General features: G+C 44.0%; 19 protein-coding genes, 2 long non-coding RNA genes and 2 pseudogenes across 76 annotated transcripts; 13 read left to right on the top strand and 10 right to left on the bottom strand.

Annotated features, from left to right (window-relative positions):
- Window positions 1-74582: 74582 nt before the first annotated feature.
- LOC143832828 (melanin-concentrating hormone receptor 1-like) lies at window positions 74583-91297 on the top strand. Its single transcript, XM_077327827.1, has 2 exons — window positions 74583-74658; window positions 87562-91297. The coding sequence occupies exons 1-2, from the start codon at window positions 74586-74588 to the stop codon at window positions 88602-88604; spliced, it is 1116 nt and encodes a 371-aa protein (XP_077183942.1). The 5' UTR covers window positions 74583-74585; the 3' UTR covers window positions 88605-91297.
- A 59487-nt stretch (window positions 91298-150784) lies between these two features.
- TSEN54 (tRNA splicing endonuclease subunit 54) lies at window positions 150785-167097 on the top strand. 4 transcript variants are annotated; one of them, XM_077327823.1, is made up of 11 exons: window positions 150785-150942; window positions 151830-151994; window positions 152654-152717; window positions 153895-153978; window positions 157711-157809; window positions 159047-159099; window positions 159492-159590; window positions 163432-164069; window positions 165276-165336; window positions 166104-166220; window positions 166407-167097. In XM_077327823.1, exons 1-11 carry the CDS (start codon window positions 150800-150802, stop codon window positions 166555-166557), a joined length of 1674 nt encoding a protein of 557 aa, XP_077183938.1. In that variant the 5' UTR covers window positions 150785-150799; the 3' UTR covers window positions 166558-167097. The 4 variants fall into 4 exon arrangements, with proteins under 4 accessions (XP_077183938.1, XP_077183939.1, XP_077183941.1 ...); XM_077327825.1 differs by lacking the exon at window positions 150785-150942 and adding an exon at window positions 150965-151152; XM_077327824.1 differs by lacking the exon at window positions 166104-166220.
- A 7080-nt stretch (window positions 167098-174177) lies between these two features.
- Window positions 174178-256230, top strand: LLGL2 (LLGL scribble cell polarity complex component 2). Of its 7 annotated transcripts, none has more exons than XM_077327822.1 (26): window positions 174179-174327; window positions 194074-194177; window positions 210181-210278; window positions 211136-211217; window positions 215174-215292; window positions 218283-218441; window positions 220768-220930; window positions 221286-221418; window positions 222652-222706; window positions 223195-223349; window positions 226974-227191; window positions 229729-229796; window positions 233968-234121; window positions 234244-234348; window positions 237003-237295; window positions 242472-242610; window positions 243999-244149; window positions 245841-245957; window positions 246931-247097; window positions 247656-247917; window positions 248405-248558; window positions 250338-250378; window positions 251282-251329; window positions 252302-252344; window positions 253630-253691; window positions 255514-256230. In XM_077327822.1, the coding sequence occupies exons 2-26, from the start codon at window positions 194103-194105 to the stop codon at window positions 255516-255518; spliced, it is 3066 nt and encodes a 1021-aa protein (XP_077183937.1). In that variant the 5' UTR covers window positions 174179-174327; window positions 194074-194102; the 3' UTR covers window positions 255519-256230. The 7 variants fall into 7 exon arrangements, with proteins under 7 accessions (XP_077183929.1, XP_077183937.1, XP_077183935.1 ...); XM_077327820.1 differs by having other exon boundaries at window positions 248405-248588; XM_077327814.1 differs by lacking the exon at window positions 255514-256230 and having other exon boundaries at window positions 174178-174327; window positions 248405-248588; window positions 253630-253699.
- A 17998-nt stretch (window positions 256231-274228) lies between these two features.
- Window positions 274229-298680, top strand: LOC143831204 (uncharacterized). The gene is made up of 11 exons (XM_077324268.1): window positions 274229-274777; window positions 286562-289195; window positions 291217-291539; window positions 291650-291708; window positions 292722-292785; window positions 293048-293157; window positions 294129-294203; window positions 295371-295467; window positions 296160-296263; window positions 296822-296885; window positions 298555-298680. The coding sequence occupies exons 1-11, from the start codon at window positions 274753-274755 to the stop codon at window positions 298678-298680; spliced, it is 3681 nt and encodes a 1226-aa protein (XP_077180383.1). The 5' UTR covers window positions 274229-274752.
- A 2643-nt stretch (window positions 298681-301323) lies between these two features.
- MYO15B (myosin XVB) lies at window positions 301324-413170 on the top strand. 6 transcript variants are annotated; one of them, XM_077327770.1, is made up of 56 exons: window positions 301324-301475; window positions 323376-323489; window positions 325267-325325; window positions 325427-325550; window positions 327536-327631; window positions 328365-328496; window positions 331846-331971; window positions 332831-332908; window positions 333579-333727; window positions 334399-334444; window positions 336818-336942; window positions 338129-338246; window positions 340150-340325; window positions 340526-340619; window positions 352582-352656; window positions 354517-354574; window positions 357327-357457; window positions 357777-357872; window positions 360133-360368; window positions 360453-360631; window positions 363737-363809; window positions 366742-366939; window positions 367033-367118; window positions 368356-368459; window positions 369200-369287; window positions 370667-370780; window positions 373417-373514; window positions 374311-374793; window positions 375555-375651; window positions 376258-376374; window positions 377372-377513; window positions 378539-378626; window positions 379444-379690; window positions 381100-381218; window positions 382251-382310; window positions 383405-383480; window positions 384490-384608; window positions 386185-386303; window positions 388152-388293; window positions 389462-389573; window positions 391514-391674; window positions 393785-393906; window positions 395698-395761; window positions 396009-396081; window positions 396478-396554; window positions 396879-396955; window positions 398276-398406; window positions 401254-401348; window positions 402441-402518; window positions 403556-403652; window positions 404154-404302; window positions 404645-404766; window positions 405540-405673; window positions 408366-408499; window positions 411643-411783; window positions 412943-413170. In XM_077327770.1, the coding sequence occupies exons 4-56, from the start codon at window positions 325476-325478 to the stop codon at window positions 413042-413044; spliced, it is 6429 nt and encodes a 2142-aa protein (XP_077183885.1). In that variant the 5' UTR covers window positions 301324-301475; window positions 323376-323489; window positions 325267-325325; window positions 325427-325475; the 3' UTR covers window positions 413045-413170. The 6 variants fall into 6 exon arrangements, with proteins under 6 accessions (XP_077183885.1, XP_077183888.1, XP_077183882.1 ...); XM_077327773.1 differs by lacking the exon at window positions 301324-301475 and adding an exon at window positions 303886-303952; XM_077327767.1 differs by lacking the exon at window positions 301324-301475 and adding an exon at window positions 315312-315767.
- Window positions 413171-414966: 1796 nt separating this feature from the next.
- Window positions 414967-478724, bottom strand: RECQL5 (RecQ like helicase 5). 3 transcript variants are annotated; one of them, XM_077327795.1, is made up of 20 exons: window positions 478543-478724; window positions 477679-477813; window positions 476244-476365; window positions 475239-475757; window positions 473962-474067; window positions 473414-473525; window positions 472807-472969; window positions 469532-469614; window positions 431977-432195; window positions 429421-429517; window positions 429034-429070; window positions 427486-427544; window positions 427132-427205; window positions 424429-424522; window positions 422494-422634; window positions 421165-421811; window positions 419988-420066; window positions 418721-418972; window positions 417491-417563; window positions 414967-417005 (listed from the first exon to the last, which is right to left on the bottom strand). In XM_077327795.1, exons 2-20 carry the CDS (start codon window positions 477797-477799, stop codon window positions 416905-416907), a joined length of 3099 nt encoding a protein of 1032 aa, XP_077183910.1. In that variant the 5' UTR covers window positions 477800-477813; window positions 478543-478724; the 3' UTR covers window positions 414967-416904. The 3 variants fall into 3 exon arrangements, with proteins under 3 accessions (XP_077183910.1, XP_077183911.1, XP_077183912.1); XM_077327796.1 differs by lacking the exon at window positions 476244-476365 and having other exon boundaries at window positions 478543-478632; XM_077327797.1 differs by lacking the exons at window positions 414967-417005; window positions 417491-417563; window positions 418721-418972; ... (7 more) ...; window positions 429421-429517; window positions 431977-432195 and adding an exon at window positions 436095-436254.
- SMIM5 (small integral membrane protein 5) lies at window positions 439399-457052 on the top strand. 4 transcript variants are annotated; one of them, XM_077327765.1, is made up of 4 exons: window positions 439399-439615; window positions 440030-440138; window positions 454617-454767; window positions 456116-457052. In XM_077327765.1, exons 2-4 carry the CDS (start codon window positions 440091-440093, stop codon window positions 456223-456225), a joined length of 309 nt encoding a protein of 102 aa, XP_077183880.1. In that variant the 5' UTR covers window positions 439399-439615; window positions 440030-440090; the 3' UTR covers window positions 456226-457052. The 4 variants fall into 4 exon arrangements, 3 of the variants coding, with proteins under 3 accessions (XP_077183880.1, XP_077183881.1, XP_077183879.1); XM_077327766.1 differs by lacking the exon at window positions 439399-439615 and adding an exon at window positions 445628-445861; XM_077327764.1 differs by lacking the exons at window positions 439399-439615; window positions 440030-440138 and adding an exon at window positions 454270-454418.
- Window positions 459654-465678, top strand: LOC143832814 (uncharacterized). The gene is made up of 2 exons (XR_013229412.1): window positions 459654-462387; window positions 464605-465678. It is a non-coding gene; the product is annotated as an uncharacterized LOC143832814 (long non-coding RNA).
- Window positions 478725-478736: 12 nt separating the features above from the next.
- Window positions 478737-518528, top strand: SAP30BP (SAP30 binding protein). Of its 2 annotated transcripts, none has more exons than XM_077327812.1 (11): window positions 478737-478940; window positions 479968-480077; window positions 483692-483739; window positions 502901-502943; window positions 508489-508577; window positions 511998-512089; window positions 513221-513281; window positions 513798-513849; window positions 514156-514214; window positions 516022-516103; window positions 517530-518528. In XM_077327812.1, the coding sequence occupies exons 1-11, from the start codon at window positions 478832-478834 to the stop codon at window positions 517709-517711; spliced, it is 927 nt and encodes a 308-aa protein (XP_077183927.1). In that variant the 5' UTR covers window positions 478737-478831; the 3' UTR covers window positions 517712-518528. The 2 variants fall into 2 exon arrangements, with proteins under 2 accessions (XP_077183927.1, XP_077183926.1); XM_077327811.1 differs by having other exon boundaries at window positions 478809-479068.
- A 4220-nt stretch (window positions 518529-522748) lies between these two features.
- ITGB4 (integrin subunit beta 4) lies at window positions 522749-624899 on the top strand. 8 transcript variants are annotated; one of them, XM_077327774.1, is made up of 43 exons: window positions 522749-524277; window positions 547378-547475; window positions 549040-549131; window positions 549494-549576; window positions 551505-551606; window positions 552305-552509; window positions 553330-553426; window positions 556454-556625; window positions 559562-559822; window positions 562090-562179; window positions 562492-562611; window positions 563518-563685; window positions 563832-563908; window positions 564697-564908; window positions 566367-566470; window positions 567288-567386; window positions 569444-569573; window positions 572684-572803; window positions 573908-574014; window positions 574724-574757; window positions 576049-576234; window positions 578575-578678; window positions 579709-579767; window positions 580123-580146; window positions 581208-581356; window positions 583187-583366; window positions 584751-584899; window positions 587174-587378; window positions 588276-588436; window positions 591637-591817; window positions 593404-593541; window positions 595736-595918; window positions 596399-596530; window positions 602996-603217; window positions 604357-604521; window positions 607715-607807; window positions 609698-609817; window positions 610200-610349; window positions 611799-611987; window positions 614298-614453; window positions 615609-615773; window positions 617715-617831; window positions 621533-624899. In XM_077327774.1, exons 3-43 carry the CDS (start codon window positions 549047-549049, stop codon window positions 621676-621678), a joined length of 5640 nt encoding a protein of 1879 aa, XP_077183889.1. In that variant the 5' UTR covers window positions 522749-524277; window positions 547378-547475; window positions 549040-549046; the 3' UTR covers window positions 621679-624899. The 8 variants fall into 8 exon arrangements, with proteins under 8 accessions (XP_077183889.1, XP_077183892.1, XP_077183893.1 ...); XM_077327776.1 differs by having other exon boundaries at window positions 523939-523995; XM_077327775.1 differs by lacking the exon at window positions 522749-524277 and adding an exon at window positions 524284-524530.
- Window positions 624900-626980: 2081 nt separating this feature from the next.
- Window positions 626981-638527, bottom strand: GALK1 (galactokinase 1). The gene is made up of 8 exons (XM_077327804.1): window positions 638191-638527; window positions 635963-636152; window positions 633324-633443; window positions 632559-632694; window positions 631453-631634; window positions 630735-630885; window positions 629360-629522; window positions 626981-627219 (listed from the first exon to the last, which is right to left on the bottom strand). The coding sequence occupies exons 1-8, from the start codon at window positions 638524-638526 to the stop codon at window positions 627145-627147; spliced, it is 1353 nt and encodes a 450-aa protein (XP_077183919.1). The 5' UTR covers window position 638527; the 3' UTR covers window positions 626981-627144.
- Window positions 638528-642889: 4362 nt separating this feature from the next.
- Window positions 642890-666895, top strand: LOC143832822 (uncharacterized). Of its 5 annotated transcripts, none has more exons than XM_077327807.1 (16): window positions 642890-643036; window positions 647824-647931; window positions 648645-648720; window positions 649362-649518; window positions 649945-649990; window positions 653608-653666; window positions 653958-653993; window positions 655810-655862; window positions 657217-657349; window positions 659548-659744; window positions 660732-660777; window positions 660869-660934; window positions 663764-663823; window positions 665341-665398; window positions 665932-666026; window positions 666466-666895. In XM_077327807.1, exons 1-16 carry the CDS (start codon window positions 643000-643002, stop codon window positions 666562-666564), a joined length of 1326 nt encoding a protein of 441 aa, XP_077183922.1. In that variant the 5' UTR covers window positions 642890-642999; the 3' UTR covers window positions 666565-666895. The 5 variants fall into 5 exon arrangements, with proteins under 5 accessions (XP_077183922.1, XP_077183923.1, XP_077183921.1 ...); XM_077327808.1 differs by having other exon boundaries at window positions 665313-665398; XM_077327806.1 differs by having other exon boundaries at window positions 665316-665398; window positions 665932-666895.
- Window positions 657498-672853, bottom strand: LOC143832825 (uncharacterized). 2 transcript variants are annotated; one of them, XR_013229414.1, is made up of 4 exons: window positions 672540-672853; window positions 661475-661614; window positions 659650-659877; window positions 657498-658768 (listed from the first exon to the last, which is right to left on the bottom strand). It is a non-coding gene; the product is annotated as an uncharacterized LOC143832825 (long non-coding RNA). The 2 variants fall into 2 exon arrangements; XR_013229413.1 differs by lacking the exon at window positions 657498-658768 and having other exon boundaries at window positions 659319-659877.
- Window positions 667202-669104, bottom strand: H3-3B (H3.3 histone B). The gene is made up of 4 exons (XM_077327813.1): window positions 668901-669104; window positions 668326-668481; window positions 668021-668174; window positions 667202-667904 (listed from the first exon to the last, which is right to left on the bottom strand). The coding sequence occupies exons 2-4, from the start codon at window positions 668451-668453 to the stop codon at window positions 667776-667778; spliced, it is 411 nt and encodes a 136-aa protein (XP_077183928.1). The 5' UTR covers window positions 668454-668481; window positions 668901-669104; the 3' UTR covers window positions 667202-667775.
- Window positions 672854-672902: 49 nt separating the features above from the next.
- UNK (unk zinc finger) lies at window positions 672903-761760 on the top strand. 5 transcript variants are annotated; one of them, XM_077327798.1, is made up of 17 exons: window positions 672903-673055; window positions 722687-722896; window positions 723354-723530; window positions 725505-725635; window positions 725756-725891; window positions 726986-727103; window positions 730404-730488; window positions 734494-734636; window positions 735567-735614; window positions 737399-737599; window positions 742005-742073; window positions 742496-742670; window positions 744409-744510; window positions 746842-747030; window positions 750178-750359; window positions 753179-753436; window positions 754505-761760. In XM_077327798.1, the coding sequence occupies exons 1-17, from the start codon at window positions 672958-672960 to the stop codon at window positions 754658-754660; spliced, it is 2478 nt and encodes an 825-aa protein (XP_077183913.1). In that variant the 5' UTR covers window positions 672903-672957; the 3' UTR covers window positions 754661-761760. The 5 variants fall into 5 exon arrangements, with proteins under 5 accessions (XP_077183913.1, XP_077183915.1, XP_077183918.1 ...); XM_077327800.1 differs by having other exon boundaries at window positions 753179-753446; XM_077327803.1 differs by lacking the exon at window positions 737399-737599.
- Window positions 712918-713040, top strand: LOC143834591 (U5 spliceosomal RNA; annotated as a pseudogene).
- Window positions 761761-762255: 495 nt separating the features above from the next.
- On the bottom strand, window positions 762256-843018 carry UNC13D (unc-13 homolog D). 11 transcript variants are annotated; one of them, XM_077327786.1, is made up of 34 exons: window positions 842908-843018; window positions 833389-833447; window positions 828417-828576; window positions 820132-820164; window positions 816132-816239; window positions 814043-814102; window positions 811700-811766; window positions 810776-810959; window positions 809172-809216; window positions 808589-808657; window positions 808333-808402; window positions 803424-803528; window positions 802086-802178; window positions 801133-801236; window positions 799819-799936; window positions 799258-799382; window positions 798444-798534; window positions 797639-797695; window positions 795209-795306; window positions 792354-792405; window positions 790184-790314; window positions 789667-789787; window positions 788247-788390; window positions 786336-786437; window positions 783909-784115; window positions 782180-782248; window positions 781129-781208; window positions 778583-778688; window positions 776947-777018; window positions 775504-775587; window positions 774946-775066; window positions 771084-771207; window positions 770662-770867; window positions 762256-766433 (listed from the first exon to the last, which is right to left on the bottom strand). In XM_077327786.1, the coding sequence occupies exons 3-34, from the start codon at window positions 828486-828488 to the stop codon at window positions 766327-766329; spliced, it is 3225 nt and encodes a 1074-aa protein (XP_077183901.1). In that variant the 5' UTR covers window positions 828489-828576; window positions 833389-833447; window positions 842908-843018; the 3' UTR covers window positions 762256-766326. The 11 variants fall into 11 exon arrangements, with proteins under 11 accessions (XP_077183901.1, XP_077183908.1, XP_077183900.1 ...); XM_077327793.1 differs by having other exon boundaries at window positions 828531-828576; XM_077327785.1 differs by lacking the exon at window positions 842908-843018 and adding an exon at window positions 838634-839095.
- A 1258-nt stretch (window positions 843019-844276) lies between these two features.
- On the bottom strand, window positions 844277-859856 carry WBP2 (WW domain binding protein 2). 2 transcript variants are annotated; one of them, XM_077327762.1, is made up of 8 exons: window positions 859685-859856; window positions 857042-857150; window positions 856052-856187; window positions 853298-853390; window positions 850998-851135; window positions 850753-850875; window positions 848238-848314; window positions 844277-846381 (listed from the first exon to the last, which is right to left on the bottom strand). In XM_077327762.1, the coding sequence occupies exons 1-8, from the start codon at window positions 859741-859743 to the stop codon at window positions 846328-846330; spliced, it is 789 nt and encodes a 262-aa protein (XP_077183877.1). In that variant the 5' UTR covers window positions 859744-859856; the 3' UTR covers window positions 844277-846327. The 2 variants fall into 2 exon arrangements, with proteins under 2 accessions (XP_077183877.1, XP_077183878.1); XM_077327763.1 differs by having other exon boundaries at window positions 850753-850872.
- A 5292-nt stretch (window positions 859857-865148) lies between these two features.
- On the top strand, window positions 865149-865365 carry LOC143834579 (U2 spliceosomal RNA; annotated as a pseudogene).
- Window positions 865328-896751, bottom strand: TRIM47 (tripartite motif containing 47). Its single transcript, XM_077327756.1, has 6 exons — window positions 895778-896751; window positions 882733-882828; window positions 876762-876992; window positions 873535-873730; window positions 871014-871088; window positions 865328-869107 (listed from the first exon to the last, which is right to left on the bottom strand). Exons 1-6 carry the CDS (start codon window positions 896486-896488, stop codon window positions 868482-868484), a joined length of 1935 nt encoding a protein of 644 aa, XP_077183871.1. The 5' UTR covers window positions 896489-896751; the 3' UTR covers window positions 865328-868481.
- A 3639-nt stretch (window positions 896752-900390) lies between these two features.
- TRIM65 (tripartite motif containing 65) lies at window positions 900391-920476 on the bottom strand. 2 transcript variants are annotated; one of them, XM_077327758.1, is made up of 7 exons: window positions 918772-920476; window positions 915458-915921; window positions 913306-913401; window positions 912786-913019; window positions 909606-909771; window positions 907129-907209; window positions 900391-902219 (listed from the first exon to the last, which is right to left on the bottom strand). In XM_077327758.1, the coding sequence occupies exons 2-7, from the start codon at window positions 915899-915901 to the stop codon at window positions 901618-901620; spliced, it is 1623 nt and encodes a 540-aa protein (XP_077183873.1). In that variant the 5' UTR covers window positions 915902-915921; window positions 918772-920476; the 3' UTR covers window positions 900391-901617. The 2 variants fall into 2 exon arrangements, with proteins under 2 accessions (XP_077183873.1, XP_077183872.1); XM_077327757.1 differs by having other exon boundaries at window positions 915458-920476.
- A 203-nt stretch (window positions 920477-920679) lies between these two features.
- MRPL38 (mitochondrial ribosomal protein L38) lies at window positions 920680-933009 on the bottom strand. Of its 2 annotated transcripts, none has more exons than XM_077327759.1 (9): window positions 932877-933009; window positions 929308-929487; window positions 927628-927762; window positions 927327-927535; window positions 926445-926517; window positions 925852-925897; window positions 924925-925083; window positions 923819-923955; window positions 920680-921247 (listed from the first exon to the last, which is right to left on the bottom strand). In XM_077327759.1, the coding sequence occupies exons 1-9, from the start codon at window positions 932941-932943 to the stop codon at window positions 921111-921113; spliced, it is 1143 nt and encodes a 380-aa protein (XP_077183874.1). In that variant the 5' UTR covers window positions 932944-933009; the 3' UTR covers window positions 920680-921110. The 2 variants fall into 2 exon arrangements, with proteins under 2 accessions (XP_077183874.1, XP_077183876.1); XM_077327761.1 differs by lacking the exon at window positions 932877-933009 and adding an exon at window positions 929834-929979.
- A 4610-nt stretch (window positions 933010-937619) lies between these two features.
- On the bottom strand, window positions 937620-985010 carry FBF1 (Fas binding factor 1). 7 transcript variants are annotated; one of them, XM_077327748.1, is made up of 31 exons: window positions 984906-984973; window positions 984393-984553; window positions 980372-980506; window positions 977101-977128; window positions 975918-975950; window positions 974982-975069; window positions 974380-974440; window positions 973619-973669; window positions 973355-973499; window positions 971366-971446; window positions 967150-967269; window positions 965959-966112; window positions 964498-964631; window positions 962937-963036; window positions 962435-962854; window positions 961360-961437; window positions 960559-960656; window positions 956577-956635; window positions 955432-955581; window positions 955084-955184; window positions 953259-953465; window positions 952604-952711; window positions 949509-949648; window positions 948802-948920; window positions 947259-947381; window positions 944525-944710; window positions 944127-944303; window positions 940178-940315; window positions 939422-939560; window positions 938705-938826; window positions 937620-937858 (listed from the first exon to the last, which is right to left on the bottom strand). In XM_077327748.1, exons 3-31 carry the CDS (start codon window positions 980372-980374, stop codon window positions 937775-937777), a joined length of 3447 nt encoding a protein of 1148 aa, XP_077183863.1. In that variant the 5' UTR covers window positions 980375-980506; window positions 984393-984553; window positions 984906-984973; the 3' UTR covers window positions 937620-937774. The 7 variants fall into 7 exon arrangements, with proteins under 7 accessions (XP_077183863.1, XP_077183868.1, XP_077183865.1 ...); XM_077327753.1 differs by having other exon boundaries at window positions 960559-960599; XM_077327750.1 differs by having other exon boundaries at window positions 984415-984553.
- Window positions 985011-985824: the final 814 nt, after the last annotated feature.

Genomic DNA, 985824 nt, shown 5'->3' with positions numbered 1-985824 from the left:
CCTGGACGCGGCAGGGACTTGGCTGGCGGAAGACGATGCCGACATCGATCCAGGGCCCTGGCGGGGGTTAGGACGACTCCCAGCTTTCTGCGAGCCCCCGCTCCGCCAAGACTCCCGACGTTCGCGGGGAGGGGACTCACCATCACGTTCCCAGCCGCGGGCCCCGGACACCGGGACATTTCTATTGGGCCCGTGGGAAGAGCCGCACACTCGAACCCCCATTCCCCCGGCTCCACCTCAACAGGCGGCGACGGGACCGTGGGGAGCCTATGCGCACCCGGGGGGGCCCTCTCCCATGGGGGTGGAACCCCTACGTGGCCCCCCCGATGGGAGGCTTCCCAATGATTCCAGCAGGGATGCCCTATGCCCCTCCTGCGCTGGGCGCGTCGCCCCAACAGATGCCGCAGCCGCCGCCCCCCTCCCGCAGCCGGCGACAATTCCCGCCACTCCTCCACCCTCCCCAGATCGCCAACATACACCGCCTGCCAGGACGATGGAGCTGCCAGAGTGGACCGCCACGAGCACCTGGGGGGACGGAAGTTAAAGGCGAGATTCGATGGGTCACCAGAGAGACTCACCTATTTCTTAATTATGGTGGATGGGTTCTTAGTGGAGTGGGGGGACACCTTCCGGAATGAGGTGGACTTGGTACGCACCCTGGGCTGCAACCTAGATGGCACGGTAATGGACTGGTGGGTCGACCAACACGAGAATGGAACGGTGGCAGCCACCTCCTTAGCATCCTTCAGGGAAGAACTCCAGGAGGCTTTTCGCGACCCTTTTTGCGAATGGAAAGCGAGGGACGCCCTGGCCGAACTTAAGCAAAGGGGGAGACCCCTGATGGACTATGTCATAGACTTCCGTTCACTCCTGGCCAAGATCCCCACCATGAACGAAGTGCAGATCGTAACGGCGTTCGTGGATGGGCTTAACCACCCCATCACCAACGGAATCTACAACCAGGGACCCCCCATTGTGGGGACTCTGCAACAATGGATCGACGCCACAGGGGTGATTGAAACAACCCTGGTGGACTTCAAGGCCTACCACCGCCGCCAAGAGGCGGCCCGCCCCCTGAAGAACTCCTGGGTGGACAAGCTTCCCGTGGCCCCCAAACCCCTGACCACCCCGCCCGCCCCGGCGGCTGCCCCGGACTGGGAGAAATGCCGGCAGCTGGGTTTGTGCCACGAGTGCGGAGGCAAGGGACATTTCGCTTCAGTCTCCCCCCCCCCGCCTGGTCAAGACCAAAACCGCTCCCCAGCAGGACAGGAACAAGCCGCACCCTCCCTCCAACAGGGCCCATCCAGCCAACAAGCCGAGCGGCAAGCCAGGAGGCCGTCGGGCGCTCCTCGCCCCCGTCAGAACGCTGGAAGACACCAACCGCTCCGCCCGAACCAGCCCCAAGTCTTCGCTCTCGGATAGCTCGGGAAACGAGGACGGTCCGTCATGTCGGGCGCCCATTGGCGGACCCTCCCCATCGGCACGCCGGCACCCCCCAGATGAGTCCTACCCCCCACCCTCCTCCCCGCAATACTGATCAACGAGGAGGCCGACACCCGGATCGAGGTCCAGGTGTGCGTGGACTCCGGCTGCTCGACGTCCCTGGTGAAGCTAGCCCGGGCCCTGGGAGCAGCGTTGGAGGAATTAGACAAACCGATCATCATGAGGCAAGTGGACGGGGCCCCGGTGGGGGGTGGAGCGATCCGCCCTGAACCTCGGCCCTCACTGGGAGTGCCTCTCCCTCACCATCACCCCTGTCGCGGGCTTCTCGATCCTCTTGGGGATGGACTGGATGAACCTCCACCGCCCCGAGATAGACTGGGACGAGAAGCGTCTGATTTTTTCCCACCCGAACTGCAAACTTCACTTCTGGTACTGGGACCGGCCCGATGCTCCCCCCGCTGCGGTGATGGACACGGTGGTCCCCTGGTCAGCCAGTCCAGCGATCCTCAACCCCTTGCTCCAGGCCCTGGGTTTCTACTCGGGTGGGGAGGAGGAGATTCCCGCCTGCTACCGGGACCTGGCCGATGCGTTCTCCGAGGAGGAGTGCAACCAACTCCCCCCGCAACACCCCACGGACTGCGCCATTGAACTGCTCCCCGGGGCGAAGCTTCCCAAAGCAAAACTGTACAACATGAGCCCGGTGGAACTCCGAGAGCTCCATTCCTTTGTGGACAAGAACCTGGCCCAGGGATTTATCCGGCCAGCTAGCTCACCCATGGCTGCCCCTGTTCTGTTCGCAAAAAAGAAGGACGGTTCTCTCCGGCTTTGCACAGACTACAGGGCCATCAACGCCTACCCTCTGCCCCTGATCAAAGACCTGCTCAGCCAGCTGGGGGAGGGTCAGATTTTCACCAAACTGGACTTATGGGATGCCTATTTCAGGGTCCGAATCACAGAAGGGGATGAAAGGAAGACCGCGTTTAACACCCCCCTGGGATAGTTTGAATACCTCGTCATGCTGTTCGGTTTAAGCGGCTCTCCGGGCATTTTCATGAATGTAATCAATGAGGTGTTGCATGATCTGTTGTACCGGGGGGGGGGGGGGTTTACCTGGATGACGTATTGATTTATTCCCGGGAGGAGGAGGAGCACATTGCCCTGGTGCCGGAAGTCCTCCGCCGCCTCGTGGACCACAAACTGTACGCCAAACTTTCCAAGTGCGAATTCCACAAGAGTCAGGTAGACTTTCTGGGCTACCGGGTGTCCGGGGAGGGAATTGGGATGGACCCGGCAAAGGTCCAGGCGGTGTTGGACTGGGAGGTCCCCCGTACTCGTCGCCAGCTCCAATCCTTCCTCGGGTTCGCCAATTTCTACCAGGATTTCCTCCCGGGGTTTTCTAAGGTAGCCTTGCCGCTAACTGACCTCCTCAAAACCAAGGGGAAGGGCGCTCGGGACGGCCGACCGGGGCCCCCACTACCGTGGACTCCGGACTGCACGAGCACCTTTGAGCATCTCAAACGCCTTTTCACTTCTGAGCCCATCCTCGCACACCCCGAAACCGACAAACCCTTAGTGGTTCAGGTCGATGCCTCGAACGAGGCCATCGAGGGGGTCCTCCTACAGAGAGGGGAGTCGGGACAGCTGAGGCCCTGCGCCTACCTCTCCCGCAAGTTCTCCCCGGCCGAAAGAAACTGGGCGATCTGGGAGAAGGTGGTGGCAGAGGTAAAGGCCGCCCTCACCACCTGGCGCCATTTCCTAGAAGGGTCCAAAGTGCCGTTCGAGGTCTGGACTGACCACAAGAATCTGGAGGCTCTGCGCAAGCCGCGCACCCTCAACGCCAAACAGATTCGCTGGGCCGACTTCTTTTCCAAGTTCAACTTTACATTAGTGCACATCCCAGGGCGGAAGAACTTCATGGCGGATGCTCTATCCCGTATGCACCCGGGCGAGGGTAAAGCCACCCGGGTGGATACAGTTTTCACCCCTGAGCAACTGGGACTCTTAGTGCAGACCCGCAGCCAAACCCGAAAGGGGGGGGACAGGGATCGGCTCCCCAGCAGGCACCTCCTCAAGCCGCACCTCCCGTCCCACTCTTGGAATTCAGAACGGCCCTAGAGCCCGACCCACAACTGGCCAGCCTCCGATCGCAGCTCCATGCCCACGAGGGGGTCTGGTACAGGGGGGACCGCTTGTACATCCCTGCATCCCTCCGTAGACAGGTTCTCGAGTTGTGCCAAGACAGCAAGGCGGCGGGGCACTTTGGGTTCCTGAAGACGTGGGGTTTGGTACGGCGCCAGTTTTGGTGGCCGAAGGCCCGCCGCGACATAGGAAAGTACGTGGCGGGATGCCCCGTCTGCTTGACTCACAAGCGCGGGAGTGGGAAGCCCCAGGGCTTGTTGAAGACCCTGGAGGTCCCAGAGCGCCCCTGGGAGATCATCTCCGTGGATTTTATCATGGACTTACCCCTTAACCAGGGGAAGACGGTGATCTGGGTCGTAGTTGACCAGTTTTCAAAACAGGCACATTTCGTGCCATGTCCGGGCCTGCCCATGGCGCAGCGCCTGGCAGAACTGTTCGTTTCCCACGTCATGAGACTCCATGGGTTCCCCCGCAAGATAATCAGCAATCGGGGGGCCCAGTTCGTTGCCAAGTTCTGGGGGGCCCTAATGCACCTGGCAGGCGTATCTCGAGGGCTCAGCTCCGCCTACCACCCCGCCACCAACAGCCAGACCGAAAGGGTAAACCAGGTGCTGGAATAATACTTGCGTTGCTTCCTGAACTACCACCAGGACGATTGGGTTTCCCTCCTGCCCCTGGCCAAATATGGCTACAACAACGCCCCACACTCTAGCACGGGAAAATCCCCGTTCGAGGTGGTGCACGGGTACGCCTCCCCTCCATTTCCCACTTTGGCGAGGCATCCGGGGGACCCCACCGCCATCCCCCCGGGGGTTGATTAGTGGGCCGCCAGGGTCCGGGATGCCTGGGGGGAGGTGACTGATGCCTTATCTAAGGCAAAGGCCGATTTTAAAAAATGGGCCAACCATAAGCGGCAAGCCCCCCCTGCCTACGCGGTTGGGGACGAAGTGTACATTTCCACAAAACATTTGAAAAACCAGAGGCCCTAAAAGAAGCTCAGCTACCAATATGTGGGCCCCTTCAAGGTAATAGCAGTATTGAATGAGGTAACTGTAAAGGTAGAGCTACCTAGAGCCTACCAAAAGGTGCACCCCGTGTTCCATGTCAGTTTGGTAAAGAAGGCTCCCCTGCCCGATGCCTGTCACCCCAAATCCCGTCCTCCGCCCCCCGTCATGGTGGGCGAGGACACTCACTACGAGCTTGTGGACATAGTGGACTCTAGGTTCTTCCGCAAGCAGCTCCAGTACTTGGTGTCCTGGAAGGGCTTCCCCGACTCCGACAACGAGTGGGTGGACGCCGAGGACATCGCCGCCCCCCTCCTCCTTCGCAAATTCCACTCCCGCTTCCCGGACAAGCCGGGCCTAGCCCCGGTTGCGGCGGGGGGTTGAACGGGTGGGGGAGGGACCTTAAGGGGAGGCGAGTGTCATGAACCCCGATTCATGCCATCCAGGGCTCCATCCGATGCTGCATTCCTCACACTTCTCTGATCTTCCCGGCCAGCTCTGGCCAAGGCTGTAAAGCAATAAACCTGTCCTCTCGGATCCTCACTCCCTTCCTTTCCCAGCGGGAGAGGCTCCATGCAAATGTATCAGTCTTACTGTAAGTGTCCTTGCGGAGACAACTCAAAGTCTCAACAAAGTGCCAACCATTTGATAAGGTTCCGGGCCATCTGGCGGCTTGGGAACCGGCTCTCTTCTGATACCTTTCTGCTCTCCCGCCGAAATACCTTCGGCCCCCCTCTCCTATTTGGTGGGCTCTATAACTGCCCTGCTTGTTTCCCCTGTACATTGTTATTATAAAGATCTTTGCTTAGGAAGATCTTGGCATGCCTTAGCTTTCTGTCGACTTTGCCTAATAAAGCTCTATCTTGAAATTTGCAACCGGCTGTTGGATTTCGAATGTGCTTTTACCTGGGACTCCACAGGCTGGGCTCAGCCTGATTCCTGACATCAGCTTTGTCTATAAACTGTTTTCTCCAGGTACATATTTTGCACAGAGCCATTCCTCCATAATTAGTAGTACCTTCTGCTTCCAATAGTCTGCTACTCAGATTGTAGCTGGTATTAGCAAATTCTTTATAAACTCCTTATTGTTTCTAACATATTAAGAACTGTATCAGAACTGTAACTGGATTACATGCGATCTCACAATTAATAATTTATTTTAGAATCTGATCTATTTCTTACCAAAACATTTTGACCAAACCTATCAAATATGGATAAAAATACCAACATGCTTTTTAACATCTCCAGCCACTGAAAAGGATGTCAATACCATTTTCAGCATTCTTGGTAGGTTATAAACCATCTGGACATCATCTTATTGATATTTAATGAAGGCTTAAAAAAAATCAGCATATCACAGTAGATAAATAGTTTCTGTCATTGTCATCTCCAAGTCAATTTAATCTTTCCTTTTTCCTTTCTCTGTATCTACTAAAAGCATAGATTTTTTGGGTGAGTAGGTCCATTTGATCGATAGATTCAATATAGTTATTTGATGTTGTAGAGACAAAAGGGTATATTGAAGCATTAGATCTGGTGTTCATCCTATTTTAATTGTGACTTCTGGAAGAGTTAATAGGATAGACTGCTAGGGATGCCAGGCCCCAGGCTGGACCTGGAAATCCCTGGAAATCCTGGAGATCGGTGCTTCTGGAAGACATGGCTGCTTTAGAAGGTGGATTCCGTAGCATTATCCTCCACTTAGGTCAATCCCCACCCTAAATCCCACCCACATCCATCTCCACCACCAAAGTCTCCAGGTACCACCCAACCCACAGCTGGCAACTCTACTGAAAGCTCATGTATAACATCGTTTAATTGTCCAGCCGAGTAAAAACCCCTAAGGCTCTGGCTACTGTGATATACAAGCATTATCTCATTAAAATAGAACATTGTACTTACACGAATGCAAGCAAGCACATACATTTTGTGAAATCTCTGCAGTGTAAATGTTTTTTTTTCTTTTTTAATCTTAGGTCAGGGTTAACCCTCTTAAGGTGTATGCAGTTTGCTCCCAAGTAAGCGCATTGAGGCCTACAAGTACGGTAAATCAGTTTAATAGTGATCTCTGCTGGCTACTTAAAATTTGCCTCCTAATTCAGCATCTCTGAGATGTACACAGGTAAGACTCCTTAGCAGGCAGAAGGGCTTAGATCCAGGCTAGATATTTCTGCAAGTACAAGAGTTTCTACCCATGAAATTTGATTTCACCATCTCCCCCCCTAACAGCAACTCAAAATGCTCTCCAATATTCTATTGCTGAAGGTCCCCTTTCCTCCTGGAATAGTACTGTAGGATGCCACAGGGGGGAGGGAGGTTGCCTGGGCCCCTCAGGCCACCAGCAGGGTAAGGGGGGGGGGGTAGGCCTGCCAGATTCAGGCTGGGAAACACCAGGAGATTTGGGGATGGAGCCTGGGGAGGACAGGGACTTCAATGGGGTACAATACCATTGAGTCCACCCACAAAAGTATCCATTTTCTCAATGAACTGCTCTCTGTGTTTCAGAGATGAGGTGTAATTCCAGGGATCACCAGGCTCCACCTGGAGCCTGGTATCCATAGCCACAGAGTGTAGGGAAGGTAGGGAAATGATTATGCAAGTAAAAATCCTGCTGCATTAGCCTGGATCCAACCTAGTATAAGGAGTTGTCTTCTACAAAACTGGGCCTCTTCTGCGTGGTGGAAAAGGATCTCAGCCTCCCATACCCCACAGGGTGTCTGTTGTGGGGACAATTTATTTCAGAGGTGTATTTTTAATCACATGTTTAATAGAAGCAACACTAAAACTTTATTACAGATCATGTAAATACTAGGGGCAAAGCCCGTTGTATCCAAGAATACAACGGGCGCTAAAGCTTGGCAGTGGGAAGAGAAAGGGGAGGAGTCGTCCAGTCTGTAAGGGCATGGGGTTGAATGTGTGTGTTGTGTGGGAGGTTGTGGTGGCATGGTGGCAAATGAGGGCATGGGTGTGGAGATATGGGTGTCAAGAACCTGTGGTGTGAAATGTTCACTGAGTATGGGAGAGGACGGACCTTTGGGAATTGTGGCATGGTAGTTACAGATGAGCTTTTCAGAACCATGTTTTCAGATATGTGAAGGGAAAATCAGACTTCAGTTTCTTCTTAGGGGAAGAATACATGGCAACCAATTCCCCCCAGTTCTGCATCACTTCCCTTCCCTGTGTACTGCCACAGTACACAGGTGTCCACCCTGTTCCTTCTTTTCCATTTTTTCACTGTTGATACAATGTTATGTGCCCACATTCTTCTTTCATGGTTGCTCCTTAGAAGAACGGGTTTTTGTACCCTGTTGTTTACTACCCAAAGGAGTCTTAAAGTGGTTTACAAACACCTTTTCCATTCGTTTCCCCACAATAGTCAACGTGTGAGTTATGTGGGGCTGTGAGAGGTCTGAGAGAATTGGGAATGGGCTGCAGTGACCCAGCAGGCCTCAGGTGTCTCAAAGCATTTTCCAATCGTCTTCACTTTCTCTCCCCATAGCAGACTCCCCATGAGGGAGGTAGGGTAGCGAGCCTCACAGGGAAGCTGGCAATCCTAAGAGGAAGACTCTCTGTGCACAGCAGTCTTGACCTTAGTAAGGTTTTTTTATACTGGTTTTTTATTTGCCAGGCCAAGTTTGGAAAAAGTCAAGTCAGTTCCCATGTGTGTCCAGCCATTAATTGTTCACTATTTAGTTTCAGGCTGTAAATATTTATTTAGATCTTCCTGCACTTTCCAGACTCACAGGACTGATACTGGTCTGCCTGTCTGTGCCCCAGAATACAAACAGTTGCTGATAAGGGCTGGCCATAACCCATAGGCCAGGAGGGACACTCCTGCACCACTCCCTACCAACTTCAGGCAAAAATGGCTCCTTTGAAGGCTGGACTCTGAGGCATTGCATGATTTTGAAGTCCCACCTCCAAACCTCCAGGAATATTTCCAACCCAGGGGTAGCCAACCTCCAGGTGGGGCCTGGAGAGCTCCTGGAAATACAGCTGACCTGAAGAGTATAAAGATCAGCTCCCCAGGCAGAAAGGGCTACTTTGGACTGGGTTGTGGTAGAGAAGAAACGTTTAAGGCCTCCCACACAGGTTGTTGTTAAATTGAAAGACTTGAGGCCTACTGCACAGGGTTGTTGTGCAGATGAAACAGGAGACAAAAGAACCAGTTTCGTCTGCAGAATAATGCTGTGCAGTGGCCTCAAATCTGCAGAGAGTTGCAAAGAAGAAAGAAACATGGCTTGGCTGTGTCTAACCCCCGGCCAGAGCAGTTTTTTAAGTGAGAAGGGGCTTTTCTGTGGCCTCCCTGTCAGGCAACTGTTTGGCAGAAGGGGAAAATTCCCCCCCACTCAAAAGGAAGGCCCTCAGTCTCCCCTGCATTGCTCTTGGAAAGGCCTCCTTCCCTCAGTTGGGGGCTGTCAGAGGCTCCTTCTCAGCAGGCCTGAAGGGGGGCGGGGGAGAGAGCACTCTGCAGCCTCCGGCCAGCTCTGTCAGGGTTCTGAGGCAATTTGCAGTTGACAGTTAGGACAGCCTTGGGCTGAAAAGGGCTGATGCAGCCTCTGTTCTCACCCCCCTTGGCAGCCATGCTGACCTCCTCTCCCTGTGGTGGTCAGGAGCAGACTGGCAGCCATGTCTCCAGATTGCCCTGGAACTCTGGTCTCTCCTGGTGAGGGGCCAATTGGAAGGCGCTTCCCGCCTTCCAATTGGCCCCTCCTCTTGTCAGTCAGATCCATAACTTGAGAGAGATTAGTCATTCTCTTCTTCAGCTTCTTCACCTTCACCATCCCCCACTCCATGATAGGCAATGAAATACATAAGTAAATCCATGCAGGAGGATGCAGCAGAAGAATGCCGAGATGGTATATTGGACTGTACTATTTCAAACTGCAGGGGATTGGTGCTTCTGGATGACATCCAGAATTGTCCAGCTAAGTCTTAAATGAATTTAAAATGACCATATGAGTAAGACTAATATACATACTGATTAGTTCATTTTCAATTGAGACTTGCATTTATCCTGTGCCTCTGTCAAGGCTTCTGGAGGACGATTCTCTTTTGTCTTAGAGTGGTGCTTTTTGTTTATATCTATCCCAAACAAGAGTGGGATGTCTCTATGAACTTGTTGGAGTGTGAACCCCCAGCCCCAAGTACAACAGCTTGGTGTAGTCGTTAGGAGTGCAAACTTCTAATCTAGTGAGCCGGGTTTGATTCTGCCCTCCCCGAGCAGTAATATCAGAGCTCTCTCAGACTCACCTACCCCACAGGGTGCCTGTTGTGGGGAGAGGAAAGGGAAGGTGATTGTAAGCCGCTTTTAGACTCCTTCGGGGAGAGAAAAGTGGCATATAAGAACCAACTCTCTTCAGTAATATCAGGTCCTGATGATGAAAAAGCTGATGAAAACTCACTAAATACATCGTTGTTTTTCTGATCTCTGCACAAGAGAGTGAATTTACTCTGCAAAACTTGTTGCTCTGCATGGTGAACTGCCTCTTTGGTGCTTTAAGCGTCTTTTAAGTGTTGTTTCTGAAAGATGCTTTTCACCAATACATTTCTCTCCTGCCTGCTTCAGACACTCTATTAGTCATGCAGAGAAGCTCCTGGCCTAATGATCCAGCTGGTTCAGTATTGTCAATCTCAATTTCAGACAGCTCTCCAAGTTCTAAATCAGCTGTTCTCAGCTTTTTTATCATTGAGAAACCCCTGAAACATTCTTCAGACTTGAAGAAGTGGTGTGATCGTGCAGAATATGGTTGGGAAGCATAGCTGTGTACATGCCTACCCTGGTCCCCTCCCATTCCCACTATCTCCAGTTCCATCCTTGGCCTTTTTTTTTTGGGGGGGGGGGAAGTCAAGGTGACCATATATCACCCAATATCAATATCACCCAATAAATGTTTAACAAATTTCAAAAATATATAACAAATTAATTAACTCCCACTCATTCCAGGGCTGTCAAGAAACCCCAGGGTTTGATGAAACCCTGGTTAAGAAAGTCTAGTAGCACCTTAGTGGGGGGAAAGAGATTTCATAGGTGTGGACTTTTGAGACTCAAGAGTTGAAGTTCCCTTTGTCAGATACAAGCAGGAGTGGAGACCCCTGAGTCCTTATATCCCAGTCTGAATGTGAGAGGGGTATTGCAAAGAAAGGAGTCAGGATGCAGAGGTACAATGCAAAATGTAATCAGCTTGATTAGAGCAGGGGGAAATGTTTGGGATTAGAGAAAACCACCATTTGTAATGAAAAAACAATTTGATTCCCTGTTTAGCACTTGGATGAGGAGTCCATCAAATTTGTGAATGAACTCAGGTTCAGTTGTCTCATATTGTAATCTCTTCTTGAAGATTCTTTCCTTGAAGTTTCTCTCAAGTCTGCCATTCTTAGGTCAACAATGGAAAGTCCTGGGAGATTTAAATGTTCTTCCTTTAGTTTTAGAATGTTGTGATTTTTTATGTCAAATTCATGCCCATTTATTCTTTTATGCAGGGACTGACCTGTTGGCCCCCTCCATTCTCTATATCATCGAATCATAGAGTTGGAAGGGGCCATGCAGGCCATCTAGTCCAATCCCCTGCACAGTGCAAGATCATTGTTGACATTCGTTGGCTTAGATAACTCTGGAAGGCAAACAAGATGAACAAGTGAATGAACCTGAGACAGTCTGGCTGGTGTCCAGTGTCTTTGTTGCCAGAGTAAAGACAGAAGAAGAGCTGGCATCTCAGTTTATTGCAGGGCCTTGTCCCCAGTCTGTCTCCATGTTAGGGAGGGGTCTTTCTCAGACTCGCTGAAAAGGCAGAACACTGAATTCAGTGACTCCAGGTCAGATTTTGCTCTTGTGGATTTACAGTTTTTTCTATAGAGTGTCTCTAGCTAGTTTTTTCCTAACAAAGCTGAGCAATTTTCATCATGGATTATCAACAGCTAATCAGAGAACTCACCGGCATTCATGGATGTAATGTAACCTGATTTATAACACAGAGATGCCTTGTATCCACATCTTCCTCTGACACCTATTGGAGCTGTAAGCAGTTTTCTCTCTAAATCAGAGTATTGTTATGAAATTACTCCTAACCTCTACGGCTTGGGGAGAACACTGAAGTATAAGATGAAATAGATGGGGGTGAGGCAGGCAGGCAGATAACACTTTCTGAGTCGGATCCTTCTCCTTCTCATTTTTCATAAAAAGATTATTAAACACATTTGATTATAAATGAGCATTTTTATTTTGAAAGGCTTTATCTACAAGTCTGCCTGCTGGGAAACATGGCAAAGTTAAAGGTCTTGTTATTCATTATCTGACTTTGCCAGAACTTGTAAAGTGCACTGACATTTATAATGATTCTCTGGATTTATGTGGCACCTTTTGTCCTTCTAAGTATCTTAATCAAGCTTTGCAAGTCCCTGGGGAGTAGATAAGCCCGTTTTGAAGAGGCACAGAAATGTAATACTCCCAAATCAAGGCCAGCTATCTATTAAAACCAGGACATCACAAACGAGACACCTTGATAATTGGCCTGGTTTGCGGAGACCATAGCTTTCCAATGATAGCCTCAAGTGTCGTGAATATGATCCTGAAATCCAGGTGGGATATTGGTTTATTTATATTATACATATTCTATTAATATTTTTGTTTGTAATGTGCCGTCAGTGTGCAAGTGTGCTTCGCATGAAGAAATGTTCCTGCCCCAGACAGTGTGCAATCTGAAATTTCCCATCTGAAAATGAGGAGGGTAGAAGTGGAGAGAACCGGGGTGGGGGGTAAGGATGCCAGTCCCCAGGGGAGACCTGGAGATCCCCCAATAACAGATCATTTCCAGATCAGAGATCAGTTTCTTGGAGAAAATGGCCCCATGGAGAGTAGATTCCATAGCATTATACAATACTGAGGTTCTTCCCACCCCAAATCACACCCACTCCCAGCGCCACCCCCAAAGACTCCAGGTCAGAGCTGCCAACTCTAGGAGCAGAAGATATGGGCTTGTTAAATTTACATGAACATAGGCTTAAATTCAAGGGGAGGGGAAATAAGGGGTTGTGTCAAAGGTTTCACCAAAAGTAAGATACAGTTAATTCCGTTTACAATTTTCCAGGCTAGAACCTCTCAGACAAAGAAAATAGTCTTAAACTAGAAATTAAGCTCCTGATTGGGCCCTTCAAGTTTTTATTCCGGACAGGGCCCACCCTAACTCCTCCCCAACAGCCTTTACCCTTTTATTTAATTCGCTCTGCAGGAGCGGTTAAAGATAAGGCAAATCTCAGATCAGAATTTCACACTGGAAATACACCTGGCTGGAAGAAGAAGCGGTTAGGAAGAGAACTGGAAGGTAGGCGATCTGGTGGGTGAGTGAAAGGTTTACCACTCCCTCCTGACTACCGATTCTCATTTTCAACACTGTACTCAGGCACCATATAAGTAGCACATGGGAAATATGGGTCTGTGCACCCCATGTATGCTGGTTAATACATAAATCTGTTTTTAGTCCCTGAGAACTGGCACGTAGCACAAGCAGACTGACCTTTGGAGGCTAAGACCCTAATTCTAGCTAGTGAAGTGCCAGATCCCCCCCCCCCTTTATGTTTTCAGTAATAAATGATAAAATCTTCCCATGAATACTGCAGTTCTGGGTTAACCAACCAGCACCACTAATGGCACAGGGGGACAAGACAAGGCAGCTCTGCATTTGGCAAAAAAAAATGCATTTGGTGGCATGCTTTAAGGCGAGGACAGAAGAGGCTGCTGAGGATCAGAACACAGGCTGCACTGGGCAGTTCTATAGCATTATCTTGGCACAAAAATGAGTAGAACAATGCCAATATTTGTACAAGGTATTTTTCAGACCCCTTATGTTTTGAAGTAGATGCATGAAAATATAATATATGCAACTCCCCCTTTTTATGCCATCAAGTCACAGCCAAAGTATGGTGACCAGTTTAGATTTTCAAGGTAAGAGACATTCAAAGGTAATTTGCCAGCCTCTGTGCAAGAACCCTGGACTCCCTCAGTGGTCTCCTGACCAAGTAATAATCAAGACTCACCCTTCCAAGAGCTGATGAGATGAGGCTGCCCTGAGCTATCCAGGTCAAGGCATACAAATACCCTTCACTTCACTATCACCATCACTGTCATCACCAACATAATAAAGAGGAAGCTGTAAAAGGACAACACGTTCCCAACCTGATTGGTCCTCCATGGCGTGGCCTTCCAATTCACACCATTACAGAGGGCCAATGGTGGGTCTGCTCCACCCCTCGCCACCTCTCCCTCCTTCCACCTGGAAGATGATCTGGCGTGCTCTGCTGGCCCACCTCCTAAAGGTAAGCCTGGTAGTGAGTGGGCTGGGAGGGAGATGCTGGGCAACAGGACAGCCCCAGGGTCTCTAAGGCTGGCCATCCATCAGAAATCCTGGGGGTGGGGGCAGGAAGCTCAGAAATGGCCGCCTGCCAGCAGGATGGGACCCACAGCTGCCTGGGAAGGCCTCTGCGTGGCCGGCCCGGCTGCCTGGCCATGCAAACACCCCCTGCCAGCTCAAGTGGTCCTGCTGAGGCCTCCAGAGGTTTCGGCCCCACCCATCTGGGTCCAGGGGACCCAGGAAGGCGCTTTAAACACCCTCTGCCAGTCCAAATGGGTCTACCATGGCCTGCAGAAGCCTCAGTGCTGCCAGGCCCAGCCTGGGGGGGGGGGTAGGAAGGACATGCACCCCTACCCCTGCTGGCCCAACCTGGCCTCCACAGGCCTCAGTGTGGCCTGTCTGTTTCTGGAGGGACCAGGAAAGGCCTGCAAATGCCCCTACCAGCCTGCTCAGGCATGCTGCAGCCTGCAGAGGCCTCATAACCACCCGTCTGGGTCCAGGGGGTCAGGAAGGCCAGGAACACCCCACCCCACCCCCCAGCCTGCACAGGCCTTTGCATGGCCTGCTCTAGTTTGGGGGAAGAAGCAGGAAAGACCGCCCCATAGGGCTCAGGGCACCCTTGGGGTGTTCTTCTGTCCTAAAAAGAGGGGGCAGGGGAGAGACTTCCTTCTTTTCTCCAATTTTCATGAGCCAGCTTGGTATAAAGGTTAAGAGTGGTGGCTTCTAACCTGGCGAGCTGGGTTTGATTCCATGCTCCTCCACATGCAGCCAGCTGGGTGTCCTTGAGCTTGTCACACCACTGATAAAGCTGTTCTGACCAAGCAGTAATATCAGGGCTCTCTCAGTCTCACCTACTTCACAGGGTGTCTGTTGTGGGGAGAGGAAAGGGAAGGCGAATGTAAACTGCTTTGAGAAAAGCGGCATATAAAAGCCAATCCTTCTTCTCTCCTTCCCTCCCCCTCTCTTTCTTTCTCCCTTTTCTCCCTTCCTTCCTTCCCTTCCCCTCTTTCTTTCTCTTCATTCCTTTCCTACCTTCTGTCCTTCCTACCTACCTACCTCTTTTTCTCTGTTTCTCTTTTTCTTTTCAGCTTTCCTTCATCCTCTTTTCTTTCTTCCAGCTGTTTTCTCCAGAGGAACTAGTGCATGGATATTTCCAGGCCCCAACTGGAGGCTGGTGACCAAGCTGCCTGGACATGGAGGGGGCATGGGGGATGAGACCAGACTCTTGAGATTGGAGTCTGCTACTTTTTAACCACTTCATGCCGCTGGATCTCAAGATAGAGCAGGGGAGGAGAAACAGCACACAGGAAGGACACAGGGCAAGCCTGCATCCTAGTGCATTTCCTGGGTGCCAAGGGCTTTGCCCCTTATCTGTACACCGCCCGTGGCGCCACGGGCGCCACGGACTAAATAAAGCAGTAAGCCCTCCTGGGGCGGGCTGTGTCCGGGATGAGGAAGGGTCCGGATTGGACCCTTCCTCATGACAGACAATAGGATTCCCAGGTGCAGCCCGCCCCAGGAGAGGCTTCGCGCCTCTCGCCGCGTCAGGCCGCCCCACGAGGGAGCCCCCGGCAGTTGAGCGGAGCGCGGCTGCCGGGGGCTCCCTGCCCGTCAAGCCGCCCTGCCCGTCAAGCCGCCGCCCGACGGAGTCCCTGCCAGCGGCGCGCAGGCCGGCTGGCGGGGGCTCCCTGCCCGGCGGTATGATGCGGCGAGAGGCGCGAAGCGCCTCTTGCCGTGTCAGACCGCCGGGCAGGGAGCCCCCGCCAGCCGGCCTGCGCGCCGCTGGCAGGGACTCCCCTTTTAAAATCTTCGGAAGACCTTTGGCGCCTTCGGAACATGGACGCCAACAGCCCGCAGAGCGCCCGAGGATGCCCCGCCGCCGCCCGCCCTCTCTAAGGTGAGCTTCCTTGCCCCGCGCTGCCCTGTCCCTCCCTATCCCCCAGATTCTAGCGCCCATTGTATTATCGTTACAATGGGCTCTTTTACTAGTTTATTAATAATACATCAGTGACCTGTACCAGGAAGTCAAGATTGGCATTGCTTCCCTGTGGAAAATAGATGTCTGTTGCTGCATCAAGTTGCTCAAGAAAGTGGCCCTTCTTGAAACCTGGAGAGCTACAAGGTAGGGATAAATGGCATGGAACGTAGCATGTTCTTATCCTTCCTTCTGCTTTTGTGCTATTTCCTGTTGGGTGCATCCTGAGAAGTGCCAGAGATGAGATACGGAGTTAGCTCAGAGAGATGGTTCACAAGACCTAGCATGTTGTTACGCTGGAGGGGTGGTGGTGGTGCTGATGAGCAACTCTGCTCATTTGGCAGGTTTGCGGTTTGGCCTTGAATAATACAGGAGTCCAGTGGCACCTTAGATTAGAACAGTGGTTCTCAACCTGGGGGCTGGGACCCGTTTGGGGATCGAATTACCCTTTCACAGGGATCGCAACAGGGCAAGCAGCTTGGCTCAGGGTGGGGGCGCCATCCACACAACAGCCTTGTGGGGTAGATCGAGATAGAGTGTTTGTCTGTCTGGAGCAGTGGAAAAGAGTGGCACCCTGAAAATTAATTTGATTATTAAAAGCTCATGCTAGAATAAATGTAGTTATGTAATCTTTCAGGTACAACAAAGCTCCTGTTTTAGTTTGCCACTATAGATCTGGCAACCAGAAAAATACTGCTTCTAAAGATGCCTCTTTACATAATCAGGAGTAAGATTCTTCTTATCTTGTTCTAATCCTTTTGTCTTATTCAATGGCAAAGATATCTAGGATTTAGTGTGTGCAAGGAGCTCACATGGAACTATTTGGACAGTGCACAAGCATCTGGATATGGCACAGGGGATCACAAAATCATCCATGGCATAGGAGCTAGAAAGGTAGTTCTGAGCAGCCACTTCTGTTTTTCTTTTCTCTCCCAAACACTGATAAACGTAGGACTTCCTTTACTGATGCAAGGTTCAGTTCTTGTTACGGGCTTCTGGAGCTGTGGATATTTGGCACCTTACTGAAAATGAGACTCAAATGCTATCTGGCAAAATAGGCATTTCATGGCAATTGGACACAAGACAGCATATGCTGATGTATATGTTACCCACCCACATCTGTGAGGCAAAAGTGTCATATGCAAAGTGACTCTGTGATGCCAAAAGTGAAATGCTTCCTTGATAAGTCGATGTTGCCATCTAGGGGTATGTTAACAGCAATACTGGATCGCTTCCAGATGCTGCAAATGATCAGAAGGCTCTCCAAAAAAGCACCAGGCACCTGATGCTTGACACCACTGGCCTGAACAATTCCCAGCCCATGGGCATCTTGCTGGAGGATTAAGTATGAAGATGAGACAACGATAGTATACCAACAGGAATGGAGGGGGGAAATGTTATTTATCTGCATGCCATGCTAAGCTTCAGCTACCACACAGTAACGGATATGACATTTTTCTCCATCCCTGCTGGGAACCTGACCTGGATAGCCCGGCAAGCCCAATCCCGTCAGATCTCTGAAGCTCAGGAGGGTCGGCCTTGGCTAGCACTCGGAAGGGTGACCTCCAAGGAGCACCAGGGTTGTGACACGGGGGCAGGCAATGGCAAACCACCTGGCAGCCAGACAATCTTAAGATCTCCTGGAGACATTGCACACAGGCCATATGATGAATGAATGAATGAATGAATGAATGAATGAATGAATGAATGAATGAATGAATGAATGAATGAATGAATCTAGACAGAGACAGGGGACAGGAGGTGAGGAAGAAGAGGAAGAAGAGTTTGTTCTTATATGCTGCTTTTCTCTACCCCAAGGAGTCTCAAAGTGGCTTACAGGACTATCCCAGAAAGACGAAAACACTGCAGGAGCTCTAAGAAGCATATTTGGATGAACAGAGAACTTCATGAGGAACTAAGAAAGAAATGGGAAATGGAGGGAAGGACAGAGCTCTAAAGAAGAAAGGCCAAAGCTGAGAGTGAGCTAAGATTGGCCAGGGAAGCCCACTGTAACAAGAAAAGATTTTTCAGTTATTTTTCAGTTATGTGAGGAGCAAACATAAAGTAAAGGAGGCAATAGGCCTACTGATGGGTGTGGATGGACAAACTGTAACGTGGGGATGCAGAGAAAGTAGAAAGGCTCAGTGCCTATTTTACATCTGTTTTTTCCCAAAGGTCAAAGAGTTTAGGCACATCTAGAGATGGCAGTAGCCAAGAGATAGTGTCTGGGTGGCAGGTTGACATGGACAGAGAGGTTGTCGAGAAGCATTTAGCTGCACTGGATGAGTTCCTGGGCCGGATGAAATGCACCCGAGAGTGCTCAAAGAACCCTTGTCCATCATCTTCAGGACCTCTTTAAGAACTGGAGATGTCCCGGAGGACTGGAAGAGAGCAAACGTTATTCTGATCTTCAAGAAAGGGAGGAAGGATGACCCGGGAAACTACAGACCAGTGGGTCTGACCTCTGTTGTGGGTAAGATACTGAAGCAGATATTAAAGGGAGCGATCTGCAAACATCTGGAGGACAAATTGGTGATCCAAAAAAGTCAGCATGGATTTGTCTCCAACAGGTCCTGTCAGACCAACCTGGGTTTGCTGGATCGTGGAAATTCGGTTGATGTCGTTTACTTGGATTTTAGTAAAGCTTTTGATAAGGTTCCCCATGATGTTCTGATGGATAAATTGAAATACTGTAATCTGGATTTTCAGACAGTTAGGTGGATAGGGAATTGGTTAGAGAACCGCACTCAAAGAGTTGTTGTCAATGGTGTTTCATCAGACTGGAGGGGGGTGAGTAGCGGGGTACCTTAGGGCTCGGGGCTCGGTCTGGTACATATTAACATATTTATTAATGATCTAGATGAGGGGGTGGAGGGACTACTCATCAAGTTTGCAGATGACACCAAATTGGGAGGACTGGCAAATACTCCGGAAGATAGAGACAGAGTTCAACGAGATCTGAACACAATGGAAAAATGGGCAAATGAGAACAAGATGCAATTTAATAAAGATAAGTGTAAAGTTCTGCATCTGGGTCAGAAAAATGAAAAGCATACCTACTGGATGAGGGATATGCTTCTAGGTAACACTGTGTGAACGAGACCTTGGGGTACTTGTGGATTGTAAACTAAACATGAGCAGGCAGTGTGATGCAGCGGTAAAAAAGGCAAATGCCATTTTGGGCTGTATCAACAGGGGCATCACATCAAAATCACAAGATGTCATAGTCCCATTGTATACGGCACTGGTCAGACCACCCCTGGAGTACTGTGTGCATTTCTGGAGGCCTCACTTCAAGAAGGACGTAGATAAAATTGAAAGGGTACAGAGGAGAGCGAAGAGGATGATCTGGGGCCAAGGGACCAAGCCCTATGAAGATAGGTTGAGGGACTTGGGAATGTTCAGCCTGGAGAAAAGGAGGTTGAGAGGGGACATGATAGCCCTCTTTAAGTATTTGAAAGGTTGTCACTTGGAGGGGGGCAGGATGCTGTTCCCATTGGCTGCAGAGAAAAGGACCCGCAGTAATGGGTTTAGACTACAAGTACAACGATATAGGCTAGATATCAGGAAAACGTTTTCACAGAGTAGTTCAGCAGTGGAATAGGCTGCCTAAGGAGGTGGTGAGCTCCCCCTCACTGGCAGTCTTCAAGCAAAAGTTGGATACACACTTTTCTTGGATGCTTTAGGATGCTTAGGGCTAATCCTGCGTTGAGCAGGGGGTTGGACTAGATGGCCTGTATGGCCCCTTCCAACTCTATGATTCTATGATTCTATGAATTACTCATAGTTACATTAATATTAGTAGACCCCTACAACTTTGAATTTATGTGACCAGTTTGGGATTGAATTATATACCCAAGAAATTATAAGAGATTATTAGAAATTACAAACATTATTAGAGAAGATTGAGTTATTACAATATTTAGAATTCACTGATGAAGGAAGCGAAAACGGACTATACCTGGGAATCCGTTTTGAACTTGTTTTGAACATTGTGATATTTTGAACATTAAATCACTTCGCCATCACCAGCTCGAGACTTCTTTCTTCTATTTGGTCACAATTAAATAGCAGCTTTTCCTAATTAACAACAACGCTACTAGTTGTTTTTGTTTTTATAATCGAGTAATGAATCTTTTCAAGCAACATCCCGCGTATGAGAGAGGATTTCTGTGAAGTCAGAGGGACTTTTGCGCCCCCTAGAGGTTAAAGAAGGCTGGTAAATTAGCGAATGGCGATTGTAACAGGCCGTTCTAAGTAAGGTCTGTTAAGCTCTATTATAAGAGAGTGGGCAAGAGAGGCCGGGGTGGAGGTGCTGCTGCTGAGGTGCACCAGACAGAGCCGTCTGTGGGGTTTAGTGTGCCAGGCTATGGTGTGGGCTCCAGTCTTCACCTGGCCATGAAGCTCACTGGTTGACTTTGGGCCAGTAACCTTCTCTCAGTGTCACCCACCTCGCGGGTTCATTTGGGGGGTCAAAATGGAGGGAAGGACCATAGGCACTGCCCCAAGTTCCTTGAAGGAAGGGTGGGATAAAAATTCAATAGTTAGAGGTGGGAGCTGAGCGCATGAAGGCAACTCTCTAATAAGGGCCACAATTCATGATTCAATTCCTTTTTATCTGTTTCCCAAAAGGTTTGTCTCATTTACCCCCAAAATTCTTCCATGCTAGACCTGACCTGGGTAGCCCAGGCAAGCCTGGTCTTGGAAGATTTCAGAAGCTAAGCAGGGCTGACCCTGGCTAGTTTTTGGAAAGGTGACTTCCAATGAACAGGACACAAAGGTAGGTAATGGCAAACCACCTCTGAACGTCCCTTAAATGGCTGCCAGACAGCCCTTGGATTTCTTGCCTATACTAAACACACACTATACAAAAAAGAGTCCTCCTCCTCATCGTCCTCTTTTCCCTGTTGTCTATCCCCTGCATGGTCTAAAGAATTCATTCTGCTTTACAGACAGAAGTAGTGTCTCCTGGCTAAACTGCAATTTGCTCTCAGCCCTTTCTTAGTAATATGTTATCTATGGCATTTCCATGTACTGCATTTGCTCAGTGTTAGAACTGCAACCTTTTTTCTTTTTTCTTTTTTTAAGCTTTACTCTGTACACCAAAACTAAGTGATTACTTCTTTTCTTGGGGCAGAGAACAAAGGATGGGGAAAGCGTCACCTGCTGGTCACAGTCAAAGGATCAGTAGCTGAGTCAGCCAGGAAGAAAAGCAGCCCACCATCTCTAACGGCGTGCTACCAGTTTCTCAAAATAGCCCACGTGGACCAAATATGACAATTGCCTCCTGAAGCCCTGTTGTGTATGCAGTAATGAACTAAACGCACTCACCAGGAATGTTGGGAAATTTCAGGTGTGGAAATTGTGTGTGTGGAATATGTAAAAACTCTCATGCTGTGCACTGGTATCCTAGTCCTAATCAGGCCCATGCATGCCAAGGAAATGCAGAACTTTGGGAGATGTTTCTTCTCTGCCCTCCCCAGGGACAGGCTTGTGGACAATGTGATGTAGTTAAGCCTCAGCCCTCAGCCTGGATATCTCATCATTCCTGGATGCACTTCAGGATTCGTCTCTGATATCCTTGGGGTGCCAGGTAAAAACTGTTTCATTTACCAAGTCTTTGGTAGGCTGCAATTTTGCATAATTGCTTTCAGACATCACAAATGAACTTCATTTGTTCACACAATCCAAAGTTCTTCCAGGCCTCTTTGCATCATAAAGAAATTCAGGTCTCTTGGCAATGTTTCCAATCCCCCCCCCCCCGATATATTACAGATTTTAAATTCTGACATAAGCTGTCTTGAAAACACACACACATATAACTACATCAAAGTTTGCTACTTAGCCCAACTCACTCCCTCGGCACCTCAACTGGATGCTGTGAACCAGGAAGGCATGAGCTGCATTGGAAAAAGGGCCAAGGATGTATTAAATAAAAACCTGCTTTTTAATGACTATAACCAGAAGTGCAGCTCAGCAATTTGACATATAAGAGCCTTGGCTGGAAATGCTGGTTCTCTCCCCAGTCGGTGCTGTGAAGATGACTCTGTGTCAGATAATACACACCCCGTCGAAAACTTGTGGCTACATCATGAAATTGAACAAAGGCAAGGAGCAGGGCTACAGAGAGAATTCTGGGTGGGTGCTCCCCACAAGTGCAGTCCAGCTCCATGACAAATTCAGTGTGGGGTTTTGTCACTTCCACAAAATGTCCATAATGGTGTCTTTTTTTTAAGTGGTCAATTTCTTGTAACCAGAAAGAATTGGTCCATCATGGAAATGAACAAACTAGCATTTCGTTTGGTTTAGCTCAAAATGTCTGCTATTTAGTCTTAGATATGTAGCCTTTTTAGGCTTGCTGCCAAGAGCTACATATCCAAGGTTACCAACCTGGAATTCTCCCTTAGTTACAACTGATCAGACAACAGAAATCAGTTCCCCTGGAAGAAAATGGCAGCTTGGTGGGCAGGTCCTATGGCACATAACCCTAGTGTGGCCCCTCTCCAGAAATTTCATGCAGACAGAGTTGGCAACCTTCCCACAGAGTAGTGAAGTTGTTGAGCTGGTCTTTCAGAGCCAGATTTTGAGATGCTTCCAAACCTAGTCTCTTAACAAGCCATGCATAAGTGTTTCAGAGTCTTTAAAAATGTCCCTTATGGCTTCCAATATAGCTCCCTTATGGCTTCCAGTATAGCTCAGTTAAAGTCTAGTGGACAAGAAAAAAAACAGTAAAAGAATCTTCCATTTTCACATAAGTTGCATAAAAATATTGCATGCTTAAAGTGCAAAATTCAACACCAAAAAATCAAGCCTGGGGGGGAATTCACTTTGGTGGACTGAGGAGGCTTTTACATTGCGCTGTTAATCTGGGCAATACCTAGGCCCATTCCACACAGATTCATTGTAGCAGGAGTGTGGCAAATTGTAATCGCTACTAAAATGCAGTTATGCACAACGTTGTACACAATCTGCCACACTCCTGAAACTGACCAGCAAAAAGCACTTTGTTGTAGCGCTTCCAGGGAAATCCCAAAAAGTGGATTCACCCTCTGGAAAGCGCTACATTCTTGCAACCAATCTGCAACACTAGCGGAAAAGTTCTGTGCGTTACCATTGTTGCCGTTTCTGCAAACTCCCTCCCCCTGGCTCTCTCCTCTGATCTTCCAGCAAAGCGATCGCCATTTTTTTTTCTCAGAGCGAGCGGAGACCAACGAACCAGTGAGCCTTCATTCACCCAGCGAGGCTTCCCTGGCTGCAGTCCCTCCACAGAGCTGTTTTAAGTCACCAAGTACCACACAGCCCCGTTTACTGGCTCCCTTTATTTTAGGCCGAAAATCGCGGCCGTGCATGGGGGGGGGGTTCACTCGGGGGAGCGTGCCAACGATGAAATGGTAGCCCACACGCCGCCTGCCAGCTAGATGGGTCTCTCCGTTGCAACGAATCAACGCAGATTCGTTGCAACGTGGGTTTTTTTTTAACCTGCCTTAAAGGGAAAGGGGCTTTTCGGGAGCATGATAACAGCTGCCCATTGGCTGCTTGTTTGATTGACGGTTAGGGGCGGGACAAAGCTCGGCAAATATCGCTTCCTGGATAGCGATTTTTGCTGAGACCGGAAACCTGTGAGAAACGATAGAAACGCAACTGGATTCCACTACAAAGGCAGGTATGCATAACGACGAATTCCACTATTTAAAATTGCGTTTTTTCTTTCCGAAACCAATTTGCCACATTGATCCTGGTGCGGAATGGGCAACTCAGTTGTAGTGAGAATGTAAACAGTGCAGCCGGCACTTCTGTTCCCACTGTTCTCTCTGGCCCGCCTTGTTCAACGCCAACTAGCTGTAGCATTTCACAGGAGGTAAGAGAGAAGAATGGGTGATGGGACCATAGGAGCAGTGGGACGAGAAGCACCGTAGCTGCATGTCCTCGCCTAGTTCTGTTGGGTATCATGCAATGTCTCCCAGCTGGGACCTGCCAACCCTACTGCTTTCCCTCCCTGTATTACTCTGCAGTTCATCCTAACAGCTAAAAAGAGAAGACCTTGGCAATTCATGCCCCAGGTTCCGGTGGTTGGACTCACACAGCTGAATTATTGGTTGCATACAAATTATCAAAAGCCCCCAGCAGCAGCAGAAGAAGAAGAAGAAACAAAAGAAAGAACACCTTCCTTTGGAAGACAGAAAACAGAGGTAACGGAAAGCTGTTGATGCCAGTGACCACTTTGCCACGCTTTCACACTCTTGTACTCCTTACCATTCGTGGTTGAGAGAGCTCTGTGCTCTTCTGCCATCTAGAAGTGAGCTCCAAAGCATGTCTACTGGTTGTTGGGAGCTGATACCCTGGACTTGGAGTAGTGGTTAAGAGTGGCAGCTTCTAATTAAGAGAGCCGGGTTTGATTCCCCCGCTTCCCCACTTGCAGCCAGCTGGGTGACCTTGGGCCAGTCACAGTCATGTTAGAGCTATTCTCACAGAGCTATTCTCACAGTTCTGTCAGAACTCTCTCAGCCCCACCTACCCCACAGGGTGTCTGTTGTGGGAAAGAAAGGCAAAGGTAAGCTTTGGGTAGTGAAAGTGGCATATATAAAAAACTGACTCTTCTTTTCTCTTCACTATCACTATCCACTACAGAAAATTCATTTTGAGTGAAGCTAAGCTCTAAAAGGAAAAAAAATGGAGCCATTTCATCATGAGGATCAGGCCCCCAAAGTACCATCACTTACCTTCCCATCCGCTGTGGACTCAACCATTCCTGTCTCCTCCTTTCCTCTGATCAGATTCCTTCTCCTGCCACTCATGTGTCAATGTATCTGTGCTGAAAGCCACTTCCTTTTTCCATCAAGTCTCTAATTTTTCATTTTCTGCCTCCTTTGCTCACTTTCTCAGGAAATTAAAGATAATCCCCCCTTTTGCCGCCAAATTCCCTGTTTAACATTCTTTGCATGCACCAGTAGTGATTCACAACAGGATTAGGCATTCTGTTGCTTTGATGTCAGTTGGGCTTTGCATTTGAAGTGGGGGTGGGGGTGGAGAACTGTCTGCTAATAAGGCTCGCAGGTTCCACAATCCACTTCCACCAATTGTCAAAGCAAAGGTCTGAGCATTTACCAGAAACGTGACTAATAACTGGCAAATTTTTCATTTTGTTACCTGTATGTCTATTGGGGGCTCAGCAATCCCCCAATCTCGACCTCTTGACATGGTGCTTGAGCTCCAAAATGGTTACTATTCAGTAAGTGACCATGCCACATCTCTTCTTCCCCTCCCCTCCCCTCCCCTCCCCATGAGGCACTTTGAAGGCTTGTCCCTTGGCTCCTGTTTAAAAGAGTAATTAATCTTCTGGAAAAAAGCAAGATCCGTGTGACTGTCTGCAGATATTATAACCTACAAGCAGTTACACAGCAGGGAGTGAACTTGCTATACTCCTGTCAGATTCAAAAGGCTGTACATGTCTTTGGAATTCCTGAGGGGAACAGCGACCTGAACTTATCCTAGCTGGGCTGACTGCTTAGGGCAAAATGGAAATGCTATTTTGTTAGGGGGACATGAGTAATGAACACATTATCACTCATTATAGATTTTTCCTGCTCAAAATGCCATTTTTCAAGAGCCCCAAAATTTGTCGTGCATATGCTGTCTCTTGCTACCACACAATTGCATGTATATTTCCTGGGATTTCCCACAATATCTAACTGGAAAGAAATGTAGGGGGGAATACCATTCACATGTATTGAATCGCCTTAGCTTTCTTCTCACTCACACAGTTCCTGAATCATTACATTTATAATGTAGACACATTTTAAGAGACACAAGACACATTCTGAAATATTCTGGGCCATTTCGCACAGAGCTCAAAGTGGCTATTTGGTTGCTGTTTGTGAAATCGCTACTTTAACTAGCAAAATGTAACTAGCTGTGCCCGTAACGCACAGCTGCGGTTTTTGCGGAATTTGGCACTTTCACTTCTCGTCACTTTCGTAACCCACAGGCTTCCGGTCTCCGTCTTATCGCTACAAAGGAGGTCCCTTTTTAGCGCTTCTGGCCTCCCGCGCCCGTCAATCAAACTGCAGGGACACCTTTGACCTCAACCCAGAAGCCGAAATTGGTGGGGTTCCCCTTTTTTTAAAAAAAAACCCTGAAAACCCCGTAGTAACGCTTCATCGTCAAATCATTGGCGCCCTCGGAATGGGTTTTATATTGTTTTCTATGAACCAGAGGTTGATGCAGTGATATGTTTGATTGGTTAATCCCCGCCCACAGTACACGCCCACAGATTACCTGCTTATATGCACCTAGGCAGACACGTGGTCGGCCTCACTCTTTTGTTTGCATAGCCTACTGGCCGCAGCACAGGTTAACGTTGCAATGGAGAGGATTATTTATCAATTGTTGGATCAAATGCTTGCGGTAGTCCAGCGTATCCATACCACCGTGTCGCAGAGGAGGGCTGCTATCGAGGACTACCGACAACGTATGGCCAGAATGACGACCACCAGTAGAAGACGTTCTCTAAGGGCAACCATGGCGGCTAAGAAACGCTGGCAAGCTCTGGCAGAGGTCCGGTTCCCCAGACAGTTCTGGGGAAAGATCAGTTCTGACAGAAAGATCCTCTGACTGGTGGGAAAATTTTGTGTGGTCTCGCTGGGATGATGACCACTGGATTGCCAACTTCAGAATGTCGAGGGGAACATTTTTTGAACTCGTGGAGGCTCTCCGTGGCCGCATGGAAAGGCAAGTGACTGTCATGCGGCGCCCTGTTCCAGTGGAAAAAAGGGTGGCAGCCGCCTTGTGGTACTTGGCCACCCCGCAGTACTTCAGGACAGTAGCCCAGCCATTCGGATTAGGAGTCACAACGGTTGGCGAGATCCTGCTGGAGTTCTGCCTCGCCATGGAGGCTGAATTGTACAGCAAAGTGGTGTGCCTCGGAGACCGGCTTGGAGCGGTGAGTGTCATTCTATCCCCTTTGCCCTTTAAATTTTTTTTCTTGTTTGACAGGTGAGCAACGAATACGCGATGCACCCCACGCTGACATGCCATGGTTTATATTCTTTTCTTTCCCTTATTCCAGAGTATGGACGGGTTTGCCAGGCTTGGATTCCCACATTGTTTTGCGGCCATCGATGGAAGCCACATCCCTATCCGTGCACCCGGGGGAAGCATAAAGGAGTACGGGAACAGGAAGGACTTTTGTTCTGTTCTCCTGCAAGGAACTGTGGACTTCTCCGGAAGGTTTATAGATGCCGAGGTGGGGTGGAGTGGGAGGAGGCATGATGCCCTTGTTTTCAGGGAATCGAACCTCAGGAAAACCATGGACGAAGGGGTCTTTGTTCCAGGAAACCCCACCGCCACCATTGAGGGCGTGCGTGTACCGGCGTTGGTGCTCGGGGATGGAGCCTACCCATTACGCCCCTGGCTCATGACTCCCTATAAGCGGCCAAGGACAGACGTGCAGAGCTACTACAACCTCAGTCACTCCCGGGCAAGGAATGTCGTGGAGCGTGCCTTTGGACGTTTGAAGTCTCGGTTCCGTTGCTTGATGTCACGACTCCATGTGCACATAGACAATGTCACTCCTTTGGTCATCGCATGTGTCATTTTGCACAACATCTGCGAGGACAAGGGACATAACATCCCCTTCCCTGTGGCTGAACCAGAACCTCTAGTCCTTGAGGATACAGCAGACATCCCTGAAGCCAGGAGAAAAAGGATCTATGCGGAGGGGTGCAAGGTTCGGGACGCTATAGCCACTCACCTATACAGAAATAGGAGACGTGTTTGATCGTGTTTTATACTCTGGTGTTAAATAAAGTTTTATGTTCTTTGTTTAACCTTGTCTTGTGCGGTTTGTCTTTTTAGCCAGCAAAAAAATGGGGATTCTCTGGTCCAAAAGCACTTTGACAGACCTAAATGCTAACTCCCCGCTGAAATTGACAAACACAATACGGAAGCGCTGAACAGGGAAAGGTTGGGGAGGCGTGTAGCCAGGAAGTATTGGCGACCCCTGTCAAACAGGAGGATCAATCCACTTATGTTCCAAGGACTAATTTCATTGGTGGGCACCTTTGATACATTTAAAATTGGGGTGGCCGATCGGAGCAACACAGATTCGTTGCCCAACCGTCATTCCAACGATGCCGAAGCAACGGAAGGGCTCCTTCTGGCAGCGCGCCGAGCCTGAGGCACTTTTGGAGCTGGTTCTCCAGTCCAAAAGCGTTGTCCGCCTTATGGCCAGCACCCACTGCCACACCAAGGGTGCTTACATGGTGTTGGCAGCGAGGATGAAGGAGAGGGGCTACGTCCGGACCTGGGAGCAGGTCCGGACAAAATTCAAACGTATAAAGCTCGACTTCCTGAACAGCATAGAGCAGTGGGGGGGGGGGGGTTCCGCAGCCCAGTGGAAGAACGGTCTTCCACGATCTGATGGTCCAGATCTGGGAGAAGGCTGGGAAGCCCCCCCTGGAGATGAGGCGACATATGGGTGAGTGCTACCCTTGTTATGTTTCACCCTAAAGCATGCATTGAATGTCTAGATGCCTCTTTCCCCGACTGTTTCCGTTATATTTGAGAAAGCATTAAGATGCTGTCAACTCCTGCTGACATAGCCAGCCAGTACTGTCAAACCACTTTTGCTATGCACTTTGGCTCTGATTGTGGTGTGGCCATCAGCTGTGTATTATGTTTGGTTTGCGTGCTTTTACTTATGAATTCTCTTTTACTTTGCCCAGCCACACAATCTCCTGTCAAGCTCGCAGTGGCCAAAGCAGCTGAGCGTGAGGGAGAGGAGGAAGAGGGGCCTTCCACCTCATCACAGGCTGCAGGTGAGAGTTAAAATTCTATAAGGGAGGCCCATGTGTGTGTACCCCCATGAAGCCATAAGGGAGCCTGCTGTGAAGCTTTTATTAGAAGTGTGATTGAATTCCTTTTATTTGACTTCTATAGCAGAAACAATGGAGGCCAGGATGCGAAGCATGGAGGCCAGGCTGGCATCCTTGGAGGGGCTCGTAGAGCAACAACGGAGGGACTGTGAGTACTGCACCTCTGCTTGGGTGTGGGTTGTGTCACTTTAGCCTATATATATGGCTTACCATTTGTTTTTAACCCATTTGCAGGGCAGGCAGAAGTGGCTGAAGTTAGAGGCGAGCTGGAGAGGCAGAGGCAGCAGAGGGAGGAGGAAGAAGGTAGGTTATGTCCCCCACCGCCCAACTCTCTGCATACTGTGGCTAAGGGCACTAAAAACTGCATCCATGTAAACTCCAGATTAAAAAATATCTGTGGCACTAATGTGTACCTGTTTTTCCTTCCCAAACAGTGAAGAAGAAGGAGGAGGAAGACCTCTTCAAACGAAAAGTCAGGGGCACAGTGACCCGGTTGAGCAAGAGGATGAGGGAGATGGCAGAGGGCGGAGGGAAAGGTGCTGGCGAGGGGAGCAGTGGGACTTGAGTTTTGTTTTGTGTGTGTATGTGTGGGGGGGGGTGGTGGGTCTCCAAGTTACATTCCCTACTGTTTTTCCCCTGTTAAATACATCTATTTTTAAAAACAAAGTTGGATTTCTTGGGGGGGGGTCTCCAAGTTACATTTCCTACTGTTTTTCCCCTGTTAAAAGTTTTTTGAAAATAAAATGTTATTACTACTTTTCTGAAAAAGACTCCAGTGTGACTCCTTACACTCGCACACCTTTCACCCCACACTCCAAAAACTCCAACCTACAACCCACACAACAGATCCAGAATAAACACAGTCACTAGAGAGGCCGCTTTCGGCCTTCCAAATTCCAGATTAGGGTACACAGAGGCAGAGTCAAAAATATAAACTTTATTTGGCAAACAACAACAAACACAGATAAACTCACGAAGACAAACTGGCCCGAACTAAGAGGGGGAGAACTTGTCCGCCGGTTTTATTATTCTCTTACTGAGAACAGTCCTCCTTCGTGTTTGTGTGGAGGCATTCTGAGACGGGGTTGGTGGGGTGGGTGCTGGAGGTGGTGGAGTTGGTGTGGGGGGGGCGTGGACGGTTATTTGTGGAGGGTTGGCCGTCTCCATGACCGCGACCGCCCTCTCCATAAGTCTGCGAATTTGTCTAACCTCCTCCACGCTTTTACGTAGGGATTGGTTAGAGTCCCTGATGAGTGCCCTCAATTTTTTCCCCTCCTGAGCCTGGAGGGCGAGCATGGCTTGGTCGGCGGCTGCAGCACGCCGTGTCTCCTCCTGGCAGTGTTCCAGGAGGCTCTGTCCCACGCTCGTCAAGAGGGAGACGCGCCTGAGCCTGGCGCGTTCCCTCATGAGTCTCTCCTCTGCCGGGAGCGCGCCTCTAGGTGGAGGGCTGGCAGGACCCGGGGGTGGTTCCTCATCTTCCGAAAGAACCTCTGTTGGTAAAAATGAGAAACAGAACTGTTAGTACCATTGATACAACCAACACCGACCATGGTGCCCATGGTGGGCTTTTTTGTTTGCCTGTTTTCACAGCAAGACTCTGAACAATGGCCAGGGAGCACATGGTTAGTGGTTTGTGACATTGTCCTGCAGTTATGGTTAGAAGGGAACAGTTCATGCATGCTCACCCTCTTGAATATCTAGCCGCCTGCGTTGGGCAGGAGGTCCAGGCACCCCACGCTCCTCCTCCTCCTGCGTGCCGGGTATGAAATCTGCAAAAAAGAAAAAAACATGATTTAGGACCGAATGGTGGCAAAACAAGCTTCAAAACCTACACCAGCAACGTAGAGGGACTCTCTTCTTTCTCCTAGCAGGGCTACTGCCCCCTGCACAAACAGAAAAGCAAAAAGCAGTTTACACAGCACACCCCCCCCCCATGATTGTCACAAATACTTACCAAGGTTTGTAGATGCCCCCGAATCGCTCTCCACATCCTTTGCTGCTGGAGACTCGCGGGGCTCCGTCCCTGGCATCTGTGTCTCTGTGGACAACAGCATACAATAGTTAAAAATGGAGCAAGCATACAACCTGAACCACACAGCATGCTCCCAAAGTAGTGGCTAAAGTACTGCAGAAGGCCTATGGCTGAGGCATGCTGCAAAACTTTTTGGGTTGTTGGTTAAACAAAACCGTTTTGAAAAGCCACCATAGCAAGCAGTCCACAAACAGGCTAGCATATTATGCGTTGCAACGAACACACAGCATACAATAGTGAAAAAGGAGCAAGCATACAACCTGAACCACACAGCATGCTCCCAAAGTAGTGGCTAAAGTACTGCAGAAGGCCTATGGCTGAGGCATGCTGCAAAACTTTTTGGGTTGTTGGTTAAACATAACCGTTTTGAAAAGCCACCATAGCAAGCAGTCTACAAACAGGCTAGCATATTATGCGTTGCAACGAATACATGAGAAAACGATTCCTAACCGTCAGAACACACATTTGAACAAAATCAAGTGCTTACCGGAGGCAAGGGGCGTCTGCGGCGACATGTCTTCTTGCTCCCCATGTGCAAGGGCAAGTAGGTCCAGCGTAACGAGGTCCTCACCGCGTTGCTGGACCTGGGGTGGAGGCCGGACGGTGGACGAGGTGCCCTCTCCGGGATCCTCCGCAGCGGGTGGTTCCTCCACTGGAGCAGCCGGCTTACGGACGACCTTCAGGCTCCTCCCGACGCGCTTTGGCCGGCCGTCTCCGTCCCCCTCTCCGTACAGTGCCCACTGCTGCTCGAAATACGGGCAGGTTACTTTTTTGTTGCCGGAACCCTTGTTGTGGTTCACGGCCCGCATGTACTCTGCCCGCATGGTTTTTGTTTTGGACCGGCATTCAAGGCCGGTCCTGTGGTGGCCCAGGGCATGCATCCTAATGGCCACCTGCTCGAAGACCTCCCGATTCCGATGTGAGGATCGGAAGGCGTCCTGGATTTTCTCTTCGGCGAAAATCGCCATCAGGTCCCGTATCTCGTCGTCCCTCCATGTTGGTCCCCTGCCGGTTGCCTGGACGGACGACGACTGTGAACCGGATTCCATACTGCCTTCGCTAGTGGCTAAGCAAAATGGAGGTGCGAGGTGCAGGGTGCAACGGATCATATACCTTCCCGCACACAAAGACAAAGGGACTAGCCGGCTCCTGATTGGTGGTGGGCAGTCGGGGACACGTTCATTGGCCACACGAGGTCACATGTCACGTTCAAAACTCCTCGGGCGGGAACAGGATCTGCCCCTACTGGCCAGATTGGCGCTCTTATTGTTTGACTTCTCGCATGCGCTGATGCGTTTACACGCGGGAAGAGCAGTACGGACATGCAGCAGGAGCCATTTTACTGAAATGTCCGCCATTACACAAACGCATGCCTGTGTCCACCCAGAGCAAGTTCAGCAGTACTCGAAAGTTCCCCAACAATATTCGCCAGCCAAAGCTTAAATCAACCAAACATGACATTTGACTGGCGAAAATTCGTTGGCACGCTCAGGGGAAAGTTTTTTAAAATGAACGTGGGACGGCGACTCTGCTAGCCGGAGGTCTAGCCGCCGATGGAAGGGGTTGTCCGCACCCAAGCACAACCACGCACCCGGAACCACACAAACACCCACTACACATAAACCGCCCCTCATGATATCGCATCGCATCATATCTATTGAACCCCTCAAAGCCGTACAGGACTGCGGTCGGCGAATGTTCGTTGCCACGCTCAGGGGAAAGTTTTTTAAAATGCTCCCTGTACGTTGACTCCGCTAGGTCTGGCCGATGGTTGACGGGGTTTTAAGCTTTGGGGCATGTTTTGCATGACGGTGTGTGCTACTGTGCTTTTGAAATGCTATTGTGCTGTCCGGGCAAAATTCCCGATAGTGATCGTGCTGGAAAGCCGGGCGCCGTCTCGTTGCCTCGTTGATCTGTGCTCGGTTCGAGAAAAAAAAATGGCGAACAGTTCGCCGGAAGTTTGGAGGACAGGCTCAGGAGGAGGGACTTTGAAGAAACCGCAACAATGTTAACGCACAGGTCTTTAGCGCTAGTGTTGCAGATTGGTTGCAGGAGTGTAGCGCTATCCGGAGGGTGAATCCACTTTTTGCGATTCCCCTAAAAGCGCTACAACGAAGCGCTTTTTGCAGATTGTATACGACGTCGTGCGTTATGGCAAATCAATAGTGTTACCAATTGGCAACCATTGTGCGATTTTGAAGCCGTGCAAAAAGCCCCTCTTTGTAGCAAACTCTTATAGCAGGCTTAGGTAGGGATGCCAGTCTCCAGGTAGGACCTGCGGATCCCCTGGAATTGCAGCTCATCTTGGATACTACAGAGATCAGTTCTGTAATATATTGTATTGAAACATTACATTATGTGTTAGTACACAGAGAGTGAATGATCAGAAGAGCTGTTCCCGCATGCAGGAACTTTGGGTGGGAAGACTGCCCATATATAGACCTACCTCCTTTGCTTGTAGTTGGTTGTTGTAGAATGTTGACTGTGTAAAGTTGTTGAGTTGGGCTGGTTTCCCTCGTGCTATTTTTCACTGGCAACAAGGATGAGATGGCGGCCCAGGGCCATGTTGAGGAATTTGACTCCTTTAAACCCAGTAAAAGGAGAATTTTGTGAGTCACTTCGAGTTTTATGCAACTGCAAACAGCATCACCAACCCAACCCAGAAGTGAGCAGTATACCTAAGTGTATGCGGAGCCTGCATGTTAGCCTTGGCTGAGGCATTACTGGCTCCCACCCAGCTTAACACAAGACCAATTGTGGACATACTGACAGCGCTGATGAACCATTTTGCACCCAGACCATCTGAGGTGGTGCAGTGACACACGTTCTACGAGAGGAATCAAAAGCCAGGAAAAAGCATTGCCTTGTTTGTGGCAGAACTGAGACAGTTGGCACAACAGTACAACTTCCCCAATATGGAAGACTTGCTTAAGGAAAGATTGGTGTGCTAACTTCCTCCTTCTCCAACACGCCACAGGCCATAGCCCAGCTGAACTTTTAATGCATCAATGGCCAATGACATTAATGGACCACCCTCATCTGGACTTTGTGGATGAGAGTGCAGTTGACTGGGACTTGGGCGTGGGCCAGCTGCAGGCATTTAAACCATCAAATTTGGTGTCTATCTGGAACTATGGGTCAGGGCCCCGAGGCTCCCAGCCAGTATTGTTGAGCTAGCTGGTCCTGTCTCTTACAGGACCACTACCCGGGATGGACAAATTTTCTGGAGACATGTCGACCAAGTGCACAAACGCACCCATTTCCAGCAGTGCAGGACTGCATACCCCAAGGCACCAGAGTCAAATGGCAATAATTGGAGTTGGGGGTGTCTGTGTGTGACTGAACAGCCTGTGTCATTGGCTCCAGAGGAATCACATGGAAACAGTGGCCATGGAAGTTGTCCAGCAGAGCCTCCCAGTGACCAGATTCTGATGCCAGCAGCTGAAGTCACAGTTTGGCGGTGGAATGAGCTCCTGGAAGATCTAAGGGCCCTGACAGGGTTATCTCAGTTCTTCAGGGCCTGCAAGACAGAGCTCTACCGCTGGGTGTTTGGTTGAGGCCAGGATGCAGTTACCATTTAATGGCCATTCCTCTTTACATCAGCAACCCCTGCTACAAAAATCAGATGCTGCTGCTGGAGAGGCTGATATATATTTTACTAGTATAAGCAACCAGTTTTTTTAATTGTTGATGTAAATTGAAGCTTTATTAGAATTGTTTTCTTGGAACTGTACTGATTTCATGGTTGTGAGCCATTGCAAGCCAGCTGTGCCAGGAGCGACAGGATAGAGAGCCAATAAATAAAAAATCTGTAAACAGCCCGTGGCGCCACGGGCGCCACGGACTGTATAAAGGAGTAAGGGGTAGTGGGGAGGAGTTAGGGCGGGACCGGTCCGGGATAAAAACTCGGGGGGGGGCCAATCAGGAGCCGCGAAGCGGCTCCTGATTGGCCCCTCCGAGTGTCAATCCCGCCCCAAGCAGACAATGGGGAGCCGCGCGAAGCGCGGCTCCCCATTGCCTGCTTCACTCGCTCGGAAAATGGCGGCCCGCCTGGTGAGAGCCTCGGCTGGGGGGTGGGCCGGGAAGCCTTCTCTCGGCCGGCGGAGCGGCCTCGCAGCGTTGTGGACGCTGCGAGCCCGCTCCGCCGGCCGAGAGAAGCCTCCAGAGAGCCTCGGGGGGGGGGCGGATGGGGGGGGGGAAGGGAAGCCTTCTGCCGCCGGCCGCAGCAGGCTCACAGCGTCGTAGACGCTGTGAGCCCGCTGCGGCCGGCGGCAGAAGGCTCCAGAGAGCCTCGGGGGGGGGGATGGGGGGGGGGGGGAAGGGAAGCCTTCTGCCGCCCCAAGGAAGCCCCCGCCGCAAACACAACACAAGACTCCAGCCGCCGAGAAGCTGCAGAGAAAAAAGAAACACCCCCCGGAGGAGCCTTTCGCCGCTAGCGCGACGAGAGGCAGCAGAAAAAAAAACCCCTGTAGGAGCTCCAAGCCGGCGCGCCGACGAGAGGCAGCAGAAAAAAAAACCCTGTAGGAGCCTTTCGCAGATCCAAGCAGCAGAAAAAAAAACCCTGAAGGAGCCTTTCCCAGCTCCAAGCAGCAGAAAAAAAAACCCCTGTAGGAGCTCCAAGCCGGCGCGCCGACGAGAGGCAGCAGAAAAAAATTAACTCTGTAGGAGCCTTTCGCAGATCCAAGCAGCAGAAAAAAAAACCCCTGTAGGAGCTCCAAGCCGGCACGCCCACGAGAGGCAGCAGAAAAAAAAAACCCTGTAGGAGCCTTTCCCAGCTCCACGCAGCAGAAAAAAAAAACCCTGTAGGAGCCTTTCCCAGCTCCACGCAGCAGAAAAGAAAAACCCTGTAGGAGCCTTTCCCAGCTCCACGCAGCAGAAAAGAAAAACCCTGTAGGAGCCTTTCCCAGCTCCAAGCAGCAGAAAAAAAAACCCTGTAGGAGCCTTTCCCAGCTCCAAGCAGCAGAAAAAAAAAACCCTGTAGGAGCCTTTCCCAGCTCCACGCAGCAGAAAAAAAAAACCCTGTAGGAGCCTTTCCCAGCTCCACGCAGCAGAAAAGAAAAACCCTGTAGGAGCCTTTCCCAGCTCCAAGCAGCAGAAAAAAAAACCCTGTAGGAGCCTTTCCCAGCTCCAAGCAGCAGAAAAAAAAAACCCTGTAGGAGCCTTTCCCAGCTCCACGCAGCAGAAAAAAAAAACCCTGTAGGAGCCTTTCCCAGCTCCACGCAGCAGAAAAGAAAAACCCTGTAGGAGCCTTTCCCAGCTCCACGCAGCAGAAAAGAAAAACCCTGTAGGAGCCTTTCCCAGCTCCACGCAGCAGAAAAAAAAAACCCTGTAGGAGCCTTTCCCAGCTCCACGCAGCAGAAAAAAAAAACCCTGTAGGAGCCTTTCCCAGCTCCACGCAGCAGAAAAAAAAAACCCTGTAGGAGCCTTTCCCAGCTCCAAGCAGCAGAAAAAAAAACCCTGTAGGAGCCTTTCCCAGCTCCACGCAGCAGAAAAAAAAAACCCTGTAGGAGCCTTTCGCAGCTCCACGCAGCAGAAAAAAAAACCCTGTAGGAGCCTTTCCCAGCTCCACGCAGCAGAAAAAAAAACCCTGTAGGAGCCTTTCGCAGATCCAAGCAGCAGAAAAAAAACCCTGCAGGAGCCTTTCCCAGCTCCAAGCAGCAGAAAAAAAAAACCCTGTAGGAGCCTTTCACAGCTCCACGCAGCAGAAAAAAAAAGCACCTCCTGGTGTCCCCTGGGTCCTAGCGCCCATTGCATTCCTGGTTGCAATGGGCTTTCTTGCTAGTAAATAAATAAATCTGGATCTGGCAACCTTGACTCACAACTCCATCCCCTGCCAGTAGCTAGAGGGGAACCTGGCAACACTAGGCTTAGAGCAGGGGTAGTCAAACTGCGGCCCTCCAGATCTCCATGGACTACAATTCCCATGAGCCCCTGCCAGCGCTTGCTGGCAGGGGCTCATGGGAATTGTAGTCCATGGACATCTGGAGGGCCGCAGTTTGACTACCCCTGGCTTAGAGTATGGAGGAAGTTCAGCTGGAGACTGAGATTCAGCCACCCTTGCTTCACACTGAAGAGCTGGACTAATACTAGATGGCAGCATTTGAGGATATCAAGATAAACCCATATATATGCACTCTGTTAGAGAATGAACCCACATATATGCACTGCCAGATGGAGGGCCTGGTAAAACAACCCTCATACTTTTCAGGAAGAATTTGGGGGAAATAAGGACCTATTTTAGGAAAGTGAAACTCACAAACCGTGTCTCAGAAATGCACTGGAGAAGGAGCACGGTGCTTGTTTGAGACGGCTTACATTTAACACAACATAACATTATAAAAACAAGACAGTGAATATAAATGGCATAACAATGTCAATAAAACAGATACAGACCATTTAAAAAGCTGGTAAGATAAAACTTCTAGTTAAGGCTGAGTAAAAAGATGTGTTTTGGTACCTAAAAGAAAGTAAAATAGGCACCAAGTGAGCCTTAGGGAGGAGGGCACTCCAGAAGTGAGGTGTCACCACAGAAAATGCCCTGTCTGTAGTCATCACCAACCTCCCCTCTGAGAGCAGAGGAACAAAAAGCATGGCTTGAGAGGAAAATCTTAACGTGGGCTAGAGCAGTGGTCCCCAACCCCCGGTCCGGGGACCGGTAAGGGTCCATGTATCAGTCAGTACTGGGCCGCAGCTCCTTCTCTCCCTCCTCATCAGCTGCTGCCTCAGAGGCTGCTCTGTCTCTCTGCCGGCTCACCTTTGGTGCTCTCCAGCGGCTGACATGGCTGTGGCTCCCCCTCGGTGTGGCACTGCACAGCTGCTGCTGGCAGCGCCCCCCAGCAAACGGTGGGAAGTCAGGGGCGCCGGCGGGAAAGCAAGTGGAGCAGGGGCTCAGGTGGCGGCGATGTCCCTCGGCAAAACACTACCCCCCCCCAGTCCTCAGTAAAATTGTCAAGCGTTGACCAGTCCCCGGTGATAAAAAGGTTGAGGACCACTGGGCAAGAGGGTTCTGGAGATGGGCCTTCATGTATTGCCTCTAAGGAAATGGATTCCATTTAGTTATCAAGGCTAATAGCCATAGGTGTCTTTTCTTCATGAACTTCTCTAATCATTTTCAAATCCAAAGTTGACCTTGTTGATATCAGAAGAAGTGTGCATGCACACAACAGCTTATACCTTGAATGATGCTTACCCCTTGAATGAAACTTTGTTGGTTATAAAGGTACACCCGATCTCCAACTTTGTTCTACATCTTGGTGAGTAATTCTTTAAATTCAGTTAACAATGTCATTTTCGTGTACTGAGATCTTTTTGTGGGGTGATCGTAAAAGAGACTTTTTGCATCCTTTGTGGGAAAGACAGGAATGTGCTGCTAATGCTGAGTTGCTGTCATTCAACATTCATGACAGGACCATCTTCACCTTCCAGCATGGCACCACCCTATCTCCACCTGACTTTAACTACCTGAAGACTCTGCCCTGGCTCTGCATTCCCTTAATGCCATGTTGCCAAACGCAACCATAACTGTCTGGCTAACAAGAACACGATGTAGCCCAAAGCCAACTGCAGCTCGCTGGCGTGAGTCCACTGAGACAAGGGAGAGACGCATTTAGGGTAGCCAATCTCCAGATGCAACCTTCTGGAATGACAACATTTCCAGACTATAGAGATCAGTCTCCCTTGAGGAAAACACAGCTTCATTGTTCAGACTTTTGTGGTATATCATAGAATTTAGGAAACATTGAAGTCACACTTCCTCTGAACTTCTCTCCTCCCCCCCCCCAACCCTCTCATCCCCAGGCACTGCCTCAAACCTCCAGGAATTTCCCAAACCACAATTTGCAACTTTAGACACTTTTATGGTGCTGAGTGCTGCAAAGTTCCATGTACACTCAATCCTTGCTGGCTATGTGAAATGGGGAATGTTTCAAAGCTGCTCTGTCGACTTGAGCCGAAGGAAATTTAATACGAGGCCTAGCAGCTCCTGGTGTTCCCTTTCAGGGCTCATATCCAGCCTAGACCTGCTCCAGCTTTAAAAGGAATCATAGTACCGAGAACTGACGTAAGGGTTTCTCTTGATGTGGCAATTAATTTTTATTGAGGGAATTGGCTCTGCTGTGAAATGTGAGCTGACACTCAACCTTTGCAATGGTCTCAAGGCATGGTAGTGGCGACTACTCAAAACCAAGTGACTTTCCCAGTCAGCTCATGGGATGGGGGTATCCAAGACGTAGCTGACTAATTTCACGTGTGCAGATGCCAGCAATGGTTGAAATTACAGGCATTTTTGCTCTTGATCATAGGGCTGGCTTCCAGCTGTCATCAGGCCTGCTCTCTGCCTTCCTATACATTGATCAGCAATCCCCCCTCCCCAAATGGGAAACATTTCTGTTCTATCTATGTATGTGTACTGACTACCAGAAGAGCCTCAGTCAATTTATACTCCGGAAGGTCATCACATATATTGATTGCAGTCACTGGTGATCTCTTTTAGAATGAAGTAACACATGTCCATTAGAGCTACCTTAGCCAAGGGCATCCAAGCACAGCACAGGATTTCTTGGGCCAAGTTCCCTCACATTTAGTGGCCAAAAGCTACCAAGTGCAATTCATAGCTGAGTGGGGATCTGAACCTGGGTCACCCTAGTCCAATATTCTAACCATATGCTATATTTACCATACTTGGGTTCCTGACTCATTATAGGCCCATGAGATATCCCCTGTTTCTGCCTGTATTCAATGGGTTAGATCCTATCAGATTGCTCCATTGGCACTGGAGCAATTCTCTAGTACAAGCAGCATTCTCACAGGCTCTTGGATCAGTAGCACAATCCTTGTGCTGGAGGAATGTGTTGCTACTAGTGGAGAATCTAATCCAACATAAGCCTAACCAGGTCACCATTAGGTATTTGCATAGTCTTGCCTCTTCTTGGGGCAGCTATGTAGAGCCTATAAACATTGGACCAACCATTTCTTTTGCACACCTCCCCCTCTTGCATGCAGAATTTTGGTCTGTGTGGACACTAATCCATCTGCCGCGCAATAGGGACTAGGGTGCCAGCTCTGGGTTGGGAAACACTTGGAGACTTCATGGGTAGGATTTGGGGCAGGGAGGGACCTCAGTGGAGTATAATGCCATGGAGTCCACCCTCCAAAGCTACCATTGTCTCAGAGGTTAAAAAAGATTTTAAAAAATGGGAGACTCTCAATTTAACTTTTATGGGTAGAATATCCGCCATAAAGATGAATAGCTTGCCAAAAATGTTGTATTTGTTTCAGAATATTCCAATTATTAAATCGGATAAGCCATTCAGAATTTGGCAGAGGGATTTGGCAAGTTTTGTTTGGAGAGGGAGAAAACCTAGAATAAAAATGAAAATTCTTTGTGATGCTAAAAAGAGGGGAGGACTGGCATTACCAAATTTAAGGATGTATTTTGATGCATGTAGTTTGGTTTGGATAAAGGAATTGATAGTTTTAAGAGAACAGAGATTATTAACATTAGAAGGTGCAGGTTTGAGGTTTGGCTGGCACACATATTTATGGTACGAAAAAGAGAAAACAAACAAACAATGTTTACATCATGTTATAAGATTTGCTTTATTTAAGGTTTGGAATAAGTATAAAAGAAATTTTTATTCTAAAATTCCTTTATGATTGTCACCACAGGAAGCTCTGTTCAGAGGGCAAGCTACAACAGAAACCAAATGGTTAAATTATAAGGATATAATTCAGACTTTTACCCAAGAAGGGATAATGCAGTTTAGAATTAAATCTCACAAGAAATTAGTGCAAGAATATAAATATGTAGACAGGTGGCTATATAGACAGATTAAGGACAGATATGAAAGGGATAGGAAGCTATGGGAATTTGAAGTAGAAAAATCACAATTAGAGTTATATTTATGTAAAGATGATAATCATTTAATCAAGAAGATGTATGAATTATGTTTATTACTGTATACGGAGGATGAGGTGGTCAAAGATTTTATGATTGTTTGGGCAAGGAATCTTGGTCATAACATTCCATTGGAAACCTGGCAAAAATGTGGAGTAAAGATCTGAAATTTACAAATAATAATAATAATAATAAATAGTTATTATATAAAGGAAAACTATTACAAAATGCATTATTGTTGGTACATGACTCCGCACAAATTATCAAAAATGAATAAAAGCCTATCAGACAAATGTTGGAAATGCGGGGAAGTGAGAGGGACAATGTTTCATATGTGGTGGACCTGCAAGAGCAAGACACTTTGGGCAGGATATCCACAAAGAAATCTCAAAAATCTTTAAGGACTCCATAGCTCTAAATCCTGAAGCTTATCTTTTAGATTTTCTGATAAATTAAAAAGATAAAAATATGGAGAGCTATTTAGGTATTTCACAACAGCGGCAAGGATAGTCTGGGCAAAAAAATGGAAGTTAAAAGAGACGCCCACCATATTTGATTGGCAGTTGAAAACATTGGAAATCGCTCAGATGGCAAAACTGACAACTTATGTCGAAGATAAACAAATAGTGGACTTTAAGACAAAATGGAATTTATGGATAGAATATATTAGAAAAAAGTATAGTTGTGGATTTATGACTATTGGTTATGATTTATAATTTATAAGGGGAAATGAGAATGGATTGAAATTTTGAACAGGAGAATTAATGTTTTTTTCCCCATATATTCTTCAACAAATACAGCTGGAAGTTATTATTTATAAATGTAATATAATCTATTAACATGTAATTTTGGAGACGGCTAAATGTATTTTTTTGGTAATGGATTATAAATAAAATTTGAAATTATAAAAAAAAATAAACAAAGCTACCATTGTCTCCAGGGAAACTGCTCCCTGTTGCCTGGAGATTCCAGGGGATTCCCCAGTTCCCACCTGGGGACTAGATAACAAAAGAAGTAGGAATACACAGTGTAGAGAGCTCATATTAAGAAGACATTATACTTTATAAAGTGCAATGGAAAGTTAAACAAATAATTGTTGACTAAGTATATTTCTCTGTCAATTAAGTATTTATTTTTCAAGATGAAATAGCCTATAGAATGTGTAGTAAACGTTTCAGGAGAAAAGCCTTCTTCAGTTCAAATCAAGCAATTCTGTCAATATACAAAATTAACATTTTTTAAATATAAAAGCAGTAATAAAATATAGAAATAAGAACATGCTCACCAATAAAGAGCCATATGAATGGTGTGTAAGGAAGACTAAACTCTATTTCTGTAATATGTTCAAGAGAAAGAAAGCACAGGATTAGTCAACAATTGCTTGTCTTACTTTTTGTTGTACTTTACACAGTATAAATTCTTCGTTATTTGAACCCACCTGGGGACTGGCATTCCTCAGGACAGACCGTGTGGTTTGAGATGTTTGCACTTCAGGTCCTTATTTCTGTCTTTGTCTTTTGTATCAGCGCTGATTCTCTTTTTTTCCTCCTCCTTTGATTTGCTCAACTAATTAAATAAAAAAATCTAAGACAGTTATTAATACTATCCATTAATAAATTTGCTAACATTTAAATTGTTATTCAGACCAAGCTATAAATGATCAGTCAACCAATTCAAGTCATAAACAAAACCTTAATACTCAAAATTTTTAAAAAGCCAGCCTGGTGTAGTGGTTAAGAGTGGCAGCCTCTAATCTGAAGAACCAGGTTTGATTCCCCTCTCCTCTTCCACATCAGCCAGCGAGGTGACTTTGGGCCAGTCACAATTCTCTCAGAGCTCCCTCAGCCACACTTACCTCATAGGGTGTCTCTTATGGGGAGTGGAGGGGTAGGTGATTGTTAGCCGCTTTGAGACTCCTTTGGGTAGTAGAAAGCAGGGTATAAAAAAAACAGCTCTTCTTTGTCTTAACAAGACTTAAGAAAAAAAGAAAGTAGAACACCAAATGCACATTCTAGTCAACATGATTTTTATATTCTGTGTAGGACTGCTTAACATTTCCCCCCCAAGACATTCCAGTTTCAATTAAGTATGAACAAAGCATATCAGAACAGTTCTTGGTTACAAAAAGGTCAAAGCTGCAATCATCACATTAGCAAAAATCACCATCCAAACTATCCATTAACAAAATTGTACAGGTGGAGTCTCCCCTCCCAGGCCTTTGAGAAGAGGAGAATACAAACTGTGCTAGTGGCAAGCACAGATGCTTTCTGGGTCGTTGTTGCAGACATTAACAATACAATCCTAAGCAACTACAGCCTTCTAGACACATTGAGATCAGTGTAACGCTGGTTAGGACTGGACAGTAAGATATGTTTACAATTTTATTCTCTATCCAAAGTGATAAGAAATGCAAAACATTGTCTAAGGCTGCTGTTCTACACATACTTGCAGAAGAATAAACCTCAATGAACTCAGAGGGACCCAAGTAAACCTATTTAGGTTCGCAACTGCACATCATGTCACCTCATATAATTGGCTTCAGAGTGTATCGTGGAAAAAAAGGGCTAATGGTGTTTCCTGTACACATATGTTCTGATATAGCAGTTGCTTCTTGGGGGGGCTACTCCATTTCTTCCAGACAGTATATGGAGACTAGATTAGGTTTTAAAATGGGCCCGATCCATCATCTTAGAGCAAAGCAGATTACCCACAATGACTCATTATGCACCGGGGAAATAGCGCACATTCGGGGTGGAATGGCGGCGACTAAAATCACCGATGACGCACGGAGCCAGCTGCAACCGGCCACAGATTCGGTGCATGCTGCCAAAAAAGCCGCGTTAGCAAAATGCGGAAGAAAGCGCAGCTTCGGGGTGACCAGGGCGCAACCAGAAGTGGCGTCGGGGTTGCCGTGTGCATAATCAGTTACTCTGGGTTTTGCCGCCGTTGTGTCCTGTCCCGTGCATAAGCGGGTCACTTCGCTTCTTCCCCCTTCGCGTTTTCCATGTGACCCGAAATCGCCGTTTCGGTGGCCGTGCATAATGGGCCTAAGAGACACATGGGGCCTCTTTTCCTAGGCCTCAAGATTAATTGAGCAGTCTCCTTTATCTACCAGGTAGGGCCTGAATTATGTGGAAGGGTTAATAAAAGCAAGGGAGATTTTTTTGTTTGTTTCAGGAAAAGAGAAGCTGGCAAGTAAGAGGTAGGGAATCAGGCTTCTCATACATACTGCTGGCATGCTCATTAGGGCTACGTAGAGTTTTGGGACTTTCTGAAACAAAATTCCCCAAATAATGAATTTATACTCAAATCATTTTACTTAGGAAAATGCAATACTTCCCAAAGTTAGCCCTTTCATTGTTAGCACAAACACTATGTTTTTGTTATTATAGAAAAACAATATGAAAATGCAATATATGCTCAGTCCAGATATTAAAAATTCCATCTCAAAAAGATATAAAAGAATGTAAAAACCAATAATGATAGTTAAAGAATCTTATACTTTAAAAAAAGTGTTGTTTTTAAAAAGTCATGCAATTTGATATTCTTCTGTTTTTGTCTAATCTTCATTCATTGTTGCCAATCTGTTTGTATCTGCACCAGTTTAGCATGCATTTGCTGCACAGCCACACGGGAATCACACAGTTTTCTATCCTCCTGGCATCATTCGTTTATCTGACTGAACCACATTGCTGGGAGAAAACAGACTTTATTTACTTTGCTGGTGTAAATGCAGCCACTGTATCGCCACAGATGCTGCACAGTGTGGCGCTTGCGTAAGGAGGGGTACACCAAAGGCAAGCAAAGCCAAGCTGAAGCTCTGTTCATTAGTGATTGAGGCTGTGAATGACATGCACCCCCTAAATGAATGTTAAGGTGAAATTGCTGGTCTCCTAACTAATATATATATATCTGATCATTAAAATAGCTTTTCTTACCACTGGAAAGTAGCCTGTCTCGTGAAGATTTTAAAAAGAGATCCAAGGAGTTACCTAAAATAGACATGTCAGCTGAATATATAATAGAGGAATTAACAGTTCTGGGAGATGCACTAAGTGAGAGGGGTAATAAGCAAGATTTTCTACCAGTATATTTGGAGGGGGGGAGGGAAGTATCCTACCCAAAAATCTCAGGCAGAGGCAAACTTGGAAATTGACCAAAAAGTTATTGAAAAACAAAATTAAGTCCCTAACACACTTTCACACTGTTTAAACTAAGCAGGCATACAAGAAGAAAGTAAAGGGTTGATATGATGTTATAGAGGAAGAATATTTTGGATCAGAAAAAGTGCAATAGCTATATTACGCAACATGGAGAAGTCTGTGAAAAGAGAATCGGCAAGCATGCAAGCAGGGTGCATATTGTGGATCCAGGAAAAGGAAACAGAATACTGGCTCCAGTGCAGCATTTAAATATCCTGAAGTATGTCCTTAAATGGACTCCGGGGAATGGTAGAGGACAGGAAGTTAAAGGGAAACCTCCAGAGTGAGCCTTCCCATGACTGAAAAAAAAATTGATCTCCCACAGTTGTTGTTATTTTATTATAAATGTTCCCATAGATTATTAAGACGATTATTGAAAATTACACAATGTATTGAACTGTTATAATATTTTATTGAAAGTTGTATGATGTTACAGACTGTGTAATGTTCCATGTAAAGTTCCATCACAAGATGTCATAGTCCCATTGTATACGGCACAGGTCAGACAACACCTGGAGTACTGTGTGCAGTTCTGGAGGCCTCACTTCAAGAAGGACGTAGATAAAATTGAAAGGGTACAGAGGAGAGCGACGAAGATGATCTGGGCCCAAGGGACCAAGCCCTATGAAGATAGGTTGAGGGACTTGGGAATGTTCAGCCTGGAGAAAAGGAGGTTGAGAGGGGACATGATAGCCCTCTTTAAGTGTTTGAAAGGTTGTCACTTGGAGGAGGGCAGTATGCTGTTTCTGTTGGCTGCAGAGGAAAGGACATGCAATAATGGGTTTAAACTTCAAGTACAATGATATAGGCTAGATATCAGGATGAAAATTTTCACAGTCCGAGTAGTTCAGCAGGGGAATAGGCTGCCTAAGGAGGTGGTGAGCTCCCCCTCACTGGCAGTCTTCAAGCAAAGGTTGGATACACACTTTTCTTGGATGCTTTAGGATGCTTAGGGCTGATCCTGCGTAGAGCAGGGGATTGGACTAGATGGCCTGTATGGCCCCTTCCAACTCTATGATTCTATGATTCTAAGTTATACAATGTTCACTGTAAACCGCACCCACAAATCAGATCCCATAAATCCAATTCTGGCCAAACTTGGGGGATAGGTAAAGGAGGGTCAGCTGGAGAACACCTGTGATTTTGGTGTCTCTAGCACACTAAGGAGTGTTCTGCCATATCATAAACTTCATGTTAAGTTTAGTATATATGAAGCCTTTTTCATTTGTGATGGTTTGTAGTTTGGTTTGTGAGTCCACCATGAAGTATACTGAACTACATTTTCCTGTTTGTGCCAATCCTTAGTTTCTAGGGTTGCAAACTCCAGCTTGAAGAAAGGGTCCTCACTGGGGTTGTGATACCATGGAGCAGGCTTTTATGGAACCCTGGGGTTTCTTGATGGCCCTGGAAGGGTTTCCTGAATGGGTGGGAGTTAATTTATAACTATATATATTTTAAATTTGTTAAATATTTATCTGGTGAGCTGATCATATATAGTCATGTTGACCCCCCTCCAAAATGGCCAGTGATGGGCCTGGAGGGGGTGGGAAGGAGAGGGGCCCCCCGTAGGCATGTATACAGCTATGCTTCCCGACCCTGTTCGGCATGATCGTTCCACTTCTGGGGTTTCTCAAAGCCTGAAAAATGTTTCAGGGATTTCTCAACAGAAAAATAGTTCTGAAGCTGCAGTTTCCTCCAGGGGAACTAATCTATGTAGTCTGGTGACCAGTTGTAATCCTGCAATGATTCTAGGCCCCATCTGGAAACTGGAAACCCTAGATGTGGAAGGGGCATAGGCTGCCAGAATCAGGACCCGTATTTCTTTTGGTTCTAATTCTGTATCCTAAAAAAATATGCCATAATCATAACACACCCCAGAGGGCAAACGGCCACATTACTCTACACTCAGGACAAAGAACATCAAACAAGTGATTAGGCTGCTTGTGACAACTGGTGCATTTTCTATGCAAGCTTGATGAGGAGTATGGTTATTATATCCTAGGGAAGAGAAGAGAAATCTACCAGTCAGCTGGTAATTTGTTTTCTTAATGACCTTCAGTTCTCATACTTCTCGGGAAGTGACCAAACAGATTGGCTTATTTCTATTTATTTATATATTTGTATTGTTCACTGCATGAAGCATCTTATATTGCTTCTTGGATTTTAGCACTGTTTGGGACTGTATCTGTCTGTTAGGTGCTTCATGCATGCCCGGGTAGTCAAACTGCGGCCCTCCAGATGTCCATGGCCGCAGTTTGACTACCCCTGCATTAAAGGATGAAAATATGTGAATAAATAAATACTTATTGAACCCATAAACATTTATTTAAATATTTCTGTCCTGCAATATGAACCACCTAACAAATACATAAATTGAAAACAGCACTAAAACCCAAGAAGCACCACGGAATAAAATATAAAAAAATATATATATATATATATAAACTAGTAAAAAGGATCATGTTACAACACAAACCCAAGAAGCATATCATTATCCCAATTTAGCTTCAGTATGTCAGCCTCATAACTTGAAGAACAACAGCCTCCACCTCAGACCTTCAGTGGAAACAAAACCAGCTACAAACCACGAGTCTGTCATGCAGTCTAGCGTCAGCCAGTTTCCATTTCCAAAGGCCCTTGGCAGTCTTATGTGGCTTCATGAGTCTTGCCAGAGAAGGCATAAAGAAAGAGTATCTACAGAGAAAGCTGAGGCCCAACAGAGGACAGCCCTAGCGTTCAGAATGAGGAAGATACAGCAACAGGTTTCTGCATGAATTGTTAGCAGCCAGACCCCTCCTCACATTGAGAGGTAGTTTATAGACACACAGAAACACCTCTCTTTAACCCTGCATCAAATATTAATGTGTAACAAGAGCATTGGTATTATTATATGGATTATATTAATAAGTGGTATCTTTATGATATGTGTTAGATAAGTGGAAACAATTGATAACAAAAAGTAGAATTGGTATGGATTGTTCATTATTTTTCTATAACTTCTGTCTCTTTTCTTATATTTTCTTGAAATACCAATAAAGTAATTTAAAAAAAGAAGTAGCCAGGAAGGAGTGTCCAAGGTTGGCATCGTAAATTCAATCTGGGAACTGACAGGCAGTACAAAGCAGACGTAGTCATAAAGTCTGGTGTAAGGGCAAAAGCCCGAAGACTTTAGCAAGCTAAATTTTGGACAGAATTGAGCAAAGAGGGTGGGCAAAAGTAGTCCAGAAGTATAGGGTCTAAAGTCTGAAGACTTTAGCAAGCTAAATTTCAGACAGAATTGGCCAAAGAGGGTGGGCAAACGTAGTCATGAAGTATGGTATAAGGTCAAAAGTCTGAAGACTTGCTAAAGCTAAATTTTGGACAGAATTGGGCAAAGAGGGTGTCATGTTCCCAGCACAATGCTCAGTTGTCTCCACGTAGTCTTTCTCTCAGACCTGGCTTAATTGTAACCTGCAGACTGTCTAGGCATTGGTTCTGTGCTACTCATTGTCAAATATCTGTAGCTGCTTCTGAGCTAGTCTTGCAGATCTCCTCTCATGCAAGACCTCTTTAAGTCTTTTCCTGCAGTGCTGGATCATGGAGGGTGAGCATTCCAAATCCTCTAAGTCAGGGGTAGTCAACCTGTGGTCCTCCAGATGTTCATGGACTACAATTTCCATGAGCCTCTGCCAGCAAAACTTTTCCTGGATGCTTTAGGATGCTTTGGGCTGATTTTGCGTCGAGCAGGGGGTTGGACTAGATGGCCTTTGTGGCCCCTTCCAACTCTATGATTCTATGATTCTATGAATTGTTGTCCATGGACATCTGGAGGACCACAGGTTGACTACCCCTGCTCTAAGCCACTGGTCTGCTCCTCTGTTTACTGTCCCCACTTGCAAGTGTTTTGACTACTGATTAGATGCTGCCTAGCTGGTCTGAGCTCTTTCTTCCAGCTATTCAGAAGAGCTGCCAGGAGTGACATAGGGAGCCTTGACACACCCAGATAATTGTCCATCCCCAGACAAAGCCATCACATGTCTCTTACAGTCATTGTTAGATATAGGAAAATATCATCAGTATGTTGTTTAAGGGGGCTAACACATCAGCATAGCCTGGGGTATCATTTAACCTCATAAAATAGAATACCTAGCACCAATCTCTCTCTCTCTCTCTCTGTTCTCTGAGTGCTTTGCACACACCACCTACTTGAATGCAGGCTCTTTTCCCTTCCCTTTCCATGAAGTGCTGGCCATTTCATTGAATCTACAGACTTCCCTCTTCACATTGTGATAGTAAATATTGTCTCCCCCCCCCCAAAAAAAACCACACTATTCCCTTTCACCCCTGCTTTCCTTAGATAATCTTTGTGTGTGTTTGTGTGTGTGTATTTCATGTGCTTTTTGGTGCGTGACTGTACTGCTTTAATTCTCTTTAATAAAAGCACATTTCATCCTTGGTGAGTATAGTGTTTCTTAAGGGGGTATCCTGGTATAAACAGATGGCGATCCTGTAGTTACCCCCTCTCTCTAACTATTCAATTAATTCACTAATTCCCCCACCTAAATGTGGGTAACAAAAGAGCTTTGTTGCATGCTTAGCAATAGAATCATGGGCAGGAGGATTTTAATGATCTCTGATCACATAATAATAATAATGATAATGATAATATTTAGTCCGTCCTGTCAGTGTTGCGCAGGGTAAGTAACAACTTTGTTAAACTAACCCTGTTTGGCCAGAGACCATGCCACCCTAATCGCAGTTAAAGTCCATTGAAGTCAATGAGCTTAGAAGAAAGTAACTCTGCTTAGAATGGCAGAGTGAAGTCTTTCCTTTATCTTTGGGTCTTAGTGTTATTCTAGGATTTAGTTTTGCCACACAGTGTCACTGAACTGGGACCTGAAGATAACAGTTTTGCCTCAGGCACTGGCTGTGCCCTCAGTAAACATGGATGAAGGGGATCCTTCAGACTAACAAGGCCCCTTAGAACGGGTCCAGACATCATTCTGACTTTGCCTATAGAGGGAGACTTCATTCAACCAACCCCCTCTCCTATTTTTTCCCCAACTAAGTATGGATTTTGCAACAACCAAGTTGCTGGAAATAATTCTTTTTTTTTCCTTCTTATCAAGATGACACCCATAAAAAGATAGATAGGGGAAGAAAAACACAAGGAAAGCCAAATTAGGCACAAGAGTGTTTCTCAAAGCAGAGTCCCAAGGTGCTTTTTTCTAGGAGCTGGATTTAATTACCTACATTCACACTTAGTTGTAAAATTATTCTTTGTAACAGTATATGATCTTAATCTGCACAGACAGATTCCTTAGCCTTCTAATTCCTTTGTGTATCATATAAGATTTCTTTCATGTACAATGTGAGAATTCTAGTTTTACAGTCAGCAGATGGAAGTCATTTTTCTCTGTTGCCTCCTGGAAGAAAAAGGGCAGGGCACTAGATTTCGCATGCCCACACTGCTTTGCGAGCCAGACTGAGAGCCACAGGAAGTCACTAGGCATCAGTGCTGACCAGAAACAAGTTCAGCATAAACAGAGTTTTGCCTAAAGTCCAAGAACAAAGTAAAGCAATCAGCAGAAACAGGAAATGGCCATCTGCTTCTATCAGCAACTTTCCCCTTACCCCCTACTGCCCCAAGCTCTCTTGCTCTCCCTGAGCCAAACTAGAAATTATATGGCAGGCAGTCTCCCAGCATACTGTATCTTTCCCCACTGGGCCAGAAAAAAAGCTGGGGCAAAGCAGTTCCTCGATTGAGGGGTCAGGGTATAATAGCTCCACTTCTATTGCAGCCTCCGTTTGAATACCTAGAACCCCTTCCCATTTTCCCAATTTCCTCCCATCTTGTAGATTTTTCCTCCTACCCCATGGTTTTTGGGAAGCCTTTGGTTTAGCCCTCTATTCTCTACTCAGCCTTCTTGGTAAAGCATCAGTTTTGCACACCTCCACTGTCCAGTTTTATCCTTGGGGAATTTGGGAGTGTCCTGCCATACAAGTATTATGGGTTCAAGTAGTAAAGATGATTGGGAGATGACATTATGAATTTACATTAGATCTAAGGTTGATTTTGTTATGCCTTAGAGTGGTTTACTAATAATGTAGATATGGAAATTATTTCAAACTTTATTTATCAGCATTTTGTATGTCTAGGGCAGGCTTTGTAGTAAAAAGTGGATTCTCCAATAAGTTCTGATGAGTTGCACCTTATAGGAAGACCGGATTCTTGATTAAACTGACACTTTATGAAAAAAGTTAGCAAGATAGGAACATCCACGTGGAAAAGTTTATTGAAAGAAAAGCCTTCTGTTATGTATTGGAACAGTAAACTCCATGATGGAATCCGATCATATGTAATTCTTAAAACACTGTAATTCATTTTAAAATTATCTTTATTAATTTTTTTCTTAGTTGTATGGTTGACTCTGTATTTCATTTATTATTTAAGCAATCAATCCATCTGCTGTCTCTGGAGCTATTTCACCGTACACGTTTATGTTCTTCCTAATGGAAAAGCCAAATTCCATTCCATTTGGTTATATGATATCTTTGCACAGTAGGATATTTTTGGTCAAATGGTTCTTTGGCATATTCTGAGGTTTGCTGAGCAAATATCTGTCTCCAGTGACTTTACTAAAACAATTACAACAATGTTGGCAGGCCAGAAAATTCATTCAGTTGTATGGAATGGTGGTGGTTAAACTTTACTCCTCTTAAAATTTTTATTCTCTTTCTGGTGAGATGGAATGTGGTAAAAATAATAGCAGAAAATAGCAAAATAATTTATTTGGAACAGGGTAAACCTTTTCAGATGTTATAAAACAAAACAATATAATGGTAACCTGGACATTCCAAATAGAAAGCTCAGATGCAGAGTTTCTAGGCAAGGCTTGAAAAAATTAGGTCTTTGGAAATCATTTTAGCAGCAAAGCTCAAATTGCCTGATAAATAAATAAATGCATGCACATATACTTTTTAAAATACTTTACCAACATATTATGTAATATCTTGTAGTTCAATGACCAATGATTTCAATACAAACCCACCAGACGTATGCAGGTATTTTAATAAGGATATAAGAGAGGGGATCTGATATTTAAGATCTTGGAGGCAGCTCTGTGATAGGGTGTAGACTATAAAACAGACTAGTTTCAGATTAAAGATAGCCAGACAGGCCGTGCTGAGGGAATGCTTGACAACGATTTGCAGACTGCATGTGCATAGGTTCATAACAGAAGAGGTAGCTCTTAAAATATGTGGGCTCCATGTCAAGAATAATTTTAAGGAAACAACAAAGCGTAATGAACTTGGCAGGGGTGGCCTGCCCACTAGGCTGCCCTAGGCTATTCCCTAGGATGCCAGAAGGTAGGGAGTGACAGAAGTGGCCCTGTCCCCAGTACTGCTGGCCACAGTGTCAGACTGGCCAGTGGTTCAGGGCATGCTTGCCTCTGACAGCTAACTGGCTGGCATCTTGGTGGGCCCCAGGCTGCAGCTTGAGGTGTTTCCAGGCTGGCTGTCCTAAGCTGCAGCTCCAGGTACACCCGTTCAGGCTGGCTGAACTGTCTCTCTGTCTGTCTGTCTGCCAGCTGGGTGTAGTCGTTAAGAGAGGCGGCTTCTCATCTGGTGAGCTGGGTTTGATTCCCTGCTCCTGTATATGCAGCCTGCTGGGTGACCTTGGGCTTATCATGGCCATGATGAAGGTGCTCTGACTGAGCAGGAATATCAGGGCTCTCTCAGCCTCACCTACCTCACAGGGTAGCTGTTGTGGGGAGAGGAAAGGGAAGGCAATTGTAAGCCACTTTGAGACTCCTGGTTGAGAAAAGTGGCATATAAAAAACTTCTTCTATATAGAGGTGGGCACAAACCAGGAAAACTTGATTTGGGTTTGGAATAGTTCCCCAGATCTGAACTCAGTCGCCCTCTGAACTGAACCAATATAGGAAGTTCAGGATGCCATGGGCTGGCCGCCAGAATCCTAGAGACTCCAAAATCACCAGCCATCTCCAACACACCAAAAGTACTCCAAGGGAATCAGGTTGACAAGCAGAGATCACCCCCACAAGGAGAAACCGGTCAGTGGGAGAGTTGGGAGTGAAGAGCAAGCCAAAAGGGATGGCATGGCCTTGGGATGACTAGGAGATAGACCTGCTGCCAGCTGACCTGAGTTCTGGGGGAAAAGATCAGGCAGCCAGCAAGTAACCATCTTGGCAGCATCAGGAGCAAAGGCTGATGGGTATGGAGTCCTGCACATACCCCACCAATGAAATAGCATCTTCTAGCCTGCTCCAGAACAAGGCCATTGCCCTCTCTTGGTCCAGCAAGCAGCACCTTCATAGCTGAATGAGAGATGGAATGGCTGAATGCACCATGCTAGTGAGGAACAGGAAAGGGGTGGCCCTCTCAGATGAGAAGGGAAGCCACTGAGCACTGAAGCAAGCACTGTGCATTGATGTGCTGTCTTGAAAACCCTGAGCCATTGCAGGTGAGCTGGATGTGCAGTATGCAACAGCCACAGATGTTTCATTATGCTACTGCAAAGTGCGCGCCACATGTTCTTGCCAGCAATCCCTCATCTTGCTGCAACCCAAAATGTGAGTGTGTGTGAAATGAAGGGAAAAGAGAAAGGAAATGAAACCACCATGGATGCAGGCAGCTGAGAAACCCTGCTAAACAAAAATGCTTGTTATGTGAAAGAAGAATTCCCAATTTTTCTACCCTTTGCAGCAACACACAAACAAACAAAGCCTGAATGGCTACACAGAGAAACCCAGGGCAAAGCCAAGCCCCCTAGCCTCTGACTGATTAAGCTAGCTAAACCAATCTTCCCACCATACCCAGCAGCAAAGGACTTTCATGAGTACACCCTCTCCATCCAAAACCACAATTCCATCAAAGGGAATACACACTCATCCTACATAGATCCTATATAGATCTCAGTCCCATTGCAATGAATAGGAACTCTATTGTTGGCAGGCAGCAGTGCCTGTCGAGCTTTGAAGGGTCCCTATTTGTGTTTCCAAGGTTGAAAAAACACCACCCACGCGCCATTGCCTAGTATTTTTGCAGCAGAGTTTCTGGGTGGGTTTCATTTTCTAAGCTGCTCTGAACTGTGCCCAAAAGCTTTGAGATTTCTTCTGAGTACATGCTTGCTGAACACTGCTCCCTGAGCCCCAATCCAGCCAGAATTTGGCCTGAGTTTTGGCTGGAAGATGATCATTAAGATTTAAAAGAATGATTGCTTAAAGTCTGGCAGCTCATCCGACTGAAAAAATTTACAACAAATTAGAAAAAGAGGTTGGGGGACGTGATCAACTGGGATTTGTAGTCTACTGTGCCTCAGTATATTTCAATAGGTATTTCCCTGGATCTGATTTTAAATTTTTTTAAAATTTGTGCAATATAATATTTTTTATTTTTAAAAAATCCAAAAGGTGGCAACCTGTTAATTCAAGAATAATGGTTTTGTGATCAAGAGGAGTGCTTCCATTCTTCCTTGTTTTGTTTTGTTTTTTGCCTGCTGTTTTGAAAACAAAGCCATGGGAGGCCTTTCTCTTGGCCTTTGGCTTGCTCTACTGAACAGGAGGGAAGTGAAGAGAAAGAGAAAAGCCTCAAAATGATCAACTGGAGACAAATTAGCCATGAGATGCTAAGTCAGCTCTCATCACTCTGCGTTCCAGGCTGATGCCACGGGGCTGGTGGCTGTCAAGAGAGGAGAGGTAATTATCTGGGTCCAGCTTGAATGTACCATTAGGGTTCATTAACCAGACATCCAGCTCTGATAATGAGAGGTTTTAGAGGATTATTTTGCTAGATTGTGTGTGTGTAAAGAGATACCGTTGCATCGTCAGCCCTGCTACATCTCACTCATGAGCCAAGAGAAGCTGAATTAATTCACCTTTAGGCACGCATTGAGTAGGATTCAAGCAGGAGTGTCAAACACATGGCCTGGAGCCAGAACTGGTCTGTCTAGGTCAGTTATCCAGTACCTGAACAAGGAAGAGCAAAGTGCCTTTAATACATGATGGTAACATTGGTATAACTAGTTTAAGGAAATGTCCTATGAACTTCTAAGTACCCCCAATTTCATTAATAAATTGGGCCAACTGAAATATGTTGATGTCAATGTTCTTTTAGTAACTCTGGATATGGTCTCCATGACAAGAAGCACTGTCAGTTATAGAAAATATATTGATGAAGATACAAGATCACCATCCACCTTGTGGCACTGGCCAACCTAAAATTAACCAATGAAAAAATTCATGAGATTGGGGGGGGGGGGCAGATTCAAGGTATTGCCATAGGCTCCTGTATTGTTCCAGGAATTGTTAACATTTATCGAGGTCAATTTGAAGAGAAATGTGTGTACTCAGAGAGGAATCCTTTTCAGAAATTTATGTCTATATGGTGGCAATATATTGATGATACTTTTTTAATATGGAAAGGCAGTTGTATTCATTTGCAAGTATTTCACAGGTGGCTTGACATTCGGGATAATAACATCAAATGTGAAATAAATTTAAGTGAACATCATATTAGTTTTCTGGTTGTCATGATCAATAAAAATGGCTATAGTATATCGGCAAGTGTATGTCTGTATGTCTGTATGTAAAACTATAGATAGATAGACAGACAGACAGACAGACTAAACTATAGATAGAGTTTCCTTTTTAAGGTTTGATAATTTTTAACTTGCATAAAAACCATTTACCATACAGCCAATTGAGAGTTAGGAAAAGCTGGACTAATATCAAAGATTATCAAAGTAAGGCAAGAAACCTAAAACAAGATTGTTCCACCAGGGGTAACATGGATCATATCGTAAAAACAGCATTTGATAAGGTTACAGGTTGCAGAAGAGAAGATCTGTTACATAACAACAAAAACAAGTCGTAGAATAAAAAAATATTTGAAAATATGGCTTTTTGAGCAGTTCACTATCAGTGAACTCTGGAACCTAGCAGGGGTCGATTTGCAGCTGCAATCGGCAGAAAGGGGCGAGGTGCGCAAACCTCCCCAATTTTCTACTCAGGAAGTTCTTGGGAACTCGTGGGGCCAATTCTGATCCTTAGGGAGATTTATCTCCGTGGATATCAAGCTGTTTGTGTTCCGGGCCATGAAGAAGCTATTCGCCATGTTTGAATGTTTCTATCTTATATTATTTTTTTTAAGAATGTTTTTTTTCTATCACTCCCTGAACTGCCTGGAAGAGTCTTCAGAATTTCCACGGAGATTAATTTCTGACTACAAATGTCTAAGAGGGGAAGGTGAGATATACTAATAATACTGAAAAACAAGAAAGCATTAAACCAGTCTGTTTATTACTTCGCGGAGATTTCCTTGATAAGGCATTCGCGCGACACCTTTCCTGAAGCTCTGTGACTTTTCTAAGCAACATCGTCAAAACCCTTTGAGGGAGGACCTCTCCTGGCTATTTGCAATATTGTCTGAGCTCGGCTGGTGACTTATAAGCCTAAAATATGTCTATGTTAAAAAGAATGGCCCATCTAATAGAGAAACAAACCCAAGATTTCAAAGCATTTACAGAAGGTTTGCCGTTCCAAGACGGCAAGGAAGAAGTTTTTAACAGGATTGATAGACTAAAAACAGTGGTTGATGACAGCACTAAACAGGGTTGGAAATCATCAGCAGAAGAGAAATCTGTAATTTTGGAGATGGAAAAGGGGGTGTTGGAGCCTCTCAAAAAACATGACTCCCCAGATAAGGACACCCTTTAAAAAAAAAAGGCATACAGCTATTTCAAAGCAACAGTACACAAGAATCAGCCAAAAGATAAATGGATCTGTTTTGAAAGTAATCGATTTAAAGAAGCTTCTCAGGAAAAAAAATCATACTGATACATTGGCAATTGGAGTCCAGGAGGTGCAACTACTTCAAGATTCATCGGTGAATATTCTATGGAAAGAGTACAACTGCACTTTCTACCCCGAAGTTTAACTGGACAGAATATAAATCTATGGGAACAACAAGGTGCAGCAAGCCTCGATATGAGACCCCCTTAAGAAGATTGGGGAAGGGAAAGGAGAAGTAAAGGAAAGGGGGAACAACGTGTTTGAAATCTTTTCTTTATTCTTTTTCTGTACACTTTTAAGGTAATATAATTGTAAGTGCTGGAAATGTCATGATAAAGTGTGTGGGGGGGGTTCCCCCCCTCTCTTTTTAAATCAGTGTATAGTTATAGGGCCAAAGTTCACACTGTTCTACAAGAAATGTTCAATGTTAAGTATCTAATTTAAACCAGGAAATATGGTGTTGAATATTTGTCAGGAAGGCTCTTCGATTGTGTTAAAAACCTAATTTTCTATGCAATCACTGCAACAAGGTTACATCTATAGCCATCAGAAAATTAGCTGAAGAATCTCAAGAACTGTGGAATTCTTATGTGAGAAAATTTATAAATTTTGGGCTAAGGTCAAGACATCATCTTGGAGAAAGAGTGGGCTTTTCCTTTTTTCCTTTAAAAAAAATAAATACTGGGTTAAAGTATAAAAATGATCTGAATCGAAGAATTCAGGAGCTGGAAATGTCATAATGAAGTGGGTTTTTCCTTTTTTCATTTTTTAAATAAATACTGGGTTAAAGTTCATATTGTTTTATAAGAAACATTTAATGTTAAGTACATAAAATATGTTATTGTGAACAAGTGCAGGAGCCAGTTGATTTCCTAGCTTAAGGATAGGCCATGGTTCAAGTTTAAGGGTAATTTTTGTAATACCCAAGGTTGATTGTAAGTGCTGGAAATGTTTTTAAAAGTGGGCTTTTTTTGTTGTTGCCTTGTTTTTATATTTACAGGCAACAGAAATATTTGGAATATCTGGGAAAACGAAATTTCAAGCAAATGGGGACTTTGGGGGGGTAGAGGGAGGGGTGATATTGTAATTCAATATATTATGTCTTTGTTCTTTTCTGTATCTATATAAAAAGAAAAAGAAAAAAATAACAATTAGCTTGACTTATAACCATATCAGTAAATAATTTAAAAAGAGCATATATATGAAACTTGGAATATGCTATCTGATGTTCCACTTTGTAATTAAAAAAAAAACAAGTATCGCTTTTAAAAGAACATCTAATTAAAAAGTTAAATTGGTCCCTAACATCTTTATACCTATGAGCCCAAAGGCCATTTTAAACATGGACATTGCAAGTGTTGTAACATAACTACAAATATGAAAATGTTTATCAATACTTTTGACAAAAAAAGAACATGTTCTGAACAGCTTTACAATATGCAACTGAGAAATTGCTGTATATGCCATAAGATGTTCTCATTGTAAGATATATGTAGCGAAGACTCTAGAAAATTAAAAACCCATATAACAGACCATAGAAGCAACATACTTTGCAAAATAGTTGGGGCACTTTTGGTACAGAATTTTATGTGAAAACAACATGGACCCACTGATTTCAGTTTTGGTGGCTTATATGAATCTAAAGGCCAGACTATATGCTTGGGTCTTTTAACAATTTGGGTCTGGGTTCTGTGAACCAACTCAGGTGCCTTGCAGTTGCACCACAAACACAGGGAATGTTTTATTGAAAAATAAAGGAGTGCTTAAATGGAAAATGTTATAAAATAGTTGGTTAATCCAGAATGCAAACACTGTCAAGGGGACAGCGAGCTGTTGCTGGACAATGATTTTTAAAATCTGTAAATATGGGAGCCGGTATTATCATTGTATTAAATGGGGCTCCTTGCCTACTTAAACTTTCTTTTGGTAAAAAATAAAGTATTGGGCTTAAGTATTTGGTCTCCTTTAATGGAATAATGGATGATACTATATTAATTTAAGTTAGTAATGGTTAAAAATGAAAATAATTTCCATTATTATATTTTAAATAAAAAGATAAAATAGAGGCAAGAAAACTATAGCAATATTTTTTCTAGTGTATTGGCCTAGGTTAGCCTGATCGTGTCAGATCTCTGAATTTATGCAAAGTCAGCCCTGGTTAGTATTTGGATGGGAGATCAGCAAGAGTCACTATAGGGAGTAATGCAATGGTCAACCATCTATGAACGTCTCTTGCCTCGAAAATCCTGTAGGATTGCCGTAAATCATCTGTAATTTGGCAACACAATACATAAACAGACATTATACTCAAAATAAAGTGAAAACATTGACGTGGGGCAGCTGTTACCAGGAGATTAATGATCTCCTATAGGAAGGTTAGTTTGTTGCCTGAGGCTTCTTAAGTGCATGCCAGTATCTTCTGAACCAGGCGTGACCAGAGTCATCCAGAACAGGAGTAGCCAACCTGTGGTCCTCCAGATGTCCATGGACTACAATTCCCATGAGCCCCTGCCAGCATTTGCTGGAAGGGGCTCATGGGAATTGTAGTCCATGGACATCTGGAGGACCACAGGTTGATTACCCCTGATCCAGAACACCAAGCGGGGCCCATCATCTTTGACACCATCTTTTTAAATAGTCAAACCGGACCCCTCTTCCCTTTTTCAGCAAGAGGATCCAGCCCACTATCTACACTGTAGATATAAAGGAGTTTAATAGTCATTTCCTCTTCCCAGGGAATTTGGCACATGTAATCCTGAGACCCCCCTTCAAGGATCGCTGCCTTGTTGTGGCAAGGGGGCTTGCGTAGTTCAGTGAAGCTATGAGCTATACCGTGCAGGGCCACCCAAGACGGACAGGTCATAGCTGAGAGCTCTGACAAAAGGTGATCCACTGGAGAAGGAAATGGCAAACCACTCCAGTATCTTTGCCATGAAAACTCTATGGACAGTTCCAATAGGCATAACGATATGACGCCGGAAGATGAGCCCCTCAGGTCGGAAGGTGTCCAATATGCTACTGGGGATGAGCAGACGGCTAGTACGAGTAGCGCCAGAATGAATGAAGCGACTGGGCCAAAGCCGAAAGGACGCTCAGTTGTGGAAGTAACTGGTGGCGAAAAGACAGTCCGATGCTGTAAAGATTTTTATTCCATAGGAACCTGGAACGTCAGATCCATGAATCAAGGTAAGCTGGACGTGGTCAAACAAGAAATGAGAAGACTGAACATCGACATTTTAGGAATCAGTGAACTAAAATGGACAGGAATGGGTGAATTTAATTCAGATGACCATCAGGTATACTACTGTGGACAAGAATCTCGCAGAAGAAATGGAGTAGCCTTCATAATCAATAAGAGAGTAGGAAAAGCAGTCTTGGGATACAATCCCCAAAATGACAGAATGATCTCAGTTCGAATCCAAGGCAAACCATTCAACATCACAGTGATCCAGGTCTATGCCCCAACCACTGCTGCTGAAGAGGATGAAGTTGATCAGTTCTATGAAGCCCTACAACACCTTCTAGAAGCAACGCCAAAAAATGATGTACTTATCATCATGGGGGATTGGAATGCTAAAGTAGGAAGCCAAAAGATAACCGGGATAACAGGCAAGTTTGGCCTTGGAGTACAAAATGAAGCAGGGCACAGGCTGGTAGAATTTTGTCAAGAGAATACAATGGTCATAGCAAACACTCTATTCCAACAACCCAAGAGACGACTCTACACATGGACATCACCAGACGGTCAACACAGAAATCAGATTGACTATGTGCTCTGCAGCCAAAGATGGAAAAGTTCTATCCAGTCAATAAAAACAAGACCAGGAGCTGATTGTGGTTCAGATCATGAGCTTCTTGTTGCAAAATTTAGGCTTAAATTGAAGAAAGTAGGGAAAAGCACTAGGCCACTCAGGTATGAACTAAATCATATCCCCAACGAATACACAGTAGAGGTGACAAATAGATTTAAGGAATTAGATCTGATAGACAGAGTGCCTGAAGAACTATGGATGGAGGTTCGCAACATTGTACAAGAGGTAGCAACTAAAACCATCCCAAAGAAAAAGAAATGCAAGAAATCAAAATGGCTGTCTGAGGAAGCTTTACAAATAGCTAAGGAGAGAAGGGAAGTGAAAGGCAAGGGAGAAAGAGAAAGATACACCCAATTGAATGCAAAATTCCAGAGAAAAGCTAGAAGAGATAAGAATGCCTTCTTAAATGAACAGTGCAAACAAATAGAAGAAAACAATAGAATGGGGAGGACCAGAGATCTTTTCAAGAAAATTGGAGATATGAAGAGAACGTTTCATGCAAAGATGGGTATAATAAGGGACCAAAATGGTAGGGACCTCACAGAAGCAGAAGAGATTAAACAAAGGTGGCAAAATTATACAGAAGAACTATACAAGAGTGAGCTTAACATCCCTGATGACCACAATGGGGTAGTTACTGACCTGGAGCCAGACATCCTGGAATGTGAAGTCAAATGGGCCTTAGGAAGTCTGAGCAACAATAAAGCTAGTGGTGGTGACAGCATTCCAGTTGAACTATTCAAAATCTTAAAGGACGATGCGGTAAAAGTGCTACACTCAATATGCCAGCAAATTTGGAAAACTCAACAATGGCCACAGGATTGGAAAAGGTCAGTTTACATTCCAATCCCAAAGAAGGGCAATGCCAAAGAATGTTCAAACTACCGCACCATTGCACTAATTTCTCATGCTAGTAAAGTTATGCTGAAAATCCTACAAGCTAGGCTCCAGCAATATGTGGACCGAGAACTTCCAGAAGTACAGGCAGGATTTCGAAGAGGCAGAGGAACTAGAGATCAAATTGCCAACATACGCTGGATCATGGAGAAAGCTAGGGAGTACCAGAAGAATGTCTACTTCTGCTTCATTGACTATGCTAAAGCCTTTGATTGTGTGGAGCACAACAAATTGTGGCAAGTTCTTAAAGAGATGGGAATACCAGAGCATCTTATTTGTCTCTTGAGGAATTTATATGTAGGTCAAGAAGCAACAGTGAGAACTGAACATGGAATCACTAACTGGTTCAAAATTGAGAAAGGAGTTCGGCAAGGCTGTATACTGTCGCCTTGCCTATTTAACTTGTATGCAGAGCACATCATGAGAAATGCGGGATTAGAGGAGTCACAAATTGGGATCAAGATTGCAGGGAGAAATATCAACAACCTCAGATATGCAGATGATACCACTCTAATGGCAGAAAGTGAAGAGGAACTAAAGAGCCTGTTGATGCGGGTGAAGGAGGAGAGTGCAAAAGTTGGCTTGAAACTCAACATCAAGAAAACGAAGATCATGGCATCCGGCCCTCTCAATTCATGGCAAATAGATGGGGAAGAAATGGAGATAGTGACAGATTTTATTTTCCTGGGCTCCAAGATCACTGCAGATGGGGATTGCAGCAAAGAAATTAAAAGACGCTTGCTCCTGGGGAGGAAAGCTATGGCAAATCTAGACAGCATCCTAAAAAGCAGAGACATCACCCTGCCAACAAAAGTGCGTTTAGTCAAGGCTATGGTATTCCCAGTTGCAATGTATGGCTGCGAAAGTTGGACCATAAGGAAGGCCGAGCGTCAAAGAATTGAGGCTTTTGAACTCTGGTGCTGGAGAAGACTCTTGCGAGTCCCTTGGACTGCAAGGCGAACAAACCGATCAGTCCTAGAGGAGATCAACCCTGACTGCTCTTTAGAAGGCCAGATCCTGAAGATGAAACTCAAATACTTTGGCCACCTCATGAGAAGGAAGGACTCCCTGGAGAAGAGCCTAATGCTGGGAGCGATCGAGGGCAAAAGAAGAAGGGGACGACAGAGAATGAGGTGGCTGGATGGAGTCACTGAAGCAGTAGGTGCAAACTTAAATGGACTCCGGGGAATGGTAGAGGACAGGAAGGCCTGGAGGATCATTGTCCATGGAGTCGCGATGGGTCGGACACGACTTCGCACATAACAACAATAACAACAATCCTGAGACTCTTGGGGGGATCCATAACAGTTATAATGTTGATTGAGATATCCCCTGTGAAAGTTCTTGCTGTTAATGCTTTTGCATAGTTTATCATCTTCTGCAGTGATTGTGAATGCTGGCATTCTCTCTGATCTACCCCTGACATTGGGTTATCAAATAGAATCTCCAGTCTGGGTACATGGAATGCAGTTGGCCATTGGAATATAAGCAAAGGCAAGACAATCTTTGTAGTCAAACTAAACAGATTTGTTTGCCAATGTAGAAATTGCTTTGTATCATTTCTAGAAGTCTCTACCTTTCCTTCTTGCATTCAATGCAATTAATTCATTTCACTTTCTTCCTCTGTCATCAGTTTTGTGTTCTTTATCCTACTTCATTAGAATGTCAAGACAGCAGCCTTCTGCTCAACTGTGAATTATTACATCTGTTCTTTTAGTCCAAGTTCTTAGTGCAGTTAATCAATCAATTTTCTTTGTAATTAGGAGAGGTGGTCATGCACATTTCAATTTACCTTTAGGGAGCCGTTGCTAGAACTTTCATTGTAAGGTTTTTACTTCTACAAGACTGGGAAAAATCAGAGCTCATTGATAAATGGGGTATACCACCCAACAACAGCTCTGACCTCATAACCATAACTGGTAAGACAGCAATTGCGGTGGTTAGTTCTATTGACTAGCCGTGGCTTCGATATAAAGTCTAATTGGAGAAGTCCCTCCCATAAATACCACCTCTGATTCCCAGGAGATTCCTTCATTACCCTCATATATACCAGAGCATAACTTGAGCTGGAGCTCTCTGAAGACGGACCTGGTTTTGGTACCTTAAATCCCAGGGGGCTTTTTGCACGCCTTCAAAATAGCACAATGGTTGCCAATTGAAAACGCTACTGATTGCTATTATGCACAACGTCGTCGACAATCTGCCACACACCTGAAACCAATCTGCAAAAAGCGCTTCCTTGTAGCGCTTTCAGGGAAATCCCCAAAAGTGGATTCACCCTCCGGAAAGCGATACACTCCTGCAACCAATCTGCAACACTAGCGAAAAAGACCTGTGCCTTAACATTGTTGCGGTTTCTACAAAGTCCCTCCCCCTGGCTCTCTTCTCTGATCTTCCGGCGAAGTGATCGCCATTTTTTTTTTCTCCGAGCGAGCGGGGATAAACGCACCAGCGAGCCTCTTTCAGTTTAGAGGCTTCCCCGGCTTCAGTCCCTCCCCTTCAGTCACTAAGCACAAAGAACAGAGAAGCCCGTTTGCTGATGTATTTTCACTTTATTTTTTACACATTCATTCAGCCGAAAATCGGGCCCGTGAGAGGGGGGGGGATTTTTTTTTTCACTCGGAGGGAGCGTGGCAACGATCAAACGATAGCTCAAACACACAAGTAGCTAGATGGGTCTCTCCGTTGCAACGAATTAACACAGATTCGTTGCAATGGGTCTGTTTTTTTTTTTTAAAAACCTTTCTTAAAGGGAAAGGGGCTGTTTGGGAGCATGCTAATGGCTGCCCATTGGCTGCTTGACGGCCAGGGGCGGGACGAGCTTGGCAATAGCGCTTCCTTTCTAGCGATTTTTGCCGAGACCGGAAGCCTGTGGGAAACGCTACAAAACGCAACTGGATTCCACTACAAAGGCAGGTATGCATAACAACGAATTCCACTATTTTAAATGGCGATTTTTCATTCAGTGACCAATTTGCTACAAAGATCCCGGTGCGTAAAGCCCCCAGGAATTGCTGTTTTTTGTCAGAGCATTATCTGGGTCATTTATCTGCCCTAGTAGATAGTCTCAAGACGAGCGTGTCTCTGAGATTATGTAGAAAATTCTTCCCTGTAACTTCCCAACTAATTTATTACAGTTCATCCCATTTTCTGGGTTAATGGGCTAGTTGGGAAATGATTTCTAGATGGCATGCTGTATCCTACTGCTTTCTTTTTTTTGTCAGTGATTCTAGCCCTGATTTGCTAATTGTGATCTGCTACTGTGGGCCATGGAGTACAAAATGAAGCAGGGCACAGGCTGGTAGAATTTTGTCAAGAGAATACAATGGTCATAGCACACACTTTTTTCCAACAACCCAAGAGGACTCTACACATGGACATCACCAGACGGTCAACACAGAAATCAGATTGACTATGTGCTCTGCAGCCAAAGATGAAGTTCTATACAGTCAGTAGAAACAAGACCAGGAGCTGATTGTGGTTCAGATCATCAGCTTCTTGTTGCAAAATTTAGGCTTAAATTGAAGAAAGTAGGGAAAAGTACTAGACCACTCAGGTATGAACTAAATCATATTCCCGACGAATATACAGTAGAGGTGACAAATAGATTTAAGGAATTAGATCTGATAGACAGAGTGCCTGAAGAACTATGGATGGAGGTTCGCAACATTGTACAAGAGGTAGCAACTAAAACCATCCCAAAGAAAAAGAAATGCAAGAAATCAAAATGGCTATCTGAGGAAGCTTTACAAATAGCTAAGGAGAGAAGGGAAGTGAAAGGCAAGGGAGAAAGAGAAAGATACACCCAACTGAATGCAGAATTCCAGAGAGAAGCTAGAAGAGATAAGAATGCCTTCTTAAATGAACAGTGCAAACAAATAGAAGAAAACAATTGAATGGGGAGGACCAGAGATCTTTTCAAGAAATTTGGAGATATGAAGAGAATGTTTCATGCAAAGATGGGTATGATAAGGGACCAAAATGGCAGGGACCTCACAGAAGCAGAAGAGATTTTAAAAAGGTGGCAAAATTATACAGAAGAACTATACAAGAGCGAGCTTAACATCCCTGATAACCACAATGGGGTAGTTACTGACCTGGAGCCAGACATCCTGGAATGTGAAGTCAAATGGGCCTTAGGAAGTCTGAGCAACAATAAAGCTAGTGGTGGTGACAGCATTCCAGTTGAACTATTTAAAATCTTAAAAGACGATGCAGTAAAAGTGCTACACTCAATATGCCAGCAAATTTGGAAAACTCAACAATGGGCACAGGATTGGAAAAGGTCAGTTTACATTCCAATTCCAAAGAAGGGCAATGCCAAAGAATGTTCAAACTACCGCACCATTGCACTCATTTCTCATGCTAGCAAAGTTATGCTCAAAATCCTACAAGCTAGTCTCCAGCAATATGTGGACCGAGAACTTCCAGAAGTACAGGCAGGATTTTGAAGAGGCAGAGGAACTAGAGATCAAATTGCCAACATACGCTGGGTTATGGAGAAAGCTAGGGATTTCCAGAAGAACATCTACTTCTGCTCGATTGACTATGCTAAAGCCTTTGATTGTGTGGAGCACAATAAATTGTGGCAAGTTCTTAAAGAGATGGGAATACCAGAGCATCTTATTTGTCTCTTGAGAAACTTATATGCAGGTCAAGAAGCAACAGTGAGAACTGAACAGTGAGAACTGATTGGTTCAAAATTGATAAAGGAGTTTGGGAAGGCTGTATACTGTCGCCTTGCCTATTTAACTTGTATGCAGAGCACATGAGAAAGGCTGGATTAGAGGAGTCACAAATCAGGATCAAGATTGCTGGGAGAAATATCCAGCCTCAGATATGCAGATGATACCACTCTAATGGCAGAAAGTGGAACTAAAGAGCCTGTTGATGCGGGGGAAGGAGGAGAGTCCAAAAGTTGGCTTGAAACTCAACATCAAGAAAACAAAGATCATGGCATCTGGCCCTCTCAATTCCTGGCGAATAGATGGGGAAGAAATGGAGATAGTGACAGATTTTATTTTCCTGGGCTCCAAGATCATTGCAGATGAGGACTGCAGCAAAGAAATTAAAAGACGCTTGCTCCTGGGGAGGAAAGCTATGGCAAATCTAGACAGCATCCTAAAAAGCAGAGACATCACCCTGCCAACAAAAGTGTGTTTAGTCAAGGCTATGGTCTTCCCAGTTGCAATGTATGGCTGCGAAAGTTGGACCATAAGGAAGGCTGAGCATCAAAGAATTGAGGCTTTTGAACTCTGGTGCTGAAGAAGACTCTTGCGAGTCCCTTGGACTGCAAGGCGAACAAACAGGTCAGTCCTAGAGGAGATCAGCCCTGACTGCTCCTTAGAAGGCCAGATCCTGAAGATGAAACTCAAATACTTTGGCCACCTCATGAGAAGGAAGGACTCTCTGGAGAAGAGCCTAATGCTGGGAGCGATTGCGGGCAAAAGAAGAAGGGGATGACAGAGAATGAGGTGGCTGGATGGAGTCACTGAAGCAGTAGGTGCAAACTTAAATGGACTCCGGGGAATGGTAGAGGACAGGAAGGCCTGGAGGATCATTGTCCATGGGGTTGCGATGGGTCGGACACGACTTCACACCTAGCAACAACTGTGGGCCATACAATGCTGTCTAGGGATGGGTGATTCGGGTTGGATACAACTGAAAAGTACCCAAATCAGCATTGATTCAGGTACTTTTCGGCTTATCCCATCAGATAAACCATCCGAATCAAAGGAGTTCAGGCACAATCCAGCTGATTGGGCCAATACAGTGGCAGCTTTATATATCTCCCCAGCAGAAGCTGTGGAGAGCAGGCATGGCCCAAGCAGAACAGCTGGCTGTCAGGCTCTGGGGGGTGATTTGAAGGCTCTGCTGGGAGGGAGCCGCCAAACAGCTGATCAGTTGTCTGGTGCTTGTTTTGGCCAATTGGCTTCGGCACTGAATCAATTTGGTCAAATCCAAAGCATCCAAATCTGATACCAAACAGGTGAGTTGAGCCAAATCTATTGGGACCAAATCCCAAAAAAGGACTTTTTTCCCCCTGTGCAAAGCCCGAGTGCTATCTTTTTCTTTGTGTGATATGAGCCTATGTGATGTAGTAATTAAATTGTCAGTCTAGAATATGGAGGACCCACATTAAAACTCCCACTTTGCCATGGAAGTCCACTGGTTGACCTTGGATTAATCCTGCTCTCTTAGCTAAACCTACCTCATGGGCTGATTGTTGCAGGGACAAAATGGTGGTAATGAGGGTAGTTGTGGGGAAACTGCTGTAAACCTGTCCTCGCCAATGGTGACCAAGAGAGGTCACCATATAAATCTAATCTAAATCAAATAATAAATGGTAAATAAAATAATAAATGGTCATTTCACTGCTGCTCATCAGTATATTATTGTTCCTATTTTAAGTATTTGTTCAAGTACTATGCTTGTCTGTTTTTATTCCTGTCTTAACCCCTCTCTTTTATGTCAGCTGATTTCTTACATCTATCTGCTCTTTAAGCAGGCCTGTTGACAAGGGTCTATTCTTTTTCCATATGTTTGCTCTTTATGAATGGCTGTTCTGCCAGTGTAGCAGAACTTCCTTCTCATAGAGTTGCCAGGCTACAATCCAGAGATTTTCTGCCCTGATCTTTCTTGTCTCACCACCTCTTTTTAATTTGCTGTGGGACAAAACTGAAGCAACAGCAGATGGGAGAGGAGAGAGGATTACAAGACCTGGAAAAGAATAGGCAGATGGCTAAGATGGGGGCATTCTCACTTTCTGTTTTGTAAAGCCATAAAGAATAGGCGGTATAAAAATCCTAATAAATCAGTAAATAAATAAATGTTAAAGGTGCACTCTCTATAGAGGTTGCAACCTTGCAGCCCTGCCTAGATCAGGACTACAATAAAAAAACTGAGAGCTTCTAATCAGTCAGCAGCATCCAGGTCTTGGAGTGCAGATTCTATAACTTGACCTCTTGACAGCTGAATTAAAAATCCTGCTGAATCATAAATACCAAACTTCTACCCATCCCCAATTTAGTATCTGGTTTTGTTTTTTGTTTTAAATTAATTTCCCCCTCCTCCAGGGTAAAGTGACTAAAACATTGTAACTGAGTCAGGATTTTTGAAAGGCTATTTTAAAAACATAGCTTCTTGCTGAAGAAATGCCATTTTCCCTTTGGTTGATTGGTCAAGGTTGAATTTGAGCTGTATTAGTCACAGTTCCATAAGTATTAAGAAGAAGAAGAGCTGTTTTGTATACCACACTTTTCACTACCCAAAGAAGTCCCAAAGTGGCTAACAAACACCTTTCCCTTCCTGTCCCCATAATAGATACCCTGTGAGATCGTTGAGGCTGAAAGAGCTGTAAGAGAAATACTTTGTAAGAAAGCTCTAAGAGAACTGTGACTGGCACAAGGTCACCCATCTGGCTGTATGTGGAGGAGCAGGGAAACAAACCCAGTTCTCCAGATTAGAGTCCACTACTCCAAACTACAATACCATTCTGGTGCTCAGGACCTAGCCCACTATAATATAGGCCTAGAAGAGAAGGTGACACTGTTATCATAGCTCCCAGATAGTGTTGATGATGATAATGATAAACTGTGATTAAGCCACAACCAAGTTATGGTGACCCCTCAATAGGTTCTCAAGGCAAGAGGTGAACAGAGGTGATTTCCTATTGTCTTCCTTTGCATGGCAACCTATTCAACTACTAACCATGGCCAACCCAACTTGGCTTCTTCCTTTACTATTCATGCTGCTACAGCTTCCAGCTACAGCCACTTAAATGTGTAATGCATGAGCTACAGCCCATTACTCAAACTGATTATTTCTCACAGCCCTTAATTGTGGCCAAGGTGATTAGGACAGCTGTAATTTAAAAGGTGTTCTGCCTAGCAGCAGTGGGCCACCTAATAATCCACCTGTTCTACCATGACATTCTCCAGGTTATGATGGACCATTCCCTGTCTCTCAGCCTAATATATTTCATTGTATTTATTCATTCTTAGACTTTTATCCCGCCACTCTTGAAAGAGTCATGGTGGCTTACAGATATAAAGTCTCACAAAATCCCATAAAACCCCCATAAAGCCCGAAGGCAAACCATAAGATTGGTGGCCAAATTCCCCCTAACCCTGAGCAGACCAACCTAGGGGTGGGGTATACAGATGTAATACCTAGTCTGAGGAGGAGCCATATTAATCTTAGCCCTCGTCTCAACCAAAGACCTAGCAGAAGAGCTCCATTTTACCTCCAACAGATTAGCAAAGGGCTCTCTGGGGAGCATAAGGAGACAAGTAGTCCCACAGGTAAGTTGGATTTAAGCCACAAATGGCCTTAAAAGTCAATACCAAAACCTTGAACCTGATCTGGGCCAGAACTGGCAACCAGTGCAGCTGCCTCAACACAGGCTGCATATGGGCCCTCCAAGATGTCTTACTAAGGACCCTAGCAGCTGCATTCTGTACCAGATGAAGTTTCTGGGTCAAGGTCAAGGGTAGGCCTGGGTACAGTGAATTACAGAAAACCAATCTAGAGGTGACTATTGCATGGATCACTGTGGCCAAACAGTTTAGGGACAGGTAGGGTGCTAGTAGCTTCGCCTGACACAGGTGGAAAAACAGGGTTGTTGGGAGAACAGAAAGGGTGGGATTTATTTTAAAGGTGCAGATAAAGCAGCTCCCAGCAGGAAGGCCTTACTTGTGCATCTCAAAGCCCAGGAAGGTTACTATGTGCTGAGACATCCTTAAGGTATTTTGAACCGTAGGGATTTAAAGATTAAAAGGAGCACCTTGAATTGGACTCGGAAATAAACTTGAAGATGGCACTACATTTATTTTATTAAACAGCATTTATAGTTTGCCCTCCCTTTGTTCTTTTTTAAAAAACAAAACAAAACCAAGGAAGATTTATATGTTTATTGTGACAATCTTAGTTAAAACCCTAATGTACAACTTGTCCATTTTGTAGTTTCTGGAGTGACTCCCTAAGTGGCCCCAGGAGAGTGTATTACTAGTGTCTAACAAGTACTAATAGAATGACGTTTGTGCCAGTGTCCAGGTCCACTCTTTCCAGGGCACCTACAGTTTGCAGACCCTCTTGAAGTGATGGAGATGTCTAGAAACATCTATTGTCTGTTCATCTAATGAAGGGGTCTAGAATTACCACCTAAACCAGCTCAGGAAGAAAAATTAAACAGATTAAATTTAAATTCCAGTACTCAGAAACCAGTGCAGAAGCATTTCTGTCTTCCAAGAAACTCTATTGGTGACATAAAAGTCACCATTCATCATCAAAGACATTGCCCATTATCTCTTCCCCAAGCTTGAACATGGGACTTGGGGTTTCTTACTTATAGTTATTAACAGTCATAGTAGGTTTGATATTTCCGACCTATTCCAGGTTTTAACTATCTCAATTTAACTAATGAATGGACTTTGTATTTTTCTTGATCAGATCAGAGTAGGAAAGGGCCATACAGGCCATCTAGTTCAACCCCCTGCTTAATGAAGGATCAGCCTAAAGATCAGCCCTGCAGGATCTACCAGCTTTCCGCAGGGCCTGTAAGACGGAGCTCTTCCGCCAGGCATATGGTTGAGGCCAGGGCAGCTCTCCCACTAATCCAGCAGAGGATCCCCTCCAATACTGAGATCTCTAACACCGAGATCATGGTTAGATGTATTGTATTGGTGCCACCCTCTTCTGAACATTATTCTCTCCACCAGGCTGAACTAAGATCAGAATTGTGACCACCGCTGCTATATGTTATATGTAACTTTTAATTGGGGTTTTTATGGGGGTTTTATTGTGTTTTAACTATTTATGTTGTAAACCGCCCTGAGACCTATTGGGAGAAGGGCGGTCTAAAAATTAAATAATAATAATAATAATAATAATAATAATAATAAAGCAGGTGTAGTCAACCTGTGGTCTTCCACCCCTGCTTTAGGCTGATCCTTCAGCGTTTGCTGTCAGGGGCTCATGGGAATTGTAGTCCATGAACATCTGGAGGACCACAAGTTGACTACCCCTGGCCTAAAGCATACAGGAAAAGTATCTGTCCAGCTGCTGCTTGAAAACCACCAGTGAGGGGGAACTCACCACTTCCTTATGCACCTCCTGCTTATTCCTCCATACACACGTTCTATATAAATTAACTGAAAAAGCAAGATCCACTCAATGCTTTTGGGCTTTCAAGAAGTGCTCTTTAATCCATGAATGCTAATAGTATTTTTTTTTTTTGTTCCCCTAAGACTTCTGGTTATTTTCACTTATTAGAAAAAACAGATACCAAACATCAATTAATAAGGCATGCATGGAGCCCCTGTATTATTGTGGGATGAGGCTCAATTGGCCTCCCTTGATGTGTGTGAGGATATTGGACTGTAAAGAATCTCTGGCTGAGCAGCCTCCCAAACAGCATGGTTCCAGATTCCGACTGCCATCCAAAGGAGGCTTTGGAAGCTGACGGCTCCTATTCCCTCCTCCTATGAGCTAGCTCCCACTCTTCACGTCTGCCTCACCCGACTCTGCACCAACTGTTGGGAAAGGGGGCGCCTTCGTTTTGTTTCAGTAGTAAAGGACTGTGTCAGAGGGGAACGTCAGCTGTAACATCAGGCATCCACGTTAGACTGCTGACAATTGTCTACAGATTGGACCAGGCACAGAGGATGAGTCAGAGGGCTGAAGGTAAACGTGCAGAGAAAGCCCGCATGTGTACAATTTTTAATGGATCATTTGTTTGCTGCCCTGACATCACAGCATGTTCTTTTGCAGTCTCATCAATGGGTTTACACCAAGCATGTGTGCACACATCAAAGCAATCCAGAGAGTAATGTGTTGCAGTCCAATGAAGTGACTGATCTGATGGGCTTTTTTTCTCCTGTAAAGGATGAGCAAATGACTCATTAAAGCAAAGGTGATGCGGAATTTGCTCCCTTTTCTACAGGAGATTGGTCTGATCTATACCTGCTGATATCCAGGTTTGGGAATGATTTTGCCTCCTCTGCAGGAGATTTTATTTATTTTTTTGTGCTGAGGTCTGAACAATTAAGCTGAAGACTTCACAGAGGAAGGTGGGGTTTGGGAAAGGTTTGGTGGGAAGAGAGGTGGTGCAGCAGAGGCATTCTCTGTGTGTCTCCCAGGCATCAAGGGTGGCTAAGGAGCTCAAGGCAAAGTCATCTGAGGAAACCTTTGAACAGAAGGTGGTGGAGCTGGAAGAGTGAGTGCGATGGGCAGGGAGAGGAATCAGCAGCGCTCCCTCCAGTAGGTTCACAGTTGTAGGGGAGGCCTTAGAACAGCTGGAGAAATTGCACAGAATGAAATAAAACAATTGCAAAGTGAGAAATTCTCTTCAGCCTTTAGGCCAATCATTTTAAAGGAGGACTCACAGGTTCCAGGGAACAATACGTCCCTAAAGCTCTGCAGCAAACAGACCAGTATAAATAGGAGGGGAAAAAATTCAAGTGAATAATCGTGCCATACTGAATAGTTGTCAACTTGATAGCTGATGAAATATACATGCACATCTGCCTAGTAGAATCCTGGAGTTTTGATCAGCCTGGAGACAGGAATCACTTTATGGATATGTATCATCTTTGACTGCTTTGAAAAGTTGACTGTTTTACTTCTTGACATGATTGCTCCTATCGTGAACATATCTTGATGCTGCTTACTGATTTGTCTGGGGCGATGGGTTGAGAGCAGTCCTGCATTTTTCAGAAAAGCCTTGGGGGTTTGTTTATCCAAGGCTGAGGATAGGGCAATGTGAAATGGAGCAGTCAGACATGGGAATTTCTTAGAGATCAAAGCTTATGTTAAAAAGCAATTTAAAAAACAGTTGCTCATAGCCAGCAAACATCTAGCACAGTAAAAAGCTGCATTTGGCACATTTAAGTGTGCTTAAGCCCACAGAATTAGGTATTTCCAGACCCAGGGCTTGGAAATAAATCACCACGGCCCCTGCAGGGCATTTCAACCAGCAGCAACCCAAGACAGGTGGTTTGAGAGGGGTGGTTTATAAAATAAATAAATCATCCAAAGCTCTTTTGCAGACTGAATAGGGTACATCCGATTTCAGCTGGTGTCCCTGCCTGATCCCACCCTAGTCCAAGATGACCAAACTGTGGCTCTCCAAATGCCCATGGGCTACAATTACCCTGCATCCTGGCAGGGGCTTATGGCAATTGTAGTCCACAGACATCTGGAGAGCCAGTTTGGCCACCTCTGTTACAGAGTTGACAGTTCTCTCTCCTCCAACAGTATGCAGAACCAGGCAAACAATGTTATATTTTAAAATATTTTTGTACAGTATTAGATAAAGTGTGTGTGTATATACATGTGTGTGTGTATAATGTAAGATTTTCTATGTACATTTTATGGATTATTAAATTGTATATTCTTTTTATTATAACTAGCCCTGAGCCCACTGGGAAAGATGGGCTAAATATATCTATCTATCTGAAAATAAACAAATGATTTCAGCATTGGCAGCCCTGTGAGGTAGGCCGGTGTCACTCCTGCAGCAGAGCTGTCGGAAGAGTGGGCTGGATCCAGCGCTCTCCAGTGAAATCCTTCTGGCCGCAGTGAGAGGGGAGACGGAGAGTTCGCCCCGCTTCCTCTTCGCGGCCAAGCTCCAGCTGCTCTCCGCAGTTTGAGCAAGGGGGGCAGGGGCTGCCCTGCAAAGACGACCCACCGTTTGCCCTCCAGGGGCGTTGGCTTTAGCATTAGGACCCCCCCCCCCCCATCTGCGCCTCAGCTCTGGGGCCTGACAGCCCTCGCCTCCCCCCTCCCACCGCGGCCGGAGCGGCTCCGGCGGGCTTCGCGGACTCGGAGGGCTCGGCTGCCCCTTGCGGAAGGGCCGCGCGCCGCACCCTCCTCCCGGCCCCCTCCCGCAGAGGAAGCCAGGCAGCCCGGGGAGCTCCGGCTCTGACTCACTCCGCCTCTGCCCGGGGACTGTCGCTGGCCTCTGCGGAAGAGCGAGCGAGCGAGCGAGGCAGGCAGGCAGGCAGCCGAGGGACCGGCGCTCCCGCCCAAGTTGCTGGGCTTCGCGGGGGCGCCTCTGCCGCGGGGCCCTCCCGCCCAAGGGCCATGCCGGCCGCCCAGTAGCGCTCCCGGTCCGATCGCGGGCGGGCGGGCTGGGGGAGGGGGGTTGGAGGTTCTTGGGGGGCTCGGCAGAAATGGCTCCAGAGAACGGCTCCGGATTTGCTTGGCCCAGGAATGCCTCGGACTTCCCCGCGAGGAATGGGTCCCGTAAGTGCCGGGGCTGGGCGACGGGACGGGACGGGACGAGGACGTTCGGACACGGGCTGGTGTTCCCCCCAGAAAGGTTGAGGGAGCTTTGGGGGGTGTTTGTCCGGGCGGAGGGAGCTGTAGAGGATGCAAAGGCTCGTGATTTTGTGACTTCTACCCAAACTCAGCATCCCTGCTTTCCAGCCCCCCTTCCAACTTAGTGAGTTTTTTAAAAATGGATTTATAAAAAGACAGAGACTATCCAGCATGATATCGTGCCCTGTAAGGTCAGGATTTCCCCCCCCCTCCTGAAACGCGCCTTTTGGAAATAAGGTGTGGTCTCCGCATCAAACTCCCCCCCCCCATCCACTATACAAGCGCAACAGCTGGTGGGGATGGGTTCTTTCAGCACCAACAAAGTGGACAGCTCTGGGGACGTCTCTTGGCCTCCTTGGCAAGAGGGTGCAGAAGTTAGGGGGTGGGATGGAGGAGTCGCTTGGCCAGGGGAAAAGGAACTTGTGGAGACATAGGCTGTAGACACCAGTCCCGAAGAAAGGGAGAGCAACTAGAAATGAGTCCTTGTCCGCTAAAAGACAAGATTAAGGAAAGACATCTATGCCCTTAAAGCAGCTTCTTTTCATTCATACTTTTGGCCTGGTAGTGGTCATTTTTTAAAATTAGCAATGATTTCAATAGATTGAAGGCTTCTAATACATTTACTGGCTTGCTTTCAGTGTAAACTCATGAAATCTAATAGAGTCCTGCCACACAGGTAATCAAATTTTGAGGATATTAAGCAAAGAAAGCTATTAATTCCAACGGTATTACATCAACGGCTCATTTGTTGTTTGGAAAAGCGTCTTGAACATCCTGCCTAGCCTAGAAGTGTTTGTAGATCATCTGCAACAAAGTAACATGGTTCAATCATATTTTCAGGGGACCAGAGTGGAGGTGGGGTGTCACATTGAACAGGTGATTAAGGAATTAAATGATGATTCACATTAATCTCAGCAAAGTTTTGAGATTTCAGTACAGGAATTCTCTGTTCTTATAATAATAACAATAATGATTCTGTTCAAGATAATATCTTTCAAGTGTTCAAGTGACATCTTTCATCTGTCGCTGAAAAGATGCTGAATGTTATGTCTGATTGATGAATGGGGATCCTGGGATCCTAATGCTGCAGCCCTAAAATCATTTACCTGGAATGAGTCCCATTTATGTCAGCGGGGCATATTTCTCAGTAATGCCAGGGCCCCCACTGCACAGGGGACTTGGAAAAGTCTGTAGAGCAAGACTGTGTCAAAGCTACAATCAAACCCTTTAAAAATCTTTAAGACTTGAAAAAAGTAGTTTCGTAGATTGGATTAGAGCAAGACTGGAGAGACTATCCATTCATGTTTGAGAATCTGCTTAGCAATTAAGCTTGCTAAACGATCTTGGACCAGCAGCTCCCTTGCACACTCTCTCTCTCTCTCTCTCTCTCTCTCTCTCTCTCTCTCTCTCTCTCTCTCTCTCTCTCTCTCTCTCTCTCTCTCTCTCTCTCTCTCTCTCAACTGTGAGCATAAGAGAAGAGACCATGTATGGGGTGAAGAGTACAGAAGAGAGAATTTCCCTTAGTTACATATGAAACATTCCCCCACACTTACACTGGACATAGTCAATATTATTGAATATGGCGATGGCATGGGGGGAGAGGACATTTGTTTTTCTAGGCGTCACTTTTCAAAATTCTGTATACCACTTCCTAATGATGAAACTAGTCACAGAACAGCTTTTTGTTTATTACCTTCTCCCTTCAAATCATATGAGATGGAAGAATACAAGGAATTATTTATCATTATCTCTCCAGACTCTAAAGGGGAGAAGGGAGCAATCCCTCATAAGACGAACAGAGTAGTTTGGTGGTCATTCATTTTGCCAGTGCCACCTGCAGCAATCCCACTAATCCATTTGGACAAACAGATTTCCGCCTAGGGTTTGGACATCTAGCATTCATGATCCACCTGTTCCAGGACAAGAAAGGGGTGGGGGGAACCTTCCTCCACTTGGAAACATGCTATGTCTCCTTGCACACTTCCTCATATTCTTATTTGATAAACCATGTTTTGTCTTCTTGGTGATATTTCCACCCTCAAATGTTGCATATTTGAGTTAGCAAACTTACCAACAGAGGAAATGATTTAGATTTTATTAGGATGCTAGGCATTTAACAGCACCTTCAGAGTCTGGGTATGTAAAAGGAAGAAGGAGGCCACTTTCCCTACAAGTCTAGATCCCACACTTAGTGCCTACTTACTCACCTAATGCAAATGCACAATTCTCCTCCCACAACTCCCTTGTTACCCTTTCCTTTGCTGCCACTTGGGTCTGAGCCCAGCCCGACCACTGTTTGTGCTCAGCATACTCTCTGAAATCCAGATGGCCCTGAGGGAGGCTGAAGAAGTGCTGCAACAATCCAGAGCTTTGACTCGTGTTGTTGGATGAGACTCATCAGTGTGCACATGGGGAGCTGATGCACTGTCTCTGGTAACAAGCTGTCACCAATGAGCCATGTACAGTTTTAACTTCTTCCTACAGAGGGCTCTGATGCCTCCAGCATCTGTCTGACATGCAGACCTTTAGCCAGGTGAAAGTCTTCCCAACATGGAAATGAAACCATCAGCTTCGTCATGAGGGTGGGCTCCCGCCTTCTGAAGTTAGGCTGCTGAGCACCAGAGACACAGTTTTCTTTATTAAGGTGTATTCAGAAGTTTTACCTGCTGCAAAGCCAAGCATAAGTGTCAGTTTTTAAAAAGAAAAACCCATAATGTCCAAAAGTGTTTTGACCTGTCTGTTGGTTGTTTCAATCCTGGCATTTTTTTTTTGGGGGGGGGGGTATTTTTTATGGTGGATTTCATTCATTTTTCTGTTTTGTTATTTAATACTAGAATCTGCCTTGTGTGCAGTTACACTGAAAACCAGAGTATAAAGAATCCAAATGCATGAACAACAACAGCAAAAAATACAATGTTGAACAGGATATATAGCCAGATCTCTCTAGCCCAAATTCAACACATCTGAGCAGGAGCAGTTCTTCTCAAGGAAAAATGGAATTACACAATGCCAGATCCAACCAAATATTAAAACATAAAGAACCTGTTCTCCTTCACACTCAGTCATCCTTTCCCAGCTGCAACTCCTTTAAAGAGAGGGAGGAGAGGAAATGCAAGAATACCTTGTGAAAAGGAACTTGGGGAGAGGGAAGATCTTTGCACTCATTTTGCACCTGGAGTTTGAGTATCTCACTGTTGTATCTTTTCATACATTACACTGGAAGTACTTGTGACAAGGTGATTGTGGCCCTTAATGGATACTAACCTGTATGAAGTCATTCAAAAGCATCCTTGGACGTGTAACTGTAAAGAAAAGAAAAGAAAAGCCTAAGGTATAATTATACCTCTATACTGCTCTGAGCCTTCGGGGAGGGTGGTATTAAAATATGAATAAAATAAAATAATAATAATAATTATTATTATCATTCGATTTATTCCCCGCCACCCCCTTGCGGCTCGTGGCGGGTTACAACATCCTAAAACCCCATTAAAATCCATTAAAACCACGACTACAATTCGACATTATTAGTTAACTAACTAGCATGGCAAGATCAGCTAATCACTTCCCCTCCCACTACTGACAGGTGGAGGGGGGGATAGCAGTCCCAATCCCGATCCCGGGGGGTATAGGTGTTAGCCTTGGCCTCAACCGTAGACCTGGAGGAAGAGTGCCGTCTTGCAGGCCCTGCGGAACGATGGAAGATCCCGCAGGGCCCGCAGCTCTCCCGGGAGCTCATTCCACCAGGCAGGGGCCAGGACCGAAAAAGCCCTGGCCCTGGTCGAGGCCAGGCATGCTTCCCTAGGGCCGGGAACGACCAACAGATTTTCACCCGCAGAACGTAAGGCTCTGCGGGGGGCATAGGGCGATAGGCGGTCCCTCAGGTATGTGGGTCCCAACTCGCGTAAAGCCTTGAAGGTTAGAACCAAAAACTTGAACCGGATCCGGGCAGCAATTGGCAACCAGTGCAGCTGCCTCAGCACTGGCTGGATGTGGGCCCTCCAAGGTGTACCAGTTAGGACCCTAGCAGCTGCATTTTGCACTAGCTGAAGTTTCCGGATCAAGGACAAGGAAAGGCCCGCGTAGAGCGAGTTACAGAAATCTATTCTGGAGGTGACCGTTGCATGGATCACTGTGGCTAAGTGTTCGGAGAACAGGTAGGGCGCTAGTAGTCGGGCCTGGCGGAGGTGGAAAAATGCCTGGCCCGCTACTTTTTTGACCTGCGCCTCCAAAGTCAGGGAGGCGTCAATGATCACACCCAGGTTCCTGGCCTGGGACGCGATGGTAAGGTGCGTCCCTCCCAGGGTGGGTAAGCGCGCTTCCTGCTCCCGCCCCCTACGTCCCAGCCACAGGACCTCCGACTTGGAGGGGTTGAGTTTCAGGCGACTCTGCTCGAACCATTCTGTCACCGCTTCCAAACATCTGGCAAATGGTTCCGGGGGAGAGTCCGGGTGGCCGTCCATGAGGAGATAGAGCTGGGTGTCATCAGCGTACTGGTGGCAACCCAGCCCAAAACTCCGCACCAGCTGGGCCAGAGGGCGCATGAAGACGTTAAATAGTGTGGGGGAGAGGACCGCGCCCTGTGGGACTCTGCAAGGAAGTCCGTAGGTGCGCGAGAGCTCATCCCCCACTGCTACCCGCTGGGTCCGGTCCTGGAGAAAGGAGCGTATCCAGCGTAAAGCTGTGCCTTGTATCCCCGTGCCGGCGAGGCGGTGGACCAACAGTTCGTGGTCCACGGTGTCAAAAGCGGCCGACAGGTTCAGAAGAACCAGCACTGCCGACCCGCCCCTATCCAGCTGGCACCAGAGGTCATCCAACAGGGCGACCAACACCGTCTCCACCCCATGGCCAGGTCGGAAGCCAGACTGATATGGATCGAGCGCCGAAGTTTCTTCCAAGAATGCCAGAAGCTGGTCTGCCGCGGCCCTTTCAATCACCTTGCCCAGGAACGCTAAATGCGACACCGGGCGGTAGCTGTCTGGGTCCCGTGTGGATCTTTTCAGGAGAGGGTGAACCACGGCCCCCTTCAGCTGCTCCGGGAACTCCCCGGAATCCAGGGAGAGGTTGATGATGTCCCGGAGCTGGCCTCCTATCCTCTGGCCACCTTCCTTGAGGAGCCATGACGGACAGGGATCAAGAGGGCAAGTGGTCGCCCTAACCGAACCTAGCAACTTGTCCACTTCGCGTAAAGAGAGCCATCTGAAGCCATCGAACGTCGCCCCCAAAGGTGGCCAACAAAAAAAGGCGGCCAAAAAAAAATAATTAGAGGCAAGAATGGCTATTTGCACCTAATAGATATAATCAGAAGGCACCAAGATCTATACTTTCCCCCCCCCCTGATACCAGCCTACTCAGGATTAGTGGTAGTCACTCCTTAGCTCACACATGATTACCATATGTTCCATGCATCACCATCAAAAACACATATTCAGTGTTCAGTTATAACAATGACTATCAATACTACATACGCAACCATGACCTTTTCAATTAGCAGTACATCTCTTTCTTTCTCCCCAACACTCTTGAACCTGAGCCAGCCCCTGTGTATCTGGAGAGTGAGGGTCTCCCTCTCTGCCTTTATCATGAGGCATAGCAGGTCAGGGGAGATAGGGAGATTGCCAAGGTGGAGAGGAAGCCAGGGGTGAAGAATGATAGATAGAACCACGAGCATCCTAGCTTGCTCTTTTCATTGGGCTCCACTGTATTGTTGTTGGTGGTGGTTTTCCCTCTCTGTGGCCAACTTGCTTGTTCCCCAGCAGTTGCCTGAGTGCTCAGCTGAGAGTGGTGAGGCTGCAGATGGGGAGTTGATAGAGAGGATGGGGAGTTGGTAGAGGATAGGCCACAGCTCAGGTAGGCTTACCCATATTCCATTCCCCCTTTCAGCAGCTGTTTCATTGTTTGACCCACCTTACTGCTGAAGATCAACCAGTAAGAATGGTCCAAGAGTGCTAGAGGGTTTCTTTGACCACCCCTTCAATGCATACCTAACTCTGATGTGTATCATCTTTCTAGCAGGCTCCTGTGCTCTTAAAAGCCACACCAGACATGGAACTTCATTGTTCAACTTTCCTCTACACAGAGCTGTGGGGAAGACAAATGTTTGATCAATGTATTCAAGGCGTAGGCACCCTACTTGGAAAAGATATAACAATGCCTTATTATTGCTTTCCAAGTAGATCTCCTAGAAGGAGGTTGGAAGTATTCCCCAAATAGCAATTTTCTCATCAGACCATGTTCAGATTGAAGACTTCGTGCACATTGAATAGAAATGCACTAATTTCACTTACTTATGTCTATCCAGGTGCAAACTGTCTTGAACATTCTCAAGTCTTTGTCTCCTGAGCTTCTAATGGCCACAGTATTTCAGAACATTTGCAAGTGGGGCCTTCCATCACAATTCTTTTGTGCTCCTCCTTTCATGCAACAACATATGCATAGAGGAAGATATATTGTGAGGGATGGCAGCCTTCGTTTGGCAAAGATGCTGTATCTGATTGGCAGAAAATCAACAGAGGAAGGCTTTCCTCTAGTATGGAGAGGGACTGGTGGTTGTGGGAAGCTTTACCCACTGGATTTCTGTCTTAAAACAGTTAACAGCCAAGGAGGTAAAGGTAGCTGTGGTTAATTGTTTTGGCATATAAGTCAAGATTCTTTAGGAGATAAAATAGGAGGTTTGTGGTGCCTTAAAGCAGTGGTCCCCAACCTTTTTATCACCAGGGACCTGTTAACACTTGACAATTTTACTGAGTCGTGTGGGGGGTAGTCTTTTGCCGAGGGACGTTGCCACTGCCGCCTGAGCCCCTGCTCCACTTACTTTCCCACCGGTGCCCTTGACTTCCTGCCACCTGCTGGGGAGGTGCTGCCAGCAGCAGCTGCGCAGTGCCACGCCGAGGGGGAGCCCCAGCCATGGTGGCCGCTGGAGAGCACCAAAGGTGAGCTGGCGGCAGAGTGCCACGGCAGCCCCCGAGACAGCAGCCGGGGAGGAGGACGAGGAGGACGAGGAGGAGTCGTGTCCTGGTACCGACTGATCCACGGACCGGGACCGGTCCCTGGACCGGGGGTTGAGGAGCACTGCCTTAAAGAAGAACACAATTTTATTCTGGCATAAGCTTTCCTTCACTAAATTTCACTTTCACACATGCAATGAGTGGATTCTCTCTATGCAGACATTTTAAACAAGAAGTATTTCTTAAAAATGAAACAGTAAAATGCAACAAGTACAGAGGAAAATCACCAGCAATACTAAGCTAGTTAACATCTGCAGTAGGGGAGGGGGATGTGAAAGAACAATCATGTAAAATTCAAATATGATCAAGAAAAATACAGCCCTTTCACTAATTATGGGGCTAGAACTGAAGACAGATTAAGCATAGCGACAGGTTCTCTTTTAATTACTCCCAGATTCTGCAACTGGAAAAGCATCTGTCCAGTAATCTTTAAGCTTTACATTTTTGTTACTTTCACCCAGAACTGAACCCAAATGAAAGATGACCTTATTAACCTAGTTGTTTATTTCTATAAGGCCTGTGAATCTGGTAAACGTCTTCATCTGACAGGAATTTGGGAGTGATTTTTGATGCCTCACTTTTTATGGATGATCAGGTCATAATTGTCATTTTACCACCTCTGCCAAGCGAAGTTACTAGCACCCTATCTGGCCCTGGAAGACCTAGCTACAGTGATCCATGTGACAGCCACCTCCAGACTGGACTACTGTAACTCACTCTATGTGGGCCTACTCCTGGGTTTCATGGGGAAGTTACAAATGTGGCTGTGTGGGTCCTTATGAGGACCCAATGGAAGATGTATATTCAACCTGACCTACATCAGCTACACTGGTTACCACTGGAATTCCATATCAAATTCAATGTTAACCTTCAAGGCCTTATGTGGTCTGGGTTCTGCATACCTGCAGGACCACCTTTCCCAGTATACCTCCAGAAGAGCATTATGTTCTGCCAATACCAACTTGTTGGAGAGCCCTGGTCCCAGAGAAATCTGACAGGCCTCAACCAGAACCAGCACATTTTAGGTCCCATCTCCCATCTGGTGGAATGAGTAGCCAGTAGAGACCCAGGCCCTGACAGAACTGATGAAGTTCCACATGGCCTATAGAATAGCGATCTTCCGCCAGATCTATGGTTGAGGCGAGTACAAAAAGAACAACTACTGGCCTACCTCTCTGACTCCCCCTTTTTTCATGCCCTTCTCCCATGTCAGTTCCCCCATGCCTGGGGATTTCTATCATGCCTGTAGACAAGACAATTAGAAGGCACAGGGGCTATGGAAACGGTAAGTGGTATGTTAAGAATTTTAAATTGTTTTATATTTTAAGATGATATTAATGTATTATATGTTGTGAGCCACCTCAAGCCCACTTGTAGGGAGGGGTGGCCTAGAAATCAATCAATCAATTTATTTATTTTATTAGATTTTTATACTGCCCTTTCCATATGGCCCAGGGCGATTTACATGGAATGTTGTGGGAGTCATAGAACATCATATATATTAAATAATAGTCACAACATAATATATCAGTAACAGTTCTAACAATAAATATAAGTTTAACAGATTATTATAATTAATTCATTTAACAATTTCAGTAGAACAACCCCTAGGGAGGTCGGAATCCTTCAGTTTATGGAGGTTATGGCTTGAGGGGGACCACCAGATGTTTTTTGGTCAGCTGTTTTGAGGTTGGATTAACCTCAGTCAAATGCCGGATGAAGGAGCTCCCTTTTCCAGGTCCTGCAGAATTTTGGAAGTTTGACCAGGGCCCTGATCTCTTCAGGAAGCTTGTTCCACCAGGTGGGGGCCAGGACAGAGAAGGCTCTGGTCTTTGTTGAGGTCCAACGTACTTCTTTGGGGCCAGGGATTACTAGACAGTTGGTGGTGGCAGAGCGTAGTGCTGTTTTGGGGGTATAGGTAGAAAGATGGTCTCTCAGGTACACTGGGCCCAGACCATGTATGGCCTTGAATATAATTACCAGAACCTTAAACCTAATCCTGAAATCAATTGGGAGCCAGTTGAGTTGTTGGAGTACTGGCCGGGTGTGGGATCTCCATTGTGTATTTGTGAGGATCATGGCTGCGGCATTCTGAACCAATTGTAGTTTCTGGATTGAGGATAAGGGTAGGCCTGCATAGAGCGAGTTGCAGAAATCCAGTCTAGAGGTGACCATCACGTGGCTCGGTGTTCTGGGGCCAAGCAGAGCACTAGTAACTTGGCTTGGCATAAGTGGTAAAAGGCCTGCCGCGCTACTCTCATGATCTGTGCCTCCATAGAGAGGGAGGCATCGAGGATCTGGCAGAATGGGCTACTGCTAGTCGCACTCCGTCCCGGTTGGGTAAGCATGCTTCCTCACTTGGTCCATTCTTACCCAGCCACAGGACCTTCATTTTTGAAGAGTTGAGATTCAGACAACTCTGCTTGAGCCACTTTGTCACTGCTTCCAAGCATTTCACTAAGGATTCTGGAGGAGAGTCAGGGCAGTCATCCATTAGGAGGAAGAGCTGGGTGTCATCCGCATATTGGTGGCAACCCAGCCCAAACCTCCGTACCAGCTGAGCAAGAGGGCACATGAAGATGTTAAATAAGATAGGAGAGAGGACTGCTCCTTGTGGGACTCCACATGTGAGCTGGTAGCAATTAAATTCTCTCTCTCCTGTTTCTACCCTCTGTCCTCAAATCCGAAGGAAGATCAGCCATTTGAGGGCTGTCCCCCATATCCCGGCAACAGTGAGGTGGTGAGCTAAGAGCTCATGATCAACTGTGTCAAACGCTGCTGATATATCTAATAGTATAAGCATCACTGACACACCTTGTTTCAGATGGCGGTGGAGGTCCATCAGGGAGACTAACATTGTCTCTACCCCATGGCCAAGGGCTGAAATGGGTCAAGGGCTGAAGTTTCCTCCAGGAATGTTGCTATCTGGTCCACAGCAGCCCTTTCAACCAACTTCCCCAGTGCGAGATGAGGTGGTAGCTGTCAAGCTTCTGTGGATCCAGAGATGTTTTTTTTGAGCAGCAGGTGTACCACTGCCTCTTTTCATCCCTCTGGGAATTCTCCTGTTGAGAGGAAGAGGCTGATTATTTCCTGGAGGGGGGGGGGACATGTCTGTTGTTTTAGGTGCCACGATGGGCACGGAGTGAGCAGGCAAGTGGTTGGCCTTGTTGCTTTTAGCATCCTGTCTGCTTCAGCTAATGAAAGTTGTCTGAAGTAACTCAGTGTTCTCTCCAAAGACGGCCAAGGGGCTTCTAGTTCATATTCTGTGTATAAAGCTGGAGGGAGGTTGTGATGGAGAGTCAAGTTTTTATCTGCAAAATGGCTCGCAAATGCCACACAGCTAATTTTCAGTTTGGCTGTTGTTTTGGTGCCCTTCATCAAGGGCTGTGAAGGATTGAACTATCCTGAATAATTGAGATGGGTGTCAGTGCGCAGACACGATGCAAGTTGATTAAAAGTTGCAGTTCACTGACTTCACCACCATCTCAAAGGCTCTCACTTGCATTCTAAAAGATGTTCTCAACTCTTCATCATGAGACTTCTTCCAAACTTGTTCTATTCGTCTCAATTCCCATTTCTTCCCACGGAGCTCCTTGGTATACCTTGAGGCTCACCTGAGATGGGGGCTGAGAGAACGTCTGGGAGCTAGCTCATCGATGGTGGCCAACATTCTGTCATGCCAGTCGTTGACCAGTCCGTCTAGAGAAGTGCCAGGAGGCATTGGGTCCCACAGAGCATTCATCCACTTGGATCAATAAGACTCTGTGGGCAAGCTGAAATCTGCTTGACACCCAGCTGAGCAGGAGGTGGCAACCTTAGCCAGGTCTTCAGGGCACAGTGGTCTGACCATGGTATGGCAGTAGCTGTGACTGGGTCCATATCCAACCTTGCACCAAAAGTGAGGTCCAGGGTGTGGCCTGCCTGGTGGGAAGGGTCAACAACAACAAATTGTGAGAAATCAATCAATCAATCAATCAATCAATCAATCAATCAATCATGCTGTGTACTAAACAATGACTGACTTCCTCCTTACATATGTGATCTGGTAATTTCCCTTTCATTGTCTGACAAGATGTGCATGCAGGTGAAATCTTACAACTTGAATAAAACTTTGTTGGTCTTATAGATGCCATTGGACTCAAAATTTCTTCTGCTTAGCAGCTTGTTACATGTTGAATGGGAAGGAATCTCACTGGGAAGAGAGCCCCTTAATGTTACTTTTTCAGGGCTTTGAACAGGAACCAAAGATTGCATAGAATTGTGTTCCTAAAGTCATTGAGATTTACAAGCTTGTTAGAATCTTCCTATTAATCTGTAGGGTTTGTAGAAATCCAGGGAGGGGAAGAAAAGCACCCATACTGGCATCCACTGAATAGGCAATCTATATGGCCAGGATGAGAACAAGGGGACTGAGCCTTCAGGCATTGAGAAGACCAGCAGGGGGTGGGGGTAGGAATGGCTTGATGTTGGATTATGTAGGCATGAACTCTGCTGGCTATGGAACAACAGGGTTCTTTCCATTTACTTGCTATGAGAGAGAGTTGATCAAACCATTATAGTCAGCCCTGAGGCGCTTCTACTGCATTGATAAAAGGCTGGTGTGTGTGATACTAGATCAAACCAAAAGGAACGGTGTGACCATTCAGGTCAGGGAGGTAATTACTCCCTCTAGAAAAGTCTGTAAACAAAGTTTTCATTTGTGTATAAACTGGACTCGGCAAGGGAGGAAAATGTCCACAGGCAGATTTATTTTATTCTGTAAATGGCTGGATTCCTGGAAACAGCTATTAAAAATAATCTCTTGTACATCAGTTAGACAGCCCTTGCACAGGATTTCCAGTTACATTTGTCTCCCACCCTTTCTCCAAAGTACAGCCCAGTGAGGGAGAGTGACTGGCTCAAGGCACCCCGTTAACTTCATGATTGAGGGGAATTTTGAAGCCAGATCTCCATTAAATGTTTTGCCAGTCATACTCTCTCAGTAGCTTGAGAGCCCTGACCTGGGCCTATTCTGCACACAATAGATAACACACTTTCAATGCACTTCCAAAGTAGATTTTCCTGTTCCGCACAGGAAAATCCAGCTGCCAAAGCACATTGAAAGTGCATTATCCTATGTGTGCAGAATGGGCACTGGATAGCCCAGGCAAGCCCAATCCCATCAGATATCAGTAGCTCAGCAGGGCTGACCTTGGTTAGTATTTGGGTGGGAGACCTCTAAGGATTTGGGTGGTAGTTCCTCCAATGAACACTAGGGGTCATGATGCAGAGACAGAAAGCAGCAAACCACCTCCAAATTACAAATCTACATATACCATACAATAACTAAATAAATAGTGGCTTGGGAGCCACATGGCTCTTCTGAGCACAGTTCCCCAACATGGCATGTGACCTGTGTTTCAATAAAGTGAACAAGTTGCTTGCCTGGTATGGCTGGCAGGTGGTTCTCACCTTGAAACAACTGCTACTAGAGGAACAGGTATACTATGAGCCTCTCTAAAGTGCAGACCTTGTGCCAGGAATGGAAGTAAATGGGGCTTGTTTGGGTGATCGTACTTGCAAATATGGCTCTCTGCAAGCTGTGGAGTGAGTGCCACCTAGATATTTCTTGTTGTTAGCATTGGCAGCTGGGAAAGGGGAAATCCAATCAGGTGCATGTTTTTTCTTCAGTGGCAGTGATGAAATGAAGAATAAATTTGACCTCAGACTTGAGACTCCAGTGATCCTTCCTATCTTAAAATATATGCTAGCCAAGCATAGATAAATTCGGTGGAATATACAGACACTCACAATTATCTCTTTTGCTTGTTTTTTTTTTTGGTAGTGGTGGAAAGGCCAGCTCCCTACACCAATGTGATCATGCCTAGCCTGTTTGGCATCATCTGTTTCCTTGGCACTGTTGGGAACCTTATTGTGATCTATACCATCATCAAGAAGAAGAAGCTGAGGTGCAAGCAGACCGTACCGGATATCTTCATTTTCAATCTCTCCATCGTGGACCTGCTCTTCCTGCTGGGAATGCCCTTCCTCATCCATCAACTCCTTGGCAATGGGGCCTGGTATTTTGGAGCTCCATTATGTACCATCATCACTGCTTTGGACACCAACAGCCAGATCACCAGCACCAATATCCTGACAGTTATGACCCTCGACCGTTATTTGGCAACAGTCTATCCCTTGAAGTCCACTTACGTCCGTACTCCGTGTGTGGCAGCCTTGGTGATCGGCCTGGTATGGCTTCTTTCCTTCCTGACCATCATCCCTGTATGGATGTATGCAGGGCTGATGCCTCTCGAGGATGGGACAGTCCGCTGTGCTCTTTTGCTGCCCAACCCTGAGACTGATATCTATTGGTTCACCCTTTATCAGTTCATGCTAGCTTTTGCCATTCCGTTGTTCATCATCTGTGTGGTCTACTTTAAGATTCTCCAGCATATGGCTACCGCTGTTGTGCCCTTACCCCAAAGGAGTCTCCGGGTACGTACCAAGAAGGTCACTCGAATGGCTGTTGCCATCTGCTCTGCCTTTTTCATTTGCTGGGCACCCTTCTATATCCTTCAGCTGGTGCATCTTGGAATAGACAAGCCTTCTGTTGCCTTCTTCTATGCCTACAACTTTGCCATTAGCTTGGGCTACGCCAACAGTTGTCTCAATCCTTTCCTGTACATTGCTCTGAGTGAGACCTTCAAGCGGCAGTTCATGGTGGCCATCCGTCCAGCCAAGGAGCAGTGTCGTGTCAACAACAATAACAACAGTACAACAGAAGCCAGCGTCTGCCTGAAGCTTGCACCAGAATCCACCCAGCAGACTCAGTTTCTGGAGGACTTTTCTCCTCATTCAATGCCTGTGACTGTTGCGGCTCACTAGCTTCCATTCCCCAAGGGCCTTATTGTCATGCCATTACAAGACCAAGAACAGATTTCCTTGAGATATTGCACTGGATAGTGGATAATCAGAATGATTCAGGTCAGTTTTACCGCTAGGCAGAGTGAGGTATCAATAGAGGTCAATAGTACATAAATGCTAGATCATTGCTTCTGCTGAAGCATAGTAGAAGGATGCAGGTTATGGCTAAGAATACAAAGTAGTTTGCAAACTCAAGCAGTGTAGTTATCTCAGAATGCCAACAATGAGTCACAATGAAGCTACCTTGAAACTATTATATATCTCTCAAACAGGCAAAAGGGTATACATGACAAGAAAACAGTGGGCAGGGATAGCTTCTAGGATTTTGCTGAATTAAGCCACCATTATTTAAGACATACCTGGCAAAAAATATTCCCCCTGTGCTGGGATTAACAAACCAAGCACAGAATAAAACCAATGAAGCTTATGAAAGCTGGTTTCATCCGTTGTGCCTATGGCAACATGGACCACAAGCAAATCAGTATTCTCTGCAATATCCATAATTTGAAAAGGTGCCATTGCATTTGCAAAAATATAGGACACCATACAGAAAAATGTTGTCCACCAAGATACAGTGAAAAGAGATATTAAGACTTTAGAGGCAGCATCAATAGCTTCTCGAATCACTCACTAGATTGTGTGGACAACAGGTCTCTAATGAAGTGTCTTATTATGATTTGCTGAAACTTATAATTAACATTTGGACTGTTGGGGCTGCCACTTGATTTCTGCTGCTTTTTGTGGCATGGAAATTACATGATGGGGGAATGGAATTTCTGCTTGTTGTTTAACAAACACCTGCAAAGCTTCTGTCCATTAAATAAGCAGTAACCCTCCTACTTTCTGTGTATATGGATAGAGAGACATTGCCAGGGGTAATACAGCAGGGTAGCCAACCTTTCAGTGTTATCGCTCCTGTTACTTTAACAGTTGAGTAGAAGAGGGCAGAGTCACATGGCAGTTGCTGCAGAGGCTTGGAAAGATATACCTGCCAAAATGACCATAGTTACAAGCAGCCCAGTGTTACAGATTAGAATGTGTACAAAAACATAATTGAGGGATTAAGAAAAGAGGCACATTAGCCTAACAGCTATGGATTTTGTCATAGGCAGAAGCGTGGGTGAAACCAGTCTTAGCTCTGCCTACAGAGGGTCATGAAATCAAACGGAGAAGATGCACTTTGGTGCTTGGTGAAAACATGCAGTTTCAGAAAGAAGATGGGGAGCATAACATGTTGTGAGTCTACTCACCTGACTGCACTGCCCATGTTTCAGTCAGCAGCTGTTGATGTGCATGAATTAGCCAGTGTAGCTTTTTGCCATGTATAAACAATTATCTCTGTTAATGGGGCAGAAGGAGATAGCAGAGGAGGACCATTGCTTTCTTGTCCTTCTTATTTGGTTTTTTGGGGACATCTGGCTGGCCAATGTGCTAAGAGCAGGATGCTGGGTGAGAGGGATCTTTGCTGTGATCCAGCTGAACTGCAACCTTATAAAAATCCTATCTGGCTACTTAGGAAAGAAACTATCTATTCTAAAAAATTATTTGTACTTTATAATTGCTCCTAATGGATTTTACTGCTTTTTAAAGGGTCACTAATTGGGCACCCCAAGAAAAACGCAGCAATTCCCCCTAGGAAGGAAACAATCTATGAAACACCAACCAGCTGCCAGCCACCCAGGGCACTCCCCCAAAGGTGGCAACCGAGGAAAAGTGGCCCTGCAAGGCCCAAACTGCCAAACCAAGCCTAGCCTAGGCCAACCAAACAGCTTCTACAAACAAACAACCTGCAGCCACCCAGGGCAGTCCCCCAAAGGTGGCTACCAAGAAAAACTTGCCCCGCAGGGCCCTAACCAAACAAGCTAACTCTACCTAGGCTAACCAAAGAAACAGCTTCAACCAACAAGCAGCAGCCACCCAGGGCACTCCCCCAAAGGTGGCTGGCAATGTAGAAAAACTGGCCCTGCAAGGCCCTAAGCTAAACCAACCTAAGAACAAACACAACCCCCCCACCAAAAAACACCTACAACTATCAAACAACCAGCTGCCACCCAGGGCACGAAGCCCAAAGGTGGCAACTGAGGAAACCTGGGGAAAAAAAACCAAAACAATCAAACAACCCCCCCCCCAAAACAACCAAAACCAGAACAACTTCAAAAGCCCCAACCCCCACCCCCAAAATACTTTAAAAGAAAAACAGCAAACAGTAAACTTAAATACAATAAAAAGCAAATACAATTCCCCAACCCCCCCCCCAGGCCCCCACCCACAGAAACCCAAAGGCAAACAACTTTGGAAAAGAGGAGGGAGAGAGAGGGAGAAGAGGGAGGGGGAAAAAGAGAAAAATAGGAAAGGAGAAGAAAAAAAACCCTAAAACAAACTATTCACTGTCTTCTCCAGCGATGTCCACCAGGCCAGGTCCAACTCCAGGAGGTCCACGGTCCAGGATGCAGGCAGGCAGGCCGCTCAACCAGGCAGAGAGCTTGGGAGCAGCACAGCCAGCCAGAGAGCTCAAGTGAGCTCCAGCAAGCAGCCCCTTGCTTTAAGTAGCCTCCTCCTGGGCAGGCTTAAAGCAAGGGGATTTAAAAAATAAAAACCCTTCTGTGAGTGGCCAGAATATCTAAGCTGAAAAGCTACAGGCATTCTGGTTGGCTACTCACTCCCCTCCCCCCCCCCCGCTGCCATTTTAGGCGGCAAAAAAATCAAGTAAAAAAAAAAAAAAAGGGCAGCCAGAGGCTTCAGGCAACGGCTGTCTGAAGCCTCCGACTCAACCGACTCGATTCAGGCCGAATCGATTCGGCCATCCGAATCACCGAATCTAGATAATTTGGACCGCTAGAGGCTGCTAGAGGGCCAATTCGGACCGTTTCTGGCTCGGTTTCTTTTGATTGCTATTGAATGGTAGGAACCATGGTATGTCTGCAGTATCCAGAAAAGTTAGGGGAGTGCTTAATTAAGCCACTGTGCATAGCATATAAACCGAAAACAACAAAGAAAGCCCATACTCTAGTTGTGCTAAACTGATATAACAACTATTTATTAGAGAAGCCCATTCTAGACAAGAAAGTTAGAAGTCTCTAATATGGGTGTAAACTGCACAGAGTTTTTATTCCAATCCCAGGTCGATTCAGTCCCTGCCCTCTACACAGAATGCGATTTCCGTTTGAATTTTGGGCGATTTAAATTTTCCTCCTGCAGCAAGAAGGATTGATCCGGAGTGACCCTACCTTTATTGTGCAATACCTTAGAGTGCTTTTAATGCTCAATATCCGTATTGGGAAAGAAAGCTCCGTGGTAGAGAACCTCTGATAGGCCACACCTGGTCATGTGACAAATTTGCCTTAAAGGAGAAGCCCCTAATTTCTCTCAACTTCTGTTGGTCCTGAATTTTTCCTCCCTCCTCTGCCTTTTTCAATCTTCTCTCCCCCCCCCCACTCCAAAAAAAGAAAGAGGCTCCCTGCCTAGCTCCTCTCCCCCCCCCTTCAAGAAAAGAAAGAAAGAGGCTTGGCTTCCCCCCCCCCTTCTGAACTACCCTAACCACGTGCAAAAGACTTTCCTGTTTCAATGGGGAGGGGGGGAAGAGGAAGATCTGAGTTCAAAGCAATCTGAATTCAACAGAATTGACAATGAAATAAACAAAGTAAGTGCAGACTCTGCCCTAATCTACCAGCAAGATGGAGTGGGACCATTTCTACACAATGAGCAAAGGCTGGGCCGGCATTCTACTGGTTCTGGGACTAATCCCCGCTTCCACATGATGTCTATGCTGCCCTGGCCCTGGCCTGAGGCAAATCAGGTCCTCAGTTGCACAGATAGCTCTGTGTTCCCTTTTTTGCCCCAGGAGCCTATGGGCCTAGGTTGGGGCAGGCCCGTGTGGAAGGGGAAGATTCGAGCCTTCCAGGTCTGGCTCCTCCCCCACTTACAGCATCCCAGAAAGGATTAAAAAATGCCCCACTTGGCTTTGTGGTGCTTCGTGGCAGTGCAGAGCCGACTGGGGCATTTGTTTTTATTTTCACGAAGGTGGGATTGTATTGTAATGCTATCTCACTTTCTTGAAAATAACCCCCCCCCCCCAATTGCCAAGTGTAACTGAACCTCTCCGGCCTGGCTACCTTGTCTGGAGGCAGTAATCCGGGGTGGATTGGAACCAGCAGTGAAAACGCTCCCTTGTCTGAACCCAGGAAGAGGCAGGGGAAACTGCCTCCTTGCAAAGAACCAGCGGCAGCCCAGTGCGGTACAGGCTAGGTAAGAGAGGTTTCTGAAGAAGAAACAGGAAACAAGAAGCTGTCCCTAAGAAAGTCTAGCCTTAAAGGGAAAGCATCAGAGAGATCAGAAAGGTGAGTGGTCAGTGTTCCTGTTTCTCACTGACTCTATGGTAAGGAATCTTCCCCTGCTGCAGGGTGAAGCATCACACAGGGCACAACTTCCAACATCTTTTTTGCCTGGACAAAGTCCAGGATCCTAAATGAGAAGAGGTGAACGGAATTAATATGAGAAACTAATGTGTAGTCATGTGAACATGTGGTGTTAAATATTGCTTGCTGAAGTAACAGTGAAAATGGTTACTGGAGTTATATATGTTTTGAATATGCTAAGAATAAAGTTATTTAGAATTTGTTTTCTTATTATAAAATCCCTATTTCCCTTTTGTGGCCCCTCCCCCCAACATTTGCTACTGAATAAATTTTCTTTTACCATTTCATAGGCTGTGATTGTTTCAGTATTAACCACATGAAAACTTGGCCAGGATATTCTATTTACTACCTGTCAAGTTGTTGACATGAAAATGCATCGTTACATGATACATCTCCTTCAGACAGGATGTTGATGAGTTCAATAAATGTGATGTGGACCATATTTCTCCTTCTCCTCAATCATGGAAATGACACTAGGATGTAAAATTGGGGAGGGGGAAGCCTTATCAACACTTGCCCAGTACTGTAATACTCTTTATTTGATGATGATGGTGTTAGCCATTCAGTCACAGGCAACTCTTGGCAATCCTATAGTCAACTTTATTTAAGAATATATATATGCCACTTTTCTCCTCAGTATGGACTGAACCTGGTTTAAAACATCATTGTCCCCTTATATACCTTTCTCGTTACAGCAACACTTGTAAGGTGGGTTAGGCTGATGAGATGGGTCTGCTCATTTGCCTCACAATCCCATGGCAGCTGTGTGGAGCACAGTCTGTGGGGGCCTGATGGGGCTTAGGACTCCAGCATGGGAGAGTACAGGCTTCTGTCTACCCCCATGTCATTTTCCCGAGTTGAAACAGCACTGGGAGAAGTTGTGTGCTTTAAAATGTGGCAGGTAACTTCCCCTGGGGGATCTCACTTCTCCATACTGCATACTCCATGCCTCAGCTGCTGTGCCTTGACTCATAACTGTATTGTTTGGTCCTAAGAGACAGGATAAGGTCACTCAGTAGTCTTCCATAACAGAGGGGGATTCAAGTCTCAGACTAGAACAGGATACCAGCCAAGTCTCCCCAAGGGGAGACAGGTGGTAAGACCAAAGCAATGAAATTGGCATTTATCAAGGTGATTTCATAAATGAACTATAGGTAAGGATATGGTGGGCTCATGTTATGTCCTAACTGAACTTCTGGAGTATGGCCAAGAAGGCAGATACCAGCAGAGTTTCCAAAAGGGGGGTATACTAAGTATTTGGCTGAGCTGTGGTCTAATTATAAACTGAATCCTCATGTGATAATTTCACATGGACCCCATGTTGTGAGCCCATGTCCTATTTGTGAGGACTCCTCAGAAGAAGAGTCTTCCCAGGAGCTCCCAGGTTCAGCCAAGCCAAATGAAAGTTGAAGAAGTTGGCTTTTATACCCTGAATTTCACTACCCAAAGGAGTTTCAAAGTGGCTTACAATTGTTTTCCCTTCCTCTCCTCTCAACAGATACCCTGTGAAGTAGGTGGGGCTGAGAGAGCTCTGACAGAACTGCTTTGTGAGAACAGCTCTAACAGGGCTGTGACCAGCCCAAGGTCATCCAGTTGGCTGCATGTGGCGGAAAGGGGACCCAAACTTGGTTCTCCGGATTAGAAGCCACCACACTTAATCACTACACCAAGTTGTAGCCCAGCCAAATGTTCATCAGGCAGAGAGCTCTGACCAGCAGAAGGAAATGGAACTGCAGACAAACCCAGGGCTTAGACTCCAAAGTTGTTATAGAAGCTCCTCATTCTCATTACAGAAGCTCCTACAACTCCCTGTCTTGTCAGTTCACCTGAGCTAATGCAAGCTAAGTGCCTGAAGAGAACTCCTGCTTAAACGGCACCACATCAAGTTAGCAAGGCAGTTGCTGATTGCAGAAGCCTGTAAGTCATCACAGAGTGGGGACTGAGAGCCTGCTGACATCCTATATTAACTTGGGGCTAGGAGGCCTCTGCTGTTGAGGACACAACTTTCCAGCTGCCTGTTCCTTCTGCTAGCAACCCTGAACAGTTCATTGCCTCACTGGACTACCTGACCTTGAATTCTGTGTGTCCCTTTGACATTCATTCTTCAAGTACTAACTTTCCCTGCCTTCCTGTCAGCTTGTCTGTGCTTCCTTCCAGCAGAGAACTGAAACCTGAGACCAGCACACGCTCGTACAGATCAGATTAAGGTACATTTGTGAGGGCCAGTTACTGAGAAAGTCTGAGTGGTCATGATATAACTCCTCACATTAAAACTCAGAGAGACAATCACATGACTGCTTTTCATGATATGATGAATTATACACTAAACTTGCATTTCAGCTTCCTTTTGGCAACCACAGATTTAACCCTGAACTTGTTTTCCAGTGAGCTCATTCTGTCACCATCAATTCTACCTCCTCTATGCCTTTGGACTTCTGTACATCTTTAACCACTCCTGCAGTTCAATAAAAGGGTAAGGCCACCTGGGGAGGAGTTAGGGCGGGCCCTGTCCAGGATAAAAACTCAGAGGGCCCTTTGAGTGTCCATCCAGGGCCAAGCAGCCAATGGGGAGGCATGTGAAGCACCTTCCTATTGGCCCTTCACCAGGACAGACCAAAATTCCATTCACCCAGCCCAGTCTGGCTGCCAGTCTGCTCCTGACCACCGCAAGGAGAGGAGGTCAGTAGGGCTGCCAAGGGGGATGAGAACACAGGCTGTGCCAGCCCTTTTTGCCCCAAGGCTGTCCTAACTGTCATGTCCAACTGTCACTTTGCCTCAGAATCCTGACAGAGCTGGCAGGAGGCTGGAGAGTGTGCTCCCTCTCCCCCCCCCTTCAGGCCTGCTGTGAAGGAGCCTCTGACAGCCCCTGACTGAGGGGAGGGAGGCCTTTCCAAGAGCAACGCAGGGGAGCCTGAGGGCATGGGGGTAGGCATTCCTTTTGGGGGGGGGGATTTCTCCTTCTGCCAAACGGATGACAGGGAGGCCACAGAAAAGCCCCTTCTCACTTAAAATACTGCTCTGGCCAGGGGTTAGACACAGCCAAGCCATGTGTCTTTCTTCTTTGCAACTCACTGCAGGTTTGAGGCCACTGCACAGCATTATTCTGCAGATAAAACTGTTTTTTTTTGTCTCCTGTTTCATCTGCACAACAACCCTGTGCAGTAGGCCTCAACATTCAACCCCATGCCCTTACAGACTGGACAACTCCTCCCCTTCCTCTACCCACTGCCAAGGTCTAGCGCCTGTTGTATTCTTGGAGACAACGGGCTTTGCCCCTAGTTTTCTATAACAGAATATAGGCATCACTCAATAAGCTTGAATGGGCAATCGATTCAGAGAGGACAAAGAAAAAGCACCGAATTATACAACACACTATTAACATATGCCATTTGTTAATAGAAGAAGCAGTAATGGCCTCTGATGGCTAATTTTTATGAGTTTCCTCTTCCTGTTGCTGACCTCAGCCTTGTCCTTCATGCTTTTCTTGAGGTCTCCCTGACCCAAGGAGCAGCATTTTACAGCAATCAATGGGACAGTGTGGGAACAGGGAAAGTTCTGTCTGTTGGCAGAATTTAAATATGCAAGAGAGGAGTAAAACATGAGGCAGCTTAAAAGAATAAAATGGTTTTATTGTGAAGAGAAACAAACTTTGTATAGAAATAGAAGAGGTTTTAACTGTCTAATTCATGAAACCCTGGGGTTTCTTGACAGCCCTGGAAAGGTTTTCTGAATGGGTGGAAGTTAATTAATTTATATATATATGTATTTAAAATTAAATATCAGGTCATATGACCATATATGGTCATGTCAACCTACCCACCCCTCCAAAAATGGCCAGTGATTGACCTGGAGGGGGTGGGAAGGGAAGGGGCCCTGGGTGGACATGTACAAAGCTATGCTTCCAACCATATTCTGCATGATCACTCCAATTCTGCCTGAAGAATGTTTCAGGGGATTCTCAGTGGTAAAAAAGTTGAGAAAGGCTGGTCTAACTGTTCAGTGTCCACTCTTTCTGTTCTGGAGGCAAGCAGAGAGGAAGTTTGCTCAAAGGAGAAGGAACTCTCCAATTGAGACAAACAGGATGCTGCAGGAAATAAGCTGAAAAACATCAGGAAGTTCCTATTCCAACTATGCTAACTATACATCTCCTCCAATGCCCCCTGTAGAATGTCCTTCATATGCTTTTGAATCATAGAATCATAGAATCATAGAGTTGGAAGGGGCCATACAGGCCATCTAGTCCAACCCCCTGCTCGACGCAGGATTAGCCCTAAGCATCCTAAAGTATCCAAGAAAAGTGTGTATCCAACCTTTGCTTGAAGACTTCCAGTGAGGGGGAGCTCACCACCTCCTTAGGCAGCCTATTCCACTGCTGAACTACTCTGACTGTGAAAAACTTTTTCCTGATATCTAGCCTATATCGTTGTACTTGAAGTTTAAACCCATTACTGTGTGTCCTCTCCTCTGCAGCCAATAGAAACAGCATCCTGCCCTCCTCCAAGTGACAACCTTTCAAATACTTAAAGAGGGCTATCATGTCCCCTCTCAACCTCCTTTTCTCCAAGCTGAACATTCACAAGTCCCTCAACCTATCTTCATAGGGCTTGGTCTCTTGGCCCCAGATCATCCTCGTCGCTCTCCTCTGTACCCTTTCAATTTTATCTACGTCCTTCTTGAAGTGAGGCCTCCAAAACTGCACACAGTACTCCAAGTGTGGTCTGACCAGTGCCTCATGCACACTCCAGATCTTGCATATTCCAACACTGCCCATTGGCAGAAGTGCCTTGCAGGAGTGGAAAGTTTAACTTGTATCCAACCCACTGGCTACCTGGCAATATGTCCCTGGCAGCCAAATGTGGGGAGTGAAGAACAGGGCTGACTGCCTCTCCTCTTACTCTGCTTATTGGTTTCTTGAGAGTGGTTGGCTGGTCACTGTTGAAGGAATAGGTGGACCTTTGGTCTGATGAGTTGTTCTTAGTTTGTTTGAATGGCATCAAGGAAATGCACCTTTTAAAAAATCCCGTATTCATATAGATACAATGGCAGAAAGTACTTCTTTGACAGGAAGCGCCTGCTTTACAAGCACTGCCATCAGATTAGGCACTCTCAGCACAGTGCTTATAAGACAGTCTCACTTAATGAAAAGACCAAAGAAGAGAGAGCACAGCTCAGCCTGTGACAATCGATTATATTCTTCAGCTGCAGCATAAGAACCCCCAAGGGACAACTTCAAAAAGACTAAAGCAGCTTGTTAAACAAGCATCTGTTGATGAGGCCAATGGATTTTCTGTACAGGAATATTAATGTCTCATATCATCCTTGCGCCTGTCACAGTCCGCAGTCGTTGCCGCTACTTATTTTCTTGGAGGCGCAAACAAAGCAGCTGCTTTGTCTCTCTGCTTGCTTCTTTGGGGGGCCAACTTGACAAGTGTATTCCTCCGAGCTTGCTCTGGAACACTGCCTACTTCTGCGGGTGGCAATGGGGGCAAAGCTTTCTCCAGTCTTTCTAAATTGGCAGCCAGGATCCCTTGGGTGAAAGGTCAGTCCCAGAGAATTTCATTCCTCTGGTATATGTTTTCTCTTGTACTAGGTAGTCTATTGAAACCAATATGGTCTGAAAACAAATTATGTCGTGGCTCCCTGAAAAACTTTGGTCTATGGAACCTAGAGCCACAGGAAGTGGGCTCCACAGCCTAGGACAGCCTGGGCAGTGCTGGGAAAGAAAGCATAGACAGTGCAAAGGTGCAGGATCCATGTCAAAATAATTGTCAGCCTTTGATTTCCATCAAACATGCCAAATCACTGCTGCATTAGTGATTTTTATTTGGTAGTCCTACTGTAAAGCTTCGGTCGATTAAATGTACCAGCATACTATTAGGTTGATATGGAAAAGTCATATTATTAGACAGCTGGCAAATGAAGGCAAGAAAATTTAAATGGTCTTGATGAAATCTTTCCTTTTCTATTTTCTCACATGTAACCCCCCCCCCCCATTCTAGCACAAAAGTATCCATAATAGACTGTTTGTTTGGGGGGTTTGGCTGGGTGAATATACAGAACCTTGATGTTGCCTTTGTTCTGTGCAAAATACCTTTTTGTGATTTGCCTTGAAAATACAGAAGAGTGCCTCTTGTTAAAAGCCAATTTCTGTAACTCCATTGTTGGGGGAAAGGGAATAGTCTATGTTGGCTGAGCATCTCACAGGTTCTTCAGAGAGGATCAGGGGGAAAGGCATGGGCATGAAGAGAAAGAAAGAGACAATGGAGTTCTTTATGAGAACAGAAGGAAATATAGTATGTGCATCCCAAATTATCCTCAAAATTATCCTCTGCAAACATTGGTGGCAAGTATTCCCCAACAATTCTCTTAATATCTGTGTATGGTATATTGGCTGCCAACATTTGGCATATGGAACGTTTGAAGCAGTTGGTTGGTATGTAGCACCCAACAGTTGTCAGTGTCTGGAAACATCCCATCAGCACTCAGCACCTACAGCATTTGACATGGAGCAGTCATGTGTTAAACATTAAAAAGACAAAAATAATGACCACTGCAAAAAATAGACATGCCACAATAGCAATGGAGAGTGAAGAGATCAAATGCCTTCAAAAATTCATTTTTCTTGAAGCACAAATGGATCAGAGCGGTGGTTGCAGTACGGAAATTAAATGTTGAATTTCTCTGGGTTACTCAGCAAGGATAAGCTTGAACCAAGCATGGAAAAGGAAGGACATAAGCCTGATTGCCAAATGTAGACTGGTCTGATCTGTCATATTTCCAGTAGCCATTTATGGCTGTGAAAGTTGGATGATGAAGAAATCGGACAGGAGGAGAGTTGATTTGTTTGAAATCCGGTGCTGGAGAAGGCTTCTGTGGATTCCATGGACAGCAAAAGTTGCAAACAAGGAAATACTCCTTCCCACAAAGCCTGATAGGCAAGGAAGGCAAAATCACCTCCTGTGTGTTGAACCTAAAAATATCCTAAGTAACAATTCTAACCACTATTATCGCATTATGGCTCTCAGGCTTTTGTGAATTCTTGCTAATATTTCAAAACTTATTGTGTCGGTATTGTGGTTTCCATATTGAGGGCTAGAGACTGAGAATGTTTTGCATAAAGCCACCTATTAAGTTCATGGAGATGAGAAAAGAATTCTCTATTTGTGATGCTGAGAGTTCTGGGGCTCCTAAGAGTCTTTTTTCCTTTCTAAATAGCGGTTGTATAGGTGCGCCCTTTGGATCAGGGCTCTATCATGGGACAGAGAGGAGGTTTAGCCCTTTACCTTATCCCATGTTTACCTGACAACTCACCAAGCCATTAATTCTACACTAGCTCTGGGATTACATAACACCTTTCAGGTCTGGATTATTTGTTTCTTGTATGGCATGTGTGTAAATATAGCCGGGAGATCCCGAGATTGTCTGGCTGCCAGACAAGAGTCATTTGGAGGTGGTTTGCCACTGCCCCCCGCATCATGACCCCAGTGTTCTTTGGAGGTCACCCTTCCAAAGCTAGCTAGGGCTGACTGTGCTGAGCTCTCGGCTTGCCTGGGCTGTCCAGGTTGAGTAGCACACTGGAACAGAGAGTTAGCTGCCTACAGGCTACTGGTCCCTGGACTACATGATTGTTCAGTAGGCTGGGCTCATCAAGTATTAGCATTAGCACCAGCCATGAACAACAAAAGTTGGAGAACTCCAGAGCTACAGCACAAAAACAACTTGGTTATTTATTTAGATACTTATACCCTTCATTTCTCCACCAGTGTGGACCCAAAGTGAGTTGCAACATCATTTTCTCCTTCTCTGTTTTCCAGCAATACCCCTGTGAAGGAGGCTGGACTGAGAGAAACTAACTACTAGATGAAGGTCACCCCACAAGCTTCAGTGGCAGAGAAGGGATTCAAATCTGGGTCTCCCAGATCCTAATCCAACACAGTTTAACACAGAACACGTCTTATTTTAGTGCAATTTTGCACTCTAGGGACCAAGCCCGTTGTATTTGTAAATTCAACGGGCGCTAGGTGTGCTTTTGGGGCCGGGGGGGAAGGTTTCCTCCCCCCCCCGGGCCCAGAAGTACATCCGCGGCCTCCTCAAAGGCATTGTACGATTTTGAAGTCTCACCTCCAAAACTCGAGGAATATTTCCAACCCAGAGGTAACCAACCGCCAGGTGGGGACTGGAGAGCTCCTGGAATTACGGCTCATCTTCATAGGATAAAGATCAGCCCCCCAGGCAGAAAGGGTTACTTTGGACAGGGTTGTGGTAGAGAAGAAAAATTTAAGGTCTCCCACACAGGTTATTGTTGAATGGAAAGACTTGAGGCCTACTGCACAGGCCTACTGCACAGACCTCCTCTCCCTGCGGTGGTCAGGAGCAGACTGGCAGCAATGTCTCCAGATTGCCCTCTGGTCTGTCCTCACCCGACAGGCTGGAATTCTTGTCAGTCTAGGGCCAAAGGGCCAATCGTTGGCCCCTGTTTCCTAAACTGGACTCTGCCCACCCCCGTTAGCCTTACTGTTTTATTTATACCGCTCCCCGAGCGGTTTACTGATGTTCACACAGGTACATTAGTACCAATGTTTATAGAATGCCTCTGAGGACTAAGAAAACATCACCTGCAACTGTTATTATTAGATTCAAACAGTCTTCTAACAAACAAAATAGCTAGGTTTGACTGTTTATGCACTAGAGGTTTCATGCTGGGCTACAAGCTGGAGTTTTAGTCATTGCGGGTTCCTCCACCTCTTCCTGCACCCACACGGGGGAGCATTTGGCCCAGTGTGCTTCATCCGTCCCCGATTTGTGTTCCTGCACGAGAGCTGGGCAGTGAAGTTCCCAGTGTGTAAACGGTCTTTGCTTGGCTAGCTTCTAGAATAAGGAAACGTTGGGTTACTACTGCATAGCTATTCTAAGTCTAGCAATAGGTTTGTAAAGTGTTCATATCTATTTATGCTATTTAGGCTAGTGGCTTTTATGGTGTGTCTCTTAACCTTGTATTTAGTCTATGTATTTGAAGTGTTTTACAGCTATTATGTTTCATTTTACTTTTGTATTTTATTGGTCTATGATCATGAAATAAACTGTATTTTATTCAGGATTTTAAAATACAACATAGATAAGAAAAAACTTTATGGATTATCGAATAAGAAAAGTAAGAGAGAGAAAAAAGAAAAGTGAAGAAGCTTCCAATTTTATCCATGACAGTTATAATTCAAGTTGTTATCTGTTACATGATGATAGTATATAAAAGAATTTAAAACCGCTCTTTTCCCTGTACTTTCATATTTTTTTCTCCCTGCGTCCTCAAAGCCATAAACCATTGTTTCATTTTTGTTTGTGTCATGCAGAAAGTCCATAAAAGGTGTCCAAATAGCTACAAATACTGTAGTTGTCTTTTCTTTAATTAAAGCAGGGAATCTGGCCATTGCAGCCAACTCTACCAGCTGTATCAGCCATTCTTCAATCACGTGCGGTAATGAACTTTCCCATTTTTCAGCACATAACAGAAACTGCTTTGTGTACGATGCAGCCCCTGAGAAGCTGCTGTCCTCACCTAATCCTGTGTTTTGGCCTTTGTCCGTTGCCCTGCATTTGTCATTGATTTAAAAGGCAAAGCAGGTTCTGGGGACTCTATCCTCTGAAATATATGAATATTGTACGCTCCAGAATGCTGAGAAAGGTCTGGGCATAGGCAGGCATAAGTAGCCACGTGAGCTTGCAGCAGCTAGCAGACAAGAGCAGGTTGTAGCATGGGGGACACACGTTTGCTAGCAAACCTCTTCCTTACTTCAACAAATCCACGGTTTGTTCCAATCCAAAAGAATACACATATGTATGTTCGGCACTCGATGACAGCCTAAATGTTTGGAATGGCTCTGACGGATAAAATACTACAGAACACTTTCATATCATATTAAATGCTACAGGTTTCAAGGAAGATATTCCTTAACGGAATGTTATGTGCAAACAAAGCAAAAGACTGCATTGCTACAGTCTATCCTGGCACCTCTCAGCTTGGCAGGTCAGGGATGTCGTCCCTGGTGCTTCTATACCGCCATTGCAAAAATAGTTGTCCTCTACTGTTTGCATTTCTTTCCAATCTTGGCAGGAGATACAAAAAAAAATCAAGCTTGTTCAGTATAGAAACAAGATACAGACAATCCTGAATAGGGGCTGAATAAAGTATAGTAAGACCATTTCTGCACTGGAAACTTTGCTACCCCAGCTCTCGTGGGGAGTATAAATCTTGGGCAGATGAGGTGCACTGGGCCAAATGCTCCCAGTTGTGGGAACATGAAATGTGGGGGTGGGGGCAATCTGCCCTGGCTCAAACTCCAGCCTGAAGCCCGGCGCAAAGCCTCCAGTGTGGAAACAGTCTAAATGTAACTAGTATACAAAGTAAAAAAAAGGTGATGCTTGTCTGTTTTCCCCCCAATTTATTTGTAGTCTTCCCCTAACCGCTGTCTGGAAACAACTGCTTTCAAAATATTTTCCTCAGGGGCAGAGACATCACAAGAGGTCTAAAAGACCCTGGAGTAAATTTCAAAAAGGAAACACAAACTTCTCAAAGGTGGTACCAAGTAAAATACATACAAACCATAAGTTGTAATATTTTTCAAAAGTCTATTCCCAGGGGGGACCTGCTTTCAGGCATTCTGAATACAAAATAAATTGGAAAATACTTATACAAATAAATGGGGGGGGGGTGGAGAAAAAGAGACAACCATCACCTTTTCCTATTTGCATACTATATGAGTATACCAGAATTGATATGGACGGGGGATCCTGCATAGGTGGGGTCTAGAGATCTCCCAGAATTAGATATCTAGAATACAGTGAGTAGTTCTTCTAGAGAAAATGGCTGTTTTGGAGGGTGGATTCTATGGCATACTCTGCTGAGGCCCCTCCCCATCCAAAACCAGCCCTCTCCAGACTCCACCTTTAAATCTCCAGGAATTTCCCTATCCCTCCTATCGTTGACTACACTATAAGTGAGAAGATTTTTTTTAAACGGCAGTGTTTTGAATGGCATTAGTGCTTTCAATCCCATGTGCTATTTCTTTCTTGATCTAGCAAGACTCAAGCTGTTTGTAAGATATGGATGGATCTGAAGCAGAATTATCGTCCAATGTTCGGGGGGGGGGGGAGAAAAACTGCCATAATGAACCACCTGCTGGGTCTTCTTGAACCACTGACTATATGTTTCCGTGAACTCCACAGGTTGTGTGCCATTCCGGTCACAATAATTCCATCAGATTACTGGCTGTGAACAAACATTTCTGGATTTGTGGCAGGGGTGTTTTATACAAAGGAAGAGGCATGTGTCATTTTCCTGTTGCTGCTGTAGTTGCTAATAGAGCTATAAAGCTGCCACATGATCAGGATCCCCAAAATCTTCTCCCTGGTGCCTGGCAGTGGCCATTTCCCTGTCCCTGTGCCACCATGGTTTTCTCAGCTGTTGTACAAAAATCTGCAGTTGATTATCATTGTGTTCATATAATGTTCCAACAATCTGTGTACCAGAATATCTAAAATTCTGAGCTGGGAATTCTCAGAAAACAGAGATTATAACATTATATCTAGAGTGGTCAACTCTGGGTGAGTTGGGAAATACTTGGACATTTTGGGGGTGGAGCTAGGAGTGGGTGGGATTTGGAGCAGAGAGGGACCTTAATGTTATAGCAGTCATTAGCTTTTATTGTATTGGCCACAGGCCTTCACAGAGACACAGTAAGTATATATCTGATAAAACAAAATTCCATAAATGGTTTAGAGTACAATAACTATTCCATAGTTTAGAGTACAATGTCTAGGTAGCAGGGGGGGAATCCAAATTTTCATGTACATACACTTTTGTCAAAACTTTGGAGCAAAGAGGGTTTGGAAAAGAGTGGAGGAAAAGCCAGTGGAAAAAGCAGGGACTCCCGCCCCTCCCCGCCCTCTGCAACAACATCAATCATAGGACACATAACCTGTATGGAGATGGACAAAGTAAGACCTATTCAAAGGAAGAGCATCCCATCTTTCCTTTGTATCTATCACAATATCAAATCAAATAATGGTCACAGTCTCACAGTACTGTTTTCAGGATGAGGTCTTTGGTTACAGTTTTCAATGGTGTGTGTTTTGAGCAGGTCCCTCCAAGACCCTGTCAGAATGGTAACTCTCCAGGCTATCACCTTTCACCTTTCATGCAGAAGTGTTCCTGGCAAAAAAAAAAAAAAACTTCATAAAAGGGCATTTAAAATCCCCACAGAGAGGCTTCTGTAGTCTAGCCATCAATGGCATGATGGCCCATTTGCTTGCAGAGATTGTGAATGAGCAAGAGTGCTCACATTGATATAATAATATGCCTTTTTGCTGATTGTTTTGTCTTTTTGCGAGGTTGGAGGTGTCAGTTCCAGCAAAATACATCACACCTCCTTCTGGTGAGATGGCAATAAGACAAATTCTTCTCCCTTCATCCTGTTGATTTCAGAGGGTATGCGGAGAATATTGTTGGGATTGTAGGACTTAGGTGGGTCCTGAGTCCCTCCAGAAAAATAGGGCTACAGAGTAACAGAACATTTGAAAGTATGCAGTCATTAGTTACCTTTGTGGATGAGGCACAGATGCAGGCTCACAGCACTTTGAGGTTTAAAAGAAAGAATACATTTTTACTGGAAAAATTATTTACAGTAACATATCACATTCACTTGCTTCATTGGTAAAGTTTGGAAAAGAAAATTCAGTCTTGGCAATACATTCATTTTTATTGTTGCCATTCTTGCAGACCAAGAAAAGTTTACTTTCCACCATTATTGCAAGTCTTTAACTATTTTTTCCATATAAAATCATAGTTATTTTGAACCATACTATTTAAGTCTTTGTCTGTATAAACTCCAAGGTATTTAACCTTATTTGGATTAACTTCACAATATGAAATGTTTGCAGTCTCATTCTTCACTTTTTCAGATTCACCTTGGGATGGATGGAGTTGGGGCTAAATGTGAATCTGCTGTAGAGATGCTGCAGATCACAAACTGAAGTCCACTCTGAGAGAGAATACTCTGTAGGCTACCCATAGGTGAAGTTACAATGTCTAAGACTAGATGTTCAAACATCTTAAACCACCATGGTACAGGTTCTGGGTACATCTTGATTAGATTACTACGACATACTGTAAGTGAGACTGCCTTTGAATGGCAGTGGCGAGGGGGGGAAGGGCAGCGCTGGTGTGCCAGTTGGAGCATGCACACAGGCACAGAGCTTTGCACCTGCATGTGGGCACTGGGTTGCATACCACCACCGACGCTTCCCCTCCCCCCGTACTGCAGTGCTGGCCGCCTAGGGCCTGAATGGCTGCCAAATTGTGCCAAAGCACACAAGCCTAGTTTGTGGTTAACCACTTCAAAGGCTGCCAACAGATCTAACATTACGAGAATGGCCAATCTGTCCCAATCCTGTTGGTGTCGGAGGTCATCCATCAGGGAAACAAACACTGTCTCCACCCCATGGCCAGGATGGAAGCTTGATTGGTATGGGTCAAAATCTGAAGTTTCTTCCAAGAATGCTGATCCATAACAGCCCTTTCAAATACCTTACTCAGAATCGCAAGATGTGTGACTGGGCGGTAGCTGGCCAGGTCCATGATGGTTTTTTAAGGAGAGGGCGGACCACTGCCCCATTCAGCACCTCAGGGTGTTAGCAAAGTAAATAAGGCAGTAAGGTTGCACACCCTGATTTAAGAATTGGTAAATATTTATTAAGGAATTACCATACTTGATAGTGCTGAGGAGAGACAGAGACAGAGACAGAGACAGACAGAGACAGGAGCTGACTACATGCCTAACTAAGAGAGAGAGACTGGAACTGTGGCTTCCAAGAAGAAGCAGGAAATGGCCCCTAAGAGTAGCGATCTGGAGACAGACAAGGAATGACACTTAACAGGAGAGAAGGTCCTGATCTCACTATCCTAACCGCTTCTCAAGGTCTAGTGTACAAAGCCCACAAGGTTCATTTTCTTACATAGATTTTGAAACTTTTCTCTAGGGCGTGGCTTGGTGAGTGCATCTGCAATCATATAATTTGTAGGACAGCAGTCCAACTCAACAAGCCCATCTTCCTTCATATTCCTTACAAGGTGATGCTTCACATTAATATGTTTAGTTCTCAAGTTGATCCTCTCTGTTAGTGCAATCAATTGCCTAAGGAGGTGGTGAGCTTCAAGTAGGGCTGGACAGATACTTATCCTGGATGTTTTAGGCTGATCCTGCACTTAGCAGGGGTGGAACTAGATGGCCCGTATGGCCCTTTTCATCTCTATTCTTCTGTGATTCTATAAGTTTCTCCTGGCCAAATTTCCTGAAAATGCTCAGTGGATGCCAGAAAAGGTTTTCATGGGTGCCTTGGCTCCCTCAGACTATATGTTGGGGACTCCTGCTCTACAGCATTGCTAGGAAGTTTGGATAGTGAGATATAGAGCTAGGTGTGTCAGCATATTGATAGCATCTATTTATAAAACTATGAATGCCACTTAAAGAGCTTATCTACCGACTGAACAGGATGGGGGATAAGACTATACCTACAGAAGAAAGCCCATACTGATAACTTGTCTCTAATGGTAACCTCACAATTCTTGTCCCAAAAAAACAATCTAAACCAATCCAGACTCCAATTCCTGATATCCACTTCTGCCTCTAATATCAAATTAGGAGACCTACTGTACCAAAGGCTGCAGACAGACTGAGTAGCAGCAGCAAATAAGCATATTCAGACAAACCATCAGCATTGTCTCTGTCCCATAGCTTCCAGAGTGGGAATTTCAACCATGGGTTTCCAGATCCTGCTTTGAGACTCTGACCAACCTCTTCCACTACATTCAGCATTATTTGTGTTATTTGTGTCTTTTTTTTTAAGTTATGGGAAAGGTTGGGGAAATTATTTTTTTTTTAATTAAGTGGATTCCCTGCTGCAATTTGGGCTTCAGGGTGTGTTTGTAATCTGGCAGAGCAGAAGTCCTTGAGCTTCATTATTCTTCCAGTCTGGCTTTGTACTAAAATATGGTATGAGGATGTTTTTGTTACATCAATGAGCACTTAACAGAAATGGAAGAGGAGCTACAGCTGGTGCCTGAATAGAATGTTGTATTTGAAGTTAGCAGTACTGAATGTACACCAGCTACGTGGAGACCTCTAGTTCAAACAAATGCAGCCCTAAATGGGTAAGGTAACTGAAAGGAGTGACAGAGTATTATTTTAATCCTTTGTTCCTTTGTAAATACTTGGCATAGGAACAAGAACAGGAGGCAGTATAAACTTCGAAACCAGTGTGTAAGAAGAAAGCAAGAAGGAAAGGTTCCTGGAAGTTTCTTGGAAAAGGTGATCATTAAAAGATACATACTCAAGAAGATTTCTCAGATATTAAGGCCAAAAAGGGGGAGGGGACATTTTGGTTAATATTGTATTCAGCTTAAGCAAAAAGAAAACCTTTAAAAACTGATATTGGGAGGTTTCAGTATGATGAAAGAAAAAACAAGCATGTTAAATATATATGTAAATTGGAAGAACTTCAAAAGATATTGCAAAGCAACGAAAAAGCAATTCACGGATGAAAAAAAGAAAGTAGAACAGCAGTATTTAGAGACAAAGTGCATCAAAGCAGAGGCAAGGCAAGACGAAGAAAACATTTTATTGTCAATTGCTCAGTAATACACATAATGCTTATTTGGGCTTGTTCCCTCAATTCATGACTAGAATAAGACATGAGATATACAGAGTAGCACCAATGCGCACCTTCTAATTGTTCTGGTAGATTTCAACATTTCTATTAAATGCTGCTTGCCAAGGCCAACTCATGATTTTATAGCTTCTTTGGCTGCTGTATGCCTCTCAAATCATGCCAGGCCCAACCCCTCAAAGAGTTCATACTGTTAAATCCGTGGATTCGAACAAAGCCAGGATATTGGTCATATAAACAGTTCATTTTTATTGAGATCTTAGCATGGTACAAACTGAGCACAATCTGAACTAAACCCATATTGTAGGCAAAAGGATCTTCCTGCCAGAGTGTGCTATAGGTCAGTTTCAGGTTTGAACCGATTGGATCTGATAGAGGGGATCCAGCAGCACATTGGCCAGTTACATGCCTGCATGGATCCTGCCTCGGACCTCAAGCCCGGTCCTCAGCAGATCTGCAGACACAACACACACCTTGGATTAAATCTTCCACATTGAACCCTTGATGGGAGGGAATGATTTAGAGCTAGAGATTTGTTGAACTATGATCTGACTACAGTCTACTCAAGGTAAAAGTGGGAGGATGGGCATGGTGATTGGGAGGCGGAGGAGCAGAGCCAGGGGAGCAGGAAGGCATAGTGTGGGAGGGGGTGCAAAATTCCACCTCCCCCAGGAGTTTCTCTCAGGTCCCTGTGGAGGGAGACCACACCAAAGATTCAATGGGACTAATTCCCAAGGAAGCATTCTGAAGATTGCAGCCCAAAGAGGGTTGGGAGGTGACATGTGGATCCTTGCTGGAAATTTTCTGCTGAGTCTGACAGATCACACTATAGAGCCCAGCAGAAAGCATTGGTGCTTGCCGGAGCACACAACCCTAATATGAAGTGGTAGCAATAGTAATGAACAAGAGATGTATCATCAGGTCAGCTGAAATGGATCCAGCACAATGATTTAGAAATTTTAGAGTAATTCAGTATTTGTTGGCTTCAAATGAGGAGTCTGAGAGTAATGAGAAATGGATTATTAGTGGTGATGTTTTCTGTGAGCGTCTGTGCTCATAAAAATCTCTCCAAGCCACTCACTCCGATCAAGTAGTAGAAGTGTCTGAATCTCTGTTTGGTCCCTTTTCTATGGACAATTTCAGACTGCTGTTTTCAGATGATTGTGACAGAACCCTGGGAGCTATAAGGATTGCCGAGCTGCAGTCTTGCTGAGATAAGGTCAGAAGCCTATGATGAATATCAATATAATGAATTCTTCCATACCAGCAGGGGAGTTCCCTGGACCATTAAAGTGGACGGAGAGCCACTGCTAGCCCTAGCAGACAACATTAGGTAGCCCAATGGTTTGACGTAGTATAAGGCAGGTTCATATGATTAGTCTGGAAAATTTTAGATATTGCTTGAATAGCAGTCATCAAGAAGTAGGGACTTGGACAACATCAGTCCTGTGTTGAACTAAAGAAAGAACTAAGCATCCATTTAAAGCTACTTAAAGCTACTTATGGCAGTAGATTTTCTTTTTCATTGCTTTGAACAATTACTGTGCCTTTTTTCCCCCTGAGGAGGGAAAAATCAAAGTTCATTTAAAACCTTTCAAGCACCTTTGAAAACCGAATGATTTGCTAATTAAAACCAGAGGGAATGTTTTCAAAAATCCACTGAATTGTGATTTGTTACCTTGCCAGTCAGCTTAAGGCTAAGGGCAGTGGAGGTGCAGTTTAAATCAATACATTTTTATATGGCTCCCTGCCTGAGCAAGAACATGCACTATCTAATCGCTAAGAGGCCTGGGGGAGGGGCCTTTTGTGACCTGAGACCCACATACCTGAAGAACTAAGCATCCCTCCCAAGTAGTAATGTTCCCTCTAAGCTGTATTGTGAGCAAGAACTCTACAATGGACCGATTATGCACAGCAGTGGCCACACTGGGCCACCAGCAGTTTCTTGCAGTGGAGCAGCATGCCCCACCACTTCTCATGCTTGAACGAGGGAAGATTTCCCTTGCCAGGCACGATGTACACACACCAGCCAGGGTGGAAGGGCTCTACTGTGCTTCTCTGCAGCACGGAGTGCGGGGACACTTTCACAACACAATCCCACCTTTGTGGAAGTGACAAAAATACCCCATTTGGCTCAGCAGGGCCTTGAAGCGCCACAGAGCCCAACAGGATGTTTTCTGTCCCTGCTGGGACACCATAGGCAGGAGAAAGGCCCAGTTCTTCCCTGTGTGCACAGGCCAGACCGACCTGCCTGCTGATGGTGCTTGCAGTGAAAATGGGAAGGCAGAAACTATCCGCGTTCCCTTAACACTGGGCACTGGAGGCCCTAATGTGAGCTGGGGCTGGGAGGGGGCCAGGCTAGTGCTGATGTTATGCATAAGCAGGGATTAAGAAAAGAAAAACAAAAACCAAAGTGGGGGGGGGGGTTTGACCAGAGCTGGAACCATAAAAAACAGTTAGGACCTACAAAGATTGAATGTCTGTATTGTTGTTAAAATTATATTACTTTTATTGTGCACAATTTTTAAAAACAAATTTAGGTATTAAAAACATATGTCCAGCCCATAGGCAAACCAGTATGCTATGCAGTATGTGAACTAATAGACTGATGCGTTTCAGCCCTTGTAGGACCTTCTTCAAAAGTCTGGTTTTAACACACACCAGTTCATAACACATATAAAATATGTATAGCAGCCAATAAAAGCTCCAAAGTGAGAGCTATAAAGTATCAGACTCACTTAATGAAAGAAGATATCTAGTTATCAGTCATTAGCTCTCTTCTAAAGACTGCCCAAAATTTGTAATGATGTTTTTCCTTATTGCAATGAGTGAAGCAGGGATTAGCTCCACTGCCATGCGAGTGCCGGCCCAGCCTTTCCTCCCGTGTATAAGTGGTCAAAAGAGCTACTAGCATTACAGTGGTGAGCAAGCCAACATCTAACTATCATGTCAATTAGTTTTACTTCAGAAGATGATTACCATAACCTTGTAAAAATCTCAGAATGAATTCTTTTAAACTATATTTAAGGATGATTTAAACATTATAAGTGAAATCAGATTCAAGTTAAAATTTCATTACAGAACATGTTTTAACTTAACTTCTCTCTTCTTCCTTTATATGTTTTCCAGAATTTGTAAATACTGCCAATATTAATATTATTCTCATTAGACATGTGCAGTTTAAGCTTGGTGTAGTGGTTAGGAGCACCAACTTCTAATATGATGAGCTTGGTTTGATTCCCTGCTCCTACTCCACATGCAGCCAGCTGGGTGTCCTTGGGCTCGAAACAACACTGATAAAGCTGTTCTGACTGAGCAGTAATATCAGGGCTCTCTCAGTCTCACCTACCTCACAGGGTGTCTGTTGTGGGGAGAGGAAAAGGAAGGGTTCTTCACTCAAGGCTTGACAAGTTCTACAAATATCTTGACGATTTAGTTCATTGAATTGTTCTTGTAGTCATGTAAATGTTGGTAGGTCCTGAAAAGTTTTCATTACTCCAGCTTTTAATTTGATTAATTTGAAGTCTGAATATGCTTTATGAAGTTCTTTATCATGATTGTCCCTTTTTCTGGAACCAAATGCAGTAACATTGGCATTGGTATTTACTGTAGAGTTGTAAGCCGAAATTAAATCTTGTACTGTTTCATTGAAATGCTCTGTCTCCCAGATGCTGAGATCTCATTTTCCTGATTTTGGCTCTGGTGCACTGAAATCCTTCCACACAGGTCAAAGAGCTCTTCTGAAGAATTTTGCCAAGCTCTGTTAAATCATTGAGTACATCATAAAGACTAAATAATGCTGCCTTGTATTGTGGTTTACTTCATTTTTCAAAGCAGTATTTGTTCATTGAGTCATTATTTTCTACTTGTTCTTTGCAATATTCATTTCAAATGTCATAATGCTTGGCCAAGGCACTTTTAGCAAAGTTTCGAATAAACCTGTCAGTCCTAGAGGAGACCAGCCCTGACTGTTCTTTAGAAGGCCAGATCCTGAAGATGAAACTCAAATATTTTGGCCACCTCATGAGAAGGAAGGACTCCCTGGAGAAGAGCCTAATGCTGGGAGCAATTGAGGGCAAAAGAAGAAGGGGATGACAGAGAATGAGGTGGCTGGATGGAGTCACTGAAGCAGTAGGTGTGAGCTTAAATGGACTCTGGGGAATGATACAGGGAGGCCTGGAGGATCATTGTCCATGGGGTCGCGATGGGTCGGACACGACTTCGCAACTAATAACAACAACTAGACTCTAGAGAGCCACTTACTTTATTGAATTATTCAAGTCAAATTGAAACTTTGTCTCTGTCTGTCACAGGGGCAATTTCCTTCAGTTTGGCATTTTGTACTCTTGATCCACTGAAGAATGTATAAACAGTGCGTATTAGAGTTAAAACCTCTTGTTTACCGTGCCTCATCTATTCCTAAATCTTCTGGATGAACTACATGGCGCTGCTGTAGCAGATGAGGAATTGCTTCACACAGAATGCAGCAACATCGTTATGCCGTCCAAGCATGATGGAGGTACCATCTGATGTAAATAGAACCATGCAATTCATGCCCAAAGGATCTTTGTTATAATCCATTATAGAACCAGCTATTGCAGTACCCTTGCAAGCAGCCAATTTTATAATGCCAGCAAAAATGGTTTTATGAGGATCACTGTCAACTCTTCTGAATTTGATGTACACGATAAGCATATTTGACTCAATAATGTCAGTTCTTTCATCAATTTTGAGGAGATTCTCAGATTTAATTTAAAATTTCACTTATAACAACATCATTTATGCATTCAGTGAATTCAAAGACCCAGTTTTTGCTTCTCCAGATATAGGAATTCATATTTTGCCATGTAGTTGTGAATTTTCTGCACAGATAATGTGGATGCATTCAATTTAACTGCAAATAGCATATTGTCAATTAAAATCTTAACCGCTTCTAGATTTGACCTATCTTGATTTGTATATTCAATTCTGGTGTTCTGATCTTCAAGGGTTTCTCATGAGAAATTCAGAATTCTGATTCTGAATTTTTGTTACCACATCAAAGTGTCATTTGTTATTCGTGTGACACTTAACCTATTTTTGGTCCTGGGGGCAGAGATAAGAAAGAAGAGGAAGTGTCTTTAAAGTCTGTGGTTTAACAGTTGCGCATGAACTTGCATTTCTATTGTTACAGTGGCCCAAGTAAGGAAGCGTCTAGGCAGGGACAAGTCTTAGCAGCAGGGCACTAAAGGGGCATTAAGATCCACCCAGGGTCTGACTCAGGAGTGGATTGACGCCTCCATAGCAGATGTGGAGGAGCTGAAACTGCCATTCAAAGTGCACCAGTCTACAAGAACCTTTCATTCAGTTTAACTTCCACCACACATGTGCTGAATCCATGTGGCTCCATGTTTGCTCACTCCCCCCCATCAGATTCCTGTATCCTGTAAATTCTCTCCTCATGTTCCCTCCCTAACATGGCTTCAGGCTGGATAGCATCTCTGGACAGGCCAGTACCAGCCTGTGTGCCATATAATTGATACCTCTAGAATTTTGTCCCTTGCACTGTGCCAAATATTTGTGTTCTAAGGACTAAAAATGTGAGTGCTAACACAGTCCAAGGGACAAAATGGATGGATCAGGAAGAGTTGCCTAAAACTCAACCTCTCCAAAACAGAGGTCCTTTGGCTGGAGAGAAGGGAGCAGGATCTGGAAGCCCGATTACCCTGCCTGGATGGGGTGCGACTGACATAGGCCCCACTGGCTAGGAATTTGGGAGTTCAACTGCATTGGTTGCCAGTCTGTTTCCAGATCAAGTTCAAGATTCTGGTTTTGACCTTTAAGGTTATATGTGGCTTGGGTCCTACTTATCTGCAGGACCGCTTATCTCCCTATGCCCCCCGCAGGGCACTTCGCTGATGAATTTGCTGATGGTCCCAGGGCCCCAGAAGCGCACCTGGCCTCAGTTAGGGCCTTTTTGGTCCTGGCCCTTACCTGGTGGAATAAGCATCCAGAAGAGCTGTGGACCCTGCCGGAACTCTCTGGGTCCTGCAAGGCCTGCAAGATGGAGCTCTTCTGCCAGGCAGAAGGTTGAGGCCGGGCGCAATGAGTACCGGGGAAATCAGGTCCCATCCTCCCACCCCGGTTCCTAGGTTAGCTATTAGACCGGCCTGGAACCACTGTTTGAGCCACCCTTGGTTTTTCTTTCCATCTCCAGTCATTCCAGCCCATTGGTTCAACCACATGAGAGGTTAGGAGATTTTGTAGTTTATAGCCACTATCTTGATGTTATTAATTGGGAATTGTTGTAATTTGAAGATATTTTATTGTTGTAGCGATGTTTTATTATATATGTATGTATGCATGCTGTGAACCATCATGAGCCAGCTTGCTAGGAATGGTAGTATACGAATTAATTGATTAATTAATTAATAGATGAAACGAAAGACCTCGACTTGATATTCTGGAGAGCTGTTGCCAATCTAAGCAGACATTACTGACCAATGGTTTGATTCAATATAAAGCAGCTTTAAGTGTGTTCATGTTGCAGGTCTGTGATTGAATTGAATTCCTTGACATGTAGTTAAGCCTTAAAAATGAACTGCATTTTTAATGCTCCATTTAGTTACATGGTGTTTATTCAGTTGTAATGATCCTGGTTAATTCTAGAAAGATACTTCCTGAAGAGGACCTAACAAGAACAACCTCTGAGGAAAATAAACTACAAAACGGGCCTACATATAGATGCTTATTGCTTATTGTTGTCAGCTTGTCTAGTTGGCTTGTCTACAGGATTACTAAACCGGCAGGACGCTTGACTGCTTGGCTTCAGCTCATTAAATAAGGTGTTCTGCAGTATCATTAGGACTTTCTTAAGTTTATGTTACAGGATCACATTGACTGTTGTGATATTGTCATCATTTGTGTAATTTAACATGTAAGGATCATATATAATTTATTTGCAATTATTATAAAACATGTTATAAAACATAGGAGTCACAGTGATTGTTTGTTTCCAGTTTATTAGATGGTGATCCCATGTTGTTGGATGCCACAACTTGGTTAGGAGTGCGGAGTTCTAATCTGGCAAGCTGGGTTTGATTGCGTGCTCCCACACATGCAACCAGCTGGATGACCTTGAGCTCCCCACAGCACTGATAAAGGAACAGCTGAGCAGGAATATCAGGGCTCTCTCAGCCTCACCTACCTCACAGGGTATCTGTTGTGGGGAGAGGAAAGGGAAAGCAATTGTAAGCTGCTTTGAGACTCAGGTAGAGGAAAGTGGCATATAAGAACCAACTCTTCTCTTCTACAAGTGTACAGGGATTCTCATTGGTAACAGAACAGCAACATGGAAGCATTATGTGCGTTTTCTTCAGCCAGCCAACATTCTCCCTGCATTTCTCCCTGAATATTAGTTTGGTAATTACTATTTAGTGATTGCTATTTGGTAATTTGCCATTTCGTAATTGCTTTGCAAAACAGCACAATGATATATTGATCTATTGCTATGATCTGCCAGTTCCTCTGAATTCCCAGCTTTCATTTTTTTAAGTAAATCCTTTTAATTTCAGAAACCCAACATCAAAGGGTAGAGATTTATTTTAAAAAACTGAAAGCAGGAAATTCAGAGGAACTAGTAGATCATGCAATAGAATGTTATTTCACATAGTGTTTCACTATGCATAGAAAAGCCCTCCAGTAGTATAGACTGGAAAACAGTGACTGCGAGAACCTTTGATAATGCATACCTGCCCATCCAGACAGCTTGGACTAAATCCCCCCCTCCCCCAGAAGGACTGTACCAAACCAGCAGGTTTCAGAAAGAATGGACAACCAAAGGGATAGTTTGGAAAGTGGACAATTCTAGGACAATGTTGTGTGGATCCTTCCCCTCCTCAAAAATTGCCGTTCAGCAGCCAAAGTAGAGAAAAGCCTGCATGTGGATGTATCCTGATCACTTTCCCCATTCCTCCACTGGAGTTGCTCAGCTCTTGCATGTCCCTGTTGTGCGCTGAAGTCGGGCTCCTCTCTATGTTACTGACCAGTTTCAGACAATGTGGGGAAATTCCATGATCATTACAAACACACACACCCCACCCTGCTCACTGACAATTAGCTGATTTTACATATTTTTCTCTTAGATCGATTGCTGTTTGCTGAAAATCCATTTGCAATTTGCTTTCCTTGCTTTTGCTTTTGAATTTGAAAATACACGAATCGAGTGGAGCAATTACATTCTCCAGGCATACAGAAAAAGAGGACACAGCAGTGTTGAAATGGCTAGTCAGATGGAGAAGAGTTTTCAGGGACTCAGGGTCAGTCATGGCAGAAGTCAAAGCAGATGCTTCAGTGGGAGATAAGGGTTATGCAGTGAGGATTTAATCTAGCTAACAAAAGAAAAGCACAGTCCAGTTGCTAGAAGTGGAATGAGAACGAGATCGAGCCCATTAAGAAAGAAAGCGAGCATATGTTACTGTGTAGATAATTTGTTCTTTCAGTAACTGTCATAGGATTGGGGGGGGGGAGGCTCCAGAAGATTAAGAGGAGGCATAAAGAATTTATCTTAAACTAGTAATCAAGCCCGCTGCAGCTAAATGCAGCGGGCGCTAGGACTCACCGACGGCGGCGGCAGGCTGGTTGGCGGCGGCGTCGGTGGCGGCGGCAGCAGGCTTCTTTGGGCAGCAGGCAGGCAGGCTCCGTCGGGCGGCGGGCTGACGCGGCGAGAGGCGCTTCGCGCCTCTCACTGCGTCAGTCCGCCAGGCAGGGAACCCCCGGCAGCCGCGCTTCGCGCGACTGCTGGGGGCTCCCTCGGGCGGCGGGCTGACGCAGCGAGAGGCGCTTCGCCGCGTCAGTCCGCCAGGCAGGGAACCCAGGCGGGCTGGTCGCCAGGCGGGCTGGTCGGCGTCGTCGTCGGTGGCGGCGGCAACAGGCTTCTTGGGGCAGCAGGCAGGCAGGCTCCGTCGGGCAGCGGGCTGACGCGGCGAGAGGCGCTTCGCGCCTCTCCCGCGTCAGTCCGCCAGGCAGGGAACCCCCGGCAGCCGCGCTTCGCGCCTCTCGCCGCGTCAGTCCGCCAGGCAGGGAACCCCCGGCAGCCGCGCTTCGCGCCTCTCGCCGCATCAGTCCGCCAGGCAGGGAACCCCCGGCAGCCGCGCTTCGCGCCTCTCGCCGCGTCAGTCCGCCAGGCAGGGAACCCCCGGCAGCCGCGCTTCGCGCCTCTCGCCGCGTCAGTCCGCCAGGCAGGGAACCCCCGACAGCCGCGCTTCGCGCGACTGCCGGGGGCTCCCTGGGGCGGCGGGCTGACGCGGCAAGAGGCGCAAAGCGCCTCTCGCCGCATCAGGCTGGGAGCAACTGCGAGCCGCGCTGCGCGCGGCTCGCAGTTGCTCAGGCTGGGAATCGGAGGGACCAATCCCTTTCTCATCATGGACAAAGCCCACCTCAAAGGGGCTTAACGAATTATTTAGTCCGTGGCGCCCGTGGCGCCACGGGCTATTTAAAGATGGGAACCACTGCAGTGCAGGGGATATGAGTTTGTACTCTTGCACACAGAGACAAAACTGCCATGAGGCCAGGTAAAGTGCTTGTGTTGGACAATAGCTTTTTGTGGGGGTGGGGGTGGGGGCAGTAACCTGTTATCTCCTCCTCCATCCCTTTGCCAAACCATACTTGCCTTCTCTCTTTTGAAAAATAAACAGCACTGCATACCCTGTGGGGTTCCTCCAAGGGCTTTTAGGCTTCTTCAACGTACTCTGGATTTTCTTGGGAGTCAATCCATAAACCCTCGGAATCAGTGTGGGCCTCGTTCTTCCACATGTCTGCCCTCCTGCATTGCGTCCCTTTATGTTCTTCCATATCTCCCACAATGAATTAGGATTTTCAAGATGGAGGGATGGTGTTGTCAGTGGGGGCATCATCAGTGATGTCACAACACTCTCCTTTTAATTTTTTGTGCATGCTTATGTTAATAGATCGAGATCATGGCTGCATTTTTAAAAAGGCACTAGAAATAACAATACTACCACACTGCTGTAAATCTCTACAAGGGAATATATATCTCTACAAGGGAATAGGCTAGAGATTTTCTTTAAAAAAACCCAAACTGGGAATTCAGAGAACCTGCTTGGGAGGAGTTTTTTTTTAAACTGTTTTATGTTTTATTGTTATATTCAATGTTTTATTTTATTGTTTATCTTGCTGTGAATCGCTGCGGGCCAGTAGTGCTGGGAGCAGCGGCATACAAGTCTAACAAACAAACAATAAATTGACCTGTGTATTGATATAGAGCTATTTTAGTGCTGTTATTCTTAAAAAATTAAAAATGAAACCACTGGTCTCTGGAAGGAGGGGGAGGAAAGTGAGTGATTTGATGATGATGATGACAGTCCAGTCACTGAAAATCAAACATGGGCGGGAGTGGATGGACAAAGAAAATTGACAGAAACATTATGAATGATGAAAAAGAAAACTCAAAATTGGCTTCCAGAAAAGGATGGTTAGTAGCTCTGTCTGATTGAGGAAGTGCTGTCCAACAGACTGATGAGAGCTTGGCACAGGCAAGCACACAACTCCTCCACCATCACTGGGCCACCCAGATGTGGAGCGCTGATAGCAAGTGGCTATGGGGGGGGAACCCTAGCATGGGGAGCAGGGGCAGAAGGAGGCACTATCCTGCAAATTGCTGGCCAGACTCCTTGGAAAGAGGAAGCAGCATGAACCCTGATAAAGGCCACTGTTCTGTGTGGCTGGCATCCTGCTCCCCCCTCTCTCAGCAGCTTGGTTCCCCCTGCCTGTTGCATCCTTGCCTGTTGCCTGTCTGTGACCCCCTCCTGTCTGATGATTGTCATGGCAGGAGCATTGGGAGGCAGAATGGGAAGGTGAGATCTGTGTCTTTCCACAGTAGGTGGAAAGCCCACCTTTGCATTCCCTGTGTGTGGGTAGCATGGATGCTCTAATGTCAGATGGTGGGGAAAGCCACCGCCAGCCTTACTGGACCAAGGCTGAGAAGGCACTGCTTTATGGGTTTATGGTAGAGCACGCAAGCATAGCCTTTGTCACTGCCTTCTGGCACATTATGGTGGGATGGGTGTTTGTCTTGGGACATGCCATTCAGAAGCACTGTGAAGCACTGGAATGATTCCTTTGGTTCCGCTCAGAAGCACATCCAGGCCCCCATAGCCAAAGGTGTCCCTTACAAGCAGGTGGTTCAAGAGGGTCTATTGAGATGGGAGGCGGCCTTGAGGGTGCTAATCCCCCTTGTAGTGGTAAGTGGCCATGGTGCTGGCATGCTGTGGGGCCCCAGCTGTGGGACTCAGCACTCACTGCCTTCTACTGCCCTGTGGTGTCTGACTGATTTCCCCACACTCTGCAGGAAACTCGCAGGTGACAATGCTGTCGTGGTGCCATCCAATGTGGTTGCTGAGGTGGACCAAGGATCTGAAAGAGACCCTGGAAAGCTGATAAAACTGACCTCGATTGACCAGTGGTCTGACTCAGGCAGTTCTTGTGTATGTGTGACTAACCTACAAGGAGAGGAGAAGGTAGCACAAAACCCCAAGGATTTCAGGCTCATCATTCACAATGGAAGGAAAATTGTAGTTTGTTCTTGACACTGGAGTACAGAAAGTATAAGCCAAAAAAAAATTTGCCTGGCCATTATAACAAATTTTGTATTCCTAATATGCCGCAGTTTAAATAGTCAGGATTTTTGCATTAATCAAAATACTTATTTATCCAAGAAATGTTTCATCCTGTTCTGACACATTGAGAATAATAGTGAGGGCTTGTGCCATACCCGAGAAAAGGTTAAATCCCCTAAAAGCTCTGACTTTCTCATTCAGAAGCTTGAGCACTGACCTCAACTCAAGTTTCTGTTGTATGCTAATGCTGTGATGCATTTGTATCTGAGCTGGGGTTTATTTTGTTCTGTAGAAAAATATGGGATCTTTAAAACAGCATGATTTTTCAAGTACCACCCATTATGCAGCATAGATTGATTTCCCATTGTTTTGGGCTGCTTTCAAGATTGTATAGATGCTTACAGTGGGTATTCATAGGGCTTTATGCTCGAACCTTGCATTTCACTATAATTGATTGACTGTCACAGCCTTCCTTTCTCCTCTCTCCCCAGTCTAGGTTGTCTTAAAAATCCTGAAGTGAGACTTCTCGTCCCTCACCAGCTCCCTATTGCTCCCTAGAACTCCTGCACTTGGTTTGCCCTCTAGACCCTATCTCAACTTCCTCCCCCTCTTACAATCAATCTCCTTGACACAATATTAATATTTTGCAAATGCTGGCAGTGGCTCATGGGAATTGTAGTCCACGGACATCTGGAGGGCTGCAGTTTGACTACCGCTGGTCTATAGGTTGGCTCTGAGATGCCAACCTTGTCTAACACATAGAGGTGAGTTTCAGGTTCTTGTCAGTTCCTATGTGTGGGGTGCCCATGCCCAACTCAGACAGGAGCCACATTATGTATGAAGAAGGGGCTTCAGTTTCTCTTTGGCTCTGCTTTTCCAACCTGATATGATCCCAGGGGAACTGCTTGTCCCCCCTTCTTTCCAGTCTCTAGCAGTCCATTTCTCATTAGTGGTTTTTGTTATCTTTTATTTGCAGAGCATGGATGGCTTTGGAAGGCTGGACTTCCTGCATTGTTTCGTGGTGGTGGATGGTAGCCACATCCCCATCAGAGCTCCAGAGGGTATCATAAAAGAGTTTGGCAACAGAAAGGACTTTTGCTCAGTGCTTCTACATGGGACAGTAGACCACTCTGGATGTTTTATTGATGCAGAGGTGGGCTGGAGTGGAAGTAGGCACAACACTCTTGTCTTCCAAAAGTCCAACTTGCGGACTGCCATGGATGCTGGGGTCTTTGTCCCAGGGAACCCCATGGTGAACATTGAGGGAGTTCAGGTCCCAGCCCTGATATTGGGGGATGATACCCCCTGAGAAGGTGGCTCGTGACACCATACAAATTACCAAGGACTAATGTGCAGAGCACTACAACCTCAGGCATTCTCATACTAGGAACGTAGTTGAGCATGCCTTTGGCCATCTGAGGAGTCATTGGTGTTGTCTTTCCTCAAGACCACATCTGCACATTGATCATGTAACTCCCCTGGTTATAGCCTGTGTGATCTTACACAATATCTTTGAAGAGAAAGGCCATGAGATTCTGGTCCCACAGGAGGACCCAGAAGGAATGGTGGTGGATGACGAGCCACCAATCACCAACAGGAGGAAAAAAAGGATCTATGAGGAGGGGTGCTGCGTTAGAGATGCCATAGCAAGGTACCTGTACAGGCACAGCCAAAGAATGTGACCAGTTTCCCCCCCCCTTGTTCTATTGTTTCAATAAAGTTTGCCTTTGTTTAAATGTCTGCCTTCTGTGTTAAGTGGGAGCTTCTACTTGGAAGGAGTACCATGGACCGGAAGACATCCCTTGCTAGTCTTCCCTTGTCCATTGTAGTCTCCAGCTCCTGGTCACTGCATTCATGCTCAAAGAGCAGCATGGATTCTGCTATGTTCCGGGACTGTCACATACCAAACTCTGCCTGCTCAAGGAGCCATTGTCCCACATTTGTGAGCAAGGAGACATGTCTCTGTCTCCTTTGCTCACATGTCAGTCTCTCCTCTGCTGACAAGACTCCTCTGGGCACCTTTTCTGGGTTGGGCCTCTGTCGTGCAAGCTCATCTTCCCCTCCTTCCCTGAGGGCTCATCTGGAGAGTAAAAGGGGAATACTTAGTGCTCCTGGTTTGTGTGGGTGGCTGGTCTCCACACAGCAACCCTCCATGTTGACCATCCTTGCATCCTTGCATCAGTCACAGCACATGATTTCCCCTCTTCCCTGTAGAGAGATTTGGCTCTCACATGGAGGGAGAGAGCCATGTACAATCCTACCCCCCCCCCCAATCAACCCAACACACCTACCTGTTGAAAGTTAAAAAAAAAACTCAAGGTTTGTGCTCACCTACCAGCTGCTCCAGTGCCACTGCGGCAATATTCCAGCAATTAGGATCTGGCTGTACTCCCTGGGAGGATTTGATGAAGTCTGAGGAAATGAGATTTAGTTACTTTTTGAGCATTACAACAGAGAGACTAATAAGGCCCTTGCCAAGTTAACCGTGCAGAAGGCAACCCTTGTTCTTTTGGGTTTTCTGGGGATTCCTTTGCTGCAGGGCAAGTTAGGGGGCAATTTGTGTCTGTGCCCAAAGAGGCAAATTTCAGCGCAGAAACAACCAAAAAAATGCAGCCCTTAAAAATGTAAATCTGAGTGATATCTCTAGTGCTGGTGTGGAAACAGTCCTAGACAAACCCTTAGATTTTTAAATGCTTTGTTTTATTTTGTATTTCTTGTATTAATAAAAGTATACCAACAATAGCCAAAAAAAAATTATTAGCGCAACTTCTTCTATGTTTGTCATTCCCTGAATAAAACATTTCGAAATTTTCTGACCCAAAGTGTCTTAATCCCATTCACTTTAGTTCAGTCACTCCCGAGATTCATGAAATCCTGGGTGAGAAAGCCTGGCCTGGAGTCTCAGCTGTGGCCTGTCTGCATTCTTTAACTGTCCCCCAGAAAGGCCATACATCCTCCTTATTGTATCTATTTGGAATAGAGAATTAAATAGTAGATTGTAATATAATGTAACAAATAGTAGAATGTAATATAAATTGGAATGGCGGACTGGTATGTCTTTCTCTGGTCTGGGGACAGGGGAAAGGTCTCCGCACACCCAGTCACTCCACGTCCAGGAAGAAGATGAAAGAAGAAGAAGAAGAAGAAGAGTTGGTTCTTATATGCCGCTTTTCCCTACCCGAAGGAGGCTCAAAGCGGCTTACAGTCGCCTTCCCATTCCTCTCCCCACAACAGACACCCTGTGGGGTGGGTGAGGCTGAGAGAGCCCTGATATCACTGCCCGGTCAGAACAGTTTTATCAGTGCTGTGGCGAGCCCAAGGTCACCCAGCTGGTTGCATGTGGGGGAGTGCAGAATCGAACCCGGCATGCCAGATTAGAAGTCCGCACTCCTAACCACTACACCAAACTGGCTCGAAAAGCTCTGAAAAGGCCTCCAAGCTTGAGAGGAGACGGAGGGTGACAGGATCTCAGTTAATTATTCTCAGCAGTTCCACATTTAAAACACATCTGTTCATTAAGCTCCAATTTTGACATATACATTTCCTTCACTATGTTTTCCCTCAGAATTAAATCCAAACCAGTTATAACCTTATGGACTTTGGTTGTTATTCCTGTTTGGTTCTTGAATCTGTTAAACATCATCAGCATCATTCTGTATGATAATTTACTGCTCACTTGTATGTATGGCCTGGTAATTCCCATTTCACTGTGTCAGAGGAAGTGCATGTGCGCATGAAAGCTTATGCCCCTTAAGGCACTGCTTTCCACTCCTTACCTGAGACATAATTACAGCCTTGGCCTACCAGATTCCCAAACAGGATACCGTTAGGGAGCACCCTGCTTACACAATATCAGCTTCTTAATCAAGGATTTTGTCCCCCCTTTTATTTGACTGTGGAATGCTGTGGTTTACACAATCCATAGGAGAGGCCAGCGTGGGGGTTGGACATCCTTCAGTGTAGACAGCAGCAGCCTCCGAGTGTCGCCCATCCACAAGAAGAAGAAGAAGAGTTGGTTCTTAAGAGCGGCCGCGGCTCGGCGCGGCCGCCATTGACGCAGCGGGGGTGCCCAGCTGGCGACGCGGCTCCCGATGTCGTCATCGGGCCGCGCCAGCGCGCGGCAGGCGAAGGGCGGGGCGCGCGGCCTTAAATAGGCTGGACGCACACGCACCGCCCTCTTCGCATCTGGCCGCCGCAGGAACAGACACCCTCCCTCCTCTCCCTGTTTTGAATGTTAATGTCGCAGCCGCGGTTATGCTAGGCAGGGAGCCTGTTGGCAGGGAGCCCGCCTGCGTGCGGGACTCCCTGAGGTGGGGGTCTCCTTAAAGAGACCGGCAGTACCCGGGCGCGGCCTACCCGGCTGGGAGGCCAGGGGCCCGGGGCCAAGCGGCAGGGGGACCCAATGGAGGCGGACGCCCTTTGGGTCTCTTGTGGCCGCTTCCTTGGATTCCGCGGCGGAAGGCGTCCCATCCTCCCGGCTGGGAGTGAGGCGTGGAGCCGGAGCGCCGCGGATTAAAGTGGTGCAGCCGGACGGCTGCTGGGGTATCAGGCTCCCTTTACCTGCATAAGGCCAACCCCATGTTGGGGGGGGTTGCTTGTTAATAAAAGGCTGCGGCCAAATTATTTGCCAAGAAAATCGGAGTCGTGTCGTTGCTGGAAAGTCGCCACCTGCCAGTCAATATGCTGCTTTTCCCTACCCGAAGGAGGCTCAAAGCGGCTTACAGTCGCCTTCCCATTCCTCTCCCCACAACAGACACCCTGTGGGGTGGGTGAGGCTGAGAGAGCCTTGATATCACTGCCCGGTCAGAGCAGTTTTATCAGTGCCGTGGCGAGCCCAAGGTCACCCAGCTGGTTGCATGTGGGGGAGTGCAGAATCGAACCTGGCATGCCAGATTAGAAGTCGGCACTCCTAACCACTACACCCAACTGGCTCTCCAACACCAACTGAGCATCTCTTGGCTTGTTAGGGTTTGTTTGTTTGCTTTTTATATTGTGTATATAAGATAAGATTGTTTAAAAGAGTATTATTGTAAGCCTTCTTGGGTCCCCCATCAGGGAGAAAAGTAGATAAAAATATATACAAAATAATGTGGCTTCAGCAGATCAGTAGATCTGCACAGAAAGAGGAGATATTTTTTACAAACTCAGAGAAAACCTCACATTTGCATAAGCAATAGTATGGGGGGGGGCGAAACCCACCCGCCTAAAAAACAGAACTTAATTTTTCTTTAACTGTAACCTTGCAAGATCATGATTGACATTATAGTGTTGCCAAGTAACAGTATACCATCAGGCATTTCAAATCTATCAGGGTGAGTAAGTAGTGAATGGGATAAAAGAAAAATGTCCGTTTTTTAAATATAGATGTAAATTCTTTTCCCATTGTAATTATGATAAAAAATACCGCTTTTCTTTAGAAAATGATTTCTGTTGTACTCTCTTTGGTCTCAAGCTGTGCTTGTATTTTATTCCATACTTTTTCAGTCTGGTTTTGTATTTATGGAAATCATTTACTTTTGCATTATTCTGCAATCTGTGTTGTTGGAGTTGTTAAAAAAAAAAACAGTTCCCACTGATGAGTGGAACTTGATTTTGCTTCCAGAGGTTCAGAAGAATTGCTGAGTGTTTTGGCACTTTGTACTCATTGATACATTTTGTGTGATGGAGAATTTTACTTCCATAGCTCGGGATTTTAGGGAAAAACCATGAGACATGAGATAAATAATTAGAGTAGATAAAAGAATGCCCACCTCTGTAAAGTCAGTAAATTGCCTGGAAAACTTTATTATTTGGTTGCTTCTTATTCTGGTTTGTTTTCTGAACAATTAGAACAGCCTCATTTAAAACATGTATTATGTCTACCTTTTACTTACATGGCTCCTTTCTCTGAACATTAAACGCTAGAGTTCATCATTTATGTAGGAAGCAAATTTATCCTTAGAACTTTTTGACAGAGTTTATCCATCTTCCACAGCTTTTGATACAAGTAATGAACTTTCCTCAACCAGTTCCCTGCTCCCATTCTCCCACCTTTTCCTCAATCCCCAAATTGTCAGGCTGAGATGATCCCACAAGTGTGGCTCTGGGAGCCATACTTTTTAGCCTGAATAACTGTGCTCGGGAAAAAGACAGATAGCAGTTTGGAGGGTATAATCTGTATTATCTCTAGGCCATTAGCCTAGTGAGTCGAGTATAGACGATTCAGCACCCTAAAGCAAATTAAAGCAAAACATCTGTGCAAGAAATAGATTCTTTTCCTGAAGAACGATCAAATGTCCTTGTTTTCAGAATGATTTCTTCATTGCTATTCCCTAGTTTGTTTGTTTATTCATTATGGGGACACTGCAGTTAGAACATTGTCTGAAGTAGATGATTGTATTGATATTTCTGATGGAGGAGGAACAGATTGCCTTTAGGGTATTACCTGTCTTCCCTTTATTGTTGATGATTAGTTTCAAGAGAAATCTCCAGCTGTAGTATAAACTAGGTATTCCTGAGGGTTTTAGTGACTTATTTCATTCATTGATTTAAAGCCTCTGGGAAGATATTTAAAGCCTCTGGGAAGCCTCTGAGCCCTTGGGTGAGGGCGGTATATAAATATAATAATAATAAATATATTCAGAGCAATCCTTATACAGGAGGGAGTGAATTTTTATTTTTCTTCAGCCATAATTATTTCTTTAACTTTGTGGTCTATTCATTTGACAATCAAATCTCATTTGGGATAACCAAACGGCAATAAATTTTAAGGGTCCAAAGAGCTCCTAAAATCTGAGGTTTTCCATATTTTTGATTATTAAATTTAGTTGTTCTTCTGACCATTGTAGAGCTTGTATCACTCCTTTAAAAGCAGCCTCCCCCGCTTCATGGTCATATTAGTGATGGATGCATATAAAAACATAAGAAATGCCCTGCTCTAGTGCAGCAGCAAGGTTGTACACTCGGTTTGGACAGTCATCCCATATAACTGTGTCTACAAAACCTGAGCTGTGCCCTAGGACTCCCTCTGATGTCTAACAGACAGTTCCATACTTGACTTCAGCTAAGGATAACGACATAGCAACTCAAGAGGAGCCCTGCTAGATCAGGCCAGAACTCCATCTTGTCCATCATTCTGTCTCCCACAGAGGTTCCTCTAAAGCAGCCCTTCTCAAATTTGTTTTACTGTTGAGAAACCCCAGAAATATTCTTCAGGTTTCGAGAAGCCCCAGAAGTGGTATGAACATGCAGAATATGCATAGCTGTGAACATACCCAGGGCCCCTCCCCTTTCCACCCCCACCCCCAGGCCCATCACGAGCTATTTGGGTAGGGGGCCTGTGAGTCAACATGACCATCTATGGTCATATCGCCTGATAAATGTTTTTAAAAATTAAAAATATGCAAACAAATTAATTAACTCCCACCCATTCAGGAAACCCTTCGAGGGCAATCTAGTAACCCCAGTGTTTCATGAAACTGTGGCTGAGAAAGCCTGCTCTAGAGGGACAACTACAGCTACTCCCTGGGCTTCCTGGATGTTAATGCAACAGGCTACCACCCACACCACCCATCTCATGCCAGACTTCTTGTCCTTTGCTTCCAGTGTCCTAACCCAGAGGCTGCTGCCAGAAAGAAAGACATCTAAGTGAGTCATATCTGTGAGTCAGAAAGGTTCTCATTTGCTGGACTGCCTTCATTGATTTCTAGAGGTTGCCTGTTTTAGACACATAAAAGCTTCTCATTGTTAAATGAAAATGCTCATTTTATCCCATATATGAAAGGCATGAATGGCATCTGCCCAACTCATCTATTGCTTATTATCCTGAAGGCAGGGGGATGCAGGAGGGGGAAAGAATTTTCCCTTCCATTCAGTCAGAAACAGAAGCAGAATCTTCCCACTGATTTGTTTACTGTAGCTTTTATATAATAAAAGGTTCCATCAACACACATGCATAGATACGGTGCTGAGTAAATCATGTATAGCAAGGAGTTCTATCAAGAGTAAAGCTTATTTTTTATTGTTGATATAAACTTATATTCCTAGCACGCTGGGACACATTAGCTCTCATCACTCTGATCTCAAGTGCTGGAAGAATAAAGTGGAATCTGTTCTAGAAATGGAAGAACTAAGTTGGACAAAAGCTCTTTCTTTCTTGGAGGTCAGCAGCTGAGGCATTGCTTCGATTCAACCTAATACAACTTGGGAAGCTATGTCTGGAGTCTGGGAAGTTATACCTAGCTTTCATGAGTAGAAATCTTTGCTAGATGCTAACCTGTTAAATCACTATTATTGTCAGAGGTCACTATTGAACTGAGAGTTTTTACTCCACCCCTTCCTTCTTTGGGACCTCTGCTAAACCACTCACTGCACAGGAGAATCTGTACGGATAACATCATCATCATCATCAACCTTCTGCCAATCAGTCTGAAAAAATGCGAGGTATCCACTAGGAGCACTGTTTTCATGTTCTGCCTTTCATTGAAGGTAAAGGTAAAGGTATCCCCTGTGCAAGCACCGGGTCATGTCTGACCCGTGGGGTGACGCCCTCTAGCGTTTTCATGGCAGACTCAATACGGGGTGGTTTGCCAGTGCCTTCCCCAGTCATTACCATTTACCCCCCAGCAAGCTGGGTACTCATTTTACCGACCTTGGAAGGATGGAAGGCTGAGTCAACCTTGAGCCGGCTGCTGGGATTGAACTCCCAGCCTCATGGGCAGAGCTTTCAGACTGCATGTCTGATGCCTTACCACTCTGCGCCGCAAGAGGCTCTATCTGCCTTTCATTAGGAGCAGCATTAATGGGCATTGAGCCAAGGACATTGGCCACTAGCAGTCAGCATGATGTAGTGCTAAGAGCGATGGCTTCTAATCTGGCAAGCTGGGTTTGATTCCCTCACATGCAGCCAGCTGGGTGACCTTGGGTTTGTCACTGCCCTGATAGAATTGTTCTGACAGAGCAGTAATATCAGGGCTCTCTCAGCCTCACCCACCTCACAGGGTGTCTGTTGTGGGGAGAGGAAAGGGAAGGCAAATGTAAGCCACTTTGACACTCCTTTGGTGTCCAGCACTCCCTGGTCTTTTGGCTAGGAGCCCGGACTTGCCACCCCATCCCTACCCACTGCCGGAAGACCAAGCTTTGCCATGCTGCTCCTGTCAGCAGCCATGAAATCCATGACCCACCTGTATGCTGACCCCTGAGTAGCCAGAGCTTGGCTGCAAAGGTAACAAGACATCAGCTATGTCAGGGAATTGGTGGCCCATCTCTGATAGGACACCATGAAGGCTAGCAGGTACACCGTGGAGGTCACATCAGCCCTGCAGCACTGAGGACAGCAAGGGCAGTGGCAGCATGTCTCCTGGGGCTCGCCTGGCAAAGCTGTCTGACAGGGCCTGGGAGAGGCAATGTGGGCCACGTTCGCCCTCTCCATGAGAAAGCTGGGAGGATGCCAACTCCCAGGGTGGGGTTATTCAAAGTGGGGGGAAAAGCAGGAGGAGCCCAGAACAGGAGGAGGAGAAGCAAAGTTAGGCATCAGATGCTTGGAGGAGGAGATAGCGAGTGGATAACTATCAGAGAGGAGAGAGAGGAGAGTGAGAGACACAGAATGAAAAAGCCACGGAGCCAGCAGAAGGGACAGAGAGCAATGGGAAAGAGGGAGTGTAGCTTCAGGAGAACCCAAAGGATCAAAGCAGCGCAACCTGGCCAGGTGGTGGGGCAGCACCTCAGTCACCCAAGGACAGAGAGGAGGGTGAAGACTCAGAAGAGGACAGCCCATCCCCTCCACCCATCTGGTGACCGCTGACAGGAGGTTCCCCAAAAGGTCCCTGGGATCAGTCAGGTTGGGTCTCCCATGGGTAAGGTAGAGCACCCCCACATTTGGACTGTGAAAAGCAGGGTATAGAAACAGAGACCTGTATTGACATACAAGAAAAGATTACAGAAAAAAATATATTATAAAGCTTTAATTGTACTGCAGTTACAGGACCTCAAAGCCGGCTGTACAAACTGGGCAACTGAATCAATAACTTGAGAATTTTTGTTTCCTAAAAGGAAAATGAACCAACTCTTCTTCTTTTTCTTCATTCCTATGTAAAGTGTAATGCTCCGTCTCCTATGAGCAGCCTTGCACATCATAATATACTACACCTGGGGAAAACCCTTACATGTATTTCTGCTTGTGTGGTATCTTTTTCTCTTTTAATTAAATATATTTGTTCTTCATGATTAAGGTATGAGAGTGGGAAGCTACACTCAACATCTGAATGAAGTCCTGGGCAGTAAAGCCTAGTTGTGCTAAAGATCACCCTTGCATCATGACTGAGAGCCAACTTGGTGTAGTGGTTAAGAGTGGAAACCTCTGATCTGGAGAGCTGGACTTGATTCCCCGCTCCTCCATATGCAGCCAGTTGGGTGACCTTGAGCCAGTCACAGCTCTCTCAGCCTCACTTATCTCACAGGGTGTCTGCTGTGGGGAGGGGGAGGGTAGATGATTGTAAGCCACTTTGAGACTCCTTTGGAGTACAAGAAACCCAGCTCTTCTTTTTCTTCTTCTCCTCAAGCTTTGCCCTACCAGATACAACATGGAACCACTGATAACCACATAGGGCTGTTTCTCCTATTGCAGTGCTACAGCAGACACAGGTTAGGTAACGAGTGAAGTTATATTTGGCAGATTTTTCATTCAATGGGATTAAGAGCATCTGAATGGCACAGGGAGAGTGCTGGTTTCAGGATCCCTTCCATGCAAACGATGCATAAAGTCAAGTCAATATGCCAGGTGTGTCATTGCTCTGATTCTCTGTGAGAGCCCTGTCCTTGTAGCCCAAAATGCAATTAAAAGTTAGAACAAAGAAAATCTTTTTCTCATCTTTGATATTAATCCATCCTAGTTATGACTCCTAAAAATAGTTTTTGCTCTCTTAGCCAATGTTTACACATGGTTCACCATCACAGTATCAGACTTTATTTTAACGGAAGTATGAATCCACTTTAAATATGAGACTGACCTTATTTTTTTCAATTTTATTTGCTGCTGCAATTATTATGCACTTTTGAATATGCACACTAAATGCCTATGCCACTAATTAGCCCATAATTAGTGTAATTATTAGACAAGAAGAGCTAGTAATAAAACTGGTTTGGAGTGAAATTGCTTGGAACGGGTATTATATACAGACCAGAGAGGTGTCTTTACTGAACAAACAGAGGAACCCAATAGCCTGTTCCTAATCTTGGAGTCACATCATGTTTCACTGTCCAAGAATGGAGCATCACAAAAGCATGGAAACCTCAAAATAAAAGCCAAAAATAGATCAAAGCATCCACTGATCTTCAAGAACCAGTTTTTAAGAAGTGTCTTCAGGTTCCCCCGCCTCAAAAAAAAATTGTTTTTGGAATGGCGTTTCACATGAATTTGGGAGAGATTGGAATGGGACTGCAATAATTTCCAGGTGGGTTTGAAGTAAGGTCATTTTACCACAGAGTGCACCATGCACTAAGGAAGTGTAGCAGTGGACGTCATACATAAATGAGGGAAGTTTCTAGCAAAGGGAAATAATCACTAGAGTCTCCTAGTTCTCCCCAGTTTTATTTCTTTATTTATTTGTATCTGTATTTATATTTATAGTCCACCCCTCTTGAACCAGTCATCTTGGGGCGAGTTACTACAGTGTAAACCATAAAACCATATAATAAATACTGCATTTAAAGCTACTATGAAATACATTCAACATTAGTTAAAACTGCCTTCCAGTTGATATGTGAAGAGTCAATTATCAGTCAAAGCCATCCATTTCAGAGGGAGGGAAAGTATCGAAGAAGCCAAGCTGACAGGGGAGGCCCTGTGGCGTTCCAGATCTTCTATATGTGCTGACCTCAAAAGTAAGCCTGGCAGTAGAGCTCTTTCTTGCAGGCCCTGCAGAACTGTGCTAGTTCTGTCAGGGCCCTGATGTTTTCTGGGAGCCACCAGGCAAGGGCTAGGGCTAGGGCCAAGAAGGCCCTGGCCCTGGTTGAGGCCAGTCATACCTCTTTGCGGCTGGGGATTACCAGTCAGTTCACTTTAGCTGACCTAAACGTTCTCTGAGGAACATATTCAGAAAGACAGTCCCTCAGATATGCAGGTCCCAGACAGCGAATGGCCTTAAAGGTTAACACCAAAATGTTGAACTGAATCTGGAACTCAACTGAGAGCCAATGTAACTGCTCCAATGTGTTATATGGGTCCTCCCTGGTGTCCTGGTTTGGACCAGTTGTAACTTTTGGATTAGAGCCAAGGTTAGGCCTGCATAGAGCAAATTATAGTAATCCAGTCTAGAGGTGACCGTCACGTAGATCACTGTGGCCAGGTGCTCTGATAACAGTAGTAGCTTGGTTTGTCAAAGATGGGAACATGCCAGCTTCGCTACCCTCTTGGCTTGAGCCTCCATTGACAAGGAGGGGTCAAAAATCATACCCAAATTCCTGTCCGAATGTGCATGTTACTAGCTACATTCCATGCAGGAGAGAGAGATTCGCTTCCTGTGCTTCCTTTCCTCCCTAGCCACAGGACCTCTGTCTTTGAAGGTTCAGCTTCAGACAACTACCCCTGAGCCACCTCACCATGGCCTCAAAACATCCAGCTGCAAGTGGGGGGGGGAGGCATCTGGTCCATTGTCCATCAGGAAATATAGCTGGGTGTCATCCATATATTGGTGACACCTCAGCTCATAGCTCTAGCTGAGATGGGCGAGAGGGCGCATAAATAATGTTGGGGAGAGAACCACTCCCTGAAGAACTCCGCATAGGAGTTGGCAGAGCTTTGGTTAGTTCTTCCTGATTACAGTCCTTTGTCCTCAACCATGGAGAAAGGAGGTAACCCACTGACGGGGTATTCCCTATATCAGTGGTCCCCAACCCTCGATCTGAGGACCGGTACCGGTCCGTGGATCAGTCGGTACCAGGCCGTGGCTTCTCCTTGTCCTCCTCCCTGGCTGCTGCCTCGGGGGCTGCCCTGCCACTCTGCCGCCGGCTGACCCTTGGTGCTCTCCAGTGGCCCCCATGGCTGGGGCTCCCCCTCAGCGTGGCACTGCGCAGCTGCTGCTGGCAGCGCCCTCCAGTGGGCGGCGGGAAGTCAGGGGCACCGGCAGGAAAGCAAGTGGAGCAGGGGCTCAGGCAGCGGCATCCCTCGGCAAAAGACTACCCCCCAGGCCTCAGTAAAATTGTCAAGTGTTGACTGGTCCCCAGTGATAAAAAGGTTGGGAACCACTGCTCTATATCACCACATTGATCTGGCTGTGAGCAAGTAGTTCATGGTCTACCAAATCCAACACTGCCTTAAGATCTAATAATTCGAGCAGCCCTGACCCACCCTGGTCCAGCTGTCCCTGGAGATCATCCATCAAGGTAACCAGAGCTTTCTCTACTCCATGGCTAGGATGCAAGCTGGATTGATGTGGGTCAAAGACTGATGCTTCATCCAGGTATGCTATCAACAGGTCCGCTGCTGCAAGCTCAACGACCTTCCCTAGGAACATGAGGCCTTCCCCCAGGCCCTCCTTCCTGCCTCCCCATGGTACTGAGGCTGGGGCTCACTTCCCCACCCTCCCAGTCCCCAATCACTGGCTGGGCAACTGACCCCCCCCCCCCCGATCCCAGTCCCTGGGCCCCTTCTCTCCTTCCCAGCTCATGCTCACTGGCTGGCTTACCTATCACTGTCAGTGCAGTAGAACGAGTTGGCACTTTTTCCAGGTGAAAGAAGCTGGAAGTGGATGCAGTCAGGGGCAGGCTAGCCTATTTGATTGGCCAGTTGTTGGATGAATGACCAATCAGGTAGGTGATGGGTCCCAACTCCTCCTACCATCCCTGTCTGGCTTTATTTCTCTTACAGATAATTCATTTAAATCCTATGGATCTGCCTTTAAATTCACTCTCAGAAACAGACAATCCATCAACGTGTACAGAGGTGCACACATTACTAAATCCACCATTTCAGAGACTGCCAAATACAAATTCACATACAGATTAGACATCTGTCGGCATCTTTGAACAGCTTACCCGTACCGGTTTCCAGCTCACGGGGAGCGGGTAACTTGAAACATCAGCCTGAGAATTTGCAGGGCCAGAAGCCAAGTCTCAATATTCTATTTGCTGACAGTTTTCTCTTCCAGAACACTGACTTTGTTGATAACTTTATATTTTATCCCCATCATGGAAGCATAGGCTATTGTGGGCAGGCTCCAGAACTATCTAATGAGTTCTTTGAGTCCAAGATGGTTCCAGAAGTTCTTAGCAATAGTCATCACCAATGCAGCTAGACAAATTGCTGCTTCCTTTAAAATAAAGGTTTTGATACAGCATGGCATTTAGCTGTTTGGCCCAGGTTAGTACAACCTACTTCATTATGCATTAGCATTTTAACAACTGCCATGAGCTACCAGCTTTTTTGAATCCCGATAAGCTAGCAGAATGCATTTCTAGTGTAGCATGACATCACTTTCAGGTTTTGACCAGGGTGTGTGTGATATAATACCATTGAGCCAGTGGCATCACCACTTGTTCCTTTTCCCTGAACTCCTGCCAGTTGCCGCCTACTCAGACCAAAAAAACATTTTCCTTTAGCTCATTAATATTCAGGATTTTAAAAAAACCCTGCCTGTCTTGTCATATAAAAGCCAAAAACAGTTTCTATGATGCAATGAAATTAATTGAGGGGAGATTCCAGAACTCCAGGCAGTGCCTAGAGGTTGGCAACCCCTCGGTCAATGTTGTCCCTCGTTAGCACTCTTAAAATCTGGTCAAATTAGCCTACTGACTAATTACTATAATGTGTGCATAAATCCAACTATGCGTTACTGCTTTGTTAGAAAAGGATATAGTGAAACAGCCACAAATTGATCAACCAACAAATCGTCCATCTAAAAGCAGCTTCCTGCTCACTGCTGTTGAACAGGATGTGAGCAAAACTAGTAGATCGCTTCTATCTGCCACCCTTTTGTATTAAATAAGCCTTAAAATTCAACAAATGAAACTTTTCTTGGCAGATAAAAGCCGTAATGGGGAAAATGCCCTCTGCTGACTTTCTGCCTAAGATAAATATGAAGCTCTGGCAGGAAACCATGGAAACCCTGCTAATTTCCAGGGATTTGGGAAGGGTAGGCTGCCTGTCCATGATCTATATCTTGCTCAGCTCATTTCTTCTCCTTTAGCCTTCCTCGATCCCCTCCCTCTAGGATTTATATTCTTTGCTTCTGTTCTCTTTTTAGGGTAAGCTAACTTTGCCAAAAATCTCAAACGACCTGTTAAACTCTCTCTATTTCTTTTGCATCTTTGAAGGACTTTTCCCTACTGCCACAGTGTGGTTGTTTTTAATAGGCTACTGTTGAAAAATCAACTATTCAGCCATGGGCCACCTTTGCAACCCGAAATGACCCAGAACTCAGCAGTTTAATTGCAGCTTGCAAGAGCCAATCGCTGGCTGGCTGGGACAGCTCTAATTACTGAAGTTCTAATTTATTGAGCCTGGCTAACACAGACTGACACACCACGGCTGAGCTACAAATCTCTGCAGCAAATGCAGAAGGAGGGGGAATTATTTGCCACAAGTTACTACTAGAACAAAACAGATTTATACCTTTAATTTCCTTGTAAGTTCAAATCAGCCAAACAGGCAGGAAAAGTTACATTTACAGCCTTTCAAACTAGCTGTGAAGCAAATTCAGCCTTATAAATCCTTTTAAGAGAACATGTCCTCTTACAGATTAAAAATTGATTAAACAACAAAGAGCAATGCTCTCCAATTTGAGGGAAGGAGTGGAGTCCCACAAGGACTGGCGTTGGGGCAGGTGCTATTCAATTTGTTCATAAATTATTTAGAATATATGGATAAGCAGTGGCCAAGTCTGTAGATGACAAATTATTGAGCATGGTGAATCTCACAGATGACTGTGAAGAGCTCTAGGAAGCCCTCCACAAATTGGGTGAGGGAACAACAGTGTGTCAAACAGAAGTTCAGTGTAGGTTAGTCTAACATGATGGGCATTGGAACATGTGGCAGAACGGGTCTGCTTGACATTTGTACATAAAGACTGCATGGAGAAATAAAGGAATCAATCCAAAGACAAGCAACTCGTGTGTAAGCCGCAAAAGTGCATATATGGACTGAAACAGGCTGCGAGATGTTGGAATGAGAAACTTCATCAAATGCTAGCCATGGAAGGAGTTGAGCAAAGCAAGGCAGGTAATGATGCCTATACTCAATATAGAGACCACAAATAGACTTATGTGAATGACCTGCTTTTATGCTATTAAAACAAGAAGCACTGTGATGAAATAGTTCAACACCTGAATCAAGAAGAAGTGAAATAATTTGAAAACATCAAGTAAAATGAGTGGAAACTAGAAGTTATCTTCTCAATCTTCTCAACACCTGAATCAAGAAGAAGTGAAATAATTTGAAAACATCAAGTAAAATGAGTGGAAACTAGAAGTTATCTTCTCAATCTAAAGCAGAAAACCCTAAAATTTCTGGACTACATGACTATGAAAGGAGCTAAACCAGCAAGCACTCCTATGGGATCAAACTACCTAAACCAGCAAGAAGTAGAGGACTTCTGCCTGACAATAAGCAATACAGAGAGGCAATTGGGAGACTGCTGTACATAAGCACATTGACACATCCAGGGATCATCACAGGTGTGGGAATGTTATTGAGAAAGATGGAATTGCCAAGCAAAAAGGACTGGATGCCATCAAAAGACCTGCAAAGTACCTGCATGGCACTGCACATCTGAGACTAAAGTTGCCAATAAGTGACAATCTCAGATTATTGGGATACATGGATGCAGACTGGGCAGGAGATACTACAGACAGAATGGGCATTTATTCTTCTATGGCAGCAATGCAGTCATCTGGAGCAGCAGAAAACAAGAAACTGTAGCGGTGTCCTCAGCTGAAGATGAGTATGTATCTGAAGCAGAAGCATGCAGACAACTGAAATGAATACTGCAACTAATGCAAGGCTTCAGGATAGAGGATCCAAAACTAGTACAACTCTTCGAAGACAACCAAGGGTGCATAAAACATGTGCAGATAGAATCATAGAATCATAGAATCATAGAGTTGGAAGGGGCCATACAGGCCATCTAGTCCAACCTCCTGCTCAACGCAGGATTAGCCCTAAGCAGATGGAGAAGATCAACAAAACACATGGAACTGAAGCAAAAAGAAGGGCTTGTTGAGTTGTAATCCTGTCCTACAGAGGTAGCAGATGTACTCACCAAACCCCTTTCTCAAGAAAAGTTTGAAAATCTAGTGGACTTTGCACACTAGACCTTGAGAAGGGGTGTTGGAAAAGGCAATGTCTGGGATACAGAGAAGAAAAGGCCCTGCAGGGGGCAGCAAGAAGGCAGGCAGGATGCTGAGATCAGCACTTTCCTGTTAAATGTCATTCCTCTTGTCTTTCTCCAGACTGCTACTCTTAGGGTCATTTTCTCCTCCTTCTCAGAAGTGCCACATTCAGTCTTACCTTCTTTTTCAGTTAGGAACTTATCTCAATCTCGCCTCTTTTCTATCAAGTTATATTAATTCCCAAATAAACCTTTATCTACTCATTAATCAGGTTGCGTGCCGTTGCTGTATCAATTGCTTTGCCAACAGGTTTTTCATTAAAGCACTATAATGAAATATTGCTTCAATCCTTGAATAAAGTAAAAAATTCAAGTTTCTAGGCCAAGCACAGTCACTAAGAACAGTGTTAGACCCAGAGCTTAGATCAAAAACCTTGCAATTCTTTGCAGTTGGGGACCCAAATGTATGTATGTATGTATGTATGTATGTATGTATGTATGTATGTATGTATGTATGTATGTATGTATGTATGTATGTATGTATGAGCTTCTTGTGGCGCAGAGTGATAAGGAAGCTGTCTGAAAGCTTTGTCCATGAGGCTGGGAGTTCGATCTCAGCAGCCGGCTCAAGGTTGACTCAGCCTTCCATCCTTCCGAGGTCGGTAAAATGAGTACCCAGCTTGCTGGGGGGTAAACGGTTATGACTGGGGAAGGCACTGGCAAACCAACCCGTATTGAGTCTGCCATGAAAACGCTAGAAGGCATCACCCCAAGGGTCAGATAAGACTTGGTGCTTGCACAGGGGATACCTTTACCTATTTATTTATTTATTCATTCATTCATTCATTTATTCATTTATTTATTTATTTGGGTTTTTATGCCGCCCTTCCCTACAGCTTTGGGAGGTATAAAAAGCAAAGTATTGTTTTTCCTTTTCCATTTTATCTTAACAAAACCCCTATAGAGTCGGTTAAGCTCAGAAAGAGTATTTTCTCAGCACAAAATCCTTACCAGATTGTAATGAACTAGCCCTACCACTCTAGCAATGATGAAATTATGTTTTGCTTTGTAATAGATAAGTCATGTAGATAACTCATGACACTACATTTACCCGCATTCATTCACAATCTGACCACCCCACCAGCTGTCACCCTTGGCTTAGCATGGGCTCACTCGGTTCCCTGGCTCCCATTCCAGGACTAGGGCTGCCAAAGTTGTGGGGGGAGGGGGAAGTCTGCCTTGGCACCTTCAATGCTCTCGTGGTGCCAGAGAGCAGAGGCACATGCAAGGCAGTAGGAGAGTAGATGTCTGAGGCGGCTGAGATGGAGTCGCATGGGTGGTCTTCAACATTCTATCATGTCCTATGACTGCGCATTGAGGTGGATGAGAAAACCAAGCCAAAGTAATCTGGGGATCCAAATCAAAGTGTTTACTACAAATCCATACGAGAATATAGGAAGGGTTAAACATGATCAGATGTTATGTCCAAGACAAAGAGCAAGGCTATTATACTACACTTTATAACATAGCAAGCTCCACCTAGGAGCAGGGTCAATTGACCAGAGAACACGTCAGAGTTACATCAAGAGTAAGGTGTGGCGAAAGGTCTTTGTACCAAATATGCAGATGAGTGTGACCTGAGCATTCTGACATCAAAGCCTTCTCATACTTTGTAAAACAATGGTCCATAAGACATCACAAGCCCTGCAAACCATGGCAGAGACTTTATCATATCAAAGACTATCTTAGTTTCAAAGCAAGTGGGCAGCTGGCAATTCTAGGATTAATACAAGACTGAAGCAAAGGATTCCAACCATAATAAAAAGATTAACAACTTATGCATAATGACAGTACAATCAATAGACCCTTACTTAAAGGCCATGAGAAATAAAAGACATTTCAAAGATTTAGCTACAATGTCTAGTCCAGGAGATCTCCAGGGGAAACCTGGAGATTCCAAGATCTCTTAGTCTCAATCCTAGAAGAGGTTTTCTCTATTCATAGGTTAAACAGACAAACATGCTCCCTTGCCTTAGGGCAAGATTTACAACTTGCAAACAGTTTTTTTCAGGAGGGCAATTAGCACATCAAGCAGAATACACTTCAAAGACCAAAACCAACAGGCAGTTCTCAGAATCAGGTGTGAGAACTAAATTGCACCGGAAATACTTCAGGAGCACATTGTCAAGGATATCACAGTGCAATATGGCCTTGCACATACCGATATACAGATAACCACTAAACAAAACATTGGTCCAGATGGGGAAGGAGGTAGGGGCTCCCCTGAAGGGAGCTTCGGTCAGGCTCCAGGATTACTTCTAACACCTTTGATCATCCATACACAAAACTGAATCAGACCAGAGGATCCCAGCAAAAACTAGTCCCAGAACTGGGCTGGGGCGGAGAGATATTGTCATCACATGACACAGCCTCTACAATAGACAAACAGGCCAGTCCCTGTGGCAAAGAACAAATGGGCAGAATGTTGATACTCAGATCCATCCCTCACTCGGAGGGGAAGTCTGCCTGTAAACAATCTTCATTCAGCAGGCCTCCACCCTGGAATAGCTTGGCCACCATTGCTCCAGACTGAAAATGTACTAAAAAGTGTCAGTTTCAGCCCAAGAAACTGAACACAATAAAAGGTACACTCCAGCCAGACTCCATCTTGTTCAGCATGTAGCCGCCTGAGAAGGAGCCCCTAATTGCTAATTCTTTCCTTTCCCAACACAGCAACAAGGCATTATTTACAAGATTATGGCCTGTCCCAGATCCCACCTTCGAAGTAATTTTTCCTTCCTGCTACATCCAAAGCCCCCCTTAAAGTCCTACTGTATTCCTAAACCTGGTGAGGGGGTGAACTGCAGAGGTCAAAGCCCGCAAGCCAATTACAGAGGCATGAGGAAAGACCTGGAAACACACCCTGTCTTTCTTGCCCAGAAAATTCTATGGAAAGTACGTCAACTATGGTATGGAGTGGTAGGCCCCCCAGGCCACGAAGTACTGAACAAGCACCTGGAGAAGGGCAACAGCTCTCTACCGTAACCTGGGCATTTATGAAGCGGCTGGGAGAAACCCTCTGGGACACCTAGCTGCCGATGTAGCCCATGGAGAACACAGAGGCCTGAGCCGAAAGAAAATCAGAAAGATTGCAACATGGAAAGTACATGGAATGTCACAAGGAAAATTGGATATTGTGAAATCAGAAGTGACCTGACTCAACATCAGTTTGCTCGGCGTCAGTGAACTACACTGGACAGACAATGGCCACTTTCCATCTGAAGACTTCACAGACTACTATTCTGGCCTTTATTGCGGATAAGATGACTGCTTGTGCTGTGGGAAGTTACACAGCAGTAAATGACTGAATTATGCCCATTCGAATTCGGGGAAAGCCAATGAACACAACTGTTGTACAAGTGTATGCACCAACCACAGCTGCTGAGGAAAATGAAATTGAAGATTTCTATGCGAAAGTGCATGAAACAATGAAACAGCTGCCTCAAAAGCACATGATATACGTTATTGGGGATTTCAATGCCAAAGTTGGAAATCAACCAGAACAGGGCATCTGCTGTAGATTCGGACTAGGTGAGCGAAATGACTTATCCACTTCTGTCAAGAAAACAAATTGACTATCACTAACACCCTCTATGAACAACCGAAATGCCGTTTATACACCTGGACATCTCCAGATGGCATACACAGTAATCAGATTGATTTTATCCTTTGCAGTCAGAGATGGTGGAGCTCCATTCTAGCAGTAAAACCATTTCTGGGAGCAGATTGTAGCTCTGATCATGAACTGCTGGTGGCCAAGTTGAAAGTCAGATTACGTAATATCAAGAAAATGTACTCCCAAAGAAGTTTGATGTCGCCAAGATTCCACCAGCATATACCACAGAAGTGAAGAACAAATTCAGACTGCTTGATACTACTGAGAAGCTACCTGAGGAATTGTGGCAAGAATTTCAGTCTAATGTCATAGAAGCTGCTTTAGAACATATATACCATATAAAAGCTGGAAAGAAGAGGCAACATCTGACACCATCAAACGTGCTGAAAAATGAAGAGCAGCAAAAGCTGCTGGCAAGAGAGACAAATTCAGGAGGCTAAATGCAGATTTTCAACGTGTTGCCAGACAAGATAAGGAAGCATATTGGAAGCAACGATGCAAATGACTGGAAGAGGAAGGTACTAGAGGCCACACCAGAAGCCTCTTTGCTCAAGTGAAACAAGTTCAGAGCATCTTCACTGCTCGTAAAGTGACCATCAAAGACAAGACTGGAAAAGACTTGACTGACCAAACCAATGTTAAGGATTGATGGCGACAATATGCTGAAGAATTATATGCAAACGCCAAGGTGCCTCAGTCACCAGCCAAAAACACCTGACACAAATTGGAACCACCTAAACTAGAAGAAGAAGTGATCTGGGCTCTGAAACAGCTCCTAAATAATAAGGCTCCTGGCATAGATAACATCCCAGTGGAACTACTCAGATCTGTTCCACCAGCAGCAATCACAGCATTATGCCAAAAAGTCTGGGAAACTGGCACATGGCCAATAGACTGGAAAAGGTCCGTTTTTATCCCATCTTTAAACCGCTCCGCAGGAGTGGTAGAAATAAAGCCCTAAGGGCCCTTGAGGTGGGCCCTGTCTGGGATGGGGAAGGGTTGCCATTGGCTCCTTCCCCCTGGATTGACAACCGGAGGGCCCAATCGCCAGGTTGTCAGTCTGCCGCCAGGGGGCCAATCGGTCCCTTGCCCCTGACTGAATCTACAATCAGAGTCAAAATTGGTGGTCGTAACATCAATAATCTCTGCTATGCATATGATACAACACTCCTTACTGAGGGTGATCTGAAGAATATGATAAAGAGACTAAAAGAAGAAATTGAAAAGATGGGACTATACCTAAATATAAAAAAGACCAAGATCATAACAACTAACGACAGTAGCACCAAAATCACGATTTACAATACGAACATGGAATGTTCACTCAACATTTGAGGGTATCACTCAAAGGGGTGGATGCAGCTGTGAAATCAAACTTCGGAAAGCACTGGGCCAGAACACAATGTTAAACATGAACCGAATATGCAACAGTAAAGATATCAGCCTTAATATAAAGCGCTGGCTAGTCAACGCCATTGTCTTCCCCATAACAACCTATGGATGTGAAAGCTGGACCCTGAAGAAGGAAGACAGGAGGAAAATAGATGCTTTCAAATTATGGTGTTGGAGACTAATGCTGCAAATACTATGGACAGCCAAAATTACCAACAAGATAGTTTTAGGGAGGAGCAAACCAACAATGTCATTAGAAGGGAAGATATTACAGCTAAAGCTCACTTACTTTGGACACATCATGCAATCAAACTCGCTAGAAAAATCATTAATGCTCAGTGGCATGGTCAGCGGCAAAAGGAAATGTGGTCACCAAAGGATCCGCTGGCGCGACATGATCAAAGCTGATACAGGGATGACCATGAACCAGCAAAAAGAAGCAGTCATTGACAGAAACCAATGACGAAAACTTTCCAAAAGAATTGCCGAGGGTCGGACATGACTGAATGGATAACATCATCACACCCAAAGCAATCACTGCCCCCCCTTCCACCCCACCCAAACTCTCATCCACATCTAACCCAGGAATGTAAAGTACCTATTTGAAATTAAGCATCTAGAGCCAGTTTGGTGTAGTGGTTAGGAGTGCGGGCTTCTAATCTGGCATGCCAGATTCGATTCTGCACTCCCCCACATGCAGACAGCTGGGTGACCTTGGGTTTGCCATGGTACTGATAAAACTGTTCTGACCGAGCAGTGATATCAGGGCTCTCTCAGTCTCACCTCCCTCACAGGGTGTCTGTTATGGGGAGAGGAATGGGAAGGCGATTGTAAGCTGCTTTGAGCCTTGTTTGGGTAGAGAAAAGTGGCATATAAGAACCAACTCCAGCCTTCCCCAGTCATCATCGTTTAAGGTAGCGACATGCTGTCTGAGCTTTCAGACAGCATGTCGCTACCTTACCACTCTGCGCCACAAGAGGCTCATCTAAATTCCCCATAAATCCTCTCAGATAAAAATAAGTCTGATGTTAGAAACAACAATAGTCAAAAATCAATGGGGGAACATTTTAACCTTCCAAGATATTCAGTTGCTGACCTAAGAGTAGCAGTTCTCTTACAAAATAATTTCAAAGGGAGATTAGAGAGATGCCAAATTGCAGCTGATAATGAAGTTTAAAACAATGCATCCTCCAGGACTGAATAAAGATCTAGGTTTCTTGTCTCATTATCAATGCTGATTTCTCCATGCCTATTATCCCTCTGCATAACAAAATTAATCAAATCATTTGCCTGCTATTGTCATTTGGCACCTGAAATCGCTCCACTCTCCAAGATGTAAGGACAGATGGCCTCAAATTCCAGCCTTATCTAAAGAGGTGGGCAGTGACTCATGAATGCTCCTATCCTGCCACAAATGTTAGTCTTTAAGGTGATATTGGATCTTCTTATTATGGCATGAGGGTATTTCTTGGAGACACTCCCCCTTTATTCAGGAGCTTTTCCAATATTTGACAATCCAGACTATATTTATTGTATCTGAAGTAATCTGCTTATTCTATGAAAGTTTATAAGTAACTTTGACATTCCTAAAACAGAATACTGTAAATTAAATATACAAATATATCAAAATATAATATAGATATATTGGAGATATACATCTTGTTAAAATGTCCTGGGTAGCCCTATGGTTTTGGCCCCCTGGTGGTGTTTGGGAGGGATAGGATTTTTTGTACTAGTGTGGGAAGGATAGAAGGAAAGAAGAAATGAGACATTTTCTGAGAGGACAGGAGAATAAAGTTTTCTGAGAAGAAGGGACAGGGTTTTTTGTGTGTGCTTGGTGGTGCTACTCACAGATACTGAGTACTGGCACCTTTGGGAGTGGGGCCCTCCCAAGTTAAGGGTGTTGGACTAGTACCAGGGAATCCCAGGTTTGAATCCCTACTTGTGCAATGGAAGCTCACATGGACCGTTTATGCACTGGGAACTTCAGTGCCCCAGCTCCTGTGCAGGAGCACAAATTGGGGGCAGATGAGGTGCACCGGGCCAAATGCTCCCCCATGTGGATGCAGGAAGAGGTGGAGCAATCTGCCACGACTAAAACTCCAGCCTGCAGCCCAGCATGAAACCTCCAGTGCGTAAACGGTCATGGTGACCCTGGGCCAGTCACATGCTCTCAGTCTAACCTCCCTCACAGAGTTGTTGTGAAGATAAAATGGAAGAGAGGAGAAAGAGAGAAGAAAGAAGACAGGAGGAAAATAGAAGCTTTAGAATTATGGTGTTGGAGACAAATGCTGCGACCCTCCTTGGGTCCCCACTGGGGAGAAAGATATAGTATAAATGAATAAAATAAATAAATAAGTCGTAAGGGTGGGGGGGGCAGTTATATATGAGTAACTTTCCCTTTAAAAAACAAGAAAGCACCAAGAAGGTGTATCCTGTGGTGAGCCTGAGAAGAAAATCAAGACAACTACAGGAAAGTCTATCAAATATTGCAGGAGATCCAAGGGAGCAAACAAGTGTCTTAATTCTGTTGTTTCATTTGTGTCACACACATTTTTAATATGAGTACTTCCCATTCCTCTTTGATTAATAAACTATTATTGTATTTTGATTTCTATTTCTGGTTGAGTTGCCATTCCCCAGGTGATGACTGGAGATCTCCTGGAATGACCATTGGTCTCCAGTAAAATCAGAGTCCAGTAGCACCTTTAAGACCAACAAAGATTTATTCAAGGTATGAGCTTTCGAGTGAGCTCACGCCTTGAATAAATCTGTGTTGGTCTTAAAGGTGCTACTGGACTCTGATTTTATTGTGCTACTTCAGACCAACACAGCTACTCATTTGAACTGGTCTCCAAGTTATAGTTACTAGTTCTCCAGGAGAAAAAGTCTGCTTTGGAAGGTGAACTCAATGGCATTATACCCCACTGGGGACCCACTCGAGCTTCCATCCCCCTCAATTTTCAGAAATTTCCTAACACATAATTGATAATCCTAATTAGTGGAGGGTAAAAGGTGAATATGGGGCCTGGGGGGGGGGTCCTTTGAATCTGTATTTTCCTTTACATGTTATGATCTACCTTCAGTCTCAATGAAAAAGGTGAACTCTGAAAAATATCAAATAAATTCTGTCCCCAAGTTCCCTATAAAGACCCTCTTTCCACACACAAAGATTGTTTCTAATCAAGCAGTCTGTTATTCATAGCTGTAATAATGCAATTACTATATGGCACCAAGATAGGAATCCTTTGTAGAAACTTTTCTTATTAATATACCATTGTATGTTTTCCCTCTCTTGTATCTCTGAAAATGCACTTCATGTACGGTGTGTACTTATCCGAACTCAATTGTGTTCATTGTTCCACATTTCCTACAGATTAAAGGCAAATATGATTCTTGAACTCTACTGGGACAAAAGCAGTGAACATGTATTTGTGTCCTTCTCTGCTACATTCTAGACAAGACATAAAGATAGTTTATTAAGAAGAAAAGGCAATCATTTCTAAAGTAGGACGCTGACCTGTGGTAAAATCCCCTTCTAGTTTTTCAGTGGAGTCGGATTTTTCTTTTGTATGTGATCAGAATACAGAACAGACTACACTGGTAAAAAAAAAAAAACTAGGGCTGAGGAATTCCTTGTCCTTATTTAATATCCTAGGTAAGGACTTATCTTAAATATCTGCTTGGCTTTAGCTGCAATCTTGAGTGATCAAATATAGAGTGAAACAAAAGCTTGTAGAATCTAGCTAATGTTAACTTTAGATTTCTATACCACCTTCCCATAAGGCTCAGGGTGGTTTATATAAAACATAGGGGAGTACATTATAACCATCATAACAATAATCATAACATGAATGGTAAGAACCACTATTGATCTGAATGGTACAAAGGTTGAGAAAGGCTGTTATATGCCAGTGCTAGAAATCCTTGAGCCAAGATGGGAGAGCTGGACGGCTTGGTGCTAAATTTCTATTTAGATATGACCATTATCTCAGAAACATGGTGGAATGGGTAAACATGTGCTCAGGTCATTGCTGTAGAAATGAGATTCCTAGATAACATAAATGAATGTGTGCTGGAACAGTTAGTCACAGAACTAATGAGAAGGTGTAGTGATCTTGGACTTGGTTCCGAGCGGGGCTCAAGACCTGAGGAGAATTAGAAATGGCTGCATCAACTGGGAATAATGACCACAATGCTATTAAGTTACAGCAATTACTTTGGCCACATCTACTCCTAAGCCCAAGTCAAGGTGTTGTTTTGATTCTTAAAGCCCTACATGGCTTGGGATGAAGGTCTGTGAAGGACCATCTTTTCTCATGTTTCTGCCCAGAAATTAAGATAAAAAGGGAGAGGCCCTTCTGATTGTCCCATCAATCAAAGATGCTCATTTGGTAGAGAAGGCCTTTCCTGAGGCAGCCACCTGATTATAGAACAACCTCCCCTTTCATTTCAATAGTTAGGAGGCAGCTGAAGACTGTTTTATTTATGACTGACTTTAAGTTCAGTTTTATGTTTTTTATTGTTTTCTTAATATTGTAATTTGTCTTGAGCTCCACAGGAAGAAAGGCAGCTAATACATCTGTTCCACTTAATATTTCTGGTAAGGCCTTGGAGGATAAGCATGTCTCATGGCTTAAGTGCCACTCAGCGCTTAACACCCAGTCAGGGCGTACCCCACCCCTGACCACTTCCTCCTCCTTCCACTCCCCTCCAAGGCTCAGAGGCTGCAGATCCCTGCTGCATGAGAGTTGCCCCTGCCGGTGAGTTTCCTGCCCGGGGGCCTCCAACCTTTCCAGGTCCAGTACCTTTTAACATTGAAAGAAATTATACATATATAAATAAAGCTATACTCTACCTCACTTGTAAGTATAATGGTAATCCGGATACTTCAACACCTGAAAAGGATGTGATCCTAAAATCATTAAATGTCCTACCTTATAATGTAATAGAATGCTCGTTGATCTTGTACATATCTTATCTCTATTAAATCTATTACATCGTAAAGTATGCACCAGCTTTTGGGTCTGCACTGTAGGGATGCTAGCAATCCAACTGCTCCCAACCACACCCTATCACTCTAGCTGATTTATACATTCACTAGAATTGCAGTCCATTGTAGCTGATACAGCAGGCACTAGCAGGGAGGGGGAAAATAGCAAAGAGAGGGGAAGGTAGAAAACAAGAGAGTGATTAAGATAAAGACAGCTTGGCATTGGGGAGAGGGTTTGTAAGGGCATGAGGTTGAATATGTGTGTTGTGGAGGGGGGTTGTGGTGACAAATGAGGGTGTGGGTGTGGAGAGATGGGTGTCAAGAACCTGTGGTGTGGAATGTTCGTTGAGTGTGGGAGAGGACTGACCTTTCAGAATTGTGGCCTAGTGGTTACAGATGAGGTTTCTAGAGCTATGTCTGCAGATATGTGAAGGGAAAATCAGACTGGAGACTCTTCTTAGGGGGAGATTACATGGCAACCAATTCCTTCCAGTCTGCTTTCATCCTCATTTCCCTTCTTGTGTGAATTAGGCCACAGACACCAAAATGTCCCCCTGTCCTAATCTACATGGGATTCTCTAGCAGAACTGCTTTCTCTAGCAGAACTGCTCCCTGAGCTGTGATTCTGGGGGATCCCCAGCCCCCCACCCCACCCCGGAGGCTGGCATCCTGAGAAAGCAGTCCTTTTCCCCGGGCCTGGGCCTTTTCGGTCCTGGCCCCAAACTGGTGGAATGAGCTCCCAGAAGAGCCGAGGGCCCTGCTGGAATTGTTAGCTTTCCGCAGGGTCTTACAAAATGGAGCTCTTCCACTAGGGATTGGGAGTTAGGAATGTTTTTTATGAATGGATTGCCATCTATCTATTGCTGTAAGGACTGTTTTATGGGATTTTATTGTATCTTATTGATTTTATGCTGTTGCGAACTGCCATGAGAACATTGGAAGAGCAATGGTATAAAAGTTAAATAAATAATCATAACAATAAAAGTGGGGGGACAGGTTGGATGGGTTTGTGCTGTCCTGGGAAGGCATTAATAAAATTGTGAGAGTTTGCATTTTCTTTTTATTCTTTGAATGGGATTAAACAAACAAAAGTACTGCAAAAAACAGGGAGATGCATTACAGACACTTAAGGAGAATGTTTTAGAATTGAAAAATCCACAAGCAGTTAATTTGTCCAGTAGTCATCTTTTTGATGTAGAAATTTTGGATCTCAAGAAAGGCTGTTCTTTTGTTCCTACACCAAAACTCATAGGTGAGATACGTCTTTTCCGGAAAATTAGACCGGCTTAATTTTTCAAAGTTAAAGATGATACTGAGAATAAATTAAAAACAAAATCAGCCAGCAAAGGAAGAACAGTTGCTTGGGAGAATCATGATTATATCATTGACGTACAGAGGCAATTAAATAATAATAATCACTACTATGCCATAGCAGAGAACCCCATTTAGAAAATTTAAAAAGTCTTCGATGAAGTCTTATTGATGGGGCTTCTCAATAGATGTTACAACAATCCAAGAATAGAACACCCAGTTCTATCTGTTACCTAGGATTCATAAGAATGTGACCCCTGTAATAGGTAGACCTATAACCTCAGGCTGTGGCTGCATCTTGGAACCTTTGGCTATGTATCTTGATGAATTCCTTAAACCCTTTATCCCTAAAGCTGACACCATGGGTTTTTTGGGTCACATAAACCAGATCAATCTGGAATTGGAAGACATGATTTTTTTTCACGCTGGATGTGGTTTCTTTATACAGCAACATACCATAGGACCCGGGTCTTTTAGCATTACAAGAGACATTGGACAGGAGGAAGGATGTAACCAACCCCTCCCCCCAGTTATTTTTTGTGCCAAGTAGCAGAACTATGTCTGAACAAGAACTATTTCCAGTTCCAAGAAAAACTTTTTTGGCAGTTCTTGGGAACTGACGCAAATTCGCCCCAGAGCTCACTACTTTGTCCATGAGCAAGCTTGAGAATCAAACAATATTGGACTCAACCACTAAGTATAAAAATAATATCATTCTATACAACAGATTTTTGGATGATGTCTTTATTCTTTGGAAAGCACCTCCCGGAAACCTCAGGTTGGAATGCAGCCATTTAACTGTGGAGTAGTTTCTTCCCTTCCCACCATTCTGGAGGCATTTGGGCCTGGAAAAGGTTAATCAGTGCACAATATTTCTGTGTTTTGATTTCAAAAATATTGTTCTGGAGTGCCTGGTTTAATGCATCCCACATTTTTTAAGGCTCTATGGTTTATTTAATGCCCATTCCGGGCCTGTTCTTGGGTATTCCAGAGGCAATTTGGGTTAGGGTTAATGAAGGTGCAAGAGTTCCACCTTTTCATTTCTAAAATATTGTCTGTCTGTAATGCATCCTACTGTCTTGCAGGCTCTGCAGAACTGTGACAGCACCATCAGGGTCTTCAACTCTCCCAGGAGCTCATTCCACCAGATCGAGTTTTGGTACTGATCCTGGTACTGTCGTTTGTTTAATGCCCGTTCCAGCCTATTCCAGGGGCATTTTGGCCTGGAACAGGTAAATAAAGGGCTGAGAGTTATGCTTCTTCATTTCTAAAAATATTGTTCCCAAGTGTCTGTAATGCATCCCACTTTTTTGTGTAGTACTCTTGTTTGTTTTATGCCAGTTCCGGGGGCGGGGGGGGGGGAGTTCTGGAGGCTTTTTGGCCTGGCAAGGGTTAATAAAGCATCAGGATTGCCACCTTTTCTTTTCTAAAATGTTATTCCCAGGTGTCTGTAATGCATCCCACTGTTTGTTTGTTTTTTTTTTGTGGTTTGTTTAACGCCCAATCCGTGCTGCTCCGGCTTTTACTCTTTCCCTTCTCTAACTATTAGAAGCACTAAAGTGACCTTTTTGTTGAAACTTTCAGAATCTGGTCTACACAGCAAGAATAGGTAGATGTTGACCGAGAAGCAAAATTTCACCAGCAGTTTGAATCTCCGGGTCTCACGGAGCTGTGACGGACGGGGGAACTAGCGAACGAGTAGAGGGAGGACGCTAGAGGGAGGGCGCTAGGACCCCGATGAAACCTGCTTTGTACCGGATTTCGCCAGCCCTAGGACCCAGAGGGAAAGTAGGAAGTCGCTGCGTTTCAGGTGCGCGGAAGCAGCGCGTGCTCCCTATGGAGTCTGAGTTCCAGCCTCGCGCTAGCGGACTCCGGCTCAGGTAACTTCAGTGTGGGGAAGCGGGATTGCTTAAAGGGCCCCACGGGCTCTGTGGGAGGTTTTCATCCCGCTCCGCCCCCTCCTGCCGCGCGGGCCCAGAACAAGGCCGGCCGTGGTCCTTCGAAGCACGCCCTGCCGCTGAGGATTTGGTTAGGTGTGGGCGGGGCTTCCGTTCTACTTTGTGCACGTGTTGTGCGATGCACAGGGCATTGTAAGTTGCACCTGATATTACCGTTGCACGCTGCCGGTCACGTACTCCGGGGGCAGTCTGACGCTGTGTGGTATGTTGCTGCACAAGGAAATCCACCTTGGCAGAACTGTCAAGCCTATCATTATGTTGTTCTGGAACTGTGTGGGTCAGCCTAAGAAGCCGGGTAATAGGCCGTTATGTACAGACTGTAAAGCCTTTCCCTACTACTAGTAACCTTGGCATACACCCGTGCAGTTGCAGTGTGCCAAGAAGCAGTACACCTTTCATTTCCCCTTGACACTTTTTGAGCCTGAGAACCAGTGTACAGATTAGTGTGTCAGAAAAGAAAATGGAGGTACCCAGGTTTGAATCTCCGTAGTGCTATGCAGCATTTTGGTTGTTCTAGGGCAGCCTTTCTCAACTTTTGTACAGTTGAGAACCCCGTGAAACATTCTTCAAGCTTTGAGAAACCTCAGAAGTGGTGTGATGGTGCAGAAAGCCTGATCTAGGGCTGGTCATCCTCTTGTAGCCTGATCTACCTCACAAGGTTGTTATGAGGATAAAATGAAAAAGGAAAAGTGTTTCTTTGAGCTCTTTAGAGAGGGCACGATATAAATGTACTCATTAGGCTTTCGGGGGGTGGGTGGATTAAGGTGGGTTTTAAATTCTTGTGTTTCTCCCCACCTCCCACCCACAAGTCCAGCAGAGCTACTAGCAGTTCGCACCCGTGATCACAAGATTCCTCAGCGATCACATGGCCAGAAAGATTTTATCCCTGATGGCTCAGAAGAACAAGAGGAGAGGCTGCGCCAGTGCCGGGATGAACACTGGCAGCTTTTGCGGGAGGAGCGCGTGGAGAGATTGTATGTATTATTATTTATAAAAGGGCTGTATCTCAGTACTAGTAAAACACAGGCATTATATGCAGAAGGTTCCTGGTTCAGTCTCTAACATCTCTGGTACCATGGATCAGACAGCAGGTATGCAAAAGACCCCTGCTGAGACCCTGAGGAGCCACTGCTAGTTAAAGTAGATAACGGGACTAATTTAGCTGATAGTTTCATTTTTGATAAGGCAGTATTAATCCAATTGTGTGATTTTGATTATTTACTATCTTTGTTCAGTGAGAGACTGAGGCACATTCAGGATGTAATAATTCGCTCTGTATAAAATTCAGATCCATGCTGTAGATGAGAAAAGAATCTTATTCCAGCATAAATGAACTATTTCTTAGTAGTTCTATAAACTCACGCTGTCTCTCTTTAATCCTTTCTTTATACTTTTCCCTTTTTCATGTGTGGTAGTCTGGGCTGGATGAAGAAGTAATAGCAATTTACCTCAGGGTTTTACATATTAGAATTCTGTTTTGCGGGTGTGTGTATCTATTTTTAGCAATGTTTGTGCTCCCAATTAAGAATAAGATGGGTTCTTAGCCCCCTTTCAGTTAAGTGAATAGGGTGTGATGGATGGTTGAGGGTGTGATCATTAAAGAATATAGATTCCTTTTACATTTCTTTTGCAGGGGAAGTCTGGTGAAAGCTGAGTGGAAGCCTCAGGAGGGTATTATAGAGCTAAAATCCCCTGCTGTATGTGTGCCTCCCTTTTTGATACTGTCCTTGATTTTTGTTTGTGTAGTTTTTTAATGTTTTGTTGTAAATTCAAAGTATATGCTGGGGATACTCAAGATCTACTACCAAATCTGAATGCAATTTATAATATGTAGTTTGGGTGCATAATTCTTAATAACATAGGCTTGTCATGTGTGAGTAATGTTAAATTTTCTGTAGCATTGTTCCTTGTGCACATTTATCTCCATAGCCATTATGTTACATCGTACTACTTAGAGCTACTGCTTCTGGAGGAGCAGGCCTCTTTCTGGGACACATTTTCTTAAATGCAGGCCTAATCCCAGAGAAGAAGCTATGACCGTACCATGAAGTGGGTTGCAGTCAGTGAAAGATATGACAGATTCAAAAGGCCTTTAAGGTTTATAGACATGTCATGAGACCATTTCTGAAGGGCCAGAATGAAAATATTGTACACAACTTATCATCTCACTAGACTTCTGCAACTTGCTCCACGCAGGACTGCCCTTGAGACTGCTCCAGAAACACCAGCTGATACAAAATGCAGTGGCACTAGTCTTGACAGGTACTCAGTGGAGGGCACATATAACACCTGTGCTTGTCCAGCTGCATTGGCTACAGATTGGAAACTGAAACAAGTTCAAAGTTTTGGTGTTAGCCTTTAAAGCCCTAAACAGTCTGGAATGGCCATATCTACAGGTCCGTCTTTTCCCTTGTATTCCCCAAGAGCACTAAGATCTATGGAACAGCGTCTGCTCAGGATCCCTAGCCCAATAGAGGTGAGACTGGCCTTAGCCAGAGCTTTTTCAACTGTGGTCCCAGCCTGGTTGAATGCGCTCCCAAGGGAGATCAGGGCCCTGTGGGTCCCTAATCAGTTACACAGGGCCTGTAAGAATTATTCCACCAGGCTTATGCTTGGGGCCTATAATAACAACCACCAATTAAGGCTGACCTCACCACTGGGAAGACTGAAGATCAACTCCTAATGCTAAACTCCCTGCCTGGGATATTAGTTGGGGCCATTTAGACATGTAATGTTTTTAGATGAATAATTCCTTTTAGTCTATTGTATATGATGTTTTTACAAAATGTTCTTACCCACCCTGAGCACACCTGGAAGGTGGGCTAAAAATAAATTGTTGTTATTGTTGTTATATTACTAATATTTTCTATCCAGGGGAAATTCTGGCATACTATGGGGTCCTCAGAGCATGGAAAACAATACTTGCTGCCGGAGGAAGCCCTGTATCTCCTGGAATGTGTAAGTAGACTATCTTGGGCTTGGAAGTATTTTGGATTTTTTTTGTGTATGTGTATATTTTGGATGTATTGTATAAGACTTTATTGTTTCCAGCCATAGGCCATTACAATGTTAGCAATATAATAGCAGTTGATATCAAAAAAGCAATAAAACAATTAAAACAATATATGCAGTGGTCCATAGATAATGAAAGACAATAAGAATTCAGGTCTCTAGCTCTCTGGTGATGTAAATTTGGCTCGAATTTTCCTTGCTGCTAGTGCAAATAATGAGACATAACTGATTAGGGGGTTGGTATCCAATAATAAAAATACCATTTTGTCTAAATTCGCAGGGAAGTTCTGGCCATTCAAAAAATTCTTAATATATTTGGTTCTTGGCTCCAGATATAGTGGACAATCCAAAATATAATGATAGAGTTCTTCAACAGCAGGTTCTCCACAAATACATAGGCAAAGGACAAAAGGTACACCAGAAAAACGGCCTGAGAGTAGGAAGGAATGCAGGGAATGCAGAATCTGTGTGTTCTAATAACTTGTACTACAGCAATCTCCCATTCTAGTCTGTTTCTGAAATTCCTTTGCAATAAAACAGCTACTTTGAAATCCCTCATTGAATATCCTGGGAGGCCTGTTTTACAGGTTTCTCACTACTGTGATTCTTGATGTCTATGCAAGAAATACATTTTCTGGAGGCTACTATAAAACACACAATGGACACACAGAAACCACCTTATATTGGGAATCTACTGACAAATGTGTGCATGCCTCCAGCTGCCACCCTAAACAGACCAAGCAATCCATTGTATGTAGCTATGCTCTACGCCAGTGGTCCCCAACCAGGCCGCAGCCCCTTCTCCCCTCCCCCCCGCAGTAAGAAACTTCCCAGGCCGCAAGCAAATCGGCTGCAAAAGCGGCCGATTAACTTGTGGCCCGGCAAGATTCGTTTGGGGGGGGGGGAAGCAGGGTTGCGCATGCACATTTGCGCCATGCGTGGCCACAAACGCACATGCATGGCAGTTTCGTGCATGCACGTTTGTGGTCGCGCATGGCACAAACACGCATGCGTGGACCTGCCGCGCACATGCGGCATGCGCGGCCACGCGATCTCCCTCCCCACCACTGCCGGTCCGCAGCCTTAGAAAGGTTACGGACCACTGCTCTACGCTACAGCCATATATTTACCAGTCCTACAGACAGAGAGCCTCTTGTGGCGCAGAGTGGTAAGGCAGCGATATGCTGTCTGTAGCTGTCTGCCCATGAGGTTGGGAGTTCAATCCCAGCAGCCGGCTCAAGGTTGACTCAGCCTTCCATCCTTCCGAGGTCGGTAAAATGAGTACCCAGCTTGCTGGGGGGTAAACGGTCATGACTGGGGAAGGCACTGGCAAACCACCCCGTATTGAGTCTGCCATGAAAACGCTAGAGGGCGTCACCCCAAGGGTCAGACATGACTCGGTGCTTGCACAGGGGATACCTTTACCTTTACAGACAGATGTTCACCAGAGGGATCTACAACAAACCCTTTTGGAACTAAAATATCCACTTGATGAAGTCAAGAAACAGATTAACAAAATCAGAATGGTGCCCAGAGAAAACCTGTTGCAAGACAGGCCCCAAAGAGACACAATAGAACACTAGTGGTCACATATAACTCTCAACTGAAAAGAGTTTAATGCATCATCAGTGACTTACAAGCTCTACTGGGTAATGGCAGTTCTCTTCCACAAGGACTTGAAGGGACCTTTCCTTGCCCACAGATAGCCCCACAATCTTAATCAACTTCTCACCCACAGTAATACAATATCTAATTTGAACATGGACACATGGAATCCCCCCTGACAAAGCTGAACATGAAAAAATTACAGGTTATTCAGCCATTAAAGATTATTTTCTTTTCTTTATCTTCAATATGTCATTAAATGCTAACAATGTCCTTCAGTTCAGTTCTCTACAAAGGACAAAAAGGTCAAACCATAAATCTCACATTAAGAATCAGAACACTGAGAAACATGTAAGACAGTGGTCCCCAACCTGCGGGCTGCGGCCCGGTGCCGGGCCGCGAAGGCCATGGCGCCGGGCCGCGGCTCCCTCTCCCCGCCCCCCCCCCCGCAGTAAAAAACTTCCCAGGCCGCAAGCTTGCGGCCCGGGAAGCTTCTTACTGCGGGAGGGCAGTTCTACCAGTGAATGACAGCAACTATTCTGGTACACAAAATATAAATAAACCAATTATATTAACACTAGCAAGAAAGCCCATTGCAAGCAGGAATGCAATGGGTGCTAGGACCCAGGGGACACCAGGACGTGCAGATCTCTCTCTCTCTCTCTCTCTCTCTCGCTGCGTGTCTCAGCATGCCTCGAAGCAGGAGGCATAGCAGGTAATTAGGGCTGGTTTGTAGGAGGGAAGCAGGGCTGGTGTGCAGTTTGGGGCAGCTCCGTCTGTCTCTCTCTCCTTCCGTCGCAGCAAGGGCAGCTCTCTCTGTGTCGCTGTCAGCAGCTTGAGGCAGCTCTCTCTGTGTCTCTCTCTGCCTCCCTCACAGCAGGAGCAATAGGAGGAAATGAGGGCTCTTGGTCAGTCTGGCAGGACTCTGTGTGTCTTTCTCTGACTCTGGCATGTCTGAGAGGAACGTGGCTAGTGTCCAGGGAGGGAGGGCGGGAGCTGTAGGGGCAGGGCCAATCATGGTGCAGCCAGCATTGCTGGCTGCACCTTGATTGGCCCTATTCCAACTCGGACAACCGGACATGTTCCATCCCCCCAAGCTGTTTCACGTATATATAGAGGAACCATGGATAAGGATTTATTGTGTGTGACAAAGTTAAAAGCATAGATAAAGCCCATAGACTAATTGAAATAACATAATATGCACCATACAATGAAACCTAACATGTTTCAACCCCAAAATGAGTCTTCCTCAAGTCTAATCCTGAACACACATGTAATATAACAGAGAATGTAGATAGCAGCTAGTGAGATTTTTTAAAAAAATCAGGTCATTCTATATGAACAACAAGATCAAATGGAACTGATAGAAGATGTCCATTTATCAAGTGTAAGTCTCCTTCTCCAAAGTTGCTAAAAAGTTCTGGTGTGTGTCAGTAGCTTCTGCGCATGTATGAAAGCAAATGAGGTGTATGTCTAAGTGTCACAGTTGGAACAAGGCCCTCCAGTTAGCATTTGAGGGGTATATATGTGGGATTTTTTGAACTTTGTATTTGCTGCAAGAAGCATTGAACTCAGAAGAAAAAAAAGGAATCACAAGGCAAAATAATGTAATAGTCCTCTCTGTATTACTAATAATAACTAATAATAATAAATTTACTAATAATAATTATTCTGTATTACTAATAATACAGAGAGGACTATTACATGATCTTGCCTTGTGATTCCTTTTTCTTCTTCGTTCATATTGAGGAATCTACGGTTCTATACTTGATTGCAAGAAGCATTGAAGCATTTATAGTGTAAAGTATGCAGCTTTGTCTTTTGGGGCTAAGGAGTTCTGCTTGTGCTGGATGTTCATTTCCACCACACCCTGCAGTACCTGTTAATCTGTGCTGACTTTATAAACCCAAGAGAGCAAGTTTAAGATGGAAACTCACAATGTATGGAGCTTCTAAGCAAAAATGAGCTGGCACAGGCAGTCTCCTGAGGCGACAGAGAAGGATGGGGTGTGGTGCCTACTGAGCTGGTTTTGTGCAAGTTGAAATTTGTAAACATTAAGCTTCTGTCTTACAGGGCTCTATTCAACTTTTTTACAATGACTTGCCCTTGTCAGTCCAGGAAGCCTATGAGACTCTGCTGTCTCAGATGTCAATGAGTCTGCTGAAATACCAGGTGTGTCTCAGAATTTGAGTTTAGCTGTAATTATTGAAGCAGGTACAACCAAAGAGAAATCCCTGTCTCACGTGTCTTGGCAGTGAATATTCCCTCAGAAACTAGAGAATCAGGTATATTAACCCTGCCATTATGGATAGAAGTGAAAAATGAATCTGGTAACTAGAAAATTTCCCCTGATTCCACAGTGATTGGGAATTGCCTGTTATTCCGAAGCAAGGCTTAGCAGGGATACACAACCTGACTGCACCAAATTAGTTACCACAATGTAATTACTTAATGCAATCATTCTGACTTAGAAGGATACGTGTAAATATGCTACTGGAATCTGGAGCTTGGCTGTACATTAAATGAAGTTGATCACCTATAATTCGCTGCAGCTGAAGTGCTTTAATTTTGCCAGATCAGGCTTATTACTATAATGAATAGAATGACTGCACCTGGATTCTGGTATCCTGGTATTCTGTAAAGGGTGGAACATACCAGATGGGTATGGAAGGAGTCAGTGCAATCCTGGAGGGTGTCACTCTTGATGTTTGCCAGCTAGCCTTGGTTATAGGACACCATGAATGGTGACTTGCTGTGTGAGTCACCCTGCATTCGATGGTACCATCCTGCCCCAGTTATTGTCCAGTGAATGATCTATCCATACAACTTGCACCAGGGATTCCACTGATTCAGTTTTTGGTTTGTCAGTGGATTTGCTGAGTGATATACGACAAGTTCCATAGATGTAAGATAGGAGTAATGAGTATCATTGTCACTGTACTGGCAAGAGATGGAGACAGATTGCCAAGTGTTCTGCATATTCAAATGTTGTATACATCTAAATAATATTGTTTGTATAGATGGCAGACTGCTATCTAGAGCTTGAGCAACAAAAACCACTTAAGGTCTGTCACCTCAGAGCAAGTTTGAACAAAAAGTGATGTGCTTGCGTGACAAATGTGCATGCAGCAATTTTAATGATCATGATTGCCAAGTAATTCCACCACTTACATCCAGGAAAATAATACATGTGTATTTAGTCATTAGATCCAATACAGGTACGTTTTCCAGAGTGATGGGGTCCATTGTGGTGCAGCAAGGAGTGGAAAATGGGAACTGACCATCCCTTACATAGGAAATAGTACTTTGTCAGTCACTGTAAAATACTTAATGCACATATTCTTTTCAAAGTGTACAACACTACATTGTTTCAGAGATCATCACCTGGCTTTCTGTTCTATTTTAAAAGGTATTCAGCCACTTGAAGAGACTTGGGTACATTGTGCTGAGATTCCATTCGAGGTAATTATCCAACGGTGGACTTCCCCACCCCTTCTTTAAAACATCCCCTTTGGCATCACTTTAGTAGGCTTCTTCAGACCTGTAATAAAATTTCATATAATTAAAATGTGAGCTTTGCCATTTCTGTAAATTTTAGCCATAATTGGCCCATTACACTTGGACAAATCATATTGTGGTTGTGACAATTCTCTCAAACTTCTGAAGCTAATCTGTATCGTTCCCCATCCTTTAGGTCAGCAGTAAGGTCCATACATGTCAGCCCATTTGAAAACATTCACCTGAGTGGGAGGAAGGGCAGGGTGCGTCTTTGGGTGTTTCAGCTAAGAATGTTTGCATCTAGTTTTGAACAGGATTGTTCCCAATGATTTTAATTTTCTCTATTTCTCCCGAAGTGCTATTACAACACCTTATGAGAGGCAGCTGAATCTGGGCAGCCACTGTCAAAATGCAAAGAAGCACCACCACAAGAGGAAAAGGAGCTCTAGCCCTCGGTAAACATTTATGGAAGCCAGGAGAGAGCCTTAACAGGCTACCTCTAGGAGTGCACGTTGTTATACTGAGCGAGGATGTCAGATATCCCCCCCATTATTAAGATTTGTTTCCAATAATTATCATAGGTAATTCTGAACTTGGTTCTATTACTATTATTTATTTATTTGCCTGTCTTTCTCACTGAGACTCAAGACAAATTGCAAAGTAAAGATAAAGGGAAACTGTGACAACATTCAATGAGCGATGCAACAGGACTAGGAAAACAAATTGAATGACAGTGTGAACAGCAAAGTATCTATGGAAAGTTGTAGTATAAGCAGTGCAGAAAATAAGATCACAAAAGTATATGACCATGTAATACAAGCAAGATACTATTTACAATGATGATACCTATAGCAACCAGTGTAGCTGACTACAGAACGGTTACCCTATGAAGGTGTCCTTCTGAACTCTTTCATCTTACTACCTTTTGAATTCCATTATAAGAATGCCCTGCCTGAGCATTTCCATTTTGAAGACGATGATAATACTGTGAGAGCCTTCCTAATTTCTTCAGGCAGGTCATTCCATGAGGTGGAAATCACCCTAAAAAATGCTAATGAACAGGTAGTGTCTGATCTCACCCCATTACAGGGAAGGACCTTCAGAAGAATTTGCTCAGATGAGCAAAGCTGTTATGGTGGGGCATATAATAGGAGAAACAGTTCTGCAGGAATATAGATCCTAGGCCTTGAATTCAACTTAGTTACTGATTGGTAGTGAATGAAGCACCTGCAGGATGGGCGTGGCAAGCTTGTTCCATCCAACACCCGATAGTAATTGGGCTGCTGTGTTTTGTACCAGCTACAAATTTCTGCCTTGACTTTTAAGAGTGGCCCATGTAGAATGCACTACTGTAGTATAGCCTCAACATAACCATAGCATGGATTTGCGTGGCTATATTGGCCAAATCAAGGAAGGGGACCCTCTTCCTGTCTAACTGAAGGTGGTAGAATGCTTTTTTGCTGCTGCTGCTTTAACTTGCTTCTCTAGTAGTAATGATGGGTCCAGTATAAGCCCTTGGCTTTTCACTGAGGCACAAAGTGTCAGCTGAACCCCACTGATAGCAGGGAGCACAGTGTTTTGAAGGCCTCAGCCTTCCCAAACAAGATGCAGTTTCAGCTTGTTCACCTTTAACCAATTAACTACAGCACTGAGGCACTAGTCCAGGACCCAGAGACTCCCTTAGTGATTTGGATAAAGAAACTGAGCCAAGTGTCATCAGTGTATTGCCAACATCCTACTCCAAAGCTGCAAATTATTTCTCTTGAGATCTTTACATAGAAATTGAACAACGTGAGGGGATAATTGTGAGCCTTAGGGAGCCCCACAAGACAAGTCCCACGTTAGCATCCCTCTGAGTTCTGCCTACACTTTAATCCCTTCTTCTACCTCTCAATGAGATGGTATTATCCACACTGTCAAATCCTGCTGATATATCCATTAAGAGCAGTAGAGGCACAATTTTCCTCTGCACTCAGGTCATCAACTAAAGCTCTCAATGTCCTTTTTGTTCCATCACCTGGCCTGAAGCCAGACTGAAAGGGTTTTAGGGCAGATCAGCTGTCCAGGAAGACCTACTTACTGCCCCCTTGATTAATCTTACCCAGAAAGGGCGAATTGGAAGAGACCAGGCTAGAGTTGGTCACATCATGCTTCTCTGGTGATGTATTAAGAAGGGGATAGATGACTGCCTGTTTAAATGTGCCCTAAAGTATGGATTGAAAGATCCACAAGTTGCTGTGGCAACCTCTTGGGAATCTGCAGATTTACAGACAAATCCAAAAACTTTTTCAAATCTTTTTTAGACTTAGTCAAACCAGAGAACCAGTGAGTTGAATGCCATTACTGGTCAGATGAAGGCATTGATGGTGGTGGGTTTTTCTTGAGTTCTCCTTTCGCAGCAGTCTGTTATAACTCCAGGGAAGATTATTCACATGACTGCAGGACCTGTGTGGCCTAATAGTGGATTGACAGCCTCTGGTGGGCAGGGGGAAGTGAACAAAATCACTTTCTCATTTAACTTCTGTCACCGGTGAAAGCAAGAGGGCAGTTTTGCCCCTTTTCCTCTGCAATCTCCCAGTGCCCAAAGAATAAACATTCCAAGGGTCAGAGAAGGGTAATATGATTCTTGTATACACAGGTCTCGAGAAAAACATGCCTCCAATTGGGGGGGTCGTCCTATATGCAGGGTGCACTTCTGTTGGGATAGACATAGCCGCCCATAGTGGCCTCCCAGTGCCCACCTGGTGCCCATAGTGTCCTCCCGATGCCCGCCCACCTCATTCTACATACCATCCAGTATCGTGCGGTATCCAGTGTGGCCGCTGCGGATTATCAGCGTGGCAGCGGTGAGCTTCAGCAGCGAGACAGGGATGCCAGCCTTTTCGGCGTGACCAGCCCATTCTGCTCGGCAGGAAGCAGCGGCACTTCAGCCCGCCCCTTGTCTACGTAGAGCTTGCACATGTGCACTTGCATACTAGTGCCGGTCACAGGGAGATGCAGGTATATAACAAACTCTATATTTTGAGTGGAAATGTTGGGGGGTTGTCTTATACGCCAGCAAATACCGTAATAAAACACACAAACAGGGAGCAGTGATAAGAAGAGTGAACAGAACAAAAAGGGCTTCACCTGCTGACAGAAGATGATAATAGAGACATGCATAATATGAATCTCCCTGGGGAGGGAGTTCTACAGTTTCAGCAGTACAGCTGAGAAGGCCTTTTCTTGAGTTGCTCCGTTGAGCCTCAGATGTCAGGGGCACCTGAACCAGGGCCTCTTGATGATGGAGTGGTCAGGGAGGTTCATAGAGTAACAGATGGTCCATAAGATATGGTGCCCCAAGTTGTACAGAATTTGCTTCTGGGTCAATACGGCCATCTTGAATTTGGCTCAGAAGCAAATTGGGAGCCAGTGTAGATTGAACAAGGCTAGAATTGTATGACGCCTACTCCTGTCAACATTCTGGCCCTGGCATTCTGTACCAAATGCAGCAACCAGATAGTTTTCAAGGGCTCCCTGACATAGAGCTCATTGTAGTAATCTAATTTAGATGTTACCAGGGCCTGCACCAGAGTGGCCCATAAAAAGCCTCACCTGGCCAATGCTGCCATCTGTTTATCCAACAGGAGGCTTAAGTCCAGCAGGACCCCCAAGCTATGGACTTGCACCTTTAGGGGGAATGTAACCCCATTCTTAACAGGAGATATCAGAATTCCTGGAACAAAGCACCTCCTCACTAGTAGCACCTCCATTTAGTCAGGATTAACTTTCTGTTGTTAGCTCTCATCTGCCCCAAAAACTGCCACCAACCACCAGTTTCCTCACCCTCCCTGGGGTTTACTGTAAGGATGAGATAAAACTGAGTATATTCTCAGCTCAAATTGCAGAATGACCTCTCTCATTGGCTTCAGGTAGATGTTGAAAAGCATTGGAGATGCAGTGGACCCTTGTGGGATCTTGTAGACCAAAGGGCCAAGCAGCATAGCTAACATCTAAACTGACCTTACTCCTACATTGCACCTTACTCAGTGTCCTGGGGTTCTAACTTTTAGATTTTCTGTTTTTAGTATTTTTAGCATGATTTTAACATGATTTGCTATATTGCAGTGTATATGTTGTCCACTACCCTGAGTCCACCTTTGGCGTAGACAGTGGGTTATAAATTCAAATAAATAAACATTTTCCCAGCACCAAACTCCGAAATCTACCTAGTCCGTATGATAATTCTGTGAAGAGAAATGTGATGAATAATGCCTATGTTTAAAGGCCCTTTCCTCTTGGTTGGATTCATGACAGAAAGGCCAAAATATCTGACAAAACTCACGAGTACAAGCAGCCACCAAAAAAGGCTGGGAGACATCATGAGGATTCCAGCCACCCAGGGACAGATGGAGGAAGCGTATCTGGGGAGAAGGTGAAAGCATCTGATCCTGAAGTTGCAGTTCTGGAGACCACCCCATCTTCCAGTGACGTAGTACAGTTGTATCAATCTCCAGTTTGTATCGGAAACCACCATGTGATATCTACTGTAGCATCTTGGGAATGTCAGGGTAACGAATGTCAGTCACGATGGAATTTCACCACCATTACTTTCCCCAACATGGGTGCGGATTGCCCACAAACCCTCTTGTCACAACCTGATAAAAGATTCCTCCCCAAGAATGTACCTGCACGGATGGTTGATGCAACCAGGTGGCGCAGAAAGCTCAACCAGAAACATGAGAAATTGTCTCACAAGGAGCGGGAGCATCTCGCGTGGGAGAGAAGGTACAAAAGCAGTATCAATGAGGATAAGGAGGTCAGGCAGTGCTCCACCTGGCAGGAGTACAAAGCTCTTCTAGAAAAGAGGAGACAACAGAGGGAGAAGTATCCAGCAAATCTCTGGCAGCAGACTGTCACCCCACTTGTGAAGCCAGATCAGGATCTATCAACAGGTATTGTGTGTGTGTGTGTATTGCTTGTATATGTATATACATATTTTGCTGTCAAGTTGCACCCAATTTATGCTGACCTCATAGGGCTTTCGAGGCAAAAGGTGGTCTGTCACTTTGGTGAAACCTTAGATTTCCTTGGTGGTTTCCCATAGCTGACCTTGCTTAGCATCCAAAATTTAATGAGACTGGGGCAGTCTTATTCAAGTGAATAGCCTTGTTGGTCTGAAGTAGTACAACAAAATTTGAGTCCAATGGCACCTTTAAGACCAACAAAGATTTATTCAAGGCGTGCGCTTTTGTATACAGGCACACTTCCTCAGACAGTGGATCACAAGACTACAGATATAAGGAGAAAGTAAATTAGTAGCAAATTAGTAAACAGCATCATAAGTCCAAATATGCAGTATGATAATTCTTTGCTAGAAAAGCCAATCAGTCCTATGGATTTAATTGTCCTTTACAATAACTGTTGAGCAATAAAAATGTAAAGTTAGTGATTAATGGCAGACACTTTCCCAGTTGTGAAAAGAAGTAATTAAAAGCGGCTTCTTGTTAGCTCCATCCATCTCCACCCAAGCATGGAGGAATCCCCACAAGTGGCAAGCTGTGCCAAATATGTTATCCTGTCCTGAGAATAGAGAATTAGATTCTAAATAGCATTACATACAGGATGTGAATCAATCACTGTGAAATTTACATGGTGGAGTAGGCAGAACTGATTATGTTGCACACATACAAACCAGGGTAGTACAGAAATGAATACATTTTGTTAAGTTTGCCCTTTTAAGTTAAACATGTACTTAGTCCTTAAGGTTGTAGAAAAATTAAGAAGCATTGAACACCCCCAATTTAGGGCTCATAAATCCAGTTCATGATTTCCAGTCTCTCCTCCTTGTCCTTTTTTCCCATGTTCCAAATATTTTGTAACCATTATATACCTTCAGCAAATTGATAAGCATTTTCCTGACTTCTTTCTGTGTGCAGTATCTGCAGTGTTGTTGCCACAGAGTATTGGCTGTGCTTACACAGAATTATGAATTGGGTGCATTTTCATTAGGAAGTTCTTTTGGCCGAGAAGGCCAAGAGCACCTTCTTCTTAAAGACAAGATCATACAGCCTGAATAGCTGACTAGTCAGTGCAGGTATGCAACATTCCCCTAACCCAAATTTCTTTCATGGTTCTCCCCCCCCCCCTCTACTTACCAGCTGATGTCCTTCAGCAGATCAGTGTACTTCAGCCCTCCCACATCCTGGATGGAGCAGCCCAGTAAGTGTTGTGGCATATACATTTTTGTAAATAAATATGTTTCAGATATCTCCTTATGTAAGGCTTAACATTTAAATTGAGTCTCTCAAGAGTCTGTGTAGGGGAATGGACCCAACCAGTTGCAAATCAAATTTCAGTTTCCAGTGCTTCTCTTACAGTCGTTTTAATCACCCTTATGGGTAAACTCCTGAGTACCTAAGTGAATTTTTCATCCCTGCTTTCTCTTTTCTCCTTGGAATTCAGATAATCTGTTGGGTATTTAGATGGGCCTATGCTTTATTTCCAGTCCCTACAATCTCTTTGAGGTTCTTGGGAACTCAAGTTGATGGAGATGCCTGAGATCTCAGAAATCTACCTCTTTGATTTTGTTGGCTCTGTTTCTAAGGGGGAAATTTTGCATTGTACTGTGTATGACTGTGCAAATCCAGGTGCTTCCTTTATCATTGCAGACATGCAATGTAGAGTTTGGGGGTGTGGCGATCGGGAACCTTAAGGAAACCCACCCTTAAAAAGCAAATGTCTAGGCTACATGGTTGCCGAAGTAAGCCAGTTTAATGTTCACTTTCTTTCGCACCTGTCCAAGTTCTCCATTGGTGATGACCAACTCAAATCCTTCTTCTGTCATATAACTGCTATGTCCCAGATGGAGTACTTTGCCATAGCTGAAGATTTCTCCTCCCTATGGGGCACTTGAAGGAGTGGTAGACAGGAGAACTTTGCAGTGGTTTTTCCCCCCACTTTGTACTGATGACTGACCTCCTTAACAGGCTGCTGAACGATTCCGGAGGCATGAAGATAGATTTTGATGTGTATCCAGCAGACACAGCTTCTAACTTTAAGAAGAATAAACCTGGGAAGCCTTTTGTCCGGATGTGTGTTCGAAGGTATTGGGTGGTAATCATTTTAACTCTTAAGTGAACTGCCCGGAAGACAACGTACAAGAATTAAATAATTTAAGAGCAGTTTCTGATAAACTAAAAATGATGCTAAAACATCCCAAATGCATTGTACTTTAAAAACTTGATAGATTAAAATTGTCCTAACAAAACTTTTTTTTTTTTACTTTGCAGCTTTGATGAACGGATCCCAACCCTGAGGGCAGTGAAACAGCTTGCTTACCAAAGTGGCGATGTCCCCGTGGCCTTTGCACTAGTAGACAATGGCGACATTGCTTTCTATTCTTTTAAGGAGTTCAAACTGCCTGTTGATGTATACCCCTGACTGGCACTGCTGTGGAGAGACATCTTTGGGACTGGGCTTGCTTTTGTACACATGTATGAAATGGACTCAGGGGTTTGCTCAGCTTGATATTGTGTAGAAACTTGGACTGCCAATATTCTGCCATCCACTCGTAAAGAAAACTGCTCATTCATGAAACCCAAAGGGAATTCAAACATGTTCTTCCTTTATTGCATCATCTCAGTACTTCTCAAACAGAGATGCACAAGTTAGTCATATTCTTTTAATGCTCCAGTTAATATTGTTAGAATGATATTACCTTTGATTTCATTGTTGCACATGCAGAATAGGCTGTGGTTGACTGAGAACCATTGTACTAAAGCAGTACTGAATGGTACGCAGAAATCTTGCTGTACATTCAATAATCCAGTTGGGTGTTTGGTGGTTTCTAATAACTGTGGCACCAGCAGTTGTCCAATTCAATCCTTCAAAGTTTGGGGGTGGGGAGGCTCCAGACCAGGATTCGGGCATCTGATGGATCCTTTAGCATTTATTTAGCAATAAAATATCTTCTTCCTGTTCCATGGTGTTGTTCAGTTTCTTGAAGAGTGTGCTTCCCTGGGTAATATGTTTTTGAGTCAAATACTTTGGAGCTTTCTTCCCACTTGGTGGCGATTCACTAGTGATGACTTACATTTTGCTACTGCAAGCATTTGCTGACAAATGAGTTCCGAAGTGATATCTCTAAATTCCCTACACTTTCTTCTGCAACACCAAGAGGCCAGCTATGTGCTGCTCTTCTAGGTGATCATGGAGGAACAGACAAATCTGAGTAATATGGTTTCAGCAGGCTGTCTGGCATTATCCAAAGGAGGCTAAGGCTAACAACTATTTCCATTGTGCATGCTGTATTTTTAACAAGCGTCATCATTATGAAATGACCAAGATACCATGGTAGTCTTATAGGAAGTGCCAACGTGAGTTAACAGTTTGTGTATGGTTTTGGGGAAATTTTCCCTTTTTTTTGCTCCTCCTGGCATAACTGCATGTCATTGGTTCCTACTGCTCTCTGAATGTGGCTAGCACATTGTCTGGATGATGTGAATTAACCTGTTAGTAGTGGAGCATTCTGTACTGCTTTGGGTTAGGTGATGTTCTGATCCCTTCTAGCCTGGCTTGTCAGTGTGGTGTATGAAAGCATTATTACAGCTTAATCTAAACCACATTGTCAAAAAACTGGCCTGATCTAGAGGTTTCTTGGCCTGCCAAAGTTTGGCCCAAGCTTTTGGGCTTGGTCAAATTACTAAAGGAAATTCATGTCACAATGACTTGCAGTTTCAAGAGATAAGAAATCAGATGGAGTCAGTCACAGGTGCAAGTGAGATCATGGACCTGGGAGCTCCAAGGCTACAGGGGAAGATTTGCACTCAAACTTCACGTTCCATCTCATTAGCACAAGGGTAAGCTGCCTGTGGATACGTACTTGCTGCAGAAGTATGTGGTCATGTGTCTTAGCAACAGACCTGACGGGCCAAACAGGATCCGGCTAGCTGCAGGCAGTGCAGCCTAAAGCAAAACTATTCCTTCTAGTTTGATCTTTTCCCTTGATTCTTTGAACTTTCAAATTATACTCCTGTGGTGTTATTTGGTTTGAGGGCTTCAATCTAAATCAAGAACCTTGCCCTATTTTGGCTACAGCTACTGAATAGCTGTTTTTTGGAATTTAGGTTGCCAGGCTAACTACTACTTTTTTTTTTATAAATGTATTTACTAGCTGAGGGCCAGTTTGGTGTCATGGTTAGGAGTGTGGACTTCTAATCTGGCATGCCAGGTTCGATTCTGCGCTCCTCCACATGCAGCCAAGCTGGGTGACCTTGGGCTCGCCATGGCACTGATAAAACTGTTCTGACCGAGCAGTGATATCAGGGCTCTCTCAGCCTCACCCACCCCACAGGGTGTCTGTTGTGGGGAGAGGAATGGGAAGGCGACTGTAAGCCACTTTGAGCCTCCTTCGGGTAGGGAAAAGCGGCATGTAAGAACCAACTCTTCTTCTCTTATTTATTGAACATTGAAATGAAAAAACCAAAAAATAGAAATAAAAGAATAATACAATAACAGTTCTCTTTTCAAATTCTTCACTGGACTAATACATATTATAGATCTATTTGTCCATATAGTCCACATAGAAGTACCAATGATCTTGGAATTCTTCAGGAGGTCTTCTATCTATTTAATAAACTCGTCAACTTATCCACCTTACAGAGTTCTTCCAGTCTGTCAAGGCAATCCATCACCCTTGGTAACTCTGTGCTTCCAATACTGAGCAATAGTAATTCTTGCTGCCGTAGTAGCTTAAAACTTCTTTAGCATTGCAAGGAAGATTCTCTAGGGTAAAACTTAACAACATATATTCAGAGTTCATAAAGGTAAAGGTATCCCCTGTGCAAGCACCGAGTCATGTCTGCCCCTTGGGGTGACGCCTTCTAGCGTTTTCATGGCAGACTCAATACGGGGTGGTTTGCCAGTGCCTTCCCCAGTCATTACCGTTTACCCCCCAGCAAGCTGGGTACTCATTTTACCGACCTCGGAAGGATGGAAGGCTGAGTCAACCTTGAGCCGGCTGCTGGGATTGAACTCCCAGCTTTATGGGCAAAGCTTTCAGACGGCTGCCTTACCACTCTGCACCACAAGAGGCTCAGAGTTCATAGGAAACTCAATATTCAATATTTTGCTAATTTTTCTGCCTACCTTACAATTTCACCACGTATGATAAAAACCAACTTTTTCATAACATCTCCAACATTTATCATGTTTTTTAGACATCTTACTGATCACTTTTGGTATTCTATACTAGTGGTCCCCAACCACCGGGCCGCGGCTCCCTCTCCCCGCCCCCCCCGCAGTAAAAAACTTCCCAGGCCGCAAGCTTCTTACTGTGGGAGGGGGGAGAGGGCTGTGGGAGGGCTGGGCCGCGCATGCGCTATGCGCAGCTGAAAACGCACATGTGCGATTTTGGCCACGCATGGTGCATGTGCGGGTGGCCGCACATGCACATTGTGCAATTTCGGCCGCGCCTGCGAGGCCGGGCAATCGCCCTCCCTGCTGCCGCCGGTCCCCAGCCTGAAAAAGGTTGGGGACCACTGTTCTATACCATCTGCAAAACATTTTGCACCAATTTTCTCTCAACAATTGATATTTCGTAAGTCTTATATTTCCCCCAAAAAGTTGTTCACATTGATCTAAAGTAACATGATTAAAATTCTGCATCCACTTGTCCATGCAATTCTTAACCTGTTCAGCCTCTGTCCCTCAGGAGTTTATATAATATAGTTGACCTTGCATATGGGGTTTGGCTTGAAATAATGTTTTAAATTCCGTCATGTCAACCATAAAGTTTGTCTGTTACTTAAACTCAAATTTGAGCTTTTCTGTTAGTTGCAAATATTCAAACCATCTGATGATTTTCCCTTCTTTTTTGAGTACACCCCAGGTTCAAAGCTTCCCCATATTGGTTAGTAAATCACTATTTCAAACAATCAGTTCTCTTCTGTTGAGATTTATTTAAATATGCTTCAATTGGAGATTTCAGCCTAGAAAACTCTGTGCTTATCCTTGGTTTGTATCTCTACCATCTCTTTAATGAAGTCGTTCCCCGAGGATAAATGTAAATTTTTATCCAAGTCAAGTTTATCCAATTGCGTTGAGCAGGGAGTTGGACTAGATGGCCTGTATGGCCCCTTCCATCTCTATGATTCTATGATTCTAATTTTTTTCTTAGGATGTCAAAGAGGATACAGTAGACTATGAAAACCTTCATCTAGCCCAATCTTCTCAAAAACTAAATCTTTTGATAATGGGTCCATAATCCAGTCTGCTACCCATGTGAATGCTGCAACGTGGTAATATACTTTTGTATTAGGCCCTCCTCTTATTTTGTCATCTTGAAGAACTTTGAAAGCTATCCTGGGTCTTTCCAGGCTAACTTCTTGAGTAACACCCAGTTGGGCTGGAGACTTGGTCCCTTAAGTGAGAGTTACCTTAGGTGGGGCTGATGATGGTTTGTTACCCAGGGCAGTGAGGATTCACTCCCTAGTATTGTGTGTTTTGCCCTTGACCTTCACCCCAAATACTTCTTGTTGGGGACTTTCACATATGTCAAACTGGAAATCACTCTGAAGTAAATGACACTTGATCCCAAGGAACTGCAGCCATAGTCTGAGTTTCCATAATCAATTGGCAGTTCGGACTGAAGGGAACCACATTGGTCCACAGAAAAAAGTCACATAATACCTCACATAGGACCATACCATAAGACAGCAGCAAACGTCTTGGGTCTCCAGACTTTTTCATCAGCCTGCTTGTTCAGAACTAAAACAAAGGGTGGATCAGTCCTACAATTCTGTCACCTCTATTCACTGTTAATTTTATTTAGCAGTATAATTTACAGAGAGCCTCTTGTGGCGCAGAGTGGTAAGGCAGCGATATGCTGTTTGAAGCTGTCTGCCCATGAGGTTGGGAGTTCGATCCCAGCAGCCGGCTCAAGGTTGACTCAGCCTTCCATCCTTCCGAGGTCGGTGAAATGAGTACCCAGCTTGCTGGGGGGTAAACGGTAATGACTGGGGAAGGCACTGGCAAACCACCCCGTATTGAGTCTGCCAAGAAAACGCTGGAGGGCGTCACCCCAAGGGTCAGACATGACTCGGTGCTTGCACAGGGGATACCTTTACCTTTACCTTTATAATTTACAGGGAAAATCTGGGAAGTTGATAGCAGCCAGAAGGAAGCAGAGACTTCTGCATCTAACTTTGCCAGTGCTGCAGGGATGACTCCAGTGAGACCTGGCCAGTAATGCATATTGGCAATAGTGCAGGAGGCAACAATGAATAAACTGGCATATTGGGGGTGCTGCTGTCTAGACTGGAACTAAGAGGCCCTTGAACCATGCTGGTTTCAAACTCCCCTGGGAGCCACTCAGCCTGGTTTATTCCTAAACTGGTTTTAATTCCCAGTCTACCCCTGATCATGGATCAGTTTCCTAGCTGTATTGGAAGCAAACATGATTCCAACTCAAAATTCCATTTCATTCATTCATTCATTCATTCATTCTTCATTCTATATACCACCCTCCCAAGAGGCTCAGGGTGGTTTACATGGAACATAAGAACAATACATGAAATATTAATAACTAATAGTTATAACAATATAACGGTATAAACAATGCCACAGTGCATTGCAACAGTGCAAAACAGGACCAGAGCATTCTGGTGGAGTTCTGAGAGGGAGGGGGGAGCAGGGGTCCTTCATTCGCTGTTGGTTATGCCTTGTCTCAACCAAATGCCTGGTGGAAGAATTCCTTTTTGCAGGCCCTGCGGAACTGTTTAAGTTCCATCAGGGCCCTGATCTCCTCCGGGAGCTCATTCCACCAGGTGGGAGCCAGGACAGAGAATGCTCTGGCCCTGGTTGAGACCAGGTGGACCTCTTTAGGGCCAGGGATCCTTAGCTAGTTGTTGGCAGTGGAGTGCAGGGCTCTTTGGGGAGCATAGGCAGGGAGGCAGTCCCTCAGGTACACTGGGCCCTGACCACGTATGGCCTTGAAGGTAATTACCAGAACCTTTAGTCTGATCTGGAATTCAACTGGCAACCACTGCAGTTGTAATTTTAAGATTACAGCTGAATGCTACCTCTTCTTTAGAGTTAGTCAGGCAAAGAGTTACTAATAACTTAATACCATGCCACAATGAGCCCTTATCATGCTTCAGTGTAGTTATATTGGCATTTAAAGGACATGTTCCACGTTCTGATGAAAGCAGAAAAAGAAAATAGCAATTCTGGAGCTTCCAATTATGGGCTGTTTAATGTGTTGAGGATGGCTCAGTTTTGCTATATTACCAGAAAGAGAAAGAGAGAAGGTCATTTCCTGGGCCTAGTTTCAGTCTTCCTTCTAACAAATCAGATCTCACTGTACTAGAGCTGTCTGCTGGGGGAAAAATGCTAAATGAGGCAGAAAATCCCCTGGAGTTAAATTCACAATCTCTGTCATTCAGCTGAAACTAAATCTGTTGGCTCATTTTTCTTTCCCTGCTTTGCCCAGGTCTCTGCTCTCAGTCTCTGACTCATGACATCATTACTTAATCACAAACCAATTGGCTTTGTGCAGTTCAGAACAATCAACAAAAGCAACCTGTTTGCAACAGTAGAGTCTTGGAACACCACATGAGAATAATTCAGCGAAACTTTACTAAAAGGTACTCCATTGTCAAAAAACGGGTTTATTATTTTTCAACAAGATACACATTATTTGAGAGTTTGTAATGTTCATACCTGCCAATGCATTTTTAAAAGCTTACAATTAACAAACGTCACACAAATCAAAAATAATGAAACTGCAGCCATTTAAAAGTTGGGGATTTGGTTGGTTTCTGCGATGTGTGACCTTAAAACATCTTACTCAAAAAAGTTCCACTTCGTTCAATGTAATTTACTTTTAGGTACTTATTTTGGTATGCCATGCATTCCTATGTAAGTTTTCTGAAAGGGAGTTCTGTATTTGTTGGTGCACAGAATTGCCTTGAGGTATGCACTCTACTGCTTTTATTGATTTTTCAGTTTCTAGATTTAGTTTCTCGGAGCTTTCTCTGTACATACTGTGAATGAGATAGCAGAACTCATAAAGATTCTTTGATTATCTCTCCCATTAACATTACCAAACCCTCATATTTTATTTGTTATATTAACTTGGAAGGGTGACCTTCAAGGAATAGCAGGCCAATGGCAAACTCCCTCATAACGTTTCTTGCCTGGCAGCTAAACAGTCTCAAGATCTGGTTATATCACACACACACACCAGACGATAAACATAAATATTATACATAAAGGAAAGCATTGCAGGTAAAACAGTGATTTACCCAAGGCCACGGAACCATGCCCCAGTTGTTCTTACAGTTATCTGTATTGTTCCTGTTCTGTTCTGTGAAGCACCCTGAGCCTTCGGGGAGGGTGGTATATAATTAAATAATATACTGAATTGTGTATTGAGCACCAGGATATCTTTAAAAAGAAACAGTGCTCATTATAGCCCTTGTATTCCAGGTTCGTTTTTCAATCCACAGATAAATTCAGGATGGAGAAAATGTAATTTGATAACCATGTACGGTAGAGGGTTTTTTATCCTTTACTTTTGTTCTTGTTGCCACCCAAGCTCAAGGAACACCAACAGCAGATTCATACCTCGAATAAAACTTTGTGACTCTTAAAGATGCCACAGGACTCTAAATTTCTCCCGCCGTTCAGACCAACACGGCTCCCCACCTGAACAGATTTTAGCCGAGTCGAATACATCGAGAGTGAGTTCGTTTACATGAATAATAAAGCCTCAGAATGGCATGCGGAGTTCTTTGTACTCGTCTCGGCCGCACCTTCTCTCAACTGCCGGAAAAGGTAGGTATCCTTAGAATTCGGATGTGGGGCGTAACGGAGCCTCCCTCAACCTAACCGCATAGCAATTACCATACTTTGATCTCCCCCCCTTACCTTTTCTATTGGCTGGAAGAAATGAGAAAGGGGGAGAGAGAGGGAATGCTGGGCGAAGTTCGCCGATTGGCTCGGAAGACAGCGGAGACTGCGATGAATTATTCATGAGCACGGTATACATGTCCGCTCGGCGGCGTGATTGAAGGAAAGGCGCCGCTCTGGCACGCCCCTCCCGATTTGCATATCCGGGGGCCACGCCCCCTCCCGGAGGTATCCAGGAAGGAGAGTCAAGCGCGGCTCAAGGAGGAGCAGAGGCGCGTCGGGGGACCTTGCCTGGGGAAGGTAGCCTGTCTGCCTGCGCGAGGCCTGTGCGGGGAAAGGGGCGCGTGCACCGAAGGGCGGGGGCGCACGGGGCAGGTGAGGGGGCTCGGCCGCCCGGCGTGGGAAGGGAGAGGCCGGCAGCTGGACTTGGAGGCGGGGCGGAGCTCCGAGGCTGCGCTGAGCGGGCGCGGTGAGGCCGGGGGGGTGGGTCGCTCCGGTGCGGGAGTTCTGCGCGGGGCTTTGTTCGAGGTCGGGGGGGGGGGCGGGAGGAGAGCGGCGCCAGACGGGTGTGTAGCCGGGGAGGAAGGGGCGCTTTGGCAGGCTCTGGGGCCCTCCGAAGAGAGGGAGGCTTTCCAGTCTGCCGTGTGCCATGGAGGGGACCGGGTGGGCAGCAGATCGGGCGTTCTCGAAAACTTGCGGGCAAAGTTGGTCGGGCGCTCGGTTAGGTCCGCGGGGGGCGGGGTGGGAGGAGTGGCGCGCCCTGGTAGCTTGGGGCTGCTATTTGGTCATGGGTTGGTCCTCCTGAGGCGTAGCGTGGCTTCAGTTTCGGAGGGGGTCTCTTGTGGAGGTGAGGGGTGTTTAGGGCGCAGAGGCTGGCTGAGGGGCGCGCCGCGGAGATTTTGAGGCTCTGTCAAGAGTCCTAGCAAGGGTAGCTCAGGCTTGTCAGATCTGGGAAGCTGAGCGGGGTCTGCTCTGGCCAGGATTTAGAGACTAGGGGCTTGCTGGGCAGTGGCAGACCACCTCCGAACGCCTCTTGCCTTGGGAACCCTATGAGGGTTGCCATGCCTCAGGTGGGACTTGAGGGCACTTTCCACTCGCAGGAGTAGAGGTGGGGGAGGGCGGTCTGCAAGGGCTAGAGCAGCTGAAGATTTTGGGCTTGACAGCTCTGTGAAGGAAGCAAGTGAACACTGTTTGCATTTCTGCAGCCTTTGATGGTGAGGGAAGAGCTGCCTTGTGAGGTAGATTGCAGCAGAAGGAATCTCTGGAGGCTTTGCTTCTTGTTTCAGTGAGACAGTGTATGTGCAGGGGCTCTGAAGTATGCAGTGGTGAACCCCCTACCCTATTGCTACTGTTAAGTCCGGCTGCCTATTTAGTAGGCTGTTTCTTTTGGTACCTTGTTTAGTTTGTGAGGTATTTGTGATATTTGCTTTTGTTTTTCTAGGAAGTTTGGATGGTGCTGGACTGGAGTGCAGTGAGAGAACAGGTGTATTCTAAGCTGGAGTTCAGTGGCATAAAACTGCTTAGGGGCAAAAGGAAACAATGTCTTTATAGGCCAGAATTAGCCCTCTGGTAAAACTAATTGGTAGCAGGGTCTTTGGTACACAGCGAGGTTTAAATTTTGATATGATTACAGGGGTTTGCAGGAGTGTGTAACCTTGATTAAGTGTGGTTATCCGTTAGTTTGTTCTTCAGATGATGAACAGCTGCCCCATGGTAACGTTGGACACATTTTATTTGGGTTGCAGGAATGCTCTCATGAGCTGAATCAAAAGTAGCTGTCACTGAAACTATGTTTAATTGATTTAATAGTTCTAACAAATTTGGGGGTTGATAAATTTGAGCTTTACTTGAGCTTGAGCAATATAAATTGATGCAGCTAGCCAGCAAATAAAGGTGCCTGTCTTCTGGAATACTAACTTGCTGCGTGCCCCATGCCCTAGTAATGGGCAAGTGGGAATAATGAATCGCTTAACAAATAGTGTGCTACAACTGAAGACTTGTTGTTGAGAATGCTTTCTGCACCCTGTTTCCCTGTGGTTTAATTCAGCAGCTTGGTTTAACTAAGGAGTATTGGCCAAAGGGAGAATAAATTTAGGACAAGCAGCAGTTGAATCATAAGATGTTTCTACTTGTGGCAGCTGAATTTGTAACTGTGGCGGAGGCTAGGAAAACTTATTAGATCTCATTAAAGATGGGTTGTTGTGGCAGAAACTTGAAATCCATTCAAATATTTCATTTGATTGTTGAATCTCTTTGAGGCTGTGTTATTAATGGTCTTTCAGCGGGTTTTAATTCCAGTAAAACAATGGTGTATTGTAGACTCGTTATCTTCATTCCCTTTGCCCTGCTCTCTGGAGTGGGTGGGATTTGGGGCAGGAAGGGACCTCAATGGAGTGGCATGAGAGTCTGTCTCTCTAACAAAATGCCAACATTTCACTGGTTGTAGTCTATTTCAGATGTTAGGATTCTTGCTTAATCTGGATGGGGGGAAAAAGTGTCTTCAGGATTAAAGGTGCCACTGGACTCAAACATTGTTCAGGTACCCAGATGGCTTATTTACAATTAGAAGCTAAGTCTTTTATTTACTGAGAAGACCAGTAATATTTTAGTAACCCTTAGCCTGCAGTTCAGAGAACACACTTTAAAGAAGTGTATTGTATTTACATCCTTTGTCTTTGTTTACTGCTCTTACATACAGCCTCCAGTGGTCTCCTGTAGAAGCTTGCCATTCAGATCTGCACCTGCTTCACATTAGTTTTGCTGCAGCATCATGTGTTCCCAGATTATTCACTGAATCCCTTGAGCATACATAATTAAGTGTAATTGGGTTGACTTTTGAACAAACATATTTTATATTAGCGTGCTCTTCTAGAAAGGTGTTCTCTGACTGCATTAGACTTATATTCTGCTTTTCCCATTGACCAAGGTAGCTCAGAATAAAGTTTATAATTTCATTAATCCTTTAAAACATAAAACCAAGTATGGTCATTAACCATTAAAAGAACCATAGGAAGGATTAGTAAAGCCCACTTAACGAAACAAAGGCTTCACCAAAAAATTGAGAAACTGAAATTATTTTGTCTGCATTTCAAAGTAAAATGGACAGAAGTTTTAGGTACACTATCTTGGATAAATTGTTACAAAGTTCCGCTGGAGTTCTCTGACTGGAAAGGCCACCAAAAGTAGTGGAAAGTAGTTACATATCAATTCTTGGTGGTATGTGAGCATTGTGATGGCAATGAAATTGCTCTCCCATGTGCCAAGGCAATTAAAATCGCCTTGATTGTTGGCTATATAAGAGCGCTGTATTCCTTTACACGAGTATGAAAATGTAATACTAATCTGTGTCTCTAAGCCTGGATTAGTTAACATGGAACACTTGAACGTTTGATTATGTTTCTGTTTGTTCGTTCTTTAAATAGAAATGCTCATATGAGTGTTCCCTTTAGCTGTTTATAGATGTTGATGCACCGTTTGTTAAGATTTCCATTTATTTTTTTCTGTAGAAGTTCATGTGTAATAGCTTCCTTGGTATAAACGTGTCATATAGAATTATTTCACACACACCTTATATTGTTGTCTTGTACATATCAGCTATGAATATTGTTACTTGTTAGAAGTCCTCTAGCAATGGAATGATCTAGGCATCATGTGGGAGAAGCTGTAATAGGTGGTTCAGTTTCCCAGGGCACTAATCACTATTAACTTTATTACTGTTCTCCTGCTTATAGATGTCTTAAATGTTATAGGTAATAGAAGCGGAGTTCTGGTTTTCAGGCTAATGTTGTTTCTTCAGTGAATACAAATAGCAAATAATTAAATGATTTCTTGAGGTGTTGGACTCTGTTGCTTATGTGTGTATTGGTATGTAATTTGAATGAATTAAATTTGAACAAACTATTGGTCTTGATCTGTTTTGAGGTCTAGGATCAGTCAGTTATTCATGACATGGACTTGGATAAATTGTGCTCTCATTCTCCCATGTATAAAATTCTCCCAAGTAAAAAATGGGAGTATTAATGACCAACTAGGTGTTTGTGGGGATAAAGGATTACAAAGCCTTTTGTATCAGTGAAAGGTAACATTCATAATTTTCTTAACCTGTCTGGTTGAAGGTTTCCTACATCTAACTGCTTATGCTTAGTTAATTTTTAAAGATTCATGGTCTATGTATCCTGCTGACTGCCTTGATTTCTAGCTGCTGAAGTCTAGCTGATTTCTAGCCATCTTGGACCTAAGTGATGGAATGATCCGTCAGATTGATTTTATCATGAAACTGGTATCTTAATCCAAAGCAGAAATGATTATGAGTATTGGACATATTAGCCATGCAGAATACAAATGTCAACCAGTGGTAATTGTGAATCTTCACCAAACTCTATTGACAGTCCATGACTATTCTCAGTGCGAAGTCCATGTATTTCCTGTATGGTTGATTAGCAACATTAGAAAACAGGATAATTATTTGATTATGCTGTTTTAAAAATATGCTTTAGAGATATAAAATATACATCTTAATTTTATGTGTGGTAAAGTTCCCTGTCTGAGGAAATTAGCCTTCTCTTGACTCTTAGAAACAATATGAAGTTTGAATCTTGCAAAAAGTTTTGCAAATCCCACCTATCTAACTTTATGTTTCATATTTGAATGTAAGTGGTAATGTTGCTTTTCACTAGATCCAGTTTTTAAAGGTGGTCTGCATATGAAGTGATTCAGTGCTTGGTATTGAACTTATTGATACTCTAGGCCTAGTTGGTCCTGGACTTCAGAGTTTTAGTTTTTACCTTGCAATACTAACTAATAATGTGTTGACACGTTTTTTGCTTTGTTCTGTAAAATTTTCCTTCTCTGCAAGTTAGTTACTGGATTTTCAATATATAATCCCAACTTTCTTGACAAGTTGGTTTGGTACATTAGCTTGGATCCCACCTTGAATCTCCAGGAGCACAGGAGGCGGGGTCATCACCTGCAGCACTGCAATACAAAATGCCTGCCCCTTGAAATGCTACTTCTGTAATACCTTGGGAAAGGAGAGTAGCATAAGCCTTCCATGGGAGGAAAGAACCATTGAATACCCCCTGCTAGGTTTCTACCTCCTGGTTGGCAAATACCTAGAGACATTGAAGGTAGAGCTGGGAATGGGTGGGATTTGGGGTAGGGAGGGACCTCAGTGGGGTATAATGCTATGGAGTCCATCCTCCAAAGTTGCCATTTTCTCCAGGGGAACTGATCTCTGTCGCCTGGAAATGAGCTGTAAAACCAGAGGATCCCCAGGTCCCATCTGGGTAATGGCATCCCTGTGTCTCCTATGGATATTCTAGCTGAGATCCAAGCCAACTTGAACTTCAAAGCAATAGATATGTGAACATTAGTGGGTAATAAGAACTGAAACAGGATTTTTGGAAACATATTTGAAACTTTGATTCAAAATTCAGCTCAAAACTTAATCAGATGTAAATGGTGACCTATGTGTGAGTGTTTATTTTAATTTCAGTATTTAAATATGCTCCTTTTGTGGTTAAAACAGGAGTTTCAGCTCAAACTGGTAGCATTTGAAACTTGGGTTATTCTTGTGATCCAGCAAAACTGGTTTGCGTATGGCATGGATTTTCTGTTGTCTGCTAGGAAAAAGCCCTGTGTGATGACACACCTTTCAGCATAATCTGAAGTAGACTAGCTAAGCAGAAGTAAATCCTGTTGAATTTAGAAGAAGTTACTTCTGGTTGGGGTGTTTAAGTTGCAGCCTTACTTTTCTGTAACTGTAAAGTTGAACCTGTTTTTGTCCTCTGAATCGCAAACCAAATATGCCCAGGTAGTATTAGTTTGAGTGTTATTTTCAAATCTACTGCTCAAAAGCTGTACACTCTCACCTTAGCAACTTTCCCTATCTCCCATATACAATACATAACTGGACCATAGTTTTCTTTGCTCTACAAGGGGGAGGGAGGGTGGGAAAAAGGGGGAGCTACAAGGGAGAGGGAAAAAAGGGGGAGCTACAAGGGAGAGTAGGAAAAATGAAAATGGGGGGTATTTGTGTGTATCTGGGGGAAGGAGAAGGAAGCAAGAGAAGGCATGGAAAGAAAATATTAGGGGAGGGAAGTGTGCAAGTCCTTGTGGGTCCTGCACATGTATAATTATTTTTTAAATTTAGTTTGAGTATTTGGATAAGAGTAGGCAAATATGTAATTGGATATTTTAACAGGGATACAGGGGCTTGGAAGAGCCTTTTAACTGATATCATGTTGATTTTTGTTCTGGCGTGAATAGATTCTTACCAACAATCTCCAACAATCTTTGGAATAACATCTACAAATCTGCTTTTTGTTTCACTGCTGAGGAAGATAAGATTGCACGGGGAGATGATTTGAACTGGGCAGTCATAAACATGCAATATGCCTTTCCATTCAAGCGAGTACAAACCTCTTCCCAAGTGAAGAATCTGAAATAGTTATTGCTGGTAAATGTAATACTGGAGATAAGCTATATTTAACAATCCGTTGTCAAGCCTTTTATTTTATGGAGCTATTAAAATCATATGGTTAAATCTGCACAGCTTAGAGAAGACCAATTAGTTTGGTGAAGGACAGAGAATGGTCCTTTATGTATGCTGTGTTGCTGCTAGCAGTTGGGTTCCTTAATGTGTAGTGTTGCCCTCTTCCAGCCTATTAGGAATAAACTTGTTATTGCAGTAATAATGTAGGCCAGCCTTTCTCAACTTTTTTTTACCGTTCTGATACCCCTGAAACTTTCGTCAGGCTTTGAGAAACCCCAGAAATGGTGTGAGTGTGCAGAATATGGTTGGGAAGCCCCCTCCCTTTTCCACCACCTCCAGGCCGACCATTGGCCATTTTGGGAAGGGGGGGAGTCAACATGACCATATAGGGTCATATCACCTGATAAATGTTTAACAACATTCAGGTAATCCTTCCAGGGCCATCAAGGAACCCCGGCGTTTCACAAAACTCTGGTTGAATAGGCCATGACTTTCTCACTTCCTCTGAAAAGCAGCCACTGAAGCCCTTACAAATTAAAAGAGCAGGGGTGGTGGTTAAAGGGAAGGACAAGTGGGCAGGACAACTAGTCTGGAGCAATTTTGGAGCAGACAAATGGCTGACAATGGAAGGCTTAAGTAGCCCTACCCTATATACTACTTTCCTAGCAATCTCTGATGTTGATGGGGAGGGGTTAAGATATGGTGAGGAATGCACACCTGCAGATAACCAGTGTTTTCACCCCAGGAAACCAGAAAGGGTAGGACTAAACAAGTACCATTTCTTTTGCAGGTACTGAATGATCCATTAAAGTACTTATTCACTGATGTACTTATTCACTGATGAATTTATCTGGAAAAGTGATTTATCATCAGACTTTAAAAAACACAAATTTGAGGTAGGGTTGTTGACTGTCACTGTCATTTGCTTTATTCCTAATTAAGAGAAGTTGGGGCTGGTCCATCATAGCAGTCGTCCCTTCCATTAAAGAATTAGAATATACTTAATCACCATCCTTGATGTTCCAAAACTCTTTAATCAAAGTAATCTTGAAATAGTGGTATATTTACATCCTGTAACCTGTTAAGAGGCATTGTGGGAATGCACTTGATCATACTTGTTCAGTGATGGTGTAGCTCTTGTCCAGCCCTTTGAGTCAGCAGGATGAAATTACACATTTCTCATAATGAATGGCTACTTCAGCTCTACACTTGTATTTAGCAAGTGCTTGGCATTTTATCATACTTTAGCTGCCCAAAACACTGTGTACAAAATGTGGCGTTTTCTTGCATACCTCTCAATTCCTCCAGCTCCTGAAAAATCATTCCTATGGTTGTGCAATCCAAAAGGTGGAATAGCCCGATAGGTTGGGACTCCACAGTAAGAAAGGATAAGAAGTTGAAATCATTGCTCTTGCTTCTTCAGGTACAGCTCTGGCAAAGAAAGGGGCCATTGTCATAATCTTGGACCTCTTTAGCCTACTGACCCTCACAACTGTTCTTCCAAATGGGATCTGCAATCCCAGCATTGATCTTGGAAAGGGAAGTAGGAACAGAGAGAAATATGGGAAAACTCATATGTGCGCTTCCCTACACGTATTGCTGGATTCATACCACTGTACAAATTGCTATGAAGATGTTCCTGTGATCTCTTGCTTTATGGAAGAAACCTGAGAAATGTAAAAGCATCCAGAATAATAACTATACATATGCAACCTGCTAATTGACATGGCTAGTTTAAAATATATTGGCCTAATAGAAATTCCAGAAGGCAGCTGTATTTGTCAGTTGGAGCAGAAATGATTGTGACATACATTTTTATGGGCAAGGAATAATTTTGTCATAGTTTTGTCAGATATATTTCATGTAGTGACAGTTAGCACATAATAGTCTCATTTAGGTAACTTTTGCTTTTAAGAACATCCCATGAGATTTGCACTTTGTACAAAAAAAAGGAGTCCTTTTGTTTAGATATTTAAAACTATCACTTGGCTTATGTTATCCCTGCAGGGAATATGCAAGGATGGCCTATCTCATAGGTATGTATATACTTAAGGATAGCAGTATCAGTATAACTATTACCAATGCAGATTGAAACTGTTCTAGTAGCTATTAGCATATCTTTAAAGAATGGAAAGAGTAAGAGTCCAGTAGCACCTCTTAAAGACTAACAAAATTTGTGGCAGGGTCTTCTATGGGTCACTGTTCATGAAAGCTTATACCAGGACACATTTTTTTAGTCTTTAAAGTACTACTGGGTTCTTGCTCTTTTCTGCTGCTACAAACAGACATGGTTCCGCATCTTGAAAGAATGGGAATCCTTTTTGTTATGCATACACTACCTTGATCTTTATGAAGAAAAGGATGGTCAATGCATCTTGTGCAAACCCCCAAAGGCAGGAGTGTCAGTTTTCAATTTGAATCCTATTGGCTTGGGCCAGCAATTTGATTTAAAATTATGATTCCAAATTCTAGTTCAAATGAATCACTTTTAATGGTTTTCCGGCAGATGAGTATTCAGTCAAGAAGTCATTACTCTTTTTTTTCCTTCATGATAAATTGTGAAAGGCAGCTTACCTTTTTGAATCAAGAACAGCAAAGAGTATGGTAGACTTGCAAACTTTCTTGTCTAATCTGTGAAGTATCACAATTTGCAGAGCAATGTATATGTTATAAATAGCAGAACAGGAGAATGGGAATGTTATCACAACATGAGTACAGAAGACCCCTGCCAACTAGGATAGGTACGTTGCATAATGCATGGCACAAATAAAACCAAGATTCAGTCCAAGCAGTAAAAATGCAATCACTGTGGGTATAGACTACTTCAGCCTGGTAAATTAGCACAATAAGACAAATAATGGAAGTTAATGTCTAAAGAGCAACAACTGTAGTAAACAAAACAATTTTATGGCACCTAATAAGTTGGGAGAGCCAAAACCTATCATATATAAGAAGTCTTTCTGCGATAGGTTAGCTACTCCCACTTTCAATTGAAATACATAATAGTGTCGAATCTGCATATGAATTCTAACTTTTGGAATCCCTTCAAACAATTTTTGTTGTTGTTGAAGTATGGTAACTTACTCAGCTTCCAGGGCAAGGGTAGGCATTGAGATTTTCCTTTACTGATTTGTTTTCATTTTCAAAATGTTAATGTTGAACTTGTGCCCATTCTTCTGCATAGGAACAGTCTGATTTGTTCATTGGAAAGTGGCAGAAAGGCACATGATATTGTATCTCATTAATATATGTACAAATAAATAGTAGAATTAGATGTTATGACAATGTTTGCTGTGAGTATATTTGATGACTAAATACTAGATAGTGACTCTTTGTTCTTCATGATGAATTTTGAGGATTATCAGGAGAAATAGTCCAGGGGATCTCCAGATCCCATCTGGGAATTGGCATCCCTACTCAAAACTAACATTTTGAATTGTGCTTTAAACCTAAAGGAAATGATGAAAATGAGTGGATAAATGTTTAACTTACTATATATTTTTTTAAAAACCATGTAGTTTGAATAGTGGCTCACTTTTATATTAATGTTTTTATGGTCATAGCAAAAAATCAGTTGTGCTTTTGGATTGGGAAATTTTGGTATAAAACAATAGTTTAAATTGTCTGCTGCTTGTTAATTAAAGCCATGACTTGGTTATTTAAGTTAATTTTTGTTGAATGAATCCACACTTGTTAAATCCAGTGCATTGGGTCTGCTGCTGAAACCTGTATCAAAGTAGTTTACAATCTTGGCTTTAACTCCTTTGGGCTCCATTGCATGTCAATTCTGCAAGTGAACAAGAAGAATATTTATGACGTTGTGTCATCGTGCTGCAGAGAAATGCATGTCATGTCTGGAATTTAGGCGTGTATTATAAGCTGGATGGAATGGAATTGAAAGAAAAATCAAGAGTAGTCACCTGCATGTGCATCAAGTTTCATAGCAGTTCTCTATTTCATAAGATCAGCCTGGGGGATCTTCCTGTACTGGTTTAGTGGTGTTTTTTTTTTTTTTTTAAAGCTTATTTGATAATACTACATAGTTATGACTCTCTTACTGAATTTACTACTTCCTTTTCTTGATTTTGTTTTTCTTGTATGGATTTCTGTTACAGATGTTGGGCATATTTCCCCTCATACCTGTTCTTGTTAACTGCTTGTCAGCAGTTGTATGGTCAAGGTCTGATCAGTTATGGGTAATATTTGCTGTTGTTAGGTGCGAAGTCGTGTCCGACTGGAATGGTAGAGGACAGGAAGGCCTGGAGGATCATTGTCCTTGGGGTCATGATGGGTAATATATCTTCCTCAATTTTAACCACTGCAGTGGTGACTGCCTTGTTCCTTAGACTGAGACAATTTAAGGCTTTAACCCACTTGCTTCTCTATGAACCTATGTGCTAGTTCTGACAAAGGGAGCGTTGACACTCAAAGGTTCATACCCTAGAAATCTTATTGGTCTCTCAGGTGCTACTGGACTCCAATCTAGCTCTTCTGTGTACTTGTTCTGCTGTCAAGGCCCCTCTCTGTGTACTTGAAGCAGGGTGCATGCCTATCAGACATACCTTATTTTTTTATTGGTACCTGGACTATATGATGCCCTCTCTACAGCCATTCACCTGATAATTAACTTGGGACTTAGCTGCTAGGCAAGATAATTTTAGCTTGTTTTATTGTGTCTGTTTATTGCATGCCTTTATTCTCTCTCTGTTCCTTCTGTTCCTGGATTAAGAGTAGCACAAGATATACGGACTAAAAAATTACCCAGTTGCAGAATTGTAATGATTAAAGGTTATAATGAAATGCTATAATGAAAATGTTATAAGTTCCAATGTTTTGTATGTTATATAATGTTCATGATGCCTTCTTTGTACTGTAGTACAAATCTTTCACTGTAAATAGCTCTGAGCCACAGTGGAGGATGATATATATGTGTAATAAAATAAAAATAGATAAATATTTTTTAAAATCCTGTTGAGAGTATTTAGTCACTATTCCTTTATTGTGTTCAACTAGATTTTTCTTGGCTACCTCCACTAGGGATAGATAGCAGTTTATTTTTAAACTAGGGGCAAAGCCCGTTGTCTCCAAGAACACAACGGGCGCTAGAGCTTGGCAGTGGGAAGAGGAAGGGGAGGAGTTGTCCAGTCTGTAAGGGCATGGGGTTGTCATGTGTATTGTGTGGGAGGTTGTGGTGGCATGGTGGCAAATGAGGCCATGGGTGTGGAGATATGGCTCATTTGAAGGCTGGACTCTGAGGCATTGTACAATTTTGAAGTCCCACCTCCAAACCTCCAGGAATATTTCCAACCCAGGGGTTGCTAACCTCCAGGTGAGGCCTGGTGAGCTCCTGAAATTACAGCTCACCTGCAGAGTATAAAGATCAGCTCCCCAGGCAGAAAGGGCTACTTTGGAGAGAGTTGTGGTAGAGAAGAAATATTTAAGGCCTCCCACGCAGGTTGTTGTTGAATTGAAAGACTTGAGGCCTACTGCACAGGGTTGTTGTGCAGATGAAATAGGAGACAAAAGAACCAGTTTTGTCTGCAGAATAACGCTGTGCAGTGGCCTCAAATCTGCAGAGAGTTGCAAAGAAAAAAGACATATGGCTTGGCTGTGTCTAACCCCCAGCCAGAGCAGTATTTTAAGTGAGAAGGGGCTTTTCTGTAGCCTCCCTGTCAGCCAACCGTTTGGCAGTAGGGGCAAGTCCCCCCCCCAAAAAAAGGAAGGCCCTCAGGCTCCCCTGCATTGCTTTCTGAAGGAAAAGGCCTCCCTTCCCTCAGTCAGGGCCTGTCAGAGGCTCCTTCGCAGCAGGCCTGAAGGGGGGGGAGGGGGAGCATTCTGCAGCCTCCTGCCAGCTCTGTCAGGGTTCTGAGGCAATTTACAGTTGGACATGACAGTTAGGACAGCCTTGGGGCAAAAACGGCCTGTCCAAGCCTCTGTTCTCATCCCCCTTGGCAGCCCTGCTAACCTCCTCTCCCTTTAGTGGTCAGGAGCAGACTGGCAGCCAGACTGGGCTGGGTGAATGGAATTTTGGTCTGTCCTGGTGAGGGGCCAATAGGAAGGCACTATGCGCGCCTCCCCATTGGCTGCTTGGCCCTGGATGGACACTCGGAGGGCCCAATCAGGAGCCGCTTTGCGGCTCCTGATTGGGCCCTCTGAGTTTTTATCCTGGACAGGGCCCACCCTAACTCCTCCCCAGGTGGCCTTACTCTTTTATTTAATAGGACCCTGTCCTATTTAAAGATATGACTCTTGTCAGTAATTCAATATTGGAAGAGATTATGAAGCTACAAAATCACACGTGAAGTCTGAAGGAACCTGTTCAGTGACTAATGGGTCTGCTTGCTAATATGGGAAAGCTCTGTAACTCTCATGTTGAATCAAAGGAAGTAGCAGATGAAAAACATTCTTGGAAAATAGACCATACTCTTCCATTAGAACATTCCTGGGTAGCTTCATTTTCCCTATCGATTCCCATACTTTAGTAGATGACATGTAAGCTAAATCATTGTTCCTGAAACTTGAATGCCATATTGAGAGTGTAACATACTTTCGGATAGTGGCAACTGCTAGTAAGATCATCATGGGTGGCATAGTGTCAAAACAGACGCAATGCCAAATTTCCATTCCAGTAGCACTTTTTTTTGAGGCTCTTCCTATGTTGGTGAACTGGTCGCTGAAGGAGCTGCCCCCTGGAATTAGTTCACTGTGTGTATAATATGTTCTTGACATTTCATTGCTTAAGCATGCAAGTGGCTGTGCCATCTTCTGAACTGTTAATGCTTGCAACATTGGTGCATACGCAAAAGCTTATCCAAAGCTTTTTGTATTAGGACCACTTAAAGTTCTTCAGGCACAATAACATTAGAATGTTGCAGTATTTTTCCCCATAGGATTGTGAGTTAATGGCGTTGAATTAAAGAAACGAGTTCCTTGAATCCTTTTAGAGAGTTGTTGAAACATCAGCACAGCTCCATAGCATAAAATTGTACATGGACAGATGAGGTGAATTGTAGTTCAGAAAGGAGAATAGATTGCTGGTACGCTTGCGTTTCACCTGTAGGTGGCCTGCTGGCTGGGGTGATAAAAAATTTGTTGGTTCATGGGGTTTTGTGAGAAAGCTGTTGGTCTGTTAGGAGAGCTTAACATGTGATGGAGTTTCCTATATATGACTTTACTTACAGTCATTTTGACCGGTACAATAAATGCTGGGATATCAAAATACAAGGTAAAATGTTGAATGCAATTAAAATTATTATTAATAAACATAAAACCACAATTAAACGGTAATCTATATTAAAATTTGCAAACATGGCTTTAAAAAATGCACAGTTTTATTTTCCTATGAATTTTTAAATAAAATCAGAATCCAATAGCACCTTTTTCTGTGCATCTTAATGACAGCAGCACAGAACTGGGCAGTACATTGGGTGTTTTGGGGGTTCTCATCATTTAGAAGTTTCTTTACCTTTTCTTTTGCTGCTAGGCCTGAGTACCTCTCTAATATAATCTATATTGTTTTGTCACATAGCATATCATATATAGGCAGTGGAATAGAAAATGTTCCCTTGTTTCAACTTGATTTCTGGGGCAGGGGCATAGTCTCTGATGGAGGAGATTTTAAAAAAAATATCTGTTCTCTAGTACTGCTGTAGTACTGTAGTACTGCTGTAGGCAAGGCTGAGCATCTGGCAAGTATTATATATCAGTTTTCTTCATGTAAGGGGACATGCTGCTAAATGTAGGGAATATTCAAATACAAATTTTCCAAATTAAAGCAAAATTAACACTTGCTTTCAGTTGGTGGTGTACATCTTCAGTGCATAGCATGTTCAATACACTGCTGGCTTGTGCAGGAACAAACTCAGATGTGAAGTAACCATGAGGGTTTTTTTTGTTTTTTTACAGAGACCATTTCTGCACTGGGAACTTTTCTGCTCCAGCTCCCATGTGGGAGTACAAATCCAGGGTGGATGAGGTACATTGGGCCAAATGCTCCCCCTTGCGGGAGCAGGAAAAAATTGGACATCTTGCCATGACTCAAAATCCAGCCTGCCACCCAGCGCAAAACCTCTGGTGCAGAAATGGTCTAGAGTCACACGCCTATCTTTTGAGGGTAGGAGGCATAGTTGTATTTGCAACAGGACAAACACTGAACTAGTTGACATCTTTTGCATAGCCCTAAATTACACCAGGGTTTCTCACTCTGCTCTGACATGGGGACAAGATGTATCTAGTTCAGTCTCCAACTTGCTGACCTTGTCAGTTATGTCTCTTTAATTTGATTAACTCTTCAGTCTCATGTGGTGACTTGATTGGCATTTCTAATAAAGCCCCTGCAGGAATAGTTTGATGTATGACATGCCATGTGGGTGATGACCTCATTAACTATTGGAATTCAGAGAGAATGAGCCCACTTGTTTACATTGGCATAAAGTAGTAGAAACATTTCAGGCTATTAAGACCTTCCATACTGTCCAGGAGTTTCATACCAAATGCCTGTTTGTGTAGTCTTAAGTAGCTTGCCCTGTATTGTGTCCTGCAATACAGAGAAATTGAGAATGTGGTGGTCCAATTTAGGTTTAAACCAACTTGGTGATTTTGATTGCAAATACATGGGGGGATACTTGTCAAACTGTATACTTATTAGGTGTAATACATTTATGTGGAGCTGTAGATGTTTTTATTATTTTGAATTCTACTTGTCTAGCTTGTTCTGCAAATGGGTAAAATCAGCAACTCTCCATACATGCACTTTCTTTGTTGTGGCTCTAACCTTGACGAATGGCCTGGTTGAGAAGGTCAGAAAATTCCCACTCTCCTGCCCTCTCGCAATCTATGTAAAACTGAACTGTTCACAATTGGTTTTCTGCGCAGATAATAAGTCTGCACAGAACAAGATTATTTCCTAAATTTATTTGGATAAATGATTGGGACTTGTGGTGTTTATTGCTAAATGCAGTGTATTGTAAGTAGGAAAAAATTCTCCAGGCTTTAAGAAACCCCAGAAGTGGCTTTATCATGAGAATATGTTTAGGAAGTATAGCTGTGTACATGCCCACCCAGAGCCCTTCCCCACTCCTTCCAGGTCCATCATTGGCCATTGGGGGTCAACATGACCATATACGGTCATATCACCCAATAAGTGCTTAACAAATTTTTTTAAAATATATACAAAATTAACTAACTCCCACTCATTTGGGAAACACTTCCAGGGCTGTCAAGAAATCCCCAAGGTTTCAGAAAACCCTGGTTGAGAAAGTCTGGGCTAGATTCTTGTGATAACTTGAAGACTGACACTTCATTGTGACACAAGATTTTGTAGACAAGAGCCTGCTTCATGGGAAGCATGAGATGTATTCTCAGCTGACAGAAGTATACGAGCACAGTGTAAATAGCCAAAAGGCCATACAATGTAAGAGTAATAGTTTGTGATATTTCAGTGTTAAATCTGAATGTCTCAATGTGATTACTGTTACTGCTACAGCCATAGTAATTATAGTAATTATAATGAAGCAGAGCTGAGAAGACAATAACAGTTTCCCACCAGTTGTGGGGATAGACCATAAGCTACATGGCCTGCCCTCTGTAAATTGTAGTCTACCATTTTTTCCTGTGGATAGGCCTTGATTTTCAATTCTCCTTGTGAGCCATAACTGTCCCAGAGACAGACAATATGTGATTTATTGGCACAAACACCAGTGCAAGAAGTTTGAGTGGCAAGAAAGTGAGCATGCTTGTCTGCAAGTTACTTTGGAGGCCTCCTTCCAACCCATGGGCTGACGGGCAGTTTTGGTGGGGAGGCAGGGACTTACCCAGTTGCCACCCTACGATGCTGCAGTGTAATCTCTGGCTGTGTAGCCACAATCACAAGATGCTCTAGGATTTTCCTGAAATGGTGACATCACTTCCAGTTATGCAATCAGAAGTGACATTGCAGAATCACCTATTTTTCCTGTGCCATTGTATTGACTGGCAGTGGGGGACTGAGAGCAGACTACTGCCTGTCAAAATGGGCAGTCCGGCCACCCTGCAGAGCTTGATTATTTCCTTGTGGATCTTAAAGGCGTCCGTGTTCTAATATCCCTTTTTAAAATTGTATGTTTCTTAGTCAAAGGATTCAAGGTTCCTCAAACTTCTGAAATGATTATTCATTCTAAGTCATAGTATTTCCTTATCTTGCTCTTTGTGTGAAGCCAGTTGTATGCTATGCTTAGTGTTCTAGTGCCCCACATTCTATTGTTAGTCCAGTAAGTAAACCAAGGCTATTTATTTCTCTGTACAATCTCTTATTGGCTTTTGTGGAAGTATGAAGCTGTCAGGTATGTGAAGAGGTGCAAAGAACTGTGCAAGCTGCAAATCCATCTTTCATGCTGGTTCTCACTTTCTCCTCGCTACCTGCTTTAAGCTGAGGCATTTGCACTTCATGTGCTATAGAAAACAGATTAACCATTAACCTGGTCTATATTCAGATGTTGCATCCTGCTCCTGAACCATGTTCTCAGCCTTGTATTCATAAATGCAGAGCACAAAGAAGAGTCTCAAAGACGAGCAAATGTATTGTGGCAGAAGCTTTCTTGATCTTGAGCCCACTTTGTCAGATGCCTATGAAATATCACAATTCCTCTGCACAATGCTTGTACAATGTGTAGAGCCATTCAGACTTGCAAATAAGTTGTAAACTGTCCAGAACAGGTAGATAATTTCCTGAGAACTCTCACCCCTTCTATTTTAATATTTTGGTGTTATATATTTAATGGGTAGGAGGCTGCAGTGTAATTTAAGTGCCTGAAACTTTAAAGATAATGTTGTCAGTACCTTTTGAAGGTCTAACAAGCAAAGGTTCCATTGGTAAAAAAGCATAAGAAGGCTCCTGAACAGAAGCTAGTCTCTTGCTAGGGTCTGATTTCTTACTTCTGTTGATTTGATTAGCACTTCCTTATTGTTGTTGTCAGCCATTCAGTCGTGGCCGACTCTTGGCAATCCCATGGCACAGCTGTCGCCATGATCCCCAGTCCTGCACCGCCTCCCTCAGCTGTTCAGTGTTCTGGCCAGTATCCAACCACCGTGCCCTTTGTAAGCCTAGTTTCCTTTTTTCCACTGACCAATTCTAGTATAATTGCTTTCTTCATTGATTTGGATCACATGATATGGCCAAAGTAAGTGAGCCAGAGTTTTGTGATTTGTGAAACCCATTGGAAGCTTCTTACTGTGGGAGGGAGGGGGAGAGGGAAGCAGGGCCGCGCATTGCGCATGTGCAACTGGGCCACGCATGCGCCATGCATGGCCAAAAACGCGCAATTGCAGGACTTTCACGCATGCGTGCCATGTGCAGTCGCGCAGTCGCCCTCCATTCTGACGCCGGTTCCCAGCCTGAAAAAGGTTGGGGACCACTACCTTAAAGGACCCATATTCTGTCTGTGCTGAAACAACTGCACTGGATGCCAGGTTTTTTCTGTATCAAGCTCAAGGTTTTGATTTTGACCTTCAAGGCCTTATGCAGCTTGGATCCCACCTATCTGCAGGACCGCCTGTCTGCCTAAGCCCCCCGTAGAGCGCTCCACTCTGTGGGTATGAACCTACTGGTTGTCCTGGGCCCCAGCCTGGTAGAGTCAGCTCCTGGTAGAGCTGAGGGCCCTGACAGAGATTCTGCAAGGTTCTGCAGGACCTGCAAGATGGAGGGTGCCTGGAGTCACAACCTTGAGGTCCCGCCCTATGAAGCTCCCAACCTGATATTACCACATGAGAACTGTGGGGGAGGTTTGTACTGTACCGCCATCTTGATGTTGTTTTAATATAACAAAACAAAATCAGAGTCCAGTGGCACCTTTAAGACCCACAAAGACCCATACATCTTTGTGGGTCTTAAAGGTGCCACTGGACTCTGATTTTGTTTTGTTGTGCTGCTTCAGACCAGCACGGCTATCCTCTTGTTTTAATAGTGTTATATTGTTTTAATTGTGGTTGGGGACATTTAATTGCTGATATACTTGGATTGTCATTTTACTGTTTTTGTGAACCACCTCAAGTTGGCAGCTGCCGGAAGAGGCGGGGTATAAATGTAGAAATAAATAAATAAATCATTGCAGAGGGGCCGAGAGCAATTCGACATTTTATTTTCATACAGTCAACACTCATATTCATTTGTGATCCAAGAAAAATGAATTCTTGAAGGCATTCTATATCTCTTCACCATCCATTGTTATTGTGGTGTGTCTGCTTTTTTTTGCAGTGATAATTATTGTCTTTTTAGTGTTTAAGAAAAGGGTAAAAAGCACATCCTACCTCCCTTTAAACAGGCAAGTCAGCTCTAATATACTGACATCTGTGGACACGATAATTCAGTCTGGCTTGAATGTGTAAAACAAAAACAAGCAAGTTATAATAAGTCTTGTTTATGTTACTTGTTTCATGTCAAGGACTCCTTAGCTCAGTGGTCCCCAATCCCTGGTCCGGGGACTGGAACCGGTCTGTGGAGCAGTCGGTACCAGGCCATGGCTCCTCCTCGTCCTCCTCCCCGTCTGCTGCCTTGGGGGCTGCCCTGCCATTCTGCCGCTGGCTCACCTTTGGTGCTCTCCAGCAGCCGCCATGGCTGATGCTGGCAGTGTCCCCCAGCGGCCTGCGGGAAGTCAGGGGCGCTGGCGGGAAAGCAAGTGGAGTAGGGGCTCAGGCGGCAGTGGCGACGTCCCTTGGCAAAAGACTACCCCCCCCTCCCAGGCCTCAGTAAAATTGTCAAGTGTTGACTGGTCCCCGGTGATAAAAAGGTTGGGGACCCCTGCTTTAGCTTATTGAGTTTGTGGACACTTCTGATACTTTGCAAGTGGAGAATGAGTGCCAACTCCAAATGACCCTGGGGGGAGCAGGGCCAGTTGCAAATCGACAGGAGAGTGAGAGCCAAGCCATTCCCCTATGATGAAGCTGATTGTTAGTAAATGGATGCTTCTTTCAGGTGTTGTCTCTTGAGTTTTGAGGTGTTGTATATTTTTTATCTATATCTATACCGCTCTTCCCTATGACTCTGGGCAGTTTACATAAAACATTGTAGAACATTTACATAGAACAATATCAATGTAACAGATAACAATAACTTACCATCTAGAACAGCATTAATCAACCTATCCTTAGATAGGTTCGACTTCTTAGTCTAAGGGGGGGGACCTGTAGATGTTTTTAGTCTGTTGGCCTCAAGCAAATACCTGGTGGAGGAGCTCCCCTTTGTAAGCCCTGCAATTGAGGATTACTATGCTGTGTTGACTAATACCAAGGGTTGCCAACTTTGTGTGGTGAAATATATTGAGATTTGGGGAATAGAGCCTGGAGAAGGTGGAGTATGGAGAGGGGAGAGACCTCAGCAGGGTATCATGGAGTCTATGGTACTAAGTAGCCATTTTCTCCAGGGGAACTGATCTTGATTATCTGAAGATCAATTGTAATACTTGACTGCTGATCAGAAGGGGAAAGTACAAGCTGCAAGCCTCCTCAACTTTATGTGTGTCTGAAATACTCTAGGTATGTTAAATATTTGTGATACTGAAATCCACCTTATTCTTCATTAGGTTTTGGTGCCAAGTGATTAACACAGAAAATGAGGAGGTTTTTGAGGCCTGGACATGATCCAGTAAGAGAGAGGCTCAAGCGTGACCTTTTCCAGTTCAACAAGGTATGTGGCCCAAAAAACTAGCAGGAAATGTTTAAACAGCAGCCTGTCCAGGCAGGCTAAAGTATGGGAAGGAATGGGATTGTTTAACTCTGCAATGGGAGAACTGTATTCAGTAGGGGTGATCTTATTCTGCTTTAAATGACCACAGGCTAGGCAACTAAGTAAATCTTTGATGCACTACTGCTGGGTTTACTTGGCCATATTGCAGAGCATTTACATTTGCTTGTCTTAATTGCAGAGCATTTACATTTGCTTGTCTTAATTGCAGAGCATTTACATTTGCTTGTCTTAAGATAGCAAACTGCTTCCTGGCTTCCAAAGGGTAGTCAGATCTTTTTTGAAGAGGCAGAACACATTTGTGCAATTTTTTCTCATGGCTGAGGCAAAAGAGCTATTTTGGTTTTGTTATAGTACACTACTATTAAATAAACACGAAGAAGATCATATGCAACCAGCATGTTTAAATCTTTATATGTAGATAAGGGATTGAGGGATTTTGTTTTCATTTTTTAACTTGTTCTCAGAAGTAAGCGGGTTAATTCAGAATGAAAACTCAGACAAGCTGATGTATTGCAGTTGCAGTGCTGAAGGTGTTACTTCCTCTGGCATCACAGCACAAGACAGCATTTAGTCAAGTGAACTACAGTAAATATAAATATAACCTGGAAGCTCCATTCCTTACCATGCCACTTCTAATTCTGTGTTGTGATTAGCAGAGCTGGCTATTTGGAAGTAACAAACTGTCTAGAGCAGCCTTTTTCAACCTTTTGAAAATGGAGGAGCCCCTGAAATAATTTTTCAGGCTTCAGGGAGCCCAGGAAGTGGTGTCATCAGGCCACACCTCCCTGTCACATCCTCCGGAAATGACATGCTACTTGAAGTGACATCACTTCTCCTGTTATCAGGCAGGAGGGATAGGAGGTGTTTTAAGGCAGGAGTAGGCATGCAGGCTCCACCCCCTCCTAGGTGCAGAAAACATGAAAGGATTCAAATCACGCGCAAGGGGGAGGAGAGAAATGGAAGCGGCTGGTTCCCTAGCTTGTGGCCAAATCCATTTAGGTGGGAGGGGAAAGGCTATAGGCTCCCTTCAGACTTACCACAGACCCCTTGGGGTCTATGGACCTCTGGTTGGTAATCCCTGGTTGTGGTGCTGTGGCTGTGCTTCCAGCTGCCAAGCTAGCACTGTTGAGGTATTGACAGAAGAAACAGGAGACCGGACGTGCTGTCGCGCCCCTAAAGGGTTGCTAGGCTTTATTGAGGTCTTCTCTGGGGTTAATACAGGCTCCTTGGGTGGGGGTGATGGTCGTGCCTTGATGCTATCCCTGGAGCTTTCTGACTCCTCCAAGGAGCTACTCGTGCCCCCCTCCATCATGTCCTTTTCTGCCAAGGGCTCCCTTCTGTCTTTATCCTTTTGCGTTCCCCTTGGGCTCTGCTGCTTGCTCCAAGTCTTTCTTCCTTGTTCCTGTCGCCTTTTCCACTGTTTCCAGTGTTTGTCTGTTTACTCTCTCTTCCACTCACTCTCTTGCCTTCTCTGCCATCCCTTGGTCTTCCTGCACCATTCCTTTTATCTTCCCTGCTCTTGGTTCTTCCAGCCCCTTCCCTCTGGTTATCCAAGGTCTCAATAACTCCGCCCCATACCCCGGCGTCCTGGCTGCAAGCCGGTGCCTTCCAGCCCTCCCCACCTGTCTCTCCAAGGCCAAGGAACCAGCAGGCAGCCCCACAGTCATCCCTGGATCTCTCTCCATCCATCCATCCTGAGCCTTGCTTGCAGGATTGTTGGTATTTGGGGGCAGGGATCGGCTGGCATTGCCCGCCATCAGTCTTATTCTCTGTGGCTTCAGGTTCCTTCAGGGGGGGTTGGGAGGAATCTGACCTCCCAGGCTGGAGGTCCTGGTGACCAGGCATTGCTGGGAGGTCCAGACACTGGTCTAGATTGTAGATATCACAGCACAAATTGTTGTTCATATATGTGAGAAGGTATTTGTTAGTGTGTTATTTGTAAAATGGAAGTCTTGTACCTTAAAAGGTTAGAGCTGGTTTGATGCCGAAGTGATGCAAACACTGTCTTGGGGTGCAAAATCACCATGGGCAGTCAAACCAATAGAGCCACAGTAGTAATGGATACAATGAATTACAAGCACAAAACAACTACTGTGCATAAACTTTATAATAAAATGCTACAAATTATAGCATTTGTATGTATTTGTATTTGCTTTAATATTATGTATATGTTTACTAGTAGAAAGACCCATTTAAAAAATGGGCTGGGGTCCAGGGCCCACCTTCTCCTTGCAGCCAGGAGGCCGGGAGAGAAAAGTTGGTCATGGAGTGCAGACAGGAGGGTGTTCTTCACTCTAGCCCAGCAGGTGCTGCAGAGCTCCAGGAGTGGCACAGTCATGCAAAATATGGTTGGAAAGCATAGTTGTGTACATGCCACCCCAGGGCCCCCCTTCTCACCCATCATTGGTTATTAGGAGAGAGGGTGTGTGGGTTGACATAACTATATATGGTAATATCAAGGTTGACTCAGCCTTCCATCCTTCCAAGGTCAGTAAAATGAGTACCCAGGTTGCTGGGGGTAAACAGTAATGACTGGGGAAGGGAATGGCAAACCACCCTGTATTGAGTCTGCCATGAAAACGCTACAGGGCGTCACCCCAAGGGTCAGACATGACTCAGTGCTTGCACAGGGGATATCTTTACCTTTACTTACCCATTCAGGAAACCCTTCCAGGCCGTTAAAAAGCACTAAGGTTTCATGAAATTCTGGTTGAGAAAGCCTGTAATAGATAAAGCACACAACTCAAGAGTTTACAAGATCCAAATCTAAAATTTTACTTTTAAATTATTTTTAAAATACAGTTTTCTGAATTTCTTTTCATTGGGACTCATGGAAGTGAAAATAAACTGTAGGGGAGGGGGAGACAAGAGGAGTAAGTCATGATAAGATATTTTGTTGTGACTATTGCAGCCAGAACTTTAAAATCTATTCTCTGATTCTAATTGTTTTAAGACATAATGTGTTTGTAACATAGAGCTTTGAGGACAACTCAGGAACTGGGTCAGACTTTCCTATCAAGTTCTGTATTGACAAACGCAGCTTTGTACAGGGGGCAAGAACAAAGTGCTATAGGGGATGGAAGCTTCTTGGCTTTCTAAAACTTTTAGTTGTTAGAAATAATAACTTCAGGCACTTTCAGGCAGAGTTCTTCTGCGGGTGTTGGAGCCAAAATACACATTATGTGTGATATGAGTTGGGTTGCAGATGACCAGTCAGACTCTCAGTCACATGTTCATAAGGGGATTAACCTTCAAAAACCTCTTAGTTTGTGGCTCCAGATACTGAGGAGAAAAGAGAGGCTCAGTCCTGCCCTCATACACCACTTTGGCCAATGAAAACAGCCCTATGGGGTTATCTGCTCTTTCCTCTGGCTCCATGCATCTGTCCCAGGGTAAGTGAATCTCAAGAAAGGGGAGAACAGACCCTTCCATGGCTGTTTCCACTGGCAAAAATGGCATAGGAGGGGAAGCCTCTCTGTCCCCTTCAGTGTTTGGCGGTCCCCATTTGAACATGTGAGTCAGAGTTGGGTCATGCACAAATAAGCAGACTTGTCATACATAACATGTATTTTAGCCTTCAGCTAAGTTCATTGTAATCATGGTTTCCAAGCAATATTGTGCCCAAATTGCCAGCTGTTCCATGTGGCAGGTTCTATATGAGGTAAGACTGGTTTTCACCCTTGTAAAGCATGGACCAAAATGTGCAAAATGACGTTTTGTACTTGTGAACTAGTCAAGTCAAACTTTATTGCACTAGGCTAGCGATCCCCAACCTGTGGGCCGTGGACCACATGTGGTCCGTCAACTAATTGGAGGTGGGCCACGAAGGACGTCTTCTCCCCCCACCCCCGGCCCTTTACAACACACTTCGGGTGTCATTGTCTCCCATCACTCCCAGATGGGACTATCTCACTGCAGAGAAACAAGCTCAGGGTTCCCATTGATTTGTCATTGTCATGAGTTAAAATTTCCATGAAAATAAAATGTTCCTTATGTTCATTGTTGTGGCATGGCTGTATCTTATTTTGAAGGGATATTTAAACATTACCATAGCGATCAGAGAGCGTTAGGGCAGTGGTTGAGAGTAGAGGAGTAAACTACCCCCCCACCGGGCCTCAGTAAAATTGTCAAGCGTTGAGTGGTCCCCGGTGATAAAAAGGTTGGGGACCACTGCACTAGGCCATAGGCCATCACAAAATCAGATACAATAAAATTGTTAATTAGATTTGTGAATCTAATTACTTAAAGCGGAACAACCTTGAATTAAGGCATACTGGTGTGTGTGTGTGGGGGGGAGAACGAAGCATGCTAATAATTAAAAGCAGAAGACCTGTGAGGATTTGGGGGGGGGAGCATCTCATACCCCCACACACTGTTTGCTCTTTCCCTCTTCTGAAAACCCCAGTAGCCTCTACCAGTTTTTCTCAACTTTTTTACCATTGAGAAACCCTTGAAGTGGCGCAATTGTGAGAATCTGGTTGGAAAGCATAGCTGTGTATACGCCAACCCAGGGCCCCTCCTCTCCCCCTCCAGACCCATCACTGGCGATTTTGGGAGGGGAATAGGGTGGGTTGACATGACTATATCTATATATAGTGATTCATACTTCTGACAACATACTGAAGGTTCCAAAGACACCAAGTGAGGCATTAAACCATGAGCTAGTGCCCATTGCATTATAGAATGCCATGGACTTTACTACTAGTATGGCCATATCACCTGATAAATGTTCAACAATTTTGTTTAAATTTTTTTTTAATTCCCACCCTTTCAGGAAACCCTTCTAGGGCCATCAAGGAAGCCCGCTCTAACCTTTTCTTGCTTCCTACTCTCCTCCCCCACCCACCAGCTAACCTCCTGTCCTCATCTTTTCTTCCACTAAACAGCCTCTTCCCAGAAAGTGTGGCCCAGTTGCACAGGGCCAGCTACTGGATTGAGTTGGGTCAGGCTGGTTTGGTTAGGCCCAGCTGCATGGTGAGGAACCTGCAAGTACTTGTATAGAGCATTTTCCTTTCCTCTTTGACAGCCAGCATGGTATAATGGTTAAAGAGTGGATGGCCTCTAATATGGGTTTGATTTTCTACTCTTTCACATGCAGCTAATTGGGTGACCTTGGGCTGGCCACAATTCTCTTAGAGCTGTTCTCACAGAGCTGAGCAAGCCCATGGCCTGGTAGAGTTTGCAGGAATCTCCCTGAAGTTACAGCTCTAAAGCTAAGTATGAAACTAAACGTGGCTCTTACCCCATTTTCCTAACCATCTTACCCCATTTTCCTCACCATCCCCAGAACAATTGAGTTAGGTTTGGCTGAGAATGTGTGACTGGCCCAAAGCTACCCAGTGACCTTTTTCAGCACAGTGGGGATTTAAACTTTGGCCTCCTCCATCTTACTCTGAAATTCCAACAATTACATCAGAATGACTTTCATGGTGTTGCTTATGTTGAACAGTAGCCAGTAGCCAGACATGGTGGCAAGTAACTTTCATGGTGTTGCTTATGTTGAAAAGTAGCCAGCAGCCAGGCATGGTGGCAAGTAACTTATGCTTGTTGCCAGATCTCACCCTGATGAATTCTTCAAAGTCCAGGACAGCCCTTAGAAGGCCCTTGCCTTTTACTGACAGAAATCAAGGCTTCAAGGCTGACAATACTGTTGTGGCTGCCTAGCAACAGTCCATGAGGGTATCTGTTTTGTAAAGGTATAGGTGATGCTTCTATCTTTTTTTTTTGGTGGGGTAATCCTCCATTGTTATTTTTTTGTTAAGATTTCAGATTTCTCTGCAGATCTGGGGCTTTTCTCAGTTTTGTAGAAAGATCAATCTTTTCTAAGAATGACCCCAGTTCCTGCATTTAAGTACCTGCAGATGGACCAGGTTTAAAATTAGATACATTGATGTTTCTGCCCTGGAAAAAGATCCCTTGTTAACTGAATATAATGATTTCATTTTTAAAGGTAGCATTTAGTAAAGAGACATCCTGGAAGTTCTTTGAAAAATCAGAGTAAATACTTTGCCATACCAAAGTCATTTAGGTGGTTAATCATTTACTCAGTTCCATATCTTTCTGAAATGAATAACAGCTCAACTGTTCTAAATTAACTGTGTGTGATTCAAAAGGGAAGACTTCCCCCTTCTATTGTTGCCTAAACAAAATTGTTGGCTCTTCACTAGAAAAGGTTCTTTCTAAGTGTTTCAGAGTTTAGTTGAATTAATTGACATTTCTAGTGGGAGGGTGGTATATAAATTAAATAAATAAATCATGTTAAGTCTTAAGTGTTTAGGCTGGACTTCATAACCTGTGGATGCAAAAATTAGATGATACCACTATGGCAACCTCAGGGACATGTTCAATTATCCAATACTTTGTTCATGGCGTTACTCAGTACTTTGTACATGGAAAAGAGCTCAGTGATTCTTACCACAAACACTATTTGAGCTCGCAAGACACAAATTGGACTTGGAGGACTCTTAACACAACTTGGAAAAGGTGTATGTTTGAAAAATAATACAGGGTGCAAATATGTCCCTGTTATTTAGATAAATCAGTTAAGATCATAACCCTGATAGGATTTGTAGGTGTTGGGTTTTTACTAATGCATTCTTCCCTTAGAAGATTTCCCAAGCCAGCTATCTGGATCTGGGCCACAAAGGGTTTTGTGGTAGTAGTTTTACTTTAATTTTTCTTAACACCAGCAGTGGTTTAGATCCAGCATTGGAAAGTGCTGATGGTCTCTCCTCTTCTTAGCTTTCCTCAGCTTCTAGCAGTCAATTTATGATGTGGGGCAAGTTTATTCTTGGAACCACATGGTGAAATAAGCCACATGGGTTGGGAGGCTGCAGTGGGGTAGGTGAAGTGATTCTCCTTGCATGAGCACAGCTCTGATGATGAAAATGGAAGGGGGGTGGCTTTCCCCCCTTCCCTATCCCCCACTGTAGCTGTCTGGCCTGTGTGGCTATTACTCCATGCAGAAACATGGGAATCTATTACTTTTGGACAGAGATAGCTGTCGAGGATAGAAGAGAGCTGGCCAGATCAGGAATCCTTGAATGGACTTAGCATGGGCCTTTCACTGAACCCCACCAGAAGATATTTGGGCCCCTTAAAATCACAGCCATGTTTCTCATATTAAATCTGTTTCCTGCTTTGGTTGTGCCCATCTGTTCTGAAGCCAATCTGACTTCATTAATGGCTATGTAAAAGGAAGCATAAACTATTTTAAGCAGAAACCTCTAAATTCATTTTATACATTTCAACTTAGGATAGTTCTGCAGCTTTTTTCTGTGGTCGCTCAAGAAAAAACACAAGACATTCAGTCCTCAGCCTTAATGCCTATCAGAGGTGCTACACACAGAGACCAATATTACGGGAGCCATAATAGGTAATGATTGAGATTAAAGAATAATTGTTGATAATCCACTATAGATCTTACATAATATATATTTAGGGTTGCCAACGTTTGAAGGTCCCCTGGGGATTTGGAGGTGGCACCTGGGGAGGGAGGAATTTGGGAGAGGAAGGCTGCAATTTCTTCAGGTTAGCTATTTCTAATCTAGGGATCATTTGTAATTCCAAGATCCAACTAAAGGTTGGCAAAGTTTGACATTAAATTCTTGTTCATTAGGCACTTGGCCCAGAATTAGAAGCATCTATGTGTGAGTTACTATGGCATTCGCTTCTTCAGTGCTGTTGGGGGCATCACTGAAGTCCTTTGAACTTGATACAAGGTTTGGCAATAAATATGCTCTTGTGCTTCTGGCTGGGAAATAATATGCAGTTATATACTGATACTGATCCTTTCAAATCAATGGAGTAAGTTAACCACAGAGGAGATTTCAAAAGTCATGTATGGCAAAAATGTTCTCTAATTGATACAGCATAGCTGATTAACAGATAAAAGGCCCTAAAAAGGTAAAGGTATTCCCTGTGCAAGCACCGAGTCATGTCTGACCCTTGGGATGACGCCCTCTAGCGTTTTCATGGCAGACTCAATACGGGGTGGTTTGCCAGTGCCTTCCCCAGTCATTACCGTTTACCCCCCAGCAAGCTGGGTACTCATTTTACCGACCTCGGAAGGATGGAAGGCTGAGTCAACCTTGAGCCGGCTGCTGGGATTGAACTCCCAACCTCATGGGCAAAGCTTTCAGACGGCTGCCTTACCACTCTGCGCCACAAGAGGCTCTACTGATACTGATCCTTTCAAATCAATGGAGTAAGTTAACCACAGAGGAGATTTCAAAAGTCATGTATGGCAAAAATGTTCTCTAATTGATACAGCATAGCTGATTAACAGATAAAAGGCCCTAGAGCTAACTATAATTTTAATGGTACTTTGGTCATAATAGCCATATATCCTCTAATAATTATGCACTGAAAGACATCTATATAGATCGACAAAACCACCAGTTTAAAGTACTTGATTTAAACCATTATAAAATGGTTTAAATGTACAGATTAAAAAATAAAAAATAATGTTCCCCATTAGTACAGATTTCTATTTTTATACAATGGTAAAACTGACAATGAAAACATATTAATATATAATTAATATATAATTAAATGAATATTATCACTGGTCAAGAGGACTTACTTTATCTTAGATTTTTTTTCTTGAGATAGAAAACATTACATCACTATACTGGTAATATTATCAGTAACTCTGTTGTAAACATCTCGCCCCAGATTCAAAGCAGTTTATTTTAATAAGATGGAAAATCAATGCCCAAATGTAAGCTTAGTAGGTAGAGGACTAATACTTGGAATCTGAGGATGAAGCAAATTTATTTTTAAATCAAGTTTAGCAGTTTAAAAATCTGATACTAGTAAAAGCATCTTATTCTGTTGGTTTATTTATTTATTTTTGGATACCATATAGCTACGTGGATTAAAAACAAATCAGAACAAGAGTTATCAATCTCAAAGTGGAACCTAGAAGTTTCTTGGAGTTGCACCTTATCTTCGGATATCAGATCAATTCCACTGGCAGAAACAGCAGCTGTGGATGGTAGATGGGCTGCCAGGCCACTGACTGAAACCTTTGGGAGTAGGGACAGGTACATCGGGGGGGGGGGGGAGAAGGCGTCCTTCGGGACCCACCTCCAATTAGTCGAAGGACCACATGTGGTCCGCAGCCCACAGGTTGGGGATCGCTAACTTACCGTACATCTTTCCACCCACCTGACACATGGGGTCTGATGTGGAGGTGGTTCCGTGAACCAGAGCCTGTTACCAGAGAGGGAAAGAGATATGGGGGTAACTTTTCAACTGTTCCTTTGCATTATATGATTGTTTTAAACTGGGGTTGATTTTAGTATTGTAGTAATACATTTATGTATTCACTGTTAAGCTGTAAGCCACCACAAACCGGCCTTGGCTAACAAGTTGAAATAAAAATAAGTTAAATTTGCATGTTAATCTCACAAGAAGGGGAGGAATTGAAGGATCTGGCCTTTGACCCCTAGACACAGGATCACAGAGCATGATATTGACTTCCTAGTGATCTCCCTGTCCAGACAATGCCCTAAACTTTAAAAACAAATTATGTAAATTTATAAATTCAATGAATTGATGTCTCAATCATGTAGAATTTATTGCTGATAAACAGAATTAGAATAATTAGAACAGGTCTGTGTTTCCCTGAATCCTGTGTTCAGTTCTTTCTACATAACAATACAGATTTTCCAGGTAGCCAGAGCCTCCTGCTGTCCTCTAACTTGAAATGGTTCACATACTTCTCTCTGCACTTCTGTTAACAAGTGGGGGTATTAGAATAATATAAGAAAATCAGTAAATATTTGGGAGTAGGTAGCAAATGACTTCCTCTTGATTTCCCTTTGCTCCCCCTTATATACAGGTGCTTGAGCTGGTTGATTTCTCTCTCTCTCTCTCTCACACACACACACATATATTCAAACTGCTGTCGGCATTCTGGAAAGTTTGGGCAGCATTTCCCCCTCCAGTTTACAAAGTCATTATTTTTCCTGTGGACTAGGGAGCCTCCTAAAATTGGTTGATGGAGCGCAGGTTTTATCGTTGATACAACTGTTTGACCAGGTTTTTGTTACTAAATGCTATGTTGAGAGAAGTGAGAACATAGTGAATATGCTTCTGGCTTTACAGATGTAATATTATGGCCTTTTGCTTGTTTACAGAGTGGGACAGGAAGTGGAACTTGTTGATAGAGAAGTAGTGGTATAAGCTGGCCACTATGAGTTTCCTATAGGTGAGCAAATATCTCTTGGAATGTTCTCATTGTAGCTCTTAACTGTTGAGCTAATCCACAACACAGTGAGATCTGCAACTCAACCTGGCAAACCAGCTTGGTAAATAGATTGTCCAAACATTAAACCTCCTGTTTGGCATAGTCATACTATTTCCTGTCTTTAGCTGTGTTGGATCTTGCTTCTTGTATATTGTTGTTGTCGAGGAGAGGAGAAAATATAGAACCTGCTTTGGATCTCTGTTGGGGAGAAAAGTGGGGTATAAATTATATAATTATTTCAGAGTGATCCTCTTTTACCCTTTCCATGTTTTTAAAAAAAAAACTTTTCTATTTCCTACCAGATACACTCTCTTCTTTTGTGCAATTAGGAAGAAACAGTGAATCCAGAATGCAGAGGTGGATGTGTAGACAAGCCATACATCACAATTTTATTTTCCAGCCACTTATTCTCCAAAGTGCTCAGGGATCTTCCTTCTTATTCCCCCTGTAAGGATCTGTACTTCCTTGTGTTAGTTTTGGATTATTAACCTTGCAGAATTATGTGCCTTGAAAGTCTTTGCTTGAAAAAAGTAGAAAAAGTAGTTTTAATCACCCTCAGCTGCAGTGGCAGTCACATTGAGGCAGTCTCCCGTTTTGTACTGAATCATTTAAGCATCCCACAAGTCTACTCCTTTACTACTGTAATTGCTAAACTTAAAAGCTGCTAGGTTTCTTCATTTAAACTACTTCCTTTAAAAGAAGCATAAATACAACGTCTGCAATTCACTATTGCCATTCGTATGCCAATAACAAACTATGAGTTTGTTATCTCATAGCTAAATCTGTCAATTTGATAAATGTTTGAGATAAATTAAAATGGATCAGCTCCTATAGTCCAGAACAGGGGTAGTCAAACTGCGGCCCTCCAGATGTCCATGGACTACAATTCCCAGGAGCCCCTGCCAGCGAATGCAGGGGCTTCTGGGAATTGTAGTCCATGGACATCTGGAGGGCTGCAATTTGACTACCCCTGGTCCAGAGTTTGTTTTGCCAGTTGACCAAAGCAAACTGTTCCAGTCTCTCTTGTTTCAATTTGTAACCTTTTTGTCCAAAGAATTTTTCCTAACTACCTCAGAGATTGTTGCATTTTAAGATGCTGTTTGTCTTGAAGGCTGTGTTCATGCCAGTGGTCTCGCTGCTTTCTCTCAATAATTCCCTGTGTGCTCCTCCTGTGTGTTTGCACTCCATGTGGCAAAATAACAAACAGCTTATAAGTGTGTACTTCAGCCTGCACTGTTATGTGGCAGGCTGAGGCATGCATTTGTGAGTTGATGGGCAGAATGTGCCTTTCAATTTTTTTTTTGCCTAATCAACTTAAAAAAAAATCAAACTCCCCATCTATATTTACCTATTTTATCGTTTGTTTAAGACATTTTAAAATACATTAAAAATAATTAACATTTATTGGGTGATATGATAATGATAGAGCCTCTTGTGGCGCATGGTGGTAAGGCAGCCTACATGGTGTCTGAAGCCCTGACCATGAGGCTGGGAGTTCAATCCCAACAGCCGCCTCAAAGTTGACTCAGCCTTCCATCCTTCCGAGGTCGGTACAATGAGTACCCAGCTTGCTGGGGGGTAAAACAGTAATGACTGGGGAAGGGAATGGCAAACCACCCTGTATTGAGTCACCCATGAAAACGCTAGAGGGTGTCACCCCAAGGGTCAGACATGACCGGGTGCTTGTAGAGGGGATACCTTTACCTTTACCTTTATGACAATGATCGGCCTGGAAGGGTTGGGAAGGGGAGGGGCTATGCTTCACAACCATATTCTGCCAGATGGCCTCACTTCTGGGGTTTTTTTGAAGCCTGAAGAATGTTTCAGCGGTTTCTTAACAGTAAAAAAGTTGAGAAAGCCTGCCCTAATTGAAGGCGGCTTGTGGGAATTTGAGCACCCGGGACTACCTTTTGCAAAAACCTTCTGTTAGACCAGGAAGCAGAGTGAAGTGAAACTTCAAAATGAAACAGTACCCTTCATAGCGTAGCTCAAGAAAAGCTCTGTATGGCTGGCATGTCTCAACTTGGTAGTGTTAAGTTAGCAGACTGGCAACGTTTAGCTGTCAGACAAGATGGTTCAGCTGTGTTATACCTAACTGGAATCCTTCCGTTTCAGTTCATACCTAAAAGGGATTCCTTGCTTTTTGCCTTTTCGGGCCTGCCCCATTAATTGATGTCAACACAGACATCTTTGTTGACTAAGCAGTTATAAAAATCTGATTAAACTGTTGCTCCAACTTTGTTCCTTTTCTAAGGAAGGATTTGATTGAGCAGCTGCTTGCCATCATAGTTGTAAAATTATGAATGATGATGCCAGCGTTTGGCAAGAAGAAACTGCTGCTAATCTAATCCTTCCAGTTTAGCCCTGAGGTTGAGTCAGCTTCTCCATTTAGAAGCTCGTCTGAATGTAGGCTGAACCCCCAAGGTGTCAGATTTCAGCACTCAAAGGCTAAGCATTGTTTTTCTCCTGAAAACAGACTGCTACTGTCATCCACCTTCAGGGTATGCCCTTTACAAGGCTTCATTGTTTTCCTTCCTTCTGTACTCCTTTTTCTCTCTGGTGTTTTGGCACTTGGTGATGTAAAATGGAGGTCTTCTCTGAAGTGAATGCAGGCATGGATCAGGCTGCATGGATCATAGTGGCTACATTTGCAATACTGCACTCTATGGTGGGGGTTCCTAAACGTTTTTGGGCTTTTTCCGCCTTGGCTCCCAGGTCACATCCGTAGTGCCTCCCCCCTCCCAATATGAACATGCACCTCTTTCCTGGTGGTAGGTCAATTGTGAATTGAAAACACATTATATTGCTTATACTTTTTCTTATTGTGATCCAGTAGGCATATTTTAGATTTTAAAATATTTAAAAATATATAAGTTCTTTTAAAAAGTCATTTGTAAAAGTCACTTTGGGTCCTCATTGGGGACAGAGATTTTATTTGGGGGGGGGAGCAAAAGAGAGGGCAAGGGCAGCAATGGAAAATTCCATGGTCAGGAACAAGCAGACTTCAGGGGAAGAGTTTCTAACTCTGGGTTATGAAAGCCTTGGAGATCTGGAGTGGAGCCTGGGAAGGGGAGAGTCTGAGGAGAGAAAGGCCACCCAGGCCACCTTCTGAAGCTGTTGTTTTTCTTCAAAAGCGGAATTGGCCCTGGATGGTTTCCACACTGGAGGCTTCACACCGGTTTGAGCTGGTGCAGGTTGCCCCGCCTCTTCCTGCTTCTGCACAGGGGAGCATTTGGCCTGGAGCACCTTGTCCACCTGGATTGGTGCTCCTGTGTGGGAGCCGGGGCAGTGAAGTTCCCAGTGCAGAAATGGCAGGGTCGCTACTACCCAGAGGCAGGCAAAGGCAAACCACCTTGGGACATCTCCCACTAGGAAGAGTTAGACTGCTGCCCCCTACTGCCCCAAAATCTCTCACTCCCCCCAGGGGTGGCATATCAGACAGTTTGGGAACCCTAGCGCAGTGGTCCCCAACCTTTTATCACCAGAGACCAGTCAATGCTTGAAAATTTTGCTGAGGGACATCACCGCTGCCGCCTCAGCCCCTATTCCACTTGCTTTCCCACCAGTGCCCCTGACTTACCGCCGCCCACTGGGGGGAGCTGCCAGCAGCAGCTGTGTAGTGCCACACCAAGGTGAGCTCCAGCCATGGTGGCTGCTGGAGAGTACTAAAGGTGAGCCGGCGGCAGAGTGGCAGGGCAGCCCCCGAGGCAGCAGCCAGGGAGGAGGATGAGGAGGAGCCGCGGCCCGGTACCGACTGATCCATGGCCCGGACCAGGGGTTGGGGACCACTGCCCTAGAGTATAGTCTGTTGAACATCAGTTCTGTGATGCTGCAGATTGCAAGCTGCTTGGGTTAGTTTCTCTTTCCATTCATTTGATATGTGCTTTTATTAAGGTTGTCCTAACCTTATTCCAGCACTCACATAGTTACCATCTGTTAGGAATAATCTTTTTCTTAAAAAGAGGCATTCCTAACATGGGTTGTCTTGTAGCTTTTGGAATCCTTTGTAAGGATGGGAAGAAATACTGCATGTTCCTTTTGCTTTCTATTTTCTACTTACATACAGTGTGAGGAATGGTCATAGTTCACAGGTGAAGCACAAGCTTTGCTGGTGCATGATTTCAGATATCACCTTGACTGTTCCAGTTAGAGGTCATCTTGTATTGTTGATCTGCCTTTTGGAAAAAAATGAATAGGAGACAGCAGCTTCAGAAAGTGTGCATTGATATTACCTTGATGGCTTAATTGTAAAGGCCACTTGGGAGAAATTGTCTTGATACATTTCAAAATGAAGCTTAATGGCCTTGTCTTTTACTACTGGTGGCTTTTCACACATTTCACACAAGCATTTCACACATGAGTGCTCTTATGAGGGAAGAGGATTCTGAGCTCGATAGTCTGGCAGTCCAGCTGTGTACGAGATGTCTGTAGCATTCCTCTCCGAAGTAGCTCAAGAAAATAAGGGAAATGCCAAGCCAGATGCTGTGGCCAGTCTTTTTATAAGCAACTAGTAATCAAGCCCACTGTAATCAAAATACAGCGGGCGCTAGGCTAGGGAGGGTTTAAAAGGTGATTTAAAAGTCTGAACTCACAGGAAATTTAAGTGTTGAAATAAATATTTAAAACATACTTTAAAAGATCACTGGCAGTCTTCAAGCAAAGGTTAGATACACACTTACCTTGGATGCTTTAGGATGCTTTGGGCTGATCCTGCGTTGAGCAGGGGGTTGGACTAGATGGCCTGTATGGCCCCTTCCAACTCTATGATTCTATGATCAATGACAATTGGTTCCTTATAGGATTTGACTCTAAAACAAACTGAAACTTTCTGATCCACATAGATAGTATGCAGAACATGACATATTAAGAGATACAGATGTTAGATAATAGGATCCTACTGTGATAAGCTATACACAGCAGTAGAGTCCACAGTTCTAATAATTTATCTACGTAAGTTTGTGAACCAGTTTGTAAAGTGCTACAGTATTACCTGCACAGAAATACCCTCTTGAATGGTTCAGTTTTGCAGAAGACCAGGAGAGTGGGACCCTCGCAGCCCCTTCTTGGGCTGACCATTCCTCAAGGCAGAAGCTGCAACGAAGGAAGCACATGTATGGACGGTTATTGATGTTGCCCATTTGCAGGTTGGCACTTGCAGAAGCCCCTCCTGACATTAATGAAGTTTTCATTGCTGAGCATAGTTAGGGAGAGAGCTGCAATAAGAGGGGCCAAGTGCTTTGTATGTGACAGCTAATATCTTAAACTGAGCCTGCTAACAGATGGACAGCCAAAGGAGGGTTTGCAGAATGGGAGCAATATGCATTCTCTATATAGCTCTTGCTAATAGTTGAACATGACATTCTGGACCATTTGGAATTTCCAAATTGATTATTTGATGTTGAATGTTGGTCTCAAGGACAAGAGTTAAACTCCTTTTTTCCTAAAGTAGTTCAGTCATGTCATTTTGTTTGAAAATTGTTTAAAGGTATGAGGAAAAAGGTAAAAATTCTTGCTGCGGATCTCTCTGGCTCACATTTTTTTATGTGGAAAAGTTCTGGTAAGAAATACTTCCTGTTGATTTGGTCTGACACCAGAATTCAGGTGGGTTCTGAAATGGAGAAAAAAATACCACTTTCTCCTGGCTACTGTTAGTACAATAATACTTTATATATTCTTTGTTTCCTCCAGACTGTTGAACATGGCTTTCCCCACCAGCCTAGTGCCCTTGGCTACAGCTCTTTCTTTCACCTTATGGCTATTGGAACCCGATCAGGAGCCATCAAACTGTATCCTTTTTGCTTGCCTCATGAGCTGCATAGTGGTATTCAGCAAGTGGGTGTGCTGAGATGTGGTGATGTTGAGCTTTTACACATTCTCATCAATTCCAGCGACATAATCCCGTATGTTATAATTGCGGGGTGGCTAGAATGGGGAAGGGGAGCAGAGATCAGAAATAGTAACTTAATCCTGCCTAGTGAGTTCCTGGTGGAGGCAAGATTTGAGTTTAAGGAAATCTGGTGAATCAAAAATTTAATAGAAGTTCCAGAGAAGTCTGAAATGCTCCGAACTATAATTAGTGACAAAAATGATTTTCTGATTGCTCTGGTCTACTAGAAAATGCTTTAAATAAATAGCTTTTATTGTCATTCCCATCCTGAGACTTGTATGTTTCTCTGGATGAAAGAGTTTCTACTTGCAGAGCATAACTTTTCACTGTGCACCCCCCCCCTCCACCTGGGGCAACATTTCAGGGACCATTTACCACTACAGTGGGAGGTAGGAAATAGTTCTCTCCATAGAAACACTCCTGTGGGTCCAACACAGTGTGTGTTTAAATAGCCTTAAGGGCTTTTTTTAGCAGGGGGCAGTATCCGTGGCTGCTGTTTGCACTTTATTGTGTTAACACTTTATTGCTAGTCACTTAACTGTGGTTAGAATGTCACCACTTGTGTAGGAAGCGCCCTCAGGAGACTTCTGACTGAGAGCACAGCATCTAAACATTTCACATGAGGTAAATGTAAGCTTGACATCAGCCTAATTCAACTTCAATAAGGAGAAAAACTGCAGTTACTCCAGGTCAAAATTGTTACACGCCAAAAATTGAAGGAAGCTTAAGCACTATTGACTTTAACCAGGCTTTCAGCTATGGAACTCCTGGAGTGGAATTTATGGGCTTGCATGAAGAAACCAACACGGTAATGCAAATACATTTCATTCCTGAACAGGTGAGTAAAAATCAGATCAAACTATAGTTGTGTTTTACGGAAATGCATGCTTTCAGACTTCTAGAGTCTGTATGATATTAGTGACAAGAGACTTGCCACAAGTATATCAAGCACAGACTTTATGACCTGTTGCTTTGAAACGCTTCAAAATGTCTGGATGAACTTTAGATTATTGATTTGGAGGATTTGGTTTCTTTCCTCGTGGTAACAAAACCTTTCAATGTAATCATAAAACAGGGCTGTCTTCCCTTGGATACTCAAGGGATTATACTGGGGATGTCAAATGCTCTTCATGCCTGTTTGTTCAGTGCCGATGTGGCTAAGAGGTCAGTACTTCTAAGAATCCACAATGTTTCCTAGCAGAAGAAAAAAGTTGTACTGCTGGAGCTACACAAAAGGATCTCTTAAATTCTGCAGCCACGTACTTAGAGCGCACACTCACCTATGTCTACTATCAGAGAAGATTACAAATTAATGGCTTGCTCCTCAGATGCATAAATTACCAGATTTCTAACCAAATGCATTTTATAATCTGAGGTCCTCATGTTCCCAGTGACACTGAGGCCAATGTATCTCCTGTATCTGTCACAAAAGACAATACAGCTCAATTGGAGTAGCCTCAATTGGAGGAAAGGCTGAAGATTCTGGGACTTTTCAGCTTAGAAAAGAGAAGACTAAGGGGGAACATGATAGAAGTTTGTAAAATTGTGCATGGGTAGAGTTGACAAAATACATTTTTCTCTCTCTTCCAAAATACCAGAACTCAAAAGGCTTCTAATGAAGCTGATGGGCAGTGGGTTCAGGACAGACAAAAGAAAATACTTCTCAGAGTGATTAACATGAGGAGTTTGCTGCCTGAGCATGTAGGGATGATCATAGGAATAAACAGTTTTAAAAGGGGTTGAGATAGATTAATGGAGAAGACTGCTAGCCATGGTGACTTGGGGAAATAACCCCATTCAGAGGCATCAAGCCTCTGAATCCCAAAGCCAGGGAGGCAACATCAGGGGAAGGCATTGGCCTCTGTGCCTTGCTTTTGGCCATTCGGAGGAGCTAGTTGTCAACTGTGTGTGAGCAGGGCTCAGTCCAGGAACTCACAGTTCAGGCTCTCCTGGAAGAATTGTACTTTAGCAATCACAGACCAGTCATATCTTTCTTGCCAGTTGGCAGGACTCTGTGGCATACCAACTAGAACCCTTGTTTAAGACACCTCAGCTGGGTGCGTGCCTGATCGACCTGGAGGAGGTCCTCAAGCCACTCACCGAGGGCGTTCGTGAACATGTCAAAGTCATAGAATCCCGGTGCTCCCATATCATACAAGTCCACTAGCGTTCCAGGTGGGCCCCAACGTATTGAACCTGGCTGGTGTTGTTCTCAAATGCCTTGCTACAATCCCCCATGAAAGTTGCCACTTGCACGATGAAGTATGGTAGCTTCTCAGGGCTACTTTCTAATCGGGCCTGGAGCTTTTGGGAGAAGTTTGGCTGCCTGTGATGTCATCCCGCTGGGATCACTGCCGCATCACCCATTGGGCCATCTACCATTCCCGCTGCTTGGTTGTGGCATTGAGGTGGGTCACATTGATCAGCGCCTTCTTTCCTCATTAGGACCATCTTCACCCCTGGCCACTGGTTAGAAGGCACTGAACATGTCTGTGTACTTGCAGTAACAGTACTTGCAGTAACTTGTGATATACTTTGTGTATGCTTTTGTGTATGCTTTTCTTGTACAGAGATGGATCTCCACATAGGGGGCATAGGATATGTAAGTCACCCACTCCAGTTTAACCTTGAAGAAGACCTTCACATGGTGGATATAGCAGGGCTTATGTCTTCCTTTTGTCTCCCTTTTGAAGACTGCATTTGTAACATGGTACCTGGGAATTAGATTCCCAGAAAATGACCTATTAACCCTAAAAATAACCTTGGATATGCAAAAGATTAGAAAGGAAGAATTCCCCCCACCCTCATATTAAAAATGGAGATAATTCTGTGAGCATGTTTTTGCACTTTCTATCTTCACTGGCAAATTCTAGACTGATCCTCCTACGGTTATGTAGATAACGGTTATGGAGATCCTATTAAATTAGATCCTATTAGAAGAAGAGACCACAATGGCTTCAAGGTATGAAAAACTTTTGAAATACTCATGAGAAACATGGTCTGTTCTACCAGGTGTGGTTTCTACAGACTGCATTCTTGATTTCATCACTAAGAGTTGGTTAGGGCTGGGCTTGTGTCAGATATTCCAGGGCACTGCTGCTTTACAATGAAGTCAGATATATATATATACACACACACACATATATATAAATACAAGGTGAGAAAACAACAGCAAAATACAGCATTGACATTGAAAACAGGGTGCAAATGTATTAGTCAAATGGCAAGAGTTTAAAATTCTGAACAAAATTTGCTGATTTTAACAGTTGGTTAAAGAAAAGATGCAACGATCTGTCCAGTCTTCAATAATGTATCTAGTGCTGAATTTGGTTAACTGATGCCAACAACATTGGTATTTATCAGTAGTGAGACACTGAAGACCCCATAAGTAGCCTGATTTTGATGTCAAACTTCAGATACTTCCGAGTCACAATGTGGTATAGTGGTTAAGGGCAGTGGCCTCTAATCTGGAGAGCCAGGTTTGATTCCCCGCTCCTCCACATTCAGCTAAATGGCTCCTCTTGGGTTAGTTGCAGTCCTGTTGGAACTGTTCTCACAGAGCAGTTCTGTCAGAGTTCTCTGAACCCCACTTACCTCACAGGATGTCAGGGAGAGGATGGGAAGGCGATTGTAAGATGCTTTGAGACTCCTTTGGCTGAAAAGTGGAAACAACCCCTCTTCATTTTGGAGATTAAATTTTGATATCAGCTGGTGCCAGGTCGTGAGAGCCTCTGGGCAAGAAGCTGTCTAGTGACTGCTGCCTATTGTAAATTTCTCCTGAAGGTGCCTTTATTGCATGCCATTGCCTGCTTCCTTATCACAGTGGCACTTGCAAAGGTAGGACGGGAGGCAAGAGAGTAGAACTTTGGTGCAGGAGTTGCAATTCACTGCCTTCAGGCATCTCCCCCAGTAGAAAATGGAAGGTTGTCCAGAGTTTCCTGTACCATCACACGGCCTCAGAGACTGGGTGTTCATTTATATCCCATCTTTCTCCCCATTGGGGATCCAAATCAGCTTACATTTTTCTCCTTGAGAGCCAGCTTGGTGTAGTGGTTAAGAGCAGTTGTCTCTACTCTGGAGAACCAGGTTTGATTCCTCACTCCTCCACATGCAGCCAGCTGGGTGACCTTGGGCTAGTCACAGTTCTCTCAGAGCTCTATCAGCCCCACCTACCTCAAAGAGTAGCTGTTGTCGGTAGAGGAGGAAAAGGCGATTGTAAGCCACTTTGAAACTTCTTCAGGTAGTAAAAAGTGGTAGCAAAAACAGCTCTTCTTCTTCCTCTTCTCCATGTTATCCTCACAACGGCCCTGTGAGGTAGGATATGCAGAAAATGTGTGTCTATCTCAACATCACTCAGTAAGCTTCCATGGCAAAATGGAGATTTGAACCCAGGTTTCTCAGATCCTTCTCCAGCACCCTAATTGCTATACTGCACTTGTGTTATCTCTTGTTCCTGGTGGGAACAGATGGGCTGATCATCAGTGGGTTATCTGCTGGGCTGTGAGCTTTGGCAGGTGCCAGATCACGCTGACCCTTGATTCTAACCCTGAGTTTCTTCTGTATAGAAGCTTATTACATCTTGGTTGTGTCTGCTTTCTTCTGAGAAATACCTGAGAAATACCTACTGGAAAGAGTGTTTATAGACCATGTGCATCATTTTATCCCATATTCCTAGTTAACAGAAGTTTTCAGTTGGTCCAGTACTGCTGGCCTCACAAATTGTATGGCTCGTGTAGTTTTGCTTGATATGGGTTGTGCTATCTAAGGGCTGTATACTGTTTTGAAAACTTTCAGTGCCAGCTGGTGACACTGCTGGATGACAACAGCCTGCACTTATGGAACTTGAAACAGCAGCGGAACGGTGCGTGCGAACTACAAGAGAAAAGGCACTTCACACTCCGTGGACCACCTGGGTAATGGAGATACTTCCTCCACTGCCTAACCTAGGCTGTGGGATGGACTGAGAGGGCTTTGTTCAACTCTGTTTATGTATCTAATGCGAGAGTGACCTGCCTGAGGGAGTTCCATGGAATACTGTACCACATACTAACACCATTTTAGGATAAATTCAAAGTGCTTGCACTCGAAAGCTCATGCTTTGAATAAATCTTTGTTGGTCTTAAAGGTGCTACTGGACTCTGATTTTATTGTACCATTTTAGGATTACCTTCTGCTTAGATCCCTTATCTAGGGTAGTCAGCAGGACTTCAGTAAAATAGGCTTTTTTCTGTAACCTGCCAGAACTCTCTCTTAAGCATGAACCACCCACCCTAATGCTTTTTAAAGTCATGGACCTTAAGTATTAATATTTAAAGTAAGGAACTTGGGATTCAGGAGCACTTGTCATGGATTTCATCTTGGCAGGATGTGTGGTCATGCTCTGCTTAGCCGTGTCCAAGTTCTCAAACCAAGATTACAAAAACCAAGGAAGTTAGATACTCCAACCTTCCTCCTAGGTTGGATTGCCACCACCTCTGAATGGTTCCCCAGACTAGCGATCCCCAACCTGTGGGTCGCGGGCCACATATGGTCCTTCGACTAATTGGAGGTGGGCCCCGAAGGACACCTTCTCCCCCCCCCCCCGGCCCTTTACTTCATCCTCCCCCCCCCCCCCCCCGGCCCTTTACAACACACTTTGGGTGTCATTGTCTCCCATCACTCCCAGATGGGACTATCTTGTTGCAGAGAAACAAGCTCAGGGTTCCCATTGATTTGTCATTGTCATGAGTTAAAATTTCCATGAAAATAAAATGTTCCTTATGTTCATTGTTGTGGCGTGTCTGTATCTTATTTTGAAGGGATGTTTAAACATTACCATAGCGATCAGAGCGTTAGGGCAGTGGTTGAGAGTAGAGGAGTAAACTACCCCCCCCACCGGGCCTCAGTACAAGGCGTTGAGTGGTCCCCGGTGAGTAACCCCCGGCGTTGAGTGGCCCCCAGTGATAAAAAGGTTGGGGGCCACTGCCCTAGACTTCAAGTTCCAGAGTTAATCTTGGGGGCCTATCAGGGGCTTACAAAGACATCTTGACTGTTCAGAGCCAAGAGACCACAAAATAGAACGGTAGAGAAACTCAGAGCAGGGCACAGCTTGTTCAAGAAACAGACCAAAGATTTAAAAAAATTAATTTGTTTTTATTAAGGTGCACATAGGTAAATTGATATACTAAGCAGCATAGAAAATAACATTGTAAAACATCTCTAACATGTTCTCCTTACTGAAGAGGAAGAAATGGCAAAGTTCATAAGCAGAGTTTCATAGTCCAAAGGTAAAACCACATACAGCATACAGGTTGTGGGTATGGATAGGTGTGACAAGAGTCTGGCAATGTCTGACAAGGCCTGACAAAATAGAGTGACAAATTAAGGTTTATTCCCATGTAGGATTCTACACATAAATGCCAATCAGGTCTATTTGCCAATTTATTAATAAACTAATAGATTTACTGATGTCAGGGCAGAAGACATGAGAAGAGCTAGTGTTAGGCCAGGAGATGGAATGCTGACTTCATCTATCAAGAAGTCTAATTCTCATAACAGTTAATTGGAAACATTTGCAACTTATTTACCTTATCTGTTAGTACTCCTGGAGCTCGTCTTCAAGGACACAGGTGTGGGTAATTGGATAATACATGCTTGCACGGGCAGGCTGGAACCAAAGTTTTAAACAGAGCAGAAAAATATGGAACCATTATTTTGCTACAGGATGAAGTCTAAATTGCATAATGGTTAAAAATAATGTAATTACCATCAGCTATGTCTACTCTCAGCTGTCTCTGAGTGAGCATATAGTAACCATTTCCCCTGTGTTCGTACCAGTTCTGTGTCAATTTGAGATCTGGTAAAGACCCTTAACATTTAAGCCTGTTGCTAACCATCTCTCTTCCTTTCTTCCCTGACTTGCTGTTTCAAAACTGTCCATGTCCCATCGTATTCTGAACAATAATCCAAGAGGCCAGATTAGGGACATGTGTGGATAAGAAAGGCTTTTCTACAAACTAAGGGTAGATCCTCAAGTTCGCAGAAAAATCCAAAAAAATTAGAGTGGAAATTTAAAAATTCCACAAACCATTACTGGGGTAAGATGATCTTGCAATGCTTACATTGCTATTTGGAAATTTGTGTAGCCAAAACTCCATAAACTGGTTGTAGAAAAAGAAGCAAGGTGGGTGGTGGCAGCCATAATAGCGGAGTAAGAAATAGGCAGTGGATGAGGGGTGGGAATAGGGAGGGTTAGGGGATGAAAAGTTGTGGGAGGTGAAAGAAACAGGAGGAAGGCACAAGAGGGGGATTTTCCCTTCCTTTCAAGGACTATTTAATCCTTACCAAATCATGAAGCTTTTAATAAATTATGAAAATACTTTCATAGTAAGGTTTCAGGACTATTTTTGTGTATTTTGTATAGCTAGGGCAGTGTAGTAATATTTTTTATTTGCAGGGCATTTGGAAAATGAATGGCAGTTGGAGTTCTTGAAAGCAGTTTTAATAAAATGACAATTTGTGGGCCCAGTCCTGGACAAACAATGTAACCATTGGGGTTATGTAGGTTTTTGACTACTCCCATTGCGTTACCTGACAGCTTAGGCAGAATGTGCAAGACTTATATTTCTGTCATGTTGAGAAAATTATGCTGCCAGTTATTTCAACAATTTCTGCTGATTTGCAGGGTGAGTTAATATAAAGTTTCTGTTACCACACTGACTGGCTTTTTTGTATCGCTTTTTCTCCGCTGAGAATTTTATTTTGGTTTTTGGTGTTTGGTAATGATTTCAAAAGCCTTGGAAAACATATCTCAGCTCTGCTATAAGTGTCTATTTTGACACAATGGTATATGAATGTTGACAGGGGTCTTGCTCAATTGGCAATTACAATGTGCTTTGTGGTTTTCCCTGCATTTCACCTGCAGTTCTCCTCCAAGCGCAACCCAGGTGACAGCAATCCTTGCACATTCCTCACAAGAATTCCTGTACCTTGGCACTGAGAGTGGTAACGTCTTTGTGGTGGAACTCCCGTCCTTCAAAATACTAGAAGATCGGACTATTAGTCCAGAGGTGGTGCTGCAACAGTAAGCATAGATTTGGTGGTCCCATACATCTGTCTTGGTGGTCCCATACATCTGTAGTTATTTTAAATAAGCAAGGAATCTGGGGTGTTGTACTAATTTTTTTTTTTTGAGAATCAAATTTAGATATGGAAACAAATCCTGTGCATACCTTTAGTACAATAACTGTCTGGCTGTTAGGGCTGTTTTATGTGAATCTGCATGCTTGTCATGGTTTGTTCAGGAATTTATAAATCATCCCTCCGTATCCTTTGATTGACATATTTTCTTGTTTTTTGGACTCAGTCAGTTTCTGCTATGCAGCCAACTCTGTCTGAAATACAGCACACGAGAATTGCAATGACATTGTGCTGACGGTGTTAGATCCATTTAATTAATGTAAAGCTTTGCTTCAGATGTTGAAAGAATTTAGGTGTGTAGCTGGATACAGATTAAACTACTTGGAATGGGTGGGCTTGAATATACAAGCTGGTCCTCGAAATGCTATGATGCAAGCATTATTGTCCCAAGGTTTATGGATTGGGAATCTGAATATTCAGTGCTGTAATTTTTAAAGGAGAAATTGCTCAGATATATTAAGTATTGCTCAACAGATCAAAGGAGATTTTTTTAAAGATATGGGGATAGGGGATAGGGGGCTGTGTCTCATAATTTGAGCAGGAATGGGTGTGAGAAAATATTTCTAGGAATATCAATGTCTGTATGCAGGTTTTTATTAATTAGAAGATGCTATCAGATACTGTTGAGATTGAAGTATATCTGTACAAAAAACAGTGACAAAGAAATAATTTCTTATGAGTTAACCTTTAAAAGCAAGGTATTTTAGACTGGGATGTTTGCAAAACTGGGGTATTGCTGCTGATGAATTAGTTAAAATCCTAATTATCACAGTTAGTATATACATAACAAAAAATTGGAAAACTAAAAATGTAGTAATAAATATGGATGTTATTTGAATGTCTTTAACTGATATCCAATACTGCTTGGGACATCAAGTAGCTACAGAGATATAGAACTTCCAGAAATTTTGACATAAAGAGGGGGGGGGGAAAACAGAAAATTTAACAAAATGTACCAAAAATTGTGAACATATCCAATATGTGAGATTTACATACTGCTATACCTTATGCCAGTTTTGTGAAACCTTGGGGTTTCTTGGTGGCCCTGGAAGGGTTTCCTGAATGCATGGGAATTGATTCATTTTGACAGCGAATGAGGTGGCTGGATGGAGTGACTTAAGCAGTCGGTGAGAGCTTAAATGGACTCCGGGGAATGGTAGAGGACAGGAAGGCCTGGAGGATTATTGTCCTTGGGGTCGCAATGGGTCGGGCACGACTTTACAACTAACAACATAACATATTTTTAGAATTTGTCACACATTTATCAGGTGATATGACCATATATGGTCATGTCAAATCCTCCCCCCCCAATGACCAATGATAGGCCTGGAGGGGGTGGGAAGAGGAGAGTCCCCAGGTGGGCATGTATATAGCTATGCTTCCCAGCCATATTCTGCATGATCATGCCACTTCTGGGGTTTCTTGATGCTGGAGAATGTTTCAGGGACTTCTCAAAGGTAAAAAGGTTGAGAAAAGCTGTCCTATGCTATCATAGCATGTATGATTTTTCATCTAAGAGGTGGGGGAGTTGAATGTGGGAAGAAAATTGCATAGTAAACAAAATAAAGTATTTTTGGACAAATTCCGTTGTAATAAGTAGAACTGCCAGCATGCTTAAATTTTAAGCTAAAATTTAATACTGAAAACTTTGAGCTCTTTAATATTGTATTTTCATTAAACACATTGCAAGATATTAACTATTGCCAGAGGTATTTACACTTAAACAAAAAATATCTTGATAATTGCATATGTCTACATTATAAAAGTCCCCCTTCTGCCATGTGCTACCTTATAATTGCCTAGTTTTTCTATTGGTAAGATTGAAAAAGTCCTCAGTTTCCCATTCGCAATATATATAATGATGATGACAAATTTTGCCTAAAGGGACTTTTACTCATTCTAAAACAGAAACTATATGATTGGGGGAACTGTGAAAAGAAACTTCTAAGTTTCCAATTTTTCCATTGGAAAATTTTAAAATAGGCCTTGGAAAAATATTTTTTCCCTAATTTTTCTCATTTTTTTCCTCTGGGCTCTCACATATTTAGGTAGCCAAGAGCTGGGTAGATAGGTGGCTTAGGGGCATCTCTGGGGTGGGGGGAGTGGTGGTGGTGTTAGAGGCAAGATTAAGACTAAGGTTTAAGAGTTTCCTTTCCTGTTGTAATGGCTAGCATGACAAAGATGCTTAGCTATTCTCCACTTTTTCCCAGGGTGCCAGAAGATTACCAAAGTAGGCGGTCACTCGACTTGGTAGAATCGTTAAGGGAACATCCCCAGAATCCCAGCCAGATCTTGATTGGATACAGCAGGGGCCTGATTGTCCTCTGGGACTTGAAAAGCAACAAAGCAACACACCACTTTCTTGGGAATCAGGTAAGCATTCTAGGGGCTCTGGAGCAGAGCTAAGAAAATAAATGTTAAATCATTTTGTCTGTGGATTGCTTTGGTAGAAACAAAGCCTTGTACTTTGGTGTTAGTGAAGGCAAGGAAGCAGAACCCATAAGAGAAAAATTGCTCTTGAAGGCACCGAAAATCTTGCCAAAATTTTCTTCAGTTTTCTGAATCTTCATTAGGGACGGTGGCTAGAAAATTGTTTTTGTCCTGGCTCTCACCAGCCATTCTTGGCATACCTAATTCTATGACTGATAGACCCACAGAGTTCTTGATGAGATATAAATGAATTAAAATGATTATGTGTGCTGTGTCCCTCCCCCCTGTCTCTCTCTAGCAACTGGAAAACCTCTTTTGGCAGAAGAATGGTTGTCAGATCATCAGCTGCCATTATGATGGGAGTTACACCCAGTGGCCTGTTTCAAGCGATGATAGGCAGCCCAGTCCATTGGAAAGTAAAATGCCATACGGTCAGTATGTTTATAGTTGGACATGGAGTCTGTTTGAGTTATACTTGATTTGGTGTGTATTTAGAGCAGGCTTAAGCAACTTGTGACATAACTTCTGAGTCTCCAGCAGAAGGTTGGTATCTTGTGCTTATTTACTGCCTGAGAGTGCAGAAACTTGGAAGTTGTCAAGCACCTGGCAGGTCACAATATGCAATTGGTAGTTTTTGTCTGGCTTGGTACCATGTAAGTTATGGTAGATCTTGACATTTGTAATGGGAGACATTTAGTGAATGAGATGTGGTAGTTCCTGCATCTCTGAGGACTAGGAAAGCCAGAAAGAAGGTAGCTAGGCAACATTCTGTTGGAAATCTTATAGAGGTCTTAGGTGTAGATTCACATTAAAATCAGAGTCCAGTAGCACCTTTAAGACCAACAAAGATTTATTCAAGTGCCTGCACTCAAACGCTCATGCTTTGAATATATCTTTGTTGGTCTTAAAGGTGCTACTGGACTGATTTTATTGTGCTACTTCAGACCAACATGGCTACTCATTTTAATTTGTAGGTTCACATGTAACGGTAAATCATTACTCACTACTGTATAATTGAGCCAGGGAGATAGGAAACCTTAGGCTCCCATGCACCCTCTGTTGTACCATCTTGTACAACAATCTAATTAGAGTTTCATTTTTGTGGCAAAACTGATTTGCCACTTCATCCAAATAAACTATGTCTTGTGTTTTCTTTACAAACCAATATTGTAAATGGGTGGTTTTGCAGGTGCCCAAAGCATAGTGTAACTGTTTATAGTGGTGAACTATGGTTTGTTGCAAAATGCACACTTTCAGTGTTTCTTCCTCCCCTCAAGTCTGTGTTCAAGGGGAGGAAGAAACACTTGAAGTTCAAGGTTCTACCATGCTCATTCCCTTAGCAACAAACCATGTTTGCCACTGAAGCTGAACAAGGCCTGAGTATTCCTGGCTTCTCCTGCGTCTCCCATTGTCCCCTGGAGAAGGTAACCACCATTACATGTATATTAATGGTATTCCTTATTGCGTTGTATGTGTGGTTAGTATGGTAGTTTAGATGTGCAAATAATAAATATGTTCTCTCATGCACTAGAAAGTCAATTTTTTGTATTAGTGAAACAATGTAATTCATGAAACCAGACATCTTCTAGGCATTTTCCATACTTGTGTGCACTTCCAAATACAGTGTATTTAAAGTTGAGTATCTTATAAATTTGTCCTCCTAGGTCCTTTCCCTTGCAAGGCCATCACCAAGATCTACTGGCAAACAGCAAAAAACGGGTAGGTATTACGGGCATAGTTGTCCTTTCTGCAATTATCCATATATTCTAGAGTAGCCTTGTAGTAGTAAGAGATCTGCAACCTTCTGACTGTCACCCAAAGATCCCATGTGTATTTATAATACAACCTATATAAAACTCGTGGAATGCTCCAAATATTCTTGAACTTCTTGTTTTGGGTCCTTCAGAAAGGCTGCTTATTTTTCAGCTTTTATGAAGGCTAGATTATTTAAAGGTGAAATTATATGGGTTCGGAGATTATTTCTTGCCATAACTGTTTGCAAAAGGAAGAGGAAGATTTGACTCCAATTGAACAAAACATTATTCGTCTCTAGAGTATGATCTTTCAAGCTCCCTTCATCAGGTCCCCCCCCCCCCATAAAAGATATCACAAAAAGAAAACTGTGTTGATGCTATAATGGCATTTCTGGTTTCTGACCACTGAATACTTTAATTATGTGCCTAAACTTCCCCCTCTCCCCCCATTAGGCTTCCTTACATTGTATTCCAAGGAGGGATGCCTCGGGCGAGCTACGGTGATCGGCACAGCATTTCTGTTATTCACGGCAATCATCAAACAGCTTTTGACTTCACTTCACGAGTGATTGACTTCTTTGTCATTGCCAATCCTGATCCACGTGTAGGTATGTGGAAGCTGTAAGGCTTCAAACCTCTGATGAATTGGGTGGAATTAGATCAACTCTGAGGGTACTGAAATGCCAAACATGCCAATTATTGTCCACTTTCAGATCAATACGTAATGCCAGCTAAGGTTGATCACCTCTTCTAATGGAACAGGGACATATTTAAAGGCACCATGTGTTGAACTAATAATGTAAAATTTGTATTAAAATGGGGGGGGGCTAAGTAGCTACTTTAAGTTGAGAAATACCATTTGCAGTCCTCCACTGATGGCAGAACTTCTTTTTAAAATTTGTATCAGCAGTGTGGTCCTTAATTGCTGTTGGGATTTACACTGGCAGTGAGCCTGAGCCATTTGGTGCTATAAACAGTGGCTGTGTTGTAAAGACGGAAATCTGCTCTGTTTTACTTTTATACAAATATTGTCTCTTGTGCTGGCAAAATAGACCTAAAGATAAAAGGGTCAGGATGTACACTCTGCAGCTTTGAGACATCTTGGAACATTGTGCCTACATCCTTTTTATTTTATTTAATTTTTATTTTTTTGAGAACCAGTATGGGGTACTGAACAGAACATCCAGGTTCAAATCCGAAGTCTGCTCTAAATTTCATAGGGTCTGTCACCATCCTTCAGTCAAACTTCCTTACACAGCATTTTTGTCAGGATGAAATAAAATGGGCATGTATGTTGCCATGAGATGACGGATGACAAGAACATGAGAGCCCTGCTGGATCAGTGGTTAGTGGCTTAAAGGTATCTAGAGTGATGAAGGAACCCAGGCCTGATCCCCATGCTAAGAGCCACAGGCCAGTGTGCCTTTGACTCTCACCCTTTAACTCACCTCTGCCCAGGAGGAGCTTAACAATTCAGAGGCCTACAGCTCCCACCTCCCAACAGCAACAGCAATCAGTCCCAGGCACACAGACCTTGCTCAATTAGCAACAGAGCAAACAAGAAACCCAGACAAAAACACCAGAAAGCTGCAAGCACCCATTCACCCTCTCACAAAGTAACTTCAGCTAATGTTCTCCATTAGCTTAGCAGTTTAGAAAAGGCAAAAACAAACAGAAAACACTTCCCAGCAGCTTTCTCTCCCCCCCCCCCAGCCCAGCTGGCTCAGTTCTGCATGATAATCTAATCTAATGGATAAGGCACTTTTCATATAAGGCTTTTAAAGCTTTGTTTTTTGCTGCTGCTTCAGTTACCCAATGCTGGTGTCAACTGCCCACCCCCCACCCCAAGAGAGTGAGCTGCCAGGGCTTCTGGAAGGGCACACTACCACAGGCCCCTTAAGTACATGTGTGCCCTGCTGTCTGCCAGCGTGCCCTTCCTCCCCATATGTTTAGCATTCTACCACACATGCTCCCTGCCACATGCATCGACATTGGGGAAGGTTGTCCAGATGGTACAGAGTGAAGGCACATTTGTTAGCAACAGTGGTGGTAACCCAACCACTCACTGCCCAGTGCTGGTAGAAGTAGGTCAAGCAGACAGGTGGTTGGGATGGGAGGTGCATGGATGGGGAATCTGGGGGTAGGCACAAGAAAGGAGGACCTGGCCACTCTCAGGCCTGCAAAACTTGGCCACCCAGGTCTTCAAAACCTGCAACCAGCCCTGTGAATGCCACTAGACAAGAGAATAGTAAAACAAATTTGTGCCAATTGGATTGTCACCTACCCCTATCCTGCCATTCACCTTCTTGCTGCATAGCCCACAGGCTCTGGGTGCCCACTGTTTGTCTCTCTGGGCAGCCTGCGGAGCAGCAGGGCAGAGCAGAGCCTTTCCGCCAGTCAGACCTCCCAGTGTGGTCTTGCCTGGCTGACCTCAGCATCCAGGGCACTGGAGCTCCCAGGGCATGCAGTGATAAAACAGGGGGTTGCTGTATAAGATGTTTTCACATCTTATGTGACAATCCAATTGGCACAAATTTGTTTTACTATTCTCTTGTCTAGTGGCATTCACAGGGCTGGGCCAGCTTACAACATACACGTGCATGAACGAAGGAGGAAGCTGTAGCCATTGCATGCTTACTCCAGGAAGTTGTTCAGTCACTTGAGGTTTCTGTGGCTGGCCAGCTTCGCTGTAACCCCTTGCCTAAGCCTGATGGGAATCTGCCTTGGTTTACCTCATATGCTCCTTTGGAGAATCTACTCAGCCGACTGAAGGAGTAGGTCGCTAATTGTATACCAAATCCATTTATGTTAATGAATAAGGCTTACGTAATTGTATGCGTGGTGCTGGGAAATCTTAATTAAACTTTCATTGTCTGGATAGGTAATTTCCAATGCCATTTATCTCGACTTGCTTCTGACAGTGCAGAATCTAATTGGACTCATGAAAAACAATAGTAATCTGTGATCAGCTGAATGCCAAGAGTACACTCTGGATACAGTAGCTTTCCTCTATAGCCCAGTGTCCAAAGTGCCAAGTTATGTTAATTTGGTATCCAGGGGAAACAGTTTTATTTGTGTATCTTTTCTCTCAGCTGTTGCCTAGCACTGCAGGTGTTGTGGTAGTTTGAATTCCTGATTGCTACGGTGCTTTCTGAGTAGGGTGAGAGTCCAGTAAAGTGTTTCTGTGAAAAAACAGGGTCTGCATACACTGTGGGAAGCGATGCTGGTATAAATCGCACGTCTCTTTTAGGCCCAAGAAGAGTTTGTCTGCAATCTGTTCAGGTTGGAATTCCAGTGTGCGTGAGCAAGACAACAAGGGAGGGAAATTGTTAATGACAGTGGAGGGAGTCTGTAGATTTTTTGCTTATAAAGAACATTCTGTGTTTGATATGGGTTTTTGAACCTGCAAATAGTGAAATGGTTAAACATGAAGCAAAAGTCCAGAGGAGGGAGGCCATTTTTTGTTTTAAGAAGTAGCCTTCTGCAGACAAACCCCACAAACTGTTTTAAATGATAAGATGCAAACATCATCTGCCCTAAGCAACTGTTGTACAAAACCAAAGTACTGAATTGGCTTGAACGCATAGTTTGTGCTCCAAACCTGTATTCTGGTATTGTGGAAGCTCTGCCATATGGAGTTGTTATGACATGCTACTTTTTCTTTTGGCAAAGGAACTTTGTATGTTTGCTCTGGCAACCAACCCCTCGTGGCTATCCTTATAGATTTTAGTGCATATTATATGAACTTAGTTTTCCAAAAGCAGAGTTGTAATTGGTACCTGTAGCACTGCTTAGAATACTTCTAAAGTCCTGGTCCAGCCCTGCCAGCTAACACAGAATCAACTGGATCATTGCAGAGTAAGCAAAACTGCGCTGTCACCTAACTGCAGGTGACAGATTCTGTACCTGCACCAAGAAATACATTTCCAGACCTCGGGGGTTGTGTTTTGTTTGTCTGAGCAATACATGCCACGCAATCTTGAATAAAATCTGTGCTTAGTCATGCATATCATATTGCAGAATATATCAGATAGCAGAAAAACTTTGGCAATGCAGGTCCCTGTGTGTGCTTTCTCATTTTCCCAATACTGGGAAGAAGTCTCTGTGAAGCAGCCCCTAAGACAAGGACTGACTCCATTTGTGGCATGCCCACAGTGGCCGTAATGCACTTGGTGGATTTGTTGAATGTTGCTGTTTGCGGCATGAAGTCTTTGAGTATCTTCTTCCTGCAGAATGTGATGACCCATCTGCGATGGTGGTGCTAGCGGAGGAAGAGCTGGTGGTAATAGACCTCAAGACTCCTGGCTGGCCTGCTGTCCAGCCGCCATATCTTGCATCCCTTCACTGCTCAGCTATCACCTGTTCCCACCACGTCTCCAATATCCCACTGAAGCTGTGGGAAAGGATAATTACCGCAGGGAACAAACAGAACGCCCACTTCTCAAACATGGTATGACGTGGTATGAGTTTGATATTGCTGGAAAGACCTTAAAGTGAGCAAATGTTGCAGATTTTTCAAATTAATAATCTTAGGCTGTGTCTCAGGTTTTTAGAATGCTTCTGCTTTTAAGGTAGACTGGAGGAAGGAGATTGTGATATTTAAATCTTAAATTCAGCTGCAAACACTTGTAGGTCAATATATTTCCAGACCATAACCCAAATAGCTGTTACACTGCAGGGAAAACTTTGAATATCTTCTGATACACAGGATGAAGTAACTTTTCCCCAAAATCTCCATTTATAAATGTAAATCTCTATTTGGAGAGTAACCTTTGCTAGCACTCAGTTCAGGGAAAGGACCTTGATGAGAAAGCTTTAGATCAGGGGTAGTCAAACTGCGGCCCTCCAGATCTCCATGGACTACAATTCCCATGAGCCCCTGCCAGCAAACGCTGGCAGGGGCTCATGGGAATTGCAGTCCATGAACATCTGGAGGGCCGCAGTTTGACTACCCCTGCTTTAGATACTTAACTAGTCAAGGAGGATATACACTTTTAATGCATTAGTTTGGATGGGAGTGCAGCTCAGGGACTAAGAACTAGAATCGGAAGGCAAGCTTGCTTGACAGCAGAGGTTTTCACCCTTGGGGTTAAAGAAATGTGAATATTATCCAAAATACAGAACCATCAGGAGAAAATTGTCCCACAATCCTTGGAATGGTGGTAATGTTGTATTGCGCCTTGGGGGTTCTGTGGATTGGGATTCAGTCAGATGAGCGTTCTGAAAGAAGTGAGGGAGTCTGATTCAATGACCCACCTGAACACATTTGATTTCAAGATTGTCCATTGTTCCTTGTGAGAGGAATGGATTGGATTTCATTTGAAAAAATTGTAGTCCATCTGTTCTCTTTATCATAGTGGCAGCTTTTCTGTCACAGGTTCTTTACAGCAGGGGTAGTCATGTGGTCCTCCAGATGTCCATGGACTACAATTCCCATGAGCCCCTGCCAGCAAACGCTGGCAGAGGCTTATGGGAATTGTAGTCCATGAACATCTGGAGGACCACAGGTTGACTACCCTTGCTTTACAGGTTCTGGATATAATGACAACACACCATGGAAAAGGAGAATTTTCTACTTTATTGGGCAGCCAATTAAAATCTAACAGGACACATTTTCAACTCAAAGGCAAATATCACTCACTGGCATATGATATCAAGCAAAATTGCTATCTTCCTGCCCCTATTAGAAGTCTCTATTTTCCCAGAGAGAGAAGTTTTCTCTCACCTGTCTTCTCTGCAGCTGGAGGGCTTCTGCTTCTTGGCAGGGTTCCCAGATGAGCTGGCAGGGTCCCTGTCTTCTCCCTCACTGGACCAGCTCCCTTCAGGCAGCTGCTGATATACAACTGCACAGCCCCACGCTGAATGACATAATCTTTTTAACTGTCCATACTTTACCCAGATCCTTATCAAGCCTCATAATCTCTGTCCTGTCATATCCACCCAGATTACATTGCAACAAAACATATTTGTCCCTTGTCCCTCTGGGGGTTGAATTTTGAAATTGGGTGTGATTTTTTAGCATTTAAATGAAGCTGGGTTAACTAAGGTCCCTGACCGGGGGTTAGTTTTTGACATTCAGCCATGATCTACCCTGCACCAAAGCAGGAGTTGTCTGAGAAGGCAACCTGTCTCTTACCATGGCAGGCTGCCCAGACTTCACCTAGAAGACACCTGCGAGGACCTTGACTCTGTGCCAAAGTCAGCCTGAAAAGATCTTTGTTTCCCTAATGGAGAAAAACGGCACTTTACAGAGAGAGATCTAGTGGTCACTCCTAAATGTCATACAATTGTATTATAAGGAATTTAGGAAACATATTTCTCACTTAACATAATACATACCATTGTGATTAAGAGACAGAATGGAAGGAAAGATAGACATGCCCCTGACTCCTCAAAATCAGTTTCTCTTCCACAAGTTTCCTCTATACCTCCCCACCTCTGCTCCTCCCACTTCACTTAGCTGGTCTCCCCCCCCAAAAAAAACCAACCAACCAAACAAAAAAAACAGTGCCATGCCTATCTCAGCTTCCTTTCACTGAAAAAAGCAACCATGCATGCATTACTATTTCAGAATACGTTGGTTAATATGGATTTCTAAACCTTTTGAGGGCTGTGCAATCTGGTCTTCTGTGCATCTAGATACAGAGAATTAGTGCATGAAAGAGAAAGTGGAACAGTCTGTCAGAACCCTTGCAGGTGACCATAATGTTCTCTGGATTGCATATCAAAACATTTTTAACAGTTCAGGCTGGTGCTTGCACTTAGCTTTATGCTAAAACCACTGCTGTTCATGGAGAATGTAGCTTAGTGAATCCCATCCAATTTTAGCAAGAAGAAATTGGCTAGTTAAACTTCTAAGAACTGATTTCCAGCCTTAATCGGCGTAGAATTGTTGTTAAATGCTTTCTCCCTCCCATTCCCCTCCCTGGATACATAACTGTTTTTAAAGTTGTAAGCTTGTGCCCCTGTCACAATTTGTTTTCTTAGCCATGGCCTATTGATGGAGGCACCAGTTTGGCTCCTGATCCTCCTCAGAGGGACTTGCTGCTTACAGGGTAAGTATAAAAAAGGAATCTGTCCTTCTATTGCTATTACAAAGACAAAGTCGAGACTCCTGGAAAGGATTATCCTGGAAAGGATATTACAAAGACAAAGTCGAGACTCCTGGAAAGGATAACAGACATCTGTCTAATGGTCAGATGACATAATGTGAGAGTCCTAAAATTGAAAGGGAAATAAAAACATGTGCTCTGCATATTATTGTTCTCTTACTGGTTTTCATGCAAAATGTGTGGAGAATTTCTGTCCAGATTTCTGATAAAATTGTCTCACTTAAAAGTCTGGGCATCTTAACACTGCACAGGAGCATACAGGAGATGCAATGTCTGGTATTTCTGAGGATTTTATGCCCTGATCTTAGGTAGAGATGGTCAAGCTGGATAGCCTTTCACTAGATTTCATAAACTCTAATGGGATATAAATTAATTTTAGAAATGTTAGTTCATTAGATTTTTTTAGTTGCCACTTATCCAAAGGGTCTTGTGGTGACTTACAACATTAAAACAAGTAAGGTAAAAACAACACAAAAACAAATATAAATATTAACATTAAAATAAAAAATTGTGATAGTCAGGCTTTGCATGCCCTGTGGAAATTAAGCAAGTTTGACAGGTCATGGGTATTGTCCAAGAGTGCATTCTACCAGGTAGGGGTGTAGCAAGCTGTCAGGGTCAGTGTGGGTCAGGTTTTGTCAGCTTGCTGGTCTGGAATACAAGCTGGTGTTCAGGCAGAGAGAGGGCTTTTCCAAAATCACAGTCCTTTTCTGTTCTGCACCTAAGAATCAGGCAGTGGTCATCAGTCAATCCAAAGTCAGGTTGCCAGAGGGTGGCCCAGAGTCATGATCAAGAAAACAGGATGGCAAGGATCTAAGCAGAACTTCAGCATTGTGGTTAGCTAAAGGAAGTGTGCAATGGCTTCCACCTTGGGCACTGTCCTCTGCTGCTCTTAAATACCTGAGGATTCTTTTCAGGTCTCCTCTTGAGAAGACTCAGTCAGTTAGCAAGCCTTGGAGTCTCATGAGGCACAGGCTCTGCCTCTGACTGTCCAACTCCTTCCAACTATGTTGTCTGTGATGACCCACCGCTATTTTGGAGGAGCTTATCAGCCTGCTGGCTGACATCTGGCCTAGAGCAAAGCCAATGGCATGGTGGGAGTGCTCAGCCTTCTCTCTAGCTGGTCCTGCACAGGGTGAAACAGGCCTGCATTCTGGCTCTCCCACCTGCTCTTCTGTGGTGTCTGAATGAACTGCCTGCTCTTCCAGCTGCCCTGGTTGAGGTGCTTCCCCCACAATTGAGCTCAGCCTCAGAAGAATCAGTTGGCAGCAGCTGGCTCATGATGGGATCCACCACTGAGAAGACTCTTCCCCTGGTGACAGCAAACCAAGCCATCCTGGGATCTGCAAGAGGCTCCTAGACAATGACTGAAGGCTGTGTGTGGGGTTGTAAAAGAGGTGAACCTCTAGGCATGCAGGTCCCATACTGCTTTAAAGGTCAACACCAGAGATTAATTTATAGTCAGTGAAGCTGCCACAGAATTGAAGTAATATGTGAGTAATATGTGAACTGACAATGATGTTCCATCAGTAACCTGGAAGAGACCTGGCACATTTTGGACCACCTTCTGTCTCTAAAGAGTTTGTAAAATGAATTGCAGTAGTCCAATCTGGAGGTGGCCATTGCATGGATCAATGTGGGATGGTGTGACCCAGAAAGATAAAAGGTGAAAAAATGCTGACCCTGCTACCATGGATACTTGTTTATCCAATTAGACCAAAGAATCCAACCACACCCCAAATCTCTTTGCAGAGTCTATAGCTGACTCCACTGAGTCTCAGGAGTGGCTCTCCAGCTAGCATCTCAGTCTTTCCCAGCTACATGACCTCTGTCTTAGACGCTTTCAACTTCAACCAGCTCCCCCTTAACCATTTAACTACTGCAGCCAAGCACTGGAATAGTGCTGTGAGTCTTCTGCCAGCTACTTATCGAGCAGGAAGAGGAACTGAGTATCATCAGCATATTGATAGCACCCATCTCCAATCCTCCTGATTTATTTATTTATTTTATTTAGATTTCTATACCGCCCATTTCTTTGCAGCTCAACTCGGAGGGCCCAATCAGTCGAAGACGCGGCGTCCCTGCTCCTTTCCCGCCCCCCACAAACTGTCCCTTACACTCCAAACTGCCTCCCTTGCACCACAGACCCCTTCCCGCCACGCTGCCACCTCCTACACAACACGCATACACACACACACACACACACTTTTGAGACTACCCCCCCTCGCCCCCAATACCCCTTAACGCTTCGCTGCCACTGCCTACGCCACACACACGCACTCAAAATCCCACCGAGCGACCAACCAATAACCCCCCTCACTCCTCTGACCCCTAACCGCCACGCGGTTACACCAAGACCCACCGACAGCCACCGGGCCCATTCCACTCTGCCACCCTCTTCGCTCCCCCTGCGTTCTCGACCTTCCCAGCCTCACCCCAACCCCAACCCTCCCTTTACGCGACCCATCCCCGATCCCACCCCACCTCCTTGCCGGTACCTTTTCCTCTGCTCCGCCGCCCCTTCGCCGACGTCCCTCCACCGCTGCGGCCCTAGACTGAGCCAGGCATGCACGGACTCTCGTGCATGCCTGGTTCCCCTACCAACCCAGCTGCCGCAGGAACGTCCCACCCCCTTCCACCACGCAGAGAGACACAGAGAGACAGAGACATTGGCTAGAGCAGGGGTAGTCAACCTATGGTCCTCCAGATGTCCACGGACCACAATTCCCATGAGCCCCTGCCAGCATTTTGGGCTAGAGGATTGAACCGTATAGGACCCCACTCTTCAGGTCTTGTTGGGAAGACCTTCCTCCCTAAATGCAATACTCTTGAGAGTGTCTCTGCAGTGTCCCTTCCCACAATGGCCAATTATGGGCCTGGAGAGGGTGAGAAGGGAAGGGGCATGTACACAGCTATGCTCTCCCATCATATTCTGCACACTCATGCCACTTCTGGGGTTTCTTGAAGCCTGAAGAATGTTTCAGGGGTTTCTGAATGGTAAAAAAGTTGAGAAAGATTGATCTAAGCAAAAGTCTAGCAATCACCTACTTAAGGGAGCTGGGAAAGCAGGCCAGTGAGAGAGACAAATTAATACTCTGTCCCAGATTTTTGTTGTTGGATGAATCAGGTTAGCCTTTTCTACTTTTTTTGCTGAGTCTAACATGCAGGCCCATCATGTCTCAAATAGAGCCACATTAAGTATTGCATGCAGCTACTGGCAATGTGAATCTACCAGTAGTGTTACTTGCGACTTCCTTATAGGCAAATCTTGCCTATTCATTTTATTCTTCTCCACTTCGTTCTGAATGGTAGTTGAATTTGTGTCCCTTGTGGTAGTTACCTTGAACAAAAATTTCCTCTAGCCAGATGAAAGACCAGCTGCTTAAGAAAGCAATTCTCTTTAGTGGTTTTCAAACTGTGTTATGAGGAAATGTGGGATTCTTTAGTCAAATGACAAAACAGGCAAGCCTTTTTGTAAAAAAACAACCCTGACCTACCACTATTGACTTTTCCCTTGCTGTGGCCAGCCACAGGGGAATGTTGATGTGCTGTTGTATCTAGATAAATATAAAATACAAAAACAGTGTGGTTACTGGTGTGGAGTGCTTTGCAGTCTGTGCATGGTCATTAGAGAAGCTGTGGCAGAGTACTGAAAATGGGAATAAACTCTTAGAGGAATATATGTATGCATCTGATGAAGTGGAATGCAACAGTTTCATAACCGATGGACTTCTCACTGTACATTGAGAAATTAAAATAGTCACTCTACAAACTGGATGTCAATGAGATTATTTAGAAGATTTGCTTCTATCAGTTTTTGAGGGGTTTTTTTGTTTATTGCACAGCCTATTCCATGCACAGTTTCCGTATCTTGTATTTAGATTTGACTATTTATACTGTGTATCCTCTTTGTATTAGTTGTATAAATATAGACATGTGCGCTTGGCAATTATTAATATAGACCTAATAGGCCTGTGATCAGTGCTCCATGTGATTGTATATCCTAAACTACATCTCAACGTGTCTCTAAACTCTTCAGGGTTGTTGTGGCCTGGAAAGGTGGCAGTGACATAAGCGTGATCTGATTGTCTTTTTCTTAATTCTGTTCCATCAGGCATGAAGACGGCACAGTGCGATTCTGGAATGCGTCTGGCGTCTGCTTGAGCCTCTTGTATAAGCTGAGCACAGTGAGGGTGTTCCACACAGATGCTGATCCCAATGACAATATGAACCAAATGGGAGACGATGAATGGCCTCCACTTCGCAAGGTGAGGTGTCCATAATTTGAGCAGGACTGCTGCAATTCACCTGGAAAGAAGCCAGTCTGTTGTGCCAGTTCTTGCTCTTGCTGATGTGGCATCTTTGTTTTTTCCCTTCCTGCCTTCACTAGGTTGGCTCCTTCGACCCTTACAGTGATGACCCAAGGCTCGGGATCCAGAAAATCTTCCTGTGCAAGTACAGTGGATACTTGGCTGTAGCAGGAACAGCAGGGCAGGTGGGTGGTGTGAAGCACACCCTTCAGCTGGCCAGATGGTCTCACCAGGATTCTGCATAAATGCTGCTCTTCCTCAGGGAACACTGGTAATTTTGTTCCCTTTGAAGTAGAAGGTGAAGGAACAGGTTGCCTAGATATTATGCCACCTGGAATGTTCATAACCACAGGGGCTGCCTGTGCAAAAGCTTTCTGTACACTTTTTATACGACACATACTCAGTCACTTTTATGTTTTTGCGTTAAGCCCTGGGTTAAACAGGTTCTGAGAACTAGATCTTCATTATTAATAGTAATAATACTTTCTCCATTTTCTGTGTGTGTGTGTGTGTGTGTTTGTGTGTTATCACTCAAACTAGCAAATCAGTGGCCTATAATGGGCGTTCCTTTAATTATTTCTGTCCTCGGTAGTCATTGTAAATGTTCTATGCTGGTTGTTCTGCATCATATGTGCTGATATGTGTCATATCTCCAGCCAGTTAGCTATTAAGCCTACTTTACCCTAATCACGTTCAGGTTTGTTTTAATGCATCTGCTTTCAGAATGATTGTGTTTTAGCTCCTTGGCTGTTGATGTTAATAGCAACTCTACTAGAATACAGTTATCAGTATAATGGAGCAATTTGGAAAGAATGCTTTAAAGTTTCCATTAGCCAGTTTTCAAGCTGTCCATTAGCTGTATGGACAATGAGAAAATTCTGGATTGGTTTGCTGGCTGCTGCTTTTTCTCCTCAGGTTTTTTTTCTCATTTTCCTATCAAACAGCAGAAATGAAAAACTTTAGTCTTGAATGGCTGACATGGGGCAGAGATGTACTTGCCATGCAAGACCTTTTGTTGGGCAGATTTAATCCCAAAAGTTCCTGTTACAGTATAATGTTTTAGAAGCCCATGTGCTGCATCGGCTATGGAAGGCTAATGCACAGACATGCTGAAATATATTTGGATCACTGATATTGGATAGAGGAAGCTCAACCAGGATAGAATAAATAGCACATACACAGGCATATAAGCATCCATTGTGCAGGGTGAATTTCTCAGAATATGGCCATGGCCTTTAAAACTAGGAGACATACCGCTACCAAACTGGAAAAGAGGGTAGTGTGGTTAATGAGCAAAGTCAAGGAAGTCACAAAAGGTAAGGCAGCTTCCTTTAAAAGTTACAACAGAAAACAGAACCTATCCCGGGCTATATTAAACAATTTCACAATGAATACAAATAAACATTTCTTATCTCTTCTTTTATATATATATATATGTATATAAGCACAACGGGATAGGTTCTGTTTTCTGTTGCAACAATTTTGAACCGTCCCCTTTTTTTTCGTAGTGTCCTTTAAAAGTTAGGCAAAAAGATACATGCCAAGGTAGTAAACATTGACAAGGTGGCTGGAAATATAATATGAGAAACATATTGATAAAAATATTAAGGCAAACAGCATAAATTTCTTTTAAAACATCAGAATCAGACAGGCTAAGGAAGCAGTGGATTCTTGGAGGTCAGAGATTAAAAGAATGCTAAAGGAGGATGGGGAGACTGGAAAGAAATGAGTTTTTTTTAGTCAGTTTTCAGTGCAGAATATTTGGGTTATTTACTAATACTGGAACCTCTGTCTTCATGAAAGATTTGGACTGAGTCAAATAGAGATGATGAGAGATGAATTTCCAAGGCGAATGGGCACATTACAAACTAAAAGTCACTGGGTCCATATGGCATGCAAGTGAAGAAACTCAAATGTGAAATGGTTCACCTAACAAAAATACACAACTTTGCTAAAAATGGGAGGAAGCAAATGTAATGGTTGTTTTTTAAAAGGCAATCTGGGAAATTAAAGGCCAGTAAGTCTACAATTTGTTATGGGTAGCTAAACTGATAGAAACTCTTACAGCTAAACATTTAGCAGAACAAGCCCTTGAAGAAAGATCAGAGAAACCCTGCCCCTGAGCAGGAGCAGTTCTTGCAGTGGAGGAAAGTAAGTAGTAGAGTTCCACACTGTTTGGTATTGGATCCAGTATACATCTGAACCATAGGAGAGGCAAGGAGTTGACATATTTCAACATGCTAACCATGCATAATCTTCTGTTTGTTTAATGAATGGTTGCCTGTTACACAGTAACCTAGTACCAAAAAGGCTTATCTTACTTTTATTATAGTAGCACTATTTACCTCCAGCTTGGTGTAGTGGTTAATTGCGGGGGCTTCTAATCTGGTGAGCCGGGTTTGATTCCCACTTCCCCACATGCAGCCAGCTGGGTGACCTTGGGCTCGCCACGGCACTGATAAAACTGTTCTGACCGAGCAGTGATATCAGGGCTCTCTCAGCCTCACAGGGGGTCTGTTGTGGGGAGAGGAAAGGGAAGGTGACTCTGTAAGCCACTTTGAGACTCGTGAATGGAGAAAAGCAGCATATAAAAGCCAACTCTTCTTCAAACATCAGAGTGTTTATGCAATAAGAAAGTATTGATTCTGTCCAAGAATGAGCTTCTTACTAAGGATTCCCCTCTCACGCACATCCTAAAGTGAAATTAAGTAATGAAATCGTAAAATGTAAAGCCTCTTCCTCATTAATGTCTTCGTAAAGACCCAAAGGAGGAAGAAAGTAATAGCTTGCAGTGCTGAGATTTCAGAATAATCCTGAGTGAACTTTTTGTCCCTGTTAGGTACTTGTAATGGAACTGAATGATGAAGAAGCAGAGCAAGTGATTGACCATGCGGAAGCAGACCTTCTCCAGGATCAGGAAGGCTATAGGTGGAAAGGTCATGAACGGTTGAAAACCAGAGAAGGGCCTGTGCGATTTGAACCTGGCTTTCAGCCATTTGTCTTGGTCCAGTGTCAACCCCCAGCGGTGGTTACGTCACTGGCTCTTCATTCTGAATGGAAACTGGTGGCCTTTGGTACAAGCCATGGCTTCGGGCTCTTTGATCATCAGCAGAAGCGGCTGGTCTTTGTTAAGTAAGTGATTTCCTGTAAATATACAAAATTACTCCCAACACCAAATCTTGCATTCATAAAATGGCTGTGTGTTTAGAGAAAGGACCTTGAGCTACAAATACCGTCTTGTCAATGTAGTAGTGAAACTACACACACAGAACATCATTCTCCAAAAATTATGTGACTCAACTTGGGGTGCATCTGCTACAACATGCTCAGCTTCGGGGTTGGGGTGCAGTACTGAAGAATATGGTGCTTCGTTGAGGCTCAAACAACCCCACATCCACAAACTTGATGCCTGACTCAGTACAATGAGAACCATCAGCAGATGTTTTAAACCCACTCTGGCCTATTGGCTACCCCCTGCATCTCTGAAGGCAAGATGCTCTTCTTCATGAATATAGGTAGATCTCTGAAAACAGAGAGTTCCCCACCCATGAAGATGTGATTGAGGCAGGCCTATCCAAAGATCCCAACACCCAGCAAGAAGATCTGCACAAATCCTGCAATCACATTTCGATCTAGGGACTGAATGGTCACAAACACAGATGCAATCAGTTCCATCTGATATCCATAACCTGATAAACACCAGCAAGAGGCATAGAGAATATGACTTCCCCTGTAAAGTATGGAACTCAACTAATAGAATACCAACATGCTTTGGAAATTGTGCAGAACTGTTATGTAAATGGGGCAGTGTTGTTATGTTGTTGTTGTTATGTGCGAAGTTGTGTCCGACCCATCGCGACCCCATGGACAATGATCCTCCAGGCCTTCCTGTCCTCTACCATTCCCCGGAGTCCATTTAAGTTTGCACCTACTGCTTCAGTGACTCCATCCATCCACCTCATTCTCTGTCGTCCCCTTCTTCTTTTGCCCTCGATCTCTCCCAGCATTAGGCTCTTCTCCAGGGAGTCCTTCCTTCTCATGAGGTGGCCAAAATATTTGAGTTTCATCTTCAGGATCTGGCCTTCTAAAGAGCAGTCAGGGCTGATCTCCTCTAGGACTGACTGGTTTGTTCGCCTTGCAGTCCAAGGGACTCGCAAGAGTCTTCTCCAGCACCAGAGTTCAAAAGCCTCAATTCTTTGACACTCGGCCTTCCTTATGGTCCAACTTTCGCAGCCATACATTGCAACTGGGAATACCATAGCCTTGACTAAACGCACTTTTGTTGGCAGGGTGATGTCTCTGCTTTTTAGGATGCTGTCTAGATTTGCCATAGCTTTCCTCCCCAGGAGCAAGCGTCTTTTAATTTCTTTGCTGCAGTCCCCATCTGCAGTGATCTTGGAGCCCAGGAAAATAAAATCTGTCACTATCTCCATTTCTTCCCCTTCTATTTGCCAGGAATTGAGAGGGCCGGATGCCATGATCTTTGTTTTCTTGATGTTGAGTTTCAAGCCAACTTTGGCACTCTCCTCCTTCACCCGCATCAACAGGCTCTTTAGTTCCTCTTCACTTTCTGCCATTAGAGTGGTATCATCTGCATATCTGAGGTTGTTGATATTTCTCCCTGCAATCTTGATCCCAATTTGTGACTCCTCTAATCCCGCATTTCTCATGATGTGCTCTGCATACAAGTTAAATAGGCAAGGCGACAGTATACAGCCTTGCCGAACTCCTTTCTCAATTTTGAACCAGTCAGTGATTCCATGTTCAGTTCTCACTGTTGCTTCTTGACCTGCATATAAATTTCTCAAGAGACAAATAAGATGCTCTGGTATTCCCATCTCTTTAAGAACTTGCCACAATTTGTTGTGCTCCACACAATCAAAGGCTTTAGCATAGTCAATGAAGCAGAAGTAGACGTTCTTCTGGTACTCCCTAGCTTTCTCCATGATCCAGCGTATGTTGGCAATTTGATCTCTAGTTCCTCTGCCTCTTCGAAATCCTGCCTGTACTTCTGGAAGTTCTCGGTCCACATATTGCTGGATCCTAGCTTGTAGGATTTTGAGCATAACTTTGCTAGCATGAGAAATTAGTGCGATGGTGCGGTAGTTTGAACATTCTTTGGCATTGCCCTTCTTTGGGATTGGAATGTAAACTGACCTTTTCCAATCCTGTGGCCATTGTTGAGTTTTCCAAATTTGCTGGCATATTGAGTGTAGCACTTTTACTGCATCGTCCTTTAAGATTTTGAATAGTTCAACTGGAATGCTGTCACTACCACTAGCTGTATTGTTGCTCAGACTTCCTAAGGCCCATTTGACTTCACATTCCAGGATGTCTGGCTCCAGGTCAGTAACTACCCCATTGTGGTCATCAGGGATGTTAAGCTCGCTCTTGTATAGTTCTTCTGTATAATTTTGCCACCTTTGTTTGATCTCTTCTGCTTCTGTGAGGTCCCTACCATTTTGGTCCCTTATCATACCCATCTTTGCATGAAACGTTCTCTTCATATCTCCAATTTTCTTGAAAAGATCTCTGGTCCTCCCCATTCTATTGTTTTCTTCTATTTGTTTGCACTGTTCATTTAAGAAGGCATTCTTATCTCTTCTAGCTTTTCTCTGGAATTCTGCATTCAGTTGGGTGTATCTTTCTCTTTCTCCCTTGCCTTTCACTTCCCTTCTCTCCTTAGCTATTTGTAAAGCTTCCTCAGACAGCCATTTTGATTTCTTGCATTTCTTTTTCTTTGGGATGGTTTTAGTTGCTACCTCTTGTACAATGTTGCGAACCTCCGTCCATAGTTCTTCAGGCACTCTGTCTATCAGATCTAATTCCTTAAATCTATTTGTCACCTCCACTGTGTATTCGTCAGGGATATGATTTAGTTCATACCTGAGTGGCCTAGTGCTTTTCCCTACTTTCTTCAATTTAAGCCTAAATTTTGCAACAAGAAGCTCATGATCTGAACCACAATCAGCTCCTGGTCTTGTTTTTATTGACTGGATAGAACTTTTCCATCTTTGGCTGCAGAGCACATAGTCAATCTGATTTCTGTGTTGACCGTCTGGTGATGTCCATGTGTAGAGTCGTCTCTTGGGTTGCTGGAAAAGAGTGTTTGCTATGACCATTGTATTCTCTTGACAAAATTCTACCAGCCTGTGCCCTGCTTCATTTTGTACTCCAAGGCCAAACTTGCCTGTTATCCCGGTTATCTTTTGGCTTCCTACTTTAGCATTCCAATCCCCCATGATGATAAGCACATCATTTTTGGGCGTTGCTTCTAGAAGGTGTTGTAGGGCTTCATAGAACTGATCAACTTCATCCTCTTCAGCAGCAGTGGTTGGGGCGTAGACCTGGATCACTGTGATGTTGAATGGTTTGCCTTGGATTCAAACTGAGATCATTCTGTCATTTTGGGGATTGTATCCCAAGACTGCTTTTCCTACTCTCTTATTGATTATGAATGCAGTGTACCTGGACACAAATGCAGTTGTGGTACAGCACACAAAGTGAGTGCCATGTTTTCCAGGGAGATGTTTCCCAGCTCAACTGAGTGGGCTAAAAAAATAGATATTTGTATTTAGGGGGATTACCCAATTGATCTGTATACCCATTGCATCAACTTGGTTACGTACTTTATAATATGCTTCCTGTGTGTAACTCTGCTGTATGATAAATAAATAATAACCAGTGTAGGGGGACTGCAACATGGGGGGGGGAACCACCATGTCCTGCCTTATAGGTCTTCCAGGGATAGCTGGGTGGCCACTATGTGAAACAGGATGCTGGGCTAGAAGGGTTGCCAGTCTGATTCAGCATGGTGGCTCTTATTTTCTTCCTTCCAAAACGTGGCCTAGTGTGTAAAAACATGAGCTACAAGCTCTAAGACCCAGGATCAAACCTTAGCTCAGCTAGGAAATCACTCAGGCAAATGCTGGTCCCTTAGATTCCATCCTCTATCATCTTTCCCCCTAGTTGAAAGTAGGTCTGCAGCATGTGGTTGCTAGATGTCAAATGAAAGGGGGAGGAGGGATGTAGAGGATCCAAGCAGAAAATCTTGCATGTTTAGGAGAATTAAAAAAAAAAATTGTGCTGAGTGAATTCATTGCAGGGAGCACTGGAAGCTTTATCTGTGGAATTACTGACGCATGATGTACTAGCAAAATGAGATCTTAATGATATTGTAATATACACTCAAATACACAGAGTGCTAATATTATCAAATATTGAATAATTATTGTTGAATATAAATATCAGTGTTTCCTAAATTCTCAATCTTGTCTTAGCATCTTGTCTACTTGAATTTTATTCCACCCTAATATGAGCAACAATGAAAACTGACTGCGTTCAGACATCATGACAAGTTGCAACCTTATAGAACCTGATGTGAACATAGCTTGCTGCTGTACCTGGGCCCACCCCCCTTGCTTCTTAGCTTGAAGCAAGAATGTTTTGTTTGATCAAACTCCATAATGACATCTCAGTGCAGGCACCTTGACACAATGGAGTTTTTACTCTGCTGAAGATGGATTCTAAGCTGATACTAAGCCAAGGTTTCAAATTCTAGCACTGGCATCCAAAAGCCACCTGCATTTGGCTGTAGCTGTGAATTGATACTTCATCAAACTGGGACATCTTGCATTACAGTCAACTGGGTAAGGCTGTAGTGCAGGTTGAACATCTGCTTGGCATGGAAAAGGTCTCAGATTCAATCCACATCTTCGGTTTAAAAGAATAAGATAGTAGGTAGAGGACTCTACCTGAGGTCCTGGAGGGCCACTGCCAGCTACAGTAGGTGATATTGACTTGGACAGACCAATGGTCTGACCTTGGTATAAAGCAGCTTCATGCGTCCAAGGAAGAGGGAAGGGCACATACAAGTGCAGCAACAAACCATGTGCCAAACTGAGCCACAAGGGGAGCATGGTATATAAATATAATAAATAAAATCAGAGCTCAGTTTCGGTTTGAGTACCATATCAAGGCTCCATTAAGACATTTAGAGTCCAGGGGCATCTTTGAGACCAACAAAGCTTGGTGTAAGCTTTCTTGTGCAAGCACACATCTTCAGATATCCTGAAATGGAAGTTACCGGTCCATACATTATATGTAGAGGGTGAGTTGCTGCCTCAGACCAACATGGCCATCCCCCTGAATCCAGAAATATTTGCCATGCTCAAGCCCTGATAGTGTCCTGGATTGCATTTCAAGGCTTCCATGTCTTAAAAAGTTGTAAGCTCCCTGCGTATGCTCACTGCTTAACAAATGGTTAATCAGAACGGGGAATTGACACATTCCGTTGGCTTCATTGTAGGTGCACCCTGCATCCAAGTGACCAGCTGGCCTTGGAGGGCCCTCTTTCCAGGGTGAAGTCCTTAAAAAAGTCTCTCCGTCAGTCCTTCCGGCGGATTCGCAGGAGTAGGGTGTCCAACAGAAAGCAGCGAGCTGCTGAGGTAAGGAGATATCCTGATTGGCTTTGTATGCCTAGTAATTTGGAGGCAGGTTAATGCATGGCAGTATGACTTCTTGGCCATGCCTCTTACAATATTGATATTTTGCTGGTGGAGGAGATATTAGCAGTTGGATAGGTCCTTGTAGCAAACTTGTGCTGGCTTTTCTGAAATAGTCCTGGCAAAATGCCTGTGTTGTCTTCCTGTGTGTTGGCAATAGTCTATCACAGATGTATGGAGGCAGCTTAGTGAGAGACAATATGCGATGCTAAAGCATTCTCTTCTGTAAAAGGTTTCCATTGGTTGTAGTGTAGTGTAGTGTTAATGCCAGTGCTGGGCATTAAACACAAAGAAAGTCAGTGGCACTGTAGAAAAAGCTGTCCTGGAAGTTGTTTATCCTTAATTAGGTTGTCAGGCAATTTTCATGGTGTATTTTTTAAAAAGAAGATAATTGCTTTTTGAGAATATCTGCTTCCTTGAGAGATCCTGGATAGATGAAGCTTTATTTCCTTGTTTCCCTTTAGAGCCTTACCCAGTCTGGGACTTGCATATCTGAAGAACCATCTCTCCCAATATGTCTCCTGGAGAGTACTTGGGTCAGCTAGTGCAAATTTACTGGTAGTTCCTAGCCCCAAAGTCATTTGCCTGGTCTCGACCAGGGCCAGGGCCTTTTTGACCCTGGCTCTAACCTGGTGGAATGAGCTGCCGACCAAGACTAGGGCCCTGAGCTATTACAGTTCCGCAAGGCTTGAAGGGTAGCGCTCTTCCATCAGGCCTGCGGTTGAGGCCAGGGCGACCTACTGAAAGGACCACCTTCCAGTCACAGTTCTTCCCCACTCTTATTTTCCATACTGCTGAGGTACCTGCCTTATCCAACAGGTGGGGAAAGAAACAGTGACACAAAAGGGAGGAGGGAATAGGTAATTAATTGACCAAATTAGTCTCTGGACAGAGTTGGTTATTCTTAGTATCTAATTGTTAGAACTTTAATATATAATTAATACAGTAAAGGTAAAGGTAAAGGTATCCCCTGTGCAAGCACAGAGTCATGTCTGACCCTTGGGGTGACGCCCTCTAGCGTTTTCATGGCAGACTCAATACGGGGTGGTTTGCCAGTGCCTTCCCCAGTCATTACCGTTTACCCCCCAGCAAGCTGGGTACTCATTTTACCGACCTCAGAAGGATGGAAGGCTGAGTCAACCTTGAGCCGGCTGCTGGGATTGAACTCCCAACCTCATGGGCAAAGCTTTCAGACGGCTGCCTTACCACTCTGCGCCACAAGAGGCTCATTAATTAATACAGTATGTATCTTAATACTGTCAACCACCTTCAGCCCAATGGGAGAGGGGCAGTCTAGAAATTTAATAATAATAATTTTTTGTTGGGGAAAGGTGCAAGAAAGAATCCCCAGGTATGACCAGGATGCATTGCAGGAGATAGAACTAGCTCCAGTCCAGCGGAAGATTGAAGCACGGTCTGCAGAGGACTCCTTCACTGGCTTTGTTCGCACTTTGTACTTCGCTGACACCTTCTTAAGAGACAGTGAGTGAGACTGGATTATCCCTTTTGATTTCCTGGGTTCCTGTACCGGAAGTTGCAAGAATGGGGATGTAAAGAGTCAGCTGGGCCCTGTGACCCTCTGTGAGCTGCTCTTGGGCTAACATAAAGCAGGGCCTTGCTGACCCAAGTTCTAGTGACTTATTTTTTTAAGTTGTAGATTCCCAACAGATACAACCAGTTATGTATTAAGCTTAGTTTTGTTTTCCAGATTCCTCACTAACACTCCCTATCCATGGGCTAAACCAGGCATAACAGCAGATCTGTGAACAGAAACCTATGTTTTAAAAAAGGCTAGATAAAGTGTGTGGTGGGGATATGTAGAGTCATGTTTGGGGTGGGTGGGTGAGTGACCTATCTTCCCTCTCCAGGATCTGCTTCTTCACCACAGGGGGTGGAATCTAAGGTCTCACAGAGTACCAGGGAAAATCATGAGGGGCAAAATTTTAAAAAGTTCGTTTCAGGAAAACCAGAAAGTGTTTACCCTTCCAAACATATTAGAGCTTGACCTGAAGTGTGATTTAACAAATAAGATGTATTTTGCTGCATCTGATAAAATAGGTTCAAGTCTTAAAGGTGTTGTTGGACTTTTCTTTTGTGTTTGCTGCAGCAATGGGTTCCACTGGAATCAGATAGGTTCAAAACCTGTAGATTTCTATGTTAAACTTTCAGTTTGATCACATTAAAATACATTTTCTGTTTTACTTCAAGTGCCAAGTTCTTGATTTGCTGAATGCTTGGAATACTTTTTGTGGCATCTAGGAAAGAGGAACAGAGGGAAAGGAATGGCGTAGCTGGGCAGATGTTAGCTGGTCCCATTCTCTTTTTCTCTCTCTCCTGTTAACCTTGCTAACCCCCTCACCCCACCACTCACTGGCCGTTTCCACTATCTTCTAACTTTTCTCAAGACCTTGAAGGCCAGAACATTTTGGATACACGGTTCGGTGAATAGATTGCACATCAAACTGAATTGTTATGGCTGTGCGGATTTCTAAAACTCCTTTGTGTTACATTCTCCCGTTGGGTTTGTGTAGTTTGGAAGTTGAGCTGTACAATAAAATAATGTAAAAATGTTAATTATCTATTATACTGCACAATTAAAAACAGAATAAAAACTTTATAAAAACTATACAGAACTAACAGCACATAAGACCAAACACGTTTCGACCCTACTGGGTCTTCCTCAGTGGTCAGAACTGTGACAATACACTCTATATAAAATATGTAAACTCATAAAGTGTAGCTGCATGGTTGAATGGGATCTGTAAATTATGGCTCCAACCAATATATGTAAATTTAGACTTTTTGGAGACCACCTCCTATGGCATATGCCTAGGCTCACCACTCTTCGCTATTATATACTTCTGTGCTGAGAGTGTATCTCATGTGCGTCAGGAAAAAAGCTATCATTTTTATGAAGTTTTTATTCTGTTTTTAATTGTGCACTATAATAAATAATTAACATTTTTACATTATTTTATTGCACAGCTCAACCTCTGAGTTCCTACCCATAAAGGTTGGGTTGTGTTGCTTTTTTGGTTTTGGGTTTGTGTAGTTTGGGACACAAATGTGAATCAAGCGAAGTCCAACACTACTCCTGATCAGCTATGAGGAATAGATTTTCTTTCCATTGCTTGCAGTACTTGAAACATGGAAACTCTGTTCACCTGTTTTAGGTTCTCGGCACTGTCCCTCCTTGTGGGCTGGCACCAATGGTGGCGCTGTGTATGCCTTCTCACTGCGTGTCCCTCCAGCCGAGAGAAGAATGGATGAGCCTGTCAAGGCAGAGCAGGGTGAGTGAGCCATGCATTCCTTTAAATTTAGTTAAGTGGCTGTCTCCACCATTGGGGCATAACATACATACCTCCATTCTACAATTTAAAGAATCTAACTGCCAGCCAGCGGACTGCTCTCAGAACCTTGAGATGTCTTGTGCACACAAGCTGGTAATGGGAGTGGCGGGCTCCCATTATGAATGAATGAATGAATGAATGAATGAATGAATGAATGAATGAATGAATGAATGAATGAATGAATGAATGAATGAATGAATGAATGAATGAATGAATGAATGAATGAATGAATGAATGAGAGTGGATTCTGTAAGAAAGACAATGTATGTATTCTATAAGAAATAACCAGAAGATGGCTACAGCTAAGCTCTTGAGTATTGCAGTTCCTGACCACGCACAGTAATGCAAGTAAAAGTTTTTAAGTATTTTTCTTTGCTACTTTTTCTATTGTCTTACCCAAGAATCTAGAACATTTTCCTCTATAATAGAATGAGTATCAAGATTATCTAGCAAAATTTCTGAGACCGAAAGTACATCTTAAAGTCTGTCAAATGTTTACATAAATCCTCCAGTTTCCAAAAAGTTTGATTTCAGCATGGTCCCCAAGGTACAATGTACCTCTGCTCCCAGTAAAAAACTCTTTCTGATATTTAAACTTAATTGCTGCTTATCTCTCTTTAGGGAACAATTCTTCTGAAGTACTGTGGCTTGAATACTTACTTTAGCTATCAGGCTCCTAACTCCCCCTGCCCATCTAAATTATTCCATTTTATGTTTCCACTTCCATAGCAAGAACCTGCCTTGAGTGTATTAAAATGCCATGGCAGAATGTAAAAAGTACATAAATTTATTGGTTGTTTTGGAATCTAGCAAATCTAATTAAAAGGAGAAGGATAGAGCAGTTTGCCTATTGTTGTCTCTGGGTGAAGTCTTGTGTGTCTGTGACAAATAGTTCTGGGTGCATCATTCACAGCCAAAGAAATCCAGCTCATGCACAGAGCTCCTGTCGTGGGGATTCTTGTCCTGGATGGTCGCAGCACTCCTCTCCCAGAGCCCCTGGAAGTAGCTCATGATCTTTCCAAGAGCCCTGATATGCAAAGTAGCCACCAGCTTCTCGTTGTATCTGAAGAGCAGTTTAAGGTAAGTGTGGGGTGTGCATGTTCATGTTTTTCTGTTCAATCACAGCCAACCAAGGAACTTTAAAAAATGCATTTCTTTTTGATAGCCTTTACTGCTAATTGACATTTCAGTTATGCCAGTATAAACTTGCCTTTGGAGCTGAAAAGAGCATGCTTTTAAACTAATACAGCAGGGATTTTTGTTACCTTCTTCTGTCCGGTTCTTTTTTTAAGGGCACGTAGTCTGATAATCACACTTCAATTTAAAAAGTAAACTATCTGGGTACTTAGTAGATCGCGAGCCAGTCTTTTGTTGATACTGCACTAGAGCCAAGTGGGTGGTGGGTAGAAGCTTGCAAGAACTGGATATGGTACCATCCCATCCCTGTATTGTAGTCCTGCTCCTTGTGAAATACTCTGCATCCTGCAGCGAGAAGCAGCAAAGCAGATCCACTTGCTTACTGCTTGCAGACTATTCCCAAGTGGTGGGAAGCAGCTACTCCTAAACCCACTTCCTGGCTGCAGATGGAAAGCTTGCATTACAGTGAATGAATATAATGTTACTGGTTTGCGTTGGCAGATTTTCACATTGCCAAAGGTCAGCTCCAAACTGAAGCTCAAGTTGACTGCCTTGGAAGGCTGTCGGGTGCGGAAGGTGACAGTGGCCAATTTTGCTAGCAACAAGGATGAGTACAGTGAAAATGACCTGGCTGTTCTGACAAACTTGGGAGACATCCACATCATTTCCTTGCCTTTACTCAAAATACAAGTGCGATATCCCTGCATCCGCAAGGAGGATGTGAGTGGCATTGCCTCCTGTGTGTTCACCAGATATGGACAAGGTAACACTATAAACACACAACGTCTGCTGCTATTGTGACATTTGGAAAATTTTTATTCTGCTAACATGTGACAGTGGCTTCCTTTTGTTATTGTGCACAGTACCTAGGAATTGAATTGTGTCCTTTTGTGGGGAAGATAGGGGGTTGGGTGCCAGTATGCTCTTCTAGAGCTGTCCATATATAAGACTCAACAAGAATCAGCGTTTTACAATCCATCCAGAGTGTGTCTAAAATCTCTTGTAATAACCCCATGCACTCTCTTTAAAAAGCCAGCATTGAGCTTTAATTTGCTTGATTCTGTGTAAATGTATGTATGATTCTTCTGAAGATAACCTTGTTTTCTTCAAGGGGAAATGAAATGGAATGTTTGTTTCATTTCATTTATTCAAGGAAGTCTCCCTAACACCTAGGCTTTTAGACACTGGTGTTCTCTCTGTGTATCTGTATGCACAGTTTACAGGGAGTTTTTTTTCATCTTTCTTTTCAGGGTTCTATCTCATCTCCCCATCAGAGTTTGAGAGGTTTTCACTTTCTACGAAGTGGCTGGTTGAACCACGCTGTCTGGTAGAAGCACCTGAAAGCACGGGCAATAATTATGTGCACAATGTATCTGCCACGGAGAAAGCTTCAAAGAAATCTAAGTATGAATGCTTTGCAGCCTTTCCACTGAGGTGTGTCAGGAGGTCGCTGTCACTGAAAGGGTGCTTGTTGGCATGATAACACTTGACCCACTTAGTTGTCTTGCTCGCACTTAAGTAGGAGAAAGTTGCACCCAAGGAGCTTCAGGCTTACCTTGGGCAGGTAGTCACTCTATGCCGTGGCCTTATCTGTTGTCAGAAGTGCCATGCTTCTGCCATGATTGTTAGCATTTGTTAGAATCTGAAGCCATCTGAAGAAGCCTCTCACCTGTCAGGTGATGGAGTGCCTCCCCTGGTCTTGCTACCTGCTTGCAAGGCTGCACTTGTCTTTTACCCTGCTGTCTTCACTTTTCCAAAAGAGCCATGTGTTTCAAAAATGTTCAGTCCCATGTCCCCATTGGTCACTTCTGCAGAGATGTTTACAGCTGCACAGGGAAATGCCACAAAACAAAGCCCCACAAACTAGGTAGAAACTAGGTCAGTCCTCTCTGTAATAAAGAATTTTCAGTGATGGAGAACACTGTGACGTATTGTTTACTCAGGTGGCAAACCTTTGTGTGTGCAGCACTACTGGCTGTTCCTCTGTGCAAAAGATATCTCTTCTCAAAGAAATAATATGCCAGACTTGGGTACAATCCTTGTTCCTGATATGCTACATTTCTGCAAGCTATGGATTTGTTTTGCCTTTTGGAACTGTCCATAGAGCCTCTTGTGCTGCAGGGTGGTAAGGCAGCAGAAATGCTCTCTGAAGCTGTCTGCCCATGAGGCTGGGAGTTCAATCCCAGCAGCCGGCTCAAGGTTGACTCAGCCTTCCATCCTTCCGAGGTCGGTGAAATGAGTACCCAGCTTGCTGGAGGGTAAACGGTAATGACTGGGGAAGGCACTGGCAAACCACCTCGTATTGAGTCTGCCATGAAAACACTGGAGGGCATCACCCCAAGGGTCAGGCATGACCTGGTGCTTGCACAGGGGATACCGTTACCTTTATAGAGGTCTTATGGCAAAGATACTGGAGTGGTTTGCCATTTCCTTCTCCGGTGGACCACCTTTTGTCAGAGCTCTTTGCTATGATCGGTCTGTCTTGGGTGGCCCTGCACGGCATAGCTCATAGCTTCACTGAGCTACACGACCACTGAACTATGTGACCACGGCATAGCTCATAGCTTCACTGAGCTACGCGACCACGACAAGGCAGCAATCCTTGAAGGCCACCTCATGAGAAGGAAGGACTCCCTGGAGAAGAGCCTAATGCTGGGAGCGATTGAGGGCAAAAGAAGAAGGGGGCGACAGAGAATGAGGTGGCTGGATGGAGTCACTGATGCAGTCGGTGCAAACTTAAATGGACTCCGGGGAATGGTAGAGGACGGGGAGGCCTGGAGGATCATTGTCCATGGGGTTGCGATGGGTCGGACACGACTTCGCACCTAACAACAACAATATGGATTTGTTTCATATGGAGGAGCATTTTATCATGTGAATCTCTAGTCCAAAGTGGTAAGGCAAGACACAATCATTATCACCCACAGTGCTTGTAACACTACTTTATGCAAAATGATTTTGTGTGTTTTGGGGTTTTAGGTTTTGTAAAGGCAACAGGCATCCTTCAAAGCAGTGCAGTGTGAACTAGTCATATGTAAATCTATCAGTTGCCAACATCAGTGTCCAGTGTCTGTATTGGTTCTGTAGGCCCACCTGGCTGAGCTAATTTCTGACTGGCCAAGCCTTGGCAGGAAATCTTTTGTGGTCATTTGTCTCCTTGTCTGTTCTTCCTGTCTTCTACAGCAGAGAATCAGGACGGAGCTCTAGTGAACAAGGTGGAGACGGTAAGCAAGACATGCAAACTTAAACCGCTGCTTGGAGCCCTGCATTTTGCTTGTTTGGAAAGCAGGGCCTGGATGTCAGTGTGTAGGTGATCCCATGGCTGTTCTGTGACTTCTGTGTAGGGGTTTCCTCCTGCGTGGCATCCCAAGCGATGTGCTGTTGGGGGGCAGTGTCTCAGATAGCCCACCCCCTGTGCTTCCTCCCCCACTTTGCATTCCTCGGAAAGATTGCAGTCAAAGTATGGACATGCGCATGCTGTGTGTACAAATGCTCTCTTGCCACTGTGCCTTTGCAGCAGAAATGGGAGTGACACAGAGAGTAATTGCCATGTGTCAGCATCCTCAGTAAACCAGACGATGTGGGTCAGTGCCAGAGATTTTGGCCTGAATAAATCTGATCACAAGCTATGGCTGCAGGCAGCATTGTGCAGCAACTGACACGGGCTCTGAATTTTGGCCCTGCAAGTGGTCCATTTTGCAAATACAGTTTTGGGTACAATACCAATTTACCTGGCTGTATTCCTCAGGTGACATACTTCTAAATTCTGAGACATGGTTCAAATGTCTAAGGCTTTGGGGTTTGCTGTTATCTTAACTACAGGACTATAGAGAGCTTACATGGAAGCTGGCATTGTGCTGCTCACAGGCTCTGGAGGGAAGAGCGCTCAGTACGACTAAGCGTGGGCTGTTACCCAGCAGCTTGCGTCATGGCCTTCAGGCCTTTGGAGGAGTCCAAATGGGAGTAACAAGAGTAGCCTTTTTAATGACTTATAGAGATAAGCTTTAACATCTGGAGTAGATAAGTCAGAATGCCTGTTGCTGGCTTCTGAGTTTTTTGTATGTTGCATTATGTGAATTCTGGAAATGGAGATGTTGCCTCGTAACTTTCTGCATGCTCTTTTTCAGAGAGGACGCCTGGGAAACTGATGGAGCACGCCCTGCTCAATGATGAGAGTAAGGAGGACATTATTCTCTTGTGGGGGATATGCTTCCTGTAGTGATTGGCCTGAAATGGGTGACTTGGTTCCAGCGCCAATTGTTTCTCACTCCAGTAGCTTGTAATAACGTATAAGTGTGTGTCCACATGACTTGGATGGGAAAGGGGGGTTCTGTTGGTTGTCCTTAAAGGATGGTATCACCAGTAATACAGTTCAAGGGACAAATATTTATACACTTTGGGCAGAGCTTCCTGTTGACCTCCTCTCACTGTAAAAAAGTTTTTCCCTGATGTCTTCCCAATACCATTCCACATGTAGATTAAACTCATTACTGTGGATCCTATCCTTTGCTGCCAACAGGAAGTGTTTCCTGTCCTCCTCCAAGTGACAACCTTTCAAATACTTAAAAGATATTTATTTTGTACTGCCGTATTTAATTGTAAGCTAACTCAAGCTTCCAATTCTTCCTAAATAAGTAAACGAACATATCAAAAGGGGCAGACAAACGTATTTGGCAAAACTGAATTATGTTACCCTGAGCTTGTTATAGATTGCAATTGTTTCAAGAAGGAAATGCATTCAAAATACAGTTGACATGACCAAAACAAAACACACAATCTCATCAAGAATAAAACCTTGAGCTTTGCAAGGGATCCTTAGAAGCAAAAACTGATAACAAAAGAAACAGGACCTCTGTCAAACAACCAAAGAATTTTAAAATTGTCTATTAACAATATTGGATGCTGAAATATAAGAGGATTCTTATTATCCAATATAACCGCAGCTACAGTCACAACATGAATTAGAGGTGAATATGACACAAGCACAGGTAGATACTTGAAGACACAAAATGTTGTAAAAAAGCATGTAGGAACCAAAGAGACCATTCTGAAGGGAGGTTCAAGTAGTTCTCAAACAAATAATGCTAGAATCTGTGGCAGAGCTGCATTTGTTCCTCATGGCTGCTTTGTTTTTGTTGTTCTTTTAGAAGTCCTGAAGGAAATACAGAGTACTCTGGAAGGTGGAAGAGGGTGAGTGCCTGGCAACCAAGGCTTCTCTCTTCCTTGTTGGGGCTTCTACAGAGTTGGTGTCTGCTCAGATGACAAAAGGGAAGGCGGCACAAGGAAGATCTGAAAGTGTCATTTTATGGCAGACTTGGGTTGCCCAACAGTGCTGGTTCTCCAACGGTTTTCCTTGGCATGTTCTTAAATTTATAATCTTCCAACGGTGATCAGAGTTGAACACATGAGAGGGAAAACAGTTTCCTCTAAATGCTTACAAAGTTCTCTTCCACCACCTTGGGTTTGAGAGGCATGCTATCCCAAACTTGTGAATAATTCAGGTCATATTTGAACGAACTCGGCTTTCAAGTCAGCAAGAAAAATGTGCCCATTTAGCTAGGATGAAAAGTCAAGTAGAACAGAGGATAGTGATCCACTAGTTTTCTGTAATTCACTTCACAGGGGCCTTCCCTTGTCCTTGATCCAGAAACTTCAGCTGGTGCAAAATGCGGCTGCTAGGGCTTTCACTGGAATACCATGGAAAGCCCATATCCAGCAGGTTGCATTGGTTGCCAGTTGTTTATCAGATCAAGTTCAAGGTACTGGTTTTAACCTTCAAGGCCATCCACGCTCTGGGCCCAATGTATATCAGGGACCATTTGACTCCCTATGCCCCCTTCAGGGCAGTGTGCCTTTTCAGTCCTGGCCCCTGCCTGGTTGAATGAGCTCCCGGAAGAGCGGAGGGCCCTGATGGAGTTTCTTCAGTTCCACCGGACCTGTAAGATGGAACTCTTCCACCAGGCATTTGGTTGAGGTCAGGTCAAGGAAGATCTGGCCCCTCCTATGGTGCCTTTGGCTTTCTGCACTTGGTTTTACATCTTTTGGGCACATATGACAGAATTCTGGTGGCTTGGTAAGGAGGGAGGGTTTTCATGGGAGGGGATTTTTATTATTGATTTTGTTTTAAACCATGTTGTCAGCCACTGTGGGCTAGTGGCACTAGGAGCTGTGGCATAAAAGCTTAATATAAACAAACAAATAAATAAATAAAAACTGGGCTGGGAGGGGATAGAGGAAACTGGGCAGTATGACATTCCCAACAATTCATATTTGTGGATCTTCAGTTCTTATTTCACAAAAGGAGAATTCTGATCAGTGATCCTATACTTACATGAAATGCTAGTTGTGATGCATGGTTATCTACTCTAGGGCTTGATGGGGGAAGGAGAGAACTTTGCTATTGAACAAGGCAATGGTACACAGGGCTGGAAGGGCATGGAGTATTTGCCCCATCTTGACTTTGTTGTCTCTGCAGGAGCTATAGTGACAGAAATTCAAGGGGGATCCAATTAGGACACAGACTAAGTAATGGAGGAGGTAAGTAAACATACCTCAGTACTCATGTATGAGCATTCAAACATGCAACGTGATAGTGTGTTTTCAAGCCAAATTCCATAGTACGAGGCTATGATCACCTCCAGTCCACTCTTCCCTGTAATTCCTTAAAGTATTTATTTATTTATTATATTTACATACCGCCCTCCCTGAAGGCTCAGGGCAGTTTACATAGGAACAAAGAACAAAACATAAAACAGTCGATAAACAAGTGAATACCTTACAATAATAATATTAATAGTTGTAACTATATAATAATATAATATTGATTATTGATTAGGCTTTTGGACAAACAGCTGTAGGGATGGAGTACTTTGAATTCACCTTGTTTTTGTAGTAAAGGACTTCAGAATAAACATAACTGCAGTAGCCTAGATTCAGGATAGACAAAATGCTACTTTATGCAGCAAGTGATTAAAATATGGATGTTGTGATGGCCACAGGCATAGCTCTAAATGGGGATTAGACAGACTCAGTGCAGGTTAGCCATGGTGACTACAGGGAACCTCCACGCTAAGGCAGTCAATTTCTGAATACCACAGCCAGAAGGCATCATGAAGAAGAAGAAGAGCTGGTTCTTATATGCCGCTTTTCTCTACCCGAAGGAGGCTCAATGCGGCTTACAGTCGCCTTCCCTTTCCTCTCCCCACAACAGACACCCTGTGAGGTGGGTGAGGCTGAGAGAGCCCTGATGTCACTGCTTGGTCAGAACTGTTTTATCAGTGCCGTGGCGAGCCCAAGGTCACCCAGCTGGCTTTATGTGGGGGAGTGCAGAATCGAACCCGGCATGCCAGATTAGAAGTCCGCACTCCTAACCACTACACCAAACTGGCTCATCAGGGGACTTCCAGGATAACTGATTAGCCACTGTGTAAGACAGGATGCTGGACTAGATGGACCACTGGGCTGATCCAGCAGGGTTCTTCTTATGCCATAGAACACGCTGGTGAGGCTTCCTGACATAACAACTGCCAATAAGGCTTTTTAGAGTTTGGCAGAGTCGAAGTGAATAAATAATATAAGAGACTTAAGCCACTGGATAGATTCTTTTTCTCTTTGTCACTAATTTGGAATCGTCCATTTTTCGTGTAACAGCTGGGAATCCAGACAGAGTTCACTCTATGCCTCATACTGCCAAACAAATATTCTGCCTGTTCTCTGGAGGTGCAAGGGGTAGTTTAGGAGTAGGCCTTTCTCTCTGCACTCCTGATTGTTGTTGTTAGGTGCAAAGTCATGTCCGACCCATCGCAACCCCATGGATAACGATCCTCCAGGCCTTCCTGTCCTCCACCATTCCCCGGAGTCCATTTAAGTTTGCACCTACTGCTTCAGTGACTCCATCCAGCCACCTCATTCTCTGTCGTCCCCTTCTTCTTTTGCCCTCAATCGCTCCCAGCATTAGGCACTCCTGATATTCTGCACCAATTTCTGCTAACAGAATAAGGTGTTCAAATTGATTTGTCAAAAAAACACTGAAGCAGTTTTGGCAGGGGAGCTGGTCACTGGCTCTATTCCTTTAACATCCTCATGGCAGATTTCCTCACGCCCCAATCTGAATGAGCAACTAGAACATACTGTGAAATTTGCAGGTTATTATGTATGAGGTTCTTTTGGTAGCAGCCTCTGAAAATGCAGGTGCATTTACATTTGTGGATATGAACATGATCTGTCCTAGGGGCTCTGTTGTTTCCTAGGCAGTAGCAAAGATCATTGTTGTTACCAATTTACATCTGACTCTTGGGAGGTTCTTGTATTAGATTCCGTTGCTGGCATGAAACATCATGTGATTTTCTCTTCCTAACAGAGTGATTGTGTTCTGGTGGTGTCTCTGTGAGGTCTGGCATTTTGGGAAGAGTGCCATAACACTACTGCCTGCCATCCCTGGGAAGATGCATCCGCTGATCATGGCCTCAAATGAATTGCAAGACTGAACCTTAGCTGGGCACTGCCCTTTCCCCTCTTCTGCGCTGGGCTTCACTTGAAGCTGTCTCTTCCTTGTGTGCTGTTGGTCTTGCACACAGGGCTGGAATGATTTTCTTGTTCTCTTTTTCCCTTCATGCCTCTTCTCATGTTTTTGCAACTCTTCAAATGTTTGCACAGTTTTTCCTTTCTTAAAGAAAAAAAAAAGATTTTTACTGGGTTGGGTTTTAAATTATAAATATTGCTGCCTTGGTTGCAGAGTTTTTAATATACTGTTAGCTCTGATTTAAGATTTTTTGTACATTTTTAAAGATCGTAACAAGCATTTTTGTTTAGAGAACTATTTTAGAAGAGTGCTTTTAAAAAAAATAATGAAAGAAATATTGTATCACTTTAGATTACTGTGGCTGCTGTAAACTTTTTAAATAAGGAAATTGGAACCTTTTTTTTTGTCCTGTTACAGTACTGTTCAATGATCTGCATTGAGGTAGAATCTATTTTTGTAGCTGTTCCAATCAGAAAATGAATCAAACTTTGTCTGAACACTACATTGATCTGTCTTCTGAAATAAACCAATATCTTTACATACTTTTTTATTATAGGCAATGTGTACTCAAGTTATTTTGCCTTGTTTTGATAAAATGGTGCTGAAGTCTGATCCTTGGGGAGCTCAGAGCGGAGAACTTGAGTTGCCCCTCCTATGATGGGCCCCATTCAAAAGTAGTTTGGCAATACCATCTCCAAAATGGCTTCTCACAAGGGAGGGGCTTGTTTCCCTGTTGCTGCTGTGGCTGCAGATAAACCAGTGAGGTTCCACATAGCAAGTTTCCCTGCCCCAGTAGCAGCCAACCCTCCACATGCCACTAGGGCTTCTGCAATATTTATAAAAATAGGCACTTGAATGTCAGTATTCAGTAGGGGAATCAAGTTCTGTGAATCCGTTTTCCATTAAAAATAGTTTCTGGTCTTTTCCATGGTGAAGGTATGACTTTCCAACATACGTAATAATGATAGCTGAGAATTCAACAGAACCAGTTACAAATATTGTTACAATAGTATATGGTGGCAGAGGGAAGAAATGGCTGCGCTCTGGGTGGGAGAGCATCTCCTCTGCCTGAGAAAGCAGGAGGGAGGCATTTAAAGGGCACACTAAGCAGCTGATGTGTCATGATCAGCTGCTTAGAGGCCCCTATAAATGCCTCCTCCCCACCCATTTCTGGCAGCAGAGAAAGCTGAGAGGAAGCATTTAAAGGGCCCACCAAGAAGCTGATGTCACAGTGAAGCCCAGTGTTTCCATTCAAGCTATTCACATCCCTAGGGAAGCCAACAGATTGAGCAAGACTGGCATAAAGGCCGCTTCCCTGAAATCACTTTTTATTCTTTAGAGTGTTCTGGATGTCAATCTTTTTTACAGTGGGGAAAAATAAGAAGGCCGTGAGGTTCTGTTTCTGAGTAGGAATTGGTTCGCTTGAGGACGCATTTTACCTGTGTTGCCAGGTAAATATGGTTTCTGATCCTTATGGAGATCTCCTAGGACCCGTTCCCCTACCAAATTGACCAGATGATATCAGCATCAACCAGGTTACTTCAGCCTCTGAGAGTTTGGCAACCTCAGACAAAGGCCAAATATTTTCTAACGATGTTCTCCTGCTGTCACGCAAACCTAACACTAGGAGATCCTATATGTACAAGTGGAGACAATTTTCCCTTTGCGGGTTGTATTGCTAAGGGTGTTTTCTTCTTTGAAGATCCCCCCGGACCATTGATACCCCAATGGTCTCTATCAGTTGTGTTAGCACAGTTAATGGTCAAGCCCTTTGAACCCCTTGCTGCTACTTCTTTGGCAGAATTTTTTATGAATGTGTGTTTCTTAGTAGCTATTACCAAGGCCAGGGAAGCATTGGGCTAGCAGCTCTTCAGATAACTCCACTCTTTTTGAAGTTCTTTTCTGAAATGCTAGTTTCTAGGTTCCATTTATCTCAAGGTATTGTTTCGCCCATATTTTTTCCTGTACCAAGTGCTGAAAATGAACATTTTTTGCATTCTTTAGATGTTAAGGGGACATTATTTTACCTCAAGAGAACCCTGGAGCTCCACAGGGATACAGCCCTGTTTGTTTTAGTGACCCTAAGAGAGTTAGGAAAGCATCACGTCAGATTCTGGCCCAATGGCTTATCAGGGAGTGTTGTGATAGAGCCAGATGGCCGCGATCATTGAACATTCTTGCCCTAGGGCAATGGCTTCTTCCACAGCTTTCCTCGATGCAGTGCCTTTGACAGAGATCTGCAGAGCGGCCATCTGATTGTTGACATAGGTTTGTACATCACCATTCCTTGGATCTGCAGACAAGTTGTGAGGCTTGTGAGCAAGGCAGTTCTTCATTCGCTGTTCAAGTGAGGGGAGCATTCCCACCACTTGGTCAGTAGCTTGCTAGAATCCCCATGTGGGACTACACAGTTGATTAATGATTTAAACAAAGTTGTACTTACCTGTAGTTATTATTCATTGAGTATCTTCTGTGCAGCCACACATACACTCCCTCTTGCCCCACTTCACGCTCTGACTTCAGACGTACTAAGGGTAGGGGGCATTTCTGAGCAGGAGTATGTGGGCCCTGGGTGGCAACAGGCATCTACTCCAACGTGCAGTGCCCCCTGGAGGCTTGTAGCTGTAGAGACATATGTTGGCTGGTCTGGTCATGCGTAGTCCCCATGTGTGCCTGTACAGAAGATACTAAACAAACAATAGTTACAGGAAAGTGCAATTTTGTTTTGTATGCCCTATTCTTCTGTAGAGTTTCTCCTTAGTTCATTCCAAGTTAAAGTATAAACCTGTTGAACCTATGGAAGTTGTCTTCCTAGTGGCAGGTTCATCTGCCAGAACTGTAGAGAAATTACACACATTTCCCTGTGACCCTCCGTTTATCAGGTATCCTCCTGACAAAGTAGTACTCAGGGTCTGTATAAAATTTCTCCCCGTGGTGGTGTCACTATTTCATGTTAACCAGGACATCTACCTCCTAGCGTTTTTTTTTCCTTCCCCGATGTCACCATCAGAACAAAGACTACACAATTTAGATGTGAGGAGGGTACTCATTTTTTTTATTTAAAAAGAACCAGGAGTTCAGATAAGATAGAAACTTAATTGTATGTTTCAGTAAGGCAAATGAGAAGGCGGCATTGTTACAGTATTTCTAGATGGGCAGTATCAGCAATATGAACCTCTTACACTGAAGCCAAGATGTCTTGCCCTGTTCCTCTGGAAGTTCACTCCATGAGAGGCCAGACTTCTTCAGCACCTTTCCAAGCCAGGCTTGTGCTGGGAGACATTCGCAAAGCAGCAACATGGCCCACTCCCTCTACATTCATCAAACACTAGTTGACCCCAGAAATGAAGTTGCTTTTACAATCAATGCCAGATAAGAGTAAAATTAGTGATGCCAACATCCTTAACTGTTTAAACTCTAGTTTGCTTTAACTTTCTTCTTCCTGTTCCCCTTTTTAATGTATTTGATTTGTATACTGCCCTCCCGGCAAGCCAGCTCAGGGGAGTGAACAACAATACTACTAACAATATAATGAACATTTGAGCAGAGTCGCCTGAAACTCAACCCCTCCAAGACGGAGGTCCTGTGGCTGGGAAGTAGGGGGCGGGAACAGGAAGCGCATTTACCCACCCTGGCAGGGGCGCATCTTACCATCGCGTCCCAGGCCAGAAACTTGGGTGTGACCATTGATGCCTCCCTGACTATGGAGGCGCAGGTCAGGAAAGTAGCCGGCCAGGCATTTTTCCATCTTCGCCAAGCTCGGCTACTAGCGCCCTACCTGTCCCCCGAACACCTGGCCACTGTGATCCATGCAACGGTCACCTCCAGATTAGATTTCTGTAACTCGCTCTACGCGGGCCTATCCCTGTCTCTGATCCGGAAACTCCAGCTAGTACAAAATGCAGCCGCTAGGGTCCTCACCGGCACACCTTGGAGGGCCCACATCCAGCCTGTGCTGAGGCAGCTGCACTGGTTACCAATTGCTGTCCGGATCCGGTTCAAGGTTCTGGTTCTAACCTTTAAGGCTTTACGCGGGCTGGGACCCACATACCTGAGGGACCGCCTAGTGCCCTATGCCCCCCGCAGGGCTCTGCGCTCTGCGAGTGAGAATCTTCTGGTCGTTCCCGGCCCTAGGGAAGCACGCCTAGCCTCGACCAGGGCCAGGGCCTTTTTGGTCCTGGCCCCCACCTGGTGGAATGAGCTCCCGGGTGAGCTGCGGGCCCTGCGGGACCCTTCAACGTTCCGCAGGGCCTGCAAGACGGAGCTCTTCCGCCAGGTCTATGGTTGAGGCTGGGGCTGCTGGGGTACATTGACTGCTCTCCCCCGGGCTTCTTGACATCGTTGACCTCCTTCTCCTCCACCCCCCCTTTTTTAGGAATGGGGGTAGGAAGGGGATCTTATTATTGTGCTGCCATGCTGTGACATTTTAAAGTCTTTCAATGGGAGTTTTAATGTTTTTTTTTAAGACATTGTAACCCGCCGCGAGCCATTTGGGAGTGGCGGGAAATAAATTGAAATAATAATAATAATAATAATAAAAGTCATTTAAAACATATTTAAAATGTGTTCCATAACTAGCAGCAGTATTAAACCACATATTACCAGCATAATATCTGTTCAGTGCTGCTTCAATGGGAGTGTTTTTTACAGGTGGGCCCATTGATGTTATAGGGTTACTGCCCCCAACCAAACACTTGGCAGAAGCACCCTTGCAGGCCCTGTGGAATTGTGCCTGCTCCTCTGGAGCTCGTTCCACCAAGTAGGGGCCAGAAGTGAGATCTTCCTGGCCCTGGTTGAGGACAGATGTACTTCCTTGGGGCCAGGGACTACCAATCAGTTTGTATTTGTGAAGCACTCTTTGGGGACAGAGAGGTGGTCCCTTAGGTACTCAGATTGTGAATGGCCTTAAAGGTGAGCACCAATACCCTAAACGTGATCTGGAATTCAACTTGTGGCCAGAGAGCAGCTGCCAACATAGGCCAGTTGTGGGCCCTCCAAGGTGTTCCCGTGAAAACCCTGGCTGCTGCATTCTGGACCAGTTACAGTTTCTGAATCAAGGATAATGGCAGGCCTGTATAGAATGAGATACAGAAGTCCAAACTATAGGTGACAGTCTCATGGATCACCATGGCTAGGTGTTCTGAAGCCAAGGAGGGTGCTAGTAGCTTGGCTTGGTGGAGGTGAAAGAATGCCAGCTGTGCCACTCTTGTGATCTGCACCTCCATCATGACGAAGGCATCAAAGATCACAGCCAGACTCCTGGCTTTGTTTACAGCTATCAGCTGAACTCCATCCAGGCAGAGTAGGTAACCTTCCTCACCTGGTCTCTTACTACCTAGCCACGTGACCTCTGTCTTTGAAGGTTTGAGTTTCAGATGACTCTGCTTGATCCATCTCATCACTGCTTCCAGGCAACTGGCAAAAGATTCTGGCAGTGAGTCCAGGTGGCTGCTCATTAGGCGGCAGACCTGGATGTCGTTCGTATATTGATGACATGCCAGTCCAAATCCCCGGAGAAGCTGAGTAAGAGAGCATATGAAGATATTAAAGTTGGGGAGAGAACTACCCCCTGAGGTACTCCACAGGGGAGTTGACAGTAGAGTGATAAGTTCTCCTCAGTTGCAACCCTTTGTCCATAAGGAAGGAGGCTGTCTCCTGCATCTTGGGATTGGCAAGCTGTGAGCCATGAGTTCATGATCTACTATGTCGAATGCTGCTATGATGTCCAGCATTATGAGCAGCACCAACCTGCCTTGATGCAGCTGTCACTAAAAATCATCCATCAGAGTGACCAGGCCAGAAATCATATTGGAGTGGATCCAAAAATTAAACTTCTTTTATGTGTGCTAGTATCTGGTCTTCAGCGGCCCTTTCAACCACTTTCCAAAGAAATGCCAAATGTGAGTCAAGGCAGTAGTTGGGCAGGTCCTGCAGATCCAGAGATTTTTTTTCCATAGGGGGTGAACCACTGCCTCTCTAACCCTAACCCTGGGAAACTCCCCTGTAGAAAGGGAGAGATTGATTATTTCCTGAAGGGGGCCTCCTTACCTCTCATCGGCTCTTTTTAGCAGCCTTGAGGAGCAGGGATCTAATGGGCATGCAGTTGGCCTCAATGACATTAGTAACCTAGCCACTTCAATCAGCATGAGCCACCTGAAGCCATCAAGTACTACCCCTGAAGGCAGCCAAGGGACCTCTAGTTCCCTTACTGTATCAATGGTTGGTGGAAGGTCATGGCAGAGTGTCGAGATTTTATCCACAAATAAGCTCGTAAATGCCTCACAGTTTATATCCAATTTACTATTTTGGTACCCTTCATTGATGATGGTCAGGGTCTGAACTACCGTAAACAATTGTGCCGGGTAGAAGCTAGCAGAAGTTTACATAGAAATCATGCTTTGCAGTTCTCATCACCATCTTGCAGCCTTTCATAGGTATTCTATAAGATGTTCTCAAAGCTTTGCTCTGAGTCCTCCTCCAAACTTGCTCTAGTCGACTCAGCTCCTGTTCAGGGCGGTGTCAGGGGGTGATCACATTAATGGCATCCATCATCTGGCTATGCCAGTCATTGACCAGCCCATCCAGTAAGTTGCTGGGAGGCATCGGTTCCCGTGGAGCATTCAGTCCATAAGTCCCCATGGGTGGGTCCAAAGATGCCTGCTGCCCACATGGGGAGGAGGTGGCGGCATATGAAGCCAGGCCTTCAGAGCATAGCAATATAACCATGGCACAACATTTGTCAGTACCAGATTTACTCTCACCCCCACACCGAAGCTGAGATGCAGGGTGTGGCCTGCCTGATGGGTGGGGCTAACAAATAAAAGTGGGACGGCTTGTAGTTATACACCGAGCAGAGAAGTAAACCTGTCCTTTAGGCTTACAATAAAGTAACAATAATAATATTGTACAGAATATGTCTTTGCAATTAATGAAGCTATAGGTAAAGGTAAAGGTATCCCCTGTGCAAGCACCGGGTCATGTCTGACCTTTGTTATACAATTTGAAAAACTTGTCTCTCTTGTTTTTCTTTTCATTTAATGTGAAGGTTCCAACCAAAACAGTCTCTAGATGTGACCTGTTTTCAAACTTTTGTTCAGTGGTTGTCCTCTCACGATTAGATTAGTATAAGTGATTCCAAATAGGGATGTATAACACCTTAATTACGAAAAAGAATTCTTAATATATAATCTGGCCAACGGCTCCGTATCGTATGGAGATGTTTGTCTGTAGACAGGTCACCCCATGGTCAAAAAGTTGAGAAAGGCTGGTCTAACTTTTAGACTGGGATAACAACGCAGAGGGAAAGATACAGCATTTTTCTCTCCTCTTTGCCCTGCTTTCCAAATGCAGTTTGTTTACATGTGTCAACAGAAGTGGGGGGAGGGGGATAAAAAAATTGCTTTAAGCAACCAGTTCCATTTTCTACCACTGGAGGGAACAAATGTGTTTGCTGTAGTGCTTTGCAGAACTTGTTGCTGAATGTTTGGACAGATACTTTCCATGCACCTCTATCACGTGAATGGATTCTGTGAGTAGTTAGCCCGTGTGTCTTGTGTCTTCTTTAGCTTCTTTGGGCTATGCTATGTGCTTAATTGTTTCATACCTTTTGATATCAATGTAACACTCCAAAATGCACTGGTCTCTTAATCATGGTTCATGACACCTCCCTTTCAAGAGAGGACCTGTGAACTTTCAGCAGATTTTAGTTTTGTAATATATATTGTAGTTCCTCTACTAGTTTTGCCCATAGGTTTAAGCATACATGGGACACCTCCCCCCACTGCTTTTGCATTAGAAATGCCATGAAGCAGAAATCCTCAATGTCATTGTTGTATTCAAAAATTGATTAATTCAGTTTCTAACTACTGAAATTAAAAATGGTTGAATATTCTTGTTGGTTCTGCCCCTTCTAGAGTATTTTAATGTGATATTCTTCCGTGTCAGATTCATAGATCTCTGTACAAATTCTTCTGCTTAGCCTTTCTCTCTGGCTACCACCAGTCCTCAGCCCTCAGTTCTGCCTTTCCTGTAGAAGAAACAGCAATATTTTAGCAGAAAGGTTGATGTTCTACCTCCTTTGGAGTGAGTTGACTTAATAGTCTTAGTCTGCAGACTTCTTCTAACACTGGTCATGCTGTTGTTTAGATTGGATTTACTGGCACAATTAAAGCAGGTGAAAAATGTATGTTGTTGGTACCTTCATATTACCTTAGAGATATACTCTAGACTAGGATCAATGTCTGGTGCACACAGGAATGCACTGGGTCCTACAATTGCCCCCCATCTGAGCATGCCCCCTCCAGCTCTTAACCACGTGGGGCTTGACGGCACTGGGTGCCACTTCTCCAGGCATGGGTAGGTGGGGAGGCAGGAGGGCAGCCAGCGGGGAGGCCTGTTGCTGGCCCAGCTCCATGTGGGACCAGGAGGCTGCTAGCTCCACTGCCCATCCCATGGGGAGGCGGGCGGCCAGGTGACACAGAGGTGTCTGGCTAGTCTGGCCCCACCAAGGCCGCTCTTCAGAGCATGGGGAGGCAGGCAAGCAGCTGGCAGGGAGGCCTCTTGTTGGCCCAGCCCCATGTGGGACCAGGAGGCCACCAGTGCTGATGCCTGCCCCATGAGGAGGCGAGCGACCAAGTGGCATGGAGATGTTTGCAGGGCCTGGCCCCAACAGCACTGCTCTTCAGGGCATGGAGAGGCAGGTGGGGAAACGGCAGAGAGGCCTATTGCTGCCCCAGCCCTGTGTGGGAGGCCATGCAGTACTCCTGGTACACGGCATTTCCTAGGCCTCCCACAGCTTCCCCAGGACGGGGCAGGCTGCCGAGAGGCCTCTGAAGGCTGCTGCAGCCATGGTTGGCTTGGAGTGTGCCATTTTCAGGGCTTTCCTGCCCCCATCTGGACCTGGACCAGCGTAGCCCAAGGTAAGCTGTTTGGGCCATGGACAGCCTTCGAGGCCAGCCTCTCCCTCCCCCCATCATCACATGGCTGGCGTACTGTGGGGAGGTGGGCCTTAATGAAACCCCTTGGAAGTCACTTGCCCTGGAGGAGCAATCAGGGACGCTTTTCATTTTTATTATGTGTTATGATAATATGATATTATACTGGTGGACTAGGACTGCAGAAACCTAGGTTCAAATCCCCATTTCAGCAGAAAGCTCACTAGTTGGCCCTGGACTAAACATATACCCATTCAGCCTAATCTAAAACAGAGGGTTGTTGGGATTATAAAATGGAGGCGTGAGGAACCGTGTATACTAACCGGAGTTTCTTGAAGAAACCGTCTAGAGGGGAGTGGTTTTTTTGGTGTTGTAAACTATTGTTCCTTGCACCTAACAGCATTGTGTACCATAAGGATTCTTTCTCTGCCAGTTTTTCTGACAGTGTATCGTATTAGCAGAAAGACCCTTCTGCTGATCAGAGTTTGAGTCCAGTGGCACCTTTAAGGTTAACAGTTTTATTCAAGATATAAGCTTTTGAGTGCACACACACTTCTTCAGAAACAACATTTCCTGCTGAGCACAGATGAAAAGAAAGTCCTGTCTAAAGGGCAAATGATCCAGTCACAGTGGGTGTGGACTGTTCTCCATTATTAGCTAATCAGAAGCATGAATCCAAATTAATCTGAACCTGTACAAGGGAGAGCATTACTTTCTGAAGTGAGCTGGATGACCCAGATAAGGCCGATCCCGTCAGATCTTGGAAGCTAAACAAGACCAACGCTGGCTAGTATTTGGATGGAAGACCTCCAAGGATGTGGGTGAACAATAATAATAAGGTTGGTTTTTATACACTGCTTTTCACTACTCAAAGAAGTTTCAAAGCAATTTACAATTGTCCTCTCTTCCTTTCCCCACAACGGACACCCTGTGAGGTAGGTGGGACTGAAGAAGCTCTGACAGGGCTGCTGTATGAGAACAGCTCTGGCAGGACTGTAACTAGTCCAAGGTCACCCAGCTAGCTGCATATGGAGGAGTGGGGACTCAAACTCGGCTTGGCAGATTAGAGGGTACCTCACTTAACCACTACAACAAGCTGGCTCTCATAATTGGGGTCAAGACAGGTACCGTTCCCCCTATTACAATGGCATAGCAATTGTAGTTGAGCCAATAAAGAATTCCTTGAGACTAGTGAGTATAACCCAGCCTTTTTCAATCTTTTGACCATGGAGTAACTCTTTGTATATTTTCCAGGCATTGAATAACCCTGGAAGTGATGTCAGCTGGCCATGCCTCCCTACCATGCTCCTGAAAGTCACATGTTTACCATGTGCATGGCATTACTAATAAAAATAAAATGCTTATTAAATAAAAGCATTCTCCCCCCCCGCCCCCCAACTGGAGTAACCCATCTAGGGCTCTGGAATAATCCTGAGGTTACTAGTAACCCTAGTTGGGAATGAGTGGTATAGCTCTCAAAACACAACATGCTGTTCTCTAGGAAACAACCCAGATGCACAAGTGAATACTCCAGCTGGTTCATTGGTCCAGAATGTGGCTGCATGGATCTTTACAGGGACTCTGTGAAGATACCATATACAACCTGTGCTTGTTCAGCTGCACTGGCTTCAGATTGGGGACCGAATTGGATCCAATGTTTTGGTTCTAACCTTAAAAAAAAACCTGGTCTGGGACCTTGGGACCTTTGAGACTGCCTCTTCCACTACATCCCCCAAAGGACATGAAGGGTCAGTGACCAAAATCTGTTTAGTATCCCTGGCTCTAAAAGGTATCCCCTGTGCAAGCACTGAGTCATGTCTGACCCTTGGGGTGACGCCCTCCAGCGTTTTCATGGCAGACTCAATACGGGGTGGTTTGCCAGTGCCTTCCCCAGTCATTACCGTTTTACACCCCAGCAAGCTGGGTACTCATTTTACCGACCTCGGAAGGATGGAAGGCTGAGTCAACCTTGAGCCGGCTGCTGGGATTGAACTCCCAGCCTCATGGGCAAAGCTTTCAGACGGCTGCCTTACCACTCTGCGCCACAAGAGGCTCTATCCCTGGCTCTAAAGAGATCAAATTGGACTCAACCAGAGCCAGGGCCTTTTCAGCCTGGTAGAATGCTCTGCCAAATGAGATCAGAGCCCTGTGGGACCTTAGACAGTTCTGCAGGGCTTGCAAGAGCCCTCTGGGACCTTAGACAGTTTCACCAGGCCTATGAGATCCAATAACCAACAGCTGATCTCATAGGCCTCCCCCGCTGCACCTCCATCTGCTGGATAATACTCCTTAGGGAAGCTTATATCATCCCCCCCGCATACAGGAGGAATTTTATCTGGAGTGTAAATTGTTTAGGAATGTTAACCTAATTAGATTTCATACTGTATTTTAGAATGCCATACACTTTAATTATGTTATGATCTGCCCTGAGTCTGCCAAGTGGGCAGAATTTAAATAAATAGAAGCTAGTAGTAAGTGTTGTGGGGGGGACTGGTCTCCTGAAAGGCACTATAGTGATAGAAATAGCGTGGAGAATCCTATGCTTTGGAAAGGAGCAGAAGGTGTCCTTTACAAAGAATCTATGCAGGTAATCAAAGGATTGTTCATTTCCTGCTTCTCAGAGTGAGGATGGTGTTTGGCCAGGGCCATACACAACAGGAACACTATGTGAAAAGCGTGCTAAACATTGTCCCTTCACCTCAGCAGAGTTTGCGTAGAATATACTAATGGGCCTTATACTGAATCAGACCATTGGCCCATTAAGGTCTATTCAGACAGGCAGTGGTTCTCCAAGGTCTCACCTCATATACTACTTGATGCTTTTTATCTGGAAATGCCACCAATTTAACCTGGGATCTTCTGCATGCCAAGCAGATGCTCTTGATCTGAACCACAGCCTCTCCCCAACCCGTGGTCCATTTGATCACATGAAACTACCTTATACCGACTCTGATCTTTGGTCCATCAGGGTCAGCAGCATTGCCTGCTCAGACTGACAGTGACTCCTGAGGTCTTTCATAATACCAAGTATCTGATCCTTTAAACTGGAGATACTGCAAATTGACCTTCTTTATGGCCCTTTCACATTCCAGATTTCCACAAGGAATTTTGCTTTAAAACTTCTGTCTTTAAAGGTAGATGGAATAAAACAAGATGTAGTAAGTATACCATGCAATAAGTATAGACTGTTTTAATCCAAGAAGAGTTTATTTTAAAAATACAAAAAAGTAATATTACATTCAGCACTGCTGCCAATACAATATATATACATATCTACATTAAGTTAGGAAGGAATTTAAAATAATAAAATCTGGGTATGGCCAGACCTGTTATATTGCCAATGCCCCAGCAAGTCTCCTAAAGACAGGATTGGGAGGCTAGAAGAGGGAACAATTGGATTTGGGCTGGAATAAAACAACAGAAGACCCTAACATATCTATCGTTACTATGCAATAAGTATTACTGTTCTAATTCAATAAGTTTGTTTTAAAAAGGCAAAAAAGGAAGTACATTCAGCACTGCTGCCAATACAATTAACACACATATCTACATTAAGTTAGGAAGGAATTTAAAATAATAAAATCTGGGTTTGACCAGTCCTAGTACATTGCCAGTGCCCTGCAAATCTAAAGACAGGATTGGGTGTATCGTTTATTTGGTGCGAGGTGGCCATTCTGAGAAGTGTTCATGAACTCCTTGTCTGCCATTGTGAAGCTGGAAGAGGAAACACTTACTTTGGCCTGTATTTGGGGTGGAATAAAACAAAAGAAGATCCTACCATATCTGTTGCTACTATGCAATAAGTATGACTATTCCAATTCAATAAGTTTGTTTAAAAAATGCAAAAAAGTAAGTACATTCAGCACTGCTGCCAATACAATTAATACACATATCTACATTAAGTTAGGAAGGAATTAAAAATAATAAAATCTGGGTATGGCCAGTCCTATTATATTGCCAGTGCCCCAGCAAGTCTCCTAAAGACAGGATTGGGTGTATCGTTTCTTTGGTGGGAGGTGGCCATTCTGAGAAGTGTTCATGGGCTCCTTGTCTGCCGTTGTGAGGCTGGAGGAGGAAACATTTGGATTTGGGTTGCACAGATGCTCCTCATAGCTCCTCTTGGTGCCTCTCTGTTGGGAGGTGGCAGCTTCCATGCCACTGGCAGATGATGAGCACTCTCCCAGCAGTTGAACTGGCCTAACCCTCCTGTGAAAGCCCCGTTGCCTGCGCCTGGGACTGAATCTACGATAGAAAGATTCAACCTCTGGAAGATCTGCAGGTTTGGTCACTATCATAGTGTCTACCAAGTGGCTGTATTCTAGAGGAACAGGACTTCTCTCGCACTCTTGTGATGAGGGTGATGCCCGTTTCTTCCACACTTCCACGTGCATCTTCCTGTTGGGTGGCAGCAGTCTTGGCCTCTTCCTCACTGGGGATGCCAACAGCAAATCTGTCACACAAATGTGAATGAGTTCCCCTTCATTTTCCAAATCCAATAAACTTCTTGCTCGTTGTGGTGTAGGCAAATTCTCGGGGTTATGCCTCGGTGCTGACGAACACCCAGGGTTTGAGTATTGTTGCTCCTGAGGTGGGGTCTTCACTCTCAGGACATAAAAGGCATTTTCACTGGGCTGTGTTGTCTCCTTTTGCAAATGTGAGCCGGGTTTGTCCCCTGTCACATTCCCCTGTGTTGAAATACCAGCTGCTGACTGATGCTCCAGCTCTTGAGCCGACAAGATGGCAGAATGCTCACGTTTCACTTTTTCTTCCCATGCTTGAATAAATTTCTCCCTGCAGGATCGTGGGCGTTCTCTATCATTGCAGCACATGGCTTTCTCAGCTTGCATGGCTGCTGTTTCCATGTATGTATCTGAGATGTAAAGATTGAGATAGAACAAAAATTAGAACATAATTTTTTTTCAAACTGAGATCTGTGGACCAATGGCGGATAGATCAGTTGGTCAAATACATCTGTATAAACATCAGAAATGTAATCAATAATAATAATAATAATAATAGAGACTCAAGTTTTTTAGAAAGGACAGAATCTGCTTCCTCCTTTTTCAAAGGGTGAGAGCTGATAAAGGTGCCATCACCCACAGTTGCTTAGCTTCCACATCACCTCAGAGCACTGGCCAGAAAATACATTGATTGGTGGCTGGGAACCAATAGTTCATCCCTAGGAACTTTGAATGGCACCAAGGACATGTAGTCTTTATGCAATCATAGTTACTTATGGTATAAAGATGAACTGGCTGTCATGCTTCCAGTGCAAAGGCTTTCTGCATAGAGAAAGACTGGCTAGTTGGCATCTATGGACAGCCGCAACCAGAGCCGGCTTTCAAGTGTTGTGTACTGCTCATCTTGGTTCTGTTCCTATGAACCGCTCTAAAATTTTCCAGCTTCCTTCCCACTCGCGTTCAGGTGGCCTCCAGATATGTTATTAATGAATAAGGAAGTTTCTTGCAGTCTTCAGTAGAAATCCACATGTGAGATTGGTTAGGATCTGAGTCAGGGGCTTCTGAGTCGTGGCCCTATAGAATCATCTACCATGAGACCTGATCTTCTACAGTCAATCCAAATGTTTTACTTATACAATTTTTGGAGGGGTGATACTTATAGTGCATTTTCCTTGGGTCTCTGAATGACCTGCATTGGTGCTAGGCAATGATACATTTTAGACCTCAAGCATGCTTCTAAGTTATGGAATTGACAGCCATTCAGCTTGTGAGCACTGGATGCATTTACTAGTGACAGTGCACAAAATAATTTATACCTGTTGCTAAGAGCTTTTCTCTGACCACTACAAGATGTCTTTTGAAGCACAGTTCATAGTAACTGTGGGGGCTTTCAATAGAAATGGCTTTCCAAGGGTTACTGACCCTATAAGCCCATGATGCTTAGCCACCCCACAGGGAGTCTATGCCCTTGCTCAGAGATTGTAAATGTGTCTCCATGAGGCAAGTGCTTCTGAGTGGGACTGAATGGGTAGGAATCAATTACTATGGGGATTCCACTCTAACTTTAAATATGGTAGTAGAATTATCAGCTATGCAATGCAGTGGAGTTTGGGTATTCCCCTAAATCAGAGGTTGCTCAACCCTTCTGAAAGCTATTTTGAAAGGAATGTCCTCCCATTCTTTCAGGAGGCAGTAGTGGTCCTAACAGTAAGGGGTTTGCTGTCTCCTGACTTCCACATTTCTAGTCTATCACTTCAGCTACTCTCCTGTCTACCTTGATTGTGTGGCACTGAATCGAGATTTGGAAAGCCTTTGCTTAGTGTCCTGTGAAGTGTACTTTCAAGCTGTGTGTGTATGTGTGTGTGTGAGTGAAAGTTAACCAGGAGCAAACTCAAACAAGTCTCTCTAAATGGCTGTAGGTGTGGGTATTCTTACTGCATCAACAGAAAGTTGTATGCAGTCGCTTCATACTAGCACAGCTTTGTTCTTCAGTGTGTAACATGAGTCCTTCACCCTAGTTGTGCAAGCATATCAAATGAGCTGCCTGCCCCTTTTGACCCCTGTATAACAAGACTGAAGAGACAAGCAATGGGATTACTCCTGTGAGCCTCATAGAGTAGCTGACAATTAGGTAACAAAGAGCAAGTGAAATGTTAAAGGGAGCCATTTCCCAAGGTGTGTTGCTTAATTGCTCAGGCTTTCTCTTCCTGCCCATGAATATTTCATTAAAGCCCCTTGTGTTTCCATTGCAGAAAGTGATGAGATCCCCCCCAATATAATTGATTTTTGGTGGTGGTGGTGGGGAAGACAGGGATAAAAGGCCTTCTAGAAAAGGCAGGAGCATCCCAATTACCATGGTTTGACTTCTTCCTTGTCACTGAAAACTTTTGACACTGTGCTCAACTGACAGACTGCACAAAACACCCCTAGGCTGTTTATAAGAAGACTACCATGCATTAACAACACCTTGTATCCTTTCAGCTATTATACAGATAAATCCATCCTGCACTTCCTCCTAGTGTTCTGTTGCACATGTGAGTATTTCAGAAAGCATTGAGCACAGATGGAAATACTGCCGGGATTACCTGGGATGAACCGTCTGCAGGAAAGCAGGCAAAAATATCTGAGTAGATTCCAGAACACGGTGAAGAACCTGAGAAGACAACAGAGCAAACCTGAAAGAAGAGAAATAGAAAATTCCAAGGGAAATGTCACATGCTGCTAGAAAACCATTTTCTGCACAATGGGGCATGAATAAATGTTACTCTAGAGAACTATAGAAGTTAAAGGTGACAACGAGTTCAACTCCATTTGACATTTTCTGATGCACCATTTCTAACAGAGGTTTTGTACCTTTAATTGTGTGGCAGGCCGAAAAGCAACCAGTAAAGTTCCTCCCTTACTGTATCTTGGGAGCACATTTGACCTTTTGAATTTCTGCCTGACAAGGTGTTATTAAAGCACATGGGCTCAGCTGGGGGAAATGGGTTGCATCCCCTCTCCAGCAGTAAAATCCCAAGTTGCCTGTCAGCGGTTCTCTTCATCGTGTTCCTTAGAAGCAGGTATGTGGCTGGGAAGGCAACTGATTCTAATTTCTTTCTGTGAGATTGAAAGCATTCTGCACATATACCAGTCTGCAGGCTACCTGAAGTAGGCCCTAAAATATGCATAACGAACAGGAGATGGCAGATTTTCCAGCTGAAAATTGCTGCATGTGATAGAAAACCCTCAATCTGCAATTTGATATAGTCTTCCAATGAAGTGGAGGTGTTATGCAGATTTAAATGGGTCGTGACATGCTAATACAGCACAACTCAGGCGGCACCGAAGACCCCATTTAAATACAATTTCTCTACACTGTAGGCTAAAGTTTTATCATCATCTCAAATATGTCTTTTCCTCCCTCTTCCCTTCTCTCCTGTCTACTCTTTTTAAAATATTAACATCTAGACTGATGAAAAATTGCATTGAATTCAAGCTTGCTACTTTAACAGGCATTGGCCTACTGCTGCTTTTGAATTACTCTACAAGTGTAGCAGTGAGTAGGTACTGTGTATAGACTTACAAGGAAATATGTGGTTTGAGTTAGCAGGTTATGTTGTTTTTTGACCTGTTAAAGACAGCTCAAAAGTTGAAATCTATATCCAGTAATTATTCAGGATATTTCCATGCAGACTCTTTAGAGTCCTGCTTGATGCAACTTACAATTAAAACAATGTCTCAATATATATATTTTAAACTGTTCAGCCACACAGTTACTGTGTCACCCTTATTCCTCAGCCTCAGTATCCTACCTCTGATTCGGATAACAGGGGCTACCGGGTCCGTAAACCACTTAGGAAACTTAAATACACTCTATATAGCTGAAGAAAATAAAAAGTAGCAACAGTAGAAATTAAAATGTCACCTGTTTCTCACAATTGTATTCTACCTTCCCTCCAGGACGTATACATATTCTCACAGAAGCCTTGCAGGATATTTTACATTGAGATAGATTCAAATGGGTAGCCATGTTGGTCTGAAGTAGCACAATAAAATCAGAGTCCAGTAGCACCTTTAAGACCAACTAAGATTTATTCAGGGCATGTGATGTCTTGAATGAATCTTTGTTGGTCTTAAACGTGCTACTGGACTCTGATTTTATTACATTGAGAGAGTGGGGCCTAACACCACCATATGTGGAAATTAATTGCAATCTGTTATTTGATGGGGATTTTTCAGGAACTGTATGTAAATCTGACAGGCATTCATGTTTCATGAATAGGCTGGCACCATGATGATGTTTTTTATTGGTGGTACACTCCATCAATATTGATGTCATCTGTGATGTTATGGTCTATATACTTGAATGTCCATGAAGAAATTTTCAATCTGGGCGCAGACACAATGCTGGTGAGAATGGGGTGAGATCAGCAGGACTTTACCAAAACCTTGGGGAGACTTGCCGTGAAAGCTTATAAGGTAAAGGTAAAGGTATCCCCTGTGCAAGCACCGAGTCATGTCTGACCCTTGGGGTGACGCCCTCTAGCGTTTTCATGGCAGACTCAATACGGGGTGGTTTGCCAGTGCCTTCCCCAGTCATGACCGTTTACCCCCCAGCAGCAAGCTGGGTACTCATTTTACCGACCTCGGAAGGATGGAAGGCAACCTTGAGCCGGCTGCTGGGATTGAACTCCCAGCCTCATGGGCAAAGCTTTCAGACGGCTGCCTTACCACTCTGCGCCACAAGAGGCTCATGTGAGAGCTTATAAATCATTTTTTATCTGAGGATGGCACAGAACAGTCAGATATACACCATTTAAGAATACCACTTTGCTGAGCAACTCTCCCAGAGCCTGAAATCTGCTTAGACAACCAACTCCCACCAACTAATGCACAGAAAAATATATCGACGCATTCAAATCCTGAAGAATCTTCGTCCTACCGGACAGGACGGGAAGGGGGCACCCAACCTCATGGCACGAGCAGTTTCAAGGGGAGGAGAAGAGGAGCCTTCAATGGGTCTGGCCAAGAGGCCGAACTAGGGCTGTTCCCCCCTGCCCGGTCTGGAACGAGGAGCCCTCGAGCCTTTCCTCTCCTCCCGAGACAAGCCGCCCTTGACAGCCATTCCGCGAGCCGCCCGGGGGTTGGCTGGCCAGTCCCTGCCCTCGCGGACCGCGAGCCTTCTCAACGGGGCCAATCCCATTTGCTCAGTCGGAGGGGGGAAATTTGAAACGAGCCACGCTGGGCAACCCTAGGAAGGCCCCGCTAAAAACCCAACCCCCCCCCCCCTTCCCGGGACAGGATCCCCGACGAGGCTGCCGCCGAGAGAATCCGGAGCAGGGGAGGACGCCGGCCGAGGTTGTTGGGAGGAAAGGCACCCGAGACCTGGCCCGGCAGGCAAGCGGAGATTTAAAGCGCCGCGGTCGACTGCAGTCCCCGCCGCGCTCGGCAGGGCGCCCCGTGCCCGGAGAGGGAAAAGCGGGTTGCCGCCCGATTGCTTTAAGCCGCTGCTGTCGCCTGTCGCGGGGGCAGGTGGGCGGCCGGGCGGCCGGTCCGGGTTTCAAACTCAGCTCCCAGTTTATTCCAAGGGACCGGCCCGTCTGAGATTTGGAAATGTAAAAAAATCCGGCTGCAAACTGTCGAGTAAATCTGGGGAGAGGGGATGGTTCCTCGTCTGGAGGGCAGCCACGCGGGGGCTCGAAATGCCCTTCGAAGGAGCGGGACGAGGTAAAGCTCCCTGCCTCGATGGGCCACTGACTGACCTGCTGCTGCTGGTCCGCGCCTGGGGGCGGGGGCGGGGGTCTGAGCCAGATCCACCTGGCCGGGAAGGGTGGCGGGCCAAATTTGAATTCGGGACTAGAGTGGGGAAACCCCCGGAAGTCGGCCAAGGGCCCTTGGTTGGCCAGGAGAAAGGGGAGGCCAAAGAAGCCCCACCCCGCGCGCAACAAGCTGCCCCCGTCGCCTGCGAGGATCCGAGACCCGGGCTGATCGGGAGACGTTGATCAAGGGTTGGCGGGACGGTTTGAGCCGAAGCCGTTTGGCCTTTCAAAAAGCAATGGCCACAGTAGGCCGGTCGGTTCCGCTCTAGAGTGTTCTGTTCCAACGTTTGTTCCTTGCCCGTGCGGACAGGCCCGGAGACGTGCAGACGCTCCACCGGACACAAATGCGATTGCGGTGCAAGAGCAATCCGGTTTTGCACGCCGGCTGCGGCAGTCTCCGCGCGCTGATCAGCTTGCAGGGAGCGCAGGCCTTGCACGCGAAGCCTTGGCCCTTCTTTGGGAAGGCGGGGAGAGGCGCCTGCTAGATCCTCTCCGTGCAGTTGCAATACTAGCGGGCCCTTCGCCTACCCAGAGCGGGGTTGATTTGGGACGGAAACATTTCGGAGGCTTTTTTGTTGTCGCTTGTCCGACGCATAGGCGAGAATAAACGAATAAAAAGACCCTTCTTAGAAGCAAACGAAAGAAGCAAGGTCTCCTGCTTAGCAGGCAGGCCCTTAGCACAACTGCCCAAACTGGGACACCCCCTTTCTATTCCTTATTTGCCTCATCGTTTCTAAAACAAAGCCAAGGCTATTGCTATTACAATAGGCGGGGGACCCCGTGTGTGCAGCCCCGAACTTCCTGGCAGGTATGCTGGATCAGCATTATAAAGAGGGGGGGGGGGGAGGGGAGGAAAAGGTGGATCCTCGTGGATCTTCTATTTTTTTTTCTACAGCACTTTGCCAAATCCAGTATCAAATCACATGTCAATGCCAGGTCCACAGATCAAACCTTAAAAACATTGATCTAATACTTTGCAGCCCACAATTAACACAAAAACATGGATCTGAGGCATGGATCCTACATTGAAACAAAAGAAATCACGAATGCTTTGTGGCCCCAGCACAGCACTAAAATGTGGTTCATTGGCATAGATCCTCAAGAGTTTTGGACTGTGTTACCCCAGAGTCACAATCAAATCACATATATCCATGCCAACAGACTGCACCACAAAAATAACGGCTCCACCACTTTGTGGCATCACCAGGACATAAAAACATAGATCTGAATAGATTCCTAGAAGTTAGTTCATGTAAAATTTATCATTAATTCACTTGTCACCTCCATGGATCGATTGCTTCATGGTACCATCATGGTGCAAAAACATGGACTGAAGGCATAGCTCCTCAAGATTGAACCCTCAAAAGCATGAGTCCACATTTTCATGGCATTGTTACCTGAAATACACCTGTCCCCTGAATTTATGGTGGGGAATTAGTGATGCTAGGAGACAAGGTTTTGTGAGAGGGGAAACAAACAGGATTCTCCATCTTTGTATAGGAGTATCTGGCCAGAAATCTCAGGCAGAGGCAGTTTTTAGAAATTAATTTTAAAAAGGATTTTAAATAAAAGCAACACAAAAAGTCCCTAACATACAAACATGCAAATTTAAGCTAACATACACACATAGAAGAAACAAAAGAGGTGATTATTTGTGATAGTGGATTAAGAGCTGGTTCAAAGAAAGTTATAATTACCATCTGATGTGGAAAGGTTCCAGAAGAAGAAGCAGCCTGTAAACTGGGTTTCATGCATGGAAAGCCAAACTCGAGTACAGGAATGGCTAATCTCTGTCCCCCTTTTATAGCCAGATTTGTATCTTCAGCCTAGGTTTGAGCATGGCAGCCCAATGTAACAATGGTTTGATGGGATTAATGGGACAATATCAAAGAAGTGGACACTTTCCTAATGGGTAAACCAGGCTTTGACAAAAAGGTTTATTTGCTGTAATGCACAGAGAGTGTCTCAGGCATTGACCTTCTTTGTATCTTGGGCTGGAATGGGTGTGGTGCACCATCTGAATGGGAGTTTGATGTACCAGTAATTAAGGATAGGAAAAAAGCTACCAGAAGGGTAACTTCATCAGGAAAAGACATTAAAAGGAGACACATTTTCAGGTGTGGAGGATCATTGAGTAGATTAGCCACTAGCCAAATGCTGCCAGCTCTTTTGTCCTCGTTGTGCCAGGGGGGGGGGGGGAAGCAAATGGCCCAGCCCTTCCTTTGGTGCAGATTAATTGGATCACTTTTTTGATAGCCAGAAATTCTCTTGGATGACACTGACCTCATATAGAGCCAGCATTGGCCTATTTTTGATGCTCATGGCTTTCTGGGAAGGTTCCCTTGCCTAACCATACTTGCTAAAGTGAAGCAGAAATAAAGATGGAGGCTTACAGCTGCATTCCTCCTTGTACTGTGAAGGGCATACTTGGGGCCTAACACCACCATCTGTGGAAATTAACACAATCTGTTATTTAACAGCGATTTTTCAGGAACTGTATGTAAAACTGACAGGCATTCATATTTCATACATAGGCTGGCACCATGATGATGCTTTTTATTGGTGGTACACTGCATCAGTATTGATGTCATCTGTGATGTTATGGTCTATATACTTGAATGTCCCATGAAGAAATTATGAAAGTGCAAGAGGATTTGCCTGTTTGGATTCATGTTTTTGTATCACTGCAGTACCACAGAACAGAAAATCCATATGTTTATGGTTCAGTCCACAGACATTGACCTGATGTATGAATTTACAGTTGATTTTTGTAGATTCCATGTAAAACTCCTAAGATTCAATGACAATACATATTCAAATGGAATTTTTCTGTTCTGGCAATACCATAAAGAACCATATATCTGCTTTATCTGGTCCCTTCTAGGGACATCAGTTTTGTGTATGACACACTAGATGAAAAGGTAATCAGAATAATAAAGGGACTAAAAAAGTAAAAACTGGATCTGTACAGATCCTCATGGATCTTCTAGTTTAGCAGCTTGGCGAGGGGGCCGTTGTCATTGTTGCTGCTCTTCCTCCAGGCACCTGCCAATTTTTATACAATTTATAACCAATGTATATACAATTATGAACAATTTCTGTGAGAGAACACTTGCATAATTGTCCGGTTGGGGGTCACCACAACATGAGGAACTGTATTAAAGGATCGTGGCATTAGGAAGGTTGAGAACCACTGCTCTAGTTTTTCTCACATAACTCCCCAAATCCCGTATCAAATCACATGTAAAAACTGGGACCACAGACTGACCCTGGATTTTAATAAAGCCTTTGACATGGTTCCCCATAATGTTCTGAAGGGTAAACTGGAGGATTAAGATTGGACTAAGGTAGTTATTTGGATAGGGATAGGGAATTGTTTGGAGCAGCGGTCCCCAACCTTCATCTGGTTGGGGACTGCCTCCGGGGGTGGGGGAGAGCCAGCGGCCCGGCTGCCGCAGTTGTTCAAAAATGTGAACGCGCGGAACTGCCGCGCATGCGTGTTTTGGCCACCAGGTGGCGCTAACACACATGCGCAGAGTTGCCACACATGCACGTTTGGGCCACCAAGGGGTGCAAACGTGCATGCGCAGCAGTTCTGCGCGTGCGCGTTAGCGTCGCTGGCGCGCCGACTGCCATGCCGACCTCTTTCCCCCCCCTCTCGCTGCAGGGGGGGAGGCAGGCGCGGCTATGGCAGGCGATGGCCTTTGCGGCCCGCTACCGGGCTGCAGACCGGGGGTTGGGGACCCCTGGTTTGGAGAACCATTCCCAGATTAGTTGTCAGTTTAATTTCATCTAATGGCAGGGAGATATCCAGTTGGGTGCCACAGGGCTCACTTCTGGGCCAAGTACTTTTAAATATTTCAATATTTTTTAGTAAATGACCAGTATGAGGCAGTGGTGGGATTATTAAATTTGCAGATGACACAAAAATGGGAGGAATAGCAAACACATTGGAACTTATAGAATTCACCCAGATCTGATCTGCTTTAGGATGCTTTGGGCTGATCCTGCGTTGAGCAGGGGGTTGGACTAGATGGCCTGTATGGCCCTTTCCAACTCTATGATTCTATGATAACACACTGGAAAAGTGGGTGGATGTGAATAAGATGCAGTTCAACAAGTGTAAAGTTCTAGATCTGGATAGCAAAAAAAGGAAGCAAGCATATTGGATGGGGACACACTTCTGAATAGCAGTGTGTGTGTGTGAACAAGATCTTGGAGAACATAAGAACTGTAAACTGAATATGAGAACTCAGTGTGATGCAGTGGGGGAAAGGGCTAATATGATCTTGGGATAGATTCAAGTGGGCAGCTGTGTTTGTCTGAAGCAGCACAACAAAACAAAATCAGAGTCCAGTGGCACCTTTACGACCAACAAAAATTTATTCAAGGTATGAGCTTTTGAGTACAAGCACTCTTCCTCAGATTCTTCCTTAGTCTGAGGAAGAGTGCTTGCACTCGAAAGCTCACACCTTCAATAAATCTTTGTTGGTCGTAAAGGTGCTACTGGACTCTGATTTTGTTTTGATATGATCTTGGGATGTATCAACAGAGGCATACCATCTAAATCGCTAGATGTCATAGTCCCACTGTATGATCTGGGCAGTTCTGGAGGCCTCACTTCAAAAAGAATGTGAACAGAATAGAGTAGATGCAGAAGAAAGCAATGAATAGGGACCTGAAGACCAAAGCTCATGAAACAATGGATGTGATAAGTAATTTGATGGTGATTTTTGTGTTACCTTACTTTAAAATCAAGTAGTCTAGTAAATGCTATGGTCTTCCAGTTGCAATGTATGGCTGTGAAAGTTGGACCATAAGGAAGGCTGAATGTCAAAGAATTGAAGCTTTTGAACTCTGGTGCTGGAGAAGACTCTTGAGAGTCCCTTGGACTGCAAGGCGAACAAACCGTTCAGTCCTAGAGAAGATCAGCACTGACTGCTCCTTAGAAGGCCAGATCCTGAAGATGAAACTCAAATACTTTGGCCACCTCATGAGAAGGAAGGACTCCCTGGAGAAGAGCGTAATGCTGGGAGCGATTGAGGGCAAAAGAAGAAGGGGACGACAGAGAATGAGGTGGCTGCATGGAGTCACTGAAGCAGTTGGTGCAAACTTAAATGGACTCTGGGGAATGGTAGAGGACAGGAAGGCCTGGAGGATCATTGTCCATTGGGTCGCGACGGGTCGGACACGACTTCGCACCTAACAACAACAACTTTAAGATCATGAGAATATGTCAAGATCTGTGCCTTCAAGTCATGTTTTTGTGCCATGGTGGTACAACAAGTGATGGCGGTGCCGCAATCTGTGGCCACAATCTGTGGCAAATGATTTAGTGGGGAACTTGGGGTTACCCCACATAAAAATCATATGAACTCATGAAGATCCATGTTTTGAATGCATGTTTTTGCACCATGTCAATGCCATAAAGCAATGGATCTGTGATTTTTGTGGTGTATTTTGTGTCCATAGTTATGACAAGAGATTTGGTGGTCAGTTTGGGGATACCTAATGTAAAAATCCTGAAGATTCATCAGTATCCATGCTCTGGAACTACATTTTTTGCACCTTGGCAGTGCTATGGTTGCATAAGTATTGTGGTGCAAAGTGTGACTTTGGACATGTTATATGGTTGGATGATTAATTTTGGGTGATCAAATGTAATTTTCTGAAGCTCCATGAAGATCTATGCTTCAGAACCATTTTTTTTTGCAACGTGGCAGTGCCACAAAGCAGTAGATTTGTCATGGATACGATATTTGATTGGATAATGAGTGTAGGGTGATCCAGCATAAAAATTCTAGGATTCGTGAGAACCCATACTTTTGAACTCCATATTTGCACTATGGAAGCTCCACAAAGTGATGGGTGCATAAGTTTTCTAGTGCAAGCTGTGGCTATGGACATGAAACATGATGTGAATTTGGTATGTCCCAGTGCAGAAATCCTGAAGATCCATGAGGATCTGTGCCTAGGAATCATGTTTTTGCATTGTGGCAGTTCCATGAAGCAGTACATCCATGATTTTTCCGGTATAATCTGTGGCTATGGTCATAATGCATAATTTGATGGTGAGTCTTGGATGACTCAATGCATGAGAATCTGTGCTTCAGAAATACTTGTTTTGTGTTGAGGCACTGCCACGAAGTGGTAGATTTATTATTTTTGTGGTGCAACATATGACTATGTGACAAATGACCAAAAGTTCAAATCCTGAGGATCCATGATGATTCATACTAAAGAACCATATTTTTGTACCATGCTGGCTCCACAAAGTTGTGAATCCATTATTTTAGTGGTACAATCTATGACTTTGGAAATGATATATAGTTTGGTGGTAATTTTGGGGTGATTCTGTATTTTTAAAAATGATGTTCTGTTAGAATCTGTGCTTCAGTGGTGCCACAAGGCAATAGATCTGTGATTTTTCTGGTGTAATCTGTGGCTATGCGCATAATATCTGATTATATGCAGCTAGTGTGCTGTAGCTGTTAAGACTAGCAGATTTTAATCTGGCAAGCAGGATTTGATTCCCCGCTCTTCTACATGCAGCCAGCTGGGTGACCTTGGGCTCATCACAGTCCTGATAGAGCAGTAACATCAGGGCTCAGTGAGCCAAACCTAACTCAAGGATGTCTGTTGTGGGGAGAGGAAGGAAAAGTCATTGAAAGGTGCTTTGAGATTCCTTCAGGCAGTGAAAACTAGAGTATAAAAATCAACACTGCTGCTGCTTCTTCATATGCTGAGTTTGGGGCTACTCAACACAAAAGCGTGAGGATCCATGAGGATCCATGCATTGGAACTGTTAGTAGCCAGAGCTCTTGTCACTCTGAGGGACTGTTTATAGGCAGTATAAACATAAATGCCCTTCCATAACATCTCAGATATTATGTTTGCGGTGCACTGTCTGGCAGAGATGGGCTTTGGAATAGATGGCAAACACGTTTAAATGTAAAAGGTATACGGTCTGCTTCCCAAGCAGAAAACATGGATGTTAGCCAGATAATAGGTCTCCAAAACTTGCCTGGACTCTTTAGATTAGATTAGTGGAATAGCAGGGGCTGACTCATTAATAGACTCCTTTCCCCTCCCAAAGCAAGGATGCATATTTGGAACAATAGGATCTCCAGCAAAGTGCTGTTAATCTAATGAACTCCTAATCTGTCCTTCCCAGTCACACCCATTAGCACTAAAAGCAGGACTCACTTTAGTAACTCCCTGACCCTATAATCCAGGGTCATCAAGACACATTAACATCTTTGGCACTACCCCAATAGAGGAATCAGGTATTTTTTTGTTCCTGGGAAACTGTTGAGGTTTCACTCTGGGCTTTCTCTTAACTCCGGAGATACCAATTACATGCCTTTTAGTTTCTTTATCATACATAGAAATCACATCAAGCACATTGTTTTAGGATACAATTTTTTTTGTGAATTTTATTTATTTTTAAATTTATATTTATAGCCCGCCCCTCTTGACCCAGCCATCTTGGGACAGCTCACTTCAAGTATAAACAATAAATACATAAACACGATAGTATAATGCATTTTATATCAATTAAAATCAATTTAAATGATCAATGTAATACCCAGTGGAATTTAGATGTGACCGTTGCAGGGATTACTGTGGCCAGGTACTCTGGGGCCAGATAGGACACTAGTAGCTTAGCTTGGCGAAGATGGAAAAATGCCAGCATTGCTATTCTTGAGCCTCCATAGACAAGGAGGCATCAAAGCTCACACCCAAATTCCTGGCCTTATGTGCACTCCATCCAAGCAGGGGAGGTACGCTTCCTGCTCTGGGCTTTTTCTCCCCAGCCACAGAACCTCTGTCAGTTTCAGCTTCAGATGACTACCCTTGAGCCACTCCAGAACCAGTATTGTGTGTGCTCTGGGATTCTCATCACACCTCCCCCTCATCACACCTCCACCTCCTCTTCTTTATTGTTTTATTGCTGTCTCCTTGGACCTTTCCATGTTGTGATAGTAAAGGTTGCCTATTTCCCCCAAAATGTGATCCCCTTTCACCCTATTTTTCCTTTAGATTCCTTGTGTGTGTATGTACCTTTGTGTGCTTGCACTTTAAAAACTGTTTAATAAAAACAACTTTTCATTTTACTTTGAACTGGTTTATTTACAGATTCAAATGAGTAGCCGTGTTGGTCTGAAGTAGCACAATAAAATCAGAGTCCAGTAGCAATAAAACCAACAAAGATTTATTCAAGGCGTGAGCTTTCGAGTGCAAGCGCTCTTTGTCTGACTGGTTTATTTACAGTTTGTTAAGGCAGGGTTAGTCAATCTGTTGTCTACGGCCCACTAGTGGGCCACCAGGCCTGCCTCCCCCCCCCCCCGAGAGAAGCTCACCAGGCCACGGGAGGCCGCAGCCTGGCTAGTTTTCTGCTGTGAGAGCTGGGGGGAGAAGACGCAGGCGCGGCCGCCGAAACGCCGGCGGGCACAAACGCACAGGTTTGGAGCTCCCGCGCAGGCGCGCCAGCGTGGTGAAACGCGCGTGCGCAGAGCTGCTGCGCATGCACGTTTTCACCACCAGGGGTGCTAGCACACATGTGCGGTGCCTGAGCTGCCGGCTCTTCACCACCCCCGGAGGTGGTCCTCAACCTTAAAAAGGTGGGGACTGCTATGTTAAGGGAATAACATGTTATTCATAGGTCGATTTATTGTAGTTATCTGCCTCTCATAATGAGAGTCTCATTAGGTCTCAAAGTAAATTGCAAATTCCTTCACCTAAATTCAGGAGACATCCAATCTGGGTAACAACAATATTTTGATACTGTGGTGGTGCCATGAAGTTGTGGATGTGTAATTTTTGTGGTGCAATCTGTGTCCTTGGGCATATGTGACTTAACGGTGAGTTTATGGTGACACAACAGTTTCATAATGAGGAGCCATGCTTAGGACCCTAATTTTTGCGCCATTGTGATACCAAAAAGTGGTGGATGCAGGATTTTTTGTGCTGCTTCCGATAGACTGAGACATGTTCTTCAATATGACGTTGGTTTTATATTGTGTCTATGTAAAAATTATATCAATTCCTGAGGATCTGTTTAAAAACTATTTTAAATTATATAGATCCGACTTTTACCCAGTCCCAGAAAGCAATAGTCCCTGCACAATAATGCCTTGCTATTTTATAACCCTCCCAACTCAGAAGTTAGATATGCTTTTCCTCTTCCAGTCCCCAGAACATCAACAGACACAGTTCTGCTAGCAACCACAAGGAGAAAAGCTCCAGTAAGGTGCTCAGCACAAGAGTATTGTGCATTATATAGAAGAAGGCTACAATACTACGACTATTGCTGTATTTAAGCTAGCATTCATAACAGTAAAAGTACAGGGAATTGTTTTGTATTTATTTTTTATATTTATTTATTTACTTATTTAATTATTTATATGCCACCTTTCTCAGTTGAATCGCGGTGGTTTACAGTTAAAAAAACACAGTTAAACTTCTAAAAACACCCCTTGAAACAATTAACAAGATGGCAGTCGATAGGAATTCCAAAAAAAACTCTCTCTCCCCCCCCCCTCCGTTCAGCACATGGGTCAAAAGCTCTTTCCCTGGGAACAAGGGCTCTGACCTGACACACACATTAGGGATCCACCCATGGTAACTCCAGGATCCTGTACTGGCCTCAACCATACGCCTGGTGGAAGAGCGCTGTCTTACAGGTCCAGCGGAAAGCTGACAATTCCAATAGGGACCTTAGCTCTTCCGAGAGGTCAGTCCACCAAGTTGGTGGAGATAGGAGCAATTATCTGTATAAACCCTATTGATTAATGCTAGAAATACTGCCAAAACAAAATTATAATGCTGAATGTTCTCCCCATACTGATTACTTTGAGGAATTTGTTTGGAAAAACAAGATAAACATCACAGTGAGGGGTGGTGTATAAGCTAAATGAATGAAATAATACATCCAGTTAAATAAATAAAACTGAACGTTAGTACCAGTAACAATTCTGTTGTCTTTTAGAGCTTCACATTTGGTCAATATGTCTGAATCTGGCACATTTGCTAGACTGTACCAAAGCCCATGCTCTCCACTTTCTCAAGACTCTGCTCACCATCTGGTGCCATTGTTGGTTGAAAAGTTCAATAGTGCCATAGCGAATCTTCAATTATTAATGCCAGTTTTCTTTTGTCCTCCACTGTTCCATCACTGCAAAAGCATCCTCATTCAATCCCAGTTTACAATTAAAGTAGATTTGTCTGGGGACATCAGGATGAGCTTTTGCAGATTATTAGGGAAGCGGAAGAAATGTGTGCTTTAAAGCCTTAAGTTTTACTGTGACTTGTGAAGTTGTGCTGCCGATATCATCTCTGGAATCAGGAGAGATAAGCCTGGTGAGTTAGACAAGAGCACAGAAAGAGATTGTGAAGAAACCCAGCATATTTTGATATGAAAAAAAAAATGAAAATGTGGTCTTAAAGTACAGTTTCCAGTTTCCCTCTGACCACTGGTGGGGTGGTGGTGGGGGTAGGGTTGCTAATCCAGACTAGGAAAATCCTAGAGATTTGGGTCTGGAGCCTTAGGTGCAATGCCATACAGTCCACCCACCAAAGCATCCATTTTCTCTGGGAGAACTGACTTCTGTAGTCTGGAGATGTCTGGGTGTACATGGCAGCGAAGTTGACATCTGGGTTTATTGCAAACTCTGGTACCAGTCTCTAGGTTCAAATTAGATGTTGTACTATTGTGAGTGAAGAATTGTTTAAGACTGGGGGGAGGCTGCCTGTGGGCAAGGAAAGGTTTGCCCCACAGTCCTTGTGGAAGAGAACTGTCATTATCCAGTAGATATTGTAAGTCACTCATGATGTGTCGAACTGTTTTGAGATGAAAGTTGTATGTGACCAGTTGTGGTATTCTATTGCTGTCTCTTTTGGGCTTGTCTTTGTAAAAGGTTTTCTCTAGGTACCATTTTGGCTTTATTAAACTGTGGGGTTTTTTACTTCATCAGGTGAATATTTAAGAATAAGAGAATTGTGAGTGGACAGAAGTTTAGGAAGTGTTGCTCCGTCAGCCATAAAGATGTTAGCATACTAAGAAGTTATGTGGGTGCCCATGGCTGTGCCCATGTGAAAAAAAAGAAAAGTTGCCATCAGATTTGAAGTGGTTATGAGTGAGAACAGAATGGCACCGTTTGGTGGCAAAGTTAGCTGTGGTGTTGTCAGAAATCATATTCCTTATGATCTGTAATCCATTTTTGAGTGGGATGTTGGCATACAGAACCAACCATGTTGGTGGCCGTTCAAAGACTGTATTTTTCTTAGAAGGTCTTTGGTGTCAATATAGTACATTGTTTCTCAGTTGAAGAAGTGGGTTATAGTCCATAAAAGCTTATGCTAGAATAAAATTGTGTTCGTCTTAAGGTGCCCCAGTGTTTTGTAGGAGTTAAGAGTGGCAGACTCTAATCTGGAGAACTGGGCTTGATTCCCCGTTCCTCCACATGTAACCAGCTGGGTGACCTTGGGCTAGTCAAAGTTCTGTTAGAGTTGTTCTTACAGAGGAGTTCTTTTAGAGCTCTCTCAGCCCCACCTATTTCACAGGCTGTGGGAAGAGGATGGGAAAGGTGCTTCAAGATTCCTTCTGGTAGTGAAAAGTGGGGTATTAAAAAAACAGTTCTTTTTCTACCACAGATGAACAAGGCTACCTCTCTGGAATTTGTCTTCATAGATGATATAAGATTAGGAACAATGGCAATTCCACGATCAAAGGCAGAGCACAAAACATCCAGAGAAAAGAATGCCAAGATTGAAAACCAGGGTATAGCAGATATTTCTCAGAAAAAGAAAAATCATGTTGATGGGTCTAAGATGCAGAATATAAAACAGAAGAAAACAAAAAGTACCTGTCAAACTAATTCTGAAGATTTATCATCAGACAACGACATTGTTGTGTGTGTGCATGGCACAACAAAGAACAAGACAGAGACTAAGATACAGGAAAGGAAGGAGAGTGACTTTAAAAAAAAGGGAAGAGGGAAGAGAGATTCCAGGGACAAAGAAGTTTGTTCTAGTGGAAGACATAAAGAACAGCTGACATTCAAGGGAAAGAAGATTAAAAGAAGACATAATATCAGTATTAGAAGCTATGAACCAAAGGACATTGAAAGCCAAGAGAAACATACTTTGAAAAAGAAAAACAAAGGACAACCAATCAAGGGGAAAAGTGTCCCTGATATAGAATCCCTCACAATAGAAAGTGGGGAAGGTCCTCCTTGGAAGTTGGAGGTACACCAAAGAAGAAGTAATGTTGAAAGCAGAGAACAGTGTGAGAAAAAGGGTCACTGTAAGGCCAGCCGGAAGGCTGCCAGGAGTAGGAGCAGAGGCTGCAGGAAGACACATATTAGGAAGTCTGTCAAAATATATTCCAAAGCAAATCCTGTGAACTCAGATGATTCCTCTTGTTCGGATTCTCAGGTTAAAAATTGGAACCCAAGAGGAGGAGGCCAAGAGAACAAGACCAAAGCCCCAAAAAACAAGTCCAAAGTCAGAGAAGGCAGAAGACACTTGTTGGAAGATGATGAGGTACTCTATAGAAAGAAATTGTTACCTACCATTGTGGAAACTCAGCTTTCCAAAGAAAGAAGAGTGTGTCAAGAGTCTCATAAAACATCCAGTGAAAGTGAAGAGGCAGCCAACATAAAACAAGAATCCCAGTATGAAGAGAGTGGCTCAGAGACAGAGGAGACAATAAAAGGGAAGAAGAAAAGGTCTGTGCCAAGAAAAGCTGTTTCAAATTTTAGTAATGAGCTAAGTGATGATGACAGTGGTTCAGACAACCACATTGGAAGCACCATGGAGGAAGTGAGCAGTGAAGGACAGCAGGAAAATCCCTCAGAAGGAAGCAGCAGCAAAGAAGACTCTGATTGCCAGCAAAATAAACATAGCAGCGAGGAAGATGAAAATGAGACCAGTAGCCTTGCAGAAATAAAAAGTAACAAAAAGAAAAGACCTGTACGATCGAAGACACTCAAGACTGGCTCAAGCAAAATTCATCAAGGGAGTCATCAAGCAGACGACAATGTAAACGTCAGTGGCAAAATGGCTGAGGCTGAAAACACATTCTCAGCACAACAAACAAAACATAGACGGCAATCTTGCAGCAAACCTGAGATGTTAAAAGAGAACACACGTTTAGATGTTCAAAAAAGCCAAGAAGATTGTTTTTCAGGTATTAAGAACAGAGCAAATGTAGTGGCTTTGTTTACAAAGAGATATGGTCAACTGACTTCACAATCCCAAACCCTACTGAACCTCAAGGGCAAGCATAATAATGCTAATGCAAGTAGCAAATGCTCTCTCCCAAGGGCAGCAGAAACTGACTCTGACTTGGAGAAGACTCAGAGTCATCATTCAAAACAGAATGCCACAAGCAACAACCAAGTGGTTTCTAGATCTAAGGAGAGTCGAGAATCTAGATCAAGTTTTTCCACTGTTTCAAGCTCATTCTCTCATAATAAAAACCTCTCTGCTGAAAGGAAGAAAGTTGGAAAAACAATTGGAAAGGTCAGTCTGACTTCCCATCAAGCCCTGGGGACAAGAGAGGAAGAAGAAATAGAGGAAAACACTATTGGAGAGGAAGATACTGAAAAAGACTTGTTGGTCAAACAAACAAGACCTCTATGTACACTTTCAGCCTTTAGAAAAGTAACCCGTTGGCTGAGCCATAAGTCTCTCAAGAAAACAACTCTGAAAGATCGTTTCTTAAGTGTGGCACGTGCAGTTGGCATCTCAGGATGGCTCTTCAAGAAGCTTGGTAAGATGAAAAGGAGCAGCAAGTCATTTGGATTCAGGAGAAGAATGGCTATCAGAATTGTTAGTACAGCTGGACTGGTCAAACGATGCAACAAAACCTCCTGTGACTCAACAGTAGAGCAAATGAGGAAGGATTTGAGTAACAAATCATCATCTTTGCTAAAATGTTCTCAGGCTGCAGATGAAGACACACAAGTGACAGAAAAACTGGAAGAAGGAGGAATTTCTCCAAGTAATTTCCCTCGTAATGAAGCCAACTGTCTACCTCAGAGGAGTTCCACTCGGCTGCCTCAGGAAGATAAGAATATTCCTGATGCTAAGTTTGCTGTTGTATTTCCCAGAGTTCATCAACTGTTGAAGTCAAAAAATGCCTCTCTTGGAACCTCTGACAATTGCAAGTCACTGAAACAGTTGTGTCATCAATCAAGAAGAAAAGCAGGAATGTCTGTCCAGCCAAGTGGTAAGTTCCAACATGAACTCATGAAGCCAGATGGCCAAAGGAATAGCCAGGGACATGCTTGCAGTTCTTGGCCTGATGCATCCCCTCCAGGTAAGTCAAACAAAGCCCTAGGGAGAGTGAATAGTATCTTGAGGCTTCTTTGAACAAAGGCAGAAGTTGCCCTTGCTGTGGAAATAGCAGTGAATGGGGTATAGGTTCACAGAGATGGGGTATAAGTGCACAGAGTGGTTCCTCAGTGGAACAGGCTTCCTCGGGAGGTAGTATTCTCTCCTTCTATAGAAGTCTTTAAGCAGAGGCTAGATAGCCATCTGACAGAAATGCTGATTTTATGAATTTAGGCAGATTGTGAGTGGGTTTGGCAGGAAGGGATGTCCCAGTGTTTGTCTCTTGTGGCCCTTCCTTGCATATCCAGGGAATTGCTAATTGCAGCTGTGGGATGGTAGGTGAATTTCCTCCTGGCCAGGCTGGATTCTGGAGATTTTGGGCCGGGGGAATCACTTGGGAATGAAATTGGGGTCACTGTGGGTGGGCAGGTAGTTCCTGCATTGTGAAGGGGGTTGAACTTAGATGACCCTGGAGGTCCCTTCCAACTCTATGATCTGCATATCCCATGCCTGTGCCATTTGTTGCTCTCCTCCATCACCACCTAGTAATCTGTTGTGTCAAGTGCTGATAATGGTATGCATGCTCTCTCCCCCGCTGTTTGTGTTTCTCTGGCTTAATGAGGATGACATCATGTGGAAGCTCACAACAAAAAGTTGGGCATCTAGCTGGCCACTGTATGGAAGTGGCTCCAGTTGTTCATGTAAAATAATATAGGCTACTTTGTATGTAGATTTGAATTATCTACTGTGATTTATTATTCCTTATTTCTTCTAAATTTAGGCTTTCTTTTTCTCTCTTTTGTCGGCTTCCCTGCAATTCAGGTTTCTAATCTATGGCCACAAACATACTAAAGTTCCAGATTCTGTGTAGAAGTAATCCTGAATTCAGGGTGAGGGAACCAGGGCATATTCTCCTACCTGGTCTCCCTTCTCTAGCCTTTTAATCTCTGTTCTCCTGCCCTTCTCCTTCATTTTCTATGGTCGTGATATCTGTTTCCAACTCTGGGGCTGGGACTTGGAATTAATACAGAAATAAAAATCATACAAATTGAATAAAATTGTTTAATTTGAGCCTAGGAGAATTATCTTGTGTGGGGATGAAACTTATATGCTACATTCCCCTCATAAAGCCACACTGAAACATTAACTTCAAAGTAAAAGAAAATTTTATTTACTTTACTATATTTATAGTCCTCCTTTCTCACTGAGACTCAAAGCAGATTACACTATGGAAATCAATGCAATCAATAAGGTGGGGAATCTAATAAGCAATATAATAGGACTAAGATTACAGAAATCTGAACAAAGCTCAGAGTAAAATCAGAGTCCAGTAGTACCTTTAAGACCAACAAAGATTTATTCAAGGCGTGAACTTTTGAGTGAAAGCACTGTTTCCCAGACTATAACCGAGTGCTTGCACTCGAAAGCTCACACCTTGATTAAATCTTTGTTGGTCTTAAAGGGTTCTGTTGGACTCTGATTTTATTGTGCTACTTCAGACCAACACGGCTACCCATTTGAATCAAAGCTCAGAGTATTAGACAACAACAATACATGTTGTTACTTATTTAGAAAAAAATGAAACAATAGCAGATGATACTTTCTATGCGCAGGTGTGTAATCCAGAGTTCCATTCTCTTTATAATAGTCTTCCTGAATCATCCCATTATTATTTTCCTAATTTTGTTTTGGCTTTACTTGATAATAGAGTTTTAACCACCAGAATCTAGAATCAGAAAACTCGTTGCTATAGGGATATTTTAAAAATTCCCTCAGCTAATTCCTTCTTGGAAAAGGAAGCGAAATTCCTGAGGTGAACCAGTCAGTCAAAATAATATTTTCTTATGTATACTATAATGTATCTCTAGTTATGCCCTGGAGCAGAAAGTGAAGTTACCTCTCATTTCCTCAGAAAAGGATGACAATTTCACTTACAAACTGCAAACTCAGATATCTTTGAATATACAGTAACTAGGAACTGATTTGACAAGTACATTTTTTCAGTAGAAGGGGATGGGTCACAGGACCCTGTCCCTTCCAACATGGAGAAGGAAGAAGTTGGAAGTATGACAGACTTCATTCAGAGAACTGCATCAGAAGCTGTGAACCAAGTTCATTGGACTCAGGAACAGCCTCTTAGGTGTGACCCTATGGCTTGGCTGAACTCTGAAACCTTGCTTCCATGGCTCACTGTTGAGAATTTAAGTAAGTGGACTATATATACAGAGCAGAATGTGGCCAAGAGTCCTAGGTCAACTGTATCAAGAGAAAGATGGGAGACAGAAGATGGCGCTGAAGATATCCTTGAGATAGACTTGGCACAAAAGCAGGTTGGTGTATTGTGTAGTAGCCACTAGATGCAAAAAGTCTTTGTGTGGAGAATGTTGTTGAATTGGTCTTTCATAATTTCTATCCATGCCTTTTGTATATCTTCTGGAAGTACAAATATGAGGATTGCTACTTGGAACTGGAGAAGGTTGAGGACCTTTCGAGACTGGAGTAAGTATAGCAAAGATGTGTCTAGAGGGAACATCCAGTTGCATGGGCATTGGTACAGGCTTGAGTTAAACTTGGCTTCATTAGCTCAGTAGTAAAATGTCAAATAAGCAATTCAAAAACTCTGGTGAAACCTTGGAAATATTTTATTGCTTTATGTTTACATTCAAATAAATCATTTGATTTGGGTTTGGGAATAGAAAGGAGTGTGTTTGAAGAACCTTTTGGAGGAGTAGGGGCTGGGGCCCACTCCCAGAGGTTGGTATTCCTGCAATTTGTATCCTACATTTTGCTGAGTCCTGAAAATTCAGTTCAGTACAAGTTGTGGGGTAGGGTGTTAACTGCCATAAAAAGTAAACTGCTATTAACAAAAAAGAGCACTACAGCTTACCCACTGTTGGCTTCTGACAGGAAACATTTTTTAGGAAGTCTGAAAAACATAAATTTCCAAGCAGATTTAAGAACACATAAGTTTTGAAACAGTCACTGTGTGCTACTTATGACTTGTTACCATTGCACATTTTCATTTCACAAAATGTTTTTGTGAAACTTATCTCCATACCCATGACTGCTAGTTACTTAAAAACAGTAAAAAAAAAATCAAAGCCAGGTTTTGGGGGAGCGTTCGCTGAATATTGATCTGGGAGCTGTATACTGTTTCTCACACTTCAACCTGGGATTGACAAATGATATTTTCAATGCCTTACCTGAAGTGCTGATGCATATGCATTGCAAATATTTGTATTGTTTCAATGACCTGCAAAACCTCTGAGCAGATATCACAATGGGATAAATAATGCAACCTAAGGCAAACATCATGCTGCTTTTAAATCTCAGACTGGAACTCTGTGATCTGTAATATTCTAGAAACATTTCAGGTAACAGAGCCACTGCTAGTGGAGCTCTTTCACTTTTACTCCTCAGATAGGTTTATGGTGTTTATCTGACTAGTTATTTTTAAAGGGTTAAGCATGATACACTGTTTTAAAATAAGGATTTTGTCTTTTTTTCTGTAGGGAAGTCTGTGAAAGCTCCATATTGCTTTGCCTGAAAAGGAGATTCCATCTCAATTTGATTTATGTATGACTATTACATTCTTAATATATGGTCATGATTTGGGATAAGAAATGCATGTGTCTTTATGTAAGAGAGGGAGGTGTGGGTGAAGAATACTGATTTCTAGTATGGAGAGTAATGATGAACTGCCTGTGGTTCAGTATGGCCTTTGTCCTATGGGCGGTAAGGTCTTATAGAAGGGAGGGGATTAGCTTTGACATTGCTACTCCTTTATATACAGTCAGTGAGTATAAGTAAAGCCAAGCCCTCCTCTGTTTCCTCCTAGACCTACATCGGGCAGATCTTAGTTTGCATCAATCCATTCAGGCCTCTCAATCAGTATTCAGAGGATGTGATGATCCAACATCAGAAAGGGATGCTCTTTAGAAGTTCACCGTAGGTCTATATTTCCCTTCCTTCTATTCTGACAATCCTATTTATAATTATCTGTCAAAATGCTGCCTTTTCCTGGGACTTCTGGGAATGTTTCACTCAAACAAGAGTGAAGGTGGAAAACAGTTTACTCACTGTTTTTAAGAATAGGATGTCTCCCAGGTACACTGTTATAAGAAAGGTGGCCTTGTACTCACAGCTGGTTGCAATGTTGCAGACGCGGTGGGGCGGGGCTGGAAAAGGACAATGTGACCAGCCTCAGGTAGGTCCGGTGCAGGCATGGGTGGGCCAGGAGCCACATGTCTGGTCTGGAAAAGGACAATGTGACCAGCCTCAGGTAGGTCCGGCGCAGGCATGGGTGGGCCAGGAGCCACATGTCTGGTCTGGAAAAGGACAATGTGACCAGCCTCAGGTAGGTCCGGCGCAGGCATGGGTGGGCCAGGAGCCACATGTCTGGTCTGGCCGGCCCTGTGCTGATCCGGAGAGGGCGAGGCGGGCCAAGCCAGGCCCTCTATTTAAAGGGCCGTCCACATGCTCGACCCCCTCTTCCTGGTGGCTGGTGAAGTTGTTTTTAATAATTTTATGCACTGTTTTTAAGTATAGGATGCCTCCCAGGTACACTGTTCTAAGAATGCTTCTGTGCAAGCTTCACTTTCATAAGTACTATTGAACATGCACTCTAAGAAGTGATTAGCATGGGCATGAACCTTAGTTATCCCACTCGAGAAGAGTTAAAGGCATATTCTGTACACTAATGTCCCAATATTAGAATATAAGAACTATATCCATTATGATGGATCCCCTCTCCACCCTCCCAAAACCCTACTTTCTTCAAATCTACATGTGTATGCAAAACTACTTCTCAATCAGGATATTGTTGCTGATGTTGATTTTTTTAAAAAAATGAATGGATTGGAATTAATAAACTGAAAATTCAGGAGACTAAAGTGGAACTCTCTTTCTTTTTTGTCCAGGCATATTTTTGCTATCACAGAAATGGCATACACCTTCTCTCAGAGCTCGGCGCGAGAGCAATGCATTATCATCAGGTAAGAGAGAGAGGTCAAATCTTCTGAGAGTTCTTTTTGTCTTGTTTCTTCATCATTGACTTGAAGAGATACAAGTGTAATTAAAGCCACTGCTTTACTCCTTAGTGCACATGCTGTGGGAAGAAAAAAAGGTTTGAGGTTTTCCCTCAGGCATTCCCTCTCTTTAGGGAAATAGCTGCATTCACAGCTAACCAGTACCTATGAAATGTGGGGTTGGGGGGGACATCAAGCTGTAGATACTTTCCTTGGACTAGGAAGAAAGGAGTTACTGGTTTATCTCAAATCAGGCTTTCTCAACCAGGGTTTCATGAGAGTCCTGGAAGGGGTTCCCAAATGGATGGAAGTTACAGTATTTGCTGGTGTATAAGACTACTTTTCCCCCCTGAAAAACATGCCTCCAAGTGGGGGGGGGGTCGTCTTATACGCTGGGTGCACTTCAGCTGGGATAGACATAGCTGGGATAGACATAGCTGGGATAGACATAGTAGCCCATAGTACTGGATTTTGAGTGGAAATGTTGGGGGGTCGTCTTATACGCCCAGTCGTCTTATACGCCAGCAAATACGGTAATTATTTTATATATATGTAATATTTTTAATTTATTCAACATTTCTCGGGTGATTATAGATGGTCATGTTGACCCGCCCTCCTCATGGCCAATGATGGGCTTGGAGGAGTGGGAAAAGGAGGGTGGATGTGTACATAGCTATGCTTCCTAACCCTATTCTGTGCGATCACACCACTTCTGGGGTTTCTTGAAGCCTGAATAAAGTTCCAGGCGTTTCTCAATGGTAAAAAGTTGAGAAAGGCTGTCTCAAATACTTATTCTAACTTAGGACATGTAGGAAAACATCATACATGGGGGCGGGGGGATTGCTTATACTTGGCTTCTTTGGTCTAACTTATGGAGGAACCCATCACTACTAAAGGCAAGAGTTCCTGGAGGAGTATTGCTTTGCAGTTAAAGTAGCACACTGCCTCTTTGTTTTGTCTTATGAATTAATCTTTTAAAATATCCATATCTTACTCTTTATATGAAGTAAGCTGCTCTTTCCAGCAGTGCCACTGTGCTGCAGCGTACTGGTCCATGATTACTGGTCTGTCAATCTAGATAACAGTGCTCGCTTTGGGATTTCTCCCCCTACCCTTTAATGTTTCCTACTTAAGTGGACACAGTGGCTCAGGAAAGACTGAAACTGCCAAAGCAATTATTCGGTACTTGTCCAGGTTGTACCAGCCGCAAGAAATCTGTGGCAAGAAACAGGTATGGTTTTATTATTATCATTAATAAATGCAACTTTATTTGGCACTGGTGGTATGCTGGATTCAGTACAAAGCACAGAAGCAATATCCTCCTTGCACCCAACAAATGCACAATTTACTGCAACACTGTACATTCCCAGTGTGAGACTAGACTGGCATTACTACCACATGAAATCCAAGTAAGAGGGAAAGGGGAAAAATGAAGCGGAGGATCTGATGATACAGAAGAAGTGTTTGTGTGTTTGGGGGTGGGGGAGGATTTGCTAGCAAGAATGTGTGGCTTAATGCATTGAGAATTTAAGCTTGGCTTAGATTTGGATATCACCCTCGGGACAAATTCATGGTGTTGCCTCAGACAAATCACTCTTCGTTACAGTACACATGTAAAATATTGTTGCAGGCAAGCACAAATGATGAGTCTACAGTTTTGAGAAATGCTCACAAGAGTTTCCCTTGACCTTTCAGTTATTTATCTTTACAGCTAAAAATTTTCTAATGATAATTACAACGGTCACTGCTGCAGTCTAAGCCCATTTGATCCTACTATTATTTGTTCATACTTTAAACAACTCTCATCCATTATAGCAACATCACCACCAACTTGATCTAAACTATAAATTGCTCCCATCCCGTTAGCACTGGTTATTCTGGGAATATTCTTTTCAGGAATAACAATATCTCCATTTTCCTTAGTCTTGTGATGTGCTACCAATCTTGGAAAGCTTTGGCAATGCGAGAACCATCTTAAATGACAATTCCAGTCGCTTTGGGAAGTTCTTGAATGTCCACCTGAGAAAGTGAGTAAAGATGGGAAATCAACAGAGTACTGAATGTTTAGATTTGCTGTATTCATATCTTGGAAATAGTCATCTAGGGATGTCTCTCAGCACCTTTCTCTTGAGAGGAAAATCACCCATATCTGCATATCAAAAAGATTCAACTCCATCAATGATATGGGGTTGTGTTGTTCTCAGAAACAGTTTCTAGTGAGAGACTAATCTACAGAAATCACCGTGTAGCTAGACTGCCATTGATTCAGTGCTGATTATATTTTAAACAGCGAGGGGTGAGATCTAACTCCTTGGCTCATAGATAGGGCCCTAAAATTTCATGACTTTAAGCTTCCAGATGTAGATTCAGATACCTGTTTCCAGTAGACTTCAAACTGTTTGGATCAGAAGATCGTGGAGCATAATATCATGATCCTTCACGGCTCTACAACTCCCATTGGAAACCTATTATTTTATTTCTCATCTTTTGCTTATCAGTGCTACTCAACCCTCTTCCTGTATTAAGTCCCCAGTCAGGGTGTAAATTAAGCTGACCCAATTTACGCCTATTTCTTTCTCTCACAGGGGACTCATGGTGGGCTTGTCAGTTTCTCAGTATCTTTTGGAAAAGTCTAGAGTTGTTTTTCAGGTAAGAGCATGAGAAATGAGTGCTGCTTTTGCTAGTTTGTATGTACAGAATTATGTACTGAGAAATCTGAAATCTGTGATTTGCAAGTCCACATTGTTCATTGACTAGGACATACATGGAGGAAAAAGGACAGGGATGTGAGGTGAACTATAAACTAATGAGTGAATTATAAAAGTGTAGGTTTGGCCTAGATGTTTGCTGCCTGCTCCCTCTGTGAGCAAATTCTCCACCTATAAATATCTGAGGGCATGAGGGGGTGACTCAGTGGAAGAGCCTCTGTTTTACATGCAGAAGATTCAGCCCCTGGCATTACCAATTAAAAAGAACCAAGCAGTAGGTGATGTAAAACAGGGGTAGTCAACCTGTGGTCCTCCAGCTGTCCATGGACTACAATTCCCATGAGCCCCTGCCAGTACCCCTGATGTAAAAGACCTCCACCCGAGACCCAGGAGAGCTGTGGTCAGTCTGAATAGACAGTAATGATCTTGAGGGGCCACTAGTCTGATTCAGCATAAGAGCTTCCTATCCATTTATATGGAGTTACTTAAAAATGAAATTAAAAGGCAAACAGGCATTTAGGGGTCTTTTATTTTAATTTATTTATTATGCAACTCCTATACAGCCCCCTTGCAATCGGATGCCTTGGGATGGTGAACAACACAGACTCAGTGAAATAAACAATATAAAAATCAAGAAACCTACATTCCCATTAGAAGTCTAAAAACTATATTTAAATATAGTTTAGATTAGTATAAAATAGATTAAAAACTGCTAGTAACATAAGGGCGGAGGGGTGGAGGAGGGAAGGTTGAGGGAGGCCCCAATCAGATGTTATCACAGTTCAATTCCACTGACTTTTACCATATGCTAGGTGGAAGAGCTCTGTCTTGCAGGCCTTAAGGAACTGTGTGAGCTCCGACAGGGCCCTGATCTCCCTGTGGAGCTCATTCCACCAAGCAGGAGCCAGGGCTGAAAAGACGCTGGCTCTGGTAGAGGCCAAACATACTTCTTTGAGGCTGGGGACCACCAACCGGTTAGCATTTGCCGGAATTCAACTGGATCCGGAATTTAGCTGGGAGCCAGTGCAGCTGCTGGAGGACCAGCCAATTATGGGTCCTTCTGGATGTTCAGATGCGAGGATGTGTTCTGGATCAGTTGCAGTTTCCAAGGCAGGAAGAAGGGAAGACCCATGTAGAGAAAGTTACAGAAATGAAGTCTGGAAGTGACTGTTAAATGGATGACTGTGACCAGATATTCTGGGCCCAAATAGGGTGCTAGTATCTTGGCTTGGCAAAGATGGAAGAATGGCAGCTGCACTACTCTTGTAAATTGAGTCTCCATCCATAGGGAGGCATCAAAGATTATGCCCAAATTCCTGGCCATTTGTGCATTTGAGAACAGCACCCCATCCAGTTTTGGTAAGCGCGCTTTCTGATCTGGTCTGTAAGCATGGGTTAGCTTAAAGAAAAAAAAAGGAGTTCAGACAAACTTCAGCCCTCTTCACTGTCCCTGGCAGCTATTGTGAAGCAGAGAAAACTGCTGGCAGAGAGCAGCTTCTTTTCTTTCATGAGTAATATCTTCCTCCTCAGTTTATTATACCAATACTGAGCCATGGAATAGGCTTAGCAACAGAATAAGCTCCCTTTCTGTTTTTTTGTTGTGTTTTTAGAGCTGCGGGGAGAGAAGCTTCCATGTGTTTTATGAGCTCCTGGCTGGACTGCCAATAGGACAGAAGGAGGAACTTTATCTGCAGGAGGCAGAGACTTACTTTTACCTAAACCAGGCAAGTGAATAGATGTCTTCAAAGATGTAATTGAATATTGTTGTGCTTGTCTTGGGTTATCCAACAGCATACTGAAGGGCCACCGATGCAGGATAAACATTTAAGGGAGTATTCTACACTACAGAGCAGGAATAGAGGGGAGAACATCAAGCTCCACTGATGAAAATCCATCTGCAGAAACACTCTGGCAGATCTGAGTAAAAAACATTGGGAAATTGAACTTTTAAGTATGATAATATCTCCATACTATAGCTCACACTTTTAAATTATAATTTCAAATACATCATGGAACAGAGGCAGCCCAGACTGTCCTAAAAAAAGGGCCATTCCTTGCCCCACTGCTATATCTACTCCAGCCACCACACACCCCACAACTGGTGGAAGGCTGTAGAACCAGCTGAGGAGAAAGCAGGCACTACAGTTCATCTCCTTGTTGGCTGTGCCATGCCTAGGCCAGCAGGCCAAAGCCAAGCACTTTTGCCATCCCTATCATGAAAGTGATCTGGGTTTAGGGCAGAGGCCCACTGGATTTTTTCCTGGTAAAGTAAATGGCCAATTTGTCTATGACAGGGGCACTTTGGAGGGGAAGGACTAGAAACAACTAGCAAAGATGCACCTTTGCCAACTCCCACTTCTTGGAATCTTTTGATAGTATTAAATTGATTCACTTCAGGGATGCCTGGATCGATTCCCATGCCAACAGTTTAACAATTTTGTGAAATTGAGACATTTCAGAATGGCGATGCTACAATCAATTATTGTGTCCTTAAAATCTGAAGAATACCTCTCATCAATAGACTTGACAGGGGCTTACCTCCACATTCTGATATTCTGTATCAGAAAATTTCTGTGCTTTGTCGAAGGGAACCATCTGAACCTCTTCCAAAAGGCTGTGGATCCCTGGCCCTAAAGAGGCACATCGGACCTCAACAAGGGTCTGGGCCTTTTCAGTCCTGGCCCCCACCTAGTAGAATGAGCTCCCCGAAGAGATCAGGGCCCTGCCAGAACTTCCACAATTCCGCAGGGCCTGCAAAAGGGAGCTCTTCCACCAGGCATTTGGTGAGGCCAACTGACCCATAACATCTACAGGTCCCCCCCTCCCGAGACTGAGGGACCGAACCTACTGAGGGAGTGTCAAAGTTATTGTTAAAATACTGTTCTAGTTGGTATGTTATTGTTATATTGTTATATTGATTTTGAGAGTGTTCTATGTAAATGTTTCTAAATGTTTTATACAAACCACCCAGAGCCATAGGGAAGGGTGGTATAAAAATGTAAAATAAACAAATAAACAAATAAATAATATGTTAATGCTGTATTATAAGTGAACAAATTAGAACCTGTATTGAACTTTAAAGTTATTTTCATCCTGTCAATGGGTATTTACTTCTAAATCTTGCTATTTCAAAAAGTGAAGAAAATGTAGAAGTGTGTTAGAGTTGTTTAAATATTGGAGGCGACAAACAAGTAATGTTGGTTAAACAGAGATAAAAACAGAGGAAGAGGAAGAAGATGAACAGGGTGAGATGTCAGCGATTCTGTGCAGGTTAAGTGCACTTTCATAAGAAGTTCATAGCACTACAGATAATTTTTAAAAAGAGAAGGAAGTAGCAGACTGTAAAAAAGAATTAACTGCCAGCATTGCTGATCTGAAGAAGAGTGTAATTGCAAACACACAACATGTTGATGATATATAAACTCAATTGAAAGATACTGCTAAAGAAGAAACCAGAATATCAGACTTCAGCGGATCCCAGAGGAATTTGATAAGAAAGATCTAGAACAAGAAGTCAATACATAAATATTTACAAGAAGAAGAACAGACTGGTATTGAAAAGATTTTTAGAGTCAATTCTAAAGCAGTGGCAAGAAAAAAACAACCAATATATTAATAAGATTTGACAACAAGAACATCAGAGATTTCATTCTTTGTAGGATGTATACATTAATTCTTTATTACCCTTTTTCTTTTCTTTGTAATGTTTCCAATTTAGCTAAAAATAAAATCTATATATGCAAAAATAATGATGGAGAATCAGGTAAAATCTCCTCTTTCTCTCTCTTCCACAGATGTAAGCTATAAGCAGAAGGTAGTTTTACTTGAGTCTTCATTGGTTCCACAGTCTCCTTTCCAGAGAAGAATTTTAGGACAAATTACAGGAAGGAGAAGGCAGAGAAATCTCAGCTAGCTTCTTTCTTGAACTCATAGAATCATAGAGTTGGAAAAGACCTCCAGGGTCATCTAGACCAGGGGTAGTCAACCTGTGGTCCTCCAGATGTCCATGGACTACAATTCCCATGAGCCGCTGCCAGCAAACGTTGGCCACCCTGATCTAGACTACCCCTGATCTAGACCAACCCCCTCCACAATGCAAAAACTCACAACTCTTCCATTAAATCTTGGAGGCCTCATATGATAACATAATGATGCTTCCTAGTGGGAAAACCTCTACAGTATCATTCCTTGACTTTGGTATCTACACTGTGGCTTACACTGAGGCATATATTGTCTTCCTAGTTCTGTCCTTGAATGTACATTGAAATTAGACTTCAGATTTTGGCAGTGAGGGGCTACAAGCTGCCAAGAAGGAAGTTTATCTAATGATAACTCATTCCTATCTCTGGATTTGTGTTGTTTTTCACAGGGCAGAGCATGTGATCTCCCAGGAAAGCAAGACAATCAAGACTTTCTGGTCTTGATTAAGGCTCTCCAGGTGGTAGGCCTCTCTGATGACCAGGTGACCTCAATCTGGGCAGTGCTTGCTGGTATTCTTCAGCTGGGGAACATCTGTTTTACCTCATGTGAGGTATGTTACATTTTTACTCATTCAAGGTGTTATTGTTAGAGCCTCTTCAGTCACTGGAAATATTCTTCAATATTCATAATTTGATCCATCTTCATTCCTTTTGTGGTAATGATGGAGAAGAGGCAGAGCTAGTTCCTCAGCCATTGCTACACCCAACTAAGGGCCAAATGCCTTATATTCTTTGATGAGTCAGATTAGGGTTCCTCAGATCTGACTTACTTCCCTTACAGTCACACTGCAGCTATGGGGAATGTTTTTGTTTTGTTTTTGTTTTTTGTTTTTAAGTCAGGTACCTGATTCTGATTGGAACTGTGGTATCTTGAAGCCAAAATGGCCCCAGCAGTTGAATTACTTGTGTGGCTTTGAAACTGTATATGCTCAGAATATTCCACATGCAGTTCCAGTTACATACATAGCTCTCTACCAGCACACTTCTGCAAGGGAAATGGGCCCAAGAGGGAAGGCAGGAGCCCCTCCTCCATTAACACTGCAGTTCCAAGCAGAATTGAACTCCTTGCATTTTTTAAATGACACTCCATGCAGCTGCTATGTGACTACAAGGAAAGTGAATCAGCTTTGAGGAACCCTGACCTAACTTAACATGCAGTTTGGATATATGACAGCAGTTTCGGTGGTCACATTAAAAACAAGTGATCAGAATCCTCCTTTTTCCATGATACAATATGAAAATAAAATTGGTAAGAAGTTATTAAAAAGACTAAAAATTACATTGGCTAGAAAGAGAATTCCTCAGCCATGCTTGAAACAAAACTTTTCCTAATACTGATAGAAATGAAATTAGCAGCCATAAAGTGACAGGAGGGAAAACATATGCCAAGATAAATATTATTTTATAGTCATCAGAGACAGAGACAGTAGCCAGTATTGTGTTTAACTTAATTTGAACATCATTGTATAGTGGGCAGTGCAGGGCATCATGAATAAGATGTGATTGATTAAGCTCAGAAGGGCACAACTGGCAATCTAGTGAGATATGCAGATATGTGGAAGGAAAGGCCTGAAAGCTTATAGTAGTAAAAGCTTTTCTTAGGTAGGCATTTGTTAGACCATCTAAATAGCCAGAAAAAAATCTGGCATATTTATGCCTTGGACACCACCTGGAAAATATAGAGTTTTGGACAGGATTCCACAAGCCCAATCTTGGATTTTACAAATGCCCCAAGTTTTGATCAAATCAAGGGAAGGTAGTCCATACAAATGCAAAATAGGGGAAAGAATAGTAGTCCAGTAGTTCTTTTCTAAATAAAACTGAAAGCTGAGTTTGACTAGGTGGGTCTCAGGTTTATTGACAAGTCTGAAATAGAATTTAAGGAGTTTCAGGTATACTCTGGAAGTTATAGATGGAAGACTAACCTCAGTTCTGAGGAAGGCAGACGGCATGCCTTGAGGAAGACCCAAATTTTCCTAATAAAGGTATTTTGAAGGTTTATGCAAAACCTTAATATAAAATTAAACAAAAAATGGGCCAAAAGGCATCCCTGTTTGACACATTTTCTCAAAGGAATTGGGTCTGTAAGTTCAGCTTGTGTTGTAGATCTAACCTTAACTGTGAGATCTGAGTAGAGTTGCATTAATATGCAAAGTAACTTCCTGTCGATATTTGCCACTTTATGCTCAAGTCTAATACGATCTATGGGGACAAATGCAGAAACTAAATCAACAAATGCAGCATTGTCAGGCTTTGTGGGGGGAAGGAGGGTGGCGACCCTTCCCTTTGCCTGCTTTCCCAGGGCTCAGCTACTGTCCACTGGCCTTGCACTTCTCTCCAGACGGGGGGAGGGGAGGGATTGTCCCACACTGGCCGGGCTTCGGCGGCACCTGGGCTCACCTCTTCCTCGGGGTCCCATGGCTCCTTCGCCTCCAGAGTCAATAACGAGCCAGAGGCACTCAATAAGCTTTCTGTGTCTCTTTATTGTGCCTTCTTTCTCCTGTCATTTCCCAGGCTCTCCCTCTTATCTCCGTTTCTGGACCAATCCACCAACCCCACCCAATTTCCCTACTCCGTTTATGTATCTTCCCCTAACATGCCTTCCTCCCACCCCCCTGCATGCCCTTCCTCCATTCTCTGGCCGCCCGATGTCTCAAAAACCACACCACTTTTCCCAGCCGCTACTTTCCCTCTCAGCCCTCCCAACCTCCACTGGCCAGTCCCTTTGACTATTCTCAGCGTCTTTCGGCTCCGTCGAGCCCCACACCATCGGGCGCAGCTTCATGACTGCCGCCAAAGCCTCCGGCGACATCTCCTCCCCTCCAGAGCTTTCGGGCCATCCCGTCACCTCGTGAGCCGCCAACCCACATCCTGTCTTTCTCAGCCTCCGTCTGGCTTGCCTGGCTCGCCAAGTCTGTAAGTCCCTGTGGGTAAGGACAAGTCTGCGAGGCGGCGTCCTGAGGCTGCACCGGGTTGCCATCGGGGAGGGGCGTGGACAGCTGGCAGCCTGAGAGTCCGGAAAACTCTGGTAACCCCTGTTATTTTTAGGGCATTTTTAGTATATTTAGTGTCTTTTTAAATCAAGGACATCAGGGTCAAGCAATGATCAATTGTGTTATGGCCCTTTCTAAAATTTGCTTGTTCAGTATTCAGAAGATTTGTGTTGTCTGCCCAATTTTCCAGTTTGTTAAGGAGAGGGTGTGTGTATGAAATGTCAACCAGACTTATAGGACAGCTGTGAAGCCCTGTTTTCCATATTGCAAAGTACTAGGGGATTCTGTGCTGTGAAAGATGGAAAAGAGTCACATGATTTCATAATATGGAGAACACGTTGATTGTACAGAATGCACAGTAGAACTCACTAGCAGTGGTAATGCAAACTATGATAGTAATGCAGATATATGACATTTTCCTTACAGAGGACTCATTCAGTTGTTATGCTGCGTTATCCCCTGTTTTTGTTTTTTTGCCTTGGGGTAGCTCTTCTCATCTTTTTCAGCATCCACATGGCTTGCTTGCCCCCCTGTTTGCCACCAGAGTTTTTTCCTCACGTGGTAGCCAAGGAACAGGAAGTAAAAACTCCCCACTCAAAGTCTGAAATCTTTTTATATATATATATAAAGAGAGCCTCTTGTGGCGCAGAGTGGTAAGGCAGCAGAAATGCTGCCTGAAGCTGTCTGCCCATGAGGCTGGGAGTTCAATCCCAGCAGCTGGCTCAAGGTTGACTCAACCTTCCATCCTTCCAAGATGGGTAAAATGAGTACCCAGCTTGCTGAGGGGTAAACGGTAATGACTGGGGAAGGCACTGGCAAACCACCCCGTATTGAGTCTGCCATGAAAACGCTAGAGGGCATCACCCCAAGGGTCAGACATGACTCGGTGCTTGCACAGGGGATACCTTTACCTTTATATTGTTTAGTTGTTAGGTGCAAAGTCTTGTCCGATCCATCGCGACCCCATGGACAATGATCCTCCAGGCCTTCCTGTCCTCTATCACAGTGGTCCCCAACTTTTTTTAGGCTGGGGACCGGCAGGGCAACTGCCCCGCCCGCACATCGCTTGCAGCCTGGGAAGTTTTTTACTGCGGGGGGGGGCGGGGAGAGGGAACCGCGGCCCGGCGCCATGGCCTTCACGGCCCGTCACCGGGCCGTGGCCCACAGGTTGGGGACCACTGCTCTACCATTCCTTGGTCCATTTAAGATTGCACCTACTGCTTCAGTGACTCCATCCAGCCACCTCATTTTCTGTCATTCCCTTCTTCTTTTGCCCTCAATCCCTCCTAGCATTAGGCTCTTCTCCAGGGAGTCCTTCCTTCTCATGAGGTGGCCAAAGTATTTGAGTTTCATCTTCAAGATCTGCCCTTCTAAAGAGCAGTCAGGGCTGATCTCCTCTGGGACTGACCGGTTTGTTCACCTTGCAGTCCAAGGGACTCGCAAGAGTCTTCTCCAGCACCAGAGTTCAAAAGCCTCAATTCTTTGACGCTCGGCCTTCCTTATGGTCAAACGTTCACAGCCATACATTGCAACTGGAAAGACCAAAGCCTTGACTAGACGCACTTTTGTTGGCAGGGTGATGTCTCTGCTTTTTAGGATGCTTTCTAGATTTGCCATAGCTTTCCTCCCCAGGAGCGTCTTTTAATTTCTTTGCTGCAGTCCCCAATGAATGTCAACAATGATCTTGCACAGTGCAGGGGATTGGACTAGATGGCCTGTATGGCCCCTTCCAACTCTATGATTCGATGATGTAGAGAATGGAGGGGGCCAACAAGTCTGTCCTTGCATAAAAGAATAAATGGGCATGAATTTGACATCAAAAATCACAACATTCTAAAACTTAAGGAAGAACATTTAAATCTCCCAGGACTTTCCATTGCTGACCTAAGAATGGCAGACCTGAGAGAAGCCTCAAGGAGAGATTACAATATGAGACAACTGAACCTGAGTTCATTCACAAGTTTGACGGACTCCTCATCCAAGTGCTAAACAGGAATCAAATTGTTCTTTCATTACAAATGGTGGCTTTCTCTAATCCCAAACATTTCCCCGTGCTCTAATCAAGCTGATTACATTTTGCATTGTACCTCTGCATCCTGACTCCTTTCTTTGCAATACCCCTCTCACATTCAGACTGGGATATAAGGACTCAGGGGTCTCCACTCCCGCTTGTATCTGACAAAGGGAACTTCAACTCTTGAGTCTCAAAAGTCCACACCTATGAAATCTCTTTCCCTCCTCTAAGGTGCTACTAGACTTTCTCAACCAGGGTTTCATCAAACCCTGGGGTTTCTTGACAGCTCTGGAATGGGTGGGAGTTAATTAATTTGTTATATATTTTTTAAATGTGTTAAACATTTATTGGGTGATATTGATATTGGGTGATATATGGTCACCTTGACTCCCCCCCCCCCAAAATGATGGGACTGGAGATAGTGGGAATGGGAGGGGCCCAGGGTAGGCATGTACACAGCTATGCTTCCCAACCATATTCTGCACGATCACACCACTTCTTCAAGTCTGAAGAATGTTTCAGGGATTTCTCAATGATAAAAAGCTGAGAAAGGCTGATTTAGAACTTGGAGAGCTGTCCGAAATTGAGATTGACAATACTGAACCAGCTGGATCATTAGGCCAGGAGCTTCTCTGCATGACTAATAGAGCGTCTGAAGCAGGCAGGAGAGAAATGTATCGGTGAAAAGCCTATTTCAGAAACAATGCTTAAAAGACGCTTAAAGCACCAAAGAGGCAGTTCACCATGCAGAGAAAAATCAGTTTTGCAAAGTAAATTCTCTCTCTTGTATATTTATTTATTTATTTAGATTTCTATACCACCCATTTCTTTGCAGCTCTTGGCGGTTTACACAGAACATTACAACTTACATGGAACATTATACAGACTATAACATCAAACCAACTTTCAATAAAACATCAAAAGATTACAAAATCACATTTATAATATAATAACAATTAACAGTAACTTTTGGAGAGTCATGGGCAGGTGTCTGGAGGGACCAGCAGGTGTTCTGAGTTGGTCGGTCGGCCTCAAGCAAATGCCTGGTGGAAGAGATCCCCCTTGCAGGGCCTGCGGAATTGTGGAAGTTCGGGCAGGGCTCTGATCTCCTCAGAGAGCTCGTTCCACCAGGTGGAGGCCAGGACCAAGAAGGTCCGACGCGCTTCTCTGGGGCCAGGGATCCGCAGCTAGTTGGAGGTGGCAGAGTGTAAGACTCTTTTGGGGGTATAGGCAGGAAGGCGGTCTGTCAGGTACACTGGGCCCAAACCGTGTATGGCCTTAAAGGTGATTACCAGAACCTTAAGCTTAATCTGGCAGACTTGTCCACCATCACCAGCAGAACTTGCTCCTCCTCCTACTGCTCCAGCTCCTTCTCCACCGCATCCGCCGCCACCACCACCACCTGCTCCTGAACCACCACCAACACCAACACCTTCTACTCCTTCTGATTCTACGATTATTGTCCTAGATGCACATTAAAATCCATATCCATAAATTTGTAAGGAAGAGATAAATTTTGGGCAATAGGGATATGCTGTACATGGTATGACTATTATACTTAGCACAACATGAGTATTGTACTATTATGACAGTAAATTTAAAACATTTCAAAAGATGTGTCATCTGGTTATGGAATTGGGGTCACTGTGGGGGCCAAGGTACTTATGTTTCCTGCACTGTGCAGGGGATTGGACTAGGTGACCCCAGAGGCCCCTTTCAGCGCCATGATTCTGATTCTGTAACCTGTAGCCAATACCCAGCTGCTTTCAGCGTCTCAAGCCCATCAGCCCTTGCCTTTCAAGCAAAGCCTTCATCGTTGCCATAGGGATGGCTAGGCTATGATGCTGAGTATTCTGCTAAATGATGTCACAACCATCTTCAGACATACATAAAGCTTGCCCTCAGTGGTTGCTGTGCAGTCTGCAAAGACCTGCTTAGTGGCATACACCTTGCTGATATGGCTTATGCTAATCTCTTCCGTTGGATGTTACTGGGGCCTCTTATGGGGCTAGCTTTACCGTCCCCTTGGAAATGCTGCATTCCAGACTCTCAGACGAATGTTCTTGAGCCCAAAGTCTCCATGGAAGTGGACAGTGAAGACAGTGACTTGACTAACCTCCCTAATGGTGACAATTCTGTGGTAGGACTGAAGAAGGTACTTGGGTCACATATATTGACTAAAGAAGAGCTGCTGAAACGGCTCCTACAGGGCACTAAACATGTTGCAGGAGAAATCTCGGCAGGTAACTCAGAACCCTCCTTGAATGAGCCCTCACCTCAGGGGACTTCTGTTTCTCCCCCTTCATGCTTCTTGCCACGTCAAGATGACAACATTCAGGGTGAGGGAGAAGTCTTTGAAAATGAGCTGAACGAGAAAGTTGACTGACCTCATCCCAAACACACCGGTGAGGAAACTCGTCTCTCACATGATCCGCATCCTGAAACTAGATTACACGTCACCCACATTCCAGGAGGCTTGTGCGAAATTCATCACTGAAACAGACCTCCTCATGAAACTCTTTAGTGAACACGTCAATGAAACCTCCTCCCTATGGAATATTTGGCCCTTCTTGGATGCAGCTGATATGACCACAGCAAGCACACCAAAACTGGAGAAGCCTTCAAGCAGGCTAGCTAATGAGGGGATTCCAGCATACGGATGTGGAAACAAGCTGCTCTTGGTTATTTCAGTGACCGCCTTCATTCTGATTATGGTTGCTGTTATCTGCCTAATTGAGGTCTGGTCTCAGTGTACTGCAGCCAAGGAGAAGAGCTTTCTGGGCAAAGAAAAGAAACCCCTGCCAGATGAAGAGCTTCCCAGAACACCATAGAGGGATAAGACTCTTTGGCTCAAAGATATGTATTATAATCAGGATGGACTAGAGAATAACACACTGGACAAACTGCATAATGAAGAATCCTTCGAGGAAGAGGATCTGACCAGTTGGAGGATGGGAACTGCTGGAATAACGGATTCCCCCTGTTACTCCACCACCATCACCAGCAGAACTTGCTCCTCCTACTGCTTCTCTTGATCCCCCTTCTTGTCCTCCTCCACCACCACCACAATCTGCTCCTGAACCACCTCCACCAGTACCTTCTACTCCTTCTGATAAGTCCATTGAGAAAAAGAGTTCAGAAACAACAGAGGCCATTAGTCCAAAAGCAGCATCTTCAGCAGCAGATGAAGCATAGAGAGCTCTGCTGAGAAATCGGAGAACCCCCCTTCAACAGAAGTTATGAGTGAAGGACCAGAAAGTGGAGAGGGGGATGGTGAAGGTGAAGGTGAAGAAGATGAAGAAGATGAAGAGAGTGACTGATCTCTCTCAAGTTATGCATATTTACATAATCTATAATAAAGTTTTAGTGTTGTTTCTATTAAACGTGATTAAAACACACCTCTGACAAAGTGTTTTGATTGGGTTTGACCGAAAATGGCTTATACCCTACCAAGAATGCCAAAAATGGCATTGATATCCTCTTTCAGTTGTGGAGATGTTAAAAAGCATGTTGGTATTTCTATCCATATTCGATGGGTTTGGTGAAAATGTTTTGGTAAGAAATACATCAGATTCTAACAGAAATTATTCATTGTGAGATCGCTTGGCATCCACTTACAGTTCTGTTAGGCTATCTTAATATCTTAATATGTTGAGAAACAATAAGGAGCTTATAAGGAATTTGCTAATAGCAGATACAATTTGAGTAGCAGAATAATGGAAGCAGAAGGTGCTACTAATTATGGAGGAATGTCTCTGTGTAAAATATGTACCTGGAGAAAATGGTTTATAGACAAAGCTGAGATGTTAAACAACTTATTCAGGATAGAATCATAGAATTGGAAGGGGCCATACAGGCCATCTAGTCCAACCCCCTGCTCAATGCAGGATCAGCCCAAAGCATCCTAAAGTGACCAAGAAAAGTGTGTATTCAACCTTTGCTTGAAGACTGCCAGTGAGGGGAGGAATTTTGTTATTTTTTTATTATATATTTTTTATTTCCATAAGGATAGAAATATAGAATAGAGACAAGTTATTAATACCGAGAATAGTAAAATATAGTCTTCGTTTGGAAATATAAGACCCCACATTAACTACACAATGTTATAAACTTTTGCCCAAAGCTAATTAACTTTTTCACGTTTCCACCACATTTAAGAAGAGAAGCCTACTTTGTTAACACCTTTCCAACATTTGTTTACATAGTTTTTAACAATTTTAACGGTCATTTTTGGTGTCCCATAACACCTATAAAACAATTTATACTTAACACAATCTTAGAGCCATCCACATTTCCACCACATTTAGGAAAAGAGGCCTACTTAGTTGTACAGAAGAAAAAAATATGTTGTTATATAAGTATAAGTTGTATAAGTATAAGTTGTTAATATAAGATATGGTAAAATAAAGTCTTTGTTGGTTACATTTACACCTCCTCGATTAGGTGCCTCCTTTTAGTTATGCTTTAAATTTAGACTGGGAGTCACTGCAGAGATATATTTAATAATACAGATTCAGCTTGCATAAGAAATCTAAGACCCCACACTAACTACATAATAGTATAAACTTACAATGAGCAGTAAAATATAGTCTTCATCTGTTATACTTAAACCCACTGCATTAGGTGTCTCCTTTTAGTTAAGCTTTAATTTTAGTCTGGAAGGAACTGCAGAGATAAATTTAATAATACAAATTCAGCTTACTTAGAAGATCTTAGACCCCACATTAACTTCTTGACCCTAGTAAAAAAGAAGCGAAAGAAGGGAAAAAGCCCCACTGGGCATGGACTTGGGATCACTGTGGGGGCCAAGGTAGTTAGGTTTCCTGCACTGTGCAGGGGATTGGACTAGGTGACCTTGGAGACCCCTTTCAGCGCCATGATTCTATGATTCGGTAACCTGTAGCCAATACCCAGCTGCTTTCAGCGTCTCAAGCCCATCAGCCCTTGCCTTTCAAGCAAAGCCTTCATCGTTGCCATAGGGATGGCTAGGCTATGATGCTGAGTATTCTGCTAAATGATGTCACAAACATCTTCAGACATACATAAAGCTTGCCCACAGTGGTTGCTGTGCAGTCTGCAAAGACCTGCTTAGTGGCATACACCTTGCTGATATGGCTTATGCTAAGCTCTTCCGTTGGATGTTACTGGGGCCTCTTATGGGGCTAGCTCTGCCATCCCCTTGGAAACGCTCCATTCCAGACTCTCATACGAATGTTCTTGAGCCCAAAGGCTCCATGGAAGTGGACAGTGAAGACAGTGACATGACTAACCTCCCTAATGGTGAAAACTCTGTGGTAGGACTGAAGAAGGTACTTGGGTCACAGATATTGACTAAAGAAGAGCTGCTGAAACCGCTCGTACAGGGAACTAAACATGTTGCAGGAGAAATCTCGGCAGGTAACTCAGAACCCTCCTTGAATGAGCCCTCACCTCAGGGGACTTCCATTTCTCCCCCTTCAGGCTTCTTGCCACGTCAAGATGACAACGTTCAGGGTGAGGGTGAAGCCTTTGAAAATGAGCTGAACGAGATGTTGACTGACCTCATCCCAAACACACCGGTGAGGAAACTCGTCTCTCACATGATCCGCATCCTGAAAATAGATTGCACGTCACCCACACTCCAGGTAGCTTGTGCAGAACTGATCACTGAAACAGACCTCATGAAACTCTTTAGTGATCACGTCAATGAAACCTCCTCCCTATGGAATATTTGGCCCTCCTTGGATGCAGCTGATATGACCACAGCAAGCACACCAAAACTGGAGAAGCCTTCAGGCAGGCTAGCAAATGAGGGGATTCCAGCATAAGGATGTGGAAACAAGCTGGTCTTGGTTATTTCATTGACCGCCTTCATTCTGATTTTGGTTGCTGTTATCTGCCTAATTGAGGTCTGGTCTCAGTGTACTGCAGCCAAAGAGAAGAACTTTCTGGGCAAAGAAAAGAAACCTCTGCCAGATGAAGAGCTTCCCAGAACACCAAAGAGGGATAAGCCTCTTTGGCTCAAAGATATGTATTATAATCTGGATGGACTAGAGAATAACACACTGGACAAACTTCTCCTCCTGTTCCTCCTGCAACTCCTCCTCCTGCTCCTCCTCCTCCACCACCACCACCTGCTCCTGAACCACCCCCACTACCACAAAGTTCAAATGATATCAAATTGTCTTAAAATAAAGTTACCATCAAACCCAGAAAACATATTATTGAATTATTTTCCAGAAATACAGTCACAACAACTCTCTATGGTATTTCATATGCTAAGATTAGCAATTTTGAGAGATACTGGAAAAAAAGTTCCTGATTTACTTGGTGTAATAACATCAATGAGACTTTCTTATTAATCAAATTAACATATATTCAGAACAATAAGAACATGGGGAAATTATATGAAATGTGGAACTAGGTACATTCTATAATGAGGGGGTATACAGAATAGAGAGATCTTCATCAAGTACCAGATGGGGTTGATATAGAGAGGAGGAGGTCATAAATATTGTGTAGATTATTGAGGTCAGTGTCATGGAGGGTTGATTGTTATTATTACTGCTGAAATAGTCTCCATTTAATATGCTTGTTGAATGTACATTTTGACAGAGTGGGGATTTGGTGCTTTAGAAAGGGCCTGGGCAGCATTTTAACAAAAATAAGTACAAGAAAAAAAAAGAAATGAATCTCTGTTAATCTTAAACAACTCTTCATTTACAATAATACAACATCTAATTTCAGCAGGGACACTGGTACCAGAGCTTGCAATAAGCCCAGATGCCAACTTTGCTGCCGTGTACACACAGACTGTGTGATCACTGGACCAAGCCACACCAACTACACTATCTCAGGCTCCCCACAAGGCAGCACAGCATGAGGGAATGTGATCCGATCTTATACTTGCAGAGGTTCTACACTTCCAGGCCAAAGCAAAGCCACCTTGCCATTGCACCATCTCACTCTGTTGCAGGTGCCCCTCCACCCAAACCTTCAGAAGGCCTGGAGTTCTGGGGACAGAGCTCTTGCTGCCCCTGCAGAGGGACGTGGGCTGACAGGGGAGCCACTGAGGACAGGTGGAGCACAGAATGGGATGCCTGACCTACCTTCTGGATCTTAATTTTGGCTGAACTATGCCAATGGACCTCCAACCCAATGCAGAGCCACTCCAGTCTCAGCCACTGCCTTCAACAGACTTAGGAATTACTTTCCCTAGGAGATCACTGGGAAAGATCAACAGGGGCTTTGGAAGCTAGTACGTGACTGTAGGAGCTGGCTAGAGAGCGCCAAGACAGATAGCTAAGCATCTCCTCCTGCATTGCAGATGGATGTGCGTGCTTATGCCTTAAAACCTTGCCAAAAAGGGTGGGAGCACTGAAAAGGCCTAAGCCTATAATCATACTCCTCTTACTTGGAAGTAAATGGCTGAGACACTTCAGAACAAGTCTGCTTTTAAACACACATGAACAACTTTCCCAACAAGGTCCAGATGATTCAATTTAGTTTTCACAAAGCAGCCAGGTCACTAAGAATTAAAAATGCTTCCTATTTCCAAACTGAAGCCAGCAGAATCGGACTCCAGACCAACTTTACTAGCACACCGCCTGAAGGCCAAAGCAGGTTTCTTGCGCTGGCGGAGAGGAGGAAGCCACACATCCCCAGCCATGGGAGAACCCTCAAAGGGGCACAGGCGCCTCTAATGGATGCCTACAGGACCTGCGCCCCTCTTTTCCCATCTGCCTCGGCGGCAACGGCTAGGCTGCTTCTGCCTGCCAAGTCCCTCTCATTAAATCCACTCGAGACTCCAACGAACCCCGAGGGCTCCAACTTGCAAAGAGGAAAGGAAGAAGACAAAATAGGGGGGGGGAGGCGGCTTAGTTCCCCCTGCTGCAGATGCCGATGCCCTCCAACTTGTGCGCACACGTTCCCAGCCGCGCCAAAGTCTCAAGTGACGCGCCCCAGCGCAACACACGGCCTCGCTCTCTCTTTCGCCCCGTGTGAGTGACAACAAGCAACTCCGTGGCCCTGCCCAGCCAGCCTCGCCTTCCCCCCTTTTGCTTTTCCAATCAGGAGGGAAGAACTGCAGTCTGGGAGGGATTTCCTGCACTGAGTGATGCCAAAATAGGGGCCCACAATCAATATTAGATTTTAATAGGTATGAGGAGATAAAGTTACTGCCAAGAGCCTTACCACATTTTAATTCTTGTATCAGTTGTTTGATTTCAGAGATGGTGGCCTGCGGCCATTGAGGAATTATATCTAAAGATTTCAGGTGTAAATACTTCAGATGGGGAATCATTATACAGAACAGAGAAAAATTGCATCCATTTAGTTTCACTAATAGTATTGGATGCAAGAAAGGGATCTAGATTCGAATGTGAGGAAGTCATGAATGAATGCAAGGCTTCACTTGCTGCAATTTATAGACTGCAGATGTCAATTTTCCAATTTCAGAAGAGTTTCACGATGCGTTCTAATATCATTCATACTTCTAAAGATATAATCGACTGTCTTTGCAATCAGTTCAGTTTGGTTGTAATCCACAGGTGATCAGGGCTCCCCTGTATCAGACATCATTTGGGGAAGTTGTTCCCTTGTAAGTCTTACTTCAGGTTCGGTGTCAATATCAGTTGTAACTTCACAAACAGCCTTCTTATCAGACATACTTAATTCATCCTCTGTACACTCCTCTTATTCACAGCACTGACCTTCCAGTGGGACCAAGCAGTTGGCCATTCTAATTGAAAACACCTGTTTTTTTGCTTATTAGTATTGGTTGAAGTGAAATAGTCTCCTATTCTTGTCTGTTTAGTCTTGTGTAAGGAGTTAGTATTTTTCTCTTGTTCTTGATCCCTAGGGCGTTAACCGGGAGCCATAGTTGATTAAGGAGTGAGCGTTCTCTTGCACGTTAAAGTTTTAGCCATGAGAAACCTGCGCGCTCCCCATAGACTTAATTAAGTCGCAGTTTCAAAAATAAGTAAAAGCAGGAGGACACTATCAGTGAATAAAATATATTTTAAGACAAAGTGCCCTTTAGACTTATTGGTATCAAGGTAACTAGAAGAAGCTTCACTGAGCGTTAGCAGCAGCTTTGTTGGCCCAATCAACAGGAAGAGTAAGCGAAAGTATTTTGTAAAGTAATGCTCAGTTGTTCTTGGCAAATAGTCAACTATGCTCAACTTGAGTTCGTTTTGCTTGGCAAGTTATTGCAATTTTATCTTTTAGTAGGGTTTATCGCTACCAGGAGTAAAACTGTCCTCGTTGTGAGCTAGTCTCATAGGAACATTTAGAACATGCAGTTGTCCTACAAACTCTGGAGCTTGAAGTTTGCCAAGTTATTACAGTAGCAGGAGATGGTAATGCAAAAAGAGTAAAAAAGCAGCAATCAGCACGTCCTTTCCCTCAGCAACTTGTCACTTGCTGGCCTTTCCTGCAGAGAGAAAGAGGGATCCTGGTTCGGGGGGGCGGCGGCGGCGGCGGCGGCTTCTTGGCAGCAGAGTTCCCAGGCGCCCTCTGGAACTGCCTCGCCGCGTCCATTTCGCCGGGGGTCGCCCGTGGCCCTGGGAAAGCGAAGCGGGCGGGGGGTGCTCTTGTGGAGTCCCGAAGACGACCCACCCCCTCCGGCTGCCCTTGCGCTCCTCTCCCCGCGCCGGCCGGTCCTCCTCGGGAGTCGGGACTGTGGCGAGGGCGAAAGCGCTTCGGGGGGTGTGCGGCTGGCTGGCTGGCTGGCTGGGAAGCGGCGATCCCCTCGGGTTTTTATTTCGGCCGCTGGAAGGAGAGAAGCAGCCGGAGCCTCTGCTCGACCTGGGCTTGCCAACTTTGTCCGCGGGAAACGCCAGGAGCTCCCCGATGAGGTGAGTTGTGCAAAAGAAGGGATTTGATGCAGGAAAAGGGGAAATCGGCTTGAACGTCTGGCTGCCCGCTAAGATTTGGGCTCCTTGCACGCACACACCTCCCCCCCCCCGCCCCCCACTCCCCTATTCGGTCATTCCTGGCCGTCTCGGCTGAGCAGTTCAAACTCCACTTCATCCCGTTCAAGCTTTAGCGCTGGGAAAAGGCGAACTTTAGAGGAGCCCCAACTTTCGGATCAACGCGAATCACTCTGGCCGGGAGCGCCTAAGGGGAAAAAACAAACTCTTTCATGTTTCATTTATTTCTGCCGCTCAGCCCTCCTACATTAGATTCCGGCTCTTCCCTCTCTTTATCCTCGCCAGCCTCAAGTTAGTCGTAATGCTCTCTCTTTGTGGCCTCGGTATTATTATTATTATATCTCCTCATGCCACTCTTAAGGACTTTTCGCGGGCTGTGGCTTTCTTAATCCTTGCGATGTGAGTGTGCACTGCGGGAAAGATTATGCTGCTTAAGTGTTTGCTGTTGTGATTCAAAGGCTGCTTGCATCCTCCTCCTAACCTTTCTGCTCCCCTCCAGTATTTCTCCCACTTTCCAGATTTCGTATCTTTAATAACTGCCGTTCAGCATCTTTCTTCTTACATAACCTTTCTTCTTACTCCTCAGTCATGCAACTTTTCTGACCTGCCTGGCTGACAATTTCATTTATCAAATGGTAGATGAACCCACTGGAGCCAGACATCCTGGAATGTGAAGTCAAATGGGCCTTAGGAAGTCTGAGCAACAATAAAGCTAGTGGTGGTGACAGCATTCCAGTTGAACTATTCAAAATCTTAAAGGACGATGCAGTAAAAGTGCTACACTCAATATGCCAGCAAATTTGGAAAACTCAACAATGGCCACAGGATTGGAAAAGGTCAGTTTACATTCCAATCCCAAAGAATGGCAATGCCAAAGAATGTTCCAACTACCGCATCATTGCACTCATTTCTCATGCTAGCAAAGTTATGCTCAAAATCCTACAAGCTAGGCTCCAGCAATATGTGGACCGAGAACTTCCAGAAGTACAGGCAGGATTTCGAAGAGGCAGAGGAACTAGAGATCAAATTGCCAACATATGCTGGATCATGGAGAAAGCTAGGGAGTACCAGAAGAACGTCTACTTCTGCTTCATTGACTATGCTAAAGCCTTTGATTGTGTGGAGCACAACAAATTGTGGCAAGTTCTTAAAGAGATGGGAGTACCAGAGCATCTTATTTGTCTCTTGAGAAATTTATATGCAGGTCAAGAAGCAACAGTGAGAACTGAACATGGAATCACTGACTGGTTCAAAATTGAGAAAGGAGTTCGGCAAGGCTGTATACTGTCGCCTTGCCTATTTAACTTGTATGCAGAGCACATCATGAGAAATGCGGGATTAGAGGAGTCACAAATTGGGATCAAGATTGCAGGGAGAAATATCAACAACCTCAGATATGCAGATGATACCACTCTAATGGCAGAAAGTGAAGAGGAACTAAAGAGCCTGTTGATGCGGGTGAAGGAGGAGAGTGCAAAAGTTGGCTTGAAACTCAACATCAAGAAAACAAAGATCATGGCATCCGGCCCTCTCAATTCCTGGCAAATAGAAGGGGAAGAAATGGAGATAGTGACAGATTTTATTTTCCTGGGCTCCAAGATCACTGCAGATGGGGACTGCAGCAAAGAAATTATAAGACGCTTGCTCCTGGGGAGGAAAGCTATGGCAAATCTAGACAGCATCCTAAAAAGCAGAGACATCACCCTGCCAACAAAAGTGCGTTTAGTCAAGGCTATGGTCTTCCCAGTTGCAATGTATGGCTGCGAAAGTTGGACCATAAGGAAGGCCGAGCGTCAAAGAATTGAGGCTTTTGAACTCTGGTGCTGGAGAAGACTCTTGCGAGTCCCTTGGACTGCAAGGCGAACAAACCGGTCAGTCCTAGAGGAGATCAGCCCTGACTGCTCTTTAGAAGGCCAGATTCTGAAGATGAAACTCAAATATTTCGGCCACCTCATGAGAAGGAAGGACTCCCTGGAGAAGAGCCTAATGCTGGGAGCGATCGAGGGCAAAAGAAGAAGGGGACGACAGAGAATGAGGTGGCTGGATGGAGTCACTGAAGCAGTAGGTGCAAACTTAAATGGACTCCGGGGAATGGTAGAGGACAGGAAGGCCTGGAGGATCATTGTCCATGGGGTCGCGATGGGTCGGACACGACTTCGCACATAACAACAACAAGATGAACCCACAAGAGGTTCAGCCATACTGGACTTAATACTGACCAACAGGCAAGAGTTGGTGGATGAGGTGAAGGAGGTGGGGACCCTAGGGGGAAGTGACCATGTCCTCATAGAATTCCTTTTGAGATGGGGAGCCAAGGAAGACGCGGATGTTGGATTTTCGTAGGGCAAACTTTAATAAACTCAGAGACATGATGAGTGTCATACCATGGATGAGAATGCTGGAAGGGAAGGGAGCAGGTGAAGGGTGGCCGCTACTCAAACAAGAGCTATTGCATGCTCAATGACTATCCCAGAAAGACGAAAAAACTGCAGGAGCTCTAAGAAGCCTATTTGGATGAACAGAGAACTTCAAGAGGAACTAAGAAAGAAAAGGAAAATGTTCAGGAAATGGAGGGAAGGACAGAGCTCTAAAGAAGAGTACCTACAAGTTACTAGGCACTGTAGATCAATCACCAGAAAGGCCAAAGCTGAGAGTGAGCTAAGATTGGCCAGGGAAGCTCATTGTAACAAGAAAAGATTTTTCAGTTATGTGAGGAGCAAACGCAAAGTAAAGGAGGCAAAAGGCCCACTGTTGGGTGCGGATGGACAAACTCTAACGGAGGATGCAGAGAAAGCAGAAAGGCTCAGCACCTATTTTACATCTGTTTTTTTTCCACAGGTCAAAGGGTTTAGGCACATCTAGAGATGACAGTAGCCAAGAGATAGTGTCTGGGTGGCAGGTTGACATGGACAGAGAGGTTGTGGAGAGGCATTTAGCTGCACTGGATGAGTTCAAATCCCCTGGGCTGGATGAAATACACCCGAGAGCGCTCAAAGAACTTTCCAGAGAACTTGCAGAACCCTTGTCCATCATCTTCGGGACCTCTTTAAGGACTTGAGATGCCCCGGAGGACTGGAAGAGAGCAAACGTTATTCCAATCTTCAAGAAAGGGAGGAAGGATGACCCGGGAAACTACAGACCAGTGAGTCTGACCTCTGTTGTGGGGAAGATAATGGAACAGATATTAAAGGGAGCAATCTGCAAACATCTGGTGGACAATTTGGTGATCCAAGGAAGTCAGCATGGATTTGTCTCTAACAGGTCCTGTCAGACCAACCTGGTTTCCTTTTTTGACCAAGTGACAGGTTTGCTGGATTGTGGAAATTCGGTTGATGTTGTTTACTTGGATTTTAGTAAAGCTTTTGATAAGGTTCCCCATGATGTTCTGATGGATAAATTGAAGGACTGCAATCTGGATTTTCAGATAGTTAGGTGGATAGGGAATTGGTTAGAGCAGTAGTCCCCAACCTGCGGGCCGCGGCCCGGTGCCGGGCCGCGAAGGCCATGGCGCCGGGCCACGGCTCCATCTCCCCGCCCCCCCCCCGCAGTAAAAAACTTCCCCGGCCGCAAGCTTGCGGCCCGGGAAGCTTCTTACTGCGGCAGGGCGGGGAGAGGGAATTGGGGCCTGGCCGCGCCCATGTGGGCGCGGCCGATGTGCGGGTGCGGTTCGCGGGGCGCGGCCAGATGCGGGGCGCGGCCAGATGTGCGGGCGCGGCTCGCGGGCGCGGCCCGATGCGTGGGCGTGGCCCGCGCGGGCCACGGGCCGCGCCCCAATGCCCTGCCGGTCCCCAACCTCAGAAAGGTTGGGGACCACTGGGTTAGAGAACCGCACTCAAAGAGTTGTTGTCAATGGTGTTTCATCAGACTGGAGGGAGGTGAGTAGCAGGGTACCTCAGGGCTCGATGCTCGGTCCGGTACTTTTTAACATATTTATTAATGATCTAGATGAGGGGGTGGAGGGACTACTCATCAAGTTTGCAGGTGACACCAAATTGGGAAGAATGGCAAATACTCCAGAAGATAGAGACAGAGTTCAGCGAGATCTGAACACAATGGAAAAATGGGCAAATGAGAACAAGATGCAATTTAATAAAGATAAGTGTAAAGTTCTGCATCTGGGACAGAAAAATGAAAAGCATACCTACTGGATGGGGGATACACTTCTAGGTAACACTGTGTGTGAACGAGACCTTGGGGTACTTGTGGATTGTAAACTAAACATGAGCAGGCAGTGTGATGCAGTGGTAAAAAAGGCAAATGTCATTTTTGGGCTGTATCAACAGGGGCATCACATCAAAATCACAAGATGTCATAGTCCCATTGTATACGGCACTGGTCAGACCACACCTGGAGTACTGTGTGCATTTCTGGAGGCCTCACTTCAAGAAGGACGTAGATAAAATTGAAAGGGTACAGAGGAGAGCAACGAGGATGATCTGGGGCCAAAGGACCAATCCCTATGAAGATAGATTGAGGGACTTGGGAATGTTCAGCCTGGAGAAAAGGAGGTTGAGAGGGGACATGATAGTCCTCTTTAAGTATTTGAAGGGTTGTCATTTGGAGGAGGGCAGGATGCTGTTCCCGTTGGATGCAGAGGAAAGGGCACGCAGTAATGGGTTTAAACTACAAGTACAACGATATAGGCTAGATATCAGGGGGGGAAATTTCACAGTCAGAGTAGTTCAGCAGTGGAATAGGCTGCCTAAGGAGGTGGTGATCTCCCCCTCACTGGAAGTCTTCAAGCAAAGGTTGGATACACACTTTTCTTGGATGCTTTAGGATGCTTAGGGCTGATCCTGCATTGAGCAGGGGGTTAGACTAGATGGTCTGTATGGCCCCTTCCAACTCTATGATTCTATTATTCTAATTCTTTTCTGTGTCCTCCCCCCTTTCTCCTCTAGCCTATCCTTCCCGCTCAAGTTGTTTGAGGAAGAAATAGTTCAGATAGTTCAGTTCTGCAGGTAGAATCCTGAACCGAAAGATTAGATTTCTCCAGTGGGAAGAATGTTTACCCTCACTTCATACTCCAGACTACATTCCAGTGGGGTGGAGAAAGCAGCAGGAGCGGATCATATCTCAGGGCTACGACTGACATGCCCAGGTTGTGTTGGAAGCTGTGCACTGTCTTAACCCACAGATGTGGTCCTTTCCTTGTACTATTGGCCACATCTTGTTCCTACTACTATAGTTCTTTCACCCACAAAGTCAGTGTTACAAAGTTTGTAGGACTGTAGAATGTGACTGTGATTCACAACTTGTCATGTTTACTTCCTATACTGAGGTGGGATTGTCAATACAGAAACAGGCTTGAGAGATTATTTTATAACATCTGGATTATAAAATAGCAGGGGCTGAAAGCAGAAACATGCTGTCTGAGATCAGCGGGGTCATTAATAGGATGGTAATTACCATCTGATAGCCATCTGACAGAGAGGCTGATTCTGTGAAGGCAAAGGGGTTGCAGGTTACAGTAGATGACCAATTGGGATGTGAGTGTCCTGCATAGTGCAGGGGGTTGGACTAGATGACCCATGAGGTCCCTTCCAACTCTATTATTCTATGATTCTATGTTTACGAGAAGAAAAAACCTGGAGAGTTCAAGGAAGTTTACACTCTCACCTGATTTCAGTGGCTAATTTCTAAAACCAAATTTACCAGTTCAAACGGTCCTTGTAATTCATTAATGTCTAATTCTAATATTGGGGCAGCATGTAGGAAGGAACATTCCACATAGGTAGTACCATTACTTAAAAGGACCTGTTGTGTCCCATCTGGCTGTGCTACAGATGATGAAGGGATACAAGAAAGGGTCCCAGATATGGATCTGAGAAATTGGTTTTGCATATGTGGCAGGAAAAAGTCCTCAAACTAGCCTGGCACTAAATCCAATAAGGTTTAAAGGCTCTCCCGATAAACATTTCTGATTAGACCCAGAAACCAACAGGACCCCAAAACACCCAGAGCTGTGTTTGCTTTTTTTTTTCTATACTAAAACCAACAATAACAGTAACAATGGTTTAAGAGGATGTTTCCAGTAAGAAACTCTCAAAAGCAAATAGCCTTGTCAGTATGCAGCAAAGTAAAGAGGGGAACAAAAAGAAATCAGGTGGTACCTTTAAGACAAAACAAGTTTATTCCAGCATAAGAACTTCAGTTGCACACGCAGTAGAAATTTTAAAAGCATTTAAAACACATTCATTGCAACTGGACATCCCTGAGGCCAAATGCAAGCAACTCTTGTGGAGTGGACCTGAAAACAAGACCACCTGATGCCTTGGTTGATGAGCTCTGTCCACATATTGCCTGGAGCCTAGCTTGTAAGATTTTGAGTATAACTTTGCTAGCATGAGAAATGAGTGCAATGGTGCGGTAGTTGGAACATTCTTTGGCATTGCCATTCTTTGGGATTGGAATGTAAACTGACCTTTTCCAATCCTGTGGCCACTGTTGAGTTTTCCAAATTTGCTGACATATTGAGTGTAGCATTTTTACTGCATCGTCTTTAAAGATTTTGAATAGTTCAACTGGAATGCTGTCACCTCCATTAGCTTTATTGTTGCTCAGACTTCCTAAGGCCCATTTGACTTCACATTCCAGGATGTTTGGCTCCAGGTCAGTAACTACCCCCTTGTGGTTATCATGGATGTTAAGTTCGCTCTTGTATAGTTCTCCTGTATAATTTTGCCACCTTTTAAAATCTCTTCTGCTTCTGTTCGGTCCTTACCATTTTGGTCCTTTATCATACCCATCTTTGCATGAAATGTTCTCTTCATATCTCCATATCTCTTTTGAAGAGACCTCTGGTCCCTCCCTATTCTATTGTTTTCTTCTATTTGTTTGCACTGTTCATTTAAGAAGGCATTCTTATCCCTTCTAGCTATTCCCTGGAATTCAGCATTCAGTTGGGTGTATCTTTCTCTTTCTCCCTTGCCTTTCATTTCCCTTCTCTCCTCAGCTATTTGTAAAGCTTCCTGAGACACACACGAACGCACACACACACACACACACATAACCATAGTTATTGCATTATGATACTGCAGTATTTTAACAAGCAAGGTCCCTGGAGGACTGAAAACAAAAAAAGGAAGCCACTGTTGTGGGGCAACTGAGGGGCAAGTTGGACCAGCTTTGGGACCCTACCAGAAGGGGCCCAGTTTCATGCAGAACTGGGGGGCGGACTCAAACAAATAGTGAATAGAGCCTAATTGGTCGTGTGGAAAGGATCTGTGTATGGGTGCATGCATCTGTGCAATGTGGGCTTCATCTCCACCACACTTCAAAAATCCAATCTATTCTATTTATGGCCTTTCAGCCGGAATCCAGCTATTTCATTTGCCAAAGAGATGAAAAGAACACCCCTTAAAACCCACCTAAGCATGATCTTTTGAGCTTTATCCTTACAATATACTAGCCTTGTTTAACATTAACCAGTGATTGATGCTATTGTTCACTTTGGATCAGATGGCTACAGGATTTCATGTTTGCTACAAGTAATGTCCTTATTCTCTCTGTTTATATACATACACCAAACAGGAAGAATCTTTTGAGCTTGCAGTTATCCCCAGTGAAACAGAAATCCAAATTGTAGCCAGTTTGTTGCATATTTCAGCAGATCTCCTTCAAAAGGCCATCACCCACCGCATCACAGTGAGTATCTTGTATAGCATCTTCACTTTATTTCTACAACTTCCTTTCTTACCTAAGGCTTTTTTTCCATAGAGCATTTTTCATCAGTAAACCTAATAAAACCCCAACTGACTGCTCACCCACTACCTGATCGGCCCTTCCCAAGGGTGTGCTAGCGAGAGAGAGAGAGAGAGAGAGAGAGAACTCTGCCAAAGTTCTTGAATTATTTTATGTTTATTTTTATTAGCAATTACTGTTTCCCACTTGGAGCCTGGCATCCCTGCACCTCTATGGGATCCCAAAGCCAGGGATTTTCTCCAGGGGGCCTGGAAATGACCTGCAATTCCAGCTAGTCCTTGGGTTTCAACTGGAGATTGGCATCTTGCAATCTCTCTGGGGCACACTGCTACAGAGCTTATTCCTCCCAAGTAAGCTCTTTCATCTCCAGGAGCCTGGAGATGAGTTGTCATTGCAGAGTCCTCCCTCCAAAACATCCATTTTCCCCTGGGGAGCTGATCTCTATAGTCTGTAAATGACATCTAATTCCAGGAGATTTCCAGGCTGCACCTGGAGGTTGGTGGCCCCTTGGTCAGGAATGTTACTTGAGGTTTGGAGGCGGGGCCTCAAAAGTCCAGATGTGGGCAGGTGTGTATCATAGCACCCGTTGTTTCCTTGGATTCCATGGGCTTTGCTTCTTGTGGCTTGAATAATGCCGGTTGTGTTGTGACGTGATGTTGGAAGAGATTATAAGTACTGGTGATAAGCAAACATGCCTGTGCCTCCCACTGAAATACCTCATATTTTCTGTGAACGTCTCTGTCAGATTTTCAAAAATGTTTGGACAGTAGGCTCCGAAAATAATTAAAATGTGCATGTGTCCCCTCTTTTTCTGCTGGTTCCTTTCTTCACAACTCTTATCCTTGTGAAGAGGACAGGGAAGTAACATGTTTCCAGGGGACATTCTTTAAACAAAAATTAGGCTGTGTCCTGGACCTACATGCTCTGAATAAGTGATAACAGCTACTCTCCAGCTGTCCACATAGTGATGAATGCTGCCAGTTGTGCTGACTCAAGTACACATCTAATTGTAAACAAATATTTAGTGTGGACTTAGGTGGTGCTCAGCTCAAGATGAATTGGGCACTTGAGGTATATAGGTTTTGATTTTCAAGCACATTATTTTGGGGTATTTTAGGGCCACATGAGACATGATTTCCACAGGCCTGACCTATGGACACCACCTCCGCTGCTTACCTGTCAGTATATTGCAATGTTAATTGCAATGTTAATTACGTTGCTGGACTTAAAATAGGTCTTGTCAGTCCTTTCTGCTTTTGAAAAGGAGAACTTTCCTCCAAGATGATGCAGACTGATGCCCTTGTCTCAGCTTTCACAAATAATTTGCATAGGTTTGGAGGCTGACAAAAGGATTGCTGATCAAAGTTGTCGATAGCTTTTAAAAGAACCCTGTGAATTGGCTATCAAAGGGCAGCTCTCCTTAGTGAGAAAATGGGAAATAAATCTCAGGCTTTCAGAGACTGAGGCAAGATTGACATTTACCGCAGTATCTGTTATTCCTCCTCTGCCGCTGAAAGTTATAAAATGATCAGAACCTAAATAATCAAAAATGGATGCACAAGGAAGAAGAATATAATTCATCTCTAAATCACCCAAGGAGCGCCATCTACAGACATTTATTAAATGAAGCATTTCCATTGATTCAAAGGCTTTTCCTTTCTTTGCTTGGGGATATCAAAGGTCCCACCAGTCTGAACACAGAATGTCTCTTTCTCTCCAGGAAACATGCTATGACTGGATCGTAACTCCTTTATCAGTCGAAAGTGCTATCAATGCCAGGTAAGCTTCATTGCTTCTCTTTCTTCCTCTTTTTGTTGCTTGTGGGTTTTTCATCTTCATAATGAATTTTCCCCTTTTCACCCTCTTCTCCATGCATGCAGGGATACTATTGCCAAGGCTTTGTACTTCCTGCTCTTTGATTGGCTGCTGATGAAGATCAATGAGTCACTGGCCCCCTCCGAAATGGACAGCACTATTGGCGTTGTTGACATACATGGCTTTGAGGTCGTTTCTGAGCTCGCTCTTCTGCCACATGCTAGTGTACTCATAAGAGTTTAGCTGGGTAGTTTTGGGGAAGGCCTTTCCATATTTCCAAACTCATTTGAATTATGAGCAAGCAAGCTTAAGATTCAGGAGTGTCCATTGCCAAAGAGCAGCCTGGATGAATCTGACAACTGAGATCACAGAATCATAGAATAATAGAGTTGGAAGGGACCTCCTGGGTTATGTAGTTCAACGCCCTGCACTATGTAGGACACTCAAAACTCATCCACTGATGTAGGACACACTGTTCATCCACTGTAATCTGCTACCTCCTCGAACCTTCACAGAATCAGTCTCTCTGTCAGATGGCTATCCAGTCTCTGTTTAAAAATCTCCAAAGATGGAGAACTCACCACCTCCTGAGGAAGCCAATTCCACTGAGAAACCACTCTAATTGTCAGGAACTTATTCCGGATGTTTAGACGGAATTTCTTTTGCATTAATTTCATCCCATTGGTTCTGGTCCATCCCTCTAGGGCAAGAGAGAACAACTCTGCTCCAGTCTATATGGCAGATTTTTAAAGATGGTTATCAGATCCCCCCTCAGTCGTCTCCTCTCCAGGCTAAACAGACCAGGCTCCCCAAACCTTTCCTCATACATCTTGGTCTTCAAACCCCTCACCATCTTTGTGGCCTTCTCTGGACACTCTTCAGTTTGTCTACATCCCTCTTCAACTCGAGTGCCCAAAACTGAACACAGTACTCCAAGTGAGGCCGAACCAGAACAGAGTAAAGTGGTACCATCACCTCCCGTGATCTGGACACGGCACTCCGTTTGATAAAGCCCAAAATCTCATTTGCCTTTTTAGCCACCAAGTCACACTGCTGACTCATGTTCAATGTATGGTCTACTAAGACTCCTAGATCCTTTTCGCACATGCTACTGCCAAGACAAGTCTCCCCCATCCTATATTGGTGTATTTGGTTTTTCCTACCTAAATGCAGAACTTTACTTTTGTCCCTATTGAATTTCATTTTATTTAGTTTAGCCCAGTTCTTAAGATCATCCTGTATTCTGTCTTTGGTTGTGTTTGCTACCCCTCCCAGTTTAGCGTTGTCTGAAAATGTAATAAGTACCCCCTCTAATCCCTCATCCAAATCATTTATAAATATGTTGAATAACACAGGCCCCAGGATAGATCCTTGGGGTACTCCACTTGTCACTCTTCTCCAAGAGGGTGCTAAACCATTAAGAAGAAGAAGAAGAAGAAGAAGAAGAAGAAGAAGAAGAAGAAGAAGAAGAAGAAGAAGAAGAAGAAGAAGAAGAGTTGGTTCTTATATGCCGCTTTTCCCTACCCGAAGGAGGCTCAAAGCGGCTTACAGTCGCCTTCCCATTCCTCCCCCCACAACAGACACCCTGTGGGGTGGGTGAGGCTGAGAGAGCACTGATATCACTGCCCGGTCAGAACAGTTTTATCAGTGCCGTGGCGAGCCCAAGGTCACCCAGCTGGTTGCATGTGGGGGAGCGCAGAATCGAACCTGGCATGCCAGATTACAAGTCCACACTCCTAACCACTACACCAAACTGGCTCTCTGGGTACGATCTGTCAACAGTTACCAATCCACCAGACAGAATTAGGATCCATACTGCATTTTTCCAGTTTGTCAACAAGACTACCAATTGGAACCTTATAAAAAACTTTACTGAAATCCAGATAAACTATGTCTATAGCATTCTCCTGATCTAGCAAAATAGTCACTTTCTCGAAAAAAGAGATAAGGTTGGCCTGACATGACTTGTTCTTGCTGAATCTTAGAAATCACAGCTCTCTGTTCTACCTGCTCAGTGATTGCCATGTGGTTCTTTGAGGCAGAAACATTAAAGTTATGCAGGGCGGCTAGTAATTTCCTTGGCATTTAAGGCACAGGATTAGCTCTTACAGATGGCCTGGTTGACTTGCAGTGTGAAATAAGAAAGAAGTTTGTGTTGTTATGTGTATTCACAGGATCTTGGAATGAACAGCCTGGAGCAACTATGCGTTAACTTTGCCAATGAACATCTTCATAATTTCATCAGCCAGATAATCATCACTCAAGAGGAGGTAAAATCAAAGGCTAGGCATGTGTGAATGACAGCTGCTCATGAGTATAAGAGAGAAAGTAATATTGTACTCCGTCACCTCCGAGATGCTGCTGCTCAGTTATGAAAAGGCCAACCGATAAGGAGAGACCCTCGATGGGCCTAAAATTGTATTAGGGGAATGGACCCTCTTTTCAATATTCAGCACTACCAGTGAGATGTGCATATAAGGCCTAACTGCTCACATATCCCTGCGGCTGGGAGTTCCAGGAACAGAGCTCTCAGCCTCTCCACCATAAAACTCAGGTGTTGAGGGGCCTAGTTTTGATGCAAATATAGGACAGGTTTTGCTTCTCCTCTGTGTTTCTTTCTTGATTGGCAGAGGCCCTGGGAAGCTACTATTTGCCCCACTGGAGGAACATTTAGGCACTGATACAGGTACCAGTATGCTTCCCCACCTTTCAGTTGTGCTACTCCCCTGCTCTGAATTGCGCTGTCAGAAGAAAAAATTCATGTGCTGTTGCATACTTGATCTGTAGAGGAAAACAACAGTGGGATCTCTGCTTGTGTAAGGTCTTTTTGTTATAAGGTAGAATGCTTATATAGCACAATTGGACTGGGTCAGTGATGAGAACAGTTGTTTTGGGTGTACTTTGCTTGCTGGGAACACTGGAGCACTGCTCACTATCAATCTTGTTTTGTTTTTTAATTCATGGCTGCGATGGGGTTTTGTTTGGATGACCCCTGACCACTAGGAGGAGTATAGACAAGAAGGACTAATCTGGAGTCCTGTTTCCAGCACATCTACGGCATCCTGCCTGGATCTGATTGCAGCAAAGCCCCATGGCATCTTGCACATCCTGGACGATCAGACTTTACTGCCACAGGTCAGAAATGCATTTGGGTTTCCTTTCCTTCCTGAATATGGACTACAGCACTGAAGCTTATAGAGGCAGAAAAACATGAGTCTCCTGCTCAAGGCAGATTTGTCTTGTTAAGTTGTATGTTGAGCTACATTAACACATTGATGCCTGGCTAGCAATAGATCCGAGGCCACTGTCACAGCTCTACCCGACAGCCTTCCCCGTTTTGTAGCAATCGTGTTTGCTGCACAAATGGAAACGGCACAGCCTTACCATGTCAGCAAACACAACAGTCAGCTGCATCCCATGTCTCTGCATGTACTTGGAACTTGGAAATTCTTAATGAGCTGTAACTCCCTCCTTAGTAAAGGTAAAGGTAAAGGTATCCCCTGTGCAAGCACTGAGTCATGTCTGACCCTTGGGGTGACGCCCTCTAGCGTTTTCTTGGCAGACTCAATCAGCTCCCTCCTTAGCCTTCTCCAAATTGGCCCCTTGTGAGCATACTGAACATACGATAGTCCTCTCACTACACACCCCACCCTCACTCCAGGGCAGCATTTCAGGGAGCACAGCAGAAAGAAGAGGCACTACTCAAAAACCTTTGGGATCCAATTTCTGATTAATTCAAATAAAGCACAGGGTAGTGGGCATTTGTCCTGTTCAAAGGCATTTCCCCATTTTCAGAGATGCAAGTCCAAAGACTGGTTATTTCCTGTTTAAGAGCTGCCAGTTTCTATTCACAGTTACACTTGGGGAGGTTTGGCAACATAAGACCTTTTCAAATGATTTATAGTACAATCCTGTGCAAGGTTACTCTGGTCTAACTCCATTGGCTTTAATGCACTTTTGCATGATTCCATGATTCCAAACTGGAGTGACTCTGCATAGGATTCTTCTGTTTGAACAATGCATTGTCATCTGTTGCTCATTTGTTGCAGGGAATTGAGACAGACACTTTTCTTCCAAGTGAAACTGGAGGAAATGTGAATACTGAGGGCCTTTTCGCACAGGGATCTTTGTTGCAAATTGTTTGCGGAATGAAAAATCGCCATTTAAAATAGTGGAATTCGTCGTTATGCATACCTGCCTTTGTAGTGGAATCAGTTGCGTTTTTTAGCGTTTCCCACAGGCTTCCGGTCTCGGCAGAAATCGATAGAAAGGAAGCGCTATTGCCAAGCTCGTCCCGCCCCTGGCCGTCAAGCAGCCAATGGGCAGCCGTTAGCATGCTCCCAAACAGCCCCTTTCCCTTTAAGAAAGGTTTTTAAAAAAAAAAACGACCCATAGCAACGAATCTAGGTAGATTCGTTGCTACGGAGAGACCCATCCAGCTGCCTAATGTGAGCTGTCGTTTGATTGTATGATCGTTTGCACGCTGCCTCGAGTGATAAACCCCCCCCCCTCTCACGGGCCCGATTTTCGGCTGGATTTATTTGTAAAAAATAAAGGGACTTTATTTCAGCAAACGGGCTTTTCAGTGGTTTGTGCTTAGTGACTAAAGGTGAAGGACTGAAGCCAGGGAAGCCTCTAAACAGAAAGAGGCTCGCCGGTGCGTTTATCCCCGCTCGCTCGGAGAAAAAAAAATGGCGATCGCTTCGCCGGAAGTTTGGAGGAGAGAGCCAGGGGGAGGGACTTTGAAGAACCAGCAACAATGGTAACGCACAGGTCTTTAGCGCTACTGTTGCAGATTGGTTGCAGGAGTGTATCGCTATCCGGAGGGTGAATCCACTTTTCTGGATTCCCCTGAAAGCGCCACAACGAAGCGCTTTTTGCTGATTGGTTTCAGGATTGTTGCAGATTGTCTACGACGTCGTGGGTTATGGCAAATTAGTAGCGTTTCCAAATAGCAACCATTCTGCTACTTTGAAGCCGTGCGAAATGGCCCTGAATTCCTACTCCCCAACTCAGTTCACAGTCTTCTGTCACTGAGAAACAATTCTCCATTCAGATCCAGTGCATTTTGTGTGTTGTAGTGCAATGTTTGGATTGTGTTCTACTGGATTGTGTTCGTGGCATCATTGGTAACAAATAATACAAGCCATGTTGTATACACAAATTAAATTATTTTTAAAAACAATATGCTACATTTCTACTTAATGGAGCATCCAAGGAACGAATTATTGTGTTAAATGCTGAGTACTCTCCTGATGGACCATGCAGGTGCCTCTTGGCAGTAATAACCATGAGAATTGTACACCAGCAAGACTACTCCCTCCCTCCCTTTTCACTAGTTCTGTGATTGCTTTCTTATACTCCCCTTCTCCAGTATGAAATGCGTCTCTCTTTCTCAAAGACCTACTTTTCGCTCCGGGGCTAGTCACCCTGATTCTTCCCCCTTCCGCACATGGATCCTTTGGCCCGTTGCACCTAATCTGGCCCGGAGCCGGTTTAACTTGTCAATCAATGTGATGTGAGGAGAACTCCCTGATCACCTTCCCGCACCATTCTGTCACATTTGACCGCCTCCCCTTCAACTTCAAAATCTTTTTTCTAATTTTCAAAAGAAGTTTCTTGTGTTATAATAAAAAAATTAAATGCTCTCTGAGCCACTCCTAGGCCTCCACAGAGCAGCTCCTGAAAGGGGGGGGGGGGTTGCAGCCAGTTCTCTTTCTCGCAACTCTCCTGTCTCATTTTCAAAGTAATTCTTTTGTTCTCTTTACTGTAATGGATGGGGGCATGGTGAAGGGCTGCAGCTGGGAACCTGCTTGCCCGCTTGCTTGCTTGCCTGCCTGGTGCTCCGTGGGCTTTGCTCTCTTCTCTTTCTCCCTGGCCTCCACACCATGGCTGTGGAGCTGCAGGAAGCATTTAAAAATGTTTTGTGCTGTAATCACTTATTAACACAATTACAGTGTTTAATAAATAAAAACTAATGCTCCCCGTGGCTATACCTGCCTGCCTGTGGCTGTAGATGGCAGAACAGGGGGGGGGGGCTGTGGCTGTAGATCCTGGGGGCTGGCCTCTGTCTCACCTGCTGGCCAGGCAGGCAGGCAAGCAGGCAGGTGAATAAGAGGACTGTCCTCAGCTCCCAGCCGCAGTCCTCGTACTCCCCCCCCCCATTCTGCCATCTACAGCCACAGGCAGGCGGGTCTGCCAGTTGCATCCGGCATCTCCAGCTGCAGCCTCCCATTTTTGCCATCTACAGTTGGGCTGCAGCTCCCTGTGGAGTGAAGATTTGAGCTTAGTTATCCCCAATCCTAGTCTTACCACCATGACTTAGTGGATGGAGACTAGTATGCATACAGCATAACCACATTTTAAAATCTTAAGTTCAGTAGAGGATTTCTTTTGCGTTAAGAATACTTAACCTAACGTGACATTAAGGACAAGGCTGCTTAATTTTATTTCCATATCTGCCTAAGGTTTCTCCTCTACCTAGGCCACAGACCACAGCTTCCTGCAGAAGTGCCATTATCATCACACCAATAGTCCTTGGTACACCAAGCCCAAGTTGCCGCTGCCTGCCTTCACTGTACAGCATTATGCAGGGCCTGTTACCTACCAGGTATGTAGGGCCTTGAACATTCCATCGCCTTCCCGATTCTCAAGGCCTTGTGCTTAAGGGGCTGCAGTTTCACTCATTAGATGAGCCAAAGGTAAGTTTTTTTCACCAACTTCACCCCAGTGAAAAATTTGTCGCTCTCTGATCTGGAGCGGGGTGGGGGGAATCTAGAGTTGTAAATTTCTTTGGAGTTCTTGGGTCTAGCATTGTCAGGAAAAAAAGTCTGTCTAATTTCGCTGTGACTTGGTCACCCACCTGGGCTTTTGCAAATCAAAATGTAAAAGGTCAAATTGAAATTGGGAAATGAGCCTCTGCCTTCTAAAGTTTTATAAACTGCTCTTGTAGTTGTGACCATAGTAAATTGTCTGAGCATTTATCTGCAATGCGGCTACTTAGCAATGCTCTTTCAACTTCCACATCTATTTCCATATTTGTTTTGTACTCTCCATAACTGAAGTACTGTATCAGGGAAAAGTCTGGAAATCAGAATTTCTATAGAATACAATTGGCTCTATGGCATTGGACCCCACTGAAGTCTCTGTCCTCCCTAGACTCCATCCCCAAATCTCAGGGAAGGAGTGTACAGGTGGTACAGGCCAACTCAGCATGGGGGTGATAGAGCTTGTGAGTGAAAGAAGGATGTGAGTGTCGAAAGGTAGCTGGGGGGGGGGAGGTTTGCTGGTGGTGAGTAGATGAGGTTCCCCAGGCACTGTTTCTCCAGCGCCACCTAAAACTAGGAACAGGGATTTCTGTAGGTTAGTGTAACAGATAGCAGAGTCCTTGCATTGACAAAAGATTCAGAAGTTCAATTAACTGGAATTTTAAAATGCCAATATGAGCAGCGGGTAATTTGACTTTACAGGTACACAAGTTTCTGAATAAAAACCATGACCAACTACGACCAGAAATCCTGGATATTTTCTTCCAGAGCCATCTAAAGGTACAGTGAATCGCATATATTTCTTATTATGTCTTTGCATCTGGGCTATGTATATTCTTCTTCCCTGGACTGCTCAGTCCAAACATGCAGAACTACACCTGACATTTTCTGTGCCTATAAACATTAAGAGTCATTTAAATGCATTCCGGTCTCAAAACATGCCATATTCAGTCACCATGATCCAAGAGGGAAAAAAATCCACATTGGGCCAGGATAGATGTGTGCTTAAGGGAAGAGAGAGTTTTCTTTTGAAATGATTTTGTGATGTGGGTTATTTGCACTGAGTTCCTGCTGCCCCACAGCATTATGGTACATTCATACATCTCTTGGAGTTTCCCTGACCTTTCTTCAATCTGCCTTCCTGCAGAGTTTTTGGAAAGATCAGAGCACAGCTTGTATAGCTGTTCAATGGGTGGGGAAATTCTATCTGTAGGCATTACTTTTATAGAAGATATTTGGACCTGTGGCACCTGAAGTAAAGAACAAAATTCTATCCCAGAATGCTATGGCCTTTAGATCATGAGGCTGGCTTGAGGTGTTTGACATAAATCTGCTTGCTTTCACTAGATTCCAGCACTTAGGGAGGATAAAGAGAGCTGGCCCAGTTAGCCAGCTCTTCAAGTAAATTGTCAAATGTATGTGTTTTAATTTCTTTTGCTATTCTTCCAAGCTGGTATCCAGCATTTTCCAGAGAGTCAAAGAACATCAGGTGAGTCAGAGGAACCGAGGAATCAGAGGCCAAGAGCTGAAGCATCAGTCTTCTACGCTAGTATCCAGACTCCACCAGTCCTTGCAAGATCTCACAGCTAAATTGAACAGGTGAAGAAATTGTTGGCAGGGATTAGATATGCAAAGAGGGGTGCAACACCAGGCTGCTTAAAAGAATAAAAGTTTTATTTAGAAAAGAAACAACTTGAGAGAGAGAGAGAGAGAGAGTCATAACTGTCTAATTGATGTTTGTAGTCATTCTGTCTGTTGTGGAGGCAAGTGGGGAGGAAGTCCACTCAGAGGAGGCGGAAGTCTCCATTTGAGCCAATCTGGACATAGGAGGAGTGTCTTTGAAAAATGACAGGAAGTTCCTGATCTAAGTATGCTAACTATACATCTTCCCCAATGCTCCAGTAGGATATTCTTCATATCCTCTTGAATCATGCACATTAAAGAGACACAAAGTGACGTGGGGCCAGTCACAGTTCTCTCAATCATCATCCCTACCTACCCCACAGGGTCCCTGTTGCGGGGAGAGGAAGGGAATGCGATATGAGACTCCTTAGGGTAGAGAAAAGCAGAGTACAAACACCCCTTCTGCTGCTGCTGTTGCTGCTGCTTAAGAAGTTGTGCACCTATTGGTCTGCCTTAAGCAACTATTTCTTGTTCTTTCCCATGTCTCACATTTATATCACTCTTTGCAGTATATGTAGGTAATTCACAAGTCAAGAAAATGTATTCAGAGATTAGTTTCTGCTACTTTTTTCTTTTACACATTACAGGAGCCATGTTTTCTTTGTTCGGTGCGTCAAACCCAATTCCCGAATGGTAAGCAAGCTGTTATGTTTGCAGGGTATGGTCCATCATTGAAAGTGCATTGAGTTATTGCCAAAATAACTGCCCTTTACATTATGCAAGTCAGTGAAATGTGTGTATTCTCCATGAACATGGTCCACATACATACTTCATCTTAAACTTGTCTTGGGCTAGAACATGTGGATTGGATTGGGCCCGGAGCCTCACCTGCTGGATCAGAAGCCCCTATAGAGCTACCTGTCTCCTGCTCCTTTTTTGGAAGTACTTGTGACTGGTGCACATACATAGAGAACAAGAGCTCTGTGCATCCTGTCTCTCTTTGTACTATGCTGAGAAAAGCAGCAGATGAGCAAGAGGATGTTGCAGTGGTGCAGAGGTTTCTTCCAGGGGCCTCCTGATGATACACCTCCTGTTCCTCAGCATTTGCTTCCTACCCCTGACTCAATCTGTGGCCCAAGTTCCTGGCTTTGAATACATTAGAGATGTATTAGTTAATATGGCAAAGTGGCACAGTCATAGACTCATGATATCATGCTCAGTAAATTAATTCCAAACTAATATATTGCAGAAAAGGAAAGCTTACATTTAGTGACCTTTAGTGACCAGGCAAGCCCGATCCCGTCAGATCTCGGACGTTAAGCAGGGTCTGTCTGGGTTAGCACTTGGAAGGGCGACCTCCAAGGAATACCAGGACGCAGAGGGCAGGCAATAGTAAACTGCCTATAAATGTCTCTTGCCTGGCAGCCAGACCATCTTAGGATCCCTGGCTAAGTCACACACGTGCCATACAATGAGCAAATAATTACTGAGGTTCACGTGGTTGTTGCATTGGGAAGGAGACAGAACCATAATCTAAAGAGTCTTGCAAATTATAAGATTGTGTAGCTTCTGTAGGAGAGATCTACCAATTTTTATTTATTTTATTTATTATTAGATTTCTATCCTGCTCTCCCATACAGCTCAGGACAGTTCACATACAGCATAGCAGGGCTAATACATGGAACAGTCTGGACATATAACACAGTCACAAAATAACACATCAGCAACAATCCAACAGTGGATCTAAATCAACAACATTCCAATGGCTTTGGTCAGCAATAACAACAACAATGACAACTTAGACAAACCCCCAGAGAGGTCAGGCTGCGGAATTGTGTGCATGATGCATCCACACACACACACACACACACACAGAGAGAGAGAGAGAGAGAGAGAGAGAGAACATAAGAGAAGGCTCCAGGTTAGACAAAGAGCGGCATCTAATTAATTAAGAAGATGGCACATACTTACGTCTAGAGCAGCGGTCCCCAACCCCCGGTCTGGGGATCAGTTGGTACCGGGCCGCGGCTCCTCCTTGTCCTCCTTCCTGGCTGCTGCCTCAGGGGCTACCCTGCAGCACCCCCCCAGCGGGCAGCGGGAAGCCAGAGGTGCTGGTGGGAAAGTAAGTGGAGCAGGGGCTCAGACGGTGGCAACGTCCCTTGGCAAAAGACTACCCCCCCTGGGCCTCAGTAAAATTGGCAAGTGTTGACCGGTCCCTGGTGATAAAAAGTTTGGGGACCACTGGTCTAGAGCAATGTAGCACCCCTCAATGACCAGGCACAGTGAGTCACCCTACTCCAACAATCAGAACTAGGCTCTTCTTCTTGTTATGTGACTGGGATGGCACATGCTTGAAGCTCAGTGTGCCCCTTGTTCCCTCTTTAAAAGTGGCTCCTGGTCTGGCAAGTTTCAAGATTACAGCCTTATAATTAAGGTTGCCACTCTCCAGGTGGTAGCTGGCGATTTCCTGTGATCACAATTGTCTCTAGGTGAAAGAGGACAGTTCCTCTGAACAAAATGGCTACTTTGGAAAGTGGACTGTGTGATATTAAATCCCACTGTGATCTCTCCTCTCCCCAAACATCACCTTCTCCAGGCTTCACCCCCAAACTCTCTAGGAGGTTCACCACCCAGAGCTGGCTACCCTTTTAGGTGGGGCAGTACAGTTGTGTACTGTTTCTAGCCCTGCCACTCTAATGTTTGCCTCACAGCCCGAATTTGATTGTTACAATGTGAAAGGAGTAAAATAAGAAAAGCCTTGTTTTTTCAGGCAGTTTAGCCTTCATATTTGGCAGGGCTACCCCTTAAGAGAGTGTTTTCCCCATTGCTGGCTAATCCAACTCGCTGTATTGTGAATGCATGGTGGGCTAAGGATCAGGGTTTCCTGGAGCCTCCTACAAGCATTGTTCCTTTTCAGACTATACACACTCTTGCATTGCTGCATAATGCCTGATGAAGGAGGGGTGAGCAAAGGGACTGATTCTTTTCCATGGCCGGTGTGTGTCCTGTCCTGTGTGCCTTCTGTTTGACCTTTGACTCAGAGATCCTATTTATCTTAAACTTTAGCTGCCCAACATCTTTGACACTGAATATGTGGCTTGCCAGCTAAGGCATTCTGGGATTTTGGAGGCCATCTGCATCAGGAAGGAAGGCTATCCCATTCGTATCCCATTCTGCCACTTCCTCATCAGGTGAGGCTTGTTTCAAAGTCAAGTTGTGAAATATTCTTCTTTGGACCTGCAGGAGATTGGGAGCTATTTTTAGGGTGAGGTGTCCCTCACCTGCCAAAGGGATTGGGCCTCATGCTGTCACTCAGTTGATGTGTCTGGGACTGAAAGCCAGTTCTTGGTTCTTTGTTTTGACACTCATGGCAGATGGCCCTGTGAGCGTTTTTTCATCCCTTTTAAAAACATGTGTAAACACCCCAAGGTGCTTGTGTGGGAGCAACATTTGTAATCAAAGTCTAGAGAGTGGTTCAGTTTGCTAGCCAGAATTGTTTTTCCACAGCTGTCGCCTCCATGATAGTCTCAGGCATTCTGGATGCTCTCCGAGTAACTTTGCACTCATATTTTGCATCCAAGCCAAAAATGCCTCCAAACCAGGTTATCATGAAATAGTGCTAAAATGCATACAGCATAAATTCAGTAATAGAAATGAGGATAAGAAAAATAGAAGCCCAAAATGTAAGAGCAGCCAGATCTTAAAGACGCTCTTCTAAAGAATGTCTTGATCAGCTCCCTCAGGACAGAGAAGGAGCCTGTCTTCTGGCCAGATATTCCACGATGGAGAAGACTCTGGTGGCCACCTGTGAGACCTCAGAGAACAGGAGTGCCTATAATTTATATTTATTTATTTTCAGATTTGTATACGGTTGCTCTCAATTTGACTTGCAACGGTTCACAGTAAAATGACAAAAACCTATACATCGCCTGAAACCCCCGTAAATATTAAACATTAAAACATTAAAGGATGGCTATACAGAGAGTTCTAACTCCTGCCCCCTGTCCAACTTGCAGTCAAAAGCTCTGTCATTGGGTTCGAGGGTCCTGATCTAACTAACACTAAGGGATCCCTCGTTGGTAAGTCTGGGACCCCACCGTGCCCTTTTGTCTTAAGACTCTAGACTGGAAGGATTGTTTAGAGTGACGGCGTTACTTCTGATACCCAGGACCTAGACCACTCAGGGCAGTCCTCATCTACCTTTATTAGGCTGTCCCTCTCTCTTTGAATTATCCCCACCTAGTGTCCAAAACAGGCCAGGAGGATCTGTACACACCTAGTTCAACCTTTAGCTGCCTAAGTGCTGTGGCTGGTTTTCTCTCTTCTGTATCTCAGTGCCCTAGAATAGCTTTGAAACTGGCTTGATCTGTTTTTCAGGTATGGTGTTCTGGCTGGCCAGGGGTCAAGCTGCTTACCGGAACGAGACAGTTGCATTGCTGTACTGTCGTATGTTGTGGGAGACCACTTGGACCTCTATCAGATTGGACTCACCAAGGTGATATGTTCTCAGAGCTTGTCTATGTTGAAGCCAGTGCAGATAAAATGGGCCTAACAGTTGGTCGTTATACATCACATTTCTCTACCCTAAGGAATCTCAGAGCAGCTTACAATTGCCTTTTCTTCCTACTCCTCACAAGAGCCACCTTGTGAGGTAGGTAGGGACTGAGAGAGTTCTGACAGAAGAGTGATTGGCAAACTGGCCAGCAGGCTTTGGGTGGAGGACTGGGGAATCAAACCTGGTTCTCCAGATCACAGTCTGCCACTCATAACCACTGCATGATGCTGGCTCTAGTTAGGAGTGAATCCTGTGTTCACTCCCCAGTGAGCTACACAGTGTAAAAGAAGCAGTCTTTCTAAGCTCTTGGCAGGGGCGTGTGCCACCAATTTTCCCATTCCCCATCTGTAGCTCCTTGCTTCTCCCAGAATTTTGTTCCAGGGAGCAGGTAACCTTTAGGCCCAGGACACCAAATTGATTTTTCCACATAGTTTGGGGTTGTATCAGTGTAATGAATACATGTGAATAAGCCTCCGGGGAGGGCGGTATAAAAGTATGATAAATAAATAAATAAAATAAATAAATGTTGGGGGATTTTTTTAGATTTGTAGCATGACCTATCCTGAGGATTTTTAGTAGATAAAAATATGCACTTCCAGGGAGAAACCTTGTTTGACGTCTAAAAGCAGCAGCATATGGCATGCCAAAGTCCCCACTCACATACATTAACTTACCTCTAGGCACCAACCAGACCAACCCGGAAGTTACCAAAACATATCCTGTTTACGGTTGAAGTTAGATGTGCTGTGAACATAACAAACGGAGTTTCTTTTCCTTATCTCTGTAGATGCTAAGATCTTCTCATGGGGCTCTGCTTGCAGTGTGCCAGCTATCTTGTGTGCAGAAAATCTAGAGCCCAGGAAAAGGACATTCCATGTCATTATTCACATCCAAAAATGTGTTGGCCACTGTTGTCTCCAAAAATAAAACCTTGTGTTTATTTGTATTTTAATTTTTTCTTATCTAGAATCCTGTTGTCAGAAGGAACAGTACATCTTAAATATATTGCACAGTGATTAAGAACAATATGCTAGTATTTTAAGTAGCCAGTAAAGACTTCTGGATCTTGAAAGATTTTTCTTCTTGTCTAGAGGCTATCTACAGCAGGGATTCCCAACCAGGGGTCTGCGGGAGATCTGAAGGGGGTCTGCAGTATTTCCCCTTCTTCCTTTATGGACTCAGCCATAAGCTAGGGAACCGACTGCTTTCATTGCCCCCCCCCTCTCTCCTGAGCATGAGTTCTCTCTGCACCTGGGAGGGGGCGGAGCCTACTCCTGACTTAAACCGCATCCTGTCTCTCCCCCTCAGTCCTCTTTGAACCTGCCTGTTAACGCAGGTGATGATATCACTTCTGGTGACGTGGAACTTCTGAAGGGCGCAGCAGGGAGGCATGGACAGCTGACATCACTTCCAGGGCTCCTTGAAGCCTGGAAAATGGTTTCAGGGCTTCCATGTTCAAAAGGTTGAAAAGGTTGATCTACAGTTTTGATTGGTATTTGGGATGATCGTCTGTTTTAAAATGTATTTTTAAAAATTGTTTCTAGCCACAGAGCCTTAGGCTATTTGGCAGTATATGCAGTTATAGCATCAATGAAGCAAGCCTATTTACATTTTTGAACTCTGTCCATGTTGGAGACTAATTAGGAATTAAATGCCATGGATCTCCTTGAACAGTTTTTGTCACAATTAGCAACGTAGACTAATTAATGCTGGGGAAACTTTTTTTTTTTACAAAATTTATACCCTACCTTTCTATTCTCATGAAGACCACCAGTTGACTAGTTTGTAAATGCAGAACCTGTTCTAGTATTCTAAGATGTCAGCATCTATTCTGTTTCCTCAGGTGTTCTTGAAGGAGAAAGCAAGGCAAATACTTGAAAGAAGATGGAATCAAAAACTGAGCTGGGCTATTGTTACTCTTCAGCGCAATCTCCGTGGCCTCATCAGCCGGAGGCAGTTCCAGGTCTTCAAGCAGAAGGTCACGTTCATTCAGGCTCACTTCCGGGGTCATCTGGCAAGGTCAGAAGGCAAAAGTAACACAGTTCTGTTCTAAATCTGAAGCACTGACAACTATTTCAGCAAAGTTTAAACTCTATTCCATCCCAGGGAAAACCAGATGACTCTGTTAGTGCCTAGGAGTTTCTATTGTTTCAGTGGAGCAAGACTTGACACAATTCCACAACACTCTCTTCTTTGCTGGCCTCATTTGTTCTTTATAGGAAACGCTATCAAAGATTAAAGAAGACTTTGACTCAATTTGGGTTGGCTGTGTATGTCTCCAGACCAGTGGTTCAGAGAAGGAGGCAATCCCAGGTAAATTGGCAATCCCATGGGATGATTCTGTGATGACATTTGATTGGTGGGATTGGGTGAGTCCTTGGGGCTTCTCTACATGTACATTTCAAACAAGGAAACCATCAACAAATGATAAAGCAAGTTAGTTTTTGCATCAAATAATGGACTAGTAGTTTTCTGTAATCGAAAATTCTAGAGACAGTAGAAAAGCCCCAGAGTTAGAAATTCTGCTATATCCATCTACTGCTTTATTCTGCATAATAATATAATAATGTATATAAAAGCTAATTAGGAGTGAAGACTGTGCTGGTATTAACTGCACCCCATCCAGGCATGGTAAACGCACTGCCTGTTCCTGCCCCTTCCCACCTAGCCATAGGAATAGGAGTCCTGTGGCTGGGTGGGAATGGGCAGGAGTAGGCAGCATGTTTACCATGTCTGGATGGGGGGCAGTTAATACCGGCACTGTCTGCCAGGAATTTGGACATGATCTTCGATGCCTCCCTTTCTATGGAGGCTCAGATCATGAAGGTAGCCCAGATAGCCTTTTTCCATCTCCCCCAAGTACTGCTAGTAGCGCCCTACCTGTCCTCGGACCACTTGGCCACGGTGATCCATGCAACCATCATTTCCAGACAAGACTACAGTAACTTACTCTAAGTGGGCCTATCCTTGTCCCTGAACCGGAAATTGCAGCTGGTACAGAACGCGGCTGCAAGGGTCCTCACTAGGACAACTTGGAGGACACATATTCAGCTTGTGCTGAAACAACTGCACTGGTTTCCAGTCTATTTCTGGATCAAGTTCAAGGTTTTGGTTTTGACCTTCAAGGCCTACCTTGATCCTACCTATCTGTGGGACCGCCTGTCTGTCTATGCCCCCCCCATAGAGCACTTTGCTCTGTGGTTGTGAACCTACTGGTTGTCCCAGGCCCCCTGGAAATCTTCCTGGTGTCGACCAGGGCAGGGCCTTTTTGGCCTTGGCCCCAACCTGGTGGAATGAGCTCCCATGAGAGCTAAAGGCCCTGATGGAGCTATCAAGGTTCCACAGGGCCTGCAAGATGGAGCTCTTCTGCCAGCCATTTGGTTGAGGCCAGGGAAAGGATGCCCAGAGTTTCAATCTGGGGTCTCACCCTATGGTTGGTTGTTATGGAACCACATAAAAGCTGTGGTGGGCAACGTGGCTTGAGCAACGGAGCTGTGGTGTTCTTTTATGTTGTTTCTGCCATCTTGCTGCTGCTGTTTTAATATTAGGTTAATTTTAATTGGGGCTGGGGATGTTTTATTGTTGATATTGGGTTCTTGTTTTTATTATTTTATTGTGAGCCACCACAGGCTGGCAGTTGCCAGGAGAGGCGGGGTATAAATATATAAATAAATAAATATCCATGGAATTAAAACATCCCCAGCAGGTGCATGGGATTTGTACAGGAGAATCTGGATGGGTCTATGTGAGAAAAGATGAGCACCCCGCTGTCCATTCACTATATATATCCTGTTGCCCTGTAGGATCTCAAGATTGCAGCCACACAGTTGCCAAAATAGTCCAGCATAATTCATATCCAACTATCTAATAATGTGGAGGGGCTAGCTGTGCATATGGTTGGTATGTGGTTGGTGTGTATCAGGTAAAATGAACAGGTCTGCAGGTTACTAATTATATCACTTAGACATCTGTTGTGCACACTGGGTCTGTTCTGATAATATACTGGAATCACCATAGCCATGGAGTTTCTTTGTGTTACTGTGCTGGAAACGCTCAAGGTATTCTCCAATACCTTAAAAAGAAACTAGAGCAAATAATTTCTCCATTTTAGTGCAGTTTTATGTATTAGTATTTTCTTTCCTGTTGTCTGCAGGAAAGGCAGGGTATAAATATTTTGAAATTAAATCAATACATACTGAAAAGTATGTTTGCACTTGGGAATAGAGCCAGCGCGATGTCGTGGTTAAGAGTGGCAGCCTTTAATCTGGAGAGCCAGGTTCAATTCCCTATTCCTCCATGTGCAGCCAGCTGACTCTCAGCCCCCATCTGCCTCACAGCAGGGTGTCTGTGGTGGGGAGAGGGAGAGAAAGGTGTTCATGAGCCGCTTTGGGGTTCCATTAAGTTGTAAAAAGTGGGGTACGAAACCCAGCTCTTCTTCCTGCAGGCTGCAAGAGTCTTTGTTGCTAGTGAGCATGTGTGGAGATCCTGCCCATGCAAGGGTGCCATAATCCATGTCAAGGAACAGTGTTAGCACAAGAGCCTCCATGCCACATCATTACACCCCCCCCCCAGGATTCTTCTTGCAGTCCAGATACACAATAATGCAGGGATTAGGAGCATTTTGATATTGCCCTCCAACACTGTTGTTAGGTGCTTTTCTACTTGCCCCAAGATAACTTCTGAAAATGATTTTGTAGCTGAGTACAGTGGTGATGAGAGCCTGCCTGGCAAATGGCTGCAAAATGATGAAGTGAAAACCTATCATTATCTAAGGCCTATCATAACTGTACATTTCTTCGCTTCCTCTACCCTCCAGAAAGGCAGGCATTCCCCACCTGTCCTTTTCAGTTTGGATAGCTCCCAGTCTTAGTCTCCAAGGATCCACTGCAAAGCTGCACTTCTGCTTCAGTGGGGGAAGTCATTCAAACTGGCTAGGTCACTCCTCTTGTTCCAGGCAGGCTATGCACATTGGTGTAGACCAACCTTTTGGCACATGGGGGCGGCATTAGCCTACCCAAAACCAAAACGTAATGAAATTACTAACCTACCTACTTAGATCAAAAGTAAACAATCAAAAGTGAATGAAGAAATATTAACTTTAATGTAGTCCATTTTGGAACAATATTTCATTGTGGAATCCTTTTATTTAGCTACACATGCTTACCTAAGCCACTTTCTTTGATGGGTGGAGCCTCTAGAAATGTTCAGTATTCAAAAAAATACCAGGCCCTTTCCTGTCTTTTTCCCACTTTTTCTTTTTTTGCAAAAGCAGACCTGACATCTCCTGAACCCATTCACACAGCGACTTTACCGTCCTTATATACATACGTAGCTTCAACATGGTAATTCATGGAGAGGGGGAGTTAAAAAGCTGAGTGGTATGGCTGCCTGAGCCAAAATGGCCAAAATGTTATTATGGAGGATAAGAACAAGAGGGGGCTGACAGAAAGAACCATGGAGACCCAAACAAACCATGTTGCTATTGTCTTTTTTGCAAGAAAGGGGGAGGATGAACAGGAGTGGATGGTGCCTCTTGAGGCAGGAAGAATAGAATGGGTCTGAGGGGAAATGCCCTGAGGTTGAGAGCAGCAGACAAGCAGGTTGGAGGGCCACACAGAAAGAGGTCAGGGGCCGCATGTGGCCCGTGGGCCTCAGGTTGGGGACCCCTGGTGTAGACTGTATTGGCTCAGAGTGAGGCTGACCCTCCAGTTTCAGCAGTGTCAAAGGAGACAACCAAAGTAATTTTTGTAGCTGCCTTGAGGCATAGAGGTTTTTGGTCTCAGAATTAGTGAAGATTTCAGTATTTTCACTGTGGATATAGCCAAGCAACTGTTGTTCTTTTTTTTTTCTTATTAATAAATTTTTAATTTTATATAGATATATAAAGTACAAAAAATAATACTAGTAGTTACAATATCACCCCTCCCTCTACCCCCCAGAGTCCCCATTTGCTTGAAGTTTCATTTTGCCGAATGTTCCAGAGAAGAATTCCACTATTCTTGAAATTCTTCAGTTGGTTTTCTTTTGCTTATAGATATCAATTTTACCTTTTTAAATAGCTCAGCAATTTTAATTAATACTTCACCACATATGAAAAGCAAAACAACAAAACAATATAAACTTTACCCCAGTATCTATAAAAAGAAAGGGAAAAAAAGAAAAACTCACGATGACATTTCCTACACTTACCATCAAATCACTTTGAAATCTTTGCAGTTACTTTAGGTATTATATACCATCTATGTAAAAATATACAGAAAAAGAATAGAAAAAAATTCAAACACTGTATTTCCCCTTCCGCCCCTCATTACCTCCCCCTAAGAATGTCTCATCACCCCCCCCAGTCTTTTCTTTCTTGCTTCAAGCCGTAATCCCAATAAAAGCTCCGTTGTTGCCGAAATTCTTCATTTGCCATAAGTATAAATTTTTTGTCCATGATATCAGAAAGTTCCATTTATTCCTTTTTAAGGGGGGTCTCCTATCGAGGCTTACTGCACGTTGTTGTTCCCCTTGTGACGAGGCATATCCTTGAACTAAGAAATCAACTACCTCCTGCATTTTTTGTAGCGTTTTGATGATTTTCCCTCGTGTTGGTAAAATTAATTCCAGGGCAAACAGAATCCTCTGTGGATATCTTATACTCTGGCCTTTGATGTAAAAAATGAAATTGTGCTCTTTTCCACAAAATATCCACTGGTATATCCACTATTGAGACACCTGATCTCCAATCCAGAGTGGGCCAGCACGTTTTTTCTCATGGAAAACTTTTTTTATTGCTTTCTTTTGATTGATTCTTATGTCTTGTAGCTTTGGAATGGCTGTGCCTTTTCAACACTGATGTCCTTGTCTGGCAAATACTGTTCAGAAGAAGTTCTTGTTGCCGGTCTACTTTTCCAAAAGTCTCTAACACTCCTTTTCCTGTCTCCCCAATTTCAAGTTTCTCTTCTGCTTGCAGTTCTTCAATTCTGATCCCCTGATCTTATAACTGACCAGTGACAGTAGCTCTCTTTAGGCCATCACTTCTTCGTAGAATTTCTTTCTTGCTGTTTTGGATTTCCTTAAAAGTATCCTTGAGCAAATCTTCTGTAAAAGATTTCAAGTCCATGGTCTGTTTTTCCAAAAGATGGACCATTTGACTCCTTGTTATCACAGGCATATTGATAGCAGGCAATAAATTATTCCAAAAGCGATAGTCGAATTTTGTTCCAAGCCACAAGAGTAGACTTTTCAGGTTTCCGGATCGCCTTTCAGTGACGAAGCAAAAATAATGGAGGCTCTCGTCCTGGTGTCTGGAAGCCTCGCGGGAACTCTATATCTTGCCACTGATCTCCAAAACAAACAACAAGAAGAGAGCCCCCCCCCTTCAGAAATCCCTTGGCCTTGATCCCCACCTGTAATAAAGTCTCTCCCAACTCTAGATAGCCTCAGCTTGTGCTGAAAGAGACCATAAATAAAGGAAAGAGGGGGAGGAAAGAGCCCAACTCACGGCACGGCAATAACGGTGAGCAAAAAGACTTTAAGCATGATGATAATTGGACACCAAACAACGTCAAATCTAGTCTACGAATCGTAGGGTTTTTTTCTTCTTTTTTATAAAATAGATACAGCTCAAAAAGAGATTAAAGATGGCAGCTGAAGTCCTCTTGTCTTGCAGCACAAGCAGCTTAGTATCCGGGGAAAGAAAGATGGCCCCAGGAGCTTCTACAAGCTTTCCTGGGTAGAAAGTGGGGGAAGTTAGCAAACCTCACCCTCTTCTGTTGACTGCTGCCGCAAATCAACCCCTGCCTGGCTGCGAAGTTCCCAAACAAGTGGACTCTTCAGGACTCTGACTTGCCCCGCCTCTCAACTGTTGTTCTTATTGAACATGAATCATGTAATCACCCAGACCCTATTTGACTACAGCTCAGAGTTTAGAGATTGAACTGGCAGGTTTAAAAGGACTGGGCCTCCCAAGTTAAGTAGTTGATATCATAGGATAGTCCAATAAAACAAAACAAAACCCTGCTTTCAGTCTTGTCTATAGTTGTTCATGGAAGACATTCAAAAGTCGGCCTGTATTAAAAAGTTGTATCCACTGACACCTTACAAAGACACAGGTTTTTTCACACACACACCCCAGTTGAAAATTATTTTTAAATTTAAATTTACATCTGTGTTCATCTGTACAATTGACCTCTGATGAAGATTTGTTAGATCAAAACACTTTAGGTCAAGGTCTAAACTTTTTGGCAATACTGGCGAATGCACTTAGATGTTTTATGTATGACAAATAGATATTCTTTAATGGGTTTAATGGTTTTTAAACATTTGAGCTCTTATATATGTTTATATTTTTCTAAAATTGATTTTTATCTCTAGCCTTTTTGGTTCTCGCCTGCATTTCAGGCTGGGTTTTTGTTTCCCTTTATGTTACAAGCTAGATGTGCACAGGGCTCCATGCATATGATTAAATTGGATGGTGAAGAGTAAGCAAGGGATTTTCTCTATGTCTCAAAGCTCACAGCCTTTAGGTAAAAGGCTTCAAGCCATGTATCAGAAAGGCATACAAAATGCAAGGCCTGAGACCTCAACCAGTGTTATGGTCCACTCTAACAGATCTGCAGCAACATCAGTAACTTTTTCCACCTGTCCTCTGGTGAAAGAAATCGTAGAACTGCAGCCTGGTCCTCCTTTTATAACTCTGCATAACATTATGGGTGGGACCAGTTAAAATCTGCAGAAGCATCATCTGGTAGAAAGGTGGAACAGAATAAAAATTAAAATGAGGAACCCACCCTGATTGTAGCTTTGGCATATACCGGTCCCCCCCCCCCCCCGAAGGAGAACAAACATTGGAATTTACTTAAGGTTTCTTCTCTTCAGTGAGGCAAAGTCATCCACATCCCACCGCATCCTCCTCTTCCTCCTCCTCATAATAATAATAATAAAAATCTAATCAGACACAAAATCTGTTATGGAGCTGGGCTAAACTAAGACTGGAGAGTCAGCCTCAAAGTGAGTCAATACGTCCTCCACAAATTTGGACAGCCCTGCCTGGAATGAGAGGAGGCATGACCTAACCATTTTGGATGACTTCATCTCACCAAAGAGAAGAAACCTTCAGGTAAGTTCCAATGTTTCATTTTGCTTCCCCTGTCGCAGCCCTCATTATTTACTTTATGAATATTAAATGAAGAAATGATAATAAAAAGTCTCAAAGGTCATTGTGGCAATTGCAGACAGCCTCCCTCTTTTTCACCTGCTGTTCTGCCTTGAGCGGACTTCGGGGCTGGAGTCTTGTACCAGCGCTGCGCCCCGTAGCTCCTTCTTCCCATTGGCTGGCAGCTGAGTCTGGGGAAGGAAGAGAAGAAGCCCCCTACACTAAAGAACAGCAGGCAAGTGAGTACTACTGTATGGGACTGGGCAGAGTAGCTGCTTACAGATGAGAAAAACAAAGCAAGATAGGAGAACATGATTTCACATATCACTGGCTTTCTGTAAAGAAAGACCCTGGATGAATGGTTTAGTTGGATGGGTACCTTTCAAGGCTGGGTTAAACTTTTTAACCGCCATCCTCAGCAGGTGGAACTAAAGAGGTGAATCCAATTTCCAAGCACTGTTTTCTCGGAAGAGTATAAGTCCTTCACAATGCTATTTTTTCTTACAGTTAAACTAGCCAGGAATTGCAAGTTAATGTGATTACTATTGATATTTTCATTTTTGCTGTTACGGCCTTCTGAAATACGTGCCTATGTCACTGTTGGAGACAGATACTGGACTCAGTGGACCGAGTTAGATAAGTTGATTAAGAGAAACACCATTTCTGTTGTGTTAGCAAGTAAGGTTTTGAATGAGGTACGTGTTTTATCTCATGTATTTTTATTGGTCAGCATAGTGACAAAAATTGTTTCTGCGTTAAAGCCAGAGTACAGGCTTGTTAATTCAAGAACTGTGTTTCAAGGGACAAATATTTATTTCTCTCAGCCTCCATTATTGGGTGCAAGGTCCACTTGAGGAGAAAAAAATTATGTGTGTCATTTACGTAACCCAACTATTACGTGATAGATGCCATTCTTTCATGGTAAATATGGTTGATCAAACTGACCTTTGTATTTGAGGCAAACAAGATGAATTTGGTAAATATTAAATATAGCTCTTCAATTGAGGCTTTGTTTACACAAATAGCAGTTGATGTGGTAAAATAATGCCTGGTTTGTGTCCTTTCAGACAGCAGGTATGGGAATCACAATACTGACCACTTCCATACTGACTATTGGAGTACATTGCTCCTGCTTCTCCATTGTTTGTCAGGATTGCTACTTCATTCCCTTTAGAGTTTAAAGGGACTGCAGAAGCCAGTCTTATGATCAGGTGAGCAGGTGGGAGGTGAAGCACTCCCCACCAGATGAGCCTTGGGCTGGGTTCTTGTGCAGCATCAATTAAATGGGGCTGTACAAGAAACCAATCTGAAGATCAGCTAAGCCCATAGGGAGTCCCTTTAAATGGCCGCTGTTTAAAGGGAATGCAATAGAAAGCCTGAAAAACAGCTGACCATGAGAATAATCTATTCTGCCAATCAGCTGTTTTGCAGCTTTGCCGCTACTCCTTCTCCATTAGACTCTGGAGATAAAAAATCAGGATTTTAAAAAAAAAACCAACAAAAACTCACATCCGTGATTTGGGGTGCTGTGTCCAACAGACCTGAGCCAGAAAATACTGGTAAAAAAGACACTGCGCACCCCTGGTACTGAATAGAATAACCAAATTCAAATCCACGGTCTGCCCTAAATCTCACTGGGTCAGTCACCATCCCTCAGCCAAACTTCCTTATACAGCATTCATGTAAGGATACAAGGAGCATGTGTGCTGCCATGAGATGAAGGGTGGCATAAGAACATAAGAAGAATCCTGATGTATCAAGGGCAACAGACCATCTTGTCCAGCAGCCTGTCACACAGTGGCCAGTCAGTTCCTCTGAATGGCCAACAATGGCACAGAGGCCAAGGCCTTCCCCTGAGATTGCCTCCTGGCTGTGGGATTCAGAGGCTTAGTGCCTCTGATTGTGAAGGTTTCCCTCCATCATCATGGCTCCATGAATCTTTTAAAGCGTTTCATTCTTGTGACCTTCACTGCATCCTTTGGCAGTGAGTTTCACATTTTAATCCCACTCTGTGTAAACTTATTGATTCATTGAACTCTCTCAAGTTCTAGTATTTTGGGAAAGGGAGGAAAAAATCACTTTGTCAACTCTCGCTGTCCTATGCATCATTTTATAAACCTCTATCATGTTGTCGTCGTCCCCCCCCCTTGAATCTTATCTAAACAGACTCTTCACCTTTCCTCCTAGGGAAAGTGCTCCTACCTCCCCCTCATCTAGATTATCCTCCTCGATACTTTTTCCAGCTTTGTAATGTCTTTTTGAAGATAAGGTGACCAGAACTGCACTCAGTATTCCACATGAAGCTGCACCATAGATCTATGAGAGAGCCAGTTTGGTGTAGTGGTTAGGAGTGCGGACTTCTAATCTGGCATCCCGGGTTCGATTCTGCACTCCCCCACATGCAGCCAGTTGGGTGACCTTGGGCTCGCCACGGTACTGATAAAACTGTTCTGACCGGGCAGTGATATCAGGGCTCTCTCAGCCTCACCCACCCCACAGGGTGTCTGTTGTGGGGAGAGGAATGGGAAGGCGAATGTAAGCCGCTTTGAGCCTTCTTCGGGTAGAGAAAAGCGGCATATAACCAACTCTTCTTCTTCTATATAGAGCAGTCTTTCTCAGATTTTTTACTGTTGAGAACCCCCTGAAACATTCTTCAGGCTTCAAGAAACCCCAGAAGTGGCGCTATCGTGCAGAATATGGTTGGGAAGCATAGTTATGTACATGTCCACATAGGGCCCCTCCCCTTCTCACCCTCTCCAGGCCCATCATTGGCCATTTTAGGAGAGGAGTGTGTCAATATGACCATATAAAAATTAATTAACTTCGGGAAACCCTTACAGGGCCATCAAGAAACCCCAGGGTTTCACAAAACCTTGGCTGAGAAAGCCTAACATATGGGCATTAAAATATCAGCCATTTTATTCTCAGTCTCTTTTCTAGTAACCCGACTATAGAGTTTGCCTTTTTCACTGCTACAGCACACTAGGTTGACACTTTTATTGAGCTATCCACTATGACCTCAAGATCTTTTCCTTCTTAGTCTCAGTAAGCCTAAACTTGAAGTTGGGATTTCATGTCCCAGTGTATATCACCCTACGCTTACAATACTGAACTTCAATTGTCACATTATCGGCCACTCACCCAGTTTGTGGAGGTCCTCTTGGAGCTCTTCACAGTCAGCCTCAGTTTTCACCATCCTGAATAATTTGGTATCATCTGAAAACTTGGCCACTACACTACTCACCCTACACTATTCGTTTGTAAATAAATTAAATAGTTCTGGCTGTAAAATGGAATCAGTGTCCTCTGAGTGGTATACATAAAGAAGAAGAGTTGCTTCTTATATGCCGCTTTTCTCTACCGAAGGAGTCTCAAAGTGGCTTACATTTGCCTTCCGTTTCCTCTCCCCACAACAGACATCCTGTGAGGGAGGTGAGACTGAGAGAACCCTGATATTACTGAAGAAGAGTTGGTTCTTATATGCCGCTTTTCTCTACTCGAAGGAGTCTCAAAGTGGCTTACATTTGCCTTCCGTTTCCTCTCCCCACAACAGACATCCTGTGAGGGAGGTGAGACTGAGAGAACCCTGATATTACTGAAGAAGAGTTGGTTCTTATATGCCGCTTTTCTCTACTCGAAGGAGTCTCAAAGTGGCTTACATTTGCCTTCCGTTTCCTCTCCCCACAACAGACATCCTGTGAGGGAGGTGAGACTGAGAGAACCCTGATATTACTGAAGAAGAGTTGGTTCTTATATGCCGCTTTTCTCTACTCGAAGGAGTCTCAAAGTGGCTTACAATCACCTTCCCTTTCCTCTCCCCACAACAGATACCCTGTGGGGTGGGTGAGGCTGAGAGAGCCCTGCGATTACTGAAGAAGAAGAGTTTGTTCTGATATGCTGCTTTTCTTTATCAATAGTCTCAAAGTGGCTTACATTTGTCTTCCCTTTCCTCTCCTCACAACAGACACCCTGTGAGGTGTGTGAGGCTGAGAGAACCCTGATATTCCTGCTCGGTCAGAACAGTTTTATCAGTGCTGTGGCGAGCCCAAGATCACCTAGCTGGCTGCATATGGAGGAGGAGCAGGGAATCAATCCCGGCTCACCAGATTAGAAGTCCTCACTCTTAACCACTATACCAATTTGACTTGCAAAATAGTATATATGCCTAAATATATATCTTCATAGTTTGGGATTTTGCCTTATCGGCATTGTTATCTGCAGCCATGTGCTTGCACTCCCTTTCAGTTTCCCATAGTAAATTCTGCTGCTTCCCTCCCACACGCACACACTCATGTCCAGGTGTATCCGCAGTTTTCATGGAAAGATCTGAAGGTATCAAATGGCAGTCTACCGTGGCCAGTCTCAGATGCCACTGAGGAACTGTAGCCAGTGCACTGTGATCTCTATGTAGTACTTTATTCTCTAGCCATGAAATCCTTATTGCCCTGTGGCTTATAGACAATTTAAACATGAGGGTGCATACGCTGGCCATCTTGACTACCTGTCTCTCACATCCTAATAATGCTTCTCTAGGTGCAGTCTGCCTAGAAGTAGGAAAGTGATTTTGAACCTATGTACTCATTTCAAGGACACTGCTATTAAAATACTGATTCATATTCTAGTATTCACAAGTGAAACCGCTATTGATAATTGTGTGTAGGGATCATGTAGGCATGAAACAGTCAAACCTCCTACTATTCTGGTAACATAATGTAGATTATGCTTTGGCAGAAAGGTCTGCAGAGCAGCAGGGAGGGCTTTCATGTCTGGAAACAAGAGTTCCTTGTGCTTACTTTTGAGCAGGGGTAGTCAAACTGTGGCCCTCCAGATGTCCATGGCCTACAATTCCCAGGAGCCCCTGCCAGCTTTTGCTTTTGCTGGCAGGGGCTCATGGGAATTGTAGTCCATGGACATCTGGAGGGCTGCAGATAGACTACCCCTGCTTTTGAGACTTCAAGCAAGTCACATGTCAGAGGTCTCTTCAATATACAAATCTGAAAATGTTGATAGGAACATAGAATTAGGTTTTCATTGCTACAGGACTGTACAAGGCTGAAGCAAATGGTTCCCTGACTATACTCCAGTGGTGAGCACTCCCTGCCTGCCTCCCTGATTTTTCTCCTGTCCTGATTACAGAGGCCTGAGAACAGCAAGCCGAGAAACAAGTCACTGATCAAAAGTGCTGAGGATAGCAGGAAGTGCCTGGGAATGGTATGTCAATAAAACATAGGGCCTCATCTGGTAAAGCCTAGCTGTTGATAAAGGCAGAGTCATTCGCACTGGCACTGAGTAAGCGGTGCAGGTTAAACTTGAGGCTTTATTAGCATGTGCCACAATTAGAATCATGTGTACTATCCCCCCTCCACTGACCTGAGCTGGTTCTCTTGTTGCCAACAGATACCTACCTGGCCTCAGAGCACCTAGCCAGTGTGATCCATGCAACACTCTTCTCTAGGCCTACCCTTATCCTTGACCCGGAAACTACAACTGGTCCACAACATGGCTGCTTGGGTCCCCGTGGGTACTCCCTGGAGAGCCTATATGTGTCCCATACTTTGACAGCTGCAATGGCTTCCGGTTGTATTGTGGAACAAGTTGAAGGTGTTGGTCTTTACCTTCAAGGCAATTTGTGGTCTGGGCCCGGAGTACCTAAGGGACCACCTCTCTCCCTATGTCCTTCCAAAAGGAAACCTTGCAAATTATTTTGTCCCTCTATGAGTAGGCCACACAGAGGCACAACAGATTTTTCTGAATGCTTGGGGCACTCCCCAGGTGTGCAGAAAAATCTTAAAAATAAAATAGACAGGGAGGTTAAATCCCTCAAAAATAAAATTGCATTGCCTGTGTGTGTGTATAGTACACAGTAACATTTAAAAGAGCACAGCTGTTTTCTGTCTGGTTATCTCCACTCCTTGTTCCCAGAACTGATTTCTGAACTGCTTTATAATGGCTTTTGTTTTTGTACACAATGACAAGAGGTCCTTCAAGGCAGATGTACCAGTTTTCAATGTGGGGACACAGATAATTCTTTACAGGCTTAGGGATGAAAACAAGTGCATTCAGGAGCAGTTCTAGCACAATATTCTATAATCAGATAGTTTGATTGTAATAATTGTGTTCAACATAGTGGGCTGCGGCACAGAGAGATCCATGCTATGGTGATTCTAAGAACAGATAAATAAAACAAGCAGATATCTTTTTTTTTTTACAAGATTTAAAAATTGACAAAACATGTCAGTGCTGGAAAATAAATGACACCTGGTCTAGTATTTGTGTCTAAGGAGGCCTGTCTGACAATTAAAGCAAAATCTTCATGCTGTTGGCCTTGCATTGTAACAGCACGTGACCCTCACTAGAAACCAATACTGGAAACCTGTTATTTTAAAAAAATCTGGAGGAAAAAACCCACTCAGACAAGTCCATTTAGTGTGATTTTAGTTTTCATCACCCCTAACCAAATCAAAGGTCAAGCAGGTATTGCAGCTGATCACATTCACTCCTTGTTATCTTTGCCTTTTCAGTCCCTCAGGCCCCAGCCCTTGCAAGAAGCTTACTCTCAGATTGGCAACACTAAAGTAGAGATGACTGAAACAGGAGAGGGAAGGATGACCCCAAACTCAGTTAACCAAACCATGGTTTGTCACTACGTGAACATACCTAGAGTGCTTTGCACGTGTGTTCCAAAACACAATGGCAGATTGGGATCAGATATTGCTTTTCAGAGTCAGTAGTTTGCCGGCTTGGTTGCACATTGTGTGAGGGGAAAGAGGAGAAGGGAGGTGTGCATGAGCTCAAGGCTCATCCTGGACTCTCTTCACATAGTGTTGTTTCATGTTCTGCTGTATATCTAAGTTGCTTGTTATCCTTCCCTACTCTTGTTCTGGTGTCTGTTCACCCTCTGTCATTGCGATTGCAAGCTTCTTGGGTGCAAAGACCTACTTTTTGCATTTCACATGCCGTGTGCATTGACGATAGCATTGACAGAGATGAATAAATCACCTATTGTTTCAACCTCAGCACAATTATCTTCATCTGTGGCATTATTGCTTGCTGATCCTTTTTCTCTTATAGGACGTTCAGCTGCTAGAAATCCCTGCTGAGCTTGCAGCCCTTCTCCACTTGGCTGAAGGTGAGTGGAGCATCTTGGAATTCTAATAATTTTATTGATGTATTACATTTTTATCTCACCACTCTCCAAAAACTCTTGGCGAGTTACAATACTTAAAAGCCAGTAAAACCCCATAAAACTCCATTAGCTAGAAAGCCCTCCAGAACAGACAAGACACAGAAGATTGGCAGCATAACTCCCTCCCCTAACCCCACAGCAGACCACCCTAAGGGTGGGGTATGTAGATATTAACATGTAGCCTGAACCTGAAGAGGGGTCCTGTGGATCTTAGCCCTGGTCTCAACCAAAGAGCTCTGTCTTACAGGCCCTGCAGAACTGTAAAAGCTTCAACAGGACCCTCTTGAGTTGTATTAGAAGACTGTGAGAGCTGAAATGAATCGACTCGCCTCCTCCAAAATGCATTTCAACATACTTCGGTTTAGACTTTCTACTGAATATTGTCAAATCTTTGATGTCTATAGCAAATTGTTCTTAGCACTTAATACTTTCTAGTATTTGTTTATTGATTTGCAGATTACATTGGTAGCTGATGTAATGGCATTTGACACTACTGATACAGATTTAATTTTTCACAGTATAATCCTATCACCTGATCATTTTAAAAAAATTAACAATATATTAAAATTTAACCCTCGCCCAGTTGGCAAAACCCTTCTGGGGCCATCGTGAAACCCCAGGGTTTCACAAAACCCTGGTTGAGATAGCCTGCTCTAGGGACATTCAGAGGGTTGTTATTGAGGAAGAGAAATCTTCTTGATGAAATCTGAATTGCAGGGTCCCACAGGGTCCGACCCTCTCTTCAACGTTATTTAACATATATCTGCATCCTCTTGCTGAGATCATCGGGAGGTTTGGAGTTAGGTATGATCAGTATGTGATGACACTCATCTCCTCCTCCTGCTAGATAAGGAGGTGGTGGCAGGACTCTTTGCCCTGTCGTAATGTCTGTATGCGGTCATCCAATGGGGAAGGGGGAGGCGGTTGAAGTTTAATCTCTCTGAGACAGAAGTCATGTGGCTGGGAAAGCCTGAAATTCTAGCTAGAGGGTAACTCCTGAGATCCTGCATTATCATTGGATAAATGAGTGTCCATGGTAGCACGGTCAGCATTTCTTTCACCTGTACCAGACCCACCATCATGGTCAGCTTATATTACTCTAATTCTGTGGCAGACGCATTGGCTACCAATTAGTCTTTGGATCCAATATGAGATGTTGGTGTTAATCCCTCAGCATCTGGGATCCTCATACCTATAGGATAGCTTCTCCTGTTACAACTCTTCATGTGCCCTTGAGTCCTTGGGCTTATCTGCATTGGCCTTTTAAAGCTCATTGGGCTTGGTTAAAGAAAGCCATCTCATCCTGACCCCGATGCCGCTCTGGTTTTCTCTCCCATCTCCGGCATAACCAAGAGTGGATTTTCTCTGCTTCAAAGAGGAAATATGGGCCTATGGCATTCTTTAAGGTGCAGGTGCAGATGCCTTCAGTGTGTCTTTCCTCACCCCCCACCCATGCCACCAGCACTGACATTGTGCAGAGGTGTCTGCTGATTGGTTGGCTTCCACAGTGACCCTTTGCTTTCCGGTGCCGCCAAAAATTAATCTGAGCTCTTTAAGTAATGCAAGAAGCACTCATACAAGAAAGAGTTAGATTAGCCCACAAATGGCTCGGTTAGCAATCGCCAGGGGAAGGGCCTTCTCAGTTGTGGCCCCTACCCTGTGGAATGCACTTTCAGTTGACACCCATGTCCTTGCTGACGTGCTTAATCATGGCCCGTCTCCTCCCCACCTATGTCCGAGTACAGCATCCCAGAAGGGACAAAAATGCATTTTTAAAAATTTTTAAGAATGTGATATTGCATTATGTTCTTAAAAATAAAAAACTAAAAAGGCCTACACTGCCCCACAGTGTGGTGGACCCTTATTGTCCCAGCTGCTGTGCGGGATCACAAATCTGGGGCAGACAGAGTGAGCAGGCCAAATATTTCCCCATGAGGGAGCGAGAAGAGGCAGGGCGAAATGCCCCATTGCAAACATCAGGCAGCAATGTGGCATAGTGCCTCCCGTACAGTAAAGGTCTCAGTGAAACAGCCAGGAGGGAGTGCATGCACATATGAGGGGCTGTACAGTAGAATAGCTTTGCTTATAATTTTTCTTTGTGTTCTAATCTAAATTCTCTTAATAGGCAATCCAGTTCCATGTTACCGCAAACACATTTCCTCATAGGCTTCCTTTGTGTAGCCTGAAATATATTAAATATATTAAATATGTCAGTTCCATGTTTGGGCTGGCAAAGGGAAAGGAAGGGTGTTTGCCAGGGCAAAGACTTGGGACTGTGGGTGGCAACAGAAGAGATGTCTAAAGTCTAGATCCCTCATTTGAAGCCTGCCTTAATCCATCCCTGAAAAGGAGGCAGGAGAAGATTGAACTGAAGCCATGAAGGGGACAAAATGTATCTGCACAGATACTGTGCTGCACTGTGCAATCAGCAGTGCATTTGCTTCTGTATTGCCCCAAATAACTCTTTTATTCCATACTCCATTTATTAGGACTGCTTGTTTACCAATTGGAAAGTCGCTGGCCATATGCTCATTCGCTGTTTGCAAATCTGTCAGTTGATTCATGTTGACCAAGCACATTTTGGGAGCTGCTGTTTTTCAGAGGTGTATTGCACACAAGAAGAGGTTTGAAGAAACTTCCTCAGAAACTGAAGATGCCTCAAATTGTCCTCAGAGTTTTTTTCCCTATCTTGAAGGTCAACACCATGGCCAGATGAATCAAGTCACAGAAACGTCTCCCCCAGAGGTCAAAGCAAAGGTTGATCTCTCTCTGCCACTCAACATCAACAGCTTTCCCTTCTCTACCTTTATGAAATCTCATTTCCAGGTAAAAAGTTGCTGGGAGAAAGGGTACAGATCCCAAGACATGTCTTCGAACCTCTTTTTCCCCAAATAACTGGAAGTACATTTGGTTTGGAGGAGGATTTCAGCTTCTTTCCCACTCCTTCAAATTCTAGCTCCTCCTTCCCACTAGCCCACTCCTCCTCCAGCCCCTGATCCCTCTCCCTAGCTCTTTCTCAAGTCACTTAGCAGCACCATAAAAGGTGTGGGTGGGTGCGATAGGGTGGGTGCCATGCTGGGGACTTACTAGATTTTAGTAAGGCTAATTATGTGCTTAGCATTTCTGTTCTTCCTGTGACTTCTAGGAGGCAAGTTTCCCTGCCCTTGGACAGCCTCTGCAACAGCCCTTGACCCGACTGGATGTTGAGCACAAACAAAAGGCTCTGCAGTTGAACAAACTGGTAAATAAATAATGAGCAAGCCGAAAAGTTCAGATGACTGGGGACAAATCCCCCCCCCCCTCAGAGCACTGTAGAGAAGTTGAAAAATAGCACTGCTTCTCAGCTTTTGTACCTTTTTTTAGGCCTTTCAAAAACCCACAAGATGTATTAACCGGAGACAATACAAGAAATAAGTGGATCTTCCTTCAGCACCGCTTCAGTGTCTCCTTAGCCTCAAGTCTGCTTTGTCTCTTCCCTTTCTCTCACTGCTGGATATGCAGTCTCTGGAAAGAGAAAGGAGGGAGGGTTCAATTTAGGGAAGAAGAGGAATGACTGCATCGTCCCCGTCCCCCCCAATCTAACCTATTTTTATAGCTTTCTTCAATATACTCCTGGCTCTTTCTGATTTCCCCCACTCCTCTTGCTAGGAGAACTCATTTTGTGTCTTGGTACCTGAGAGTGTACAAGTTGCTCAGGAACACCATCTAGTGGCTTCATTCAGGCATCACAAACAAACCTTTCAAGTCTGTAAAATGTTTATTCTTGGGCACTTCCTCTCTCCTCCCCTCATGTATGGAATGCAGTTGAAATTTTGGAGCCCTCAGTTTAACTCCAATTTACAGTGATGTCCAAAAATGTTGGGTGCCTGGACAAACAGAAGCTGGGATTTTAAACCAGGATTAAACCTTCATGAGGAAAAAACCACCCTAAATTCCAGTTTGTCCAGATAGCTAAAATCAGGACTATGCAACAAACTTAGATTTTTAAAGCAGGAGATCTTCCAAACCCTTTGCCCCTCAGGAAGGACAGAATGTCTGAAGAAAACTTATGGTTATTAGTTATAGTTTATGAGTTCATACACAGACTCTGCATGTTGGTAACAACTGACCAGGTGCCTGACAAGACACTTCCAGCTGGTTCTTAAGGAAAGCTCTGTAATGCCTCATGAAACTACTGTCTCCCCCCCCCCCCCATTTAGTTGCCATTCTTCTTTATAGGGTCTGAGAGAAGGGCCATGAGCCATTTTACAGGTGTAACATGAACTATGAGAGAAGCGGTGACTAGGGAGGAGGCTCAGGGAGAAAGTTCAGGACTCCAGTGATGTATGCTATGACTCATATTGTGTATTTGTGCAACACCCATCCATAGGTCATCAGGTAACCAGACTTGAAGAGGGACCAGACTCTCTTTTCACCAATAGGGTTTGTTTGAAAATTCGCCTTTTAAATGGCCCAGTTTTATTTATTTTATTTATTTATTTTGATTTGTTACCCACCACTCTCAGCCGGCTGGCTCATGGCAGGTTACATAACAAACCAAGTACAATAAAATACAATCATTTAAAAACCTCATTAAAACTCCATAAAATTACAAAAAGTACAAAACCATAGGGTGGAAATTATAACAATCAATCTTAACAACCCAACTACCAGCTGGGGTCTTTTAATAAGACCCTGGCCACGGAAGTACAAGAGGTATTCCTTTTTGTGCTTAGATAATGTCATGGTTTCCCTTTCAGGGTACCTCAATTAAGAAATAATCAGGGCAATCTAATTCTCAATTCCCAGCTGCAGTTCCAAATAGTAGTCTCAAAACATCTGCTGTCTATTTCCACTCCATTTTGATTATCATCATAATGTAATGAAATGTGTTCGCTAAACAGCTCTCTCTCTCCCAAGCAGTGTGAGTACCTTTGCATGCATTTGTACGGGGAGACAGGGAAAGGGACAGCGTCTTGATCAATTATCTTTTCTATGTTCACTTTGAATGGTTTGCTTTTATTTTCCAAACTGCAGCTGCTTGGGGCTGCTTTTCAAAGAGAGAAATGTGGGAAGAGAGGAGTTCTGTAACCTTTTCTCCTCCTGCTATTTCCTGCCAAAAAATATCCCCACCACCTGCTTTTGCCTTCACTGAGGAAAAATTGTGGGTAGTGGCATTCCTGCACACATACACACCATCGCTGCCCATTAGGACAAACCGTTCAGGAATTTTCTTCTTTGGCATTTCAATAAGGAAAACAGTCTTTGATGATGAATATCACGTGCCCTTGTTTTCAGAGCTGGTCTTGCTAAGAACTGGCACGAGGCAGTTGGCTTTAAGCACCCAATTACAGAGGTGGAAGGATTTTTCAGTATCCATTTCTGTCTGTCATTGAGAAGAATGACCTCTAATTTGGGATGAAGGGGAATGGGGAAGTCCATTCAGATGTTCAATTCAAGTTCACTTATCATTTAGGCTGGTCCTGTCAATGTTTATTGCATCATCACTGGGTTTCTTACAGATCCTGCGATTCATCAATGAGAAGGACCTGCAAAGCTGGCAGGAAGAGCTCCTTGGGAACTATATAGTGCACCAAGGGTTGGCCAACCACTCCCTGCGCAATGAGCTGTTCAGCCAGGTGGCCAGTCAGGTGTGGAAGAACCCAGATCTGGAGCGATGCCAGCGAGGCTGGTTATTGATGGCTGCCCTCCTGAGTACCTTCGCCCCTTCGCCAGCTCTGGAGAAGCCCCTGCTGAAGTAAGACAGAAGTGATTTTCTTTTTGCTTTCTGAGACAAGGGAGTAGTTTGCTGAAAGGATGCTGTTATGTTGTGGGTTTGCAGGTTTGTGTCAGACTGTGGTCTAGATGGATATAATGCCATGTGCCAGCACAAGCTACTGACAGCCATGACACAGATGCAAGATGAACCAGAGGTATCCCGTGGTTTTCCTCCGACTCGGCTGGAATGGACCGCCAACCAGAGGAAAGGCAAGATGGTGCTGGATGTTTACACTTATGAAGGTACAGCTGGTGTAGCCTTTCCATCCAGTGCACACCTCAGAAAGGGACTGGGGGAACAAAATGTTAAAAACTGGAGTGAAAAGAAGTGGGGCTCTTGGGACTTGAAAACAACAGACAGCTGTTCCGTTGACCTCTCGTTTGACTTAGGTGGGAATGATGATAGCAGATCGCAAATATTTCCTCTTTGTAAAAGGAATGCCGTGCCACAGGTTGGTCACACTGCCCTTGTGCTGGTCTTGCAATAGTATGGACATTTGCTTTATATACTACTAGTATCAAAGGCCATTTAAAAATGGGCTTTTGAAAAGCTTCCCTTTGGGCAGGAAAGCCCTCTCACCAACTGTGCGAGGCAGCGAGAGGGCTTTGTAGCCCAAAGGGACGGGAATTCTCCACCGCCCAGCCCTGCGGCCGCTTCCCTTTGGCCCCCAAAGCCCTCTCACTGTGTCTCCAAGGCAGCAAGAGGGCTTTGGGGGCCGAAGGGAAGGGAATCCTCTCCCCTCGCCCCGCGGCTGCTTCCCTTCGGCTCCAAAAGCCCTGTAGCGGCTAGGGCAAGCCCCCCCCCCCGAGACAGAGGTACCTGGGAGCTGTGGATGCGTCTTCCTCGCCGGCCAGGAAGCTTCTGGCTACGAGGCTGCGCATGCAGCTTAAGGAAGGGGGCTCCGGGGACCGGCCCAATCTGGACGCATCCAGTGCTGGAAGCACTGGCCGGACAGGAATGCCCAGATGGCCATTTCCATAATATGTAGAGAAACTATGGTAAAGGTAAAGGTAAAGGTAAAGGTATCCCCTGTGCAAGCACCGAGTCATGTCTGACCCTCTAGCGTTTTCATGGCAGACTCAATAAGGGGTGGTTTGCCAGTGCCTTCCCCAGTCATTACCAATTACCCCCCAGCAAGCTGGGTACTCATTTTACCAACCTCGGAAGGATGGAAGGCTGAGTCAACCTTGAGCCGGCTGCTGGGATTGAACTCCCAGCCTCATGGGCAAAGCTTTCAGACGGCTGCCTTACCACTCTGCGCCACAAGAGGCTCTTCTAACTATGGTAAGGATTGGCAATTTCAGGAGGAATTAGAGGACAGATCACTCAGCTCTGGGACATTTAGCTGTCTGGCTGCACTATCACATGTCTGTCTTTGATTGAAAGAAATCAGTGTAGGTGGTACCAGGCATGGCATTGCAGTTTAGGTACATCCAGGTGGGAGATTTTCATTTGATCTGTCACCCAGGGATCCTTCTCTCATGGCATGACATAAACTCATTAAAGAGGTGATGACTGTCTGAACAGAAATCTAACTCTATCTCTATTCCAGGGTGACTATTTTCCTTCAGAATTAAAAACTGTAGATTCATTTTGATTAGGCTATGTTATGTGTAGTCATGCACATTTTGAAATTGTTAAAGGGGAAAATCAAAAGATTTATTCTGAGGCAGTGATGAATGAAAATGAAAAGTCACAAGAGTGGATTGTATAGCTCACCCATAAACTCACAAATTTCTGCTTTCACGTTGTACACTGTCAATTTGAGCTGAGCTTACTATATGCCGTTCACCTGTGCTGAGCTCCTGTCTAAAGTTCCCACAAGGCTTTGGCCTTTTTCCAGAATGAGGTGTGGGGGGGTGGGGGGTAGTGTCAGAATTCTTACCATATCTTATACTTTAATAGTCACCCACGGTCCCCATTTATGGATAGAGAAATCTGTGGATCAGGACCACATGGGGGTTAAAGGTATTGTTTTCTGCAAACTTGGAGTAGTACCTTGGTTTGCAGAAAAATCTGAAAAATTAAAAAAGGAGGTTTAAAAGTAAAGTAGTATTTTCTGCACAAGTGCTGAGAATGTACTCTAATACTCACTTTCAGCAGTTGCAGCAAAGTATCCCAGGAGCTGCCGGGGGCTGGGGGGGGGGCAAAATAGGCTGGGGGCTGTGCTGGGCCCAAAGGTAGCTGCAGGAGAGGCCAGTAGCCATTTTGACACTGGCGGCAGTGGAACCCCTTTGGGGGAACCTCTTTGGTGAGAAAGTTCCGCAGGGCCTGCAAAAGGGAGATCCTCCACTAGGCATTTGGTTGAGGTCGACCAAACCACCACTTCCCATTACCGCCACCCCCCCCCCCCGAGCCTCCCTCCTATGGCAATCACTGCAGATCCGCCCAACTCACTGGACCATCAGTATGTGTTGATTTAATGTTCTCTCCATTGTTCTGTCATCCTACTATGTTGCTTGCCATTATCACTGTATTATTGTTATAAATTATCTGTATCATTCGTGTTTCATATAAACTGCCCTGAGCCTTCGGGGAGGGTAGCATATCAATCAATCAATCAATCAATCAATCAATCAAATGCATACATACATACATACATGCATGCATGCATGCATGTGAAAGGGGATTTCCCCCCTGTAAGTCCCATGAACCTGCCAACAGAGACTTGGAGCCACACTGGGCTCTTCAGGATTGACGGTGGGGAGGGGTGGTGGGAGCAGAGTAGCGTGGCAAAAGAAGCCTTGAGGGTGGAGGGGCTTCAGAAGCTACCACTTGTGACATGCTGTTTCTATCAACTGGGGGGTCTCATACAGCCTTCTGTGCTTTTGAGTGAGCCAGGTTTACTTTAAACTATAAACCTTCCCCTCAGAATAGATACCAGGTGTTCTAAAGCTTGCAAGAGTTTCTAGGGTTTGATTTTACTTTTTCAATGTTTTCACCTACGCACTTGTTTTTAAAATTTTTAGAGACCCCCAAACACACCAGGTTTGTAGAAATATCTAAGTCTCTGGTGGCCTTATTGTGTGGATATTTGAGCTGCATGATGAGGCTCCCCATGGGGACTAGATATGTAATGTGTTGTTGTGATATAGAATCACATCTCCTTCCCTCCATATACTCCATGATGATTTTCACTGTTTTCTGCTTGCTCCTGAAGTAACTATGATTGCAGTCTTGTGTCGCCCCCCCCCCCCCCGGGACTTTGGGACATAGTGGGGTTTGTTTGCCAATAAACATGCATAGGGGTTGGACTGTAAGTCTAGCATTGTGCTTGCCATGAAAGACACTGTTCATATGGTTAACTACTGGACTATGATTAACAGTCTGTCTTTTTCTCTGAGCAGAGGAGAAGATTTCAGCCGAGGTGGAGTCTTGGACAACAGGAGAGCAATATGCAGGCTGGGTTTTGAGTTCAAGGTACATCCAGTGGCAGAAAGAGGAAAATTGAATTATCCAACATAGATCATTGATCGTTGACATGAGAAAGGCACTGAATGTGGGTGAAAATCTTACCACATCTAAGTCCAATTATGTGTTAGGCAGGCCATAGCCAGTAATAGGTGCTTCAGAACTATGGTCAGGGATCTTTAGAGGATATTTATGCAGTGCCTAGCTCCAAATCCAAACTTTCTTCATGATAAGCTTTAATCATGAAACTATTTAGCTTCCTCAGTTAATGAAAAACTCCTTGACCTTGTCCACAATTACGATTTGCAGGGCTGTTTTACTGCATCAGATTTTAAATGTAGACTCCAAATTTGTGCCTGGCTTTCTGCGTCTGTGTTTTTTTTCCCATCACTGGTCAGGACCCCAGTTGTGGTGTTTGTACTTTCACCAGGAGAGTGGGTAGTCCCGCCTCCCAGCATGCCTCCGCCCCCTGCTTTTTTGGTCAGGAACCTTATTAATAGCAGAGAAAGATCAGGTAGTAAACAAGACTGCATAGGCTAACATTCTGGAATGCTCCCTGAAAGCAGCTGCTGCTGTTATTGAAAATTCACATTGTAAGACAATCATGCTCAATTAAAAAGAATACAGAGGGGAGAGAGGGTTGGGGAGGAGAGATGTATAGTAGGCAGAGTTGATATACATCTATGACGACACCACTGGAGGCGGAAGTGGAAGCAGATTTGAATCCTGATCTTCCTCATTGGATAACCATGAATTGCCTTCCAACGGGAGAGGAGGAAATCTAAAGACTCACAAACCGCAGAGCAAGTAGGGATTGCATTTGGATCTTCTTAAGAGCCAGATTTTTGTATAAAATGTTTATAAGTCCATGGGACTTTAGGAAGACTAGAGCAGAATTTTTCTTGACTGAGGAAAAGGTCCTTCAGCCAACATGGTGTAGTGGTTAAAGAGTGGCAGACTCTAACCTGGAGAACTAGGTTTGATTCCCCACTCCTCCACATGCAGCCAGCTGGGTGACCTTGGGCTAGTCACAGTTCTCTTAGAGCTGTTCTCTAAAAGCTCTTTCAGCCCCACCTACCTCACAGGGTGTCTTTTGTGGGGAGAGGAAGGGGGAGTTTTAAAAAGTATTATTTATTTAATTTTGATCCCACCATTTCAGCAGGCCAGCTCAAGGTGGTGTACAATATGAGATAGAACTGTAGGAATTAAAACAAAATTTAGATTTTAAAGTGGTTTTAAATTTTTGTTTGTTTGTTTGTTAATTAGATTTCTTACTCACTGCTCCCAGCACTCTAGCTTACTGTGGGTTACAAAAAATGGTTAAAAATATCATCAGCAACAGTTCATTTTTAGAGCACTTATTGTCCCATAAGTCAGATGATGCTCTGTTGGCTTCTTCCAATAGCAGTAAGTAGATGGAAGTAGATAGATAGGTGGGCCGAGGACTCATCCAGGTAGTGAAAAGCAGTGTATGAAAAGGCAGTAAGAGTCCATTGCAAAGCCCTGGAAAGGGAAACATGGGAGATGAAATGGTTATGAGCCTTTTAGTGTTTCTAGACTCTTGCTCATTCTAAGGGTTTATCCAGATTATCAGTCAAAGTTTGCTTCTGAACAGAACTCTTGCTCCATTTCCCTCCCTCTATTACTTTAAATTTAGTTTTTGCATGACATCATTGTCAGCTCCCGTCTGCCTTCTAGGTTTTCCCTGGCTCTCTTACAGTTTTTCCCAAACCTGCTTTGGTAAGACTTCCCTGGAACAATGTTCCAAAGGTGGGCTTGGGCAAGTGTGGAAGGAAAGGTGCACATTTCTACTCTTCCCCTAGAACATCTGGTTTCATTTCTCATCCCACCCACCCCAGGTCAGCAGTCTTTATGCCTTCAAAAAAATGGTAGTAGGTGTTTTAACATTATAGCAATATCCTACTGATAATAGTTTTGAAATGGTAATAGGCCTACCAACAGTATGTGTGTGTGTGTGGGGGGGGATGATGGATGGGATAGGAAAGCCCAAAGTCAATATCTGTGCAAAAGCACCATTTGTGTTCTAAGCGTCTCTGCATTTGCAATGCCAGTCAGAGGAGAAAAGAGAGGCCTCCCTATGCGATCTCTTGTTTCATATAGTCTTTGCAAAATATTCCAGCAAGTCCAAAGTCAAAGGTAACAGCAATTTGTTTTAAAGGTCATAAATGTCTCACTGACCTGCCCTTCTGGTTGAGTCCATGTGGCAATTCAGTCTGGACTCTGGAGTGGTGGTGGAAAGTGCTGCTAGTCAAAGCTGACTTTTGGCAACTCCATAGGGTTTACGAAGGCACGAGACATTCAGAGGTGGTTTACCATTGCTTGCCTCTTTGTAGCAACCACGGACTTCGTTGGGGGGTCTCCCTTCCAAGGCCTAATCAGGGTTAACCCTCATTGTCTTCTGAGAACTGATGAGACTAGGTTGATCTGAGACATTCAGGCCAGGGCAGAGTAGAAGCTTCAATATCTGATGTTGTGACAGGGATGTTGGCCCACATTTGGGAAATAGGTGGGTAAAAATCGCTTCTGATCTGAAGTTTTTGAGATCTGGTTTACTAATTTAATTGCCGTGCCATGGAGCTCTTCTAATTCCTTTTCTGGTTCTGAGCTTCTTGAAGTGGTAATTGAAACGCCACAAGCTAATTTTAGCTATTGTATGACCTTATACTCTATCAAGAGATTTCATAATAAGTGGAAGTTGGTCCTTAAATATAAAAACCATCCCTTGAAAAAGCTGTAGGCGAAACGCGTTGGAACTTGTATGAAATAAGAATTAAAGAATAACTGAAACTGAAGAGAGATGGTCCAATTTGGATATTTTATATTGCCATATTGGTTTGCCAGTGCGTCTGTACTATTCTATATATTGTTTTCTTCTGTTTCTTCTCCTTATCATGACATCTTCTCACTCTTCTGATCTCAGGGGCCTGGAAAGCATCCCTCGTGGCTGGTCTGTATCCATGTTTACAGGCAAGACATGGCGGGATTTACCAGGCTGTGACTTTGTGCTGGATCTCATTAGAGGAATGGAGGAAGGCAGCTTGCCATCTGGGTCCTCGCCTGACTATCCCATAACACCAGAGAGGGATGAAGGTTACTCTTGGCAGAACTCTCCAGACACGTAAGCAACCCCCTCACTGCTGCTTGTTCCCTTTACCCTTTCTCAAAATCCCAGCAATCTCTGCTTTTCTGATACTACTCTCTCCTTTGCCAGAATGCTCTTGAACATCCCTCCTGCACCAGCCATTCATGCACCATCATTGCCTGCAAACGTTGACAAAGAGGGTGTTGCCTTCCCAGGTGAGTCTCAATCTGTGGGCGAGGGTGAGGCCATAGACTGAAGTGAAACCGAATAGAATCAGGGTGTATCAGTCATGAGTTCTGACGTCTGAGCCTTCAGCAATGGTTATGGGCCAAAGTACGTGGTACAATTTCTGACTAGTTGAGTCTGGGTTCCCTGACTTCCTTTTCTAACAGGCACATAGTAGCTGTGGAGAATGGCTTTTTAAAAGTCTATGTTGGCCTGATTCAGCTCAAGACTGTCGTGTGGGGACAAGGAGGGACTGCTGTCAGGACCTGGGATTATCTCTGGAACAGAAACCTCTCCCCCTGCTATAGTCACATGCCAAATTGGACTCATAGCGCAGAGCTTTTAAAAACTGTGTACCTCACCAAAAGAACTGTTTACCTCACCAGGTTCTGTGCTGTTTTTTGGATCTAGGTTATTCCATTCTGGGTAACCTAGACCCAATTCCTGAAAAATCATATTGTATGTATCTGAAGGACTTCCTCTCTCAATGCACCCCCAAAAGAGCACTCAGATCATGACCATCTTGACCAGGGCCCAGGCCTTTTTTGGTCCTGGCCCCAACTTGGTGGAATATGCTATCAACAGAAATCTGGGCCCTAGCAGAAGGATCATAGTTCCCCAAGGCCTGCAAAATAGTGCTATTCTGCCAGCCATATAGTTAACACCGTTGGTTTCTTGTAGAAATACAACCAAAGCAAACAAAACCAAAAGGCAAAAAGTTGTGTCTTTTTTAAATTTATTAAATGCAATCCTGAATCGATGGTTGCAAAATTATTCAGGATTGCATTTGATAAATTTAAAGAAGACACAGCTTTTTGCCTTTTGGTTTTGTTTGCTTTGGGCATATAAGTTAAGGCAAAAGAAAATAACGAAATCAGTGGGTCTCCCCCCTCCTTCTCCGAACATACCCCAGAGAATGCACCAGCATAATTGGCTAATGAGGAGAATTGTGGGGCACTTAGAATTACTGTTTTAAATGCTTTTACTGTATATGGGTTATATTGAAATTGTTTTATGTCAGCTTTTAAGATGTTGTGCACTGCCCCAGGCCTTTGTAGGGAGGAGCCCTACAATTTATAAATACCATCATCATCATCATCATCATAGGTTGGCCCTAGGTGTCCCCAGCCAGATGGGAACTTTGGATAGGATGGATGGGGGTGCTTCTGAATGATACTGGAAAGCAGGGTGGCTTCATCTGGTAATGGGGTTCTACTTTTCCCACAGAATCTGGCACCAGAGATAGCCGAAGTTCCTCCAGAGGGATAGATTATGACATAGATGGCCTTTCTATGCCTGTTCTGCGACAGGGACCCAGGGCTTATATGTCAGTAAGTGTAACCTTTCCTCTTATGCGAGTGGCTGCTGTCCTTCTCTGCCATGCATCCTGCTTTCTCTGATCCATTTGCCCCAATATTTTTTAGACCTCTCTGTAGTGTTGACAGAGTTACAGTCTCTGCATTTGTGGACAGCTCACATCCCCTGCCTAATTTGTGTCCATGTACCCAGCCTGCGTCTAGTTTTGCCTTTTGGACCTCTCCATAGAGCAACAAAAGTGCGTTTAGTCAAGGCTATGGTCTTCCCAGTTGCAATGTATGGCTGCAAAAGTTGGGCCATAAGGAAGGCTGAGCGTCAAAGACTTGAGGCTTTTGAACTCTGGTGCTGGAGAAGACTCTTGCGAGTCCCTTGGACTGCAAGGCGAACAAACCGGTCAGTCCTAGAGGAGATCAACCATGACTGCTCTTTAGAAGGCCAGATCCTGAAGATGAAACTCAAATACTTTGGCCACCTCATGAGAAGGAAGGACTCCCTGGAGAAGAGCCTAATGCTGGGAGCGATCGAGGGCAAAAGAAGAAGGGGATGACAGAGAATGAGGTGGCTGGATGGAGTCACTGAAGCAGTAGGTACAAACTTAAATGGACTCCGGGGAATGGTAAAGGACAGGAAGGCCTGGAGGATCATTGTCCTTGGGGTCGCGATGGGTCAGACACAACTTTGCACCTAACAACAACCCAACCTGCACGAGTGGATGAGCTGATTGCTAATTTTGAACTTGTCTTCCTCTCTGCAGAGTTTGGAGAATGAAGGGACTCTTACAGGACGTATGAAAGGAGGTGGGAAAATTGGACCCTCGCAGCAAGGAGTCTTCCCAACTACAGGTTGGTGCAAGGGCAGGCAAGGACCAGGATTTGTACGTGGGATGACAGTGCAAGGGATTTAGTTGCCAGTAGAAACTCTTCTGTTAGGCAGTATGGCCCAGATGTGACCTGTGTGAAATCACACCAGCATACTAGTCATAGTGTTAGGAAGATACTCGAAATTGAAGGGGCTGCACTAGGTGTAGCAAATCACACAAGGAGGCTGAATGCACACAGATATTAAGTCATTATCATACTTCTGCCCTGCCTCTAAAAACATTTTTTAAAATCAAAGCCATTACGTCATTTTTTACTTGTACTGGACCAAACTCTCAGTTTACATCTGTGCTCAATCCACACTCACAAACACAAACACACAAGCATGAATGACTGATATTGTTTTGGACTTTAGCCTCCAGTGTTGCTCAGGAAATGGAATCGTGACTCCTTCCAAAGACTACTTTAGGCCTGATTCACATACAAAAGAGAGAGAGCATTGAGATGGTAGGATGGACTGGTCCACTTCAGAGTACTAGTGGCTACCATCTTTGCACGTTCCATCACATATTTTTAAAAATCTCAATTCCAACAGAAAACAAGTGCAGCCTGGAGAAATGTTCTGTCTCCTCTCTTGTCTTGGGGTGTTGGTTTTCTGTTTGCAGGGAGCTTTTAACAGAGGGGAGCTTTCCAAAACATGATATTCTACCAGTTGCCTGCAGTCCATTCCTACTACTTCCAGTCTCTGGCATTTTGCTGCTATTCTGAGAGGCCCCTGCCTCCTTCATTCCTTTGCATTGTATTTCTCTACATGGGGGGGGATGCTTTCTTGCGGGCCAAATGGCAGCAGTCATTCTCTCCTCTCCCTGCTGTCAAGATCTCACCAGATGTTGGCCATCACATTATTCTATAACTAGGAGATTCATGCTGCGACTTGGGTGGGGTCTCATTGCAGATTATTTTAGTTTGCTGTTTGTCATTCTCTTCTAGGCTTCCCTGTCCTTCCAAGCTATCCCATGGGCTAGAATGTCTCTGCATCACTCCTAAAATGGCTTACTCTGTTTTGGAAGATCCTCTGTGTGAGCTTGAAAAATGCATGTTATGACCAGGCCTGAGTCCAGTGGCACCCTAAAGACCAGAAAGGTCTTATTCATTGAATATGTTTCCACACAAAAGCTTACAGCTTGAAAAAAACTTCATTGGTCTTAAAGGTGCCGCTAGACTTAGTTCTGCTGGTGCAGGCCAACATGGCGATCCACCTGAATTGGTGACCAGGTTTGTGGATAATAGTAGTCTTAGGGTCTTGTTCAGTGCCCGCAAGTAGAAATCTCAGTAAGCTTTGTTGTTTGGGTCGAAAGGGACATTCCCGTGGAAAACTACAAGCCAATATTTTCTTTGTGAAGGATATTCAGGAATGATGCATATGCCCACTTACCAGCCCATGCCAGCTATGGGAGGAATGATGCCTGCAACCATGCCAATGATGCCAGGGCTAGGTGGAATGGGATCCATACCAGGTAATAAAAAATATAAGGAATGGGATGAAGTACAGAGATTTGTGAATTGTGATGACTTTTGGGCTTGTTTTTAGTTAGCTACTTCAATCAGATCTCTGAAAGGGTGGCATAGAAATATCCCAAATCAATAAATATCATAGAATCATAGAGTTGGAAAGGGCCATACAGGCCATCTAGTCCAACCCCCTGCTCAACGCAGGATTAGCCCAAAGCAGCATAAAGCATCCAAGAAAAGTCTGTATCCAACCTTTGCTTGAAGGCTGCCAGTGAGGGGGAGCTCACCACCTCCTTAGGCAGCCTATTCCACTGCTGAACTACTCTGACTGTGAAATTGTTTTTCCTGATATCTAGCCTATATCGTTGAACTTGTAGTTTAAACCCATTACTGTGTGTCCTTTCCTCTGTAGCCAATAGGAACAGCATCCTGCCCTTTTCCAAATGACAACTTTCAAATACTTAAAGAGGGCTATCATGTCCCCTCTCAACCTCCTTTTCTCCAGGCTGAACATTCCCAAGTCCCTCAACCTATCTTCATAGGGCTTGGTCCCTTGGCCCCAGATCATCCTTGTCGCTCTCCTCTGTACCTTTTCAATTTTAACTACGTCCTTTTTGAAGTGAGGCCTCCAGAACTGCACACAGTACTCCAGGTGTGGTCTGACCAGTGCCATATACAATGGGACTATGACATCTTGTGATTTTGATGTGATGCCCCTGTTGATACAGCCCAAAATGGCATTTGCCTTTTTTACCGCTGCATCACACTGCCTGCTCATGTTTTGCTTACAATCCACAAGTACCCCAAGGTCTCGTTCACACACAGTGCTACCTAGAAGCATATCCCCCATCCAGTAGGCATGCTTTTCATTTTTCTGACCCAGATGCAGAACTTTACACTTATCTTTATTAAATTGCATCTTGTTCTCATTTGCCCATTTTTCCATTGTGTTCAGATCTCATTGAACTCTGTCTCTATCTTCTGGAGTATTTGCCAGTCCTCCCAATTTGGTGAAACACCATTGACAACAACTCTTTGAGTGCGGTTCTCTAACCTAGTTATTCCCAACCTGTGGGCCGCGGACCACATGTGGTCCGTCGACTAACTGGAGGTGGGCCGCGAAGGATGCCTCCCCTCCCCCGGCCCTTTACTTCATCCACGATCCGGCAGGCGCACATGGGACTATCTCGTTGCAGAGAAACAAGCTCAGGGTTCCTACTGATTTGTCATTGTCATGAGTTAAAATTTCCATGAAATTAAAATGTTCCTTATGTTCATTATTGTGGCGTGTCTGTATCTTACTTTGAAGGGATGTTTAAACATTACCATAGCGACTAGAGTCAGTTAGGGCAGTGGGCCTCAGTAAAATTGTCAAGCGTTGAGTGGTCCCTGGTGATAAAAAGGTTGGGGACCACTGCTCTAACCAATTCCCTATCCACCTAACTATCTGAAAATCCAGATTGCAGTCCTTCAATTTATCCATCAGAACATCATGGGGAACCTTATCAAAAGCTTTACTAAAATCCAAGTAAACGACATCAACTGAATTTCCATGATCCAGCAAACCTGTTACTTGGTCAAAAAAGGAAACCAGGTTGGTCTGACAGGACCTGTTGGAGACAAATCCATGCTGACTTCCTTGGATCACCAAATTGTCCTCCAGATGTTTGCAGATTGCTCCCTTTAATATCTGCTCCATTATCTTCCCCATAACAGAGGTCAGACTCACTGGTCTGTAGTTTCCCGGGTCATCCTTCCTCCCTTTTTTGAAGATCGGAATAACTTTTGCTCTCTTCCAGTCCTCCGGGACATTTCCAGTCCTTAAAGAGGTCCCGAAGATGATGGACAAGGGCTGTGCAAGTTCTCTGGAAGGTTCTTTAAGCACTCTTGGGTGCATTTCATCTGGCCCAGGGGATTTGAACTCATCCAGTGAAGCTAAATGCCTCTTGACAACCTCTCTATCCATGTCAACCTGCCATCCAGACAGTATCTCTTGGCTACTGGAATCTCTAGATGTACCTAAACCCTCTGACCTGTGGGAAAAGAGAGATGTAAAATAGGCGCTGAGCCTTTCTGCTTTCTCTGCATCCTCCATTAGAGTTTGTCCATCCACACCCAACAGTGGGCCTATTGCCTCCTTTACTTTATGTAATATATGTAATAAATATGTAATAAATAAATACATAATAATACATTGGCCCCCTTTTATCTTAGTATAGAATCATAGAGTTTGAAGGGGACACAAAAACCATCTAGTCCAACCCCCTGTTCAATGCAGGATCACCTAAAAGTGTCCATGAGTTTTCCCAAATGGATGAGAAAATTGCATACAAGACTGAAACAAATCTATTTCCTACTATAAATGCTGGGGGAAAACATTGTGCAGCATAGAACTGAAATTTTCTTATAGAGACCCCCCCCATAAAAAACCCTATTTTTCAAATCCTGGGATTCAAAGAACGTTGGAACAAGTGGTATGGAATTGTGTTGAATTCAAAAATCCTGCTTTTGGCCTAATGGAAACTTCACCCACCCAAATTCCCCTGTGATTGCTTTGCATTCATTTGGAAATGGGTCCATATCCTGAGGGTACTGAACCTTTGCAATTCTTCAACCCTTTCTCTCTCTCTCTCTCTCTCAGCTATGGCTATGCCCCAGCCCATCTTGCCGGCAGTGGACCCCAGCCAGTTAGCTGCAGCACAGCAACAAGCCTTTATCAACCAGCAGGCTTTGCTTATGGTGAGTAGACAATTTGAAGGGAACAATCCTGCTGTGAGTTGTGCAAGCATATTGATATGCTGTTCTGTCCACCGCAAACCCGCAAACCCCAGTGAGCTTGCAGGTTATATTTGCAGGTGTCTTCCTTATTTCTCTCAGAAATTAGTCTTTAAACAGCACAGAGGCCCAAAGGATCCAGGCTCCATTTCCACACCCTGCGTATGTGACAGTCCCCATCTCATTGTTTTTCTCCACCATAACTACTGCATGCTAAGTCCACATCTGGTAATTAATTATGGGTTAGGCACCCAAAAGAAGACAATAGCCACACTGGCTAGACCACACAATCCATTTATCTATCCATTTTGTTCAATATTTGATGTTCCGCACCTCGTCCCCTACTTCCTTAATCTGCAATGTATTTAGCGTGCTGCTCCTAAAAAGAATACAGGATTTTCTTAGGTTGTATTCCTAACATTGCGTTCTGGCCCAGTGTTATTCGCCGTTTGATTTCACGGCTGCATCCACCACTTTGATTGATCATAGAGCCAAGAAAATGAAATCATCAATACATTCAATGTTCTCGTTGTCAGTTGTGACTTTGGTGCTACTGCCAGTAGTTGTCATGATCTTGGTCATTTTGATATTTAGGTATACTCCCATCTTTTCACTTTCTTCTTTTAGTCTCTTTATCAGGGTCTTCTGATCATGCTCCGATTCAGCAAGGAGTGTTGTATCATCTGCATAGCAGAGATTATGGATGTGACAATATGCGTGCTCAAAAGAGATAATGAAAAATCTGGATTTTGTCTTGCAGGCTCAGCAGATGACTCTTCAAGCAGTGACACTTTCCCAGCAACAAGAACAATACCAGCAAAGAGGGAGGTCTTTTGAGTCCTCAAGGCCAAGACCTCCATCACCACGGAGGAGGTCTCCTGAATCTCCAAGGCGAGTGTCATCATGGAGAAGGTCTCCTGAATCTCCAAGGCGAGTGTCATCACGGAGGAGGTCTCCTGAATCTCCAAGGCGAGTGTCATCATGGAGGAGGTCTCCTGAATCTCCAAGGCGAGTGTCATCATGGAGGAGGTCTCCTGAATCTCCAAGGCGAGTGTCATCACGGAGGAGATCTCCTGACTCTCCAAGACCACAGCGAGCATCACTGCAGGAGAAGTCACCTGAACTTTCAAGACCAAAAAAGGCTTCTCCTCCTCCATTTAGGCCAACCATGGCTCCTAAACCCAGCAAGAAAGATGTGTTGATGCCAGATGTACCAGAACCTCTCTCTCCGCTTCCAGCATCGGTATTCGATTTCTGAGTGTTCAGCAAAATATTCCGTAGTAGAGTTATTCTTCTGGCTCTGTTTCTTGGTGCAATTTAATTCAGACTGCAACTGAAGTGAGAGGATCCATTTTATTGTCTTCAGCATAAAGAGCTACAGTGGCCTGTCAAATTAGATTCCTCACGTATTTCGTAAAATATATTTTATGACACATATTGTGCCTTCTTTATAAGGAGCTCAGAGTTATCACAGTTTCATATTGTTGCCAATATTGTTGAGAAAGTAATGGTTTAACATAAATCTGACATTTTAAAATGTATGGCTACAGCAGAGCATATAACATTTAATGGGCCAGATCACATAGTGAAGGGAAGAGGAAAGGGACAGATCTCTACTCCGAAGCAACAGATACATTTCCTGATTCTAGCAAGTACCTTTTTCTTAGGATTTACTTCATATGTAGAATGTGTGGGTAGAATGGAAATGTTGAGTTTGAAAAGAAGTGGAGACTCACTGAGGATAATATAAATCTATTAAAAATCAATGTCAGGAGATATCCTCTGTTTTGTGTAAAGTTGCCAATATATTCATCCCCGGATGCTTTAACCCAGGTTTGTATTCTGGGAAAGCTGAATCTAGAATGGAGTCTGTCCTTCATCTTAGAAATGTATAGGAGATGAGCAGTATGTCCCAGATTGCCTTTACCTGAAATAGTAAAGTGACCTCAGGCCAGGATCAGACAATGAGGCCTAACTGGTGACTTGTTGGGTTGTGTGTTCTAGATCCACATCTCCCAGGAAAAGCAGCTTTCAGGTGTAACACAAGATTCCATCTCTCATGGGAATTTCCAGAAGAAAATTGAGTACTTCCAGAGAATGGGTGAGCCACATGTTCATGTTGCCCTGAGATAGGTCCTCACTTCATTTCCGCATCAGCATCTCTATCACAGCTGTCACAGAGTAGCAGCAGTAGTTGTTATTTACAGCTGCTCTGGAATTCTTGCCTATTAGCCAGGGAGATACCAGTGTCTTGTTACAACCCAAGTGTATTCTTGAGATATAAAAAGTCTTGTCTATTCTCCAGGCTGAGAAGTAAATATCCCTAAAAGAAAAGTGAGGCAGAGGAGGGGCCTCCAATATGCCTTGACCCTTGTCCAACCCTTTCTTATATGTGGGTTCTGCCTACCGATATGTCAGATCCATCTGTGGAGTTTTTCTTTGTTTTCTTCTGTAGTAAGTGACAAGATCTGGAATCAGCTGAGTGTGTTACTAAACTTTTTCCTTAATGTATAAGCTTCTAAAACATATATCTTGTGCTCTGCTTGTGTTACACCTCAATTGCAACGATCATATGGCATATTCTACTGTTTATTACATTAACCCATTAGATCTTCATTTCTTCAAACCACATTAGTCTGTCCTATTCAGTTATTCTAATTGGATCGATGACTTCACAGCAAATTGAGGATCCTATTTCTTTATACAGGGCAGAATATAAGCCCTGTGAAAAAAGAGCCTACAAAGAGGTGGAGCCCTCCAAGGAAAATCAACTCTGAGGATCAAGTGGAGTCGCAAAGGGTTAATTCTCCTGTATCAACTTCACGTAAGCTTGGGCCAGATGCAATCAAAGTGAGCAGGTTAGGAAAGAAGCAAGCTCACCCTTCCAAGAGAGAGCTCCTGAGAAGTTCTACAAGAAACTAAAGAGTGCTTTGGCCTCACTAGAGACCAACTGGCATGCTGAGGCAAGAGCTTTTGTAGGTGCCATCACATTTGCAGTAGTAGTCATACATAGAAGTAGTAGTCATACATAGATATGTTAATGTATTAATGGAAGCTGCAGGTGCTGACTAGTCACGTGGCAGTACTGTGTGGTCTGTAAAACGGCCACTGGTCCTGTTGGAGTCAGCAGTGTCTAGTGTACAAAAGAAGAGAAGACTCTGCAGGAGGCAGCAAGAGGAAAAGCCGTTAGATATTGGGATCAGCGCTGTCTTTCTTAATAAGTGTCATTCTTTGTCTCCAGATTGCTACTCTTAGGGCAATAAACTGCACCTTCTCAGAACTTCCACACTCATAATTATCTCTCTCCCACCTAGTGATATAGTTAGGAACCTATCTCTACTATCAAGTATGTCAGTGCTTGGAAAAAAGCATTTCTCTGTGCCTTTAATTAGTTTGTGCAGCCATTTTTTTTGTATCATTCAGCCAACACGCCCCTCACTGAAGGCTTCTCTGTGGACTTTTCATCTCTACCTATTTTACACGCTAGAAAATGAAGAATCTAATACTTTGCATACAGAAGGGAACGAAGGGTACGCAGTGATAGAATCTCTTAAGGTTAGGCTTGCAGGATGAACATAGCGCAAGAGCTGTGAGTTGTTCATCTTGGGTATGCCCACTCACCTCTTATGTTCTTTCAGCAATTTTTTTGTTAGCAGGGCTTTCCTGATGACTTCATTGGCAACTGTAACTTCAAACATACAAAATCAGGGAAGCAGCTAAGTCGGAGAGAGAACTGAGAAAAACTGGGTTGTGTGTGAGGTGAAAATACAGAAACAGATTTTAGTGTCCCTTTCACCAAAAAAATCCATCTTCTTTTGCAGGCAACAGTGACCAAGAAATGCCCCCTAGGGGGAAGCATTTGGAACTGACACCAAAACCTGAACCCAGCAAGGAGATAAAGGAAATCATTAAAGAACAAAAAAGTCGGCCAGTCCCATCTCCAAAACCAATCATGCCTGTTGGGTAAGGAAGACTTCTTTTAAATGTGTGGTTAATTGTTTCAGTGACTTCCATGCTAACTGGAGAATATCTCCTACTATTGTACTTCATGGTCGCAATGGCAGTAGCACAGGTCATGCACTTCCCAAGTGAACGTGCATCATAGACATGGTTTCAGGACCCAGCATTGATATGGGAGGTTGATACACAAGCCTAAAATGTGTGTGTGTTTCTGTGTATTGCTTTTTAATCAGAAATATATGCCCCTTCCCATGCTTTGCCGTCCTGCCCACCAATGCTTTCAATTCTCCTTCCCCAATAGGCCTGTATTTCTTCCAGGATGGGAGATGCTGGGAGAAAAGGGCACTTGGCAGTGGATCATATCAAAGTGCAATGCCAGAGGGCTTTAGTTCCTACAACTATATATTCCATTTTGTTAAATAAACTTCTCTGCCACTTTTAGACATGAATGAGTGGACTAATATATAAATAGATAAGGACTTTCAGTGTCCAATCTAGCTAAGTCCTTAGTCTGATGATTTTTTACAAAAAAAAACAAAAAACCATTCCTTGTCTTTTTCTCTGCCAGAGTTAATAGCAGATGAGAATAATTATTTTTATCAGGGAAGCTGTGAAGCATTTGCGGCTTAAAGAGCCTTTCTCCAACCTAAGCAGCTATTGCGGTGGAGGAAGAGGCACTAAAAAACTGAAGTAAAGCTCCTTAGGTTGGAGACAGGCTTTGAACTTTGCCTGGTGGAGTGCTAGAATACAGACTGTCAGCTATGAAAATGAATGGGACACTTGGGGAAGAAGTTGTTTTGATTAGCTAATGTTCAATTGCATTCCTGTTGCTAACTGCTCAAGGAATGAACACACATGGACCAAAGTCTTCAGATGTTCTCTCACTACCGTGGGAGCTGCTGTTGTGATGCCTGCGAGGAAGTGTATGAAGAAGGATGGCTACGAAGAAAAACGTTCTCTTGTGCATGATTATATTGTGAGTCCATTCAGCAAGTCCATAATAACTCTATTTCCCATTTGACTTGAAGAAATGTCTCCAAACCTTTCTTGAAGAAGAATGACCCAAAGGAGGAGGCTCTGTCCATGCTAGGAATTATAGGATCAAGCCCTTCGCTGGTAAGTGATAACTCGCCATTCAAATTCTTGGTATTGGTGCACCGAGGAGCCGATGTAGAACAGTTGCTAGAGTGTTATGAGGACTCACTGGTCCAAATTTTCCATCAGCCTTAAAGCTCACTAGATGGTTTTGTGCAATTCATTGTGTCTCAAAGTTGCTTACCTTATTAGGTTGTTTTAGTGATGAAAAGAGACAATATTACATCTATCACTATATATATGTGCGTATGTGTGTCAAAGATGGAATAAAAAGTGAAAAGTAAGTGGTTCTGGAATTTTTTTGAGAATAGACTCCCTGAGCGTGTAAAGCCACCAATCATTATCTACTTCTAGTTTTAGAGCAGTTCTGAAAACCTTATCAAATTGAAGCTTTATGACTGTTTTGAAGAAAAAGATATGAGACCCTGAAATGGAAGATGTCAGGGTTTGAATTGCAGGTCATTCATTGCTGATACTGACTATTTCCATGCAGCATCTGTTCTGGGTTTGATGCTGTTGGCAAATGGGGTTTTCCTTGCTTTCCTACAAGATTACATTGTATTTCTGGACCTCCGTGTTTCCACAACTTTTCTTTGATCCTACAAGACCAAATACAATTGAGTTGTCCATTACAGATTCGTTGTTCAGTTTATCTCACTGGGATAGAATGTTCTTGCAGAAAGCTGCTATTTCCTCCACGCACAGGATTAAACTGAAATTAAATTGCTGTTCTAGATTCTGTGCAGCTATTATATGGTACAGCAGTAGGGCTGTTAGAGATTTTGTCTGTGCAGCATGTGACCTTAAAATGTACTTTGCTTTCCCTCTCTGCTTCTAGCCATCCCCTGTATCACAGGAGAGTAGCTCACAAGAAACTCCTCCACCACCACCACTACCACCACCCCCACCAGCACAATCCGTCAAGCTGTCCAGCAACATCAAAGAAAAACAGCAACCTCTCATGAACCTGTTTGCTCGGGGCCCCACCTCTCCCCCTGCCTCAGGAGTCCGTCTTCCTCATCTTGGCCATGAGCTACCCCCACCAGCACCTTCCCTTCCTTCAAACAGTGAATCTACCGTGAAATGTAGGTGAAAGTTCTTGAATTCTTGTGAGGACCACTGAGGTCAGCTCTGTTTACAGTGGGCATTACAGGCATGAGTGGCTCGGTCCACCCACCAGGAACCTGGGCACGATCGTGAATACTTCCCTCTCAGTGGAAGCTCAGGTCACGAAGGTAACATGGCTGGCATTTTACCACCTTCACCAAGCCAAACTACTAGCGCCCTACTTCGCCCCAGATCACCTAGCCACAGTGATCCATGCAACGGTCACCTCTAGGATGGACTTCTGCAACTCGCTCTATGCAGGCCTGCCTTTAACCTTGATCCGGAAACTACAGCTGGTTCAAAAGTCAGTGGCCAAGATCCTCACAGTAGCACCAAGGAGGTCCCACACCCGGCCCACCCTTTATCAACTGTAGTGGCTACCAATCAAATTCTGGATAAGGCTAAAGGTTTTAGTAATTACCTTCAAGGCCATATGCGATCAGGGCCCAGGGTACCTGAGGGACCGCCATTCTGCCTGTGCCCCACAAGGAGCCTTGCAATCTGCCACCACCAACTGGCTAATGATCCCTGGCCCTAAAAAGCCTGCTTCGTCTCAACCAGGGCCACAGCCTTTTCTGTCCTGGCCCCTACCTGGTGGAATGAGCTCCCGGAGGCAATTAGGGCCCTGACGGAACTAAAACCGTCCCACAGGTCCTGCAAAAGGGAGTTCTTCTGCCAGGCATTTGGTTGAGGTCAGCTGGAATCAGCAACACCACTGGGCCCTGAACCTCCCTCTCAGGAATACATGTACCTGAATCTAAACCATGGACCTGTTTGATTATTACCCTGTTAAGCTGTTATCTTCTGTTATTGTTACCACTGTGGCATTGTAGTTTATTGACACAAAAACTGACTTCAATGTATAGTTCTGTACGTTTCATGTGAACCGCCCTGAGCCTCGGGGAGGGCAGTACACAAATGTAATTAATAAAATAAATAAGTAAATCATCTACATGATCCTTTTAATTGAAAATGCCAGGTATTGACTTGCCGAGCAGATGCTTTTTCCCCGAGTCACGGCCTTTTCTTTACAGAAAACTAGTGCTTAGCACTGCCAGATGCTTTGAGGTGATCAGTCTTCTTCAGCAGAGCAAGATTTAGCTAGCAGACATGACTGTTCCTTGTTTCTATTAAACCTCTGTGACTTGTTCCTAGTAAATAAATGCTTGGCCCTTAGGCAGTTGTCTTTGTTTTCTAAATCTTCTTTTCCATTTAGAGGCCTTGTGGGTAGTGTGGGTTTAAAATCTAAATAAACAAAAATCAAATCATTAAAAAGATCTTTACAGACACCTTCAGTAGTTAGTTGACTATTTCTGGGGAAAATTCACTCTGTATAATGTTCAGTTACCACAAAATTCCTTTTGATTTCCTTTTTGTCACATTTTAGGCTCCGCCTTGAAAGCAACGGAAGAAAATGCCAGTTCCCAAACCCAGCTCTTCAATTTTGCTCCTAGTGTCTGCTTCTCCTATGCCAACTCTACTTGGAAACTGTTCTTGCGCAAAGAAGTAGGTCAAGGCCCATGGCATCCCAGCATTGTTTCTGCGGCAGGGACTGTTTGCTAGGAAAGACACACTTACTTTTCCTCTCTGTGCTGGTTCTGAAATCTAAAACATGGCTTGCTCCCCATACAGATCAGGAAAATTGGACATTTATTTCCATCTCTGTTGCTGGCTCACTTTATGGAATGCAAATAATAAGAAGAATTAGTTTTTATCCCCACCTTTCATTACCCGAAGGAGTCTCAAAATGGCTTACAATTGCCTTCCCTTCCTCTCCTCACAACAGACACCCTGTGGGTTAGGTGGGGCTGAGAGAGCTCTGACAGGACTGCTTTGTGAAAACAGCACTATCAGGACTATGACTAGCCCAAGATCACCCAGCTGGCTGCATGTGGAGGAGTGGGGAATCAAACCAGGCTCACCAGATTAGAAGCCAGCACGCTTAACCACTACGCCAAGCTGGCACTAAACCAAGAAGTTGTGATGGGCCTACCATGAGATTACCACTTCTCTTGACCTCCTCAGGTAGACAGGGTCTGTTTCTTGGGGTATTTAAATGTCTCCCTAGCAGACCCATCTGAGGCTGTGCAGAGCCTGCTCTTTAGAGGGTCCTGCTGGGGAGGCAGTGAAAGACCCTGACAAACAGCTGATATTTAGGATCAGCTATTTGGTGGGGGTTTTATCAGTCAGCTGAATCATGAATCAACAAAATCAGGTTTGACTCGATTCAGGCTTCTCTGATGTGGCTCATTTAAACTAATGGGATGTGCAGTTTGGCTTGGATAAGCCCCCCAAAATACCTGAAGCATCATTGATTCAAGTATTTTCAGGCTTATTTCAGGCTGAATTGCACATTGCTAGAGCCAGCTTGCTTACTGGCATGTCAAGCCAGTGGCCGTACATTATTATCCTATGATAGTCACCCAAAATTGTGCCCCTGAAAAGCTTGCGTGCAAGCACTGGATTACTGATGGCCTTGGCTGGAGGTCATGTGTAGCTTGTCTTGAATACAATTTTGTGTCTGGTGTTCCCTGACAGGTTTTTTACCCCAAGGAGAACTTCAGTCACCCTTATTGCCTGAATCTGCTATGTGATCAGGTAAATGCTCACGTTACTTTTTTTCTTTTTTCTTCCATTCGCTTTTCCACAAAGGATTTTTTTCTTCTCCTCCTCCTGCTTTGTCTGTTTCAGGTTATGTACCTGCTTTTTTTTTTTTTTTGGAGTGTCCATCTTCAGGGGCTTTACGCACCGGGATCTTTGTTGCAAATTGGTCACTGAATGAAAAATCACCATTTAAAATAGTGGAATTCGTCGTTATGCATACCTGCCTTTGTAGTGGAATCCAGTTGCGTTTTGTAGCGTTTCCCACAGCTTCCGGTCTCGGCAGAAAAGGAAGTGCTATTGCCAAGTTCGTCCCGCCCCTGGCCGTCAAGCAGCCAATGGGCAGCCGTTAGCATGCTCCCAAACAGCCCCTTTCCCTTTAAGAAAGGTTTTTTAAAAAAAAAACAGACCCATAGCAACGAATCTAGGTAGATTCGTTGCAACGGAGAGACCCATCCAGCTGCCTAATGTGAGCTGTCGTTTGATCGTATGATCATTGCCACGGTGCCTCGAGTGATAAAAAAAAATCCCCCCCCCCTCTCACGGGCCCGATTTTCGGCTGAATTAATGTGTAAAAAATAAAGGGACTTTATTTCAGCAAACGGGCTTTTATGTGATTTGTGCTTAGTGACTAAAGGTGAAGGACTGAAGCCAGGGAAGCCTCTAAACAGAAAGAGGCTCGCTGGTGCGTTTATCCCCGCTCGCTCGGAGAAAAAAAAATGGCGATCGCTTCGCCGGAAGTTTGGAGGACAGGCTCAGGAGGAGGGACTTTGAAGAAACCGCAACAATGTTAACGCACAGGTCTTTATCGCTAGTGTTGCAGATTGTTTGCAAGAGTGTAGCGCTTTCCGGAGGGTGAATCCACTTTTTGGGATTCCCCTGAAAGCGCTACAACGAAGCGCTTTTTGCTGATCGGTTTCAGGAGTGTTGCAGATTGTCTACGACGTCGTGCGTTATGGCAAATCAATAGCGTTTCCAATTGGCAACCATTGTGCGATTTTGAAGCCGTGCAAAAAGCCCCTCAGAATTTGCCCTTGCCCTTTCCTGTGTGAAGCAACCAAGTCTAATGGAAGCAAAATTTCTTTGTTCAGATCATAAGAGACACTTACTCAGAGTCATGCATTCGGATCTCCAAAGAAGAGAAGCGCAAGATGAAAGATCTGTTAGGTAGGCCATCTCCCCCTGTATTACCCAATTCCTGTCTCTCTGTTGCTAATACCTCCATGAGTGCGCTGCTTCTAGGGGGAACTGAAGAGCTATTTGCATCTCTCACAGGTTGTACATTAAGAATGTAGAGAGTGCTATATATCCAGCACACTTGTGTGTTCAGTCAGCACAAAGTGAGCACATCAAAACCTGCAAAATGCTCTTGGGCTTTTCAGGTGTGGTTAATGGGATTTTAGGATTATCTCTCCATCCCAGCAGATATGCAGTTGACACTTCTCCACCAGGACTTCCACCTGTCTCCCTCCAGATCCTGGGGCAACTAAGTACCAGTCTAGGATGAGCTCACCAGCATTTTTCTCTACCCAGCAGGAGCTGCAGAGGCAGTGGTAGTTACCTCGTGCTGAAGTAGCTGAAACAAGGCACAGTGCTAGGTCAGCAGCCTTTGAGGCAGCCGTGGAACCAGATTGGATTTAGTTCTCTGAAGGATTCTAGCCCAAAAGACCTTGCCCAGAGAGTTCCAGAAACTTCCTCCACAACAGATAGGACTGCTCTTCCTCAGTTTAAATAAGCTCAAGGCAAGGAAGGGAGCACTGCTGGATCAATTGGTTCACAAGCTTTGTATGCCTGACCAAGCTCCAGAACTTCCCAAGTGGTAGTTTGCGGGGTAATTCCTTGTTCTCAAGGAGGCTGATGGTCAAAAAAATGCTGAGGTCAGAACACTGCTAATGGACACACAGAGCCAGCAGAAGAGGCAAAATGTTTCCATCGGTAACTGTTTCCACTGGTGAAAATGTTAATGGAAGTGAAGCATGAAGTTCCTCCTTTCCCCTCTCAGTGTTTGCAGCCACATGAGGTGATGAAGTTGTATGTAAACGTTGGTCCTCATTCTGTTTGGCTACAAGTCAGGGAGGGCACCTGTGTTCCAACACATGTCCAATGTAACCTTAGTTTGGCCCTAAGCCTCATCCTGTCTCTGCTGCTGAAATGTCTTCTTTTGCATCCTTGGCAGTGGAGTTCCAGGCAGGCATGGATGCCAGATCCATTCCAGAAGATGGCATGAAGAAGAGGATTGTGGTAGCTGCTCGTGATAAGTGGGCCAACTATTTCTCTCGTCTTTTCCCAGTGAAAGTAAGCCAGATGGGCTACTGTTTGGCAGCCTGTATAAGAGAGAATTTCTTGGGGAGTGCATGTGGTTGGGGCTGGCTGGTCCAACTTTGTCCCCTACCATTATTCCATTTCTGAGGCCAAGCATCAACTTAGAAATTGAGGCTAGTCCTTGGAGAGCTGGTGTTGGGTAATCATGGAGACTATTGGCTGTAAGCTGGAAGTTCTTCCAGTCTAATGATCCTTCATCCAACCTAAGTGGCTCTTCCATTCCACTTTCATTGGAGAAATGCTCTTTAGGCTGAAAAAAAGGCCTCTGACTTTGCTTGGTGGAATGGTGTGATACAGGCCACCATGATTAAGTCTGAGAGCCAAACTCCATTCTTAGAAAAAAGTGCTGGCAATCAGATTCTAAGCCATTATGTGGAAACATCCCACATGACAGCTGGAGCGATGGCTTGTGAGTCTGGGTGCCAGGCCCAGGCCACCAGGCTGCCTCTGTCGCTGCTTCCTCCACCTGTCCATGCTCTCCTGAGGGCAGGGGTGGGCTCGGAGAGCTAGTAGCGGCGACGCAGCAAACAGGGCTGGGCTCTGGAGCTCACCAGCTGCTGCCACTCACTCTTCGAGGCTGCCTGTTCTCTGTTGAGGGTGGGGCCAGCCTGGGAAGACAAGCAGTGATGGCAGGTGGCAATGCCCAGAGCCAAGCCCTGTTCGCTGCTACTGCTCTTTCTTCGAGGCTTGCTCTCCTGAGGGTGCGAGAAGTCTTGGAGGACAGGTGGCAGCAACATGGTGAATCGGGCTCAGCTCTGAACCTAGCCAGCCGCTGCTTGTTTCCGAGGCTGCCCGCTGCTCTCCTGAAGGTGGGGACAAGCGGCCGTGGCGGTTGGTGAAGCTCACAGCTGAGTCCCATTCGCCACTGCTGCTTGCTCTTCAAGACTATTTGGCCTCAGAGGACAAGCAGCAGTAGCAGGTGACGAGGCTCAGATCCGAGCCCTGTTGGCTGCTATGGCTCTTCCTTCGAGGCTGCCCGCACTCTCCTGAGGGCACAGGTAGCCTCAGAGGACAGGTGGCAGCAGCGTGGTGAATAGGGCGTGGCTCTGAGTCTTGCCAGCCGCCGCTGTCACGTGTTCTTTGAGGCCGCCTGCGTTCTCCATCTGCTAGTGCAATCCCTGAGGGCGGGGCTATGGACATCATGTCTCTAGACTTCCATTTGTGGGGCCGCACCAGTACATGTTTCCACATCAAAATGACTTGATACAACCTTATTGGGACTGGACCACTTAGAGTGACTGCAGGGCATGGACTGCTGAAAGGTGGAACACCACTTTTATCTTATTTTCCCTGAGTCCTGTTTCAATCAGGCCCTGGTCTTTCGAGACACCTCACTTTTGTTGCCCTGAACCTGGTTTTTCCTGGGTTCTCTCCCCTCCTCCCTGTATTCCTGTTCTAAGAAAAAGACACATCACTGGGGCAGCTGCTCCAAAGATGCTTCTTCACTCTAAGCTCTTTGACATCTCTGAACGAAAGCCGTATCTCACACATGAGTCACAGGCAGAGAGTGGCTGTCAGCCATTTTGAGTTTTTTTCCCCCTTTTGATAGGGAGAAAATGGGAGTAATGTCCAAATTCTGGGTGTTTCTCACCGGGGACTGCGGCTGTTGAAGAGGGCAAAAGCAGCCAACTGCAGTCATGAGCATCTGAAAATCCTTTGCAGCTACAGGTAAGAGGCAATAAAAGTTCAAAGGGTGTGGCACTGCTTTCTGAATGCTGCAGAGGGGCTGTTCTGTCATGTTCATAGATACTGTGCTGATGTATTTCCTGGCTTCCTCTTGCTTCTCCAAAACAAAGAGCCTGGTTTTCCTCCACCTCATAGTAAGAGGTTCTTCAGAAGAGGTGAGAAGGTATTTCTTTTCTGTCTGCAAGGAGCACTGATTCAGAAATAGCTGCTTCCCTCATCAGAGGATGCTTGGCTTGAAATCATTTACCATCTGGAGGAACTTCCCAGTATTTTGTAGTTGGACCCAGCATGCATAGCAGTCATTTTGTTGTGGGGCCAACTTTTCTGTCTGTCTGTCTGGTATTCCTTGGAGACCTCCCATCCAAATACAAGTGAAGGCTGACCCTGCTTAGCATCTGAGATGTGATGAGATTGGGCTAGCTTGGGCTATCCAGGTCAAGGCAACTGTGGTGCCAACTACCTGTTCTCAAAATTCTAAAAATGCCCATAGGTTCAGCAAGTCTTAGGATGTCTTGACTATACCATACCCACCCGTTGCTGGTGTATAGTTGTGCACTGAGTCCAGGCAGATGGGCTGCTTGGCAAAGGAGAGCTCTGTGAAGAAAACCTTTGCTTGAGATGGCCTGAGATTTCATGGTAAGTTACCCAGGAGTCATGTGATGCTGTTTATGGCTATAGTGGGACATCTGTCTCCTCCTGTTTCTGTTTCAGCTCAATTTTTCCCCTGGTTCTAGTAGTTTTTGTAGGCCTGTAAACAAGATTTGTTTAATATTTTTAGTGCTTGTGCTGTACCAATATTGTTGAGGCTTTAGAACATGGCTGCTGATAGTAATAGTAACAATAGTATCATAATAACAATCTCTCAGCCTAGTTATCTCATCATTAGATCTGATGGTGTCCCAAATGCAGTTGTATCTGTTCCCTTGGAATTACTCCATGAATATGAGGTGTCTATGCTCAGAGGTTGATTTGGAGTTAGAAGAATCTTCTTGCTAACAAGACTATATTTATTTATTGGTTTTGGTTTGTCTTCTTCATCTTGGCTCAGTTGCTTGAGTCAGCTGAAGCTGCTTGCTCTGCCATGCCATTTTCTGGTAAAGGTAAAGGTATCCCCTGTGCAAGCACCAGGTCATGTCTGACCCTTTGGGTGACACCCTCTAGCGTTTTCATGGCAGACTCAATACGGGGTGGTTTGCCAGTGCCTTCCCCAGTCATTACTGTTTTCTGGTAGTGGCATTCTATTTGCTGAATTGTATTATTGGATCTGTATGGCAGTAATGGATGCATGATTATGTTTGGGGGAAGAGGCTAGATAAACATGGCCTCTTTGCCCTTGACATCTCTATGATTCTGGACACCTTCTCATCTCTCTCATCTTCTCATTTCTCATTTGTTTCCTGTTATATGAGCATCCAATTTATTGGAATACCTTGCTCAGTATAAGTCCTTGATAGTACTGTGCTCATCACAGGACTTGCTTCCTGGAGTTGCTTCCAGCGCCAGTACTAGGGGATGTGAGGGTAGTTTCAGCTCCTCCTGGAGCTTCTTTAGAGCCGCTCCATTCCTTTGGAATGGGCTGTCTACAGAAGCATGAAAAGTCTCTGGCAATTTTTCAAGGGAAATGTAAGGGCTTGGGAAATGGATGTGGTATTGTGCTGATTGTCTGAACATTTACTGTTTGGGGTTTTAATGTTTACAGTAGCATCAACATATATATAAAACATTTTGAGAGTAATGGCAGGAAAAACAGTATAGAAATATTTTTAAATATTAAAAATTTTAAATATTTGAACTTGTCCAAGTATGATCTACATTCCTTCGGTTTTTCAGTTATGCTGAAGTGCTTTCCTTAGAGCTGATTGGCCGGAACATCATTCAATTCTCTCTGAGGAGTGAGCAGCTCATCCTTCACTCTCCAAAGGCCCAGCAAATCAAGGCCATGGTAGATTTGTTCCTCCATGAACTGAAACAGGTGAGCATTTTCCAAATGGGTCTGGTCCCCTAACTGAGCACAGTAAAAAGTAGGACAGAGACTAAGGGCTATTATACATGTACTGGTTTTGACTGCAGTCATTTCGCCAACCCTTTTAAATCATCCTTTTAAAAAACATTTTCAAAACATTGCTGTTTATGCATGTGCTCTGATACTGCATTGTTGAGGTTTTTTGCCGTGATCATGCGTTTGGAAAAGTTCTGATGGTGATTCTGGGAGGGGGAACTTCATTGTGCTGCAATGTTACTTGACCATTACTCTGGTACATGCTGCCAGCAGGGCCCCATGGGAATTGTAGTTCATGGACATGAACCACCATACTATCCCCTCCTCTGTGAGGGAATCACTGGTAAGCCCAAAACAGGAGCCTCCACTCATAGCCTGGAACAGCTCTGCCTCCTCCTTTCCTGCAGGATGGAACTGGCATTTCAGACAGCTGCTGAGCCAATGCAGGGTGGCACAGGGAAGACCCCTCCACTTTGCCAGCCTGATAAACTATCAAACAGCCCCCCCCCCGCGCCATGGTTACTGATGAGAGGTAGACTGCCACTGCAAGTAATTACTTGTGTGATATAGTTTTACAGAGAAGCTAGTTTTGTAGTCTCGGGACCATTTGAGGAAGGCTGTTGTAGCTGGAAATGCGATACATGCCTGGAGCATAGGTACTCCTTAGGCTATTATGCAATAAAACAATAAAGTTTGCTGGGTTGCCAGGGAGTCTGATTGCTGACACCGAGGAGGCAGAAAGTCAACAGCAGGCACCTCAAGTTCCCATCACTGCAGGAGGGACTGCAAGGAGAAAAGAGGCTTTCATGGGAGGATACCCAAAACACGCAAACATTTATGCATCAACAAAAGAGCATCCTCAGTACTGTCACACAAGAAAAGTCGTTGCAAAGCAAGTTTTAGATACTGTACTGAAAAAAAACACAGTAGATGCTATGAAAAGGGGCTGCCATGCATAACCCAAAATAACACAATGGGTTTTGCAAAGCAAAAAATGATCCCATGTGTAGAAATAAAAACAACAATGTATTTTTGGGTAGACTTTTTGCAAGGTTTCCTGCTATGCATAATACACTCAAGCACCACCAGCAGATTAAGTTTTTTATGATTCTCTTCTCTTCTCTTCCCCAATCATCAAAAGGACTCCCATTTTGTAATTGCTCTGCGTAGCAACATGACAGATGACAAGAGCCTCTTAAACATCAAGAATGGTGATTACATCCGGCTGCTACCCATGGATGGACTGGAGCCAGGTAATAGGCTCTGGCAGTGTCCTAAGATCTTGCTACATTCAGGGAGTATATGATTTGAGATAAACAGTGAGATAACTGAAGAATCATACCCAGTACGTTTCAGAAGTTTAATCTTTCTCTCTGAAGGTTTGAATTCCAGGGAAACCTATTCCTCTTTCTTTATAGCTGAGGGTAGCAGTGCATAGTACTGCCTGGCTGTGATGTCACAGGCCAATCCCTGGAGATGACCAGACTGAAGAATAAGGAAGGGGCAAAGACATCTGATTTCATCAACCTTTATCTGATTATTGCATTTGTCACTGGCATTCTGTATATGGCAAGAAGCCAAATTTCTCCCACTGGGTGAAAATACACTGTATTTTGATATGGTTAAATTTAGGGGCTTTTTGCACGGCTTCAAAATAGCACAATGGTTGCTAATTGAAAACGCTACTAATTTGCCTTAACGCACGACGTCGTAGACAATCTGCAACACTCCTGAAACCAATCAGCAAAAAGCGCTTCGTTGTAGCGCTTTTAGGGGAATCCCAAAAAGTGGATTCACCCTCCGGAAAGCGATACACTCCTGCAACCAATCTGCAACAGTAGCGAAAAAGACCTGTGCGTTCCCATTGTTGCGGTTTCTTCAAAGTCCCTCCTCCTGAGCCTGTCCTCCAAACTTCCGGCGAAGCGATCGCCATTTTTTTTTCCCCGAGCGAGTGGAGATCAATGCACCGGCGAGCCTCCGTTTAGCCAGTGAGGCTTCCCAGGCTGCAGTCCCTCCTCAGAGCTGTTTACAGTCACTAAGCACAAGAAGCCCGCAGAAGCCCGTTTGCTGATTTATTTTCCCTTTATTTTTCACACTGTTTCGGCTGAAAATCGCGCCCGTGAGGGGGGGGGGGAGGGGGGGATTTTTTTTTCCCACTCGAGGCAGCGTGGCCACGATCAAATGACAGCTCAAACAGAGGCTTCCCGGCTTCAGTCCCTCCCCTTCAGTCACTAAGCACACACATTTCACACACACATTTCACACATTCCATTCAGCCGAAAATCGGGCCCGTGGGGGGGGGGATTTTTTTTTTTTCACTCTGAGGCAGCGTGTTAACGATCAACCGATCAAACGACAGCTCAAACACCCCAGGCAGCTGGATGGGTCTCTCCGTTGCAACGAATCTACCCAGATTCGTTACAATGGGTCTGTTTTTTTTTAAAAAAAAAAACCTTCCTTAAAGGGAAAGGGGCTGTTTGGGAGCATGCTAACGGCTGCCCATTGGCTGCTTGACGGCCAGGGGCGGGACGAGCTTGGCAATAGCGCTTCCTTTCTAGCGATTTCTGCCGAGACCGGAAGCCTGTGGGAAACGCTAAAAAACGCAACTGATTCCACTATAAAGGCAGGTATGCATAACGACGAATTCCACTATTTTAAATGGCGATTTTTCATTCAGTGACCAATTTGCAACAAAGATCCCCATGCAAAAAGGCCCCCAAAGTCCAGTGACACCTTTAAGACCAACAAAGATTTATTCAAGGTATAAATAAAGCTTTGTTGGTCTTAAAGGTGCCACTGGACTCTAAATTTGTTCTGTTGTTTCAAACCAACATGGCTACTCGAACCTATCTTTTTGGTATCATTGTAAGCACTGCCTACACATGTAGCAGTGCAGATGTAGCAATACAGAAAAGCAATGAAAAGAGCATATTTACATTTTTTAGAATATATGTATGGATAATATCCAGACAAAATGAAGTTGCCAGGACAATTTAGGTCGAAGATAGGTATTGAGAAGAATGTCTTTCATGACTTGACCCAGTGGGTTGGATCCAATTATCTATCAGTAAAAGGCATTTCTGGAAGTCTATTGGTGGGGGTAGGGGAGGATCTGCAGTCTTCTAGCTCATAGAGTACTGGATCCAGCCCAGTGTTTTTACATGAATATTCCTCTTTATCCTTCCCTCCCAAGGGTGGCAGTTTGGCTCCATTGGTGGTCGCTCTGGCCTCTTCCCTTCCAGTTTGGTTCAGCGTGTGGCAGCTCCTGATTACTTCATCCTCCATCTAAACAGACACGAAGAGGTCAAGAACAGTACAAAGGGAGAGTCACAGGAGAATATCTTTCGCAAGAAGGTGAGGCAGCCTGAGACAGATGCAGATGGATTATTGAATAATTTTCATGGAAGGCTATCTGACAAATAGAAGGGCCTGTGGCTATGACACAACTGCTTGGACACAGGGGGTTTGCAAAAGGATTCAATAACAACGGTGCGAGGCCTGCTGGAATTAAACTGTTTTCTAGTAAAGAGTCTTCCCCCCCCTTTCTTTTCTAAATTATGCAAATGGAGAATAGAACCAACAATCTTCTTTTCTGTTGGCTATTTCTTTGCTGTCAATTAAGTCATTATAAATACTTTATTTTATATTTCTGCTTGGAAGCATACACAATAAAGTTTGCTTGAGATCCTTCCTGAGGCTGTGTGAGATTATTGGACTTGGGACATGGTTGGAGGGCACCTTGCTGAATCTAAGCATATATGTCTCTGGTAAGATAAGCATCTTAGATTTCTATCATGGAAGAAAGACACAATATAAATGTAATACCCTAAATAACAGAAGAACTTATTTAACTATCTTGATGCTTTTGGGCATAACAACTAAAAATCTGTGTTCTTCTTGGCATATTACAAGTAACAAAGCACATTTGATTTATACAATTTATTTATTGAGGTCAATAAACATGTTTAAGTGATCTTGAGCAGAGGTTCCTCAGTAATGAGGGATAATGAAAAATAATGTTACGTTTTTCACCTTCACATAAGAACTCTGCCATTAGTCTCTATCTCGACATTGGTCAATTTTAGTAAGTACATGCAGGGTTTCTATTCTTGGGTTTCTATTCAGAAATACTGTTTTAATTTCAGACAATTCTCATCCTATTTTGAAATTTTGGTTTAAGTGAGATATACTTAAAATGGGCTCTACACACCACATTCTTCTAAACAATACCTTAATTGTCCTGCCATTACCTCAAATGCTCTAAACATCCCAGTGATCTCCACGTTGTAAATACCCAGCAAATGTAATTTATTAGAGGCATTGCATTGGATCTTACCAGTTTTTCCTCTGATGGAAAAGGAAGGTACATGTCTCCTTTGACTAGAGATGGGCACAAACCATCTGATAAATGAAAATTTGTCATGAATTTTGGCTGGTTCATTGTTGGTGAAATGGTGTTCATGAACTGAAGAACTGCCCAAATTCCATGAATTTTGGTGTACTTCATGATGGTAAACCTGTGCTTTCTGCTCTCTGCAAAAAGCCATAGGGAGCAGAAATCTGGAGCTTTCCAGAGAACTACTCCTACTCCTCCACATGAAACCAGGTGACCTTGGGCCTCTCAGTTCTCTCAGAGCTCTCAGCTCACCTACCTCACATGTTGTCTGTTGTGGGGAGGGGAAGAGTAGGCAACTGTAAAATGCTATGAGACTTCTTTGAGTAGTAAAAAGGGATACAAAAACCAAGCTCTTCTCTTCTACACAACCTCAATCCAACCTGAACATGTATGATTTGTTTTTTTTTACAAGTCTGTGACCTCTGCCATGTCTGTACTCAAATGCTGGACCTTTTCCACTACATTGGAAGCTATTAATTAACTTGCCAACCGGATAGTCCAGGGTGGTACTCAACACTGAGGTGCAATAAGACAAATATATAATTTAGATATAACTTTATTTTATTTGCCAGGACTGCTGAGTTTTCCATTGTATAAAACTTGGTTTATTATTCATAACTTTAAATAGTTATATTGATATAATATTCAGGTCTCTCAGAAAGTTTCCTAAGGGCCAAACTATATGTTAAAGCATACATAAGTCTGTTGTTTTGGTACTGTTCTTGCAAGCATACAGTCATATGGAACCCCTCCATGAAACAAATAAACCCCAGACTGTGTTTTAATTTGGGAAAATAACATGGAGGAGAAGGCAGGAATCCCTCCTCAGTGAATACCTGGGGTGGATTCATGTATGTCGCAATGTGTCACTATTAATATGTCTTGACAGTTCTTTTAAAGATTATATTACAATTATACCAATTTTAATTTATTTAAATTAATCATGTAATCCAATAGAAGGTCTTTCTCGTTGATAACATGTCACCCAACCAGAGGGAACAATGGTATTGATGGACAAAACCCAGTGTGTAAAATTTTTCTCTGGGATTTATTTTCCTGCTTCTTCAGAACTCTACCTACAGCCTGAAATCAGATATCTCTGACACATCTACTAACAGCATTTCTTCCTACATCTGCCACTACACTATGGTAGAGTTTGCCATGGTACACTTCCGGGAAGCCCACTCAAAGTAAGTAATGTACACCTGAGATTCATTATTTGAAAGGAGTTGTTCTCTCTTTTGCAATCGTATATTAACCAAATGTTAGCCATATTAATTATACATTAACCAAATATATAGTGCAAACAGTACAGTGCAATTAGGGATGGCCTTGTACAGTTGTAGATTATTGACAGAAGACAGGAGTCAAAAGTATCTTCTTTTATGATGCAGTATCCAAGTAGACTTATTCTGCAATGGGGTTGTAATAATCTGAAGAAGGTAAAAGTGTCTTAAGTAGCCAGCAAATGATCGATTGTTATACATTACTAATTGCCATGCTTCACTGCAACATGCACTGTATATAGAGACTGTTTTCACTAAATGCAGCATACTGTTTGCACTGCATTTGGTTTGTACACAGTTATGTATTTCTGCCTTCCTCCCCCCCCCCCTTTTGTGTGTGCTTTTGTGCTTGGTACCTTTTGTGGTTAATTTGAGATCAGACAATTCTGGCAAAACTCCCATATCCACAAATACACAGACTTCATGGTGGTTTAGATAATCATAATCTCAATTGAGGGTTTCTTATAAAATTGAAAACATGCAAGTTCTGTCCAATCTGAGGGGAGTGTTTCTGGTATTTGTGAATTATTGTGTCAAGCCGGGGGAAATGGTTGAGACCAAAATGAGCAACAGAACATCAAAATGGGCCTCCTCCCCTCCTGTCCCCTTCCCCTCCAGGGGAAACCAGAATTGGAAACAACTGTATAATCCCACTAATTTAATAACTGGATTTCCACTCCTTATCCATTACTAATAACTACTATTAATCTACATATAGTTATATGCTTATATTTTATTAATCTTTGTATGAATTTTATATTGCAAGCCCAGCCCACCCCCAAGCCTGCTATGCAGGAAGGGGTAAGCCTAGAAATTACATCATCAATAATAATAAGGGGAGGAAGGCTGAAGTCCCTTCTCCACGTGCACTGCCATCCTGATCCTAATTGGGCACCACCTTCTCAGGAATTAAGGGAGAGCCACAGATATTCCTGACACGGGGAAAGCCCACATGTGGCCTCTGTATACCATGAGGTGTGAAGAAACTACCGAAAGAAACAGATGGGTTGCCAAGATAAAGGAGAGGGCTTAATATTTGGCAAGAGAATTTTCTAATTCCACAAACCACTAAGAGTTGTCAAGATGAAAATAATAATTGAAAATAATGGATTGGTAGGAAACCCTTGAAATTTCCCTTTTCTAGGGTTGGCACCAAACACAGACAAAATGTGGTGTATGGGGCTTGGCTGGCTTCCCCTGGTGGCCCCTATGGATGCAGGCTGTAGGTTACTTACTGTGATAGAAAAGTCGATTCTTGGTCCAATGTTGGTATAAGTGCCCATAAACATAAATTTCCAAGTGATCTTCCAAGTAAAAGGCACCTGTAAAGCTGGAATTGGCCCTGCCTAGTATTTTCCTTAGCCGACAAATGTCAGTTAATCATCCTCAAATCTAAGAACATTTCTCTCCCCACCCCATGCTTTTATTCTGGAATCCCGTGTGCAAAACTGAAGGTTTATTTACTATTTCCACTGCAACTGCATGATGAAAATGCAAGCTGTTTTTCACATTAATCAACTGTGGTTCTTCTGCAAAGCCCTTTGTTTTTGGTCATGATCTCATGGGCCCACTGGTAGACCACAGATTAAGAATTGCTGCAGAACACCTCTGCTAGCTAGAGTCACGGGGACACCTCTTATTCCAGCATTCTTAGTTCATTTGTTTGGTAACATCCTCACTTTCCATTTCTGCTAGGCTAGAACAGAAGGGGACAAATACTGACCAGAAGAACCTGGATCCCCTAGTCCAGCATACTAAGGTAAAAAAAAAATTGGTAGGAGAGAGATGTAATTCCATTGCTTTTTAGGATGGGGGGGGGGTTGAAAGATGACTGAGGAGCAGGTTGTGAGGATTAATGCAGGTGCTTTTGATTCTGCTCATGTTCACTCCTCAGCAAGGTGTGTGGACTTCTACTTGACTGAGATTTCCAGCTGTGTAGGCCCATGCTGTCAGGTTCTGTCTGTCATGTTACTCTCTTGCTCACGTCTTCTCTTCTGATCCCACAGGAACCCATCCAGGAATCGCTGCTATTTTGCTCTGACAGTGAGATGAATGAGCTAGCTACAAAAAGTTTCATGAGTACGTAGCGGTTTCTTGGGTTGAAGAGCGGGACATGATGAGGAACTATTGCTAGAGCCCCCCCAAAAGATGAAAAGGATGCAGTTCTGGTCAGGGGGTTGTGGTTAGCATTATCCTTGTTTCCAATACCAGTAGGTGTCTTTATTATATGCATCTGATACATAAAAGTTTATACATCTTTAAGGCATCATAAGGCTCTTGGTTATTTTCCCATAAAGGGAAAACTTATCCTTGCCTTGTCTCTTGTCTGCATTTACCAGTACTGAAGAAGCGGAGGACATATTTTCCTCCCTTTCTTGTTCCCAGTGCATTAGGATTCAGGCCCAGTCTTCTAGTCCCAGAGTTTACCTTCCCAATCCAAAGACACCAAGAATAATTCTGTTTCCTGTCTTGCAGCATTGATGAGGTTCATGGGAGACCAACCACATCTCAAGGGCCAAGCTGAGGTGGAGTGTGTCTATGAAATCCTCCAGGTTTGTGTTTCTTATTCCCATGAAAGGCTGATGTAAGTGAAGGAGAAAAGAAAGGAAGCTGAGGAATCAGTGATAATCTATTCTCTCCTAGAAGGCTGGGAGTTGAAGGATGCCATTAAAACACCCATGACTGCCTCATGGAGGCATTTAGGGGAAGTGCCTTCCATTCTTTCACCCATTATAGAGGACAGAAACATCCCCCTGCAGACCCAGTCACTATCCATTCCCTTGTAAGATAATAGCATTAGGAACTTCCTTCTCTGTGTAAAATGAGAGATTCTGGAATTTCTGTTTTCCCTCTTATGCTTTCTGTGGCTTGTGCAGATGTGCAAAGGAAAAGAGAATTTGCAGGATGAGATTTACTGCCAGGTCATCAAGCAAATCACTGAGAACACCAATAAGTAAGTACTGGTATGGTGTGGGATCTGGAATTGAAAGGAAAACTAGAATATGGGCTGTGGTTAATGGAATGTTTATAAGTTATCCAAGGGAGTCTGTATTGGAAAGGACCTGGATGATGACTAATGGAATGACTGTGGGGGAAATTTATGTTGCTGTAAAAAAACAGGACTCTACAGATGTACAGTGAGGGTAACCTAAAACCTCCAGTTTCTAAAATTGTACATTGATTATGTAGACTACAACCTTAATTCCCCCCCCCCCCCCATTTTGCCAGATGAAAGAATGGGATAGAAATAATGGATCACTGGCAGCCACCAAATGTGTAGTACTAGTCAGGAGAAGGTTACAGAGCTTTTGAATAAAAGAAGAAGAAGAGTTGGTTCTTATATGCCGCTTTTCCCTACCCGAAGGAGGCTCAAAGCGGCTTACAGTCGCCTTCCCATTCCTCTCCCCACAACAGACACCCTGTGAGGTAGGTGAGGCTGAGAGAGCGCTGATATCACTGCCCGGTCAGAACAATTTTTTATCAGTGCCGTGGCGAGCCCAAGGTGACCCAGCTGGTTGCATGTGGGGGAGCGCAGAATCGAACCCGGCATGCCAGATTAGAAGTCCGCACTCCTAACCACTACACCAAACTGGCCAAATAATCCTGAGATCCTACAAATGCTTTGCAAGGTGGCCAGCCAAAATATCTGTTCAACAACTTCCCCGTCTGGCGGCTCAGGGGAGAAGATGTAATAGAGGGAGAACCTGATGTCCCAGCCAAACTGAGGCACCTGTAATTTTAGCTGGTTGACACATTATAGTGTGGCTGGAATTGCAGGTGTGAAGATCTCCAGTATAAACTATGAACCTGAACTTGTTTATGGCTCCAGGCACTGTCTCATTCAGGGGAAGCGAAGCTGTGAGTTCACTTTTTGTATTGTTTCCCACCTGAATGTAAATGTGGAGGTAGCACTTGTGCCTGGAATTCCTGCAGCCGTGTAATAGGTCAAAAAGCCCAGGGTATTTGCTGTTTCTGCAGGGCTGCCTTTAGATATCAGGAAAAGAGATGAAATTTGTCACATTGTGAAGCATGGCTGTCCTAGGGGATTATATTATTTATTTAGGTATGAGTATCCTGCCCTTCCTCATGGTTCAATGCAGTTTACAGATCACAGATTAAAACATATATGTAAAACTGAAATTACATTTTATTATTATGTATTTTAACTTTGTTGTGGGAGAGGAAGGGTAGGCGAGTGTAAGCCGCTTTGAGATTTCTTTAGGTAGTAAAAAGTGGGGTACAAGACAACAGTTCTCCTTCTTTCATCCTGCAGGGCCAGTTGCCACCGGGGCTGGCAAGTCCTGAGTCTCTTGACAGGATACTTCCTTCCCTCCAGTACCTTGATGCCGTATGCCACCAAGTATCTGCAGCAGGCCAGCTCTGACATCGATAGCCCTTGCTCAGGTATCCTTTGCCTCCAATCTCTTGGGACCCACATCCTGGCGTCATCTACATGAAGAAATGCTCATCCCCAGTATCCTTTGTGGATTAAGGAAAGCAATAGGAAGACGGAGACTTGGTTGTGTCTTCATTTGTGATCCTCTTCCTGGGAGAGTGGAGTGTGGTCAGTTCAGTGGTTGAAAAGGGCTCAGTCTGATTGTTGGCAGACACTAGGATGAATCCCACTGCAGACAGAATGCTGCCTCGCCGACTGCTATTAAAGACAGAAAGCTCCTGCAGTTCAGTAGCGTCCTTTGACTACAACTTTTTCTCAAGTCAGGGTGCTAGGCAGTCTGTGCCTTGTTACCTAAACATCTCAGCCCTTGACGCCTGATTTCCAAAGGTTTTGTGGGTTCACAGCTTTGGCTGCCTTGACTAGTATAGAGAGTCCCAATAATTTCGAGCTGTAAGAAATGTCCTTTGCTGACCACCACTCCCCTCCCTTGGAAGTACGTGAAGAATCTGTTATCTTTACTTGATCTTATAAAGAGAAATCTCGGGCAGAAATAAGCTAAAGTAATATTTAGTTCATCACTTTTATGGGTACTTCCTGAAGAGCACACAATATTTCACCAACCCAGCCTCATTCTTTATGCTCTGTTCTGTTCCCAAGAACAGAATGTGCCCTGTTTGTGCCTTATTTGATTTTTTTTGGTGTGTGCAATTATTATTACAAAGTTGAATTAGTCTCATCACAAAACTAGACATTACCTAGAATTCTAGTCTTGTTTTGATGATTCTGAAGACAAGAGCTTCTCTTCATGCTTAATATTAACCTCTACTACAGTGGTTCTCAACATTGGGGTTGGGACCCCATTTGGGGTCACCTAGTCCCTTCCCTGGGGTCGCCAGGTTGCCCACCACCGCAGTGGCAGGTGACAACGTTTGGAGGGGTGTGGTGGTTGGCTAGCAGCGGCACTGTGTGGAGAGGTGGGTGGTGGCAGCGGAGGTGGGCAGAGGCCACCTCAATTGTTGTGTGCATGCGTGTACACACTCGTTTCCAGTGCCCCACTGGCCCCTTCTGCAGCTGTCCAGGGGGCCCGGAGGGTTGCGCCGGTGCCTGCTGAGGAATACGCCAGAACACTTTGCTCAGCTCTTTCAGAGCTGGCAAGAAAGCAGCCCCCTGAGTTGCCCCATTCAAAGTTGCCCCATCCCACCCAACTCTGTCTGGCAAGCCCCACATGCTCTGCAGCAGGGCTGCTGCGGAACCCCCACCCCCCCGCGCAGTTAGGAGAAAGGAGAGAAGCAGCAAGCCAAGGGAGCAAGACTGGCCTGGAGCTTGGCCTGGAGCGGGACAGCGAGCAATGTGGATGCGTGGCGGCAGGAACAGCAGCCTCCTCCCCAGGGCAGGGCCCTTGGGCCCCTCCAGTCACCTCCGGGGGGGGGTCACCCATGGCCACGACTGGGGGGGGCAGCAGAAGTGCCTCTGCAGCGCTAGCTCCTCTGGCTGGGTCCCCACTGGGCTTCGGTGCCAAAGTTGGGGTCACAGTGAAGAAAAGGTTGAGAACCACTGCTATAGTAGGATTAAATCACACAGGATTGATTAAATCACACATTCCCCCCCCCTCCCCATTTGTATAGTCTCCAGGACAAGCCTGGACATATAGTTTAGCTTTTGAAAATGAGAAGCTGACCTACTAACTTCCTCCTCCATGCCCCAGGGAGATGCATCATTTAGGAAAATAGATTTCCTGGGAACTAGCAACTAATTTTGTCAGTTTCCCAACTGAGCTTTCCTCACATCCGTCTTTGTGAATTAAAAATTCCTAATACCCTTCCAAAACTTAAGAGCTTCCCATTCGGTACTCCGAGGGGTAATCAAGAATCATTTTTCATTCATAGGGCATCTTAAGTAAAGTAATTATAGCCATTGTCTGTCACCTGGAAAACCATTGAGGTTTCTCACAGAACATTGTCCTTCTCTGGACAAACCCAACATATATCTCCCAAAGCCATTGTGAAACACCAGAGATTTCATCAACACATTGTTTTAGTGGGCTCACATATCAGCATTGCCCTGGGAAACATTTTCCCTATAAAATATGGGCACCTTGACCCAGTCTCTGTGTGCGTGCTCTTGGATCTGTATTTAGACCTCTAGTAGTTTGTAGGTTCTCCGTCACTCCATGAAATCTGGCTGTTTTGTTGCTGAATCCGTGGACCTCTCTTCATGCTGTGATCGATAAATACCAACTTCCCTAAGAATATTCTCTTTCCCATTAAATCTCTTATTTCCTTAGCCAGCTTTGCTTGTGTGTTTGTGTTTGTTATTATTTTTATTATTTGTTTAATTTATATGCTGCCATTCTTAGCTGGCTAGCCTGCAGCAGCTCACATCATGAAATAAAATACAATTCAATGGTTAAAAATGCAATAAAAGCCCCTCTCCCACTTGCCCCTCCCAAACTCCCTAACCCCCCCCCCCCTCAAGCCTGCCATCCACTGCCATACATCCGGTACATCATTGTGCCTCTTAATTACCCTTAACAAAAAGCATTTCCAGTTTAATACCTGACTGGTTATTTGGAGTTTCTCTAAAGGAACCATCCCCATGAACATTGGTGGAGATCCTCGTTTAGCCCTTTTCGTTATGCCTCCAAATAAAAGCTAATTTCCCCAACTAAAGTAGGAGGCCTATTTGAAGAACGAGTGGGGATTTGAACCTGGGTCTTCCAGATTTAAGTCTGACACTCTAACCACCACACTGCATTAGTGCATCTTCACACCAACTATGGGGCTGATTTAGAATTCATTTCTAGTTGTACTACTGAGATTATATGTCTCTGATGATGTTTCTCCTCTTATCCTCAGAAATGGCTAGGACTTGCCACAGCAACCTGAGGAAGCTGGTCATGTATGGGCCCCGCAGACACGTGCCATTCCGCGTAGAGATGGAAGCACTGCTGGTAACTGATTGGAGTTTGTAGGGGAAATGTTACCGTATGAGTTGCTGAAGCAAGTCCCTGAGGCAGCAAGGGAAGCAAGGAAGAATACAAGTGAACTCATGGGGCTGAGTTCACATTGAGTGTGACATGGAATAAATCCTAGGTGTGAACAAGGTCTAGCATGGAGATAGATTCAAATGAGTAGCCGTGTTGGTCTGAAGTAGCACAATCAAATCAGAGTCCAGTAGCACCTTGAAGACCAACAAAATTTTTTCAAGGCGTGAGCTTTCGAGTGCAAGCACTCTTCCTCAGACTTAGTCTTAGTCTTAGTCTGAGGGCTTGCACTCGAAAGCTCATGCCTTGAATAAATCTTTGTTGGTCTTAAAGGTGCTACTGGACTCTGATTTGATAGCATGGAGATAATGTCTGACACACGAGAAGGATGTTGCACAAAGGATTGTAGGACGAGATTGGACATTTACTGAGGCTGGGAGACTGGAATGGATTTTATCTGGCATGAGAAGAGTTGTATTAAATGAAGGGGAACTTCCCCATTCCTCAGTGCAGGCTACTGCACCCAACAAAATTATACCTGGAGGGGCCAGTGCTTCTGCAAACAGAAAAGCCGTCGTACTGGGTAGGGAATTGTGAAAGATTGGTGGGGAAGGATAATCATGTTCTGGTGGGGAGTTGTGAGAAGTGGGTAAGGAGGGCTGTTTGTGAGAGTGTTTCTTACAGGGGAATGATGGTGTTTCTTTGGGGGTGGTGCATGTGATGGCGGTGGGATTTGTGGGAGAAGGGATCAGTGCCTGCCTGCTGCCAACAGGATTTGTCAAGTAGGAAGAGTCAGGATCTTCCTTGCTATCTATGCAAGAACTTTCCATCATACAGTCAAGAGAACTAGTTCAGGAACTTTAATACTTGCGTCCATTAAACACACATGAAAAACTGGAAAGTTTTCAATCCCCCATTCCTGGCAATAAGAGAGTATTTCTCACTGATACCAGTCGGACATTTAAGTGCTAAAATGCTTAGCTATCCCCTCGGATGCAGGGTGAGACTAAGATGCCTGTGTTGATTTCTGTCTAGTCCTGTATGTTTTTCCATTTGCAGAAGGGATGCACCTCACGCCAGGTATCCATCAGCCTGCCGGGAGATGAGAGATTCAACACACGAATCAAGACGTTCACAGTGCGTTTTCCAGAGTGGTAGGAAGAGGGTTGGGTGAGGCATGCTGACCATTCCCATAGTCGTGGTTAAGCCGCAGCTTGACATGTACCTTGAAGTTTAATTTCCCTTTGCACTGAGGACTTGGAGCAGACTATAAATGTAGAGAACAAGAGCTAATCCTGAATCTCCTCCCTATCCTGTGAAACGGCCTCTTACATGCCTGCTGATCAATCTCATCACCTTTCCGAAACGTGACCATAATTTTCTTCTCTGTGATTTGAGGGGCTTTAAAGATTTATACAAGCTTCCCTCTGTACACGGGAATTTCTTAAGTCTCTTCTCACCACATCAGTCTATTTTGAAGTGTCCTTCGGGGGGGGGGGTTTGGAGGGGGGGAGATTATTTGTATATGCGGGACGTAAGAAGAGTAAGCACTGTTTTTTGTACCCCGATTTTCACTACTTGAAGGAGTCTCAAAGCAGCTTCTTCTCCCTACAAGACATCCTGTGAGATAGGTGAGGCTGAGAGAGCTCTGAGAGAACTGTGACCGGCCCAAGGTCACCCAGTTGGCTGCATGTGGAGGAGGAACAGGGAATCAAACATGGTTTTCCAGGTTACAGTCCCTTGCTCTTAACCACTACACCGAGCTGGCTCTCGAAAGCCTGCCATGCACACAGAAATCACACCGGAGCATCATAATCATGCATGGTGGACACCGTCCCTCTGCCTTTTCCTTCATTCTTTCTCCCCTGCTGTGAATAGAAAAGCAAGGAGAACAGCCATTGGACACTGGACACGTTGCCCTTCCTATGCTTATTTTTGTTCAGCTTATTTTATGACCAGAGCTTCCTCTGGGTTCTTGGGGATTAAGCAAATCTGCTGAACATGGCCTCTCTCCCAGGGCTTAATTTTTTCCCCGATCAGAAGGGCTGGGACGCAGGGCTTCCCAACCAGGTTATTCTTCTAAATCCAGATGAGAGGCTGGTTGTAGCTAAACAGCAGGGGGTTAGGAATATTCTCCACCTGCACAGAGAGACCCATTCTGCCTTTGGTTTCAGGTGGCGGCAGAGCTGGTGAAGGAAATCAGTGAGCAGATAGGAGTCACTGACACTGAGGAGATGGAAGAATTTGGCATCATCGCCAGTAAAGATGAGGGTGAGAATGGGTTTCCCTTCAGAACTGCAATGCTTTAGGAGCTGCATTCTGGTCTGGGGCAGACAAGATGCAAAGGCTTTCTTCTCCAAGAAGTGTTGCACCTGGTTGCCCTGATTCTTTTTTGTGCCATGACTTGATGTGGGGTCCTGCATCAATGCGAACGGCTAGGCTTCAAGCCACCACCTGTCTGCTTTTAGCATCCACAGGAGGTTGCAGTAAAGGTTAGATCCTATATACTGAATGATAATTTAATGTTAATCTTGCACTAAAAAAAGTGTTAGAGCACAAACAGGGACAGGATAGAAGATTAAAGGCAGACTGTGGAAGTCGCTCGTAGTATTTGCCAGTTCAGTCTACCTTTTGTGTAGTTATTTCTGAGTGGAAAGCCATGAACTGCAATCAGGAGTAGGTAGTGGGGTGTCTGGAGCTCCTTATTTGCTTTCCTTTATGTTAAGTAGGTGGCATTTACATGTTGACAGCTGTCTTTCTGTGTCCACGTAGGTAAAGTAGTACAACCCCTGTGCCGGAAGGACTATGTCCATGACTATTTGCTAGAAGAAAGTTCAATAGGACTGAGCTTCTGCAGGATCACTTGGAAGACCCCCATGCATTTTGCAAATACAACTTACACCAACATTCACTACCACCAGGTAAGCACCAGAAAGGCCTGTATGGTGAGCCTAGAGGACCCTCCTGCAAACTCTGACTAAAGCCACTCCGGAATAGTTTTGTAAGTTGATGAAGGATTGGGTTTGGAAGGTGATTTTGCACATGAGCTGGTAGAAACTTTCCAGTTTCATTGAGTTGCATCTGATGAGGTCCTGTGCCCAGTGCTATGTGGACAAAGAGCATTTTTAGCACATAAACACCATCTGCGTAATTTCTCACACTCGTCTCAGTGGCATTGGCATGCAGGATGCTGATTGTTGCTGAAGAACTTATGAGGGAAGAATGGAGCATCATACATATGCTGTCTTGTGGGTGATTCCCAGGTGTTGCAGAATTACCTCCAAGGAAGACTGTTGTTGCAGCAGAGCCGTGAACTGGAGCAGGAAGTGGGTACCTTGGCTGTGCTCCAGCACTGGGCCAGAGGAACTAGATCTGTGCCTTCCGTGTAAGTTCTTCCTTTGAGGCTTCAGGTGGAAATGCCCTTTCTCAGGCTTCAGTGGTTGCTGTAAACTAGGATGCCTGGCCGAGACCACACCTCTTGGGATGGAACTGATCACTAAACCTAACCACTTTCTAAGAGTAGGAGCCTATCAAACTGTCCTTAGGAAGGTCCCCGGGCTGGTTGCAACTGGAAATGGTAGAAAGGGAAATGTCTGAAATCAGCCCTCCCTGGTGGAGAATTCTGTATCGTATCCTCCCTTGCATGACAGGTGATGCCGCTGCTCTTTATATGTCCATGGATCCTAGGCCGAGACTAATGTGAGAGCGGCTGTATTCTCACTTGTTTTAATGGATCACGTGGTATGTGGGGCGGAGCCAGGAGATCCAAGGCAGCCAGGCAACGGCTGTTTGGAGGAGGCTTGCCATCGCCCGCCTCTGCCTCAGGACCCCCAGTGTTCCCTTGGGGAACTGCCCCCAAATCCTTGCTCCCATCCAGGCACTAGCCACGGTCAGCTCTGTTTAGCTTCTGAGACTGGGATGGAATTGGGCTTGAGTGCTGTCCAGATCAGTGTTATCATGACATCACACTCCCTCTACTGAACCTCTTGAGAGGGTAAACAAGTCAGAGACTGGAATTGGGCTTCTCCTATTTAGCCCTGTCCGGAGGAAAACTAAAACCAGTGCTTTTAACATCCCCTTGTAAGCTTTCAGTGGTGTTTTTTTTTAAATCCCAGTTACAGTTCTTATTATAAATTTACCTTTTGGTTGTTCAAACAGGCAGGAATTAAAAGATTACACCCCTGAGCCCGTGGCACAACTCCTTGACCCATCAGCCGTTCAAGCCTCAGTCACCCACCTACTGGAGACCATGAAACCACTTGGTCCACAAGGGGCAAAAATCCGTTTTATCGGTGAGAGTTCAGCTGGGACAATCGGGGCTTGGCTGGAGTGTTTACTTTTGAATCTGCCATCCAGACTATGTATCTGATGCTGAATGCAATGGAACAGAATTGGAGGGGAGGTGTATTCACATCTGTGTCTTTCCTTAAAGAGTTCAGATTCAAATTCGATACCTTTATTAGCACAGTTCCCTAGGCCAGGTACATGCCATCCCATTTCATCTTCCAACAACACTGTGAGAGGGGTCAGTCTCATCTCAGGTGACGCATCAGTACAAGTGGTACTTTTAACCACAGCTAGCAATAAAGCTTCTGGTCTGCACCAGGCTCTAGAAATCTCTTGTTGGTAAGGGCTGCCCAGTGCCTAGGCAGGACACACCCACACCACTCTGCCCCCACCTCAGCCTGCTGGCCACCCTTCATCTCACAGTGAAAACCAATATTTCCTACTCCTGGCTTGATTAGCATTGATTTTAATTCCAAAGTGATTCCATTAAGTTTGTTCATGTGGATACACTGGTGGAAGACCTGGGGAAAGTTGGCAAAATAACGCCAAGGCAAGTGGCTATGGGGCAATTGTTGCCATTGCCGGGTGTCTGTTTGACTCCCCATGAAGCCTTGGTGATGTCAGCAGATGCCTGAGACTTGCTGCTTTCCAGGGGCAAAGAATGTGGGGCTGGCATGGAGCAGGGAAAGGTGGCCTAGCAAACTCTGGGAACAAATTGCTGGCTGGGATGTTGCCTCTTCTCAGCGGAGGAGACAGAGGCTGCCCTCCAAGCATCAGCCCAGCATGCGGCTAGCTGGCCTGCCTGCCTGCCCCAGAGCGAATGGCTGGTGGTTATGCTCCCTGGTCATTCTTGCTTAGCACCAGAGTCCCCCCCCTGCCCTGGTGCCCTCATAGTGTCCCTCTTGCCCCCACTTTTTGGGGCCAGCCCAGTTCACCAGGTCCCCCCCCCCCGCTGCCCTCTGTACACTTCCCAAGTGACAACATGGACGGTAGGTTGCCAGTCAATAAATGCAGGGCGTGCGAGCTAATGGAGCACCGTGTAGCCAGGCTGTGGTATGATGGATGGCACGATCCCTTTCATTACTTTTCTATTGCTCTTGATTTTTATAGCAGGATAAACAAACTAAATCATGCCTTCCAAAGCTCCCATGTGCCAGCAGCTGGGAGGCAAGAGGAAAAGGAGGAAAAGAACATTGGAAGGACAGCCTGTAGCTTCCTGTACTTGATGGCCCTGAGTGGGGGATATTCCACCAATAGGAAAAAGGCAGTCTGGTATCATCAGCGGTTGCTGGGCAGATCCCTCAGACTACCTTTTTCCTGTTAGTAGAATATCCCCCACTGAGGGCCAATTAAAAAGTGAGTTGCCATCCACCATGCCTGGTGTTTTATATATATAAATCTATAAAATATATGATGCTTGCATTTTTACACAGAGGAAAATATTATGGTTAGCAAAAGACAGCGAGGACCTTCCAGCTGCAGCCAACTGCAAAATCTCAAGATGAAAATATAGCTGGGATCCCTGAAGTTCATAGAATCATAGAATCATAGAGTTGGAAGGGGCCATACAGGCCATCTAGTCCAACCCCCTGCTCAACGCAGGATCAGCCCAAAGCATCCTAAAGCATCCAAGAAAAGTGTGTATCCAACCTTTGCTTGAAGACTGCCAGTGAGGGGGAGCTCACCACCTCCTTAGGCAGCCTGTTCCACTGCTGAACTACTCTGTGAATTTTTCCCCCCTGATATCTAGCCTATATCGTTGTACTTGTAGCTTAAACCCATTACTGCGTGTCCTTTCCTCTGCAGCCAACGGAAACAGCATCCTGCCCTCCTCCAAGTGACAACCTTTCAAATACTTAAAGAGGGCTATCAGGTCCCCTCTCAACCTCCTTTTCTCCAGGCTGAACATTCCCAAGTCCCTCAACCTATCTTCATAGGGCTTGGTCCCTTGGCCCCAGATCATCTTCGTCACTCTCCTCTGTACCCTTTCAATTTTATCTACGTCCTTCTTGAAGTGAGGCCTCCAGCTGCACACAGTACTCCAGGTGTGGTCTGACCAGTGCCGTATACAATGGGACTATGACATCTTGTGATTTTGATGTGATGCCCCTGTTGATACAGCCCAAAATGGCATTTGCCTTTTTTACCGCCGCATCAAACTGCCTGCTCATGTTTAGTTTACAATCCACAAGTACCCCAAGGTCTCATTCACACACAGTGTTACCTAAGTTGATTCTTAGCAAACAGAAGGACTTTCTGCATTCTTTTCAGGTGGGCAGCTGTATTAGACTGAAGCAGCAGAACAGAGTTTGAGTCCAGTCAGTGGCACCTTTAAGACCACCAAAGTTCAGACTGCAAGCTTCGTGTGCACACACACTTCCTCAGACACAATGCTTAAAGCTCGCACCTTAAATAAAACTTTGTCGGTCTTCAAGGTGCCACTGGACTCAAACGTTGCTTTTCTGCATTATTCTTTGCCTTGATTGCCAAATGCAGGCACAAATGAATGCAGAGTTGCACCAAGATAGTTTGCCCAAAGACTGAGTTCCATGGCAGTTTCCAGAATTCCACAGCATCAGCATCTTACCTTCCAGCCACGGTTTAACAGCTCCAGTCACTGCTGCCTGTGCTGGGAATGGGTCACATCCAATTAGGATTCTCAGACAGCACAACAGCTTTCTTCTTCTCTTCTCCCAGAACACGTGATCCAGCTGCCCCTTTTTGGCTACAGTGTTTACTCCCTGGAGAGGATCAGCACACCTGGAATTCCCAAGCCCTGCTTCATTGGAGTGAATGAGGAGCAGATCATCGTAATGGACATGAAGTCTCAGGTAAAGTGTGAATAGAAACCTTCGGCCATGTGGCTATTTAAAAAAAATGTAATTGGAACCTACTTTGGAAAACTGGCACATTCTCTCTTTGAGAGGGAGCAGAACGCATGATTTAGGGATATTTACCTAGGCAGTCGGGAAGCAAAGCTCTAAGTGTCTTTACAGGCTACCAGTAACCACAACACAGCCAGAACTTTTCCAAAGCAAGGTTTGGAATTTATATAGGGAAATTTAGCGGCATAGCAACTGAAAAGATGCTGAAGCATAAGAACAGTATAATTGTTACGTTCAGAGGGACATGCATAGGAAGAGAAAGTAAAAGAGAGCTAAGCTGTTGTAACCCGCCACGAGCCGCAAGGGAGTGGCGGGAAATAAATTCAATAATAATAATAATAATAATAATAATAATAATAATAATAATAATAATAAAGCCTCTGGCTGCATGGGAATTTTACACCAGGGAATGGCCACAAAAATGGGAGCGGGGGGGGGGGTTTTAAAGAAGGGGAACAGAGAGTTTTTAAGAGGAAAGGAGTGAACAGAAGAGTTTACCTACTGTCAGTCTACTTAACGCCCGACTCAATACATCAATGAGAACCGTCAATGGATGTATTAAACCCACTCTGACCTGTGAGCTACCTATAGTGTGCCACATTGCTTCCCCACATCTCTGAAGACAAGATGCTCTCCTTTATAGTATAGAAAGATCACTGAAAACAGAGAGTTGCCCATCCACAAAGACATGGCTGATGTGGGCCTATCCAGAATAATGTGGGCCTATCCAAAATATCCCGACACCCAACAATAAGATGTGCACAAATCCTGCAATCACAAAATTTCAATCTAGGGAATGGATGGCTGCAAACATGGATGAATTCAGTTATACTGGATAGCCACAACCTGGCTATTCATGAGATTTGACTTGCCATGTAAGGTATGGAAGGCAGTTAACAGAATACAAACAGGCTTTGGCAATTGTGCAGACGTTGATATATGGAGCAAAATCCTAGGTCCCAAATGCGATTGTGGTGCAGTGTACCAAACTCTTTTCCATATCTGTCACATTGTGCGAGCATTGTGCTTTCCAGGGAGATGTAACGGAGTTCATTGTACTCTCTCCAGCTGTGATTGACAATTTAGATATTAGTATTTAGGAGGATTACCCAGTCAGTCTGCATAATCATATGTTACCAGGGACCTCTTTCCCCCATGTGCACTGTCTGCTTGAACTCCTTGGCTGAACTAGTTTTGGCAACCATTTTAGGAGAAGGTGAGGTCAAGGCTCTCCTCAGGCTGTGCTGTTAGGTAACCAAAACTTGGATGGGACATCTGCATACCTACCCACAGCCATGGGGACTTGCAAAGCCAGGGAACCACCTAGAGCTCTCAATGTAATTACATCAGCAAGGGCAAGTCAATCTAATTACAACCAAGCAACCAGGTGGGCTTGATTACCAAATGTCTCCTTCCTGGTGAAATTCAGACACAGGCAAAGCTTCCACCCTGCCAACTTTTCTGTCTACTCTGTCTGGAAGCAATCCCCTTTTCTTCCCTTTCTGGGAATGGGTCTCTGTATCTAGAGATCAGTAGTAAGTACAGGAGATCCCCAGGTCCCATGTGAAGGTTTGCATCCCTAGTGAAAGTCATTAGGCTAAGAAGAAGAGTTGGTTCTTATATGTTGCTTTTCTCTACCCGAAGGAGTTTCAAAGTGGCTTACATTCGCCTTCCCTTTCCTCTCCCCACAACAGACACCTTGTAAGGTAGGTGAGGCTGAGAGAGCCCTGATATTACTGTTTGGTCAGAACAGCTCTATAAGTGTTTTGGCAAGTCCAAGGTTGCCCACCTGGCTGCCTGTGGAAGAGTGGGGAATCAAACCCAGCTCACCAGATTAAGGCAGGCAAGGAAGAAGTGCAACATATCACCTTAGAACATTTCAGAGAGGTGCCTTTACAGGAGTTGTTACACATTAGAGGTCTCAGAAAAAAGCAAAACGTTGCACAGATGCTTTATATATCCCAAGCACTTGGAAGGGTGACCCACAAGGAATACAAAGGCCATGCCATGGGAGCAGGCAATGGCAAACCACCACTGAACACCTGTGGCCTGGCTGCCAGGCAGTCTTAGGATCTCTGGGCTACATTACACACTTGCCATATAATGATGGATGGATGGATGGATGGATGGATAGATGGATAGATGGATAGATGGATAGATGATAGATAGATAGATAGATAGATAGATATTCCAAGAGGCTTGTTTGGTAGAAGGAAAATCCTGGGCTGGAATATCCCTTTTCTCTATTGCTTTGATTATATTGATTTTTAATTAAAATATTTATATATCCTGCTCCTCACCATACCATGCCAGGAACAATTCACAAGAAAAGTTTAAAATCTCTAACAATAATATATTAAAAATATATAACAGTCCTCCCCCCCCCCATTCTCCCCTGCCCTCGCCACCTGTACCTCTTGCTTAACTGACCTCCTCCCTGGTCCCTCCCTCTTTCCTCAGACACACACCCAGACTCCCTCCTCCCTCCCCCCCCCTCCTCACCTTCTCGGCAGTGCTGGCCTGGGCAGCTGCCCAAATCTCAGGCAGGAGCAATGGTGGCCCAGGGGGCTGCTGTGCTGCCCTGCAACTGCCCTGGCCACCTCGGGCAGTGCGGTGGTGGCCCAGCCTCTTCCTGCGATGGCCTGTGCTGACCTAGCCAGCCACCTGCCGCACCACCCTGCAGCTGCCCCAGTCTCTTCTGGCATGCTCCCTGGGGTGGGACTATGGCATCATATCCGCAGTCACATCTGTTTCAGGGGATGCACTAGAAGTTGTGTTCCACATCAATAAAACAGGAAATAAAAGTTGACTTAAATAGAACTTTTTGAAATCCATAAGCCAGTTTAAAGCATGCTTGACTTGCTCTTAGCGTGAAACAGTAAAAGTGTCCGAGGAAGAGTGCCTGCACTCGAAAGTTCACGCCTTGAATAAATCTTTGTTGGTCTTAAAGGTGCCACTGGACTCTGATTTAATTGTAACATTGTAGATGAAATGGGTGGGCAAGATAATGCTTCTGTCAAGCAGGCTGTTTGTTACCTCTCTTTCACTACAATTCACCAGCTATCAGCCCTTTCCCTCCTTATGCCCAGGCCATTCACTGCCTGATTCCACTGAAGGAGATAAAGAAGGTGCGAAGTTTGCCATGCCTTGATGCTTTTGGCATTCCTGGTTTGGAAGTGAACTATGGCTCAGCAGAGGATCCAAAAACTACATGGTTTGAACTGAAACAGGTAATGTCATTTGGAGCTGCCTAATGCAACCTGAGAAGTCACATACAGACTGGTGAATATTTATCTTATGCCATCTGTAGCGTAGTCAGGAGATCTGAGGATTGTCTGGCAGCCAGGCAAGTGATGTTCAGAGGTGGTTTGCCATTTTCTGCCCGGCCAGCAAAAAGATTAAAGTTAAGATGGACCATTGGCCTGATGGAGCCTGCTTTTGTATTCATTCCATAGCATGTTGGTAATTGAGGCTCTGGCCTTTTGCCAGCATCCGTGCTCATCATAGCAAGAAAAACCATGGACCTTTTCCTCCTGCAATAAAAGTAGTGATTAGGGTTTGCAGTAGCTCCTGGACCTGCTCTAGGAAGGCTGCAGTTACTGGCCTTAGGGCAAAGGACTTGATCTACATGTCAGTGCACATACTTGAAGATGTGGCACACCTTTGGCCTACAGAAGGACAAAACAAACCCAACAGGCATTGGGATGAGCACACTACCTAGTACAGATCCCCTTGTTCAGGGTCCCTAAAACTGGTGCAGCCTAGCTGTAGCCATTCTGTTTACTTGAGCCATGTCTAAATGTAGTCTACTAGCAACTAAGAGAGTACAAATAGATCAGGTTTTGTGTCTAATGCACAGGCCTGTTTGATTAGGGTCATATGCGTCATCATAAACAATTTATAAAGAGCCTCTTGTGGCGCAGAGCGGTAACGCAGCAGACATGTAGTCTGAAGCTCTGCCCATATGGCTGGGAGTTCGATCCCAGCAGCCGGCTCAAGGTTGACTCAGCCTTCCATCCTTCCGAGGTCGGTAAAATGAGTACCCAGCTTGCTTGCTGGGGGGTAAATGGTCATGAATGGGGAAGGGAATAGCAAACCACCCCGTATTGAGTCTGCCATGAAAACGCTGGAGGGCGTCACCCCAAGGGTCAGACATGACCCGGTGCTTTCACAGGGGATACCTTTACCTTTTAAACAATTTATGACCACCTTTGGCTAAGGAAAGGATTAAGCCCCCCTCCTTAGTTATGAAGAGCTGTTATAGCAAGCGATGGCTTCATCTGATTCAACATTCCTGTGTTCTAATAAGCGAGGAAGTCAGCAACTAGAAGGCGTTGGAGGAGCAACAGACGGAGCCTTTCCTTCATTCTGTTTTTTTAATCTTGACAGGCAAAAGAATTGCATCATACCATTGCCCTCATCATGGAAGCGGAGTCCTACAGGCAGTGGCAAACCACAGAAGACTCACAGCGACATAATATCTATTCCTGAAGGGGTTCCTAGAGCTCTCAAGTTGATTGAGGGTCTGTGCTGGGCCAAGAATAAGTTTCCTTTGGGATCCCTCCCCTTTCCCAACTGTATTCATCGTTAACATCTATATAAAGCTTTTTAACCTCATCTCTTGTTGTGCTTTGTCCTGCAACCCTAAAACATGATTCCCCAGTTTCGCTGAAGCAATTTTTCTTCCATTCCACCAGGCATTATTTTTTGTTAGACTACTCAGGACTAGGATTGCCAAAGAAGCTTCACGGCACCAGACACCTTGTGGATGACTAGTGCTGGCTATTCCCATTCATTCACAGCGGAAAGAAGCAGGGACATGTCAACAAACATCACTTTCTTTTGTTGTAACTGCATCTTCTATTTTATTTATTTTTGGATTTTTATTTTCCGCCACTCCCGAGACCGGCTCGTGGCGGGTTACAAAATAGTCCATCAATTAAACCCCCCAATAAAAGCCCATCAAAATACCAAACAGGACATAAAAATACAACATTAAGCAAACATGGCAAAACAGGCAGGCAGCGCCTGGCAGGCCTGCAAGTAGTGATTCCCGGGCCCATTCCCCGGCATCCAGGGTCAGATCTCTGCCCAAGCAGCTGAGATTATGGGCAGCACTCTGGGAGAAGACAGCAGGCATGGCTTGGGGCAGTCATCACAGACCCACACAGGTGAAGCCCTGAAAAGCTCACTGCAAGCTTCTCTAAGGGCAACACACAAAGCTTTTTGTTTGCTGGCATACCATCTTTAGAGATAAGAATTTATTTTGGATGGCATGGGCCCAAACAGGTTGCCTAACCCTCATCCAATGATGACCAGGCCAGGGTTCTTCCACTCCACTGTAGCTAGAGCAGTCCTGTAGTTAACCCCTTTGTGTCCTAATAGGCATCTTGGCACAGGTGAATTTCTCTCTCTGCAATCTTTACTTAATTAGGGAATAATTCAGTGTGGATAGCTGATTCACAGATGCTACAGATATTGCCCTCAGTTTATTCTGGTACAAGCAGAGACAGCTGAAGGTGAATAAACAGAAAGAAATTTCCAAGCTGGCGATGGAAAAAAGCTTTATTCAGAACAAGTTCCTGGGTATAAAATCTCATTTTCATATGTTACTTCCTCAAGTAAACTTATTTCTGAATTGTTTTTTTTCAGGGATACAAATTCTTCAACCCACTACCTAATTCTTTTTTTTCTATACCTTATATTTTATATCTTAAGCCAGTGGTCCCCAACCCGCGGGCTGGGCCGCGGCTCCTTCTTCCCCCCCCCCAAAGCGAGAAGCTCGCCAGGGGGGGGGGGAGGGAAGAGAAGCTTGCCGAGCCGCAAGCTAATCGGCCGCTTTAGCGGCTGATTTGCTGGCGGCCCGGAGGGCCCGGGAGGGGGAGCCGCGGCCGCCGCCGGCGCAAACGCGCAGGCATGGACTGCTGCTCATGCGCGTTTGCGCCCCTGCCAGGCGCAAACGTGCGTGCATGGCAGTCCGTGCTTGCGCGGGCCCCCGGACCACCCTCTCCCCGGACTCCGGAGCAGCGGTCTGCAGCGGGCGCAATCTTGCAGACCGCTGTCTTAAGCAATATAATTTGGGTCTATTAGTATCAAAGGTCCATAAAGGCTGCTGGGATTGGCACTTGGGGCACAGCATTTCCAAGGAAAGTTTCCAGTGGGCAGGAGACCTGTGTTAGAATGCAGCAGCCCTGCCAGCGAGCAAGGCCAACAGTCATCAAGATGCAGTTCTATGCAGTTCTGGGCACTCTTCAACCTTTTTAATGATCTGAGATAAAAGACTGGACTGTTAACCACCCTGCAGGTGATTCTGTTCACAGGTGACTTATCTAAAACCAGGCTACAAGGCACTTACTGTTCCCCAGCCCTCTTGAAAGGTTGTCAGAAATAATGAGAACAACAAGCGCAAACTCTGTCATATTCATTTTATTAGCAGCTTGCCATGTAACAAGACCTGGTTGCACAGTATCAGCTATTTAGAATAGCCCCCCCCCCCCCCACTGTCCCTATCTTTGTCTATGAGCTCCTCCTACCAAAAGGTTCCATGGCTTTTCTAGGGACAAAGCTAAGGCACAGGTCAACAAAACATAATTGTAAAATCTCCTTTCCCAAGGAGGGAACCTAAAGCTCAAATCCAACTATTGATAAACAGAGCATTTCCCTAAAGCTTCTGGGCAACTTTGCCACAATGCTGGGTGGCCAATGAGGACCAAACAGGCGGCTTCAGCAGATTAAATAATGAAGAACACAAATATTTTACTTAGTTCCCCTTCAAGCCATTTAGTAACTCACTGCAGGGTTTTGAGCTGCACGTGAAGGACTTGTGAGCCGGTAAAACAAACAAACAAACCAACCAAAGTGCTTTCCTCCGGCCCCTTAGTCCCAGAGCCGAGCTCATTGGATGGCCAGCTCCTCTCTTTCCCAGCAACACTGCTTGGTGGGGGAAGAAGCCACGGCCGCACAGTGTCAGCATGAGACACATAAACCCATGCCTGAAGAAGGAATCACAGCAGCAGCCTCTTATTGCTCTCCCCCCCCCCCTTCTGCAATACTCTCAGGCATTAATACTAATGGGATTTTCAGTATTTCATTCCCAGAGTGGTCCACTGCTATTGGAAGAGCCAGCGGCACAAAGGAACTAGCTGCTTCCCATCTTATGCTTGTAATGTGTACCTGTATATTGCTAACCAACAAACCAATGTATGCATTTCGTACTGGTTTAAACAGTCTGGAGAGTGGACACTGCCCCTGATCTCCATCAAAGGATTTTACTGTCACAAAATGTCTGAAGAGGTTCTAACAGAACAAACCCTTTGAAATCACATAAGGAGGAGAACAGCAGAATTAGGTTATGGGCAGAGCTCTCTTTTATTCCTGAGATTTTGCAGAAAGATAAAACTCCTCCTAACTGAAAATCGTACATGCAGAGATAATGGAATTTACAAATAAAGTGGTCTATATATTCCAGAAGAACAAATATTATTTCCATCTTTAAAATAAACTCTGCCGCATACGACAAAACCTCAACGGCAGTGGAAGCAGAGGATTGGTTTACCTGCCACAGAATCCCGACCTTCACTGCTACTTCACCCCATCTTAAAGTGGTTGTGTGCATGTTTTCATAGTGGCTGTCAAGGTTATGTTGAATGTATTTGCATGCAACCTTCAGTTATGTCCTTCAGTTGACTTTATTTGCAATGTTTCAACACTGGTAGTAGGGCAAACTGTGCCAGTCTCGACTATATCTTTCATTCTTATTGCAAGGCATGTTTATTTTAAAGGTTCTATTGCTAGTGTTAGAGGCCATTTTCCAGAATAAAAGAAAACACGAACATCTTAAAATAACAAAAGTCAAAGGTATCCCCCCCCCCAAAAAAAACTCCCTTTCTAATGTCAAGCCAGACAGTTTCCTTCAAAGCAAGTGTACCTCCTAGTAACTCACGCCTGAAGTATGTCACCTGAGTGAAGCATATGCATTTGTTTCTGCTTAAAGCTCCTACTAACACATCCAGGTTAAAAGGGCAGGGGGGAAATCTTAGCGAGCAGCAGGATCCCTAGCCAGCAATTTCTAGCCCCTTTGCATTTATTAGAGGAAGCAAAGTGCACTGAAATTCCCAGACACCCAACAGACCTGTAATCTGAATTTGAAAGAATTGTCCACTGTTGTAGATGCAGTTCTTTTTCACAGTGCTGTTTTCAAAGGAACCGGGACCCACAAAGAAACTTTACTTTGAACTTCCCATTATATCAACCATTAAGGACAGCTAGGATGAAACCCACGGAGGATGGGGGTGGGGGGTGGGGCTGGACCCAGCAGCCCCAACAAGCAGAGAGAAGTTATCTGTCTCCTGTCATGTTTCCAAGTTGGTTAACTCCAGCCAGTCTGTCTCATTTTCACACCTGCCACGAGTTTTGAAAAATCCCTTGATCAGCCTTTGTGCTTCTTCTTTCACTGTAAACAGAAAGAGTCAATTGTACCTAACTGTATTATATCCACTAGCAGCTCTAACAAAGTCCATATCAATCCTCACTTAAGAGATACCTCTTTTAACAAATACAGGATGTTCACAGTTACACAAACACACTAAACTGAAAATATTCTACTGGCAATTCCACATTTGGAGTTTTGGTGACGTAAACATGGTAAGTACTAAGTATAAAAGGGTCTATATACTGGATAACTTCATGAGTAATAGTAACCATGGCGCAGAAGGGGGAGGCAAGCAGAAGCAGACAGTTGACTGCAAACAGCTCTGCACACACATCCCCTCTGACTTCTCAGCCTTTTAAGCACCTTCCTCAAACACAAGTGCTAAAATACTCCAAAAGGGAAGGACCCCCAAGTCATGGGGTTTGGTCGTTGTCAACAGATTCTGCCCGAGGCAAGTTATTTCCATGCCACGTGGCACAACATGCACCCATCATTGGCCATCTCACCAGTCTTGCGGAGGGGACTCTTGTCTGCAGCCAGCAAATGAGAAAGGTGTCGGGCAAATCCCTTAAACAGATCCTGCCAGTCAGGGGGAGCAAAAAACAAAACGTGATGAATCAAGTTTTCCTAATGAAACTGTGATTTAGTGTTGTTGTTGTTTTTTACAGTTGCCATTCTCCAGGTGAGGCCTGAAGTCCTGCCAGAATAAGAACTGAATAGTTTGGAGATCAGTTCCCCTGGAGGAAAATGGCAGCTTTACAGGGCAAATTCTACAGCATCGCATCCCTGCTGAACTCCCTCCCCTCCTCAAACTCTGCCCTCTCCAGGCTCCACTCCCAAATCCTCGGGAATGTCCCAAGCCAGTGTTATCAACCCTAGTTTTTGTGCAGCACACAATCAACATTAGTATCTGTATGGTAGTAATGCCCAGGTGTAGCGGTGCAGAGCATACCCATCATGCATGCTAAGTAAATGGAATGTGCATTTGCCCTAACAAAAAAACCCCAGTTGAGCAGCAAAGAAATACATACACACAACTCTCAACTCTATTTGATCAGCTAGATGCCTCTAAAGCACAAAATGGACAGATAATGACTTATTCTTGTATTACTGCCCAGGTTAAGGAAAAGGAAAAGGAGAACCTTGTGGAACATGAAGAAACCCTGTGTCACTGTTTCAGATGCTTCTTATTGATAACTTATTCTTTTAATTGTAAGCTGCCTTAAGCAAGACTCTGCCGAGGCAGCACAGAAATCTCCTAAACAAATAAACAAGTCTAGGACCAGCAGCATGGCTGTAAAGGAAGGAAAATGGCAGTTGGCAGACTGTACTCCCTTTGCTTCCCTTATAAGTGCAATGACCTACAGATGGGGAAGAGTAGGCCAAAAAGCAATAGTATTGCATCATAAGGCCAGGTCAGAACCCAGATATTTCAAGCAGAGCTTTGTGCATCTTCCCTGCCAGGAACAGATAGAAGTCATTTGCAAATGGTGGAGAGGTTAAGTGTATGAATGAAAACCCTAAAGAGGAACGGATGACAAACTTGCATATTTCCTAAGTAATTTCAGAATGGATACAACACATTCATAGTTAATTTAGGCTCTTCGGAGTACAGAAATGGAGACGTGTTTTTTGCTTTTCCAGCCCTGCTGTGCAGGAGTTGCAAGACCATTTTTTCCCATGCTTCCATTTTGATTTAATACAAGAGGAAAAACATAACACGGCTCAAGACCCACCTTGGAAGCAAATTTGCCGCCTTTGTAGAAAGGGGTTAAGTATTTGACAACAATGTCTGCTGTCTCCTTAAGGGACAATGCCTTCATAGATGGTTGAATGATTTTACTGGTTCCTTCTTTATCAGTTTGTGACAAGTTTGGGTCGAAAGTGACCTTCTTTTTGATTGGGCCACCAACTTTCCCCTCTGACTGCAACAAGATGGAAGAGGTCGTCATCATCCGGAGCCTCTTTTCAGCAGAGTTTTCCATGTCCTTGAAAAAGAGCAACAGAGAATCAAGTGCAAAGCCATTAGGGTGGGAAACAGTTACCCTGAATCTTATGCTGGCAAAGATTAAAGCACAATGGGTTGGATCCCAGCACTTTTTCTCCATTAGTTTTCTCTCCTCCCACCCCCAGCTTGGGAGGGAGAAGGACAGGGTTGCAGCAGCTTCTCCCTTGTGCACTGCCTAGGGTGGGGGCAAGTGTGGCTGGAGGGAGGAGGATCCGAGCTGGGTTGGGCTCCGGCAGCTACAGGAAGTGACCGCAGCACTTTCCTTCATTAGTGAAAAGTTCCTCCTTTAGCAGAATCTGTTCCAGTATAAAGTGGAATTTATGTGCCTGTCACGAGCACACTCACAACCTGCTATCTACAGGTACAATAACTGCAGGACTCACCTGAGGGATTCTTAAGACTAAAGTGCCCATTTGCAGAAACAGATTAAGGCGGCCAGATGGATTTCTCAGGAACTATGCTCAGCAAAGAACGTTCCAGAGTTACTTACTGCTGTGAGCCAATACTTCTCAAGTCATCATGAAGGTCCCATGCCGCCCCACAGCCAGCTTCTGCTGTGTGTGTGTGTGGGGGGGCGCCCAACCAGAGAACTGCCCCAACCAACACACGACGCCCACTAGCGCCCGCTGTATTTAAACTACAGCGGGCTTAGTTCCTAGTTTATGAATAAATTAACTACTCCCAGTTCCAGTACTGATTCTTGTGGGATCCCATTGTGTACTTCCTTTCATTGCAAAAACTATCCATTCATTGCTACTCTCTGCTTCCTGTCATTTAACAGGAGGTTTTAATCCAAAAGAGAACCTGTCCTCTTATCCCACGACTGCTAAGTTTACTCAGGGAGTCTTCTTCTACACCCATATTTCAGGCACTTGTAAGAATCCTGCAACTGAGCTATTCTGCTGCCAACCCTTGCCAAAAGCATCTATTCTACTGCTGAAGCATGCGTGATGGAAACAGAAATAAAATGGGGGATTAAAAAAAAGACACGCTACCTCAGCTGATCCTGGCCTCTTTCCATTACAGTTCCCACAGCCGTTAGCCATTTCCTCTTCAAGCAAATGCTTTGCACCGCTGGGGAGAGGAATAAATACATCTTTTGAATGAAGATGGCTACATTCCAAGACATTAATTTCCAAGTACAATAGTGAACATAATACATGTTCACACAGCACAGCTTCAGGAACTCCGGCCACTTGCCTGCACTGCAGCTGGGGTCAGTTGCCTCCCAGCTATTTAGGCTGAGGCCTAAACAAGACAGCCTTGCTGGAGCAACCCATCCACAAGGCACAAGCCCCACGTCCCATGCTCCAGCGCCAAGCCCTAGCTCCCATCTCCCACTCAGGCCTTCAGCTTCCTGACACAAGTTCCACACTGCAAGCCCCAAGGATCGCCAGACCCAGACTCGAGGGTAATGTACTACCTTCAGGGCCCTGGTGCAGATAGTAGGACAACCTGAGTGGCGGTAGACTCCGCGTCACGGCGGAGCCTCATGATCAGTATCAACATTGGCCCTAGAGGTGGTTTAGTTGCTAGGGATTCAGATTGTATGAAGGTGGTGCTGGGGATCAACTTCAGTGTTAACAAAACCTGCCCTGACTGGAGGAGATGGAGGCAGGAGTGTCTCTTGCAACTGGCCCGCCTCATTAATTTCAGGCACTGCTTTCAGGCACTGGCATTAAGGGAGGAAGCAGCAGTCACAGCCATCTACCGATGGGAGTTTCCCCCTGCAATTCTGGAACTTTTTAAAGAGAGAGGGGCAGATCCCGGAGGTATTTTTCATGGCTTTCTTGTAGTTCTGGAAGTTTCTGAGATTGGCTTCCTGGGCAGGTGCAAAACCTGTTAGGTGTGATCAATGAGACCACAAAGGAGTTACTGGGTGCTAGGGCTCGGTGGTTACCTATTATTCCTTTTCGTCAACACTTCAGACATTGCTAGAAAGAAGAGTTTTCAACTGGGATCATCTAATTTCTCTTTTAGAGATCTTCAAATCCCTCAGAAGTAAGACTAAGCTCTTCGGTCTCTGCTCCAAATAATGTATGCCATTTGCCCAACCGTTTTAGAACTCTGCTTTTTTATAGTTTCATAGTTTCTGATCTCAAATGTACCGATATAAATTACTAGAGATTTGGGCGGGGGGAGAAGGGAAGAATTTAACCAATGAAGCCTCACCATGGTTTTCCAAGGGGTGATTCCAGGCATGAAGATTCTGTTCCTGAGTTGTGAGTTCTTATTGCTGGACTGTCTCCTGTTTCCCCAAACTCCTGCTTTTCTAAGTAGGATGCATCAGCTATTTCTTCTTTGGAGACCATTTCCATTTCTGGACAGCCTTTCTCCTCACACAGTCCTTCGGAAGAAAATGGCAGTAGTTCACCGAGATAACAGTTTTCCTCCTCTTCGGCTAAATCAAGTACTGGGTCCAAGGCCTTAGAGCCTGTTTTGCAGCTAGAGAAGAATTTGGAAATGTTCTGAGATTCCTTCCTAGCTGCTTCTGCCAACAGCAGCTGCTTCTTAGTGAGTTTGCTCTTCTTGGTAGGGCTAATTCCCAAGGAGGCCGTAGGATTGGAAGTGCTTTGCTGCCCCTCCTCAAGAATTTCACCAGCATTTCTGATTTCTTTGGATACTTTCACTTTCTTCTCAGATGTTCCAATAATGCCCCAAGTCTCAGGGCTATGATGGCCATCTCCCTTCCACATTGGAATCATTTCCTCTTTGTCAGGCTTAACTTTATCCTCCTCCTTGGCCGCCAACACTTCTGGAGCTGACTGGAACACATCTGAAGACTTTCGAAATCCAATTCCCACCCTCTTAGGTTTGAACTGCAGTAAAAAGAGACGGGAGATGACTGACAGTAGAATCTTCAGGACTCTTTCCTGGGAGTAAGCCCTACTGAACAGGCAAGATTCTGAGCAGAGTATGGGATTGAACCGATGAACTCAGTGGGGCTTAATTCCAGGAATCTTAGGACTCAAGATGACCACTTAGAAAACCATAAGTCAAGATCTAATCCATCCGTAACCTACAGGTGCCTTATACTGAAAGCCTCCAGACTTTGTGGAAAGCACTAACAGACATTGGTAGCAGAAGCATGAAGTGGGACAGGGAGAAGAAAGATTGCTGGAAACCCCCATTAGAGAGAACTACAGAAATGAAACTCCCTAGGCTGTTGGAAGACCATCTTCATTATAACATTTCTATCACTACTTAAGGAGCTGAACATGAAACTCAAATATTTTTGGCCACCTCATGAGAAGGAAGGACTCCCTGAAGAAGAGCCTAATGCTGGGAGCGATTGAGGGCAAAAGAAGAAGGGGACAACAGAGGTGGCTGGATGGAGTCACTGAAGCAGTAGGTGCAAACTTAAATGGACTCCGGGGAATGGTAGAGGACAGGAAGGCCTGGAGGATCATTGTCCATGGGGTCGCGATGGGTCGGACACGACTTCACATCTAACAACAACAACAACAATTTAAGGAGCAGACAGTGCCTATCTGTACGTACCGTGTTAATCTTGGATGGTATATGGAAGTCATCATCAGCTGCCGTGGTTGGTTCAGCTTTTATTCTGGGACAGCCGCTGTTTTCCAAGGCAAGTGCAGAATACAGCTCTCCATCTTTGGAAGCTTTGTTTATTTCTGCCACCTTGGGCAGAAAGCAGGGAAATTGGTCCTGAATCCTCCCAGTTGCCACAAACAGCAGTTCCATGTACGGAAGCATCAACAAATTCTGCTCTTTTCATCCCACCTTTATACAGCCTAGCTTTGATTTACTCTTTTCCTTCTTAATAAGAGAAAGATTAAGAAGATACATCACAACATTAACTGAACTTCTAAAAAGAAAACAAGGAAATAAATCGAGACCTTGTTTTTACAAGAAGATAATACTGTAGTACATGAAAGGACATTATTTTATTTATTATATTTAAGACATTATCATGAAAATATTCAAAAAAATTAACAACCCCATCTCTCCACACATTTATTAGCCTGTCAGTTTGACTTCTTCTATATGTGGAGTCACAGCAAGACGGCTGATTATCAAATCTTCCCTGTTCAGCTTTCCCCATAGTCAGCAGAATGGAGCTCCCACAGATTATGGCATGAGAATGTGGGTAAAGCAAACCCTTTTTCCCATTTCAATTTGCCCACTCCAAGGGTCGCTCTGAAGCTGGGGACTTGTGGGGGAGGGGAGGGGCGGGCAGGGGAGGCTTCGGTGCGGCCCTTGGAGCAGCCTCCGAGGCCCGCACCGAAGCCAGGGACTCGCACGGCCTGGCAGGCGGGGGAGCCTTCGGCGGTGGGCGGGGAGGGGCTGCCCTGGCCCCTTCAAAGCCTGTCCTTGTGGATAGGCTTTGAAGCCTAGTTTATTATAATACTATAATGCATATGACAAAGGAAAAGGACTGAAGAAGTAGGTGAGCACCTTAATATTATGCCCCACGCAGAGTACTTCATGCCCCAGCTCTGTGGGAACAACTAAGCTGGTGATCCCTGGCCTGCTCGAAGTGCACCTGGCCTTGACCAGGGCCAGGGCCTTTTCAGTCCTGGCCCTTACCTGGTAGAATGAGCTTTTGGAACAGCTGAGAGCTGTTGGAACTAATACAGTTCTGCAGGACCTGCAAGACAGAGCTCTTTCCACCAGGGCATTTGGTTGAGGCCAGGGCAAAGAAAATGATCTTGGGATCCCTCCCCTAGAGAGACATCTTAAACATCTATACATTTTTGGTTATCTTCCTCAAGGTCTGGTAGGAGGGGGACTGCTGGGTGGGTTTTTTTTTATATCTATCTCTCCATCTCTCCATCTCTCATCCATCCATCCATCCATCCATCCATCCATCCATCCTTCTGGATTTCTATGCCGCCCATGCCTTGCAGCTCTGGGCAGTATAGGGGCTAATTTGTTGCTGCTGCCTCTATTTAGTTACTTATAAGGTTTTATTAAAGGTAAAGGTATCCCCTGTGCAAGCACCGAGTCATGTCTGACCCTTGGGGTGACGCCCTCCAGCGTTTTCATGGCAGACTCAATACGGGGTGGTTTGTCAGTGCCTTCCCCAGTCATTACCGTTTACCCCCCAGCAAGCTGGGTACTCATTTCACCAACCTCGGAAGGATGGAAGGCTGAGTCAACCTTGAGCCGGCTGCTGGGATTGAACTCCCAGCCTCATGGGCAAAGCTTTCAGACAGCTGCCTTACCACTCTGCGCCACAAGAGGCTCTTAAGGTTTTATTACATTTAATGTATTTATAGTTTTATGGTTTTTATTACTGTTAACCACCATGAGCTGACTAGTCCGGGAGTGGTGGTAAATAAATAAGTAAAAATAAATAAATATTAGACACACATAGGAGAAACATCAACTGCTGATTTAAAAATCAAAACACTGTATGAACCACTCAAGTTTACTCTGTTCCTTGGCATCAACAGGCGTTTAATTTCTTACCTTCTTGAGAACAGCTGCCTTGTATAAATTTGCTGTCTTACTGATCTGGAAAGCCTCATACTCCATTTCCACAACACATGTTAGAGGATCTGATCTGAAACATGCCCACAGTTTCATCAATTATGTCAGGATGTATTTCTCCATTAGCAAGAGAAATACTTAACTCTCTAATTTTAAGGGATTTTTCCTGAAAAATCCTGGATCCCAATACTAGTGCAGTGTTTTCAATTAGGATTTTAAGGAAAATCTGAATATTTTTGAGTGCAATAGACCCGAGAAGAAGTAAAAAACAAGGGGGGAGGGGGCTTACACACCAGAAGCTATACCTGCAGGGAGCAGTCTGCAGGTACAGCTGATCCTAGGCTGTCTTCTCACACAGCCTGATTTAAACCCGGCTACAAGAGAAGTCAACCCCAAGCCAATGCAGAGAGGAACTCTCAGCTTCCGCTACACAATCCTTGGCTGACTTTCAGAATAGAGCTACAGGAGAAGCCATCCCCAGCAAAGGCATGGATCTCTCCACTCCCACCATCCCAGCTGATCCTGGACTAACTTTAAACCAGGCTGAAGGAGAAGTCAGCCAGCCTCAAGTCGAGTCCACAGGGCCTGTCTTCTGCAGCCTGTTTAAAGGGACTGCAGGAGCCCAATGAATCACTGAGAGGTGGGAACAATCTGTACCTGCCTCTTCCTGTTAACTGGTGATTCCTGAATATATCTGGGATATTCTTGACATTTTTGTTGTTGTTGTTTAGTTCTTCCCAGAAAACCTGGATACATTTGGGATGCCAAAATATAAGGTAATCTTTCCCTCTACTTTCAAGTCAAGTAGATCAAAATACACACCTCTATTGTACAACATACTACTTCCCTCTAATGGAAATAAAAGAGAATTGCAACCTGTGAAAATCCCCCCCTCCAAAAAAAAAAAAGGTGTCAGCCTATGGCAAGCCTTTAAGGGATAATTATTACATATCTCCTTAATATTCATTATTTACATTCTTGCACATAGTGCATGAAACAAGAATGAGAGTTTATTTGAGTTCCAAAAAGCAGGACTTGGTTTAAGGAATGTAAACAGAATGGTGGTTTAAGATGTGTGTGGATGTAAAGGGTTTTAAATAGAATCAGAGTCCAGTAGCACGATTAAGACCAACAAAGATTTATTCAGGGCGTGAGCTTTCGAGTGCAAGCACCCTTCGTCAGACTAAGAACTCCTTACATCAGTGGTCCCCAACTTTTCTGAGGTTGGGGACTGGCAGGGCATCGGGCCGTGCCTGCGCAGACCGCGCCCGCGGGCCGTGCCCGCGCATCGGGCCGTGCCCGCGGGTCGCGCATGCACGATGCGCGGCCCCGCCCCGATTCCCTCTCCCCGCCCTCCCACAGTAAGAAGCTTCCCGGGCCGCAAGCTTGCGGCCTGGGAAGTTTTTTATTGCGGGGGGGGGCGGGGGGGGAGCCGCGGCCCAGCACCATGGCCTTTGCGGCCCGGCCCGCAGGTTGGGGACCACTGCCTTACATGACCGTGGGAATTTATTATTATTATTATTATTATTATTATTATTATTATTATTATTATTATTATTATTATTATTATTATTATTATATTTATTTCCCACATCTCCCGACAGGCTCGAGGCGGGTCACAACAACTAACCCCATTAAAAATATATGGCAAAAATTAATTCTGTTACATTGGTAAACTGTGTCGCACATCCAAATACAGCCAATGATAATTCTTTGCCAAAACAGCCAATCAATCCCCTTGAAATTCAGTTGTTATTCACATGAACATGGGAGAAATAAAATTGTCTGTGAAAGTGATCAAAGGCTATCACATCACCATATGTTGCTCGCCCCATATGTTCCCATACCAGTGTGAAACATTCTTACAAGGTAATAGTCGGTAACTATGTTATCCCAAGGCCAGGGAGTAAACCCAACATACCATAACATTATCATTACTTTACAGTCACATTATCACAGTATCACAAATAAAATAAGTTGTGAAGAATATAGATACACAAGTTGAACAAGGTTAGCACGAATAGTGAGATAAAAAACCTTTGTCCCTGTTGAGTCCTGGGTACGTTGTAGTATTGAGTGTTGTAATAACTTGCTGATAATTTTTGCTATATATTCCCACGGTCATGTAAGGAGTTCTTAGTCTGACGAAGGGTGCTTGCACTCGAAAGCTCACACCCTGAATAAATCTTTGTTGGTCTTAAAGGTGCTACTGGACTCTGATTCTTTTGTGCTACTTCAGACCAACATGGCTACCCATTTGAATCTAAGGGTTTTAAATGTTAATGTCAGCACCTTGAACTAGGCCCTAAGGTATAGTAGCAGGCATTGCAACTGATAGAACTCAGCTTAAACAGATTCACATCTCCCATCATCTACAAGAATACGATCCTGTTGCATTCTGAACTAGTGAAAGCTTTTGAGGTATCTTCATGGGCAGTTCCATGTATAGCATATATTATTAGCTTAGTCTCTGGTGGGTGACAAAAGTATGGATGAACTTTCTAAGACCTTCCGCTCCCCAGGAAGGAGCGGAGTCTATGTGGCGGCTGATAAAAATTATTTTCTGTTACTGCAGCCACAAGCTTATGAAAAACAGGAGGTGGCCAAACAAAAGTCCATGATGTTGATTTGTGCCAGTGAAATACTCATTATAAGCAATATCACCCCCTTTTAATTTCCTACCTGCTTTCTGTTAGTTGGGCTTGCATATTTCTGTTCAGTGCTTCTTCTAACATCTTCAAGCAGTGTTCTCTAGCCTAAAATCGAAAGAGAAGAAGTAAAAGGTGATTCCAGGCTGTATTTATTAAACAAGTAGTAAAGGACCATTTCCACATGCAGTGCTTAAGCAATTTCTAGCATTCTGCCCACATCAGCACTAGTAACCAGCATGGTGACCATGCTTACCCCCCATTTAAAAAATAACTTGTTCCATTGGTTTGCTGATTTCTCCCTTTGAACACTATGATACAATTAGCTGGCGGCAGAAAAAAAGGACTTCCCCAAAGCTTGTTCTTCCACATGCATAGCCTTTCTTACCTTCACTGTGATTCTGGCTATTTTCCTGCTGGCTGCATCCTTCAAGGGACAATCCACATCTACCATGAAAGACACACAGAGGTATATAGAAAATATTTCTGGGAAGGGCATGGTGCACTACCACGTACTCCAGATGCGCAGTTTGATTTTGATTGTACAGGACACCAAGGCAGTAGGATTTTTTGCCATTTCCCTTTTAGGCATGAAAAGAATGAGTTGGGGTTGAAATACATTTGCCTAGGGTGCCAGCTGATTTTATACCTGGAAACCAGTGTTAGGTTTGGGGAAGCCTAATGTGCACCCTACTATTTACATGGAAAGATTCTACAATTTAGCATCTTATGGTCAGTAAAATCAAGGGCAGACAATTAGATTGTGAAAAATGAACAAATAGTGACTTTTGATTAAGTAAGCAACTTCAAAATAACATGAATACCATTAGAATTCAAATACAACTCCATAAAAGAGTGCGTTTACTAAAATATTCAAATGACAAGGTATATATAAGACAGAAATGAAGTCTAATTATTGTTACCAAAACCAAAATTATTATGAATATATATGCCCCCCTAATGTCCTGGAAACAGTCGCTTAAAAGATAAAAAATAGTTCACTATTAAGCCAATTCACTGGAGTTTAAAAAGAAACATTTGGAGACTCAAAATCCCAGGTATACATACTTAAAGGTAAAGGTAAAGGTATCCCCTGTGCAAGCACCGAGTCATGTCTGACCCTTGGGGTGACGCCCTCTAGCGTTTTCATGGCAGACTCAATACGGGGTGGTTTGCCAGTGCCTTCCCCAGTCATTACCGTTTACCCCCCAGCAAGCTGGGTACTCATTTTACCGACCTCGGAAGGATGGAAGGCTGAGTCAACCTTGAGCCGGCTGCTGGGATCGAACTCCCAGCCTCATGGGCAAAGCTTTCAGGCGGCTGCCTTACCACTCTGCGCCACAAGAGGCTCTTATAAGGATCACAAGGATGATTATAAGGATGATTATAAGGATGATACATACTTACATTCAGGCAAATCTTAGAAAGGACAAAAATATTAATTAAATCAGGTGAGTCATAGAATTAAAGTACTAACCCTTTCAGAGATCCTTTAGCATTTGGAAGAAAATAAGACATTAAGGTGTAATAGCGTCGTATAATTGTATGATTAATGCTACTAAATATGCAAACTGATTGTAACCATTTTGGCTATAATAAGTTTTCATATGGAAAACTCAGTGCTGGCAAATCGCCCACCATTTTCCCCGTATCACAGGAATAATTGCAAGCAGACAATCATCTACCACCAATTTTTAATAAAACTGGATTTAAACCATTACACTTGCGACTGATAAGTTCAGGTAAAAAAAACAAAACAAGAACAAAACCCTGGAATCTTTCAGTTTTCAGAGGCGAGTTATGCTGGCTATTTTTGTGATGAAAACAGCACAATCAGGATATATTTTATGATGGCAACTTTACCTAACTAAGATTCCTCAAAAGGAATCAGTTCTATAAACTTTCATCAAAATCTATGAAATAATGCAGAAATTACCTGGGGGAACAAAATGGTCATTTTCAGTTTCTTTACCCTGAAAGAAAATAAAACAAAGAAATATCACCAGCAACCTGAAAGACTGCCTAATCATGAACTTGCCCTACTGTTATGGTCACCATCAGGTGCCCTGTCTTGAGTGCCTCCCATCTTTGGAGATTAGGTGGATGGCAAAGTGGGAGAGGAAATTGTGTGTGTGTGTGTGTGTGTGTGTGTGTGTCAAATCATGCTACAGAGAAAGGAAAGAACAAGGCCCAGGCTCAACAAGACATAAGTTGTTTTACAAGTTCTAGTATGGACCTGATAGCTTTTCTGCTAGAGACAGAGGCCATACTAAAAGAAAGAGTATGAATGTTGGAGAACGAAGGTGATGAGCTATCAACTAACCTTGCGCAGCTTCATCTGTTGCTTATAAAAGTTATTCCATTCCTTTTTCCGATTCTCCTCATTGGCTTCATCCACACTACTACTGTCTTCATCATACCTGAGTAACGACCCACAAAGAATTAGCAACTGAATAGAAATGTGATTGGACATCACTTGAAAGACTGCTTAATTCCTTCTGAACTCACCTTGGATGTAAGCCTGAAATCTCAAATTCCCACAAACAGCAGAAGTGTAGCCACTGCATCACCAGACCTCTGAGGATTGTGGGTTCATGTTACTAGCTCATAGTTAACCTTTCTTTCAAAGTAAGGTTGACACATTTCCAGAGGCAGCTTTCAAGAACTCACCAATTAGAAATTAATTTCTTCATTTATCCCTGTTGCCAAGACCAATTAGCTACATATGCGAAGGCCAATCATGTCAGCACCAAAAGCATGCAAGTTGGATATGAACAGTTATTTTTAAGGTCACTTACTCATAATTAATCAAAACAAAAATTCACTATGCATAAGGAGAGCAGATTTATGGGGGGAAATGCATCACTGAGAAATAAAGTTTAAACACCTGGAATTAAATGACTGCTCTGTTTTAAATATAAGAATTAGGGAAACTAACAGGACGCAATAAACAAAGTGTTAAACAATACAAAACTAATAGTTCAGGATATTAACAAAAAAGTTTATTTCTGCAGTTGTCTTGGGGCAGTGTACACCAATAATCATTCAATAATTAATAGCTGTAAAATTATAAAATTGTTTAAAACCAGCATTATGTACCAGCATTAAAAATGGACTACAATCTTTCCATATGAGCCTCTTGTGGCGCAGAGTGGTAAGGCAGCAGACATGCAGTCTGAAAGCTCTGCCCATGAGGCTGGGAGTTCGATCCCAGCAGCCGGCTCAAGGTTGACTCAGCCTTCCATCCTTCCGAGGTCGGTAAAATGAGTACCCAGCTTGCTGGGGGGTAAACGGTGATGACTGGGGAAGGCACTGGCAAACCACCCCGTATTGAGTCTGCCAAGAAAACGCTAGAGGGCGTCACCCCAAGGGTCAGACATGACTCGGTGCTTGCACAGGGGATACCTTTACCTTTACTATCTTTCCATTCCAGTTAATTAGCCCCTAATGGAGGGGAGAGACCCACCTAGATGGATCGGGATGTACTGCAGAAATCTGCAGTACAAGGCCCTCATCTCTTCTGGAAGTTCATTCCATGAAGCTAGAGCCAGAGCCAAAAAGACCCAGGCTCAGGTCAAGGCCAAGTGCACCTCTTTAGGGCTGGGGAATATCAACTTCTTGGCATTTGCTGACCAGCACACTCTTTGGGGAACGTACCCAGGTATCCTTAGATACATCGGGCCTGAATTGCATATGCCCTTAAAAGTTAAGACCAGCAATTGAACTGGATTCAGAAATCCACTGGAACCCAGTACAGCTGCTGGAGAACTGTTCTTATGTGGGCCTTCCACAGCATTCAAGTGAGAACCCAGGCAGCTGTGTTCTGGACCTGCTGTAGCTTCCAGAGCAGGGACAAAGGCAGGCCTACATAGAGCAAGTTGCGGTAATCAAGTCTGGAGTTGATGGCCCCAATGGATCACTGTAGCCAAGTGTTCCAGAGCCAGATAGGCCATTAGAAGCTTGGCCTGGTTAAGGTAGAAGAATGACAGCTGTGCTACCCTAGAGACCTGTGCCTCCATACATAGGGAGCAAATGACACTCTTAGGTTCCTGGCCATTTGTGAAGCTGGAAGCTGCACTCTGTCCAGACTGGGAAGGTGCCCTTCCTGGTCTGGTCCTATTAGGTCACATACTAATATAGAAACTAAGCTGAGAACCAGTAGGGTTAAACACTTCCAGACGTCTCTGTTTTCACGAACCTATGCTTCAATTTTCCACTGAAGTTTTTTGTTGCGGTGTGTTAGTTTTTTTCTGTTTGGCAACTAACAAAAAGCCTCATAATGCTGCACACATCTTTCGGGGAGTACTTACAGATCCTGAAGTAAGTAATGCAGGGGTAGTCAGCCTGTGGTCCTCCAGATGCTCATGGACTACAATTCCCATGAACCCCTGCCAGCATTTTCTGGCAGGGGCTCATGGGAATTGTAGTCCATGAACATCTGGAGGACCACAGGTTGACTACTCCTGAAGTAATGCACATCTGGGATACCTGCAGTTCTCAGTAAACAGCAATGCCCTACTCATTACACTTTGACCAGTTTCACATTTTTAACTCAAGAACTAAATTACTATCAATTATGGGAATGTGCTTTTGCTATACTTTGTGTCCCCCCCCCAATTCTTTTAACCCTATTCTCCATTGGTCCCTTGACCTCCAAATCTACTGACATCTGCAAAGCTAAACTTTATCTGTTGTTCTAGCTGATTTTGAACTTCAGAGGTGACCTTATTTATGGGAAAGGCATTCTGGATCTTTGTGCCTCAGTTTTAACCAAATATTTGTCAGAAACATTAGCTGTACACTTAGTGAGGGGACTGAAGAAGAAAACATTTTGCCAACTGGATTTGCTTCTGCCAGGGTCAGGTTACCAAACACCTACTTGCTGAAGCCACCGCAGCCTCTTCTTCCTCCTTCATATAACTCTGGGTCCGATGAGAAAGCAGAGGATCCAATGCGGGTCCCGTTCCAGCGATTGGTACATTGCTCCAGTGCTTCAAGATGCCTTTTCACAGCTGCTGGGTTCTTACAATAATCACAGCATTTGTTGCACTGTGGGATGGCATCCCCAAAGTATTTGGCTATGGCAGCATGACGACAGCTACAAGGCAAAAATAAAACCACGTTTGAGAGAAAGAGAGAGAACTAGCAGAGAGTCTTCTTTGTCTCTGCAAAGTCTCTGGGATCCTTTACACCCCAGGGAATCACTTGACAAACCAGACTACATGGCTGCCTACGACGAACACAAACACAGGCAATCACTTGCCACAACTTCCTGAGTTACAAAAAGAGCAGTAGGACCCGTGTATTATGGCGAAGAGATCTAAGTGCGCTATGCAGCTACAACTCTGCCAACTGCCAATCTCTAGCCACCCACTTGTCCTCAAGACTCAAAAGGTGACCAAGAGGACAGAAATCCTGAGAAGAGTATTAGCCATCCCTCAGCTCCATAAAGAAGGGATGTGACAGAAATAAGTTATCAGGCAATGAGAAAAGATTAGAACGAAAATGCTCCCTGCCATGAGAAACAAGCTTATTAACGAATCACAGACAAATTATTGCAGCCTAAGATGGAGGGTGGGAAAGCAAAACTGTTTGGTTGGATTTTATGACTTTCTTCTGTTTAGTGTTCCTTCAATGGGAAAAGATTTCCTTCACTACAGAGTGGCTTTTTATGATAAAGTCTCTCTCTGAAAAAGTTTTGTTGATAAGCCATAAGGTTCAGCCCATTGGTTCCAGATCCTACCATATTTACTTGAAAGGAACATGACCTTGAATATAACAATTACCCTAAAGAAAAGGAACCTATACCTGAAAGCAGATGACCTTGAATTTGACAACCCTCGAAAAAAGGGACAAGCCAGTCACAGGTACACCCCTTCAACACCTCTGTCTTCCCACTCTCACTTCCCCACACATTGCAAGGACCCAAGGGTTCTGTTGTCACAGCAACCATGCCTGCTTGCACTGCCTCAGTGCCTCTTTACTAGTCCAGTCAGCCTGGAGACAGAAAATACAAGAGTGTGCACTGCAACATGGTCCCATGGGTTGCTTCCAGCCCCCTCCCCAGCCTTTCCCTCCCTCCATACATTGCCTTTAGGGCAATCCCTCTTGCCTTTCTCTGCAGGTGAGGCAGAGTGGCTCTGAATTAGCAAAGGTGTGGGAGTAGCAACTCTTCTCAGTAGTTCCCACCAATCACACCATGGGGGCAGTTTTCCATAAATTTGAATTCAAGTGTAAGATTTAAGAGGAGCCCCCCGTTTTAAAGGCCCTCCACTAAAGTAAATGTATCTTCTTGAATTCAAGTAAATATGATAATACTTGCTCAATAGTTTCACAAACTGTGGGTCAGGACCCTAAAGCAAGTTGTAACACTCCCTGGCTGCAAGGCCAGGAAGGAAGAAGAGCAGGATTGGTCCACCTTTTCCCAGTGGGGAGCCCCAATGGCATCAGAGGGGAGAGGTATAGCAAGTTATGTTTGTCACCTCCTAAACCCACAGCAGTTCGTGGCCAGGTCTGAGACAAGTCAAGTCTGTGAATGGCAACTGCCGGTGCAGGAGCTCAGCTTACTTCCAGCGAGCAGCAGCACAGGGGGCATTATCTCACGGACCCATGGCATTGGCTGATGGCCTGAGCCAAGCACCAATGGTAATACTAGTTTCTCTCTCTCAGCCCAACCTACCTTACAAGGTTCATGTGGGATAAAACAATGCAAACCAACTATGAAAGAAAGAACATTAGGGTAAAAATATGATAGAATGATCAGTCCTGACCAGGGGTTGCTGAAGAAAACTCAACCAACCTATATCCTTCCTTCTCTCCAGTACAGGTCTTCTAGGGTAAGCCGAAGAAATTTCCTATCCACTTTATATATTTACTAGGGGCAAAGCCCATTGTCTCCAAGAATACAACGGGTGCTAGAGTTTGGCAGTGGGAAGAGGGAGGAGTTGTCCAGTATGTAAGGTCATGGGGCTGAATGTTGAGGCCTACTGCACAGGGTTGTTGTGCAGATGAAACAGGAGACAAAAGAGCCAGTTTGCTCTGCAGAATAACGCTGTGCAGTGGCCTCAAACCTGCAGAGAGTTGCAAAGAAGAAAGACACATGGCTTGGCTGTGTCTAACCCCTGACCAGAGCAGTATTTTAAGTGAAAAGGGGCTTTTCTGTGGCCTCCCTGTCAGCTAACTGTTTGGCAGAAGGGGAAATTCCCCCCCCCTCAAAAGGAAGCCCCTCAGGGCTCCCCTGCGTTGCTCTTGGAAAGGCCTCCCTCCCCTCAGTCAGGGCCTGTCAGAGGCTACTTTGCAGCAGGCCTGAAGCGGGGAGGGAGAGCACTCTGCAGCCTCCTGCCAGCTCTGTCAGTGTTCTGAGGCAATTTGCAGTTGGACATGACAATTAGGACAGGCTAGGGGTGAAAAGGGCTGGCACAGCCTGCCCAAGCCTCTGTTCTCATCCCCCTTGGCAGCCCTACTGACCTCCTCTCCCTTTGGTGGTCAGGAGCAGACTGGCAGCCAGACTAGGCTGGGTGAATGGAATTTTGGTCTGTCCTGGTGAGGGGCCAATAGGAAGGCACATCGCGTGCCCCCCCCCCCCATTAGCTGCTTGGCCCTGGATGGACACTTGGAGGGCCCAATCAGGAGCCGCTTCGTGGCTCCTGATTGGGCCCTCTGAGTTTCTATCCTGGACAGGGCCCACCCTAACTCCTCCCCAGGTGGCCTTACCCTTTCATTTAACCGCAGGAGCGGTTAAAGATTATTAAATGAACCTAGGGGGAGTGGCGGGAAATAAATCTAATAACAATAACAATAACAATTATTATTATTAATAATAATAATAATAATAATAATTTCCCGCCACTCCCTTGCGGCTCATGGCGGGTCACAGTGTCTTAAAACCCCATTTAAAACCCCATTAAAAGACATAAAAGCACTCCCAACATGGCGGAAAAAGATAAGTAAAAACCCAACTCCCACCCTCACTACTAGTGGGAAGGAGAAGGAGGTCCTGATGACGTGTGCTTTAAGACCCCAGGGGGGGGGTGGTAGATCTATCTTGCCAACCCTGGCCTCAACCATATACCTGGCAGAAGAGCTCCATTTTACATTCCCCGTGGAACGTTGAAAGATCCCGCAGGGCTCGCAGCTCTTCTCGGAGTTCATTCCACCAGGTCAAGACCAGGACCAAGAAGGTCCTGGTCCTGGTTGAGGCTAGGTGTGCTTCCCTGGGGTTGGGAGTGACCAGTAAATTTTCACCCGCAGGGCGCAAGGCCCTGCGGGGGGCATAGGGCGGTAGGCGGTCCCTCAGATATGTGGGTCCCAACCCGTGTAAGGCCTTAAAGGTTTAAACCAGAACCTTGAACCAGATCCGGACAGCAATTGGCAACCAATGCAGCTGCCTCAGCACCGGTTGGATGTGCCGGTGCCAGTGAGGACCCTAATAGCTGCATTTTGCACTAGCAGAAGTCTCCAGATCAAGTACAAGGGTAGGCCTGCATAGAGCGAGTTACAGAAATCTATTCTGGAGGTGAGTGTTGCATGGATCTCTGTGGCCAAGTGTTCGGGGGACAGGTAGGGCACTAGTAGTTGGGCTTGCAGAGATGGAAAAATGCCTGGCTAGCTACTCTCTTGACCTGCGTTGCCATAGTCAGGGAGGCGTCAATGGTCACACCCAAATTCCTGGCCTGGGACGCGATGGTAAGTTGCGTCCCTGCCAGGTGGGCAGGCGCGCTTCCTGACCCCGCCCCCTACCTCCTAGCCACAGGACCTCCGCCTTGGAGGGGTTGAGTTTCAGGTGACTCAGCTCAAACCATTCCGTCACTACTTCCAAACATGTCGAATGGTTCCGGGGGAGAGTCAGGGTGAACACTGCCTCCTGATTCATCATCTGTCCTGCAAAATCTTATTTGTTCAACAAGACAGTGGCAACCACTTCACCTATTATAGTTCTTATACGTACCCATGTGAAACACACTCTGCCACACTGGCTAGTGTCAGGGAGACTTCCAACCTGCCTCGGAATGGGATGGAGAGGAAGCTCTTTCCCTTTACTAGCTCACTTGCCCTTTCTCCTGGGGCACATATGCTCAACACATTGCATCCCACCTTGGTCTGGAAGCCTTCCTTTTATTCGACCCTGAGATAGATCTGGTCCTGGCACAATCTTCCCCTGGAATTGATAAAGGGTGGTGGTCAATTAACTGCTCCTAGGCTGCTAATCTTACATTTCCCTCCTCTTCTTCCTGTTGCTCATGTTGGGAAACTTTCCTTCCCTGCCTCTTAAGCTGGGCTCAACCTGCCTGCAGGCTCTTGGTCCCCCAGGTCCATATTGAGGGGCCCTTCCCCATCTCCCTTTCTGCTGCTGTGGCTGCTTCCAAGTAGTCTAGGGCCCATGCTGCTACTGCCATTGTTTCCCTGCCTGGGTGCTTCAAAGTAAGGTCTCTTGGGGCTCCTCCTCCATAGTGTCTCACTGGGCGAGGGGGAGTCAAGTCAGGACAACACAAAGGCCTAGACTTGGACAACACCTAAAATTTTAAGTATGCATGTAAAATATGGCTTGCATTCACATGTTGATAGACATAAGCACCGAACAATGAGCATGTATTCAGTAGTAAACTTGGGTTTGCTTAAAGGTATCCCCTGTGCAAAATTGACGTGTGGTATAAGAATTTGACGTGTGGTGTAAGATAAGAGTGCCACTTTATTTTTCTAAAGTTTCTATATTACTGAATTCAATCCTGAACACTTGGCTCACCTAATATTTGGCAAGAAGCCTCATGGGCAGAGATAGTCCGGGGCCTATCCAACCTGTCTGGTCTCGGCTTCTGGTCCCAGGAGCCAATCAGGAGATGCACAGTTTGCTGTGTGCCTCCTGACTGCCCCCCCCCCCCAAAACCTGGCAATGCCACTTACCACCATTTGGCAGCTGGGTATCCCCATGCCGAGCAAGGCCTTTACCTTCCCGCTGCGGAGACGGTGACAAGGTTTTAGGGGTGGAAGGGAGGCAGCAGCCACTCCCCCCTGGAATGGACACCATGTCTTCCCAACCCCTAAAGCCCCACCACTGCCTCCATGGCGCACGGCAGGGCTCTGGGGGTTGGCAGGGAGTGAAGGGGGAATGGACACCGCCTCTCCCTGACCCCTAAAGCACCACTACTGACTCTGTGGTGCACATCGGGCTCTGGGGGCTGGCAGGGAGGGAGGGGGGAATGGCTGCTGCCTCCCCACAACCCCTAAATCCCCGCTGCCACCTCCACAGCGCACGCCGGGGCTCTGGGGCATCCTGAGGAGGGAGGGGGGAAGGGCTGTTTACACACACCCACATGCTATTTAAAAATACAACAGGCTTTAATTCTAGTTAATTGTGATTTAGGAATAATCTGATCGCAGAGTTTTATAACCATAAAATGTTTGGTTGCAGCCTCCTCTAGTGGCTTTTATGATGTGTTATAATAATAATACTCAAAACTACCAAGAGCATTTAAAGAAATACACATAAATATCTTCGCTTAGGATTCACACAGTCCTTTTCCCCTTTATATGAGTAGTCTATATAATAGTGTTGAGAATACCTTTGCCAGGCAGATATCTTGGCATGTTGCTTTCACTTGGAACCAAGCTTGCTTGGAAACTTTGCGCAGCTTACTCTGGTGCACGTTTGCCACAATCAGGGATTTAACTCTATGAAGACCTAGAACACCGGACTCAAGCTTTGTTCTGCTGCTTCAGACCAACATGGCTACCAACCTGAACCTATCTATAAAGCCCTGATATGCTGGTTCACAGCAGCCCTGGTGTTCAGTGACCCAAGTATGCAAGTAAAAGAGACTTGCCTTCTATCACCCAGGAGAGATACATAGACACTGCTCTCCCTCACCTTTTTGAGTAGTGATAAGCTAAGCAGCTCAACTGTTTGGAAAATGAGACAGAAGTTCTCAATGCCTATGGAATTATTATTATTAGGGCATTTACTTACCCGGCCAGGGAGCCTAGCTGCCACCTGCTACTATGTGCAACCTGCATGGGACAGCCTTCAGCTGCTGCCAGCACAGCCTCCTCCATCACTGTCATGGGCTCCTCCACCACCCTAGCTGGCTGCCCCACGACTGCCAGCTTCACGGCCTCTGCCATGGCCTTAGCGCCCAATAGTGTGGGCACGGCCAAGTTGGTGGAGGTGCGAAACTGGCAGCTGCAGTGCAGCCAGCTAAGGTGGTGGAGGACCCTGTGCAGATTTTTTGTTGGCATATGTTGGGGGACTGGGTTTTAATTTGTACTGGTTTTGAGTACTCTTTATTGGATTGTTTTTATGTAAATCACTTGACCACTTTTTGAGCTGCCTGGAACTCTTCAATAAAGAGCCAAGCACAAATGCTTTAAAATTGAGTTCTCCCTTGGTGCCTGAAAATTCCAAAACTAATTTTGACTGCCAAATGTGCAATTTTTCTGAATGTGATGTCTAAATATTCCCAGTACTTCAAATACTGATTGAACATTTTTCATATGTATGCAAGGGGTGGAGAATACTACCCACATAAACCAACTGATATGTGAAGAATCCCAGCATGGTGTTCCTATGGTATTCAAAAATAGTATGTAAAACATTGTGCACTATTTAGATTTTATTCAGGAGAGGAGTCAAACTTTCATAGACTTGATGGCTTAAAGTATGCAATGGGCAGAACAAGCATATCTCTGTGCCTTATGGGAAGGTATACCTCAGCTAAAGAGCTATGACAGAGCTGTTTACAGCGCAGGTCAGGCAAGCAAAAAGTGTGTTTAGAGCTTCAGTGGAGGGGGACACTGTGACAAAGATATCTTTATAATTCCAGCAAAAAAAAAAGAAAAAAAGCACTGACTCACATCACTCAGCTTAAAGAAAGCGCTCTTTTCACAACCAATGAAAGCCTACCGTGTTTAACTTTCCCTCCATGTCTTTCTCCACCAGTGATCTGGAAATGCCAAGGGTCTTTAGCACGTCAGTCTTTAGCTTTCAAGTCATATGGGAGACAATGTATCATTCCATTATGCTACTAAATATACAGCATTTAGGTTTTCGTTCAAAGCAACTAACAGAGAAGGATAAATCATGCTTACAGTGTGACTGAGGGAAAACTCCACATGCATATCTAAACCCATACTTTTAATGAAAAGCACCAGCTAGTGAAATGCAGACAATGTTTAGCTGCAGTGGAGAAGCCGTTATCTTGAGGTCACAGGCTCAGCCCCTGGCAGCTTGATTAGGAATGTCCTCGGCCGGAAATATTGCACAACTTAACCACTGCCTGCCAGGATGAACATTACTTGCCTAGACCGAACTCTGTCTCACAACAGGAGTGTATTAGAGAGAATTTATCTCTTTAATACTCACCGTGAAGGGACATTCTTCTCTGAGGAAAGGGAGACAGGAGCTACCCTTTTCAGCTCCTGTCTCCAGCCTGTGGGACTCTAAAAGCAGTCAATTTTAGTGCCAATTCTAAAAGGAGAACAAATGGACAAGACAGAACAGTGACACAGAAAAGAGAAAAAAAGAGGTAAGTAATATAGCTGAGACAGGAAGAGAATCTGCTGGGTATCTAGCTTAACAATTACTTTGGGAAGGACAAGATGTCCTCCTTTCCTCAAAGGACAAGGACCTTTCATATTGAGTATCCAATGGTCCATTCTCCCTCTGAGACAGAGAATATCTTGAGGGACCTCCCAAAGCAGCATCCTCAGTGTCCGCTGAATTGTAATTATTGATTGTGCCATGTCTGATAAATGTGGAAAGAGAAGACCATGTAGCTGCCTTGCAGACTTCCTTGACAGTGGCATACTTCACAAATACAGTATTAGTAGTAGCAGTCTTGACCAAATGGGTTGTGATTCCAGTAGGAAGGGAAGCTTGTGACTTTTATATACTTCTGCTACGCATGCTTTCAGTGCATTATTGATTGTCATTTCCTCAGGTCTGAAGGTTTCCAATATGCTACTGGGGATGAGCAGACAGCTAGTACGAGTAGCGCCAGAATGAATGAAGCGACTGGGCCAAAGCTGAAAGGACGCTCAGTTGTGGAGGTAACTGGTGGCGAAAAGACAGTCCGATGCTCTAAAGATTTTTATTCCATAGGAACCTGGAACGTCAGATCCATGAATCAAGGAAGCTGGACATCGTCAAACAAGAGATGACAAGACTGAACATCGACATTTTAGGAATCAGTGAACTAAAATGGACAGGAATGGGTGAATTTAATTCAGATGAACATCAGGTATAATACTGTGGACAAGAATCTCACAGAAGAAATGGAGTAGCCTTCATAATCAATAAGAGAGTAGGAAAAGCAGTCTTGGGATACAATCCCCAAAATGACAGAATGATCTCAGTTCGAATCCAAGGCAAACCATTCAACATCACAGTAATCCAGGTCTATGCCCCAACCACTGCTGCTGAAGAGGATGAAGTTGACCAGTTCTATGAAGCCCTACAACACCTTCTAGAGGCAACGCCAAAAAATGAGGTGCTTATCATCATGGGGGATTGGAATGCTAAGGTAGGAAGCCAAAAGATAACGGGGATAACAGGCAAGTTTGGCCTTGGAGTACAAAATGAAGCAGGGCACAGGCTGGTAGAATTTTGTCAGGAGAATACAATGGTCATAGCAAACACTCTTTTCCAACAACCCAAGAGACGACTCTACACATGGACATCACCAGACAGTCAACAAAGAAATCAGATTGACTATGTGCTCTGCAGCCAAAGATGGAGAGGGTCTATACAGTCAGTAAAAACAAGACCAGGAGCTGATTGTGGTTCAGATCATCAGCTTCTTGTTGCAAAATTTAGGCGCAAATTGAAGAAAGTAGTGAAAAGCACTAGTCCACTCAAGTATGAACTAAATCATATCCCCGACGAATATACAGTAGAGGTGACAAATAGATTTAAAGAATTAGATCTGATAGAGTACCTGAAGAACTATGGACGGAGGTTCACAACATTGTACAAGAGGTAGCAACTAAAACCATCCCAAAGAAAAAGAAATGCAAGAAATCAAAATGGTTGTCTGAGGAAGTTTTACAAATAGCTAAGGAGAGAAGGGAAGTGAAAGGCAAGGGAGAAAGAGAAAGATACACCCAATTGAATGCAGAATTCCAGAGAAAAGCTAGAAGAAATAAGAATGCCTCCTTAAATGAACAGTGCAAACAAATAGAAGAAAACAATAGAATGGGGAGGACCAGAGATCTTTTCAGGAAAATTGGAGATATGAAGAGAACGTTTCATGCAAAGATGGGTATGATAAGGGACCAAAATGGTAGGGACCTCACAGAAGCAGAAGAGATTTTAAAAGGTGGCAAAATTATACAAGAGCGAGCTTAACATCCCTGATAACCATGATGGGGTAGTTACTGACCTGGAACCAGACATCCTGGAATGTGAAGTCAAATGGGCCTTAGGAAGACTGAGCAACAATAAAGCTAGTGATGGCGACAGCATTCCAGTTGAACTATTCAAAATCTTAAAAGACGATGCAGTAAAAGTGCTACACTCAATATGCCAGCAAATTTGGAAAACTCAACAATGGCCATGGGATTGGAAAAGGTCAGTTTACATTCCAATCCCAAAGAAGGGCAATGCCAAAGAATGTTCAAACTACCGCACCATTGCACTCATTTCTCATGCTGGCAAAGTTATGCTCAAAATCCTACAAGCTAGGCTACAGCAATATGTGGACCGAGAACTTCCAGAAGTACAGGCAGGATTTCGAAGAGGCAGAGGAACTAGAGATCAAATTGCCAATATATGCTGGATCATAGAGAAAGCTAGGGAGTTCCAGAAGAACGTCTACTTTTGCTTCATTGACTATGCTAAAGCTTTTGATTGTGTGGAGCACAACAAATTGTGGCAAGTTCTTAAAGAGATGGGAATACCAGAGCATCTTATTTGTCTCTTGAGAAACCTATATGCAGGTCAAGAAGCAACAGTGAGAACCGAGCATGGAATCACTGATTGGTTCAAAATTGAGAAAGGAGTTTGGCAAGGCTGTATACTGTCGCCTTGCCTATTTAACTTGTATGCGGAGCACATCATGAGAAAGATGAGGTTAGAGGAGTCACAAATTGGGATGAAGATTATTGCAGGGAGAAATATCAACAACCTCAGATATGCAGATGATAACACTCTAATGGCAGAAAGTGAAGAGGAACTAAAGAGCCTGTTGATGCGGGTAAAGGAGGGGAGTGCAAAAGTTGGCTTGAAACTCATCAAGAAAACAAAGATCATGGCATCCGGCCCCCTCAATTCCTGGCAAATAGATGGGGAAGAAATGGAGGTAGTGAGAGATTTTATTTTCCTGGGCTCCAAGATCACTGCAGATGGGGACTGCAGCAAAGAAATTAAAAGACGCTTGCTCCTGGGGAGAAAAGCTATGGCAAATCTAGACACCATCCTAAAAAGCAGAGACATCACCCTGCCAACAAAAGTGCGTTTAGTCAAGGCTATGGTATTCCCAGTTGCAATGTATGGTTGTGAAAGTTGGACCATAAATAAGGCCGAGTGTCAAAGAATTGAGGCTTTTGAACTCTGGTGCTGGAGAAGACTCTTGTGAGTCCCTTGGACTGCAAGGCGAACAAACCGGTCAGTCCTAGAGGAGATCAGCCCTGCCTGCTCCTTAGGCCAGATCCTGAAGATGATCCTGATGATCCTCAAATACTTTGGCCACCTCATGAGAAGGAAGGACTCCCTGGAGAAGAGCCAAATGCTGGGAGTGATTGAGGGCAAAAGAAGACGGGGACGACAGAGAATGAGGTGGCTGCATGGAGTCACTGAAGCAGTTGGTGCGAGCTTAAATGGACTCCGGGGAATGGTAGAGGACAGGAAGGCCTGGAGGATCATTGTCCATGGGGTCACGATGGGTCAGACACGACTTTGCACCTAACAACAACAAAATGCATCTAAAGAAACAGTTTTGGATTGTTTACAAGCTGGTGAAGATAACTTCCTTCCAGCCCCAAATGACCACTCCATACAATAGGTAAGGGATGAACTTGATTTTAAATAATTTTAGGACTGGGTCTCTAAGAAAATCACCCTTTGTATAGAAAAATACCCAGACCCCATCATCCTTTGTGCAGAGAACTGAATAAATGCTAAATGCACATTTCAATTTAGCGTCTCTTTCAATATAACTCAAAGATACCTGAAAGAGCTGCACTGATTGAGTTGATGTGAATACTCCAAAGAGATTTTTGGGATGATGACCCACAGGTGCTCCAGTCTTTGTAATGGAATCAGTGAGCTCTTCTGTACATTTACAATGAATTCATGGTTTTGTGGACATTGGATGGCCACCTGTGTACCCAATTTCCTTTTGTCTTTGGGAGCTGTTTTTTTTATACCCCACATTTTACAGACAACCATCCAGTCTCTATGCAGACACTGTGACCCTTTTTCAAAGCTTGGATGGACAGAGGGTGATGGCCTGCCAACACAGTTCTGAGTTTTGTTCCCTTGGAAGATGGGGAGATTGGAAAACCCTTATCACATAACATTTGGTGACTAATTCCACGGTCCAGAGATCAGCCTGTGACTGCATCTAGACTTCCTTGAAGTGGAGTAGTCTTCCCCCAGAATCAAGGGGCTGTCGTGCTTTGGGATGTTTTCCATCACAGTCAATCTTTTCTGATTTATTGCTGGGTTGCCTGGATAATCTGGAGCTGAAATGTCCTCTTCTGAAGAAGGGTCTGGAGTGGTTCCAGTTTGATTTTCTTTGATCATGTTTGAATCTCATAAAGGTACGGTGGGAACAAACGGAAGAATCACCATTTGACCATCTGTCTAAGCATCTCAGTTTTGAAGGAGTTCCTTCTCTTTATTTCTGGTCTCCACTAGAATCTTATCCCGGCAGACCCCAAATAATGTGTCTTCCTAGAATGTGTGTGCCATCATTATAGTCTTGAGGAGAAAGTTGGCTTCCCAGACCCGAGCAAGAGGATTCTTCTTGCTGCCATGGCCAGAATCCATTGTTGCACCACTGCGAAGGAGGTGTTGGCCCCTTCTGTGAAATATCTACTGGACTCAGAAAGTAGCTGGAATAAATTCCTGGTCCATACAATAGACGCCTGGACACAACAGATACAGTCGAAGCTGCTTTAATTGCCAAGATAATTGCTTTGTGAACCTTTCTCAATGCAAAGTCTGCCTTTTTATCTAAGCTGTTGCAAATGGACCCGACCATCTTCCAGTAACAGGCCAAAGGACTGCAGAGTTCTTCCACACACACACCCCAATCTAGTCCCTGTGGTATTCCTGAATGCAATGGGCTTGGCCCCTAGTATAAGCCTTTCCTGATCAGTCAACACAAGGAGTTTCTTTGCAGGTCAGTTCGGAGGAGGATATCAAAATAATCATCTCACAAGCAATGGGAGATTTGGGTTTGTTTCTGCGCTTTTGGTGCTTCATTTCTGATCCTCTGTGACCTTGGCGATCCTCCCCGCTGCAGAGGAGAGGACATGCAGTAATGGGTTTAAACTTCAAGAACAACGATATAGACTAGATATCAGGAAAAAAATTTTCACAGTCAGAGTAGTTCAGCAGTGGAATAGACTGCCTAAGGAGGTGATGAGCTCCCCCTCACTGGCAGTCTTCAAGCAAAGGTTGGATGCACACTTTTCTTGGATGCTTTAGGATGCTTAGGGCTGATCCTGCGTTGAGCAGGGGGTTGGACTAGATGGCCTGTATGGCCCCTTCCAACTCTATGATTCTATGATTCCCTCCTCCCTGCAGACACTCAGCAAGTTCTACAAGATTTGTCTTTTCCTGCTCACTAGCACTGTTGTATGAATGCTGGATCTCTGCTCTTTTAATTCTATATTAAACTTTTAATTTTGTACCTACTATCATTGAAATGTATAACCTGCCCTACACTCAAGGACGCATCATCAGGGATCAATATCCATTAAACAAAGATAATGCATGATTAATCTATGTTACTGGGTTACATGCGGTCCTAAAGGCCATGAACTGCCAAACCCTGGTTGAAACGCCTCCTTTGTGTAGATTTGCAGAAATGCAGCCAAGTCTGACCACGTCCATTTCAAACAATTCAGCCTAATTGGTTTTTTATATGATAAAATTACCAAATAATCCAAAAAAACGTATGTTACATTCTGGGGGCATCCCTAAGTAAAAACCTAAAGACCCAGATGTTCCTGTACAACTGAAGGGCAGGAACCACCTTCCGATTCTTATATTCCTTTCTCTTTATTGTCAGCCGCTTCTTCACAGAACAGCAGTTGATTATTCTTTGGTAGACAGCAAAGGATTTAGAAGCTTGGAGAGAGGCTAATTCCTGTACTAAGCAGGCAAGAAACCCAAAGGAAACTTGCTCAATTGTCACAGGGGCTATAAAAACAGAGGAGAAACTTTGTATACAGTCAAGAGTAAGGCAGAGCTTGCAACAAGTGTGGGTTTCAGGAGCTTTGCTCTGGGGAGTATATACCAGCTGCAAATCTCCACTGTCTTCCCTCCCCTCTCCCTGGCGCTCATGTAACATGAAACTTCGCATCTCCAGGACGACCAACAACAAAAAGAGGTTCAGAGAGAGAGAGAGAGCGCGCACAAGCAAGCGTGCGCACACAACGCAGACACTGAAAGCAGCTGGCTGTCAGCATCAGGGAAAAGAGCAGCCGAGCAAGGAAAGAGAGGATAAAGAGAGGGTCAAAAATGGAAGGAGAGCTGACATGAAATGAAGACAACAGAAAGAAAAACACAAAGGACAACCATCTAACCCGGCTGCACCACTGGGGTAAGGCTGGCTTTTGCCTCTTCTCATCCTGCTACAGCGCCTCAGCAAAGGAAGGATTCCATTGTTCAGCTTAAGCCTTTGTCAAGATTTTATGGCAAGAGTTAGAACTGCAGGGAGGACACAGGATGGAAGAGCAAGAAGGTGGTGGGAGATGAAAACTAGTTGTTCAGCAGTCAAGAGTGTGAGCCAGCTGCATGCTCCCTTGTACGGGGCCCTAAACACTTTAACATCAGTAAGGGTGGGGGGGGGGGATGCAAGGCTGTTTTGTGACCCAGGCATGAGAAAATCTGAGACATCTTCCCAGGAATTGGCAATTAGTCTGATTATACAGCTGAAATTCCTCAGGCAATTGAGGGAATTCTCACCAAACTGTGGAATAATCATTAAAACTTTGTTGTATGTTTCTCTGAAGATAAAAGTTCTGGTTGAGCAAGAAAGCTACTATATTGCCATTACACACAACTAAGAGTGTGTCTCAAGATTAAGGAGTTTGTGCCAATTAGAAAACATTCCACATTCCTATACTTGTTTTTGGTTCTTCAGCACAGTTAGAGTAGAAGCAGCTGCTGAAAGAGGGCCCAGGCTTTAATGGAGTGTCAGTGAGGAATTCTAGGAGGGGTTGTTTATTTTTTCAAAATGGATTACTACAGGCAGTAGTTCAGTGCAGGTTTTTCTTGCTTTCCTGGGAACTCTGACACTTTAACCACAACATTCTCTGAACACTATTTGGATTGGGATATTCAGCTAGCATGCAAACAGGTCAGGGGATGAAATCTTTGCACAGAAACACAACCACAAGCAATAAAGGGCCAATCTAATGAAAATATATAGAACAAACTCAGATACAACTCTGATCCAAACAGCACTGTGATGGTATGGCATAACTGGCCCTGCCATCAAAGGCTCACTGAGTTGGGTACCTTTTCATAAGGTAATAAAGACATCTACAAGTTGGCTGTAGGGAGACACCCCCATTGACTGAATTCTTTATGCTCTACAAGCAAGGTTGCTCTGGTCCAGTTTTAAAACATTTATTTTCTTTCTTCTCTATACATAGGCTATAAATGTATCTACTAATGTAGATGACCACTTCATACATCTTTGAAGGAGGATCTGTAGCTTACAAAGGGTCATGCAACATGAAATAAGCTAGCAACAGTGAAATCCTAAACAGAGCTACACCCTTCTAAACCCACTGATTTCAACAGATTTAGAAGGCTGACATTCTGCTCAGGATTGCATTCTAAGTTACTACACGATTGTTCACTGCTTTTACTGCAGATTAATACATCTATCCACCTGGAATTTACTACAAATAGCCTTTGAGGTAATCCTGTCCAGGACTAACAAGTAACCAGCAGCAGTCAAACATTACAGAATCAATATCTAAAGCACAGCCACACAATAATTTTACTACATTTTACTCCAGTACCCCCCCCTCCTCCCCAGATGTAAAGGCTGTGACCGTTTATGCACTGGGAACTTCACTGCCCCAGCTCCCATGCAGGAGCACAAATCAGGGCAGATGAGGTGCACCAGGCCAAATGCTCCCTCGTGTGGGTTCAGGAAGAGGTGGGGCAACCTGACACAACTAAAACTCCAGCCTGCAACCCGGCATAAAACCTCCAGTGCATGAACAGTCTATGTGAGTCAAAGCTCACTTTGTGACAAAGTGAGATTTTGACAAACTGAGATCTGACTCACAACAGCTTATACCCTTGGGTAAAAAATGGTCTTCAAGGTGCTATTGGGCTCAAATTATGTTCTAGTATTGCAGAATAACATGGTTAGCAACATGAAACAATTTTTTTACTAAAATATCACATTAATAGAATTAACAGAATTTGCCTTTTATCAGGTTCTATGCAAGTCAGCCATACCAATACCTAATGCTAGCTTTTCTCCAGCATCTATCTTGCACAACCCACCAAATGAAGATTTCACAATTCACTGTGTCAAACAAGTTTTGAATGCCTGTCTGATAAAATATTCTGACTTTGATTAAATGTAGTCCTTATCTTTGAATAATTTTAACTCATGAGACATATCGTAACACTTTCTCACTTACTATCTTTCATGGATGATTTACAGGCCAAGAAAGGGAAGAGTTGTATCTGTGACAGGTCTTCTGTAAAAACTATTGAACATTCCTTTTCTTTTTCTTCTGTGTAATTCATTTGGATTTGAGAAGAAAATTTCTGCATCCTCATCTGGATAAGAAACGTGTTTGCTCTTCTAACTACCATTTAAAGACTCTGTTAGCAGGCCTGGATTTTAATATACCATTAGATGTGTGCAAATATACAGCTGCTGCAATAGCTTTATCATTTGTTGCCAAAGATGAAACTCTTTGCACTTACAATCAATTTGATCTAACTATTTCTGTGATACTTTAGTGCCATTTTCATACTAGCAGCACAATATCCTTATCCTTCCATGGTTCCTCTATATATTTGTGAAAAAGCCTGGGGGGGGGGTAGAATGTGTCCGGCTGTCCAAGTTGGAATAGGGCCAATCAGGGTGCAGCCAGTAAAGCTGGAAGCACACTGATTGGCCCTGTCCCTGCAGCTCCCGCCCTCTGTCCCTGGACTCTAGCCTCTTTGCTCTCAGCCAGCAGCAGATAAGGGAAGAGGGCCTGGGCAAAGGGTGGTGGTGGAGGGCCTGCTAACGAGGGCCTCTTGGCCTGCTGACTGCCTGCTAAGGAGCTCAGTCCTGGGCCTGCTAATGAGCTGGCCAGCCCCTGGCCACCTCACTTGATCTGGCTGCGAGCTGCGGCCCAAAGCCACCTTAAGCTGCCTGGCCGGGGGCTAGGGGAGAGGACCATTTCAAGGCCCGTTCTTAGGAATGGGCTTTGAAGCTAGTGTGTGTGTATGTGTATGTGTGTGTCTATATATATATATATATATATACACACACACACACACACACACACACACACACACACACACACACACACACACACACACACACACATACATACATATATATATATATATATATATAAGCCCCCAAGGCTTTTTCACAAATATATAGAGGAACCATGGAAGGATAAGGATATTGAGCTGCTAGTGTGTGTGTGTGTGTGTGTGTGTGTATACATACATACATATTTAGAACACGCATCATTTGAGGATGTTTGCAGGCAAACAACAAAATTATTTCCAAGTTATTTTCTTCCAACCAAAGATAATTAAAGGGAAATAAGCAGGAATCTAGTGGCTAACTTGCCACCCTGAATCATGAGGAAAGGTGGGATATAAGGTTTTAGTAAATAAATTAAGTAAGCCAATTTTATTCCAGCATAAACCTTAGCAGACACAAAAGCACGACATTCTTTTAGTCTTTAAAGTGCCACTAGATTACTGCTTATTTTTGCCATGACAGACCAACACAGTTACTGCTTCATAATAATGAAACTGATCACTTTCTCTAGGCAGAGATCTGAATTCTATGGTTCCTGTTAAAGACTCCTAATAGCTGGATCCCTTTTTTGAGAAAACTATTGTTTCTCTTAGCTGAGCACTGAGAGGAAAAATAAAACAATAATACAAAGCAAGCATCTAGGACCAACATCTAAGAAGTGAAAAACAGAGTGTTTTATGGTAAAAAATACAGAAGAGTTTGGCAGGGGCCTCATCCAGCAGCAAAGGGGAAACATGCAATTTGAAACATATGTCTAGGAATAAGAAGGCAAAGCCCTGGCTTGTGTTACCAGCTGTCATACTGTTAAAGAGGCCTCTCAGTATCCATAAAGCACAACTGCCAAGGAGAAGTCGCCAGAGGCCATGCGGCACTACACACTAGCAATTCACAGCAGGAAAAAAACCCTATGCTATTTTGAAGAAGCTGCCATAGAACAGTGACTTGCCTTTCTGCCCCTTTCCTCAAGCATATTACAGGCTGCCCCTGAATGGTATGCAGCAGATGTATTCACTAAATAGGAGGCATGTACTTCAAAAAGGTGGGATAAACTTAAAAGGCATCCTGGAGATGCAAGAGAAACATCACAGCAAGAAGAAATTGCAGGACAAACTGCCAACTTTAAACTCATAGGAAATGATATCCCTTACTACAGTTGCATGTGGTGAGGTGACATCCATCATCAGATTAAGGTAAAGGTAAAGGTATCTGCTGTGCAAGCACTGGGTCATGTCTGACCCTTGGGGTGATGCCCTCTAGCGTTTTCATGGCAGACTCAATACAGGGTGGTTTGCCAGTGCCTTCACCAGTCATTACCGTTTACCCCCACCCATCAAGCTGGGTACTCATTTTATCGACCTCGGAAGGATGGAAGGCTGAGTCAACCTTGAGCCGGCTGCTGGGATTGAACTCCCAGCCTCATGACAGACAGCATTTATGCTGCCTTACCACTCCGCGCCACGAGGCTCTAGCATCAGATTAGGTAGGCCTAAAAAAAAAAAAAAGCATTTATCCCTTCCTCTTCTGAGTAAAAGTAAACTCAGCTGCATACACACAAAGCTTCTAGTCTGGATTTAATTTTCAGTTAAGCTATTTTTATTATCGCAAACAGTTCCAATGGATTTTATTGCTACTCAAAAATTTAGGTGAGTTCATCACAAACTCCTAAAAGTTTCCTGCAGAGTCCTACCAGCCATCAAGCTAGTCCATCCGCTTTGTGCTGCAAGAAATTTAGATGCCTCAGTACATTCAACAGTAGAGGACCTCAACAATGTCATGGCAGTTTAAAGTTTAGATGTTAAGGGTGAAGAAACCATTTGTATGAAGAAGCATAAGTACGAAGGTTACTTGCTCTTACAAATACACTGTGATGTGGCAAAACAAAGGTACAAGCAAAAGAAATTCAACCACTCAAAGCCAACACTGCATTTCTCATGCCTGTGACTATTTCATCATATTCAAAAAACAACTACACGTTATTTGGTGGCACTGCAACATCTATGTAACTAACGAGGGGTTAGGCCCGCTTTGAAAGCAGGCCTCGGCATAGTGTCATCCACACTAGTCTGTGAGCACTGGGGATGGGAGGGTGGGAAACAACCTCCCCCCCCCCACACCTGCTGTCAGGGTGGAAGGCTTGGAGGTAGCTGGGAGGTGATGGCAACCACCCCGTCCCCACGCAGATGTTGTGAGTGCACGGGGATCAGAAGGGTCTCCACCGGTCTGCCAACAGTTCTCCTCACAACGCAGGGAAGCGGGCAAGCAGGTGGGGTAGAGGCTTGTGGGGGCCCTGGCCCCAGGTGGGCCACAGAGCCAGCAGAAGGCCCTCATGGAGGTATGGGGACAAATGGTTGGGGCAGAGGCTGGAGCATAAATCGACTGGCGTGGGAAAGCAGCACATGGGCAGCGGAGTGCGTCCGGGGAGGGCCAACCAGAGGGCATGCAGGTTGTGAGAAACACCCTGCACATTTTATTATATAGGGTGCTGTGGTGTAGTGATTTGATTCCCATTCCTCCACATGTAGCCAACTGGGTGACCTTGGGCTAGTCACAATCCTGCTAGAGCTTTCTTGCAGAGGAATTCTTAGAGCTCTCTCAACCCCACTTACTTCACAGGGTTTCTGTTGGGAGGAGAGGAAAGGAAAGGTGTTTGTAAACCACTTTGGGATTCCTTCAGGTAGTGAAAAGCAGCTTTCTTCTGCATTTCGACTAAATAGTCTCCTTAGTGTGCGCATAGCTAATGCCAGTAGCCAAACTATTCCTTGCCTTCAAGTAATCCTAGCTCTGCTAACAGTTAAACAGAGAACTCAGAAAAACTGGTAGTTCAGTTGTGGGGGAAGGCCATTCATCTGGCAACCCCTTAATATCAGCATAAGATATTTATTTATAGCAATTAAACATGTAGAGCTCCAAGGGGGAAAAACCTGAGGGCAACTGAATACAGGGCATCAATCATAGGTATACCACAATTAACCTAACCTTGCAGACATGAAGGTTGCCAAACTAGTTTTAGTGACATGGTATGCTGAATTCCTGCGGTTCTCATCACCTCAGTTTTAAAAAGAGCTGTTCTGCTGTGGACCCATCCCTGTTATTTGGGTGAGGTTCAAAAGGCAACTAACCAACTGCACAGATGGTAAACACTGGTGTTGGAATCTAAATCTAGAGGCTCCTTTATGGCTTACAGATGGGCAAAGTATTCTACACTGTACCTTCCTTGCTATATTTTTCTTCTCAGCAGCCTCCTTATTCGGTCCATTAGTCTTAACCTTCATGGGTTACTTGATGAAATAGTGACTTTTCTTTTCTGAGGTAGTCACCAGTGTAGGAGTGAGATCTAGTTCATCTAAGGTCAAAGTCTGTCCCCTGGACCATGTTGGTCATAGTTTTGCAAAAGGCACTATTAAAAAGTAACTGTGTCTTATTTGGGTGGCTTTGTACCATCAGTTTGTGGCTACACAGAGGGATGACAACTGTTTCAGCGACACAATATTCTCATTAGCGAACTCTGAAGAGCCTTGTGATTGTATTTTTGCTGGCAAATAAGTCCTGCTTTCCTAACAAAACCACTCAAGCAGCCAAAGGGATAATTCTTTCCAGAATTCAAATCTTTAGCCACTGCCAAGACAGACAGGCAGACACTCTGATACTGATTTGTTTCATGAGAGAAGGACGTTCTGGCCTTGACAAGCCTGAGAACTTTGAGGCTTTTTCCTTTCAATGTATAAAGATGAATGAATAATAACTAAACAATACCCACTGTCCTTCATTACAGTTAGTTTACCAGAAACAAAGCAAATATTCCACCTTTCAGTCTTTTAGAAAGATATTATCATGAAGTATAATTTTAAAGTTCAATGACGGAGAATAGAAATCACATAATTCAGAGCCACTAAAAAATGGAGGCAGACTATGGTTACGAGTTTAATCATAAATGGGGAAAAAATGACTCTAGTTACAGTTTGTCTTGCAAACTAAAGTCTGAGTCACAAAGTATGCTGAACAGATGTCAATCTTAGCCACCTCCTGATAATGGAACACAACCACAGGACAGGCGGCTGAGAATATCCTTGGTGGGATACCATATTGGAGGAAGAGATCTACCACACTATCCAGAACCAGATGGAAGTGTTCTGACAAAGCATTTAACAAACAATGCCTTCAATTATCCACCAGGTGACAGAGCGATATGGATGAAAAGCAGATTTCCAGACACACCATTGCATAAACAAAAATGACTGACTGCTCTGTAATAAATTTTCATAAGGATAGAAGTTCTTAAAGGTTTAGTTTGGGGAGGGAAGATGTTCAGTAGTTCAGGCAGTAGAACAATAGCTCTTAAGGTGTGGCATTTTCCCATTATGATGTTATGCAAAGCCCTGTACTTATTAGGCATGCACAAGAGGGGTCCTGTGCAACTCACAGAGAGGGAATCCCATCTCCCTTTACATGATGAGGCCTGGCTCATCTCCCTTCCCAATCCCATTCCCTTGTTGTGGAGCCTGCTGCGACTCCAGGCCCCCACAGTTGATTTTTGGCCCAGCCACTGCTGTGATTAGGCCTGCAGCAGCTCCTGAACTCAACCATGACTGCAGCCGGACCCTGAGTGGCTCTCGGACTCCACCATGGCCGGGCCCACTGTAGCTCTTGGACTTCACCACACAGCTGGGCCCAGAACAGTTCCACAACTCTACTAGTAGACTTACTTCCAGAACACAAGGCAATTCCATTGGCTGATTATGCACATACAAAAATATTGTTTGGAGGGGGGATTTAACCCAACCCCATATATTTTTTTTGAAGTTTAAGATTTTTCTGCAAATCTCAGAGGTCCCTTTCCTACAAATGTACAAGCAACCATAACCAAAAATTTCTATAATCTCCTTTGGAAAATCAAAATACTTTCTAAACCATGCTAAGGCACAGCCATGGAATATTCTGCTTTATACCAGAATGTTACAGTTCTGTTATCTAATGACACTTAGTGCAGCCTAAAGTCCATCAATGAAAGAATGCCTATGACAGATCAGCTGTGAGAGGATCTCCCAGCAGAAAATAAAAAAAGATACACATATAAACTGTACTTCTAACAGCAAGCACACCTGGTAGAGTGCACTGAGGACCTCACAAACTCCTTTAACGAGCATGCATTACAAAATACAAACAAATTTAAAGCATTAGAGAAAATTACCTGCATCAAACGGAACAAGTAGGTAGGTATTAAAAGTATTATTTTCTTCAATGCCTGAAATTCATTTGAAACCTACACTAAACAAGTAGAATGAGTATCGGTGAATTCCCATAACGAGAAGCTGATCAGGATTTGCAGTACTGCCACTCTGTGCCATTCTTAGACGCTATAACATTTAGAACATCTCATCAAGCAGTTGAAATCAAAGAATCTTAAGAGCAGAACCAAATAATTCTCTCTGGAATGAAGTTTAGAATATGGAACACCATTTAGCATATGGAATATACACACCTTCTGTGTGTGTTCCATATGCAAACACCCCAAGCCCTGCTCAGTGAATTGTCATTTCAGAGAGAAGCAGAGTTGTCAGAATCAGGGCATACTTTATTGCTACACCTCTTAAGAAATGGGAACGAAGAACTGGAGAAACAGCTTTTGATTTACCCTGTATGTATACTATATCAGGATATTCAAAACGAGCACAATAAGCCTCCTCCTCAGTGGCTGTACAGGAGTAGAAATACAAGGGCAGAATCCTGATAAACTTGTTCTGCTGATGATCTCATTACCAAAAGGTGTTTTGTAATGCAAAGTTATTAACTAAGCTCTCATGTACTCCTTTCCCCCACCTATGTTGTGTCTTAGAAAACCTGGGCTAATACAGGCAGGATGTCTCACGGGGACTTTCAGAATGAACTCTACACTATTGGTGAAAAATTACTGAACAAGTTCCAGAGATTACCAAAGGGGGATATATTGGAGATTGCATTCTTTTTCGTCATTGTCCTGTTCATTGGTAAGTAAGATGCTTTCCAGATGCTTGTTAAGAGTCTTTGGGCTGGTCAACCTGGTTACTTTGTTTTCAGGAGCTTAATGTGAATCAGTACTAGGACTTATCACTTGGAATGGAGCAGTTACTAGAACAAGTAGCAAAGAGGTTATCAACAACTGCCTCAGCACTAAGAATAGCAGTAAAATGAAAAGCAACTGCAGAATGAATCTTTTTCATTGATGTCCTGCCTTTCTGCCCAACAGGGGACCCAAAGAGGCTTAACATTGTTCTCCTCACCTCCATTTTATCTTCACAAACTATAGGTTACGCTTATACAGCAGGGTAGAGATTTGAACCGAGGTCTCCCAGATCCTAGTTCTTTACCACCACGCTGGCCGTGAACGCCAGTGAAGTAAATGCCAATAAAGACAGCTGTCTACTCTTTAAACACTCTGATTGTATGGTTATGGCTGTGCAAAGTTGTAAATACTCCTCAAAGTAACAGCCTTCTGTATCATGGTTATGTGGGAGTTTTGCCTCTAACAAAAACCAGCCAACAGGATTAGCAGTAGTTATAACAAGCCTCAGTCCCCATGAAGAATCAAAGTGGGGTCGGAGGGACAACTTGGAAATCTCCTTCTCTTCACTAAGCTGAGGCTTGACCAGGCTGACTCCCCCTCTTTTATTTAACTGATATTCAGCAGGTCTCAACAACCCATTGTTGAAGCATTTTCAGTGTGATTAGTACAGAAAGTATATTTTCCTGCGTACTTCAGAAGTCTCTAGAGACCCCTATACCCTGTTCTCTGTATGGTCAGGTTTTGCTGTTTTCATTATCTATGCAAGGACCTATGATTTTACTATTAGATAGAATGCTACAAACAGAAGTGGCCACAGTTTTGTCTATCTGTCTGTCTCAAACACACACACACATGTGTTTCTCCTTTCATCTTCACCCACTCTAGCTTTTCAGTCCCAAGTTTTTAATACTTTTTACTACCAGTCAAGTTGATATTCCCTTCACTGCCTTGGCCCAAGCCCTATTTTCTGAGAATCTACAGTTTTGATATCAGTCATGACAAAGATTAATCCTTATTGAGTATGGCTGGAACAATGTTTAAGTTTCAGAGGGTTGGAAGCCCAAATAAACAGTTTAAAGCAATAGGATACAAGGCCCAGTTTGGTCATCCCAATGCTACAAACTCTGACCATTAGCAAGTAGTTGATTAGGGTTGTTTGCCATTCAAGGGGACAAAAAACCCAAAAAGGTATAATGAAATCCCTACTGCACTGCAAAATGGCTTAGGTTCATTCTAAATTGTTAAACATTTTCAGGAACTAATATGCTCCCTCTTCTTTTTTCTCACTCCAGGTACAATACTTGTGATGACAATCATAGCCTGCAGCTTTTGCTGCTTCAACTGTGGGAGCCCAGATCCCAGGGGCAGGAAGATCCGTGTTGAGCCAGCAGCCCATAAGTGAGAATGCACTGCAAAGAGGGCGGAAATTCTAAGGAATGAATGTGAAGAGTCTGTTGTCAGCCACCACAGGAGAAACCTTGCAGAGCAGTTGACCAACAAGATAGCAGAAATTTGGATGTCAAGCTTCAAGCAGAAAAAAGGGGAAAAATCCTACGTCAACTAGGATTTTGTGTCATAGATACTGCATGACTATACAAGGAAGCAATACAGTCCACAGTATTTATCTCTCTGCCCTCAGGAGACATTCACTATTAAAATGCTAAACTTGCCATAGCTTGCCTGGATATGAATCCCAACATAAAACCAAAAAGAGCAGAAGCCTTGAACAATCTTAAGGAAACTTCCATGCTTGTACAAAAGGGAGAGTTGCAGGGAGATCCCGGACACCAGGACTCTCCGGTATGAACTTCCAAGCTACATGCAAATATTCAGTACTTAGCACAACAACTATAATAAGGGCCCTATTTCTTCCTTGCTGACCAACCATCTACAGCAAAGGACACTAACCACAGAATGTCTGTCTGAGTAATCCAATCAGGAGGTGGTGCAGCTTTGCAGTTAACATATGAGCTCAGTGACTAGGAAACCAGGTGGCGACAAAGCCCCCGCCCCCCCAAGATATGACAGCTGCCAAAGTGAACATGCAAACTATATGCAACAGCCACTGTCTAAGTAGCAATGAGAGTGAAATAATACCTAGTCCCCAAAACAATGTGTTGTTTGGTTTGTCCACTTTTCAGTTATTGTTAATAAGCAAACAGAAAATGCTTTGTTTTTCCCATTTAAAAACTTTGCTGCATTTGCTATAAACTAAGTATTATAATGAAACGGGAAGAAGAGATTGCCCATTCTTACATGTTCAGAATCTATAGCCAAACACCTACTCCGGAGGAAAAACTGTATTTTCCTATTAACAGTTTATATTTATGGCAGTAAAATTCCTGAGGTTTAAGGTTGAGAGTTCAAAAGTAAAAAAAGAGAAAGGGCAGGAAAAAACCTTATTTCTCAATCTCGGTTGGAAGCTTCTTAACTATTGTGACCAGATTTTAACATTGGTAAAGCGGGACACCATTGACCGTGGGGTTCGTCATTAAAAATTTGGTCTATATGGAGCAACAAAAAGTTTCAGAGAATGCATAGAATGCAAAAATAGTATTGTAATATATATTTTTTAATTTCAATGTTAGTACAATTTGCCAGGTACCCCAGATGTTCCTCCAAAAGTGGGACAATCTGATCACCTTATTCTTAACACAAGGGACACCAAAAAGGACGGGCTTAGCTCTTAGCCCCAATTACTTGTGTAGGAAAGAGATTTGAGAGACAACAGTGAGGGCAGTGTTCATTCAGAAAATATACAGAGCAGCTGCGCAACGGAATTATGACAAATGGCAAAGCAAAAGCACAGCCAAAAAATGAATAGTAAAGCTTTTAACTGTAAGCAAATTCTTTTCCAGAAAGGCTGCCCCTGTGTATGTTTCATTTCTGCTCTACTGAGCTTCAACGTGTACAAAATGTGTCTATGCAAGGGAACAGCAATGGAGCTTGACAACTGAAAGGGCAAACAAAAGAAGCAGAAAGATGGACTGTTGCCTCCAAACTTCTACAAAACGAACTGTTCGTGCTGTAATAAATGATCATCATCACATTATCTGTAACCAGTCCCTAATTAAGAGATCCTCCTACCAACAAATTCAAATAGTCCAAGCCAGAGCTTCCCAAACATATATACACACACACAAATGGAGGACCTGTAAGGACTTGGGGGCATCTCACTTTCCCTTCCCAATTATTTCCTCTTCCCTTTTCCTGTTTCCTCCTCTGATCTACCTAATTTGTATCCCCCCCCCACACACTCATTTTTGCTCATTTTGGCATTTGGAAATGGTGCTGCTGGCCACCAGGCCAGCTGTACTGTGGGATACATCACCATAATCATCATCATATTTGTTTCCTGCCCTTTTTCTCAGCCTCAGAGTGGGTAACATCAAGTACACAAAATCTTAAGAGGTAAAAACAATTCTGCCATTCAATGCCTATTTCTAATATTTCAACAACAGGAAGGAGAGGAGGCAGAGAATTTTTATTTTTTTTTAACAGCCCCAGATGGATGAGTAGGGCTTCAATAGACAGGCCAGTTTTGTTCATGGGTGTTTCTTGGGCCTCAACCATGGGCCTGGTAGAACAGCCCTGTTTTAAAAGCCTGTCCCGCAAGGCTCTGATCTCACTTGGCCAGGCCAACTAAGGACTTATGAGGGGCACCATACTTTCCCTTTTATCTCCTTCCCCATACTACTTCTTTCTACTTTTTAGAAGTCCCCATATGTTCTCTCCTCTTCCTGACTCCTTCTCTCCCACCCACCCACTAATCAAACTACCTTGTATCTGACCTCCCATCTGCTACTAAATTTATTATTTACTTCATTTATATCCTGCCTTTTTCTACAATGGAACCCCAAGCACTTACACATCATTTTCCTCTCCTCCACTTCATTCACACAACCACCCTTTGAGGTAGTATGTGACTGACCCAAGGACACCCAGTAAGCTTCTGTGGTAGAGTGTAAATTTGAACCTGATTGATCAGATCCTAATCTAAAACTCTAACTGCTATACCTCTGCCACAAATTCTGTTAAGTCTTTAAGGTGCTACTAGACTCTTGCTCTTTTCTGCTGCTACAGATAGACTATTGTGGCCACCCATCTTGATCTATACTACTGGCTTTCCTGCAATAGCTGCTGTCACATGGCAAATTGCATGGTATCTACCAGGCCTGGCCCTAATGTGTGCTTCTTCAAAGGTGAAAACAGTCTTGGAAAGGGCTCTACCCTTTCCCCAGTCTTTAACTTACAGAAAACAAGACCAGAATGCTAGCAATTACACTGAGGTTATCTAGCAATGGCAACAGCAATTATTTCCTTCTTAAAGTTAGGAGGAGTCTGTTTATGGCTCCAATCTCCAGATTTAAATATCTGCAGATGGGGCCACATTGAGAATTAGTTATATTGACTATACATATGCACTTTATTGTTGTCCAAAGAAACTACCAAAATATTACAAAACTAGTAAGCAAGCCCGCTGCAGGGAAATGCAGCGGGTGCTAGGACTCACCGGCGGCGGGCTGGTCGGCGGCGGCGTCGATGGCGGCGGCAGCAGCAGGCTTTTGTAGGCAGCAGGCAGGCAGGCTCCCTCGGGCGGCGGTCTGATGCGGCAAGAGGCGCTTTGCGCCTCTCGCCGCGTCAGACCGCCAGGGAGGGAACCCCCGGCAGCCGCGCTTCGCGCGACTGCTGGGGGCTCCCTCGGGCGGCGGGCTGATGCGACGAGAGGCACATCGCGCCTCTCGCCGCGTCAGGCCGGGAGCAGCTGCGCGCGGCTCGCAGTTGCTCAGGCTGGGAATCGGAGGGACCAATCGGCAGGCGCTCTGCGCCTGCCGATTGGTCCCTCCGATTGTCTGTCGTGAGGAAGGGTCCAACCCGGACCCTTCCTCATCACGGACAAAGCCCACCTCAAGGGGGCTTAACGAATTATTTAGTCCGTGGCGCCCGTGGCTGCAAAACAAATAGCTGCAAAACAAATGAAACTCAAATACTTTGGCCACCTCATGAGAAGGAAGGACTCCCTGGAGAAGAGCCTAATGCTGGGAGTGATTGAGGGCAAAAGAAGAAGGGGACAACAGAGAATGAGGTGGCTGGATGGAGTCACTAAAGCAGTTGGAGCAAACTTAAATGCACCAACTTCAACTTCAAGGAATGGTAGAGGACAAGAAGACCTGGAGAATCGTTGTCCATGGGATCGCGATGGGTCGGACACAACTTCACAACTAACAATAACAAGCGGCGAAACAAACAAAAAAATCCCCAACCCAATAACCATAAAAATAGTTATGTTCAGAAGAATTAGGCTCACTTACCTGGGCAAAAAATCCATCTTTTTAGTCTCCTATCCTATCATCAAAGGTAAATAATTTCATCAGCTCCTAGTCCCAGGGAGTTTTCTGCAGGCTAAGAGGCCTGCAGAAGACAGACCATTACAGGTGTATACTATTTTTCACTCTAAAGATAAGCTAAGAGAACCACCTTACAGAGAACATAAGAGTTGGGTTGGATCACTCATCTCCTCCAGCATTCTGTTTCAGACAAAGGGCAGCCAGATGCATCAAACAGAAGCAATTACTGGAGACTCCCAACCCAACCCAGAATACATTTCCTCAGAAGAGAGTCCTGTGAGATCTAGAGGGCTGCCTCATAAGTTTGTCTTTGATCACAGCCTACCATGGTGCACAAGGGGCCACTAAGGAAGCCTCTCAAAGCCTTCCTCCCTCATATTCAGCGTGACTTGGCTCAGCCACTCTCAATTCCACTGTCTGCACAGCAGAAGAGGAACCCAAACTCCAGTAGCAAAGCAGCAGTATTGAGTGAGGAGTCCTAATGACTATGGATGTGAAACAGAAATGTAGGGAAAAGAAGGTGGTGTACCACACAGGCCAGAATGAAAAGAAAAGGAAGGTCAAGGCAGGCAGCCCCCTCCTCCATTCTATGGTACAGTGGGTCTTGACACTCATCTCTCCCATGTGGCTCCATACTCCCTACAAACTTCTACAAGCAGGAAACCTTTGTCCTTGAAGTATCCAGGCTTTTCTCTGCTCAGCTGTGATCCAGACATGCTGTGAAGGGCAGCCTCCCCTTTTCTCCCCAGCTGACGTTATGTAAGGAGACTCTGCATCAGGGAACCTGACTACCAGCCTGCCCGGTGAAAAAGCCACTCAGATGAGACCAGCAGCAGGATCAGCCGAGGCACTGGGCCCCTGTTTCTCTCACTGGTGGCTTGAAGTGACCAACCAGGGAAGTCTACTGCTTTATGGAGCCCCTAGACCTACCACGTGGGGCCACAGGGCTCTGTGGAAGACATTCTGCGAAACATTCCAAGCCATCAAGATTTCTGTTCTGAATTTCTTTTTCCAAAGGGAGGCATTTAACTGCTTTAGACCTGCCCTGCGGCATACAAATTATATGATCAATAAAAAGCCATGAAAATGCAGCAGTTGTGCTTACAGGGATAGTATAATCAAAAGCTGTTTATCCATTATCTTCCTTTGTGTAATGCAATATAATGGGCACTCAATGCTAAGGGGCAATTAAAGCATCCTCTTCCCCTGTTTTCATGGTTCAAAACTAGAGGCAATGGACAAAAGTATCTGCCTTGTTAGCCTTAAAAGGCAATTCAATATGTCGTAACAGTTAAATCTTTCAATGGCTATTAGCAGTGATGGCCCAATGGAATCTCCCTGCTCAGTGGCAACATTTTTCTACTTATACACTGAAATGTAAGATTTGTTTCATAAAGCAACCACTGAAATTATCAAAAATGTTAACATTTCAGTCCTTAACCACTAATAACCCCTTACAATCTAGTCCACATAGATACTCTCCTACAGATTTTTGTTATGAAAATTTAGCATGTTAACAGTTTCTGGTCTCAGTCTTCTATACAAATGATTAACAGGCCAATATTGGAAAATCTATTCTGTGGACACAGATGATCCTTTGCAAGTTTTCCAAATTTTTGAATGTTTATAGCATTATATAAACAGCAACCAAATACTTATTTTTTAATTGTTGAAACATTTACTGTTTTAATTCCCAAGTTATGAGATGGTGAAGATGGACAACAATAGAGTGCTCTATTCACCATATTTCCCAAGGTAATAGCCTGGCCATGGACTGCTTGAGCAAAAGGAGAGCTGGGTAAGTGATTTTTTTCTAATATGAAGAACGGTCCACCTGCAAGTTCACTTCCCTCCAATCAACCTTTGCAATCTAGAAAGTGAAACAGCAGGCATTCCCAAGCATGTTCTCCTGAGGCTGCACAGTCTCCTTTGTGCCTTTCGAGGAGGATCAATCACTGCAATAGATGGATAAAATAAAACCTTTGGACTGTACAGTTCAGAATTTTGAACTGATAAGACCCACCCTCTAAAAAAAACTTAGTGGGAAGGAGAAGAGAAACAAAATATATTTGCCAATGTAATGTTAATAATTTGCTAGAGTACAAATAGACACGTTAGGCATTAAGCAGTTTCCAAACACACAACTGAAAGAAGTTTTTCCAGCAGGCAGAGATCCTTGCTTGAATTTCAGAGAGGAAAATTACAATCAGCTTCAGGTAAGAATTGTGTCCTCCTTTGCATCTGCATTTCAATGCATATTACAATCAGCGGGAGCTTTCTGTTGCAACTGAGACTGACCAAACCCAAATAACATCCACAAGTCCCCCTCAGACATCCCCTCCATGGACGGAACCAGTCTGACCTCTCTGGGTGCCTTTGCTAAGTTACCGTTCCTGTTATATCATTGTTGTTTAAGACCATTGAAATTGTGTTCTTCAGAACAACTGTTGGATTATTGTTGATGTATTTGACTATGTTATGTTAGGCCATTCCATGTATCCCCCTCGTGACATATGTAAGCAGCCCTGAGCTGTACGGAAGGGTAGTATAAAAATCTAATAAAATAAATAAAACTGGACAGACTGTCTCTTATACAGAAGTATATTTCAAAAGTATTTTGAGTATCATTGTGTCTCTCCTCCATTCGGAGGAAGTAGAGGGCTGAAATAAAGATCCTGCAGACTTGAAACTTTCTAAGAACAGGCCCTTTGCTTCTTCTATTTGTACAAGTCTGGATGAAATGACTAGTGCATAGATGCTCTTGCTAAAAAGGATTGTTGAAAACAACAAGGAAGCAATATATATCTAAATATTTTTTGTCAGGACAGATAAATTAATGACCGAAGCATGAGCCAGAGGCCTGAACAGATTTGTACGGGAGAAATTAGTTACATCCCCCCCTAATCCCTTGTTTGATATAACGTTAACAGCAAAAATTGTAAAAGCAAGCTAGACATAAACTCCCTGAAATTTAGCTGATGCTTCATTCTTTCAGTTCTCCAGTTGCTTCAGTACTGCTGCACAGAGAGAAATATAGTGAGGGACTAATCCACACATCCGTTCATTCAAAAGAGAACATAGCTGAGGAATTAAAAGTAATGTCCCCCTTTATTTAGATGTCATAACAACTGGCTTGTCAGTAATCTCATTGAAAGGTTGAAGGAGAACTCTGTTGTCTAAGAACCTACGATATTCAAGTAAGGCAAGGTCTTTTGTTCCTCATTTAAGCCACATTTACTTTGAAACTTTCCATTAGGAACCTTAGAACTTAAAGGAACCTGTCCACTGACACTGAAACTCTCAATTCACTGCAGGTGAACTGAGATACATAATGCTGGAAAGGGGGAAATAAGCTTCAACTACATAGTGTGCATGTAGTGCATATTGCTAAATATGAGGTATTTCTGTTCAGATCACAAAATGAGAAATGTTATACAGATGTCTATAAGCAATCTATAAACAATTCAGTTGAGCATCACCCAACAGCCATAGCACCTTTACAGTTAGTGTACAAAACAAAAAACAAAACATCAGCTCATCTACCTCATCTTCCATAGATGCATGCCTAAACACGAGGCAACAGTAAGCAATTGTTGTCAATATTATAATGGCTCCTAAGCACAGTTCAGGATGTTGCCTCTGACCCTTAAAACCCTACATGGCTAGGGGCGAAGAATATCTGAAGGACCATCTTTGCCCATATGTTCTTGCCTGTGAAATAAGATCACAGGGAGAGGCCCTCCTGACTGGCCCAAACTATCAAAAAAGCTCATTTGGTGGGTACACAGAGAGGGCCTTTTCAGTGCCCTACAATTACGGAACAACCTCACCAGGGAGATACAACAGACCCCCTCATTTTCTATGTTTGAAGGCAACTGAAGACTGTTTTGTTTAGGATTGTATTTGAGTAAACTCACCCTAAGCTGTGATTTTAAATGTTGGTTTTATGTTGTTGGAGCTCCATAAGGAAAAAAGGTGGTTAATAAATATTTTAAATAAATATTTTTAGTCCACTGCTGGGTTTTGGTAAGCCATCCCAGGAAATAACCTATACTTTTGTTGTCATTAAGGACTGCAGGAATACTGACTACGTTTTTTAAAATGCAAAGATGTTATTTCAGCAGAAACCTAGACTTTTCACTGGGGTCTCCCTTCACTTAAAACACTGGAAGATATATGTTGGCCAGTTACATTCCTTCTGTTCCAGCTGATTGTTATGCATAATGGACAATGAAAGCCAAACAATCCTGGAAAACAGATGTTACCAAATGAAGACAGTCAGAGATGTAACTACAGTAGAATCACCAACAATCACTGTCAATACAAAAAGGAAGGATGCGACACTCAAAATTATGAAACTATCAAAAAGTATCACTATTTAAATATGTGTTTGATGGCAATGATTTCCTCTCTCCCTTTGAATCCCCTTACAGGATAAGGGGAAGGAGCACCTACATCTTTGAGAAGTCAACACAGAAGGCAGAAAACAAGCTGAAACTTCCCCCTTGCATGTCCAACTTGTTCTACTGAGCTCTCATATCAGCTCCAATCCAAATGGAGTCTCAAGTTCTGGAAAGTTTGAAAACTCGGATTATGGCAGATAATTGGTCTCTTGCTGGGCTGATAGTGATAGTCATATTTTTTTCTACCATCACTGTCCTCCTCTTGTTTGCTGCTATTTTTGGCTGCTGCTCAACTCCAAGGAACAAATCATCAAGCATCATATAAAGAGCCAGAGCATGCTAAACTCTGCAATTGTGCGCTTGCCGCATTCTGACCTGCTTACACAGGGTCAACGAGCTGCTTTTTCACCCCATACACAAATCACAGGGGATGACCGCTACTGTGTAGAGTTACAGACTGCACTCATCTGCACTAAAGAATTATTAAACTGCCAAATGTCTGATTCAAAACAGAGTTCTTTTCTACAAGGTAACAGACAATAGGCAACCACTGATTGGAAGTGTGAGCTGTAAGAGATTTAAAAACATCCAATCATTAAAATGCATTGCTTTATATCAGTGGTCCCCAACCCCTGGTCCGGGGACCGGTACCGGTCCGTAGATCAGTCAGTACCGAGCTGCGGCTCCTCCTCGTCCTCCTCCCCGGCTGCTGCCTCGGGGGCTGCCCTGCCACCGGCTCACCTTTGGTGCTCTCCAGCGGCCGCAATGGCTGGGGCTCCCCTCGGTCTGGCACTGCGCAGCTGCTGCTGGCAGTACCCCCAGTGGATGGCGGGAAGTCAGGGGCGCCGGTGGGAAAGCAAGCAGAGCAGGGGCTCAGGCAGCAGCAATGTCCCTGCAAAAGACTACCCCACCCGGGCAAAAGACTACCCCCCCCCCCGGGCCTCAGTAAAATTGTCAAGCGTTGACCGGTCCCCGGTGATAAAAAGGTTGGGGACCACTGCTTTATATGACTATTCAAATTACCTCTCATACTCTAGATATTACTTAAATTGTACATTTATCTTTCTTCATTGTAAACAATAAAACGATTTTATTCAAAACTTGTTCTAGCTAACTTTTGGGGTTTCTTTTACATAACATTACACGTTATTTCATTTTAGTAGCCCACCACCCCTGACAACATAGGGTCAAGTAACCTACAATGTCATTGTCCATTGCTCCCAGCTGTTTTTGTTTATGTACAAAATTGTGACTAGTGAAAGTGGTTGTCCCTAATTTACAGATTTTTTTCTTAGGACTCTGAGAAAGGGCGACAAAAGTACTTCATGATACCTAATTGAGCATGACTGTTCATGAGTCCCAGTCTAGGAAACTGAGCAAACAGAAGAACCCTTTCAGCTGGGGAAGAGGAACTCTGGATCCAGTACACTGTCCTTGTACATTTATTTAGACATGGAAGAGGCAGATGTGCCATTATCTCCTCCCCACTGTTTTGCTACTGTGGCAAATAACCCGCTCTGGCCTGCAAGTTCTACTTCATTATGTCCTCCAAGTTGTTGGAGCTCCAATAGTTGGCTACCCAAGGTCTCTGCCTGGCACATGCCATCCGGCTGGTTTTCCCCAACAACTCCCTCTCTTAGTTCAATGACTGCCACCATCTGGCCTTTGTAGGAGTTCTCCGGAGAGGGCCAGAACCCCCAGCTTCCTCTCCCTATTCCGAGCCCCTGTCTCTGTGCTTCTCCACTAGTAATAAATAAAATCAAACCCTCTGTGATAGTGATCGAATGTGTTTTCTTTTCCAAGGGGGGCATATACATTCCAAGGGATTTGGCATATGTTTAATATGTAGAAGAAGAGTTGGTTCTTATATGCAGCTTTTCTCTAACCAAAGGAGTCTCAAAGCGGCTTACAATCACCTTCCCTTTCCTCACCCCACAACAGACACCCCGTTAGGTAGGTGAGGCTGAGAGAGCCCTGATATTCCTGCTCGGTCAGAACAGCTTTATCAGTACTGCGGTGAGTCCAAGGTCACCCACCTGACTGCAAGTGGGGGAGGAGCGAGGAATCAAACCTGGCTCGCTGGATTAGAAGTCTACACTCCTAACCACTACACCAAGCTGGCTGATGAATGCCCTTCTGCAACTTCTTTATGTAGCCTCAAATATGGCTCTTTTGAAACAATGAGAACAAAGACCATCTTCTGTCACTTCCTGTGATGTATTAAAGGAACCCCAAAATGTGTAGCTGGGATAGCTTTAAAACTAGAACTGAGGCAGGGCTCTATCAAAGCTAAAGTATGGTTGCATGCATTTAAAAACAGGCTAAGGTCATTTTTTTTTTTTACAAAGGATGGATTGCTCTGTGAACTTAATCAAAAATCAATTCTATTTCCACCGATGCAAGAAATAGGCAAAAAACAATCTTGTCTTAGCTCACCAATGGATGATATATTGAGAACTGGGAAAAGTGAACCCTTACTACCATAATGATCAAGAACTGCACAAAGGACCAAGGTTACTTCAGCTCAGTTACATGAGCTCAGACAGGATGCTCCACCCAGCTTTCTGGTATCCTTCCATATCCAATCATCCCAGCCTATAACAAATACGTAACAGTTCCTTGTTACTGCTTGCACATTTGAACACTGCCCCTTCAGCAGTCCTACATGGGAGATATTGTAATTTACCTTATCCGGAATAGGCTTTGCCAGTATAATTTGAAGAAGGTTGACTTCCTAAACCATATGCCATTAGAATGCCCCCCTATCACAACTGTTATTGTGAATTATGTATTAACCCTATTAACTAAATTAACCCCTACTGTTTAAAAAAATAATAAAGTCCCCTATCTGTTGGTGGATAGAGATCCAAGGACTATGCTGGCAGTGGCCAAGTATTTCTCCACCATATTTTTCTTAAAGAAATAAAGACTTCTTGACCACTGCTCAAGCACACTGGATCAAAGGAGCTTAAGAATGTAAAAGGAAATAAGATTTCCTTGGTTAGAATTTTAATCAGATCAGGTAATAAATCTAATTTCTTGATTAAGTAAATACATGTGGAGGACATTCCAACCAATCTTCTCACCCTACAATAATGCCTTGGTCTTCTCAGCCAAGTTTGTGAGAAAGCACACCTGATAGCGGATTGCCACTATGGAATAGTGGTTACCTAAAGACTTAAGCCAAATTTTCTGCTGTGCAACAAAGCTTGTGGGGTGACCTTGGACTAGTCGCACTGACTCAGCCAGCTCTCCTTATAGAGCTGTTGCAAAGATTATATTGGGACAAAGAAACCACATAAGTTATCCTGAGCAGTTGGGAGAAAAGGAAGGATAAAAATATACTAGACACCATTATGCTCTGCGGGTGCTAATTTATTGGTCATACCCAGCCCCAGGGAAGTGCACTTGGCCTTGACCAGGGCCAGGGCCTTTTCAGTCCTGGCCCCTACCTGGTGCAATGAGCTCCCGGAAGAGCTACGGGCCCTGCAGGAGCTTCTGCCATTTCACAGGGCCTGCAAGATGCAGCTCTTCCGCCAGGTCTATGGTTGAGGCCGGCGCGCTAAGGTAGATCTGACCCCCCCTTTTGGACCATTCTGTTGGTGGCTTACAATTGTCTCCCCATGTCCACCCTTTGAGTGGGGATAATAGGTATTTTTATGATTTTTTTCGTTGCAATATGTCTTGAATTGTGGTTAAATGGGTTTTAGTTCTTAGTTTTAAGGGTGATTTTATTGGTTGATTTTATGTATTGTACTGTGTATTGTACATTGTATTTGTGACTGCCATGAGCCTCCGGGGAGTGGCGGGATATAAACCAAACAAACAAGCAAACAAATCAATAAATAAAACTGATTAAAAATTACAAGATGGCAGAACTCTTAATTCCATATCCCAGTTGGATCTTTTCTTCTTATTACACAAGAATTCCTGATTCTCTAAACACAGCAGGTTGCAGCAGCTACTGGTTTTTTATGTGTCTTAGGATGGATTTAGCCCTAGTGGGAAAGTTAAAGAAATCTAAAACTTACCAAACCCAATATGATGAAGTAACAGGGTAAGGTGAAGGTCAAAGATCTCAAAAGCTATAAAGTATTATTCTTCGGATGCAGCATGTGTTAAGCTACAAGCATTTTCCCGTGTCCTTAAAGTTAAAATTCATTTACTAACAATGGACTCCCACTCCTCACAATAGGACTGGCAGGTGACTAGATTCTATCATAAGAAATGTCCACAGATATAAAACAAAGGTGATTTCCTAGTTAGCAAACATGTGTCCTCATTTCACTGCAGAAAAATGCCCTGGCCACTTCAACAAAGCCAGTTAGACAACAGTTACAGCCCAGCTTAGCCTGAGCCAGTTAGAACTTTGAAGCTGAGCAGGGTTGGCCATAGTCAATGCTTGGACAGGAAATAACCAATGGAGACTCAGATTGCTACACATAGGAAGACGATGGAAGACCACCTCTGCCTATTTCTTGCCTAGAACATCTCAATGACAACTTCACCATGAACTGGTTGTAACTCAACAGCACACTGCACTTCTTCCACTATTCTATAGTAAGGTTTCACTACCAGAATTAGGTACTGTACATTCCTGAATATTTTCAGCTTCTGTATAAAAGAAGTTCAGACTCTTGTGGGAAATACCATTATTATTCCAACAAATGTTCAGCAAGTTTCTCCATCAAGCTATTAGTTTCACATTGCTGTTCTTCTGAACAACTGAAGCCAATGAGAAATTCCAGAACGCATGACAACATACAGGATGAATGCCCACTAAATTGATCCAGAAAAGTGCTAAAACCATCTATGTATTTGATGCCATCTACATACTAACCTCCTCTTACCAGTATGCCACACTGCTGGGCAATAGCATAATAGACAAAGTCTTCAAAAAAACTAACTTTCGTAAAAATAAAAATTTGTTTTCCAGTTCAACCAAGTAATACCTTACCCCAACTCTCCACAGAAGGCCACCATTGCATCAAAGTCTGTCATCATAGCTTTATCCGATTCTTTCAAAGTGCCTCGCTTCTCCTGGGGAAAAACAAGACAAGACAAGACAAACTAGCCATATTCGTAAATAGACAGAAAGAAATGTTATATATCTCCAAACCAAGATCGAGGAGCCAAACTAGATGGTGGTAAACAAAGATAAACCTATACCGGGCACCTCAGAAATCTGGTGGAATGGGGGGGGGAGAAACAGTGGGAATTGGTCACTCCAGACAAAAACTTTGCAGAAAAGAAAGACTGTAGTGGGAGAAGTGCAGCTTGGTGTGACAACAAAGGCGTAAACTATAACAGGGCTGCTGAGAGCCACCATGCGCCCTGAACAAAGATTCCATCTGGGCCCCTCCTCCATATTATCCTGATCCAAACCAAATATCATAACAAAACAAATCACTTGGGTGGCTGCTATTATCCATCTAAATAATAAAAGGATCCATAAGTTCACCTGAATGTCAATTTGTGGCAGGCTTAACACAAAAAATAAAACTAGGAATCTTAAAACTGGCCACCAGCTTTAGACTGATCATGGGAATTCCAGGGCCAACAATGAAAGGAACTGGAATATCCTGGTGTCAGGAATCTCCAAACATTCTCCCACCCTATACTATTTGTAATGGAAGCTAAGATTGTGTAACGGTTAAAGCTGAGAAAGCCAGGTTCAGCTCCCCACTCATGCCATGCTGAGTGACCTTGGGCCAGTCATGCATTCTCAACCTAACCTACTTCACAGGATTGTTGTCAGGATAAGATAAAGGAGAGAACAAATGTAAGCTGCTTTGGGTACTTTTTGGAAAGAAAGCTGTAATATAAAGCAAATAAATAAGTTCTGTTCCTTATCTGTTACCACAGAGGTAGATTAATGTTTATTATCATGCATGTTAAAGATGGGGGGAAGCATTTGATTATGGGGAAATATTCATATGCCTGTTCATAATATTAACAAAAGCTTGTTCTTAAATAAAACACATTCTAAGTTGCTAATCAAGATAGGTCAGGAGGCAGTGAGAAGGAAAAATTGGGAGAGAATTAGAAGGGGTATAGATTGATAGCAGATCGTGAAAGGTAGGGAGTAAAATGAAGGCAGAGAAAAGTGCATAAAAGACCTGGGAAAAATGTGGAAAGAGAAGACAAAAGGTGTTTACAAAATGCTACCACATCCTAACAGGGCTGCCCCTTTGTAAGGCCTGGCCGTGCAGGAGTTGGGTGGAACTAAAGGAAAAAGAAAGCCATAGACATTATTAGAAGGCTGTATCCTGGCATTGACTATAGCATGCCCTGGATAGTTGCATTTTGTTATACTGATTGCTAAACTAACAGTTTTAGCAGAATCTGAAAAAGAGGAGACATTTTAAACATGTGGGGATTAGCTACAAGGAAGATGAAAGGGAATGTAAATAGGTTCAGGATGCTTGAAAGTTATTCAGTTTCATAATCACTGAAACTTAGATATGGTATAGGGTTAGGCCCAATACCATCAAATATAAGAGAACACCCATATAGTTAATAAGCAAAGTTAAGAAAATTATAAAAGGCAAAAAATCTTCCAAAAATTGACGTTTTGCCTGTCCACGGTATAGTGGTTAGAGCAGTGGTTCTCAACCTTCCTAATGCCGCGACCCTTTAATATAGTTCCTCATATTGTGGTGACCCCCCAACCATGAAATTATGCAAGTGTTCTTTCACAGAAATTAAACTGAAACTGACCAATAACATGAAGATCCATTGTTCATGATTGTATAAAAATTGGTTTTTTTCCCCAAGGTTTCTCAGTTCAGTTCTACCTCTTATCCCACCATGCCGATCCAGACAGACAAATGCTCTATCTCGATCTATCCCGCAAGGCTGTTGTGTAGATGGGATCCCCACCTGGCCAAGTTGCTTGCCCTGCCATCACCCCTGTGAAGGGGTCATTCGACCCCAAAGGGTTCCCAACAACCAGTTTGAGAATCACTGGGTTAGAGTATTGGATGTGTAGAACCAAAGGAGCATAGCAGTTAAAGAATCAGATTAGGATCTGGGTTCAAATCTTTTTTTAAACAAAGAATTTTGACTCAGGGTATTTATCATTCCTACAACTGCATTTCATAACAACTAGAAACTTTCTGGCATTGGGTCTTGATAGGGAATTCAATGTTCCACAAAGAAGCTTCCTCATGAAAATAAAATAACTGGAGAGTGATCGTGTTCTTCACGTGAATAACAAAAATCATAGCCAAAGGTATTGACATATATCCACGACAACAGTACTATTTAGTTTGTTTCACTGTTACCTGGAATCTGGGTTGAACTGGGCAACCCTGCAAACAAATCACATCAGTCGCTCTATGAGGATCTCTCTAAACATTGTGAGTAGGTAACAATGTAGCTATAAGTGTAATGTTGGCAGAAGATTCTAATGGGATCTGAAAAAGTATTGACTCAGGAGGGAAGTGGTGTCATGGCAGACAGCTCAGTGGACACCAGCAACAAAAGCAAGTTTTGTGATACAGACAGAATGGGCAGAAAAAGGAAATATTTCACACAATATGCAACTACCTTACTTTTATTGCCACAAGTCTGACCTAAGATAACTTTAAAGGGGAATTAGATTCATAGAAGATCGCTCTATCAAAGAATGAATGGAATCTCCCTTTTCAGAGGCAGCGTATTTCTGACTACCAGCTGCTGGTCATGGGGGCTAAAGCCTCTTTGCGTTACCAACTAACAGCTGCTGAGAGGCAGTAGCAGAAAAAGGCTGTAGCTCCCATGGCCTGCTCTGAGACAGTCTTGAAGGCCTACAAGCAGAGAATGGGGCCCAAACCTCTCCCTGTTGCTGCTTTGTAGGAGCTGGCTGGCCACTACATGAAACAGCATGCTGGACCGGATAGTCTGATCCCGCTCAGCTTTTCTTATGTTGGTAATACTGAAATTCCTAGGAAGTCTGTTGGAGGACATAAAGGCTTCTGCAGCTATGCATCTCTACCTAACACCTTTGTGTTCTTACTTTTAGTCCTGTTCCATATCCAGCTACTCTTAAGTGAACTGTGCAGGTCTACACATATGCCATGCTCAAGGCAGCTCACAAAACAAAACATTTATACTCAATTACCCTCAGTACAAAAATATACTGTTAAGCTAGGCTACAGACAATACATTTTGAAGCTGGGGGTTAACCCATCATAGGCTAACTGGACAGAGAACCGAACCATATTGAACAATGCTGCACAAAGCTCCTACCTGGAGTTTTGCAATTTCTTTCTTGATTAAGAAGCTGACTTGATCCCTGTCAGTCCGAGAGTAATAGAGGCGACAACAGGATATCTTCCCATCTCTTCCAGCCCTTCCCGATTCCTGATAATACCCAGCCATAGACTTTGCCAAATTCCAATGTGCAACAAATCTATATGGTGTAACAAAGTTAAGCCATTACATTCCAATACATATCACGTACAGGACTGAATACAAATACAAAGCCAGCCTAAATCTAGACCATGCTGTGACAAGATCCTTTTCCCTCAAGACCATCCCATCAATGAAAAGAAGAAAAATAAACTCTAGCAAGTCCTTCCAAGTCTTAAGGAACTTTTCTTTTTGCTGTCAAGTTGCAGCTGGCTTATGGAGACCCCATAGAGTTTTCAAGGCAAGAGACATTCAGAAGTGGTTTGCCACTGCCCATCTCTGCATAGAAATTACATTTCCTTGGCGGTCCCCCATCTAAGTACTAGCCAGGGATAAGCCTGTTTAGCTTCTGAGATCTGATGAGATCAGACTAGCTTAGGCTTTAAGGAAATATAGTGGAAAATAAAAACAATGCTTTACCCATTTGGGATGACTCTACACATACCTGACATTAGCTTTGTCAACTCCCATTCCAAAACTTATGGTAGCAACAATTACAGGAACTTTCTCCTCCATCCATTCATTCTGAACTAATGTTCTCTCTGCTGTCTTCAATCCTGAGAAAACACAAGGCATTATAATATCAAAAATAATATATCCTTATACTGTTTACAAGTGGTAATGATTTCATATATTTCACATTCACAAGTTGGACTTGTGTTCAGGTGGCTCCCAGGCCCTGGCAGGGTTGGTTCTGCCCCATAATCCTATTGTCTATCCATAGAGGTGGGGTTTGTGCCCATCTCTAGTTACTAGTCCCTTGGGCTACACATTAGAACTTGAAAATTAGACAATAATTTTGGTCACTGGCAGTCTTCAAGCAAAGGTTGGATACACACTTTTCTTGGATGCTTTAGGATGCTTAGGGCTGATCCTGCGTTGAGCAGGAGGTTGGACTAGATGGCCTTTATGGCCCCTCCCAACTCTATGATTCTATGATTCTATGAAAATGATTGAATTTAAAGCAGCTAAGATGAAAACCCATTTCATTACCTGCATGATAGGCTTTGGCTTTCACTCCCCTGTAACTTAGCTCAATAGCTAACTGCTCACAGACTTCTCTCATTCGGCAGTAGACAATGCCACAGCCTAAAAAGCCCTGCACAAGAGGAAGAAAGACCAGACAATTTCAAGTGTCATAAGAAAATCCATTAAGGGCCATCAATGCTACAGATTTAAGAGGTCAAAACAACTGACAAACAATGGAAATGGATTTTAAGTGCACGCCTTGTAGTTAGCTTGTACCTCAAAAACTCAATCTTCAAACTACAAAGGGTAGAAAATGCAACCTGGTGAAGATTTATTTTTTCTTCCCCCCTCTATTTAACTTAAAGTTGTAGTCCTTGCTTCTGTGGGAAAAGATTTAAGAATGCATAGGTAGTTTTTATTGCAGCACATACTGAAGACTTAGAAGGCAGAATGGCTTTCACTGGCCAAAGCTGTTATTCTCGAAGCAGCTCCATGCCACCCTAAATCTCGATTTGACCACTACTCTAGCTTCTTTCTTGTTACAGTAGTCAAAATATCATGAATATCCAAATTAAAGTTATAGCAACTGGATTAAAGCATTGTGTGGTGTTTGCAGGATGGAAATAAAACCTCAAATTGCTCTAGGACACTCAGCAATGAGGAGCTTGAACCAAACATAGAAAAACAAGGACATAAACCAGACTACCAAATGTAATTTGTCATATTTCCAATAATCACTTAGGTCTGTGAAAGCTGGATGATGAAAAAATTGGACAAGAGGAGAGCTGATTCATTTGAACTCTGGTGCTGGAGAAGGCTTCCGCTGACTCCACGGACAGCAAAAGTTACAAGGAAATACTAGAATGCATAAAACCTGATATGTCACTGGAAGGCAAAATAATGAAACTCCAGCTCACTCACTTTGGCCATATCATGCAATCCAACTTATTAGAGAAAGCAATTATGGTAGGATTGGTCTGTGATAAAAGGAAACCAGGCTGACAAAAAACACAGTGGTTAGATACAATCAAAATAGACACTGGCCAGAGCATCATACAACTCAGAGAAGCAGTGCAAGATCAAAAGACGTGGAGACAGCTGAGACATAAGATTGCTACGAGATGAATATGACTGAATGGCTAATATCATGATCATTGTTGAAATTTATTTTATAATGTTAAAAGTTGTGTCATTTGTATAGCTGGTTTGGAGCTGTACCACAAATAACTCTAATCTACAAGGAAGGAAGGATCGAACATTTAAAACAAATTAAAATGCTGCTTTGTAGAAATTTAACCTACCCCAGAAGTGTTCTTCTGCCCAAGAGCCTTCAAACAAAAATCTTTCAGGTTTTCATAAGGATCAGTTAAGAGCTCTTTATATTGCACATCATAGAATAGGTTGGACCGGAAACATGATGACTTAAAGGTGGCAACAGGCTGCTTCAGTTTAAGTGATGTTATAATGTCATCCTGAACCCGCTTGGTAGCTGTGGCAGTTAAAGCTATGCATGGCACATTGGGTACACGATGACGCAGGGAACCAAGCCGCATATAGTCTGGTCGGAAGTCATGTCCCCATTGGGAAACACAGTGAGCTTCATCAACTATCAGATAAGTGAGAAGATTTCGGGACACCAAAACTTCCAAAGTGGGCTGAAAGGAAGGGGAAGCTGCCATCTCTGGTGTGATGTACAGGAGCTTTATCTGAGGTTTCTCACTCATCAAGTCAGTAAAGATGATCTTTTTCTCTTGAGCAGAAAGTTTGGAGTTTAGAGAGCCTACTTTGACATTCAGTGACAGCAAATGATCCACTTGGTCCTGTGGTAGAAGAAAGCATCATATCCTGAAGTCAGCATCTTTTAACCTAAATAGTTGCAACAAAGGCTTAGTAATAATCAAACATAACCCACAAGTCTGACTTTTTCAAAATTCTCCAAATACTCTATTAGCTCATATTTTCTTGAAGAGAATTACATGGCACATTTCATTGGAAAGGGCCTCTCAACTTTTATAGAAATACATTATTGAGAAGAATTTACAGTACGTCCTCAGTCTTTCAAGTAGCTGGAGAACATCTTTTAAAAGCTGACATAAAAATGTGTACAATTTTCACTGGGTTATGTATATCAACACAAAATTGCACAACTAAATATAACACTGATCCAATGCCTAACAAAGTACTTTAGATAAGGTTGGACCAGCTAACAGAATATCTGTTTCAGTAATCTCACGTTTTTCTTTGGTCTCTGAATTGACCCCTATCAGTTTACAGATTCTTTCCTCTCACTAAACATGAGATGTTACCTGAATCAGTGCAATTAAAGGTGAAATAACAATGGTGATGCCTGATGCCAGGACTGCAGGAAGCTGGTAGCATAGAGATTTCCCTGCCCCAGTGGGCATACATATAAAGACGTCCTTTTCACCTACAAAAGCATCATTCAAGACTTTAAAATACATTACTCATTTACTCGAAATTTGCTCTTAGGGCCTGGATACAAAGTCCTTGAAGGAAAAACATATAGCACTTTTGAAATAGTTATTTAAATATGATATTGTCAAATACGAGAAAATACTTTTTTGATAGTTATCATCTAACACTACAACACTGTGCATTAGAAGTCCTGCACTGGAAAAACATAACCACAATGGACAGAGCACTTCTGGAAGCAGCAAACCTCAGGAACACTGCTACCAACAGAAGCTAGAAGACCCAGTTCAACAGTAGACTGTGCCTCTTTAAACAATCAAATTGATACCATTGTTAACAAATTCTGAGCAAAGAACTTCAATCTACCATCTTCTAGGCCCTAGCTGTAAATGTTGCCAATGGCGAATACCAACAATAGCAGTCTGTTTCCTATGGTTTCTTTGAATTGTCAAGGGCCAAATCCTGTATGATGGCAGTGGATTAATTCTAGATATGTGTGACACAGATTCAAATCCTTGTTCAGATAAACAGCTTGATAGAAGTCACAGTCTCCCAGTCAAAAGGGTTCTTTAAAAATTAATCCCACACACACACACATACAATGCATAAGAGTAGAAGCCAGAAGACACAAGTCTGGCTCAGGCTCTTTCACAAGGCTACTGCTCTTAGAACTTTAGCACTAGACTGTGCATCAGAGATTTTCAAAAGGGTTTTCAAGGATAACATGAAGTTCAAACTACCTACCTAGCCACAAAAACTGACATGTCTGTATTATGTAGTGCTGAAGGCTACAAGTGAATAGAAGTCACTCATATTTTGAGATCTCAAAATTTAGAACCCATGTACATTGGCAAATTAAGGGTAAAATCCTATGCTTACTTGCTGAACTTACAGTAAGGAACATACCACCAATGTAATAATTCCTGGGAGACAGGAACCAGAAAGATCAACACAGAGAACTTTATTTGCTCAAACATTCACTTATTCATCAAGCAGCAGTTCCTTGGGAAACTGATAAAGAGAACAAAAAGCCAGATAGGCCTGCAAATTTTGCTTTGGAAAACTGCTGCAAACTAAGCATTCTTTATATACTACTGTACTATTCTTTATGCTACTAATGCACTAACTTCCCAATGGTGCTATTAAAGATGATGAATCCAGGTGATTGTTCAGTGAGTGGAATTTGGTTTTCTGAAGGTGTTTTTACATCTAGCACAAGAATACAAATGTAATAGTATACCTAAGGAACGGAGATAAAATCTTTCACCTCTGTTATTGATAACAAAGAAAAAAGCAGCTGTCATTTACCTTTTGCCACAGTCATAACTGCCCTTTCCTGCAATGAAGTCTTGAAAGAATCAAACCCAAACACTTTTTTCAGAGTTCCTTGAACTCTGCCTTCCAGTCTTGCAGAAAAGCAGTCGTTCATCTTGCAGGAAGATACTAGGAATGATTCAAGGCAGGGATAAGAAAAGGATTGCAACACAATCAACTATTTCCACAGCAAACTATCCCCAAGACCTGAGTCTCTAAATGGTCCTATTAGCAAATAAGAGGTCTATTTGGCCCAGTATTCTTTTACCACAATCATAACCACAGTACCTGCATTCACTAATCTAGTTCTTCATACAACAACAGAAAAGTTAAAAACAGGGACAGGGTAGAAGGTTATGCAAGAACTAACAGACATAACTATAGCTAGTAACTCAAAACTCCATACTTTCTGGGCTCCCTTGTAACTCTAGAAGGGACAATCTTCTTTTCATTTCCAGAAACCTTTCACATCCGTATGTCTTTTTATCCTAAGTAACCGCCTTCTAAATCCAATCCCACGTTACTTTATGCTACCCGAAGATTCACCCACTACTATCAAGTCTCGGGGGGGGGGGGAGAGAAAGCGAAGAAAAGGAGCCCAACACCCACAATCGCACTACGCCTGAATGAACGACACAACCTTTTTATTATCCCTTCTTAGTACTTTCATGCTACTTCCTAGCGCAAAAGCGTCAGAGAATGGAGAAAAATCGAGACTTGGGAAATCCAAACCCTACTTCCGTTTACGGAGTAAAGTTTTCCCTGGCAGAAATTATTTCCCTTTTCAGGTAAGAACGCTCAGAGCACTCCTTCCTAGCCCCTTAGTAACAATATTTTAGTCCAAAGATTTCCACACACTCGACTTCTAGGTGTTCCTCTACGACCCTCTGAGTTCTTCCTATCTACATCTTTCCGCCATGGTTCTCTGGTCCTTCAGTTAATAGTGCGCGGATCCAACTTCCGGCAGCTGCTTACGCGGCCGGCACGGCTTGAGCGCGAATTGATGACGTCACCCCAAGTTTTCGCGAGGTACGTCGATTACGAATTTCGTTACATCACACGAAACAGACTCAAGGCTTTTTTCTCCCTCTCATCTTTCCTCTTAAGCTGTGTACGTGTGTATATAGGTGTGAGTGAAGCATGAAGAATGCGGAGGAACTGTCCCCCTGCTCAGCGGCTCCTCGTTACTATGACGACCGCTTCGCCCGCTGAATTGACGTCACTCTTGCGCGTCGGAAGACAACCGAGGGAAGAAGGTGGGACGGGGAAATGGCGGCGGCAAAGAAAAGTGTTCTTTCTTCGTTAGCTGTTTATGCGGAGGATTCCGAGCCAGAGTCGGGTAGTGAAGCCGGCGGGGCAGGCAGCGAGCGAGGAGCAGGCCCAGGTGGGGTTAAGGAGGAGAGGGAAATCCCACCTCTTTCAGATTAGATCGAAAGGAAGGGGGCGGTGGGTTTTTTCGCTGATTTCTCAGGGGTCTTCACTGGATTGGGGGAGGGGAAGCATTTGAGCACATAACATTGTTTCATACAGAACCGGGACGTTGCTTCGCGTAGTCCACTGTTGACTACTCTGACTGACCCGAGACCCTTTTAATTGAAGAGATTGGATTTGGGATCGTCTACGTGCCAACCGAACGCTGTTCACGCGTGCCTTCCGCAAGCATTTTTGGGAGTTTTATTTCTGTCCTCTTCTCCTATGATAAGCGATCCCTTGTGTTGTAGTAGTTAAGAGCTTGGAGAGGCCCAGGTTGAAATAAGTTCACTGGGTGACGTTGAGCCTACTCTCAACCTAACCTTCCTCATAGGATTGTTGTGAGATTAAATGGAGCAGAGTAGGATGGTGTAAACTGCTATGGGTCCCCGAGAGGTGTACAAGAAGTAAATACGATAAGCCCCTGCAATTCCACAACCTCTTTTCTTTTTTTTAAATGTTAAATATCTGTAATCATCAGATATGTAATCTTTGTCTCGTACATATATGGCAGTTTCACATGTAATGCTGCATCATCAACTTTGTTGTAAGGCATATATCTGTAAAGCTGTAATTTTTCTCACTTGTGAGACTGCTGATCTGAACATTTTTAATTAAAGATACAACTGGTGTCTGCTATAACCTTATAATTGTTGGGGCACTTTTTAAAGGATTTTTGGCTTCTTATTTAAATTTTTCAAAATGTATTTATTATTTATGCATTTTCTGTGTAGCATATAGTATTTTTGCAGTGTATGCATCTATTTCTGTTACTAAATCTGGATTTTCCCCCTTTCATTTTGCTTGGATTAGAGGAGAAAGGAGGCCTGGTGTCAGAAGGTTATGGAGAAGATGATTTCAGTAAGATGGATGGAGAGGAGGATGGTTATGATGAAGATGATGATGAAAATAGTAAACAGTCGGTAGGTAGACTTCTTTTTATACTAGCTAATTTGGTTCTTTGTATATGCATATTTCAGTTGTGCTGTGTGCATATCAACTTACAATTTTGAATTAACGATGAAACTGAAGCTGGCTGTTTTTTCCTTTCTCTAACAAATTTTCCTATATTGTGCATTTTTAATATGGACATGAGCTTGCTGGATTTATACACTTAAACCCCTGTATCCTTGGAATGCAGCACAAAGCTAGAGTTCTGTGAATATGCTGCATTATGTTATTAATGTCTGTTCTGTTTATACTGAAAGACTGTATATAAAACTTCTTTGTGGTGGGGTAATGTTTAAAATCACTTCATTCATTTCTTCTTTAGATAAAATATGTGGTATAAATATGGTTGTGAAGTTGTTAAAGTTAATGTTTTGCTTCAATTTTAAGAATGCAGTTATCAAATAATTTGGTTAAATAGCGAAAGAAGCAAATCAAAGAGGGATGGTTCCATGCCAGACCTGGATTTTGTAGAGGCTGGAGAAAAAGAGGTCATACTTTCAGACCATGCATACCATCAGAGTAGTAAAGTCTTCTTTGAATTAAGTTATTTTTTGTTTAACGTTGTGTTTTTATTGGCAGCATTGAACAGTGTTATGCACTTCATGTATATCAATAAGCAGGGGATATATATATATATATAAGGAATAATGGAGCAAGGGAAGAGTTGGAAATTATATGCCAAAAATCTCCATCAGAATTTTCTTAGAGCTTTGAACAGGCTGATTTCCGTAGGCCACCCTTAATTGTCATATAGCTATGCTCAATAATTTGTTCCTTCTTGAACATTTTTAGACCCCAGGACGCTTTTTGAAGGGTTTGTTTTTGTTGTTAACTTATAAAATCATGTTTCCCTGTATACCTAAGTAGGTAGTGATTCCTACCTCGACTGTGGATGGGCACCTTTGTACTGTTTTCACAGGGGGCTGCTAGTTTTCTATTCAATATTATAAAACTAATGGTATGAAAAAATAAGATTAACAGCACCAAAAGAAGCAAAGATGAATGCAGTTTGTTCTTTTTATCATTCTTATTCTAATAGTCCCTTTTTTCTCGCTGTAGCAATATACCCTTAGAAATATTGATTCCTAGTTTGTGCACATGGAGTTTAATGGTATTTTTTAAAATAGTATTGTAAAATTATCCTTGATAGCAAATTATAGAAGGTAACTATACCAATCATTATCCCAAACTTGGAACTTTGTTATGTGATTTCAACAGTTGTTTTCTGAGAACATTTTCAACTGAGTCCATTTGCATTTCTGCTTTAGTAACCTGGAAATAATTACATATTAGTAGAGTATGTGAAGTCTTGTCTACATGTATGTTTGTGTCAGGACATTATAGCTTACATATATTTTTGGCTGGATGAAGCAAAAATATAATTTGAAACAACTTTTCTCACTCATGTTAAATTGTAAGTGAAACTTAGCATGCAGGTGTACAGTGAAGTGTATGGGGAGAGTTAGAAAGTTAAAGATCATAATGGCACACTGCTTCCTAATCTGTTTAAACGTCTTACACCTGTGGCAGTTCTGATAGCATGGCACACTAGGGCCGATTCCACATTAATGGTGCCACTCTGGGGTGCTGCTGGTGCGTTGTGGTGGGGCAGCATACTCTGCCAATTCCTGTGTCTCCAGTTCCTATGTCTGTCACTGAAATGTGTCCCTGCAGGGATGTAGCCGCGGTGCAAAGTTGCCACTGTGTTGGGAGTGGCAGAGGAGTTTGCAGGGGGGAAATGCCCCATTTGGTACTATGGAGCAGAGTACGGCATTTTTTGTCACCTCTGCTCCACACAGGCCTCCGCCATTGGCCTCTGGAGCACTTAAAGTGAGGCAATGGCAGCTTAATACACGCTGAACCTGGGAGGGAGCTGGCCTAGCAGAGTGACATCATGTGAAAACAGGGTTTAGCCCCACTTCCATATGAGCTGTCTCCTGGCCTTTTCCGCCGGTGCGGAATCTGCCCCAGTCAACTTTCTTCTCATCCCTTCTCTTGGAAATTATGTCCCCCCCCCCCACACACACACACATACACAGTCATGTGCATGGAATTAAATCATCATTACAGCACAGGTTGCCTGTGTAAAAAAGAGGGTGCTACCAATCATTGAGGCCTCAGAAGGTGCTAATGAAAGTTATTTCTAGTCTAGCTTCAAAGCCCGATCCTAAGAATGGGCCTCTCCTGGCCACTGGACAGGCAGCTTAAGGTGGCTTTGGGCCACAGCTCGCAGCCAGATCAAATGGGGCGAGCAGGGACAGAGCTCCTTAGCAGGCAATCAACAGGTCGGGAGGCCTTCGTCAGCAGGCCCAGCCTAGCAGGCCAAGAAGCCCTTGTTAGCAGGCCCTGTTTACTAGGCCAAGAGGCCCTAGTTAGCAAGCCCTGCACCACGACCCTTTGCCCAGGGCCCTCTCCCCTTATCTGCTGCTGGCTACAGGCACTGAGGCGTCTGAGAGCAAAGAGGCTAGAGTTCAGGGACAGAGGGCGGGAGTTGCAGGGGCAGGGCCAGTCAGGAGGAAGAATATACATATTTCCTTCCTAGGCTTGGTACCTGTTCATGCAGTAATGTACAGTGAAGTCATTTGTTCTGGTCTAATTTTATAGATTTTGGGTATGGACTAATTTTCTGCAAGCAGTTGTGACTCTGGCATTGGATTAAGCTTGCGTAATGACATTTGTATGTGAGTTTTGTCATAAAGAGCAGGGGTAGTCAACCTGTGGTCCTCCATAATAATGTTTATATTTTAGGTCCTATTTAACACAGTGGCTAAAGTGAGACTCTAGTTATATCTTAAGCAGCCTTTTTTTTCAGGGTGCCGACACAATCAATCCTTGATCCTCTTTTGGATTAAAACCGTATGTGCCTAATGTAGAAAACCAAGTAGAAGGTTCCTAAGCACAAAAAAGACACATAATGGATTTGGAAAGTAATATTCAATGTGATCTTAAGAAGAATTAACCCTCTTCTAAAAGCCCTAAATGTCAGTAAATTTAGAGGAGTGATGCTGTGATTAGGATTGTACCTTTTGGGAGGAGCAGATTTATGTTACTGGAAAAGAGTGGCAGCTTTTGAGCATGACAGAATTTTTCAGGAAGGTCAAGTTAGGTGATAGAACTTAAGGGCAATGCTAATCTTGTTCTTGGGTGGTTTTAATCTTGAATTGTTCTTTTGGCAAGGTGCACTTGGAACTACACTTCGGTGGATACAAAAATCAGAACATGTTACAGCTGCTAGTATGACTAGATCTCTTCTGTAGGTGTGTCTGTTTTCATAAGGAGTTTGGTGGTATTAAACGAGGGTTTCACACAATAAATATATTGTTCATATCTGCATGGCTGGCATCTCACTGTCTTTTCCTCATACTTTATGCGGACACAGAATCTATAGGGATAGTCATTTTTAGTACTGTCTTGTCTGATGCCACTTTTTATCAGAATGGACTTTTTGTAATCAGCCAAGGGAGGGCAAGGGCCTATGAAAAAGCACAGCTGGACAGAAGAGAAGACACTGGGCCCTTTGCTGCATATGCAGGAACTGGGAAGCCCACTCCATAAAGCTTAATCTTGTAAATTCTTTGTCTTATAGGAAGATGACGATTCTGAGACTGAAAAACCTGAGACTGATGACCTAAAGGTATTTGGAAGAGTACTGCAATGGGGTGGGAATATACAGTGGCTCTTTATGGCATGATTTAGTTCATCGCTTGAGACTGTGGTTGTTAGCTAGTTGGTGCTGGTTCTTATGGGGGGGCAACAAATGAAATGGAACTCTGGAAAACTTTATGAATAGCTACGCATTTTAAATATTGGAAGAGGCAACTGGGATGAGTGTCTTCAGCATGAATTCTGGTGCTGTGTGCTCTGCCTACTTCCAGTGTAATTCAAGAAAATAGATGATTTATTAGATCCCTAAATGGGCACCTTTTTCCCCAAGTGTGCTCTGCATGCTTGCCTGTATAGTTTTTGGGATGTGCTCAGATTAAGATTTAATGAGTAACATAAATCTGTAGCAGGCAGGATTATTTTACTGGCATATAATGTGACATGAATCATGTCAATTAAGCAGGTTTTGTTTGGGAGGGTAACATGTTCAAATAGAATAAATTATATAGTATTTTTGTTTGTTTTAGTACATATTGTGAAATCTTATAAGCTGTCTGAAAATGAGTGGCACAACAATTTTAGTGTATGCTTGTCTCTGTTGCCAAAACATTCTGGGGTATTTTTTAGACGTAAATTTGTAGTTAGATTTGTAGTACAAATCCAGCAGTGAGGGGTGGCCTTCAAGGAAAAAAATAAAGTATAAATGCAAACGCTTGTGGAAAAGAAATAGCTAGCCCAACTGTGGTTGATTTACCTTCCCTATGAGTGAAGCTTAATGTGTCAGTAGCTCTTTAATGTGGGAAAAGACTTCATCACCAAGGCATGTAAAATTATGTACAATGTGAAGAAAGCAGATAGAGAAACTGTTCCTCAGTCTTTAGTAATGGTGCAGCTACGTTTTGCCAGAACAAATTGGTTGGTATTGTGTCCAGGGCACATGAAGTAAAGTACTGCTTCATTAAGTGCATGACTATGAAGTTCTTGGCCATAGCATGTTTTACTGATTTGTAAACATGGGTAGATGCAGAAAACAACACACAACTTCAGCTGTGCAGGTCAGATCAAAGCCCAAACTAAAATACTTATGTCACCTAACGTGGTAGAAAGGATATTGTAATCACCAATCATACATGAAACGAACAAGTAATGGATGAGAGTTAAACTCTGTTAAAGTAGATGAGGGGAGGGTCACATCCTATAAAAATACTGTTTCAGTACTATTTAGAGCCTTCACTGTTCTTCCTATGTAAGGGAGGTATGATACCAAGGAAAATCGTGATATTAGTGTTATATTCAAAGAAATGCAAAGGTTTGTTAGTAATTATTTTATTGGACTAATACCTGTAAAATCAGCCGACATGCTGTCTGAAGCTCTGACCATGAGGCTGGGGGTTCGATCCCAGTAGCCGGCTCAAGGTTGACTCAGCCTTCCATCCTTCCGAGGTCGGTAAAATGAGTACCCAGCTTTCTGGGGGGGGGGGGTGTAAAACGGTAATGACTGGGGAAGGGAATGGCAACCACCTTGTATTGAGTTTGCCAAGAAAACGCTAGAGGGCGGTACCCCAAGGGTCAGACATAACTCAGTGCTTGCACAGGGGATACCTCTACCTGTAAATAATTACTAATAGAGCTTTGAATTTTTTTAAATATAAAACTAATACCACAATTTTATTTTGTTTGCATCAGTGTTGTTTGGACAGAAAACTAATATGGCATACAATTAGAGTTTATCCTTATCCATGGTTCTCTTATATATAAAATCCTTATCCATGGTTCTCTTATATATAAAAGTGAAACTGGCCCTGGGGTGGAGCCAGTTCGGCTGTCCGAGGCAGAATAGGGCAAAGCTGGTTGGCCCACCCCGGACAGATCCCACCTGCGCTACCACTGCTACATCACAGACGTGGCAAAAGACCTTCCCAGGGCCAGGAGAAGCTCTCCACTGGCACAGCCGGCGGGACATGGCAAGAGCCTTTCCTGGGTCTAGGGGTAGCTCTCAGCGGCAGGAGGGGCCTCTTTGCTGCTCCTGGGCCCAGGAAGGGCTCCGCCGCTGTGAGAGCCCTTCCCAGGCCCAGAGGCGGCTCTACGCCACTGAGCCCCGTGGCCCATCTAGCTGGGGGACTGCTCTCCACTGGCCAACTCTTCTGACGCCGACGGCAGCCCTCAGACTCCAGGATCAGGTAGGCTGGGGAAGGGGGGGGGCTTCTCATTCTCTTCCCCTTACCCCTTCTCTCCTTTCAAAGCCCATTTTTCTAAAATGGGCTTTGAAGCTAATTTTCTAAATAAAAAACATTCTAAGTCAGTTCACACTCTTATTTAGAGCATCAGATAATTTTCCGTTTCCGATTTTTCTGGATAATCCGTATTACTACTTGAAATATGCAGAACCATATGTTAGCTGTGTTTGAAAGCCTGTGCCTGCTCACCATAATGTGCAGATTTGAAATCCAAAGCTTCATACCTGTTTTGCCCACTCAGTGGCAGTGTTTCTCTATTTGTTCCTGATTTTATAATGCCAGTTTCAATTTCTGCCTATTTTGCAAGTACCATCTTATCATTTGGCAGCCGTTGTAAGACAGATTGAGATAAAAAGTATGGAGAAAAGTAAATAAATGGGTGCAGGTTTGAAGAGGACATCTTTTACATTTCCAAAAGTAATAATGTTCACAATTACACTGGATTGTGGAATAGATAGGGATGACTATGCCTCTCCCAGCAGAATTGGATAAGAAAGGAGCAGTTGCTGCAAGGGGTTGCCCTGAGCCTTAATATACCAGCTTCAGTTGGCTAGGTGAAGGCAGGGCAACCATTCAAAGGAGGTAGAATAGGGTCCAGGGACTCCTTCCTAAGAGGACAGGTTAGCTCCTTCTGCTACCTAAAGGGCTACGGGAGGGTCTGTTAGTCCTTTCCCCTCTAGGGACTCTAGAGCAGAGGTTCTCAACCGCCTTCAGGCTGCGACCCCAACTGTGGGGGCAGCGCACGCGCAGGGTGGCGTGCATGGGTGCAGAACAATCTGGAGGTAGTGTGGAGGCAGCCAGTGCCATGGCGCCTCTGCCCGCTTCCGCTTTCTACCGCTGCCTGCCGCCATTACCGCCGCCGCGGCCACCAACCTAGTAACACTGCAGAAGGGGCCAGGTGACCCCACTTGGGTTTGGGACCCCAAGGTTGAGAACCACTGCTCTGGAGGGTGTGTGGACCCCTCCTAATTCTGGAGGTGTGGCAGATACTCACAGGACCCACTTGCACTTCATCAACCACTTACACTTCATCAGGTTCTGCAGAACCCTTCAACTTTCAGCATGTGGCCCTATGTGACCATTTCATTGCTCTTCCCTATTTCTGTTTTCCTTTTTAAAATGAAATTGTTTCAAAGGCAACATGATGCCCCCTTATCAGTGCCTGGTTAGCTGATCAATTGTAATGCAGTGTAATTAAACATTTATGTAGAGAGGAATCAGCAGTATCTGTGTCTTGGGATTTGTCCTGGTTTTGTGTGTCATATTAAACTTCCCCAAGTTTAATAAATTGCTACAATATCAAGTTCATTTGGTAATCCATACTGCTTTTATTGATCTGTCATAGATAACAAAGTTCAAAACTTTATAATGAGCTGCTTTTCTGATGAACTGCATGTGCAGTATGTATCTGAACAGTGTGTCCTGGTAAGTTTTTCAAGTTCAGACACTGTTACCAAACAGCCATTCCCTTTTTAGCTGGAGGGCAAGACTAGTACAAGTGGATCCTATTTTTTTAAATTTATGGTAAAATGACTGAAAATTGGGTGTGACTTCTGGTTAGCTGCATATGCATGCTCAGTGTTTGGTAATGGGAAATATCTAGGAAATTACAAGAATTGTCACATCGTTTCTTATACTAGGCTGTAGTTGTATTACCAGAACACAGCAGCTTGTTGAAACTAGAGAAATGTTAGTAATATTTTGTTGTTGTTTATATAGGGGATAGGCTGGATCCTTTGGAGATATTGTGTAAACACAAAACATTCCTCTGGGCCCTTCTGTTGGTAGAAGTGGGTTCTATTGGCATTGGAAAAAGGGTCTAATGCTAGTTGAACAAATTAGAAGAATCCCACCCAATATATATAGAGAGTAGAAATTATGTATTATCATCCAATTAATCTCTTTAGTGTTGTTAATACACTATATTCTATACACCTATACTGGAAACTTTTTGGTTGGCTAGAAAATATACCAATGGATGACCAGGCAGCTTTCAGAGCTGACTATTCTACTTCAGTGCCTGATCCAAGCCTAATAGGTTACTTTATGCTGCCTTCATGGATTTCAGAGCGGCATTTGACAGTATCTCCAGGAATAGGCTTTGGGCAAAGTTTGAGAACTCAATAATAGGCTGAAGACTCTACGTACTTATCCTCTCGTTGCATGAATGAAATTACCTAAAAGTAACATGCAGGGCTAACTCTCCACTAACATCCCTCTTGACAAAGGAGAAACTGCAGGGTTGCATCTTGGCCCCTCTACTTTTAAACTATTACATCAACATGTAAGAAATCCAGTCTTCCATTCTCCAAATCTTAACCGACAAAACAATACCTGCATTACAATATAGAGATGATACTGTTATTTTAGTTCTGTATATTATTAGATTAGATAGATGTTCAGTTAGTTTGTCTGCTAAAGCTGGTAACACTTGTTATTTAAGTTACATTAAAAAAATGGGTTTGTTCCTTGGAATTGTGTGTTTTTCAGTATGGTGAAAATCAGTCAAACATGATGGAAATTACAGAGGAGGAAAGAACTCCTTGTGATTTTATATTCAGCTAAGGAAAATGTTGTGTGCCTGCCCGGTAATCTGACTGAATACCAGGTTTTCTCAATCAGAGTTTCATGATAGCCCTGGAAGGGTTTCCTGAATGGCTGGGAGTTAAATGTTTTAACAAATTAAAATATCAGGTGATATGACCATATCTGGTCATGTTGACTCACACCCACCCACCCAATGGCCAATGATGGGCCAGGAGGGGGTGGGGAGGGGAGGGGCTCCAGGTAGGTGTGTACACAGCTGTACTTCCCAACCATATTCTGCAAGATCACACCACTTCTGTAGGTCTTCAAAGCCTGAAGAGTGCTTCAGGGGTTTATCAACAGTAAAAAAGTTGGAAAAGGCTGATCAAGGCAAAGGGAATTACCCAGGCAATTGCTGTGAGAATGAAGATGTGTGGCAGCATATAGGATCTTGATGTTGGAAGGTGGTGAGAGATAAATTATTGCAGATGTGGGGGAAGAACTGTGTGTAGTAGTAGTAGAGTAGGATCTGAGAGACTTGCATCTGAATCTCTGCTCTTCTTTGGAATCTTGTTGGGTGACCTTGGGCCAGTTACACACACTCTCAGCTGGACCTTCCTCACAGGCTTGTTGCCCTTTCCTTCATTTTATTATATATTTATTATAAGTTGCACTGGACCCCCCATCGCCCCCCTCCACATTGGAGAGAACTATGGTATATAAATATAGCACAGAAAATCAGTAGTGCTTGAGGAAAACTGCCTGTTGAATTTTTCTCTGGAAGTATCCCCCAAGCTCATGACTAATGGCTGCACTATTCTCTTAAAAGGAATATGTCTTCTAAAAATGACACTAAGTGAACTTTCTCAGGTTGCTTTGCCCAGTTAATATAATTTCAAATCATTGAAGTGATATACCATTGAAGCCTAGCCCCTATTCCCGATCTAGAAAAAGGAAACATAAGGTATTTATAATAAAGCTTCCTGAAGCTTGAAGAATTCTGGACCTATGTTTTATGAGCCTATATGTAATGGTGTTGTCAAGAAAGACCAGCCCTTCTTACACTATGCAGGTGGTGTTCATGGGATAATCATTAACTTTGTTCATAATTACTAGTCTGATTACACCGATACAAGCCAGTTAATAAAAAACGCCTTGCCCTTTTCAAGTGAATGTTTGGCACTCATGGGCTTGAATGTTTAGAAGCCTTTGAAGGAGTGCCTTTTATAGACATCCCCCATTTCAGGGTTGGATTGGAAAGCTGCCATGTTGGCTGCTTAGATTTTTTTAAAGGGTATTGTATGAGCAAAACACTGTGTTGCTGATGGCTTTCCAAGATAGTCTTGATACTCTCGGTCTTGATACTCTCAAAGGCCATGTTTACTTTTTGATGCACCTATGACCTCATTCATTCTTTGGTTTTAGTACAAGAGGGTTTCCCTATTAAACGGGGGTCTGCTAAACCTTCCGCTTAATTCATTTCCAAACTGGAATGAACTGCTGAATAGCTATTTTATTAATTTAGGCTGAAAGTCTGAAAAATTGATCTGCCTTGTGCTCTGCAACTGCCTTCTGCCAACTTGTTGAAGCTGCATAACCAGTGTACAGCAAACTTGTTAAAGCCAGGCAGTTATGAATCTGGTCAGTTCTTAGGTTGGAAACCTCATGGAAATCTTGGTTTAGCTTCTGGTCATGTTCTCTGGCAGAATACACTTCTACCAGTCAAAAGGGGGAGGGCAAAGTATACTTAACCATGCTATTCCATTGGGTACACCAACATCCCGAGATAGAGTGTGTGTGTGGGGGGGGGGGCACAGCAGGGTAGGCTGATCTGTATCAATGAAGGAGTGGCCAAATAATTTTTTAAAAATATCCCTTTATTACTTTCAGAATAAAATTGCATCATTAAAGCATATCAGTTTTAAACAAAATAGATCCCAACCTCAGGCAGTATTCTACATTTCTTAAATATTTAACTCTTTTACTTTTTTAGAAAGTTATGTGCTGATTTTTTAGCTGAATTTTATGTCCCCAGATAGAAATCTTATTCACAATGCGCTTGCACTTGTAGAGTGAGTTTACTTGGAATTTTCTCAAGAACATGCTGTTTTCCAGACTTTTCTTTTTGCTTTAGGCCTGTATCCCACATGCAGGAAATGAAGGTGATAGAATACTTTTAACAACAACAACAACCTTTATTGGCATAAAAAATAGGACAGATCAGAATACAGTCAGTTAGTTCTTAAGTTCATGCAGCTTAATTGCCATTTGTAAGAATTTAGCCACTTTATCAATTGTATCTGGATCCTGATTGGAGACAAGGAACTTACCTTGTACTTATCAGAGTAGCCAATACATTTAATTAAGAGTAAATCTAGAGCTTTAGCCCGAATAGTATCATATAAAGGGCAGTAACAAAAAAACGTGTTGTATGGTTTCTATAAAATCTTGTTTACATGGGCAGTGTCTCTGTATGTAAGGAATCTTCTGAAATCTCCCCGCCATAACTGCTGATGGGAGAATGTTAAACCTGGCAAGCATAAAAGCCCTGCGTTTTTGGGGAATAACAAGATGAGAAAAATCTTGCCCCACAAAAGTTAATAATCATATTAACTAGTAACTTAAGCAGTCTGTAAGATGGAAGGTCGGTGTCCACTTCATAAGAATCATAAAAGTTAGTTTAAGAAGTTATGTTTGCTTTAAGTTTAGACTTCAAACAGGATATTTTAAAGATAAATTTATTACAAAAGAAACTATAAAATAAACCCAATATAAAATTAAGAGGTAAAAAAGCAGTGGATTTTGATTTACCCTGGGGCACAGGAGTATAGTGAGAAGAAAGGCTCTGTGTTCTTATGTATAGCAACATGACGTACATTTGGGATAGGTATACTGCACTCTGTTCTCAATAAGCCATCCCCTGCCAAGGTGGTCTACTACATTGGTGGTGGGTACAGTTTTGAGTGCTAAATATTTTGCCTTTTCTTTGTGCAATTATGGATTAACTGCAGGTTTTAGATAACTTTACATGCATGATGATGAAGCTCACCACGGCTGTAATGATCTTTTATCAAATTGTAATTTCATAGAAATGTTTCTGTGGCTGTTTGTCACTACCTTCACTCAGCCTTATTTAGCCTCTGAAATAACTGTCTTTATATTCTGTTGGGTGTCCTTCAAGGAAATTGTAGACTTTTGCGGGAGAATCTTTAGTTTGTGGTGGAAGGTGTATGACCTCAGAAAGTAGAAAATCTGTTAGTAGGGTTATGTTCATGTTTATTTTATGGATAGCAAAGTCCAGATGTTTAACTAGTAACTGCCAACTATTGTGTGTTGAACTATCATTCCTTTCAAGGGCAGGCTCCACAAAGTGTCTGAATAGTTTGTATGTTGTGGCATTGCATAGACAATACAAAGCCTGATGGAAATTGAAAGAAGGCTTATTTCTTCCCTGCCCCCTTGTTTCAAGAGGAAATTGCCATGGCTGATATTGGCTCATCAAATTGCTTGCTTTTTGCTTAATGTTATAAATGTTTTTGAAATTATCTTCAGTGTATGTAATATTGAATGTCATCAATCCCTCAATCTTGTACCTTTCACTTTGCCTAGGATCCTTACTATTTTTGGTGAGATATAACATGGCTTTTATCTTGGCACCTAAAATACAGTTAGAGAACTGTTCTTTTTTTGACACAATTCTCTATAAGCCCTAGTATGGGAATGTGTGTACCACATGTCAGATTAGAGCATCACTTGCTCCTGATACATAGATTAAGGAAACTATGACTTATTGATTTTAAAGGGCAAAATGTAACTCTTATGCATATAGTGTTCTCTAAACAGATGCTTGGCTTGAGTGACATGGAATAGAATATTCCTTTAGCCATATTTATAGTGTTTTCATATTAGTCAAAATGTCCCACTGTTGGGAGGCATTGATTAGGCTTGTTTCTTGTACTTACCCTTGGTAATGCAAGAGTACTGCCTGATGTCCTGTATACCAGTGGTCCCCAACCTTTTTATCACCAGGGACCAGTCAATGCTTGACAATTTTGCTGAGGCCCAGGGGGGGGTAGTCTTTTAGTCACCGCCACCTAAGTCCCTGCTCTACTTGCTTTCCCGCTGGTGCCCCTGAATTCCCGCAGCCCACTGGGGGGTGCTGCCAGCAGCAGCTGTGCAGTACCACACCAAGGGGGAGCCCCAGTCATGGTGGCTGCTGGAGAGCACCACAAAGGTGAGCTGGCGGCAGAGTGGCAGGGCAGCCCCCAAGGCTGCAGCCAGGGAAGAGGACGACTAGGAGCTGCGGCCCGGTACCAACTGATTTACGGACCGGTACCGGTCCCCGGACCGGGGGTTGGGGACCACTGCTATATACCCTTTTTGCTTGTGGGGGAGGGGTGTCCCAAAGCTACTGTATTGTTATTTCAATGTGGACAGTTCCATCTTGTATGTTACCATTGAGTTTGTTCTTACTCTTCTATTCTCCCATGGCTTGAATCATGTTGATTATTTTGAATCATGTTGATTCAAAATAAAAGAAATTTTGGTCCATTGGTTTGTAATCTAATATTTGAGAGAAACATTTCAAAGATAAGGATCTATCTTCACAATTTTGACAAGTAAATGGGGAAGCAACACTCCCCTGAGTAGAGAAAATATGCAGGTTATAAAATGCATGCATCAGTACAGCTGTATTAAAGTCCAGTATATCTTTTCAGGTATATAATGAAGGGAGTTTTTACTCTCGAAAGCTTATATCCTGAAAATTATGTTGATCTCTATGATGCTAGCATCCTCAAATCTAGCTTCCTAGATTCAAATCTGTGCATTTTGAATATTGATTGGGTTTTTTAAACAAATCATTAAAGAAAATTTATTAATTCTTTTATCTGTATGCCTATGTGTTGAGATTCAGATATCTTACCAAATTTTAGCTGTATTTATTGCTCAGTTACTTATGGATCTTGAGTCTAACTAGCCCTTCCTGGCAATTACCCCCCCCCCCCTTCAACACATGCACACCTGTATATATTGAGTGAAGAAATTATCTTTCACTGAATCTGAAGACGTTTGTTTGCACACAAAGGCTTATACTTGTATTGGTCTTAAAGGTTCCACTGAACTGAAATTTCACTCTGCTGCTTCAGACCAACATGGCCATCCACCTGAATCTATACTAAAATCTAGATGTTCTACATTATATCTACATAGCTACCCTATGAAACTATCTTCTATGTGTGATGGTACTCATAATGAAAAAAATAGCTTTACTTGGTCACCAAGACAACCTAGCATTTCTGTATCCATATTTTCATGAAACTCTTACTGCAGTTTTATTCTTGGAGTCAGCCTAAAACCACTTTGGCTGTGTCATTAAAATGAACATTGTCAAATAATTCTTTTTTCATTTGGATGTGTCTTGATATTTTGAGCTGCTGTCAAATGCAAGTATTATTATGAGCAATATCATGGTTGAGAAAGGTAGCTGGAAGCCATGAAGAAATATTCTGCAGTCATACAGGTTATGTAAAAGTTTACTCAAGCATGTGTCTGCAGAAGGGGGGTTAGAAACCTGCCGTTTTTAAAAAGAACTTTGAGTCTCTGGATCCTATGCCATGCTCCAAATGGGACTGCAAAAAGCTATCAGTTCTGGTAATAATAGGAAACATTGTCTTTATGTACCCCTTGGTTAAAAGTTTAAGAGGAATTAAGGGAAAGTGTGACTAATGCCCCTTCTGCTATGAGTCATACATAGGAAATCTCCCTAGGCTATAAAGAATCAGCAACCTATACTTTCTGAGCCAATTCCAACCCTTCAGCTGCCTGCTAGAGGTTAGAGGGGTGTGGATGGAAGGGGGGTTTGTCCCAGTTGCAGAACTTGCCAGCAGGCCATTTCCAGGGCAGAGCCTGTAGCCTTGGCCTGTCACTTCCTTCTAAAAGTGGTTCTTCAGCAAAACTAGTTGCTGGCCAATCAGTAAATTGGTATATTATTTCCCTAAGCCCCTAAAGCTTATTAGTGGTGCTTACTAGATTTAGCGGTTAATCCAGAGTTGGTGGAGCGGGGGGAACCACTCTTGGACTTGAAGTCTTTCTATCTCCTACTGCTTCTTTCTGCTCAGTTACTTACATAGTGAAAAAGATTAATTATCCCTAGCAGCATTAAAGGGTACAGTTCACAAAAGCTATCCTGTTTTCAGATTTCGAAAAGGAGACATGTCCATTACGTGCCTACTTGTTCTTCCCTTACCAAGTGCAGGCTGTGACAAACCCTTGACTCCCTCAAGTGCTGAATACCACAAATTGCTGACATGGGTGTGGTGTGGCATGGCTTTCAAAAGGGTGGGGAAAGGTATTTCCATTTGTTATCTACCAGGGAAAAAAACTCTTTCCCAATGGCCCTTACTAAGGAGTCTACTGGATGGAGCTAGGTGGACAGACAGTTCTATAATACTGTGTAATATATCTGTTTTGTTAAGCATGTCAGAGTCTAACAGAAGACACCTGGCTAAACATGAAAACCAAGACTAGAAAGAGCTAATTTTCAGGGCTAATCCAGACTTGTCTGACTCTACTTTAATTTACTAGTGTAGCTGATGAATAAGTAGCGTATAGAAGTCTTTTTGTTAAGTGCTTTTATTGTGTATTGCGTATTGCTTTTATTGCGTGTAAAGTTCTCGGGGTAAAAATATGCTAGGCTGATAATGCTCAGATTCAGTGTGTGGGGAGTAAATCCAGAAAATGTACAGGGCATTTATTAGGTAATAAATTGAAATCCATGTTAAACTGCTAATCAGAGGCTTATCAGTAAATACTGCAGTCCAGCTAGAGTGGGCTGCAGAGATTCGATTCAATAGAGCTTTTTTATCCTTTAGCTGTTAATTGGTGGAGCAGGTTGTCCTCTCAGCCAATATGCTGCTATAGGTGCTGCTGGATTTTTTGCCTTGTTTATAATATGTTTCCACTCTTGGTGACTGGTGGCAGTAGTTTTGGCCATATGGATAGTCAATCTCTGATTTCTAAGGTCTCAATAGATAGAAACTGTGCAGAGCTCACGGGTGGCAACTTGGCTATCTTTTGCTTCATTTTTCTTGTAAACCCTCAGCCCTTACTCTTGATGGTCAGGCAGTCCTTATGTACAAAGTAGAATATATCATGGGGGGAAATGTGTAGATAGGAAAGGATTAACTTACTCTTGTTAAAGCTTATCTGCAAGAGTGCAGGGAGAAATTTCTGTCATTTCCCCCTTCTTGGAGCATTCCATACTGCTTAAGGGTCCGTGGTCTTCAGGAATGGCTTTTTAGGTGCTTGCTGGGCTGTATAATGAAAGGGTGGGGTGATGAGATTCCCCCCCCCCCTTGCAAACAGTGCTTCAATTGTAGAAGTTTTCATATATAGTACTATTTGGGCAAGGACCTATAACTGCTCTGTGTAACAGACAGGGCATAGTTTATCATTTGGTGAGCATCTCTCAAAAATGGCAGGTGAAGAGTATTAGCATATTTACGGATCCCCATTTTAATTCACTTTCATGGTCCAGTTTTCTTCTGTTCTGACAAACCTTGTTTGCATAAGTGCCTGCCAGTCTGTTGCAGTGGCTTTGTAAGTATAAATATGGCTGAAGAAGGCAGACCCTGCTTTTTGTTGTTTTAAGATATTAAAGATTACTGCTTGAGGACTTAAGTCGTCCTATATTGTTGTTCCTTCCTGTTTGCCTCTGGGATAATATCTTTTTGTTCTATCTTGTACAGTGTAAAGTTGACATGTTGGAAACCAGGATTCCTTCCTGTGCCCTCAGAATCCACAGAATAGTTTGCTCTGCTTCCTGGAATGGTTCCCCCAGAGACGTTCAGCTTTTCATCCCAAGTTTGGCATTTGCCCTGGTGCCTAGTCACAGCTCTGGCAAACAGGATACATCCAGGGGAAATATTATTTTTAGTTTTCTTCCACTGTTTTTACTCCCACCAGCACTGCTGAGAAGGGAAATAAACCTCTCCTTTTTAATTGTGTACACCATCTCCATGTAGTTCATACTTGATATAAAACAAGGCAGCTTCTGTATTTCAATTAGACAAAAACCAGTTGATGAGTAGAATGTTTCCTGCACTTCATGTCTTAGATTTTTGTTTCCTAAATTATGATGGCTTTTACTGTGAGTGGGTGTATAGTTCATTCTCTGATGTAGTGACTTATTGTAAAGTGCATCTATAAGACCTAACTACGTGTATGCATCCTGAAGGGATAATTTTGTTGTTGTTTATGCTTATTAGTGTCATTTCTCCTTGAATGTCTCCCATTAGGACCCCAGACTTTTTAATTAATATGCTAGCAGGTTCCTTTTAGCAGCAAAATTGCTCAATTAATCTACTAAGAATATCCATTGTTGAGTAACAACTAAACAAAGAATGGTTGATATTTTTAAGTATTGTCAATATATCTGGAATGCCTCTTAGCACCTGATTGTCCCCTTTTTTCTTTTCATGGAGAAGAAACATGCAAAGCTTGATTATATGGCAAACATGCATTTGCCATATAATCTGTATTCAATGTAGAAACTTCTGGTACATATTGTAAGGCTCAGTAAGCTCGGTTATAGGTCTGATAAGCCCTGTTGTCCTGCATGAATCAGTCATAACCACAGTACACGCCCCACAGTTTCTCAAAACTACTGATCTAGAGATATCAGCAATCACTCTGTTGCTGTCAAAGAGATGTTTGAAACTAACTTGTATTGCTTAAAATTTATGTAATTCAGTTTTTGGTAATAAAATACAGAGATTTCATAGACTTTTGGTTATGTCATTTTGATGGCCCTACTCCCCTTTGTTTTTATTTACCTTTCCTGATTGAGCCACCTTAGTGAAGTATTTTCTTCTTTGCTGAAGAACTCTGGCTGCCCCACCCTGTCACACTGCAATATTTTGGCCATTAGCTCAGCCCAGGAATTTGAGGCGCTGCTTTGAACTACTTAAATGCTACTTGAGGCATTTTGAAATTTAAAAATAACAAAATATTGTATTTAACGTAGAGAGGGAAAGTCAGGTGAAATCAGGTGTTGAAATTTCTGAGCTATAACTAGTATATGCACAGACTTTACCTCTTGTGTTTCAGGCTAATAATGAGAGTTTCTTTTCAGAATAACTGAAATCTTTATGTTGAGAGACTTTTGCTCCAGTATTTCCCCCAAAACACTTCAGCACACTTTGAGCATTCTCTGACTCTTTTGGTTTCCAGTACTCTACTCCTTTCTCTTGAAACACGAGTACTTGTCTCAGATTTATAACTGACGTTTAAGGCGTTCTCAAATCCAGCCTTTCTCAACCTTTTTACCATCGAGAAACCCCTGAAACATTCTTCAAGTTTCAGAAAGCCCCAGAAGTTGTGCAATCATGCAGAATATGATTTGGAAGCATAGCTGTGTACATACCCACCCAGGACCCCTCCCAACCGTCTCCAGGCCCATCATTGGCCATTTCGGGAAAGAGGAGAGAGTTGACATGCCCATATGTGGTCATATCACCCAATAAATGTTTAACATATTTTAAAAATATATAAAAAATAATTAACTCGCACCTATTCCAGAAACCCTTTCAGGGCTGTCAAGAAACCCCTGCTCTAACCACATTAGACCAGGGAGCTGTGGATTCTTCAAAGCTATCACCCTTTTTGACTGGGTAGGGAATTTTCTAATCTCTCTTGAAGATCTAATGCTTTTCCGTGACCCAAACCTCCTTGCCAACTTTCCTCCAACTTTGCTAAAGACCTCTGGCTGTCCCACCCTGTCACAGTATAGTATTTTAGCAATGTTAAACTACTCTCAGCTAAGGCCGAAATCAGACTCAGTCAAGGCAGAAATCTGATGGACTCTCCCCGCAACATGTAGCTTTCAGGTCTATCTCTACTCAGCTGATGCTAACCAATTGGATCTCTTGGAATAACCTGTCACTCCAGGCTCTCTAGCGCTGTGAAGAATTAACCCTTCATGGTCCTTTATCTGTTTACCCAGCACTTTTAAGCTTTTAAAAATGCAGTCTGTCACAGTCAAACATGTTCTGTAGACACAAGATGACTTCACTCAAGCTCTCCCCTTTTACTAACAGCTGTCCCCATGGTTTTTGACAAGCCACGCACTGAAAGTGGTTTCTTAAAATTCCAGTCAATGTACGGGTTTTCCTCTCTGTCTCCCAAACTGAAGGTCCTTAGGTAGAGTGTCACATAATATGACATTCTTAATTGTCCTTTCCATGTCAGCAAGGCACTCTTTCACAATGTGCTTCATTCTGAGACCTCCTGTGGTACATGGGGGGGGGGGAATAGTGGCTGCAAAGGGTTGATAGAGGAAAATAGAAGACTCCTTTGAGTGGAAGCTCTGCTTCCAGGGCATGTGCCTCTCATTTACAGCAGTGAACGAAGCAACCTGGAAAATTCCACAGCCTTGGTCCCCTCTTTTTTTTTTTAACAGCAAACAGCTGCACCCCCCTCACTAACAGAGGGAAGCTGCCTTTCCACACTATAGGAGGAGACTAAGCTCTTCTCTCATAGATGCTTAGTGGAACTCTCACCCATAATTCAAGGTTGTCTCGTTGACTATTTGTTAAAATAAGGAAGGGCCAATAAAGGTCAGGTCCTCCTCAGATGTTTGGAAAGCGTTCTATACAGGAATGTTAGTAATAAAGTATAGGCAGGAAGTAATAAATCATAGACACTTGAGAGAGAGCTATGGGTGACCTAGATACAATTGTATATTTATACTGGCTGTTGGGAAATGGGAAGAATACTTAAGCTGACAACCCACATGATTAGCTGACTTTTAATATACTTGGATGTCAGACCAGGTGACACTTGCTCCCTTTATCTGCAATGGAGCATGGATCTCTTCTTCCTGCCGTCTGCTCATTGTGTCTACCTCCCACCCATTCAGAATCATGATTTAAAATATTTTTATCGCTCGTGAGAGCAAAGAGAAAATTAAAAATGTGGGGGAGCAGGTCTGTAATGTTACTTTCTCATCTTTCTGGTGCAGATCGAAGATACCTGTCTGTAACAAGTGCTATTTTTATAATTTAAAAATACTGTTTAAATCAAAGCAAAGTTCATCCTTTAACAGATGTAAATCCATATTAATAAATCAGTTTCCTGAGAGTCAAAATTGCCTTTTGGGGTGAAACAGAATGTTTCATTATTTAAGGCTTTTAGGAATTAGAGTTGTTTGCTTTCCAGTGACAAGCATGGTATGAGCACACAGTTTCAAATCTGAGCCAGTGCAGTTAGGGGTTAAAAGTGCTGGACTTGGACTCAGAAGATTGGGTTCAAATCATTGGTCAGTCATGAAGCTCACCAAGCAATGTTCAGCCAGTCACTATTTGTTAGCTCAACCAATCTGCCTCACAAAGTATTTATGAGGATAAATGAAGCTGGTAGGGTCATGGAATGGTTTTTGATATTCTGTAGCTGATAATGAACTCCTGTATGATTAAGGACTTGTATTTCATACAGAGCCTGTACTGAACTGTTCTGTAAGGTGTTGACACTGCTGGCATCTTCATTGACTGCATCAGCTTTGCTGTCTTTGCTGATCAGCTTGTTATCAAGTAGGACAAAAGTGCTGCTATTAAGTTCATTTACAGAAGCGCAGGGGGTCTGTATAACAGTTCCAATACTAATGGTAACAATGTTAACCTATTAACTATGGTCCCATAGGTTGGTCAGTTTGGGATTTAGTTAATGGGGAGGAGTTTCTGGGGACCCAGTAGATGTTGCTGGCTCGGTTGACCTCAACCAAATGCCTGGCAGAAGGTATCTGTGAGGCTTTGGGAAAGCTGTGAGAGAAATTGTGCAAATTGTCTTCAGTATCCTCATCTTTGTTGTTACCTATAGTTGAGCCACATCCTTGATGTCAACTTCCACGTCACCTTTTGAGAGAGAGAATTGTATTGAGGCAATTACTGTATATGAATGCTGTGACTGTATGAAATGGCACATGAGAGTTATATGGCCTCCTGACTTTAAGTCTATGAACTTAAATGACTTCATGTAGTTATGAAAGCTTTCTCATGCCTTGGGCTAGTTCAGTCATGAAGTACTGGGCATACCTTTTCCTGCAGTAAGCAGAATTCATGTCTTCTGGGCAAGGAGAGCATTTGATGGCTGATTCCTTAGGAGGGCCTGCTGACTTCATTGTGTGATGAGTTAACTCTGACGTGCCCTGAAGACTACGCTGGCCGGTTTTGCTTTGTAGATTTGGAAAGCGGAGTGGAAACTAGAATTGCGGGGAAAATATTGTGCCTTTTCTCTACTTACCCATTAGCTAAACATAATATACAGTAAGCTTCACAAAAGAGGAGTGGAGCTCATCAGTATGATTGAAGGTAACAAATTGCTGCACAAGAGGAGCTAAGAGTTTCTTGATTCTGATGTTGCTTCTGCGTTCCCAGATAAGGGTTTTTATAGCTCTAGACTAGACGAGGAACCCATGTGTTGAAGTCTACAGGGACATTCAGTGATATAAACAGTGCACTTTGAATTGCAATTAATAAAGAAGTTGATGTAGAAAGTTGCCTCTCCGGTTGAAATATGGAATGAATTTTGCAGCAAAAGCACACAAAAAGCAGTGCCCACAGTGGACGTTTCCGTGATGGATCCCTTTGCCATCTATTGTATTCTCCTCCGTCCTGGACTGACTAGAGATTTTTAGATCAACTATTGACAAAAAGAGGAACGTTCTGCATTTTGCAACTCCAAAAAGAAAGAAATAATGAAGAAAGGATGGTGACAACAGTCACATTCAGTGAAACAATTAAATAAAAATATCCCTCCAAAACCATGAACACGAGAGTGTACTATTTTGCAATGGTGTAGAGACCCATACCATTATAACTGCTGCTGTTCTGGAACTTGATTTTCTTGGTTGTCAAATATGATATCAGAGATTCTATTTTCTAAATTCAGAACATTAAATTTTCTGAAACGTTGTACTTTGAATATTGGACAACAACTATCCCAGGGTTTATATGGCCATAGAAAAAATTAGCAACACAGTCTACTGCAGTTTTACTTAATCGGATGTAGGTGATTTTTTTTTCCTGCTGGCTAGTGGGAAATGGGGGAGGGCTTTCTTTTTTTAAAAAATAGCCCTGTGTTTGTGATACAAGCATTCTTATAGCCTCAGAAGTCCTTAGCAAAAAGCTAGTCATTGCTAGTACTAAGAGAGAGAGAGAGAGAGAGAGAGAGAGAGAGAGAGAGAGAGAGAGATCAGATCCTAATCCTTCACAGAATTAGACTCTTGAAATGTGTTGTGACCATCCTGAACTTGGCAGAGTGGAATCTAAATCTAGTTTATTGAACTTTGCCCCCCTTGAAAGCCCCTGCTTTGTCTACTTGGGGAGGGGGGGAGAAGCATGGTAGCACAGTCACATTGCTAGGTGACAAACAGGCAGCATTTTGCCCATTTTGACTTGAATGAATAGCTTCAGTGTGGGACTGAGCTAGGAGTATTCTGGTAGAACGTTGGCAAATCACCAAAGGCTTCTGGAGGAAAAGAAGATGGAGCCAGGATGCCGCCACTTCTCCTAACATTTGGCCCTCTTGTTTGGCATTAGTTTTATAAGCACTTCGGATCCTTTGTGCTTGCCCTTTCTCTTGGTTTGCCTTACTGTTCCCTTCTCCCTCCCTTTTAAGACTTTTGGCTTCTCGCACTGTGCCCTGACAGAGTCTCTCACGAACGCACTGAGTTAATTCTTTTCTTTCAGGGTAGTCTCTATGAAAATGTATGGAAATGCTTCAGTATTGAAATGGCAATGTCATTATGAGGTTGTGTTATTAGAGGAAGTAAGGTGACTGGTCCTCCGCTGTATCACTTTTCAAATCTATTTGTCATCAATAGCTCGTCTCTTGTGTATCTCTGATAAATAAATACTCTTTGGCCAACAAAACTATAACAATTATCGTTTGGAGCATCCCAATGACTTGTTAAATGCATGCTCTTCAGTTGACGAAGACATTAATCACTCAAGATGGAAAAGATCATTTGTGTTTTGAACAGTGGTGGAGATCAGTAGCATCTTGTATGACAGCTACCTCTTTGCAAGTTGTTTACCTTTTGAATAAACATTTTTAAGAGTATGAGGTCAGAGGGTCTTAAATGCAGCTCTCTTGGACCAGTACCTTCTTCTGAGACCATAGACATTGAGGACAATTTCTACATGTTCTACATTAATAATACTGGCAGTTGCATTTTAGAGGAATAGCAATCTATAATTGTGTAGAAATGGAGTGCTTGTCTGAAAATTATTCCTTCAGTGGCATCTTTATGGCATGTACTATAAAGTTGCTTCAAGAGTGATGTGGGTATTTTAAATTATTTTATTGCATATGATTATGATGTAATATATACCTTATAAGTCTATTTTGTGTCAATATTTGTTTCCTCTTAGGACTTTTCAGAGGTGGAGAAAAGAGATCCTCAGGAGCTAGTTGGTGAGTATAAATGAAACTAAAGCATGTGTGCTCATGTCAATGTAGAAAGTTCTTCCTGTTCTTGGCAGCGGAAAATCTAGCAATTAGTACTATGTCAAGTTTTCAGGAGGTCTTGGTTTTTTTTAATTGCAAAAGTAGCTGTGGAGAGGGTCACATGAAAATGTTCATCAAAACATCAGTCTTCAATCCATTCCAAAATTTGTATTTGCCTTCTTGTAACCTTACTGCTGTTTGAGGGGAGAGGGAACTCCTCCCCTTTTCTCAGACAAATGGGCTAAAGTTTCCTTTGATGAACAACAGTAGCACATTTTCCCATTGCAAATAATGCCATGCAGGAGAAAGTAATACACATTTGTATACAGGTATCATTTTGCCACAAGAGATGCTCATTCCAGTGCAAGAAAGCAAAAGCCCGGTCTCTTATGCTTCCATAAAGATTTGTGCATCATTTTGTTAAAGGGCGTGAAAAAGTGAGACACATGTCAGAGGGAGCAAAAGTATGTCTAGAACTTGTCTTCATCTATCCGTCAATTATATGCTTGGCAGAATTCTCAAGAAGGTTAATTACCCCTCAGATTTTTGAAATTGTATAAATCGATACATTACTGTTTTGTGGATGAACTTATAAACAAAAGATGAGGTGTTTACATATCTTACATACTACTAAGGGGTGGTGTTCAAGAAGATCCTATCCCAACTTAACAATGCCTTTTCATGCTATTCATGTACTATCGAATATTCGTGCTACTGTTAAAGTTTTATTATAGACTGCTATCTTAATGTTTACCTTTTGATTGTTCGCTTAATTCTTATGGCAATTTAGTATTCAGGATTTTTTTAATACTTGTATGCTACCATAAACATTACTTCTGTGGAAATGTGGAATGCACACAGTATCAGAAAGTCCAAATATGCTGATTTGTTTGGCGTTCTCAAGCCCACAAACAGAGGTCAGTTAACTGCAGTGGTCTTTCAAAGTTGGATGACTCAATGGCATGTTAGCGAGTCTACTATTTCTTTCTGTGCAGCTTCCAGTAAACCATGAATGCCTATGCTTCTAGCCAAAGGACTAAAACTGTTTCAGAGTGAAGAACTAGTTTTTTAGAATAAATGCTCTTTTTAGTGGGGTTTATAGCAGTTCTCAGAGTACTTCTTTACACTTAATCCTTCATCCAGACGCAGTGTAAACTGGACTTTACCACTGGGTAACTTGTGTAATCATCCATAATTTTCTTTAATCATTTAATTCTACCCTTATGGGTGCTTTCTAAACACTTTACAGATTGGAGAAGGCTCGCTATTGGCAAAGAAGTGGATACTTTCATACTGATTGTCTCATTGCTCTCTGACTCTTTATTGATGGGCAGGCATGGAAATCAATTGCCTACTCCTCAAATCAGCATAGAAGCAGCATGTTGGGAGGGATGTTCTTTACAATTAGTCAGCAAATATTTAAAACGTTACTCATATCCTATCTGATGGGGGGGGGAGAAGGGGAATCCTTAGAGACAACAGAACTGCTTTGTCATGGGGGAAATTGATTGACATGTTTTCCTTTTCCCCTATCTCACCTTGAGATGTTTAGTTGGAATCTGTTTATCTATAATAGTCATTTAACTGATGATCATCAGCACTATACTAAGTAGAGTTACATGTTAAGTCCGTTGATGACAACAGGCTTAAAAGTGTGCAATGCTGCCTTGGATGGTGCTTTAATTCATTTACAGGTAAGTCTTAAACAGGACAGTTGGCAGTCTAAGCTTTAGACTACTAACAACAATTTAAGCAGTATGGAATAGGATTATATGGGCTTATTACTCTCTGTGCCTTCTTTCCACAATAAGCAAATGCTATAAATGTTTGACATCAGGATGTACTTGCAGATATTTCATGAATTCTGCAACAAATATTCATGCAAAGATAGAAATTTTGTGCAAGCCAGGGGGATAACACTGGTTGCAACTTTTATTGGGGTTTTTGTGACTTAGCTACCAGCCTGAACAGCACCACAGAGGGAATGCAGGAAGTTGACTATCAGAATGATTCACCATTACAGGCACACCCAACCCCTGCCTTGTGAAGTAAATAATTATTCATACCTTGCAGCTATGGTTTGACTAAGATTTGATTAAGGCAGTAGAGACCGCAACAAACGCAACGGTGTGAATAACCTGGGGCTAAAGAGTAGTTAGAAATGCATCACTAGTATATTCCAAGATCAGCAGATAATTTGGATCTTTTTGCCCACACATCTGTTAACAGAATATTATACACAGCACTGCCAGACAACTTGCAAAGCTGTCTGTGATATTATACCATCTTTCAGTTCTGTCATCCAAACAAAAACTTTCAATCCTATTTCTCCCACTTGCCAATGGTTCCCTGCTTTCCCGTTCAATTCAGTTTGACTGGTCTAATGTTAAATGTTTTATATCGCAACAGTTTTTTTAAAGGAGATCCTTCTAACTAGTCTTCTTTTTCTAAAATGAAATAATGGTTCCTCAAACATGTTACTTGTATGCCTCTGTTAAAACTGAACACTTTTTGTTTTGTCCCCTTTTTCTGCACTTTTGAAATTCTTAATTGGATGCAGTTCGCCTTCATGTTCACTGGCTTTGTAACCTCTAACAAGACTGTGGTTTGTTATTAAGGGAGTTGTAGCCAGACTGTGTGTTTCTTGGGGTATGTTGGCAAGAGTTCTTCATAGAAATGCATTCTCTGGAAATGCCAAAGGACATCTCTTTGTTACTTGTGACCACTAGAGGATTTAATTCCAAACAGCATCCTGATGGAACAGCTTGGTGTGGGAGGGAAGGAAGATGCCCAAATTACTGGCAAATGGGGGATTAAGCTGAAAATAAGGTGTTTGCTTTCTTATGATCACAGTTGGACAAGAATGTAATGGAGCAGTACCCATGTCGCCTTTTCACAATATTTTTTTCTATTCATAGTTATCCTAGTTACCAGAAGGTTTGGATGGGAGGAAAGTAAAACTATCATTAGGTATATAAACATGGATGACAAAAGAAGGCCGCATTTTGACCTCTTCTTATAACAAGCCTAAGCATCAGGGCTGTGTGGATCCAGATTTTATTTGTTTACTATATGACTCACTTCCTACTTTTAAACAGCAGCCACCCCACAAAAGCCACTGGGGTGCATTTTGTTAGCATTTGCGACCCAGAACTGGCAGACGCAGGTTCAAATCACCACTCCGTTTTGGCAGCTCATTGCGTGACTTTGGACCAGTTAAATGTTTTCAGCCTAACTTACCTCACAGAGTTGTTGTGAGAATAAAATGGAGGAGTGGGGAATGATGTAAACCACTTTTGGTTTTCATTGTGTTAGAGGCAGAGTATAAATGAAGTAAATAAAAATCAATATTGAATTTGGGGGGCAGACAAAAGAGAGGGTGAGTGAGAAGGAAACAGAGAATGCTGAGGTTATGGGGGCTGCCAGGAGAAGGGAAAGAAAAAATGAGAAGAATGCAGAGGAAAGTGAGTTGGCCCCCACAAGTCCTTGCAGGTTCCCCACCATGCAGCTAGACCCAGCCCAGTGACTGACACCACACACCTTGGCCAGAGATTTCCCAGGGAAAGGGCCATTGGGGACAGAAACAGGGAAATCTGAAGGGTGGGGGACAGATAAAGGCATGTTGACGGATAGGAAGGAGAGAAGTAAGCAGGAGGTTCTGAGGGCTGGTGGGAGAGGGGAAATTGAGGTACCCCTGTATTTCCTTGCAGGTCCTGCACTTGTGAGGGTAATAATGGCCTCTCTTTCAGAGCAGTTATAAAGGTTATTGTAACAATATATGTGAAACATTTTAAACATGCTTGCCAGGTTGTTAGTATGATCTCTCAGTCTTCTCAGTCTTAACTGCTTTGTAGACTAATTGTAAAGATTACAATGAACAAGTGTTTCTTTCAGGAAAAGAATTTGATGTTCACAAGGGTAAATACTGCTGCCCAGAAACTAGAAGTGTTAAGATTATATTGCTATGAAAAATGAAAAATGTAATGAGATTCCCCCCCCTTTATAATGATTCCCATCAACCAGTCCATTTTTAAAAAAACAGCAACTTGTTTTTGAAGGCTGGAGCAAAACTTAAATTCACAAGCCTGAACTTTTCAAACCAAGATTGAAAATAGAACCTGATGCCAAGGGAAGGAGTAAAGCGGAGCTGACAATGCCATTTTGGAACACTGTCCCTCAGAAAGTTACCTTTTGCAGGGAAGCAGCAGGGTCTGCAGGGAGGGGGGTAGGCGGCGGAGCCTTCTCTGCAGCCCTCAGAGCAGGCCCGCCACATCCATGATGTGCCGGGCCTGCTTCAACGCCTATAGGGGAGTCGCAGGGAAGAGGGGCTGCTGTGGGCCTCGGAGGAGGCCCGCAGGGAGCCCAGGGAATCATCGGGGAGGGGTGCAGCCTAAGGTGCCCCCCTTCAAAGCCTAGTCTTATCCATATGTTGCCTCTTAATAATTGTGAAACAGCCTTGGGGGACGGACTGTCCGGCCTCTCCAGGGCCAATCAGGGTGCAGCCAGTTGCACCCTGATTGGCCCTGCCCCTACAGCTCCTGCCCTCCCTGTCCGAGTTGGAATAGGGCTAATCAGGGTGCAGCCAGCTGACCCTGATTGGCCCTGCCCCTACAGCTCCCACCCTTCCTCACCAAGCCCTCACCCCTTGCCTCACAAACATGCCTGGCTGCTACAGCCAGCCAGTCGGTGACTCCTCTGCTCTACTTGCAAGGCCCCAGGTAAGAGGCCTGGCCGGGGGGAGAGGGAGCGCTTCCCAAAGGCCTTGCACAGGCCCCAGGTGTGCTTTCAAGGCTTTTGGGAAGCCATCCAGCTGAGGGGGGGTGGGGGGAGAGGGAGCACTTCCCAAAGGCCTTGTTGCCGCCCCAGTTGTGATCCTTTCAAAGCCCATTCTTATGAACGGGCTTTGCCACTGGTTTAGTTATAATTTCATAATTGTGGTACATTTTAAATGACGAATGAGTAGCATATTCCTTGTAGTTTCTAAATGACTTTGCAAAGGCTTTGAAACTTTGGAATTGTAATTTCTTTTTTAAACTGCTTTGCAGATCTGTACGTAAAGCCCACCAGCCTCATCCTGATAGCCAATGATTCTGAAATTCAAATATACGTATGTAGCACATCAGCACTAAGATTCCAAACAACTATAGTCATCTAAATTAATAGCTACCCTGAGACAACTGCTCACTCTGCTCAGTATGCCAAATGGTACTCCTTCAAAATATATTGAATTACGTTTGAGTCCAGGGGCACCTTTTAAGACCAATAAAGCTTAATTCTGGATATAAGCTGTTGCATACTTCTGAACACTTCTTCATGCGAAGGCTTATAACCAAAATTAATGTTCTTAGTCTTAGAGGTGTCACTGAGTCAAAACTTTGATTTGCTGCTTCAGACCAACATGGCAAGCCATCTGAACTTGTAGAAGACATTTGTGTATAGTTTATACATTATTACTCTTTGCTTGTGAGCCAGATCGTTTAAGGTGTTCTAATGGTCTTCTGTCCATTTCTAGCATCCTTCTCTGAGCGAGTGCGAAACATGTCTCCGGATGAGATCAAAATCCCTCCAGAACCCCCAGGAAGATGTTCCAACCACTTACAGGTGATCCATTTCATTCATTTGCTTGTTTTGTTCTGCCATCTGAAATATTTTGTCTTTAATCACGATCCACAATGTTCCACAAATGGAATTCAAAGTCCCCCTCTATATTTAATTGCTCTTGCTTCGGGCAGCCCTGCAGATCCTTCCAGCTGATTTGGCTTTTTGAAACTGCATCTGTATGACTTTCATAGCTTTGCTTGCATTGATTTTTCTTATTTGTGATCCTTCCCCCCGAACCATCAATTTCAAATATATAAAGGCAATTCCATGATACACTGTAGCACCCAACTCATTTCTATCGTATATTAATTTTGTTGATGACTCTTCCACACATTCAGCATCAGTATGCCAAATGAGGCAGCGTGGTTTCAGAATGGCAGGTAAGTTTACACACTTGGTTTTTCATTTGTCCTGCAATAAGGCCTGACTCAAGAACATGCAGCTTCCTCTTAGCCTGGAACTACATGGGTTTCGGTGCCTTGGAATCCAAATTTGGCAGGAACAAAGGAATGCCCACTCTGCATAACGTTCTCACTTCCTCTCACCTGCAGCAACCTGAAATCCCCCCCCCCCAAAAAAAAATCCTGTTCATGGACAGTTAACAGGATTTCTAGATGTCTTGTAGTATATGGAGAGAGAGAGCTGTGTGGGGCCCATTAGATGCTAACATATCTAACATAGCAGTGACAGTAATTCTGCAGTGGATGGATGTTACATAGATCCTTTTCAGGAAAGCTGCTCTAGTAGGCCACATGCTATTGGGGGAGAGGGGGTGACACAACGCACCATAGTTGGACCATTCAGGTTCAAAATTCCCTGTGGTACCCAGTCAAGCAAGATGCATGCATTTAAATTTGTCATTAAAAAACTGTGGAGAGACAGCTGCACGTGCTTAACTGCATTTACTACCATTTGGAAGATACTGAATTGGATCCAGTGCAGCATTTCTGAGGACATATGGACTTCCCCCTGTGGATTGAGACTTATTTGGCTTTGTTCTCCAGCAGCAGCAGCTCAAAATGGCCTGCTGGAATCCTAGTCCAGTCAACAGTGAAGAGCCTCATAATAAACTGAGGAGACCTTCTTGTGTTTTGCTCAATAGTGGTCTGTCCAAACGCCCCAGTAGTATCATTGTAAGCAAACATAACTAGATTTAGTTAAATGTGGAGCTGGAAAAATGTTCCAAATGTACATGAAGCCAGCTCTTACTGGCCTGAAGAAATTGTGAATTTAACTGAAAATCCTCAAATGTTTATAGTTCCTGTGACAACTTAGCTCTTAATTATTTAGCTGTTCTTAGTGAGCACTAAGTTAACTGAGTATGAGACGGTGGCTGACTGAGGCAGAGTAGCCCATCAAAAGTTTTTTATACTTACCAGACACTTTCCTTCCTGTACTGTACACACCTGTATCCTTGAGTACTACTAAGTATCTTTACCTCTGAAAGCAGAGCTGCTACATGATTAAGATCAGCCTTCTATAATCATCAAGAGGACATTAGCATAACTTTGTGGTCTGGGACACGCATATCTGAGGGAGTGCCTATCGCCTCATGCTCCCTACAGGGCCTTGTGCTCTGTGGGTATTAATTTGTTGATGATTCATAGCCCAAAGGGGGTTTACCTGGCCTTGACCAGATTCAGGGCCTTTTTGGTCCTGGCACCAACCTGGTAGAATGAGCTCCCAGAAGAGCTGAGGGCCCTGCATGAGCTTTTGGGGGTTCCGCAGGGCCTGCAAGATGGAGCTCTTCCGCCAGGTCTTTGGTTGAGGCCAGGGTGCGAAAGATCTGGGGGGCCCTCTACACTTAAGAACAGCTCATACTTGGAATAGGCAGCACCCCAGGAGTTTCTACCCTGAGATGCTGGGGGTAGAGAGGGACGAGGCTGGGCTTATTATTTTTATTTTCTCACCATCAAAGTATTTGGGGTTTTTTTATCTTTTTATATTGTAATCCAACAACAACAAGGCTTGTTGTTATTGTAACCCGCCGCAAGACGATTCTTTGATAGTGGCGAGCAATAAATCTAAACCTAAAAATAATAAATAAATAAATAACCATGGTCTTATCTGCTTGGCTAGTTCATCTCTGTTGCATTTAACCATGCTGTATCAACTCGCTGGATTCAGCAAGTGCTTCCTTAGAAATCAGACTGCAGTTTTTTTATTGTTTAGGGCAATTGTCCAACTTTTTCCACTCAAGGCTGGGAAGTACAGCAGAAGTTGCTCCAGTAACACAGAAGCAGTCCAAGCTTTTGAGCCAAAATGATTAAAAGCAAAAGTGTAAATGTAATTAGGGCAATTAGTAAGTTAAGGCATCCATGGTTGTAAGACATGGAGACATATTTTAGCAAGAGCATATTAGTTCCCCTAACATGGGACAATTCATGATCCAACTGAAGCATCTTGTAGCTGGTGCTTTCAGTCAGTCAGAGTACTTAGGGTATGTCCTACAGCAGTACAATTTTCAGTTGGAATTCTCTAACTGCTGCTGAATTGTAGGCAAACAAAATTTGAGATCTCAAATCTTACCAGTTTTGCAGGCAAGAAGTGCAGGCTCCTTCAGTACACCATTATCTTGGCTCAGAGCTGTGTTTGTACTGGATTTTGCTTGGCAACAGATCTATCCAGCTATATGAATACTGCAAACTAAATCCAGAAAACTTTATTTTCCTAGTTATCATCCCAGCCTGTCTTCATGAGGCTCACAACTTAACTTCTGTCAGGAAACTAGCCATTGTTTACATTCTCTAATGACTTCCCTGTGGATGATGGATATAGAAGCCTGCATGGCTGTGATTGCAGCACAAAACACAGAATAGGCCCTCCAAATGATAAAGCTGCTAACTCTGACAGGAAAAACAACAACACCCTATCATGTTTCTGGTGCTCAGGCAGGAACTGCATGGATTTTCCTTCTGCATCCCCCAAAGTAGAAACTTGTGGTAGGGAAGAGGTGGGATCGGTTATGGTTCCTAATCAGGGGTAGTCAAATTGCGGCCCTCCAGATGTCCATGGACTACAATTCCTATGAGCCCCTGATAGCATTCTCTGGCAGGAGCTCATGGGAATTGTAGTTCATGGACATCTGGAGGGCTGCAGTTTGACTACCGCTGTTCCTGATAATTGGAGCACAGTGGCTCTTTGCTCAGCTTAATTTGCCATATCTTGTTTCCTAATACTTAGTTACGCTGCTTTCCCCGAGGTACCTTTTCCTCATATAGTTTTGAGTCCTCTGTCTTCCCATCTGTGCCCAAAAACTCATCACTATTTTCCTCACAACATGGAATGCTCATTATTAATTCTCTTAACATAGGTTAGGAGTGCTGTTTAACTTGTCTTTCAGTACCGAGATGCATGCAATGAATCTTCCCGGAATATTATCACTTCTTCATATTGATGACACGGCCCTTTTATCTGTAGGACAAGATTCAAAAACTGTATGAGAGGAAGATAAAAGAAGGCATGGACATGAACTACATCATCCAAAGGAAAAAAGAGTTTCGCAACCCAAGGTAAGAGTTCTTTTGAAACAACTGCGGTGTGCAAGAGTGGTCAATACCAAGTGTCCTAGCTGTGCTGTGATTAAAACCACCCAGACAACGTGGTTAAAAGTTTCTAGCCTTCGTAATTATTCATAGTTGTGCAAACAAAGTTAACATGGTGATGGGAACTCAGACTGAAGTCTCAGGACCCAATTTGGATTCAATTAAAGGTCTCAAAATGTCTGTGGAACTTTGATTTTTGAAGGACTGATTCTTTTTCTTCGGGAGGTTAATAAGTTCTGGATGACATTATTGCAGTAGACATAACACAAATTGTAGTCAAGTAGAATTTTTTCTTTATGCATAAAGAAATATGCAAACCAGTTGGAGCCCTGAATTTCCCACTCATATCCATGTGATATTAGACTATGCATGATTACAGCAAGTTAACTTCTGAAATGCTTCCACTCAGAAATGATGTAAGGAGTAGTGCCCTAGAAATTCAATCAAATAGTTCACAAAAGGAGAGTATTGCCTTTGAGACCAATCTCAATGGGTGATGGAATGGTTTTGTAGCTTATTGGGGTGGTTGGAGATCCTAAAGAAGTTTCCTGCTATGAATTTTTGTATGTCTCTGAGACCATAGTTTAAATGGTACATGGAATCTTATTTATTTATTTGATTTCTATACCGCCCTTCCATATGGCTCAGGGCGGGTTATATACAACATGGGGGGATACATGGAACAAATTAATATATAACATAAACAAATACAACAGCAACAATAAGCTAGATAACACCAGTTCAGTGATCTTAAACAATATAACAGGAACGGAACTTAGCTAAGGCCCTTAGAGAGGATAGAATGCTGTATTTCTTCATCACTCTCTCCCTTTCCAAAATCACCAACATGGATCTTCATGTCTCAGCCTAAAACAGGCCAGACTAGGATATAGTTCTTATAAACCTGCAAGTAGTTTGCAATGGTACAACGGAGGAGCATTCAGTTATATGTTTGTTTGTACAGAGGAACATTCAGTTATGAGTCCCCAACTAGCAGTTTGAAATAATGGATACCAAATAGGCATCAAGAGGACCTAGCGATGTTCGATTTGAATTCAGAGATCAATCAGTAACAGTAAATATATCTCACTATTTCAGTATCTATGAGAAGCTGATCCAGTTTTGTGCAATTGATGAACTTGGCACAAATTATCCCAAGGTAAGTAAAACGCGAGTATCTCGGGATGATTAGGTACAATTCATCACACCTACTCAGCTCCCTTCCAGTTTCATGTTTTCTTTGTGAAACCAGACTACTGCACCTAAGTTGATAGATGAAATCTATTAGATAACAGTGATTTGTTCACTTGTACTGAATGAGTTTTGATCCCAATGTTCAAGCAATTGCACTGTTTGGAAAGGGAGTATTTTCCTTTTATAACTACTAGTGTGTGTCTCTGATGCTTTTGGAGAATTTGAAACTATATGAAACCAGACAAAGAGTCCAAAGCACAGGGCTTCATCAATACTTTTAAGAGATGGAATTTAAGAGGTCTACCAGTTCCCCTGCCCTTCTTGTGCAACAACACATTTCTTGGCAGAATGATTAAGATTCTATTTTTCAAGATAATAAGCTTTTGTATGATGATTTTATTTTTTTCAAGCTGGAATTTTAAAATGTGTTATTAATTGAGATCCTTTATCTAACAGGAATTTTTCTTTTTCCTTCTCTTAGGACATGTTTGATCCCCATGGGTGGTCTGAGGATTCCTATTATGAAGCACTAGGTATTAAATATTAGATTTAAAAAAAACCTTTAGTGTTAATAAATTATGGTGGAGCTGTTTTCTTTACCTTCATTCCATTAATCTTCAGTTTTAAGGAGACATAATTAACAGCATGTTGGCTATTCTTCAAGGAATTTACTTTTTAATGAAACAATGAATACTAAACCAAAAATATGCATTTGGGAAGTAGCATACTGAGACTCAACATAAATCAGGACATTCTTAAAAATATTTTTATTATGCTTGTGAGATTCTTCTTGTTGAACTTACTGGGAATGTTTATCCCTTTTATGATTCTCTTTTCAGCAAAAGCACAGAAAATTGAAATGGACAAGTTGGAAAAAGCCAAGAAGGAGCGAACAAAGGTATAAAATATTGTACAATTAATTTTTAGTGTTTCAGTCTAACCCAAGAACTCAAGTAGGTGGGGAAGTAAGCTGTGGGAACCAGCCAATCAACCAGTCATTTACCATTTCCATTATGGAAAAAGAGAATCGGCCTGTAGAGCAACAGGAGAGGTGGGCTCCAGGGATGTCTAGTGATATCAGAGGCCATACAAACGTCTGAGAAAGGCTGCATAATAACCACTGGGGACCTCTCGAATAACCCCAGGGTTTTCCAGAACCTTGGTTGGGAATCCCTGGTCTACAATAGGGGTGTGCACTTGGATTTACCTGAGCTGAAAATATCCTCTCCAAAAATACTTTAATCAGGGTTCTTTTGGGTACATTTTGGCATCCTAAATGTGTCTGGGTTTTTTCAGGAAAACTAAAAATCTCAAGAAAATCCTGGATATATTCAGTAATTACCTGTAGATCCTAAAACAGTAATTAGTTCCCTTCTTTAACCTGTTTGTCAGGCTTCTACTGCAGTCCCATTAAAGAATACAGTCTGAGGACTGTGGCAGGGGAGCAGACTGTTCTTGTCGACTTAGCTTGAGGCTGGCTTTTCTAAGTTTGAGTCAAAGTTTAAATCAGGCTACAGGAGAAGCCAACCGCAAAAGCTGGTGTACTGCAGGAAGCAATCTGCTAGTCATGGTATAAACCATGGTGCACAAGAAAACATCCCAGCCAGGATCTGTGTGGGGCACGGAGAGGACTTCCCTGTGGCACACAGATTCTAGGGCCAGCTTCTGCAGCACAGTTTAAACCGTGTTGCAGGAGAAGCCATCCCAGTCAGATCTGCATGCAGCGGAGGGAGCCCTCCCCACAGCACACAGATCTTGGGGCCAGTTTCTCCTACAACAGTTTAAAGTATGCTGCAAAAGAAGCCAAGCCAGCCCCAGGATCAGGCTTTTAAAAAACAAAGCTATTTTTCTTCTCAGGTCTATTGGATCTGAAAAAATTTGAGATTCCAAAAAAAAAAAAATATCCTGGGTCCTAATACCATACTGATATTGGGATCTGAGATTTTTTTTGTAATACCAGGAGAAAATGCAGGTCCAATATACCTGAACAAAAAAATACCAATTTTAAAAAATAATTGCACACCCCTCATCCAGAGTACAATAGGTTTAAATCATAGAGGCTTGAGTTGGTTTTTGCTACCCAAATAGTTAACAAGGCCCATGCCCAGGTAGGTGGTGTATGAGATTTTCTTGGCAGTAAACATTCCTGTGGCCAATTTTTCCTTATCTCACTCACTCAACTTGCCCTTTTTGGTCTGGTTTCTGCATAATAATATGTGCACAGCTGTGGTTCAGTCCTCTTCTTCCATAGCCCTAGACTTGTTGGGATGTGATCCAGACTGTTTTGGTTTCTCTGGTTGCTAGGTTGCTGTCCGTAGAGTACAGTCAGTATAAGGCATGCATGTAGAGTCATGCATTTTAGAAGCTTTAATTTTCTTGCATATCACCTTGAAGGAGCATGGAGTTCTAGTTTGGGTTTTTTAAGTGCCTTAGGCAGATCAGAAAATGGTTGTGATTTATCCTTGAATAGTAGCACCATGCAAATGGTTTGGGGGCAGGGAAACCTCATGTCTAGTGCATTTATAGAAATCTACCAAATCTTAACAGCTGTGTTTTCATTTATTAAATCGCTAATCCTGGACAGAGTTGCCTTTCTTCAGCACAGCCATGAAAAAATATCTATTTTTTTTACCACGTTGTATTCTGATACCAGTGACTAAGCCTCACAAAGGCATTGAGTTAAATTACTTCCTCTGCCTTTGTAGATTGAGTTTGTGACTGGGACTAAGAAGGGAACAACAAATGTTCCATCTACAACCACGACAACAACCAGCACGGCAGGTGGAGGTAAGTCAAAACACCCTAACCTAACATTTGAGTTACATGTTCCTTGGAATCCAGCCACACAGAGATTTTATAATCCTAGGCATCTGCCACCCTTCCTTTCCTCTTGACTCTTGAGCAAAAGGGCTTGTTGGTGATGGCTCACTACATCAGAAAGCCTGCATGAGAGAAAGAACTTTATTTGGACACCAAAAGTCTGTAACTAGAATAAACTGTCCTGCTTCAGTAGAATTAGAAAAATTATTTGATTAGGGTCAGATCCTACCAGGTTTTCCAAAACAAGAGAAAGGAGCCTTTTTTGGTCACTGAAAAGACTATGGTGAGGATCATGGGACCCATCTGGAGAAAATCCATACCAAATATGACATTGCCTTCTGGCGTTGTCTTCTCTGACTTACAGGGGGCCTTAAGCAGAGAAAGACTAAGCACTCTACATCCTTTAGCTGGAGGTAAGAAGAGCTAGCTTTTCATACCCTGTTTTCATTACCCAAAGGAGTCCTAAAGCAGCCTACAAACACCTTTCCATCTCCCACAGCAGACACCATGTGAGGTAGGTGGAGCTGAGGGAGCTGTAAGAGAACTGCTCTGTGAGAACAGCTCTAAGAGAACTAGGACAAACTCAAGGTCACTTTGCTGGCTGCATGTGGAAGAGTGGGGAATCAAACCCAGCTCTCCAGATTAGAATCTGCCGCTCTTAACAACTACACCATGCTGGTGGGTATAAGCCTTTTGTATGAAAATATTGTGCTATATACCATTAAGCTAACCCCCCCCCCCACCAAAGAACTTTCTTTGCCCCAAATAGGTCTGAAACCCACAACCTCTAGTTTTAGAGACCAGTGCTGTCCACTGGGGACAATGGAGACTCACTCCTGCTGCCAGAATTTTAGATTTCCAGCAGCATATAAAATTAATCTAACACTGGTCTACCTTAAGTGCTCCCAAGCAGTAATTGCAAATAGTGCAGGGGATATGATTTCAGTAGGATTCATTTTCTGATTAGCTTATTTGGTGATGTGTAGTAATTTCTGCAATTTTTGTGCAATGTTCCGCAATGCTAAACTACATTCCAGTTGACCTTTAGTGTTCCTTTGCCTGATAAAACTTCAAAATACAGCTTGGGGGGGATCGCAAGTTTGAATGAGCACTCCACGTAAAATATTCCTTGAGGAGAGGGCAACAGCATGACAGGGGAAAGGCTCGACTTAAATCCTTTCCCCTTAAATATATCATCCTGTCATTGGGATGCATTTATGGCGGTGGGTGAATTGTGCAAATCCACGCATTCCTCTACTTGAATTCCAAAACAGGATAATTCCAGCAGGACTATCCCACATGCTTTTTTGCAACGTGCGGATTGGTTCTAATTAAGTATTGGATGAGTGAGGCCTCTGATTCTCAAATGAATGCTTGTCTGCTATATGTACAGATGCCCAGAAGAGGAAAAGCAAGTGGGATTCTGCCATTCCTGTGACAACAATAGCTCAGCCCACCATTCTCACTACCACTGCAACGCTGCCAGCTGTCGTCACAGTGACCACAAGTGCAAGCGGCTCCAAAACCACCGTGATCTCTGCAGTTGGCACCATTGTGAAAAAGGCAAAGCAGTGACAAGCGCAGTGGGAAACTTCCTGAAGCCTTTCTTGGACTCTACAATGCCAAAAGTGCCACCTTTGGGAGCGAAGGAAGGGTCCTGTTCCTGGAACAAAAAGACTATTTTAAAATGGACATGCCATGCTTGAGCAAGAAGGACTCCTAGTTGTCTCTACAGTTGTACATATTTGTTAGTGAGGCTCGTCATCTTTGTTGATAGAGAACCTCTGTACAGTGTTGCGTGAAATGGAATGGCGACGTGTAAGAAGAAGCTTAATAAGTGATCATAACAGGATCCTTAAATTCTGTGAGATTAGTGGTTTAAAGAGAGCCATGGGTATCGGCTATACTGAAATCAATTGCATCCCATACCATTCATCAGTGAGTTAACGTCAGCTAACTGAGCATCTGGAGCTCTCTGCCTCCATGAAATTACAGGCAAGCATGACTTCCTTGATCAGTACCATTACGAACAGAGACATCCCTGTATAAATTCATTTTGTTCTGCTTTCAGAGATCAGGCAATTTGAAAGCTTTGAAGTTGGGGAGATCTGACAGTGAATATCAACACTGAAGATTGTGTCTAGGTTTTAGGAATCATTACACAGCTCTCCTGGTGGGAGGGTGGTTGTGAAAGAAGGAAGCAGCAAGTAGAGTTTCCATACTGAGTACCGTGTTTTTTGTGTACTTTCAATGTCAGTATGCATGGTAGCTACATTGGTTACAGTATTTGGTTTGATGCCTATGTCATGCTATCAATTTAAATTTATATAAACTTTCTTACTTGTGTAAATTCCAAACCTTGCATTATAAAAACAGAACTTTAATTCTTCAACTTTAATTCTCCATTCTTTACATAATAACGTAAGATGTACTCAGCAGAGCCAGCAAATTAGGCATAGAGGCCTTTGCCTGATGCTGCATACTAGCATCTGTTTTCAGAAGTGTAAAGTCTCTGAATAGGGAGGTTCCCTTTAGTTATTATGGGTAGAGTAACCAATGATAGTAACCAATGGGTAGAGTAACCAATTAAGAGCCTCTTGTGGTGAAGAGCCTCTTGTGGTGCAGGGTGGTAAGGCAGCTGTCTGAAAGCTTTGCCCATGAGGCTGGGAGTTCGATCCCAGCAGCCGGCTCAAGGTTGACTCAGCCTTCCATCCTTCCGAGGTCGGTAAAATGAGTACCCAGCTTGCTGGGGGGTAAACGGTCATGACTGGGGAAGGCACTGGCAAACCACCCCGTATTGAGTCTGCCATGAAAACGCTGGAGGGCGTCACCCCAAGGGTCAGACATGACCCGGTGCTTGCACAGGGGATACCTTTACCTTTACCTTTTAACCAATGATGTCTTAACCCCTTTTAAAGCCATCTATACTTGTGGCCATCATTGCATCTACTGGCAATTAATTCCACAATTCAGTTACTCACTGTGTTAAAAAAAAGACTTCATTTTGTCTGCCATTAACTTCATTGGGTGCCTCCAAGCTCTAGAATTATGGGTGGAGAAAAAAGTTACCTTTAACCACTGTCTCATTTTTTTTAGCCATTGTGACTATGTACAGTATTCCAAATGAATTTAACATAGCTCTATATAGCAGAGCCTCTTGTGGCGCAGAGTGGTAAGGCAGCCGTCTGAAAGCTTTGCCCATGAGGCTGGGAGTTCAATCCCAGCAGCCGGCTCAAGGTTGACTCAGCCTTCCATCCTTCCGAGGTCGGTAAAATGAGTACCCAGCTTGCTGCTGGGGGGTAAACAGTAATGACTGGGGAAGGGAATGGCAAACCACCCCATATTGAGTCTGCCATGAAAATGCTAGAGGGCATCACCCCAAGGGTCACACATGACTCGGTGCTTGCACGGGGGATACCTTTACCTATATTGGAGCATTAGAATATTGGCTGTTTTATTTTCCATCCCTTACTCAGTAGTCCTTAGTGGGGATCATGTTTTTCCCTGCCACCCCCACACTTAGCCATCATTCTCACTGAGCTCTCCAGTACAATGTCTCTTTCCTTCTCAGTCACTATTAGTTCAGGCCCCTTCAGTATATATTTAGTCAGTTTGTTTTGCTCCAATCGGCATCACTGAACTTCATTTGCCTCTTTCTGTTCCACTCACCCAACTTGTGAAGACCTCCTTGGAATCTCTCACAATCTGCTTTGGCTTTCACTCTCCTCAAGTATATGGTATCACCTGCAGATTTGGCCTCTGTGCTGCTTACCTCCAGTTCCAGATCATGTATAAACAAATCAAACAGTACCATCCTCAGCTCCTATTCTTATGGGACCCCACTATTTGGTTCCTCCTCCTAAGAATTATCCATTTATTCCTGTTTCTGTGCTTCCTTCCATTTGATCTATAGTGACTGCTAAATTTAGTACTAGTATTTATCTGCCTTTAGATCTTTGTAGGTTGTCCAATCAACTGGATAGAGTTAAGAGAACGATGGGTTTCATTTAGGATCATCTGTAACATTTTTGGGGAAGCAACACCAGGAATAAAAGCCTGTGCTATAAAGAGGATATTTTCCCGCATCCCAACACGGTTTCATTTCACTCTTTCTGAGGCATAAAACTATAGGATAGGAGACAGATGGCCAATGCTACCTTTAATTAATTCCTAAGCATAGTTGCATGCTTCTGAGCTCATTGAGTTAAATGGACCATGAATGGAGGTAGCTGTTTAAGATGGCACAGCTAATGAGCTTCAGAGTAGGGTGGGGATCTGATATTGGGTCTTTCTGGTTCTGATCTTACACTAATCAAACAGGTGCTCCTTAAGGCTGTGTGCCAGCATACAATGCTATGGAAGTGCTGTGACCCCTATTCCTCATCCCCATTTCAATGGTCCTTTCAGATATCCTTTAATTTTTGCTTCCGTTAGTTCTCTGTATTAGCTTAACTTGCTTGACACTGGGTAGAATTTTTTTTTGAAAAATTCAAAATCTGATATTGTAATACTGCTTTGAAGTAAAGAAGAAATCCAGCCATAAATCTTTTTTAAAAAGTAACAGTATTTTGCCTCTGCTTATCAAAACAAAAGTGGAAAATTAGATAAGGGAATGCCGGAGTTATTTTTAAAAGCCAGCTGAAAAGTTCATAAAGTCATGCTTTGGATCTCTTTCTTCTCTCCCCCTCCCCCAATTTCTGTTTTGTACAATGGTGTTTTTGAAAGATTACTTGGCCGAAGTTTGTATTCTATCTCTAGACCAGCTGTCCCCAACCCCCAGTCCGGGGACTGGGACCGGTCCATTGATCAGTCAGTACCAGGCCACGGCTCCTCCTCGTCCTCCTCCCCGGCTGCTGTCTCGGGGGCTGCCCTGCCACTCTGCCGCCAGCTCACCTTTGGTGCTCTCCGGCGGTCGCCATGGCTGGGGCTCCCCCTCAGTGTGGCACTGCGCAACTGCTGCTGGCAGCGCCCCCCAGTGGGCAGCGGGAAGTCAGGAGCGCTGGCGTGAGAGGAAGCGGAGCAGGGGCTCAGGCGGTGGCGGCAACGTCCCTCGGCAACGTCCCTCCCCCTGGGCTTCAGTAAAATTGTCAAGCGTTGACCGGTCCCCAGTGATTAAAAGGTTGGGGACCACTGCTCTAGACAACCCAACCCCTTTAAAATGACTCAGAGCTGCTCCTTTAGCTGTTCTTTTAATTTTCTGGAGAGTCTTTATGCTCATATGGACAACCCTTCAAGGAGTCTAGATCCAAACCCAGATTCCTCAAGGCTAATGCATGCATTTTCAAACACTCCTAGTGTGCATGCGCATGAGCTTATGCATTGCAAATGCTCTATATGTGTGAGCAACATAATGAGACTAAGGTGGTTCATTCAACAACAGCAGGTTCTGTGAGCAGAGATTCACGGCTCCCCTAAGTACTCTGCTTTATGTAAGTTGCTGTTGGGTCATTTATGATTGCTCCCATAAAAATAGCCAGTGGCTCAGTTAAGAGCAAGCTACAGTTAAGAGAGAACAAGAGCCCATTAATATGTTGCAAATGAATCCGAATTACCCTGAACAATCGGACCGGGCAAGAGCAAGCGAAGTAGTCACGCTTCACCCCTTTCACCACCATCTCATACGCCCTCATAAGCGTGCAATGAGATGTTCTTGCCACCTCATCGCAAGTCTTCCGCCACACTCGCTCTAGCTGTCTAACCTTTTCCTTTCACAGCACATTACTACCATCACTCTTGTTCCCGAATTTATGAACACTCCAGAAACAATAGGCCACTGCAGCTTTTTCCAACAAGGATAGTCCAAGGATGGGTAAGTAAAAGTCATACTAAGTAAGTACTAAGTAAGTCATACTAATGCACAATGCAGAAATCTCGCACCCTGTGCCTGTTTATTCCTTACACACATTTACGTGGATCCTCCAGTAAGCTACTATATGGACAGTATTTCCTGTAGAACCACAGCCTCCCCCTTGACATGAGTATGCTAGAACAACCCTAAGTGCCACAGTTCACAAAGCTAGACACTTCGTGAACATAGCAGCAGGGCCACATTATGATCTCTGAATTCATTATTTCTACCTGCAATGGTTTATCCAGACAATGGGTTCGAAACCCATTCTGCTCTATTAGAGACTACAGCATAATCTTGTCTCAGTTCAGAAATAACATTAAAGAGGATAAGTGTTCCCGTTCTCTTTTAGTGAGCTTTCTGATACATGAAGGGGAATCTGTAAAAGGGTAGTTGTAAGCTCCAATATTAATCTGGTCCACTGTGGAGAAGTCAGTCCACCTAAAGTTTCCAGATAAAGTCTGAATTGAGGGCACCCTTCTATGAAATGAAGCTGCCAGAGAATATACTTTGGATCATTTCAGATGTCACGTGAAATCATGAACGGATCACCTGAAGATGGTCTGTTTCACTGGCTAAGTAAGGATGTGGAACCACGTTTTGAAGTTATTAAGAACAGTTAGTTCTAACTATGGTCTTACGTGCCATGCAAACATGGTCATCATAGCTTCTTGGCACTGCTTAGTGCACTGCGTGAAAGGACTGGCCCAGAAGATGGAAAATGAAATCTCTTGTCTCTCAGTAGCAATCTCTCCGTTCCTTTCCTCATCCTCCAGTCAGCCTAGCAATGGCTTATGCTCTCAAAGGCTTAGGAATGCCACCATGTTCCTCTCTTACATGCAGGAGTGAGGACCAATGCCAGTGGAGCCTTGGCTTGTTTACAGTGCCATTCTAAGAAAGTCCAAGAGGGCTTGCTCTTCAGAAAGTGTTCTTAGGACTGTACTCTTAACCACCTCTGCACTAGTAAAAGAAAATTAGATTTTCACAGAGATTGGCTCTAGAATTAATCAAACTCCATCATCCCATATTTTTAAAAGACATGCTGCCCAAACCCTTGAGCATCTAACCTAGGCAAGCTGTGATGTACGGCTCCCCAATGCAGGAAAATGCATGATGTATGCAGCTTGATAAAGACTTACTGATTAAAAAAACACGTGGGCATATTCTTTGTGTTCTGAAATCATTTGGGGAACATAGAAACTCCTGGAAAGATTACAAAGGAGCCTCTCTGCTAGTGGGTGCATCCGTATACATCACCAACTGTTTTAGCTATGCTGCTTAACCCATACATCGTATGGAAGAAAACCTCATGGTGCACGATAGCCATTTGAATAGATCTCTTGTGCAGCTACTGTCACAGAGCGCATGTCATCTGGAGAGCGGTGGGATCATTTGCACAAGCAGGATTTTAGTGTTTCCAGGCATTTCAACGTTTCAGGAGTTAGTGTCTTTTAGCTCAGAGGTTCTCAGTCCAGAGCTGCCTACGTTTAATTGTTCTTTCGCCTAACCGAGGTACAAACAGAGGATGCTGATCATTAAACATTGGTCTGACAGCAGAGGAAACAGAAAGTTGGAATGTGGTGACCTTTTTTCCTCTGCAGGCTGTTTGGGCTCAAGTATGCTGTTATCTTCGCTTCCGCAGCCTAGGAAGTCTGGAGGAAAATATCTAAAAAGAGGGAAAGTGTTTGGACTGGGGAAGGGGTGGCTTGGCAAAGGAACAAACCAGGTAAAGCCCTTTCTATAATCAGGCATCCTCCAATCCTGAAGAACTGGATTTATTCAACAGTTACTTGTTGCACTTTGGTTTTTTTTTAATTCTTTCCCCTTTCTTTCCCGGAGACCAAATAATCCTGCCAGCGAATCTTTGTTGCAGAAGGACGACTGGGTTGGGCTCTGCCTCAGCTTCTAGCGCCAACCCTTTTCCTGTGGGTGGGTGTCTTTTTAAACATGTTTGCAGAGGAGAAGCAGAGAGAGTACAGACTTGGCTGCCCGGCTGCTCTTGCCCATACAGGTGTGCATAACTCACAGGAATGCCAGACAAACCTGAGTCACAGATAGCCCTCCCCACACGCACGCACGCACACACACACACACACCTGAGCTAAAATAAAACTCTCTCTTCTGACTTCACTTGCTTGAGAGCTGTTCCCTTGGCTGCTACGCAACCTCTCCATATGCCCCTGGTGAGAGAAAGACAGGCAGAGGGAGCCCTAAACAGCAGCAGCTATCAGAAGGAGGGAGGGAAAAGGTGAAAGTCAACATTTTATCACAAGGACCCGAGATCCACGCAGAGGTATGTCAGATTCACAAGCTCTTCGTTCCCGGGGATTGTTAGCCTGGCTTCTCAAGGATTTTGAGAGAAGGAGCAGGCTGGGAATTGGGGGAAGGCAGTGCTGAATTTGGAAGTGGCAATGAAGTAGTGAAGTCCTCTCCTTCACCAGCCCCCACGCAGCCTCTGGAGGAATTTCTTGGCTTGGTGTGTGGATGACTGTTATTTGGATTGTTGCACAGGATTTGGACTTTGAATCAGACCCAGCATTAATGAGGTTGGTAGAATTAATTTATTTGTGTTCCCAGCTGTTGGAAGCACTTTCTTTCGTTTCTTTTCTTTCTCCGACTTATTGATTAACCGGAGAGAGCAGTTAAATGAGGCGTACCCAGATCTCGCCCAGGTAGGCAGCTGGCAGATGAGGGGTACACCAGCTGCGGTCCTTCAAGCAGGCTTTTAAGACTGCAATGGGCTCTCCCTTGTCATGCCGCTGGAACCTGGCACCAGTTGTTGATCAGCCAGTTTGGTGTTTTGGTTTTTGGCTTTTTAAAATGTTGGGCAAGTTTTTGTTTTTCTGGAGATGATTTGTTTCTTTTTTTTAAAAAAAAAAGACTTTTTTTTTTAGATTTGTGTCTTTTTTCTCTCTTCACTAGGGAAAGGTAACCCCTACGTGAAAAAAGGCTCATGCATTTTTTCAGCCCCTCAGAGGGCATTTAACGAGTGCACAATCAGTATTCACTTTACAATATACATTGTCTGTACATACTTTACATGCCATTAAAGGTTTTGATTGGTTGTATGCACAATCAGGCAGAAATTCAACCGGATACAACTGTCCTAGCATGGTGTTGCAGCTATGGGAGAGGATTTACATGTCTCTGCCTGTCATGTAACTGTTATGTTTATTAAACTCACAGGAGCTCTTATTCAAGATGGCAGAAGGAGATGTGTTAAAGGATTAACCATCTCATTAATTTTGGGTCTGCAGCAATTGAGAGGGATCCTATTTATACAGTATTAGGCTCAGGATGAGGGCAGTTTAAAATGTTGTGAGTGGTGTGCTTGCTGCTTAACTGACAGCTCAATGTCTGTTCTGCTTTTGACATAGTGTGTTTGAGGGAAAAGGCAGGAAAAGTGTGTCAGATTTGATCTGAAGAAGGACTTTCTAAAACATGACAGAGCTGAAAGTTACAAATGCAGAGTAAGAAGTACAATGGGATTATGAAGAATGGGTAACAAGATGCAGGGTGTGGTCAGATGTTAAATAGCTGATTAAATCTTATAGAACTATTTATTTATATATATGGCCATCAGTTTCCAAAGCTAGGGCTCAAATGTGAACCCTAAAAATAAAAATGCAAAGGGTGCCTCTTAATAAATAATATCTTTCCCCTCATAATTCAACCCAATCAGGGTTCAAAGAGAGGTTGAGGCACCATTTAGGGGGGCAGGGCAGGATTCTGCAAGGTCCATGTGCTCACTTTAAGTTAAGCTGTTAAACGCTGGGAGGTAACATTCCAGTGGATTTGGACTTCAGAAGAACTAGAGCTATGATCAGCATAGGATTTTTTAAAAAGGCATTTGACATGTATACCCAGCTAATAAATCATTCAGGAGGTCCAATCTGTGAGTTGAGCAGAGGTTTACTTAGCTCAGGGGAGTAGTGGCATACAACCTGGAAATGCCAAGGAAGGGAGAAAAGCACAAGCACACTCCAGAACCTATAAACAGCACCCTCCTTTCAGACACAGGTAGATCCCAGCACCTGTTGCTTTCTAGGTTAACCATTAGGTAACTCTTACCAGCTAAATCACAGAAGAATGTTGTTTTTTGCTAGCTAGTTTATATTGTTGGATGGGTGAAGTCTGGAGGAAAGTTAGAAATGGGAGCATGCTTTATTACTTGGGAGGAAGGAGACAGGCATCAGGGAGTATAAATACTTAGAGGCTACATGGGTACTGATGCTACATGTGCTAACAAAGGAATAGCTTGGCATTCTTGAAAGGAACCCCAAGGAATAGGTGGTTAGAGTGTGTTGAACAGAAAGTTCTTGCCCGGCTTGGAGGATTTCCACATGCGAGGCTAATGGCACCCATCTGGATGGGAAACACCATATTGGGGATAGTATTGAACGAGAAGGATGCTGTTACGATTCGTGCGACTGCATCAATTTTAGTTCGGATTTTAGTTGTTAACTTGGAAAGGATGGATGCAATGACTGCTTGTAACCACACATGATTATCTGTTCCTGTTTTGTTTTGCAAATTCTCACTTTGTTTTATTTTTGCTGTGCCAACAAAGGTTCTGTGTCTATGAGCATGTTGAATATGTCTGGCTTAAGATGTTCATGTTTTCTACTGTTTCCATGATAATACCAAGAACTGCTCACATTCTGCTAGGATTTCCTGCCTTTCCTAGTGGGCATTATAATGGCATTGCCATGTTCATACTTCTCACTTTGTTAGAAAGGAGATCGGTTGTATCTCATTGACATGGGATTCTTGTGAAAAGGTCATAGGAATCCAAAAGTAGTGTTGAGTGCGGATGAAGATATTTGTGTGTAGCTAAGTGGGCATGAAGATCAAAGGGATGGGACTGAAACACAGGGCCATTTCGCACGGCTTCAAAGTAGCAGAATGGTTGCTATTTGGAAACGCTACTAATTTGCCATAACCCACGACGTCGTAGACAATCTGCAACAATCCTGAAACCAATCAGCAAAAAGCGCTTCGTTGTGGCGCTTTCAGGGGAATCCAGAAAAGTGGATTCACCCTCCGGATAGCGATACACTCCTGCAACCAATCTGCAACAGTAGCGCTAAAGACCTGTGCGTTACCATTGTTGCTGGTTCTTCAAAGTCCCTCCCCCTGGCTCTCTCCTCCAAACTTCCGGCGAAGCGATCGCCATTTTTTTTTCTCCGAGCGAGCGGGGATAAACGCACCGGCGAGCCTCTTTCTGTTTAGAGGCTTCCCTGGCTTCAGTCCTTCACCTTTAGTCACTAAGCACAAACCACTGAAAAGCCCGTTTGCTGAAATAAAGTCCCTTTATTTTTTACAAATAAATTCAGCCAAAAATCGGGCCCGTGAGAGGGGGGGGGGATTTTTTTTTTAATCACTCGAGGCAGCGTGCAAACGATCATACAATCAAACGACAGCTCACATTAGGCAGCTGGATGGGTCTCTCCGTAGCAACGAATCTACCTAGATTCGTTGCTATGGGTCGTTTTTTTTTTTTAAAAACCTTTCTTAAAGGGAAAGGGGCTGTTTGGGAGCATGCTAACGGCTGCCCATTGGCTGCTTGACGGCCAGGGGCGGGACGAGCTTGGCAATAGCGCTTCCTTTCTAGCGATTTCTGCCGAGACCGGAAGCCTGTGGGAAACGCTAAAAAACGCAACTGATTCCACTACAAAGGCAGGTATGCATAACGACGAATTCCACTATTTTAAATGGCGATTTTTCATTCCGCAAACAATTTGCAACAAAGATCCCTGTGCGAAAAGGCTCTCAGTCTCCCCTGGAATGAATATATCGTTTTGTATTGTGGATGCCATTAAAGGTTTTTGTATTGTATTGTATTGGAATGAATGTGGGGGGGGGGGAGAGAACTGGCATGTAGGAATAACAGCTCTAAATAATTAATTGTGAATCTGGCAGAACCTCTTGCAGCTGGAATGGTGGAAGTTGCCCTGAAGAGAGATTTGTTTTCAGTGGCAGAGAGCCTTGACCACTTGTTTCTAAGATTACAGAACTGGGATTATAGAGGAAGTTATTCCATGAAAGTTTATTCTAGGATAAAAGTGTGTTAGTCTTTAAGGTGCCTCAAAACTGTGATTTGGTTTTGCTGCCCCAGACAGCTAGTCCTCTGGGACTGAGCTCTGCTACATATCCTTAGTGCTTGCTCTGTATATTGCATGGCATAATCTTGCAGATGAGCTGGCTCTGGTGCAGAAAAAATGAGTGATAATGTTGTTTATGATGGAATAAGAGTGTTGTCTGTACTAAAGCCTTTGTACATGCCTCTCACCACAAATAAATTCTCTTCTTGCAAGCATGTTCTGGTTTGTATTTTTATTTTCCAACCATGTAGCCCCACTGAGAAGGAGGGTACGTACATAAGTGGTGGCACAACCAATGTATGGTGACCCCAAGGCAAGTGAAGACCAGAGGTAGTTTGCCAGTGCCTTCCTCTGCAGAGTCTTCCTTGGCGGTCTCCCACCCAAGTAGCAACCCTGTTTACTTCCAAGATCTTACAAGAGTGGTCTCTACCATATCATTCCACATCCCCACGAAGAAGGGTAGAGGGCAGTATATAACTGGGATCACATCGTGTATGTACTGTCTCATTATGTGTACTTCTTGTTATGTTCTGAACATATTCTTAATACTTGAGGTTGGTGGTGGAATGTGCCATCAAATTGAAGCTGACTTATGGCATCCTCGCTGGGATTTCAAGGCAAGAGACGTTCAGAGGCAGCTTGCCAATGCATGCCTCCATGTAGTCTCCCATCCAAGTGCCAACCAGGGCTGAACCTGCTTAACTTCCAAGAACAGGCTAGCCTGGACCAGTATATATATCCTTAAAATATACCTAAGAATGCCAGCAAAATATCGCTCTAAAAATAAATAAATAGATTGAAATTTGGAATTCTTCAAAATTATACACACTGGAGTTAGAACTGAGATTTGGGAGAAAGAGACAGTCCCTAAAATCAAAGACCTCTGGCCTCTCAAGCCTGTGTTCTCTCTTCTTATTTTAGAACTAACTTAGCAGGGTTGGCTTGTATCATAGTGGATGAAGCAGATGTTTCTGAATTGCCAAATTCCATTTTATCTCTCAGCTGGTACAGGCAGGCACAGGATATCAATAAGAAAGTGGCAGACATGGTACGCTCCATCTTTTGCTTGGAGCCCACTATGAGAGACAGTGCCAAGAAGAAATCTAAGTTGCTTTCATCCCTGACAGTTGTTCAGGTGTAACAATTTGTAAGGGGAAATTTGAGTCAGGGACATTCCAATATGTTAGCTTCTGAATGCATAGGAATGCTGGCATAAAATGGAAGGAGTCACAGTTGCAGCTAACAATGGCTTTCCATCCAGGCCTATTTAGCATAGTTCAAGAGTGGGGGTGTTTCAGGTGTCTTAGTGGCTGGTAAAAGGAGTCTTCCTGGACTGCTCTCCGGAGGGTTATCTGAGAACCAAACAACCTGCAAATAAATTCATCCAGGGTTTCCAAGAGAACCAACACAGAACCCCTAGATGGAGACTCCCCCTGAGGACACTCTCCTACAACCTAGCCCTGACCCAAACATACTATAAATCTAAATTGCACCCCAGGGCCTCTTTAGCTCTCCCACCCCCAGCAGCCCTGCAGATTATTTTAACAATTCAGGGAATCTTCCATTTCGTTGATTCTAATCCCAGCTTCTTCTCTCTGTTCTAAGAGGAAGTTGGATAACAGCAGAATTTACTGCAATCAGACTACACAGCTGCGTGTGAGGAAGAAGAAATGTTATGAATGAGGTGCCCATTTGCTTACTTGTCTTGGAGATGAATTAAACGGGAATCTGTATCTCTACAGCCCTCCCACAGGTTTCGCAATATACCATTTGTGCCGCCTAATAAAGAATAAAGACCCTAGTTTCTAATTCTCATGCTCTGCTCTTAGCATCCTGTGTTCTCGGCTTCATGCCTGCCTTCACGCTTTGTATATTATCAAGCTCGGGACACTCTTCTGTATCTATCAAGCCCTCTTCATCTGCACACCTTTTCCTGGGTACATTATACAACACACCCTTTCTTCACTTTCAAAGGTTACAAAAAGCAACAAGAAGTGTAGAAATGCATTTCAGTTCTGGTTTTTATGCTGTCATGTCCCAAGCAGGAGCCTGCCCCTCTTGGGGTCTGTGAACTTCCTGTGGAGTTAGGTGCAAGTCAGCATTAAACACAAAGGCTTTTAAAAAGCTGCTTGAGAATGTATAGGCAGCTCCAGTCTTTGAATACAGGAGAGACTATTTACATTGCAGAGTTTCCTGTCCTTTTCCACAGGCCTGTTTCCTTTCATCTGTGCATCCCTCTGCAGTGTTCTAGTATAAGCCCTCCGTTTCTGACCAAATAAAATTGAGAGACATTCCAAATTTTGATGAAACGGAGGGGGGAAATACCACTGGAATGAACCATGCAGATTATCAGCTCAATGGTCTATAAATTTTTATGAGACTAAGTGCCTTTGGATATCCTTATTGTGCTTACAGCCTGCCAGGATGCTTGGCCTGCTCTAGTTTCAAACAATGCCATGAGGGTAAGGCTGTTCCCCAAGATTTTCATGGTTAATTATTACTGTGTTGGTTCCAAAGAGCAAGAGAAAGTAGAAAGACAGATAAGCAAGTTGATACTTTCCACTAAGCTAACTTCTGTAGTAGTAATAGCAGATTCCAAGTTTCATAGAGTGCCCATTCTTTGATGAATCATTTTGTTGTCTACGAAAACAAAACACATATTTTAAACTTCTAATTTTATTTACTCCTTAGACTGATAGCCCATGCTGTCTCACGAATTCTGGTTAGCAATGCCATCCTCCAGGTAGGATCTGAGGATCCTTGACATACAGTTCATATCCAGACTACAGAATCAGCTCCCCATGAAAAATGTATATTTTGGAGGGTGGGCTCTATGGCCCCGCACCCCACAGAGGCCCCTCTTCTTCCCAGGCTCCATCCCCAAATCTCCAGGAGTTCCCCAACCTGGATCTGGCAGTCCTCCTCTCCCTCCATCCCTAATGGCCACTGGGTAACCTGGCACCCCTAATTCAGGTCCATGGAAGAGGTAATCAGGGAGAGCTAGGAAGGAGCATGTTAGCCCTCTATCAGATCCAAGAAACAACAGGCAGTGTCCAGATCAATGACCTTTCTGCAGCAGCAGCAGCAGCTGCTGCCAAGCTCTTGGACAAGCCTGAATTCCTTAGTCTCTGTGCTTTGTGCCCCCATCTGAGACTTCACAGATGAAGAGAGAGGGAGAGAGAGAGAGAGATGTGGGCCTTGAGAAGACAAGACTCAGGAGGGGCGTGTGCAAAAACTCGTATTGTCCAGCCGAGCCCCATGGAGACGGAAAAAGCCCAAAGACAGATGGGGAGGGGCAGGGAACAAACACACTGAGTCCTTTCATATCTTCCGGGATTTGCGTATAACAAAAGAGCCCTTGTATTATTTGATTGTTGTAGCATTGGCTGCTTCTTGCGCAGCCCAAGGAAGAGTTCATCTTGCAGTAATACACACACAAGTTTAATGGCTGTAATAAGGATACAAAAGGCTAAAGTAATATGTTGGGGAAGGACAAAACACTTTCTGCGTGTGCCGGTCGGGGCTGGAGAAGGTTCTCTTTGCTATGGAGGTTTCTGGATTTTTCGTTCAATTTTTGTTTAAATTCAGTTTCTGAAACTTTTGGGGTAGAAATTGTAATTTAGTTTCATAGAAACATTAACTTGTTTCTGTGATTACAATTAGTACTGTACAGTTCATTTCAGACACCTGCATGTGTATGCTTTCCACGGTTAAATTCCTCTCCCAGTCTATTTTGCGGAGGGAGGAAATCTGATGCTTCATTTTAATTAATAGCACTTGAGAATTATGGCTTTGAACCTAAAAACACTTCTCTGGACAAGGGTCCCACAGAATAAAACAGGCCTTATTTCTCAGCTGGATTGCTCTGTTTCCACACTAGTGATATTGTTCAAATTTGCATTTTTAAAGGGTTGACATTTTCATCCATTTCTGTACTAAATCCTCTTCTTCAGGTGCAGACCCAAATTAGCCCCTCACTTGCCCTGCAGCAAAGGAATCCCCAGAAAACCTGACTTCATCTTTTCAAGAGGGTCTAATTGGGGGCTGTTCAGTGTGGAGATGAATAATGCACGCCATTTCAAGTACTTTGGGCCATTTCCTCATTGCCGTCCTCCCCCACCCCTTTCCTCCCCCCGATCCAAAAAAATTGCCTTTTTTAAAAAAGAAAAGGGATTATCCCATTACAATGCTGTTTCTAAGTTTTAAAAAAGCAGTTTTGCATAGTAGTGTTATAACCCAAGGTTTTTTAAAATTACATTCCAGACACTCTTGGGGAAGGAGATGATCAAGGGTGTGAAATGGTGAGATTAAGGAGCTCAATAGGGAAAAGCTGCAAGCGGGCACCATTTTGCAAAAATCACATTTTTTGAAAAGGGGAAAGGAGCAATGCATGATGGGAGGCTGCCTCCATCGGACTCAGTGTGGAAAGCATATTGCGAATTTCAACCTGGGAAATGAGGGGAGGAAAGCCCAAATGTGTATCCAAAGGAAATTCAAACGAGTCTAAGACAAGGTATGTCTCCTAATGCAGAAACAGTCCAAGTGAACCTATTTTCCAGCATTCCTCAGTCCAATTCTATATCTGCCTCATTTCAGTTGTACACAAATGCCACCTGAGAGGGGTGCTGTGGGATGGCCATCAGGGGCATCAAATCAGAAGGCTAGCTATGAAATCTCCATGTGAAATCTCTGAGATACAGGCCTCTTTGGTCCAAGCTATCCAAGTCTGTGTTCAGTCAGACAGTGATTTAGAACCCACCAAGGGGGGGGGGGTGAGACTCACTGGGAAGGGATTCCCCCCCCCCTTTCCAAGCCCAGTACAACCTCCAGGCACTCCAGCAGCTGCTGCTGGGTCCAGTGGGGAGCCCTGGGTTGTACAGCACAGTCTCTCAGTTCTCTCTGGTTTGTCCAGCATGGAGCCCCAGGCTGCACTGTCACTGCCACCCAGCCTGAGACAAGTGCATTTTCTGTGCTTGTGTAAAGAAACCTTTTTATTAATTTTAACTTCCCAGGGTATTTTCTTTTAACTTTCATATTTTTCTGCCCAACTAGGGAGTCCCACAAGTGTGCAGAAAAATCTCTTCAGGCTCTACAGGGCTCTGATCTTTGGGTTTAGACATCTGCAGATCACAGCCACAGGTGGCTATATAGATGGTCATATGATACAGGGCATGGCAGTAATTGCTTTAAATGTGGGAAAGGTTTAGACCGGAAGGAGTCTGAGCTTTGAACTGTTTTATGCCTTGACCCACCCTAATTCTTGGAAGAGTGGAAGTTGTTAGAAAAAGGTAAACTACTAGGGCCATTCCACACCCGTTAAAAATAGTGACACTCTTAATGTTTGTAAATGCCATTTTTTTGGCATTTTGCATGATGTCATGAACATCCAGCATGACATCTACAAACAGGCTGCAACATTCTCTATTTTTAGCGCTTTCAGGGAAATCCACAAAACTGGATTACCCCTGCCATGTAGCGCTAGCATTATGAGAACAGCCATGAGAACAGCCTGCACATGTGCATTCCTTTTGAAAGGCCGCGTGTGAGAGGGGAGAGCTTACCTTTTCAGCCTAGTGGTCAACTGACAGGAAGGTCAAGAAAAGTCCCTTCTCACTTACAATACTGCTGTGGCCGCTCTTGCTGCTGGAGGGAAGATGCAGTCAAGTCATGTATCTCTCCCCCCCCCCCAAAAAAAAAAACAGCCATTGAAGGCACACTGCACAGAGTTGTTGAGCAGATGAAACAGGATGGTGTTGCAAGAGGTACTTTTGCCTCCTGTTTCATCTGCACAACGAACCTGTACAGTAGGCTTAAATGTTTCTTCTGCACAGCAATTCTGTCCACCCTTCAAAGCAGCCATCCCCCCCCCCCCATGGAGCTGATCTTAATAGGCTGGGTGAGCAGCAATGGTGGAGATGGAGGGTGGTCTGCAGGCTAAGGTGGGGGCAAAGTGGCGCAGGTGTTTCCTACCTGCGCAATGGGCTTTGGGCAGCCCTTACTAGCAACATTTTTCTGCTATCGACTTTATTGCTAGTTTGACCTTAAGGACCCTAATAGAAACAGGCAGGGAATAATATCTCGAGTGAACACGTTGAGGAGTTCCCACACTGACAGGTGCAGGTCCTGGGCTTTTTTTTTTCATGTTGCAACATGATGTCCTTCTTCATTTGTTCACATAATGCTAACAGTTCATTCCTTCCACAAAAGAATGCTTTATTTTAAATCTAAAAAACAGGTGTTTCCTTAGCAGGACACTATTGGCACAAGCAGTTTCTCAGTGGGAAGGCAAAACAGCATAATTGCAGAACTTCAATGAAGGGCTAGTCAATTGCCGTTTTTTTTATTTGTTGATGATAGCAAAGGGCCTGAGGAGCCCCGAGTAGCCCGATCTCATCAGCGCTTGTAAGCGAAGCACAGCCAGCCACAGTCAGTACATGGGTGGGAGACCACCAAGGAAGCCTGGGCTTGCTGTGCGGAGGAATGCAATGGCAACTGGCAAACCATCCCTGGGCGAACCTCTTGCTCTGAAAACTCTGTGGTCCCGGGGTCAGCACAAGTTGGCTGGGTCTTGACGGCACAGTTATTTTTATTATCATAGGACTGTATCGTTCCTATCCAGCGCTCCTCATGCCCCCGGAGGATTTTTAAAAGCAGAAAAGAATTGCCCACAGATCCCTTGCAGGCAGGAGGGAAGGGAACAACAGTGATGTCTGCAAATATGTGGAGTATTTTTTTTAAAGATACTGTGTTATTTCTTTGTAGCGTTACCCATGTACCTCAAAATAAAGATAATGTAAATGGGCAGAGAGTCCTGAGGGTCAGGCAAGAATGGGGGCCAGGATCAATGCATATCAGGTACGAAAGGGAAATCAGAACAGATTAGCGGGGGCTGTCTGGAATCTCTGCTACAAAGGCGCTTTCACGCAGAATCCCATCAGCAATGAGCCTACCAAAGAAAACCCCCCTAGAGAAAATGCAGTCAAAACACCAGTTCAGAAGCTGCCAGTCACTCTCGCACAACTGTGTCATTAATCTAGCAATGAGGTGAAGGAACGCAACTTCTAGTTCTGTCTCTTTGTTCAACATGGGGATGGTGGGGGTGCCTGGCCTTTAGAAGTCCTAGAACCTGGTGCAAATGGGAATGTCACAGTGAGGTGTGATATATAAATTACATGAATAATAAGAAAATAAATAAATTGTGTCTAACTTTCCGAAATCAAAGAATTCATTCCACTGGGAGGGCAATGGCCTAGCGGCGATGTCATATGAATACAGGGATTAGCCCCCTGGTCCATATTGACATTGCCTCAGCCTTTTCTGCCCATGTGAATCGGCCTTTGTGTGACCCCTCTTGGAGTTGCCCCCCTCATACCAAAAGATACACCTGGTGTTCCACGTTAGCCTTCTGAAACCGGCTCCTCCACCAGATAAACCGGCTCCCCACAGCCCCTCCTCTGCCCCCTCTTATGGTAGGGGATGACATGTACTATGAACTCTCAGTGGTACTCAACTCCCAGATTCAGAGAAAATGCCCTACAGTATTTGGTAGCCTGGAAGGGGTTCCCTGACTCTGATAATGAATGGGTAGACGTTCGCACTCTGGTACTGGTAATAACAATTTCACGAGGCATACCCGTCCAAACTGGGTCCACAGTCTCTCCACTCCAGAGGTGGGTAGGAGGGAGAAATCCGTGCCCCCTATTCAGTTTGCAAATTTCAGTTTGTGAAGCATGTTTGTTTACTTATGTACTTGTTTATTTTATAGCCCACCTTTTCCACTGAGACAAGGGAGATTACAAAATATAAAAACAATGCTAAGAGATAATAGAAGTCATGATGAACAATGCAGTAGAACTAGGATTGATGGTGGTGGTGGTGGAGGAGGAGGAATGTGCTGACCTATGGCAACTCCACAGGATTTTCAAGGCAAGAGATGTTCAGAGGAGGTTTGCCCTTGCCTTGCCTTTGTGTCACAACTCTGTTTGGCTTCTGAGATCTGACCAGATAATATTAGTTTGGCCTATCCAGGACTAGGATTACAGAGTTAGAAAACAATGTGAGCGTCCAAATCCAGGCAAGATACACCATACTAGACAGAAAGTAAAACAACTGAAGGCACATGAAGCAGCCTCATATTGAATTAGATTATCAGTCCATCAAAGTTAGTCTTGTCTATTCAGTCTGGCAGAGGCTCTTCAGGGTTTCTGGCTGAGGTCTGTCATGCTACCTTCTGCCTGGACCTGTAACTGGAGAAACTGGGGATTGTACCATCCTGCTAATTTAGTTGACAGGTTTTTACTCCATCTTCCCATGGTTGCCTTCAAAATCAATTAAAAATTAAAGCAAAGTAACAAATCAAACGAATTAGTTAATGTTTCCATTTTCCACAGGGCTGAAATTGCAAAGAGCTCCATCAGGTTGACCTACAAGTCTCTTTTGGTGGGGCCAATTCCCAGGTCCTGGGCTTCCTTTCCCACTTGGAGTCCTTGTTGGGAAAATGGGGTATAAATCAAGCCAATCAGTAATCTCAAACGAACCCTAAGAGGTAGTTTAGAAAAGTTATAGTGATTTGGTCAAGATTACACAGTGAGCCTAGATTAAGGTTGAAAGGTCTATGTCTAATATTATCACCATGTGGTTCTCTTCAATTCCAATACAGCACATGCTCTTGGTGCAAAGGTTGCTAATTGCTGGACAGTGTTTTGTTACAACATGGAAAAGAATGTGTTTGCATGATGTTTTGTTCACACTTAAAATGTAAAAATTAGATCTCATGAGCCATGCTAGTTCATTTAAAAAATTAAACAGAAGCAATAGGAAAATGTCCAGTATATTAGGGCTAAAAGTCACAGCTATATTCTGAACTTTATTTAATCACAGATCTGCATCCACCCACTTATGAAGAATATAATCTTAGGTTTTGGTAATACTAGGCAGAACAATGGGTCAGTCTCAGTGTTCTTGGTGTACAAATCTTGGAGCTTCAAGAAGGGCCACTAAGCCATCTTATCTCTGAGTCACCTTTTCACTATCAAAAGTATGGGTATACCTGAATTCCCGATCTGGAATGACAGGCCCCCATGTGGAATGATGGCCCCTGGACGCAGCAGAAGTTTTCTGAGCTTGGAATAACAACACTGATTCTTTTGCAAGGGACCATCACATCACTCTGGGGAATGTCATTCCAGGCCCGGGACAATACTGCTACTCTCAGTGGCTATCATGTCTTTCCAGTCCCAGAGCAGTCTATCTGGGCCCAGAGACCTTTATTCTAAACACATTTTGTATTTTCACTGCTGCTTTTTTTGTGTTCTCATGTATTTCAATGAAACCCAAATCAATTGGCCTTCCTGGCTCTCATTATATTCGATAGGCCTTCAAGCCTTTGCCATCGTTCCCAGTGGCCAATCCTGTCTTTCATTTTACTACATCCTACAGAAGCCGAGTCTCCAAAATCAGCAGCAAATACAAGTCACGTGCTTGCTCCCAAGCATGCAGCAGCAAAATGTTGTGTGAAGATAGCAAGGGAAAAGCTGGGGAGAGGGAAGGGAGGTAGAGAAGGTCTTCATCCCACCCCCAAATATCTAGTCCTGAGGCTTGCCTCCTACCCATCTTGCTGGAGGATGCAAGGAGGAAGTACAGGTCAAGCCCTGCTATTACACGAGGCAAAGTGATTCAGCGATGCAAGGGAAACACACTCACCACCAGTGTGCAGAACTAGCTGTAGCCTATTGAGTGTTGGAGAAAGCAGGTGGCCAGTTGCTCCTGCGCCAGGTGCAAGCACAGGGAGAGGAGAACTTCTACAGTTCTTCTCTCCTTTTCCCAGTGAACCCACTAGAAGCCATTGAGCCCTGCCCTTGGCAGACTCTCATATATGAAGTGGGAAGGGGAAGGTTGCTTGCAGGTCTGTAGTGAGGGAAATATACAATAAAGATGCCATGGCCCCTAGTTTAATCATTAAAATAAATAACTGCTATGGGTGTCCAGAACAGGAGTGTGGAGAATTAGGAAATGGCCACTTAACTCTCTGCAGGCCATAGAACTTCTTCCCCTTGACTGAGAATCCATCTGCTGAAAGTTGTTTGGCTGTTTTGACATTGGTTCCCATCTATCCCTGTCTTTGTTTTGGTTTCTCACTCATAGCTATTTTAAAAAAGACTTAATTTCAAATCAAGCTTCATTTTCTAACAAGCTAACATATATTACCTGTCCCTCTCTTCCATCTGCAGCTTTCCCGTTTCCACCCCCCCCCCTCTAGGACAGGAAATGGAGCAGTTGCGTTCTCCTGGAGGCTGCTGCTGTTTGCATTGCCCGATTACCATGCAGGACAAGTCAGATCTGCCCCAGTCTCATTCTGGTTCCTGTCTTGTTCATTTAAAGGGCCTTCCAGACTACCCTAAACCTCAAACTGGTCCAAGAGAGATGAGAGAACATTTTTTATCTGGTTTTGTTCAGAGGAAGGGAGAAAGTCTCCCCCTCCCTATCATTCTCATTCTCATTGTCCAGAGGTGATTATTTTGCAACTGGTGGGTTTTTTTTAATTTCCCTCCTTTCCAAGCTATGTGCAAAGTGCTCAGTCCAAACTAAGCAAATCCTCCAGAGAAGCACATTCCTTCCTCCCCACCCTTCAGCTTGGCTAGGAAAAGGCAGGTGGAGCTTGCAAAATCTGACCCTCTTGATTCTGCAGAGCTCCTCCCTGAATTGTGCCATGGCTGGCAGCCAGCTTTCCAGGAAGCAGTATTTAAAATGGCTCCATTGAAATGTGTGAGGGGCTGGGAGATAAAGAGCAGCACTGATGGTGGGAGTGATTGCAGCTGGCTTAGGAGGCATAGCCAGTGAGGCCAGACAGGACATGGGCGTTTTGTCACAAACAGAGGCTCCCTCGGGGCCTTGCAATGTCCTCCCGGGTCGTGGCTGAATCAGTATGAGACAGCTAGCAATCCGAAGGGTGCATGGGTCCTCCAGTAGCTTATTTGTCTGCTGGTGCCCATCTAAGTTATCCCCCTCAACCCTGGCCATGTCTTTCAAGCATCGTATTTAGTGCAAGTTTTTTTTTATCAAGTATTATTGAGATTTATGTGTAGAACATAAGAGCCTCTTGTGGCGCAGAGTGGTAAGGCAGTCGTCTGAAAGCTTTGCCCATGAGGCTGGGAGTTCGATCCCAGCAGCCGGCTCGAGGTTGACTCAGCCTTCCATCCTTCCGAGGTCGATAAAATGAGTACCCAGCTTGCTGGGGGGTAAACGGTAATGACTGGGGAAGGCACTGGCAAACCACCCCGTATTGAGTCTGCCATGAAAACGCTGGAGGGCGTCACCCCAAGGGTCAGACATGACTCGGTGCTTGCACAGGGGATACCTTTACCTTTACCTTATGTGTAGAACGCTTTGATTCTAAAACTCCACCCACTTATGAATGTCACATAGTTCCCTAGCCAAAATTAATACTGTATACAAAAAAAAAAAAAAAACACCAACTTGTTAGCATCCATTTGACCATCTAAGATGCACATCTATGCTAGACGACACTGGGGGAAAAGGATGGGGAGCAATTTCCAAAAGTACATCTGAGAACTTTGTGGCATTTGGAACAAGCCCACAGCCTCAGAGAAAACACAGAATTCAAGACATTCCAAAACTGCTGTTTCTGTCCTTTATTAAACTTCCCCTATGCCCACACTGTCCTGGGGCTTACAGATGACTGCTTACTCAAATTAAAGATACAGTAACAATTTCCAAAAAACAAATGTTATAGAAACAGTATCAGAACTGTAGAGTACTTCACAAGTGGCAGCTGATTTCCATATTCTGATTAATTCCTTGTGGAATTAAACTATGTAATGTGCAGATGAAATAATTTTCCTCCCTGGATAAGAGAACATCCATATTCTGATGATTATATTCTCTCCTCTGTAACACTTTCAAAACCAGGAATCTCAAGTCTTCTGCTTGGTGGCCAACTTCCCAAAAATGTTGAGTCATTGGTGCCTCTTCCACTTTAATTTTGATTCATGATTTATGTTCAAGATTCTTGTTCTAATTTGTTTAGTGGTTTTTCCTACATGTTTTTTGGAACAGGAACAAGACCATATTATCCTTTTGTGTTTGTTCTTGTCCACTCTAGGTCTAAAGAAATTGTCTGTTTTCAAATTATTAACTCTGGCAGCTGCTCTATTAGTAATGGTCAAAGGGCATTCTGTTTCTACCAACGGTTATTTGAATTGTTGTTCTGGAAAATATTTTGGTTATTTCTTTGGTTATTTCTTGATTTAAACTGCTTTTGCTTTCAAGGTTACTTGAAAATTAAAACAGCAACACAAAAACTGTTCTTCATCTTGATGAAAGAGATAGAGTAGAATAGAGCAGGGGTAGTCAACCTGTGGTCCTCCAGATGTTCATGGACTACAATTCCCATGAGCCCCTGCCAGTGTTTTCTGGCAGGGGCTCATGGGAATTGTAGTCCATGAACATCTGGAGGACCACAGAGATACTCATGGGAATTGTAGTCCATGAACATCTGGAGGACCACAGAGAGACTATGTGCCAAACAGAAATCATCAGAACTCTCAGGACTACCATAAACAAGGATTCTAATTGTTTAATGCAACATTCTTCTTTGCAGGTGTGGGAACTGCAAACTGCTGGGAAAGGAGGATCAGGTTGGACACAACCTCCTCACTTTCTGAGACTTTCCATGGGAAAATGGTGTGTAATGTTTCCCTGTGTTTTGTCCTTCGTTTTGGAAGAAAAAAACTACTAGACTTTTGTGTATTGCCCCAGATTCAGGTCAGCTTTCAAAAAGGCTGTATGTATTGGCCTTGATTCAAGTGTGCTTGCAAAAGTGCTCCCTCTGCACTTCTGAGTGTTCTGCTGGGCTTCTCTGTTCTGAGTGTATTGCCCTTGGTTCAGATGGGCTTTCAAAGTGCCCCCCTCTCTGGATTTCAGAATGTCCTGTGGAGCTTCTGTGTATAGCCTGTGTATTGCTGCTGCAAAATAAAACAAAACCTCACCCTGCTGAGAATCTCTGGTTTTACAATGGTTGTGTTGCACCTACACTGCCACATTGGCACTGGGTTCTTCTGGGCTTCTCTGTTACATGTTGGTTCCATTAGACTTGCAAGAATGCTCCTTCTTGAATTCGTTGTACTGAGATTCTATGGTTTGACATTAGTTCTGGTAAGCTTGCCAGATTGCCTTATATAGTTCTGCATTGATTCCTGGGTTCTGCTTTGGTTATTTTGAGTTTATGTTGTTGTTGTTGGTGGTGGTGGTGGTGGTGGTACTAGTAGTAGTAGTAGTAGTAGTAAATTATTTATCACCCGCCCTTACCTGAAGGCTCATGACAAGTAACAACATATATAATAATAAATAAGTCAACACAAACACTATCATCATAAACATTAAAAATCATTGCTGAATTTACACTTAATTTAAAATAAATTATTCCAAGGCCACTGCCCCTGCTCTAGTGAGAGAGGTGATGTAAATATACTCTTTCTTTCTTTCTTTCTTTCTTTCTTTCTTTCTTTCTTTCTTTCTTTCTTTCTTTCTTTCTTTTTTTCTTTCTTTCTTTCTTTCTACCACCTTCCCTTGTGGCTCAAGGGGGTTTACAATGAAAATTTGTGGTACAGTACAAGGAAGCATCATGGTTGTGAACTTGTAACAATAGAACATTTGATCATTTAACAGTAGAATATTATAATTTTATAACTCTACAGTTAACTCTAATGTGGTCCAGCTTTTCATCTGTGGGTGCAGTTGGTGGTGAGAGGGGCTTTTGGGGCTCTGGTTCATTCCCTTGAAGCATATTTTTAATGTCCAAAGATCCAAATCCAAAAAAACCTATTTTTTGTACACCCCTACCTCACTCGCCTAAGTGAGATGGAATTTATAGTTGTTACAATCTTACCCCAATCTGGCGTGTCTCCTCCTACAATGATTAAGTATTTTTGCAGTGGCTTTAGTTGTTGCCCGTTGTATGCAGACTTTTAACACTGATGTCATACAGTTGGACAGAATGGTGACACCCTCAGTTAATTGCTTTAGTAAGTCTGTGTACCAAGCACTTCTAGTGCCATCTTTGAGATGCATCTTTATCCACATTTTCAGATTTTAAAATGTGATAATCAGGCAATCACTTTATAGCAATAAAATATAGCATTTTGTTGCTTTGAGTCAAGAGTGCACTGTGAATCGAGCCTGATGGCATTAGAATGCTATTGTTTGTTGAGGAAATTGAGGATGAAGACAAACATAATATCACAGCACATCTCTCAGCTGCAGTTGAATCTGGCTTCCTCTTGGCCTTGCAATAACAGATGCAATGACAAATGCTGGCTCAGCCATCAGTCTTGCTTCTCTCCACAGGCCTTCTTATTAAAGCATCATAGCAACATCCAGAATTTTATCTATTTGTCACTGTATTCATTAAAAAAGAACTAGGTATAAAAGTGATCTGGGTTTTCTTGGTGACTTCATAAGAACAGAGCTCCACTGGACTGGTTTCTCTGGCTCCATTTTTTAATATCTAAGCCTTGCAGAAGAAAAGTCCCTTTGAACTGAATGTTGTATGAGCACTTTAAAAGTGCAATATCTGTTTTTATCCTCAAGTTTCCCTGGATTTACGCTATCTAGGTTTACTTAGCTGCAAAAATGACTGATCATACACTTTATATATTCTCAAGTTCAGTACATGATATCTGAGATCCTGAAGAACAAAACTTTGAAAAAACATGAGACCTTATAGAAAGTGTGACAAATGTATGGCAAATCCTCAGGTTTTCATAACAATTTTATTGTATTTCAGTGTTATTTACTCATTGAATTGCTTCTTTACCTACTGAGCACTGTATCTTTCGAGCAAACCCTCACTGTAATGGAAAGGCAGTGAGAGAAGTTCCATGTAATACATACTGATAAGGAAATAAATGAGGACCAAGAAGGTGTTTCAAGAATAATCAAATATCTGCCGTTTTCAAGGTAAATTTTCCGCAGTGGTTGTTCCTCTCACTCGGGAGCAGTTGGATTACTAGCATCCCTACAATGCAGAGCCAAAGGCCGGGGTATACTTTAAATAATTTCTTTTCATAGAGGTATTGAAGTACCAATTCATTTACAAGTGAGAGGAACAACCACTGAGGAAAATTTACCTTGAAAACGGGAGATATAAATCCTTTTCGGTTGGATCCTGCAATAAAGCCACACAGAAAGAAGAGACCTTTTATCTTATTTTTCTTTATTCTGTATAAAGTTTGCAAACATTGCTAGTAGCCTTTGGATAGGATTTTCTTTCTTTTTGGTTGTCTACACAGTATGCAGAATCTGTGGATAGTTTCACCTTCAAATAGTATTGCAAAAGTCTGCAAATTAGTCAGTGAGAGCTTAAGCAAAATCATGGTTTTCTATTACCCCACTACTCTCTTCATAATATTCATATAAGTCCAGAAACATACCACGTTAATTACAGAAGAATTTTGCTGAGTTTCAGCAATTAAAATTGAAGGGTTAGACTCTAACTAGTATTTCTGTGGGCACAACAACATGTGGGCACAACACCTTCTGCACATGAAGTGTAATTTTCCTCTTCCTGCTCTCTCATCAATTATGTTCCTGCCTCTTGATTTTGGGAAGTATCAGGGGATTTTGGGAAGTATCTTAGGGAGGAATATTGTGCTGTTTTATGGATGGACCCCCAGAACATGTTCTTGATCTGTGGCTCTTTCCACATGGAGGATCTGCTGTGCTCTGGCACACAATGGAGTGGGGTTTCATCCTCCACCATAACACAATCCATCACATTCTATGGTTTCCAGTGGCTCATCAATATGTTTCCCACACCTGCTCCAGAAAGATCAAGTGAATTTGCCCACTTGGAAATGGAAAGGTACAGATTTCTGAACCAGCATAATTTCCCTGTACCTTTAAACCTGTCACTATTGCCCTGCCCCCAATGCTGGTGAGTTTCTTACCTTTTAAAAGAAATACATTTTCTACTGCTTTTCAAGAAGGCAGAAAGCAACACATGGTGGGAGAGAATTGCAAGTGCAAGGGGATAGGGAGGGAAGAATGGAAAATTTCAGTGTGGACATTCCCTTGTTGCTTTGAATGGTTCTGCATTTGCGGTGGCAATGACTCCATAATGGGGAAATGTCCCTATGTGGAGGCAACCTCTTTTTGCTTCCTGTAGAAAACATACTATAATACAAAGGAGAAAATGATTTAAGACGATTCCCCTCCTCAGTATGACCCTTTGTGCAGCGATGCAGTCTACAAACTCTTATTCAGAATACAACTCACTTTTCAAGATATGATTATTTGTGCTTATACATTTTGCAAGTGCGAACCAATCTGGTAGCTGACAATGTTTTTTAAGTGTTCTGTAATGACGCACGTGCCGATCACAGAAAAAAGCTTCATTTAAGGTTGCCAGGTCCCCTCTGGCCATGAGCAGGGGCTGAGGGTCGCAGATTTAAGTTCACGTTCTGCTTTCTTTTTTCCATTGATAGCAGTTTGTAATTGGGAATTTCCAGCAGCACGTTGAGACATGTTATAATTAGGTGAAGTCTTGCAAAGATGTAGCAGACAAGAAGAAACTCTGTCTTGCTGGTTCAATGTTTTATGATCAATTTCACACCATAGACTGTGAAGGATGTAAACATTAAGTTGGTAGAGGCCTGTGAGTTTATTATTCAAGAACCTGTGGCAGACTATAAACCATGACTTCCTGGCATTTTTCATGCCCCTCCCAACTTTTTTTTGTGTGCCAAACTGGAAACTGTTAGCACAATAGGAAATGGATGAAAGGAGAGGCTTGTTTTGAGAGTTACCTTGTTTTTCTTCTGCACAGTCTCTCATAAATCTAGTTAGGCCTCCAACCTCAGGAAAAAGAGGCACTTATTCTCACTGTGAATCATGTACACAAAGAGCTGCCTGCCTTGAATTAGCAAAGGTCTGTCCCAATGCAGCTCCATGAGCTGCTGATAAATACTATATGTAATAGAAGTCCCACAGTGCTTCTGAGTTCTTTCTTCATCAGCCAGACCAAACTCATTAAACCTCTGCTATTCCAAGAAGTACATTCCTGGTTTTGCGCTTGATTTCTGTTCTATTTATGTTTGCTTTTCCTTTGTTCAAGTCTGATAACTACTCCCCTCCTTTGAGGCATCCTAAATGATTTCATTGCAATTATAGTAAGGTTAATAAAGGTCAGGTTTGTTAGTTCAAGGTAAAGCAAATTCCTCAGCTTCTCTGCAATCAAAGATAAGCAAAATTACCTTTAGGGAGTTAAAGTACTGCTCCTTGCAAAACTTGCTGGCTATCTCCAGAAACTAGGCTGAAGCAGAGTTCCCTTAGAAGAAGAAGAAGTGATGGTTCTTATATGCCGCTTTTCTCTACCCGAAGGAGTCTCAAAGCAGCTTACAGTTTCCTTCCCATTCCTCTCCCCACAACAGACACCCTGTGAGGCGGGTGAGGCTGAGAGAGCGCTGATGTCACTGCTCAGTCAGAACAGCTTTATCAGAGCTGTGGCGAGCCCAAGGTCACCCAGCTGGCTGTATATGGGGGAGTGCAGAATCGAACCCGGCATGCCAGATTAGAAGTCCACACTCCTAACCACTCCACCAAACTTAGAACATGATTCAGAATTTGGGGCCTATTGAATGGTGATTCTTTGTTTGAACTGTACTAATTCATGTCATTGCTGCTAGAATTTTCGATGTGTTCCCTCAAGAACAAAACTCACTGCATATAGAAAAATAACATGGCAAGGAGACAAGTTCAGTCTAGACTGGTTCCTGACACACTAATTATCTATGTGAAAGGTTTTGTTCCGGAGGCAGAAACATATGCAACCCCACCCCCAAACATACTCTGCCGTATTCGTGATACTGTGAGGAAGGCACCTATGGTTCTGTCTTACAGATAGGCCTTCGTGTGAGTGTTTTGAGTTAATTCCATCCCTTATCCTCATGTACTGTTGCTACTGCAGAAATCATGATCACCATTCTACGTATCATACCACATAAAACCTTACCATCCTTCCGATGACATGCTGGGCCTCTGATTGTCCTTCTCTGGGGGACATCCCCCCAATAGGGTGATGGCAGTCCCCAACTGAGGGTCAATCAGAGGCCCTTCTCCACTCCCCTGCTCCTCCTCCCCCTTCTCCATGCAGTTTCTAGGAGCTGGGGATGGCCATCCAGTCATGCTGCACCCTGTGCCCCCATTTCTCTTGACCACCGGGAGGGTGGGGAAGGCTTTGTGGTCATTCTTTGCGGTAGCTGCGCCACACACCCAAGCCTCCTGACCATGGGGAGACCTGGTAGGGCTGTCTGGCCTAGCATACCACCAGACCATTCCTGTGCTGCAGGACCAAGGGTACAAGGGTAGAGGGGGAAGAGTGGCAGGGCTCCTGCAGAATGCAGCAGCCCAGCTGGCAAGCTTGGCTGCCCTGCTCTGCAGGGGCCCTTCTATCCTCCCTTCCTTCGATGGCCCATTTTAAAAACGGGCTTTGCTGCTACTAAAAAATGCCATGTTGGATCAGACCAGTGGTCTACATAACCCAGCATTTTGTTTCACATAACAACCAAACCAACCAAGTACTATGGAGGGCCAACAAAGCGGTCAATGGGTTACTCTGATGTTGCTGCCTCTGAATATGGAAGTTACCCTTAGGCACTATGATTAGTGCCCACTGATGGATATATTCTCCATGAAGCTGTCTAAGATAAAACCTGGTTCAGTCACTTCTATCACACAATAATAATATGGAGGTCTGACTCTGGAAATGTACTGCTGCAAGGCCCCAGTTTATTTTACTGAGCATGAGATCAACATTCTTTTCCAACGTAAAACGAATGCATGTCTAAAATAGGTTTGGGAGGATAAAGGCAATGCCTAGGAGAATCTAAACCTTACGAGGACCTGAGAAAGACTTTTAGTCATCAGGAGTGTGGCTTCAGTATACTATACAGCTTTTAGCCCTTAGCAGAAACAAAAGAAATAAAGGAAGATAAGAAAATACATGCATAATTTGGTCACAGAAGTCAGGAGGTTTGGTCACAACATTTAATATCTTTTAGGGCAGAGTTCAGGTAATCCTGTAGACATCTATAGGTAGATAATTGTTGACTCAGGATTGTTGAGAAATTCCATAACTCAGGTTTTCCCAGGTCACTTGTGTCTTCATGGAATAGTACACTCTGCACCTTTCTGCGTACCAATGTTTTTTCATGAAAAGTATTTCAGAAGAAGAAACATCAAATTTTACTAGAGAATCCTTCCCTTTCTTGCAGCTCACTTCATCCTTGCTTGATTCCTTGAACGTCTGCAACTATCATAGATGAAAGTGTCATAAAGGTCATAAGAAGAACCTTGGTGGATAGATCCAAAGGTACAGTGATCCAGCACTCTGTTTGAAAGGGCAGCTAGCTAGATGTTTCTGAAGGTCACAAACAGGGCATGAAGGCAATGCTCCCCTTTCCACATTATATACTTCTGAACATAGGAATTCTATTTACTTGTTACAGATAGACATAAACCTCTCTAATAATACATGTCATGATTTTTTAAGAAACAAAAATATCCCACTTAGTGGACATCTTTGTACAATGGACTCCATACATTAGTAGTAGTAGTTGAATTTATTGTGTATGGCCATATAGGCTGCAACAATATAAAATATATAGCAGCATAAAATAAGTACAAAATATACACAATATAAAATACAAAATTCAGATTAAAACAATGATACCAAAGACATTCTTGTTCTTGTTATAAAACAGTGTGAGACCAACAAGAAACCCATGGTTTAATGAAGCCGATATACCTGCTGCATATTTGTTTCCAAAACTTTTGCCTGCTTGGCTCGTAGCTTCCTCGCAGCCAGAGCAAAGAGTGCCACTCTATTAGTTATGGAGGGATGACCATCAGATAATAGAAATGAGATTTTTTTCAAGATCTGACGAAGAAGAGGGAAAGGTTGCTATAATCTTGTTTATAAATTAAGTTCTAGGTTCTTTAAAAATAGGGCAAAATAATCCATAATGTTGTTATGCTCTCTGGAACTGCGATACCACATAAAAAGAGGCGTAATTCTTTGGAATCTGAGCAAACCTTCCTGTAATAAAGGCCAACGGCATGGTCTGGAATCACAAAGCAGTAAAGGCTAGTCTGAGATTTTTTAGAAGTGATGTTAACTAAATATGGAACTCTTTAATGATTGGTCTTATATAATTTAGATAAAGGGGAGAACAGATTGTAATATTAATTGGGTATCATAGGAATGTTCATCTTAAAAATCCAGTTTCGTAAATTAAACCTGGGGATTGGTGAGGCTATCAAGTCTTCTGGAATTGAATGGCAGGAAAGATTCCATAGATTAAATATGTAATAGTTGATCTTTTCGGGGGGGGGGGGGTTGCTTGATAATCATGACAGCAGTTCCAGAAGGGTAACTGTGTTAGTGCATGTTGGCAGAATAAAGCCAGAATCCTGTGGCACCTGAACAAAACACGTTCCATCAAAAGCTTCTGTGGGTTGAAAGCAAAGTTTCCCTTATATACAGTGATAGTCACTTCACCGCTTATGGACAGCCACATTCATTCCATAGCTCAGGGGCAGCCATCAGCCCAAAGAGCCATATTTACTTGCATCTTTGGCATAAGGCCTGCACCTCAGGAAGCTCACAGCTTACCCATTCCTCTTGCAGTGCCTGTTTCAAGGTGTAAACCACCTGCTAACCACAAGCCCCAGTGAGCATGGGCTTTGCCCACTTTCCTGAATCAGATGATACATTAAGTGCTCAGCAGTGCCACATGTGGCACCTAAGCCACCCAGTGATTATCACTGCCTTATTATATACAATCTGCTGGAGCCCTTACAGCTCAGAGTGTGCCAATGACTACTTGTTTGCTTATTTGTGCTTGTTTGTGACTCTGTTGGTGTTTGTATTTCAGGAGCAGAATGGTCACGCTACTTCAGAAGTCATGGCCTTGGCTACTTCTGTTGGCACTGCTTTATAACACGTGCTTGAGTCAAGGAAACAGAAGTAAGTTAGCACCTTTTACTTCCAAAGGATATTAAAATGCATTGTTGTTTTGAAAGCATTGGTATTGAAACTAGTTGTACAATTCTGTAGACCACTTTATGCTCCACCATGGGAAAGGTGATGATTTAGTAATTTCTTGTGGCAGGAAGGGAAACATTTGCCTGTGAAAGTAACAGCTCACTTGCCATTGAAGTACTGGATCAGATGGTAGAATTCTCCGGCATGCATTGCAACCAAGTTCAAAATCATTTTGTATGTTAAGTGCAATGGGAGTGAGAACAGACCCTCTACACTCCCTTTCATGTCCCTTTCTAGATCAGCCTGGTTTCCCATATTTCTGACATGTTGCTTTTGTCTTCTAGATAACATCTGTGTCAAGTCCAGGGCAAAAAGCTGCACTGAATGTATGCGAGTGAATAAGGACTGCTCTTTTTGCACTGATGAGGTAGGAACTTCTCTTTCACAGAGTGTGGGCTTTCATACATCTCAGCACCAAACTTACCTGAGCTTTGGGCAGAAGCTTTGTTTTCCATGCCCTGGTTGCCATATTGATATTGATTACACAGAGGATTTGCTTTGTGCTGCTGACCTTGTCATGGCCCATCCCGCTCCACTAAGTCTGTCTCAGCTTGCATTTCTTCATCAGGAGAGGAGTAGAGAAACTTTTGATTCATCTTTTGATTCATCCCTCTTGTTTTTATTGACTCATCTTATAGTCCACTTTTCTGAGTGAGAGACAAATTGCATGGTATAACACACTGTACTCAAAGGGCACAAGCGTGCTAATAAACCATACAATAGGATTGGATTACAGAAATTAGAAACAGAGCAAGAAAGCAAGACATGATAGGTCAAGCAATGGATATAATCCAATTACAAAAGCAGAAAATAGTGAAGTGAGAACCTGATAATAACACAACGAATACATTCAGAGGATAGTGAGCTGGGGTCCTTTTCCAGCTCCTGCCCATACTTTGTATCCCCCGTGGAGGAATGAACATGAAGCTGTGCCACAGCCATGGCCAGCTAAAATGGTTAATCAAGTTTCCAGTTTATTCCAATATAAAATCAGTTTAAAACCTTGCCACATGCTACTTACTAAGATCTTTTTTTGTCTGCTTATTTATGTTTGTTTGTACATGGGATTTATATCCAACCTTTCTGTTCTAAAATAATGCACAAAATGGCACCAGTGGATTGAATATCTACCTTTGATGAATAGCAGCACAATGTATTATTTTGTTTGGTTGTTTCACATGTTTCTAAACTACCTCTCAATACAAAATTTTCCAAGCATCTTAACCATTGGCCCTTAAAATAAAGTTAAAAGGGCCATGTAGGTGGCCCTGTCTGGGCCCAGACAGAAACCCAGTGGTGTCCGGGTGGTGTCCGGATTGGGCCAGCCCCTGAAGCACCCACCTTCAAGAGCCAAGCGCACGGCCCAATCCAGATGCACCCAGCAAAGCTGGGTGCTTCCAGATTGCGATGGCCCTGCCACCAAGACACCATGTGGACCAGGGCCACGGGGTCGCTGGGAGAGAGTGGGCTGGGAATGGCTTCCCCACGGCCCGCCGATGTGCCAGGTGTGCTTGGCGGACCACAGGGAAGCCATGGGGGAGGGGGCTGGGGATGGCTTCTCCAAGGCCCAACAGGCACACCCGGTGCCTCTTCAGGCTGTGCTTGGCGGGCTGCGGGGAAGCCACAGGCCGGGGGGAAGGGGGCCGGGGATTGCTTCAGGCACAATTAACGCACATGGGGGAAATAGCCACGGCGGCGGAGGGGACCCTTTCAAAGCTCGTTCTTATGAACGGGCTTTGAACCTAGTAATACATAAAATCCAAAAACACAGGTTGGCTCCTAGCAGCTCTTTCCTAGTGGAAGCAAATTATCCCCCACCTTCCCCTTCCCTTAGCAGCTTTGTACACACCCAGAGTTTATACCAGGGACTGAAAGATCCACATGGTCAAAATGATATGAGGAAACTAGATAAGATCAATGTTCCTTCTTGCATCAGTTGAAAACTGGTAGGATCCAATAACAATATCATTAAAAACAGTAATTTAGAGCAGATAAAATGATAGGCAAATAGAGAGAAAATAATGATTAACAACCACAAATTTCACCTGGCGCCTAAAACCAAAATAGAATGCTCCCAGCAAACAAATGAGGGGCAAGAGATCCTATAAGCAGGGGACTGGAACAGAGAAGATCCTGCCACAGAGCTCCATTTGCAGAAGAGGCAGAAGACCTGATGGCCCCTAGCCTAATTCCGGGACAAGAGAGCATTCATCCCTGGCAAATGTTGCAAGACATATTTCAGAATATATATTTTAAACATGCCATGTTTTTTTTAATTCACTTCTGTTTTCACAGAACTTCAAAGAGACTCGCTGCAATTTCAAAGAAAATCTAATGATACTTGGCTGCAATAAGCAGAACATTGTGTTCATGGAAAGAGAAGTACTATCACTAAAGGTGAGTGGGAAGAAAGTCCAAATACATAGTTCACAATAATTAGCAAGCAAATATCTGGCTGGTAAATATCAAGTTAGGCTATATTTGGGTAATTTGCCTAGTGTCTGAAGTCAATGGGCCATTCCCAGGGTTAGGATTTAGAACTGTTCATAAAGACTTCTTGTGTGTTTCCTGTGAGCCTTCATGCAAATAGACGGGGAACCTTCCATGTATAACTGAATACACATGAGGCTGTCTTATACGGAAGCTGGTTGTCAGGAACATATGTAGAATGTCCTGCAGAGAACATTGGAGGAGATGTATATTTAACATAGCTTTCTGGTGTTTTTCAAATATTCTCCTCCAGTGTCCTGATTGGCTCATTTGGAGACTTCCTGCACCTTTGAGTACACTTCCTCCCTTCTTGCCTCCACAAGAGGCAGACTGACTGACTGAACAACAGAACAGTTAATTAGGTCTCTCTTCTCTCTTTCTATACAGTTGTTTCTCTTCACAATAGAACTATTTTATTCTTTTAAGCATCCTGGTGCTTCAACCTCTCTGCATATTCAAAATCTGCCAACAGAACTTTCTGCATGCCAAGCAGATGCTCTGCCACTGTTGGGAATTAATGGTCTCTTGCATGTGTCTTGCATTAAAACCAATATGACATTCAATTGTAAAACGTCTGACTGCAGAATACTGTTTTATCCTGGCAGGCATTTGGAATTGATACCTCTCTGAAGAGAACACAGGTATCCCCACAACAGATGTCCATGAAGCTGAAAGCTGGTGAGGAAGTTAATTTTCAGATGGAAGTGTTTGAGCCACTTCAATCTCCTGTGGACCTCTACATTCTCATGGACTTCTCCTATTCTATGTCGGATGATTTGGACAACCTTAAACAAATGGGCGAGGAGCTCGGTAAGAACTAATACTGTACCATCTTGAAAGCTACTATAGAGGAAATATAGAATTTTGTTACTAGATTGCCATCTCCCAAAGCAGATGGCAAAGAAGAAAGAGGGTACCAGTACTGGAGATATGCATAAGTTAATACAGCAGAATTGCAGAATTGTAGAAGCATGCTATTGTGTGCAGTAAATATACTACAAAAAGGTAAAACTTAATTTTTTTGAGGTAAATTCAATTCATATCTGTGTTGCAATGAAAGGAGGGAAAAAACCCTAAAGAAAACTATTATGAGTAGCCAGTTATTCCAGCATAATGTGTGTGCAAATAGCATGGCTTCTACCAGAGAGACCAGTAGGAGTACCCTGCTCCTTGCAGGGTCACGAGGAGAGAGAGGACAAAAGGCACAGGAAGAAAAGGAAGAGTCAAATAGAAGCTCCCAGGTTAACACAGAGGCATCCTGTTCTTTCATAAGATGACATATAAGCATCTAGCAATGTAGTACACCCCCCCCCCCAATTTCCAAGTATGCGGAGTTGCCTTATTCCAACGGCCAGTACAAAAAGTAATCCTAATCGCCATATTGAAGATGCCCAAGAGCAGCACCAAAGCTGTGTATTTGGCTACTGGTATACTTCTTCTTTTTTAAAATCCATGTCATTCACTATTAATTTACTACTATACAGCAGTGAATTCCAAAATAGAAGAGCTGCTATAAGCCTAGTTTTCTTCTGGGAACGAGTGACCATGACATTCAGGGCAGAGGAGTGTTAGAACTTCAACCAGCTCTGCCAGGACATCTTGACTGACTTCCTCTTTTCCTTCGTCTCAGCAAAAATCTTGAGGACTATGACTGACGACTACACCATTGGCTTTGGCAAGTTTGTAGATAAAGTTTCAGCTCCACAAACAGACATGAGGCCTGTGAAGTAAGTGATGATGGAGGAGACTTCTGGAAGTGACTGAACTTTGATCCACTGATTTCTTTTTTTATTCTTGTTATGTAAAAAATGTGTCTTGTACTGAATTAAAAGGAATGGTTTATTTGACCTACTACTAATGCCTATAGCAGGCTTTCTCAACCAGGGTTTCTTGATGAGCCTGCGAGGGTTTCCCAAACGAATGGGACTTAAATTAATTTTAATATGCTTTTAAAATGTTAAGCATTTATCAGGTGATATGGCCATATATGGTTATGTCAACCTGCCCCCTCCCCCAATGGCCAGTGATGGGCCTAGGAGGGGAGGGGCCCCAGGTGGACATGTACACAGCTATGCTTCCCAACCATATTCTGCATGATCGCGATGGGGTTTCCCAGAGCTGAAGAATGTAAAAAAGTTGAGAAAAACTGGCCTATAGATTCAAATGGGTAGCCATGTTGGTCTGAAGCAGCAGGATGTTTGAGTCCAGGAACACCTTTAAGACCAACAGAATTTTATTCAAGGTGTAAGCTTTCATGTGCATGCACATTTCCCCAGACACAATGAAATGGGGGCTTACCAGTTCACAGATATAAGCAGAGGATGAGCAATGAATTTGTATACAGCATAATGAAGATGTTTAACATATTCAAGGATGATACAGGAATACCAGGCTAAAGGTCCTCATTTGATTGCGTTCAACTCTGGGGAACATAATTCTGCACAGCTGGTCAGCCCACTTCAAGGAAGAGGATCCTTTGGTGACGTCCCCATGCTTAGGGTCAGATAGTGACAGGGCCTCCATTCATCACTCTCAGCATTCTACGACTGGGGATGCTTCTGTCCATTAGCCTCCAATCTTGACATATTTATTCCTTCACTATGTTTCCCTCCAGAGTTGAACCCAAACAAGTGAACTTTATAGCTTCTTATTTCTGTATCATCCTTTAATCTGTCAAACATCTTTATTATGCTGTGTACCAATTTATTGCTCATCCTCTGCCTATAAAAATGCAAACTTGTAATTCCCATTCCATTGTGTCTGAAGAAGTGTGCATGCACACAAAAGTTTACACCTTGAATAAAACTTTGTTGATTTTAAAGGTGCCCCTGGATTCAAACTTTGTTCTGCTAATTCCTGTGTTAGGGTTCCTACCCAAACCAATATTTCACAAGTGAAACTGTGACTGCATCTCAGTTTAGAAAATTTGCTCATATATGATATCTGTACTTCCATTCTTTTTAAAAATCTCACCTTGCAAAACAGGTCCTCCCCTTGCAGATCCTCATGTCCAGCTTTTGAATTATCTGCCTCACAGGTCTGATGAAATAGGATACATACATCCTTCTAAGCCCACTTTCAGTGAACTTCAAAGGGTATAATTCTGCTTAGGATGGCACCGGCTGCACTTCTACAGTCATTACCAGAATTATTACATACTAGGGGCAAAGCCCGTTGTCTCCAAGAATACAATGGGTGCTAGAGCTTGGCAGTGGGAAGAGGAAGGGGAGGAGTAGTCCAGTATGTAAGGGCATGGGGTTGTCATGTGTGTTGTGTGGGAGGTTGTGGTGGCATGGTGGCAAATGAGGCCATGGGTGTGCAGATATGGGTGTCAAGAACCTGTGGTGTGGAATGTTCGTTGATTGTGGGAGAGGGCTGACCTTTGGGAATTGTGGCATAGTGGTTACAGATGAGCTTTCCAGAGCCATGTCCTCAGATATGTGAAGGGAAAATCAGACTGGAGACTCTTCTTAGGGGAAGATTACATGGCAACCAATTCCCCCCAGTTCTGCGTCATTTCCCTTCTTGTGTGAATTAGGCCACATTCACCGAAATGCCCCTCTGCCCTAATACACATAGGGTAGTCACAGTACACAGGTGTCCACCCTGTTCCTTCTGTCTCCCATATTTTCACTGTTGGTAAAATGTTATGTGCACCACTCCCTACCAACTTCAGGCAAAAATGGCTCATTTGAAGGCTGGACTCTGAGGCATTGTACGATTTTGAAGTCCCACCTCCAAACCTCCAGGAATATTTCCAACCCAGGGGTAGCCAACCTACAGGTGTGGCCTGGAGAGCTCCTGGAATTACAGCTCACCTGCAGAGTATAAAGATCAGCTCCCCAGGCAGAAAGGGCTACTTTGGACAGGGTTGTGGTAGAGAAGAAACATTTAAGGCTTCCCACACAGGTTGTTGTTGAATTGAAAGACTTGAGGCCTACTGCACAGAGTTGTTGTGCAGATGAAACAGGAGACAAAAGAGCCAGCTTCCTCTGCAGAATAACGCTGTGCAGTGGCCTCAAATCTGCAGAGAGTTGCAAAGAAGAAAGACACATGGCTTGGCTGTGTCTAACCCCCGCCAGAGCAGTATTTTAAGTGAGAAGGGGCTTTTCTGTGGCCTCCCTGTCAGGCAACTGTTTGGCAGAAGGGGAAAGTCCCCCCCCCCGCCACAAAAGGAAGGCCCTCAGTCTCTCCTGCGTTGCTCTTGGAAAGTCCTCGTTCCCTCAGTCAGGGCCTGTCAGAGGTTCCTTTGCAGCAGGCCTGAAGGGGGGGGGGGAAGGGAGTGCACTCTGCAGCCTCCTGCCAGCTCTGTCAGGGTTCTGAGGCAATTTATAGTTGGACATGACAGTTAAGACAGCCTTGGGGCGAAAAGGGCTGATGCAGCCTCTGTTCTCATCCCCCTTGGCAGCCCTGCTGACCTCCTCTCCCTGCGGTGGTCAGGATCAGACTGGCAGCCAGACTGGGACGGGTGAATGGAATTTTGGTCTGTCCTGGTGAGGAGCCAATAGGAAAGTACTTTGCGCGCCTCCCCATTGGCTGCTTGGCCCTGGATGGACACTTGGAGGGCCCAATCAGGAGCCGCTTCGCCCTCTGAGTTTTTATCCTGGACAGGGCCCGCCCTAACTCCTCCCCAGGTGGCCTTACTCTTTTATTTAATAGGACCCTGTCCTATTTAAAGACTAGATACAGAGGCAATGCTTTTGATATCAGTTTAATATTGTTGAACAACTGTCCTGTTCTCCTTATGCCTTCAGGCTGCGTGAGCCCTGGAACAATGCTGACCCTCCCTTTTCCTTTAAGAATGTCATCCGTCTTACTAAAGAGATTAGTACATTCAATACGGTGTTAAGGGGGGAACGAATATCTGGCAACTTGGATTCTCCAGAAGGTGGTTTTGATGCCATACTACAAGCAGTTGTTTGCAAGGTGAGCACAAATAAATACAAATAAATAAAATTGGGGGGAAAAAGAAGCTACAGAGGGTACAGATCCTAGTGAGCATTACCAGGCCCCTAGCCAGGAAAAATATTGGGCATGGAGATCAAATGTGTACAGTAGTCGTGAGTACATCATTCCTCCCCCCCCCCCAATTAATGTGGAACATCTACTGGCGTGCTCCTTCAAACGGAAATGTAGACAGACGTGATGTCCGTTATCCTGCCTCAGGGAGCATGCCAGTAGATGGCCTGCAGCAGTGGTGGTGATGCCAAAGCAGTGAGGCCCAGTACTGAGGTGTGTTTGTTGCTCTGGTGCTGCCAGCTTTCAAGACCACTCTCACCATCCAAAGAGCAGGAGCAGCCTTGGAAGACTTGCGGGGCCGACAGCAGCAAGTGCATCTCATCACTGTGGCTCATTGGGCTGGTGCCGCCTCCGCTAAGCTTCTGAGGCTACTCCCATGCTCCGGAGAGCTCTGGAGAGCGAGAGAGGCCTTGGGAGACTGGCAGGAGCCATGGCAGCAAGCACGCCTCAGTGTGGGCCCCGGCTGCTAAGGCTGTGCCAGCCGCCACACCCAGGAGCCACACACACAGGTAGGGCAAGGGAGTGGGGGTAGAGGGGAGGAGAGAGTGGGCAGGGGACAAGGACATGCCCCTTATGTAGGTGTTCTACATAAGGGACAAGAATCCTTGTTGGTTGATTTTTTATGAATAAGCTATGATGTAGTGCAAGGTCTCTACAAGGGAACATTCTACAAAGAAGGTTAAGGGAGAATCCATTCCTGTATTTTCAGGTGATGAACACAGATGTATCAAGATCCCCCATCCCCATATCAAGATCCCCCATCCCCCCCCCACACACACACATACTAATATATCACTATAGAAGTGTCTGTTAATTCCTCTGAGCACAAAAAGAGGTTTTGCTAACAGACATCACAGAAGAAGATTTTTTAAATGGCCTATTTGATTCACAACACCATCATCTTCCATTGAACTTACACATACCCCCAAGTCCCAAACGCTGTTCTGGTTTGGCTCCACATAACTTGCTTCAAGTTAAGGATATCTCTAGGCACTCAGGCTGCAATAGGGTGGCCAACCTTTAGATACTTTCTGAAGATCTCTCAGAATTTCAAATGATCACCAGCCTAGAGAGATCACTTTCCCTGGAGAAAATAGTTACTGCAGAAGATAGACTCTATGATGTTACACCTTTTTAATGTCCCTCCCCCACCTTCCTCAGATTCCATCTCACAAATCTTCAGGAATTTCCCAACATGGAGTTGGCAACCAGAGTGGGTATGGGCTCAAACACATTTCCTTCTCAGCTTTTTTGCTTCATGCAGGTGGGAACAGAAGCTGAGCCCAGTTAAAAGAGAAGGATAAATTGTTGCCAGAACCAATACATTACAAGAGATTGTAAAATGCTGTGATACCCTGATCCCTTGTGGACTTGTGGTGCAGAACTCTTTCCCACCCACCTCAGGTGTTTCCAAGGGCCAAAACGGCTGCATGGTCTCGAGTTGGCTTGTGAAAGGGAGAACACTGTGGCTACTGCTGTCACCCACATCTGATTCCAACCACCTTTGAACATAGGGGCTAAAATAGGCCCCCCCACAAAGCTTCTACCTTAATGTGCTACACAGTGTTGCAGAGCAGAGGAATCCATGACTGGCAGGCGCTAGCAAGCTAAGGCAGGAAAAGGACTGTGTCACATGCTTCTGAGGAAGCACAGGGGAATCAGGAAGCAAGTGCAAAGGCAAAGAAGGCAAGAGACTCTGTCCCTCATTGGCAAAGCCTGGGAGGTATTTGGGAGGAGACAGTGCTCTCTCTCTCTCATTGGTAGAGACTCGTGACAGATTTCACAACCCATAATGCCGTTTGGAGGGACACAACAAATGATTGATGGGGCCATGCCCCTTTGTGCATCCTCATGGCTAGAGGTCTGAGGTAGGTAGGTATGTATCCCTTCTTAGCTACTCATCAAACTCTGAGGTCAGTGAGGCAATTTAGGCCAGGGCTTTCTTTTAATAAATAATATATGGTGGTTTGTTAGGAACATGGATGAGCTTTGGAATCAGATTCGAGGTTATTGGACCATAGATAGAGCTAGCCTGTATGCTGATTAGCTGCTGAAGAAAACAGAGAGCTAAAACGAATGATTGCAGGTACCCAAGAACTGAAGCAGAGTACATAGTCAGTTCAGAGAGCTGCAACTTGTCAACAGCTAGGAGATAAGAGCTAAGGAGACAAGATAAGTGAGGAGTGTTCCAGCACTGTTAATGAGAGCACAGGAACAATAAATGAAGTTCACATTCTCCTCAGCCATCCTAAGGCAAGGCAGTACTTGGAAATGATATTTAAGGGCTACTGGCTTTACTGGCCCTGTTGGTGGCCTGGTAAATGCAGAGACTACTGTATGTATCATGGAGTGGGTAGCTGTAGCATCCTCTTCAAAAAGTCACATGGACTGATTATGCACGGGGCAAGAACCTCGGGATGGTAGCAGCAAGGCAGCCCCGATTATGCATGACACTCCCGCCATCCCAGCCTTGGCCCGGCACAGCGCCCCGGAAGACTCATGGCAAGGGAACATGGAATCCCAGGGCATTTTCCATGTTCCATGGGATGCCACAGGTGCGAGGTCGGGACAGCGCCGTGCACACAATTGGCAGAGCCGGGCCTTTTGGCCTGGCCCTTCCTCTGACCTACTGTGTCCCTGCCGGGACACCGCATGCCCCTTCAGCCAGGGAGTCCCCTCAACCCCACCTTGGTGGGAGAGCGGCATGCCACTCCCCACCGTTGTGCGATGGGGCTCCCATTCCCCCCTCTCCCCACATAATGGGTCACGAAGTGCTCTTGAGCTGCTTTTAGACTGAATCAATGAAATTCTTTCTAAATCCTTGTGTTTCTGTATGTCAATAGGATATCGGCTGGCGGCAAGACAGCACTCATTTTCTGGTGTTCTCTACGGAGTCTGCTTTCCATTATGAAGCTGATGGGGCCAATGTTCTTGCTGGAATTCTGAGGAGGAATGATGAGCAATGCCACCTGGACTCAGATGGCACTTACACCTTTGACACCAAGCAGGATTATCCCTCTGTGCCTACTCTTGTGCGACTGCTGGGAAAGCAAAACATCATCCCCATATTTGCTATCACCAATCATTCCTACGACTACTATGAGGTGAATAGTGTCACCAGTCATGGAAGGGTTTATCTTTCATTATGGCAGCCAACATGGCACAAACTGGGGGGAGACGGTATCCTACTGTTGAGTGGATGAACTTATAAGAAGGATTCAGCAGAAAAATGTTAATTGTATTCTTGGAATCTTCTTAGTCACTACCTCTGAATGCTGGCACTAGGAGTTTTCATCTTCTCCTTTAGCATGTGGCCTAATTTGGTATCTTGAGCTACCTTGGAGTCCTCACTAAACAGACAAGATGCTGAGAGATCCATGACTGAATTTTCCCAGTATTTTAAAAATCTTTTAAAATTAATATATAACCAGATATAAATTTCAAAAGTACATTAAAAATATCAGATAACTGAAAACACTACATACTCTGTTGACATTATTTGTACAACCTTGTCCCAAAAGGTAATGGCCTGAATGCCTTGCCACTACATATGGAAAAAATTGGCTTTTTCTTTGCTACAGTACCAGCATTTAGTGTTCTCATTTTTGTTTAATTTCTCTAGGCTATAAATAATTTTTAATGTATTGATTACAATAGACTCAAGAAAAAGAGGAAAAGGATGTACAATAGTAAAATTCAACGTAATATATAAAATACATTTTGAAATTATCTCTCCCCACATTCTACCATCACAAATTAATCAATGACCTAATCCATTCTTTTGATTGCACTTGACCACAGAACATCAACCCTGCAGACACATTTATTATTTCGATAAGTGGTTAATTTCACTAGAATATAAATCTCTTTTATTTTCAACAACCACTCTTGTATCTTAGGGGGATTGTTTTGTTTCCAGTACCTAGCATATACCAGTCTGTTATCATATGCAATGCCATCATTTGCTGATCCTTACGGACACTAGGTAGATCATTCAATAGTAATACCTCTGGACTAGAAGAAATTGGTATTTGTAGCCCAATCAACATAATTTTGCCACCTTTCCAAAAGGTGGTAGCACATATGCAAACCCACTACATATTAAAGAAATCCGCTTTATCTCCTTTATAGAACCAACATCTCTTTCCCTTCACTGGCATATAATAGTTTGTTTAATTTTTTTTCAAATTCTGAAATATATCGTTTCCCATAACTCTCTGTCTTGTTATAAGAGATTACCTGGTTCTCAATTATCCAACTTTGAATTTTCCCAGAATTTTAAAGAGTTAAATAATAGCTACACGTAGTCTCAATCCAAATCAGAACCATGAAGGGAGGGGAGAGGGAATTAAATCATTCCAAGGCTACATAGTTTCACCTATCAAAATGATCTCCACTACATTATTACTTACTTTGAAGGGGGAAAAGAAAGGTGTCTGTAATTTTTTTCCTTTCCCATGGTAATAGCCCAGAATGAAGGACATTTTTGATAGGCAAACTGGGTAGAAGGATCAAATCTTCTTCATGTAGAATCAGCTGCAGGGGAAGAGGAGGGGGTCATCCTGCCCATTTATCTGGTCCCTGAAATTTCTCTCTCATTCACTTGCTCTGCCCCTAAGGTTGGAGGAGAGTTACAAACTTCCAAGACTGCTCAAAGAAAGAGGCAATTCCCAGATGACCATGGTGTCTATTCTTTAAACAGCATACACACACAAATTAAAACTTTCTCTGTCACTATTTCCCCCCCAGTGATCCAAGTTCAGTGAAAAAGGGTAGTATTGTTAGACTAATCCTGTGTATATATTAAAAAATTAAATTGATAAGCAATAGCGGAATTTGATTACCAAGGAAAGGAGGAGAAATGGTGGAAGGTGCAGACGGGAAGGAAGGGCCTTAATGTGGGTGGTGAAGGAATGGCATCAGGCAAAAGAGTTGGGGGGGGGGGAATATGACAAAATCTTTTTGTTTTTGAATTAACTTCAAGCTTCAAGATTGGAAGCTAGGCAAGGGGAAAACGGCTGCAAAAGCATTCTCAGAAAAAGGGAAACAGCATCAGAAAAGCAAACTGAGCACTGAAAGGAGGAAAATCAATGCAGAACAAAAATAAAACCCAATGGAGGTTTGTGGTGAAAGCAGAATATAGAGATGCACTGCAAAAGCATGGGAAGACCCCAGTGTATGAAAGGCCTAAGTCAGAATTGACTTTTTCTTGTACTCACTATCTACAATAACAAGATAAGGATACATTCTCAGTTACTGTGTACATAGGACTCTTATCATTGGTCCTTTGCTGTTCTCTCACTCTGGTATCCATTTAGTGGTCTAATACAATGCAAATATTTGGTTTATTGACTACCTTTCCCCCCCACAGAAACTGCACAAGTATTTCCCAATCTCTGAAATTGGAAGGCTGCAAAAAGATTCCTCCAATATTGTTGATTTGATCCGTGTGGCTTTTGAGGTAAGAAGATGCTTCTGGATGCTTAAACTCTGACAATTATCAGATGGTCTATTCTGGTATATAAGATAAATATCAGAGAGACTGCTCTGGCTGACCCAGAATACTTAGCATTCATACAACTGCTGTGGAATGATTTTAGCAGAGTTACTAGAACAATTGATTTTCACTGTAGGGTCCAAATCTGGGTCTGTCACTATTTATTCTCTTCCTTTACACTTAGGTAAGGTAAAATGTCTGGCCTGCTACCTGGGGGCTATTGACTTAGATCACTTTCCATTCTATTAATTTTCTTCCTTCCATCTCTCTTCCTAGCGTATCCGTTCCAAGATGGATATTCGTGCTGACAACTCCCCCAAAGCCTTTAAAACACAAATATCTTCCAAGTATGAAAAGACAGAAACTGGCTCATTCCAGATTGTCCAAGGAGAAGTGGTAAGCTCTTACAACCCATGTCTATGCATTCCTGGAGTGCTTTATAGCTCAGGAATAAAAAAAAACTCTTGCACAAGAGATGTGCCCCAAATTCTTTCTATATTAATGTATGTAAATTTATGAGGGGCCATATCGATGGGGAACACTCTCTATGCTCCCAAAGAGAATGCAGCTCCAAAACAAGGCAAAAATAAACCTGACATTTTGGTCACACTGTTATCATAATAAGTATAGAAAGGGGATGCTAATTGCAGGGGTGGTTTGAGTAGTTTAAATGTCTCTGGATCAAGCCAAGTTCAGGAAGGGACTAGATGACCCTGGAGGTCCAGCTTTATGATTCTATGATCCAAGAAGCTCCTGTAATACTGGATTGCAGAGATTCCTGAACTTGGCCTGCTCCAAAGACATTTAAACTACCCAAACCACCCTGGCAAATAGCATCCCCTTTCTATGAGTGGGTGTGTACACAGCTATGCTTCCCAACCATATTCTGCTCCTCCCCTTTCAACCCGCTCTAGGCCCATCCTTGGCTATTTTGGGAAAGAGCAGATTAATATAACCATATATGCTCATATCACCCATTTATACATTAAAAATTAATTAACTCTCACCCAATCAGCAAAACCCTTCTGGGATGGTTGAAAAACCCCAGGGTTTCACAAAACCCTTGTTGAGAAATCCTAGGTCCACCTAGCTAAGTGGAGTAGTAGTAGGATTTTTTGTTATTGTTAGGTTCTGCCAAATTGTTTCTGACTCATTGTGACTTTACGTCACTTTACCCACTTATGTCTTTGATTCTATTAATCCATCTTGTTCTTTGCCTACCTCTTCTTCAGCGTCTTTCAGTCTTACCAAGCATAACTTATAAGACCAACAAGGTGAACACATGTTCTCTCTTCCATGTAGGGCACATATGATGTGCGTGTAAAAGCTCATGAGCATGTAGGTGGAGTACAGGTCTGTGATCTTCCAGAAAAAGACCGGAAAGGTGCTATCCACTTGAAACCCTCTTCTTTCAGCAACAAATTAGAGATTGAAGCCTCAGTCATCTGTGATGCCTGCCCTTGTGAACAGGTACTTCCTCTGGTCCTAGTCTGATCTCTTAAATTTGTGTACAGAAGAAAATGTAGAAGCTGCCACTATGTTTCTAAAGACTACCTGGTTAAGCCTAAACCCCATGGCATGAGCATCAGTACCATCTCCTCTCTTCTTCTTTGCAGCAAAAGGAACTCACATCAGCTAGATGTAATTTCCATGGAGACTTTGTCTGTGGACAGTGTGTTTGCCATTTAGGCTGGTAAGTATTATACTTGTCTTGATGTACTTGAAGTACTATATTAGCCCTATCAGTAGGGCAGAGAAAAGGATTAGCTCACAGACATGACAAGCATTTCTGTACTCTTCAGGAAGTCTCCATCTAGGTGAAAGTATAGTTGGTAATTAAAAAAAAAAAAAGAACCACCCAAAATTGGCTAAGGGAGGACTGAACATGCGTATTGCCCTCCAGTAGCTACAGAATGAAAAGTCAGTTGAGTGCTTACTTTTTAAAAGGAAAATGTGTGTGTGTATGTGGGGGGGATTAGCCTGCTTAACGGATGAAATATCTTAGGTGTGGAAATTAGCATTGGAGGGACGTATGTTGTAAGACCCCCCCCCCCATCCGACAAGGTTTTAAAGGCTCTTACCATGGTAAAGCTAAGAGTCCCATGGAAGGTTTTAGTCAGGAGTCTGTCAGCTATGCTTGTTTCTGAGACCCACTCCCTACACCCCCATGGTCACTTCATTACAAAGAGCTACCAAGTCCTGTCTGTCCCATAGAACTGGCTATGAGAGAGCACAAACCACCCTATTTGTTTGCAGGCACCCATCTATATTTATTATGTATAAAGTGCCTTCCGAACCATGCTGTACAAGTACAATAAAGATCAGAATTGAAGACAGGCGCCACCCACAGGCACACAGCCTAAAGTTGCAATCTGCTGTGATATACCTCCCCACTACTACGACCAAAATTATCATACTTTCACCTCCTCAAGATGTCATTTATAGGCCTCTTTTATTCTTCTCTGCCTTTCTCCACGCCAGGCTAGGAGATACATGTAACTGCTCTGCGTCTTCCTCTACTGACAATGCAGCTTGCAAAAGACCAGGGGAAAAAGACCCCTGCTCTGGCCGAGGCATATGCCTATGTGGGAAATGTCAGTGTGACGACAGGGATCAGACCAAGCGTTTTGAGGGCATGTATTGTGAATATGACATCTTCCAGTGTCCCCGCACATCTGGGCTCCTTTGCAATGGTGAGTTAGACCTTACTGGTGGCAACCTTACTGTTTACAGTTCTTTTGCAAGATAAACTTCTTCAGCTGTGTTCACAGCTGGAAATTCTGGAGGACATCCTCATGTTGATAAAGGAACATTCCTAAAGGTGGTCTCCTCACATCTGCTACCATAATTCTAATGTCTGTGGTGACAGTTCTTCTGTCAGTAACCACTGTTTCCTCAGAAACGGTCACTTTGCATTTAGGACTGTAGCCACACTTTGTTGTGGAAAAGGACTACCAGATTTTCAGCAAGGGCTTCAAAGAAATGAATGGAAATTCTTCATAATAAACAGAAACATCTGAGAATAATTTTAAATGGCTCATGTGAATTTGGTGTAGTAGAAGAGGAAGAGTTGGTTCCTATATGTTGCTTTTCTCTACCTGAAGGAGTCTCAAAGCGGCTTACAGTCGCCTTCTCTTTCCTTTCCCCACAACAGACACCCTGTGAGGGAGGTGAAGCTGAGAGAGCCCTGATATCCCTGCTTGGTCAGAACAGTTTTATCAGTGCTGTGGAGAGCCCAAGATCACCCAGCTAACTACATGTAGGGGAGCGTGGAATAATTTTCCTGTGATTTGGAGAGAGAAGGAACCTCAACGGGGTCTAATGCCATAGGGTCCCCCATCCAAAGCAGCCATTTTGTCCAAGAGAACTGATCTCTATAGTCTGTAAATCATCTGTAATTGCTTGTCAGGCACCAGGACGGGTGTTTTCAGGTGTCATTGTGCCCACAGCTGCTATGGTGGGGACTCCTAGGATAGAACCAAGGAATGCCAGCTTCTGTGGGCCATGCTAGTGGTAATAGTTTTGTTATTTTCTGTTCACCGATCCATCATTAATATTATGCTCACAGTAATTGATTTATTACATTTTTATCTCGCTCTTCCTTCGTGGAATTCAGAGTGGGACGTGTAGTTTTCCCTTCTTTCATTTCACCCTCAGATCAGCCCTGTGCGGTATATTAGCCAAAGAGAAAACAATGGGTTGAGGATAAGAACCAGGGTCGTCTGAATCCTAGGTTAACACTGTAACTGCTATTCCCTCATGGCTAGGAAGTGAAGAAAAATATCCACATACAAACTGAAGGGACGTAGAGCAAATCAAGCCTGAATTCTCCCTAGAAGTTAAATGATCAAGCTGAGTCTTATCACATTATGAGGAGATAAGATTCACTGGAAAAGCCAAAAATGCTAGAAAATTTGGAGGCACCAAGAAAAGAAAAAGACCCACTATGAAATGGATTGACCCTATAAAGGAAGCCACAGCCCTGTTTAAAGACCAGAGTAAGGTTGTTAATGAGAGGATGTTCCAGAGGACATTAATTCATAGGGTCGCAATAAGTCAGATGTGATTTGATGGACGTGAACACACACAACCTTGTTTGGAAGCCACATAAATTATAGCACTAAGAATCCCTGTTTTCTTCCTCTGCACAGAACGGGGTCTCTGTTCCATGGGCAAGTGTGTATGTGAAAATGGTTGGCAAGGCTCAAGCTGTGATTGTACCACAAGCAACGAGACCTGCCTCACCAGCAATGGGGTAAGTAATTTGCTAGTCCTTAGCAGTCTAGGCAGCAAGGGTCCATGAATGAGGATATGCATATTTTTAAAATGTTTCACTTTCTTTTAGTCTGTACAAAATTACTCTGCATAATATTGTTTGGGGATGAGGAATACTATAGTATACCTTGGTGTCATCAGATCTTTAAAGCTAAGCAGGATTGGTTCTTGGAAGGGAGACCACCAAGTAAAACTCTGCAGAGAAAGGCAATGGCAAACCAGGGTTTAAGCACTTGCCTTGAAAACCCTGAGAGGTCACCATAAATTGACTTGATGGCACTTTACATGCACATGCATCTTTGCTCTTTATCCCAGCTGAGGTGTGTAATAATTGGGCATAATAATGCACTGGAGTATATTTGTGGTCACTGTTGTTGGGTTTGGTTGGTATCCACATCTAAGAGCTTCACCTTACCTTTATGTACATGTGCAAAGAATCTTAATGTATTTTAGTCAAGCCCTTGCCTGCTGTCTTGAATCATTCTATCGGAATCTTATTCCAATTATAAATTGCTTTGCTTCATTCTGTCTCTCACGGAACTGACTACATTATTATTGTGAATATGTTCTATTTGCATAGTTAAACATAGGTGTAAGGAAAGAGTCCTTCTCTGACCTGGGGTTCTCTTCTTTGTTTTTTTTTAAACAAATGTTTATTCTAACAAAATATTATTCCTCTTTGTTTTTAATGTTCTTCCTGGAAACAAAGCCAGAAGTCCAAACTCCATTATTTTAAAAAATCTTTGGATACAGCATAAACTACAAGAAGCATAAATAGTTGTCCTTATCTTTTGCAGTTAATTTGTAATGGACATGGGAGGTGTGAATGTGGCAGATGCATCTGTGAGAACCCTACCCTCTTTGTTGGACCCACCTGTGATATCACCTACTCCTTGGTAAGCTAAAAGGCCAAGCTGATGGCCATTTTTTATCTTGTATTTAGTGGCCAATATTCTTGCTTTTCTTCCCTAGGAAGGCGCTGTAACTCAATTCTAGTACCCATCTGTTTTGCAGGCAGAAGGTTCCAGGTTCAGTCCTTGGTATCTCCAGTTAAGACCTAGTAGATAATGTGTAACGTCTTCCTGAGAGCCTGGACACTGCCATTCAAAGAATACCAGTCTGACCTAGTATAAGGCAGCTTCATTTGTTTGTATTAGTTTCAATAGGAAGTCAGTTAAGCAAGTTGGACATGTAAAGTTGTCAATGGCTTCTACAGAAGCCTGGAGGTAAAAGTCCTGGCTCTTTAACAGAGGTCTGAGGAGAGCGTGCAGGTCGATCAATCAATCAGTCAGTCAATCAATCAATCAATCAATCAATCAATCAATCAATCAATCAATCAAAGGAGTGTTATTTACTGCGTGATGTTATCTATCTCCAAGCCATGGAAAGCTTCAGATATTCATTTTTACACACTAAGTCCCAACACATTTTTCTGTAGGCCTGTTGGCAACCTCCCCTACCCCCCCCCCCCCCCGTATACAGTGGAAGACAATTATGCTACACAAAGGCTTTCAGAAGACAATGCCCTGCTCTATAACTTGACCATTTCTCCATAAGTACATACTGCCACATCAGCATTCTTAAATTATCAATATTTGTAAAACTTTCATTTCAATTTTTAGCTGTTCCAGAAGTAGCTCTGAATTTATTGCCCCGTTACCTTGCGTTTTCTGGCTCAACTTTCCCTGTTTTCTTTTGGGGACTAACTCACAGTTTTCAAGTGTAGAATTCCCAGAATTGAATTTTGTTTCCCAGTGCCCTTTTGTGGTGTCAGCATTGCATGTACGCCCCATCCCACCAAGACCCCTGAACAACAGTCTGATTTTTTAAGCATAGTTTTGTATTATGAAGCTGATCTTTTAAAAACTTAATAATTTTACTGCATTATAAAATGAGCAATATGGCTTGATTCAGCTTTCCCCATGCAATTGCCAATTTAAGTTTCTTTCCTTTTTTTTTTAGTCAGTGGGTTCTGTTGCCTTCCTTTTTATATTCATTCTCTCCCCCCTTCTCTCCCCCTATAACTCCCAGTATATTTGTGATAACAATTCAGTATTTTAAACATCTGAATGGAATTAATTGATTGATTTGATAATCATGGAAACTCAACATGTGCAATATTTCCATGTAGCATGCTTCATAATTACTGAATAACACAGTTATGAATTGGTATATCCAGTTTAACAATTACAAATGTACTACTTTTTTTTAGGCATTTGTGGGAATCTTCATTGGCCATTTTCTTAGTTGATAACTAAGGAAGAGCAGATAACCTTTGAAAAGATGGCAACCATGCTGTTCCCTGTGATACATCCAGTCTTCTTTTACAATAACATTACTGTACATGAGCCAAAAAAGAATATTCTGTCACTGAGGAAATACATGAGAACACATTTAATTATTTGTAATTATTGAATAACATTATGAATTGATGTATCCAGTTTGACAGCCACTGGCCATGGCACAATACATCCAGATTTTTACAGTGTTATGTTATAACATTACTGCATTTGCACACAAAAACAAGAGGTTTTGTTGCTGACAAAGTACATGATGACACAGTCACACAGACCTTTTCAAAGGAAGCGTGGAACACACGGGGACGGTCAGATACAAATTCAAGGGGAAATTCCCCAAAATTAATGCCCTTTTGCAGAAGGGGTGCCACAAAGTGGTAGCAACAGCTGGGGATTCAACTTGCTGTGAAACAGCAGCAACTCCAAGCTGTGGAAAAGGTCTCGGCAGAAGGCCTGTGCATTACATACATTTGATATATTACTTTGTATATTTCCATTTTGATCCCCCATGATTGTCTGTTCTCTTCTTTCCATCATTTCTCTGATGAGGTGAATTTATATATTTCTCTCAAGCAATCATCCAACGGTCAAGCATTCTGTAAATCTCCATTCTTGTGATGTGCTTCTTTGACTGGATGCCTTCTTCTGTTGAAAAGGGCTTTCAGCAAGAGTGTGAAGATATGCGCAGCTGTGTTCAGTGCAAGGCTTGGAAGACTGGAGAGAAGAAGGGACAGGATTGTATAGGATGTCCTTATGATATTAAAAAGGTGGATGAACTGACAAAAGGTATGAAGACTTCACTGCCTGCTTGACAGTATAATATGGGCCAGTGTATACATTGCACTGATGAGAATAAACATTGTCCAGGAAAGGAGGTAGAGAATAGTCATAGCCCCAATTCACGCTGTTGGGTCCATCACATAATATCTACATGACAGCTTAGGTATGGGGGAGAGCTGTTACAGATCAGCTGTCCTAGCCAGAACTTCCTTATCTTGTGAACATTTTACTTATCAACTGAGAAATAATGATTCATGTTTTTCCTATAAGCAGTGATAGGCCTCTTCACACCCTCAGGAGACTTGTGAAGTGACTCCAGAATGGGCATAAGATCATGCAGCAGCACTGCATACTGACTGGCCTAGCCTTGTCCTGAGGAATTCTTGGCATACCAGTGCATTTATTTTCTTAATTTTATATGTTTACTAGAAAATAAACCCGCTGTCGATGAAATACAGCGGGCCCTAGCAGAGGGGGAGAACAGACTGTGGGGAAGGAAGGAAGAAGAGGAAAGGAGGAATGGGAGGGAGAAAAAAGGGCAAGGGGTGGTTGAAGGGATGGGTAGGAGGGAGAAAGTAAAGAAGAGAGACAGAAAGCAAGTGAGAGGGAAAGACAGAGAGACAGGAAGGAGATGGAGAAATACAGGAAGTCAGGAAGTAGGAAGGAAGAAAGGCAGGCAGGCAGAGAGGTAGGTGAAAGGGGAGGGGACAGGGGGGGTGTAGGTTGGGGGGGGAGAATCGGGAGGGGGAGGGGGGAGGAAAGAGGGGGTAGAGAGGAGTGTGTGCGTGGATGTGTGGGGTGGGGGAGAGGAAGGAAGGAAGGAAGAAGGAAGAAAGGAAGGCAAACAGAGAGATAGGTGAGAGGGGAGGGGCCAGGGGCGGCGGCCAGGGAGTTTTGTGTGTGTGTGTGCGTGTCTGTGTGTCTGTGGTCACTGGGAAGCGGTGGTGGGGCGAGGGGGGCGGCCAGCGGCGGTGGGGAATGGCCAGTGGGAAGGGACCCCAGGTGGGAAAGGAGCAGGGATGGGGCATCTGCGACGCCGCGTCCCTGCTCCTTTCGCGAGGGCGAGGGGAGGCCACTGGGAGTACTCACCATCGGGGAAGGCTGCTTCTCCTCGTGTGTGGTGAGTCCCCGGGCGGGGAAGGCGAGGCTGGGCCAAGCAGCCAATGGGGAGCCGCACGGAGCTGCTTGGCCCTGGAGTGACACTTGGAGGGCCCAAGCTTTGCGGCTCCTGATTGGGCCCTTTGAGTTTTTATCCCAGACAGAGCCCGCCTTTTCTCCTTCCCCTTAGGGCTTACTCTTTTATTTATTCCGCTCCGCAGGAGCGGTTAAAGATACCCTTTCTTTTTAGCTAGATAGTCTTGCAAAACCTACATTACATACATGTTACATTTTTTACTATGCTCATTGACGCAGGGCAACCCTTGTACTGATTGATTGTACTTAGGGTTGCCTTGTTTAGCAACAAGTGGGAGACTGGGATACGGGGGGGGGGGGCTTTTGTTGATGATGGTGTGAAGACACCTGTCTCGGAATTGCTGGAAATTCTGAGGAAAAAAACATAGATTCCTAGAGATGTGTGATGTCTGCTCTGAGCTTTCTCAGAAATTATGCCATGGCTGTCACCAACAAATATATATTTCTAAAAATTCTCCCTCCAAACACCATGGCCACATGACAATTGTACTTGTAACATTTTGTACAGGAGGTTAAGCCTTGTTTTACATGGGTGGAAGGGAACCTCTGCCAGTAGAAGTGTGTGTGTGTGTGTGTGTGTGTTGATTTTCACAGATTCTCTTCTCCAGCTATAGATCCTCACATTGTGCCCAGTACATTTCTGGGGGTCCTCTAGCCCCACAGGCAATGTTTCAGGCTAAAACAGGAAGGGGAAGATAGGGAAGTTCTGCTCAGTGAGTTGAGCTCCATTCATTGTTCTTTGAGTCTATTCCAGCATTGATAAGCTTTATGAGTAGTAAGGCTTTCTTATAAAACAAAGTGTACTGAACCACGTTTTTGTCCAAGGTAAGGGAATTCAACCTGCTGCTTCTTACAACATCCACATGACTTCATGCCAAACATATGGTGAATGGTATAAGCCCTGTGGATTGTTGAGGTAATTTCTAAGGGCCATTCTGCACAAACGCCAGTGTAGCCAAATGTATGCGCTATTGTAAAGCGCTACTATTAATAGCGGCATGTCTTGATAACGCACACAGTGGGAAAAAAGGCTCTCCCACTAGTGCTGTTTTCATTACCCACAAGTTTCCGGTCTTGCCTGAATCACTACAAATTTGTGGCATTTCTGCCGGCCTCTGGCCATCAATCAAACTGAAGAGCCAATGAAATCGATATCCTAGTGCCACCAAAAACCTCTTTTCCCTTAATTTTTGTTTTTAAAAACCGAAAATACAAGTGGCAACGAATATGTGTTTACTCATTGCTCCATAGAGAGCCATCTTTCGGTTTCTCTTCCCAAAACATACCTTTATCGGACAAAACATGCCACGCTCACGTGTATTTGTTGACACGCGTTTCCGTTAAAAAAAAACTTTTTTTTCGAACAATGACTGTGGGTAATATTTGAATATATATTTGAAGAAGGGTGCTTTCTGTTTGACACTGCTGTATTAGTTGTCCAGGAACTTCTGTTTAAAAAGCCGTGTGCTCACATGTTCGTTGCTATCGGCAGCTTGAAGAGAAAAAAAGCCTTCCCCGTCTCCCGGAAGGTTGGGTGCAGGAGCGAAGGAGGAACCTTCCTCCTACCGCTATATTGAGAATGCACATGTCTTTTTCGTATGTGTTGCAGGTTGTTCTCAGGAGTCAAGCGGTTTTTTTAGGGGGAATCCATTTTTTATGATTCCCCCAAAAGCGCTACATTAAAGCGATTTTTGCGGGAGTGTTGCAGGAGTGTTGCGGATTGTATACAACGTCATGCATAATGTTAAAAAAAATAGCATTACATAACAGTTAGACTTCAGCAACATTAGCACTGCGTGGAATGGCCCTTAGTATTTCAAAACAGTATATCTTCTTCATCTCTGGTAGGAGCAAAAATGTCATTGAACCTAGAAATTTCTAAGATGCTTTGGTGCCATATCACTGTTTTATGTCCACTACAGATGACAAGGTAAGAACAATTTGTTCCTTCCAAGATGAGGAGGATGACTGCATTTACCGTTTCACCAAAGAGAATCCCAGTGACGGAAGCAATGCAACTGTTCTTGTACAAAACAAGAAAGGTAAACAGAAGGGGGAACGGGGGAAGAGATGCTGTTGAATATTGAAGCAAGATGCACAGACTGTCTGTTATTCCTTAAGTCCTTCCCCTATTATTCCAGAGCATAGTGTTTTATGTATGTACTAGCTTCAAAGCCCGTTAGTAATAACGGGATTTGAAAGGTCCCCCCGCAGTGCCGAGCACACCCAGTGCCCCAGGGAGGCTGCGGGTGTGCTTGGGGGCTGCGGGGAAGCCATCCCCAGCCCCCTCCCCCCAGGCAAGGGTGCAGCTTTCCCATGGCTCGCCAAGCACACCCGCTGCCCTTTCAAGCACATCTGCTGCCCACGGCAGGTGTGCTTGGTGGGGCTCAGGGAAGCCATGCACTCGTGGGGGGAGCCCCCATGTCTTCCTGGTGCCACACCAAGCACAGCTGCCACCTTGAAAAGGCAGTGGATGTGCTTGGCAGACCGCGGGGAAGACATGGCCGGCACCCTCCCCTCCTCACCGGAGGTCCTGTCGTCGGGGTGCCAGTGAGAAAGGGCCTGCGCTCCCTGTGGGGGGGACTGGCTAGAACTCTGGCCTTCCAATTGGGCCCTCACCTGCACCGGCCCCACCCACTCTCCACCCACAACCCCCTTAATGAAATATGTTACCGCTCCCCGAGCGGTTTAAAGATAGTCTGGGGTCAACCTAGGCATACCTTAATATTGAAGGCATGACCAAAGCTATTAATCCTGTCTCTAGATACCAGTCTGAAAACTGGATTTCTGACCATGACAGGGACTCATCGTTATATATCTTGATGGTGGCATGCATGGAGAAAGTGCTTCAGCCTTCTCCCAATAACATTTTCCTGAATTGATGGGGGTTGGGAAAGGAGTGAAGTTGCTTCACAGTTGCAACACATTCAAGATCTGATTGGAGCACTGCATGGGTGGGAAATGAGGAAATTATGTATGGCTGTTTGCAGGACACAAGGGTGGGAAGTCTGTAATATGTAGAGAAGTTTTGATGAATTTCTCTGCCTCTGCCTCTCTCCCTCACACCCCTCATTGTCCCTGCCCTTGTTTCCGGTTTGGGCCATATGATCTCCTTCCTAACCATAAAAAGGTTTCTGTCATTCCAGAGTGCCCGGCAACAAGCTTCCTTTGGCTTATCCCCTTGCTAATTTTACTGATGCTGCTCCTGGGACTTCTTCTTCTACTGTGTTGGAGGTTCTGTGATTGTTGCAAGGTAGATCACCTTTCCACTTCAAAAGCTTGCAAAGTGTCATGACCTAAAATGAATGTTTTGCATCAGTGCTATTGAGTCTGGAGCCACTTGCCAGGGAGCCTAAGCAGTTTTCCTAGCGTAAAGCAACCTGAGCTAGTTCTTGCTGGGTTTCACCCCATCACTTTGAAAGTACCCAAACCAGAAGGCGAGTCTTATCACATCTTTGTGGGACAGATTGTGTCCACATTGTACACATCCTATTGTACCCATATAGGTTTTCCCTCTTTCAAAGAGGTCATTGATAATAATGATTTAATTAGATGTGTTTTTGATTTATTGTTACACTCTGGACCAAAATATCAGTGGAATTATAACTGATGTTAATCTTTGTTACCCAGGCTACATTGCTATGTCCTAGATGCAAAAAGGAACAATAGGAAGAGGTTGCTGAGAAAATGCAGCAATTATAAGGGAGATTCAGAATAGAACTCATAGGACTCTGGTGGGACCAGGGCACTGGGCTGTGCCTCATAAGAAAGAGGCGTGATCAGTGAACAGGCAGTGTTTAGTGGCCCATACTTTAGTTTATGCTGCTGAACCAGTACATGTAGTACATGAAAGCGGTATGGAAGGAAGGCTTGTGCACATATTGTGACAGAGGAAGGTTCCCGGTAGTAGATTGATGTGAAAAACTTTGCACACTTTATTCTTTTTTCATTTTATCTCTTAGGCTTGTTTGGCCCTGCTGCCCTGTTGTGCACGAGGTACATTTTCTTTAAATTATACGTGGTTTTTGGGGTGGAAGCCAGGAATGTTAGAATGGTGTGCTTACTGTAGGATTTTCAAGGGAAAGGGTATTGGTTTACTCTAGAATAAGGTTGACAACAACTGAGATGGTATAAATTACGAGGTATTGTCTTATATTGTTTGGCTAATAGTCCCATCTGCTCCGGTACTATCAACCTGAACTCTACTATATAAGTATTGTTCCCTGAGATTATTTTCAGAGATATTGAGAATCTGGGACCTCACACCATCAAACATATGCAGTGTCTTGAATTATGCACTGTATGAATAGTAAAAGATCAAGCCCATGGGATGATATTGTAGGGAAAAACGGAGTCACAGCTATTGATGGAGCCTTTAATGATATGTGTATGATGGATGGCAGCACAGCGGTGGTGTTCTGCATCAGTGTTCTGCATCAGTGATACTGATGTTTTCAAGCATATTTTTTATTTCTTCTAAACCCTTCTCTTGAGAAGGTAAGCAGTAGATTTTTATTACTGCTCAGAAAAAGTGCAGGGTGGGACTTTTGTGCACAGGATGGGTTCTACCTTGAGAACAAAGTCCCATTCTGATTACCACTTTGCACACATCCACATGGTACGACTGCAGTTAGCTGTAGGCAGTCAGTAAAACTCTATAGGGTACACTCATATTGCATGGTTTAAAACTGCATGTATTTTAGTATATCACATGTCCTGTGATCTTTTTAGCATGTACAATATTCTACATGCTAAAAGCATGACTTGTGACGCAGATAGTAAGAAAGGCCAATTGAGCATTTTTGCAGTTTCAGTATCCCATAGTTCATAGATAGCAAGGAATAGGTTAGTAGTGAGATAGTATAATAGGACCTGATGAGTGAGATAGTATAATAGGGCCACCTAGTTCCTTTCGCCCAACTAGAAATGCTAAGGGAAAAACACAGGGAAGGTCTATGACTCATGGTAGAGCATCATCTTTGTATGCAGGAGGTCCCAAATACAATCCCAAAGAACTATTGTTCAAAGGATCAGGCCGTAGGTGATGGGAAAGACTTCATCTTGAGATGCTGGACAGCCATTGTGGATGGAATGGAGATTACAAACCTTAATAGCCTCCATATAAAAGTAGCTTATTGTGTACCTTGTAAGGTATGAAGCAGAAGTAAGGTGTTCCTTCTTGGATAGTGAGCTCATCCTATTCCACTAAGTCAGTGTGAAGAATTATGGAAAAGTTCAGACCAAACTTTAAGAAGTGTACATTCTAACTCTACTACTTCTTCTAAAGGGCGCACTGTGGGTTTCAAGGAGGACCACTATCTTCTTAGGCAGAGCCTAATGTCCTCAGACCACCTGGACACTCCTATGGTGCGCACGGGAAACTTGAAAGGCAGAGACGCAGTCCACTGGAAGATCAACAACAATGTGCACAAGCAAGGCTTCTCTACCCTAGCTCTCAATCCCGAGGATATGAGTGAGTGCCATTTTTAAGAGATGGAGAAAACATTGGATAGTAACATTGGGCCTGTTATTGAAGCCAAAAATGGCAATCCTTGTCCCTTCAGAATCTGTTACTGATTCAGATTTGTGGTCATACATATGACCATCACATGAATGCTACCCCAGAATGCACATTGATCAGTTGCTTTCTAGAATATCCCCTAATGTCAAAATCTTTAAAATATATCAAATCTGAAAAAAATATTAGGCTGATCGGAAGAATCCTCCCTGGTTTCTACAAAGTTTCTACCATGAAGGAGTATTTTTTGACATTATTTATTTTTGCTATTTATAGTCTGCCTTACTCAAACAAGAGATTTCATCAGATGCATTCTTTGGTGGTGTTATTATTTATTTGTCATATGGCATGCAAAGTGTAGCCAGTAGATTCAAGGATTGTCTGGCAACCAGGCAAAAGACGTTCAGAAGTAGTTTGCCATTGTTTACTTCCACCTCATGACCCCTAGTGTTCCTTGGAGGAACTCCATCCAAATTCTGGCCAGTTTCCAAGGATTGGCCTTGCCTGCAGGACTATCAAGGATACCTGCACTGCTTTCCTCCATAGCTGACCCTTTTAAATCGTGCTTATGGGAATTGTAGTTAATGGACATGGACACTTTTCCATGGAGATAAACAGTCTTCTGAATGCCAAAACTACCACCTTTCCCCCTCTGAGGTATCCTGCTCCTTGTAGAGAGTGGGCAGGATGGACCACAGCAGACTGCAGGCTCCCATGCAAACTTAAAGCCCCCACAATACCACCCCTTCCCCTGTGAAGGTTTTATTTAATAACTGGCAAGCCCAAAACGGGAGCCTCTGCCCATAGCCTGAAGCAGCCCTGATTCCTCATTCTCCTGCAACCCAGAATCAGCATATCAGACTCATCTGCTTCGCAAGCTGGATAAACTTTCAAACAGACCCCCCCCCCCCAGGCTTGGTCACTGATCAGAGGTAGAGCTTTGTAGTCTCAGGAGCATTTGCAGAAGGCTGTGGAGGAAATACCATGCATGCCACGGGGGAACTTCTACTACTTTACATAACAATACAGTTGGCTCAGTTGCCAGGGCAAATGGCATGTTCACGTGATCACTGACAAAGGCAGAGTATCAGTGGCAGGTACAGGAGCTCCCATTGGTATACAAGGTACTGCAAGCAGAAAAGGGGAGGAGACCAAAAACACACAAACATTTATGCATAAAAAAAGACCATCCTCAGTGTTGTTACACAAGAAAAGTTACCGTAAAACAAGTTTCAGAAGCCTCTCTAAAAAAAACGCAGCCCTTGCAATGCAAAAACGAAAATAATACAATGGGTTTCATGCTGTGAAAAATTGTGCCATGTTAAGAATTAAAAAGTAAGATGTTGTTTTTGGCAGTCTTTTTGCAAGTTTTCTGTGCTGAATAATACACCCAGGTCAGTGCTTCTGACCTGGGTATTCTGACCTGAATGTATTTTTTGACATTATTTATTTTTGCTATTTATAGTCTACCTTACTCAGACAAAATCCTAACCCTTTATAAATGCATTGCATTGGTTTGTGTTGATGCAAGAAGGAGGTGGGTGATCCTCCTAGTTCTCCCTACTCACTGCAACCTTCTATGATGCGTGGCATGTTTGTTCACAAAACTCTCTTAATACCCACCACTGAATTTTCTGGGGTTGCTTGCGGAAGGGGAAGGCAGAGAAACATCCATCACCTCAAGGTGAAACTCATATGACCTAACCTGTGGGACAGGACTTCTCCACAACCCTACCCGTGTATTATCAAGAACCATGATATATTTTATTTATTTTGTAAAATTTATGTCTCACCTTTCTGCCTTCACAAGGGCCACCAAGGTAGTTAACAATGTCAAACATACACGATCAAATCACATTTTTAAAACCATTAAAACCAACACCCCAAAATACATCAGCATCGTCCTCTGAACCATTGCAGAAGGCGCCTTCCAGCCCTCAGCCCAGATAGGTGATCCAGAAGGATAGCATAATCTGTGGTACATGCCAGCACCATCTGAAATCTAGTGCTGATGCTGCAGATTCGCGAACTTGTCCAGATGCTTAGAATTTCATACATTTCAGAACCAGCAAATCTGAAATAAGCTTTTCATGCTATTCAACAAAATTATACCTTGTGATTGGAACCGTGCATACAATTGCTTTACTAAATGGGTTTTATGCAGTTTAACTGTGTGCAGGATCTCAGCCCCAGGATTTTAAGTTTGCATTAAGTACACAAAACAATCTGCAGTCCCATTGCTTTGTGCTTGCCAACAACCATGGGGAGAAAGCTGACTAATTTCATTATTTCTAGTTCCATATGGGTTGTCGCTCAGATTGGCCCGGCTCTACACCCAAAATCTTGCAAAACCAGATAGCCGTGAACACCAGCAACTGCAAAAAGAAGTGGAAGAGAATGTACGTAGCAGAAAGCAATGATGGCTGTCATGTTTGCTCTTAAGGGGTAGGAGAAAACACATTGGTAACTTCCACATGGTCATGATTCTCAGTGGCTGTCTTGTTGCTGCTACAGCTGCTGATTACATGCACTGGCAATAGAGCTTCCAGATGGTGGGCTTCCCCCTGCCTTTTCACTGCTCCAGCTATTTCCTCCCCTCAATGGATGAGATCTGGGGGAAATCTCCAAATCTCAAGAAATGCTGTACTGATATGTCAGGTACCCATTTTAAAGATTCCTGAAAAGCCCCCTGGTGGTATAGGATGGGAAATGGCTGCTGCAGGGGGGACCAGGTTGGGAAACTAGCCTGTATGTGGACAAAACTGGGAAAGATCTGAAGTCCAGGCACTCCAACATCGCTGAGCTCTTACCAAAAAAGATCATAGTAAAATAGGTTTTAGAAAGAATGTGGCAAAGCCAGGGAAAAGCTGGAAGTTACCTGAAAGTGCCATAATATGTTGTGGAAGCAGGAAAAGAAGCCATTTTCCATTCACATCAGAGATGTCCCAAAAAGTTTAGAAGTCACCAATGCAACCAGTGTGAGCTTCCTTTTCTTGATTTTGGGTTTAGAGGTCAATTGGGGATCTGCCTGGTAAGGGGAATAGCTGAAAATGCTCTCCCTTTTTCCACATGCAGAATTGGCTTCAGCAGATGGAAAAGAATGTTAAGAGTCTTCTTCCCAAAGAGAACAAAACCTGATAATTAACTGTGGCTTCATGGGTGCTGGGAGGGTATCCAAAATCCCAGGAGGAAAGAAAGTAATTAACAGCAAGAAAATTACAGGGAGAATTGGAACATTTGCTGTAGGGGACTTATTTCTTAGCATGCCCATGGGAAAGGATTTTAATGGGAAGCTCAGTTTCAGGTGTTCTTCCAATGGTGGTCCCTCGGTATTTGGGTGAGTAGAAATGGGATTTCATTTACACCACAACTTTTACATGTTTTGTTATTTCTCATGAGAATTCATAACTCTTTTTGTTCTCTTCGTAGTTGAGTGAGATTTACAGAACTGTCCCTGGAGCCCACAAACTTCGACAGACAAAATTCAGGTGAGTGAATTGAAGAGTGCAAGCAAAGAGTTGTGAAAATGCAGTGGGTTGTTGTTTGTTATTTTTTTAAACAGGGAAGAATGGTAACCATTTCAGAATGTAATTAAGTCTTGGAGATATAATGGGTGTCTTATAGAGAACTCTTGCATTGATTGTCCCTTGTGATACATAGTAAAGAGAGAATTGGCATGGGTTTCCCATTAGGGAAAATTCACCAATGGGGTAGTAAGAATTTTTATCACCTTTAGTTTTCGGTAGGAGGGACTGCTATAAACTGTATCTGACAGAGCAAACCAACAAAGTCCTGTGTCTCTCCAGAGATCAAAGTTATTCATCTGATCTGTTTTCTCCTCAGGTTACAGCCAAATTCTGGGAAACGGTAAGCCCAAAAGCATTAGAATACAGGTGTGGACATGTGGAAATTTTTCACTGCTGTGTCTGTTGGGGGGGGGCATTACCTGAACCTTAGCAAGTGTGATACCTGTCTAAAAATTACCCTTAGTTCATCCACTTTCTGCACTGCAGTATTCATGTTGTTAATTCAGTTCTCAATACTGTATGAGGGCAGGAATGGTCTTAGCCAATGGGTAGCAGGGGCATTTGTCTCAGATCCTGTGCTGGTGGGGGGAAGAGAAAAAAGAGCAGGCTTTGGCTGCCACTGTTTGCACCCATCCTGTCCCTAGCTCTGGCAGCCAGATCAGTATCCTCGTGGGCCTGCTCCATCTGGAGCTAGGGCAGCTGGCTGTGAGACTGTTCCCACTTACCTCACACGGGGTAAGACTGCCCTTTGCTTGGCCCTGGTTTGGTCCTCCCAAACCATTCACCCTATCCTTGGAGAAGAGGCAGCAGTAAGGTATATTAAGACATGCTGAAGACTTAAAACACATCAAGTTTAAGAGACTCTGTAGCATCACTCCCAAAATGATTTTAGTAAAAAGTTTTGTATTCAGAGTGCCCTCATTCTCTAAATTGTGGTTTATTCAACTTGTTCATAAATCAACCTCTGGGAGGTAGGAATGGTGGCTGACTGATTTCCCGTGAAGGAATGATATGTAGCTATAAACATGCCATCCAATATGGAACTTCAGTGATCCTTATATGGATATATATTTGGGGTGCTTCATGTCAGATAGTGTGGTGTAGTGGTTAAAAGTGTGGCCTCCTCCACGTGAAGCCAGTTGGGTGATCTTGGGCTCATCACAGCCCTGAACTGGTCTCTGTAATCTGGAGATGAGCTACCATTCTAGGGGATCACCAGGCCCCACCTGTTAGATGACACCCTATTTCCAGAGACAGAGTTGACAACCCTACGGTCACTAGTTTACAGATTAGGTGTACTTGAAAGTCAAGTTTGCACTGCATGGTTTGCCTTGCAGACACAATGTTTTGCTAATAAACTATGTGAAGCAAGCTTCATACCTATATTGTCCCCATCTCCAGGCAGGACCACACAATTGTGGACACTGTGCTCACTGCCCCCCGCTCATCCAAGAAGCAGATTGTGGACGTAACAGAAAAGCACATCTCTGGAGAGGCTTTCAATGACCTGAAAGTGGCACCTGGTTACTATACTGTAATTTCAGACCAAGGTAGGAGATGCATGCTACATTTTGGCCTGCTTTTTAATTAAGTTCCTTAATTCAACCAAGACTGAGGCTTGCGATGCAGATTCAGCTGACTGAATGCTCCTTAACAGAAAAAAAATCTCCTCTCCTTTAGCCTAGCCTTCTCCTTAGCTTTCAACGAGGAAGGAATGGTTGCTATTTTGTTTATTAGATTTTTTTACCCATCGTTCCCAGCAAGCTGGCTTGCGGCAGGTTACAACATTAAAAACCCTGCAATAAAATATAAACCATCCGTACATTAAAAACCTATCCTGCCATCAATGACAGCCCTGATCCTCCCTTTCCCCATATGTTCCGAAAACACCACCCATCCATGTAAGTAGGAGAAAGGCCTGATGACCCAACCAATCTGAGGAGGGGCCCCTGATCTTGGCTGTCACCCGGCCTCAACCAAATGCCTGGTGGAAGAGCTCCATCTTTCAGGTCCTGTGGAACTGTGAAAGCTCCATCAGGGCCATCAGCTCTTCCGGGAGCTCATTCCACCAGGTCAGGGCCAGGACCAAAATGGCCCCGGCCCTTGTCAAAGCCAGGCATACTTCTCGTGGGCCAGGGACCACCAGCAGATTCGTACCTACTGAGCGCAAAGCCCTGCGGTTCCTCAGATATGTGGGGCCAAGACCATGGATGGCTTTGAAGATTAATACCAAAACCTTGAACCTGATCTGGAATGCAACTGGCAACAGTCAGTCATGTGAATCCATAGCCTGGGGGTTGGTTCACATTTTACAAATACATATGGCAGATACATGAACTGTCAATTAGACATGAGAGTTCTGCACTGAACACTTAATTCCCAGGCACATACAGGCTGGATTTGGATCAGGACCATGGTATGCAGGGAGAAGAGCTTAACGTTTTCCCCTGCTTGCTATTTTCCCAACCTGAAAATACTGTGAGAAGCTACTGTTTGCCCTGGTGGTGAAACTTAAGGGGCCATTTCAAGCCACGGTCTGAATCTGAATTGGGTGAACAATAAAAGAGGAAACAAAATAACCCAACCTGTATAAACAAGCTAGGAGCTGAGCAGCAGAAACATATGCTAAATATTAAAATACAAATATTTATTCTATTCATGTGCACATTAAAAATTTAAAACATAAACATTAGTCTCACACTATTGCACAAATCTGGGGCAAGTTGACACATGGATGAACTACCCGATACAAAAAAACAGACCCCCAAGAGGGGTTAAAATGCATTTGGGCTTTTTGTATCAGGTCATTTATCCATGTGTCAACATGCTCTGGATTTGTGCAATAGTGTCAGACTAATGTTGATGTTCCAAAAATGTTAAATATGCACGTGAATGGAATAAATATTTGTATTTTAATTTGGATCAAGAAATACCTGGAGACTTTGAAGGGTGGAGCTGGAAGAGGGCAGGATTTGGGGTGGGGAGGGACCTCAGTGTTGTGTAATGCTATGGAGTTCAACCTGCAAAACAGCCATTTTCTCCAGGGGAGCGGATCTCTTTCATCTGGAGATTCTAGGGGATCCACAAGTCCTACCTGGGGACGGCATCCCTACTGGGAATTAAGTTTCCAGCATGGAAGTCCCATGCCCCTCGTGTCCCACATGAACTTTGTAACATGTGAATTAGTCTTAAAAAGATTTAGTCCAGAAGGACTAAAAGATTAGTCCAGAAAAAGTTCTGGACTAAAAGATTAGTCCAGAAAAAGATTTAGCACTTCTATGAAAACTGGAACTTTGATGACAGCAGAGGGATACTGTCAGAAACATCTCCTCTCTCCTCATGATTCCCTTCTGTCTCCCTCTGCTTCCATTCAACCGCAGATGCCCAGGGCATGGTTGAGTTTCAGGAAGGAGTGGAGCTGGTAGATGTCCGGGTTCCCCTCTTCATCAGGGATGAGGATGAGGATGAAAAGCAGCTGCAGGTGGAGGCCATTGATGTTCCTGTGGGGACTGCAGTGATTGGTCGCCGTCTTGTCAACATCACTATAATTAAAGAACAAGGTAAGTATGCTAATCCGATGGAATCCGATATGATTGCTCTTAACTCTTTCCTCCTTGTCTGTTATGTAACAACTAGAAGTAAAGCTTGGTGCGGTCAGGAATGCACCAAGTAGGGGCTTGGGGGGAGGGATTTAAAGAAAGCGGGTACAGAGAGGCATCTCTGTGAACCCAGCAGGGGTAGGGGAATTAAAGATGCTGCCAGTGTCTCTTAGCACCAGGAAAGGTGGTGGCCGGCTCCTTGGTCCCGATGCCGCCCCTGCAGGGCGCAAGGAGGCTTCTCTCCGCACCCTGCAGGGGGGGACTGAAAGAGACGGCCAGAGTCTCTCCCCATTGGGAGAGGCGTTGGTTGGCTCTTTCCCCGGTGCTTCCCCTGCAGGGTTCCGAGAGACTTTCCTCTGCACCCTGTGGGGGTGGGGGATTTTTCCTGGTGTTCCGAACTTTTGAAAGTCTTCTGGCAGGCGGGGCTTGCTCTGGAGTATTTGGAACGTTCAGCACATCATGAGAAATACCAATCACTCTTTATATAGATAGATATATGGTGAACCAAGACTACATTTTTAATTATGTGTTCAAAACTTGGACTCCTGAAAAAGGCAAATGTAAAGCCCTATTTTGAATGTTTTTACTGCTTTCTAGGTACTGAAATATACATACTGATGATGCTTTTTAAAATCTGAATTTTAGATACAGGCATTTTTGTATGTCAAATAGGAATGTCAATCAAAAATAAATACACTAGAACATTATTTCTCCAGGGTGACTGAACTTGCGTGTGTCTATGTGGACAGTGCTCAGGAAGACTATGAATATTTTGGGGGATATATACATATATATGATTCAATTTAAAAGAAAAAGCAGAGTCATATGTACAACCTCATGACATTGACTTCTACATAAGTTAAATTTCCTAGCTCATGATATCATGGCTCACCAACAACCAATGTGGAACAATGTGGAAGTTCATTTACCACCATCCTGCCCCAAAGAATCTATGGTATCCCAATTCTCATGTTCCTTGTAGGAAGGAGTAGAGCTGCTACATGTCCAGGTCTGTAAAATCATGCATCCTGGCATATTAATTCAGGGATGCCCATCATCTGCTAATCTTGGCACCACTGATTTCAGACTACAGTTCTTTTATTGGCTGTTACCATAGATGTTGTAGAATATCTTTGAGTGGTTCATGTATCTGAAAACTAGATGGCAGTAGAACGTTAGGAAGCCAGGTAGGAAAATATTGGAGTGTCACTTTTATGCTATGAGTATGGGCAGTAAATTAATCTTAATGTTATGCTTACATAAGAAATATTGTGTTTGTGCAGTGCTTGCACATAGATGCTGTATTACTATTAATAACAAACACCTCATTTTTCTTTCTGTTTAGCCAAAAGCATCATTAGCTTCCTAGAACCAACTTATTCTTACAGCCGCTTTGACAAGCTGGCGAAGATCCCTATTAGTCGTGAAATACTGGAGAATGGGAAGTCCCAGATAACGTACAGGACACGAGATCTCACTGCTCAGGAAGGCAAAGTAAGGACTGTGGAACCGTCTAAAGAGGAGAGTGCATTTCTAGCTATGCTTTGTCCATTAAGTGGCTGTAATTTTGTGCCTTGCGCCAAATGCACACATCACATGACACAGCCTGATGCTGCATCTGATAGGCAGTGCTGGTAGTAAACTTAGAATCCTGAAACTTCCTGTGGAGCAGTCAGTTCTTGCGCTTCCAGGTAAGAATGGGGAAACATGTTCCTATTGACTCTTCTAATAGGGGAGACAAGAGGTTGGGTTTATGCTCCTGACAAATTTCAAGTTCTCGGTGCAGTTAAATTAACCTACAGTTATCTTAAAGCCAGAATCTGCCTCGGAAATTCATCATGAATTAGCAAGTCCTATGATAAATGCCTCTTGAATGATCCTTTTGTGATACACCCTCCCCTCTCTGTACAAGGACCATATGAAGACTGTTCATGTTAATCTGGACTAGGAGGAATTATCACATAGAGACAGGTGTGGAGTTTTACACTCATTTCCCATTGCACGTAGGTCCTGACTCCCATTCAGACAGATTGCAATATCTGCATCTGTTCTACATTTTTTGTGCCACTTGTCAAAAATACTTGGAGCAGGAAATGGAGAGGGAAGGGTGGGTGTGATGGCAGGACAGTGCTAGCGAAACTGTCGTGTGTTTCGCTAGCACCCTCCATACAGGGTTGCCCCTGGTTGCTCACTGATGGGACACATGATTAAAAGTGGCAAATCCAATTTTGACAATTTCCCTCCTCCCAAGGCAAATCTGGCCAAAACTCAAGTCAGCCCCTGGACAGCCTCTGGTTACTGGCTGGTTTTAGAACCCCCTCCAATGACATGTCATTGGAGGGGGTTCTAAAACCAGCCAGTAACCAGAGGCTGTCCAGAGGCTGTCCACAGGCAGATTCCTCATGTGGAAACGGTCTATGATTCTATGGTTACAAAAACTAGAAAAATGCAAAATGGTATCAGACATGCTATGTCAAGCAATACAAAAAATGGAATTTAAAAAACCCCACTGAAAACAATGCTGTAAGCAGTTCTGAGTTTGCTACAACACCATTTTAACCCTTTCATTCCTTAAGTTATTTACTCCAACATGTTCCCCCTCAGGCTTTTAAAACCTTCAGCCTTACTCAATGACCTGATCCAGTATGGGCTTGTGTTGCATAACTCTTCCCCTCAACCCAAGAATTTTCAAGGGACAAAACAGTGTAGCAGGTGGTCATGAGTGCACTTGTGAAGGCAGAATACATAGGTGGCTGCCGCCGCCCACTCCCTTAGTTTCCAGCCACCTTTGAACATTCCTCCCCCTCCAAGCAACAATAAAGCCCCAAAAAGCTTCAACCTTATATACTGCTGATGAGTGGAATGTATGGTTGGTGTGAGCTAATAAATTAAGGTGTGAAGAGGGCTGAGTCGCATGTATCAGAACACACAAGTGTAAAACTGCTTTGTGGTGGAAGCAAGGCACAAAGGGAAAGCCAGGGAGGAAGGCAGCAGGAGGGAGGGAGATTCGTGGCCCTATTGGCAAAGCCAGGGAGGGAGGTGAGAGGAGGAAAGGAGGCTGCCTCCCTCACTGCAAAGCTGGGGAGGGAGATGGGAAAGTAACGACTTATGACACCAACTTCTAGTACTGATTGGAGGATCACGACAAATGATTGATTGGATACCACTGCTTTTTGCATTACCACAGCTACTGGTCTATTAGTAAAAGGTAAAGGTATCCCCTGTGCAAGCACCGAGTCATGTCTGACCCTTGGGGTGATGCCCTCCAGCGTTTTCATGGCAGACTCAATATGGGGTGGTTTGCCAGTGCCTTCCCCAGTCATTACCGTTTACCCCCCAGCAAGCTGGGTACTCATTTTACCAACCTCGGAAGGATGGAAGGCTGAGTCAACCTTGAGCCGGCTGCTGGGATTGAACTCCCAGCCTCATGGGCAAAGCTTTCAGGCGGCTGCCTTACCACTCTGCACCACAAGAGGCTCTTTAACTGGTCTATTACAGACTCCATTTTCCCATGGCTATTGTCCATTCTGATCCTGTGATTCCTAGCAAAGATTTCTTGATGGTTAAAAAGGACCTCATCTTACCTTTTTTCACCATTGGAAAAGCTGGATGACTTCAGCCCAATAAGACCCATGAGATGTTGTGTCTTCTGAAATCCCTAGTGATTGCAGTAAGATTAGTGCCACTATCTACAGTGAGAAAAACACTTATAGAAAATCTTTGTGTTATGTTCACTCATTGTTTGGCATGTTGTTTCTCCCCCCACAGGATTATATTTTTACAGAGGGTGACTTGATCTTCCAGCTTGGAGAGAAGCGGAAGGAGGTGCACGTGCCATTACTGGAGCTAACTGAGATAGACGCCTTTCTTCACAACAGGCAGCCAAAACAGTTCATAGTAGATCTTATTGATCCCCGGTTTGGGGCAAAAGTTGGCAAATACCCCCAAACTGTAGTGACAATAGATGATCCAGGTGAGTTTGGCAACTTCTGACAGTAAGAATCATTTGGTCGATGTGTCTGTAGTGTCTCTGAACACTAGCCTCTGATAAACAAACCAAGGAAATTTGGTCCATTATGCCAGCCTTTCTCAACTTTTTTACTGTTGAGAAGCCCCTGAAACAATCTTCAGGATTCAAGGACCCTCAGAAGTGGTGTGATTGTGCAGAATATGGTTGGGAAGGATAGCTATGTACATGCCCACCTGAGGCCCCTCCCTGCCCCCTCCAGGCCCGTCATTGGCCATTTTGGGAGGAGGTGGGTCGAGAAACTCTTCCAGGGCCATCAAGAAACCCCAGGGTTTTATGAAACTCTGGTTGAGAAACCCTGCATTATGCTCACCAGGTTCCATAGTCTGTAGCTTACATACTTGATCAGATGAACCAACTGAGCTCACATTCAACCTCTACTATGTTACTAATAAACTTCATTGATAATACCATACATGGCCTACGATAGGCCTGAGGTCTTCCATGGCAGAGTGAGGATTCAGAACTGGGCCTCCCAGTTCCTAGTCCAAGACTCCAACCACTGCACCGTGCTGGCATCCTTCATCCTCCTTATACACACCCTTTCCTTAAAACTATAGAGCATTTGTGAGCAGCACAAACAAAAACAGTGAACAGGTTCAGTTCCAATTGCTCTTAAGGCCCATCAGTATCTTTGCTCCATACTAGTCACCAGACTGATTATGTTGCCTGATGGTCAACCACAGCTAGCTATTTGTTTTTAATGTTCTGCCCTAGTTGCCAGCACTTGTAGATGAGTGAGGCAGCCATGATAGTGTAAGCTGTGGCATTCAAACCTGCAGCACTGACAATTGCAATCAAGTGCCTGTTTCTTCAGGAGATTTTTTTTCTCCCCCTCTGCAGAAGTTATGGATGGTGTAGCATCAATGACAGGCCTGGGTCAACTTCCAATGACTTCTAGAAACAGGCTTGGAGCACCCCTTAATCCAAACGCACAAGCTCTAAATTCAAGGAAGATCCGTTTCAACTGGCTACCTCCACCTGGCAAAGTCGCAGGGTACAAGGTATGGTGAGTTAGTGAGTAAGAACTGCCTGAGGATAGGAATATTATCCTACTGAACTCATGTCCTGAAGTTTGGTCTAGAATGACTCCACAGTATCACCCTCCTGTCCTTCATCCTGCTGCTACCATGGGATCATGCTACTTTCTGTGTGCACCGCAGTATGGTTAAAACATCCACTTTGGCAGTCCCTCCCCCGCTTGCTTGAAGCAGTCTTTCCCCGAGATTCCAATACTTTCGGAGGATTCAGAACTAGTGCGTTTTGGGAGGAGCAAATTGTTGAATGTTTTATGGTGGGGTGAATCTCACGTTAGAATCAGTGCCTCAGAATCAAAGTACACAATGAGAAGTGGGCATTCCTTCCCAAGTTGGCATTATGAAAAAGCATTAGCTCGCAATGGATTCGTGCAGGTCAAAGGGATTTGTGCAGGTCCGCCGCAAGCACAGGCGAGGGCTAGGTCGGGCTAGCCCACTGCATAATCGGAGGAGCAGAGCTTTTGGGCCCGGCTCCTTCCCCGACCTACGACATCCCTGTAGGGATGTCTATTGCCCGTGGCTCTGTGGAGCTGACAGGGGCATCCCCCCGACCTTCATCATGGTGGGAGAGCAGCATGCTCCTCTCGATCCCCCCTGCCGCCGCTGCTGCGGTTGCGGAGCACTCCCAGTGCTTCCGGCACCGCATTGTGTGCATGGGGCCATGGCATCGGGGCAACCAACGTGTGCCAGGGGATCCCCTCCCCTGTGTATATGTGGGGAACAGTGGGGATTTTTGCCCCACCACAACAGAACGGCGGCAGCCCAGCGGGCTTCCTGCCATGAATAATAGGTCTAAGTGGCTTACAATCGCCATCCCTTTCCTCTTCCTACAATAGACACCCTGTGAGATACGTGAGGCTGCGACACTCCTGATATTCAGAACAGCTTTATCAATGCTGTAGCAAGCCCAAAGTCACTCAGCTGGTTGCATGTGAGGGAGCATGAAATCAAACCCGGCTTGCCAGATTAGAAGCCAGCACTCCTAACTAGGGTTGTGCATGGAATAGGCCATTCCAGGCCGACGCAGTCAGTACCACGCCGCAGTCGGAGGGGAGGTGTGGGTGCTAGTGCGCAAATCGGTGCACACATGCATATTTGCATATTTGCGCCGTTATGCACTAGCGCCCGTGCCTCTCCCCCCCCCCCCCCGCAGTGCGATGCTGGCTGCGTCAGCCTGAAACGGCCAATTCGAACACCACCGCACACAACCCTACTAACCACTACACCAAGCTGACTCTCAAACCAGGGGCCATTCCACACAATGGGCAATTTCGCTAAGTCTGAGCACTACTGAAAAGTGCTGCAATCAAAAGCGGCAGGTCTCGGTAACGCACACAGCCATTTCTATTTTAAAAAGGCTCTCCCACTAGCGCTTTTCTCGTAACACACAAGTTTCCGGTCTCGCCGAAATCACAACAAAGGAGGCGATATTTTTCCACGCTTCCTCCCGCCCCTGGCCGTCAATCAAACAGAACAGCCAATTAACTGTTGTGTTCAGACTTCCCTTTAAAAACTGTTTTTTTAAAACCCAAAAACACCTGTAGCAACGCATATTTGTTCATTTGATGTATCAGAAAGACCTTTTTCGCTGGCATAGGAGCTGGTGCTTAATCGTTTACACGCTCTTAAAGTAAAAAAAAAAAAATCCCCCCCCCCCGTACTATTTCTGGCTGAAATTACGGGCAGTGTCGAACAGGGGGGAAACTTTACAGACAATTGCTTGTGGAGGGATTTCAACCAAAGAAGCATCGCTTATTTGTTGTTTTTGCCGGTTTAAGGGGGGGAAATGTCGATCGCAAAGCTGGAAGCTTGGGTGCGAGAGCTTAGGGAGGGACATGCTTGCTACCGCTATATTGAGAACACACATGTCATTTTCGGATGTGTTGCAGGTTGTTCTCAAGCGTCTAGCTACAACAAAGCGATTTTTGCGGGAGTGTTGCAGGAGTGTTGCAGATTGTGTACGACGTCGTGAATAACGAAAAATAAATAGCATTACACAGTGGTAACACTTCAGCAACATTAATGCTGTGCAGAATGGCCCTAGATCTATAACAACTAGATTGGTGGTTTATCTTTGCTATTTTACAATCATGTGGATCTTCTGAAAGGGGAACTATTACATTCCACTGGGAAAATCTTGGGCCTTTTCGCACAGGGATCTTTGTTGCAAATTGTTTGCGGAATGAAAAATCGCCATTTAAAATAGTGGAATTCGTCATTATGCATACCTGCCTTTGTAGTGGAATCAGTTGCGTTTTTTAGCGTTTCCCACAGGCTTCCGGTCTCGGCAGAAATCGCTAGAAAGGAAGCGCTATTGCCAAGCTCGTCCCGCCCCTGGCCGTCAAGCAGCCAATGGGCAGCCGTTAGCATGCTCCCAAACAGCCCCTTTCCCTTTAAGAAAGGTTTTTAAAAAAAAAAAAAAAACGACCCATAGCAACGAATCTAGGTAGATTCGTTGCTACGGAGAGACCCATCCAGCTGCCTAATGTGAGCTGTCGTTTGATTGTATGATCGTTTGCACGCTGCCTCGAGTGATAAAAAAAAAATCCCCCCCCCCTCTCACGGGCCCGATTTTCGGCTGAATTTATTTGTAAAAAATAAAGGGACTTTATTTCAGCAAACGGGCTTTTCAGTGGTTTGTGCTTAGTGACTAAAGGTGAAGGACTGAAGCCAGGGAAGCCTCTAAACAGAAAGAGGCTCGCCGGTGCATTTATCCCCGCTCGCTCGGAGAAAAAAAAATGGCGATCGCTTCGCCGGAAGTTTGGAGGAGAGAGCCAGGGGGAGGGACTTTGAAGAACCAGCAACAATGGTAACGCACAGGTCTTTAGCGCTACTGTTGCAGATTGGTTGCAGGAGTGTATCGCTATCCGGAGGGTGAATCCACTTTTCTGGATTCCCCTGAAAGCGCCACAACGAAGCGCTTTTTGCTGATTGGTTTCAGGATTGTTGCAGATTGTCTACGACGTCGTGGGTTATGGCAAATTAGTAGCGTTTCCAAATAGCAACCATTCTGCTACTTTGAAGCCGTGCGAAATGGCCCCTTGTTTTGACTGGGAGTGTGCCTTAATGAAGGGAGACTTCTAATAAGAGCACAGTGCTCAGTGTGGTACAAGAAAGTAGTTGAAACTGAAGGGATGGCATTTGAGTGATTTCTCTTCGGGCTGCAGGTGAAATACTGGATCCAAGGGGACCCTGAATCAGAGGCCCACCTGCTTGATTCCAAAGTGCCTTCAGCAGAGCTCACTAACTTGTACCCCTACTGTGATTATGAGATGCAGTCCTGTGCATACACTGCTACAGATGAGGGACCTTACTCTGAAGTGGTTCATTGCCGCACCCTTGAGGAAGGTAAGTTGACATATTCCATAGTAAACAAGAAAGTTCCCTTGTGGTTTCCCTTCATGTTCACTTTTCATTTTATTTCACACACACCCACTTTGGGTTGCAGTAAGATGAGGGATTCTTCTTTGGGTATTGTTTGGGGGGGCTGCTTTTGGAGGGGGGGCTTCTCTGCCATTTTCCCCCCACATATACACTGGAGTTCTTTTTTGGTTTGAGGTTATCTGTTTTCCTTTACTGTCCATTAACTTTACTCCATTGGACCTGCTTCTCCCATGTGTCAGCTTGCCTCCCTGAACCCAGTCTGTAATGGGGGTCTTGGTACAGAGTTATTGGAGTGACTTCTCTTTACTCCCAGCTCACCACTTGAACTGCCCTGCCCCCGACTTGATTCTCCTTTGGGCATGATTTGTTTGAGTCAGCCTGCCTGCCTTCACTCACCCTACCTTGGGGGTCTTGTTCCAGTCTTGGGGAGTAACTTGGGGTGATTTTAGTGCCCAGCTCTCCATGCTTAGTTTGAAATCTCCCCTCAAATGACCTGTTTCTCCTCTGAGGGGCAGGGATCTATGGTTGTCTGTCTGCCTGTCTCCCTCTCTGGCTCCTACTTTCATTGGTACATCCCCATCTAGGTCTTCCTGCCCAACACCAGAATCAGCTGTACCCCCCTACCTGCTCCAACCTAGAGCACAAGAACATGGTTCCACTCTGCCATATGGAAGTACTTCTGCACACTGGTGACCTGTGCATGGTGGAGTGCCAGGTGTGCTGTGCCTATTCCCTGACCGACAACACTTGGCTACCGCCATTCTCCAGAGGCACCTGCAAAGGGCACACCCCAGTTTGTTGCCACTGATGGAAGGAGCATGGGCCACTAGTGGGAGGCAGAAGAGACCCACTCCCATTTGGGAAGGAGAGGTGGGGGTAGAGCAGACCACTCCAGCAGGGGCTCCAGACACTGCGGTTGAGACTGCAAGACAAGCCACACTCCAAAAGGTCATGCTCATGGGGATGCAGCCAATGCCAGGAAAAAGGTCCATTGTGGAGGACCTGGGCTTTCACCAGCTGATGCACCATGTGGCTCTACTCTGTGGTAGAGCTGGTCAAGGTTGAGCTCTCCAAAGCACAAGGCTGAACCATCCACCTAACAGCAGACATCTGGAACAGCCTCTCCCTCATGGCCCACTGCTGAGAAATCTGATTTGCTTTTACTTATAAAAAAATCTAGCCCCAAATCGGGTGATTATTATTTAGGAAACTGATTGGTTCTTAAATATGAGATAATCAATACTAGTGCAAATAAGCCAATCCGCATATGCATATGTTACGTCTGAAATAGCAAAATAAGAAGGCCAATCTCAACTTCTATTAAAAAGGAATTACTCTAATTTTTTGGTAACAACTTCAATTAACTGTCCAAGATAAAATAAATTCTGAGTAAACCAAATTCACTGACAGAAAAAAAGGGCTTGAACTCTCACTTTCTAAACTCAGCAAGGAGAGGTTAGTGATGTAAAAGCTACCACTTCAATTGGTTTTTCAATTTTTTTCTGCATCCAATATGCTTCTGAAGTGTGTTTTGCTGTCAACCTTTGTAGTTCCTAGTGAGCCTGGACGCTTGGCTTTCAACGTAGTCTCCTCCACTGTGACACAGCTGAGCTGGGCAGAGCCTGCTGAGACCAATGGACCAATCACAGCCTATGAAGTCACCTATGGACTTGTCAACGAGGACAACCGTAAGCATAGATGCTGTTTACTGTTCTTACCATGCAGCTATTCTGAAAGCTGTGAACTAGTCAGCACTCCCCCTCCCCCCCAAAAAAAAATTAAGAGTGTTTAGTGCACCAGTGAGAAATGCCATTCTCGAGTCTTGCAGTCATAGAATTGCATCCGATACACACCCCTCTGTCCCACTGATAAAGGAAATGCTTTGCCTTATTCTTGGCAGAGGTACTCTTAGCTATTCTGATGGGAAAGGACCTTGGTGATCTAAGAGCCACCTCGGTGAACTGATTGAGAGTGGCAGCCTGTAATCTGGTGAGTCGGGTTTGATTCGCCACTCCTTTTCCACATGCAGCCAGCTGGGGGACCTTGGGCCAGTCAGTCACACTCTCTTCACCCCAGAGTGTCTGTTGTGGGGAGAAGAAGGGAGGACAATTGTAGTAAAAAGTGGGGTACAAAAAACAGTTTTTCTTCCAGAACTAGCTATAAAATAAACAGGCAAGTCCTTCGAATATGACAGAGTTACTATTGTACCCTGAACACAGAATCATCACCCTTTTGCTTTAAAACACATTATGTTCTTGTGACAAATTATGTTCTTTTCCATCTATTGTCAAAATAGGGTTCCCCCCCCCTTATCTTGGGTTTTTTGTTTTGTTTTGTTACCTAAGACCATAGACTGGATATGATCTACCACATGCCTCCCTTTCTCACATACCAGTCAAGTTGCTCAAGAACATTTAGTGGAATTTGGCCAAGACTGGGTTATATCCATTCATAGAAGAACACAAGATAACACTTATTCAAAATGTAATGTTTAAAATGGACAATTAATTGTAACATCCACATAATTGCTGGGTTTAGTGCATTTACCTGATTGGGGCAGTGTAGGTTAGAATTATAAATAAATAATGATACTAACCTGATTCAAAAGAGCCTCTTGTGGCGCAGAGTGGTAAGGCAGCAGACATGCAGTCTGAAAGCTCTGCCCATGAGGCTGGGAGTTCAATCCCAGCAGCCGGCTCAAGGTTGACTCAGCCTTCCATCCTTCCGAGGTCGGTAAAATGAGTACCCAGCTTGCTGGGGGGTAAATGGTAATGACTGGGGAAGGCACTGGCAAACCACCCCGTATTGAGTCTGCCATGAAAACGCTAGAGGGCGTCACCCCAAGGGTCAGACATGACCCAGTGCTTGCACAGGAGATACCTTTACCTTTACCTTACCAACCTAAGATGCAAGAAACTGCATTCACAATAAAATATTCTTTGCTTTGCAAAGATCTTGTGTTCATTCCAGAGGGAACCAGGTAGACAAGGGCAGTTTGCACAGCTAATACAGCATGTAGTACAAATGTGGGTGACCCCCTAAGATGCTGAGGAAGCAATAGGAGAGGACAAACAGGGCAATCACTCTGCATTGCCCTTGGGTGCAGGTAAAATCCTATGCACAAATGAACCAACAGATCCACTTTTGCCGAACCACATTGATTTCCTTTTTAACATGCACACATTGAGAATCTGGGTGGGTTTGGAAGGCCAAGCAATGGCTCTGCTGTTTTCCACACACAGCTGGAAGAGAATGGCATGTGAGAAACAGGTCTTCAGTTCACATAACCTACCTACTAGACATGTGTGAATACTATTGAATTGGAACAAGGGAATAATATTCTAAATTATTTACATAGCTATCATGGGGTAGTGAGGGAACTAGTAAAAGAGAATCTTGATTAGCTCATCAGCACATATTAATACCTCGCTTAGTTTTGAATATTGCCCCAAATACAATTATTTCATATTAATGTGGTTTGCATAAATCTGGGGTGGAGAAGTATTTTGAGGTTGATCTATACCAGGGTTGCTAACCTTTTCTTTAACAAGAGCTACTTTTGAATAGTAAACAACATTCCAAGATACTCCCTCCCCCAAGCATTCCACCAACTTTTGTTATCTCCTACAGAAGGCAGAGCATCAGAAATTAAGCTATCAGCTACATAGCATGAAATATTTTTTTTTAAATAAAGCCTAGAGCTGAACTTTTCTGAATCTTTTCCTGGCCCTTGAAAGGGCTGCATGGGCCCTTTCTACAGGTAGCTCATAGTCTGCTTGTTGGAAACTACTCTTCAGCCTTCTGTTAATCAGAAGCTGGTTAATTTAAATGCAAAAGTCGCCATTACAAGTGGAAAGGTATTACATACAGATTTGTTTGCAGGACCTATTGGGCCAGTGAAGAGAGTTCTGGTGGAGGAATCCAAGAAGAGGATGGTTCTGATTGAAAACCTACGGGAATCACAGCCCTATCGCTACACAGTGAAGGCCAAGAATGGAGCTGGTTGGGGTCCTGAGAGAGAAGCTACTATTAATTTGGCCACGCAGCCCAAGCGCCCCATGTCCAGTGAGTTCTCATCATAGTTGCCTGCAATGAGCATGCAGTTGATTTGTTGTGTTTGCTAAAGGTGTCTTCCTTTGAATTCAGATATCTTACCAGGTCCATTATGTTTTGAACGCAGGAGGAATATAATTCTCAGTTGTCCCATTCATTCATTGGTATTGGTATAGACAAGTTTTGGTTATTATCGGCGATGTAATTCTTAAGAAGTTCCACAATTTTCCTGCAGTGCCCTAACCATTTTATTGGTTTTTTCATGTTAAAAACAGTTTGTGCCCTTAGCGGTTACGTCCTCTCCTACCATTCAACCCCAGTACTGAAACTATCTTGTTTTAAAAATAAAAATGTTGCTCCCTTGGTACAAAATCACTAGAGGCACTGCACCAAGGCTTGTGCTCATATCCTATTTTTTTTTAATGTACTTTAGGACTCCAGTCCATCTGACCAGGCAACAAGGCCCTAACAGTACTTTTTGTCTCCTTCTAGTTCCCATCATCCCCGACGTGCCAATAATTGATGCTGAAGGGGGAGAGGACTATGACAGCTACCTGATGTACAGCACAGACGTACTGCGCTCTCCGTCTGGCAGCAAACATCCCAGCGTCTCTGATGATTCTGGTATAATGCACTGCTGCATTTGACAAAAATGGGGGGAGGAACTTTTTGAAGCTTTGATTGCTGAACCTTCTTAGAGGTCCTTTTTAAAGAACTGGAGATGGCAGTGTGAACACAGAAACACCAACCTGATTTTTAGGGATTTAAAGGACAGTTTACTAGCCACATTGCAAACGGAACTAGTCCCCTCCCCATTATTTTGAAACCAAGAAAAAGTTTTAAACCTTCTCTAGTATCTGATACCTGCTGCTTGTAATTAATTTGGATTCTCACCCAAAAAATGTTGAGCAAACTCAACATTCACTTAGAGCCTTGTTTAAATCGGTGTACATGTGCTGCAATTGCTGTAACCTAGGTGAAAAGTGCTGTGAAGTCACAACTGACTTACAGTGACCCTGTAGGGTTTTTGAGGCAAGAAGAGGTGATTTGCCATTGCCTGTTTCTGTGTAGCAACCCTGGAATTTATTGGTGGTCTCCCATCCAAGTACTAACCTGAGCCAATTGATGGTTTCAACATCTAATGAAATTGGGCTAGCCTGGGCCAACCAAGGCAGGATGCCCTTTGCTTACTCAAGTGAATTATGTGACTAGAGCTATCTGCTGCTGTGCAGTTTGGAAAATGCACAATACTGATGGACTCCAGCACTTTGCAGTGTCCAAGCTTTAGGCCGGATAAAGATTCTTACTATAAGAACAAGCAAAGACCTTTGAGCCAGCAAGCATTTTGTTTTACCAATTGGGCCAGACTAGCCCTTCCTTCAATAGCCTCCTGTGATGCCCCATGGACTGATTCGAGATAATTTGCTCCAGGTCTGGAGGATGGTCTCCTCAAGACACTGACTATCTTTAAATAATAACCAAGTTATATTGTAGCTGATAAGAGTTCCAACATAAGAGATAGGGTTGAATTTCTGAGTATGCTAATACTCAATAGATTTTATATTTATTTATTTACATTATTTATAGTCTGCCTTTCTCACAGAGACACAGATTACATATAGTAAGTTAGTACAACTGACAAAATGGGGCATTCACTATCACAGGTATGGAACCACTGAACCACTGAAAGAAGTGAAGCATAGCAGAAGTACAGCTAAACGTTGCACAATAAGTGGTACAAAATTACATAATAGGATCCTATTTAACAACGAGTGATTCACAGCAGTATAGTTTGTAAAACCATTTTGATGGTACGACCCTTATACATGTGCAGAAAAGCCCTCTTGAACAGGTCAGTTTTGCTTAGTTTGCAGAAAGCTAGGAAGGCGGGAGCTTTCCTGACCTCCTCAGGCAGCCATTCCACAAGGTGGGGGTCACAAGGGAGAAAGCACACGTTGGGGCAGTTGTTGGTTTTGCCTATTTGCAGGGGGACATCTGCAGAAGCCTCTGCTGATATGCACAAAGTTGTTGTGGTGGGGCATAGGGAGAAAGGTAGTCCTGCAAATAAGGGAGGGGAGCAAGGCCATGAAGGCCTTTGTACGTGATAGCCAATACTTTAAACTGAGCTTGGCAACAACTGAGCAGCAATGGAGGATCTGCAGAATGGAAGTAAGATGCATGCTCCATATTTCATATGATGTCATGTCCATCATGAACAGCATGGGGGGGGGCACATTTTAAGATACAGCAAGGGCAGGGAGAGGAGAGGGAGAGAGTCATGTCCCACAGGCAGAAGTCCTTCTGTCTGCAGAAATGTTCCATTGGATCCATTGGATCCAACCAGTTGTCTACAAGTGAGTTATTAGCAGAAAAAAACTAAGTTGCCAATACACTGAGGTATGTAGTCAGGCAACCTGGAATGCTCAAGGGGCATGTATCATGCCTCCAGCTGCAGGAGGAGGCTAAAAGAATTGTCTTGAACTAATTTACCGTGGAAGAAATGGCCTTCCTTGCCTCAAATATATGATAGGGGTTAGATTATAGACCTAGCAATAGAACCTTTTTCCTAAACTTCAATAAAATAAATAAGATAATATTCTAAATACAAGAGTCATGTGGCACTGTGTAAACAAGTGGCAATTATTTAAATTGCACAATAATAGTCTTCAGATTGACCTACCAATAAAGAATTATTGGTACAGGCCACACTCCCCAAAATGTAGTTGTGTAGAGCCAATTCACTTAAGTGTGCCTTTTTACAGAATCATAAACATGTTCCATAATAGGACATAAGCCAGAGAGCTATAATCCATTTATGACTTTTGCACATAATTTTGAATATGGTTACTTGAAATTGATGGTTGTCAGCATACATATCAGGTGGCCACGTTGTACCAAAGTATCATATTTCAGCAATATGTCCAGTGAACAGAATTCCAGCAGTCGAAATTTTCCACTTAATCCTTTGTGAATATCTGGTGTTTATACATGCTCACTGACATTTTTTTATATATGGCTGACACCTCAAATATTATCTATAACAGTGGTTCAATTTCAGTTGAACTATTCATATGTGGTGTTCTGGAGGGTATGTAGCAAAATCTATAGTTGTATAGTCATAGTTACTTGTAATTTCTTTGCAAAAAGATTACTCTACAAAAAACACATTGGAAGTGTATAATCAGAAGAAAAAGAAGAGCAGTTTTTTATACCCACTTTTCTTTATCTTAAGGAATCTCTAAGCAACTTATTTTTAGATATTTATTTTTTAAATTTTGGGATTGATTCCGCACACAGGCAAAAACTTGTGCTGCTTCCTGCTTGCAAACATGCAGTTGTAAGCTGCGCATTTGCAAGCCTTCTCATGGAGACCCCTCCCATGTTTTCCCTCCGCCTTGTCATGGCTTTTTGTCTCCCGATGAGGCGGCAAGGGAAAACAAGTCAAACTTCTCTACCTGCTCCTTGGCTTGTCAATCACAGCAAGCCACCAATCACAGCACAACAGTTGTCTCAGGGACTCAAACTTCTGTCTCCCCCCAAAGCCCCCAAATTATTTTTAAGTGCACTTCCATGTTTCTATGCAGTAATGCCACAACATAAATTCATTTCTAAATTAAAAAATCAACGCTTCTGCGTTGCTATGGAGAAACACCACAACAATAAAACATCCCCCCCTTTTGGGGGGGATTTGTGGTGTTTCGGACTCTGTTTATGTTTGGGTAGAGTTGTGAGAGGCTGAACATGGTAACTGGACCCCAAAGAGTAAACATTAGGCTTAAAACAAAGAGCACGGACACCTACCTGATTGAAAGTGGCCTGCTTCATCATGTACCCCCCTTTCCTCGTTAATTCACCTTTTGCCTACCCAGCCCCAAAAAGACTGTGGACACGTTAGGGAAATTTTTACTTTAACTTATACAAAGTAGCTTTGTGTCCCATGGCAATGTGGGCCAAGGCATGTTTTAAAAAAAAGATTCTCGGAGCAGAAATTGGAGAGGGGAGGGTGGTTGTGAGAGTGGGCAGGGGCAGATTCTTCATGCAGAATCGGTCTACATTTTTAAAAAATTAGATTTCTTTTCCATCCTTTTCCAAAGGCTCACATTCTCTTCCACTCCCCCCAAAACACATCCTGTGAAGTAGGTGGGGCCGAGAGAGTTCAGAGAGAACAATGATGGGTCCAAGGTCATTTAGCAGGCTTCAAGTAGGGGGCTATTCTCCAGAATGCTGTTCTCCAGATTAGAATCCAATGCTCTTAACCAGTATACCAAACTGACTCCACAACCCATTCATATATGAATTTTGACAAAGAATGGTTTTGTGTATTAGCCCTGACTTGTTGCAACTTACCCTCTTCTGGAAGCCTGAAGCCCAGATCTGTCAGGGAAGAAGTAAGACGTAAGACTGTAGCTATGCATCATTTTGATTATTTAGAGCAGCGGTCCCCAACCTTCTAGTAGTCGGGGACCGCCTCCGATGGTTGGAGAGAACCGGCGGCCCGGCCGCCACCATCGCTCGCAAACGCGCATGCGCAATTGTCGCGCATGTGCGTTTTCGCCACTAGGTGGCACTAACGCACATGCGCAGAGCTCCCGCGCGTGCACGTTTTTGCCATCAGGGGGCGCAAACACGCACGCGCGACAGGTCCCCATGTGCGCGTGCTTCTTCCCCCCCCCCTCTCGCTGTGGGGGGGAGGAAGGCGCGGCCGCTGGCGGCCCGATACTATGGCCTTTGCAGCCCGGCACCGGGCCGCGGACCGGGGGTTGAGGACCCCTGATTTAGAGGCCATCTTTCCCCTATATATTCTATTATTTATTATTATTTATTTATTGGATTTATAGTTTGCCGCTCCTGGAAACCAGCTTGCAGTGGGTCACACAAAACAATCCGGACAGTAAAACCCATTAAACCCCCAATTTCTACAATATGACAAAATACCAACAGAAGGCAAGAAAAACTATAAAGGTAAAGGTATCCCCTGTGCAAGCACCAAGTCATGTCTGACCCTTAAGGTGATGCCCTCTAGCGTTTTCATGGCAGACTCAATATGGGGTGGTTTGCCAGTGCCTTTCCCAGTCATTACCGTTTACCCCCCAGCAAGCTGGGTACTCATTTTACCAATCTCGGAAGGATGGAAGGCTGAGTCGACCTTGAGCCGGCTGCTGGGTTTGAACTCCCAGCCTCATGGGCAAAGCTTTCAGACAGCTGCCTTACCACTCTGCGCCACAAGAGGCTCTTTAAGAAAAACCATAGCCCTCCTTAAAACAGGAAGGCCCTTACGAGGGCAGCTGTGGAGGGGCAGGGGGAGATGTTCAGCGCTAAGATGTTCAGGTGCCAATACCAAGGGGGAACCATAGCACCTGCTAGGAGCTGAGTCCTAACACTAAAACCTTAGGAAGGCGCTAAGCCACACATGGTGGTCATATTGTAGTTATTTAATCATTTTATTCTGGAATTCTTAACCTTCAAATGGAACAAGCATGCCTCATCTTACCCAAAGCATGAAATGGCTTAGATAAAAAAACATTTGGGGTTTTTGTTCTTGGACTTGCCTTCTGGATTCCATTTGAAACTTGGTTAGCCCTGACAGCCAAAGAAACCTGAAGCAGTTGAGTTCTGTGATCTGAGCTAACTGAGCATTTATATTTTGATAGGACCTTTTAAGGCACAGCTATGTACTTAAAAAAAATGTTCATGGAACCAACAGTGAATATATATTATGGAAATCCTGAAGAACAGACTAACATTAGATACATATGGTAACTGTGGTCTATGAATACTTCTCTCAGCCAAGTTAAGAGATCAGTGTGTTGATAACACAACACTTATTTTTGTTCCTGCCCCAAAAGTAATATGGTTTACCCTCAAAAGAAAATATTTCAAACACTAAAACTATCATAAACATTATTAAAGTGTACTTATTTTAAAAACTTGAATATGGTTTAAGGGTGTTTTGAGATTTCTGGGTTTTTTTTCAGGATAGTTGGCTGCTACCTGGCCATCCATTGCTTTGTACATGTGCCTACCTGAGGGATCCACTCCAGCTAATAGGGAAGACTGTACAAGAAAGAATGCTCACCAGTACCGTCTTTCATTTGGCTGCCCTATGACCGTTTATGCACTGGGAACTTCACTGCTCCAGCTCCCATGCAGGAGCAAAAATCGGTGGCAGATGAGGAGCACCGGGCAAAATGCTCACCGGTGTGGATGCAGGAAGAGGTGGGGCAACCTGCCATGATTAAAACTACAGCCTGCAGCCTGGCATGAAACCTCCAGTGCATAAACGGTCTATGTGAACTTTCATAGCAGTTTTCAGTTCTTATATCCTAACATAATCCTAAAGCCACAATCTAATACTGCAAGCCTGCCAAGAGTCAAAGCTGGGATTTTGTTGTTTGATATATTTAATAGCATTCAGACCCTGAAAACGGCCCTTTTATACCAGTGCTTTCAACTACCATCATAATCTTTTTTTTTTGTAAAAAAAAAAAAGGCAAATATTCTTGTATAGCTATGTATTTATATAATATTTGTAAGTAAATGACGCCCAAGTTCTGGTTTGGTATAAAGTTCAGTTACTCTGTATTTTCCCTCTGCCAGTTTGATGAATGTAGTGACTGAGGTTCTGTAGTTCTTAAGGCTTAAAATGCAGACAGTCTGGAAAGCCAGTAGTTAGAACTTTATATCAAGTGGGTAAATAGGAGTAACTATTCATACTTAGCATCCTCAGGCTGAAATCCTATGCACATGTGCTTGGGAGTAAGTTCCACTTGTGAGAAAATATGCATCAAAAGTTTGAGGCAAAGGAATAAATTGACAGGTGGTAGCAAGCGATTAAGGTCTGAATGTGTGCTTGGTGCCAACAGGAAAGCTTGATTAATCAATTCTGTCCCCAGTTTGTTTTGCTTTGTTGTATTGGTCAGGAGTTGAGTATTATTGCTAATTTATGTAGCCTCCCAAGTGCCAGGAGGTGTTTGAGCCTAAAGGTGTGCAGCCAGCTTGCAGGTGGTGGATTGCCTACTTTGTGCCCCTTCTCCTACCCTCACCACCCTTCCCACTGTGCCAACGCAAGTGCTTCACTTGTTCCAAAAGGCTCTCGATGGAAACATGTACAGCTACTGGGGGAGGAGCTGGACCTTCGTCACGTCGCCTGGAGGCTCCCAGCAGAATTGATTCCTCGTCACTCGGACAGCAGCTACTTTTCCTCGGATACAGAGGGTCTCCTCCAAGAGAGTAGCACCCACTCTGAGCTAGTGGACAGTGATGCAGCCAGCAGCAGTCTTCCAAGAAGTGTGACTCCCCGGCCCCAACCAGGTGAAGGACGACTGCCTCCCCAGTAACAGTCATGCCTCTCGTCCTCGTCCTCCTCCTCCTCGGGCCTCAACCAGGTTTAGCCCATGTAGCATTCCCATAGGCGTGCACTGATGTTGGCGTGAGATATTTGGCCATCTGGTAGAGTCTGCTTGCAATATGTTGTTGTGATCTGTTTTTGTATATTTAATGAAACACCAAGGTAATCGCTTACTTCAGGCCCAGAACAGGAAACTGCTAAAAGGCTGCATCTGCAAAAGACATGGTTCAGTCTAGAGCAAAGAAAAGACAAATACATTTAAAAACATAAATCAAAGGGGCATTATCTGAAGCCATATGGTAGAAAACATATTGGAGACAGCATTAACTGGCAGAGAGTACTAAAAATGTAAGAATGCCTTCCATGATGAGACCAAGATTAATATAACTCTGCTTTCTGCTTCCAGTAGAAGACAGCAAGGCACCACGGTGAAGTTCTCAAAGTACATGTGAATGTGATAGCCATCCCCATCCCCATCTCCCGCCAACGTTGGCTTTCCAGAGATATAACACTCTGCATATGGAAGCTCCGTTTAACTGTTATGTATACTAGCTGATGGTCGACTTTTTATATGAATTTGTCTAAGAAGTTTCATGTGCATAATCTGCTGACGTGGCAATATCTCCTCTTGCTCCATAACTTTGGAGCCAAATCTTAATATCTGGAATGGATGGTTATTTAAACAACATTTGATAGATTGTGCTAATTCTCTCCAGGATTTTTAATGTAAAATCAATTCAGCAGTAGAACATATGAAGCCACCGCCTTATCTGAGCATCTCTGTTTCTTTCTTTTATCTATTTTGTGGATCAGGTCATTTGGTTCTTTATTTCTTTTTTTATTATTATTTTTATTTTTGGATTTATATCTTGCCGCTCTCGACAATGCCTTGATATGCTTGAACTCCCTATGCTGCCCATTCTACTATCTTAGGCATTCAGTGCAAAGGGATAACCAATTTTCTGTTTTCCAACAGTAGTTCTGAATCTCCAAAATGTATAGAGAACATGGTAAATTTTGAAATCTTTCTGATGAAGTGTCACAACTCAGACTAATTAGCACCTAATGTTGCATTAACCTTAACGAAATGAACTTTTTCCAGAACACATGATGAATGGCCGGATGGATTTCACCTTCACTGGTGGAAGCCTGACTCGGACTGGAGCCTCTAGCTACAATCATCTAAGTCCACACATCCACCAGGACAGGCGGATAATGGGAACCTCTTCTCTGACCAGAGAGTACACCACTGTGTTATCTGGGCAAGGTGAGTGTCTGGTTGAATCTGCTCTTAACTACTCTAACAAGGATGTTCTTCCTTTGTTATTCTTTGGAATCCTTAATTCCAAAGCAAATTCTTACTCTCTTCGGCTGTTCTACATTTGCAGTGGTTGCAGAACATAAATTTGATCAAGTTGCAGCTAACAGCTACATAAGAAAGGCACACAGGATCAGACTAAGGGTCTATATTGTCTACATCTTTGTTCCAAGCAGTTGTGAGCCAGATGGTCCCAGAGAGTTCTTCACGCAGAGCATGAAAGCAACAGTCCTCCTATGGCTGTTCCCTCCGCCAATAACTCATATTCCAAAGAACACTGCCTTTGCATCTGGAGGTTCTGTTTAGCTTTCAGTGCTAATGGGTATTAACAGATCCACCCTACATGGATTTCTCTATTTTCTTTTAAATAACTTTAAATATATTAAGCTTGCAAAGGTGTTATGAAAATGATAAGGATTTTCTTTGGGGGGAGGGAATATCTCAAGAAGCCCAGCTGGAATTTGCCTTGTCCACTGCCCCAGCAATCTGAAACATCTTTCATTTTTCACCACTGTCCCAAAATGTGGGTAGCTACAGCCAATTAATTCTTCTGCTTACCAACTAGAAGAAATTCTACATATTTCTCTTGTTTAATAACTGTCGACATTTTCTGTGTCACGTACACAGTGGAATTTTGTCTCTGCTTCAGAAATAAAATTATTTTTTTCCTTTGTTATTGAAATGTCTTCTCATAACTGATATTAGGAAGTTGCATATTTAGTGAGGGTCCAATTTGCTACATATGTCAGCTGTAAAACAGCCATTCTCTAGGGTGAGGTAGTCTTCCACTTCTGGCAGAAGCTCTTCCTCTAGGCAGGCAAGGTCACTGAACCTGCCATTCCTGAGAGGGGTGGGGCTTCTCTCACAGAGCCCAGTCTTTGGCCATGTCTGAAGGCAGCTGGATGTCATTCTCTGCTCTCCAGAAAGAGCTGCAAGTCTGAGACTTTTTTTTCTCTTGGTGCTTGTTCTCCTGTCTTTGTTTCTTGCCTTTGGGAAGATCAGCTGGGAAAGGAATATCTTTGTTCCCCTCTCCCCTTCAGGCTGTGTTTTGGCAGCAAGAGAGCATTGGGCAGTTCCTACTTGAGAAGGAGGCTTCCCTCTCTATCGCCTGCACTGCTCTTGATCTCCCTGCTGTGGGGCCTCCAACCTTAGGGCCAGAAGCCTACCCAGTCACTCTTTGGGACCAGAACATCAGGGACCACCACTGCATAACACATGAGGCTCTCAAGCAGCATTTCTAAGGCTTCAGGCAGGTTGATCCCCTGAGTCTAGCCTTGCCACTAGCCCTCACTAATTGCCTGAATCCCAGGAAGAGGGGATCTTGCCTAAGCCCCAGGGAGATTTTGGCTTTAGTTTTGTTTAAATAAGAAATAAGAGCAGGAAAAAAGATGGTGACAAGAGCAAGCTTTTCAGTTCCACAGGATAGCATGGCTTCTAGCCTCGAGCTACCCTCCTCCCCCACTGAATTTTAGACTCAATAAGGGAAGCCATGACTTTGTTTCAGGTGGAAGTGATGTTCCTGGTGAAACTTCTAGGGATGAATTTTATTTGTCAGGAGGTCATCCAGTGGTCCAGATTTCATTCTTGTCGGCTTCAGAGGTTCCTACTACTTTTCCAGGAGACCATAGCCAATGAAAGGTTCAAAGTGGTGCAGCTCCTAGGGTCAATTCTTCAGAAGTTCTAGTGGTGCATTCAGCCTTCCAGATTCATGTAGGGATCTCCTCTAAGGGAATCACCAAGGGTGTAGATGATATTAGACGCTACTCTCTTTGGTTGGGGACTTCATAGACAAGGGAGAATGGCACAGGGCACATGGTCTCAGGAGGAGTCAACTTGAAGCAGAAATTTCTTGGAGCTCAAGGTGATACTTTTAGGCCTATTGTCATTCCAGAACCTCCTGTCAGGCCACCATATGTTAGTTCACACAGACAACATAACAGCCAAGGCATATGTCAATCACCCAGAGGAGGGGGGTATCAAAATCTCTCCATGCAGAAACAAAGCAGATCACGCAATGGGTAAAGACACACCTAAGATCACTGAAGGAAGTACATATAGCCAGTCAAGACAATATATTGGTGGACTGGCTCAGATGGAGAATTCTGGATCAAACAGAGTAGATGTTGACCAAGACAGTATTCCAACAGATTTGCCAAACGTTTGGAAATGTGGAAGTGGATCTCTTTGCAATAGAACAAAACAGGCAGGTTCCAAAGTTCATCTCTAGAACAAGGCCTCCACAAACACTAGATGCCTTAATATGCAAATGGCCAAATCAGTTACTCTGTGCCATGAAAATTCATATTAGGATGATTTATGCTAAATGGTTCTGAGAGCTGTAATATTGTACAGTAGTTCATGCTTGGATTATATATTTACATTCTTATTGTGTGTCATATCTAGTGTATTATGTATTTCAGGCTGCTTTTAAATTTGGTTTTAATTTATTATGTCCCATTTACCTCTGCTGGTCTTTGACCATGTTAAAGATCAACTACTACTACTACTCTGCACCTTTCCACCAACCCAGTTGATTCAGAGTATAATACAGAGAATCATAAACCTCCAAGCAGAAGTGGTGCTAGTGGCTTTGTATTGGGTTTTCACACAGACATGCATATCAGGGCTTCTTGTTACCTGACAATCATTGTACATAAAAGTACACTAGAAATTATCACTCACACACAATATGGTGTTTCAGAATGTGCCCTGACGATCAGGTGCCACCAAGGTTGAAGGTGAGCTATTAAGGTCATGAGCAAAATGATATATCCCAACTTTCTCCTGAAGCTCCATGAGGTAAATAGTATTCATAGAAATGTAAGTTACTTTCATCCCGTGTACCATGAAGAGAAGATTATTTTTGTTCCTTTCTCATGTTATTTCTTATATCAAGAAGAATTTTCTACCAAGTTCCCAAAACTTCTTCTGCCCGTGGAGTTGGCATTTATGACTTTTCTTGAACTTGTATGACTGCCTTCTGCCTTTAAGCATCCAGGAGCCAATCCAGCATAAGGACAAACCTTTCCTGTAGATTCCTCTCTGTGTCTGGTGCTTCATCTGGCATTGGTGCTACAATCTCTTCTGGTGTCTTCAATGGTGCTTCTTTCTGTCTCTCTCTGTTTTGCCCTATCCTGTGCAGACCATTCACGGAGGATGGGTTATTATGGCAACAGCGATGCTCAAGATTCTATAGTCCTGGCTGATGGGCCGTCTTGGATTTCTAAATACCTAGGTACAACAAATGGCAAAGCATTGCTAATTGACTTCTTCAATGCATGCCCCAGCTACAGTGAAATCTCATATAACTAGCCAACTTTTCCATTATGTGGAGCTCCTCAGTCCTTCCCCAGCTTTGTGTCCATCTCTACATGCATGTGCCAGTACATGTCTAACTTTCTCTCCATCCCGTCCTGCTCCTTCATCATACAAATTGTCATTTGTAGGCTGCTCTCATTTTGCTCTCAACAGCAGCTATCCAAGTTGGCTAATGCTCCAACTTCATGAGATGTTTGCAAAAGCCCCATGTTTTATCCTTAAGCCAGTTGTTTTGTTTGTATCTTTACCAGGCTTTCATTGAGAAGTGGCAGGGAGAACATTGTGAAATGTCCCTCTTGAAACTGATTTGCATTAACAAAAGATTGTGAAGAAACTGTTCTTACCATTAGCTACTTGAATGATCATAAATATCTTTAATGCTCAGAATTCCCCCCCCCCTTTGCAGTTTAATGGGATGGCTAAAAGTAGAAACCACAGGCTCTCAGCTATCAGCAATACAGTTTAGGACTTCCACAAATATGACTTTGCTTGGGAGATGATTATGCCGGTGAAACTGTTATGCTTCTGGGCATATGTCTTCCTGCCACTGCAGATAGCCTGTACTCAAGTAGCACTATGAGGGTGCTTGTTAAGATTGTTGTTGGCAACCTATATTGTGTCATACTTCTGATGTCACTGCAGACACTTCCTCAATCCCTTCGTTCCATCATACCTAGGAAGTATTTATAATAGGTGGAATGGATTCACCCCTTGAATTATTTTGTCCTTTAAAAATAAACAGTGCAAAGCTGTATACAGCAAATCAGACAATGCTTTCAAGTAGGATCCAACCAGCTTTGCCATTGGCACAAGAGAGAGGAAGGGTCACTCTTGATATCAGGCAATATTATGCTGGAGATTGTGTTACCCATATGGACAAAACAGATCAATTCCTTCATTCGCATGCGGAAAGGATGGTGACCTTTCTATTCCCAAAGAAAATGAAAAGGAGGCATATATTACTCTGTTTTCTGGAACAAGGCTCTCTCTTCCCAGCTATTAGCTGTTTCTGTGCTACTGCGTTCCAGGGCTATTTCTAGCCTAGCACTAAGTGGGGAGGCATTTCCATTGGCCCACAACAGGTTACATAGCTGGTTTACATAGATTGTTAATTAAAAATCACATGATTCTATTCATTTGTTTAGGTAGTTTCCCCCTACTTTTCTTCCCAACAGTGATCCAAAGCTGCTCATAAAAATAGTAAATTTTAAAAAGTCTAAAGTACAATTTAAATAAAAAAGAGACAAGTGAATACAGTGAATCATACTTCCCTGAGCCAGCCTGTTGCAGAGCACCTACTATGTTTAGGCTTACCTTTCCAAAATGTTACCTGCAAGAAAGGGGCAGAGGAGGCCTTACATAGTGGGCCCTTTCTCCAGAAAACAGGCAACTTCTTTGAGGTTTTGCTCTGCTTTGGCTTGTAAATTGGAGTGGGGTATTGTTTTAGAGCATCTTTATGAAATTATGCTCCAGTCACCCGTCCCCTGTTCTCAAAGTCCTTTCCCAAAGCTGCTTTGACTTGATCTTTTGTGGAAGAACATAGTCCAAGCATGTTATCACATGATCTGAGCCAAGTCTTTGAAGCCAAAGCCATTGTCAAACTGAGAATGAACCTTGAAAGCTGCTGTCAGTTGGGCATGCAGTTGCCAGGAATGTTCTCCTGCAGGTGATGGTTTGGTTTTCTTTATTCACGTGAACAAAATATTCCAGGGCATTCCTGGTGAGTTGGTAGTGAATAAACAGGGTCCAACCCCTTGTGTTGATAGGACTGACCTTGATCCCAGTACCACTCTGTTTCTCTGTGCAGGCACCTCAGGGCAAGCCACACAATCCAGGCAGCATTATGCACTCCCACAGAAAGCCAGGGGTCGCACTCACTCTGAAGAAGTGTTTGAGGCACTGAGCAGCCTGGACACAGTGCTTCTGGGTGAGTGAGCTTAACGTGGCCTCAGTCTGCACGGGGCTTTGGCATGCCCTGGGAATCCAAGATTTGGGGACAGGAGAAATAAAGAGTTTGCCAATTCTCCTTTCTTTGTCTACTGTGATCAGGAAGCTGCTTCACTGCAACTACCAGGCAGTATTCAAGCTGTTGCAGTTACTGGACGGTGTGGCTGTTTTCTGTGGCTGCTCACTTCATTATTTGTAGCTATCACTGTTTGTGTGGACTAGCCATTTACTTTGCAAAGGGACATTCTCCATGTTCTCCCTGGACACAGAAAGAGCATTCATGAGCATGTGCAAGTTCTTGGAACTTCTTGGAACTTTCCCTGCCTCCAAATCAAAGCTAACACCTACCTGTCTCTGCCCAGATTCCAGGACTCATCTGGATGTCCCTGACACTCCCACTCGCTTAGTGTTCTCGGCCCTGGGGCCAACCTCGCTGAAGGTCAGCTGGCAGGAGCCACACTGTGACAAAGAGGTGCAAGGATACAGCGTACAGTACCAGCTTCTCAATGGAGGTCAGTGAAGATCCCACTGCTGTTATTGTAAGGGAGAGATGGCGACATTCGTTTCTAAGAGAAGCCCGCATATCTTACTAGAAGCATAGAGATATTAGAGGCTGTCTGAACATTTATTCAATAATAACATGTACAGCAGGGGACATTTTTATTCCTTTTCTGAGATGGAGAAACACTAATAATATTGTTTTTATTACTTAACAGGATAGCCGCCAGTCATAGAGTAGGTGTCTGAACCAAACAGAAGTCAAGAAAGTGAAAAGGCTCATCATGCTTAGAACACCCAAAGCTAAGCCTGGGTGCTTCTGCTGCACTCTTGTATGCATATCCTCCAAGGAGACAGCACACCCATCTCGCCACAGTGAGGAAATGTCTAACTTTGGGACCAATTCCGCACGGAGGTGTAAAATGTGCTCCGTCTCCTGCTTGCAAACGCGCAACTGGAAACCGTGCGTTTGCAAGCTTCCTGACAGGAGACCCCTCCCGTATTTACCCGCCACCTCATCGTGCCTTTTGGCCTCCTGATGAGGTGGTGGAGAAGCCAGAAGAGAAAACAACCCAAAATTCTCTCCTCACTCCTCAGCTTGTCAATCTAGGCAAGCCACCTATCCCTTCACAGCTGTTGTTTTGTGGACTCAAATTTCCTTACACTCAGCACTGGCACCTCTCCTCCCCCCCCCCCCCATGACGCTGGCCACTTCGGGCTGGAACGGCCGCTTCGGTACCCTGTAGCACACAACCCTAGTTGCGATGTGAAAGAAGAAGAGCCCTGAAGAGAAGTTGGAGGAAATGTTAAGTCTAATAAGTGTCAGGGAAGGCATCTTCAACCTCTGTTCATGATGAGAAATAGGGAAAGGAATGTTCTGTGCAGAAGATGAATGTGAGATTTCCAAGATCATGCAGGCTGGGAATCATCTAAATTCCTTTTCCTTCAAGCACCTAATTCAAGGCATCACAGAAATAGTTGCTGTGTAGGCATAAGGTAGATAAGACAACAAGTATCACATCACATCAACATGGTGAAATATGGCGGGGGGGACTGTAGATGCTGCTAATTATTAAAAAGTTAAGGGTTGGGTGCTCAGTTGGAGCATAGTTGATATAGTCTTCCCCTATTCCTTCCAAAAAATGCTTCATAACACTTTACTGCATTTATTAGAAAGTGCTTCTTTGGCTGGAATAGCCAAGACTACATGTATTCTGACCCTAATTAAATGCATCTGGATTGAAATGCACACAACACATTAGTTTACTTAGTAATAAGCAAAATTCCTTCAATGTGTAAAGGCCTTTTTTTCCCCACATGGCACATGGGATTCATGTGGACTCCAAATTTTAATGCTATGTAGGAAATTCATCTAGGGGATAGTTCAGCAGTGGAAGTGGAAGCTGTAGTCTTCACAACAGTGGCTTGTAAAGTTGACCACTGGGTCTTTTTCTATCCTCTAGGAGAAGTGCACAGGCTTACTATTCCCAACCCTACTCAGAACTCCGTGGTGGTGGATGACCTGCTGCCAAACTACTCCTATGTATTCAAAGTCAAGGCCCAAAGTGATGAAGGCTGGGGTCCAGAGAGAGAGGGAGTGATCACTATTGAATCCCAAGTGGATCCACGCAGCCCTCTGAGTCCTGTTCCAGGTAATGTAGCTTTTATTATGTAATGCTACACAAGACATTTACTCAGCTTTATGCATTTCTGGTATGATTGTCTCCTCAGGTCTTCTTAGTTCTTTGACACTGATTTCAGGCTGAGCTTTTTGGGTGAGAGGGGTGTGTATCAAAGTAAGACTGTGGTTATTCTTCATGTGAGCTTTATGTTGTGGCATTTGGCTACTAGAACATATCAGGATTCATTTTGAAAGGTAGGTTTCAAGCATCAATGACTGCAGAGAATGGGGACATTTGTGGCAGTGTGTTCTGAAGGCTTGGAATCAAAACACAAGACTTGCACAAGACTTTAAAGCTTCACTAAGCCCTGTAAGGATAACTGCTGTTGTTCCACTTCAGATGTTTTTGTTCTGTCCCTTGTTCCTCCCTGTGATAATGGGAACTTGCAAAGTTCCTTCAGCCTGGTGGCTTGCCAATGGTTAGCCACTGGTGGAAGTTAGACAGGGGGGAGGGCAGGGTCATGAGGGCACAATCAGCTGAATACACCACTTCTGGAAGCAACATTAGTCCTCTCTAGGAATTGCTGGAAACTATGGTTTTTGCATAGAATTTCTGAAGATTCCTAGAAAGTCATTATGTCACTTTTGAGTGATGTTGCACCACTGGCAGTACACCCTCCTCCCCTAGTCATGCCAGGTGAGACATGGAGACTGTAACTGCAGCAAATCCAGTACCCATCTTAAAAACACATATTCTTGCTCCTAACACCATCAAGAAGCAGATTAAAAATCAACTCTTTATGAACAATATTATTATTTGTATATTCCTTCACCATGTGCTTTCCTTCATCCTTACCTTTATCACTTTAATTTTGGTTATAATAATCTGAAGACTGCAAAAAGCCACCTGCCTCATTGTTGGGTTGTCAACCTCAGTGTGGAGCCTGAAGTTCTCCCGGAGTCACAAATAATCTCCATACTACACTAATCGGTTCCCCTGGAAAAAACATCGTAGCTTTGGAGGGTAGACTTTAAAACATCACATCCCTACTGAGCTCCCTCCCCAGGCTCCACCCCTAAATATCCAAGCATTTCCCAGCAATCCTATGTCCCAGTGACATACGTATCATTTTTTGCATGTGTTAGGTTTTATTTAAGGTAAAGGTATCCCCTGTGCAAGCACCGAGTCATGTCTGACCCTTGGGGTGACGCCCTCCAGCGTTTTCATGGCAGACTCAATACGGGATGGTTTGCCATTCCCTTCCCCAGTCATTACTGTTTACCCCCCAGCAAGCTGGGTACTCATTTTACCGACCTCGGAAGGATGGAAAGCTGAGTCAACTTGAGCCGGCTGCTGGGATCAAACTCCCAGCCTCATGGGCAGAGCTTTCAGACTGCATGTCTGCTGCCTTGCCACTCTGTGCCCCAAGAGGCTCTATAGGTTTTATTTACTTGAGCCATTAACAGGGCCCATTCCCATCTCTATTGGGAAGGGTATTTGCAGAATGCTGCTGGAGCAGCGGACAAGTCACTTTTGCTGCTACCCTTAAAAATATGCTAAGTACTCTCTAAAAGACTAAAAGTCAGATCTCTACCCAAAAGGGGTTTATGGGACAAATGAACAGCAAAAGGATAAGGAAGATAGAGGGAACAGAGACAAAGATTAGGCAAATTGTAGTACACAAAAATTTATGAGAGCCAGTTAAATAATATAAGTTGCACAACAGTTTCATTAACTGAATTACAAAATGTGAAGTGAATATAACTTTCAATCTAAAATGTCTATGTTTTATTTGAGAAGCTGAATTACAAAAACTAAATTTATTTCATGCTCTCTGTATGCCACATTGGGTTAAATATTTGTTACTGGGTAAAATTCAGATCTATACTTTGTCTGCCTTATTCTGATGATAATGAAGAAAAAGATTGAAAATCACAAATTTTGCTTTACAGTGTGCAAAGACCAAACCTTGGTACCTTGTAAAAATAATGAAGGAATGCAAATTTGATTAACATTTCAGATTTCTTGAGAGTTTGCTTTGAAACTAATGTCTTACGGCAAGAGTTCACTGGGTTTTACCCAAATATTAACAATGCTGAATGTCAAAAAATGCCAAAATAAAAATTTATGTCATATTTTATTTCAATAAAATACACTTCCAATTTTGGCATTGATTCCATATCAGAAAGAGTAGCAGAATTTGCATACTGAATATTTTTAATTTTGTTTGAATCTTATATTCTGTATTCAAGAAATGATGTAAAATTCTGTACAACATTTCAGTTCAATTCTTGCTAGTTTCTTCTTAAGAACACTGACCTTTTGTTTTTGCTCATGTAGGCTCTCCATTTACCTTGAGCACACCCAGTGCACCGGGGCCCCTGGTGTTCACAGCTCTGAGTCCAGATTCACTTCAACTGAGTTGGGAAAGACCCCGCCAACCCAATGGGTCAATTCTGGGCTACATGGTCACTTGTGAGATGCTACATGGTGGAGGTACGTGGAAGCTCGAACTGAATTCCAGTTCAAATATGAAACCCCCATTGTTCTCAGAGAACATTGCCTGGGTGATATTACAAGACAGGGCAGTCCCAGCATATGCTAAATGCTGCATAAACCTTATCAACAATACTTGGTACAAACGTGTGACACCTTCCACAGCGCAATTCCTCACTCCATAATGCGATCTCATGATCCACAAAAATGTTTGTTTTAATTCTAAAATTACTATTCCATATTCTGCATTTCTGAAAAAGGTGTTCCTTAGCTATTCTCTCAGTCTCACTGACACAAAATAAATTTTAATTGTGAGGATAAGCTTTCATGTGCTTTAAGGTGCCAGTGGCCTCTGACTTTGTTCCATTGTTTCAGACCAACCCAGCTGCCCATCTGAATCTCACTGGCACAATCCTAGTTTAAGATTCAAGCACACTCCCTGTTTTAGAGAAGAACCTTAGGCATGACCCAGAGGCCCAGCAGTTCAGAATATTGCTTGAGACTGCTGCTCCAGTACTGCTTCTGATTGTCTTAAGACATTCTGCTGCGAGTGGGGGAAGATCAGTTTTTAGAAAGGTGACACTGGCTGTATTGCTATACAGTTCCAAACAAAACCCAGATGTAGGGTAGCTCTAGAAATCACTGAATACTCTGTGGTTTTATCTAGGTGATATCTAGCAAAAACTGGTGATATCTAGGGCTACCCTACATCACTTTTGAATTTTGCCAAAAAGTTACATTAAAATGCAGCTGATATTATGCCCCCCATGTCCCCACATCCAACCCTCCAGCTGGTCACCACGCGTGCCTTTGCTACCCTAGATTGGCTCCAGAAAATATCACAAGTGATCTGGACACCAGATAGTTAGTTACAAGGAAATAAGTTTCTATAAATACCCTCAGACATAATCTACAGTTTATCCACAAGTTTTCCCTCATGCTAATGTGGATTGCAGCCTCGACTGCCACTGGGCCTCTCTGGACTTCCCTTTGAGGTCCAACTTAAGCGTACTTTCGTGGGGGCTCTGCTTATCAAAATCTGCTTGTGCCACTGAATCCCCTCATACCTTCATTGTCTCATGGTAGAAGGAAGCTCTGATCTTTTATTTCTTCTTCTCCAAATTCTACTATTTTAAAATGTTTTTATTCCTTTAGGTGAACCCAGGAATATCTATGTGGAGGGCGACAGCCCAGAGACCACTTTGACAGTCCCTTACTTGAACGAAAATATTCCGTATAAATTCAAAGTGCAAGCCAAAACCACACAAGGCTTTGGGCCTGAAAGAGAAGGCATTATTACCATTGAATCTCAAGATGGAGGTATAGAGTTTCACCACAGTAGTTATAATGTTGTTTATTGTACCGTGAGTGTGTGCGGAGACTGCAGTTATCTGAAAGAAGAAGGGGGAAAAGCAACATTTTGGGGGTATACTAGGATAATATAGATCAAGACATTGAGCGTTTTGATTGTGACCCAAGAGGAGCTTATGGGAGAGAAACAGTTTTCTGATTCAAGATGGCACTTCATAGGCAATGTTATTTCTCTCGAAAATGTAAGCCATTGCCTTCTTGAAGGTTTGTGATACATAAAGGAACTTATAATAGAGTTGCCAACCCCCAGAATTACAGCACCCATAATTCTGAGGTCTCCCAGAATCACTGCTGGTCTTCAGACTGCAGAAATCAGTTATCCTTGAGAAAATGGCAGCTGAGGTCCCCCCCCCCCTTTCCAAACCTTTCCCCAAGGTCCACACTAATATCCAAATTATGGGCACATAATAAAAATTAGAAACATTGATAAAATCTCAGTTGTATATACTGCATAGTACAGTAAGTCCAGAATCAACATTAACACATGAAACATAAGGACCAAAAACCAGATGTGTTTTGAAGTTTAAGTGCACTTGTATAGAAATATATAATATTAGGGCTTGTTGGGAGGTAAAAATATCTAGAAAGTGAAGCCCCAGCTGATGTGTATTGTATAGAAGAAGGCCTAATATGGAGCCCACATTGTGAAATATTGTTCAGAAACCACCACTCTCGGAATTGCCGGGCTCCCATGAGCCCAGTTCAAAGAGAAGCACAATTGTTGCCAGCACCAATTCATTATCACCATTTCACAGTGCATTTTAAAATGTTGTGATGCCCTGACCCACTGTGGGCTTGTAGTACAGAACACTTTCCCCACCACCACACCAAGTGTTTTCAAGGGCCAAACCTGCTGATTGGGCACTAGCACACACTGTAAAATGGCCAGGAGTCTGCTTGTGAAAGGCAGAATACATAGATTGCTCCTGCCACCACCACCCCTTGATTCCAACCATCTTTGAACATTCCACACCCGGACTGTAATAGAGCCCCTACCAAAGCGTCTACCTTAATGTGCTACAGATAAGGAGAAATCCATGACTGCCATGAGCTAGCAAAGAATTGTGTCATGTGCTTCAGAGCACAGCGGGAGAAACTACTTTGTGCAGGAATTAAAGTGTAAAGTGAAAGACTGGGGAGGTAGGTGGGAGGAGGGAAAGAAACTCTCCCTCATAGGCAAAGGGATGGAAGGAGACATCCTCTCTCAATAGCAGAAGACTTGTGACAGATTTCACACAACCCCCTAGTGATGATTTGAGGGTTCGACAAATGATTGTCAATAATTTGGAGAGGCCTGCACTTTTGCACACCACCATGGCTATGGGCCTGTTCCCAGATCACAGCTACAGTAGTTTGTAGCACTGTGTACCTTAAAGGCTAAGAAGCTGAGCTATGACCCAGAAAGTCCCTGACTTAAAATACTGCCTCTACTAAGCCCTCAGCAAGCCATTATTTCTCATTCCAGCCCCACTTACTCGCTTCTGGAATACAGAAAGAACAATATCAGCTTACCTTGCAGTGTTGTCTAGTTAAGATAATGTATATGACATTCTTTGAGCTCAATTGCCGCATTATGATTTGTAGCAGTGATCCATTTGAAATATCTTCTTTGTTTTAAAATATTGAAACAATTCATTTGGATCATAGAAGGAATATTTCTAATAAATAAATAAATATCTGCAGGCTAGTAAATATGACACTTTCTGTAATACAAAGAAATAATTAAGGTGCGTTGAAAGTCACTTTGAAGGATCATGTTCTCTTTCAATGGTGTTCTTTTTTATTTCTCACAAACAATTTTTCCAGTGTCCACTGTTTAATAATCTCAAATGGAATAAGAAATGCTCTTCCAAGTTAAAAAAAAAAATTAACCTCTCTTTTATTGTTAAGGTGCTTTCTCTCAGTTTGGAACACAGCAGTTTACCAAGGAGGAAGTGTACAGTTTCCCCACAGACTATAGCACCAAAACCAGCATCACTCAGTCTTCACTGGATCCCTTATATACAGGTAAGAAAAACCCTGTGCAAATACCCTTAGACTTGCTTCTCCATGTTTCCTGTTGAGTTCTGTTGAGTTCTAGAAGACCATTGAAAGGGATACAAAACCTGATTCTCACCCCAGATCTGGGATCATCAGTCCAATGAACAAAACTAAGTACCAAACAAAATGTTATGGTGGCTATGGGTTCACGTTGTGGCTGCCACTGCCATTTTAGGCTAAAATTTGGCCATTTAAAAATGGTGCCGGAGGGGGGGAGGATTGCCTGTTCTTTCTATACCATAGACCCAGCCAGGATTAGGCCTTCAAAGCATTTTTAAATGGGCAAATTTTTGCCTAAAATGGTAGTGTTGGTAGCCATGGGTCAAACCTGCGGCTGTTGTAAAATCTAATTTAGCTCGAAAACATTGCTTCTAGTCATAGCTGCTGGTGGCTCTCCTCAGAAGAATTCCCAAGTTTCAGAAAGTTTGGACTAAGTGGTCCAATCCTATGGGCCCCCAAAGAAAGTGCTCAATGGAGAAAAAAATAGCAAAAAGAAAAACCCAAACAAAGAAAAAACAAGAAGCCCACCAGAACAAAATCAAAGGCTCCAAGAATCTCTGGAATAGCAACTGGAAGGGGACATTTTTGCAAGCCCAGCAAAATCAGTATAAACCCAACAGGACTGAAGTTAATCCAGAACATTTCTGCAGTTGAAACTGAAGGTGGGGTGGCATTTTTGCAAACCCAGCAGGACCAGTTCAATGTACAGAGTGCCCAGCAGAAGCCAATTCCATTGTGTCAATGCCTGCTCAACAGAACTGATCCGAAGTACAGAATCCAAATTCAAGCAAAGGGGAGGCTGGAAGGCCAGAAGAACCAGTGTCAACCAGAATCCAGTGCCATTGTGCAAATGCCAGCTCAACAAAACTGATGCGACACACAGGATCACACTGCAAGCAAGGGGGTTTGCAAGCCCAGCACAACCAGTTCAATGTGCAGAATGCCCAGCAGATCCCAGTGCCACTCTTTTGCATTGCAAGCAAAATAGGACTAATGTAAATCCAGAGGATCGCTGTAGTATAAACTGAAGGAGAGGGAACATTTTTTCAAGCTCAGAGCACAACCTGTACAATGTACAGAATTTCCAGAAGAACTCAGTGCCACTATGGCACTACCAGCTTTATAATGAATGATGATCTCAAATTTGAGTCACAGGAAATCCAAGTAAGAGAGTGTATTTTGCAAGTCCACAACAAGCAGTTACAATGTACAGAATGCCCTGCAGAACTCCATGCCACTGGCATTGCAAGTTTAAAAGGACTGATAGTGCAGAGCCAGATTGAATCCAAGCAAGGAGGGGAGGATTTTGCAAGCTCTGTGCAAGAAAATGGGGAAGGAACAAAATGAAATGCAGGCAAAGGGGGGGGGGGGAATCTCTTGAAACTGACAAGAGCAGTGCAAATGCCAATAGAAAACCCCAGAGACAGAAACAAAAAAGAAAAAAGTCCCTGATCTTCCCAGAAAATCCTAAATATATCCAGGATGCTTTCAAGATTTTTTGTTTGTTTTCCAAAAAAAAAATCACCAATATTTTTGAGATGCCGAAATATACCCTCCAAATACTGATAAGGTAATTTCCATGTATATTTTTAATTCAGGTATATATATGCATGCCACTAGCAAGAATAGAGACCCCTTAACGAAACAAGTATGACACTATTCCTGATCTAGATGTTCAGGAATAAATGTTCAGGTTTCTTGGATGAAACTTCGGCCCTCGACCCATACCAGTCTGGTTTCCGCCCTGGCCACGGGGTGGAGACTGTGCTGATCGCCCTCATGGATGATATCCGGCGCCAGCTGGATCGGGGCGGCTCCTCCATTCTCGTGCTTCTAGACCTGTCGGCCGCATTTGATGTGGTCGACCACGAGTTATTGGTACACCGCCTCGCCGGAGCTGGAATAAGGGGGACTGCACTTCAATGGCTGGTCTCCTTCCTCCAGAACCGGACGCAGAGGGTTGCGATGGGGGAGAGTATGTCGAGCCCTTGTGAGCTCCCTTGTGGGGTTCCGCAGGGGGCGATACTCTCTCCCACACTTTTTAACATCTACATGCGCCCTCTAGCCTAGCTGGTCCGGGGCTATGGGCTGGGTTGCCACCAATATGCGGATGACACCCAGCTCTACTTCCTAATGGACGGACGGCCGGACTCCACCCTGGATACATTTGCCAGCTGTTTGGAAGCGGTAGCTGGATGGCTCAGGCAGAGTCGCCTGAAACTCAACCCCTCCAATACGGAGGTCCTGTGGCTGGGCAGAAGAGGGCAGGACCAGGAAGCGTGCCTCCCATGCCTGAACGGGGTGCAATTAACATCTGCACCAGTTGCCAGGAATTTGGGAGTGACATTTGATGCCTCCCTCTCTAAGAAGGCTCAGGTCACCAATGTAGCTCGGACGGCATTTTTCCATCTTCGCCAAGCCCAGCTACTAGCGCCCTACCTGTCCTCGGAACACCTGGCCACAGTGATCCATGCAACGGTCACTTCCAGATTAAACTTCTGTAACTCGCTCTACGCGGGCCTTCCCTTGTCTTTGACTTGGAAGTTACAGCTGGTCCAAAATGCGGCTGCTAGGGTCCTCACTAGAACACCTTTGAGGGCCCACATTCAGCCGGTGCTTCGTCATCTGCACTGGTTACCAGTCTGTTTCCAAATCAGATTCAAGGTATTGGTATTGACCTTTAAGGCTATACGCGGCCTGGGTCCCGTCTACCTGCGGGACCGCTTGGTTGCTTATGCCCCCCGCAGGGCACTCCGCTCTGCAGATATGAATTTACTGGTTGTCCCGGGCCCACGGGATGTTCGCCTGGCTTCAACCCGGGCCAGGGCCTTTTCAGTCTTGGCCCCAACCTGGTGGAATGAGCTCCCAGAAGAGCTAAGGGCCCTGCAGGATCTACCAGCTTTCCGCAGGGCCTGTAAGACAGAGCTCTTCCGCCAGGCATATGGTTGAGGCCAGGGCAGCTCTCCCACTAATCCATCAGAGGATCCCCTCCAATATTGAGATCTCTAACATCGAGATCATGGTTAGATCTATTGTATTGGTGCCACCCTCTTCTGAACATTATTCTCTCCACCAGGCTGAACTAAGATCAGAATTGTGACCACCGCCGCTATATGTTATATGTAATTTTTAATTGGGGTTTTTATGGGGATTTTATTGTGTTTTAACTATGTTGTAAACTGCCCTGAGACCTATTGGGAGAAGGGCGGTCTAAAAATTATATAATAATAATAATAATAATAATAATAATAATAATAATAATAATAATAATAATAATAATAAACAAGAATGAAGCCAAGGTCATATCCTCAGAACAAAATGGGTCAACTGAATGCTTGTCTGAAATACAACATTGTTACACTACCATGTTACACTACACTACCATTTTCATTAGAGCAAGAGAACCTTTCTGTGGATTCAAAACTCTTGACTTTTGGGTTGAAATACCCAAGAAGCCACTTTCATGAGGTGATGTTAAAATGAATCCTGCAAGTCCACTCTGGTCAAATTTCTCTGCAGGGCAGTCCTATGCTTGTTTACTCAGAAGTAGGTCTCACTTTTTTCCTTGGGGCTGACTCCCAGGTAAGTAGGGCATGTGTCAATAGCAAAGCCAAAGGCCAGTATGCAAGCTGTAAAATCAATCCTTATTATGTCCTCTCTTGTTGCAGATGGCATGCTGATGACCACAAAGCGGGTAGAGAGTGGCAGCACCCTCACCAAACAAGTCACTCAAGAATTTGTCACCAGAACCATGATGTCTAACAGCAGTGGGTCATTCACCAGACAGACAGACAGGCAGTTCTTTGAAGGCTGAGTCCAGAAGAACACAGCCAAATGGACACTGGATTTCAACAGGGAATGATCTGAAGTGGGCCTACTCTGTGGGTTCAAATTCCAGACAAGCTCATACTGCCTGCTTTATTGCGCCAGCGTTAAAAGCATTAGCTGTTGCTTTGAAACTCCACTGGGAGGAGGATGCATGCAACCCAGGTGAAACCCCAAGAGCTTTAAAAAACACACACCCTGTAACTTGGTTATGGTGTTGCACAGCTTTGACTCAAGAACTTGACTGTTGCATTATTGGCTGTTCAAATATTGCTAGTGGAAGGCTGACCACATAGGACTAAACCTGTGTTCAAATCACCCCTTGATGCCGTTCCATTATATATATTTTTCTATTTGTGATTCCGTTCCTAAATCCACAGTCCCTTGTTAGCTCTATTATATCTACCAGCAAAAGCCATCTGTCACACTCTTTGTACCTGTTGAATTGCAGGGCAGCAGCATTACCTTGATTCCTCCTCAATTTCTGTGTAAAATCCCCTGCTGATAAAGTACGGTACTGCAGGAGCCAATTAGTATGTCAGTTTTCATAGCACCCCCTACAGTGCCTTATGGAGAAATGTTGCTTAAAGTGCTGTACAGTTTGCCTAACATATATATTATGTATTTTTTATAAAGTGTATTTTATCTCACTGAGCAACATGGGACCAAAATTCAGACACTGATCCTCAACATTTATAGAAGCAAACAGGTGGCCTTATAATCTATGCCCTTACCGTGAAAGCCCTAGAACAAGAGAGTTTCATTTTGAGTAGCCAGAGTCAACAAAATTTGCTAAATTCCACCCACCGTCCCTCTAACTTATTGGCAATCGTGGCCAAGCTGCAGAACAGGTTGATGAGAACTGGCTAGGTGAGTGTCATAGAACCTCAGTTCAGTCATTTTTGCTCCCCTCTGCTTTCTCAATTGGCAGCAGCAATTTAATTGTGCATGCACATTGTTTTCCATTGCCTTTACAATACAGGCATTAGACACTTTAGTACATTCACTATTTAGTCAGTCTCAGTGCTTCATGGATACTGTAGTCAACTATAGCATCTAGAAAGTGCAACTGTGAGATGAATGTCATGAACAAAAATGGCAGCAGCTACACAAGTTTTGTCTAATACTTCATTTTTGCAGTTCAGCTGCCCAAACATGTGGAACAAAAATTCTATGGATACCTGTTTAGATGTGTGGACATTTGCACAGAATGCCTCTCCTGAGTTTTGCTGATCCCTAAATACAATGAAACCATCTCTGCAAGCAGAACAGCAGCATGATGAAAACATTCTACTCTAACCTCCCTCTCCTACTGTTACTTGCAAGATTTTAATGTAATGAAACATTTTAAATTTTGACACCCTCCACAATATAGCTTGAGGTATTACAGAAAGCAATCCTAAACAGGTCTATCCAGAGTCTTACTCTGGATAGGAGTTACTTCCAGGAAAGGAGTTACTTCCAGGAAAGAGTTCTTAGGATCCGATGAAGTGTGCATGCACATGGAAACTTATACACAGAATTAAACTTCATTGGTCTTAAAAGGCGCCACTGACTCAAACTTTGTTCTTAGGATTGCACTGTTAGTCCATTATATCACTTATGTCTGCCCAACATGAGGTTCAAAAGAAATGATTTGTCCCAAATAGTCATGGGACGATAAAATAGTAGAATGTAGCTATTAAAAGTAGCTATTAAAAGACCAGAAAAGACAAACACGAGACAAAGACAAACACGAGAAAATGAGGGCAGGAATTACCCATGTCTTCAGTCTGCAGACAAGCTGCCTTGACCATACCTGTCTTTTTTACAAGTAGATGTTTTATATTTACTTATTTGCCTGTATTTACATATTTATATGTGTGCACATTTAATGATGCAATCTCTAAACCTGCCACTTTTCCCATTTCTAAGAATAAACCCTAAAAGAAAGGCCCCTGTTATGGTAATGGGTATCTTACAGGGTTGAAAGATTATGACTTTAAAGCCATTATTTCCTGTTGAACATATCTGTTCCCATAATGCACTGGTTTTCCAATGAGGGTTTCTCAGAAGATCAGTAATGAGGACATGTTCCTGCAAAAAGGCAATTCACCCATCGCTAGTGCTCTCCACACTGTATGACAGTCAGACCCAGCATGCTTGGTCAATAGCCTGCATCAACTGAGTGTACATCCTACTACAGTGTGCCCTGGAATCCACTGAAATGCACTGTGACTCCACAGCAGAAAGTCAGAAATTCTGCTGCAGACAAATATACATTGACAGTCTCTCTGAAGACAGAAACTTCACCATTGTGTTAACACAGCTGGGAAAATTCGACCCACTGTGTAGCAGTTGCCTTTTGATTGTCCTTTGCCTTTGCCTTGGGTCCTTACATAAATATCAGAGCCACCAACGGAATCAACTATTGATGTTTTGGTAATGAAAACAGTTAATTAAGGGGTTACTACATCATACATCTACAGGCCCTAGCAACAGGCTGGCTCCAGTGTTGGAGGGAGGAGGAATTTTGCTTGGCACAGCCTACAACAGCAGCTCAAATCTTCACAGGGGGGAGTAATGATTGCAACTCTCCCCCTCCCATGGGTAAAGGGGCCTTTGACCAACAGACCAAAGGTGCTGACCTCCAATCTAATCTAGTAAAAAACAGTTGGAGGGCTTTTACTTTTGTTAGAGATATACATCTGGATCGCATTGCACACTTTCCACTGACCCATTCCTGAAAATTAGGAAATCCTCCAAACCTTCCTCTATTAACTTTTCAAAGGGGAAGATTTCTTTGTAGAACTATTAGAGCACAGCCAATTTCCCAGTACAGCATATCACTGAATATAGACTAGCTAGTGTCTCTCCAAAGCTTAAATTACACTCTCTTGTAAAGTCACTGCTACCCGGTCGTAGCCCTTTTCCACATATCCTAGTGCTCTGTTCCAAAAGTACACACAGGCCTCCCTTTTAATCAAAGAACCCATTTGAAGGATCTGATCAGCCATACTTCAGCTGCATAGTGCTTTTACCACCAGTTAAAAAGAGAAGAGGGTATGCTTTCATGTACGTAACAGGAGAACTGCAATAGGATACAAATGCCATTAACGTAGCATACTACAATTGGCAGCAGTTGGTGACTTTTAATACATATGCAATGTGAAAATTCATGAACAGCTGATGTTCTGGATCAGATATTACACAATAAATATTTTCACTGTAGTCCAGGTTTTCTTTTTTAATTTCCAAATATATCACAACATAAAAACGCTGACAGCTTTGTCTACTGCAGGGGTGGCCAAACAGTGGCTCTCCAGCTGTCCATGGACTACAATTCCCATCAGCCCCTGCTGGCAGTTACTCATGGTACTTGTAGTCCATGGACAGCTGGAGAGCCACCCTTTGGCCACCCCTGGTCTATTGAGAATAAATACAGAGGTAGATGCTAAATCCCACTGATTTCAGGTCTAAAGGCATAGGATCAGGTGTGGTATAGTGATTAGAGAATGGAAGACTCTAATCTGAATCACATTTGATTCCCCACTCCTTCACATCCAACTGGCTGGGTGACCTTGGGCTAGTCGTAGTTCTCTTAAGACTGTTCTCACAGAGCAGTTCTTAAGAGGTCCCTCAACCCCACCTACCTCACAGGGTGTCCATTGTGGGGAAAGGAAGGGAAAGATATCTGTAAGCCACGTTGAGACTCCTTTATGTAGTGAAAAGCAGGGTATTAAAAAAACAGCTCTTTTGGGAGAATGCCTGAATTATCCTGTTCTTTTTGGCAATGCTCAAAAGGTTGGCAAGAGCCCTAGGCAGCAGCTGTTTGACCAGAGGGGCTGCTGTGAGTAGATGGGCTGGACGGAAGGTAAACATTCCTGGTGTCCATCAAGTAGCTGGCAAGTCTCACTGTTGATGTTGCCAGATTTCAAGGGCCTTCAGTTGCCTGGGGTTAGTGTATGTTGAATGTCATCAAGCTGCTTCTGACTTAAATCCCATGAAATGTTAACCTTCAAAATGCCTCCAAAATGTTGTAGCCTAAGCAGCCTTGCACTCAAGTCTTTCAAACTGAAGGCCACAACTGCCTTTGTTGAGTCAAGGCGGCTTATGTTAGGGGGTGATCATGGCTCAGTGTCGGATCATCTGTTTGGTATGCAGAAGAACCCAGGTTCAATCCCTGGAATCTCCCATTTAAAGGAGGAGGTAGTAGGTGATGTGTAAGGCCTCTACCTGAGACCCTTGGAAGCTTCTGCCATGCTGATAAGACAATTATGATAGACTAATGGTCTGATTCAGTATAAAGCAGTTTTATGTGTTCATGCAGAACCAGCCCACCACCACCCACCATGAAAAGATGGAAGGACAGATTCAAGCCAAAGGGCTCAAGTTCAAGAGCTAATCTGAGCACAACCCATACTAGAGACACTGAATGCGAAGTAATCTTACTATGAAGCTTTGGCTGAGAAGAATTTAGGAATTAGAAGACAGCCCAGTGACAACCAAGAAACTACATGGTGTTGCTATAGTTCAGGCTTTCTTAACCAAGTTTTCATGAAACCCTGGGGTTGAAGGCCATGGAAGGGTTTTCTGAATAGGTAGGAGTTAATTGTGAAAAAATTGTCAATGATGGGCCTGGGATAGGAGGGAAGGGGAAGGCCCCTGGTAGGGATATACACAGCAATGCTTCCCAGCCATATTCTGCATGATTGTGCTACTTCTGGGGTTTCTGGAAGCCTGAAAATGTTTCAGGGGTTTCTCAAGGGTAAAAAAGCTGAGAAGGGCTGCCATAACTGTATCCAATCCTACTTTACGCTGTGAAAACGGCCAAATCAATTATTGGCTCCTAGTACCTACAGGAGATACCTAGTATCTATCAGGAGATGAAACATGCTGCAGAACAATGCTCACTATTTCGCATCATTTATATGACTCTTCTAAAACCATCCTTGAAGGAAAAATGCTCTGATAATGGAGTCTCCAGTAATAACATCACAAGTTAACATTTGTCCTGAAAAAGCAACTGAAAAAAATCTCCTGTAGGGTTGCCAAGTGCCTGAGGAGAAAAACATCTTGGCCCAGTAATAGAGGCTTAATGAGCTGTTATTTACTTCCATGCCATAAAACGCTTTAGCTTCATTTCCATGTATTAAAGGGACAGGTCATTTCTCCCCAGGCCTGTTGGTAGCCCTGTACTAAAACAGTACCAGAAAACAGTATTGGGGGGGGGGGGGGGAGATGAGCATTTCTTCTGCCATAAAGTATAAGGTAACATAGTTTCTCTTTGGCCCTGAACTGATACACAGGAACACAAGGCAAAATAGATTTTTAATGACATTTGTGAAAACAATGTCAAGGCATTTCTTCTAGTATTGTTATTATACCAGAAACCAAGTTCTTTGATTTCCTTTAGACGATCAGGCAGGCAAACTGGCTCAGGCGGCAGGTCCTTGCATGGGGACTGGAAGTTCTTTCAAGGAAGATGATGTACTTTGGCGCCATCAGAAGCTTTTGTGCAATAGAAGGTTGCGGTCTGGCTGTATTTTTCCTAGTGGGTAAGAGCAAAAGTCAGGATCTGTAACTGTCTCAGTAAGCTGAGAATTCTGTGACTGTTTAGTAACAACCAGCAAAGCGGTGCTGTAAAGTGGTGCAAATCTGTTATCTCGCAGTGCAGTACAATTATCTGATAGCAATTATTTAGGGCCAACATCAGGCTTGAGCCTGAGGGGGGAAATGTCCTCTCCCTGGTAACTGCAGCCATTTCAAAGTGGGTTTGCCTTAATTACATGGAACGATGGACACCTATTTTGAGAAACGAACGGAGTGCATAGAGGAGGGGGTGCTTATTCCCCTCTAGCTGAGGTCCCTTCAGAATTGCCAACAATCTGGAGAAAAATGTTTTGCCCTTGAATAGAGACTAAATGTATTGAGATAGGCAGCTGAAACTTTTCATGGCACCAAGGTCAATGACCTCATCTGCTACATAACATACCACCAAGCCTCTGTTCAAGGGACAGGACCTTTCTTCTTGCCTCCAGGTTGTTGGCAACCCTATGTGTCAAGGAGTACAGTTCAGGGGAAGAAAGCATTCAGAGAGATGCCTTGAGGAGGAAAGCCTGTCGTGGAGCTGAGGGAGGGTAACTTAATCCATACATCCCTTTTGCAGTCAAAACCAGATCCTCCACCCTTGCTGCATGGTCAGGACAGTTCACAATTAAACAAACTTGTGTCATGTCTCCTTCTGCCATAAGGCAACCTACCTTCACACTACAAAACTGGCAGTGTCAATCTAAGCAGAGTTATGCCATTCTTAACTTGTTGATATCAGCAGGTTTAGAAGGGTACAACTGCTCAGGATAATAATGATAGCGCATTTATTTTTATTTCCCACTCTCCACAGTTGACTCAGGGTGAGTAACATTGGAATAAATACAAAAAGTATATAACAAAATAATCAAATTAATTCAGTTTTAAAATTATTAAAATGTATTAAAGGTAAAGGTATCCCCGGGGCAAGCACTGGGTCATGTCTGACCCTTGGGGTGACGCCCTCCAGTGTTTTCATGGCAGACTCAGTATGGGGTGGTTTGCCGGTGCCTTCCCCAGTCATTACCGTTTACCCCCCAGCAAGCTGGGTACTCATTTTACCGACCTCGGAAGGATGGAAGGCTGAGTCAACCTTCAGACTGCATGTCGCTGCCTTACCACTCTGCGCCACAAGAGGCTCTATGTATTCCAACTGCCTATTACAACTATGTATTACAAAATGTATTACAACTGCCTATTTTGCATTTTTAAATCTTCTGAGGGCTGGATGGCATTTGATCGATGGAGATTAGATGGTTCTCAAGCAGGGAGGCCAGAATTTTCCTGATGTTATTCCTGGCCTCAGCCAAAGCTGCAGCTATATGAACATCTACCTGTGATTAAGGCTATCTGTTGATAATATTTCTATTTTATCTCTCTGATGAGCTCACAGTATCATGTCTTTGTTCCTTCTGTCCTTATAATAAGCCTGAGAGCGACCCTAGCTCAATATCACCCAATTTACTGTGAGGCTAAGTGAGGAGTTGAACCTTGATCTCCCCAGTGTTAATCCAACATGCTGACCCAGCAGTTTCCAACCTTGAGGAGTCTGTGGGCACTTTTAAAATTTTGAGGGAATCCCCACAAAATGACTGCCATGGGGGCAATCACAAAACAGCCACCAAGGAAAGGGCCAATCACAAAAAGGGAACTTTTCAGGGGTCATTCCTCAGTATTTAGGAGAAAACATGTTTTGAGTTGGAAACACTTTTTTGAAACTGTGGAGAATTCTTCTAGGATGTTCTGTAAATTGGGTGGTCCCTTTTTTAGGGCACATATTTAGACACTGTCTTATGCCCACTGAAGAAGCAAGAATAGGGTGAAACAGACTTTTATCAGATCTTCATGTGGATGGCAGTGTGACAACTGAAATAAGAAACCAAGAGCAATTGTATAAACCTTATATGTATACTTCCTTAGAAATTGAATATCAGGTTTGTGTAAAAACATTTTGAATTTGATTTTGGGTTTATTGTACAAGAGTTTTTCTGTGCAGTGATTTCTGGTCTGCTGTGTAATCTCTACGCACTGTGCAACCCCCTTGTAGGTTTTATGACAATACCGTGTTCAGCAGTTTGCCATCAAGTGATTCTTCCACATACCTTAATGTGACTCACAACTTTCTCTGTTGCACTGGATTCAAGTAGAGTAACAGTACAACCTCCAAACCCGCCACCAGTCATTCTGCTGCCGTAAACGCCAGGGGCTTCTAAAGCAGCCATAACCAGCTCATCTAGTTCTGCACAGCTGACCTCATAGTCATTCCTGAGAAAGAAGAGCAAGTCACTTCTAGAAGGGAAGGTCATCACCACCAAAAACACATAAGGGGCAGCAATTTTTTTAAAATCTTGAGAAGAAAACCCAAGCACAAAATGGCACTCGTACAGCAGGTGCTCAATGCCATTTTAGAGAAGCATCATTTAGAAGGGAAGGGAGGCCATGGACATGCCCTTTCCCAGGCACAAAACTAATTTTTAGTTACATGCCTAAGGTAAAACCTTAAGAAACAATTTAAATAATTATTTCGTTCAGCACTGTATGCAAATACGGTCAACCCATTAGTACTATTTTTTGGAAGTAAAAAATTACATATACTAGGCCCCCCCCCTCCCCCCAGCAAAGCCTTCGCGGGGCAAGGGCTTCCCGGGGCCTCCCGTTCCCCCGGTCAGGCATCGCGCTCCCCCCCCCCCCGTGTTCGGTGCTGCGAGAAGAGCAGGGCTGTTGTTCTGGCCGACTTGAAGGCTTGCCGTCCCCGGCCTCCCCAGCCATGGGCCCTGCCCCATGGGTGGGAAAGGAGCAGGGCCGCCGCATCTTCAGCGCAGCAGCCCTGCTCCTTTCCAGCGGCCTCCCTCCCCAGCCAAGCCACTGCGTGGCTGGCAGGAAAGGAGCAGGGCCGCCGTGTCTTTGACGTGGCAGCCCTACTCCTTTCCCGGCGGCGAACCCTGTAGGGCCGGGCGACTCACCTGTGGAGAAGGCTCTTCTTCCCACGGCGACTCCCCGGACAGCCAAGCCGAGGCTGGGCCAAGTAACCAATGGGGAGCCATGCTACGCGCGGCTCCCAGTTGGCCACTTGTCCCTGGAGTGACACTCCGAGTTTTTATCACGGACTCGGCCCACCCTTTTCTCTTCCCCTTTAGCCCTTACTGCTTTATTTAAACAGCTCCTCAGGAGCAGTTTAAAGATAGAAACGGTTTGTCAACACAGTGGGTAAGAAAATAAACTGTGATTTGGAAGGTCCCTATTTCAGCCTAAATGCCTGTAAATTGTTCTGGGTGCCAGGAATCTGAGATCATGTACATGTGGCAGTTGGCATACCTGTAGGGCTGGCAGACAGGATAATCTATCTGCAGGAATGTCACATGTACACGTGGCAGTTGGCACACCTGTAGGACTGGCAGACAGAATAATCTATCTGCGGTAACATCACTAGGTGTGAAATGGCTCTAAGGCTCTTCAGTCTTTTGGGTATCAGCCTACCGTAAAGAATTGTGACTCTCCACCATCAGTTGCCCGAACATCTTGTAATCTCTGGACTGCAGTGCCTCAGCTGCCTTGGTAGTGCGTTCAATCTCCCCAATCACATGCCTGGCTCGCCGGTACACCTCCTCACTCATCTGGGCTCTAGAAGCTGCCCAGAAAGAAAAAATCAAATTAGGCAAGCTAGATTAAGGAATTATCTCCCAGGAATTACCTAGGTTACATAACTACCCTTCAGGAAAAAATGAGGTGGTATTCAAATTCTGGAATTAACCATACGTCTACAAGGACATCCCACCCCTATTCCCCAACCTGCTCATTGGCAGTCTTCTGACCGTCCCACAGTGCTTAGGGTTTGGAATGTAATGTTCCCAAAACTTCTGTGGGAATGTTGAACATGCATGAATACATGAAGCTGTCTCATACTGAATCAGACCACTGACCCATCAAAATCAGAGCTGCATCATCTCCAGACTGGCAGCATCTCTCCAGGGTTACAGGCGGCAGTGTTTCACATTGCCTGGTCCTTTTGATTAGAGATGCTGGGGAGTGAACCTGAGACCTTCTGCATGCCAAGCAGAGGCTCTACCACTGAGCCACAGCCCTTCCCCTTAATGACTGTGTGCAGACCCTGCAGCCAACCCTGGCTATCTTACAAGCTCTGACATGGAAAAACCTCCTATCTCTACCCCCACAACCTTTTATGGACAAGTCTTACCTTCTAAACTGGACATGTTGGCTTCTCTCAGGCTCACCTTGCCAAGCATCTTTGCTGCCTCTTCACACTGGCGCCGACGTGTGGGGTATTCACTGCCTGTCAAGGTGTGCCGTACATTCGAATTGGTGATGAGAACAACTAAGTTGGGGTCTGTTAAAGGTACCAGGTGAGTCTCCAGTGACCTGGACTCAAGGGACACAACAAGGCCACATGAAACAATTTCAAAAGTATGGGTCTTTTAAATGTTAGATTTCTATGATGAACTTTGACCAGTGTTGCCACCGAGCTTACTGGGTGACCACAAACCATCTGCTCTGTCTCCCTTGCTCCCTCTCTTTCAATTTCACAGGGATGTTGTAAGGATATAATGAAGAAGACAGAATCATGTATGCCACCTTCAGCTCGGTGGAGAAAAAAGATAGTAAAATGCTACAAACAGCATTTAAAATAGATGAAAGCAGAGCAGATATATTGTTCAGATACTGTTCTTAATCAGTTTCCTAATCAGGGGTCAAGTAAAATTAATTATGCTTTAATGAGATTCAGCTGAGCGCACTGGCATTAAGAGGAATTCGAATAGGGAAAGAAGAGAAAATAATTTCACCTAAACGTGCGTGATCCAAAATGTTGCAGAAATTAGGGACGTTTCTGTCAGTAACTGGAGAACAAAAGGGCAAAATGGCACACAACATTTAGGGCAAGGGGGATCACAAGTAATACCTGTAACTTTTTGTCTTCCATCAGACTCCTTCTGAGACTTCACCATAAAATCCGAGTCCAGTAGCACCTTTAAGACCAACAAAGATTTATTCAAGGCATGAGATTTCGAGTGCAAGCACACTTCCTCAGACTAAGAACTCGAAAGTTCATGCCTTGAATAAATCTTTGCTGGTCTTAAAGGTGCTACTGAACTCTGATTTTATTGTGCTAATTCAGACCAACACGACTACTCATATGAGCCTTCACCAGTTATTGTCCATAAGTAACATTAAAATCTTCCTTACGGGGCTAGGCAGCTCCTGACCCCTTCACTAATAATCATGGATGTAAGGGGAGACATGAAAATTGGGTCTCTCAGTAGACTGAGCTACAAATTACATCCTGACCTGCAGTCTATCAGCAAAGCATGGCCCTCCTTCCCCATCACAGAGATGAACTGGTCCATGATCCCACAAGGCATCATTGCAAAGGTGTGCTCCGCTTTCTGGCATGCCAAAGCCTTAGCTACTGGATCCCCGTCATCTGTGTCACAGAAGAAAGAGACATTCATAGGCAAACAAATGCTTCCTCTGCTCCATGGAAAAGGCAAGCAGGCTCAATTATGGCATGATGGTCTAGCCTCCAGGTGTGGATGAAGGACATGAGCCTTGCTGGATCAAACCAACACCCTCTTTCCCATAGGGAACAGACAATGGCTTTTGAGCAGCTGACAAGCTGTGCCTGAAGGTTGCTACCCCCTCCTGTTGTTTGTCTCTGACATCTGGTACTCAGGGGTATACTGCCTCTGAGGAGTTAATTCAGCTGACGTGGCTAGCAGAAGAAGAGCTGTTTTTTTTTTATATCCCACTTTTCAGTACCCAAAGGAGCCCCAAAGCAGCTTACAAACACCCTTTCCTTCCTCTTCCCACAACAAACACCCTGTGAGGTAGGTGGGGCTGAGAGAGCTCAAGCAGAACCGCTCTGTGAAAACAGCTCTTAGAGAACTGTGACTGACTCAAGGTCACCCAGCAGGCTGTGTGTGAAGGAATGGGGAATCAAACCTGATTCTCTACATTAGAGGCCGTCACTCTTAACCGCTACACCACCCTGGGTCTGTTACAATGGATTTAACAGGTACAATGGCTTTAAGCCATGAACCATTGTGCTTTTACCTGGACAAAGTTGCTGCAGAAATGTGTAGGTAGCCATCTCCAAGGATGCTGAACTTGAGAGACCACCACCCAGTGGAACGTTACTTGCTATGACTGCATTAAAGCCTGGGAGGGGTTCAGCTATAGGGGGACAGGAGGAGGAACAAGAGAGCTTTCAAAAAGCAGCAAGACCAGTATATATATATATATGAATTTTCCTATTAGTACTAGGCACCCCTGAAGTACTGCCTTCTCGGGGGGGGGGGGTACTCAGGGTGAAAGCACAACTGGACTAAGTCATTGCAGGATTCCTTTTTGGGAAGTCTGCTTTAATTGCCATCATGAAATCCCACCCACTGCCATTTGTGTAGCGTACAGGCTGGACTTTATCACATTGCAGATAAATGACTAAAATATAACTAAGAAAATTTACTTGAGAAATATCAATCACCTGTGCTCCGTTCCATGTATTTTTGCCAAAGGGATTGAAGGAGAAACTTGAACTTCTACATGCAGCAGTACAAGTAAAATGCAAACAAATGCACATCTTGCAAGGCAGTCCAAAGCACAACTGCACCCTTCCAAGCTCATTCACTTTGATGGGCTTCTATTTTGAATCTTCATTAGTCAGTTTGGTGCAATGGTTAGCATGTCAGACTAGTATCTGGGAGATAATGGTTAGAACCCCCACTCTGCCATGGAGGTTTGCTGGGTGACCTTGGCCCAGTTGGAAACTCTCAGCCTGGTTGTCACATTTTGTCTGAATTGTCTCATTTCAATTATGATCACATAGAGAGACACCCAGAATCTGCCACAGGCATTGTATTTGGGAGGTCTCGAGTTTATGTCAGGTTTTAGTAAAGTCCATGTTTCTGATCCATATAGGAGGACTGACAGAATTAGAGTCCAGAAGACTTTGGTCTTGAGAGAGATGTTTGCCTTCTTCCAGAGGCACCATTTGAGTGTAGAAAATGCTGATGTTGCTTGGCCAATCCTATTGTGGGCTTTGGTGGTAGATGACACTTTCTTTTCTTGCAGCAATGAGCCTAAGTATTTAAATTCTTTGACTTGCTCAATTTGGGCACCACTGAGGTATACATTTGTCGGTGATCCATCTGTTGTTATTACTTTGGTTTTGTCCACATTTATTTTTAAGCCGTAAGATTGGGTGATGCAGGCAATGTAATAGAGGATATTAGTAGACTGTATAAGCAAATATGGCACTATCATCTGCAAACATCAGATTTGTCAGGAAGTTCTTTTGGCCATATTGAACTCCATGTCTCCTCTTGAATACTTTTCTCATAATGGCATCAACTACTTAAAAATTAGGGGAGAGGCCACATCCTGTCTGGATGGTGAACTCCTCTGATAGCTCATTTTGAATCTGCACATGGCTTGTTGAACCATCATATCCTGTTCGGAGTAGTGGGATTATTCTGTGTCACAGAAGAAAGAGACATTCACAAGCAAACAAATACTTCCTCTGCTCCATGAAAAAGGCAAGCAGCTCAATTATGGCATGATGTTCTCGCCTCCACGTGTAATTATTTTGGGGGCACATTTTCAGTTTCTAGTACCTTCCATAGAGAAGGCCAGTAAGGTAAAGGTAAAGGTATCCCCTGTGCAAGCACCGAGTCATGTCTGACCCTTGGGGTGACGCCCTCCAGCGTTTTCATGGCAGACTCAATACGGGGTGGTTTGCCAGTGCCTTCCCCAGTCATTACCGTTTACCCCCCAGCAAGCTGGGTACTCATTTTACCGACCTCGGAAGGATGGAAGGCTGAGTCAACCTTGAGCCGGCTGCTGGGATTGAACTCCCAGCCTCATGGGCAAAGCTTTCAGACGGCTGCCTTACCACTCTGCGCCACAAGAGGCTCAAGAGAAGGCCAGTGGACACAGTCAAAAGCGGATTTGAAGTCAATAAAGACAATGACAATTTTCTTTCCGCACCCAATTCTTTTCTCTGCTAACTGACGGATGGTGAACTCTTGAACTCTTCTTAGGATTGCACTTTTGTAACTGTAAGTTCCTCCCTCATTCTTTTGCCATCCACAATAGTGCCGCTGAACATGTACAACTTTACTAACTGCAGACTCTCTCCCCATAGATTCAGAATGAAGGAATGGGGCTTTTTTCCAGATAGGACTGGGGTTTTGTACCCCGCTTTTTACTACCCACAATTGCCTCTCCCCACAATGGACACCCTGTGAGGCAGATAAGGCTGAGAGAACTCTGATAACTTTAACTGGCCCAAGGTCACCAATTGGATGCATTTGGAGGAGTGGGGAATCAAGCTCAGTTCTCCAGATTAGAGTCAGCCACTCTTTAGCACTGCACCACGCTAGCTTTTGCACAGTAGTTCTGAGCCTTGACATCTCTCATGGCGCCGCATTTGGAAGGACAGGCCACTGGCCACACCTTCTTTGACAGCACTCTGAAATAACATCCCACTTTAAAAAATCATGGTAATAGTGTTGTGCCATCATTAGCTTTGGAGTTGTACTTCAGAACTGTTCAGTTTCCTCACTGATCCATCTGCCATTCCTAGAACACAGCAGGAAATGGATGGGGAGGACTCTCCACTAAGGAATGCTATAATGTTCTTTCCTCAAGCTTGCCAAAGAATGTAGGAGCCCCTACATGAATAAAGACTTTACCCCTATAATGCTGGATCACTCCCTTGACATAATTTGCCCATTGAGGTTTTCCTGGTTTCAAGGCACCACCTTCCACGGGAGCCAAAAACTGCACTCTTTTGGGCTCATCCGCTTCTTCACTGGTCGTGATAATGGATATTATTCCATCTTGCCTTGGACTCCCAACCATCACAGTTCTCATATGCAAGGCCTGAAAACAGAGACAATAGCTGAATCTTCTATGCCAATAAAAAAAAGCAGAAGCAAAGATTATGTAAGATGTTTTCCAAATGGTATTTGAGAGGGCAGGTGGGAATGAGGACAGGTTGTTGAAGAGCCAAGTTAGGTTTGGGAGGAGTCCAAGAGTCAGAGGTCTGGTCTCTTCATGGATAATGTTTAGTAAACAAGAACATTTGTTTAGGGAAGTTACTATCTCCACCACCTAAAGTTTCCCAATGCAGCCACTAGGTCTACCAAGGTACTGACACGCACCCAGGGGTATGACTGAGAATACAACCATGTTGGGGCTACCACTGATCTGTAGCCAGTGAGAGTATTCTGTGGGGTCTCTGGCAGCCATTGCTAAAGATTGGTTTGAGCATCTCTGATTTAAAATATGCTTGTTAATACATGCAAAACAGCATGACCCAAAAAGGCTTTCACAGGAAGTCTTTCCACAAGAGCAACAGCATTTTGTTGCTCTTCACCTGTGGCTTCCTGGCTGGGTCTCTCCATTCTCCTCAGTGGTCACTCTGGCTGCTGTAGAGTAAAGCACACCTTTCTCATTACCATGATGCAAATAGACTCCCTCAAAGGGCATGGTGATATCAATGACACATAGCAACATTGTAAAAATATACTTACTGAAATAATGGAGACAAAATTTACAAAGGATTCACCGGGGGGGGGGGGGCACCACATCATAAACTTCCAGAAAGTGCTACCTGGTTTCTTTATTTGACACTTTGATTTAATAAAGTATATTATTTCAAAAATGTTTCTATTTTTGTATCTGTTTTAGATGAGTGACCCCATTATAATGAAGAAGTATACTCTACATATAGATATAAAGAAATCCAGTATGAGGAAAGATCCAATAATAGGGGGGGTTTTGCTCAAATTGGGATCTTTGAGTCTTGCTAAATCTTTTGGGAAACTTTCCTCCAGTTTTGCAAGAGAAATATTTTATGCTTTAAATATAAGATTAATTGTTCAAACATTCCTTGCCCTTGAAGTAGTAATAACTCTCTGTTGCTAGCAGGATATGGTTTGTAAAAAAAGATTTTATTAGCTGTTTGGTAGCTGGTAGACCATGGGAGGGCAGAAAGCTAGGATACACATTTTGTAAAATAAAATATGCAAAGTGAAATCATGCCTCTTATTAGCACTGAGGCATGCCCACAGTGAAAATGGTACGATGGGTAGGGACTTATGGGACTGCCCTAGTAGACAGACTTTGCCAAATTAACCCAAAACCAACAAGCAAACAGCGCCTGATTGTAGACTGAAAATGATCCAGAAAGGGTGGAATGTAGAGAGCAGCTTCACATGCCTTGAGGGTGGAGAATAAGCATGTTCCAACCCCTGAGAGTTGAGAGGTCCCTGGAGGGGGAGAGGTTCCAAATCATTCGCCTCCCCACTACTCCTAAGAGCCCCCAGTTTGTAAAGGTATAATAAATAATCTGGGAAGGGGAAAAAAAAACAACATGAAAGCAAACTCAATGTTTCCTGTTTTCTAGAAAACGTGTGCATTTTCTGAGACTCCAAAGCAGGGGTAGTCAAACTGCAGCTCTCCAGATGTCCATGGACTACAATTTCCAGGAGCCCCTGCCAGCATTCGCTACTGCATTCGCTGGCAGGGGCTCCTGGGAATTGTAGTCTATGGACATCTGGAGGGCCACAGTTTGACTACCCCTGCTCCAAAGCCTCAAGCAAGCCCTAGGGTCCCTACTTCTGTTCGTGTAAACCTACAACTACTGGGGAGACAGGTGCGGAAGATTAGCAGTTACAAAGGTGAACCGCGGCCCTCCTAGACCGATTACGGCTGTCCAGGGGGTAGGGTGGGGGCGGCCCTTCGTAAATATCTGTATTTCCTCCAGGGTAGGGTTTCGCTTCATTTTCGGGAACGAAAAATAAATTCACTTCCATGGGCTCGACCCCCCCCCCCCCCGTGTCCCATTTCTCGGCCAGAAATTCCTGGCCAGGAACTTTGTCCCTTTTCATTTCGTTTAAGGTCACTCGTCCCTTACCATCGGCAGCACGAAGCCCTGGTTGTAATCGGTGTGCTCTCCGATCAAGTTCACCCTTCCAGGTGCCGACACCGCGATCTTAGGATCCACCCCTCCAAAAGCCCTTTTGTACGCCCCGCGGGCGGCCGCCACGAGCGAGCCCAGGTCGGAGTCCTTGAGCCCCTCCATGGTTTTGCTTTGCATGCCAAATTCCAAGCGACTCTCGGGAGGCAGCGGGCCCTCCGTCTCCCGAAACAGGGAACAACCGCAACTACACGGAGCTGCACAATATCCGCGTCTCAGTCCCGCCTCTCCACGCGTCTCCCCTCCCCGGGCTACCCGCCCCTGGGCTTCCATCAATGCCCTCTAGGGGTCGCTAGGTTCCCTTCAAACCTCGCCTCTGCTGCTTCTGATTTTACTAGCCGTCGACTGGGCGGCTACCAAGGGTGGCCAAACTGTGCCTCTCCAGTTGCCAATGGACTACAATTCCCCTGGCAGCGCATGAGGGCGCATGGCAACACATCTGGAGAGCTACAGTTTGGCCACCTCTGCGAGTGGCTATACAGCTCTCCCCGCCTCGGAATTTTGATTGTGTACAAGGAAGCGACATTCAAAATGTATTAGAATTTTTTAATCATGGTTTTGGCAAGAATTTTATGTAGGCGATTGATTTCAGTGATCATTTTGCTCTAGAGTACGTTCTGCAGGAATGCTTAGAGTGCCTCAGATCCCTTAAACTCAGAGTGTAAACAAACTAGGGTTGCCAGCTCTGGGTTGGGAAATACCTGGGCAATTTGGGGGTGGAGCCAGGAGTAGGTAGGATTTGGAGCAGAGAGGGACCTCAATATTGTATAACCCTCACCCTCAAAGCAACCATTTTCTCCAGGGGAACTGATCTCTTTTGTCTGGAGATGAGCTATAACTCCAGGGGTACCCCAAGCCCCACCTAGGGACTGGCATCCCTAACAAACAAACCCTATACATTAATTGCATGCACTTTTGTTGTTGTTGTTGTTAGGTGCGAGGTCGTGTCCAACCCATCACGACCCCATGGACAATCATCCTCCAGGCCTTCCTGTCCTATACCATTCCTCGAAGTTCATTTAAGTTTGCACCAACTGCTTCAGTGACTCCACCCAGCCACCTCATTCTCTGTCGTCCCTTTCTTCTTTTGCCCTCAATCACTCCCAGCATTAGGCTCTTCTCCAGGGAGTCCTTCCTTCTCATGAGGTGCCAAAGTATTTGAGTTTCATCTTCAGGATCTAGCCTTTAAGGAGCAGTCCGGACTGATCTCTAGGACTGACCGGTTTGTTCGCCTTGCAGTCCAAGGGACTCACAAGAGTCTTTTCCAGCACCAGAGTTCAAAAGCCTCAATTCTTTGACGCTCGACCTTCCTTATGGTCGAAGTTTCCTTGGCCATACATTGCAACTGGGAAGACCATAGCCTTGACTAGATGCACTTTCGTTGGCAGGGTGATGTCTCTGCTTTTTATTTATTTGTTTGTTTGTTTGTTTATATTTATATATATATACCACCCTCCCCAGAGGGTACTGTCTAGATTTGCCATAGCTTTCCTCCCCAGGAGCAAGCGTCTTTTAATTTCTTTGCTGCAATCCCCATCTGCAGTGATCTTGGAGCCCAGGAAAATAAAATCTGTCACTACCTTCATTTCTTCCCCATCTATTTGCCAGGAATTGAGAGGGCCGGATGCCATGATCTTCGTTTTCTTGATGTTGAGTTTCAAGCCAACTTTTCCACTCTCCTCCTTCACTTAAATGGACTCCGGGGAATGGTAGAGGACAGGAAGGCCTGGAGGATCATTGTCCATGGGGTCGCAATGGGTCAGACACAACTTCGCACCTAACAACAACCTTCACCCGCATCAACAGGCTTTTTAGTTCCTCTTCGCTTTCTGCCACTAGAGTGGTATCATTTGCATATCTGAGGTTGATATTTCTCCCTGCAATCTTAATCCCAATTTGTGACTCATCTAACCCCGCCTTTCTCATGATGTGCTCTGCATACAAGTTAAAAAGGCAAAGGTGAACTGCTGAACTCCTTTCTCAATTTTGAACCAATCAGTGATTCCATGCCCGGTTCTCACTGTTGCTTCTTGACCTGCATATAGGTTTCTCAAGAGACAGATAAAATGCTTTGGTATTCCCATCTCTTTAAGAACTTGCCACAATTTGTTGTGCTCCACACAATCAAAGGCTTTAGCATAGTCAATGAAGCAGAAGTAGATGTTCTTCTGGAACTCCCTAGCTTTCTCCATGATCCAGCGTATGTTGGCAATTTGATCTCTAGTTCCTCTGCCTCTTCGAAATCCTGCACTTTTATTGGATAGTAAAGTTCATGTTCATGTATTGTTTGTATTTATGTTCCTTGTGAACCGCCTGAGCCTCAGGGGAAGGCAATATACAAATATAATTAATAAAAAATAAATTAATAATAATTTATTTTAGCAGGACATACTTTCCAAATTAGTTTAGCATGGGAATGTTAATAGAGGCCAGAATAACAAATGCAGCAAACAGAATCACGTCCATTGATTTGTGCTGAATAACTGATTGGGCAGAGGCTTTCCTCTTTTGCACAACAAAGTTTACCAGTGCTCTGCTGATGACCTCAGGATGTCATTAGTGAGCAGTCCTGTTACGTCTGAAGGTTCAGTAGATACAGATGCAGTTTCTTTGAAATAATCAGCTCTTTATTGAACACTAACTCCAACAAGAACTACCAAACAGTGAACAACAAAACTCCATGAACTTATATACAAATCAGGCACACGTCCCCTCTGACAAATGAGCAGGAAGTCGCTAGTATCTCCCAGCTGGGAGGACAGGAGGATGTCAGGTCCAGGTTGAGGACAGTCAAGCAGGGTCATGAGTCATTGGTCCATGAGGAGTTCTGCTGGGCCCTGGTTGGTGGTGTCAGGCACTGGTGCCAGTCTCCATCAACAAGCCATTTCCAGGAATCTTTGGTAGTGTGGACCATCTGCTCAGCTTACCCTTTGGTGGAGGGATGAAAAGGTGTCAATGTAATATGCCTGATCAGGAGGCTGTCAGTGAACTCCCAGAACTCTTCAGATATGAATTGGGTCCCATTGTCCAAGACATTGGTGTCTGGCAGCCTGTGAGTGGTGAAGAGTTTCTGTAGGGCCCGGATCACCATTTTGGATGTTACTGATGACATCTGGACCACCTCTAGCCACTTGGAGAAAATCAACAATTAGCAGGAAGGTCTCACCTTGGAATGACACATGAATATCAAAAGACCATCTACCAATGCTTTATTGATTATTCTAAAATGTTTGACTGTGTTGATCACAAGAAGCTATGGGATGCCTTACATGAATTGGGAGTGTCACTCCACTTAATCCACCTCATCAGTTCATTGTACACCAACCAGGAGGCCACAGTACAAACAATTTCTGGAGACACTGATTGGTTCAGCCAAGGAGTGAGACAAGGGTATATCTTATCACCCTTTCTTTTTAACCTTTATGCAGAGGTAATTATGCGGAAGCTTAATCTGGAAGAATCTACGAAGCATCTACAATTGGAGTCAAAATTGGTGGTTGTTACATCAATAATCTCCACTATGCAGATGATACAACACTCCTTGCTGAATTGGAGCGTGATCTGAATACCCTGATAAAGAGACTAAAAGAAGAAAGTGAAAAGATGGGACAATGCCTAAATATCAAAAAGACCAAGATCATGACAACTGCTGGCAGTAGCACCAGAGTCACGATTGACAACGAGAACACTGAATGTGTTGATTATTTCATCTTTCTTGGCTCTATGATCAATCAAAGTGGTGGATGCAGCCATGAAATCCAACAGCGAATAACACTGGGCCAGAACGCAATGTTAGGCATGAACCTAATATGGAAGAGTAAGGCTCTCAGCCTTAATACAAAGTGCCAGCTAGTAAACACCATTGTCTTCCCCATAACAACCTGTGGATGCGAAAGTTGGACCCTGAAGAAGGAAGACAGGCGGAGAATAGATGCTTTCTAATTATGGTGTTGGAGATGAATGCTGCAAATACTATGGACAGTCAAAGTTACCAACAAGATCGTTTTAGAGAGGAGCAAACCAACAATGTCATTAGAAGGGAAGATATTACAGCTAAGGCTCACTTACTTTGGACACATCATGCGATCAAACTCGCTAGAAAAATCATTAATGCTCGGCATGGTCAGCGGCAAAAGGAAACGTGGTCACCAAAGGATCCGCTGACTCTACACAATCAAAGCTGATACAGGGATGACCATGATGAACCAACTAAAAGAAGCAGTTAGAGACGGGCGCATGGTGGAGACTTTCCTATAGAATTGCCGAGGGTCGGACACGGCTGAACGGATAGCAACAACAACTCGTCTTGGAAAGGGCGAAGAAGTCTACCCTGTAACTAAAGCCCTTATGTCCCAACTTTGCATTATATTCCATAGGGAAACGATCTCCACTATTCACGCTTTCCGTTCGGGAGTTGTTGCAAGGGCGAAGCATCAACGCTCCCCAAACTGGTGGAACAGCCCAAAATAGGGAGGCGAAAGGATAGCCGATCATTATCTTTGGGTCTAGCCAAAATACAACGAATGCCGCCCGTGGGAGAGACTATATTTCCCTCAGTCTGTCTGTTTCCTCTGTCCCTACCCGCCTCTCCGGTCTCTCCCCCCGCTCGAAGGGGAAGTGGTTTCTCCCGGACTGCGGGACTGTGTTCGCGGAAGGGACTCGCTGCCGGAGGGCGCCAGGCGGAGACCGAGCGGGCTCTGCCGAGAAGCGGCTGCTGTTGCTGAGGGGAGGGCGAAGGCGCGCGGCATGAGTGGGAAAGAGCCACTGCTGGGAACCCTGAAAGGTGAGGCGATGGAACCGCGGGGCTGCGGGCTGGAACCGCGGGAGGGGGAAGAAACCCAAGGGTCGGCTGAGAGGAGGCGCGAGGTCCGTTCTGGTTACAGGTGTCTTCTTCGAAACATAGGAGGCAGGTGGAGCGGTCCTAATTTTGCACCTATTTGCCAGGGGGAACAAATATAGTAAGCAGATGTGGGGCTGGAAAGGATCCCTTCTGTAGCAAATATTAAAACGCTCCTTATGTGATGCTTGGCTGACAGCTGTCAGGTATGTCGCAGGAGAGAACGTCCCTCTCTTGTATGGTATTCTGGGGGTTCCTGGAGAGGCAAGCCAGATGTACATTCAGTCATGGCTTTGCCACCTCCTACTCAGCTCTCCCTCAAAATATTCTGGTGCTGGCAAGCTCTGGCTGTCTATGATAGCAGAGGAAAGTGGGGAAACAAGACTAAAGAAAACTTTGCTTCCTTATTGCCATGTTTGTTCAAGATCATGAAATGAGGTCTTTTTTTGGAACAGCTTCTAGGGGAAAGCATGTAAGCCACAGAGGACAACCAGAATATCACTAAAGATTAAGCAACTTTTGAGCGCCCTAGAACTTCTCAGCACACTGGATATTTAGTTAAGAAAGAAAGAAAGAAAGAAAGAAAGAAAGAAAGAAAGAAAGAAAGAAAGAAAGAAAGAAAGAAAGAAAGAAAGAAAGAAAGAAAGAAAGAAAGAAAGAAAGAAAGAAAGAAAGAAAGAAAAGGGGAGGAGAGGGGGATGAGATAAAACAAGTTGCTTGGGACCTGGTGGAGAACCCCTGGTCTCTAGCTTGTTGAATTGTAAAATGTAACAGAGGTCATTGGGTAATATGGATAGAAAATAGATTTTAAAACATATACAATAAAATCACTTAATTTTTAAAATGTTTATTTATCTCTTATACCACCCCTCCCAAACCGGTCATCCCAGGGCAGTGTACAACCTTAAAATATTAATGAGCACAATTATATAGCAATAAAATAATACAGTTATTCAATAAATAAACATTTAAACCTCATTCTGATCATAACCAAGTTTAACTGAGTTTAGCATTGCCATATCTGGAAGGGATGGGGGAGAAAGAAGGAGAGAGCCAGATAATGGGGTCTAGTAGACAAGTAGGCCTCTCTGAATCTAGCAACCTGTCTACATCAGTTTGCACAAGAAGTCTGAAGCTGTCAAAGATCCTCTCTGGAGATGGTTGAGGGGCCTCCAGTTAATTTACCATATTAACTGTTGAAGGAAGGTCATAGCAGAGTGAGAGATCTTGTTTGCAAAATTGCTGTGAGACATTTGCAACCTGATTTCCAATGGATTATTATTTGGGTTGCCATTCCTAGAGGACAGAAAGTGACAGAATTACCCTAAACGAGCTGGGCGTAAACTCATGGACTCAATGGAAGTGGCATAAACATATCATTTAATTGCTTTCACTGCCATCTCATTTGCTTTTGAGAATATGACACAGCTAGAGTTTTGTTGTCCTACACCCCCAATTTCAGAAGCCATGAGTGCATTTTACATTTTTGCACCTAGCCTATAAAATCCAGTTAAAATATCAAAAGCACATCTGTCTGTCTGTCTGTCTGTCTGTCTGGATTTCTATACTGCCTATTCTGCAGTACAATTGTAAATCAAGCTTCTTGCGTGACTATTCAGAAATCAGGTTTAAGCATTTTAAGAACTGTAATTTTTTTTTTTTACACATGCCCACTAATAAAGGACGTAGAACTGAAAAGTGCTTAAAGTGGTATCTGTCACTGACCTCAGTTTGCAACATGTCATGTTTTAAGACTGGGTGTAGACTATTATATTTCTGTCATATCCTACAATGTTTCTGTTCTCTTAGGTTTTTGTAAACTACAACTGAATTCCAGGGGACTGTTTGGTTGTTTTGGCAAAGAATTATCATATGGCTGTATTTCGATGTGTGACACAGTTTACTAATATAACATAATTAATTTTTGCTATATATTCCCACTGTCATGTAGTTCTTAGTCTGACAAAAAGTGTTTGCACTCAAAAACTAATGCCTTGAATAAATCTTTGTTGGTCTTAAAGGTGCTGCTGGACTCTGATTTTCTTATGTTGGCCAGTGGGACTGAAGGGTGGAGTTCAGAATTCCAAAAGAATTGTCAATATTTGCAGAACTCAGCCCAGTGCAATGTGTTCAGGAGTGGTTAGGTGACTTTATCACTTTTATTCCTTTAAAAAATGTCATCCAAGATAAGATATGGCTTTTCGGGCATCTGAAGAAGTGTCCATGCACCCAAAAGCTTGTACCCAGAATTAAACTTTTTTTGTTTTAAAGGTGCCACTGAACTCAAACTTTGGCATAAAATAAATAATTGTGGGTACACTCCACCATGAAATTCCCCTGTCTGGGCCTTATAGAAATGGATGGGAGTGGCCCTTCATTTCAGAGGGGCTTAGAAGGATGCCCTGGTGGATTGTGCCTTGTACTATAAAGCAGGGGTAGTCAACCTGTGGTCCTCAGATGTCCATGGATTACAATTCCCATGGGAATTGTAGTCCATGGACATCTGGAGGACCACAGGTTGACTAACCCTGCTATAAAGTACCTTAAAAGAAAAGACACAGAAATGAGGGTATCCTGCACTTACCAGTAACAGAAACATACATCCCCCACACCAAAATGTATGACTACCCAAAGAAGATACCCATTTCTTCAACAGATTAAACAATAAAAATAATTTTAAATAGCTATTTGGAACTATGGCTGCTCAGAATGAAGAAAGCAGCTAAAAGCAGCTTAAAGGCCGGTGAGAACTAGACACCTGAAGTTTGAATGGGTATCTAAGATGGTGCTCTGCACTGGAGAAAGAATTACAAAATTGGGGCACTGCCATGGAGATGCTGCTGCTGCTGCTGATGTCATCCATTCAGTTGTGTCCAACTCTTGGCGATTCTATAGGAAAGTTTCCGCCATGTGTCTCTGTCAATGACCGCTTCTTTTAGATGGTTCATGGTCATCATGGCCATGGAGAAGGTAACTTTAAAAGATCTAAATTCCTGAGAAGTTATAACCCAGAGCAATGGTTTATGTGCAGTGGGGATTGAATAGGATGTGCTTAGTGTGCTGCCGCCTCTAGTTCCCAATTTATCACCTCTCATCGACCTTGCTACAGCACCTAATATTGCAGTTCTCCTTGTTTCCAGATGCCTTCAAACACAGCATTGTTAATCCTGTATTCCCAATGGGCCTTCCCGAATTCATGATAGGGATGCCAGCATCCAGGTGGGACCTTGAGACCCCCCAGAATTACAGCTGATTTCCAGGCAACACAAATCACTTCCCCTGGAGAAAATTGACTGTATAGCATTATACTCCATTGAACTGTATGGCATACAGTCCTCCCCCAAACCCAGTCCTCTGCAGGTTCCACCCCCAAAGTCTCCAGGTTTTACCAGCTCTTAATTGGTGAACATCTTGAGAGAGTTGGGAAGTCCAGATTGTGCATGTGCAGATTCCCAAGATTTTAAAATGGAAACTTGGAGAACAAGGAAGAAAATAGCCTTGGATGTTCTGACTCCTGGGAGGAAGAAACAATGATGACAGCAGGGGTGGGGGGAAAGCAATAGCATGTGCTGCCATCCCTCCACCCCCAAAATGTAACACCTGAGCCCACTGCCTCATTTTGCCTCAATGCGGATCCAGCCATGATCACCTGATTACATTGACGGTCAGGGAGGTCCACGTGGGAAAAGGTGCTCCTTCAGATTCACCATGCCCTGGCTGTTGACATTTTTGCGGTTATTCCCTGAAATACATTGATGGTCAGAGCAACTGAGCAAGAACAAACCTTTCTATGTCCAGTTAGAGCCATGTGTTAGGAGCCAGAATTCTGTACTGGCTACATCTGGCCACTTTTCAGTCCCACAAAAAAGCACATGGCAGTAATTAATCCAAGAAGCAAATTGTCCTTTCTAATAACAAAAAGGTATTCATGAGCTTTTAAAAAAATTGCAGCACCATCAATGTGTATAGTTCTTTAGAATCATAACATAGAGGCTGTTCCCTTATCCAATGTTCCTATATATGTCATGATCCAGGCAGAGATGTCTTATTTTGTGCCAGTCACCTGCCATCACAATTGTCAACCCAGGAGCAAATAAAATATTTTAAAATGGTGGGCAGGTAGTGGCTTTAGTGGCATCAGGACCTGCCAGGAGACCATTTCGGGGGGCTGAAGTTCAAGGAAGTTGCTTGTTCCCTGTTTAAAGTGGAACTGAAGTATTCTTTTACTGCACAGTTTTTCTACAACTTTGTGGTTATGTTGGGTAAGATATAACCTATGCAGTGTCCAGCTTTTGCAGCTAGGGAATCTGCGTCTCTATGCTTAGTTCAGGATGAGCATGTAGCTTGGCTTCATTTGGTAAATGCTGGGACCCTTTCCAAGGAAAAGCACCAATTTTCAAGTTAGTCGTGTTTGCATAATCTTTTCTTGTTAGCTATAGTACACCTTAACAACAACAACAACAAAACTCCACACCCAAAGAGCATTATCCAAATTGGGTTGGATGCCTGTATCATGTACCTTTTTATGTACATTAAGTACCTGTTCTGCAGAAGAGGTGTACAGCCACTAAGGGCACACTCTGTATTCATCTTAGTAAGCAGTTTACAACTACAGGGTACTGCAGAGGAAAAGCTGATTATTTAAAAAAGGGCAAAGGACGGATTTAAAGTATTTCTAATGGCAGCCTTTGTTTTGAATGTAATGCGTGTTTCCGCATTCTTTTTCCCCTCAGTGTGCATCCGCAGTCTTCAGGAAGGCACCAGCCCTTGTACAGACTCTTCCCCACATCTGCAGCCCTTTTGTGAGATCCTGGAAATGATCCTTCGGAAAGGAATAAAGCGTGAGTGGGTTGCCTTTGTGCCGTGGCAATACACAAGGATGATTGGGTAGCACAGAAAAGGGGGCAATAGCAGGGTAGGACTGAAAGGGAATATGCAGCCTGTACAGCCCTGTCAGTGTAGGATTTGACAGCCCCATATTGTGTTCTATGTCACGGTTAACTCTATAGCGGTTAGGAAGGCAGGAGGTTCCCTGCAAATGTGTCAACCAATGGCATGTGAAGTTCAAATCAGAAGAGGGAGAAGCACCTTGTGATCATTTTCCTGTAAAGTACAAAGATACAAGAGACAAGGGATTGTGTTTGAATTCCTCAAGTTCTGTGGTCAGAAAACCCATATTCCACAACTGGAATAGAAGGATTTCTATTGCACATATTGTTGAGGTGTCTAGGGCCTGGTGTCTGAGAAGAAGCCCAAGGAGACAGTGGTGGAGGAAGAGCCTTGGAGAGATAGCTTCTTTCATGTCTTGTAAGTCCAGGTAGTTATAAAGTACAGATGGAGAAGCCCTATGAGTTCGGATAGCTCCTCAGTGCAACCAATTAAGCCAGGCCATTGCTCTAATTTCTATTTCCCCAGAGGTCGTTTTGTGAGGCTATCAAATTCTGCCTGCATGATAGAAACATACAACTAATGCCAGTGGTGCTGGGTTGTGCAATGCAAGGCACACCTGTATTACCAATTTTTTTGTCAAAAATGGCCTTCTTGTCTTCTACAGAACCAGTTTGGGGTTTCAAGAAGAGAGACTATTGGCACTGGATAGAACAGCTTCCTCAGCAGGTGACCCATCACAAGTAAGTGGTCTGAAGCAGCAGCTTGTGAGGCTGCAGGGAAAGAGAGTCAATGTGGGGCAAAGACTTGGTCCAAATCTTCATCCAGTCACAAAACTGGCAAGCTGACCTTAATCCAGTCACCATCTCTCAGTTTAACCTGTCTCATGGGATTGTTGTGAGGATAGAAGACCAAGTGGCAACTGAGCTTACTTGGGGAGGGGTAAGATAAAAATATAAGAAACAAAAGAATCTTGGTTTTCCACTCCTTGTCCTGCCCATATTGCTTTCCTTCAGCCTGTTACTGCATAATCTATAAAGTGTTGTACTAAAGTTGTACCATAATTAGAGGTGCTCATAGTTTTAGGCCAGGAGCCCTAATTTCTGTGTTTTGTTTTCTCATTACATTTTTTAAAGTGTATATAGTAGCAACCCTGGGGGGCGGGGAAGTATTTTCCTTTACAGCAGAATTTATTATTCCTATAATACTTGGTACTTATCCTTATGATGTGTTCAGGAAGAAATTAAAGAAGTCACATACATTTTCAGCTTGAATTGTAATAATTCTGATTTTGAGTGTAACTTGAGCAACATGCCTGTTTTGGTGAACCAAGTTGAAAAGTCCAGTGGAGCTCAGTGTGACACTGTCTTCTCTTTCCCTGTAGTGTGACGCTTCTGTCAATCATGACTGAGAAAACAAGTTCTTGTGAGAAGGTGCTCACAGCACAAGGCCGAGGGCGGTACTTCCTGCGTCAGGCTTTGAGTAGGAAATTATTAGCTGTGGCTATTCAGCAGCTAGTCAGAGTTCCCAGACTGCTTGAGGTGAGAGTATTAAATTAAATAATCCAGAAAAAAAACAATTGAGAGGGGGAGGGAAGAAGTTAGAATAATTATACTGCTCCACCTCATATCTGCGTAAATACTCTTTATCTAGCACTTAAAAGCTCTGAGGCCTTCACTTAGGGTTGCCACCCTCCAGGTGTGTCCTGGGGATCCCCTGGAATTGCTCCTCATCTCCACATTATAGAGATCAAAAGGATGAGGAATCTACAGTGGTCCTTAAGATTTTGCCTTCTAGTCTAGTTGAGAGGTATCTGACCTCTCAGCATCTGATCTCTTGGAAGCTAATTAATACTGCTCGCTAAATGTTCCAGTTTTTAACTATTCATCCATCCTTCTGATGCTTTTGTGACCAACATTTATATTGTACTATTTATGCCTTTTTACCCTTTAAAAATCTGATTTCAGTGGTATGATCCAGTGATCTCCATCCTGGGCAATGAAGACTTTTTGGGTAAGATTTCTGGGCATTCAGAGGTTTTCCTGATATTCTGAGCCACAGTTTGCCACTTCTGAAATCCAACCCATGTTTAGGTTACCAACCTCAGGGTGGGATCTGGAGAACTACAGTTCCCCTGCAGGAAATTACAAACTCAGGTGCAGACTCTATAGGATCATAGTCCCTCTGAGCTCCCTCCACTGCCTAGACTCCACCTTCCATGGGCACCATGGCCAAATCTCCAGGAATTTTACAAGGTGAAGATTATTTCCCATGGCACCAAGACTTCAAGGACAGACAGTTTTATTGGACATTGTTTATTATCAATTTAGCTTGCTCCATTGTGAGAGCTTGTGAGGAGTAAGCATATGCTAATTATTCTATACTGTTCTGGGATTTGAATTAAAATGTCTCAACTCTCCACTTAGAAGATATCCAAGAAGATAATTCCAAAGCTGCAGCCAGTGTGGGATAGCTCTCCCATGGAAGCCTGATGGGTGACCTTGGGCCAGTCACATAGTCAGGGACCGTTTCCTCATTAGGAGACATACCTTCTTTTAGCCCCGCTTTGGATTTCCTTTGGATGCTGTGAGTCAACTTTAGTGTTTCCATATTTGGATTTTCCTCTCCTTATTTCCCAGGCTGAAATTCACAGCACGGCTTCCATACTGAGTCCAATGGAGACAGACTCCCATTGTGTTTTGCTCTCCTCCCCTTTTCAAAAAGTGTGTTTTTTGCACAATGGTGCCTGCTTGCACCTTTGTTTTCATTGTGCCCCTTAATCCCACCATCCTGCACCCTTGATTGCTTCCCCACTTTCCCCTCGAAGCGTCCTGAATGTAGGTTTGTTTAAAAACAAAAACTGGATTATAACAGTATAGCACTGTTGTGCAAGACTTAAAGACTGCTTTTTAAAAAAACAATGTTGTAACAAAATTATCCCCTTTTTTAAAAAAAGCATAACTTTCAGAACGGAGGGAGGACGGTGAAGAGAAAAGGGGCATTCCCAAAAGATTCAAAATCATAGGCCACCTTGAAAAGATGAAATGTGGTTTTCTGGGGTTTCCTTTGCTGCGGGGCAAGTGAGGGGGCAATTTGGAACTGTGGCTGAAGAAACAAATTTTAGTGCGGAAACGGACAACACATGCGCCCCTTAAAAATGCAATTCCAAACGATATCGCTAGTGCAGAAACAGTCAGTCTAAGAGTTGTTGTGACAATAAAATGGAAGATAGGAGAACTGCATAAGCTGCATTGGGGTCCTTATTGGGGGGAAAGTTTGAATAAAGACAAAATAGATAAATAAATGCCATCAAATAAAATTTTAAAAAATTTAAAAGTAAATACTGTTTCTGGTCAGTCTTAATGCCCTGTTCCCTTGCTCAAACTGAGGACTCAGGTCTCCAGTCTGTTTTAGGTTTTTTAAGTCTAATAGTTTACCAGAGACCTGCTAGTTACTAGAAAGATACTATTCAAATGAGTAGCCGTGTTGGTCTGAAAGCACAATAAAATCAGAGTCCAGTAGCATGTAGTCTGTTACATCTGTGTCACAACCAGATACAGCCAATGATAATCCTTTGTCAAAACAGCCAATGAATCCCCTAGAATTCAGTGTACTTTACAAAGAGAAACCAAAGTGTTGCTGGTAGAGAGATCAAAGCCTTTGATGTAGCAGAACTGATTTTTGCTATATATTCCCTGTCATATAAGAAGTCTGACGAAGGGTGCTTGCACCCGAAAGCTCACGCCTTGATTAAATCTTTGTTGGTCTTAAAGGTGCTACTGGACTCTGATTTTATTAGGAAGATACTAGTTTATGATAGTTTCTCTCTAGGGTCCCTTGTATGGGGGACCCTTGGCAAATGGTTGCCAATTTGAGATCGTTTAGGAGGTGAGAATGAACAAGGGGAAAAAATTTGATTGCGTTAGCTTGATATAAAGCTTGATTGCGTTAGCTTGATATAAAGTTGCTGGGTGATTTCCCTCCAGCTTTATTCAATACTGCCGTCCTGCTTTCATGTTCTTATAGCTGTCCCTTCTTCCAAGGGTTGCCAACTAAGCAGAAGATAATTGAGCCTGCAAGCTTCAATCTCTGTAACATTGCTACGGTAACTTATAAGAATCTCACATCTGCTCATTTTTCCTGACTCCTTTTAACACCTAGTTTGCTGGTTCTTCGTTTCCCCAGGCTGTAATTGTCTTTCTCAACCTTCTGAAGGGACATCATGTTATCTATGTTGCTTCTTATTCACCATTTCTGAGTCCTTTTTAATTCTTTCCCACAGTCACGCTAGCATTCACCCTTCTGTTCAAACACAAAAGTTAAAAGGTTAGGCCATAGTTCGTTCACAATACATTTCAGTTATATTGATTGTATGTCAAGATTTGGATGGATGAGTGCCACAAAGTAGCCATTAAAAAGATGACTGTGCGAAATCTGCAGCCAAGAGAAGCAGATGTCTGCAGCACCTTGATTGGATCCAGAATTGACCCCCCCCCACACACACACTTCCATTGATATGCAAGGAGATATAGAGAGGCAGCAAATATATTGGGAATAATTATATAACTGGGGGATGCAAATGACCTCTTCTCTGTACTATAAACCCTACACCACAGGTTGGATCTAGGGATGCCATCCTCCAGTGGGACCTGCAGATCCTTTGGAATCTCCTTCTGTCAGCAGAGTTACTGCGAAGGATACCACTAGGTCCTAGGTCCTACCAGGCCACCTGTGGGGAAGGGAGGAGTGGGTAAGCTTGTCAGATCCAGGTTAGGAAACAGTGACATCAATGCCAGAGTTTAGCCTTCAAGGCATCCGTTTTCCCCACTGGTGACCTAGGACTCTAGTGGTATCCTTTGCAGTATCTCTGCTGACAGAAGGAATTTCCACTAGCAGAGTGAATCTTCTTTGCCTCCATCTCCAGCTGAAGGCTAGAATGGTCCCTGAAATGCTGTTCCTGGGGACAAGGGACCCACATGGACAGAATGAGGAGGAAGTTGGAGGTTTGCAGAAGGGAGGGGGAATTGGAAAAAACTGCATCGTTTTGTCAGCTGAAATTTTCTACTGGATCCATCCCAGGAATCTGTTAAAAGGCTGCTCTGTAGTTTTTCATTCTCTGAATTCATCCTGCATGTGGTTTGATCTGACCTAGAGACCAGAGCACCAGCTTTTCTCCATATAAGGGCAAATAGAGGGTCATATATTCTGTGTCTCTTTAGGCAAGATTCTAGTCACAAAGTGGGAAAAACCTTTTATTCATAGAGTAGAATGGAAATGAGCCCTTCTGTTCTCTGAGGAACCCGTTCAGAGAAGACTCCTTCTGTGGCTGGAAGATTCTTCCGTGAAGAAGGGCATCTTTGGATATGACCTGACAAGATTTAATGTTTTGATATGTTTGGCCTTCAGTCTGTCTTGAGTTATGCCTATTGGCATAGAATAGTGCCTTTTATGGTATTAATGTATTTTTGGCAGAAGCCATAATTTTATTTTAGGAAGACATACTCTTGCTGTGACAAAATTTGAAATTCCCTGTCTTTTATAGTGGCCTTGACAATATCCCTTGGACTTACTGATGAATAAGGACTGTCAGAGATCAGATGGTGACATTAGTCTTTACACTCTTTTTTCAGAGCCTTTCCTGTCTATGATGCTGGTGGTGACAGAAATTAGTTTTTCACTTGATGTGCAGGTACAATAATAGCTGGCTGTGGGATGTAGGTTGAGGGCATTTTGCTTTGCTTAACAAATGCAGGGTTAGATACAGTACAGTATGTCCATAGTCCTCTCTCTCTTTGAAGAAGGATTTCAGGGCATTTGAGGATGTCATGGGAAGCGGGAGCCAAGAAAGTCATGCTTAGAAACAGATGTTCTTGCATCTGAGAAATGCACTGGATCAAGCTGTACAGTTACTAATTTCAAAGCATACTTTGCTCAAAACTTCTTGTTTAACTCCTCACATATTGCTGCACTTCACTTGTAGAATTCCAGTTTCTTGGATGAAAGCTGGCAGCTTCCGGTAAGAGGTTTGAGTTCTCTTTCGCATTCAGTGAGATTTATTATACTCTCTCTTTATGTCATTTATAGAGAATGCTATCATTAAGGATTTTTACACCTGAAGCAAATAAACATTGGGACCTCTGCTCTGGACTGGTGTCTTGCTTATATTTTTAAAAATCGCTCACATAGGAGGAGGCAGAAAAATATTGTCTTTACTGAACTCGGTCTCCTTAAATAAATGTACATCATAATCATAGTGAATCTGCCCTTGCCTTTTATATAGAGTGATTTTAATTTTCTCCCAATCTATTTATTTAGGTAGTCAGTAGGGTTACAGAAAAGAAAAGGGAAATAAAAAAGGGGAGTTATCCAATATAATTGCATGTTTCCAGGACAGTAATGTAATACAAATGAATGACAGAAAATATTTTACATCCCAAGATTTGATTCCCCCCTGAGTATTTATTGTCATGCTATATGTTAAAAAGTCATTTTTATTTCTTTTCTTATTGCGGTAAGTTTATTTTGAGAACATAAGCAGAGACTTAATTTCAGAGCCAGATAAGGATCCAAATTCTTCCATTTGTTCAATTGCAATGGTTTCTGGGGTTTCAAGACTGTTAGAGCTATGTCATCCACATCGATTTCATTTTGAATACTATATCTTCTACTTTTATTCCCTTAATTCTGCCATCTTGTCTGATCTTTATAGTTAAAAACTCTATTGCTGGTGTATCTCTCCTGGGAACTCATTCCACCAGGTCAGGGTCAGGGCTGAAAAGGCCCTGGCCCTGGCTGAGGCCATTTTTATATCTTTTGGGCTGGGGACCCTGAGCAGGTATTGTTGTGATGATCTCAACAATCTTGGGGAAGTCTAAGGAAAAAGGCAGTCCTGCAGGTTTGCTGGTCCCAGACCATTATGGGCTTTAAATGTTAAGACCAGCATCTTGAACCTGATTCGGTCACCAATCTAGAGCTGGTGCAGCTGAGCAAGTACCGGTGTTATATGTGCTTCATAATTAGTCCCTGACAGGACTTGCGTGGCCACATTTTGAACCACTTGGAGTTTCTGGAGAAGTCTCGAGGACAGCACTATGTAGAGTGAGTTGCAGAAGTCTAGCCTAGCAGTGGCCGTTGCATGGATCACACTGGCTAGGCTTAGCTGTGAGAGGTCCAGTGCAGTCTGACTGGCCTGACACAGACGGAGAAATGCCGAGTGAACTATCTTTGTGAGTTGGGCCTCTTGTTAATTAAGGATTCAGAGTCATGCCCAGACTTTTGCCTTTCTACATGTGTGTCGTTATCTTTTGCTATTCTTTGTTGTTTTTTTTAAAAAAAAAATTTCTTGTGTGCCTGTAGTTGAAAATTAATTTCTGATAGTCCAGCTTGAGTGATTTTAATTTTGTCAAGCCTTCTTTTCTTCACTGATGTCCCCCTACCAAAACAGAAAGAAGAAGTGTATCTTTCCAATATATTTGCTGCCGTGCCTCCATCTGCATCCAGGTCTCTCCCCACTGGCCATTCTCTCTTCCTGTTCTCAGAAAGACAAACACCGAGTTGTATCATCTGAACCCATTGTGTTTAGATATGGTGGGCCTGCAGTTTATACTGGACCTGGCAGTTCTAAACCCATATGATGATGTGGCTTCATCCTGTTAGTTGTCTTGCGGTGTCTTTGAGGTGGATAAATGAATGTTAGGTCCTTTTCCAGCTTTCCTTTAAAAAAGATTAAGTAAATGCCCTAATAATGGAAGCAAAATACCCCATCTTTGCCAAAGTGTAGGAGGATTTCTTCAAGCTTGCTGGAGTCTACATTGATGAATCCTACTTTCCAGGTGTGCCTGACCTATGAAACTGTCCCCTGCAAAGAACTAGGAATGGTGCTCAGGTAAGAGATTCACTCCTCCCTTGCTTTGTGGTCCTTTTAGCTAAAGTCCAGTCTCTTTAAAAAGAGACCTTTGTGGATAAGACCAACAGCAAGAAGCCTTGCTCCATTAATATGGCTTAATGTGTAGAAGTGGGCAGGTGAAGCTTTTCATGGCATGAAGGTAAATAAGTTCACCAGGTATATAACGTCCCATTAAACTTATTTTAAAAGGTAGGACACTTTTCCTTCACACAATCCCCCACCCCTGCCCCTGCTGTTTTTCTCAGAAAATAAATGAACAAAAAAACAAAGCAAAGAAAGCCTGCTAGCTAGTCAGGGCCTAACTACGTGTTTCATTTTCCTTGCATCCTTGTCCAGGTCCTGATGATCAAACATGCACAACCAGTTCTGTGCTTGGCACTCCATTCTCAGGATCATGGGGACCAATTCAGATCAGGACCATGGCGTACAAGGAGAGGGGGTTATGTCTTTTTCCCTGTGCTGTTTTCTTGACCCAAAATGGCCCCAGTGGTTGCTGTTTGAACTGTTGGGGAATCCCATCAGTACCCATGGTTTCCCTAGTGGCGCCCCAGAATAAGTTGACCAGATTGTCCCACTTTTGGAGGGACATCTGGGGGTACCTGGCAAATTGTACTTATGTTGAAATTAAAAAATATATATTACAATACTATTTTTCCATTCTATGCGTTCTATGAAACTTTTTGTTGCTCCATATAGACCACATTTTTAATCAAGAACTGCCCCCCCCCCCGCCCGTCAATGGTGTCCCGCTTTACCAATGTTAAAATCTGGTCACCTTACTCCAGAAGCCATTGCAGGACAGGAAAATGATGGAGAGCAGAAGGCTTAAGATACCTGTCACCACATGTGATGGTCCTGAACTGAATTGCTTCCACACGCCTGTGAATTGTGTTCCAAACATAGAACTCGCACTGTATGGTGAATTACCAGGAGCTGGAAAGAAATTGAGAAATCTAAGAAGTGTATCAGGCCTTCAGACCAGAGTCTCTCCAGTCCAGTACTCTAGCTAAAAGCCTTCAGTTACTGTTTCATTTTTATTTCGTTCTCCTCCTGATATACTTCAAATTAGCAAGGCCATCTTGCCCATCCAAGCATGGAATGGAAATGACCCCTTTTTATCATGCTCAACAACTGGGATTAAGAAGCTATGTGAGGAGATCACTTGCTGTTCTCTTGTGTGAAAGGACCACTCCTGAAGTACCTGCGTGGTATTTTGAAGAGAAATATTAAAACTGCTTTCTAATGTATCTTGTCCAAATGCCCTTCTTTGCTGAACAGTATGGTACCTTGTTCCTCAGGGGGAGCTATCATATTGTTGCTGTTTTCATCTCAGATACTTGGATGGACGGATTTTCATCATAGAGCTGCTTCCACAAAGCCAGGCAGAGGTGGATGAAGTCGTGCTGGTTGGAGACATCATTGATGAGATAAATGGATTTTCACTGAGGAATGCATACAATGGACAGGTATGGAAAGAATCCACCTAAGTGTGGTGAAATCATGAGGAGCCGGAGAGATGGCTGTGCAAAGATGCTGTGGGAACTGTGTTTAGCCTGAAGCACATGATGAAAAACCAAAGATATGGCAGAGATAGAAAGGTTATGGAGGAAGGCGTGGTCTTAAATAGTTTTAATTTTTTCAGTAGTCTAGTGTTGAGAAAATTACACTTTTATTTTAGAATATCAAACAATTAAGTCAATAATATCAGTGATTTCATTGGTTTAGCTTTGCCCCTGTTTATCCACATTTACCTGAAAGGAAGATGGGATGCAAATATTTTTTATTCTTGTGCCTATCTGCAACTTACATGCAAATTTAAGATGGCCTCTTTTGCTTGACAACACATATGGAACAAACCTAGTCTTCCTTTCAGGTAAATAAGGTAAATGTTTTGTTTTTGTATGAGGTTGTGTATCTGCATTGTGAAATTAAATACATTATGGGTGTTGCTTGGCTAACTGTAGGAACTTTCATTAAAAAATTCATCTCACTTTTTCTTCCCCATTGTATATGTTGTGGGAATGTGCAAGATTGGTAATGTGTATAATTCAAGATATGAAGAATGCCCTACAGGGGGCATCAGGTGTATATTTGGCATATTTAGATCAGGAACTTACTGATGTTTTTCTTTGGCTCTTTGGAGATTTCCTGCTCCTTTATTTATTTATTTATTTATTTATTTATTTATTTATTTATTTATTTATTTATTTACTTACTTACTTACTTACTTACTTACTTACTTACTTACTTACTTACTTACCGCCCTCCCCGGAGGCTCAGGGCAGTTTACATAAGAACAAAGAACAATACATAAAAGCACACTTTGAGCACACTTCTTCTCCTTACCTTCACAACAGGCAGACTGAATGAAGACAACAGAACAGTTAGACCGTTCTCTTCTCTTTTTATACAAAATGGTTTCTCTTCACAATAAAATTATTTTATTTTTAAAGTCTTCCCTCCTCTTTGCATATCTAAACTTTGTCAACATATGTGATAGTCAAAAAGTGACAATATTCAGATATTGTGAAGGAGGGGCAAGTGGGAGAATCATTAGAAAATCCTTTTCCAAAATATGATTCCTAGAGGTGTTTGTTGTTGGAAAAGGAGGAAATGAGGAAGAGCCTGCTAGGTGAGTAGCAGCAGATATAACATCTAGTTGACTTTGCTTCTTTCCTGCTCTGCAAGTATTTAAGACTTGGGCATGTCTGGAAGTGATTGTTAAAAGGGAAGTTTGAAGGTCACAGCCTCAATGTGGCAGGGAAATCAATTGTGCTGGGTGGTGCCTGAGAGACTGACACTGTTCCCAGAAACGTCCCCTTCCTTTTCTCTTCTTATTTCACTTGTATTTCCTTGCTTGTCATGTAAGCAGCTTTGGGTTCCCACTGGGGAGAAAAGTGGAATTAAAATAATTAATTAAATTGTTCTCCCTGAGAGAAGAATTACAATGAGGAACAAGCTGGAGAAGGGTGAAACCCCCCACCCGGCTCAGCTTTGAATTGGCATTCTCGAGACATCAAGAACTCTGGGTATATCCTTCCGTAACCATACCTCTTGATGTGTGCTGCCTTCCGGGAGAACAAGAGAGAATGCGTTCTTTCGCACTGGGGTGTATCCATCCATCTGCACACTTTGCAGAGCAGAACTTTACTGCTGCAGCCCACTGAGGCCACTCCCCCCCACTTTGTTTCTAAGGCCAGCAGTTTCTCATCAGAGGGCAGAGTGGTGGTTTGCAGTGAGGACTCAGCAGAAATCCTAGCTTCCTCTTCCAAAAACAGAAATACTGTCAGAGGAGCTGTGTGGCTGGATACTCTCCAGTGTTTGCAAAATATATAATGCAATAAGAACAAATTCCTGAGTAACTCAGTGCTGTTTACCTTTTCTTTTCTGACATGTATGCTCTGCCCCCATAAACAGCAGCATGAACTCAACTCACAACAGAACTGGACTTTAATGTATTGCTTTGAAAGTTTTGCTTTTATCATAAAAGCCAACAGTGAACAGAAGTTAGATCAGGGAGATCGTAGGTGTCGCTGGCTGAGAGTTTGCAGGAGCACATGCAGAGCTTTGGGTCTGATATATACTCTTTAAATAATAATCATTCCTTGCTAGCATTCAAGACCTTCCTTCCCAGTGAACAAAATCTCTCTCTCTTTCTCTTCAGGCTGGAACTGTACTACAGAAGCTAAAGGGCAAGCCATTGAGCTTCCACCTAATTCGGTGGAAGTGGCATGATGGAGGGGTGTACAAACCACTGCTACCCTACCTGAAAGTTCTCAGGGAGAGAATCCCCAACTTCCAACTCCAGCATGAACACACGCACAAAGAACAGACTGGGGGCCCATGCCTGCAAGGGAGCAGGTAGGGGATTCAATAGTGGGAGCAGAGTGATTGCAGGCTCCAGTGTTATGGCTGGTTGGGGTCATAGCTGGAGCTTTGTCTTGTGACTGAGCTGGCAGCTTGCTGGTTCTTGGATTGTTCTTGAGGCTTTTACCTGTAATTGGCAGGTAAACACAGGGCTCATGAGACAAAGCTTCCAACACAAAATCCAAAAATCAGGGCATTGTGCCATCCTGAATACTTCTTATTACCCATCCTGAGCCAACATGGCAGGCTATAAAAAATAAAGTCATTTAGACTCCTTGGGGAGATTTAACATAAAGTCCTACTAGGAATGCATACATTGTTCTCTTCTGTCTCCCAACTACACAAAGAAGGTTGGAGGAGAAAGACATGTGAGTGCATGAAGATTGTTAGGTGAGGGAAGTTATAGCCAAGGTCAAGCCAGTTTAGGGGCACAACCTCCATTATAGTATGTGTATACAGAGAATCTGTCCTTTTTTATTTACTATGGTTTGAATACACACATCTTTATTTGTCTACTATTCCCCCACAATGGATTGGATCTAATAACTCCCTTCAATTTGTGAAGTCTTTCTCTTATAGGAATCTTTCTCCAAAGGAGAAAATCATCATCCTTCAGAGGAAGGAAAACTTTTTTGCCAGAAGAGGTTTTGAATCCTACCCATTATATGTAGAAGTGTGGACCCCACTTCTTTTTTAATCACCTCTTGCATCTGTGTTACAGGGAGAAAACAGTCCTTGAAATGTGCGGGCACCATTCAGAAATAATGTGCTGTGCATATGTATTTTTAACTAGGAGTATCTATGCCAGTGAAGCATCCACTGCCCAGTAGATTGGTTTCCATTACTATAACTGTTCAGAACTATCCAAAAAAGGTCTTGTGTGGAAGTAGATTGCTCTCTTGTGTTGCCAAGGTGCCTGTGCTACACCTTGATGTGTTCATGAATTTGCTTGCCTAATTATCTTGATTCTTCTCTTCTCAGGTTGCTGTATAATCTACGGTACTTAGGGCAAGTCAATGTAGGAAAGGTAAGATGAGTCTAGATAGAGAAGGGAAGTTTCTTTCTTTTCCCGTTGTTATTTATCTGTCATTATTATATCTTTCTGATTCTGCTTTTAGCTTGGAGGAAAAGAAGTGTTAGACCAAGGCATCTCAACAGTTTTAGAAAAATGTTTACCACCACAGGTAAGCTTTTGCTGATGACTTTTCAGTGTTTGGGGACTGGAATATGGGTACAGCTAAAGTGATTAGATGTATCCCTGTTTATTCCCACCATTGGAAATGTTTGGTTTAATCTTCAATGGAGGTGGAAAGGACTGGCAAAGGAGCCCTCCAGTGTCTTCAAGGCAAGGGATTAATTGAGGAAGTTTGCCATTGCCTGCCTCTGTGTAACAGCCTTGGTCTTCCTTCTTGGACTCCCATCCAATCCAATTACTATAATAAAGGGTGACCCTGCTTAGCTTCTGAAACCTGAGGAGACAGGGTTAGCCTGGGCAATTTGGGACAGGGCTTAATCTTCATTACCTATTTCCTAAGTTTAAGATGGCAAAGATGGCAAATTGGTAACCAGTTCCTTGTCACTAATTGGCAGTTCAGATAAACATCTGTATTACGGGCCTGGATGAAATAGGAAACTAGCCTGGATATCAATAATTGATCAGTCTTCCACAGTAAATATATGCCTGCCACCAAGGTGAAGTTGGAAGAGTATAAATGGAGAGGTACCTTTTGCTTGATGCTCAAAAGCCCTCAGGTCAGTCCTTGTATGAATGCCTGTTAGGGCATATATAGAGAAGTCTTCTTCCGGTCAATAGCACAAATGGGTAGACTGTTGTCTGTCCACATAGTGAAGAATCTAGTTGACGCTGGAGAGGGAAGGACAAGCAAGTAAAAAAAATGTATCTTGAATACCTTCCTTCTCTGAGGTAACTAAGAAGCAATATTCTTTGCCCAAATGGAAGAGAGCAAGACAGGAGGAGCTGGAAGGTATAGCTTCAGCAAACACTGACAATTGTCTGAAATAATCACAACAGAAACTGGTTTAACTGAGACAGTAGCATTTTCTTTTTCCCCAGGATCTTGCATTTCAGGATCCTTCTCCCGGATACACAAACCTAAGTACATGTGTCATGTCTATTAGTGAGGCAGGTTATTGTTTCTGTAAACAAGAGGCTGTGGCACTTTTTGGTGAAGGCTTATGGAACGGAAGAACATACTTTGGAGAAACGTGAGCACCTTGCATTGAATGTTTGAGAAGCAAGATATGACAATATTCTAGGTAGAACCACCCACAAGGCCTTTTGGTGTGAAGTGTAATATTTATCAGACATAGAATTAGTTGGGAAGAGCACCTACTTAAGCATCTTATATAGGCTTCTCTGCCACCTGCAGACTCAATGAATTTGGCACAGTTCAAAATACCTGATATATTTCCTGTGATGCAATCACAGCTGACAAACATGACAGACTTGTTTGACTTGCTTAAACCAAAATGGTGGGGTTGTATGTGGAGGACTTGCTGTATGCGGAGGAGTTGCCTCTATGGAAGACTGTCGGGGAACTAGCCCTTGTAAAAAAATTGATAGAGGGCAGTCACAAATCCTTTGCTCACCGATTACCCTTCAAAAGGTATTAAGCTAATTTTCATTGCAAAACACTCCGTGTCACCTCTAGTGACTCTCACTTCAAGCTAGATAGCAGACCAGACGAGCCACTACAAAGATCATTCCCCTCTGGAAAAAAACTGTGGCCTCCTCCCTTTGTCCCAATCTTACCCAGATGGGCAGCCAACAGCTCTCACACTTCTTTTCAGGCCCTTGCTGTGTCTGTCTGTTCTTCAGAGGAACACAATGGCTAGGGATAGAGCATTAGGTGGAAACCCACACTATATATACCCTATTCTTTAACAATGTTATTACAACTCATCTGAAGTGGGAAATTAATGTTTGGTAATCAGCTGTGGTATCCCTGGACGGCTTATTTTAGCAGCTCATTGGCAAGGGCTCACATGCAGCTGTGGTGAGTCCTAGCCTAATTTCCTGGAGGCCTATTTGTACTTGTCCAGGTGAGTGCCGAATTGCAATGCTTCAGTAATACACTGAATGGACACTCAGTTTACACTCAGCTGGCTTGGGTAAGCACAAGATCATGAAGCAGTTTCTGGAACTAAACCTGCCCCATTTGAATGCATACCAAATCATTTTATATTGAGAGGATTAGTGCCATGAAAAACAGTGTACACCAGCATGAACTGACTGACCCAACAACATCCACAGGTCCCCCTCAGACACCCCCTCCATGACCTGAACCAACCTGACCTCCCTAGGGGGTTGTCTAAGTTGGCGTTGTTATATTATTGCTGACTCAAGCCATTGCAGTTCTGTTGATTTATATCCATTGTTGGATGTTGGATTATAGAGCCTCTTGTGGCGCAGAGTGGTAAGGCAGCTGTCTGAAAGCTTTGCCCATGAGGCTGGGAGTTCAATCCCAGCAGCCGGCTCAAGGTCGACTCAGCCTTCCATCCTTCCGAGGTCGGTAAAATGAGTACCCAGCTTGCTGGGGGGTAAACGGTCATGACTGGGGAAGGCACTGGCAAACCACCCCGTATTGAGTCTGCCATGAAAACGCTAGAGGGCATCACCCCAAGGGTCAGACATGACTCGGTGCTTGCACCGGGGATACCTTTACCTTTACCTGGATGTTGGATTGTTGTGGATGTGTTATTTTGTGACTGTTATATGTTCAGACTGTTCCATGTATTACCCCTGTAATATTGTATGTGAACCGCCCTGAGCCATATGGGAGGGCGGTATAGAAATCTAATAAATAAATAAACATGAGGGAAAATGGCAAAGTGAATATCTGAGGTGCAATATCTGTCAAAATAACATAGTTTATAAGCTTGAGTCTCTGACTTGAATTGTTACGATTTCTATCTGTAGCCCCATCAAGTCTGAAGGAGGCAAAATTGAAAGAAAAAAATGCATCAGTAAAATTTTAACATTATTTTTCCAGGAGATTTTATTTGATGTAAAAGAAACAGAAGTCTTTGTACAACAGAAAATTTCTTCAAAGGTGAGGATGTGTTTTGGCTTTGATCCAGGAGTTCTGCCAGCAGACTGTAACTTTCTTTCTGCCCGCATCTCCCTGCAGCCCAAAATGTCCCCAGGATTTTGGGCTGCTGTGAGGCAAGATCATGCTCTGCAGATGGAATCTTTTCACCTGCAAAAATGTTGACCCAAGCCTTCATGCTTCCTGGTTGGACCTGTCACAATTCAATTTGTGAACAACAAAAGAAGGAATAACCCCCCCCCCCCCAATTTGTGTATGGAAGCTAAGAACCTTAAAGATTGAGAAGCAGAATATACTAAATGTTAAAATGCAAATATTTACTACTATTCATGTACACATTCAAAATTGTAAAAACATACATTTTAATTATACAATATTGCACAGATCCAGAACACACAGACACCAATCAGGTGACCAAATTGAAAGGACCAATTTCAATCCCTCTCGGGGTCTTCCTCCTTAAATGCACTAATACAATGTTACAATACAGACTGTAGGGTGATAAAAGAAATTCAAGGAAGAGGCTCCTGCTAGTATAAAATGTCTCAAGGTATATCTTTTAGGAGCCCCACTGTGTAAAATATTTATTTTCCAAAATTCCACCCTTATTGCCCTTTTTTAGCTGGAGAGCATTCTCATACGTCTCACCCATTTTACAGTCAAAACTTCCCATTTGGTTTACTTGCTAATCATTGTCATGTGGAAAAAACTCCCCAATCACCTTCCAGCGCCATTTGAGCGCCCCCCCAGTCCAATTTTTTAAAATTATGATTGTCTTGTAACACAAAATTGTTGCAACACAAACAAGAGGATAAAAAAAACATGGGCTGTTTCATCACTCCATTCCCCCCCTCCCTTACATGAAGACTGTCCATCTCAGTTAGATGAAGAATAGAAAAGTGCCCACCAAACTTGGCAGTGGATTGGGGTTGCCATTTTATTACTTTGGAATTGCGATGTAACATGTTCAGACATATTTTTTTAGTAAGGTTGTGAGGGTAGGTGATGGAAGTGACACTTGGAGGGGCAGGTGGGAACAATGCCTGACTGGGGACAGCCCGAGTTTTCCTGCTTATGCATGGCCCAACCCCAACTTACACATTGATGGATTCTGGTGCAAAAAAAGGAAATGCACCAGGGCCTGGGGCTGTCCTGGCCTGGGCCCAAATCTGTCAGGAAGTGGGAATTAGCCGTCTGTGCAAACAGGTGGTGATTGTGGCCAAATCCATCTTGCAGAAGAGGTCCCTCTGAGGCAGCTTAGAATAACTGTGTGTTCCATTTCAGAGTGGGGATTCAAATCTGCCTCTCCAGGACCCTTGTCTAATCACTACACCCCAGTGGCTCTCAATATGTTCAACATTGATAAGGAAACACCAGTTTTTGTGTGGCAGGGATGGTATTGTATTTACAAGCTAAACTCCTTCTGTAATGGTATCCTAATACACACATGCATATGTTTAGCTGCTTTTTATTTAAACAATTTTATCATCAGCAGGTTTTGTTCCACTACCCTTATACAGACATCTCCTGCGTGGGACAGCGTCTGGATGGCAAGAATCTCTTTGCCTTCTGTATTGTGTAAGTTGAAAAGATGCAGACACAACAACTTTATACATACACCTACTTCCCAGTACTGCTGTAAATTACATAAAAGCAGTACGTAGGATAGACTTGATTTCAGGGGTTAAGCACCTTTAATTTTTCTGCCAAGTGACCACAACCCTGTTTTTTATACTGGTTACATTACGGGAAAAGATGTACAGCTCAAGTCATACCTTGATTCCCAGGTGACTTTGATTCTATAAAATGACCCATTACCACATATTTTCCCTTTGATAGCCAATAAAGCCCAGTTTAGCAGTGCCCATTAGACTCAAATGTTGTGATATTTCAGACCCAGACGGCTATCTACTTGAATTTACTGTTTAGCAGAGTAACTAACATACAATCTATCCTGGAGGCCTACTCAGTAGTGTTAATCAAGTTAACATTCCTTTCCAGTGGGTTAAGATTTAATGTCACTCAGAGATGGACAGGACACATCAAGAACTACAGCTCAATAGCCACATCCAGCGTTAACTATAAAGGGTGTCATCTGTATTTCATTTTAGTGTTTCACCAGAGGTTCCGGATCACAGTAGCTTTGACTGTCTTGTGTTTCAATCAAATTCTGAAGAGGAAACTGAAGAAATTGTTAGAAGAATTGGTAAGGATATGTATGCTTTGGGCATCTTGTGGTCAAGTCAGTTCTATATAACCTATCAGTTGAATAAAAGCCCAGTTACACTGACCTCTTGAGATGAACACATTCACTTTGTGTTTCTTAAGATTTAGAAGCAGGGGTGTGGGAACTTAATCAAGGGAACAATATCAAAACAATGCAGCATCCCAATGTAATCTTGCTGTACTAGTTACACTTAAAAGTTTTCCAAACTGCATTTATTGCACTTAATGAGTTGAAGGGTTGATGTCAATGAACAAAAATATTCCAAGCCCATAGCCCAAGAGGCTGACCCTGCCATTCTTTAGGCATATTTCCTATGTAGCCAAGTGTGTAACTCCTCCATGGATACAGTAATCAGCACTGCCAAGTTGAAACGTTAGCAAAATTCATACTTAAGAGTAATGAGCTTTTGTTTCTTTAGCTGTTGGATTTAAACACACTGAATGGTTTGTGTGATGGAGATGCGATGGCTTTGCTTCTGGCAGTGACCTACTTTTTGGAACCTCACTGCTTTGAATAAAACCCTGCAAACATGCTCTTGGGATTAAGGCACTACTTGAAGATGATTAGAACTCTGCACTGAAAGTATTATTTTGAATATATCCTTTATTGTTTTTGATCTTTTAATGTCTTTTCACATTTACACTCTTTTCAAAATGAACTTGGAATAAATTAAGATGAACCCATCTAGTTGTACACCTTTTTTTTTTACTGTGTACAAGAGTTTCTGAAAATAAGAGTTCAAAATATAATACATCTAAATCAGAGCTCTTGAAGCAATAAAAACAACACACTGAATGATCAAACCAATTTGGAATATATACATGACTGTATACATGATTTGAAGACATGTCTCCTATGGGCGGGGGGTCTGGCCTTCAGTTTGCAGTTTAAAATTTCAACTAGCCACTGTTGTGATCCACCTCAATTAGGTTTAGAACAGGTTTTACAATAAAATTATTGCTCAGTAAGTTTTCTAGGCTAATCAGCAGTCCTCAATATCTATTTATCCAGTGTAAACCACAGTGACTGGAAGTTAACGTGCTATGGTTAACCTATACACCAAATAAGGGGACAAGTCTAACCTGGTTTGTTTAAAAGATCAAAGCCAAGAAGATAACAAGGCTGTTTCCACCACATCAATGACAGGACTCAAGTGAATGTAAAACATTTAATTTAAAAATGTTGACACTACAATATATAAAATAGCTATTATAAATGCACATAGTGTATTCTATAGCTGCCAGGTTCACGTTTTTAGGAAACTGTAAGTTATACTGTGGTTAAGACTTGTAGTTTCACCCTCCTCAAATCCACACTCTATCACAGTGATGTATGGTCAGACTTAACAGCCCCAATTGTTAAACACTTGGATCAAGTTATAACCAGTTTTATTGCAAAAAGAACCCTGTACACATTTATATCAATTCTAGTACCTTACAATTTTAGCTACCCAACAAGTCATTAACATACAGAAACATGCATGAAAAGCCAGAAAGATCACCCATCCCTTCTGCATATTAGCAACTTGTCACTACTGAGCAACAAAGGCTCACATCACTGAGTTTTATGTGAACAGTCACTTTCAGCATTCATCCTGAGTGAAAGATGGAATGACTTAAGTACAAATGTAACATATTATAAACAATTTCATCATACAAAAAAAATCACAAATCAAAACCAAAGTATTTTACAGAATTTACTACAAAACACCATAAAAACTGGCTCCTTTTAAGCTCTCTCTCCCCGTATCCTACGAGCCAACTGGATGTCTTTGGGCATGATGGTAACTCTCTTAGCATGGATGGCACACAGGTTTGTGTCTTCAAAGAGACCCACCAGGTATGCTTCACTAGCCTCCTATTTGAAGACAAAAGAGACAAGGTTAAAAGCCATGGACCAAAAGGTACATGTTGTTCCCTTCTGCCCTTCCAGGATCCAGTGTACACAACAGGAAATGTCTATCACAACTATACCTGCAGAGCGCCAATAGCTGCACTCTGGAACCTCAAGTCCGTCTTGAAGTCTTGAGCAATCTCCCTTACAAGCCTCTGGAATGGAAGCTTGCGGATCAGAAGTTCTGTGGATTTTTGGTAACGACGAATCTCACGCAGTGCCACGGTACCAGGCCTGGAGAAATAGCAAACAATCAAAAAATCCTTCCATTTCTGCCAGTCTTTAAACCCATGCTCCTCTTTTTGCTGCAGCAGCCTTTAGCAGGCAGCCATTTTAATGAGTCACTTTTAAATATCTCCGCATCTCCTACCTATTTTTTTTTTACCTGTAGCGATGAGGTTTCTTGACGCCGCCGGTAGAGGGAGCACTTTTCCTTGCTGCTTTGGTAGCCAGCTGTTTACGTGGAGCTTTGCCACCAGTGGATTTACGGGCAGTCTGCTTAGTACGGGCCATTTCCCCTTACGTGTCTAGAACCGGAAAACTGAACAAAAAACATGCAACGTGTCAGTACAACCGCCATCCCGTCTGCCCTGCTGCACTCATCTTCTGAAAGATCCGCAACCATCGAGCCCATCCGCTGCCTCCCCCCCCCCCCCGGCCAGGCAAGCAGCCAATCAATGACGTCCCACTGGCAAACGAACGCGTGACGCCCACGCGCAATAGTAAATACTCAGCCAGATTTCTCTCTCTCTCTCTCTCTCTCTCGGCCTCCCCCCCCCCCACCCCCGGCTCTCCCCCGTGCGGGGCAATTAAGCCACGAAACGCACCGCCGTCAGCCCCTTTCCCCGCACAGTTCGGGGCCGGCGAGACAGCGACCCTTACTCACAAGGAGCACCCCCGTGGGCAAGGGGAGATGTCCACACGCTTCCTCCTTCCCCCCCTCCTCCGCTTTAGACTCACCGCTCCCGCGAATAAAACCCCGGAATACACTTCCGCGCCGAGCGCAACGCACAAGCAGCTCCGCAGTCAACGAACCTGTAACTGTTCCCTCCCGATCGCGGGGGACACGGCTTTTATACAGGGAGGAGGCCCGTGACGTCATGACCTCACAATACAGAGACGCAGCGTGCGGAGCCATTGGCGTCTGCCTCCGCCGGCGCCGTGACGCTAACATACACAAAGGCCGTTTTTCAGGATCTCAACAATGATTGGCTGAAGCTCGACACCCTATTGGTTGTTAAAGTAGCGTGCGGATTGGCTGCCGTGAACCACAGCAAGCCAATTAGAATTGTGGCCGAGACTACGGCTCTGATTGGACATCAGAAAGCATAGTTTGGATCCTACTTTTTGTTGCAAAGCTCCACAATGGAAAGTCAATGGGAAAGAAAGCAGTGTGTTTTGAGAGTCCCAGGCCCAATGGAGAGAGCAACTGGGAGAAAAAAAAAAGAGCTGATCAAGATGCTTCCACTGGAAAGGCAACATGAGTATTAAGATTATAATTGTAACACATTTTCATCTACTTCTACCAGAATATATCAAATGTTATACATTTGTTTCTCCATAATTACGTCTAATAAATATTTATTAAACAGTTTTGCACAACTGTCATTTTAGATATTTAATATTTAATAGCATCACTACAGATACACTAAGATAACCAAACTGATTTTTTTACCAAAATATAGAAAGCATTTCTGCTTAAATAAAATGGATATAAAATTATTTTACAAGAAATACCAAGAATCCACTGTACATACCAGGCTGAGAGTGGCCAGTCATGTATAATTTTTAAAATCCTGAGTGTCATATTTGTGATTTAAAAAGCATAACAATCTGTTATGTGTATATATGTAAATGCGTATGTGTATGTGTGCGTGTACATACTGTCTACTGAACATGTCTACTGAATAGGGCTTACTCCCAGAAAAGTGTTTTCAGGGATCTTCTACAAAAGTTACTCCATCATGAAAATTAATAAATTGATGACAGAGTTAGTCCAAATTAAACAAAATTGTTATGTTTAAGTGTTCTTATTGTTTAATTCCAATATCACTGGAACTTCAGAGTCACATCAGTAAAGCAGAAAGGGTTTGGTGGCAAGCCTGAGACTGGATATGTATTTACTGACTTTGGCATTTATCGTCAACTGTGGAAACATGTGAAAGAATCAATGTTTTCCACAGTCTCATCCTGTGTTTTTCAGTTACATCCTGTGCACAGTCAAGTTACAATTAAGACTGCTATCAATGGGGCAGTCTGTACAGGGCAGTAAAATAATGTCATTCCCCCTGTCTGTTTGTCTGGTTCAGGGGCGAGAAACTCTACGGCCAATTAGGAAGAGGATTCAGTACAAAAGGACATACTGTATACTTTACTAAGTCCTGTTTCCAGTGGACTATGGAATGTTATATTGAAAAAGGTTACTAAAATGGTTACATGTGGTATGAAGTAATATCAGATGGATCTTGTTATATTTCTAAAGAAATGTAACAAAGCACTCCTAATTTTAAATCATACACATTCTGAAAGCTAGTTTAGTATAGTGGTTAAAGAGTTTAGGATCTGGGAGACCTAAAGTTAATTTCCTATTCTGCTTGAAACTTGATAAGTTACCTTGAGCCAGTCACACTCTCAGCCTAGCCAACTCCACAAGATTGTTGTGAGGACTAAACAGAGGAGACAGGAGACAAATATGCATTGTCCTTGGAGCAAAAGTGGATAGAAATGTAGCAAATAAAATAAATTTGAGAGTACTATAATGGAATCCCTTAAGGACAATGAAGTATCTCAGGATGCAGCACTGCAATGCCCTTTTCAAATAATGGATTAGCAACTTTAATTGCACTCCACAAATTACTTTTTTACAAGTCATATTTTAATATTCCCTTTTCCCTCAATATACTTATTTGGTTAACCAGTAGACAATTCAGTCATATGCTCTCAAGCCTAACCTACTTGACAGGATTGTCATCATGACAATAAAAATGGAAACGGTAAGCTACATTGGGTATCTATGGGGGAAGTGGGCTGGAACATTTATTGTTTCGAACATTTGTAAACCACACATTCATGAAGATACTCATAAAACAAATGGTAAAAAATACAACAAAATAAAATAAAAACACAGATACAGTAAACATGAGATCCCCCCCCAATTGGGAATTAGAATGTAAAACAATTTCCTCATGGCTGCTGCACTGAATTAACATCTAAGCAGAGAAATGGGGACTTCCATCCTGCAAGAGTTATGCTGGGCTCTTAGTCACTCCTCTTTTTCTCTGACTATAAGAACATTGTTATTAGACTAAAAGTGTTCTGTCATTCCTTCCACACAAAACAAGACCCTATATCCTGATGCAAAAAGCACCAGATTGTGATCATATCTCCCAGTAACGAACACAAGGGAATCCCAGTTCCTGCTTCAGTAATACAACAAAGGTACAGACAGCATTCAGCCCTTACAGAGAGTAGGTTTCTCACAACTGGTGCAGAGCTAGTCTGTTCCAGATGTCCTAACATTCCTGTAAAGTTGGTTTGGAGCTCCAAACCCACAAGCACTGTTGATTAGGAGAAGCAGAATAAAATTTCTTCCATGTTTAAAATTAAATAAAAAAACTGTTTAAAGGACTTAATATGATGTTATTTAGCACCATACGATGAAAGGCTTCAGTTGGCCATTTCAACACTTTACACACTACTGAAGGGGCAGGGCATTTTTCTCCAGGCCTGCCAGCAACCGTAGTCTGGGTTGTTACACACAATGTCACTGTGTACTTGCAGCACTTCTGCTTGTACAGGTACAGGAGATGGATAGGACTAGGCTCTACCTCTGCTATATCCAAACACAGCAATGACAGAATATGCTATTCCCTCTGTAAACTCCATTACACTAACATACATAACCACCTATTAGTAGACACATTGGATCTAAAAACGTACTGTAAATGTATTTACATTAGGGAGTGGCGGGCTATAAATCTAATAATAATAATAATTATTATTATTATGTATAGTCTACCTTTTTCATTGAACTCGTTAATAAAAACAAGGGAGGAAAGCCCTGGAAGGCAAATAAACAGTAATAGCCCAATCCTACATGTGTTTACTTAAAAGTAAATTCCACAAAGTTGAATGGGGTTTATTCCTGGGTAAACATGGATCATGGTAGTAGAGACTATAATGTCCAGTATATAGGTCAGGAGAACTCGTATTCCCATACACTTTGGCTGCCTTGCCCCACAGGTAACACAATACAAACCATGAGCAAAATGCACATTTTGTTGATGCAACATACTTTATGGGAAGCTACTGGCAACTGCAGACTGGGATTACTCAGTAAAAAACCAAACCAAACAAAACACAATGTTGTCATGCTGTAAATAACACCAAAAAAACGATTCCATCTAACAGACCACCCCTGGCCTTCCAACTACCTTTTAAAAATCAACTGAGTCGTCAGCAAGAATCATACAAGCATTTACCATTTCTTGCTATATACAGATCTAATTTAGCCTTTTTTAAAAAAGCACAAACCGCTAAAGCTACAAATCTACGGGAGTTCACTAGGAAGTAAGCCTTGCTGAATTTAGTGGCACTTACTTCCGAGCAAGTATCATTAGGGTCGGGCAGTGACAGTTTACGTGAAAACGTTGGTTTACACGGGTAGTGGCTTCCATTGCCGCGCTCCTCCTCAAACCTCTCGGTCTCAAACCACAGACGAGCTGCTCGAAACTACAATTCCTAGTAACCCCTCGACAGCGTTGCACAATCCGGGACCACGAGCGCAGAGGATCCCTGGAAGTTGTAGTTTACGGAGCCGGAAACCCAATAGAAGAAAATGGGGACTTTCCGCCATCACCGGGACTACAAGCCCCAGCATGCTTTGGGTAACCCGGGGCGGTAATGGCGGCGGCAGCGCCTGCGCATTGCGGTCTCCGTGCGGACCGCGCAGAGTGAATAATAAAGCTCTCCTCCTCGGTGGTAGCGGGCGGCGGCGGAGGGAGCGGAAGGCAAGAGCATGTCGAAGGGCCCGGCGGCGACCGGGCCTCCTGTGACCGGGCCGGTGGCGCCCGCCAGCGCGCTCCAGGCGCAGCCCGAGAAGCCGCAGCACTACACGTACGTAGCGAGAACACCCGCAGCCGCCGCTTACTGCTGCTGCTCCTGCTGCCGCCGCACCCCTCCGCCCGGCGCCCGCCCGCGCGCCACACACGCCTGACGTCAGCGGGCAGCGTGCGGCACGCGCGCACGGAGACCAACCGCCCGCCCGGAACCGGCTGGAACCGGTCGTGGCCGGCCTGGGCCCGTAGAATCCCGCTTGAGTGGGAGGGGGCGGGGCAGGAGTTGACACCCCCTCGCGGTTTTCCGCTCCCGCGCTCGAGAACGCGCGCAAACAAACCCCACTGATTGCACACGCGCAGCCCCCGCGGAGCGTGCAGTGACCGGGGGACGCCGCAATCTGCGTGCCCCCCTGTACCGTTTGGGGCTCTGCTGTGGCCTTCGCGCGCGCGCTCGCGCGTGTGTGTTTGTGGGCGCGCTGGCGTCCATCATCCGCTCCCCCCATCCCCGCTCTCTTGTCAGCATCACTTTCCACCCCCTTTCCGTCTACTTCTGTGCCACCCTACCTCATGTCTCACAAAGTCTGGGGGCTCTATGATTCTGTGTTCAAAAGCAAGGCAGAGTGGTGGTGTTGGTATATCTTCCTGGTGTGTCTTGTTTATAGAGCTTATGGCCCTGGGTTGGCGCTGAAAACAAGGACAGCATCTATCTGTTGGCTTCCTTATCCCGGACAGGACTGTTATAAAGAAGGGTTTCAATCATGCACTAAAGCCACGTTGACTTTCCTTGTGTTTGCAGATGGTTGTCATTAGGTCTAGTGTGTTTCTGGCTATGCCCAATTAAAATTTAAAAATAAAGGGAGTTGTGAGGTTTTTTTCCTGTTGAGTGCTGTGAAACTAGTGTTAGGAAATAAAAGGATGACAAGTTGCATGGAAATGGCATGTGGAGTAATGAGATATTAGCATAAAATGGCTGTCCAAGAGTCAGAAGATGTATTGACAGTTGATCTACGGTAATACACAAATTCTTATTGAGGTAGGAAATGTTAAAAAATAAAGGATCACTTTGGAACCATAGGGTTCTGATGAAAGCTTGTTGTTTCTTGGAGGTTGCATGAGGAAAGTATTGTTTCAGCTCTGTTCACAAATCCTAGAATCAGGTCTTATGACCTAATTCTATCAGCAGCTGGCCCACCAAATCCATATTATTGGGGATAACAAGGAGATTTATGGTACCTTAAATATGAATGGCTTTACTATGGCATAAAGTTTGGTAAGCTAGAGGCTGTCAGATACATGAAATTGTTATTCTGTGCAGCTGTAACCATTGCAATCTTACTACTGGTGATATAAGTTTCTGTGGGATCTAATTTGGCACAGTAGCATGTTTCTGTGGTGTTATGCTAGCAAACAGCCACAATGTTCATATATGCTTAATGCTGTAGTACAAAACTGTTGGATGGTAGGGCATCCAACCAGAGATCAAGAATGGTTGGGTTTGGAATGGGAAGTGATTTGCCATCAGATATCTTAAAGGCTTGGTAATGACTGGGGAAGGAAATGGCAAACCACACTGTATTGAGTCTGCCAAGAAAATGCTAGAGGGTGTTACCCCAAAGGTCAGACATGACTTGGTGCTTGCACAGGGGATACCTTTACCTTATCTTAAAGGCGCATTGGCATGTTGTGCGGTCACTTAAGTACAAGGAATAGCAGAAGGAAAATGTTTTAGACTCACAAAGTATGATAGAGGGAGCAGTATCACCATGGTACGCCTTAATTATTAGCTGGATGTAACATTTTATTAAGGCATTCCAAAAGGAAAGGTAGACATGCTTCAGATGCAAGGCAGAAAATTGTATTTATTTATTTTTTCTTACATTTGTATACTGCCCTCCCTTGTGGTTCAGGGCAGTTTACAATGAACATGACAAACCAAATAACAGATCCAACATAAGTTCAGTAAGGGCTTGAGATTAACAATAACAACAACATCAACAATAGAACTGTTTCACTATTAACAGTTTGGCTATAAACCCGCAGGTTTTTTGCAGGCCTGGATTGCCCCATGATGTGATTAATGGGCATATCTGAATGGGAAGGGGTTTTGGGGGCTTAATAGATTACCTCAACCAAATGTCTGGTGGAAGAGCTCCATTTTGCAGGCCCTACAAAAGCTGCTACTATTGATGTAACTGTCAGTATACCACAGTTATCAGCTGTATGTGGTTTGTGTATCTGTTGGGTTGTTAGTCCTCAACTGAGAACTCCGCTCTGGCTACAGGAGGCAGGGAGCCAGTGCAAACCCCTGCCATTGTGAGCTGTTGCCATTGGAGGCTGGGAGCCTCTGTCGCCATCCCTCCCAAACCCAGATCTCAGGGTAGGAGGCTGGGAGTTGTTGGGCGGCCACCCTGGTCCAGCATGGCAGCTCTTACTGCAGCAGTGCTCCTCCCTGCCTTCCCGTAGTTCCAGCTCCTGCCCTCTGGCTCCAAGACTGGAGCTCACTCCCCCCTCCTTCCCTGCTCCTGGCGTCAAGCTGGCCACCCTGCACAGCCGCCATAGCCAGTATCTCGTGGGCAGGTGTGGGCCATGTGGTGGCGAGGTCTGATGTCATGGAATCCCCCTTCCTGCCAGGCCTTCCTCCCATCCTCCTTGCGAAGGCTGCCACCTCCATGGTGCCAATGCCAAGGCCCGCTCTCTCCTTCCTGGGTCCTGCCCATGGGATGGTGATATCTCAGGTTCTCCCTGGTCTGCCTCACCATGGCAGCCAGGCCAAGCACATGGCTCAGAGGTGGGCACGGCCCACAGCTGGGCAAGCGGTACAGTGGGCTTGCATTGCAACCCTCTCCCCAGTCCTCTTGCCCAACTTTCTTGCCCAACTTCCAGCTCACTCGCTGTCTGGCTCACCTGTCAGCGTCAGCATGGTAAAGCGGTCTGGCACTTCTTCCATGTGGAAGATGTTGGAGGGGGATGCAGCCAGGGGTGGGACAGACCAGTTGACTGGCCATTTGTTGGACAGACAGCCAATCAGCTCCTCCTACCACTCCTTACCGGTTTTATTTATGGTATATAGACAGACAGACAGACATTTGTGAGAGGAAGAAGTATTTCTGGCTGACTTAAATTTCTGTGCATATTGTTGTTGTTGTTATGTGCGAAGTCGTGTCCGACCCATCGCGACCCCATGGACAATGATCCTCCAGGCCTTCCTGTCCTCTACCATTTCCTGGAGTCCATTTAAGTTTGCACCTACTGCTTCAGTGACTCCATCCAGCCACCTCATTCTCTGTCGTCCCCTTCTTCTTTTGCCCTCGATCGCTCCCAGCATTAGGCTCTTCTCCAGGGAGTCCTTCCTTCTCATGAGGTGGCCAAAGTATTTGAGTTTCATCTTCAGGATCTGGCCTTCTAAAGAGCAGTCAGGGCTGATCTCCTCTAGGACTGACCGGTTTGTTCGCCTTGCAGTCCAAGGGACTCTCAAGAGTCTTCTCCAGCACCAGAGTTCAAAAGCCTCAATTCTTTGACGCTCGGCCTTCCTTATGGTCCAACTTTCGCAGCCATACATTGCAACTGGGAATACCATAGCCTTGACTAAATGCACTTTTGTTGGCAGGGTGATGTCTCTGCTTTTTAGGATGCTGTCTAGATTTGCCATAGCTTTCCTCCCCAGGAGCAAGCGTCTTTTAATTTCTTTGCTGCAGTCCCCATCTGCAGTGATCTTGGAGCCCAGGAAAATAAAATCTGTCACTATCTCCATTTCTTCCCCATCTATTTGCCATGAATTGAGAGGGCCGGATGCCATGATCTTTGTTTTCTTGATGTTGAGTTTCAAGCCAACTTTTGCACTCTCCTCCTTCACCCGCATCAACAGGCTCTTTAGTTCCTCTTCACTTTCTGCCATTAGAGTGGTATCATCTACATTAAGTAATTGAGATTACAGATTTTGCACATAAATCTCATATAAGCATAGAGGACTTCTTACTAGTGTATGCTGGGACACCATACGATATGGGAGGTACAAAACCGTTACTAATTTCTGTTTCCCCATGCTTCTCTGTCATTTTGAAGCTACAGTTTTGTGAAATGAAATAACTGTTAACATGCAAGTTTCTTTTTACTGGAGTTTTGTCTCTATGAAGAAACACTGTTATAATTTATTTTCCGCAAACATAGATAAGACCACTAAAAGCCATCTCCCTGATTATGTTTGTGATACTTATGTATTCCTTCTTATCACTTTCCATGTATAGCATCCTCTGATGTAATATGGTATAGGATAGGTTGATTTATCTCAATGAATTGTCAAAGGCTTTCATGGCCAAAGTCGGTTGGTTGCTTTGGGTTTTCCTGGCTGTATGGCCGTGGTCCGCTAGTTTTACTCCCTGATGTTTCAGTAGAAACTGTGGCTGGCATCTTCAGAGGTAGGACATGGCAAGATGCCAGACTCATTTGCTGGTAAAATGTCAGGGAGTAAAACTACCAGACTACAGCTTGGAAAATCCACACTAGCCAGCTGAGTTATTTCACTCTGAGTAGAGTGCAGGTATATTAGTCTGTTTCCAAAGCCTCAGGATAGTAGGAGTGACCTTAGAGAGAAATATTATGTCATTTTAACCCTTTCAAGATTGAAATTATAGACAATGTTTGGTTTGAAATGAGACAGATCTTCAGCATCACATAAAGCAAGATAATGTAGGAAGCAACCCGGAAAACAAAATACTTGTTTCCCTTCCAGGGGCTGCCGAACTGTGGGAATGGTAGTCCATGGAAATCTGGAGAGCCACAATTTGCTTAGCCAATTGTACACCTTAGGCTGGTTAAGTTAGTATGACTTGAAATAGAATGTATTATGGATAACAACTGAAAATGGCAGTGGTATAGTCCTAAAGGATGGGTTGTAGTGACAGGAACAGCTTTTGTTCATGACTTTTAAACTGTAACCCTGTCCGCATGATGAAAATACTTATGAGGTGTGGTATCTTTAAGGTAAGAGCCTCCTGTGGCGCAGGGTGGTAAGGCAGCAGAAATGCTGTTTGAAGCTATCTGCCCATGAGGCTGGGAGTTCAATCCCAGCAGCCGGCTCAAGGTTGACTCAGCCTTCCATCCTTCCGAGGTTGGTAAAATGAGTACCCAGCTTGCTGGGGGGTAAACGGTAATGACTGGGGAAGGCACTGGCAAACCACCCCGTATTGAGTCTGCCATGAAAACGCTGGAGGGCGTCACCCCAAGGGTCAGACATGACTCGGTGCTTGCACAGGGGATACCTTTACCTTTACCTTATCTTTAAGGTGAATCTTTCCCTAATAAGCAGTGTTCATTTTCAGTCTATGTCCATTCTGATCATGGACTGTATTTCTTCTTAAAGCCGAGAAAACACATTTCTGTCATGTAGACCAGTGGTCCCCAAAGTTTTTATCACCAGGCACCGGTCAACGCTTGACAATTTTACTGTGGCCCGGGTGGGGGGTAGTATTTTGCCAAAGGGACATCGCCGCTGCCACCCGAGGCCCTGCTCCACTTGCTTTCCCGCTGGCACACGTAACTTCCCACCACCCGCTGGGGGGCGCTGCCAGCAGCAGCTGCACAGTGCCACGCCGAGGGGGAGCCCCGGCCATAGCGGCCACCGGAGAGCACCAAAGGTGAGCTGGTGGCAGAGTGGCAGGGCAGCCCCCGAGGCAGCAGCCGGGGAGGAGGACGAGCTGCGGCCTGGTACCAACTGATCTACGGACCGGTCCCGGTCCCCAGACAGGGGGTTGGGGACCACTGATGGTAGACCATAGATTTGCTCTTTGTCTATGATGGCCATGTATATTTAGCACTATGGAAATTCTGTGCCTGGGAAAGCTAGGTTTTTCTTAGTTGGTATACTTTTTGAATCTTTTTATTCTTCTACACATTCATTGAAGGTGCTGGTGTTGACCTTCAAGGCCATACACGGACAGAGCCCAGTGTACCTGAGGAACTGCTTGGCTATGCCACCCAGAAGACACTAAGATTGTCCATCATGAACAAATTAATGATCCCGGGCCCAAAAGAAGTACATCTGGCCTCAACCAGGGCTAAGGCTTTTTTGGTCCTGGCCCTGACCTGGTGGAATGAACTCCTAGAAAAGATAAGGTCCTGATGGAAGTGGGTCAGTTCCACAGAGATTGTAAGATGGAGCTCTTCCCCCAGGCGTTTGGTTGGGGCCAATGAACAACAAGACAACTTCGGGTAAACACTGCCTGGGTTCCCTCTAAGGAATAATAAAGGGAAAATGGCCTTTTTAGTTGGCGAACAAAGTATCATTATCAGCACAATGTTTATGTTTCATAATGAAATGATCGAGACAGCAGTTCATCTGAGGTGTGAAATAATGACTTGAGAATCACTCTTGTTGAAAGCAAATGTATTAGCATGAATGTTAAAGCATATTATTAGAATTTCAGCCAGACTTTCAGGCTATGGTTTAGGTTTGTTCTGGTGATGTCCATGGGACTAGGATCTTGAACCTGACCTTAACATATTGCTACCTATTCAGGAAGCCACGAGTAAAGACTACTCATAACTGACTATTGCCTTGAGATCTGAAAGTTAAGAGGCATTCATCTTTATCTATGTCACTTCCTTGTTGGATATATTTTTGCTTTCTTCACAGAGCAGCATGTTGTATATACAATCATGATGATAAACATGGAAGAACATGATGTTCATATTGATTTCTGTCACTGGGTTGGGACGATTATGTACAAAAATTATTGATATAAAGAGGAGTAACTTTTAAGTAATGGTGGCTTGGACCACTTGTAGGTATTGTAATAGATATAGTATTTTGGATTAGCAGAATTATGAATCAGTCCGTATTTCTAAGGCTGTATTTCTTCATATATCAGTGGGATTATTCTGGAGTTATTCCAGGCTACAAGTTTTATATACAGTCAAAAATGTTTACTTCCTTGTTTTTGAGGACAGAGTAACATTTGGAATGCGTCTTACAGAATGTTGGCTTTAGTTTTGAGATGAATTCATCCATATCCTGCTGGAAATAGATCCAAGAGACATGCTTATTATAAACTGTACTTTGATTACCAGGCCTTCATATTATGCAAAATACTTCGTTGATTCTCAGGAATCATCCAAAGATACATGGTGGTATAAATTTTGTATGTGTTGCTATAATTATTTTTTCGGAGAATCAAGAGTTTTATGAACTAGAAAAAGTGATATTGATGGTAGTTATTACATTTGGTTGCAGGTAATGTTGAGGGCCTTACGTATTTATTTGGCCTTGAATCTGTTCTGGAATCTTATGAAAGGTTTGTGCTTTTGACTGAATGTTTTTATCTGTGGATCTGATTTACTGCTTAATTATTTGTGGTGTTGTTGTTAGTAGTAGTAGTTGTTTAAGATCACTGTGTTTTTTAGATTGTTGTTGTATTTGTTCATGTTATATATTAATTTGTTCCATGTTTCCCCCCATGTTGTTGTATGTAAACCACCCTGAGCCATATGGAAGGGTGGTATAGAAGTCAAATAAATAAATAAATAAAATAAAGAAGATTATTACTAGCTACAGATATTAGGGGATGTGCTGTGGACTGGTTTAAATCATTTTTCATGGGTTAGACTCAAAAGGAGATCAGCTATCTTCTATGTGGGAGATGTTCTGTAAAGTTCTACAGGGCACATCCATTGTGTTATTCACCCTCTATGTAATGCTTGTAGGAGAAACTGATGATACCCAGTTCTGTTTCTCTCTATCCATGTCCACCTGGGGATGTGGTAGAGATCTTGCCTGACTGTTGTAGTGACATTGTTGAAAGTAAGCAAGTTGAAACTAAAGACAGGATGGAAGTGATCCCAATTGGAAGGTGGAGTTCTTGTAAGGACATTTTATTGGGGTTCAGCTGACCCTTGCTGACTTGGTTATGAGCGTAGGAGTTATACTGGATCCAGCAATGCTGGAGAAGCAAGTCAATGCAGCTGCAAAAAAAGCCTTCTTCCAACTGAGTGTAGCCCACAAGATGGCTTCCTACTTCCAATTGAAATCAACTTGGTAACCTCAGCTGGAGCAGGATGCTGCACTTCAGTCATTTTCAGCAAGTAGATCGATCATGCACATTGCTCCCCTTTTTCAGTGACTTATTGACTGAGTTAATATCTACTGGGTTTGGTTCAATGTACTGGTTATACAAAGCCTTTCATGGCTTTGGTCCCTCATATCTGCACGACCACCTCTCTTCCTATGCTTCACCACAACAACATCAGTTCATCTCAGCAGGGTCTTCTGGGCACTATCAAAAACTGTCCATATGTATTAATTGTGTGTTGTGGCCCCCACCTTATGGAGTGCTGCCTGATGAGGTTGTGAAGGCTCCCAATCTCCTGACTTTCCAAAATCTGTGCAAAGCTGAATTATTCAGGAGGGCTTTTTACACAAGGTTTTATTGTAATGAAGTTGTTCAGAAAGATGCTTTGGTAAAGGAACAGAGGCTGTAGAACAGGGGTAGTCAAACTGCGGCCCTCCAGATGTCCATGGACAAACGCTGGCTGGGGCTCGTGGGAATTGTAATTCATGGACATCTGGAGGGCCGAAGTTTGACTACCACTGCTGTAGACCATATTACTGTGTACTGTAACTGTATTCCTATTATGTAATTTCTGAATTGTTAACTTGCCATGTTTAAATGCTTATGTGTTTCAGATGTTTTCATATTTCTGCAGTCCTAATCTTTATTGTATTGTTTGTTGGATATTCTATCCTATTGACTTACACTTTGTAATCTGCCTTGAGTTTCATGAGAAAGGTGTATAATAAATAAAATGTTTATTCCCATAAATTAGTCTCTCCATGAAATAAACTAAAGTTTTACCCTTGCATAAGGATTGTCCCCTCCTTCCATTGCAGTTCTCTGTGCTCACACCCCTATGTCAGGGACTTCCCCCTCTGTTCCCCGGAACAGTTTTATGTTTAATGTAGGAGTTAGCAATAGGAGGGAGGAAGTGGTAGGAATTGTGTGGCTCTTCTGCGGGTGGGAAAAGAGCTTTGGGTCCTTGCTAGGCCTATTAATAATTTAATTACTACATAATTTAATTACTACATTAATTACTACATTTTTATATTGCCCTCCCTTGCGGAGATTTACAGCATGGGTCAGTGTACATGTTCCCTTATACAGTACTTCAAAAATTAAATAAGGTTGCTATTCTGCAATCATAATTTGCAATACATAAAATAGACTTGGCATGTGAGACCGATTCCTGGGTGAGGAAGGGCAAAACAGTCGCCCTGAAAAAACTTACCCCCCTTCCCAAGTTTCTTGATCCTTCATCAGTCCTGGACCTTGGGTTGGGAGGGGGGCATAGTAGTCAAGGAGGCTTTTTCCTCCAGGCCCTTCCCAGTGTCAACACTCCCAGGAATTGAAAGTATTGGCCGGGGGTGGGGCACAGTCAAAGGCATGCCTATCTGGCTGGTGTACCATCCTTCTAACACACTGGCAATTACCCCATTGGGTCTCCTGGAGGTGGTGGTGGTGGCGGCCTGTGTGTTGCAGTACCCAGGATCCTTGTCCTGGGGAACATCAATGTCCATGTGTACTAACCTGCCTCCAGTCAGAACCTGGACCTGGTGTCCTCCATGGCAATGCTAAGGGTCTTGCAGTTTGTTGCTGGCCCTACCCATAAAGTGGGCCATGCCCTGGATTTGATATTTGGTGCAGGGTTGGATGTGGATCTGATAGCAGTGAATTCTGTACCATGGTCAGACTACTTTGTTCTGAAGGGCCAGCTCTGTACCCCGTTCCTTTCCTGTGTAGGCAGAGGGCACAGTTATGCTCAACCTTGGAGACTTGTAGATCCTGTTGGATTCCTGAATGGTCTGTGGGACCTGATGCCCCCCCAGCGATTTACTTGTTGGCTTAGTCAATGATTGGCATAACTGGCTGTTGGCAGCCATCAATGCAGTCATGCCCCAATTCCTTCTCTGCCCCCATTTCAAGTCAGCTCCTTGGTAACTGGGGAGCTGCAAGGAAAAAAGCAGGAGCTGAGATTGTTAGAGTGAGTTTAGAGGAAAACTCAAGATAAGGTGACAATAACACCCTATAGGATGCTTATGAGAGCCTATGAGATGGCAGTGTAGGCAGCAAAGAGGGCTTTCTACCCAGCCTCCATTGCATCCACACGCTGATGCCCAACTCCACATAATTCAATCAATTATTGCACTCAGAAAAGGGCTCTCAAATAATTATCAATTGGCTTTAAGCTGTGAGGCTTTTGTGAGCTTTATCACAGATAAAATCTTGTCTCAACACCATGACCTTCCTCCAACTGTTAACACAGTAAGAGAACTGGAGGCCCATGACTATCTTCAAGGAATGTTTTGAATGCTTCCATTCACAAACCAAGGAGGATAGATTGCTTGCTTCAGTGAAGCCAACCACTTGCCCTTTAGACCCCTGTTCTTCATGGCTACTTAAAACATGTGATGAGAGGATGGGGAGGCCCCTCCAGGAAATAATGTCCCTGTCCCTGTTCTCAGGGATGCTCCTGGATAGGCTAAAGGAAGTATTAGTTCGGCCCGTACTGAAGAAACCATCTTTGGACCTGCAGAACCCGGCCAGCTACTGCTCCATCTTGCACTTGGCATTTCTGGGAAGGTGTTTGAGCAGGCAGTAGCAGACTGATTAAAAGCATACCTAGATTAAGCATCAGTTCTGGATTCATTCCAGTCTGGCTTCTGACTTGGCCATAGGGTGGTAATGGCACTGATTGCTCTGATGGATGGCCTCTGAAGACACCTGGGTCGAGGCAAGTCGATACTGCTTGTGTTGTTATAACTCACAGGAATGTTCAATGTAGTAGATCATGAGCTTTTAGCTCACCGCCTTTTAGCTCACTCACTATGGCAGAGTGGCTCAAGCAGAGCCATCTGAAGCTCAACCCTCTGAAGATGGAGGTTCTGTGGCTGGGATGGAAAGGACCAGAGCAGGAGTGCAGCTTCAGGCTGCACATAGCATCAGGAATTTGAGGGTGACTCTTGATGCTTTCCTTGGAAGTGCAGGTCATGAGAGTTGCTCACTAGGCTTTTTTCCATCTACACCAGGCAAAGCTACAAGCACCATACCTGGCCCCAGAACACATAGCCACAGGGGTCCATGTGACAGTTACCTCCAGGCTAAATTACTGTGCTCTATCCAGGGCTACCCTTAGCCCTGACCTGGAAATTACAACTGGTCCAGAATGCATCTGCCCGAATCCTCAGAGGAACTTTGTTGAGAGCCCACATTCGACCTGTTCTCCAGCAGCTACCCTGGCTGCCAGTCAACTTATGGATCAAGTGTGTGATAGTTTTTAATCCTTATACTTGTAAATCGATAGTTTGACGGTTTGATCATTGACAGTTTAGTTGCAGTTTGGAGTATTATTTGAAGTGAAAATGTTTACAACACTTGATATTTCATTTGGTTGTCTGGATGAAATGCTATATATTCAGATAACGATGTTATTTCATCAGTCCTATATCAATGAAAATAATGTTTATAGGGAATAGTTGGACTCTCTAGGAAGAATATTTCATGCATTCTTCCAGATTTTTCTCCCTGGCATTAATTTTTTTAATATCCCCCCTCTCTGTGGTTTACATGTCAGTCAGCTTGTCATTATTTGAAAATGGGATTTCTTGGTTTTTTAATGCAAATTTGTTTAATGTATCATCTAAACTTTTTCTGATACATGGATGGGGGGAGGGATGAATGAAAATCCTTCCTAAACAAATAGGAGATGTTAGGCAATTATGTTTCAAGCCAAAATTTTGTTTGTATCAAGTACTGTATTAAAAAAAAAATTTTATTACGGTTTGCATCAGACATACAACAGAGTAAATTATACAATGCATCCCAGATAAAACATGATGTTAAAATACAAAAATATATGTATATATTATTAAAAGTAACTTTAAAACTTGGTGGTAAAATGTATATTGGACATAAAGTACTGTAAGGCATGTGCAAAGGCTTTGCATATTCACTTGGGGAGGAGGTTACACTGTAGAAAAAATAACATTCTAGATACAAGAAATAAAACCAAATGAATTTTACCTTTCTTACAAATAAACTGCACTTTGGGGATTTGTCTCAGAATCTGAAATTAGATTCACAGGAAGTAAAAACAAGCAGGAAGTTAAACAATAACATTCTATGGTCCAATTTTAGAAATCCACAAATAAGGCTATTTAACCTTAACTAGTTGTGTGCTAGAATATTGTTTGAGATGTGTATTTGAATGCAGTCCCATTGACAGCATTACAGTGAGATAGCCTTCATCAACACTCATTTGACAAGGTCAGCCCTAGATTTCTGTGGACCCTTATTTGTAGCCCCCCCCCCTCTTTCTGCAGCCTGCCTTCTCCCACTGTGGCTGAACCGCCTCCTTTTCCTCCTTCTCCTCTTCCCTTCCTGTTAGTGGCACCACTACAGGTGCCAGCCCCATCAAAGAAGGGGGGCATGTTTGGGCAAAATACATTGGTGACTGAACATCCCTGGAAGCAAGTTCGACCAACTTTTTAAGTTTAAAAACTAAGGCTGCAGCTCTGAGTATCCTTGCTTGCAAAAGAACTATTAAACTTGGCAGGATTAAGTTCTAAGCAAAGTTATGATTTGGAGGTAAGGATGAATGCTTGAAGTGATGATATAGGTGGAATATTACTATAGGTTAGAAAATAAAGCACCTGAAGCACGTGCATTCATAAAGACTGGGTAGTGCTAATGAGAAATGACTGGACTTGAAATAGGGCTCTGTGTTATGGAGCACTTTAGGGTCTGCCCATCCCCAGTTACCCTCTTAATTGGTCCAACAGCAAGAGCTTCATATTCCCAAATCTTAGTATTTGAATCGCCAAAATTTAGAAGAGACGGAAATTTGGAAGTCTCTTCTGAGGGACAAATTTGAGATTGTACAGCAGATACGATACAGGCTCCCTGTAGGTTTTCTTAAAAACAAAAAGTGACCACAGAAGCCAGCAAGTATATGGGAAGCTGCTTAAGTATTTTCTTGCCAACATTTTTCACAACAAAAATTACATATTTACAGCTGGTTTTCTCCCTGTGTGGGTAAAATGGAAAGTTTGTTCACACACTGTGAAATTCCTTTCTGAACGGTCCTTGCCAGGGTGCACATGGAAACCCTGGAACCCAGAGGACTTTCAGGGGGTGGCTGACTAGTCAGCAAAAGAAGAATGAGTCAGCAAAAATTACTGATCCTGCCCTCATCACCCCCCTGATGATAAATTGATTGTGATGATCCTGCCCTGGCTCCTAGGAGGAGCTCCTTCCCATAGGCTATGGCTGTCCCACACTGGACCACTGAAGCAGATACAATTTTACAGTCAGAATTAAAGCATAATGTGGCTGCTAGCTTTTTATTTATCAAAAAAAAATCAGAAAGCTGATAAACATCTGCCACATAATTTTGAATTTGGCCCCAGTTTTGTCCCATTATTGCCCCCAAATGTCATGGCTACCACACTGATGTTTTCTAAAATCTTTTCGTTTCCACAATTATATTTTAAATGTTTCTAAAAACTGTTCTTAAATTTGTAAGGAAAAGAATTATCACATTTTAAAATCCCTAGAGGGAAGTGTGAAAAAACTTAAATAATATATGATCAGCCTACTGCCCAGGTGAGAGATGGTTCATCTGGTGAACTGACCAGGGCCATTCCATTGAATAAATGAGTCAATTTAATTTATATCTCTATTAAGTTCTCATATTTTAGAGAGGAATTTTGCTCACCTTGCCTGGCTCATGTTAAATTACCCTGTTCCAGGTTGGCCTACGTAATCGTATAGATTCCATTTTGTATTGTTCCAATGAAAACTTAAGCTATGAATGTTACTAAGTCAAAGGTTCTTTTCAGTAAAAACTGAAGGATAAAGAAGTACAAGTGGTCAGTAGCAGATCAACCCATGGAACATTTCAAACATCTAGGAGTTATTTTTCAAGCAAGCCTTTCTTGGAAGGTGCACTTGAACTCTGTTGTAAGAGTTGCTACGAATAGCGGGAAGGCCATCTCAAGATCGTATAACTCCTCTGGTGGCCAATATTGCTCCTGTGGCAATTGAAGTTCGATGCTAAAGTTGCCAGGTCGGTGCTAAATACTGCTAGGGTTTGGATCAGAACATGGACAACACTGATTGACCACCATTAAGATTCCTATATAATATTTTGGCAGTCCCTCAATGAGTTTCAGTTATACGTCAGACAGCCAAAGGTGGGGAGATGTTGTTTGAAGCAACAACCTGAGGCAGAGCATTCAGTATCAAACTTCTGTTTCATTGTATCTGAAGAGGCACCTGTACCTTGGTCTTAAAGGTGCCACTGGGCTCAAATTCATTCTGCTACTTGAAACCAACATGGCTACCCACCTGAACCAAGCAAACGTAATTCACCTTAGGTTTTTTGATTCATCAACCCACTTTTGAAGAACACTTTATATTTTCTCAGTTTTTATTTTAAACTTACTAGACTAGATATGGAGATACTTGTTGTTGTTGTTGTTGTTATGTGCGAAGTCGTGTCCGACCCATCGCGACCCCATGGACAATGATCCTCCAGGCCTTCCTGTCCTCTACCATTCCCCGGAGTCCATTTAAGTTTGCACCTACTGCTTCAATGACTCCATCCAGCCACCTCATTTTCTGTCGTCCCCTTCTTCTTTTGCCCTCGATCGCTCCCAGCATTAGGCTCTTCTCCAGGGAGTCCTTCCTTCTCATGAGGTGGCCAAAATATTTGAGTTTCATCTTCAGGATCTGGCCTTCTAAAGAGCAGTCAGGGCTGATCTCCTCTAGGACTGACCGGTTTGTTCGCCTTGCAGTCCAAGGGACTCGCAAGAGTCTTCTCCAGCACCAGAGTTCAAAAGCCTCAATTCTTTGACGCTCGGCCTTCCTTATGGTCCAACTTTCGCAGCCATACATTGCAACTGGGAAGACCATAGCCTTGACTAAACGCACTTTTGTTGGCAGGGTGATGTCTCTGCTTTTTAGGATGCTGTCTAGATTTGCCATAGCTTTCCTCCCCAGGAGCAAGCGTCTTTTAATTTCTTTGCTGCAGTCCCCATCTGCAGTGATCTTGGAGCCCAGGAAAATAAAATCTGTCACTATCTCCATTTCTTCCCCTTCTATTTGCCAGGAATTGAGAGGGCCGGATGCCATGATCTTTGTTTTCTTGATGTTGAGTTTCAAGCCAACTTTTGCACTCTCCTCCTTCACCCGCATCAACAGGCTCTTTAGTTCCTCTTCACTTTCTGCCATTAGAGTGGTATCATCTGCATATCTGAGGTTGTTGATATTTCTCCCTGCAATCTTGATCCCAATTTGTGACTCCTCTAATCCCGCATTTCTCATGATGTGCTCTGCATACAAGTTAAATAGGCAAGGCGACAGTATACAGCCTTGCCGAACTCCTTTCTCAATTTTGAACCAGTCAGTGATTCCATGTTCAGTTCTCACTGTTGCTTCTTGACCTGCATATAAATTTCTCAAGAGACAAATAAGATGCTCTGGTATTCCCATCTCTTTAAGAACTTGCCACAATTTGTTGTGCTCCACACAATCAAAGGCTTTTGCATAGTCAATGAAGCAGAAGTAGACGTTCTTCTGGTACTCCCTAGCTTTCTCCATGATCCAGCGTATGTTGGCAATTTGATCTCTAGTTCCTCTGCCTCTTCGAAATCCTGCCTGTACTTCTGGAAGTTCTCGGTCCACATATTGCTGGAGCCTAGCTTGTAGGATTTTGAGCATAACTTTGCTAGCATGAGAAATTAGTGCAATGGTGCGGTAGTTTGAACATTCTTTGGCATTGCCCTTCTTTGGGATTGGAATGTAAACTGACCTTTTCCAATCCTGTGGCCATTGTTGAGTTTTCCAAATTTGCTGGCATATTGAGTGTAGCACTTTTACTGCATCGTCCTTTAAGATTTTGAATAGTTCAACTGGAATGCTGTCACTACCACTAGCTTTATTGTTGCTCAGACTTTCTAAGGCCCATTTGACTTCACATTCCAGGATGTCTGGCTCCAGGTCAGTAACTACCCCATTGTGGTCATCAGGGATGTTAAGCTCGCTCTTGTATAGTTCTTCTGTATAATTTTGCCACCTTTGTTTAATCTCTTCTGCTTCTGTGAGGTCCCTACCATTTTGGTCCCTTATCATACCCATCTTTGCATGAAACGTTCTCTTCATATCTCCAATTTTCTTGAAAAGATCTCTGGTCCTCCCCATTCTATTGTTTTCTTCTATTTGTTTGCACTGTTCATTTAAGAAGGCATTCTTATCTCTTCTAGCTTTTCTCTGGAATTCTGCATTCAATTGGGTGTATCTTTCTCTTTCTCCCTTGCCTTTCACTTCCCTTCTCTCCTTAGCTATTTGTAAAGCTTCCTCAGACAGCCATTTTGATTTCTTGCATTTCTTTTTCTTTGGGATGGTTTTAGTTGCTACCTCTTGTACAATGTTGCGAACCTCCGTCCATAGTTCTTCAGGCACTCTGTCTATCAGATCTAATTCCTTAAATCTATTTGTCACCTCCACTGTGTATTCGTCGGGGATATGATTTAGTTCATACCTGAGTGGCCTAGTGCTTTTCCCTACTTTCTTCAATTTAAGCCTAAATTTTGCAACAAGAAGCTCATGATCTGAACCACAATCAGCTCCTGGTCTTGTTTTTATTGACTGGATAGAACTTTTCCATCTTTGGCTGCAGAGCACATAGTCAATCTGATTTCTGTGTTGACCGTCTGGTGATGTCCATGTGTAGAGTCGTCTCTTGGGTTGCTGGAAAAGAGTGTTTGCTATGACCATTGTATTCTCTTGACAAAATTCTACCAGCCTGTGCCCTGCTTCATTTTGTACTCCAAGGCCAAACTTGCCTGTTATCCCGGTTATCTTTTGGCTTCCTACTTTAGCATTCCAATCCCCCATGATGATAAGCACATCATTTTTGGGCGTTGCTTCTAGAAGGTGTTGTAGGGCTTCATAGAACTGATCAACTTCATCCTCTTCAGCAGCAGTGGTTGGGGCGTAGACCTGGATCACTGTGATGTTGAATGGTTTGCCTTGGATTCGAACTGAGATCATTCTGTCATTTTGGGGATTGTATCCCAAGACTGCTTTTCCTACTCTCTTATTGATTATGAAGGCTACTCCATTTCTTCTGCGAGATTCTTGTCCACAGTAGTATACCTGATGGTCATCTGAATTAAATTCACCCATTCCTGTCCATTTTAGTTCACTGATTCCTAAAATGTCGATGTTCAGTCTTCTCATTTCTTGTTTAACCACGTCCAGCTTGCCTTGATTCATGGATCTGACGTTCCAGGTTCCTATGGAATAAAAATCTTTACAGCATCGGACTGTCTTTTCGCCACCAGTTACTTCCACAACTGAGCGTCCTTTCGGCTTTGGCCCAGCCGCTTCATTCATTCTGGCGCTACTCGTACTAGCCGTCTGCTCATCCCCAGTAGCATATTGGACACCTTCCGACCTGAGGGGCTCATCTTCCAGCGTCATATCGTTATGCCTATTGGAACTGTCCATAGAGTTTTCATGGCAAAGATACTGGAGTGGTTTGCCATTGCCTTCTCCAGTGGATCACCTTTTGTCAGAGCTCTCAGCTATGACCTGTCCGTCTTGGGTGGCCCTGCACGGCATAGCTCATAGCTTCACTGAACTACGCAAGCCCCCTTGCCACAACAAGGCAGCGATCCTTGAAGGGGGATGGAGATACTACAGACATGCAATTGAGTGTCCAGCTAAGAATCAGGCAGTTAGGGAACAAATCTTTAAATTTCAAACTCAAGAAGAAATGGCACAACCAAATGCTACCCATGTAATTTGGCCATACAGCACACACTTTTGATTTGGCATTATTTATGTAGCTGGTATAGATGTTACTGATGGCACTTAAACTAGGGACTCATCTTCACTGACATCCTCAAACAAAGTTGGTGTATGTAGTGAAGAACCCTACTCAGCTGCCTGTTGTTCTATTATTAGCTGTATATACTATACCAGTGGTCCCCAACCTTTTTATCACCGGGGACCGGTCAACACTTAACAATTTTACTGAGGCCCGGGGGACGGGGTCTTTAGCCGAGGGACGTCACCGCTGCCACCTGAGCCCCTGCTCCCACTTGCTTTCCCGCTGGAGCCCCTGACTTCCCGCTGCCCGCTGGGGGTCGCTGCCAGCATCATCTGCGCAGTGCCACATCAAGGGGGAGCCCCAGCCATGGCGGCCGCTGGAGAGCACCAAAGGTGAGCTGGCGGCAGAGTGGCAGGGCAGCCCCTGGGGAGGAGGACGAGGAGGAGCCGCGGCCCGGTACCGACTGATTCACGGACCGGTCCCGGTCCCCGGACCAGGGGTTGGGGACCATTGTACTATACAATGTCAATGCTAGATTTTTTTTTCTTCTTAGTAGCTTTACTCATAGATCTCTAGGTACAGCATTGGCAGCAGAGAGACTTTGGGGAGGTAGAATGCTCTTGGGAACCAGAGGATTATTACCACATAAAAAGAAAACTGTTAGCAGTAAAGAAGCAAAAAGGACTGAATAATCTACAGAATGACCAAATTTTATCCTACTTCCAAAGGAAATGAAAGACTAAATTAATAATCTTTTTGTTTCCCGTGAATTGTGGGATTGTTGTGTCACTTAACACATAGGTGACAAAACAGCAATTACAATGGTTTAACATCTTTTGGCTAAGCTTCTAAATGGAGAAAATTTTAAAAACTGTTCTGTACAGATTGTGTTAATGTTTCCAGTTCACATTTACACTGTATGCATACACCACAAACAAATCACCATATTCTTTCATTTTCTTCTTTATGGAATCACATAGCATGTAATCTCTTAATTAATGTGTGCATTTTAATAGCTCCCATGCCAACATCACCGGCAGCCGTCACAAAGATTTTGTATGTTAATGGTAACACAAAAACTAAAGGTCTCATATTTTATTCCAACCAAATGTTTTTCTGTGCTAACAAATCAAAGGCAGTTGGCTGGTCTCTTCTAATAAATGACTGGATGCTAATTCCTCCACACACTTCCTTGCATAAAGAGACTCATGAGCTTCTCTTCTGAATATAATACTGATTACCAGTTCACTATCTTTCCTTCACCACAAAGACAGGATTTTGCATGCTTAGCTAAGACCAGCCAGCACTTAAAAACGCAAATTAATTTTGTGGAAGGAAAAGAAACAGAGAATCCAAAGAGATGAGTGGGAAAGAGTTTCAATAAATAAATGTTGACAAAATTACAGTTTTGGCATGCCTTGAAATAATCTTTAGCAGCTAAATAATTTCAACCTATTAGTAGGGAAGAGATAATTCGTGCAGCTCCAGGACCCAATTTCTAAAGCTGTTATTTTATTCAGCTCTTGCCTTACAATCAGTCCTTAAATAATAGTGGGGTCTGTGTGTGTTAAAGTTGATTTGTTAGACAGGTATCAGTTTTAAGCACAATATTAGCATATTTGGAAATATTTATTATAGCAAGTTATTAATTAAGAACAACTGTGCATATTGGTCGTTTAAAAACAAAAACACCTACACTAAATTCCTGTCTAATATATGGTAGGAGTGAGCTATGTTAACAGCCGTCCTACTTAACAGTTCATAAAAGGCAGAATTGTGTGGGAAGGATGCAAAGATCAGCAGCCACTCTTTGGTAGCTGAATGATCCAAACCAGTTAAAAGGGAGAACTTTCAATATATTTAATATTTGTAAAATCCACTTGATTTATGAACCACAATCAGGGACTAAGACTTAAATCCAATGGTCACAATTTACGGAAAGCTAGTTACAGGTAAATTCCACATAAGTCGTTGACTATGTTTCACAAGTTTTTTTAACAACTCTGATGTTTCAGGTGATTAAAAACTAAGCATTCTAAATAATCCTGTCATTTTTATTGTATTCAAAAATGTTTTCTACTTTCTAAAAGCCAATACATACATATGGAAAATTACAAAGGCTATGAATGAAAGGGATGTGGGGGGGGGAGACATCTATATTCAAGAAACTGAGTCAGACACACGACAGACAGTTCTTTAAATAGTTAAAGATCAATATTCAGGAGATCCAGATTTATTAGGTGATCTTTAACTTTTTAAAGTGCTGACCATCATGTCAGATAATTTTTTGAATAATATAGAAGTATCCCCTCCCCCCCCCACACATCCCTTTCATTTGTAGTCCTTGTAATTTTCCAATAGTAATACTTCAAGGCTCATGTCACATGTGGCCATATGACATTCTGAGCACTGTTCCCCAATGTGGCACCTGAACAAGGTGGTTCCCACTTTGAAAGAGTTTCTCTGAGGTGCAGGCCTTGCGTCAGAAGTGGAAGTAAATGTGGCTCTTTTGAGTGATTGTAATTGCAAAAGTGACTTTTTACAAGCCACAGAAAGAGTACCACTACTGTATAATACATGCTTACATCCAGCCAGAAGGATGAATCCCGATGAGTGAATGTAAACAAATGACCATTTCAGATAAAAGTTTAAGGGAGAGGGTGATTATTTCCCGTGAGTCAGACCAGAAGTCAGCTTCTCAAATTTTGACAGAGCATTATGTCCTAAAAACACTGGGACAAAGGATACACTTTATAAGGTGTTCTTGTTTATGGAATCTCCTTCAAATTGTCAACCTTTTACCCTTTCTTTACCCATTTCAACCTTTTAACCTTACTTTAAAAACCCTTTTTTGTTTTATAACCTTTAACTTTGTGATTGCTTTGTAAGCAGACCATTTTCACTGTTGTGAATAACAATCAAGTAACCCAATCTTCTAGCTAACAAAGTAGCTGAGAAGCCAGCTCTGGGTTGGGAAATACCTGGAGACTTTGGGAGTGGAGTCGGGAGTGGGTAGGATTTGGGACAGGGAGGGACCTTAGTGTTGTAAAATGCTATAGAGCTCATTCTCCAAAGCAGCCATTTTCTCCAAGAGAACTGATCTCTTTAGTCTGGAGATGACCTGTAATTCTGGGGGATTGCCAGGTTCCACCTGGGGACTGGCATCCCTACAACTAAGCAATATAAAAACATACACCAAAACTTTAATTCAGAGCAGCAGTCACAGTCTTCCAGGTGACGTTTTCTCCCCTTTTAATCCTCAAGGCACATATTTCATTTGATTTTTGTAAATGTCAGCAGGTGTTATATTGGCCCTATTAACAACCAAATATGTATGTACTTTCTATTTTTGCTTGTGCTTGATCATTATAAGCAAATGCATTTATAGATTTACTTTGATATGGATACAGAGTGACCCAGCACACATGCCTTTCCATAAAGTTTTACCACAAAGTTAAAAAGCAGCTTTTTTTACAGCATTTTTACAGCAACTTTACTAATTTCCCAAATAAATGCATCCATGCACAATTACATCTTTACATACACTGACAATCAGTATAACGTTCGTAACAAGAAATAAACCCTCTCCTCAAATCAATATTATCATCTCAAGCTGAAGCACTGTGAATTTTCTCTATACATCCTTATCCATTGTTGTTCCTCTGTATGTTTGTGAAACAGCCTAGGGGGTGGGATGTGTCCAGCTGTCCAAGCTAGAATCAGTTTTGCCCTGATTGACCCTGCCTCTGCAGCTCCCACCCTCCGTCCCTCTTTTCTCTCAGACGCCTCAGTGCCTGGAGCCAGCAGCAAGTAAGGGGAGAGGGCCCTGAGCAAAGGGTTGTGGTGGAGGGCTTGCTAATGAAGGCATCCCGGCCTGCTAGGCTAGGCCTGCTGACAAAGGCATCCCAACCTGCTGACTGCCTGCTAAGGAGCTCTGTCCCGGTCCTGCTAACCAGCTGCCCAGCCCCTGCCCGCCGCACTTGATCTGGCTGCGAGCTGCGGCCCAAAGCCACCTTAAGCTGCCTGGCCAGGGGAGGGGGCTCTTTCAAGGTCCGTTCTTAGAAACGGGTTTTGAAGCTAGTACATATAATAATGGAGTATTATCATACCTGAACTTGTACTAAGAGACCTGAGGCTCAAGATATTAGTAACCACGTTGCTTTCTTTAAAAAAGTAGTGAAAACCGGGGTGCTTATCCTGAGGGCACATTTTCTGAGCTTTCAAACACCAACAACATTCTTTCTCTAAGAAAAATGCACCTTTTCAATCTAAACAGAATTTTATTTAAAATATATATTTATTATATTCTGTCTGTACTCAAGGCAATTCAGAGAAGTGCTTATAGGAAACCACAAAGTCAACTAGCAACAAACAGCAGTTTCTTTGTATAATATATTATGGCGTAGTCTTCCTTTTGTATACAACAAAAACAAAAACACAAAGGAACTAAATTTTCTTGCCTTTCTCTGCCCAAGGAATTGACACTTGTCAAAAGATGTTAGCTCAAGTCAGTCTGCTTGACATTAAATTCTCATACAGGTCAACATATATTTAAATGTCAGATTAAATGTGGTTACCTTTACAGTGTGCACATTATTCCTCCAATCAGCTGATGATGGTTCTTGTTGCAATATTGATCCCTGTAATTGGTGTGTATATTAGTAATTGTACTAGTCTTACAAATAATCTGAATTTACTCTTCTACTTGAGCAATGCTGCTGTCCTAATTTCAAGGAAGTGTTAAATCCAATAATGGTAATGTTAGCAATAGCACTGGGTTAAAAGTTCAGCCTGGTTTTCTTTTGTTTTGGGATTTTGGTAATAGAAATACATAGAGAAACATCTCAACTATTTTGTCCTTTGAGGACACTGCCACCTTCCTTGCTTTGTAATGACTGTTTTCACAATCTTTAACAGCGGGTTTTTGTTAAATAAAAGTCTAAGGCCTAAGTGGGCAGAGAGTAGGCAGGGCCGGTTTGGGCGCAAAGCACCTTCCGATTGGGCCCTCACCAGGACAGTCCAGAAAGCAATGGGGAAGCGGCACCACGGTGGGAGTACAGAAGGAGGCCTTCCCCCCGGACCCAAAATCACCCCCAGGGGGAAGGCCAGGCCGCTGCCATGGGGGAGGGGGGAAAGGGGGCCTCCCCCCCCAGGCCCAGAAGTTTCTTGGCCCGGGGGGAATGCCGCACCTTGGCTAGAGGGAAGAGGGGGGAAAGCAGGCCTTCCTCCCGAGCCCAAAAGGCCTCCTTCTGCCCCTCTCCCCCTTTCTAGCGACCGTTGTATTTAAAAGTACAACGGGCTTTAAATCTAGTCAGAGTCATAAACAGCAACCCCCCCATCTGCAAAAAGGAGAAGGTGAAGGTTGCCACAAAAATGATCCTCTAACTTAACAGCTGCCAGAAATTGAGCCACACACACATTAGTTTATCTTTATCTCTGAGTAACCAAGATGAGTAACCTGGCCATAGTGATCCATGCGACAGTCACTTCCAGAATAGATTTCTGTAACTCGCTCTATGCGGGCCTACCCTTGCGCCTGATCCAGAAATTACAGCTGGTGCAAAATGCAGCTGCTAGGGTCCTCACAGGAACATCTTGGAGGACCCACATCCAGCCTGTGCTGAGGCAGCTGCAAAAAGGAGAAGGTGAAGGTTGCCACAAAAATGATCCTCTAACTTAACAGCTGCCAGAAATTGAGCCACACACACATTAGTTTATCTTTATCTCTGAGTAACCAAGATGAGTAACCTGGCCATAGTGATCCATGCGACAGTCACTTCCAGAATAGATTTCTGTAACTCGCTCTATGCGGGCCTACCCTTGCGCCTGATCCAGAAATTACAGCTGGTGCAAAATGCAGCTGCTAGGGTCCTCACAGGAACATCTTGGAGGACCCACATCCAGCCTGTGCTGAGGCAGCTGCATTGGCTACCGATTGCTAGCCGGATCAGATTCAAGGTTTTGGTTTTAACCTTTAAGGCCCTCCACAGTCTGTGACCCACATACTTGGCGCCCTATGCTCCCCGCAGGGCCTTACACTCTGCGGGGACAAATTTGTTGGTGATTCCCCGCCCCCGGGAGGTGCACTTGGCCTCAACCAGGTCCGAGGCCTACCTGGTTGAATGAGCTCCTGGAAGAACTGCAGGCCCTGCGGGATTTACCAGCTTTCCGCAGGGCCTGCAAAACGGAGCTCTTCCACCAGGCCTATGGTTGAGGCCAGCGCCTCCTTGTAAGATTGGGGGCCCCTTCCCCCCTTCCTCTCTCAAGGCTATATATGTAGTGCTCCCTGGTCCCCTCCCTGAGAATGCCACCCCTGTCAAGTTGGTTGGGTTGGACGGTGTATTTGTTTTTTGTAGGATGTTTTTATGTATTAGGGGTTTTATGGGTTTTTATATGTTGTTACCCACCGTGAGCCTTAGGGGAGTGGCGGGCTATAAATCAAAGAAATAAATAGATAAATAAATAAATAAATAAATCTAACTTCCTCTTTGAAGGAAGTTTTTTGTACCTGCTACCACTTCCTTCAGCAGTGAATTCTGTAGGGAGGGGTCCACTGTGCCAAGGCCAGGCTGGAGCTGCCCCCTTCCTGGCTGCAACAAAGGAGAAGAATAGCCTGACCATGGCAGTGATGGCAGCAGCAGGTGTGCTGGAGCTGCCCTCGCCGCTGCCGCATCACCCATCCTGGTGAAGGAGAAAGAGGATTTCCTGCCATCGCCCTCTCCCTTGAAGCCATGGGCAGCAGGTGATGGGGTGGGCTCGGGAACCTGTGGGCCTCTGGGGTGGCTGTGGGATTTGGGCCTGCATCATGAAGCCCCTTCTCTTGTCCCAGGCGCCAAAATTGTTAGGTACACACCTGTGAGCCACAGTTTCTCCTATTTTCTGATCCCGGTTAAGGTTTTTCTTCCCATCTTGTATAAGTTCTTGAGTTTCCAGTAGACCAATTATGCGTGTTTTATCCAACTGTGTATATTGTCAGTTATATAGTGTTGTTAGGTAGGCCTTTATACAAGCCTAGAATAAGATGTATGTCCTGTTCTTACGTTAATACAGCTAGTCTGATTAGAAACCGGTAATGATCTAAAGACAAAAACACAGCTGTTTTCGTTTCCAAAGCTAGGACTATAGTTATTACTAAAAATGGATCTTTAACTGAGGTAAGTTGCGCTTGTGATTAACTGTAGCAACTTGAACTGAAACGGCTGGACTTTTTAAAAATCCTGTTACTTTCATTTTTGTTTGCTTAAATACTGTTTTCTCCCAAAACCCAAGTTCTAATTCTGACCAAGCTTTATTACTCTGCATTATCACTCTACTACATTCATTAAGTTATTACTGGAGATAAAATCCAGTTGTCAACATCCAGGTCAGTCCTAGATTAGTTCTGGTAATTTCTGGGTTGGTTTGAGGCACCTTTACCTTCCTGATTCCCTTACTAAAGTGTTGTTAGTCTGGTGTTAATTGGGATAATATTGCATTTGACTTCTCCCCCATTTCTAGATCACAGTAAAGTAATTACTTTGCTGGTGCTGTGATAGGGAATGCTATACATCCATTCTGGCAAACGCAGGATGATTTTCTTCATTTCTCGGATTACAGCTGAGGCTAGAACTCAGATCAGGGATGGTTGACAATTTAGATTGCCGTCCCCAAAGCATCCTAGCAGCTGAAACCCCATTAATTCAAATGGTACTTCTGTGAATAGATTGCTTTAGGGATTTGGTCGCTTGGTGGGTTTCGTTTGAAAGATTTTTGGAAGAAATTAGAAGGGAAAATAAAAATCGGGGAGCCAGATGGAAAGGTGGATAGGGTGCTTGTGGTCTTTATTAATTATTTTTAAATAAGGCATTTTTGCCAGTTTCACTCTGACTGCCAGACAGACATAAGTGTTAGGCATGCAGAAGTCCTGTTCTCACATTCTTTTGGTTAGCCTAAGTAAAAAAGCTCTGAATATGAACATACAGAATTTCAAAGCACATTGAAAAATCCAATCAAAGAAGGCAGTGGTTCAGAGTTCATTTCTTGTGAATTGTTTCTGTTTATTTTTGATGGGGCGGGGGTGTTTAAGCAGAGTTCAGTCATAGGATATGGCCGTTGCTCTTAACAGATCATCAGTACTGCTATGCTGAAGGGGATTACTGCTTGCAGAATCTCTTCCACTGAGCATATTGTATCTGAAATGGCTCTCTGCTGTGGTTGCTCTGGAAGGGAAGTGCACAACTGGGAGATAAACTTAAGAAATGCAGTTAAAAAGATAAGCTACAGGGGCTTTAGCTACCACTCATGCATGCTAATACATGCATTCAGAGACTTTGTAATTATTTCAAGTGTTATTCATAAATACTTTGTTGGTAACAAGCTTACTAGTATAAGGGGAAAGATAACACTGGTTCAATTCCCCATCAAGTTCATAAAACTGAAGGTTTGAGCAAGAGAGTAGTAGGAGATGGGAAGACCCCGGGGCCCCTGTTTGCGTGAATTCTAGAACGTTCAGCTACAAGGGGAGGCCATTTGAGACCTTCAAGCTTGCCTGGGAGCTGCCAGTGGATGTGGGACCCTGGAGACCAGAGAACAGCAGTGCGCCACGTCATCTCGAACTCAGGACCAGATCCTGCCAAGAACAGAGATTACGCTTACCTGACCCTTTTGAGACTATTTCCCCCACCTCCTTTTCCAGTTTCTCCTTCAGACACCAGGGAACCCAGCATCCTTTCCAGGAGGATCTTTACCACGGGATTATGGGAGCAATAACAAAGGCTCAAATGTGAGACTCCTCTGCTGCAAGAACAATGAGGCTCTATGGAGTACCTGCTGGAACTTTGCCATCCCTCAAGAAGCCTCACTGGGAGGGCAAGGCTCATCACTGGTGTTGGAGGGCGGCGGCCCAGGCGGTGAGTGGCAGATGGGCAGGAACTTGCCCAAAGGCCATTGGTGCAGCGGTGTGGTGGAGCTTCGGTGAGCCCCAGATGACAGCGGCAATCCATGCCAGTAGGTCTGGGGAAGCAGCCAGGAGGACAGGGAGATGATTGTGGGGAGAGGTGAAGAGCAGTGGAGGTCCCTCTTCAGCCGAGCAATCACTTGGGGTGAAGGAGTCTCCTCCCCTGTTGGACATGGATATGGCTCTTTTCGCTGCAAGAGTTTTTGGACGGAGAGGCTGCTGGTGCCATCTGTTGGCTCTTAGTAGATTGCAGACAACTTGGACTTTGCTGTGCTAACTCTCTTTTCAATCTGAGTGGAATTGGGCTGCGCTTTTCTTTTTCAGTTAATCCTAGATCTTATTTGTGGAGTGCCTGCCCTGGAGAACCCCCCTGGGAGGTGAGATCCGAGGCTTTAGCCCCCTGTGAATTTAGTTTAGCTGTGCTAGGTAAGGGGGGGAGAGTTGTTATTGGGTGGGTTGGTTTCGGTGGGGTGAGGGCTTGTCATTGCAGTTTAGTTAACTGGATACTTCCTCTCTTGGAAGTATGCCAGGGGATGGGGAGATTAGGGGGAGGGCCCAACTAGAATCAGGAATCCCAACGATAGTGGGCTAATGATGATATTGTGGTAAGAGGAGGTTTGACAAGAGAAGGTAAAGAGATGTGAAGGTCCGATAGGGCCCCATTCATGGAAATTTCACGACCGGGGCCCTGGACATGCTTGCTGCCCTTCTAATCTCCATCCCATCCCCAGAAATGTGAAGGTGGAGGCTAGGGTGAAGCCAACACTTCCAGGTTGATCAACATCACATCCTGCGAGACTATTTTGTGGGGCAGGAGGTAGACCTGGTGTGCATGATTGAAACCTGGATGAAGAGGGTGAGTCACCCTGAAAGACTTTGCACCACCTGGGTTTTTGGTCCTTCACCAGTTTCAGCCCCCTTGGGGGAGCAATCCTTATCAAGGTTCTTATCCCTACAGGGCTCTCCATGTAACACCAATCTCGAGTGGAATGTGTCAGTTTTGAGTGGGACTCAGTTGAGAACTTGGCCCTCGGTTGATGTACCGTCCACCCAATGCACCACCAGATGTCCCGCTGAGCCTGCTGGAGGCAGCAGCCACCTGGATGTTGCAATTTCCCAGATTGATAATCCTGGGGGACCTCAATGTTCATGTGGACTTGGTCCCTGGGACTTGACTCGGATCTGGTGTCAGCCATGGCAACACTAGGGATCTTGCAGTTTGTTGCTGGGCATACCCAACAGGCTTGCCACACCTTTGATCTGATCTCTGGTTCCAGTGTAGAAGTTGATCTGATGGTGACAGATGTCCTGTGGTAAGACCATTATGTTCTGAAGGCCAGGCTTCAGGTACTACCCCCTCCCTGTTTGGGCGAAGGGCGTATTTTAGCCTGCCCACAGAGACTTATGGATCCTCTGCCTGACTGCTGTCATTGACATGATCATTCCCCAACACCCTCCCAGCCTTTGCATCAAACAGGCCTCCTGGTACACTCAGGAGCTTCAGAAGAGGGAAGTGAGACAGCTAGAGCCAATGTGGAGGAAGACTCACAATAAAACTGCACAAAAATCCTATTGCACCCTTATGAAGGCGTATGAGATGGCAGTGAAGGTGGTGAAGGAATTTTTCACCATCTCTACTGTGTCTGCAAGCTCTCAACCAACACAATTGTTTAGGGTAGTTCGGTCTCTTACTGCCTTTGAGGAAGGGTGCCAAAACCTTAATTAATTGGATTTGAGCTGTGAGGCATTAGTGAGTTTTTTCATGGATAAAGTCACATCAAAATCACAAGATGTCATAGTCCCATTGTATACGGCGCTGGTCAGACCACACCTGGAGTACTGTGTGCAGTTCTGGAGGCCTCACTTCAAGAAGGACATCGATAAAATTGAAAGGGTACAGAGGAGAGCGACGAAGATGATCTGGGGCCAAGGGACCAAGCCCTATGAAGATAGGTTGAGGGACTTGGGAATGTTCAGCCTGGAGAAAAGGAGGTTGAGAGGGGACATGATAGCCCTCTTTAAGTATTTGAAAGGTTGTCACTTGGAGGAGGGCAGGATGCTGTTTCTGCTGGCTGCAGAGGAGAGGACACGCAGTAATGGGTTTAAACTTCAAGTTTAACGATATAGGCTAGATATCAGGAAAAAGTTTTTCACAGTCAGAGTAGTTCAGCAGTGGGATAGGCTGCCTAAGGAGGTGGTGAGCGCCCCCTCACTGGCAGTCTTCAAGCAAAGGTTGGATACACACTTTTCTTGGATGCTTTAGGATGCTTAGGGCTAATCCTGCGTTGAGCAGGGGGTTGGACTAGATGGCCTGTATGGCCCCTTCCAACTCTATGATTCTATGATTCTATGATTCTAAAGTCTTGTCACCCCATCATGAACTACCTGCCATGTTTGAGACAGAAAGGGAACTGAAGGCTTCATGGCTGTCTTGGGAGGTGAAGTTTGATGGCTTCAAATGGCTCTCCTTACTTGAAGTGGACAAGTTGCTAGGGTCAGTGAGGGCGATCACTTGCCCCCTTGATCCCTGTCTGTTGTGGTTACTCAATTCAGAGTCTGCAACATGGAGCTCTTCTGCCAGGCATCTGGTTGAGGCCAGAGCTATTAAGATCTTTGGTCCCTCCTTGCCATAGCTGTAATATCATGCTATCTCCCCACTTAGCCCCCTGATGTACAGGATATGGCAGGGGTCTGTTGAGTTTGGGTGGTGGTTGGGGACTCAAGGATTGGATTGCTGCTGGGGGGTTTATGTTTTATTCTGGGGATTTTTATTGTAAACCACCACGAGCTGGCTATTCCGGGAAAAAGCAAGCAAGTAAGCTAGCTAGCTAGTTTGGGAGTGGTGGGTGGTAGGTAACAAACAAACAAACGTACAAGTCATCAAATAAATTCACCTGGTCTAGAAGTAGCATGTCATACAAGAAACCTGAAATGCAAACAGTTTTTCTGTCTGAACAGAGAAAGCCCGTGTATACTTATGGTGTCATGCAGCCCTATATTACATACCATAGATTCAGGTGTTAATTGATCCAGAGTCCTAGGAGCCTAGAGGCTCTGATCCTATTTTCCTGATTCCCTTCCACCCCCGCTTCTCCTATGTCTGGATCTCGGTGTTCATACCCACACTATAGTCTGTTTTCATGAAGTTTTGCATGTTATGGCTCCAGTGAGTAGTTCTGGCTACCTTTTGGCAAAATTTTAGGTTTCGCTTTGTTCTGTCTGAAGATAAAAGCCCTTCTGCCATGGGAATAGCTAATGGCAAGAAAATGGTGTATTGGTGGGGGAAAGGGTGTGTCTGTATGTGCCTCAAGATAGCCAAGACAGTTATTCTTAGCAATAGACATATCATGATTTTTCCAGATGTATCCTTTGGGATCTAATAAAACAATTCTGAATTCTTTTTTTAATAAAGAATGTCTCACTTGTCTTGCATCTCATGAGAGAGTAGTCTTGGTTTGTGACGTATGGATTCTGGAGAATCAAAGGGTGCTGCTGCGTTATTTAGGGGAGTGCTTTAGGACTGTCATTGGCTGCCTGTTGTGCATACTGATTCCTCCTTTGCTAAAGTTCTATACCGATAAATAGTTTTGGAAAAGGTAGCAGGTATCTCCAGAGAGAAGTATGGTTCATTGGTTCTATGCTTTCATATAAAGCAGTAATATGGGGAAACGTGTTGCCACAGGCAGGGATTTGTTTGGTGACAACTGGGTCAGTGAAGTGTGATTTCAGAACAAAATGTGAAATCTTTAAAAAAATTCCATGGGGGGTTAAAAAATCTGAAAATGACAAAAAGAGCATATGTAGCTTTAAAAAACCTGATTTCTCCCAGTGGCTGCTGCAAGGCAACTACTGCAGTTCAGGCTTCAGTTTCTGCGAGGAAAAGTCTGAGGACTTGGCAGAGCCCTTTTCTGGGCTATGTTGGCCTTTGAGGGTGGACTCATTGGAGCCAGGCTTGGGTTGCCAGCTCCAAGTTGGGGAATTCCTGGAGATTTTGTGATGAGGTTTGGGGAAGGAAGAGGCTCAGCCTGATATAATAGCCCATAGGATTCATCCACCAAAACAGCCATTTCCTTCAGCGGAACTAATATTGCCAACCTCCTGACGAGAGCTGGACATCGCCCAAAATTCCACCTGATCTCTGGATGACAGAGATAGTTTCCCTGGAGAAAATTACAGCTTTGGAGAGTGAAGTCTGTGGCATTATACCTTGCTGAGGTCACTTACCTCCCCAAACTTTACCATTATAAGGCTCCCCCCCAAAAAAATCTCCAGAAATTTCCCAACCTGGATCTGGTAACACTAAGAAAAAGAAGAGGAGTTGGGTTTTATACCCTACTTTTTCACTACCCACATTAATTTCAAAGCGGCTCACAATCACCTTCCATTGTTCTCCCCACAACAGATACTCTGTGAGGTAGGAGAGACTGAGAGAGCCCTGACAGGTCCCCCAGCTGGCTGCATGTGGAAGAGTGGGGAATCAAACCTGGCTTTCCGCATTAGAAAGTGCCACTCTTAACCAGTACACCAGATAAGGGGAATTGATCTCTGTAGTAGGGAGATCCCTTGTAATGCCTGGCAAGTTGCTGCTTCCACTTCTGGTGGAGGAGGGGGATGAATCAGATGGGGGCCTGGGAGGAGAGATGTGGGCAGGCAGAGAGATGAAGCAACAGGCATGGAGGAGATAGAGAGAGTAAGAAAATGTTTGTCAGGAGGGAGAAGAGTGAGAGGGAAGTAGGGGAGAAATGCATATGATATGAGCTTGCTGAGAACCTTGGGGAGAGATAGATATTCCCTCTGTTAATATTAAGGGAAGCAACTGGGTTTCATTGGTGGTCTCCCATCCAAGTAGTAATCAGGACCAACACTGCTTAGCTCGGAGATTGGGCTAACCTGGTCTATTCAGGCCAGAGTAATAGAATTTTATTCTGTCATTAATGCTATTTGAAGTATACAATTATGTCTGGTCATAATTCGTATATGTTTCCCCAGAGTTCATATGAACATGAAATTTTTATTTCATGTAAATTACACTCATCAGTTACATTGATACTTAATTTATGGAAATGGAATTTAGCTTGTGGAAATGGAATGTTCTGTTTATATACTAGAATACCATTTCCTTTTAAGGCATTCATAATCTTGCTTAAATGTATGTAAAGTGTGTGTGAAAGCAGAACATTTTTTCCTTAGCCTTTGCATTTACATTAAATTAACTGAAATTGGAAGGGGATGTTGGAATTTTGTGAATTAACGTGAAGCCCTCATTTTGAAAGGCTTCATCAAAGAATATGTTCATGAATTGGTCCAGTTCAGCAGAGTGTTACAGTGTGACTCAGACATAGTAAATACTTAATTAAATAGTATTGCATAATTAGATAATGTCTTCTTGGCATTAAACATCATTCTTATAAATTATTTCCTTACATAATTGGCAAAGCTTAAATGTGACAATCATTAAACACTTTAATTTTGAATTGTACTTCACAGTTGTATATTTTAGCAACAATGTGTGAACTTGCTTTTTGGCACATGCATTTCTGAAGTTCTCTGCAAAACTCAAGAGATAACCAAACCTTCTATTTTATTTTATGCTCCACACAGAAATAATAGGGTCCAATAACAAAAGGCTCTTAGATGCTTGAACATGCATTGTGTGCTGCATCATATATTTTATAGGTGCTGTGATGGCTCTTAGATTTTCTTCTTGGGGAATTCTATTTTGGAGATGTATAATTTGCTTGGAGGCTGCCTCATAGATTGTAGTGTAGCACAGAAATTCTCAACTACTACTGGTTTCCAGGAAGTGCAGTGCTAGAGAATTTCTGTGCAGTTAAGCCAATATCTTTTACAAATGCCTTACAGTTATGACATTGTATGGAGTCCCTACTATATAAGGAAGTAGTTAGGATTCTTAAGATACAAGTGAGTCCTGGAATTTTCCTGATATTATTATGGATCTCCAGACTACCCATTTCAGTTTCCCTGTAGAAAACATCCATTGGTTACTCATTGAAAAGGGTCCTTCTCCTCTGAGGACAAGAGTACATCTTGATTAGGTGATTCCTATCACTCTCTCAGGGAGACAAGACTAAAATTCTTCTTCTTCTTGTCTCTTTAGTGGCATAACCCATCCTTCAGTAAAAACTGGTAAAAGGAAGTAAGTACGTATTGATCAACACTTAACAAGTAATCCTCAGCAACATGAAAAAACATGAAGAAATAAGCCAAACATAGCATAATAAATATACGTATTCCAATAGGTTATAGTAGGTTAAATAATTTCATAATGATGATGTATTGGGAGGGGCAAGATGTCCTCCTGTCCTCAGAGGAGCAGGACTATTTTCAGTGAATAACCAATGCTAGTTCTCTCTCTGAGTCAGGAGGGCATCTTGATTTAGACCTACTAGATCAGTGTGCTAAGTCCTGGGTGGGTTATCGTCATCAAGCTACATGGCATGCTCTATATATATTCCCTCTGTGGAGGCACCATCTGACAAAAAGTGTTGTACAGACTGCTCTTGTAATGTTTGATATGGGTTGGATCCATGTGACCCCCTTGCCAACCCTCAGCCTCTTGGCATGCCTTTCCATGTCATGTTAGTCACTGTGCTCCTAAAGGAGTGGGGTTGGAATGTCCAAATAATTCCTAATTCTTGAGTTATTTATGTTTCAACGTTGTGTTCATTTAAGCATGTGCTAATGCCAACTTAGATGTTCATTCACACACTCTCCTGACTTCTTTGATACACTAGATTTTCTCTTTATGTTGCCTAGCATTAGGACAGGAAAGGGACTGATAGCAGGACGTTAAATTGTGCCCGTTCTCAGCACCACATATCCTTATCAAACAGTAGATCTCCGACTTATAGAAAGGAGCTCTGATCTTGACATTCCACCATCAGAAGTAGTAACCAACAGTAGTAAGGATCCCATCCTCAACTATTCCATATCAAAAGTGATGGCTGGTGTTATAGGACAGGAAGGACTCATCAAATGATGGTAGCCATGAATCATAGAATCACAGAGTTGAAAGGGGCTATACAGGCCATCTAGTCCAACCCCTTGCTCAACGCAGGATCAGCCCAAAGCATCCTTTTAAACTTATAAACATAAGTAAAAAGCTTGCATTATAATTACAAGGGTTGTGCCGGACAGTGCAATGTGGGTTCCATAAGTAGACCTTGTGTAACTTATACATAAATCTGCGCAGCAATATTATCAGCTAACAGCATGCAAAGACAGATTGTCTTGGCAAGGGATCAGGAGGATATTCCCTGATGACAAGGTTTTCTATCAAGACAAAATGCAAAGGACAAGAAGTTGGAAAAAAGTTTCATAGTGGAACAAGGCAATAGCCTAACCCTCCAATCCAATCATCCATGAGCTAGTCTCCAAAGGTCCAAAAAACATACAGTGTATTTTATGACTATGGAGTATTTTATTGAAGATACAGGACCAAGTAAGTCTAATGTTCTAAGTGAAGGCAATAGTAAGTGACTAGCTTACTGAACAACAGGAGTCTATGGGAATGCCAGTCTACATTAAGATATCCTCACTACATAGAAGGAGACATCTGATATAACACTAGCTTCAAAAATTGCTTTAAGAAAAAGGTATTGTGATGCGATATTGGTACGAGGTAGATCCGTCTCAGAGAAAGGATAACTAATATGTGTGTCCCCTGGGTAGGAACATCCAGCAAGATACAAGGTTTTGATATGATGCCCAATAGAGATATGCAAGATGCCTGAAAGGCAGTAGCATGAACCCAAAGAGAGATGGTCAATTTAGCAATACAAGCTGGCTGATAACTATAAGTTAAGGGGAAACTTGGTCAAATTTTCCTGGAAGGATCAACTACTACCAGCCAGGGAACAGAGAGAATTAATAGTGTAGCCTGAGATCAGGTACCCTCAGCACTGTGAATGACATGAAACATCAAAAGCATAATTGCAAAAGTAGGGGAAGAATTGGAATTCCACCCTTTTGAGTTCCCTTCTGCTATGGCAGTGGTGCAGTATGTGAAAACTGTAGAGAGATTAGTGAACAAAGGTGCCTAACCAGGTTCAGACTAGAAGCCATGCAATCCGGGTTTGGCCATAGGCCCTTTAGATGTATACCCTAACAATAGATAATCGTAGATCATACCTTCATCCCATCTCAAGGGAAGTTCTGCAGTAACTAATCCAATAATGAACAACATGTAATCTATAGAAGAGGGGTATGGATGATCTTGGGTTTAAGTGCCAAAAGAATGCAACCTGGTGTATAAACCAGCAGATCAAAGACCAGTGTTTGTGTAATTCCTACAATGGACTAGCGGAGAATATAGGGACTGCTCCCAGTTATGGCACATGCTTTTCCATGTATGTTGCTGACCCCGTCTCTGAAGTGCAATGCCTCCTGCTCTAAGCAGAGCATATTAAGAAGTCCATATTGCCCTATTGTTTGACAATATATAGAGCAGCCTTTTCCAACCTTTAGACTGCGGAGGAGCCCCTGCAATAAATTTTTAGGCTTCGATGACCCCCAGAAGTTATGTCAGCTGGCCACACCTCCCTGTCATGCCCCCGGAAGTGACATGACACAGGAAACAACATCATCTCCCACATCCTCCTTTCACTTCCTCCCCTCACCTTTACTACTGCCACAGTGACTCCATCTCATGTAGGCTAGAAAGAAAGGCAGGGGCTGAGAAGCCAGCCTGGACCCCCGGATCATGCCACAACCAACTCTCCCCTCCCCCTTTGATTTTTATACCCATGGCCTACCTACCGAGCCCTCTGGGTAGAGGCAGCCAGTTCTTTACCTTATGGCTAAGTCCATTAAGGTAAGAGGGGAAAGGCCACAGACCTCCTCCAGAGCTCCTGTGGACCCCCAAGGGTTCATGGCCCTCTGGTTGAAATCCCTGATATAGCAGGAGAATGTAGTGAAGAATTTATACTCATCTGGGTGTAATTTACAGAACCCATACCCTAGTATGGAAAATGGAGTACATAATAGAGATGACCTATGACAACTGGCATCTGTTTGCTAATAGATCATAGTAGGGGTTGTAGCATTCAGTGATTACGTTTTTACTCCTTCAATACGTAATCCCATGGGATAACGTTTTAAGAAAACAGTGGGATATAAGATATCTTAAAAATTTGCATGGATACTCTCTTAGACCGTTTACTCACTGGGAACTTCACTGCTCCAGCTCCCATGCAGGAGCACAAATTGGGGGCAGATGAGGTGCACCAGTCCAAATGCCCCCCAGTGTGGGTGCAGGAAGAGGTGGGACAACCTGCCACGACTCCAGCCTGCAGCCCAGCATGAAACCTCCAGTGCGTAAACAGTCTTAGTCTGTAACAGACCCTTAAAACAAACCTTTACATGCTATTTTAATCCTTCATTTCTAAGGATCCTGCAAGAATGCCCTTGACTCTGGAACTCCCCATGATCTGAAGGGAACCATGTATTTGAGGAGGGAGGCTCTGAACACTTTAGAAATTTGCATGAAATCCTTGCATGGGGATTGTGCTAGTCATCTCTGTATAGTTCCAGTTTCTGTATCCATGCTGCTGAGGTGAGCATTGAACTATTTATGATTGGTTCCAAAGATGTACATGTGGATTGCTCCTGAGTTCCATGTGGCAAGAATGCCAGGATTCTTACCTGTGTGTGAGGTGAAAAACACCAAAAAGAAACCAAAGAGCAGTGGATCAGTTTGATGTGTCACTATGACCGTCACTCAAACTTGGTATTAGTCAGCAAGGCTGATACATACATTAACAGAGAGCTGATTCTGACCATGGAATCCAGGTAGTCCCAACAGAGTCCGAGATAAACTAAAAACCATGGCAGGCTTCAGGTTAGGTAGTCTGTTGACTCATTAATCAGGAAATCAAGAACCTTGTCTATTTCTCATCTGCTGCAGTCGAGCAAGGTGTCTGCATTGTACTTATGGGGACTGTTCAAAGGAAACCTGTAACAGTGTTCTCAGCATAGGACCCATTATGCACGGGGGGAATAGCGCACATTCGGGGTGGAATGGCGGTGACTAAAATCACCGATAACGCACGGAGCCGGCTGCAACCGGCCACAGTTTCGGTGCATGCCTCTGAAAAAGCCACGTTAGCGAAACGTGGAAGAAAGCGCAGCTTCCGGGTGACTGGGGCGCAACCAGAAGCGGCGCAGGGATCGCCGCGTGCATAATCGGTTACTCTGGGTTTTGCCGCCGTCGCACCCCATCCCGTGCATAACCGGTGTGCTTCGCGTCTTCTCCCTCCGCGTTTTTCATGTGACCCGAAATCGCTGTTTCGGCAGCCGTGCATAATGGGCCATAATAAGACACAGAATGAAATTTGTTATTATTTTTATGTTATTGACGATACCTCTGTCCCACTCTGCTAATCTTTGGCATATTGGGGAAAGGCTGTTAAAATATGCCTAGACTGGGGTGGAGCTCTTTAATACCCTTTAGCCTGTACTATCCTCAGCCTCTGAGGTTTACACAGCACCATTGAGGGATGTGTTTATCTAAATTGGTTAGTAATTTTACCATGGATACTGATAATCTGCTGTCTTAAGAACCTAGTTGTTGTAATGCATACAAGTGTCTTCTAGGGCAATGGTCCCCAACCTTTTTATCACCGGGGACCGGTCGTCGCCACCACTGCCTGAGCCCCTATTCCACTTGCTTTCCCGCCGGCGCCACTGACTTCCTGCCACCCGCTGGGGAGTGCTGCTAGCAGCAGCTGTGTAGTGCCACACTGAGCCAGCAGCAGAATGGCAGGGCAGCCCCCGAGGCAGCAGCTGGGGAGGAGGACAAGGAGGAGCTGCGGTCCGGTACCGACTGATCCACAGACCGGTCCCAGTCCCCGGACTGGGTGTTGGGGACCACTGTTCTAGGGGGTCAAGTTACTGCTTTGCAGGTCTTAGGGCAGTGGTTCTCAACCTTCCTAATGCTGTGACCCTTTAATACAGTTCTTCATCTTGTGGTGACCCCCAACCATATAATTATGCAAGTGTTCTTTCACCGAAATTAAACGGAAACTGACCAATGGTGTGAAGATCCATTGTTCATGATGGTATATAAATTGGTTTTTTTTCTGGGGTTTCTCAGTTCAGTTTTGCCTCTTGTCCCACCATGCCGATTTCACTCCTTTCCGCTGCTCCAGACAGACGAATGCTCTATCTCAATTTACCCTGCAAGGCTGTTGTGTGGATGAAATGGAAGAGGAGCGATATCGGCCACTTTGTGACCCCCTTGGAGAGAAGGGCTGCTTGCCCTGCTACGACCACTGTGAAAGAGTCGTTCGACCCCCGATGGGGTCCCGACCCCCAGTTTGAGAACCACTGTCTTAGGGTTTTGGCCCTGCAGGGCTCCTGTATGGCAGTCTGTAGCTGAGTCATCTGATTGAGAGGCCAACTGCAAAAAGGCCTAGCCAGAAAGAGAAGGGACCAGAGAGCTAATAAAAGCCTTTCTTGAGTCGAGGCAAGCTGACATGTTCTGTTGTTCAGCCAGAAACTCAGAGTATTAGTGGTTCCTGCTTAAGCCACAGGGACTGTTCAGAGTTCTAATTAATCTCCTCCCCATCAGCAAATAGACACTGGAGACCATTTTGAATCTAGGGCTGCTTACTGTGCTTAGAGCAGCTCTCTACTGATTTGATGCCCACCGTCCCTTGTGGGCAGGGCCGTCTGCTCCAACTGGTATTGACTCCCCAGACCCTTTAGACAGAGGTGTTTTTATCTCACAAATCCTCTCACCTGGAACACCAGGACACTCTGCACGCGAATAGAGGCTATTAACTGAACCAGAGCCCTGCCCCTCAGTGAAGGGGGATTTACTTTTCATCTCAGGTACATTTTTTTTCTTTAACCCTCACTATCGGGAGTTTGAACATGCTCTGGTAAACGCTGGCTTTAGTTGGCCAAGAGGATCTTCTCCCCTTCCCCATTCAGTCCTATCCTCATACCAGGAGGTGGGGGGAATGAAGGGCAGTTTGGGGATTACGTTACCTGATGCTAGAGGCAGTCTGTGTTTCAACAGCCTCTTGGCCTGAGAAAGCCTTAGGCTTCTACAGATCAGTATGGTGGAAGCAATTAAAATGGCCACCCTGAGGGTTTGGCTTCGGAAATTGTGCTTCCAGTGGTGCGGTTGCCATGCATTGTTGTTATGCTCGGAAGTTTGTGCCATGCACTTTTCAGTCAGGATAGCCCTAAAGTAGCGATCCCCAACCTGTGGGCCACGGACCACATGTGGTCCTTCAACTAATTGGAGGTGGGCCCCGAAGGACGCCTTCTCCCCCCCCCCTGGCCCTTTACTTCATCCCCCCCAGCCCTTTACAACACACTTCATTGTTGTGGCGTGTCTGTATCTTATTTTGAATGGACGTTTAAACATTACCATAGCGATCAGAGAGCACTAGGGCAGTGGTTGAGAGTAGAGGAGTAAACTACCCCCCCCCCACCGGGCCTCAGCCTTGAGTGGTCCCCAGCGTTGAGTAGTGCCCGGTGATAAAAAGGTTGGGGACCACTGCCCTAAAGGGCATAACGACTGACAAGACCTGCTGTTAGCAGCCTGTTCATTGGTTAAGATGGGCCATAGGGCATGGCCAGCAGCGTTGTCTGCTCCATGCAGATTGATCCTTGGTCAGGGCAGTCCTGACAGCACACCCCCTGGCATTAACAGAGCCTCCAGTATCGGTCTTGAAAAGAGAACCAGCATTGTTGTGCTCCTCTGCAGCCATCCCAAGCTGCTGAATAGCACTGCTATTAGTTGGGGTTAGAGAAAATGGCTGCTGTGGGAAAGCAGGGCTTCGCTTTCTTCACCAAGCCTGAAAACTAGTACAAAGCAAGGCCTGGAAAGAGAAAGTGTAGAAAAAGGACTGCAGAAGTAGCGCAGATTGTAGAAGGCAGAAGGGAAAGAGAACCTAAGGAACAGATATGTAGAAGACAGTAAGCCTACTGATATGACTGCTCTCCCTGTCAAAGCAACAAAAGAACTGAAGGATGGGTGACACCCACCCAAACATGGTAGTCCTAACTTGGCTCTCATAAGAGCTGCAGGTGACCCCATAAAATTCTTCTCAATAACAGGTTTTGGATCCTTTCTAAGATAAGTTTCTCTTCAGATCGCATAAATCTTTCGCCTTTTACTAAAGATTTCTGTGGGTGATGTCCACCAAGGAGACAGGAAGTATTTTAGTTCTGCGTACCTGAGATTGTGGTGGGAATCACCCAATCAATATATCTTCCAGGCTCAGAGAGAAAATGGCAGCTTTAGATAGTAAAACAAGAAAAACTGAAGTTTTTCCCTGACATCACCCCAGAATCTCCCAAGAATTTCCCAAGCCTCAGTTAGCAACCCCAGAAGTAGTTAACTTAGCAGCAAAACTGTTCGTGCTGTGTGCCTGTAGGAGCTTGTATGTGCTATCCACTTGGTATGTGGCTTAATGGTTTTGAAGTCAAATGGTGCATTCCTTTATTTTCATGGCAAGAAATTCCATTTTGCAGTGGTTTCTCAACACAGATGCTTTCAGTTAAAAATGACCGTTCAGTGTGGGTATTTTTCAGATGCATGCTTTTTTCTACACAGAGATCATACCTATGAAAATCTATACTGACTTGGTTAATAGTGAACATGCAACAGTGGAATTGCAGTTTCGGAAACTAAAACCCCAGAAGAAATCTATTTTGGTTTAGAAGAATGTTTTAGATTTCTCTAGGGGCTTTCAAAGTACCACTGGTTCCATTAGTAATCCCTTTAATGCCTGTAATGACTGCAGCCACATCAACAATTCTAGAGTGGTGGGCAATGCTTGAGAAACCAATAGTGGGAAATGGCTTAAAAGTTTTGAGTTGCTTTGTTTGAATAATCTGAGGCATTCGGTCAACTGTGAAAGAATATATATTTGATGCTTTTAAAATACTGACCAGAAATGTTCATAATAGAATTAAATCATTTTTATATACACACCGTCTGACTTAATATTTAACTCACTTGCTAAGATTTAAAAATATGACAAAATTGATTGTAGGTTCTACATGTTAAATGACCGTTTGAATTCTACGTTTTAACTGGCATTGGTGAGTGTTTTATCATGAAAAATCCAGCACCTTTCAAATTACAGTTTGTCAGAAATCGTGTGTGACTCCCACCTTTTGGTTCCTAAAGTGCCACCAAGGCAGTTAACAAGTAAAGTACACCATCATAAATCCATTTATAAAATAAATAAAACCTGTAAAAGACCTGACAGTTAAAACATAGGGCTAGAAGGAGAGGTCATTAAGGGAATAACAAATAAAGCTAAGGTTTTCATCTGCCAGCAGATACTGAAGAAAGGGGTTAGCTGAATTTCCCAGGGATGGAGTTCCACAGTTTTGGTGCCACAACTGATAAGTCCCTTTCTTGGGTTGCCACCCACCTCAAATGCAGAAGACAGAGCACGCAAAGGAGGGCTTCAGAAGGTGATTGTAGTGGTTTGGGAGATTCATATGGGAGTATATTGTCTTTATGGTATGCCGGCTTTAGAAGTTAGCACAGCACCTTAAATTGGGTCTGGAAACTGTTTGAAAGCCATTGAAAATAGCAAGTGATGTTGTACACTGTAGTGCAGCCAGGAAGGGGAAGGGTATTCACAAAGTGTCTCAACCATCATTGTGTGGTATCGCATAAATAGATTGAGTAAAATTGTTTTATAAGCTTTAATACTATCAGGAGACTTGACCACAGCTTCATAGAGGCCCTGGAAGATGTCCCAGTATGCCTGAATTTCGTGCGTGAGTACAAAGGAAATATATTGTACTGTCAGTGGGGCTACAGCAGGCTTTCTCAACCAGGGATTTGTGAAATGTTTCCTGAATGTGTTTCTTGACGGCCCTGGAAGTGTTTCCTGAATAATTTTAGTATATTTTTAAAATTTCTTAAACATTTATTGGGTGATATGACCATATATAGTCATGCTGACCTCCCCCCCCCAAAAAAAATGGCCAGTGATGGGCCTGGAGGGGGTGGGAAAGGGAGGGGCCCTGGGTATATGTGTATACAGCTATGCTTCTGAACTATATTCTGCATGATCACACCACTTCTGAGGTTCCTCAACGCCTGAAAAATATCTGTTTATTTATTGTTTCAATTTATATCCCACTACTCTCCATGGACTCATGGTGGGTTACATAAGACAATTTAAAATCCCCCATAAAATCAATATCTGACCACCCCAAATAACATAGAGCACGAGAAGCAGCACAATCCCAACCCTCCTATCCACAGCCAACCATCATCACAGGTAGAGAATTCACAAGATGGCTCAGCGTTTGGACAGAGGAGGGGCCTCAGTTGTTCCTGGTCCCGGCCTCAACCAAACACCTGGCAGAAGAGCTCCATTTTACAGGCCTTGCAGAACTGAGATAGGGCCATCAGGGCCCTCAGCTCTTCCGGGAGCGCATTCCACTAGGTTGGGGCTAGGACCGAAAAGACCCTGGCCCGGGTCAAGGCCAGGCGTGCCTCCCAGAGACCAGGGACTACCACCAGATTCCTACCCACAGAGCAGAGAGCCCCATAAGGAGTTTCAGAGGTTTCCAGTAGAAATGTTGCAGGTTAGGAACATGTATGTATATGGAGGAGTGTTCTGGGAAGAGGCTGTTATCAGGAAATTGCTCTGACAGCAAACTTTGCAACATTACCATCTTGTGAGAGAAGTAACTCTGTGTAGTAGGCTGAGACAAACAATTGTCCTGAGAACTTAGCCAATCAAGTGGTGGTAAAGCTACTTTATTTATTTATTTATTTATTTATTTATTTATTTATTTATTTATTTATTTATTTATTTATTTATTTATTTATTTATTTATTTATTTATTTATTTATTTATTTATTTATTTATTTATTTATTTACCGCCCTCCTCGGAGGCTCCCTGGAGGCTTGATGAATCAATGAGAATGTGCAAGCTGTAATATAACTAGAAAGGAATATTACTTAAGGAGTATGACAGCTTTGCTGAAGCTGAAGATCTGTGTACTGAGTCGGCCTATATTTTCAAATATATATCTTACTTCTTGCTTCATCTGGAACTCTTTGTCTGATTCTTTTGGATTTTCATTTTAATTGGTTCTGGGTGCGAGACATAGAAAGGCCAGATGTTGTCAGAGACAATTTCAGATCTCAGCCATAGGCCTGGTAGAGCAACTCTGTTTTACAGGCCCTGCAGAATTCTTTAATGTCCTTCAGTGCCCTAAACTTGCTTGGAAGAATGTTTCAGCAGGCCGGGGCTGAAAAAGCCCTGGCTCTGGTTGAGGCCAACTTGATTTCTCTGGGGCCAAGGATCTTGAACAAATTTTGTGTGCTTGATGTTAAACTTCTTGGAGGGGTGTATGGAAGAGGCAGTCCTGCAGATACAAAGTTCCTAGGTTGTTTAGGGCTTCAAAGGTAAGAACCAAAACCTTGAACCCGATTCAGTCCTCAGTCTGGAGCCAGTGCAGCTGGGAGAGCACTGCTTGAATATGTGCTCTCCACCAAATCCTTGTAAGGACCCAGGCAGCAGTACTCTGGACCAGTTGGAGCTTCCAGATCAGTTTCAAGAGTAGCCCAGCATACGGCAAGTTGCAGCAATTGGGTCTCGAAGTGACCATCACGTGGATCATCGTGGCTAGATTGGATGACGACAGGTAAGGTGCTAGCTGCTGCACCTGGTAAAGATGGTTAGAATGCCTGCCCCAGAAGGGAATGCAGCTAGGCAAACAGGCTCTGCCCTATTTCATTTACAGAAGAATCCAGTCCTGGTAGCATGAGACTCACTGGGCCATATCATTTTTTTCCAGATCTTGTACCTGTTACCTCTAGGTTGTCTTTCAAAGCACGGGATTGTATCTATTAAGCAAACTATGCCAGAGGAGTTTGGGAATATATGCCAGAGCTTCATCCTTAATCCCTTCCAGGGGGAGATCCAGATCCCTCTATTCCGTGCCTCCAGGCTATTCCCTGGAGATTGAAATTGTCACTACAGAGCACAAAGCTATATAGCGTCAAGAAAGAACCCTTCAATTACTTGACTACACACCCTCCACCATCTTTATTGGTGACAGAAGAAATTCAGCCTAAGGGTAGGTAGGGTTACCATTCTGCTCCCACTGACAGAGAGGGAAGGAAGCTGAATGGCCTAAGTCAAAGATTTTACAGGTCTTCTGCTTTGAGAGTTCAATTTTTTTTCCATCACATATCAAAGAGATTCCTTAAAGGATTGTGTAACCTCTGCCTTCCTAGGAATTTGTTAGTTCCTCAGTGGTCCCTTTCCCTTGTTTTAATGTATAAGCCCTTCAAACCCCTTGTAAATTGTCCCTTACCTAATCTTTCCATGAAAGGTTTGTGTTTTTTTTGTTATGTTTTTGGTAGCTATCACTTCTGTGAAGAGTTAGTGAGTTACCAGTTCTTCCGATCAATCCCTGTTTTTGAAGTTTTTTATGTCTCAGTCTCAGATTTCTCCCAGAGGTGATCCCTAGGTTCCACATGTCTCAAAATATTACCTGTTTTCTTGTCCACACCTAGGTCAGAGAATGAGCAATTCTTGCACTCTCTAGATTTTAGGAGAACCTTATTTTTCTACCATAAGAGGGCTTGAGTTCCGCAAGGATAATGCACTATTTATTTGTTTTTCCAGGACCTAATAGAAGCAAGGGAAGTTCCTCTCGAGGTGGATTGTTTCTGCCATTAGATAGTGTTATAGGAGGGCTGAACTGGAGTGCCCAGTACATATTCATGTTCATTCCACGAGAGCTGTAGCTTCCTCTGCAGCTTTCCTCAGGGAGCCATTAACTCAGATTTGCCAAGCTGAAACTTAGTCTTCAGCTTACACCTTTGTTCATCATTATGCTTTGGACCTGCAGATAAGATGGGAAGCTGAGGTGAGAAAAGCAGTTCTGCACTTGCTCTTCAAGTAAAGGAGCATGCCCCACCCCATGGTGAGTAGCTTGCTAGAATCCCCATGTGAGACTGCACAGGAGATTGAGGATAAAAACAGGGTTGCACTTACCTGTAATGGATGTTCATAAAGTATCTTCTCTGCAGGCACACATACCCTCTCCTCCTGCCCTGCCGTAAGCTCTGGCTTTGGTGGCACTAGAGGTTCTGAGGGTAGGGGCACTGCTTTGGGAGAGCATGTGGTCCTTGGGTGGGAACACGGACCTTGGTTCTGCACACAGCATCCCCTAGAGCAGTGGTCCCCAATCCCTGGTCCGGAGACCGGGACCAGTCCGCGGATCAGTCGGTACCAGTCCGCGGCTCTTCCCCAGCTGCTTCCTCAGGAGCTGCCCTGCAACTCTGCCGCCAGCTCACCTTTAGTGCTCTCCAGCGGTCGCCATGGCTGGGGCTCCCCCTTGGCGTGGCACTGCGCAGCTGCTGCTGGCAGCGCCCCCCAGTGGACAGTGGGAAGTCAGGGGCACTGGTGGGAAAGCAAGTGGAGCAGGGGCTCAGATGGCAGCGGCGACATCCCTTAGCAAAAGACTACCCCCCCCCCCGGGCCTCAGTAAAATTGTCAAGCGTTGACCGGTCCCCGGTCATAAAAAGGTTGGGGACCACTGCCCTAGAGGCTTTTAGCTGTAAAACCTCTCTGATGGTGTTCCCCATATGTTCCCCACATGGAAGATACTTGATGAACAACTGTTGCAGGTAAGTGCAACCCTGTTTTCCATAGTAATGTGTAAGGATTCTTATACGTATAATCTGTTGTATGGTCCCTCTTTTTCTATTGTGTCCCTTTTATATTGTTGTCTTTTTTTATTAAAATGAAAATACTACATTGTTATATTTGATTTCCTTAAGAACTCCTGGGTTTATGCCACCAGGTTTTTAATTTCCTCAGTATAGAACCTCATCTCTCATCTACTCAATTTGATTCAGTTCGCAGATTCCATTCCTGAAAATTGTGGCTGTGGCCCCACACTTTCCACACTGAAACAGATGCAGAGAATTAATTGAGTTTCTCTGCCCTATCCCTTTTGCATTCCTTTTATTCCTGGTCATCCAAAGTTTCGCTTCTCTGGCTGGTTTCCTGCTCCAATTATATTCAAAGAAGTATTTATTGCTTTTCTTTAAGCTTTTAGCAAACCACTTGTCAAATTTTGGTTTTGCATGCCTGATTATTAACTTATACTTACTTTATTTATTTACTTACTTACTTTATTTATTTAGATTTATTTCCCACCCCTATTAGGGAACCGTCTCGCAGCAGGTTACAAAGATAAAAACATAAAAACCCCACATAAAAGAGAATTATTAAAACCCAACTGACTTCTTTTGCCTAGACCCTGTGCTTTCTTTTGTTCATTTCATTGGAGTAGACCTGCTTTTTAAAATAAGACTTTTTGCTTTTCTTGGCTTCCATTAATAGGATCATTAACCATGCAGGCATTCTTTTAGACCTGGGGAGTTCCTTTCCTAATCTGCAGAATGCTTTCTAGCTGTGCTTCAATCAGTGTGGTTTTAAATAGCTTCCAAGTGTCTTCTAGAAATATTACTCTTGTGTTTCCCTTTCAGCTTACTTCCAACTAGTCCTCTTATTTTTTTTAGGATCTCTTTTTGAAATCAAATGCTATTGCTTTTTATTTTAGGGGCTTCCAATTGACAAGAGTGCTGAATTTAATAACATTGTGGTCACAGCTCTCAATTGGTGACACATCTGTCTCTTGCACCCGGCCTTGCTCAGAACAAAGTCTAAGATCACTGTCCTCTTGTTGGCTTTGTGACCAATTCGTGCTGTGCACAGTCATTTATGTTGCCTAGGAATCTCATTTCTATAGCATGACTTTACCTAGTCAATGCAAGAGTAGTCATTGTATCTAAGCATTATTTGCTTTAGTTTGTTCTCCATCGCAAGATCACCCTGAAGGGCTTGATTAGGTGGGCGATAGAATACCCTCACTTTTATATAATTATTAGTGCCCATTATTCCACCCATATTACTTCTGTTGGGGAGTTCGTTTCCATAATGTTTTATTTGGTTATGTGCCCCTCTGATACACAATGCAACACCTCCCCCAAAGTGTTCCCTCCTAGTCCTGCATATAGAGCTTATTCCCTTATAACCATATGCCATTACTTTTCGTCATTCTGCCATGATTCCTAGATACCCATTATATCCAGAGCATTAAGCTCTCCAGCTCTTGGCTTAGGGGGTTCTAGCATTAGCATATGGACACATATATAATCCATTTCCCTCTCCAGCAGCCATCGTCTCCCTTGACCCCATGGCTCTGCATGCCCATCCCCCTTTGCCATCCCCCTCTTACTCCCAGGTTCTATTGTGCTTCTAACAATATTGCCCTGAGTATTTACACTACCATCCTTTTGGACGGAGTTGTCTGAAACCAGAAGGTTCCCAGCTCCTATCAGTTTTCCCCCTGGAATGAATGTAAAAGTTGAACTTTTGCTTTTATACCCCCACTTTTCACTACCCAAAGGAGTCTGAAAGCAGCTTACAATTGCCTTTCCTTCCTTTCCCCACAACAAACACCCTATAAGGTATGTGAGACTGAGAGAGTGCTGACAGAACTGCTCTGTGAGAACAGCTCTAACAGCACTGTCACTAGCCGAAGGTGGCCCAGCTAGCTGGATGTGAAGGAGTGGGGAATCAAACCCGGCTCTCCAGATTAAAAGCTGCTGCTCTTAACCGGTACACCAAACTATTGATATTAAGCACCAGCAGAGTGGTTCCTTTTTGGTGCAAGTAGAATATGTACAGGTTTGGCATGTCCCAGAAAGTTCCTGGGTGCCTTACAATTCTTGGCATGGCTTTCTCATCAACGCATTGGCTAAGTTGTGTCTATTCTGTTTGCTATGCATGTAGGACTGGTAGCAATTCTGAGCAATGCTACCTTTGCTACAGCAACTAGTTTTACAATTTATTTATTGAAAACTTGAAATCATTGTGGGAGTGGGGGACACTACCTCCTTGGGTTTCTACAACTGTTTGAGTAAATTGAAATGTAGGCAGTATTTACTCAGTCTAAGCCAGCTTTACTTTAAGAGCCTGAAATGTGTTTTGGGTATTTTTGCTAACATTTCAAGGTATATACTTTAAAGTTATTTCCCAAAAAGTATAAATGCTGTTGTTTAAATAAAGCAATGATGAAAAGGTGTAGTGCTATGCCACAAAGTACTTAGCTGTATCTTAATTTTTGCTAGCTGGGACAGTAAGGAAGAAAATTGTGCCATTTATGCAGTGGGGAAGGCGAATAGGTCAAACTTTCCTGCCTCCCACTCTTTCATGGCTTTTGCTGTATGCATTTGGAAGGCACACTCTTTCTACTAGTTTCCCTTCACATTGCGGCACCCTGCGGCACTTTGCAAACAGTTACTGAGAATCTTGAAACCTTCAGGAGGAGATTTTGGGGGACATGGGAACTGACCATTATATCCTGAAATATAATAACTCCGGTTTTGGTTCTTGGTCTCTGCACGTCACACTGATGGTTTTTGTGCCTGTGCGAAGCAGCGAAGAGTCAGTGGGTGTACTATATCAAGTATGTGACACCATATTATGGTACAGTCTGCTTGGCAGACTCCTAGGTTGCATTCCTGCATCAAATACCTGAAATTCTGCATTATTTAAAAGCACTTTTCCAGCAACTACGCCTATGGATCTACGCCTGATGCACCAGCAATTATGTTAACTCCTAGGATCACTAAATTTGAATATTGGATCTAAGATATTTGCAGCTGTTGTCATATAATTTGATAAAGAAAGCTAATATTTCTCATTTGAATAATACTTGATAGATTGATTTTTCCAGTGAAATTAAACACCTGATACAAGTTGTGGAGAACCTCAGTTTCATTGGCTTTAATCCTCAGAACTGCGAGAGCATTTGGTCTTCCCTGCTGTTTTTTCCCCTTGATGCTGTTTCTGGTAGTTGAGGGAATGGTGTGTGGTACTAGGAAAGACAACTGATGCCCTTTTCAACGTTTATATTCAGGACGCTTTGGATGCAAGCAACAATAGGGTTCTTCCTAAAATAATAAAAATCCATTTTCTAGACTTAGTGGTTGTAGAGCATGGAATGTGTTTGTGTGGTTGTTGCTGTCAGGTCACAGCTGACTTAGGGCAGCCCTGTTGGTTTTTCAAGGCAAAAGATGTTCATTGCCTGTTCCTGCTTTACAACCGTGGTCTTCCTTGGTGCTCTCCCATCCAAATACCAGCCAGGGCTGATCCTGCTTAGTTTCCAAGATCTGACAAGACTGGACTTTCCAGGTCATGGAAGAGCATGACCTTTCCTGTTCTCCTATGTCATGTTTCTCTCTCCATGATAACCCTTATATCCCCTATCTAGCCCTCTGTCACTGCACTGCTGCCATAAAAATGGTAGTCAAAATTTTGTCAAAGCAGAATGAGGAATTGGTATTGTGTAGTTTAATACAACAATTTGCTTGTCTGGGTCAAATAGCAGCTGTTCTTGGGTGAGGAATAAATGCAGAAGTAGTGGTTGGGACTAGCCAACCATCCCTGCAATACTGAGAGCCAGTTTGGTATAGTGGTTAGGAGTGCGGACCTCTAATGTGGCATACCGGGTTCGATTCTGCACTCCCCCACATGCAGCCAGCTGGGTGACCTTGGGCTCGCCACGGTGCTGATAAAACTGTTCTGACCAAGCAGTAATATCAGGACTCTCTCAACCTCACCCACATCACAGGGTGTCTGTTGTGGGGAAAGGAAAGGGAAGGCAACTATAAGCCGCTTTGAGCCTCCTTCGGGTAGAGAAAAGTGATAGTGAACACATAAGAACTTGTCTGGATATCTGGAGAGAGAAAGTTTTGCTAAAAAAGGATAGATCTCAATCTCACATGTGAGCTCCATAGAAAAGCCGAGTTTTTCTCTTTCCACAGGTATCTGAAGGAATTCCGCACAGAACAGTGCCCCCTATTTGTACAACACAAATGTACTCAGCACAGGCCCTACACATGCTTCCACTGGCACTTTGTCAACCAGCGTCGTCGTCGGTCTATTCGTCGCCGGGATGGCACCTTTAACTACAGCCCTGACATTTACTGCACCAAATACGATGAGACCACAGGGATCTGTCCAGAAGGAGATGAGTAAGTTACTCAAGGCTGCATCTTACTTGACCAGATGGAGATTCCAACCTGCACTTACAGAGAGGAGAAAATTCAACCAACCAGCTTTTAGCAATCTTGCAGAAGAACCTGTGAAGAAGTATGGAGAAACTGTAGTAGGAACTTGAACAAAGTATTAATTACAGTTGCATCACACCTATTCAGTTTTTTTTGCCCAAAATTCAAAGGCTGTATTTCAAAATTTTGTGCTCTGGAATAATCCTAGAGAAATTAGTAGGGGTTATTTTAAAATTTAAAATTTATGGCTTGAGGATTGGATCCTCGTTACAAATGGAATTATTTTCAGAAGGAAAAAAAGTGCTGGATTTTACCACTCTGAGGACTATATTCATCTAAAGAGAATTACTTATTGGGAAGCATGTTTCAGCTTTTGAGTTTCTACGAGCTCTTTTTTTTCCCTCCCCCCCATCCCCTTTAGGTGTCCATTCCTGCATAGAACTACTGGTGACACAGAGCGGAGATACCACCTGCGCTACTACAAAACTGGAATCTGCATCCATGAGACTGACTCAAAAGGAAACTGTACCAAGAACGGCCTTCACTGTGCTTTTGCTCATGGGCCCCATGACCTCCGCTCTCCAGTTTATGATATCAGGTTAGCGCCTTCTCTGTAGAAGTGTGCGTCATGAACCTAAATAGGAAGCATAAGAGTAGAAAATGCTTCCACCTACCTAACATGTTAAATTAATGTCTGAGGCACCACCACAAAGCAAAATGGTATGTTCCATATGATTCTTTACAACTGATCCTTACAGCCTTTTGCACAGTGCAAGATGACCACTGGGCAGAGAGCCAAGTAAAAATAGTTTATGGCTTCAGTACAAGCCTAGTTGTCTCACTATCCAGCTCTGGACAAGGCCCCAACATGATGCTTCTCAGATGTATGATGACAAGATGGCTAGGAAGACATGGAACCTATATTTCTACCCCAGGCGACTGTCCCAAATTGCCTTTTAGTAAAACAGATCTACCTTTCAGTTGTTTATCTTGATTCTTCATTTCCTTAGATTAGATTTATATACAAATGACTTGAGCAGCCTGATTTCTCCATGTTGGGCCAAATTACATACTTGGTGGCACATGAGATGTCAGGGAACACTGCTTTACATTTCACAGCTGAAAGGTGTGAGGAGAGGGCATGATTTGCAGGAGTGAAGCTGTGGGAGGGAAAACAGTGCTTAAGAATTACTTTTCATCCTCCTTTTCCCCTGAAACACCGCCTTCTACACCACTGTTTTTCCTCCACAACATTGTAAGCATATATCTGGGGAAGGCTGCAAGGACCAAGAGGCAGCTTGTTGCCAGACCTTTCTGTCTGCCACTGACATCCATCTAACTCTCCTCAGGGGTCTGGAATTAATATAAGCACTTGGGTAAAAATCTTACCTTGTTTTGCTTATTTATTTATGGATAACATAAATAATTAAATCAAAGGATGCAGAAAGCATAACCCAATAAAAAAGAGAGAAAAAAACTTAACCCAAAACCATGAATTCTTATTTATTCATTTATTTTTATTTATTACATTTGTATACTGCCCTCCCCCAAGGCTTAGAATTAGAAACATGAGGGTTAAAGAAATAAAAATATAAAGGCCTAATTCATCATATACAAAGTAAAAATTATCACTTGTAAGAATAATATGTATATTTATTACAAAATAATATATAGGCCCAAAAGACAGCCTCCAAACAGAATTAAAGGGTTTCATATTATCCAATAAATACAATATGTGACCCAGACCAAACACATTTCAGCCAAGTGGTCTTCCACAGCGACCAAACATACAAATTACACATAATATAATGGCTCCAGACTGTGAACAAATACAACAATAACTTCAAAAAGTTGGACCCAGTTAAAGTTGCTTTAAAAGGAATAACTATGACTCAAGGCAGGGATATAATGTAGAGGCTTCTTTATAAGTAATCTTCTACCCTGGTTAAGCACATGTATATTAGGATGGTAAATGTCCCGTGTACCTTAATATCAGGATCCAAAGAAAGTGAATCCCAGATGCAATATGGAGCGAATAGTGTATAATGTAATAAGTTCGCATAAATATGGAGGCACAATGATTGAGTTCTGATGAGGATCTCGCACTCTATATATGCCCCTTTACTGAATATAGATTCAGGTGGGTAGGCGTGTTGCTCTGAAGCAGCAGAACAAAGTTTGAGTCCCATGACACCTTTAAGACCAAGAACGTTTTATTCAAGGTGTGCACACAAAAGCTTGTACCTTGAATAAAACTTTGCCACTGGATTCAAACTTAGTTCCTTTACTAAATGGTAGAGTAGATGTGTGTGGTGTATGGGAAATCTGTGGCACAACCATGAAAAATGAAGGGTGTAAGTATAATTTGATTGGGTGGACAAAATTATTTAATGGTGGGATAGGTTTTGGTCTCTGGAGTAATGGAAATGCCAGGCGCTAATATGGGTCTGGAATCTCTTTAAATTGGTACAGCAGAAAAGTGGGAGAATTTCCTGTACTGTGACAATTTCTTTTCCAGTGGGCAAAACATCTCTCTGAAACTTCTCTATGTCCTTTAACTCTGTTCCCTAAGGGAGCTTCAGGCCATGGAAGCTTTGCAGAATGGTCAGACCACATCAGAGGGTGGTATAGAGGGTCAGTCTGCAGTTGCCGCTAGCCATGCTATGATAGAGAAAATACTCAGTGAAGAGCCAAGATGGCAAGGTAAGATCCTTAAGGGGCATCCAGTGCTCTTTGACTGCTCCCTCCTCCTCTCACATGTCTTAATGTTAGGAAGCGAAACACTTGTCATCTCAGACTAACCAGTCATGCCTGTCTTCACAGACACGACATATGTTTTGGGAAACTACAAAACAGAACAGTGCAAAAAGCCCCCACGTCTCTGTCGTCAAGGTTACGCCTGCCCTTACTACCATAATAGCAAAGATAGAAGAAGAAGCCCTAGGAAACACAAATACAGGTATAGTGCCTTGAGATTGGAAGAAATAACTGACTTGGCTATCCCTCTGGATAATACCTTTGCTATAACTTCAAAGTGATTTGGGTAAATCAGCTATGGTGGGGGATTGATCTGCAGACATAATAATGTCTCTCCAGCCTGTACAGAATCCTGCCATACTGCTTGGTGTTAGGCCTGAAGATGAGCTAGCCCATTAGATCAGGTAGTACAGTGACTTTTGTTACTAAAAGTAAATTAAATCATTATTGTGGCAAAATTAGTGTGAGTATGCCATTCACAAGTTCCTGTCAATCCTGCCTTGTCTCCTGGATGGCAAGTCCAGCTGAAAACAATGAACATGGTTCCGACTTGGTCTGAGCATTGATCCAAACATTGATATTGAGGCTGGCACAGTCCTTCCAATCATAATATCTCCGCTTTCAAATACTGAGCCACTTGTACTGAGGGTGCTCCTACATCAAAATTGTACTGCACGTCAAAACTTACTGTTTCGGAAAAAAGGCTAAGCTTCAATGGTGCCTCCTTGGAATGGTAGGTTTCCAGACAAAAACCATTGTTTTAATGGAAGGAACTTGCTGATTATCTCCTGTTTGTCACCTTGATATCTGTTCCTGCTGCTGGGTGCTTTCTTCTTTGGAGGGTCTGGACAAGTCCTGCTCTATTCGATCGAAATGGTTCAGATCCCCTTGCCCAAGTCATTACATTTTAGTGCTCCTTTCTTAACATACCTGCATACTTGAAATCTGCCAGCTTTTGCCTTAGTTCAATTTGAGCAAAAAATAAAGCATACTTGGTCTTCATAGAATCATAGAGTTGGAAGGGGCCATACAGGCTATTTGGTCCAACCCTCTGCTCAACGCAGGATCAGCCCTAAGCATCCTAAAGCAGTCTTGGTTGATGAAAGAAAACCTTTCCCTTACTTGAGGAAGGCTGTACAGCAAACAGTAAATGTGGACTTAATGAAGTGGCAAGTTTATCAACAAGAAGTAGATCTGGATTGCTGCTGGGGTCAATGTGATAATTTATCTGAGAGTGTTAAGTAATATTTGCATTTCTCATTGTGTTGCGTTGTTGTTGTTTTTTAATGTATTCAGATCCTCTCCATGTCCTAGCGTGAAACATGGCGATGAGTGGGGAGATCCTAGTAAATGTGACAATGGAGACACGTGCCAGTACTGCCACACTCGCACAGAGCAGCAGTTTCATCCAGAGGTACAGTAAGCTGTTTCTCTCAAACACATAGCTAGATGAATGGAGGAAGGTACTGTGAACATATTCAAAAGCTGTGATGATCTTGGGGTGCCAAATTTGCTTAGGACCGGAAAGTCTTCAGGAATATTTTCCAGTGTGAGAGTGCAGATGACAGTGGCTGCAGATGAAGGCCTAGAAGGAACTATGGCAGGAAATATAAGGTGAGCAGCATATAGGAATTGGGGGAGGAATAGGGGATAGGGGGCATATCTTGACAATGGGCAGGCAGCCACAGTCCTTACTTGCCATCACCTCTTACTTCCCCTCCCGTTTTACCTGTATTATAATCACACAATAATCCATGTTCATAATGTACAGGAATCCTGTTGGAGCTGGTTTTACTTCTTATATAGCTTATTCAGAGCACAGCTGATAGCAGCAATAGGTAACAAAATATGAAAGCAGCAACATAGTCGGGAAAGACCGTCCTATGCACAAAATCACAGCTGGACTATATCAAAACTGGGTTGAATGTTTTGTACAAAGCCACTATCAGGATTACTCAGTGCAATCCTGCATATGTAAAGGGCAAGAAGGATTCCTTTAATTGGTGGAAGGCTCCTCTGAGTGAGAGAAATAAAAGGGAGCACAGGCTTTGGCAAATAAAATGCAAGTTGATCGTCAGACAGGCCAAAATGAATTGTGAGGCAAAAAAACATAAATACCAACAATAGAAATTAATTTAAATATATTAGAAACAGAAAATCAGCCAAGCAGACCGTGGCGCTCCTGGATGATCAACAGGTAAAAGGTTCTCTAAAGGTTGAGAGGGAACTGGCAGAGAAGCTGAAGGCACTTTTTGCCTCTATCTTCACTGTGGAAGATGGGAAGTGCTTGCCCACTCCAGAACCGCTAATTTCAAGCCAGGTTTCAAAACACCTGAGTCAGATTGAGGTGATGAGAAGGAGAAATTAAAAACTGACACACCACCAGGCCCAGATGGCATACATCCAAGAGTTCCGAAAGAATGCAAAGGTGAACTTGTAGCTCTCCTGACTAAAATGTGCGGTCTATCCCTAAAACCTGCCTCTATTCCTGAGGACTGGAAGGTAGCTAACGTAGTCTCGGGAAAAGGTTCCTGAGAAGATCTGGGAAATTACAGGCTAGCCACTGTAACATCTAGGTAAGTTGGTAGAATCCATGATCAAAGATAGAATTAGTAGTAAAACCGATGAACAAAAGCTATTGAGGAAGAGTCAGCATGGATTCTGTAAGTGAAGATCTTGTCTCACCATTTGGTGTAGTGGTTAGGAGTGCGGACTTCTAATCTGGCATGCCGGGTTCGATTCTGCGCTCCACCACATGCAACCAGCTGGGTGACCTTGAGCTCGCCCCGGCACTGATAAAACTGTTCTGACCGAGCAGTGATATCAGGGCTCTCTCAGCCTCACCCACCCCACAGGGTGTCTGTTGTGGGGAGTGGAATGGGAAGGCGACTGTAAGCCGCTTTGAGCCTCCTTCAGGTAGGGAAAAGCGGCATATAAGAACCAACTCTTCTTCTTCTTCTAACCTTTTAGAGTTCTTTGAGGGGGTGTGGAAAAGGGGGACCCCGTAGATGTTATTTACCTAGACTTCCAGAAAGGCGCCTAAGTAAATTCAGCAGTTATGGGATAAGAGAACAAGTCCTCTGGTGGATTAAAAACTGATTAATTAACAGGAAACAAAGAGTATAAATGGGCAGTTTCACAGTGGAAGGTGGAAAGCAGAGCTGAAGTTTCTTCCAAGTATGCTAGGAGCTGGTCCCCAGTAGCCCTCTCAACCATCTTTCTCAGAAATGCAAGATGCGAGACCAGGCAGTAGCTGGCAGGGTCCCGCGGATGCAGGGATGGTTAAGCCCAATGTCAAGGAGAGGTTGACAATATCCCTCAAGGGTCTTCCTATCTGGTGGTCACCCAGTTTGTGCAACGACAATGGGCAGGGATCCAGGTGCCAAGTGATCAGCCTCACTGACCCCAGCAACTTTGGTTAAAGAGAGCCACCTGAAACCATCAAACTAAACCCCCCACGATGGCCACAGAGCTCTCAGTTCACATTCTGCATCAAACGCAGCAGGAAGGTCTGTGCGAAGCGGCAGGACTTTGTCTGAAAAAAAGTTTGCTGATGCCTCACAGCTCAAATCCAATTTACTAATATTTTGACGCCCCTGCTCGAAGGCAGTAAGAGATCGAACTACCATAAATAATTGTGCCAGGTGAGAGCTTGTGGACGCAATTGCAGCAGCGAAAAAAATCACATTTCACCATCTTCACCGCCATCTCATATGCCCCCATAAGTGTACGATAGGATGTTCTTGCCGCTTCATTATGAGTTTTCCACCGTCTCACTTCCTTCTTCCGCTTGCAAAGCTCCTGGGAATACCAGGGAGCCAGATTGTGGCAAGGGCGGAGAGGGAGCCTACGATCTATCTTGTCAATAGCAGCCATCATGCGGGACTGCCAGTCCACCACTAAGTCTGACAGTGTGTCGCTGGAGGGCATCGGGTCCCAGAGAGCATTCAGGAATCCATCGGATTCCATACATTCTGGACCAAGACCTGGATTTTGGCCACTGTGTGTTGGACAGGATAGGCCATTGGCCTGATCCACCATGTCCTTTATTACATTTGTATGTTTACTGAGAAGTAAGCCCTACTGTATTTACTCCCTGGAAAGTGTGCCTAGGACTGCAGTCAAAGAAAACCATTTGTTGTTCCTCAGTGTGTGTTTGTATGACTTTGGGCAAGCCTGGTTGCTTCTATTTAGTTTGCCCAGACTCTTCTAGCTGCATGACCTTTCTAGGGACTCTATGAGATACAAGAAGCAACTAAGGTTTCTCTTTTTCTTACCTGTTTGCTAATTGCTTTCCAGATGAGCACTGAAATCCCAATTGGATTTTAGAGATCACTAATGGATGCAGGATGGTTTTTGCAGTACTTTGAGGCTGCATTTACGTGAATACATTTCCCCTGAATGGGTAATACCCAAACTATACTGAAAGGTTATCCCATAAATTGGGGTTAGATTTCCAGATAGATCCACTCCTGGGAACCACCTCGAAGTTGGAAGAAGTATGTTAAGATATGAGTATCTAAAGTGGAATGTGCAAAAGCAACTCTGTGGATATTGGACATAATGGTGGAACTGAATAATACATACAAAGCATAATTTTAGAGACTTCATACCTATGTTGCACTTCATAATGTTTCCCTGTCTAGCCCATGATTGGTATATCTGTGTACTCAGTGTGATTATGCTGCAATCCATATTTTGTTTTGTTTTCCAGATTTACAAATCAACAAAATGTAATGACATGCAGCAGTCTGGCAGCTGTCCCAGAGGTCCCTTCTGTGCCTTTGCACATGTAGAACGTACGTGGGTTTTTCTTATCTAGCAGTAAACTATTAGGGCAAAGCGTGACCAGTAGTTTTCAGATTATGATTTCATTTGGTTGAACGAGCCAAAAAGCACAAGCAAGTAAAGCAAATGAAATATACGACAAGACATGAAAGTAAATATCCAGCAGCAAACATTCAAATTAATTTTATTTCACATCTAACATCTTTGTTCACCAGCAGGGGGGGAAAGCTCTCACAGCCAGGTGGTTATAGTTCCAAGTGTTTTTCCTCAAAGCAGAAAGGACATCAAGTGGCTAGTCAAGGAACTGTACTGTCTATGGTTAGGGGTGTGGGTAATTTGTAATCTGCCACTTTAAGGCTGAGAACATGAGATTTCTTCTGTGGCGCAAAAGGAAGAACATCTCTATAGTGGCATTTCCCACCAGTTCTCTTTCTGTGATGCAGAAAACTACTGAAAGGGAGATCCGGGGGACGGGGGTGTGGGGGGGGGGAGCTATTAATTCTGCTCTGCAAGTATAAGAGGCACGAAAATGGTCTTTGAAAAGATGGCTTTTCAGTAAAGCAAATATTCTTGAAATGTCAGGGCAGTTTTGTGGTGAGGTAGAAAGCCTTGATTTTTTTCCATTTTAGGTAGTTGCATGAATAATTATGTAAATAAGCGGATTGTGCTATTTGTCTCTCTCACACACACATGCTCTTTCTCTGTTCAAGGTATATGGGTAGGGGGCTGTTTCTCATGGGCATTATCCAGTAGGCACTCATAATGAGCAGACCAGGATGCTCATGTCTTGAGGAAGATCTATAGTTCAAAATAGTATGTTTTTCTCCACGTAGGGAACAAGGTTTATACATTTTCATTAGATAAGAATAAACTAGCTTACTTGGAAGTAAGTACCAGCCATGGGCAAAATGACTTGTCTTCTGACCAAAAGCGCATTGGATTGCGGCCAGTCTATAGCTAAGCTAATTCCAATCTTCATTCAGTATAATTACAATGTTGTTAATGTATAAATTAAACAGCAGGGGAGCCAACACACATCCCTGCTTGACGCCCTTGCATGTTGGAATTTTGTTGGTTAGGGAGCCAGAAATTCCCACTCTAATTTGAGCATAAGTGTCAAAGTGCAACTCCCGCAGCAGAAATAGGAGCCGCCTCAAGTCTGCTAATTTTTGCCATAGGCGCTGCCTGTCTATAGAATCAAAAGCTGCGGCCAAGTCAACGAATGCAACGTACAACACTTTCTTAGGGCCATTTATCCCTGAATAGACCAGTTGCTGAAGTATCTGACATTGGTCAATAGTACTAAAGCCCTTTCTGAATCCAGCTTGATGTGGGTATAAAATATGATTTTCATCTGCCCATTCCTCCAGCTTAATCAGTAAGTACTTACTGTACAGTTTTGCTGCTATGTCCAACAAACTAATAGGCCTATAGTTATTTGGAGCTGATTTGTCCCCTTTTTTGTAAATGGGCACAACAATGCTAAGTTTCCATCCAGGGGGGATTTGGCCTGTATTGTTAATTTGCGAGAAGGTTTTTGCTAATATAGGAGACCACCATGATGGAAAGGCTTTATAAAGATCTGTAGGGATCAGATCTTCCCCTGGGGACTTACCAGATGTCAATGAGGAGATCAGGCCTTTGATTTCAGCCTCTGAAACTGTGGGCCAAACTGGGAGATCTGTTAGATCAGGAGGGATATGTTGTAAATGTGACATGGCTGTTGAGGGTGAAGCCAAATGGGCTCCAAAGACCTTGCTAAAATGCAGGGCCCAATCTTTAGCTGGTATTTGAGCCTCCAGATGATGGGACCAGGTGTTTAAACTATTGGAGACTAGTGCCCAAAAGCGTGAGTCATTTTTCTCAGAAACCGCCCGATCTAATTCTTTCCATAAGGATTTGGCATGTTCGAGCTTTTTTTGTTTAATTAATTTTTTGTATTGTGATCTTAAATACAAAAGTTGGGGCATCCAGAACTCATTAGTATTACTCCTTGCTTTCCTCATGGTTTGGGTTATATATTTTTTTGAGAGTTTTACACTCTTGGTCAAACCAACCATTATTTGAATATGGTGAAAGTTTGATTGGTCTGTTATTAACAAGAAACGGCTTTAGGAGAGTAGTAATAGCTTCCCAGATTTGGATAGCATCATTATCTGACTGAAGGATGGCATGCCTCAAGGATTCTGTTTCTGGGTTTGCAAAAAATTGGGTGAATTTGGATTGAAGCTGGTCAGACCATTTGAGTCTCCTAGAACATGGTAAACCTGCTAATTCAGAAACTGGTTTCAAGATTTTACTGCCAGTAGTTTTAAGTGTTAGTCTGAGTGGGCAGTGGTCACTTAACAAGCTATCAACAACCTCAAACTTGGCTACTAGGTTAAGTAAATCAGATGAGACTGTGATGTAATCAATCGTGCTAGCTCGATAAGTTGATAGGTAAGTATAAGCACCTCCTGATATATCCAAGCTGGTACCATGCAAAATGTGTAGATTGGCCAAAGAGAGCAGTTTTAAAAGTTTGAGGCCAAATTTGTTGACAATCCTGTCCTTTGAGGAGCGATCCGAGAGATAGTCATGGGTGGCTATTTGAGTACTCTTATTTATACATTAATACATATTAATCTTCTGGGGAAAAGTCCCTTAACTAATAGGACCTGGAAGTTATTGTACTGACTATTTTCTAAGATTAAAACATCAACCGTTAAATCAACTGAAACAAAGGTAACCAGGCCTCCACGCCCCCGTCCCTTTGTATGTATCTTGGTTGCTGGGACTGAGAAGGCATTGTAGCCCTGAATAGAAAGGAAATCCTGTTCCTGGATCCATGTTTCCTGCAGGAGAATAATGTCATGAATTTGCAGAAACTTTAAAAAATCAGTGTCGTGGAGCTTGTTCTTCCACCCCCCAAGGTTCCAGGACAAATACTTTAATTGTCAGGGCTCATTTGTGATCTTATTCAGATCTCCCTCCGGATCCAGGACTACACATTCAGTATTTACAGATGGAAACACAGATTCACTAGGATTTTTTAAAATTAAATGAATTGAGCCCCCTATTGCGCCAGTCATCTCAGGGGGGTGCGTAACCTTAGAATATTCATAGACATAGTAGTTCTGCAACAATAAAACAATTTCATAAATAAACATTAAAATCATTTAAAACCTCATTCAGATCACAACTGAATTTAACCAAATTTAATATAGCCACGATTGGAGGAGGAAGCCCTGCCAGATTGTATTGGTGGGTTTCCAGTGGCCTCAATTGTAAGCTTGGTGGAAGAACTCTGTCTTGCAGGCCTTGCGGAACTGAGTGAGTTCCATCAGGACTCTGATTTTTTTTTCTGGGAGCCAGGAGGTGGGGGCCAGAGCCAAGAAAGCCTTGACCCAGGTCAAGGCCAAGCGTACTTCTTTGGGGCCGGGGACCCTCAGCTGGTTGGCGTTGCCTGATCACAGCTCTCTCTGGGAGATGTACTCAGACAGGTTGTCCCTCAGATATGCGTGGCCCAGACCACAAATGGACTTGCAGATCAAAACCAAAACCAGATCTGGAATTCCACTGGAAGCCAGTGCTGCTGCTGAAGGCCTGTCCTAATATGTGCTGTCCATGGTGTTCATGTGAGAACTCAAGCAGCTGCATTCGGAACCAGCTGCAGTTAGTGGATCACAGAGAGGGGAAGGCCTGCATAGAGCGAGTTACGGTAATCCAGCCTGGAGGTGACGATTGTGTGGATCACTGTAGCAAGGTGCTCTGGGGCCATTGTGTGAATAGTTATGGCTGCTATCTTTTAAAAACGTTACTAAGAAAACTGGGGCTTTCTAGATGGCAAACTAGGAATTCAATTTTTCCCCTTATGGTGGCTTTTGTGATTTCTGTATTAGTTTGAAGACTTCTTCAAAGGGAAGATTTGTGATCCAGAGCTGCCTGGATCAGTGCAATCTCTACTTTTACTGTGCACCGTGTGATTCATTTTCACTTGTCTGTACACATCTTGGATTTTTTTTTATTTCTTACAGAACCACCACTTAGTGAAGAGTTACAGTCAACTTCAGCTGTTTCCAGCCCAACGCAAACAGGCCCAGTAATGTACATGCCTTCAGCAGCAGGCGATTCTGTTCCAGTCAGCCCTTCCAGCCCACAAGCCCCAGACCTTAGCAATGTATGTAGCAGCACAAGAAATCTCTGGTCCTGTGCACTTTGTTGATGTACACTGTAAACCTCTCAAGTATCAGAACCCTACAGAGCCTTCTGTCTCAGTGGAGAACAATGGGGAGCGTTTTTCCATCACTGGTTTTGCTTTCAGATAGAAAGCAGGCTTCTGAGAAGACATGGACTTAAATAACGGGAATCAACTACAGCTTTTAAAGTTGATTAGCCAAATTTTTAAAATTGACTCAAAGGCATTTCCAAACAGCCTAGATTGTTTCTGAAAATGTAAAACTGGTGTAATGTTTCCTGCTTAGACTCAATCTCACTCGGGAAGTGTCCTTTGGTCATTTGAAAATTATTATTTTGTGGACACCTCTTCAGGTATTTGATTCCTCCTGTGCACCATTAAGCAACTGCCACCCCCTGTGGACTTTCAGCCCTTTTACTGGTTTTGGTTTAATCTGAAATGTTTCCTTTTCAATAATGGCAACAACTCCTAAATAAAAGGTTGGAAGTGCAGCCCAGACTATGTGAATACAAGGGTTGTTTATGAAACTAGAGTAGTTGCTTGCTATCCACTACCTGCAAGTCAGGTGTAGTTATCCCTTAACAGCAGCATATATACTTCTAGAGAAGTACCTCACACTGATGACTAGAGTTTGACTTACTGTTATGTAGTGCTAAACACAATCTCTGACATTTTGGGTAGTCCAGCCAGTGGGATATGTGCATAATCACTCGTCCTCTACAAATCCAGATGTTTTTGCAATATTGAAGCATAAGTTTAATGTTTAATCATTCTGATTGAGTTGTACAGAACATACAAGCAGAGTGAATCAATTATGACTTCCATACTTAATTGGTTATGGAAAGCTAAATGCTCCAATCAAGTAAATAACTAACTCACGTAGTCTGCTTTTGGTTTTCTTTGCACTTGTAGGTATGGAATAAACCAGGAACTCTGCCAACTAGCCCCACCTCCACTACCGTAAGTATCTGCCATAACTGCAAAGAATAGTAAGTGTTGTGTCGCCTGAATGGAGAGAATTAAATACTTTACTGTAGGGCCCTTTCATCAGCCACTCATCTTTGTCGCATACTGTTCAACAAAACATCAGTGGAACACGGATCTTCCTGTGTTCCTCCCTGGCCTTGAAATCTCCTGACTTCCAGGAAAGATTGTTTTGGCCATTGTAGGATCCACTGCGGTGGAATATCTGAGTGGGTGAAAGAACTACTGTGAAAAGGGGTGGGGCGAAGTGAAATAGTGCTTCATGCTCTCATTGCAGCACCTCACCCATGGTGCAGTTTCTTTAATGTGGTTCCCAAGAAATTATCTTCCTTAAGAATTGGATGGGAATGCAGGAGTAGAGAAGAATACGAGGGGAGGGGGAACTTACCTTCTGCTGACCCCTCATTAGATACAAGCAGATGTATTTATGGCATAGTTCCTTATGTGCACAGTTATCAATACCAGCCACAGAACCTCCTGAGAATCTCCCCTTTCACGTTTATCAGCGTTTCTGTTCTCTGTTATGAATGTGTGCATAATATAATCTATTCTAAACACAGCTTTCTTGACTAGTACAGAAGTGGCTACTTAAGGATGTTACCAGGTGGAAGTTCTTAACCTTGTTTCCATATATCCATAATATTCCCCCAGTAGCAACCTCAGAGTATGCAATAAAAGAGGCCTCGTGACTTATGGAGAGACAGCCACTCCTAGTTGTGTATGAAGGCAGAAAAGGTTCATTATACCATGGCAGCATTGTGCCCCATAATGACTACAGTATAGTTCTTTCTGGTATGCTGGAATAGGGAACCTGTTTCTAAAGCTGTCGGGCCACATAAGGCTATGTGATCAGACCTGGATATGAACAATGTAAGTGAAGCAAATTTGTGAAGGTCAATTTGGATGGGAAATTTGGAGTAGGCATGGGTTAGATGGAGGAGGAATGAAAAGGTAGAACACCAGAAGCTGTAGAGAGGAAGGATCAAGAATACAAGGAATAGATATTATGGGGAAAGGATAGCAAGCTGTATAAAGTGAAGGCGTTCTATCCTGTGTTGTAAGCCCCTCCCAAGCCCTAAGTGACAGAAACTGGTCCCTTAGTTTGGATGTTTTTCCCCAGCCATGAGTAGACTATTTTCAAAAGTTAAACCGTATATTTTCAGAGTTATGAAGAAGCTGTTAGGTTTGCACTAGATAAGAACATAAAGCAAAACTATTTCTGATGCTTGAAACAGATATTCTGAGTTGGAGGTAATGCTTTCACTAATGGAGCATGTTCGCAGAAGGCATTTTGGTTACTTTTCCCTGCCTAGAGCAGCCTTGCTGCATGTCTCAAAAGCCATTCTTGATGGTGGAAGGAGACCCTTAAGAGCCACATGGAATGCAGTGCAAGGGGCTGCAGCAAAATTGGGGATTGACAGAAATCAGGTGGAATATTGTACAACTGTATGCTCCAATCACAGCACTTGGTCTGCTCATTGCAAAGTGTATAAAAAGATTTCCATTGAGTCCTCCTTCACGCAGGGTGTGTGTGGAGGTTTGTACTGATAGCAAGAAGGTTGTAAAAATCCCTTCCATGTAATTCTCCTTTGCAGAATGGTTGGATCCAGCCTGATGTTAACATCACAGCTGTCCTTAGATTTTTTCCGTCCAGGGATTCTAGTACCAATACAGACAATGTTAGAATCTTGAGGGTTGGTAATTGTGGCCTGTTTTAGTTCTTCTAATGGTGTGACATGTGTTGTTTTTCCTTGTGTTAGATCCTCTGTAGAAATAGCAGTCTTGGAAGCCCATCTAATATATGTGGGTCCCCTCCTGGTGCCATTGGAAAACCCCATAGCTTGGAAAGCATTGGCTTTCCCACAGATTCAGTAACTGCAGCCAGCAGCTACAAGAAAGCACCCGGGTTTGAACGGGAAGACCTGGTTGGAGCAGAGTACCTAAAGAGTTTCAAATGCCAGGTAGGTAGGGAATGCTGGAAAGATGAAACCAAGTACTATTAGTTTCATATTAGTTTGGCAGTGCCTCTGTGGTATGTAAACACCTGTTCATGGACCTTCCGCACATAATGAAATTGGCCCGAGACTAGCAAATAGCAGAAACCTCCGGGACATGTATATAAACAAGAAACCCAGAGCAAAAATCAGAAAATGAATTGTGGATATTTATTACACTTTTTAAAAATAGCCACCTTTAGACATTTTTTCAGAACCATTGTGGTGCAGTGATTAAGAGCGGTGGCCTCTAATCTGGAGATTAGGTTTGATTCCCCAGTCCTCCACATACAGCCAGCTGGGTGACCTTGGGCTAGTCACAGTTCTCTTAAGGCTGCTATCACCGAGCAGTTCTCTTGGATCTCAGCCCCTCACAGGGTGTCTATGGTGGGGAGAGGAAAGGAAGGCCATTGCAAGCCGTTTTGAGACTCCTTCAGGTAGTGAAAAATGTGGTATATCAACCAACTCTTCTTTTGAGCTAGTTTAGAGATGCTTTTCTCTGTGCCCAAGTACTCAAGGTGGAGCTTCTCCTGGAAAAAGACAAATGGCCAGTGATATTTTAAACATAAAAATATTTTAAGCTTTATAGCATATTCTATAACACACACTTAGTAAACTAAGTTTCCACTGTTTTCTGTTCAACACTTAGCTTATTTCAGTTTCTGCATAGGCGAGTTGTCTCTGACTTTGGTATTGGCAATCTACTAAATTACTTGAGGAACCTTTGGTGTAAGGCTGCCTACTGACTGAGGTCTTCTAGAGAGGCCTTTCTCTGGGTGCCCCACCAAAAAAATCCCTTGGCACCATAGTTATAGAGGTTCACTCAGTGCCTTCTCTCCAGGTATTTAGGTATCAAGTGAAGACCTTGGTGTTTTCTTTCTGCTTTTCCGTTTGATTTGAACTTCTCTATCAGTGGAGGAAGGTATCCTGAATATTAGGTTATGCCTCCTCCGTATTCCACAGGCAGGGTTTATTGAAGTTAATTTTTCAAGGCTGCTTCTGCATTTGGAGGCAGATCGCAGTCCATGCCCAGCCCACCACAAGGCTGAACAAGAATGCAAGAAAACAAAACAAGAAAGAACAAGAAAACAAAACAAAAATCCAGAACATAAGAAGTTGGCTGCCTTCTCCGCCTCCTGCCTAATTACAACTGGGGTGGGGGCAAAGAGAAAGAAATCCGCTCATCAAGAGTGCCCAGCCTAGTTAGGAGCTGAGCCGCAGCTGGAGGACAGTTCCACCACTCATTCCATTTTGGAGCATTCTCAAGTCTCTGCAGCAACAGCCAGCTCCTCAGTAGCAGCCACCATCTCCCCTAAATCTCTTTGTGTGGCCTTTGTACAGTGCTCAGAGTTCTTCACACACTTCCAGCCAAGCATCTGAAATCCTATCCTTTGAGGATTCTGGCTTTCAAAATAGTCTTTTTTGTCATTGTTAGCCAGGAGAGCTTGAGAAATCTTTTAGTTAGGATTTTCAAGACGGATTCTGTGCACAGCCTCATCCTTTATGCTGACGGTATATTTCACATTCTATAGAAGCCAGTAGATTCCTCTCTGTATTTCTCTCCTCACCTCGATCATCTTAAAGACCAGGACTGGCACCAACTGTACATCAGAAGAACACTGTATATCTGCCTCAAGTGTACTGGTATTCTCAGACAGTCAGACACTCTTTTCTTCCTTCCCAATAGCAGGGGAAAGAAGTTATCTAAATCATCTATTGCCAGATGAATCAAGGCCTGCATCTTCCTGGGTTACAGGATCCAACACATACCAACACCTTTAGGGGTTTACTGCCCATTCCTCATGGATAGCAGTTAATAAAGCAGCAGCCTCCACTAACATCTATAGAAGAAATCTGTTGGCCAGCTACATGGACTTCAAATTCAACTCTTATGAGCTGTTACATAATAGATGGGTTTCCTAAGTAGAAGAATACTCTTGACAGGTGGTTCCCCATTGATTCCTTCTCCTTTTGGCGGCCTTCATTAGTTAGCAGTTTTTACGTAGAGGTGGGCTTATCTTCCTTGGAAGCTTGGAAAGCCATCAACTGAGGTCCATCACCAAATAACGGAGGGAGCCTTGCAAAATTCATTGGCATAAGCCTTGCCGATAAAATAAGGAGTAATCCAATGTTAAGTATACCTGTCATTCCAGTGATGAGAAAAACCCTTGTGGTAAGCTCAGTGTTTCCTTTTCTGTTGATTATAACCTTGGTTCCTTCTGGTCTGCTTGGTTTTCTTCGTACAAGCTTAGTGATGTCATACTTGCTTCTGATTGTGAGATTTGTGTGCTGTGAATTTTAATTATGATCGTTTTAATTTACTGGCTGTTTATTTTAATGAATTTTGTAGTACTATTTTAGAATGACACAAGCCACTTTGAACGCCAGGAAAAGGTCCTTGTCACGAACCAATGCTGCAGGATTTCCACAGTTCCATCTGTATACCATTGTGTGTAGCGACTGGCCATGGGAGCTGGTACACTACTTTGTGTACCACAAATATTTATTTTGTGATTTGTGGTGCCATGGAGAATTTAAAGAATCCCAGTGCAGTTGTTGTAGTATTCACACTTGTATCCTAATAGAGGCAAACATGTTGATTGTATTTTTCATTGTCTCTCAACACTGTAAGAACAATGGGAAGAGAGAAGGAGAAGGGGAAGGAGAAAGAGGGGGGTTAAGTCTTTCATTCCTGTGTTCTCCTGATTTGAAACAATCCCACAGAGTTTTTATTAAGCCCCATGGGACTAAGGAACAGGACAGTAGCTATTTCCTGGAGGTGTTTCAGATCAAGAAAAATGATGTAGAAACAAAAGCTTTAAGCCACCTTCCTCAATGCTGTTTTGCCAGTCCAAATTGGGGGTCATAAAAGATTGGGACTTCTCTACAGGGCTCCCAGTGTCTTGTCTGATTTGGCCTTTTGGTTCTGCTGATTTTGATACAATGTATTCCCAAGTGAGTGCACTTAAGATTACATTCTCACTTATCTGGATCCTGTGCTCTAACACATTTTTATGAGTCTTGATTTTACTATGGGTGCTCAATAGAAGAGTAAGTTCCCCAAGAAGGCTTTTGCTAACCTTGGTGTATGATCTCTGTTTACAAATGAAGAAGATGAGTGCGCCTCTGTTACTTTTATTTATTCTGCTTGCCAATTGCAATACTGTGGATCATTTCACTCCTGTCGAGGGGTGCAGAGTATGAAATGAGAGGAAGGAACTGCGAGTCTAGCCTTATGAGGGTTTAAATCTTTTCTAACCAACTGTAATCAAAAGATGGTTTCAAGGGATGAAAATGAGCATTGCGGGACATTCTAGGGAGTATTGCAGAGTCCCATGCTCTCTCCCATGGTATTCAGAGTTTATGAGATCCCCCAGTGAGAGTGTAGCTTTGGAGCTGAGTGTCATTGGTACATGTCTTATTAAATAAGCCTCCAGGTGCTGCCATCTTGAGCCAGTCCCTGGCTGCCCTAGTCACATGGCTGAGGGAGAGCAAACTGAAACGGAATCCTAGCAGTACAGAAGTGATGTTGGATGGTTGTCCTTGACATTATACATCAGACAGGTGCAGCTTTTTTGAGCTCAAGAGTACTGTTATATTGTACTCTGTGAACAAAGCAAATTAGGTGGCTAATGTGCATTTCCCAACTGCATATATCCCACAAGCTTTTCTCCTACTTGGGAGCAACCAATCTGACCAAGCTGATCCATACAACAGGAACCTTGATGGTGTTTAAATCTGTAGCATGCTCCATGTGAGACTGTCCTTGAAGACTACTCAGAAATGTTGTGTTGGATCCAGACTAAATTTTCTGCTCACACAAAGCTGTTAGTGGAATAAGATATTCCTGCCTTCTACCGTCCCCTAGCATCCCACTGATCTCCCCAAAATGCTGCTCTTGGGGAATAGGGAATCCCCAGGAACTGCTTGAGAGGCAAATCATGGGCTTGAAACAGGAAAAGGGAATTGCTGGAAATTACCCCACCCCTTTCCAGTCATGGAGAATTTAGTTGAGATCTAAGTGTTTAATCAGCACAAAATGCAGTAGCCTGTTTGCCACTGGGAGCATGTCATTCCCATATTGCGATCTCTCCGTTGGTTGCCAGTTTTATTCCTGGATTAATAGGACATTGTTTTTGTATGCCGACTTCTCTGTTGAGTATGGTTTTAGATGACAATGTTGCTCTGATTTTTAAGTTTATTATTTCTTGGTTATGTAAATTGCTTTATTTTGTTACCTACCCTGAATTCAATTAGAGGGAGGGGGGGCTGGTTTATAACACTTCCTTGTGCTCTAGTCAAAAGTCAGCAGTTGGCCATTTCAGATTTTGGCTCTCCTCCCACTTGTTTTTCCTTGTTATGTCTACTACAGCAGGCAAAAATAAAGTCCCATTCCATGGAGCACAGATCCCAAGAACAGCCTCTGTTACAACCCAAACAAGTAAGTTATTCTAAAACAAAACCTCTTGTTGCATTGCTAAGGGTTCATGGCACGGGCTCTTTAAGAGTTTCCATGTAAGTGTTTATAAATAAATTTGTGTTCATGTATTTTCAAAGAATTGGTGAGATGAGGTATAGCTAGGCTTTGAAATTATAATCGTAAATCTGGCTTGGACCACTGATAAAAGCTACAGCAACATTTTTATTTTGAATGTTTGGATTGTACATAACCTGAGTGGTGCTCAGAGGCCCCCCCAGATATGCATCGTAGCTATAGCACGTATATAGAAAGTTTAAAATATTCTGAGTTTTCCATACTTAATGAAAACATGCTTTTCATTACACCGTTTATAATCTTGTATTTCTTGCTGGCATGTATTTATAATGAATTATCCAATTCATAAATACTTGTTCCTCTTTCAGGATATATTGGGAATTCTTCCTGTTGGGAGCCCATTGACATCTAGCATCTCCTCTAGTATCACCTCTAGTTTGGCAGCAACACCCCCAAGTCCAGCTGGCACCAGCAGTGTTCCTGGCATGAATGCTAATGCTCTTCCATTCTACCCCACCAGTGACACAGTGGAGTCTGTGATAGGTAATATCATTTGTGCACGCTTATTTCCGGGCCCTCAAAACAGGAATATCGATGCCTAAGAGCAGAAGGAGCATGTTAGTGTTCTTCTTGTAGAATCCATGCTTTCCTTCTAGACAGGTCTTTGAGATGCCTAGTACTTTATTTTAATTATAGAGTTAAAGCCACATGGGCTACAACAAAGAAATGATACAATCAATATAGAGTTGCAAAAAGCTTCACTGTGCAGGAGTTAACATTGAAATCAGAATCTGACAGAAGCCAACTAATCTTAGATTCAATAGACGTACTAGACTCTGGAATTGGAGAAAATAAAGGCACAGGAAACATCTTCCTGTCTTCAGCTCCCAACAGGCAGTTGATACAATATGTCTGTAGTCTCAGTTCTTCCTGCGGAGCATGAGCAGATTTTTAAAATCATTTAACATAATTTCAATTTGGGAACACTAATTTCAAAAGATGTAAAGTCTGTTATAATGTGGTAAGATGATGAATGGGAGATTGATTGCTCCTGACTTCTCTGATAAGAACTGAACATGAACCTTTTCTTCTTCAAGAGTGATACATTGTTTGTGAATCTCTGTCCTCCAGATTTCTCAAGAATTCTCAAGGAGAGTAAGAGTCCAGATTGTGCAGGGCTGACCTCTCTTGCTTTATTTTTCTTCCCAGGCATAATTTTATTTTCTCTTTAAAATATCCCTGCCTGATACTGGCCTCTTATTCTCTAGGCATTTTGTTAAGAACTGTTAGCGATATAATCCAGTAACAGAAGGACTATGGCCTTAAGCAAGCAAACAAATAGGGGTTGGGAGGGGGATAATTTATTAAGCTCCAGACACTGTGCTTTTTAATTTTCAAATAGGGATTCTACAGGAAGTTCTTGAGAAGACTAGCAATCCTTTTAAGTCATATGTCAAATGCCCCAAACCAAAAAACCAAAGCAAAAGAATAAAAACTATGGTGAGGGAATTGGAGAGTGTTAATTAAGAGTGTTTATAAAGATTTTATAATCCCCAGTTTCTGAAAGAAATGTAAATGTAAGTCATCCTGTCCTTTTTGAGACAGCACTGTCTCTCATGGGGCCAACCGGCTAGGAATAGCATTGGGGGAGATCCTGTGCAGGCTTGCTCCATTTCATCCCCAACTGGCAATGTTCATGCTATTGCCGACCCATTGTTGGGCCTCCACTGGCTATTGCCTGCTTGCCAGGTTTTGCTAATCCATTTCCTGTTTCCTCCCCCCCCCTTTGCCTGACTGCCACACACGATCCTCTTCTTTCCACCACCATATCTGAACCTCATTCCCGCGTTGCCCATCTTTTCTGTCACAAAATTGCAGCCCAAGTCACTACTGCACTGTGGAATTCCTAAAAGTGAAGCACTATGGCAATTCCTCCTGAGCACCAAGGTTATTAAGTGACTGAAATGGGCAACTACCTACCTCACTAGTCTTCTACTCAAACTGGAGTTTCAGAGTGGCATGTTTTGCATTGCTGTTATTTCTGATGTACAGTTTTTGGGAAGAACCTGACACTGAAAAACATTTAGGATTCAAAGCAGGCAACAGGAAATGATATGAAAAGCTAACTTGACTATAGCCGCAATGCACGGGGGGGACAGGGCCCTGTCGATTCTGCAGTCCAGAGCAGTAGCATCTCTGCATGTAGGCTGTTTGGGCTTCCCTATCACTTGAAGTTGTTGGTCCTTTTTTATAACATATAATTGGTGCCTCTGTCTGGCAGAGTCTGCCTTGGATGACCTGGACCTGAACGAATTCGGAGTGGCTGCCCTGGAGAAGACATTTGACAGCAGCTCGGTGCCCCACACGAGTGGCATCATGATAGGTACATGAAAGCAACAGAGCTTTCTTTGATCTTCTGCCAAGCAGGGTTTGCCCCGTCAGCTGGCGAAGCAGCCTAACAAGCTCACAAGACCAACCTTATTATGTGTCCATCAGCAGCCAATGAGAGATTTTGAAGCTGAAGGGACCTCTCATTGGCTAGCAGATTGGAAATTTCCTCCATTGGTTTCATACATCCCAGTTATGTTTACAGTACAGGCATGGCTTATTTTGCTTTATAGTACCTTAACAGTGACACACTAAACAAGTTCACAAAATTATGATATAAGTGTGCATTTTATGAGGGGAAACCCTTCTTTTTAAAAAAAACAAAAACAAAACGGGAAACCAATTGGGCCTGGTAACATTGTTTTGCTGTCACAGGACCATGGCAAGGCATTATAGCTGCTCATTGACAAACTACCGCATATGTATCTCATCATTTTGTACGTGGTCATGTTAAACCAGCGTTCATTTTTTTCCTGTCTCTGGTTCTTCAGGTGAATATAGTCCTCACAGACTTACTGCCCCTGGTACAAGAATCTCTTTATCCAATGACACAGATTCTTGTGTGTGAAGTAAAGCCGTGTGCAAATTGGTGGGTTCAGTGCAGCTACTCACTGTTGCTTAGACCGTTCTTAAGGTCGCTTCCATGAGCTTAAGCCCGATCTTCCTTGGTACAGTGTCAGACATTTCAGACCACTGTGGAACTCTTTTGCAATGGCCATCTGTCCACACACAGTTCCATTTCACCATGTCTTTCCCCAGTATTGTTTCATGTTTGTGCAGTTACTTAAGTCCAGTAGCCTGCTGCTATGCACTCCTCAAGTGATGAATTCTGCTTTCATGAAAATAGGTTCCTCTTTACAGAAATGGGATTCAGCATGTGACACCTGTGCTTTATGGTGATTCTGGCTAAAAACCGTTTAGAAGTGGCTGAGGTGATGTGGCTGCAGTTCATAATGCAGACTGAATGTGTCAGATGAGTCAGAATGGGACCCAGGTTGTGTTTCTCCAGTTAGGTATACATGGGCTTGGTTCTCATGAAGCCAATGGGCTTTTTTAGTCTGGGAATCTAGAGATTATACTCCTCTGATCAGTAAATTGACACAGAACTGGGAATGGATCCTGTTGTCATGGCCAACACGTCCACCACAGCCCCACCTAGTGGATTTAGAGAAGAACAAGGCAGAGAGGAATAGTGTGACGTTTATGTTGCTTCTGTGCAAAATTGCAACTATTCTAGAAGGACATGGCACGTAGGCATTCTCCCCTAGCCACCCTAGGCCACTTTGATTTCTTTACCTTCTATTAGTGTGACTATCCCTTTTCAAGCTTTATAAACACAAGAAATAAAAACTTGATTTTACATAGATATGAAATCTGATGATATGATCATGACTCTTTCAAAGCCAGCCAGTTTTGTGCAAGTGGGTTTGAATCCTGTGCTGTGCCATGCATCGTTCTGGACTTCACTGTTCTTCAGATGATGGTGTGATTTTCTCTGCTGTTTTTATTTTTCTATGGATCTAGCATAAATAAAGTATTGATTACTGATCTGCTTTGCTAAGACACCTTCCTGATGAGCGTAGGTAATGTGTAAGCAAGGTAGAAATGCAGTATGAAGAGCCTAATTTTCCTTAATTAATAATTCCCCCTACTTAATATATGGCTTTTCTCTTGATGTAAAGCCTTTGAATCTTAAAAAAACAAACAGAGCACCTTTCCAAGGGTCATTAAGACCATATTTTCTATCCCTAATACATGGGACTGTTTAGATTGGTAAGGATATGCTTGGAAATAAGGCACTTTCATTTCAGATCATAGTCCTTGAAAATGTGGGCAGTCCAAATGATCTGATATTGTGTGCTTCCTTTTCCTTCGAACAAAACCTTAGCTGCCCATTTTCACTTTATCTGGAGACCTTTTTTGACATAGAGAAATGTAGCACTTGAGTTGTATTTGCAACAGAAAACGGTACCAGAAAACGCAATTACTTTAAAATTGCGGCAGAGCAAAAAATGCAAAAAAGTCATTTAAATTATCATAGTCCTTTAGTCTCAGAAAAATCCTTCATGCATTAAGCAGAGTTTGCTCTTTCTCAACGCCATGTTTTGCACAGCAAGCATCCCACTGAGTTTCCACACTACCTTCCTTGGCCTGTGGAAGAGTTCTCCCAAAAGCAGAAGATGAGCATGGACTCCCTCCCCCTCCTTTCCTAATGCCGAGCTAGGGAAAGAGAAGCAAATGCCTGCTGTTCAGATTCCTGTGCTGTGCTTCCACTCATAACTCATGGCTTCTACATTCCCATCCTTTCTGTGTGTTCTTTGTCCAGGTGGGAGTTTGCTGCAAAGTTCTGCTCCTGTAAATATCCCTGGGTCCCTTGGAAGTTCTGCCTCCTTTCACTCTGCCTCTCCTTCTCCACCGGTCAGCTTATCATCGCATTTCCTTCATCAGCCCCAGGGACACTTAAGCCAATCAGAAAACACATTCCTGGGGACATCAGCTTCTCATGGATCATTAGGTAAATGGCCAGTGTGTTTGTGAGAGCACGCATGTTAACATGTTACATACCTCTCTCTGCCATGTAAGTATTTTCTGTTATTTTCGCTTTCATTTTGATGTCTGTGTTGCCACCTAACATGCCTGGTCCGCCTAAAAGGAGGACACACAAGGCCTAAAACCATGTCCCCTCCTCAAAAAAAAATCCCCCCCCCCAACAGCAAAAGTAGAACACCGAGGAAAATACAAGATGGAAAGTCAGCCCAGGAGAATGAAAAGCTGTGAACATAACATGCTAACAAGCATAGGTCCCCCTCATAGGGAAAGGTTTTTGTGTGTGGTGTGTTAAGTACTGTCAGGTCACACCTTGTAGGGTCCTCAGAGCAAGAGACAGAGGCAGTCAGTGGTTTGCCATTGACTGCCTCTGTGGAGCAACCCCAGACTTCCTTGGTACTCTCCTGTCCAAGGACTAACCAGGACTGACCTGGCTTAGCTTCTGGAATCCAATGAGATCAGACTAGGCTGGGCCATTCTGTTCACAGGGGGGAAAGTACAGATATGTAATACTGCTGATACATTTAGATTATCTGGTTTTGGGGGTTTATGGTTATTGGTTATAGTTGTTATTAATACTAAAAATCAAATATTCCAAGTATCTCAACGTAAATAATCTCAAAAGGAACGTTGTTATTCAAAGTATAACAGTATCTCCATAGTTCATGTATATCCAAACAGACCAGTGAGCAGAGGTACTCCTTTAGGTCCTGAAGCTTATGCAAGAGTAACTTTAAGCACTCTATTCAGCATACTTCCTCTCACCGTTAATAGTTCTTTTGCTTTTAGGCTTGGATTCCCTGGTGCTCAGAGGCCGTGATGATCTAGCACACTTGAGAACGAGTGCCTCCATTTCAGAGTTAAGCCTTTTGGCTGTTTTTAATGCACTCCTTCCTTGGGGGTCAGTTAGAGCCACATTAGATGTGCTCTAGAATGGCTGGATCAGTATTTATCTCTCAAACAGGCATTCTTCACATGCTTGTAAACATTTCTTCATCATTATCATGTATTCTCGAGCCCTGGTTAAAGTTGAGCATTGAGTTAAAATTCACTGATATTAACTGAGAGACAGGTATAGTAACCTTTTTAAAATGTGTTACTGTCATTTAACAATGGCCTGAGCACTGCACAGACTTTGTGTTCCTTTTCCTTTTACAGAAGCTTCCAGTTTAATTAAGATACACAACAAAGAAGCTGAGAAGCCTAGGAATGGGAAAGCAGTAGGGAGAAAATGGCATGTGGAAAGACTTAAAAACTAGATACCTGTTTTTAAGTTTAAAATGCTTTCATGCACTTAATTGCATCTGTCTATCACATCTGTGCAATCACCTGCTTTGTACAAACTAAATCCATGGTCTGTGTACTGTGAAAGCCTTTTCAGGCTTATTGAAATTTATTTTTAAGGTGGCAGTTTTCACACTTACTAACTGGGGATCCCAGATACATCTGGTAGTTGAACAGGAGCATGCATACCCTCTGCTCGAGCCAAATAATTTTGAATGCAGTTTGTGTATACATCTGTGCATGTCTGTGTCCAATTTGGACAATCTGTGCCCCTCAGAAGGAGGGATTGCACATCCACAGATGTATGTGCATTCTTCTTGCATCACACAGTGATTCATGCGTAACAGGATTTCCAACTACTGAATGCATGGCCTAGCCGTATAAAAGATACCTGCGTTATTGCTTATAATTAAGTTGGCAATTAGTGAAAATGGTATTTTCAGTTAACCATTTAATAAATGCATTGGTTTCCTGTATAAAATTGTTACCGGCAAGGTTATGACTAGACTCAGGATGTGCTCACATCAGTCATGATCTTTAATAGTAGTGCAAGCCTTGGTCTCTGAGCAAAAATCAAATTCTGATTAAATTGCATATGAAGAAGATGTTTAGTAGGATGTCTATATTATGGCTGCAAATATTTTTCTGGGCTTCCCATGTCTGTGTTGTCTGGGAAATGTGTTCTTTATAAAAGACCTAAGAGGCAGCCCACACTCCTTTATGGATTTTGTATACTACCATTACTCTCTAAAGCCAAAACTTTATTCACATTTTTCATTTATTTTGTGATCTTGTAACAAGCAGTTACATCAGAAATCTATATGTTGTTCAGCGCATTTTTTGCTAGGGTTTGGGGTGATGAGATTATTTTAATCATGGTACATATGTTTGCAGTTATACTTGCATTATTCAAGGTTCCCATTTTTAGACAAAAAACATCCTAAGTAAAAACTTTTAAAAAAATAGCTGACACATTTTGTTAAATTCTCTGTTTTATTCTAAAATCTGATCCACAGGCAAATTTCTCTGTGGTGATTTGAAAGCAAACATTTAAACTGACTTCTGAGGAATCAGTGGATCCAGTTCTGGACACTCAAAAACTGACTTAAATCTATACAGTGTATGGCAAAGATGTTTGAGGGAACAAAAGTCCTAGTAAATTTGATAAATGAAGTAAGAAAGTTGATGGGTGGTCATGAAAAACTTTGCTGTTTAATAAAGACCACCTGAAGCTCTGTGCATGCCTGTTTGAAACTCTTTCTGATGTTTATCTCTCTTGTGGGGTCTGCCCTGTGTGGTGCACCCATTCTGTATCCACCTATGAGGTAAAGTACAAAGTAGGGCTGTGCGCGGCGGCGGCCGAATTGGCCGTTCCAGGCCGACGCAGCCAGCGCCGCAGGGGGGAAGGGGAGGCGCCAGCGCACAACTCAGTGCACACACGCAGCTCCATGCCTCTGTGTGTACACTGAGTTACACACACACCCCCGCGGCGCGGCGCTGGCTGCATTGGCCTGGAACAGCCAATTCGGCCGCCTCCACACACAACCCTAGTACAGAGCTCTTAAGAGCAGTATTGGCATCAAAATACAGTGGATCACATTGCTGTTGTTTAAAAGGGGCCCACTAACCATCCTATAAGATGGTCTGCTTTACTCTAAGACCTGTTTCATGACCAGGTTGCTCCCGGAGATCCCCAAATGAATCCTGTGGGAAACCAAATTCTTGCACTCCTCTTCCCAGGAAAGGATTGGGCCTGAATTTTATGCAGGGAAATGGGTTAACCAGAAGTATTTGTGATGTAACTTATTTTCTCTGTCTCTACACGAAACAGGTTTAAATGGGATGAACAGCAGTATATGGGAGCACTTTGCTTCTGGAAGTTTTTCGCCTAGTACTTCGCCTGCGTTCCTGTCGGGTCCAGGTGCTGCTGAGCTGGCCAGACTACGTCAGGAATTAGATGAAGCTAACAGTACAATAAAACAGTGGGAAGAATCTTGGAAACAGGCCAAACAGGTAGTGTGCAGTAGCAAAGAGAGGCAGAGTGGTTTGCTAGGATACCAATGATGACAAATGGTTTGGAGTCCAAGATCACCAGCAGGATTGGAGGCCATACCATAGTTCCTTGACTTTAATGTTTTCTTAGCTTTATTTAAGATGCATTTACTAATAAATAAGAATCATTTGGTTTTGTAGACACACAGAAAAGTAAATTACAAGTTGTGGTGAAGTTTAAAAAGTTTAACAGAAACTTTCTTGAACTCTTCTATAAGTTTGTTTGGGTACATCTTTCTAATTGTTCATACTGCCTATTTATGTATATTCTCCAGGTCAATATTCTGCTTTATGTTTCAATAATTCAGTACTTTCATTATCAGTCTTGTGATGCAGCCCCACATTGGGACTGTGTAAGCGCAGGCCAGCCACATAAAGCTTTCCCCAGCTAAGATCCTATAGGGAGTGCTACTGCCCCAACACAGTGCTCATACATGTGGCTTCCCACCAAAATGCACACATGATCTGAGGCGGAGCGCCCCACTCCCTCAGTTCCTTTCTCACCACTGCGAAGAACAGTCATAGTCTTCAACAGCTCCTTGTTTCTCCTATGGTTTCAAAGGCTATTTTCCAGAAATGCTCCCGTTGTGCGGTTAAGATCCCCCAAACGGATGAACATGACCAATGCCTTCTTTGTCTTGGTGCCGCATCTGCCAGAAGTTCACCCTGAAGGCCAGGTCAGATTGTGCTTCCATGCTGAAAGCTGCACTTTGGGAGAAGGCCCTCTCGACAGGCCCTCCCTAAACCGGCATCTGAACCAACTCCTTCCACACCTGCCCGTACCCCTGGAGCCACTTTGGTTCATTTGACAGCTTCAGTTCCAGCATCAGTTTCAAACCCATCTTGAGAAGAGACCAGTCTCTCAGACTTCATCCCTGGCTCCCGTTATTATGGGGACCATCTTGGAACAAGCTCCAGCACTTCAGCCATCTGAATCTCGTTCCAAGAGGTGTAAGAAGCCCAGGTCACTCCAACTACAGGCAAATCTCTAAACTATTCAGTTCCGTCTGCATTGTCAGTGCTTTTAATTCAGCATACACTGTCGTCAGTCCCACCCCCCTCAGTTCCCAATCAAGAAGCTCCACTCCCTAGATCGGAGCATCAACCAACCGTGTGGCATACTGCCTCCTAGGCCTCATAGCATCCTTCCCCTGTCTATGTTGGACAATGGAATCATCCATTCCTGGAGGAACCGCAGGTGGCTTTTAGATTTGATGTAACCCACCCCCACATCTTGGAGGTAGAAATGGAGGAGGGGGAACCCACTCACCCTCCCCCATTGCCCAGCACAGCTTCCAATCCCTCCCCAGACAATACCATCAGGGATCTCTCTCCCTCATCCCCTTCCGAGGACTACCATCTGCATGCCGATCCAAGGTGAAGGTCTTAGATCTAGATGTCTGTTTATCCAGCATGCGGCCTAAAGACAAGGTCCTTAGTCGACTTTATTCTGAGACTCCATCATTGAGGAGAAGTCTCTTTTTGTCGTGACCACGGATGATTTTCTGTCTTCATTAAAGAAGAGTCGACAGATGGCCCATTCTCTGAGTTCCTTCTCTCCAGTTCCTACCTACCAACCCTGCTTCCAACATCAGTATGGATTCACCACACCATATTTCCGTCCGTGCCTGTCCCTGCTTCCTGTCCATACCACCAGTATCAGAAAAAGCGTCAACCTCCATATCCTAACGGGCAACATTTTCCTCAAAAAGATCAACCACCAGAAGCCAGAATAGATTCTGTCAGTTACCCCTCCCCACTCTACCCACCAGGTGGATTTTGAGAACCGTTTGGCTCTTTTTGCCTCTGTTTGGTCCCTCATTTCTCGGGTCTCTTGGGTCCTATTAATCGTTTCACATGGTTACCATCTAGAGTTTTCAGTGTTCCCTTTCTACTCCCTTGGTTCCGAGGCACATGTTAACAACTTTCTTGAGTTGGACTCCCAAATCCTTGACCTCGTGGCTAAAAAAGGTAATTGAGGAAGTAGCTGTGGATAGCCGTGAATTTGTCCACTCCCTTTTTAAAGCCTTCCAGGTTGGTGGCCTTCACCACATCTTGTTCCATAGGTTCACTATGTGCTGAATGTGAAGAAGTTCTTCCTTTTGTTTGTCTTGAGTCTATCTGAATCCATTCTTAGTTCTTATAAATTATTTCCTGAGGGCTTGCAGGTTTCTCTGGTTCTACACCCCTTGTTAGTTTCAACTCTGTAGCTGGCTTAGCTTGTAGGGAATTTATTGTAAAGTGGGGGTGCCTGAGCTAGGTGTTTGATGTTCTTCTTTAACCCTGGCATTCTTCCCATCACCCATTCCTAACTTGGGTTTCTGCTGCCAAAATGATGAAATGTACCTGCAAGTGAAATATATAGGGAGACATATCTTGCCAGTTTAAGGGACCTGTTTACACTAAGGCCTGTTTTCTTACCATGAAAAGGCAGTTTTGAAATGGAGAAGAAGCTCTCAAAAATTCAAGATGTGTGTACACGGCCTGCCAGTATTGTGCCGATGGTGTGTCTCTTTGGTAACTGGGTCAGGAGTTAGCCCAACAATGAAAGAAATGTTGGTATATCCATGTATGATTCTGAGTCTTCATACAGATAAGAAAGCTGTTTGCATACATTTTAACAGAAAAGTTATTAAAGTCTGTAGGCAAGGGCAGGATAGGGGAGAATTTCCAGCTGTGTCCCACCTCCCCCTTCCCAAATTGCAAATCCCTGGAGATAGATTGTCCAGAGGAAGCAAGCCAAGGATTGATGGCAACTTTCCTGCCTTTGGGATACACAGGCCTGTGATGCTTGGAAGAAAGAAGCAGAGGAGGCCAATGATCGCGCCAGCACAGCGACTATGGAATGTGAGCTAGCCCGAGAGCAGAGGGAAGCCTTGGAACTGCAAGTGAAGAAACTCCAGGAGGAAATGGAAAGAATCCACACTGGTCAGGACCCCCAGTTCCTGCGTGCTATTTCTGACCTAGAGACCCTCTCCCTTTCTACACTCTACACTCTCCAAAAACAGCTGCGTGCCAACCTGGAAAGAGTCGATAAGGTGGGCTTAAGTAAGAGATTTTGTTAAGTATCCCTCATTAATCACATTTGCTGTTTTACATTCTAAATGTTTTTTTTTTAAAATTAAAAATCAGGGTGGCTAGGTTAACAAATAAACAATTCTCAAAAGGGGGAAGTAGGTTTTTCCACCAAGAATTCTCTAGGGTAGCAAGCAAGGATCAATTAAATCAAAATAATTAGTGACTGTGCTTAAAAGGCATAACGTGTTTACAAGTTACTCTCCATTTTTTTTCAAATTGGCTTGAAGAAGTTCAGACCATCTTATAAAAAGTTTGCTTGTTGAAAGGCTGGCTAGCACCTCCTTGTTGATACCTAGAACTCTACAGCCGCAGCATCCCATTTACAAGGAACTCTGGGATATGTTCTTTCCAGAATACCTGATACCTGCATGGTGGGCAGTTCTTAGGCTTCCTGGCCCTGAAGACTCTGCTACTGCAGCATTCTTAGTATTAGAGCCCTTAAGTGGGGCCAGGAGGATCTCTGAGGGAAGAAAAGGGGGCATAATTTAGGGCTGGGGAAGGAGGTTGAATTTTAAACGGGTGGTGCTTGATCCCTATTGCATTTCCAATGATATCGTTGGCAGCATTATATGGTCCAAATTTGGAACTCAGCTCAGAAAAAAATGACCCAAAGACTTGAGGACAATATCTTAAGTTTACAGCATGCATGGAGAGACATGGGGACAGGTTAATATGAAGGAAGGTAACCCAAATGGATTCCCCCTGCCATTTGCATTTCTCTGAAAGTCAGTGTGGTCTGGTGGCCAGTAGATTTGAGCAGGACTGGGGAAGCTAGTCTCCGCGCAGCCGTTCAATCCATTCTGTCTCAGTCCTAACCTACCTCAGAATGAAGGTAGAATTAAGGAAGGGAAACCGATACGTGCTTGGAGGGAGGGTAAAAGAAAAATGGCATTGCATATTGTGGCTTCCCACTGTGACTCAGTTTGCACCCGCAAAGGAAAATGTCCCACGTTTCTTAGCAGTTTTGTCCTGACGATTACAAAGTGCTGTGCCCACTGACAGTCCATGTGGCTTGCTTTCTCTTTCAGGCAGTGTTTCAGATGCAGTCGGTGAAATGCCTCAAGTGCCAGGAAGAGAACCGGGTGGTACTACCGTGCCAACACACTGTGCTGTGTGAAACGTGTGCCGAGGAGGGCGAGTGCCCCATCTGCCATCCCAACAGGCCACACGCCCTGCAGTCGTGACCCTACTAGGATGCTTGGTTTAGCATATCACATAGAACTTTTTAACTTTATATATATATATTATATGAATATATATATGAACATATATATATATATATATATACATAAAAATAAAAATTAGTTGCAGAGCACTTTTTAATACTTTGCATCTCCCATTTAAAGGTGTCCTCCCACCCACCCAGCCCACACTAATTCTAACTCCTTAGGGACTTTTAGAGTTGTTTTTAATACAGATCAAAGGGCCATTTGCAGAGAGCCCCCCCCCTTTCTATTTCCAATCTAACAATTTTTGGAATCTTTTCTGGATAGAGATGTAGAGGAGAGCAAAAAGGGGCTTCCAGGTGCTTTCCAGAGTGAGAACTGGACTTATGGGGGAAAGAAGGATGGAAATCCAATTCCTGATGACATTGCCATCCCCCTTCCCTCAGGTCTTGCTTCATCGCCTGTCGTACTCTTGTCCCGCCTTGTTAGTTGTTTCCAATCATAGAAGCCCCTTTGAAATCCTTGCCTGTCCAGAGCTTCTCTCATTTGGAACACTTGCCAGCCTTCAGGAAGTACAAGGAACTTTGCTTATCTGTTTTAGAAGACAAAGTTCATATTTTAAAAGAATTTTTTACATATTTCTAGGTTTCTAATACAATAACAGAAAGGGTTAGGGAAGGAAGTTGAAACGGAAAATGAATTAGCAAGGTCAGCCAAAGGTCATGATATAATTTTCTTCAAAATATCAATTATTTGTGAAGCTTTAGGTTTTAGAGACTTCACTGGCATCACCAGGTGGAATTTTATAAGAAGGAAGGTTCCAGCTTCTCTTGTCAATAGAAGAATGCTTCAGAGTCATGGTACATGCACATGGAATCAATTCTAGGAGCAGAGATGAGAGGTCATGCCAGCCACTTTGGAGTGGCCTGCTGTCCCTTGTTGCATTGCTTGGTAAAGGTGAAGGATTCGATAGGCCCTGCTTAAATGGTGAAAGAAGGGGACTTCACAGTGTTTGTAGCTTGCTTAACACAAGCCTGCACAGCTTACAACCCACCGAAGCCACATATGGTGTTCCACTAGGGGCTGAACAGATCTCCTGTATTTCTTGCCTGCAGAAACATGGTGTTGGTCAAACACCTGATGACTCATAATACATGGGGAAGTGTTTGCTTTCAGGTTGTAAAAGCCTGACCTAATACTTTGCACTTGCTTAGGGAAAGAAACAAATCTATGTAAGGCGTACTTTCTGTATCCTGCCAGTCCCTCTTCATGAATGGTCCTGCTATCAATGCAGTTGCAAGCTGCAGTATCTGTCCTATTCTTATAGTCTGGGAAACTCTTTTGTCCTGCTGCTAGAAAAAGATAATCCAGAGTCTTGCAGATTGGGTCCATCTGTTTGCACCATGCAGCTCTTTGTAGTACTAGTGCAGCATTAACAAGAGTGTGGGGTTTGGAGTGTAGGGTGTGACAGAAAACAGTGGGCTCTTTTCAATGGTGAACGCCATACATTTCCATTTAGCTACCAACAATGTTCATTTTGGCTGAGGGCCATTCCTCTTTTAGTTTCAGCTTTTGTTTGGTTAACCATTTGATCATGTTTACATAGCGGAGCTGTGTAGTTTTGGAGGTTCATACTGACTTGAAACATGGATTCCTTGAGCTTGCAAGTTCTGCATAGATACAGTAGAAGGACGGTGCAGAAATCAATATATTTCAAGTTTACAACCACAAAGCATACAGATTTTTTGCAAGCATTTAAGGATTCTTGTATTCCTTAAATTCCCAGGGACGACAGGTTCCCAAAATGCATAACCTGGAGCAGGGAACTGATAGAAGTAGGGGTGAGGGTGCAAGGAGGGCAGTAGGGTAATATCTGGCAAAGAATCCAAGATGCTTGATATATAGAAGTCAGGGGTGTGTAATTCTTTTCAAAGATTATAGTGAATGCCACAAAGCTAGGTGGGAAGAGGTGCTAAGAGACCAGTGCTTCATTTCCTTCAAGGCATTCCTCATGACCAGGATGATCTTCTCATTTCCTTCAGATTTCCCTAGCTTGCTGTCATCTTAATGCTTCTCCATTTTAGCTTTCCACGAAGCCTGAATGCTTCCTTTGCCAGAGCATTGGGTTGATTGTGCAGGAAATAGTTCTGATCTGGGCATTCTAATCTTGGGCTAAATCTGCACAGGGCATTCTTTTGAGATAATTTGCATTTGTTCTGTGCACCTGGTCTCTGCAGCCCACATTCTTATAACCGTTGACCCTGCAGTGTTCATTTGCAGATGTGTACATCTGTATGGGATAAACAGTTTCCCCAAGGAATTTCAGTGCAGGGTTGAACCATGTCACATGACAGATTGGAAAGGGCTGTTGCTGGTGCAGCTTTGGCATGGAAAACACCAGACTTAAAGCGATAGAAGCTCCCATGCAAACATATCCATAGTGCAGCTCTTCCTTTTCTCAGAAAATATCTTCTACGTGTGCCCTTAGGTTAGCATCACATTTCCTTCTCCTGAGTCACTTTAGTGTGGCTGTGAATTTGTTTAATCAGCTGGTTGTTCCAGGAGACAGCTTTCATACAGATGGTGTACTTTCTTCCAAGATTATATACATAGGTTTCTCTTAAAGGAGTTCCTTTTTAATATTGGATGTGCACTTATCAGAGAACTGTTTACACCAGCCATAATTTGATAATTATTTGTCTTGGGTAACAGATGACAAAGGCTACTACTTCTGTTTTCTCCTCTTACTGTGCATAATGAATTTTATCCATGGTGCACTTCATTAGTTTCGTTTTTAATTCTCACAGATTGTCAGCAATCTGTTTGGGTTTCAAGCAGCCAATAGGGAAGCATTCATAATGTTTTTGGGCTGTTTAGGCCAGTGTGAAGTTAATTCCCCAACTCTGGGCAAAGCTCAGGTTAAGCGAAATGGATACTGAAAATTTCCCTTGCAAATAAATTTGCACTCACCAGAGTATGTTAAAAGGAGCACAAATTCTGTGTTAATTTTTCATTATGTATTATGCTTCTAAACATAAATATTAAACCTAAATCCAATTTGACTTTCAACAAAATTTGTGGCTTGAAATACTTTTTAAGCTCACATCCAGTAAGTGTATCATCCACCAGTCCCTGTGTGATAGAATTCCCAGTGCAATTTGCTTTGACTTGTTCAAACATTGCAATTTCCTCTGGAAACAGAGTTTGAAAAGCAGCAACCCCAGTCCAAAAGGACTTTAATCTGCCATTTTGCACCCGGAGCTTAATCAACAAGTAAAAGTGCAAGATTTAGATTTATAATCTCACTCCCTTTATCACCAGTCTCTGCTTGTTTAGTGATAGTTGTCCCCCCTTTCCCCAACCTGGAAGAGCACTGGAAACTCTAGCAATTGTTGTTTTTCATAAGAGTAATCCAGCTATTCACTATCAGGTTTCTCCTCCAAAATGTTTTTATATTTAATGCAAGGACATTGATAGATTTGCTTCCACAATTCCACCCTCCCACATTTGGGAGGGGTTAATATGCATTCCCAGAAAATCTCAAAGTGCAGCTCTGTTTAGTGTTTTTTAATTAACTTTTATGTTTGGTAAAACTGCTTTCTTTCAATGTGTATATTGTACTAGTATCTTGTTTTTGGAATTTTTTTGTAAAAAAACACATAATTGGCTTCTTTTTTTTTTCTTGTATGGAGAGGCACTGCTGGCTGACTCTTGTGGTCGTGTTGTTTGGTTGTAGCCTTTGAATGTCTGTGCAATGGGGCAGACCCTGGTCTCCAGAATCAGGAATTACGCCTCAGTCTTAAGGAAAGCTTGTTAGTTTTAAGTATGTGAACTTTTTTTAAGAAAAACATATACACACACACACATATTTAAATTATGGGGGAGTAATACTCTGCTTGAAATCAAATGTTGTACTAAACTATTTTGGTAACTAATTTAAAGATCATAGGAAATAAACTCTTTGAATCGGTTCTACAGTGTTTATACAGAATTGCAGGCCATGTCCAGGCTCTTTAGTGGAAACTGGTTCGTTTCTCGTAATTTTGTAAACATTGTGTTTTATTGCTCCTTCTGCCTTTCTATGTGATTGTCCATAGTGAGACAATTATTTTGTGGGACAATTTTGTTTTGTCCTTAATTGCCACAGTGTTGTGTCATTCCAATGGGATCCTATGGGGAGAGGTATAACATGCCCCCCCCAAGGATCACTTAGAAGTAGCATCTTTGTTCTGTTCAGAGCTGGCTACTCTAAAAGAAAGCTTGCCGGTTATCAGATTCCTCCTCCCTCTCCCCACTGGCGAACTGCTTTATCGGTGGAATGTGAGAGAGAAATTCTGCCAGAAGCAGAGTCTGTTTACATGGAGTGCCACAATGCAACCTATTTTATTGCAAAGGACCAAAGAATCCAAACTGTGATAAAAAAAGAAATTCCCCCAACCCCACAAATCTCTGACCCATCCAGTTATGTACCCCCACCCCTGCCTCATCTCGGTCATTATGATATGCAGGTAAAAAGGTGTCGTGGCCAGGTAGTTCATTCATACTGGGAATTGGGCTGTAGCAGTTACAAGCTTCTCCATCCCACACTAGTTATTTAAGAAGCACTTAGAAATCTCTGGTATTTTTTTGGGGGGGGGGGCGGGAAGGTTAATGCATTTGAAATACCTATGAATGCTTTGTTAGGTCCCAAGTCTAAATGCAAAACTGATTTCTCTCTTTGTTTTGTAAGAAATTACTTTGGGGGTCTGTATAGGAAACTTTGTTTACTGGGATGGGGTGAACCATGAATGAAAGAAAAAACAATGTTAACAAAAAATAATTCTTGACTGTGCTGAGCAGGTGCTGACTTGTCATACCTGTTCAGTCCTGCTTTTTGGACCATCAGATTTCTGTGAATGGCTTTTGCCTGGTGCTAGAGTAAAGCATCCTCAGAGGACAGCCCCGTGATGTCTTTGGATCATGACCGGCTGCACAGTATTGAACAGATTGCTTCTTTTCTCCTCCCTCTTCATTCTGTGCAGAGGCCTAGAAGGATGTTTTCCTTCCCAAAGATCTTCAACTTTGGAGAGTCTGTTACTATGAGTCACAATACCTGGTACTTTTTTTTTCTCACTTTGGCTCTGAAGCAAAGTGTGTTATTTGTGTTTGAATAAGCTGCAGGATTTTTTTTTAAAGTCACTAAACCTCAATTTGGATTATGGGAGTGGGAGGCTACCAGTTACCTGAATGAAAAATGACTGAGGAAGCTTGTCTTGAGAATTATCAATTCAACAGGCTTCCTGTCAGAGAACTGGCTTTGTGGGGCTGAAGAATTTCCTCACAGCTGAATAAACACACAGGTGTGTGCGTGTGGCACTGGAACTTGTCCCTATCCTGCAGTCATTCAGCCCTGCACAAAGCACAGGAACCCAACTGCTATTGGCAGCACACAAGTCCCCCGCACAAATTGCTTGCAACTATTACCTAAGGCCCGGGGGGGAAATTCTTTTTAACTTTCTGTCTGTCTCCAAGCTTAATCTGAGCCACTGCAAGGGCTGGCACAGCTCAGACCAATGAAGAGAATTTCTTTTCTTTGTGAGGACTCAATGATTACTGTTCAGTTAGACAGCATTTTTTCCTACTGTTTCCTCCAAAAAGGAAAATATTTATTATCAGTGTGGAGGTTTGTTTGTTTTTGCTTGAAATTCCCCTCAGAGATTTTTTTTTTTTCAGTATCTGGAGCAATGTAACCAGAAAATAGATGTTGCTGGTGAAAAGTATTACAAGTGAAGTATTCCTGGAAACTGGTGACTATGGATCAAAGATATCTATGGGGCTTCCCCACTCTGTAGCTTCCAATGTTTAAAACAAAAATACAATATAAATTCTTAACTACACACTACAGTATTTATGGTGGCAATTTTTGACCAGCCTATCTCCTCAGATTTTATTAGGTGGGGGTGGCTGGGAAAGAGGGCCACTCACATCTATGTAGAAGTCAGCCAAAAGGTAATCGGTGGTGTGTACAACGTGGTGTTTGATTCCATTATTATAGACTGTAATGCGGAACTGTGATTTCAGCTGTTGTTCTTTCTCGTATTCTGTATATATGTGTGTTTGGCTGTCCAGAAATCTGGTTTTAGACACTCTTTCTTGGCAAAGTGGATTTGCATGTGGAGCTTAAAAAAATGCAATCTTGTGTCACAATTTCCAAGGGCAGGATGGATTTTCTAGAAGACAATAAATTTTTTTATTTTTTTGCTAAGAAAAAAGGCAGAAGCCTTGTGTATGCATATGTATGTGTTTAGAATGCACGTGTGGCATAATGTGAATTTTCAGTGACTTCAATCCCTTGTAGGTAGGAAGACTATACCCTATATCTGCAATAAGTCTTTTTTGTGTTTGTGGTTTCACAATCCACTGCATACCCTGTTCAAGCATTGTGAGAATGAATGAAAATGTGGGAAGAATCAGCACAATGAAATGGACATTCTTGCATTCCAGTAGAGCTTGCCCCACCCCAAAAAAGATTCCTTTTTAATTGCATGCCAAGAATACAACATACCTATTTCACCTCCTAATAATATGGAATTCTCTAATTATAACACCATGTTGCCAACGTCAACACAACTCTATTTAAATTTTTCAGTAATGCATTTTTCATATAATTCTGTCTTTGCCACATTCTGTAGATAAAGGATGATTCCAGGTGCTTAAAGGATTCGAGCTATAAATACAGATGCTAAAAGAAAACTTAGGTCTGTTCTCACCACAAAGGATGCTCTGTGATTCTTCTTTGTCGAGGGCTTTGTTCTGTAATATAAAGCTACTCTAAGCAGCTTTATATTTACTGGAAGATCAACAAGGAGACAAGGAAAATTGTATCTCAAGGAGTCTATTTTAAACAACCCCTCTCCCCTTCTCCCTTGTGGGTTTTGGCTAAATCTGAAACCACCTGAAAATTATTTATTAGATGAAACAAAGCCCTCCTAGAAAATAATTCTCGCCACAGAGGAAATTCCTGCACCTCAGTTCCAGCCTTAGTGAGAAAATAATGGAGGATGCCTTTATATCATACAGATAGAAATAGTGTTTCTTAAAACTCTAGACCCATTCCATATTTCCCACTTAACTTCAAAATCAGAGTTTACAACTGTGTCATCTTGTCTGTCTATCACCTTCAGAGAGGAAAAGACATCCTATAATCTGTCTCACAAGATTTTGCTTCTGGAAAAAATGAACATTTACCTAATTTTGTCTGTAAATATGCAACTCTCATAAGGGAATTTGAGAGATGGTGATTTAGAACACATGCAGTTCTTTATTATAGAAACAACGCCAAACCAGAGATGATTGGTTTAATGCCCTGTAAGAACAACGGGACAAAGTAGTCACGGCTAACTGTTCACTAACTTGGCCCACTGGATGTGAAGATTGACTTCTTTCTGTGAACTGCCCTTCGTGTGAGTTCCCTGTCTAAACTGTTGTATACTTATCATTTTGTCTCTTCAGTAACTATCCCATCTGCTGTGGTCTTTAGTACACGGCTACTCATTTGAATCAGTCTTTAGTAGTGTTTTGGTTCCCTCCTCTAATCCTGTTTCAGTGGTGTATTGTTGGGAACAAACAGCCAAAACAGTAAATTCATTTTATGATCGAGCCTGGGTTTACACAAAACATTCCTGCTAGCAGAGCATACTATTTCTGCAGTGAGAACAGAAGTAGAAAAATTAGAATTGAACTGATATGCAAATGACATACGTGCATGAGAATATACCAGGATCTTAAGCTGTCTGGATGAGCTCAGTTCCAAACCAGAGTGAATACTGGAAGTTTATCAGTGAGTCTATCACATGGTGGAGAGTGCAGAGGATTAGGAATGAAGCAGGTACTGGCAGTTCATTCTCATTCCTTCTTGTTAATGCTTTTTGTCTGAATCTATTCACTATGTCCACTTGTGTAGAACGGTCTTAAAGGCATTTCTGTTAATTAGCAGAATGAAATGCATCAACAAAAAGAGAGAAAAATTTCCTAGTGGTAAAAATTACTATCCAGATACAAAGTGTTGGCGTCTCAACTGGACACCAGCTCTCCCCAGCTGTTTTCGCATGGGATTCTTACAGTTGTCCTGTGCAGGACATGGCCAGTTCGGCATCTAAACCTCAAAATAAACTCCATAGTTACTAAGGTATGTTCTTAAGAGTAAGTTTGACAGAGACCCCTTTTCTTTGCTTAAAGCCCCTACTCTAGTTAAAGTTTCGGGAGGTTGAGACATTTCTGTCTCAAAGCAGCCGATTACCTTGCGGCCCGGCAAGCTTCTTTTTGTGGGAGGGGGGGAGGGAAACGCAGCTGCATGTGCAAACGCGCATGCGCTGCAGGTCCGTGCATGCACGTTTGCGCCATGCGTGGAAGTGCCGTGCATGCACGGCCGCCGGATCGCCCTCCCCAACCCACCGGTCCGCAGCCTAAAAAAGGTTGCAGACCACTGCATTACATGATGACGCATTGCTGATTGAAAAAAAATTACTTTTTCAAACAGCATTGTGAACTGATGTAGTATGAGAGTTTACTGTGTAATGACACCTTTGCCCATAGTAGGCACCAGGCAGTTAACAAGCATTTGTGAACTGTTCTGGTTTGTATAGATGTCTTCTTGGAAGAAACTAATCAGAGCAGACATTCTTCAAGTTCTTAGAACAGCTATAGGTCATGATCTATTTTATTTATTTTGTCATCGATGGGGGCTGCCACTGATTTGGAGTGCTACTTTGGAGCTGAAAGCACCAACGTAAGGAACCCTTAAGGTAGCCTTTCTCAACTTTTTTACTGTTGAGAAACCGCTGAAATGTTCTTCATGCTTCAAGAAACCCCAGAAGTGCGGTGATTGTGCCGAATATGGTTGGGAAGCATAGCTGTATACATGCCCACCCAGGGCCCCTCCACTTCCTACCCCCTCCAGGCCCATCAGCGGCTATTGGAGGGGGGTTTTTGACCTGACCGTATATGGTCATATCATTTGATACATGTTTAACAATTTAAAAAATATATTAAAGTTAATTAACTTCCACCTGTCCAGGAAACCCTTCCAGAGCCATCAAGAAACCCCAGGGTTTCCAAAACCTTGGTTGAGAAAGCCTGCCTTAAAGCATCTATGTGATGTGATCACAGGGTTGACTGCCATAAAGTATAACTTCCTCAGCAGCTCTTGCTATTGTTTACCTAGGCCAATGGGCTTCGCAAGAATTCCAACAATCCATAATTTGGTGAAAACTTACTAAATGGCTTGGGAGCATATTGATGTGCCACTTGTGGCTCTTCTGAGCATAATTCCCCAGTGTGTCAGCCACCCTATGCTTCAGGGAAGGAGGCAGTATCCTTTGTCAGTGGGTACTGTGATAGGCATTTGGTTCCCACCTTGAAAAAGCTGCTACAAGGACATAAAAACTGTGCCTTGTTGAGATCCAGGCATCATATCAAGAGTGAAAGTAACTGTACCTCTTCTGGTTAATTGTAATTTTGAATGTGGCTCTCCATGACCTGCAGGAGTAGTTAAATAGTGTACACCAGGGGTAGTCAACCTGTGGTCCTCCAGATATCCATGGACTACAATTCCCATGAGCCCCTGCTATTGAATGCTGGCAGGGGCTCATGGGAATTGTAGTCCATGGACATCTGGAGGACCACAGGTTGACTACCCCTGATGTACATCATAACGCCACCATCAAGGGTCTATCCAGTGACACCTTTCCCTTCCTCCAGTCTCAGATACACATTATATTTCTACAACTTAAGCCACAAGCAGTCTTTCCTAGGAAAGTACGGACAAGGAATGTCCTCTGTTTATGTTAAAGATTTTAAATTCCAAACATCTGGGGTTCTTTAAAGCCACAGCATAACAAGTATCTGTATACAACACTAGCATAACACTCCCATTCAACATACAGCTACAGAATAGGAAATGCTTGTATTTGTGCTAGTCTTTCCATCTCTTACTGTAGGATACTAGCCATTAACATGACTGAAATGGAATACCTTAGCTGTCCTGTTTACTTGCAGGACTAACAGTTTTTGCTACAAGAGAACCACATTCTCTCTAATTTTCTTGGAAGCCATCTAGCTGTACCCTGCCTTACCTACACACTAGCATCTGTGAGCTACTCAAAGGTTCACCTATTGTCTGGTATAAAGTAAAATACATAATTCCATGGTCTCTGCTACCACCCTTGCTATTTTCAAATGACAAGTTCTGATTCTACTATAGGTATTTCTAAGCCTTTACTTTCAAACCAGTGGCACTCACTACCCTCAACCAGTTAGTTGGCCTTGTTATCTGTCCTTGTAGGAAATAAGGTTGGCTGATGGATACAACCTGTGCCTCTTGCCATTACTGCAAGCAGTGAGACCAGTTTGAATTAGAAAGGTGATACTCAAAAAGCTTTTCAAAATTAGAAACAGGTAAGGGAATGCTACCGCACCAGCTCTAACTTGTCCCCTTGCAATGGATGCTAGGTTTAACTGGAGTACTGCATCCTCTTTCATAGTGCATGCAGAAGATGACATTTTGGCGCCCTTTGAAGTTCTGGTTTTGCAACACATGTATTTGTGCCATTGGGCATCAAATGTGAGCCGAATACAGCCAGCACATAAAACAGCAGCAGCACTGTTAACAGAAGATGGACTTCATTTTATTAAATCCTTCACTGATTTAATCCAGAAGCATTTTTACGATCCAGCAACATCTGTATTTTCTGCACAATAATCCAAACTGTGCCCTGGAGGTACGCAGGAATGGAATCCATTACGGTGCATTGCCAGCGTCTCCTCCATTTAATTCCTTTCCAAGTCAACGGTGCTTAAATCAGAAGGAACTGCTGGTCCCTCTGGCAGAGATTATTAGGGACAGAACTATGGTCTATTTCCCCCCCTCATAGGGGTGTGCAAAAAACCAAGACAAAACATATATTGAACCTCATAACATTGGCATTTCCTGATATTTCCAAATCCCAATACCAGTATATTCAGATTCAATAAATATTCACGAACGCCAACAAAGGTTTGGCTCCATTATAGCCTATGGGAACTGAATTCACACATGACATTAATACAGTATTTTGAGGGTATTTTGATGGATTAGATGAATTCACAGCCCTACTTCCAAATGCTGCCCATCCCCCCACCCTTTTGGCACCCTGGTGCACTGCAACTTCCACTGTCAATGCCCTCCGGAGAACAGATCGATGTGTTTATGTGTACTTCCCAGAGGAAACACATTTCAAGCTTTGCTAGCCAAGCAGGATCTTTCCAATTGGTGGATGCTTACACATGCTTGATCATACTTTCCTTCACTTGCAGCAGCACTGAACAGTACCATGTCTCCATTTCAAAAAATCTGCATTGCCAATGGAAAATGCTGAGAGGAAGGGAACAAAGGGAGCACACGTATGGAAAGGCAGCAACCATCCAGCCAAAGATGACTGGAGCTTGCACTAGCCACAGCGATTCCAGTTGCACCAACAAAGAGACCTGGGATCCAGTGGGACAAGCCAAACTCCCATTTGTCTCTTGTGTGAGAGTGTCCTGCCAGAATAGCTGTAGCCTAATGGCTTACTCATTGCTCCATGTCATTTTCGGTTGCCATGGTAGCACAATCCGGCCTGCTGCACCTCAGCTAAGGCCGGCTGTAACCCTCTCCTGCTTGGCTGCTGTCATTCAAGCTCCTTGGACTGCTTTGCCCGTTGTCTGCGCAGCTTCACAAATGCCTGAGCGTCCTTGTCTCCTTTTCGGTTCTCCAGCAGTTTCAGGATTTCATTGCCTAGGATACAACAGAAAAGACGGAACCTTCAGCAAGCCACAAAGCTGCTTGTACAGGTCAGAGTCCGCTCTTCATGTGCAATGTGAAATCTGCCTTTCTGCAACTTAAAGTTCATAGTCATCTGCACTATTTTCAGTGCAGGAAACCTACCTGGCTAACGTAAGTTGTGGGGCCATTCTCACAAGAGTGGGGAAGGAGACAGGGAATCATGTTCAATGTAAGACTCCTAGATCCTTCAGGAACGAGACAGGGAAGAACTAGGGCAGTAAAGAGTAATAGCAAGTACAATTTCATTGCCTTGTTCCCTTGGAAAAAACCTCTGCCTTTACAATGAGCACACCTTGCTCTAAGTTAGCGATCCCCAACCTGTGGGCCGTGGACCACATGTGGTCCTTCGACTAATTGGAGGTGGGCCCCGAAGGACGCCTTCTTCCCCCCCCCCCCCCCCCGGCCCTTTACTTCATCCCCCCCAGCCCTTTACAACACACTTCATTGTTGTGGCGTGTCTGTATCTTATTTTGAAGGGATGTTTAAACATTACCATAGCAATCAGAGAGCGCTAGGGCAGTGGTTGAGAGTAGAGGAGTAAACTACCCCCCCCCCCCACCGGGCCTCAGTAAAAGGCGGTGAGTGGTCCCCGGCATTGAGTGGTCCCCGGTGATAAAAAGGTTGGGGACCACTGCTCTAAGTGATAAAAATATTTCCCAGAAACCTCAGAGTTGACAGAGGAGGTGGAATTTTCCAGCCATGGAAACACCAATAGGGACCCTCCAAAGCTTGACAGGCAGTGCAGAATTACAGAACTCTTATTTGTCTTTATAAGATGTGAAACTAGAGCTGAAATCCGACCCTCCTTTGTTGGATTTTGCTACAAGTTGGAAAGGATCAAAACTACAAGGAGATAGGAGGAAGTTGATAAGATTTGCTGGGCAGGGGATTGCTATTTACACTGTGCATGAATATGCCACAATACCCAGCCTTTCTGCGCATGTTGAACAATGGGGATTCACTACTAGGTTCCTCTGATGAGAGCCTGCATTTCTACACAACTCTGGCTGGGCCTGGACCCTGCGTGCTACTGCCACCCAGTCTAGGGCTTGGCTTCTGGTGTGGGTTTCTATTCTTTACCGCCCCACTCCAGTCCTCTTTTGGGTCAACTCTTTGAGCTGGGGTGTGTTTGCTGGGCTTGTGCTTTGTGTGACAGCCATCTTGGTGCTTTGCTTTGCTTCTGCTTTCTATTCTCTATTCCTACCCCACCCTACTTTTTATCTTCTAGCTCTCTTCTGGGGGGGTTTGGGTGTTTGTGAGTCAGGGCTCTGATCCCACACAGTCTCTCTTCACGCTAGGTGCTGGGGCACAGCTGAGGGCTCACATTTATACATCCCCCGGCACCTACTCTTCCTTTTTTGGTCTTCTGGCTCTCTTTGCTTGCAGACTTTGAATATTTGTGGGTTCAATGCCATGAAGGTGACAGTGGGTGGAAGGGGTGGTCACTGTAGGGGGAAGAAGCCCTCATCCTCCTGTGTATCAGAAGTGTACACAGTCTCCTCCTGTGCTTGGTTGTGGGGCCCCAGAGCTGGGGTTTTGCTTGCATCACTGGTGGTATTCTGCATGGACTTTCCTGAAGCTTTGGCATGGAGTCTATGGTCTTCCCATTCTTCCAGGGCATCAGGGCAACCCCCTCTCACTCCCACCACTGTCATGATGCTAGCTGTGCATGGCCAACCCACCTTGTTCCAATTTGGTTACACTCTTTACTTTGGGATGTTAGTTGGACTCAGGGCTTTGATCCAGCCTCTCACTTGACTCACTGGCAAGATGACTGCAGTGCATGGGCAATCCTTCTGGGGTGCTTGGTACAAGTCATACATCTGAATCACCACATACAGTTATATTCTACTCAGAGTATGGCTCTCTTCTTTGGATACTGGCTGCAAGCCATGGCCTGGGTGTGGACATCACATAGGGCCTTTGGGAGTTGTGGGGTCTTCCCCTTCTTCCAGGGTTCCAGGACTATCCTCTTTCACTCACTCTACAGGCAAAGTGACTGCAGAGTATGGCTAACCCTTCCAGAGTGGTCGCTGGGGGTTGCAGATTTGAGTGAGCAAAGCCTGAGTGGGGAGCATGACACAGGGTGTTTAGAAGCTAGGAGGGGCATTTCCCCCTTTCCCCATGGCTCCAGAGCCCTCGCCTATCAACGGTGCTTGGCCAAGGCTTTTCCCTTTCACTTCCACTGCTGGCAAGGGGACTGTAGTGCAAGGCCTTCTGAGGTGTTTACTGGGGGTCTCAAATTATTACATCCTTCTACCGGTTGCAAGCCAAAACTGGGGGGCAGAGTATGACATAGATTAAAGAGGTGTGGAGGTTCCTTTTTTGGGTGGTCAACATGACTATATATGGCCATATCACCTGATAAATGTTTTAAAATATATTTTAAAATTATTAACTCCCACCTAGGCAGAAAACCCTTCCAGGGCCATCAAGAAACCCCACGGTTTCAGGAAATCCTGGTTGAAAAAGCCTGCTCTATAGCTATGCCTTCTCACTTCGCCTGCTGGCACAATAATAGCTGCATGTGGTGAATCCACTCCATTCTGCTTCTGCTACACTTTCTTGTTGGGCATTTTGTGTTGGACGGACTCAGGGCTTTGGGTGGTATTTGTTGTGCATGGTCAAGCCTTCTCCCAGAGCTTTGTTCTGGATTTTCAGTGGCCTCGGTTTCTCTTTCCCTTTCTCTCTGTTCTCTCAGGGCTCTGAGCCATCTCCATGTTTTTCAATACCGTCAGGTCTGAGTCTCCTAATGTCATAGATCTGAGCCACCTCCACTGTTGCAGGTGACTCCTGGGCCTGAGAGAGGAGGGTTGGCTGTATCCCGAGATCATCTTAATGGTGAAGGATCAATGGGGCCCATGGACATGGCCACCCACAACAGTGCAGAAGCAGGGTTGGCCATGCCCTACCATCATCTTGGCAGCAGGGGGTGAACAGGGCCCATGGATGTGGGCAATAGTGCGGGTGGCTTCCAGGCCCAGGCAGGGCAGGAGAAAGGGTGGCCATTGCTTCAATCATCTTGTGAACAAAGAGTGAATGAGGCCCTGGATTGCAACCACCCTCAACAATGTGGGTGCCTCTCAGGGCAGGGCAAGAGGGGTTGTCCATATATCTGTGGAGATTAAACAGGGCCCAGGGATATGGTTGTTCTCAACAGTTTGGGGAGTTCCTGGGCTCAGGCAGGCTGGGCAGGAGGGGGGTTGACCATACCCAACTATCATCTTGTCCATGGTGAGTGAATAGGGCCTGGGGACACAGCCCCCTAAGGAAAGAGGGGGGATGGCCATCCCGGAGAGGCCACTGCAAATTTGATGCCTCTAAGCTTGCACAGGGTCCATTATATACGCTCCTGAAGCTGCGCACAACATTTTCCCAAAAGCACTTTCCTGGAGGCATCTTTGGAGGGGGGGATGTAACTCAGAGCCCCTACATCCAGTCTTCATCAAACTTGGTGGGCAGGTAGAGGAGAGTCCACTGAAGATCCTTGCAAGTTTGGAGTCTCTAGGACTCCTTAGGGGTCATTCTGCCATGCCACGAACTTCACAAATTTGTTCAGTTCATATGAGGCCATTTTGGTTCATGCCAATTCCTAGTCAGGATGTCATTGTTTGTTAGACCCTTCTGTTCCCTTTGTGGAAATCTGTCCCTCAAATTAGCGGTCCCCAACCTTTCTCAGGTCAGGGACCGCCTCCGGAGTGAGAGAAGAGCTGACAGCCCGGGTGCTGCAAAAACGCGCACGCGCAATTGCCGCGCACTGATGTTTTCACCACCAGGTGGCGCTAACTCGCAGGCACGACAACTGCACATGCGCGTTTTCGCTACTAGGGGGCACTAACGCGCATGTGCGGCAACAGCGCGCATGCGCGTTTGCGTCACCGCCATGCCGGCGGCTGCGCCTGCCTCTTCCCTTCCTTCTTGCTGCTGGCGGGGGAAGGCAGGTGTGGCTGGTGGCGGCCCCGTACCGTGGCCTTTGCGGCCCGCCACCGGACCGCGGACCGGGGGTTGATGACCCCAGCCTCAAATGATACCCTACTATTGTGACATACAATATAGAACAAAACAAGCTTCTTTGTATCAGTATTTTCACCTGTATTTCCCAGGAAATAGCTTTGTTGTGCTGGAAGATGGCAAGGATTAAATCGGATGAGCAAAGTTGGGAGCACAGAGAAGAATTTACCAGTGGTTCCAGGATGCATCAAGGATAAACGGGTCTGGGGCACTCTGGCTGGGCTGGCTGCTTCCTTATCCTCATTCAGTCCCAGGACCCTACAGAGGGGCAGGAAGGCTTCTCCTTCCAGGTCATTGGTTCCTAAGGTATCATAGTCAAATACTGTGAGCAATAAGCATGCTCCATCCTGTTGGCATTTTTCTGGAGGAATTAAGCTGCAAGAGAGAGAAACACATGGGGGAATTGGGGTACATCAGGTGGAAACAAAACCACCATGCATGGAAAAATACTAAAGAGGAAGCAAGAGCATCAATCTTCCAAATGGTAATGTAACTGGCAACGCTTGTGTTATTTATACACCTTGGGTCAATCCATTGGAAACAAGGGTGTGCATTGCAGGACAGGAAAGAATGGCAAGTGCTTATACATACAAATCAAAGACTTCATCAAACAGAGGGTGGAGATTGTTCTTGATGCACTGGGTTGTCCTTGTTACCACCTCAGGAAATTCATGCCTTGGCTCCAGGGTCAGCTGGACAAAGGGGTCACTTGAGCCTTGAAAGAAACCAAGACTGATCATTCAGGTAATGTATCCCGGGACATTTGTTTATCTAACTGTACTGTGATATTCATGATTTCAAGAGCCCAAGTAATCCCTCTCTGTAGAAGTCAGTCGTGTCTTTCGTTTTTCAAGCTTTTGAATTGAGACCAAGAGTCAAGTCCCCAGGGCAGTGGATATTCGAACTTCAACCTCTCTAAGTGCAATTCAGCACTCTCTTTCCATTGAACATCCCCCCCCCCCAACTAGGAGTGTGCATTCAGTATGTCCAAGCTGAAAAAAATAGCCGAAAAATACCTTACCAATATTTTCCAGCAATTCTAGCAGTCAGATCCCTCCTCACACTGAAAGGCAGTTTACAGCTAGACACTCATAAAAAACCCTTTCTTTAATATCATGGAAAATATCATTAGCTCTAACTGCCTGGCCAAAATGACACTAAAATAGTTGTCAGCCAGTTCTTAAGTGTAAAGTATACTGTTTGTCCCAAGCAGGACACCAACATGGATGCCAGTCTTCAGGAGTCACCTTGACATTAGATCATGTGAGAACTCCAGGAAAACACATACTTTAGGGCAACAGGTTTCTCAGGAACCAGCAGCAAATTTTGTCAATTTTCGAATATGGCTTCCCTCTCACTTGGCTACCCAAATTAGCATACATGGTTCCCAAACATAATAACTTTCCTATCTGTTAATCAAGAAACCTTTTACACCTAAAGTTCAATTCAGTTAGAGCAATTATTCCCATTGCCTATCTCTCAGGAACCCATCAAAGTTCCTCATGGAACACTGCCATCACACTCCAGACCAACCCATCACATGCCTCCTAAGGTCATTGTCAGCCACTAAAGATCTCATCAACACATTGCTGCAGGGGCTCACATGTGAAGATTGCTGCAGGAATCATTTTCCCTATAAAATCTGGGTGTCTGCCCCTGACCATGTGTGCGAGTCCTGGGCACTATACATACACCCTTACTTGTGTGTAGATATTCCTTCTCTATGTGAAATGCTGGCCATTTCACTGTTGAATTTGAGGACCACTCTTCACCATCGGTAAATATCATCTATTCCAAATACTGTCTCCTTTTTTCATCCTTTATTTCCTTAACTAGCCTTGTTTGTGTTTTTGTGTGCTTTAAATTCCCCTCAATAAAACACAATACCACTTTCCATCTGATGGGTCATTTTGAGTTTCTCTAAGGGGACAATCCCCATAGACATTGGTAGAGAACCTGTTACTCCCTCTGGCAACATCTCTGATTAAAAAGTGAATTTCCCTAACCAAATTAGGGTAACAATAGATTGAAGCTGAATTTCAGTTTTTTTTCAGGGCGGGCTAATAGTCAAATTTAAAGGATATTTAAAAGAATAGGAAGCCCTTTAAAAGTCTTTGAAGTTAACCTGCAGTCTGCACAAGGCATTTAAAGGATCTATGTTCTTTTAAATAATTCCTTTCTCCCCTTCCACTGAAGGCAATGGAGAATGGGGGCCCCTTCTTTGGGAGTCCACAGAATAGGACCCCCTGGTCCAATGTTTTTGAAATTGGGGTGTGTGTGTCGAGGACAGGCACCAGCAGCTATGCTACACATTTGGTGCCTCTAACTTTAAAGGAGTTTCTCAAGAGACTCAGATACCCCTGGATCAAGTCTACATTATACCCTATAGGAATCATTGACTATAACAGTCCCTGTAGGATATAATGGAGCAAAACAATTTGGGATTCCAGAATATTCACCAAATCTGAATACAATACCAGTACTGGGATTTGGAAATATCTGGAAATACCAATATGTTTTCAGATTCAATATACCCGAACTGGAAAAATACCAGTTTGGGTTTTTTAGCACAGTGGTCCCCAACCTTCCTGAGGCTGGGGACCGGCAGGGCATCGGGCCGCGCCCCCGCGGACCACGCCCGCGCATCGGGCCACGCCTGCGCATCGGGCCGCACCCGCGGGCCATGCCCGCGCATCGGGCCGCGCGGTCTGGCCCTGATTCCATCTCCCTCCCGCAGTAAGAAGCTTCCCGGGCCACAAGCTTGCGGCCTGGGAAGTTTTTTACTGCGGGGGGGCGGGGGGGAGCCGCAGCCCGGCGCCATGGCCTTCGCGGCCCGACACCGGGCCGTGGCCCGCAGGTTGGGGACCAGTGTTTTAGCCGACCCCTATTGACTGTGGTTTAACTGAATTCTTTGCCCTTGTGATTTCTGAATACACACACCATTGTGTTTATAATTGGCATAATAAAGAGCAAAGAGTTTTACAATTTTTTGCAAGGGAAATATCAGAGAAGGATTCAACAGCACTCAAATGAGGCCATCACCACCTCTTCTGGAGAATTTTTACAAACTGCAGGTTCCTCTTTCCTTTCCCTTCAGAAGTATCAATGACAGATTCACACCAGTTATAGTCTCATTTCAGATGTACATTAAAGAGACTCACACAGACATGAACTCCAATCATCCTATGTGACTATCATTTAAAAAAACCCCAATATCGAAATACATTACTACCCCTGAGTGGCTCCCCAATGTTCTTGCCCTCTGCCATCTCCCTGGCCCTCCTTAGGAAAACAAAGTGCCCTCTCTGAGATGGGTGGCTCCATCTCAGGCATTTGTCAGCTGTATGTTTTAATCTCCCCAAGGAGGTGGGCAGTGAGGGAGCAGGCAGGCAGGCAAGCAAGCAGCAAAGGAAACACTCTGCCGTCAATCATCTTCTTTCATTACTCACTTGCCTTGCTCCCCCTGGGATCCTAAATCATCCTGAAGTCAAGCATCCAAGTCGTAGTGTGTATATGTGCACAGAGCAATACAGTTTGAAGGGCCTTCCAAGTTAACAACCCATAATCCCTTTCACACATAAATACACCCTTCTCGTTTTGCTCGTTCACCACACTTCCCAATATCAGCTACCATAGGAAAAAAAGAAGACTGCTGAGACTACAATCTCTAGTATGTGAAATAACCTAAATGGATATTCCCGAGGAGGACAAGTGTAGTGCAGCCAACAGACTGGACAGCTATACAAGCACACTTAGGGCTAATCCTGCATTGAGCAGGGGGTTGGACTAGATGGCCTGTATGGCCCCTTCCAACTCTATGATTCTATGATTCACCCAATCTTGTTTTGGCTAACCAGGGATTCTCACCCAGGGCTCCGTGGGGCTCTGTGAAAGCTCCTCAGGGGCTCCCCAGCCTTTCCCCTATAAACCAGGTTAATAAACTCGGACACAAGCTATTTCTGTCATTGCCGTGAAAGCAGGGAAACAGCCACTTCCTTTGACCTGGGCATGGTGGTCTTGCGAGGTTACCATGCCTGGCAACGTGGATAGAGCCTGGGTGCCCACTTCTGCCTCAAACTGTCTCCTATGACTCCCTTCTCAGTCCTCCTTGGATGTATTTCAGGGGCTCTTCCTCAGTTAAAAAGTTGAAAAAGGCTGGTCTACAACTCAGTTCAAGTCAACTCAGTCAACAGCAGGACTCCACACACATTAAGATGGCCCCTACTGTTGAAGTGATGATGAATAAGCCCCTTGAGTCTACATGCTATTTGCAAGCTACTCAGATCCAGCAACATCCATACATTTGGATTCTATGCACTCGAATGCAGCAATAAAAAGTTGCAAGCAACTTTGGAATCAACAACACAGTGCAATTCATGCCCCCAGCCTGAATGAGGGAAGCAAAATAACACTGGGAGGATGCCCTGACTATTTGACACAAGAGGCCTCTCACCATTTGAGTCCAGGGGCAGGAGGTTGACCGCATTGAGCACTTCAATGCGCAGCTTCTGCTCTGAGTGACGGTAGCTGGCTTTAATGGTCACAGCCCCATATTTTTCAGAGTCCGCTTCTGTCTAAGAATAAGCAGAAGAGTTAGGTGAAAACCTTTAAATGTATTTTAAATACCGCAACCTGCCTGTCTTCAATTATTTAGGTTGCCCTACTCATTTTTCCCTCTCAATGAAATATTAAGCAAAAAATTATTTCAAGCATGTTTAAAGTAGATAACACTGACCAGAGCTGAGGAGGAACTAGTTCACAAACTAGAAAGATGTCTTTCTGTTAGAGCTCAACATCCTTTCCTGTGGCTTGCAAAGTAGTAGAGCTATATATAATCAATCTCAGAGCAAGATTTTTTTAAAAAAATAAGTCAGAATAAAAATTTTGTTTCAATCAAAAGTCAGCAAATACTTTTCTTAACCCTAAAATGGAATAAGATTGTCTCGTAGAGGAAGAAGCAGGGTGCTTGTCTTAGTCATACACAGAAGAGCCTGACCCACTAAAGTCTCACCTGCTGCTGGATTCTGGCACTGAAGTACTTCTGAATGAGTTTTCTGGTGGTGGAAGAGCAGAGTTCCAACTTTTTCTTCAGATCCTGAGAGAGAACAGGATATGAAGGAATGCCAGAGATGAAAAAGTAGGCTGACCCCGGTCCTCAAAGCACCAAATCTCATCAGAATGATATTTTCAGATTTCAAACAGCCAAAAGGTCAGAGATGACACATGAACATCAAACAGGTAAGAGGAAAGGCCTGCAAATTATTTTAAGGATTTGAAAAAAAAGAGGGGAGATCATTCTCTTCTCCCTTTGCACCTCCCCCCCCCCCTTTTATCTGCCATTGAGAAATTGCTGAAATTGCTTCATACTTTGAAACCTCAAGGGGACAAGGATGGGGAAATCCCAGCAATCTATTGTTATTCCCACTGCCTAAATCCACTTTGCAGACCATTTAGTGGGGAAGCAGATTTTAAAGAAAAATTAACTGTGCCTCTGTTAAACTATGAGCTCGTGCACCACAAGCGGGAGAAAAAGTGAGGGTATATTAGAACTTTTAAAAGGAAGTCCAAATCCCAAGACATCCCATGGCCTTATGCCTGACAGGATACCATCAAAGCCTAATTACCACATTAAAAACTCATCCCCTTTACAGAGAACTGCAAAAGAACCTGGGGGACGTTTGGCTGTAAGCAACCTTCCTGAATCGGCTTCTCCATTTCTGCCACTAAGAGTTCTATGGCAAGCTTAACATTTCTGTTGAATGGCTTACATCTCAGGTCAAAATCACATCATCAGACTTAATAACTAGCCAGTTTTTTCTGGCCAGCAGATTTTAGAGGAGGAACAAAATTAGACAAACAAGGAAAAGCCAACACTCAACTGTTAGAACATTACATACAATGCAGTGTATTCTTTGTAGCATGGATTAGAAACAATAAACCAATGAAATTGGACCATATGTAACATTAAATACATATTTATGGCAGGGGCTCATGGAAATTGTAGTCCATGGACATCTGGAGGACCACAGGTTGACTACCCCTGCCATACAGCATACTCTCAGTAGCACTGACTAGAAACAATAAACCAATGAAATTGGACTATATGTAACATTAAAGATATATTTTGCTTAATCTTTTCATATATGCTCATACCCTCAACTCTTTGGGTATCCAATTCCATTTTAAGCGGAGTTTAACCCCTTTCTTTTGTGTTGCTGATTCAGGAGCGATATCATATCAGGCTAAAAATCACCCAGAGGTCAGTGAGAACCAACCTAGAGCAGGCAACCTGGACAGCATGGAAGAGTGAAGGCTACCTCACACAAAGGAAACCATCAGTATTTATTAGAAAGCTCTTTAAAGACACTTTGCCTGTATCTATACGTCCCTGTCCTTTGCTGGGAAATGTTTTGCCAATGTCTCCAAAGGGGCAAGAGGAGTCATAGCATCTTACTGTAAAAACTGCAGAGTGGAGGGTGTTCTTTGGCAGCCCACAGCCCTCTGCATGGAAAGAGAGTTCCAAGCTCTAGGGGAGAGAAAACACAAAGACAGGTCGTCAGTCCATTGCTGAGAAAACCAAACTACACATTGCACTTACTATGTGATTTCCGTGGGGACTGGCAGCAGGACAAGCTTCCTGTAGGGAATTAAATTTGAGAGCCAGTTTGGTGTAGTGGTTAGGAGTGCGGACTTCTAATCTGGCATGCCAGGTTCGATTCTGCGCTCCCCCATATGCAACCAGCTGGGTGACCTTGGGCTCGCCACGGCACTGATAAAACTGTTCTGACCAAGCAGTGATATCAGCGCTCTCTCAGCCTTACCCACCCCACAGGGTGTCTGTTGTGGGGAGAGGAATGGGAAGCCGACTGTAAGCCGCTTTGAGCCTCCTTCGGGTAGGGAAAAGCGGCATATAAGAACCAACTCTTCTTCTTCTTCTAAATCTGGGCAGAGGAGAGTCTCTTGCCTTCCTCCTCTGGCTTTTTGCAAACTGCCTGGAGGGGGCAATATGCTCCACTGAGGGCTTCATGTAAAAACATTCAGTGCATGTAACAGAGTAAATAAGGCCACTGGAGTAAATAAGACAACCGGGAGGTATTTTGTGTTAGGAATATGCTCCACCAATACTATGTTCCCAGTCTGAATCCAGCTCCCTGCTGTGCTTCAAAACTGAAGGCCATTCCGCACAACAGGCAATCTTGCTAAATCTGAGCACTACTGAAAAGCGCTGCAATCAAAAGCGGCAGGTCTCGGTAATGCACACAGCCATTTCTATAGGAAAAAAAGGCTCTCCCACTAGCACTGTTCTCGTAACGCACAAGTTTCCGGTCTCGCCGAAATCGCAACAAAGGAGGCGATATTTTTCCACGCTTCCTCCTGCCCCTGGCTGTCAATCAAACAGAACAGCCAATTAACTGTTGTGTTCGTGCTTCCCTTTAAAAACTGTTTTTTAAAAACAAGAAACACCAGTAGCAACGTATATTCGTTCATTCGATGTATCAGAAGGACTTTTTTCGCTGGCATAGAAGCTGGCACTTAATTGTTTATATGCTCTTAAAGTTAAAAAATAAATCCCCTCCCCGTGCTATTTCTGGCTGAAATTTGGGGCAGTGTCGAACAGGGGGCTGTATTGTGCTGGGAAACTTTACAGACAATTGCTTGCGGACGGATTTCAGCCAAAGAAGCTTATTCGTTGCTTTTGCCGGTTTAAGGGGGGGGGAAATGGCGATCGCAACACTGCAAGCTCAGGTGCTACCACTATGCTGATAAAGAACATGTCATTTTCGGATGTGTTGCAGCTTGTTCTCAAGAGTCTAGCAGGTTTTTTTTTAGTGAAAATCCACTTTTGTGGTTTCCCCAAAAAGCGCTACAATGAAGCGATTTTTGTGGGAATGTTGCAGATTGTGTACGACATCGTGAATAACGAAAAATAAATAGCGTTACACAATGGTAACACTCCAGCAACATTAACGCTGTGCGGAATGGTCCCGAGTTGTCACAGGGAACTTCCAGGTGGCATGTGGCTGCATGTCACACAGCAGGACAGAAAGTCAGACTCTTTGTTCTCTATCCCTTTTCATACTCTTAAGTACCTGAAGGGCAAACTGCAGTTTTCTGAAGTACTGCAAGTTGCCATCTTGCTGTTTGGCAGCCCTTGTCAATGTCTCCAAGGTGTGATTCCACAGCAGCTCCAGAAGGCTGTTTGTAGGGGAAAGAAAAATGGAAACTGGATCACAACTGGAGGTATGCTCTAAGAAAGCTCAGCAAATGCTGACAAATTATATCAACCTTTGGAATAGATAGGGCAGAAAATACAGGACAAGTTATCATTTTCACAGCATTTTCCACTGACATTTAACAGGCATTTCCGTTCTTGGCTTTAAAGAAAGTTCTATAGGAAGGGTCAAATGGATGCTGGAAGGGAAAAATAAACACACAGCCTGTGAGAGCGCCAGAAGTGACATTGACTCCCAGAAGTATCAAGCTCTCCATGGTTCTGTCAACCTTATCTGCTCTTGAGTAGCAGAACAGGCTCGCAAAAGAAGGTAAGAGGACCCCCCCCCAAATCTTCAGAAAGTCTGTTTGATTTGCTAGGGTTTTGATGGGAAATGAAGAACAAATATCTTTTGTGGGGGAGGGAGACTATTTGATCTGATTTAATTTGTAATATCTTAATTATTATCTGTAAGGAAAAGCAAAGTACAAGAATTATAATAAATAAATGAAGCAAAGTCTGTATTATGAGTAAGAAATAAGGGAACTGAGCCTTCTTCCATCTGCTGGACCCTTTCCACACTGGGGGGAAATGGTGCAAGGGCTGTCTTAATGCTCCACCAGCATTCCACACAATAATCTTGTGACTTGGGTGCAGTGCTGAATGAGTCCCCTGCTTTTTGGAAATGTTGCTAAAACTGGTTCCCCCCCCCATCCCCTGGGAGGGAATTTGCGGTAACCTAAAGGGGTAGCCCAAAAGAGTTGTGTTGGCTTCCTTCACTGTTTGCCGCCTCAAAGGATGAAGTTTGAGATCCAACCAATGCTGTGTCTCCATCTGCCCTCCTCCCCTCCTCTCCATACATTTTTTATTGAACTTAATTTTGTTACAATGCTAATCAGCAGTCTCCTGCATCCCACCTGCCTTGATGCTCTGGTGAATACCCTCCCCTATCCACCTCCTTCTTCCCTTCCTAGCTTCACCCAGTTCCTTAGGAGAGCAGCTGTTTTGTTCCAGCATAAGTGGATTGCAACAGAGATCCCTTTTGGTTCCTTCAGTCAAAAGTAATCTAAGGTGAAAGGAGAAACTGTAACCACTGAATTATTTTGTAAGGCCTTGGCTGCCAGCTTTTGCAGGGGGAGGGAACCCCCCCCCCCCCAAGCAGAAGGCAGGTCTTCAAGGGTTTGGGAAATTCTTCCCAGTCCCTTACAGATTTCCAAGAAGGCTCTGGGGGGGGGGAGCAGCCTTTCACCTGACGATATGGCTTAAAAAAATTACACACACTGTAATGGAGGAAAGGGGGGGAAGAACAATCAAGGGCACAGAATGCTTGACTGAAGGGGTGCACTTAAAAGAAAGGTCCAAGCTGTCTGTTAATCAGCATTGCTACTGAAAAAAACTTTTTTGGGGGGGGGGGATAAGCTGCACAGCAAATGGAAGAGGGGAGCATTTGGGCACCGTTCCCATGGGAGAGGGAGGATGTTTTCATGTCTCATTGGGTTTTTGCACCTGCATTAGTGGTGAAAAAGGGGTGGGCATGTTTCTTTTTTATTGTGTTAGTATGCAACTGCATTATTAAGCACGCTCAGCTTTTTAAAAAATGGAAGGAAGGCAAGGCGGAAGGCAGGATGGGCTGCCCGCCCTTCTGAGAAAACCACGGAAGGCAGGACTGGCCACTGACATCTCCAAAGGAAACGTGAAAGGCAAGACATTAAATCAATCCTTGCTATTGCCATTTGGAGAAAACATATGCGGAAAGTGAAGCGCAAATTCGATATCAACTTACAGAGACCAATACAAAGGAAATACAGAGAAAAAAAGAAAATGGTGGAAATGGTCCTGCAGTGGAAGCATTACATTATAGGATATGTTAAGATAGATAGCTGTGTTCGTCTACAGCTGAAGGAAAGAGCAAGAGTGCAGTAGCACCTTCAGGACTAACCACATTTGTGGGAGGGTAGGAGTTTTAAGGAGTCGCTGTTCACTTCTTCAGATGCAGCTAGAATGTGTGTCTATCTGGAAAGTGGAATGATCTCTGGAATTTCTGGAAAGTGGAATGATTTCAGATGCCGAATGACATTAGCAGGCCAATGACAAGAGCAGGTGTGATTGGATTAGGGGTAGTAGGAGTGGCGAAATCAGCATTGATAATGAGACAGGAAATCTAAGGCTCGATTCAGTCCAGCTGGATGCACAGTCTTGAGCTTCAATGTGAACTGCTACTGATAATGAGGCTCTAAACAATGCATCCACCTAGGGTGCTACTGGATTCTTGCTCTTTTCTACAACTATGTGATATGGTTGAGTTGACAAGGAGAATCACCCATCATCCTGCTTCATACATTCACAGCTTGCTGAAATATAGCCATTCTCCTAAATGGTAACAACAATGACTATCTAGCCAAGAATTCCAGTGTTCCAGCTTACCTGTTAAAGTTCTCCTGAACCAGATTCCTATGCAAGTACTCAAACTCACACTCCAAAAATTTCATTAATGGGGTGATACACTGAGGAAAGAGAAAGATCAGTGATAACAAAGCCGAGGGAACAGTATTTACAACTCACACCCTTATGAAGTTAGATTGAAAGATTACAAAGTCCCTATGGTGGCCCACAAAGGCTCTTGGGATTCCAGATGGCCAGCACAACTTTTAGAAACTCCCCTCTCAGAGACTAGCCCATACCCATGGGCCATCTGCACACCATCATGACCACTGTTTGGTTTCTGCAATGCTGGCATGCACATCCTGCACACGAATGAGCTGCCACATATGGGAAGAGACTTTTAAACAGTACAAGCCATCCCATGGAGCACTGCAGGAAGGAGTTGGCCCTTTAATGTACCCTCAGCTGCATGTTAACATTTGTAGCAATTGTAAAAGCCCAACTGTCTTTCCTACCCTGGCCTGGTGTGGAGTAGCATAGGTGGAGTAAAAATGTGTGCTAATGATCCTGTGTCCAAGCTAGAAGATATCACCATATAAAGTGAATGGAAGAACAGAATTCATCTTGCCGTGCATAGGATTAATGAATAGACTGCAGGTCAATTTTTATAGATGAGCCCAATGGGCAAGTCCAGGTTCAGCTCTACATCATGATTATTAATACTAACAGCTATAAATCAAAGTGACATATCAGTGCAAACGTGTATTACTGCTGTTTTGGGCACCAGCTTAAGCACTCACATTTATTTCAGAAAGTTCAGAAGCGCACTTTGCATTTTCCCCTCTACTCTACGCCTTTACAAACAAGACATAAGATGGTCTGACAAGTAGTCCAGAGTAAAAGGAAAACTTCAGTGTTATTTTGAGAGATGTTGGGAAGATATCGTGGGGACAAGAGCCTTCCACTGGCTTCTGTTGTGGCTTCCTGTGGTTCATCTGAGACTAGCTATTCTTCCATTGCTACATTGACACTGCCAGGAAGATGAGCAGAGAAGCAAAACATTCCCTGAAGCCAAATTTATCCCAAAACTCACATCTTCTGGGTCCTTGGAGTCACTACTGGTTGACAGCTCCTGAATATGTCTGGAAATCCCGGCTTCCAGCTGTCAAAACACATGTGCCTATTGAGACTTAGGATAGATGTGATATAAATACATACAGTTCACACGCATTACTTCACTGATCCTTACTAGGGATAGGCACAAATCAGTTAAATTCATCACAAGTTTGACCAGTTCATGCAGTTTTGGAGGAGGCGCATCCCCTGAACATTTCCTAGACCTTTCATCCAGTTGGGTTTGGGTCATTTAAACCCTCCATTTAGAGTCTCTTGTGGCGCAGAGTGGTAAGGCAGCCGACATGCAGTCTGAAGCTCTGCCCATGTGGCTGGGAGTTCAATCCCAGCAGCCGGCTCAAGGTTGACTTAGCCTTCCATCCTTCCAAGGTCGGTAAAATGAGTACCCAGCTTGCTGGGGGGTAAACGGTCATGACTGGGGAAGGCACTGGCAAACCACCCCATATTGAGTCTGCCATGAAAACGCTAGAGGGCGTCACCACAAGGGTCAGACATGACCCGGTGCTTGCACAGGGGATACCTTTACCTTTACTTTTTAAAAAACTTTCCCCCCTTTCAAACAGAAGTAAACAAAACTGAGGTTTTAAATAGCTGATAACCATTTCATAGTGAACAGGTGCACATACCCCATTGTAAGGCTCAAATGGCTGCAACCCATTTCAGTGATCTATTTCACTAAAATGCCAGCCATTTAAAACCTCCATTTCACTCCCTGCCTTCCAAACAGAGGGAAGTGAAACAGAGGTTTTTAATTCCTGGTAGCCATTTCAACCTCAAAGTGGACAAGTACAGATCCATCAAGTTATGAGGTTCAAATGGCTGCTTGGAAGTGGGAGAGAATGAAATGGCTTGCAGCCATTTCAGCCTTATAATGGGAGGGGCTGTCCACTGTGCTGTCCACTTTCACTTCCTCCTGCTTCTAAGTAGAGAGAAAGTGAAACAGAATGGCCTAAACCAGCAAGCCCAAGATGTGGCTTCTGGTTCAATTGTGTTCTGGGGTTCAGTTTAGGAACACCCCGGTTCACGTCCATCCCTAATCCTTACAACCATCTGGTGAGTTGGTCCAGAATTATAACCCATAGGAAAAGGAGAAAGGCCAGCAGCTTGCATAAGACCACCTTTGAGTGTCACACAAGATCTGATCTAAGGAATGCTTGATTCATGCTCTCCCATCTTTTCATACACCTTAATGCTCAGAGATAAAACTCTGCTCTACCCTAGTTCCACTGAAGCTAAATACAACCTAGACAATATACATTTTCCAGAAAGATGAGGTTATGCTTCCTCATGTCAGCCAACACGCACCATTGCCAAGAAAAGAAACTGTCCTGCTCGGCATCTCCAAAAGCAGAAGCTGCCTACCTTCATTGACCATCAGGCTTGAGTCCCCATTTCCATCTCCCTGGGCCACATTCTGCCTAGGCAACCGTCCAAGGACAGAACCCCATATTGATCAATCTCTTCCTTTTGAGCTCTGGCTCAGTAATACTTTTTCAAGAACTAATGTGGTCCAAAGGAGGCACTTTTACTGGCCCGCTTGACCTCAACCAGGCATTTGGTTGAGGTCGATCCAAACCACCCCTTAAAGCAACAAACATAAAGATGATCTAATTGTTTGATACTGTTCTACTTTTTCCAGCCATGCCTCCTCCACACTCTTTACTATTACATGAAATAGAAGAGATTACTTTGGTTGCCAGGGTCTGCACCACGCCTCGGATCTCATTGTTGAGGCATTCAACTGTAGACTGAAGTTGATGGTGCAAAGTGTTCTGGATCTGTTCTGGAGCAACAACGCCTCCTAGCTGCTGCTTGAGACGGGCCCAGTCCAGCTGTGAGGGCAACTTCAGGATGATCATGCGAAGCTGCTCAATATTGTTCACCACAACGCAGAGCTGGAGACAGGGAGAAACCAAAGGACAAAAGAGTTCATGACCCCCAACAGGTTGAATGACTGGATCTGTCTGTTTATAGAAACTAGCCCTACATCCTATCAACAAGAAAGTTGAGATTGGTCTGATTTTCCCAAGGACTATATAGTAACTACATCTTAACAAAGCTGCCCATTCCTGATGTTGTCCAATTCTATGGCTGGATGGGAGGTTAACCTTTTAAATTACATCTCCCTTTTTCTGAGAAGGATTGAGACATTTTTTTGATGACATTTAATACCATATACTTGCAAGAGCTAGGACAGGGCTGTTTTGTCCAGCCCCCACCCCTATCTGTTGCTAACCCTCAAAGCAGAGTAGTCTGCTCCTGATGACATCATCCAATTCCACTGCTAGACAGAATAACTCTGGTCATTCCCACATGGGCCCATGCAAGGAAGCACGCCTGCCCACCCTGAATGATGTGCAGGTCTCAATGGCTCACTCCAACAGGAACCTGGGCATGATCCTGGATACTTCCCTCACAATGGAAGCCCAGGTGACGAAGGTAGCACAGCTGGCATTCTACCTTCTCTGCCAAGCCAAACTACTAGCACCCTACTTGGCCCCGTAACACCTAGTCACAGTGATCCATGTGATGGTCACCTCTAGACTGGACTTCTGCAACTTGCTCTATGTAGGCCTGCCTTTAACCTTGATCCAGAAACTACAGCTGGTCCAAAATGCAGCGGCCAGGGGCCTCACAGCAGCCCAACCTCCATCAACTCTCTGCTTATGCCCCCCAAAGAGACCTACATTCTGCCACCACCAACCGGCTAATGATGCCTGATCCAAAAGAAGCCCACATGGCCATAACCAGGGCCAGAGCCTTCTCTGTCCTGGTGGAATAAGCTCCGGGAGGATCTCTGCATTTTCCCGGATTAACTTCCTTCCCAGCGCCTCCAAAGCTGACATAGTGAAGCAGTCTGTCGCTGATTGGTCAGAGTGACAGTTCAAAGACTACCTGGTACCCAGTTGCCATTCCCTCACAAGACTTATCTTTGCCCTCATTTCTAAAGTGACTGTGCTCCAAGCCAACACTTCTATGTGCCAAGGTTTGCCTTTCAATTTATCTTTCCTCCCCCCATTCTCCCCCCCCTGCTTGTTCAGGAAAAGAAAATAAACAAGCAGCCTCATGCTCTATCCCTCCCCCTGCTTCCTTTTGCTAGAGAACAGCAGGAAAGAAACCGCTTTCCAGCTTCGTGTTCATTCAATGCCAGCTAGAGTTTCGTGACCACTGCTCACCTCCCAACTCTGAGCTTCCCCAACCAAATCGGAAAGAGAGGGCAGCCACACAAGTATAGAATACAGTCTGTTTCTATTTGGGAAAAAAGAAGGAGGAAGACCCGGGTTCAAATCAATCTGAATTCAACAGGATCAACAGTAGGGTGGTGGGAAGTAAATGCAAAATCAGCCCTGCTTCTGGCCTTCTGATGATGCTTGGTGGAACAGTTGAAGTAAAATAACTGTGCAATGCCCTAGGAATTCCTACAGACATGGAGTGCCATGAGATCACTTCCAGGTACATGACTTGAAACAACATCACAGAATTGTGCAATGCTAGTTTATAGTGCCTCCCTACCCCAATTTCTAAAGGTTGCCAGGTGACCCATAATGCCCCAATGGGAAAACCTGGATTTTCCTGGTCCCACCCTCATGGCAAAAAACCTAACTGGAATTAGCTAGGACCTGAGAGGTTGAATGTCTGTGCAAGTTGGACAACAGGTTACTAAAATATATAAACATTTATTGTGTGCAGCTTTTTAAAAATTATTTAAGGTTAAAAACACATACAAAGCCCATCGGCCATTACTGAAAAATTATCAAATGCACTGTACAATCTTAGGTGTTGGACCCGACGCATTTTGACTCTCACTGGGTCTTCCTCAGAGGTCTAATTTTGATTGATTGATAAAATATAGCATCCATAAATCAGCCACTAAAATAATCAACTTATAAGAACTTATTTCTTAGGGTGACAAAATCAATCAAAATCTATCAGATGGAACATGTCCATTTATTGGATAACAGTCCCCTTCTTTCAGGCTGCCAAGAAATTCAGATGTGTGCCCATGAAACCGGTGCATGTACAAAGGCCTGCACTGGTGGTGGCTGCGGCTGAGAACCTGGCTCTGTGCAGAAACCACACCTTTCTACTAGTCAGGATCTGGCTCTCTTTCTTACCCGGTTTGCTGCTTCTCCCTCCTCTCGCTGGCTCAGTGAGGACAGTTCTTCTGCTCTTGCCTTGATCAGCCGGCAGTACAGCAGAGCGATCCTACACATATCCTAGCAAGGAAGAATGAAAGTATTAGACACCAAGTTTAAGCGGAACTCAAAATGGCAGCCAAGAATGGGGCAACCACATATTCTCTGCAATTCTATTTCAAACACAAAATGCCCTGGTGATGGGAAAAGAACAGCTCAGCACTGAACTACTTGTAATTAACAGGAGAGGCACAGGGATGAAATTCAGAAGAGAAGAGGCTGTGGATTAAAGGAATCTCTCTTTAATAATTTCAGGACTTCCCAGCACCTGATTCTTTCCAAGGCCTCCTGTAATTCTGGGCAAACTCCAGGCCCTACCCTAGAGGGTGCCCACTTTACCACCAGGACAAAAGTATGCTTGTGCTTATTGTGGGTTTTCCAAGCTGCGTTGGCTGTGGGCTGGTAGTTTTAGTTCCTGATGCCAGTAACTGTGGCTGGGATCTTCAGAGGTAGGACACAACAAGATAGGAAACTCTCTGTGCCAAAGCGATCACAGGAATCATGGTGTTTCCCCCACTCCACATGGAAAAATGGCTTCCAGGTTACATTTGGCCAACTTTTTGGATCCATAACATTACAGATGTTTTTAATACTTTATAATATTTATCTGGTTTTTAAAATTGATTTTTAACATATTGTAATCCATCCTAGTTATTAGGAAGGGTGAGAAATAAGAATAAAGTATTACGATTAATATTATTGTAAAAAGTATGCGTGTTTTCACTCCTAATCCACATTGGCAGAGAACTGATTTACCCTTGCAAGAGACTGTGACACAAATAAGGGAGTAGAACAGAGTGTTTCATTTCCATCTGCAGAGTGAGACTACTGTTTCCATCTTTTCTTTATATCACTACTCAGCCTGATACTTGAACATGCCATGTATACTCTTTTTAATTTTTCCCCTTACATTCTGATTGCTCTAAGCCTGCTTTCTATAAACACACCACACCTATTCCGTCTTTCTATATGTAGTGTAGTAACGGGGAGAGGCAGCAGGAAAGCTCACAGTTACAAAAATGCAATTGAATGGAGGGAGGGCATGGTACAGCCCGATCTTGTCCTATTTCAGAAGCAAAGTAGAGTCTGTACTTGAATGGGAGACAACTAAGGAAAGCAATTGCAAACCACCTCACTTTCCATGAAAGCCCCTGACTGGGGCAGCCATGTCAGTTGTGCCTTGATGGCACTTATGTATGTAATTGAAAGCCCTGAGCTAGCTGGTGGTTGCAAAATGGGAAATGCAGCAATTACACAGCACCTATGAACAGCAACAAAGGTATAAAGTGCTGTATGTGCAAAGCTATTCAGCAGGAGAAATTTTCTGATTTGCTGGTGTTGGTGGTGCTGGTGGTTACTACCCAGTTTGATTTTTGTATCCTTTAGGAGTAAGAAAAAGGGTCAATGTTCCTGAGTGAAGAGTAGAAAAAGTCACAGAATTTTCCAGTCAGGCTTATGAGTCCGTTCCTTCCCAGCAACTTTCAGAGAAAAGAAATTCTTCCTGATATTTGCCACTGATAGTCGGAAACATGCACTTAATTTCTGCACATAACTATTCCCCATCTTAATATTATCCAAACTTTGGAGAGCTGGTGACGTGTAGTGATTTGATCTAGAAGACATGGATTCAAAGCCCACTTGGCTGCAATGCTTTCTGAGCAAGTTTTGGGCCAGTCACAGTCCTTCAGTCTAACCTACCTCTCAGAATTGTTATGAGGATCAAACTGAGTAGGGGGAACTATGCTTTCCTGAGCTCCCTCAAGAAAAGGGGCAAGATAAAAACAAACCTCAACAAGATAGATAATAAAAGGGGCAAGATAGATAACAAACCTCAACAAACTTCACCATGATCATGAAAGCCTCCTCAGGATCTGGCCAATCCAGCTGCTGCCAGGTCTTGACCATCTGAGCATAACAGGTAGATAAATCCACAGTGGATGTACTATGTTTATTCAGCTCCCCCAATGGCTTCAGCTGGGCAAATGGGCAACAACAACAACAACAAAAACACAACAAAGGCAGAGTTAGTTTTTAGATGTTTGGACACTTTGGAAAAGCCAGGCAACACAAATAGGGCATTCACACCTAAATTTCTGATCCTTAAACCACTTCATCCAGAATGTCCAATCAGCTCTTTTCAGATCACCTGCAACACTTAGAGCAGGGGTAGTCAAACTGCGGCCCTCCAGATGTCCATGGACTACAATTCCCAGAAGCCCCTGCCAGCGAATGCTGGCAGGGGCTTCTGGGAATTGTAGTTCATGGACATCTGGAGGGCCACAGTTTGACTACCCCTGACTTAGAGCATCCTTTGGCAGCTACCGCAGGTTATAAAGGGACAGAAGAAACTAAAACTCTAGAGAAGCATACATACCTCTTTCTCCGTTTTATATAAAGTTGAATGTATTTTTAAAGTATTATATTGAGTCAGAATTTCCTAGTGCTTGTCTCTGGTTTCAAGGGCCAGAGAAGATGTGACAAAAATTATGGATCTCCCATCAGTCTGCAAAAGCTAGCCTGACTGCACGTACAGCTCTACCTTGTATTTCAGCCACATGGGAAGGGGAAAAGGATATTTGATCTTTCAACCCTCACTTGAGTAAGATATTAAAGAAAACTGAGCTCTTTGCATTTCTATTAGCATTTAAAAGGGGAGGGCACTGTGGCATTAGAACACATCTTTCTTTTTAAAAACCACCTGTGAAATCCAGCTTCAATCATCAAATTTATCTGGGAGTTTGAAGAATTAAATCTACTCCCTGTGTGGCTCCAGTTCAAACTGGGCCTGCATGCACAATTTACCTCCTGTAGATTATCTGAGATCCATGATCTGTGTCACGTTTTGTGGAGGCCTTAAGTGCTTGAGAGCTTTGAACATATGAGAAGTTAGCTTCCATTTCTTGCATGGCATATCTGCTAATCTGGAATCTGTTCCACTATATATTGCTGGTAAGAGCGTGTCTCATGGCTTAAGTGCCACTCAGCACTTAATACGCACTCTGGGCTACTGTCCTGCCCCTGAGTGCCCCCTCCTCCAACTGGCTTGCCTGTCTATCCAGTGGCCAGCCAATCGCGTATCATTGGCCCCTATCATCTATAACTTCATTTCCACATAACATACAAATCAAATAAAAGGCGAGTTCTGAGAGAAAATTAACATGGTGGAGGTGAAAGATACACAAGTCAAGAATGCGAAGACAGTTGACAGTCAAGAACAACTGACTTTCTTTTGTTCCTGGTGATCCCTCACCTGATCCACTTGTACAGCTCTCTGAGTCCTTTCCAGGCCTATTGTGTACGTCTTCTGGAGCCATTTGGGGATGGCTTCCTTAAACCATTGGTGGAAATTCATCACTTCAAGAGAAGCCTCACTGGAGACAAAGAGATACAACAACTCCTACATGACAAGTCAGATTCATGGATGGGAGACTGACAATGCACTGCTACTCCAGTCTAACACCACTGAATCAACCCCACAGGGGACTGCGGTGTGAACTTCCCAATTGTTCAAACACAGTGGTTCCAACCTGGTTTTGCTCCAGTTTGGTCATTAGGCACAGCAACTGGAAACCTGTTCCGAAAACTCTTCTTCATATAAAACAACAAAACACTCAACACATATTCTCTCAGTAGTACAAGCTAAAACATAACTACTTGTAGCTTAAAGCAGGAGGCAAGATACACAGCAGTCTCTATATGACAACAATAAAAACATGCCCTCTGGCTTGAAGGCATAGCCTCGCCTTGCCCTCAGTAGAGGTCAGCACCTGTTGCACAGAAATTCTTTCATGCGCTGCAGTTCCTGCAGGTTGAGATATAGCTGGAAAAGGTTCTCTGCTGTCAGATGGGACATGCCACTGTCCATCTTGCTCAGCTCCTCCTTGACATAACCGGAGACCTGTAGAAGATCAACAGAACAAGAAACCCCAGTACCTAAGCTGCAATTACCAAAGGACCAAAAACATATCAAATACACTGTGCTTTGGGCTGCCAACGAAAACCATGTTAGAAATTCAAATGGTACAAAATACAGTTACAAAATACAACAGAACTGGGGCCTAATTTGAATTGCTCCCAGACGCAAGCTTGGGACACCATAACACCTGCCTTCAAATTAAGGTCAGGCACGACAATGATAGTGGAGCATAGCACTGTAACTGCCTTTCCGTGGTTTCCTCATCATTTCTTTATGATTCTACAAACATCCTTTGATCTCCTTTGAAGCGTGGAGAAACAACACATCTGAAGCTCAATCCTTCAAAGACGGAGGTCCTGTGGCTGGGTAGGAACGGCCCATGTGAGGAAGCGCGCCTGCCTGCCCTGGATGGTGTGCAGCTCTCTATGGCTCACTCCACCAGGAACCTAGGCATGATTCTGGACACTTCCCTCACAATGAAAGCCCAGATCACAAAGGTAGGGCAGCTGGCATTCTACCACCTCCGCCAAGCCAAGCTACTAGCGCCCTACCTGGCCCCTGAACACCTAGCCACAGTGATCCATGCGATGGTCACCTCTAGACTGGACTTTGTAACTCGCTCTATGCAGGCCTGGCCTTAGTCTTGACCCGGAAACTACAGCTGGTTCAAAATGCAGCGGCCAGGATCCTCACTGCAACACCATGGAGGTCCCACATCCGGCCCATTCTCCACCAACTGCAGTGGCTGCCAGTTGAATTCCGGATCAGACTAAAGGTTCCGGTAATTACCTTCAAGGCCATACACAGTCAGGGCCCAGTGTACCTGAGATATTGCCTCCCCACCTATGCCCCCAAAAGAGCCATGCGCTCCACCGCCACCAACCAGCTAATGGTCCCTGGCCCTAAAGAAGTCCGCCTGGTCTCAACAAGGGCCAGAGCATTCTCTGTTCTGGCCCCCACCTGGTGGAACGAACTCCCAGAGGAGATCAGGGCCCTGACGGAGCTTAAACAGTTCCGCAGGGCCTGCAAGGAGGAGCTCTTCCGCCAGGCATTTGGTTGAGACCAGATATAACCAACAGCGACCAAAGGGCCCCTGCTCCCCCCCGCCCCCTCCCCCCAGAACACCACCTATACACTCTGGACCTGTTTGTATGTTGCACTGTTGTATTGTTTATAGGTTATACTACTATACTGTTATATGTTTACAATTATCAGTTATTATTGCACGGTTATTCAAATGTTTTATAGACTGTTCCATGTATTGTTCCTATGTTATTATGTAAACCGCCCTGAGCCCCCGGGGAGGGCGGTATATAAATATAATAAATAAATAAATAAACAAGGAAACGGCAGAAAGTCAACAAATGGAAAATGAGGAAGCTCAGAGAGGGAAACAACACATTGTAATTTGGCAGCTTAACCACAGGGAAACTTGTATGTGAAAAAAAAAAACCCAGAAATCCTGCACCCCAGAATGCCTCAGCCAACTCACAGCAGTCTCCATCTGCTTCTCTCTCTGACTACGCCAGAATCAAACTGTTGTTTCTTCACTCATGACTCAGACCTGCCCCTTTCGTCACATCTTCCAAGCCCTGATGGATGCTTGGGCAGAGCCATTTCCTAAGAATTAAGACCCAGTGAGGCAATACCAATAACTGTTAAGAAACACGACTCTTTTGCCTTTTGGTTCCTCACAGCCATTCCACTCTAGGCCAAGCCTACAAGATAGATTGATCCACAGCAATCAGAAAATAAGCTCACCACAATACCCACAGGATAAAAAGTTAGTATGAACTAGTCTGAAGCCAAACCATCAAAATAATTGGCTGGGAAAGTTTACTTATTAATAAGATTCCAGTGAATCTTCACATCACCTCTGTATTGCCAGCATTTCTATTATATCTTTAAAAGTTCTGAGACAGCAAGAGACTATGTAATCTGTCTCTTCACTCATCCATCCCCTCCTCTGTACTTCTGTAGAATAAAACTGGAGTCCTGGTTATTACAAAGCAGCTACTTACCAGCTCCTGAAGTTCAACGTATGCAATGGAGAAGAGATCCAGTCGCATGGCACTACAAGGATAGAGAAAAACTCATGGTCAGAAATTTGCTAGACAACTCCAGAGGTTTTGTGCCTCCTGGTTTATTGCAAATTATTTTATATCCTAAACAAAACCAGGTTCAGTAATCTTTGAAATATTTGTGCTATTTTGGGCTCCCAGAACTGTGCTCATACTTGAAAAGACTGACAGTTTTCCAGCAACATTTGAATGTTGATGCTTCCAGTATATAACCATCTTCAAAAATGTATGGCTCTTGGAAAAAGGCTTCTGATAAACTTTGATCTTTTAATTACACATATTCAGCAAAAGATTTTTGTACAACAATTTTGGAAGAATGGCACTTGGCTGCTTTCAAAGGAAGTCTCAACTTTTTGCATCATTTGATGTAACCCATCCCGAACTACCAAGGGAAGAGCAGAATACAAATGCAATTATAAATCCTTATCCATGGTTCCTCTAAATATTTGTGAAGCAGCCTGGGGGGTGGTACATGTCCGGCTGTCCAAGTTGGAATAGGGCCAATGAGGGTGCAGCCAGCTCCTGCCCCTGCAGCTCCCGCCCTCTGTCCCTGGACTCTAGCCTCTTTGCTCTCAGCCCCAGCTCAGTGCCTGGAGCCAGCAGCAGGTAAGGGGAGAGGGCCTTGGGGATAGGGACCTTGGGGAAAGGGGCCTGGTGGACGGCCTGCTAACAAAGGCCTCCCGGCCTGCTAAGCAGGGCTTGCTAACCAGGGCCTCCTGGCCTGCTCGGTTGGGCCTTCTAACAAGGGCCTCTTGGCCTATTAGGCTGAGCCTGCTAACTAGGGCCTTTTGGCCTGCTAGGATGGGCCTGCTAACTGCTAAGCAGGGCCTGTTAATGAGGGCCTCCCGGCCTGGTGACTGCCTGCTAAGGAGCTCTGTCCTGGGCCAGCCCCCACCCGCCCCACTTGATCCGGCTGCAAGCTTCTCAGGAGTTCGAGCGGCCCGAAGCCACCTTAAGCTGCCTGGCTGGGGAGGGGACCTTAAGGGCCGGGGAGGGGACCCTTAAGGGCCAGGGGAGGGGACCCTTTCAAGGCCCATTCTTAGGAACGGGTTTTGAAGCTAGCAAATAAATAAATACATAGAGTGAAAACACTAAATGAAGCTTTTATTATATTATTTACTCTACAGAATATATAACTGGTTATTTTCATTTTTGCTTTTCCTCTTTCTTATCTTTTTATCTTTCATGAAAAATAGATTTCTCTTCTATACTATATCTGTTCAGAACTTAATTGCTACATTTAAGCCTCTTTCATAAGAATGATAGAGAATATAATTTTTATTCTAATGGACATGTGCTTTAGTTATTTAAATAGTATGCTTTGATTTTACTGCATTTAATATATGTATAGAAAACAGTATGAGAATAATATATGGAAAGTGTGTACAATATTTTTAACATAGAACAGCAAAAAGAAAAATGGCAACAGCAACACATCAAAGAGACAAAGAAAAAGGGACAACAAAATAAAATCCAGTGGCACCTTTAAGTCCCACAAAGATTTAATCAAGGTGTGAGCTTTCGAGTGCAAGCACTCTTCCTCAGACTAAGAAAATAAAATAAAAAAGGAGTACAGATGAAATAGATGAGGACCAGAGATTGGAAGCAATGGTAGAAAAGTTATTGTGAATATTGGTGCACCACATTAAACAATTTGAAGAAAGAACTCAAAAGACCATTCAAGATTAAGAGAAAAGAACCTTAAAGAATATCCAGAGTATTCAGAGAAATATTCAAGAATTTGAGGAAAGAACCCAGAAGAACATTCAAGAAGTGTGTCAAGAGATACTGATTGCAATTAATTTAGAACAAAGATAGGAAATTATAAAAATCAAAGAAAAGTAAAAGATAATGACACACATCAAGAAAGTCAGAAAGACAAACATTTAGAAAGACTGAGTAGGTAGAACAAAGAATTGAAATCATGGCAATTCAATCCACACCTAATAATTTTGGAGGAATCCCAGAGAATTTCAGGAGGTCATATTTGGGAGGGGAAGGATGTCAACTGTTTCAACAACAGTTGACTGAATTTCCTCCCACAGTTCATCAGGCATGTTCTCTGTTGTGTCCAATAGCTAAAACAGGGGTAGTTTTAGCAAATTAGCAAATGCTGGCAGGGGCTCATGGGAATTGTAGTTCATGAACATCTGGAGGACCACAGGTTGACTACCCCTGAGCAAATGCTGGCAGGGGCTCATGGGAATTGTAGTTCATGAACATCTGGAGGACCACAGGTTGACTACCCCTGAGCTAAAAGATAGTCAATAGCTAGTAAGCATATTCAAATATACATTCAAGCGAATTAACAGACAATAACAGTTTATTTCATTCTTCTGGTAAAAACTAGTAATTCCAGCAAATGGGTGAAATATTGCTATTGTTAGGCTTGTAGGTTCCCTCCCTTGGCTTGAACAATTTAGTTCAAAGGCTGCTTTTCTCTCTAGGTAAAGTTCAGGGGAAAGAGCCTCTTGTGACGCAGAGTGGTAAGGCAGCCGTCTGAAAGCTTTGCCCATAAGGCTGGGAGTTCAATCCCAGCAGCTGGCTCAAGGTTGACTCAGCCTTCCATCCTTCCGAGGTCGGTAAAATGAGTACCCAGCTTGCTGGGGGGTAAACGGTCATGACTGGGGAAGGCACTGGCAAACCACCCCGTATTGAGTCTGCCATGAAAACGCTAGAGGGGGTCACCCCAAGGGTCAGACATGACTCGGTGCTTGCACAGGGGATACCTTTACCTTTACCTTTTAAAGTTCAGGGGAAGCGTTTTGTGAGCCCCCTGCAGACTCCAGACTTACTTGCTGAAATATTTGTTCCAGACTCTGCAGCACTGCTGGAGATCTGCATTCACTTCTACAACAAGACTGACCAAAGCTTTGCCACACTCCTCCATAGTCTACAAAAGAGAAGAAAATATGGGAAGGAAGTCATGGCATGAGCAAGTTGGCTTCCATTAGTCAAACATTCATCAAACTGGTAGATGATTCCATTCTCTCCATGGGACAAAATGCTTGTCCAAGGATTTCAGACCTTACAACTACCCCTGTTTTACGTCCTATCCTCCTCCTGTGCATTGTACTTATTTACAGCATGACTTGTATGGCTCCATATTTTTCCCTGTTTAGAAGAAGAAGAAGAAGAGTTGGTTCTTATATGCAGCTTTTCTCTACCCGAAGGAGGCTCAAAGCGGCTTACAGTCGCCTTCCCATTCCTCTCCCCACAACAGACACCCTCAGAGGTGGGTGAGGCTGAGAGAGCCCTGATATCACTGCCCGGTCAGAACAGTTTTATCAGTGCCGTGGCGAGCCCAAGGTCACCCAGCTGGCTGCATGTGGGGGAGCGCAGAATCAAACCCGGCATGCCAGATTAGAAGTCCGCACTCCTAACCTCTACACCAAACTGGCTCTAGCTAGAGAAGAGGAAAATCTTTCTTCAGCTCAAGGTGGAACTGTAGGGTGGCTGGGGAATTAGAGGAGTTTATCTCTTTCCTGTCCCTGAGTGGAAGGACCCATAATGGCTCTTGTTACTGAAAATCTTGGCTCAAGTAACTTAGTGGATTTTTTAAAAACACAAGGTATTTCTCACCCAGTCAGCCAAGCAGCCTCAGCTTTCCCCAGATGCCTGTTAATCTGAACAAACATGTAGCCTGCATGCAGATATCATGACAAGCTGAGAGTGGGCATGAACACAACCTGCTCCCATGTGCAAACATTTCCCTTGTTCTCCCCCTTCATGCATAAAGCTTGATAAAAAGGTTCCTGTCTGCTCAAGTTTCAAATAGCCCTGACATCCAACTCCACATGGCAATGCAAATCAGCAGCTTGTTTACTCCAATGTACTGGGATTCCAAACTGAGGGCCATTCCGCATCAGGATCTATGTAGCAAATTGGTTGTGGAATGAAAAAACACCATTTTAAATAGTGGAATTCGTCGTTATGCATACCTGCCTTTGTAGTGGAATCCAGTTGCATTTCTATCATTTCCCACAGGGTTCCGGTCTCGGCAAAAATCGCTAGCCAGGAAACGATATTGCCGAGCTTTGTCCCACCCCTGGCCGTCAAGCAGCCAATGGGCGGCCGTTATCATGCTCCCAAAAAGCCCCTTTCCCTTTAAGGAAGGTTTAAAAAAAAAACACATGTTGCAACAAATCTGCGTTGATTCGCTGCAACGGAGAGACCCATCTAGCTAGCAGGTGGTGTTTGAGCTGCCGTTTCATCGTTGCCACGCTCCCCCCGAGTGAAAAAAAATACCCCCCTTGCACGGGCAAGATTTTCGGCCGAAAAAAGAGTGAAAAATAAAGGGAGAATAAACCAGCAAACGGGGCTGTGTGTTGCTTGGTGCCTGGTGACTTTAAACAGCTCTGGGGAGGGACTGCAGCCGGGGAAGCCTCGCTAGGTAAATGAAGGCTCGCCGGTGCGTTGATCTCCGCTCGCTCCGAGAAAAAAAAATAGCGATCGCTTCACCGGAAGATCAGAGGAGAGAGCTAGGGGAAGGGACTTTGCAGAAACCGCAACAATGGTAACGCAGAAAACTTTCCCGCTAGTGTTGCAGATTGGTTGCAAGAGTGTAGCGCTTTCCGGAGGGTGAATCCACTTTTTGGAATTTCCCTGAAAGCGCTACAACGAAGCGCTTTTTGCGGATCGATTTCAGGAGTGTTGCAGATTGTCAACGATGTTGTGCATAACAGCAAAACAGTAGCGATTTCAATTTGCAACCATTGTGCTATTTTGAACAAATGTGGAATGGCCCTGAATTTTGAAGTTACATTAATCATATTGACTTTTGAAACTACAGAATTAAAGAATCACATATAAGATTGTTTGAATTTGCCTAATCATTATTATGGTATGGACTATAGCTTATTGTGACAGGTGAATGCAATCAGTAAGTGATGTGGGCTATCACAGATACAGCCAGCAGCAATTTCTGTGCTTGCTGTGCCTGGAAGTGAAATGACCTAATGACTCAAAGTAAGTTGCTTCTGCTGGTCACATTTGTTTACATTGCATTAGCTTACATGACTGCTTATTTGGTTGTGTTGCCTACTTGAACAAGAAATACAGTGTGTGAACCATCCCTTTCATAGCTGTGTCTGGAATAAGGCAAACCTAGTTCTCCCCAAATCATTGGACGCTGTGTGGGTCTCCTTATTTTGTAAAAAAGACCCATCATGATGGGATTCACAAGCCAGCAACTCATGGCAACCCGACTGCAAAGAGAGATTTACCTTGACCATTGGCTTCAGGTGTTGTTTCTTCATCTGAAACCATTCTGTTGTTCCTAACTGAGAAAACAGGACATGGCATGAAAAGCACTACAGCAGCATTCTGCATGCTCCCAACTACATTTAACACCCTTATGAGGGGAATGATCAAGCACCACTCACATACAAATAAAGCACCACTCACATTTATCACTAGGATGAAATATTTTGAGTGTATGGCGCACTGTGAGTCATCGACCCTTCCTTACCCCCTCTAGGGGATAAATAAATTGAACTGGGAATCTAATGATTTTACTATCTCTGGGATAGATTGGAGAACTTATTGTCTGCCGCATCTTGTGCTTTTACTCTTGTATTGTTGTCTGTGGTTTTAACAAGTATTTTATTGGGTTTTTAAACAGACTTTGTAACCCGCCATGAGCCATATGGCAAGAAATCTAATAAGTAAGTAAGTAGGTAAGTAGGTAGGTAGGTAGGTAGGTAGATAAATAAAATAATTATTTGGCCTGATGATAGAAGGCACAGCACGCCAGACGTCCAACAATATAGAGAGAACACTAGGATTAAAACTAGATCTTGGAGCATTCCTATGCAATACAACAGAGAAGAAAAAGTGTCCCATACATTTCTCCATAGTGGCAGCAAGGGGCAATCCAAGACCAGCATTTAGGTCCAGTTTAGAAGAGGATGGATAACCCTCCTATTCTCAGTTTCACTTGACTGCTGAATGAAAGAACAACCCCATGAACTGAACTATACCAGTGGGTTTGGGAGGCAAGAGTATCAAGACACCTATGTGGCTGTGTACCTTGAGTGCCTCTGTCACCATTTGTTGAAGGTCAGGGGTCACAGTACAAAGTTCTCTGAAGGCTTTCATTTTACAAATCTGGACCAAGAGCCTGCAAAGATGAAAATCATTGTTGAAAAAATATATTTAAGATCTAATGTTTCTGGATCTCCTTTCACATATCCCACAAAATAAGTTTGTCATTTCTCTTTTGGCTGAGCTCCTCTGTTTTTCATAATGTTGTGACAGACAGAGATTCAAAAGGTGAAGTCTACAGAAATGAGGAAAGCTTCCACTGTCACGTTTTCACCCTGCTGGAACAGACCCAGCATTCTCTCAGTAGCACAGGGACAATCCAGGATTATTCAGTACTGATTTTTGACACGATACCCCAAGCCCTATAAAACCTGCTAGAACAAATCTTGAGAGACCATGCCCTATAATTTGAAGGAGTATTCCATTTTCAAGGGAGCTCTTTGGAGGAGATGGAATTTTAATTGCAAGCTGGGGAGAGATGATGAATGACAGTCCTATATGGAGTCCCAAAGGAAAGGCCAAAAACGTGCACCTATTTATATAACTAGAATAAAGTTGGTTTTGAAATGAGTCAGGCAAGTGACTAAGAGTGCCACTGGTTGTAAGGCTAATCTTCACTTCCCCGTTTCACTTGTCCTAACCCCTGGCTAGCAAAAACATGATAAATCAGTAAACTGACATGCTTATTGAGGCACCATTTATAAAGATCACCAAATTCAGCTTCTCTTAGTAAAGAACATTGGGGTTTTCCTAGCATAGAATACACAAGCCTCAGTTTATAGTCATTCAGGTAACAAACCTGAGCAGTGACTGTAACCTCTGTGTAGAGTTTGGAGCAGAGAGCGGGAAGACAATCCGGTACCTCTGGAGGAGAAAGGTCCCGTAGGCCAGCAAGGACTGGAAAGACTCAGCCAATTCTGCTTTCTGAAGAGAGCAACAGGAGGATACATTAGCTCTATTGAAGAGATGCTGCAGTGTTCAGCAACTCCTGATAGCAAAGATCCCTCTGGTTTGTCACAAAATTCCCTGCAATGGCCCAAACAGGGCAGGGGCTAGGATCAGGAAGAAAGCATGGCTTTCCCACTTCTAAAGGCAAAAATAGCCAATACAGATCTCCCATAAAGGGCAAAGGTACAAAACAAATATCAATATTTCTGTAGTAGGAAGCAAAACCTGATGCTGTCACACAGGGATTGAATTTATGCATTGGTGGTTTTAAATCTGTATCAGTATTGCTAAGCAAATACATACTGGGAACTCAGAAGAATTCCCTTGTATATAAATCTTTATTGTTTTTCAGTCTGATTCCCAGTGGACTGGGATATGCTTCCAGCCCTATGGACTAAGGTATGGCTTTAACCTGTTCAGGTTTTAGTCGCCCTTGCACCCACTGGTATTCTATGCCAGTAATCTGGTGGAGTAGACAATTGCTGTTGAACTCCAAGGTCAGGTAGAGCTTGCTGTAAGCCAACCACTTCCTGTGTCAAAGAGAAGAAAATAATTATACGAAGCATTGAAATAATGATGAATAGAAGGAATCAATCCATAAAATTACAAGGCAGCAATATTCCCTCTGTTAGAGGGATTAAAATTAATACAACAAAAAACTGCAATCAGAAAATGTTCATATGGAAATCAATCATATTAGGCATCGGTTTTTCTAATTTCTCTTAACAATAAAACTCTACATTATCACAGAAGCTGGAATTTGTTATAGTAGAGCGAGGGACAAAAGAACAGGAAGAGATTATGCTGGAATTGCAATCAGCAAGTAATTTGGTGAAGTCAGCTTTGAAGGGCTGTTGTTAAGCTGTTTAAGCGACTGAGCTGCACCTGTGTGCTCACTAGTGCATCAAGTGGTCACAGGTTGCCATTGAAACAACCCAAGCACATGTCCTGGGAATTCTTTTGTTTAAGATGGGTTCCCGCTCACTTCCTCTTTCTGTAGGAAGAAGAGATCAGTGACTGTAGGTGCTTGCAGAAGCAAGGAGCAGCCATTAGGCTCTCGGCTCTCTCCATAGGCAGTCTGCCTGCAGCTTAGCCACAAGAGGCTTGCAATATGTTTTCTTTGTAACTGTCTTTTAAGCTTTTGTACTCAGCTTCAGCAATGAGATTGAAGCAGATGAAAATGATATATTTTCTGTAAATAACCATGCAGTAAAGATTCTCTCTTTTAAACCTCAAAGCCCTGTGAGTCAGGATCTGTGCTTCATCCACAAAGGTAACTAACATCAGCATACTTTCAAAACACTCTGTTACTCCAGCTGTATTTTTCTGGAGGGACCTAAGATTGAACCAAAACCTAAAGTCCCAACAGATTAGTATATAATTTCTAATTTGTGTAATTAATAAGAAGCTCCATGGAGTGAGTCACATTCTGTATATAACAAATGATAACGAGACAAGAAGAAACACCAGACAGACTCATGAATAGGTTTCTAATCTAGTCAAACAAAAATCAGCAGAGGCATCCTAGTCAGAAGGGTGTTATTAGAAGCCACAGTCACACAGTATATCTGCAGAATTGTTTACAAACATCTTGATGCAATGGGGAAGAATCATAACATTTCTTAAAAATCAAGAGAATACAAGAGTAGAGCTGGGAACAGAAAGTCCCCTCCCAGAAGTAAGCTCTCAAGTCAGGTTTGTGAAGGCTGCCACAGGAAATACTCACGCCATATCCTGATGGAAGTTAGAAAGGTCTTTCTGAGATGCATGTAGATACAAAATGGTACTAGCATGCTTGCTCAGCTCTCCATCCCAGGATGTGCTGCCAGCCTGTGGAGGACAACAGGAAAAAAGTTCCTCCTGCACGCGGGTCAGGTAGAAAAGAACAGAACTGCAGCAATTCAGTTATTTAGTGCTTTTCCTCACTGATACTCAATTTTATTAGGCTCTAGATATCTAGGATTATCCACAGAACTGTAAAGATGAAAGAGACAGAAGCACCACTAGGTCCAGCCCTCTGTCCTGAGGCTATATAAATATGACCATGAACATAGTTTATTCTGGTCAGATTTCACTACCACTACAAGGGGAGACAGGGAAGGTTTAGGGTGTCACCCATAACATCATATCTCTAAGATCTGATTTTACAACAGCCAGTCATCTTGACTGTTGTATCTGAGCACAGCCTGTCCATACTTTCTGGTGTTTAAAAGTCACAGTACCTCATTTCCGCCTCCATCACATGTAATAGGACGTGTCCTACCACTCCAGTGAGAAAAACTAGAAGCTTAGTGGAGGAAAGCTCATTATGCTACAGAAAGTTACTCCAGCCTAGGGCTGGATGTACCACTTTTCTTGTCTACATGCTGCACAAGTGCTGAAGCATACCTGTGGATGTGCTTCTGTTGGTGGAGCTACTAAACGGACAATCAGAATTTTTCTGTGAATATCTGATGGTCGTTCCTCCCCCCCCCAATAAGATTTTCTAAGATGTTGCAACTGCACCCAAGCGGGAGAGGTGGATGAGCTTCCATAGAGAAGAACTCAAAAAAGGAGCACATGACTAAATACAAATGCATAGTTGCACACATCACCAACCTATTTTAAGAAGATGAATCTATATTGCCACAGTCTTGGCCTCAATGCCCCCAAACCGTTTTTGTCCCCTGTTCCATCTACCTGGTGCTGAAGAATCTCATAGGAAACCAACTGCTGAAGAAGGTGCCGGTGGACTGTGTAGCTTGGCTGTGTTTTGCTGGCTGAGGTTGCCCTCTAGAAAAAAGGGAAATAAAGCCCGGGATTCAGCTCTTAAAGAAAAGGGAGAAAGTCCACTTGTGATCAACAACTCACCCGTTTATGATATCAAGGAAACTTTGGGATAGTCTCTTTGACCGTTCAAATTTAGCAAGGACAAAATTGGCAGCCTGCTGCTCCTTACTTATTATATTTTATTCACCATTCTCTAAAACACGTTTTATTTATTTAAAGTATTTGTAACCCATTTTTCAAACAAAGTTCCCCAAAGATATTCACAATACAAGGCTTTCCACATACAACAATTAAAATCCACCTATAACATGATGTAAAAGGCAAGAAGTGAGATGGTAGGTAAACTCACAGCAGAAAAGATGGTATTAAAGAACTGGTAGGTTTGGATGTGGGAAAGGCAGGTCTTCATGTAATCCCGTGACCACTGCATTTTTAAAGAGTTAGATCTGGGCTTTTTGGACTCAACCAGAGGCCCAACTTGTGTTCCCTGCAGCCACATAACAGCTGCGGAGAAAGGCTTTTTCAAAATGAAGACAAACTGAAAGAGGCTCAGAACATGGCCCTGGTGGGAGAAAGGGCTCACTCCTCCCCCCCAACCCCAGCAGTTTCCACGCTGAAACAGCAGTGGCAGGGAGCTATTTATCCACTTCTTTTTTGCTATGTGTGAAGTATTCTGTGCATGTGAAATAGTAAAAACAGAGAAATAACTCCTCCCCAGCACAGAGAAAATGGCTGGGAGGTGCAGGAACCTCCCCCCACCCTGTGCAAGAGTTCCAAGCCCATTTGGGAACTACTTGGTTTTTTAAAAAGTCATTCCCTGCAGCTTCTGTGTGGCCCTCAGACCATGTAGCGCACTGAAGCTCAATCTCAGCACTTCGAACTGGGCCCAGAAACCAAATGCTAGCAAGTGAAATTGTTACAAAATTGGCCTATATTCCTCCTAGGTCACTCCAACCAGTAACCCAAGCCAACTGTAGTTTCTGAACACTTTTCAAAAACTACCCAACTCAGAGCACCTTACTATAACTAGAATGAGAATTACCATGCCTGGGCCCATTCAATACACATGACAAAGCCAACGTCAGTAAGAAATGAATTCCCATTGCTTGGGATCTGCTAGCCTTCTGAGGGAGGGACTTCCATCATCACCCAAAAAAGGCTATGCCCATGGTAGTCTGGCTTTCAAAGACTGCAACATGCAGAGCAAGGCCTCTCCCAGCTTTTCCCGTCAGTACAACCCTCTCCTACCTTTTTGTGCATCAAGAGGAACTGCAAGTGGCATTGTCCTCGGTTGGGATAGGTTTCTGTGCGAGGTTCCAGAGTGTGCCAGCAGTCTTCTCTGCAATGCAGGTCCTGCCCAACAAGGAGAAGTCAAAGTTTGTCTCAGAAAGGAAGAAAGGGTTCTGAAAGAACTGAATTCTTTATCAGATATAGCAGGAATATTAAGAAAATGTTATTTCATAATAATCCTGCTTTGAAAATATGTATTTTAATGCCAATTAAATCACTGAAAGTCTTAAATTGCAGGTTTAAATTTGTTCACTGACTAAAGGTGACAACCTGAGGCAATTCTTGGGACCTTTACAGGGCCTGAGGGTCTGTAAGGAAATGTTTAGGTGGGTCCCCTTCAAACCTCTGTGGGTTCTATCCATTGCAGAGAGCCAATAACCACGCTGAGACCAGATGGTTGAAAAAAGGAAAAGGGTTTACTAAAATCATTCTAGAGTTACATAAAAAAATCAGATAATCAATGCAGAGATGCTGCGTGACAGAAAGCAAAGGAAGACCCCGTCTAACACCATCCTCCCTAAAGCTGGGAGACGGGCGAGGTTCAGGTTAATAGTAATTCTCTTTGAAGGTGCCTTTTGCACCAGCAGAATTCCTCCCGATGGAAATTAGGATCTGCAAGAATGTCTTAAAGGTGCTACTGGACTCTGATTTTATTGTGCTCCTGGTCTGAGGAACCGTTTCCATTTATACCCAGCAAGGCATCTTTGAAGTGCCTTGGCTGGGCAATAGAAAATATGTGAAAACTGACCATTTGGCCCAGTGTTGCTTTGGTGTGACCCGGGCAGGAAGAGACTAGGCCATTTTGCACAATGACCAATGTTGCTAAATGTTTGCAGTATGCAGAAACGCTATATTTAATAGTGGAATTTCGTCATTCCGCACACCTTCAATTCTAGCGGAATACTGAAGTCCCAGTAGCAGTCTATTCATTCCCCACAAGTTTCCAGTCTCGCCGGAATCGCAACAAAGGAGGCGATATTTTTCCGCGTTTCCTCCCGCCCCTGGCCATCAATCAAACAGAACAGCCAATGAACTGTTGTGTTCGTGCTCCCGAAAAGCCCCTTTCCTTTAAAAAAAACCCAAAAACACCAGTAGCAATGAGTATTTGTTCATTCGATGTCTCAAGACCTTTTTCGCTGGCGTAGGAGCTGGCGCTTTTAATCATTTACATGCTCTTCAAGTAACCCCCCTCCCCCAGGGTCCAATTTCTGGCCAAAATTACGGGCAGTGTCGAACAAGGGGCTGTTTTGTGCTCAGGAACTTTAAAGACAATTGCAGAAGGGAGCTTTGATTTACTGTTAAGCACTTCTGAATTGCTTGTGAAGGGACTTCAGCCGGAGAAGCCTCCCTTATTGGTTGCTTTCGCCAGTTTAAGGGGGGGAAATGGTGATCGCGTCCCCGGAAGCTCGGGGGCTAGAGCTAGGGAGGGAATTCTTTCTACCGCTATTTTGAGAATGCCCATGTGTTTTGCTGATGTGTTGCGGCTTGTGCTCTGAAGTGTAGCATTTTTTTCAGGGGGAATCCACTTTTCTGGATTTCCCCCTAAGTGCTATAAAATTCCGATTGTTGCTGGAGTTTGGCGGGAGTTTTGAGGTTTGTTTACGACCTCATGCGGAACGTTAAATGAATAATGTTTACAAAAGGTAAGACTTCGGCTACATTTAAGTTGTGCGGAATGGACCTTGATAATTTGATATTATCACAGATCCATCTAGGGAAGGCTTAACAATTTATGGCAGGGCTTGACATTGTGCTGTTTGCATTAGCATTGTGGGGTGTTTGTGTTGGGAAATTACATGGGAGCTAGCCTTTCCTCACAGGGTCATAGGCAGTGTAACTCTTCTACCTTTTCTATTTGATGGAAAAAACCCAAATGCAGCATTCTTTCTGATATGTCTAAAGCCAGCAGATAGCTTACAATTGCAAGCTATTTCACACTCAACTGTCTCTCTTCAAGGCTCCAATGGATTCTCTCAATAAGATTTTGCAACATTCAATTTTTTAAAAATCAAGATAATCTTAAATTGCCCTTTAATTGGTTGATGTCCATACTTTTCTGGTTGCAGGATTTTTAGGACAGAAATAGAATTGATTGATTCATTAATTTTATTTAATTTATATCCCTCAGCTATCAGCAAGCTGTCTTGTGGTGGGTTACAGATAAAACCCCAATAAAACATACAGTTAATTACCTTGTTAAAACAAAAATTAACACCCCACCCCCCCATGGAGGTGACAGTTCTAACTAGATGTTATCTGGTGCCAAGGGGACTCAGAGTGCTGGTTTACCACAGTCTTCCTCCTTCTGGAAAGTGCTGGCAAGAGGAACAGAATAGGAGAAGGAGGGGGAGGGAGAGGGAGAGGGGGGAAGACACACAATCGGCCCTCTCCCTATTGGGCAGAAAGGGAAACAAAACCCAACCTAATTAGCTGAGTTAGGAACCTAAAGGTTGAGCTACAAGGAAAGTTCAAAATGCAAATATTTATTACAATAAAGTGCAAAAATTTAAAACATCAATAAATCACAATTATATACTTTGTATATATTTCACAATAACACTGTGGGCCTTTTCGCACGGGGATCTTTGTTGCAAATTGTTTGCGGAATGAAAAATCGCCATTTAAAATAGTGGAATTCGTCGTTATGCATACCTGCCTTTGTAGTGGAATCAGTTGCGTTTTTTAGCGTTTCCCACAGGCTTCCGGTCTCGGCAGAAATCGCTAGAAAGGAAGCGCTATTGCCAAGCTCGTCCCGCCCCTGGCCGTCAAGCAGCCAATGGGCAGCCGTTAGCATGCTCCCAAACAGCCCCTTTCCCTTTAAGAAAGGTTTTTAAAAAAAAAAAACGACCCATAGCAACGAATCTAGGTAGATTCGTTGCTACGGAGAGACCCATCCAGCTGCCTAATGTGAGCTGTCGTTTGATTGTATGATCGTTTGCACGCTGCCTCGAGTGAAAAAAAAAAATCCCCCCCCCTCTCACGGGCCCGATTTTCGGCTGAATTTATGTGTTTATTTATTTCAGCAAACGGGCTTTTAAGTGGTTTGTGCTTAGTGACTAAAGGTGAAGGACTGAAGCCAGGGAAGCCTCTAAACAGAAAGAGGCTCGCCGGTGCGTTTATCCCCGCTCGCTCGGAGAAAAAAAAATGGCGATCGCTTCGCCGGAAGTTTGGAGGAGAGAGCCAGGGGGAGGGACTTTGAAGAACCAGCAACAATGGTAACGCACAGGTCTTTAGCGCTACTGTTGCAGATTGGTTGCAGGAGTGTATCGCTATCCGGAGGGTGAATCCACTTTTCTGGATTCCCCTGAAAGCGCCACAACGAAGCGCTTTTTGCGGGTCGGTTGCAGGATTGTTGCAGATTGTCTACGACGTCGTGGGTTATGGCAAATTAGTAGCGTTTCCAATTAGCAACCATTGTGCTATTTTGAAGCCGTGCGAAATGGCCCTGTATTTCACAACAATACTGTACAAACATTTCACTTAGAGGAGGGAAAGATTCCTGTTAGCGGCAGAGTATAGGACCTGCAGTAACGGGTTTAAACTATGTGCAGAATGAGATCGGCTAGATAGTAGGAAAAAATTTTTCACAGACAGGGTTGTTTAGCAATGGAATCAACTGCCTAAGGAGATGGTGAAGTCCCCCTCACAGGCAATCTTCAAGCAATGGCTGGATAGGTATTTATCCTGGATGCTTTAGGTTGTTCCTGCATTGAGCAGGAGGCTGGACTAGATGGCCTGTATGGCCCCTTCCAACTCTATGATTCTGTGATTCACAAACTGTTTAACGCTTTACAGGTAAGAAACAACATCTTGGACATGATTTAGTCTTTAATCTGGAGCCACTTCAAGTGGGGGAGCATAGGCCAGATGTGTGCTCTCCATTGGGTCCCTGTGAGGACCCATGCAGTCATGTTCTAAACCAGTTGAAGTTTCCAGAGCAGTCTCAAGGGTAGCCATGTGTAGAGCGAGTTGCAAAAGTCTAGTCTAGAGGTGACTGTTGAATGGATCACAGTTGTTCCAGTCAGATGTTTACAGGTTAGGTCCCAGTTGCCATACCTGGAGGATATGGTAAAAAGCCTGGCAGGCAGAGTTTGTGATCTGGCCTCCATAGACAAGGAGGAGTCCAGGATCATGCCCAAACTCCTGACAGAAGTCATATTTGTTACTTGGACTTGTCAAGAGCCAGACGTTGTACTAACTCACCTATGACATGCCAACTCAGCCAGAAGACTCAGCTATCTTAGCTATACATCAACTTGAGACTGATCTGACTTCATCACAGGAGCCCAATGGACAGTACATGGGTATTGAGAAATTATGAAAGTGCTGGACAACCAAAAGGTTTTTCTGGTAAACATCATAAACACTATAGCTTTCAATATGAATCACAACCAATTATTGTTCATTTATTTTCCTGACATAGATCTCAAGATGACAATATATTAAAAGATAATTCTATCAACCCTGTTCACAGGTATTGTAAGGGCTAGCATTCCTCCATTCTCAGTCTTATTAAGGGGCTGATTAATACAAAAATGATAAAATCCCTATGGATTAATACAGAAATGATAAAATCCCTATTTCTTGAGGTGACAACCAGCCACATGAAAGCTTTAAAATGTGTTGACAGCTTGCTTGGAAGCAAACACTATTGGCTTTCTGCCACTAGCTTATTCCTACGTAACTGTCCAGTTGGATGATCCACAGATAGCCACAAGGAGCTCTCATGAAACATCAGCTGCCATACTAAAGAGTGAAGTGACAATTCATATCAAGAACTGAGTAGGACATTTACTTTGGATGTGATTCATTTTTCACATGTTCACCCAGCTCTTTCATACATGGTGCTCATGGTTTGCTTCCTCACCTGCACACGAAGAACCACATTCCCCAGAAAGTCATGCTGCCCTTTGTCCTTCCGAGCATCCTTAAAAATCCTGGAAAAGAAGAAAGCAAACCAAGAATAACAGTACAATAGCAAAACTTGCCCTATACTATACTATACTAAGCACTACAAAATATTCTGCATTTTGTTCTTCAATTGCCTGATTTGTTTAATAAGAACACCTAAATTAAGAGAAACACTGCAAAAGGGAGGGGAAGACCGTGATATTAGTACAAACCTCTTGAGACCATGGAGGTCTGACAGTTCTCCAAGTTTGTGGCGTACAGATTCAACTTCATCAAAGTCCCTGTAAGAAAGGAATAAAAAGAGGGAAGAGCACTGATGGTGTCCCTTTAAGATCTCCAGTGACAGATGGAAATTGTCTCGCTGCCTTAATCCAGTGACATGAAGCACCTGAACAGTCCAGTTTCCTGTCTTATGGGAAAAGTATGATTGAGACCTATTGATGGGCTCTGAGAAAACAGGCCTGGAAGGTTTAAACTCTGCTTTCTTAAGGAGTCAGCTCATAGGTGAGCCACCCACTGGGCAGATCTAGGTGACTGCCAAGACTACCAAAAGAGGCCTTCTGGTGGCAAGTGGCAGCCCAGAGGAGCATCCTCAGCTCCAGCAGCCCCCCCCCATGACCTTGCCTGCCTATTCTCGCCCCACAACACCCCTGTGAAGGGAGGAAGAACAGGAGCTATCAGTTCCATCACATTGGGTTCTGCTCTCTCTCCCTTCTTTGCACCCCATCCCTGAGTGAGTAACATTTGAGAGCTCAGTCCCAAAATGCTTGGGGAATAACATACAAGCATACTTACCACATATCCAGATGGAACTGGGCATTCTCGACATCTTTAAACTCACTGCAAGACACAGTTTGAATATGTTTTTAGTAAGATTATATTTTTAGTAAAATTTAGTAAGATTCTTTGGGCCAAAGAAGGATTACATCTGAACATCAAATAAAAAAAAAACTATGACTACTGAAAAATTACAAAATTTTAAGGTTGGCAATAAAAAAATTTTAATTGTTCAAGATTTTCTGCTTCTTAGTTCAAAAATCAGCCAAAGGGGAATCTGCAGCCAAAGAATCAGAAGGAAATTTAGGCCTGGAAATGCAGCCATGTGGGAACTAGAAAAGATCCTTAAGAGTAAGGAAATGTCACCAGACCAAGACAATTCATACTACAGTATTTGCTATTACTATATATGAATAAGAAAGTAAGACAGTTTAAAAAGCTGACAGGAAAACAGGTTCATTTGAAATGTGAATGTAATTAAAGTTATTATGGATACCATGGACTGTCCACAAGACAAATAAGTGGGATTTAATCAAGCCCAAAATCTTCCTAGGCTCTAAAATGACTAAACTGAGGCTATAGTACTTCTGGTTATACTATGAGAAGAAAGGGCTCATTGATTTAATCAAGCCCAAAACAATAATGTTAGGAAAAGTTTAAGGCAGTAGGAAAAGAGGAAGACCCAACATGAGATGGATTGTGTCAATAAAGGAAGCCATATCCTTCAGTTTAAAAGACCTGGCAAAGGCTATTAAGAATAGGATGTTTGCAAGGCCATTCATTCATAAGATCACCATACTTCGGAAGCAATTTGATGGCACATATAAATACTCCTCAAGAATCCTATACAGGTGAAATATTAGGTTAAAAAGTAAAACAGGCGACAGGGTTGTGAACAGGCCTGCAGAAAAAAGTCCTGTTCCTTTAACAGAGACATATAGAAATAGGTAGCTGAAGTTTTTCATGGCACGGAGGTAAATAATATCCTATTAATCCCCTATCACAGGGACATGACATTTTTAGTCATATTATTGGCAACAGTAGGAAAAAGGGCATGCACAGGAGAGATAAAGATAGGTATCCCCACCACCACCATTTTAATTCAGAGCAGAAGCAGGTAGAAGCTTTGAAACATTCATGGTTCTCTTCAGTGTTCGCTCTCTCAGGTAGATACCAAAAGGGACTTGAAATGAGACAGCCTAAATTTGCAGCCTTCCTCATCACCCTGCTGCAGCAACCTTATTAGTGAAAGCATTCCTCCCAGGCAACTGGAAGCCCAAGGCCAAAATAGATTCAAAACCACAACAGTCAAAGAAGCTTAGAATAAGCTGTTAAAATAGCCAGCAAGGAACCTTCTGCTTAAAAGACTCATCATTGCTGCCGGCTGGAAGCAGCAACAGGCTCCTCATGTGGATTTATGGAGCACGAAACTTAGAGAACTAGCAGTAATGGCTAAACTAACAGATTTGGTCAACCACAGACTGCCAGAAAATTGCTACTATAATTCCACGACAATGTTGATACATAACAGGGCAGGCAGCGATGGTTCTTGCTTGTGGCTCCTTGCATGTTCAGAAAATATATCAAGACAGAAGCAAAACAAATGTGGCAAGGAGACGTACAGTATAAAGGTTTCATTCCACACTGGATTTAATGTCTGAGGGATGACTTGGGTGCGATGGGTCTGGTCTTCAGGGATCAGATTCTTCACCACAGCCTTTGATCGTTTTTTGTTCTCCTGGTGTTCTCCAGAAGAGTCCTGCTTTTTATTTTCTATCCCTAAGAGGCAGTAGGGGTCACTGAACCCTGAAAGCAAAGAGGCACCTCTTGAAATACGATTACACATGGAATAGCTAGAAAGGAAACATTCTGATGCAATCCAGAACATAATACCACAGTTGTGCCCACCTTACCCTACAGAATAAATCAGAAGCTAGAGGAGCAAAGCCTTAGCCTTCCTGGTTCCCAACACGTTTGCCGAGCAGGGGAGTCTAGACTCAACCTGCTCTGTGGAGAGCCCTCAACTTTGTCCAAGATAATAAATAGTGAGATGCCAAAAATGACAGTTGGTTCAGAGAAATGGAATCTAGCTGTAGAGTCCAGGACCTCTAATGGATGGATTGAGACCCTACTCAAGTGCTGTACAAACATGCCCTTCTTCCTCTCCCCTGTAAAGAACGTCTAGTTGAAAAGAGATGCTGGATGGTTCTGTGTCTCAGTTCCTTTGAGCCCTGCCTATAGATGAGTGTACAGTACATACATTACAGGGCAACAAAATCAACAAGAGTCCAAATAGCAGTAGGGAGCCAATAGTCTATTGAACCAATCCCCAAATAAGGACGTTCTGAACCTTGGCCTGTTAAGCTACTTTCTCACATTAAGGAAATGGCACTGCTTGGAGGTAAGCACAAAGGCAGAAGTACAGTGTGGCTCTCAAATAAGATTATGGGTATTCCCAAATGTAGGTTTTAAAAGCAGAGCTCAGGATTGCACAGAAGCAGAGCCCCCAATTTGTCTATTTGAACTGTAGATATCATTCTACTCACCACTGACATCTTTACCTAGAATTCCCCTGGCTTGTTTCACAGTTGCTTTAAGACAAAAGATTGGACTCTGAAAGGGGAAAAACAGGTCTCATTTGAAGAATTAACGCTAGCCACAAGCCACCACACATGCAGCACCATACTTGGCCCAGGGAGCCTGATGCCATAATGGAATATCTAAATGATTTTGGACTAGGTACCAAAACAGTCTGCTATCCTGAGCCTCTTAAAGGAAGGATGGAATACAAGCAAACTAAATGAAAAGACTGTATAAAAGACTGACAGGTAAAGATAATAGAATTCTAGAATCTGTATACTGCAATCCGTGGTATAAATCAAAGGCTAAGGGGGGGTTGGGGTGGGCCAAGTCCGAGATCGAAATCGTGTATTTGCCCCTTGCCCCCGGAATAGTCATGAGCCCAGCGGCCCTCGGCCCTTGCCAGTACAGGGACTGGCTTGGCCGAATACCACGCTTCTGGCAGCCTGACCTTCATCCGTGGATACCCAGCCATCTGCCGCTGCTCAGGAACCTGACCTCAGACCCGCCACCACTAGCCTGCCCCTCGCACTATGGCTGCACCACCCAGGGTGCCAGGGCCAGCACTCGCCTCCCTGCACCGTGCTTTTGAAAGCCGCCCTGCCACCTGCTCAGCCTCTTCAACGGTGCATCCTCCTCGACAGGACCTGCGGACACAGCCACACATACCGCCAAGCCCACAGCTGGTCTTCCGGGAAGCTGCCGCCAATGCTGGTGACGGCGGTGGCTACAGCCGCGGGGCAATGCACCCGCGGCAAGCAGGGGCTGACTGCCTGAGAAGACACTGGCCCGCGCACTAGCGCCCCCAGGCTTGCGCGCGGATCGGGCCGCGCGGGCGCGGCCTGCACAGACGCAGCCCGGCCCTGATTCCCTCTCCCCGCCCTCCCGCAGTAAGAAGCTTCCCGGGCCGCAAGCTTGCGGCCTGGGAAGTTTTTTACTGCGGGGGGGGGCGGGGAGAGGGAGCCGCGGCCCGGCGCCATGGCCTTCGCGGCCCGGCGGCGGGCTGCGGCCCGCAGGTTGGGGACCACTGCTCTATATGACAGCCTTTTAAATATTTGAAGATGACTATCAAATCCCCTCTGAATCGTCTCCTCTCCAGGCTAAACAGACCAAGTTCCTCCAACCTTTCTTTATACATCTTGGTCTCCAAACCCATCACCATCTTTATTGCCCTCCAGGACAAGTATCCCCCATTCTATATTGGTGTGTTTGGTTTTTCCAACCTAAATGCAGAACTTTACACTCGTCCCTATTGAATTTCATTTTATTCAGTTTAGCCCACTTCTCGAGCCTATCAAGATCATTCTCTATTCTGATTCTATCTTTGGTTGTGTTTGCTACCCCTCCCAGTTTAGTATCGTCTGCAAATTTAATAAGTATCCCCTCTAAACCCTCATCCAAATCATTTATAAATATGTTGAACAACACAGGCCCCAGGACAGATCCCTGGGGAACTCCACTTGTCACTCTTCTCCAAGAGAATGCTGAACCATTAACAAGTACCCGTTGGGTATGATCTGTCAACCAGTTATCAATCCACCTGACAGAATCAGGATCCATACCACATTTTACCAACTTGTCAACTAGAATATCATGTGGATTTACTAAAATTTACTAAAATCCAGGTAAACTATGTCCACAGCATTCCCCTGATCCAGCAAGGTAGTCACTTTCTCGAAAAAAGTGATAAGGTTGGTCTGACACGAGTTTTAGAAATCACAGCTCTCTGTTCCAGCTGCTCAAGGACTGACTGTTTGATGATTTGTTCCAAAATTTTGCCAACTACAGATGTCAAGCTGACAGGTCGATAGCTAATGTAAGATTGTATTATGTAAGATTGTATTATGTCAGGACTAACATGATTAGGATTCTAAGAGTTTGCTCGGCTAAACTTGAGAAAATGAATAGGGACAAAAGAAATCAGGCTTTTGATAGTGCACTCCCTATTTCTTTCACATGAGTTCACTTGGAAGCTTGGGGTCAGTGACAGATCACCATAACGAAGAGATGGGCAGCACTTCACACACGCGTAAAGCTGTTAGTTGAAGCACCTTGCCAAATCTCTGCTTGGAGTCAGTTTCATTGCCTTTGCAATTCCCATCCTTCCAAAAGAGCAACCCCACTGAGTGGCGAGTGGACATGGGGGTTGGGGGTGGCCCAGGCTCTGTAGCTAGTAGATCACGTGCCCAATTGCCTTGCCCCACCACCAGGTCCCTGAAAGCCTTGTGCTGCCGCCCTCTTGCCTTGCCTCATGTATGTTCACACATAGTTAGATATGAACATTTTATGTCCCCTGAATCAGATTTTACCTCCAGTGCTTTGGTCCTCTGTAGTATAATATTATGCTCTTCCGGATCCATTTTAAAAACCTGTCATTTGAACAGAAATTAGTAGAACAGAATTCAGTTTTAATATCATACATTCCCATTTTCCAAAGCATTATGAAAGAAACAAATATTTTGAGATTAACCTCTTACACCCTAAACTTACATATGAAGAATAAGACTTGGTTTTTATATGCCGCTTTTCTCTACTAGAAGTCTCAAAGCGGGTTATTATCCTCTTCCCTTTTTTCCCCCACAACAGACACCCTGTGAGGTAGGTGAGCCTGAGACAGCCCTGATATTACTGCTCGCTCAGAACAGCTTTATCAGTGCTGTGGTAAGCCCAAGGTCACCCAGCTGGCTGCATGTAAGGGAGCAGGGAATCAAACCCGACTCACCAGATCAGAAGCTGCTGCTCTTAACTACTACACCAAGCTGTCTCTTTTGATTTCTATACCCAGATGCTTGCAAACCTTTTAAGGGAACATCTGTCATAACCTCTTTGGTTCCAGTATTCCCTAATGTTCTCAGGCCTGCCCCTTTGGATGACAAAGGTTTTGCAGGGGGATTGCTTAGATGGCAATTCCCTTATACTGTATACTGCTGCAGATCTCAACCACAATGTCAGGCTGTCATTTTTATTAAGAACCAAGTGAGATATTGTAAGTTGCCAACACTGGGTGAGGAGGAGGATATACACCTCAGCAAAATTAAATGTGGGGAGGACAAACCGAAACAAAAACCACAAAAAGGTTTTTATAGGGTATTGACTCAAAAGAAATCTGGAAGCAGACTACACTTCCTTGGAGAAGTGGTTTAAAATGAATCCTATAGCCAAATAACTCTTTAAACTCAGTTTCAGTTCACTTTCCATCCTTAGCCTTCTAATGGTAAAATGGCACCAGCTCTAGAATACTCAAAAGAGCCTCTTGTGGCGCAGAGTGGTAAGGCAGCCGTCTGAAAGCTTTGCCCATGAGCCTGGGAGTTCAATCCCAGCAGCCGGCTCAAGGTTGACTCAGCCTTCCATCCTTCCGAGGTCGGTAAAATGAGTACCCAGCTTGCTGGGGGGTAAACGGTAATGACTGGGGAAGGCACTGGCAAACCACCCTGTATTGAGTCTGCCATGAAAACGCTGGAGGGCGTCACCCCAAGGGTCAGACATGATCCGGTGCTTGCGCAGGGGATACCTTTACCTTTACCTAGAATACCCACTGCCAAGCCCCAGGTCCTACTAGGAATGAAACTGCCTAATTTACAATGACTCTGCTTCATCCCAGACTGCTGGCTTCATCCCTTGTTTTTCTTCTCTTATAGCCTTTCTTGGTAGCTGCCAAAGAGGCAACCCCATGAAGGTGTCAGGCACGCTTAAGGAATGCAGAATTGTTGGGAGGTGCCTTCCCACTCCAAAGTGTCCAACACCATTCCTCTATCATATGCGCATCTTTGTTCCTAATCATGCTGATGCCAAGTCCCATTTCCGGTACTTGGTTTCTTAGCTGAAGAAAATAAAGAAGTCTCTCCTGAAAGTGAAAAAACTGTGGTATTTTGCTGTGATATGATTCTCATAGCGGAATTCACAACATGTACAGGGAATATAGGGCTCTGACAACTGCTGGAGCTATTACACAGTGCTATTACAATACGGGAGCCCGTCATAGGGCCCGTGCTCATTCAATTCAGATTATGAAGGTTAAAGCGACTGCTGCTAGCAAATGCCACAGACCAGCTGTCAAGCAACTCCATGATTCCAAAATTATGTTCCCTCTGCCTATGTCACCAATATTAGCCGCATTTCATCACAAAGAGACTAAACATGTTATTCTAAATGCAGGTTTCGTTCATGTGCTCTATTCTCATACAGTTCCTCCAGGACCAAAGGCCCTGGGGAAATTATTTCTAATTAAATTGGCAGCAGTTGTTTAATCAAAAGAAGTGATTTGAGAGGAGATTAGGAAAACAAAGGCAGCTATTTCCTCACTGGTGGTGTGAAAGAAACATACAACCCGAAGTAAAGAAAGTATTTTAGACTTCAGGCTGTCTAATGAGAAAGATGGATTTAAATGTTTGGTCTGACCTTTTGCACATATGCATGCAGTTCTTCCGGATCAGCAACATGGTTGGGGTCTGGTTTGCCCAAGCGATGGAGAATAGTGTATAGGACTTCTTCATATAGCAAAGTGAGCTGCAACGGAATATTGGGATCAAATCCTAATTGAGTCAGTATCTAATGAATTAGCATTCCTGCCTGTTATATTGGGGATTTACTGATCAAGCAATATCCTGAACAGCTGTTTTCTTGGTACTCATTCACAAGAGTACATCCTAGAAAACCAACCTAAGTTTGACTCATTCTTGCAATTCTTATCGCTAGATTACATCAGAGTCAAAACACCATCTAGCTCAAACCAATCATAGAATCATAGAGTTGGGGAGGGACCTCCAGGATCATCTAGCACAACCCCCTGCACAACTACTTGCCCACCCACGGTGATCCCAACTTCATGGCCAAGTGATCCCTCCTAATGTCACATGACTCCCAACTCCATGAAGCAAACTACACCATTTCACAATCTGCCTCAGCAAAAAGGAACAGGTAATACACCAAAAAATGTCTGCAAAGAAAACTGTTCTAGATAAATTCAAGTGAGTAGCTGTTTTGGTCTGAAGTAGCACAATAAAATCAGAGTCCAGTAGCACCTTTAAGACCAACAAAGATTTATTCAAGGCGCGAGCTTTCGAGTGCAAGCACTCTTCGTCAGACTAAGAAATGACCATCATAACAGTAGGAAGATATAAGCAAAAGTTAATCTTGTTACATTAGTAAACTGTGTCATAGCATCCAAACACAGCTATATGCTAACTCTCTGCCAAACCAGCTACTCAAACCCCTTGAACCCATTTGTAGTTTACAAGGACATATTAGAAATAAAATTGTCAAAGCCAGTGATCTAAATGATCTACAACAAACCTTTTTGGAACTAAAATACCCAGCCAGTAAGGTCAAAGAACAGATTAACAAAGCCAGAAGGATACCAAGAGAAAACCTGTTAGAAGACAGACCCAAAAGAGAAAACAACAGAACACCACGAGTGGTTACATAAAGCTCTCAGCTCAAGACAGTACAACACATCATCAGTGACTTACAAACCCTACTGGATAATGACAGTTCTCAGCACTGGGGAGTAAACCTTTTCTTTCACACAGACAGCTCCCCAATCTCAAACAACTCCTCACCCACAACAATGCAGCATCTCATGTGAACATGGACACTGGTACTAGAGCTTGCAACAAACCCAGATGCCAACTTTGCTGCCATATACACTCCAATGCCACAATTACTGGACCTAACAACGTCACCTATACCATCAAAGGCTCATATACCTGCTCATCATCAAACTTGGTATATGCCATCAAGTGGCAACAATGTCCCTCTGTTCTCTATTTAGGGCAAACAGGTCAAACCCTCTGCCAAAGAATTAATAGACACAAGTCTGACATCAAAAGCCACAGAATTGAAAAACCTGTAGGGGAACACTTTAACCTTCCAGGACATTCTATAAGGGACCTGAATGTAGCTGTTTTATTACAAAGAAACTTCAAGAACAGGCTAGAAAGGGAGATTGCAGAAATGCAAGTTATTACAACACTCAATATTTTGACATACCCTGGACTCAACAAGGACAAAGGTTTTTTTTTTATCTCACTATGCATGCTAACCTTATGTAACTTGTGTACTCACATTCCTCACAATTTATTTTAATTGGGATGATGTGACTGTTAGTAATATGTAATGTAATTTTGAATTCTACTTTCTGGTCCCAGGACAAGATAGCTGCCAGCTTAGCTTCTACCTGTAAGGAAGTTTCACACTGGTATGGAGACAGATGGGGCCCAGCAGTAAATAGTAGGGTGTGAGCCGTTGATCACTGGCTTTGACAGTTTTATTTCTAATATACTAGGAACAAAGCCCATTTTTAAAAATGGGCATGTGGGAGGGGTTGGGGAAAAGGCAGCTCCAGGCTGGGTCCAGAGTTTGAATCGGTGCAAAAGTGCTCCCCGGGCCCAGGAGAGGACGCCTTCCCCAGGGCCCGGGGAGCTTTTTCCCTCCCCCCCGAGACTTGCAAAAACACTCCCCAGGCCCCAGGGAGGGCGCGGGGGGGCTCGGCGACGCGGGCAGCGGCCTCCCCAGGGTCTGGGGAGCCATTCTGGGGTAGAGGGCAGGGGCCAGCAGGCCTACCTTAGCTCTCAGCGGGCAGCTGAGTAATAGCCGCCGTGGAGCGAAGGTTCGCTCTCGTGGGGAGTGTGGCGGGTTGGGAGGCGCTTTGTGCCTCCCAATTGGTTGTTGGTCGGGTAAACAGCCAATTGACAGTTTGGGGCTGGACTGACAAGTGGAGGGCCCAATCGGGAGGCACTTTGCCTCCCGATTGGGCCCTTCGCTTGTCAGTCCAGGGGAAGGGGCCTATCAGCACCCTTCCTCATCCCAGACAGGGCCCGCCCTCGGGGCCCTTACTGTTTTATTTCTTCTGCTCCACGAGGAGCGGTTAAAGATATGTCCTTGTGAACTACAAATGGGTTCGAGGGGTTTGATTGGCTGATTTGGCAGAGAGTTATCATATGGCTGTGTTTGGATGCTATGACACAGTTTACTAATGTAACAAGATTAACTTTTGCTTATATCTTCCTACTGTTATGATGGTCAGTTCTTAGTCTGACGAAGAGTGCTTGCATTTGAAAGCTCACGCCTTGAATAAATCTTTGTTCGTCTTAAAGGTGCTACTAGACTCTGATTTTATTGTTCTAGATAAAGTTATAAGCACAGGACAAAAGTGGAATGTGGTAAAGAAATTGCATTCAACCTAGAAAATAATCAGAAGGGATTGAGCAGGCCACCCCATCTTTCCAGCAGCAATATTCAGGACCAGCCCACCAGAGGGCACATGACACCAATATCCTAGAGAGCGGTCCTTGGAGCTCCCCCATCAATATTGCTACTGATGCAATTAACAGCTTTACTCATGATTCAGTCCAGCAGGTTTAGGTAAGGTGACCAGATTGTCCCACTTTTGGAAGGACATCTGGGGGCACCTGGAAAATTGTACTTATGTTGAAATTAAAAAATATATACTACAATATTATTTTTGCATTCTATGAAACTTTTTGTTGCTCCATATAGACCAAATTTTAAATCAAGACCCCCCCCCCCCCCCCAGTCAATGGTGTCCCACTTTACCAATGTTAAAATCTGGTCACCTTAGGTTTAGGGAAAGAGAAAGCAGAGATGCAATTGCTAGACAATTTTTGGATGTGCTTTCGAAGGAGGCCCATGATATGGTTTGGCTTGGTCAGAGAAGAACTGTGAACGGATCAAGAGGGATGGTGGGAAGCACCACAGAGTTCATCCATCCAGACCAAACAGCTCTGCATTTAAAGCTGTCACGAGGACCCCAAGATGTTCTATACTGAGGCACTCCATAGCTGATTTTATGACAGCTAAAAGCAACATTGTTTGCCAATTTACAGGAGATTAAGAATGAAACAGACTATTTCTCAGTAATGAAACACAAAACATTAATGAACAACTTTCTTGTTTATGCCTCTATATCATTTGCACTGTCTGTTTATGAAGAGCTACCGAATCTCCATAGGTGACAAAAAATCTTTATTTAACAGTACATCATGTAGTACTTAGGAATTGGCCAACAAGATTAATGTTCAAGACTGGGGGGGGAGAGGGGGAGTACTAGTATCTTCCTACAATGCATTATTACCCTATGCAACTTGGCCACTAATTTTGAAAGGAAACTAGACAAATCTATAAAGAATAGGCCTAGCAATAGCCATTAACCATGTTAGCTACATGGAAGCTCTCACTTCAGAGGTGGCATGCCTGTGGATACCAGCACTGAGATGTCACCAGAAGGAGAAGGTTATTATTATCTTCTGTTTGTGGGATTCCAGGAAGCACAGGCATCACGGTCACTGCTGGAAATTGTATTCTAAACTAAATGCCCCTCTGGCCTGAGCCAACAAAACTCACATTATGTTCACTGTTGAGGAATCAACTAGAGTCTTACCTCTTTTTTGGAAAATTTATGGGATAGGTCCATCTAAAAGAAATCAGAAAAACAAGATTTGTCAGCCACCTCACTGTACATCAATTGTATTCATCCCTATAACCGTTTTAGTGTATAAATAAAGGGCTTTAAATCTTTTCCAGTTGAAAATGGAGACCAACAGAACATAGAGATTGAAATAGGATTAAAATCCCAGTCTCCTAGACGGATTCTGCACTTACTTTGTTTTTTCCGTTATCGATCCTGTTGAATTCAGATTGATTTGAACCTGGGTCTTCCTCCTTCCTATCCCCCGAATTGAAACAGAAAGAATTCTGCACCCCTGCAGAGAGGGAGGTGGCAGCAGCAACCTCACAGAAAAAAATAAATCTAAGAGGCAAATCTCTGCTGAGAGAAGTGTAGGCTTCTGGAGCACAGTCACTTGAAAACAGAGCCCAAAATGGGGGCAAAAATAAGTCTTGGGAGGGAAGTCTTGCAACCAGGAACCAGAAAGTCTTTGAAATGACACCCTGGCCAATCAGGGATAGAGTACTTTGATATGTCAGCTTTGGTGGCGCACGGGAGGAAGTTAATCAGCAAACAAAGAACATCTATACTTATACCGGGGGCTTTAAAAGCCGGTTCTTCAAATTTAGCGAGTTATATCTGCTCCTGGATATCACGAGGGAAAGGTAGGGTCACCATGGATCAATCATAGATGTTGCAGAGGGAATATTTAAAGTGCTCAAAATCAAAATGGAAATTGAATACAGTGCAGAGGGGAGGGGTTTATTCAGGCTGGGAGAGGATAAAAAGCAAAGTGCAGACTTGACCCTAATCTAGCATAGTGACATCATTTGTCAGTTCTGATAAAAATGATAGGACATTTTTTGCTAAAACACATATAACAGAGATAACAGATTGACCCCCCACACCCTCATTAATTTAGCCTCCCAGCTGCTGTGATCACTGAACTTTCTCAACAGCTCTTAAAAGGTTTCCTGAATGGGTTGTAAATTTTGAATACATTTTTAAAAATTGTTAACCATTTAGTGAGTCACATGCCCATATATGGTCATGCTGACCCATCCCTCCTCCCTCAAATGGTCAGTGATGGGCCTGGAGGGGGTGAAAAGGGGAGTGGCCGCAGGTGGGCATCCCAACCATATTCTTCATGATCACACTTCTGGGGTTTCTCAAAGCCTGAAGAATGTTCCAGGGGGTTCTCAATGGTAAAAAAGGTTGAGAATGGCTGCTGTACAGATTATGTTATCAAGACTTATGATAGGCAGTGTTCACCATGGATATCCTATCCACTCTGGAAAAAAACCTTTGCTCGTATGGCTTATTGAAAAGCTTACAATGTTTCTTGACCAGACTCATGAAAAGGAGATAATAAAACAAAGATTTTTGGATATTCACCGTCAACATGACCTCAATAAAATAAGCAATCCACTTATTTACTGCCCCCACCTATATTCATCCCTGAACATGGAACATTTATACTGATACACTATAAATGTTAATGGGAGTACTGAAACATCAGAACATGCATTGTGGGAATGCCAATTGTATAATCAAATCAGAAGAGAACTTACATCATCTCCATAAACTAAGCTTAATTCTGAGACGTTTAAAATATCAAATTAACCTCTGCTATGGGTAAATTTGCATGGAAGGCAACTAAAATAAGGAAGATCTGGGTGAATCCAGAGCAAAGATAGCATTAATTAACTGCATTGTATTTTAATTTGAAATGTTATTAACTTTCATGGCTTGGAATCTCTTCTCATTTTAGTTTTTGTATACTTTATCTACTACTTTATCTGTACTGTAATCTGCTTTCTGGTCTACTCCTGCATTAATAAACTGAAACTGATACTGACAGGCAGGGTTTGGTACCTTCAGAACCAGCCTTACATTAAAGTTTAGCTTTGAAACGAGACAAACAACCACAAAGTGTCTCTGAATTCAAGCAGAGTAGAGATTGAGGAGCACAGATGGGATCTGTGTCAAAGGTTATGGTTAGAGGCTCCTTCCAGCACCTTTATTAAGGACCTCAATCAGTGATGACTTGGCACTACATTCACCCCAGAATGCAAGAACATGATAACTTCTCACACAACAAGCAGCTCTTCTTGTCATTGTAACAGCTAACATTTATTTGCGGTGCACTGAAAGAAAATGCCATTATTAATCACAATAAATTATACACATTAACATCTACTGCTGGCAACCTTATGGTGTTGATCAAGTGAACTGTGTGGAAATCTGTAGTAACCGTAACTGTACCAGGAACAGTACTTTTTTCCTAGAGAAATGGGAAAGATTTACATGGCTTGAACTCTTGTGGCGGAGGGGAAATAAAAGTTTTAGAATGCATCTCTTTTCATTTTGTGTGAGCCTGCTCATACGATTAGGAAAGCAAACTTAATGGGCAAAAGTCTGTCGGAAAAAAAGACTCATATGGATGTACTTAATTTGAGGAGTCATCAGCTACAGAAAGTTGGCATTGGCCACTGGTTTCTACATGGATTGTTAACAGATTGAACAAATTTATAACTAATAAAAGGCACACAAAGATGCCTGTAAAGCAGGTCTTGAAAATTAACAAAATATTCCAAATGCATGTCCCAGGAAGGGGAAAACATGTAGCTGCCATGACAATCCACTACCATTGGCAGATGTCTGGATGAAAGAAATTATGAAATATGTTCCCTGTTTAGTGGGACCTGCAGCACTTGAAAGATCATGATGTCGGGCTTTGAACCTGCAAATGAATCTGTCAGGTAGCCCCCAGCTCCTTTCCATTTTGTTTCTTGCTTGACCAAAGTCCCCAAATCCCCTATGGAGAATTCTTGGGTGTGTTCCCTAACCCCACTTTCCATTCCCATGCTCAAGAACCAGACGGCCTTGCAGCTACAGATGTTTTAACTATCACTTTGCACCTAGGGGTCTTAGTTGCAATCTGCATTTTCCTTTGAAGATAGGACCTATGTGAAATGAATAATATATTGTTGAAGGTGGAACGTGGGGAATCTTTCTATATAAAGTGTCCTTTGAACTCTATCTAAAGCATTGCAGGACTATTCTGTGATGCTGTGCTCCTATAAGTTCTTTTCTGGAATAAACTACAGAATCTTTTTGCCTAAAGTTCTGAACTTGCCTGTTTGGGGGAAATTTACTCCAGTATATGACACTGTCCCTCAACAACAGAAATCACACTCAGCTCAGAGAAGATTCATGGAACCATTATGCCCTGCAACCATTTTTATTATGTTTGTTGACACTGAATTTTAATAAGTACTAAGCCTCTGGCAGAAGTCAAGCTACCATTACTTCTTTTTCTGGTCTTGTAAAAGGAGCTAGAAATGTTCTTATCAGCAGCCATGCGATACGCCCACTGTATCTGTCATTGAGAAAATGTGTATCTTGAAAGCTACCTCTTCTCACAGTATAAAACTGTGTACTAATCTGGCATACCAGTATGTTCTTACTAGTCAGTCTTGTATCAAAAGTGATTTCCCAATTCCCAGTACACTGAAGAGACAAAAAAAAAAAAGGTACATGCTGGCCAGTGGAACTGGTCAAAAATTTTTCATAAACATAGGATGGCTGCTGGTTGGAGTCTGGGAGAATTATTCCAGGAAAACTTGGACTGCCTGTCTGAACTAAGCAGGATGGTCACTCTGCTTTTAATCAAGGCCATTCCAACATCAAGCAAACTGCCCACAACAGCTCCCTTTCTAGAAAGTGATTCCACACGTCTGTAAAAATCTCCCCAGTTATGCTGAATGTTTAGCTAGGGCTCCAGAACAGCTAAAATCACATAGCAAAGAAGGGATTTGAGGCACAATGGCCAATACTTTTGAATCCTATGTATCTGAGTACAACGTCAACTTCTCTAAGACCCTGACTGCCCAAGAACTCCTGTCCTAAACTCAGCAGCCATACAGAAAGTCCCGTGCCTCCTCAAAGCATTTTCATATCCAACTCACACCAACACAAAGCTACCTCAGCATCCTATTCTAGGAACCAGGGTAATATAATGGTTAGAATATTTGGACTTACATATTGGACACTTTGAGTCAAATCTATGAAGCTAGTCACTGCTGCTTAGTCTAACCTATCCTACAAAAGTTGGTGCAAAGCTAAAATGCTGCTCTGAGCTCTTCAAAGGAAAAGCAGAATACAAATGTAATAGTTAAATCCAACATCCTCCCAAAAGGCATTCAACATCTCAAAAACCTGGTCTCAATCTAGTTAAATCCAGCACTTCCAAAATTATCTTGGCAGGTGGAAGCAGGCCATGAAAGGGAGAGGAGTAGCGAAGAAAGAAAAACAGAAGTAGTTTCAGTTTGAATACTGTCCTACATACCTTTCTGCAATCTTCTCTGGGGATTTCCCCCATTTGGTTCTCACTGTTGGACTCCATGCTGGGATAGGCCAAGGAGAGCCCAAGCTGAGTAGAGGAGGACATTGTCGCTGAGCATATATATGCTTCACTGAAGCAGATCACCCTACCAGCACACCGTTCCCATCAGCTCACATGCTTAGGAGGAAACCACATTCTTTATCACACTCTGACCATTGTAACAGCAAACGGAAATGTGCAGAGCGCTCCTTTCACAGCAACTGAGCTGCAGTTGTTCAACACGTCCTGTGTAGACCATTGACTAATCCCAAAGAACTCCTCAGTGTTCTGTTGACTGAATTAATCCCATGTACATTCACAAGAGAAACCAGTACCATACAGAGATGGGCTCCTCAACCAGAAATGCTAAGGAAGCTGTGTGGCAATCTCAACATCCCAGCCACAACAAATGCCTCTGAGCTTTGTTGCCAAAGAAAGGCTGAAGGATTGGCAAGCAGTTTCCTCCTTTGCACTAGTATTGGTGTATGACGGTGTATTTCACACTTCCCCATGCTGAGGTTTAAAAATTCCCTCTAAAACTAACGTTTTGTACCCTCATTGACTGAGCTGCCATTGTAGAATGGTTTCTGTTTTGTCATTAATAAAGCTAACTGTCCTACCCTGCCACTGGCAGCTCTGGAGCTCAGCCATGGGACGGTGTAAGTGCCCTCTTCACCACATCTTTTTTAGGACGGTACTAAGATGATGATAAAATTTAACAAAACAGAACATGGTGTTTAACATAGAAGGAAACGGTAGATAGAATGAGGAGATAATGCTTTGTTGTAAAAAATCTGTTGTTATATAGTTGGTTCATCTCAATTGCAGGCTTTATCTCATTTTTTTTTAGTTTAAAAAAAAAAGATTTGAGGGGGTAGACTATGTTTACCCAAACACTTCTGATTTTCTTCTGTCTTAGAGTTCTGTTGAACTCCACTGGTTTTCTTTGAAGGCTGGTGCCCCAAACTCCCTTCCTTAGAAATACAAGTTTCCCTGTAACTCCTGAGGTGTCTGAAGCTAATTCTTAGTGATATATGTGGCCTAAAAAAGACAGAGAGCCCTAGTGGGAACAAATGTATTTTAACTTATATTGATGATTTCTCAAAGTATACCAGGGCTGAATCTCCGCGGAGCTTTTATTCCAATCCCAGATCGATTAAATCCCTGCCATCTACACTGAATGTGATTTCGGGTGATTTAAATTTTTCATTCGCAACAAGCGTAGTTGATCCAGAGTGACCCTACCTTTTCCCCATAATATCCTGGAGTGGATATAGCCCTCGATATTTGAAAAATCAGCATGAATAAGCATGCATCTGTCTGCTTTCCCTGAAATAACTTGTTGCTGCCTCTTGGCTCCAACACTATAACAAGGTAGTCTGTCCCTGATTGGCTGGGCACCAGTTCAAAGAATTCCAACTTCCTGGTTGCAAGATAATTTTTTTAAGGTTTAAGGTGACAGTGCTCCAGAATCCACACTTCTCACTTGCCTCATTCCATGAGAGGCCGCTGCTGTCTTGGCTCCACTCATTTCGGCTCCCCCCCAAATGCCTGCCCCCCCATTCACTTGCACGCCTGCCTGTCTGCCCGCTTGCAGATTCAGCCCTTGTGAGGTAGGAAAGGCTGAAAGATCAGCAGTTCTCTTAATTCTGGAGGATGAAATCAGGGTTCCTCATCTCCGCTTGTCTCGGCTCCCCCCCTGCCCACCCACCCCCGCTCGCAGCCTCGTGCAGATGGCTTTGTTTCAAGTTGGGGGGGGGAGCACAAAGACTTGGGTTCAAATCGATCTGAATTCAGCAGGATTGAAAGCAGGGGGAAAAAGCACCATGCAGATTCAGCCCTAGTCAAGGATAAAGTATTAGAGAAACTCGAAGCATATGTTGCAATGGTAAGCTACAGCTTCCAGAGAAAAACACTGGCCATTCACACTGACAATGGAGAATAGATGAGTCGTGACAACTTGGCTAAAGAGGGAATGGAACATTAGGGTCACTGTTCCATACACTCCAGAACAGAATGGCGTAACAAAAAGAAAGAATCCCTCTCTAATCGAGATGTGCAGATGCATGCTAGAAGCACAGCTACCTGAAAAATACTGGGGAGAAACGATTAATACTGCTGTCTACTTCCAGAGTAGGTTGCCTACAAAAGGTGTCAGAAGAATGCCATATGAACTATGGTATGGACACAAATTCAGTACGAAAGAATTTGAGGGTGTTCGGGTCAAAAATCTATGCCTACGTTCCGGAGGAGAAATGAAGCAAGATGGATATGGGAACTGAGCAGGGCATTTTTGCAGGATAAGCCTTAGGATGCAAAGGAGACATTATCCTTAATCCAAGAGCTGAAACAATAAAGATCAGCAACACAATCTAAATTTATGAAAAACAAAAATTAACACACAGAAAAGCTGAACATCAAAGAATCTATGCTAATGGAAGGAAACAGAGTATAGCAGCCAGATGCTATGCAACTAAGCACCATAAACTATGCAGATAAAGCAACAGCAGAATCCCAAGAACCAGAAGGGGGTGCAGAAGCTGCATCTAACCAAAACAGAATGGTCACATGCCAATGAGGCCAAAACCAGAGTAAAGGCAATGTCTCCTGAATGGGCAAACATTTTCAGTTTCTTTTTAAACAAATCACTGGAGGAAAAATCATTGAGAACATATGTTTTTCATCGCTGCTGGAAATGTTCATGAACCCAGTACTGCCACCCTTTCAGCTGAGCCCTAATCATAATAAAACTATTTGCTTGTTTGGTTCGATTTTTAAGCCACTGCTCCTAGCCTACTAGCTTGCGGCAGCTAACAACAATTCTTCCATGAGTAGAAAGACATTAGTACCAATCAAATCAGAAATATAACAAGCCAAGAAACATGGATGAGCTACTTCCAGTAAGCACGCTTGCCCAGTAAGACATGCTGAAAGACTTGAGTCACCTACTGTTCCGTCTTTGTAACTGTGTTGAGTCTTAGTAGGATTAGGATTTTGCCAGCAGCTACCTAAAATTCCAGATTAAAATGGTAATTGTTTCTAGTAATCCTGTAATGGACAGCACAAACTAATCCTCAGGTAGTCTGTCCCTGAATGCTTCATATCACAACTAACCAACCAGTCTAGACAATTCTCAGACCACAACTAATTATCTCAATGTAGTCCAACAGCACAAAAATTCACTAGGGATATATCTAGATAGGAAATTCCTATGCTTTCAGTTTGGCACTTGAACTATGAATTAGAGGTACAGAAAATGGTAAGCATAAATTCATATCAGCTGGGTATGGACTACTTTGGAGATTTCTAGGAGCCCCAATTTGCCGCGTTATAAGCACTTGACATTTGGGAAAGATTAAGCATTCTTTAATATAAAGTAAAAAAAAAAAGCCTGTTCCCATTCAAGAAGGTTTCAGATGAATTTCTCCCTAGGAGCTTCTATTACTGAAAAACAACATTTTTTCCAGTTCTGTTGCCAAAGTGATTTGCTGTCAACCAACCACAAAACCCAAGGAGCAAATTTGTCATTCACAATTCATAACATGACAAACACTCATATTTTCTCCTATTGAAATATTAGACCCTTAAACTGTAGTCAAACCTGGTGTATTTCAGAAACATGGTTCTAAAAATATTTATTTCAAAAACAAGTGCAAAGAAAAGCTGACTAAGCTATGTGGAAAAAGCAACAGGAAGTTGGGATTTTAGCCTTGTAAAAGAGATCTATGAGCTCTTCAGTCTCTGCTGGTTTTCAAATATCCATAAATTCTCTCTTTTCCTTTCTTAATGCTGGTACAGAGGCATATTCTATCAAACCCAAGTCTGTACAATAGTGACAACAGGTCATCTCATGTTATTTTGTCATCAATGTACACAGATTTCTGGATCATACCTGTATTAACCAAAAATTAGCTTCCTGGTGAATCCTGGGTAATCTAGTCCACAGGCTAGAGCTGATGAACATTCATGGACTCTTACTTCCAGTAATCTATAAAACTAGACTCACTGTTTTTTGTATAGCATTACTGGAAACAGAAGATGAAAGTGGAAAACTGAAAAAAGAAAAATAAAGATAAATTACTGTAATACATAAAAAGCAAATAAAATACTGGCTTGTACCTTACCATCCCAAAACATAATAAGTTTTATCAATTGTTCATTAAACTTATCTGAGCTTTGAAAATTGTTCCCCAATAATCTCTGTACATTAGTTTAATTAGCAGCTCAACATGCCAAATACAACTAATGTAGTTATTTCTAGATAGGGGATCTGTCTTTCTCTTGACATCTTAGTAGCAGTAAATACATTCAACCCACCTCTGTACCTGAGAGGGGTAACAGTTAAATCTTTTGAGTGAAAAACGTAACCAGATATTGTATTGATCACATTCCTCTACTTAACCTCCTAAACTAAAGGCAGTGGTATGCTTTAATCTTGCTAACTAAACCAAGATTGGGATTAGAATTGGATTTAGCCTTGCAGAAGGAAGCTGCATAGAAATCTAAATTGCCCAATATAGTAAGATCCTCCCAGCCCTTTTCCTTGCCTTTTGACCTGTATCTGCCCAAATTGTTCTAAATAGAGTGCTGGTTTAAGTCAGTAGTTCCTTTACATGACAATGGGAACAGCATTAGGAAATACTGATGTTGCAAGATTCATCTCTTCTGTCTCAAAAGAAAGAGACATATTACATAATATACATGTTTCCTCCCACACTAGTCAAGCTGCTAACCTAAAATGATCCTGTTCCATAATCAGAATTTATATGCCTTTTACATACATTTAATAAATGAAATGGCTTTGACACACACTAGAGATCAAAATATTATAACACTAGTAATTAAGCCCACTGCAGGCTGAATGCAGTGGGCGCTAGCAGGGCGAGGGAGTCGCGCGGGTCGTGGCGGGACAGGGCCGGGAGGCGAGGGGCGGCTCGTCCAGTGTCCACCCTCCCCGCGGCGTGGCGTACCGTAGCATTGGCGGAGGAGGAGATGGAGCAGGCTAGGGTGCGGCTGTTGAGGCTTTGGGGGCAGCGGCGATGCTGCAAGGCTCCGTGGAGGCGATGGGCCGAGGCCGGGCGGGCGGTGTGGCTGCGGGGGCAGTGCTGCGGTCGCGGGCCGTGGCGGCATGTGCAGTGACGGCGGGTGGCAAGGCAGGGCAGCCCCAGGCGTGTGGGCCAGGGCGAGGCGTTCTCCATGCGGGCGGCTGGAGGCAAAGCACCTACCGATTGGGCCCTCCGATTGTCAGTCCGGAGGAAGGGACCTAAGGGCACCCTTCCTCATCATGGACAGGGCCCGCCTTGGGTGCCTTTACCGAATTATTTAATCTGCTCCGCTAGGAGCGGGTTAAAGATGGGTCAGCAAAGAACAATCCTTAATATAATGTGTGCATTGTAGGGGATGTTACCTTCCCCTTCACCAGGCTTCTTTTGTCATACATAGTTACATGACAAATGGAGGGAGGGTCTGCTATGAAACTGCAGTTATAGGGAAAGCTGCACCTGTGTTGTAGCTGTACATTAGGCAAGGAATGGGCTAGTGGGCTGCAATGGAGGGGAAATGGCAGAAAACATTAATTTATAACAAGGCCTTCTGTCACCATTGTCTGTGAACATTTCTTTTAATACCACCATTCCATACTCTCTCAACTGTTGTGCACTTCCCTGAGCACTGAGAAGTCAAGGGATAACACTCCAGGGCAGCCTGCCAGAGATTTATGGTGGTGTTATAAATAAAGCACATAACAGCCAGCAAAAACCGCAGACAGAGCAAACCAGGTATCAACCCCACACTCCAGCCCCTGCAGCCCAATTCTCAGAGAAACAGAAACACAGCTCTCCTTGGCTGCCTACAGCCACCAACTTTGTTTCTATCTGTCTCGAGCTGTTGAAGTAGAACCCTGGGCCTCTTCTGCATGATGGATAAGCTGATAAAAACTCACTAAATACGTTGTTGTTTTTCTGATCTCTGCACAGTGAATTTACTCCGCAAAACTGATTTTGCTCTGCATGGTGAACTGCCTCTTCAGTGCTTTAAGCGTCTTTTAAGCGTTGTTTCTCAAAGATGCTTTTCACAGTTTCATTTCTCTCCTGCCTGAGACATTCTATTATTCATGAAGAGAAGCTCCTTAGTTATGCAGATTAGTGACTGCATCAGAGAACAAAGCGGGGTTGGCAAAACTATGAATTGTTCCATGCAGAGAGCATTGCAACGTAGTTTTTCAACAGACTATATTCAATGCAGAACAACAATTGTAATATAATAAAGCGGTCTAAACAGTTTTTTAAACTGTTTTATTTGGCTCCATGCAGAATACCTCTTGGTCCCAGACCTACACATTGCCAACCAGCTACCATTCAGTAAAGCTCTTCTCATCCTTAGTTCCTAATGAGAAAGTATTAGCCAGTCACCCCTCACTCATCTAGCAGCAAGCAAGGAGTAGATTTAGCTCAGTAACCAAGATCCACTACTAAGTATATGTGAGCACGTAAAAATTTGATTCCTGCCAAGGAAATTTCCCACACCAGAATACTACATGTCAGAAAAGAAAAGCACTTCAACAGCCATGCTGGAGATACACTTCACAGATTTCAATAGCAAGTGAACAGACATTTTTCTGAGGAATGGAACTCAAAGTGTAGGATTTCATGAGGTGATTATTATTAATATATTACTATTACTACTAAATTTTTATCCCACTATTCCCACAAGTGGCTCGTGACAGGTAACAATATAATAAGCCCCACATAAAACCCCATAAAACCATAAAATTATAAACGACAACCCTCTTTGGCGGAGTAAAAACATCACTCCACCCTGCTCTCAGACCTTCTTGTGTCACAGGGAGGCGATGACAAGGGAAGTCTGACGTACTGGCAACCCATGGATGGTTCCTAGATCTTAATTGCACTGGTCTCAACCGTAAACCTGGTGGAAGAGAACTCCAACTTTACAGGCCCTGCAGAACTGTGACAGCTCCATCAGGGTCCTCAGCTCTCCTGGGAGCTCATTCCACCAGGCTGGAGCCAGGATCGAAAAGGCCTTGGCCCTGATAAAGGCCAGATGAACCTCTCTTGGGCTAGGGATCTCCAACAGATTCACACCCGCAGAGTGAAGAGCCTGCAAATATGTGGGGCCCGGATCATGAATGGCCTTAAAGATTAATATCAAAACCTTTAACTTGATCCGGGCCACAACTGGCAACCAATTGGACATTAAGACTGCATACCACTGAAGTCTAAATTAGTTACGTTTATCACTGTACTATCATCCAACATTATACATTTAAAGATAATAAGCAACCCAAAATAACGTAAACAAATCAAGCAAATGATACAAATGATACAAGCAGGAACAAAAAGGTTTTAAGTCTGCAACAGTTTTTTAGAAATCAAATAATTAGGTTTGATTTATGGGGGAGAGACACATGGTCCACTGCTACCAGCACTGATCTGAAATACATGAGGACAGGGCAAGTACACACATCCATACTTATATATGTTTATACATTTACTCACAAATAATCCCCATAGTGGGCAACAGGATATATTCCCTTTTCTTTCAATTCTGTAGCCTATTTAGCCGGTTTAGAACAAAGCTACAATCCTGAGCACACTCACATAGAAGTAAATTCCGCTAAAATTCAAAGGAACACGAAAATGTTTATTGCTCTCACGCAAAGCAATTCCCACCCCTCTTTCCAAGCCAGTTAATGTGTAGTTATGTCAAGCTGTTGTTTCTCGCAGGTGTTCCTAATTAGAGCCCAGCCATGTTTGGTTCTCTTATCATCTGCAAGGATAGGGCATCACTGGGATAATTAACTACGTGAGTAACATGGTGTCTCAGGAGGGGAGGGGGAGAGCTAGAAAGATGAGGTTATTTTCTAGAAGATTCTAAGAAGGATGGATTCTCATTGGTTCAGAGTCATTGCCTGACTCAGGTAGGCCAAAAACTGTATTTGTCCTGGGAACTGAAGAAATTTAGGCTAGTTTCCAGAGGCTGGCATGTATGAATTGCTGCAGCAGTGTAGGAAGAAAGCTTGAATTGTGGCCAGCAACCGCAAGGAAATAAGAGTGTGCCTTCTAACACGGACCTTTAAATTTTAGGTAATAAACTAGCTTTTATTCTTGTCTGTGCTGCTTGTTTTAGAGCAGGCTTTCTCACCCAGGGTTTTGTTAAACCTGGGGTTTCTTGATGGCCCTGGAAGGGTTTCCCGAATGGATGGGAATTAATTCTTTACATATTTTTAAAATTCATTAAATATTTACTGGTGAACAGTCATGTTGACCTGCCAGCCCAGTGGCCAATGATGATCCTAGAGGGGGTGGGAATAGGAGGGGCTCCAGGTGGGTGTGTACACAACTATGCTTCTCAACCATATTGTGCATGATTGCACCGCTTCTGGGGTTTCTTGAAGCCTCAAGAATGTTACAAGGGTTTCTCGACAGTAAAAAAGTTGAGAAAAGCTGTTTTAGAGTGCTGTGCTGTACCTAATACATTTGCTAAATTAACATTTCTAAATTTCTAATAAAATCCATATGTATATATTTTAAACATCTGGTTATTTGCACACTCCTGCCCTGGGGACCTACAGGGTTCAGTCAGGAGCTCCTTGACAATTGCAATAACCTTCAGTTATCTGAGAAGGGAGTAAAAACACCTGCAACTCATGCCATGCATAGATCTTTTGAAGTGCTTTAAAGATATTTTAAAGGTACAAGAAAAAACCCTTTTAATGGATTTGCATTGGAGACATAAGCTAAGCCCTGTACACATCTTAAGGGGGGAAAGTCATAAACCATGCCTCTTTTACTGAAAATCCAATATTAAAAGACGTCGAAGATTTAAGACTGTATCTTGCATACCTCTTGCCTTGATTGTCGTCTAGTTCTGCCTTTCCTTTGATCTTAGCTGGAATAGTAACCTAGAAATAAATTTATAGAGTGCTTTGTAAAAAGAAAAGAAAACACCCATAGACATACGCGCAGGGAACTGTTTCAACGTGGTTTGTTTCCCCTCCCCGCCACCGATTCCAGTCTAATGGGATGGGGGAGGTTAAGTTTAATTACTGTTGTGCCAAACTGAGGTGTTTTTCAATGCTGCTCGTCTAGTTTATAGTAACTGTGGAAATAGAAATCGGTTTCATAATACCTTTATTACAGCATACAGATACAGATTCTGCTATAAGCAGCTCTAAGAATATGAGCTCCATCTAATACAGTAGACTAATACAGTAGACTAGGGTCTGACTGGAGTAAGGCCTCTTCTGGCAAAGTACCTACGAGAAATCAGTGACTAAAACAGTGGTCCCCAACCCCCGGTCCGGGGACCAGTCCCAGTCCGTGGATCAATCGGTACCGGGCCGCGGCTCCTCCTCATCCTCCTCCCCAGCTGCTGGACCAGGGACTGCCCTGCCACTCTGCCGCCGGCTCACCTTTGGTGCTCTCCGGCGCATGCCATGGCTGGGGCTCCCCCTCAGCGTGGCACTGTGGAGCTGTTGCTGGCAGCGCCCCCAATGGGCAGCGGGAAGTCAGGGGTGCCAGCGGGAAAGCAAGTGGAGCAGGGGCTCAGGTGGCGGCAGCAACATCCCTCAGCAAAAGACTACTCTCCCCGGGCCTCAGTAAAATTGTCAAGCATTGACTGGTCCCTGGTGATAAAAAGGTTGGGGACCACTGGACTAAAACACTTGCATAATTTGGTCCTGAAAAACAGGTGAGGGAAGAGAGTAACATGGATTGAGGGTCATGATGCTAGAAAACAAGGGTTTGACTCACCCCACTGGTACTATTAATGTAAACATTATTATTTTCTATTAATCATATTAGTCAGTAAGAGTCACATCACAGGATTCGTGACCAAGCATATTTTATTCAGTAACAAATACCAGTAAATAAAATTAGGAGAAATAGCAGAGTAGCAGAGTCAACAAGACCGCCTACTAAGTGAATAACTGCAAATTCACTTAGGTAATACAAATATATAACAACGTCTCTATCTCTGTCCCAAGGGTTGTGCGTGGCGGCATCCGAAATGGCCGTTCCAGGCCAACGCAGCCAGTGCCGCGGGGGGGGGGAGGCGCATGTGTGCCAAGTGTTGCCTTTCCACCCAAAATGTATTCCCAAGGCAGTGAACATCAAACATTAAAATATGTCAACATCTAAACACCGCCCGCGGCGCCACGGGCGCCGCGGACTAAATAATTCGTTAAGGGGTTCTGGGGTGGGATCTGTCCGTGATGAGGAAGGGTCCGGATTGGACCCTTCCTCTGGACAGACAATCGGAGGGACCAATCAGAAGGACCAATCGCTTTGCGCCTGCCGATTGGTCCTTCTGATTCCCAGCCCCAGCAACTGCGAGCCGCGCACAGCGCGGCTCACAGTTGCTCCCGGCCTGACGCCCCAGGGAGCCCCTGGCAGCCGTGCACAGCGCGGCTGCCGGGGGCTCCCTGCCCGGCGGCCTGATGCGGCGAGAGGCGCAAAACGCCTCTCACCGTGTCAGGCCGCCCCCTAAAAGAGCCGCCGCCGCCCCAGAGAGCCTACCCAGAGGACAGCCGCCAGGGGACACACATAAAGGTTCGTTCCTAGCGCCCGCTGTATTCCTCATACAGCGGGCTATATTACTAGTTTAGATATAAAATAGAATCCATATACAATAATTCAATTGAAATGTATCAACTGACATAACATCAGATGCCAAGGGGAAGACCAAAAACAGTTACTAATGGTATGCCAAACAGAACAAAAAAGCTTCATTCACTGGCAGAAGTTACAGTAGAAGGAGATAAACACATCTCCCTGGGATGGGGTTCCAAAAGTTGACTCCGCAACCAAGAAGACTTTTTTTGTGCTGCTGCCAGCCTAGCCTCAGATGGCAGGGGCACCCAAAGCAGGGACTCTGAAAACAACCCAAGTACTCGGATAGTACTAAAGTTGTCAACCTCCATGTAGAGTCTAAAGATCTTCCAGAATTATAAATGAGGAAGGATGGGCTAAAATATAAAAAATAAAAATAAACTAGAAGCAGGCTGTAATGTCATAGAGCTCTCCCTCCAGAGTAGCCATTTTCTACAAGCGAATTAATCTCTAAAATCTGGAGAATAGCTGTAATTCTGGGAGATCACCAAGCCCCTCCTGGAGGTTGGCAACCTGAGATAGGTTAGCAATGACTTTCTTTTTTCCCCATGTTCATACTTCCAGGTGTTCAACTTTGACTCAGTTGTGCATAGGATACACTGTTATTCTGTAATTTTCTGTTTCAAAATCACAGACTTATGTATTACAGGCACAACCAAATGAAAGATGGTAGCTAAGAGTCTAGTTCAGTTCTATAAGACATCTGATCTCCCACCTCATCTGACAAGGGCTTCTGATACCTAACCAATTTTTGAGGCAATAACACAATACATTCCAGAATAGATTTCCACATAATCCAAATTGTTTTGTCTAAAAGAAAACTGTATTGTGCGCTTGTGAACGTTTCATATTCCAAGGGCACAGAAGGGTTAACTCTTTGCATGCTGAAATCTCTCAGTAAAATGTAAAAATGCAAGGCTGCACTCATCTCAATAACTCAAAGACTGTGGCTTCTAACCCAAATACCTCTTGATGACTCACTATTTGAGGCCCATGATTTTGACAAGGGTTCCTAAATTTAAACACACTGAATTGCAATTGCTAAATAAAGACTGAGATACAAGTTCTCAGAAGTCAAAGAATTTCCTACTGACTGAAGATCGGTAACCTTATATAGGACCCAGTATAACTGAGTACAATACACCAGCGGTCCCCAACCTTTTTGCGGTTGAGGACCACCTCTGGGGGGGGGGGGGAGAGCTGGCGGCCTGGGCGCCGCACACGCGCGGCAGCTACATGCAAACATTCATGCGCAGTTGCTGCTCTTGCATGTTTGCGTCAGCAGGGGCACTAACACGCATGTGCAGAGTTGGGGCACATCCACGTTTGCGTCCACCGGTGTGCCAGTGGCCACACCTGTCTCTTCCCCCCCTCACAGCGAGAAGCTAGCCAGGCCGCGAGTGAAGCGGTTGCTTTGGCAGCCGCTTCGCTCACGGCCTGGCGAGCTTCTCGCTGCGAGGGGGGAGGCGGATGCGGCCGCCAGCGCCCCGGTACCAAGGCCTTCGCCACCCAGTACTGGGCTGCGGACCGGAGGTTGACAACCCCCGCAATACACCACTCAGACTAGTAATAAAGGGTTGACTTTTTCGTCCATTTCCACACTAAAATTTACTTCTTCAGGACTTTTTAGGGGGGAGCATGTGCAATGGCTGCAGACAGTGTCTGCAGGTGACAGAGCCACAAACAGAGGCTCCGCAAGCACAGGGAAATTTATAGCACAGTAGAATACCCTTGGGCAATTCCAGTGCCAAATGCATCATTTTCCATGTGAAATACATAGTCTTCGCCACAACTGTTTTCACCAGACTGGGAGCCTTGAGCACTTAAACCAACCCTTAGGAATCCAAGATTTGCCAGATTAGACCAGTAAGCTGGTTTAACTTGTTCAGTTTAAACCAATACTGCCTACAGTTAAGAATGCAAGAAAATAACTCTCCCCCATAATCAGCTCCTAGCGCTAGAATTTCTGCCTTCCCTATTTGCATTCACACTGAGTGATAGCCCAAGGCCTATCTGGGCCTTTTTCAGGGTCTTCTGCCTAGTGTGAAAATGCCCAATTAACTACATAGTAGCTAGAAAACCTTTTATGGATTTTTTAAATTTAACTACAGTGAAATAGAAAATACACAGATGCAGGTAGGACAAATCCACAAAACAAAACTCCTGCGTGCCGAACAATGCAATTGCATAGTGTTAAATACCCTCTCCTTGGAGGCTGGGATGCCCTGATAGGATGGGCCAATAACGTGGGGTTTCTACTCCTCATTCCATCTCCCGGGACCACCCTACAGCTGTAAACCAGCCTTCCAAAAGCAGCTGATGACAGGGTACCAGGTTTCCTGCCTGGCAACAATTCCAGCCTCCAAGGTTTACACATTGCCGAGGTAAACTCATGCCTACTGGCCTTGATGCTCAGGTGATAAGGTTAACTAACTTTAGTTTCAGCATCAGCATAAACATTACTATCTGTGAGCTTCCTTCTATGGGCTTATCGAGAAACTGCATTCCAAAAAGGCCGCTAACTGTACTCTCTATTTTAGAATACGCCTTCTGAATCAGAAAACAAATGCAAAAACAAAATCATATTCAGTAGAGATGAGTATTAGCTTCAGAAATTTGTCACCCATCGCTCCACCATGAGGGCAGCAGGTGTTGAATCAGTTTTTGCATTTCTCTAATCTATGAAATACAAACCCTACATTAATTTTAAGTGCCTTCCTTCTAGTCTGTAAACATGCAGAACCGCTGTGGGCTAGTAGTCAGTGTGCCAGACTGGAAGCCTTGCACCATCTCACCCTAACCAACTGTGCAGTGTTGTTACAAGGCTAAAATGGAGGACAGGAGAACTATATCCGCAGCCATAAATTCTTTAGGGGAAGGGCAGGATTTTAAAAATATCCAGTGAAACAAACAGTTCCACACATATGTACTAGTGCATGTCTGAGGATGAACAAGAGTTGCCAATCTCCAGGTGGAACTTGGAAGTGTTCTGTAATTATAACTGATCTCCAGACTACAAAGATCAGTTCACCTGGACAAAATGGCAACTTTGGAAGGTGAATTCTATGGCATTCTCCCCAATTAGATTCCTTCCCTCCCCAGGTACCACCTCCAAACCTCCATGAATTTCCTAAACCAGAGTTGGCAAACTGAATGGCAATTTTACTGGCGCATGTTGGGGGCACACGGAGTTAACAAAACATAGCACTTTAGGTGAGGGAGCATTAATTCTAAGGGGGCAGATGCTTGGGAGACTATATTTCCCTACAAGCAAAAGTAGCATTGATTTAACTAAATTTTACTTATTAAAACATTTATATCCCACCTTTCCACCTAACCCAAGGTTGCTTACAACACATAAGTAAAACATCACATAACAATAAAACAAAGCCCCCCCTCCAATCTAATAAAACCTATTCAAACCTATCCCTTCTATCCCCCCACAAAAAATTCTCTCCTCCATGTAAAACACACTTACCTGAAAAGCTGGAAGCAGACAACCAGAGTGATATTCCCTTCAGCAGCTGCCTGTCCAATGAGCCAACCTGAATTTTAGCCCATCTAATGCATTCCCTATTGTTTCATTGGCAAGAATGACTCCCTTCAGCTCATACGATCCCATTCATTGCAGAGAGGAAATAGAAATCAGTCCCTGATTTAATTATCTGTCGATTATAGTAAGGCAGACAGAAACCCCATCCTTGTTGATAGAAAACATACACTTAGGACATTATCAACAGGCAGCTGGTAATGCCAGAGCTGGGCCTTGGTCTACTTTAATTGGCTGCTCTTGCCAAAAATAATTAATTAACTCGAGATTTAGTTTTGGTCTTCCTTTGAGTCCCAATCAGCAGCAGCAGCTTTTCAAAAACCCTGCATTGTGAGGGCAGCTGAACAGTTTATACTTTGGGGCAGGTCTGCTTTGCTTCCTGTATGAGGCAGTCTTTCAGATCTTTGGGGGAGGGGAAGTATACAGCAAATGACTCCTCCCAAGTAGGAGCATGATGGTGTGAGAAGGAGGATCTTTTTTTAGATCCATATGTATTGGTCTCTATACCAGGCATAGGGACTTATATGCAGAACCATATGTATGTGGTTTTAAAATGACATTGTAATACTTTCAAATGTATAATTAAATATTTATTATATTCTTTACATTAGCACCAGGTGCTTTGGCATATCCAAGTTTCTTCTTTTGGCTCTCAGCCTTTTGGGTTACCTTTTGTTAAGGAGGAATAAAAACCATTTCAGCAAAATAATTCTAAACCAAAGCAGTGGGCCTAAACGTGAAATGCCAGATATATGACTGTGACAATCAGTGACCATTCACAATCGCAGGAACTGGCAAATCTTCTAAATAAATAAAATAAGCAAAACCTTGGTCTTCACTAAGTCCCAAACCAACAGACTCCTACTTACTGATAGGAGGCAACAGGCCCATAGTAATAGTGGTTAAAAAAAAATCAGCCTTTGAAGATGCTGGTGTGTCAGCAGACACAAAATGGGTGGGATGGGAAAGTTAAGAGAGTTAACAACACCGGTAACAAGCAAAACCCACCTCAGGGATGTTACCAACATTTCAGTAGCTTCCTTGGAACAATCTGACAGCCGGTTGCAGAGGTGATCAATGAGGCAAGCTGTTTGCCTTCTCCCTTGCTGCCAACGCCTCAGGGGCTTGCTTCAGTTTCTTGAGTGGAAAACTGGCCCTGCAGGTCTAGAAGAATGACCTGGCCTGCTGGCGACTGCCTACCCCTGCTCTAATTCAACAAACTGGAATCTCCCTTTGAAGCTTCTGTTGCTGAGGTTGTTCAACAAGGTAACTGTCAGGTCAGCAGCCTGATCTCCTGGGAGAAAGAAACTGGGACACTCTGCTACTGATCTGAAAGCCCCCGTCCTCAATAAAGCCTCAAAGGGTGCCACTCTAGCAAAAACAAAAATGCAGTTTTCCAGTGAATTTTATTCTATTGGTTTTAGTGTTCTGTCAAGACTAGAACTTCCACTTCAGATGTTTGTTTTTTTTGTATTGTATTTATATACCGCCCTCCCCGAAGGCTCAATTAATGTTCAATTAACATACCAAACAGATCTCATCTATAAACAGAAAGATGTCAAATATCATTTTCATACATAAAATGAAGTGTGTTCTAATTCACATAAATTAAACTACAATTAAACCTTGTCTTTAATATGTTGTTTAGTTGTTGTTACAACAAACTAACCAAGTTATTGGCCTATAAATTTTTTGGAGTGGATATTATGAAACGAATTGTTGTTTTCTTCGTAAATAGTTAACCTTACTAATTTTAAAAGCATTCTTGAGGATTTGCAATCTCTGCAGAGAAGCCATCCCTCCATGTTTTCGAAATGGCAAATACTGATTGAAATCTATACTTGGATGCTTCATTCTGCCTTTGCACAATGACAGGCAGCATCCATTATGGGCTTTATTGCTTATTATGGGCAAAGCTTTTGAAATATGAGTGGTCCATAAACATTTGGGTGGCAGTCTTAATGCAAACAGATTTTCAAGCAAACTGACCAGGACAAAAGGCAAATATGATATTAGAGGATGATTGATTGTAATGATTAAAATTTGCAAGATGAATTACCCAGTCTTCTGAAGAGACAGAGCTAGCATATGTGCCTGAAACAGTCCATAAAATACTGTATCTGTCCTGCAAAGAAACAGGGTTGGTAAATAGGCTGGAGAAGAGCAGGATAACAACTTGGGTCAGGCATGGTAGCCATTAAGAGTCTACATTTTGCATAGGAATATCAATGATTGCAGGTACCCAGTAAGATTCAACATCTAAGATTATTCAGTTACACAAGGGGGATCCCACAAAGACTTGCAGAAGTCATTTCCTTTCCCTGCTTCCTTCTGTCCTTAGCAGCATGTGATCAGGGGAAATTGTGACCCAGTTGTGCAGTGCTGGTTGACCAGGTTGAACTAAACTGTGGGGTAGAAAAGTTGCAAGGATTTGTGGGGGGCACCTCACATTCTTTATCTTCACCTCCACAGTATTTCCGCTATCTTTGTCATATCCTCAACTTTACCTGCTTCCTCCTCTTCTGCCTACCCACCAACCAACTTAAACTGTCCACCATCTTCAGTTATATGTATTATTTATTTACATGTATGCCTTCCCTTTCCCCCAATGGGGACTCTCAAGGTAACTTATATAATTATCCTCTTCTACACTCTACCCTTACAACAATCCTGTGAGGTACCCTATATACTCGTGTATAAGCCTAGTTTTACAGCACCTTTTTTCACACTGAAAAAGGCCTCCTCGGCTTATATGCAGGTATATACGGTAATTGAAATAAAAGCCTGCTCCAGGCAGCTAATTGTTGCATTGCCTTTTGCAAATGTGTGCAAGCTGATCTTGCTCTGGCAGCTTGTAGGACATCAGCGGTTTGACTGAGGGCTCTTTTTTTCCTTTTGCCTTCAATGGCAGTGTTGGATCGGAGGGCCTGTGATGATGGAGCATTTCACTCTTGGGTCCCCAAGATCCTAGTCTAAAATTCTAATAACTGTCTTACACTGGATTTTTTTTTGTAAGGTGGCTGTTGTTAAACAGTAGTAAGCAACCAGTCATGGAGGAGTCTTGCACACTGGACTGGTAGCAAGTTGCCTTATGGTTGATGCCAGACCTGGTCTGAAAGAGTTCTCCTTCCAAGTCCAAAACAGACCTGTCACCTCCCTTTTACTGACATAAACCACAGTTTAAAATCTGGGAATACTTGTTGAGGTTGCCTATCAACAGCTACTGATATTAATTTATTGAAAGCTATAGGTGCTGCTTCTATTGGTTAGGGGTTTTTAACCCACTGATATTTTTTGAAGATTTTTTGATTTTTCTACAAACAAGGGACATTTTCCAGGTTAGTAGAAAGAGCTGCCTTGTTGGTTAATTGCTCCAGTGTCCAAATTTAAGTATGCACAGATTAGGCCAAGTTGAGAACTGTTTATGTTTAGAGTTGGACTATCAACATCCACATAAGTAATGTTGCACAAAAGATAGCAGGATCAGAAGGAAAACATGTGATTTGGATCGGAAGGGAAGGTTGAATAAGGCCTGAGAGCCTGGGTGAAAAATGGCCAAAGGGAAGCAAGAAACCTGTGACCTTGAACAATCAGAATCAGATCATTCCCTTATGTGTGGGTGATGCACATCTCCTCTCCAGAGCTCTTAGTACATACAGATTTCAGGTTTGGAAATCTGCAGTGCCCATGTCCAGTGCCTGTCAATTACACATTGGATGCCCAACCTGGATAGCCCAGGTAAGCCCAATCAGGTCAGATCTCAGAAGCTCAGCAGGGTTGGCCCTGACTAGTACTTGGATGGCTGACCTGCTAGGAATACCAGAGTTGTGATGTGGGGGCAGCAATGGCAAACCATCTCTGAACATTTCTTGCCTGGCAGCCAGACAATATTAGGATCTCCTGGCTACATCACACACATGCCATATGAAAACACATTTGATGTGCCATCTTCTTGCTGCTTTCTTCAATTATTATTTTGCTTTTCTTCACCCCTTTTCCAAAAGCTCCAGAAGTAACTGTAGCTAGAATCCAGATCAGCTAACTCCAGAAGCCTTTGGGCTAATGCTTTTCCATTTGTGTAAAACCATAGCCTCCATCTAAATTAGAAGACTGGGTAATAAGACTGACGCATCAGAACTCCTTTGAGTTGTGCCTGCTTATCCCTCTCTAGCCCTATTATTAAGCAGAACAAAGTGACTCACCTCAGAAGGCCGATTATGAAGCCCCAAGCAGCAGGCAGCTATTTCTCATATTTTCAACCACCTTTGATAGAGCCACTTTGACTGAAGGCTTTTTCTGTAAGCGGTTCCCTCTGATTCAACCCACTGGTTTCAGTTCTGCAATATTGTCACTACTTATCAAGCTGGAACTTGCCCTGCCCTTCTGAAGCCGCCTTAAATTATTTCACAGCCATTTCCCATGTCCTTTCTCGCACATTTCTGAATCCATTGCTTTGGAGCGACCTCACCACCTAGAGTGCAAGTAGATAAAATGGGATGGGATGGATGGGCTTTTGACAGTGATTAAGATAAAAGAAAAAGCCATAATGTTGCTAAGACAGGGACAAACCTCTACTGGGCAGGAATGTAAATAGCACTAACTGGGTGGAGTTGTTAAAATGATCTCTGCAATGCAAACCGAACTCGCCAGAGCTCTCTTTGAACTAAGATTATACTGAGAATAACAATTTAACAGGATAACAATCGAACAGGTCCATGATTCGGTTCAGGTCCATGGATTCCTGGGAGGGAGGTGCAGGGGCCCAGCGGGTGATGCTGGTTTCGTTTGACCTCAACCAAATCCCTGGCTGGAAGAACTCCCTTTTGCAGGCTCTGTGGGACTCTTACTTCTTCCGTTCGAGGGAAACTGTTGCAGATCACCTACTATGTCCGTCCTGAATCAAAGGGTGATCAGTAAGAATAAATGCAGGAAAAACCATTCAATGCAGAATAGGCCCTGATCTCCTCTGGGAGCTCATTCCACGAGATGGGGGCCAGGACAAGGTAGGCATAATCTGCTTCAAAGCAGAGCTCTTTTCTTTGCATTCCATCTTTTGCAAAAAGAATTTTATGTGTGGGTGTGTTTTTACACTCTCAACCAGTTCAGAAAATCCTGTTGCAAGCCAGAACAGAGTCGTAAAAGATCAAATGTGAGGAGGAAGGGAGGGGTGGGTGGGGTAAGGCCTCTGGATTTTGCATCTTCTTGCAGGTTCTGGGATGTATCAAGAATAAGCAGTGGTAGATCCTAGAGGCAAATCCTAGAGGCAATTCCTGGATCCCAACACCCACCTGAGCTTTCCGATGGTGGCAGCAGCATTAGTATTTAGCAAATGGCTGAAGCCCAATGCTAATGTGTAGTTTCAGAAATAAAATAGCATCCTCTGTTATTATTATTACCATTGCTGTATTTCTACTTGACACAAAAAGCGAGTTCAATGTATTGTTCTTTTATGTTTCCTGTGAACTGTCCTGAGCCTCAGGGGAGGAAGGTATAATAAATTAATTGATAAACAAATGAGAGGAGACCCTGGAGCATTTGCCTTTGGTACACAAACAAATTGAGCCAGAAATGTTTAATTTAGGTTATCTTTACTGCACAGTCTTAGCAAATCAAAAGAGAGCCTTGCATTCAAAAGTAGTGCTGAAATATATTAATCTCCCTAAAATACATACCAATTCTTCAAATAACTATTTCTTTACATCATTGCAGTTTAATTAGCAGATCTAGGGTAAGTCAGTGCACAAGGTGGAAAGAGGGAGGCAGGAGAGTGCATGCATGGCCAATGCTTCTTAGTTAGTAAGCATTTGGGAAACCAAACTAAGGCCTGCTTTGATTGCCAGGCAAACTACATGGCTGGAATTTCAGAAAGCTCCTGCTACTGCAGGAAATTTGAGCTCTGGCTCTGCAGCACCCCCAGGATTTGCTTCCTGTCAGAAAAGCTGCGTGCCCTGTCAGATCTACATGGCTGCCACTTGATTCTGCAGCAGCAGATGCTACTGGAGATCAATACGAACAGGGGCATTCTGTACAAACAACTTTGCATCTCCACTCCCCCCACCCGGAAACTCACAAAGTCAATAATGTTACACAAAACGAAATGCATAGCTAAGTCAGGGAGGCAAGAATCTAGCATTGCAAAGGCATGTAGTTAAGCCATCCTGCTTTGCCATCTTCCTGGCAACTGATGCTACCATCTGCCCACCTCACTGCCCCATCGCCCTTGAGATGCATCTGCAGCAACAACAGGAAGCAGTTGGCACTCCCTGCTCCAATGTGCCCACAGCTAGAATAAATCAATGCCCAAGACCCAGCATCAAAGTGACTTTAGAAGGAGTCTGAGTTTCCAGCACTGGCTCAGTAAGTTAGCAATCCAGAGAGCTGCTATTTCAAACACTTGCACTACCATGAGTTGCAGGAGATCCAGAAAAGGTGGGAGAATGTGTACAAGTCAGGCTTTAATTTTATCCCTGTATAAATCAGAAGTGATGCTGATGAAATTATAGTGGCTTTCTAAGTGTCTGGGCATGCAGGCCGATTCCTGAGCACACCAGGTTTCTGACATCTTTGGGAGCCAGATGTGAACCCAAGGACTGCCGTCACAAGCACACAAGGTGCATCTTTAACAGTTCCCCTTTTCCCCTCCCAACAATTGGTGCAGGAAAAACAGGAACCACAGCACAGTTTTACTGTTCAACCACTTCTCATGGTTTTGCTATGTATGGCATTCACTACTGTTAACATTACAGCTAGAGGGCATCATTGTAAGGCAATCTGCTGTTTGCCTGAAGGAGAAGGAACGCTTGTTGAGCTCCGTGCAGCTAAAAGGGGAGAGGGAAAGCTCCTATATAGGATATTTGGGATAAAAATAAATAAACACATAAATAAATTCTTTAAACGATCAAAATATGTAAGCTACCTTCTTTCTTTTAGCTATTAGAAATGAGTTCAGGCAACCAATCTACGAAGGTCACCATACAGGCTCAGATGCTTTACTGGCCCCAAAAGATGCAGCCATCATTTTGCTATAAAGAACAAAATAATCACAATGTGGAAGTGGCTGGATAGAAATAATGATGCATAGAAGCCACCATATATGCATCCTGTGGAAGAGGAGGCAGAAAATCTCGGGGTCCATAACAGAACCAGTGTTGTAAGTATACGGCATTAGGTGATCAGAGTATTTCCTTTTGCACCACGGCAGCGTTCATGCACTGAAGCTGATCAGTAGATCAAAGAGTTAGTTTTCTTCCAAAGTTGCACCATGCAAGAGCTGATCAATGCAACAAGGCGCCAACAGTCCTGTTTTGTTATCTGTTAGCTGATTTTCAGCTTGAAGAAGTCTTTGTCCAGAAGAGGAGAAAAAAAGAAGAGAGGAACAAATTTTCTCTTTGCTATTTGTCGGCACAGAGCACGATTCATAGAGAAAGGAATAGTAGATTCTTAGGTTGATGTATGATAAATCCAAGGAACTTTAAAATCTCTTCTCTGATGGCACTCATATTGACTGCTGCTGCTTGTGGAAGTTAAGTGTATAGGAAGGAGACTAGCCTCTCCTTATCACCATCATCTCTCTAATCAACATTAGCCAAATGGAAATAAGGAAGCAATGAGAGGTGGCTGCTTTACTGAGTTTTCTTGTCCTCTGGTGGAAAATAAGGAGGAGGAGGAGGCTGGTCCTATGATGACAGGAAGAGAAGAAACTGCATGTAAGAAACTGCACAGCTTCAAGTAAATACTTGAATGAGCACAATCTACACAGCTAGAATACTAGAGATAAGCACAATTTGCTAATAATTTTGCTTGTGGTTCTGGCCAAGAAATGGAAAACGCAAGAACTACCTTCGATAGAAGACTGGTTGAACAAACTAGCAGACTTTGCAAAAATGGCCAAACTGACACCGATAGTTCCAAGAACAATGGGGCCCTTATCTGAATTATTTAAGAAAATAAACTAAAAGGGGACATGAAATGGGGAATTAAGTGTAACAAATGAAGAGCATAACCTATCTTTCTTTGTATTAACAATTTATACTATTTGTTCTGTTCTATCTTTATCTTTATGAAAATAAATATATATATTGACAAAAATAATAATAATTTTGCTTGTGCATGCTATCAATCTGTGTTCCATATCTGTGCTAGTTTCAGTGGGCTCCCTTTCTCCAGGCATATAGAAGACATACCCATTCTAGATGCAGCAAAGGGTTCTATATTGCCTGCACTGAACATTTCCCTCCCTATCTAATGAGGATGCCATTCCCAGGTACAGTATTTTCATTCATTCATTCATTCATTCATTCATTCATTCATTCATTCATTCATTCATTCATTCATTCATTCATTCATTCATTCATTCTTCCAGTTTCCTCCCCAGGTGGAACTCAAAGCTGTTTAGAACATTAGTCCTTCTCCATGTTCTTGGAACAATAATCCTGTGAGTTAGGCAAGGCTAATAGTCTGTGACATGCCCAAGGTCACCTAACAAGCTTTCATAATAAAAGTGGGGATTTGAACCCATAAAGTGGAAAATTGAACCCAGATCTCCCAAATCCTGTTCTGACACTACCCACACTGATTCTCATCCTGTATCCCTCATCCAAGGAATTTACACTGCCCCCACATTGTCAGCCAATAATTTTTTTCTTAAAGATCAAGGATAAGGAGAAATGAGGACCTTCTACCACCAGAACCTGATATGGTGAGAATGGGGGCCCATTTTACAGAAACAGCAAACGCTACACTCTACATAAGTAAACACACACAGTGTTCTTCTAACCCCTGTCAAACTCCCTGGTTTCCATCAAGGAGCAGGGGCACAAAGGGCACACAAGAGCTTCACCGAATGCCCCTGTATCTTGAGTGTAATTTTCCTCACATTAGGTTACCTCATGAGGGTAACAAACTGGGCATTATTTGGGTTGCATTTTAAGTAGTGACACTGTGAATGCAAATCTCTAGAAAATATGTAGTCCACCCCATACAAAACATTTAGCTCACACTAACCACAGGATCAAATTTGCTACTTCAAACATACTCCACCATGCTAAAGAGCTTAAAAGCAACCTTTTAAAACAACCTGGAAAATTGCTCCCTCCTTGTTTACTTTGGTTCTTCCACATGGTTAAGGAGCTTGAATTTCAAGAGACTTGTTCTGCCCTGAGTCCGCAGATTGGCCTTGATTAAGTCACCACCTCCCAGCCCATAAATGGACAGCACCCATTTCACCAATATTTAATAATTTTTTTCTTCCACTAGTCAGGCCAGATGACAGGGCCTAACAAAAAGAAGTCTTGCTGTTTTTGTCACCGAGATATATTTTAACTTTCTGCTTCTATTGGCACCTGGATCATAGATCCTTCTTGCCCCCTCCTCCAACACTGACATTAATTTGCTTTGCTCACTGACAGTATCCCTCTACCATACAAACTATCTCATAATATCAGATTGCTGGGGATGCGTGAAAGCAGGCTGGCAGATCTTTTCATTTCTCAGACAAAAATCCTTGACACACAGGAGAATGGGCAACACCTACCATGGGCATGTAGACATTGTGTGGGTTGCCTGGGCTGTAATAAGCACTTGCAGCAGCTTCTGCAGCCTTAGCTTCAGCTGTAGGAAAAATTAGCACAAGTCAGCCAGGAGCAGCCATTCGGAATGTAGCATCTGACGAGGCAAAGACTGAACAGACACCACCACAAGGATGTCACTGCTCAGCAGTTCCCTCCCTCCACAGTTGTCTCAGGTCTCTTTCCAAGATAAGCACTGTTCCTTCCAAACCCCTTGTGGCAGGAAGCATTGGATACAAACAATCACAGACTACTCCGAAGACCCCCTCAGAGTCAGCTAGTCTTGAACCTTTTGTGTTCTGGGAACCAACCATGTTCTTCTGTTGTCCAATCTAAGAATTGATTCAAAGCTGCTCCTAAATGCATCTGACACTAAGCATGTGTTTTAGCACCTGCAGTGTGAGGCTCATTCTGCATCAGACCCTCCCCCACCCAGCAGCAACCCCTGAACCATCCTGCGAAGTTCTACCATTGGTTGCTCAGTACTGGACAAATCCTTAGTAGGGACCTGCTGACTTAGCTGCAGGAACCGGATTGCTGAAGTGAAGGCAGGTATGAAGTGTTTGCTGTGTCCAGGAATAAAGTGGCTAGCACCTCCTCCACACAGACTAATCCACATACACGAAACAGAGTGGGTGGGGTTTTAACATGCTTTTAACCTGGTGGATTTTTTTCTTCTTTTTTTAGTTAAGGTTTGAAAACTCAACCTTTTGGGATATTAGCAATTCACTTTGTTAATGAAATGCTGACCCACGTGTTATTCCATTGGGTTATCTAAAAGGGCGTGTAGCCCTTTCAGATGCAGAATTGGTCTTAAGCTTACTTAAAGGTAAAGGTATCCCCTGTGCAAGAGCCTCTTGTGGCGCAGAGTGGTAAGGCAGCCGTCTGAAAGCTTTGCCCATGAGGTTGGGAGTTCAATCCCAGCAGCCGGCTCAAGGTTGACTCAGCCTTCCATCCTTCCGAGGTCGGTAAAATGAGTACCCAGCTTGCTGGGGGGTAAACGGTAATGACTGGGGAAGGCACTGGCAAACCACCCCGTACTGAGTCTGCCATGAAAACGCTAGAGGGCGTCACCCCAAGGGTCAGACATGACTCGGTGCTTGCACAGGGGATACCTTTACCTTTACCTTTATCCCCTGTGCAAGCAACGAGTCATGTCTGACCCTTGGGGTGACGCCCTCTAGCGTTTTCATGGCAGACTCAATACGGGGTGGTTTGCCAGTGCCTTCCCCAGTCATTACCGTTTACCCCCCAGCAAGCTGGGTACTCATTTTACTGACCTCGGAAGGATAGAAGGCTGAGTCAACCTTGAGCCGGCTGCTGGGATCAAACTCCCAACCTCATGGGCAGAGATTCAGACAGCATGTCCGCTGCCTTACCACCCTGCACCACCAGAGGCTCTTAACTTAGCTTACTTATCATTGTTAAATTTGCTACAACAGCACAATGGAAAAAGCTAGAATCTCCGTCAGAATGTGGAATATGGCATTATTAACTAAATTAATGTATCCAAAGGCACAGAGAAAAATTTCATTATTCAGATCAGTTTACTGCACATTATTGTAATGCTATGGAATAATAAAAGGATGCCTCCGTTTCCTTCTGTGCTTGAGACTAGGAAATGTCTTATATTATTATGATATTGTTTTGTGAAAATCTAATTTTAAAAGCTGTTTTTATTTTTAAAAAGAGAAAAGATGACTAGGGGAATGGATGGAGAGAACTGAGTGGAAAGGGAAAGCGTTAAGCATTTATCCTCCCATTAACTGCTTCTCTGCATCAAATTGTAACTTTCCTCACCACAGCTGCTATTCAACAGAGGCCCAAGTCTTCCAACAAGAGTCTAATTCAGTCATCAGCAGTGCTTAAAAAGCCTCTCCTCCGAGCTCTTCTCCTATGCATATTATTCAGTGTTGCCAATGAAAACAAACTTGGACTGCTATTCTATCTCCAGTAGTCCAAAAAAGTTTACCCCATTGGAAAAAAGAATTCAGTCTTTGCCTGGTGGCTCATTTGTTGATGGAATTGCTCAGTTTCCCTTTTCTGATTAAAATCCTACTTAAGGATCCCAGGTCTAGAAGAATCACAGAATTGGTTGGAGGGGCCATACAGGCCATCTAGTCCAACCCCCTGCTCAACGCAGGATCAGCCCAAATGAAAATCACTTTTGCCTTCAAGATTAATTGCACTTGTGAAATTAAGAAACTACTGTTCCTTTGTCAATACAGCCGGATAGTTCTGCTTTCAGAAAGAGATGACTAACATGAAACCTCAATTGTACCATTTTTAGCAACTCACCCTCTAGAGAAAAAACACCACCTTGACATTATAGCCTTCCCAAACCATAAGCCCTTTTCCTTGAAAGGTTCCTTGAAAGGCTATGGGTGACTTCAAATGTAGCAAATCTGATTAATACAGATTTCAGAAGTCCTTGCCCATTCCTTTCATATTTCAGATCTGGACTCTGGGTACATTACATACCTGCTGGTGTAGATGGAAGGTCTGGGCCTGAGGCAGGTGGCTCCATGGGCCCAGGATAGGGAGGAGGAGGAGGCTGCATGTATCCCATGGCTCCATCTACTGGGGGACCAGGATAGAACTCTGCTGCAAGGCAGAAAGACTCCGAATGTAGACACAGTTGACCAAGTCAGACCTCAACAAAAGGGTATGCATTCCCATGTTTATAATTCATTCTAACTGCATGGAGTTTCACTTTCAAGACTCACCAGGAGGTGGCGGTGGATAGGGATACCCTGCAGGAGGAGAAGGGTACATCCCATTGGCAGCAAGGGGTGGAAAGGTATAACCCCCATTTGGCATGTATGAGTAACCATAAGCTCCATTGGGGACCTCGCCTCTTGAAGCTGCAAAACAAAGATAAGCCAATTCTTTTGTAGCCTCAGCTGGCAATCGTATTTCAAGATCATAACAGTCAAAACTACTATAGGGCTACAGTTCACTCCTACAATACATAAAAGACAGGGCATACAGACAGCAAGCCATGTCCTATAAATGCAATGCAATCTTCATTCTTTCAGAGCTCCTTCCTGCATTATGTTCAAAAGGTGGTATAATCTGGTACAGTGGGAAAGGAGGAGGCCTCCTGGAATGCAATGGTTGCCAACAGTCTTGCAGAAAAATGACCTGCCCCTTTAATAGAAGCTTGCTGTATGGAGATGAACTGCTGAAGCTTTCCATGGTAGCAGGTAAATAGCATTGCATGCTAAATCACATCTCACTGAGCCTTCATTAAAGAGGCAGGATATTTCCCCCCCCCCCCAAGCAGTCAGAACCCCTACATGTAGCATGTTCTGATTTTCCCCTAGTGTTAAGACAGGTGAGATTGAGTGAGGATGGGAAAGGGCTAAGGGAAAACAATGAGCAAAATTTGTTAAAACTTTTATACCCCACCATTCCACATGCTTCAAAACAACAAATCCCACAACCCTCTCCGCTCCCCTTTAGCAAATGCCTGCCATCCAAACCCCCTCAAAACCCTTGGCAAGCAAGCAGGTCTTGGACCCCCTCCTTATGCCCCATGTACCACCAAGAGAGCTGGAAGCAGAAGACCTGAGAACTGCAAACACTGCTGGATTCTGTGACTCTCAGCTACCTGAGACTAGGAGAGAGGCTGCCTGAAGCTGAGGGCGGGTACTGCTAAGCACGATAATGAAAAGGAAGACTGAGAGGGTAAGATATATGATTAGCCTGTGGATGTCAGCTGTCCCAATGGCCCATTAAACAGAGCACATCTGTTCTGGGTACGGACTCTGATATGAAGGAACCTATTTCACGCTCTAAAGTAGACTCATGGAACACTGCAGAAATCAAGGCTCATTTTAAAAGTGCAGTTTAGTCTAACTATACAAAATGGAAAGAATGTGATTATTAGATCACCCAGATGTCTCTCTTTCTTTAATGTTAAAAGCAACCACAGAAGGGGGAAATTGGATTGGAATTGTTCAGAGAGAAGAGGGAGGGAGGGTTAATGGTTTTCTCTCCTGAAGATTTCCTGATATAAATCCTGCCCCCAAACTGGTATTCTCCCTATGAGGAAAAAATGTACAGGAACACCATGTCCCTCCGCTCCCCTCTGAACAACTTCCCTGTTGTAGGTCTTTTCCCTCCTGTGGAGATATATTTAAATTAAGGTCCCTGCACCTGGTCTAGTCTAGATTAGATCTAGGGATGTGCATTCAACTAAACTGAGATGATAAATACCCTATAAATACCTTACCAGTATTTTAGGGTATTATTTAAGCTGATTACAGATTCTTTGTTACGATCAACTACCAGTATAGATGACCTGAATAAAAGCTGATTTTTTTCCTGGCTTTTATTCAGGCATATTTAGCTATACCAATTAGCTGGGGTAGCACTGGGAGCTGAGCTTCCGCTGACCCTCTCAGGTTTTCACACAGGAGTGAGTGATGCCCCCCACCTCCAATGAGTACATCCTGGGGACAGCATCTGCTGCACGGTAGTTTAAATCACCCAGCAGCAAAAGCACTTCCAGTTGGGAGATCTCCTTGTCCCATGCAGATCCTGCAGATAGCATCTGCTGTCAGATGGTTAAAGCTTCCTAGCAGAAGCACTCCCAGTTGGGTTTCTGAAAGGCAGGGAAATCACACAGATCCTGGGGCCAACTTCTCCTGAGGCATGGTTTAAACTGCCCAACAGCAGCCCTCTCAGTCAGCTCTGCATGCACCGGGAAGAAACCTCCGCACCCCACGAAGATCCTGAGGATAATTTCTCCTGCAGTGCGGTTTGAAACCCCACTGCAGGAGAAGCCAGGCCAGTCCCAGGGCTGAGCTGGCTTAAAAAAAAAATTTTTTTCCCCTTCTATTGGACCCAAAATATTCGATCTTTCTGAAAAATAAGTACAAACATATTTTCAGATCCAATAGACCAAAACAGGGAGGGAAAGGGGTTTTTTGCACACCCCTCACAACCAACAGAGAACCTTCAGACTCTTGTCTTAGTTTCGCTGAATTGGCTTTCTTATTTTGAAAAAGGCTTCAAATACCTTGAGATGCCACTTGAAGCATACGCTGTCCAAATTCAATGGCGCCTCCAGCTGAGAATGTCATTTTGAATGTTACAGATCCTTCCCAACCACCTAGAGAGTAAAAGATGAAATAGGAATCCAAAGATTCTTCCAACAACCCCACAAGTAGTACCCACAAGTAGTGCTGTTTTCCAAGAGTGCTTCTTCTCAAGACACAAAGAACTCTTTCAAAAAGTGGTAGTACAATTTGAAATGGAGGCAACCCTCCTTTTAATTTAAAAACAGTTATCATAATTTGGCTAGCCTAAATGTTTACATAAACGTTCCTGTACCTATAATGTAGAGCCCTGCAGGAGTTTGTGCAGCATAGAAATTCTCATGATTTATTGCTCCTGAAAATACGTAATCCAGGCTTTACAGTTTAATTTAATTTAATTTATTCAATTTATATACTGCCCCTCTACACTCTACTCATCTATTCACCTCTCTCTCTCTCTCCAAAACCACACCTACTCCCAATAAATCCCAAACTCTTCACTAACTTCAATAACCTGTGCACAAAATTTGAGCGGGGATATGACAAGTATAAACATTGGCTTAAATTTCGGATTTGTGTTAATATATCATAAATACACAACTGTAGCTTACTGGATGTACAACATGAATAGCCTTGGTCTTTAGAAGACTGAAAGACTCACATTTCCCAAAGGTACATGAATCAGAAACACAATTCTGCTGAATGAGGTTAAAGGAAATACAAAGGACAGCAAAAGTCTCTCTGCCAACCACTAGTGGACCAAAATACCATGGAGTTAAAATTTCCATGAGTTAGCATGGGCTAATTCAGCAAAGCCAGTTTGATAGAAAATCAGCTACTGTTATTGGTTAGGACACAGTGAAGTTAAGCTACTGCTTGTTCCAGAATTACAGAAAACCTCTTGATCAGAACAAATCATCTGAACCATTTATCCAAATCACATTCAGATTCTTTTTATAACTCGAGGTCTTGCAAACCGACTTACTTAGATTATTTTAATGCTGTCTCTCCAGGAACCTGCCTGAGGTGGTTAGTGACTGAGAAAGATTGTGATTGTGGGGTGGAGATGGGACAGAACAGAGTCAAACCAGAGATTCCATGAAAGCAAAGGAGTTCTGGATGTACAAGTCGGGCAGATACCTTTAAAAGCTTCTGCTCTCCCCCATTTGATTTTCATAATAGTATCAGTTAAAAGGAATTTTGAAAAAGAACAATCTCCAATATTTAAACCTCATTTAAATAGCTGCTTTGCAAATATATTATATTTAAAATATTTCTCTCCCAGTCTCAGTTTCAAAAACATTTGAGATGGCTTCCATTACTGCAACCATCTTGAAAAGTTAAAATCAGGAGTGTACCATTGTTGTGCTTTATAGAGAGGGCTTTTCTTAATTCCTTTCAGCGGTTGTCTAACTCCTGAGGGATGGGAAATAGTCACATGACCCCACACGACTCACTGTTATACACAACTCCCAACCAAGGGATTGATCAGGTCCACACTTAAAATTTAGTTTCCACAATGCTGCAGCTTCAAGAGCTTCCAGGCTATTCACTGGGTCCAAATCTGCTCTCTTTTTAGAAAAGTGGGATAATTTCCTGACGCAAGAGACAGAGGACTGCTAATTTAACTTCTGGCAACAGCCTCTCTTTCCGGGACTGGAGAAGCAAACGCTATGCAAGTGCTTTCCAGTCAATTAAGCAGGAGGCCTGCAAAGAAAAGAAGTGGTGCTGCATGGCCAAACAAGATAAGACTGCTGCCAAGATAAGGCTCTGGCTATAACTCAATGACCTTTCTCAGGTCTTTGGAGGCATAGCTTTGCTGTTTGCCGTGTGCCATTTAAGGATGCTAAGTGGAAGAGATCATTTGGCTGATTCCACGTTAATAAGTGGAATGGGAAAGATGAACTCAATTTCTGTAAAATATATTGCTTCATTATAATGGCAAAAAGGCAAGAACAAGTGGGCTGAACCCTTCCCCTTAAGTTGCGTTCTTTAAAACAAAGTTGTCGTATCTGCACAGAGGCCACGACAACAAAGCAGGGGTTTTAGCAAAGGCTTGGATTAAACACGGTTATAATGGGACAGAGGAAGAAGGACACAAGAGAGGATACCGTGACTCAGCCACTTACTACTAAAGGCAGTAATGGCAACAAGACCAGTAATGGAAGGTCAACCCAAATGCTTTCTCAACCCCACTGTTCTTTGCAACCACAAGAACTAGAAGTACGGTTCTTTCATTTAACAATTGAGAGTGACTTCATGTAGTCAATTTACGCAGCTTGCCTTCTTTTTTTAGCAGATGAATATAAGAAATTAAATTATCCATTCTCAGAACAAACTTGGCATCATTCAATAAAATGCAGTGGGGCAGCAGGCTCACACTGGCCAAACAGAGCTAATATTTGCCCAAGCAGTTCACCAGCATGAGATGGCTCCTTGTACAATTCATTCGTATCTAGAACTTTATGCCCAGAAGCAATACAACACAAGCTACTTTTTAAGCTCTCCTGGGAAGTGTCACTGACTGCTGGCAGGCAGCTGTTAGACTAAACAGACTTTTGATCATGCTGCAATTCTTATGCCCTCACAAGAATTACCTGTGACATCTGGAAACAAAGTTGTCCTATATGCACAGGAAGCCAAAATTCTTTCTCAGCTTCCCAGTTCTTTACATTGTGCCGCATACTTATGATACTAAATGCATGAAAATGGAATCGCTTTTGTAGGGAACATACCTCCTGCCTCTGCCTTCACTGAACCCTTGATGTAATTTGCTCCAAAAACTGGCTGCTTAATCTCACAGTCTTTCATCAAATAAAAGGGCATCATGAAAGACTGCATTGGATCCTTTCCTTTAGACACAAAGATTACCTGCAAGGGAAAGAGGACACAGTTGTCAAAGCATATATAAGTATGATAAATAAATAAAAAAAATAAATATTTAGAAAACAAAGTTTCTACTAGAAGACAGATCCTAAAAAACTAAAATAAAACTTGGTAAGGCAAAGTTTCTATAACATCCATCCATGAGAAAGGCAACAAACCTCTCAGCCAAGTTACTATGAAACAGCAGTTCTGTTCCAGAAACCCATATTAGCACCACTGCTTTCGGCCTTTTTGCAGAAAGGCTCACAGCTCCCATGCAGCTTTAATTGAAATATGAAGCAAATACATACAACTCCTGAAAAATCTACCCATCACCGCTCTTATAAACAGCAGGAACTCTGCCTCCCATCAGCATCGTTTTTCTACCATTCTGCTCCATTGGTGGGTTTGCTTCAGTTTGGACCCAAGGCCCCACCTTAATATGAAGCTTCCAGGAAAGAGCATGCTGGAAAAGTCATGTGATCTGATAACAGACCACATGCTTCTTTCATGTCTTTACCTGTTTGGATTCACAAAATAATGGAAGGATAGTTGGCGGAGACAAAAAGAGATGCTCAGCCTGGGCTCCCAAACACCCAACCTTTGTACGAAGCAAGGTGGAACTAACTACCATGTATGCACTATCAGCTAGCTGAAAAGCCACATGCCTTTTCATCATAGACATAAATAAATAAATCAGCCGTTCTATTCCCAGCAAGAAAAAAAAGAATCACTCAAGTCCTACCTCATAAACCAGGGTAGAAATTTCCTAAAGTTTCAATAACAAATTATTGCTGGTTCCATTAGACTTCCTCCTATCCATACTGGATTTATTTACATAAAAGTGATTGCCTACTTACACGATATGGGGTCAGGAAGACACTCCCCTTCTTGGTCCCTTTGAATGCATCTGGCATATGCTCCATATCATGGAATGTTATTTCAATGTGACTATAATTCATCAAAATGCTATATACAAAGAAAAGAGAGGCATGTTACTTAGATTTATTCCTCAGCAATGGTTTATAGCACAAGTAACATACCCTAATCCAGTACAGGTCAGAGCGCAGCCCATTCGCAACCTGTGGAGCTCTACACATCTTTGCCATGATTACATTTATGCTCCCTTCTGTTCATGTTGCTAAACACATATTACCAAAACAATACTTGATTGCTAGGATAATCAAAGTTCTGTGAGCTGACAGAAGCTGCAGAGAGCCTTCACAAAGCTGACATGCCGGGTCACTGGTACAAGGGGGGAAGGAGAGAGCTGCAGCAAAGTTAGGATTCTTGATGTAGCCAGGACTTCTCATCCTGAGCTGCCAAGGCCTGATAAACTCAGCAGTTATTTGCAGAAGTACATATAGTGACTGGAGGATTGGCTAAAACCAAGAGCCTCCGTACCCTGCTACAATACTGTATGAGAATCCCACATGGTTTTTACTTTCACAGGATTGAATAATTCAATATATCAAAGCCTAAATTAGATAAATAATGAACAACATGAATCCACAGAGCACTTCTAACCCCTAAAGAAGCTCAGAAAAGGCTGTGAAACATTATACTGGAAGTAATCTATAATGTACAGGTATGACAAGGGTGCGAAACCCTAGACAAGGAGTAACCAAGAAAGCTAGAATAAAACATCAGCAAAATAGGTCATTTGGATCCCCTTTCAAGCTAGATGTGAGCTTCCAAACTATTCATGATTCATACCACTACACACACCTTGGCTCCTACTTCTTGTCCTTTTGGGTTTACTACAAAGCTGCCAACTCCAGCCATGCCTTTGCTGTGACCTGCTTTCTGTATATTGCTCCCTCATAGTTGCTTAGTTTGCTTCTGCTTCTCCTGTTTCTATTTATTTATTTCTTATATTTCTATACTGCCCTCCCCTGAGGCTCACGGTAGTTTAAATAAAACATAGGGATACTACAGCACAATTCATAACATCATAAAGAACAGAATTACAGCATTTCCCAATAACAACATTAACATTCTAAACATGATCCCGTAGGTTGCTCGGTTTGGGTTCAGATCATGGGAGGAGTTTCTGGGGACCCAGCAGGTGCTGTTGGATCAGTCGGTCTCAACCAACACCTGGTGGAAGAGCTCCCTTTTACAGGCCCTATGAAACTGCGGGCGGGGCGGGCGTTCAGGCAGGGAGCTCATTACACCAGGTGGGGGCCAGTACAGAGAAAGCTCTGGTCTTGGTTGAGATCAGACATGCTTGTTTGGGGCCAGGGATCACTAGCCAGTTGGAAGTGGCAGAGCGTAGGGCTCTTGGGGGGAGGGGGGTGTAGGCATAGAGATCTTAAATCTGATACAGAATTCAACTGGGAGCCAGAGCAGTTGCTGGAGAGTAGGCCTGATGAGGGACCTCCACAGAGTACCCATGAGGATCCTGATCGCAGCATTCTGGACCAGTTGCAGTTTTTGGATCAAAGTTAAGGGTAGGCCTGTGTAGAGCGAGCTGCAGAAGTCTAGTCTAGAGGTGATCATCACATGGATCACTGCAGCTAGGTGTTACAGGGCCAAGTTGGGCACTAGTACATTGGCTTGGTGTAGATGGTAGAAAACTTGCCATACTACTCTCATGACTTGTGGATATGAAGTAACTCTGAGAAACAACTTGCTCTAGGAGAAAAGACAGGCAAACAAATATATTAACTTCATTTCTGCTCCACCTTTCTCTCCAATAGGGACAACTTATATAAGTCTCCTCTCCATTTATTCCTCACATAAACCCTGCGAGGTAGGCCAGAAGTGGTCCAAGACCACCAGGAAAGTTGCCATGGTTAAGTGGAGATTTGAGCCCGAGACCCTCAGTTCCTAGTCCTAGCCCAGCACTGTAACCACTCCACTGGTTCTCAGCAGCAGCCAAAAATGCAGCTCACATGTGGAGAGGCAGTGTTCCTTCAATTAGCAGTGGCTGAGGATTCAAAACAATCCCAGCGATAGCTAGTTTGGTATTACCAGAGGCACTGTTAAATTAGATGGGCTTTTAAGGCTAATCCAGTGAAAGAATTCCATTATAACAGACACAGCAAAAACGTGCTGCTTGGGATAATGTACCAGTTACCAAGTACTGACATACTTTTTAAATACGTTAAGAAGCAGTCTTAAGTTAAGAGGTAGTCTGTGGTCAACTTGTTTTGCTGGTTTTCTGCTTTTAAACCAAACCAGTTTGGCGTAGATATTGCTGAGGTTCTTCGTAAGCCACCCCACGAACCTCTTAAAAGTGGGCGCAGGACAAAAATAAATACTACACGTGCAACGACAAGGGACGTAGCCTACGAAGGTGGCAGCTTCCGAATCAACACCTCGGGGCACGACAGAGGGAGGAAGTGGGGCAGAATGAAGACACGGCCAATTTAAGGCGAACCCCCTTCTCCCCCGGAAGGGGCATCCCACGGCGCGAGGATTCGCCGGGCACCACAAGCCGGGAGAGGAACGCGCAGGTGTCGCCGTGCGGCTCCGTTCCCTGTCCGCCTGCCCCTTACCTCTCACTGTTATTGACAATAACCCCTCCCTCCTCCGAATTATTCCTGTTTAGCGCCATATTCGCGGAGCCACTGCGGATCTTGCCCCGGGTCCAGCCGAACGCGAGCGGTTGATGTTGCGAAGCTCCACTGCGCAGGCCCAGCCAGGTATTTCCGGCGTAATGAAGCTCCAGGCAACACAGGAACCGGCGACAAGAAAGGCATGACGGGAAATGTAGTCTGTTGCCATAAAGTGAGGCCGCCGTAGGAGCGCTATTATCTCGCAGGGAACGGAAATGTCTTTCCATAATTAAGGCTGTACACCTAAATCGCTTACATGAAAGTAATCGCCATTCGCTAGAGTGGGATTATCTGAGTAAGCATATAGCATGCTTAAAGTTACAGCTGGAAAAAGCCCCTGCTTTTCAATGGGAGCAGAAAGCAGTGGTTGAAATGCCCCTTACTACCTTGGCTCCCTGGTATATGGATGGACTAACAAATGTAAAAAGGGGGGCTTATATTGCCCCGTCCCAGTGTCTCTGTCAAGATTCCTGTCTAAGAGCTTGTGCTATGTGCTGATCCCTATCCTGATTCTCCAAATAAAGACTTTTTCTTACTTCAACCTGCTGGGTCTCAACTGCTTGGTTCCCAACACAGTGGCTATCCAGCAATCTTGGTTCTGAGCAACCTCAGCAAAACCAAAGTCTGCCATAGTAGATACATGCATCAGCCTTCCTGATTGCCCTCCTGCAGCATGATTACCATGAGGATAAATGCCATAGCTACACGTGCCAAGTCAGGTCCCAGCCACCTACAACCATCTATGGCCCAGTGCCTGCGGAGCTTATATGTCCACCCTTCATGAGGTGACTGCATGGGACCTGCACCACTACGGGAATGTACAGTTTCTTCCTTTAACACTGCCTTGTTTGCATAAATTACAGGTTAACCAATAATGTGGCAGCCACATGCCCAAACCATCTCAAGTGGTGGAAACTGACTCTTCTTTTCAGGGGACCAAATCACTGTGAAAAACAGAATAGGGGACCAAGGGCATTAGTGCTGCGCAGACCTGGCCCTGCACAGTTGACACTCCCTTTGGAAGTCAGAAGTTTCAAGGAGTGCAGCAGATGGTCCACAGGGATGTCACTGTAGTCCTGGCTGAACCCTGTACCTGGTCACCTGTGGCCAGGGGATGCAACTGCTGGTGTCCCAAAGGAGGGTGAGGACTCTAGCCCCTTGCCAAGTCTCCAGGCACAGGGCTCCCATCCCTCTCACTCTTTAGAGTGGATTGAGTCAGCTTCATTGGGCAGAGCCTGGCCAGAATCATCCATATTCCGGCCACCACAGTGAATATTTGGGTGCTATTATTCTTTAGAAGAAGAGTTGGTTCTTATATGCCACTTTTCTCTAAGGAGGCTCAAAGCGGCTTATAGTCGCCTTCCCTTCCCTTCCCCCACAACAGACACCCTGTGGGGTGGGTGGGGCTGAGAGAGCGCTGATATCACTGCTCGGTCAGAACAGTGTTATCAGTGCTGTGGCGAGCCCAAGGTCACCCAGCTGGTTGCATGTGGGGGAGTGCAGACTCGAACCTGGCATGCCAGATTAGAAGTCTGCACTCCTAACCACTACACCAAATTTATTTCCCGCCACTGCCAAGAATGGCTGGTTGCAGGTTACAAAACATCACCACTAAAACCCCTATAAAACCCTATTAAAACAATCTGGGATATAAATACATTAAAACCCAACAAGCAAAAACATGGCACTTGAGAAGCTTGAGAGGAAAACATGAGAATATTGAAAGGAAAACAGCAGTGACTGCTGGGCAGTGTTGGCCACTGACAGTACAAGCAATGGGTGCCAGAAACAATATGTGCATCACCTTTTCAGATGCTCCTCCCCCCTTCCAGCAGCACAGCATCCACTAGGGGAAGAGCCATTACTGCCAGGTTTCACACATGCACTAGCATCCTGGGGCCCAGTGCCCACAGAGCTTAGAGCATCAGCCTATTATCAGGATGATGCAGGGGACCTGCACTGTGGAGGGATTGGTCATCAGTGTGGATATGTGGTCCCTTCCATGACCCTTGCTTCATCTTGCCAAAACTGTATATCTGAGTGATCTCATTTGGCTGAAATTCCTTGCTTTGTAGTCAAGTGTTGCCTCTTCCCCTTTTCAGGGGATCCTAAGCAGAACCCGAATAGCTGAGGGCACCGGGCCACCTCCTGGCCACAGCCATAGGGCCCACTAGTCCCAGGTGTCCATGCCCCCATGGCAGTGATCTTGTTGATGCTTCTGAATGCCATGGCAGCTGGGCCATGGCCATGAGCCAGCAGAATTGATCAAGCCTTGTTCTAGGGTGCCACTGTGTTTGATCTGGTCTGGCAAGCAGGCCACTTTGTAAATCTCAATGACTTCTGAATGGCAGCATGTGCTGGGGGTTCTGGCCCTCATGGGGGTGAGGAAGTCCATACAGGGCTGGAGACATTCCCAAGCCCTATGGTGGAGTGCAGGTGTCATGGGCAGGCCACTAAGAGGTCTGTCATTCCCCAGCTGGGATGAGGAGAGGCCAAATATGTGCCCCCACAGACTCTTGCTGCAAATAACCTCTAAAGTGCTGTTTCCCTCCTGAGAGCATGGGGCCCCATTTCCTGGCCCAAGGACCCATCACATTGGCCCCACCCACCAAGGGCAGGCATGAGGTGTTGGGGCATGGCAGTGTTGAGGAGCATGGTGCACACTGTGAACAGCTTCACCACTGCCCCACACAGTGGTGGAGGTAGAAGAATTGCATCTTCAACTGGCTGAATACCTGCTTGATAACCATGCATGTTTGTGGACAGACTTGCTTGAAGGCTGTGTGGTTTGGTGGGTCATCTTTAGGATACAGAGTCAACAAATAATAGTGAAGGTTACCCTCAGTCACTTGGGGGAAATGACATGTGAGAGGTATCAGGGGCAGTGTTGTCTGTTGAATGAACACCCTACTATGCCAGCCATACTAACCAAGGAGCCATCCTTTGCCCTCCAGCCAAGTGACTAAGAGGCGATTGAGACCAGACATTGCAAATATCTGGGTGTCATGGACAATGCCCAGGACTTTGGCCATGAGGTCCATGAAGATTCCCTGGTGCTCAAAGGAGGCCTGACCATTCAGGCTGCAGATATTGGGGGGGGGGGTTGTACTGTTGTTTTCTTCATTGTTTTATTGTAAACCACCACAAGCTGGCTTGGTCTGGGAGTAGCAGTCAGGAAATCATGTGAAATGAATAAATGAAAAAATAAACAATGCTGCTGTATACCTACTTCCTTAGGGAGACGAGTAGCTGTGCCATGGCTGGGATTGCTCTGTTCATCATCTGATGGTCACAGTTTCTATTGAAAGCAGCAATCACATGAATCTACTGCTAATGTAACATTTTTTTTTGAGCCCAATGACACCTTTAAGACAAACCAAGTTTTATTCTGGGTAGAGGCTTTAGTTTGCATACACACATCTTCAAATTGCATTTAGAACCTTTTTTGGGGAAATTTCTTTGCAGTTCTATAATGTTACCAGCTATTTTTATCATAATGCTAGTTTGTTTTAGTTCTATGCCATGGTTTTCATGAAGAAATTTCCTGGCTACCTCAACTGTGGATAAAAACACTCATTTTTCCAGGGATCTAATCCAAATTAAGATGCTGTAAGCAAGAACTGTATGTACAGTTAGTTGGGGGAAATACTGCCGTTGCCAATACTGTAGTTTTGCTAGCACTGACAGGTTTTGTTTAAGAACAAAGCTACAATAAAATGGAAACAAGCACTAATTTTAGTCACTTTGACAGAAATGAATTAATGATGGAAGACAATGGAAGCTATTGATGTAGCTTTGCAATCTGCTTGTGGCCTCAGGTTTTTTAAACACATCATTTGCTTGTGTGAAGTCTCATGTGCTAATCTAGGCAGGAGCCAGAGGGGCACAATTATTAGGGGACACTGACAAAAAGGATGCAATTTCTACTGCCTTAGCTTTTGCCCATCTAGTTCGCCTCCAAATGTGATACAGAGATGGCCACAGCCCAAGCTATTGTCCATCTGAACCCCACCCACTTATACATAGGGCTCACACACCAATTCACCATTTACCAAAGAATGGTCATTCCCCAAAGCACTCCATTCTTTCCTCAAGTTCAGTCCCTAGGGAGGCCCTACAAGAATGATGCATCTCTTTTACCCAACATAACTCATTATATACCAAACTGTTCCGGCACCACTGAATATTGTGCCATGTATGGCACTCAGCTTATTTGGCAAAACAGCATATTTGCATGGGAGTCTTTGCTATAGCAGATTAAGTTCTTTGCTTCCTGATGTGATTCCCAAACTTTGGGGCATATCAACTGTAATGGTGGTACAGTCTGTAATATTAGCATGACAAGGAATAGGGTTCTTTCACCCACAACTATATTATATTGGTTGTGTCCATTCTGTCACCTTACTGTGGAAAAACACTGGAGCAATAATGAGGATAGCTGAAGTTGGTAACATTTGTGTAATGTACTGGCTGAGAAGTAAAACCAGTTGCTGATGTAGAACATCTTCTGGCACGCCTCCTCAAACAGATATGAATACGGACGTGACATCCGTAGTCCTGCCCAAGGGAGTGCGCTCGAAGAGTCCAAGGCAGCTGAGGAGGTTGAGGCAGCACCCCGCCACACAGCTGCTGGAGGACCAGCTGATGGCTGGACCACCCCCAGGGGCCCAGCCAGTGGCTGTGACATAGCCTGACGCTGAGGCATCAGCCACGCTGCCTCCGAGGCCCAGCCAATGTCTGCACTGCCCCCAGGGGCTGATGCAGCAGTGGAGGTGGCCCGAGAGTAAGTGGGAAGGGGGAAGGGGGAAAGGAGTCTGTGTGTGTTTGTTTGGGAGGGAGAGAGATTGGGAAACCAACAGGTAAGGGGGGAACAGGAGGGGGGAAGGGAGTCTGTGTATGTGTTTGCAAGTGAGGGAGGGGGAGGAACCAAGGAGGAGGTCGAGAAACCAACAGGTAAAGGGCGGAGGGGAAGGGTGTCTCTGTGTGTGTATATGTATGTGCGTTTGCAAGGGAAGGAGGGGCCCTGACCAAGTAGCCCCAGAGCAGGTATGTTTCACATACCCTCTGAGAGTCAGACTGTCAGTAGATTTTTTAAAAGAGTTGTCATGAGTCTCTTTCTCATGTGTGTACCATCATTATGTATTGCAGTAGTTTTAAAAACATTTCACCACAATTTTAGCACAAAGTTATGCTCTTCTGAAGCCACCTATTTCAATGGACCTAGAGGGGAGTAAATACTGCTCAAGAGGCCAATGTTCAAGACACAAATCTAGGCTGATGAAATTAAGGAGATACACAAACCAAAACAAAACAAATGAATGCAAGACCATGTTTGTAGACAAACACAATGGTGTATCAGTTTATTTTATCCAATATATGGGAAGATGGGTTAAGCTGCTTAATAGCTGCTTCTCAGCCTTTTGGCTACAATCAAGTGTAGCATCTGTTCTTATCGGTTTAATAGTTGCTGTCTGTGATGCATGGCTGCCAACTATTGTCTGCCTATAATGGACTGGTTTAGGCAGCAAACGATGTACAAAGCAAATTTAGTTTTGGCTTGTTTGCAAAGAAGAGAACTTACAATTGGTTTTGAATATTGTTTAATGACAGAGGTACTCTAATTTTTCCTTATTTTCTCAGACACTTACAAAAACTACATAGGAATTGTGTTTTGGAGGAGAAAATAAAGCAGACAGGGAGCCACCAATCAGAAAGTGTGTGTGTGTGGGGGGGAAACAGCTTGGGTAAATTAACAACAGTACAGCCTTATATAAGAAAACAAAAATAGTAGGCTTATATAATTTTTTTTTACTTATAATAGAACAATTAATATAGTTAGGTTTGGTTCAGTGTGAAAATTCTAACAATTCCAGTTTATTTCCCAAAACCTTAAGAACAGCAGCGAGGGGGCAGAGAGCCATGAAAAGTCCCTTGGTACATTCCCCTACTTACTCTAGCCCCTGGAAAGTTGTTCCTGAAATGGGATGCATTGAGGAAAAAGAACAGGCCAAGATTCCCCCCAGCTCCTGTACAAGTGGAAGTATCCTGATACATCTGGATCCAGCCCACAGAATGTGCAGTGCTATTACAGTACAATAACCAGTACTAACAACAGTAAAGGAAGGTCTATGGGTGCTAACATTAAGTATACCTAGCCAGCAGTAACTCCTATTTCTTAAGTCACACTGGATAACTCAATTATCTGCTTGTTTACCAGGAAGTATCTTCAGGAAGTGTTCAATGGGGCTTATTCATAGGTAAGTGTCTGAAGGACTGCAACCTGAGTCAATGTAGAAAATTAGGAAGCAGAAAAAGAAAAGGAGTACACAATAATAATAGTATGAGGAAAAAACCAGTGTAAGGTCAATGGGAAAAAAACATTTTTGGTATATCTTACTGTATAAATGCATACTTTCCCATTATGATGAACTGTATTCCGCACAGGAAAAGTATGTTAGCTTTGTGTTACTATATAATACTGAATATTAGTGCATATTATAAATTTTCTGTATATAAATTTATGTTAAGTAAAAACGCTACTTTATTTTTCAGCTGGAGAAGCCAAAATTTACAAAACCAATATTGGTACCGAAAATATAGATTTGCATATATCCAATCATAAAGGAATACATTAAGAAGATGTGGCAAAAAAAATGTTCTCATTGACCTTACACGTTTTTCTCCATCATACTGAAAGAAAATTAGGGCAAACCATAATATAACAATGCTGACTAATAATTGGCCCTTTTTGGTCATGTGCGTCATTGCACTGTTGTCATTTCCATGGGCAGAAGAAAGTAACTAGGATGATATCACCGTTTCTTGTTTGTAGGCTTTACACCTTCGTGCACAACAGAAAGGGATAAGCTGAATTTGCAGTAGTCACCTCATAATGAATCCAAGTCATTATATGTTTTTAAATAATATACAGTACATAATAGAATTTACTTTGTGGTATGTAGGCATTATACTTATAGAAATCTTTAATACCAAGACCATGAAGTTAATGAGCTACATCAATATTTGCATAACTCTTCAAGGAATGTTATTGGGGGGGGGAATCAAATAGTAAAAATAAATTCTGACTCAAAACTAGCAAAGTATTATTTTTACTCTGAGTGCTTCCAAAATGGAAATGCTGTCTTAATTCGTACTAATAACTAGAATTAACTGATAGTTCATTATATACTAGAGATGAAGAAAATCCAATTGACTGTCTGCTTCAATCTCATAGGTTGTCTGACATCAACACTGTAAAGAAAAAAAATGTGTACCCCTTCACAGGTTAACCCAAGCCACCTATGTATACCTTTTAAATACAATAAGTTGTGGGGGGGTTGGGTTTTCTATGTAGATTATCTTGCAATGTCATGTTGCTTGCAGACTTGGAAATATATGTTTCTTTCTACAGGTATTTCAGAAGAGTGTCCTTTGTCTTGGCTCAGTGTACTGTCCTATCCCAGTCCCATGGGTCTGTGTTCAGAGCCATCCTTTATGGTTTGCCTCCCATTAGAAATATGCCATCTTTTTGCACTAGTATTCAATCTTTCCACCCTTGGGATCCACCCTGAGCTTGGAAGTGGCAAAATAGGACTGTTAAGTTGCACCATGTGACAGGAAGTCACATAGAGTCGCATCACAAAGAGCAGGAACGATACCTAGGAATCCTCTCAACCATTGAGTGACCTCACCTGTCATACTGTTTCTCCTTTCTATATGTGTGTAAAGATAGGGGGTGTAACACCGTTTCTCTCTATGTGCACTAGCTGCAGGTCCTTTGAAAAAGCAAAAAAGGTGGCTGAATAGGGGGCTGTAATGCAGCAGGTTGGGCTCCATGACTCACCCAAGGGTCCCAATCTATGAACTGGACCACAGCTTTAATGGCAGGAAGACTATATGCTAGAAGGGCAACTCAGATGCTGAAGCAGTCAGTTCTCCTCCCCACCTGCTATAGCTAATATATGAGGATCTTGAAACCAGCCAGTTTACCTTATTACTCACTTTTCACCTTACCAGAAAATACACCAATATAACACTTCATGGGTAACACAATTGTTGGGTGCCCAGTCTCACTTTTTGTCACTTTGGGACTATGTCTTCAGTGCTCAGGCCAGTCTGATTCTTTCCTGGGGAACTTACAGGACAGCTGCTGTGATTACTGCATAACCAGCTGCTGCCTCTGGCATGTTGTAGATTTCTGAAACAGATGCTGAAAGCTACCCTGCCATGAAAGCACCAGTCTTGCCCAAGTGGTGATCAGCAACATTTTCTTCTAGCCTTGCTATCCATCAGGTCTGGAAGGGATATCACATTACTGCCATGGAAAGATCATGTATCTTAGTGTCTAGCAATGGTTTGTCATTGCATGTGTGGCACTCAGTGTCATCTTGTGAAAAAACACAAGAAAAACACTGAGTTGAAGTGTAACCTCACCATGCTTATTGTTTAAACAGGTTCCATAGGACTTAGAATAACAGCTGTTAGAAATGCACATTTTCTACACTAATGGGATCTCTGAGTGGCATTCATTACTTGAAAGAGCCTTACGATTATAAATTCATGATCAGTGACCAAGAGATGGCCAGAAGAGGTCATCATAGAAAATGCTTGTGTTTTCCAAAAAATATTCAAGTTACTCATAGGTAGCAATGCTATAAGCGTGACAATCCTAACTCATTAAGGTGGCAGGTTTAATTTTAACCTTCTCTGATGAAGCCATGACTCTGCTATCAGTGAGTTACCTTCGCTTCAGCACTGAAACACAGTCTTTCTTTAAAGGCCCAAGCTGCATGTGGGCATCGACACTTTCAAGGAAAAAAGCTGGTTTGAGGTTGTGTGTAAACAGAGATGGAAACTGGTGGTTGATCTTATTCTGAAAGGGATCAAAGTGCCCCTTTTTGAAGCGGGCAACTTTGAACTGCTGTAGGCACGTTGTCTTGGAATCTTTGACTCCATAGAATGTCAGCGCTTTCTCTGAATACTCCAAGTACACCCCAATGGTATGAAAGAAAGTCTGTTGTATCACACAATCAAAACCGCCAAACCAGGCAACATAGTTCTGTCCATTCCACTGCAGGCAGCAGGACTTCTCATTCCTACCCAAGCGGCCCCTGTCATATGACTCCCGGGGGCTGAAATCTTCTGTGACCACACCAATGCTCACCCAGCCGTCGATGATCTCGACTTCCCAGTAATAGTTACCTCGGTTCATTACATTCTCACCCAACACCTGCTCACAGTTGATGAACCTTGTTGGACTCTCCGGGTAGGCAATGGGATTCAGCACACGTTTTGCTCCTTTTGTTCCAAAAAGCTGAAGGAATTTATCAGCTGTATCACTGTCCAGATCGATGATGAATGCAACTGAGAAATAAAAGGGGAAGAGGATAAGCAAAGACTTATTCCTTTCTCCTGGATCCTGAAATTGCAGTAATTGATGGCAGTACTCTTTAGTACTACGCTAGTGTCCTGACCTTGCTCTTGGAAATTAACATTTTAAATCCTAAAGGTAAAGGTATCCCCTGTGCAAGCACCGAGTCATGTCTGACCCTTGGGGTGATGCCCTCTAGCGTTTTCATGGCAGACTCAATACGGGGTGGTTTGCCAGTGCCTTCCCCAGTCATTACCGTTCACCCCACAGCAAGCTGGGTACTCATTTTATCGACCTCGGAAGGATGGAAGGCTGAGTCAACCTTGAGCCGGCTGCTGGGATTGAACTCCCAGCCTCATGGGCAAAGCTTTCAGATGGCTGCCTTACCACTATGTGCCACAAGAGGCTTTAAATCCTAGGCCACCGAAAATTCCAATGTTACGACCCGAGTAAACTATGTAAGCCTAGCACATTTTTGTAATGGATTAATTTTTTTGCACATTTATTTGCACATTTTGGCCCTAAGCTACTAGTTATGGCTAAACTCCATCCAAAGCAACAGATTTGGTATCTTCTTTACTAACTTGTTTCATTGGTTTCAACGTGACAATTTAATGATAACTAACTTTGGTTGGGGTAGGAGGACTTTGTCTTCATTCTCACAGCTTTTGTGGCTGATTTGCTTGCGGCCTGGGAAGTTTCTTACTGCGGGGGGGGGGAGGGAGGGAGCCGCGACCCGGTGCCAGGGCCTTCGCGGCCCAGTGCCAGGCCGTGGCCCGGTGGATGGGGACCACCGCTCTAAGGTCTCCCACCCAAATACTAGCCAGGGTCAGCTCCGTTTAGCTTCCAAGATCTGACAGGGTCAGGCTTGCCTGGGCTATCCAGCCATTGTTAAAGCAAGATGATGTTTTTATCCAGGTCTGTTGCAAAACTCTATGATGGGTTTAGTTTAGTCTCTGGATTGACAAGCATTAAACACAGGGACATTTAAAGAATTAAAGTTCAGGAGCCTTCAAAAAGCACCCATTCCTTTAGAGCAGGGGTAGTCAACCTGTGGTCTTCCAGATGTTCATGGACTACAATTCATGGGAATTGTAGGTTGACTACCCCTGCTTTAAAGGATTCTAAATATATTATCCAGCCTGAAGCACCCTGCCAGGCTCCTTCTAAGACTGCCTACAAATGGGTGTTGGAGCACATCAAAAATCCTAGAATGATTTTCTTTAAAAGCAAGTTATGTTTTTAAAAAAATCAAGTTATAATCCTTATGGCACTTAAATTAAATATGCAGTTCACTCTCATTCTGCCACTGCTTTCTATGCCATCCACAAAGAGATCAGGTGCACTCCTTTAATATTCTGTTCTGATATGGGAATAGCAGCAGAGCCTGCAGAGAGGGCATAGGTGTTGTATGCATGAACTATTTCTCTCCATTCAGCTCCCAAGACAGTCCGTTTTATACATTTCATACCACAGCTTGACAGAAAAATGTTCTAGGAATACTGAAAATACTCTCAATTGACAGTGCTGCACTAAGCTGCCAATTGTCTGAGTCAGACAGTTCCTTATTTAACTTTTTTTGTCATGAGATGCAACGAACTCTCTCTCTAGAATTACTGAGCCAAAATTATGCACCTTTAAATTATATTGACTTCAGTGGAAAAAGAGCTTTGATTATCCCATCTGAATTAGTGCAATTTAGGACCAAACTAGAGATGCTGGAGATCCGTGTTTGACTCTGCCTAAGGCAGATTCATACATTCACATTCCTTTTAAGTTTCAAGAGTGCTTACATCTGTGCCAATAATCTACATGGGAATTCTACTTTCTGCCAAAACTTCCTATAGCAGAAAAGGGGAAAATATTGCAAATATAATAAACAAAACACCATGGTCTTACATTTGAGGAAATAGTCTCGTGATTCCAAACAAGCAGGACTGCTGCTTTTTTCTGAAACTGGGGATTCAGAAGTCCCTGTGAGGAGAAAGATTTGCTATAAGTGTACAGCAGTAGTTCTGACAGCAAAACTGTAGTTACAGTAGAGAAGTGATTTCATTCCCGAAGAACCCTTATCTCAGAGGCAGGGGCACTATTAGAATAATTGAATCAGAGTTGGAAGGGATCTCCAGGGTTATGTAGTCCAAAACCCTACAACAGGGGTAGTCAACCTGTGGTCCTCCAGATGTCCATGGACTACAATTCCCATGAGCCCCTGCCAGTGTATTCTTACAGGAAGCTTACATAGGATTCAGCACATGGTTGTGCTAGGGATGCCAGGTCTGTCAAGTGATGGGGATAGGGATGCTGAAATCACCCACAGTGACAGTGGTACATAGGGGTGGGGACACTTTGGCTTTTGGGCAAAAGACAGAATCAGCTTTCACTATTACACCCCTCACCCCCATGTGTGGATGTCACTTCTAGGTAATGTCAGTACATTGTGGCTTTCTTCTGGTTTGGGAGGCAAGGAACCCCTGCCCAGACTAGCAAAAAGGACTATTCAGGATTCTGTTTTGGTCCTTTACCATTGCCACAGAGACAGGAACAAATAAAGGAACCTTTATTATACAGAGTTGTTAGGATGGGAAACCCCTTCTCCAGATCTGTCCATTCCCTTCACTCCCATCCCAACTTTGTTCTACTCTGCTTAGCCTTTTCCCATTACATGTGGGGGTATCAAAACAAAAGTCCAGTGTTTCCTTAAATAACAACATTTATTTCAATATGAGCTTTCCTGTTTAGAGCCCACTCTGAACTTTTATTTTGCTACAACAGACTAACATTGAATGGGTGGTGGTGGTGGTGAGTTCATGGGTCAGGTCTGGGCAAAGAGAGAACCTATTATCTGGAAACAGCTAGGACAAGTATCCTGGACTTATTAGGCCGTCAGGAAGAACATCTCTGTTGCTTTTCCCACAGCACCCACCAGGCCACGAAACATGGCTGTGAAGGGGATTAGGTAGCTGATGGCACCTTTAGAAGTTGTCCTTGCTCAGAAGAGGCTTACAGTTCCCTTCAAAGAAGCCAAACAGTGCAATCCTAAATAGTGGCATGTCCTTCTAAATCCATAGGCTTAGAAGTGTATAATTCTGGTCAGGACTGCGCTAAATTTCAGCTTGTTTTCTAAAGTGTTGTATCTGAGGAGGGTTATTTTAATTACAAAAAAGTAAGAACACTGGTGAAACAGTATGTATTTTGTACAGCTGTACAATGAAAAAGCAAAAGGAAAGAAGTTTAACGACAGCAATTAGGAAACAGAACAGAGCCAGCTGCCTGTTCTTGCAACTGGGCCAGCAACTGCAGTGCTGCCATTTCTAGAGTCCCAGATCTGCTGGAATTAAAGTCCATCACTAAAAGAACCATTCCCTGTGTTTGGAAAGGCAAGGAGAGTCACTTTGGGCATGATCCCCAAACCACCCCTGGCCACACCCGGTGATGGTCTGTTTGTTGCCTTCGGTTTTGAGTCATTATGGAAACCTCATAAAACCTCAGGAGGGAGGCATGGGGCCCAGAAACCTGAGGCTGAGCTCCAGGATAGTTATTTCGCAAGTTCACAGCAACTGCACTGCATGCTGTACGCTGAGTGGCGGCTGCAACTTGCCACATCTTTTCCCTTGGAGGTTGCTGGCATTTTACATCCAGTTTCTAGTCACAAAACCCCAGTGTGAAAGTGCTCCATCTGAAACTCTAGATGGGAGAAAGCTGACCACTGGCTATGCAGAGATCACTGTGTCCATTCTAACCCCCCAAAATCCAAATTGTGCAACAGAAGCAGCACAATTCTGGGTGTGCAATGTATGACATTAACAGGGGAAGCAACTCTGCTATAATGGCATTAAGGGTGGCTTATCGGGTGCATGGTATTATGACTTTATGAAAAGACTGGGAGTGGGGAAAGTCACTGGATGGTGCTCAAAGGCCAAGGGGATAGAGGGAATGGAAATGGGAAGCCATATCTAATTCATTGCTAATACTCTCAGCCCACATAGAGGCTGCTGGAGCTCCTAGGAATTTGGAGTTCTGGAGAAAGGGAGTCCTGGTGGGCATCAGCTACTGGGATTCCTGCATCCAATAATTACTTAACTGCATGTTCCTCTCTTCCTTTAAGGGATCATGGTAGCAGATATAGTTATTTACCTCTCCCATTTTATCTTAACAACCCTGGGCAGGTAAGACTGAGAGACTGACTCAAAGTCATCCAGTAAGCTTCATACAGCAGAGTGGGGGTTTGAGCCCAAGTTTCCTCTGTATACCTTGTTAGCTATTAAAACGTGATGCTTGTTGAGACAATTCTGTAGCCACCGATATGTACCAAAGAAACAGCCCAGCAATTATCAGAATGAGCACAGGATTCCATAACCAATCCCCTGTACACAGCACTGCTTAGACCACTAGGGTCATGTTTTCTTTTGTTACAAACCTTCTGGCATCCCATAAAATACAGGCACTTCTTCTCCCTTCCCTGAGAGCTGATCCCACTGGTTCTTGCAAATGTTCATGAGCTGCTCTCTCATGGCAGACACGGCCTGGCTGGATTTGATAAAGCTCAGCTCTTTTGGGAAGCCTGTAGATGGGAAGATTTTTTCCTCCACTGCTATTTTCAGTGCCTGGAACTCCTGGACCAAAAAAGGACACAGCAATTGACTGCCTGTGGAATTCATTTCTCAGACCCACCTTCACCCAGAATACCAGAAGCCTCTGGCCACACCTCATGGTATGGAAACAGACATACCAGAAGACAGGAGAAACAGAGAAAGAGAAGGAGAGAGAAACAGCAGTTACACTGCTTGTAGCTTCTTGGCACCTTATTCCATTCCAAAGCTGGATCCAGGAACAGATTCCAAGTCATCCCTATAGTTTCCCTTTACCCAGCCTCTACAAATTGAACAGACAATAGCATTACAGAGTAGCTATTTTTTCCCTAACAGGATTAAGGTAATATGGTCATTTTAGGGGTAGTCCTACAAATTGTAGGCCTACTGCAAAGAAAAAACCCAATTGAAGCATGCACCCCAGCGGGTAAACATGCCATCTGCCGGCTCAAATTCACATAAATAAATATTCATTATTCAAAGTATGTCTGTACGCTGTAAGGATATGCTCTTCAGATAATTGGGACTCTTCAGATAATGCCACCCCTCCACCACCATATTAAGGATACCTGAACAAACCTGAATCCAAATACTTCTATGGATTTGAGAAATCTCAGCTCTTTGGGGAAAATATTTGGGCTTTTTTGTGGAAATCCATTATACTCTATGGCAGTGGTCCCCAACCCCCGGTCCAGAGACTGGTCCCAGTCTGTGGATCAGTCGGTACCGGGCCACGGCTCCTCCTTGTCCTCCTCCCCAGCAGCTGCCTCGGGGGCTGCCCTGCCACTCTGCCACTAGCTGACCTTTGGTGCTCTCCAGCGGCCGCCATGGCTGGGGCTCCCCCTCAGTGTGGCACTGCGCAGCTGCTGCTGGCAGCACTCCCCAGTGGGCAGTCAGGACACCAGCAAGAAAGCAAGTGGCTCAGGCGATGTCCCTCAGCAAAAGACTCCCCCCCCCCTGCCTCAGTAAAAGCGTTGACTGGTCTCCGGTGATAAAAAGGTTGGGGACACTGTTCTATGGAACCATTATAGTCAATGGGGAATCTTTATGGGAGTCTGAAGGGTTGTTTTTTGACGTAAAGGCACCAAATATTCAGTATGGTGCCTCTACACAAAAGATCCCCTACGTTTCAAAAAGAATGGACCACAGGGTTCAATTCTATGGATCCCCAAAGAAGATGTCAAGCCAGAGAATCTCTGCAGTAGAAACTAAAGATGGGAGGAATTTTTTCAAGCCCAGCAGAACCAGTGCATGTACAGAGTGCCCATAAGAACCAGTGCTACTGTGGCAATGCCAGCTCAAGAGAGCCAAACAAGGTGGGGTGCAAGCCCATCACAGGCAGTATCAAACAGAACCAGTGCATGTACAGAACTGCCTAAAGGAGCCTCCATTGTTTTCAATGGAGGAAAAAAGGAATGTATTTAAGGGAAGTCACTAAGTTTTGCTAGGCACTAGCACATGTCCATGGTACTGTTCTGGATATGCTGGGCTTGGACTCCCTCCCCCCTCCCCCCGTGCTAGGGCTTATTGAGCTGGCATTGCCACAGTGACATTACTACCTGCTTCTTTTGTTGTTTTTTTCCTCCACTGGGAATAATGGCCGTTAGGAACATTTTCTTTGGGAGCCCATAGAATTGGATCACCTGGTCCCCTTTTTTGCACCTTGGAGGGTCTTTTGGGTTAGAGGCACCAGAAACTATGCTGAAAACTTGGTGCCTCTACCTCAAAAAACAACCCTCACAGTCTCCCTCATGCAGCCAAATAGAGTCCCCATTATAGCCTATAATGCTCCCCATAAGCCAGCCTTTTTCAAACTTCTGACCATGGAAATAATTGTTCAGGCTTTGAGGAGCCCCAGAAGTGATGTCAACTGGCCACACCTCCCTGCCACATCCCCCAGAAGTGACATTACCATCTGCAATAACAAGGCTTGTGAAGGACTGGGGGGGGGGGACTGGAGGTGATGTAAGACGGGAATAGTCATGCAGGCTCCACCCCTTCCCAGCTACAGAAACCATCAGAGAATTAATTCATGCTTGGGAGGGGGAAGCAATAGAAGTGGCCAGTTCCCAAGCTTGTGGCCAAGTCCATTAAGGCAGGAGGGCAAAAGCCACGGACTCCTGTTTGGGAATCCTTGCACCATAGGCTATAACGAAGCCAAAAGCATGTAAAGGTGTTACAATCTCTTTAAATGCATTCATGAAGCTGCAGATTCACTCAAATGGTGTTTAAAAGGAATGCACTCTTTAAATATTTAAATGCACCTATCTTTTCCTCCATATAATTTTGTCAGGATTATCTGGGAGGGGCTATGTTCTGTAGCCAAAAATACTCCCCCCATATGCAGCTGAAAGAATAGCTGATAAATACCATTAAGGTATTTTTTGGCTATTCTTTCAGCTTGGATAGAGCCAAATTGCCCCCCTCCCCATCCTAGCTTCACTACCCTATTATTCTGATGGCTAGGTGGTTTATTTCCTGCCCATATTCTCAAGAACATGACATCCAGAGACCATTTCATACATATTTTTTGAAGTGTCTATCTAAAAATTTGTTTGCAGGCATGTCCCATACTGATATGTTCATCAGAGGGCAGGGCTTGGCTACCACTCTTCTGAGACATACCAGCATTAGTAAAGCCAGGTTTATGGTTTCACAATATGTGAAATGGCCCTGAGTCATTCAACCCCAAGCACAAATGCCCCTGCTAACTATGAGCTATGACAAGAAGCTCCTGACCATGCCATGGCGTGGGGGGACAGAAGACAGAGAGAGCCAACCTCCAAATGGGGCCTTTCCCAGAAAATGGCTGCTTTGGAGGTTAGACTCTATGGCATTGTACCATGCTGAGGTCTCTCCCTGCTCCAAACTCTAACCTTTCCGGACTCTACCTCCAAAATCTCCAAGTATATCCCAATCCAGAGTGGCAACCCTAAAAATCAGTCCTTCACTTTCTTGTCCCCAGTTTATACAGAGCATTATTTACACTATGGACTTGCGGTGGAAAAACCAAGTGGAGCCCTCTACTGGCCAAAGGGTAATACTTTGGACGCACCTGCAGGAAAGAGATGGTATCAGTGCTGGGGACAGTCTCCAAGTTCTGCCTGTACTCCATCAGCCTGGCTCGCCTCTCTTCCTTCTGCTGCAGCTCCTCCTTTGCTTCATCCAGCATAGCTCTTTCACCATCTTCAATGAACCCAAAGACTTCCTTCTGGAAGACTGAAAGGACTCTGGCTGTCTCAGCAAACTGTTTGCTGACCTTTTCTTTCTCTTTCTGAGCAGTGCCCTAAACAACATAGAGGTGGTATACACCCGTTATTCCATTAGACAAGTCTTGTGGATTCCAAAACCAAAGACCTTCCTTTTATAGCTGCTCAGAGCTGGTGAGCTTGAACACTCCTCCTCGTATTATTATTATTATTATTATTATTATTATTAGATTTATAGCCCGCCACTCCCTTGCGGCTCGTGGCGGGTAACAATATCGCAATTCCCCATTAAAATCCCATAAAACAATAATAACATTGCCAATATTGCCGGCATGGCAAGAATGGCAGCTCAACTCCCCCCCTCCCTCCCACTACTAGCGGGTGGAGAGGAGGTCCTGATGATGTTTTGCTTCGGGTCCAGAACCCGAGTCCCCGGGGGAGGCATAGATCTATTATCAGCCCCGGCCTCAACCATAAACCTGGCGGAAGAGCTCCGTCTTGCAGGCCCTGCAGAATGTTGAAAGATCCCGCAGGGCCCGCAGCTCTCCCGGGAGCTCATTCCACCAGGTCGGGGCCAGGACCGAAAAGGCCCTGGCCCTGGTCGAGGCCAGGCGTGCTTCCCTAGGGCCGGGAACGACCAACAGGTTTTCACCCGCAGAGCGCAAGGCCCTGCGAGGGGCATAGGGCGATAGGCGGTCCCTCAGGTATGTGGGTCCCAACTCGCGTAAAGCCTTGAAGGTTAGAACCAGAACCTTGAACCGGATCCGGGCAGCAATTGGCAACCAGTGCAGCTGCCTCAGCACTGGCTGGATGTGGGCCCTCCAAGATGTGCCAGTAAGGACCCTAGCAGCTGCGTTTTGCACTAACTGAAGTTTCCGGATCAAGGACAAGGGAAGGCCCGCGTAGAGCGAGTTACAGAAATCTATTCTGGAGGTGACCGTTGCATGGATCACTGTGGCTAAGTGTTCGGGGGACAGATAGGGCGCTAATAGTCGGGCCTGGCGAAGGTGGAAAAACGCCTGGCCCGCTACTTTTTTGACCTGCGCCTCCAAAGTCAGGGAGGCATCAATGGCCACACCCAAGTTCCTGGCCTGGGACGTGATGGTGAGTTGCGTCCCTGCCAGGGTGGGTAAGCGCGCTTCCTGGTCCTGCCCCCTACGTCCCAGCCACAGGACCTCCGTCTTGGAGGGGTTGAGTTTCAGGCGACTCTGCTCGAACCATTCTGTCACTGCTTCCAAACATCTGGCGAATGGTTCCGGGGGGGAGTCCGGGCGGCCGTCCATGAGGAGATAGAGCTGGGTGTCATCAGCGTACTGGTGGCAACCCAGTCCAAAACTCCGTACCAGCTGGGCCAGAGGGCGCATAAAGATGTTGAATAATGTGGGGGAGAGGACCGCACCCTGAGGGACCCCACAAGGGAGTCTATAGGAATGCGAGAACTCATCTCCCACTGCAACCCTCTGGGTCCGGTCCTGGAGAAAGGAGCGTATCCAGCGTAACGCTGTGCCCCGTATCCCCGTGCCGGCAAGGCGGTGGACCAACAGCTCGTGGTCCACGATGTCAAAAGCGGCCGACAGGTCCAGAAGAACCAGCACTGCCGACCCGCCCTTATCCAGCTGGCGACGGAGGTCATCCAACAGGGCGACCAGCACCGTCTCCACCCCGTGGCCAGGTCGAAAGCCAGACTGATATGGATCGAATGCCGAAGTTTCTTCCAAGAATGCCAGGAGCTGGTCTGCCGCGGCCCTTTCAACCATCTTGCCCAGGAACGCCAAGTGCGACACTGGGCGATAGCTGGCAGGGTCCCGCGGATCCAGCGTAGATTTTTTCAGGAGAGGGTGAACCACTGCCCCCTTCAGCTGCTCAGGGAACTCCCCGGACTCCAGGGAGAGGTTGATAATGTCCCTGAGCTGGCCTCCTATCTTCTGGCCGCCTCCTTTGAGGAGCCATGATGGACAGGGGTCAAGGGGGCAAGTGGTCGCCCTAACTGAGCCTAGCAACTTGACCACTTCGGATAAAGAGAGCCGTCTGAAGCCATCAAACGTCACCTCCAAAGGCGGCCAACAGGCCTCCAGTTCATTTACTGTATTAACTGTGGCGGGAAGATCGTGGCGGAGAGACGAGATTTTGTCCGCAAAATAGCTCGCAAATGCCTCACGGCCGAGTTCCAATTTGCTATTATTTTGGCGCCCCTCAAGGGCGGTAAGGGATCTAACTACCCTAAATAATTGGGCCGGGCGAGAGCTTGCGGACGCGATTTCCGTGGCAAAAAATTCACGTTTTGCCACTTTCACCGCCATCTCATACGCCCTCATAAGCGTGCGATAAGATGTTCTCGTAGCTTCGTCGCGAGTCTTCCGCCACACTCGCTCCAGTCGTCTCACTTCCCTTTTCTTCTCCCGTAGCTCCCCGGTGTACCAGGGAGCCCGTTTGAGTCGAGGGCAGAGAGGACGTTTAGGGGCGATCTCATCTATAGCAGCTGTCAGGCGGGACTGCCAGTCCGCCACCAAAGCCGCTAGTGAGTCGCCAGGAGGCATCGGGTCCCGCAGAGCATTCCGGAATCCAGTTGGATCCATAAGTCTCCGCGGGCGGGCTAGAATGCGCCCGCCGCCCAACTGGGGGGGGGGGTGGTATCCTGAGCCGGGCCCGCAGGGCATAGTGGTCTGACCACGGCACAGCTAAAGCTGTATCCAGATCCACCTCTATCCCAGCGCCGAAAATCAAGTCGAGTGTGTGGCCGGCGTGATGGGTGGGCCCGGCAACGAATTGCGAAAGCCCTAGTGTCGCCATGGATGACACCAGGTCTCCACCATGGACTGAAGGGGGCGCGTCCGCATGGACGTTGAAGTCGCCCAGGATCAGAAGCCTGGGGTACTGCAACGCCCAGGCGGCCGCCGCCTCCAGCAGGCGGGGCAGGACATCTGGCGGCGCGTTGGGCGGACGGTATACCAACCAGATAGCCACACTCTCGACCGAGTCCCATCCAATACCGACACACTCCACTCCACTGATTTCCGGCGCTGGGAGAGCCCTGCAGGTGAGGACCTCCCGGACCACAATTGCCACCCCCCCTCCCCTCTTGTGGGTCCGAGATTGGTGAAGGACCGAGTATCCTGGTGGGGCTAGTTCTTTCAGGGCTGCTGACTCGCCTTCCCTCACCCAGGTCTCGGTCACGCAAGCAAGGTCCGCCTTCGACTCCGCGATGAAGTGTTGCAGAGTCGAGGCCTTGTTCTTAATCGACCTTGCGTTGCACAAGACCAATGTTGGACCCTTTACCCTAGCCTCCACCCTCACATTCCTGGGGATGGGACGGAGGTTAGAAGGGGATCGAGCACACCCAGGGCGCCGGCCGTGTCTCCACGGCCGGGTCCTATATGGGACACCAGTGCTTCCACCTCTTCTTTTGTCCAACCTCCTCCCCCAGCCATAGCGCCCCTGGCCTGTGATCGTTGGAATCCCGACCCCAGTGCGAGCCCCCCCCCTTATTTGGACCTCTCTCTCAATGTTCCCGCACTCCAGAGAGAACAAACCACTAACCTCCTGCATACTTCTTCCCCCCCGCTTAGCTGCACTAACCCACCCTAGCCCGCCCTTCCCTAGTACTACTCCCACCCAGCCCTACCCTCCCGTCCACCCTAATCTAAGTAGCAGCTGGCGAGGCAGGAGCTACACTCTAGGGGTGAGATCCCGCCTATAAGGGGTTCTCTCTAGCCCTTCCAGTTCGCTCCTTTAACACCACTGGTCTTGCCCTAACTTCTATTTCTCTCTGGGTAAAAATCCCTATCCACTAACCCCTCCCCCCCTAATATCGAAGAATGGCCAGTCCAGGCAACCACAAAAAGATACAGTTGGCAGGTGTTCTTCGCTTGGCCACCAGATGGTGCAGAGGCGGTTCTCAGCTGGACCAAGTCCTTGTAGTTCTTCCGGCCGCCACTAGGTGGTGTCCAAAGGAGCCAACTCTTCACTCCCGGTTCAGATCTTAAAGTGGAAGCGTCCTCGCCTTCGTTCTCCTCCATTTATCTGGCGGTGGGGATTTGGCCTCCGGACCACAGCTCCAACTCTCCCAGCACAGTCGACGGCAGCAACAGCAGCGGCAGGTGCAAGAGAGGGCCAGGCTCACGGAGAGCTGGCAACAAGCCAATCACAGCAATCCCAGTGCCTGCTACCTCAGTGGGCGAGGCCTGCCTGGTCTGCAGTCTGCAGCTCCAAGCATTAACCTGTAGCCCAAGGTAGTAAATACCGGCAGCAGTAACAGAAGGACGAAGCAACACCGGCAGCAGGAACAGAAAGAAGAAACGACGCATCCTCCACAATGACCAAGGTAGGCTCAAGTAAAACAACGTCCTGATGTTTCAACAAACAGAGAAAGTTCTCTGTGTCGCAGACCGCAGAGCAATAAGGCCATAACCAGCAGCTGCAGATAACTGCAATTAGCAAAATTCACTGTGTGGTAGCAGCCAAGGTCAAAAAGATATTTTGCTGCTTTCAAACAGCTGCAAAAAGATTTTTAGAGGCTTTGTAGGGACTTATCGGAGGAGCGTTAATTAGTTGCTCTCACTCCGCCGCCATCTTCGATGTCCTAATGCCATGATAAACAAATCAGGAATGATCATGTCTACTATGAATTAGCATGGCTCTTATTATCAGGATACCTTTTTGTTCTTACCAACTTTTCAGAAATGGGCAAATACCTCCCTCCAAGACCAAAGCAGAATGTCCAGCAAGATTATGTACACATTCTATTTTTCTGTATACGTGAAGAAAGGTCTTTTTGTCAGGGGGCAGGGCATTGCAACTTGTATTACCCCCAACCTGAACCTTAACTTCCCACTGTCATGAGGAGGGGCTGAGCCTGCTGATGCAGACTTTAGGGTGAGGCCCAGGACCACACTGCTGGCCCACCGGTGTGATGTAGCCAGGATGGGTGGTGGTGACACCCTCCTTAGTCTTGTCACCAGGGATCTTTGTCTGAGGTCCCTCCCATCCTCTTTTCACTCTCTCCTGGGGTCTTCTGCCTTCTTCTCCTTATATTCTCCTACCCCTTCCAGTTATATACTCCTACCCCTTATATTCTCCTACCCCTTCACGGGGGGTGGGGGGATGGCCAAGTCTGGACTCCCAGGTGGGAGCCTGGGAGATCCCAGACACCCACTAATATTCCTCTCCCTTTGAGCACTAAATATGGATAGCATTACATCTGCATGTCTCTAACACCAACCTGAGTTTGAAACCTATTAGAATTGAAAAGAAAGGGACAAACATTAAGTGCACAAGACCAAGAGCTCTGTACTCAAAATATTTGACCAAATAGACCTGCTAAAAAACAAAACAAAACAGAAACAGATTCTTAACTTTAGCCATGATAAACAAATCAGGAATGATCATGTCTACTATGAATTAGCATGGCTCTTATTATCAGGATACCTTTTTGTTCTTACCAACTTTTCAGAAATGGGCAAATACCTCCCTCCAAGACCAAAGCAGAATGTCCAGCAAGATTATGTACACATTCTATTTTTCTGTATACGTGAAGAAAGGTCTTTTTGTCAGGGGGCAGGGCATTGCAACTTGTGAATCACCACCTGCAGCTAGAAGTGGTATTCTCTTGGTGAAATTGGGGCAAAACTGTTACTGTAACTTCATATATTCAGGGGTGAAGCACTTCTGATAGCCAGTTCTAAAGACAGCCTTTAATCTGAAGCCTTTCTGCATTAGGAAATTCAGCAGGGAATTCTGTAAAGAGGAAAGAATAAGGTATATAGAACGGCCCAAGCTCCACTTTGGTCATTATTCTGAAAGGAAGTGAAACAGACTTACTTTGATAAGATCTACCGTCCTCCTTGTTTGTGCAATGGTGACTCCAAGTTCATCCAGCTGATTCTCAACATTACTCAGAATCTTTGGCCGCTGGGCCTTTCAAGTAAAGAAAACACCAATCAAAACACAAAAGAGTACATTTTTCTAATATAATCCTAATAGCAGCAGAGAAATGTGTGCAGTTTATTTATACAAATATTAGCATTTTATCTAAATATATGCTAAATGCTCATCTGAGGCATCTGGATTAAAGTTTCAGAGTCAGGAGTTGGGATTTCACTTTGAACAGTGCCTCATCTTTGTAATTCCCTCACATTATATTTTCTACCAATCGAGATGAGTTTTACATTCTTTGTTCAGTATAGCCATGTTTTTCTTTTTAAAAAATATAAACAAATAGCCATATTTTTTATTAGGCCCAAACATAACCTCATAAAGTAGCAAATGAAATTAAATTACAATTGGTGGACTCTGGAAGAAGAAAGTCTGAAGAGGGCCGCAGCTGTCTGTAGGATATTGGCTTCAATTATTGTACTGGCTGTATCATGCAGGATGTAGATTTTGCATGATTTTATACTTTGAAGTTTAACTAGAGGCCATTTTAGTAAAGTTTTGACAGCACAACATGCCATTCAGTTCATGACCCAGGGCGAACACCAGCAGTTACAAAATTACAACTGTATTGTACTTATATTAAAAGTAGGATTTGTGGTATATAAATTAAATCCCTAAAAATTATAAACAGTGCAATCCTATGCACAGCTAATCAGTTCTAAGGTTATTAATTTTAATGGGCTGACTGGCATAACACTGCATGGGGTTCTAATATAAATCGGATTAACTAGTGCTGGGTGCAAAACAGATCTTAAGAGGCAGCAAAGGGCTAGGAAGCAAAAAAAGGGTCTCACTGCAAGTGTTTAAAAGCCTTCAATTGATCAACCAAGAAAAGAAACATTGCTGTAAGTAGCCTTTCGTGTATCCTGAAATCTCTTTTGCATTCAGCACCATCAAAGCCAATTCAATTCACAGCAGCTTTTAAGGTTTCAGCCTTGGGGCTTTCCCACTCTTATGCTCACGTTGGATAATGCACTTTCAATGTGCTTTTGCAGCTGGATTCCCCTGTGCAGAACAGGATAATCCACTTCCAAAGAGCACTGAAAGTGCATTATCCAACGTGTGCATTATGGGCAGAAGCATCTTTGTCTATTCCTGGCCTAGTCTTTTTTTTTTAATGCTATTTTAAAACTCAATAGAAACAAGGCACTGGGAAAGCACTGGGAATATTAATAGACTTGTACCCAGCCTGCATAATAGCTAGCAAAAACTAATTTACATTATAGTAAAACCATCCCTAATTTAAATGAATTTATTTCAGTTGCTGAATTCAGTTTTCTTGTACTCAGCCACTGTCGTAATGTATTATGTCTGTACTTCCTTTGGCAAAAGAAGCTGTGTTCCTGCATTCCCCAATGTCCAGCATTTGAATTGAATGAGTATTCGCCAATATCTGGAAAGATACAAGGAGCCAAACTGTGTGCCCCTGGGGTCCCAGACTCTGTGTAAACAATATGCTGGAAGGAGATAAAGACCAGACTGAAAGGGTCGAGCTCAAAGAAACAATCGTTGCTCTGTCAGGGAAACAGCGACAGTCCACATCATATCAACACCCCCCGCCCACACACTCACCCCGCTGCCAAAAAGCAAGGAAATGAAGAATGCTTATCTGGGGAAGCCATAACAAGCTACTGAGCTCTTTGAAGGGGTAGGAAAGAAAAGAGGCTAAACTGTGAGGAAACCCAGAATGATTCCCCAGAATGCGAGGGTCTAGTAATGCAAATGCTCTTTCCCCCAAAGCGTATGTTTTAAAATTTTATTTTATTTTTTTGCTGTCAAGCTGCAGCCCCATAAGGTTTTCAGGATAAGAGATATTCAGAGGTGATTTGCGATCACCCAGCTCTGTTTCGTGACCTGGGTATTCCTTGGTGGTCTCCCATCCAATTACTGATGGGAGCTGACCCTGCTTTGCTTCCAAGATCTGATGAGACTAGGCTGACCTGGGCTACCCAGATGAGGGCTGTGTCAGTTTAGAAAACATGCCTGTTGCCTAACATTGCGGAACAAAAATACAGCAGCTGGTTTAGCAAGAAAAAAAACTGTTCTGAGATGGATACTGGCTAGACAGCAGTTCTATTTGTTTGGTAGAAGGCCCTGGGGTGTTGCCTCTCTGTGAGACCGCCACTCTCTCTGCAAGCCATTCTGATTTATGTCTGCACGCATGGGCATGTTTGTGCACGCATACAGCACACCAGCCTTTCGGACATGGAATTTTTCAAAAAAGCAAATTAGTTTCGGCCTTCCAAATGTGGTGATCCTGACTACAGAGCCAAGAGCAATCTATTTTTGCCACACTGGAAGGCTTCTGTCTCTTCCGTTCCATCGGGAGTGATAGCTACAGACTGCTCGGGCACCACAACACTACCGGGGACAATTTATAGCTGCTTGGCAGAAGGGAGCTATTTAGAGTTTAGGATACAGAGCAGCCTTGTTCAGGAGGCAAGTATTCTGACTGGAGGGGATTCTCAGGGGTCTCCAACCTTCTGGCACATGTGGGCCACATTAGTGTGCCCAGTGCCTAAAGGGGGCCACATCTTAAAACAAAATGTAACAAAATTATTAGCCTACTAACCTAACAATATTTTACTGTGGAATCCTTTTATTTAACTACACATGCTTACCTAGTCAGTGTGATTTTTGTAGCTGTTTTCTGTTAGCTAAGGTATTGATGTCCAAGTCAAGGGTTATAACAGACACTCTTAAAATGTCATGTAAATGTTTATCTGTAAGCCTTGACCTTTCATAATTTTTATCTTGGAAAAGGTTTGTTCACAGATTGTGGATATGCCTGTAGCAAATTTCTTTAGGCTGATAAATAGATCAGGTAGAGAAGAATAGAAATCTAACAGACTATTTTCTTTGTAAATGCCTCTGAGATGATCACTGGCTTGCAAATCAATTAGTTCCATCTGAAAAAGGTTAAAGGGACAGGATGAACAGCAGTAGATGGTGCCTCTTGAGGCAGGAAGAACAGGATGAGGCTGAGGGGAAATGCCCTGAGGGTGATAGCAGCAGACAAGCAGGTTGGAGGGCCGCACAGGTTGGGGACCCCTGCTGTAAGCCAGGGGTAGTCAACCTGTGGTCCTCCAGATGTTCATGGACTACAATTCCCATGAGCCCCTGCCAGCAAATGCTGTGGCTGGGTAAGGAAGGGGCAGGATCAGGCAGCGTGCTTACCATGCCTGGATGGGGTACAATTAACACCTGCTCTGGCCGCCAGGAATTTGGGCATGATCGTCGATGCCTCCCTTCCTATGGAAGCTCAGGTCATGAAGGTAATCCGGATGGCATTTTTCCATCTGTGCCAGGTGTGGCCACTAACACCCTACCTGTCCTCTGAGCATTTGGCTACAGTGATCCATGCAATAGTCACTTCCAGGTCTGTAACCTGCTCTACATGGGCCTACCCCTGTCCTTGACCAGGAAATAATAGCTGGTACGGAATGCGGCTGCGAGGGTCCTCACTAGGACACCTTGAAGGGCCCATATTCAGCCTGTGCAGAGACAACTGCACTGGTTTTCAGTCTGTTTCTGGATCAAGTTCAAGGTTTTGTTTTTGACCTTTAAGGCTATACGTGGCTTGGGTCCTGCCTATCTAAGGGACCACTTGTCTGCTTATGCTCCCTGCAGAGCGCTTTGCTCTGTAGGTATGAACCTACTGGTTGTCCTAGGTCCCTGGGACATCCGCCTGGCCTCGACTAAGGCCAGGGCATTTTCAGCCCTGGCCACAACCTGGTGGAATGAGCTCCCAGAAAATCTAAGGGCCCTGACGGAACTACCAAAGTTCTGCAGGGCCTGCAAGACAAACCATAAATGTCCTTCTACAACCCCTCCAAATATCAATTTGCAATGCAATGTCTGGCAGAAATGGACTTTTGAACAGATGGCCACTGCATCTATATGCAAAAGGTACATGGTCTGCTCATGGATGCCGGCCACATACCAGGTTTCCAGATTAGATTAGGGGCTGACTGCTTGCTTTCTATCCCCACACAAAGCAGGGATGCATATCTTTAGGACAAGAGGACCTCTGGTAAGATGTTACTAATCTCATACACTCCCAATCTCCTCTTCCTTGTCACACCTGTGAAACTCAGCAACCACTAGAAGCATGCTCTGCCCTAGCTATTTTCTGTCCGGTAATCCAGGGGTTGTCAAGACACATTTACATTTCTGGTTCTACCCTGGTAGAACACTCAAGGTAATTGTTTTGGTTCCTGGTAAACTTCTGAGGTGACACCTTATTCTGGACAGGCCTGCCTTCCAGTTTCTTTGTTGAACACAGAAACAAATCAAGCTACGGTAAGTTTTAGGGGCTTGTGTGCTAAATCTTAGCCCAAGATAAAAATTTTCCTGTTTAAACTGAACATCAGCACCCATCTGTGTGTGTGTTCTCTGGGATTCTCTGCACACTCTCACTACATGTGGGCCTGCCTTCATCTTCCGTATGTGTGTGTTCCTTGGATATCTCACATACACCACCTCTGTTTTCAGGTCACAATGGTAGCTATAATTTCCTTCTACTCCCTCTCTTATACCCATTCCACCCTGCTTTCTTTATTTTCCATTCTTGTATGTATGCTTCATTGGTTTTGGTGTGCAAGTTGGTAAGATCTCAAGTTTTTTTCTTAATAAAACCTACTTTCATTTATTCCAGTCTGGTTCATTTGAGTGTTTCTAAGCACCAAGTACTTTCTCCAGTTATAATGAACATATAACGATTTCCAGCTTTTTTGGGCAAACACTATCTTCAGGTGGAAACATGTTTCAACAACATTATGATACCAGCTTGTGCTCCACTTTCAAAATCAGCCTTTTTACTGCGGAGAAAGCCTTGAATAAACTTGTAGCATTCAAGGTAACCCGGAAGTGAGGTCAGCTGGCCACATCTCCCTGACACATCCCCCAGAAGTGACATGTCACTGGAAGTGACATCACCCAGGACTCCCACCTGTTTTCATTCACTCCCAAAGTTGCCCAGTGGCCAGCTCTGTCCGCCTCTGGGATTGAAATCTAGACTGCTAAGGCAGGTGGAAGCTAGGCCAGCATAACCTCTCCAGAGCAATAGCTGGTTGGGAAATGCTGTTCTAAATTTTTACTGCACTCCACTTCATTTGCTATAAATTGCCTATAAGCATAGTGTCAACACATAAATGCTGTGCACGTATCCTGAAGGATAGACATCTCGGTATGCCCTATAATTAAACAAGGGCATTCATCCCAAACTCCATGTGCAGTTGCGAAAACTTCCCTTTTCCTAGCCTCAAAGGCTCCATTAACAAAAAAGAACCCTAAAATGCCAAAACCTTTCAACCAAGTGGTTTTTAAATGACTGAACATCACAGTAACAAGCCTTTCCAAATGTTAACAATACACAAAACACAGTGAATGCACCTTTGGGAGGTGGAGTTTCCCAATAAACTGTGCTGTAGGATGAACTTTATCGAAACTGACAGCTCTATTAAAACAAGTGGGTGAAAATTTGGAAGATGAGTCATCACCAGATGGGAAGGGGAGTGACGGGGAAAAATCCCCACCATCCATCGTCAGTGGAACACAAAAGACTAACAGGCCAAGGAGCGGAATCTGGGAAAGATGCCAAATGAAATAAAGGAGCCAATTTCAGCCACAGTGGGAAAGAGCTGCAGGGGTGGAGGGAGTAAACCAAAGCTGTCAAATCAGGAAACTGGTTTGGCCCAGTAACACTAGAAGCAGCAAAATCGACTTTCTCTCTCTCTTCCAACTAGACTGCTTTCATAGGTATAATCTGGCAGACAGAATCCACCAAAAGGACAATTAGCTAGATATTTGTTGAAATTATATACATCTTCTTGATTGTTGATGGATTTTGCAACTGGATATTCTCAGTTCTCTTGTCAGGGCACCATTTTCAGGGTTGACTAAAATTAAGCAGCACTAGAAGAACATGTACATACAATGCCTGCTCCCCAACATTCAAGTGCTATTTTCCTGTCTTCTGTATTAATACAATAGCTCAAATACAGTAAACCTTTATTTATCAGTACTTCAAAGAGCATAGTATGTTACAACTGCCACAGAACTATTCATCATTGAAATAAATCTCTCTGCCACCTACCTCTTAATGCCTTTTGGATCCCCATTGTCTAAAATTCATAACCTAGCACAATCTCTCCCAACATCCTGGTTCTTGAGTCCAGCAGCTCTCCCCTGTGTTGGTTGTCACTCAGCACTGGTCAGGCTAACAGGCAAGCCCCAGGCCAACCCACAGGGTGGAGAAAGCAGACAGACAGGACTTTTTCCTCTTCTCCCATAATGTTAGAACTTGGTGGCACTGAAAGTTCATGGGCAATGGATTCAGGATGAATAATAGAAAGCACTTATTTACTCATAGTTAAGATTGTAGACTCCCTTCAAGGATCGCTGCCTTGTCGTGGCAAGGGGGCTTGCATAGTTCAGTGAAGCTATGAGCTATGCCGTGCAGGGCCACCCAAGATGGACAGGTCATAGCTGAGAGCTCTGACAAAAGGTGATCCACTGGAGAAGGAAATGGCAAACCACTCCAGTATCTTTGCCATGAAAACTCTATGGACAGTTCCAAAAGGCAAACGCCGGAAGATGAGCCCCTCAGGTCGGAAGGTGTCCAATATGCTACTGGGGATGAGCAGACGGCTAGTACGAGTAGCGCCAGAATGAATGAAGTGGCTGGGCCAAAGCCGAAAGGACGCTCAGTTGTGGAAGTAACTGGTGGCGAAAAGACAGTCCGATGCTCTAAAGATTTTTATTCCATAGGAACCTAGAACGTCAGATCCATGAATCAAGGCACGCTGGACGTGGTTAAACAAGAAATGACAAGACTGAACATCGACATTTTAGGAATCAGTGAACTAAAATGGACAGGAATGGGTGAATTTAATTCAGATGACCATCAGGTATACTACTGTGAACAAGAATCTCACAGAAGAAATGGAGTAGCCTTCATAATCAATAAGAGAGTAGGAAAAGCAGTCTTGGGATACAATCCCCAAAATGACAGAATGATCTCAGTTCGAATCCAAGGCAAACCATTCAACATCACAGTGATCCAGGTCTATGCCCCAACCACTGCTGCTGAAGAGGATGAAGTTGATCAGTTCTATGAAGCCCTACAACACCTTCTAGAAGCAACGCCCAAAAATGATGTGCTTATCATCATGGGGGATTGGAATGCTAAAGTAGGAAGCCAAAAGATAACCGGGATAACAGGCAAGTTTGGCCTTGGGAGTACAAAACGAAGCAGGGCACAGGCGGGTAGAATTTTGTCAAGAGAATACAATGGTCATAGCAAACACTCTTTTCGAACAACCCAAGAGATGACTCTACACATGGACATCACCAGACGGTCCACACAGAAATCAGATTGACTATGTGCTCTGCAGCCAAAGATGGAAAAGTTCTATACAGTCAATAAAAACAAGACCAGGAGCTGACTGTGGTTCAGATCATGAGCTTCTTGTTGCAAAATTTAGGCTTAAATTGAAGAAAGTAGGGAAAAGCACTAGGCCACTCAGGTATGAACTAAATCATATCCCCGACGAATATACAGTAGAGGTGACAAATAGATTTAAGGAATTAGATCTGATAGAGTGCCTGAAGAACTATGGACGGAGGTTCGCGACATTGTACAAGAGGTAGCAACTAAAACCGTCCCAAAGAAAACGAAATGCAAGAAATCAAAATGGCAATCTGAGGAAGCTTTACAAATAGCTAAGGAGAGAAGGGAAGTGAAAGGCAAGAGAGAAAGAGAAAGATACACCCAATTGAATGCAGAATTCCAGAGAAAAGCTAGAAGAGATAAGAATGCCTTCTTAAATGAACAGTGCAAACAAATAGAAGAAAACAATAGAATGGGGAGGACCAGAGATCTTTTCAAGAAAATTGGAGATATGAAGAGAACGTTTCATGTAAAGATGGGTATGATAAGGGACCAAAATGGTAGGGACCTCACAGAAGCAGAAGAGATTAAACAAAGGTGGCAAAATTATACAGAAGAACTATACAAGAGCGAGCTTAACATCCCTGATGACCACAATGGGGCAGTTACTGACCTGGAGCCAGACATCCTGGAATGTGAAGTCAAATGGGCCTTAGGAAGTCTGAGCAACAATAAAGTTAGTGGTGGTGACAGCATTCCAGTTGAACTATTCAAAATCTTAAAGGACGATGCAGTAAAAGTGCTACACTCAATATGCCAGCAAATTTGGAAAACTCAACAATGGCCACAGGATTGGAAAAGGTCAGTTTACATTCCAATCCCAAAGAAGGGCAATGCCAAAGAATGTTCAAACTACCACACCATTGCACTCATTTCTCATGCTAGCAAAGTTATGCTCAAAATCCTACAAGCTAGGCTCCAGCAATATGTGGACGAGAACTTAAAGAAGTACAGACAGGATTTTGAAGAGGCAGAGGAACTAGAGATCAAATTGCCAACATACGCTGGATCATGGAGAAAGCTAGGGAGTTCCAGAAGAACATCTACTTCTGCTTCATTGACTATGCTAAAGCCTCTGATTGTGTGGAGCACAACAAATTGTGGCAAGCTCTTAAAGAGATGGGAATACCAGAGTATCTTATTTGTCTCTTGAAAAACTTATATGCAGGTCAAGAAGCAACAGTGAGAACTGAACATGGAATCACTGATTGTTTCAAAATTGAGAAAGGACTTCGGTAAGGCTGTATACTGTCGCCTTGCCTATTTAACTTGTATGCAGAGCACATCATGGGAAAGGCGGGATTAGAGGAGTCACAAATTGGGATCGAGATTGCAGGGAGAAATATCAACAACCTCAGATATGCAGATGATACCACTCTAATGGCAGAAAGTGAAGAGGAACTAAAGAGCCTGTTGATGCGGGTGAAGGAGGAGAGTGCAAAAGTTGGCTTAAAACTCAACATCAAGAAAACAAAGATCATGGCATCCGGCCTTCTCAATTCCTGGCAAATAGATGGGGAAGAAATGGAGATAGTGAGAGATTTTATTTTCCTAGGCTCCAAGATCACTGCAGATGGGGCCTGCAGCAAAGAAATTAAAAGACGCTTGCTCCTGGGGAGGAAAGCTATGGCAAATTTAAACAGCATCCGAAAAAGCAGAGACAAAAAAAGTGTGTTTAGTCAAGGCTATGGTATTCCCAGTTGCAATGTTGCAATGCTGCGAAAGTTGGACCATAAGGAAGGCCGTGTCAAAGAATTGAGGCTTTTGAACTCTGGTGCTGGAAAAGACTCTTGCGAGTCCCTTGGACGGCAAGGCGAACAAACTGGTCAGTCCTAGAGGAGATCAGCCCTGACTGCTCCTTAGAAGGCCAGATCCTGAAGATGAAACTCAAATACTTTGGCCACCTCATGAGAAGGAAGGACTCCTTGGAGAAGAGCCTAATGCTGGGAGCGATCGAAGGCAAAAGAAGAAGGGGACGACAGAGAATGAGGTGAATGGATGGAGTCACTGAAGCAGTAGGTGCAAACTTAAATGGACTCCGGGGAATGGTAGAGGACAGGAAGGCCTGGAGGATCATTGTCCATGGGGTCGCGATGGATCGGACATAACTTCGCACATAACAACAACAAGATTGTAGAATTCACTGCAGGTGGATATAGTAATGTCCATAGATGGATTTAAAAGGGGATTAGATAGATTTATGAAGCAGAAATCATTCAGTGGCTACTAGTCATCATCATAGTGAATAAAGGGAACTTCCTCATTCAGAAGTGACAAACCTCTAAATGCCAATGGTAGGAAGCGACATCAAGTAAAGGCCTTGGCCTCTGTGCCCTGACTGAGGACCTCCAAGACAAGTGGTTGGCTGCTGTGTGAAACAGGACGCTGGACTAGATGGATCACTGGTCCAGTCCAGCAGGGCCCTTCTTATATTGAGAGATATGATTACCGCTGTCTTGCTGTTTTATTGTGTTTTGTTGATACATTGGGATTTTATTGGGGTGATGTGTTTTTATTGCTATGTGTAAACCGCCGCGAGCCCTTTTTGGAGAGCTGCGGTCTATAAATCAAAAAATAAATTATAAATATTCATGTGGAATTTTTATTGTAAAGGCCAGCCCCAGATCAGATAATGTGACAATGGCAGTGTCAATCTTATAAAGATAGCGGGAAAACAGTTATTTAACTCCAACAAGGATGTAAACGATAAAATCAAGCACACAACCAGCTTCTACAGGTCAGCAACCTCTCAGCCTTTTGCTTCTGCAACTCAATGACTTCCAGTCTAGTTACATAGGGATAGCTGGGCAACTGGGATTTGTTCCATTACATCACGGATGGCTGGTCTGTATTTTGGAAACCCAGCCCTGCAACCACCCCCCAAATGAAGACAAAATGGCATTATTGCAGCCCTCCACACGCACTGTGTTCTCAGCCCTCTTAGAGGTTCTTTAGCAACAGCACTTCTAGAATTCCTCAGCTATGGCCAGTAGCCGTGGCCTCTTCCACTACAGCCAGGGCACAAGGCTCATGCTGGGTCAACCACAAGCACTGACTCCTGAGCCAGTTTCCCAGGAGGCCCCCTAATTTTGCTCTTAGCTAGAATTGCTAAATACACCAAGCTGTTTTATATTGTGAGAGCACCAGTCCATCCAAACCAGTACTACTGTACTCCAATAAATAATGACTCACAGCTGTGCTCTTTTTGAACCTTTTTACTGGAGATACCCAACCTGGAGCCTTCTGAATACAAAGCAGCTGTTCTACAATCCCTCCCTATTTTGTTTGCATTTGCACCTTCCTTCCCTACTAACATGACAAGTCTGGAATTCCCCCATTCACTGCACTGTCTGTTCCCGCTGTTCTGATGAACTGGCCGTAAGACTAGGGCCAAACTATTTTTTTTAAGCCGGAAGGCTATTATTACAGTTCTTAATTATGTCTAGACTTCCGAAGCCAAATGTCAGTCATACGTCATGTTGCCAGGAATCCATTTCCCAAGCACACGGGGCCCCAATCCAGATTATGACCTGCCTGCCATGATGTTTTTCTATCTGAAATTGCCCTGTTGGTCCGGGCCTTCTCAGCCATTCCCATTTCTAGTTGTTGTTAGGTGCGAAGTCGTGTCCGACCCATCATGACCCCATGGACAATGATCCTCCAGACCTTCCTGTCCTCTACCATTCCCCGGAGTCCATTTAAGTTTGCACCTACTGCTTCAGTGACTCCATCCAGCCACCTCATTCTCTGTCGTCCCCTTCTTCTTTTGCCCTCGATCGCTCCCAGAATTACGCTCTTCTCCAGGGAGTCCTTCCTTCTCATGAGGTGCCCAAAATATTTGAGTTTCATCTTCAGGATCTGGCCTTCTAAAGAGCAGTCAGGGCTGATCTCCTCTAGGACTGACCGGTTTGTTCGCCTTGCAGTCCAAGGGACTCGCAAGAGTCTTCTCCAGCACCAGAGTTCAAAAGCCTCAATTCTTTGACGCTCTACTTTCCTTATGGTCCAGCTTTTACAGCCATACATTGCAACTGGGAATACCATGGCCTTGACTAAACACACTTTTTTTGTCTCTGCTTTTTAGGATGCTGTTTAAATTTGCCATAGCTTTCCTCCCCAGGAGCAAGCGTCTTTTAATTTCTTTGCTGCAGTCCCCATCTGCAGTGATCTTGGAGCCCAGGAAAATAAAATCTGTCACTATCTCCATTTCTTCCCCATCTATTTGCCAGGAATTGAGAGGTCCGGATGCCATGATCTTCGTTTCTAGTTACATGGTATAAATTCTCCTGCCCCTACCCTCCTCAGCACTCCTTTATCAGGGCTACTCATCATTTTATATCACATATCTGATTCCCCCAGGCCTAGCTCTGGCAAGCTCTTCTGACAGGATTTAGAAAATTCTTTTTTACTTTCCCTTGGTCACATAATGTCATACAGAAAGCCATCTTAACCTCTGCTGAACAGGGCTGCTTCCAGTCCCCCAGAATTTCTGCAGTCATGGCAAGCATGGGAAGATTGCATTTCCCACATCACTAACTACAACCAACCCAAAAATATATGGCACGTAGAGGAAAAGTGTACAATTTCCAGCAGTGCAAACAGTAAGCCTCACCATCTCTTCTTTTGGAAAACAAACCACCTTTTCCTCACTGCAGCTGAACTCTAGCAGAAAGAATAGTTGGTATTTATATTCCACTTTTCACTGCCTGAAGTCATCTCAAAGCAGCTTACAATTGCCCTTCCCACAACAGGAGGGGCTGAGAGAGCTCTGAGAGAGGCCCATAACTGGCCCAAGGTCCCCCATCTGGCTGCATGTGGAGGAGATGGGAAGCAAACTCAGGTTTCCAGATTAGAAATTGCCATTAACACCTAGACCACTCCGGCCTCTACCGTTATAGGCTACAGTTTTCAGAGAGATCCAACCTTAGCTATTCATTTTAACGCGCATGTCTTGGGAACTCACAAAGTGTTTTTTCCAGAATACTGAGTAACTGCAGCCAGTTTCCTCAACCTCTGGCGGGAATCAGTCTGCAAACGAGGGCATCACCTGCGGCCTGCCCGGCATCAAACACCTATCCACATCCAAATGGGTTGCCGGGTTGCTCTGAAGTAGCACAATAAAATCAGAGGCCAGTAGCACCTTTAAGACCAACAAAGATTTATTCAGGGCGGGAGTTTTCGAGAGCAAGCACTCTTCATCAGAGAGCGTCTTGTCTTGCCACCCATCTGCTGCCGGAAACTTTCCGACGCTTTCTCTCCCCCCCCCCCCCAACCCCAACCCCAACCCATCCCATCCCTAGCAGTGCTCCAAACGCCGGACGCGCTCAGCATCAGCAGGGGCCGCCGCATCACTCCGTCCAACTCATGCGCGAAGTCTGCAAGCGGCACCTCCGCGAAAGCGCGCCCCGTCGCTGCGCCCCTCCCTTGGCCGGCTTGGGGCTGCACAAAGGAGCGTCTTTGTGCCTGGCCGGCCTTACCCACCTCCACGTGCTCCCGCTCCACCTCGACCGCCACCACCTCATGGCTGCGGTGCTCCTGGGCCCGGCACAGGTGGCAGATGCAGCTCTGATCCGTCCGGCAGAAGCTCTCCAAGGGCTTGAGGTGCAGCTTGCAGAGACTCTCCTCGATGTGCCGTAAGGGCGGCACCAGCCGGTGGCCTTGGAAAGCGGGACTTTTGAGATGAGGCTGCAGGTGGGGCGCGCAGAAGGACGCCAGGCAGACGAGGCAGGACTGCGCCGCCCTGGCGCGCTCCCCTCCGGTGCAGAAGTCGCAGAGCACCTCCTCCTCCTCCTCCTCCTCCGCCGCCGCCTCTTGCTGGCGCCCCGGGCCCTCGGGCCGGCAAGCCCCCTGCGCAGGGGACGGCTCGGGCGCCTCCTCGGGGGCCATAGCCAGGCGCGGACTGGGCGGCGGGGCAGGCAGACGGAGTTGCAGCAGCTCGGCCAGGGTGTGGTTCTTCCGGAGCTGGAGATCCGCCGGGAAGGGTTCCTGGCACAGAGGGCACCTGGCGCTGCTCTGGCCCCCGGCTCCTGGGGCGCCCCCCGGCGTCGGGTGGTGTCTGTGCGCTCGGATGCAGCTCAGGCAGAAGTTGTGGCCGCACGGGATGGTGACCGGGTCTCGCAGCGCGTCTAAGCAGATGGGGCAGCTGAAGCCGGGGCCTTCCTGCGGGCTGGCGGGGCAGGGGCCCGCATCCATGCTGCTCGAGCGAGCGCGGCGAGCCCGGCCGGCCTGGTCCCCGTCGCTAAGTCAGCGCAGGACCGGCCGGAAGAGCGCCAACTCCGCCCAGCGGGAACTCTCTGGCCAGTCCGGGGGCGAGGCGAGGCGAGGCGAGGCGCGAGGGGAAGGGCCGGCCTTCTTCCAGGGAAGGGCGTCGGACTTTTCCAACTCGGAATAGCTCCCACTGGCCCCGGGGCGCGCGAGAGGGAAACGAGGCCTTCATTCATTCACTCACTCACGGACAGGTCAACTCGGCCAAACCCCATCCCCCCTCCGAAATCCCAGCAGGGGACGTGGCAAAGGCCTGGCCCCCGTTCCCTCGGCCCTCAGGCGCATCCCACCCCACGGGAACGGGCCGAAGTGTCTCCTTACTGAGGTCCTAAAGAACGCCCCCCCCCCAATGCCCCCGACGGTAGGTGTGAGGCGGGTTCTCCCCGGCCGGGTTTTTGTCATCGTGGGATTTTGTGTCGGCGCCGCAACATTTATTCGTCGGGCTGCGGGAGAGTCCGGATGCCGCACGGTCGCTTCCCGCTTCCTCCATAGGAACGGACAGTCTCCTGCCGCTAGAGCTCTGGGCTTGAGAAAGTCAGGAGACGGTGCGATGACGCCCGGCCCTTCCCAGCGGCAGGAACTACTGAGGAGACGCCCTGCTGGCTTAGAGCAAGGAACAAGCGCTGGCTGTTGCTAGCCGCTCTGCTCTTACGCTTATTTAAAAGGGAGCAACTGTTTCTCCGCTGCTCTAGGGCTCCTGTTAGAAAAAGAGCTTTTATTTTGGTACCCCACTTCTCACTACCCAAAATAGTCTCAAAGCAGCCTGCAGTCGCTTATCCTCCCTCTACATCATGGAGAACCAGCTGGTGGTTAAGAGTGGCAGCCTCTAATCACACCTCCACATGCAGCCAGCTGGGTGACCTTGAAAACTCAGTTCTCTGAGCTCTCTCAGCCCCACCTAACTTAAAGGTTGTCTGTTTTTGGGAGAGGAAGGGGGTTGTAAGCGGCTTTGAGACTCCTAGAGCTGTAAGTGGAGTACAGAAACCCAGCTCTTCTTCCTGACAATAAACATCCTGTGAGGTAGGTGGGGCTGAGAGAGCTCTGAGAGAACTATGACCGGTCCAAGGTCACCCAGCTGGCTGCCTGTGGAGGAGGGGGGAATCAAAGCTGGTTCTCCAGATTAGAGGCTGCTGCTGTTAGCCCCTATACCATGTTGGCTGTCAATAAGAATTAAACCTCCTGGTTCTAGGGATTCCCCACCCCTATCCTGTATCTGATTATTTTGGAATATTGAGGGCAAGTTTTAGGCCTATTGGCTCTTGAATCATCTTTCTTCAAAATAAAACATACAGTGCAAGAAATTACTTGGAAAGTTTAAGATTAATCCAAGCATACAGCACGACATTGGCAATCACCTTTGGAATACTAAGAACAGTTCTGGTTTTGCTCTCTTAAGATTAGGTGTTATGTGGTTGTGAGCATCAGATTGGTATCTGGGAGACCCAGGTTCAAATCTCCACTCTGCCTTGGAAGCTTGCTGGGTGACTGAACTAGTCACACTCTCTCAACCTAACCTACCTCACAAGGTGGTTGTGAGGATAAACTGAAGGAGAGGAGAACAACGTAAGCTGCTTTCCATCACAGATTTAAATGGGTAGCCGTGTTGGTCTGAATTAACATATAAGCACGTATTTAAAAGAGCAGCAGGGCTTGTATAAGACTGGCTAGTCAGGCTCTGGTCACATTTACATTTGAATGCCCTGCCTGAGCGAGCAGAGGGATGTAAGCTGCTGTGGATCCTGATTGAAGTGATCAGCATGGTATAAATGAAGTAAAGTACAACAGTTAAAATAAAGATTAATGTACAGAAAAGGGAGACAAAACAGATCAAATGAACATAGCATGTTTTTTTTAAATTAGGAGTTAAATTCAGGCAGGTAGTCATGTTGGTCTGAAGCAGAAGAACAAATTTTGAGTCCAGTGGTACCTTTAAGACCAAAGTTTTATTCAAACTATAAGCATTTGTGTGCATGCCTGCTTCAGATACATTGAAATGGAAGTTACCAGTCCCTACATAAAGGCAGAGAGAGAGAGAGCTGTAAGGGAGTGTAAGTCGTCCCCGGCCCGAAGGAAGCGCGCCTAGCCTCGACCAGGGCCAGGGCTTTTTCAGTCCTGGCCCCTACCTGGTGGAAAGAGCTCCCGGGTGATCTGCGGGCCCTGCGGGATTTGTCAGCTTTCCGCAGGGCCTGTAAAACGGAGCTCTTCCACCAGGTCTATGGTTGAGGCTGGGGTCAGCGAATCAGGGACATCGCTCCCCCCCTAGGAGTTGGAGTGTACGCTACTCCCCTATCCTTTCCTCTTCACCTCTTAATAATTGGGGGAGGGACGGGATTTTTAGCTGCCATGTTAGTAGATTGATGTTTTAATGGGAATTTTAATGGGATTAGTTGTTGTGACCTGCCTCGAGCCTATCGGGAGAGGCAGGAAATAAATCATAATAATAATAATAATAATAATAGGTTTACAAACTTGCATGGAGATAGGAGGTTAATGGTTTTTCCCCCCTCTCACTTATAAAAGCCAGAATTCAGGTCAATTAAGCCAATAAGCGATGGATTCAAAACAGGCAAAAGGAAATACCACTTTACATTGATGCTAAACTAGCAGATTTGAAAGGTTAAAGGTATACTGAGGCCACTGAGCACAGATAATTTTCAAAAGGAATTTCACTCGGGAACAGCTGTATCGACAGCAATTAAGACTCAGGAGAACTTTCAAAGCTACAGCCCTGGCCTAATTCAGCAAGGCTCATGTGCAGAGATCAGAGATGACCAGCTGGTAAGGCTGTGAGCTGGTCTGGAGAAAAGTACCCTGCTCTTTTAATAGAGGCTTAGGTTTGGAAATGGGCAGCTAAAGGTTTGCATGGCGTGGAAGTAACACCCCTTTAATCCTCTGCTTGAAGGCGCAGGAGATTTTTCTTCAGGCTAGTTGGTAACCTTAGCGACTGGCAGTCTAGATGCAGAGCTAAAGCAACTTTTATCCACCCTTTGATAACACAACCTAATTTTAATTTTCTTTGTTGCATTTGGGCACAGTTTTGTTAATGTGAAAATGTTTCATTTTTGTGAAAAGAGCTTTCATGTACTAACATCACACAGCTCATGACTCATGCATCTAGTATGTAAAGATGCCTTGTCAAGTGGCTGTGTCCCATAAGGATGCTCCCAAGTTTGGAGCCCTACCAATTATGCAAGAATAACTTTATAACTGTCTCTGTTTCCCCACTGGAAGGCACTCTAGTGCCCTGCCTTCCACCACTATACTGCCGGAATGTATCTACTACATGTGTGTTATCCTATGTTTCAATGAAGGTCTAAGCAGCACCATCGACCAGACATTATATTAATTTCTGCTTATACCGCAAGGCCTCTACTATGACATGTGTAGAGGGTTTAGGTTGGAAAACACTGAAAAGCAGCATATCTGAGCAAGCTAGGCTAAGGAGAGACTTGCAGACATGTCAGGGTAGTAGCAAAGGCTCTGGTGTGGCTTTACAGCTCCAATAAACCTCCTCCTACTTGAATCCAAGCATACTACCACCTTCTGACCAGCTCATGGAGCAGTGGGGCCTTGTCATGAGGAACTTACCCAAATGCTGAGGAACCAAGCTCCTGACCTGCTATCTCAAAGCCCTTATCTCTTTTAGCTCCTACATTAATCTTCAAAAGGGCAGGCAAGGAGAGTGACAAAATGGGAATTTGGAGGAAGGATGCTGCAAGATTCCTTCCGAACACTGACCCAAGGAGGAAATGCTACAAAAGATTAAGCCAGTGCGGCCTTTATAAGGGACTGACTTCAGCTCCATCTTTACATTGAGTGACAAGAGATACTTATTGCCTTTTATATGAAATGTTTATTGAGAAAATGATAGAATTAAAATTGTTATATAGCATTTCTTGTTTGCCAACTGCTCTCTCCTCACTGTTTTGGTAAGCCTCATGCTAAATTAATGGTCCTCCATGTAAGTTTTTTTGGCCACCTGTTTTCAAAGAAAGACTCCGTTATGCTTAAGTGTGACATTTCAAACAAATAGCCTGTTGTTTTCCTTTTCAAATCCTAGAATACTCTAAAGGGATCCAGGAAAATATTTTGATTATCTCAGCAACTAAGACATCTCTTAATATTTTAGAATTACACTAATGAAATTGTTGTTTTCAATTCATAGGCCTCTATATATATTATTATATATATATTTCCACTGTGACCTTATCGCAACCCTGTTGATAAGGCACTCCAGGCTAGTTGTTTGTAGGAAAGGACCTGTCAAGTTTGCAGCAGAAAAGGAAAATAAAGCAAGAGTATTATTCAGATCGAGCGATCGAGGGCAAAAGAAGAAGGGGACGATGGAGTCACTGAAGCAGTAGGTGCGAACTTAAATGGACTCTGGGGGAATGGTAGAGAACAGGAAGGCCTGGAGGATCATTGTCCATGGGGTCGCGATGGGTCGGACACGACTAACCACCTAACAACAACAAATTATTCAGAGACCTGCCACATTTCTAGTAATGAACTGGAAGGGGTGGGTCCCGGTGAAGAGACAAATACAGACGCACTGGGAAACCAATATGGCAATAAAATATCAAAATTGGACTTATATAGAGTCTTCTCTCTTCAGTAATTCTTTTATTCTTATTTTTTCACACAAGTCATGCTCACAATAGCTAAATAGCGTCTGAAGCACCACAAGCTAAGTTTAGCTATTGTGAGCATGACCTTATACTCTATCAAGAGATTCCTTAATAAGTTGAAGTTGATCCTTAAATATAAAAACCGTCCCTTGAAAAAGCTGTAAGGTGAAACACGCCGGGACTTGTGTGAAATAAGAATAAAAGAATTACCGAAGAGGGAAGACTCTATGCAAGTCCAATTTGGATATTTTATTGCCATATTGGTTTCCCAGTGCATCTATATTTTTCTACATTTCTAGTTGGGCAGATAAGGAAAGCTAAGGGTTTACATTATCATCCTTTTCCACACTCATCCTCTCCATCCTTAGTCCTATTCTGATGGGAATACTGACAAACTCACCACCAGTATTACAGAGCTATCTGTCCATCTCATGGTTGCTTCGTGGCATCAGGAACTGCCTGTGAGTCAGGAAGTATCTCATCCGCTATGCTTTGGGCTTGGCTTTTTTGGCAAAGGGTAACTGCTGTGCCTTCGCAAAGCCAAAAAATTGGGCAAAGGGGCTCTGTAAAGATACTGTGGAAAGAATGGAGGTGTTTCATATGGTCTTCTATGCCATAGAAGGAAAGGACTCCTCGATCATAGTCCAACCTCACGCCAATGAATTTGCACAAGGACTCTTTTATCTTCGTATGTTCACTGTTGTGGTAGGCCAAATAACAATCTTCTTGGACATGCAGGCCCCAGGACAGCCTATCCAGCCCAATGGTGAACGTGCGGCCAACTTGTTTCTTTTTTGAGATGCTCTTGTAAGCAACACCGATAACAACAGACTGGCCAGACAGCTTGACTTCCCAGTAGTTACTGCCCTCGGTGAACTGCTGGGCACACAGGATCTGCCATGGCTCAAACGTCTTTGGGTCATTAGACAGTGTACTGTGAAAACCTTGAGTGTGTTTGGCCTTCCGGTTCTGGTCAGACAAGTACAGGTATTTGTTAGCTGTGGCTGGGTCAAAAGTCAAATTCCGATGATCTGCAAAAATAACAAGTTTGAGGAAGGGGAAAAATAGTATTTACCCTAGTACTAACCCTAGCCTGTTTAATCCCTCCCATTCCCCATCCCACCTTGAGGCTACATTGAAAAATAGTATGTCAGTATGACAGGGGAGAATTGCACAGTGTTAATGACCCAAACATACAAGGTTAAAGTCTGCAAATGGAGACTTAGTGACTTTAATATGACTTCAGTTCCACACAATAAGGTGATATCCAGTGTGGCAGTTAGGAGCACCATGGTACTTGGTTCATTTGTTTCTCTAGTAACCGCTTAAGTCTTGGGGATAATATCCAAAAGGCCTTGACTGGGACAGGAAAACAAAAACTTCAGGCTGCTCCATATCAATGGCCTGACCCATTCATTTCATGCAAGTGTATCACAGCCATGCACCTTCAAGCTCTGGGGACTAACTGCCCCTTTCTTTGGATACTGAAACCAAGTGGCATCTTTCCCCCACCTGAAGCAAAGAGCCAATCCCTGCTTCCTCTGCCTCTTCGGAGCAGGAGGTACTTCAGAGCAGCTGCCTCCAGTGGTGGTGAATAAGGGCTCTGGCCATTTCCTTTTGCTCAATGTTCTGCGCCCACTGGGGGCGCTGCCAGCAGAATCTGCACAGTGCCACACTGAGGGGGAGCCCCCAGCCATGGCGGCTGCTGGAGAGCACCAAAGATGAGCTGGCGGCAGAGTGGCAGGGCAGCCCCTGAGGCAGCAGCCGGGGAGGAGGAGCCATGGCCCGGTACTGACTGATCCACGGACCGGTACCAGTCCCCGAACCGGGGTTTGGGGACAGCTGTGCTAGAGCACACACTTGGATTTCCTTCACTTTTTCCTGTAGCAGAAGAGGCGAAAGTACTCTCTCATTCGGCTAACATTGTGGGGTTGCAGGATATTTAGCCAAGGCACGAGCAATGAACCTCTGCAGTGTACTTGTTAGATTGGAATGTGGATTTGGTGGGGGTGGGGAAATCCTTCTGCAAATAGGAAAGGGATGCCATCCATTTCCTTCGGAGCAAATCCTTTGCAGCTGCAAGTCCTGCCTTATACAAAGCAACCAGACCTGCAAAACTCACAAATGCCTTGCCAGGGTGCCTATGTAGGGTGTCAATCGGTACTAGCGTTCAGCTCCCTTGACCAGCTTTCTGCCTAAATAAGGATACTAAACGGAAGCTGAAGCAGAGGATGAGTGTATGCATGTATGCATATATATATACCCAAGAGTACCCTTCGTACATTCGTTGTTGTCCAAAGTTACAAAATATGTTTGCTATCATTTCTAGCAGCTACCCTTATACAGTCTTATCTGTCTTCATCATGTTTCATGCTTGACTGAGAACAGGAGTCTCAGTTGCTTTAATGGGGGAACTGTACCCCTGTTCAATTAAATGGATACTTTTTTAAAGAGCTTCTTGTATTCTTGATTTGAAACATGCTAAGTGCAAGATGACCCCTTTTAAAAAGCAGGTGCCATTTTAAAAAAAATCAAATGTATCTGGTGTAACAAATGTGCATTTCCAATGCCCAATAAAAAAACTTCAAGCAAAAAGTACCCTTCAAAATCTATTTTCCTTCCACAAGGCAATGGCATTAAAGTTTTCTTCCACTATGTAAAGCATACATAAACGCATGTGTCAATGAAGTCCGGTGAAGAGTTTGGATTCAGGTTAGGAACCCTAGATTGTAAGTCTTGCCTAGTGGTCCCCAACCACTGGGCCGTGGCCCGGTACCAGGCCGCGGTGGCCCTGACACCGGGCAGCGGCTCTCTCTCCCCGCCCCCCCCCCGCAGTAAAAAACTTCCCAGGCCGCAAGGGGGGGAGAGGAAAGCAGGTTGTACACGTGCATTGTGCATGCGTGGCCGGGTTGCGCATGCACGTATGCACAATGCGTGGCCGAAATCGCACATGTGTGACACTTTTGCGCATGCGCGAAAGTGCCAGGCATGCTCGATTTCGGCCGTGCATGGCGCGTGCACATGCTTGTGTGCGCGGCCGGGCAATTGCCCTCCCTGCTGCCGCCGGTCCCCAGCCTCAAAAAGGTTGGGGACCACTGGTCTAGCCCACAGGAGTTCAAACAAAACCTTGAAAGCAAGAGGCATTATTCAAACCTTGAACCTTGTAATGAATGTTGCATGAAATTTCCAATTCACTACATCAGAGAAGCAGCTCCCTACAAAGGGTTGTGTTCATGAGCCACCCTCCACTGAAGCCAGAGAGGAATATTATTGCAAGAATCAGGACCACTGTCTCAAACATTCTGAAGTGATAGGAGCTTGACCCAGGAGTCCTGTATTTCAGGATGGGGACCATGAGCCAGAAATCCTGCAGTATGAACAGAATTCAACTTCATTCACACAAAGGGGGTGCTGATTCCCTGTCAGCTACATTTGCAACTTCCTACATCTTTCAAAAAGAGAATCCAGAACCGTTTATGCAGAGGGCACTAGAACACAATCTGTTCACACAATATCATCTTTTGATCCATCCTAGAGATGCCAGCTTCCAGGTGAGAGCTGAGGAACTCCTGGAATGACAGCTCATCTACAGAATACAGAAGTTAGTTCCCCTGGAGAAAACAGATACTTTGGAGAATTAATACCACAGTGCTGTACCCCACTGAAGTCCCTGTCCTCCCCAGGCTCCACTGTTAAGTCTCAAGGAATTTCCAAACCTGGAGCTGGCAGTCCTATCTCCCCTCACCTGCTGCTGATCAGGGGGGACCTGGCAACCCTAATCCAACCCCTGGGGCTTTCATGACCTGCAGTGTTGCCTGCCTTTCTTCTCCAGCTTAACTCTGTATTATAAGAAGGAGAAAAAGAAGGAATCATCATAATCTTAAAGCGACTTACAATCCCCTGATATCACTGCTCGGTCATAACAGTTTTATCAGTGCCATGGCGAGCCCTAAGTCACTCAGCTGGTTGCATGTGGAGGAAGAGCAGCAAATCAAACCTGGTTTGCCAGATCAGAAGTCTGCACTCCTATCCACTACACCAAGCTGGCTATTGGCATGCAACTGCCTCCTATACCTCCTGCTTCATCCATGACAAAGTCCTCGCATTAAAAGGAATCTGATTCTGTATGGATAGCCCTGTTCACTTGTAGCAGCACATGAGAGCCAGCTTGGTATAGTGGTTAAGTGGGAGGGACTGGGTTTGATCGCCCACTCCTCCTCCACATGCAGCCAGTTGGGTGACCTTGGGCCAGTCTCAGAGCTCCTTCAGTCCTAGCTACTCACAATTTGCCTGTTGTGGGAAAAGGAAATATAGGATGGTAAGTTGCTTTGAGACTCCTTAGGACTGAGAAAGTGGAGTATGAAAACCTACTTTTTCTCTAAAAGAAAACATGAGTCCAGAAGCAGTTAAAACCTAACACTATTTATTCCAGCATAATCTTTGCTCCTAAAAACTTATGCAGAAATACGTACATTTTGTTAACCTTTAAGGTGCCACTGGATCAGTTTCATTGTCTTGCATTTTGCAACTCCCCCTCAAAATGGCATTCAAAGGAGATTATAAAATCATGCTGAACTGTCACACACTTACCCTAAGGTAAGTATACAGTATGCTGTTCTCTCCTTCTTGCCGAATCCTCCTTTGAGATGGAGTTAGGATGCAAAAATGCCTGACTCAGTAAGCTTGGTGGCTGAGTAGAATCTGAACTTGTATCTGACCCTAACTACTGCACCATATTGGATCTTGGTGTGCCTTCTAGGGGGTGAAGTTGGGTTTCTTTCCATTGCAATCTTGTGTGCACTTCACTGGGAGTAAATGTTCTACTGAACATCCACCATGCCCAGTGAATGCGCACAGGGACCCAAACTATCAGTGCTTTCGTTCTTCAGTTCAATGCGGACATCTCATACAAAAGGACAGTGGAGAAATTTTTGCAACCAAGGAAAAGGATCACTATATGTGTGGGTAGGATTCATTCCTTGTATGGCCACGTGTCTAGCGTAGCCAGATCTGAGGATTGCCTGGCAGCTAGTCAAGGCACATTCAGAAGTGGTTTTCCATTGCCTGCCTGTGTCCTGACCCCTAGTGTTCCTTGGAGGAACTACCACCCAAATCCTTCAAGGTCTCCCATCCAAATACCATCCAGGGCCAGCCCATCTTAGCTCCCAAGATCTGATGGCATAGAACTTGCCTGGGCTATCCAGGTCAGGGTTGCAGGTAGGAACAAGAATGGAATTCCGCCTCTGACTGGTCTGGTCTTGACATTATCTTACAGTGACTTGCACTAAAAAAAAAAAGCTCATGCAAGCAGTTTACCTGCCAGAGCAGTCTAACATGCAGGGGCATACTGGCAACTTACCGGAAAACGTACAGTCAAGTCCTAGAAACTCTGTTGAAGCCTTAAAGGGGCTGTTTGGCTCAGACCCCTCATCAGCCATGGCAGTGGGCATCCACTCACCCACTGCCTCCTCCTGCACTGCTTCTTGTTTGGGGGATGATGCTGTGGGAGCTAACATCTGTTGTTACCCCCACTGAGCTGAGTGACCCTGCAGAGTTGGCTTGAGGCACAGCAAGAGGAACTCAGCTTGACTTTTCCCAGGGCTGTTTCCCCTTCCCAGTCCACTCCTGGCAAGCTCCTGGGAACTACAAACACATGCAAGCAGGAGCGTTTGGATGGGGTTTGGGCACTTGAGAGCCACAATTTGTATGTGTTTGTAGCGCCTATATTACAAGCTACATTGTCTGTGTTAAATAGAGTGCTTGTATAAACTGTTCCTTCTTCATTGCCTGCTAAGTACACTGATGGAACCCATCTGCAGGAGTGGGAATTTCTAGAGATTCATTGTCTGAGTAGATACAGTGTGAGGACCTGAAGCATGTCTGACTATATCAGTACATTCATGGCCCTACTGCTCTAGAGCAGCCCAGTAAGTTCCTTACCTTTTAAAAAATGCATTCTTAATTCAGTCTCTGGAAGACACTGTGCAGGTCTCACGGTGACTGGTTTTGACTCCAGTGAGGCTGAAGAACAAGAGATACACACATACAAAAGGAAATTAAACAGGAAGAAGTAAAACACTGGCATTTTTCAAACTGTGGACATGTCAAGACTCAGCAGTGTGTTCAGGGAGTCTTATTGGGGGAGGGGTGCCATTACACATCTGGGGTACAGTGGTACAGCAAGTGCACTGCATGTAGAAAGCCCCAGATTAGCATACTGCTATCTCTAGGTAAAGGATCTGGGGTCAGTTTCTGCACAGTCAGTTTCAGAAAATACCCATTTCTGCCCAAGATCCTGCCAGTGAGAACAGACAGCACAGTGCTAGAATCTAGATGTACCAATATTGTGACTTGATACAATGAACAACTAAATTTGAGCTCACACCTTGAATAAACCTTTGTTGGTCTTAAAGGTGCAACTGGACTCTATTTTTGTTGTGCTATTTCAGACCAACATGGCTACCCACTTGAATGATACAATGCAGTTCCTCATCTTAGTATGTTCAGATTTTGAGATGCCGTTGTGAAGGGTTCAGGCACTGTGGACTGGTTATGGGGGCTGTGCATGTGACAATTGTCACCACAAACCAAACAGGCATTTCCTGTGGCAATGCAGCAGCCACACAGCAGTTTCTCTTGCATTTTTCTTGACTCAAAGTCCTCTGATGGTAGCTAGGGGGGGCTAAAAATAGCAACTACTAGATAGCTAGAACAAAATAAAGTTGTACCAGTCCGTTAGGACCTATTATCTCCTCTGATTTCCTAGGTTATCCTTATCCATGGTTCAGCCTGGGGGGTGGAACATGTCCGGCTGTCCAAGTTGGAATAGGGCCATTGGCCCTGCCCCTACAGCTCCCACCCTCTGTTCCTGGACTCTCGCCTCTTTGCTCTCAGATGCACCTCAGTGCCTGGAGCAGGTAAGGGGAGAGGGCCCTGGGCAAAGGGTCGTGGTGGAGGGCCTGCTAATGAGGGCCTCTTGGCTTGCTAGGCTGGGCCTGCTAATGAGGGCCTCCCTGCCTGCTGACTGCCTGCTAAGGAGCTCTATCCAGGGCCTGCTTGCTAACGAGCTGCCCACCCCACTTGATCCAGCTGCGAACTGCGGCCCAAAGCCACCTTAAGCTGCCTGGCTGGGGGCCAGGGGAGGGGGCCCTTTCAAGGCCCATTCTTAGGAACAGGCTTTGAAGCTAGTATTTTTATAAAGCCCTTTTTGTTGCAAAGATATAAAGTATGCACTTTGTTCCTTATATCTCCACAGCCAAAATTACTAGAAACTGTTTTTGAAGACGAAAGCTGGAAATCTGCTATAGGTGACAATGTAAGTGGGAGCTTAAAAATATGTGCACATTCTCATATACATGGGCACTCTGATCCAAAGGATGTATCATGCCAAGTTTCTGAAAGACTGCATCAATTTATTTATTTATGTTTTGATTTTTATTCTGCCCTTTCTCAAAAATATGCAATGCAGATGAAAACCCAGAAGATAGATGATTATGGGATAAAGTCTTGTGGATGTTCTATGTGTGTGTCATTTGACTGACCCCCTTATCCTGTACTGTGCAGTCTCTCCAGTTAAGATCCTCTTGCCAAGTCCTGTTTTCTGCGCCCCTGCCGGCAGATCCAAGGCATATTACAAGAACAGCCATGGGCTTTTTAGTGGTGGCACCTCACCTTTGGAATAGCTCTTCCCACCTTGAAGCTCACCTAGCATCTCTGCTACTGTGTCCTTTAGATGCCAGGTGAAACCATTTCTCTTTGCCTAGGTTTTTTAATTAGAATTGCCATATCATCATCATCGTCATATTTCATAGCCCACCATTCCCAGGAGGCTCAGGGAAGGTAACAACAATACAGAAGACACAAAACAGCTGTCTGTTTTGTATATAAATATTTATCTTGTATTTGTATATAAATATTTTGTATATCATATTTTGTGTATATATGTGTATGTGTATGTATATTTATATATAGCCTCTTGTGGCGCAGAGTGGTAAGGCAGCAGACATGCAGTCTGAAAGCTCTGGCCTTGAAGCTGGGAGTTCAATCCCAGCAGCCGGCTTAAGGTTGACTCAGCCTTCCATCCTTCCGAGGTCGGTAAAATGAGTACCCAGCTTGCTGGGGGGTAAACAGTAAAGACTAGGGAAGGCACTGGCAAACCACCTCGTACTGAGTCTGCCATGAAAACGCTAGAGGGCGTCACCCCAAGGGTCAGACATGACTCGGTGCTTGCACAGGGGATACCCTTTACCTATACCTATACCTATATCTGTATCTATATATATTTCTTCTTTTATTCTATCCTACAAATGTGTTGACAACTAGATTTCGTATACCAGTAAAGACTCCAGTAACCCACTAAAAACCAGACCCTTCTAATGCTACCCTTTGCACAACAAATAAATAAAAACAATAGTTACACTGTGCGTCAGTGGCTTCTGGATTCAAGGAATCTGACAAAGCTTCCTGAAATATCCGGGAGACCTCATTGAAGAACTTGTTGATTGAATCCACATTGCAGGCCAAATCAAATTCAACAGCTGGAGGAATTTTCAAGCTGCCAGGAGCAGGAAGAACCAAAAGTTCCTACAAAAAAATTAATAAAGTTAAACCACAAGCTTGGTGATTTATGAAAACAGAGGTAACCTTATGGTGAATTTAAATGCAATGGATTCAGGAGCCTCTTAGTATGTCAACTTCCCTCTTACTGGTCCAGCCTAGTCTTATTTGTTGGATTGCTGGCAGAGCATTTTTCTTGCTGATTACTTCGTCCCTGTTTCCCTCCATAAGAAGGATGGACTCTCATTCCCTTCTCTCCCAGCTACAAACGATTTCCCCTAGAGGATGCAAGTATGGGTATCCTCTCATTGGTAAGGCAGGCCACAGACTGGAGCTTCCTTCTGCTACAAGATTTCTTCTCCTCTCTGGAAAGGGGAGGCTCAGTCAGTGGAATTTCCCTAAGGCAGTTGCTCTTCAGCCTGCCTGTAGTAAACTGTGTCCTGAAGTTTCAGTTGCCTTACTTGCCAACCATTAGTTGTCAGCTAATCTGCTCCCTGCTGATAAAGTAAGAAGTACTCTTTGTTGAGAGTCTACACCAGTGGTCCCCAACCCGCAGGCCGCGGCCCGGCGCCAGGCTGCAAAGGCCTCAGCGCCGGGCCGCAGCTCCTTCTTCCCTCCCCCCCCCGAAGCGAGAAGCTCGCCAGGCCGCGAGCAAATTGGCCACCAAAGCGGCCGATTAGCTCGCGGCCCGGCAAGCTTCTCGCTTCGGGAGGGGAGGGGAGGAAAGAGAAGCTTGCCGAGCCGCAAGCTAATCGACCGCTTTGCTCGCGGCCTGGAGGGGCCGGGAGGGGAAGCCGCGACCACCGGCATGGCGGCGGCGCCTACGTGCGTGCGCGGGCCCCTGGGCCACCCTCTCCACCCACTACGCTGCAGCGGTCCGCAGCAAGCGGAAACTTGCGGACCGCTGGTCTACACGACACAAAACCTCTTTCCAATCTCAGTGGCCCATGGCATCCTCTGTGTTAAACATAGTGTCACTGTCTAGTTACTATACAAATAAAGTGGAATCTTAAAAGACCTTATTTCATACTAATTAATTTGTTCCATATTTCAAATAACTAATTAATTGGTCATAATTTTTTAAACCTTTATAATCATATGGTAAATAGCTGTATGTTTTATATTTAACTAGTAAGCAAGCCCGCTGTAATCACAATACAGCAGGCGCTAGGCAAGGGAGCCCCCGGCAGCTGCGGGCAGCGTGGCTGGCAGGGGCTCCCTGGCCGGTGGCCTGACACGGCAAGAAGCTCCCTTGTCGGCAGGGTGGGAATCGGAGAGGCCAATCGGCAGGTGCAAAGCACCTGCCGATTGGCCCCGCCGATGGTCTGTCCAGAGGAAGGGGCCAATCGGCACCCTTCCTCATCCCGGACAGAGCCCGCCCTAACTCCTCCCCCTAAGCCCTTACGGCTTTATTTAGTCCATGGCGCCCGCGGCGCCACAGGCGGGGTTAGGATGTGGGGGTTTCTATGAGAATTTTGTGAATAATATATTCATTATTTCAAGGCTGTTATTATTGGGCTAGGCCTATGTCTTATATCAAAACACGTTATTTTAAGAAATCACCCAAAAGTAGTAAAAGTTTAATGGAACCAGTGGAATTCTGGAGGAGATATGTCACTATAAACAAGAAAAGTTATGGAGAAGAACAAGATGAAATAACAGAGATATCACAGTTTTTGCAAGGTATAAATATGCTCACAAAGCAACTACACAGCACTAAGGCCGACTTGAAGAAATAACTGAAGTGGAGAAGGAAGTAGTTGATTCGAAAGAGGAATTAGCCTCAAATATAGCTAATTTGAAAAAAAAGTGTGGAGGCAAACACCCAACAAATTGAGGAGGTTCAGGCTAAGGTCCACAATTCTGAAAAAGAGGTGAAAGAAATAAGAGTGTGGCAAGATTCCACAGAATTATTGGGGTGCAGGGAAGAAATCTAAATCTGTGTCTTAGGGGAGTGCCAGAAGAGTTTTGAAAAACAAATATGGAACAAGAATTTACAGGAGAAGGAAGTTTAGACTGAGAAAATCTTCAGAATGAATTTTATAATTGCCATACACAGAAAACTACCCAAAGACATAATTCTAAGTTTGATAGTAAAAAAAGCAAGAGATTCTGTACTTAACAAAAATTGGACAGAACTGCTAAAAGTTAAAGGTCAATTGACCTTTATTTAATTTAATTTAGCCCATTTCTTGAGCCTATCAAGATTCTGATTCTGTCTTCAGTTGTGTTTGCTACCCCTCCCAGTTTAGTATCGTCTATAACAGTGGTCCCCAACCTTTTTATCACCGGGGACCGGTCAATGCTTGACAATTTTACTGAGGCCCGAGGGGGAGGGGTAGTCTTTTGCCGAGGGATGTCACTGCAGCTGCCTGATTCCCTGCTCCACTTGCTTTCCCGCCGATGCCCTTGACTTCCTGCTGCCCGCTGGGGGATGCTGCCAGCCGCAGCTGTGCAGTGCCACGCCGAGGGGGAGCCTCAGCCATGGCAGCCACCGGAGAGCACCAAATGTGAGCCGGTGGCAGAGCAGCCCCTGAGGCAGGAGCTGGGGAGGAGGACAAGGAGGAGCCGTGGCCCGGTACCAACTGATTCATGGGCTGGGATCGGTCCCCGGACCAGTGGTTGGGGACCACTGGTTTACAAATTTAATAAGTACCCCCTCTAATCCCTCATTCAAATAAATATGTTGAACAACACAGGCCCAAGAGGATGCTGAACCATTAACAAGTACCTTTTGTGTACGATCTGTCAACCAGTTATCGATCCACCTGACAGAATTAGGATCCATACCGCATTTTACCCCATGGACCGTAGCAGGAAGGTTTTGCCGTTGATCTTGCTGTCTCACCAGTGTGTGGGATTGTGCAATATGATGAACATGATGCAGTGGCTTTATTCTATACAGCCCTTCTCCAACAGAGCAGGATGAAACTAGTACATCCGGAAAGGAGAACTGGGCAACTTGTTTAAGCACCTTTATCCCTGTTCAGGTCCAGGAACTGCATACTAACTGGCAACATATCTATACCACAAAGACACACCTCCAGAAATGTTATGTCATCAGTGCAGGCTAGCAGCTCCTGGGCCTTCTTGTTGTGCTCGCTAACCGTGGCCTCTTGATGCTGCAACTGATCCCAGTTTTCTTGCACTTGGTTTAGGGCAGTAGCCTGCTCCTTTTCAACTCTCTCCAGTGCCTTCCTTTGGCATTCCTTCAGAGTCTCACTGAGATGGAGAAACTTCTGCAAAATCCCTGATTTTAACTTCTCTGAGGAATCCTGCATGACAACAAAAGGGGGATTAAATATGAAAAAAATTCACAGGTATTTCCCGCATTTGTCTTTGTTCTGATGGATAGATTCCATATTTCTCTTTGATGGGAGGGGGGGGGGATATGAGGCAGAATGCAAAGTAAAAAGAAGTAATCTTTGCATTGCAGGCAGGAACTCTTAGGAAGGAAAATAAGTGAGCCACTTGCTCTTTCAGTTGCTGCCATTTCTGCTAGAGAGGTAAAGGATGGGGAGAAAGTACTTGTTTCTTGGGGTGACGTCCATGGCTTCTTACATTAATGCCAACTGTCTGGTTCTCCAGCTTCTGGATTTCTTTTTTGATTTCCTTTGCCCTCTTCTCAGTTTTTTCCAGTACTTCCATTAAATTTTCCTGCCAAAGAACCCCACAAAAGTGTCAATTATTTCATTATCCTGTGCATAACCCCACGACCCCTTATTTCTCCTAGGCAGATGACATTTCCAGAAATATTATCACCTGTAAAAACATTGGAGGTCAGAGACTAGTTGGGGATTGAGAGGTGCCTGAAATTATTATTGCTGGCATCCTCCTAGGATCTTCAGATCAGATTTTTCTTCTTAGCCCTGAAAAAAACCTGGAAAATATTTCAAGAGATATTTTTAAATTTGATTTTTTAAAGCCGAGTAGAACAGAACTAGGTAGCCAGCCAGTCCTACCAGCACAGATATTTAAGGTAGAAGGATAAGTATGACAGAATACATGAATAAATGTAAGGGTGGATAAAAAAAAGACAGGGAAGTGACATGAAGTGGGAAATTTGGTGGGATGATGTGACCTCATAGGAAGATGATTTGGAAGTGACCATTGACCTGGATGTGACATCACAGAGGCAATATCACCTGCCTGCTGAGCTCCCTCCCTTTTCCAACCCTCAGTCTCCAGCTCCAAATTGCTTTGAATTTTCCAGTCTGGAACTGGCAGTCCCAGTAGGAAGAAAGATAATGTCATACATTGACCACTGCTGATTTTATCCACATGTGGAAAGCAGGAACAGCCCTCCACCATTTAAAGGGAATGTCCATGTGACATTGCGCTCAATACGTAAAACCATTTCCCTGCCCAGACAGAACAGGGCATTCTTAAAGCTTGCACCTATATGAGAAATTCACCTTTTTGGTGTTTTAATCCCACTGTTCCAAAAATGCAGATAAAGCATGAAGGAGGAGAACTCTATCTGAACAGGGCATTTAAGTTTCCATGACTCTTCCGACTCAGGATGGTTCCGTGGCACAACTGGGGAAAATGACACGGAACGAGCACTCAGAGTACACATGTCTGTTGGCAACTGGAAGTGTATAATGACTTCCAAATTCCAGACATACATGGTGGTTAGATTCAAATGGTGGTCTGTGTTGGTCTGAAGTAGTACAATAAAATCAGAGTCCAGTAGCACCTTTAAGACCAGCAAAGATTTATTCAGGGTGTGAGCTTTCAAGTGCAAGCGCTCTGAATTGACCATCATAACAGTAGGTTGCACTCGAAAGCTCATGCCGTGAATAAGTCTTTGTTGGTCTTAAAGATGCTACTGGACTGATTTTATTATGGTGGTTAGAGTAACACACAAAGTTTAACTTTGAAACAGAAGCCATGGAAGACTGCTTTCTAATTATGGTGTTGGAGACGAATGCTGTAAATACCATGGACAGCCCAAGTTACCAACAAGATAGTTTTAGAGAGGAGCAAACCAACTATGTCATTAGAAGGAGAAATATTATGGCTAAAGTTCACTTACATTGGACACATCATGCAATCAAACTCGCTAGAAAAATAATTAATGCTCGTCATGGTCAGTGGCATGAGGCTCTTGTGGCACAGAGTGATAAGGCAGCAGACATGCAGTCTGAAAGCTCTGCCCATGAGGCTGAGAGTTCAATCCCAGCAGCCGGCTCAAGGTTGACTCAGCCTTCCATCATTCCGAGGTCGGTAAAATGAGTACCCACCTTGCTGGGGGGTAAACGGTAATGACTGGGGAAGGGAATGGCAAACCATCCCATATTGAGTCTGCCATGACAAAGCCAGGGGGCGTCACCCCAAGGGTCAGACATGACCCGGTGCTTGCACAGGGGATACCTTTACCCTTACCTATGGTCAGCAGCAAAAGGAAACGTGGTCGCCAAAGGATCCTCTGGCTCGACACGGTCAAAGCCAATACAGGGATGACCATGAACCAACTAAAAGAAGCAGTCAAAGACTGGGGCACATGGCAGAGACTATAGAATTGCCGAGGATCGGACACGACTGAACAGATAACATCATCCTCAAGTGAAACAAGAAAGGGTTGGGAAACTAACATTTTGCTCAAGTGGGGGGTAGGATATATCCGTAAATTGTGATGGTGTGGTGCCCTGTGCAGCTAGTTACTGAAAAGTTTTGTAAGCAAAACCTTTAGTCCTCCTACTTTGCTTACCTCTTTTATCTTCCGCTCCTCTTCAAACAGAACTTTCTGGTGGTCCCGGCACGCCTTCACTGAGCATACACAGCAGATAAACTGCTTCTCGGTCTGGCAGTAGAGCTCCAGAGACCGCCCGTGCCTTGGACACCTCTTTTCACCAACTGCTGCTACCCTCTCTGGCTCAGGTGCCCGCAATTCTCCAAACCTGCAAACTTCTACGAGACTGTCAAGCTGAACAGTCTTGCTGAGTTGGGGCCTCTGTGGGAATCTTTTCCTGCATTCAGGGCAGGTGTAGCCATTCTGGCTGACAGGCCCCTGTTCCTCTTTGTCCCAGTGGCTGTTGATGCACTTCTCACAAAAACTGTGTCCACAGGGTGCAGTCACAGGAGTGGCAAACATATCTAAGCAAATGCAGCACAACAGCTTCTCTTCCAGCTTCTGAGAACCTAGAGAAGCCATCTTGCTGGAAGCAACTCCAGCTAAGAGGAAGAGAAAACGAAACCAGTGCAGCTATTATGCCTCTTAAGTGGGAGGCACAAAAATAATAAGAGCTCACTGCCAGCAAGGCTCTTAAAGAGACAGGCGCAATAGGCACGGCTTGCTTTATTAAAGATCATCCCGTCACAAACAAATAACGGCAGCCATGGGGAGATTCCAGCCCTGTGTTTAAAGGCTTTTGGAAGAGAACATAGGATTTGTAACATATGTTGTTGCTCTGTTAACTTATATAACTTATATCTACGACAAGGACATGTTTTTTTATACCTTGCTTTTCACTACCCAAGAGTCCCAAAGTGGCTTACAAGCCTTTCCCTTCCTTTCCCCAAAACAGATGCCCTGTGAGGTAGGTGGGGCTGAGGGAGCTCTAAGAGAAATACTCTGTGATAACAGCTCTAAGAGAACTGTGACTATCCCAAAGTCCCCCAACTGGCTGCATGGGGAGGAGAGGGGAATCAAACCTGGCAGCAAGATGGCTGCAGATGACCAACTGCTCTGCTGTTTTAGCTGGGACAGGGTAAAAGTAGGAATGGCTTGGAACACCCTTAAACAAACTAGAGTACCCCCCCCCCAAAAAAAACCCAACAAAACAACAGTGGGATTCATTAAATACACACGAGGACAATATTTTAGAAATAAAAAGATTGTAATCCCATACCTTTATTAACCCTTGCCAAGGTGAGTTTTTTTTAGAGTGGGTGGTATGACCAGGACTCTCAAAGAGACTCTGCTTAAATTCATACATGACTATTGCCTCCTCACTGGCAGAACTACTGTGGCTATTTTCTAACAACTGAAAAGTATGAACAATGAACTTGACAGGCTCAGGCATGACTTGAATACCTCAAATACCTAATCCCCCCCCCCCTGAATGCTCGGGTGAGAGAAGCTTCAATTACTTCTATAATAAACTCTAAGCCTCCCTGCTTAAATGATGAGGCATCCTTGACTCTCTCAGATTGACATTTGTTGAATCTGGGTATCTGCAGAGAGGGATTGCTTCTCCCAATATGTCCCCCAAAGAACATTATGGTCAGCAAACCAAAATTTGCTCAGTGTCCCTGGCCTCAAAGAAGTGAAACTGGCCTCAACACGGGCGAGGGCTTTTTCAGTCCTGGTCCCAGTCTGGTGGAATGCTCTGCCAATCGAAAGCAGGGCTGTGTGTAACCGCAATCAGTTTTGCAGGGCCTGTAAGACAAAGGTATTCCACCAGGCCTATGGTTAAGGTCAGGAATATAATACCCAATAACATCAAACTGACTACAAAATTTGAGTACCACACACCCAATGCACCTCCAGATGCCCTGCCTGCCCTGCTAGAAGCTGCGGCCGCCTGGACATTACAGTTCCCTAGACTAGCGGTCCCTAACCTTTCTCAGGTCAGGGACCGCCTCCGGGGTGAGGGGAGAGCTGACGGCCCAGGTGCTGCAAAAACGCGCAGGCGCAGTTGCTGCGCAGGCGCGTTTCCGCCACCAGGTGGCGCTAACGCACATGCACGCAGTTGCCACGCGTGCACATTTTCACCACCAGGGAGCGCTAACGTGCATGCACAGCAACTGTGTGCATGCGCGTTAGTGAATCCAGCACGCCAGCGGCTGCGGCTGCCTCTTCCCTTCCTTCTCGCTGCGGGCGGGGGGAGGCAGGTGCGGCTGCTGGTGGCCCGGTACCGTGGCCTTTGCGACCCAGCACTGGGCCGCAGACAGGGAGTTGATGACCCCTGCCCTAGACTACTAATTCTGGGGGACTTTAATGTCCATGCAGAACTGCCACCCTCTGGCAATGCGCTAGACCTGGTGTCAGCCATGGCAACGCTAGGGCTCTCGCAATTTGTTGCTGGCCCTACCCATCAAGCAGGTCACACCCTGGACCTGATTTTCGGTGCAGGGTTGAGTGTGGATCTATTCACGGCTACAGCCATGCCATGGTCGGACCACTATACCCTGAAGACCCGGCTTGGGTTGCCACCTCCGCCTCAATTGGGTGCCGAGCACATTTCAGCTCGCCTGCGGATACTTATGGATCCAACTGGATTCCTGAATGCTCTGCGGGACCCAATGCCCCCCGGCACTTCTCTAGATGGACTGGTCAGCGACTGGCATGACAGAATGCTGGCAGCCACTGATAAGATAGCTCCCAAATGTCCTCTCTGACCCCGTCTCAAGCGGGCTCCATGCTATACGGAGGAGCTCTGCCAGAAGAAACAGGAACTGAGCGAATTTGGAGGAGGACTCCAAACTTACTATTTAAGGTAGTCCGAGCTCTCACCGCCCTCGATGAAGGACGCCAAAATAATAGCCAATTGGGCATTAGCTGTGAGGCATTTGTGAGTCACTTTGCAGACAAAATCTCGAGGCTTCGCCATGACCTTCCTTCAACTTTACACACAGAAAGTGTCTAGAGGCCCCTTAGCCGTCTTTGGAGAGAACAATGAGTCTCTTCAGATGACTCTCACAAACTGAAGTGGACAGGATGCTAGCAGCAACGAGGCCAACCACTTGCCCACTAGACCCATGCCCTCTAGACCCGTGCATGAGTAGACCTGCGACTGGAGAGGTTTTTACAGCTAAAAGTCTCCAAGGGGCACTAAAGCCTCCAGGAGGCACTGTGCATCAGAGCCAAAAACTTGTTCCTGCCCAGGGATCTCATACTCCTGCACAGTAGCGTCCCCCCCTACCTAATACCTATAGTGCCACTAAGGCAATGAATGCAGAGAAGCAGGAGGGAGGGTATGTATGCATGCACAGAAAATACTCAATGAACAATACAGTTAAGTGCAACTTGGTTTCATTATTAATCTTCTGTTTAGTCCGACATGGGGATAATATACTTACCAGGCGATTGGACATGCTCTCCTCACTTGAACAGTGAGCGAAGTTCTGCCTTTCCCACTTGAACTTCTTGCCTCACTCGCAGATCCAAATTGTAATGGTATACGAATGTATCTGCTGTTGACCAAGAGGCCGCTCTCCATAGAATACCAATGGTACTCCATAGAACAAAACTGAAGCTATAGCTCTAGCAGTAGAATGGGGATGAAGGTTAAGTGAACACAGCACCCTCACCAAACCATAGCATTCACTAATGGTTGAAACAATCCACCAGGACAAATTTGAAATCCTCTTTTCAGTGAAATATATAAACAGTACTCTATCCTTGTGGAACTACAGGGTTGTTAAGTTATAACAACATTTAAGGAGTGTAACAATCACTCATTTTCTGATCTTGGTAAAAAAAAAAAAAAAAAAAAAGAGTGGCAAAATAATATCCAGGGATAAGTTGAACCTGGAAGCTCCACACCTATGACTGGGCTGAAGGAAAAAGCATCAAAAATGGGGAGGGGGTGTCCTACTTGAAAAGCTACTCACTCACACCCTCCTGGCTGATGTAACAGCCACCAGAAGACAGACTTTCATAGAGAGTTCAGTCAATGAGCACATGGCAGGAGGTTCAAATTGCTTACGGATCAACTGGGCCAAAACAAAGGAGAGACACTACTGAAGAATCAATGGGTTCCAATATGGGCAAAGATAACATAGTTCCTTAAGAAATCTTTTGTACAAATGATGGGAGAAAACTGCCCCCCCCCATTAACCCCCATGGTAACTAGAGATGGCACTTAAATAAGTTGGGGCCCCAGTGTTAAAAATCTCAAAGCTCTGTGTCCAAAGGACAGCACTAAGTATTACAAAAAAAAAGATCAACATTCAGAAAATGGACACTTTTTCAGGGCTAACTTGGACAACGGCCCCGAAGCTTACTCCCACAATGCTGCTTTACGTTTTGATGCTCTATTTTCTTGAGCTTTGGGGCATGGGAATGTTGTGCCCTTCACCCAACCAAAACAGATATCAGTTGTGTTTGTCAGTTTCAGTAATCTTTGCCCCACAATTGATGCATTTTTTGAAAAAGGCTTTCTGAGGCACAGTACAAACTCAGAAGCCAGAACAACGCCAGCAAACCAGGGAAGCAATTCCTGACTAATGCAGAAAACTGGAGACCCCAAAAGTCAACTTTCTCCTTTGGCAACAAAAGATGAACTTAGGGTGGGGCCTGCTGTGTGGGAGCATGTAGTCCATAGGTGGCCAAATTGGGGCTCTCCAGAAGTCTATGGACTACAATTATGCTGAAATTGTAGTCCATGGACATGTGGAGAGCCCTGATGTAGTCCCTGGATGGGAACAAGTTTCTGGCTCCAGTGTACAATGACCTCTCTCTGCTTGGCAAGTTTACTCATGTGCAGTCACCATGTGGAACAACACAAAAATTCAAGGATGAAAAAAACGTACTAAGTAAGCAACCTTTTTGAGACTCAGGGCACTTTTGGAATTCTGTCACAGATTTGGGGGTACAACCATAAAATGGCCACTGCATGAAATGGAGCCAAGTACAACATACACACACAAAGAGGAAGTCCAAGTGCAGGGGACAGGTGGAGTAATTTAACAAAATACACTGGGAAACAGTCATGGAATAAAACCAACACTGGTGTCAATTGCCACCAAAGTAATATTAATCTGCACAGCCAATCAAATCCCCAGTCATCCCCTGCTTGGCAGGTGCCTCATTTGCTCCCACCAACTTTCCAAAAAAGCTTTCACTGCCAAGGCACCTACAGGCACTGTGTTGGGGAACCCTGCAGAAGAGTTATAAGAATAGTCCCCACCATTTATTGACTGATGTCAAAGACTGCTCTTGCATGCTCCACCCCCTCCCCACCCCCAGGAAGCCTGTTTCAAGCATGATTTTCAAAAGCAGGTTTATTCAGTACCACATGGTCCAGCATTTCAGCAGTGACTGAATCTGATCCAATTCAGATGAAGCATTTTGCTGAAACAGCTCAACTGTTGAGAGATAAAGCAGACTGCTTTGCTGGCAGCAAATTATGAATAGTATTTGATTCCTCAGAACATGGTTCAGATATTCAGTTCCTGGATAATCCAGGGTCTGTTAATACATAAATGAAAACTTTGGAGAAACTTTTTCTGATCTATATTTCAAGAGTGGACATGAGCTGTATCTCTCTTCCAAGTGGTGAATAAGAAATGGTGATCTGAATCAGAACCAAAATGCAATTTGTATGCTGCCATTCACAAGTCAGACACACGAACTGTCCCTCGGGATTCTTGTATTGTGACTCCTCTGCCAGAGGCCTTTGAAAAGCACAGACCTCTCAGTAAATGCCATAGGTTGGCTCATCACTGTCCCTGTACTTGTCCAGGTACCCCAGAGGCTGTTGGTGTGGAAATTTCTTCTGTGGGGGGTGGTATACAGGGGGTCTCACAAAGTCAAACACAGGCTCCTTCATGTCTGTAACAGATGGATAACATGTTAGTTAATCCTGCAAACTTAAAACCACAACAAAAACATGCCTTAAGGACCTCCACAACAAAAGAGACAACAAAATAAACAGACCACTGGCAGTTCATAAAGCCACAAAAATTTAACCATCAGCATTTTTGGGTTTGCATCTACTAGATCTGAAAAAATTCTGGTATTTCAAAAACAAACAAAGAGTCCCAGATCCCAACACTGAGATGTTATTCAGATCTGGGATTTTTTTGGGAATCCTGAATTTTTCCATGTCCAATAGACCTGAGAAGAAAAATGCATCTCCTGCAGTATAGTTTAAACTGTGCTGCAGGTGAAGCTGGCCCCAGGATCAGCATGCAGTGTGTGTGCGTGTGTGTGGCGGGGTGGGGGGAGGAAGTCTCTCTCCACTGCACACAGATATGACTGGAAGTTCTGAACTCCCGCTGACCTGGCCAATCCTGGGCTGGGTCAGGCCCAGAGCCAAACACAGCTGAGGTGGCGTGGAGCTCTCAGCTCCTGCCACCTCAGCTGATCCGCCACAACCTTCCTACCAAGGTTGATACAGTAAATGAACTGGAGGCCTGTTGGCCGCCTTTGAGGGTGACATTTGATGGCTTCAGATGGCTCTCTTTACCTGAAGTGGACAAGCTGCTGGGGTCAGTCAGGGCTACCACTTGCCCCCTGAATCCCTGCCCGTCTTGGCTCCTCAAAGGAGGTGGCCAGCAGATAGAAGGCCAGCTCAGGGATATTATCAACCTCTTAGCAAGATTGGCATCTACTGGGGAGTTCCCTGAGCTGCTAATGAGGGCAGTGGTTCACCTTAAGAAAACATCACTGGACCTGGCCAGCTACCGCCCGGTTTGGCCCGCCATGTTTGTTCTGTTTTTTTTAATTGTTGGATGATTTCTTATGTCCTTGTACTGTGGGGTTTTATTGGGGTTTAGCATGAGCCGGCCTCAGGAGTGGTGGGAAATAAATGTTGTCAATAACAACAAACAACAACAACAATAACAGCCGAATATTCCTGAATAACACCACCCCATCGGCTTTTATTCAGGCTTAGCTATAGCAGCCGTTGATCAGATCTAATTCTCTGAGATGTAATAATCTTAAATCTTAAATAATCTTTAAAATAATCTTAAATCTGAGATGTAATAACCTGAAAACTACCAGTAAGATATTTTCCAGGTATTTTTCAGCTCAGTTTATGGTGAATGCACACCCTTACTTCTAACCTGCTTGTTTCAGATGCTTGCTCAGAACAGAATGGACCCTGTCTGATTAAAAGAAGCTGCTATTCACAGATAGATGCTGATACTTGGCTAGATTTATTTTACTCTCTCTCTTCTGGGACACTACCTAACCACTGGGCTAAACTGAGTTTATCTGTCGCCGCACAGATTATAGTTAGATAGAGCAAGGTCCTTTCTGTGGCTTCAGTATAAAACCAGGAACGCCAAACTGTGCCTCTCCAAATGGCCATAGACTACAATTCCCTGTCAGCATGCCACTCCTGGATCCAGCAACTATTGTAACATCCAGTGAACCTTGATTCTGGCTTTTAAAAACATTCCCAATTCATATAGATACAGTTGAGAACTTAATACATACACAATTTTAGGTAGAGACCTTGGTCTACATACAGGCATCACGATCTGCTGCTAAAGTACCATTGAGGAAGAAAAGTGTGATCTCCATATATCAAGCAGGTGTATATGGGGGAATAAATCAAGCAGATGACAGCACGGAGGCTCCAGTTCACATGAAGTTAAGTGTTCTCTTGGCTTTTGCTTCACAAGGTAGTAAGTGGTGCCCAACGCCCCACCCTAGTGTTCAGTCCTATCCTCTTTTGTGTTTCTTTTCTACAGTTGTTTTCAGTCACTGCTTCCATTCCTCTCCTGCCAATTTTCTCCTCTGTTTATTCCCCTCTAGAGACTGGCCAATGAGGGGAGATTGGCTGAGTACAATAGCATGAGGCTATGTATTCAGACTCAGATATTTGCTGTTAATCAGAGCAAGTAAAAGAGAGAAGACAGTACATCCTGCAACAGGCCACACAATTTTAGCCAGTGGAACATTTTCCACAATCATTCCCCCCACCGCTGAGGAAAAAGGCAAAATATTTTTCATGCCAAGGAGGATAATCTATAAAACGGCTCTCCCTTTTAGCCCAGTATTTTGTTAGCTGTACGCTCCATAAGAGAACTTTGTGCTGCTCTTCCTGGGTACTGTTTCACGGCCAGCTCCTGGCAAACCGTTGAAGCACAGTAACACAGCAGGGATTCAAGGCTCTGGTTTGACACCCCATATCCCTTCTCACTAATGCTTCTTCATGTTTCATGAGTTAAAATATTCTTCCCAACTCTCTAACCCTATCCCAGAAAATAGATAAGAACAGGGCTGGGGGAGGAGATAAAATTTCAGAATGTTAACTTTAAATTTTAGAGCTGGCATGTATACCAAAACATTTTACACATTTACTTCCTGAAACTGGTCTGGTTGCAGGATTTGTATTTTCTATTCACAAATACAGAATTCAAGAGCCACTGAGTGTGACCTTGTACTTACTAAGAAGCTGATGAAAAACATGTGTGACCGAATCATCCCACTGGCACTGGAAAAACGCCAGCCCTGCTGGAGTCATGGCCATCTGATGCTTCTTGTAGAAATCAAATGTCCTGAAGGTTCTCATCTTGAGGCTGTGGCTAAGAGGACAGATACAGTAAGATTATGTATATTTATTTATCATATGGCATGTGTGGTGTAGCCAGGGGATCTGAGGATTGACTGGAAGCCAGGCAAGGGATGTTCAGAGGTGGTTTGACATTGCCTGCCTGCGACACGACTTCCAGTGTTCCTTGAAGGAACTTCACCCAAATCCTTGGAAGTCTCCCATCCAAATACTAGCCAGAGACTGCCCTGCTTAGCTTCTGAGATCTGATGGGATGAGGCTTGCCTGAGCTATCCAGGTCAGGCCAGATATAAGTAAGAGAGAATATGGACTTAAAGGAATGCTAGTGTACCCACTCTAGCTACCATTACTGTCCTGTTCAAGTCGTCACCAATTTTCTTCCAGTATTGTTATTTACTGGAATATTTTTATTTTAAAAAGAGAAGTTTCAGAATATTATTTGACTGCTGACAGTCCAACATTAAATGTGGACTTCCCCCTCCATAACAGTCATTTCCTCCATGGAACTAGGACTGCTGAATTCCAGGTCAGATCTGGAGATCACCTGGAATTACAACGATTCTCCAGATGACAGTTCCCCTGGAGAAGGTGGCTGTTTTGGAGGGTGGAATTTGTGGCCTTGTATCATGCTGTGGTCACTTCCTCTCCAAAAGGTCTACCCCCCAATTCTCCATAAATTTTCCAGCCTGGAGCTGGCAACCTTAAGGAGCAACTGATTTCTGTAGCTGGGAGATCTGTTCAGGTTCCAGGAAAGATGGCAACCCTAGAAGAGAAAAGCAGGGAAAGGGGAGAGGCCGTGAGGATTTTCAGAACAGGGAAAGAGGAAGTAGGTGGGAAGGGAAATAAGATGCCTTCCCCAAGTCCTTGTGGGTTCCTTCTTGTACATTACCAATACTTCTTTCTTTGCATGGTCTATGACAAACCTACTTTAAACAAGGGGACTGACCTCTTCGAAGTAGTTATGCAAACTCTGAAGAGTTACCATGGCATTGGCCGCATTTCATCAGTGAAATCTATTGGATGGTTCTGCTTGAAGAGAAGGAAGACGTAGCGATGGTATCCTGTTCCTCTGGCAGGAAATGGTGGGAAGTAATGGCAAATCTCCTTGCCTGACTCTATTTTGTTGCCTGGAATGTTTGCCCTGTGAAAGGTACAGTGAAATTCAAAAAAACAACTTTGTCAATGGACTCTGGTGCATAAAAAGCTTGCTTATTTATTTATTGGTTTTAGACTGTGGCTTTTTAGTCACGAGGCAACTTACAATGAAGCATAAAACAGTCCAGCTGTGAACACATATATAACCTAAAAGTTTCCTGCTAAAATTAATTCAGTTTACTCCATAGTCATTCCGTCCAAGGATCATTCTCTAACGAACCAAGCCACACTATTGGTGGTGTTTTCCTATCCAACCTGGCTTAAGATGGGGGCATGCAGCCTGGATAAAATCCCCAGGTACAGGACTGGGTGGGGCCCCTGCCGATGTTGGAGGTGCTACTCTTGCCCACAACCAAATGCCTGGTGGAAAAGCTCAATTTTGCAGGCCCTTTGGAAGTTTTGTAAGGGCCTGGGTCTCTGCTAGCAGCTCATTCTACCAGGCTGGGCTCTAGTTTAGGCCAGGGATCATCAGATTAGAATACTAATGATAATTTTAGCTTGCTGTTCCCAATTGGCCACAATAAGGACTACACATATGCTTAGAACCACAACTTCATGGTGGGGGGAGAACACAGAAGCCTGCAGTGGGAGCGGATGTAATTGTCTTTGTCTAGCATGATCCAGCTGTTTATGATCCAAGCCTGACTTTACGCTTAGTGCCATATTGGTAGCTAAACAGCAATTCTGTTCCAGATTTATTGACATACTAGAACAGATGCTTGAAAGATATGATGGATTAAAAGTCAATACTTACACCAGCCAGTGGACATACTCCATATTGGTGTCACACAGGTGTCCATCTGCATGCAGAATACATACAGAAACTAAATGCAAAGAAATCTAGAATTGTATAGTTCTTCCCTGCAGAAAAATCTATCTTGCTGTACAAATTATTCTCTCCCTCCCTTCCCATCAGCTTTAAAACAGGGCTGCAGGATCTTGCTTTTCCACTGGTTTCATTGCTGTGGTATGAGTTAATCCTGTTATGACAGTGGTACTATTGTTAATAAGTGACATTTTCCCCACACACACATACACACAAACAGTAAAAGGACCCCAAGATTGTGCTTCAGAGTCAAGAGACCCCTCCCAAACCAATTCAAACTTCCAGAGCTGTCAACAGATGTATTCTGTCTCAACAGGGATTTAAAGGCCATGATTTAAATCATGTTATACAATAACAGTAACCAGAAGAATTGCTAGATCAACTGCTAACCCAGCTCTAGCTATTTACAGCAGCTACAAAATTCATGTTTTAACTAGCAACCCCACTGCAATAAAAATATCCTTCAGTTCTAAACCAAGAGCACCTACTACAAAAACCTCTTGAGAAGAGTTTGCACTCACCCAGGTTAGTGAGCAGGAGGGTCCACAGGGATCCTTCATCTGCATCAAATACGACTTTGGGAGGGTGAAGAGCCTGAAAAAAATGTAGCCATGATTGCAAGACAATGAAGATATTTGCCTAGGATTTTGCGCATAAGGAGTCTAAGGTTCATTTGGTCTCTTGTTTGCCAACCTCAGTCCAGACGGCATCAAGCCATTCACATCACTTCCTCTTTGCAGCATAGGTCACAGAATCAAATATACCGTAAAAATCAATCTGATGAAACATAATGAGACAGAAAGGCCTTCTGACTTAATATGAATCCCCGAGAGAGAGATTCGCTTTTAGGTTTATAGAGCTGTGATAGCAGAATGATGTCGTTTCAGAGATGTCGCATCAGTGCGGCACAAAGGTACATCATATCCAGTTCCAGACAGAAGAGGGGGAAATGGCGTATTATTTATTACCTCTGTTAGCACAGGAACAACAAACATACATGCCTGAGGGGCAAGGAACTGAAGCATCTGCTTTGGCTGCACCGTCAATGGTATTCAATTCAATATGAAGACAGACAGCAGGCTACATTTATAGAAATACGATACAGAAAGCTGTTGTCACAAAATATATATATACTTTTTTGGTGCTTCTGTTAGTTTGCATTGAGTTAACTAAGGTGAATGGTCCAATTAATCTTATTAATGCATACCTTAAATAGAATGTACCATTTGTTTCATGTTGCTTGTATAACCAAAAAGAAAGTTTTCAGAGTGCTCAAACAAGACTGAAAAAGTAGAATCTATTTTTCTTAAAACTATTACTAGATCTGTTCATATTTCTACATTTCTTTTTAATGTGCCCTTGGTCTATGTTTTCTGTGAAATTCTGTGTGCTTGGTACAATACCTCTGTGGGGGTCACTAAATTCCCATGATAAACTGGCACAACATAATCTTCATCGGAGTCATATCCCACTCTTAAAAGAACTCTGGGAACAAATGTGGCATCATTAAACAAGTCACGGTACAGTCCGTAATGTTCTGCTATGCGCTGCTTGTGGTATGGGCCACTGGTTCTCTCCCATTCAGCTTTGACCTCATCAAGTGGAATCAACACTGCAAGTAGAAAGAAAGTACAGCAAAATACTGACCGGCTAAGCTTTTACGAATACCAAAGGAATAGATGTAACTGGATCAAGGAAACTTACGTGTCCTGAGACGGGATGCTCTTTCCAAATCCACATTGGAAAACATCTGTTTCATGATAGCTTTTCTCTCTTTAACTATGTTTGCCCGTCGCTCATGAGGATGAGGTAGGCCAATGTCTATCTTTGCCTCTTCATCTAGATTTTAAAAAGTGTACAAAATAAACTCCATATTTCTTTCTCTCTGTCTACAGCTGTGCTGAAGATCCAGCTATGAAAGTCCAAGAAGCTGAACAGATCCATTCTTTATGGTTTAGATTAGTCTTATAAATCAGGGTTAGTCAACCTGTGGTCCTCCAGATGTCCATTGACTACAATTCCCATGAGCCCCTGCCAGCAAACACTGGCAGGGGCTCATGGGAATTGCAGTGCATGGACATCTGGAGGACCACAGGTTGACTACCCCTGTTGTCAATAATCTTCTGCCTGCCAGGCTACAGCAAATTAACACTGCCTCTATGCCAACAGGCTTCTGATATGCAAAGAGATCAAATCTGTACTACTCCAGTAAAAAAAAAAAAAACAGCACCTGTTGCAGGAACTCAGTAACATCAGTTTGCAGCACACAATTCCAGACTCCACCTTTTCACTTCCTAAGAGTGCAGGTTGCATTTTATTCTTTTAATAATCCCAATTCACTAGATGGGTTACCAATGCTCACCTCAATGGAGCAGGAATAAAGGAAGCAACTGATTAGCTCTTTCAATCCAATCCTATGGAAGTTTATATGAAATAAGTGCCACTGCATTGAATGAGGTTTCCTCCAAAGGAAGGAAATGTGAAGATGCTAATAATACATTCTGGGTGATGAGGGGAAGAAGACAGCAGGGACTGGAAACTTTATTCAGGGCTTTTAGCTTCCTTGTTCTAGTTACTCAACAACGAGGTACACTTTGTGCAATGCTCAGAATACCCTCTTGTCTGAGCCCTGATATTATAAAGTTGTGGTATGGACCACTGGTTCTCCCTAATTTAGTTTTGACTTCATCATGTAGATGCCAATAAAGGTGCTTTGACTTTGACAGAATGAGGGACTTGGGAATGCTCAGCCTAGAGAAGAGGAGGTTGAGAGGGGATACGATTGTTCTCTTTAAGTATTTGAAATGTTGTCACTTGGAGGGCAAGAAGCAGTTCCTGTTGGCAGCAAAGGACAGGACCTGCAGTATTGGGTTTAAACTACATGTACAACGGTATTGCCTAGATATCAGGGGGGAAATGTTCACAGTCAGAGTAGTTCAGCAGTGGAATCGGCTGTCTAAGAAGGTAATGAGCCCCCCCTCACTGGCGGTCTTTAAGCAGCGGCTGGACAGATCCTTATCCTGGATGCTTTAGGCTGATCCTGCATTGAGCAGGGGGTTGGATTGGATGGTCTGTATATCCCCTTTCAACTCTATGATTCTATGACACAACAGAGGCAAGCTTCATATGCATGCATGGCTATGGCTTTCTGGTGTTCTCTCACCTTAAAGGTGAGAGGGAGAGGAATGGGAAGGCGACTGTAAGCCGCTTTGAGCCTCCTTCAGGTAGGGAAAAGCAGCATATAAGAACCAACTCCTCCTCTTCTTCTTCTTCTTCTGTCCTCTTTTCATAGAAGGGGAGAATTCCCACCTCCTCTTAAGCAGGAAAGCCACCTTCTCTTAAGCAGGGAACTGCAAGGCCACATGTGGCACTCCAGCTGATTACCTTGCTCTGGAGTGATGTGTTTCTTGTAGGTTGACCACCAGTGAAGTTTATTTCTCTCTTTTTCTGCCTCCCTGAAGTAACGACGAAAGCTGCGATACTTTTTCAGTGCCTCCAAGTTGCTGACATCTATATCTTCATTAGGCATTGGCCCCAGAGGTACCCCAAGCTTGCATAGAAAAGCTAAAAACAAAACATACATGTATTTTACAAACAGATTTGCATAATATAGTTGGGGTCCACATTCAGCCCTCCCAGATTCAAACCATCATGAATAGAAGTAATAACAAGAAGATCAAAAGATACATTGGCAAAGTGGCAGCAGACACAGAAGGGATGGAGATGGGAAAGTTGTTTCATACTTTGGATGAAAAGAGTACATCAACTTTTAACACTTTTCTATATTCTTTAGCACAAGCCTCAGTATTCTTACAACAACCCAACAGTAATTAGAGTTTGAGTCACTAACACATCTATGTTTGCTGTTGCATCATTCTATGCCAAAGTACAATAGCAATACATTACTGACCCACAGACCCTCTGTCCTTCAGTGCCTGAAGAGGGGCAAAATCTTTTTGCAATGAAGAACCCAATTCCCAAAAATAAGAGGCAATCACTTAAAAGTACTTCCACTATATTATTAGATTCTTTATGTTTTCTTCCACAGGATGTTTCTTCAGTTTTTCTGAGAAAAAACTGGGAAACCAGGGAGCACTAAAAAAAAAAAACCTCTGATGAAATATTTTGTAATGAGTGCCTGCCACCATCACTTTAGGGAAGATTTGCTTGAGGGAAGATTTGCTTGCCTCAGGCATTTGCTTGAGGCTGACTGACCCATAACATCTACAGATTCCCCCCCCAGACTGAGAGGCCGAACCTACCAAGGGAGTGTCAAAGTTATTGTTGTTGAAATACTGTTCTAGTTGGTATGTTATTGTTGTTATATTGTTATATTGATGTAACAATGTAAATGTTCCAAAATGTTTTCTGTAAACCACCCAGAGCCGTAGGGAAGGGCGGTATAAAAATCTAAATAAAATAATAAATAAAATAAAAGATTTGACTATTAAAAAAAGCTGTGAAAGCCTGATCCTGACCCAAAACACCAGTACTTGAAAAGACCAACTAGGGGCAAGGTGACAAGTTTATTTGGTCCCCTGTGCCACAGGCACAATTTTGTAATATTTTTAAAAGGTCAAATTCTTCCCTGAAATGGCAGCAGCAGGCACAGATTGAACCCATCACCCAAAGCTCAAGAACCCATAGTTTGGTTCTGATGTTGAATAACAGGGGCTAAGATTATGCCCTGTAAATCCTCACAGGATAACTCCCACTCTGAAGATAATCATTTTCAGTGGCAGCCCTTTGAGTTGACCCATGCAAAATGATTTAAACTAGTCCCAGACACATTCTGTTATACCACTTTCTGCCTCCAAATGCTTGAACAGGATATGATTTACTGCATCCAAGATTACAGATAAATCCAGTAGGAATAACAGTGAAATATGAACTTGGGTTACATTCTAATGGAGGTCATCAACTAAAGCCAACTGCATGAAGAAGTTCTCAAATTCAGTTCCCAGCATTTCCATTTAGAAATATATCAATTGTCAAATATGGAAATGACCACTACAGACAGACAGACCAGAGATGGGTAGGTATTTCTTTCTTGCATTGATTAATTAATTACTTGGCTTCTATGCTGCCACTCCCGAAAAAGCTTGTGACAGTTTACAACTAAAATATAAACCCCATAAAACATCGGTAAAATTCCCAGTTATAAACCCAATGGCAACAACTCCCTCTTCCGGCTCGACAGACTCTGAAAAATGAGCCTCAAAGGAGATCTTCCTAGGGGGGCCCTGACGACCTCAGAGAGGGCCCAGATCTTCCAAGCCCTAGCCTCAACCAAAAACCTGTCAGAAGAGCTCAGTTTTGCAGGCCCTGTGGAACTGTGAAAACTCCAACAGGGCCCACAGCTCTCCCAGGAGCTCATTCCACCAGGTAGGGGCCAGGACCAAAAAGGCCCTGGCTGGTTAAGGCCAGGCAAATTTCTCTCAGGCTGGGGGCCTCCAACAGTCATATCTGCTGAGTGTAAAGCCCTGAGGGAGTTGTAAGGAAATAGGCAGTTCTGCAGGTTTGTAGTGCCCAGACCGCAGATGGCCTTAAAGGTTAACACCAGAACCTTGAATCTGATCCAGGCAGCATCTGGTAACCAATACAGCTGCCTCAACACCATCTGGATACAGGGCCTCCTGTTCCAGTGAGGACCCTAGCAGCCGCATTTTGCGCCAGCTGTAATTTCCAGGTCAAGGGTAGGCCCATGTAGAGTGGGTTACAAAAAAATCTAGTCTGGAGGTGACTGTTGTATGGATGACTGTGGCCAAGCAGTCTGAGGACAGACATGGTGCTAGTAGCTTTGCAAGACAGATGGAAAAACACCATACATGCTACTCCCGTGATGTGGGCCTCTATGGACAAGGAGGCATCCAGTACCACTCCCAAATTCCAGACTGAGGGCAAGATGTTAAGTTGCACCCCAGCCAGGGGGGAAGGCACACTGCCAGATCTGTCGCCTTCCTGCACAGCCACAGGACCTCTGTCTTGACAGGGTTGAGTTTCAGGTGACGCTGCTCTATCCATCCCTCCACAGCTTCCAAACACCTGAATGTATGTGGACCAGTATTTGGAGAGCCAGTGTGGTGCAGTGGTTAGGAGTGCTGACTTCTAATCTGGCGAGCCGGGTTCGATTCTGCACTCCCCCACATGCAGCCAGCTGGGTGACCTTGGGTTCGCCAGAGCACTGATAAAACTGTTCTGACCGAGCAGGAATATCAGGGCTCTCTCAGCCTCACCCACCTCACAGGGTGTCTGTTGTGGGGTGAGGAAAGGGAAGGCGACTGTAAGCCACTTCTTCTTCACGTAGAGAAAAGCAGCATATAAGAACCAACTCTTCTTCAAATACTGAACTACATGGATCAACAGTCTGACTCTGTATAAACACCTGTAGTTTTTATGCTACAGCATCTAATAGACAAATTCTTAGTAATTTTCATTTTGTTACAGCAGTTTTAACCTGCCTTTCCTCATAACCCCAATTAAACACAAATGGGGGCAAATGCACAGTAAAAACCACCTCATTAAAAAAAAATGTAAACCCTTAAAACACATATCATTAGAACCAGAGCTTTAAAAACAGAAATACATGGAAACAATGGCTAGGACATTCGGCAGGAAATAAATTACCATGGAAAAACAAATGAAACAAACAAAAACAATCTTCACCCATTGGCAGAATACAGCAACGGAAACATATATATGAGTCTCCCTGGGGAGAAAGGTCCAGAGTTTTGGTGCCACAAATGAAATAGCCCTTTCACAGGTCACCACTTATTTAACTTCAGATAGCAGGGGCAACCAGATCAAGCCCTCTGTATGGTACGTTCATAAACTAATTCAAACCCATTGTCAAAGAAGGGCAACACCACCTACTGGGGATCTCAACATAGTCTTTAGTGTACCAGAAAACATATTTCCGAGGACTTCAGAGGGAAAGGCGGTCTATTACTTACCAGTAGTACTAAGCGTTCGGCTGCTCCGTATTCCATGCAACACCGCTCTAAGTATGGGCGCCGCCATTTTCCCGGCCGCCGTCTCCCCCCTAAAGAAAGACCTCTCTCATCGGCGACGTACTTTGACGTCATCGAGAGAATGGCCTGCTTGCTTCAGTGCCTGATTGAAATGCTTCCGACTCAAACGTAGGCAAAGTACTGAAGAAGGTTTCATCAAAGATATAAAGGACACGAAAGCAAAAAGTCCATAATGAGTTTTTGTGTGCATTATTCGTGAGAATAAGAACAAGCTGTTTTAGAGACGCAATGGCGCAAGGGGGAGGGGGGCGCAGAGACGATGGAGCGTCCCCCGCACTGCAAAGAGCGCCTGAATGTTTTCCACATAGGCACTTCGAGAGGAGGAGAAGGACACTGAAGCGTTTTAAGCAGCACGGGTGGACTCATTCTTAGGGTTCGGGGAAGGACTCCGTTTGAAACACGAAAGTCAGTTTTCGGGGAAAGCGCGACAAGGGAAGGGGAAGGGCAGGAAGAAAACGGCCAATGTCGCAAGTTTCCTTCTAGAGGAGCAGGGATGCCAGTCTCCGGGTAGGAATCAGAGCTCATCGCCAGTAACATAGTGGGAAACAGTAAACGACAGCGTCAGCCTAATTTGAGTCATGCCCCTCTAAAACACCCATGCATGTCCAAGTACGTTCAGGGTGACACAATTGGAGTCCACTGGCACCTTTAAGACCAACTAAGGTTTATTCAAGGTGTGAACTTTCGTGTGCAGGTACACTTCCTTAGGCATTTTCATTTTTGTGTGCCTTGCACACAAAAGCTCACGCCTTGAATAAATCTTTGTTGGTTTTAAAGGTGCTGTTGGACTTAAATTTTGTTGTGCTACTTCTGACCGACATGGCTATCCACTTGAACACATGTTTAGGGTGCTGCTGCTTATGAACAATATTGTCAGAATCTTGGGTGAGAGCAAATGATGAATTTTGGGGATATTATGATAGAAGAAGTGTTGTTTTTATACTCTGCTTTTCACTACCCAGAGTCTCAAAGCAGCTTACAATCGCCTTCCTTCCTCTTCCAACAATAGACACCCTGTGAGGTCAGTGGAGCTGAGAGAACTTTGACAGATCTGCTCTGTGAGAGCAGCTCTGACATGACTGTGAGTAACCCAAGGTCAACCAGCTGGCTGTATGTGGGGAATCAAACCTGGCTCTTCTGTTTAGAAGTTGTCTTAAACACTACACCAGGCTGGCTCAACTGGCATTAAGTTGACAAGCAGTTGGGAGGGGCAAGATAAAACATGAAGGAGAGCAAGAGGCACCCTAAGGTTCTTAGGTTGAGAAGAGCAAATCCTGAATGCCCAGGGCCAGAGAATAATTGGAAAGAAAAGGGGTAGGGAGACTGAGGGAAAACATATGAAAACAACAGAAGTCTGCTCACCTTAAATGGATCACAGCTATCCAGACTTAAATGTGGAGTATCATACAGTTATTGTAACAATTAAATTTGGTCTGCTGTAATCAGCCGCATATGATGATGTGTATTGTGTGTGTCCAGTGATTCTGCTGCTTTCATCCCAAGGGGAAATTCACTGAAAATATGCTTTAACAAATTGGGAGCCTGACAGAGTGTGGTAGTGGTGGTTGGGAGTAAACAATTGGGAAACATCCTTCTGACCAAAATCTCCAGGATATAACAATCTTTTAGAAACTGAGCATGCCAATTTCCCCATCTTTCTCCTCCCAGGATCTCAGTATTACTGCCTCTTCACATGAGAGGCAATGAACATGCTTATAACATACTGAGCTTTTTTTTAAATGGCGGGGGTGGGGGTTGGGAGGGTTTATTTTAATTGACAAGCAAATGTTTTCCTGCTTACCTAGGAAGCCTCCCAGACATGCAGAAGCTGCAACCTGGACTTTAAGTGGATCTGTTTTGCTGCCTTTGTGACAAGCACTTAAACATATTAGAGGAAACAAGCTTGGAGTCTGTGAGGAACCTTGTGCAATGTAGCCAATTTGCAGTTTCTCCCTCACCACCTCTATTTGGAGGGCATGAGCACCCCAATTTACAATAATTTATTTGGGAACTTGAGCAGGCCAGTTTCTCCGTCTCCATTTTCTTCCTTCTAAAGATTTCAGTATACCATGTCTAGGGAGGTTATTCCATGTTTAACATTCCATTTTTTAAAATTTACAAACTCATACTTTTCTAAATTCTTAAGAAACCTTATCTTTATTATTATTATTATTATTAAACTTTTATACCGCCGTTCCCTTAGGCTCATGGCGGTTTACAAGAAAAAAATTACAATAAAGCCCATAGTTAAAACCATTCAAACTAATCCACACTATCAATGTTAGGTAACAGGCGAGCACTAAATAACCCCCACTAACCCCCCCCCCCACGCTAGCCGAGGGACATCAGGTTGCTAATATGGGAGTGAGTTAATCAGATCACTCAGATGAACCCAGGGAGCCCTGATCCAATGTCGGGACCGCCCGCCCTGGCCTCAACCATATGCCTGGCGGAAGAGCTCCGTCTTACAGGCCCTGCGGAAAGCTGTTAACTCCGACAGGGCCCTTAGCTCTTCCGGGAGCCCTTTCCACCAGGTTGGGGCCAGGGCCAAGAAAGCCCTGGCCCGGGTCGATGCCAGGCGAACATCCTGAGGGTCCGGAACCACCAGTAGGTATGCACCCGCAGAGCGAAGGGCCCTGCGGGGGGCATAGGCAACCAAGAGGTCCCATAGGTAGGCAAGATCCAGGCCGCGTGTAGCCTTAAAGGTTAAAACCAAAACCTTGAACTTGATCCAGAAACAAATTGGCAACCAGTGCAGATGTTGGAGTACTGGCTGAATGTGGGCCCTCCAAGGTGTTCTAGTGAGGACCCTAGCAACCGCATGCTGTACCAATTGTAACTTCCGGGTCAAAGACAGGGGCAAGCCCGTGTAGAGTGAGTTACAGTAGTCTAGTCTGGAGGAGACCGTTCCATGAATCACTGTAGCTAAGTGATCTGAGGATAGGTAGGGCGTTAGTAGTCTGGCCTGGCGAAGATGGAAAAACGCCATCTGGGCTACTTTCGTGATCTGAGCCTCCATAGAATGGGAAGCATCAACAGTCATGCCCAAATTCCTGGCTATTGGTGCAGGTGTTTAATTGCATTCTGTCCAGGCATGGGAGGCGCGCTTCCTGATCCGGCCCCTCTTCTACCCAACCACAGGACCTTCGTCTTGGAAGGGTTGAGTTTCAGGCGACTCTGCCTGAGCCATCCAGCCACTGCTTCCAAACAGCTGGCAAGTGTATTCGGGGGGAGCCTGGCTGGCCATCCATTAGGAAGTAGAGCTGGTTGTCATCCACATATTGGTGACATCCCAGCCCATAGCCCTGGACCAGCTGGGCTAGAGGGCGCATATAGATGTTGAAAAGTGTGGGGGAGAGTATCGCCCCCTGCTCTACATGGGAGCTCGCCAGGTTCCGATAACTCATCCCCCCCTGCAACTCTCTGTGTCCGGTTCTGGAGAAAGGAGACCATCCATTGTAGCGCAGTCCCTCTTATTCCGGTTCTGGCGAGGCGGTGTGCCAATATCTCATGGTCAACCACATCAAACACGGCTGACAGACCTAAGAGCACGAGTATGGTGGAACCACCTCGGTCCAGCTGGTGCCGGATATCACCCATCAGGACGACCAGCGCGGTCTCTACCTCGTGGCCAGGTTGGAAGCCAGGGATCATCAAGCCTGTTAGAACTGATGGAACAGTCCCTCAAACATGCTGGGCTCAGACTGCATATTGCCTTAAAGGTTAATACTTGAACCAGATTCGGAATTCAATTGAATAAGATGGGAGAGAAAACCACACCCTGCGGGAGCTGGCAGCATCGCAGTTGGTTCTTTTGAGGCAGCTTGGTGTAGTGGTTAGGAGCACAGACTCTTCTGAATTGTCCTGCATTACATGACAACAAAATACTGTGACAAACCAGGTTGTGTGGCTGTTACTGCTAACTAGCCTCCTGTGCCACTGCAATATTGAATTCAGATATATAGGGACATGGGTAGGCTGATTCATTCATATCTTTTCAATGCTACCTGACTAAATTATGTTTGCCTTTTGTTAATTTGACAGGCAACTCCCTTTGGCAGTTTCGTAGAAACATAATATTGGAAGGGGACCCCCAGGGTAATCTAGTACAACCCCCTGCAGAATGCAGGAAATGGCCACAGGAGCCAAGCATGGACACAATCCCTTCTGCCCACCTACTTACATTCTGCCTAAGTTCCCAGAATCAGCATTTCTGTGAGGTGGCTATATAGCCGTTGCTTAAAAATTTCCAAAGAAGGAGAACCCACTACCTCCCGAGAAACTCTGTTCCACTGAAGAACTGCTCTTCCTGTCAGGAACTGGATGATTAGCTAAAATTCTTTTGAATTAATTTCATTCCATTTGTTCTGGTCCAACCCTCTGGGGCAACAGAAAGCAACTCTGCTGCATCCTCTATGTGACAGCCATTCCAGTTTAATTCAGGGTATTTTTTTAAATCACCCTCTGCAACCACAGTCATCATTACTGGCTACTAAGAAGAAGCTGGAAAACCCATTTCACTATTTCAGAAGAGGGAAAGCTAACTTGCTGCCTTGCTGTATAAACCTTGAGGCTGTATATACACCTGATTCAGAGATGTAAATAATAGCAAAACTTGCTCAGCCTTTGCATGGTCATGATTACAAAATCCTACCAAAACAAGCCTTTTAAAAGAAGTAATGTAATTTCCGTCAAAGTAAGTTACAGTTATTTACATGCTTTATTCCCCCCAAAAAATCAGTTTAAACATATTTTTATTAGAGGAAACACCAAGCTAGCCAATGATGTCTCCAGGGTTCAGCATGTCTCATCAGGTCTCATCATGCTGTTTGGGATGAAGTCTTACAGGACGTTTTCTTCAGTGTTTCCAAGAAAAATCGCTCCTCTTCCAAGAAATCACTGTCCTATAAAAACAGGAGGGGGTGGGGGGCGGGATGAAGACTTCCATAGCAGAGGGACACATACAGTTGCCTGTCAAGTAAGCAAGGTGTTTCCTTTACAAGATGATTCATGTAAAGCAGGGGTGGGCAAACTGTGGCACTCCAGATGTCCATGGACTACAATTCCCATGAGCTCCTGCCAGTGGACGCATACCCTCTGGCAGGGGCTCATGGGAATTGTAGTCCATGGACATCTGGAGGGCCACAGTTTGCCCAACCCTGATGTAAAGTTTGTGATTCAAACAGGTTTGCAGACAAGCAGGCAGAAGTCAGAGAAGAAACTCAGCAGAATACAAATAGGCTACTCGAAAGATGTCATCAAGACCCGGGTGAGTTCCCAATCTCCTCAAACCAGCAATGCCACACACGCTTTCCTCCTATCTGCACCTCTTCTCTCCCCACCTGCTTTGCTGTACTGTTATATTTGCACCAATGTAATTGCTAACCATGTCTAGTTTCTAGCCAGAGCTTGCAACCAAGTTAGAAGTGGGTTAAAGCAACTCAACCATGGTTACCATTGAAACTGGTGCACCTGCAGGACACATTCAGTATCACATTCATACTTCTATTAAGTCTGTACATTTAGATTCCCGGTAAAGCTGTAACCTGTGCTAGAAAATGGGATAGTTGGGGAAAGACATTATCTTAAGAATGTGTGTGATATCACCCAAAAGTAGAAATGTGGAAAGGGGAGCAGGAGACAGAGAGGGTATTCAGCATCTCTTGGGATCTTTTGGAAGGGCTCCAAGTCAAACACTTTTCAGTCACCTAAGTAGCTTTCTTATCAGGAGAAATGAAAATGAGTCTCACCCTGTCAGCTGTAAGCTTATGCAGCACCAGTTTGGCATAAAGATCTAATGGTCCTGTTCTCGGGAGATCCTGGGGGGCTCCAGAGATTCCTAGGTCAACTTTCGGTTGGTCAGTAACAGGAACTGGCAAATTTGGGAAGAAAATAGTTATATACAGTAAAGTCATTATGCGGAGAGTTCACTTTGAGATGAAGAGATGTAGAGACCCAATGTTAGTGCTGTCAGCACAGACCTCCCCCCCCAAAAATAAGAATTCCACATATTGTTATTCTATAGCTGAGCCTCTTGTGGCGCAGGGTGGTAAGGCAGCCGACATGCTGTCTGAAGCTCTGACCGTGAGGTTGGGAGTTCGATCCCAGCAGCCGGCTCAAGGTTGACTCAGCCTTCCATCCTTCCAAGATTGGTAAAATGAGTACCCAGCTTGCTGGGGGGTAAATGGTAATGACTGGGGAAGGCACTGGCAAACCACCCCGTATTGAGTCTGCCATGAAAACGCTAGAGGGTTTCACCCCAAGGGTCAGACATGACCCGGTGCTTGCACAGGGGATACCATTACCTTTATAACTGAGAACTCTAAGGATCAAAGGGGCCAAGCACAACTGGATATCAGGAATGTCAGAGATGCAGTTCTAAAGTGCTGCTTCTATTTTATTCTTGCCATTGACTTCTTCAAGGACACCCCATCTGAAAGGATAATGAATGGCTGTGAGCTACTTACATTGCATGTTGGCTGTTACGTTGGCCTGAGTGCCTGATAATGGCATCAAGGGTGTGGTCTGGAAGAGTAGTGGATTGCTTGGAAGACTGTCCCGCAGCTGTTCGAGCTGCCGCCTCTGGTGTGACAAACTTAGGCGCTCCTGATGCAATCCAAAGGGAGGAAAAAAGAGAAAGCGTTCATGCAGCACCTTCCTCTGTTTCATGTGGAGCTTACTTTTGTTTGTATACAGATCCAGCTTTCGAACAGGCAGTAGCTGTGACCATGGGCATGTTCTGACATGTACATTGAGGGCTGGATCTATGCAGGGCTACTGCAGGCTGGGTAGCCATGGACAGTAACAGTGTCCATACGTGTCACCCCCACCCCCATTCCTGCTGACTTCACTGGCACGCCCTCCCTCTTTGCCTCCATCACACTGAGACAGAAATGTTGATGCTAGCCCCCCTCCTTTACCACTTTTCCACCTGAGGCAGCTTGTCTGGGAAAAGAAGAAGCCCAGTTATGGGCTAACAGCAGTACAGTTCTGAAGACTGACCTTAGTTCTGCTTCCTCCCTTTATAGGCTGCTGGTGATGGGTCCACCCCACAGTTTCCCCACTGAGCCAGATAAAAGGAAACATGTGTGTGTGTGGAATATCCAGCTCATTAGGGGAAAACACTGGAGCCATGGAATGTGGCAGGTATTGGTTTTATGATCAGCCAGTCCAGATTCTGGGGCTGGTGGGGACAAACAGCTTAAAAGCTTCTGGAAATTTACTTGGTGCAGATATTCCTCCTGTTGCCTTAGTCGTTCCATCTGCTGCTGCACAGCACGCAACCTTGCCTGATGCTCTGACTCCACCTTCCTCGCCTCCATGAGGGCATGCTCTCCCTCTTCATACCTCTGCGAGGACAGCTGTGGAACACAGGGACAGAGAATGATCAGAAGGTGATCGGCAGGAGAGCACAGAAGCACTTTGTCCTCGGATCAAGTTTTCTCCTCAAGATTCAACCACAGAACATAGTGCACAGGAAGCAAATGATTAGAGCATGTGTGCTGCATTTCCCTTGCTGCTGAATAAGTTGCAACCAGCTTCTATTCATCTAGAGCTGGAGCAAGGAACTATATATTGGAGGGTGCAGCTTTGAGGAAAACATCTGTCCTGAAATCCACCACAAACCAAGTTTTGCAAAAAAAAAAAAAAAAAAGGAGAGATGTTGCAAGAGGTGGAACACAGAAAATGGCTGAAAAGGTCTCTTCTAAGTTCTCTCCCCCCCCCACCCCCAATTATATGCTTGATACTATTGTAAATGCTGACATGTTAAATGCCACATAATACCTCTGATTTCACCGTACTCAAGCAGTACTTCTTCCAGACTCCTGTAAAGAGCCACCTTGCTTTGAAGCCAGTTTGGTGTAGTGGTTAGGAGTGTGGGCTTCTAATCTGGCAGGCTGGGTTCAATTCTGCACTCCCCCACATGCAGCCAGTTGGGTGACCTTGGGCTCACCACGGCACTGATAAAACTGTTCTGACCGAGCAGTAATATCAGGGCTCTCTCAGCCTCACCCATCTCACAGGGTGTCTGTTGTGGGGAGAAGAAAGGGAAGGCGAATGTAAGCCACTTTGAGACTCCCTCGGGTAGAGAAAAGTGAAATATGAGAACACATTAAGTAAGTTGTCTTCACAGAATCGTTGTTTTCTCGCTCTTTCAAGGATTCCCACAACACGTTTCAACATACTATTCAAATGAATCAAATTAATTCGGCACAGTGTATTCCATGCCTTTATCTCAATAGAAGTCTTAATTGACAATGGAGCAAATGTTACTGTTTCCTTATTACTGACACCCCACTTTTCTCCTTTTAAAAATGATGTGTGAAGCAGGTCCCAGAATACTCCAGGATTTAGGAAGATAGCCATCTTATCTTGGTGGCTCTAGAAACCAGATCTTTTTAAAGAAAGATTTTATTGATAAAAATCCTAAAGGACATCCATTCTCTCTCTCTCTGTGTATGTGTATATATATACATATATATACACACATACATACATATATATATATATACATACATACACACACACACACAACACACATATATATTTCATGCAAAGATGGGTATGAAGAAGAGGCAGAGGAACTAGAGATGTAATTGCCAACATACGCTGGATCATGGAGAAAGCTAGGGAGTTCCAGAAGAACATCTACTTCTGCTTCATTGACTATGCTAAAGCCTTTGATCATGTGGAGGACAACAAATTATGGCAAGTTCTTAGAGAGATGGGAATACCAGAGCATCTTATTTGTCTCTTGAGAAACTTATATGCAGGTCAAGAAGCAACAGTGAGAACTGAACATGGAATCACTGATTGGTTCAAAATTGAGAAAGGAGTTCGGCAAAGCTGTATACTGTCGCCTTGCCTATTTAACTTGTATGCAGAGCACATCATGAGAAAGGCGGGATTAGAGGAGTCACAAATTGGGATCAAGATTGCAGAGAGAAATATCAACAACCTCAGATATGCAGATGATACCACTCTAATGGCAAAAAGTGAAGAGGAACTAAAGAGCCTATTGATGCGGATGAAGGAGGAGAGTTCAAAAGTTGGCTTGAAACTCAACATCAAGAAAACAAAGATCATGGCATCCGGCCCTCTCAATTTCTGGCAAATAGGTGGGGAAGAAATGGAGATAGTGACAGATTTTATTTTCCTGGGCTCCAAGATCACTGCAGATGGGGACTGCAGCAAAGAAATTAAAAGACGCTTGCTCCTGGGGAGGAAAGCTATGGCAAATCTAGACAGCATCCTAAAAAGCAGAGACATCACCCTGCCAACAAAAGTGTGTTTAGACAAGGCTATGGTATTCCCAGTTGCAATGTATGGCTGCAAAAGTTGAACCATAAGGAAGGCCGAGCGTCAAAGAATTGAGGCTTTTGAACTCTGGTGCTGGAGAAGACTCTTGCAAGTCCCTTGGACTGCAAGGTGAACAAACCAGTCAGTCCTAGAGGAGATCAGCCCTGACTGCTCCTTAAAAGACCAGATCCTGAAGATGAAACTCAAATACTTTGGCTACCTCATGAGAATTAAGGACTCCCTGTAGAAGAGCCTAATGCTGGGAGCGATTGAGGGCAAAAGAAGAAGGGGATGACAGAGAATGAGGTGGCTGGATGGAGTCACTAAAAAAATAGATGCAAACTTAAATGGACTCCGGGGAATGGTAGAGGACAGGAAGGCCTGGAGGATCATTGTCCATGGGGTCGCGATGGGTCGGACACGACTTCGCACCTAAGAACAACAACAACAACAAACAAACAAACAAATAAATAAATATATATATACACACATACATACACACACATATATATATACACATATATACATATACATAAAAAGGTAAAGGTATCCCTTGTGCAAGCACCAAGTCATGTCTGACCCTTGGAGTGACGCCCTCTATTATTATTATTATTATTATTATTATTATTATTATTATTATTAGATTTATTTCCCGCCTCTCCCGATAGGCTCGAGGCGGGTCACAACAACTAATCCCATTAAAATTCCCATTAAAATATCAATCTACTAACTAACATGGCAGCTAAAAATCCCATCCCTCCCCCAATTATTAAGAGGTGAAGAGGAAAGGATAGGGGAGTAGCGTACACTCCAACTCCTAGGGGGGGAGCGATGTCCCTGATTTGCTGACCCCAGCCTCAACCATAGACCTGGTGGAAGAGCTCCGTTTTACAGGCCCTGCGGAAAGCTGACAAATCCCGCAGGGCCCGCAGATCACCCGGGAGCTCATTCCACCAGGTAGGGGCCAGGACTGAAAACTAGCGTTTTCATGGCTGACTCAATACGGGGTGGTTTGCCAGTGCCTTCCCCAGTCATTACTGTTTACCCCCCAGCAAGCTGGGTACTCATTTTACCGACCTCAGAAGGATGGAAGGCTGAGTCAACCTTGAGCCGGCTGCTGGGATAGAACTCCCAGCCTCATGGGCAAAGCTGTCAGACAGCTGCCTTACCACTCTGCGCCACAAGAGGGTCTATACATACATACATACATACATACATACATACATACATACATGCACTTATCTATCTACATATATATCTTTAAAAAGATCTGGTGTGTATATATATCTATATATACATACATACATATACACCAGATCTTCTTTTTAAAGAAATATTTGTGTGCAAAAGATTTTGAAGATTAATCGACAAATGAGACCAGAAGCTTTTCTTTCAGGATCAATAAGTTTGGGAAATGCCCATGGGACTTTGCTTTTATATATGATAAAAACAGCAGCAAGACTATTATGTGTTCAGAATTGGAAAACTATGAGAATACCTACCATAGATGTATTGTTGAAGAAGTTAGAATTCAGAGATGACTAAACGCATGTCTCTGATCAAAGAAAAGACTACAACTTCCTTTATGATTAATCGGAAACCTCATATAGACTTTTTGCATTGAAGAGAGAAAAATGACCTGATGATATGCGGTATCAGAGATTAATAATGTTAATCTTGTAAATAATCTTATATATTGATAAAATTGAATTATTGGGTTATTGGTTATGTTCTGATTGACTAGAAATCAGATCTTCTGAACTGAAACTATGTTTTGGCTCCCATATGAAAAATGCCTTCATTTCCCGCCCCGGCCACCCTTGCTAACACGAATCGAAATACTGCAAGCAGGGCAAGGTGTGCCTTCCTTACCTTACTCATACTGTCGATTTCATCTGCCCTCTGTTTGACATTCAAAGCCGCTGCATTCACTCTTTCCTTTTCCAACCTCAGCTGCTGCTTCTCTTGCTTGAGAATCTCCCATTCTCTAGCTAGCTGTTCCTCCTTGGATCTCAGTTCACTGGCTTTAATTTTCAGGCCTGCTTGCTCCTAGAAAAAAGAACAGCCATCGCACAGACTTGCTATCTCAATTTGTTTTGAAAAGCAGAGAAGGCAGGTGTATTGAAATTTGTAGCCAATGGCTCTTCTGTAAAAGATCCTGTGGAAGACCTTGTGACACTGTCGGACTAACCCTCACCTCCCTTTTTTTTTAACTTCATTTTTCAGGGCTGGAGTTATGCTCTGCTGGGTTCCAATTAAGCACAGTTTACCTTGGCAAGGCTCATGATGGCCCCTTCCCTCTGGGAATCGATCTGAAGAGCTCGGTCAACCTCCCGCTCCGTCCGCTCCTTGCTCAGCCTCTGTTGGGTGTGGAGCTCCGACCATTCTGCAGCGAGTTTGCGACGCTCTTCTGCACATTTCTGCATCACTGACTTCTGTTCCTCTAGCAAAGTGTTCTGCAAGTGAGACACATGGGAAGAAGGAGAGAGAGGGGAAAGTGTGGTGCCTGACAGTATGGAAGGGCAAGCAAAACAGACACAGGCCCTTAGTCAAATCATTTACTAAAAATGCCATTATGCAAAATTCAATGTACCTTTCAATCAGTTGCACTGGGGGGAAAAACAACACAACTAACACGTCTCTTAGTAATGTCCGCCTCTTATAAAGCCCTCTTCCCTGCCATAAAAGTACCTCTAGGTTTTAAGGTTAAAAGACTTCCTCAAAAGCTCTTCATTTCCCCCTCAGTCCTCTCAAAATCTCATTGGCTGAAGGCCAAGTAACAACTTCTTAGTCTGTTCGTGTAACCACGCTTGGCAATCTCCACTATGTTTGGGTAACCAGGGTCTCAGCTAACAGCTCTCAGCATTTCACAATTAAAGATACGTCCACCCATAACTCTTAACATCTTTATTTCCTTCACTATATTTCCCCTTGGAATTGAACCTAAACAAATGGAAATTTTATAAACTAAGCTTGCTATCCCTGTTTGATTCTATAACGTGTTATACATTTTCATTGCATGGTATATTAATTTACTACTCAGATTTTACCTATAAGTATGGACAGGTTTGCGTGCACACGGAAGCTCATGCCTTGAATAAAACTTGGGGCATTTCTGCACATCGGTGAAAATAGCATTACACCAGCTGAATATTTAGCGTAGTGCTAAATATTATAGTGTGTCCCAGCCCCTCTTCACATTTTTGCTGTCTCACTGCCTTTTCGCGCTTCTCACCCTCCACACGTGCTGCTGGAAATGGGGGAAGAGAGTGACGCACTTTACACATGACTCTCTTCTGCCTGTCAATCAATCCAGGCAACCAATCATCTTTTTCCATGTTTTAAAGGTCCTATGATGCCCGCTATTTTTTTAAAAATTCATACTTCTCCGTTTAAATGCCTTCGCATCTAATCATAGATGGATAGTGCTTTTCGAATGCCACCCCATCTGGAATCCAGAGTCTAGGTACTTTTTAAAATTAATCTAATTCCTGATTTGGAGGGGGGGTAGAAACTTCAGAAAAGCATGCTTTGTGTTACAACTTTCAGAAAAAAATATTTCTGGCATTGCCTGCACACTTGCCCGCCCATTTGTTGCTCCAGGAAGTTAGCCATTTTTAAAAAGAGATTCCTGGGAACAAGGGAGAGGGAGGCAGATACGAGGGAGGGACAAGGCAGGCACCTTTAGCGTCTTTGAGCCTCCATAGCTTCCCTCTGCTGGTTGCCTGCTGGTTGCTCTCCTGTAACTAGCATTAAATAGGTTGCGGAATCCACTTTATGCAATACTCCAACTAGTGCTTTAAAATCGAGGATGTAGCTGGCTGGTTACTGCCTAGACACTGGGTGTTGGCAATGTCATATGGTGGGACCAGAATATAATGCCTACACAAGGTAAGCATTTCACTACATTGAACAGGTGTGGGACCCCCCTCCCAGTTGCCACTGGACTCAAAACTTTGTTCTGCAGAGGATTCTTCAGATCCTGCCAACTATCCAGATATTGCCTAGTTCTGATATTTTGGCGCTTGAGGCAGAAAATCTAAATGACACACCCTACAATGATAAAAATATAATTCTAAAAAGTATCATGGGTAGTTCACCACCCTTTAACAGAACTTACATGATCTTCTAACAGAAGAAGATTCTTGCTCTCTCTGCCCCACCTAACAGATCCGTGGCTACAACCCCACTTCCTGTCTACTACCTTTCAAAGTCAAAATTTATTATTATAGTCATTCAGACCAAATTATATATACAGAATCATAAGATATTAAAGCAGTATGATCATTAGGTATAATGCAATTGAGATAAATCCTAAAGTTAAAACCTTAAACTATCTTACTTTAAAACTTTGTATTTTTATGGCAAAAGTGCAAAACGTAGCAAGCTGAATTGTTATCTCATTGTCTGACAACCTCTTTGCTCAATCTGCAGCCGGACATTCTGGAAATCTTTTGAGTAGTGGATAGATTTTGCCTTGAATGTCTGCATAAGCAGGGCAGTGGAACAATAGATGTTCTCTGGTTTCAATTTGGCTACTCCCACAAATACACTGTCTCAGTGGGAGGGGGATCTTCTTATAATGGTCCTCTGCTAGAGTTGAGGGCATCTAACAAGGATGAAGTCTACAATCTTCCAGATGCAGCAAGTAGTCTGCTGGTGGTGGTTGTTATGGGGATAATGGAAACCTTCCTTGTCTCCTTTTCAACATGTGTGAGCAATGGGAGAGGCTGCCCATTAGGACAAACTGTGGGACTCCAGACCAAAACAAGTTGTCAGGAACCACAGGCACTCAGCTAACAGCATGGAGTGGTGGCAGCAGGAAGGAAAGGGCACTACAGCAAGAGCAGCAGATAATTTGCAAGAAGGGCAAGAGCACACCTAGAGGGAGATCTTTCTTTTTTTTGCACACACTGTTAGATGCTTACAACTGAGTCAAGCAAAGTGGATTCTCATTTTGACAAAATCACAGGGGCTCAAATAACATGGGCATTTGTTTCTCACCTTTGCCCTCTCTAGCTCCTCCCTCTCCATGGCCAACTGCTGCGTCATGACTCTTCTCTGTTCTTCTAGGGAATGCTGTAAAGCTGCCACTTTAGACTGCTCAGCTGTCACTCTCCAGCGTTCCTGGAGGCAAAGAGAAGCATGTGAGGGAACGTTTCCTTCCTACTGCTAAGAACTTTAATTGTATTAAGGAAGGAAGAAGGAGGAGCACTGTAATGGACTGGTATTGTTCAAAAGCCACTTTTGAAGTGGGGAAGTAGGTCATCAAAATGTGGTACATACACACTATACAGGGAGAACTCATTGGGAAAGAAGTGCAGCCAAACAAAAGAAACAAAGAATAATGAAACACACACATCCCAGTTTCTCCCAGCCCCAGTTTTAATATTTAATTTGAAATCTGAAGAGTGCCGCCCTAAGACCTCACTCTGTCACAAAAGTTTGCTGTGTGATTAATCACTTTCTCTCAACCTAAACTATTTCACAGGATTGGGAAGGCAGAATGGAGGAGAGAATGATGATGTAAACTGTTTAAGATCTCCACTGGGGAGAATGAATGTCTCTTTTGCTAAATGATTAGAATGATAAAAAAGATCCTCTTCACTCTTTCAATGCAGTGTTCAGGAGATGTGCACCAATCCCAGATGTCTGCCTAACACAGGCCTTTGATTCCATATTAGTTAACCAGGAACATTTTCATGCCCATTAACAGAGATTGGAATCATCTTTTAATCCAGCTTTTAAATGCCATTGTAAAGTATGGAAAATGTTTAGGTTTTGACCTTTCTACATTCAAATACAAATTCAGTAAGGTATAAGTGATTTGAGAGAGCCAGTATGGTATGGGGTTGTGGTTAAGAGCGGCAGCCTCTAATCTGGAGAACTGGGCTTGATTCCCCACTCCTCCTCCACATGCAGCCAGCTGGGTGACCTTGAGCCAGTTACAGTTCTCAGCTCTCTCACCCTCACCCACCTCACAGGATGCTGTCGTGGGAAGAGGAAGGGAAGGTGACTCCTCCAGGTAGTAAAAGTTGGGGTACAAAAAAAAAGCACTTCTTGTCTGAAGTGATCCTACAAGTGACCTTGCTTAACCCTTCAGCTTGCCAAATCTAATGTGATTTTTTTTGCTGTTCTTGCTAGATACATGTATTCCTCAGGACTGAACAGCACACTCAGATCCCTTGCGTGTTACTCCCACTCCAGTTTTAGATGTGCATTTCCTATGCAGATTTCCCCCAGAATACATAAACAATCTAGGCCAATGCAACCTCCCCTTCACTTCTCTTAGGGACCTTACCACATTAGGATTTAGCTAGTAAGTTTTAATTCTGGTTAACACTATTCAATAAATACAACACAAAGAAGGGGCTAAGAAACTGGCATTGTGTCTTTCAACATCTGAAGCAGTCCTGTTGCTGATCTTTGCCTCAAAGGCTAATGTTAATGGGGGGAGGAGAGCAGGCCTCAGTTTAACTCAGCTCTTGCATTCCCATTTAAGCACAGACATCTGGCTTGAGCACTTTTGATCTACATATTGGCTCACCTGCTCAAGGAGGCGGGTCTGCTCATTCAACCTGGCTTCCATTTTAGAGATGATGGCTTGTAGCCGGCCTCGCTCTTCTTCCATGTCCCTCTGCTGATGAGCCAGATGATCTTGCAGCACTGTGCCATCGAGGTGGAGAGAGCGAGGATCAATCAACTGAGTCCTCTACTGTTATACAGGCTAATTCCAATCTCTGATTCAAGGCCCTAATTAGGTTATCTCCAATTATTTTGTAAGAACTGCCAAGTTTCCATATACTTTGTGTATAAACTAGATACCCGCAGGCAAGATCACATAGCTTCAGCAACAGTGCTGGATTTGTTGAAAGATCTGGCAATAAGTTGAGAACTCTGGAAACTTCAGCAACTCATCTTTAACCATCAGGAGATATTGCAAGGCACACACCCTAGTGGCACTTCCACCTTCAATGATTATCCCTGGCTTGCCTAAAATGACTGCCTTCCTTCCTATGTGTATTAAGGAAGGGATTTGACCATGATCGTAATATTGGTCTGAACTCAGTGAGTTTATGCCATTATCTATTTGTCTGAAAACTACAAACTAACAAGCTAGGGACAAGTGGAGAGTGACCCAGATCCCCACACCACCAGCTTTCATCAGCCACGAGGGGCATTGGTTTAGTTTAGAGCACAAGAAAGATCTGGAGAAAGTGGTATGTATGCTTCAAGAGACAGAAAGGAATGTACCCCGTTGTTGTTTCTCTCTTTCGCGGACACCAATCTCCAGCCCTTGTGATGTAGTGTGGTGTGTGGCCTCCACTTTACTGGAGAGGTCATTCAGGTTGCTGGAAAATTGCTCCATCTGTTCAATGATGCCATTCAAAGACCTATAAAAAGCAAGGTGTGCACCACATTGCTGAATTAAGATACATCCATCTGCATTCAGTGAAGGTCACAGACCCTTCGAACTTTATCGACCACAGTTTTTTTGCATTCAAACATAACTTGTTTCAAAGAGTCAGTTTTTGTTAAATTGAGCCTCTTTCCAACTGTTTGCAAGCAGAATGCAATTTTGCATCTGGTTCAGAGAGAGGCGATCTTCTGATGATTGTTCTACTTAACACACACCCCTTTTTTTTGCTCAGGACTTTCAGCTGGGGAAGAGGGAAGTGGGAGAACTCACTCTTCTTTCAGGTAATCCCTCAGAGTGATTGGCTGGAGAGGGTCAGGAGATTTATGGCCTGGTATAGTACTGTATTCTATACTATCAGGCCACATCCCATCCCACTTTCCGTTTCCCCATCCCTGCTTGCTCTTATAGAATTTTGCTACTGGCCTTGGACTGAATTTGTTGAAGCTAAGGTCTATGCTACTAAGATTTCAGGAGCTGCTAAGAATTTATCTAAGTGTATCTAGGGAGCAAATTTTGTTTTCTGTGTACTTGAACCTGTCACTGGAACTATACTGCTTTTAAAATCTTTTTCTTTGAATTCTTTTAATAAAAATTTATGCTGCTTTGTAGTGTGTTGCTGTGAGTCTACAGGACCAAACCGGGAGGATTGCTCCAGGGTCTCAGGTTGGGGATGTTGGAATATGTAAGATCTGTGGTGTGCATAATTCAATGGCATAAAAAGAATATCCTGCAGGGAGCGTTGGAGGAGATGTATATTTAGCATAATTAGAACAGGATCTTCCTCCTTCAGTGTCCTGATTGCCCAGGGGGAGACATTTCCTGCTCCTTTGAGCACAGTTCCTCCCTGCTGGCCTCCAGAGGAACAGACTGAATGAACGGAACTGTTAGACAGGTATCTCTCCTCTCCTCTTTCCATACATAGTTGCTTCTCTTCACAATAAAAGCGGTTTTATTCTTAACGCAGGCTTGTGTTCCACCCCCTCTGTAAATTCAAACTCTGCCAGCAGGGGACAGGGAAACATGTCCCACAGAACAAAGTGGGTCAGCCTTGACAGCATCTGTGCAGGAGAAGCCATTCAGCACAGCAACTGGATAACTGCTTGTCAAGCTATCTGATGACTATGCCCTGGGGCTGCCATGGGATGTCTCTCTTAAGAGCAGTCACATTGGGTTGTGTGTGTGTTCTTTTCCTACCTGCACAGTTGGCAGCATTCACTCTCCTCTTGCTATTCACTATCAGGACACTTCTCTGTTTTACATTTTGGTTTGTGTTTTTTTTTCATCTCAAAGGTGTGCACCTGGGTGTGGCTAAGAAAGCCTTGCTCCATTTCATTTCATGTTTCTAAGCTTCAAGCTGTGCTTTTCCAAACTGAGAAGGTTCACCCAGTCAATGGAAGATTGGGTAAGCACTCTTAGCCCATTCTTATAAGTGCAGGTCATAAGAGCATCTTGTGGCGCAGAGTGGTAAGGCAGCTGTCTGAAAGCTTTGCCCATGAGGCTGGGAGTTCAATCCCAGCAGCCGGCTCAAGGTTGACTCAGCCTTCCATCCTTCCGAGGTCGGTAAAATGAGTACCCGGCTTGCTTGCTGGGGGGTAAACGGTCATGACTGGGGAAGGCACTGGCAAACCACCCCGTATTGAGTCTGCCATGAAAACGCTAGAGGGCGTCACCCCAAGGGTCAGACATGACTCGGTGCTTGCACAGGGGATACCTTTATCTTTATAAGTGCAGGTCAGCCTGAAATTGACAAAGGCTGTGGAAAGCTTATCTTCAAAGGAAGAACAGCAGCTGGCTTTATACACCTCACTTTTCACTACTTGAAGGAGTCCCAATGCAACTTACAAACACCTTTCCCTTCCTCTCCCCTGTAAAGTAGGTGGGGCTGAGAGCTCTAACAGAACTGCTCTGCAACAACAGCCCTAAGAGAGTTGCACATGGAGGAATGGGGAATCAAACCCAATTATCCAGATTAAAGGTCACCACTCTTTAGCCACTGCACCATCCTGGCTCTCAAGACAGAACCTGTACATGTTTCTTCTCCTTTGGGCAGAAAATGGTTCTGGCAAGGAGCAGTCATATTAAAGCATTGAAAGAATGCATATCCCCAAATTATTCTTGATCTGGTCATATCTGGCTTTCCCATTAACAAACACCATGTCAGGCGGTTGAAAGGAACAGAGGGAGTCTCTTCACATTTCTTTTTGTGCTTAGTAAAGGATGTGCTGAACAGCTGACAAGGAGATGAGGTGGCAGTGACACCGCAGGGAGCACCATAGGAAAGCAGTCTGAGAACACCCCTCTCCCAGCAACATTTTTGCATCGTTAAGAACATATGAAACTCTCCAAATACAAATGAACAGTGTGTCAAACTTCACTCGTATTGATTGCAACTTGCTTGCAAAGTTAAACAGTCCAAGGCTGCAAGTATCTCTGGTTAAGATGCATAGTAAACTGACTGGTTTACAAAAAAAGAATGAGCCTGAAAACTTAGGTCCGCTAGAATGTCAGCACTCACTTTGTTTCTTGTGGGCGTGAGCTGGACACTTGGCCATCCAAGCCTCCAAAAGTGAGCTTAAAGTATTCTTGGCCCAGGCAGTGCAAGTGGCATTTCTGACCAATGTGATCAGAGGATCAATTTGGAATCTTCAGGCCAGAGCCTCAGCCCTTCACTAAAGGCTTCCATAGGCAGAGGGAGCAACGCTCTAACCTCCACCTGCGCCTCCTTCGTCTATCTCTTCTGGCTCCATCAGAAACCATTCTGTCTCAAGAAAGTGATGTGGAGAAGCACAGATGCTATGTTTCTCAGGGACTTGTCTTTCTCCACCAGGAAGAAGCACCACAGACATATCCACAAAATGATTGCCAACATGAGCAGCAACAGCAGTTGCCAAGTTGGGATCTTGCCAACATGAGCAGCAACAGCAGTTACCTGGTGTAAGAGGTGGCACTGGTCACAGCGTCGATCTCCTGATCCTTTAGCCGTTTTAATTGTTGCAGTTGTTCTTCATGGTCCTTGTGCATCTGTTGGATGGAGATCCTGTGGGTCCAAGGCACAAACCCATTAAACCATCCACAGCTGGGCACTCTGGAATGGCTTGTACAGAGAGCAGAGTTCCCCCTCACAATTTGTTCCATCCATCCATCTGCCCGTATTTACATACCACCCTCCCTTGTGGCTCAGGGCGGTTTCCAGAAAACATGAGATGAATGTTTGGTAATTATGTCAATAATCTTAACATCATCAACAATCATATCATGTTCAGGTAGCGATATCAACAATCTTAATGTCAACAATGTTATGTTTCTTCATTGAGATACCTACTAGTTTAACAGTGGGCTTGAATTTCAAGGCATGTAGAAATGTGCATATCTGAGGGATATCACTTTCCCCAACAGAGAGAAAACCTGTTCAGAAGTCGCATTGCAGCTAAACAAATAATTTGCAAGATATGAGTTGTTTTGTGCAATGGCCCAGCCAGGTTTTGAAGGGATCCAAATGAAAGTACCATGCTTCTGTTGCTTGATGTGTGCTCTGGAAAAGCCCCAGCAAGCCAGACCCCAACTGCTGCTCTCCTCATTCTTACCGTTGAAGCTCCCGGAGTCTGTCAATCTCCTTGACCTTCTCCTGCTCCATCTCGGTCAGTCTGCGCTGATATTGCGCCAACAGCTCCGACTTGGCTTGCTCTGCACTCTGGCAGGAGGAGAGGTATTGCCCCGCCAGTTCCTGGTTCTCCTGCCGCAAGCGCTCTTCCCGCTGATGGTATGAGTCCTCAATCATCCTTATGCGGTTTCTGTCCCGGGAGGGGCGGAGGGAGGGAGAATCCACAAACATGTTTGGGTGGGAAAAGACCTCTAAGTAAAGGGCTACTTTAGAATCATAGAATCATAGAGTTGGAAGGGGCCATACAGGCCATCTAGTCCAACCCCCTGCTCAATGCAGGATCAGCCCTAAGCATCCTAAAGCATCCAAGAAAAGTGTGTATCCAACATTTGCTTGAAGACTGCCTTTGAGGGGGAGCTCACCACCTCCTTAGGCAGCCTATTCCACTGCTGAATTACTCTGTGAAAATTTTCCCCTGATATCTAGCCTATATCGTTGTACTTGTAGTTTAAACCCATTACTGCGTGTCCTTTCCTCTGCAGCCAACAGCATCCTGCCCTCCTCCAAGTGACAACCTTTCAAATACTTAAAGAGAGCTATCATGTCCCCTCTCAACCTCCTTTTCTCCAGGCTGAACATTCCCAAGTCCCTCAACCTATCTTCATAGGGCTTGGTCCCTTGGCCCCAGATCATTCTCATCGCTCTCCTCTGTACCCTTTCCATTTTATCTACGTCCTTCTTGAAGTGAGGCCTCCAGAACTGCACACAGTACTCCAGGTGTGGTCTGACCAGTGCCATATACAATGGGACTATGACATCTTGGGATTTTGATGTGATGCCTTTGTTGATACAGCCCAAAATGGCATTTGCCTTTTTTACTGCTGCATCACACTGCCTGCTCATGTTTAGCTTACAATCCACAAGTACCCCAAGGTCTCATTCACACACAGTTACCTAGAAGCATATCCCCATCCAGTAGGCATGCTTTTCATTTTTCTGACCCAGATGCAGAACTTTACACTTATCTTTATTAAATTGCATCTTGTTCATTTTTCCCATTTGCCCATTTTTCCATTGTGTTCAGATCTCGTTGAACTCTGTCTCTATCTTCTGGAGTATTTGCCAGTCCTCCCAATTTGGTGTTATCTGCAAACTTCGCTCCACCCCTTCATCTATTCTAGATCATTAATAAATATGTTAAAAACTGCCGGACCGAGCACTTTAGGGGCTTAGTTTCTGGTTTGTGGATAACGACATTTCCACTACTGTTACTCTGATAACACCATCCTAAGATCAATTTCCTGTAAGCCCCACTGAACAGACTTAAGCAGGATTCCACGTAGATCTGCTTTAAGATTGCTCTTTTTAGATACTGAATTAGATTAGGTCATGCAGATAGCTTTGCAATGTCATCTGTATGATGATGACATCTGGCTCTATATTGTACACCAGCAGTCAGAAACAGCTGCCTTGAATCACTGCCTGGATGATGTGGTCAAGTGAGTGAGGGCCAGTAAACTGAAATTAATCCAAACAAGAAAGAGGTTTCAGATTTAAAACTTCATGAGATTTCATAAGAGCAGCCCTTCGGATAATCTGAAAGTATAGACACTACATGGAGTGTGTGAATCCATGGACTTTATAGTACTTAGGGGATGGCAGCATATTTGCCAGTGGGTCCATTGGCTTAGGTGCGGGCAGCGGAAAGTGCTCCAGGTGTACATGCCTATAAACAAATATCTTATGTTTCACATGGAGATTAGAGGCAGGTGCCCTGTAAGGAATATGTGTGTCTCGGTAGCCAGTACCTGTGAGCATTCTCAATGAGTTCTAAGTCATCTCGATAATGCTGCTGCAGGCTTTCCAGCAACAGTTTCTGCTGATTCTTCTCTAGCTCCAGCCGACGTACCTGAAAGCAGAAAATCACCAGCAGGTGTCAGAGAAATTACAACCCTATTTCCCTTTGATCCTTCCAAAGAGCTTAGGACAAAGTACATGGGCTCCCACCTTATACTCGCAAAACAAATTTGAGTGGTAGATTGGGCCAAAAGACAGTGATTGTCACTGACAGCTTTCTGAGTGAAGATTTTACTCCAAATCTCAGCAGTGTATCCATGACAACACACATTCTCTGTGTGATCATCCGGATAAGTTACCTGGCCTTCCATTTCCACAAGGAGAGTCTGGGCACTCAAGAGCTCTGCCTGGTAGCTTGCGACACTCTCTTGCAGTTGCATACTGGCCATTTTTTTCTCATTCTCACTGGTAATGGGTGAACTCAGTGCACGGGGCTTTGAGTGCAGAAACTGGAAAAGGACAGCAGAGTAGGGAAAGGAGACTGAAACAAAAGCCAATTTACACATGGTGCTAAGAATGCACTCCTACTAAACACTTCAGGTTCTACAGAAAACAGAAAGAATATAATGTACATTCTTCTAGTATTGCTCTTTTATTTCATTTGTAAACACAGAAATTCAGATATTGCAGAAAACATCCACTGGAATGTGCCTGCAAGTAGCTCATGCATTTGCCTTATTTTCTGTAACAGAACAATTTCCTGGAGAGGAATTCCTGCTGGAGGAACCTACAAGCACAAGAGAAAAATTTCCAGATTTTCAGATTGTCTCCGATTATGTGGAAACATAATCTGCAACAACTTGGTTCTAGAAGGAGTGCAGGGCTGGAAGATGGACGGTGGAAGGGGCAGTGGTTGAGCAAGAATAAATCTTTCAATCAGTATGTACATTACAAAATACGATATTGAGCAATCAGTGAGTGGCTTACAAGTTATGATAACATTGTAATTTATCAGTAAAGAGTCCTACTATGACAAAATAATGCAATTAGTTCAGGGTTATGGAACAGAGGGAACACCAGATCAACACATGAACACATAACCATTTAAGGCAACAGGACAATCAGTATAGGAATCTTATCCCTAGTAAAAATCATCACCTCACCTGAACCATTATACTGAAAGCTTTGCTCCTTCTGCTACAATCCCATTATAAACAATCCTGTTTTGCACATTCTGTAAAACAAAAGCGTGGGGGCCTTCCTAACAGCCTAAAGTACATGGATCCACAATGTAGGAGCCATAGCATGGTTGAAGGGTGGCACCTTCAAAAAGCTTTGCTTAGATAAGTGGAGCTGTCACAGTGGAACATAGGAGAGGCAGTCCTGAAGGTACATGTGTCCAAAGCTTTTGGGGGTTTTGTAGGTGATAAAGAATACCTTGGATTAAACCTTATCTCTTCCACTTATTTCTCTCCAATAGAAATATAATATTACCCTTACATACCTGGGTAAGTGCTGGTACATGAGGACCTTCTTGAACTCCATTCAAAGAGGCTGCAGGTGCTGGAAATTCAATAAATACAAAAATCAACTATAGTAATGTGTTTAGAGACCATCCTAGTGTAGCAATACATCAGAGAGCTCTCCTACCTTAGGTCTTCCATGGTGAAAGAGAAAGAATAGATATTAGCTACTGAGAAAAAATCACTTTCTGTATAGCAACTCCCTAGCCTTTAGCACCAGGCAAAAACAGTCCTGTTCTCCCATGATTTTGATGTTTAACGTGCTATGTTGTAAAAGGGATTTGTGCGTTAAATGTAAAAATAAAATCAGCAGAATATAAATTCAGACAATTTGATCCGGGCTTACTTTGGGGTTTTTTGTTTACATTTTTGCCTGCTGTTCAGTTTCAGATTTCTTCTTGTACATATTTTAAGGCTTTAATTGTAAAATACCTTAAATACATCTTTTGTAGAAAGGCAGTGCAGAAGTATTTTAAATACAAAAAAGCATATTTTTATTTATACCCTTCCTTTATGGCTGAGATTCAAGGCAGATAATTTTTTAAATTCCATCATATGGTATAAGAAGCAATGAAACTGTCCTAAGATTGCATAATTATAAGACAAAACAAATCAGAAATTGCCTAGGCAAGGTACAGTGAAATTACAATGCAATAAAACCACAATAATAAAAAGCTCCCTCCTGGTCCATTCTACTACAGTTCTAATCCCTTTAATAAAAATGCCTTTCCTGAATATTCCTGCTTGTACATTCTACAGAACAATACAAGCATGGGAGCTGTCCTAAAATGCTTTTCAGACTGAAAGATGCAGGCAAAAGTTTGTAGATGTAGTTTCCAAGCAGAGGAAAGACTTGAGGGGGAACATCTTATTTTCCTATCTATTCCCTCTCCCACTATTTTCTCATTCCCTGCCCTGGCAGCCCCCATAGCCTTTCCCTTTTTCTTGCTTAGTTCTCTCTTTCCCATCTGCCAGTCAACCTACTCTGAAGTGCCTTCTGTTTTCAACTTTTCCCTCCTTCCTTCCCCCAGCAACTTCTCCCTGGAATAAGTTGGGCCCATCTGCATGGTGGACTCTGGCGTGGGTAGTGAGTCTTCAGTGGTTGCTACCAGGCCTGTCCCCAGGAAGTCCTCCATCTAGGGAACACGACACAGGAAGTGGATGGGACACCTTCCAAGGCTGTTTTGGTCTCCAAGAGGGACCCTGTTCCTAAGGCTTTTCTTTACTGAAATCAACGTTTGTAAGAATCAGCAATACTGTTGTGGTTGCCTAGTAACCTCCAGAATGGCAACTGCCAAGCGTATCATATGATCCAAGGGCATGAAGCTCCCCCTTTTCTCTCAGTCCCAACCAAAATACCGCAAGCATTTATTAAAAGGAAAACAAAATGTTACAATGTAATAAACAATCATGTAAGTATAAGCACCTCCTGATATATCCAAGCTGGTACCATGCAAAATGTGTAGATTGGCCAAAGAGAGCAGTTTTAAAAGTTTGAGGCCAAATTTGTTGACAATCCTGTCCTTTGAGGAGCGATCCGAGAGATAGGCATGGGTGGCTATTTGAGTACTCTTATTACCTCCTACATCAACTGCCCCAGAGCCTATTCTTGCATTGAAATCACCACCCATTATAATATAGGAATTTGGATAGTGAAGGAGCAAGGATTCTATGGTATCAGCCAGGGAGTCCCAGAGATCGTCTCCTTGGCTCTTACTACTATTAGGTGGAATGTATACATTAATACATATTAATCTTCTGGGGAAAAGTCCCTTAACTAATAGGACCTGGAAATTATTGTTCTGACTATTTTCTAAGATTGAAACATCAACCGTTAAATCAACTGAAACAAAGGTAACCAGGCCTCCACGCCCTCGTCCCTTTGTATGTATCTTGGTTGCTGGGACTGAGAAGGCCTTGTAGCCCTGAATAGAAAGGAAATCCTGTTCCTGGATCCATGTTTCCTGCAGGAGAATAATGTCATGAATTTGCAGAAACTTTAAAAAATCAGTGTCGTGGGGCTTGTTCTTCCACCCCCCAAGGTTCCAGGACAAATACTTTAATTGTCAGGGCTCATTTGTGATCTTATTCAGATCTCCCTCCGGATCCAGGACTACACAGCCATTATTACATAATGGTGCAAGTGTAGTGCTTTCCTCTCTCGGTTTTTTGGATTTTTCATTGGGCAGAGTGCCCTCTAAGATCTCCCGATTGGTGCTGGTAGTGGGTTCGTTTTGCTTCCCACTACTTGTTAAAATTGAGGTTGGGATCAGCGGCTGAGATGACCCAGATGTACTTGCTGGCGGTACATTGTTTTGATGAGGAGATTCTGTGCTTTGTGAGTGCATGCCTTTTGAAGTACTCAAAAGCTTAAGCCTTAGATGTTCCAATCTGGTAGTGATCTCTTTTTGCTCTGTAGGTGGAAGATCAGAGTAGGAGTTCAATAGGTCTTCTTCTATTGTGTTTTCAGGTTCAAAATGAGTTGGATCCAAGCAGGGTTGAGTGGGTAGATCAGTCCACTGTATCAAATCTTGCTGGCGAGCATCCGTTGATGGTTCTTCAGAGTGACTACCCAATTTCATCAAGGGATTAGTATGCTGCTTCGGCAATAAAGGTTTTAGAATAGTGTTTTCAAAAATGCGAACTGGGAAAATCCCTTTTGAGCGAAGAAATAACTTCTTACGGAGTAGTAGGGAAGGAAACCTGGGGCTATGAAATTCCAGTAAGATTCTTTGCGTTTGATTCAGATTGTAGAGAGGCTGTACTTGAACTAAGTCAAGTGAAGAAGTGTTCACACCGAGGATATTACTTAGATGACGTATCACCAGTTGTTTTGTCCTCCAAGGAATGAGATGGTCTCCATACTTGCAAACCACCAGGCAAACTTTGCATGGCAGAAGCTTAAGTTGGTAATTTAAACTCTCCTCCGAAGACTGCAGATGTGTGCTAGCCTTTTTAGACTCTCCATTATTTGTAACAAATGGCTTCTTGTCAAAATTAAGTATTTTAGGAGGTTGATTACATACCTCTTTCCCACTGAAGCCTAGGTTAGGGCCGAAGTGTTGTGCAAACAATTGTGTCATATTGTCAATCTTATCCTCAATAAGCTTTATTCTTTCAAATAAGGCGTTCACAGTTTTGGCAGTCAGATGTGAGAGTTCACTTAGGATGTTATCGGAGGTTCTGCAATTGGCTTCAGCCTGGCCTTCTAACAGCCAAGCAGTTGAGTCATCTCCCTCTTTTCTTTCTTCTTCACACTGAGTCTTGATGATACAATTTTCCAGTGGAGCAAATCGGTTTGAGGTTGAGGCAGCATATTTTGAGATACCACTTGCCATAATAAAATCGTCTATCTTTGTCTGCTTGCTGGCAGGGGGTGGGGTAATATCGCCATCACCTTCACGCACCCTCTTACTCACCCTTTTACCACCTCCCATTGCAGAAGTCCTAAAGCTCACAAGTGCTTAAAGCTCACAAGTGAGAGGCTGTTATTGTCACAAATAGGCAATGAAAGGAACAGTCAGGAGGACAGGATATTCAAATAAACAAATGATGTTCAGGGGAGAAGAGAGACATAAAAGCTCGCTGCAATCCCGTCCACTGAGCTTATTAGTGTTAAGGCGTGTTGAAGCAAAACAAACTAAATACAGCAGACAAGGAAGAATTCCAGACAGGAAAAAAATGAAACAAAGTTGCTAACTATAGATAATTGGCTTCTTATCTTCAGTATAGTTAACTCCCCCGGTGAGCTCCAAGGTAAAGACTCTCTTAGTTGGCGGCACTCTGTTCTCGAAACACAGCAGAATTTAAGTATAAATGAGTCCTACCAGGTGTTTAGAGTTCCAAGCTCGGATGTAAAGACACAGGGTAAATCCAACCAAAATACCGCAAGCATTTATTAAAAGGAAAACAAAATGTTACAATGTAATAAACAATGTTGAAACAAAGTGAATTGAATCTTACCTGCCTTAACGGAATCTGCAATGGGAGTTCCTCTCCTAGAACTGGATGAAACAAGAGGAGCATTTTCATCCTGAGCAATTAACAGTGTCATGGAAGGCCTTTGGGAAGGGAAGAGATTTGTAATATCAACATCTCTTGTCATGTTGCAGGGTTGGCCCTGGGTAGCACTTGGAAGGGCGACCTCTAAGGCCGGGGTAGTCAACCTGTGGTGGCAGGGGCTCATGGGAATTGTAGTTCATGAACATCTGGAGGATCACAGGTTGACTACTCCTGCTCTAAGGTATACCATGGTCATGACGTGGGGGCAGGCAATAGCAAGCCACCTCTGAACAACTCTTGCCTGGCAGTCAGACAATCTTAGGATCTCCTGGCTATATTACACACATGCCATATGATAAATAAATAATAACCTTGCCATGTCCTGTGGAATATCTACCAAGCTCTAGTTATATTAAAATGATCCCTCCACCATTTAGGGCATGTAGTCAAAGTCAATCAGGGAAGCACAGAAGCTCTTTTGCTTACCCAGCCAGAGTAGTTAAAAAGGGTAACTGAGATGATTTTCTGCCTTGTTTTTAAGTATATTAAAATTTACGGGAACATCCTCACTATTCTATGTCAATTAATGCTTTTTACTCTGGATTAATCTAGAGCTTTCTTATGATTGCCAATAATCTCCCCATACAAGAACATACAAAAATATTTCAGATGATCCTTGAAAACACTTCAAAGATCCACCCCACCCCCCTTTTCATTCATTTATTACTCAAGGGCAATCTGTTACTAGCCAGTAATAGTTACCCAGATTCTTTCACTGTGGCAGTCCTATCTGCAGGGACAACTGACTGCTGTGGCTTTCGTGTGGAAGTCGCAGGGTGGCTGGTAAAAACAAAATAAACAACCCCACCCTAAGTAAAATTTTTGTATAGAAATATGTAAGCAGATATTTGACCACTGCACAGTATTATTGGCTGCTTCTCAACTATATCATACGTGTTGGAAGGCGAGATTAATCTGTTCCACATAATATATATCTGGTAAGGGCTTGGAGGAGGAGCGTGTCTCAGGGCTTAAGTGGCACTGAGCACTTAACACCCACTCAAGGCGGCTGTCCCGCCCCTGAGTGCCTTCTCCTCCAACTGGCTTGCCTGTCTGTCCAGCAGCCAGTCCCCCACCCCTCACCAGCCCCTCCTTCTTCCACTTCCCTCTGAGGCTTGGAGGTTGCAGATCCCTGCCACATGAGAGCTGTAGCTGCATGCAGCCTTTCCAGGTCCTGGAGGGAGGGGGAGGCCATCAGCAGAATTCTTCCACCCCCGTTGTTTTCATGAATGCAACGGGCTTGGCCCCTAGTCTAAATAATAAAATTGTAAGTATAATGCAAACGGTTGATGGCTTTTGGCCTATACATTCTGAAGAATTGTATATGCCAAAGGACCAAGCCCTATGAAGATAGGTTGAGGGACCTGGGAATGTTCAGCCTGGAGAAAAGGAGGTTGAGAGGGGACATGATAGCCCTCTTTAAGTATTTGAAAGGTTGTCATTTGGAGGAGGGCAGGATGCTGTTCCCATTGGCTGCAGAGGAAAGGACACGCAGTAAACTACAAGTACAATGATATAGGCTAGATATCAGGAAAAAAATCTTCACAGTCAGAGTAGTTCAGCAGTGGAATAGGCTGCCTAAGGAGGTGGTGAGATCCCCCTCACTGGCAGTCTTCAAGCAAAGGTTGGATACACACTTTTCTTGGATGCTTTAGGATGCTTAGGGCTGATCCTGCGTAGAGCAGGGGGTTGGACTAGATGGCCTGTATGGCCCTTTCCAACTCTATGATTCTATGATATGCAGAAAGCAAAGGAGTGAAGAAACCTCTTATCATACCTGAAAAGAGGGACAGGAGACAACTCCTCGCCATATCTCACAGGGTCTGAGGGTTCATCTCTCTTCTCCTCTACCATTTCCTGTGCTTGAGATTTCTTCTGAGCTAAGACATTACTCAGCCAGCTGTCACCATCATCTTTCATGAGTTCAGGCTTCTGTACTTCTTTGGCTGCTGGCTTGGATCTCATTGGAAGGGGATGCTCATCCCCAGAAGGACCAGAAGAAATAGCCAGAGCAGGCCCTCTTAGGTCATCATTCCTAAATTCCGTTGGTGGAGAAGGAGGTGGTGAGTCAAAATCTTCATCTTTCAGTCCCAGCCAATCAGCTCCAGCCTTGGTGCGAATGGGGCTAGAAGATACTGGGGTGGCAGGTTTGGATCTCTGATCTGTTTTCAACTCACTGAGGTTCTCAGAGGAAAACCTGCAACAGGAAAGCCATAAGCCGAACAAAACTACAGATTTTATAAGTAGTGTCATGCGAGAAAGTCATGTTTTGTCACTACCTGACAGACTGGCGTCTTGACTGCCGTCCTTCTGCAGCGGAGGCCACAGTGGGTTGGTAGGCTCCAAAAGTGAATTCATCTCCCCAAATATCTTCCTTATCTATAAAGATAAGAGCACATCTGAGTTAAGTTGGTTAAAAGTACACTCAAGTGTTCACCTGCATTAATTACAGACTCCAGAATCAGAAGAGACCTGTAGGGAAGAACATATAGCTCACAAGCAGTCAGTGGTAAAGCAGCTAGGTCCCTGGCAGCTGCAGCTGAAAGAATTGGGTTGTAGTTTGATGTGAAAGACCACCCACTTGAGACTCTGAAGAGCTGCCGCTGCCAGACAAACCAGACAATTCTAACCTTACAGACCACCAGTCTGACTTAGTATAAAACAGCTTCATGTGTTCTTGGGGTATTTGTAGATCATAGAATCATAGAGTTGGAAGGGGCCATACAGGCCATCTAGTCCAACCCCCTGCTCAACGCAGGATCAGCCCTAAGCATCCTAAAGCATCCAAGATAAGTGTGTATCCAACCTTTGCTTGAAGACTGCCAGTGAGGGGGAGCTCACCACCTCCTTAGGCAGCCTATTCCACTGCTGAACTGTTTATGATTTATATTCATATAATTTATATATTATATATAATTTATATGATTTATATTCATATATTTATATTTATATAAATGTTTATGATTTATATTCAGAAGCCAGAAGGAAAATAAAATTAACCATTATACTTTGAAATGACTAGAAATTCAGTAGTTTTATTCCACAGATTTATAAGGCTGATGTTTCCCTCTTTTTTTTGTTTTAAAAGACTACATGATACAAGCACTTCCATTTCTAGTGATACAACAGTCTTTAAATGAGTAAAACGATATACTGTGACAAAATGGGACAGGAACTGAAAAGAGTTATGCCACCTTTACAAGTGTTGTTGCATAGACTAACCAAGAGGAGCTCAAGAAATATGTTCAACAGCACCTGACAGGACAATGGCAAGAGTTAGCTGGAGAAGGAATCAGGTTTTCCCAGTAAGAAACGGTGGCATCCTCACAACAAATATACTAAATATACATTCCCCAGTGGGCTCTTAGATCGAGCAATGATAACCAGCTGAGAATCCCTGGCCCCAAGGAAATACAGCTGGCCTCAACCAGAGCCAGAACTCCTGAGCAAGATCAGGGCCCTGTCAGAACAATCTGAGTTCTGCAGGGCCTGAAAGATGGAGCCCTTCTGCCAGGCCTATGGTTGAGGCCAGCTAGACACACAGATATACAGCTAGATAACATCTATAGCAAGTCCCAGGCCTCCCTCCTGCCCCCTCTGCCCTCTTTTCACCCTCTGTCCCCCTTCTAGTAGGCTATAACCTACCTCCCCCCACACACACACATCTGTCTGAGTAACCGTAACTAACCAACTGCCAGCGATGTCTAATGTTCCATTTCTTTCCAAGGCCAGTACACTCCTCTCAGAGACATAATTCCCATTGTGATCATCCCTAAAGTTTAAGAACAACAAAATTACTACCAGAAAGGAAAGGAAATAGATCTTTCCCCCCACACTTGCCTGCTTGTTTTTTGTATTTCTTATCCAGTTTGAACTCCTTGGCTTCTCCTGTGTCTGGTCGCTCTAGCAGTTTTGTAGATGTTCCTCGTCCCAGCAATTCATCCAGAATGGATCGAGCAGGTCGAGGCTCCCCACTGCCAAAAAAGAAAGACAGAATGCAAAGTCTATGATAACACAGCCAACCCACAAAACAAATCGAGCAATAGGGTTCTCTAGGAAGAATGTGTTATTTTTTTTCCTCCATCATACTCAAGTTTAATAAAATCCCCATCAGCATATGGGTTGGATTACTGTATTCTGCTCAGCTAGTTGTGTAGCCTGCCTTTGGGACAAGGAACCTTCTTCAGCCTCTGAGGGTGGTAATGGCTGAATGAGGTCAAAGAAATTGAAGTGTAATCCATGCAAAGCAGAACTGTCGCCGGTGACTAATGCTCAGGGAGATACATACACATACATGTCAGTATGAATATGACCCACTTTCAAATTTGGCACAGATTTTATAGAATAACTGAGTACGAGGAAGGAAACCCACCTATCGCTCCTGTACTAAAGAATCTGCAGGTTTAGGATTTCCTCCCAGAGGCCAAAGAGGAAGAGCAGAGGATAAAACAGGCTGTAACAAGGTGGTTCAGCACAGATTCAATTTCCAATCAGGGAGCTCATCATTTAGACAGCCAGTAACGGGGAAAAAGTAATTCGGGGGGGGGGGGGGGGGAGAAACAGCTAGGACACATTGTGTACTTCCAGAACAGGAACTTCCATAAGTATACAATCCAGGGTGGTTTAGAACTGAGGCCAGAATCCAGCCCTCAACTGCATTTCTGACAGGCTTCAAGCCACCCTGGTTTTAGAGCAAGAGATAAGATCCTTTTCATTCCAGGCATGACTAGAGCAGGACAACAAGGGCTGTCAGGTATGCCACCTGATCTACTGGAGAGAAAATTCAATGTCCTAGAAATATTTCCAAATAAGGAAATGGGGGAAGGGTCTCTAGTTAGGGTAAGTGTGAAGGATGTGTAGGTTTCACAACAGAATTTAGCTTTGATGGGCAATTCAGATAGTCTGCCAGGGCCATTATAAGTGGTGTTACACCCTTCTACGCCTACTGACTTCAACTAATGCAGTGATAATGTCCAGTTAAAAAAAAACACAGCATGAAGTGAGCTGTGCTGAAGAGGGGGGAGGGGCGAAACTGCTGTCTCCTCTCTCTTCCACCATTAGCGGAGCTTTGCTGGTTGATTTTCTCCTATTACCCCTCAATACTGTAATCCTTGAGCTTTCAGAACAAGCTGTCTGGAATCAAGCTTTTTCAGAGTTGGAAAGGATTGATGAGGGGAGTAGAACAAAGGAAAGATCTGTCTGTCAGTGCTTTCCGCTGACATGGCACTAGATTGAACATAATGTTTTGCTCAGTCCAATGTCATCAACTAACCCATAAACTAATGAGAGGAGATTACTTACACTTCACTCTTTCTGCCAGCTTTCAGCTCGGCCTTGGGGCTGTCGCCAAACCCCAGAACATCCATGAGACCATTCCCATCATCCTCAAACATTAGCTCCTCCTTCTTCCGTTCAGTGGCAGCAGCATGGCCAGGTGTGACAGGCAAAGATGTTCCTGTTAAATGGAATTGGGAGGATTTGTTACAGTGTACTCTGCCTGGTTTTACAGCACGCACCATCTTTTATTAGCTACCCATTCAGAAATGTTCCATTTTAGGTAAACACTATTTTGTGTAAAGTTTCTTTTTGGATATTTGTAACTTATTTTCAATATAAGGAAGCCAATGTGCTCTTTGATTAACAGTGTAATCAAACATTCAGCCAGCTAGCCAAAGATGATTATTTTTCTATATCCCAGTATACACAAAGTATACAAGAGTATTGGGGTTATGGTAATCATTTGAGCTGTTGACCTTCAGTTACAGTTGATGCTAATGTGAACAGGGATATAAAATGCTTGTAACTAATGACATTCTGTTTACTATTGATTTCTCTTCAAAGGATGCTAAATGGATGGAATAAGAATAGACTGAGTCCTATAGACTGTGACATTAATAGATGCAAATATTCCCACTTTCCCCTTTTGCCAGCAGACCCCCCAAAACCTCCAAAAAGCTAATGCAGGAGATTATCAGCGCTGCACTAAAAAAACACCTTGGGGTATTATGGTCTGCAGTGGTAAGAAGTCAGGCAGAATTGCCCCTCCTAATGGAGGTTTGGCTACCACAAGAACCTCTGCGGGTTGAATAGAGAACTCAGAGTAAATTTCCCCAGTTCTCACTCCTCACTGCCACCTGCTGTGGCATTTTGTCATTGTAGATCATGTGGCTCTCAGCATCAGCTTTTAGAAAATCTTAGGGCTTCTGGGAAAAGAGGGAAGCAGGAAAGATTTGTGTCTGCAAGCACCACAGTGCTTGTGGTTTATAGGCTCCAACCTAATAATAATTGATCTAAGATTTTGGAATCATATCCCTTTCCATGATCTGGAGAGAAAAAGCAGGATTAATACAGACAACCAAAATAGTGCCACATCCACATGTATAAATAGACAGACCTGACTACATGTTTATTTGCACAAATCAAGGTGAGATAAGTCATATTATACATGCCACAGAAACTAAACATGTATGAAGTGATGCAATCCTTGTTTACCTTTCTCTTTAGACATTCCAGCATTAGTTTCTGGAGCACTTTTGGTAGCAGAGGAATATATCTTCTTCTCCATGTCCTCTTCCCCACTGGACAAAAGGCCTGCCAAAGGGTCATCCACATCTAGAAGATATATCATGGATATCAATGATAGTATAGTTTCTAAGCCCAGAGCAAAATACAGCTAGAACTGAAGAAAGGAACTGGAAGAAAAGGTTTAGCAGTCAAAATATTAATCTCTACAGGTCCATGTCTACAACCCACTTTGCCTTTAATAACAGGCATTCATATTATTTATTTATTTATTTATTTATTTATTTATTTATTTGATTTGTATGACCGCCGCTCTCGGAACCGGCTCGCGGCGGTTCACAATGTTTTAATACAAATACAATATATTAACCATTAAAATTCCCCATTAAAACCCCATTAAAATAATGACTGAGTCGCAATGATGGCGATTAAAAAACTATTCCTGTACAGGCCCACTGGATGAGCAGAAGGGAACGGATGGATAATTGGGCATAGGGTGGAACAATCTGGGGAACCAGGTCAGTCTAGTACTGGCCTCCCCCCTCCGGGGAGAGGGGTCCGATCTCAGTTAATCCATCATTGACTTAATACAGGACTAAGGAATGTCACAGAGGACTATTCCTGGTACAATAATACATGTGATCCCAAACTTTTTTTGCAAGACACTACTTTTGTTGCAAGGGTAGTATGCTTTCCCAGCACTCCATCTACATCCTTATCAGTGGGAAATGCCATACCTGCCCTGCCCCACAGAAGCATGAATAAGGCATCTTTCCCAGTAGTAATATTCCACGCAACAGATACTGTGTCTCCCTGGCTCAGTTTGGTTACTTCACAAGCTAATAAACCCAGGAACAGCAAGGAACAAAACAGAGAGTATATCCTCACATCTTTAAAAATAGTGTTATGCCAGCTGAGTGGCATAATGCTAAATAAAATCACACCTCCTGGCCCCTCCTCATCTTTTTTGCTGTCTCACTCTTCTCTGCCACCATTTTGCACTTTCCCCCTGCTGTAAATGGCAGAAGAGAGCAATGCGATTTATATGCTATTTTCTTCCGCCTGTCAATCAAGCCGGGAAGCCAGTCCCCTTTCCCCATGCTTTAAAGGGCCTGTGATGCCCACTATTTTTTTTTAATCAGTACTTCTTAGTTGGAATGCCTATGCATCTAATCACAGATGCATAGTGCTTCTTTATTGCCACCCCTTATGGAATCACGTCTTACTTCTTTTAAAAATAAATCTCATTCCTGATGGCAGGGGGGAAGCTTGGAGAGGCATTGTGTTACAACTTTGGAGGAAAATTTTTTTTTGCCTTTGCCTGCATCAATGAATGCCTATTAATTGCTCCAGGCAGTTCACTAAAAAAAAAAAAAAACCTCCCATCCCCAGGATAAGGGAAAGGGAGGTGGGTGTGAGGGTGGGACACTGGAGGCGGAGATAGAGCTTCTTCACCTCCATACTTTTTGTTGGTGGCCTGCTGGGTGCTTTCTGGTAGGTAGTGCTACATATGCTGGTGAATCCACTTTTTGGGATTCACCAACTAGTGCTTTAAAAATGGCAGATATAGCTGGCTGGTTGCTGCTTGGACACTGGATGTTGGTGACGTCATATGGAGGGGCCAGAATATGACTACTTACAGTAAATGTTACGCTATATTTAAAGGGTGCAGAAATGCCCAGAGTTAAAACAAGAACCAGAATAGATAAGTTAGAAGCATAATGGATGATAGCCAGATAAGAGATATGAATTGGGTTAAAGAATGATTAGTGTCAATGGGCATCTTCATCTGCAATTTGATCAAATAGGATTGGTCAGACTCAGGATACCACTATGGTAGACATTTGTCTGTTTTGTTTGTTTCTTTGCTTTGGGGTGGGACAAGATGTCCTCTTAACCTCTGAGCACAAGGAGCCTTCACTATGAGTAGCCAAGGTACTATTCTCGCTCTGAGAAAGAGAACATCTTGGAACGCAACTTCCAATATTATTATTATTATTGTTGTTGTTGTTATTATTATTATTATCATCATCATCATCATCATCATCATCATCATCATCATCATTATTATCATTATTATTATTATTAGATTTATTTCCCGCCTCTCCCGACAGGCTTGAGGCGGGTCACAACAACTAACCCCATTAAAATTCCCATTAAAACATCGAACTACTAACATGATGGCTAAAAATCCCATCCCTCCCCCAATTATCAAAGAGGTGAAGAGGAAAGGATGGGGGAGTAGCATACACTCCAACTCGTGGAGGGGAGGGGAGCGATGTCCCTGATTCGCTGACCCCAGCCTCAACCATAGACCTAGTGGAAGAGCTCCGTTTTACAGGCCCTGCGGAAAGCTGACAAATCCCGCAGGGCCCGCAGTTCACCCAGGAGCTCATTCCACCAGGTAGGGGCCAGGACCGAAAAGGCCCTGGCCCTGGTCGAGGCTAGGCGCGCTTCCTTCGGGCCGGGGACGACCAACAGGTTCTTTTTTCTCTGTATATGTTTTGAACCTTTCTTCCTTTTTCGTATTGTATTTTCTTTTTGAAGCAGCATCTTGATTTTCTCCTTCAGGGAAGTTCTTGGGTAGGTGTACAAAACTGAAGAAGGTTCTTATATGCCGCTTTTTTCTACCTGAAGGAGTCTCAAAATGGCTTGCAGTCTCCTTCCCTTTCTTCTCCCCACAACAGACACCCTGTGAGGGAAATGAGGCTAAGAGAGCCCTGATATCACTGCTCGGTCAGAACAGTTTTATCAGTGCTGTGGTGACCCCAAGGTCACCCAGCTGGTTGCATGTGGGGAGCACAGAATCAAACCCAGCTCGCCAGATTAGAAGTCCGCACTCCTAACCACTGCAGCAATCTGGCTTTCTTTGGCTGCATAAAGTTGCATCTGATGGCATCATTAATGGGGTAGAACAAAAGCACATGTTCATCTGTCTCTATCCATCCACTGGCACAAGGACAATATCTCTGAACTAGGAGGTTTTTTTTTAACACCTCTCCAACGCAGCTGTAGGTAGAGCTGAACATTTCTCTGAGGAATCAGCTGTTAGGCAGCTCTGGGGGCATTTATTGCTTCAAACTAGCCCTTCCTGCAGGAAAGGACAGCAGATGGCCGATTTATTTTCCTTGCTGGTGGATCAGGGTTGCTGGAATTAAAAGGACCTTGGATCAGACCCAAGGAGCCGATGCTAACTGGTGGCAAACAGAAACCTGCAATGTTCTAGAAGTATGGAAATGTGTAAGCAGGCTTCCATGAGATAGGTGAAGATCTGATGGATCTAAGAGCCTCCATGCAGAAGTGACTTGTTTACATACTTCAGGTTGAGATTGGATCTCCAGTCCCCTTTCTCTTGGACACCCAGAAAAATACAGAATAAACTCCTGAGCAATGCTCACAGGACGAAACCGCCTCTAAAACCAAAACCTCTAGGTGTCATTTTAATGAGAGAGACAGATCTGGGAGACTGAAGGAGGCGATCTGGGAAAACCACAACATTTTAAGAAATAGCCAGAATGGATGGCTTGCAGAACCCAGTAGTCTGGCAGAGCCTGAGGCCATTGGGATGGAATTCCTGAAGCCTGCCACCCACAGAAATGTCTCTGGCATCATGGTTTCTTCTCTGGCCATTTAATCAGGTTTGTTGTATCTGTAAGATGGAAGCTGAGATGAAAAAAATTGCAAAGACAAAAAAAGGAGCAGTCAAGAGGAGATGTGAAAGAAGGAGAGAACAGAAAAATGGACAGGCTGGAAACTCTCTCAGGTACAAAATTGCTCTAGGAGAAAAGAAAGTAAAAAAGAGCGAAGACTAAGGAACTTTGCTCCAAAGTTACACTTCCTAACAAAACATGAAGCAAACTGAGCCAGGGTGCCTCCCACACAGGATGAGAAATTTACTCTCCCTGATCAATTTGTGGGAATCACCCATTCCAAGATGCCCTCCTCATTAGAGTGAGAAGTTCATTACTGCCTACAGTGAAGCATATTTTTCATGACAATCATCTAGTTTCTGTAATTGATGGATATACAGAAAACAAAATAAAAAACAAAATGAACATGACAGTTCGATACTGGGTGATTTCATGTACATTGTGCATAAACATGTCCAAGCTAATGTTTTTTTCCACCTAATTTATTTTTTTAATATACCTGACACATACAAAGATCACCATCAATCAGATCCTACCTTCAAAGGACAACTTCTGTTTCAGTTGTTTGGATGTGGTAGGAACAGAACTTAGCTTCTTCTCCATTCCATTTGCAGAATCTGTTGAACATTATAAGTTGTGAGAATATACAATTTCCCAGAAAAGCAAATTCTTTACTTAAATCAGGAAATCACTCTCATCAAAACATTGTTGATACTGGGGCCAAAGATTCAGATCTTCACATAAATTCCTCACCCTGCCTCCCCTCCTGTGGGAATCCAAAAAAGCGGGAAACCATCACATATTCATAACACTCAGATTAGGGATTCGGCTCTAAGGAAATAAGGGAGGGAACGGAGCAGATGATTGAGGCAAGGAGGAGGAGAGGGTTGGAATGCAAAGAAAGGGGCATAGGAGCCATAAACTAGATAGAGGAGACAAGCTCCATTCTGCATACCTAACTACATAAACACCACCAAACACTGGCAGAAGCAACAGGATTCTTACACAAATAGCCATGGTAACTTCAGTAATGCCAACTCTTGTATAATAAGGCAAGTAAAGTCAATTGTTTCTCTAGTTTTAAAAGATGGTTTAAGTAAAGTGGATTTGCAAGAACATGAAAACAGGAAGCAGCTTGATTAAAGAATTCAAGATTTGGAGATTATTCTGCAGGTGTAATATCATTCTGTTTTCTATACCTATAAAGTGGGTGGCTCACTGCCTATCGTGGAAGCAGCAAAACAGACATCAGCAGACATAATAGGGGTGTCTCTATACTCAGGGAGACTTCTCTGGCATGACATGCATAAAAGTATGACTTTGTAAATCAACTGAAATAAAATCACACAAATAACAGTTTGAGCATGCTCCAAAAGGCATGGGATGTTAACCATTAACAAACTGTCCCTGGTACCGGTGGGCCGATGACCTATTTATACTACTAGAGAAGTAGAATAAGGTAATTTGGTAGAAATAACCTTTCACAGTGTAAAGCTTTCATAACAATCATCACAGGAGGACACAACCACTGACAAAAAACAATTGAAAATGGCATTTATCTAGAAACCGTTACTGAAAAACTGATTGTCAAACTGTTAATTTATTTGGAACATTGTATAAATTGTATAAATGGCGTGGCCGCTCCCGGGGCCGGCAGAAGGCTGGCACCCACCCCCACCCCCCAGCAGCGTCCTGGAGCCTTCTACCAGGCCCGGCCCTGGCCTCGGCCCAATGAGGCGGCTGCTGGGGCCGGCAGAAGGCTGGAGCGCACCCCCTCCTCCCAGCAGCGACCCGGAGGCTTGTGCCGGACCCAGGAGCAGCCTCGGTGTAGCAAGGCTGCTCCCGGGGCCGGCAGAAGGGCGCCCGCGAATCCCACAGCCCCCACCCGGCCGAGACTTGCCGGCTTCTCCCGGCCCCGGGAGGCTCTTCCTGGGACCGGGAGAAGGCCAGACCCGCCCCCCCCCCACCTGTCCGGCTGAGACTTGAGGCAGGACCTCTGCGAGGGCTCCCGATGGACTCCCCGGAGCGCTCCTTGGAGGACGGGCCAAGTAGCCAATGGCCGAGACTTGCCGGCTTCTCCCGGCCCCGGGAGGCTCTTCCCGGTGCCGGGAGAATGCCAGACCCGCCCCCCCCCCCCACCTGGCCGGCTGAGACTTGCGGCAGGACCTCCGCGAGGGCTCCCAATGGACTCCCCGGGATCACTCCTCGGAGGACGGGCCAAGTAGCCAATGGGGAGCCATGCAAAGCGCGGCTCCCAATTCGCCACTTGGCCCTCGAGTGCCACTCGGAGGAGGCCCGCCCTAACTCCTCCCCACTTGCCCTTACTCCTTTATTCCTTCCGCTCTGCAGGAGCGGTTTAGTTCATGATAGGTCACAGACCACAAACTGGGCAAAATGTGGCTTCAGGGTTCAGTTTGTAACCATTCCTGATCATGGCCAAAACCTTCTATTAAAACAAGGTGACTCACTACAGAATCATTATATAGTCCCCTTGAAAAGATCATGCAGAAAGAGAACAACCTCACCTTTCTCATAAACTCCTGCTTTCTTAGCAGACCTTGTTGGCTCAGTTAAAGGCTGAGATTTTTCTGCAACCTTCATGGGTTTCTGAATAGGTTCATAATTTGGCTTTTTAATGCCTAAAAGATCAGCATCCATGTCATCCATATCCTGAAAGAGACAGTGCATATACTTAGAACATAATGATATGGAAAGCCTTTTTGTCCAGATTTGGCAGAGTACAGCAAGTTCATCTTGTCTTTTCACTGCAGGGTGTTTTCTTGATTTACCTCCAAGGTCTCCAGAAGAGCTTCTGGGTCTACATCTGAGATATCAGGATCCTTCAGGACAAATACATAAAACACATTTTTAGTTTTACACCAACTTTCAAGAAACAACAACAAAACTCTACCAATTAATTAATCCCAGTGCCAACATGTCATTCTACATCAGCTGTTCTCAACTATTTTACAACTGAGAAATCCCTGAAACATTCTTCAGGCTCAAGAAACCCCAAAAGTGGCACATGCCAAATAACGCTGGGAAGTATAGCTGTATACGCACCCACTCAGGGCACTTCTCCTTCCCACCCCCTCTAGGCCCATCATTAACCATTTTGGGAGGGGGAGGGGGTCAATATGACCCTATATGTTTATATCACCCAATAAATGTTTAACAATTTTTAAAAATATATAAACAATTAACTCCCACCCATTTGGAAAACCCTTCCAGGGCCTTCGCAAAACCCTGGCTGAGAAAGCCTATATTACATGCCCATCATTAATTTAGGACTTTTAATCCAGACAAGTAATAGAGTTCCAGAACAATATGTTAAAGAAGGTCCATGGGTCCTCTCGATATGATATTCTGGCAGTGCTCACTAGAGCTCCACACTATCTCCAATAGAATTATATGCACATACATCTTCCCACATTACATATTCAGACATATGAGTGACATGCAGTAATTCTGCATGTTGCTATATTGGAACACTGAAAACTACTTTAGTTTATCATACAGAAAGAATGTGAGCTTGTGCATTTACTCTCACCTCTGCCTCTGTTTCTTTCTCATGAGCCATTTTACTAACGAAGTCATCATCCAAAAGGTCCCTGTAACATAAGGAACAGCGATGCATTGAATGGCCTGAGAAGTGTTAATAACTTTACGTAATCTCTCTTGGCTTTCCTGAGTATTCTCCTAAGAAGTTTCACTTGAGGAGAAGCCTCCAGATATGAATTCTGCTCCAGGAAAAATTAAGTTACAACCTCAGAATCTTCTGAGAAATTTTTATTCACATTATCAAAAATATTTGAGTTTCCTACAGTATTTCTCAGATGTACTGTGTTTAAGGACCCTTCCTTCCCCCAAAAAATTATTTCATAGTTTTCTTCAGTTGAGAGGAAATTTTAGTAGCAAGTTTATTTAGAAAGGGCCTTAAAAAGTGGAAGCCAATTTAAAAGATATCTTAGGGGAAAGACTGAGAATTGCTGAAGAGCTGACAGAAAATTCTACAATACCAAAGTCATTATATATATATATATATATATATATATATATATATATATATATATATATATATATATATATATATATATATATATATATATATATATGAAAGTGTTACAAAAATATAAAATATAAATCACTCACGTTTTGTTGAATTGTGAAGCAACTCCTCTGGTTCTCCCTTCACTGCTGCCAAATGAGACAGGTTTACTAGATTTAAGGGGAATATCATCTGGGGGAAAAAGATGGAGATTTAGGAGACAGAAGTGTAGGCTTTATTCCTTAGTTCTAAATGGTAGATTCCAGCCCTTTAAGAGCTTAGCAGTTCTAACAAAGAAGCTAAGAACGGAAGAAATAAGACATAAACATGAACAACTCCTCTGAAAATTTGATAGGTCTGGTATGTATCACAGAATCATAGAGTTGGAAGGGACCTCCAGGGTCATCTAATTCAACCCCCTGAACTCGTGATCCCCAACCTGTGGGCCGCGGACCACATGTGGTCCGTCAACTAATTGGAGGTGGGCCCCGAAGGACGCCTTCTCCCCCCCCTGTCATGAGTTAAACTGTCAGTTTAACTGTCATGAGTTAAAATTTCCATGAAAATAAAATGTTCATTGTTGAGGCGTGTCTGTATCTTATTTTGAAGGGATGTTTAAACATTACCATAGCGATCAGAGAGCGTTAGGGCAGTGGTTGAGAGTAGAGGAGTAAACTACCCCCCCCTACCAGGCCTCAGTAAGAGGCGTTGAGTGGTCCCCGGCGTTGAGTGGTTCCCTGTGATAAAAAGGTTGGGGACCACTGCCCTGCACAATGCAGGAACTCACAACTACCCGCCTACCCACAGTGACCCCAATTTCATGCCCAAATGATCCCCCCCTACCAAAAATCTGCAGAATGCAGAATGGCCTGAAGGAAATTCACCTACCACCCCACAGTGGCAATTAGCAGGATTTAGGCAGGAATGCTCCTGCCTGCCTGAAATAAAGTGAGGCCTCTCATAATTTATTATACTTCATTTATAACTGATGAGCAGAAAGTAATTTGAAAACTGTTTTTCCCACTTCAGTTTTTAATTACCAAGAAGATCACTGGGGACACCATCAATGGAGCCTAGGATAAAAATAAATGTGCTTATTAACTTTTTAATATATTTAATTGTTTTTTAATTTTATATGCTGCCCTTTCCTGAGGGCTCAGGGCATGTTACAACATTTTTCAAGAGATAAAGCAAAGTTTAAAACATACTAAACATTAAAACAATGTGGTTTACAATAGAACAATCAGAAAACAATCAATAAACAGTCTTTTCTATAGAAAAATCATTGCAGAATTTCTGCTGGCTAGTCCTCTGAGACCTACAAACATTATCAGTAAACTGGCTTCCCTACACAAATGAGTTTCGCAGAGGTCTCAGAGGAATAGTCAGCAGAAATTCTGCAATGAACTTTCTATAGAAAAGACTGTTTATTGCTACTGTAATATAACAAAACTCCAGAGACAAGAAATGTTCTGACCAATCAACACATGTCATAGTTTTGGCTATTATTGGCTTTCTTGGTGTAGTGGTTAGGGGTGTGGACTTCTAATCTGGCAAGCCAGATTCAATTCTGCGCTCCTCCACATGCAGCCCGCTGGGTGACTTGGGCTCGCCATGGAAGTGATAAACGGTTCTGACCGAGCAGTAAGCTCAGGGCTCTCTCAGCCTCACCCACCTTACAGGGTGTCTGTTGTGGAGAGAGGAAAGGGAAGGTGAATGTAAGCCACTTCGAGACTCCTTTGGGTAGAGAAAAGCGTCTTCCACTTCTTCTATTAACCAAGACAGTTTGAAACACCATTGCAGTAGAAACTGTCTAGCGTTAACTATTGTTTGGATTCCAGAGGAGTCACTGTGTTAGTCTTTCAGCAAAAATAAACAAGAATCTTGGGAAGGCCCAGTACATGAGTTTGGCAAGGGAGCTCCAGTCAATTAAACCTTATGCTAGCATTTAAAAGTTGCTAGCATATAAAGTGTCATACAGTTCCTGTTTATGGTTTAGATGCAATAGATATAACTATGGCTCAGCAAAGAAAAGGAATAGGTAATTCACAAGGTTGAAACCTGATCTATTAACCACAATTTGCAGGGATCTGCAACAGATCCCAGCAAACATTAACTCTGTTCCTTACTCAAACTGATGTCCACACTGTTATACCCACCGGAACTGTACTATCCTTCAGCCATCGTCTCAAAGATCAGAGGACTATGTAAATATACACTTACTTTTCACACCTTTCTTGCGTCTTCCTGCCTAAGGATAAAAAGACAAAACAGAAAGCAACGTGAACAAATGCTGGATATTTTCTGCACAGGTTATTTGCCCTAAGTCTGATACTCCTGAAAAATGCTTTCTTCCCTGCTTTTCCACAGCATCTTTATATATTTGTCCCAGAAGTTCCACGCTTTTTCTCTGATCTTTTCAGAAAACATGCTTTGCGCAGAATTTTTTAAGAAAGACTGGAGCAAAACTTACATGGCTGGCATATGGGTGGTATTTTTTTTAAAAAAACAGCAATTTGACAGCATTTCATTGTTTTCCAAAAACAGACATCAAGTTCTCTGAATTCTTAACTTCCTTTTTACAAAAAAGTAATATATAAATAGGGGGAAACTTATCTTTCCAAAGGAGACTTGGAGGCTAGACACTTATTTTAAAGAATAAAACTGGGTACTCAAAGAACCTGATGCATATTTAGGTATAATAATATATCGATACAGTGCTGTTAAATCACAATTTAAAAAACCTACAAAGAAAACCTACTATGCAGAAGTCCTATAACTGCCACACATATTAGCAACAGTAGCAGCAACAGTGAAAATGCACAAGCCTGTCCCCATTTGCAAAACATTCCTGTCAAGCTTGGGTCAACCTGATTAATAAGAGAAGCTGGTAGACCTAGGTTTCAAAAGGTTTTAGTTAAATACTTTTGAAGATTTATTGCTAAATGAAAATTTAATCTTAACAAATTAAACATTTAAAAAAATCAAGACAGCCAAAAGTTATTACACTACAGGTCAATTTACCAAGTATCGGTTATATTTCAATCACAGCTGATATAAGATTTAGGAAGTAGGAAAGAGTGAGCTAATATATATAAATCAATATATATAAAATGTTTTACAATTATTTGTGCATCATTCACCTTCTTTAATTAACATGTTTGATCCAGCCAAATAGAAATTGAGTTAGGGGGAGAATCCTAAAATCTGAATTAAACTGAAATTCAGGCTGTCATCCCAGATTCGGCAACAAAGCAGGCTGCTGAAACTATTCTCCAGATTTCATTTACTTATAAAACTTTACATTAATTTTAGTGCTACTTTGGATTCAGTGAATCCTGCTGAGCAGGAGAAAAATACAGGTTCAAAGTCAACCTACTTGTATATGTGAATATAAGGCAATCCTAATGGGTGTTACAGCACTCAAAGGGAATAGTCTGTTCCTCCATTACATAAATTAATATACTTCTTCATACACTTATGGCCCATTTAAATGTGCTCAAAGAGCAACAGAGTATGCCGAAGACAACCTGTTTCATAATGATACTAGATTGAAAGCCCATTTTAAAGAGGAATAAAATGGGCGCAAGGAAGGCGACGGAGTTGTTGTGGGTGGCTGGATGGCTTGGCGGCGGGCGGCGGCGTACCCGAGGCCGTGGATGGGGCGGCCTGAAACCCTCCCCCGTCGGCTGGCGGCTCGGCCAGGTCTCCCCGCAGCGCGGGCCTTACCTCATGGAAGTCAGGGCATGGAGGAAACATTGTTGGGGCTGGTGCTCGTCAGGAGAGAGTCGAGGGGCTTGTTGTTCTTGGAGCGGCGCCACTGTTGTGGCAGCCGGTTCTCCCGCTGCCAGGTGGTCCCGGCAGAGGCACTGGCGGCGCGGTTGCAGCGACCATAGCGGGCGGGTCAGCTGGTGCTGGCGCGGCAGCGGCCGGCAGCTGCTGTAGCCTGGCCGGGGCGGCAGGGCAGGCGAAGCTGTTGGCGCCACCGCTGTGGCTGGCATCGGGGCCACTGGGGTGGGGGAAAGCGGCGGCGGCTCAGCTGCTGTAGCGTGTGTCGGTGGAGGGTTGGGCGTGGCGGCGGGGTGGCAGGTGAAAAGAAGGCGCGGGGGCAGTGGCGAGGCGGCTGCTGGAGGCGGCGCCGGGTCCTCCAGGGTGCGCGGGTATGCGGTAGCCGCCGGTCTCGTCACTGAGTGGGGAGAAGCGGCGTGGGGCAGTGGCGAGGCGGGCTGCTTGCGGCTGGAGCCGGGTCCTCCTGGAGACGTGTCCATGTCGGCGGCAAGTGGGGAAATGGCGGATCTGGGCGGCCAGTAGGCGGGCCAAGCGGCCAGTAGGTCGCTTAGTCACTTGGCCCTCGAGTGGCACTCGGAGGGGCCCAATCAGGAGCCGCTTCGCGGCTCCTGATTGGACCCCTCCGAGTTTTTATCCCGGACGGGTCCCACCCTAACTCCTCCCCACCAGCCCTTACAGCTTTATTTAGTCCGCGGTGCCCTGCGCCGCGTGACGTTAAAAGATTAATTAGAAATTAATGCATGTGCCCTCTGGCCCAGCTGGTGCGGAGCTTTGGGCTGGGTTGCCATCAGTATGCTGATGACACCCAGCTCTATCTCCTAATGGATGGCCACCCAAACTCCCCCCTGGAACCATTTGCCAGATGTTTGGAAGCAGTGACAGAATGGTTCGAGCAGAGACGCCTGAAACTCAACCCCTCCAAGACGGAGGTCCTGTGGCTGGGAAGAAGGGGGCAGGAACAGGAAGCGCGTTTACCCACCTTGGTGGGAGCGCAACTTACCATCACGCCCCAAGCCAGGAATTTGGGGGTGACCATCGACGCCTCCCTGACTAAGGAGGTGCAGGTCAAGAGAGTAGCGGGCCAGGCATTCTTCCAACTTCGTCAGGCCCGGCTACTAGCGCCCTACCTGTCCCCTGACCACCTGGCTACAGTGATCCATGCGACAGTCACCTCCAGATTAGATTTCTGTAACTTGCTCTACGCGGGCCTGCCCTTGTCGTTGATCTGGAAACTTCAGCTAGTGCAAAATGCAGCTGCTAGGGTCCTCACTGCCACACCTTGGAGAGCCCCACATCCAGCCGGTGCTGAGGCAGCTGCACTGGTTGCCAATTGCTGTCCGGATTATAGTCTTTTAACGGGGGTTTTAATGGGGGATTTTAAGACTATTGTTACCCGCCACGAGCCTTTAGGGAGTGGTGGGAAATAAACTGAATAATAATAATAATAATAATAATAATAATAATGAACACATTTTACTAAGATAAGGGATTCTGCAATCTAACTATGATTGCAGGCCACCATAAAGCTTCATGGGGAAACAAAAAGCATTAAAACATGGGCTTGCACCCTTCCCCTTATAAACTCAGCTTATCCCTCAAGAGCCATGTTAGGAATCCTTATCTTTTGGACTGCAAGGTCAACAAGAATTTGGAGCAACATATTCACAATTTAATAGGAGCTTGGTCACAGAGAGGTCCTTCGTACCATTTCAGGGCTTTCAACTGCATACTCTGTCTCTTTCTTTCACCTGCACCAGCCAGTGACCATATTCAGACATTTTTCATCTTTACACCTATATGATGGATGGATTCATGCAGCAGACATTTATTCCAACTTTACCTAGAAAGACAGAGTAAAAATTCCCAAATTCACTTCATATGCCATTTTATTGATATTTTATAAAAGTGAATCAATTATATTGATCAACTAGAGTATGCATTACATTTGTGTTCTACCTCTCCTTCAAAACAGGAGTCCAGTAGCATCTTAAAGACCAGCATAAACTTCGGTGAGGTAGAATTCACTTGCCTCTGTTGTAGTGAGCTCTGACTCACAAAAGCTTATGCTAGAACAATATTTGTAGCCCTGCAGATGCCTCTGGATTCCTGTTTGCAAAATAAAACAGGAATCCAGAGGCATCTGTAGGGCTACAAATATTGTTCTAGCATAAGCTTTTGTGAGTCAGAGCTCACTACAACAGAGGCAAGTGAATTCTACCTCACCGAAGTTTATGCTGGTCTTTAAGATGCTGGTCTTTAAGATGCAACTACAGAGATCATGGCTACCCACCTGAAATTACATTTACTCCAAGTTAGAGTTGCCAGGTTCCCTCCCCCACTCCAGCCACAGGCAGGAGATGGGGGGGTAGGATTACCACATCCAGGTTGGAAAACTCCTTGAGATTTGGAGATGGAGGGTGGGGAGGACAAGGACCTAGTAAGGTGCAATGCTACTGAGTCCATCCTCCAAAACATCCATTTTCTCCAAGGAAACTGATTTCTGAAGTCTGTAGATTTTTAGGTCTATCTCATTAAAATATAACTGAAGGATGCTGAGATACTTCAATGCCATATAATAGGCCTGCTTATCTGATGAATCGGAACTGATTTAAATCATTTGATGAAAAAGATGTGCCCACTTTATTGAGTAGCACAGTTTAAAAAAAAAGAAACATAAAACAGCAGATGCAGTCTCAGAAGAGGTATTCTTTGTTTTTTCCTCTCAGGTGGAAATGCCTTTCCTAAGATATTTATTTATTGTATGGCATGTGTAATATAGTACCTGCAGGACCGCCTTTTCCCTTATATTCTCCCAAGAGCTCTGAGATCCTCAGAACAGCATCTGTTCAGGGTACCCGACCCAAAAGAGGTGAAGCTGGCATTGACCAGGGCCAGAGCCCCAGCCTGGTGGGATGAGCTCTCAGACTAGATCAGGGCCTTGCAGGACCTAAATCCTACAGGAGAGCCAGTTTGGTGTAGTGGTTAGGAGTGCAGACTTCTAATCTGGCATGCCAGGTTCAATTCTGCACTCCCCCACATGCAACCAGCTGAGTGATCTTGGGCTCACCACAGCGCTGATAAAACTGTTCTAACTGAGCAGCGATATCAGGGCTCTCTCAGCCTCACCCACCCCACAGGGTGTCTGTTGTGGGGAGAGGAATGGGAAGGCGACTGTAAGCCGCTTTGAGCCTCCTTTGGGTAGGGAAAAGCGGCATATAAGAACCAACTCTTCTTCTACTTCTTCTGTTCTGTAGGGCCTGCAAAGTGGAGCTACTCCGCTGGACTTATGGTCAAGGCCAAAAATAACATCTACCATATAAGGCTGGCCTCACCACTAGGAGAGGGAGGGAGAAGGGATGCTGAAGATCAGCTCCAGCCACAACCTCCTCCGTTGGGATTTAAGTTGAGGGCATACATTATGATGTTTTAAATTTTAACTTTTGCATTTGCTTCAGTGTGCTGGATTTGCTTCAATTCTGAGTGCTGGAAGGGCAGGATATAAATAAAAATGTTATTACTATAATTATAACTAGGAGATCCTAAGATTGTTGGGCTGCCAGGCAAGAGACGTTTGGAAGTGGCTTGCCATTGTTACGTCACCGACTGGCATTCCTTGGTGCTCACTCTTCCAAGTGCTAGCCAGGGCCACCCATTATTAGCTTCAGAGATCTGATAGGATCAGGCTTGCCTGGCCAATCCACCTTGGGTCTCCTAAATTTGTGACTACACAACATACGCAAGCATAATCTGAAAACAAAGTATGCTTTCAATCATGTAATTTGATTGTTTCATTCTTCTTATGAATATTTATCTAGATTTAATCACTTAATTGATCCAAAAATACAGTAAATGAACTAAAAAAATTTCTGCAAATTATTTTATGATTTTCAAAATTATAGAAAAAATGAAAAAGTACAAAAAGAAAAAAATGTTATAGAATTGTTCTCATCACCAGTTACTCCTCTAATCTAATACATATTTAAAAACTACTTATTCATATAGTCTATATAATAATACCAATGGTCTTGAAATTTTTCAAAAGGTCTCCTGTTTAATAAACTGGTCTGTTTTGCCATCTTACAAAGTTCTCCAAGTTTATCCAGCCAGTCTGTCACACTGATTGCTTCCAATACTGGGCTATTATTATTCTCGCCACTGTTATTGAGTGAAAAAATTCTTTGGTATTAAAGGGTAAGTTTTCAGGGAAAAAACTTAACAGCATATAATCAGAATACATAGGAAATTTGATATATAACATTTTTTCCTAATAGTGTATGTATTTTGACTCAAAATTTTCTAACATTTTACAACTCCACTACATATAATAAAAAAGCTCAATTTTTCACACTACCTCCAACATTTACCATCGTATAACATTTCAACATTTTACTAATCACTTTCAGCATTATATTTCATCTATGAAACATTTTATACCAATTCTCTCATTTCGTTAGTTTTGTTTTTCCCATAGCTGTTCCCATTCATCTAAACTAAAGAAACATTATGATCTAAGTTCTGCATCCATTTAATCATACAATTTTTATCTGTTCAGTCCCTGTCTCATATTTTAGCAAAAGTTTATTTGTCCTTGTATATGCAGTTTAGCTTAAGCTTTCATAGTTTCAAATTCTGTCATTTCCCCAATTAGGGTTGTCAAACCTTTTAGCTCTGACCTTCATACGTATGTATGTTTGATTTCTTACCTGCCACTCTTGAAACCTTCTCACGACAGTTTACAATAAAATAGAGAACATAGATAAAACAAAAACAAACAAAATTTCCGTATTCCAGCAGCAAGAAAGAAAAAAAAAAAAACAGCACACAACCTCCCCCCCCCCAGCACCTCAGGGGTGGGTGCCAACTAGTCCAATCTTAATCTACTTGCTCTTGACTATGGACTGTAGACCGTGGAGGGGTCCCTAGATCTGCCATGCCCTGGCCTCAGCCAAAGACCTGGTGGAAGAACTCCATCTTACAGACCCTGTGGAATTGCAAAAGTTCCTTTTAAGTCTCTTCACTAGTATCTTAACAAAACTTTTGTAATCCACATTTAATAGAGAGATCGGTCTATAAGACTGTGGAATGGAGGGATCTTCTCCTTCTTTGTGGATCAGTGTTTAAAAAGCTGTTCCCATGATTCTGGATATAGTCAATCAGGGCTTTCAATAATTTCATTCACTAGCTGATGTAGTGGAGGAGTAACAATATGATTTCTTTAACAACAACTATACCTAGTACACATCCTTAATGGACAGTCATTTCCCATCCTACTAAAACTTTGGCCATGAAGTTCCATGAAATTCCATGACAGATCTTCCCAAACAGCAATTTGGTTGTGCCGTGATAATGAAGTAAACCATCATTTGAGCCATTACATGTTGTCAAACAATTGGTTCTTTTTATCATATGTGGTGGCGCTGTGAAAAGATCAAAACATTTTTTGCATCAGAGAACATGCACTGTTAGAGAAGATGTTCGGTTTTAAATTTCCAATGTATTCTGAATATTTTCTGTTAAGTGTATTCCCTGACAAATTAACTGTCAACACCAGAAAGGGTTTTTTTAATGCTACAACAGCAGTGATAATCTTGATAGCTCAGTGGTGGAAGCAAGCTGACTTATCAGACAAAAACTAGCATCTCTACATGGGCTATACTAAGTAGCTCTTATGATGCATATTAGCCTATTGGAGACATGTATATTTATAGTACTTTTGGTTTTCTTACTTTTTAAAATTCTATTTTTTACTTTTTTAAGGAGAGTTCCTAGGGGCAGGAATGTGTTCCATTCACGTCTCTCAACTGCAAATGAGTCCCAGTAGCCTCAGGAAAAGCAATGCGTTGTCTTTAGCCTTCCCCGGTTCATACAACAGTCACAGCATCTCTGCCTGTGAAGCGAACACATCAAACCAGAACAATATATGATTGCTGGATTTCATTTTATTTGATTGACTTTGCATTATTATTTTTTTCTTCTAATTCTCTTGAATGCTCTCAAGCAAAACGTCTGACAGGGATGTGGGAAAGGCTTTTGCGGCTCCGCACTTTCAACTGTTGATTTGGGAGGCATGACCCCTAGTTGCCATAGCAGCCAAGTCCTCCGCGGACAAAAGGAACAAGTTGCCCAAGAACTGGCCCGTTCCTGTGCGTAGGGGAGCCTCCAGGACGCCACGGCGTACTAGACACACTACATCCACCGCCCTGTTTTGGAAAACATCACCCAACAGTAGCAGGACTCACCCTGGCCGATCAACTCCCGCCGAAGCCACCCAGGCAAGCTTCCCGTCGGCAAGGCTGCAAAGGACCTTGGGAAACGTAGTCCTTGCCCTCTCCCAACTCACAGAAGGCGCGCCCAGAAACTACAACTCTCGGCATGCTTTTCTTTCTCACAAAACCGGAATGGTAGAATCGAGTGGGTAGCCGTGATGGTCTGAAGTAGCATAATAAAAATTGAGTCCATAGCACCGTTAAGACCAACAACGATTTCTTCAAGGCGTGAGCTTTCATGTGCACGTACATTTCCTTTGACAAAATGGAACCAGATCCATAAGAGTACAGTTATATATAGGAAAAGTAAATCAGTGGCAAATTAGTAAACTGTGTCATAGTATCCAAATTATGCCATATGATAATTATTTGCTAAAACCACTAATCAGTCCTTTTGAGTTCAGTTGTAGTTTACAAAAACATTGCAGAAATAAATAATACCTCCTTGTTGGTCTTAAAGGTGCTAATAGACTCAATTTTTGTTAAAATGGGGGGAAAACGCCTTAGCTCCCAGGCTAAAGGAAAATTGTGGTGTTCTACAAGGGTGGGCTTTGTCAATCAATAGCTTTATCCCAAAGAATGCTGCAACTGAAATACGCATCCTTTGCTATACTGCAAACAAGACTTTTAGGGAGCTGAATTATACTTACTAATAATAAGAGATATTTGGCAAATGTAAGTTTTTCATTTAGAGTGTAAAGGTTGCATTAGAAATCAGTTACTTGGAGGTAACCATGGAACTTGCTGGTGTGTTTAAAGTAAGGGAACCAGATTGTCCCACTTTTGGAGGGACATCTGGGGGCACCTGGCAAATTGTACTTATGTTGAAATTAAAAAATATATATTACAATACTATTTTTGCGTTCTATGCGTTCTATGAAAATTTTAGTTG

The sequence above is a fragment of the Paroedura picta genome, chromosome 3 (genome assembly GCF_049243985.1).
Source record: "Paroedura picta isolate Pp20150507F chromosome 3, Ppicta_v3.0, whole genome shotgun sequence".
Lineage (NCBI taxonomy): Eukaryota > Metazoa > Chordata > Lepidosauria > Squamata > Gekkonidae > Paroedura > Paroedura picta.
The sequence above is the reverse complement of the archived record's forward strand: the minus strand, read 5'-3'. Positions and strand labels throughout refer to the sequence as shown.

Bases quoted from the DNA above. Each gene is read 5' to 3' on its own strand.
- LOC143832828 (XM_077327827.1), top strand. From the start codon at position 74,586: ATGGCTCCAGAGAACGGCTCCGGATTTGCTTGGCCCAGGAATGCCTCG. The intron at 74,659-87,561 runs GTAAGTGCCGGG...TTTTTTTGGTAG, and splicing joins CCCCGCGAGGAATGGGTCCC to TGGTGGAAAGGCCAGCTCCC.
- TSEN54 (XM_077327823.1), top strand. From the start codon at position 150,800: ATGAAACCTGCTTTGTACCGGATTTCGCCAGCCCTAGGACCCAGAGGG. The intron at 150,943-151,829 runs GTAACTTCAGTG...CCCACCCACAAG, and splicing joins GCTAGCGGACTCCGGCTCAG to TCCAGCAGAGCTACTAGCAG. The intron at 152,718-153,894 runs GTATGTGTGCCT...TTTTCTATCCAG, and splicing joins TAGAGCTAAAATCCCCTGCT to GGGAAATTCTGGCATACTAT.
- LLGL2 (XM_077327814.1), top strand. From the start codon at position 194,103: ATGAGGAGGTTTTTGAGGCCTGGACATGATCCAGTAAGAGAGAGGCTC. The intron at 215,293-218,282 runs GTAATGGAGATA...TTTCACCTGCAG, and splicing joins ACACTCCGTGGACCACCTGG to TTCTCCTCCAAGCGCAACCC. The intron at 237,296-242,471 runs GTAAGTGATTTC...GCTTCATTGTAG, and splicing joins AAGCGGCTGGTCTTTGTTAA to GTGCACCCTGCATCCAAGTG.
- LOC143831204 (XM_077324268.1), top strand. From the start codon at position 274,753: ATGCCCTTCGAAGGAGCGGGACGAG. The intron at 274,778-286,561 runs GTAAAGCTCCCT...TTGTCTTCATAG, and splicing joins CTTCGAAGGAGCGGGACGAG to ATGATATAAGATTAGGAACA. The intron at 291,540-291,649 runs GTTGGTGTATTG...ATCTTCTGGAAG, and splicing joins TAGACTTGGCACAAAAGCAG to TACAAATATGAGGATTGCTA.
- MYO15B (XM_077327770.1), top strand. From the start codon at position 325,476: ATGAAGATCAATGAGTCACTGGCCCCCTCCGAAATGGACAGCACTATT. The intron at 373,515-374,310 runs GTGAGTAGACAA...TTTGTCTTGCAG, and splicing joins ACCAGCAGGCTTTGCTTATG to GCTCAGCAGATGACTCTTCA. The intron at 404,303-404,644 runs GTAAGCACCAGA...GGTGATTCCCAG, and splicing joins CCAACATTCACTACCACCAG to GTGTTGCAGAATTACCTCCA.
- SMIM5 (XM_077327764.1), top strand. From the start codon at position 454,281: ATGCAAACACCCCAAGCCCTGCTCAGTGAATTGTCATTTCAGAGAGAA. The intron at 454,419-454,616 runs GTATGTATACTA...GTTGTGTCTTAG, and splicing joins AACAGCTTTTGATTTACCCT to AAAACCTGGGCTAATACAGG. The intron at 454,768-456,115 runs GTAAGTAAGATG...TTCTCACTCCAG, and splicing joins CGTCATTGTCCTGTTCATTG to GTACAATACTTGTGATGACA.
- RECQL5 (XM_077327795.1), bottom strand. From the start codon at position 477,799: ATGAACGACTGCTTTTCTGCAAGACTGGAAGGCAGAGTTCAAGGAACT. The intron at 469,615-472,806 runs GTAGGAGCTTTG...GTTTTTCCCCAG, and splicing joins AAGAAATTGCAAAACTCCAG to GAGAAGCGAGGCACTTTGAA. The intron at 420,067-421,164 runs GTGAGGCTTCAT...TCCTCTCCCCAG, and splicing joins TCACCCCTTGGAAAACCATG to CGGTGCAAAGCATTTGCTTG.
- SAP30BP (XM_077327811.1), top strand. From the start codon at position 478,954: ATGGCGGCGGCAAAGAAAAGTGTTCTTTCTTCGTTAGCTGTTTATGCG. The intron at 502,944-508,488 runs GTGAGTATAAAT...GTCCATTTCTAG, and splicing joins AGATCCTCAGGAGCTAGTTG to CATCCTTCTCTGAGCGAGTG. The intron at 513,850-514,155 runs GTATTAAATATT...TTCTCTTTTCAG, and splicing joins TTCCTATTATGAAGCACTAG to CAAAAGCACAGAAAATTGAA.
- ITGB4 (XM_077327774.1), top strand. From the start codon at position 549,047: ATGGTCACGCTACTTCAGAAGTCATGGCCTTGGCTACTTCTGTTGGCA. The intron at 579,768-580,122 runs GTGAGTGAATTG...TTTTCTCCTCAG, and splicing joins CTTCGACAGACAAAATTCAG to GTTACAGCCAAATTCTGGGA. The intron at 603,218-604,356 runs GTGAAGGACGAC...AACTTTTTCCAG, and splicing joins GACTCCCCGGCCCCAACCAG to AACACATGATGAATGGCCGG.
- GALK1 (XM_077327804.1), bottom strand. From the start codon at position 638,526: ATGGAAGCCCAGGGGCGGGTAGCCCGGGGAGGGGAGACGCGTGGAGAG. The intron at 630,886-631,452 runs GTAAGACTTGTC...CTTTCTGGGCAG, and splicing joins CAACATGTCCAGTTTAGAAG to CTTCTAGAGCCCAGATGAGT. The intron at 629,523-630,734 runs GTAGGCTGATAC...CTTCTTTCTCAG, and splicing joins GAGAGTCACAATTCTTTACG to GAATGACTATGAGGTCAGCT.
- LOC143832822 (XM_077327805.1), top strand. From the start codon at position 643,000: ATGAGTGGGAAAGAGCCACTGCTGGGAACCCTGAAAG. The intron at 643,037-647,823 runs GTGAGGCGATGG...TTTTCCCCTCAG, and splicing joins ACTGCTGGGAACCCTGAAAG to TGTGCATCCGCAGTCTTCAG. The intron at 648,721-649,361 runs GTAAGTGGTCTG...CTTTCCCTGTAG, and splicing joins CAGCAGGTGACCCATCACAA to TGTGACGCTTCTGTCAATCA.
- H3-3B (XM_077327813.1), bottom strand. From the start codon at position 668,453: ATGGCCCGTACTAAGCAGACTGCCCGTAAATCCACTGGTGGCAAAGCT. The intron at 668,175-668,325 runs GTAAAAAAAAAA...CTATTTCTCCAG, and splicing joins AAGAAACCTCATCGCTACAG to GCCTGGTACCGTGGCACTGC. The intron at 667,905-668,020 runs GTATAGTTGTGA...GTCTTCAAATAG, and splicing joins CAGCTATTGGCGCTCTGCAG to GAGGCTAGTGAAGCATACCT.
- UNK (XM_077327798.1), top strand. From the start codon at position 672,958: ATGTCGAAGGGCCCGGCGGCGACCGGGCCTCCTGTGACCGGGCCGGTG. The intron at 673,056-722,686 runs GTACGTAGCGAG...CTCTTTCCACAG, and splicing joins GAGAAGCCGCAGCACTACAC to GTATCTGAAGGAATTCCGCA. The intron at 742,074-742,495 runs GTAAGTTATTCT...TTCCTCTTTCAG, and splicing joins CTCTGTTACAACCCAAACAA to GATATATTGGGAATTCTTCC.
- UNC13D (XM_077327783.1), bottom strand. From the start codon at position 824,590: ATGTCCTCCTCTACTCAGCTTGGGCTCTCCTTGGCCTATCCCAGCATG. The intron at 797,696-798,443 runs GTACACAGCCAC...CTGTTTTCTCAG, and splicing joins TGGTGACAGAGGCACTCAAG to TTAGGAACAACAGAATGGTT. The intron at 795,307-797,638 runs GTAAATCTCTCT...TCTCTTTTGTAG, and splicing joins ACCTGAAGCCAATGGTCAAG to ACTATGGAGGAGTGTGGCAA.
- WBP2 (XM_077327762.1), bottom strand. From the start codon at position 859,743: ATGGCGCTAAACAGGAATAATTCGGAGGAGGGAGGGGTTATTGTCAAT. The intron at 853,391-856,051 runs GTATGTTCCCTA...TTTACTCTCTAG, and splicing joins AGTGAAGGCAGAGGCAGGAG to GTGGTTGGGAAGGATCTGTA. The intron at 848,315-850,752 runs GTATGTAATGTA...TTTTTCCTACAG, and splicing joins CCTTCCATCTACACCAGCAG to CTGAAGCTAAGGCTGCAGAA.
- TRIM47 (XM_077327756.1), bottom strand. From the start codon at position 896,488: ATGGATGCGGGCCCCTGCCCCGCCAGCCCGCAGGAAGGCCCCGGCTTC. The intron at 876,993-882,732 runs GTAAGTCTGTTT...TATGTTGTTTAG, and splicing joins GGACGGTAGATCTTATCAAA to GGCACTGCTCAGAAAGAGAA. The intron at 869,108-871,013 runs GTAAGACCATGG...TTTATTTCTCAG, and splicing joins ACGAGACTATTTCCTCAAAT to TTGCATTCATCATCGATCTG.
- TRIM65 (XM_077327757.1), bottom strand. From the start codon at position 915,901: ATGGCTTCTCTAGGTTCTCAGAAGCTGGAAGAGAAGCTGTTGTGCTGC. The intron at 907,210-909,605 runs GTAACTATTGTT...CTTGTTCTTCAG, and splicing joins AGAAGCCACTGACGCACAGT to CCTCACTGGAGTCAAAACCA. The intron at 902,220-907,128 runs GTAAGGAACTTA...TTATTTTTGCAG, and splicing joins AAGAATGCATTTTTTAAAAG to ATCATCGGAATTTGACTTTT.
- MRPL38 (XM_077327759.1), bottom strand. From the start codon at position 932,943: ATGGCGGCGCCCATACTTAGAGCGGTGTTGCATGGAATACGGAGCAGC. The intron at 927,763-929,307 runs GTAATCAGCTGG...TTTAAAATCTAG, and splicing joins ACACATCACTCCAGAGCAAG to ATGAAGAGGCAAAGATAGAC. The intron at 927,536-927,627 runs GTAAGTTTCCTT...TTCTACTTGCAG, and splicing joins AGCATCCCGTCTCAGGACAC to TGTTGATTCCACTTGATGAG.
- FBF1 (XM_077327749.1), bottom strand. The intron at 962,855-962,936 runs GTAGTGACAAAA...TTCCTGTTGCAG, and splicing joins TCAAGACGCCAGTCTGTCAG to GTTTTCCTCTGAGAACCTCA. The intron at 948,921-949,508 runs GTACATTCCTTT...TCGATGGCACAG, and splicing joins AAGAGAGAAACAACAACGGG to TGCTGCAAGATCATCTGGCT.